Source organism: Dipodomys merriami, unplaced genomic scaffold, assembly GCF_024711535.1.
Source record: "Dipodomys merriami isolate MVZ:Mamm:240054 unplaced genomic scaffold, mDipMer1.0.p SCAF_43, whole genome shotgun sequence".
In the NCBI taxonomy this organism is placed as follows: Eukaryota; Metazoa; Chordata; class Mammalia; order Rodentia; family Heteromyidae; genus Dipodomys; species Dipodomys merriami.
The window spans coordinates 491,269-1,625,682 of record NW_027205937.1 but is presented as its reverse complement, the minus strand read 5'-3'; positions in this window follow the sequence as shown (position 1 = coordinate 1,625,682).

The following is a 1,134,414-nucleotide window of genomic DNA, read 5'->3' as shown; positions in this document are numbered from 1 at the left end:
GGTAGGGGTAAGGGCGAGGTTTAGGTTGAGGTTGAGGGTTATTGTTAGCATTAGGGTTACTGTGAGGGTGAGCTTAGGGTGAGGTTTAGAGTTAGGGTTAGGAATAGGGTGAGGATTAGTGTTGGGTTTAGGTGTAGGGTGAGGTTTAGGCTGAGGGATAGGGTTAGGGTTAGTGTTAGGATGAGGTTTAAGTTGAGGGTTAGGTTTAGGGTTAGTGTTAGGGTTAGGGTTAGGTTAGGGTGAGGGTTTGGGTTAGGGTTAGGGTTAGGGTTTGGGTGATGGTGAGGGCTAGTGTTAGCATTAGGGTAAGGGTTAGGGTTAGGGTTAGGGTGAGGGTGAGCGTGAGGATTACAGTTAGGGTTAGGATTAAATTTATGGTTAGGGTTAGACTGAGGGTGAGGGTGAGGTTGAGGGTGAGTGTTAGGGTTAGGGTTAGTTTTAGGGTGAGGGCTAGGGTGAGGGTGAGGGTTAGGATGAGGGTTAGGGTCAGGGTGAGGTTTAGAGTTCGGTTTAGGTTGAGTTTTAGGGTTAGGGTGAGGTTTAGGGTAGGATTAGTGTTCTGGTGAGGGTTCGGGTGAGGGTGAGTTTTAGGGAGTGGGTGATGGTGAAGGTTAGGCTGAAGATTAAGGTGATGGTGAGGGTTAGGTTGAGAGTGAGGGTTAGGATTATGGTGAGGATTAGGGTTAGGGTTAGAGTTAGGCTTATGTTGAGGGTAAGGGTTAGGATGAGGTTTAGGCTGAGGGTGAGTTTTAGGGATATAGTTAGAGTTAGGGTGAGGGTTTGGGTGAGGGTTAGGGTTCGGGTTTGGCTTAGGTGAGGGTGAGGGTAAGAGTTAGTGTTAGGGTTAGGGTTAGGGTGACGATAAGGTTTAGTGTGAGGGTTAGGTTGAGGGTGAGGTTTTGTTTTAGGTTTAGCGTTAGGGTGAGGGTGAGTGTTAGGGATAGCATTAGTGTTAGGGTTAGGTTTAGGGTGAGTGTTAGGGTTAGGATTAGGGTGAGAGTGAGGGTGAGGGTTAGAGTTAGGGTTAGGGTGAGGCTTAGGTTTAGGGTGAGGGTGAGGGTTAGGGTGACGGTGAGGGTAAGGGTTCGGATGAGGGCTAGGGTTAGAGTTAGGGTTAGGGTGAGTTTTAGGATTAGGATGAGGCTGAGTGTTAGGTTTAGGATTAGGCTTAGGTGTAGGGTTAGGCTAAGGTTGATGGTGAGGGTGATTGTCAGAGTTAGCATTAGGGTTAGGGTTAGGGTGAGGGTGAGTGTTAGGATTAGGTTTAGAGTTAGGGTGAGAGTGAGTGTGAGGGTAAGAGTTAGGGTTAGGGTTAGGGTTAGGATGAGGGTTAGGCTGAGGGTTAGGGTTAGGGTTCGGGTGAGTGAAAGGTTAGGTTGTGTGTTAGGCTGAGGGTTAAGTTTAGGCTTAGTTTTTGGTGAGGGTTAATGTTAGGATTAGGGTTAAGTTTAGGTTGTGGGTTAGGCTGAAGGTAACTTTTAGGGTGAGGGTTTTGGTGAGGGTGAGGGATATGGTTAAGGTGAGGGAAGGGTTAGGGTGAGGTTTAGGGTATGGTTGAGGGTTAATATTAGCATTAGGTTTATGTTAGGGTGAGGGTTAGGGTTAGGTTGAGGGTGAGGACTAGGGTTAGGGTGATATTTGGGTGAGGGTTCGTGTTAGTGTTAGTGCTAGGGTTAGGGTGAGGTTTTGGGTTAGGATATGTGTGAGGATTAGGCCTAGGGTTAGGGTTATGGTGAGGGTAGGGGTTAGGGTGAGGTTTATGGTGAGGGTGAGGGTTAGGGTTAGCATTAGGGTTAGAGTTATGGTTAGGGTGAGGGTTAGGGTTAGGGTGAGGGTGAGGTTTAGGGTTAGGTTTAGGGTGAGGTTTAGAGTTAGGGTGAGAGTTAGGGATAGGTTTACGTTTAGGGTGGGGTTCAGGGTTAGGGTTAGGGTTAGAGTTAGTGTGATGTTGAGGGTGAGGGTTGGGTTTAGGATTAGAGTTAGGGTTAGGGTTCGGCTAAGGGTGAGGGTGAGTGTGAGGTTGAGGGTTAGGGTTAGGTTGAGGTTTAGAATTAGGTTTAGGTTGAGGGTTGGGGTTTGTGTTAGGGTGAGGCTTAGGCTGAGGATTGGGGTTAGGGTTAGTGTGAGGTTTAGGTTTAGTGTGAGGGTTAGTGTTAGGATTAGGGTTTAGGTTAGGGTGAGGGTAAGTGTTATGGTGAGGGTTAGTGTGAGGGTGAGGATTAGGGTTAGGCTTAGGTTGAGAGTGAGCGTTAGTTTGAAGTTTAGGGTTAGGTTTAGGGTTAGGGTGATGGTTAGGGTGAGGATTAGTGTTAGTGTTAGGGTTATGGTTAATGTGAGGGTTAGGTTTATGGTTAGAGTTAGGGTGAGGTTGAGGGTGAGGGTTAGGGTTAGGGTTTGGTTTAGGGTGAGGGCTAGGGTGAGGTTGAGGGTAAGGGGGAGGGTTAGGGGGAGGGGGAGGGTTTCAGTTAGGATAGGCGTAGGGTTAGGTTTAGGGTGAGGGTGAGGTTTAATGTGAGGGTTAGGGTGAGGGTTAGGGTGAGGTTTTCAGTTAGGAAAGTCTTAGGGTTAGGGTTAGGGTGAGGATTAGGGTGAGGGTGAGGTTTAAGGTGAGGGTTAGGGTTAGGGTTAGGGTGAGGGTGAGGGTTTTTTTACGGATAGGGTTAGGATGAGGTTTAGGCTGAGGGTTCGTGTTAGGGTTCGGGTGAGGGTAAGAGTTAGGGTGTGGGTTAGGGTGAGGGTGAGGGTAAAGTTTAGGCTTATTTTTAGGATAAGTGTTAGGGTGAGCGTTAGTGTTATGGTTAGGGTGAGGTTTAGGTTGAGGGTAAGGTTTAGGGTGGGAGTTAGGGTGAGGTTGAGGGATAGGGTTATGGTGAGGGTAAGTGTTAGGGCGAGGTTTAGGGTGAGGTTGAGGGTTAATGTTAGCAATAGGGTATGGTGAGGGTGAGGGTTAGTGTGAGGGTTAGAGTTAAGGTTAGGGATAGGGTGAGGATTAGGGTTAGGGATAGGTTTATGGTGAGGTTGAGGGTTAATGTTAGCAATAGGGTATGGTGAGGGTGAGGGTTAGTGTGTGGGTTAGAGTTAAGATTAGGGATAGGGTGAGGATTAGGGTTAGGGATAGGTTTAGGGTGAGGGTTAGGCTGAGGATTAGGGAAAGTGTGGGGGTTAGGGTTAGGGTTAAGGTGAGAGTTAGAGTAAGGGTTATGGTTAGGGTTAGGGTGAGGTTTAGGGTGAGGCTAAGTGTTAGGGTGCCGGTTAGGTTGAGGTTGAGGTTTAGGATTATCATTAGGGTTAAAGTTAGGGTTAGGATGATGGTTATGGTTAGGGTTAGGGTGAGGGTGAGGGGGACGTCTTGTGTTAGCATTAGGTTTAGGGTTAGGATTAGAGTTAGGGTTAGGGTGAGGGTTAGGTTTAGGAATAGGGTTAGAGTTAGGGTTAGGCTGAGGATGAGGGTGAGGCTGAGAAGTGGCTTAGTGTTTGGGTTAGTTTTGGGGTGTAGGCTAGCGGGAGGGTGGGGTTAGGGTGAGGATTAGGGTGAGGTTGAGGGTTTCTGTTAGCAAAGGCTTAGGGTCAGGGTTGGGGTGAGGCTTAGGGTGAGGGTGAGGTTTAAGGTGAGGGGTAGGGTTCTGGTGAGGATTAGGGTTAGGGTTAGGTTGAGGGTTAGGGTTAGTGTTATGATTAGGGTGAGGGTGAGAGTGAAGGTGAGGGTGTAGGTGATGGTTAGGTTGAGGTTTATAGTTTGTGTGATATTTAGGGTGAGGGTGAGGGTTAGGGTTAGCGTTAGGGTTAGGGTGAGGGTTAGGGTGAGGTTTAAGTTTAGGGTGAGAGTGAGGGTGTGGGTCAGGTTTAGGGTGAGGGTTGGGGTTAGGGTCAGGGTAGTGTTAGGTTTAGAGATAAGATGTGGGCGAAGGTGTTGGTTATGGTGAAGTTTTCGGTTAGAAAATGCTTAAGTTTACGTTTAGGGTGAGGTAAGGGTGAGGGTGATGTTTAAGTTGAGGGTTAGGGTTACGGTTAAGGTGAGGATAAGGTTTAGGGTTAATATGAGGGTGAGGGTTAGATTTAGGTTTAGGGTGAGGGTTAGGGTTAGGGTGAGGTTTAGGGTAGGGTTAGGGTTCGGGTGAGGGTTCAGGTAAGGGTGTTTTAGGGAGTGGGTGATGGTTAGGGTTAGGGTGAGGGTTAAGGTGACAGTGACGGTTAGGGTGAGGTTGAGGGTTAGGATTATGGTGAGGATTAGGGTTAGGGTTAGGTTTATGCTGAGGGTAAGGGTTAGGATGAGGTTTAGTGTGAGGGTGAGTTTTAGGGATATAGTTAGAGTTAGGGTGAGGGTTTGGGTTCGGGATTGGCTTAGAGTGAGGGTGAGGGTAAGAGTTAGGTTAGGGTTAGGGTTAGGGTGTGAGTAAGCTTTAGTGTGAGGTTTAGGGTGAGGGTGAGGGTTAGGGTTAGGTTGAGGGGTACAGTGAGCGTTAGGGAGAGGTTTAGGTTTAGGTTAGGGTGAGGGTTAGGGTGAGGTTAGTTTGAGGGTTATGGTTAGGTTTAGGGAGAGGGTTAGGGTGAGGTTAAGGATTAGAATGAGGTTTGAGGTGAGGGTTAGGTTTAGACAGTTAGGGTTAGTGTTCGTTTGAGGGTGAGTGTGAGGGTTAGAGTGAGGTGATGATGAGATTGATGTTGAGGGTGAGGGTTATGGTTTGGGTGAGGGTTAGTTTTAGGGTTAGGTTTAGGATGAGTGTTAAGCTGACGGTTAGGGTTAGGGTTAGTGTGAGGGTTAGGGATAGGGTGAGGGTTAGGGTTAGGGTAAGGGTAAGGATCAGGTTGAGGATGAGGGTTAGGGTTAGGGAGAGGGTTAGGGATAGGGTTAGGGTTAGGGTGAAGGTTTTGGTTAGTTAGGTTTAGAGTTAGGGTGAGTGTGAGTGTGATGTTTTGGGATTTTATTACGGTTAGGGTAAGGCTTAGGCTGTGGCTGAGGTTGAGGTTGAGGTTGAGGGTTAGGGTTAGGGTGAGGCTGAGCGTTAGGGTTAGTGTTGGGGTTACAGTTAGGGTGAGGGTTAGGGTTAGGTTTAGGATTATTCTGAGGGTTAGGCTGAGGGTTAGGGTCTGGGTTCGAAAGAGGGTAATGGTAAGGGCGAGGTTTAGGGTGAGGTTGAGGGTTATTTTTAGCATTAGGGTTACTGTGAGGGTGAGGTTAGGTTGAGGGTTAGAGTTAGGGTTAGGAATATGGTGAGGATTAGTGTTGGGGTTAGGTGTAGGGTGAGGGTTAGGCTGAGGGATAGGTTTAGGGTTAGTGTTAGTGTGAGGGTTAGGTTGAGGGTTAGGGTTAGGGTTTGGGTTAGGGTTAGGGTTAGGTTTGGGTGAGTGTGTTAGGGTTAGCTTTTGGGTGAGGGTGAGGGCTAGTGTTATCATTAGGGTAAGGGTTAGGGTTAGGGTTAGGGTGAGGGTTAGCGTGAGGATTGCAGTTAGGTTTAGGATTAAGTTTAGGGTTAGGGTTAGACTGAGGGTGAGGGTGAGGTTGAGAGTGAGTATTAGTGTTAGGGTTAGTTTAAGGGTGAGGGCTATGGTGAGGGTGAGGGTTAGGGTGATGGTTAGGGTCAGGGTGAGGTTTAGAGTTCGGTTTAGGGTGAGTTTTAGGGTTAGGGTGAGGTTTAGGGTAGGGTTAGGGTTGGGGTGAGGGTTCGGGTGAGGGTGAGTTTTAGGGAGTGGGTGATGGTTAAGTTTAGGGTGAGGATTAAGGTGATGGTGGGGGTTAGGGTGAGGGTTTGGGTGAGGTTTATGTTTCGGGTTAGGCTTAGGGTGAGGGTGAGGGTAAGAGTTAGGGTTAGGGTTAGGGTTAGGGTGAGGATAAGGTTTAGTGTGAGGGTTAGTGTGAGGGTGAGTTTTAGGATTAGGTTGAGGGTTAGGATGAGCATTAGTGTGAGGTTTAGGTTTAGGGTTAGCGTGAGGGTTAGGGTGAGGTTTAGTGTTAGGGTTAGGGTTAGGGTTAGGGTGAGGGTTAGGGTGAGGGTAAGGTTTAGCGTGAGGGTTTCGGTGAGGGTGAGTGTTAGCGACAGCATTAGCGTTAGGGTTAGGTTTAAGGTGAGTGTTAGGGTTAGGATTAGGGTTAGGGTGAGGGTGTGGGTTAGGGTGAGGGTTAGGGTTAGGGTTAGGATGAAGCTTAGGGTTAGGGTGAAGGTTAAGTTTAGGGTGAGGGTTAGGGTTAGGGTGATGGTGAGGGTAAAGGTGAGGGTGAGGGCTAGGTTTAGGTTTAAGGTGAGAGTGAGGGTCAGAGTTAGCATTAGGGTTAGTGTTAGGGTGAGGGTGAGGATTAGGTTTAGGGTTAGAGTTAGGGTGACAGTGAGGGTGAGGGTAAGATTTATGGTTATGGTTAGGGTTAGAATGAGGGTTAAGCTGAGGGTTAGGTTTAGGGTTCGGTTGAGTGAAAGTTTAGGTTGAGGGTTTGGGTGAGGGTTAGGTTTAGGTTTAGTTTTCGGGTGAGGGTTAGTGTGAGGGTTAGTGTTAGGGTTAGGGTTAATGTTAGGTTGTGGGTTAGGCTGAGGGTAACTTTTAGGGTGAGGGTTTTTGTGAGGGAGAGGGATATGGTTAAGGTGATGGAAAGGTTAGGGCGAGGGTTAGGGTATGGTTGAGGGTTAATGTTAGCAATAGGTTCATGGTGAGGTTGAAGGTTAGGGTGAGGTTGAGGGTAAGGTTTAGGGTGAGGACTAGGGTTAGGTTGATGTTTAGGGTGAGGGTTCATGTTAGGGTTAGTGTTAGGTTAGGGTGAGCGTTAGGGTTAGGATATGTGTGAGGATTAGGGTTAGGGTTAGGGTTATGGTGAGGGTAAGGTTTAGGTTGAGGTTTATGCTGAGGGGGAGGGTTAGCGTTAGCATTAGTTTTAGAGTGATGGTTAGGGTGAGGGTTAGGGCTAGTGTGAGGGTGAGGTTTAGGGTTAGGTTTAGGGTGAGGTTTAGTGTTAGGGTGAGGGTTAGGGATAGGTTTACGTTTAGGGTGAGGTTCAGGTTTAGGGTTAGGGTTAGAGTTAGGGTGAGGCTGAGGGTTAGGGTTAGGGTAAGGGTTAGGGTGATGGTTAGGGTGAAGGTTAGTGTTAGTGTTAGTGTTAGGGTTAGGGTGAGGTTTAGGTTTAGGGTTAGAGTTAGGGTGAGATTGAGAGTGAAGGTTAGGTTTAAGGTTTGGTTTAGGGTGCGGGCTAGGGTGAGGGTGTGGGTAAGGGTGAGGGTTAGGGGGAGGGGGTGGGTTCCAGTTAGGATAGGCGTAGGGTTAAGGTTAGGGTGAGAGTGAGGTTTAAGGTGAGGATTAGGGTGAGGGTTAGGGTGAGGCTGAGGGTTTCAGTTAGGAAAGGCTTAGAGTTAGGGTTAGGGTGATGATTAGGGAGAGGGTGAGGTTTAAGGTGAGAGTTAGGTTTAGGCTTATGTTGAGGGTGAGGGTTATGTATATGGATAGGTTTAGGATGAGGATTAGGCTGAGTTTTCAGGTTAGGGTTCGGGTGAGGGTAAGGTTTAGGGTGAGGGTGAGGGTTGGGGTTAGGCTTAGGGTTAGGTTGAGGGTTAGGGTTAGTGTTAGTGTTAGGTTTAGGGTTATGGGGACGATTAGGGTTAGGGTAAGTTATAGGGTGTGGATTAGGCCGAGGAGATGGGTTAGGGTTAGGGTTAGGGTTAGAGTGAGAATTAGGGTAAGGTTTAGGGTGAGGTTTAGGTTAAGGGTGAGGGTGAGGGTAAGTGTTAGTGTGCGGGTTAGGTTGAGGTTGAGGTTTAGGGTTAGCATTAGGGTTAGAGTTAGGGTTAGGGTGAGTGTTAGGGTTAGGGTTAGGGTGAGGGTGAGGGCTAGTGTGAGCATTAGGGTTAGGTTAGGGTTAGAGTTAGGGTTAGGGTGAGGGTGAGGTTTAGGGTTAGGGTTAGGATTAGGGTTAGGGTTAGGTTTAGGCTGAGGTTGAGGGTGAGAGTGAGGGTGAGGGTTGGTGTTTGGGTTAGTTTTAGGGTGAAGGAGGGGTCGGGTTAGAGTGATTATTAGGGTGAGGGTGAGGGTTTCAGTTAGGAAAGGCTTAGGTTAGGGTTAGGGTTAGGGTGAGGGTTAGGGTTAGGGTTATGTTTAGGGTGATGTTGAGAGTGAGGGTGAGGGTGAGGGTGAGGGTGAGGGTGTAGGTGAGGGTTAGGTTTAGGGTTAGGGTGAGGGTTAGGGTTTGGGTGATATTTAGCTTGAGTGTGAGGGTTAGGCTTAGCGATAGGGTTAGGTTGAGGGTTAGGGTTAGGGTGAGGGTGAGGATCAGGGTTATGGTGAGGGTTGGGGTTAGGGTGAGGGTCAGGGTAGTGTTAAGGTTAGAGTTAGGGTGAGGGTGAGTGTTAGGGTAAGGATTAGTGTTAGGGTGAGGGTTAGGGTGAGGGTTAGGTTTAGGTTTAGGTTTAGGTTTAGGATGAGGGTTAGGGTAAGGCTTAGTGTTAGTGTTAGGGTTAGGGTTAGCGTGAGAGTTAGTGTGAGGGTTAGGCTTAGAGGGAGGGTTAGGGTGAGGGTGACTTTTAGGGTTAGCATTATGGTTAGGGTTAGGGTTAGGGTGACGGTTTGGCTTAAGGTAACGGTTAGGGTGAGGGTGATGTTTAGTATTAGCATTAGGTTTAGGGTTAGGGTTAGCTTTAGGGTTAGGTTAGGGTTAAGGTTAGGGTGAGGGTGAGCATAAGGGTGAGGGTTATGGTTAGCGTGAGGGTTTGAGTTAGGGAGAGGGTTAGGGTTTGGTTGAGGGTGAGGGTTAGGTTTAAGTTTAGGCTTAGGTGTAGGGTTAGGCTTACGGTGAGGGTGAGGGTGAGGGTCACTGTTAGGTTAAGGGTGAGGGTTAGGGTTATGGTTGGGGTTAGGGTGACGGTGATGTTGAGGGTTAGGGTGAGGGTAATGGGGAGGTTGAGGGTGAGGGTGAGGGTTAGCGTTTGGGTGTGGTTTAGGTTTCGGTTTAGGGTTAGTAGGAGAGTTAGGCTGACGGTTAGGGTTAGGGTTAGGATGATGGTTAGGGTTAGGGTGAGGGTAAGGGTTAGGTTTTGGATTAGTGTTAGTTTTAGGGTGAGGGTTAGGCATAGGGTTAGTGTTAGGGTGAGGGTTTTACTTAGAGTTAGTATTAGAGTTAGGTTGAGGGTGAGGGTGAGGTTTAGGGTTAGTATTAAAGTTAGAGTTAGGCTTAGGCTGAGGGTGAGTTTGAGTGTGAGGTTGAGGGTTAGTATTCGGTTGAGGTTTAGGGTTTGTGTTAGCGCTAAGGTCAGTGCGAGGGTCATGGTTATGTTTAGGTTTAGGATGAGGGTTAGGCAGAGGGTTAGGGTTACTGTTCGTGTGAGGGTAATGTTTAGGGTGATTGTTAGGGTGAGAGTTAGGTTCAAGTTTAGGCTTAGGTTTCGGGTGAGGGTTAGGTTTAAGGGTATTGTTAGGGTTAGGGCTAGGGTTAGCATGAGGGTTAGGGTGAGTGTAAGGGTTAGGATGAGGGTTAGGGTGATGGTGAGGGATAGGGTTAAGGTTCAGGTAAGGGTTAGGGTGAAGTTTAGGATGAGGTTGAGGGTTAACGTTAGCATTAGCGTTAAGGTAAGGATGAGGGTTAGGGTGAGGGTTAGGGTAAGGTTTAGGGATAGGGTGAGGATTGGTGTAAGGGTTAGGTTTAGGTCGAGGATTAGGCTGAGGGGTAGGGTTTGGGTTAGGGTTAGGGTGAGGGTTAGGGTGAAGGTAAAGGTTAGGGTGAGGTTTAGGGTGAGGTTGAGGTTTAGTGTTAACCTTAGGATTAGGGTTAGGGTTAGGGTGAGGGTTAGGTTTAGGTTTATGGTTAGGGTGAGGGTTAGGTTTAGGGTTAGGGTGAGGGTTAGGGTGAGGGTTTAGGGTGAGGGCTAGGGTTAATCTGAGGGTTAGGGATAGGATTAGCGTTAGTGTGAGGATAAGGGTTAGGGTGTGGTTTAGGCTAATAGTGAAGGTTAGGGTTAGCGTTAGGGTTAGTTTGAGGTTTAGGGTGAAGTTTAAGGTGAGGGTTAAGGTTAGTATGAGGGTCAGGGTTAGAGTTAGGTTTAGGGTGAGGGTTAGAGTTAGGTTGAGTTTTAGGGTAGCGTTAGGGTGAGGGTGAGGGTTAGGTTAAGGGTGAATTTTAGGGTGTGGGTGATGGTTAGGCTTAGGGTGAGTGTTAAGGTTATGGTGAGGGTTAGGTTGAGGGTGAGGGTAAGGATTATGGTGAGTATTAGGGTTATGGTTAGGGTTAGGGTTATGGTGAGGGTAAGGGTTAGATTGAGGTTTAGGGTGAGGGTGAGGTTTAGGGGTAGCGTTAGAGTTCGGGTGAAGGTTAGGGGGAGCGTTAGGGTTCAAGTTAGGCTTAGGGTGAGGATGAGGGTTAGAGTTAGAATTAGGTACAGGGTTAGGGTGAGGGTAAGGTTTAGGTTGAGGGTTAGGATGAGGATGTGGTTTAGGGTTAGGTTGAGGGTTAGGGTGACCGTTAGTGTGAGGGTTAGGTTTAGGTTTAGGTTTAGGGTGAGGATTAACGTGAGGTTTACTTTTAGTGTTATGGTTGGGGTTAGGGTGAGTGTTAGGGTGAGGGTAACGGTTAGAGTGAGGTTTAGGTTGAGGGTGAGAGTTAGGGATAGGTTTAAGTTTAGGGTTAGGGTTTGGGTGAGCGTTAGGGTTAGGGTTAGGGTGATGGTGAGTGTTAGGGTTAGATTTAGGGTTAGGGTTAGGGTGAGGGTGAGGGTTAGGGTTAGGGTGAGGGTGAGGGTTAGGGTGACGGTGAGGGTTAGGTTTAGGGTGACAGTGACGGTAAGGGTTAGGGTGAGGGCTAGGGTTAGAGTTAGGATTAGGTTTAGGTTTAGGGTTAGGGGGAAGGTGGGGGTGAGGTTGAGGGTGAGGGTTAGGGTTAGGGTGAGTTTTATGGTGAGGGCTAGGGTAAGGGTAAGTGTTAGGGTGAGGGTGAGGGTATGGGTTAGGAAAGGTTTAGGGTGAGGATTAAGGTGAGTGTGAGGTTTAAGGTGAGGGTTAGGGTTATGTGTGGATTAAGGTTAGGGTTAGAGTGAGGGTTATGATTAGAGTGATGTTTAGGGTGAGTGTGAGGATTACGGTGAGGTAGAGGGTGAGGGTGATGATGTGGGTGATGTTTAGGGTTGGGGTGATATGTTGGGTTACGGTGAGGGTCACGGTGAAAGTGAGGGTTAGGGTTAGGGTTAGGGTGAGGGTTAGGTTTTGGTTTAGGGTGAGAGGTAGGGTTAGGCTTAATGTGAGGGTTAGGGTTACGGTTAGGTTTAGTGTGAGGATAATGGTTTTGGTGAGGGTTAGGGTGATAGTGAGGTTTAGGTTTAGGTTGAGTGTTAGGTTGAGCGTTAGGGTGAGGGTTAGGTTTAGGTTTAGGATTAGGGTGAGGGTTAGGGTGAGGTTTAGTGTTATGGTTAGGTTTAGGGTTAGGGTGAGTGTTAGGGTTAGGGTGAGGGTTAAGGTTAGTATTAGGTTTAGGTTTAGGATTAGGGTGAGGGTTAGGGTGAGGTTTAGTGTTATGGTTAGGTTTAGGGTTAGGGTGAGTGTTAGGGTTAGGGTGCGGGTTAGGGTTAGCATTAGGGTTTGGGTTAGGGTTAGGGTGAGGGTTAGGGTTAGGGTTAGGCTTAGGGTGAGGTTGAGGGTTAGGGTTAGGTTTAGGGTTAGGGAGGGGGTTATGTTTAGTTTGAGGAATAGGGTTAGGGTGAAGGTGAGGGTAAGGGTTAGGTGAGGGCTAGGGTTAGGCTAGGGTTAGGCTGAGTTTTAGGTTTGGGTGAGGGTGAGGGTGTGGTTTAGGTTTAGGTTTACGCTTAGCGGTATGTTTAGGCTTACGGTGAGGGTGAGGGTGATGGTCTGAGTTAGGTTTAGGGTGAGGTTTAGGTTTATGGTTATGTTTATGGTGAGGTTTAGGGTGAGGGTCATGGTGAGGTTGAGGGTGATGGTTAGGTTTAGGGTGAGAATTATGGTTACGTTATGGTTTAGGGTGAGGTTGAGTGTGAGGTTGAGGGTGAGGGTGAGGGTTTGGGTTTGGGTGACGTTTAGGGTTAGGCTTAGGGTTAAGGTTAGGGTGAGGGTTAGGGTTAGTGTTGGGCTCAGCGTGAGGGTTTTGGTTAGGGGGAGGTTGAGGTTAAGGCTGAGGGTGAGGGTTAGGTTTAGGGTGAGGGTTAGGGTTAGGGTTAAGGTTAGGGTGAGGGTTAGGTTTAAGTTTAGGTTTAGGATGAGGGTTAGGCTGATGGTTAGGATTAGTGTTTGGGGGAGGTTAAGGGTTAGGGTGAGGGTTAGGGTGAGGTTGAGGTTTAGGGTGGGGGTAAGGGTTAAGGTGAGGGTTAGGGTGAGGGTAAGGGATAGGGTTAAGGTGAGGGTAAAGTTTAGGGCGAGGTTAAGGGTGAGGTTGAGTGTTAAAGTTAGCATTCCATTTATGTTGAGGGTGAGGGTTAGGGTTAAGGTTAGGTATAGGGAGAGGATTAGGTTTAGGTTTAGGTTTAGGGTGAGGGTTAAGCTGAGGGGTAGGGTTAGGGTTAGGGTTAGCGTGAGGCTTAGGGGAGGTTTAGGGTTAGGGTTAGTGTTAGGGTTAGGTTTACGTTGAGGTTGAGGGGGGGATAGGTTGAGGGTTAGGGTGAGGTTGAGGTTTAGGGTTAGCATTAGGGTTAGGGTTAGGGTGAGGGTTAGGGTTAGTGTTAGGGTTAGGTTGAGGGTGGTGGTGAAGTTGAGGATGAGCCTTAGGGTTAGGGATAGTTTTAGGGTGAGGGCTAAGTTGAGGGTGAGGGTTACGGTGAGGGTTAGGTTAGGGTGAGGGTGAGGGTTTCGGTTAGGAAAGGCTTAGGGTTAGTTTTAGGGTGAGGATTAGGTTGAGGGAGAGATTTAAGCTGAGGTTTAGGGTTAGGTTGAGGATTAGGGTTAGGGTTAGGTTGAGGGTTTGGGTTAGGTTGATTTTTAGGGTGAGGGTGAGTGTTAGGGGAAGGGTGAGGGTGACGGTGAGGGTGAGGGTAAAGTTGAGTGTTAGAGTTAGGGTTAGATTGAGGGTTATGGTTAGGGTTAGGGTGTGGGCTAGGGTGAGGGTTAGGGTTAGGGTTAATGTGAGGGATAGGGTTAGGGTTAGGGTTAGTATGAGTATAAGTGTTAGGGTGAGGTTTATGGTGAGGTTTAGGGTGAGGGTTAAGGTGAGGGTAAAGTTTACTATTAGGGTAAGAGTTAGAGTTAGGTTTAGGGTGAAGGTTAGGTTTTGGGTGAGGTTTAGGGTAAGGTTAGGGTAAGGTGAGGGGGAGGGGGAGGGGGAGTTTTACGGTATTGATGATGGTTAGGGTTAGGGTGAGTGTTAAGGTGATGATGATCGTTAGGGTAAGGGTGAGGGCTAGGGTTGCGGTGAGGATTAGGGTTAGGGTTAGTGTTAGGTTTATGGTGAGGGTAAGGTTTAGAATGAGGTTTAGGCTGAGGGTGAGGTTTAGGGACACCGTTAGGTTTAGGGTGAGGGTTAGGGTGAGGGTTAGGGTGCAGGTTATGCTTAGGATGAGCGTGGCGTATAGATTTAGGGTTAGGGTTAGGGGTAGGGTAAGGGTAAGTTTTAGAGTGAAGGTTAGGGTGAGGGTGAGGGTTAGGGTTAGGTTGAGGGTTAGGGTGGCCATTAAGGTGAGTGTTCGGTTTAGGATTAGGGTTATTGTGAGGGTTAGGGTGAGGTTTTGTGTTAGTGTTAGGATTAGGGTTAGGGTGAGGGATAGGATGAGGTTAAGGTTTAAAGTGAGGGTTAGGGTGACGGTGAGGGTTAGGGATAGCATTAGGGTTAGGGTTAGGGTTAGGATGAGGGTTAGGCATAGGGTTAGGTTGAGGGTGGGGTGACGTTGAGGGTGAGGGTGAGGGTTAGGGTAATGTTTAGGGTTAGGGTGGGGGTGAGGTTGAGGGTGAGGGTGAGGGTTAGGGTTTTGGTGTGGATTAGGGTTAGGGTCAAGGTTAGGGTGAGGGTTAGGGTTAGGATGAGGTTTAGGCTGAGCGTGAGACTTAGGGTTTGGGTGAGGGTAAGGGTTATGATGAGGGTGAGGTTCAGATTTAGGATTAGGGTTAGGGTTAGAGTTAGGATTAGGGATAGTGTTAGGTTTAGGGTTATGGTGAGAGTTTTTCTTACGGTTAGAATTACAATTAGGGTGAGGGTGAGGTTTAAGGTTTGAATTAGGGTTAGGGTTAGGGTTACACTGAGGTTGAGGTTGAGGCTGAGGGTGAGGGTTAGGGTGAAGGTGAGGGATAGGGTTAAGGTGAGAGTAAGATTTAGGGCGAGGTTAACGGTGACATTGAGGGTTAATGTTAGCATTAGGGATACAGTGAGGGTGAAGGTTAGGGTTAGGGTTAGGGATAGGGTGAGGATTTGGGTTAGGGTTAGGTTTAGGGTGAGGATTAGTCTGTGGGGTGGGGCTAGGTTTAGGTTTAGTGTGAGGGTTAGAGTGAGGTTTAGGGTTAGGTTTAGGCTAAGGTTTCGGGTGAGGTTGAGGGTGAGGGTAAGATTTAGGATGAGGTTTAGGTTGAGGTTTAGGTTTAGGATTAGCATTAGGGTTAAGGTTAGGGTGAGGTTTAGGGTTCGGTTTAGTGTAAGAGAGAGGGTGAGGGCTAGTGTTAGCATTAGGGTTAGTGTTAGCGTTAGGGTTAGCGTTAGGGTGAGGGTGAGGGGAGGTTTAGGTTTAGGATTAGGTTTAGGGTTAGGGTTAGGCTGAGGGTGAGGGTGAGATTGAGGATGAGGGTTATGGTTAGGGTTAGTTTTTTAGGGTGAGGACTAGGGTGAGGGTGAGGTTTAGGGTGAGGGTTAGGGTGAGGGTGAGAGTTTCGGTTAGGTATGTCTTAGGGTTTGGGTTAGGGTGAGGGTGAACTTTAAGGTGAAGATTAGGGTTAGGGTGAGGATTAGGGTTAGGATTAGGGTGATGGATAGGGTTAGGGTGACGTTTAGGTCCAGAGTTTTATTAGGGTGAGGGTGAGGGTGAGGGTGATGGTGAAGGTGAGGTTGTAGGTGAGGTTTTGGTTTAGGGTGAGGGTTAGGGTGACAGTGAGTGTTAGGGTCAAGATGAGGGTTAGGGCTAGGGTTAGGGTGAGGGTTAGGGTTAGGGTTTGGGTGAGGTGTAGGGTGAAGTGTAGGTTTAGGGTTAGGGTGGGGGTTAGGGTTAATTTAAGGGTTAGGGTTAGGGTTTGGGTTAGTGTGAGGATAAGGATTAGGGTGATGATTAGGGTGATAGTGAGGGTTAGGTTTAGCATTAAGTTTAGGGTGAGGGTTGGGTGAGGGTTAAGGTGAGAGTTAGTGTTAGCATGAGGGTGAGGGTTAGAGTTAGGATTAGGGTGAGGGTTAGGATTAGGGTGGAATTTAGGTAGGGTTAGGGTGAGGGTTCGGGTTCGGGTGAGGATGACTTTTAGGGTGAATGTGATGGTTAGGGTTAGGGTGAGGGTTAAGATGACGGTGTGGGTTAGGGTGAGTGTGAGGGTTAGGATTATGGTGAGGATTAGGCTTGGGGTTAGTGTTAGGGTTATGGTGAGGGTAAGGGTTAGGATGAGGTTTAGGTAAAGGGTGAGGTTTAGGTATAGCGTTAGCGTTAGTGTGAGGGTTAGTGTGAGGGTCAGGATTCGGGTTAGGCTTAGGGTGAGGGTGAGGGTTACAGTTAGGGTTAGGGTTAGGGTTACGGTGAGGGCAAGGTTTAGGGTTAGGGTTAGGGTGAGGGTGAGGGTTAGGGATAGGGTGAGCATTAGGGTGAGGATTAGGTTTAGGGTTAGGTTGAGTGTGAGGTGGTTTAGGATTAGGCTTAGGTGTAGGGTTAAGCTTAGGGTGAGGGTTTCTGTTAATGTTAAGGTTACAGTTAAGTTGAGGGTTATGGTTAGGGTTAGGGTTAGGATGAGGGTTAAGCTTAGGGTTAGGTTTAGGGTTTGGGTGAAGGTAAGGTTTATGGTGAGTGTTAGGGTGAGGGTGAGGGGAGGGTTAGGCTTAGGGTTATGGTGAGCTTTAGGGTGAGGTTTAGGGTTAGGGTGAGGTTGAGGGTTAATGTTTGTGTTAGGGTTACGGTGAGGGTAAGGGTTAGAGTGAGCGTTAGAGTTAGGGTTAGGGATAGGGTGAGGATTAGGGTTAGGGTTAGGTTTAGGGTGAGGGTTCGGCTGAGGGGTAGGGTTAGTATTAGGGTTAGGGTTAGGGTGAAATGGATGGTGAGGGTAAGGTTTAGGGTGAGGGTTAGCGTGAGATTGAGTTTTAGGGTTAGCATTAGGGTAAGGGTGAGGTTTTGGGTTAGCGTTAGGGTTAGGGTGAGGATGAGGGTAGTGTTAGCATTATGTTAAGGTTTAGGGTTATGGTTATAGTGAGGGTGAGGGATAGATTTACAGATAGGCTTAGGATTAGCGTTAGGATTATGGGTAGGCTGAGGGTGGGGGAGAGGTTGAGGGTGAGGTTTAGGATTTAGGTTAGTTTTAGGGTGAGGGCTAGTGGGAGCGTGAGGGTTAGGGTGAGGTTTAGGGTGAGGGTGCGGATTTTCGGTTAGGAAAGGCTTAGGGTTCGGTTTAGGGTGAGTATTAGGTTGAGGGTGAGGTTTAAGTTGAGGTTTATGTTTAGAATGAGGATTAGGGTTAGGGTTAGGTTGAGGGTTAGGTTTAGGGTGATGTTTAGGGCGAGGGTGAGGTTGAGGTTGAGGGTAAAGTTGTAGGTGAGGTTTAGGGTTAGGGTGAGGGTTAGAGTGAATGTGAGGGTTAGGGTTAGGTTTAGGGTGAGGGTTCAGGTTAGGGTTAGGGGGAAGGGTAGGGTGAGGGGTAGGGGGAGGTGTAGAGTGAGGGGTAGCTTTAGGGTTAGGTTGGGGGTTAGGGTTAATGTAAGGGTTAGGGTTAGTGTTAGGGTTAGTGTGAGGATAAGGGTTAGCGTGAGGGTTAGGTTGAGAATGAGGGTTAGGGTTAGCCTTATGGTTAGAGTGAGGATTAGGCTGAGCATTAAGGTGAGGGTTAGGGTTAGGGTTAGTATGAGGGTGAGGTTTAGAGTTAGGATTAGGGTCAGTGTTAGGTTTACGGTGAGGTTTAGGGGAGGTTTAGGGTCAGGGTGAGGGTGAATTTTAGGGAGAGGGTGATGGTTAGGTTTAGGGTGAGTGTTAAGGTGATGGTGAGGGTTAGGGTGAGGGTGAGAGTTTGGATTACGGTGAGGATTAGGGTTAGGGTTAGGGTTAGGGTTATGTTGAGGGTAAGGGTTAGGATGAGCTTTAGGTTGAGGGTGAGTTTTAGGGATAACGTTAGAATTAGGGTGACGGTTTGGGTGAGGATTAGGGTTCGGGTAAGGCTTAGGGTGAGGGTGAAGGTTAGAGTTAGGTTTAGGGTTAGGGTTAGGGTGAGGATAAGGTTTAGGGTGAACGTTAGGCTGAGGGTGCGGATTATGGTTAGGTTGAGGGTTAGGGTGAGCATTAGGGTGAGGATTAGGTTTAGGGTTAGGGTTAGGGTGAGGGTTAGGGTGAGGTTTAGTGTTAGGGTTAGTGTTAGGTTTAGGGTTAGGGTTAGGCTTAGGCTTAGGGCTAGGATGAGAGTGAGGTTTAGTGTTAGCATTAGGGTTAGGGTGAAGGACAGTGTTAGGTATAGGATTAGGTTTAGGGTGAGGGTGAGCGTTAGGGTTAGGATTAGGGCGATGGTTAGGTTTAGGTTGAGGGTTAGGTTTAGGGTGGCGGTGAGGGTAAACGTTACGGTGAGGGCTAGCGTTAGGCTTAGTGTTAGGATGAGGTTTAGGGTGAGTGTAAGGTTAAGAGTTAGGTTTAAGGTGAAGGTTAGTGTTATGGTTAGGGTTAGGGTGAGGGTGAGGGTGAGGGTTAGTGTGAGGGTGATGGTGAGGGTGAGGTTGAGGGGTAGGTTTAGTGTGAGGGTTAGTGTTATGGATAGGGTTAGGTTGAGGGTGAGGGTGAGGGTTAGGGTGAGGGTGATGGTGAGGTTGAGCGTGAGAGTGAGGTTTAGGGTTTCGGTGAGGGTTAGGGTTAGGGTTAGTGTGAGGGTTAGGGTTAGGGTTAGGGTTAATATGAGGGTGAGGTTTAGAGTTAGGTTTAGGGTGAGTGTTAGAGTTAAGGTGAGGTTTAGGGTAGAGTTAGGGTCAGGGTGAGTGTTCGGGTGAGGGTGAGTTTTACGGAGAGGTTGATGGTTAGGATTAGCGTGATGGTTAAGTTGACTGTGAGAGTTAGGGTGAGGTTGAAGGTTCGGATTACGGTGAGGATTAGGGTTAGGGTTAGGTTTGGGGTTATGTTGAGGGTGAGGGTTAGGATGAGGTTTAGGGTGAGGGTGAGTTTTAGGGGTATCATTATAGTTAGGGTGAGGGTTTGGGTGAGGGTTAAGGTTCGGGTTAGGCTTAGGGTGAGATTGAGGTTTAGAGTTAGGGTTAGGTTTAGGGTTAGGATGAAGGTAAGATATAGGGTGAGGGTTAGGGTGATGGTGAGGATTATGGTTAGGTTGAGGGTTTCAGTGAGCATTAGGGTGAGGGTTAGGTTTAGGTTTAGGGTTTGGATGAGGGTTTGGATGAGGTTTAGTGTTAGGGTTAGGGTTAAGGTTAGTGTGAGGGTTAGGTTGAGGGTAAGGGTTAGAGTTAGTGTTAGGGTGAGGGTGTGGTTTAAGGATAGCATTAGGGCTAGTGTTAGGGTTAGGGTGAGGGTTAGATTTAGGGTGAGGGTTATGGTGAGGTTAAGGATGGGGGTTAGGGTTAGCATTACGGTTAGGTTTAGGTTTAATGTGAGGGTTAGGTTTAGGGTTAGGGTGAGGGTGTGGGTTAGGGTTAGGGTTAGGTTGAATGTTAGGTTTAGGTTGACGATTAGTGTTAGGGTGATGGTGAGTGTAAGTCTTACGGTGAGGGCTAGGTTTAGGCTTAGAATTAGGCTGATTTTTAGGTTTGGGTGAGGGGGAGGGGGAGGGTTAGGTTTAGGATTTGGCTTAGGTGTTGGGTTAGGCTTAGGTGAGGGTGAGGGTGAGGGTCAGAGTTTGGTTTAGGGTGAGGGTTAGGGTTATGGTTAGGGTTAGGGTGAGGGTGAGGGTGAAGGTTAGGGTGAGGATAATGATGAGGGTGAGGGTGATGGCTTGGTTTAGGGTGAGGTTTATGGTTATGGTTAGGGTTAGTGTGAGGGTGTTTGTGAGGTTTAGGGTGAGGGTGATGATGAGGTTGCGGGTGAGGGTGAGGGTTAGGGTTAGGGTTAGGGTTAACATTGCAGTGAATGTTAGGGTTAGGTTTAGGGTTAGTATGAGGGTTAGGCTGAGGTTTAGTCTTAGGGTTAGGGTGAGGGTAAGGTTTAGGGTGAGGGTGAGGGTTAGGTTTAGGATTAGGTTTAGGGTTAGGGTGATGGTGAATGTTAGGGTTAGGGTGAGGGTTAGGGTGAGCGTTACAGTGAGGGTTAGTATTAGGTTTAGGGTGAGGATTAGGGTTAGTGTTAGATTTAGGGTGAGGTTTAGGCTGAGGGTTAGGGTTATGTTTAGGTTTAAGGTTAGTGTGAGAGTTAGGGTGAGGGTGAGTTTTAGGGTGTGCATGACAGTTAGGGTAAGGGTGAGGGTTAAGGTGACCGTCAGGGTTAGGGTGAGGGTGAGGGTTAGGGACAGCGTTAGAGTTAGGGTGAAGGTGAGGTTGAGGGTGTGGGTTCAGGTTAGGCTTAGGGTGACGGTGAGGGTTAGAGTTAGTGTTAGGGTTAGTGTTAGGATGAGGTTATGGCTGAGGATCAGGGTTAGGGTTAGGGTGATGGATAGAGTTAGTGTGAGGGTTAGGGTTAAGGTTAGGGTTAGGATTAGGGTGAGGGAAAGGTTTAGGTTGAGGGTTAGGGTTTTGGTGAGTGTCAGGGTTAGAGTGAGGGTTAGGCTGAGCATTAGGGTGAGGGTTAGGGTTAGGTTTAGGGTGAAGATTAGGGTTAGTGTTACGTTCAGTGTGAGTGTTAGGCTGAGGGTTAGGGTTAGGGTTAGGGTTAGTGTGAGGGTTAAGGTGAGGGTTAGGGTTAGGTTTAGTGTTAAGGTTAGGGTGAGGTTGATGGTGAGGTAAGGGTTAGGTTGAGGTTTAGGGTGAGGTGGAGATTTAGGACTAGCATTAGGGTTAGGATTAGGGTTAGGGTGAGAGTTAGGGTTTGGGTTAGTTTGAGGGTGGGGGTGAGGTTGAGGGTGAGGGTTATGGTTAGGGTAAGCTTTAGGGTGAGGCCTAGGGTGAGGGTGAGGGTTAGGGAAAGAGTTATGGTGAGGGTGAGTGTTTCGTTTAGGAAAGGCTTAGGGTTAGGGTTAGGGTGAGGATTAGGGTCATGGTGAGGTTTAAGGTGAGGGTTATTGTTAGGGTGAGGATTAGGGTTAGGGTTAGGTTGAGGGTTAGGTTTACGGTTATGTTTAGGGTGAGGGTGACGGTTAGGGTGAGGGTGTGAGTGATGTTGAGGTTGAGGGTGTAGGTGAGGGTTCGGGTTAGCGTGTGGGTTAGGGTGACTTGAGGGTTAGGGTGAAGGTAAGGGTTAGGTTTAGGGTTAGACTGAGGCTTAGGCTTAGGTTTGGGGTGAGTGGTAGGATGAGGGGTTGGGTAAGGTTTAGGGTTAATGTGAGGGTTAGGGTTAGGGTTAGGGTTAGTGTGAGGATAAGGTTTAGGGTGAGAATTAGAGTGAGAGTGAGGTTTAGGGTTAGCGTTAGGGTTAGTGTGAGGGATAGGGTGAGGGTTAAGGTGAGGGTTAGTGTTAGTATGAGGGTGAGGGTTAGAGTTAGGTTTAGAGTGAGTGATAGGGTTAGTCTCAGGTTTAGGGTAACGTTACGGTTCGTGTGAGGGTTTGGGTGATGGTGAGTTTTAGGGTTTGGGTGTTGGTTAGGGTTAGGGTGAGGGTTAAGCTGATGGTTAGGGTTAGTTTGAGGGTGAGGGTTAGGGTTGCAGTGAGGATAAGGGTTAGGGTTAGGGTTAAGCTTATGGTGAGGATAAGGATTAGGATGAGTTATAGGGTGAGGGTGAGGTTTAAGGATAGCGTTACAGTTAGTTTGAGGGTTAGGGTGAGGGTTAGGGTTTACATTAGGCTTAGGGTGAGGGTGAGGCTTAGAGTTGGGTTTAGGGTTAGGGTTAGGGTGAGGGTAAGGTTTAGGGTGAGGTTTAGGATGAGGGTGAGGGTTAGGGTTAGGTTGAGGGATAGGGTGAGCGTTAGGCTGAGTTAAGTTTATGTTTAGGGTTAGGTAGAGGGTTTAGTGTTAGTGTTAGTGTTAGGGTTAGGGTTAGGGTGATGGTAAGGGTTTGAATGAGGGTTATGGTGAGGGTGAGGGTTAGGGATAGCATTAGCATTAGTGTTAGGGTTAGGGTGAGTGTTAGGTTTAGTGTTAGGGTGAGGGTTAGGGTTAGCTTGAGAGTTAGGAATAGGGTTGGGGTTAGGGTGAAGGTCAGGGTGAGGGTTAGGGTTAGAATTAGGTTGAGGGTGAGTGTGAGGGTTAGGGTTAGCATTAGGGTTAGTGTTAGGGTTAGGTTGAGGTTGAGGTTTAGTGATAGGATTGGAGTTAGGGTGATGGTGAAGGTTAGGGTTAGGGTGAGGTTTAGGTTGAACTTTAGGATGAGGGTTAGGTTTAGGTTTAGGGTAAGGTTGAGTGCAAGGATGAGGTTTCGTTTTAGGGTTAGTGTTAGGGTTAGGGTGAGGGCTACGGTTAGGGATAGGGTGAGGTTTAGGTTTAGGTTGAGGGTTAGGGTGAGGGGGATGGTGAGGGTGAAGGTGAATGTGAGATTTATGTTTAGGTTTAGTTTTTTGGTTAGTGTTAGGTTTAATATTAGGGTGAGGGATATGGTGAGGCTGAGGGCAAGGCTTACGGTTAGGATTAGGGTGAGGGTTAGGGTTAGGGTGAGTGTTAGTGGGAGGAGTAGGGTTAGCGTTATTGTTTGGGTGAGGTTTAGGTTTAGTGTGAGGGTTAGGGTTAGGGTTAGGTTTAGGGTGAGGGTAAGGTTTAGGGTGAGGGTTAATGTTAGCATTAGGGTTACGGTGAGGTTGAGGGTTAGGGTGAGGTTTAGGGTTAGTGTTAGGGTTAGGGTGAGAGTGAGGGTTTGGTTTAGCCTGAGTGTTAGGGTGAGGGTTACCGTGAAAGTTAGGTTTAGGGTTAGGGTTTGTGTTAAGGATAGGGTGAGGTTGAGGATTATGGTTAGTGTTAGGTTGAGGGTTAGGGTTAAGGTGATGTTTCGGTTGAGGGTGACGGTTAGGGTGAGTGTTCCGGTTCGGGTTATGGTGAGGATTAGGGTTTGAGTGAGGGTTAGTGTGAGTTTGAGGTTTAGGCTTATGGTTAGGGTTAGGGTTGGTGTGAAGTTTAAGGTTAGGGATAGGTTAAAGTTAGGGTTAAGGTAACGTGTACGGTTAGGTTTAGGGTGAGGTTTAGGTTTAATGTGAGGATTAGTGTTAGGGTTAAGGTTAGGGTGAGGGTTATGATTAGGGTTAGGTTTAGGATGAGGGTTAGGCTGAGGGTTAGGTTTAGTGTTTGGGTGAGGGTAAGGGTTAGGGTGAGGGTAATGTTAGGGCTAGGGTTAGGCTTAGGTTAGGGTGAGTATTAGGGTGAGGGTTAGTGTTAGATTTAGGGTTAGGTTTAGGGTGAGGGTTAGGGTGAGCCTAACGGTTAGGGTTAGGGTTAGGGTGAAGGTGAGGGATAGGGTTAAGGTGAGGGTAAGGGTTATTTCGAGGTTTAGGTTGAACTTGAGGGTTAATGTTTGCATTAGGTTTATGGGGAGGGTGATGGTTAGGGTGAGGGTTAGGGTTAGGTATAGGGTGAGGATTAGGTTTAGGGTTAGGTTTAGGGTGAAGGTTAGGCTGAGGGGTAGGGTTAGGGTTTAGGGGAGGGTAAGCGTTAGGGTGAGGGTAATGTGAGGGTTAGGGTTAGGCTTAGGTTTAGGGTATGGGTTAGTGTTAGATTTAGGGTTAGGGTAAGGGTGAGGGTTAGGGTGAGCCTAACGGATAGGTTGAACCTTAGGGTGAAGGTGAGGGATAGGGTTAAGGTAAAGGTAAGGGATAGGGTAAGGTTTACGGTGAGCTTGAGGGTTAATGTTATCATTAGGGTTACGGTGAGGGTGACAGTTATGGTGACGGTTAGGTTTAGGGTTAGGGATAGGGTGAGGATTTGGGTTAGGGTTAGGTTTAGGGTGAGGGTTTGGCTGAGGGGTAGGATTAGGGTTGGTGTTAGGGTGTGGATTAGGTTGAGGGTTATTTTTAGGGTTAGGTTTATGTTTAGGGTGATGTTGAGGGTGAGGGTAACGGTTAGGGTGAGATTTAGGGTGAGGTTTATGTTTAGGGTTAGCATTAGGTTAAGGGTGAGGGTTAGGGTTAGGATTAGGGTTAGGGTGAGGGTGAGGGCTAGTGTTAGCATTAAGGTTAGGGTTAGGGTTAGGGTGAGGGTGAGGGTGAGTGTTAGGGTGAGGTTTAGGATTAGGTTTAGGGTGAGGGCCAGGGTGAAGGTGAAGGTTAGGGTGAGGGTTATGGTGAAGGTGAGAGTTTTGGTTAGGAAAGGCTTAGGGTTAGGTTTAGGGTGAGGATTAGGATGAGGGTGAGGTTTAAGGTGAGGGTTTCGATGGTGTGAGGATTAAGGTTAGGATTAAGGTGAGGGATAGGTTAGGGTGATGTTTAGGGTCAGAGTGAGGCTTAGGGTGAGGGTGAGGGTGAGAGTGAGGGTGAGGGAGAGGGTGTAGGTGAGGGTTAGGGTTGGGGTGAGCGTTAGGGTGACAGTGAGTGTTAGGGTGAAAGTGAGGGTTAGGGTTAGGGTTAGGAATAAGGTTAAGTTGAGGGTTAAGGTTACGGTTAGGATGAGGGTTAGGCTGAGGGTTATGCTTAGGGTTAGGGTGAGGATAAAGGTTAGGGTGAGGGTGAGGGTTAGGTTGAGGATTAGGGTTAGGGTTAGGGTGAAAGTTAGGGATAGGGTTAGGGTTAGGGTGAGGGTGAGGGATTTGGTTAGGGTTAGGTTTAGAGTTAGTGTGAGGGTGAGAGTTAGGGTTTGAATTAGGTTTAGGCTGAGGGTGAGGGTTAGGTTTAGGATGAGGTTTAAGGTTAGGGTTAGTGTTAAGGTTTGGGTGAGGGTTAGTGTTAGGATTAGGTTTAGGATGAGGGTTAGGGTTATGGTGAGGATAAGGGTTAGGGTGAGGGTTAGGGGGAGGGTGAGGGATAGGGTTAAGGTGAGGGTAAGGTTTAGGGCGAGGTTAGGGTGATGTTGAGGGTTAAGGTTAGCATTAGTTTTATATTGAGGGTGAGGGTTAAGGTGAGGTTTAGGGTTAAGATTAGGTATAGGTTGATGATTTTGGTTAGGGTTCTTGTTAGGGTGAGGGTTAGGGTTAGTGTGAGGGTTAGGGTTAGGGTTAGGGTGAGTGTAAGGTTTAGGGTGAGGGTTAGGTTGAGGTTGAGGGTTAATGTTAGCATTAGGGTTACGGTGAGGTTGAGAGTTAGGGTGAGGGTTAGGGTTAGGATTAGGTTTAGGGTGAGGGTTAGGCTGAGGTGTATGGTTAGGGTTCGGATTAGGGTGAGGGTTAGCGTGAGTATTATGGTTAGGGTTAGAGTTAGGGTTAGGATGAGTTTGAGGGTGAGGGTAAGGGTTAGGATTAGGGTTAGGGTGAGGTTGAGGTTTAGGGTTAGTGTTAGTGTTAGGGTGAGAGTTAGGGTTAGGATTAGGGTTAGAGTGAGGTTGAGGGCTAGTGTTAACATTAGAGTTATGGATATGGTTAGGGTTAGGGTGAGGGTGAGGGTGAGGGTTAGGGTTAGGTTTACGTTTTGGATGAGGACTATGGTGAGGGTGAGGGTTAGGGTTAGTGTTAGAGTGAGTGTTAGGGTGAGGGTGAAGGTTTCGGTTAGGAAAGGCTTAGGTTTAGGGTTAGGGTGAGGATTAGGGTGAGGGTGAGGTTTAAGGTGAGGGTTATGTTTAGGTGAGGATTAAGGTTAGGTTTAGGGTGAGGGTTAGGGTCAGAGTCAGGGTGAGGGTGAAGGTGTAGGTAAGGGTTAAGTTTGGGGTGAGGGTTAGGGTGATGTTGAGGGTTACCGTGAAGATGAGAGTTAAGGTTAGGGTTAGGGCTAGTGTTAGGATTAGGGTTAGGTAGAGGGTTGAGGTGAGCGTTAGGGTGAGGGTAAAATTTAGGTTTAGGGTTAGAGTGAGGGTTAGGGTGAGGTTTAGTGTTAGTGTTAGGGTTAGAGTTAAGTTCAGGGTTAGGGTGAGCGTTAGGGTGAGCTTTAAGTTTAGGTTTAGGGTTAGGGTGAGGTTTAGGGTGATGGTAAGGGTTGGAGTGATGGTTAGGCTGAGGTTGAGGGTTGGGGATAGCATAAGTGTTGGGGTTAGTCTTAGGGTGTGGGTTAGGGTTAGGGTTAGGGTGAGGGTTAGGGTTAGGGTGAGGGTTAGGGTTAGGGTGAGGGTTAGGGATAGGGTTGGGATTAGGGTGAGGGTCAGTGTTAGGGTTAGGGTTAGATTTAGATTGAGGGTGATTGTGAGGGTTAGGGTTAGCATTAGGGTTAGGGTTAGGGTTAGGCTGAGGGTGAGGGTGAGTGTGAGGTTTAGGTTTTGGGTGAGATTTAGGTTTAGGTTTAGGCTTAGCGTTAGGATTAGGGTTTGGCTGAGGGTTAGTTTAAGGGTTAGGGTAAGAGAAAGGTTTAGGGTGAGGGTTAGGGTGAAGGTGAGGGTTAGGGTGAATGTGAGCGTTAGGGTGAGTGTTAGGATGAGGGTTATGGTTAGGTTTAGGGTGAGGGTGACGGTTAGGGTGAGGTTTAGGTTTAGGGTTAGGGTTAGGGTTAGGGTGAGGGTTAGGGTTAGGGTGAGGGTTAGGGATAGGGTTGGGATTAGGGTGAGGGTCAGTGTTAGGGTTAGGGTTAGATTTAGATTGAGGGTGATTGTGAGGGTTAGGGTTAGCATTAGGGTTAGGGTTAGGGTTAGGCTGAGGGTGAGGGTGAGTGTGAGGTTTAGGTTTTGGGTGAGATTTAGGTTTAGGTTTAGGCTTAGCGTTAGGATTAGGGTTTGGCTGAGGGTTAGTTTAAGGGTTAGGGTAAGAGAAAGGTTTAGGGTGAGGGTTAGGGTGAAGGTGAGGGTTAGGGTGAATGTGAGCGTTAGGGTGAGTGTTAGGATGAGGGTTATGGTTAGGTTTAGGGTGAGGGTGACGGTTAGGGTGAGGTTTAGGTTTAGGGTTAGGGTTAGGGTTAGGGTGAGGGTAAGGGTTAGAGTGAGGATTAGGCTGAGGTTGAGGGTTAGAAATAGCATTAGGTTTAGGATTAAGTTTAGGGTGAGAGTTAGGGTTGAGGTTAGGGTTAGCGTGAGGGTAAGGGTGAGGGTTATGTTGAGGGTTAGGGTTAGGCTTATGGTTAGTGTGAGGTTTAGGGTTAGGGTTAGGGTTAGGGTGAGGGTGAGGGTCAGGGTTAGGGTTAGTGTTAGGGTGAGGGTTATGGTTAGGGTGAGGGTTAGAGTGATGGTGAGGGTAAGGGTTAGGGTGAGGGCTAGGGTTAGGGTTAGTTTTAGGGTGAGATTTAGGTTTAGGGTGAGGATGAGTGTGAGGGTGAGGTTTAGCATTAGGCTTACGTTTAGGGTTATGCTTAGGGTGATTGAGAGGGTGAGGGTCAGAGTTAGTTTTAGGATGAGGGTTAGGGTTAGGGTTAGGTTAGGGTGAGGGTGAGGGTGAGGTTTAGGTTGAGGTTGATGGTGAGGGTGAGGGTGAGTGTGAGGATTAGTGTTAGGGTTAGGTTTAGGGTGAGGGTTAGGCTGAGGGGTAGGGTGAGGGTTAGGGTGAGGGTTAGCGTGAGGTTTAGGGTTAGGGTTAGAGTTAGGGTTAGGGTGAGGTTGAGGGTGAGGGTAAGGTTTAGGGTGAGGTTTAGGGTGAGCTTCAGGTTTAGGGTTTTATTAGGGTTAGGGTGAATTTTAGGATTAGTATTAGGGTTAGGGTGAGTGTGAGGGCTAGTGTTAGCCTTAGAGTTAAGGTTAGGGTTAGGGTGAGGGTGAGGGTAAGGGTTAGATTTGGGCCTAGTATTAGGTTTAGGGTTAGGGTTAGGATGAAATTGGGCATGAGGTTGATGGTGAGGGTTAGGGTTAAGGTAAGTTTTAGGGTGAAGGCTAGGGTGAGGGTGAGGGTTAGGGTGATGGTTAGGGTGAGGGTGAGGTTTTCTGTTAGGAAAGGCTTAGGGATAGGGTTAGGGTGAGGATTAGGATAAGGGTGAACTTTAATGTGAGGGTTAGGGTTATGTGAGGATTAAGGTAAGGGTTAGGGTGAGGGTTAGGGTGAGTGTGAGGGTGATGTTGAGGGTGTAGGTGAGGGTTAGGCTTAGGGTGAGGGTGAGGGTTAGAGTTAGGTTTAGGGTTCTTGTTAGGTTGAGGGTAAGGTTTAGGGTGAGAGATAGTGTGAGGGTGAGGTATAGGTTTAGGTTGAGGGTTAGGGTGAGCATTAGGGTGAGGGTTAGGTTTAGGTTTAGGTTTAGGGCCAGGGTTAGCATGAGGTTTAGTGTTAGTGTTAGGGTTAGTGTTAGGGTGAGGGTTAGGGTGTAGGTAAGGGTTAGAATGAGGGTTAGGGTGAGGGTGAGGGTTAGGGATAGAATTTGGGTTAGGTTTAGGGTTAGGGTGAGGGTTAGGGTTAGGGTTAGTGTTATGGTGAGTGTGAGGGTTAGGGTTAGCATTAGGGTTAGGGTTAGGTTTAGGGTGAGAGTTAGGGTTAGGTTTAGGGTGAAGGTGAGGGTGACGGTAAGGGTTAGGTTTAGGGTTAGGGTTAGGGTGAGGGTTAGGGTCAAGGTGAGGGTGAGGGTAAAGATTAGTGTGAGGGCTAGTGTTAGTGTTAGGGTTAGGGGGAGGTTTAGCTTTAGGGTGAAAGTGAAAGTGAGAGTTTGGTTTAGGATTAGGCTTAGGTGTAGGGTTAGACTTAGGGTGAGGGTGAGGTTGAAGGTCAGAGTTAGGTTTACGGTGAGGGTTAATATTATGGTTAGGGTTAGGGAGAAGGTGAGGGTTAGGGATAGGTTGAGTTTGATGGTCAGGGTGAGGATGAGGGTTAGGTTTAGCGTGAGGTTTAGGGTTAGGGTTAGGGTTATGGTGATGGTGAGGGTTAGGGTGAGGGTGATGGTGAGGTTGAGGGTGAAGGTGAGGATTAGTGTTTGAGTGAGTGTTAGGGTTAATATTAGGTTTAAGGTTTGGGTGAGGGTTAGGGTTAGGGTTAGGGTTAGGATGAGTATTGGGCTGAAGGTTAGGCTTAGGGTTATGGTGAGCATAAGGGTTAGGTTGAAGGTGAGGGCTAGGTTTAGGATTAGGGTTAAGGTTAGGGTGAGGTTTAGGGATAGGTTTAGGGTTAGCGTGAGCGTTTTGGTTAGGGTTAGGTTTAGAGTTATGGTGAGGGTGAGGGTTAGGGTTTGAATTAAGGTTAGGGTTAGGGTTATACATAGGTTGAGGTTGAGGCTGAGTGTGAGTGTTAGGGTTAGGGTCAGGGTTAGGATTAGGGTTAGGGTTAAGGTTAGGGTGCGGGTTAGAGTTAGGGTTAGGTTTAAGATGAGGGTTAGGCTAAAGGTTAGGTTTAGGGTTCGGGGGAGGACAAGGGTTAGGATGAGGGTGAAAGTGAGTGAGGGTTAGGGTTAGGCTTAGGGTTAGGGTGTTAGGTTAGGTGTTAGGGTGAGGGTTACTGTTAGGTTTAGGGTTAGAGTGAGGGTTAGGGTGAGGGTGAGGGATAGGTTTAAGATGATTGTTCCTGTTAGGCCGAGGTTTAGTGTGAGATTGAGGTTTAATGTTAGCATTAGGTTTATGGTGAGTGTGAGGGTTAGGGTGAGGTTTAGGGTTAGGGTTAGGTATAGGGTGAAGATTAGGGTTAGGGTTAAGTTTAGGGTGAGGATTATGCTGAAGGTTAGGGTTAGGGTTAGTGTGAGTGTTAGGGTGAGTGTTAGGGTTAGTGTTAAGTTTAGGGTGAGGTTGAGGGTGAGGGTAAGGTTGAGGGTGAGGGTTAGGGTGAGGTTGAGGTTTAGGGTTAGCATTAAGGTTAGGGTTAGTGTTAGGGTGAGTGTTAGGTTTAGTGTTATGTTGAGGGTGGGATGTGCTTGGGGGTGAGGGTTAGGGTTAGTGTCAGTTTTAGGGTGAGGTCTAGGGTGAGCGAGAGGGTTAGGGTGAGGGTTAGGGTGAGGGTGAGGGTTGCGGTTAAGAAAGGCTTAGGGTTAAGTTTAGGGTGAGGATTATGGTTAGGGTGATGTTTAAGGTGAGGGTTAGGGTTAAGGTGAGGATTAGGTTTAGGTTTCGGGTGAGGGTTATGTTTAGGGTGATGTTTATGGTGAAGGTAATTGGTAGGTTGAGGGGTAGGGTGAGGGGTAGGGTTAAGGTTATGGTGAGGGTTAGGCTTAATGTGAGTGTTAGGGTTAGGATTAGGGATAGTGTGAGGATAAGGTTTAGGGTTAGGGTTAAGGTGAGAGTGAGGGTTAGGGTTAGCTTTAGAGTTAGGGTGAGAGTTATTGTGAGGGTTAAGGTGAGGGATAGGGTTAGTATGAGGGTGGGGGTTAGATTTAGATTTAGGGTGAGGGATAGGGTTAGGGTGAGGTTTAGGGAAAGACAAGAGTGGGGGGGTTCGTGTGAAGGTGAGTTTTTGGGTGTAGGTGACCATTAGGGTTAGGATGAGGGTTAATGTGAAGGTGAGGGTTAGGGTGAGGGTGAGGGTTAGGGTTTAGGGTTAGGTGAGGATTAGGTTTATGGTTATGATTAGGGTTATGATGAGGGTAAGGTTTAGGATGAAATTTAGGGTGAGGGTGAGGTTTAGGGATAGCGTTAGAATTAGGGCACGGTTTAGGGTGAGGGTTATGTATGAGGTAAGGTTTCGGGTGATGGTGAGGGTTAGAGTTAGGGTTAGGATTAGGGTTTGGGTTAGGCTGAGGGTGAGGGTGAGGGTGAGGGTGAGGTTTAGGGTTAGGGTGAGGGTTAGGTTTATGGTTAGGGTTAGAGATAGATTGAGGGTTATGGTTATTGTTAGGGAGACTGTTTGGCTGAGGTTTAGGGTTAAGGTTAGGATTAGGGTGAGGGAAAGGTTTAGGGTTAGGGTGAGGGTCAGGGTTAGGGTGAGCGTTAGGGTGAGTGTTAGTGTGAGGGTTAGGGTTAGGTTTAGGGTTAGGGTGAGGGTTAGGGTGTAGTTTAGTTTTATGGTTAGGGTTAGGTTGAGGGAAAGAGTTAGAGTGAGGGTTAGGTTGAGGGTGAGGCTTAGGGATAGCATTAGGGTTAGGGTTACGGTTAGGGTGAGGATTAGAGTTACAGTTAGGTTTAGGGTGAGGGTGAGGGAGAGGGTTATATTGAGGGTTAGGGTTAGGGTTAAGGTTAGGGTTAGGGTTACGGTGAGGTTTAGAGTGACAGTGAGGGGAATGGTTAGGGTGAGGGCTAGGGTTAGTGTTAGGGTTAGAGTGAGGTTTAGGTTTAGGATTAGGGTTAGGGTTAGGGTGAGTTTAAGGGTTAGAGTGAGTGTTAGGGTTAGGGTGAGGTTTTGTGATAGCATTAGGTTTAGGGTTAGGCTTAGGGTGAGGGTTAGGGTTTTGGTTAGGTTTAGGGTGAGGGTGAGAGTTAAATTTAGGGTTAGAGTTCGAGGTAGGGTTAGTGTTAGTGTGAAGGTTAGGGTTAAGGTTAGGGTGAGTGTTAGGGATAGGGTTAGGTTGAGGGTGAGGGTTAGGGTTAGGGTTAAGGTTAGGGTGAGGGTGACGGTTAGGGTGAGTATAATGGTGTGGGTGACATTTAGGTTTAGAGTGAGGGTTAGGGTGACAGTAAGGGCTAGGGTGAATTTGAAGTTTAGGGTTAGGATTAGGGTTAGTGTGAGGATTAGGGTTAGGTTTAGGGTTAGTGTGAGTGTAAGGGTTAGGGAGAGGGTTAGGGTAAGGGTGAGGGTAAGGATTAGCATTAGTGTTAGGGTGAGGGTTAGGGTGAGGGTTCGGGTGAGGGTTAGGTTTAGCGTTAGGGTTCGGGTTAGGGTTAGGGTTAGGGTGAGGGTTAGGTTTAGGGTTAGGGTAAGGTTGAGGGTGAGGGTGAGGGTGAGGTTTAGGTTTAGGTTTAGCTTTAGGGTAAGGGTGAGGGTTAGGGGAAGGGTGAGGGTTAGAGTTAGGGTTAGCATTAGGGTGAGGGTTAGTGTTCAGGTAAGAATTAGGGTAAGTGTTAAGGTGAGGGTTAGGGTTATGGTTAGGTTTAGGGTTAGTGTGAGAATTAGGGTTAGTGTGAGGGTTAGGTTTAGGGTTAGGTTTAGGGTGAAGGTGAGTGTGAGGTTTAGGTTTAGGGTAAGGTTGATGGTTAAGCCTAGGGTGAGGTTTAGGGTGAGTGTGAGCGTGAAGGTAAGGGTGTAGAATGAGGGTTTGGGTGAGGGTGAGGTTTAGGCTTTGCATTTGGGTTAGGGTTAGGGTGATCATTAGGTTTAGGGTTAGGTTTTAGGTGAGGGTGAGCTTGAGGTTTAGGGTTAGGATTAAGGTTAGTGTTTGGATTAAGGTTAGGGTGAGGGCTAGGGTGAGGGTGAGGTTTGGGGTTAGGGTTAGGGTGAGGGTTAGGTTTAGGGAGAGTTTTATGGTTAGGGGTAGGTTTAGTGTTAGGGTTAGGTTGAGGGTTATGGTTAGTGTGAGGTTTAGGGTTAGGGTTAGAGTTAGGTTTAGGTTAAGTGTAAGGGTTAGGCTGAGGGTTAGACTGACAGTGAGGGATAAGGTTAGCGTCAGTGTGAGGGTGAGGGTAAGGGTGAGTTTCAGGGTTAGGGTTCTGGTGAGGGTGAGGATTATGGTTAGGGTGAGGATGAGGGTTAGGGTTAGGGTGATGTTTAGGGTACGGGTAGGGTTAGAGTGACGGTGAAGGTTCGGGTGAGGGTGAGGGTTAGGTTTTCCGTGAGGGTTAGACTTAGAGTGAGGGTAAGGTTGACGGTGACTGTTAGGGTGAGGGTGAGGATTAGGGTTATGGTTCGGGTTAGGGTTTGGTTTAGGGTTAGATTTAGGATGAGGTTTAAAATGAGGGGTAGGGTCCGGGTTAGGGTGAGGGTTAGGGTTCCTGTGAGGGTTAAGGTTAGGGTTAGGGTTAGTGTTAGGATAAGGGTTAGGGTGAGGGTTAGGGTGAGGGTGAGTGTCAGGGTTAGCCTTAGGGTTACTGTGAGGGTTAGGGTGAGGTTGAGGGTTAGGGTTAGGTTTAGGGTGAGTGTGAGGTTAAATATTAGGGTTAGGGTGAGTGTTAGGGTTAGGGTGTGGGTTAGGGTTAGGGTTAGGGTAAGGGTGAGGATGAAGGTGAGGTTTCGGTTTAGGTTTAGGGTGAGGGTGAGGTTGAGGGTTAGGTTTAGGATTAGGATTCGGGTTAGGGTTAGGCTTAGGGTGAGGGTGAGGTTGAGGCTGAAGTTTAGGGTTAGGGTGAGGATTAGGGTTAGGGTTAGGGTTAGGGTGAGGGTGAGGTTTAGGTTAAGGGTGAGGGTGAGGTTGATGGTGAGGTTTAGTGTGTGGGTAAGGAATAGGGTTATGTTGAGGATCAGGGTGACAGTGAGGGTTAGGGTGAGGGTGTGGGTTAGGGTTTGGGTTAGTGTTCATGTGAGGGTTAGGGTTAGGATTTGAATTAGGGTTAGGGTTAATGTGAGGGTTAGTGTTAGTTTTAGGGTTAGGGTTAGTATGAGTATTAGGGTTTTGTTTAGGTTTAGGGTTAGGTTGAGGTTTAGCGTGAGGTTGAGGGTTAGGGTTAGCGTTAGGGTTAGTGGGAGGGTTAGGGGTAGGGGTAGGGTTAGGATGAGGGTTAAGGTTATGGTGAGGGTTAGGCTTAGGGTGAGGGTGAGGGTGAGGGTGAGGATTAGGGTGAGCGTGAGAGTGAGCGTTAGGTTAGGGTTAAGGTTAGGGTTAGTGTGAGGATTAGGGTTACCGTGAGGTTGAGGTTAAGGTTTAGCGTGTGGTTTAGGTTGAGGGTTAGGGTGAGCTTTAGGGTGAGGGTAAGGGTGAGTGTGAGGGTGAGGGTTAGGTTGTGGGTGAGGGTTAGGTTTATTTTGAGAGTTAGAGTGAAGGTGAGGGTTAGGGTCAGGGAGATGTTTAAGGTTAGGGTTAGCTTTAGGTTGAGTATTAGGGTTAGGTTTAGTATTAGGTTGAGGGTGAGGGTGCAGCTTAGGTTTAGGGTTAAGGTTAGGGTTTGTGTGAGGATTAGGGTTAGAGTTAAAGTTAGGGTGAAGGTAAGGTTTAGGGTGAGGTTTAGGGTGAGTGTTATGGCGAGCGTTAGGGTTAGTGTGTGGGTTAGGGTGAGGGTTAAGGATAGGATTACGGTTAAGTTTAGGGTGAGGGTGAGGGTTAGGGTTAGGTTTAGGGTTAGATTTTGGCTGAGGGTGTGGGTGATGGTTAGGGTTAGGATGAGGGTTTGGGTTAGGCTGAGGGTGATTGTGAGCGTGAGGGTGAGGGATAGAGTTCGGGTGAGGGTTAGGGTTAAGGTTAGGGTTAGGGTGAGGGTTAGGTTTAAGTGTAGGGTTAGGATGAGGGTTAGGCTGAGGAGTAGGTTTAGGTATAGGGTGACGGTTAGAGTTAGTATGAGGGTTAGGGTTAGGGTTTAGGGTTAGGGTGAGGGTAAAGGTTAGGATGAGTGTTAGGGTGAGGGTATGGTTTGGGGTTAGGGTTAGGGTTAGGTTTATTGTGAAGGGTACGGTGAGGGTTAGGCTGAGGGGTAGGTTTAGGGTTAGGTTTAGGGTGAGGATGAGGGCTAGTGTTAGCATTAGAGTTAGGGTTAGGTTTAGGGTTAGGGTGATGGTGAGAGTTAGGGTTAGGGTTAGAATTAGGTTTAGGATTAGGGTTAGGCTGAAGTTGGGGTTAGGTTGAGGGTGTAGGTGAGGTTTAGGGTTGGGGTGAGGGTTAGAGTGACGGTGAGGGTTAGAGTGAAGGTGAGGTTTAGGGTTAGGTTTTGGTGAGGGTTAGGGTTAGGGTTAGGGTTATGGTGAGGGGTAATATGAGGGGTAGGTTTAGGGTTAGGTTTTATGTGAGGGTTTGGGTTAGGGTTAGTGTGAGGATAAGGGTTGGGGTGAAGTTTAGGGTTAGTGTTTTGTTTAGTGAGGGTTAGGGTTAGCTTTAGGGTTAGGGTGAGGTTTAAGGTGAGGGTAGGGTTAGTAGGAGGGTGATGGATAGAGTTTGGTTTAGGGTGAGGGTTAGGGTTAGGGTGAGGTTTAGGGTAGGGCTAGGGTGAGGGTGACGGTTTGTGTTCGGGTGAGTTTTAGGTTGTGGGTGGTGGTTTGGTTTAGAGTGAGGGTTAAGGTGACTGTGAGGGTAGGGTGAGGGTGAGGGTTAGGGTTATAGTAAGGATTAGGGTTAGGTTAAGGTTAAGGGTTATGGTGACGGTAAGGGTAAGGATGAGGTTTAGGGTGAGGGTGAGGATTAGGGATAGCGTTAGAGTTAGGGTGAGGGTAAGGGTGAGGGTTAGGGTTCAGGTTAGTCTTAGGGTGAGGGTGAGGGTTAGATTTATATTTAGGGTTATTGTTAGTGTGAGGGTAAGGTTTAGGGTGAGGGTTAAGGTGAGGGTGAGGGTTAGGTTTAGGTTGAGGGTTAGGGTGAGCATTAGGGTGACTGTTAGGTTTGGGTTTAGGTTTAGGTTCAGGGTAAGGGTGAGGTTTAGTGTTAGTATTAGGGTTAGGGTTAGGGTGAGGGTTAGAGTGAAGGTAAGGGTTAGAATGAGGGTTAGGGTGAGGGTTAGGGATAGCATTAGGGTTAGGATTAGGGTTAGGGTGAGGGTTAGGGTCAGGTTGAGGTTTAGGCTCAGCATTAGGGTTAGAGTTAGGGTTAGGGTTCGGGTTAGTTTGAGGGTGGGGTGAGGTTGAGGGTGAGGGTTAGGGTTAGGGTCAGTTTTAGGGTGAGGGCTAGGGTGAGGGTGAGGCTTAGTGTTGCGGTGAGGATTAGGCTTAGGGTTAGGGTTAGGGTTATGATGAGGGTAAGGGTTAGGATGAGGTTTAGGGTGAGGGTGAGTTTTAGGTATAGCGTTAGATTTAGGGTGAGGTTTAGGGTTCAGGTTAGGCTTAAGTTGATGGTGAGGGTTAGAGTTAGGGTTAGGGTTAGGGTTAGGTGGAGGGTAAGTTTTAGGGTGAGGTTTAGGGTGAGGGTGAGGCTTAGGGTTAGGTTGAGGGTTAGGGTGAGAGTTAGGGTGAGGGTTAGGTTTAGGTTTAGGGTTAGAGTTAGGGTTAGGGTGAAGTTGAAGTTTAGGGATAGCATTAGGGTTAGGATTAGGGTTAGGGTGAGGGTTAGTGTTAGGGTTAGGTTTAGGGATAGAGTTAGGTTGAGGGTTAGGTATAGGGTTGGGGTTAGGGTTAGGGTCAAGGTTAAGGTTGGGGTTAGAGTTAGTGTGAGGGTGAGTGTGAGGCTTAGGTTTAGGTTTAGGGTTAGGTTTAGGGTGAGGCTGAGTGTGAGGGTGTGAGTGAGGGTGAGGTTTAGGGTTAGAGTGAGGGTTTCATTTAGGGTTAGCGTTAGGGTTAGGTCGAGGTTTATGGTTAGGGTTAGGGAGACAGTTTGGCTGAGGCTTAGGGTTAGGGTTAGGATTAGGGTGATTGAATGGTTTAGGGTTAGGGTGAGTGTTAGGGTTAGGATGAGGTTTAGGGTGCGCATTAGGGTGAGGGTTAGGGTTAGGTTTAGGTTTCAGATGTTGGTGAGGGTGAGGTATAGTTTTAGGGTTAGGTTTAGGTTGAGGGTAAGATTTAGAGTGAGGATTACGGTGAGGGTGAGGGTTAGGGAGAGCATTAGGGTTAGGGTTACGGTTAGGGTGAGGGTTAGGGCTATGGTTAGGTTTAGGGTGAGGGTGAGGGTTAGGGTTATGTTGAGGGTTACGGTTAGGGTTAGGGTTAGTGTTAGGGTGAGAGTTAAGGTTAGGATTAGGGTTATGGTGAGGGTGAGGGTGAGGGTTAGTATTAGGTTTAGGGATACGGTGAGGTTTAGAGTGACAGTGAGCGTAAGGGTTAGGGTGAGGGCTAGGGTTAGGTTGAGGTTTAGGTTTAGTATTAGGGTTTGGGTTAGGGTGAGTGCAAGGGTTGGAGTGAGGGTTAGGTTGTGGTTGAGTTTTTTGGATAGCATTAGCGTTAAGGTTATGGTTAGGGTGAGGGTTAGGGTTACAGTGAGGGTGAGGGTTATGTTGAGGGTTAGAGTTACGGTTGGGGTTAGGGTGAGGGTCAGGGTTAGGTGAGGGCGAGGTGAGGGTGAGGGTTAGGGTTAGGGTGACGGTTAGGGTTAGGGTAAGGGTTAGAATGACAGTGAGGGTAAGGGTTAGGGCGAGGGTTAGGGTTCGGCTTAGGGTTAGGGTGAAGTTTAGGTTTGGGTGAGGGTGAAGGTGAGGGTTAGGTTTAGGATTAGGCTTAGGTTTAGGGTTAGGCTTAGGGTGAGGTTGAGGGTGAGGGTCAGAGTTAGGTTTAGGGTGAGGTTAAGGGTTATGGTTAGGATTAGGGTGAGGTTGAGAGTGAGAGTTAGGGTGAGGGTGAGTGTGAGAGTTAGGTTTAGGGTTAGTTGTATGGTTAGTGTTAGGTTTAGGGGTAGATTGAGGGCTAGGGTGAGGCTGAGGGCTAGGATTGTGGTTAAGATAAGGGGGAGGGTTATGTTGAGTGTTAGGGTGAGGGGTAGGGTTAGCGTTATTGTTAGGGTGAGGTTTTGGTTTACTGTGAGGGTTTGCGTAAGGCTTAAGTTTAGGATGAGAGTAAGGTTTACGGTGAGTGTTAGGGTGAGAGTTAGGGTTCAGGTTAGCTTGAGTGTTAGGGTGAGTGTTACGGTGAAGGTTAGGATTAGGGTTAGGGTTAGCGTTAAGGTTAGGGTGAGGGTGAGGGTTATGTTTAGTGTTAGGGTGAGGGTTAGGGTTAGGGTGATGTTTAGGTTGAGGGTGGTGGTTAGGGTGAGTGTTAGGGTGTGGGTGAGGGTTAGGTTTAGAGTGAGGGTTAGGGTGACTGTGAGTGTTAGGGTGAGTTTGAAGTACAGGGTTAGAATTAGGGTTAGTGTGAGGATTAGGGATAGGTTTAGGGTTAGTGTGAGTGTAAGGTTTAGGGAGAGTGTTAGGGTAAGGTTAAGAGTTAGGATTAGCATTTGTGTTAGGGTGAGGGTTAGGGTTAGTGTTAGGGTTAGGGTTAGGCTGATGGTTTGAGTTAGGTTTATGGTAAGGTTGAGGGTGAGGGTGAGGGTGAGGTTTAGGGTTAGGTTTAGGTTTAGGGTGAGGGTGATGGTTAGGTTTAGGATTAGGCTTAGGCTTAGGGCTAGGCTAAGGATGAGGGTGAGGTTGAGGGTGAGGGTGGGGGTTAGGGTGAGGATTAGTGTTAGGGTTAGTATTAGGGTGAGGGTGAGGGTTAGGGTTAGGGTTCGGGTTCGGGTTCGGGTTCGGGTTAGTGTGTGGGTGAGGGTTAGGTTTAGGGTGAGGGTTAGGTTGAGGGTTAGGGTTAGGGTGAGGGTTAGGATTAGGGTTAGAATTATTGTGAGGGTGAGGTTTAGGGTGAGTTTGAGGCTGAGAGTTAGGGTGAGCATTAGGGTGAGTGTTAGGGTTAGCGTTGGTTTTAGGGTGAGGGTTAGGGTGTGGGTGAGTGTTAGGGTTAAGATGAGGGTGAGGTTTAGGGCTATGTTTAGGGTGAGAGTTTTATCGTGAGGGTTAGGGATAGGTTTACGGTTAAGTTTAGGGTGAGGGTGAGGGTAAGGGTTAGGGTTAGGTTTAGGGTTAGAGTAAGGATGAGGGTGTGGGTGATGATTATGGTTAGGATGAGGGTTAGGATTATGTTTAGGCTGAGGGTGAGTGTGAGTGTGAGGGTGAGAGATAGGGTATGGATGAGGGTTAGAGTTAGTGTGAGGGTTAGGTTTAGGTTTAGCGTTCGGATGAGGGTTAGGCTGAGGAGTAGGATTAGGTTTAGAGTGAGGGTTAGAGTTAGTGCAAGGGTTAGGGTTAGGGTTAGTGTTAGGGTAAGGGTAATGTTGAGGGTGAGTGTTAGGGTGTTGGTTTGGTTAGGGTCAGGGTTAGGGTTAGGGTTAGGGATAGGGTGAGGATTAGGCTTATGGTTAGGGTTAGGGTTCTTTTCAGGGTTAGTGTGAAGGTTGGGGTTAGGTTTAGGATTAGGTTTAAGGTGAGGGTAAGGGTTAGGTGAGGTTAGGGTGAGGGTGAGGGTTAGGATTAGCATTAGCGTTAGCGTTAGGGTGAGGGTTAGGGTTAGGGTTAGGGTTAGGGTGAGAGGGTGAGGTTCAGGATAAGGGTGAGGGTTAAGTTTAGTGTGAGGGTTAGGGTTAGGGTTAGAGTTAGGATGAGGGTAAGGGTTAGGGTTAGGGTGAGGGTGAGAGTGAGGGTTAGAGTTAGCATGAGTTTTAGTTTGAGGGTCAGGGTGAGTGTTAGGGTTAAGTTTAGGGTTAGGGTGATGGCTAGGGTGAGTGTGAGGGTTATGGTTAGGGTTAGGGATAGGTTGAGAATTAGGTTGATGGTTAGGTTTAGTGTGAGGTTTAGGATTAGGGTTAGGGTGAGGGTGAGGGTAAGGGTTAGGGTGAGGGTAAGGGTGAGAGTGAGGTTTAGGTTGAGGGTGAGGTGAGTGTTAGGGTTGGGTGAGGGTTAGAGTGAGGGTTAGGGTGAGGGTTAGGGTTCAGATTAGGGTTAGGTTGAGTGTTAGGGTTAGGGTTAGGGTGACGGTGAGGGTGAGTGTGAGGGTTAGTGTGAGGGTCAGGTTGACGGTGAGGGTGAGGGTCAGGTTTAGGGTTAGGTTTAGGGTAGGATGAGGGTGAGGGTTAGGTATAGGATTAGAGTTAGGGTTAGAATTAAACTGAGGGTGAGTGTGAGGGTGGGGGTTAGGTTTAGGGTTAGGGTGTTGTTTAGGGTTAGTGTGAGGGTTAGGGTGAGGGTGAGTGTAAGGGTTAGGGTGAGACTTACTGTGACTGTGAGGTTTAGGGTGAGGGTGAGGGTGAGGGTGATGTTGAGGGTGAGAGTTAATGTGAGGGTGAATGTTAGGGTTAGGATGAGGATAAGGGTTAGGATTACAGTTAGGGTGAGGACTAAGGTGAGGGTGAAGCTTAGGGTTAGGTTGAGGGTAAGGTTTAGTGTGAGGGTTAGGGTTAGGGTGAGGGTAAGGTTTAGAGTGAGGGCTTGGGTGTGGGTAAGGGTTAGGGATTAGGGTGAGGGTGAGGAAGATGTTTAGGGTGACGGTGAGGGTTATTGTGACGGTTAGGATTAGGGTTATGCTGAGGTTGAGGGTGATGGTGAGGGTTAAAGTTAGGGTTAGTGTTAGCGTGAGGGCTAGGGTGAAGTTCTGGGTTAGCATTTTCGTGAGGGTGAGCTCGAGGATTTCGGTCAGGTAAGTGTTAGGGTTAGGGTTAGGGTGAGGATTAGGTTGAGGGTGAGGGTTAGCGTGAGGGTGAGGGTTATGGTTAGGGTTACATGTTAGGGTTAGGGTGAGGTGTAGTGTGAGGTTTATTGTTAGTGTTAGGATGAGGGTTACGGTTAGAGTTAGGGTGAGGGTTAGGTTCAGGTTGATGTTTAGGGTGAGGGTGAGGGTTAGGGTTAGGGTTAGGATTATGGTGAGTGTTTAGGTTAAGGTTAGGGTTAGGGTTAGGGTGAGGGTTTGGGTAAAGATTAGGTTAGGTTTAGGGTGAGGGTTAGGGTTATTGTTAGGGTTAGGGTTAGGGTACGTGTTAGGGTGAGTGTTAGGGTTAGGGTGAGGGTTAGGTATAGGGTGTGGGTTAGGGTTAGAATGAGGGTTAGGTTTAGGGTGAGGTTTAGGTTTAGGATTATTGTTAGGGTGAGGGCTAGGGAGAGGGTGAGTGTTAGGGTTAGGGTGAGGGTTAGGTTTAGGTTTAGGGTTAGGGTTAGCGTGAGGGGTAGTTTTAGTGTTAGAGTGAGTGTTAAGTTTAGTGTGAGGTTTAGGGTTTGTGTTAGTTTTAGTGTGAGTGTTAGATTGAGTATTAGGATGAGGGTTATTGTTAGGATTAGTGTTATTGTTAGGATTAGGGTTAGGGTGAGGTTTAGGGTTAGGGTTAGGTTTACGGTGAGGTTGAGGGTGAAGGTGAGGGATATTGTTAGAATTAGGATTAGGGTTAGGTTTAGGATTAGGGTGAGGTTGTGGGTGAGGGTTAGTGTTAGGTTTACAGTGAGGGTCAGCGTGAGAGTTGGGTTTGCTTTTGTTTTAGGGATAGGGTGAGGATTAGCATTAGGGTTAGGTTTTGTTTGAGGGTTAGACTGAGGGGTAGGGTTACATTTAGGGTGAGGGTAAGGTTTAATGTGAGGGTTAGGGTTACGGTTAGTGTTAGGATGAGGATTTGGGTTAGGGTTAGGGTTAGAGTTGGGCTTATTGTTAGGGTTAGGGTGAGGGTGAGGGTGATGGTGAGGGCGAGGTTTAGGGATAGGGTTAGGTTTAGTGTGAGGGTGGGAGTGAGGGTTAGGGTTAGGATTAGGATTATGTTTAGGGTTAGGCTGAGGATGAGTGGGAAGGGGAGTGGAAGGGTTAAGGTAAGGGGTATGTTTAGGGTTAGGGTTACATTGAGAGTTAGGTTAAAGTTATTGTTAGGATTAGGGTGACGGTGATGTTGAGTGTGAGGGTTCGGGTGAAAGTTAGGGTTAAGGATAGAGTTAGGGTGAGAGCTAGGGTGAGTGTGAGGGTTAGGGTTATGGTGAGGGATAGGGAAAGAATTAGGGTTAAGGTTTGGGTTAGGGTGAGGGTTAGGTTTAGTCTGAGGTTTACGGTTAGGTTTTGGGTTAGGTTAGGCTTAGGGTGAAGGTAAGGGTTAGGGTGAGGCTAAGGTTTAGGGTTAGGTTTAGGTTGAGGGTTGGGTGAGGGATACGGTTAGGGTTAGGTTTAGGGTGAGGGTGAGGGTGAGGCTGATGGTCTGGGTGAGGGTGAGGTTGAGGGTGAGTTTGAGGGTTAGGGTTAAGGTGAGGGTAAGAGTGAGAATTATGGTAAGGATTTGGTTTAAGATTAGGGTTAGGCTGAGGCTGAGCTTGAGGGTGAGGGTTAGGTTTAGGGGTAGGTTTAGGGTGAGTGTGAGGGTTAGGGTTAGGGTTAGATTGAGGTTGAGGGTGAGGATTAGGGTTGGGTGAGGTTTAGAGTTAGAATGAGGGTTATGGTTGGATTACGGTTATATTTAGAGTGAGGGTGAGGGTGAGGGATAGGGTTAGGATTAGGGTTAGGGTTAGGGTTAGACTGAGGGGGAGGGGGAGGTTGGGGGTGATGGTTTTTTTTTTCAGGTGAGGGTTAGGGTTAGGGTGAGGGTGAGGGTAAGCGAAAGGGTTAGGGGTAGGTGTAGGAGGAGGGTTAGATTTAGGGGTAGGGTTATGGTTAGTGTGAGGGTTAGGGTTGCTGTGAGGGTTAGGGTTAGCGTTAAGGTTAGGGTTAGGGAGAGGGTAAGGCTTCGGTTAGTGTGAGGGTTAGGGTTAGGGTTAGGGTTACGTTTAGGTGATTGTAAGGGTTAGGGTGAGGTTTTGGGTGAGGGTGGGAGTTAAGCTTAGGGTTAGTGTTAGGATTAGTGTGTGGGTGAGGGTGAGGGTGAGAGTTAGTGTGAGGTTTAGGGTTAGGGTTAGGGTTATTTTTAGGGTGAGGGTTTGAGTGAGGGTGAGGGTTAGGGTCAGGGTTAGGGTGAGGGTGAGGGTTGTAATTAGGTTAGGGTTAGGGTTAGGCTGAGAGTGAGGGTGAGTTCGTTGGTTAGGGTTAGGGTTGGGTTAAGGTTAGGGTGAGGGCTATTGTGAGGGGGAGGTTTAGGGTGAGGGTGAGGGTGAGAGTTTCGGTTAGGTAAGTGTTTTGGTTAGGGTGAGGCTGAGGATTTGGTTGACAGAGAGGTTTAGAGTGAGTGTTAGTGTTATGGTGAGGGTTAGGTTTAGGGTTAGGTTGAGGGATAGGGTTAGGGTGATGTTAAGGATGAGGGTGAGGGTTAGGGTGAGGGTTCGGGTTCGGATGCGGGTTAGGGTTATGGTTAGCGTTAGGCTGAGGGATAGGGTGAGGATGAGGGTTACGGTTAGGGTTAGAGATAGGTTGAGAATTAAGGTTAGGGTCAGGTTTAGGGTGAGGGTTAGGCGGAGGGGAATGTTTAGGGTTTGGGTGAGGGTTAGGATTAGTCTGAGGTTTAGGGTTTGGGTTAGGGTTAGGGTTAGTGTGAGGTTAAGGGTTAGGGTGAGGGTTAGGGTGAGGGTGAGGACTAGGGTTAGGGTTAGGGTTAGGGTGAGGGTGAGGGTGAGGTTTAGGTTTCGGGTGAGGCTTAACTTTAGGGTGAGGGTTAAGGTGAGGGTTAGGGTTAGGGTGAGGTTTAGGTTTAGGGTTAGGGTGAGGTTTAGGTTTAGGGTTAGGCTTACGCTGTGAGTGAGGGGGAGGCGGAAGGGAAGGGTTAGGTTTAGGTGAGGCTTAGGGTTAGGGTTGGGGTGAGGGTGATGTTTCGGGTGAGGGTGAGGATCAGCTTGAGAGTGAGTTTTAGGGTGTGGGTGAGGGTTAGGTTTAGGGTGTGTTAAGGTGACGGTGACGTTTAGGGTGAGGGTGCGGATTATGTTTAGGTTTAGGGTGAGGGTTAGGGTTAATTTTATGGTTAGGGTGAGGGTCAGTTTGACGGTTAGTTTTAGGGTTATCATTAGCAATATTGTGATGGTTAGGGTTAGTGTTAGGGTGATGGTAAGTGCTAGGGTGAGGGTTAGGGTTAGGGTGAGAGTTAGGGTTAAGGTTAGGCTAAGATTGAGGTTGAGGGTGAGGGTTAGGGTTGGGTGAGGGTTAGAGTTAGAGTGAGGTTTAGGGTTGGATTAGGGTTAGACTGATGGCGAGGGTATAGGTGAGGGTGACGTTTTTTTTTTAGGTGACTGTTAGGGTTAGGGTGAGGGTGAGGGTAATCGTGAGGGTTAGGGTTAGGGGTAGGATGAGGTTTAGATTGAGGGGTAGGGTTATGGTTAGGATGATTGTTAGGTTTACTGTGAGGGTGAGTGTTAGGGTTACGGATAGGGTGAGAATTAGGGTTAGGGTCAGGGTTAGGTTTAGGGTGAGGGTTAAGTTTAGGGTTAGGGTTAGGGTGAGGGTGAGAGTGAGGCTGAGGGTTAGGGTTAGGGTGAGGGTGAGGGTGAGTTTGAGGGTTAGGTTTAAGTTGAGGGTAAGAGTGAAGATTATGGTAAGGATTTGGTTTAGGTTTAGGCTGAGGGTGAGCTTGAGGGTGAGGGTGAGGTTTCAGGGTAGGGTTAGGGTGAGGTTTAGCGTTAGGTTTAGGGTAAGTTTTAGCGTGAGGGTGAGGGTTATGGTTAGGGTTATTGTTAGGATTAGGGTAAAGGTGTGGGGGGAGGGGGAGGGGAGGTTTAGGGTTAGGGTTTGGTTTAGGGTGAGGGTGAGGGAGAAGGTTAATGTTAGGCTTACGCTTAGGGTGTGGGTGAGGATGAGAGTTAGGTTATTGTGAGGGTTAAGGTTAGGGTTAGGGTTAGGGTGAGGTTGAGGGTTAGGGTTAGGATATCGGTTAGAGTTAGGTTTAGGCTGAGGGTGAGGGTGAGTTTGAGGGTTATAGCTAGGGTTGGGTTAAGGTTAGGGTGAGGGCTATTGTGATTGTGAGGGTTAGGGTGAGGGTGAGGGTGAGTGTGAGGGTTTCGGTGAGGTAAGTATAAGGGTTAGGGTTAGGGTTAGGGTGAGGGTGAGGGTTATGGATAGTGTGAGGGTGAAGGTTAGGGTTAGGGATAGGGTTAGGGTAAGAGTTAGGGTGAGGATTAGTATGACGGTGAGGGTTAGGGTCAGGGTGAGGGTTAGGGTTAGGGTTAGGGTTAGGGTGAGGTTTAGAGTGAGGCTGAAGGTTAGGCAGAGGGTGAAGGTGAGGGTGAGGGTGAGGGTTAGGGTTAGCATAAGTTTTAAGTTTAGGGTTAGGGTAAGGATAAGGGTGACTTGAGGATTAGGGTGAAGGTAAGTGATAGGGTGAGGGTTAGCGCTAGGGTTAGGGTGAGGTTTAGTGTGAGGGTGAGGTTTAATGTGAGCGTGAGGGTGAGGGTGAGGTGACGGTTCGGGTTCGGGTTAGGTTGCGGGTTAGGTTAGGCTAAGGGTTAGTTTGAGGTTGAGGGTGAGGGTGAGTATTAGTGTGTGGGTTAGGGTTAGGGTTAGCATTAGGGTAAGGAAGAGAGTGAGAGTTAGGTTTAGGATTAGTGTTAGGTTTAGGTTTAGGCTTAGGGTGAGGGTGAGATTGAGGTTTAGGGTTAGGGATAGCATTAGGGTAAGGGTGAGAATTAGGGTTAGGGTGATGTTTAGGGTTAGTGTTAGGGTGAGGGTGAGGGTTAGGTTTAGGTTGAGGGTTAGGTTAATGTTATGGTTAGGGTGAGGCTTAGGATTAGAATTAGGCTGTGAATGAGGCTGAGGGTGAGGGTGAGGCTTAGGTTTAGGGTAAGGCTTATGTTTATGTTTAGGGTGAGAGCTATGTTTAGGGTGATATTTAGGGTGAGGGTGAGGGTCATGGTGAGAGTGAGGGTTAGGGTGTGGGTGATGGTTAGGGTTAGGGTGAGGGTTAGGTTGACGATGAGTGTGAGGATTAGGGTTAGTGTTAGGGTGAGTTTTAGGGTAAGTTTTAATGTTAGGGTGAGGGGTAGTGTGAGGGTTAGGGTTGGGGTTAGCATTAGGATTAGTTTGAGGGTTAGGGTTAGGGTTAGCGGTAGGGTGAGGGTGAGGGTAAGTGTTAGGGTGAGATTTAGGGTTGGGCGAGGGTTATCGTTAGACTGAGGGTTATGGTTGGATTAGGGTTACAGTTAGGGTGAGGGTGAGGTTGAGGATTAGGATTAGGATTAGGGATAGGGTTAGGTTTAGACTGAGGGTGAAGGTGAGGGTGAGGGAGACAGTTTTTTTTTAAGTTGAGTGTTAGGGTTAGGGTGAGGGTTAGGGTAAGCGAAAGTGTTAGGGTTAGTGGTAGGATGAGGGTTAGATTGAGGGGTAGTTTTATTGTTAGGGTGAATGTTAGGGTTACTGTGAGGGTTAGGGTTAGGTTTAAGTTTAGGATTAGGGAGAGGGTAAGGCTTAGGTTACTGTGAGGGTTAGGGTTAGGTTTAGGGTGAGGGTAAGGGATAGCGTGAGGTTTAGGGTGAGGGTGAGACTTAAGTTTGGAGTTAGTGTTAGGATTAATGTGTGGGTGAGTGTGAGGGTGAGACTTAGTGTGAGGTTTAGGGTTAGGTTTAGGGTTAGGGTTAGGGTGAGGGTTTGAGTGAGGGTGAGGTTTAGGGTTAGGGTTAGGGTTAGGGTGAGGGTGAGTATTAGGGTTAGGATTAGGGTTAGGGTTAGGGTTAGGCTGAGGGTAAGGGAAAGTTTGAGGGTTAGGATGAAGTTGGGTTAAGGTTTGTGTGAGGCTATTTTGAGTGTGAGGGTTAGGGAGAGGGTAGGGTTTCGGTTCGGTAAGTGTTAGGGTTAGGGTTAGGTTGAGGATTTGGTTGAGGGAGAGGCTTAGGGTGAGGGTTAGTGTTAGGTTGATGGTTAGGGTTAGGGTTAGGGTGAAGGATAGGGTTAGGGTGATGTTAAGGATGAGGGTGAGGGTTAGGGTTCGGGTTGGGGTTTGGGTGCGGGTTAGGGTAATGTTTAGAGTTAGGTTGAGGGCTATGGTGAGGGTGAGGGTTAATATTAGGGTTAGGGATAGGGTGAAAATTAGGGTTAGGGTCAGGGTTAGGGTGAGGGTTAGGCTGAGGGGAATGGTTACGGTTAGGGTGAGGGTTAGGTTTAGTCTGACGGTTAGGGTCAGGGTTAGGGTTAGTGTGAGCTTAAGGGTTAGGGTGATGGTTAGGGTGAGGGTTAGGGTTAGGGTTAGGGTTAGGGTTAGGGTGAGGTTTAGTGTTAGGGTGAGGGTTAGGTTTAGGTTTAGGGTAAAGGTGAGGGTAAGGGTTAGGGTTACTCTTAGGCTGTGAGTGAGGGTGAGGGTGAGGGTCATGATTAAGGTGATGTTTAGGGTGAGGGTGAGGGACATGGTGAGAGTGAGAGTTAGGGTGTCGGTGAGGTTTATGGTGATGGTGAGGGTTAGGGTGAGGGTGAGGATTAGGGTTAGGGTAAGGGTGAGGGTTAGCCTTAATTTTAGGGTTAGGGTGAGGGATAGTTTGAAGGTTAGGGTTAGAGTTAACATTAGTGTGAGGATTAGGTTTAGGGTTAGGGGTAGGGTGAGGGTAAGGCTTAGGGTGAGGGTTAGGGTTAGTGTGAGAGTTAGGTTTAAGGTTACGTTTAGATTGAGGTGGAGGGTTAGTGTTAGGTTTGGGTGAGGGTTAGAATTAGAGTGAGGGTTATGGTTGGATTAGGGTTAGAGTTAGGGTGAAGGTGAGGGTGAGGGTTAGGATTAGGGTTAGGGTTAGGGTTAGGGTGAGGGTTAGGGAGAGTGAGGGTTAGGGTTAGGGTTAGGGTTACGGTGAGGAGTAAGGTGAGGGTTAGGGTTACGATTAGTGTTAGGATGAGGGTTAGGGTGAGGTTTAGGGTTAGGGGTATGATGAGGGAGGTTGAGGGTTAGGGTTTTGGTTAGGGTGAAGGTTAGTAATAGTATGAGGTTTAGGGTTAGGGTTAAGTTTAGGGTTAAGGAGAGTGTAAGGGTTAGCTTGAGGGTTAGGTTGAGGGTGAGGGTTAGGGTTAGGGTTAGGGTGATGGTTACTGTGAGGTTTAAGGTTAGTGTTAGGGTGAGGATTATGGTGATGGTAAGGGTTAGTGTGAGGGTTAGGGAGAGTGAGGGTTAGGGTTAGGATTGGGGTTAGGTTGAGGCGTAAGGTGAGGTTTAGGGTTACAGTTAGGGTTACGATGAGGGTTCGGGTGAGGGTTAGGGTTAGGTTTAGGGTGAGAGTGAGGGTTAGGGTTAGAGTGAGGCTTAGGTTTAGGGTGAGGTTTTGTGTCACGGTGAGGGTGAGGATTAGGGTGAGGGTAAGGGTTAGTGTGAGAGTTAGGGTTAAGGATAGGGTTAGATTGAGTTTGAGGGTGAGTGTTACGGTTGGGTGAGGCTTAGATTTAGAGTGAGGTATACGGTTGGATTAGGGTTAGAGTTAGGGTGAGGTTGAGGGTGAGGGTTAGGGTTATGATAAGGCTTAGGGTTAGGTTTAGACTTATGGTGAGGGTGAGGGTGAGGTTTAGGGTTAGAGGTAGGTTTAGTGTTAGGGTGAGAGTGAGGTTTAGGGTTAGGATTAGGATTAGGTTTAGGCTCAGGTTGAGGGTGAGAGTAAGAGGGAGGGTTAGGGTTAGGGTTAGGGTTCGGGTTAGGGTTAGGGTTCGGGTGAGGGTTAGGGTTAGGGTGAGGTTTAGGGTTAGGGTGAGGGTTAGGGTTGGTTTAGGGTTAGGGTAAGGGTGTGGGTGAGGGTGACAGTGAGGTTTAGGGTGAGGGTTAGGGTTAGGGTTAGGGTGAAGGTGAGGTTTAGGATTTAGGATTAGGGTAAGAGTTAGGATTAGACTGAGGGTGAGGGTGAGGTTGAGGGTTTGGTATTAGTGTGAAGGTTAGGGTGAGGGCTAGGTTGAGGGTGAGGGTTAGGGTGAGGTTGATGGTGCGGGTGAGGGTTTCGTTTAGGTAAGGGTTAGTTTTAGGGTTAGGTTGAGTATGAGGATGAGGGTGAGGATTAGGGTGAGGGTTAGGGTCAGGGTGAGGGTTGGGTTTAGGGTTAGGGAGAGGGTTAGGGTTAGGTTTAGGGTGATGTTTAGGATGAGGGTGAGGTTTAGGGTGAGGGTGATGGTTTGGGTGAGGGATAGGGATAGTGTTAGAATTAGGGTGAGAGCTAGGGTGAGATTGAGGATTAGGGTTAGGTTAGGGATAGGGTGAGAATTAGGGTTAGGGTTAGGGTTAGGGTGAGGCTTAGGCTGAGGGGTAGGGTTAGGGTTAGGGTGAGGGTTACGTTCAATCTGAGGGTTAGGGTTAGGCTAGGGTTAGGGTTAGGGTTAGGGTAAGGTTTAGGGTGAGCTTTAGGGTGAGGATGAGGGTTAGTTTTAGCATTAGGGTTAGGGTGAGGGATAAGGTTAGGGTTATGTTTAATGTGAGGGTTAGGTTTAGGGTGAGGTTGAGGGTTAGGGTGAGGGTTAGGATTAGGGTTATCTTTAGGTTTGAGGGTTATGCTGTGACTGAGGGTTAGGGTGAGGGTGAGCATGAGGGTGAGGGTGAGGTTTAGGGTTAGGGTTAGGGTGAGGGTAAGGGTGAGGGTTATGGTTAGGTTTAGGTTTAGGGTTAGGGTTAGGCTGAGGGTGAGCGTCAGATTGAGGTTGAGGGTTAGTGTTAGGGTTAGGGTGAAGGTTAGGTTTAATGCTAGGTTTAGGGTGAGGGTAAGGGTCAGGGTGAGGGTTAGGGTTAGGGTGAAGGTTGGGGTTAGGGTGAGGCTTAGGGTTTGGATTAGTTTAAGGTGAGGGGTAGGGTGAGGGTGAGGTTTAGGGTTAGGCTTATGGTGAGGGTAAGGTTTAGGTTTAGGCTTAGGTTTAGGGTTAGGGTGAGGGGTAGGTTTAGTGTTAGTGTGAGGTTTAGGATTAGTGCGAGTGGTAGGTTTAGGGTTAGGGTTAGTGTAAGGATGAGGGTAAGGATTAGGGTGTGGGTTAGTGTTAGGGTTAGGTTTAGGGTGAGTGTTAGGGTGAGTGTTAAGTTTAGGATTAGTGTTAGAATTGGGGTTAGGCCTAGGGTGAGGTTGAGGGTGAGGGTGAGGGTGAGGGTTAGGTTGTGGGTGAGGGTTAGGGTTAGGGTGAGGGTTAGGGTGAGGGTGAGGCTTAGGTTTAGGATTAGGATTAGGCTGAGGGTTAGGTTAGGGTTAGGGTTAGGGTGAGGTTTAGGGTGAGGTTTAGAGTTAGGGTTAGTTTTAGGATTAGTTTGAGGGTTAGGGGGAGGGTAAGGTTTTGGGTCCTGGTTAGGGATCGGGTTAGGGTTATGGTTAGGTTTGGGGTGCAGGTTAGAGTCAGGGTTAGGTTGAGGATTAGGCTGAGGGCTAGGGTAAGGGCTAGGGTGAGGGTTGGATTTCGTGTAAGGGTTAGGTTTAGGGTTAGTGTTAGGGTGAAGATTAGGGTGAGGGTTAGGTTGAGGGTGAGGGTTAGGCTGAGGGGTAGGGTAAGGGTTGGGGAAGGGTTAGGGTTAGGGTTAGGGTCAGGGTTATTGTTAGGGTAGGGTGAGGGTGAAGGTGAGGGTGAGGGTGAGGTTTAGGTTTAGGGTTAGGGTTAGGGTGAGGGTAAGGGTGAGGTTTAGGGCTAGTGTTAGGGTTACGCTTAGGATTCGTGTGAGGGTTAGGGTGAGGGTTAGGCTGAGGGGTAGGTTAAGGGTTAGGGTGAGGGTTAGATTTATTGTGAGGCTTAGGGTTATGGTTAGGGTTACTGTTAAGGTGAAGATTAGGGTTAGGGTGAGGGTGAGGGTTAGGCTGAGGGTTAGGGAAAGTTTGGGGGTGAGGGTTTGGGTTACGGTTCAGGTTATTGTTAAGGTTAGGGTGAGGGTGAAGGTGAATTTGAGGGTGTGGGTGAGGTTTAGAGATAGGGTTAGGTTTAGGGTGAGGGTGAAATTGAGGGTTAGGTTTAGGATTAGGATTAGGTTTAGGGTTAGGCTGAGGATGTGGGTGAGGGGTAGGGGGAGGTTTAGGGTTTCGGTTAGGGTTAGGGTAAGGGTTAGGGTGAGGTTTAGGGTTAGGGTTAGGGTTAGGTTTATTTTTAGGGTTACAGTAAAGGTGCGGGTGAGGGGGAGGGGGAGGTTTTGGTTTAGGGTTTGGTTTAGGGTGAGGGTGAGAGTGAGGGTTAGGGTTAGGATTAGGATTATGGTTAGCATTAGGATGAGGTTGAGAGTGAGGGTGAAGGAGAAGTTTAGTGTTAGGGTTAGGGTTAGGGTGAGGGTGAGGGTGAGAGTTAGGTTAGTGTGAGGGATAGTGTTAGGTTTAGGGTCAGGAATAGGGTTACGGTGATGTTTAGGATGAGGGTGAGGGTTAGGGTGAGGGTGAGGGTTCGGGTGCAGTTTAGAGTGAGGGTTACGGTTAGGGTTAGGGAGAGGGTGAGAATTAGGTTTAGGGTTAGGGTTTGGCTGAGGGTTAGGCTGAGGGGAATGGTTAGGGTTAGGGTAAGGGTTAATTTTTTCTCAGGGTTAGGGTTAGGGTTAGGGTTAGTGTGAGCTTATGGATTAGAGTAAGGGTTAGGGTGAGGGTGAGGGTTAGGGTTAGGCTTAGGGTTAGGGTGAGGGTTAGGGTTAGGTTTAGGGATAGAGTTAGCTTGTGGGGTAGTTTTAGGGTTAGGGTGAGGGTTAAGTTTAGTGTGAGGGTTAGGGTTAGGGTTAGGGTGAGGGTGAGAGTAAGGTTTAGGCTGAGAGTGAGTATTAGGGTGAATTTGAGGGTTAGGGTTATCGTGAGTGTTAGGGTGCAGGTTAGAGTGAGGGTTAGTGTTAGTGTTAGGTTGAGGGTGAGGGTTAGGGTTAGGGTTATGGTTAAGGTTAGGGTTAGGGTGAAGTTTAGGGTTAGGATTAGGTTCAGCATGAGGGTGAGGGTGAGGGTGAAGGATAGGGTTAGAATTAGGATTATGGTTAGGCTTAAGATGAGGGTGAGTTTGAGGGTGAGCGTTAGGGTTAGGGTTACAGTGAGGGTCAGGGTGAGATTTAGGGTTAGGGATTGGGTAGGGATAGGGTGAGGAGTAGCGTTAGGGTTAGGTTTAGTGTGAGGGTTAGTTTGAGCTGTAGGGTTACGTTTAGGGTGAGGGTAAGGTTTAATGTGAGGGTTAGGGTTAGGGTTAGTGTTAGGGTGAGGGTTAGGGTTAGGGTTAGGGTTAGAGTTGGGTTATTGTTAGGGTTAGTGTGAGGGTGTGGGTGTGGGTGAGGTTTACTTTAGGATAAGGTTTAGATTTAGGGTTGGAGTGAGGGTTAGGTATAAGATTAGGATTAGTGTTCGGATTAGGCTGAGGATGAGTGGGAAAGGGAAGGGGAAGGTTAGGGGTAGGGGTAGGTTTAGGGTTAGCATTACGGTGAGAGTTAGGGTTAAAGTTATTTTTAGAATTATGGTGAGGGTTCGGGTGAGTGTTCAGGTGAGGGTTAGGGTTAGGGATAGAGTTAGGGTGAGGGCTAGGGTGAGTGTGAGGGTTAGGGTTATGGTTAGGGATAGGGTGAGAATTAGGTTTAGGGTTAGGGTTAGGGTGAGGGTTAGGCTCAGGGTTAGGGTTAGGGTTAGAGTGAGGGTTAGGTTTAGTCGGAGAGTTACAGTTAGGGTTAGTGTTAAGGTTACGGTTAAGGTGAGTGTAAGTGTTAGGGTGCGGGTTAGGGTGAGGGTATTGTTTAGGTTTAGGTTTACAGTGAGGGTTGGGTGAGGGTTAGGTTTAGGTTAGGGTGAGGGAGAGATTTAGGGTTAGGTTTAAGTTGAGGGTCAGGTTTAGTGTTATGATGAGTGTGAGGGTGAGGATGAGGGTTAGGGTGAGGCTGAGGGTGATTTTGAGGGTTAGGTTTAGGGTGAGGGTGAGTGTGAGGGTTAGGGTAAGGATTTGGGTTAGGATTAGGGTTAGGCTGAGGGTGAACTTGATGGTGAGGTTGAGGGTGATAGTTAGGGTAAGGATTAGGGTTAGGATTAGGGTTAGGCTGAGGATGAGTTTGAGGGTTAGGGTTAGAGTTAGGGTGAGGGCTAGGGTCAGTGTGAGGGTTAGGGTGACGGTAAGGGTAAGGTTTAGATTGAAGTTTAGGGTGATAGGGAGCTATAGGGTTAGTGTTAGGGTTAGGATGAGGGTTCAGTTCAAGGTTAGGGTTAGGGTTAGGGTGAGGGTTAGGTTTTATGTTAGGCTTAGGCTTAGGGTATGGGTTAGGGTTAGTGTGAGGGTTAGGGTTAGGGTGAGGGTTAGGGTTCGGATTAGGTTTAGGGTGAGGGGTAGGGTGAGGGTGAGGATTAGGTTTAGTCTTAGGGTTAGGGTGATGGTTAGGGTTAGATTGAGGGTTAGTGTTAGGGTGAGGGATAGGTTTAGGGTTAGGCTGAGGGTTAGGTTTAGTGTGAGGGTTAGGGTGAGGGTAATGGTTAGGGTGAGGATTAGCTTGAGAATGAGGGTTAGGGATAGCGTAAGTGTTAGAGTGAGGTTTAGGGTGGGGGTAACGGTTAGGGTTAGGGTGAGGGTGAGGGTTAGGATTAGGGTTAGGGTGAGGATAAGGGTTAGGTGTAGGGTGAGGGTTAGGGTTGGGGTTAGGGTTAGTGTTAGGGTGACGGTGAGTATGAGGGTTAAGTTTAGGATTAGTGTTAGAGTTAGGGTTAGTTAGTTATGTTTAGGTTTAGGTTTAGGGTTAGAGTGAGGGTGAGAGTGAGGGATAGAGTTAGGATTAGAATTAGGTTTAGGGTTAGGCTGAGGGTGAGGGTGAAGGTGAGGGTTAGGATTAGGGTTAGTGTTACTGTTAGGGTTAGTGTGAAGTTTAGGTTTAGTGTGAGTGTTAGGTTTAGGTTTAGGGTGAGGTGTAGGGTTAGGGTTAGGATGAGTTTTAGAGTTAGTGTGAGGGTTAGGCTAGGGTTAGGATGAGGGTAAGGGTTAGGATGAGGGGTTGGATGAGGGTGAAGGTAAGCGTTAGGGTGAGGTTTGTTAGGTCAAGGGTTAGGGTGCGGGTTAGGGTTAGGCTTAGAGTTAGGTAGAGGGATAGGCTGAGGGTGAGAGTTAGGGTTAGGGTTAGGGTTAGGATTAGCCTTAGGGTGAGGTGAGTGTGAGGGTGAGAGTTAGGTTTAGGATTAGAGTTAGGTTTAGAGTTAGGCTTAGGGTGAGGGTGAGGGTGAGGGTGAGGGTTAGTGTGACGGTTAGCGTAAGGTTTAGGGTGAGGGTTAGGGTGAGTGTTAGGTTTAGGGTGAGGGTTAGGGTTGGGGTTAGGGTTAGGATGAGGGTTACGGTTAGGGTGAGGGTTAGGGTTAGTGTTAGGTTGATGGTGAGTGTGAGGGTTAAGTTTAGGATTAGTGTTAGGGTTAGGGTTAGTCTTAGGTTTAGGGTTAGATTGAGGTTGAGTCTTAAGTATAGGGTGAGGTGTAGGTTGTGGGTGAGGGTTAGGGTTAGGGTGAGGTTTAGGGTAACGTTGAGGGTCAGGGTGAGGGTGAGTGTTAAGGCGTAGTGTTAGGGTGAGTTTTAGGGTAAATGTGAGTGTTAGGGTGAGGGTGAGGATAAGGGTTAGGTTGAGGGTTAGGATGAGTGGGAGGTTTAGTTATAGGGTTAGTTTTAGGGTGAGGGTTAGGGTTAATATTAGGTTAAGGTTAGGATGAGGGTTAGGGTTAATGTTAGGGTTAGGGTTAGGGTAAGTTTTAGGGTGATGTTTAGGGTTAGGATTATGGTTAGGATGAGGTTTAGAGTCACGGTGAGGATTAGGGTTAGGCTTAGGGTTAGAGTTAGGATTATGGTTAGGGTGAGGGCTAGAGTGAGGATGAGGTTTAGGGTTAGCCTTAGGGGTAGGGTGATGGTTAGATTTAGTGTGAGGTTTAGGGTGACAGTTAGGGTTAGATTGAGGATAAGGGTTAGGGTGAGGTTGAGGGTTAGGGTGAGAGTGAATGTTACGGTTAGTGTGAGTGTTAGGGTGAGGGTTAGGGTGAGGGTTCGTGTTAGGGTTAAGGTTAGGTTTAAGGTTAGGGTGAGGGTGAGGGTTAGGTTTAGAGTTAGGGTGAAGTTTAGGGTTAGGGTTAGTGTTAGGGTGAGGTTTAGGGTTAGGGTTATTTTTAGGGTGAGGGTGAGGGTGAGGGATAGTGTTAGATTTAGGATTAGGTTTAGGGTTAGAATTAAGGTGAGGTTGAGGGTGAGGGTTAGGTTTATGGTGACAGTGAGGGTCAGGGTGAGAGTTCGGGTTCGGGTTAGGCATAGGGTGAGGATTAGCATTAGGGTTTGGTTTAGTGTGAGGGTTACGCTGAGGGGTAGGTTTATGTTTAGGGTGAGGGTAAGGTTTAATGTGAGGGTTAGGGTGAGGGCTAATGTTAGGGTGAGGGTAAGGGTTAGAGTTGGAGTTATTGTTATGTTTAGGGTGAGCGTGAGGGTGACGGTGAGGGTGAGGTTTAGTTATAGGGTTAGGTTTAGAGTGAGGTGGGAGTGAGGGTTAGGGTTAGGATTACTATTAGTGTTAGGTTTAGGCTGAGGGTGAGTGGGAACGGGAGGAGAGGGTTAGAGTTAGGGGTAGGTTTAGGGTTAGGGTTACAGAGAGAGTTAGAGTTAAAATTATTGTTAGGATTATGGTGAGGGTGAGGGTGAGAGTTCAGGTGAGGGTTAGGGTTAGGGTGAGGGTTAAATTTAGTCTGAGTGTTACCGTTAAGTTTAGCATTAGGGTTACGGTTAGGGTGAGGGTAAGGGTTAGGGGGAGGGTTAGGGGGAGGGTGAGGTTTAGGTTTAGGTTTACGGTGAGGTTTGGGTGAGGGTTAGGTTTAGGGTTAGTGTTAGGGGGAGTGGGAGGTTTAGGGTTAGTGTGAGGGTGAGGGTTAGGGTTAGGGTTAGGGTTATTGTTAGTTTTAGTGTGATTGTGAGGTTGAGGAGGAGGTTTAGGTTTATGGTTAGGTTTAGGGTGAGGGTGAGAGTGAGGGTTAGGGTTAGTATTAGGATTAAGGATAGATTTAGTCTGAGGGTGAGGGGGAGGGGGAGAAGGAGGGTTAAGGTGAGGGTTAGGTTTAGCCCTAGGGTTTGGGTGAGGGTTACGTTTAGGATTAGGGTTAGGGTAAGGGTAAGGGTTAGGGTCAGCGTTAGCGTTAGGGTTAGGGTGAGGGTTAGGGTTGGTTGAGGGTTAGAGTGAGGTTGAAGATTAGGGTTTGGTTATGGTTAGAATTAGGTTGAGGTGACTGTGAGGGTTAGGTTAAGATTATGGTTAGGATTAGGGTTAGACTTGGGTTGAGGGTAAGGGTGAGTGTGAGGGTTTGGGTTAGGGTGAGGTTTAGGTTTAGGGTTAGGTTGAGGGTTAGGGTTAGAGTTAGGGTTAGGGTGAATATGAGGGTGAGGGTTAGGTTTGGGTGAGGGTTAGAGTTAGGGTGAAGGTTAGCGTTGGGTAAAGGTTAGAGTTATTGTGAAGATGAGGGTGAGGGTTAGGCTTAGGATTAGGGTTAGGGTTAGGGTTAATCTGAGGGTGAGGGTGAGGGTGAGGGTCAGGGTATGGAATAGGTTTAGGGTTAGGCTTAGGGTGAGGGTAAGGGTTAGGGTTAGGATTAGAATTAGGGTGAGGGTGAGTGTCAGGGTTAGGGTTAGGATTAGTGTTTGGTTTAGGGTTAGGCTGAGGTTGAGGGTGAGGGTGAGGTTTATGGTGAGGGAGAGGTTGAGGGTTAACGTTAGGGTTAGGGTGAGTGTTAGGGTGAGTGCTAGGTTTAGGGTGTGGGTGAGGGTTAGGCTGAGGGGTTGGCTTAGCGTTAGGGTGAGGGTTAGGGTGAGCGTTAGCGTTATGGTTAGGGTTAGGGTTAGGGTGAGGGTGAGGGTGAGAGTTAGATTTGTTGAGGGTAAGAGTGAGGGTGAGGATTAGGGTTGAGCTATGGTTAGAGTTAGGGTGAGATGAGGGTGAGGGTTAGGATTAAGATTAGGGTAGGGTTAGACTTAGGGTCAGGGTGAGGGTGAGCATCAGGGTTTGGGGTAGGGTGAGTGTTAGGGTTATGGTTGGGGTGAGGGTACGGGTTAGAGGTTAGAGTTAGGGTTAGGGTGGATGTGAGGGTGAGGTTTAGGTTTGGGTGAGGGTTAGAGTTAAGGTGAGGGTTAGGGTTGGGAAAGGGTTATGGTTAAGGGGAGGGTGAGGGTGAGAGTTAGGGTTAGGATTAGGGTTAGGGTTAGTGTTAGACTGTGGGTGAGGTTGAGGGTGAGGGTGAGGATTTGGTTTAGTGTTAGGGTTAATGTTAGGGTGAGGTGAGGGTTAGGGTTAGGGATAGAATTAGGGTGAGGGTGAGGATCAGGGTTAGGGTTAGAATTAGGGTTAGGGTTAGGGTTAGGCTGAGAGTGTGGGTGAGGGTGAGATTTAGTGTTAGGGTTCGGGTGACAGTTCGGTTGAGGGTTAGATTTAGGGTTAGGGTGAGGGTTATGGTGAGGGTTATGTTTATGTTTAGGGTTAGGGTGAGGGTCAGGGTGAGGGTAAGGGTTAACGTGAGGTTTAGGGTGAAGTTGAGGGTTATGGTTATGCTGAGGGTGAGGAGTATGATGAGGGTTAGGGTTAAGGTGAGGGTGAGTGTTAAGTTGAGGTTGAGGGTTAGGATTAGGGTTAGGGTGAGGGTTAGGTTGAGTGTGACGTTTAGGGTTAGTGTTAGGGTGAGGGTTAGGTTTAGGGTGAGCGTTAGCTTTAAGGTTAGGATTAGGTTTAAGGTGAGGTTGAGGATGAGCGTTATGGTTGGTTGAGGGTTAGAGTGAGGGTGACGATTAGGGTTGGGTTATGGTTAGAGTTAGGATGAAGTGAGGGTGAGGGTTAGGATAAGGATTAGTGTTAGGTTTAGGGTTAGGCTGAGGTTGAGTGTGAAGGTGAGGTTTCGGGTAGGGTTCGGGTGAGGGTTCGGGTGAGGGTTAGATTTAGGGTTAGGGTGAGGGTTAGGGTTAGAGTTATGGTTATGGTTAGGGTTAGGCTGATGGTCAGGGTTAGGGTAAGTGTTAACGTGAGGTTTTGGGTGAAGTTGGGGGTTACGGTGAGGAGTATGGTGAGGTTAGGGTTAAGGTGAGGGTGAGCGTTAAGTTGAGGTTGAAGGTTAGGGTTAGGGTCAGGGTGAGGGTTAGGGTTAGGGTGAGGGTTAGGGATAGAGGAGGGTTAGGTTTAGGTTTAGGATTAGCGTGAGGGCTAGGGTGACGTTGAAGTTTAGGGTTAGGGTTACGGTTAGGGATACGGTGAGGTTTAGGGTTAGGGTTAGGGTTAGGCTGAGGTGTTGACTTATGCTTAGGGTGAGGGTTAGGTTTCGTGTGAGAGTTAGGGTTAGGGTAGGGTTACTGTTAGGTTGAGGGTTAGGGTTAGGGTTCGGGATATTGTTAGGGTTAGTGTAAGGGTTAGGGTTAAGGTTAGAGTTAGGGATAGGTTTAGGGTGAGGGTTAGGGTGAGGGTGTGAGTTAGAGTTAGGGTTAGGGTGAGGGTGAGGGTTAGGGTTAGTTTTAGACTTAGAATTAGGGTGAGGGTGAGGGTGAGGAATAGGGTTAGGATTAGGGTTAGGGTTAGGGTTAGGCTGAGGGTGAGGTTGAGTGTTAGGGTTAGGGTTAGGTTTAGGGTGACAGTGAGGTTGAGGGGTAGGATTAGTGTTACGGAGAGGTTTATGGTTTGTGTGACCGTTAGCGTTAGGGTTAGAGTTAGGGTTAGTATGATGATAAAAGTTTAGGGTGAGTTTTATGGTGAATGTTAAGGTAATTTTTATCGTTAGGTTTAAGGTGAGGGTTAGGGTAAGGGTTAGGGTTAGTGTTAGGGTTAGGGTTAGTTTTAGGGTGAGGGTTATGATTAGGGTTAGTTTTAGGGTGAGGGTTAGCGTTTGGTATAGGGTGAGGGATAGGGTTAGTGTTAGGGTGAGGATTAGGGTTATGGTTAGGTTTAGGGTTAGGGTTAGGGTTAGGGAGAGGGTGAGGTTTAGGGTGAGGGGTAGCGTGAGGGTTAGGGTAAGGTTTAGGGTCAGGGTGAGGGTTTGGTTCAGGGTTAGGTTTAGGTTGAGGGTGAGGGTGAGTGAAGGTGAGGGTTAGCATTAGGGTTACGGTTAGGGTGAGAGTTAGTGTGAGTGTTAGGGTGAGGGTTAGGTTTAAGATTAGGGTTAGGGTGAGGGTAAGGTTTAAGGTTAGGGTTAGGGTGAGGTTGAGGTTGAGCGTTAGGTTTAGGGTTAGTGTGAAGATAAGGGTTAGTGTGCAGGTTAGGGTTAGGGTTAGGGTAAGTGTTAAGATTAGAGTGAGGTTAAGTTTAGTGTTACAGTTAGAGTGAGAGTGAGGGTGACGCTTAGTGTTAGGGTTAGTGTGAGGATAAGGGTTAGGGTGAGGTTTAGGGTGAGGGTGAGGGTTAGGGTTTGCATTAGGGTTAGGATGAGGGATATGGTTAGGTTTAGGGTGAGGGTTAGGCTGAGGGTTCGGATTAGGGTTAGGGTAAGGGTTAGGGTTAGGCTGAGGGTTAGGGTTAGGGTTAAGCTTAGGGTGAGGGTGAGGGTTAGGTTTAGGTTTAGGGTGAGGGTCATGGTTAGTGTTAGGTTTAAGGTGACAGTGAGTTTGAGGGGTAGGATTAGGCTTAGGGAGAGGGTTAGGGATAGTGTGACAGTTAGCGTTATGTTTAGGGTTATAGTTAGTATGAGGATAAAAGCTTAGTGTGAGTTTTATGGTGAACGTGAGGGTAAGGTTTATCGTTAGGTTTACGGTGAGGGTTAGGGTGAGGGTTAGGGTTAGGGTGAGGGTGAGAGTTAGGGTTAGGGTAATATTTACGGTGAGGGTGAGGGTTAGGTTGAGGGTGAGGGTGAGGGTGAGGTTGAGGGTGAGGGTGAGAGGGATGGTGAGGGTTCGGTTCAGGGTGAAAGTGAGGGTTAGCGTGGGGATTAGGGTTAGGTTTAGGGTTAGGGTGAGGGTGTGGGTGAGGGTTAGGGTTAGGGTGAGGGTGAGGGTTAGGGTTAGTTTGAGGGTTATGGTGAAGGTGAGGTTGACGGTGAGGGTTAGGGTGAGGGTCACAGTGAGAGTGTGGGTTAGGTTTAGGATTAGGGTCAGGGTTAGTGTGAGAGTTATGGTTAAGTTTAAGGTGAGGGTAAAGTTGAGGGACAGGGTTAGGGTTAGGGTTAAGGTTAGGGTAAGGGTTAGCTTTAGGGTGAGGTTTAGGGTTAGGGTTAGGGTGAGGGTTAGGGTTAGGTTTAGGATAAGTGTTAGGGTTAGGGTGAGGGTTACTGTTAGCGTTAGTGTGAAGGATAGGGTTAGGGTTAGGGTTAGAGTGAGGTTTAGGGTGATGGTTAGGTTTAGGGTTAGGCTTAGGGTAAGGATTAATGTTAGGGTGAGGGTTAGGGTAAGGGTTAGGGTGAGGGTTATGGTTAGGGTTAGGTTTAGGGTGAGGTTTGGTATAGGGTGAGGGAGAGGGTTAGTGTTAGGTTGAGGATTAGGGTTAGGGTTAGGTTTAGGGTTAGGGTTATGGTTAGGGTGAGGGTGAGGTTTAGGTTGAGGGGTAGGGTTAGGGTTAGGGTAAGTTTTAGGGTTAGGGTGAGGGTTTGGTTCAGGGTAAGGTTTAGGTTGAGAGTGAGGTTGAAGGTGTGTGTTAGGGTTAGGGTTACGGTTAGAGGTGAGAGTTATTGTGAGAGTTATGGTTAGGGTTAGTGTAAGGGTTAGGGTTAGGGTTAGGGTAAGGTTTAAAGTTAGGGTTAGAGTGAGGTTGAGGTTGAGCGTTAGGGTTAGGGTTAGTGTGAGGATAAGTGTTATGGTGTGGGTTAGTGTGAGTGTTAGGGTTATGGTTAGGGTAAGTGTTAAGTTTAGAGTGAGGTTTAAGTTTAGTGTTAGGGTTAGAGTGGGGGTGAGGGTTAGGGTTAGGGTTAGGGTTAGGGTGAGGGTTAGGTTTAGGATTAGCGTTAGGGTTAGGGTGAGGGTTAGGGTGAGGGTCAGGGTTAGGGTTAGGTTTAGGGTGACAGTGAGGTTGAGGGGTAGGATTAGTGTTAGGGAGAGGGTTGGGGATAGTGTGACGGTTAGCATTAGGGTTAAAGTTAGGGATATTATGAGGATAAAACTTAGGGTGAGTTTTATGGTGAATGTGAGGGTAAGGTTTATCGTTAGGTTTAGGGTGAGGGTTAGGGTTAGGGTTAGGGTGAGGGTGAGGGTTAGGGTTAGGGTAATGTTTACGGAGATGGTGAGGGTTAGGGTGAGGGTGAGTTTGAGGGTGAGGGTGAGGGTGAGGTTGAGAGTGATGTTGAGGGTTCGGTTCAGGGTGAGGGTGAGGTTTAGGCTGACGATTAGGGTTAGGTTTAGGGTTAGGGTGAGGGTGAGGGTTAGGGTTAGTTTGAGGGTTATGGTGAAGGTGAGTTTGACGGTGAGGGTTAGGGTGAGGGTGACAGCGAGGGTGTGGGTTAGGGTTCGGCTTGGGGGGGTGAGTGTGAGAGTTATGGTTAATTTTAGGGTGAGGGTGAGGTTTATTGTTAGTGTTAGAGTTAGGGTTAATGTTAAGGTAAGGGTTAACTTTAGGGTGAGGGTTAGGGTTAGGGTTTGGGTGAGGGTGAGGGTTAGGTTTAGGGTTAGGATAAGAATTAGGATTAGTGTGAGGACTAGTGTGAGGGTTAGGGTTAGGGTTAGGTTAAGAGTGAGGTTTAGGGATTAGGGTAAGGATAAGGGTGAGGCTTAGGGTAAGGGGTAGGGGTAGGGTGAGGGTTAGGGTTTGGGTTAGTGTGAGGGTTAGGGTTAGGGTTATGGTGAGGGTAAGGGTGATGTTTAAGATTAGGTTTAGGGTTAGGGTGAGTGTTAGGGTTAGGGTTAGGTTAAGTATTAGGGTTAGGGTGAGGATTAGGGTTAGGGTTATGCTTAGGGTGATGGTGAGGATGAGGGTTAGATTTAGGGTTAGGGTTATTGTTAGGATAAGGGTTAGGGTGAGGGTTAGGGTGAGGATGAGGGTTATGGTTAGGTTAAGGGTTAGGGTTAGGGTGAGAGTTAGTGTTAAGGTTAGTGTTAGGGTGAGGTTGAGGTTTAGGGTAAGGGTTAGGTTTAGGTTGAGATTTAGGTTTAGGGTTAGGGTTACGGTAAGGGTAAGAGTTAGGGTGAGGGTTAGGGTTAGGGTTAGGTTTAGGGTGAGGGTGAGGGTGAGGGTAAGTGTGAGGTTTAGGTTGAGTGTGACATCTATGGTGATGGTGAGGGTTAGGGTGAGTGTGAGGGAGAGGGTGAGTGTTTCCCTTAGGTAAGGGTTAGGTTTATGGTTACGGTGAGGATTAGGGTTAAGGTGAGGGTTAGGTTGATGGTTAGGGTTAGGGTGAGGGTTAGGGAGAGGAGGAGGGTTTGGGTGAGGGTGAGGGTTCAGGTGAGGGTGAGGGTTCCGGTGAGGTTGAGGGTTAGAATGTGAGTTAGGGTTAAGTTTAGGGTGAGGGTTAGGGTGACGATGAGGATTAGGGTGAGGGTGAGGGTTCAGGTGAGGGCTCAGGTGAGGGTGAGGTAGAGGGTTATGTTTTCTGTTATGGTTTGGTTTAGGGTGTGGGTTAGGCTGATGGTGAGGGTGAGGGTGAAGGTTAGGGTTAGGTTTAGGGTTAGGGTTAGGGTGCGGTTAAGGGTGAGGTTTAGGGTTAGGGTGAGGGTTAGGGTAAGGTTTAGGGATAGGGTTAGGGAGAGGGTTATGGTTAGTTTGAGAGTTAGGGTTAGGTTTAGAGTAAGGGTTAGTCTGAAGATAAAGGTTAGGGTGAGGTTTAGGGTTAGGGTTAGGGAAAAGGATACGGTTAGGTTGAGGGTTAGGTTTCGGGTGAATTTTAGGGTGAGGTTGAATATTAGGGTGAGGGTGAGGTTGAGGGTGTGGGTTAGGGTGAGTGTGAGGGTGAGGTTGAGGTTTAGGGTAAGGGTTAGGTTTAGGTTGAGATTTAGGTTTAGGGTTAGGGTTACGGTAAGGGTAAGAGTTAGGGTGAGGGTTAGGGTTAGGGTTAGGTTTAGGGTGAGGGTGAGGGTGAGGGTAAGTGTGAGGTTTAGGTTGAGTGTGACATCTATGGTGATGGTGAGGGTTAGGGTGAGTGTGAGGGAGAGGGTGAGTGTTTCCCTTAGGTAAGGGTTAGGTTTATGGTTACGGTGAGGATTAGGGTTAAGGTGAGGGTTAGGTTGATGGTTAGGGTTAGGGTGAGGGTTAGGGAGAGGAGGAGGGTTTGGGTGAGGGTGAGGGTTCAGGTGAGGGTGAGGGTTCCGGTGAGGTTGAGGGTTAGAATGTGAGTTAGGGTTAAGTTTAGGGTGAGGGTTAGGGTGACGATGAGGATTAGGGTGAGGGTGAGGGTTCAGGTGAGGGCTCAGGTGAGGGTGAGGTAGAGGGTTATGTTTTCTGTTATGGTTTGGTTTAGGGTGTGGGTTAGGCTGATGGTGAGGGTGAGGGTGAAGGTTAGGGTTAGGTTTAGGGTTAGGGTTAGGGTGCGGTTAAGGGTGAGGTTTAGGGTTAGGGTGAGGGTTAGGGTAAGGTTTAGGGATAGGGTTAGGGAGAGGGTTATGGTTAGTTTGAGAGTTAGGGTTAGGTTTAGAGTAAGGGTTAGTCTGAAGATAAAGGTTAGGGTGAGGTTTAGGGTTAGGGTTAGGGAAAAGGATACGGTTAGGTTGAGGGTTAGGTTTCGGGTGAATTTTAGGGTGAGGTTGAATATTAGGGTGAGGGTGAGGTTGAGGGTGTGGGTTAGGGTGAGTGTGAGGGTGATGGTGAGGTTGAGGGTTATGTTTAGGGTGAGGATGAGGGTTAGGGTTAGGATAAGGTTTAGGTTTAGGGTTAGGCTGAGGGTGAGGGTGGGGGTGGGTGTCAGGGTTGGGGTTAGGGTGAGGGTTCGGGTTAGTTTGAGGGTTAGGGTGAAGGTGAGTTTGAGGGTGAGGGTGACGGTGAGGGTGAGGGTGAGGGTATTGGAGAGGGTTAGGATTAGCGTTAGGGTAGGGTGAGGGTTATGGTTAGGGTTAGGGTTAGGGTGAGGGTGAGGGTGAGGGTTAGGGTTAGGGTTAGGGTTAGGTTTAGGGTAAGGTTTAGTGTTAGGGTGTGGGTTAGGGTTAAGGTTAGGGTGAGGGTTACGGTTAGGGTTAGGGTTAGGGTGAGGGTTAAGGTTTGGTATAGTGTGAGAGATAGGTTTAGTGTTAGGGTGAGGATTAGGGTTAGGGTTAGGTTTAGGGTTAAATTTAGGTTTAGGGTGAGGGTGAGATTTAGGGTGAGGGGTAGGGATAGGATAAGGGTAAAGTTTAGGGTTAGGTTGAGGGATTGGTTCAGAGTTAGGTTTAGGTTGAAGGTAAGGGTGAAGGTGAGGGTTAACCTTAGGGTTACGGTTAGGGTGAGAGTTAGTGTGAGGGTTATGGTTAGGGTTAGTGTAAGGGTTAGGGTTAGGGTGAGGGTTAGGTTTAAGGTTAAGGTTAGAGTGAGGTTGACGTTGAGCGTTAGAGTTAGGGTTAGTGTGAGGATAAGTTTAGGGTGCGGGTTAGTGTGAGGGTTAGGGTTAGCGTTAGGGTAAGTGGTAAGGTTAGAGTGAGGGTTAAGTTTAGTGTTAGGGTTAGAGTGAGGGTGAGGGTCAGTATTAGGTTTGGGGTTAGGGTTAGGTTTAGGGTTAGGATTAGTGTAAGGGTTAGGTTACTGTTGAGGGTTAGATTTAGGGTGATGTTTGGGGTGACAGTGAGGGTTAGGGTGAGGGTGAGGTTGAGTGTGAGGTTTAGGGTGAGGGTGAGTGTGATGGTGAGAGTGACGGTGTATGGTGGGGTTAGGTTTAGGTTTAGGGTGAGGGTGGGGTTTAGGGTTGGGTTTATGGTTAGGGTAAGGGTTAGGATGAGGTTGAGGTGAGGGTGAGGTTGAGGGTTAGGTTAGCGTTAGGGTGAGGGTGAGAGTTTGTGTTAGGTTTAGGGTTAGGTTGAGGGTGAAGGTTAGGTTGAGGGTTAGGGTTACGTTTAGGGTTAGAGCTAGGGTGAGGTTGAGGGTGAGGGTTAGGTTTAGGGTTAGGGTGAGTGTTAGGGTTAGGGTTAGGGTGAGTTTTAGGTTTAGGGTGAGGGCTACGGTGATGGTGAGGGTTAGGTTGAGTGTGAGGTTGTAGGTGAGGTTTTCGGTTAGGTAAGGGTTTGGGTTAGGTTTAGTGTTAGGGTTACGGTTAGGGTTAGAGTGAGGGTTAGGTTTAGGATTAGGGTGATGTTTAGTGTGAGCCTGAGGGTTAGTGTGAGGGTGAGGGTTCAGGTGAGCGTGAGGGTTCGGGTGAGGTAGAGGGTTATATTTTGGTTTAGGCTTATGTTTAGGGTGTGGGTTAGGCTGATGGTGAGGGTGAGGGTGAGGGTTAGGGTTAGGTTGAGGTTTAGGGTGAGGGTGTGGCTGATGTTTAGGGTGAGGGTGAGGGCTAGGGTGAGGGTTATGTTTCAGATTAGGGTGATGTTCAAGGTGTGGGAGAAGGTTAGGTTTAGGGTGAAGTTTATGGTGAGGGGTAGGGTTAGGGCTAGGTTTAGGTTTAGGGTGAGGGTGAGGGTGATGGTGAGGGTTATTGTTAGGGTTATGTCGACGGTGAGGGTGAGGGTTAGGTTTAGGATTAGGGTTTGGTTAAGGGTTGGGATGAGTGTGAGGGTGAGGGTGAGGGTTTGGGTTAGGGTGAGGCTTAGGGCTAGTGTGAGGGTTAGGTTGAGGGTCAGAGTTAGGGTAACGGTTAGGGTTATGATTAGGGTTAGGATGAGTTTTAGGTTTAGGGTTAGGGTAAGGGTAAGGATTAGGGTTCGGATTAGGGTTAGGGTTAGGGTTATTGTTAGGGTTAGGGTGAGGGTAAGAGTGAGGTTTAGGATTATTGTTAGGGTGAGGTTTAGGTTTAGGGTAAGGGCTATGGTGAGGGTGAGGTTTAGGGTGAGTGTGAGGGTGAGGGTGAGGTTAAGAGTTAAGATTTGGGTTAGGGTTATTGTAAGGCTGAGTGTGACGGTCAGGGTGAGGGTGAAGGTTAGGGTTAGGATTAGAGTGAAGGTGAGGTTTAGGGGAAGGTTTAGGATTGGGGTTAGGGTTAGGGTTAGGCTGAAGGTGATGGTGAAGATGAGGGTGAAGATTAGGGTTAGGGTTAGGGTTAAGTTTATGTGATGGCTAGGGTGAGTGTGAGGGTTAGGGTGAGAATGAGGGTGAAGGTGAGGGTTTCGGTTAGGTAAGATGTAGGGTTATTGTTAGGGTGAGGATTAGGTTGAATGTGAGGTTTAGTGTGTGGGATAGGGTTAGGGTGAGGGTTAAGGTTAGAGTTAGGGTGAGGGTTAGGGTTAGGGTTAGGGTTAGGGTTAGGGTGAGGTTGAGGTTTAGGGTGAAAGGTAGGGTTAAGTTTAGTGTGAGGGTTAGGGTTAATGTCAGGGTTAGGGTTAAGGTTAGGGTTAGGGTCATGTTGAGGGTAAGGTTTAGATTGAGGCTTATGGTGAGGGTGAGGGTTAGGGATAGCGTTAGGGTTAGGGTGAGGATGAATGTGAGGGTTATGTTTAGGGTTAGGGTTAGGGTGAGGGTGAGGTTGAGTGTTAGGGTTAGTGTGAGGATAAGGTCTAAGGTGAGGGTTAGGGTGAGGGTGAGTGTTCGCCTGAGGGTTAGGGTTAGGTATGGGTGAGGGTTCGGGTTAGTGTTAGGGTGAGGGTTTGGGCTAGAGAATTAGGGTTAGGATTGTTGGTAGGGTGAGTTTTAGGGTTAGGTTTAGTGTTAGCGTGAGTGTTAGGGTTAGGGTTAGGTTTAGGGTGAGGGTGAGAGTGAGGGTGAGGTTATGTTTCGGAATATGCTGAGGGTTAGGTTTAGTGTGAGGGTTAGAGTTACCGTTAGCTTTAAGGTGAGAGTTAGGGTGAGGGTTAGGTTTAGGGTCAGGGTTAGGTTTAGGGTGAGGGTTAGGGTTAGGGCTAGGTTTAGTGTTATGGTGAGGATGAGTTTGAGATTTAGGCTGAGGGTAAGGGTGAGGTTGAGGGTGAGGATTAGGGTTAGAGTTAGGGTTAGGGTTATGGTGAGGGTAAGGGTGAGGTTGAGGTTTAATGTGAGGGTTAGGGTGAGGGTGAGAGGTAGGGTTAGAATTAGAGTTAGTGTGAGGGTGAGGGTAAATATGAGGGTTAGGTTGAGGGTTAGGGATAGGTTTAGGGTGAGGGTGAGGGTGAGGGTGAGAATGAGGGTTAGTGTTAAGATTAGGTTTAGGGTTAGGGTGAGGGTTACGATTAGGCTGAATGTTTGGGTTAGGGTGACGTATATTGTAAGGCTGAGGGTTAGGGTGAGGGTGAGTGTTAGGGTGAGGGTGAGGGTGAGTGTTAGGGTGTGGTTGAGGTTTAGGTTTCGGGTGAGGTTTAGGGTTATGGTGAGTGTGAGGGTGAGTGTGAGGTTTAGATTTAGCGTTAGGTTTATAGTGAGGTTTAGGGTTAGGGTTAGGGTTAGTGTGAGGGTGAGGGTGAGGGTTAGGTTTAGGGTTGGGTTAGGGTGAGGATGAAGGTGAGATTTAGGCTGAGGGTGAGGGTGAGGGTGAGAGTTAGGGTTAGGTTTAGGCTTAGGGTGACAGTGAGAGTGAGGGTGAGTGTGAGTGTTAGGGTTAGGATTAGGGTTAAGTTTAGGCTGAGGGTGAGGGTGAGGGCTAGGGTTAGCGTTAGGATTAGGTTTAAGGTTAGGGTGAGAGTGGGGTTGAGTGTTAGGTTTAGGAATAGGGTTATGGTTAGCGTTAGGGTTAGGGTTAGAGTGAGGTTTAGACTGATGTTTGTGGTTAGGTTTAGAGTGAGGGCTAGCGTTAGGGGTAGGATTAGGTTTAGGGTGAGGGTTAGGGTTAGGTTTAGGGTTATGATAAGGGTTAGGCAGAAGGTTAGAGTTAGGATTAGTTTGAGTGTTAGGTTTAGGGTTAGGGTAAGTGTTAGGGTGAGGGTAAAATTTAGGTTGAGGATTAGGCTGAGTGTGACGCTAAGGTTTATATTGAGGTTTAGTGTGAAGGTTAGGTTTATGGTTAGATTTAGGGTGAGTGTTAGGGTGTGGGTAAGTACTAGTGTGAGGGTTAGGGTGAGAGTGTGTGTTAGGGTTCGGGTGAGGGTAAGGGTAAGGGTGAGGGTTAGGGTGAGAGTGAGGGATAGGGACAGGGTTTGGTTTAAGGTTAAGGATAGGGTGAGTATTTGGGTTAGGTTTAGGTTTAGGGTGAGAGTCAGGCTGAGGGGTAGGTTTTGGTTAAGGGTGAGGTTTAGGTTTAGTGTGAGGGTTTGGGTTATGGTTAGGTTGACGGTAAGTGTTAGGGTGAGGGTTAGGGTGAGTGTGATGTTTAGGGTTAGAATTAGGGTTAGGGTTAGGGTTAGGATGAGTGTTAGGGTTAGGTTTGTGGTTAGGGTTACGGTGAGGGCGAGGGTTAGGGTTAGGGTTAGGGTGAGGGTTAGTGTTAGTGTGAGTGCTAGGGTGAGGGTGAGGTTTAGGGTGAGGGTAATGGTGAGGGTGAAGTTTTTGGTTAGGTAATGATGAGGGCTAGGTTTAGGGTGACTATTAGGGTTAGGGTTAGGGTTATGTTGAGTGTGATGGTGAGGGTGACGGTTAGTGTTAGGATGAGGGTGAGGGTGAGGGTGAGGGTGAGTGTGAGGGTTAGGGTTAGGGTTAATGTGGGGGTTAGGAATAAGGTGAGGGTTAGGGTTATTTTGAGGGTTAGAATTAGGGTAAGTTTTAGGGTGAGTGCAAAGGTGATGGTGAGGTTTAGGGTGAGGGTAATGGTGAGTGTGAAGTTTTTGGTTAGGTAAGGGTTAGGGCTAGGTTTAGGGTGAATATTAGGGTTAGGGATGGGGTTAGGGTTATGTTGAGGGTCAGGGAGAGGGTGAAGGTTAGTGTTAGTATGAGGGTTAGGGTGAGGATGAGGGTGTGGGTGAGGGTAAGGGTTAGGTTTAATATGTGGGTTAGGATTACGGTGAGGGTTAGGGTGAGGGTGAGGGTTAGAATTAGGGTAAGGGTTAGGGTGAGGGTTAGGTTTGGGGTGTTGTTTAGTGTGAGGGTTAGGGTGAGCGTGAGTGTTCAAGTCAGAGTTAGGGTTAGGGTTAGTGTTACAGATAGTGTTAGGGTGAGGGTTACGGTGACGGTGAGGGTTAGGGTTAGGGTTAGGTTTAGGGTGAAGGGTAGGGTGAGCCTTAGGATTAGGGTTAGTGTTTGTTTGCGGGTTAGGGTGAGGTTAAGGGTTAGGGTGAGGTTTAGGGTGAGGGTTAGGGTGAGGGTGAGAGGTAGTGTTAGCATTAGAGTTAGGGTGAGGGTGTGGGTTAGGGTGAGGGTTAGGGATAGGGTGAGGATTAGGGTTAGTGTGAGGGTTAGGGTTATGGTTAGGGTTAGTGTGAGGATAAGGGTTAGGGTGAGGGTTAGTGTGGGGTTGAGGTGTAGGGTTAGCTTTAGGGATAGGGTGAGCGATAGCGTGAGGGTTAGGTTTAGGGTTAGGGTTAGGTTTAGTGTGAGGTTTAGGGTTAGGGTAATGTTTTTGGTGAGGTTGAGTGTTAGGGTGAGAGTGATGGTGAGGGTGAGTGTTAGGATTAGGGTTAGGGTTAGGTTGAGGTTGAGGGTGAGGGTGAGGTTTAGGTATAGGATTAGGGTTAGGGTTAGGGTTAGTGTGAGTGTTAGGGTGAGGATGAGGGTTCGCGTGTTGCTGAAGGTTAGGGTGTGGGCAAGGGTTAAGGTTAGGGTGAGGATTAGGGTTAGAGTTAGGGTTAGGATTATGATGAGGGTAAGGGTTAGGGTGAGGTTTGTGGTGAGGGTTAGGTTGAGGGTGAGAGGTAGTGTTAGCATTAGAGTTAGGGTGAGGGTGAGAGTTAGGATGAGGGTTAGGGTGAGGGTTAGGGATAGGGTTAGGTATAGGGTGAGGGTGAGGGTGAGGGTGAGGGTTAGTGTTAGGATAAGGGTTAGGGTTAGGGTGAGGGTTAGAGTTAGGCTGAGGGTTAGGGTTAGGGTGATGTATATTGTGAGGGTGAGGGTTAGGGTGAGGGTGAGAATTAGGGTGAGGGTGATGGTTAGATTTAGGGTTATGGTTATGGTGAGGTTTAGGGTTAGGTTTAGGGATAGGGTGAGAGTTACGGTGAGGTGTAGGGATAAGATTAGGGTGAGGGTTAGAGTGAAGGTTAGGGTTAGCGTTGGGGATAGCGTGAGTGTTAGGGTGAGGGTGAGGGTTAGGGTGAGTGTGAGAGTGAGGGTTTTGGTTGGGAAAGGGTTAGGGTTATTTTTAGGGTGAGGATTAGTTTGAGGTTGAGGGTTAGTGTGAGTGTTAGGGTTAGGGTGAGGGTCAGATTTAGGATTTGGGTGAGGGTTAGGGTTAGGGTGATGTTTAGGGTGAGGTTTAGGGTTAGGGTGAGGGTTAGGGTGAGGGTGAGGTTGAGGGTTATTGTGTGGGTGAGGGTTAGGTTTGGTTGAGTGTTAGTGTAAATGTGAGGTTTAGGGTGAGGGTGAGGTTTACGTTTAGGGTGAGGGTTAGGTTTATGGTGTGGGTTAGGGTGAGGGTTAGTGTGAGGGTTAGGGTTAGGGTTAGGGTGAGGTTTTGGGTTAATTTGAGGGTTAGGGTTAGGTTGAGGGTAAGGATTAGTTTGAGGGTTAGGGTGAGGGGTAGGGTTAGAGTTAGCGTGAGGGCTAGGGTGAGGGTGAGGTTTAGGTTGAGGCTGAGGGTGAGAGTGAGGATTTCGGTTAGGTAAGGGTTAAGGTTAGGGTTAGGGTGAGGGGTAGCGTTAGGGTTAGGGTGAGGTTTAGGGGAGTGTGAGGGTTTGGTTGAGGGTTAGGGTTAGGGTGAGGGTTAGGGTTAGGTTTAGGGTGAGGGTTAGCGTTAGGGTGATGTTTAGTATGAGGGTGAGGGTTACTGTTAGGTTTAGCCTTAGGGAAAGGGTTAGGGTTAGCTTTAGGGTTAGGGTGAGGGTTAGAGTGATGGGTAGGGTTAGCATTAGAGTTAGAGTGAGGGTTAGGGTTAGGGTGAGTGTTAGGTTTAGGGTTAGGGTTAGGGTGAGGTTTAGTGTTAGGGTGAGGGATAGGGTGAGGGTGAGGTTTAGGTCGACGTTGAGAGTGAGGGTGAAGTTTTTGTTTAGGTAAGGTTTAGGGTCAGGTTCAGGGTGCGAATTAGGGTGAGGGTGTGGGTTAGGGTTAGGGTTAGGGTGAGGGTGAGGGTGAGGGTGAGGGTAAGTGTTAGGATGAGGGTTAGGGGGAGGGGGAGGGTGTTGGTGAGGGTGAGGATTTTTGTTAGGATTAGTGTGAGGTTAAGGGTTACATGGAGGGTTCGGGTTAGGATGATTGTTAGGGTTAGGCTTAGGCTCAGGGTTAGTTTTGGGGTGAGCGTTAGGCTGAGGGGTAGTTTTAGGGTTAGGGTTAGGGTTAGGGTTATGGTGAGGGTAAGGGTTAGGGTCAAGTTTAGGGTTAACCTGAGGGTTAAGGTTAGTGTTAGATTTAGGATTAGGTTTAGGGTTAGGGTGAGGGTGAGGGTTAGGGTTAGGGTTATTGTAAGGGTTAGGGTTATTGTGAGAATGAGATTTAGGGTGATGCTTAGGGTTAGGGTGAGGGTTAAGGTGAGGGTTAGGGTTAGGGTTAGGGTGAAGTTCAGGGTGAGGTTAGGGTTAGAGTGAGGGTTAGGGTTAGGGTTAGGTTTAGGGTGAAGCTCGGGGTGAGGGTTAGGTTTAGAAAGATGGTTAGGGTGAGGGGTAGGGTTAGGGTTATGTTTTTTGTGAGGGTGAGGGTTAGGTTGAGGAGGAGTCTTAGGGTGAGGTTGAATGTGCGGGTGAGTGTGAGGGTTAGGGTGTGCTTGAGGGTTACGGTTAGGGTGAGGGTTAGGGTGATGATTAGTGTTAGGGTGAGGGTGAGGGTTTGGTTTTGGGTTAGGGTTAGGGTGAGGGTTAGGTTTAGGGTTAGAGTGAGAGTTAAGGGGAGGTGTAGGGATAGTGTTAGGGTGAGGGTCAGGTGAGAGTGAGGGTTAGGGTTAGCGTTAGGGATAGGGTGACTGTTAGCGTGAGTGTTAGGGTTAGGGTGATTGTGAAGTTTAGGGTGATGATAAGGGATATGATTAGCGTTAGGGATTGGGTTAGGGTTAGGTTTAGGTTGAGGGCTAGGGTGAGGGTGAGGGTTAGGTTGAGTTTGAGGGTGAGAGTTTCATTTAGGTAAGGGTTAGTGTAATTTTTAGTTTGAGAATTATGTTGAGATTGATGGTTAGTGTGAGTGTAGGGTTAGGGTGAGGATTTGGTGAGGGTTATGGTTAGGGTGATGTTTAGCGTGAGGTTTAGTGTTAGGGTGAGGGTTAGTGTTCGGATGACGGTTAGGGTTAGGGTGTGGTTGGGGTTTAGGTTTATGTTGAGTGTTAGGGTGACGGTGAGTGTTAGGGTGAGGGTGAGGGTTAGGGTTAGGTTTAGCGTGAGGGTTAGGTTTAGGGTGAGTGTTAGGGTGAGGGGTAGTTTGAGGGTTAGGTTTAGCGTTAGGGTGAGGGTTAGGGTTAGGGTGAGTGTTAGGGTTAGGTTTAGTTTGAGGGTAAAGGTTAGGGTAAGGGTTAAGTTGAGCGTCACGGTGGGGGTGAGGGTTTCGTTTATGTAAGTGTTAGGGTTAGGTTTAGGGTGAGGATTAGGGGAGGGTGACGGTTAGGTTGAGGGTTAGGGTTAGGGTGAGGGTTAGGTTTACAGTTAGGGTGAGGGTTAGCGTTAGGGTGATGTTTAGTATGAGGGTGAGGGTAACTGTTAGGGTTAGCTTTAGTGAAAGGGTTAGGGTTAGGGTAAGTGTTAGTGTGAGGGTTAGGGTAAGGGTTAAGTTTAGTGTGAGAGTAAGGTTTAGGGTTAGAGGTAGTGTTAGTGTGAGGATAAGGGTTAGGGTGAGGGTTAGGTTGAGGGTGAGGTTTAGGGTTATCGTTAGGTTTAGGGTGTGGGTTAGGGTGAGGATTAGGGTTATGGTTAGTTTTAGGGTTAGGGTGAGAGGGAGGGGGAGTTTGAAGGGGAGGGTGCAGATTAGATTGAGGGTGAGTGTTGCTTTTAGGGTTTGGGTTAGGGTGAGGGTGAGGGTTAGGGTTAGGGTTAGGGTTAGTGTGAGGGAAAGGTTTAGCGTTAGAGGTAGGGTTAGTGTGAGGATAAGGATTATGGTGAGGGTTAGTTTGAGGGTGAGGTTTAAGGTTATCGTTAGGTTTAGAGTGTGGGTTAGGGTGAGGCTTAGGGTTATGGTTAGGTTTAGGGTGAGGGTGAGGGGGAGGGTTAGGTTGAGGGTGAGGGTGAGGATTAGATTGAGGGTGAGGGTTACTGTTAGGGTTAGGGTTAGGGTGAGGGTGAGGGTTAGGGTTAGGGTTAGGATGAGTGTAAGGTTTAGGGTGAGGATTAGGGTGAGGGTGAGTTTTTGGATTAGGCTTAGGTATAGGGTGAGGTTGATGGTGAGTGTGAGGGATAAGGTTAGGGTTAGGATGAGGGTGAGTGTTAGGGTTAGGTTTAAGGTTAGGGTTAGGGTAAGGATTAGGCTGAGTTTGAGGGTTTGGATGAGGGTGAAGGTTAGGGTTAGGCTTAGGGGTGAGTATTAGAGTTAGGTGTAGGGTAGGTGTAGGGTTGGTGTGAGGGGTAGGGTGAGGGTGAGTTTGAGGGTGAAGGTTAGGGTGAGGGTGAGGACGAAGGTGAGGGTTAGCGTTAGGATTAGTGTTATAGTGAGTTTTAGGGTTAGGGTTACTGTTATTGTTGGGATTAGGGTTAGGATGAGGGCTAGGATGAAGGTAAGGTTTAGCTTTAGGTTTAGGATGAGAGTTAGGGTTTGGGGTGAGGGTTAGTGTTAGGTTTAGGGTGAGGATTAGGGTTAGGGTGATCTTTAGGTTGAGGGTGAGAGGTAGGGTGAGGGTGAGTGTCAGGGTTAGTTTTAGGATTAGGGCTAGGTTTAGGGTTATAGTTAGGGGGAGGGTTCAGTTTAGTGTGAGGGTTAGGGTTACGGTTAGGGTCAGGGTAAGTGTTAGGTTGAGGGTTAGAGTGAGAATGAGGGTTAGGATTAGTGTGAGTGTTAGTGTGAGGGTTAGGGTGAGTTTTAGGTTTAGAGGTAGGTTTAGAGTGAGGGTGAGGGTAAGGGTTAGGGTTAGTGTGAGGGTTAGTGTTACGGTGAGGGTTAGAGTGAGGGTTAGGGTTAGGATTAGGGTTAGGGTGAGGGTGAGGGTGAGGGTTAGTGATAGGATTCGGGTTAGGGTTAGGGTGAGGTTGAGGGTGATGGTGAGGGTTAGGATTAGGGTAAGGGTGAGGGATAGGTTTAGGGTGAGGGTTAGGGTTAGGGTAAGGGTTAGGGTGAAGGTTAAGGTTAGGATTATGGTTAGGGTGTGGGTCAGGTTGAAAGTAGGGTTAGGTTGAGTGTTAAGGTTAGAGTGAGGGTTATTGTTAGCATAAGGTTGAGGGTTAGGGTTAGGGTGATGTTTATTGTGAGGGTAAGATTTAGGGTTAGGGTGATTGTTCAGGTGTGGGTGAGGGTTAGGATGAGGGTGAGGGTTATGGTTAGAGTTAGGGTTAGGTTGAGGGGTATTGGAAGCGTTAGGGTTAGGATTAGGGTTAGGGTTAGGTTTAGGGTGAGGAAAAGTTTTAGGGTGATGGTGATGGCGAGAGTGACGGTTAGGGTGTGGGTGAATGTTAGGGTTAGTGTGAGGGTTAGGTTTAGGTTTAGGGTTAGGGTTAGTGTGTGGGTAAGGGTTAGGGTTACGGTGATGTTGAGGGTGAGGGTTAAGGTTAAGGGTGAGGGTGAGTGCAAGAGTTAGGGTGAGGGTTAGGGTGAGGGTGAGGGTTAGGGTTATTGTTAGGTTTTGGATTAGGAAGAGAGTGAGGGAGATGGTTAGGGTGAGGATGAGGGTTAGGGTTAGGGTTAGGATGAGGTTTATGGTTATGGTTTTGGTTAGGATTAGGTTTAGGTTGAGGGTGAGGGTAAGGGTTAGGGTGAGGGTTAGGGTGAGTGTGAGGGTTAGGGTGAGTGTGAGGGTTAGGGTTAGTGTTAGGATTAGGATTAGGGTGAGGGTTAGTGTTAGTGTTAAGGTTAGTATGAGGGTGAGGGTGAGGGTGAGGGTTTGGGTGAGGGTAAGCGTGAGGGTAAGTGTTAGGGTGAAGGTTTGGGTGATGATGAGGTTTAGGGTTAGTGTTGTGGTTAGAGTTAGGTTTAGTCTGAGGGGGATGGGGAGGGGGAGTTTGAGGGTAAGGGTTAGGATTAGGGTAAGGATGAGGGCTAGGGTGAGGGTGAGGTTTAGTGTGAGGGTGTGGGTGAGTTTTCATTTACCTTAGTGTTAGGGTTAGGGTGAAGATTAGGTTGAGGGTGAGGGTTATGGTGAGGTTAGGGTTAGGGTGAGTGTTAGGTTTAGGCTTAGGGTAAGGGTTAAAGTTAGAGTGATGTTAAGGGTGAGGGTGAGCATTCGGTGAGGGTGAGGGTGAGGGTAAGGGTTAGGGTTAGGTTTAGGGTGAGGGTGCGTGTGAGGGTTAGGATGAGGATACGGTTAGGGTTAGGGTTAGGCTGAGGTTAAGGGTCAGGGTGAGGGTGAAGTTTAGGGTTACAATGAGGGTTAGGGTGTGGGTGAGGTTTAGGGTCATTGTTAGCGTTTGGATAAGGGTGAGGGTGAGGGAGAGGGTTAGGGTAAGTTGAGGGTTAGGTTTAGGGTGAGGGTGAGGGTTAAGTTTAGTGTTAGGATTAGGATTATGGTGAGGGTTAGGGTCAGTGTTAGGGTTAGTATTAGGGTGAGGGTGAAGTTTAGGGTTAGGGTTAGCGTAAATGTGAAGGTAAGGGTTAGGGTGAAGGTTTGTGTGATGGTGAGGGTTAGGCTTAGGTTTATTTTTAGGGTTAGGTTTAGTCTGAGGTGGTGGGGGAGGGTGATGTTGAGGGTAAGGGTTAGGGTTAGGGTAAGTGTGAGGGCTAGGATGAGGGTGAGGTTTACTGTGAGGGTGTGAGTAAGGGTTTCATTTACCTTAGGGTTAGGGTTAGTGTGAAGATTATGTTGAGGGTGAGGGTTAAGCTGAGGTTAGGGTTAGGGTGAGGTTTAGGTTTAGGCTTAGGGTGAGGTTGAGCATTCGGTGAGGTGAGGGTGAGGGTGAGGGTTAGTGTTAGGGTTAGGTTTAGGGTGAGGGTGCGTGTGAGGGTTAGGATTAGGAATAGGGTTAGGGTTAGGGTTAAGTTGAGGGTAAGGGTCAGGGTGACCCTGAAGTTTAGGGTTAGGTTTAGGTTTAGGGTTTGGGTGAGAGTTATGGTTAGTGTGAGTATTATGATTAGTGTTAGGTTTAGGGTTAGCGTGAGGGTAAGGATTAGGGTGAGTTCAAGTGTGAGGATAAGGATTGGGGTTAGGGATAGGTTTAGGCTGAGGGTTAGGGTGAGGGTGAAGATTAGTGTGAGGGTTAGGGTGAGGCAATCTTTTAGCTTAAGGGTTAGGGTTATGGTGAGGATTAGCGTGAAGTTGAGAGTTAGGTTGAGGATTTTGGTTAGGGTGATGGTTAGGTTTAGGTTTAGGGTAATTGTTAGTGTTTGGGTGATGTTTAGGTTGAGGGTGAGAGTTAGGGTGAGGATGAGTGTTTGGGGAAGGGTGGGGGTTCGGGTGACGGAGAGGGTTGGGGTCTGGGTGAGGATTAGGTTTAGGGTGAGGTTTAGTGTTAGGATTAGTTTTAGTGGGAGGGTGAGGGGTAGGGGTAGGGTGAGCATTAGGTTGAGGGATAGGGTTAGGGATATGGTGCGGGTAAGGTTTAGGTTTAGGGTTAGGGTGAGGGTGAGGGTGAGTTTTAGGGTTAGATTTAGGGTGAGGGTGAGGGTTAGGCTGAGGGTTAGGGTTAGGGATAGTGTGAGGGTTAGCGTTAGGGTTAGGTTTTGTGTTAGTTAGAAGGTTAGGGTTAGATTTAGTGTTAGGATAAGGGTTACGCTGAGGATTAGGGTTAGGGTTAGTGTGAGTGTGAGGTTTAGGGTTAGGGATTGGGTTAGGTTGAGGGTAAAAGTTAGGGTTAGGGTTAGGATTAGGATGAGGGTTAGGGTGAGGGTTAGGGTTAGGTTTATGTTTAGGGTTAGGGTGAGGTTTAGGGTTTGGCTTAGGGTGAGGCTTAGGTTGTAGGTAAAGTTAGGGTGAGTGTTAGAGTGAGGGTGAGGTTTAGGGTTAGGGTGAGGATAAGGGTTATGGTGAGGGTTATTGTGAGGGTGAGGGTTAGGGTTAGCATGAGGGTTAGGTTGAGGGTGAGGGGTTGGGTGAGGGTTAGGGCTATGGTTAGGGATAGGGTGAGGATTAGGGTTAGGGTTAGGTTTAGGGTTAGGGTTAGGCTGAGGGGTAATGTTAGGGTTAGGGTGAAGGTTAGGTTTAGTGTGAGGGTTAGGGTTAGGTTTAGGGTGAGTTTTAGGTTTAGTGTGAGGGTTAGGGTCTGGGTCAGGTTGAGGGTAAGGTTTAGGGTGAGGGTTAGGGTGAGGGTGAGGTTTAGGTTTAGCATTAGGTTGACCCTTAGGGTTAGGATGAGGGATATGTTGAGGGTGAGGTTGAGGGTGAGGGTTAGGATTAGGTTTAGTGTAAGGGTTAGGGTGAGGTTAGGATTAGTGTGAGGGTTAGGGTGAGGGTCAGGGTGAGGGTTAGTATTAGTCTGATGGTTAGGTTTAGGGTAAGGGTTAGGGTTAGGGTTAGGGTGAGAGTTAGGGTTAGGGTGATATTAATTGTGAGGTTGAGGGTTAGTTTGAGGGTGAGTGTTCATATGAGGGTTAGTTTCGGTTGAGGGTGTGGGTTTGGGTTTGGTTGAGGGTTAGGTTTATGGTGCGGGTTAGCGTGACGGTGCGGTTTAGGTTGAGGGTATGGGTTAAGTTTAGAGTTAGGATTAGGGTGAGGGTTAGGGTTAGGGTTAGGGTTGTGGTGGGAATTAGGTTGAGATGTCGGTATAGGTTTGGGTTTAGTGTCATGGTTAGTGTGAGGGTTAGGCTTAGGTATATGGTTAGTGTGAGTATAAGGTTTAGGTTGAGGGTTAGCGTTCTGGTGAGGGTTAGGGTTAAGCTTAGGGTGAGGGTTATGGTTAGGGTGATGTTTAGGGTGAGGTTGATGGTTAGTGTGAGGGTGAGGGTGAGGGTTAGGGTGAGGTTAGGGGTGAGGGTGTGGGTTAGGATTAGGTTTAGGGTGAGGGTGAGGGTGAGAGTTAGAATTAGTTATAGGGTTAGGGTTAGGGTTAGGCTGAGGGTGAGGGTGAGGGTGAGGGTGAAGGTTAGGGTTAGGGTTAGGATTAGAATTAGAGTGAGGGTTAGGGTTAGTGTGAGGGTTTTTGTTAGGGTTACAATTAGGGATAGTGTGAGGGTAAGCGTTAGGGTGAGTGTTAGGGTGAGGGTTAGGGTTTCGGTGATGTTTAGGTTAAGATTGAGGGTTAGGGTGAGGATGAGGGTTCGGGTTCGGGTGACGGTTCACTTGAGGTTGAGATTTATGGTGTGGGTGAGGGTTAGGGTTAGGGTGAGGGTTAGCATTAGGTTTAGGTTTAGTGTGAGGGAGAGGGTTAGGGGTTAGGTTAGGGTTAGATTGAGGGTTAGGGTTAGGGTTTGGGAGAGGGGTAGGTTTAAGCTTAGGGTGAGTTTTAGGGTGAGTGTGAGGGTTAGGGTGAGGGTGAGGGTAAGGGTTAGGGTTAGGGTTAGGGTTAGGGTGAGATTGAGGGTGAGGGTTAGCTTTAGGATTATGGTTAGGGTTAGGTTTAGGGAGCGTGTTAGGGTGAGGGTGAGGGTGAGGTTGAGAGTTTGGGTGTGGGTGAGGGTTAGGGTTAGGCTTAGGTTTATGGTGAGGGTTAGGGTGAGCTTTGGGGTGAGGATAAGGGTTAGGCTTAGTGTTAGTGTTATGGTGAGGGTTTGGGTGAGTGTTAGGGTTTAGTTTAGGGTTAGGGTGAGGGTGAGGGATATTGTGAGGTTTAGGGTTAGGGTGAGGGATAGGTATAGGGTTAAGGTTAGGGTCAGGGTGTGAGCGAGTGTTAGGGTTAGGTTTAGCATTAGAGTTAGGGTGAGGGTGAGGGTCAGAGTTAGTATTAGGGTTAGGATTAGGGTAAGGCTGAGGGTGATGGGGAGGGTGAGATTGTGGTTTACTGTTAGGGTTAGGGTTAGGGATAGGGCATGGTGATGGTGTGGGTTAGGGTTAGGATTAGGGTTATGATGAGGGTTCGGTTGAGTGTTAGGGTTAGGGTTAGGGTTAGTGTGAGGGTTAGTTTTAGGGTTAGGATAAGGGTTACGGTGAGGGTAAAGTTCAGGGTGAGAGTTAGGATGAGTGTCAGGTTTAGGATTAGGGTTAAAGTTAGGGTGAGTGTTAGCATTAGGGTTAGGGTGAGGGTTAGGTTGAGGGTGAGGGTTAGAGTTAGGGTGAGGGTAAGTGTTAGGTTGAGGGTGAGTGTGAGGGTGAGGTTTAGGGTTAGCATTAGGTTACGGTTAGTGTTAGGATGAGGTTGAGGGTTAGGATTAGGGTTAGGGTGAGTGTGAGGGTTACTGTGAGGGTTAGGTTTAGGGTGAGGGTTATGGTTAGGGTTAAGGTGAGGGTGACGGTTAGGTTTAGGGTGATTTTTGGTGTGAGGGTGAGGGTTAGGGTGAATTTGAGTTTTAGGGTGAGAGTGAGGTTTAGGTTTAGAGTTAGGGATAGAGTTAGGTTGAGTGTAAGGGTTAGGGTGAGAGTTAGGTTGAATGTGAGTGTTAGGTTTAGGGTGAGGGTGAGGGTTAGTGTTAGGCTTAGGGTGAGGGTGAGGGTTAGGATGGATTAGAGTGAGGATTATGGTTAGGCCTAGGGTTAGTATTAGGGTGAGGTTGCGATTGAGGGTGAGGTTGAGTGTTAGGGTTAATTTTAGTGTGAGGGATAGTGGTAGGGTGAGGGTTAAGTTTAGGGTGAGGGTTAGTTTTAGGGTAAGGGTTAGGGTGAGGGTTAGGTATAGGGTTAGGGGAAGAGTTAGTGTGAGGTGCTGGGATAGGTTTAGGGTGAGCCTTAGGGTTAGTGTGAGGATAAGGTTTAGGGTGAGGGTTAGGGTGAGGGTGAGGCTTTGGGTTAGCATTATGGTTAGGGTGAGGGTTAGGGTGAGGGTTATCTTTACGGTGAGGGTTAGGGTCAGGGTTAGGGTGAGGCTTAGGGTTAGGGTGATGTTTAGGGTGATGTTGATGGTTAGTTTGAGGGTGAGGGTGATTGTTAGTTTGAGGGTCAGGGTGAGGCTGAGGTTTAGGGTTAGGTTTAGGGTGAGGTTGAGGGTGAGATTTAGAATTAGGAATAGTGTTAGGTTTAGGGTTAGGCTGAGGGTGAGGGTCAGGGTGACGGTGAAGGGTAGGTTTAGGGTTTGGATTAGGGTTAGAGTGAGGGTTATGGTTAGTGTGATTATTATGTTTAGGGTTATGATTAGGGATAGGGTGAGGGTAAGGGTTAGGGTGAGGGTTAGGGTGAGGGTTAGGGTTAGGGTTAGGATTAGGGTGAGGGTTAGGGTTTGGGTGATGTTTAGGGTGAGGTTGAGGGTTAGGGAGGGGATGAGGGTTCGGGTGATGGTGAGGGTGAGGGTGAGGCTGAGGGATAGGGTGTGGGTGTGGATTAGGGTTAGGGTGAGGGTTATCGTTTGGTTTAGGTTCATTGTGAGGGTGAGGGTTAGGTGTAGGGTTAGGGTTAGGTTGAGGGTTAGGGTTAGGGTTAGGGAGAGGGGTAGGGTTAGGGTTAGGGTGAATTTTAGGGTGATTGTGTCAGTTCGGGTGTGGGTGAAGGTGAGGATTAGTGTTAGGGTTAGGTTTAGGGTGAGTTTGAGGGTCAGGGTTAGGTTTAGGATTAGGGTTAGGGTTAGGGTTAGGATTAGGGATCGGGAGAATGTTAGGGTGAGTGTGAGGGTGAGGGTGAGGTTGAGAGTTAGAGTATGGTTGAGGGTTAGGGTTTAGGTGAGGATTACGGTTAGGGTTAGGGTTAAAGTGAGAGTAAGGGTTAGGGTGTGGTTTAGTGTGAGGATGAGGGTTAGGGTTAGTGTTAAGGTTAGGGTGAGGTTTAGGGTGAGGGTTAGGGTTAGGGTGAGTGTTAGGCATAGGTTAGGGATAGGGTGAGGGTTTGGGTGACTTTTAAGGTTAGGTTTAGCATTAGAGTTAGGGTGAGTGTGAGGGTGAGGTTTAGCATTAGGGTTAGGATTAGGATTAGGCTGAGGTTGATGGAGAGGTTGAGGGTGTGGGTTAGGGTTAGGGTCAGGGTTAGGGTTAGGGCAGGATGAGGGTGAGGGTTAGGGTTAGGATTAGGTTGAGGATGAGGTTTAGGTTTTGGGTTAGTTTGAAGGTTAGGGTAAGGGTTAGGGTTAGGTTTAGGTTGAGGGTAAAGGTCAGGGTGAGGGTTAGGGTGAAGGTGAGGTTTAGGGTTAGGGTTAAGGTTAGGGTGAGGGTTAGCGTTAGGGTTATGGTCAGGGTTAGGTTATGGGTAATTGTTAGGTGGAGGGTTAGTTTGAGGTTGAGGGTTAGGGTTAGGGTGAGGGTAAGGGTTAGGGTGAGGTTTAGGGTGAGGTTGAAGGTTAGGGTTAGCATTAGGTTTAGGGTGAGGGTGAGGGTGAGGTTGAGTGTTTGGGTTATGGGTAGGATAGGGGGAGGATTAGGGTTAGGGTTAGGTTGAGGGTGAGGGTTAGGCTGATGGGTAGCATAAGAGTTAGTTTGAGGTTAGGTTTATTGTGAGGGTTAGGGCTAGGGTTAGGGTGACGGTAAGGGTTAGGTTGAGGGTTAGGGTGAGTGTGAGTTTTAGGGTTAGCATTATGTTTAGGTTTAGAGTTAGGATGAGGTTTAGGGTTAGGATTAGGGTTAGGTTGAGGGTGAGGGTGAGGCTTAGGGTTAGGGTTAGGGTGAGGGCTAGTGTGAGGGTGAGGGTTAGGTTGAGAGTGAGGTTGAGCGTGAGGTTTTCGGTTAGGTAAGGTTTAGGGTTAGGTTTAGGGTGAGGATTAGGCTGAGGGTGTGGGTTAGGGTTAGGGTTAGGATGAGGGTGAGGGTTAGGGTTAGTGTTAGGATGAGGGTTAGGGTTAGGTATATGTTGAGAGTGAGTGTGAGGGTGAGGGTTAGTGTAAGGTTTAGTGTGAGGATTAGGGTTACGGTGAGGGTAGGGTTAGGGTGAGGGTTCAGGTTAGGGTTAGGGTGAGGGTTAGTCTTAGGGTAATTTTTGGTGATATGGTGTAGGTTAGGGTGAGGGTGAGTGTTCAGGTGAGAGTTAGGGTTAGGTTTAGGGTAAGTTTTAGGGTTAGGGTTAGGGTGAGGGTGAGGGTTAGGGTTAGGTTCAGGGTTTGGAATAGTGTTAGGGCTAGGGTGATGGTGAGGGTTAGGGTTAGGATTATGGTTAGGATGAGGGTTAGGGTGAGGGTTAGTGTTAGGGCTAGTGTGAGGTTTAGGGTTAGGGTTAGGGTTATGGTTATGGTGTGGGTTAGGGTTTTGTTTAGAATTAGGCTTAGGATAGTGGTTAGGCTGAGGGTTAGGTTTAGGGTTAGTGTGAAAGTTAGGTTTAGGGTTAGTGTTTGGGTTAGGTTGAGGGTAAAGTTTAGGTTGAGGGTTAGGGTGAGGGTGAGGGTTAGGGTTAGGGTGAGGGTTAGGGTGAGTGTTAGGGTGAGGGTTAGGCTGAGGTTTAGGGTTAGGGTTAGGGTGAAGTTTAGGGTGAAGGTTAGATTTAGGGTTAAGGTGAGAGTTAGAGTGTGGGTAAGGGTTAGGGTGAGGCTTAGTCTGAGGGTAGGTTTAGGGTTAGGTTGAGGGTTAGGTTTGTCATTAGGGCTAGGTTGTGGATGTGTGTTATGGTGAAGGTTATGGTTAAGGTTTGGGATAGGGTGTGGATTAGGGTTAGGTTTAGGTTTAGGGTGAGGTTTAGGCTGAGGGTTTTGGATAGGGTTAGGCTGAGGGTAAAGTATAGTGTGAGGTTTAGGGTTAGGATTAGGGTGAGTGTTAGGTTTAGTGTGAGGGTTAGGGTTAGGGTTAGGGTGAGGGTAAGTGTTAGGGTGAGGGTTAGTGTGAGGGTGAGGTTTAGGGTTAGCATTAGGTTTAGGGTTAGGGTGAGGATGAGTGATAGGTTTAGTTTGTGTGAGGGTAAGTGTTAGGGTGAGGGTTAGGTTTAGGGTGAGGGTTAGGGTTAGGTTAGGGTTAGGTTGAGGTTTAGGGTTAGGGTGAGGGTTAGTGTTAGTGTTAGGGTGAGAGATAGGGTTACGGTTATGTTTATTGTGAGGGTTATTGTTAGGGTGAGGGTGAGTGTTCGGGTGAGGGTTAGGGTTCAGGTAAATGTGGGGGTTAGGCTGTTCTTGCGGGTTAGGTTTAGGGTGAGGGTTAGGGTGACATTGAGTGTTCATGAGAGGGTGAAGTTTAGGTTTAGGGTTAGGCTTAGGGTGAGGGTTAGGGTTAGGGTTAGGGTTAGGGGGAGTGTTAGGGTGAGGTGTCGGGATAGGGTTAGGGTGAGGGTTAGGTTAGGGTTTGGGTGAGGGTGAGGGATAGGGTGAGGGTAAGGGTTAGGGTTAGCGTTAGGGTGAGGGTTAGGGTTAGGGTTTCGGTGAGGGTGAGGGTAAAGATTAGGGTGATCATTAGGGGTAGGTTGATGGTTTAGTGTGAGGTTAAGGGTTAGTGTGATGGGGAGGGTGATCGTGAGGGTTACATTGGGGGTGCAGGTGAGGGTGAGGTTGAGGGTGAGTGTTACCGTTATGGTTAGGGTGAGGGTGAAGGTTAGGGTTAGGAATATGTTTAGGGTTAGTGTTAGTCTGAGGGTGAGGGTGAAAGTAAGTGTGAGGGTTAGGGTTAGGGTTAGCGGGAGGGTTAGGGTTAGTGTGTGGGTTAGTGTGATGATGAGAGTGAGGTTGAGGGTTTGGGTTAAGATTAGGGTTAGGGTGAATTTTAGGGTTACGTTTAGGGTTATTGTTAGGATTATGGTTAGGGTGAGGGTGAGTGTGAGGGTTAGCATTAGTGTTAGGGTTAGGGTGAGGGTGGGGTTGATGTTTAGGGTTCGGATTAGAGTTAGATTTAGGTGGGGAAGTGGAGGTTGAGGGTGAGGGTTAGAGTTAGGGTTAGGGTGAGGGCTAGGGTGAAGGTGAGTGTTAGGGTGAGGGTGAGGGTTTCGGTTAGGTAAGTTTCAGGGTTAGAGTGAGGGTTAGGTTTTGGGTGATGTTTAGTGTGAGGATGAGGGTTAGGGTTAGGGTGAGGGTGAGGGTTCGGGTTCGGGTTAGTGTTAGATTTTTGGTGAGGGTGAGGGTGAGGGTTAGAATTAGGAACAGGGTTAGGGATTGGGTTGGGCTGAGGGTGAAGTTCAGTGTGAGGGTGAAGCTTAGGGTTACGGTTAATATTAGGGTTAGGGTAAGGGTTAAGGTTAGTGTGAAGGTTGTGGTTAGGTGTAGGGTTAGTGTTAGGGTGAGGACATGGGTTAAGGTGAGGGTTAGGATGAGGATGATGTTTAGGGTTAATGTGAGGGTTAGGGTGAGTGTTAGGGTATACGTGATGTTCAGGGTGATGGTGTGGGTTAGGTTGAAGATGAGGGTTCGGGTTCGGGTGAAGGTTTGGGATAGGGTTAGGTTTAGGGGTGGGTTAGGATTAGGGTTAGGGGGAGGGTTAGGGAGAGTGGTAGGGGTAGGGTTAGGGTGAGGTTTAGGGTAAGGTTAAGTGTGAGGGTGAGGGTTAGGGTGATGTTGAGGGTTAGGGTTAGGGTGACGTTAAGGTTTAGGTTGAGGGTTAGGGTGAGGGTTAGGGTGAGTGTTTGGGTTAAGGTTAGGATAGGGTGAAGATTAGGGTTAAGTTTAGGTTTAGGCTGAGGGTTAGGCTGAAGGTTAGCGTTAGGGTTAGTGTGAGGGTTAGGGTTAGGGTTAGGGTTAGCATGATGGTCACGGTTATGGTGAGGGTTAGGGTGTGAGATTTAGGGTTAGCATTAGGTTTAGGGTTAGGGTTAGGATGAGTGGTAGGGTGAGGGTGAGGGTTAGGGTTAGGGTTAGGGTGAAGGTTCGTGTTAAGGTGAGGGCTAGGGTGAGGGTGAGGGTTAGGGTGAGGGTGAGGTTGAGGGTGAAGATTTCGGTTAGGTAAGGTTTAGGGTTAGGGTTTGGGTGAGGATTAGGGTGAGGGTGTGGGTTAAGGTTAGGGTTTGGGTTAGGATTAGGGTGATCGTGAGTGTGAGGGTTAGGGTTAGGGTTAGGGTTAGGGTGAGTGTGAGGGTGAGGATTAGGGTTAGGGTTAGTGTGAGGGTTAGGGTTACAATTAGGGTTAGGGTTAAGGTGAGGGTTAGGGTTAGGTTTAGGGCGAGTGTTAGGGTTACAGTGATGTTTACTGTGAGTGTGAGGGTTAGGGTGAGGGTGAGTGTTCTGGTGAGAGATAGGTTTAGGGTTAGTGTTAGGGATAAGGTTAGTGTGAAGGTCAGGGTAAGGGTGAGGGTTAGGGTGAGTGTGAGGGTTAGGTTTAAGGTGAGGTTTAGGGTTAGGGTTAATGTTAGGGTTAGGATTGGGTTTAGTTTGGGGTTAGGGTGAGGGTAAGGGTTAGGGTGAGGTTGAGGCTGAGGGTGAGGTTTAGCGTTAGGGTGAGTGTAAGTGTTTGGGTGAGGGTTAGGGTGAGGTTGAGAGTTAGGGTTAGCATTAGAGTTTGGGTGAGGTTGAGGGTTAGGGGGAGCGTTAGGGTTGGGCTGAGGGATAGGGTGAGCTTTAGGGTTAGTGTGAGGCTAAGGTTTAGGGTGAGGTTTTAGGGTGAGGGTGAGGTGTAGCGTTAGCCTTAGGGATAGGGTTTGTGTTATGGTGAGAGTTATGTTTAGGGTGAGGGTTTGGGTTAGTTTTAGGATGAGGGCTAGGGTTACGGTGATGTTTATGGTAAGGGTGAGTGTTAGGGTGAGGGTGAGGGTGAGGGTTAGGTTTAGGGTTAGTGTGAGTTTGAGGGTGAAGGTTAGGTTTAGGATTAGCGTTATGGTTATGGTTAGTGTGAGTGTAAGGTTGAGGATGGGGTTTCGGGTGATGGTGAGGGTTGGGTTTACGCGATGGTTAGGGATAGGGTGAGGATTAGGGTCAGGGTTAGGGTTACGGTTATGGTGAGGGGAAGATTTAGGGTGAAGTTTAGGGTGAAGATGAGGGTTAGGGTTAGCGTTAGGTTTAGGATGAGGGTTAGGGTGAGTATTAGGGTTAGGGTTAGGGTTAGGGTTAGGGTGAGGGTGAGGGTTAGTGTTAAGATTAGGGATAGGGTAAGGATTAGGGTGAGCATGAGGGTGAAGGTTAGGGTGAGCATAAGGGTTAGGATTAGGTTTTGATTTCAGGTTAGGGTTATGGTTAGGGTTAGGGTTAGGGATAGGGTTAGTGTGAAGGTAAGGGTAATGGTGAGGGTTAGGGGGAGGGTGAGCGGTAGGGTGAGTGTAAAGGATAGGGTAAGGGTTAGGGTGAGGGTGAGAGTTAGGGTTAGCATTTGAGTTAGGGTGAGGGTGAGGGTTAGGGTGAGCGTTAGGGTTAGGGTTACTTATAGGGTGAGCATTAGTGTTAGTGTGAGGATAAGGGTTAGGGTGAGAGTTAGGGTGAGGGTGAGGTGCAGGGTGAGGTTTAGGGTAGGTTTAGGGTGACGGTTAGGGTTAGGGTGATGTTTATGGTAAGGGTGAGTGTTAGGGTGAGGGTGAGGGTGATGGTTAGGTTTAGGGTTGGGTTAGTGTGAGGGTGAGGTTGAGGGTTAGGTTTAGGTTTAGCTTTATGGGTATGGTTAGTGTGAGTGTTAGGGTGAGGATGAGGGTTCGTGTGATGGTGAGGGTTAGGGTGTAGGTGAGGTTTAGGGTTAGGGTGAGGTTTAGGATGAAGATGAGGGTTAGGGTTAGCGTTAGGGTTAGGAGGAGGGTTAGTGTGAGTGTTAGTTTTAGGGTTAGGTTTAGGTTGAGGGTGATGGTTATTGTTAAGATTAGGGTTAGGGTTAAGGTGAGGGTTAGGGTGAGGGTGAGGGTTAGGGTTAGTGTGAGTGTGAGTGTTAGGGTTAGGGTGAGTGTTAGGTTTAGGGTGAGGTTTAGGTTTAGGGTAAGGTTTATGGTGAGGATTAGGGTTAGGGTTAGGTTTAGGGTGAGGATCAGGGTGAGGGTTAGAGTTAGGTTGAGGGTGAGGGTGAGGGTGTTAGGCTTAGTGTGAGGGTTCGGGTGAGGTGAAGGTTAGGGTGTGCTTGAGGGTTACGTTAAGGTTTAGGGTTAGGGTGAGTGTTAGGGTTAGTGATAGGGTAATGGTGAGAGTTATTTTGAGGTGTAGGGATAGGGTTAGGTTGAGGGTTAGGGTGAGGATGAGGGTTAGGGTTAGCGTTAGGGATAGGGGGAGGGTTAGGTTGAGGCTTAGGTTTAAGGTGAGGGTGAGGGATAGGGTGAAGGTGAGGGTGAGGGTTTCTTTTAGGTAAGGGTTAGCGTTATTTTTAGGGTGAGGATTAGGTTGAGGTTTAGAGTTAGTGTGAGTGTTAGGGTTAGGGTGAGGGTTAAGGTTAGGATTTGGTTGAGTGTTAGGGTGACGGTGAGGGTTAGTGTAAGGGTGAGGTTTAGGGTTGGGTTTAGGGTGAGTGTTAGGGTTAGGGTGAGGGTTAGGGTGAGGGGTATTGTTAGGGTTAGCGGTAGGGTTAGGGCTAGTGTGAGGGTTAGGGTGGGGGTTAGGTTTAGGGTTAGTGTGAGGATAAGGGTTAGGGTGAGGTTAAGGTTGAGGGTGAGGGTTAGAATTACCGTTAGGGTTAGGGTAAGGTTAGGGTGAGGGTTAGGGTTAGGGTTAGGGTTAGGGTGATGGTTAGGGTTAGGGTGATGTTTACGGTGAGGGTGAGGGTTAGGGTGAGGATGAGGGTGAAGGTTAGGTTGAGGTTGAGGGTGAGGGTGAGGGTTACAGTTAGGGTCAAGTTTAGGGTGAGGGTGAGGGTTAAGGTTAGGGTGAAGGTTAGGTTTACTGTGAGGGTTTGGGTTATTGTTAGGGTTAGGGTTAGGGTGAGGGTGAAGGTTAGGGTTATGGTTAGGATGAGGGTAAGTGTTAGGGTGAGGGTGAGGCTTAGGATAAGGCTTAGGGTGAGGGTGAGGGTGAGGGTAAGGGTTAAGGTTAGGGTTTGGGTGAGTGTGAGTGTTAACGTTACGGTTAGCGTGAGCTTTAGGGTTAGGTTTATGTTTATTGTTAGGATTACGGTTAGGATGAGAGCTAGGGTGAAGTTGAGGGTTAGGGTTAGGGTTAGGATGAGGGTTAGGTTTAGGTTAGGGTTAGGGTTAGGTTCAGGGTGAGGGTTAGGGTTAGTGTGATGTTTAGGTTGAGAGTGAGAGTTATGGTCAAGGTGAGGGTTCGGGTTAGGCTTAGGGTGAGGGTTACATTTAGGATTAGGGTTAGGTTTAGGGTTAGAGTTGGGGTGAGGGTTAGGTTTACTGTGAGGGTTAGGGTTAGGGTTAGGGTGAGGGTAAGTATTAGGGTGAGGGTTAGGGTGAGAGTGAGGGTTAGGATTATCGTAAGTGTTAGTGTGAGGGTTAGGGTGATGGTTAGGTTAGAGTTAGGGTTAGGGTGAGGGTGAGGGTTATGGTTAGGGTTAGGGTTAGGGTTAGGGTAAGGGTGAATGTGAGGGTGAGGGTTAGGATTATTGTTAGTGTTAGGGTTAGGGTTAGCGTTAGGGTGAGGGTGAGTGTGAGGTTTAGGTTTAGGTTTAGGGTTAGGGCTAGGGTTAGGCTTAGGGTGAGGCTGAGGGTGATGGTGAGGGTTAGGGTAAGTGTGAGGGTTTGAATTATTTTTAGGATAAGGGTGAGTGTTAGGTTTAGGGTGAGGGTGAGGGTTCGTGTGAGGATGATGGTAAGGGTGAGAGTGTGTCTGTGAGGGTTAGGGTAAGGGTATGGGTTCGGGTTACGTGTGGCATTAGCTTCAGGATTAAGGATAGGGTTCAGATTAGTGTGAGGGTTAGGGTGAAGGATGGGGATAGGGTTAGGGTTAGGGTTAGGGTGAACTTTAGAGTTAGGGTTAAGGTGAGGTTAGGGTGAGTGGTAGGGTTAGGGTTAGGGTGAGTGTTAGGATTAGTGTGAGGTTTGGGTTAGGGTTAGGATTAGGGTTAGTGTGAGTATAAGGGTTAGGGTGAGGGTTAGGGTGAGAGTGAGGGTTAGGGTTAGCGTAAGGGTTAGGGTGAAAGTTAGGGTGAGGTTTAGGGTGAGTGTAAGGTTTAGCATGAGGGTTAGGGTAAGGGTGAGGTATAGGGTTATGGTTAGGGTAAGGGTTAGGGCGAAGATTAGGGTAAGGTTGAGGGTTAGGGTTAGAATTATTGTTAGGGTGAGTGTGAAGGTTAGGGTGAGGTTTCGGGTTAGGTTTAGGGATAAGGTGAGGATTATGTTTAGGGTTACGTTTAGGGTGAGGTTTAGGCTGAGGGGTAGGTTTAGGGTTAGGGTTAGTGTGAGAGTTAGGGTGAGGGTTAGGGTTAGGGTTAGGGTTAGGGTTAGGATGAGGGTGAGGGTGAGGTTGAGGTTAAGTGTGAGAATGAGGGTTAGTGTGAGGGTTTGCTTTAGGGTTAGCATTAGGGTTAGGGTTAGGGTTAGGTTGAGGGTTAGCATTATGGTTGGGGTTAGGGTGAGTGTGAGGTTTAGGGTTAGCATTCGGGTTAGATTTAGGGTTAGGGTGAGGTTTAGGGTTAGGGTTATGTTTAGGGTGAGGGTGAGGGTGTGGGTTAGGATTAGGGTTAGCATTAGTGTTCGGCTGAGAGTGAGAGTGAGGGTTCGAATGAGGGTTAGGCTAAGGGTTAGGTTTAGAGTGAGGTCGAGGGTCAGTGTGAGGGGTAGGTTGAGGATTAGGGTGAGGGTGAGGGTTTTGGTTAAGAAAGGGTTATGGTTAGGGTTAGGTTGAGGATTACTGTGAGGGTGAGGTTTAAGGTTAGGATTAGGGTGAGGGTTAGGGTTAGGGTTAGGCTTAGGGTGAAGGATCCGTTGAGGGTGAGGGTTAGGGTTAGTGTGAGGGTTTGGGTTAGGGTGAGGGTTAGGGTGACAGTGAGCATTAGGGTGAAGTTTATAGTGAGGGTGAGGATTAGGGTTAGGGTTAAGGTGAGGGTTAGGATTAGGGTTAAGTTGAGGATTATGGTGAGGGGCAGGGTTAGTGTGAGGATAAGGATTAGGGTTAGGTTCAGGGTGAGAGTGAGGGTTTGGGTTACCGTTAGGATTAGTGTGAGGGTTAGGGTTTTTTGAGTGTTAGGGTTAGGGATAGGGTTAGTTTGAGGGTTTGGTTGAGGGTTCGGGTGAAGTTGAGGGTTAGGGTGTGGGTGACGGTTAGGGTTAGGGTGAGGGTTAAGATGACAGTAAGTGTTAGGGTGAGGGTGAGGACTATGGTTAGGGTGAGTGTTAGCTTGAGGGTTAGGGTTAGGGTTAGTGTGAGGATTACGGTTAGGGTTTGGGTTAGGGATATGTTGAGGGTAAGGGTTAGGGTGAGCTTTAGGGTGAGGGTGAGGGTTAGGGTTAGTGTTAGGGTGAGGGTGAGAGTTAGGGTTAGGGTTAGTGTGAGAGTTAGGGTTAGGATGAGTGTTAGGGATAGGTTTTGGGTTAAGGTGAGTTAGAGTAAGGGTTAGATTAGAGTTAGGGTGAGGGTATGGCTTAGGGTGCAGTTTAGGGTGAGGTTGAGGATTAGGGTTAGGAAGAGGTTGAGGGTAAGTGTTAGGGTGAGTGCTAGGTTTAGGGTTAGGTTTTGGGTGAGTGTAGGGGTTATGGTGAGGGTGAGGGTTAAGATTAGGTTTAGGATTAGGGTTAGGGTTAGGGTGAGGGTTATGGATAGTGTTAGGGTTAGGGTGAGGTTTAGGGTTAGGTTTAGCTTTAGTTTTAGTGTGAGGGTGAGGTTGAGGGTTAGGGTTTGTTTTAGGGTTAAGGTTATGGTTCGGGTGAGGGTTAGGCTGAGGGGTAGGGTTAGGGTGAGGTTGAGGGGGGAGGGGGAGGGTTAGGGTGAGGTGATGGTGAGGGTGAGGGTGAGGGTGAGAGTTAGGTTTAGGGTTTGGGTTATGATAAGTTTTAGGTTTAGGGTTACAGTGAGGGCTAGGGTGAGGGTGAGGTCTAGTGTTAAGTTTTGGATTAGGGTGAGGTTTAGGGTTAGGGTGTGTTTTAGGGTGAGGGTTAGGTATAGTGTGAGGGTTACAGTTACGGTTAGGGTTAGGGTGAGGGTAAGAGTTAGGGTGAGGGTGAGGGTGAGAGTGAAAGTTAGGGTGACGGTGAGGTTGAGGGTGAGTTTGAGGTTTAGGGTTAGGGTTAGGGTTAGGGTGAGAGTTAGTGTTAGGGTTAGGTTAAAGTTAGGGTTAGGGTGACATGTACGGTTAAGTTTAGGGTGAGGGTTAGGGTTAGTGTGAGGATTTGGGTTAGGGTTAGGGTTAAGTTTACGGTGAGGGTTAGGGTTAGGGTTAGGGTTAGGATGAGTGTTAGGTAGAGGTTAGGGTTAGGGTTTGGGGGAGGATAAGGGATAGGGTGAGGGTGAGGGTAAGGTGAGGGTAAGGGTTAGGGTGAGGATGAGGGTTAGGATTAGGATTAGGGTTAGGGTTAGGGTGAAGGTTAGGGTTAGGGATAGGTTTAGGGTGAGGGTTTTGGTTAGATTTAGGTTTAGATTTAGGGTGAGGGTGAGGGTGAGGTTTTGGTTTTGGGTTAGGGTAAGGCTTTGGGTTCAGCTGAGGCTTAGGTTGAGTTTGAGGGTGAGCGTTAGGGTTAGGTTTAGGGTTAGGATAACGTTGAGTGCTAGTGTTAGCATTAGGGTTAGGGTTAGGGTGAGGGTGAGGGTGAGGATTAGTGTTAGGACTAGGATTAGGGTTAGGGTTATGGTTAGGCTGAGCGTAGGGGTGAGGTTGTGTGTGAGGGTTATAGTCAGGGTTAGTTTTAGGGTGAGGGTTAGGATGAGCGTGAGGGTTAGCTTGAAGGTTAGGGTGAGGGTGAGGGTTTCAGTTAGGAAAGGTTTAGGATTAGGTGTAGTGTGAGGATTAGGGTGATGTTGAGGTCTAAGATGAGGGTTATGGCTAGGGTGAGGATTAGGGTTAGGATTAGGATGAGGTTTAGGGTTAGGGTGTGTTTAGGTTGTGGGTGAGGGTGAGGGTTAGGGTGAGGGTTAGGGTGTAGGTGAGGGTTAGGTTTAGGGTGAGGGTTAGGGTGACCGTGAGGGTTAGGATGAAGCTGAGGGTTAGGGTTACTTTTAGGGTGAGTGTTTGGGTGAGGCTTAGTGTGAGGATAAGGGTTAGGTTTAGGGTTATGTAGAGGGTAAGGGTTAGGGTGAGGTTTAGGGTGAGTGTGAGGGTTAGGGTTAGTGTTAGAGTAAGGGTGAGTTTTAAGGTGAGTGTTAGGGTTAGGGTGAGGGTGAGGTTTAGGGTTAGGGTGAGGGTTGCGGTTAGGGTGAGGGTCAGGGTTAGGGTTAGAGTTAGATTTAGGGTGATTCTGAGGGTTAGGGTTAAGATTAGGGTTAGTGTTAATGTTAGGCTGAGGGTTAGGGTGAGGCTTAGGTTTAGGTTTAGGGTTAGGGTTATTTGAGTGTTTGGGTTAGGTTTAGGAAGAGGGTTTGGCTGAGGGTTGGGGTTATGTTTAGGGTTCTGGTGAGGGTAAGGCTTAGGGTGAGGGTTAGGGTGAGGGTGAGGGTGAGGATTAGGGTTAGGTTGAGTGTTAGGGTGAGCATTAGGGTGAGGATTAGGTTTAGGTTGAGGGTTAGGGTGAGGGTTAGAGTGAGGATTAGTGTTAGTGTTAGGGTTAGAGTGAGTTTTAGGGTGAGGGTAACGGTTAGAGTGATGGTTAGGTTGAGGGTGAGGGTGAGGGTGAGGGTGAGGGTGATGGTGAGGGTTAGGGTCAAGGTGAGGGTTAGGTTAGGGTTTGGGTGAGGGTTAGGGTTAGGGTGAGGGTGAGGGGTAGGGTGAGGGGTAGGTTTAGGGTTAGGGTAAGTGTTAGGGTTAATGTGAGGGTAAGGTTAGGGTTAGAGTTAGTGTGAGCAAAAGGCGTAGGGTGAGGTTTAGGGTGAGGGTTAGGGTGAGGGTTAAGGTGAGGTTTACTTTTAGTATGAGAGTGAGGGTTAGAGTTAGGTTTAGGGTGAGGGTTAGGGTTAGGGTGAGGTTTAGGGTAGGGTTAGGGTGAGGGTGTGGGTTCCGGTGACGGTGAGTTTTAGGGTGGGCATGATGGTCATGGCTAGGGTGAGGGTTAAGGTGACCATGAGGGTTAGGGTGAGGGTGAGGGTTAGGATTACTGTGAGGATTAGGGTTAAGATTATGGTGAGGATTAGTGTTAAGTTTAGGGTTAGGGTTATGGTGAGGGTAAGGGTTAGGATGAGGTTTTGGGTGAGGGTGAGGTTTAGGGATAGCTTTAGATTTAGGGAGAGGGTTAGTGTGAGGGTTAGGATCCGGGTTAGGCTTAGGGTGAGGGTTAGGATGAGGGTGAGGTTTATGGTTAGGTTTAGGGTTAGGGTGAGGATTAGGTTTAGGGTGAGGTTGAGGGTTAGGGTTAGGTTTAGGATTAGGCTTAGGTGTAGGGTTAGGCTTAGGGTGAGGGTGAGGGTGATGGTTAGGGTGAGGCTTAGGTTTAGGGTGAGGGTTAGGGTTAGGGTGATGTTTAGGGTGAGGGTGGGTGTTGGGATGAGGGTGATGGTGATGGTGAGGGTGAGGGTGTAGGTGAGGGGTCGTGTTAGCGTGAGGGTAGGGTGAAGGTGAGGTTTAGGGTGAATGCTAGGGTTAGGGATAGGGTTAGGGTGAGGGTTAGGGTTAGGGTTAGGCTGACGGGTAGTGTGAAGTGTAATGTTAGGTTTAGGGTGAGGGTTAGGGTTAATGTGAGGTTATGGTTAGGGTTAGGGTTAGTGTGAGGATAAGGGTTAGGGTGAGGGTTAGGGTGAGATTGAGGGTTATGGTTAGCGTAAGGGTTAGGGTGAGGGTTAGGGTAAGGGTTAAGGTGATGGTTAGGGTTAGTATGAGGATGAGGGTTAGAGTTAGCTTTAGGGTGAGGGTTAGGTTTTTTGAGGTTTAGGGTAAGGTTATGGTGACGGTGAGGGTTCAGGTGAGGGTGAGTTTTAGGGTGTGCGTGACGGTGATGGTTAGGGTGAAGGTGAGGGTTTGGGTTGTGGTGAGGATTAGCTTTAGGGTTACTGTTAGGTTTATGGTGAGGGTAAGGGTTAGAATGAGGTTGAGGGTGAGAGTGAGGTTTAGGGACAGCGTTAGAGTTTGCGTGAGGGTTAGGGTGAGAGTTAGGATTCAGGTTACACTTAGGGTGAGGGTGAGGGTTAGAGTTAAGGTTAGGGTTAGGGTTAGGGTGAGGCCAAGCTTTAGGAGGAGAGTTAGGGTGAGGGTGAGGTTTAGGTTTAGGTTGAGAGTTAGGTTGGATGTTAGGGTGAGAGTTAGGTTTAGGTTTAGTGTTAGGGTGAGGGTTAGGGAGAGGTTTAGTGTTAGTCTTAGGGTTAGGGTTAGGGTTAGGGTGAGGTTTAGGGTGAGGATAAGGTTTCGAGTGAGGGTTTGGGTGAGGGTGAGGGTTAGGGATAGCATTATTGTTAGGGTTAGGGTGAGGATTACGGTTAGGTTTAGGGATAGGGTAGGGGTTAATGTGAAAGTCAGTTTTAGGATTAGGGTTAGAGTTATGGTGAGTGTGAGTGTAAGGGTTAGGGTTACGATTAGGGTTAGGGTTAGGGTTAGGCTGAAGGTGAGGTTGAGGGTGAGGGTGAGGTTTAGGATTAGTTTGAGGGTTAGGTTTAGGGTTAGGTTTAGGGTTAGGCTGAGGGTGAGGATTAGGATGTAGGTGAGGGTTAGGTTGAAGGTGAGGGTTAGGGTTATGGTTAGGGTGAGTGTTAGGTTTAATGTTAGGATGAGGGGTAGGGTGAAGGGTAGGGTTAGGGTTAGGGTGAGGGTTAGCGTTGATGTGCGGGTTTGGGTTACTGTGAGGATAAGGGTTAGGGTGAGGCTTAGGTTGAGAGTGAGGGTTAGGGTTAGCATTAGCATTAGAGTGAGGGTTAGGGTGAGGGTTCAGGTGAGGGTTAAGGTTAGTATGTGGGTGAGGGTTAGAGTTAGAATTAGGGTGAGGTTTAGGGTTAGGATGAGGTTTAGGGTAAGGTTAGGTTGAGTGTGAGGATTTGGGTGAGGGTGAGTTTTACGGTGTGGGTGACGCTTAGTGTTAGGGTGAGGGTTAAGGTGAAGGTGAGGGTTACGGTGAGTGTGAGGGTTAGGGTTGCGGCGAGGATTAGGGTTAGGGTTAGTGTTACGGTTATGGTGAAGGTAAGGGTTAGGAATAGCTTTAGGATGAGGGTGAGGTTTAGGGATAGCGTTAGAGTTAGGTTGAGGGTTAGGGTGAGGGTAAGGGTTAAGGTTAGGCTTAGGGTGAGGTTGAGGGTTAGAGTTAGATTTATGGTTAGTGTTATGGTGTGGGTAAGGTTTAGGGTGAGGGTTAGGTTTAGGGTGAGGTTTAGGGTTAAATTGAGGGTTAGGGTGAGCGTTATGGTGAGGGTATAGGTGAGGATGTGGTTTACGGTGAGGGTTAGGTTTAGGGATATCGTTAGGGTTAGGGTGAGTTAGAGCTCAGGTTAGGCTTAGGGTGAGGGTGAGGGTTAGAGTTAGTTTTAGGGTTAGTGTGAGGTTGTGGGTAAGGTTAAGGGTGAGGGTTAGGGTTAGGGTGAGTGTTAGGGTTAAGTTGAGGTTTAGGGTGATCTTTAGGGTGAGGGTTAGGTTTAGGGTTAGGGTTAGGGTGAGGATTAGGGTGAGGTTTAGTGTTAGGGTTAGGGTTGGGGTGCGGGTGAAGGTTAGGGATACCATTAGGTTTGGGTTAGGTTTAGGGTGAGTGTTAGGTTTAGGGTAAGGGTGAGGGTTTGTGTTAGGTTGCAGGTTAGGGATAGGGCTGGAGTTAAGGTAAGGGTCAGGGTTAGGGTTAGGGTTAGAGTTAGGATGAGGGTGAGTGTGAGGGTTGGGTTAGGTTTAGGTTTAGAGTGAGGGTGAGGGTGACGTTTGGGGTTAGGAAGAAGGTTAGGTTTAGGTTTAGGGTTAGGGTTAGGTTGAGGGTTAGGGTTAGCGTTAGGGTGAGGTTTAGGGTTGAGTGAGGGTTAGGATTAGGGTTATGGTTAGGATTAAGGTGAGGGAAATGTTTAGGGTCAGTTTTAGGGTGACTGTGAGGGTTAGGGTTAGGGTTAGGGTTAGGGTGAGTGTTATGGTGATTGTTAGGGTTAGGTTTAAGGTTAGGGTGAGGGTTAGGGTGAGGTTTAGTTTTAGGGTTAGGGTTAAGGTTAGGGTGAGAGTAAGAGTTAGAGTGAGATTTAGGTTTAGGGTGAGGGTTAAGGATAGAATTAGTGTTAGGGTTAGGGTTAGGGTGAGGGTTAGGGTTACAGTTAGGGTTAGGGTTAGGGTGAGGGTGAAGGTGAGGGTTAGGGTTAAGGCTAGGAATAGGGTTAGGGTTAGAGTTCGGCTGAGTTTGGCGGTGAGGTTGAGTGTGAAGTTTAGGGTTAGGGTTTATTTTAGGGTGAGGGCTAGTGTGAGGGTTAGGGTTAGCGTGAGTGTTAGGGTGAGGTTGAGGGTTTCGGTTAGGAAAGGCTTAGGGTTAGGGGTAGAGTGAGAATTAGGGTGAGGGTCAGGTATAAGGTGAAGGTTATGTTTAGGGTAAGGATTAGACTTAAGGTGAGGATGAGGGTTAGGGTTAGGGTGATGTTTAGGTTGAGGGTGAGGGTGAGGTGAGGGTTACTGTGAGGGTTAAGTGTAGTTGCAGATTAGGTATAGGGTGAGGGATAGGGTGACGGTGAGGTTTAGGGTTAGGGTGAGGGTAAGGGTAGGGTTAGGGTGCGGGTGAGGGTTCAGGTTTGAGTGAGTTTTAGGGTGGGCCTTATGGTTAGGGTTAGGGTGAGGGTTGGGGTGAAGGTGAGGGTTATGGTGAGGGTGAGGGTAAGTATTACTATGAGGATTAGGGTTAGGGTTAGGGTTAGGGTTATGGTGAGGGTAAGTGTTAGGATGAGGTTTAGGTAGAGGTTGAGGTTTAGGGATAGCCTTAGAGTTAGGGTGAGAATTAGTGAGAGGGTTAGGATTCGGGTTAGGCTTAGGGCGACTGTGAGGGTTACAGTTAGTTTTAGGGTTAGGGTTAGGCTGAGGGTAATGTTTAGGGTGAGGGTTAGGGTGAGGGTGAGTGTTAGGGTTAGGTTGAGGGTTAAGGTGAGGATTAGGTTTAGGGTTAGCTTGAGGTTGAGGGTTAGGTTTAGGATTAGGCTGAGGTGTAGGTTTAGGCTTAGGGTGAGGCTGAGCGTGAGGGTTAGGGTGAGGGTTGGGGTGAGGGTGAGGGTTTCCTTAGGGTTAGGGTTAGGGTGAGGGTTAGGGTTTGGTTGAGGGTTAGAGTGACTGTGAGGGTAAGGGTTCGCGTGAGGGCTAGGGTTAGGGTTAGTGTTAGGGTGAGGTTTAGGTTTAGGTTGAGGATGAGGGTGAGGGTTAGGTTTTGGACTAGGCTTAGGTTTAGGGTTAGGCTTAGGGTGAGGTTGAGGGTGAGGGTCAGAGTTAGGTTTAGGTTGAGGGTTAGGGTTATGTTTAGGGTTAGGGTGACGGTGTGGTTGAGGGTTAAGGTGAGGGTTATGGTGAGGGTGAGGGTTAGGGTGAGGGTGAGAATTAGGTTTAGGGTTAGGGTTAGGGTTAGTTTTAGGTTTAGGGTTAGCGTGAGGCCTAAGGTGAGGCTGAGGTCTAGGGTTAAGTTTGAGGTTTAGGGTTAGGTTTAGGGTTAGGGTGAGGGTTAGGTTTAGGCTTAGGATGAGGGTGAGGCTGAGGGTTAGGTTTAGGTTTTGGGTTAGGGGGAGGGTAAGGGTAAGGGTGAGTGTAATGTGAGGGTTAATGTTAGGCTTAGGTTTAGGGAGAGGATTAGGTTGAGGGTTAGTGTTAGGGTTAGGGTGTTGGTTAGGGTTAGGGTTAGGTTAAAGTTAGAGTTAGGGTGAAATGTTCGTTTAGGTTTAGGGTGAGGGTTAGTGTTAGTGTGAGGATTAAGGTTAGGGTTAGGGCTAAGGTTAGGGTGAAGTTGAGGGATAGGTTTAAGGTGAGGATTAGGTTTAGGGCGAGGTTTAGGGTGAGGTTGTTGGTTAATGTTAACATTAGGGTTAGGGTGAGAGGAAGGGTTAGGGTGAGGGTTAGGGTTAGGGTGAAGGTTGGGGTTAGGGTTAGGGTGAAGGTTAGGGTGAGGGGTAGTGTTAGGGTGAGGCTTAGGGTGAAGGTTAGGGTGAAGGTTAGGGTGAGGTTGAGGGTGAAGGTAAGGTTTAGGGTGAGCGTTAGGGTGAGGTTTAGGTTTATGGTTAGCATTAGATTTATGGTGAGGGTTAGGGTTAGGATTAGGGTTAGGGTGGGGTTGAGGGCAAGTGTTAGCATTAGGGTTAGTTCTAGGTTTAGGGTTAGGTTGAGGATGAAGGTGAGATTTAGTGTTAGGTTTAGGGTTAGGTTTAGTGTTAGTGTTAGGCTGAAGGTGGGGGTGTGGTTGAGGGTGAGGGTTAGGGTTAGGGTTAGTTTTACAGTGAGGGCTAGAGTGAGGGTGAGGGTTAGGGTGAGGGTTAGGGTGATGGTGAGGGTATCGTTTAGGAGAGGCTTTGGGTTAGGCTTAGGGTGAAGATTAGGTTGAGGGTGACGTTTAAGGTGAGGGTTAGGGTTATGTGAGGATTAAGGTTAGGGTTAGGGTGAGGGATAGGTTTAGGGTGATGTTTAGGGTGAGGGTGAGTGTTAGGGTGAGGGTTAGGGAGAGGGTTAGGGTTAAGGTTATGGTGAGGGATAGGGTGAGACTGAGGGTTAGGGTGAGCGTTAGGGTTAGGGTGAGGGTTAAGGTGAGGCCTACGGTTAGTATGAGGGTGAGGTTTAGAGTTAGGTTTAGGGTGAGGGTTAGGGTTAGGGTGAGGTTTATAGTAGGGTTAGGGTGAGGGTGAGGGTTCAAGTTAGGGTGAGTTTTAGGGTGTGGGTGGCGGTTAGGGTTAGAGTGAGGGTTAAGGTGACGGTGAGGTTTAGGGTGAGGGTGAGGATTAGGGTTTGGGTGAGGATTAGGTTTAGGGTTAGGTTTAGGTTTATGGTGACAGTAAGGGTTACGATGAGGTTCAGGGTGAGGGTGAGGTTTACGGATACGGTTAGAGTTAGGGTGAGGGTTAGGTTTCAGGTCAGGCTTAGTGTTAGCATGAGGGCAAGGTATAGGGTGAGGGTGAGGGTGAGGGTGAGGGTTAGGGTTATGGTTAGTGTTAGGGTGGGGGTGAGGGTGAGGTTTAGGGTGAGGGTGATGGTGAGGTTGAGGGTGAGGGTGAGGGTTAGGGATAGGGATAGGGTTAGGATGAGGGTTAGGCTGAGGGTAAGGCTTTGGGTTAAGGTGAGGGTAAGGGTTAGGGTGAGGGTGAGGGTTATGTTTAGGATTAAGGTTAGGGTTAGGGTGAGGATTAGGCATAGGGTCAGTTTTAGGGTTAGGGTGAGAGTTTTGGTTAGGGTTAGATTAGAATTAGGGTGAGGGTGAGGGTTAGGTTTTGAATAAGGTTTAGGTTTAGGGTTATGCTGAGGTTTAAGTTGAGGCTGAGGGTGAGGGTTAGGGTGAGGGTGAGGCATAAGGTTAGGGTTAGGGTTAAGGTTAGGGTGAGGATTAGGGTTAGGGTTAGGCTTAGGATGAGGTGTAGGCTGATGGCTAGGTTTAGGGTTCGGGGGAGTTTAAGGTTTTGGGTGAGGGTTAGGGAGAAGGGGAGGATTAGGGTTAGGCTTAGGTTTAGGGTTAGGGTTAGGGTGAGGGTTAAGTTTAGGCTTAGGGTGAGGTTGAGGGTGAGGGTATGGGTTAGGGTTAGGGTGAGTGTTAGAGTTAGGGTGAGGGTTAGGGTTTTGGTGAGGTGTGGGTAAGGGAGGTTAGGGAGAGGGCTAGGGTTAGGGTTTGGGTTAGGTTGAGGTTTAGTTCTAGGGTGAGGGTGAGGGTGATGGTTAGGTTTAGGATTAGGCTTAGGTGTAGGGTTAGGCTTAGGGTGAGGGTGAGGGTGAGTGTCAGAGTTAGGTTTAGGGTGAGGGTTAGGTTTATGGTTAGTGTTAGTGTGAGGGTGAGTTTGAAGGTTAGGGTGAGGGTGATGGTGAGGGTGAGAGTAAGGGTTAGGTTTAGGGTGAGGGTTAGGTTTATGGTTAGGGTTAGGGTGAGAGTGAGGTTGAGGGTTATGGTGAGGGTGATGGTGATGTTGAAGGTGAAGGTGAGGGTTAGGTTTAGGGTTAAGATTAAGGTGAGGTTTAGGGATAAGGTTAGGATGAGTGTTAGGCTGAGGGTTAGGGTTAGGGTTAGGGTGAGGTTTAGGGTTAGGGTGAGGGTTAGGGTAATGCGATGGTAAGGGTTAGGGTGAAGTTGAGGGTTAGGATTAGGATTAGGGTTATGGTTAGGGTGAGGGTTAGGGAGAGGGTTAGTGTTAGGCTGAGGGTTTTGGTTAGAGTTAGGTTTAGATTTAGGGTAAGTGTGAGGGTGAGGTTTAGATTTGGATTACTGTTAGGGTTAGAGTTCGGCTGAGGCTGAGGTTGAGTGTGAGGGTGAGGGTTAGGGTTAGGTTTAGGGTTAGGTTGAGGTTGAGGGCTAGTGTTAACATTAGGGATAGGGTTAGGGTTAGTGTTAGTGTGAGGGTTAGGGTGACGGTGAGGGTTAGGGTGAAGTTGAGGGTTAGGGTTACTTTCAGGGTGAGTGTTAGGGTAAGGCTTAGTGTGAGGATTAGGGTTAGGTTTAGGGTTACGGAGAGGGTAAGGGTTAGGGAGAGGTTTAGGTTGAGGGTGAGGGATAGGTTTACCGTTAGAGTAAGGGTTAGGTTTAAGGTGAGTGTTAGGGTTAGGTTGAGGATGAGGGTTAGGGTTAGGGTGAGTGTTGGTGTTAGGGTGAGGGTCAGGTTTAGTTTTAGAGTTAGAGTTAGGGTGATGGTGAGGTTTAGGGTTAAGATTATGGTTAGGGTTAATGTGAGGCTGAAGTTTAGGGTGAGGGTTAGGTTTAGGGTGAGGGTTAGGTTTTGGGTTAGGGCTAGGTTTAGTTTGAGTGTTAGGGTTAGGGGTAGGAAGAGAGTTTGGCTGAGGGTTGGGGTTATGGTTAGGGTTATGGTGAGGTTAAGGTTTAGGGTGAGGGTGAAGGTGAGAATTAGGGTTAGTTGAAGGTTAGGGTGAGCATTAGGGTGAGGATTAGCTTTTGGTTGAGGGTTAGAGTCAGGTTTAGTGTTAGTGTTAGGGTTAGGGTGAGGTTTAGGGTGAGGGTAAGGGTTACAGTGATGGTTAGGTTGAGGGTGAGGGTGAGGGTGATGGTGAGGGTTAGGATCAAGGTGAAGGTTAGGGTTAGGTTTAGCTGTTGGTTAGGGTTAGGGTTAGTGTGAGGATAAGCGTTAAGTTGAGGTTTAGGGTGAGAGTGAGGGATAGGGTTAGCGTTAGGTTTAGGGTGAATATTAGGGTGAGGGTTAAGGTGAGCTTTAGTTTTAGGATGAGGCGGAGGGTTACAGTTAGGTTTAGGGTGAGGTTAAGGCTAGCGTGAGATTTATGGTAGGGTTAGGGTGAGGGTGAGGGTGCGGATTTGGGTGAGTTTTAGGGTGGGCGTGATGGATAGGGTTGGGTGAGGTTTGGGGTGAAGGTGAAGGTTATGGTGAGGGTGAGGGTTAGGATTACTGTGAGGATTAGGGTTAGGGTTAGGGTTAGGGTTATGGTGAGTGTAAGTGTTAGGATGAGGTTTAGGGAGAAGGTGAGGTTTAGTGATAGCCTTAGAGTTAGCGTGAGAGTTAGTGTAAGGGTTAGGGTTCAGGTTAGGCTTAGGGCGTCTGTAAGGGTTACAGTTAGCTTTAGGGTTAGGGTTAGGCTGACGGTAATGCTTAGGGTGAGGGTTAGGGTGAGGGTGAGTGTTAGGGTTAGTTTGAGGGTTAAGGTGAAGATTAGGTTTAGGGTTAGGTTGAGGTTGAGGGTTAGGTTTAGGATTAGGCTGAGGTGAAGGTTTAGGCTTAGGGTGAAGCTGAGGGTGAGTGTTATGGTGAGGGTTGGGGTGAGGGTGAGGGTTTCGTTTAGGAAAGGCTTAGGGTTAGAGTTAGGGTGAGGATTATGGTGAGGGTGAGGTTTAAGGTGAGGGTTAGGTTTAGGGTGAGGATTAGGGTCAGGGTTAGGGTGAGGGTTAGGGTTAGGGTGACTTTTAGGGGGAGGGTGAGTGTTAGGGTGTGGGTGATGTTGAGCGTGAGGGTGTAGGGGAGATTTAGATTTAGGGTGAGGCTTGGGTGACGGTGTGGTGAAGGTGAGGGTTAGGGTTATGGTTAGGGTTAGGGTGAGGGGTAGGGTGAAGTGTAGGGTTAGGGTGAGGGGTATGGTGAAGTGTAGGGTGAGGGTTAGGGTGAGGGTTAGGTTTAATGTGAGGGTTAGGGTTAGGTTTAGTGTGATGATAAGGGTTAGGGTAAGTGTTAGGGTGAGATTGAGGGTTAGGATTAGCGTTAGGGTTAGGGTGATGTTTAGGGTTAGGGTTAAGGTAAGGGTTAGGGTTAGTATGAGGATGAGGGTTAGAGTTAGGTTTAGGGTGAGGGTTAGGTGTAGGGTGAGATTTAGGGTAAGGTTATGGTGAAGGTGAGCTTGAGGGTGAGGGTGAGTTTTAGGGTGTGGGTGACGGTTAGGGTTAGAGTGAGGGTTAAGCTGACAGTGAGGGTTAGGGTGAGGGTGAGGGTTAGGGTTGCAGTGAGGATTAGTGTTAGAGTTAGGGTTAGCGTTAGGGTGAGGGCAAGGGTTAGAATGAGGTTGAGGGTGAGGTTGAAGTTTAGGGACAGCGTTAGAGTTAGGGTGATGTTTAGGGTTAGGGTTAGGGTTCAGGTTACGCTTATGGTGATGTTGAGGGTTAGAGTTAGGGTTAGGGTTAGAGATAGGGTGAGGGTAAGGTTTAGGGTGAGGGTTTGGGTGAGGTTGAGGTTTAGGGTTAGGTTGAGACTTAGGGTGGGCGTTAGGTTTAGGTTTAGGGATAGGGTGAGGTTTATTTTTAGTGTTAGGGTTAGGGTTAGGTTGACTGTTAGGGTGAGGGTAAGGTTTAGGGTGAGGGTGAGGGTTAGGGATAGCATTAGGGTTAGGGTTAGGGTTAGGGTCAGGGTTTGGGTTAGGGTTAGGTGAGGGTTAGGGTTAGGGATAGGGTTGGGGTTAGTGTGAAGTTCAGCTTTTGGGTTAGGGTCAGAGTTAGGGTGAGGGTGAGTGTGAGGGTTAGGGTTAGGATTAAGGTTAGGGTTAGGGTTAGGCTGAGGGTGAGGTTGAGGGTTTAGGTGAGGGTTAAGGTGAAGGTGAGGGATAGGGTTAGGTTTAGGGTGAGGGTGAGGGTTAGGTTAGGGTGAGGGGTAGGTTCAGGGGTAGGGTTAGGATTAGGGTGAGGGTTAGGGTTAGGGTTAGTGTGAGGATATGGGTTAGGGTGAGGCTTAGTGTGAGAGTGAGGGTTAGGGATAGCGTTAGGGTTAGGGTCATGTTTAGGGTAAGGGTTAATGTGAGGTTTAGGGTTAGTATGTGGGTGAGGGATAGAGTTAGAATTAGGGTGAGGGTTAGGGTTAGGATGAAGTTTAGGGTAAGGTTAGGGTGAGTGTGAAGTTTCGGGTGAGGGTGAGTTTTAGGGTGTGGGTGACATTTAGGGTTTGCGTGAGGGTTAAGGTGACGATGAGGGTTAGGGTGAGTGTGAGGGTTAGGGTTGCAGTGAGGATTAGCGTTAGAGTTAGGGTTAGGGTTACGGTGAGTGTACGGGTTAGGAATAGCTTTAGGGTGAGGGTGAGGTTTAGGGATAGCGTTAGAGTTAGGGTGAGGGTTAGGGTGAGGGTTAGGTTTCAGGTTAGGCTTAGGGTGAGTGTGAGGGTTAGAGTTAGGATTAGGGTTAGGGTTGGGGTGAGGGTAAGGTTTAGGGTGAGGGTTAGGGTGAGGGTGATAGTTAGGGTTAGGTAGAGGGTTAGGTGGAGCGTTAGGGTGAGGGTTAGTTTTAGGTTTAGGTTTAGGGTGAGGGTTAGGGTGAGGGTACGGGTTAGAGTGAGGGTTAGTGTGAGGGAGAAGGTTAGGGATAGCATTAGGGATAGGTTTAGGGTTAGGGTGAGGGTTATGGTTAGGGGTAGGGTGAGGTTTACTGTTAGGTTGAGTGTTAGGGATGTGGTAGGTGTTAGGGTGAGGGTCAGAGTTAGGGTTAGGTTTAGAGTTAGGGTGAGGGTGAGTGTGAAGGTTAGGGTTAGGATTAGGGTTAGGGTTAGGGTAAGGCTGAGGGTGAGGGTGAGGGTGTAGGTGAGGGTTAGGGTGAAGTTGAGGGTTAGGGTTAGGGTTAGGGTGAGGTTTAGGGTTAGGGTTAGGGTGAGGTTTAGGGTGAGGGGTAGGGTTAGGGTTAGGGGTGGGTGAGGGTTAATGTGATGGTTAGGGTTAAGGTCAGGGTTAGATTTAGGATAAGGGTTAGGATGAGGGTTAGGGTGAGGGTTTAGGTGAGCTTTAGGTTTAGTATGAGGGTGAAGGTTAGATTTAGGTTTAGGGTGAGGGACAGGGTTAGGGTGAACTTTAGGGTAAGGTTAGGTTGAGTGTGGGGGTTCAGGTGAGGGTGAGTTTAGGGTGTGGGAAACGGTTAAGGTTAGGGTGAGGGTTAAGGTGTCGGTGAGGGTTAGGGTGAGGGTGAGGGTAAGGGTTGCGTTGAGGATTAGTGTTAGGGTTAGGGTTAGGGTTATTGTGAGGGTATGGGTTAGGATGAGGTTTAGTGTGAGGGTGATGTTTAAGGATAGCGTTAGAGTTAGAGTGAGTGTTAGAGTCCAGGTTAGGCTTAGGGTTAAGTTGAGTGTTAGAGTTAGTGTTAGGGTTAGTGTTAAGGTGAGGGTAAGGTTTAGGGTGAGGGTGAGGTTTAGGGTGAGGGTTAGGGTTAAGTTGAGGGTTAGGGTGAGCGTTAGGGTGAGGCTTAGGTTTAGGTTTAGGTTTAGGGTGAGGGTTAGGGTGAGGTTTAGTGTTAGTGTTAGGTTTAGGGTGAGGGTGAGGATTAGGGATAGCATTAGGGTTAGGTTTAGTGTTAGGGTGAGGGTTAGGGTTAGGCTAAGGTTGAGGGTTAGTGTTAGGTTGAGGGTTAGGAATAGGGATGGAGTTAGGGTGATGGTCAGGGTTAGGGTGATGGTCAGGGTTAGGGTTAGGGTTAGATTTAGGGTGAGGGTGAGTGTGCGGGTTAGGGTAAGGAGTAGGGTTAGAGTTAGGGTTAGGCTGGGGGTGAGGGTGAGGGTGAGGGTGAGGTTTAGGTTTAGTTTGAGGGTTAGGTTTAGGGTTAGGTTTAGGGTTAGGTAGAGGGTTAGGGTTAGGGTTAGGTTGAGGGTTAGGGTTAGGGTTAGTAACAGGGTTTGGCTGAGGGTTAAGTTTAGGGTTAGGAGGGTTATGGTTACGGTTAGGGTAAGTTGAGGGTAAGGATTAGGGTGAGGGTTAGGGTGAGTGTGAGGGTTAGGGTTAACGTTAAGGTTAGGGTGAGGGTTAGGGTGAGGGTTAAGTTGATGGTTAGGGTTAGTATGAGGGTGAGCGTTAGGCTTAGGTTTAGGGTGAGGGTTAGGGTTAGGGTGAGGTTTAGGGTAAGTTTAAGGTGAGGGTGAGGGTTTTGGTGAGGGTGAGTTTCAGGTTGTGGGTGACGGTTTGGGTAAGGGTGAGGGTTAAGGTGACGGTGAGGGTAAGGGTGAGGGTGATGGTTAGGGTTGTGGTGAGGGTAAGTGTTAGGATAAGGTTAGGGTGAGGGTGAGGTTTAGGGATAGGGTTATATTTAGGTTGAGGGTGAGGGTGAGGGTTAGGGTTCAGGTTACACTTAGGGTGAGGATGAGGGTTAGAGTTAGTGTTAGGGTTAGGGTTAGGAAGGGGGTTTGGCTGAGGGTTAGGGTTAGGGTTAGGGTGAGGGATAAGGTTAGTGTGGATTAGAGTGAGGGAAAGGTTTAGGGTGAGGGTTAGGGTGACAGTGAGTGTTAGGTTTAGGGTGAGGGTTAGGGTGAGCCTTAGGGTGAGTTTTAGGGTTAGGTTTAGGGTTAGTGTGAGGGTTAGGGTGAGGTTTAGTTTTAGGTTTAGGGTTAGGGTTACGGTGAGGGTAAGGGTTAGTATGAGATTTAGGGCGAGGGTGAGGGCGAAGGATAGCATTAGGGTTAGGGTTAGGGTTAGGGTCAGGGTTAGGTTTATGGTTAGGTTTAGGGTGAGGGTGAGAGTGAGGGTTATGTTGACAGTTACGGTTAGGTTTAGGATTAGGGTGAGGGTTAGGGTTAGGGTTAGGGTGAGTGTGAGGGTGAGGGTTAGGGTTAGGGTTGGAGTGAGGGTGATGTTTAGGGTTAGGGATAGAGTCACGGTGAGGGTAAGAGTTAGGGTGAGGGATAGGGTTAGGGTTAGCTTTAGGATGTGGTTTAGGTTTAGGGTTAGGGTTATGTTTAGGGTGAGAGTAAGGGTTAGAGTGAGGGTTAGGGTGAGGGTGTAGGTTAGGGATAGCATTAGGGTTAAGTTTAGGGTTAGGGTGAGTGTTAGGGTTACAGTTAGGTTTAGCTTGAGTGTGAGGGTTATGTAGAGGTGTAGGGTTAGGGTTAGGGTTATGGTGAGGGTTAGGGTTAGGGTTAGGGTGAGGGTGAGGGTGAGGGTTAGGGTGAGTGTTAGGGTTAATGTGAGGGTTAGAGTGACGGTGAGGGTAAGGGTTAGGTTGAGGTCTAGAATTAGGGTTAGGTTTAGGGTGAGGCTTAGTTTTAGGGTGAGGGTGAGGGTGAGGGTTAGGTTTAGGATTAGGCTTAGGTTTAGGGTTAGGCTTAGGATGAGCGTGAGGGTGAGGGTCAGAGTTAGGTTTTGGGTGAGGGTTAGGATTATGGTTAGAGATAGGGTGAGGGTGAGGGTTAGGGTGAGGGTGATGTTGATGATGAGGGTGAGGGTGAGAGTTAGGTTTAGGTTTAGGTTTATGGTTAGATTTAGGTTTAGGGTTAGGGTGAGGGCTAGGGTGAGCCTGAGTTCTAGGGTTAAGTTTAGGATTAGGGTGAGGATTAAGGTTAGGGTGAGTGTTAGGGTCAGGTGTAGAGTTAGCATTATTTTTCGGGTGAGGTTTAGGTTTAGTGTGAGGGTTAGGATTAGGGTTACTGTTAGGGTGAGGGTAAGGGTTAGGGTTAGATATAGGGTGAGGATTAGGTTTAGGGTTAGGTTTAGGGTGAAGGTTAGGCTGAGGGGTAGGGTTAGGGTTAGGGTTAGTGTGAGGGTTAGCGTGAGGGTTAGGTTTAGGGTGAGGGTTATGGTTAGCTTCAGGGTGAGGGTAAGGGTTAGAGTGAGGGTTAGGGTGAGGGTGAGTGTTAGAAATAGCATTAGTGTTAGTGTTAGTGTTAGGGTGAGGGTTAGGGTGAGGTTTAGGGTTAGGTTCAGGGTTAGGGTGAGGGTGAGTTTGAGGGTTAGGTTTAGGGTTAGGGTGAGGGTTAAGGTTAGGGTGAGGGTTAGAGTGACGGTGAGGCTAAGGGTTAGGGTGAGGGCTAGGGTTAGGGAGAGTGTTAGGGTGAGGTTTAGGTTTAGTGTGAGGGTGAACTTGACGTTTAGGTTTAGGTTTAGGCTTAGGTTTAGAGTTAATCATAGGGTGAGCATGAGGGTTAGGGTCAGAGTTAGTTTTAGGCTGAGGTTTAGGGTTATGGTTAATGGTTAGGGTGAGTGTGAGGGTGAGGGATACGGTGAGGTTGATGGTGAGGATGAGGGTGAGGTTGAGAGTTATGTTTAGGGTTAGTTTTATGGTTAGTGTTAGGTTTAGAGTTAGGGTGATGGTGAGGGTTAGGGTTTGAATTAGTGTTAGGGTTAGGGTTAATGTTGAGGTTGATGTTGAGGCTAAGGGTGAGGGTGAGTGTTAGGGTGAGGTTTAGGGTGAGGTTGAGGTTTACAATTTGCATTAGAGTTAGTGTTAGTGTTAGGGTGAGGGTTAGGGTTAGGGTTAGGTTGAGGGAAGAGTCTTGTTGAGGGTGAGGGTTAAGGTTAGGATTAGTTTTAGGGTGAGGGCTAGGGTGAGGGTTAGGGTTAGGGTGAGGGTGAGGGTTTCGGTTAGGAAAGGCTTAGGGTTAGCGTTAGGGTGAGGATTAGGGTGAGGGTGAGTTTTAAGGTGAGTGTTAGGGTTAAGGTGAGGTTAGGGTTAGGGTTAGGGTAAAGGTTATGGTTAGGGTTATGTTTATTGTGAGGGTGAGGGTTAGGGTGAGGGTTAGGCTGATGGTGAGGGTGAGGGTGTAGATGAGGTTAAGGATTAGGGTGAGGTTTAGGGTGACAGTGAGGGTTAGGGTGAAGTTGAGGGTTAGGGTTAGGGTTAGTGTGAGGGTTAGGTTTAGTGTTATGGTGAGTGGTAGGGTGAGGGGTAGGGTTAAGGTTAGGGTGAGGGTTAGGGTTAATGTGTTAGGGTTAGTGTTAGGGATAGTTGGAGGATAAGGTTTAGGGTTACGTTTAGGGTGAGATTGAGGGTTAGAGTTAGCGTTAGAGTTATGGTGAGAGTTAGGGTGTGGCGTAAGGTGAGGGTTAGAGTTAGTATGACAGTGAGGATTAGAGTTAGGTTTAGGGTGAGGGTTAGTGTTAGGCTGAGGTTTAGGGAAAGGTAAGGGTGGGGGTGAGGTTTCAGGTGAGGGTGAGTTTTAGGGTGTAGGTGATGGTTAGGGTTAGGCTGAGGGTTAATGTGATGGTGAGGGTTAGGGTGAGGGTGAGGGTTAGGTTTGCGGTGTGTATTACGGTTAGGGTTAGGGTTAGGGTTATGATGAGGGTAAGGATTAGGATGAGGTTTAGGGTGAGGATGAGGTTTAGGGATAGCGTTAGAATTAGGGTGAGGTTTTGGGTGAGGGTTAGGATTAAGGTTAGGCTTAGGGTGATGGTGAGGATTAGAGTTAGGGTTAAGGTAAGGGTGAGGATAAGTTTTAGGGTGAGGGTGAGGGTTAGGGTTAGGTTGAGGGTTAGGGTGAGCGTTAGGCTGAGAGTTAGGTTTAGGTTTAGGGTTAGGGTGAGGTTTAAGGTGAGGTTTAGTGTTAGTGTTGGGGTTAGAGTTAGGGTGATGGTTAGGGTGAAAATAAAGTTTAGAGTGAGGGTTAGGGGGAGGGGGAGGTTTAGGGATAGCATTAGGGTTAGGGTGAGGGTGAGGGTGAGGGTTGGGGTTAGGGTTAGGGTGAGGGTTAGGGATAGATTGAGGGTTAGGGATAGGGTTGGAGTTATGGTGATGGTCAGGGTTAGGGTTAGGGTTAGAGTTAGGGTGAGGGTGAGTGTGAGGGTTAGGGTTAGGAATAGGGTTAGGGTTAGGGTTAGGGTTAGGCTGAGGGTGAGGGTGAGGGTGAGGGTGAGGTTTAGGGTTAGGGTGAGGGTTAGGTTTAGGGTTAGGGTTAGGATTAGGTTGAGGGTTATGGTTAGGGTTAGGAAGACGGTTTGACTGAGGCTTAGGTTTAGGTTTAGGATTAGTGTGAGGGAAAGTTTTAGGGTTAGGGTGAGGGATAGAGTTAGGGTGAGGGTTAGGGTTAGGTTTAGCTTTAAGGTGAGGGTTACGATGAGGTTTAGTTAGGTTTAGGGTGAGGGGAAGAGTTAGCGTGAGGGTTAGGGTGAGGGTGAGGGTTAGGGATAGCGTTAGAGTTAGGGTTAGTGTTAGGGTGAGTGTTAGCGTTACAGTTAGGTTCAGGGTGAGGTTGAGGGTGAGGGTAATGGTGAGGGTTAGGTTTAGGGTTAGGGATACCGTGAGTGTTAAGATTAGGCTTAGGGTTTGGGTGAGGGTGACGGTGAGGGTTCAGGTTAGGCTTAGGGTGAGGGTTAGGGTTACAATGAGGGTTTAGGGTTAGGGACAGGGTTAGGGTGAGGTTAAGGGTTAGAATGAGGGTTAGGGTGAGGGTGAGGATTGGGTATAGCATTAGGGTTAGGGTTAGGATTAGGGTGAGGGTTAGGGTTACGGTTAGGTTTAGGGTGAGGGTGAGGTTTATGTTGAGGGTTAGAGTTAGGGTTAGGGTTAGGGTTAGGGTGAGGGTTAGGGTTAGGGTTAGGGTGAGGGTCAGGGACAGGGTTAGGCTTATTGTTAGGGTGAGGGTGAGGGTTAGGGTGAGGGTGCTGGTGAGGGTGATGGTGAGGGTTAGAGTTAGGTTTAGAGTTAGTTGTATGGTTAGTGTTAGGCTTAGGGTTAAGGTGAGGGCTAGATTGAGGCTGAGGGCTAGCGTTAAGGTTAGGATTAGGGTGAGGGTTAGGGTTAGTGTGAGGGGTAGGGTTAGCATTATTTTTAGGGTGAGGGTTAGGTTTAGTGTGAAGTTTTGGGTTAGGCTGAACGTTAGGGTGAGAGTAAGGTTTAGGGTGAGTGTTAGGGTGAGAGTGAGGTTTTGGTTTAGTCTTAGTGTTAGGGTGAGGGTTACAGTGAGGGTTAGGTTTAGGGTTAGGGTTAGGGTTAATGTTAGAGTGAGGGTGAGGTTTATGGTTAGTATTAGGTTGAGGTTTAGGGTTAAGGTGATGTTTAGGTTGAAGATGACTGTTAGGGTGAGGTTTCGTGTTCGGGTTAGGATGAGGGTTAGGGTGTGGGTGAGGGTTAGGTTTAGAGTGAGGGTTAGGGTCACGGTGAGTGTTAGGGTGAGTTTGAGGTTTTGGGTTAGGATTAGAGTTAGTGAGAGGATTAGGGTTAGGTTTAGGGTTAGTGTGAGTGTAAGGTTAGGATAGAGGGTTAGGGTAAGGGTGAGGGTTAGGGTTAGCATTAGTGTTAGGGTGAGGATTAAGGTGAGGATTAGGGTTAGGTTTAGGGTTAGTGTTAGGGTGAGGGTTAGGCTTAGTGTGAGCGTTAGGGTTAGGGTTGGGTAAGGTTGAGGGTGAGGGTGAGGGTTAGGGTTAGGTTTAGCTTTAGGGTGAGGTTGAGGGGTAGGTTTAGGATTAGGGTTAGGGTTAGGGTTAGGCTAAGGATGAGGGTGAGGGTGAGGGTGAGGTTTAGCGTTAGGGTGAGGGTTAGTGTTAGGGTTAGGATTAAGGTGATGGTTAAGTTGAGGGTTAGGTTTATGTTTAGGTTTAGGGTTAGTGTGAGGATTAGGTTTAGGGTTAGGGTTAGCTTTAGGGTTAGGGTTAGGGTGAACGTGAGTGTGAGGTTTAGGCTTAGGATTAGGTTGAGAGTTAAATTTCGTGTGTGGTTTAAGGTAACGGTGAGGGTGAGGATAATGGTTAGGATGAGGGTTAGGGTGAGGGTGTGGGTTAGGCTTTGCATTAGGGTTAGGGTTATTGTTAGACTTAGGTTTAGGGTAAGTGTAAGGTTTAGGCTGAGGGTTAGGCTGAGAATGAGGGATAGGGTTAGCGTTAGAGTGAGGGTGGGGGTTAGGGTAAGTTTCAGGGTTAGGGTTAGGGTGAGGGTGAGGGTTATATTTAGGATGAGGGTGAGGTTTAGGGTTATGGTGATGTTTAGGGTAAGGTTGAGGGTTAGAGTGACGATGACGGTTCAGGTGAGGGGGAGGTTTAGGTTGTGCGTGAGCGTTAGATTTAGGTGATGGTGTGGGTGATGGTGTGTGTTAGGGTGAGGGTCAGTGTTAGGGTTAGGATTAGGGTGAGGGTTAAGGTGAGGGTTAGGGTTATGTTTAGGTTTAGGGTTAGTGTGAGGATTAGGGTTAGGTTTAGGGTTAGCTTTAGGGTTAGGGTTAGGATGAAGGTGAGTGTGAGGTTTAGGCTTAGGGTTAGGTTGAGAGTTAAGTTTAGGGTGTGTGTTAGGGTGAGGGTGACGGTGAGGGTAAGGGTTAGGATGAGGGTTAGGGTGAGGGTGTGTGTTAGGCTTTGCATTAGGGTTAGGGTTATTGTTAGACTTAGGTTTAGGGTAAGTGTAAGGTTTAGGCTGAGGGTTAGGCTGAGAATGAGGGATATGGTTAGCGTGAGAGTGAGGGTGAGGTTTAGGGTGTGTTTCAGGGTTAGGGTTAGGGTGAGGGTTATAGTTAGGATGAGGGTGAGGTTTAGGGTTATGGTGATGTTTAGGGTAAGGGTGAGGGTTAGAGTGACGGTGACGGTTCAGGTGAGAGTGAGGGTTAGGTTGTGCGTGAGGGTTAGATTTAGGTGATGGTGAGGGTGACGGTGTGTGTTAGGGTGAGGGTGAGTGTTAGGGTTAGGGTTAGGATTAGGGTGTGGTTTAGGGTTAGGGTTAGGTTTAGAGTGAGCTTTAGGGTGATGGGTAGGGTCAGGGTTAGGGTGAGGGTGAGGGTTAGTGTGAGAGTTAGGTTTAGGGTTAGTGTTAGGATAAGGGTTAGGGTGAGGGTTAGGGTGACGATGAGGGTCACGGTTAGACTTACGGTTAAGGTGAGGGTTAGGGTGACGGTGAGGGTTAGGGTTAGGGTGAGTGTGAGGTTAAGTGTTAGGGTTAGGGTGAGTGTGAGGGTTAGGGTGAGGGTTGCGGTTCGGTTTAGGGTAAGGTTGAGGGTTACGTTGAGGTTTAGGGTTTGGTTTAGGGTTAGGGTGAGGTTGAGGGTTAGGTTTAGGATTAGTGTTAGGTTTAGTGTTAGGCTTAGGGTGAGGGTGAGGTTGAGGGTGAAGGTTAGGGTTAGGGTGAGGTTTAGGGTAAGTTTAGGGTTAGGGTTAGGGTTTGTGTTATGGTGAGGGTAAGTTTAGGGTTAGGGTGAGGGTGAGTTTTAGGGTGAGGGTGAGGGTGATGGTGAGGTTTAGTGTGTGGGTGAGGGTTAAGGTAAGGTTTAGGTTGAGGGGAAGGGTTAGCGTGAGGCTTAGGGTGATTGTGAGGGTTAGGGTGAGGGTGAGAGTGAGGGTTAGGTTTATGGTAAGTGTGAGGGTTAGGTTTAGGGTCAGGGCTAGGGTGAGGGTGAGAGTTACGCTGAGATTGATGGGGAGGTTGAGGGTGATGGTTTCAATTAAGTAAGGGTTATGGTTAGGGTTAGGATGAGGATTAGGTTTAGGGTGAAGCTTAGTTTGAGGGTTAGGGTTTGGGTGAGGCTAATGGTTAGGGTAAGGGTTAGGGTTAGGTTGAGGTTTAGGTTGAGGTTCTGGGTTAGGGTGAAGGTGAGGTTTCAGGTCAGGGTGAGGGTCCAGGAGAGGGTGAGGGTTAGGGTGTGTGTTAGGGTTCGGGTTCGGATGAGTGTTAGGATGACTGTGAGGTTTAGGGAGAGGGTGAGCGTTAAGGTTAGGGTGAGGGTTACAGTGAGGGTTAGGGTTAGTTTTCGGTTTAGGGTGAGGCTTAGATTGAGGGGTAGGGTTAGGGTTATGGTTAAGGTTAGGGTTAGTGTGAGGATAAGTGTTAGGGTGAGGTTTAGGGTGAGGGTGAGTGTTGGGGTTAGCGTTAGGGTTATGTTAAGGGCTAGGTTGAGGGTTAGGTTTAGGGTGAGGGTTATGGATAGGGTTAGGGTGAGGGTTAAGTTTAGGGTTAGGGTGAGGGTTAGGATTAGGGTGATGTTTAGGGTGAGGTTGAGGGTTAGGGTGAGCGTGAGGGTTAGGGTTTGATTTAGGGTTAGGGTTAGGGTGAGGGTGAGTGTGAGGGTTAGGTTTAGGATTAGGTTTAGGGTTAGAGTTAGGGTGAGTGTTAGGGTGAGGGTGAGGGTGAGGGTGATTGTTAGGGCATGGGTGAGGGTTAGGGTTAGGGTGAGGAATAGATTTATGGTTAGGGTTTGTGTTATGGTGAGGGTAAGGGTTAGGATGAGGTTTAGGGTGAGGGTGAGGGTTAGGGATAGCGTTAGAGTTAGGGTGAAGGTTAGGGTGAGCGTTAGGTTTCAGGTTAGGCTTACGGTTAGGTTGAGGGTTAGAGTCAGGGTTAGGGTGAGGGTTAGGTGTAGGGTTAGGGTTAGGGTGAGGGTGAAGTTGTGGGTTAGGTAAGGGTTAGTGTTAGAGTTACGTTGAGGCTAAGGATGAGGGTTAGGGTTAGGATTAGTATTAGGATTAGGGTCAAGCTTAGGCTGAGGCTGGGGCTGAGGGCAAGGGTGAGGTTGGGGTTAGGGTGAGGGTTAGTGTTAGTGTTAGGTTTAGGGTGATGGTAAGGGTGAGGTTTAGGGTTAGGGTGAGGGTTAGGCTGCGGTTTAGGCTGAGGGTAAAGGTTAGGGTGAGGGTTAGGGTTAGGGTTAGCATTAGTGTTAGGGTGAGGGTGAGGGTTATGTTGAGGGATAGGGTTAGGGTTAGGGATACGTTGAGGGATAGCTTTAGTGTGAGTGTTAGGATGAGTGTGAGGATAAGGGTTACTGTGAGGGTTAGGTTGAGAGTGAGGGTTAGGTTATCTTTTGGGCTAGGTTGAGGGTTAGGGTTAGGGTGAGTGTTATGTTTAGGGTTAGAGTGAGGGTTAGGGTTAGGGTGATGTTTAGGGTCTAGGTGAGTGTAAGTTTGAGGGTGATGGTGAGGGTGAGTTTTAGGGTGATGTTAAGTGTGAGGGTGAGGGTTACGGTAATGATTAGGGTTATGGTGAGGGTTAGGGGTAGGGTTAGAGTGAGGGTTATAGTTAGGATGATGTTTAGGGTGAGGGTGAGTGTAAGGGTGATGGTTAGGGTGAGGGTGAGGTTTAGGTTGAGGGTGAGAGTAAGGGTGAGGGTTATGGTTAGTGTTAGGGTTAGGGTGAGGTTTAGGGTAAAAGTGAGGGTGAGTGTTAGGGTTAGGTTGATATTTATGGTGAGGGTGAGGTTTAGGGTGAGGTTCAGGTTTCGGGTGAGGGTGTGGTTTAGGGTTAGGTTTAGGTGAGGGGTTAGGTGAGTGTTTGGGTGAGGGTTAGTCTGAGGGGCAGGGTTAGGTTTAGGGTGAGCTTTAGGTTTAGTGTGAGGGTTAGGGTTAGGGATAGTGGTAGGGTTAGTGTGATGATAATGTTAGGGTGAGGGTTAGTGTGATGGTGAGGATTAGGGTTAGCGTTAGGGTTAGGGTGAGGGTTAGGGTAAGGGTGAGGGTTAGGGTGAGAGTGAGGGTGAGGGTAAGGGTTAGGGTTAGGTTTAGGGTGATGGTGAGGGTTAGATTTAGGATTGGGTTTAGGGTTAGGTTTAGGGCGAGGTTGAGGGTGAGGGTGAAGGTTAGGATTAGCGTGAGGGTTAGGGTTAGGGTTAGCATTAGTGTGAGGGTAAGGGTTAGGGTAAGAGTTAGGTTGAGGGAAAAGGTTAGGATGAGGCTTAGGGTGAGGGTGAGGCTTAGAGTTAGTTTGAGAGTGAGAGTTAGGGTGAGGGTTAGGGTGAGGGTTAAGTTTAGGGTCAGGGCTAGGGTGATGGTGATAGTTAGGCTGAGGGTGATGGTGAGGTTAAGGGTGAGGGTTTCAAAAAGGTAAGGATTAGGTTTAGGGTTAGGTTGAGGATTATGTTCAGGGTGAGGCTTAGTTTGAGGGTTAGGGTTCGGGTGAGGGTTAGGGTTAGGGTAAGGTTAGGGTTAGGTTTAGGGTGATGATTAGGGTGAGGGTCAGAGTTAGGGTGAAGGTGAGGTTTAGGGTGAGGTTGAGGGTTAGGGAGAGGGTGAGGGTTAGGGTGTGGGTGAGGGTTCGGGTTCGGGTGAGTGTTTGGGTGACAGTGGTGGTTAGGGTGACGGTAAGGGTTAAGGTTAGGGTTAGGGTTACAGTGAGGGTTAGGGTTAGTGTTAGGTTTAGGGTGAGGGTTAGGTTTAGGGTTAGGGTTAGGCTGATGGTGAGGGTTCGATTTATGATTAGGGTTAGGGTTAGGCTTAGGGTGAGGTTGAGGGTGAGGGTGAGGGTTTGGATTAGGGTGAGGTTTAGGGTTAGGGTTAGCATTAGTGTGAGGGTAAGGGTTAGGGTAAGTTTTAGTGAGTGGGAAAGGTTTAGGGTGAGGCTTAGTGTGAGGGTGAGGGTTAGGGTTAGTTTGAGAGTGAGGGTTAGGGTTAGGGTGAGGGTTAGGTTTAGGGTCAGGGCTAGGGTGAGGGTAATATTTAGTCTGAGGGTGATGTTGAGGTTGAGGGTGAGGGTTTCAGTAAAGTAAGGTTTAGGATTAGGGTTAGGATGAGGATTAGGTTCAGGGTGAGGCTTAGTTTGAGGGTCAGGGTTCGGGTGAGGGTTAAGGTTAGGGGAAGGATTAGGGTTAGGGTGATGTTTAGGGTGAGGATCAGGGTTAGGGTGAAGGTGAGGTTTCGGGTGAAGGTGAGGGTTAGGGAGAGGGTGAGGGTTAGGGTGTGGGTGAGGGTTCGGTTTCGAGTGAGTGTTAGGGTGACAGTGATGGTTAGGGTGAGGGTGAGGGTTAAGGTTAGGGTTATGGTTACATTGAGGGTTAGGGTTAGTGTTAAGTTTAGGGTGAAGCCTAGTTTTAGGGGTATGGTTAGATTTAGGTTTAGGGTTAGGGTGAGGATGAGGGTGAGGGTTAGGTTTAGGGTTAGGGTTATGGTGATGGTGAGAGTTAGATTAGGATTAGGCTTAGGCATAGGGTGAGGGTGAGGGATAGGATTAGGTTGAGGGTTAGGGTTAGGGTTAGCATTAGTGTCAGAGTATGGGTTAGGGTAAGGGTTAGGGTGTGGGTTAGGGTTAAGTTGAGGCTTAGGGTGAGGGTGACGGTTAGGGTTAGGGTGAGAGTGAGGGATAGGGTTAGGTTTAGGGTGAGGGTTAGGTTTAGGGTCAGGGCTAGGGTGAGGGTGAGAGTTAGGCTGAGGGTGATGGTGAGGTTAAGGGTGAGGGTTTCAATAAGGTAAGGGTTGGGGTTAGGGTTAGGATAAGGATTAGGTTCAGGGTGAGGTTTAGTTTGAGGGTTAGGGTTCGAGTGAGGGTTAGGGTTAGGGTATGGGTTAGGGTTAGGGTGATGTTTAGGGTGAGGGTCAGGGTTAGGGTGAAGGTGAGGTTTCGGGTGAGGGTGAGGGTTCGGAGAGCTTGAGGGTTAGGGTGTGGTTGAGGGTTTGGGTTCGGGTGAGTGTTATGGTGATGGTGAGTGTTAGGGTGAGGGTGAGGGTTAAGATCAGGGTTAAGGTTACAGTGAGGATTAGGGTTAGTGTTAGGTTTAGGGTGAGGCTTAGTTTGAGGGTTAGAGTTAGGCTTAGGTTTAGGGTTAGGGTAAGTGTGACGATAAGTGTTAGGGTGAGGTTTAGGGTGAGGGTGAGTGTTAGGGTTAGCGTTAGGGTTTGGGTGAGGGTTAGGGTTAGCGTTAGGGTTTGGGTGAGGGTTAGGGTGTGGGTGAGGTTTAGGTTGAGGGTGAGTGTGAGGGAGAGGGTTACAGTTAGGTTTAGTGTTTGGGTGAGGTTTAGGGGTAGAATTAGGTTTAGTGTTAGGGTGAGGTTGAGTTTTATGGTGAGGGCGAGGTTTAGGGTGAGGTTTAGGTTTCGGGTGAGGCTGAGGTTTAGGTTTAAGTTTAGGGTGAGGGTTAGGGTGAGTGTTAGAATGAGGGTTAGGCTGAGGGGTAGTGTTAGGGTTAGGATGAGCATTAGGTTTAGTGTGAGGGTTAGGGTTAGGAATGGGATAGAGTTAATGTGATGATAAGTGATCGGGTGAGGGTTAGTGTGAAGGTGAGGTTTAGGCTTAGCACTAGGGTTAGGGTGAATGTGAGGGTTAGGGTTAGGGTTAGGGTGAGGGTTAGGTATAGGGATAGGGTTAGGGTGAGGGTGAGGTTAAGGTTAGGGTGAGGGTTAGGGTTAATGTTAGCTTTAGGTTGAGTGTAAGTGTGAGGGTTAGGGTTAGTGTGAGGGTTAGGCTGCGGGTTAGGCTGATAGTAAGGGTTAGGGTGAGGTTTAGGTTGAGGGTTAGGCTTAGTGTTAGGATGAAGGTAAGGTTTAGGGTGTGGGTTAGTGTGAGGGTTAGGGTTAGGGTTAGCATTAGTGTTTGGGTGAGGGTGAGGGTTATGGTGAGGGATAGGGTAAGGGTTAGGGATAAGGTGAGGGATACGGTTAGTGTGAGTGTTAGGGTTAGTGTGAGGATAAGGGTTAGGGTGAGTGTTAGTTAGATGGTGATGGATAGTTTTAGGGTTAGAGTGATGGTTAAGGTTAGGGTGTTGGTGAATGTAAGGGTGAGGGTGATGTTGAGGGTGAGTTTTAGGATGCGGGTGAGATTGAGGGTGAGGGTTACGGTTAGGGTGAGGGTTATGGTGAGGTTTAGGGGTAGTGTTAGAGTGATGGTTAGGGTTAGGGTGATGTTTAGGGTGAGGGTGAGTGCAAGAATGAGGATGAGGGTGAGGGTGAGATTTAGGTTGTGGGTGAGAGTGAAGGTGACGGTTATGGTTAGGGTTAGGGTTAGGGTTAGGGTGAGGTTTAGGGTTAGAGTTAGGGTGAGTGTTAAGGTTAGGTTGATGTTTATGGTGAGTGTGAGGTTTAGGTTTTGGGTGAGGGTGAGGTTTAGGGTTAGGTTTAAGGTGAGGGTTAGGGTGAGTGTTAGGGTGACGGTTAGGCTGAGGGTTAGGATTAGGTTTAGGGTGAGCATTAGGTTTAGTGTGAAGGTTAGGGTTAGAGATAGAGGTAAGGTTAGTGTAATGATAAGTGTTAGTGTGACGGTTAGTGTGATGGTGACGGTTAGGGTTAGCAATAGGGTTAGGGTGAGGGTTAGGGTGAGAGTTAGGTTTAGGGTTAGGGTGAGGGTAAGGGTCAGAGTTACGGTTAGGGTGATGGTGAGGGTTAGATTTAGGATTAGTGGTAGGGTTAGGCTTAGGGTGATGGTGAGGGTGAGGGTGAGGGTTAGGATTAGGGTGAGGTTTAGGGTTAGGGTTTGCATTAGTGTGAGGATAAGGGTTAAGGTAAGGGTTAGGGTGAGGGTAAGGGTTAGTGTGAGGCTTAGGGTGAGGGTGAGGGTTAGGGTTATTTTGAGGGTGAGGGTTAGGGTTAGGGTTAGGGTGAGGGTTAAGTTTAGGGTCAGGGCTAGGGTGAGGGTGAGAGTTAGGCTGAGGGTGATGGTGAAGTTGAGGGTGAGGGATTCAACTAATTAAGGGTTAGGGTTAGGGTTAGGATGAGGATTAGGTTGAGGGTGAGGCTGAGTTTGAGGGTTAGGGTTCGGGTGAGGGTTAGTTTTAGGGTAAGGGATAGGGTTAGGGTGATGTTTATGGTGAGAGTCAGGGTTAGGGTGAAGGTGAGGTTTCAGGTGAGGGTGAGGGTTCGGGAGAGGGTGAGGGATAGGGTGTGTGTGAGGGTTCGGGATCGGATGAGTGTTAGTGTGACTATTAGGTTGAGGGTGAGGTTGAGGGTTAAGGTTAGGGTGAGGGTTACAGTGAGGGTTAGGGTTAGTGTTAGGTTTAGAGTGAGGCTTAGTGTGAGAGTTAGTGTTAGGGTTAGGGTTAGGCTTAAGGTTAGTGTGAGGATAAGTGTTAGGGTGAGGTTTAGGGTGAGGATGAGGGTTAGGGTTAGGGTTAGGGTTACGGTGAGGGTTAGGTTGAGGGTTAGGGTTAGGGTGAGGTTTATGGTTAGGGTTAGGGTGAGGGTTAGAATTAGGGTGATGTTTAGGGTGAGGGTGAGGGTTACGGTGAGGGTGAGGGTTAGGGTTAGGTTTAGGGTTAGGGTTAGTTTGAGGTTGAGCGTGAGGGTTAGGTTTAGGATTAGGGTTAATGTTAGAGTTAGGGTGAGGGTGAGGGTGAGGGTGAGGGTGAGGGTGAGGGGATGGGTGAGATTTAGGGTTATGGTGAGGATTAGGTTTAGGGTTTGGGTTATGGTGAAGGTAAGGTTTAGGATGAGGTTTAGGGTGAGGTTGAGGGTTATGGATAGCGTTAGATTTAGGGTGATTTTCAGTGTGATGGTTAGGTTTGGGTGAGGCTTATGGTTAGGGTGAGGTTTAAAGTCAGGTTTAGGGTGAGGGTTTGGGATAGGGTTAGGATTAGGGTGAGGGTGAAGGTGTGGGTTAGGGTTAGGGTTAGGGTTAGAGTTAGGTTGAGGCTGAGGGTGAGGGTTAGGGTTAGGATTAGGATTAGGGTTAGGGTTAAGCTTAGGCTGAGGCTGAGGCTGATGGTGAGTGTGAGGATAGGGTTAGGGTGAGGGTTAGGTTTAGGGTTAGGTTTAGGGTGAGTGTAAGTCTGAGGGTTTAGATTAGGGTGAGGGTTAGGCTGCGGGTTAGGCTGAGGGTAAGGGTTAGGGTGAGGTTTAGGTTGAGGGTTAGGGTTAGGGTTAGCATTAGTGTTAGGGTTAGGGTGAGGGTTAGGGTGAGGGATAGTGTTAGGGTTAGTGATAGGGTGAGGGAGAGGGTTAGTGTGAGTGTTAGGGTTAGTGTGAGGATAAGGGTTAGGGTGAGGGTTAGATTGATGGTGAGGGTTCGGTAATAGTTCAGGATAGGTTGAGGGTTATGCTGAGGTTTAGGCTTAGTGTGAGGGTAAGGTTTAGGGTTAGAGTGAGGTTTAGGGTTAGGGTGATGTTTAGGGTGTGGGTGAGTGTAAGGGTGAGGGTGATGGTGAGGGTAAGTTTTAGGGTGAGGGTGAGAGTGACGGTGAGGATTACAGTTAGGGTTAGGGTTATGGTGAGGGTTAGGGGTAGGGTTAGATTGAGGGTTAGGTTTAGGGTGATGTTGAGGGTGAGGGTGAGGGTGAGGTTTAGGGTGAGGGTGAGAGTGAGGGTGAGGATTATGGTTAGCGTTAGGTTTAGGGTGAGGTTTAGGGTTAGAGTTAGGGTGAATGTTAGGGTTAGGTTGATGTTTATGGTGAGGGTGAGGTTTAGGATGAGGTTTAGGTTTCGGGTGAGGCTGAGGTTTAGGTTTAGGTTTAGGGTGAGGGTTAGGGTGAGTGTTAGAATGAGGGTTAGGCTGAGGGGTAGTGTTAGCGTTAGGGTGAGCATTAGGTTTAGTGTGAGGGTTAGGGTTAGGGATAGGGGTAGGGTTAGTGTGATGATAAATATTAGGGTGAGGGTTAGTGTGATGCTGAGGTTCAGGGTTAGCATTAGTGTTAGAGTGAGTGGTAGGGTGAGGGTTAGGGTTAGGGTTAGGGTTAGGGTGAGGGTGAGGGTGAGGTTAGGGTTAGGGTGAGGGTTAGGATTAGGGTTAGGTTTAGATTGAGTGTAAGTGTGAGGGTTAGGGGTCGGGTGAGGGTTAGGCTGCGGTTAGGCTGAGGGTAAGCTTTAGGGTGAGGTTTAGGTTGAATGTTAGGCTTAAGGTTAGGATGAAGGTAAGGGTTAGCGTGTGGGTTAGGGTTAGGTTTAGCTTTAGTGTTAGGGTGATCGTGAGGGTTCGGGTGAGGGATAGGGTAAGGGTTAGGGATAGGGTGAGGGATAGGTTTAGTGTGAGTGTTAGGTTTAGTGTGAGGATAAGGGTTAGGTTGAGGGTTAGGTTGATGGTGAGGGTTAGGTTAGCGTTCGGGATAGGTTGAGGGTTAGGCTGAGTGTTAGGGTTAGGGTGAGGGTTAGGTTTAGGGTTAGAGTGAGGGTTAGGTTTAGGGTGATGTTTAGGGTGTGGGTGAGTGTAAGGGTGAAGGTGATTGTGAGGGTGAGTTTTAGGGTGAGGGTGAAAGTGAGGGTGAGGGTTACGGTTAGGGTTAGGGTTATGGTGAGGTTTAGGGGTAGGGTTAGAGTGAGGGTTAGGGTTAGGGTGATGTTTAGGGTGAGGGTGAGTGTAAGATTGAGGGTGAGGGTGAGGGTGAGGTTTAGGGTGTGGGTGAGAGTGAGGGTGAGTGCTATGGTTATGGTTAGAGTTAAGGTTAGGGTGAGGTTTAGGGTTAGAGTTAGGGTGAGTGTTAGGTTTAGGTTGATGATTATGGTTAGGGTGAGGTTTAGGGTGAGGTTTAGGTTTCGGGTGAGGGTGAGGTTTAGGTTTTGTTTTAGGGTGAGGGTTAGGGTGAGTGTTAGAATGAGGGTTAGGCTGAGGGATAGTTTTAGGTTTAGTGTGAGCATTAGGTTTAGTGTGAGGGTTACGGTTAGGGACAGAGTTAGGTTTATTGTGAGGATAAGGGTTAGGGTAATTGTTAGTGTGATGGTGAGGGTTAGGGTTAGCGTTAGGGTTGGGGTGAAGGTTAGGGTGAGCGTTAGGTTTAGGGTTAGGGTGAGGGTGAGGGTTAGGGTTAGTGTTAGTGTTAGGGTGATGGTGAGGGTTAGATTTAGAATTAGGGTTAGGATTAGTCTTAGGGTGAGGGTGAGGTTTAGGATCATGGTTAGGGTGAGGGTTAGGTGTTACATTAGGGTTAGGGTTAGGGTTAGGGTGAGTGTAAGGATTAGGGTTAGTGTTAGAGTGAGGGTGAGTGTGAGGGTTAGGGTTAGGGTTAGGGCTAGGGTAATGGTGAGGTAAGATTGAAGGTGAGGGTGAGGGAGAAGTTGAGGGTTTCAGTTAGGTAAGGTTTAGGGTTTGTGTTAGGTTGAGGATTAGGTTGAGGTTGAGGGTTAGTTTGAGTGTTAGGGTTACGGTTAAGGTTAGCGTTAGGGTTAGGGTGAGGGTGAGGTTTAGGGTTATGTTTAGGTTGAGGGTTAGGGTTAGGGTGAGGCTGAGGTTTCGGGTGAGGATAAGAGTTCATGTTTGGGTGAGGGTTAGGGTGTGGATGAGCGTTTAGGTTCGGTTGAGTGTTAGTGTGATGGTGAGGGTGAAGGTGAGGGTGAGTGTTAGGGTTAGGGTTAGGGTGAGGGTAAGGGTTAGGTTTAGGGTTAGTGTGTGGGTTAGGTTTCGCGGTAGGATTAGGGTTAGGTTGTGCATTAGGGTTAGTGTGAGGGTTAGGTTAGTGTTAGGGTTAGTGTGAGGATAAGGTTTAGGGAAAGTTTAGGGTGAAGGTTAGGGATAGCATTAAGGTTAGGGTGAGGGTTAGGGTAAGGGTTAGGTTTAGGTTGAGGTTTAGGGTAAGGGTTAGTGTGAGGGTTAGGGTGAGGGTTAGGGTTAGGGTTAGGATTAGTGATAGGATAAGGATCAGGTTTTGGTTAAGTGATAAGTTGAGCGTTAGGTTTAGGGTTAGGGATAGGGGAAGTATTAGGGTTAGGATTAGGATTAGGGTGAGGTTTAGGTTGAGGTGTAGGTTTAGGGTTAGGGTGAGGGTTAGGTTTAGTGTGAGTGTTAGTGTTAAGGTAAGGGTTAGGGTGAGGGTAAGGTTTAGGGTGAGGTTAAGGGTTAGGGTGTTGGTTAGTCTGAGGGTGAGGGTTAGGTGTAGCAGTAGGTTTAGGGTATGGTTAGGGTGAGGGTTAGCGTTAGGATTAGGGTTAGGGTGAGGGTGAGGGTGAGTGTTAGGGTTAGGATTAGGGTGAGGGTTAGGGTTAGGGTGAGGGCTAGGTTGAGGGTGAGGTTTAGGTTGTGGTTCAGGGTGAGGGTGAGGGTTTCAGCTAGGCAAGTGTTACAGTTAGGGTTAAGGTTAGGATTAGGGTGAGGTTGAGTGTTATTTTGAGGTTTTGTTTTAGGGTGAGGGTTAGGGTTAAGGTTAGGGTTAGGTTGAGGGGTAAGGTAAGGGTTAGGGTGAGGGTTAAGTTTAGTGTGAGTTTTAGGGTTAGGTTTAGGGTTAGTGTGAAGATAAGGGTTAGGGTGGGGTTTAGGGTGAGGCTGAGGGTTAGGGTTAGCCTTAGGGTTAGGGTGAGGGTGAGGGTTATGGTTAGGGTGATGTTTACAATGAGGGTGAGTCTTAGGGTGAGGGTGAGGGTTAGGGTTAGGATTATGTTTAGGGTTAGGGTTAGGGTGAGGGTTAAGCTTAGTTTGAGGGATAGGGTTAGCGTTAGGTTTAGGATGAATTTTAGGGTTAGATTTCGGGAGATGGTAAGTTTATGGTGAGGTTTAGGGTGAGGGTGAGGCTTAGGGTTAGGCTTAGGGTTAGGGTGAGGGTTAGGGTGAGGGTTAGGGTGAGGGTGATGAATAGGGTTATGGTGAGGGTTAGGGTTAGGTTTCGGGTGAGGTTTAGGTTTAGTGTGAGGTTTAGGGTTAGGGTTAGTGTTAAGGTTAGGGTGAAATTGAGAGATAGGGTTAGGGTGAGGTTTAGGGTGAGGTTTAGGGTTAGGGTTATGGTGAGGTTAGGTTTAATGTCAGGGTTAGGGTTAGGGTTAGTGTGAGGATAAAGTTTAGGGTGAGGATAAGGGTGAGTGTGAGGATTAGAGTTAGCGTTAGGGTTATGGTGAGTGTTAGGGTGATTTTTAATGTGAAGGGTAGGGTTAGTGTGAGGGTGAGGATTAGAGTTAGCCATAGGGTGAAGGTTAGGTTTAGGGTGAGGTTTAGGGTAGGGTTAGGGTGAGGTTTCGGGTTCGGGTTCGGGGGAGTTTTAGGGTGTGGGTGAAGGTTAGGGTTAGGGTGAGGGTTAAGGTGACAGTGAGGGTTAGGGTTTGGGTGAGGGTTGGGGTTACGGTGAGTGTTAGGGTGAGGGTTAGTGTTAGGGTTAGTGTGAGGATTATGGTTAGGGTTAGGGTTATGCTGAGGGTAAGGTTTAGGGTGAGGTTTATTATGAGTGTGAGGGATAGGGTTAGCGTTGCGGATAGGGTGATGGTTAGGGTTAGTGTGAGGGTGAGGGTTAGGTTTAGGGTTAGGGTTAGCGTAATGGTGAGGGTGAGGGTTAAGTTGAGGTTTTGCTATAGGTTTGGGGTTAGGGTGAGGGTCAGGGTTAGGCTTAGGGTTAGAGTTAGGGTGAGGGTGAGGATGAGTGTTAGGGTTATGGTTAGGTTTAGGTTTAGGATGAGAGTGAGGGTGAGGTGGGGGTTAGTGTTCGGGTGAGAGTGAGGTGCAAGGTGAGGGTTAGGGCGAGGGTCAGGCTTAGGGTTAGGGTAAGGATGAGGGCTACATTTAGAGTGAGTGTTAGGGTTAGGGTTAGTTTTAGAGTTAGGGTGATGATAAGGGTTAGGGTTATGGTGATGGTTAGGGATAGGGTTAGGGTTAGGGTTAGCGTGAGGGTGAGGGTTAATATTAGGGTTATTGTGTGGGTTAAGGTTAGAGGGAGGGCTAAGGTGAGGGTGAGGGTTATGGTGAGGGTGAGGGTTTCATTTAGTTAAAGGATAGGTTTATGGTTAGGGTGAGGATTAGGGTGAGGGTGAGGGTTAGGTTGAGGGTTAGGGTTAGGGTTAGCTTTAGGGTTAGTGTTAGTGTGAGGATAAGGGTTAGGTTGAGGAGGGTTAGGGTTAGCGTTAGGGTTAGGGTGAGCGTTAGGGTGAGGGTTAGGTTTAGGGTGAGGTTTAGGGTTATGGCTAGGGTGAGGGTTAGGGTTAGGGTGTGTTTATGGTGAGGGTGAGTGTTAGGGTGAGGGTTAGGTTGAGAATTAGGTTTATGGTTAGGGATAGGGTTATGGTGAGAGTGAGTGTGAGGGTGAGGGTTAGGGTTCGGGTGTGGGTGAGGGTGAGGGTGAGGTTTAGGGTGAGCGTCAGGGTTAGGTTTAGGGTTACGGTGAGTTTGAGGGTTAAGGTTAGGGATCGGGCTCCGATGAGGGAGAGGGTTAGGGTGAGGGTGAGGGTGAGGGTTTGGGTTAGGTAAGGGTTAGGGTAGGGTTATGGTGAGGATTAGTGTGAGGCTGAGGATTAGGTTGAGTGTTAGGGTAAGGGTGAGGGTTAGGGTTAGGCTTAGGTTGAGGGTTAGGGTTAGGGTGATGTTTCCGTTGAGGTTGAGGGTTACGTTGAGGGTGAGGTTGAGGATTAGGTTTAGCGGTAGGTATAGGATGAGGGTTAGGGTTAGAGTGTGATTATGGTGAGGGTGAGTGTTAGGGTGAGGCTGAATTTGAGGGTTAGGTTTAGGGTTAGGGTGAGAGTGAGGGTGAGGGTGAGGATTAGGTTTAGCGGTAGGTATAGGATGAGGGTTAGGGTTAGAGTGTGATTATGGTGAGGGTGAGTGTTAGGGTGAGGCTGAATTTGAGGGTTAGGTTTAGGGTTAGAGTGAGAGTTAGGGTGAGGGTGAGGGTTAGGTTTAGGGTGAGGGTGAGGGTGATCGTTAGGGTGAGGGTCAGGGTTATTGTTACGTTTAGGGTGAGGTTGAGGTTTAATGTTAGGGTGAGGGTGAGGGTGAGGTTGAGGTTTAGGGTGACGGTGAGGTTTAGGGTGAATGTGAGGGTTAGGGTTAGGTTTAGGGTGAGCATTAGGGTTAGGGTAGTTGTGAGGGTTAGGAGTAGGGTTAGGGTAAGGTTTAGATTTAGTGTGAGGGTTAGGGTTAGGGTTAGGTTGAGGGTAAGGGTTTGGGTGAGTGTTAGGGTGATGGTGAGGGTTAGGGTGAGGGTGAGTGTTAGAGTTATGGTTAGGCTTAGGGTGATGTTTAGGTTTAGGATGAGGGTGAGGGTGAATGTTAGATTTAAGATTAGGCTTAGGTGTAGGGTTAGGCTTAGTGTGAGGTTGAGGGTGAGGGTCAGAGTTAGGTTTCGGGTGTGGGTTAGGGTTTGGGTTAGGATTAGGGTGAGGGTGAGGGTGAGCTTTAGGTTGAGGGTGATGGTGAGGGTGAGGGTGACGGTTAGGGTTAGATTTAGCGTGAGGTTTAGGGTTATGGTTAGGGTTAGGGTGAGTGTATGGGTGAGGGTTAGGTTAAGGGTGATGGTGAGATTGAGGCTGAGGGTGAGGGTTAGTGTTTGGGTGAGGGTTAGGGATAGGGTTAGGGTTAAGGTTAGGGTGAGGGTTAGGGTTAGGGTTAGGGTTAGGATGAAGGTTAGGCTGAGGGTTTGGGTTAGGGTTAGGGTGAGTGTAAGGGTTAAGGTGAGGGTGAGGGTGAGGGTTAGGTTTAGGGTTAGAGTGAGGGTTAGGGATAGCTTTAGGGTTATGGTGAGGGTTTTGTTTAATGGTAGGTTTAGAGTTAGGTTGAGGGTGAAGGTGAGGGTTAGGATTTATATTATGTTTAGGGTTAGAGTTAGGCTGAGGGTGAGGGTGAGGGTTAGGCTTAGGTTGAGTGTTAGGGTTAGGGATTTGGTGAGGGTTAGGGTTAGGTTGAGTTTTAGGGTGAGGTTGAGGTTTAGGGTGAGGGTTAGGGTGAGGGTGATGTTGAGCGTTAGGCTGTGGGTGAGGGTTAGGTTTAGGGTGAGGTTTAGGGTGATGGTGAGGTTTAGTGTGACTGTGAGGGTTAGGGTTAGTTTTAGGGTGAGTGTTAGGGTTAGGGTTATGGTGAAGGTTAGTGTGTGGGTTAGGATTAGGGTTAGGGTGAGGTTTAGGGTTAGTGTGAGTGTGAGGGTTAGGGTTAGGGTTAGGTTGAGGGTAAGGGTTAGGGTGAGTGTTAGGGTGATTGTGAGGGTTAGGGTGAGTGTGAGGGTTAGATATACGGTTAGGCCTAGGGTGAGGTTTAGGTTTAGGGTGAGGGTGAGGGTGAGGGTTAGATTTAGGATTAGGCTTAGTTGTAGGGTTAGGCTTAAGGTGAGGGTGAGGGTGAGGGTCAGAGTTAGGTTTCGGTTGAGGTTTAGGGTTAGGGTTAGGATTAGGGTGAGGGTGAGGGTGAGGATTAGGTTGAGAGTGATCGTGAGGGTGAGGGTGAGGTTTAGATTTAGGGTGAGGGTTAGGGTTAGGATTAGGGTGAGTGTGAGGGTGAGGATTAGGGTGAGGGTGATGCTGGGGTTGAGGGTGAGGGTGAGAGTTAGTGTTTGGGTGAGGGTTAGGTTTAGGGTTAAGTTTAGAGTGAGGGTTACTGTTAGGGTTAGGGTTAGGATGAGGGTTAGGCTGAGGGTTTGTGTTAGGGTTAGGGTGAGGGTAAGAGTTAGAGTGTGGGTGAGGGTGAGGTTTAGGTTTAGGATTAGGTTTAGGGTTAGGGTGAGGGTTAGGGATAGGGTTAGGTTTAGGGTGAGAGTTTTGTTTAATGTTAGGTTTAGAGTTAGCTTGAGGGTGAGGGTGAGGGTTAGGTTTTAGATTAGGCTTAGGTTTAGAGTTCGGCTGAGGGTGAGGGTGAGGTTGAGGGTGAGGGTTAGGGTTAGGTTGAGTGTTAGGGTTAGGGTTTTGGTGAGGGTTAGGGTTAGGTTGAGGTTTAGGGTGAGGGTGAGGTTTAGGGTGAGGGTTAGGGTGAGGGTGAGGTTGACCGATAGGCTGTGGGTGAGGATTAGGGGTAGGGTGAGCTTTTGGGTGACTGTGAGGGTTAGGGTTAGGTTTAGGTTGAGTGTTAGGGTTAGGGTGATGATGAGGGTTAGTGTGAGGGTTAGGATTAGGGTTAGGGTGAGTTTTAGGTTTAGTGTGAGGGTTAGGGTTAGGGTTAGGGTTAGGTTGAGGGTGAGGGTTAGGGTGAGTGTTAGGGGGATGGTGAGGTTTAGGGTGAGGGTGAGGTTGAGGGTTATGGTTAGGCTTAGGATGAGGTTTAGGTTTAGTGTGAGGGTGAGGGGTGTGGGTTAGATTTAGGATTAGGCTTAGGTGTAGTGTTAGGCTTAGGGTGAGGGTGAGGGTGAAGTTCAGAGTTGGTTTTCGAGTGCGGGTTAGGGTTAGGGTTAGGATTAGGGTGAGGGTGAGGGTGAGGGTTAGGTTGAGGGTGATGGTGAGGTTGAGGGTGAGGGTGAGGTTTAGGTTAAGGTGAGGTTTAGGATTATGGTTACGGTTAGGGTGAGTGTGATGCTGAGGGTTACGGTGAGTGTGATGGTGAGTTTGAGGGTGAGGGTATGGGTTAGTGTTTGGGTGAGGGTTAGGGTTAGGGTTAGGGTTAAGGTTAGGGTGAGGGTTAGGGTTAGGATTAGGGTTAGGATGAGTGTTAGACTGAGGGTTTGGGTTAGGGTTAGGGTGAAGATGAAGGTTATGGTCAGGGTGAGGGTGAGGGTTTCTTTTAGGTAAGGTTTAGCGTTAGGTTTATGGTGAGGATTAGGGTGAGGGTGAGGGTTAGGTTGTGGTTTAGGGTAAGTGTGATGGTTAGTGTTAGGGTTAGGGTGAGGGTTAGGGTTAGGGTGATATTTAGGGTGAGTTTGAGGGTTAGGTTGAGGGTGATGGTTCGGGTTAGGTTGAGGGTTAGGGTTAGGGTGTGTTTATGGTGAGGGTGAGTTTTATGATGAGGGTGAAGTTGAGGGTTAGTTTTAGGGTTAGGATTAGGGAGAGAGTGAGGGTGAGGTTGAGGGTGAGGGTGAGGGTTAGGTTTCAGTGAGGGTGAGGGTGAGGGTTTCGGTTATGTAAGGGTTAGGTTTAGGGATATGGTGAGGATTAGGGAAAGAGTAAGGTTTAGCTTGAGGGTTAGGGTTAGGGCGAGGGTTAGGGTGAGGGTTAGTGTGAGGGGTAGGGTTAGGGTTAGGGAGAGGGTTAGGTTTAGTGTGAGGGTTAAGGTTAGGGTTAGGTTTAGGGTTCGTGTGAGGATAAATGTTAGGGTGAGTGTTAGGTTGAGGGTGATAGTTAGGGTTAGCGTTGGGTTTACGGTTAGCAATAGGTTTAGGGTGAGGTTTAGTGTTAGGGTGAGGGTTAGGTTGAGGGTGAGGGTTAGGGTTAGGTTTAGGTTGAGGGTTAGGTTTAGGGTTAGGGTTAGGGTGATGGTTAGGGTGAGGGTTAGGGTTAGGGTTAGGGTTAGGGTTAGGGTTAGGGTGAGGGTTAGTGTGAGGGTTAGGTTTAGGGTTAGGGTTAGGATGAGGGTGAGGGTAAGTGTTAGGTTTAGGGTGAGGTTTACGGTTCAGGTGAGGGCTAGGGTGAGCGTGAGGATTAGGGTGACGATGAGGGTGAGTGTTTCACCTAGGTAATGTTTAGGGTTAGGGTTATGGTGAGGATTAGTTTGAGGGTGAGTGTTAGGTTGAGGGTTAAGTTAAGGGTGAGGGTGAGGGTTAGGGTTATGTTGAGGGTTAGTGTTAGGCTGATGTTTAGGGTGAGGTTGAGAGTTAAGGTCAGGGTGAGGGTTCGTGTGAGGGTGAGGATTAGGTTTAGGGTTGGGGTTAGGGTTAGTGTGAGGGGTAGGTTTAGGGTTAGGGTTAGGGTTAGGTTTAGTGTGAGGGTTAGGGTTAGATTTAGGATTAGGTGTAATGTGAGGATAAGGGTTAGGGTGAGGCTTAGGTTGAGGGTGAAGGTTATGGTTAGAGTTAATGTTGGGTTTAGCGTTAGGATTATGGTATGGGTTAGGCTGAGTGTTAGGTTTAGGGTGAGGTTTAGGTTGAGGTTGAGCGTTAGGGTTAGGTTTAGGTTGATGGTTAGGGTTACAATTAGGTTTAGGGTGAGGGTTAGGGTGAGTGTTAGAGTGAGGGTTAGTGTTAGGGTGAGGATTAGGGTTAGGATTAGGGTTATGGTGAGTTTTAGGGTTTGCGTTAAGGTTAGGGTAAGGGTTAGGGATAGGATTAAGGTTAGATTTAGGGTTAGGGTTATTGTTAGTTTTAGTTTTAGGGTTAGGGTGAGGGTGAGGTTGAGGTTGGTGTTAGGGCTAAGGTTAGGTTTAGGGTGATTGTGGGGGTGAGGGGTAGGTTTAGGATTTGGGTTATGGTTAGGCTGAGGGGGAGGCAGAGGGTGAGGGTGAGGTTTAGGGTTAGTGTGAGGGTTAGGGATAAGTTTAAGATTAGGGATAGGGTGAGGATAAGGGTAAGGGTGAGGGTTAAGTTGAGGGTGAAGGTTAGGTTTAGGGTTATGGTTGGGGTTAGCTTAAGGGTTAGGGTGAGGTTTAGGGTGAATGTTAGGGTTAGGGTGAAGGTTAGCTTGAGGGTGAGCGTTATGGTTAGGTTTAGGTTGATGGTTAGGTTTAGGGTTAGGTTTAGTGTGAGGGTTAGTGTGAGGGTTACAGTGAGGGTTAGTGTTAGTGTGAGGGGTAGGGTTAGGATTAGGGTAACGGTGAGTTTCAGGGTTAGGGTTAGGGTAAGGGTAAGGGTTAGGGTTAGGATTAAGGTTAGATTTAGGGTTATGGTTATTGTTAGGGTTAGGGTGAGGGTGAGGGTGAGGGTGGGCATTAGGGTTAGGGTTAGGTTTAGGGTGATAGTGGGTGTGAGGGGTAGATATAGGATTAGGGTTATGGGTAGGCTGAGGGGGAGGCAGAGGGTGAGGGTTAGGTTTAGGGTTAGGGTTAGGTTTAGAGTTACAGTGAGGGCTAAGGTGAGGGTGAGGGTTCAGTTGAGGGTTAGGGTTAGGGTGAGGGTTAGGGTAAGTGTTAGAGTGAGTTTTAGGGTTAGGTTGATGTTTAGGGTGAGGCTGAGTGTTAGGGTTCGGGTGAGAGTTCGGGTGAGGGTGAGGGTGAGGATGAGGGTGAGGTTTAGGGTGTGGCTTAAGGTTAGGTTTTGGATGAGAGTTAGGGTGAGGTTTAGGATTAGGGTTAGGGTTAAGTTGAAGTTGAGGGTGAGGGTTAGGCTTAGGGTTAGGTTGAGGGTTAGGATTATGTTGAGGGCTAGGGTAAGGGTGAGGTTTAGGGTGAGGGTTAGTGTTAGTGTTAGGTTGAGGGTTAGAGTTAGTGTGAGGGTTTGGGTTAGGGTTAGGGTTAGTGTGAGGTTAAAGTTTAGGGTTAGGGTGAGGGTGAGGGTGAGGGTTAGGGTTATCGTTAGGGTTAGGTGAGGGTTAGGGTAAGGGTTATGGTTAGGGTGATGTTTAGGGTGAGGTGAGGGTTAGGGTGAGGATGAAGGTGAGGGTTAGGGTTATGGTTACCATTAGGGTACGGTTGAGGGTGATGTTGAGTGTTAGGTTTAGGACTTTGTTTATAGTTAGGTGAGAGTTAGGGTGAGTGTAAGGATTCGGGTGTGGGTGAATTTTAGGGTGTGGTTGAGGGTTAGGTTTAAGGTGAGAATTAGGGTTAGGGTTAGGATTATGGTGAGCGTATTAGGGTGTGGTTTAGGGTGAGGTTGAGGTTTTGGATTAATGTTTGTTTTAGGGTGAGGGTTAGTGTGAGGATTAGGGTTAGGTTTAAGTTTAGGGTGATGGTGAGGTTTAGAGTTAGTGTTAGGTGGACGGTTAGGTTTAGTGTTAGGGTGATGGTAAAGGTTAGGGTGAGGGTTAGTTTGAGTTTGAGTGTTAGGGTTAGCATTAGAGTTAGGTTGAGGGTTAGGGTTAGGGTGAGGGTTAGTGTTAGGGTTTGAGTGAGGGTTATTTTTAGGTTGATATTTATGGTGAGGCTGAGTGTTAGGGTTCGGGTGAGTGTTCAGGTGAGGGTGAGTGTGAGGGTGAGTGTGAGGTTTAGGGTGTGGCTTAGGGTTAGGTTTTGGGTGAGGGTTAGGGTGAGGTTTAGGGTTAGGGTTAGGGTTAGGTTGAAGTTGAGGCTGAGGGTTAGGGTTACGGTTAGGTTGAGGATTAGGATTATTTTGAGGGCTAGGGTAAGGGTGAGGGTTAGGGTGAGAGTTAGTGTTAGGGTTAGGTTGAGGGTTAGAGTTAGTGTGAGGGTTTGGGTTAGAGTTAGGGTTAGTGTGAGGTTAAAGTTTAGGGTGAGGGTTAGGGTGAGGGTGAGGTTTAGGGTTATCTTTAGGGTTAGGGTGAGGGTTAGGGTGAGGATTAGGGTTAGGATGATGTTTAGGGTGAGGTGAGGGTTAGGGTGAGGATGAGGGTGAGGGTTAGGCTTATGGTTAGCATTAGGGTGCGGGTGAGGGTGATGTTGAGTGTTAGGTTTAGGACTTTGTTTATAGTTAGGTGAGTGTTAGGGTGAGGTTAAGGATTCGGGTGAGGGTGAAATTTAGGGTGTGGTTGAGGGTTAGATTTAAGGTGAGAATTATGGTTAGGGTTAGGGTTATGGTGAGGGTAAGTATTAGGGTGTGGTTTAGGGTGAGGTTGAGGTTTTGGGTTAACGTTTGTTTTAGGGTGAGGGTTAGTGTGAGGGTTAGGGTTAGGTTTAGGTTTAGGGTGATGGTGAGGTTTAGAGTTAGTGTTAGGTGGAAGGTTAGGTTTAGGGTTAGGATGATGGTAAGGGTTAGGGTGAGGGTTAGGGTGAGTTTGAGTGTTAGGGTTAGCATTAGGGTTAGGTTGAGTGTTAGGGTTAGGGTGAGGGTTAGTGTTAGGGGTAGAGTGAGGGTTATTGTTAGGTTGATGTTTAGGGTGAGGCTGAGTGTTAGGGTTCGGGTGAGGGTTCGGGTGAGGTTGAGTGTGAGGTTTAGGGTGTGGCTTAGGGTTAGGTTTTGGGTGAGGGTTAGCGTGAGATTTAGGGTTAGGGTTAGGGTTAGGTTGAATTTGAGGTTGAGGGTTAGGGTTAGGGTTAGTTTGAGGGTTAGGGTTATGTTGAGGGCTAGGGTGAGGGTGAGGGTTAGGGTGAGGGTTAGTGTTAGTGTTAGGTTGAGGGTTAGAGTTAGTGTGAGGGTTTAGGTTAGAGTTAGGGTTAGTGTGAGGTTAAAGTTCAGGGTGAGGGTTAGGGTGAGGGTGAGGGTTAGGGTTATTGTTAGGGTTAGGTGAGGGTTAGGGTGAGGATTACGGTTAGGGTGATGTTTAGGGTGAGGTGAGGGTTAGGGTGAGGATGAGGGTGAGGGTTAGGGTTATGGTTAGCGTTAGGTGCGTGTGAGGGTGATGTTGAGTGTTAGGTTTAGGATTTTGTTTATAGTTAGGTGAGTGTTAGGGTGAGGGTAAGGATTCGGGTGTGGGTGAATTTTAGGGTGTGGTTGAGGGTTAGGTTTTAGGTGAGAATTAGGATTAGGGTTAGGGTTATGGTGAGGGTAAGTATTAGGGTGTGGTTTAGGGTGAGGTTGAGGTTTTGGGTTAAGTTTGTTTTAGGGTGAGGGTTAGTGTGAGGGTTAGGGTCAGGTTTAAGTTTAGGGTGATGGTCAGGTTTAGAGTTAGTGTTAGGTGGAGGGTTAGTTTTAGGGTTAGGGTGATGGTAAGGGTTAGGGTGAGTGTTAGGGATAGGGTTAGGGTTAGGGTGATGGTGGGGGTGAGGTGTAGGTTTAGGATTAGGGTTAGTGTTTGGCTGAGGGTGAGGCGGAGGGGGAGGGGAGGTTTTGGGTTAGGGTTAGGGTTAGTTGAAGGCTAGGTTGAGGGTGAGTGTTAGTGAGAGGGTGAGGGTGAGGGTTAGGGATAACTTAAGGGTTAGGGTGAGGGTTAGCACTAGGGTTAGGTTTAGGTTTTGAGTTAGAGTGAGAGTGAGGGTTAGGGTTCAGTTTAGGGATAGGGTTAGGGTTATGGTTAGGGTGAGGTTTAGGTTTAGAGTTAGGGTTAGCTTGAAGGTGAGAGTAAGCTTTAGGGTGAAGTTGAGTGTTAGGGTTAGCATTAGGGTTAGGGTGAGAGTGAGTGTTAGGGTGAGGGTTAGGGTTAGAGTTAGGGATAGGGTGAGGGTGAGGTTTAGTTATAGGGTCGAGTGAGGGTTAATATTAGGTTGAGGATTAAGGTTAGGGTGAGGGGTAGGGTGAGGTTGAGGGTTAGCGTGAGGGTGAGTGTGAGGGTTTCGTTTAGGTAAGGGTTAGATTTAAGGTTATGGTGAGGATTAGGGTGAGGGTGTGGGTTAGGTTGAGGATTATGGATAGGGTGAGGGTTAGAGTGAGGGTTAGGGTTAGGGTTAGGGTTAGGATTATGGTGAGGGTTAGGGTGAGGGTTAGGGTTAGGGTTAGGGTTAGGTTTAGGGTGAGGGTGAGAGTTAGTGTTAGGGTTAGGGTCGGATTAAGATTAGCGTGAGGTCTAGGGTGAGGGTGAGGGTTAGGATCAGGGTTAGTGTGGGGGTAGTTTTAGGGTTAGGTTGAGGGTGAGGGTTAGGGTGAGGGTGAGGGTGAGGGTGAGGTTTAACATAACGTTAGTGTTAGGGTGAAGTTTAGCGTGAGGTTTAGCTTTACGTTTAGAGTTAGGGTGAGGGTAAGGGTTAGGTTTCGGGTTAGGGATAGGGGTATCATTAGGGTTAGCGTGAGGTTTAGGGTTAGGGTTAGGTTTAGGTTGAAGGTGAGGCTGAGGGTTAGGGTTAGGGTTAGGTTGAAGGTGAGGCTGAGGGTTAGGGGTAGGGTTAGTTTGAGGGCTAGGGTGAGGGTGAGGTTTAGGGTGAGGGTGAGAATGAGGGTTTTGATAAGGTAAGTCTTAGGGTTAGAGTTAGGTTGAGAATTAAGTTGAGGGTGAGGGTTAGGTTGAGGGTTAGTTTTAGGGTGATTGTTAGGTTTGGGGTTAGGGTGAGGGTTAGGGTTAGGGTGATGTTTAGGGTGAGGATGAGGGTTAGGGTGAACGTGAGGGTTCGGGTGAGTGTGAGTGTTCGTGAGATGGTGAAGGTTAAGGTGTGGGTGAGGATTAGGTTAGGGAGTAGTGTTAGGGTGACAGTGAGTGTTAGGGTGAGGATGAGCGTTAGGGTTAGTGTTAGGGTTAGGGTGAGTGTTAGGGTTAGGGTTAGGGTTAGGGTCAGTGTTAGGGTTAGGGTTAGGGTGAGGTTGAGGGTTCTGGTGAGTGTGAGTGTTCAGGTGAGTATGAGGGTTAGAGTTTTGGTGAAGGTTAGGTTTCGGCTCAGCGTTAAGGGGATGGTGAGTGTTAGGGTTTGGGTTAAAGTTAGTTTTAGGGTGAGGGTTACGTTGAGGTTTAGGGTTAGGGTGAGTGTTAGGGTTAGGGTGATGTTTCAGTTGAGGTTGAGTTTTAGGTTGTGGATGAGCATTAGGGTTAGGGTGAGGATTAGAGTTAGGGTTAGGGTTAGGGTTATGGTGAGTTTAAGGGATAGGGTGAGGTTTACTGTGAGGTTGAGGGTTATTGTGAGTGTTAGGGTGAGTGTGAGGGTTAGGGTTAGGGTGCGGGGGAAAGTTAGGGTTAGGGTTAGAGTTAGAGTTAGGGTGAGGGTGAGAGTAAGGTTAGAATTTGGATTAGGGTTATTGATAGAGTTAGGGTAAGGGTTAGAGTTAGGGTGAGGGTGAGGGTTAGGGTTAGGATAAGAGTTAGGGTGAGAGTGAGGGTGAAGTTCAGTGTTAGGATTAGGGATAGGGTTCGGTTTAGGGTGAGTGTTAGGTTTAGGTTTAGGGATTGGGTTAGGGTGAGTGTTATGGTTAGGTTTAGGGTGAGGTTGAGGGTTCGGGTGAGTGTGAGTGTTCGGTTGAGGGTGAGGGTTACAATGTGGGTGAGGGTTAGGTTTCTGCTGAGTGTTAGGGTGATGGTGAGGTTTAGGGTTAGATTTAGCGTTACGGTTAGGTTGAGGGTTATGGTGAGGGTTAGTGTTAGGGTGAGTGTTAGGGTTAGGGTGAGGCTTAGGGTTAGGGTGATATTTTGGGTGATGGTGAGGGTTAGTGTGCGGGTGAGGGTTAGGTTTAGTATTAGGGTTAGGGTTAAGGTTAGGGTGAGTGTAAGGGTGAGGGTGAGGTTTCGGGTGAGGTTTAGTTTTGGGTTTTGGTTGAGAATTAGGGTTAGGGCGAGGAATAGGGTTAGGTTTAGGGTTAGGGTTAGGGTGAGTTTAAGGGTTAGGGTGAGGTTTAGGGTGAGGGTGAGGGTTACAGTTAGCATTAGGGTTGAGGTCAGTGTTAGGGTTAGGTATGGGTTAGGTTGAGGTTTAGGGTTAGGGTGAGAGTGAGGGTGAGGGTTAGGGTTCGGGTTAGGTTTAGAGTTAGGGTGTGGGTGAGACTGAGGGTTAGAATTTGGATTAGGGTTAGGGTTAGAATTAGGGTGAGGGTGAGGGTTAGGATTAGAGTTAGGGTGAGAGTGAGGGTGAGGCTCAGTGTTAGGATAAGGGTTAGGGATAGTGTTAGGGTGGGGATACGGGTAAATGTTAGGGTTAGGGTTAGGGTTAGGGTTACTGTGAGTATAAGGGTAAGGGTGAGGGTTAGGGAGAGGTTGAGGGTTAGGGTTAGGATGAGGGTTAGGTTTAGGGTTAAGGTGAGGTTTAGGGTTAGGATGAGATTTAGGGTGATGGTTAGGGTCAGAGTGTGGGTTAGGTTGAGGGTTAGAGTTATGTTTAAGATTAGGGTGAGGGTGAGCGTTAGTGTTAGGGATAGTGTAAGGGTTAAGTTTAGGATGAAGGCTAGGGTGAGGGTGTTGGTTAGGGTGAGGGTGAGTGTGAGGGTGAGTGTTTCGTTTAGGTAAGGTTTAGGGTTAGGTTTATGATGAGGATTAGGTTGAGGGTGAGGTTTAGGTTGAGGGTTAGTTTGAGGTTGAGGGATAGGGTTAGTTTTAGGGTGAGGGTTGGGGTTAGGGTGGTGTTTAGTGTGAAAATATGGTTTAATGTGAGTTTTAGGGTTAGGGTTAGGTTTATTGTATGGTTTAGGTTTAGGGTTAGGGTGAGGAAGAAGGTAGGGATAGCGTTAGGGTTAGTGTGATGGTGGGTGTGAGGGATAGTTTTAGGATTAGGGTTAGGGTTAGGCTGAGGGCTAGGGTGAGGTTGAGGTTGAGGGTGAGGGTGAGGGTTTCTGTTAGGTAAGTGTTATGGTTATTTTCAGGGTGAGGATTAGATTGAGGGTGAGGATTCGGGTTAGGTTGAGTGTTAGGGTTATCCTTTTGGTGAGGGTTAGGGTTAGGGTGAGTTTTAGGGTGAGGGTGAGTGTTAGGGTGAGCGGTAGGGTTCGGGTGAGGTTGAGCGTTAGGGTGCGGGTGAGTGATAGGGTGAGGTTTAGGGTGTCGGTGAGGGTTAGGTTGATTGTGAGGGGTTAGGGTTAGATTTAGGGTGATAATTAGGGTTAGGGTTAAGGTTAGGGTGAGGTTTAGGGAGAGGGGTAGGGTTAGGGTTAGGGTGAGGGTTAGGATTAGGTTGAGGGTTAGGGTAAGGTTTAGGGTTAGGTTGAGTGTAAGGGTCAGCCTGAGGGTTAGGGTGAGGGTAAGGGTTAGGGTGAGAGTTAGGGTGAGGGTAAGGGTTAGGGTTAGCGTTGGGTTTAGGGTGAGGGTTACATTGAGGGTTAGGGTTTGGGTTAGTTTTAGGGTTATTGTGAGGGTTAGGATGAGGTTATTGTGAGGGTTAGGGTTAGGTTTAAGCTGAGGGTGAGGGTGAGGGTTAGGGTTAGGTTTAGGGTAAGGGTTAGGGTGAGAGTGAGGGTGAGGGTTTCGTTTAGGTAAGGGTTAGGGTTAGAGTGAGGATTACGGTGAGGGTTAGGTTGCGGGTTAGGGTTAGGTTTACGGTTAGGGTGAGGGTGAGGTTGAGGTATAGGGTTATGTTTATGGTTAGATTTAGTTTGACGGTGAGAAATAGGATTAAGTTTAGGGTTAGAGTTAGGGTGAAGTTTAGGGTGAGGGTTAGGGTTAGGGTTAGAGTTAGTGTGGGGGTGAGGTGAGGGTTAGTGTTAGGATTAGGGTTAGTGTTAGGGTTTGGGTGAGGGTGAGGGTGAATGTTAGGGTTAGGGTTAGGGTTAGGGTTATTGTGAGGATAAGGGTTAATTTGAGGGTTAGGGTGAGGATGAGAGTTAGGGTGAGGGGTAGGGTGAGGTTGAGGGTTAGCGTGAGGGTGAGTGTGAGGGTTTCGTTTAGGTAAGGGTTAGATTTAAGGTTATGGTGAGGATTAGGGTGAGGGTGTGGGTTAGGTTGAGGATTATGGATAGGGTGAGGGTTAGAGTGAGGGTTAGGGTTAGGGTTAGGGTTAGGATTATGGTGAGGGTTAGGGTGAGGGTTAGGGTTAGGGTTAGGGTTAGGTTTAGGGTGAGGGTGAGAGTTAGTGTTAGGGTTAGGGTCGGATTAAGATTAGCGTGAGGTCTAGGGTGAGGGTGAGGGTTAGGATCAGGGTTAGTGTGGGGGTAGTTTTAGGGTTAGGTTGAGGGTGAGGGTTAGGGTGAGGGTGAGGGTGAGGGTGAGGTTTAACATAACGTTAGTGTTAGGGTGAAGTTTAGCGTGAGGTTTAGCTTTACGTTTAGAGTTAGGGTGAGGGTAAGGGTTAGGTTTCGGGTTAGGGATAGGGGTATCATTAGGGTTAGCGTGAGGTTTAGGGTTAGGGTTAGGTTTAGGTTGAAGGTGAGGCTGAGGGTTAGGGTTAGGGTTAGGTTGAAGGTGAGGCTGAGGGTTAGGGGTAGGGTTAGTTTGAGGGCTAGGGTGAGGGTGAGGTTTAGGGTGAGGGTGAGAATGAGGGTTTTGATAAGGTAAGTCTTAGGGTTAGAGTTAGGTTGAGAATTAAGTTGAGGGTGAGGGTTAGGTTGAGGGTTAGTTTTAGGGTGATTGTTAGGTTTGGGGTTAGGGTGAGGGTTAGGGTTAGGGTGATGTTTAGGGTGAGGATGAGGGTTAGGGTGAACGTGAGGGTTCGGGTGAGTGTGAGTGTTCGTGAGATGGTGAAGGTTAAGGTGTGGGTGAGGATTAGGTTAGGGAGTAGTGTTAGGGTGACAGTGAGTGTTAGGGTGAGGATGAGCGTTAGGGTTAGTGTTAGGGTTAGGGTGAGTGTTAGGGTTAGGGTTAGGGTTAGGGTCAGTGTTAGGGTTAGGGTTAGGGTGAGGTTGAGGGTTCTGGTGAGTGTGAGTGTTCAGGTGAGTATGAGGGTTAGAGTTTTGGTGAAGGTTAGGTTTCGGCTCAGCGTTAAGGGGATGGTGAGTGTTAGGGTTTGGGTTAAAGTTAGTTTTAGGGTGAGGGTTACGTTGAGGTTTAGGGTTAGGGTGAGTGTTAGGGTTAGGGTGATGTTTCAGTTGAGGTTGAGTTTTAGGTTGTGGATGAGCATTAGGGTTAGGGTGAGGATTAGAGTTAGGGTTAGGGTTAGGGTTATGGTGAGTTTAAGGGATAGGGTGAGGTTTACTGTGAGGTTGAGGGTTATTGTGAGTGTTAGGGTGAGTGTGAGGGTTAGGGTTAGGGTGCGGGGGAAAGTTAGGGTTAGGGTTAGAGTTAGAGTTAGGGTGAGGGTGAGAGTAAGGTTAGAATTTGGATTAGGGTTATTGATAGAGTTAGGGTAAGGGTTAGAGTTAGGGTGAGGGTGAGGGTTAGGGTTAGGATAAGAGTTAGGGTGAGAGTGAGGGTGAAGTTCAGTGTTAGGATTAGGGATAGGGTTCGGTTTAGGGTGAGTGTTAGGTTTAGGTTTAGGGATTGGGTTAGGGTGAGTGTTATGGTTAGGTTTAGGGTGAGGTTGAGGGTTCGGGTGAGTGTGAGTGTTCGGTTGAGGGTGAGGGTTACAATGTGGGTGAGGGTTAGGTTTCTGCTGAGTGTTAGGGTGATGGTGAGGTTTAGGGTTAGATTTAGCGTTACGGTTAGGTTGAGGGTTATGGTGAGGGTTAGTGTTAGGGTGAGTGTTAGGGTTAGGGTGAGGCTTAGGGTTAGGGTGATATTTTGGGTGATGGTGAGGGTTAGTGTGCGGGTGAGGGTTAGGTTTAGTATTAGGGTTAGGGTTAAGGTTAGGGTGAGTGTAAGGGTGAGGGTGAGGTTTCGGGTGAGGTTTAGTTTTGGGTTTTGGTTGAGAATTAGGGTTAGGGCGAGGAATAGGGTTAGGTTTAGGGTTAGGGTTAGGGTGAGTTTAAGGGTTAGGGTGAGGTTTAGGGTGAGGGTGAGGGTTACAGTTAGCATTAGGGTTGAGGTCAGTGTTAGGGTTAGGTATGGGTTAGGTTGAGGTTTAGGGTTAGGGTGAGAGTGAGGGTGAGGGTTAGGGTTCGGGTTAGGTTTAGAGTTAGGGTGTGGGTGAGACTGAGGGTTAGAATTTGGATTAGGGTTAGGGTTAGAATTAGGGTGAGGGTGAGGGTTAGGATTAGAGTTAGGGTGAGAGTGAGGGTGAGGCTCAGTGTTAGGATAAGGGTTAGGGATAGTGTTAGGGTGGGGATACGGGTAAATGTTAGGGTTAGGGTTAGGGTTAGGGTTACTGTGAGTATAAGGGTAAGGGTGAGGGTTAGGGAGAGGTTGAGGGTTAGGGTTAGGATGAGGGTTAGGTTTAGGGTTAAGGTGAGGTTTAGGGTTAGGATGAGATTTAGGGTGATGGTTAGGGTCAGAGTGTGGGTTAGGTTGAGGGTTAGAGTTATGTTTAAGATTAGGGTGAGGGTGAGCGTTAGTGTTAGGGATAGTGTAAGGGTTAAGTTTAGGATGAAGGCTAGGGTGAGGGTGTTGGTTAGGGTGAGGGTGAGTGTGAGGGTGAGTGTTTCGTTTAGGTAAGGTTTAGGGTTAGGTTTATGATGAGGATTAGGTTGAGGGTGAGGTTTAGGTTGAGGGTTAGTTTGAGGTTGAGGGATAGGGTTAGTTTTAGGGTGAGGGTTGGGGTTAGGGTGGTGTTTAGTGTGAAAATATGGTTTAATGTGAGTTTTAGGGTTAGGGTTAGGTTTATTGTATGGTTTAGGTTTAGGGTTAGGGTGAGGAAGAAGGTAGGGATAGCGTTAGGGTTAGTGTGATGGTGGGTGTGAGGGATAGTTTTAGGATTAGGGTTAGGGTTAGGCTGAGGGCTAGGGTGAGGTTGAGGTTGAGGGTGAGGGTGAGGGTTTCTGTTAGGTAAGTGTTATGGTTATTTTCAGGGTGAGGATTAGATTGAGGGTGAGGATTCGGGTTAGGTTGAGTGTTAGGGTTATCCTTTTGGTGAGGGTTAGGGTTAGGGTGAGTTTTAGGGTGAGGGTGAGTGTTAGGGTGAGCGGTAGGGTTCGGGTGAGGTTGAGCGTTAGGGTGCGGGTGAGTGATAGGGTGAGGTTTAGGGTGTCGGTGAGGGTTAGGTTGATTGTGAGGGGTTAGGGTTAGATTTAGGGTGATAATTAGGGTTAGGGTTAAGGTTAGGGTGAGGTTTAGGGAGAGGGGTAGGGTTAGGGTTAGGGTGAGGGTTAGGATTAGGTTGAGGGTTAGGGTAAGGTTTAGGGTTAGGTTGAGTGTAAGGGTCAGCCTGAGGGTTAGGGTGAGGGTAAGGGTTAGGGTGAGAGTTAGGGTGAGGGTAAGGGTTAGGGTTAGCGTTGGGTTTAGGGTGAGGGTTACATTGAGGGTTAGGGTTTGGGTTAGTTTTAGGGTTATTGTGAGGGTTAGGATGAGGTTATTGTGAGGGTTAGGGTTAGGTTTAAGCTGAGGGTGAGGGTGAGGGTTAGGGTTAGGTTTAGGGTAAGGGTTAGGGTGAGAGTGAGGGTGAGGGTTTCGTTTAGGTAAGGGTTAGGGTTAGAGTGAGGATTACGGTGAGGGTTAGGTTGCGGGTTAGGGTTAGGTTTACGGTTAGGGTGAGGGTGAGGTTGAGGTATAGGGTTATGTTTATGGTTAGATTTAGTTTGACGGTGAGAAATAGGATTAAGTTTAGGGTTAGAGTTAGGGTGAAGTTTAGGGTGAGGGTTAGGGTTAGGGTTAGAGTTAGTGTGGGGGTGAGGTGAGGGTTAGTGTTAGGATTAGGGTTAGTGTTAGGGTTTGGGTGAGGGTGAGGGTGAATGTTAGGGTTAGGGTTAGGGTTAGGGTTATTGTGAGGATAAGGGTTAATTTGAGGGTTAGGGTGAGGATGAGAGTTAGGGTGAGGGGTAGGGTTAGGTTGAGGGTTAGGGTTAGGTTTAGGGTTAGGGTGAGTGTTAGGGTTACTGTTAGGGTGAAGCTTAGGGTTAGGGTGAGGTTTAGGGTTAGGGTGAGTGTTAGGGTGAGGGTTAGGTATAGGGTTTGGGTTAGGGTGAGAGTGAGGGTTAGTGTTAGGGTTACGGTGAGGGTTAAGTTTAGGGTGAGGGCTTGGGTGTCGGTGAGGTTTAGTGTGTTGGTGAAGGTGAGGGTGAGGGTTTCTGTTAGATAAGGGTTAGGGTTAGTGTTATGGTGAGGATTAGGACGAGGTTTAGGTTTAGTTTGAGGGTTTAGTTTAGGGTGAGGGTGATGGTGAGTTTTAGGGTTAGAGTCAGGGTGAGGGTTGGGGTGAGGTGAAGGTTAGTGGTAGGGAGAGGTTTAGGGTTAGGGTTAAGTTTAGAGTTAGATTTAGTATGAGGATAAAGGTTAGGATGAGGGTTAGGGTTAAGGTTAGGGTTAAGGTGAGGGTTAGTGTTAGTGTTAGGGTTAGCGTTAGGGTGAGTGTTGGGGTTAGGGTTAGGGTAAGTATTAGGGTTAGGGTGAGGGTTAGAGTTAGGGTTAGGTTGAGGTTTAGGGTTAGGGTTAGGTTTAGGTTGAGGGTTAGGTTTAGGATTAGGGTGAGGGTGAGGGGTAGGGTGAGGGGTAGGTTTAGATTTAGGGTAAGGGTTAGGGTTAGGGTGAGGGTTAGTATTAAATTTAGGGGTAGTTTGAGGGAGAGGGGAGGGGGACGGTTAGGCTTAGGTTTAAGGTGAGGGTTAAAGTGTGGGTGAGGATTAGGGTTACGTTGAGGGTTAGGGAGACCAAGAGGGTTAGGGTGAGGGTGAGGATTAGGGTTAGGGTTAGGGTGAGGGTTAGTGTTAGTGTTAGGTTCAGGCTTAGGGTGAGGGGTAGGGTGAGGGGTAGGGTTAGACTTAGGGTGAGGGATAGTGTTAGAGTGAGGGTTAGGGTTAGGGTTCGACTTAGGGTTAGTGTGTGGTTAAAAGTTAGAGTGAGGGTTAGGGTGAGTGTGAGTGTTAGGGTTACTGTTAGGGTTAGGTTAACGGTTAGGGTGAGGGTTTGGTTTAGGGTGAGGTTTAGGGTGATAGTGCTGTTTAGCGTGAGGGTGAGGGTTAGGGTGAGGGAGAGGGTTAGGGTTAGGTTTAGGGTTACGGTGAGGGTTAGGGTTAGGGTGAGGGTCAGGTTGAGGGTTAGAGTTAGGGTTAATTAAGGGTTAGGCTTAGGGTTAGGGTGAGGATTAGGTTGAGTGTGAGGGTTAGGTAGAGGTTTAGGGTTAGGTGAGGGTTAGGGTAGGGGTTAGGGTGAAGGTTAGGGTTAGGTTGTTGTTTAGGGTGAGAGTGAGGGTTCGGGTGAGGGTGAGGTTTAGGGTGTGGGTGAGGGTTAGATTTCGGGTGAGTGTTAGGGTGACGATGAGGGTTAGGGTGAGGTTGAGCGTTAGGGTTATGGTTGTGAGTTAGAGTGAGGGTTAGGGTTAGGGTTAGGGTGAGGTTTAGTGTTAGTGTGAGTGTTAGGGTTAGGGTTATGATTAGGGTTAGTGTTAGGATAAGGGTGAGGCTGAGGGTTAGGTTGAGGGTGAGCTTGAGTGTTAGGATTAGTGTTAGGGTAAGGGTGACTTTTACGGTGAGTTTTAGGGTTAGGGTGAGTGTTAGGGTCAGGGTTAGGATGAGAGTTAGGTTTAGGGTGTTATTTATGGTGAGGGTGAATGTTAGGGTGAGGGTGATGGTTAGGGTTAGGGTTAGGGTTAAGGTTAGGTTGAGGGATAGGTATAGGATTACGGTTACGGTTAGGACTAGGGTGATTGTAAGGGTTCGGTTGATGTTTCGGGTGACCTTGAGTGTTAGGGTTTGGGTGAGGGTTAGCGTTAGAGTGCATGTTAGGGTTAGGGCTAGGGTCAGGGTTTTAATGAGTTTAAGGGTTAGGGTGAGGTTTATGGTGAGGTTTAGGGTTAGGATTAGCGTGAGGGTTAGGGGGAGGGTTTGGGTTAGGGTTAGGGTGAGAGTTAGGGTTAGGATGAGGGTTATATTTCGGGTTAGGGTGAGATTATTGCTTAGGGTGAGGGTGAGGGTCAGGGTCAGGGTGAGGTTGAGGGTGAGTGTTAAGGTGAAGGTGAGGGTGACGGTGACGGTGAGGGTTAATTTTAGGGTTAGGGTTAGGATTGAGGTTAGAGTTAGTTTTAGGCTTAGGGTTAGGGTGACAGTGAGGTTTAGCGTGAGGGTGAGGGTGATGGTGAATATTAGGGTTAGGATTATGTTTAGGGTGAGTTTTAGGGTTAGGGTTAGGGTTAGGGTGTGGGTGAGGGTTAGGTTTCGGCTGAGTGTTAGGGTGACGGTGAGGGTTAGGGTGAGTGTGAGGGTTAGGGTTATGGTTAGGTTTAGAGTCAGGTTTAGGTTTAGGGTGAGTGTGAAGGTGAGGGTTAGGTTTAGAATTAGTCTTAGGTGTTTGGTAAGGCTTTGGGTGAGTGTGAGTGTGAGGGTCAGAGTTAAGATTAGGGTGAGAGTTAGGGTTAGGGTTAGGGTTAGGTTGAGGGTGAGGGTGAGGGTTAGGTTGTGGGTGATGTTGAGGGTGACGGTGAAGGTGAGGGTTAGGTTTAGGTTAAGGTTTAGGGTTATGTTTAGGGTAAGATTGAGTGTGAAGATGAGGGGTAGGTTGAGGGTGATGGTGAGGTTGAGGGTGAGCGTGAGGGTTAGGGTTTGGGTGAGGGTTAGGGTTAGGCTTAGGGTTAAGGTTAGGGTGAGGGTTAGGGTTAGGGTTAGGGTTAGGATGACGGTTAGGCTGAGGGTTAGGTTTAGGGTTAGGGTGAGGGTGAGGGTTAGGATTAGGATTAGGGTTAGGGTTAGGTTAAGGTTTAGGGATAGGTTTAGGGTTAGGTTCAGGGTTTGTTTAGAGTTAGGTTTAGGGTTAGGGTGAGGGTGAGGGTGAGGGTGAGGGTTAGGGTTGGATTAGGGTTAGTGTTAGGGTTACGCTGAGGGTGTGGTTGAGGGTGAGTGTGAGGGTTAGGGTTAAGGCGAGGGTTAGGATTAGGTTTAGGCTAAAGGGTAAGCTGAGGGTTAGGTTTAGGATTAAGTTTAATATGAGGGTTAGGCTGAGGGTTAGTGTTAGGTTTCGTTGGAGGGTAAGGGTTAGGGTGAGGGTTAGGGTGAGGGTGATGCTTAGGGTTAGGCCTTAGGGTTAGGGTGAGTGTTAGTGTTAGGGTTAGGGTTAGAGTAGGTGAGGGTTAGGGTGAGGGTAAGGGTTAGGGTGATTTTTAGGGTGACGGTTCGTGTTACATCTAGGATAAGGGTTCGGGTGAGGGTTAGGTTGAGGGTCAGGGTTAGAGCGAGGTTTACGATGACAGTGAGGGTTCGGGTGAAGGAGAGGGTTAGGGTTAGGGTTAGGGTGAGGTTTAAGGTTAGGGTGAGGACTAGTGTGAGGGAGAGGGTTAGGGTGAGGGTGAAGGGTAGGGGTAGGGTTAGGGTTAGGGTTAGGTTTAGGCTGAGGGTTCGGGTTAGTGTGAGGGTGAGGGCTAGTTTTAGCATTAGGGTTAGGGTTAGGTATAAGGTTAGGGTGAGGGCGAGGGTGAGATTGAGGTTGAGCTTAGGGTAAGGTTTAGGGTTAGACTGCGGGTGGGGGTGAGGGTGAGGGTGAGGTGAAGTTTAGGGTTATTTTTAGGGTGAGGGCTAGGGTGAGGGTGATGGTTAGGGTGACCGTTTGTGTGAGGGTGAGGATTAGGGTGAGGTTGAGGTTGAAGGTGAGTGTTAGGGTTAGGGCGAGGATTAGGTTTAGGGTTAGTGTGAGGGTTACGATTAGGGTGATGTTTAGGGTGAGGGTTAGAGTTAGGGTGAGGGTGAGTGTGAGGATTAGGGTGTAGGTGAAGGTTAGGATTAGGGTGAGGGTTAGGGTGACGGTGAGGGTTAGGGTGAAGGTGAGTGTTAGGGTTAGGGTGAGTTTTAGGGTTAGGGTTAGGGTGAGGGGTTAAGTGAGGGGTAGGGTAAAGGTTAGGGTGAGAGTTAAGTTTAATGTGAGCGTTAGGGTTAGGCTTAAGGTTAGTGTTAGGGTAAGGGTTAGGGTGAGGGTCAGGTGGAGAGTGAGGGTTAGGGTTTGCCTTAGTGTTAGGGTGAGGTTTCTTGTGAGGAGTAAGGTGAGGGTTAGGGTTAGTATGAGGGTGAGGGTTAGAATTATTTTTATGGTGAGGGTTAGGGTGAGGGTGAGGTTTAGGGTAGGGTTAGGGTCAGGGTGAGGGTTCCGGTGAGGGTCAGTTTTAGGGTGTGGATGATGGTTAGGGTTAGGGTGAGGGTTATGGTGATGTTGAGGGTTAGGATGAGGGAGAGTGTTAGGGTTTCGGTGAGCGTTAGGTTTATTGTGAGGATTAGGGTTAGGGTAAGGGATAGGTTGAGGGCGAGGGTGAGATTCAGGTTGAGGTTAGGGTTAGAGTTATGGTTAGACTGAGGGTGGGGGTGAGGGTGAGGGTGAGGGTGAAGGTTAGGATTAGTTTTAGGGTGAGGGCTAGGGTGAGGGTTAGGGTTAGGCTGACGTTTTGGGCTAGGATGAGGATTAGGGTGAGGTTGAGGTTGAAGATGAGGGTTAGGGTTAGGGTGAGGATTAGGTTTAGGGTTAGGGTGAGGGTTAGGGTGATGGTTAGGGTGCGGGATAGGGTTAGGGTTAGGGTTAGGGTGAGGGTTAGGGTTAATGTGAGGGTTAGGGTTAGGGTTACTGCTAGGGCTAGGGTTAGTTTGAGGGTAAGGGTTAGAGTGAGTGTTAGGGTTAGGGTAAGCATTAGGGTTAGCTTTAGGGTTAGGGTGAGGGTTAGGGTGAGGCCTCAGGTTTAGGATTAGGGTTAGGGTGAGTGTTAGGTTGAGGGTTAGGATTAGGATTAGTGTTAGGATGAGGGTGAGTGTCAGGGTGAGGGTTAGGGTTAGGGTGAGAGTGAAGGTTAGGGTTTCGGTTATGTAAGGGATAGGGTTAGGGTTCGGGAGAGGATTAGGTTGAGGGTGAGGGTTAGGTGGACGGTTAGGATTAGGGTGAGGGTTAGAGTTAGGTATAGAGTGAGGGTTAGGGATAGGGTGAGGTTTAGGGTAGGGTTAGCGTGAGGGTGACGGTTTGGGTGAATGTGAGTTTTAGGGTGTGGGTGACGGTTAGGGTTCGGGTGAGCTTATGGTGACGGTGAGGGTTAGGGTGAGGGTGAGGGTTATGTTTAGGGTGAGGGTGAGGGTTAGGTTTACGGTGAGCGTTAGGGTGAGCATTAGGGTTAGGGTTAGTGTTAGGATTAGGGTTAGGTTTAGGGTTATGTTTCAGGTATGGTTTAGGGTGAGGTTTAAGGTAGGGTGAGGGTTAGGGTTAGCGTTAGGTTTAGGGTGAGGTTTAGGGTGAGGGTTAGGTTTAGGGTGAGGGTTAAGGTTAGGTTGAGGCATCGGTGAGTGTGATTGTTAGGGTTGAGCGTGAGGGAGAGGGTGAGGGTTTTGGTTAGGTAAGGGTTAGGTTTAGGGTGAGGGCTAGTTTGAGGGTGAGGGCTAGGGTGAGAGTGAGGGTGAGGGTGAGGGTGAGGGTTTCGGTTAGGTAAGGGTTAGGTTTATTGTTAGGGTGAGGTTTAAGTTGAGGGTGAGTGCTAGTGTGAGGGTTAGGGTTATGGTTAGGGTGAGGGTGAGGTTTAGGGTGAGGGGTAGATTTAGGTTTAGGGTGAGTGTTACGGTTCATGTGAGTGTTAGGATTAGGGTTATGGTTAATTTTAATGTGAAGATAAGTGTTAGGATGAGGGTTAGGGTGAGGGTGAGGGTTAGGGTTAGGTTTACGGTAAGGTTTATGGTTAGGGTGAGGGTTAGGGTTAGGGTTAGGATTAGGGTTAGAGTGAAGTGAGGGTTAGGGTTAGCGTTAGGTATAGGGTGACGGTTAGGTTGAGGGTTAGGCTTAGGTTTAGGGTTAGGGTGAGGGTTAGTGTTAGGGTTAGGTTTAGGGTAAGGTTTAGGTTTAAGGTGAGGGTTAGGGTTAGGTTTGGGGTGAAGTGAGGGTCAGGGTTAGCGTTAGGGTTAAGGCAGGGGTTAGGGTGAGGGTGAGGGTTAGGGTTAGGATTAGGGTTAGGGTGAGGGTGAGGGTTAGGGTTAGGATTAGGGTTTGGATAAGGTTTACGGTGAGGGTTAGGGTTAGGGTGATTGCTAGGGTTAGGGTTAGTGTGAGTGTTATTGTTAGGATTAGGGTTATGGTTAGGGTTAGTGTTATTGTTAGGGTTAGGTTAGTGTGAGGGTGAGGTTTAGCGTTAGGGTTAGGGTTAGGGTGAGTGTGAGGGTGAGTGTTAGGTTTAGGGTTAGAGTGAATGTTATTGTTAGGATTAGGGTTATGGTTAGGGTTAGTGTTATTGTTAGGGTTAGGGTTAGGGTTAGAGTTAGGGTTAGTATGAGGATAAAGATTAGGGTGAGGGTTAGGGTTAGTGTTAGGGTTAAGGTTAGGGTTAGGGTGAGGTTTAGGGTTAGGGTGGTGTTTAGGGTGAGGGTGAGGGTTAGCGTGAGGGTGAGGTTGAGGGTGAGTGTGAGGGTGAGGGTGATGGTGACGGTTAGGTTTAGGGTGAATGTGAGGGTTAGGGTTGGGATTAGGGTTAGGTTTAGGGTTAGGCTGAAGTTGAGGGTGAGGGTGAGGGTTAGGGTTCGGGTGAGTTTTAGTGTGAGGCTTAGTGTTAGGGTTAGGTTTAGGCTTAGTGTGAGGGTTAGGGTGAGTGGTAGGGTTAAAGTATGGTTGAGGGTTAGTGTTAGTTTGAGGGTTAGGGTTAGGGTTAGACTTAGGGTTAGTGTATGGTTAAAAGTTAGGGTGAGGGTTAGGGTGAGGGTGAGTGTTAGTGTTATCATTAGGATTAGGGTGAGGGTTAGGATGAGGGTTAGGTGTAGGGTGAGGGTTAGGGTGAGGGTAATGTTTAGCGTGAGGGTGAGGGTTAGGTTGAGGGAGAGGGTTAGGGTTAGATTTAGGGTTAGGGTTACGGTGAGTTTTAGGGTTAGGGTTAGGTTTAGGTTGAGGGTGAGGTTGAGGGTTAGAGTTAGGGTTAGGTAAGTGTTAGGGTTAAGTTTAGGGTGAGTATTAGGATGATGGTGAGGGTTAGGTTGAGGTTTGGGTAGGGGTTAGGGTGAAGGTTAGGGTTAGGGTGATGTTTAGGGTGAGAGTGAGGGTTCGGGTGAGGATGAGGTTTAGGGTGTGGGTGAGGGTTAAGTTTCGACTGAGTGTTAGGGTGACGATGAGCGTTAGGGTGAAGGTGAGCGTTAGGGTTATGGTTAGTGTTAGGGTGATTGTTAGGGTTAGGGTTAGTGTTAGGGTGAGGGTTATGGTGATGGGTAGGGTTAGGGTTAGGGTCAGGTTAGGGTTAGTGTGAGGGTTAGGGTTAGGGTTAGGGTTAGGGTTAGTGTTAGGATAAGGGTGAGGGTGAGGTTTAGGGTGAGGGTGAGGTTTAGGGTTTGGATTAGGGTTAGTGTTAGGGTTAGACTTAGGATAAGGTTGATGTTGAGTGTGATTGTTAGGGTTAGGGTGAGTGTGAGGTTTAGGCTTAGGGTTAAGGGTAAGGTGAGGGTTAGGTTTCGGGTTAAGTTTAATATCAGGTTTTGGCTGAGTGTTAGGTTTAGGGGTCATGTATGAGTAAGGGTTAGGGTGAGGTTTAGGGTGAGGGTGAGGGTTGTGGTTAGGCTTAGGGTTAGGTTGAGCGTTAGGGTGAGGGTTAGTGTGAGGGTTAGTTTTAGGGTTAGGGTGAGGGTTAGGTTGAGGATAAGGGTTAGGGTGAGGGTTAGGGTGAAGACTATTGTTACTGTTAGGGTAGGGTTAGGGAGAGGGTAAGGGTTAGGGCTAGTTTAGGGTGAAGGTGAGGGTTAGGGTGAAGGAGAGGGTTAGGGTTAGGGTTAGTTTGAGGGTTAGGTTTAGGGTGAGGGCTCATGTGAGGGAGAGGGTTAGGGTGTGGGTGAGGGATAGGGGTAGGGTTAGGGTTAGTGTTAGGTTTAGGCTGAGGGTTAGGGTTAGTGTGAGGGTGAGGGCTAATTTTTGCATTAGGGTTAGGATTAGGGTTAAGGTTATTGTGAGGGGGAGGGGGAGCTTGAGGTTGAGGTTAGGGTTAGGGTTAGGCTTAGGGTGGGGGTGAGGGTGAGGTTGGGGGTGAGTGTTAGGGTTAGTTTTTGGGTGAGGGCTAGGGTGAAGGTCAGGGTGAGGGTGACAGTTAGGATGACGGCGAGGTTTTCCGTTAGTAAAGGCGTACGGTTAGGGTTAGGAGGTGGATCAGGTTGAGGTTGAGGTTTAAGGTGATGGTTAGGGTTAGGGTGAGGGTTAGGGTAAGGGTGAGGGTCAGGGTGACGGTGAGGGTTAGGTGAAGGTGAGGGTTAGGGTTAGGCTGAGTGTGAGATGTTAGGTGAGGTGTAGGGTAAGGGTTAGGGTGAGGGTTAGGGTTAATGTGAGGTTTAGGGTTAGGTTTAGGGTTAGTGTGAGGATAAGGTTTAGGGTGAGGGTTAGGTTGAGAGTGAGGGTTAGGGTTAGCGTTAGTGTTAGGGTGAGGGTGAGGGTTAGGGTGAGTGTAAGGGTGAGGCTTAGGGTGAGGGTTAGTTTTAGTGTGAGGATTAGGGTTAAGGAGAGAATTAGGGTTAGTGTGAGGTTAAAGGTTAGGGTGAGGTTTAGGTTGAGAGTAAGGGTTAGGGTTAGGGTTAGGGTTGGGGTGAGGGTTAGTGTTAGGATTAGGGTTAGGTTTAGGGTTAGGGTTATTGTTAGGGCTAGGGTTAGGGTTAGGGTGAGAGTGATGGTGAAGTTTAGCGTTACGGTTAGGTTTAAGGTGAGGATGAGGGTGAGTGTTAGGGTTAGGGTTACGGTTATGCTGCAGACGAGGCTGGGGTGAGGGTAGGTGTTAGGGTTAGGGTTACGGGGAGGGCTAGGTTGAGCGTGAGTGTTAGTGTGAGAGTGACGGTGAGGGTGAGGGATTCGATTACATTAGATTTAGGGTTATTGTTAGGGTGAGGTTTAAATTGAGGGTGAGGGTTAGTGTGAGGGTTAGGGTTAGGGTGAGGGTAAGGTTTATAGTTAGGTTGAGGAGTAGGTTTAGGGTGATGTTTAGGGTGACCTCACCCTACCACTCACCCTAAACCTAACCCTCACCCAAACCCTCACCCTCACCCTATGCCTAAACCTAACCCTAACACTAACCCTAAACCTAACACTCACCCTCACCCTAACCCTAAACGTAACCCTCACCCTAAACCTAAACCTAATCCTCACCCTTACCCTAACACTCACCGTCACCCTAACCCTCACCCTCCCTTAAACCTCACCTACACCCTAACCCTCACCCTCACCCGCACCCTAACCCTAACCCTCACGCTCACCCTATCCTCTTCCTAACCCTAACCCTAAACCTCACCCTAATCCTAAGCCTAACAGTAACCCTCACACTAACCCTAACCCTCCCACTAAAACTAACCCTATCCCTCACCCTAACCCTCATCCTAAACCTAACCTTAACCATCACCCTCACCCTAACGCTAACCCTAAATCTCACCCTAACCCTAAACCTCACGCTCACCCTCACCCTCAACCTAACCCTAACCCTACCCCTCACCCTAAACTTCATCCTAACCCTAACGCTAACCCTAACACTCACACTAATCCTAAACCTAACCCTAAACCTCACCCTCACACTCACTCTCAACCTAAACCTAAACCTAACCCTAACCCTCACCCTAACCGTAACCCTCACTGTAACCCTCACCCTAAACCTCATCCTCTCCCTAACACTCACCCTCACCCTAACCCTATCCCTAACCCTCACCCTCATCCTAACCCTCACCCTTACCCTTATCCTCAAGGGAAACCTAACCCTAAACCTAGCCATAACCCTCACCCTAAGCCTAACGCTAACCCTAAAACTAACCCAAAACCCCCCTCACAATCACTGTCATCCACAGCCTAACTGTGACCGAATCCTAATCCTAAACCTAACCCTCACTCTCACCCTCACCCTAATCCTAACCCTAACCCTAAACCTCACCCTCACCCTCACTCTCACACTCACACTCACCTTCACCCTCACCCTTACCCTAAACCTAACCCTAACCCTAACCCTCACCCTACACTAACCCTAACACTAACCCTAACTCTAACACTAAACCTAACCCTCACCCTAACTCTAAACCTAAACCTCAGCCTAACTCTCATCTTAACCCTAACCCTAACCCTAATCCTCACCCTTTCCCTAACAGTTACCCTAACCCTAAACCTCACCCTCAACCTAGCCCTGACCCTAAACGTAACCCTAAACCTAACCCTCCCCTAACCCTAACCCTCTCCCTAACCCTAACTCTCACCCTGACCCTAACAATCACCCTAACCCTAACCCTAACCCTAACCCTAAACTTAACGCTCACCCTCACACTAACCCTAACCCTCACCCAATTCCTCACCCGAAACCTAACCCAAAACCTCACCCTCAACCTAAACCTCACGTTAACACTTACCCTCACCCTGACCCTCACCCTAACCCTAACTCTAACCGTAAACCTCACCCTAACAAACACCCTAACCCTAAATCTAATCATCACCCGAACCCTCACCTGAACACTAACCCTAACCCTCACCCTCAACCTCACCCTCAGCCTAACCCTAACCCTAACCATAATCCTAACCCTAACCCTCACCCTCACCTAACCCTAACCCTAACCCTAATCCTAACCCTAACCCTCACCCTCACCCTCACCCTAACTCTAATCCTTACCAAAACCTAACTCTCACCCTAACTCTAAACCTTACCCAAACCTAACCCTCTCATTCATATTCACCCTAACCCTAACTCTAACACTAATCCTCACACTAACCCTAACCCTAACCCTCACCTTAACCCAAACCCTCACCCACACCCTCACCCTCACCCTCACAATAAGTCTAACCCTAACCCTAAACCTAATCTTAACCATAACCTCACCCTCACCTCACCCTAACTCTAACCATAACCCAAGCCTAATCCTCACCCTAACTCTAACCCTGAACCTAATACTAAACCTCACCCTAAGCCTCACTGTTACCCTAACTCTAACCCTAACCCTAAGCCTTACACTAACCCTAACACTAACCCTAACCCTCACCCTCACACTAACCCTAAAACTAACCCTAACCCTCACCCTCCCCCTTCCCCTCACCCTCAGCCTAACACTAAGTTTAATCCTAATCCTAACACTAACCCTCACTCTCAACTTCACCCTAAACCTAACCCTAACCATGAACATCCCCCTCCCTCTCCCGCTCCCCATAACCCTAAAAATAACCCTAACCATAAACCTAACCTTAATCCTCACCCTAACCCTAACCCTAACCCCACCCTCCCCCTCCCCCTCAGCCAAACCCTAAACCTAATCCTTATCCTAACCCTAATCCTCATTCTCTCCCTAACCATAAAACTAACCTAACAATACCCCTCAGCCTAAACCTCACCCTAAACCCAACCCTCATCCTAATCCTCAACCTATCCCTAACCTTCACACTAACCCTCACATTCACCCTAGCTCTCACCCTAACTGTAATAATAGACCTAACCCTCAACCTAACCCTAACACTCACCCTAACACTAGCACTCACCCTGAACCTGAACCTCACCCTAAGGCTAACCCTAACCCTCATCCTGAGCCTAACCCTCACCCTAAACCTAACCCTAAACCTAAACCTCAACTTAACGCTCACACTCACCCTAACCCTAACCCTCACTCTACTCCTCACCCTAACTGTTACCCTAACCCTCACCCAAACCCTCACCCGAACACACACCCTAATCCTCACCCTCATCCTCACCCTAATCCTAACCCTAACCCTAACCCTAATCCTAACCCTCACCCTCACCCTAGCCCTCACCCTAACTCTAACTGTAACCCTAACCCTCACCTGAACTCTCAACCTCACCCTAACCCTCACCCTCATCCTAAACATCACCCTAACCCTAGCCCTCACCATCACCCTAAACTTACCCCACACAATAACCCTCAACTTAACCCTTATCTTCATCCTCACCCTAACCCTCACATTAACTCTAACTCTCACCCTAACACTAACCCTAATCCTCACCCTAAACATCACTCTAATCCAACCCTCACGCTAGCCTAAACCTAACCCTCACCCTAACCCTAATCCTCACACTCACCCTCACACTAAACCTCACCCTCACTATAGCCCTCACCATAAACTTAAACCTCACCCTAACCCTAACCCTGAACCTCAACTTCACCCTCAGCCTAACCCTAACCCTAACCCTACCCATAATCCTAACCCTAACCCTCACCCTCACCCTCAACCAAACCCTAAACCTAACCCTATCCCTCACCCTCACCCACACCCTCAACCTAACTCTAACCCTAACCCTAACCCTCACCCTAACCCAAACACTAACCTTAACCCTAACCCTCCCCCATCACTCTCAACCTAAGACTAACTTTAACCCTAACCCTAACACTAACACTAACCCTAACCCTAAAACTAATCCTAACACTAAACCTCACCTTCTTCCTAACCCTAACCCTAACCCTAACCCCAACCCTCACACTCACCCTAACCCTCACCCAAAACCTAATGCTAACCCTAACCCTCACCCTCACCCTAACCCTTACCATAAACCTAACCCAAATTCTCACCCTCATATTAGCCCTCACCCTAACTCTAACCCTAAACCTAACCCCCACCCGAAACCTCACACTCACACTAACATTCACCTTCAGCCTAAACATCACCCTAAGCCTAACCTTCAAACTAAACCTACTCTTAACCCTTACCCTAACACTAAACTTAACCCTAATCCTCACACTAACCCTAACCCTAAACCTTACCTAAACAAAACCGTCACCCTCACCCTCACCATAGCCCTCACCCTAACTTTAACCATAACCCTAACCCTAACCCTTAACCTCATCCTCATCCTCAGCCTAACCCTAAACCTAACCCTATCCTAAACCTAACCCTCACCTTCACCCTCACCCTAAAACTAACCCTAAACCTCACCCTCACCCACACCCTCTCCCTAACTCTAACCCTAAACCTAACCCTAATCCTAACCCTAACCTTAATGCTAACCCTAAACCTAACCCTCACCCTAAACCTCACCCTAACCCTTACCCTCACCCTAACCCTCACCCTAAACTTTTCCCTCACCCTAAACCTAACCCTAACCATCACACTTACCCTAACCCTCAACCTCACCCTAACCCTAAATGTAAACCTAACCCTCCCTCTCCCTTCCGCCTCCCCCTCAGCCTAACCCTAACCCTAATCCTAATCCTAAACCTAACCCTCACTCTCACCCTCAACCTAAACCTAACCCAACCCTAAACCTACCCCTCCCTCTCCCCCTACCCCTCCCACTCCACGTCACCCCAACAATAAAAATAAGCCTAAACCTAAACCTAACCTTCATGCTAACCCTAACGCTCACACTAACCCTCCCCCTCACTCTCACCCTCACCCTAAACCTAAGCCTAACCCTAAACCTCACCCTCACCCTCACCCTCACACTCACCTTCACCCTCACCCTAAACCTAACAATAAAAATAAACCTAACCCTAACCCTAACACTCACCCTAACACTAACACTAACCCTAACACTAACCCTAACCCTAACTCGCACACCAAACCTAATCCTCACCCTAACCCTAACCCTACCCCTCAGCCTAACCCTCAACATAACCCTCAACAAAAGCCTTAACCTCACCCTCACCCTAACCGTCACACTAACCCTAACCTTCACCCTAACCCTAACCCTCACCCACACCCTCACGCTCACCCTCAGCCTAAACCTAACCCTAACCCTAAACCTAATCCTAACCCTAAACCTCACCCTCACCTTACCCTAACCCTAACCCACTCTCTCATTCTCACCCTCACCCTAAAATTCAGGCTCACCCTATCCCTCATCTTAACCCCAAACCTAACCCTAAACATCACCCTAACCCTAATCCTCAACCTAACCCTAACCCTCACACTAACCCTAACCTTCACCCTCACCTTAACCCTAAAAGTAAACCTAACCCTCCCCCTCCCCCTCCCCCTCCGCCTCAGCCTAACCCTAACCCTAATCCTAATCCTAAACCTAACCCTCACTCTCACCCTCACCCTCAACCTAACCCAATCCTAAACCTCCCCCTCCCTCTCCCCCTACCCCTCCCACTCCGCCTCACCCCAACAATAAAAATAACCCTAAACCTAAACCTAACCTTCATCCTAACCCTAAAGCTCACCCTAACCCTCCCCCTCCCCTTCACTCTCACCCTCACCCTAAAACTAACCCTAACCCTAAACCTCACCCTCACCCTCACCCTCACCCTCACCTTCACCCTCACCCTAAACCTAACAATAACAATAAACCTAACCCTAAGCCTAACCCTCACCCTAACACTAACACTAACCCTAACCCTAACCCTAACTCGCACACTAAACCTAATCCTCACCCTAACCCTAACCCTACCCGTCAGCCTAACCCTCAACAAAACCCTCAACAAAAGCCTTAACCTCACCCTCACCCTAACCATCACACTAACCCTAACCCTCACCCTAACCCTAACCCCCACTCACACCCTCACGCACACCCTCAGCCTAAACCTAACCCTAACCCTAATCCTAATCCTAACCCTAAACCTCACCCTCACCCTCACCTTACCCTAACCCTAACCCACTCCCTCAACCTCACCCTCACACTAACCCTCAGGCTCACCCTCTCCCTCATCCTAACCCCAACACTAACCCTAACCATCACTCAAACCCTAATCCTAAGCCTAACCCTCAACCTCACCCTAAACCTAACACTAACCCTCACCCTAAACATCACCCTAACGCTAATGCTAATCCTAACCCTCACGCTCACCATAACCCTCACCCTAACCCTTATTCTCAACCTCACCCTAACGCTAATCCTAATTCTCACCCTATCCCTAACCCTTACCTTAACCCTCAAAATCTCCCTATCTCTCACCCTAACTCTAACCCTCACCAGAACTCTCACCTTCACCCTAACACTCACCCTCACCCTAAACATCACCCTAACCCTACCTTTCACTCTAAACCTAACCCTAACCCTCACCCTAACCCTAACCCTCACCCTAACCATCACCCTCATCGTAATCCTCACACTAACACTAACCCTAATACTTACCAACCAAAACGCTCACCCTCACCCTCACCCTCAGCCTAACCCCAACCTCACCCTCAGCCTAACCCTAATCCGAACCCTAATCATAACCCTAACCCTCACCCTCACCCTCACCCTTACCCTAACCCTCACCCTCACCCACACCCTTACCTAACTCTAACCCTAAACCCAAGCCTCAACCTAACCCTAAACCTCACACTAACCCCAACCCTCACCTTCACACAAACACTAATCCTAATCCTAGCCCTAAGCCTAACCCTCACCCTCACCCTAACCCTCTACCTAACCCTTACCCTCACTCTAAACCTAACCCTGTCCCTAACCCTCACACTAACCCTAATCTTAACCCTAAACCTAACCCTAAAGGAAACCCAAACCCTAACACTCACACTATCCCTAACCCTCACACTCACAATCAACTTCACCATAACCCTCACCCTCACCCACGACCTCACCCTAACCTTAACCCTAACCCTAAACCTCAACCTCACCCTCACCCTCACCTTAACCCTAACCTAATCCTAACACTAATCCAAACCCTAACCCTAACCATCACACTCACCCTGACTCTAAACCTAACACTCACCCTCACCCACACCCACTACCTAAATCTGACCCTAAACCTAACCATCACCCTAAACCTAAATCTCACCCGAAATCTAACCCTCACACTCACGCAAACAATAATCCTAACCTTAAACCTAAGCCTAACACTCACACTCACCCTAAACCTCCACCTAAACTTTTCCCTCACCGTAACCCTAAACCTAACACTCACACGAACCCTAACACTCACCCTCACCCTAACTCTAACCCTAACCCGAAACCTAAACCTCCCCCTCAGCCTAACCCTAACCCTAATCCTAATCCTAACCCTAACCCTCACTGTCACCCTCACACTAAACCAAACCCCAACCCTAAAATTCACCCTCACCCTCACTCTCACCCTCACCCTCAACTTCAACCTCAACGTAAACTTACACATAAACCTAACATTAACCCTCACCCTAACACTAATCCTAACTCTCAAACTAAACCTAACCCTCACCCTAAGCCTACGCCTACCCCTCAGCCTAACCCTAACCCTAACCCTAACCCTAATCCTCACCAAATCCCTAACCGTAACCCTAACCCTAAAACTCAATCTCACCCAAGCCATCACCCTAACGCTAAGCGTAAACCTAACCCTCTCCTAACCCTAACCCTCTCCCTAATTCTAACCCTCACACTGACCCTAACCCTAACCCTCACCCTAAACCTCAACCTAACCCTAAAACTAACCCTCACATGAACCCGAACCCAAAACCTAAGCCTAACCCTCACCCGAAACCTCACTCTCAGCCTAACGCTAAACCAAACCCTAATCCTAACCCTAACCCTGACCCTCACCCTCAACCTCAACCTCACCCACAGTCTAACCCTAACACTCATCCTCACCCTCAATATAACTATAACCCTAACCTAACCCTAACCCTCACCCTAACTCTAACCGTCACCCAAACCTAACCCTAACCCTCACATTCACCCTAACCCTAACTCTAACCCTTACCTTCACCCTAACCCTAACACTAACACTCACCCTAACCCAAACCCTGATGCTCACCCTCACCCTCACCATAAGTCTAACCCTATCACTACCCTAATCTTTAGCCTAACCCTCACCCTCACCTCACCCTAACTCTAACCATAAACCAAACCTAATCCTCACCCTACCTCTAACCCTCAAACAACCGTAACCCTCACCCTCACCCACACCCTAACCCTAACCCTAACCTTAACGCTAACGCTCACCTAACCCATACCCTAACCCTAAGACAACCCCTCAGCCAAACCCTCACCCTCACCCTAACCCTAAACCTAACCCTCACCCTAACACTCACCCTAACCCTAACGTTAACCCTAAATCTCTCCCTCAACATAAACCTCACCCTAACCCTTACCCTCACCCTAAGCCTAACCCTAACCCTAACACTAACCCTCACAATAATCCTAACCCTAAATCTAACCCTAACACTAAACCTCATCTTAACCCTCATCTAACCCTAACTTTAACCCTAACCCTAATCCTTACACTAAGCCTAACAATAACCCTAATCCTAACCGTAACCCTCAACCTAACACTAACTCTAACCCTAACCCTAACTCTCATACTAAACTTAAACCTCAACCTAACCCTAAGCCAACCCCTCAGCCTAACCCTAACCCTAACACAAAACCTACACCTAATCCTCACCCTATCCCGAACCGTAACCCTAACACTAAACCTCACCCTCAGCCTAGCCCTCACCCTAACCCTAACCCTAAACCTAACCCTCCCCTAACCCTAACCCTCACCCTAACTCTAAACCTCACCCTGAACCTAACCCACAACTTAACCCTAACCGTAACCCTCAACCTCAACTTAACGCTTACCCTCACCTTACCCCTAACCCTCAACGTACTCCTCACCCTAACCCTAACCTTAACCCCCAACTTCACCCTAAACCTGATATTAACCCTTACCCTCACCCTGACCCTCAGCCTAACCCTAACCATAACCATAACCCTCACCCTAACCCTAAATCTAACCCTCACCGAAACCTCACCCAAACCCTAACCCTAAAACACACCTTCACCCTCAACCTCAGCCTAACCCTAAACCTAACACTAATCCTTACCCTAACCCTCATCCTCACTTCACCCTAACTCTATCGATAACCCAACCCTTAATGTCATCCTCACTCTAACCCTCAACCAACCATAACCCTCATCTTCACCCTCACCCTCACCCTAACCCTAACCCTAAAGCTAACGCTCACCCTAACACTATCATTAACCCTAAACCTCACCCTCAACATAAACCTCATCCTAACCCTTACCCTCACCCTAGCCTAACTCTAACCCTAACACTAACCTTCACACTTATCCTAAACCTAAACCTAACTCTAACACTAAACCTCACCCTAACCCTCACCCTAACCCTAACTGTAACCCTAACCCTTACACTACCCCTAACAATAACCCTAACCCTAACCCTCACCCTAACACTAACCCTAACCCTAACCCTAACTCTCACACTAAACCTAACCCACACCCTAACACTAAGCCAAACCCTCAGCTTAACCCTAACCCTTACCCTAACCCTCACCCTATCCCTAACCGTAACCCTAATCCTAAACCTCACCCTCACCCTACCACACACCCTACCCCTAAACCTAAATCTAACCCTCCCCTAAACCTAACACTCACCCTAACCCTAACCCTAACCCTCACCCTGAACTTAACCCTCACCATAACCCTAACCCTAACCCTCAACCTCAACTTAAAGCTCACCCTCACCTTAACCCTAACCCTCTCCGTACTCCTCACCCTAAAGCTAATCATAACCCTCAACTTCACCTAAACCTCACGTTAACACTTACCCTCACCCTGACCCTCACCCTAAGCCTAACCATAAACATAACCCTCAACCTAACCATCAACCTAACCCTAAATCTAACCCTCACCCTCAACCTCAGCCTAACCCTAACCCTAACCTTAATCTTAACCCTAACGCTGACCCTTATCCACACCCTAATTCTAATCCTAACCCTAACCCTCACCCTCACCCTTAACATAACTCTAACTCTTACCCAACGCTTACCCTCACCCTAACTCTAACCCTAACCCAATCCTAAACCTCACCCTCATATTCACCCTAACCCTAACTCTAACCCAAACCCTCACCCTAACCCTAACCCTAACATCACCCTAACATAAACCCTCACGCTCACCCTCACCCTCACCCTAAGTCTAACCCTAATCCTAACCCTAATCTTAACCCTAACCCTCACCCTCACCTCAACCGAATTCTAACAATATCCAAACCCTAATCCTCAACTTCACTCTAACACTCAACCTACCCTAACCCTCACCCTCAACCTCACCCTAACCCTAACGCTAATGCTGACCGTAACCCTTAACCTCACCCTATCCCTAAGCCTAAACGTCACCCTCACCGAAAACCTAGCGCTAAACCTAACCCTCACCTTAACCCTGCTTCTCCCCCTTCCCCTCCCCCTCAGACAAAATCTATCCCTAATCCTAATCCTAACCCAACCCTCACTCTCCCTCACCGTAAATCTAACCTTAACCCTAAACCTCCCCCTCAAACTCCCCCTAACAATAAACCTAAAAATAACCCTAACCCTAACCCTAACCCTCACCCTCACCCTAACCCAAATCTTCCCTCTCCCCCTAACACTAACCCTAACCCTAACCCTCACACAACCCTCACCGTAAAACTAAACCTAAACCTCACCCTCACCCTAACCCTCAACCTAAACCTTACCCTCACCCTAAATGTAACCCTATCGCTAACCCTAACCATAACTCTCAGACTAAACCTAACCCTCACCCTAACCCTAACCCTACCCCTGAGCCGAACCCTCACCCTAACCGTAACCCTAACCCTAATTCTCACCCTACCCCTAAAAATAATCCTAACCCTCACACTCACCCTATCCCTCAACCTAACTCTATCCTTAACCCTAACCCTGACCTGAACTCTCACCCGAATCCTAACAATAATTTTAACCCTAACTGTCTCCGTAACCCTAACCCTAACCCTAACTCTCCCTTCCCCTTCCCACTCACGCTCAGCCTAAACCTATCCCTAAACCTAATCCTAACCCTAACCTTCACTCCCACCCTCACTCTAAACCTAACCCTATCCCTAAACCTCACCCTCACCGTCACCCTCACCATCACGCTAACCCTAACAATAACCCCAACTCTAAACCTAACCCTAAACCTAACCCTCACACTAACACTAACACTAACCCTAATCCTCACATTAAACCTTACCCTCACATTAAAGGTAAACCTACCCCTCAGCCTAAGCCTCACAATAAACCGAACCCTAAAGCTAATCCTCACCCTATCTCTAACCCGAACCCTAATGCTCACCCTGACCGTCACTGTCACCCTAACCCTAACCCTCACCCTCAACCTCACCCTAATTTTAACCCTAACCCTAGTCCTAATCCTAATTCTAACACATTCCCTCACCGTCATACTCACCCTAAACATAAACATAACTCTAAACCAAAACCTAACCCTAACACTAACCTTCACCTAAATCTAAACCTAACCCTCACCCTCACACTAACCCTAACCCTAACCCTAACCCTAACCCTAACACTAACCCTCATCCTAACCCTCACCCTAACACTCATGCTAAATGTAACCCTCACTCTCACTCTAGCCCTCACCCTCCCCTAAGCCTTATCCTCACCATAACCCTAAGTGTCACCCTAACCCTCACACTAAACCTTACCCTCACCTTAACCCTAAAACTACCCTCTCGCTAACCCTAACCCTAAACCTAACCCTAACCCTCACCCTAACCCTAAGCCTAACCCTAACCCTCACCCTCACACTAGCCTTCACCCTAACCATAATCCTAACCCTAAACCTCACCCTAACCCTAACCCTCATTCTATCCCTAACCCACACACTAAACCTAACCCTCACCCTAAGCCTAACACTCACCCTAACACTTACCCTAACCCTAACCCTAATATTAACCCTAACCCTCACCCTAAGCTTAACCTAATATTAACCCTAACCCTCACCCTAAAACTAACCCTCTAACTAAACCTCCCACTCATCTGAACCCTCAAACTAAACCTTATCCTCACCCTCACCCTAACCCTCACATTAACCCTAAACCTCACCATAACACTAAGCCTAACCCTCACCCTCAACCTAAACCTCAACATCACCCTAACCCTCACCCTAACCCTAACCCTCAACCACACCCTACACCTCACCCTAAACTTAAGACTCACCCTCAACCTAACCCTCATCCTAAGACTAACTCAAACCCTAACACTAATCCTAAACTTAACCCTCACACTCACCATCACCCTAACACTAATCCTAACCCTCACCCTAACCGTAACCCTCATTCTAACCCTAACCCTAACCCTAACCCTCACCCTCACCCTAACCCTCAACCTAAACCTTACCCTCACCGTAACCGTAACCCTATCGCTAACCTTAACCATAACTATCAGACTAAATCTAACCCTCACCCTAAACCTAACCCTACCGCTGAGCCTAACCCTCAACCTAACCCTAATCTTCCCTCTCCCCCTAACACTAACCCTAACCCTAACTCTAACCCTAAACCTAACCCTCACCCTAAACCTAAAACTAAACCTCACGCTCACCCTAACACTCACCCTAACCCTTGCCCTCACCCTAACCGTAACCCTAAAGCTAACCCTAACCATAACTCTCAGACTAAACCTAACCCTCCCCCTAACCCTAACCCTACACCTCAGACAAACCCTCACCCTAACCCTAACCCTAACCCTAACCCTAATTCTCACCCTATCCCTAACCCTAACCCTAAACCTCAACCTCACTCTAGCCCTCAAGCTAATTCTAACCCTATCTCTAACCCTCACCCGAACCATCACCCTCACCCTAACCCTCAACCTCATCCTAAACATCATCCTAAAACTAACACTAACCGTCACCCTGACCCTAACCCCAACCCTCACCCTAACCCTAACCCTCACCCTAACACTTACCCTCACCCTAATCCTCAACCTAACCCTAAAACTAATCCAGACCTAATGGAAAACCTCACCCGCACCCTCACCCTCAACCTAAACCTGACCCTTACCCTAGACCTCACCCTAACCTTCACACTAATCCCAAACCCTCAACCTCACCCTCACCCTCAGCCTAACCATAACCCTAAACCTAATCCTAAACTTAAACCTCACCTTCACATTAACCCTAACCCTAACCCTCATAATAACCCTCACCCTAACCATCACCCTCACCCACACCGTCACCCTAACCCTAAACCTAACCCTAACCCTCACCCTAACCCTAACCTCACCCTAACCCTAACCCTCACCCTCACCCTAACCCTAACCGGAAACCTAACCCTCACCCTAACCCTCCCTTCTTCTCTCACACTCAACCTTTTCCTAAGCCTAAAACTAATGCTAATCCTAACCGTAAAACTCAATCTCACCCTCACCCTAAACCTTACTCTAACTCTAAACCTCACCCTCACCCTCATCCACAGTCTGACCCTTAACCTAACCCTAATCCTAACCCTAACCCTCACCCTCACCCTCACCCTCACCCTAAATCTAACCCTAATCCAACCCTAACCCTCACTCTAACTCTAACCCTCACCCAACCCTAACCCTCATTCTCAACCTCAATCTAAACCTAACCTTAACCCTAACTCTCACCCTAAACCTTAGCCTCACCATAATCCTAACCCTCGCCCTAACCCTCACCCTAAACCTAACCCTCACCCTAATCCTTATCCAAACCCTAACCCTCACCCTATGCCTCACCCTAAACCTAACCCTAACCCTAACCCTCACTCTCCCTAACCCTCACCCTAACCCTTACCATCACCCTAATCCTCACCCTAACCCTAACCCTAACCCTAACATTAAACTTCACAGTAACCCTCACCCTAACCCTAACCCTCACACTCACCCTCAACCTAACCCTCATACTAACCCTTACCCTCTCCCTAAATCTAAACGTAACCCTCACCCTAAACCTCATAGTAACCCTAATGCTCACTCTAACTACAACCCTACCCCTCAACCTACCATCATCCTACCCCTAACCCTAACACTCAGGCTTACCCTCACCCTCACACTAACCCTAACCCTCACGCTAACCCAAACCTCCACCCTCACCCTCACCCTCACCCTCAGTCTAACCCTACCACTAACCCTAATCCTAACCCTAATCCTCACCCTCACCCTCACCCTAACTCTAACACTAATCCAACCATAACCCTCACTCTAACTCTACCCCTCAACCAACCTTAACCCTCACCCCCAACCTCAATCTAACGCTAACCTTAACCGTAACTCTCAACCTAACCTTAACCCTCACCCTAACCCTAACTCTAACCCAAACCGTCACAATAAACTTAATGGTAACCCTTAACCTAACCCTCAAACTGACCCTCACCCTAACGCTAAAACTAACGCTAACCCTCACCCTAAACCTAACCCTAATTTTCACCCTCACCCTAAACGTCACCATCACCATAACCCTCACCCTAACCTAACTCTCACCAACACCCTAACCCTCATTCTCACCCTGACCCTCACACTCTAAACATCATCCCAAACATAACCCTCACCCTAACCCTAAACCTAAGCCTCACCCTAAACCTAACCCACAGCCTCACCCTCACCCTCACTCACAATCTAAGCCTAACCCTAAACATAAACCTCACCCTAACACTAACCCTAAGCCTAAACTTCACCCTAACCCTAACCCTCACCATAACCCTCACCCTAAAGCTAACCCTCACCCTAAACCTAGCCCTCACCCTCACCCTAACCCTCCCCCTAACGCATAACCTCACAATAACCCTAACCCCAACCCTAACCGTCACCCTCAGACTTAACCTAACACTCATCCTAACCGTAAACATTCCCCTCATCGAAACCCTCACCCTAACCCTGACCCTAACCCTAATTCTCACTCTATCCCTAACCCTAACCCTAACTCTCACCCTCAACCTATCCCTCAACCTAAATCTAACTGCAACCCTAACCTGCACCGAAACCTCACCCACAACCTAAATCTCACCCTCATCCTTAACATCAACCTAACCCTATCCCTCACCCTAACCCTAACACTAACCCTCACCGTAACCCAAACCTTCACACTAACCCTCTCCCTCAACCAAATCCTCACCCTAACCCAAACCCTAACACTTACCTGACGGAAACCCTCACCCTCACCCTCACCCTCAACCTAAACCTCACCCTCACAATAGCCCTCACACTAACATTAACCCAACCCTAAACCTAACCTTCAAACTCACCCTCACCCTCAGCTTAAACCTACCCCTAACCTTAATCCAAAACCTAACCCTCACCTTCACCCTAACCCTAAACCTAACGCTAACCCTCACCCTCCCTCAAACACTCACCCTAACCCTGACCCTAACCCTAACCCTCAACCTCACACTAACTCTCACCCTCACCCTCACCCTCACACTAATCCTAACACTAACCCTAAGCCTAACTCTCACCCTCACACTAAACCTCAGCCTAACCCTTACCCTCACCCTAAACTTAACCCGAAACCTAACCCTCACACTAACCTAAGCCTTGCCATCTCCTTAACCCTAACCGTAACCCTAACCCAAATCCTCACCTGAACCATAACCCTACCCCTCAATCTAACCCTCATCCTACCCCTAAACCTAACCCTTTCGTTTACCCTCACTCTCACCCTAACCCTATCCCTCACCTTAAAAAAAAATCACCCTCACCCTCACCCTCACCCTCAGTCTAACCCTAAGCCTAACCCTAATCCTAACCCTAACCATCAACCTCAAATCACCCTCACTCTAACCCTAAACCAACCATAACCCTCACTCTAACTCTAATCCTCACCCAAAACTAACCCTCACCCTCAAACTGAAACTAACCCTAACCTTAAACTTCACTCTCACCCTAAACCTAACCCTCACCCTAACACTTACCCTCACCCTAACCCTAACCCTAACCCTAACCATCTCACTAATCCTAATGCTAACCCTAACCCTAAACCTCACCCTAACCCTAAAACTAACCCTAACTCTCTCCCTAACCCTAACCTTAATCCTCACCCTCACCGTCACCCTAACCCTAACCCTCACCCACACCGTAACCCTCACTCTCACCATGACCCTCACCCTCACCCTAAAAATCACCCTAAACATAACCCTCACCCTAACCCTAAACCTAACGCTCACCCTAACGCTAACCCTAAACCTAACCCTCACCCTAACCCTAAAACTCACCCTAACCCTAACACTAACCCTAAACATCACCCGAACCCTAAACCTCACCCTTACCCTGACCCTATCCCCAACCCTAAACCTCACCCTTACCCTCACCCTAAGGCTTACCCTAAACCTAACACTAATCCTAAACGTACCACTCACTCTCATCTTTACCCTAATGCTAAACCTAACCCTAACCCACACACTAATACTTACCCTCACCTTCACGCAAACTCTAACACTAAACCTAACCCGAACCGTCACCCTCACCCTAACCCTCACGCTCACACTAAACCTCACCTTCACACTAACCCTCACCCTAACCCTACCGCTAACCCTCACACTAAGATTTACCATCACCCTAATCCTCAAGTCACCCTAATCCTCACCTAACCCTAAAGTTAAACCTTATGCTAACCCTAACCCTTACCCTCACCCTCACCCTCACCTTCACCCTCACCCTCACCCTCACCATCACCCTAGCCCTCACCCTAACCCTAACCTTAACCCTAACCCTCACCTTGACCCTAACCCTCACCGTCATACTAATACTCACCCTAAGTCTTACTCTAACCCTAACCCTAACCCTCACCCTCACCCTCACCCTATCCCTAACCCTCACCCTCACCCTAACCCTAATCCTAAACCTAACCCTAACCCTAACCATCACCCTCACCCTAACCCTAACCCTAACCCTATCCCTCACCCAACCCTCACCCTAAACCTAACCCTAAACCTCACCCTCACCCTAAACCTCACCCTAACCCTTACCCTCACCCTAAGCGTACCCTAACCCAAAACTTAACCGTAAACCTCAGACTAAACCTAACCCTCACCCTCACCCTAACCCTAACCCTAATTCTCACCCTATCCCTCACCATAACCCTAACCCTCACACTAACCCTAGCCATCACCCTAACTCTATCACTAACCCTAACCTTCACCCGAACCCTCACACTCACCATCACCCTCACTCTAATCATAACAGTAATTTTAACCGAACTCTCACTGTAACCCTAACCCTAAACCTACCCCTAACCCTAACCCTCCCCCTCCCCTTCCAGCTCATCCTCAGCCTAACCCTAACGCTAATCCAAATCCTAACCATAACCCTCACTCCCAACCACAGTCTAACAATAACACTAATCCTAATCCTAACCCTAACCCTCACTCTCACCCTAACCCTAACTCTAACCCTAATCCAACCATAACCCTCACTCTAACTCTAACCCTCACCCAACCCTAACCCTCACCCTCAACCTCAATCTAACCCTAACCTTAACCATAACTCTCACCCTAACCTTATCCTCACCCTAACCCTTACCCTCATCCAAACCCTAACACTAACACTAACCTTAACCCTAACCCTAGCCCTCACAATAATCTTAATGGTAATTCTAACCCTAACCCTCAAACTGACACTCACCCTAACCCTAAAACTAGCAATAACCCTCACCCTAACCCTAAACCTACTCCTCACCCTCACCCTAAAGGTCACCGTCACCTTAACCCTCACCCTAACCCTAACACTCACCAACACCCTAACCCTCACTCTCACACTGACCCTCACCCTCACCCTAAACGTCATCCTAAACATAACCCTCACCCTAACCCTAAACCTAAGTCTCACCCTAAACCTAACCCTCAGCATCACCCTCACCCTCACTCAGCCTAAGGCTAACCCTAACCCTAAACCTCACCCTAACACTAACCCTAAACCTAAACCTCACCCTAACCCTAACCCTCACCCTAACCTTCACCCTAAAGCTAACCCTCACCCTAAACCTAGCCCTCACCCTCACCCTCACCCTCACTCTAAACCTTAACCTCACAATAATAATAACCTTAACCCTATCCCTAAGCCTCAGACTAAACCTAACCCTCACCCTAACCTTAAACATTCACCTCAGCCTAATCCTCACCCTAACCCTGACCGTAACCCTAATTCTCACTCTATCCCTAACCCTAACCCTAACTCTCAACTTCACCCTATCCCTCAACCTATCTCTAACCGTAACCCTAAACGCTCCCGAACCCTCACCCTCAAACTAACCCTCAACCTCATCCTTAATATCACCCTAACCCTATCCCTCACCCTAACCCTAACAATAACCCTCACCCTAACCCTAACCCTCACCCTAACCCTCTCCCTCAACCAAATCCTCACCAAACCCTACCCTAACACTTACCTAACGGAAACCCTCACCCTCACCCTCACCCTAAAGGTCAACCTCACAATAGCCCTCACCCTAACCTTCACCCAACCCTAACCCTAACCCTCAAACTCACATTCACCCTCAGCCCAACCCTACCCCTAACCCTAATCCCAAACCTAACCCTCACCCTCACTTAACCCTAACCCTCACTCTAACCCTCACCCTCACTCAATCCTTCACACTAACCCTGACCCTAACTCTGACCCTAACCCTAACCCTAAACCTCACAATAACTCTCACCCTCACCCTCACCCACACACTAGTCCTAACACTACCACTAAGCCTAACTCACAACCTCACCCTAAACCTCACCCTAAACTTTACCGTCATCCTAAACCTAACCGTAACCCTAACCCTCACACTAACCGAAGCCTTACTCTCTTCCGAACCCTAACCTTAATCCTAACCCTAACCCTCACAGTAACCCTAACCATTACCCTAACCATAACCCTACCCCTCAATCTAGCCCTCATCTTACCCCTAACCCTAACTCTTTCGCTTAACCTCTCTCTCACCCTAACCCTAACCCTCACCTTAAAAAAAACCGATCACCCTCACCGTCACCCTCACCCTCAGTCTAACCCTAACCCTAACCCTAATCCTAACCATAACCCTCACCCTCACCCTCACCCTAACTCTAAACCTAATCCAACCATAACCCTCAATCTAACACTAACCCTCAACCAACCCTAACCCTCACCCTCAACCTCAATGTAACCCTAAACTTAACCCTAACTTTCACCCTAACCCTAACCCTCACCCTAACACTTACCCTCACCCTAACCCTAAACCTAACCCTAACCCTCACCCTAAACCTACCCCTAAACCTAACCCTCACCCTCAAGCTCAGCTTCAGCATAACCCTAATCTTAAAACAAATCCTTACCATAATTCTCACCCTTACCCTCACCTTAACCCTAACCCTCAAACTCACCCTCACCCTCACCCTCACCCTAACCCTCAGCCTCACTCTCAACCTCACCCTAAACCTAACCCTAACCCTAACCCACAACTTCACCCTCACCCTAACCCTAACCCTATCCCTCAACCAACCCTCACCCTAAACCTAACCCTATACCTCACCCTCACCCTAACCCTCACCCTAACCCTTACCCTCACCCTAAGCGTACACTAACCCAAAACCTAACCGTAACCCTCAGACTAAACCTAACCCTCACCCTATCCCTAACCCTACACCTGAGATTAACCCTCACCCCAACCCTAACCCTAACCCTAATTCTCACCCAATCCCTCACCATAACCCTAACGCTCACATTCACCCTAGCCATCACCCTAACTCTATCCCTAACCCTAACCTTCATTCGAACCCTCACACTCACCATCATCCTCACCCTAATCCTAACAATAATTTTAACCTAACTCTCACTGTAACCCTAACCCTAAACCTACCCCTAACCCTAACACTCACCGTCACCCTCACCCTCAGTCTAACCCTAACCCTAACCCTAATCCTAACCATAACCCTCACCCTCACCCTCACCCTAACTCTAAACCTAATCCAACCATATACCTCAATCTAACACTAAACCTCACCCAACCCTAACGCTCAACCTCAACCTCAATGTAACCCTAAACTTAACCTTAACTCTCACCCTCACCCTAACCCTTATCCTCACCCTAACCCTAAACCTAACCCTAACCTTCACCCTAAACCTACCCCTAAACCTAACCCTCACCCTCAAGCTCAGCCTCAGCCTAACCCTAATCTTAAACCAAATCCTTACCATAATTCTCAACCTTACCCTCACCTTAACACTAACCCTCAAACTCACCCTCACCCTCACCCTAACCCTCAGCCTCACTCTCACCCTCACCCTAACCCTAACCCTTACCCTCACCTTCACCCTCACCCTAACCCTAACCCTATCCCTCACGCAACCCTCACCCCAAACCTAACCCTATACCTCACCCTCACCCTAATCCTCACATTCACCCTAGCCATCACCCTAACTCTATCCCTAACCCTAACCTTCACCCTCACCCTCACACTCACCATCACCCTCACCCTAACCCTAACAATAATTTTAACCTAAGTCTCACTGTAACCCTAACCCTAACCCTACCAATAACCCTAACACTCCCCCTCCCCTTCCCACTCTTCCTCAGCCTAACCCTAACACTAATCCAAATTCTAACCCTAACCCTCACTCCCACTCTCACTCTAAACCTAAACCTATCCCTAAACCTCACCCTCACTGTCACCCTCACCCTCACCCTAACCCTAACAATAACCCCAACTCTAACCCTAACCCTAAGCCTAAACCTCACCCTAACACTAATCCTAACCCTAACCCTCACATTAAACCTTACCCTCACCCTAAATGTAACCCTACGCCTCAGCCTAACCCTCACACTAAACCTAACCCTAACGCTAATCCTCACCCTATCCCTAAACCTAAACCTAACCCTAAACCTCACCCTGACCCTCACTGTAACCCTATCCCTAACCCTCACCCCCAACCTGACCCTAATCCTAAACCTAAACCTAATCTTAATTCTAACAATATCCCTCACCCTCAACCTCACCATAAACCTAACCCTAACCCTAAACCTCACCATAACCCAAACCTTAACCCTAACACTAACACTAATCCTAACAATAACCCTGACCTTACCCGTCAGCCTAACACTCAAACTAACCCTAACATTAACCCTAAACCTCACACTAAACCTAATCCTCACCCTAACCCTAAAACTACCCCTCATGCTAACCCTAACCCTAACCCTATCCCTAAGACTAACACTAACACTCACCCTCACCCTAGCCCTCACCTTAACACTAATCCTAACCCTAAACTTCACCCTAACCCTAATCTTCATTCTAACCCTAACCCACACCATATACCTAACCCTCACCCTAACCCTAACACTCACCCTAACAATTTCCCTAACCGTAAACCTAACAATAACACTAACCCTCACCCTAACCCTAACCTAACCTTAAGCCTAACCCTCCCCCTAACGCTCACCCAGCCCTAACCATAACCCTAAAACTCCCACTCATCCTAACCCTCAACCTAACCGTTCTCCTCACCCTCACCCTAACCTTCACATTAACCCTAAACCTCACCCTAACCCTAAGCCTAACTGTCACCCTCATTCTAACCCTCACTGTCACCCTAATCCTCAACCTAACCCTAACCCTCACCCACACACTAACCCTCACCCTAAACTTAACCCTAACCCTCAAACTAAGACTAACGCTAACCCTAACACTAATCCTAAACTTAACCCTAACACTCACCCTCACCTTAACACTATCACTAATCCTCCCCCTAACCTTAACACTCATCCTAACCCTAACCCTCACCCTAACCCTCACCCTAAACCTAACTCTCACCCTAAACCTAACCCTAACCCTAACACTCACCATAATCCTAACACTAACCCTAACCCTCACCCTCACCCTAAACATCAACCTTTACCTAACTCTCACCTTAACCCTAACCCTAATCCTCATTCTAAACCTTAACCTCAACCTAAGTCTAATCCTAAACCTAACACTAATCCTAAACTGAACTCTCACCCCCACCCTCACCCTAAGGCTAACCCTAAGCCTAAACCTAACCCTAACTCTCACCCACACCCTAGCACTCTCCCAAACCCTAAGCCTAACCCTAACCCACAACCTAACCCTCAACCTTACCCTTACCCTCACCCTAACCCTAAACCTCACCCTCACCCTAACCCTCTCCCTAACCCTTACACTCATCCTAACCCTAACCCTAACCCTCACACAAACCCTAACTCTCATTCTAACCCTACCAATACCCCTCACCCTAACCCTAACCCTCAACGTCACACTATCCCTAAACTTCACCCTAACCCTAACACTAACACTCACCCTAATCCTAACCCTCACCGTCACCCTCACCCTCAGCCTAACCCTAACCCTAATTCTAATCCTAACCCTATCCCTCACACTCACCCTCACCCTAACCCTAAACCTAACCCTAAACCTCAACATCACGGTCACCATCACCCTCACCCTCAGCCTTAACCTAACCCGCACAATAAACCTAAGCCTAACCCTAACCCTAACCTTCACCCTAAAACTAACCCTAAATGTTAAGTTCACCCTAACCCTAATCCTAACCCTCACCCTCACCCTAACCCTAACCCTAACCCTCAACCTAACCCTCACCCTAACACTTTCGGTATCCCTAACCCTCATTCTCAAGCTAACCTTAACCCTAAACCTTACCCTCACCCTAAACCTCACACTAAACGTAACCCTCACCGTAACCCTAAACCTATCCTCACCCTAACGCTAACCCTCTACCTAAGCCTAACCATCACCCAAACCCTAAGACTAACCCTAACCCTCACCCTAAACCTACCCCTCACCCTAAGCTTAACCCTAAACCTCACCCTATCCGTAACCCTCACACTAACCCTAACCCTCACCCTAACCCTTACCACAAGCCTAAATCTAACATTAACCCTAACCCTCACCCTAAAACTCAAGCTAACCTTAAACTTAACCCTCATTTTAACCCTCACCCTCACCCTAACCCTAAGCCTAACCCTCCACCAAACCCTAACTTCAATCTAAACCTTGCCCTTACACTCACCCTAACAATAAGCCTAAACCTCCCCCTCCCACTAACCCTCACCCTAAACCTCAAGCTCATCCTCAGCCTAACCCTAATCCTAACACTAATCCTTACCCTAATCCTTACCCTTACCCTCACCTTAACCCTAACCATCAAACTCACCCTCACCCTCACCCTCACCTTAACCCTCAGCCTCACTCTCACCCTCATCCTAACCCTAACCCTAACCCTAACCCTCACCCTCACACTAACCCTAACAAAAACCCTAACCCTCAACCAACCCTCACCCTAAACCTAACCCTAAACCTCACCCTCACCCTAACCCTTACCCTCACCCTATGCCTAAACCTAACCGTAAACCTCAGACTAAACCTAACCCTCACTCGAAACCTAACCCTAACCCTAATTCTCACCATATCCCTAACCATAATCCTAACCCTCATACTCACCCTAGCCCTCATCCTAACTCTATCGCTAACCCTGCCCTCACCTGAACCCTCACCCTCACCTTGACCCTAATCCTAACAAGAACTTTAACCCTAAGTCTCACCGTAACCCTAACTCTAAACCTTCCCCTAACCCTAAACTTACCCTCCACTTCCCACTCACACTTAGTGTAACCCTAACCCTAATCCTAATAATAACCCTTACCCTCTTTCCCACCCTCAATCTAATCCTAACCCTATCCCTAATCCTCACCCTCACAGTCAGCCTCACCCTCACCCTAACCCTAACTATAACCCCAACTCTAAACCTAACCCTAACCCTAACCCTCACCCTAACACTATCCCTCACCCTAAACCACTCCCTAACACTCACGCTAACACTAACACTCACTCTCACCCTAAACCTCACCATTGCCCTAACCCTTACCCTCACCTAAACCTAACCCTAACCCTAACACTCACACTAAACCTAACCCTAACCATAAACCTAAAACTGCAACTCACATTAACCCTAACCCTAAACCTAACCCTAACCCTCACCTTCACCCTAAGCCTAAACCTAACACTCACCCTTACCATAATCCTAACCCTAAACCTCACCCTAACCCTGACCGTCAATCTAACCCTAACCCGCAACCTAAACCTAACACTACCCAATACCCTAACCTAACCTTAACCCTAACCCTCACCTTAACTCTCACCCTAAACCTCCTACTCACCTTAAACCTCAAACTAACCCTTATCCTCACCCTCACCCTAACCCTCACATTGACAGCAACCCTGGCTCGAACCCTATGCCTAACCCTCACCCACAACCTCATTCTCACCCTCAGCCTAACCCTAACCCTAACCCTAATGGTAACCCAAACCCTAAACCTAACCCGAACACTCACCCTCACCCTAACACTCACCCTCATACTAAATATCACCCGAACCCTATCCCTCACCCTAAACCTCACCCTAACCCTCACCCTCACCCTCACCCACACACTTATACTAAAACTAACCCTAAGCCTAACCCTCACCCTCAAGCTCACCCTAACCCTTACCTTCACCCTAAATCTAACCCTAACCCTAACCCTCACACTAACCTAACCCTCACCCTCACCCTAAACCTAACCCTAACCCTAACACTAACCTTCCCCCTCACCCTCACCCTCAACCACAGCCTAATGCTAACCTTCACCCTAATGCTAACCCTCACCCTAACCCTTACCCTAACCCTAACCCTAACCCGTACCTAACTGAAACCCTCAACCTAACCCTCATCCTCACCCTAAGCCTCACCCTCATGCTAATACTCACCCAAACCCTAACCCTAACCCTTACCTAACCGAAACCCTCACCCTAACCCTCACCTTCACCCTCACCCACACACTAATCCTAACACTAACCCTAAAACGTACACTCACACTAAACCTAAACCTCACACTAACCCTAAACCTATGCCTCACTAAACACTAACCCTTATCCTAAACCTAAACCTTACCCTCACCCTAATCCAAACCCTAACCCTCACCCTCACCCTAACCTTCACCCTAAAGCTAACCCTCACCCCAAACCTTACCATAACAGTAACCCTATCATCAACCCTAACCTTCAACCTAACCCTCATCCTAAACCTAACACTAACCCTCCCCCACCCCCTAACTCTCAACGTAACCCTTACCCTCACCCGCACCCTAAGAATCACACTGACCATAACACTCACCCTAACCCTAACCCTAACCAACACCCTAACCCTCAGCCTAACCCTAACCCTAATCTTAACCCTAACCCTCACACTCACCCTCATCCTAACACTATCCCAATCCTCACACTCACCCTAACCCTCACCCTAACCCTCAGCCTCACCCTCCCCCACACACTAATCCTAACACTAACCCTAAACCTAACACTCACACTAAACCTAAACCTCACACTAACCCTAAACCTACCCCTTACTTAACCCTAACCCTAATCCTAAACCTAAACCTTACCCTCACCCTAAGCTTAACCCTAACCCTCAACCTCACCCTAGCCTTCACATTAACCCTAATCCAAACCCTAACCCTCACCCTAACCATAAACGTCACCGTAAAGCTAACCCTCACCCTATCCCTTACCCTAACCCTAACCCTATCATTAACCGTAACCTTCACCCTAAGTCTGATCCTAAACCTAACACTAACCCTCCCCCTCACACTAACAGTCAATGTAACCCTTACCCTCACCCTCACCCTAAGAATCACACTGACACTAACACTCACCCTAACCCTAACCCTAACCCTCACCCTCAACCTCAACCTCACTCTCAGCCTAACACTAACTCTAACCCCAATCCTAACCTTAACCCTCACCCTCACACTCATCCTAAATTTATCCCTAAACCTCACCCTCACCCTCACCCTCACTCTCACCCTAACCCTCAGCCTCACCTTCACCCTCATCTTAACCCTACCCCTAATCCTAAACCTCACCCTCACCCTAAACCTCACCCTAACCCTAACCCTCACCCTCACATTAACCAAAACCCTAACCCTCAACTTATCCCTCACTCTAACCGTAATGCTAAATCTAAACCTCATCTTCACCCTAACCCTCACGCTAACACTTACCCTAACCCTAACCCTAACCCTACCCTAACCCTAACCCTCAGACTAACCTTAAACCTAACTCTAATTCTCATCCTATCCTTAACCCTCACCCTCACCCTCAACCTCACCCTAGCCCTCAACCTAATTCTAACCCTATCCATAACCCTCATCCGAACCCTCACCCTCACCCTAAACCTCACACTCATCCTAAACATCACCCTAAACCTAACCCAACCCTCACCCTAACCCTAACCTCAACCCTCACCCTATCCCTAACCCTCACTGTAATCCTCAACCTAACCCTAAAACTAACCCTTACCTAAGCGAAACCCTTACACTCACCATCACCCTGACCCTCACCCTAGCCCTCATGCTAACCTTAACAATAACCCTAACCCTCAACCTCACAATCACACTCAGCCTATCCCTAATCCTAAACCTAATCCTAAACCTAAACCTAACCTTCACGCTAACCCTAACCCTAACCCTCAACCTCACAAACACCCTCACCCAAACCCAAAACCTAACCGTAACCCTCAACGTAACCCTAAACCTCAACCTAAACCTAACCCTCACACTCACCCTAACCATAACCCGAACCCTAACCCTAACCCTACTTCTTACTCACAACCTCAACCTGAGCCTAAGCCTAACCGTAATCCTAATCCTAACCCTAAACGTCACTCTTACCCTCACCCTAAAACTAACTCTAACCCTAAACCTCACCCACACCCTCACCCTCACCCTAACCCTAATCCTAATCTTAACCCTAAACCTCACTCTTACCCTCACCCTAACCCTAACCCTACCTCGAACCCTAAAACTCACATGAAACGTAACCCTCACCCTAACCCTAACCCTACCCTTCAGCCTAACCCTCACCCTAACACTTACCATAACCCTAATCATAACACTCACCTTAACCCTAAACCTCACCCTAAACCTAACCCTCACCCTACCACTTACCCTAACCCTAACCCTAACATTAACCCAAACCCTCACCCTAACCTTAACCTAATATTAACCCTAACTCTCATCCTAACCCTCACCCTAACACAAAACCTATAACTAAAGCTCCCACTCATCCAAACACTCAACCTAACCCTTATCCTCACCCTCACATTAACCCTCACATTAATCCTAAACCTCACGCTAACACTAACCCTTAACTCTCACCTTCACCCTAACACTCAACGTCACCCTAACCCTCACCCTAACCCTAACCCTCACCCACACCTTACCCCTCACCATAAACTTAAGACTCATCCTCAACCTCAGCCTCACCGTAAGATTAACACTAACTCTAACACTAATCCTAAACTTAACCCTCACACTCAACGTCACCCTAACACTCTCTCTAACCGTAACCCTAATCCTAACCCTAACCCTAAACCTAAAACTCACCCTAACCCTAACCCTAATTCTCACCCTATCCCTAACCATAACCCTAACCCTCCCACTCACCCTAGCCCTCACCCTAACCCTATCCCTAACCCTAACCCGAACCCGAACCCTCACCCAAACCCTCACCCTAATCCTAACAATCACTTTAACCCGAACTCTCACCTTAACGCTAAACCCAAACTTACCCCTAAACCTAAACCTCCTCCTCCCTTTCCCACTCAACCTCAGCCTAACGCTAACACTAATCCTAATCCTAACCCTAACCCTCACTCCCAACCTCACTCTAAACCTAACCCTAAGGTAAACCTCACGCTCACCCTCACCCTCACCCTAACACTCACGATAACCCTAACCCTCACCCTCACCCTCACCCTAATCCTCATTCTCAGCCTAACACTTGCCCTCAACCTAACCCTAACCCTCACACTAAACCTATCCCTTACCCTAACCCTAAAACTACCCCTAAGGCTAACTCTAACCATAAATCTAACCATAACCCTCAACGTAACCCTAACCCTAACCCTAACCCTCACCCTCACCCTAGCCCTAATCCTAAAGATAATCCTAACTCTAAACCTTACCCTAGCCCTAAACCTCATTCTAACCCTAACCCTCACCCTCAGCCTAACACTTACCCTAAGCCTAAGCCTAACATTAACCCTAATTCTCACCCTAACCCTAACCTAAACTTAACTCTAACTCTGAACCTAATCCTCACCCTAAACATCCCACTCACCCTAACCCTCAACCTAACCCTTATCCTCACCCTCACCCTAACCCTCATATTAACCCTAACCCTCACCCTAACTCTAAGCCTAACCCTCATCATCACCCTCATTATCACCCTGAGGCGAACCCTAACCCTAACCCTAATCCTAACCCTAAACGTCACCCTCACTCTTACCGTAACCCTAACCCTCACCCTAAACCTCAGCCTCAACTTCACCCTCACCCTATCCTTAACCCTAAACCTAACCCTCACCCTAACCCTCACCCTAACTCTAATCCAAACCCTAAACCTAACCCTTACCCTCACCCTCACCCTCACCCTAACCTTAACCCTAACCCTAACCCTCTCCATCACACTAACCCTCACCCTAACCCATAAGCTCACACTAACCCTAACCCTAACCCTAACACTCAGATTAAACTTAAACCTCTCCCTAACCCTAACCATTCCCCTCAGCCTAACCCTCACCCAAATCCTAACACTCCCCCTAATTCTCACCCTATCCCTAACCCTAACCCTAAACCTCTTGCTCACCCTAGTGCTCACCCTCACCCTATGCCTAACCCTAACCATCACCATAACCCTAACCCTCACCCTAACCCTCACCCTCAACCTAATCCTCACCATAACCCTAACCCTAAGCCTTACATCAACGAAACCCTCACACTCACCCTCAACCTTACCCTAACCCTCACTCTCACAATAGCCTTCACCCTAACCTTAACCCAACACTAACCCTAACCCTCAACCTCACCCTCACCCTCAGCCTAAACCTAACCCTAACCCTAATCCTAACCCTAACCCTCACCCTCACCCTAAACCTAACCCTAACTTTAACCCTTGCCCTCACTCAAACCCTCACCCTATCCCTAACCCTAACCCTAACCCTAACCCTCACACTAACCTAACTATCACCCTCACCCTCACCCTAAGCCTAATCCTAACCCTAACCTACACCCTAACACTAACCCAAACCCTAACACTAAACCTTACACGAAATCTAACCCTCACCCTAACCCTTACCCTTCCCCTCAGACTAATCCTCACCCGAACCCTGACTCTAACCTGCACCATAAACCTAACCATAATCTTAAACCGAACCCTAACCCGGACCATAACCCTTAAACTCACTCTAAACCTCAAACTAATTCCAAGCCTAACTCTAACCCTAAACCTCACCCTAACCCTCACCCTAAGCTTAACACTAACCCTAAATCTCAGCCTAACCCTAAGCCTCACCCTCACCCTAGTTCTCACCCGAACTCTAACCCTCACCCACAACTTAAACCTCACCCGTCAGCCTCACACTCACCCTAGGCATAACCCTAATGCTAACACTAATCCTAAAGTTAACACTCACCCTAACACTCACCCTAAACATAACCCTAACCCTAACCATCACCCTAATCCTTACCCTCATCCTAACACTAACCCTAACCCTAAACCTAACACTCACACTAAACCTAAACCTCACACTAGCGCTAAAGCTACCCCTCACCCTAACACTGAACCTAAACTTAAACCTAAACCTTAACCTCACCCTAAGCCTAACCCTAACCCTCAGCCTCACCGTAGCCCTCACCTTAACCTAATCCAAACCCTAAGCCTCACCCTAACTCTAAACTTAACCCTAACCTTAACCCTCACCCTAACACTTACCCTATCCATAACCCTAGCATTAACCCTAATCTTCACCCTAATCCTCATCCTTTCCCTAACCCTAACCCTCACCCTCAGCCTAACCCTCAACCTAACCCTTATCCTCAACCTCACCCTACGACTCACACTGACCCTAAACGTCACCCTACCCCTAACACTAACCCTCCCCCTCCCCCTCACGCTCAACTTCAGCCTAACCCTAACACTAACGCTAATCCTAACCCTAACCCTCACCCTAAACCTCACCCTAACCCAAACAGTAAACCTCACCCTCACCCTCACCCTCACCCTCACCTTAACCCTCTGCCTCACCTTCACCCTCACCATAACGCTAAACCTAATTCTAACCCTCACCCTAATCCTCACCCTCAACCTAACCCTAACGCTCACCTTCACATTAACCATAACCCTAACCCTAACCATAACCTTATCCCTCACCCTAACCCTAATGCTAAAACTAACCCTCATTCTCACCCTAACCCTCACCCTAACCCTTACCTTAACACTAACCCTAAGCCTACCCTAACCCTAACCCTCAGATTAAACGTAACACTCACCCTAACCCTAATCCTAACCCTCTCCCTAACCCTAACCCTAACCCTAATTCTCACCCTATCCTTAACCATAACCCCAATCCTAAAACTCACCCTAGCCCTCACCATACTTCTAACCCTAACCCTCACCCTAACCCTAACCCCAAACCTCACCCTAACCCTAACCCTCACCTCAACCCTCACTCTCACCTTAAACCTCAACCTAACCCTAATACTAACCCTTACCTAACTGAAAGCCTCACCGGCACCCTCACCCTCACCCTAACCCTTATCCTCACCCTAGAACTCACCCTAACCATCATACTAATCCCAAAATCTCAAACTCACCCTCACCCTCAGCCTAACCCTAACCCTAACCCTAATCCTAAACCTAAACCTCACCTTCACCCTAACCCTAAACCTAATCCTCACCCTAAACCTCACCCTCAACCACCCAGTCACCCTAACCCTAAACCTAACCCAAACCCTCACCCTAACCCTAAAACTCACACTAACCGTAAACCTCACCCTCAACCTGAGCCTAAGAATAACCCTAATCCTAATCCTAACCCTAAAACTCACTATCACCCTCATCCTAAACCTAACTCTAAACCCAAACCTCACCCTCACCATCACCCTCAGTCTAACCCTAACCCTAACCCTAATCCTAATCCTAACCCTCACCCTCACCCTCACCATAACTCTAACCCTAATCCAACCCTAACCCTCACTCTAACTTTAATCCTCACCAAACCCTAAACTTCAAACTCAAACTCAATCTAACCCTAACATTAACCCTAACTCTCACCCTAACCCTTACACTGACCCTAATCTTAACCCTCACCCTAACCCTAACCCTCACCCTAAACCTAACCCTCACTGTGACACTTACACTCACCCTAACCCTAACCCTAACACTAACCCTCACCCTAACCCTCACCCTAAACCTAACCCTAACCCTAACCCTCACCCTACGCCTCACCCTAACCCTAACCCTAACCCTAAATCTCCGTTTCCCTCACCCTCACCCTAAACCTTACCATCACCCTAATCCTCACCCTAACCTTGACCCTAACACTAATCTTAAATCTCACAGTAACCCTCACTCTAACCCTAACCCTAACCCTCACCCTCAACCTAACCCTCATTATAACCCTTTCTCTCTCCCTAACCCTAACCTTAACCCTAACACTAAACCTCATAGTAGCCCTAACCCACACCCTAACCCTCACGCTTACCCTCACCCTAACCCTAACCCGAACCCTCTCCCTAACGCGTGGCGCTCACCCTTACCTTCAACCTCAGTCTATGCCCTAACCCTAACCCTAATCCTCACTCTCACCCTAACTCTAACCCTAATCCAACCCAAATCCTCACTCTAAATCTAACCCTCACCCATCCCTAACCCTCACACTCAACCTCAATCTAACCCTAACTTTAACCCTAACTGTCATCCTAACCCATACCCTCACACTAACCCTTACCCTAAACCTAACCCTAACAGTATCCCTAACCTTCACACTAATCCTAATGCTAACCATAACCCTAACCCTCCAGCTAACCCTCAACCTCACGCTAAAACTAACCCTAACCATCATCCTAATCATAACCCAAATCCTCACACTCACCCTAACGCTCACCGTCACCCTAACCCTCACCCTAACCCAAACCCTAACCCACACCCTAACCCTCACTCTAACCCTGACCCACACCCTCACGCTATACATCACCGTAAACATAACCCTCACTCTAAGGCTAATCCTAAGCCTCACCCTAACCTAACTCTCACCCTCACCCTCACCCTCACTCAAAGCCTAAACCTAACCATAAACCTAACACTCACCCTAACCCTAACCGTAAAACTAACCCTCACGCTAACCCTAACCCTCAACCTAACCCTAACCCTAACCCTATACATCACTCTAACCCTAAACCTCACCCTAACCTTAACGCTATCCCTAACCCTACACCGCACCCTCAGCCGCACCCTAGGCCTATCCCTAAACCTATCACTAATCCTAAACCTAACTGTCACGCTCACCCTAACCCTCACCCTAACCCTAACCTAACCTTAACCCTAACCCTCACCCTAACCCTCACCCTAACCGTAACCCTAAACCTAAACCTCCCACTCACCCCAATAATCAACCTAAATCTTATCCTCACCCTCACCCTAACTTTCACCTTAACCCTAACCTTCACCCTAACTCTAAGCCTAACCCTCACCCTCACCCTCATTCTCACCCTCAGCCTAACCCTAACCTTAACCCTAACCCTAACTCTAACCCTAACCCTCACCGTCACCCTTACCCTATCCCTAACCCTCACCCTCACACTCACCCTCACCCTAAATCTCAACCTCAACCTCACACTCACCCTATCCTTAACAATAACCCTAACCCTCACCCTAACCCTCACCCTAAACCTAACCCTAACCCTCAACCTAATCCTAACTCTCAAGCTCACCCTCACCCTCACCCTAACCCATACCCTAACCTAACCCTAACACTCACCCTCACCCTAACCCTAACCCTAACCCGAACGGTCACCCTCACCCTAACCCTCACGCTCACACTAAACCTCACCCTCACCCTAACGCTTACCCTAACCCTCACCTTAACACTTACCATCACCCTAATCCTCATGTCACCCTAATCCTCATCCTAACCATAAATTAAAATGTTACACTAACCCTAACCCTCACCCTCACCCTCACCTTCACACTCAGCCTTACCTTCACCCTGACCCTAACCCTCACCGTCATACTAATACTCACTCTTACTCTTACTCTAACCCTATCCTTAACAATAACCCTAACCCTCACCCTAACCCTCACCCTAAACCTAACCCTAAGCCTCAACCTAATCCTAACTCTCAAGCTCACCCTCACCCCCACCCTATTTCTAACCTTCACCCTCACCCTAACCCTAACCATCACCCACACCCTAACCGTCAAACTCACCCTGACCCTAACCCTCACCCTAAACATAACCCTGACTCTAACCCTAACCCTAAGCCTCACCCTAACCCTAACCCTCACCCTCACCCTCACTAACAGCTTAAGCCAAAACCTAACCATAACCTTCACCTTAACCATAACCCTAAACCTAACCATCAACCTAACCCTAACCCTCACCCTAACCCTAACCCTAAACCTAACCCTAATCCTAACCCTAAACCTAACCCTCACCCTAACCCTAACCCTAACCCTAACCCTCACGATCACCTAACCCTCACCATAACCCTAACCCTCAACCACATCCTAAACGTCACTCTCACACTGACCCTCACCTTCACGCTAAATATCACCCTAAACATAACCCTCACCCTAAACCTAACCCTAATCCTCACAGTCACCCTAATCCTCACCATCACCCTAACCCTCACCATAACACTACCCCTCACCCATAACCTAACCCTCACTCTCACCCTGACCCTCAACCTAACCCTTAACCTCAAACTTACCCTAACACTTACCCTAACCCTAACCCTCAGACTAAACCTAACCCTCACCCTAAACCTCACCCTCATCATTAATATCACCCTAACCCTATCCCTCACCCTAAACCTAACACTAACCCTCACCCTAACCCTAACCCTAACCCTCACCCTAACCATCACCCTCAACGAAATCCTCACCCTAACCCTAACCCTTAATCTTACCTAACCGAAACCCTCACCATCACCCTCATCCTCAACCTAATCCTCACCCTCAAAATAGCCCTCACATTAACATTAACAAAACCTTAACCCTAACCCTCAAACTCACCCTCACATTCAGCCTAACCCTAAAACTAACCCTAACCCTAACCCTAACCTTCACTCTCACTCAAACCTTCTCCCTAACCCTAACCCTTAACCTAACCCTAAACCTCACACTAACTCTCACCCTCACCCTCACCCCCACACTAATCCTAACACTAACCTTAAGCCTAACTCTCACCCTCACCTTAAACCTCATCCTAATATTTACCCTCACCCTAGACCTAACCCTAACCCTATCGCTCACACTAACCTAAGCCTTACCCTCTCTCTAACACTAACCTTAAACCTAACCCTAACCCTCACAGTAATCCTAACCCTCACACTAACCATAACCCTACCCCTCTAACCATCATCCTACCCATAACCCTAATCCTTTCGCTTACCCTCACCCTCACCCTAACCCTAACCCCCACCTTAAAAAAAACTGTCAACTTCACACTCACCCTCACCCTCAGTCTAACCCTAAACTTAACCCTAATCCTAACCCTAACATTCACCCTCACCCTCACTCAAACTCTAACCCTAATCCAACCGTAATCCTCACGCTAACTCTAAACCTCACCCAACCCTAACCCTCACCTTCAACCTCAATCTAACCCTAACCTTAACCCTAACTTTCACACTAGCCCTAAACTCACCCTAACACTTACCCTCACCCTCCCTAACCCTAACCCTAACCTTAACCCTCTCAGTAATCCTAATGCTAACCCTAACCCTAACCCTCACACTAACCCTCAACCTAACCCTAACCCTAATCCTAACCCTCACCCACACCCTAACCCTCACTCTCACCATTACCCTCACCCTCACCCTAAACCTCACCCTAAACATAAACCTCACACTAACCCTAACCCTAAGCCTCATCCTAAAGCTAACCCTCACCCTCTCCCTCACCATCATTTACAACCTAAGGCTAACCCTAACTCTAAACCTCACCCTAACACTTACCTTCACTCTAACCCTAACCCTAACCCTAACCCTCACACTAATCCTAATGCTAACCCTAACCCTAACCCTCACACTAACCCTCACCCTCAGCCTAAAACTTGCCCTAACCCTGACGCTAAACCTAACCCTAATCCATACCCTCACCGTCAACCTAACCCTAACCCTAAACCTAACCCTCACCCACACCCTAACCCTCACTCTCACCATGATCCTCACCCTCACCCTAAATATCACCCTAAACATAACCCTCACCCTAACCATAACCCTAAACCTTATCCTAAACCTAAACCTCACCCTCACCATCAGCCTCATTCACAGCCTAAGCCTAACCCAAACCCTAACCTTCCCCCTAACCCTAACACTAAATCTAACCCTCACCCTAACCCTAACCCTCACCCTAACCCTAACACTAAACCTAAACATCACCCTAACCCTAATCCTCACGCTTACACTAACCCTATCCCTAATCCTAAACCTCAACCTCACCCTCATCCTATGCCTAACCGTAAACCTAACACTAATCCTAAACCAAACTCTCCCTCTCATCCTTACCCTAATGCTAACCCTAACCCTCACCACATACTAACACTCACCCTCACCCTCTCCCTCAACCTCACCCTCACCCTAACCCTTACCCTAACCTAACCCTAACACTCAACCTCACCCTAATCCTAACCCTAACCCGAACGGTTACCCTCACCCTAACCCTCACGCTCACACTAAACCTCACCCTCACCCTAATCCTTACCCTAACACTAGCGTTAACCCTCACCCTAACACTTACTGTCACCCTAATCCTCAAGTCACCCTAATCCTCACACTAACCCTAAACTAAAACGTTACCCTAACCCTCACCCTCAGCCTCACCCTCACCTTCACCCTCAGCCTAACCCTCACCCTAACCCTAGCCCTAACCCTATCCCTAACCCTAACCCTAATCCTCACCCTGACCCTAATCCTCACCGTCATACTAATCCTCACCCTAACTCTTACTCTAACTCTAACCCTAACCCTAACCCTCACCCTCACCCTATTTTTAACCTTCACAATCACCCTAACCCTAACCCTAAGCCTAACACTTACCTAACCGAAACACTCCCCCTCCCCCTCATCCTCACCCTAACCCTCACTCTCACAATAGTCCTCACCCTAACCTTAACCCAACCCTAACCATAACCTTCAAACTCACCCTCACCCTCAGCCTAAACCTAACTCTAACCCTAATACTAAACCTAACCCTCACCCTCACCCTAACCCTAACACTAACCCTCACACTAACCTAACTCTCACCCTCACCCTCACCCTAAACCTAAACCTAATACTAACCTTCTCCCTCACCCTCACCCTCAACCTCATCCTAATGCTAAATCTACTCCTAATCCTAAACCTAACCCTCACTCTCACCCTCACCCTAAACCAAAACCTAAACCTAAAGCTCCCCCTCCGCCTCCCGTCACCTTTACCCTAACCCTAACAATAACCCTAAGCATAACCTTAACCCTAACCCTCCCCCTACCCCTCACCCTCCTCCTCAGCCTAACCCTAACCCTAATCCTAATCCTAAACCTAATCCGCAATCCCATCCTCACCCTAAAATTAACCCTATCCCTAAAACTCACCCACATCCTCAACCTCACCCTCATCCTCACCCTAACCCTAACAATCACACTAACCCTAACCCAAACCCTCACCCCAACCCTTTCCATATCCCTCAGCCTCACACTCACACTCACACTCACCCTAACCATAACATTCACCCTAACCCTAACCCTAACCCTAAGCCTCACACTAAATCTAACCCTCACCCTCACCCTTACCCTACCCCTCAACCTAAGCCTCACCTAAGCCTAACCCTGACCCTAACATGCAACCTAAACCTAACCATAATCCTAACCCTCACTCTAACCCTAGCCCTAAACCGTACCCTCACCCTAACCCTCACACTAATCCTAAGCTTAACCCTAACCCTAAGCCTTAACCTCACCCTAACCATCACCCTCACCCTAAACCTAACCCTAAACCTCACCCTCACTCTCAACCTCACCCTCAACCTCATCCTAACCCTAACAATAACACTAACCCTAAAACTAACCCTCACCCCAACAGTTACGCTACCCCTCAGCCTAACCCTCACCCTCACCCTAACCCTCACCCTAAACTTAGCCCTAACCCTAAACATCCTACTCACCCTAACCCTCAACCTAACCCTTATCCTCACCCTAATCCTAACCCTCACATTAACCCTAACTCTCACCCTAACCCTAAGCCTAAATCTTACCTTCACCCTCATTGTCACCCTCAGTCTAACCTTAACCATAACCCTAACCCTAACTCTAACGCTAACCCTCACCCTCACCCTTACCCTAACCCTAACCCTCACCCTCACCCTCACGCTAAACCTCAGCTTAAACCTCACCCCCACACTATCCTTAACAATAACCCTAACCCTCACCCTAAACCTATTCCTCACCATGAACTTAACCCTAACACTCACCCTCACCCTCACACTAAGCCTAACACTAAACCTAAAACTCACCCTCACCCTAACCCTCATCCTTTCCCTTTCCTTCACCCTAACCCTCACCCTCACCCTCAGTCTAACCCTAATCCAACCATAACCCTCACTCTAACTCTAAACCTCACCCAACCCAAACCCTCACCCTCAACATCAATCTAACCCTAACCTTAAACCTAACTCTCACCCTAAACCTAACCCTCACCCTAACCCTTACCCTCACCCTAAACATAACCCTAATCCTCACCCTCACCCTAACACTCACTGTCATCCTGACCCTCACAGTAAACCTAACCCGCACCCAAACCCTAACCCTCACTCTTACCCTGACACTCACCCTACCCTAAACATCACCCTAAACATAACCCTCACTCTAACCCTAACCCTAAGCCTCACCCTAAACCTAACCCGCACTCTCACCCTCATCCTCACTCACAGCATAAGCCTAACCCTAATTTTAACTTTCACCCTAAACCTAAACCTAAACCTAACCCTCACCCTAACCCTCACCCGTAACCTAATCCTCACCCTAAACCTAACCCACACCCTAAAACTAACCCTAATGCTCATCCTCATCCTAACCCTAACCCTAACCCTAAACATAACCTTCACCTTAACCCTCACCCTACCCCTAACCCTCAGCCACACCCTAAGCCTCACTCTCACTCTGACCCTCACTCTCACCCTAAATATCACCCTAAACATAACACTGACTCTAACCCTAACCCTAAGCCACACCCTAAACCTAACCCTCACACTCACACTCACCCTCACTCATAGCCTAAGCCTAACCCTATCCCTAACCTTCAACCTAACCATAACCCTAAACCTAACTATCACCCTATCCCTAACCCTCACCCTAACCCTTACCCTAAGCCTAACCCTCACCCTAAAACTAAACCTAACCCTAACCCTAACCCTCACCCTAACCCTAACCCTAACCCTCACCCTAACTATCACCCTCAACCAAATCCTCACCCTAACCCTAACAGTTACCTAACCGAAACCCTCACCCTCACCCTCATCCTCACCCTAATCCTCACGCTCACAATAGCCCTCACCCTAACCTTAACCCAACTCTAACCCTAACCCTCCAACTCACCCTAACCCTCAGCCAAACCCTAAACCTAACCCTAACCCTAACCCTAAACCTCACTCTAACTCAAACCTTCACCCTAACCCTAACCCTAAACCTAAACCTAAACCTGACACTAACTCTCACCCTCAACCTCACACCCACAATAATCCTAACACAAACAATAAGCCTTACTCTCACCCTCACCCTAAACCTCATCCTAACATTTACCCTCACCCTAAACCTAACCCTAACCCTAACCCTCACACTAACCTAAGCCTTACCCTCTCCCTAAACCTAACCTTAAACCTAACCGTAACCCTCACAATACCACTAACCCTCACCCTAACCATAATCTTAACTCTCAATCTAACCCTCATCCTACGCCTAAACCTAACCCTTTCGCTTACCCTCACCCTCACCCTAATCCTTACCCTCACTTTAAATAAAACCCTCACCCTCAGTCTAACCCTAACCCTAACCCTAATCCTAACCTTAACCCTCACACTCACCCTCACTCTAACTCTAACCCTAATGCAACCGTAACCCTCACTCTAATTCTAACCCTCACCCAACCCTAACCCTCACCCTCAACCTCAATATAACCCTAACCTTAACCCTAACTCTCAACCTAACCCTAGCCTCACCCTAACACTTACCATCACCCTCACCCTAACCCTAACCCTAACTATCACACTAACCTTAATTCTAACCCTAACCCTAACCCTCACACTAACCCTCAAACTAACCCTAAACCTAACCCTTACCCTCACCCACACCCTAACCCTCATGCTCACCATGACCATCACCCTCACCCTAAACATCACACTAATAACCCACACCCTAACCCTAACCCTAAGCCTCACCCTAACCCTAACCCTCACCCCAACACTTACACTCACACTAACCCTAACCCTTACCCTAACCCTCACACTAAACCTCAACCTAAGCCTAAAACTTGCCCTAACCCTCACACTAACCATAACCCTAATCCTCACCCTCACTGTCAACCTAACCCTCACCCTAAACCTAACCCTCACCCACACCCTAACCCTCACTCTCACCATGACCCTCACCGTCACACTAAATATCACCCTAAACATAACCCTCACCCAAACCATAACCCTAAGCCTCACCCTAAACCTAACCCTCACCCTCACCCTCAGGCTCATTCACAGCCTAAGCCTAACCCAAACCCTAACCCTCACCCTAACCCTAACCCTAATACTAACCCTCACCCTAACCCTAACCCTCACCCTAATCCTAACACTAACCCTAAACATCACCCTAACCCTAATCCTCACCCTTACCCTAACCCAATCCCTAACCCTAAACATCAACCTCACCCTCACCCTAAGCCTAACCCTAAACCTAACACTAATCCTAAAACTAACTCTCCCTCTCTTCCTTACCCTAATGCTAACCCTAACCCTAACCCACACACTAACACACACCCTCACCCTCACCCTCACCCTAACCCTTACTCTAACCTAACCCTAACACTCACCCTCACCCTAACCCTAACCCGAACTGTAACCCTCTCCCTAACCCTCATGCTCACACTAAACCTCACCCTCACCCTAAACCTTACCCTAACCCTAGCGCTAACCCTCACCCTAACACTTACAGTCACCCTAATCCTCAAGTCACCCTAATCCTCACACTAACCCTAAACTAAAACATTACGCTAACCCTAACCCTCAGCCTCACGCTCACCTTCACCCTCAGCCTAACCCTCACCCTCACCCTAGCCCTCACCCTAACCCTAACCCTCACCCTGACCCTAACCCTCACCGTCATACTAATCCTCACCCTAACTCTTACTCTTACCCTAACCCTAACCCTCACCTTCACCCTATCCCTAAACTTCACCCTCACCCTAACCCTAACCCTAACCCTAACCCTGACCTCAACAAAACACTCACCAGCACAACTATGTTTATTGCAGCATTATTTACCATAGCTAAGATATGGAACCAACGCAGTTGCCCCTCAGTAGATGAATGGATCAAGAAAATATGGTATATATACACAATGGAATTCTATGCCTCCATCAGAAAGAATGACATTTCCCCATTTGTTAGGAAATGGAAAGGCTTGGAAAAATTTATATTAAGTGAAGTAAGCCATGCCCAAAGAAACATAGGTCCTATGGTTTCCCTTATTTGCAATATCTAGTATAGGTATGAGTCAAGCGGCAGAGGTCAGATAATGGGATGTTAGGAAAACGAACCCTTAAATATGTATTTTAATATTTTCGTTTCTTTCATGCATGTGTTTCTAATGCATTTATAAGATTATTTCTTTGTTGCTTTGTATGTCCCTCCCGCACACTGTAACCCCTGCTTTCACTATATTTGATATAAGTATAACATGTGGAGGAGATGGGGACAAACAAGTCGTTTAAGGATTCAGGTGGACCTGTTGCAACAATGAGAAGTTCAAAATGTCATGTCAAAACCAGCTTTACAATGTCGGTGGGGGGGTATGATTGGGAGGGGGGAGGGGGGAGGCTGGGAAGGGAGGTGAAGGGTAAACAAAGGAGGAGGCTGCAATGCTTGGTAAGAAATGTATGCATTATGCTGCCCATGTAATTGTAACCCCTCTGTACAGTATGTTCTCAAATAAAATAAAGTAAAAAAATTAAAAAAAAACACACTCACCCTCACCCTCACCCTAACCCTGACTCTCACAATAGCCCTCACCCTAACCTTAACGCAAACCTTACCCTAACCCTCAAACTCACCCTCACCTTCAGCCTAAACCTAACCCTAACCCAAATCCTAACCCTAACCCTCACCCTCACCCCAACCCTAACCCTAACCCTAAACCTCACCATCACACAAACCCTCACCCTAACCCTAACCCTCATACTAACCTAACTCTCACCCTCACCCTCAACCTAACCCTAAACCTAACACTAACCTTCTCCCTCACCCTCACCCTCAACCTCATCCTAATGCTAACTGTAATCCTAATCCTAAACCTAACCTTCACCCTAAAACAAACCCTAACCCCAAACCTCCCCCTCCCACTCCCGCTCACCTTTACCCTATCCCTAACAATAACCCTAAACCCAACCCTAACGCTAACCCTCATCCTAACCCTTACCCTAACCCTAAATGTAACCCTACCCTCCCCCTACCCCTCACTCTCATCCTCAGCCTAACTCTAACCCTAATTCTAATCCTAAACCTAATCCTCAAACTCACACTCACCCTAAAACTAACCCTATCCCTAAAACTCACCACACCCTCAAACTCATCCTCACCCTCACCCTAACAATAACAATCACCCTAATCCTAACCCAAACCCTCACCACAACCCTTTCCCTATCCCTCAGCCTAAACCTCACCCTCTCCCTAACCCTAACATTCACCCTAAGACTAACCCTAACCCTAAGTCTCACACTAAACCTAACACTCACCCTAACACTTACCCTACCCCTCAGCCTAACCCTCACCCTAAACCTGACCCTAACATGCACCCTAAACCTAACCATAATCCTAACCCTCACCCTAACCCTAGCCCTAACCCTTACCCTCACGCTAACCCTCACACTAATTCTAAGCCTAACCCTAACTCTAACCCTAAACCTCAACCTAACCATCACCCTCACCCTAACCCTAACAATAACCCTAACCCTAACATTAACCCTCACCCCAACACTTACCCTACACCTCAGCCTAACCCTCACCCTCACCCTAACCCAAACCCTAAACTTCACCCTAACACTAACCCTAACCCTAACCCTTACACGAAATCTAACCCTCACCCTAACCATTACCCTACCCCTCAGCCTAAACCTCACCCTAACCCTGACTCTAAACTGTACCCTAAACTTAACCATAACCCTAACCCGATCCCTAACCAGGACCCTAACCCTTACCCTCCCCCTAACCTTCAAACTAATCCTAAGCCTAACCCTAACCCTAAACCTCACCCTAAACCTCACCCTCACCCTAACCCTAACCCTCAGCCTAACCCTAATCCTAAACCTAAGACTCACGCTCACCCTAACCCTAACCCTCACCCACAACCTAAACCTCACCCTCACTCTCACACTCACCCTAGGCCTAAGCCTAATCCTAACACTAATCCTAAACTTAACATTCACCCTAACACTCACCCAAAACATAACCACAACACTAAAACTCACCCTAATCCTTACCCTCATCCTAAAACTAACCCTAACCCTAAACCTAACACTCACACTAAACCTAAACCTCACACTAACCTTAAACCTACCCCTCACCCTAACCCTAAACCTAACCCTAAACGTAAACCTTACCCTCACCCTAAGCCTAACCCTACCCTCACCCTCACCCTAGACCTCAACTTAACCTAATCCAAACCCTAAGCCTCACCCTAACCCTAAACTTCACCCTAACCCTAACCCTCACCCTAAACCTTACCCCAACCCTAACCCTAGCATTAACCCTAATCTTCACCCTAACACTCATCCTATCCCTAAACCTTACCCTCACCCTCAAACTAACCCTCAACCTAACCCTTACCCTCACCCTCACCCTAAGACTCACACTGACCCTAGCCTTCACCCTAACCCTAACATTAACCCTCACCCTCACTCTAACGCTCACCCTCAGCCTAACCCTAACCCTCACCCAAATCTGAACCCTAACCTTCACCCTCACCCTAACCCTAACCCTAAACCAAACCCTCACCCTCACCCTCATCCTCACCCTAACCCTCAGCCTTAGCTTCAACCTCACCCTAACGCTAACCCTAATCCTAACCCTCAACCTCACCCTAATCCTAACGCTCACCCACACATTAAACATAACCCTAACCCTAACCATAACCTTATCCCTCACCCTAACCCTAATGCAAAACTAACCCTCATCCGGACCCTTAAGGTCACCCTAACCCTTACCCTAACCCTAAACCTAATGCTATCCTAACCCTAACCCTCAGATTAAACGTAACCCTCACCATAACCCTAACCCTACCCTTCAGCCTAACCCTCACCCTAACCCTAACCCTAACCCTAATTCTCACCCTATCCCTAACCCTAACCCTAACTCTCAACCTCACCCTAGCCCTCACCCTAATTCTAACCCTATCCCTAACCCTCACCCGAACCATCACCCTCACCCTAACACTCAACCTCATCCTAAATGTCACCCTGAACCTAACCCTAACCCTCACCCTAATACTAACCTAACCCTCACCCTAACCCTAACCCTCACCCTTACCCTTACTCTCACCCTAATCCTCAACCTAACCCTAAAACTAACCCTTACCTAACCGAAAGCCTCACCCTCACCCGAACCCTGAACCTCACCCTAGCCCTCACCCAAACCTTCACACTAATCCCAAACCCTCAACCTCACCCTCAACCTCAGACTAAACCTAACCCTAACATTAACCCTAAACCTAAACCTCATCTTCACCCTAACCCTAACCCTAGCCCTCACCTTAACCCTCACCCTCACCCACACAGTCACCGTAACTCTAAACCTAACCCTAACCCTCACCCTAACCGTAAACCTGACCCTAACACTAAACCTCACCCACACCCTAACCCTAACCCGAAACCTAACCCTCAACCTAAACCTCCCTCTTACTCTCACACTCAACCTTAGCCTAAGCCTAACCCTAATCCTAATCCTAACCCTAAAACTCACTCTCACCCTCACCCTAAACCTAACTCTAACTCTAAACCTCACCCTCACCCTCACCCTCAGTCTAACCCTAATCCTAACCCTAAACCTCACCCTCACCCTCACCCTAACTCTAACCCTAATCAATCCTAACCCTCACTCTAACTCTAACCCTCACCCAACCCTAACTCTCACTCTCAACCTCTATATAACCCTAATCTTAACCCTAAGTCTCGCCCTAACACTTAGCCTAACCCTAACCCTAACCTTCACCCTAACCCAAACACTCACCATAAACCTAACCCTCAACGTGACCCTAACCCTCACCCTAACAATAACCCTAACCCTAACCCTCACTCTACCTAACGCTCACCCAGCCCTTACAATCACCCTAATCCTCACACTAACCCTAATCCTAAAACTAATCTTAAACTTCACAGTAACCCTAACCCTAACCCTAAAAATAACCCTCACCCTCAACCTAACCCTCATGCTAACCCTTACCCACTCCCTAACCCTAACCCTAAACCTCATAATAACCCTAACACTCACCTTAACCATAACCCTACCCCTCAACCTACTGTCATTCTACCCCTAACCCAAACCCTCACGCTTACCCTCAACCTCACCCTCACCCTAACTCAAATCGCCACCCTCCCCCTCATCCTCACCCTCAGTCTAACCCTAACACTAACCCTAATCGTAAACCTAACCCCCACCCTCACCCTAAGTATAACCCTAATCCAACCCTAACTCTCACTCTAACTCTAACCCTCACCCAACCCTAACCCTCACCCTCAGCCTAAATCTAACCCTAAACTTAACCCTAACTCTTAACCTAACCCATACCCTCACCCTAACCCTTACCCTAAACCTAAACCTAAACGTAACCCTAACCCTCACACTAATCCTAATGCTAACCTTAACACTAACCCTCACCCTAACCCTAAAACTAACCCTAACCCTCACACTAAACCTAACCCTAATCCTCACACTCACCCTAAACCTCACTGTCATCCTAACCCTCACCCTAACCCACACCATAACCCTCACTCTCACCCTGACCTTCACCCTCACGCTAAACATCACCATAAATGTAACCCTCACCCTAACCCTCACCCTAAGACTCACCCTAAACCTTACCCTCACCCTCACCCTCACCCTCACTCACATCCTAAACCTAGCCCTAACCCTAACCCTAACCCTAAACCTAACCGTCACCCTATCCCCAACCCTCAACCTAACCCTAACCCTATCCCTAACCCTAAAACTCACCCTCACCCTCACCCTAAGCCTAACCCTCAACCTAACACTAATCCTAAAACTAACTGTCACTCTCACCCTAACCCTCACCCTAAGCCTAACCTAACCTTAAACCTAAACCTCACCCTAACCCTCACCCTAAACTTAACCCTAACCCTAAACCTCTCACTCACCCTAACCCTCACATTTACCCCAACCCTCACCCTAACCATAAGCCTAAACCTTACCCTCACACTCATTGTCACCCTCAGCCTAACCCTAAACCTAACCCTAACCCTAACTCCAACCCTAACCCTCACCCTCACCCTTTCCCTAACCCTAACCCTCACCCTCACCCTCAAGCTAAACCTCAGCTCAAACCTCACCCCCACCCTATCCTTAACAATAACCATAATCCTCAACCTAACCCTCACCCTAAACCTAATCCTCACCCTAAACTTAACCCTAACCTCACCCTCACCCTCACTCTAAGCCTAACCCTAAACCTAACACTCACCCTCACCCTAACCCTCACCCTTACCCTTACCCTCACACTAACCCTCACCCTCACCCTCACCCTAACTCTAACCCTAATCCAACCATAACCCTCACTCTAATTCTAAACCTCACCCAAAGCTAACCCTCAACCTCAACATCAATCTACCCCTAACCTTAACCCTAACTCTCAGCCTAAACCGCACACTCACCCTATCCCTTACCCTCACCCTAAACCTAACCCTAACCCTAACCCTAACCCTCACCCAAACCCGAAAACTAACGGTAACACTCACCCTAAACCTAACCCTAATTCTCACCCTCACAATAACCTTCACTGTCATCCTGACTCTCACCTAAACCTAACCCTCACCCACACCCTAACCCTCACTCTCACCCTGACCATCACCCTCACCCTAAATATCAACCTAAACATAACCCTCACTCTAACCCTAACCCTCCCTCAGCCTCAACCTAAACCTAACCCTCACTCTCATCCTCACTCTCACTCACATCCGAAACCTAAACCTAAATCTAAATTTCATCCTAAATCTAACCCTAAACCTAACCCTCACCCTAACCCTCACCCTCACCCTAACACTCACACTAAAACTTACCCTAAACCTCACCCTCACCCTAACCCTAACCCTAACCCTAGCCCTCACCCTCACCCTAACCCTCACCCTAAACCTTAACCTCACACTAAACCAAACCCTAACCCTAAACCTCAGACTAAACCTAACCCTCAACCTAGTCCTAACCATTCCCCTCAGCCTAACCCCCACCCTAACACTGACGCTAACCCTTATTCTCACCCTATCCAAAAACCTAAACCTAACCGTCACCCTCAACCTAGCCCTCAACCTAACACTAACGCTAACCCTAAACCTCACACTAATTCTCACCCTCACCCTCACCCACACACTAATCCTAACTTTACCCCTAAGCCTAACTCTCACCTTCACCCTAAACCTCACCCTAACCCTTACCCTCACCCTAAACCAAACCCTAACTCTAACCCCCACACAAAACTAAACCTTTCCCTCTCCCTAACCCTAACCTTAACCCTAACCCTAAACCTCACAGTAACCCTAACCCTCACCCTAAGCATAACCCTACTCCTCAATCTAACCCACATCCTACCCCTAACCCTAACCCTTTCGCTTACCCTCACTCTCATCCTAAACCTAACCCTCACCTTAAAAAAAACCATCACCCTCACCCTCACCCTCACCCTCACTCTAACTCTAAACCTCACCCAACCCTAACCCTCACCCTCAACCTCAATCTAACCCTAACCTTAACCTTAACTCTCACCCTAATCATAACCCCCACCCTAAACCTAACCCTCACCCTCACCCTAACCCTAACCCTAACCCTCACAATAATCCTAATACTAACCCTAACCCTAACCCTCAAACTGACCCTCAACCTAACCCTAAAACTAACGCTAACCCTCACCCTAACCCTAACCCTAATTTTGACCCTCACCCTAAACTTCACCGTCACCTTAACCCTAAACCTAACCCTTACCCACACCCTAACCCTCACTCTCACCCTGACCCTCACCCTCACTCTAAACATCATCCTAAACATAACCCTCACCCTAACCCTAACCCTAAACCTAAACCTAACCATAACACTAACCCTCACACTAACCCTCACCCTAAAGCTCACCCTCACCCTAAACGTAGCCCTCACACTCACCCTAACCCTCACCCTAATGCTTAACCTCAAAATAACCATAACCCTAACACTCACCCTAACCCCCTGACTAAACCTAACCCTCACCCTAACCCTAAACATTCCCCTCAGCTAACCCTCACCCTAACCCTGACCCTAACCCTAATTCTCACCCTATCCCTAACACTAACTCTAACCTTCACACTCATCCTATCCTCAACCTAACTCTAAACGAAACCCTAAACCGCACCTTCACCCTCAGCCTCAACCTAACCCTAGCACTCATCCTTAATATCACCCTAACCCTATCCCTCACCCTAACCCTAACCCTCACCATAACCCTAACAGTCACACTAACCCTCTCCCTCAACCAAATCCTCACCCTAACCCTAACACTAACACATATCTGATGGAAAACCTCACCCTCATTCTCACCCTCACCCTAACCCTCACCCTCACAATATCCCTCACCCTAACCTTAACCCAACCCTAACCAAACCCTCAAACTCACCCTCAGCCTCAGCATAACCCTAACCCTAACCCTAATCCCACCCCAAAACCCACACCCTAACACTAACCCTAACCCTAACCCTAACCCTCATCCTCACTCAAAACCTCACCCTAACCCTATCCCTAACCCTAACCCTAAACCTCACACTAACTCTCACCCTCACCCTCACGCACACACTAATCCTAACACTAACCCTAAGCCTAACTCTCACCCTCACACTAAACCTCACCCTAACCCTTACCCTCACAGTAAACCTAACCCTAACCCTAAACCTCACACTAACCTAACTCTTACCCTCTACCTAACCCTAATCTTAACCCTAACCCTAACCCTCACAGTAACCCTAACCCTCACCCTAACCATAACACTACCCCTCAATCTAAAGCTCAACCTACCCCTAACCCTAACCCTTTCGTTTACCCTTACCCTCACTCTAAACCTAAACCTCACTTTAAAAAAAAACATCACCCTCACCCTCACCCTGACCCTCAGTCTAACCCTAACCCTAAACCTAACCCTAACCCTGACCCTAACCCTCACCCTCACCCTCACCCTAACTCTAACCCTAATACAACCATAACCCTCACTCTAACTCTAATCCTCACCCAACCCTAACCATGACCCTGAACCTCAATCTAACCCTAACCTTAACTCTAACACTCACGCTAACGCTAACCCTCACCCTAACACTTACCCTCACCCTAACACTTACCCTAAACCTAACCCTCACCCTAAACCTAACCCTAAACCTCACCCTCACCCAAACACTCACCATCACCCTAACCCTCACCATAAACTTATCCCTCACCCACACCCTAACCCTCACTCTCATTCTGAACCTCACCCTCATGCTAAACATCACCCTAAAACTAACATTCACCCTAAACTTAAACCTAACCCTCACCCAAACCCTAACTCTCACCCTAACTCTTACCCTAAACCTAACCCTCACCCTAAATCTAACCTTAAACCTCACCCTCACCGTAACCCTCACCATCACCCTAACCATCACCATAAACCTAACCCTACCCACACCCTAACCCTCACTCTCACCCTGACTCTCACCCTCATGCTAAACATCACCCTACACATAAACCTCACCCTAAACCTAACCCTAATCCTCACACTCACCCTACCCTGACCATCAACCTAACCCTCACCATAACCCTAACTCTTACACACACCCTAACACCCACTCTCACCCTGACCCTCACCCTAACTTTTAACCTCACACTAACACTAACCCTAACCCTAATCGTAACCCTCAGACTAAACCTAAACCTCACCCTAACCCTAACCATTCCCCTCAGCCTAACCCTCACCCTAACCCTAACCCTAACTCTAATTCTCACCCTATCCACAACACTAACCCTAACCTTCATACTCACCCTATCCCTCAACCTAACTCTAAATGAAACCCTAACCCGCACCCTCACCCTCACCCTCAACCTAACCCTCGCCCTCATCCTTAACATCATCCTAAAGCTATCCCTCACCCTAACTCTAACCCTAACCCTCACCATAACCCTAACCCTCACACTAACCCTCTCCCTCAACCAAATCCTCACCCTAACCCTAACATTAACACTTACATAACGGAAAGCCTCACACTCACCCTCACCCTCACCCTAACCCTCACCCTCAAAATAGCCCTTACCCTAACCTTAACCCAACCCTAACCTTAACCCTCAAACTCACCCTCACCCTCAGCCTAACACTAACACTAAGCCTAATCCCAACCCAAACCCTCACCCTCACACTAACACTAACCCTAACCCTAACCCTCACCCTCACTCAAAACCTCACCCTAACCCTAACCCTAACCCTAAACCTAAACCTAACACTAACTCTCACCCTCACCCTCACCCACACACTAATCCTAACACTAACCCTAATCCTAACTCTCACCCTCACACTAAACATCTCCCTAACCCTTACCCTCACCCTAAAACTAACCCTACCCTAACCCTCACACTAACCTAACCCTTAACCTCTCCCTATCCCTAACTTAAACCCTAACCCTAACCCTTACATTAATCCTACCCCTCACCCTAACCATAACCCTACCCCTCAATTTAACCCTTATCCTACCCCTACCCCTAACCAATTCATTTACCCTCACCCTCATTCTAACCCTAACCCTCACCTTAAAAAACCATCACCCCCACCCTCACACTGACCCTCAATCGAACCCTAACCCTAAAACTAAACCTAACCCTAACCCTCACCCTCACCCTAACTCTAACCCTAATACAACCATAACCCTCACTCTAACTGTAATCCTCACGCACCCCTAACCCTCACCCTCAACCTCAATCTAACCCTAACCTTAACTCTAACTCTCACCCTAACCTAACGCTCACCCTAACACTTACCCTCACCCTAACACTCTCCCTAAACCTAACCCTCACCCTAAACCTAACCCTAACACTAACCCTCACCCAAACCCTCACCATCACCTTAACCCTCACCATAATCCTAACCCTCACCCACACCCTAACCCTCACTCTCACCCTGATCCTCACCCTCATGCTAAACATCACCCTAAACATAACCCTCACCCTAAACCTAAAGCTAACCCTCACCCTAACCCTAAAACTCACCCTAACCCTCACCCTAAACCTAACCCTCACCCTAAACCTAACCTGAAACCTAACCCTCACCATAACCCCAACACTCACCATAACCCCAACCCTCAACCACACCCTAACCCTCACTCTCACCCTGACCCTCACCCTCACGCTAAACATCACCCTAAAGATAACCCTCACCCTAAACTTAACCCTAATCCTCACACTTCCCCTAACCCTCACAATCACCCTAACCCTCACCATAAACCTAACTCTCACCCAAACCCTAACCCTCACTCTCACACTGACCCTCACCCTAAACCTTAACCTCACACTAACCCTAACCCTAACCCTAACCCTCACCCTCAGACTAAAACTAACCCTCACCCTAACCCTAACCATTCCCCTCACCCTAACCCTCATCCTAAACCTAACCCTAACCCTAATTCTCACCCTATCCCTAACCCTAACCCTAACCCTCACCCTCTCCCTAGCCCTCAACCAAACTCTAACTGTAACCCTAACCCGCACCCGAACCCTCACCCTCAACCTAAACCTCACGCTCATCCTTAATATCACCCTAACCTATCCCTCACCCTAACCCTAACCCCAACCCTCACCCTAACCCTCACTCTCACACTAACCCTCTCCCTCAACCAAATCCTCATCCTAACCCTAACCCTAACACTTACCTAAATGAAAACCACACCCTCACCCTCACAATCACCCTAAACAATCACCCTCACAATAGCCCTCACCCTATCCTTAACCCAACCCTAAACTTAACCCTCAAACTCACCCTCACCCTCAGCCTAACCCTAAACCTAACCCTAAACCTAACCCTAAACCCAACCCTAACCCTCACTCTCATTCAAAACTTCACCCTAACCCTAACACTAAACCTCATACTAACTCTCGCCCTCACCCTCACCCCCAAACTAATCCTAACAATAACCCTAAGCCTAACTCTCACCCTCACCCTAAAACTCATCCTAACATTTAACCTCACCCTAAACCTAACCCTAACCCAAACCCTCACACTAACCTAACCCTTACCCTCTCCCTAACCGTAACCTTAACACTAAACCTAACCCTTCAAAGTAACCGTAACCCTCACCATAACCATAACCCTACCCCTCGAATCTAACCCTCATTCTACCCCTAACCCTAAACCTTTCACTTACCCTCACCCTCACCCTAACCCTAACCCTCACTTAAAAAAAAACCCTCACCCTCACCCTCACCCTCACCCTCAGTCTAACCCTAACCCTAACCCTAATCCTAACCTAACCCTCCACGTCAGCCTCAATCTAACTCTAACCCTAATCCAAACATAACCCTCACTCTAACTCTAACCCTCACCCAACCCTAACTCTCACCCTCAACCTCAATCTAACCCTAACCTTAACCCTAACTCTCACCCTAACCCTAGCCTCACCCTAACACTTACCCGAAACCTAACCCTAACCCGAACCCTAACCCTAACCCTCACACTAATCCTAATGCTAACCCTAACCCTAACCCTCACACTAACCCTAAACCTAACCCCAACCCTAACCCACACCCTAACTCTCACGCTCACCATGACCCTCAACCTCACCCTAAACATCACACTAAACATAACCCACACACTAACCCTAACCCTAAGCCTCACCCTAAACCTAACCCTCACCCTCTCCCTCACCCTCATTCACAGCGTAACCCTAAACCTAACCCTCACCCTAACACTTACACTCACCCTAACTCTAACCCTAACCCTCACACTAATCCTAATGCTAACCCTAACCCTAACCCTCACACTAACCCTCACCCTAACCCTTAAACTTGCCCTAACCCTCACCCTAAAACAAAACCTAATCCTCACTCTCACCGTCAACCTAACCCTCACCCTAACCATAACCCTCACAAACACCTTTACCGTCTCTCTCACCATGACCCTCACCCTCACCCTAAATATCACCCTAAATATAATCCTCACCCTAATTATAACCCTAAGCCTCACCCTAAACCTAACCCTCACCCTCACCCTAAGCCTCATTCACAGCCTAAGCCTAACCCAAACCCTAACACTCACCCTAACCCTAACCCTAAACTGACACTCACCTTAACCCTAACCCTCACCCTAACCCTAACACTAAACCTAAGCATCACCCTAACCCTAATCTCGCACTTACCCTAACCTTATCCCTAACCCTAAACCTCAACCTCACCCTCATCCTAAGCCTAACCCTAAACCTAACACAAATCCTAAACCTAACTCTCCCTCTCATCCTTATCCTAATTCTAACCCTAACACTAACCCAGACACTAACACTCACCCTCACTCTCACCCTCACCCTCACCCTAACCCTTACCCTAACCTAACCATAAAACTCACCCTCACCCTAACCCTAACCTGAACGGTCACCCTCAACCTAACACTCACGCTCACACTAAACCTCACACTCACCCTAACCCTTACCCTAACCCTAGCGCTAACCCTCACCCAAACACTTACAGTCACCCTAATCCTCAAGTCACATTAATCCTTACCCTAACCCTAAACTAAAACGTTACACTAACCCTATCCCTCACCCTCACCCTCACCCTCACCTACACCCTCAGCCTAAGCCTCAACCTCACCCTAGCCCTCACCCTAACCCTAACCCTAACCCTAACCCTCACCCTGACCCTAACCCTCACCCTCATACTAATCCTCACCCTAACTCTTACTCTAACCCTAACCCTAACCCTCACCCTCACCCTAACCCTAACCTTCACCCTCACCCTAACCCTAACCCTAATCCTTACCTCACCCTCACCCTCACACTCACCCTCACCCTCACCCTAACCCTCAATCTCACAAGAGCCCTCACCCTAACCTTAACCCAAACCTGACTCCAACACTCAAACTCACATTCACCCTCAGCCTAAACCTAACCCTAACCCTAATCCTAACCCTAACACTCACCCTCACCCTAACCCTAACCCGAACTCTAAACCTCCCCATCACTCAAAACCTCACCCTAATCCTCACCCTAAACCTAACCCTAACACTAACCTTCTCCCTCACCCTCAACCGCAACCTCATCCTAATGCTAACCGTAATCCTAATCCTAACCCTAACCCTCACTCTCACCCTCAACCTAAAACAAACCCTAACCAAAAACCTCCCCCTCCCCCTCACCCTCACCTTTACCCTAAACATAACAATAACCCTAACCCTAACCCTAACCCTAACCCTCACCCTAAACCTTACCCTAACCCTAACTTTAACCCTACCCTCCCCCTACCCCTCACTCTCATCCTCAGCCTAACCCTAACCCTAATCCTAATGCTAAACCTAATCCTCAAACTCACACTCATCCTAAAACTAACCCTATCATTAAACCTCACCCACACCCTCAACCTCACCCTCACCCTCACCCTAAAACTAACAATAACCCTAACCCTAACCCAAACTCTCACCCCAACCCTTTCCCTATCCCTCAGCCTAACCCTCACCCTCACCCTAACCCTAAACTTCACCCTAACACTAACCCTAACCCTAACCCTAAGCCTCACACTAAATCTAACACTCACCCTAACCCTTACCCTACCCCTCAGCCTAACCCTCACCCTCACCCTAACCCTAACCCTAAACTTCACCCTACCATTAACCCTAAACCTAACACTTACACGAAATCTAACCCTCAACCTAACCCTTACACTACAGGTCAGCCTAATCCTCCCCCTAACCCTGACTCTAACCTGCACCCAAAACCTAACCATAACCCTAACCCGATCCCTAACCAGGAACCTAACCCTTACCCTCCCCCTAACACTCAAACTAATCCTAATCCTAACCCTAACCATAAACCTCACCCTAAACCTCACCCTAACCCTAATCCTAACCCTAACCCTAAGCCTAACCCTAATCCTAAACCTAAGCCTCACCCTCACCCTAACCCTAACCCTCACCCACAAACTAACTCTCACATTCACCCTCACTCTCACGCTAGGACTAACCCTAATCCTAACACTAATCCTAAACTTAACACTCACACTAACACTCACCCTAAACCTAACCCTAACACTAACACTCACCCTAATCCTTACCCTAATCCTAACACTAACCCTAACCCTCACCCTCACCCTAACCCTAACCCTAACCCTAGCAATAACCCTAACCTTCACCCTAACCCTCAACCTATCCCTAACCCTAACCCTCACCCTCACCCTAACCCTAACCCTAACCCTAACCTTCTCACTAATCCTAATGATAACCCTAACCCTAAACCTAACCCTAACCCTAACACTCACAATAACCCTAAACCTCACCCTAAAGCTAACCCTAATCCTCACCCTCACCGTCAACCTAACCCTCAACCTAACCTTAACCCTCACCCACAACCTAACCCTCACTCTCACTATGACCCACTCCCTCACCCTAAACATAACCCTCATCCTAACCCTAACACTAAGCCTCACCCTAAACCTAACCCTCACCCTCACCCTCATTCACAGTATAAGCCTAAACTTAAACCTAACACTCACCCCAACCCTAACCCTAAACCTAACCCTACCCCTAACCCTAAAACTCACCCTAAACCTAACACTAACCCTAAATATCACCCTAACCCTAACTCTCACCCTTACCCTAAACCTATCCCTAACCCTAATCCTCACACTCATGCTCACCCTAAGGCTAACCCTAAATCTAACACTAATTCTAAACCTACTTCTCACTCTCATCCTTACCCTACTAGTAACCCTAACCCTAACCCACACACTAATACTCACGTTCACCTTCACCCTAACACTAACGCTAACCTAACCCTAACCCTCATCCTCACCCTCACCCTAACCCTAACCCTAACCCTAACCTGAACCATCACCCTCACCCTAACCCTCACGCTCACACTAAACCTCACCCTCACCCTAACCCTAGCGCTAACCCTCACACTAACATTTACCTTCACCTGAATCCTCAAGTCACCCTAATGCTCACGCTAACCCTAAAGTTAAACCTTATGCTAACCCTAACCCTCACCCTCACCCTCACCTTCACCCTCAGCCTAACCCTCACCCTCACCCTAGCCCTCACCCTAACCCTAACACTAATCCTAACCCTCACCCTGACCCTAACCCTCACCCTCACACTAACCCTAACCCTAAACCTAACGGTAACCCTCACTTTAAACCTACCCCTAAACCTAACGCTCACCCTCAAGCTCACCCTCAACCTAACACTAATCTTAAACCAAATCCTTACCATAATCCTCACACTTACCCTCACCTTCACCCTAACCCTAAAACTCACCCTCACCCTCACACTCACACTGACGCTCAGCCTCACTCTCACCGTCACCCTAACCCTAACCCTAAACCTCACCCTCACACTAACCCTAACACTAACCGTAATCCTAACCCAAATCCTTACCCTAAAGTTGACCCTCACCCTCACCTTAACCCTAACCGTCAAACTCACCCTCACCCTCACCCTCACCCTAAAGCTCAGCCTCACTTTCACCGTCTCCCTAACCCTAACCCTCACCCTCACCCTCACACAAACCCTGACACTAACCCTAACCCTCAACCAACCCTCACTCTAAACCTAACCCTAAACCTCACCCTCACCCTAAACCTCACCCTAACCCTTACCCTCACCATAAGCCTAAACCTAACTCTAAACCTAACCGTAAACCTCAGAATAAACCTCAATTTCACACGAACCCTAACCCTAACCCTAATTCTCACCCTATCCCTAACCATAACCCTAACCCTTACACTCACCCTAGCCCTCATCCTAACTCTATCCCTAACCCTAACGCTCACCTGAACCCTCACCCTCACCTTCACCCTAATCCTAACAATAATTTAACCCTAACTCTCACCGTAAACCTAACCCTAAACCTACCCCTAACCCTAACCTTCCCCTCACCTTCCCACTCAGCCTCAGCCTAAACCTAACCCTAATCCTAATTCTAACCATAACCCTCTCTCCCACCCTCATTCTAATCCTAACCCTATCCCTAAACCTAACCCTCACTGTCAACAACACCCTCACCCTAACCCTAACAATAACTCAAATCTAAACCTAAACCTAACCATAAACCTCACCCTAACACTAACCCTAACCCTAACCCTCATATTAAACTTTACCCTCACCCTAAAGGTAACCCTATCCCTCAGCCTAAACCAAATCCTGACACTAATCCTCACCCTACCCTTAACCCTAACCCTAACCCTAACCCTCACCCTCAACCTCTCCCTAATATAAACCTTAACCCTAATCCTAAATCTAAAACTATCCCTCACCCTAAACCTAAACCTAACCATAACTCTAAAACTACAACTCACACTAACCCTCACCCTAAACCTAACCCTAACCCTCACCTTCACCCTAGTCCACAACCTAACCATAATCCTAACCCTAAACTTCAACCTAACCCTAACCCTCAATCTAATCCTAAGCCACAACCTAAACCTAACCATCACCCTTACCCTAACCCTCACCCTAACACTTACCCTAACCCTAACATTAACCCTAACCCTCACCCTAACCCTAACTTAACCTTAAACCTAACCCTCACACTAAACCTCACCCTAAACCTCCCACTCACTTTAACCCTCAACCTAACACTTATCCTCACCCTCACCCTAACCCTCACATTAACACTAACCCTCGCCCTAACCCTAAGCCTAACATTCACCCTAACACTAACCTTCCTCCTCACCTTCAGCCTAATGCTAAACTTCACCCTATAACTCTAACCCTCACCCTAACCCTTACCCTAACCCTAATCTTAACCCTTACCTTAATGAAATCTTCAACTTAACACTAATCCTCACCCGAAACCTCCCCCTCCCCCTAATACTCACCCAAACCCTAACCCTAACACTTACCTAACCAAAACCCTCACCCTAACCCTCACCCTCACCCTCACCCACACACTAATCCTAACAGTAACCCTAAACCTAACATTCACATTAAACCTAAACCTCACACTAACCCTAAACCTACCCTTCATTAACCCTAACCCTAATCCTAAACCTAAACCTTACCCTCGCACTAAGCTTAACCCTAACCCTCACCCTCACCCTACACCACACAATAACCATAACCCAAACCCTAAATCTAACCCTAACCCTAATATTCACCCTAACGCAAAAGCTCACCCTAACCCTTACCCTAACCCTAACCCTGTCATTAAACCTAAACTTCACCCTAAACCTCATCCTCAACCTAACTCTAACACTCCCAGTCACCCTAACTCTCAATGTAACCCTTACCCTAATCCTCAGCCTAAGAATCACACTGAACCTAACCCTCCCCCAAACCCTAACCCTAAGCCTCACCCTCACTCTCACCCTCACCCTCAGCCTAACACTAAACTTAACCCTATTCCGAACCCTAACACTCACCCTCACCCTCATCCTAACCCTATCCCTAAACCTCACCCTCAGCCTCACACTCACCCTAACCCTAAACCTCACCCTAACCCTAAACCTCACCCTAACCCTCACCCTCATCCTCACATTAACCATAACCCTAACCCTAACCCTCAATTTATCCCTCACCCTAAACCTAATGCTAAAACTAAACCTCATTCTCACCCTAAACCTCACCATAACCCTTACCCTAACCCTAACCCTAACCCTACCCTAACTCTAACCCTCAGACTAAACATAACCCTCACCCTAACCCTAACCCTACCCCTCAGCCTAACCCTCACCCTAACCTTAACCCTAACTCTAATTCTCACCCTATCCCTAATCCTAACCCAAACCCTCAACCTCACTCTAGCCCTCACCCTAATTCTAACCCTATCCATAACACTCATCCGAACCCTCACCCGAACCCTAAACCTCACCCTCATCCTAAACATCACCCTAAACTTAACCCTAACCCTCACTCTAACCCTAACCCCAACCCTAACCCTATCCCTAACACTCACCCTAAATCTCACCCTCAACCTAATCCTCATCCTAATCCTAAAACTAACCATTACCTAAGCGAAACCCTCACCCTCAACCTGACTCAAACCCTAGCTCTCACCCTATCCTTAATAATACTCCTAACCCTCAATCTCACAATCACCCACAGCGTAACCCTAATCCTAAACCTAATCCGAAACCTAACCCTCACCTTCACCCTAACCCTAACCCTAACCAGAACCCTAACCCTAATACTACCACTTACTCACAACCTCAATCTGAGCCTAATCCTAAGCCTAATCCTAATCCTAACCATAAACCCCACTCATACCCTCACCCTAAACCTAAATCTAATACTAAACCTCACCTACACCCTCACCCTCAAACTAAACCTAATTCTAATCCTAACCCTAACACTAATCCTCACCCTCACCCTAACCCTAACCCTAACTCTAACCCTAAAACTCACACGAAACCTAACCCTCACCCTAACCCTAACCATCAGCCTAACCCTCACCCTAACACTTACCCTAACCCTAATCCTAACACTCACCCTAAACCTAACACTCACCCTGAACCTAACCCTCACCCTGACCTTAACCCTCACCCTAACACTAACCCTATCCCTAACCCAAACCCTCACTATAACCCTCATCATAAGCCTAACCCTAGTCCTAAACCTAAACCTATACCTAACCCTAACCCTCACCCTAAGCCTAACCCTAACACTAAATTTAACCCTCACCTTAACCATCACCCTAACCCTAAACCTAACCCTCACCCTCACCCTAAACTTCATGCTAACCCTTACCGTCTCCCTAACCCTAACCTTAACCCTAACCCTAACCCTCACAGTAACACTAACCCTCACCCTCACCATAACCCTACCATTGACCTAACCCTCATACTACCTCTAACCCTAACCCTCACGTTTGCCCTCACCCTAAACCTAACCCTAACCCTCAACCTAACCCAAACCGTCACCCTGACCCTCACCCTCACCCTTAGTCTAACCCTAATGCTAACCCTAATCTTAAGCCTAACCCTCACCCTCACCCTCACCCTAACTCTAACCTTAATCCAACCTTAACCCTCACTCTAACTCTAACCATCACAGAACCATAACCTTCACACTCAACCTCAATCTAACCCTAACCTTAACCCTAACTCTCACCGTAACCCTGACCATCACCCTAACGCATACCCTCAACCTAACCCAAACCCTAACCCTAACCCTAACCCTCACACTAATCCTAACGCTAACCCTAAACCTAACCCTCACCCTAACCCGAAAACTAACACTAACCCTCCCCCTAAACCTAACCCTAATATTCAAACTCACCCTAACCCTCACTGTAACCCTAAACTTCACCATAACCCTAACCCTCACCCACAACCTAACCCTCATTCTCACCCTGACCCTCACCCTCACGCTAAAAATCACCCTAAACATAACCCTCACCCTAACCCTAACCCTAAGACTCACCCTCACCCTCACCCTAACTCTAACCTTAATCCAACCCTAATCCTCACGCTAACTCTAACCCTCACCCAACCTTAACCCTTATCCTCAAACTCAATCGAAACCTAAACATAACCCTAACTCTCAAGCTAATCCTAACCCTCTCTCTAACCCTAACCCTAACCCAAACCCTAACCCTAACCCTCAGATTAAACCTAAACCTCAACCAAAACTTAACCCTATCCCTCAGCCTAATCCTCACCCTGACCCTAACCCTAACCTTAATATTCCCCCTATCATTAACCCTCACCTAACCATCACCCTCACCCACACACTAATCCAAACCCCAACCCTAACCCTAAGCCTCACCCTCACCCTAACCCTCACCATAACCCTTTCCCTCACCCTAACCCTAACCCTAACCCTAACCCTCACACTAAACCTAACCGTCACACTAAACATAACCATACCCCTCAACCTAACCCTAACATTAAACGTGACCCTAACTTTCAAACTAACCTTAATCCTCACACTAACCATGACCCTACCCCTCACACTGAACTTCATCTTAACCCTAGCCCTAAGCCTAACCTTAATCTTCACCCTAAGCCTAACCCTCACCCTAACCCAAACCCTCACCCTCACCCTCACCCTCACCCTCACCCACAGTAAAACCCTAACGCTAATCGTAATCCTAACCCTAACCCTCACCCGCATCCTCAACCTATCCCTAACCCTAAACCTCACCAACACCTTCACCGTCACTCTGACCCTCACACTTACCCTAACCCTAACACTAACCCTAACCCTCACCCTCACCCTCACCCTAAACCTTACCCTATCCCTAAACCTCAACCTAACCCTAACACTCACCCTAATTCTAACACTCAATCTCACACACACCGTAATCTTAATCTTAACCCTATCCCTAAACCTCACCTTCAACCTAACCCTCATCCACACCCTAACACTCACTCTAACCCTTATCCTCACTTAAACCGAACTTTAAACCAAATCCTAACCCTCACCCTAGCCATCACCCTCACCCTAATCCTTACCCTAACCCTTACCCTCAGCCTCTTCCTATCCCTAACCCTCACCCTTACCCTCACCCTAAACCTAACCCTATTCCTAAACCTCACACAAACCCTAACCCTAACCCTAACCCTCACACTAACCCTCACCCTCAGCTTTACCCTAACCCTAATTCTAATCCTTACCCTAACCCTCAACCTAACCCTAAACCTAACCCTCACCCTAACCCTAACCCTAACACTCATGCTAACCCTAACCCTCACTCTCACCCTATCCTTAACCCTAACCCTTACCCTCCCCCCAATCCTAACCCTAACCTCAACCCTAACACTCACACTAAACCTAACCCTCCCCCTAACCCTAACCCTAACCCTAACGGTCACCCTAATCTCAACCTAAACCTAAACCTAACCCTGACCCTCACACTAACCCTTACCCTCACCCTCAACCTAACCATGACCCTCAACCTAACCCTAAACCTTACGCTAAACCTAAACTTAACATTAAACCTAAACCTCACCCTAAACTAACCTAAACCTAACCCTCCCCCTCACCCTATCCCTCACCCTAAACCTTTACCTCACCTTCACCCTAACCCTCACACTAAACCTAACACTCACCCTAACCCTAACCCTAACCATAACACTCAATCATATCCTAGCCCTCACCCTAACACTTACCCTCACACTAAACCTCATTTTAACCCTAACACTAACCCTAAACTTAACCCTAAACTAACCTAAATCCTCACCTTCAACCTCAACCGCACACTAACACTCACCCTCACCATATCCCTAACCATAACCCTCACCCGAACACTCACCCTAACACTCACAGTAACCCTAACCCTCACTCTCACCTTAACCTTAACACTAATCCTTACCCTCACCCATATCCTAACCCTAACCCTAAACCTAACCATCACACGAAACATAACCCTCACCCTAACCGTAAACTTAACCCTAACCCTAACCCTCACCCTAACTCTAAAACCCAACCCTACACACACCATAATCCTAACCTTAATCCTATCCCTAAACCTCACCTTCACCCTAACCCTCACCCTAACCCTTTCCCTCAAATTAACCCTCACCCTATTCCTAAACCTCACACAAAAGTTAACCCTAACCCTAACCCTATCCCTAACCCTCACCCTCACCCTCAGCTTTACCCTAACCCTAATCCTAATCCTAACCCTAACCCTCACCCTAACCCTAACCCTAACCCTCAGCCTAACACTCAACCTAACTCTCACGCTAAACCTAACCCTCACTCTCAACTTAACCTTAACCCTAATCCTTACCCTCACCCAAATCCTAACCCTAACCCTAAACCCAACCCTCAAACTAAACCTAACCCTCCCCCTAACCGTAACCCTAACCCTAACACTAACCGTCACCCTTACCCTAACCCTCAACCTCACCCTAACCCTCGCCCTCACGCTTAACCTCACTTTCACCCTATCCCTCACCCTAACCCTATCCCTATACCGCACCCTCACCCTCACCCTCAACCTCAGCCTAACCCTCATGATAACCCTAACCTAACCCTAAATCTCACCCTATACCTCACCCTAACCCTGAACCTAACCCTCACCCTCAACCTCACACAAGCACTAACCGTCACCCTAAACCTAAGCCTCACCCACACACTAACCCTCAACCTAAACCTAAGTCTCACTCTCACGCTAACCCTCACCCTCTTCCAAACCCGAACGCTCACCCTAACCCAGACCCTCACCCTAAACATCAACCTAATGCTAACCCGCACCCTAACCCTAACCCTAACCCTAACTCTAACATTCACCCTCACTCTCACCCTAAGCCTAAGCCCAACCCTAACCCTAATCCTAAACCTTACCCTAACCCTCACCCTAACCCTAACCCTAACCCTCACCCTCACCCTCACCCTAATGCTAACCCTAAAACTAAACCTCACCCTAACCCTATCCCTAACCCTCAACCTCAACCTAACGCTAACCCTAACACTAAACCTGACACTAACCCTCACCCTAACCCTAACGGTAACCCGAAACCTCACAGACACCCTAACCCTCACACTATCACTTATTTTCACCCAAACCCAAACTTTAACCCAAATGCTAACCATCACCCTAACCCTCACCCTCAACCTAACCCTTACCCTCAGCCTATTCCTATACCTAACGCTCCCCCTAACCCTCACACTAAACCTAACCCTCACGCTAATCATAACCCTATGCCTCAACCTAACCCTCACCCTCACCCTCACCCTCACCTTAACCCTAACCCTAACGCTTACCCACACAATAACCCTAAACCTAAGCCTCACCCTAATCCTAACCCTCACCTTCACCCTCACCTAAATCCTAACCCTAACCCTAACCCTGACCCTAACCCTAACCCTAAACCTAACCGTAAACCTCACACTAATCCTCAACCTAAGCCTAACCCTAAACCTAACACTAACCCTCACCCTAACCCTCAACATAACCCTTACACTCACCCTCACCCTAAACCTCACACTAACCCTAACCCTCAACCTAACCCTAACCCTAACCTCACCCTCACCCTCACACTCAGCCTAAAACTTACCCTCAACATAACCCTCACCCTAACCCTAACCCTAACCCTAACCCTAACCCTAACCCTCACAATAGACGTAATCCTAACTCTAACCCTCAACCTAATCCTCACCCTAACCCTAACCCTGACCCTAACACTCACTCTCACCCTAACCCTTTCCCTCACACTAACCCTAACTCTAAACTAATCCTAACCCACACACTAACACTAAACCTCACCCTATCCCTAAACCTATCCCTCAACCTAAACCTCATCCTAAACCTTACCCTAACCCTAACCCTCACCCTAATCCCAAACCTAACCCTAAACCTCACGCTAACCCTAATCCTCAGCCTCACCCTCACCCTCAGCCTAACCTTATCCATAACCCTAATCCTAACCATAACCCTCATCCTCAGCCTCACCCTAACCCTAACCTAAACCCTAAACCTCACCCTCAACCTCACCCTAACCCTAACCCTAAACCTAACACTAACCCTCACCCTAACGCTAAACATCACCTTAAACCTAACCCTAACCCTCACCCTCACCCTCACCCTAAACTTAACCCTAAACCTAACTCTCACCCTAATCCCAACGCTATCCCTAAACCTCACCCTCACCCTAACCCTCACCCTAAACCTTACCCTCACCCTAACACTAACCATAACCGTCACACGAACCCTCACCCTCAACCTAACCCCAACCCAAAACCTTACACTACACCTCACCCTAACCATAAACCTAACCCTATCCCTCACCATAATCCTAACCCTAACCCAAACCTAACCATCAATCTAATGCTCACCCTAACCCTCACCCTCACCCACACACTACGCTTCACCCTCACCCTCACCCTCACCCTCACCCTAAATCTCACACTTACCCTAAACATCACCCTAACCCTAACTCACACCCTAATCCTAACCCTCACCCTCACCCTAACCCTAAGCCTCACCCTCACCCTAACACTCACCCTCAACCTAATCCTCACCCTAACCCTAACCCTTACACTTACCTAACAGAAATCCTCAGGCTCACCCTCATGCTCACGCTAACCCACACCCTCACCCTAGTCCTCAACCTAACTCTAACCCTCACCATCACCCTCAACCTCAGCATAACCCTAAACCTATACATCACAATAACCCACACCGTAACCCTAAACATCACCCTCACCCTCACACTCACCCAAGCCCTCACTCTTAACCTTACCCTCAACCTAATCCTAACTCTCACACTAAACCTAACCCTCACCCTAACCCTAAGATTCAACCTCACCTTAGTCCTCACCCTAACCGTAATCCTAACCCTAATCCTCATCCTAACCCTAACATTCACCCTCACCCTCACCCTCACCCTCACACTCACCCTCACACTAACCCTAAACCTCACTGTCACACTCACCCTCACCCTAACCCTCACACTAACCCTAACCTACACTCTAAACCTAACCCTAACTCTCACCCTCACCCTCACCCTCAGCCTAATACTAACCCTAACTCTAATCCTATCCCTAACCCTCACCCTCATCCTACCCTAACTCTAACCCTAAACCTCACCTTCACCCTCACCCTAAACCTCACACTCACACTAACCCTCACACTCACCCTCACCCTCACCCTAACCCTAACCATAACACTTACCTAACCGAAATCCTCATGCTCACCCTCACGCTCACGCCAACACACACCCTCACTCTAGCCCTCAACCTAACACTAACCCTTACTCTAACACTCACCATCCATCTCAACCTCAGCATAACCCTAACCCTAACCGTCACAATAACCCTCACCGTCACCCTAAACATCACCCTCACCCTCACCCTCACCCTAACCCTCAACCTCAACCAAGCACTCACTCTTAAACTTATCCTCACCCTAATCCTAACCCTCACACTAAACCTAACACTCACCCTAACCCTAAGCTTCACCCTCCACTTAGTCCTCACCCTAACCGTAATCCTAACCCAAATCCTCATCCTAACCCTAACATTCACCCTCACCCTAACCCTCGCCCTCACCCTCACCCTCACCATCACCCTCACCCTCACCCTACCCCTAAACCTCACGGTCACATTAAGTATCACCCTAAACCTTACACTCACCCTCACCCTAACTCTCACACTAACACTAACCTACACCCTCACCCTAACCCTAATCCTAACCCTAAACCTCAACCTAACCCTGACCCTAATGCTAATCCTAAACCTCACCCTCACCCTAACCCTTACCCTCACCTTAACCCTAATCCTAAACCTAACCCCAACCTTCACACTAACCCTAAATCTAACCCTAACCCTAATCATAACCCTAATCCTCACCCTATCCCTAAACCTAACCCTAACCCTGACATTCAACCTAGCCCTCACCCTAACTCTAAACCTAATCCTAGGCTCAACCTCACCCTAACCATAATGCTATCCCTAACACTCACCCTCAACCTAACCTTCACCTTAACCCTTACCCTCACCTAACCCTAACCCTCACCCTCACCCTAACCCTAACGCTACCCTCACCCTAACCCTAATGTTAACATTAAACCTCACCCTCACACTAACCCTCACCGTAACCCTTACTCTCACCCTATCCCTAACCCTTACCCTAACCCTTACCTTCTCCCTCACACTAACACTAAATTTCACCCTAACCGTAACTCTAACCCTAACCCTAACCCTCACCCTCACCCTCACCCTAAACATAATGGTCACTCTAACCCTAATCTTATCCCTCACCCTAACCCTCATCTTAACCCTAAACCTAACCATCACCCTAACCCTGATCTGAACCCTAAACCTAACCATCACCCTAACCCTAACACTACCCCTCACACTAACCCTCACCCTAACCCTCAGCCTCAGCCTCATCCTCACCCTAACCCTAACCATAACCCTAATCCTCACCCTAAACCTAACCGTACCCCTCATCCTAACCCTAAACCTAACCCTAACCCTAACACTAACCCTAACCCTCAGCCTAACCATGACCCTACCCCTCACCCTAACACTCATCCTAACCCTAACCATAATCCTAATCCTCATCCTTACCCTAAACTTAACCCTAACCCTAACCCTCACCCTAATTCAAACCCTCACCCTCACCCCCATTCTAACCCTAACCCTAACCCTAATGCTAACCCTAAACCTCACCCTCACCCTCACCCTCACCCTAACCCTAACCATAATGCTACCGCTCATCCTCACCCTCACTTTAACCCTAACAATAACCCTACTCCTAACCCTAACCTGAAACCTAACCGTAACCCTTACCTAACCCTAACCCTAACCCTAACACCATTCCTAACCCTAACACTCACCCTAATCCTAACCCTCACACTAAACCTCACCCTAATCCTAATTCTCACTCTAACCCTAACCCTAACCCTATCCTAACCTAAACCGTCACCCTCAACCTCAACCACACACTAACACTCCCCCTCACCCTAGACTCACCCTAACCTTAACCCTAACCCTAAACCTCACCCTCACCTTCACACTCACTCTCACCCTCAGCCCAACCCTAAACCTAACTCTAACCCTAACCATCACCCTCACCCTAACCCTAAAACTAACCCTAAAACTCACCCTCATCCTCACTCTAAACCTAACCCTAACCCTCACCCTAACTCTAAAATTCAAGCTCACACACACCATATTCCTAAACCTATCCCTATCCCTAAACCTCACCTTCACCCTAATCCTCACCCTAACCCTTACTCTCACCCTAACACTAACCCTATTCCTAAACCTCACACAAACGCTAACACTAACCCTAACCCTTTCCCCATCGCTCACCCTCACCCTCAACATCACCCTCAGCTTTACTAACCCTTATCCTAATCCTAACCCTAACCCTCACCCTAAGCCTAACCCTAAACCTCACCCTAACCCTCACCCTAACCCTCACGCTAACCCTAACCCTCACTCTCACCCTAACCTTAACACTAACCCTTACCCTCACCCTAATCCTATCCCTATCCCTAACCCTAACCCTCCCACTAAAACTCACCCTCCCCCTAACACTAACCCTAACCCTAAACCTATCCGTCACCCTAACCCTCAACCTAACAGTTACCCCAACACTAACACTCAACCTCACCCAATCCTTCACCCTAACCCTTAACCTCAACTTCACCCTAACCATCACACTAATCCAAACATCACCCTAACCCTCCCCTATCTCGCAACCTCATCCTCAACCTCAACCTCAGCCTAACCCTCACAATAACCCTAACACTAACCCTAACACTAAATCTCACCCTACTATTCACCCTAACCCTAACACTAACGCTAACCCTCAGCCTCACCCAAACAGTTACCCTCAACCTAACCCTCACACTAACCCTCACTCTAACCCTCACAATAACCCTAAGCCTAAACCTAACCCTCAACCTAAATGAAACCCTAACCCAAACACTAACCATAACCCTCAACCTAAACCTAATCCTAAACCTAACCCTCAAACTCACCCTAACCCTCACACTCACCCTAACCCTCACCCTAACCTTAACACTGACCCTCACCCTCGACCTAAACCTCACCCTCACCCTAACCCTATCCCTAACCCTCACCCTCATCCTAACCCTCACCCTTACCCTAAGCCTCAAGGTAACCCTAAACCTAACCCTAACCCTAACCCTCACACTAACACTAAGGCTCACACTAACCCTAACCCTAACCTTCAACCTAAACCTCAACCTGATCCTAACCCTAACCCTTACCCTCACCCTAACTCTAACCCTCACTCTAACAATTACCCTCACCCTCACCCTCACCCTCACCCTCACCCTAACCCTAAACCTAGCCCTCACACTAACCATCAACCTATCCGTTACCCCAACACTAACACTCAACCTCACCCTTTCCTCACACTAACCCTTAACCTCATCTTCACCCTAACCATTACACTAACCCTAACCCTCACACTAATCATATCCCTATCCCGCAACCTCACCCTCACCCTCAACCTCAGCCTAACCCTCACAATAACCCTCACCCTAACCCTAAACCTAGCCCTCACACTAACCATCAACCTATCCGTTACCCCAACACTAACACTCAACCTCACCCTTTCCTCACACTAACCCTTAACCTCATCTTCACCCTAACCATTACACTAACCCTAACCCTCACACTAATCATATACCTATCCCGCAACCTCACCCTCACCCTCAACCTCAGCCTAACCCTCACAATAACCCTAACCCTAACCCTAACCCTAAATCTCACCCTACAACTCACCCTGACCCTAACCCTCAACCTCATCCTAACCCTCACTCTAACATTTACTCTCAACTTGACCCTCACCCTAACACTAACACTAACCCTCACCCTCACTGTAACCCTCAAAATAACCCTAAGCCTAAACCTAACCCTCAACTTAAACGTCACCCGAACACAAACCCTAACAGTAACCCTCAACCTAACCCTAATCCTAAACCTAAACCTCAACCTCACCCTAACCCTCACCCCCAACCTAACCCTCACCCTAAACCTACCCCTCACCCTCACCGTAAAACTCACCCTCTATTAACACTACCGGTAACCCTAACCCTAACGCTAACCCTCAACCTAACCCTCCCCCTACCCCTCACCCTAACCCTAACCCTAACTTTGACCCTAATCCTAATCCTAAACCTCACCATAGCCCTCACCCTCACCCTGATCCTCACCCTCACCCTACCCCTCACCCTAACTCTCATCCTAATCGTTTTCCTCACCCTAACCCTAACCTTAACCCTGATCCTAACCCGCACACTAACACTAACCCTCACCCTAACTCTGACCTTATCCCTCACCCTAACCCTCACACTAACCCTAACCCTCAACGTCACCCTAGCCCTAACACTCACCATAACCCTAAGCCTCACCCACACCCTAAAACTCTACCTAAAACTAAGCATCATCCACACCCTAACCCTCACCCTCACCCGAACCTGAACCTGAACCCTAAACCTGACCCTCACCCTAAATATCAAACTAACGCTAACCCTCACCCTAACCCTAACTCTAACCCTCACCCTCACCCTCACCCTCAACCGAAGCCTAACGCTATCTCTCACCCTAACCTTAACCCTAAACCTAAACCTAAACCTCACCCTAACCCTAACCATCGCCCTAACCCTAAACCTAACCCTCAACCTCAACCTAATGCTAACCCTAACCCTAACCCTAACCCTGACCCTAACACTCACACTAACCCTAACGGTAATCCTAACCCTCACCTGCACCCTAACCCTCACCCTAACCCTTATCCTCACCCTAACCCTAAGTTTAACCCAAATCCTAACCCTCACCCTAACCCTCACCCTCACCCTAACCCTCACCATAACCCTTACCCTCAGCCTCGTCCTATCCCTAACACTCACCCATACCCTCACATTAAACCTAACCCTCAACCTAACCGTAAACCACCCCTCACCCTAAACCTCACCCTCACCCTAACCCTAACCCTAACTCTCACCCTCACCCTAACATTCACCGTCATCCTAAACCTCACCCTAACCCTAACCCTCACACACACCTTAACCCTCAAACTTACCTGAAACCTCACCCTCACCCTAACAATCACCCTCACCCTAAATATCACCCTAACCCTAAACCTAACCCTAGCCCTCACACTAACCCTAACCTTGACCCTAAACCACACCCTCACCCTAACACTCACCCTAACCTTTACTCTCACCCTAACCCTAAACCTAACCCTAACCCTATCCCTCACACTAACTCTAACCCTCACCCTAAACCTAACCATACTCCTAAGCCTAACCCTCATCCTCACCCTCACCCTCAACCTTACACTCACCCTCAGCCTAACGGTAACCCTAATCCTCATCTTTATCCTAACTATCACCCACACCCTCAGCCTAACTCTTACCCTAATCCTAATACTCACCCTCACCCTCACACTAAACTTAACCATAACCCTATACCTAACCCTCACCCTAACCCTAAATCTCACCCTAACAATAGCCCTAAACCTCACCCTCACCCTAACCCTAACCTTAACCCTCACTCTCACCCTAAACTTCACCCTAACCCAAACGCTAACCCTAACCCTAAATCTCACCCTAAAACGTACCCTCACCCTAACCCTAACCCTAATGCTCACACTAACCCTAACCTTAACCCTAACCCTAACCCTCACTCTAACCTTTACCCTAATCCTAAGATAACCCTAACCCTTACACTCATGCTAACCCTCACCCTAACCCCAAACCTCACCCTAACCCTAACCCTAACCCTAAACCTAACCTTTACACTATCGCTAACCCTAACCCACATGCTCATCGTAACCCTCACCATCACCCTAAACTTCAACCTAAACCTAACCTTCACCCACACACTAAACCTCACCATCACCCGAACCCGAATCCTCACCCTAACCCTCACACTATCCCTAACCCTAAGCCTCATCCTAACCATAATCCTAACCCTATCCCTCACCGCAACCCTAACCCTAACCCTAACCTTCACCCTAAACCTTATCTTAACACTCACCCTCACCCTAAGTTTAAAACTAAACCTAATCCTGCACCTAAACCTCACCAACACCCTCACCCTAAGTATAAACCTAAACCTGTCCCTAAACCTCACACTCAACCTCAACCTCACCCGAAGCCTAACCCTAACCATAACCCTAATACTAAATCCTAACCATCACCCTCACCCTCACACTAACCCTAAACCTAACCCTAACCCTCACACACTCACGCTAACAATAACCCTAACCCTAACCCTAACCCTCTCCCGAATCTGAAAACTAACCCTAACCCTAACCCTAACCCTCACCCTAACCCTAACAATCACTCTCAATCTAATCCTCACCCTAACACTAACTCTAACCCTTACCAAAAGGAAAACTTCACCTTCACCCTAACATTCACCCTCACCATAGTCCTCACCCTAACCCTAACCCTATCACTAACACTAAGCCTCACACTTACCCTCACGCTAACCATAACCCTAACCCTAACCCTAACCCTCACCCTAAACTTAACCCTCACCCTAACCCTAACACGAACACTCACCCTCAACCTAAACCTAAACTTAACCCTAACACTCACCCTAAACTTCATCCTAACCCTAACCCTCATCCTCACCCTAATCCTCACCATAACTCTTATCCTCACACTAACTTTAACTCTAACCCAAACACTAACCCTCACACTAAGCCTAACCCTAACCCTCACCCTAACCTTAAACCTTACCTTAACACTCACCCTCAACCTAATCTTCACCCTAACCATAACCCTAACTCTAACCAAAAGGAAAACCTCACCCTCACAATCACACTCACCCTAAAATTCACCCTCATCCTAGTCCTCACCCTTACCCTAACCTAACTCTCAACCTCACCCTCACCCTAACATTAATATTAACCCTAACCCTCACCCTAACCCTAAGCATCACCCTAAACCTAAATCTCACCCTCGCACAAACCCTCACCCTAACCCTTACCCTCATCCTTACCCTAACCCTAAACCTCACAATAACCCTAACCCTAACCCTAACCTTCCCCCTAATGCTAACCCTAACTCTAACCCTAAACGTCACCCTTACCCACAACCTTACCCTAACTCTAACCATAATCCTAACACTAACCCTAACACTCACCCTAACCCTAACCCTAACCCTCACCCTAACGCTAACCCTAACTCTAACCCTAAACCTCACCCTAACCCTCAACCTTACCCTAACCCTAACCATAATCCTCACACTAACCCTAACACTCACACTAACCCTAACCCTAACCCTCACCCTCTACGTTACCCTAACCCTAACTATAATCCTCACACTAACCCGAACCTTCACTCTAACCCTAATCCTAAACATAACCCTCACCCTCAACCTAAACCTAAACCTAACCCTAACCCTCACCGTCACCCTTACCCTCAACCTTACCCTAACCCTAACCATCATCCTCACACTAACCCTAACACTCACCCTATCCCTAACCCTAACCCTCACCCTAACGCTAATCCTAACTCTAACCCTAAACCTCACCCTAACCCTCACCCTAACATTAACGCTCATCCTAACCCTCACGCTTACCCTAAACCTCTCCCTAACCCTTACACTCACACTAACCATAAACCAAACACTAATCCTCACACTAATCCTAATCCTAACCCTAAACCTCAAACGCACCCTAACCCTCACCGTCACCCTAACCCTCACTCTAAACCTAACTCTCACCCACACCCTAACCCTCACCCTAACCGTCACCCTCAACCTAAACATCAGCCTACCCTAACCCTCACACTAACACTAACCATAACACTCACACTCACCCTAACCTTAACGCTAACCCTAACCCTAACCCTCACGGTAACACTCAACCTAACACTCAGGCTAACCCGAACCCTCACTCTCACCCTAATACTCACCTTAAACCTTAATCCCACCCTAAACTTAAGGTTTACATAAAACCTCACACTAAACCTAAGTCTCACAGTAACAATCACGCTAACCCTACCCCGCACCCTAACACTCACCCTTTTCCTAAACTTACCCCTAGCCCTCAGCATCACCCTAGCCCTCACGCTAACCCTAAACCTAACACTAACCATACAACTAACCCTAAACCTAACTCTCACCCTCACCTTCACCCTCACCCTCACCCTCACCCTAATCCAAGCCATAACCCTAACCCTCACCCTAAACCTAACTCTGACACTCACCCTCACCCTCACCCTAAGCCTAACCCTAAACCTAAGCCTAATCCTAAACCTAACTCTCACATACACCCTCACCCAAACCTAAACCTCACCCTAACCCTAACCCTAAACCTAGCCCTCGCCCTAAACCTTACCCTCTCTGTCACTCTAACCCTCACCCTAACCCTAACCGTCACCCTAACCCTAACGCTAACCCTCAACCTCACTCTCACCCTCACCCTAACCCTAACCCTTACCCTCACCCTCACCCTAACCCTAACCGTAACTCTAACACTCAACATAACCCTCGCCCTCACCCTAACCCTAACCGTAACCCTAACCCTCACCCTAACCTAACCTAAACTCTAATGCTTTCCAAAAACCTCACCCTCACCCTAAATCTCACTCTAACCCTTGTATTCACCCTAACCCTAACCCTAATCCTAAACCTAAACCTCACTCTAACCCTAAACCTAACCTAGCGCTCACCTAAACCCTTAACCTCACTGTCACTCTAAACCTCACCGTATCCCTAACCCTCACCCTAACTCTAACCTTAACCCTCACCCTCACCCTCAACCCAACCCTAACCCTAACACTAACCCTCACACTAAACCTAACCCTAACCCTTACCCTCAACATAACCCTCACCCTCACTCTCAACCTAACCCTAATCCTAACCGTAACCCTAACCCTCAACGCTAACCTTAACCATAAACCTAATGCTATCCCTAAACCTCACCCTCACCCTAACCCTCACTCTAACTATTACCCTCAAACTAACCCTAAGGCTAAAACTAATCCTCATCCTAACCCTCACCCTAAACCTAAACCTAACCCTAACCATCACCCTAACGCTCACCCTAACATTCATCCTAACCCTCACCCTAACCATAAACCTTTCCCTCACCCTAATCCTAAACCTAACCCTCAGCCAAACCGTCTCCCTAACCCTAACCATAACCCTGAACCTAACCCTAACGCTAACCCTAGACCAAATCCTCACCCTAAAACTAAACCACACCCTCACTCACACCCTCAAACTCAGCCTAACCCTAACCCTAACCCTAATCCTAAACCTAACCCTTCACCCTCACCCTAACTCTAATCCTAACCCTAAACCTGACCCTAACACTAACCCCAACCCTATCTCTAACCCTCAACCAAACCCTAACGCTCACCCTAACCCTAACCGTACCCTCACCCTAACCCTAATCCTAACCCTAATGCTATCCCTAAAACTCACCCTAACCCTAACCCTCACCCTAACCCTAAACCTAAACCTAAACCTCACCCTAACGCTCACCCTAACTGTCAACCTAACCCTAACCCTCACCCTCACCCTAAACCTCACCCTAAATCTTACCCTCCCCCTAACCCTATCCCAAACCCTAACTCTAAAACTCACCATCACCCTAAGCCTAACCTGAACCCTAACACTCACCCTAAAACTCACCCTAAATCTAACCCTCTCCCTAAACCTCACCCTCACACTAAACCTCATCCTAACCCTTACCCTCATCATAACTCTAACCCTAAACCTAACCGTAATCCTCACCGCAACCCTAACCCTCACCCTCACCCTAGACCTCACCCTAAAACTGACCCTAACCCTAACCTTCACCCTCAACCTCATCCCACCCTCAGCCTATCCCTAACCCTAAACCTCACCCTAACCCTAACCCTAACCCTAATGCTATCCCTAACCCTCACACTCACCTTAACCCTCATACTAACCCTTACCTTCACTGTAACCCTCACCCTAAACCTAACCCTAACACTAACACTAAACCTCACCATAACCCTGGCCCTAAACCTAAACCTAAACCTAACCTTCATCCTAACGCTTACCCTAACCTTCAACCTAACCCTAACCCTCACCCTCACCCTAACCCTCACCCTAAACTTTACCTTCACCCTAACAATAACACTAAAACTAACTCTAACCCTCACCCTCACCCTAAGCCTAACCTGCACCCTCACCGTCACCCTCACCCTAACTCTAACGCTATCCCTAAACCTCACTCTCACCCTAAACGTCATCCTAACCCTTACCGTCACCATAACACTAGACCTAACCCTAACGCTAATCCTCACTATAATCCTAACCCTCACCCACACCCTCACCCTCACAGTCACCTTAACCCTCACACTAAATCAAACTGCCACCCACACCCTAAAATTCACCCGGACCCGAACCCGAACCCTGACCCTAGCCCTACCCTAAAACTCACCCTAACCCTAAACCTCACCTTAAACCTAACTCTAACCATCACCCTCATACTAACCCTAACCCTCACCTTAACCCTTAGCTTTACCCTAAAGCTAACCCTAACCCTCACTCTCACCCTAAACTTCACCCTAACCCTTATCCTCACACTAACCCTACCCCTAACCCTCACATAATACCTAACCCTCACCCTAACCCTAAAACTACACCTCACATTACCCCTCACCCTAACCCTAAACCTAACCCTCACCAAAACCTAACTGTAGCCCGCATTTTCACCCTAACACTCACCATCACCCTAACCCTCACCCCAACCCTAATCCTCACCTACACCCTCACCCTTACCCTCACCCTAAACCTCACACTAACCCTGACTCTCACCCTAGCCCTCACCCAAAAACTAACCCTAACCCTAACCTTCACCCTCAACCTCACCCCTAACTTCAGCCTAATCCTAATCCTAAACCTAATCTTAACCCTAACCCTCACCCTCACCCTAATCCTAACCCTAACCCTAACTCTAATGCTAACACTAGCCATCACCCTCACCCTAAACCTTACCCTAACCCTACCCGTCAGCCTAACCCTCACCCTAACCTTCACACTAACCCTAACCCTAACCCTAAACCACACCCTCACCCTAACACTCATCCTAACCATTACCCTCACCCTAACCCTAACCCTAACCCTAACCCTCACACTAACTATAACCCTAACCCTATACCTAAACCTACTCCTCAGCCTAACCATCATCCTAACCTTAAACCTAAACCTAACACTCACCATACCCCTAACCTTAACCCTAATCCTCAGCCGAACCCTATCCCTCACCCTCACCCTCACACTCACCCTCAGCCTAAACCTAAACCTAACCCTCATCTTAACCCTAACCATCAACCACACCCTCAGCCTAACTCTAACCCTAAACCTAACCCTAAACCTCACCCTCATCCTCACCCTAAACTTAACCGCAAACCTAACCCTAACCCTCACCCTAACCCTAACCCTCACCTTAACCCTTACCCACACCCTAAACCTAACGCTAACCCTAACCCTCACCCTAAACCGTACCTTCACCATAAACTTAACCCTAACCCTAATCCTCACACCAAACCTAACCTTAACCCTAAACCTAAACCTCACTCTCACCCTCACCCTAATCCTAAACCTAACCCTAACCCTCAACCTAAATCTAACGCTAACCCTAACCCTCACCCTAACACTCACCGCCACTCTAACCCTCACCCTAACCCTAACGCACACCCACACCATAATCTTCACCCTCACCCGAAACCTCACCCTCACCCTAAACTTCACACTCACCCTAACCCTAACCCTAATCCTCACCCTAACCCTTTCCCTAATCCTCAACCTCACCATCACCCTCACCCTAACCCTAACCCTAACCCTAATCCTCACCCTAACCCTAATCCTAACCCTCACCCTAACCCTCACCCTCACACTCACACTAAACCTCACCCTCACCATAACCCTAATCCTAAGCCTAACACTCACCCTCACCCTAACCCTAACCCTAACAATAACCCTAAACCTAACACTCACCCTTACCCTCACCCTAACTCTGAACATAACCATCACCATCACCCAAAACCTAACCCTCACCCCCACCCTAAACTTAACCCTCACCCTAAACCTAACGATAAACCTCACCCTCACCCTAACGCTTACCCTAACCCTAACACTCACCCTAAACTTCACCCTAAACCTAACGCTAACCCTAAACCTCACCAGAATCATAACCCTCACCCTAACCTTTATCCCCACAGTAACCCTAAACATAACCCTAAATCTAACCCTACCCCTCCCCCTAACCCTCACCCTAAACCTAACCCTAACCCTCACCCTCACCCTAACCCTAACCCTAATCCTCAGCCTCACACCAAACCTCACCGTCACCCTAACCCTCACCGCCAAAATAACCCTCACCCACATCCTAACCCTCACCCTCACCCTCACCCGAACCTGAACCCTAAACATCACCCTAAACCTAACCCTCATCCTAAACGTGACTTTAACCCTCACCCGAACCCTAATCCTCACACTCACCCTCACCCTCACACTAAGCCTAACCCTCACCTTAACCCTAACACTCATCCTAACCCTACCCCTAACCTTAACCTTCCCACTAACCCTCACACTAATCCTAACGCTAACCCTAACCCTCAACCTCACGCTAAACCTCACCCTAACCCTAAACCTAAACATAACCCTAATCCTCATACTAACCCTAACCCTAATCCTAACCCTAACCCTCAAACTAACTCTAACCCTAAACCTAACCCACACCCTCACCCTAACCCTCAGTGTCACCCTGAACATCCACCTAAGCCTAACCCTTACCCACAAACTAAACCTCACCATCACCCTCATCCTCAACCTAAACCTCACCCTAACCCTAACCCTAACCCTAAACCTAATCCTCACCCTAAACCTAACCTTTAGCCTTAACCGCACCCTCACCCTAAGCCTAACCCGAATCCGAACCATAATCCTAAACCTAACCCTCACCCTCACCCTCACCCTAAACCTAAACCTAAACCTCACTTTCATCCTCACCCTTACCCTAAACCTAACCCTAACCCACACCCTAACCCTAACACTCACCCTAACCATAACCCTTAACCTCACACTCACCCTAACCCTAACACTAACCCTCAACCTCACCCTAGCCCTCACCCTAACACTAAGACTAACCCTGACACTAACCCTCACCATAATCCTCACCCTAACCCTTATCCTAAAACTAAACCTAACCCTAACCCTAACCCTCACAGTAACCCTAAACCTCACCATAACCCGGACCCTCCTCCGCATCCTAAACCTCACCCTAAACCTAACCCTAACCCTAAACCACACCCTAACCTGAACCCTACCCCTAATCCTCACCCTCACCTAACACTCACCATCACCTTAACCCTCACTCTAAATCTAACCGTCACGGACAACCTAACCCTCACCCTCACCCTCACCCTCACCGTCACTCTAACCCTCACCCTTACCTAAACATGACCCTAACCCTAACTCTCACCCTCACCCTACCATAACCCTCACCCTCACCTGAACCCTAACCCTGAAACTCACCCTAATCCTCAAATTCACATTCACGCTAATCTTAACCCTCTCTCAGTCTAACCATCAGCTTAAACCTTACACTTACCCTAAACCTAACTCTAACCCTAACCCTAAACTCACACTAAAGATAACCCTCACCATAACCCTACCCCTAAACCTACCCCTCATCATAAAACTCACCCTAAACCTAACCCTCACCCTAACCCTAACCCTAAACCTCACCCTCACCATAGACCTCACCCTAACTCTAATCCAAACCTAACCCTAAACCTAACCCTTACCCTTACCCTAAACCTCAACCTAACCCTCACCCAAACCCTAACCCTAAACCTAACCCTAACCCTATCCCTATCCCAAATGCAAACCCTAAACCTCACCCTCACCCTAACCCTCATCCTAACCCTTACCTTCACCCTCAAACTAAACCTCACCCTAGGCTTAACCCTCAACCTAAGCCTAAACCTAAACCTCACCCTCAACTTTACCCCAACCCTAACCCTAAACCTAACCCTCAGCCTAAGACTAATCCTCACACTAACCCTAATCCTATCCATAACCCTAACCCTCACCTTAACCCTTACCCTAATCCTAACCTTAACACTAACCCTCACCCTAATGCTAACACTAACCCTAACACTCACCCTTACCCTAAACCTCACCCTCAACCTAACCCTCACCCTAAACCTAACCCTAACCTTCACCCACACATTAAACCTCAACCGAACCCTCACACTCACCCTAACCGTCAAACTCACCCTCACCCTAATCCTAACCCTAACACTAATCCTCACACTATCCCTAACCCTCACCCTCACCCTCACCCTCATCCTTAGCCTAACCCTAAACCTAACCCTAATCCTAAACCTGACCCTCACCCTCACCCTCACCCTAAACCTAAACCTAACCCTAAACCTCAGCCTAACCCTTATCCTAACCCTAAACCTAACCCTAACCCTAACCCTAACCCTAACCCTAACCCTAACCCTCACACTAACCCTAAACCTAAACCTCATCCTAAACCTGATTCTACCCCTATCCCAAACCCTAACCCTCATCCTAATCCTAACCCTAACCCTCACCCTCCCCATCACCCTCAGACTAACCCTAATCCTAACCCTAAACCCTACCCTCACCCTCACCCTCACCCTAACTCTATAGCTAAACCTAACCCTAACACTCACCTTCAACCTCACCCTAACCCTAACCCTCACCCTCACCCTAACACTAACCCTGACTCTAACACTCACCCTAACCCTAAACCTAACCCTAATCCTAAACCTAACCCTCACACTCAAACTCACCCTAACCGTAACACTAACCCTCCCTGTCCCCCTCCCCCTCACCATCACACTCACCCTAAACCTCACACTAACCCTAACCATAAACCTAACCATAACCCTCACACTAACCATAACACTCACCCTAACCCAAACCATAAGCCTAACCTTCACCCTCACCCTGACAGTCACCCTCAGCCTAAACCTAACACTAACCCTATTCTTATTCCTAACCCTCACACTCACCCTAACCTTCACCCTCACCCTAACCCTCATCCTCACCCTAAACATCACCCTAACCCTAACACTCACCGTAACACTAACCCTAACCCTCACCCTAAACCTAACCTCATCTTAACCCTCACCCTCACCCTAATACTCACCCTAACCCTCAACCTTACCCTCAACTTCACCCTAACCCTTAACCTCACCCTAACCCTCAAGCTCATCCTCATCCTAACCCTCACCCTGACCTTTACCCATCCTAAACCTAAAACTAACCCTCACACTAACCCTAACCCTAACACTCAGCTTAACACTTTTCCTAACCCTAAACCTAACCCTAACCCTAACCATAACCCTCACACTAACCCTAACCCTAACCCTCAACCTAACCCTCATCCTAACCCTAATACTAATCCTAACCCTCACCCTCACCGTGCCCTAACACTAACCCTCACCCGAACCATAACCCCCACCCTCACCCTCCCTATCACCCTCAGTCTAACCCTAATCTTAACCCTAATCCTAACCCTCACCCTCACCCTCACCCTAACTCTAATGGTCAACCTAACCCTAACATTCACCCACACACTCACCCTAAACCTAACCCTATCCCTACACCTCACCCTAACCCTAATTCTCAACCTATACCTCACCCTCACCCTAACCCTAAACCAATCCCTAACCTTCACCTAACCCTAACACTAACCTTAACCCTCATCCTCACACTAAACCTCACCCTAACCCTGACTCATACCATAACCCTAATCCTAATCCTAACACTAACCCTCTCCCACACCCTAACTCTCAACCTCACCCGAATTCTCACCCTCACTCTAACATTCTACCTAACACTAACCCTAACCCTAAGGTTAGGGTTTGGGTGAGGTTTAGGGTGAGGGTTAGGGTTAGGGTGATGTTTATGGTGAGGGTGAGTGTTAGTGTGAGGGTGAGGGTGAGGGTGAGGTTTAGGTTTAGGGTTAGGGTTTGGGTTAGGGTTAGGTTGAGGGTGAGGGTGAGGGTGAGGGTTAGGTTTAAGATTAGGGTTAGGGTTAGGGTTAGTGTGAGTGTTAGGGTGAGGATGAGGGTTAGGGTGATGGTGAGGGTTAGGGCATGGGGGAGCTTAGGGTTAGATTGAGGATTAGGGTTAGAGTTAGAGTTAGGGATATGGTGAGGATAAGGGTTACGGTGAGGTTTAGGGTGAGGGTCAGGGTGAGAGTTAGGGTGAGGTTGAGTGTTAGGGTGAGGGTGAGGTTTCGGGTGAGTGTGAGGGTTAGATTTAGGGTTAGGTTTATGGTAAGGTTCAGGGTTAAGGTTAGGATTAGGGTGAGAGTTACAGAGAGGTCGAGGGATAGGATTAGTGTGAGGGTTAGGGTCAGGGTGAGGGTTAGGATTAGCGTTAGGGATAGCGTGTGGGTTAGGTTGAGGGTGAGGGTTAGGGTGTGTGTGAGTGTGAGTTTTTCTGTTAGGTAAGGGTTAGGGTTATTTTTAGGGTGAGGATTCGTTTGAGGTTGAGGGTTAGTTTGAGTGTTAGGGTTAGGGAGAGGGTTAGGGTTAGGATATTGGTGAGGGTTAGGGTTAAGGTGATGTTTAGGGTGAGGTTTAGGGTGATATTTAGGGTGAGGTTGAGGGTTAGTGTGAGGGTGAGGGTGAGGGTTAGGGCGAGGGTGCTGGTGAGGGTGAGGTTGAGCATGAGGTTTGGGGTTAAGGTTAGGGTGAGGGAGAGGTTTAGGGTTAGGATTAGGGTTAGGGTTAGGGTTAATCTGAAATTGAGGGTGAAAGTGAGGGTGAGGGTTAGTGTTAGGGTTAGGGTGAGGGTTAGGGTTAGTGTGAGGGTAAGTGTGATTTTGAGGATCAGGATGAGAGTGAGGGCTAGAATGAGGGTGAGGGTGAGGGTGAGGGTTAGGATTAGGTTTAGGGTGAGTTTTAGTGTTAGGGTTACAGTTAGTGTTAGGGTTATTGTCAAGGTTAGGGTTAGGATGAGGTTGAGGGTGAGGGTTAGCTTTAGGGTTAGTGTTAGTGTTAGGATGAGGGTGGGGTGGAGGGTTAGGGTTAGGATTAGGGTAAGGGTTAGGGTAAGGCTGGGGGAGAAGAGGAGGTTGAGGGTGAGGTTTAGGTTTATGTTTAGGGTGAGGGCTAGATTCATTGTGAGGGTGACGGTGAGCGTGAGGATGATGGTTTCCATTAGGTAAGGGTTATGGTTAGCGTGAGGATTAGCGTGAGTGTGAGGGTTAAGCTGAGTTTAGGTTTAGGGTGAGGGTTAGTGTTAAGGTTAGGGAGAGGTTTAGGGTTATGATGATGTTTAGTGTGATGGTGAGGATTAGTGTGTGGGTGAGGATTAGGGTGAGGGCGAGGGAGAGGGTGAGGGTGACGGTTAGGATTAGGAATAGGGTTAGGGTTAGAGTTAGGCTAAGGGTGAGGGTCAGGGTGAGGGTGAAAGTTAGGGTTAGGTTTATGCTTATGTTTAAGGTTATGGTGGGTGTTATGGTTAGTGTGAGCATTATGGATAGGGTTAGGGAGAGAGTAACATTAGGGTGAGGGTTACCGTTAGGGTGAGGGTTAGGGTTAGGGTTAGGGTTAGGGTGAGGATTAAGATTTGGGTGATGTTTAGGGTAAGGGTGAGGGTTAGGGTGTGGGTGAGGATTAGGTTTAGGGTGATGGTTAGCGTTAGGTTTAGTGTTAGAGTGAGGGTGAGGGTTATGGGTAGGGTTAGGTTTAGGTTGAGGGTTAGGGTGAGGGTTTGGGTGAGGGTTAGGGAGAGGGGGAGGGGGAGGGTTAGGTTGCAGTTTAGGGTGACTGTGAGGGTTAAGGTGAGGGTGAGGGTGAGGGTTAAGGTTAGGGTTAGGGTTAATGTTAGTTTGAGGGTGAGGGTTAGGTTTAGGATTAGGTTTAGGGTTAGGGTTAGAGTGAGTGTTAGGGTGAGGATTAGGATTAGGATTAGGGTTAGGGTTATGGTGAGGGTTAGGATTAGGGTGAGGTTTAGTGTGAGGATGAGGTTTAGGGTTAGTTTTAGTCTTAGGGTGAGGGTTAGTTTGATGGTTAGGGTCAGGGTTAGGATTAGGGTGAAGGTAAGATATAGGGTGAGGGTTAGAATTAGGATCAGGGTTAGGGATACGTTTAGGGTTAGGGGGAGAGTGAAGGTGAGTGTAAGGTTTAGGTTTAGGGTTAGAGTTAGCATGAGGATGAGGGTGAGGGTTAGGATTAGGGTTAGGTTTAGGGCTGAGGGTGATGGGGAGTGTGAGGGTGAGGGTTACACTTAGGATGAGGTTAAGGTTTAGAGTTAGGGTTAGGGTTATGCTTAGGTTTAAGATGAGGTTTAGACTGAGGGATAGGATTAGGTTTAGTGTGACGGTTAAGGTTAGGGTTAGGGTTAGGTTTAGGGTGAGGGTTAGGGTTAGGTTTAGGGTTAGTATAAGGTTTAGGCTGAGGGTTGGAGTTAGGGTTAGTGTGAGGGTTAGGTTTAGGGTTAGGGTAAGGGTTAAGGTGAGGGTAAAGTTTAGGGTGAGGGTTAGGGTGTGGGTGAGGTTTAGGGTTAGATTAAGGGTAAGGTGAAAGTTAGGTTTATGGTTAGGTTTAGTGTGAGTGTTTGGGTGTGGGTATGTGTTAGGGTGAGGGTAAGGCTGAGGGTGAGTCTTAGGGTTCGGGTGAGGGTAAGGGTAAGGGTGAGGGTTATGGTGAGAGTGAGGGATAGGGTGATGGTTTGGGTCAAGGTTAGGTTTAGGGTGAGGGTTAGGCTGAGGGGTAGGGTTAGGTTAAGTGTGAGGGTTAGGTTTAGTGTGAGGGTTAGGGTTAGGATGACGGTAAGTGTTAGTATGAGGGTTAGGGTGAGTGTGAGGTTTAGGATTAGAATTAGGTTTGGGGTTAGGGTTAGTATGAGTGTTAGGGTTAGGTTTATGTTTAGGTATAGGGTGAAGGTGAGGGTTAGGTTTATGGTTAGGGTGAGAGTTAGTGCTAGGGTGAGTGCTAGGGTGAGAGTGAGGTTTAGGGTGAGGGTAAGGGTGAGGGTGAAGTTTTTGGTAAGGTAAGGGTTAGGGCTAGGTTTAGGGTGAGTATTAGGGTGAGGGTTTGGGTTAGGGTTAGGATGAAGGTTAGGGTTAAGGTGAGGGTGACGGTGAGGGTGAGGGTGAGAGTTAGGGTTAGGGTTAATGTGACGGTTAGGGTTAAGGTGATTGTTAGAGTTAGGGTGAGGGTTAGGATTAGGGTTTGGGTTAGGCTGAGGGCTTGGGTGAGGGTGAGGTTGAGGGTGAGTGTTAGTTTTAGGATGAGGGTTAGGGTTAGGGTATGCCTGAGTGTTCAGTTCAGAGTTAGGTTTAGGGTTAGGGTTAGGGGTAGGGTTAGGGTGAGGTGTAGGGTGAGTGTGAGGGTTAGGGTTAGGGTTAGGATGAGGGTTATGGTGAGGTTTAGGGTGAGGGTTAGGGTGAGGGTGAGAGTTAGGGTTAATATTAGTGTTAGGGTGAGGGTGAGGGTTAGGGTGAGTATTAGGAATAGGGTGAGGATTAGGGTTAGTGTGAGGGTTAGGGTTAGTGTTAGGGTTAGTGTGTGGATAAGGGTTAGAGTGAGGGTTAGGTTGAGGGTGAGGTGTAGGGTTAGCGTTAAGGATAGGGTGAGCGTTAGGGTGAGGGTTAGGTTTAGGTTGAGTGTTAAGGTTAGTTTTAGGGTGACGGTTAGGGTTAAGGTGATATTTTTGTTGAGGGTGAGTGTTAGGATGAGGGTGAGGGTTAGGTTAAGGGTTAATGTTAGGGTTAGGGTTAGAGTGAGGGATACGGTGAGGAGTAGGGTTAATGTGAGGTTTACTGTTAGGATTAGGGTTAGGGTTAGTGTGAACATAAGGGTTAGGGTGAGGGTTAGGCTGAGGGTGAGGTGTAGAGTTAGCATTAGGGATAGGGTGAGGGTTAGGGTGAGGGTTACGGTTAGGGTGAGTAGGAGGGTTAGGTTTAGGTTTAGGGCTAGGTTTAGGCTTATGGTGAGGGTGAGGGTGAGGTTGATGGTTAGGTTTAGAATTAGGGTTAGGGTTAAGGTTAGTGTGAAGGTTAGGGTGAGGATGAGCTATTGGGCAATGGTGAGGGTTAGGATGTGGGGGAGGGTTAGGGTTAGGGTGAAGATTAGGGTTAGGGTTAGGGTTAGGTTATGGTGAGGGTAAGGGTTAATTTGAGGTTTAGGATTAAGTTGTGGTTTAGGGTTAGCGTTAGTGTTAGGATGAGGGTTAGGGTGAGGGTAAGTTTTAGGGTTAGTGTGAGGGTGAGGGTGAGGGTGTGGGTTAGTGTTAGTATTAGGATTAGGGTTAGGGTGAGGGTGAGGGTGAAGGTAAGGTTTAGGGTTAAGGTTAGGGTGAGGGCTAGGTTTAGGGTGAGGTTTAGGGTTTGGTTTAGGGTTAGTGTGAGGGTTAGGGTTAGAGTTATTGTTAGTGTGAGGGTCAGGGTGAGGTTTAGGGTAAGGTAGAGGGTTAGGGTTAGGGTTAGGGTTAGGGTAAGGATGACGGTGAGTTTTAGAGTGAGGGTGAGGGTTAGGTTTAGGGTTAGGTTTAGGGTGAGGGTTAAGTTTAGAGTTAGGGTGAGAGTTAGGGTGAGGTTTAGGGATATAGTTAGGGTAAGGGTTAGGGTTAGCGTTAGGGATAGGGTGAATGTTAGGGTGAGGGTTAGGGTTAGGTTGTGGGTGAGGTTTAGGGTGACGGTAAGGGATAAGGTTAGGGTTATGGATAGGGTTAGAGTTAAGTTTAGGGTGATGGCTAGGGTCATGTTGAGTTTTAGGGTGAGGGTGAAGGTGAGGTTTTTGGTTAGGTAAGGGTTACGGTTATTTTTATGGTGAGAATTATGTTTAGATTGGGGGTTAGTGTTAGTGTTAGAGTTAGGCTGAGGGTTAGGGTTAGGATTTGGGTGAGAGTTAGGGTTAAGTTGATGTTTAGGGTGAGGTTTAGGGTTAGGGTGAGGGTTAGGGTTCAGGTGAGGGTGAGGATTAGGGTGTGGGTGAGGGTTACAGTTAGGGTGAGTGTTAGGGTAACGGTGAGGGTTAGGGTGAGGGTGAGGGTTAGGGTGAGAGTTAGTTTTAGGGTGATGGTTAGCATGAGGGTTAGGGTGAGGGGTAGGATTAAGATTAGGGTGAGCAAGTGGTCGCCAGCCGCCGCCACGGCGGCGGCGGCGGCGGCAGGGTCGCAAGCGGCAGAGACCACAGCCGGGGGCCATACCTGAGCGCTCACACAGAGAGTCCGGGACGAAAGAGCCAGACGCAGCAGGCGAGCGGATTCTACTCAACACCAGCAAGAACCAACAAAGAGCGGACATCTTCACCCTGCAGCTTGCAGACCAGAGATGACCCAGGATCCAAGACTCGGCACCAGAGACGACCCAGGATCCAAGACTTGGCGTGAGTACAAGCCCGACATCCTCACTCCTCAGGGAGCAGAGGAAAGAAGGCCACCCCTCCCCCCCCAGCACCGGTGATCTCCATCTTGGATACCTACAAAGCTCAGAGTTGCTGCTAGCTCCAGCTCAGGCCTAAGAATAAAATGAGTCATTTAGCAGGTCACAAGAACTTAATGCCGAAGTGACCTGCCAGACTCAGCTCCATCCAGGGAAAAGTCACCCAGCTCAGGCGCCAGCCTAGCCTCACTGGTTAACCAGAGCCAGAGGCTGCCCCTCCCTCTAGCAGCCACCACAATCAATTGAAAAACAGAAACCCTGAGAATGGCTCCAGGCTGGGCGCTGTGAGCTTTATCACAAAATAGCCCCAGGGAAAAGCTACTGTTTGTTGAAAGGCCTCAACTCTACCCAGAACCTAGCCTCATCACCACATCCCCCTCTTTTGTGACTCTCAAAGCAGACCACCCTCCCAGAAAACTAACCTGGGAGGGGGATCTCAAAATCTTGGGTAAAGCAGAGCATTTTTCTGCCTCTTCCAACCAACCGACTTAAGAAACCAATCAAGCCACAGGACCTCAAGCTGACCAGAGACTCCAACAAGAGACTGGTTGCAGACAAAAGGGAGATACAGGATTCTTCCCACTCCTCCACCCCCCAAAAAAAAAAATCAAAAGACTTTTTTTTTTCTTTTTTTTCTTCTTCTTCTTCTTCTTTTCTTTTTTTTGCTTGTTTTTTGTTTTTTGTTACCTTATATATATATATATATATATATATATATATATATGTATATGTATATAAATTTTTTCCCTTCTAAAACTTTTATTAATCTTTAATTTTTGCCTCTTCTGAAAAAATAATTGTTTTCCAGTAACTTTTTTTTTCTCATCTTATAATTTTTATTTCAGAATTACGTGAATGAGAGTTTTCCTTTCTTTTCTTGTCTTCTTTCTCTTTTTCTTTCTTTCTTAATTATCTTTTAGTTTTTTATCTAGCTCTACTGAACTTCTGATCTTTTCTTCTCCCTTAAAGCTTTTCACATCTCCTCTATGTCCCTCCCCTTCTCTGAACATATTCACATTCCTCTCTAAATAGACGGTCTTTTAACCTCTATAATAACATTAATTTTTACGTTTCTATTCTTTTTCTGGTCTCTCTTTATTCCCCTTTCCGTCTCTTCTTTTTCTCTCTCTCTCTACTTGCATCCTACCCAACCCATTTCCTGCACTGTGATTAGGACATAGTTAACTCTCCCTGTGCCTCCCCACACCAATCTATTCCTATTTTTTACCCACATCTCTCACTAATCCTAATAATTTCTGGTTTTCCAAATTCTTTTCTGCGGTTCGAAGTCCTTTAACATATAGTCGTTTGATGTTGAATAGATGTATCTGTTGAACTAGATTGTATCTGTAGACTATTGACTGTACAAATGCAAAGTTTGGTTGATGGTTGCCTTAAGATAGTGTTCTAGCACAAAACTGGTGCAATCTTTATCTCAAATGGGCCGAGTAAGCCGGAAAAACACAAGAAAAATGGCAAATTCGGGTATCTCAATTCCCAACCTTGATAATCAGGGATTAGAACAGATAAAGAATAATCCAGAGGAGAGTTCCCAAACAGCTCTACAAACACTAATAGCAAACATGATAAATGAGAAGTTTGACAATGTACAAAGGACTCTGTATGAGCGTGATAGGGAGAGAGAGGAGGCATCCCAGAAGTTTATACAGGAATATCATAAGCGTGAGGAAGCTTCTCAAAAACTGATACAGGATTTGCATGAACAACTTGAGAATACTCAAAGAGAAAGGGAGGAATGGCGTGAGCAGGCAGAGAACACTCAAAGAGAACTGCAGGAATCCCACAGAAGGGAGGAAACTAATCAAAGAGTAATTCACGAATTAAGAGACCAGGTAGAGAATACACAAAGATCACTAAAGACATTCATGGAAGCCATTAACAAAGAGCTGAAGGAAGTCAGGGAGACCACAAAGGGAATGCTGAATGGAACCCAACAGAAGGAATGGGAGTCCAAAGAAACCATAACCAATCAACTAAGTGATTTGAGAACAAACACTGAACACCAAATTAAGGAAGTAAAGAAATTCATACAAGACCTAAAACAGAGCTTCAACAAAGAACTTGAAGCCATCAAAGCTGACCAATTAGAAGGAAAAGAGATAAAAAACAAAGTAGAGAGTCTTGACAGCAGGTTAGACCATGCAGAAGATCGAATCTCAGGGATTGAAGACAGCCTAGATATTATAGAGAAAGAACATACAACCATCCAAGACAAGTCCAAGAAATATGATAGGTCTATCCAACACCTGGAGGACACCATCAGAAGGCCCAATCTAAGGATAATGGGTGTAGAGGAGCACCTAGAAACAGAAGTTAATGGTCTAGGAAATTTGTTTAACAGGATCCTAGCAGAGAACTTCCCAAACATACAAAAAGATAGGCCTATTCAGATACAAGAAGCTTTTAGAACCCCAAATAGACCAGACCAGAATAGGACATCCCACCGTCACATTATAATCCACACAGGATCAACCCAGACAAAGGAAAAGATCCTTAAAGCTGTCAAGGAGAAAAGGTTAATCACCTATAAAGGGAAACCAATTAGAATTACCTCAGATTTCTCAGCAGAGACAATCAAAGCAAGAAGAGCCTGGAATGACGTATGCCATGCCCTAAAAACAAACAACTATCAACCAAGAATACTGTACCCAGCTAAACTCTCCTTCATAACTGAAGGCCAAATAAAAACCTTCCATAGCAAAGAAAAATTGAAACAATACATCTCCACCAAACCAGCCCTGCAAAAGATTCTTAAAGATGTCCTACACATAGAAAACCAACAAGAACGCAACAAAGGCCAAGAAACTGCACCCAAACTGAGAATCCAAGAACCTTAGGAAAAACCCAGTTTTCACAGCCCCCAAGAAGGTGGATAACATGGCAGGAACTCCCAAATACCTCTCAGTCCTATCTCTTAACGTTAACGGACTGAACTCTCCAATTAAGCGACATAGACTGTCTAGTTGGATTAAAAAACAAGACCCTTCTATCTGCTGCCTGCAGGAGTCACATCTTGCCCGTAAAAACAAACATATTTTCAAGGTTAAAGGCTGGAACAAAATCTACCAAGCAAACGGCCCTCATAAACAGGCGGGAGTTGCAATCCTAATATCAAATAAAATAGACTTCAAATTAAAATTCGTGAGAAGAGATAAAGAAGGTCGCTACATACTAATTAAAGGATCTCTCCTTCAGGAGGATATTACAATTCTAAATATCTATTCGCCAAACAATGGAGCACCCAAATTTATCAAAGAAACACTACTTTCCCTCAAATCCCAGATAGATCCAAAGACATTAATCGTTGGGGATTTTAACACACCACTCTCCCCACTAGATAGATCAACTCGGCAAAAACTCAACAGAGAAACCGCAGATCTAAACAGCTGCATAGATCAACTAGACTTAACAGACATTTACCGAACATTTCACCCAGCAGCATCAGAATACACGTTCTTCTCAGCAGCACATGGAACGTTTTCTAAAATAGACCACATTTTAGGCCACAAAGCAAACTTGTCTAAATTCAGAAACATTGAAGTTATACCTTGCATTCTCTCTGACCACAAGGGAATAAAATTAGAACTCAACACCAAAAGCCACCAAAGAAAGTCCGGTATCACATGGAGGCTGAACAACACACTGCTGAATCATGAGTGGGTCATGGAAGAGATTAGAAAGGAAATTCAAATGTTCATGCTATTCAACAAAAATGAACACACAAATTACCAGCTCCTCTGGGACACAGCAAAGGCAGTACTCAGAGGAAAGTTTATAGCTCTGAGCTCCTACATCAACAAATTGGAGAGATCTGAAACTAACAATTTAATGACACATCTAAACCTCCTTGAAAAAGAGCAGCAAGATAAACCCCAACCCAGTAGACGGAAAGAAATAATCAAAATTAAATCAGAATTAAATGAATTAGAATCCAAAAAAACTATAGAAAGAATCAACAAAACAAAGAGTTGGTTCTTCGAAAAACTTAACAAAGTTGACAGACCCTTAGCAAACCTTATCAGAAAAAGGAGAGAACACACCCAAATTAATAAACTCAGAGATGAGAATGGAAACATCACCACGGAAACAACCAAGATTCAGAACATTATAAGGGAATACTTCTCAAAACTTTATGCTAATAAGTTTGAGAACTTGACAGAAATGGACCTTTTCCTAGCAAATATTGACATGCCAAAACTAAACCAAGATGAGTTAAACCAGCTTAACAGGCCCATATCAAGCATTGAAATAGAAACAGCAATAAGAGACCTCCCAGCTAAGAAAAGTCCAGGACCAGATGGTTTTACAGCGGAATTTTACAAGGCCTTCAAAGCAGAGCTCACACCAATACTCCTCCAACTCTTCAATGAAATTGAAAGAGAAAGCTCACTACCGAACACATTCTATGAAGCCATCATAACCCTCATCCCAAAACCAGGCAGGGACTCATCAAAGAAAGAAAACTATAGACCCATTTCTTTGATGAACATTGATGCAAAACTTCTCAACAAAATTTTGGCCAATCGACTTCAACAATTCATCCAAAAAATCATACACCATGATCAAACAGGATTCATTTCAGGGATGCAAAGCTGGTTCAATATACGCAAATCAATTAATATTATTCATCACATCAACAGGAGCAAGAATAAGAACCACATGGTTATCTCAATAGATGCAGAAAAAGCATTTGACAAGATCCAACACCCCTTTATGATGAAGGTTCTGGAAAAATTAGGAATCCATGGAATATTCCTCAATACAATAAAGGCTGTATATGACAAACCTACAGCCAGCATTATACTCAATGGTGAAAAACTAAAGCCATTTCCTCTTAACTCAGGAACAAGACAAGGATGCCCACTCTCTCCACTTCTCTTCAATCTAGTATTAGAATGCCTAGCTACAGCAATAAGGCAAGATGCAGATATAAAGGGGATCCAAATAGGGAAAGAAGAAATAAAACTTTCCCTCTTTGCAGATGACATGATCTTGTATTTAAAGAATCCCATAGACTCCACTCCCAAATTACTCAAGCTGATTCAAAACTTTGGCAAAGTAGCAGGATATAAAATTAACCCCCAAAAATCAATGGCTTTTCTATATGCCAACAATGAGAAAAGTGTGGCTGAAATTAGGAAAGCAACTCCATTTGTAATAGCCCCACAAAAAATAAAATACCTAGGAATTAACTTAACCAAAGAAGTGAAGGACCTCTATGATGAAAACTTTAAAATCTTAAAAAAGGAAATCAACACAGAACTTAAAAAATGGCAAAACCTCCCATGCTCCTGGATTGGCAAGATTAACATCGTGAAAATGGCAATACTTCCCAAGGCTATCTACAAATTCAACGCGATACCTATCAAAATTCCACCCTCATTCTTCAAGGAAATAGAGGAGGCAATCCAAAAATTCATATGGAACAATAAAAGACCCCGAATAGCAAAAACGCTCCTCAACGGAAAGAACACTGCTGGAGGAATATCAATACCAAATTTCAAACTCTACTATAAAGCCATAGTAATCAAAACAGCTTGGTATTGGCATAAGAACAGACCTCAGGACCAATGGAATAGAATTGAAAACCCAGAAATGAACCTACAGACCTATAGCCATCTAATCCTCGATAAGGAAGCTAAAACAATAGAATGGAAGAAAGACAGCCTCTTCAGTAAATGGTGCTGGCAAAATTGGTTAACTACATGTAGAAAACTAAAGCTAGATCCTTATATATCACCCTGCACCAGAATCAACTCCAAATGGATCAAAGACCTTGAACTCAAAGCAGACACTTGAAAACATTACAGGATGGAATAGGAGAAACCCTAGGTCTCCTTGGCTCAGGTCGAAATTTTCTGAATAGAGACCCGGAAACACAACAAATCAAAGAAAGGTTGGACAAATGGGATTGCATAAGATTGCAGAGCTTCTGCAGGGCAAATGACATAGCTGGCAAGATCAATAGAAAGCCCACCGATTGGGAGAAGATCTTTACTAGCCATACAACGGACAAGGGTCTCATATCTAAAATATACTTGGAACTCAAAAAATTAAACCCCCCACAACAAATCCTCAAAGAAACAACTGCCCAATAAATAAGTGGGCGAAAGACTTAAAGAGAAGCTTCTCTGAAGAAGAAAGAAGGATGGCCAATAGACACATGAAGAAATGTTCAACATCCCTAGCCATAAAAGAAATGCAAATCAAAACAACATTGAGATATCACCTCACTCCAGTTAGAACAGCAAAAATCAAGAACTCTAATAACAACAGATGCTGGAGGGGATGTGGACAGAAAGGAACCTTACTTCATTGTTGGTGGGAGTGTAAACTTGTTCAACCACTTTGGAAAGCAGTATGGAGGTTCCTCAAAAGACTTCACATAGATCTCCCCTATGATCCAGCAATCCCACTTTTGGGCATTTACCCAAATGTTTACAAACAAGACCACACTAAAGCTACCAGCACAACTATGTTTATTACAGCATTATTTACCATAGCTAAGATATGGAACCAACCCAGATGCCCCTCAGTAGATGAATGGATCAAGAAAATGTGGTATATATACACAATGGAATTCTATGCCTCCATCAGAAAGAATGACATTTCCCCATTTGTTAGGAAATGGAAAGGTTTGGAAAAAATTATATTAAGTGAAGTAAGCCAGGCCCAAAGAAGCATAGGTCCCATGGTTTCCCTTATTTGCAATATCTAGTATAGGTATGAGTCAAGCGGAAAAGGCCAGATAATGTGATGTTAGGAAAATGAACCCTTAAATATGTATTTTAATGTTTTCGTTTCTTTCATGCATGTGTTTCTAATGCATTTATAAGATTATTTCTTTGTTGCTTTGTATGTCCCTCCCCCACAGTGTAACCCCCGCTTTCACTATATTTGATGTCAGTATAACATGTGGAGGAGATGGGGACAAACAAGTCGTTTAAGGATTCAGGTGGACCTGTTGCAACAATGAGAAGTACAAAATGTCATGTCAAAACCAGCTTTACAATTTCAGTGTGGGGGGGAGGGGGGTATAATTGGGTGGGGGGAGGGGGGTAAAATTGGGTGGGGGGAGGGGGGAGGCGGGGAAGGGAAGTGAAGGGAAACAAAGGAGGAGGCTGCAATGCTTGGTAAGAAATGTATGCATTATCCTGCCCATGTAATTGTAGCCCCTCTGTACAGTATGTTCTCAAATAAAATAAAATACAATTTAAAAAAAAAAAAAAGATTAGGGTGAGGCATAGGGTTAGAATTAGGGTGAGGGTTCGGTTTAGTGTGAGGGTTAGAGATAAGGTTTGGGTGAGGGTAAGGGTTAGGTTGAGGGTTAGGGTGAGGGGTAGGGTTAGGTTTAGGGTGAGGGGTAGGGTGAGTGTGAGGGTTAGGTTTAGCGTGAGGGTGAGTGTGAGGGTTTCGATTAGGTAAGGGTTAGGGTTAGGGTTAGGTTGAGGTTTAGGGGAGTGTGATGGTTAGGTTGAGGGTCAGGTTTAGGGTGAGGGTTAGGGTTAGTGTTACGGTGAGTGTTTATGTTAGGGTGATGTTTAGTATGAGGGTGAAGGTTACTGTTAGTGTTATCCTTAGGGAAAGCGTTAGGGTTAGCGTTAGGGTTATGGTGATGGTTAGAGTGATGGGTAGGGTTACCGTTAGGGTTAGCGTGAGGATTAGGGTTAGGGTGAGGGTTAGGGTTAGGGTTAGGGAGAGGGTTAGGGTTAGGGTGAGGTTTAGTGTGAGGTTGAGGTTTAGTGTGAGGGTGAGTGTGAGGGTGAGGGTGAGGGTTAGGGCGAGGGGGCTGGTGAGGGTGAGGTTGAGCATGAGGTTTAGGATTAGGGTTAGGGTGAGGGTGAGGTTTAGGGTTAGGATTAGGGTTAGGTTTAGGGTTAGTCTGAAGTTGAGGGTGAAAGTGAGGGTGAAGGTTAGGGTTAGTGTGAGGGTAAGTGTGATTTTGAGGATCAGGATGAGAGTGTGGTTTAGAATGAGGGTGAGGGTGAGGGTGAGGGTGAGGGTTAGGATTAGGTTTAGGGTGAGTTTTACGGTTAGGGTTACGGTTAGTGTTAGGGTTATTGTCAGGGTTAGGGTTAGGGTGAGGGTGAGGGTGAGGTTTAGCTTTAGGGTTGGTGTTAGTGTAAGGATGAGGGTGAGGTGGAGTGTTAGGGTTAGGATTAGGGTTAGGATGCGTGTAAGGCTGGGGGGGAAGAGGAGGTTGAGGGTGAGGGTTAGGCTTATGGTTCGGGTGAGGGCTAGATTCTTTGAGAGGGTGAGGGTGAGCGTAAGGATGAGGGTTTCCATTAGGTAAGGGTTATGGTTAGGGTGAGGATTAGGGTTAGTGTGAGGGTTAAGCTGAGTTTAGGTTTAGGGTGAGGGTTAGGGTTAAGGTTAGGGAGAGGTTTAGGGTTATGATGATGTTTAGTGTGAGGGTGAGAGTTAGTGTGTGGGTGAGGATTAGGGTGAGGGCCAGGGTGAGGGTGAGGGTGAGGGTTAGGGTTTTGGTTAGGATTATGGTGAGGGTGAGGGTTAGGATTAGGAATAGAGTTAGGGTTAGAGTTAGGCTGAGGGTGAGGGTCAGGGTGAGGGTGAAATTCAGGGTTAGGTTTATGCTTATGTTTAGGGTTATGGTGAGGGTTATTGTTAGTGTGAGCGTTATGGATAGGGTAAGGGTTATGGTTAGGGAGAGAGTAACATTAGGGTGAGGGTTAGGGTGAGGGTGAGGGTAGGGTTAGGGTGAGGATTAGGGTAAGGGTTAAGGTTTGGGTGATGTATAGGGTAAGGGTGAGGGTTAGTGTGAGTATGAGGTTTCGGGTGAAGTTTCGGGTGAGGGTGAGGGTGAGGGTTAGGGTGTGGGTGAGTATTAGGTTTAGGGTGATGGTTTGCATTAGGTTTAGGGTTAGTGTGAGGGTGAGGGTTAGGGGTAGGGTTAGGGTTAGTTTGAGGGTTAGGGTGAGGGTTTGGGTGAGGGTTAGGGAGAGGGGGAGATGTAGGGTTAGGTTGCAGTTCAGGGTGAGTGTGAGGGTTAGGGTGAGGGTGAGGGTGAGTGTTAGGGATAGGGTTAGGATTAGGGTTATGGTGAGGGTAAGGGTTAAGGTGAGGTTTAGTGTGAGGATGAGGTTTAGGGTTAGTGTTAGTGTTAGGGTGAGTGTTAGTGTGATGGTTAGGGTCAGGGTTAGGATTAGGTTGAAGGTAAGGTATAGGGTGAGGGTTAGAGTTAGGGTCAGGGTTAGGGATACGTTTGTTGTTAGGGGGAGAGTGAGGGTGAGTGTTAGGTTTTGGTTTAGGGTTAGAGTTAGCATGAGGATGAGGGTGAGGGTTAGGATTAGGGTTAGGATTAGGGCTGAGGGTGATGGGGAGGGTGCAGGTGAGGGTTAGGGTTAGGATGAGGTTAAGGTTTAGGGTTAGATTTAGGGTTATGGTTAGGGTTAGGATGAGGTTTAGACTGAGGGTTAGTTTTAGGTTTAGTGTGACGGTTAGGGTTAGGGTTAGGGTTAGGTTTAGGGTGAGGGTTGGTTCAGGTTTAGTGTTAGTATAAGGGTTAGGCTGAGGGTTGGAGTTAGGGTTAATGTGAGGGTTAGGTTTAGGGTTAGGCTAAGTGTTAGGGTGAGGGTAAAGTTTAGGGTGAGGGTTAGGGTGAGGGTGAGGCTTAGGGTTAGATAGAGGTTAAGGTGAAAGTTAGGTTTTTGGTTAGGTTTAGTGTGAGTGTTAGGGTGTGGGTATGTGTTAGGGTGAGGGTAAGTTTGAGGGTGAGTCTTAGGGTTTGGGTGAGGGTAAGTGTAAGGGTGAGGGTTAAGGTGAGAGTGAGGGATAGGGTGATGGTTTGGGTTAAGGTTAGGTTTAGGGTGAGGGTTAGGCTGAGGGGTAGGGTTAGGTTAAGTGTGAGGGTTAGGTTTAGTGTGAGGGTTAGGGTTAGGGTTAGGATGACGGTAAGTGTTATTTTGAGGGTTAGGGTGAGTGTGAGTTTTAGGGTTAGAATTAGGTTTGGGGTTAGGTTTAGGATGACTGTTAGGGTTAGGTTTATGGTTAGGGTTTGGGTGAGGGTGAGGGTGAGGGTTAGGTTTAGGCTTAAGGGTGAGAGTTAGTGGTAGGGTGAGTGCTACGGTGAGAGTGAGGTTTAGGGTGAGGGTAAGGGTGAGGGTGAAGTTTTTGGTTAGGTAAGGGTTAGGGCTAGGTTTAGGGTGAGTATTAGGGTGAGGGTGTTGGTTAGGGTTAGGATGAGGTTTAGGGTTAGGGTGAGGGTGAGGGTGAGGGTAAGAGTTAGGGTTAGGGTTAATGTGATGGTTAGGGTTATGGTGATTGTTAGAGTTAGGGTGAGGGTTAGGATTAGGATTTGTGTTAGACTGAGGGCTTGGGTGAGGGTGAGGTTGAGGGTGAGTGTTAGTGTTAGGATGAGGGTTTGGGTTAGGGTGAGCCTCAGTGTTCGGGTCAGAGTTAGGTTTAGGGTTAGGTTTAGGGATAGGGTTAGGGTGAGGGGTAGGGTGACGGTGAGGGTTAGGGTTAGGGTTAGGATGAGGGTTAGGATGAGGTTTAGGGTGAGGGTTAGGGTGAGAGTGAGAGGTAGGGTTAGGATTAGTGTTAGGTGAGGGTGGGGGTTAGGGTGAGTGTTAGGAATAGGGTGAGGATTAGGGTTAGTGTGAGTGTTAGAGTTAGTGTAAGGATAAGGTTTAGAGTGAGGGTTAGGTTGAGGGTGAGGTGTAGGGTTATCCTTAGGGATAGGGTGAGCGTTAGGGTGAGGGTTAGGTTTAGGGTGAGTGTTAGGTTTAGTTTTAGGGTGACGTTTAGGGTTAGCGTGATATTAATGGTGAGGTAGAGTGTTAGGGTGAGGATGAGGGTGAGGATTAGGTTTAGGGTTAATGTTAGGGTTAGGGTTAGAGTGAGGCATACGGTGAGGTTCAGGGTTAGTGTGAAGTTTAGCGTTAGGATTAAGGTTAGGGTTAGTGTGGACATAAGAGTTAGGGGGAGGATTAGGCTGAGGGTGAGGTGTAGGGTTAGCATTAGGGATAGGATGAGGTTTAGGGTGAGGGTTAGGTTTAGGGTGAGGGGGAGGGTTAGGTTTAGCTTTAGGGCTAGGTTTAGGCTTATGGTGAGGGTGAGGGTGAGGTTGAAGGTTAGGTTTAGAATTAGGGTTAGGGTTAAGGTTAGTGTGAAGGTTAGGGTGAGGATGAGCTATTGGGCAATGGTGAGGGTTAGGATGTGGGCGAGGGTTAGGGTTAGGGTGAGGATTAGGGTTAGGGTTAGGGTTATGGTGAGGGTAAGGGTTAGGGTGAGGTTTAGGATTAAGGTGAGGTTTAGGGTTAGTATTAGTGTTAGGATGAGGGTTAGGGTGAGGGTAAGGGTTAGGGTTAGTGTGAGGGTGAGGGTGAGGGTGTGGGTTAGTGTTAGTATTAGGATTAGGGTTAGCGTGAGGGTGAGGGTGAAGGTAAGGTTTAGGGTTAGGGTTAGTGTGAGGGTAAGGGTTAGGGTGAGGGCTAGGTTTAGGGTGAGGATTAGGATTAGGGTAAGGGATAGTGTGAGGGTTAGGGCTAGGGTTATTGTGAGGGTTAGGGTTAGGTTGAGGGCTAGGTTTAGGGTGAGGATTCGGTTTAGGGTAATGGTTAGTGTGAGGGTTATGGTTAGGGTTATTGTTAGTGTGAGTGTCAGGGTGAGGTTTAGGGTTAGGTAGAGGGTTAGGGTTCGGCTGAGGGGTAGTGTTAGGGTGATGTTTATTGTGAGGGTGAGGGTTTGGGTGAGGAGAGTGTTAGGGTAAGTGTGAAGGTTCGGGTGAGGGTGAGGGTTAGGGTGTGCTTGAAGGTTAGGGTTAGGGTCAGGGTTAGGGTGACTGTGAGTTTTAGAGTGAGGGTGAGGTTTAGGTTTAGGGTGAGGGTTAGGTATAGGGTTAGGGTGAGAGTTAGGGTGCAGTGTAGGGATATAGTTAGGGTGAGGGTTAGGATGAGGGTGAGGATTAGGGTTAGCGTTAGGGATAGGGTGACTGTTAGGTTGAGTGTTAAGGTTAGGGTGAGGGTGAGGTTTAGGGTGACGGTAAGGTATAAGTTTAAGGTTAGGGATAGGGTTAGGGTTAAGGTTATGGTGATGGCTAGGTTCAGGGTGAGAGTTAGGTTGAGGGTGAGGGTGAGGTTTTCGGTTAGGTAAGGGTTAGGGTTATTTTTAGGGTGAGAATTATGTTTCCATTGAGGGTTAGTGTGAGTGTTAGGGTTAGGCTGAGGGTTAGGGTTAGGATTTGTGTGAGGGTTAGGGTTAAGATGATGTTTAGTGTAAGGTTTAGTGTTATGGTGAGGCTTAGGGTTCAGTTGAGGGTGAGGGTTAGGGTGTGGGTTATGGTTACGGTTAGGGTGAGTGTTAGGGTAACGGTGAGAGTTAGGGTTAGGGTGAAAGTTAGGTTTATGAATAGGTTTAGGCTTATGGTGAGAGTAAGGGTTAGGGTGAGTTTTAGGGTGCGGGTGAGGGTTTGGGTTAGCGTTAGCATGTTGGTTATGTTTAGGGTGAGTGTTAGGGTTAAGTTGAGGGGGAGGGTTAGGGTTAGGGTAGTTTTAGAGTTAGGGGGAGGGGGAGTGGGAGGGGGAGGGGGAGGGGGAGGGTTAGATTTAGGGTGAGGTTTAGATTTAGGGTTAGGATTAGGGTGAGGGTTATGGATAGGGGTAGGGTTACGGTTAGGGTTAGTGTGAGGATTAGGGTTAGGTTTAGGGTGATTTTTGGTGTGAGGGCGAGGGTTAGGGTGAGGTTGTGTGTTCCGGTGAGATTTAGGGTTAGGTTTAGGGTTAGGGATAGGGTTATGCTGAGGGTAAGGTTTAGGGTGAGGGTTAGGATGAGGGTGAAGATTAGTGTTAGGGTGAGGATTAGGGTTGGTGTGAGGGTTAGGGTGAGGGTGAGGGTTAGGGTGAGGATTAGGGTTAGGATGAGGGATAGGCTGAGGTTTAGGATTAGGGTTAGTGTGAGGGTTAGGTTTAGGGTTAGGGTTCTGGTGAGGGTTAGGATTAGGGTTAGGTTTAGGGTTAGGATAAGGGTTAGGCTGAGGTTTAGGGTAAGGGTTAGTGTAAGTGTTAGGTTTAGGGTTAGGGTTTGGTTTAGGTTGAGGGTAAAGTTCAGGGTGAGGTTTAGGGTGAGGGTGACGTTTAGGGTTAGGGTGAGGGATAGGGTCAAGGTTAGGCTTAGGGTTATGGTTAGGGTTAGGGTGAGGTTTAGGGTGAGGGTTATGTTTAGGTTTAGGGTTCGGGTTAGGGAGTGGGTAAGGGTTAGGGTGAGGGTTAGGTTGAGCGTGAGGATTAGGGTTAGCATTAGGGTTAATGTGAGAGTGAGAGTTGGGGTGAGGGTTAAGTTTAGGGATAGGGTGAGGATTAGGGTGCGGGTTATTTTTAGGGTGAGGGTTAGGCTGAGGGGCAGGGTTAGGGTTAGGTTGAGGATTTGGTTTAGTGTGAGGTTTAGGGTTAGCATTAGTGTGAGGGTTAGGTTTAGTGTGAGGGTTAGGTTTAGGGTTAGCGTGAGGGTTAGGTTTAGGGTTAGCATTAAGTTTATAGTTAGGGTTAGGATGAGGGTTAGGGTTAGGGTGAGGGTGAGGTTGAGCGTGAGGTTGAGTGTTAGGGTTAGGTTTAGTGTGAGAGTCAATGTTAGGGTGAGGGTTAGGTTTAGGCTGAGGGTTAGGTTTACGTTGAGGGTTAGGGTTAGTTTGAGGGTTAGCGTTATTGTTAGGGTGAGATTTAGAGTTAGGGTGATGTTTATTGTGAGGGTGAGGGTTAGGGGGAGGGTGAGTGTTCGGGTTCAGGTTCGGGTTTGGGTTCGGGTTCGGGTTAGGTTGTGGTTGAAGGTTAGGTTTAGGTTGAGGGTTAGGGTGACGGTGACGGTTAGGGTGAGGGTGAGGGTTAGGTTTAGGGTTAGGTTTAGGTTGAGGGTTTCGTTTAGGGTTATGGTTATGTTGAGAGTGAGGTTGAGGTGTCGGGATAGGGTTAGGGTGTGGGTTAGGGTTAGTGTGAGGTTTAGGTTTAGGGTTAGGTTTAGTGTGAGGATAAAGTTTAGGGTGAGGGTTAGGGTTAGATTGAGGGTTAGGGTAAGGGTGATGTTTAGGGTGAGGTTCAGGGTTAGTGTGAGGGTGAGGGTGATGGTGAGGTTGAGGTTGAGTGTGAGTGTTAGGGTTAGGGTTAGGATGAGGGTGAGGGTTAGGGTTAGGATTAGGTTTAGGGTTAGGGTTAGGGTGAGGGTGAGGGTGAAAGTGAGGGTGAGGGTTAGGTTTAGGGTTAGGGTGAGGTTTAGCCTTATTGTGATGGTTAGTGTTATGGTGACGGTGAGGGTGAGATTGAGGATGAGGGTGTGGGTGAGGCTGAGGGTTAGGGTTAGGTTTAGGGTTAGGGTGAGTTTTAGGGTTAGGGTTAGGGCTAGGGTGAGGGTTATTTTTAGTGTTAGGTTTAGGGTTAGGGTGAGGGTGAGGGTCAGGTTTAGCGTTAGGTGGGGTTGAGTGTTAGGGTTAGGATTAAGGTTAGGTTTAGGATAAGGCTGAGCGTGAAGGCGAGGTGGAGGGTGAGGTTTAGGTTTAGGGTTAGGTTTAGGGTGAGGGCTATGGTGAGGGTGAGGGTTAGGGTGAGGGTGAGGGTTTCGTTAGGGAAGGGTTATGGTTAGGGGGAGAATTAGGGTGAGTTTGCGGGTTAAGATAAGGTTAGGTTTAGGGTGAGGGTTAGGGTTAGGGTTAGAGTGAGGGTTAGGGTTAGGGTGATGTTTAGGGTTTGGATGAGGATTAGGGTGTGGATGAGGGTTAAAGTGAGGGTGAGGGTGAGGGTGAGTGTGAGGGTTAGGGTTTGGTTTAGGTTTAAGTCGAGGGAGAGGGTGAGTGTTGGGAATAAGAATAGGTTTACGGTTAGGTTTAGGCTGACGGTGACGGTGAGGGGGAGGGTGAAGTTTAGGGTTAGCGTTCCGGTTAGGGTGAGGGTTACAGTTAGTGTGAGGGTTATGGTTAGGTTTATGGTTAGGGTTAGGTTGAGGGTAAGGGTTAGCGTGAGGGCTTTGGTGAGGGTTCGGGTGAGGGTTAGGGTTAGGGTTAGGGTTTGGGTGTTGTTTAGGGTGAGGGTTCGAGTTAGGGTGAGGATGAGGGTTCAAGTTCAGGTTCAGGTTCGGGTTCGGGTTCGGGTTCGGGTTAGGGTGTGGGTATTAGGGTTAGGGTGAGGGTTAGCGTTAGGTTTAGGGTTAGTGTGTGGGTGAGGGTTAGGGGTAGGGTTAGGGTAATTTTGAGGGTTAGGTTTAGGGTGAGGGTTATGGAGAGGTGTAGGGGTAGGGTTAGGTTGAGGCTTGGGTGAGTGTGAGGGTTAGGGTGAGGGTGAGGGTGAGGGTTAGTGTTAGGATTAGTGTTTGGGTTAGGGTTAGAGTGAGGGTGAGGGTTAGTGCTAGCATTAGGGTTAGGGTTAGGGTTCGGGTGAGGGTTAGGGTTAGGTTTAGGGTTAGGATAAGGATTAGGCTGAGGGTTACGGTTAGGGTTAGTGTGAGAGTTCGGTTTAGGGTTAGGGTTTGGGTTAGGTTGAGGGTAAAGTTTAGAATGAGGGTTAGTGTGAGGGTGAGGTTTAGGGTTAGGTTGAGGGTTAAGGTGAGGTTAAGGGTTAGGGTTATGGTTAGCTTTAGGGTGAGGGTTAGGTTTAGTGTTAGTATTAGGGTGAGGGTGAGGGTATGGTTAAGGGTTAGGGTGAGGGTTAGGGTGAGGGTGAATTTTAGGTTTAGGGTGTGGGTAAGATTTAGGGTGAGCGTTAGGGTGAGGGTGAGTGTTCGTGTGAGGGCAAGGGTTCGGGTTCGGTTCAGGGTTTGGGTGTGGTTATGGGTTAGGGTTATGGTGAGGTTTAGGGTGACCGTGAGTGTTAGGGTGAGGGTGAGTGTTTGGTTTAGAGTGAGGGTTAGTGTTAGGCTTAGGGTGAGGGTTGGGTTTAGTGTGAGGTTTAGGTTTAGGGTTAGGGTTATGGTGAGAGTTAGGGTGAAGTTTCGGGATAGGATTAGTGTGTGGGTTAGGGTTAGAGTGAAGCTGAGGCTTAGGGTTAGGATTAGTGTGAGAATAAGGGTTAAAGTGAGTGTTAGGGTGAGGGTGAGGGTTAGGGTTAGTGTAAGGGTTAGGGTGAGGTTTAGGGTTATAGTTAGCGTGAGGGTTACGGTTAGGGTGATGTTTAGGGTGAGGTTGAGGGTTAGTGTGAGGGTGAAGGTTAGGGTGAGTGTGAGGGTGAGGGTGAGTGTTAGCGTTAGGTTTATGGTTAGAGTTAGCGTGAGTGTGAGGGTGCGAGTTAGGATTAGGATTATGCTGAGGGTGATGGGTAGCGTGAGGGTGAGGGTTAGGGTTATGGTGAGGATTCGGGTTAGGGTTATGGTTAGTGTTAGGGTGAGGGTTAGGTTTAGGGTTAGGGTTAGGATGAGGGTTAGGCTGAGGGTTAGGTTTAGGGTTAGTGTGCGGGTTAGGGTTAGGGTTAGGGTTAGGGTTAGGGTTAGAGTTAGTTATAGGTTGTGGGTAAGTGTTAGGGTGAGGGTTAGATTGAGGGTGAGCGTTAGGGTTAGGGTGAGGGTACGGTTTAGGGTGAGGGTTAGGGTGAGTGTGAGGGTTAGGTTTAACATTAGGGTTAGGGTGATGGTGAGGGTTAGGGTGAGGGTTTGGGTTAAGCTTAAGGATAGGGCGAGGATTTGGGTTGTGTTAGGTTTAGGGTGAGGGTTAGGCTGAGGGGTAGGTTTAAAGTTAGTTGTAAGGTTAGGTTTAGTGTGAAGGTTGGGGTTAGGGTTAGGGTGACGGTAAGGTTTAGGGTGAGGGTTAGGGTGAGTGTGAGTTTTAGAGTTACCATTAGGTTTAGGGTTAGTGTTAGGAATAGGGTTAGGGTTAGGTTTAGGTTTAGGGTGAGGTTGAGGGAGAGTTTTAGTGTTAGCGTTAGGGTGAGGGTTAGTGTTAGGGTGAGGGCTTGGGTGAGGGTGAAGGTTAGTGTGAGGGTGAGGTTGAGCCTGAGGTTTTCGTTTAGATAATAGTTAGGGTTAGTGTTAGGGTGAAGATTACGGTGACCATGTGGGTTAGCGTTTGGGTTAGGTTTAGGGTGAGGGTGAGGGTGAGAGTTAGTGTTAAGATGAATGTTAGGGTTAGGATTAGGGTGAGGGGGAGTGTGAGGGGGAGGGTTAAGATTAGGGTTAGTGTGAGTATTAGGTTTAGTGTTAGGGTTTGGTTTAGGTTGAGGTTAAAGTTTAGGATGAGGGTTAGTGTGAGGGTGACGGTTAGGGTTAGGATGAGGGTTAGGGTGTGTGTAAGGTTTAGGGTGAGGGTTAGGGTACGGGTGAGTTTTAGGGTTAGGGTTTGTGTAAGGGTTAGTGTGAGTGTTAGGGTGAGGGTGAGTTTTCGTGTGAGGGCTAGGGTTTGGGTTCGGGTGAGGGTTTGTTTGTAGTTATGGGTTAGGGTTACGGTGAGGTTTAGGGTGACTGAGTTTTAGGGTGAGTGTGAGGGTTAGGTTTAGAGTGAGGGTTAGTGTTAGGCTTCAGGTGAGGGTTAGGTTTATTGTGAGGGTTAGGGTTAGGTTTAGGGTTATGGTGAGAGTTAGGGTGAAGTGTAGGGTTAGGATTAAGGTGAGGGTTAGGGTTAGAGTGAAGGTTAGGCTTAGGGTTAGGGTTAGTGTGAGAATAAGGGTTAAAGTGAGTGTTAGGGTGAGGGTGAGTGTTAGGGTTAGTGTTAAGGTTAGGGTGAGGGTTACGGTTAGGTTTAGTGTTAGGGTGAGGTTTAGGGTTATGGTTAGCGTGAGCGTTAGGGTTAGGGTGATGTTTAGGGTGAGGTTGAGGGTGAGGGCTATGGTGAGGGTGAGGGTGAGGGTGAGTATTAGGGTTAGGTTTAGGGTTAGATTTAGGGTGAGGGTAAGGGTGAGAGTTAGGATTAGGGTTATGCTGAGGGTGATGGGTAGCGGGAGGGTGAGGGTTAGGGTTACGGTGAGGGCTCGGGTTAGGTTTAGGGTTAGTGTTAGGGTGAGGGTTAGGTTTAGAGTTAGGATTAGAATGAGGGTTAGGTGAGGGTTAGGTTTAGGGTTAGTGTGCGGGTTATGATTATGGTTAGGGTAAGGGTGAGGGTTAGGGTTTGTGTGAGGTGTAGGGTTAGCGTTAGGGATAGGGTGAGCGTTAGGATTTGGGTGAGGGTTAGGGTGAGGTTGAGGGATAGGGTTGGGTTTAGGGTGAGGGTTAGCGTTAGGGTGAGGATGAGGGTAAAGTTTAGGTTGAGGCTTAGGGTTAGATTTAGGGTTAGTGTGAGTGTTAGGGTTAGGATTAGGGAAAGGGTTAAGGTTAGGGTTAGGGTGAGGGCTAGGGTTAGGGTTAGGGTGAGGGCTAGGGTGAGGTTTAGGGTGAAGGTGAGGGTTAGGTTGAAGTTGAGGGTAAGGTGAGTGTTTCGGTTAGGATAGGGTTTGGGTTAGTGTTAGTGTGTGGATTAGGGGAGAGTGAGGGTTATGTTGAGGAATAGGTTAGGGTGAGGGTTAGGGTTAGGGTTAGTGTGAGGCTTAGCGTTAGGATGATGTTTAGTATGAAGGTGAGGTTTACTGTTAAGTTTAGGGTTAGGGAAAGGGTGAGGGTGAAGGTTAGTTTGAATGTGATTGTTAGGTTTAGGGTTAGGTTTAGTGTGAGGATAAGGGTTAGGGTGAGGTTTATGATGAGGGTGAGGCTTAGGATTGTCGTTAGGGTTAGGGTGAGGTTAGGGTGAGTGTTAGGGTTAGGGTTATGGTTAGGGTTAGTGTCAGGGTTAGGGTTAGGGGAGGTTTAGGGTGAGGGTGAGGGTTAGGGTGAGGATGAGGGTGAGGGTTAGGTTGAGTATTAGGGTGAGGGTGAGGGTTACAGTTAAGGTTACGGTTAGGGAGAGTGTGAGGGTTAGGGTTAGGGTGAGGGTTAGGTTTACTGTGAGGATTAGGGTTCTTTTTAGGGTTAGGGTTAGGGTGAGGGTGAGGGTTAGTGTTAGATTTAGGGTGCGGGAAAGGGTGAGGTCAGGTTTAGGTTTAGGGTGAGGGTTTGCGTGATGTTGAGGGTTACTGTGTTAGTGAGGGTTAGGGTTAGGGTGAGGGTTAAGCTGATGGTAAGCTTTAGGGTGAGGGTGAAGATTTGGGTGAGCATTAGGGTGAGGGTTAGATTTAGGGTTAGTGTGAGGATTAGGGTTAGGGTTAGGTTAGGTTTAGGGATATGGTGAGGGTAAGGGTTAGGGTGAGGTTGAGGGTTAGGGTTAGCTTTAGGGTTTTGGTGAGTGTTAGGGTGAGGGTTAGGGTTAGGGTGAGGGTGAGGATTAGGGTTAGGGTTAGGGTGTGAGCTAGGTTTAAGATGAGGGTTAGGGAAAGGGTTTGGTTGAGTGTTAAAGTTAGGGTTAGGGTTAGGATTAGAGTTTGGGTGAGGGTAAGGATTAGGGTGAGATTTAGGGTAAAGTTGAGGGTTAGTGTGAGGGTGAAGGTGAGGGTTAGAATTTGGATTAGGGTTAGGGATAGGGTTAGGCTAAGGGGGAGTTTGAGTGTGAGCATGAGGGTTAAGGTTAGGGGGAGTGTTAGGGTTGGGGTTAGGGTTAAAGTTAATGTGATGATTAGGATTAGGGTTAGGGTTAGGATGAGAGTTATGCTGAGGGATAGGGTTAGGGTTAGGGTGAGGGTAAGGGTTAGCTTGAGGTTGATGGTCAGGATTAGGCATATGGTTAGGGTGAGAGTTAGAGTGAGGGTTAGGGTTAGGGTTAGGTTTAGGCTTAGGTTGAGGGTTAGGGTGAGGCTTAGGGTTAGGGTTAGTGTTAGGGTGAGGGTGATGGTAAGGTTTTGGTGAGGGTTAGGGTGAGGGTGAGGGATAGGGTTATGGTGAGTTTAAGGGTTAGGTTGAGGTTTAGTTTGAGGTTTAGGCTTCATGTTAGCATTAGGCTTAGGGTAAGGTTGAGGGTTTGGCTGAGGGTTATGGTTATGGTTAGTGATAGGGTGAGGGTTAGGTTTTTGATTAGGGTTAGTGTTAGGGTTAGGGTGATGGTTAGGCTGAGGGGTAGGGTTAGGGTTAGGGTTAGGGTGAGGGTTAGTGTGAGGGTTAGTGTTAGGGATTGGATTAGGGTGCGCTTGAGGGTGAGGGTAAGGGTTAGTGTGATGTTTAGGGTGAGGTTGAGGTTTAGGGATAGAATTAGGATTAGGGTTAGGGTTAGGGTTAGGCTTAGAGTTATTGTGAAGGTTAGTGTTAGCATTAGGGTTAGGATTAGGTTTAGTGTAAAGGTTATGGTTAGGGTTAGGAGTAGGTTTATGGTTAGGTTTAGGCTGAGGGTGGGGTGAGGGTGAGGGTGCGGGTTAGGGTTAGGGTTAGGTTTCGGGTGAGGGCTAGGGTGAGGGTGAGGGTTAGGGTAAGGGTATGGGTGAGGGTGAGCGTTTCAGTTAGGAAAGGCTTATGGTTAGGGTTAGGGTGAAGATTAGAGTGAGGGTGAGCTTTAAGGTGAGGATTAGGGTTAGTGTGAGCCTTACGATTAGGGTTAGGGTGAGAGTTAGGGTTAGATTGATGTTTAATATGAGGGTGGCTTGTTAATGTGAAGGTGAGGGTGAGGGTGAGGGTGAGGGTGTAGGTGAGTGTTAGGGTTAGGGGTGACTGTGAGGGTTAGGGTGAAGGTGAGGGTTAGGTTTACGGTTATTTTAAGGATTAGTATTAGGTTTAGGGTGAGGGTTTGTGTGAGGGTTAGGTTTAGGGTGAGTGTGAGGGTGAGGGTTAGGGTTAGGGTTAGGGTTAGGGTTAGCATGAGGGTTTGGAATAGTGTTAGGGTTAGGGTTCGAGTTAGGGTTAGGGTTAGTATTAGAGTTAAGGTGAGAGTAAGGCTTACGGTGAGGGATAGTGTGATGTTGAGGATTAGGTTTATGGTGAGGGTGAGGGTAAGTCTTAGGCTGAGAGCTCGGGTTAAGATTAGGGTTTGGGTGAGTGTTAGGGTGGTGGTGAGGTTGAGGGTGAGGGTTAAGTTTAGGATTAGGGTTATGGTTAGCATGAGGGTTATGGATAGGGTTAGGGTTAGTGTGAGGTTTAGGGTTAGTGTTAGGTTTAGAGTTAGGGTGAAGGTGAGGGTGAGGGTTAGGGTTTGGATTAGGTTTAGGATAAGGGTTAGGGTTAGGGTAAGGCTGAGGGGTAGGGGTAGGGTTAGGGTGAGGGTGAGGGTAAAGTTGACGGTGAGAGTTAGGGTTTGGGAGAGGGTTAGGGATTGCATTAGGGTTAGGGTTAGGGTTAGTGTGAGTGTTAGGGTTAGGTTTAGGGTGAGGGTGACGTGTAGGGTTAGCATTAGAGTTACGCTTAGGTTTAGGTCGAGGGTTAGGGTTAGGGTAGGGTTAGGGTGAGTGTGAGGGTGAGGGTTAGGGTTAGGGTTAGGGTGAAGGTTAGGGTGAGTGTTAGGGTTACGGTGAGTTTGAGGGTAAGGGTTAGGCTTAGGATTAGGGTTAGGGTTATGGTGAGGTTTAGGGATAGGGTTAGGGTGAGTGTGAGTGTTAGGGTGAGGGTTAGGGTTAGAATTAGGTTGGGGGTGAGGGTGAATGTTAGGGTTTGGATTAGGTTTAGGGTTAGGTATAGGCTGATGTTGAGGTTTAGTTTGAGGGTGATGGTTAGGGTTAGGTTGAGTGTTAGGGTTGGGGTTAGGGTTAAGGTTAGGGTGAGGGTTAGGTTTAATGTTAGGCTTGGGATGAGGGTTAGGCTGAGGGTAAGGGTTAGGTTTAGTGTGTTTTTAAGGGTTAGGGTGAGGGTTAGGGTGAGGGTGAGGGTTAGCATTAAGCTTAGGCTTAGCGTGAGGATTAGGGTGAGTGTGAGTTTGAGGTTTATGTTTAGCATTATGGTTAGGTTTAGGGTTATTGTGATTTTTAGGGATAGGTTTAGGGTTAGGGGGCGGGTGAGGGTTAGGGTTAGGCTTAGGATTTGGGTTAGGGTGAGGGTTAGTGTTATGGTTAGTGTTAGGTTTAGGGTGAGGGCTAGGGTGAGGGTGAGGTTTGGGTGGAGGTTAGGGTGAGGTTGAGGGTGAAAGTTAGGGTTAGGGTGAGGCTTAAGGTGATGGTGAGGGATAGTGTTCGCTTTAGTGTTAGGGTTTAGGGTTAGGGTTAGGTGAGAGTTAGGGTTAGGGTTAGAGTTAGAGTTAGAGTGAGGGTTAGGGTTTTGATTAGTGTTAGTGTTAGGGTTAGGGTGAGGGTTAGGCTGAGGGGCAGAGTTAGGGTTGGCTGAGGGTGAGGGTGATGGTTAAACTTAGGGTGAGGGTTAGGTATAGCATTAGGTTTAGGGTTAGGGTTAGGGTGAGTGTTAGATTTATGGTGAGTGTGAGATTAAGGGTTAGGTTTAGGATTAGGATTAGGGTGAGTGTGAGGGAGGGTTAGGGTTAGGGTGATGTTTAGGGTAAGGGTTAGTGTTAGAGTTAGGGTGAGGGTGAGGGTTAGGTTTTGGATTGGAGTTTGGGTTAGGTTTAGGCTGAGTTTGAGGTTGAGTGTGAGGGTGAGGGTTAGGTTTAGATTGAGTGTTAGGGTTGGGGTTAGGGTTAAGGTTAGGGTGAGGGTTAGTGTTTGGGTTAGGGTTAGGATGAGGGTTAGGCTGAGCGTTAGGGTTAGGGTTAGGGTGAGGGAAAGGGTTAGGGTGAGGGTTAGGGTTAGGGTGAGGGTTAGCGTGAGGGTGAGGTTTAGGGTTAGGGTGAGGGCTAGGGTGAGGTTGAGGTTAGGGTGAGGGTGAGGGTTAGGGTTAGGGTGAGGGTAAGGTTTAGTTTGAGGGTTAGGGTGAGGGTGACATTTAGAGTTAGTTGAGGGCTAGTGTGAGTTTGAGGGTTTGGGTGAACATTAGTGTGAAGGTTAGGTTTACGTTTAGTTTTAGGCTGAGGGTTAGGTTGAGGTTTAGTGTTAGAGTTAGGTTTAGGGTTAGGATGAGGGTAAGGGTTACAGTGAGGTTTAGTGTGAAGGTGAGGTTTAGGGATAGCATTAGGGTTAGGGTGAGGGTTCGGCATAGGGTTAGGGTTAAGGTGACGGAGAGGTTTAGTGTTAGCATTAGGGTTAGGGTTCGGGTTAGGGTGAGGGTGAAGTTTAGTGTTAGCATTAGGGTTAGGGTTAGGGTTAGGGTGAGGGTTACGGTTAGGGTTAGGTTTAGGGTTAGGGTGAGCGTGAGTGTTAAGTTTAGGATTAGGGTGAGGGTTAGGGTTAGGGTGACAGTTAGGGTTAGGATGAGGGTGAGGGTTAGGGATAGGATTCGGCTTAGGTATAGGGCTAGGCTCAGGGTTAGGGTGACGTTGAGAGTTAGGTTTTGGGTGTGGGTTAGGGCTAGGTTTAGGATCAGAGTTAGGCTGTGGTTTGGGGTTAGGTTTAGGGTGTGGGTAAGTGTTAGGATGTGGGTGAGGGTTAGGTTTTGGATTAGGTTTAGGTTAGTGTGTGGGTTAGGAATAGGGTTAGGGTTAGGGTGAGGGTTTTGCCTAGGGTTAGGTTTAGAGTTAGGGTGAGGGTGAGGGTGAGGTTTAGGGTTCGGATTAGGGTTAGGGTTAGGGTTAGGCTGAGGGTTCGGGTTTGTGTTAGGGCTAAGGTCAGGATGAGGGTTAGGGTTAGGGATAGGATTTGGATGAGGGTTAGGGTGAGGGTTACTGTTAGTTTTCGTTTGAGGGTAAGGATTAGTTTGAGTGTTAGGTTGAGGGTTAGGGTTAGGTTTAGGCTTAGGGTTCAGGTGAGGGTTAGGTTGAGGGTTAGTGTTAGTATTAGTGTTAGGGTTAGCTTGAGGGTTAGGGTGAGTGTAAGGGTTAGGGTTAGGGTTAGGGTTAGTGTTAGGGTTTGGATTATGGTTAGGGAAAAGATAAGGGTGAGGTGGAGGGTGAAGGTAATGTTTAGGGTGAGGTTTAGCGTGAGGTTGAGTTTTAGAGTTAACATTAGGGTTAGGCTTAGTGTTAGGCTGACGGTTAGGTTTAGGGTTAGGGTTAGGGTGAGTGTTTGGTTTAGGGTTAGGGTGAGGGGTAGGGTGATGGGTTAGGGTGAGGGTTAGGGTTAGGTTTAGCGTTAGTGTGAGGATAATGGTTAAGGTGTGGGTTAGACTGAGAGTGAAGGTTAGGGTTAGGGTGAAGTTTTGGGTGAAGGTTAAGGTAAGGGTTAGGGTTAGTATGAGGGTGAGGGTAACAGTTAGGTTTAGGGTGAGAGTTAGAGTTAGTGTGAGGTTTAGGGTAGGGTTAGGGTGAGGGTTAAGGTGATAGTGATGGTTAGGGTGAGGGTGAGGATAAGAATTACGATGAGAGTTAGGGTTAAGGTTAGGGTTAGGGTTATGGTGTGTGTAAGGTTTAGGATGAGGTTTAGGTTGAGGGTGAGGTTTAGGGGTAGCATTAGAGTTAGGGCGAAGGTTAGGCTTAGGGTGAGGGTGAGGGTTAGAGTTATGTTTAGGGATAGGGTTAGGGTGAGGGTAAGGTTTAGGGTGACGGTTAGGGTGAGGGTGAGGGTGAGGGTTAGGTTGAGTATTAGGGTGAGGGTGAGGGTTACAGTTAAGGTTACGGTTAGGGAGAGTGTGAGGGTTAGGGTTAGGGTGAGGGTTAGGTTTACTGTGAGGATTAGGGTTCTTTTTAGGGTTAGGGTTAAGGTGAGGGTGAGGGTTAGTGTTAGATTTAGGGTGCGGGAAAGGGTGAGGTCAGGTTTAGGTTTAGGGTGAGGGTTTGCGTGATGTTGAGGGTTACTGTGTTAGTGAGGGTTAGGGTTAGGGTGAGGGTTAAGCTGATGGTAAGCTTTAGGGTGAGGGTGAAGATTTGGGTGAGCATTAGGGTGAGGGTTAGATTTAGGGTTAGTGTGAGGATTAGGGTTAGGGTTAGGTTAGGTTTAGGGATATGGTGAGGGTAAGGGTTAGGGTGAGGTTGAGGGTTAGGGTTAGCTTTAGGGTTTGGGTGAGTGTTAGGGTGAGGGTTAGGGTTAGGGTGAGGGTGAGGATTAGGGTTAGGGTTAGGGTGTGAGCTAGGTTTAAGATGAGGGTTAGGGAAAGGGTTTGGTTGAGTGTTAAAGTTAGGGTTAGGGTTAGGATTAGAGTTTCGGTGAGGGTAAGGATTAGGGTGAGATTTAGGGTAAAGTTGAGGGTTAGTGTGAGGGTGAAGGTGAGGGTTAGAATTTGGATTAGGGTTAGGGATAGGGTTAGGCTAAGGGGGAGTTTGAGTGTGAGCATGAGGGTTAAGGTTAGGGGGAGTGTTAGGGTTGGGGTTAGGGTTAAAGTTAATGTGATGATTAGGATTAGGGTTAGGGTTAGGATGAGAGTTATGCTGAGGGATAGGGTTAGGGTTAGGGTGAGGGTAAGGGTTAGCTTGAGGTTGATGGTCAGGATTAGGCATATGGTTAGGGTGAGAGTTAGAGTGAGGGTTAGGGTTAGGGTTAGGTTTAGGCTTAGGTTGAGGGTTAGGGTGAGGCTTAGGGTTAGGGTTAGTGTTAGGGTGAGGGTGATGGTAAGGTTTTGGTGAGGGTTAGGGTGAGGGTGAGGGATAGGGTTATGGTGAGTTTAAGGGTTAGGTTGAGGTTTAGGTTGAGGTTTAGGCTTCATGTTAGCATTAGGCTTAGGGTAAGGTTGAGGGTTTGGCTGAGGGTTATGGTTATGGTTAGTGATAGGGTGAGGGTTAGGTTTTTGATTAGGGTTAGTGTTAGGGTTAGGGTGATGGTTAGGCTGAGGGGTAGGGTTAGGGTTAGGGTTAGGGTGAGGGTTAGTGTGAGGGTTAGTGTTAGGGATTGGATTAGGGTGCGCTTGAGGGTGAGGGTAAGGGTTAGTGTGATGTTTAGGGTTAGGTTGAGGGTTAGGGTTAGGGTGAGGGTTAGGGTTAGGGTTAGGTTAGGGTGAGGGTTTGGGTTAGGGTTAGGTTTTGGTTGAGGGTGAGAACTAGTGTTAGCATTAGGGTAAGGGTTAGGGTTAGGGTTAGGGTGAAGTTGAGGGTGAGGATTACATTTAGGTTTAGGATTAAGGTTAGGGTTAAGGTTAGACTGAGGCTGAGGTTGAGTGTTAGGGTTAGGGTTAGTTTTAGGGTGAGGGCTAGGGTGAGGGTGAGGGTTAGGGTCAGGGTTAGGGTCAGGGTGAGGGTTTCGGTTAGGAAATGCTTAAGTTTAGGGTCAGGGTGAGGATTAGGGCGATGGTGATATTTAAGGTGAGGGTTAGGGTAATGGTTAGGGTGGCGATTAGGGATAGGTTGAGGGTGAGTGTTTCAGTTAGGATTGTCGTAGGGTTAGGCTGAGGGTGAGGGTGAAGTTTAAGGTGAGGGTTAGGGTGAGGGTTAGGGTGAGGCTGAGGGTTTCAGTTAGGAAAGGCTTAGGGTTAGGGTTAGGGTGAGGATTAGTGTGAGGGTGATGTTTAAGGTGAGGCTCAGGGTTAGGGTTAGGGTGAGGGTGAGGGTTAGGGTTAGGGAGAGGGTTAGGGTGAGGCTTAATGTTAGGTTTAGCATTAAGGTTAGGGTGAGGGTTAGGGTTATGATTAGCATTAAGGTAAGGTTAGGGTTAGGGTTAGGGTTAGGTTTAGGATTAGGTTTAGGCTGAGGGTTAGGGTTAGGGTTCCGGTGAGTGAAAGGTTAGGTTGAGGGTTAGGTTTAGGCTTAAGTTTTCGGGTGAGGATTAGTTTTAGGGTTAGGGTTAAGGTTAGGTTGAGGGTTAGGCTGAGGGTAACGGTTAGGGTGAGCGTTATGGTGAGGGTGAGGGATAGGTTTAAGGTGAGGGAACGGTTAGGGAGAGGTTTAGGCTATGGTTGAGGGTTAATATTAGTATTAGGTTTACGGTTAGGGTGAGGGTTAGGGTGAGGTTGAGGGTAAGGGTTAGGGTGAGCACTAGGGCTAGGGTGATGGTTAGGGTGAAGGTTCGTGTTAGTGTTAGGATTAGGGTGAGGGTTAGAGTTAGGATATGTGTGAGAATTAGGGTTAGGTTTAGGGTTATGGTGAGGGTAAGGGTTAGGGTGAGGTTTATGGTGAGGGTGAGGTTTAGGGTTAGCATTAGGGTTAGAGTGATGGTTAGGGTGAGGGTTAGGGTTAGGGTGAGGGTGAGGTTTAGGGTTAGGTTTAGGGTGAGTGTTAGGGTTAGTGTGAAGATTAGGGAAAGTCTTAGGTTTAGGGTGAGGTTTAGGGTTAAGGTTAGGGTTAGAGTTAGGGTGAGGTTGAGGGTGATGGTTAGGTTTAGGATTAGGGTTAAGGTTGGGGTTAGGCTGAGGGTGAGGGATAGGGTTAAGGTGAGGGTAAGGGGGAGGGTTAGAGTGAGGGAGAGGGGTAGGTTTCGGTTTAGGGTTAGGGTTAGGGTGAGGGTTATGCTAGGGTGAGGGCGAGGGTTAGGGTTAGGATTAGGCTTAGATGTAGGGTTATGCTTAGGGTGAGGGTGAGGGTGAGGTCAGAGTTAGGTTTAGGGTGAGCTTTATGCTTATGGTTAGGTTTAGGGTGAGGGTGAGGGTGATTGTTAGGGTAAGGGTGATGGTGAGGTTGAGGGTGAGGGTTAGATTTAGGTTGAGGGTTACGTTATGGTTAGGGTTAGGGTAATGGTGAGGGTGAGGTTTAGGGTGAGGTTGAAGGTGAGGTTGAGGGTGAGCGTGAGCTTTAGGGTTTGGGTGTCGGTTAGGGTTAGGGTTAGGATGAGAGTTAGGCTGAGGGTTAGCGATGGGGTTAGGGTGAGGGTTAGCGTTAGGGTGAGTGTGAGGGTTAGGTTTTGGTTTATTGTTAGGGTGAGGATTACGCATAGGTTTAGGATTAGGGTGAGGGTTTTGCTTAGGGTTGGTTTAGAGTTATGGTGAGGGTGAGGGTGAGGTTTAGGTTTTGGATTAGGGTTAGGATTTGGATTAGGCTGAGGGTGAGGTTGAGGGTGAGGGTGAGGTTTAGGGTTAGGGTGAGGGTTAGGGTTTGTGGTAGGGCTAAGGTCAGAGTGATGGTTAGGGTTAGGGTTAGGTTTAGGATGAGGGTTAGGCTGAGGGTTAGGGTTAGTTTTCGTGTGAGGATAAGGGTTAGGTTGAGTGTTAGGGTGAGGTTTAGGGTTACGTTTAGGCTTAGGTTTCTGGTGAGGGTTAGGGTGAAGTGCAGTGTTAGGGTTAGTGTTTGGGTTAGCGTGAGGGTTAGGGTATGTGTAAGGGTTAGGGTGATGGTTAGGGTGAGGGTGAGGGTTAGGGTTAAGGTTTAGGTAAGGGTTAGGGCAAAGTTTAGCGTGTGGTTGAGAGTTAATGTTAACATTAGTGTTAAGGTGAGGGTAAGGGTTAAGGTGAGGGTTAGGTTTAGGGTTAAGGATAGGGTGAGGATTAGCGTTAGGGTTAGGTTTAGGTTGAGGATTAGGCTGAGGGTAGGGTTAGGGTTAGGGTGAGGTTGAGGGTGAGGTTAAAGGTTAGGGTGAGGTTTACAGTAAGGTTGAGGTTTAGGGTTAGCATTAGTGTTAGTGTTAGGGTTAGGGTGAGGGTTAGGGTTAGGGTGAGGGCTAGGTTTAGGGTTAGGGTGAGGGGTAGGGTGAGGAGTTAGGGTGAGGGTAAGGGTTAATGTGAGGTATAGGGTTGGGGTTATCATTAGTGTGAGGATAAGGTTTAGGGTTAGTGTTAGGGAGAGGTTTAGTGTGAAAGTTAAGGTTAGGGTTAGGGTTAGTATGAGTGTGAGGGTTAGAGTTAGGTTTAGGGTGAGGGTTAGAATTAGGGTGAGGTTTAGGGTAGGGTTAGGTTGTGGGTGAGGGTTCGGTTCGGGTGAGTTTTAGGGTGTGTGTGAGGGTTAGGGTTAGGGTGAAAGTTAAGGTGATGGTGAGGGTTAGGCTGAGGGTGAGCGTAAGGATTACGGTGAGTATTAGGGTTAGGGTTAGGTTTCTGGTGAGTGTAAGGGTTAGGATGAGGTTTAGTGTAAGGGTGAGGTTTAGGGGTAGCGTTAGAGTTAGGGTGAGGGTTAGGGTGAGGGTTAAGGTTCGGATTAGTCTTAGGGTGAGGGTGAGGGTTAGAGTTAGGGTTAGGGATAGGGTTATGGTGATGGTAAGGTTTAGGTTGAGAATTAGGGTGAGGGTTAGGGTTAGGGTTAGTTTGACTTTTAGGGTGAGCATTAGGGTGAGGGTTAGGTTTAAGGTTAGGGTTAGTGTGAGGGTTAGAGTCAGGTTTAGTGTTAGTGTTAGGGTTAGGGTTAGGGTGAGTGTTAGGGTTAGTTTTAAGTTTAGGGTTAGGGTGAGGGCTAGGGTTAGGGTTAGGGTTAGGGTGAGGTTTAGGTTTAGGGTAAGGGTGAGGGTTAGGTATAGGATTAGTCTTAAGTGTAGGGTTATGCTTAGGGGGAGGGGGAGGGTGAGGGGGAGGGTCATAGTTAGGTTTAGGGTGAGGGTTAGGGTTATGTTTAGGTTTAGGGTGAGGGTGAGTGTTAGGTTGAGGGTGATTTTGAAGTTGAGGATGAGGGTGACGGTTAGGTTTAGGGTGAGGGTTAGGGTTAAGGTTAGGATTAGTGTGAGGGTGAGGGTGAGTGTGAGGGTTAGGGTGAGGGTGATGATGAGGTTGATGATGAGGGTGAGGGTCAGTGTATGGGTGAGGGTTAGCTTTAGGGTTAGGGTTAGGATGAGGATTAGGCTGAGGGTTAGTTTTAGGGTTAGGTTGAGGGTAAGTGTTAGGGTGAGGTTTAGGGTTAGGGTGAGGGTGAGGGTTAGGGTTAGGTTTAGGGTTAGGGTTAGGGAGAGGGATAGGGATAGGGTTAGGGTTAGGGTGAGGGTTTTACTTAGGGTTAGGTTTAGAGTTAGGGTGAGGGTGAGTGTGAGGTTTAGGGTTTGTATTAGGGTTAGGGTTAGGGTTAAGCTGAGGGTGAGGGTGAGGGTGAGGGTGAGGGTTAGGGTTAGGGTGAGGTTGAGGGTTAGGGTTAGTGTTTGGGTTATTGTTAGGGTGAGGGCTAGGTTTAGGCTTAGGGTTAGGCTGAGGGTTAGGTTCTGGGTTCGATTGAGGGTAAGTGTTAGGGTGAGGGTTAGGGTGAGTGTGAGGGTGAGGGTTAGGCTTAGTGTTAGGGTGAGGTTTAGGGTGAGGGTAAGGGTGTAGGTGAGGTTTAGGGTTAGGGTCAGGGTAAGGGTGAAGTTAAGTGTTAGGGTGAAGGTAAGGGTTAGGGTGAGGGTTAGGGTGAGGGTGAGTATAGGGTTAAGGTGAGGTTAAGGTATAGGGAGAGATTTAGGGTGAGGTTGAGGGTAATTTTTAGCATTAGTGTTATGGTGAGGGTGAAGGTTAGGGTGAGGGTTAGGGTTAGGGTTAGGGATAGGGTGAGGATTAGGGTTGGGTTTAGTTGTAGGGTGAGGGGTAAGGTTAGGTTTAGGGTTAGGGTGAGGGTTAGATTGAGGGTTAGGGTTAGGGTTAGTGTTAGTGTTAGGGTGAGTTTGAGGGTGAGGGTAAGGGTTAGGGTGAGTTTTAGGGTGGGGTTGAGGTTTAGAGCTAGCATTAGGGTTAGGGTTACGTTAGGGTGAGGGTTTGGGCTAGGGTTAAGTTCAGGGTTAGGGTTTCAGTTAGGAAAGGCTTAAGTTTAGGTTTAGGGTGAGGATTAGGGTAAGGGTGATGCTTAAGGTGAGGGTTAGGGTTATGGTTAGGGTGAGGATTAGGGTTAGGCTTTGGGTGAGTGTTAGGTTTAGGGTGATTTTTTGGATGAGGGTGAGGTTGAGGGTGAGGGTTAGGGTGTAGGTGAGGTTTAGGGTTAGGGTCAGGGTTAGGGTGAAGTTAAGTGTTAGGGTGAAGGTGAGGGTTAGGGTTAGGGGAAGGGGGAGGAGTAGGGGTTGGTTTTGTGTTAGGTTGGGGGTTAGGGTTAAGGTGAGGATTAGTGTTAGGGTTAGGGTTAGTGTGAGGATAAGGGTTAGGGTGAGGGTTAGGGTGAGAGTGAGGATGAGGGTTAGTCTTATGGTTAGGGTGAGGATAAGCTGAAGATTAAGATCAGGGTTAGGGTTAGGATTAGTATGAGGGTGAGGGTTAGAGTTAGGGTTAGGGTTAGCTTGAGGTATAGGATAGGGTCAGGGTGATGGTTAGGGTTCCGTTGAGGGTGAGTTTTCGGGATTGGGTGATGGGTAGGGTTAGGGTGAGAGTTAAGGTGAAGGTGAGGGTTTGGATGAGGGTGAGGGTTAGGATTATGGTGAGGATTAAGGTTAGGGTTAGGCTTAGGCTTATGTTGAGGGTAAGGGTTAGGATGAGGTTTAGAGTGAGGGTGAGATTTAGCGATATAGTTAGATTTAGGGTGAGGGTTTGGGTAAGGGTTAGGGTTCGGGTTTCGCTTAGGGTGAGGGTGAGGGTTAGAGTTCGGGATAGGGTTAGGGTTAAGGTGAAGGGTAAGGTTTAGTGTGAGGGTTACGGTGAGGGTGAGGGATAGGGTGAGGTTGAGGGTTAGGGTGAGCATTAGGGTGAGGTTTAGGGTTAGGTTTTGGTTTATGGTGAGGGTTAGGGTGAGGTTTACTGTTAGGGTTAGGGTTAGCGTTAGGGTGAGGGTTAGGATGAGGGTAAGGGTTAGAGTGAGTTTTAGGGTGAGGGTTAGGGTTAGGGTCATCATTAGGTTTAGTGTTAGGGTGAGGGTGAGGGTTAGGATTAGATTTAGGGTGAGGGTTAGTGTTAGGGTGAGGTTGAGGGTTATGGTGAGTGTTAGGGATAGGGTTAGGTTTAGGGTGAGTTTTAGGATTAGGGTGAAGATGAGTGTTAGGTTTAGGATTAGGCTTAGGTGTAGGGTTAGGCTAAGGGTGAAGTTGAGGATGAGGGTCAGAGTTAGGTTTAGGGTGAGGGTTAGGGTTATGCTTAGGTTTAGGTGGGGGTGAGGGTGAGGGTTAGGGTGAAGTTGATGGTGAGGGTGTGGGTGAGGGTGAGGGTTAGGTTTAGGGTGACGGTTAGGGTTATGTTTAGGGTTAGGGTGAGGGTGAGTTTGAGGGTGATGGTGAGGTTCAGGGTTAGGGTGAGGGTTACTGTTTGGATGAGGGTTACTTTTACGGTTAGGGTTAAGGTTAGGGTGAGTGTTAGGGATAAGATTAGTGTTAGGGTGAGGGTTAGCATTAGGGTTAGGGTGAGGGTAAGGTTTAGTTTGAGGGTTAGGATTAAGATTAGGGTTAAGATTAGGGTGAGTCTTAGGGATAGGGATAGGATTAGGGTGTGTGTTTTGGTTAGGGATAGGTTTAGAGTTAGGGTGAGGGTGAGGGTGAGGCTGAGGGTGAGTGTTAGGTTTAGGGTGAGGGTTAGGGTTAGGGTTTGCATTAAGGTTAGGGTGAGGGTTAGGGTTAGGGTTAGGATGAGGATTAGGCTGAGGGTTAGGGTTAGGGTTTAGGTCAGTGAAAGGGTTAGGTTGAGGGTTAGGGTTAGGGTTAGGTTTAGGATTAGGATTCAGGTGAGGGTTAGTGTGATTGTTAGTGTTAGGGTTAGGGTTAAGGTTAGGTTGAGGGTTAGGCTGAGGGTAACGATTAGGGTGAGGGTTATGGTGAGGGTGAGGGATAGGGTTAAGATGAGGGAAGGGTTAGGGCGAGCTTTAGGATATGGTTGAGGGTTAATGTTAGCATTAGGTTTACGGTGAGGGTGAGGGTTAGGGTGAGGGTTAGGGTTAGGGATAGGTTGAGGATTCGTGTTTGGGTTAGATTTAGGGTGAGGGTTAGGCTGAGGGGTAGGGTTAGGGTTAGGGTTAGTTTGAAGGTTAAGGTGAGGGTTAGGTTTAGGATTAGGTTTAGGGTCAGGGTGAGGTTGAGGGTGAGGGTAAGGTTTAGGGTGAATGTTAGGGTGAGTTTGAGATTTAGGGTCAGCATTTGGATTAGGGTTAGTGTTCAGGTTCGGGTTAGGGTGACGGATAGGGTGAGGGTGAGGGCTAGAGTTAGCATTAGGGTTAAGTTTAGGGTTAGGGTTAGTGTGAGGGTGAGGTTGAGCGTTAGGGTTCGAGTTAGGATTAGGTTTATGGTTAGGGATAGACTGAAGGTGGGTTGAGGTTGAGGGTGAGGTTTAGGGTTAGGGTTAGTTTTAGGGTGAGGGCTTGGGTGTGGGTGAGAGTTAGGGTGAGAGTGAGGGTTTCAGTTAAGAAAGGTTTAGGGTTAGGATTAGGGTGAGGGTTATATTTAACGTGAGTGTTAGGGTTATGTGTGGATTAAGGTTAGGGTTAGGGTGAGGATTATGGGTAGGGTGATGTTTAGGGTGAGGGTGAGTGTTAGGTGTGGGAGACGGTGAGAGTGAGGGTGTAGGTGATGGTTAGGGTTGAGGTGAGGGTTAGGGTTAGGGTGAGGGTTAGGGTAAATGTAAGGGTTAGTGTTAGGGTTAGGGTGAGGGTTAGAGTTTGTGTTAGGGTGAGTGGTAGGTTGAGGGGTAGGGTTAGGGTTAGGGTGAGGGTTAGGGTTAATGTGAGGGTTAGGGTTAGGGTTAGGGTTAGTGTGAGGATAAGGGTTTTGGTGAGGGTTAGTGTGAGAGTGAGGGTTAGGGTTAGCGTTAGTGTTAGGGTGAGGGTTAGGGTGAGGATTAAGGTGAGTGTTAGGGTTAGTATGAGGGTGAGCATTAGAGTTAGGTTTAGGGTGAGGGTTAGGGTTAGGGTGAGGTTTAGGGTAGGTTTAGGGTGAGGATGTGGGTTCGGGTGAGGGTGAATTTTAGGGTGTGGGTGGCGGTTAGGTTTAGAGTGAGGGTTAAGGTGACGGTGAGTGTTAGGGTGAGGGTGAGGGTTAGTGTGAGGGTGAGGATTAGGGTTAGGTTTAGGTTTAGAGTTATGGTGTTGGTAAGGGTTATAATGTGGTTTAGGGTGAGGGCGAGATTTAGGGATAGCGTTAGAGTTAGGGTGAGGGTTAGGGTTCAGGCTAGGCTTAGGGTGAGAGTGAGGGTTAGAGTTAGGGTTACGGTTATGGTTAGGGTGAGAGTAAGGTTTAGTGTGAGGGTTAGGGTGAGGGTGAGGGTTAGGGTTAGGTTGAGGGTTAGGGTCAGCGTTAGGGTAAGGGTTAGGTTTAGGTTTAGGTTTAGGGTGAGGGTAAGGGTGAGGTTTAGTGTTAGGGTTAGTTTTAGGGTTAAGGTGAGGATGAAGGTTATGGATAGCAATAGGTTTAGGGTTAGGGTGAGGGTTAGACTTAGGGTTAGGGTTAAGGTGAGGGTGAGGGTGAGGATTAGGGTTAGTATTAGGGATAGGGTTAGGGTTAGGTTTGGGGTGAGGGTGAGGGATAGGGATAGGGTTAGGGTGAGGTTGAGCTTGAGGGTTAGGGTTAGGGTTAGTGTGAGGGTTAGGTTTAGGTTGAGGATTAGGGTTAGGGTGATGGTGAGGATAAGGGTTAGGGTGAGGGCTAGGTTTAGGCTTAGGGTTAGGCTGAGTTTTAGGTTTGGGTGAGGGTGAGGGTGAGGGTGAGGTTTAGGATTAGGCTTAGGTGTAGAGTTAGGCTTAGGGTGAAGGTGAGGATGAGGGTCACACTAAGGTTTAGGGTGAGCTTTAGGGTTATGGTTAGGGTTAGGTTGAGGATTAGGGTGAGGGTCATGGTGAGGGTGAGGTTGATGGTTAGGTTTAGGGTGAGGGTTAGGATTATGGTTAGGGTTAGGGTGAAGGTGAGTGTGAGGGTTAGGGTTAGGGTGACGGTGAGGTTGAGTGTGAGGGTTAGGGTTTGTGTGAGGTTTAGATGTAGGTTAGGCTTAGGGTGAAGGTGAGGGTGAGGGTCAGAGTTAGTTTTACGTTGAGGGATAGGGTTATGGTTAGGATGAGGGTGAGGGTGAGGGAAGGGTTAGGGTGAGGGTCATGGTGAGCGTGAGGGTGATGGTTAGGTTTAGGGTGAGGGTTAGAGTTATGGTTAGGATTAGGATGAGGGTGAGTGTGAGGGACAGGGTCAGGTTGATGGTGAGGTTGAGGCTTAGGGTTTGGGTGAGTGTTAGGGTTAGGGTTCGGGTTAAGGTTAGGGGGAGGGTTAGGGTTAGGGTTAGGGTTAGTATGAGGGTTAGGCTGAGGGTTAGCCTTAGACTTAGGGTGAGGGTAAGGATTAGGGTCAGGGTGAGGGTTAGATTTAAGATTAGGTTTAGGTTTAGGTTGAGTTTTTGGGATAAGGTTAGGCTTAGAGTGAGGGTTTTGGTTAGGGTTAGGTTTAGAGTTAGGGTGAGGGTGAGGGTTAGGATTTGAATTGGAGTTAGTGTTAGGGTTAGGGTGAGGTTGAGGTTGAGGCTGAGGGTGAGGGTTAGAGTTAGGTTTAGGGTGAGGATTAGGTATAGGGTGAGATTTAGTGAATGTTATGGTGAGGGTGTGGGTTAAGGTGAGGTGAGTTTTAGGGTGTGGTTGAGGGTTAAGTTTAGGGTTAGGGTTCGGGTGAGGGTGAGTTTTAGGGTTAGGGTGAGGATTAGGGTTAGGGTTAGGGTTAAGGTTAGGATGAGGGTTAGGGTTAGGGATAGGTTTAGGTTGAGGGTTAGGCTGACGGTTAGGGTTAGGGTTTGGGTGAGGGTAAGGGTTAGGGTGAGTGTTAGGGTTAGGGTTAGGGTTAGGGTTAGGGTTAGGGTTAGGGTGAGGGTGAGGTTTAGGGTGAGGGTCAGCATTAAGGTGAGTGTTAGGGTGAGGGTTAGGAATAGGGTTAAAGTGAGGGTAAGGGTTAGGGCGAGGTTTAGGGTGATTTTGAGGGTTAATGTTAGCATTAGATTTATGGTGAGGGTGAAGGTTAGGGTGAGGGTTAGGGTTAGGGTTAGGTATAGGGTGAGGAATAGGGTTAGGGTTACGTTTAGGGTGAGCGTTAGGTTAAAGTTTAGTGTTAGGGTTAGGGTTAGGGTTAGGGTTAGGGTGAGGGTTGGAGGAGGGTTAGGGTAAGAGTTAGTGTTAGGATTAGGTTGAGGTTTAGGGTGAGCATTCGGGTGAGGTTTAGGTTTTAGCTTAGGGTGAGGTTTAGGGTGAGGTTTATTTTTAATGTTAGGTTTAGGGTTAGGTTGAGAGTTATGGTGAGGGTAAGTGTTAGAGTGAGGGTTAGGGTTAGGGTGAGAGTTAGGGATAGCATTAAGGTTAGGGTTAGAGTTTGGGTGAAGGTTAGGGTTAGGGTTAGGGTGATGGTGAGTGTTAGGGTTAGCTTTAGGGTTAGGGTTAGGGTGAGGGCTAGGGTTAAGGTTAGGGTTAGGGTGAGGTTTAGGTTAACGGTGAGTGTGAGGATTAGGTTTATTTGTAGGGTTATGCTTAGGGTGAGGGTGAGGGTGAGGGTCATAATTAGGTTTAGGGTGAGGATTAGGGTTAGGGTTGGGGTGAGTGTTAGGTTTAGGGTGATGTTTAATGTAAGGGTTAGGTTGAGGTTGTAGGTAAGAATTTAGGTGAGGTATAGGGTTAGGTTGAGGGGAAGGTTGAAGGTGAGGGTTAGGGTTAGGTTTAGGGTTAGAGTGAGGGTGAGGGGTAGTGTTAGCATTAGGGTTAGGGTTAGGATTAGGGTGAGGGTGAGGGTGAAGGTTAGGGTTAGGGCTTGGATTAATGTTAGGGTTAGGGTTAGGCTGAGGGTGGGGGTGAGGTTGAGGTTGAGGGTTAGGGTTAGGTTTAGTTTTAGGGTCAGGGTAGGGTGAGGGTGAGGGTTAGGGTGAGGGTGAGGGTTTCATTTACGAAAGGCTTAGGGTTAAGGGTAGGGTGAGTATTAGGGTGAGGGTGAGGTTTAAGGTGAGGGTTAGGGTTAGGGTGAGGATTAGCGTTAGGGTTAGAATGAGGGTTAAGGTTAGGGTGATGTTTAGGTTGAGGGTGAGGATGAGGGTGAGGGTGAGTGTTAGGGTGAGGTTTAGGGTGTATGTGAGAGTTTGGTTTAGGTTGAGGGTTAGGGTGACGGTGAGGGTTAGAGTGAAGGTGAGGCTTAGGGTTAAATTTAGGGTGAGTGTTAGGGTGAGTCTTAGTGTGAGGATTAGGGTTAGGTTTATGGTTATGGAGAGGGTAAGGTTTAGGGTGAGGATGAGGGTTAGGGTTAGCGTTAGATTAAGGGTGAGGGTTAAGGTGAGTGTTAGGGTTAGGGTGAGGGTGAGGGTTATGGTTAGGGTGAGGGTTGGGGTTAGGGTGAGTGTCAGGGTTAGTGGTAGTGTTAGAGTTAGGGTGATCGTGAGGGTTAGGGTTAAGATTAGGGTTAGGGTTAGGGGTTGGCTTAGGTTTACAGTAAGGGTTAGGTTTAGGGTGAGGGTTAGGTTTAGGGTTAGGGTTCGGGTCAGTTTGAATGGTAAGGTTAGGGTTAGGAAGAGGGTTTGGCTGATTGTTGGGATTAGGGTTAGGGTTATGTTGAAGGTAAGGTTTAGGGTGAGGGTGAGGGTGAGTATTGGGGTTATTTTGAGGGTTGTGTGAGCATTAGGGTGAGGATTAGGTTTCGGTTGAGGGTTAGGGGGAGGGTTAGAGTGAGCTTTAGTGTTAGTGTTAGGGTTAGGGTTAGCGTGAGGTTTAGGGTGAGGGTAAGGTTTAGAGTGATGTTTAGGTTGAGGGTGAGGGTTAGGGCTAGCATTAGTGTTGGGGTTAAGGTTAGGGTGAGGGTTAGGGTTAGGGTGAGACTGAGTTTTAGTGTTAGCATTAGGGTTAGGGTTAGGGTTAGGGTGAGGTATAGGTTTATGGTTATGGTTAGGGTTAGGGTGAGGGTGAGGTTTAGGGTTAGGAGTAGGGTGAGGGTTAGGTTTAGGTTGAGGGTTATGGTTAGTGTTGTGGTGAGGGGAAAGGTTAAGGTGAGGGCTAGCTTTAGGTTTAGGGTTAGGATGAGGTTTGGGTTAGGTTGAGGTTCAGAGTTAGGTTTAGGGTGAGGGTTAGGGTTATGGTTAGGGTTAGGGTGAGGGTGAGGGTGAGAGTTAGGGTGAGGGTGATGGTGAGGGTGAGGTTGAGAGTTAGGTTTAGGATGAGGGTTATTGTTATGGTGAAGGTTAAGGTGAGTGTGAGGGTGAGGGATATCGTGAGGGTGATGGTGAGGTTGAGCTTGTGGGTGAGGGTTAGTGTTTGGGTGAGGGTTAGGCTTAGGATTAGGGTTAAGGTTTGGGATAGGGTTACGGTTACAGTTAGGGTTAGTATGAGGGTGAGGTTTAGAGTTATGTTTAGGGTGAGTGTTAGGGTTACGGTGAGGTTTAGGGTAGGGTTATTGTCAGGGTGAAGGTTCGGGTGAGGGTGAGTTTTAGGGAGAGAGTGATGGTTAGGTTTAGGGTGCGGGTTAAAGTGACAGTGAGGGTTGGGGGAGGGTGAGGGTTAGGATTACGGTGAGGATTAGGGTTAGAATTAGGGTGAGGGTTATGTTGAGTGTAAGGGTTAGGATGAGGTTTAGGGTGAGGGTGAGTTTTAGGGATATCATTAGAGTTAGGGTGACGGTTTGGTTGAGGGTTAGGGTTCGGGTTAGGCTTAGGGTGAGGGTGAGGGTTAGAGTTAGGGTTAGGGTTAGGGTTAGGGTGAGGGTAAGGTATAGGGTGAGGGTTAGGGTGAGGTTGATGTTGAGGTTGAGGGTGAGGGTGAGGGTTAGTGTTGAGTTTAGCGTTAGGGTTAGGCTTAGAGTTAGGGTTAACGTTAGGGTGAGGGTTAGGGTTAGAGTTAGGGTTAGTATGAGGGTTAGACTGAGGGTTAGGCTTAGGGTTAGGGTGAGGGTAAGGATTAGGGTGAGGGTGAGGGTTAGGTTTAGGATTAGGTTTAGGGTTAGGGTGAGGGTTAGGGATAGGGTTAGGTTTAGCATGAGGGTTTTGGTTAGGGTTAGGTTTAGATTTAGGGTGAGGGTGAGGGTTAGGGTTTGAATTAGGGTTAGGGTTAGGGTTAGGCTGAGGTTGAGGTTGAGGCTGAGGGTGAGGGTTTGGGTTAGGGTGAGGGTTAGAGTTAGGTTTAGGGTTAAGTTAGGGTGAGGGTTAGGGTTAGGGTTAGGTTTACGCTGAGGTATAGGTTGAAAGTTAGGTTTAGGGTTCGGGAGAGTGTTAGGGTTAGGGTGAGGTTTAGGGTGAGGTTGAGCCATAGTATGAGGGTAAGTGTTAAGGCGAGGGTTAGGGTGAGGGTGAGGGATATGTTTAAGGTGACAGTTAGGGTTAAGGCGAGATTTAGGGTGAGGTTGAGGGTTAATGTTAATATTAGATTTATGGTGAGGGTGAGGGTTAGTGTGAGGGTTAGGGTTAGGGTTAGGTATAGGGAGAATATTAGGGTTAGGGTTAGGTTTAGGGTGAGGGTTAGTCTAAGGTGAGGTTTAGGGTTAGCATTAGGGTTAGGGTTAGGGTGAGGGTTAGGGTTAGGGTTAGGGTTAGGTTGAGGGTGGGGGTGAGGTTGAGGGTGAGGGTTAAGGTTAGGGTTAGTTTCACAGTGAGAACTAGCATGTGGGTCAGGGTTAGGGTGAGGTTTAGGGTTAGGGTGATGTTTAGGGTGAGGGTGAGTGTTAGGTTTAGGGTGAGGGTGATGGTGAGGGTGAGGGTGTAGGTGAGGGTTTGGGTTAAGGTGAGGATGAAGGTTAGGTTTAGGATTAGGGTGAGGGGTAGGGTGAAAAGTAGGATTAGGGTTAGTGTGAGGGTTAGGGTTAATGTGAGGGTTAGGGTGAGGGTAAGAAGGAGATTGAGGTTTAGGTTTAGTCTTAGGGTTTGGGTGAGGGTTAGGGTGTTGTTTAAGGTGAGGGTAAGGGTTAGTATGTGCTGAGGGTTAGAGTTAGGTTTAGGTTGAGGGTTAGGTTTAGGGTGAGGTTTAGGGTAAGATTATGGTGAGGGTGAGGGTTCGGGTGAGGGTGAGTTTCAGGGTGTGGGTGAAGGTTAGGGTTACAGTGAGTGTTAAGGTGACGGTGAGGTTTAGGGTGAGGGTGAGGGTTAAGCTTGCGGTGAGGATTAGGTTTAGGGTTAGGTTTAGGGTTATGTTGAGAGTAAGGGTTAGAATGAGGTTTAGGGTGAGGGTGAGGTTTAGGGACAGCATTGGAGTTAGGGTGTGGGTTAGGGTTAGGTTTAGAGTTCAGGTTAGGCTTAGGGTGAGGGTGAGGGTTAGAGTTAGGGTTAGCGTTAGGGTTAGGGTGAGGGTAAGGTTTAGGGTGAGGGTTAGGGTTAGGGTGAGGTTTAGGGTTAAGTTGAGGGTTAGGTTGAGCATTAGGATGAGGGTTAGGTTTCGGTTTAGGGTTAGGGTGAGGGTTAGGGTGAGGTTTAGTGTTAGTATTAGGGTTAGGGTCAGGGTGAGGGTTAGGGATAGCATTAGTGTTTGGGTTAGTGTGAGGGTTATTGTTAGCGTAAGGGTGAGAGTTATTGTTAGGTTGAGCGTTAGGGATAGGTTTGGAGTTAGAGAGAGGGTCAGGGTTAGGGTTAGGGTTAGAGATAGGATGAGGATGAGTGTGAGCGTTAGGCTTAGGATTAGGGTTATGTTTAGGGTTAGGCTGAGGGTGAGGGTGAGGTTTAGGGTTAGGTTTAATGTTAGGGTTAGGGTTAGGTTGTCGGTTAGGGTTAGGTTGAGGGTTAGGGTTAGGGTTAGGTTGAGGGTTAGGTTTAGGGTTAGGAAGAGGGTTTGGCTGAGGTTTATGGTTAGGGTTAGGGTGAGGGTTAGGGTTAGTGTGAGGGTTCGGATTAGGGTTAGGGTTAGAATTAAGGTGAGGGAAAGGTTTAGGGTTAATTTTAGGATGAATGTGAGGGTTAGGGTTAGGGTGAGGGTTAGGATGAGGTTTAGTTTTAGAGTTAGAGTTAGGGTTAGGGTAAGGGTAAGAGTTAGGATGAGGTTTAGGGTGAGGGTGAGGTTTAAGGATAGCGTTCAAGTTAGGGTGAGGTTTACGGTGATGGTTAGGGTGAGGGTTAGGCTTAGGGTGAGGGTGAAGGTTAGAGTTGGGCTTAGGGTCAGGGTTAGGTTGAGGGTAAGGTTTAGGGTGAGAGTTAGGGTTAGGGTGAGTGTAAGTGTTAGAGTGAGGGTTAGGGTGAGGGTGAGGGTTAGGGTTATGGTTAGGGTTAGGGTGAGGTTTAGGTTTAGGATTAGGGTTAGGGTGAGGGTAAAATTATGGTTAGGGTGAGGGTTAGGGTTTGGCTGAGTGTTAGTGATAGCATTAGGGTTAGGGTTAGGTATAGGGTGAGGTTAGGGTTATGTTTAGGGTTAGGTGAGATTGAGGGTTATTTTGAGAGTTAGGGTTCAGGTTAGGGTTAGCGTGAGGGTGAGGGTGAGGATTAGGGTTAGTTTGAGGGTTAGAGTGGCGGTTTGGGTTAGGGTTAGGGTGATGGCTAGGTTTAGTGTTAGGGTGAGGTTTAGGTTTAGGTTGAGGGTTAGGGCGAGAGGGTTGGTGAGGTTGAGGGTGAGGGTGAGAGTTAGGTTTAGGGTTAGTATTATGATTAATGCTAAGTTTAGGGTCAGGTGAGGGCTAGGGTCAGGCTGAGGGCTAGGGTTAAAGTGAGGATTAGGGTTAGGTTGAGTGTTAGTGTGAGGGGTTGGGTTAGCGTTATTGTTAGGGTGAGAATTAGGTTTAGTGTGAGGGTTAGGGTTATGGTTAGGGTTAGGGTGAGATTAAGGGTTAGGGTTAGGGTGAGGTTGAGGGTTAATATTAGCATTAGGGTTATGTTGAGGTTGAGCGTTAGGGTAAGGGTTAGGGTTAGGATTAGGGATAGGGTGAGGATTAGGGTTAGGTTTAGGTTTAGGGTGAGGTTTAGGCTGAGGGGTAGGCTAGGATTAGGATTAGGGTGAGGTTTAGGGTTAGGGTTAGAGTTAATATTAGGGTGAGGTTGAGATTGAGGGTAAGGGTTAGGGTGAGGGTTAGGTTGAGGTTGAGGTTTAGGGTTAGTATTAAGGTTAGGGTAAGGGTTAGGTTTAGGATTAGTTTTAGGGTGAGGGTGGGGGCTAGTGTTAGCATTAGAGTTAGGGTTAGGGTGAGGGTGAGGGTGAGGGTGAGGGTGAGTGTTAGGGTTATGTTTAGGATTAGCTTTAGGGTTAGGGTTAGGCTGAAGTTGGGGGTGAGGTTGCGGGTGAGGGTTAGGGTTAGGGTTAGATTTAGGGTGAGGGCTATGGTGAGGGTGAGGGTTAGGGTGAGGCTTAGAGTGACGGTGAGGGTAAGGGCTAGGGTGAGGGTTAGGGTTAGGGTTAGGTTTAGGGGGAGTTTTAGGTTTAGGGGGAGGGGGAGGGGGAGGGTTAGATTTAGGATTAAGCTTAGGTTTAGGGTTAGGCTTAGGGTGAGGGTGAGGGTCAGGGTTAGTTTTTGTGTGAGGGTTAGGTTTATGGTTTGGGTTAGGGTGAGGGTGAGTGTGACGGTGAGGGTGAGAGTTACTGTTAGGATGAGGGTTAGGGATAGCATGAGGGTGATTGTGAGGGTGAGGTTTAAGGTTAGGGTTAATGTGAGGGTTAGGGTTATAGTGAGGGTTAGGGTTAGGGGATGGGTTAGGATTAGGGAAAGGGTTAGGGTGAGGTTTAGGGTTAGGGTGATGTTTAGTTTGAGGGTTAGAGTGAGCGTGAGTGTTCCGTTCAGAGTTAGGGTTAGGGTTAGGTTTAGGGATAGGGTTAGAGTGAGGGTTATGGTGACCGTTAGGGTTAGGGTTAGGTTTAGTTTGCAGGTTAGGGTGAGGGTAAGGGTTAGGGTGTGTTTTAGGGTGAGGGTGAGGGTGAGGATGAGAGGTAGTGTTAGCATTAGAGTTAGGGTGAGGGTGAGGGTTAGGGTGAAGATTAGGGATAGGATGAGGATTAGGGTTAGTGTGAGGGTTAGGGCTAGGGTTAGGTTTAGTATGAGGATAAGGGTTAGGGTGAGGTTTAGGGTGAGGCTGAGGTGTAGGGTTAGCGTTAGGGATAGGGTGAGCGTTAGGGTAAGGGTTAGCTTTAGGGTGAGGGTTAGGGTTAGGTTTATGGGGAGGGTTAGGGTTAGGGTGATGTTTATGGTGACGGTGAGTGTTAGGTTGAGAGTGAGGGTGTGGGTGATGGTTAGGTTTAGGGTTAGGCATAGGGTTAGGGTTAGGTTGAGAGTGAGGGTGAAGGTGAGGGTTAGGTTTAGGATTAGGGTTAGGGTTAGGGTTAGTGTGAGTGTTAAGCTGAGGATGAGGGTTTGGATGATGGTGAGGGTTAGGGTGTGGGCGAGGGTTAGGGTTAGGGTGAGGATCAGGTTTAGAGTTAGGGTTAGGGTTATGGTGAGGGTAAGGGTTCGCCTGAGGTTTAGGGTGAGGGTTAAGGTGAGGGTGTGAGGTAGGGTTAGCATTAGATTTAGGGTGAGGGTGAGTATTAGGATGAGAGTTAGGGTGAGAGTTAGGTTTAGGCTTAGGGTTAGGCTGTGTGTGAGGGTGAGGGTGAGGGTAAGTGTTAGGATTAGGGATACGTTTAGGGTGAGGGTTAGGGTTTGGCTGAGGGTTAGGTTTAGGTTGATGTATATTGTGAGGGTGAGGGTTAAGGTGAGGGTGTTAGAGTGAGTCTGAGGGTTCAGGTGAGTCTGAGGGTTAGGGTGTGGTTGAGGGTTAGGGTTAAGGTGAGTGTTAGCGTGACGGTGAGGGTTAGGGTGAGGATGAGGGTCAGATTTAGTGTTAGGGTTATGGTGAGGTATAGGTTTAGGGTTAGGGTTAGGGTGAGAGTTACGGTGAGGTGTAGGGATAGGGTTAGGGTGAGGGTTAGCGTGAGGGTGTGGGTTAGGGTTGGGAATAGCATGAGTGTTAGGGTGAGAGTGGGGGTTAGGGTGCTTGTGAGGGTGAGGGTTTCGGTTAGGTAAGGGTTAGGGTTATTTTTAGGGTGAGGATTAGGTTGAGGTTGAGGGTTAGTGTGAGTGTCAGGGTTAGGGTGAGAGTTAGGGTCAGGATTTGGGTGAGTGTTAGAGTTAGGGTGATGTTTAGGGTGAAGTTTAGTGTTAGGGTAAGGGTTAGGATTCGGGTGAGGGTGAGGGTTAGGGTGTGGGTGAGGGTTAGAGTTAGTTTGAGTGTTAGGTTGACTGTGAGTGTTAGGGTGAGGGTGAGGGTTATGGTTAGGTTTAGGGTTAGGGTTAGGGTTATGGTGAGGGTTAGGGTGACCGTAGGGTTAGGGTTAGGGTGAGGGTTAAGGTTAGTTTGAGGGTTATCGTTAGGGTTAAGGTAAGGTTTAGTGTGAGGTTTAGGGGGAGGGATAGGGTTAGGGTTAGGTTGAGGGCTAGGGTGAGGGTGAGGGTTAGGTTGAGGGTGAGGGTGAGGGTGAGGTTTTCGGTTAGGTAAGGTTGAGGGTTAGGTTTAGGGTGAGGTTTAGGGGAGTGTGAGGGTTAGGTTGAAGCTTAGGGGTAGGGTGAGGGTTAGGGTTAGGGTTAGGATGTGGCTTAGCGTTAGGGTGATGTTTAGTGTGAGGGTGAGGGTTACTGTTAGGGTTAGCCTTAGGGAAATGGTTAGGGTTAACATTAGGTTAAGGTGAGAGTGAGGGTTTGGGTGAGGGTTAAGTTTAGGGATAGGTTGAGTATTTGGATGAGGGATATTTTTAGGGTGAGGGTTAGGCTGAGGGGTAGGGTTAGGGTTAGTGTGAGGATTAGGTTTAGTGTGAGGTTTAGAGTTAGCGTTAGGGTGAGGGTTAGGTTTAGTGCGAGGGTTAAGGTTAGGGTGAGGGTGAGGGTGAGGTTTAGTTTTAGCATTAGGTTTAGGGTTAGGGTTAGGATGAGGGATAGGGTTAGGGTTAGGGTTAGGGTAAGGGTTAGGGTTAGGGCTGGCGTGAGAGTTAGAGTTAGGGTGAGGGCTAGTGTGAGGGTGAGAGTTAGGGTGAGGGTGAGGGTGAGGATGAGGTTTTTCGTTAGGTAAGGGTTAGGGTTAGGGTTAGGATGAGGATTATTGTGAGGTTGTGGTTTAGGGTTAGGGTGAGGGTGAGGGTTATTGTTAGGATGTGGGATAGGGTTAGGGTTAGGGTGAGGTTGAGGGTGAGGTTTAGGTTTAGGGTTAGTGTGAGGGTTATGGTTAGGGTGAGGGTTATGGTTAGGGTGATTTTTATTGTGAGGCTGAGCGTTAGGTTCAGGTTGAGTGTTCGGGTGAGAGTTGGGGTTAGGTTTAGGGTTACAGATAGGATTAGGTTGAGGGTAAGGGTTAGAGTGAGGGTCAGGGTGAGGGTGAGGGTTAGTGTTAGGGTGAGGGTTAGCGTTAGCGTTACGGTTAGGGTGAGGTTGAGGGTTAGGGTTAGGTTTAGGGTTAGGAGTAAGTTTAGGCTGAGGGTTAGGGTTAGGGTTAGTGTGAGGGTTAGGGTTAGGTTTAGGGTTTGCGTTAGGTTGAGGCTAAAATTTAGGGTGAGGTTTAGGGTGAGGGTGAGCGTTAGGGTTAGGGTGAGGATTAGGCTTAGGGTAATGGTTAGGATTAGGGTGAGGTTTAGGGTGAGGATTAGGTTTAGGCTTAGGGTGACGGTGAGGGTTAGCGTGTGGGTAAGTGTTAGGGTGAGGGTGAGGCTTAGGTTTAGGGTCAGGGTAATGTTTAGAGTGAGGGTTAGGGTTAGTATTACGTTAGGATGAGAGTGAAGGTTAGGGTGAGGAATAAGGTTAAGGTTAGGGATAGGGTGAGGATTAGGGTTAGGGTTAGGTTTAGGGTGAGGGTTAGGCTGAGGGGTAGGCTTAGGGTTAGGGTGAGGGTTAGGTTTAGTGTGAGGGTTAGGTTTAGGGTTAGGGTGAGGTTTAGGGTTATGGATAATTTGAGGATTAGGTTTAGAGTTAGGTTTAGGGTGAGGGTTAGGCTGAGGGGTAGGGTTAGATTTAGATTGAGGTTTAGGTTTAGTGTGAGGGTAAGGGTTAGGGTTAGGGTGATGGTAAGGTTAGGGTGAGGGTTAGGGTGAGTGTGAGTTTTAGGGTTAGCATTAGGTTTAGGGTTAGTGTTAGGATGAGGGTTAGGTTTAGGATTAGGTTTAGGGTGAGGGTGAGGGTGAGGGTTAGTGTTAGGGCTGGGGTGAGTGTTAGAGTTAGGGTGAGGGCTAGTGTGAGGGTGAGGGATAGGGTGAGGCTGAGGATGACAGTGAGGTTTTTGCTTAGGTAAGGGTTAGTGTTAGGGTTAGGGTGAGGATTAGGGTGAGGGTGTGTGTTAGGGTTAGGTTTAGGGTTTGGGTGAGGGTGAGGGTGAGGGTGAGGGTGAGGGTTAGGTTTACGGTGAGGGTTAGGGTTAGGGTTAGGGTGAGGGTTAGGTTTAGGGTGATTTTTGGTGTGAGTGTGAGGGTTAGGGTTAGGTTGAGTGTTCATATGAGATTTAGGGTTAGGTTTAGGGTTAGGGAGTGGGTTATGTTGAGGGTAAGGGTTAGAGTGAGTGTTAGGGTGAGGGTGAGGGTTAGTGTTAGGCTGAGGATTAGGGTTAGTGTTAGGGTTAGGGTGAGGGTGTGAGTTAGGGTTAGCATTAGGGTTAGGATGAGGGTTAGGCTGAGGGTTTGGGTTAGGGTTAGTGTGAGGGTTAGGGTTAGGGTTAGGTTAAGGGTTATGGTGAGGGTTAGGGTTAGGTTTAGGGTTAGGGTAAGGGTTAGGCTGAGGGTTAGGTTAAGTGTTAGTGTGAGTGTTAGGTTTAGGGTGAGGGTTTGGGTTAGTTTGAGGTTAAAGTTTCGGGTGAGGTTTAGAGTTAGTGTGAGGTTTAGGGTTAGTTGAGGCTTAGGGTCAGGGTTAGGCATAGGGTTATGGTTAGGGTTAGGGTGAGGTTTAGGGTGAGGGTTAGATTTAGCGTTAGGGTGAGGGTAGGTGTTAGGGTGAGGGTTAGGGTGAGCGTGAGGTTTAGGCTTAGGGTTAGGGCAAGGTTTAGGTTGAGGGTTAGGGTGAGCGTGAGGGTTTGGGTTAGCTTTAGGGAGAAGGAGAGCGTGAGGATTAGGTGAGGGTTAAGTTTTGGGATAGTGTGAGGATTAGGGTGCAGTTTATTTTTAGGGTGTGGTTTAGGCTGAGGGGTAGGGTTAGGTTTAGGGTGAGGATTAGGTTTAGTGTGAGGTTTAGGGTTAGCATTATGGTGAGGTTTAGGTTTACTGGGAGGGTTAGGGTTAGGGTTAGGGTGAGGGTGAGGTTTATGGTTAGCATTAGGTTTAGGGTTAGGGTTAGGATGAGGGTTAGGGTTAGGGTGAGGGTGGGGTTGAGGCTGAGGTTGAGTGTTAGGGTTAGGTTTAGTGTGAGGGTTAGTGTTAGGGTTAGGGTTAGTGTGAGAATAAGGGTTAAAATGAGTGTTTGGGTGAGGGTGAGGGTTACTGTTATTGTTAGGGTTAGGGTGAGGTTTAGGGTGAGGTTTAGCTTTAGGGTGAGTTTTAGGATTATGGTTAGCGTGAGGGTTAGGGTTAGGGTGATGTCTAGGTTGAGGTTGAGGGTTAGTGTGAGGGTGAGGTTTAGGGTGAGGATGAGGGTGAGGGTGAGGGTGAGTGTTAGGGTTAGGTTTATGGTTAGAGTTAGGGTGAGTTTGAGGGTGAGGGTTAGGATTAGGGTCATGCTGAGGGTGATGGGGAGAATGAGGGTGAGGGTTAGGGTTACAGTGAGGGTTCAGGTTAGGGTTAGGGTTAGTGTTAGGGTCAGGGTTAGGTTTAGGGTAATGGTTAGGATGAGGGCTAGGATGAGGGTTAGGTTTAGTGTTAGTGTGTGTGTTAAGGTTAGGGTTAGGGTTAGGATGAGGTTTAGGGTGTGGGTAAGTGTTAGGGTGAGGGTTAGTTTGAGGGTGAGGGTTAGGTTTAGGGTGAGGGTAAGTGTTAGGTTGAGGGCTTGGGTGAGTGTGAGTGTTAGGGTTAACATTAGGGTTCAAGGATAGGGTGAGGATTTGGGTTGGTATAGGTTTAGGGTGAGGGTTAGGCTGAGGGGTAGGGTTAGAGTTAGTTTCAGGGTTAGGTTTAGTTTGAGGTTTAGGGTTAGGATTAGGGTGACGGTAAGGTTTAGGGTGAGGTTTAGGGTGAGTGTGAGTTTTAGGGTTAGAATTAGGTTTAGCGTTAGTGTTAGGATGAGGGTGAGGGTTAGGTTTAGGGTTAGGGTGAGGTTGAGGATGAGTTTTAGGGTTAGGGTTAGGGTGAGGGTTAGAGTTAGGGTTTGGGCTTGGGTGAGGGTTAAGTTTAGGGTGAGGTTGAGGTTGAAGGTAAGGTTCTCTGTTAGGTAAGGGTTAGGGTTAGGTTTAGGGTGAGGATTAGGATGAACTTTTGGGTTAGGGTTAGGGTTAGGGTGAGGGTGAGGGTGAGGGTGAGTGTGAGGGTGAGTGTGAGGGTTAGTGTTAGGATGAATGTTAGGGTTAGGATTAGGGTGAGGGTGAGGTTGAGGGTTAGGGTTAGGGTTAGTGTGTTAGGGTTAATGTGAGGGTTAGGTTTAGGGTGAGGGTTAGGGTTAGGGATAGGGTGATGGTTAGGGTTAGGGTGATCTTTAATGTGAGGGTGAGGTTTAGGGTGAGGGTTAGTGTTCGGGTGAGATTTAGGGTTAGATTTAGGTTTAGGGATTGCGTTAGGTTGAGGGTAAGTTTTAGGGTGAGGGTGACGGTGAGGGTTAGGGTGAGGGTTAGGTTTAGGATGAGGGTTAGGTTGAGGGTTAGGGTTAGGGTTTGTTTGAGGGTTAGGGTTAGGGTTAGGGTTACAGTGAGGGTTAGGGTTAGGGTTAATGTTAGGGTTAGCGTGACGGTGAGGGTTACAGTTAGGGTTAGGGTTAGGTTGAGAGTTAGGATTAGCGTTAGTGTGAGTGTTAGGTTTAGGGTTAGGGTTTGGGTTAGGTTGAGGGTAAATTTCAGGGTGAGGATTAGGGTGAGTGTGAGGGTTAGGGTTAGGGTGAGGGTTAGGTTGAGTTTTGGGGTTAGGGTTATGGTGAGGATTAGGGTGAGGGTTAGGTTGAGGGTTAGGTTTAGCGTGAGGGTAAATTTTAAGGTGAGGATTAGGATGAGGTTGAGTGTTAGGTTTAGCATTAGGGTGAGGGTGAGTGTGAGGGTTAGGGTTAAGGTTAGGGATAGTGTGAGGTTTAGGGTTAGGTTTATGGTTAGGGATAGGGTGAGGATAAGGGTTAGGGTGAGGGTTAGGGTGAGGGTGAGGTATAATATTAGCATTAGCTTTAGGGTTAGGGGAAGGATGAGAGTTAGTGTTATGTTGAGGGTGAGGTAGAGGGTGAGGGTGAGTGTTAGGTTTAGGTTGAGGGTCAGGGTGAGGGTTAGGGTTAGTTTGAGGGTTAGGTTTAGGGTGAGTGTTAGGGTTAGTGTTAGGGTGAGTGTGATGGTAAGGGTGATGATTATTGTGAGTGTGAGGTTAGAGTGAGTGTTAGTGTTCAGTGAGGGTTCGGGTTCAGGTGAGTGTGAGAGTTAGGGTGTGCTTGAGGGATAGGTTTAGTGTGAGGTTTAGGGTGACGGTGAGTGTCAGGGTGAGGGTGAGGTTTAACTTTAGGGTTAGGGTTAGGGTGAGTGTTAGGGTTAGGGTTAGGTTTAGTGGGAGAGTTAGGGTGAGGTGTCGGGATATTTTTAGGGTGAGGGTTAGGGTTAGGGTTTGGGTTAGTGTTCAGATAAGGGTTAGGGTGAGGGTAAGGGTTAGGATTAGCATTAGGGTGAGGGTTAGGGTTATGGTTAGGATGAGCGTGAGGGTGAGGTTGAGGTTTTCGGTTAGGTATGGGTTAGGGTTAGGGTTAGGGTGAGGATTAGGTTGAGGGTGAGGGTTACAGTTAGGGTTAGGTTTAGGACTAGAGTGAGCTTGAGGGTGAGGGTTAGGTTTAGGGTTAGTTTGAGGGTTAGGGTTACGGTTAGGGTTAGGGTTAGTGTGAGGGTTAGGGTTAGCGTTAGGGATAGGGTGAGGGTTAGGATGAGGGTTAGGGTTAAGGTGAGGTTGAGGTTAGGGTGAAGGTGAAGGTGAGGTTTTCTGTTAAGTAAGGGTGAGGGTTATTTTTAGGGTGAGGATTAGGTTGTGGTTGAGGGTTAGTGTGAGTGTTAGGGTTACGGTGAGTTTTAGGGTTAGGATTTGGGTGAGGGTTAGGGTGAGGGTGAGGTTTAGAGTTGGGTGTAGGGTGAGGGTTAGGGTTAGGGTGAAAGTGAGATTGAAGGTTAGGGTGAGGGTTAAGGTTAGGGTTAGGGTTAGTGTGAGTCTTAGGGTTAGGATGAGGGAAAGGGTTAAGGTTAGGGTTAGGGTGAGGGCTAAGATGAGGGTGAGGGTTAGTTTGAGGTTGAGGGTGAGGTGAGTGTTTCTGTTAGGTAATGGTTAGTGTTAGGGTTAGGGTGAGGATTAGCGGAGAGTGAGGGTTATCTCGAGGGATAGGGTTAGGGTGAGGTTTAGGGTTAGGGTTAGGGTGAGGTATAGCGTTAGGGTGATATTTAGTATGAGGGTGAGGGTTAGTGTTTAAGTTAGGGTTAGGGAAAGGGTTTGGGTTAGGGTTAGGGTTAGTGTGAGGTTTATGGTGAGGGGTATTGTTAGAGTTAAGGTGAGGGTTAGGGTTAGTGCGAGGGTTTGGTTTAGGTTTAGGGTTAGTGTGAGGATAAGGGTTAGGGTGAGGTTTAGGATGTGGGTGAGGATTAGGATTATCGTTAGTGTGAAGGTGAGGTTAGGGTTTGTGTTAGGATTTGGGTTAGGGTTAGGGTTAGGATGAGGTTAGTGTTAGGGTGATGTTTAGGGTTGTGGTGAGGGTTAGGGTGAGGATGAGGATGAGGGTTAGTTTGAGGGTGAGGGTGAGGGTGAGGATTACAGTTAGGGTTAGGGTTAGGGTGAGGGTTAGTGTGAGGGTTAGGTTTAGGGTTAAGATTAGAGTGTGGGTGAGGTTGAGGGTAAATGTTAGGGTGAGGTTTAGGGTTCTTGTTAGGATTAGGTTTAGGTTGAGGGTGAGGGTTAGGGTTAGGTTTATGGTGAGGGAAAGGGTGAGGGGCAGGGTAAGGTTGTGGGTGAGGGTTAATATGTGGGTGACGGTTAGGGTTAGGGTGAGGGTTAAACTGATGGTAAGGTTCAGGGTGAAGGTGAAGATTAGGGTGAGCATTAGGGTGAGGGTTAGGGTTAGTGTTAGTGTGAGGATTAGGGTTAAGGTTAGGGTTAGGGTTAGGGATTTGATGAGGGTAAGGGTTAGGTTGAGGTTTAGGGTGAGTTTGAGGGTTAGGGTAAGCTTTAGTGTTTGGGTGAGGGTTAGGGTGAGGGTTAGGGTTAGGGTGAGGGTGAGTGTGAGGGTTAGGGTTAGGGTTAGGGTGTGAGTTAAGTTAAGGATTAGGGTTAGGTATAGGGTTTGGTTTAGTGTGAGAGTTAGGCTTAGGGTTAGGATTAGAGTTAGGGTGTGGGTAAGGCTTAGGGTGAGGTTTAGGGTGAGGTTGAGTGCTAGTGTGAGGGTGAGGGTGAGGGTTAGGGTTTTAATTAGGGTTAGGGTTAGGGTTAGGCTGAGGGTGAGTTTGAGTGTTAGCGTGAGGGTTAGGGTTAGGGGGAGTGTTAGGGTTGGGGTTAGGGTTAAATTTAAGGTGATGATTAGGGTTAGGGTTAGGGTTAGGATGAGTTTTAGGTTCAGGGTTAGGGTTAGGGTTAGGGTGAGGGTAAGGGTTAGGGTGAGGGTGAGGGTTAGGATTAGGCATAGGGTTAGGGTGAGAGTTAGAGTGAGGATTAGGGTTAGGGTTGGATTTAGGTTTAAGGTGAGTATTAGGTTGAGGGTTAGGGGTAGGGTTAGGGTTAGGGTGAGGTTGAGGGTGAGTATTAGGGTTAGGTTGAGGGTTAGGCTGAGGGGTAGGGTTAGGGTTAGTGTTAGGGTTAGGGGGAGGGTTAGGGGGAGGGTTAGGGTTAGGATTAGGGTGCGGGTGAGGTTGAGGATAAGTGTTAGGGTGATGGTTTGGGTGAGGTTGAGGTTTAGGGTTAGAATTCGGATTAGGTTTATGGTTAGGGTTAGGCTTAGAGTGATTGTGAGGGTTAGTGTTAGCATTAGGGTGAGGATTAGGGTTAGTTTAAGGGTTATGGTTAGGAGTACGGTTATGGTTAGGGTTAGGCTGAGGGTGGGGGTGAGGGTGAGGGTGAGGGTTAGGGTTAGTGTTAAGTTTAGGATGAGGGTGAGGGTTAGTATGAGTGTATGGGTGTGGTTGAGGGTTTCTGTTAGGAAGGGCTTATAGTTAGGGTTAGGGTGATGATTAGAGTGAGGGTGAGTTTTAAGGTGAGGATTAGGGTTAGGGTGAGCATTAGGGTTAGGGTTAGGGAGAAGGTTAGGGTTAGATTGATGTTTAATGAGCGGGTGAGGGTTAGGGTTAAGGTGAGCCTGAGGGTGAGGGTGAGCATGCAGGTGAGGGTTAGGGTGAGGGTGTGGGTTAGGGTGACTGTGAGGGTTAGGATGAAGGTGAGGGTTAGGGTTAGGGTTAGTGTGAGGATTAGTGTTATGCTTAGGGTGAGTGGTAGCGTGAGTGTTAGGTTTAGGGTGAGGGTGAGGGTGAGGTTTAGGGTCCGGGTTAGTGTTAGTGTTAGGTTTAGCATGAGGGTTTGGGATAGGGTTAGGGTTAGGGTTAGAGTTTGGGTTAGGGTTTGTATAAGAGTTAGGGTGAGGTTAAGGCTTAGGGTGAGGGATAGGGTGATGTTGAGGATTAGGTTTAGGGTGAGGGTGAGGGTAAGTCTTAGGGTGAGGGCTGAGGTTATGGTTAGGGTTTGGGTGAGTGTTAAGGTTATAGTGAGGATGAGGGTGAGGGCTAAGTTTAGGATTAGGGTTATGGTTAGCATGAGGGTTATGGATAGGGTTAGGTTTAGGGTGAGGTTTAGGATTAGGGTTAGGTTTAGTGGTAGGGTGAGGGTGAGGGTGAGGGTTAGTGTTTGGATTAGGTTTAGGGTAAGGGTTAGTGTGAGGGTTAGGCTGAGTGGTAGGGGTAGGTTTAGGGTAAGTGTGAGGGTAAAGTTGATGGTGAGGGTTAGGGTTTGGGTGAGGATTAGGGATAGCATTAGGGTTAGGGTTAGTGTGAGTGTTAGGATTAGGGTTAGGGTGAGGGTGAGGTGTATGGTTAGCATTAGGGTTACAGTTAGGTTTAGGTTGAGGGTTAGTGTTAGGGTAGGGTTAGGGTGAATGTGAGGGTGAGGGTTAGGGTGAGGGTGAGGGTGAGGGTTACGGTGAGTTTTAGGGTTAGGGTGAGGTTGAGGTTAAGTGTTAGGGTGAGGGATAGGGTTAGGATTAGGGTTATGGTGAGGGTGAGAGTAAGGGTTAGGTTTAGGATTAGGGTTAGGTTTAGGGTGAGGGTTAGGGATAGGTTTAGGGTTAGGGTGAGGGTTAGGGTTACGGTTAGGGTTAGAGTTAGGTTGAGGGTGAGGGTGAGGGTTAGGGTTTGGATTAGGGTTAGGGTTAGGTTTAGGCTGAGGTTGAGGTTGAGGGTGAGGGTGAGGGTTAGGGTTAGTGTGAGTGTTAGTTTTGAGGTTAAGGTTAAGGTTAGGGTGAGGGTTAGGGTTAGGCTTAGGCTTAGGATGAGGGTTAGGCTGAGGTTTAGGGTTAGGGTTAGGGTGATTGTAAGGGTTAGGGTGAGGGTTAGGTTGAGGGTGAGTGATAGGATTAAGCTTAGGTTTAGGGTGAGGGTTAGGGTGAGGGTGAGTTTGACGTTTATGTTTAGCATTAGGCTTAGGGTTAGGGTTAGGGTTAGGTTTAGGGCTAGGGTTAGGGTTAAGGTTAGAATTAGAGTGAGGGTAAGGGTGAGGATTTGGGTTTTGATTAGGGTTAGTGTTAGTGTTAGGATGAGGGTTAGGCTGAGTTGTAGGGTTAGGGTTGGGTGAGGGCGATGGTGAGGGTGAGGTTTAGGGTGAAGTTTAAGGTGAGGTGAGGGTGACAGGGTTAAGTTGAGTCTTAGGGTGAGGGTGAGTGATAGTGTTAGCATTAGGTTTAGTGTTAGGGTTAGGGTTAGGTGAGAGTTAGGTTTAGGGTTAGGGTTAGAGTTAGAGTGAGGGTGAGGTGAGGGTTAGAGTGAGGGTTAGGGTTTTGATTAGGGTTAGTGTTAGGGTTCGGGTGAGGATTAGGCTGAGCGGTAGGGTTAGGGTTAGGTTGAGGGTGAGGGTGAGGGTAAGGTTGTGTGAGGGTTAGGGTGAGGGTGAGGGTTAGGGATAGCTTTAAGTTTAGGTTTAGGGTTAGGGTGAATGTTAGGTCTATGGTGAGGGTGATTGTAAGGGTTAGGTTTAGGATTAGAGTTAGGGTTAGGGTGAAGGTGATGGTTAGGGTTTCGATTAGAGTTAGGGTTAGGTTTAGGCTTAGGTTGAGGTTGAGTGTGAGGGTGAGGGTTAGGATTAGAGTGAGAGTTAGGGTTGGGGTTAGGGTTAAGTTTAGGGTGAGGGGTAGTGTTAGGGTTAGGGTTAGGATGAGGGTTAGGCTGAGGGTTAGGGTTAGGGTTAGGGAGAGGTTAAGGGTAAGGGTGAGGGTTAGGGTTAGGCTAAGGGGTAGGATTAGCGTTAGGGTTAAGGTTAGGGTTAGGTTGAGTGTTAGGGTTAGGGTTATAATTAGGGTGAGGTTGAGGGTGAGGGGAAGTGTTAGGGTGAGGTTTAGAGTGAGGTTGAGGTTTAGGTTTAGCATTAGGGTTAGGGTGAGCTTTAGGGTTAGGGTTAGAGTGAGGGTGAGGGTTACTGTTACCATTAGGGTTAGAGTTAGTGTGAGGGGTAGGGTTAGGGTTATGGTGACGGCGAAGGTGAGGGTTAGGCTTAAGATTAGCTGTAGCGTTAAGTTCAGGGTTAGGCTGAGGGTGGGGGTGAGGGTTAGGGTTAAGGTGAGGGTTAGGGTGATGGTGAGGGTTAGTATTAGTATTAGCGCTAGGGTTAGGGTTATGGTTAGGGTGAGGATTAGAGTTAGGGTTAGGGTTAGAGTTAGAGTGAGGGTGAGGGTGAGGTTTAGGGTTTGGATTAGGGTTAGTATTAGGGTTAGAGTGTGGGTGAGGTTGAGGGTAAGGGTTAGCGTGAGGGTTAGGGTGAGTTTGAGGTTTAGGTTTAGCATTAGGGTTAGTGTAAGGGTTAAGTTGAGTGTTAGGGATAGGGTTAGGGTGAGGGTGATTTTCAGGTTTAGGGTTAGGTTTAGGGTTAGGGTTAGGGTGAGGCTTAGGTTTAGGATTAGGGTTAGGTTTAGGGTGAGTGCTAGGGTGAGGGTGAGGTTTAGGGTGAGGGTTAGGGTGAGGATGAGGGTGACATTTAGGGTTAGGATGAGGCTTAGGGTGAGTGTGAGTGTTAAGGTTTTGATTAGGATTAGTGTTAGGGTTATGTTGAGGGTTTGGCTGAGGGGTAGGGTTAGGGTTAGGGTAAAGGTGAGGGTGAGTGTTAAGGTTAGGGTGAGGGTTACTGGTGAGGTTGAGGGTTAGGGATAGCATTAGCTTTAGAGTTAGGGGTAGGTTGAGTGTTAGGGTTAGGGTTAGGGTGAGGGAGAGTTTTATGGTTAGCATTAGGGTAACGGTTAGGGTTAAGTTGAGAGTTAGGGTTAGGATAGGGTTAGGATGGGTGTGAGGATGAGTGTTAGGGTTAGGGTTAGGGTGGGGGTTAGGGTAAGGGTTAGGGTGAAGGTTATGTTTAGGGGAGGTTGAGGGTGACCGTTAAGGTGAGGGCTAGGTTTAATGTTATGGTTAGGGTGAGTGTTAAGGTTAGGGTTAGGTTTAGGGTTAGACTGAGGGTTAGGGTGAGGGTTAGGGTTACGTTTAGGGTTAGGGTTAGGGTTATGGTGAGGGTGAGGGTGAGGGCAAGCGTTAGGTGGGTGACGGTTAGAGTTAATGTTAGGGTTAGAGTGAGGGTGAGGGTTGGTATTAGCATTAGGGTAAAGGTTAGGCTTAGTTTGGGGGTTAGGGTTAGGGTTAGGTTGAGGGTAAGGATGAGGGTTAGTGTTAGGGTTAGGTTTAGGGTGAGGGATAGGGTGAGGGGGAGGATTAGGCTGAGGGTTAAGGTGAGGGTGAGGGTGTAGGTTAGGAAAGGCTTAGGGTTAGGGTCAGGGTTAGGATTAGGGTGAGGGTGAGGTTTAAGGTGAGGATTAGGCTTAGGGTGACGATTAGGGTTAGGGTTAGGGTGAGGGTTAGAGTTAGATTGATGTTTAGGGTGAGGGTGAGGGTTAAGGTAAGGGTGAGGGTGATTGTGAGGGTGAGGTTGTAGGTTGGGGTTAGGTTTAGGGTGAGGGTTAGGGTGACCATGAGGGTTAGTGTGAAGGTGAGTGTTAGGGTTAAGGTTAGGATGCGGGTTAGGTTTAGGTTTAGGGTGAGGTTTAGGGTTAATGTGGGGGTTAGGTTTAGGGTTAGGGTTAGTGTGAGGATAAGGTTTAGGGTGTGGATTAGGGTGAGAATGCGGGTTAGGGTTAGCGTTAGGGTTAGGATGAGATTTAAGTTTAGGGTGAGGGTTACGGTGAGGTTGAGGTTTAAGTATAGGTTGAGGGTTAGGGTTAGTTTGAGGCTTTTCGTTAGGGCTCTGGTTAGTGTGAGGATAAAGTTTAGGGTGAGGTTTAGGGTGAGAATGAGGGCTAGGGTGAGCGTTAGGTTTAGGTTGAGGTTTATTGTGAGGGTTAGGGTTTGGGTTAGGGTGACGGTGAATGTTATATTTAGGGTTAAGGTGAGGGTTATATTTAAGTTGAGGGTTAGGTTTAGGCTTACGGTGAGGGTTAATGTGAGGGTGAGGTTGAGGGTCAGTGTGAGGTTTAGGGTGTGGGTGACGGTTAGGGTTAGGGTGTGGGTGAAGGTGACTGTGAGGGTTAGGGTGAGGGTGAGGATTAGGGTTATGGTGAGAATTAGGGTGAGGGTTAGGGTTAGGGTTAGTGTGAGGATTAGGGTTAAGGTAAGGGTTATTGTTATGATGAGGTTAAGGGTTATGGTGAGGTTTAAGGTGAGGGTGAGGATTAGGGTTAGCGTTAGGGTTAGGGTGAGGTTTAGGGTTTGGGTTAGGGTGAGGGTTAGGGTTAGGTTTAAGGTGAGGGTTAGGATTAGGGTGAGGGTTAGTGTTAGGGTGGGGGTTAGGGTTAGGGTTAGGGTGAGGGTTATGTTTAGGGGAGGTTGAGAGTGACAGTTAAGGTGAGGTGTAGGGTTAATGTTATGGTTATGGTGAGCGTTAATGTTAGGGTTAGGTTTAGGGTTAGACTGAGGGTTAGGGTGAGGGTTAGGGTTACGTTTATGGTTTGGGTTAGGGTTATGGTGAGGGTGAGGGTGAGGGCAAGCATTAGGGTGAGGGTGACGGTTTGAGTTAGTGTTAGGGTTAGAGGGAGGGTGAGGGTTGGTGTTAGCATTAGGGTAAAGGTTAGGCTTAGTGTGGGGGTTAGGGTTAGGGTTAGGGTGAGGGTGAGGATGAGGGTTAGTGTTAGGGTTAGGTTTAGGGTGATGGATAGGGTGAGGGGGAGGATTAGGCTGAGGGTTAAGGTGAGGGTGAGGGTGTTGTTTAGGAAAGGCTTAGGGTTAGGGTTAGGGTGAGGATTAGTGAAGTTTAAGGTGAGGATTAGGCTTAGGGTGACGATTAGGGTTAGGGTTAGGTTGAGGGTTAGAGTTATATTGATGTTTAGGGTGAGGGTGAGGGTAAAGGCAAGGCCGAGGTTGATGGTGAGGGTGAGGTTGTAGTTTGGGGTTAGGTTTAGTGTGAGGGTTAGGGTTAATGTGGGGTTATGTTTAGGGTTAAGGTTAGTGTGATGATAAGGTTTCGGGTGTGGATTAGGGTGGGAATGCGGGTTAGGGTTAGCATTAGGGTTAGGGTGAGATTTAAGGTTAGGGTGAGGGTTAGGGTGAGGGTGAGGTTTAAGTTTAGGTTGAGGGTTAGGGTTAGTTTGAGGCTTTACTTCAGTGTTCTGGTTAGTGTGAGGATAAAGGTTAGGGTGAGGTTTAGGGTGAGAATGAGGGCTAGGGTGAGCGTTAGGTTTAAGGTGAGGTTTATTGTGAGGGTTAGGGTTTGGGTTAGGGTGACGGTGAATGTTAGATTTAGGGTTAAGGTGAGGGTTATATTTAAGTTGAGGGTTAGGTTTAGGCTTACGGTGAGCGTTAGTGTAAGGGTGAGATTGAGGGTCAGTGTGAGGTTTAGAGTGTGGGTGAAGGTTAGGGTTAGGATGAGGGTGAAGGTGACTGTGAGGGTTAGGGTGAGGGTATGGATTAGGGTTATGGTGAGAATTAGGGTGAGGGTTAGGTTTAGGGTTAGTGTGAGGATTAGGGTTAAGGTTAGCGTTGTTATGATGAGGTTAAGGGTTAGGGTGAGGTTTAGGGTGAGGGTGAGGATTAGGGTTAGCGTTAGTGTTAGGGTGAGGTTTAGGGTTTGGGTTAGGCTAAGGGCTAGGGTTAGGGTTAGGGTGAGGGTTAGGATTAGGGTGACGGTTAGGTATAGTGTTAGGGTTAGGATGAGGGTTAGGCTGAGGGTTAGGTTTAGGGTTAGGGTGAGGGTGAGGGTGAGGGTAAGGGTTAGGGTGAGGGTTAGGTTGAGTGTAAGGGATATGGTTAGGTTTAGGGTTCATGTGGGCGATAGGGTGAGTGTTATTGTTTGGTTTAGGGTAAGGGTTAGGGTGAGGGTTAGGGTGAGCTTAAGGGTTAGGTTGAGGGTTAGGTTGAGGGTGAAGGATAGGGTTATGATGAGGGTAAGGATTAGGGTGAGGGTTAGAGTGAGGTTGAGGGTTAGGGTTTAGGTGATTGTAGGATAAGTGTTAGGGTGTGGGCTACGGTTAAGGTTAGGGTTAGGATGAGTGTTAGGGTTACGTTGAGGGTGAGGTTGCGTGTTACCTTTAGGATTAGCTTTAGGGTTAGGGTGAGGGTTAGGGATAGGGTTAGGGTTAGGGTGAGGTTTAGGGTTAGGGTTAAGGTTAGGGTTAGATTTAGAGTGAGGATGAGGTGAGGTTTAGGGTTTGGATTAATGTTACTGTTAGGGTTAGGGTGAGGGATAAGCTGATGGTAGGGTTAGGGTTATGGTGAGGGTGAGAGTGAGTGTTAAGGTTAGAGTGATGTTTAGGGTGAGGCTGAGGGTTAGGGATAGCATTAGGGTTAAGCATAGGGAAGGGTAAGGGTTAGGGTTAGGGTTAGGGTGAGGGTGAAGTTTAGGGTTAGAATTAGGGTTTCGATTAGGCTTACATTGAGGATTAGGGTCATGGTTTGGGTTAGGGTGATGGTTAGGTTTAGGGTGAGGTTGAGGTTAAGGGTTAGGGTTGAGGGCTAGTGTTAGGGTAAGGGTTAGGTTGAGTGTTATGGTTATGGTGAGCGTGAGGGTGAGGTTTATGTTTAGGATTATGTTTAGGGTCAGGTTGAGGGTTAGGGATAGGGTTAGGAGTAGGGTTAGGTTTAGAGTTAGGGTGAGGGTGAGGGTGAGGATTACGATTTGGATTAGTGTTAAGATTAGGCTTAGGCAGATGGTGAGTTTGAGTGTGAGGGTGAGGGTTAGTTTTAGGGTGTGTGTTAGGGTTAGGGTTAGGGTTAAGGTTAAGGTGAGGGTTAGGGTTAGGGTTAGGGTTAGGATGAGGGTTAGGCTGTGGGTTAGGTTTAGGTTTAGGGTGAGGGTAAGCGTTAGGGAGAGGGTGAGGCTTAGTATTAGGCTTAGGGTCAGGGTGAGAGTTAGGGTGAGGGTTAGGGTTCGGGTTAGGTTTAGGGTTAGTTTGAGGGTTAAAGTGAGGGTTAGGGTTAGTGTTATGGTTAGGGTGAGGGTGAGGGTGAGGGTAAGGCTTAGGTGAGGGTTAGGGTGAAGGTGAAGCATAGGGTTTTTTTGTGAGGGTGAGGGTTAGGGCGAGGTTAAGGGTGAGGTTTAGGGTTAATGTTAGCATTAGCCTTAGGGTAAGGGTGAGGTTTGTGTGAGGGTTAGGGTTAGGGATAGGGTGAGGATTAGGGTTCGATTTAGGGTTAGGGTGAGGGTTAGGCAGAGGTGTAGGTTCAGGGTTAGCGTTAGGGTGAGGGTTAGTTTGAGGGTTAGGTTGAGGGTGAGGTCTAGTGTGAGGGTGAGGTTTACGGTGAAGTTTAGAGTGAGGGTGAGGGTGACAGTAAGGGTTAGGGTGAGGCTTAGGGTGAGGGTGAGTGATAGTGTTAGCATAAGGGTTAGGGTTAGGGTTACGGTTAGGGTGAGAGTTAGGGTAAGGGTTAGGTTTAGAGTTAGACTGAGGGTGAGGGTGAGGGTTAGGGTTTTGATTAGGGTTATTGTTAGGGTTAGGGTGAGGGTTAAGCTGAAGGGTAAGGTTAGGGTTAGGGTGAGGGTGAGGGTTAAGTTTAGGGTGAGGGTTAGGGTGAGGGTGAGGATTAGGGATAGAATTAGGTTTAGGGTTAGGTTTAGGGTGAGTGTTAGGCTTATGGTGAGTGTGAGAGTAAGGGTTAGGTTTAGGATTCGGGTTAGGCTTAGGGTGAGGGTTAATGATAGTGTTAGGGTTAGGGTGAGGGTTAGGGTTAGGGTTAGGGTTAGAGTAAGGTTGAGGGTGAGGGTGAGGTTTAGGGTTTGGATTAGCTTAGGATTAGGGTTAGTTTGTGGGTTAGGCTGAGGGGTAGGGTTAGGGTTATGCTGAGGGTGAGGGTGAGTGTTAAGGTTAGGGTGAGGTTTAGGGTGAGTGTGAGGGTTAGGGATAGCATTAGGTTTAGGCATAGGGAAGGGTGAGGTTAGAGTTAGGGTTAGGGGGAGAGTGAGGTTTAGGGATATCATTAGGCTTTGGGTTAGTGTTACGTTGAGGGTTAGGGTTAAGGTAGGGTTAGGGTGAGTGTGACGGTGAGGGTTAGGTTTAGGGTTAGGGTCATGGTTAGGGTTAGGTTGAGGGTTAGGTTTAGGGTGAGGTTGAGGGTAAGGGTTAGGGTGAGGGCTAGGGTTAGGGTTAGGGTTAGGGTGAGTGTTAGGGTTATGGTGAGGGTGAGGGTGACGGTTAGGTTTAGGATTAGGGTTAGGGTCAGTGTGAGGGTTAGGGATAGGGTTATGGTTAAGTTTAAGATTTGAGTTAGGGTGAGGGTGAGGGTGAGGGTTACGGTTTGGATTAAGTTTAGGGTTAGGGATAGGCTGCGGGTGAGTTTGAGTGTGAGTGTGAGGGTTAGGGTTAGAGTGAGTGTTTGGGTTGTGGTTAGGTTTAAGTTTAAGGTGAGGGTTAGGGTTAGGGTTAGGGTTAGGATGAGGATCAGGCTGAGAGGTTGGGTTAGGGTTATGGTGAGGGTAAGTGGTAGGGTGAGTGTGTGGGTTAGGATTAGGCTTAGGGTAAGGGTGAGAGTTAGGGTGAGGGTTAATGTTAGGGTTAGGTTTAGGGTTAGAGTGAGGGTGAGGCTGAGGGTAAGGCTTAGGTGAGGGGTAGGGTGAGGGTGAGGGATAGGGTTTGGTGAGGGTAAGTATTAGGGCGAGGTTTAGGTTGAGGTTTAGGGTTAAAGTTAGGATTATCCTTAGGGTAAGTGTAAGGGTTTGGTTGAGGGTTAGGGTTAGGGTTATGGATAGGGTGAGGATTAGGTTTCGGGTTAGGGTTAGGATGAGGGGTAGGGTTAGGGTTAGGGCGAGGGTGAGGGTTAGTTTAAGCATTAGGGTTAGGGTTAGGTTTAGGCTGAGGTTGAGGTTGAGTGTGAGGGTGAGGATAAGGGTTAGGGTGAGTGTTAACGTTGGAGTTAGTGTTAAGGTTAGGGTGAGTGTTAGTGTTAGGGTTTGGATTAGGATGAGAGTTAGGCTGAGAGTTAGGGTTAGGGTTAGGGTGAGGATAAGGGTTAGGGTGAGGGTTAGGATGAGGGTGAGGGATAGGGTTATGGTGAGGGTAAAGGTTAGGGTGAGGGTTAGGGTGAGGGTGAGGGTTAGGGATAGCATTAGGGTTAGGGATATGGAAGGGTGAGGGTGAAGGTTCCAGTTAGGGTGAGGGTGAAGTTTAGGGTTAGCATTAGGGTTTCGGTTAGGGTTATGTTGAGGGTCAGGGTTAGGGTAGGGTTAGGGTGAGTGTGATGGTTAAGGTTAAGGTTAGGTTTAGGGTCATGGTTAGGGTTAGGGTGAGGGTTAGGGTTAGGGCGAAGTTGAGGGTAAGGGTTAGGGTGAGGGCTAGGGTTAGGATTAGGGTTAGGGTGAATAGTAGGGTTATGGTGAGGGTGAGGGTGAGGGTTAGGTTTAGGATTATGGTTAGGGTTAGGTTTAGGCTGAGGTTGACGGTGAGGGTGAGGGTTAGGGTTAAATTGAGGTTTAGGGTGAGGGTAAGGGTTAGGGTGAGGTTTAGGGTGAGGGTGAGGGATAGGGTGAGGTTGAGGGTAAGATTTATGGTGAGGGTTACGTCGAAGTTGATGGATAGGTTTATGGTGAGGGTAAGGGTTAGGGCGAGGTTTAGGGTGAGGTTGAGGGTTAATGTTAGCTTTAGGGTTACAGTGATGCTGAGGGTTAAGGTGAGGGTTAGGGTTAGGTTTAGGGAGAGAGTGAGGATTAGGGTTAGTTTTATGGTTATGGTGAGGGTTAGGCTGAGGGTTAGGTTTAGGGTTATTGTTAGGGTGAGGGTTAGGGTGAGGGTTAGGGTTAGGGTGAGGATAAGTGTTAGGGTGAGGGTTAGAATGGGGTGGAGGTTTAGGGTTAGCATTAGGGTTAGGTTTAGGGGTAGGGTGAGGGTTACAGTTAGGGTTAGGGTTAGGGTGAGGGTGAGGGTAAGTTTAAGCATTAGGGTTAGGGTTATGGGTGAGCATTATAGGGTTATAGGGTTAGCGTTAGGGTGAGGGTGAGGGTGAGGGTTAGGGTTAGGGTGAGGGTGAGGGAGAGGGTTAGGGTTAGGTTTAGGATTAGATTTATGGTTAGGGTTAGGCTGATTGTGGGGGTGACAGTGAGGGTGAGGGTTAGATTTAGGTTGAGGTCTAGGATCAGTGTGAGGGTTAGAATGAGGGTGAGTGTTTGGGTTAAAAAGGCTTAGGGTTAGGGTTAGGGTGAGGATTAGGGTGAGGGTGAGGTTTAAGGTGAGGGTTAGGGTTAGGGTTATGGTGAGGGTGAGGGTGAGGGTGAGGATTAGGGTTCGGGTTAGGATTAGGTTTAAGGTTGGTGTTAGGCTGAGGGTGGGGGTGAGGGTGAGCGTGAGGGTGATGCTTCGGCTTTAGGTGAGGGTTTGTGTTAGCGTGAGGGTTAGGGTGACGGTGAGGGTTAGCTTAAAGTGACGGTTACGGTTAGGGTGAGGGTTCGGGTGAGGGTTCGGGTGAGGGGTAGGGTGAGGGGTAGGATGAGGGTTAGGGTTAATGTGTGGTTTAGGTTTGGGTTTAGGTTTAGAGTGAGAAAAAGGGTTAGGGTGAGGGTTAGGATGAGAGTGACGGTTAGAGTTAGTGTTAGGGTTAGGGTGAGGGTTAAAGTGAGGGTTAGGATTAGGGTTAGGGTTAGAATTAGGGTGAGGTTGAGGGTGAGGGTTAGGGTTTGGATTAGGGTTAGGGTTAGGTTTAGGCTGAGGTTGAGGGTGAGGGTGAGGGTGAGGGTTAGAGTTATGGTGAGTGTTAGGGTTGGGGTTAGGGTTAAGGTTAGGGTGAGGGTTAGTGTTAGGATTTGGGTTAGGATGAGGACTAGGCTGAGGGTGAGGGTTAGGGTAAGGGTGAGGGTAAGGTTTAGGTGAGGGTTAGGGTGAGGTTGAGGGTTAGGATTAAGCTTAGGGAGAAGGTTAGTGTGAGGGTTAGTGTTAGGATGAGGGTTAGGGTGAGTGTTAGCGTTAGGGTTAGGGTGAGGGTAAGGTTTAGGGTGAGGGTTAGGGTGAGGTTGAGGTTTAGGATTAGGCTAAGGGTTAGGGTGAGGGTTAGGGTGACTTTAGTGTTAGGGATAGGGTTAGGTTGAGATTTAGGCTGTGGTTTAGGTTTAGGGTTAGGGTGATGATAAAGGTTACGTTGAGAGTTAGGGTAAGGCTAAGGGGTAGGGTTAGGGTTAGGTTTAGTGTGAGGGTTAGGGTCAGGGTTAGGGTTAGGGTTAGGCTCACCCTCACGGTGAGGGTGAGAGGAGGTTTAGGATGAGGGTTAGAGTGAGGTTGAAGTTTAGGTTTAGCATTAGGGTTAGGGTTAGGGATAGGGTGAGGGTTAAAGTTAGGGTTAGAGTGAGGGTGAGGGTTAGTTTTAGCATTAGGGTTACGGTTACGGTTAGTGTGAGGGTTAGGGTTAGGGTTAGGGTGAGGGCGATGGTATGGGTACGGGTCGGGGTTAGCATTAGGGTTAAGGTTAGGGTGAGGCTGAGGGTGCGAATAAGGGTTAGTATTAGGCTGAGGGTTAGGATGAGGGTGAGGGTTAATGTATGCATTAGGATTAGGGTTAGGATTAGGGTTAGGATGATGGTTACTGTTTGGGGTAGGATTCGAGTTAGAGTGAGGGTGAGGGTGAGGGTTAAGGTTTCAATTTGGGTTAGTGTTACCCTTAGAGTGAGGGTGAGGGTGAGCTTAAGGGTTAAGGTGAGGATTAGGGTGAGTTTGAGGTTTAGGTTTAGCAATAGGGTTAGGGTTTGGGTTAGGGTGAGGGTTAGGGATAGGGTTAGGGTTAGGGTGAGGGTCAGTGTTAGGGTTAGGGTTAGGGTTAGGGTTAAGGTAAGGGTTAGGGTTAATGTTAGAGTTGGGTTAAGGGTGAGGGCTAGGGTGATGGTGAGGTTTAGTCAGAGGGGTAGGGTGAGGGTGAGGGTAACAGGGTTAGGGTGAGGCTTAGGGTGAGGGTGAGTGTTAGTGTTAGCATTAGGTTTAGGGATAGGGTGAGGGTTAGAGTGAGAGTTACGGTTATGGTTAGCTTAATAGTTAGAGTAAGGTTGAGGGTGAGGGTTAAGGTTTTGATTAGGGTTAGTTTTATGGTTATGGTGAGGGTTAGGCTGAGGGGTAGGGTTAGGGTTAGGGTGAGGGTGAGGGTGAGTGTTAAGGTTAGGGTGAGGGTTAGGGTGAGGTTGAGGGTTAGGGACAGCATTAGGTTTATAGTTAGGGTTAGGGTGAGGGTTAGTGTTAGTGTTAGGGTGAGGGTGAGGTTTAGGGTTAGCATTAGGGTAACGGTTAGGGTTTGGTTGAGGGTTATGTTTAGGATAAGGATAGGATGTGTGTAAGGGTGAGGGTTGGGGTTAGGGTTAGGGTGAGGGTGAGGGTGAGTGTTAAGGTTAGGGTGAGGGTTAGGGTGAGGTTGAGGGTTAGGGATAGCATTAGGTTTAGAGTTAGGGTTAGGGTGAGGGTTAGGGTGAGGGTGAGGTTTAGGGTTAGCATTAGGGTAACGGTTAGGGTTTGGTTGAGGGTTATGGTTAGGATAAGGATAGGATGTGTGTGAGGGTGAGGGTTAGGGTTAGGGTTAGGGTGAGGGTTAGGGTTCTTGTGAGGGTTAGGGTTAGGGGAGGTTGAAGGTGAGGGTTAGTGTGAGGGCTAGGGTTAATGTTAGGGTTAAGTGAGTGTTAGGGTTAGGGTTAAGTTTAGGGTTAGAGTGAGGGTTAGGGTGAGTGATTGGGTGAGGGTTAGGGTTAGGGTTAGGTTTGTGGTGAGGGTGAGGGTGAGGGCAAGGGTTAGAGTGAGGGTGAGGGTTAGTGTTTGCATTAGGGTTGGGGTTAGGCTTAGTGTGAGGGTTAGGGTGAGGGTGAGCATGAGGGTTAGAGTTAGGGTTAGGTTTAGGGTGAGGGCTAGGGTGAGGGTGAGGGTTAGCCTGAGGTTTAGGGTGAGGGTGAGGGTTTCCTTTAGGAAAGGCTTAGGGTTAGGGATAGGGTGAGGATTAGGGTGAGGGTGAGGTTTAAGGTGAGGATTAGGGTTAGGGTAAGGATTAGGGTTAGGGTTAGGGTGAGGTTTAAGGTTAGGGTGATGTTTAGGGTGAGGGTGAGGGTTAGGGTAAGGGTGAGGTTGATGGTGAGGGTGAGGTTGTAGGTTGGGGCTAGGTTTAGGGTGAGGGTTAATGTGACAGTCAGGGTTAGGGTTCAGGTGAATGTTAGGGTTAGGGTTAGGACGAGGGTTAGGGTTAGGTTTAGGGTGACTTTTAGGGTTAATGTGGGGGTTAGGGTTAGGGTTAGAGTTAGTGTGAGGATAAGGTTTAGGGTGTGGATTAGGGTGAGAATGCGGGTTAGAGTTAGGGTTAGGGTGAGATTTAAGGTTAGGGTTCGGGTTAGTGTGAGGATAAGGTTTAGGGTGAGGTTTAGGGTGAGAATGAGGGTTAGGGTTAGCGCTATGTTTAGTGTGTGGTTTATGGTGATGGTTAGGGCTAGGGATAGGGTGACAGTGAATGTTAGATTTAGGGTTAAGCTGAGGGTTATGGTTAAGATGAGGGTTAGGTTTAGGCTTACAGTGAGGGTTAGGGTGAGGGTGAGGGTGAGGGTGAGGGTGAGGTTTAGGGTGTGGGTGATGGTTAGGGATAGGGTGAGGGTGAAGGTGACTGTGAGTGTTAGGGTGAGGGTGAGGATTAGGGTTATGGTGAGAGTTAGGGTGAAGGTTAGGGTTAGGTTTAGTGTGAGGATTAGGGTTAGCATGAGGGTTAGGGTAATGATGAGGTTAAGGTTTAGGGTGAGGTTTAGGGTGAGGGTGAGGATTAGGGTTAGCATGAGGGTTAGGGTGAGGTTTAGGGTTAGGATTAGGGTGAGGGTGAGGGTTAGGGTTAGTGTGAGGGTGAGGGCTAGGTTTAGGGTGAGGGTTAGGGATAGGATTAGGGTTAGGATGAGGGTTAGGCTGCGGGTTAGGTTTAGAGTTAAGGTGAGGGTGAGGGTGAGGTTAAGGGTTATGGTGAGGGTTAGAGTGAGTGTGAGGGATAGGGTTAGGGTTAGGTTTAGTGTGGGCCTTAGGGTGAGGGTTAGGGTTTGGTTTAGGCTAAGGTTTAGGGTGAGGGTTAGGGTGAGTTTAAGGGTTAGGGTGAGGGTTAGGTTGAGGGTGAGGGATAGGGTTATGATGAGGGTAAGGATTAGGGTGAGGTTTAGGGTTAGGTCGAGGGTTAGGTTTTGGGTGAGTGTAGGGTAAGTGTTAGGTTGTGGGCTAGGGTTAGGGTTAGGGTTAGGATGAGTGTTAGGGTTATGGTGAGGGTGAGGTTGAGTGTTAGCTTTAGGATTAGGGTTAGGTTTAGGGTGAGGGTTAGGGATATTGTTAAAGTGAGGGTTAGTGTGATGATAATGTTGAGGGTGAAATTTAGGGTGGGAATGAGAGTTAGGTTTAGCGTTTGGTTTAGGGTGAGGTTTATGGTGAGGGTTAGGGTTAGGGTTAGGGTGAAGGTGAATGTTAGAATTAGGGTTAAGGTGAGGGTTATGGTCAAGAGGGTTAGGTTTAGGTTTAGGGTGAGGGTTAGGGTGAGGGTGAGGGTGAGGGTGAGGTTTAGGGTGTGGGTGACGGTTAGGGTTAGGGTGAGGGTGAAGGTGACTGTGAGGGTTAGGGTGAGGGTGAGGATTAGGGTTATGGTGAGAGTTAGGGTGAGGGTTAGGGTTAGGGTTAGTGTGAGGATTAGGGTTAGGGTTAGGGTTAGGGTTATGATGAGGTTAAGGGTTAGCGTGAGGTTCAGGGTGAGGGTGAGGATTAGGATTAGCGTTAGTTAGGATGAGGGTTAGGCTGAGAGTTAGGCTTAGGCTTAGAGTTTGCAACAGATTGAGGGTGAAGGTAAGGATTATGCTGAGGTTTAGGTTGGTTGTGAGGGATAGGGTTAGGGTTAGTTTTAGTGTGGTCGATAGTGTGAGGGTTAGGGTTTGGTTTACGGTAAGGGTTAGGGTGAGGGTTAGGGTGAGGTTAAGGGTTAAGGTGAGGGTTAGGTTGAGGGTGAGGGATAGGGTTCTGATGAGGGTAAGGATTAGGGTGAGCGTTAGGGTGAGGTTGAGGGTTAGGGTTTGGTTGAGTGTAGGGTAAGTGTTAGGGTGTGGGCTAGGGTTAGGGTTAGGGTTAGGATGAGTCTTAGGGTTATGTTGTGGGTGAGCTTGAGTGTTAGCTAGAGGATTAGGGTTATGGTTAGGGTGAGTGTTAGGGATAGGGTTAGGGTTAGGGTAAGGTTTAGAGTTAGGGTTAGGGTGAGCGTGAGGGTTAGGGATAGCATTAAGGTTAGGGATAGGGAAGGGTGAGGGTTAGTGTTAGGGTTAGGGTGAGGGTGAGGTTTAGGGTTAGCATTAGGGTTCCGGTTAGGGTTACGTTGAGGGTTAGGGTTAGGGTAGGGTTAGGGTGAATGTGAGGGTGAGGGTGAGGGTTAGGGTTAGGGTCTTGGTTAGGGTTAGGGTGAGGGTTAGGTTTAGGGTAAGGTTGAGGATAAGGGTTAGGGTTGAGGTCTAGGGTTAGCATTAGGGTTAGGGTGAGTGTTAGGATTATGGTGAGGTTGAGGTTGAGGGTTATGTTTAGGATTAGGGTTAGGCCAGGGTGAGGTTTAGGGATAGGGTTAGGGGTAGGGTTAGGGTTAGAGTTAGGGTGAGGGTGAGAGTGAGGGTTACGATTTTCATTAGGTTGACGTTTAGGCTTAGGCTGAGGGTGAGTTTAAGTGTGAGGGTGAGGGTTAGGGTGAGTGTTAGGGTTGGGGTTAGGGTTACTGTTAAGGTGAGAGTTTGGGTTAGGTTTAGGTTTAGGACGAAGGTTAGGCTGAGAGTTAGAGTGAGGGTAAGTGTTAGGGTGAGGGTGAGGTTTAGGATTAGGTTTAGGGTTAGGGTGAGAGTTGGGGGAGGGTTAGGTTTAGGTTTAAGTTTATGGTGAGGGTGAGGGTTAATGTGAGGGTTAGGGTTAGTGTTAGGGTTAGGGTGAGGGTGAGGGTGAGGGTAAGGCTTAGGTGAGGGTTAGGATGAGGGTGAGGAATAGGGTTTTTGGTGAGGGTAAGGTTTAGGTCGAGGTTTAGAGTGAGGTTTAGGGTTAATGTTAGCATTAGCCTTAGGGTAAGGGTGGGGTTTCGGTGAGGGTTAGGGTTAGGGTTAGAGATAGGGTGAGGATTAGGGTTCGGGTTAGGGTTAGTGTGAGGGTTAGGCTGAGGGTTAGGGTTAGGGTTAGGGTGAGGTTTGGTGTGAGGGTTAGGGTTAGGTTTAGGCTGAGATTTAGGGTGAGGGTTAGGTTTAGGGTGAAGTCTAGGGTTTGGGTGAGGTTTACGGTGAAGGTTAGGGTGAGGGTGAGGGTTACACTTTGAGTTAGGTTGCTGCTTAGGTTCAGGGTGAGGGATAGTGTTAACATTAGGGTTAGGGTTAGGGTTAGGGTGAGAGTTAGGGTTAGTGTTAGGTTTAGAGATAGATTGAGGGTGAGGGTGTGGGTTAGGGTTTTGATTAGGGTTAGTGTTAGGGTAAGGGTGAGGGAAAGGCTGAAGGCTAGGGTTAGGGTTAGGGTGAGGGTGAGGGTGAGGGTTAAGGTTAGGGTGAGGGTTAGGGTGAGGGTGAGGATTAGGGATAGCATTAGTTTTAGGGTTACGGTTAGGGTGAGAGTTAGGGTTATGGTGAGGGTGAGGGTAAGGGTTAGGTTTAGGATTAGGGTTAGGCTTAGGGTGAGTGTTAGGGATAGGATTAAGGTTAGGGTGAGGGTTAGGTTTAGGGTTAGTGTTAAAGATAGGGTGAGGGTGAATGTGAGGGTTAGGGTTTGGATTAGGGTTAGGGTTAGGTTTAAGCTGAGGTTGAGGTTGAGGGTGAGCGTGAGGGTTAGGGATAGCATTAGGTTTAGGGATAGGGAAGGGTGGGTTAGGGTGGGGGTTAGGTTTAGGGTTAAGGTGAGTGTGAGTTTTAGGGTTGGCATTAGGGTGAGGGTTAGGGTTACGTTGAGGGTCAGGGTTAGGGTACGGTTAGGTTGAATGTGAGGGTGAGGGTTAGGTTTAGGGTTAGGGTCATGGTTAGGGTTAGTGTGAGGGTTAGGTTTAGGGTGAGGTTGAGGGTAAGGGTTAGGGTGAGCCTTAGAGTTAGGGTTAGGGTTAGGGTGACTGTTAGGGATAGTGTTAGGGGTATTTTTAAAATTAGAGTTAGGGTGAGGGTGGGGGTGAGGGTTACGTTTTGGGTTAGGGTTAGGTTTAGTGTTAGGCTGAGTGTGAGTTGGAGTGTGAGTGTGAGTGTTATGGTTAATGTGTTAGGGTTGGGGTTTGGGTTAAGGTTAAGGTGAGGGTTAGGGTTAGGATGAGGGTTAGGCTGAGGGTTAGGGTTAGGGTTAGGGTGAGGGTAAGCGTTAAGGTGAGGGTGAGGGTTAGGATTAGGCTTAGTGTTAGGGTGAGATTTAGGGTGAGGTTTAGGGTTAGGGTTAGGTTTAGGGTTAGTGTGAGGGTTAGTGTTAGTGTTAGGGTTATGGTGAGGGTGAGGGTGAGGGTAAGGGTTAGGATGAGGGCTAGGGTGAGGTTGAGGTTTAGGGTTAGCATTCAGATTAAGGTTAGTGTGAGGGTTAGCGTTACGATTAGGGTTAGAGAGAGGGTGAGGGTTAGTGTTAGCATTAGGATTAGGATTAGGGTTAGTGTGAGGGTTAGGGTTAGGGTTAGGATTATGGTTATGGTTATGATTAGGCTGAGGTTCAGGTTGAGCGTGAGGTTGAGGATTAGGGTTAGGTTGAAGGTTAGAGTTAGGTTTAGTGTTAAGTTTAGGGTGATGGTTAGGGTTAGGTTTAGGGTTAGGATGAGGGTTAGGGTTAGGTTTTGGCTTAGGGTGAGGGTTAGGGATAGGGTTAAAGTGAGGGATTGTGTGAGGGTAAGGGTTAGGGTTAGGGTTAGAGTGAGGGTGAGGGATAGGTTTATGGTGAGGGTAAGGGTTATGGTGAGGGTTAGGGTGAGGTTGAGGTATAGGTTTATGGTGAGAGTAAGGGTGAGGGCGAGGTTTACGGTGAGGTTGAGGGTTAATGTTAACATTAGGGTTATTGTGAGGGTGAGGGTTAAGGTGAGTGGTAGGGTTAGGTTTAGGGAGATGGTGAGGATTAGGGTTAGTTTTATGGTTAGGGTGAGGGTTAGGCTGAGGGGTACTGTTACGGTTATTGTTAGGGTGAGGGTTAGGGTGAGGGCTGGGTTAGGGTTAGGGTGAGGTTGAGGGTGAGTGTAAGGGTTAAGGTGAGGGTTAGTGTGAGATGGAGGTTTAGGGTTAGCATTAGGGTTAGGTTTACTGTTAGGGTAAGGGTTACATTTAGGGTTAGGGTGAAGGTGAGGGTTAGGTTGAGGGTGAGGGCAAGGGTTAGGGTTAGGGTTAGGATTAGAGTTAGGGTTAGGGTTAGGCTGATGGTGGGGTGACGGTGAGGGTGAGGGTGAGGTTTAGGGTGAGGTGTAGGGTCAGTATGAGGGTTAGAATGAGGGTGATTGTTTCGGTTAGAAAAGGCTTAGGGTTAGGGTTAGGGTGAGGATCAAGGTGATGGTGAGGTTTAAGGTGAGTGTTAGGGTTAGGGTTAATGTGTGGTTTAGGTTTATGTTTAGGGTTAGAGTGAGAATAATGGTTAGGGTGAGGGTTAGGGTGAGAGTGAGGGTTATAGTTAGCGTTAGGTTTAGGGTGAAGGTTAGAGTGAGGGTTAATGTGAGGGTTAGGCTTAGGGTTAGGGTTAGAGTTAGGGTGAGGATGAGGGTGAGGGTTAGGGTTAGGCTTAGGGTTACGGTTAGGTTTAGGCTCAGGTTGAGTTTGAGGGTGAGGGTTAGGGTTAATGTGAGTGTTAGGTTTGGGGTTAGGGTTAAGGTTAGGGTGAGGGTTAGTGTTAGGGTTAGGGTTAGGATGAGGGTTAGGTTTAATGTGTTGTTTAGGTTTAGGTTTAGCGTTAGAGTGAGAATAAGGGTTAGGTGAGGGTTAGGATGAGAGTGAGGGTTAGTGTTAGCGTTAGGGTTAGGGTGAGGTTTAGGGTGAGGGCTAAGGTGAGGGTTAGGTTTAGGGTTAGGGTTAGAGTTAGGGTGAGGGTTAGGGTGAGTGTTAGTGTTAGGGTTAGTGTGAGGTTTACGGTGAGGGTAAGGTTTAGGGTGGGAGTTAGGGTGAGGTTGAGGGATAGGGTTATGGTGAGAGTAACTGTTAGGGCGAGGTTTAGGGTGAGCTTGAGGGTTAATGTTAGCATTAGGTTTAGGGTGAGGGTTCGAGTGACAGTGAGGGTAAGGGTTAGGGCGAGGGCTTGGGTTAGGGTTAGTGTTTGGGTGAGGTTTAGGTTTAGGGTGAGGGTGAGGGTGAAGTTTAGGTTTAGGACTAGGCTTAGGTTTAGGATTAGTATTAGGGCGAGGGTGAGGGTGAGGGTCAGAGTTACGTTTAGTGTGAGGTTTAGCGTATGGCAAGGGTTAGGGTGAGGGTGAGAGTGAGGTTGAGGGTGAGGGTGAGAGTTAGGTTTAGGGTTAGGGTTATGGTTAGTTTTTGGTTTAGGTTACGGTGAGGGCTAGGGTGAGGCTGAGGTCTAGGGTTAAGGTTAGGATTAGGGTGAGGGTTAGGGTTAGGGTGAGTGTTAGGGTGAGTGGTAGGGTTCGCTTTATTGTTATGGTGAGGGTTAGGTTTAGTGTGAGGGTTAGGGTTAGGCTTAGGATTAGCGTGAGGGTAAGGGTTAGGTTTAGGTTTAGAGTTAATGTTAAGGTTAGTGTGAGGGTGAGGATTATGGTTAGTGTTAGGGTGAGGGTTAGTTTTAAGGTGATGTTTAGGTTGAGGGTGACAGTTAGGGTGAGTGTTCGGGTTCGGGTTAGGGTGTGTTTGAGGGTTAGGGTTAGAGTGAGGGTTAGGGTGACGGTGAGGGTTAGGGTCAGTTTGAAGTTTAGGGTTAGGGTAAGGTTTATGGTGAGGGTTAGGGTTAGGTTAATGTTAGGGTTAGGGTGACGTTTAAGGTTAGGTTTAGGGTGATGCGTAGGGTTAGTGTGAGGATAAGGGTTAGGGTTAGGGTTAAGGTTAGGCTGAAGGTTAGGGTTAGTTTTCGGTGGAGGGTAAGGTTTTGGTGAGGGTAATGTGAGGGTTTGGGTTAAGCTTAGGTTTAGGATGAGGTTTAGGGTGAGGGTTAGTGTTAGGGTTAGGGTGTGGGTTAGGGTTAGGGTAAAGGTTAACCTTATCGTTAGGGTGATGTGTACGGTTAGGTTTAGGTTGAGGGTTAGGGTTAGTGTGAGGTTTAGGGTTATGGTTAGGGTTAAGATTAGGATGAAGGTGATGGATGGGGTTAAGGTGAGGGTAATGGTTAGGGCAAGGTTTAGGGCGAGGTTGAGGGTTAATATTACAATTAGGGTTACGGTGAGGAGGAGGGTTAGGGTGTGGGGTAGGATTAGGGTTAGGGATAGGGTGAGGATTACGGTTAGGGTTAGGTTTAGTGTTACAGTTAGGCTGAGGGCTACTGTTAGGGTTAGGGTTAGATTGAGGGTTACAGTGAGGGTTAGGGTTAGGGTTATTGTTAGGCTGAGGTTGAGGGTGAGGGAAAGGGTTAGGTTGAGTGTTAGGGTGAGGTTTAGGTTTAGGGTTAGCATAAGGTATAGGGTAAGGGGTAAGGTTAGAATTAGGGTTAGGGTGGGGGTGAGTGTTAGTGTTAGCATTAGGGTTATAGTTAGGGTTAGGTTTAGGGTGAGGGTGAAGGTGAGGGTTAGGTTTAGATTTAGGATTAGGTTTAGGGTTAGCGTTAGGCTGAAGGTGGGGGTGAGGTTGAGGGTGAGTTTTAGGTTTAGGGTTAGTTTTAGGGTGAGGTTTATGTTTAGGGTAAGCATTAGGTATAGGGTAAGTGTTAGGGTTAGAATTAGGGTTAGGGTCGGGGTGAGCGTTAGTGTTAGCATTAGGGTTAGAGTTAGGGTTAGGTTTAGGGTGAGGGTGAGGGTGTGGTTTAGGCTTAGATTTAGGATTAGGTTTAGGGTTAGGGTTAGGCTGAAGGTGTGGGTGAGGTTGAGGGTGAGTTTTAGGGTTAGGGTTAGTTTTAGGGTGAGGGCTAGGATGAGGGTGAGGGTTAAGATGAGGGTTAGGGTTAGGGTGAGGGTGAGGACTACGGTTAGGGTTAGGATTAAGATTAGGGTTAGGGTTAGACTAAGGGTGACGGTGAGGTTGAGGGTGAGTGTTAGGTTTAGGGTTAGTTTTAGGGTGTGGTCTAGGGTGAGGGTTAGGGTGAGGTTGAGGGTTTTGGTTAGAAAAAGCTTAGGGTTGGGTTTAGGGTGAGGATTAGGGTGAGGTTGAGGTTTAAGATGAGGGATAGTGTTATGTGAGGATTAAGTTTAGGGTTAGGGTGAGGGATAGGGTTAGGGTGGTGTTTAGCGTGATGGTGAGTGTTACGGTGAAGGTGAGGGTGAGGGTGAGGTTGAGGGTGCAGGTGAGGGTTACGGTTGGGGTGAGCGTTAGGGTGACCATGAGGGATAGGGTGAAGGTGAGGGTTAGGGTTAGGGTTAGGGTGAGGGTGAGTGTTAGGGTTTGGGTGAGGGGTAGGGTGAGACTGACGGTTAGGGTGAGCGTTAGGGTTAGGGTGAGAATTAGGGTGAGGGTTAAGGTGAGCGTTAGGGTTAGTATGAGGATGAGTGTTAGATTTAGGTTTCAGGTAAGGTTTATTGTTAGGGTGAGGTTTAAGGTAGGATTAGGGTGAGGGTGAGGGTTAGGATTAAGATAGGGAGAAGGTTAGGGTGAGGGTTAGGGTTAGGATGAGGGTTAGGGTGAGTGTTATGGTTAGGGTTAGGTTGAGGGTAAGGTTTAGGGTCAGGGTTAGGGTGAGGTTGAGTGTTAGGATTAGGCTAAGTTTAGGGTGAGGGTTAGGGTGATTTTAGGGTTAGGGATAGGGTTAGGATGAGAGTTAGGCTGAGGTTAGGTTTAGGGCTAGGTTGAGGGTAAGGGTTAGGTTGAGGGTTAGGGTTATGCTAAGGGGTAGTGTTAGAGTTATGGTGAGTGTTAGGGTAGGGTTAGGGTGAGTGTGAAGGTTAAGGTTAGGGTTAGGGTTAAGGTCATGGTTAGGGTTAGGGTGAGGGTTAGGGTTAGGGTGAGGTTGAGGGTAAGGGTTAGGGTGAGGGCTAGGGTTCGGATTAGGGTTAGGGTGAATGGTAGGGTTATGATGAGGGTGAGGGTGAGGGTTATGTTTAGGATTATAGTTAGGGTCAGGGTGAGGGTTAGTTATAGAGTTAGAGTTAGAGTTAGGGTTAGATTTAGGGTGAGCGTTACAGTTTGGATTGGGGTTAGGTTTAGGTTTATGCTGAGATTGAGTTTGAGTGTGAGGGTGAGCGATAGGGTTAGGGTGTGTGTTAGGGTTGGGGTAGGGTTAAGGTTAATGTGAGTGTTAGGTTTACGGTTAGGGTTAAGGTTAGGATGAGGATTAGGCTGAGGGTTAGGGTTAGGGTTAGTGTGAGGGTAAGCATTAGGGTGAGGGTGAGGGTTAGGTTTAGGCTTAGGGTTAGGGTGAGAGTTAGGGTGAGGTTTAGGGTTAGGGTTAGGTTTAGGGTGACGGTGAGTGTAAGGGTAAGGCTTAGGTGAGGTTTAGGGTGATGGTGAGGGACAGCGTTTTTGGTGAGGGTAAAGTAAACTTTAATTTAGTTGAGTTTTAAGGTGAGGTTTGGGTTAATGTTAGCATTAGCCTTAGTGTAAGGGTGAGGGTTTGGGTGTGGGTGAGGGTTAGGATTAGGGATAGGGTGAGAATTAGGGTTTGGGTTATTGTTAGTTTGAGGGTTAGGCTGAGGTGTAGGGTTAGGGTTAGGTTTATGGAGAGGGTAAGTGTGAGGTTTAGGGTTAGAATGAGGGTGAGGGTGAGGGTAAGTGTTAGTGTGAGGGTTAGGGTGAGGTTGAGGTTTAGGGTTAGCATTCGTATTAGGGTTAGGGTGAGGGTTAGTGTTAGGGTTAGGGTTAGAGTGAGGGTGATGGTTAGTTTTAGCATTAGGGTTAGGATTAGGGTTAATGTGAGGGTTAGGGTTAGGGTTAATATTATGGTTATGTTTAGGGTTAGGCTGAGGGTGAGGTTGAGGGTGAGGGTGAGGGTTAGGGTTAGGTTGAGTGTAAGTGTTAGATTTAGGGTTAAGTTTAGGGTGAGTGTTAGGGTTAGGGTTAGGGTTAGGATGAGAATTAGGGTTAGGCTTAGGGTTCGGGTGAGGTTTAGGGTGAGGGTTAGGGTTAGGGTTAAAATGAGGGTTAGGGTGAGGGTAAGGGTTAGGGTGAGGTTTAGGGTGAGGTTGAGGGTTAATGTTAGCTTTAGGGTTACGGTGATGGTGAGGTTTAGGGTTAGCATTAGGGTTAGGTTTAGGGAGAGGGTGAGGATTAGGGTTAGTTTTTTGGTTATGGTGAGGGTTAGGCTGAGGGGTAGGTTTAGGGTTATTGTTAGGGTGAGGGTTAGGGTTAGGGTGAGGTTGAGGGTGAAGATAAGTGTTAGGGTGAGGGTTAGAATGGGGTGGAGGTTTAGGGTTAGCATTAGGGTTAGGTTTAGGGGTAGGGTGAGGGTTACAGTTAGCGTTAGGGTGAGGGTGAGGGTTAGTTTAAGCATTAGGGTTAGGGTTATGGGGAGGGTTAGCGTTAGGGTGAGGGTGAGGGTGAGGGTGAGGGTTAGGGTTAGGTGAGGGTTAGGGTGAGGGTGAGGGTGAGGGTGAGGGTTAGGGTTAGGTTTAGGATTAGAGTTAGGGTTAGGGTTAGGCTGATTGTGGGGGTGACAGTGAGGGTGAGGGTTAGATTTAGGATGAGGTCTAGGGTCAGTGTGAGGTTTAGAGTGAGGGTGAGTGTTTGAGTTAAAAAGGCTTAGGGTTAGGGTTAGGGTGAGGATTAGGGTGAGGGTGGCGTTTAAGGTGAGGGTTAGGGTTAGGGTTATGGTGAGGGTGAGGGTGAGGGTGAGAATTAGGGTTCAGGTTAGGATTAGGTTTAAGGTTGGGGTTAGGCTGAGGGTGGGGGTGAGGGTGAGCGTGAGGGTGACAGTTCGGCTTTAGGTGAGGGTTGGTGTTAGCGTGAGGGTTAGGGTGACGGTGAGGGTTAGCTTAAAGTGACGGTTACGGTTAGGGTGAGGGTTCGGGTTCGGGTTCAGGTGAGGGGTAGGGTGAGGGGTAGGATGAGGGTTAGGGTTAATGTGTGGTTTAGGTTTGGGTTTAGGTTTAGAGTGAGAAAAAGGGTTAGGGTGAGGGTTAGGATGAGAGTGAGGGTTAGAGTTAGCGTTAGGTTTAGGGTGAGGTTTAGGGTGACGGTTAAAGTGAGGGTTAGGATTAGGGTTAGGGTTAGAATTAGGGTGAGGTTGAGGGTGAGGGTTAGGGTTTGGATTAGGGTTAGGGTTAGGTTTAGGCTGAGGTTGAGGGTGAGGGTGAGGGTGAGGGTTAGAGTTATGGTGAGTGTTAGGGTTGGGGTTAGAGTTAAGGTTAGGGTGAGGGTTAGTGTTAGGATTAGGGTTAGGATGAGGACTAGGCTGAGGGTGAGGGTTAGGGTAAGGGTGATGGTAAGGTTTAGGTGAGGGTTAGAGTGAGGTTTAGGGTTAGGATTAAGCTTAGGGAGAAAGTTAGGGTGAGGGTTTGGGTTAGGATGAGGCTTAGGGTGACCATTAGGGTTAGGGTTAGGGTGATGGTAAGGTTTAGGGTCAGGGTTAGGGTGAGGTTGAGTGTTAGGATTAGGTTAAGTTTAGGGTGAGGGTTAGGGTTACTTTAGGGTTAGGGATAGGGTTAGGATGAGAGTTAGGCTGAGGGATTGTTTTAGGGTTAGTTTGAGGGAAAGGGTTAGGTTGAGGGTTAGGGTTACACTAAGGGGTAGGATTAAGGTTAGGGTTAGGGTGAGGGTTAGGGTGAGGCTTAGGGTTAGGGTTAGTGTTAGTGTGAGTGTGAGGGAGAGAGGAAGGGTTTGGATGAGGGCTAGGGTGAGGTTGTCGTTTAGGTTTAGCATCAGGGTTAGGGTTAGGGATAGGGTGCGGGTTTAGGTTAGGGTTAGAGTTAGGGTGAGGGTTAGTTTTAGCATTAGGGTTACGGTTACCATTAGTGTGAGGGTTAGGGTTAGGGTTAGGGTGAGGGCGAGTGTGAGGGTAAGGGTTAGGGTTACCATTAGGGTTAAGCTTAGGGTGTGGCTGAAGGTGGGGGTAAGGGTTAAGGTTAGGGTGAGGGTTAAGGTGAGGGTTAGGGTTAGGGTTAGGTTGAGGTTGAGGGTGAGGGTAAGGGTTAGGGTGAGGGTTAGAGTGAGCTGGAGGTTTAGTGTTAGCATTATGGTTAGGTTTAGGGTTAGGGTGAGGGTGAGTGTTAGTTTAAGCATTAGGGTTAGGGTTATGGTGAGGGTTAGGCTTAGGGTGAGGGTGAAGGTGAGGGTTAGGGATAGGGTTAGGGTAAGTGTTAGGGTTAGGGTGAGGGTGAGTGTTAGGGTTAGGGTTAGGTTTAGGATTAGAGTTAGAGTAAGGGTTAGGCTGATTGTTGTGGTGACGGTGAGGGTGAGGGTTAGGTTTATGGTGAGGTCTAGGGTCAGTGTGAGGCTTAGGTTGAGGGTGAGGGTTTCAGTTAGATAGGGCTTAGGTTTAGGGTTAGGGTGAGGATTAGGGTGAGGGCGAGGTTTAAGGTGAGGGTTATGGTTAGGGTTAGGGTGAGGGTGAGGGTGAGGATTAGGATTAGGGTTAGGATTAGGGTTAGGGCTGGGGTTAGGCTGAGGGTGGGGGTGAGGGTGAGGGAGAGGGTGATGCTTAGGCTGTTGGTAAGAGTTTGTGTTAGGGTGAGGTTTAGGGTGACTGTGAGGGTTAGGGTGAAGGTGACGGTTACGGTTGTTGTCAGGGTTCAGGTGAGGGTTCAGGTGAGGGTTCGGGTGAGGGGTAGGGTTAGGGGTAGGATGAGGGTTAGGGTTAATGTGTGGTTTAGGTTTAGGTTTAGGGTTAGAGTGAGAATAAGGGTTAGGGTGAGGTTCAGGATGAGAATGAGCGTTAGAGTTAGAGTTAGGGTTAGGGTGAGGTTTAGGGTGAGGGTTAAAGTGAGGGTTAGGATTAGGGTTAGGATTAGAATTAGTGAGGGTGAGGGTGAGGGTTAGGGTTTGGATTAGGGTTAGGGTTAGGTTTAGGCTGAGGTTGAGGTTGATGGTGAGGGTGAAGGTTAGAGTTATGGTGAGTGTTAGGGTTAGGGTTAGGGTTAAGGTTAGGGTGAGGGTTAGTGTTAGGGTTAGGGTTAGGATGAGGGTTAGGATGAGGGTTAAGTTTAGGGTTAGGGTGAGGGTAAGGGTTAGGGTGAGTGTTAGGGTGAGGGTGTGGTATAGGTTTATGGTGAGGGTAAGGGTTGGGCGAGGTTTAGGGTGAGGTTGAGGGTTAATGTTAGCATTAGGGTTATGGTGAGGGTGAGAGTTAGGGTGAGGGGTAGGGTTAGGGTTAGGGAGAGGGTGAGGATTACGGTTAGGGTTATGGTTAGGGTGACGGTTAGGCTGAGGGGTAGGGTTAGGGTTATTGTTAGGGTTCGGGTTAGATTGAGGGTTCGGGTTAGGGTTAGGGTTAGGGTGAGGTTGAGGGTGATGGTAAGGGTTAGGTTGAGGGTTAGAGTGAGGTGGAGGTTTAGGGTCAGCATGAGGTTTAGGTTTAGGGTTAGGGTGAGGGTTTGGGTTAGGGTTGGATTGAGGGTGAGGGTTAGTTTTAGCATTAGGGTTAGGGTTATGGTGAGGGTTAGGGTTAGGTTGAGGGTGAGGTTGAGGGTTATGTTTAGTGTTAGGTTCAGAGTTAGGTTAGAGTTAAGCTGATGGTTGGGTAACTGTGAGGGTGAGTGTTAGGTTTAGGTTGAGGTCTAGAGTCAGTGTGAGGGTTAGGGTGAGAGTGAGGATTTTGTTTAGAAAAGGCTTAGGGTTAGGGTTAGGTTGAGGATAAAGGTTAGGGCGAGGGTTAGGGTGAGGGTGAGGGTTAGGGTTAGAGTTAGGTTTAGGGTGAGGTTTATGGTGAGGGTTAGGGTTTGGGTTAGGGTGACGCTGAGGGTTAGATTTAGGGTTAAGGTGAGGGTTAGGGTTAAGGTGAGGGTTACGTTTAGGGTTACGGTGAGGGTGACTGTTCAGGTTCGGGTGAGGTGTTGGGTGTTGGTGACGGTTAGGGTAAGGGTGAGGGAGATGGTGACTGTGAGGGTTAGGGTGAGGGTGAGGATTAGGGTTAGCGTTAGAATAAGGGTGAGGGTTAAGTTTAGGGTTAGGGTGTGGGTGAAAGTTAGGATTAGGGTTAGGCTGACTGTTAGGATTAGGGTGAGGGTTAGGGATAGGGTTTGGGTTAGGATGAGGGTTAGGCTGAGGGTTAGGTTTAGGGTTAGGGTGAGGATGAGGGTGAGGGTAAGGGTTGGGGTGAGGGTTAGGGTGAGTGTGAGGGATAGGGTTAGGTTTATATTTAGTGTGGGCATTAGTGTTAGGGTTAGGGTTTGGTTTAGGGTAAGGGTTAAGGTGAGGGTTAGGGTGAGGATAAGGGTTAGGGTGAGGGTTAGGTTGAGGGTGAGTGATAGGGTTCTGATGAGGGTAAGGATTAGGGTGAGGGTTAGGTGAGGTTGAGGGTTAGGGTTTGGGTGAGTGTAGGATAAGTGTTAGGGTGTGGGCTAGGGTTAGGGTTAGGGTTAGGATGAGTGTGAGGGTTATGGTGTGGGTGAAGTTGAGTGTCAGCTTTAGAATTAGGGTTAGGTTTAGGGTGAGGGTTAGGGATAGGGTTAGGGTTAGGGTAAGGTATAAGGTTAGGTTTAGGGTGAGGTGAGGTTTAGGATTTGGATTAGGGTTAGTGTTAGGGTTAGGGTGAGCGTTAGGTTGAGGGTTAGTGTTAGGGTTATGGTGAGGGTGAGGGTGAGTGTTAAGGTTAGCATGAGAGTTAGGTTGAGGTTGAGGGATAGGGTTAGGGTTAGGGTTAAGGTTAGGGTGAGGTTTAGGGTTAGGGTTAGGTTTAACATGAGGGTTAGGTTGATGGTTAGGGTTCGGGGAAGGGTAAGGGTTAGGGTGAGGTATAGGGTGAGGATGAGGATTAGAGTTAGGCTTACGGTTAGGTTTAGGATATAGGGTAAGGGTGAGGGTTAGGGTTAGGGTCAGGGTCAGGGTGAGGGTTAGGTTAGGTTTTGGGTTAAGGTGAGGGTTAAGATGACAGTGAGGGTTAGGTTGAGGGTGAGGGTTAGGTTTTGGTTTAGGGTTAGGGTTAGGGTGATGGTTAGTGTTAGGTTTAGGGTTAAGTTGAGCATTTTGGTTAGGGTTAGGTTTAGAGTTAGGGTGACGGTGAGGGTGAGGTTTAATATTTGGATTAGTGTTAGGGTTAGGTTTAGGATGAGGGTGAGGTTGAGGGTGAAGGTGAGTGTTAGGGTTTGTTTGAGGGTTAGGGTTAAGGTTAATGTGAGTGTTAGGGTTAGGGTTAAGGTTAGGATGAGTTTTTGGCTGAGGGTTAGGTTTAGATTTCGGGTGAGGGTAAGGTTTAGGGTGAGCATTAGGGAGAGGGTGAAGGTTAGACTGAGGCTTAACGTTAGGGTGAGGGTTAGTGTGAGGGTAAGGGTGAGGGTAAGGTTTAGGGTGAGGGTTAGGGTGAGGGTGAGGGATAGGGTTAAGGTGAGGGTAAGATTTAGGGCAAGGTTTAGGGTGAAATTGAGGGTTAATGTTAGGGATATGGTGAGTGTGAAGGTTAGGGTTAGGGTTAGGGATAGGGTGAGGATTAGGGTTAGGGTTAGGTTTAGGGTGAGGGTTAGGCTGAGGGGTGTGGTTAGGTTTAGGGTTAGGATGAGAGTTAGGGTGAGGTTTAGGGTTAGGTTTGGGGTTAGTGTTAGGGTGAGGGAGGGTGAGTGTAAGAGTTAGGCTGAGGGTTAGGGTGAGGTTGAGGTTTACGGTTAGCATTAGGGTTAGGTTTCGGTTGAGGTTTAGGGTTAGGTTTAGGGTTAGAGTGCGGGTGAGGGCTATTGTTAGCATTAGGGTTAGGGTTAGGTTTAGTGTTAGGGTGAGGTTGAGGGGGAGCTCTAGGTTTAGGATTAGGGTTAGGGTTAGGGTTAGGCGAGTTTGAAATTGAGGATGAGGGTTAGGGTTAGGATTAGTTTTAGGGTGAGGGCTAGGGTGAGGGTGAGGTTTAGAGTAGGGTTAGGGTGAGGGTGTGGGTTCGGGTTCCTTTGAGTTTTAGGGTGTGGGTGATGGTTAGGGTTAGGGAGAGGGTTAAGTTTAGGGTGTGGGTTAGGATATGGGTGAGGGTTAGGATTAAGGTGAGTATTAGGGTTAGGGTTAGTGTTAGGGTTATGGTGAGGGTAAGGGTTAGGATGAGGTTTAGGGTGAGGGTGAGGTTTAGGGATAACGTTAGAGTTGGGTGAGTGTTAGTGTGAGGGTTAGGATTCGGGTTACGCTTAGGGTGATGGTGAGGGTTACAGTTAGGGTTAGGATTAGGGTTAGGGTGAGGATTAGGTTTAAGGTGAGGTTGAATGTGAGGGTTAGGTTTAGGATTAGGCTTAGTTTTAGGGTTAGGCCTTGGGTTAGGGTGAGGTTGAGGCTCAGAATTAGGTTTAGGATGAGAATTAGGGTTATGGTTAGGGTTAGGGTGAGGGTGAGGGTGAGGGTTGGGGTGAGGGTGATGGTGAGGGCGAGGGTGAGGTTGAGGGTTAGGTTTAAGGTGAGGGTTAGGGTTAGGGTTAGGGTTAGGGTTAGGGTGAAGGTGGTGGTGAGGTTGAGGGTAAATGGTGAAGTTTAGGGTTTGGGTGAGGGTTAGGTTTAGGGTTAGGTTGAGTGTGAAGGTTAGGGTTAGGTTTAAGGTTACCGTTAGGGTGAGGGTTAGGGTTATGGTTAGGGTTAGGATGAGGGTTAAACTGAAGGTTAGGGTTAGGGTTCGGGTGAGCATAAGGGTTAGGGTGAGCGTTAGGTTGAGGGTGAGAGGATGGTTAGGCTTAGGGTTATGGTGAGCTTTAGGGTGAGGGTAAGTGTTTTTGTGAGGGTTAGAGTGGGAGTGAGGATACAGTTAAGATGAGGGTAAGGGTTAGGGCGAGGTTTAGGGTGAGGTTGAGGGTTAATGATAGCATTAGGGTTATGGTGAGGGTGAGGGTTAGGGTGATCGTTAGGGTTAGGGTTAGGTATAGGGTGAGGATTAGGGTAAGGTTTAGGTTTAGGGTGAGGTTTAGGCTGAGGGGTAGGGTTATGATTAGGGTTAGGGTGAGGGCTATGTTGAGGGTTTGGGTTAGGATTAGGGTTAGGTTTAGGGTGAGTTTGAGGGTGAGGGTAAGGGTTAGGGTGAGGTTTAGTGTGAGATTGAGCTTTAGGGTTAGCATTAGGGTTAGGGTTAGGGTTAGGGTTAGGGTTTGGGTACGGTTAAGGTTATGGTGAGGGTGAAGGCTAGTGTTAGCATTAGTGTAAGGGTTAAGGTTAGGGTTAGGGTGAGGATGAGGGTTACAGATTGGGTTAGGATTAGGGTTAGGATTAGGGTTAGGCTGAGTGTGGGGGTGAGGTTAAGGGTGACGGTTAGGGTTAGGGTTGGTTTTAGGGTGAGTGCTAGGGTGAGGGTGAGGTTTAAGGTGAGGGTTAGGGTGAGGGTGAGGGTTTTCCGTTAGGAAAGGCTTAGTTTTCGGGTTACGGTGAGAATTAGGTTGAGGGTGAGGTTTAAGGTGAGGGTTAGGGTTAGGGTGAGGATTAGGGTTATGGTTAGGGTGAGGGTTAGGTTTAGGGAGATGTTTAGTGCGAGGGTGAGGGTGAGGTTGAGGGTAAGTGTTAGGTGAGGTTTAGGGTTTGGTTGAGGGTTAGGTTGAACGTGAGGGTTAGGGTTAGATTTAGGGTAAGGGTTAGGGTTAGGGTTAGGGGGAGGGATAGAGTGAGGGGTAGGTTTAGGGTTAGGTTCGGGGTTAGGGTTAATGTAAGCGTTAGGGTTTGTGTTAGGGTTAGTGTGAGGGTAAGGGTTGGGGTGAGGGTTAGGGTGAGAGTGAGGGTTAGGGTTAGCCTTAGGGTTAGGGTGAGGATTAGGGTGAGGGTTAAAGTGAGGGTTAGGGTTAGGGTTAGTATGAGGGTGAGGTTTAGAGTCAGATTTAGTGTGAGTGTTAGGGTTACGGTGAGGTTTAGCTTAGGATTATGGTCCGGGTGAGGGTCGGGTGAGGGTGAGTTTTAGGGATTAGGTGAGGATTAGGTTTAGGGTGAGGGTTAAGGTGACAGTGAGGGTTAGGGTGAGGGTGAGGGTTAGGATTACTGTGAGGATTAGGGTTAGGGTTAAGGTTAGGCTTATGTTGAGGTTAAGGGTTAGGATGAGGTTTAGGGTGAGGGTGAGTTTTAGGGATATCATTAGAATTAGGGTGAGTGTTTGGTTGAGGGTTAGATTTCGGTTTAGGCTTAGGGTGAGGGTGAGGGTTAGAGTTAGGGTTCGAGTAAGGGTTAGAGCAAGGGTAAGTTTTAGGGTGAGGGTTAGGGTGAGGGTGAGGATTAGGGTTAGGTTGAGGGTTAGGGTGAGCATTAGGGTGAGGGTTAGTTTTAGGTTTAGGGTTAGGGTGAGGTTTCATGTTAGGGTTAGTGTTAGGGTTAGTGTGAGGGTTAGGGTGAGGGTAAGGTTTAGAGTGAGGGTAAGGGTGAGGGTGAGGGTTAAGGATAGCATTAGGGTTAAGGTTATGGTTAGGTTGAGGGTTAGAGTTAGGGTTAGTGTTATGGTGAGTGTGAGGGTGAGGGTGTGGGTGAGGGTTAGCATTAGGTTTAGGGTTAGGCTGAGAGTGAGGGTTAGTGTTAGGTTTAGGGTGAGGTTTAGTTTTAGGTTTAGGGTGAGGGTTAGTGTTAGGGTGACCGTGGTGGTGAGGTTGAGTGTAAGGGTGAGGTTTAGGGTTTGGGTGAGGGTTAGGGTTAGGGTTAGGGTTAGGCTGAGGTTGAGGTTGAGGGTGAGGTTGAGAGTTAGGGTTAGGGTTAGGGTGAGGGTTAGGTTAGAGTTAGGGTTACGGTTAGGGTGAGGGTTAGGGTTAGGGTTCTGGTGAGGTTAAGGTTTATGTTGAGGGTTTGGGTGAGAGTGAGGCGAGGCTTAGGCTTAGGGTTATGGTGAGCTTTTGGGTGAGGTTAAGGGTTAGGGTGAGGGAGAGGGTAGTGTTAAGGTGAGGGTAAGGGTTAGGGCGAGGTTTAGGGTGAGGTTGAGGCTTAATGTTAGCATTAGGGTTATGGTGAGGGTGAGGGTTTCGGTGAGGGTTTGGGTTAGGGTGAGGGTGAGGGTGAGGGTGAGGGATAGGGTTAGGGCTAGGATTAGAATTAGGTTTAGGTTTAGGCTGAGGGTGGTAGTGAGGTTGAGGTTGAGGGTTAGGGTTAGGGTTAGTTTTAGGGTGAGGGCTAGGGTGAGGGTGAGGGTGAGGGTGAGGGTTACGTTGAGGGTGAGGATTAGGGTTAGGGTTAGATTGAGGGTTAGGGTTAGGGTGATGTTTAGGTTGAGGGTGAGGGTGAGGGTGAGGGTTAGGGTGAGCGTTCGGGTGTAGGTGAGAGTTAGTTTTAGGGTGAGTGTTAGGGTGATGGTGAGGGTTAGGGTGAATGTGAGGGTTAGGGTTAATTTTAGTGTGAGTGTTAGGGTGAGTCTTAGTGTGAGGATTAGCGTTCGTTTTAGGGTTATGGAGAGCGTAAGTTTTAGGGTGAGGTTTAGGGTGAGGGTGAGGGTTAGGGTTAGCGTTAGAGTAAGGGTGAGGTTTAAGTTGAGTGTTAGGGTTAGGGTGAGGTTTAGGGTTAGGGTTCGGGTTCGGGTTAGGGTGAGGGTCAGGGTTAGTGTTAGGGTTAGATTTAGGGTGATGGTGTGCGTTAGGGTTAAGATTAGGTTTAGGGGTAGGGGTAGGCTGAGGGTTAGGGTGAGGCTTAGGTTTAGGGTGAGGGTTAGGTTTAGGGTTAGGGTTCGGGTGAGTTTGAGTGGTAGGGTTAGGTTTAGGAAGAGGGTTTGGCTGAGGATTGGCATTATGGTTATGGTTAGGTTGAGGGTAAGGTTTAGGGTGAGGGTTAGGGTGAGGGTGAAGGTGAGGATTAGGGTTAGGTTGAGGGTTAGGGTGAGCATGAGGGTGAGGGTTAGATTTAGGTTGAGGGTTAGGGGGAGGGTTAGAGTGAGGATTAGTGTTAGGGTTTGGGTAAGGGTTAGGTTGAGGGTGAGGGTTAGGGTGAGGTTGAGGTTTAGGCTTAGTATTAGGGTTAGGGTGAGGGTTAGGGTTAGGTTTAGGGTTAGGGTGAGGGTGAGGGCTAGTGTTAGCATTAGAGTTAGGGTTAGTTTTATGTTTAGGGTGAGAGTGAGGGTTTGGGTTTGCCTGAGTGTTAGGGTGAGGTTTACGGTGAGGGTTAGGTTTCGGGCTAGGGTTAGTGTTTAGGTTAGTGTGAGGGTGAGCATTATGATTAGTGTTAGGTTGAGGGTTAGGGTTAAGGTGATGTTTAGGTTGAAGGTAACGGTTAGGGTGAGTGTTCTGGTTCGGGTTAGGGTGAGGGTGAGGGTCAGAGTTAGTTTTAGGGTGAGGATTAAGGTTATGGTTAGGTTTAGGGTGAGTTTGAGGGTGAGGGTTAGGGTGAGGGTGATGGTGAGGTTGAGGGTGACGGTGAGAGTTATGTTTAGGGTAAGTATTATGGTTAGTGTTAGGTTTAGAGTTAGAGGCTGAGGGCTTTGGTTAAGGTTAGGATTAGGGTGAGGGTTAGGTTTAGGGTCAGGGTTAGGAATAGGATTAGGGTTAGGGTGAGGATGAAGGCTAGTGTTAGCATTAGAGTTAGGGTTAGGGTTAGGGTTAGGGTAAGGGTGAGGATGAGGGTTAGGGTTAGGATTAGGATAAGGTTTAGAATTAGGGTTAGGCTGAAGTTTGGGTAAGGTTGAGGGTGAGGGTTAGGGTTAGTTTTAGGGTGATGGCTAGGGTGAGGGTGAGGGTTAGGTTGAGGGTTAGGTTGAGGGTGAGGGTTTTGGTTAGGAAAGGCTTAAGGTTAGGGTTAGGGGGAGGATTAGGGTGAGGGTGAGGTTTAAGGTGAGGGTTAGGGCTATGTGAGGTTTAAGGTTAGGGTTAGGATGAGGGTTAGGGTTAGGGTGAGGGTGAGGGTGAGGGTGTAGTTGAGGGTTAGGGTTATGGTGAGGGTTAGCGTGACGGTGAGGGTTAGGGTGACGGTGAGGGTTAGGGTGCATGTGAGAGTTAGGGTTAGGGTTAGGGCTAGGGTTAGGGTTTAGGGTTTGGTTGAGAGTTAGGGTGAGCATTAGGATCCAGGTTAAGTTTAGGTTTAGGGTTAGGGTTAGGGTTAGGGTGAGGTTTAGTGTTAGTGTTAGGGTTAGGGTTAGGTTCAAGTTTAGGGTGATCGTTAGCGTGAGGGTTAAGTTTAGGTTTAGGGTTAGGGTTAGGTTTAGGGTGAGGTTTAGTGTTAGTGTTAGGGTTGGGGTAAGGGTGAGAGTTAGGGTGATGGTAAGGGTTGGAGTCAAGTTTAGCTTGAGGGTGAGGGTGAGGTTTAGGTTTAGGGTGAGGTTTAGGTTTAGGTTTAGGGTGAGGGATAGGTTTAGTGTGAACGTTAGGATAAGTGTTAGGTTTAGGTTTAGGGTGAGGGTTAGGTTTAGTGTGAAGGTTAGGCTAAGTGTTAGGGTTAGGATTAGGGTGAGGGAAAGGTTTATGGTGAGGGTCAGGTCGACGGTAAGTTTTAGGGTTAGGGTGAGGTTTAGGGTGAGCGTTAAGATGAGGGTTAGGTTTAGGTTTAGGGTGAGGGTGAGGGTTAGGGTTAGGGTTTGTATTAGGGTTAGGGTTAGGGTGAGGTTTAGGGATAGGGATAGGGTTAGGGTGATTGTTTGGTTTAGGTTTATGTTTAGATTTCGGGTGAGGGTGAGGGTTAGGTTTTGAATTAGGGTTAGGGTTAGTGTTATACTGAGTGTAAGGTCTGCACCTGGATGGCGAGCAGACTCCACCCTCCTCACAGCAAAGTCTCCACCCAGTACCTGCGTTACCTAGGCAACTGGGACACCTGGAAGAGGTCACATCTGAATTTGATGTGGCCACACCTTTCCCCACCCATACCCTACATAAGGGCTAGCCCAGGCCCAGACTCCCCCCTTTTTTCTCTCTCTGTTCGTTTCTAGCTCTTGCTGCTCTTTTCTTGCTCTCTTGCTCTCTCTCTTTCCCAGCCACATGGAGTGCCAACCTTGCCTGGTCCCAGCAGATCTACCCCTTACCTGAATACCACGTGAGTGCTACTGTTCTTACCCCTCTCTCTGCTCTTTCTGGCTCTTTTCTCTCTTTCCTTTCTTCCCAGCTCTCTCTCATTCCCAGGCCTTTCCCAGCCACGTGGAGTGCCACCCTTGCCTGGTCCCAGCAGGTCTACTGAATAAACCTACCCCTTACCTGAATACCACGTGAGTGCTGGTGCAGTTCTTACTCGGTTACCTCTTTTTAAAAACCTAACATAAATGGTGCCGTGACTTGGATAAAGGCTTAAAGTCAGGATAGCTGGGATTTTTCTGTTTTTTTCCCCTCGTTTTTCTTTTTTTTGTTGTTCTTCCCTTTTTGCTCTGAGGAATACCCGCAGTTCTGACGGCCTTTTGCGAACCAGTCTGTCTGCGGCGGAATCAACGCATCGATACCATTGCTGCCTTCACATCCACGTCCACACTTCTCTACTCTGGTGAGTGAAACTACTCTATGGCTCTCTGTCACTCAGTCTCTGTCCAGACGTGGCGCCACGCCAGAGAGCTCCTACGGCCTTTAGCTGAAAGGCGGTCACCTCTGAAGCCGAGGACGCTTGGCTTTGGGGGCTTGGCCATTTCTCTCTAGAGGGCTCTGGGGGAAGTCGGGACGCCGCTTCTGCCTGGTCAGCTCTCCTTCACTCACCAGACTGACTCTCCTACTCATTTAATTTGGTGCTATGAATCACGCCTGAGCCGTGAAACCCCTTTGAAATGTCTCCCACGCTCCCTGGAAAGCCAGAGAGCCTCATTTTTATGCCAGTCTCAGAAGCACAGTTTTTGCTACTGCAATGGTAAATGGTCAGAAGTTTAATTTCAGGCTTTTTGCTCTCTCTCTGCCATTCATGGGCAACTTTCTACCCTTTTTTTCTACAACTTTTTGGCTTGTGCCTTGAAGAGTGCGACGCAGGCTGGGTCCCAGGGACCCCCTTCTAGGTTCCCTCTCAAAGGCTAGCCAATGTAGGCTTAATCTATTCAGGCTTTCTTTGCATTCTTTCAGAAATTCGCGATCTTGAATTCGCCATCTTGGCCACGTGGTGCGTTAAGGGTTTGGCCCCATCTGACCCTTAACCTTCCACTAAGTTTACTACATCTATTCTAAGGTGCCTTGCTAACAAGTTGCTCTTTTCACAGGCCCTGGTAACTGAGGCCCAACCAGCTGATATGCTTTGTTAGCAAAGATGTCTAAATGTTGTCAAAATTTTAGGTTTTGAGTTTTGCCTTTTTTGTTTTGTGTTGTGTATTCTACTACTGACTACATGGTTCTAAAATACTGGGCATATCTATGCTAAAATTTTCATCACATCTAATGAGTTTTGTCATTTCAGAATATTTGTTGGCAATTCTTGATAAGAACCAGGTAAGCTCTGCTTATTCTACTTGATCTCCTTGTTGCTTTAATTGAAAATAATAAAGGGCTTTTGTGGCAAAGATTTCAGTTCAAAGCCAGCTCGGGCTAAAAAATCCCTAAGACTCTGTCTCCCAGCTAAACTCTGCAAGTGATACTATAACTCAGTGTGGTAGAGTGCTAGCCTTGAGCAGAAGTGCTCAGGGACAGTGCCCAGGCCTTGAGTTCAAACCTCCTTAAATACTAGTGGTACTATAACTCAAAGTGGTTCAGTGCTAGCCTTGAGCAGAAGCGCTCAGGGACAGTGCCCAGGCCTTGAGTTCAAATCTTGAATACCAACTGGGACAAGCCATCCCAGCAACGAGCACCTAGACTCAGCCAGTCTGGGGAACAAGGGAACGTGGAAAGGAGTAAGAGGAGATGATGTCACATCAGCTACTTTGTGCCTGCCCTTTCAAAATTAACCTGAGTCGGGAGGTCAGTAGAAGTAAGAAGCCTGCCCATCCAATGTCTATACCTGTCTACCTATTAACTGAACAGGAATTTATATTCTTGCCTTTGTCACCTGACATCTCTACCTAGTCGCCAGATGTTAGAAGTAACTAGGGACATTTCTTCCAACATTTTCAGCCCCAAGTCCTTCCTCTTGCCATTTATTTGCTCTCTAGTATTTTTTTCCAGCCCCTCAATGCTCAGGAGACTTCTCCAGATTTCATCTAAGGACTCACGCTACCAAGGGACAGCTGCTGCTCACTGCCATCTCTGGGAGGAGACCAAATTCCAGCCTTTTACCCCTATTGTCGACGCCCCTTGTCAGCAGGAAGTAGCCAGAGAGAATCCTCGCCCTATTTCATGATTATTAAAAGGCTGGAATGTAAGGTCTGCACCTGGATGGCGAGCAGACTCCACCCTCCTCGCAGCAAAGTCTCCACCCAGTACCTGCGTTACCTAGGCAACTGGGACACCTGGAAGAGGTCACATCTGAATTTGATGTGGCCACACCTTTCCCCACCCATACCCTACATAAGGGCTAGCCCAGGCCCAGACTCCCCCCTTTTTTCTCTCTCTGTTCGTTTCTAGCTCTTGCTGCTCTTTTCTTGCTCTCTTGCTCTCTCTCTTTCCCAGCCACGTGGAGTGCCAACCTTGCCTGGTCCCAGCAGATCTACCCCTTACCTGAATACCACGTGAGTGCTACTGTTCTTACCCCTCTCTCTGCTCTTTCTGGCTCTTTTCTCTCTTTCCTTTCTTCCCAGCTCTCTCTCATTCCCAGGCCTTTCCCAGCCACGTGGAGTGCCACCCTTGCCTGGTCCCAGCAGGTCTACTGAATAAACCTACCCCTTACCTGAATACCACGTGAGTGCTGGTGCAGTTCTTACTCGCCTACCTCTTTTTAAAAACCTAACACTGAGGTTGAGGTTGAGTCTGAGGGTGAGGGTTAGGGTAAGGATGAGGGTTAGGATTAGGGTTAGTGTTAAGGTTAGGGTGAGGGTGAGGGTTAGGGTTAGGTTTAGGATGAGGTTTAGGCTGATGGTTAGGGTTAGGGTTCGGGGGAGGATAAGGGTTAAGGTGAGGATTAAGGTGAGGATGAAGGTTAGGGTTAGGCTTAAGGTTAGGGTGAGGGTTAGGGTGAGGGTTAGTTTTAGGTTTAGCGTTACAGTTAGGATGAGGGTTAGGGTGAGGATAATGGTTAGGGTGAGGTTTAGGGTGAGGGTGAGGGATAAGGTTAAGATAAGGGTATGTGTTAGGGCGAGGTTTAAGGTGAGGTTGAGGGTTAATGTTAGTATTAGGTTTATGGTGAGTGTGAGGGTTAGGTTGATGTTTAGGGTTAGGGTTAGGTATAGGGTGAAGATTAGGCTTAGGGTTAGGTTTAGCGTGAGGGTTAGGCTGAGGGTTAGGATTAGAGTGAGGGTTAGGTTGAGGGTTAGGGTTATGGTTAGTGTTAAGGTTAGGGTGAGTTTGAGGGTGAGGGTAAGGGTTAGGGTGTGGCTTAAGGTGAGGTTGAGGTTTAGGGTTAGCATTAGGTTTAGGGTTAGGCTTAGGGTGAGGGTTAGGGTTAGGGTTAGGTTGAGGGTGGGGTGAGGTTGAGGGTGAGGGTTAGGGTTAGGTTGAGTTTTAGGTTGAGGGCTAGGGTGAGGGTGAGGGTTAGGGTGAGGGTTAGGGTGAGAGTGAGGTTTTCGGTTAGGAAAGGCTTAGGTTTAGGGTTAGGTTGAGGATTAGGGTGAGGGTGAGGTTTAAGGTGAGGTTTAGGGTTAAGGTGAGGATTAGGGTTAGGGTGAGGGTGAGGGATAGTGTTAGAGTGATGTTTAGGGTGAGGGTGAGCGTTAGGGTGAGGGTGAGGGTGATGGTGAGGGTGAGGATGTAGATGAGGATTAGGGTTAGGGTGAGGTTTAGGGTGAACTTGAGGGTTAGGGTTAGGTTTAGGGTGAGGGTTAGGGTAAGGGGTAGGGTGAGGAATAGGGTGAAAGGTAGAGTTAGGCTTAGGGTGAGGGTTAGGGTTAATGTGAGTGTTAGGTTTAGGATTAGGGATAGTGTGAGGATAAGGTTTAGGCTTAGGGTTAAGTTGAGAGTGTTAAGGTTAGGGTTAGGGTTAGGGTAAGGGTTAAGGTTAGGTTTAGGGTTAGGGTTAGGGTTAGGGTTATTGTTAAGGTTGCGTTAGTTTTAGGGTGAGGGTGAGGATGAGGGTGAGCATTAGGGTTAGGGTGAGTGTGAGGGTGAGTTTTAGGGTTTGCATTAGGGTTAGGGTTAGGGTTAGACTGAGGGTGAGGGTGAGAGTTTGGGTTTGGGTGAGGGTTAGTGTTAGAGTTAAGATTTGTGTGAGGATGAGGGTTAGGGTTATGGTTAGGGTTCGGATGAGTGTTAGGGTGACGGGTAGGGTCATGGTTAGGGTGAGGGTTAGGGTTAGTGTGAGGGTTAGTGTTAGGGTTAATGTTAGGTTTAGGGTGAGGGGTACGGTTAGGTTTATGGTGAGGGTTAGGGTTAGGTTTATGGATAGTTTGAGGGTGAGGGTGAGGCTGATGGTTAGGGCAAGGGTTAGTGTGAGGGGTAGTGTTAGGGCTAGGGTGATGGTTAGGTTTAGGGTTAGGATGAGGGGTAGGGTGCGCGTGATGTGAAGGTGAGGTTTTCCTTTTGGTAAGGGTTAGGGTTAGGTTTAGGGTGAGGATTAGGTTGAGGGTGAGGGTTAAGTTGAGGGTTACGGTTAGGGTGACGATTAGGGTTAGGGTGAGGGTGAGGGATAAGGTTAGGCTTAGTGTGAGAGTTAGTCTTAGTGAGAGGGTTAGGGTTTGGTTTAGAGTCAGAGTTAGTGTGAGGATAAGGGTTAGAGTGAGGGTGAGGGTGACAGTTACCATCAGGGTTAGGGTGAGGGTTAGGGTCAGGGTTAAGGTTAGGGTTAGGTTTAGCATTAGTTTGAGGTTGAGGGTTAGGGTTATGGTTAGGGCGAGCGTTAGGGTAAGGATGAGGTTTCGGTTTAGGGTTAGATTTAGGGTTAGGGTGAGGGTGAGGGTGAGGGTTAGGGTTAGTGTTAGGGTGAGGGTGAGGTTAAGGTTTAGGATTAGGGTTAGTGTTATTCTTAGGGTGAGGGTGAGGATGAGGGTGAGGGTTAGGGTGAAGTTTATGGTTAGTGTTAGGTTTAGTTTGAGGGTTAGGTTGAGAGGTAGGGTTAGGTTTAGTGTGAACCTTAGTGTTAGTTTGAGGGTTAGGGTTAGGTTTAGGTTTAGGGTTACCGTGAGGCTAAGGCTAAGGGTAAGTGTTAGGATGAGGGTGAGGTTTAGGGATAAGGTTAGGGTGAGGGTGAGGGTTAGGGTGAGGGTTAGGGTGAGGTTGAGGTTTAGTCTTACCGTTAGGGTTAGGGTGAGTTGTAGGGTGAGATTTAGGGTTAGGGTCAAGTTTAGGGTTATTGTGACGGTTAGGCTGAATTTGAGGGTGAGGGTGAGGGTGCGGGATAGGGATATGGTTAGGATGAGGTTTAGGATTAGTGTTAGGCTGAAGTTAGGGGTTAGGTTGAGGGTGAGGGTTACGGTTAGATTTAGTTTTAGGGTGAGGGCTAGTGTGAGGGTGATGGTTAGGGTGAGGGTTAGGGTGAGGGTGAGGGTTTCGTTTAGGAATGCCTTAGGGATAGGGTTAGGGTGAGGATTAGGGTGAGTGTGAGGTTTAAGGTGTGGGTTAGGGTTATGTGAGGATTAAGGTTAGGGTTAGGGTGAGGGTGAGGGTGAGGGTGTAGGTGAGGGTTGGGGTTGGGGTGAGGGGTAATTTGAGGGGTAGGTTTAGGGTTAGTGTGAGGATAAGGGTTAGGGTGAGGGTTAGGGTGAGAGTGAGGGTTAAGGTGATGGTTAGGTTTAGTATGAGGGTGATGGTTAGAGTTAGATTAGGGTGAGGGTTAGGTTTAGGTTAAGGTTTAGGTCCAGGTTTAGGGTGAGGTTTAGTGTTAGATTTAGGGTTAAAGTTAGGGTGAGGGTTAGAGTGAAGGTAAGGGTTAGAATGAGGTTTAGGGTGAGGGTGAGTTTTAGGGATAACATTAGGGTTAGGTTTAGGGTTAGGGTGAGGGTGAGGGTTAGGGCTAGCAGTAGGGTTAGTGTTAGTGTTAGTGTTAGGGATAGGGTTAGTTTGAGGGTGAGGGTAAGGGTTAAGATTAGGGTTAGGTTTAGGGTGAGGGTTAGGGTTAAGGTGACGGTGAGTGTAAGGGTTAGGTTGAGGGCTAGGGTTAGGGTTAGGGTTAGGGTTGGTTTAGGTTTAGGGTGAGGGTGAGGGTCAGAGTTAGGTTTTAGGTGAGGATTAGGGTTATTGTTAGTGTTAGGGTGAGGGTGAGGTTGAGGGTGAGGGTGAGGATTAGGGTTTTGGTGAGGGTTAGGGTTAGGGTTAGGTTTAAGGTTAGGGTCAGGGTTAGGTTTAGGGTTAGGGTCAGAATGATAGTTAGGCTGATGGTTAGGCTTAGGGATAGGGTGAGGGTAAAGTTTAGGGTGAGGGAGACGGTTAGGTTTAGGATTAGGGTTAGGGTTAGGGTGAGGTTTAGGGATACGGTTAGTTTTACAGTGAGGATTTTGGTTAGGGTTAGGTTTAGAGTTAGGGTGAGATTGAGGGTTAGGGTTTGAATTAGGGTTAGGGTTAGGGTTATACTGAGGTGGAGTTTGAGGCTGAAGGTGAGGGTCAGGGTTAGGGTGAGGGTTAGGATTAGGGTTAGGGTTAAGGTTAGGTTGAGTTTTAGGGTTAGGGTTAGGTTAATGATGAGGGTTAGGCTGACGATGAGGGTTAGGGTTCGGGGGAGGATAAGGTTTAGGGTGAGGGTTAAGGTGAGGGTGAGGGTTAGGGTTAGGCTTAGGGTTAGTTTGAGGGTTAGGGTGAGACTTTAGTGTTTCCTTTAGGGTTAGGGTGAGGGTGAAGGTTAGGGTGAGGATAAGGGTTAGGGTGAGGGTCAGGGTGAGGGTGAGTTTTAGGGTTAGGGTTAGGGTTTGGGTTATTGTTAGGGTTAGGTTTAGGCTGAGGGTGAGAGTGATGGTGAAGGTGCGGGTGAGATTTAGGGTTGGTGTGAGGGTTAGTGTTAGGGTGAGTGTGAGATTTAGAATGAGGGCTAGGTTGAGGGTGAGGGTTAGGGTTAGGGTGCAGGTGAGGGTGAGGGGTAGGTTCAGCGTTAGGGTGAGTTGAGGGTGAAGGTTTCCGATAGGTAAGGGTTAGTGTTATGGTTAGTGTGAGGTCTGGGTTAGGGTGAGGTTTAGGGTGAGTGTGAGGGTGAGGATTAGCTTTAGAGTTAGGGTTAAAGTTAGGGTTAATGTTTTTGTTAGTGTGAGGGTAAGGTTGAGGGTTAGGTTTAGGGTGAATGTTAGGGTTAGATTTAGGGTGTGGGTTAGTGTTAGGGTGATGTTTAGGATGAGGGTGAGGGTGAGGGTGAGGGTGAGGCATAGTGTTTGGGTGAGGGTTAGGTTTAGTGTGAGGATTACCGTGACGTTGAGTGTTTGGGATAGTGTTAGGGTTAGGTTGAGTGTTAGAGTTAGGGTTAGGGTTAGGGTGAGTGTTATTGTGAGGGTTAGTTTTAGGGTTAGATTGAGGGTTAGGTTTAGAGTTAGAGTGAGGGTTAGGGTGAGGTTTAGGGTTAGGGTTAGGGTTAGGGTGAGGGTTAGTGTTAGGGTGAGTGTGAGGGTAAATATTAGGGTGAGTGTTAGTGTTAAGTTGAGAGTAAGAATTAGGGTGAGGGTGAGGTTTAATTTTAGCATTAGGCTTAGGGTGAGGGTAGCTTTAGGGTTAGGGTGAGGGTGAGGTTTAGGGTTAAGGTTGGGTGAGTGTGAGGGTGAGGGTTAAGGTTACTGTTAGGGTGAGGGTGAGGGTTAGGGTTAGGATTAGGGTTATTGTTAGAATTAGGCTGTGGTTGAGGGTTAGGGTGAGGGTGAGGGTTAGGGTTGTGTTCGGGTGTAGGTTAGGGTTAGTGTGAGGGTTAGGTTGAGGTTGAGTGTAAGGGTTAGTGTGAGACTTAGAGTTACCGTGAGTTTTAGGGTGAGGGTGAGGGTGAGGGTGAGGGTGAGGGTTAGTGTGAGGGTGAATGTTAGGGTTAGGATGAGGTTTACGGTAAGGATTACGGTTAGGGTGAGCGCTAGGGTGAGGGTAAGGTTTAGGGTGAGGGTCTGGGTGAGGTTAGGCTGAGGGAAAATGTTATGGTTACGTTGAGGTTTAGGCTTAATCTGAGGATTATGGTTAGGCTTAGGTTGAGGGTGAGGCTGAGGTTTAGGGTGAGCGTGAGTGTGAGGGTGAAGGTTAGGGTTATGGTTAGGGTAAGGGTGAGCTTTAGTGTGAAGGGGAGTGTTAGGGTTATGGATAGTGTGTGGGTTAGGGTGAGGGTTTGGGTTAAAGATAGGGTTAGGTTTAGTGTGAGGGTTAAGGTTAATGTTAGCGTTTCGGTTAGTGTAAGGGTTAGTTTGAGGGTGAGGGTGAGGGTTAGGGATAGGTTGAGGTTTAGGTATAGGGTGAGGGTTAGGGTTAGGATTAGGGTTAGGGTGAGGGGTAGGGTGAGGGTGAGGGTTAGGGTTAGAATTAGGGTAGGGTGAGGTTTAGGGTTAGTGTTAGGATTAGGGTGAGGTGTAGGCTTAGGGTTAGGGTGAGGGTTAGGCTTAGGGTTAGGGTTAGGGATAGGGTAGGGTGAGGATCAGGGTTAGGGTAAGGGTTAGGGTGGGGGTGAGGCTTAGGTTTAAGGTGAGGGTTAGGGTGAGGGTTAGGATTAGTCTTAAGTATATGGTGAGGGTGAGGTTAAGGCTTAGGTTTAGGGTTAGGGTGAGGGTGAATGTTAGGGTTAGTTTTAGGGTTAGGGTGAGGGTTAGGGTTACGGTTAGAGTTAGGGTTAGTGTGAGGGTTATGGTTAGGGTTAGGTTTAGCGTGAGGCTAAGGCTTAGGGTGAGGGTTAGGGTTAGTGTGAGAGTTAGGGTTAAGAATAGTGTTAGATTGAGTTTGAAGGTGAAGGTTAAGCTTGGGTGAGGTTTAGAGATAGAGTGAGGGTTAGGGTTGGATAAGGGTTAGAGTTAGTGTGAGGGTGAGGGTGAGGGTTAGAGTTAGGGTTAGACTAAGGGTGATGGTGAGTGTGAGGGTGACAGCTTGGTTTAGGGTGAGGGTTAGGGTTATGGTTAGGGTGAGTGTAAGCGTGAGGGTTAGGGTTAGGGGTAGGATGAGTGTTAGGTTTAGGGGTAGGGTTATGGTTAGTGTGGGGGTCGGGTTACTGTGACTGTAAGGTTTACGGTTAAGGTTAGGGTTAGGGAGAGGTTAAGTGTTAAGTTAGTGTGAGGGTTAGGGTTAGGGTTAGGTTTAGGGTGAGGGTAAGGTTTAGGGTGAGTTTTAGTGTGAGTTTGAGGGTTAGGCTTAGGTTTAGTGTTAGGATTAGTGTGTGGTTGAGGGTGAGGTTGAGGGTAAGTGTGAGGTTTAGGGTTAGGTTTAGGGTTAGGTTTAGGGTGAGGGTTGAGGTGAGGGTTAGAGTAAGGGTTAGGTTTAGGGTTAGGGTGAGAATGAGGGTTAGGTTTAGGATCAGGGTTAGTGTTAGGGTTAGGCTGAGGGTGAGGGTGAGGTTGAGGGTTAGGGTTAATGTTGGGTTAATGCTAGGCTGACTGCTATTGTGAGGGTAAGGGTTAGGGTGAGGTTGAGGGTGAGAGTGTGGGTTTCATTTAGGGGTTAGGGCTAGGTTTAGGGTGAGGATTATTTTGAGGGTGAGGCTTAGGGTTAGGATGCGGGTTAATGTTAGGGTTAGGTTGAGGGATAAGTTTAGGGTGATGTTAAAGATAAAGGTGAGAGTTATGGTGTGGGTGAGTGTTCGGGTGTGGGGTACGGTTACGGTTAGAGTTTGGTTGAGGTCTAGGGTGAGGGTGAGGGTTAGGTTTAGGGTTAGGTATAGAGTGACAATTAGGTTTAGGGTTGGGGTTAGGGTGAGGTTTAGGCTGAATGGAATGGTTAGGGTTAGGGTGAGGGTTAGGTTTAGTCTGAGGGTTAGGGATAGGGTTAGGGTAAGTGTGAGGTTAATGGTTAGGGTGAAGGTTAGGTTGAGGGTGCGGGTTAGGCTTAGGGTTATGGTTAGGGTGAGGGTGAGGGTTACATTTAGGTTGAGGGTGAGGCTTAGGTTTAGGGTGAGGGTTAGGGTGAGGGTTAGGATTAGGGTTAAGCATAAGGTGAGGGCGAGGTTGAGGCTGAGGTTTAGGGTGAGGGCAAGGGTGAGGGTTAGTTTTAGGGTAAGCTTGAGGGTTTGGGTTAGGGTTAGGTTTAGGATTAGGGTTAGGGTTAGGGTTGGGCTGAGGGTGAGAATGAGGGTGAGGGTGAGGGTTAGGCTTAGGGTTAGGGTGAGGGTTAGTGTTAATCTGAGGGTTAGGTTGAGGGTGAGGATAAGGGTTAGGATGAGGGTTAGGGTGACTGGGAGATTTAGGGTTAGGGCTAGTGTTAGGGTGAGTGTTAGGGTGAGGGTTAGGGTTAAGGTTAGGTTAGGGTTAGGGCGAGGGTTAGGATGAGAGTGAGAGGTAAGTTTAGGATTAGTTTTAGATTTAGGGTTAGGCTTAGGGTGAGGGTGAGGGTGAGGTTTAGGGTTAGGGATAGTGTTAGGGTTACGGTGAGGGTTAGGGTTAGGTTGATGTATAGGGTCAGGGTTAGGGTTAGGGTGCGGGTTAGGGTTAGGGTGATTCTTAGGGTTAGGGTTAGGTTTAGGGTGAGGGTTAGGGTTAGGCTTAGGCTTAGGCTGTGAGTGAGGTTGAGTGTGAAGGTGAGGGTTAGGTTTAGGGTGAGGGTTATGTTTAGAGTGATGTTTAGCGTGAGGTTGAAGTTCAGGGTGAGAGTGAGCGTTAAGGTTTGGGTGAGGGTTTGGGTTAGGGTGAGGGTTAGGGTGACGGTGAGGTTTAGGGTGAGTGTGTGGATTAGGTTTACGTTTAGGGTGAGGGTTAGGGTTACTTTTTGGGTTAGGGTAAGGGTTAGGTTTAGGGTTAGCGTTAGGATTAGTTTGCGGGTTAGGGTTAGGGTTAGTGTTTGAGTTAGGGTGAGGGTAAGGGTTAGGGTGATGGTAAGGGTTAGGGTGAGAGTTATGGTTAAAGGTTAGGGTTATATTGAGGTTGAGTATGAGGGTTAGGGTTGGGTGAGGTTTAGAGTTAGAATGAGGGTTAGGGTTGGATTAGGGTTAGAGTTAGGGTGAGGGTGAGTGTGAGGGTTAGGGTTAGGATTAGGGTTAGGGTTAGGGCAAGTGTTAGTGTGAGGATTAGGGAGACTGAGGGTTAGGGTTAGGGTTAAGTTTAGGGTGAGGCGTAGGGTGAGGGTGAGGGTTAGGGTTAATGTTAGGATGAAGGTTAGAGTGAGGGTTATGTTTAGGGTTAGGGTTAGGTTGAGGGTTATGATCAGAGTGCGGGTTAGGTTGAGGGTGAGGGTTAGGGTTAGGGTGAGGGTATTGATTAGGTTTAGGTTAAGTATTAGGGTGAGGGTTAGGGTGAGGGGTAGGGTTAGGGTTAGTGTGAGGGTTAGGCTTAGTGTGAGGTTTAGGGTTAGAGTTAGAGTTCCTGGCAGTGCTAGGGTGAGTTTGAGCGTTAGGGTTAGGGTTAGGATTAGGATTAGGGTTAGGGTGAGGGTGAGGGTGTGGGTGAGATTTAGGGTTAGAATTAGGTTTGGGGGAGCATGAGAGTGAGGGTTAGGTTTAGGATTAGGATTAGGGTTAAGCTTAGGCACAAGTTGAGGGTGAGAGTAAGAGGTAGGATTCGGGTTAGGGTTCAGGTTCAGGTTAGGGTGAGGGTTAGGGTTAGGGTGAGGTTTAGGATGAGGATGAGATTGAGGGTTAGGGTTAGGTTTAGGGTGAGGGTTATGGTTAGGATTAGGATTAGGGTTAGGTTAAACCTGAGGTTGAGGGTGAGGGTGAGGGTAAGGGTGAGGGTGAGGGTTAGGGTTAAGGTGAGGGATTGGGTGAGGTTTAGGTTTAGTGTGAACGTTAGGTTTAGTGTGAAGGTTAGGGTGAGGTTTCGTGATAGGACGATGCTGAGGGTAAGTGTTAGGTTGAGTGTTAGGGTGAGGGTGAGGGTTAAGTTGAGGGTTAGGGTTAGGATGAGGTTTAGGGTTAGGGTTAGGGTTAGGAATGGTTTTAGGGTTAGGGTTAAGGTAAGGGTTAGGGTTAGGATTAGGGTTAGGGTTAGGGTTAGGGTTATTGTTAGGGTTAGGGTTAGGATTTGGGTGAGTGTGAGGGTGAGGGATAGCGTTAGGGTTAGTGTTAGGTTTAGGTTTAGGGTGAGGGTGAGGGTTAGGGTTAGGATTACGGTTAGGGTTAGGGTTAGACTGTGGGTGAGAGTGAGGGTGAGGGTTGGGCTTAGGGTTATTTTTAGGGTTAGGGTTAAGATTAGGGTGAGGGTGAGTTTTAGTTTTAGCGTTAGGGTGAGTGTTAGGGTTAGGGCTAGGCTTAGGTTGAGGATGAGGGTTAGGGTTATGGTTAGGGTTAGGATGAGGGTTAGGGTGAGGGGTCGGGTCCTGGTTACGGTGAGGGTTAGGGTTAGTGTGAGGGTTAAGGTTAGTTTAGTGTTAGGGTTAGGTTTAGGGGTACATTTATGGTTAGCTGGAGGGTTAGGTTTAGTTTGAGGGTTAGGGTTAAGGTTAGGATTAGCGTGAGGGAAAGGTTTATGGTGAGGGTTAGGGTCAGGGTGAGGTTTGGGTTTAGTGTGACCGTTAGGGTTATGGTTAGGGTGAGGTTAAGGGTTAGGGTGAGGGTGAGGGTTAGGGTGAGACTGAGGATTAGGGTTAGTGTGAGTGATAGGGTGAGGGTTAGGTTGAGGGTTAGTGTTAGTGTTAGGGTTAGGGTTCGTGTGAGGGTGAGGGTTAGGGTTAAGGTTAGGGTGAAAGTCAGGTTTAGGCTTAGTGTGATGTTTAGGGTTAGGGTTAGGTTTAGAGTCAGGGTGAGGGTGAGGGATAAGGTTAGAATTAGGATTGTGGTTAGGGTTAGGATGAGGGTGAGGTTGACTGTGAGTGTTAAGGTTAGGGTGAGAGTGAGGGTCAGGGTTAGGGTTAGGGATTGGGTGAGGGTTACGGTGAGGTTTTGGTTTAGTATGAGGGTTAGGCTGAGGGCTAGGGTTAGGGTGAGGGTGAGGGTTATGTTTAGTGTGAGGGTTAGAATTAGGGTTAGTGTTAGGGTGATGGTTAGGTTTAGGTTTAGGGTTAGAGTTAGGGTTATAGTTAGGGTTAAGATGAGGGTGAATGTGAGGGTGAGGGTAAGGTTTAGGGTAAGGTTTAAAATGAGGGTTGGGTGAAGGTTAGGGTTAGGGTTAGGGTGAGGTTTAGGGTTAGGATTAGGGTTAGGGTGAGGGGTAGGGTGAGGGTGAGGGTTTGGTTTAGTGTGAGGGTAAGTGTCAGGGGGAGGGTTAGCTTGAAAATGAGGGTTAGGGATAGCGTAAAAGTTTTAGTTTGAGGATTAGGGTTAAGGTGAGGTGAGGGTTAGGGTTAGGGTTAGGTTTACGGTGAGGTTGAGGGTGAGGGGTATTGTTAGAATTAGTATTCGCGTTAGGTTTAGGATTAGGGTGAGGTTCAGGGTGAGGGTTAGGTTTAGGGTTACAATGAGGTTCAGGGTGAGGGTTAGGCTTAGGTTTATGGTTAGGGATAGGGTGAGGATTAGCGTTAGGGTTACGTTCAGTGTGAGGGTTAGGCTGAGGGGTAGGGTTATGTTTAGGGTGAGGGTAATGTTTAATGTGAGGGTTAGGGTTAGGGTTAGTTTTAGGGTGAGGGTTTAGTGTTAGGGTTAGGGTTAGAGTTGGGGTTATCTTTAGGGTTAGGGTGAGGGTGAGGGTGATGGTGAGGGTGAGGTTTAGGGATAGGGTTAGGTTTAGTGTGATGGTGGGAGTGAGGGTTAGGATTAGGATTAGGATTAGGGTTAGGTTTAGGATGAGTGTGAGTGGGAAGGGGAGGGGGAGGGTTAGGTTTAGGGGTATGTTTAGGTTTAGGGTTAGAGTGAGAGTTAGGTTAAAGTTATTGTTAGGATTAGGGTGAGGGTGACGGTGAGTGTGAGGGTTCGGGTGAAGGTTAGTGTTAGGGATAGATTTAGGGTGAGGGCTAGGGTGAGTGTGAGGTTTAGGGTTATGGTGAGGTATAGGGTGAGAATTAGGGTTAGGTTTAGGGTTAGGGTGAGGGTTAGGCTCAGGTGTAGGGTTAGGATTAGGGTGAGGGTTAAGTTTAGTCTGAGGGTTACGGTTAGTTTTTGGGTTAGGGTTAAGCTTAAGGTGAGGGTAAGGGTAAGGGTGAGTGTGAGGTTTAGGGTGAGGCTTTGTTTGAGGGTTAGGGTTAGGGTTAGGGTTAGGGTTAGGGTGAGGGTGAGGGTTAGAGTTAGGGTAAGGGTGAGGGTGAGAGTGAGGCTGAGGGTTAGGATGAAGGTGAGGGTGAGGGTGAGGGTGAGGGTTAGGGTTGAGGTGAAGGTAAGGGTGAGGATTACAGTAAGGTTTTGTTTTAAGATTAGGGTTAGGCTGAGGGTGAGGTTGAGGGTGAGGGTGAGGTTTAGGGTTAGGTTTAGGGTGAGTGTGAGGGTTAGGGATAGAGTGAGGTTGAGGGTTAGGATTAGCATTAGGGTTAGAGTAAGAGTTAGGGTGAGGATTAGTATGAGGGTGCGGGTTAGGGTCAGGGTGAGCGTTAGGTTTAGGTTTAGGGTTAGGGTAAGGGCTACGGTGAGGGTAAGGGTTAGGGTGAGGGTGAAGGTGAGGTGAGGGTGATGGTGAGGGTTAGGGTTATCTTAAGGTTTAAGTTTAGGGTTAGGGGGAGTATTAGGGTGACTTGATGATTAGGGTGACGGTAAATGTTAGGGTGAGGGTTAGCGCTATGGTTAGGGTGAGGGTTAGGGTGAGGGTGAGGTAAAATGTGAGCGTGAGGGTTAGGGTGAGTGTGAAGATTTAGGTTAGGGTTAGGGTTAGGGTTAGGTTGGGGGTGAGGGTTAGGATTAGGTTAGGGTTAGATTTAGGGTGAGGGTGAGAGTGAGTATTAGTGTGTAGGTTACGGTTAGGGTTAGCATTGGGGTAAGGATGAGAGTGAGAGTTAGGTTTAGGATTAGTGTTAGGTTAGGGTTAGGGTTAGGGTAGTGTGAGGGTGAGGTTTCTGGTTAGGGATAGGGTTAGGGTTAGGTTGAGTGTTAGGGTTAGGTTGATGTTTAGTGTTAGTATTAGGGTTAGGGTGAGGGTTAGTGTTAGGTTGAGGTTTAGGTTTAGGGTTAGGGTTAGGGTGAGGGTTAGGCTTAGGGTAAGGCTTAGGCTGTGAGTGAGGGTGAGGGTGAGGGTGAGGGTTAGGTTTAGGGTGAGGCTTAGGGTTAATGTGATGGTTATGTTTAGGGTGATGTTTAGTGTGAGGGTGAGGGTCATGGTGAGAGTGAGGTTTAGGTTTTGGGTGAGGGTTAGGTTTAGGGTGAGGGTTAGGGTGACTGTGAGTGTTAGGGTGAGGGTGAGGATTAGGGCTAGGGTTAGGGTGTGGCTTAGGTTTATTTTTAGGGTTATGGTGAGGTTTAGTGTGAGGTTTAGTTTTAGGGTTAGCATTACGATTAGTGTGAGTGTTTGGGTTAGGTTTAGGGCTTGGGTTAGGGTGAGGGTAAGGGTTAGTGTGAGGGTTAGGGTTAGGGTGAGAGTTAGGGTTAAGGTTAGGGTTAGATAGATGTTGAGGGTGGGGGTTATGGTTGGGTGAGTGTTAGAGTTAGACTGAGGGATATGGTTGGATTAGGGTTAGAGTTAGGTTGAGGGTGAGGGTGAGGTTTAGAGTTAGGATTAGGGTTAGGGTTAGGGTTAGACTGATGGTGAGGGTGAGGGTGAGAGTGAGGGTTAGGGTTAGGTTTATGACTAGGGTGAGTTTTAGGGTTCGGGTTAGGTTGAGCGTGAGGGTTAGTTTTAGGGTGAGGGTTAGGGTTAGGGTTACGTTTAGGATGAGGGTTACGGTTAGGGTGAGGGTTAGGGTTAGTGTTAGGTTGAGGGTGAGGCTGAGGGTTAAGTTTAGGATTAGTGTTAGGGTTAGGGTTAGTCTTAGGGTGAGGTTTAGGGTGAGGGTGAGGCTTAAGTTTAGGGTGAGCGTTAGGGTGTGAGTGAGGGTTAGAGTTAGTTTGAGAGTCTGGGTGATGGTGAGTGTTAGGGCGAGAGTGATGGTTAGACTTAGGGTTAAGGTGAGGGTTAGGGATAATGTGAGCCTTAGTGTGAGGGTGAGGATAAGGTTTAGGTTGAGGGTTAGTATGAGTGGCAGGTTTAGCTTTAGCGTTATTTTTAGGGTGAGGGTTAGGGTTAAGTTTAAGTTAGGGTCAGGGTGAGGTTTAGGGTTAATATTAGGGTTAGGGTTAGGGTAAGTGTTAGGGTGAGTGTTAGGGTTAGGGTGAGGGTTAGGTTTAGTGTGTGGGTTAGGGTTAGAATGAGGGTTAGGGTTCGGATTATGGTTAGGGTGAGGGCTAGGGTGAGGGTGAGGTTTAGGGTTAGACTTAGGGTTAGGGTGAGTGTTAGGGTTAGGGTTAGTGTTAGGGTTATTGTGAGTTGAAGTTGTTTTGTTTTTTGTTTTTTGTTTTTTTTTTTTGTCGGTCGTGGGGCTTGAACTCTGGGCCTGGGCGTTGTCCCTTAGCTCTTCAGCTCAAGGCGAGCGCTCTACCACTTGAGCTACAGCGCCCCTTCCGGTTTTCTGGTGGTTTTATTGGAGATAGGAGTCTCACGGTCTCTCCTGCCCGGGCTGGCTTTGAACCGCGATCCTCAGATCTCAGCCTCCTGTGTAGCTAGGATTACAGGCGTGAGCCACCAGCGCCCGGCGTGAGTTGAAGTTTTGGGTTAGGGTGAGGGTTAGGTTTAGTGTGAGGGTTAGGGTTAGGGTTAGGGTAAGGGTGAGGGTTAGGGTGAGAGTGAGGGTTAGGGTTAGCGTGAGTGTTAGCGTGAGGGTTAGGTTTAGGGTTAGTTTTAGTGTTAGGGTTAGGTTTAGGGTGAGGATGAGGGTAAGGGATAGTGTTAGAATTAGGATTAGGGTTAGGGTTAGGATTAGGGTGAAGTTGAGGGTGTGGTTTAGGTTTATTGTGACAGTCAGTGTCAGGGTGAGTTTTAGGGTTAGGTTTAGGGTTAGGGATAGGGTGAGGATTAGTGTTAGGGTTCGGTTTAGTGTGAGGAGTAGGCTGAGGGGTAGGGTTACGTTTAGGGTGAGGGTAAGGTTTAATGTGAGGGTTAGAGTTATGGTTAGTGTTAGGGTAAGGGTTAGGGTTAGGTTTAGGTTTAGTGTTGGGGTTATTGTTTGGGTTAGGGTGAAGTTGAGGGTGACAGTGAGGGTGAGGTTTAGGGATAGGGTTTGGTAAAGAGTGAGGGTGGGAGAAAGGGTTAGTGTTAAGATTATGATTAGGGTTAGGGTTAGGCTGAGGGTGAGTGGGAAGGGGAGGGGAGGGATAGGTTTAGGGGTAGGTTTAGGGTTAGTGCTACGGTGAGAGTTAGGGTTATATTTATTGTTAGGATTAGGGTGAGGGTGAGGGTGAGGGTTCAGGTGAGGGTGAGGGTTAGGGATAGATTTAGGATGAGGGCTAGGATGAGTGTGAGGGTTAGGGTTATGGTTAGGGATAGGGTGAGAATTAGGGTTAGGGTTAGGGTTAGGGTGAGGTTTAGGTTTAGTCTGAGGGTTACGGTTAGGTTTAGGCTTAGGGTGAGGGTAAGGGTAAGGGTGAGGTTTAGGGTGAGGGTGAGGTTTAGGGTTAGGTTTATGTTGAGGGTTGGGTGAGGGTTAGGGTTAGGGTTAGGTTTAGCGTGAGGGTGAGGGTTAGGGTTAGGTTTAGATTTAGGGTTAGGGTTAGGGTTAGGATTACGGTGAGGGTGAGGGTTAGGGTGAGGTTTAGGATTAGGGTGAGGGTGAGAGTGAGGCTGAGGTTTTGGGTGAGGATGAGGGTGAGGGTGAGTACGAGGTTTAGGGTCAAGATGAGGGTAAGGGTGAGGATTAGGGTAAGGATTTGTGTTAGAATTAGGGGTAGGTTGAGGGAAAGCTTGACGGTGAGGTTGATTGTGAGGGATAGGGTAAGGATTAGGGTTAGGATTAGTTAGGCTGAGGATGAGCTTGAGGATGAAGGTGAGGGTTAGTTTTAGGTTTAGGGTCAGGGTTAGGGTTAGTGTGAGGGTTAGGTTGAGTGTAAGGGTAAGGTTTAGATGGAAGTTACAGAGGGTGTGGGTTAGGGTTAGGGTTAATGTGAATGTGAGGCTTAGGATGAGGGTTAAGTTTAAGGATACGGTTAGGGTTAGGGTGAGGGTTAGTGTTAATGTTAGAGTTAGGCTTAGGGGAAGGGTTAGGGTGAGGGTTAGGGTTAGTTTGAAGGTTAGGGTTAGGTTGAGGGTTACGGTAAGGATTAGGGTTAGGGTGAGGGGTAGGGTAAGGGTGAGGGTTAGGGTGAGGGTTAGGGTTAGGGTTAGGGTGAAGTTAAGTGTGAGGGTTAGGTTTAGGGTGAAGGTTAGGGTTAGGGTTAGGGTTAGGATTATTGTTAGGATTAGGGTAAGGCTGAGGGTGAGGGTGAAGGTGAGGTTGAGGTTGAGGTTTAAGGTTAGGTTTATGGTTAGGGTGAGGGTGAGTGTGAGGGATAGGGTTAGGATTAGAATTAGGGTTAGGGTTAGGCTGTGGGTGAGGGTGACGGAGAGGGTTAGGATTAGGGTGAGTGTTAGTGTTCAGTTTAGGGTGAAGTTTAGGTTTAGTGTGAGGGTGAGGGTTAGGTTAGGGTGAGGGTAAGGGTTAGGGTTAGGATGAGGGCTAGGGTCAATGTGAGGGTTAGTGTTAGTATGAGGTTAAGGGTTAGGGAGAGGGTTAGGGTGAGGTTGAGGTTTAAAGTTAGTTTGAGGGTAAGGATTAGGGTGAGGGTTAGGGTGTGGGTAAGGGTTAGCCTTAAGGTTAGGCAGAGTGCTAGGGTGAGGGTGAGAGTTAGGGTTAGGTTTAGGGTTAGGGTTTTTCATAGGGTGAGGGTGAGGGTGAGAGTTTGGTTTAGGATTAGTGGTAGGTTCAGGGTTAGACTTAGGGTGAGGATGAGGGTGAGGGTAAGGGTTAGGGTGAGGGTTAGGTTAAGGTTGATGTTTAGGGTGAGGGTGTGGGTTAGGGTTTGGTTTAGGATTAGGGTGAGTGTTAGGGTTAGGGTGAGTGTTAGGTTTGGGGTAAGGGTTAGGGTTAGGGTTTGGGTTAGGATGAGTGTTACGGTTAGGGTGAGGGTTAGGGTTAGTGTTAGGTTGAGGGTGAGGGTGAGGGTTAAGTTTAGGATTAGTGTTAGGGTTAGTGTTAGTCTTAGGGTGAAGGATAGGTTAAGGGTGAGGCTTAAATTTAGGGTGAGGATTAGGGTTAGGATGAGGATTAGAGTGACAGTGAGGGTTAGTTTGAAGGTGACAGTAAGGCTTAGGTTTAGGGTGAGGGTTAGGGTTAATGTGAGGCTTAGGGTGAGGGTGAGGATAAGGGTTAGGTTGAGGGTTAGGATGAGTGGGAGGTTTAGAGTTAGGGTTAGGGTTAGGGTGAGGGTCAGGGTTAAGGTTAGGTTAGGGTTAGGGTGAGGGTTAGGTTTATTGTTAGGTTAGGGTTAGGGTTAGGGTGAGGTTTAGGTTTTAGGGTTAGGTTTAGCGTGAGGTTGAGGGTGAGGGATTTTGTTAGAATTCGGATTAGGGTTAGGTTCAGTATTAGGGAGAGGTTGAGGGTGCCGGTTAGGTTTAGGTTTACAATGAGGGTCATGGTGAGGTTTAGGGATAGGTTTAGCCTTAGGGATAAGGTGAGGATTAGCATTTGGGTTAGGTTTAGTGTGAGGGTTAGTCTGAGGGTTAGGGTTACGTTTAGGGTGAGGGTAAGGTTTAATGTGAGGGTTAGGGTTAGGGTGAGGTTGAGGGTGATGGTGAGGGTGAGGTTTAGGGATAGGGTTAAGTTTAGAGTGAGTGTGCGAGTGAGTGTTAGGGTTAGGATTAGGATAAGGGTTAGGGTTAAGCTGAGGGTGAGTGCGACGGGGAGGGGGAGGGTTAGGGTTAGGTGTAGGTTTAGGGTTAGGGTTACAGTGAGAGTTAGGTTAAACTTATTGTTAGGATTAGGATTATTGTGAGGTTGAGGGTGAGTGTGAGAGATCGGGTGAAGGTTAGGGTTAGGGTTAGGGTGAGGGTGAGGGTGAAGGTTAGGTTAGTATGAGGGTTAGGGTTAGGGTTAGTGTCAGGTTTTGGGTGAGGGTTTGAGTGAGTGTTCGGGTTCGGGTTAGGGTTAGGATTAGGGTGAGGGTGAGGGTTAGGGTTAGGATTAAGTTTACGGTTATATTTAGGCTGAGGGTGAGGGTGAGTTTGAGGGTTAGGGTAGGGTTGGGTTAATGTTTGGCTGTGGGCTATTGTGTGAGTGATGGTTTGAGTGAGGGTGTGGGTGAGTGTGAGGGTTTCGGTGAGGTAAGGGTTAGTGTTAGGGTTAGGGTGAGGATTAGGATGAGGGTGAGGGTTAGGGTTAGAGTGAGTGTTAGTGTTACGGTTAGGGTCAGGGATAGGTTTAGGGTGATGTTTAGGATGAGGGTGAGGGTTAGGTTGAGGGTTCGGTTTCCGGTGCTGTTTAGGTTTACGGTTATAGTTAGGGTTAGGGCTAGGGTAAGGGTCAGGGTTAGGGTTAGCGTTAGGGATAGCGAGAGAATTAGGATTAGGTTTAGGGTTTGGGTGAGTGTTAGGCTGAGGGGAATGGTTAGGATTAGGGTGAGGGTTAAGTTTAGTCTGAGTGTTAAGTTTAGGATTAGGGTTAGTGTGAGTTTAAGGGTTAGGGTGAGGGTTAGGGTGAGGGTGAGGGTTAGGGTTAGGTTTAGGGTGAGGGTTATAGTTAGGGTGAGGATTAGTGTGAGTGTTATGGTTAGGGTTAAGGATAGGGTGACGGTGAGGTTGAGGCTAAGATTTAGGGTGAGGGTGAGGGTGAGTGTGAGGGTTAGGGTTAGGGTAAGAGTGAGGGTGAGGGAAAGGGTTAGGTTTAGGGTTAGGGTTATGGTTAGGATAAGGGTGAGAATGAGGGTGATGATGAGGGTTTGGCTTAGGTTTAGCTTGAGGTTTAGGGTTAATGTGAGGGTTAGGGTGAGGGTGAGGGTAAGGGTTAGATTTAGGGTTAGGGTGAGTGGGATGTTTAGGGTGAGGGTTAGTTTGAGAGTTAGGGTTAAGGTTAGGTTAGGGTTAGGGTGAGAGTTAGGGTTAATGTTAGGCCTAGGGTTAGGGTAAGTGTTAGGGTGAGGGTTAGGGTTAGAGTGAGGGCTAGGGTGAGGGTTAGTGTTAGGGTAAGGGTTAGGGTTAGGGTTAGGGTGAGGGTGAGGGTTAGGGTTAGGGTTAGGGTGAAAGTAAGTGTTAGGTTTAGGGTTAGGGTGAGGTTTAGGTTTAGAGTTAGGTTTAGTGTGAGGGTGAGGGTGAGGGATAGGGTTAGAATTAAGATTATGGTTAGGCTTAATATGAGGGTGAGGTTTAGGGTGAACGTTAGGGTTAGGGTGACAGTGAGGGTCACGGTGAGATTTAATGTTAGGGATGGGATAGGTATAGGGTGAGGATTAGCGTTAGGGTTCGGTTTAGTGTGAGGGTTATTCTGAGGGGTAGGTTTCGGGTTAGGGTGAGGTTTAGATTTAGTGTGAGGGTTAGGGTTAGGGTTAGTGTTAGGGTGAGGGTTAGGGTTAGGGTTAGGGTTAGAGTTGAGGTTATTGTTAGGGTTAGGGTGAGGGTGAGGGTGAGGTTTATGTTAGGGTTAGGTTTAGAGTGAGGGTGGGAGTGAGGGTTAGGTTTCGGATTAGGATTATTGTTAGGGTTAGGCTGAGGGTGAGTGGGAAAGCGAGGGGGAGGGTTAGGATTAGGGGTAGGTTTAGGGTTAGTGTTAAGGTGAGAATTAGGGTTAAAGTGATTATTAGGATTAGGGTGAGGGTGAGTGTAAGGGTATGGGTGAGGGTTCGGGTGAGGGTTAGGTTTAGGGATAGAGTTAGGGTGAGGGCTAGGTTGAGTGTGAAGATTAGGGTTATGGTTAGGGATAGGGTGAGAATTAGGGTACTGTTAGTTTTAGGGTGAAAGTTAGGCTCAAGGTTTTGGGATAGGTTTAGGGTGAGGGTTAGGTCTAGTCTGAGAGTTACAGTTAGGATTAGTGTTAGGGTTACGGTTAGGGTGATGGTAAGGGTTAGGTTGAGGGTTAGGGTGAGAGTGATGTTTAGGTTTACGTTTACGGTGAAGGTTGGGTGAGGGTTAGGGTGAGGTAGAGAGTTAGGTTTAGGTTTAGGATGAGGGTTATGGTTAGAGTGAGGGTTAGGGTTAGGGTTATGATGAGGGTGAGGGTGAGGCTGAGGGTTAGGTTGAGGGTGAGTGTGAGGTTGTGTTTGAGGGTTCGGGTTAGGGTGAGGGTGAGGGTGACGGTGAGGGTTAGAGTAAGGATTTGGGTTAGGATTAGGGTTAGGCTTAGTGTGAGCATGAGGGTGAGGGTAAGGGTTAGTGTGAAGGTTAGGGTTAGGGTTAGGGTGAGGGTTAGGTTTAGGTTGAGGTTTAGGGTGAGGTTGAGAATTAGGGTTAGGGTTAGGATTAGGGTGAGGGTTAGGGTTAGGGTTAGGGTTAGGGTGAGGGTTAGGTTTAGGCTGAGGGTTAAAGTTAGAGTTAGGGTTAGGATGAGGGTTACGGTTAGGGTGAGGGTTAGGGTTAGTATTAGGTTTAGGGTGAGGGTGAGGGTTAAGTTTAGTTTTAGTGTTAGGGTTAGGGTTATTCTTAGGGTGAGGGTTAGGGTGAGGGCGATTCTTCAGTATAGGCTGAGAGGTAGGGTGTGGGTGAGGGTTATGGTTAGGGTGAGTGTTAGGGTGACATTGAGGGTTAAGTGAGGGTGAGGGTTGGTCTTTGTTTTAGGGTGAAGTTTAGTTTTTATGTGAGGCTTAGGGTGAGGGTAAGAATAAGGGTTAGGTTGAGGGTTAGTATGAGTGGGAGGTTTAGTTATAGGGTTAGTGTTAGGATCGGGGTTAGGGTGAGGTTTAGGGTTAATATTAGGTTAAGGTTAGGGTGAGGGTTAGGGTTAATGTTAGCGTTAGGTTTAGGGTAAGTGTTACGGTGAGGATTAGGGTTAGGGTGAGGGTTAGGTTTAGGGTGTGGTTTAGGGTTAGAATGAAGGTCAGGGTTAGGGTGAGGTTTACGCTAAGGATTATGGTTAGGGTGAGGGCTAGGGTGAGGGTGAGGGTTAGGGTTAGGCTTAGGGTTAGGCTGAGGATTAGGGTTTGGTTTAGGTTTTGGGTTAGTGTGAGTTGTAGTTTTAGGGTTAGGGTGATGGTTAGGTTTAGTGTGAGTGTTAGGGTGACAGTTAGGTTTAGGGTGAGGGTAAGTGGTAGGGTATGGGTGAGGTTTAGGGTGAGAGTAAGGGTTATGGTTAGCGTGAGTGTTAGGGTGAGGGTTAAGGTGAGGGTTAATGTTAGGGTTAAGGTTAGGTTTACGGTGAGGGTGAGGGTTAGGTTTAGAGTTAGGGTTAAAGTTAGGTTTAGGGTTAGGGTTAGGTTTAGGGTGAGGTTTAGGGTTACGGTTTGGTTTAGCATGAGGGTGAGGGTGAGGGATAGGGTTAGAATTAGGATAATGGTTAGGCTTAAGATGAGGGTGAGTTTAAGGGTGAGCGTTAGGGTTAGGGTGACAGTGAGGGTCAGGGTGAGATATAGGGTTATGGACGGTTAAGAGATAGGGTGAGGATTAGCGTTAGGGTTCTGTTTAGTGTGAGGGTTAGGCTGAGGGGTAGGGTTATGGTTAGGGTAAGGGTTAGGTTTAATATGAGGGTTAGGGTTAGTGTTAGTTTGAGAGTTATGCTTAGGGTTACGGTTAGAGTTGGGGTTATTGATAGGTTTATGGTGAGGGTGAGGGTGAGGCTGAGGGTGAGGTTGAGGTTTACGTTAGGGTTAGGTTTAGAGTCAGTGTGGGAGTGAGGGTTAGGGTTAAGATTAGGATTAGTGTTAGGGTTAGGCTCAGGGTGAGTGGGAAAGGGAGGAGGAGGTTGAGGGGTAGGGGTAGGTTTAGGGTTAGCGTTAAGGTAAGAGTTAGGGTTAAAGTGATTGTTAGGATTAGGGTGAGGTTGAGCGTGAGGGTTCGGTTGAGGGATCGGGTGAGGGTTAGGGTTAGTGATAGAGTTATGGTGAGGGCTAGGGTGAGTGTGAGGGTTAGGGTTATGGTTAGGTATAGGATGAGAATTAGGGTTAGGGTTAGGGTTAGTGTGAGAATTAAGCTCAGGGGTAGTTTTAGGGTTAGGGTGAGGGTTAGGGTGAGGGTGATGTTTAGTTTTAAGTTTATGATGAGCGTTGGGTGAGGGTTAGGTTTAGGGTGAGGGAGAGAGTTAGGGTTATGATGAGGGTGAGGGTGAGGCTGAGGCTTAGGTTGAGGGTAAGGGTGAGGTTGAGCTTGAGGGTTAGGGTTAGGGTGAGGGTGATGGTGAGGGTGAGGGTTAGGGAAATGATTTGGGTTAGGATTAGGGTTAGGCTGAGGGTGAGCTTGATGGTGAAGGTGAGGTGATGGTTAGGGTTAGGACTAGGGTTAGGATTAGGGTTAGGCTGAGGATGAGCTTGAGGGTGAGGTTGAGGGATCGGGTTAGGGTTTGTGTGAGGGTTAGGATTAGGGTAAGGTTAAGGTTTAGATTGAAGTTTAGAGTGAGGGGGAGGGTTAGGATTAGGGTTAGGGTTAGGGTGAGGTTTAGGATGAGGGTTAAGTTTAAGGTTAGGGTTAGCGTTAATATTAGGGTTAGGCTTAGGGTAAGGGTTAGGGTGAGGGTTATGGTTAGTGTGAGAGTTAGGGTTAAGGTGAGGGTTAGGGTTAGGATTAGGTTTAGGGTGAGGGGTAGGGTGAGGGTGAGGGTTAGTGTTAGGCTTAGGGTTCGGGTGATTTTTAGGTTTAGGTTGAGGTTTAGGGTTAGGGTAAGGGATAGGTTTAGGGTTAGGGTGAGGGTTAGATTTAGTGTGAGGGTTAGGGTGAGGGTAAGGGTTAGGGTGAGGTTTAGCTTGAGAATGAGGGTTAGGGATAGAGTAAGTGTTAGGGTGAGGGTTAGGGTGGGTGTTACGGTTAGGGTGAGAGTGAGGGTTAGGTTTAGTGTTAGGGTGAGTTTAAGGGTTAGGGTTTGGTTTAGGGTGAGGGTTAGTGTTAGGGTTAGGGTTAGGGTTATTGTTAGGGTTAGCGTTAGGCTGAGGGTGAGGGTGTAGGTGAGGATGAGGTTGAGGTTTAGGGTAAGGTTTAGGGTTAGAGTGAGGGTGAGAGTGAGGGATAGGGTTAGGATTAGTATTAGGGTTAGGGTTAGGCTGAGGATGAGTGTGAAGGTGAGGGTTAGGATTAAGGTTAGTGTTATTGTTAGGGTTAGGGTGAAGTTTAGGTTTAGTGTGAGGGTTAGGGTTAGGGTTAGGGTGAGGTGTAGGGTAAGGGTTAGAATGAGATGTAGGGTTACTGTGAGGGTCAGTTTAGGGTTAGGATGAGGGTAAGGGTTACGGTGCGGGTGAGGGTGAGGGTGAGGGTAAGGGTTAGGGTGAGGTTAAGGGTTAGGGTGAGGGTTAGGGTGTGGGATAGGGTTAGGCTTAGGGTTAGGGAGAGGGCTAGGATGAGGGTGAGAATTAGGGTTATGGTTAGGGTTAGTTTTAGCCTTAGGGTGAGGGTGAGGTTGAGGGTTAGGTTTAGGATTAATGTTAGGTTTAGGGTTAGGCTTAGTGTGAGGGTGAGGGTGAGGGTTAGTGTGAGGGTTAGGGTTAGGTTTAGGGTGAGGGTTAGGTTTAGGTTGAGGTTTAGGCTTCGGGTGAGGTTTAGGGTTAGGGTTAGGTTAGGCTGAGGGTTACGGTTAGGGTTAGGTGAGGGTTAGGTTTAGCGTGAGGGTTAGGGTTAGGCTTAGGGTTAGGATGAGGTTTAAGGTTAGGATGAGGGTTAGGGTTAGTGTTAGGGTGAGGGTGACGGTGAGGATTAAGTTTAGGATTAGTGTTAGTGTTAGGTTTAGTCTTAGGTTGAGGGTTAGGGTGAGGGCGATTCTTCAGTTTAGGGTGAGAGGTAGGGTGTGGGTGAGGGTTAAAGTTAGGTTGAGCGTTAGGGTGTCATTGAGGGTTAACTGAGGGTGAGGTTTAGTCAGTTTTAGGGTAAGGATTAGGGTTAATGTGAGGGTTAGGGTGAGGGTGAGGATAAGAGTTAGGTTGAGGGTTAGGATGAGTGGGAGGTTTATTTATAGGGTTAGTGATAGGGTTACTGTGAGGGTAACGGTTTAGATGAGGGTGAGGTTTAGGTTTAGTGTTAGGGTTAGGATGACGGTAATTGTTAGGGTGAGGGTTAGGATGAGGGTGAGGGTTTGGGTTAGGGTAAGGGTTAGGGTGATGTTTAAGTTTAAGGTTTGGGTTAGGGTTAGAGTTAATTTAGGGTTAGGTTGAGGATGCGGATTAGGGTTAGGGTTAGGGTTAGTGTGAGGGGTAGGGTTAGGGTTAGAGTGACGGTTAGGTTTAGTGTGAGGGTTATGGTTACAGATAGGGTTAGGGTGACGGTAAGGTTTAGGATGAGGGTAGAGTGAGATTGAGGTTCAGGGTTAGCATGAGTGTTAATGTGAGGGTTATTGTGAGTGTTAGGGTTAGGGTTAGGTTGAGGGTGAGGGTTAGGGTTAGGCTTAGGATCTGGGTTAGGGTTAGTGTGAGGGTTAGGGTTACCGTTAGTGTTAGGGTGAGGGTTTGGTTGATGATGAGGTTTGGGTTGTGGGAGTGGGTTAGGGTAAAGGTAAGGGTTAGTTTAAAGGGAAGGGTTAGAGTGAGGGCGAGGTTAAAGTTGGGTTAGGGTGATGGATAGTATTCGTATTAGTGTTACGGTGAGGGTTAGGGTGAGGTGTATAGTTTGGGTTAAGTTGAGGGTTAGGATTAGTGTGATGGTTAGGGTTAGGGTTACAGTGAGCGTACGGATTAGGTTGAGGTTTAGGGTGAGGTTTAGGGTTAGGGTTTGAGTTACAGTTAGGTTGAGGGTTAGGGTGAGGTTTAGAGTTAGGTTGTGAGTGATGGTTAGGGTTAGGTTTAGGGTGAGTGTTAGGGTTAGGGTGAGAGTTAGAGTTAGGGTTAGGGTGAGGGTGAGGGTGAGAGATAGGGTTTGGTTAAGGTTTAGGATGAGGGTTAGGGTAAGGGGTTTAGATAGGGTTAGGGTTAGGGTGAGAATTAGGGTGAGTGTGAGGGTTCGGATTAGGGTTCGGATTAGGTTTAGGTTAGAGTTAGGCTGAGGGTCAGGGTGAGTGTTAGGGTTAGGGTTAGGGTTAGGGTGAGTGTTAGGTTTAGGCTTAGGGTTAGGATGAGGGTTAAGGTGAGGGGTAGATTTAGGGTTAGGTTGAGAGTTACTGTTAGGATGAGGATAAGGGTTAGGGTGAGGGTTAGGATGAGGGTGAGGATTAGGGTGAGGTTTAGGGTTAGGGTTAGAGTTAGAATTAGGGTGATGGCTAGGATGAGGGTGAGGGTTAGGGTGAGGGTGAGGGTGAGGTTTAGGGGGTGGGTTAGGATTGGGGTTAGGGTCAGGGTTATGTTGAGTGTGAGGGTTAGGTTAGGGTTAGGGTTAGCATGAGGTTTAGGCTGAGGATTAGGTTTAAGGTGAGGGTGAGGGTGGGTGTGAGGTTGAGGGTCAGAGTTCGGGTTAGGGTTAGGTTGAGCTTATGGGTGAGGGTTAGTGTTTGGAATAGGGTTAGGTTTAGGGTTAGGCTGAGAGTGAGCGTGAAGGGTTAGTGTTTGGATTATGTTAGGGTTAGTGTTAGGCTGAGGGTGAGCGTGAGAATGAGTGTGAATGTTAGTGTTAGGGTTAGGGTGCGGGTTAGGTTTATTGTGAGGGTTAGGGTGAAGATGAGGGTAAAGGTTAGGTTCAGGGTTAGGGTGAGGGGGAGGGTTAGGTTTAGGGTTAGTGTTAGGGTGAGGGTTAGGGTTAGGGTTATGGTTAAGTTAAAGTTTAGGTTTACGGTGAGAGTTAGGGTTATGTTTAGTGTAAGGATTAGGGTTAGTGTGAGGGTTAGGGTTAGGGTGAGGTTTAGGGTTAGGGTGAGGGATAGGGTTAGGATTAGTGTTAGGGTGAGGGCTAGGGTGAAGGTAAGGGTTAGGATTAGGCTTTGGGTTAGGGTTAGGGTTAGGGTGAGTGTTAGGGTGAGGGTTAGTGTTAGGGTTAGTGTCTGGGTTAGGTTTAGGGTAGGGTTAGGGTTAGGGTTAGGGTGAGAGTGAGTTTGACGGTGAGGGTTAGGTTTAGGGTTAGAGTTAGGGATAGGTTGAGGATTGGGTTGTGGGTGAGGGTTAGGATAAAGGTGAGGGTTAGGTTGAAGGGGAGGGTTAGAGTGATGGCGAAGTTTAAGGTTAGGTTTAGGGTGGTGTTTAGTGTTCGTAGTAGTGTTAGGCTGAGGGTCAGTTTGGGTGTTAGGGTTAGGTTTATTGTTAGGTTGAGTATTAGGTGTAGGCTTACGGTGAGGATGAGGCTTAAGGTGAGGGCTAGGAGTAGGGTTAGGGTGAGGGTTAGGGTTAGGGTGAGGTTTAGGGTTAGAGTTAGGATTATGGTAAGGGTTAGGCTGAGGGTGTGGGTTAGCATGAAGGTGAGTTTGAGGGTGAGGGTTAGGGTTAGGTTAAGGGTCAGGGTGAGGGCTAGGGTGAGGTTTCGGGTTAGGGTTTTGCTTAGGGTTAGGGTGAGGGTGAGGGTTAGGATTAGGGTTAGGGTGAGTGTGAGGTGAGGTTTACTGATAGGTTTAGGTTTAGGGTGAGGGTGAGTGTTAGGTTTAGGATTAGTGTTAGACTTAGGGTTTGGCTTAGGGTAAGGGTGAGTGTGAGGATTAAGATTAGGTTGAGGGTAAGGGTTAGGGTTAGGGTTGGGGTTATGGTTAGGGTGATGTTTAGTGTGAGGGTGAGGTTTAGGGTGAGGGTGAGTGTTCGGGTGAGGCTAAGGGTTAGGGTGTGGGTGAGGGTTAGTTTTAGGGTGAGTGTTAGGGTGACCGTGAGTTTGAGATTTAGGGTTTGCATGAGTGTTAGTATTAGGGTTAGGGTTAGGGTAAGGTGGGGTAAGTTTTAGGGTGAGGGTTAGGGTTTTGTTGAGGGTGAGGGTGAGGGTGAGGTTTAGGGTAGATTTAGGGTTAGGGTGATTGTTAGGGTGTCGGTTATAGTTAGGGTTAGAGTTAGGGTTAGAATTAGGGTGAATGTGAGCCTGAGGAATAGGGCTCAGATCTGGATTAGGGTTAGGATTAGGCTGAGGGTCAGAGTGTGTGTTAGGTTTAGGGTTAGGGTGAGTGTTAGGGTTAGGCTTAGGGTTATTGTGAGGGTCACAGTTAGGTTTAGGGCGAGGGTAATGTTTAGGGTGAGGGTTAGATTTAGGTTTAGGATTATTGTGAGGCTGAGGGTGAGGCTTAGGTTTAGGATTAGTGTTTGGGTTAGGGTGAGGGTGAGGGTGAGGCTTAGGGTCCGATTAGAGTTTGGCTTAGGCTTAGGCTGAGCATGAGGGTGAGGGTTAATGTTAGCATGAGGTTTAGGTTTAGGGTTAGGTTTAGGACGAGGGTTCGGGTGAGGGTGAGGGTTAGGGTGTGTGTGAGGATTAGGGTTAGGGTGAGTGTTAGATTTAGGGTTTGGGTGAGTGTTAGGGTTAGAGTTAGGGTTGGGGTGAGGCCTAGGTAGAGGATAAGGGTTAGTTTGAGGGTGAGGGTGAGGGTGAGAGTAAGGGTGTGTGTTAGGGTTAGGGTTAGGCTCAGGGTTACCGTTAGGGTGAGGGTTACTCTTAGGGTTAGGGTTAGGTTGAGGTTGAGGCTGAGGCTGAGTTTTAACCTGAAGGTGAGGGTGAGGGTGAGGGTGAGAGTTAGGGTTAGGATTAGTGTTAGGGTGAGTGTTAGTGTTAGTGTTAGGTTTAGTATGAGGGTTAGGGTGAGGGGTAGGTTTAGGCTTAGTGTGAGAGGTATGGTTAGTGTGAGGGTTAGAGTTAGGTTTAGGCTTACCGTGAGGTTAAGTGCAATGGTGAGGGTTAGGATGAGGGTGAGGGTTAGGGTTAGGCTGAGGCTTAGGGTTAGGGTGAGGTTGAGGGTTAGGGATAGAGTGAGTGTTAAGTTTAGGGTTAGTGTGCGGGTTAGGGTTAGGTGACGTTTAGTGTGAGCGTGAGGTGTAGGGTGAGTGTTCGTGTTCGGGTGAGGGTGAGGGTTAGGTCGTGTGTGAGAATTAGGATTAGGGTGAGTGTTAGTGTGATGGTGAGTTTGAGGGTTAGGTTTAGGGTTAGTGTTATTGTTAGGGTTTGGGTGAGTGTTAGGGTCAAAGTTAGGATTAGGGTGAAGAGTAGTTTGAGGTTGACGGTTAGGGTGAGTTTGAGGGTGAGGGTGAGTTTTAGGGTGAGGGTCAGGGTTAGGATTAGGCTTAGGGTTAGGTTAAGTGTTAGGGTGAGGGTGAGGGTTACGGTTAGGGTTAGTGTTAGGGTCTTGGTTAGGTTTAGGATGAGGGTTAGGGTTAGGGTTATTGTGAGGGTGAGGTTGAGGTTGTGGGTTAGGTTTAGGGTTACGGTTAGGGGTAGGTTGAGTTTTTGGGTGAGGGTGAGGGTTGGGTTGTGGGTGAGGATTAGGGTAAGGGTGAGGGTTAGATTGACGGGGAGGGTTAGAATGAGGGCGAGGGTTAAGGTTAGGTTTAGGGTGATGGTTAGGGTTCATATTAGTGTTAGGGTGAGGGTTAGGGTGAGGGGTATAATTAGGGTTAGGTTGAGGGTTAGGATTGGTGTGAGGGTTAGGGTTAGATTTAGGGTTAGAGTGAGGGTAAGGATTAGGGTAAGGTTTAGGGTGAGCTTTAGTGTTTGTGTTAGAGTTAGGATTAGCTTGAAGGTTAGGGTGAGTTTTAGATTTAGGGTGAGGGTGAGGGTCAGGGTTAGGGTAAGGGTGAGTGTTAGGGTTAGGGTGAGAGTTAGAGTTAGGGTTAGGGTGAGGGTGAGGGTTAGGGTGAGGGATAGGGTGAGGGTCAGGTTTAGGTGGAGGGTTAGAGGGAGGGGGAGGGTTAGGGTTTGGGTGAAGATTAGGGTTAAGTTTAGATTTAGGTTTAGGGTGCATGTTAGGGTTAATATTAGGGTTAGGTTTAGAGTAAGGGTTAGGGTTAGGGTTAGGGTGAGTGTCACAGTTAGGTTTAGGGTGAGGGTTATGGTTAGGCTGAGGGTTAGATTTTGGTTTAGGTTTAGGGTGAAGCTGAGGGTGAGGCTTAGGGTTAGGATTAGTGTTTGGGTTAGGGTGAGGGTGAGGGTGAGGCTTAGGGGTTGGGTTTGTGTTCGGGCTATGGTTAGGGTAGGGTGAGGGTTAGGGTTAGGCTAAAGGTTAGTGTTAGGGTGAGGGTTAGGGTTAGTGTTAGGGTTAGGGTTTGCTTGAGTGTTAGGGTGAGTGTTTGGGTTAGGTTAGTTTTAGGGGGAGGGGGAGGGTTAGGGGGAGTGTTAGGGTTAGCATATGGGTTAGGCTGAGGGCTAAGTTTAGGGTGAGGGTTAGGGTGAGGTTGAAGGTGAGGGTGAGGTTTAGGGAGTAGGTGAGATATAGGCTAGGGTGTGGGTTAGAGTGAGGGTTCATGATAGGCTGATAATGAGCATGAGGGTGAGGTTTAGGGTTAGTTTTAGGATTAGTGTCAGTGTTAGGGTTAGGGTTAGGGTTAGGATGAGGTTTAGGGTAAGGGGTGGGGTTAGGGTTAGTTTGAGGGTGAGGGTGAGGATGAGGTTTAGGGTTAGGTTGAGTGTTATGGTTAGGGTTGGGGTGAGGGTGAGGGTTAGGTTTAGGTTTAGGATGATGGTTAGTGTGAGGGTTAGGGATAGGGTTAGATTTAGGGTTAGGCTGAGAGCTAGGGTGAGGGTGAGGTTTATGGTGAGGGTGAGCGTGAAGGTGAGGGTGAGGGTGTTGCTGAGGTTAAGGGTAGGGTGAGGGTTTTGGTGACGGTGAGGGTTAGGGTCATGTTTATGTTTAGGTTAAGGGTAAGGGTGAGGGTTAGGCTTAGGGTTAGTGTGAGCCTTAGTGTAAGTATGAGGGTTAGGATCAGGTTTAGGGTTAGGGTTACCGTGAGGGTAAGTGTAAGTGTGAGTGTTAGGATGAGGGTGAGGGTTAGGGATAGTTTTAGGGTGAGGGTGAATGTTAGGGTGAGAATGAAGGTTAGGGTTAGGGTTAGGGTGAGGTTTAGGGTTAGGGTGAGGGTGAGGGTTAGTTTTAGCGTTAGGGTGAGGGTTAGGATTAGGGTTAGGTTAAGGGTTAGGGTGAGGGGTAGGGTGAGGTTTAGTGTTAGGGATTTGTTTAGGGTTAGGGTGAAGGTGAGGGTTAGGGTTAGGGTTAGTGTGAGGTTTAGGTGAGGGTTAGGGTTAGGGTGAGGGTTAGGTTTAGGGTTAGGATTAGGGTGAGGTTATGGTGAGGGTGAGGGTGAGGGTTAGGGTTAGGATTATGGTTAGGGTTAGGGTTAGAATGAAGGTGAGGGTGAGGGTGAGGGTGAGGGTGAGGGTTTGTTTAGTTTGAGGTTCAGGGTTAGGGTTAGGTTTAGGGTGAGGGTGACGGTTAGGGTTAGTGTTAGTGTTAGGGTTCAGATGAGGATTAGGGTGAGGTGTAGTGTTAGGTTAGGGTGAGGATGAGGGTGAGGGTAAGGTTTAGGTTTAGGTTTAAGATTAGTGTGCGTGTTAGGGTTAGGGTTAGTGTTAGGATGAGGTTTAGGATGAGGGGTAGGGGTAGGGTTAGGTTGAGGAGGGGGTGATGGTGAGGTTTAGGGCTAGGGTGAGGGTTAGGGTTAGGGTTACGTTGAGCGTGAGGGTTAGGGTCAGTTTTAGGATGAGGGTTAGGGTTAGGGTTAGGGTTAGCGTTAGGGTTAGTGTGAGGGTTAGGGTTAGGGTAATGGTTAGCGTTAGGCTTACGGTTATGCCGAGGGCTAGGGTGAGGGTGAGGGTTAGGTTGAGGGTGAGGGTGAGGGTGAGGGTTAGGGTAGTGTGAGGATTAGGATGATGTTGAGTGTTAGATTAAGGTTGAGCATATGGGTTAGTGTTAGGGTTAGGTTCAGGGTGTGGATTAAGGTTACTGTTAGGGTTAGGATGAAGGTTAGGGTGAAGGGTAGGTTTAGGTTTGGGGTTAGGTTTACCGTGAGGGTAAGGATTAGTTTGAGGGTGAGGGTTAGGTTTAGGGTTATGGTGAGGGTAATTGTTAGGGTGAGGGTTAGGATGAGGGTTAGCGTTTGGGTAAGGTTTAGGGTGATGTTTAAGTTTAAGATTAGGGTTTGGTTAGGGTTAGGGTTAGGGTGAGGGTAAGGTTTAACTCGAGCGTGCGGATTAGGTTTAGGGTTAGGGTTAGTGTGAGGGTTAGGTTTAAGGTTAGGGTGAGGGTTACGTTTAGTGTGAGGGTTATGGTTAGGGATAGGGTAAGGGTGAGGATAAGGGTTAGGATCAGGGTATGGTGAGAGTTAGGTTTAGGGTTAGCATTAATGTTAAGGTGAGGTTTAGGGTGAGGTTTATGGTTAGGGTTAGAGTTAGGGTTAGGTTGAGTGTTAGGGTGAGGTTTAGAGTTAGGGTGAGGGTGAGTGTTAGGGTTAGGGTTAGGGTGAGGGTTAGGATTAGGGTGAGAGTTAGAGTTAGGGTTAGGGTTAGGTTGAGGGCTAGGGTGAGGATGAGAGTTAGGGTAAGGGTGAGGGTGAGGGTGAGTGTTAGGGTGTGGGTTTGGGTTCGAGTTCGGGTCAGGGTTTTGTTTAGGGTAAGGGTTATAGTTTGGGATAGGGTGAGGTTGAGGCTGAGGCTGAGGTCTAAGGTGAGGGTGAGGGTGAGTGTGAGGGTGAGGGATAGGGTTCGGGATAGGGTTAACTTGAGGGTGAGCTTGAGGGTTAGTGTTTGGATTGGTGTTAGGGTTAGGGTTAGGCTGTGGGTGAGCGTGAGCGTGAGGGTGAGGGTTAGGTTTTTTGTGATAGTTAAGGTGAGGATGAGTGTAAGGGTTAGGTTGAGGGTTAGGGGGAGGGGGAGGGTTGGGGTTAGGGTTAGGGTGAAGGTTAGGTTTAAGTTTAGGTTTAGGTTTAGGTTTAGAGTGAGGGTTAGGGTTAGGTTTAGGGTAAGGGTTAGGGTTAGGGTTATGGTTAGGGTGAGGGTTACAGTTAGGTTTACGGTAAGGGTTAGGGTTAGGGTGAGGGTTAGGTATAGGTTTAGTGTTAGGGTTGGGGTGAGAGTGAGGGTTAGGTTTAGGGTTAGGGTTAGGGTGAGGGTGAGAGTGAGGGTGAGGCTTAGGGTTCGGAGTAGTGTTTCGGTTAGGTTTAGGCTGAGGGTGAGGGTGAGGGTTAGACAGAGGTTTATGGGTATGTTGAGGGTTAGGCTTAGGGTTAGGTTTAGGTTGAGGGTTATGGTGAGGGGTAGGTTTAGGCTTAATGTGAACCTTAATGTTAGTGGGAGGTTAGGATTAGTGTTAGGGTTAGGGTTACCTTGAGGGTAAGGGTAAGGATGAGGGTTAGGATGAGGGTGAGGGTTAGCGATAGGTTTAGGGTGAGGGTGAGGGTTAGGGTGAGGATGAGGGTTAGGATTAGGGATAGGTTTAGTTTTATAGTTAGGGTTAGGTTTAGATTGAGGGTGAGGGTGAGGGTGAGGGTTTGGGATAGGGGGAGGGTTAGGTTTAGGGTGAGTTAGAGGGTTAGGTTATAGTTAGGGTTATGGTTAGGATCAGGGGTAGGGTGAGGGGTAGGGTTATGGTAAGGGTGAGGGTTAGGGATAGTGTGAGGTTTAGTGTTAGGGTTAAGGTGAGGGTAAGGGTTAGTGTGAGGGTGAGGGTAGGGTTAGGGTTAGGGTTTGGGTGAGGGTTAGGGCTAGGGAGAGAGTTAGAGTGACGGTGAGTTCGAGGGTTTGGTTTAGGGTAAGGGTTAGGGTGAGTGTTAGGGTGAGGGTGAGGTTTAGGGTTAGATTTGAGGTTAGTGTGAGGTTTAGGGTTTGGGTGAGTGTTAGGGATAGGGTTACTGTTAGGGTTAGGGTAGGGTGTGGGTAAGGTTTTGGGTGAGGTTTACGGTTAGGCTGAAGGTGAGAGTGAGGGTGAGGCTTAGGGTTAGGTTTAGGGTGAGGATGAGGGTTTGGATGAGGGGTATAGTTAGGGTTATGTTTACGGTTAGAATTAGGGTGAATGTGAGGGTGAAGGATAGGTTTAGGATTAGGGTAATGGTTAGGGTTAGGCTGAGGGTCAGGGTGAGTGTTAGGGTTAGGGTGAGGTTAGTGTTTAGGGTGAGGGTTAGTATGAGCGTGAGGTTTAGGGTGAGGGTTAGGGTTAGGGTGAGGGTTAGGTTTCGAGTTAGGATTATGGTAAGGGCTAGGTTGAGGGTGAGGGTTAGGGTGAGAGTGAGAGTGAGGGTGAGATTACGTTGTGGGTTTGGTTTAGGGTTAGGGTCAGGATTACGGTTATGGTTCGGGTTAGGGTTAGGTTGAGGGTGAGGCTGAGGCTGAGCTTTAAATTGAGGGTGAGGGTGAGGTTTAGGGTTCGTGTTAGGGTTAGATTGAGAGTGAGGGTGAAAGTTCGTGTTTGGATTAGGGTTAGGGTTAGTGTTAGGCTGAGGGTGAGCGTGAGTGTGAGGGTGATGGTTAGTGTTAAGGTTAGGGTGAGGGATAGGTTTATTGTGAGGGTTAGGGTGAGGATGAGGGTAAGGGTTAGGTTGAGAGTTAGGGTGAGGAATAGTGTTATGGTTAGGGTTAGGGTAAGGGTGAGGGTTAGGGTGAGGTTTAGAGGTAAGTTAAGGGTTAGGTTTAGGGTGAGATTTAGGGTTAATGTTAGGATTAGGTTTAGGGTAAGGGTTAGGGTGAGGGTGAAGGTTAGGGTTAGGGTGAGGTTTAGCTTTAGGATGAGGGTTCAGGTTAGGGTTAGGGTTAGGGTGAGGGCTAGGGTGAGGGTGAAGGTTAGGTTTAGGCTTAGGGTTAGGGTGAGGTTCAGGGTTAGGATTAGGTTTAGGGTTAGTGTGAGGGGTAGGGTTGTAGTTAGGGTGAGGGTTAGGTTTAGTGTGAGTGTTATGTTTAGGGATAGGGTTAGGGTGAGGGTGAGGGTTACGGTTAGGTTTAGGGTTAAGGTGAGTGTTAGGGTTAGGATGAGGGTTAAGGAGAGGGTTAGGGTTACTGTTATTGTGAGGGATAGTGTTAGTGTGAGGGTAAGGGTTAGGGTGAGAGTTAGAGTTAGGGTGAGGGTTAGGGTGAGGGTGAAGGCCAGGGTGAGGGTGAGGGTTAGGGTTAGAGTTAGGGTTAGGTTGAGGGTTAATTTGAGGTTTAGAGTTAGCATGAGGGTTCACGTTAGGGTTCGAGTTAGGATGAGGTAGAGGCTGAGGCTGAGGTTTAACGTGAGGGTGAGGGTGAGGTTGAGGGTCAGGGTTAGTTTTCAGGTTAGGATTAGCTTGAGGGTGAGGTTGAGGGTTAGTATTTAGATTAGTGTTAGGGTTAGGGTTAGTCTGAGGGTGAGCGTGAGGGTGAGGGTGAGATTCAGTGTTAGGATTAGGGTGAGGGTTAGGATTCTTGTGAGATTTAGGGTAAGGATGAGGGTAAGGTTTAGGTTGAGGTTTAGGTTGAGGGGGAGGGTTAGGGTTAGGGTGAGGTTTAGGGTAAAAGTTAGGGTTTAGTTTAAGTTTAGGTTTAGGGTGAGGGTTAGGGTTAATGTTCAGGTTAGGTTTAGGGTAAGGGTTAGGGTTAGGGGTAGGGTTAGGTTGAGGGTTAGTGTTAGGGTGAGCGTTAGGTTTAGGTTTAGGGTTAGGATATGGTTGAGGGTGAGGTTTAGGTTTGGGGTTATGGTTAAGGTGAGGGTGAGGGTGAGGGTGAGGCTGAGGGTTAGAATTAGAGTTTGCGTTAGGTTTAGGCTGAGGGGGAGGGTGAGAGTTAGCGTGAGGGTTAGGGTTAGGGTTAGGTTTAGGTTGAAGTTAGGGTGAGGTGTAGGATTAGGGTTAATTTGAGCCTTAGTGTAAGTGTGAGGGTTAGGATTAGGTTTAGGGTTTGGGTTACCGTGAGGGTAAGGGTAAGGGTGAGGGTTAGGATGAGTGTGAGGGTTAGGGATAGGTTTAGGGTGAGGGTGAGTGTTGGGGTGAGATTGAGGGTTAGGGTTAGGGTTAAGGTCAGGGTTAGGGTTAGGATGATGGTGAGGTTTAGTTTTTAGGGATAGGGTGAGGGTTAGGATTAGGGTTAGGTTAAGGGTTAGTGTGAGGGGTAGGGTGAGGTTTAGTGTTAGGGTTTTGTTTAGGTTTAGGGTGAAGGTGAGGGTTAGGGTTAGGGTTAGCATGAGGGTTAGGGTGAGGGTTAGGGTTAGGGTGAGGGTTAGGTTTAGGGTGAGGATAGGGTGAGGGTGAGGGTGAGGGTTAGGGATAGGATTACCGTTAGGGTTAGGGTTAGACTGAGGGTGAGGGTGAGGATGAGGGTGAGGGTTTGGTTTAGGTTGAGGGTAAGGGTTAGGGTTAGGTTTAGGGTGAGGGTGACGGTTATGGCTAGGGTTAGGTTTAAGGTTAGGATGAGAGTTAGTGTGAGGTGTAGGGTTAGGTTAGGGTGAGGATGAGGGTGAGTGTGAGGTTTAGTGTTAGGTTTAGGATTAGTGTGCGTGTTAGGGTTAGGGTTAGTGTTAGGATGAGGTTTAGGTTGAGGGGTAGGTTTAGGTTGAGGGTGAGGGTGAGGGTGATGGTGAGGTTTAGGGTTAGGGTGAGGATTAGGGTTAGGGTTAGGGTGAGCGTGAGGGTTAGGGTTAGGTTTAAGATGAGGGTTAGTGTGAGGGTTAGGGTTAGGGTTATTTTTAACGTTAGGGTTAGTGTGAGGGTTAGGGTTAGGCTTAGGGTTAGGGTAATGGTTAGGGTTAGGTTTACTGTTAGGCCGAGGGCTAGGGTGAGGGTGAGGGTTAGGGTGAGGGTGAGGGTGAGGGTGCGGTTTAGGGTGTCGGTGAGGTTTAGGGTAGGATGAGGATTAGGTTGACAGTGAGTGTTAGATTGATGGTGAGGGTAAGGGTTCGGGTTGGGTTAGGGTCAGGGTGAGGATTAGGGTTAGGATGAGGGTTAGGGTGAGGGGTAGTTTTATCTTTGGGGTTAGGGTTACGGTGAGGGTAAGGATTAGGGTGAGGGTGAGGGTTAGTTTTAGGGTTATGGTGAGGGTAATTGTTAGGGTGAGGGTTAGGATGAGGATGAGGGTTAGGGTTAGGTTAAGGGTTAGTGTGATGTTTAAGGTTAAGGTTAGGGTTTGGATTAGGGATAGGGTTCGGGTGAGGGTTCGAGTGAGGGTAAGGGTTAACTTGAGAGTGCGGATTAGGTTTAGGGTTAGGATTAGTGTGAGGGTTAGGCTTAGGGTTAGGGTGAGGGTTAGGTTTAGTGTGAGGGTTATGGTTAGGGATAGGGTTAGGGTGAGGATAAGGGTTAGGATGAGGGTAAGGTGAGAGTTAGGTTTAGGGTGAGCATGAATGTTAGGGTGAGGTTTAGGTTTATGGTTAGAGTGAGGGTTAGGTTGAGGGTTAGGGTGAGGTTTAGAGTTAGGGTGAGGGTGAGTGTTAGGTATGGGGTTAGGGTTAGCGTGAGAGTTATAGTTAGGTTTAGGGTTAGGTTGAGGGGTAGGGTGAGGGTGAGTCTTAGGGTGAGGTTGAGGGTGAGGGTGAGGGTTAGGGTGTGGGTTTTGGGTTAGATTTAGGATCAGGGTTTCGGTTAGGGTAAGGGTTAGGGTTGGGGTTAGGGTGAGGTTGAGGCTGAGGCTGAGGTTTAAGGTGAGTGTGACGGTGCGTGTGAGGGTGAAGGTTAGGGTTTGGAATAGGATTAACTTGAGGGTGAGGGTGAGGGTTAGTATTTGGATTGGTGTTAGGTTTAGGGTTAGGCTGAGGATAAGGGTGAGGGTGAGGTCGAGGGTTAGGTTTATTGTGAGGGTTAAGGTGAAGATGAGGGTAAGGGTTAGGTTGAGGGTTAGGGTGAGGGTGAGGGTGAGGGTTAGGATTAGGGTTAGGGTGAGGGTTAGTGTTAAGTTTAGGTTTAGGTTTATGGTGAGGGTTAGGGTTAATGTTATGGTTAGGTTTAGGGTAAGGGTTAGGGTTAGGGTTATTTTTAGGGTGAGGGTTACGGTTAGGCTTACAGTGAGGGTTAGGGTTAGGGTGAGATTTAGGGTTAGGTTTAGGGTTAGGGTGGGAGTGAGAGTGAGGGTTAGGTTTGGGATTAGGGTTAGGGTGAGGGTGAGGGTGAGGATGAGGTTTAGGGTTAGGATTAGTGTTTCGGTTAGGTTTAGGCTGCGGGTGAGGTTGAGAGTTAGCATGAGTGTTAGGGTTAGGGTTAAGTTTAGGTTAAGGGGTAAGGTGAGGGTTAGCTTTAGGTTTAGGGTGAGGGTGAGTGTGAGGGTTGGGCTGAGGTTTAGGGTTAGGTTGAGGTTTAGGGTTAGGGTTAGTTTTAGGTTGAGGGTTATGGTGAGAGGTAGGGTTAGGCCTAGTGTGAACCTTAGTGTTATTTTGAGGTTAGGATTAGTGTTAGGGTTAGGGTTACCGTGAGGGAAAGGGTAAGGATGAGCGTTAGGATGAGGGTGAGAGTTAGGGATAGGTTTAGGGTGAGGGTGAGGGTTAGTGTGAGGATGAGGGTTAGGATTAGGTTTAGGGGTAGGTTTAGGGTTAGGGTTAGGGTTAGATTGAGGGTGAGGGTGAGGGTGAGGGTGAGGGTTTGGGATAGGGGGAGGGTTAGGTTTAGGGTTAGGTTTAGGGTGAGGTTGAGGGTGAAGGTTATGGTTAGGGTTATGGTTAGGATGAGGGGTAGGGTGAGGTGTAGGGTTATGGTTAGTGTGAGGGTTAGGGTTAGTGTGAGGTTTAGTGTTAGGGTAAAGGTGAGGCTAAAGGTTACTGTGAGGGTTAGGGTGAGGGTGAGTATAGGGTTAAGGTTAGGGTGTGAGTGAGGGTTAGGGTTAGGGTGAGTGTTAGTGTGACGGTGAGTTTGAGGGTTAGGTTTAGGGTAAGGGTTAGGGTGAGTGTTAGGGTGAGGGTGAGGTTTAGGCTTAGATTTAAGGTTAATGTGAGTTTTAGGTTTTGGGTGAAATTTAGGGTTAGGTTTAGTGTTAGGGTTAGGGTAGGGTGCGGGTAAGGTTTAGGGTGAGGGTTAGGGTTAGGCTGAGGGTGAGGGTGAGGCTTAGGGTTAGGTTTAGGGTTAGGCTGAGGTTTCAGGTGAGGGGTATAATTAGGGTTAGGGTTAGGGTTACAATTAGGGTGAGTGTGAGGGTGAGGTTTAGTTTTAGGTATGGGTAAGGGTTAGGGTTAGGGTTAGGCTGAGGATCAGGGTGAGTGTTAGGGTTAGGGTTAGGCTTAGGGTGAATGTTAGGGTTAGGCTTAGGGTTAGGATGAGGGTTAAGGTGAGGGGTAGGGTTAGGGTTAGGTTGAGGGTTAGGGTTAGTTTGAGTGTTAGGGTTAGGGTGAGGGTAGTGTTTAGGCTGAGGGCTAGTATGAGCGTGAGGGTTAGTGTTAGGGTGGGGGTTAGTTCTCGATTTAGGATTACGGTGAGGGCTAGGGTGAGGGTGAGATTTAGGGTGAGGGTGAGAGTGAGGGTGAGGATTACATTGTGGGTTAGGTTTATGGTTAGGGTCTGGGTTACATTTAGGGTTCGGTTTCGGGTTAGGTTGAGGGTGAGGCTGAGGCTGAGGTTTAAGTTGAGGGTGAGGGTGAGTGTGAGGGTGAGGTTTAGGGTTCGGGTTAGGGTTAGGTTGAGGGTGAGGTTGAGGGTTCGTGTTTGGATTAGGTTTAGAGTTAGTGTTAGGCTGAGGGTGAGCGTGAGTGTGAGGGTGATGGTTAGTGTTAGGTTTAGGGTGAGGGATAGGTTTACTGTGAGGGTTAGGGTGAGGATGATGGTGTGGGTTAGGTTTAGTGTCAGGGTGAGGGATAGGGTTAGGGTTAGGGTTAGGGTGAGGGTTAGGGTTAAGTTAAGGGTTAGGTTTAGGGTGAGAGTTAGGGTTAAGTTTAGGTTTAGGTTTAGGGTGAGGGTTAGGGTTAATGTTCAGGTTAGGTTTAGGGTAAGGTTTGGGTTAGGGTTAGGGTGAGGGTGAGGGTTAATATTAGGTTCAGGGTTAAGTTGAGGGTTTGGGTGAGGGTTAGGTTTAGGTTTAAGATTAGGGTGAGAGTTAGCATGAGGGTTAGGGTTACAGTTAAGTTTAGGGTTAGGGTTAGGGTGAGGGTGAAGGTTAGGATTAGGCTTAGGGTTAGGGTGAGGTTTAGGGCTAGGGTCTAGGTTTAGGGTCAGAGTGAGTGGTAGGGTTAGGTTTAGGGTGAGGGTTAGGTTTACTGTGAGTGTTATTTTTAGGGATAGGTTGAGGGTGAGGGTAAGGGTTAGGATGAGGGTAGGGTGAGAGTGAGGTTTAGGGTTAGCTTGAGTGTTAAGGTGAGGGTTACTGTGAGGGTTAGGTTGAGGGTGAGATTGAGGGTTAGGGTTATGGTTAGGGTTAGGGCTAGGGTGAGGGTTTGGGTGAGGGTGAAGTTTGGGTTTGGGTGACGGTTAAGGTAAAGGTGAAGGTTAGGTTGGCAGGGAGGGTTAGAGTGAGGGCGAGTGTTAAGGTTAGGGTTAGGGTGAAGGTTAGGGTTCGTATTAATATTAGGATGTGGGTTAGTGTGAAGGGTATAGTTAGGGTTGAGGTGAGGGTTAGGATTATTGTGAGGGTGATGGTTAGGGTTAGTGTTAGAGTGAGGGTAAGGGTTAGGGTGAGGTTTATTGTGAAGTTTACGGTTAGGCGTAAAGTTAGTTTTAGGTTGATGGTTAGGGTGAGGTTTAGATTTAGGGTGAGGGTGATGGTTAGGGTTAGGGTTAGGGTGAGGGTTAGGATTAGGGTGAGAGTTAGAGTTAGGGTTAGGGTGAGTGTTAGAGTGACGGTGAGTTTGAGTGTTAGGTTTAGGGTAAGTGTTAGGGTGAGTGTTAGGTTGAGGGTGATGGTTAGGGTTAGGTTTAGTGTTAGTATTACGATTAGGGTTTGGGTGAGTGTTAGGGTTAGGGTTAGGGTTAGGGTTAGTGTAGGGTGAAGGTAAGATTTAGGGTGAGGGTTAGGCTTAGGCTGAGGGTGAGGGTGAGGGTTAGGTTTAGGGTTAGGGTAGGGGTTAGGGTGAGGGGTATAGCTAGGGTTATGGTTAGGGTTAGAATTAGGGCGATTGTGAGGGTGAGGAATAGGGTTAGGATTAGGATGAAGGTTAGGTTTAGGCTGAGGGTCAAAATGAGTGTAAGTTTTATGGTTAGGTTTAGGGTGCGTGTTAGGGTTAGGCTTAGGGTTAGGATGAGGGTTAAGTTGAGGGGTAGGTTTAGGGTTAGGGTGAGGTTTAGGGTTAGTGTGAAGTTTAGGGTTAGGGTGAGGGTAAGGTTTAGGGTGAGGGTTAGGATGAGGGTGAGGGTTAGGGTGAAGATTAGGGTTAGGGTGAGGGTTAGGGTTAGATTTAGCATTAGGGTGAGAGCTAGAGTGAGGTTTAGGGTTAGTGTGAGGTTGAGGGTGAGGGTGAGGGTTAGGGTGTAGTTTAGGGTTAGGGTCAGGGTTACGGTTAGTGTGCGTGTTATGGTTAAGTTTAGGGTTAAGTTAAGGGTGAGGCTAAGGCTGAGGTTTAAGGTTAGGGTGAGGGTGAGTGTGAGGGGAGGTTTAGGTTTTGGGTTAGGGTTAGGTTGAGGATGTGCGTGAGGGTTAGTGTTTGGATTAGGGTTAGGGTTGGGTTAGGCTGAGGGTGATGGTGAATGTGAGGGTTATGGTTAGTGTTAGGGTTAGGGTGAGGGAGAGGTTTATGGTGAGGTTTAGGGTGAGGATGAGTGTAAGCGTTAGGTTTAGGGTTAGGGTGAGGGGCAGGGTTAGGGTTAGGGTTAGGGTTAGGGTGAGGGTTAGGGTGAGGGTTAGGGTTAAGTTAAGGGTTAGGTTTAGGGTGAGAGTTAGGGTTAATATTAGGGTTAGGTTTAGGGTAAGAGTTAGGGTGGGGGTGAGGGTTAGGATTAGGGTCAGGTTTAGGGTTAGGGTGAGGGTTAGGGTTACGATTAGGGTTAGAGTGAGGGGTAAGGTCAGCGTTAGATTTAGTGTGAGTGTTATGGTTAGGGATAGGGTTAGGGTGAGGGTAAGGGTTAGGATGAGGGTAGGGCGAGAGTGAGGTTTAGGGTTAGCATGAGTGTTAGGGTGAGGGTTATTTTGAGGTTTAGGGTTAGGGTTAGGTTGAGGGTGAGTTTGAGGGTGAGGGTTCGGGCTAGGCTTAGGGTTAGGTATAGGGTGAGGGTTTGGGTGACAGGGAGGGTTGTATTGTGCATGAGGGTTAGGGTAAATGTGAGGGTTAGGTTGACAGAGAGGGTTAGAGTGAGAGCGAGGTTTAAGGTGAGGGTTAGTGTGAAGGCTATGGTTCGAATTAATGTTAGGGCGAGTGTTATGGTGAGGGTTAGGGTGAGGATTATAGTTAGGGTTGAAATGAGGGTTATGATTAGTGTGAGGGTTAGGGTTGGGTTTGGGTTAGAGTGAGGGTAAGGGTTAGGGTGAGGTTTAGAATTAGGGTTAGAGTTAGGGTTAGGTTGAGGGTTAGGGTGAGGTTTAGATTTAGGGTGAGGGTGACGGTTAAGGTTAGGGTTAGTGTGAGGATTAGGGTTAGGGTGAGAGTTAGAGTTAGGGTTAGATTGAGGGTGAGGTTTAGGGTTAGCTTTAGGGTTAGAATTAGGGTGAGGGTGAGGGTCAGGTATAGGTTTATTATTAGAGTTAAGGTTAGGGTTAGGCTGAGGTTGAGGGAGAGTGTTAGGGTTAGGTTAGGGTTAGGGTGAGTGTTAGGGTTAGGCTTAGGTTTAGGATAAGGTTTAAGGGTAGGGCTAGGTTTAGGATTTGGGTGAGGGTTCGGGTGTGGGTTATGGTTAGTGTTAGGGTCAGGGTTATGGTTACGTTGAGGGTTAGGGTTAGGTTTAGAGTTAGGGTGAGGGTGAGGTTTAGGCTTAGGTTAAGTGTTAGGGTGAGGGGAAGGGTTATGGTTAATTTTAGGCTGAAGCTGAGCTTTAATTTGAGGGTGAGGGTAAGTGTGAGGGTCAGGATTAGGGTTTGGTTTAGGGTTAGCTTGAGGGTGAGGGTGAGGGTTAGTGTTAGGATTAGTGTTAGGTTTAGGGTTAGGCTGAGGGTGAGCATCAGGGTGAGGGTGAGGTTTAGTGTGAGGGTTAGGGTGAGGGTTAGGTTTCTTGTGAGGGTTAGGTTGAGGATGAGGGTAAGGGTTAGGGTGAGGTTTAGGGTGAGAGTTAGGGTTAAGTTAAGGTTTAGGTTTAGGGTGAGGGTTAGGGTTAATGTTAGGGTTAGGTTTAGAGTAAGGGTTATGGTTAGGGTTAGGGTGAGAGTTAAGGTTAGGTTTAGGTGAGGGTTAGGTTAAGGGTGAAGTTTAGGGCTAGGTTTAGGGTTAGGGTGAGGGTGAGGGTGAGGTTTAGGTTTGGGGTTAAGGTTAGGGTGAGGGTGAGGTTGATGGTGAGGCTGAGGGTTAGGATTAGGGTTTGGGTTAGGTTTAGGCTGAGGGTGAGGATGAGGGTAGCGTGAGGGTTAGGTTTAGGGTTAGGTTTAGGTTGAGGGTTAGGGTGAGGGGTAGGTTTAGGGTTAGTGTGAGCCTTAGTGTTAGTGTGAGGGTTAAGATTGGGGTTAGGTTTAGGGTTACCGTGAGGGAAAGGGTAAGGTTTAGGCTTAGGATGAGGGTGAGGGTTCGGGATAGGTTTACGGTGAGGGTGTGTGTTAGGGTGAGGATTAGGGTTAGGGTTAGGGTTAGGGTGAGGGTTAGGGTTACGGTGAGGGTGAGGGTTAGTTTTAGGGTTAGGGTGAGGTTGAGGATTAGGGGAGGTTAAGGGTTAGGTTGAGGAGTAGGGTGAGATTTAGGGTTAGGTTTTTGTTTAGGGTTAGGGTGAAGGTGAGGGTTAGGTTTAGGGTTAGTGTTAAGGGTTAGTGTGAGGGTTAGGTTTAGGGTGAGGGTTAGGTTTAGTGTTTGGTTTAGGTTGAGGATTAGGGTGACTGTGAGGGTGAGGGTTAGGGTTAGGATTACAGTTAGGGATAGGGTTAGACTGAGGGTGAGGGAGAGGGTTTTGGGGTAGGTTGAGGGTTAGGGTTAGGTTTAGGGTTAGGGTGACGGTTAGGGTTAGGGTTAGGGTTAGGTTTAGGGTTTGGTTAAAGTTGAGGGTTAGGGTGACGGTGAGGGTGAGGGTTAGGGTTAGAATTACGGTTAGGGTTAGGGTTAGACTGAGGGTGAGGGTGAGGGTTTGGTTTAGGTTCAGGGTTAGGGTTAGGTTTAGGGTGAGGGTGATGGTTAGGGTTAGGGTTAGGATGAGGGTTAGGGTGAGGGGTAGGTTTAGGTTAGGGTGAGGGTTAGGGTTAATAAGAAGTTTAATGTTAGGGTTAGGGTTAGGATGAGGGTTAGGGTGAGTGGTAGGGTTAGGTTAGGGTGAGGGTTAAGGTTAATATGAAGGTTAATGTTAGGGTTAGGTGAAGGTAAGTGTTCGTGTGTTAGGATGAGGGTGAGGGTTAGGGTTAGGGTTAGGGATAGGGTTTGGTTTAGGGTTAGGATGGGGCTTAGAGTGAGGGTTAGGTTTAGGATTAGGTTTAGGGTGAGGGTGAAGGTGAAGGTAAGGCTAAGGATGAGAGTTAGGGTGAGGGTGAGTGTTAGGTTTAGGGTAAGGTTTAGGGTGAGTGTTAGGTTTAGGGTGAGTTTGAGGTTTAGGGTTAGGTTGCAGGTTAGGGTTAGGGTGATGTTTAGTGTGAGAGTGAGGGTTAGGTTGAGGGTTCAGGTTTGGGTTCGGGTTAGGTTAGGGTGAGTGTTAGAGTGACGTTGAGTTTGAGTGTTACGTTTAGGGTCAGGATTAGGGTTAGTGTTAGGGTGAGTGTGAGAGTTAGGGTTAGGTTTAGGGTTAGTGTTAGGATTAGTGTTTGGGTGAGTGTTAGTGTTAGGGTTAGGTTTAGGGTTAGGGTAGGGTGAGGGTAAGCTTTAGGGTGAGGGTGAGGGTGAGGGTTAGGGTTAGGGTGCGGGTTAGGGTTAGGTTGATATTTAGTGTGAGGGTGAGGGTTCGATTGAGCGTTCGGGTTCGGGTGAGGGTGAGGGTTAGGGTTAGGGTGAGTGTCAGAGGGAGGGTGAGTTTGAGTGTTACGTTTAGGGTAAGTGTTAGGGTGAGTGTTAGGGTGAGGGTTAGGGTTAGGTTTAGGGTTAGTGTTAGGATTAGGGTTAAGGTTAAGATTAGGGTGAGGGTAATGGTTAGGTTATTGTGAGGTTAGGGTTAGGTTTATGGTTAGGGTGAGGGGGAGTGGGAGGTTTATGGTTGAGGTTAGGGTTAGGGTGAGGGTGAGGGTGAGGCTTAGGGTTAGGATTAGGTTTTGGGTTAAGGATAGGCTGATGGTGAGCTTGAGGGTTAGGGTTAGTGTGAGGGTTAGTTTCAGGGTTAGGTTTAGGTTGAGAGTTAGGGTGGGGAGTAGGTTTAGGGTTAGGGTAAGGGTGAGAGTGAATGGGACGTTGAGGGTTAGGGTGAGGTTTAAGTTTAGGATGAGGGTAAGGGTTAGAGTTAGGTTTAAGTTGAATGTTAGGGTGAGGGGTATTGTTAGGGTTAGTGTGAGGCTTATTGTTAGTGTGAGGGTTAGGGTTAGTGTTAGGATTAGGGTTAACGTGAGGGCAAGGGTAAGATTTAGGGTGAGGGTGACGGTTAAGGTTAGGATTAGTGTGAGGATTAGGGTTAGGGTGAAGTTTACGGTTAGGTTTAGATTTAGGGTGAGGTTGAGGTTTAGGGTTAGGTTAAGTGTTAGGGTGAGGGGAAGGATGAGGGTTAGGGTTAGGGTTTTTTTTAGGGTTAGCATGAGGGTGAGGGTTAGTGTTAGATTTAGGGTGAGTGTGTGGGTGAGTTTTAGTTATAGGTTTAGTGTGAGTGTGAGTGTTATGTTTAGTATTAGTGTTAGGATTAGGGTTAGGCATAGAGTTAGGGTGAGGTTGAGGGTTAGAGTTAGGGTTAGGGTGAAGATGAGGTTTAGTGTTAGGTTTAGGGTGCGAGTTAGGGTTAGAGTGATATTTAGTGTGAGGGTGAGGTTTAGGGTGAGGGTGAGTGTTCGGGTGAGGGTTAGGGTGTGAGTGAGGGTTAGGGTTAGGGTGAGTGTTAAGGTGACAGTGAGTTTGAGGGTTAAGTTTAGGGTAAGGTTTAGGGTTAGTGTTAGGGTGAGGGTGAGTGTTAGCGTTTGGTTTAAGATTAGTGTTATCCTGTCCATGTAATTGTAACTCCTCTGTACAGTATGTTCACAAATAAAATAAAATTAAATTAAAAAAAAAGGTTAGTGTTAGTGTTAGGGTTTTGGTGAGTGTTAGGTTTAGGGTTAGTGTTAGGGTAGGGTGAGGGTAAGGTTTAGGGTTAGACTGAGGGTGAGTGTTAGTGTGACGGTTAGAGTTAGTGTGAGGCTTAGGTTTAGCGTTAGGGTTAGGGTGAACGTGAGGGTAAGGGTAAGGGGGAGGGTTAGGATGTGGATGAGGGTTAGGGTTAGGGTTAGGTTTAGGGTGAGGCTTAGGGTGAGGGTTAGGGTTATGGTGAGTGTGAGGGTGAGGGTTAGGTTTGGGGTAAGGTTTAGTGTGAGGGTTAGGTTTAGGGATAGGTTTAGGTTGAGGGTAAGGGTTATTGTGAGGGTTAGGATAAAGTTGAGAGTTTGGGTGAGGGTTAGGATTATGGTGAGTATTAGGGTTATGGTTAGGGTTAGGTTGATGGCTACTGTGAGGGTGTGGGTTAGGGTGAGGGTGAGGGTGAGGGTTAGGGTGTCGGTGAGGATTAGGGTAGGGTGCGGGTTAGAGTGTTAGGCTGATGATGAGGGTTAGATTTAGGGTTAGGTTTAGTGTCAGGGTGAGAATTACTGTTAAATGTAGGGTTAGCATGAGGGTTAGGGTGAGGGTTTGGGTTAGGGTTAGGTTTAGAGTGAGGGTAAGTGTTAGTTGAGCGTGAGGGTTAGGGTTACGGTTAGGGTTAGTGTTAGGGTAATTGTTAGGCTGAGGGTTATTATGAGGGTGAGGATTAGGCTTAGGGTAATGTTTAAGTTTAGGGGTAGCGTTAGTGTTAGGGTTAGACTTAGCATGAGGTTTAGGGTGAGGATAAGGGTTAGGGTGAGGGTTAGGTTGAGTTTGAGGGTTAAAAGGAGGGTGAGGGTTAGGTAGAGTGTTAGGGATAGGGTTAGGGTGAGGGTAAGGGTTAGTGTGAGTGTAAGTGTTAGGGTGAGGGTTAGGATGAGGGTGAGTTTTAGGGTTAGGGTGAGGGTGAGGGTTAGGGTGATGTTTAGGGTTAGGGTTAGGGTTAGGGTTACTGTGAAGGTTTGGGTTAGGGTTAGAGTTAGGGTTAGTGTGAGGGTTAGGGTGAGGGTAAAGGTTAGGGTGAAGGTTAGGTTGAGGGTGAGGTTTAGGGTTTGGATTAGGGTTTGGGTGAGGTTTAGACTTAGGGTGAGGGTTTGGGATAGGGTCAGGTATATGGTGAGCGTTAGGGTCAGGGTGAGAGTTAGAGTTAGGGTTAGGTTGATGTTGAGGGATAGGTTTAGGGTTAGAGTTAGGTAGAGGGTAAGGCTTAGGTTGAGGGTTAGGATGCGGTGAGTGTTAGGGTTAGGGTGATGTTTAAGGTTGGATTAGGGTTAGGGTGAGGGTTATGGTGAGGGTTAGGGTTAGTGTTAAGGATAGGTTTAGGATGAGGGTTAGGGTGAAGGTTATGGTGAGGGTGATGGTTAGAGTTAGGGTTAGGGTAAGGTGTAGGGTGAAGGTTAGGTTTACAGTTAGGGTTCAGGTAAGCTTTAGGGTGAGGATTAGGGTTAGGGTGAGGATTAGGGTTAGGGTTAGGGTTAGGGTGAGGGTGAGGGTTAGGGTTAGGGTGAGGGTCAGGGTAAGGATAAAGTTTAGGGTTAGGATTAGTTTTAGGGTTAGGAATTGTTTCAGGGTGAGGGTGAGTGTGAGGGTGAGGGTTAGGGTTAGGCTGAGGGCTACAGTGAGGGTGAGGTTTAGGGTGAGAGTGAGGGTGAGGGTGAGAGTTTGGGTTAGTTAAGTGTTAGGGTTATGTTTAGGTTGAGGATTAGGGTGAGTTTGTGGGTTTGAAGGTGGGTTATCCTTAGGGATAGGGTTAGGGTTAGGCTTAGGGTGAGGGATAGGTTTAGGGTGATGTTTTGGTTGAGGGTGAGGTTTACCATGAGGTGAGGGTTCGAGTGTGTGTGAGGGTTAGGGTGAGGTTTAGGGTAAGGGTTAGGGTGAAGGTTAGGGTTAGGGTGATGTTTTGGCTGAGGGTGAGTGTTACCCTGAGTTGCGTGTTCAGGTGAGGCTGAAGGTTAGGGTTTTAAGGCTTAGGGTGAGGGTGAGGCTAGGTTTAGGGTGAGGGTGACCGTGAGGGTGTGGATGAGGGTGAGGGTTAGTGTTAGCGTGAGGGTTAGGGTTTGGGTATGGGTTAGGGTTAGGGTTCGGGTGAGGGTTAGGGTGAGGGTGAGGGTGAGGGTTTCGGTTAGGTAAGGTTTAGGGTTAGGGTTATGGTGAGGGCTAGGTTAAGGGTGAGGTTTTGGGTGAGAGTGAGGGTGAGGTTGAGGGTTAGGGTGTGTGTGAGGATTAGGGTTGGGGTGAGGGTTGGAGTGACGCTGATGATTATGGTGAGGCTGAGGGTTAGGTTTAGGGTGAGTATTAGGGTCAGGATGAGGGTTAGGGTTAGGGTTAGGGTTAGGCTGAGGGTAATGTTTAGGGTGAAGTTTAGGATGAGGGTGAGTGTTAGGGTTAGGGTTAGGATGAGGGTTAGGGTTTTTGTTAAGCTGAGGGTGAGGTTGAGGGTGAGGATTAGGGATAGGGTAAGATTTAGGGTTAGGGTTAGTGTGTGAGTTAGAGTGTGGGTGAAATTTAGGGTGAGGGTTAGCATTAGGGTGAGGGTTAGGTTTAGGATTAGGGTGAGGGTTAGAATTAGGGTTATGTTTAGGGTGAGGCTGAGGGTAAGGTTAAGGGTGAGGGTTAGGTTAATGGTTAGGGTTAGGGTTAGGCTAGGGTGAGGGTAAGGTTTAGGGTGAGGTTCAGGATCAGGGTGAGTGCTAGGGTTTGGGTGAGTGTTAGAGTTAGGTTGGAGGGTTAGAGTGAGAGCTAGGGTGAATGTGAGGGTTAGTGTGAGGGTTAGGGATAGGTTGAGGATTAGTGTAAGTGTTAGGGTAGGTTGAGGTTTAGGCTGAGGTGTAGGGTTAGGGTTAGTTTTAGGGTGAGGTTGAGAATGAGGATTAGGTTTAGGATAAGTATTAAGTTTAGGATTAGGCTAAGGGGGAGAGGGAGGGGGAGGGTTAGGGTTAGGGTTAGGTTTAGGGTTAGGGTTATTGTTAGGGTTAGGTTGAGGGGGAGGGGGAGGGGGATGTTTAAGGTTAGAGTTAGGTTTATGGTGAGGTTGAGAGTGAGGGTTAGTGTTAGGATTAGTATTAGGGTTAGTGTTAGGCTTAGGGTGAGGGGAAGGGGGAGGGTTAGGGTGACATTGAGGGTGAAGTTGAGAGTGAGGGTTAGGGTTAGTGTTAGGGTTAGTGTAAGGCTTTGGGTTAGGGTTATAGTTAGGGTTAGGGTGAGTTTAGGGTTAGGTTTAGTGTTAGGGTTAGGGTTAGAGTTAGGGTTAGTGTTAGGGTTAGGGTTAGGGTTAGGGTGAGGGTAAGGTTTAGAGAGAGGTTTAGGGTGAGGGTGAGGTTTAGGGTTAACGTTAGGGTTAGGGTGAGTGTTAGGGAAAGTGTTAGGTTTAGGGTTACAGTTAGGGTAAGTGGGAAGTTTAGGATTAGGGTTCTGGTGAGGGTTAGGGTGATCGTTAGCGTTAGGGTTAGGGTTAGGGTTAGGTTGAGGGTGAGGCTGAAGGTTAGGGTTGGTTGAAATTTAGAGTTAGGGTGAGGATTAGGGTTGGGTTATGGTTAGAGTTAGGTTGAGGTGAGGGTGAGGGTTAGGATTAAGATTAGGTTTAGGGTTAGGGTTAGACTTAGGGTGAGGGTGAGGGTGAGGGTGTGGGTTTGGGTTAGGGTGAGGGTTAGATTTAGGGTGAGAGTTAGGGTTTGGTACGGGTTAGGGTTAGACTGAGGGTGAGGTTGAGGGTTAGGGTTAGGGTTAGGGTTAGACTGAGGGTGAGGTTGAGGGTTAGGGTGAGGGTTGGGGTTAGGGTTAGGGTGAGGGTGAGGGTGAGGGTTAGGATTAGGGTTAGAATTAGGGTGAGGATGAGAGTGAGGGTTAGGGTTAGGATTAGGGTTATGGTTAGGTTTAGGCTGAGGGTGAGGGTGAGGGTTAGGGTTAGTGTTCCGGTTAGTTTTCCTGTGAGGATTAGATTTAGGGTTAGGTTGAGGTTTATGGTGAGGGTTATGTTTAGGGATAGGGTTAGGGTGAGGGTAAGGGTGAGAGTAAGTGTTAACGTGAGGTTTAGGTTGAGTGTGAGGGTTATGGTTAGGTTTAGCGTGAAGCGTAGTGTGAGGGTTAGGGTTAGGGTGAGGGTGAGCATTAAGTTGTGGGTTAGGGTTAGGGTTAGGGTGATGGTTAGGTTCAGGGTGAGCGTTAGGGTTAGGGTGAGGGTTAGGTTTAGGGGAGGGTTAGGTTTAGGGTTACGGTTAGGGTGAGGGCTAGGGTGAGAGTGAGGTTTATGGTTAGGGTTACTATTAGGGATAGGGTGAGGATTAGGTTTAGGGTTATGGTTAGGATGAGAGTTAGGCTGAGAGGTAGGGTTAGGGTTAAGGTGAGGGTTAGGTTTAGTGTGAGAGTTAGGGTTAGTGTTAGGGTTAGTGTTAGGGTGAGGGGTAGGGTTAGGGTGAGGGGTAGGGTTAGGGTGAATGTGAGTTCGAGGGTGAGAGTGAGGTTGAGGGTGAGATTTAGGGTTAGGTTTAGGTTTAGTGTGAGGGTGAGACTGAGGGTTAGGGTTAGGATTAGTATTAGGTTGAGGGTTAGGCTGAGGATGAGAGTGAGGTTCAGCGGGAGTGTTAGGTTTAATGTGAGGGTTAGGTTTAGGGTTATTTTTAGTGTTAGGGTGAGGGAGATGGGGAGGCATAGGGGGAGAGGGAGGTGGAGGTTTAGGTTTAGGGTTAAGTTTAGGGTGAGAGTGAAAGTGAGGGTTAGGTTTAGGATTAGGATTAGGGTTAGGGTTAGGCTGAGGGGGAGGGGGGGTTAGGGTTAAGTTTAGTGTTCGGGTGAGGTTGATGGTTAGTGTTAGTGTTAGGTTTAGGGTTCGGCTTAGGTTTAGGGTGAGGGAAAAGTTTAGGGGGAGGTTTAGGGTGAGTGTGAATGTTAGTCTTAGGGTTAGGATTAGGAATATTGTGTGGGTGAGTGTGAGGTTTATATTTAGGGTGAGCTTTATATTTAGGATTAAGGTTAGGGTTAGGGTTGGTCTGAGGGTGAGGGTGAGGTTGAGGGTTAGGTTTTGGTTTAAGATTATTGTGAGGGCTAGGGTGAGCGTGAGGGTTAGGGTGAGGTTCAGGGTGGGTGTGAGGTTTAGGGATAGGGTGAGGGTTAGGGTTAGGGTTTCGTCTAGGGTAAGGGTTAGGGTGAGGGTTAGGGTTAGTGTGAGGGTTACGGTGAGGGTTAGGTTTGGGGTGAGGGTAAGGGTTAGGGTGTGGGTTAGGGTGAGTGTGAGGGTTAGGCTTAGGGTTAGGGTTAGGAATAGTGTTTGGGTGAAGGTGAGGGTTGGGGTTCCGGTGAGGTTTTGGGTTTGCCTGAGGCTTAGGTTAAGGGTTAGAGTTAGGGTGAGGGTGTGGGTGAGGGTGAGGTTTAATCTTAGGGTGAGGGTGCGGGTGAGGGTTAGGGTTATGATTAGGGTTATGTTTAAGTTTAGGCTGACTGTGAAGCTGATGGTTAGGGTGAGGGTGAGGGTGAGGGTGAGGTTTTCGGTTAGGTTAGGGTTAGCTTTAGGGTTAGTGTGAGATTAGGATGTGGGTGAGGATTAGGGTGAGGGTTAGGGTTAGGGTGAGGTTTAGGGATAGGGTTATGGCGAAATCTAGGGTCATGATGATGTTTAGGATCAGGGTGAGTTTTAGGGTGAAGGTAAGGGTTCGGGTGATGGTTAGGGTTAGGGTTAGAGTTAGGGTGAGTGCTAGGGAGAGGGTAAGGTTTAGGGTAAGGGTTAGGGATAGGGTGAGAATAAGGGTTATATCTAGGGTTAAGCTGAGGATAATGATTAGGGTGAGGGTTAGGGGGAAGTTGAGTGTTAGGGTTAGCATTAGCGTTAGGGTGATGTTTAGGGTGAGAGTTAGTGTTAGTGTTAGGGTTAGGGTGAGGGTGAGGTTGAAGTTTAGGGTTAGGGTTAGGTTGAGGGTTAGGGTTAGGGTTGAGGGTAGGCTTAGGGTTACGGTTTGGGTGAGGGTGAGGCTGAGGGTGAGGCTGAGGGTTACGGTGAGTTTTAGGGTGAGGCAGTGGATTAGGGTTAGGGTTCAGGTGAGGGTGAGGGTGAGGGTTATGGTTAGGAATATGGTTAGGTTTAGGTTTAGGTTGAGGGTGAGCGTGAGGGTGTGGGTGAGAGTTAGGGTTAGGGTGAGGGTTAGGGAGAGGGTAAGGTTTAGGGTAAGGGTTAGGGCTACGGTGAGAATGAGGGTTATATTTAGGGTTAAGATGAGGATAATGATTAGGGTGAGGGTTAGGGTGAGGTTGAGTGTTAGGGTTAGCATTAGGGTTAGGGTGATGTTTAGGGTGGGAGTTAGTGTTATTGTTAGGGTTAGGGTGAGGGTGAGTTTGAAGTTTAGGGTTAGGGTTAGGTTGATGGTTAGGGTTAGGGTTGAGGGTAGTCTTAGGATTAGGGTTGGGGTGAGGGTGAGGCTGAGGGTGAGGCTGAGGGTTAGGGTGAGTTTTAGGGTAAGGCAGTGGATTAGGGTTAGGGTTAGTGTGAGGGTGAGGGTGAGGGTTATGGTTAGGTTTATGGTTAGGGTTAGGTTTAGGCTGAGGGTGAGCGTGAGGGTGTGGGTGAGGGTTAGGGTTAGGGTGAGGGTTAGGGTTAGTGTGACAGTTAGTGTGAGGGTGAGGGTAAGGGTTATGTTGAGGGTTAGGTTGAGGGTTAGGGTGAGGGGTAGGTTTAGGGTTAGGTTGAGGGTTAGGTTTAGTGTGAGAGTTAGGGTTAGGTTTAATGTTAGTTTTAGGATGAGGTTTAGTGTTAGGGTTAGCGTTATACCTATTGTTAGGGTTAGGTTGTGGGTGAAGGTGAGGGTGAGTGAGGGTTAGGGTGAGGTTTAGGGTTACGGTTAGGTTTAGGGTGAGGGTAGTGAGGGTGATGAGGAGGGTTAGGGTTAGGGTTAGGATTAGTGTTGGGGTTAGGATGAGGGTTAGGGTTCGCGTTATTTTTAGTGTTAGGGTGCGGTGTATGGGGAGGGGGAGCGGGAGAGGGAGAGGCAGGTTTAGGGTTAGGGTTAGGTTTAGTTTGAGGGTGAGAGTGATTGTTAGGTTTAGGATTAGGATTAGGGTTAAGTTTAGGCTGATGTTGAGGGGGAAGGGGAGGGGGAGGGTTAGGTTTAGGGTTAGGGTTAGGGTGAGGGTGTGGGTTCGGGTTCGTGTGAGTGTTAGGTTTAGGTTTAGGTTGAGGGAAAAGTTTAAGGTGAGTGTTAGGGTGAGGGTGTGGGTTTGGGGTAGTGTGAGTGTTAGGGTTTAGGGTTTGGGTGAGGGAAAAATTTAGCGTGAGGTTTAGGGTAAGTGTGAGTGTTAGGCTTAAGGTTTGGGTTAGGATTAGTGTGTTGGTGAGAGTGAGGGTTAGGGTTATTTTGAGGTTTAGGGTTAGGGTGAGGGTTAGGGTTAGGGATAGAGTTAGGGTGAGGGCGTGGGTGAGTGTGAGTGTTAGGGTTAGTTTTAGGATTATGGTGAGGCTGAGGGTGAGGATTAGTGTTAGGATTAGTGTTAGTGTTAGAGTTAGAGTTAGGCTGAGGGTGAGCATGAGGGTGCGGTTTAGGGTTAGGGTTAGAGTTATGGTGAGGGCTAGGGTGAGCGTGAGGGTTAGGGTTAGGATTAGGGATAGGGTGAGATTTAGTATTAGAGTTAGGGTTAGGGTGAGGGCAAGGGTAGGGTGAGGCTTAGGGTTAGGTTTAGGGTTAGGGTTAGGGTGAGGGTAAGGGTTAGGGTGAGGGTTTGTGTGAGGGGGAGGGTTAGGTTTAGGGTTAGGGTTAGGATTATTGTGTGGGTGAGGGTGAGGGTTAGGGTAAGGGTGAAGTTTAGGTTTAGGGTGTGGGTTAGGGTTATGGTTAGGGTTAGGGTGAGGGTGTGGGTGAGTGTGAGGCGTAGGGATAGGACTAGGATTAGGGTGATGGTGAGGTTGAGGGTTACGGATAGGGTTAGGCTTAAGGTTAGGGTAAGGGCTAGGGTTAGGATTGGGGTTAGGGTTAGAGTTAGGGTGAGGATGAGGGTGAGGGTGAGCGTAAGGGTTATTGTGAGCATTAGTGTGAGGGATGGGTTAGGTAAGGGTGATGGTTAGGGTTAGGATGAGGGTTAGGTTTATAGTTAGGTTTAGGGTGATGGTTAGGGTTAGGGTGAGGGTGAGCGTGAGGGTTAAGTTTAGGATTACTGTTAGGGTTAGGGTTAGGCTTAGGGTGAGTTTGAGTGCTAAGGTGAGGGTGAGGGTTAGGGTTATGTTTAGGGTGAGGGTTAGGTTTAGGGTGTGGGTCACGGTTAGGGTTAGGGTTATGGTGAGGGTTAAGGTTAGGGTTTTGTTAGGGTGAGGTTTAGCGTGAGGTTTTGTGTTAGGGTTAGGGTGAGGTTTAGGGTGAGGGTTAGTGTTTGGATTAGGATTAGGGCTATGGTTAGGTTGAGGGTGAGCGTGAGGATTTGGGTAAGGGTTAGGTTGAGGGTTAGGGTGAGGGTGAGTGTTAGGGTTAGGGTTAGGAAGAGTTTGGTTGAGGGTTAGGGTTATGTTTAGGGTTAGGTTTAGGTTGGGAGTTAAGGTTAATGTTAGGGTTAGGTTTAGGGTAAGGGCTAAGATGAGGGTGAGGGTTAGGGTTAGGGTGAGCTTTAGGGTTAGGGTGAGGGTTAGGGTTACGGTTAGGATTGGGGTTAGGGTGTGGGCTAGGGTATGGGTAAGGGTTAGGATTAGGCTTAGGTTTAGAGTGATGTCCAGGGTTAGGTTTAGGTTTAGGTGAGGGGTAGGGTGAGGGTTAGAGTGAGGTTTAGGTTTAGTGTCAGAGTTAGTTAGGGATAGGTTAGGGTGAGGTTAAGGGTTAGGATGAGGGTAGGGTGAGAGTGAGGTTTAGGGTTAGCATGAGTGTTAGGTTGAGGGTTAGGGTGAGGGTTAAGGTTAGGGTTAGGGTGATGTTTAGGGTTCGTATTAGTGTTAGGGTGAGGGTTAGGGTGAGGGGTATAGTTATGGTTAGGGTGAAGGTTAGGATTACTGTGAAAGTTTAGGTTAGGCTTACAGGTAGAGTGAGGGTAAGGGTTAGGGTGAGGTTTAGGGTGAGGTTTAGGTTTAGGGATACAGTTAGGGTTAGGTTGAAGGTTAGGGTGAGGTTTAGAGTTAGGGTGATGGTGAGGGTGAGGAATAGGGTTACGATTAGTGTTAGGGTTAGGGTTAGGCTGAGGGTGAGTTTTAGGGTTAAGTTTAGGGTTAGGTTTAGGGTAAGGGTTAGGGTTAAGGTGAGGGTTAAGTTTAGGTTTAGGGTTGGGGTGAGGTTGAGGGTTAGGGTTGGGGTTTGGATTAGGGTGAGGGTGAGGGTGAGGCTTAAAGTTAGGATTAGGTTTTGGGTTAGGGTTAGGCTGAGGGTGAGTGTGAGGGTTAGGATTAGGGTTAGGTTTAGGTTGAGTGTTAGGGTGAGGGATAGGTTTATGGTTAGGGTGAGTGTGAGGGTGAGTTTTAGGGATAGGTTTAGGGTTATAGTGAGGGTGAGTATTAGGTTTAGGATTAGAGTTAGGGTTAGGGTTAGAGTTAGGGTTAGGGTGAAGGTTAATGTGAGAGTAAAGGTTACGATTAGGTTTAGGGTTAGGGTGAGGGTAAGGGTTAGGGTGAGGTTTAGAGTGAAGGTGAGGGTTAGGGTAAGGTTTAGGTTTAAGATTAGGGTCATGTTGAGGGTGAGGGTTCATGTTAGTGTGCGGGTTAGGCTGAGGTGTAGGGTTACGGTTAGAGTGAGGGTAGGGGTGAGGGTTTTGGTTACGTGAGTTTTAGGTTTAGGGTTAGGGAGAAGCTTACGTTTTGTGTGAGGGTTAGGGTGAGGGTAAGTGTTAGGGTTAGAGTGGAGCTGAGGGCAAGGGTTTTATTAGGTTAGGGTTAGGATTAGGGCTAGGGTTAGGGTTAGGTTGAGGGATAGGGTGAGGTTTTGCGTGAGGGTTAAGTTTAGAGGGTTAGATTTAGGGATAGGATTAGGGTTAGGGTGAGATTACGGGTTAGGGTGAGGGTTAGGATGAGAGTGAGGTTAAGGGTTAGCGTGCGTGTTAGTGTTTTGTTTAGGGTGAGGGTTAGGGTTAGGCTTAGTGTGAGGGTGAGGGTGAAGTTTAGCGTTAGGGTTAGTGTTAGGGTTAGTTTTTGGGTGAGGGTGAGGTTTAGAGGTATCGTTAGAGTTAGGGTGAGTGTAAGTGTGAGGGTTAGGGTGACAGTGAGGGTTAGTGTAGGGTGAGGTTTAAGGTGACATTGAGGTTTAGGCTTAGGGGTTGGGTTAGGGTTAGAGTTAAGGTGAGGGGTAGGGTTGGGGTTAGTGTAAGGGTTTAGGGTTAGGGTGAGGGTTAGGGTTAAGGTTAGGGTTAGGGTGAGGTTTAGGGTTAGGGTTAGGCTGAGGACTAGGGTGAGGGTGAGGTTTAGGGTGAGCGTGAGTGTGAGGATGAGGGTTCGGGTGTCAGTGAGGGTTAGGGTAGGGTGAGGGTTAGGGGGACAGTGAGGGTGAGGGTTAGGGTGAGGGTGAGCGTTAGGGTTATGGTTATGGTTAGGGTTAGGGTCAGGTTGAGGTTTAGGATTACCATTAGGGTTAAGATGTGAGTTAGGATAAGGGGTAGTTATAGGGTTAGGGTTAGGGTTTATGTGAGATTAAGTGTTAGGGTGAGTGTGATGGTTAGGGTTAGGGTTAGGGTTAGGGTTTTGTTAGTGTGAGGGTTAGGATGAGGGTAAGGGTTAGGGTTAGGGTGATGTTTACGGTTAAGGTTAGGGTTAGTGTTACGGTTAGGGTGAGGGTAAGGGTTAGGTTGAGGTTGCGGTTTAGGGTTAGTCTGAGGGGTAGGGTTAGAGTTAGGGTGAGGGTAAGGGTTAGGGTTAGGGTGATGTTTAAGGCTAAGGTTAGGGTTAGTGTTACGGTTAGGGTGAGGGTGAGGGTTAGGGTGAGGGTAAGGGTTAGGTTGAGGGTGCGGTTTAGGGTTAGTCTGAGGGGTAGGGTTAGGGTTAGGGTGAGGCTTAGGTTTAGTGTGAGGGTTATGGTTACCGATAGGGTTAGGGTGAGGGTAAGGATTAGGATGAGGGTAGGGTAAGAATGAGGTTTAGGGTTAGCATGAGGGTTAGGATGAGGTTTAGGTTTAGGTTTAGGGATAGGGTGAAAGTTTGGGTGAGGGTGAGGTTTGGGTTGTGGGTGAGGGTTAGGGTAAAGGTGAGGGTTAGGTTCACGGGGAGGGTTAGAGTGAGGACGAGGGTTAAGATTAGGGTTAGGGTGATGGTTAGGGTTCGTATTAGTGTTAGGGTGAGGGGTAGGGTGAGGAGTATGACACGCCGACCCCAGTAGAGTCTGCTTAGCATGGGAAACCATCTATCAGACCATGATAGGGGCCTCGAGACCTATCTCTGAGTTTTGGGACTTCACCGAAGTCTACCTCAGAGAATGGGGCTTTACAGAAACCTATCTCCAAGTTTTGGGACTTCACCGAAGTCTACCTCGGAGAATAGGGCTTCTAAGAGGCCTACTCCTGGGAAAAGGCTGGAAAAACCCCTGGGAAAAGATGTGTTTCTGTCTTTCTTCTCCTCATAAAGAGTGCCTATTAATCTTTTACTGTTTCTACTGCTCATTGTACTTACTCATTGTCAACGTTCCCTTATTCAAAGCTCTTAAGAGTGTTTGACGACTCCAATATCTGATGAGTGTCTTAACTCACCAGAGTTAAGTGCTACCCTGAAACCCCTCTTATGGAGGCTAGTAGACAAATTATAAGTAAATATAAAAGTATTGGGGTTTTCACAAAGTCACTCCAGCAGAAGGAATTGTAAGAAATTTACAAAAAGTTGTAGGCGCAGCTAGAACAGAAAGAATGTATGGCAATTGCTGAGATAACTACTTAGGAGAAAGAACTTCCTCATTTACTAAGAGACTTGCTAAATCTAAGTCTCCTTGGTGCTTACTATTAAAGAAGAAACAGGAAAGATCTTAATGGGACAGTTAAGGCCTCTATAGAAAAAAGTAGTAGTTAATTGGTGACAATCATTGAAACCAATTGTATTTCTTAAAAATAGAGGTAAAGCCGGAAACAAGTGCCTATCAGGCAACCAGCTGGTGACCGCCCAAGAATGAAGCCCTGCAGCAAGATTATGTAACCTTTTGCCCTTTCTTATGGAGACTTTTTGCTATAAAAGTTTGTTATCCTCTGCATTAAATCGCACTCAGCACTCAGCATCCACTCCTAATGTGTGTGAGTTGTCTGTTTGCCATCTCCCCGTCCTATTCCAGGTTCCTCCCCTAGGTATCCTCCGTCGTCCCGACAGAACCCGGTCCGCGGCAGGTGGCGGTTACGATTAGTGTGAGAGTTAGGGTTAGGGTGAGGTGTAGGGTTAGGGTTAGGTTTAGGGTTATGGTTAGGGTAGGGTGAGGGTTAGGGTGAGGTTAAAGGTTAGTGTTAGGGTTAGGGTTAGGGTTTGTGTTAGGGTTAGAGTTAGTATTAGGGTAAGGGTTAGGTTTAGGGGTAGGGGTAGGGTAAGAGTTAGGTTGAGAGTTAGACTGAGGGTGAGGGTTAGGGTAAGTTTTAAGTTTAGGATTAGGGTCAGAGTGAGGGTGAGGCTTAGGGTTAGTGTGAGGGTTAGGCTGAGGGTGGGGTTAGGTTTAGGGTGAGGGTGAGAGTGAGGGTTTCGGTTACATAAGGGTTAGGTTTAGGGTTAGGGAGAGGATTAGGTTTGGGGTGAGGGGTAGGGTGATGGTAAGTGTTAGAGTTTGGGTGAGTGTTAGGGTGTGGGTGAGGGTTAGTGTTAGGGTGAGGGTTAGATTGAGGGGTATAGTTAGGGTTAGGGTGATGGTTAGGATTTGTGTGATGGTTAGGATTAGGGTCAGGGTTAGAATGAAGGTAAGGGGTAGGCTGAGGTTTATGGTGAGGTTTAGGGTTAGGTTTAGATTTATGGTTAGGTTGAGGGTTAGGGTGAGGTTTAAAGTTAGGGAGAGGGAGAGGGTTAAGGCTAGGGTTAGGTTGAGGGTTAGGGTTAGGGTGAGAGTTACAGTTAGGGTTAGGGTGAGGGGGAGGTTTAGGATTAGGGTTAGGGTTAGAATTAGTGTGAGGGTGAGGGTGAGGAATAGGGTTAGGATTAGGGTTAGGGTTAGTGTTAGGCTGAGGGTGAGGATGAGTGTTAAGGTTAGGGTTAGGGTTAGCTTGAGTGTTAGGGTAAGGTTTAGGGTTAGGATTAGGTTTATGGTGAAGGGTAGGTTTAGGGTTAGGGTGAGTGTTAGGGAGAGAGTGAGGGTGAGGTTTAGGGTGAGGTTTAGGTTTAAGTTTAGAGTTAGTTTAGGGTGAGGGTTAGGGACAAAGTTAGGGATAAGTTTAGGGTAAGGGTTATGGTTACGGTTAGTGTGAGGGTTATGTTTAGGTTTAGGGTGAGGGCTAAGGTGAGGGGAAGGTTTAGGGTTAGGGTGAGGGTGAGGGTGAGCCTTAGAGTTAGGATTAGGGTTTGGGTTAGGGTTAGGCTGAGGGTGAGGTTGAGGGTTAAAGTTAGAGTGAGGGTTAGGGTTAGGAACAGGTTTAATTTGAGGGTTAAGTTGAGGGGTAGGTTTAGCGTTAGGTTGAGGGAGAGGCTGATGGTGAGAGTGAGGGTTAGGGTGAGGCTAACGGTTAGGGTGAGGGTTAGCGTTATGGTTAGGTTTAGGTTGAGGGTTATGGTGAGGGGTAGGGTCCGGGTTAGTGTGAGCCTTAGCGTTAGTGTGAGGGTTAGGGTTAGGGTTAGGGTTACCGTGAGGTTATGGGTAAGGGTGAGGGTTACGATGAGGGTGAGGGTTAGGTATAGGGTCTGGCTGAGGGTGAGTGTTAGGGTAAGGATGAGGGTTAGGGTTAGGGTTAGGATGAGGTTTAGGATTAATGTGAGGGTTAGGGTTAGGTTTAGGGTTAGGGTGATGGTGAGGGTTAGGGTTAGGTTAAGGGTTAGGGTGAGTGGTAGGGTGAGGTTTAGGGTTAGGGTTTTGTATAGGGTTAGGGTGAGGGTGAGGGTTGTGGTTAGGGTTAGGGTGAGTGTGAGGGTGAGGTTTACTGTTGGGATTAGGCTTAGGGTGAGTGTGAGTGTTAGGTTTAGGATTAGTGTTAGGGTTAGGGTTAGGTTTAGGTTTAGTGTTAAAGATAGGGTTTGGGAGAGTTTTAGGGTTAGGGTTGGGGTTAGGGTATGGTTAGGTTAAGGTTTAGGGTGAGGGTTAGGGTTAGGCTGAGGGTGAGGGTCAGGGTGATGGTTAGGGTTTGGTTCAGGGTTAGGGTGAGGGATATGATGAGGGTTATAGTTAGGGTAGGGTTAGGTTTAGAATTAGGTTGAGTGTGAGGGTGAAGAACAGGGTTAGGGTTAGGGTTAAGGTTTGGCTTAGGGTCAGGGTGATTGCTAGGGTTAGTGTTATGTTTAGGTTGAGTGTTAGGGTTAGGCTTAGGGTTAGCATGAGGGTTAAGTTGAGGGTTAGGGTTAGGGTTAGGGTGAGGGTTAGGGTTAAGCTGAGGGTAAGGGTTAGGGTGAGGGTTACGAGGAGGGTGACTGTTATGGTGAGGGTTACAGTTAGGGTGAGGGTTAGGGTTAGAGTTAGGATTAGGGTGAGGGCTAGGGAGAGGGTGAGGGTTAGTGTGAGGGTGAGGGTTAGGGTGTTGGTTTGGGTTAGGTTTAAGTTCAGGGTTACAGTTAGGGTGAGGGTAAGGGTGAGGGTTAAGATTAGAATTAGGGTGAGGGTGAGGGTGAGGAATAGGTTTAGGATTAGTGTTAGGGTTAGGATTAGGCTGAGGGTGAGGGTGAGTGTTAGGGTTAGGTTTAGGGTTAGGGTGAATGTTAGTGTTAAGCTTAGGGTTAGGATGAGGGTTAAGGTGAGGCGTAGGGTTAGGGTTAGGTTGAAGGTTAAGGTTAGGGTGAGGGTTAGGGTTAGGGTTCGGGTAAGGGTTCGGGTGAGGGTTAAGATGAGGCTGAGGATTAGGTCGAGGGTAAGATTTAGGGTGAGGGTTAGGGTTATGGTGAGGGTTAGGGTAAGGGTTAATGTGAGTGTGAGGCTTATGGTGAGGATGAGGGTGAGGGTGAAAGTTAGGGTGTGAGTTAGGGTTCGGGTTAGGGTCAGGGTTACAGTAGGGTGAGGCTTATGGTTAGGTTTAGGGTGAGGTTGAGGCTGAGGCTGAGGTTTAAATTGAGGGTGAGGGTGAGTGTGAGGGTAAGGTTTAGGGTTCGGATTAGTGTTAGTTTGAGGGTGAGGGTGAGAGTTAGTGTTTGGATTATTGTTAGGGTTAGGGTAGGCTGAGGTTGAGCATGAGGGTGAGGGTGAGGGTTAGGTTTATTGTGAGGGTTTGGGTGAGCATGAGGGTAAGGTGTAGGTTGAGGGTTAGGGTGAGGGGGAGGCTTAGGGTTAGGATGAGGGTTAGGGTGAGGTTTAGCGTTAAGTTTAGGGTTAGTTTTAGTGTGAGGTTTAGGGTTAATGTTAGGGTTAGGTTTAGGGTAAGGGTTAAGGTTAGGGTTAGGGTTAGGATGAGGGTTACGGTTAGGTTTAGGGTGAGCATTAGGGTGATGGGAAGGTTTAGGGTTAGGTTGAGGGTGAGGCTTAGGTTTACGATTAGGGTTTGGGTTAGGGTTAGGCTGAGGGTGAGTTGAGGGTTAAGTTTAGCGTGAGGCTTAGGGTTAGGTTTATGTTTAGGTTGAGGGTTAGGGTGAGGGGTAGGTTTATGGTTAGGGAGAGGGTGAAGATGAGGGTCAGGGTGAGGGTGAGGTTAGGGGTTAGGGTGAGGGTTAGGTTTAGGGTTAGGTTTAGGTTTTTGGTTAGGGTGAGTGGTAGCATTAGGGTTAGTGTGAGCCTAAGTGTTAGTGTGAGGGTTAGGGTTAGGGTTAGGGTTACCGTGAGGGTAAGGGTAACGGTGAGGGTTAGGATGAGGGTGAAGGTTAGGGATAAGGTTTGGGTGAGGGTGAGTGTTAGGGTGAGGATGAGGGTTAGGGTTAGGGTGAGGGTGAGGGTTTTGATTAGGGTGTGGATTAGGGTTAGATTTAGAGTTAGGTTGAGGTTGAGGTTTTGGCTTAGGTTAAGGGTTAAGGTGAGGAGTAGGGTGAGGTTTAGGGTTGGGTTTTGTTTAGGGTTAGGGTGAGGGTGAGTGTTAGGGTTAGGGTTAGTGTGAGTGTGAGGGTGAGGTTTACTGATAGGTTTAGGTTTAGGGTGAGGGTTAGGGTTAGGGTTAGAGTTAGGATTAGGGTGAGGGCTAGGGTGAGGGTGAGAGTTAGTGTGAGGGTCAGGGTGAGGCTGAGGTTTAGGGTGTGTGTTAGGGTCAAGGTTAGGGTCAAGGTTTCGGATAGGGTGAGGGTTAAGGTTAGGTTTAGGGTTAGGGTGAGGTTCAGGCTGAGGCTGAATTTTAAGGTGAGGGTGAGTGTGAGTGTGAGGGTGAGGGTTAGGGTTCGGGTTATGGTTAGGTTGAGGGTGGGGGTGAGGGTTAGTGTTTGGATTAGGGTTAGGGTTAGGCTGAGGGTGAGCGTGAGGGGGAGGGGGAGGGTTAGTGTTAGTGTTAGGGTGAGGGTTAGGTTTCAGGTTAGGGTTAGGTTGAGGATGAGGGTAAGGGTTAGGTTGAGGATTAGGGTGAGGGTGAGGGTTAGGTTTGTGGTTAGGGTTAGGGTTAGGGTTAGGGTTAGGGTTAATTTAAGGGTTAGGTTTAGGCTGAGAGTTATGGTTAATGTTAGGTTTATGTTTAGGGTAAGGGTTAGGGTGAGGGGAGGGTTAGGTTTTGGGTGAGATTTAGGGTTAGGGTGAGCGTTAGGGTTTGGATTAGGGTGAGTGTTAGCCTTAGGATCAGGGTTAGGGTGAGGGTGAGGGTGAGTGTTAGGGTTAGGTTTAGGGTCTGGGTTAGGGTTAGGGTGTGGGTTATGGTTATGGTTAGGGTGAGGTTGAGTGTGAGGGTAAGGGTTAGGGTTATGGTTAGTGTGACTGTGAGGGTGAGGTTTAGGGTTAGGTTCACGGTCTGGGTTAGGGTTAAGGTGAGGGTTATTGTTACAGTTAGGGTGAGGGTGAGGTTGAGGGTGAGGCTAAGGGTTAGGGTTTGGGTTAGGGATAGGGTTAGGGTTTGGGTGAGGGTGAGTGTTGGGTTGTGGTTGAGGGTTAGGTTATAGGTGAGGGTTATTTCGACGGGGAAGGTTAGAATGAGGGCGAGGTTTAAGGTAAAGTTTACATTGATGGTTAGGGTTCATATTAGTGTTAGGTTGAGGGTGAGGGGTATAGTTAGGGTTAGGGTGAGGGTTAGAATTAGTGTGAGGGATAGGGTTAGGGTTAGTTTTAGAGTGAGGGTAAGGGTTAGGGTGAGGTTTAGGGTGAGGTTTAGGGTTAGGGTTAGAGTTAGGGTTAGGTTGAGGGTTAGGGTGAGGTTTAGAGTTAGGCTGAGGGTGAGGGTTAGGATTAGTGTTAGGGTGAGGGTTAGGCTTAGCGTGAGAGTTAGAGTTCGGGTTAGGTTTAGAGTAGGGGTTAGTGTTAGGGTTAGTGTGAGGATGAGGGTAAGGTTTAGGTTGAGGGTTAGGGTGAGGGGGAGGTTTAGGGTTAGGGTTAAGGTTAGATTGGGGTTTAGTGTGAGGGTTAGGGTTAGTCTGAGGGTTAGCGTGAAGGTGAGGCTGAGGGTTAGTGTTAGGGTTAGGGTGAGGGTTAGGTATATTGTGAGGGTTAGGGTGAGGATGACCGTAAGTATTACGTTCAGGGTTAGGATGAGTGGGAAGTTTAGGGTTAGGGTGAGGGTTAGAGTGAGGGTTAGGTTTACAGTTAAATTTAGGGTTAGCTATAGGGTGAGAGTTAGGGTTAATGTTAGGGTTAGGTTTAGGGTAATTGTTAGGTTTCGGTTTAGGGTTAGTGTGATGGTAGGGTTAGGATTAGTGAGTGTTAATGTTAGTGTGAGTGTTATGGTTAGGTTTAGGGTTACCATGAGGGTAAGAGTAAGGGTGATGGTTAGGATGAGGTTGAGGGTTAGGGATTTCGTTAGGGTGAGGGTGAGTGTTAGGGTGAGGATGAGGGTTAGGGTTAGGGTTAGGGTGAGTGTTAGTGTTAGGGTGAGGTTTAGGGTTAGGTTTACTGTTATGGTGTGTGTGAAAGTTTTGGTTAGGTTAAGTGTTAGGGTGAGGGGTAGGGTGAGGGTTAGGGTTAGGGTTTTGGTTAGGGTAGGGTGATGGTGAGGGTTAGTTTAGGGTTAGGGTGAGTGTGAGGGTGTTTTAGGGATAGGTTTAGGGTGAGGGTGAGTGTCAGGTTTAGGATTGGTGTTAGGGTTAGGCTTAGGCTTAGGGTTAGCATGAGTGTGAGGATTAGGGTTAGCGTGAGGGTTAGGGTTAGGGTTAGGGTGATGTTTAGTGTGAGGGTGAATTTTAGCGTGAGGCAAGGTTTCGGGTTCCGGTTCGGGTTAGGGTGTGGGTGAGGGCTAGGTTTAGGGTGAGTGTTAGGTTAAGGGAGAGGTTTAGTGTTAGGTTTAGGGTTTTTGTTAGGGTTAGGGTTTGGGTGAGTGTTAGGGTTAGGGATAGGGTTAGGGTTCGGGTAGGGTGAGGGTAAAGTTTAGGGTGAGTGTTAGGGTTAGGCTGAGAATGAGGCTGAGGATGAGGGTTTAGGTTTAGGGTTAAGGTGAGTGTAAGGGTGAGGTTTAGGTTTAGGATGAGGGTTAGGGTGAGGTGTAGGATTAGGTTTAGGGTGAGTGTGAGGGTGAGTTTTATGGTTAGGGTGAGGATTAGGCTTAGGGTTAGGGTGAGTGTTAGGAATAGTGTTAGGTTTAGGATGAAGGTTAGGGCGAGGGTTAGGGTGATGTTTAAGGTTAAGATTAGGGTTAGGGTGAGGGTTAGGATTAGTGTGAGGGTTAGGGTTAGGGTTAGCGTTGGAGTGAGGTTAAGGGTTAGGATGAGGTTTATGTTGAGATTTAGGGTTAGGGTTAGAGTTAGGGTTAGGTTGAGTGTTAGGGTGAGGTTTAGAGTTAGGGTGAGTGTGAGGGTTAGGGATAGGGTTAGAGTGAGCGTTAGGGTTAGGGTGAGAGTTAGAGTTAGGGTTAGGCTGAGGGTGAGGTTAGGGTTAGGGTTAGGGTGAGGGTTAGGTGAGGATGATCGTAAGGTTTAGGTTGAGGGTTAGGATGGGGGGAGGTTTAGGGTTACGGTTAGGTTTAGGGTTAGTGTTAGGATGAGGTTTAGGGTTAGGCTGAGGGTGAGCCTGAGGGTGAGGGTGAGGGTTAGTGTTAGGGTTAGGGTGAGGGATAGGTTTATTGTGAGGTTTAGGTTGAGGATGAGGGAAAGGATTAGGTTGAGGATTAGGGTGAGGGGGAGGTTTAGTGTTAGGGTTAGGGTTAGGGTGTGGGTTAGGGTTATTGTTAGGATTAGGTTTAGAGAAAGGGTTAGGGTGAGGGTGAGGGTTAGGGTTAATGTTAGAGTTAGGTTTAGTGTAAGGGTTAGGGTTAGGGTAAATGTTACTGTTAGGTTTAGGAAGTGGGTTAGGTTTAGGGTAAGGTTTAGGGTTAGGTTTGGGGTTAGGGTTTGGGTGAGGGTGAGGCTTAGGGTGAGGATTAGGGTTTTAGTTAGGGTTAGGCTGAGAGTGAGGGTGAGCCTTAGGGTTAGCATTAGGGTTAGGGTTAGGGTTCGTTTTAGGTTGAGGTTTAGGGTGGGGGCTAGGTTTAGTGTTAGGGTGAGGGTGAGGGTGAGGGTGAGGGTGAGGGTTAGGGTTAGGGTTAGGTTTAGGTTTAGGTTTTCGGTGAGGGGTAAGGTTAGGGTTAGTGTGAGCCTTCGTGTTAGAGTGAGGGTTAGGGCTAGGGTTAGGGTTAGGTTTTCCATGAGGGTAAGGGTAAGCGTGAGGGTTAGGATGAGGCTGAGGGTTAGGGATAGGGTTAGGGTGAGGGTGAGTGTTAGGGAGAGGATGAGGTTTATGGTTAGGGTTAGGGTGAGGTTTAAGGTTAGTGTGAGGGTTAGGGTTAGGTTTAGGGTTAGGGTGAGTGTGAGGGTTAGGGTTAGGTTAAGTGTTATGGTGAGGGGTAGGGTGAGGGTTACGGTTAGGGTTTTGGTTAGGGTAGGGTGAGGGTGAGGGTTAGGGTTAGGGTGAGTGTGAGGTTGTTTTAGGGATAGGCTTAGGGTTAGGGTGAGGGTTAGTGTTATGGTTAGTATTAGGCTGAGGGCTAGGGTGAGGGTGAGGGTTAGGGTGACTGTGAGGGTGAGGGTGATAGTTACGGTGTTGGTGAGGTTTAGGGTAGGGTGAGGTTAAGGGCGACGGTTAGGTTTAGGGTGAGAGTGAGGGTTAGGGTTATGGTTAGGATTAGGGTTAGAGTCAGGTTGAGGATTAGGGTTACTGTTAGGATTAGGATGAGGGTTAGGGTTAGGGGTAGGTTTAGGGTTAGGGTTAGGGTGAAGGTGAGGGTTAGGGTTACGGTTAGCGTTAAGGTGAGGGTTAGGATGAGTGTGAGGTTTAGGTTTAGGGTGATGTTTAAGGTTATGGTTATGGTTAGGGTTAGGGTGACGGTGACGGTGAGGGTTAGGGTGAGGGTAAGGTTTAAGTTGAGGGTGCAGATTAGGGTTACAATTAGGGTTAGTGTGAGGGGTAGCGTTAGGCTTAGTCTGAGGGTTAGGTTTAGTTTGTGGGTTATGGTTAGCGACTGGGTTAGGGTGAGGGTAAGGGTTTGGATGAGGGTAGGGTGAGAGTCAGGTTTAGGGTTAGCATTAGTGTTAGAGTTAGGGATAGGGTTAGGTTTAGGGATAGGTTGAGGGTTGGATGAGGGAGAGGGTTGGGTTGTGGGTGAAGGTTTGGGTAAGGGTGAGGGTTAGGTTGACGGGGAGGGTTAGAGTGAGGGCGAGGGTTAAGGTACATGTTAGGGTGATGTTTAGGGTTCGTATTAGTGTTAGTGTGAGGGTGAGGGTGAGTGGTATATTTAGGGTTAGTGTGAGGGTTAGGATTAGTGTGAGGGTTAAGGTTAGGGTTAGAGTGAGGGTAAGGGTTGGGGTGAGGATTAGGGTGAGGTTTAGGGTTAGGGTGAGGGTTAGGGTTACGGTGAGGGTGAGTGTTAGGGTTAGGGTGAGAGTTAGATTTAGGGATAGGGTGAGGGTGAGGGTTAGTGTTAGTGTTAGGGTAAGGGTTAGGGTGAGGATGAGGGTAAGGTTTAGGTTGAAGTTAGGGTGAGGGGGAGGGTTAGGGTTAGGGTTAGGGTTAGGGTTATGTTTATTGTGAGGATTAGGGTTTTGATGAGGGTAAGGATTAGGCCAGGGTTAGTTTTAAGTTTAGGGTTAGAATTAGGGTGAAGGTTAGGGTTAATATTAGTGTTAGTTTTAGGATAAGTTTTAGGTTTAGGGTAAGGGTTAGTGTTAGGGTGAGTGTTGGGTTTAGGGTGAGGGCTAGATTTAGGTTTGGGGTTTGGGTGAGGGTGAGGGTGAGGCTAGGGTCAAGATTAGCGTTTGAGTTAAGGTGTGGGTGAGGGTGAGGCTTAGAGTTAGGATTAGGGTTTGAGTTAGGGTTAGGCTGAGGGTGAGGGTGAGGTTTATGGTTAGCGTGAAGGTTAGGGTTAGGGTTAAGTTTACGTTGATGGTTAGGGTGAGGGCTAGGTTTAGGGTTAGCGTGAGGGTGAGCTTGAGTGTTAGGGTGAGGGTTAGGGTTAGGGTGAGGGTTAGGGTTAGGGTTAGGTTTAGGTTGAGGGTTAGGGTGAGGGGTAGGGTTAGGTTTACCGTGAGGCTAAGGATAAGGATGAGGGTTAGGATGAGGATGAGTGTTAGGGTTAGGATGAGGGTTAGGATTAGTGTTAGGTTGAGGGTTAGGGTTAGGGTGTGTGTTAGGGTTAGGTTTAGGGTTAGGGTGAGGTTGAGGTTTAGGGTGAGTGTGAGGGTGTTTTAGGGATAGGCTTAGGGTTAGGGTGAGGGTTAGGGTTAGGGTTAGGGTGGGGGTTAGGTTTACGGTGATGTTTAGTTTTAGGTTGAGGTTTAGGGTGAGGGTGAGGGTTCGGGTGAGGGTGAGGGTTCGGGTGAGGGTTCGGGTGAGGGTTAGGGTGAGTGTTAGGGTAAGCATGAGGGTTATGGTTATGTTTAGCTTTAGTGTTAGGGTTAGGGTTTGTGTGAGTGTTAGGGTTAGGGTTAGGTTTATGGTAGGGTGAGGGTAAAGTTTAGGGTTAGGGTTAGGTTTAGTCTGAAGGTGAGGGTGAGGGTGAGGGTTAGAGTTATGTTTAGGGTTAAGTTGAGTGTAAGGGTTAGGGTGAGATTTAGGATGAGGGTTATGGTGAGGTGTAGGATTAGGTATATGGTAAGGGTGAGGGTGAGGGTGAGGGTGAGGTTTAGGCTTAGGTTTAGGATTAGTGTGAGTGTTAGGGTTAGGTTTAGGGTTAGGATGTGGTTTAGGGTGAGGGGTAGGTTTAGGTTTAATGTGAGGGTGAGGGTTAGGGTTAGGTTTAGGATGAGGGTTAGGGTGAGGGTTAGGGTTAGGTTTAGTGTGAGGTTTATGGTTATTGTGAGGGTTAGAGTTAGGATTAGGCTAAGGGTGACGTTTAGGGTTAGGGTTAGTGATAGGCTGAGGGTAGGGTGAGGCTGAGGGTTAGGGTGAGGATGATGGTGAGGGTGAGGGTTAGGGTGTCGTTGAGGGTTATGGTACAGTGAGGGTTAGGGTTAGCGTGAGAGTTAGATTTAGGGTTAGGGTGAGGGTTAGGTTTAGGATTAGTGTTAGGGATAGGGTTAGGCTTAGGGTGAGGGTGAGCGGAAGGGTGAGGGTTTGGGTTAGGGTTAGGATTAGTGTGAGGTTGAGGGTTAGGGTGAGGGTTAGGGTTAGGGTGTTGGGTAGGGTGAGGTTTAGTGTTAGTTTTATGATTAGGATAGGGTGAAGGTTAGGGTGAGGTTTAAGGTTCGTGTTAGGGTTAGGGTTAGGTTGAGTGTTAGGGTTAGTGTTGACGTTTAGGGTTAGGTTTAGGTTTAGGGCTAGTGTTAGGGTGAGGGTAAGGTTTAGGGTGAGGGTTAAAGTTAGTGTGAGGGTTAGGGTAAGGTTTAGTTTTAGGATTAGGGTCAGGGTAAGGGTGAGGGTTAGGGTTAGTGTGAGGGTTAGTCTGAAGGGTAGGGTTAGGGTTAGGTGAGGGTGAGGGTGAGAGGTTGAGTTTTGTAAGGGTTAGGTTTAGGGTTTGGGAGAGGATTATGGTTTGGGCGTGGGTTAGGGTGAGGGTAAATGTTAGGGTTTTGTTGAGGGTTAGGGTTAGGGTGAAGCTGAGGGTGAGGATTTTCCTTAGGTAAGGGTTAGGTTTAGGGTTAGGGTTATGGTTAGGTTTAGGGATAGGATGAGGGTTAGCGTGAGGGGTAGGGTTAGTGTTAGGGTGAGGGTTAGGGTTAGTGTGAGGGTTACCCTGAAAATGATGGTTAGGATTAGGGTGAGGGTTAGTGTTAGTGTTAGGGTTAGGGTGAGGATTACTTTTAGGGTTATGATTAGGATTAGGTTGAGGTTGAGTGGTATGGTTAAGGTTAGGGTGGGGGTTAGGTTTAGGGTTAGAAAAAGGGTGAGGGTAAGGGTTAGGGTGAGGGTTTGGATGAGGGTGAGGGTTAGGATGAGGGTGAGGGTTAGGGTTAGGGTGATGTTTAGGGTTAGGGTTAGGCTTAGGGTGAGGTTTAGGTTTAGGGATAGGGTGAGGGTGAGCTTTAGTTTTAGGATTAGTGTTAGTGTTAGGGTTAGGCTTAGTGTGAGGGTGAGGGGTAGGGTGAGGGTTTGGGTTAGGGTTAGGGTTAGGGATATGGTGAGGGTTAGGGTTAGTGTTAGGGTTAGGGTTTTGGTGAGTGTTAAGGTGAGGGTAAGGGTTAGGGTTAGGAAGATTGAGGGTAAGGGTTAGGGTGAGGGTTAGTGTTACGATGAGTGTGAGGTTGAGGGTGAGGATTAGAGTTAGGTTTAGGATTAGTGTGAGTGTTCCGGTTTCTGTTAGGGTTAGGATAAGGGTTAAGCTGAGAGGTAGGCTTAGGGTTAGGTTGATGGTGAGGGTGAGGGCGAGGTTTAGGGTTAGGGTGAGGGTTATTGTTAGGGTTAGGGTGAGGGTGAGAATTAGTGTTAGGTATAGGATGTGGGTTATGGTGAGCGGTAGGGTTAGGTTTAGTGTGAGGTTTAGGGTTAGTGTGAGTCTTAGGGTTAGGGTTAGGGTGAGGGTTTGGTTTAGGGTTAGGGTTCGGCTGAGGGTTATTGTGAGGGTGAGGATTAGGGTGATTGTGAGGGTAAGGTTGAGGTTTAAGGTGTCGGTGAGAGTTAGGGGAGGGTGAGGGTAAGGGCAACAGTGAGGGTTAGGGTGAGGGTGAGGTTTAGGGGTAAGTTTAGGGTTAGGGGTAGGGTTAGGTTAAGGGTAAATGTTAGGGTGAAGGTGAGCGTTAGGGTTACGGTTAGGGTAAGGGTGAGGGTAATTTTTAGGGTGAGGGTTAGGATGAGAGTGAGGGTTGGTGTTAGGGTGATGTTTAAGGTTTAGGTTATTGTTAGGGTGAGGGAGAGGGTTAGGGTGAGGGTATGGGTTAGTTTGAAGTTGCGGATTAGGGTTACGGTTAGGGTTAGTGTGAGGGTTAGGGTTAGGGTTAGGGTAAGGGTTAGGTTTACTGTGAGGGTTATGGTTAGGGATAGGGTTAGGGTGAGGGTAAGGGTTTGGATAAGGGTAGGGTGAGATTAAGTTTTAGGGTTATCATGTGTGTTATGGTGAGTGTTAGGGTTAGGTTTAGGGATAGCGTGAGGTTTGGGTTAGGGTTAGGGTTGGGTAGTTGGTGAGGGTTAGGGTAAAGGTGAGGGTTAGGTTGACGGGGAGGGTTAGAGTGAGGGCGAGGGTTAAGGTAAGTTTTAGGGTGATGGTTAGGTTTTGTATTAGTGTTAGGGTGAGGGTGAGGGTGAGGGGTATAGTTAGGGTTAGGGTGAGGGTTAGGATTATTGTGAGGGTTAGGTTTAGGGTTAGGGTTAGAGAGAGGGTAAGATTTAGGGTGAGGTTTATGGTGAGGTTTAGGGTTAGGGTTAGAGTTAGGAATAGGCTGAGGGTTAGGTTGAGGTTTAGAGTTAGGGTGAGGGTGAGGGTTAGGGTTAGGTTTAGGGTGAGGGTTAGGTTGAGGATGAGGGTAAGGTTTAGGTTGAGGATTAGGGTGAGGGTAAGGGTTAGGTTTAGGGTTAGGTTTGGGGTGAGTGTTAGGGTGACGGTTACGGATAGGCTGAGGGTGAGCATGAGGGTGAGGCTGAGGGTTAGTGTTAGGGTTAGGGTGAGGGTTAGGTTTATTGTGAGGGTTAGCGTGAGGATGAGGGTAAGGATTAGGTTGAGGGTTAGGGTGAGGGAGAGGTTTAAGGTTGGGTTAGGTTTATGGTGAGGTTTAGGTTGAGGGTTAGTGTTAAGTTTAGGGTTAGGTTAATTGTGAGTGTTAGGGTTAATGTTAGGTTTAGGGTAAGGGTTAGGATTAGGGTAAGTGTTAGGATTAGGGTGAGGGTTACGGTTAGGTTTAGGGGGAGGGTTAGGTTTAGGGGGAGTGTTATGTTTTCGGTGAGGGTTAGGGTTATGTTTAGGGTTAGGGTGAGGGTGAGGGTTAGGCTTAGGTTTAGGATTAGGGTTTGGGTTAGGGTGAGGTTGAGGGTGAGCCTTAGGTTAGGAGTAGTGTTTGAGTTAGGGTTAGGCTGAGGGTGAGGGTGAGCATTTGAGTTAGCATGAGGGTTAGGCTCAGGGTTAGGTTTAGGTTGACGGTTAGGTGAGGGCTAATTTTAGGTTGAGGGTGAGGGTGAGGGTGAGGGTTATGGTGAGGGTTATGTTTATGGTGAGGGTTAGGGTTAGGGTTAGCTTTAGGTTGAGGGTTAGGGTGAGAGCTAGGGTTAGGGTTAGAGCCTTAGTGTTAGTGTGAGGATTAGGGTTAGTGTAAGCTTTAGGGTTACCGTTAGGTTAAGGGTAAGGGTGAGGGTTAGGATGAGGATGAGGGTTAGGGTGAGGGTTATGGTTAGGGTTAGGGAAGGGTGAGGGCAAGGGTTAGGATGAGGGTTAGAGTTAGGCTGAGGGTGATGGTGAGGGTGAGGTTTAGGGTTAGGTTTAGGTTTAGTGTGAGTGTTAGTGTTAGGGTTATGGTTATGATGAGGTTTAATGTGAGGGGTAGGTTTAGGCTTAGGTTGAGGGTGAGGGTGAGGGTAAGGTTTGGGGTAAGTGTGAGGGTTAGCTTTTGGGTTAGGGTGAGGGTGAAGGTTAGGGTTAGGTTTAGGATGAGGATTAGAGTGAGGGTTAGGGTTAGGGATAGTGTGAGGGTTAGGGTTAGTGTGAGGGTTAGGGTTAGGGTTAGGTTTAGGGGTAATGTGAGGTTAAGGTTAAGGGTGAATGTAAGGATGAGTGTGAGGTTTAGGGTTACAGTGAGGTTTAGGTTTAGGGTGAAGGTTAGGGTGAGGGTTAGGGTTAGGGTTAGGGTTAGGGTAAGGGTGAGGTAAAGGGTGAGGGTAAGGGTTAGTGTGTGGGTTAGGTTTAGGATTAGCTTTAGTGTTAAGGTAAGGGTTAGGGTTAGGTTTAGGGTTATGATTAGGTTTAGGTTTAGGGTTAGGGTTAGGGTTAGGGTTAGCGTGAGGGTTAGGGTTAGGGTTAGGGTGAGGGTTAGGGTTAGTCTGAGGGTTAGGTTTAGGGATAGGATTAGGGATACGGTGAGGGTAAGGGTTAGGGTAAGGGTTAGGATGAGGGTGAGGTTTATGGTTAGCGTTATGTTTAGGGTGTCGGTTAGGGTGAGGGTAAGGGTTAGGTTTAGGTTGAGGGTGAGTGTGACGGTTAGGTTTAGTGTGAGGGTGAGTGTGAAGTTTATGGTTAAGGTGAGGGTGAGGGTTAGGTTTAGGAGTAGTGTTAGGGTTAGGCTTAGTGTGAGGGTGAGGGGAAGGGTGAGGTTTTGGGTTAGGGTAAGGATTAGGGTTAGGGTGAGGTTGAGGGTTAGGGTTAGTGTTAGGGTTGGGGTTTGGTTGAGTGTTAGGGTGAGGGTGAGGGTTAGGGTTAGGGTTAGGGTTAGGGAAGGTTGAGGGTAAGGGTTAGGTTGAGGGTTAGTGTTAGGCTGAGGGTGAGGGTGAGGGTGAGATTTAGTGTTAGCGGTAGGGTGAGAGTTATGGTGAGGTTTATGGTTAGTGTCAGGGTGAGGGTGAAGTTTATGCTGAGGTTAAGGGTTAGTGTGATGGTTAATTTTAGGATTATGTTTACGATGAGGGTTAGGGTTAGGGTGAGGTTAGGATGAGGGTGAGGGTTAGGGTGAGGGTTAGAGTTAAGGTGAGGAATCGGTTTAGGTTTTGGGTTAGGCTGATGGCTTGGCTGAGGGTGAGGGTGAGGGTGAGGGTGAGGTTGAGGGTGAGGGTTAGAGTGTCGGTGAGTGTTAGGTTTGAGTGAGGGTTACGGTGATGTTTAAGGTTAGGGTTTGGGTGAGGGTGAAGGTGAGCGTTATGTTTAGGGTGAGGGTGAGAGTTAGGTTCAGGGAAAGGATGAGGGTGAGCATTAGGTATGTGATTAGTTATAGGGTTAGGGTTAGGGTTAGGGTTAAGGAAGTGTGAGGGTAAGGGTTATGGTGAGGGTTAGTGTTAGGCTGAGGGTCAGGGTGAGTGTGAGGATTAGGGCTAGATTTAGGAATAGTGTTAGTGTTAGGGTTAGGGTTAGGTTTAGGATGAGGTTTAGGGTGGGAGGTAGGGTTAGGATTAGGTAGAGGGTGAAGGTGAAGGTTAGGTTTAGTGTGAGGGTTAGGGTAGGTTTAGGGTTAGGGTGAGGGTTAGGGTTAGGGTTAGGGTTAGGCTGAGGGCTAGGGTGAGGGTGAGGGTTAGGGTGAGGCTGAGGGTTAGGGTTATGGTTATGGTTAGGTTTAGGGTCAGGTTGAGGATTAGGGTTACAGTTAAGGTTAGATTGAGGTTTAGGGTGAGGGATAGGTTTAGGGTTAGGTTTAGGGTGAGGGTGAGGGTAATTGTTAGGGTGAGGGTTAGGATGAGGGTGAGGGTTAGGGTTAGAGTGATGTTTAAGGTGAAGTTTAGGGTTAGGGTTGGGTTAGTGTGAGGGTGAGTGTTAGGGTGAGGGTAAGGGTTAGGTTGAGGGTGCAGATTAGGGTTACGGTTAGGGTTAGTTTTAGGGGTAGGGTTAGGTTTAGGGTGAGGGTTAGGTTTAGTGTGAGGGTTATCGTTAAGGATAGGGTTTGGGTGAGGGTAAGGGTTAGGATTAGGGTAGGGTGAGAGTAAGGTTTAGGGTTAGCATGAGTGTTAGGGTGAGGTTAGGGTTAAGTTAAGGGATAAGGTGAGGGTTGGGTGAGGGTGAGTGTTGGGTTGTGGGTGAGGGTTAGGGTAAAAGTGAGAGTTAGGTTGACGGGGAGGGTTAAAGTGAGGGCGAGGGTTAAGGTTAGGGTTAGGGTGATGGTTAGGTTTTGTATTAGTGTTAGGGTGAGGGTTAGGGTGAGGGGTATATTTAGGGTTAGTGTGACGGGTAGGATTAGTGTGAGGGTTAGGGTTAGGGTTAGAGTGAGGGTAAGGGTTAGGGTGAGGTTTAAGGTGAGGTTTGGCATGAGGATTAGAGTTAGGGTGAGGTTTAGAGTTAGGGTGAGTGTGAAGGTTAGGGTTAGGTTTAGGGTGAGGGTTAGGTTTAGGGTGAGAGTTAGAGTTAGGGTTAGGGTGAGGGTGAGGTTAGGGTTAGGTTAGGGTTAGAATGAGGGTGAGGGTGTGGGTGAGGAATAGGGTTAGGATTAGGGTTAGGGTTAGGGTTAGGGTTAGGCTGTGGGTGAGGGTGAGTGTTAAGGTTAGGGTTAGGGTTAGTGTTAGTGTTACATTTAGGCTTAGGTTTAGGATGAGGGTTAAGGTGAGGGGTAGGGTTAGGGTTAGGGTGAGGGTTAGGGTTAGGGTAAGGGTTAGGTTTAGGGTGAGGGTAAGGGTTAGGGTGAGGGTTAGGCTTAGGGTGAGGGTAAGGGTTAGGGTGAGGGTTAGGATGAGGCTGAAGGTTAGGTTGAGGATTAGAGTTAGGGTGAGTTTAGCGTTAGGTTTATGGTTAGGGTTTGGGCTAGGGTGAGGGTGAGGGTTAGGTTGAGGGTGAGGGTGAGGGTTAGGGTGAGGGTAAGGGTTAGTGTGGGGGTTAGGGTTAGAGTTAGGTTTAGGTTGAGGGTTAGAGTGAGGGGTATGGTTAGGGTTAGTGGGAGCCTTAGCATTAGTGTGAGGGTTAGGATTAGGGTTTCAGTGAGGGTAAGGGTAAGGGTGAGGTTTAGGTTGAGGGTGAGTGTTAGGGATAGGTTTAGGGTGAGGGTGAGTGTTAGGGTGAGGAAGAGGGTTAGGGTTAGGGTTAGGGTTAGAGTGAGGATTAGGGTTAGATTTAGGGTGTGTTTAAGGTTTAAGGTGAGGGTTACGATGAGGGTGAGTATTAGGGTTAGGTGAGGGTTAGGGTGATGTTTCAGGTTAGTGTTATGGTTAGGGTTAGAGTGAGGGTGAGTGGTAGGGTGAGGGATTGGGTTATGGTTAGGGTTAAGGTGAGGGTGAGGGTTAGGCTGAGGGTTAGCGTTAGTCTTAGATTTAGTGTTTGGGTGATTGTTAGGGTGAGAGTGAGGGTTATGATGAGGGTTAGGGTGAGGGCTAGGTTTAGGGATAGGTTGAGGTTGAGGATGAGGGTGAGGTTTAGGGTAAGTGTGAGGGTTAGGTTTAGGGTTAGGATGAGGTTGAAGGTTAGGGTAGGTTTTAGGATGAGCGTTAGTTTGTGGGGTAGGATTAGGGATAGTGTGAGGTTTAGGGTTAGGATTAGGGTTACCGTGATGGTAAGGGTAAGCGTGATGGTTAGGATGAGGCTTAGGGTTCGGGTTAGTGTTAGGTTTAGGGAGAGGATTAGGTTGAGAGTAATGGTTAGGTTAAGGGTTACGTTGAGTGGTAAGGTTAGGATTAGGGTTAGGTTTAGGTTGAGGGTTAAGGTGAGGGCTAGGTTGAGGGTTAGGGTGAGGGGGATGGGGAGGGGGAGGGGGAGGGTTAGGTGAGGGTTAGGGTTAGGGAAATTATAAGGGTTAGGGTTAGGTTTAGGATGAGGGTTAGGGTGAGGTGTAAGATTAGGGTTATGGTGAGGGTGAGGGTGAGGGTTAGGGTTAAGGTGAGGTTTAGGCTAAGGGTTAGGGTGACTGTTAGTGTTAGTGTTAGGTTTAGGATGAGGGTTAGGGTTTGGTGTCGTATTAGGGATAGTGTGAGGGTTATTGTGAGTGATAGGGTTAGGGTTAAGGTTACCGTGAGGGTAAGTGTAACCGTGAGGGTTAGGATGAGGCTGAGAGTTAGGGTTAGGGTTAGGGTTAGGGTGAGGGTTAGGTTTAGGGTTATTGTAAGGGTAGGATGAGGGTTAGGGTTAGGCTTAAGGGTAGTTTTAGGGTGAATGTTAGGGTTAGAGTTTGTTTCAGTGTTTGGGTGAGGGTTTGGTTTAGGGGTAGGGTAAGGAAAGGGTGAGGGTTAGGGTGACGGTTAGTGTTAGGTTAGGGTTAGGGTTTGGGTTGGGCTGAGGGCTAAGATGAGGGTGAGGTTTAGGGTGAGGGTGAGGGTGAGGGTGAGGTTTAGGGTGTCGGTTAGGGTTAGGGTAGGGTGAAGGTTAGGGTGAGGGTTAGTGTTAGGCTGAGGGTGAGGGTGAGGGTGAGGTTTAGGGTTAGGTTTAGGATTAGTGTGAGCGTTAGGGATAGGGTTAGGGTTAGGATGAGGTTTAGGGTGAGGGGTAGGTTTAGGGTTAGGTTGAGGGTGAGGGTGAGGGTGATGTTTAGGATTATGGTGAGGTTTAGGGTTAAGGTTAGGTTGAGGGTGAGTTTTAGGGTTAGGTTTAGGATGAGGGTTAGTGTGAGGGGTAGGGTTAGGGTTAGTGTGAGTGTTAGGGTTAGTGTGAGGGTTAGGGTTAGGCTTAGGATTAGGGTAAGGGTTGGGGTTAGTTGTAGGGTTATGCTGAGGTTAAGGTGAGGGTGACGGTTAGGGTGAGGGTAAGGGTGAGGGTGAGGGTTAGGGTGACATTGAGTGTTAGGGTGATGTTTAGGATTAGGGTTAGGGTTAGGCTTAGGGTGAGGCGGAGGGGTAGGGTGAGGGTTTGGTTTAGGGTCAGGGTTAGGGTGAGGGTGAGGGTTAGGGTGAGATTTAGGGTGAGGATTAGGGTTAGCGTTAGAGTTAGGGTTAGGTTGAGGTTTAGGGTGAGGTTTAGAGTTAGGGTGAGGTTGAGGGTTAGTGTTAGGGTTAGGTTGAGGTTTAGGGTGAGGGTTATGGTTAGGCTGAGGGTGAGCTTGAGGGTGAGGGTGAGGGTTAGTGTTAGGGTTAGAGAGGGTTAGGTTTATTGTGAGGGTTAGTGTGACGATGAGGGTAAGGATTAGTTGAGGGTTAGGGTTAATTTCGGGTTAGATTTAGGGTGAGGTTTAGGGTTAACATTAGGGTTAGATTTAGGGTAAGTGTTAGGTTTAGGGCAAGGGTTAGAATTAGGGTGAGGGTTTCGGTTAGATTTAGGGTGAGTGTTAGGTTTAGGTTTAGGTTTAGGTTGAGGGTTACGGTGAGGCTTAGGGTTAAGATTAGGGTTTGAGTTAGGGTGATGTTGAGGCTGAGGCTTAGAGTAGGATTAGGGTTTGAGTTAGGGTTAGGCTGAGGCTGAGGGTGAGGGTGAGGGTTAGGGTTGGGGTTAGGGTTAGGGTGAGGATTAGGCTTAGTTTTAGGATTAGGGTTTGGGTTTCGCTGAGGCTGAGGCTGAGGGTGAGGGTGAGGGTTACGGTTAGCGTGAGGGATAGGTTTAGGGTTAGGTTTAGGTTGAATTGTAGGGTGAGGGGTAGGTTTATGGTTAGGTTGAGGGTGAGGGTGATGGTGAGGGTGAGGGTTAAGGTGAGGGTAAGGGTTAGGCTTAGGGTTAGGATTAGGGTTTGGGTTAGGTTTAGGATTAGGGTTTGGGTTAGATTTAGGCTGAGGCCGAGTGTGAGGGTTAGGGTTAGCGTGAGGGATAGGTTTAGGGTTAGGTTTAGGTTGAGGGGTAGGGTGAGGAGTAGGTATAGGGTAAGGGTGAGGGCGAGGGTGAGGGTGAGGGTGAGGGTTAGGGTGACAGTGAGGGTTAGGGTGAGAGTGAGGGTTAGTGTTAGGAGGGTTAGTGTTAGGTTCAGGGTGAGGATTAGGGTTACGGTTAGGGTTAGGATGAGTGTTAGGGTGATGGGTAGGGTTAGGGTTAGGGTGACGTTAAGGGTTAGTGTGAGGGTTAGAGTTAGGTTTAGGGTTAGGTTGAGGGTAATTGTTAGCGTGAGGGTTAGGATGACGGTGAGGGTGATGGTTAGGGTGAGGGTTAGGCTGATGTTTAAGGTTATGTTTAGGGCTTCGGTTAGGGTTAGGGTCAGGGTGAATGTTAGGGTGAGGTTAAGGGTTAGGTTGAGGGTGAGGATTAGTGTTAGGTTTAGGGTTAGGTTTGGGGTGTGGACTAGGGTGATGGTTAAGGTTAGACTGAGGTTGAGGGTGAGGCTTAGGTTTAGGGTATGGGTGAAGGTTAGGGTTAGGAAGAGGTTTATCGTGAAGGTGAGGGTGAGGGTTAGGGTTAGGGTTAGGGTTAGAATTAGGGTGAGGGGGAGGGGGAGGAATAGGGTTAGGATTAGGCCTAGTGTTAGGGTTAGGCTTAGGGTGAGGGTGAGAGGGTTAGGGTTAGTGTTAACGTTAGCCTGAGGGCAAGTTGACAGTGAGGGTTAGGGTGAGGGTGAGTGTTAGATTGTGGGTCAGGGTTAGGGTTTTGGTCAGAGTTATGATTAGGGTGAGGGTTAGGGTTAGGGTTAGGATGAGATTGAGGCTGAGGCTGAGTTTTAAGGTGAGAGTCAGGGTGAGTGTGAGGGTGAGGGTTAGGATTCGGGTCAGGGTTACGTTGAGGGTGAGGGTTAGTTTTTGGATTAGTGTTAGGGTTGGGTTAGGTTGAGGGTGAGCATGAGGTTGAGGGTGAGGGTTAGTGTTAGGTTTAGGGTGAGGGTTAGGTTTATTGTGAGTGTTAGGGTGAGGATGAGGGTAAGGGTTAGGTTGAGGCTTAGGGTGACGGAGAGGGTTAGGGTTAGGGTTAGGGATAGCGTGAGGGTAGGGTGAGGTTTAGGGTTACATTTAGGGTTACTTTTAGGGTCAGGGTTAGGGTTAATGTTAGGGTTAGGTTTAGGGTAAGGGTTAGGGTTAGGGTTAGGGTTAAGGTGAGGGTTACGGTTAGGTTTAGGGTGAGGGTTAAGGTTAGGTTTAGGGTTTTGTGAAGGTGAGGTTGAGGGTTGGGATTAGGGTTAGGGTGATGGTGAGGTTAGGGTTAGGATTAGGGTTTGGGTTAGGTTTAGGGTGAGGGTGAGGGTGAGGGTTAGGTTTAGCGTGAGGGTTAGGTTTATGCTTAGGTTTAGGTTGAAGGTTAGGGTGAAGGGTAGCTTTAGTGTTAGGGTGACGTTGATGGTGAGGGTGAGGTTGAGGGTTAGGTTTAGGATTATGTTTAGGGTTAGGGTTAGGCTTAGGGTTAGGGTGAGGGTTAGGGTTAGGGTTAGGGTTAAACTGAGGGTAGGGTGAGGTTGAGGTTTAGGGTTAGGTTAAGCATTAGTGTGAGTGATAGGGTTAGGGTTAGCTTTAGCATGAGGGTTAGAGTGTGGGGTAGGGTTAGGGTTAGGTAGAGACTGAGGATGAGGGTGAGGTTTAGGTTTAGGGTGAGGGTGAGGGTTAGGTTTAGTGTGATGGTGAGGGTTAGGGTTAGGTTTAGGATGAGGGGTATGTCAAGGGGTAGCTTAGGTTGAGTGTGAGGGTTAGGGTTAGTGTGAGGGTTATGGTTAGGTTTAGTGTGAGGTTTAGGGTTAGGGTAAGGGTTAGGCTAAGGGCTAGGATGAGAGTGAGGGTTAGGGTGAGGGTGATGGTGATGGTGAGGGTTAGGGTGTCGGTGAGAGTTAGGGTAGGGTGAGGGTTAGGGGGAGGTGAGGGTTAGGGTGAGGGTGAGGGTTAAGGTTATGGTTAGTGTTAGGGTTAGGGTGAGGTTAAGGGTTAGGGTGAGGGTGAGGGTTAGGGTTAGGGTTAGGGTTAGGGTGAGGGTAATTGCTAGGGTGAGGGTTAGGATGAGGGTGAGGGTTAGGGTTAGGGTGATGTTTAAGGTTAAGTTTAGGGTTAGGGTGAGGGTGAGATTTAGGGTGAGGGTAAGGGTTAGGTTGATGGTGCGGAATTAGGGTTACGGTTAGGGTTAGTGTGAGCGGTAGGGTTACGGTAAGGGTGAGGGTTAGGTTTAGTGTGAGGGTTAAGGTTAGGGATAGGGTTAGGTTGAGGGTAAGGGTTAGGATGAGGGTAGGGTGAGAGTAAGGTTTAGGGTTAGCATGAGTGTTAGGGTGAGGGTTAGGGTTAGGTTTAGGGATAGGGTGCGGATTGAGTGAGGGTGAGGGTTGGGTGTTGTGGGAGGGTTTGGGTAAAGGTGAGGTTTAGGTTGACTGGGAAGGTTAGAGTGAGGGCGAGGATTAGGGTTAGGGTTAGGGTGAGGTTTAGGGTTAGGGTAAGGGTTAGGCTAAGGGCTAGGTTTAGGATGAGGGTTAGGGTGAGGGTGATGGTGATGGTGAGGGTTAGGGTGTCGGTGAGTGTTAGGGTAGGGTGAGGGTTAGGGGGAGGTGAGGGTTAGGGTGAGGTTGAGGGTTAAGGTTATGGTTAGTGTTAGGGTTAGGGTGAGGTTAAGGGTTAGGGTGAGGGTGAGGGTTAGGGTTAGGTTTAGGGTTAGGGTGAGGGTAATTGCTAGGGTGAGCGTTAGGATGAGGGTGAGGGTTAGGGTTAGGGTGATGTTTAAGTTTAAGGTTATGGTTAGTGTGAGGTTGAGATTTGGGGTGAGGGTAAGGGTTAGGTTGATGGTGCGGAATTAGGGTTACGGTTAGGGTTAGTGTGAGCGGTAGGGTTACGGTAAGGGTGAGGCTTAGGTTTAGTGTGAGGGTTATGGTTAGGGATAGGGTTAGGTTGAGTGTAAGTGTTAGGATGAGGGTAGGGTGAGAGTAAGGTTTAGGGTTAGCATGAGTGTTAGGGTGAGGGTTAGGGTTAGGTTTAGGGATAGGGTGCGGATTGAGTGAGGGTGAGGGTTGGGTGCTGTGGGAGGGTTTGGGTAAAGGTGAGGTTTAGGTTGACTGGGAGGGTTAGAGTGAGGGCGAGGGTTAAGGTAAGTGTTAGGGTGATGGTTAAGGTTCGTATTACTGATAGGGTGAGGTTGAGGGTGAGATGTATAGTTAGGGTTAATGTGAGGATTAGGATTAGTGTGAGGGTTAGGGTTAGGGTTAGGGTTAGAGTGAGGGTATGGTTTAGGGTGAGGTTTAGGGTGAGGTTTAAGGTTAGGGTTAGAGTTAGGGTTAGGTTGAGGTTTAACGTGAGGTTTAGAGTTAGGGTGAGGCTGAGGGTGAGGGTTAGGGTTAGGGTGAGGTTAGGGTTGTGTGAGAGTTAGAATTAGGTTTAGGGTGAGGGTGAGAGTTAGTGTTAGGGTTAGGGTGAGGGTTAGGGTGAGGATGAGGATAAGGATTAGATTGAGGGTTAGGGTGAGGGGGAGGTTAAGGTGTTGGGTTAGGGTTAGGGCGAGGGTTAGGGTGGGGGTTAGGGTTAAGTTTAGGGTTAGGTTTAGGGTGAGGGTTAGAATTAATGGTAGGGTTAGGTTTAGGTTATGGGTTAGGGTTAGGGTAAGGGTTACGCTTAAGGTGAGGGTTACAGTTAGGTTTAGGGTGAGGGTTAGGGTTATGGTGAGGCTTAGTGTTAGGACTAGGGTTTGAGTTATGTTTAGGTTGAGGGTGAGGGTGAGGTTTAGGGTTAGCGTGAGGGTTAGGGTTAGGGTTAGGATTAGGTTCAGGTTTAAGTTGAGGGCTAGTTTGAGGGTTAGGGTGAGGGTGAGGTTGAAGGTGAGGGTTAGGGTGAGGGTTAGGGTTAGGGTGAGTGTAAGGGTTACAGTTAGCGTTAGGATGAGCGTTAGGGCGAGGTTTAGTATTAGGGTTAGGGTGAGGGTGAGGGTGAGGGTTAGGGTTAGGGTGAGGGTTAGGCTTCGGGTTAGGGTGAGTGTTAGGGTTAGTGTTAGGTTTAGGATGAGGGGTAGGGTGAGGTGTAGGGTTAGGGATAGTGTGAGGGTTAGGGTTAGTGTGAGTGATAGGGTTAGGGTTAGGGTTAACCGTGAGGGTAAGTGTAGCCGTGAGGTTTAGGAGGAGGTTGAGGGTTAGGGTTAGGATTAGGATTAGGGTTAGGGTGAGGGACAGGGTTAGGGTTAGGTTTAGGGTTATTTTAAGGGTAGGATAAGGGGTAGGTTTAGGCTTAAGGTTAGTGTTATAGTGAGTGTTAGGGTTAGTGTTAGGGTTAGGGTTTGTTTGAATGTTAGGTTGAGTGTTTGGGTTAGGGGTAGGGTTACATGAGGGTGAGGGTTAGGGTGAGGTTTAGTGTTTGGTTAGGGTTAGGGCTTGGGTTAGGCTAAGGGCTAGGGTGAATATGAGGTTTAGGGTGACGGTGAGGGTGAGGTTTAGGGTGTCGGTGAGGGTTAGGGTAGGGTGAGTGATAGGGTGAGAGTTAGTGTTAGGCTGAGGGTGAGGGTGAGGGTATGGTTTAGTGTAAGGTTTAGGATTAGTGTGAGCGTTAAGGTTAGGGTTAGGGTTAGGATGAAATTTAGGGTGAGGGATAGGGTTAGGGTTAGGTTGAGGGTGAGAGTGAGTGGTTATGGTGAAGGTTAGGGCTAGGGTTAGGGTGAGGGTGAGGGTTAGGGTTAGGTTTAGAATGAAGGTTAGTTTGAGGGGTAGTGTTTGGGTTAGTGTGAGAGTTAGGGTTAGTGTGAGGGTTAGGGTTAGGCTTAGGCTTAGAGTGAGGGTTAGGGTTAGGGTTAGGATTAGGCTGAGGGTAGGGTAAGGGTTACGGTTAGGGTGAGGGTGAGGGTGAGGTTGAGGGTTAGGGTGACTGTGAGGGTTAGGGTGATGGTGATGATTAGGGTTAGGGTTAGGGTGAGCGTTAGGTTTAGGGTTATTGTGAGGGTGAGGTTTAGGTTTTGGATTAGTGTTAGGGTTAGAGTTAGGCTTAGGGTGAGGGTGAGGGTTAGGGTGAGGTTTAGGGTGAGGATTAGGGTTAGGGTTAGAGTTAGGGTTAGGTTGAGGTTTAGGGTGAGGTTTAGAGTTAGGGTGAGGGTGAGGGTGAGGGTGAGGGTTATGTTTAGGGTGAGGGTTAGGGTTAGGGTGAGAGTTAGAGTTAGGGATAGAGTGAGGGTGAGGGTTATGGTTGGGCAGAGGGTGAGCTTGAGGGTGAGGGTGAGGGTTAGTGTTAGGGTTAGAAAGAGGGTTAGGTTAATTATGAGCGTTAGGGTGAGGATGAGGGTGAGGATTAGGTGAGGTTTTGGGTTAAGTTTAGGGTGAGATTTAGGGTGTGGGTTAGGGTTTATATTAGGGTTAGGTTTAGTGTAAGGGTTAGGTTTAGGGCAAGGGTTAGTTAGTGTGAGGGTTACGGTTAGATTTAAAGTGAGGGTTAAGTTTAGAGTGAGGGTTAGGTTTAGGGTTAGTGTTAGGCTGAGGCTTAGGGTTCGGATTAGGGTTTGAGTTAGGGGTAGGCTGAAGCTGAGGCTGAAGGTGAGGGTGAGGGTTAGGGTTGGCGTTAGGGTTAGGGTGAGGGTTAGGCTTAGGTTTCGTATTAGGTTTTGGGTTAGGCTGACGCCGAGACTGAGGGTGAGGGTGAGGGTTAGGGTTAGCGTGAGGGATAGGTTTAGAGTTAGGTTTAGGTTGAGTTGTACTGTGAGGGGTAGGTTTATGGTTAGGTTGAGGGTGAGGGTGATGGTGAGGGTGAGAGTTAGGGTGAGGGTAAGGGTTAGGGTGGGGGTTAGGGTTAGGGTTAGGTTTAGGTTGAGTGTTAGGGTGAGGGATTTGCTTAGGGTTAGTGTTACCCTTAGTGTTATTTTGAGGGTTAGGTTTAGGGTTAGGTTAAGATTTAGGGTTACCGTGAGGGTAAGGGTAAGTGTGAGGGTTAGGATGAGGGTGAGGGTTAGGGATAAGGTTAGGGTGAGGGTGAGTGTTAGGGTGAGGATGAGGTTGAAGGTTAGGGTTAGGGTAAGGCTTAGGGTTAGGGTGAGGGTTAGGGTTAGGTTTAGCATTAGGGTGAAGGGGTAGGGTTTTGATTAGGGTTAGGGTGAGGGTGAGGGTTAGGGTTAGGGTTAGGGTGAGTGTGAGGGTGACGTTTACTAATTGGTTTAGTGTTATGGTGAGGGTGAGTGTTAGGTTTAGGATTAGTGTTAGGGTTAGGGTTAGGCTTAGCGTTAGGTTGAGGGTGAGGGTTAGGGTTAGGGTGAGGGTTAGGGTTGGGGTTAGGGAGTGGGTTAGGGTTAGGATGATTTTTAGTGTGAGGGTGAGGGTTAGGGTGAGGGTGAGGGTGAGGGAGAGGTTTAGGGTTAGGTTTAGGATGAGGGTTACGGTGAGGGATAGGGTTAGTGTGAGGGTTAGGGTTAGGGTTAGGGTTAGGTTTAGGTTGAGGGCTAGGGTTAGGGTTAAGGTTAGGCTGAGGGTGAGGGGAGGGTGAGGGTTAGGCTGTCGGTGAGGGTTAGCGTAGGGTGAGGGGTCGGGGGACGCTAGGGTTAGGGTGAGGGTGAGGGTTAGGGTTATGGTTAGGGTTAGGGTTAGGTTGGGTTGACGATTAGGGTTACGGTTAGGGTTAGGATGTGGGTTAAGGTGAGGAGTAGGTTTTAGGGTTAGGGTTAGGGTTAGGGTGAGGGTAAGGTCAGGGTGAGGGTGAGGGTTAGGGCTAGGTTTAGGTTTAGGGTGAGGGTAATTGTTAGGGTGAGGGTTAGGATGAGGGTGATGTTTAGGGTTAGGGTTATGTTTAAAGTTTAGGTTAGGGTTAGTGTTAGGGTTAGGGTGATTGTGAGGTTTAGGGTGAGGTTAATGGTTAAGTTGAGGGTGCAGATTAGGGTTACGGTTAGGGTTTTTGTGAGGTGTAGGTTTAGGGTTAGGGTGAGGGTTAGGTTTAGTGTGAGGGTTATGGTTAGGGATAGGGCTAGGGTGAGGGTAAGGGTTACAATAAGGTTAGGGTGACCTTGAATTTTAAGGTTAGCATGAGTGTCAGTTTGAGGGTTAGGTTTAGGTTTAGGGATATGGTGAGGGTTGGGTGAGGGTCAGGGTCGGATTGTGGGTGAGGGTTGGGTACAGTGAGGGTTAGGTTGATGGGGAGGGTTAGAGTGATGGCAAGGTTTAAGGATAGGGTTAGTGTGATGGCTAGGGTTCGTATTAGTGTTAGGGTGAGGGTTAAGGTGAGGTGTATTGTTAGGGTTCAGGAGAGGTTTAGGATTAGTGTGAGGGTTTGGGTTAGAGTGAGGGTAAGGGTTAGGGTGAGGTTTAGGGTGAGGTTAAGGGTTAGGGTTAGAGTTAGGTTTAGGTTGATGTTTATGGTGAGGTTTAGAGTTAGGGTGAGTGTGAGGGTTAGGGTGAGGGTGAGGGTGAGTGTTAGGGTGAGAGGTAGAGTTAGGTTTATGGTGAGGGTGAGGGTTAGGGTTAGGGTTAGAATTAGGGTGAAGGAGAGGGTGAGGAATAGGGATAGGATTAGGGTTAAGGTTAGGGATAGGCTGAGGGTGAAGGTGAGTGTTAAGGTTCGGGTAAGGGTTAGGGTGATTGTTAGGGTTAGGCTTAGGGTTAGGGTGAGGGTTAAGGTGAGGGGTAGAGTTAGGGTTAGGGTGAAGGTTAGTGTTAGTGTGAGTGTTAGGGTTAGGGTGAGGGTAATGGTTAGGGTGAGGGTTAGGGTGAGGCTGACGTTTAGTGTGAGGGTTGGGGTTAGGGTGATGTTTACGGTTAGGTTTAGCGTTAGGGTGAGGGTGAAGTAGAGTGTTAGGGTTGGGGTTAGGGTTAGGGTGAGTGTGACGCTGAGGGTTAAGATTAGGGCTTAGGTTAGGGTTAGGCTGAGGGAGAGGGTGAAGGTTAGGGTTAGCGTGAGAAATAGGGTTAGGGTTAGGTTTAGGTTAAGGATTAGGTTGAAGGGTAGTTAGAGGGTTAAGGTGAGGGTGAGTGTGAGGGTAAGGGTTACGGTGAGTGTAAGGGTTAGGTTAAGGGTTAGGGTTAGGGTAAGGATTAGGGTGAGGGTTAGGGTTTGGGTTAGGGTGCGGGTTAGGGGTAGGGTGATGTTTAGTTTGAGAGTGAGGGTTAGGGTGAGGGTGAGCGTTAGAGTGTGTGTGAGGGTTAGGGTTAGGGTGAGTGTTAGGGTGACAGTGAATTTGATGGTTAGGTTTAGGGTAAGGATTAGGGTGAGTGTTAGGGTGAGGGTGAGAGTTAGTGTTAGGTTTTTGGTTAGTGTTAGTGTTAGCGTTTGGGTGAGAGTTAGGCTTAGGGTTAGGGTTAGGGTAGGGTGAGGGTAAGTTTTAGGGTGAGGGTTAGGTTTAGGCTGAGGGTGAGGCTGAGGGTGAGGTTTAGGGTTAGGTTTAGGGTTAGGGTGTGGGTTAGGGTGAGGGGTATAGTTAAGATTAGGGTTAAGGTTTGAATTAGAGTGAGTGTGAGGTTTATTAATTGGGTTAGAATTAGTGTTAGGGTTAGGGTTAGGCTGAGGGTCAGGGTCAGTGTTAGGGTTAGGGTTAGTGTTAGGGTTAGGCTTAGGGTTAGGATGAGGCTTAAGGTGAGGGGTAGTTTTAGGATTAGGGTGAGGGTTAGGGTTAGGAAGAGGGTAAGGTTTAGGGTGAGGGTTAGGATGAGGCTGAGGGTTAGGTTGAGTGTTAGGTTTAGGGTAAGGGTTAAGGTTAGAGTTAAGATCAGGGTGAGGGCTAGGGTGAGGGTGAGGTTTAGGGTGTGCATTAGGGTTAGGATTAGGGTCAGGGTTAGGGTTAGCGTGAGGGTTAGGGTTAGGGTTAAGTTGAGCGTGAGGTTGAGGGTGAGGATTAGGGTTAAAGTTATGGTTAAATTTAGGTTGAGGTTTAGGGTGAGGTTTAGATTTAGGGTGAGGGTGAGGTTTAGGGTTAGTGTTAGGGTGATGGTTAGGGTAAGGTTGAGAGTTTGAGTTAGGGTTAGGGTGAGGGTGAGGGTTAGTGTTAGTGTTAGGGTGAGGTTTAGGGTGAGGATGAGGGTAAGGTTTAGGTTGAAGGTTAGGGTGAGGGTGAGGGTTAGGGTTAGGGTTAGGTTTAGGGTAAGGATTAGGGTGAGGGTTAGGGTTAGGCTAAGGGTGCGCATTAGTGTGAGGGTGAGGGTTAGTGTTAGGGTTAGGTTTAGGGTAAGGGTTAGGGTTAGGGTTAATGTTAGGGTTAGGGTCGGGTTACGTTTAGGTTTATGGTTACGGTTAGGGTTAGGGTGAAGGTTAGGCTTAGGTTTAGGGTTAGGGTGAGGGTTAGGTGAGGCTTAGGGTTAGGATTAGGGTTTGGGTTAGGGTGAGGGTTAGGATGAGGCTGAGTGTTAGGTTTAGGGTTAGGGTTAGCGTGAGTGTTAGGGTTAGGGTTAGGTTTAGGTTGAGGGCTATGGTGATGGCTAGGCTTAGGGTTAGGTTGAGGGTGCGGGTGCGGGTTAGGGTTAGTTTTAGGGTTAGGTTTAGGTTGAGGGTAAGGTGAGGGGTAGGGTTAGGTTTAGTGTGAGCCTTAGTATTAGTGTGAGTGTTGGTTTAGGGTTAAGGTTAGGGTTAACGTGTGGGTAAGCGTAAGGATAAGGGTTAAGATGAGGCTGAGATTTCGGGATAGGGTTAGGGTGAGGGTCAGTGTTAGGGTGACGATGAGGGTGACGGTTAGGGTCAGGGTTAGGATTTAGTTTAGGGTGAGGGTTAGGGTGAAGGTGAGGGTTAGGTTAAGGGTTAGGGTGAGGGGTAGGGTGAGGTTTAGGGTTAGGGTTTTGGTTATGGTAGGGTGAAGGTGAGGGTTAGGATTATGGTTAGGGTGAGTGTGAGGATGTGTTTTGGGGATAGGTTTAAGGTTAGGGTAAGGGTGAGTGTTTGGTTTAGGGTTAGTGTTAGGGTTAGGCTTAGGCTTAGGGTTAGGGTGAGGATGAGGTTTAGGGTTAGGATGAGGGTTAGGGTTAGGGTTAGGGTGCGGGATAGGGTAAGGGTGATGTTTAGTGTGAGGGTGAAGTTTAGGGTGAGGGTAGGTGTTCGGGTGAGGGTGAGGGTTAGGGTGCGTGTGAGGGTCAGGTTTAGGGTGAGTGTTAGGGTGACGGTGAGTTTGAGATTTAGGTTTACTGTAAGGGTTAAGGTGAGTGATAGGGTGAGGGTGAGGGTTAGGGTTAGGTTTAGTATTAATGTTAGGATTAGGGATAGGGTTACCGTGAGGGTAAGTGTAAGGGTTAGGGTTAGGGGTAGGGTCAGGGTTAGGGTTAGGTTTATGGTTAGGGAAGGGTGAGGGTAGGGTTAGGCTTAAGGTTAGTGTTAGGGTGAGGGTTAGTGTTAGTGTTTGGGTTAGTGTTTTGTTGAGTGGTAGGGTTAGGCTTTGGGTTAGGCTGAGGGCTAGGGTGAGTGTGAGGGATAGGGTGTGGGTGAGGTTTAGTCTTTCAGTGAGGGTTAGGGTACATTGAGGGTTAAGGTGATGGTGAGGGTTAGAGTGTGGGTGAGTGTTAGGGTTAGGGTTAGGGTTAGGTGAGGCTTAGGGTTAGGCTAATGGCTAGAGTGAGGGTGAGGGTGAGGGTGAGGGTGAGGGTGAGGTTTAGGGTGTCAGTGAGGGTTAGGGTAGGGTGAAGATTTGGGTGATGGTGAGGTTTAGTGTGAGGGTGAGGGTTAGGTTTACGGTTAGCTTGAGGATTATGTTTAGGATTAGGGGGAGGGGGAGGGTTTGGTTTAGGATTAGTTTTAGGGTTAGGGTTAGACTTAGGGTGAGGGTGAGGGGTAGGGTGAGTGTTTGCTTTATGGATAGGGTGATGGTTATGGTGAGTGTTAGGGTTAGGTTTATGGGTAGGGTGACGGTTAGTGTTAGGGTTATGGTTAGGTTAGGGTGAGGGTTATGGTGAGGTTTAAGCTTAGTGTTAGGTTTAGGGTTAGGGTGAGTGTTAGGGTTAGTGTGAGGTTTAGGGTTAGGGTTATGTTTAGGCTTAGGATGAGGGTAAGAGTTAGGGTGAGGGTTAAAGTTAGTGTGACCTTTAGGCGGAGGGGTAGGGTTAAGGTTCGCGTGAGGGTGAGGGTTAGGGTGAGGGTTAGCGTTAGGGTGAGGGTTAGGGTGAGGGTGAGGCTTAGGGTTAGAGTGAGTGTTCGGATGAGGATGATGCGAAGTTTTAGTTTGAGGGTTAGGGAGAGGGGGAGGGGTAGGGTTAGGGTTGATTTAGGGTGAGGGTTAGGGTGAGTGTTAGGGTTAGGCTGAGGGTGAGCGTGAGGGTGAGGGTAAGGGTTAGTGTTAGGGTTATGGTGAGGTTTAGGTTTATTGTGAGGGTTAGGGTGAGTATGAGGGTAAGAATTAGGTTGAGGGTTAGTGTGTGGGGAAGGATTAGGGTTAGGGTTAAATTTAGGGTTAGGTTTAGGTTGAGGATTAGGGTTAATGTTAGGGTTAGGTTTAGGGTAAGGGTTAGGGTGAGGGTGAGGGTTAGGGTTAGGGTTATGGTTAGTGTGAGGGTGAGGGTTAGGCTTAGGTTTAGGATTAGTGTTTGGGTTAGGCTGATGTTGAGATTGAGGCTTAGGGTTAGGATTAGGGTTTGGGTTAGGATTACGCTGAGGGTGAGGGTGAGGGTTAGGTTTAGCGTGAGGGTTAGGGTTAGGGTAAGGTTTAGGTTGAGGGTTAGGGTGAGGGCTTGGTTTAGGGTTAAGGTGAGGGTGAGGGTGAGGGTGTGGGTTAGGCTTAGGCTTAGGTTTAGGTTGATGGTAAGGATGAGAGATAGCATTAGGTTTAGTGTGATCCTTAGTGTTAGTGTGAGGTTTAGTGTTTGGGTTAGGGTTAGGGATAGGGTTACCGTGTGGGTAAGGGTAAGGGTGAGGGTTAGGATAATGGTGAGGTTTAGGTGTAGGGTTAGGGTGAGGCTCAGTGTTAGGGTGAGCATGAGGTTTATGATTAGGGTCACGGTGAGGGTTAGTTGTAGGTTGAGGTTTAGGGTTAGGTTTAGGGTTTGGGTAAGGGTGAGGGTTAGGTTTAGGTTAAGTTTTACGGTGAGGGGTAGGGTGAGGGTTAGGATTAGGGTTTTGTTTAGGGTAGGGTGAGTGTGAGGGTTAGGGTTAGGGTTAGGGTGAGTGTGAGGGTGAGTTTTAGGGATAGGTTTAGGGTTATGGTGAGGGTGAGTGTTAGGTTTAGGATTAGTGTTAGGGTTAGGCTTAGGCTTAGGGTTAGGGTAAGGGTGAGAGTTAGGGCTAGGATGAGGGTTAGGGTTAAGTGTTAGGGTGTGGGTTAGGGTTAGTGTGATCTTTCGTGTGAGGCTGAGTTTTAAGGTAAGGGTGACTGTTCGGGTGAGGGTGAGGTTTAGTGTGTGTGTGAGTGTTAGGGTGATGGTGAGTGTTAGGTTGACGGTGAGTTTGATCTTTAGGTTTACTGTAAGGGTTAGCGTTAGTGTTAGGGTGAGGGTGAGGGTTAAGGGTTAGGTTTAGGGTTAGTGTTAGGGTTAGGGTTAGGGTTAGGGTTACCGTGAGGGTAAGTTTAATGGTGAGGGTTAGGATGAGGGTGAGGGTTAAGATTAGGGTTAGGGTTAGGGTGAGGGGTAGGGTGAGGGTTAAGGTTAGGGTTATAGTTAGGGTAGGGTGAGGGTGAGGGTTAGGCTTAACGTTAGTGTTAGGGTGAGGGTTAGGTTTAGTATTAGGGTTAGGGTTTCGTTGAGTGTTAGGGTGAGGGTTTGGGTTATGGTTAGGATTAGGGTGAGTGTGAGGGTTAAGGTGAGGGTTAGGTTTAGTGTTAGGGTAAGGGTTTGGGTTAGGCTGGGGGCTAGGGTGAGTGTGAGGGTTAGGTTGTGGGTGAGGGTGAGGGTGAGGGTTAGGGTGTCGGTGTGGGTTAAGGTAGATTGAGGTTTAGGTTGAGGGTTAGTGTTAGTCTGAAGGTGAGGCTGAGGTTGAGGTTTAAGGTTAGGTTTAGGATTTGTGTGAATGTTACGGTTAGGGTTAGGTTTAGGATGAGGTTTAGGTTAAGGGGTAGGGTTAGGGTTAATTTGAGGGTGAGGGTGAGGGTGAGGTTTAGGGTTAGGGTGAGGATTACGGTTAGGGTTAGGGTGAGGGTGAGTGTTAGGGTTAGTTTTAGGATGAGGGTTAGGGTGATGGGTAGGGTTAGGATTAGTTTGAGGGTTAGGCTTAGTGTGAGGGTTAGGGATATGGTTAGGGTTAGGGTGAGAGTTAGGGTTAGAGTTAGGGTTAGGCTGAGGGCTAGGGTGAGGGTGAGGGTTAGGGTGAGTGTGAGAGTGAGGGTGAGGGTTAGGGTGTCAGTGAGGGTTAGGGTTGGTTGAGGGTTAGGGTGACCATGAGGGTTAGTGTGAGCGTGAGTGTTAGGGTTAGGGTAAGTCTTAGGGTTAGGGTTAGGGTTAGGGTTAGGGTTAGGGTTAGGGGCAGTGTAGGGTTTGGTTTAGGATTAGTGTTAGGGTTAGGGTTAGGCTTAGGGTCAAGGTTAGGGGTAGGGTGAGGGTTTGGGTTATGGATAGGGTTTGGGTGAGGGTTATGTTTAGGGTGAGGGTTAGGGTTAGGGTTTGGGGTAGGGTGAGGGTTAGTGTTATTGTTATGGTTAGGGTAGGGTGAGGGTTAGTGTGAGGTTTAGGGTTAGGGTTGGTTTTAGTCTTAGAGTGAGGGTAAGGGTTAGGGTGAGGGTTAGAGTGATGGTGAGGCTTAGCGTTAGTGTGAGGGTTAGGCTGAGGGGTAGGGTTAGGGTTCGCGTGAGGGTGAGGTTTAGGGTGAGGGTTAGGTTTAGGATTAGGGAAGGATCAGGGTAAAGGTTAGGATGAGGGTTAGTGTTAGGCTGAGGGTGAGGGTGAGGGTGAGGGTTAGGGTGAGGGTGTGGTTGAGGGTGAGTGTTAGGTTTAGGTTTAGGATGAGGGGTAGTGTGAGGGGTAGGGTTAGGTTTAGTTTGAAGGTTATGGTTAGTGTGAGGGGTAGGTTTAGGGTTAGGGTTAGGGTGAGGGTGAGGTTTAATGATAGGGTTAGGTTTAGGCTGAGGGCTAGGGTGAGGGTGAGGATTAGGGTGATTATGAGGATGAGGGTGAGGGTGAAGGTTAGGTTTAGGGTTAGGGTTAGGGATAAGGTGAGGTTTTGGGGGAGGGTGAGGGTTGGGTTGTGGGTGAGGGTTAAGGTAAAGGTGAGGCTTAGATTGAAGGGGAGGGTTAGAGTGAGGGCAAGGGTTAAGGTTAGAATTATGGTGATGGTAAGGGTTCATATTTATGTTAGGGTGAGTGGTAGGGTGAGGGGTATAGTCAGGGTTAGTGTGAAGGTTAGGATTAGTGTGAGGGTTAGTGTTAGGGTTAGAGTGTGGGTAAGGGTTAGGGTGAGGTTTAGGGTTAGTTTTAGGGTTAGTGTTAGAGTTAGGGTTAGGTTGAGGGTTAGGGTGAAGTTTAGAGATACCGCGAGGGTGAGAGATAGGGTTAGGGTTAGGATGAGGTTTACGGTTATGTTGAGAGTTAGAGTTAGGGTGAGGGTGAGTGTGAGGGTTAGTGTTAGGGTTAGGGTGAGTGTTAGGTTGAGGATGAGGGTATGGTTTAAGTTGAGGGTTAGGAGGAGGGGGAGGTTTAGTGTTAGGGTTAGTGTTAGGGTGAGGGTAAGGATGAGGGTTAGGGTTGGGCTGAGGGTGAGGGTGAGGCTGAGGCTGAGGTTTAGTGTTAGGATTAGGGTGAGGTTTAGGTTTATTGTGAGGGTTAGGGTGAGGATAAGGGTAAGGATTAGGTTGAGGGTTAGGGTGAGGGGGAGGGTTAGGTTTAGGGTTAGTTCAGGGTGAGGTTTAGGTTTAATGTTAAGGTTAGGTTTAGTGTAAGGTTTAGGGTTTGGGTGAGGGTCATGGTTAGGTTGAGGGTGAGGGTAAGGGTTAGTGTGAGGGTTGCGGTTAGGTTTAGGGTTAGGGTGAAGCTGAGGGTGAGGCTTAGGGTTAGGATTAGTGTTTGGGTTAGGGTGAGGTTGAGGGTGAGGCTTAGGGTTGTGGTTTTGGGTTAGGGTTAGGCTGAGCATGAGGGTGAGGTTTAGGGTTAGCTTAAGAGTTAGGGTTAGGGTTAGGTTTAGGTTGATTGTTAGGATGAGGGCTAGGTTTAGGGTTAGGGTGACGGTGAGGTTGAGGGTGAGGGTGAGGGTTAGGGTGCGGGTTAGGGTTAGGGTGAGGGTTAGGGTTAGTGTTAGGTTTAGGTTGAGGGTTAGGGTGAGGGGTAGGGTTAGGGTTAGTGTGAGCCTTAGTGTTATTGTGAAGGTTAGGGTTATGGTTAGGATTAGGGTTACCGTGAGGGTAAGGGAACGTGTGAGTGTTAGGATGAGGGTGAGGGTTAGGGATAGGGTTAGGTTGAGGGTGAGTGTTAGGGTGAGGATGAGGGTTAATGTTAGGGTTGGGTTTAGGGTTAGTGTGAGGTTGGGGTTTACTGATAGGGTTATGGGTAGAGTGAATGTAAGTGTTAGGTTTAGGTTTAGTGTTAAGCTTAGGCTTAGGCTTATGGTTAGGGTGAGGGTGAGGGTTAGCGAAAGTGTGAGGGTTAGAGCTAGAGTTACTGTGCAGGTTAAGGTTAGGTGATGTTTAGTGTGAGCGTGAGGTTTAGGGTTCGGGTGAGGGTGATGGTGAGGGTTATGGTGTGGGTGAGGGTTAGTGTTAGGGTGTGTATTAGGGTGACGATGAGTTTGTGGGTTAGGTTTAGGGTTACTGTTATTGTTAGGTTTTGGGTGAGTGTTAGGGTCAGATTTAGGATTAGGGTCAGGGCTAGGGTGAGGGTGAGGGTTTGGGTGAGTTTGAGGGTGAGGGTGAGGGTTAGGGTGAGGTTGAGGGTTAGGGTGAAGTTTAGAGTTAGGGCAAGGGTGAGAGATAGGGTTAGGGTTAGGGTGAGTTTTACCTTTAGGTTGAGGGTTAGAGTTAGGGTGAGGGTGAGTGTGTGGTTTAGTGTTAGGGTTAGGGTGATGGTTAGGGTGAGGATGAGGGTAAGGTTTAGGTTGAGGGTTAGGGGGAGGGGGAGGTTTAGGGTTAGGGTTAGGGTTAGGGTGAGGGTAAGGATGAGGGTTAGGGTTGGGCTGAGGGTGAGCGTGAGGGTGAGGGTGAGGGTTAGTGTTAGGATTAGGGTGAGGGTTAGGTTTATTGTGAGGGTTAGGGTGAGGATAAGGGTAAGGATTAGGTTGAGGTTAGGGTGAGGGGGAGTGTTAGGGTTAGGGTTAGTTTAGGGTGAGGTTTAGATTTAATGTTAGGGTTAGGTTTAGGGTAAGGTTTAGGGTTAGGGTGAGGGTCATGGTTAGGTTGAGGGTGAGGGTAAGGGTTAGTGTGAGGGTTAGAGTTAGGTTTAGGGTTAGGGTGAGGCTGAGGGTGAGGCTTAGGGTTAGGATTAGTGTTTGGGTTAGGGTGAGGTTGAGGGTGAGGCTTAGGGTTGTGGTTTTGGGTTAGGGTTAGGCTGAGCATGAGGGTGAGGTTTAGGGTTAGCTTAAGAGTTAGGGTTAGGGTTAGGTTTAGGTTGAGTGTTAGGATGAGGGCTAGGTTTAGGGTTAGGGTTCGGATGAGAGTGAGGGTGAGGGTTAGGGTGTGGGTGAGGGTTAGGGTTAGGGTGTGTATTAGGGTGACGATGAGTTTGAGGGTTAGGTTTAGGGTTACTGTTATTGTTAGGTTTTGGGTGAGTGTTAGGGTTAGATTTAGGATTAGGGTCAGGGCTAGGGTGAGGGTGAGGGTTTGGGCATGTTTGAGGGTGAGGGTGAGGTTTAGGGTGAGGTTGAGGGTTAGGATTAGACTTAGTTTTAGGGTTAGTGTTAGGGTGAGTGTGAGGGTGAGGGTTAGGGATAGGGTTAGGGTCTGGGTTAGGGTTAGGATGAGGGTTAGGTTTAGGGTTATGGTGAGGGTCTAATTGAGGGTGTGGGTTAGGTTTAGTGTTATGGATAGGGTGAGGGTTTGGGTGAGCGTGAGGGTTGGGTTGTTGGTGAGGGTTAGGGTAAATTTGAGGGTTAGATTGACAGGGAGCCTTAGAGTGAGGATGAGGGTTAAGGTTAGGGTTAGGGTGATGGTTACGTTTCGTATTAGTGTTAGGGTGAGGGTTTGGGTGAGGGGTATATTTAGGGTTTGGGTGAAGGTTAGGATTGTTGTGAGGGTTAGCGTTAGAGTGAGGGTAAAGTTTAGGGTTAGGTTTAGGGTTACTGTTGGAGTAAGAGTTAGGTTGAGGGTTAGGGTGAGGTTTAGAATTAGGGTGAGGGTGAGGGTTAGGGTTAGGGTGAGAGTTAGAGTTAGGGTTAGGGTGAGTGTGAGGTTTAGTTTGAGGGTTAGAGGGAGGGGGAGTGTTAGTGTTAGGGTTAGGGTTTGGGTGAGGGTTAGGGTTAAGGTTAGGGTTAGGTTTAGCGTGAGGGTTAGGGTCAATGTTAGGGTTAGGTTTAGGGTAAGGGATAGGTTTAGGGTTAGGGTGAGGGTTATGGTTAGGGTGAGGGTTAGAGTTAGGTTTAGGTTTAGGGTGAGGCTGAGAGTGAGGCTTTAGTTTGAGGGTTAGGGGGAGGGGGAGTGTCAGGGTTAGGGTTATGTTTTGGGTGAGTGTTAGGGTTAAGGTTTAGGTTAGGTTTAAAGTGAGGGTTAGGGTCAATGTTAGGGTTAGGTTTAGGGTAAGGGTTCGGTTTAGGGTTAGGGTGAGGGTTATGGTTAGGGTGAGGGTTAGAGTTAGGTTTAGGTTTAGGGTGAGGCTGAGAGTGAGGCTTAGGGTTAGGATTAGTGTTTGGGTTAGGGTTAGGGTGAGGTTTAGGGTTCGATTAGAGTTTGACTTAGTGTTAGGCTGAGCATGAGGCTGAGGGTTAGGATTAGCGTGAGGGTTAGGGTTAGGGTTAGGTTTAGGATGAGGATTTGGGTGAGGGTGAGGGTTAGGGTGTAGTTGAGGGTTAGGTTTAGGTTGAGTGTTAGGGTGACGTTGAGTTTGAGGTTTAGGTTTAAGTTTAGTGTTAGAGTTAGGGTTTGGGTGAGTGTTAGGGTTAGATTTAGGATTAGGGTGAGGGCTAGGTTGAGGGTGAGGGTTAGGGTGTGGGTGAGGGTGAGGGTGAGGGTTAGGGTGTGGTTTAGGGTTAGGTTTAGGCTCAGGGTTACCGTTAGGATGAGGGTTAGGTTTAGGTTTAGGCTTAGGTTGAGGTTGAGGCTGAGGCTGAGGTTTAAGGTGAGGGTGAGGGTTAGTGTGAGTGTGAGGGTTAGGGTTAGGATTAGGGTTAGGTTGAGTGTTAAGATTAGCGTTAGGTTTAGGATGAGGGTTAGGGTGAGGGGTAGGGTTAGGGTTAGTTTGAGGGGTAGGGTTAGTGTGAGGGTTAGAGTTAGTTTTAGGGTTACCGTGAGGGTAAGTGTAACGGTGAGGGTTAGGATGAGGGTGAGGGTTAGGGTTAGAGTTAGGGTTCGGGTGAGGGGTAGGGTTCTGGTTAGGTTTCGGGTTATGGTTATTGTAGGGTGAGGCTTATGTTTAGGTTAAAAGTTAGTGTTAGGGTGAGGGTTAGGGTTAGTGTTAGGGTTAGGGTTTGGTTGAATTTTAGGTTGAGTTTTTGGGTTAGGCTTAAGCTTAGGGTGAGGGTGAGGGTAGGGGTGAGGTTTAGGGTTAGTGTTAGGGTTAGGTTTTGTGTTAGGCTGAGGGCTATGTTTAGGGTGAGTGTTAGGGTGAGGGTGAGGTTTAGGGTTAGGTTTAGGATTAGTGTGAGTGTTAGGGTTAGGGTTAGGGTTAGGATGAGGTTTAGGGTGAGGGGTAGGGTTAGGGTTAGGTTGAGGGTGAGGGTGACGGTGAGGTTTAGGGTTAGGGTGAGTGTTAGGGTTAGGGTTGGTGTGATGGTGAGGGTTAGGGTTAGGTTTAGGATGAGGGTTAGTGTGAGTGGTAGGGTTAGTGTTAGTGTGAGGGTTAGGGTTAGTGTGAGGATTAGGGATAGGGTTAGTTTTAGGATTTGCTGCGGACCGGGTTCTGTGGGGACGATGGAGGATACCTAGGGGAGGAACTTGGAATAGGATGGGGAGATGGCAAACAGACAACTCACACACATTAGGAGTGGATGCAGAGTGCTGAGTGCTGAGTGCTGAGTGCTGAGTGCGATTTAATGCAGAGGATAACAAACTTTTATAACAGAAGTCTTCATAAGAAAAGGGCAAAAGGTTACATAATCTTGCTGCAGGGCTTCCTTCTTGGATGGTCACCAGCTGGTCGACTGAAAGGGCAAAAGTTTACACAATCTTGCTGCAGGGCTTCATTCTTGGGTGGTCACCAGCTGGTCGCCTGATAGGCACTTGTTTCCGGCTTATCTCTAAGAAATATAATGGGTTTCGACGTTTGTCACCAACTAACCATTACCTTATTTCTATAGAGACCTTAATTATCCAATAAGATTTTTCCTGGTCCTTCTTTAACAGTAAGGTTACGGAGGCCTAGATCTAGCAAGTCTCTTAGTAAATGAGAGTACCAGGAAGTTCTTTCTCCTAAGTAGTTATTTCCGCAATTGCCATACATTCCTTCTGTTCTAGCCGCGCCTATAGCTTTTTGTAAATCTCTTACAAACAATTCCTTCTGCTGAAGTGACTTTGTGAAACCCCCAATACTTTTATATTTACTTATATTTGCCTACTAGCCTCCATAAGAGGGGTTTCAGGGTAGCACTTAACTCTGGTGAGTTAGTCATATTTTTGAGACACTCATCAGATATTGGAGTCATCAACACTCTTAAGAAAGAGCTTTGAATAAGGGAACGTTGACAATGAGTAAGCACAATGAGCAGCAGAAACAGTAAAAGATTAATAGGCACTCTTATGAGGAGAAGAAAGACAGAAACACATCTTTCCCAGGTGTTTGCTAGCCTTTTTCCAGGAGTAGGCCTCTTACAAGCCCTATTCTTCGAGGTAGAATTCGGTGAAGTCCCAAAACGTGGAGATAGGTTTCTGTAAAGCCACATTCTCTGAGGTAGACTTCAGTGAAGTCCCTATCTTGGTCTGATAGATGGTTTCCCATTCTAAGCAGACTCCACTGGAGTCGGGGTGGCAAGGGTTAGGCTGAGGGTTAGGGTTAGGGTTAGTGTTAGGATGAAGGCTGGAGTGAAGGTGAGGTTTAGGGGGAGGGTTAGGGTGAAGGTGTGGGTGAGGGTGTCACTGAGGCTTAGGGTAGGGTGAGGATTAGCGTGACGCTGAGGGCTAGGGTGAGGGTGAGGGTTAGGGTTAGGGTTAGGGTCAGGGTGGGGATTAGGGTTAGGGTTAGGGTTAGGATGAGGATTAGGGTGAGGGGAAGTTATAGAGTTAGGGATAGGTTTAGAGTGAGGGTAACAGTTAAGGTAAGGGTGAGGGTTAGGGTTAGGATTAGGGTTAGGGTGATGTTTAAGGTTAAGGTTTGGGTTAGGGTTAGGGTTAATTTTAGGGTGAGGGTTAGGGTGAGGGTAAGGGTTAGGTTGAGGATGCGGATTAGGGTTAGGGTTAGGGTTAGTGTGAGTGGTAGGGTTAGGGTCAGAGTGAGGGTTAGGTTTAGTGTGAGGGTTATGGTTAGGGATAGGATTAGGGTGACGGTAAGGGTTAAGATGAGGGTAGAGTGAGATTGAGGTTTAGGGTTAGCATGAGTGTTAATGTGAAGGTTAGGGTGAGTGTTAGGGTTAGGGTGAGGGTGAGGGTTAGGGTTAGGCTTAGGGTCTGGGTTAGGGTTAGTGCGAGGGTTAGGGTAAGGGTTAGGGTGAGGGTGAGGGTGAGGGTTTGGGTGAGGGTGAGGTTTGGGTTGTGGGTGAGGGTTAGGGTAAAGGTGAGGGTTAAGTTGACGTGGATGGTTAGAGTGAGGACGAGGGTTAAGCGTAGGATTAGGGTGATGGATAATTTTCATATTAGTGTTAGGGTGAGGGGTATCCGTTAGGGTTAAGGTGAGGTTTAGGATTAGTGTGATGGTTAGGGTTAGGGTTAGACTGTGGGTAAGGGTTAGGGTGAGGTGTAGGGTGAGGTTTAGGGTTAGGATTAGAGTTACGGTTAGGTTGAGGGTTAGGGTGATGTTTAGAGTTAGGTTGTGGGTGATAGTTAGGGTTAGGGTTAGGTTGAGGGTTAGGGTTAGGGTGAGAGTTAGAGTTAGGGTTAAGGTGAAGGTGAGGGTGAGGGATAGGGTTTGGTTTAGGGTTAGGATGAGGTTTTGGGTGAGGGGTATAGTTAGGGTTAGGGTTAGGGTGAGAATTAGGGTGAGTTTGAGGGGGAAGAATAGGGTTCTGGTTCTGGTTCGGGTTAGGGTTAGGCTGATTGTCAGGGTGAGTGTTAGGGTTAAGGTTACGGTTAGGTTTAGGATGAGTGTTATGATTAGGCTTAGGGTTAAGATGAGGGTTAAGGTGAGGGGTAGATTTAGGTTTAGTTTGAGAGTTACTGTTAGGATGAGGGTAAGGGTTAGGTTGAGGGTTAGGATGAGGGTGAGGGTTAGGGTGAGGGTTAGGTTTAGAGTTAGGATTAGGGTGAGGGGTAGGATGAGGGTGAGGGTTAGGGTGAGGGTGAGGGTGAGGTTTAGGGGTTGGGTTAGGTTTGGGGTTAGGGTCAGGGTTACGGTGAGTTTGAGGGTTAGGTTAGGGTTAGGGTTAGGGTGAAGTTTAGGCTGAGGATGAGGTTTAAGGTGAGGGTTAGGGTTAGGGTGAGGTTTAGGCTGAGGATGAGGTTTAAGGTGAGGGTGAGGGTGGATGTGAGGATGAGGGTTAGGGTTCGGGTTAGGGTTAGGTTGAGCTTGAGGGTGAGGGTTAGTGTTTGGATTAGTGTTAGGGTTAGGGTTAGGATGAGGGTGAGCGTGAGGTTGAGGGTGAATGTTAGTGTTAGGGTTAGGGTGAGGGTTAGGTTTATTGTGAGGGTTATAGGGTGAGGATGAGGGTAAGGGTTAGGTTCTGGGTTAGGGTGAGGGGGAGGGTTAGGTTTAGGGTTAGCGTTAGGGTGAGGGTTAGGGTGAGGTTTAGGTTTAAATTAAAGGTTACGTTTAGGTTGATAGTTTGGGTTAATGTTAGGGTTATGTTTAGGGTAAGTGTTAGGGTTAGTGTGAGGGTTATCGTTAGGGTGAAGTTTAGGGTTAGGGTGAGGATTAGGGTTAGGATTAGTGTTAGGGTGAGGGCTAGGTTGAAGGTGAGGGTTAGGATTAGGCTTAGGGTTAGGGTTAGCATTAGGGTTAGGGTGAGGGTGAGGGTGATGGTTAGGGTTAGGATTAGGGTCTGGGTTAGGGTTAGGGAAGGTTTAGGGTTAGGGTTAGGGTGAGGGTGAGGGTGAGGGTGAGGGTTAGGTTTAGGGTTAGAGTTAGTGATAGGGTGAGGTTTTGGGTGAGGGTTGGGTTGTGGTTGAGGGTTATTGTAAAGGTGAAGGTTAGGTTGACAGGGAGGGTTAGAGTTATGGCGAGGGTTAAGGTTAGGGCTAGTGTGATGGTTAGGGTTCGTATTAGTGTTAGGCTGAGGGTCAGGTTGAGTGTTAGGTATAGGGTTACAGTAAGGTTGAGTGTTAGGTTTAGGCTTAGGTTTAGGATAAGGGTTAATGTGAGGGTTAGGGATAGGATAAGTGTGAGGGTTACGGTTAGGGTGAGAGTTAGAGTTAGGGTTACGGTGAGGGTGAGGGTTAGTGTTCGGGTTAGGGTGAGGGCTAGGGTGAGGATGAGGGTAAGGTTTAGGTTGAGGGTTAGGGGGAGGGGGAGGTTTAGGGTTAGGGTAAGGGTTAGGATGAAGGTAAGGTTGAGGGTTAGGTTTAGGCTGAGGGTGAGCTTTAGGGTGAGTGTGAGGGTTAGTGTTAGGATTAGGGTGAGGGTTAGGTTTATTGTGAGGGTTAGGTTGAGGATAAGGGTAAGGATTAGGTTGAGTGGTAGGGTGAGGGGCAGAGTTAGGGTTAGGGTTAGGGTTAAGGTGAGGCTTAGCATGAGGGTTAGGTTTAAGGTTAGGGTTAGTTTAGGGTTAATGTTAGGGTTAGGTTTAGGGTAAGGGTTAGGGTTAGGGTGAGGGTCATGGTTAGGTTTAGGGTGAGGGTTTGGGTTAGGGTGAGGGTTAGGGTTAGTTTTAGGGTTAGGGTGATGCTGAGGCTGAAGCTTAGGGTTAGGATTAGGGTTTGGGTTAGGGTGAGGTTGAGGGGGAGGCTTAGGGTTGGGATTAGGTTTTGGGTTAAGGTTAGGCTGAGCATGAGGGCGAGGTTTAGGGTTAGCGTGAGAGTTAGGGTTAGGGTTAGGTTTAGGTTGAGTGTTAGGGTGAGGGCTAGGTTTAGGGTTAGGGTGAAGGTGAGGTTGAGGGTGAGGGTGAGGGTTAGGGTGAAGGTTAGAGTTAGTGTTAGGTTTAGGTTGACGGTTAGGGTGAGGGGTAGGGTTAGGTTTAATGTGAGCCTTAATGTTATTGTGAGGGATAGGGTTAGGGTTAGCATTAGGGTTACCGTGAGGGTAAGGGAAAGTGTGAGGTTTAGGATGAGGGTGAGGGTTAGGGATAGGGTTAGGTTGAGGGTGAGTGTTAGGGTGAGGATGAGGGTTAGGGTTAGGTTTAGGGTTAAGTTGAGAGTGCGGATTAGGGTTAGGTTAAGGGTTAGTGTGTGGTGTAGGGTGATGATTAGGGTTAGGGTTTTGGTTAGGGTAGGGTGAGGTTTAGGGTTAGGGTTAGGGTTAGGGTGAGTGTGAGGTTGGGGTTTACTGATAAGGTGAGGGGTAGAGTGAGGGTGAGCGTTAGGTTTAGGATTAGTGTTAGGGTTAGGCTTAGGCTTATGGTTAGTGTGAGGATGAGGGTTAGCTATAGCATGAGGGTTAGGGTTAGGGTTAGTGTGCGGGTTAGCTTTAGGTGATGTTTAGTGTGAGCGAGAGGTTTATGGTTCAGGTGAGGGTGAGGGTGAGGGTTAGGGTGTGGGTAGGGTTAGGGTTAGGGTGTGTGTTAGGGTGCCAATGAGTCTGAGGGTTAGGTTTAGAGTTAGTGTTATTGTTAGGTTTTGGGTGAGTGTTAGGGTTAGAGTTAGGATTAGGGTGAGGGATAGGGTGAGGGTGAGGGTTTGGGTGAGTTTGAGGGTGAGGGTTAGGGTTAGGGTGATGTTGAGGGTTCGAATTAGGCTTTGGGTTAGGGTAAGTGTTAGGGTGAGTGTGAGGGTGAGGGTTAGGGATAGGGTTAGGGTCTGGGTTAGGGTTAGGATGAGGGTTAGGTTTAGGGTTATGGTGAGGGTGAGGTTGAGGGTGTGGGTTAGGGTTAGGGTCAGGGTTAGGGATAGAGTGAGGGTTTCGGTGAGGGTGAGGGTTGGGTTGTGGGTGAGGGTAAGGGTAAAGGTGAGGGTTAGATTGACAGGGAGGCTTAGAGTGAGGGTGAGGTTTAAGGTTAGGGTTAGGGTGATTGTTAGGTTTCGTATTAGTGGTAGGGTGAGGGTTAGGGTGAGGGGTATATTTAGGGTTAGGGTGAAGGTTAGGATTGGTGTGAGGGTTAGGGTTAGAGTGAGGGTAAGGTTTAGTGTGAGGTTTAGGGTTACTGTTGGAGTAAGAGTTAGGTTGAGGTTTAGGGTGAGGTTTAGATTTAGGGTGAGGGTGAAGCTTAGGGTTAGGGTTAGGGTGAGTGTTAGGGTTAGGGCGAGGGTGAGGTTTAGTTTGAGGGTTAGGAGGAGGGGGAGTGTTAGGTTTAGGGTTAGGGCTTGGGTGAGGGTTAGGGTTAAGGTTAGGGTTAGTTTTAGGGTGAGGGTTAGGGTTAATGTTAGGGTTAGGTTTAGGGTAAGGGTTAGGTTTAGGGTTAGGGTGACGTTCACAGTTAGTTTTAGGGTGAGGGTTATGGTTAGGGTGAGGGTTAGAGTTAAGTTTAGGTTTAGGGTGAGGCTGAGGGTTAGGCTTAGGGTTAGGATTAGTGTTTGGGTTAGGGTGAGGGTGAGGGTGAGGTTTAGGGTTCGATTAGAGTTTGGCTTCGTGTTAGGCTGAGCATGAGGGTGACGGTTAGGATTAGCGTGAGGGTTACGGTTAGGGTTAGGTTTAGGATGAGGGTTCGGGTGAGGGTTCGGGTTAGGGTGTGGTTGAGGGTTAGGTTTTGGGTGAGTGTTAGTGTGACGTTGAGTTTGAGGGTTAGGTTTAAATTTAGTGTTAGAGTTAGGGTTTGGGTCAGTGTAAGGGTTAGAGTTAGGATTAGGGTGAGGGCTAGGTTGAGGATGAGGGTTAGGGTGAGGGTGAAGGTGAGGGTGAGGGTAAGGGTGTGGGTTAGGGTTAAGGTTAGGCTCAGGGTTACCGTTAGGGTGAGGGTTAGTGTTAGGTTTAGGGTTAGGTTGAGGTTGAGGCTGAGGCTGAGATTTAAGATGAGGGTGAGGGTGAGTGTGAAGGTGAGTTTTAGGGTTAGGATTAGGGTTAGGTGAGTGTTAGGGTTAGCATTAGGTTTAGGATGAGGGTTAGGTTGAGGGGTAAGGTTAGGGTTAGTGTGAGGGGTAGGGTTAGTGTGAGGGTTAGAGTTAGGGTTAGGGTTACTGTGAGGGTAAGTGTAACGGTGAGGGTTAGGATGAGGGTGAGGCTTAGGGTTAGGGTTAGGGTTAGGTTGAGGAGTAGGGTTCGGTTTAGGTTTCGGGTTATGGTTAGGGTAGGTTGAGGCTTAGGGTTAGGCTAAAGGTTAGTGTTAGGGTGCGGGTTAGGTTTAGTGTTAGGGTTAGGTTTTGGTTGAGTGTTAGAGTGAGTGTTTTGGTTAGGCTTAAGGTTATAGTGAGGGTGAGGGTTAGGGTGAGTGTTAGGGTTAGTGTTAGGGTTAGGTTTTGTGTTAGGCTGAGGGCTCGGGTTAGGGTGAGTGTTAGGGTGAGGGTGAGCTTTAGGGTGCAGGTGAGGTTTAGGCTAGGGTGAGTGTTAGGGTGAGGTTTAGTGTTCGGTTGATAGTGAGGGTGAGGGTGAGCTTTAGGTTTAGGTTTAGAATTAGTGTGAGTGTTAGTGTTAGGGTTAGAGTTAGGATAAGGTTTAGGGTGGGGGGTAGGGTTAGGGTTAGGTTGAGGGTGAGAGTGAGGGTGAGGTTTAGGGTTAGGGTGAGTGTTAGGGTTAGGATGAGGGTGAGGGTTAGGGTTAGGTTTAGGATGAGGGTTAGTGTGAGGGGTAGGGTTAGTGTTAGTGTGAGGGTTAGGGTTAGTGTGAGGGTTAGGGATAGGGTTAGTGTTAGGGTTAGCGTGAGGATAAGGGTTAGGTTGAGGATGCGGATTAGGGTTAGGGTTAGGGTTAGTGTGAGGGGTAGGGTTAGGGTCAGAGTGAGGGTTAGGTTTAGTGTGAGGGTTATGTTTAGGGATAGGGTTAGGTCGACGGTAACGGTTAGGATGAGGGTAGAGTGAGATTGAGGTGCAGGGTTAGCAGGAGTGTTAATGTGAGGGTTAGGGTGAGGGTTAGGGTTAGTGTTAGGGTGAGGGTGAGGGTTAGGGTTGGGCTTAGGGTCTGGGTTAGGGTTAGTGTGAGGGTTAGGGTTAGGGTTAGGGTGAGGGTGAGGGTTTGGTTGAGTGTGAGTTTTGGGTTGTGGGTGAGGGTTAGGGAAAAGGTGAGGGTTAGGTTTACGGGGATGGTTAGTGTGAGGGCGAGGGTTAAGCCTAGGTTTAGGGTGATGGTTAGTTTTAGTATTACTGTTAGGATAATGGGTATCGTTAGGGTTAAGTTGAGGGTTAGGATTAGTGTGATGGTTAGGGTTAGGGTTCGAGTGTGGGTAAGGATTAGGGTGAGGTTTAGGGTGAGGTTTAGGGTTAGGATTAGAATTACGGTTAGGTTGAGGGTTAGGGTGAGGTTTAGAGTTAGGTTGTGGGTGATAGCTAGGGTTAGGGTTAGGTTGAGGGTTAGGGTTAGGGTGAGAGTTAGAGTTAGGATTACGGTGAAGGTGAGGGTAAGGGATAGGGTTTGGTTTAGGGTTATTATGAGTGTTAGGGTGAGGGGTATAGTTAGGGTTAGGGTGAGAATTAGGGTTAGTTTGAGGGTGAGGCATAGGGTTCGGACTAGGGTTAGGGTTAGGGTTAGGCTGATTGTCAGGGTGAGTGTTAGGGTTAGGGTGAGTGTTAGGATTAGGCTTAGAGTTAAGATGATGTTTAAGATGAAGGGTAGATTTAGGTTTAGTTTGAGAGTTACTGTTAGGATGAGGGTAAGGATTAGGTTGAGGGTTAAGATGAGGGTCAAGGTTAGGGTGAGGGTTAGGGTTAGGGTCAGGGTTAGGGTTAGAGTTAGGATTAGGGTGAGGGGTAGGATGAGGGTGAGGGTTAGGGTGAGGTAAGGGTTAGGGTGAAGGTTAGGGTGAGGGTGAGGTTTAGGTTTAGGGTTAGGGTTAGGGTGAGCTTTAGACTTAGGGTGAGGGTTTGGGTTAGGTTTAGGTTTAGGGTGAGGTTTAAGGTTAGGGTGAGAGTTAGAGTTAGGGTTAAGGTGAGGGTGTGGTTAGGTTTAGAGTTAGAGTTAGGGTGAGTGTAAGGTTTAGGTTGAGGGTTAGGATGATGTGAGTGTTAGGGTTAGGGTGATGTTTAAGTTTAGGATTAGGGTGAGGGTGAGGGTTAGGGTGAGAGTTAGGGTTAGTTTTTGGGATAGGTTTAGGTTTATGGTTAGGGTTAGGGTAAGGGTTAAGGTGAGGGTTAGGGTTAGGGTGAGGTTTAGGGTTAGGGTTAGGGTGAGCATGAGGGTCAGGGTGATGTTTAGGGTTAGGATTAGTTTTAGGGTTAGGGATAGTCTGAGGGTGAGGGTGAGTTTGAGGGTGAGGGTTAGAGTTTGGGTTAGGTAATTGTTAGTGTTATGTTTAGGGTGAAGATTAGGGTGAGTTTGAAGGTTAGAGGGAGGGTTAGCCTTAGGGAGAGGGTTAGGGTTAGGGTTAGGGTGAGGGTTAGGGTTAGGGTGATGTTTTGGGTGATGTTGTGGGTTACCGTGAGGTGAGGTTTCGAGTGGAGCTGTGGGTTAGGGTGAGGATGAGGTTTAGGATTAGGGTTTGTGTGAGGATTAGGTTTAGTTTAAGGTTTAGGGTGAGAGTTAGGTTGAGGGTGAGGGTTAGGGTTAGTGTTAGGGTTACGGTGAGGGTTAGGGTTAATGTTAGGGTTAGGTTTAGGGTAAGGGTGAGGGCTATTGTGAAGGTGAGGGTTAGGATGAGGCTTAGGGTTAGGGTTAGGGTTAGGGTTAGGGTGAGGGTGAGGGTGATGTTTAGGGTTAGGGTTAGGTTCTGGTTTATGGTTAGGGTAGAGTTAGGGTTATGGTTAGGGTGAGGGTGAGGGTCAGGGTTAGGGTTAGATTTAGGGTTATAGTTAGGGATAGGGTGAGGGTTTGAGTGAGGGTTGGATTGTGGGTGAGGGTTAGGGTAAAGGTGAGGTTTATGTTGAGATTGAGGGTTAGAGTGATGGCGAGGGTTAAGGTTAGGGTTAAGGTGATGGTTAGGTTTAGTATTAGTGTTAGGCTGAGGGTCAAGTTGAGTGTTAGGGTTAGGGTTAGGATTAGGGTGAGTGTTAGGTTTAGGCTTAGGGTTAGGATCAGGGTTAAGGTGAGGGGTAGGGTTAGGGTTAGGGTGTGTCTGAGCGTGAAGGTGAAGGTGAGGGTTAGTGTTTGGATTAGGTTGAGGGTTAGGTTTATTGTGAGGGTTAGGGTGAGTATAAGTGTAAGGATTAGGTTGAGGGGTAGGATGAGGGGGAGGGGTAGGGTTAGGGTTAGGGTTAACGTGAGGGTTAGCATGAGGGTTAGGTTTAAGGTTAGGGTTAGTTTAGGGTGAGGGTTAGGGTTAATGTTAGGGATAGGTTTAGGGTAAGGGTTAGGGTTAAGGTGAGGGTCATGGTTAGGTTTAGGTGAGGGTTAGGGTTAGGGTGAGGGTTAGGGTTAGTTTTAGAGTTAGGGTGAGGCAGAGTGTGAGGCTTAGGGTTAGGATTAGGGTTTGGGTTAGGGTGAGGTTGAGGGGGAGACTTAGGTTTGGGATTCGTTTTTGGGTTAGAGTTAGGCTGAGCATGAGGGTGAGGTTTAGGGTTAGCGTTAGGGTTAGGGTTAGGTTTAGGTTGAGTGTTAGGGTGAGTGCTAGGTTTAGGGTTAGGGTGAGGGTGAAGTTGAGGTGAGGGTGAGGGTTAGGGTGAGGGTTAAGTTTGGGGTGAATGTTAGGGTTAGTGTTAGGTTTAGGTTGAGGGTTAAGGTGAGGGGTAGGGTTAGGGTTAGTGTGAGCCTTAGTGTTATTTTGAGGGATAGGGTTAGGTTTAGCATTAGGGTTACCGTGAGGGTAAGGGAAAGGGTGAGGGTGAGGATGAGGGTGAGGGTTAGGGATAGGGTTAGGGGGATGGGGGAGTGTTAGGGTATGAGGGTTAGGGTTACGGTTACAGTTAGGGTGAGGGTCACGTTTAGGTTTAGGGTGAGGGTTATGTTTAGGGTGAGTGTTAGATTTAGGTTTAGGGTTAGGGTGAGGCTGAGGGTGAGGCTTTGGGTTAGGATTAGTGTTTTGGTTAGGGTGAGGGTGAGGGTGAGGCATAGGTTTCAATTAGAGTTTGGCTTCGGGTTAGGCTGAGCATGACGGTGAGGGTTAGTGTTAGCGTGTGGGTCAGGGTTAGAGTTAGATTTAGGATGACGGTTAGGGTGAGGGTGAGGGTTAGGGTGTGGTTGAGGGTTAGGGTTAGGGTGAGTGTTAGGGTGACGTTGAGTTTGTGGGTAAGGCTTAGGTTTAGTGTTAGAGTTAGGTTTTAAGTGAGTGTTAGGGTTAGAGTTAGGATTAGGGTGAGGGCTAGGGTGAGGGTGAGGGTTAGGGTGAGGGTGAGTGTGAGGGTTAGGGTGTGGGTTATGGTTAGGTTCAGGCTCCGGGTTACCATTAGGGTGAGGGTTAGGGTTAGGTTTAGGGTTAGGTTGAGATTGAGGCTGAGACTTAGGTTTAAGGTGAGGGTGAGGGTGAGTGTGAGGGTGAGGGTTATGGTCAGGATTAGGGTTATGGTGAGTGTTAGGGTTAGCGTTAGATTTAGGATGTAGGTTAAGGTGAGGGGTAGAGTTAGAGTTAGTGTGAGGGGTTAGGGTTAGCGTTAGATTTAGGATGTGGGTTAAGGTGAGGGGTAGGGTTAGAGTTAGTGTGAGGGATAGGGTTAGTGTTAGGGTTCAAGTTAGGATTAGGGTTACCCTGAGGGTACGTGTAACGGTGAGGGTTAGGATGAGGGTGAGGGTTAGGGTTAAGGTGAGGGGTAGGGTTTGGGTTAGGTTTCGGGTTAAGGTTAGGTTATGGTGAGGCTTAGGGTTAGGCTAAAGTTTAGTGTTAGGGTGAGGGTTAGGGTTAGTGTTATGGTTAGGGTTTGGTTGAGTGTTAGGGTGAGTGTTTGGATTAGGCTTAAGGTTAGGGTGAGGTTGAGGGTTAGGTTGATGATTAGTGTTTGTGTTAGGGTTAGGATTTGTGTTAGGCTGAGGCCTAGGGTTAGGGTGAGGGTTAGGGTGAGGGTGAGGGTGAGGGTGAGGGTGAGGTTTAGGGTGTAGGTGAGGGTTAGTGTTCGGCTGATATTGAGGGTGAGGGTGAGGTTTAGTGTTTGGTTTAGGATTAGTGTGAGTGTTAGTGTTAGGCTTCGGGTTAGGATGAGGTTTACCGTGAGGGGTAGGGTTAGGGTTAGGGTTAGGGTGAGGGTGAGGGTTAGGGTTAGGTTTAGGATGAGGGTTAGTGTGAGGGGTAAGCTTAGTGTTAGTGTGAGGATTAGGGATAGGGTTAGGGTTAGGGTTAGGTTGAGGGTTAGGGTTAGGGTTAGTGTTCGTCTGAGGGCTGGGTTTGTGTGAGATTTAGGCTGAGGGTAAGGGTGAAGGTGAGGGTGAGGTTGTCGCAGAAGGTTAGGGTAGTGTGAGGGTTAGGGTGACGGTGAGGGCTAGGTTGAGGGTGAGGGTTAGGGTTAGGGTTAGGATTAGGGTCAGTGTAGGGATTAGTGTTACGGTTAGGGTTAGGATGAGGGTTAGGGTGAGGGGTAGTTTTAGGGTTAGGGTTAAGTTTAGAGTGAGGGTAACAGTTAAGGTGAGGGTGAGGGTTAGGGTTAGCGTTAGGGTTAGGATGACTGTAATTGTTAGGTTGAGGATTAGGATGAGGGTGAGGGTTAGGGTTAGGGTAAGGGTTAGGGTGATGTTTAAGGTTAAGGTTTGGGTTAAAGTTAGGGTTAATTTTAGGGTGAGGGTTAGGGTGATGGTAAGGGTTAGGTTGAGGATGCGGATTAGAGTTAGGGTTAGGGTTAGTGTGAGGGGTAGGGTTAGGGTCAGAGTGAGGGTTAGGTTTAGTGTGAGGGTTATGTTTAGGGATAGGGTTAGGGTGACGGTAAGGGTTAAGAGTGAGATTGAGGTTTAGGGTTAGCATGTGTGTTAATGTGAAGGTTAGGGTGAGTGTTAGGGTTAGGGTTAGGGTGAGGGTGAGGGTGAGGGTTAGGGTTAGGCTTTGGGTCTGGGTTAGGGTTAGTGTGAGGGTGAGGGTTAGGGTTAGGGTGAGGGTGAGGTTGAGGGTGAGGGTTAGGGTTAGTGTTAGTGTGAGGGAGAGGGTGAGGGTTGGATTTAGGATTAGGGTTAGGGTTAATTTTAGGGTGAGGGTAAAGTTTACGGTGAGTGTGATGTCTAGGGTGAGGGTTAGTGTGAGGGTTAGGATTAGGGTTAAGGTTAGGTTTAGGCTGAGGATAAGGTTTAGGGTGAGGATTAGGGTTAGGGTGAGTGTTAGGTTTAGCGTTAGGGTTAGGGTAAGGTTTAGGTTGAGGGTAAGGGTGAGGGTGAGGGTTAGGGTTAGGGTTAGGGTGAGGGTAATGGTGAGGGTTAAGGTGAGGATGAGGGTCAGGGTTAGGGTTAGGGTGAGAGTGAGGGTTACGGTTAGGGTTAGAGTTAGGGTTAGGATTAAGGTGAGGTTAAGTGTTAGGATGAGTGTGTGGGTGGGGGTAAGTGTTAGGGTTAGTGTGAGGGTAAGGGTTAGAGTGAGGTTTAGGGTAAGGGGGAGCATTAGGCTTAGGGTGAAGGTGATGTTGAGGGTTAGGGTTAGGGTGAGGGTTAGGGTTAGTGTGAGTCTTAGGGTGAAGGTGAGTTTTAGGGTTAGGGTTAGGGTGAGTATGAGGGTGAGGGTGAGGGTTAGGTTGACAGTGAGAGTGAGGGTTAGGTTGACGTTGAGGGTTAGGGTGAGGTTGAGAGTTACAGTTAGGTTTAAGTTTAGGTTGAAATTTAGGGTTAGGATTAGGGTTAAGATTAGTGTGAGGGTTAGGTTTAGGTTTAGGGTTAGGGTGAGTGTAAGGTTTAGGGAGAGTTTTAGGGTGAGGGTGAGGGTTAGAGTTAGCCTTAGGGTTAGGGTGAGGGTTAATGTTATGGTGAGGTTGAGGTTGAGGGTGAAGGTTAGGGTTAGGGTTAGGGTGAGGGTTAGGTTTAGGGTGAGTGTTATGGTTAGTGTTACAGTTAGGGTGATAGTGATGGTGAGGCTGAGGGTTACGCTGAGGGTGAGCGTGAAGCTGAGGGTTAGGGTTAGGGTTAGGGTTAGGGTGAGGGTGAGCGTTACGGTTAGGATTAGGCTTAGGGTAAGGGGTAAGGGTTAGGCTGAGGGTGAGGGTGAGGTTGACGGTGAGGGTGACGGTTAGGGTGAATGTTAGGGTTAGGTTAAGGGTTAGGGTGAGGTTTAGGATTAGTGTGAGGATTAGAGTTTTGTTTAGTGTTAGGTTTAGGTTTAGGGTGAGGGTTAGTGTTAGTGTGAGGTTTAGGGTTAGGGTTGGGCTTAGGTTTAGGGTGAGGGTAACGGTTAGTGTTAGGGTTAGGGTTAGGTTTAGGATTAGTGTGAGGGTTTGGGTTAGGGTTAGTTTATGGTTATGGTTAGTGTAAGGGTTAGGGAGAGATTTAGGTTGAGGGTGAGGGTGAGGGTTAGAGTTAGCCTTAGGGTCAGGGTTAGGGTTAGGGTGAGGGTGAGGGTTTGTGTGAGGGGTAGGCTTAGGTTTGGGGTTAAGGTTAGCATGAGGGTAAGGGTTAGGGGGAGGGTTAGGGTTACGGTGAGGATTAGGGTTAAGGTGAGGTTAAGGGTTAGGGTTAGGGTTAGGGTGAAGTTTAGGTTTAGGATTAGTATGAGGTTAAGGTTTAGGGTTAGGGTTAGGGTGAGGTTTAGGGTTAGGATTAGGGTGAGGGTAAGGGTTATGGTGAGGGTTAGGTTTAGGATGAGGGTTAGGGTGAGAGTTAGAGTGATGTTTAGAGTGAGGGTGTGGTTTAGGGTTAAAGTGAGTGTTCCGGTGAGGGTGAGGGTTAGGGTGTGGTTGAGGGTTAGGGTTAAGATGAGATTTAGGTTGACGGTGAGGGTTGGAGTGAGGGTGAGTGTTAGTGTTAGGGTTAGGGTGAGGGTGAGGGTTAGGTTTAGGGTTAGGGTGAGGGTTAGGGTGAAGTTTAAGTTTAGGGTTAGGGTTTGGGTCAGGATTAGTGTGAGGGTTAGGGTTAGAGTTAGTATAGGTTTAGTGTTAGTAGTAGGAGTGGTTTAGGGTGACGGTGAAGTTTAGAGTTAGCTCTAGGTTTCGGGTGATGTTTAGAGTGAGGTTTAGGTTTAGGATTAGGATTAGGAGGAGGGTGAGTGTTAGGGTTAGGGTCAGGGTTAGGGTGAGTGTGAGGGTTAGGGTTGGGGTTCAGTTAGGGTTAGAGGTAGGGTGATGTTTAGGGTTAGGTTTGCATAAGGGTTAGAGCTGGGGTGAGGGTGAGGGTGAGGGTTAGGGTTAGGATTAAAGTTAGAGTTAGGATTAGGGTTAGGGTTATAGTGAGGCTTAGACTGAGGGTGAGAGTGATTGTGAGGGATTATGTTAAGTTGAGGGTTGGCGTTAGGTTAAGAGTGAGGGTGAGGGTTAGGTTTAGGTTTAGGGTTAGGGTTAGGATGAGTGTTAGGGTGAGGGGTAGGATTACTGTTAATGTGAGGGTTAGATTTAATTTGAGGGATAGGTTTAAGATTAGGTTTAGGGTTAGGGTGAGGGTAAGGGTTAGTGTGAGGGTTAGGGTGAGTGTGAGGGTTAGGGTAAGGTTTAGGGTGAGGATTAGGGTGAGGGTTAGGGTTAGGTTTATGGTTAGGTTGAGGGTGAGGGTGATGGTTAGTGTTAGGATTAATGTTAGGGTGAAGTTGTGGGTGAAAGTAAGGGTAAGGGTGAGGGTTAGGGTGAGGGTTAGTGTTAGAATTAGGGTTAGGATTAGGGTGAGGGTTAGGGACAGGGTGAGCTTTAGGGTTAGGGTTAGGATGAGGGTGAGGGTTAGGGTTAGGGTTAGCAGTAGGGTGAGAGCTAGGGTGAGGGTGAGGGTTAGGGTTAGTTTTAGGGATTGGGTGAGAATTATGGTTAGGTTTAGTGTTAGGGTGAAGTTTAGGCTGAGGGGTAGGGTTAGGGTTAGGTGGAGGGTTTGGTTTAGTCTGAGCGAAAGGGTAAGGGTTAAGGTTACCCTTACAGTGAGGGTAATGGTTACAGTGAGGGATAGGATGAGTGTGAGGGTTAGTGTTAGCATTTCGGTTAGGTGAGGGTTAGGGTGCGAGTGAGGGTTAGGGTTACGCTAAGGTTGAGGGTGAGTGTTAGGGTTAGCGTTAGGGTGAGAATTATTGTTAGGGTGAGGGTTAGTGTTAGGTTTAAGGTAAGGGTCAGTGTGAGGATGAGGTTTAGGGTGAGGTTGAGGCTGAGGGTGAAGTTTAGGGTTAGGGTTAGTGTTAGTGTGAGGGTGAGGGTGAGCGTTAGGGTTAGGATTAAGGTTAGGTTTAGGGTTAGGCTGATGGTGAGGGTGAGGGTGAGGGTGAGGGTTAGTATTAGGGTTAGGGTGAGGGTAAGTGTTAGAGTGAGGGTTAGGATGAGGGTGAGGGTTAGGGTTAGCCTGAGTGTTAGGGTGAGTTTTAGGGTGGGGGTTAGTCTGAGGGGTAGGATTAAGGTTATGGTGAGGTATAGGTTTAGTCTGAGGTTTAGGGTTAGGGTTAACGTTAGGGTTAGAGTGAGGGTGAGGGTGAGATTTAGGGTTAGTTTGAGGTTTAGGTTTAGGTTTAAGGTTAGGTTTAGGGTTAGGGTGAGCAGTAGGGTTAGGGTTAGGTTTAGGGTTATGGTTAGTGTGAGGGTTAGGATTAGGGTTGGGGTTAGGGTTAGTGTGAGTGTAAGGGTTAGGGTGAGTGTTAGGGTTAGGGTGAGGGTTAGGTTTAAGGGGAGAGTAAGGGTTAGGTTGAGGGTTAGGGTGAGGGTTAGGGTTAGGGTGATATCTATGGTGAGGGTGAGGGTTATGGTTAGGGTTAGGTTTAGGGTTAGCGTTAGGGTGATGGTTAGGGTGAGATTTAGGTTTAGGAATAGTGTTACGTTTAGGGTTAGGCTTAGGATGAGTGTGAGGATAAGGTTGAGGGTGAGGGTTATGGTTAGGTTTAGGGTGGGGGTTAGGGTTAGTGTGATGATTAAGGTGAGAGAGAGGTTTAGGGTTAGGGTGAGGATTACGGTGTGGGTGAGGGTTATGGTTAGGATGAGGGTTAGGTTGCAATTTAGGGTTAGGGTAAGGGTTAGGATTAGTGTGAGGGTTATGTTTAGGGTTAGAGTGAGTGTAAGAGTTAGGGAGAAGTTTAGGGTGAGGGAGTGGTTTAGAGTTAGCCTTAGGTTTAGGGTAAGGTTTAGGGTTAGCTTTAGGATTAGGGTTAGGGTGAGGGTGAGGGCTAGGGTTAGGGTTAGTGTGAGTTTTAGGGTGAGGGTTAGGGTTAGGGTGAAGATTAGGGTGAGGGTGAGATTTAGGGTGAGGAATGTGTGTTAGGGTTAGGGTTAGGGTTATGCTGGGTATGATGGTGAGGGTGAGTGTTAGAGTTAGGCTTAGGTTGATGGTTAGGTTTAGTGTGTGGGTTAGGGTGAGGATTAGTGTGAGTGTGAGGGTTAGGTTTAGGGTGAGTGTTAGGGTTCAGTTTAGGGTTAGGGTGAGGTTGAGGTTGAGGTTTAGGTTGAGGTTGAGGTTGAGGTTGAGGTTGAGGGTGAGGGTTAGGGTTAGGTTTAGGGTTAGGGTGAGAGTGAGGGTGTGGGGTAGGGTTAGGATTAGGGTTAGGTGTAGTGTTATGCTGAGGTTGAGGGTGAGGGTGAGGGTTAAGGTTAGAGTTTGGGTGTAGGTTAGGGTTAGTGCGATGGTTAGGGTGAGGGTGAGTGTAAGGGTTAGGTTGAGAATTAGTGTGTGCATTAGGTTTAGGAATAAGGTTAGATTGAGGGTTAGGGTGAGGGTGAGTGTAAGGGTTAGTGTGAGAGTTATTGTGAGCGTGAGTTTTAGAGTTAGGGTTAGGGTTAAAGTTAGGGTGAGGGTGAGTCTGAGGGTGAGGGTGAGTGTTAGGGTTAGGGTGAGTATTAGGGATAGCATTACTGTTAGGGTGAGGGCTAGGGTGAAGGTGAGGTTTAGGGTAAGTGTTAGGGTTAAGGTTAGAGTGAGGTTTAGGTTTAGTGTGAGGGTGTGTGTTAGGGTGTGGGTTAGGGTGAGGTTGAGGGTGAGGTTGTGGTTGAGGGTGAGGGTTAGGGTGAGGGTTAAGGTTGGGTTGAGGATCAGGGTTAGGGTTAGGTTGAGGGTGAGTTTTAGGTTGACTGTGAGGGTGAGCGTGAGGATGAGGGTTAGGGTTAGGTTTAGGGTGAAGGTGAGAGTGAGGTTTAGGGTTAGGATTAGTGTTAGGGTTAGGTTTAGGCTGAGGGTGAGGGTGAGGGTGAGCGTTAGGTTAAGGGTTAGGGTGATGGTTAGGTTTAGTGTGAGGGTTGGGTGAAAGGGAGGGTTAGGGTTAGGGTTAGGGTTAGGGTGAGGGTGAGGGTTAGGGTGAGGGTGAGGGTTAGTGTGAAGGAGAGGGTTAGGGTTAAGGTGAGGATTAGGGTTAGGATTAGGGATAGGGTGAGGGCTAAGATGAGGGTGAGGGTGAGGGTTAGGGTTAGGGTGAGGGTTAGGTTTAGGGTGAGGTTGAGGGTAAGCGTGAGCGGTATTTTAGGGTTAGTTAGGGTTAGTTTGAGTGTAAGGTTTAGTGAGAGGGTTTGGGTTAGGTTTAGGTTTATTTTTACGGTTAGGTTTAGGTTTAGGTTGAGGGTGAGTTTGAGGGTGAGAGTTATGTTTAGTGTTAGAGTTAGGGTGAGTTTGAGGGTAAGGGTGAGGGTTAGGGTTAGGTTTTGGGTTAGGGTTATGATTAGGCTGAGTGTGAGGGTTAGGGTGAGGGTTTACGGCTAGTGTTAGGGTGAGGGTTAGGGTTCGGGTGAGGGTTAGGTTTAGGTTTAGGATGAGGCTTAGGTTGAGGTGTAGGGTGAGGGTTAGGGTGAGCAATAGGGTTAATTTGTGGGTTAGGGTGAGGTTTAGGTTTAGGGTTAAGGTGAGGGTGAGGGTTAGGGTTATGATTAGGGTGAGTGTAAGATTTAGGGTGAGGGTTACGGTTAGAGTGAGAATAAGGGTTAGGGTGAGGGTGAGGGTTAGTGTTAGCATTAGGGTTAGGGTGAGTGTAGGGTTCGGGTTAGGGTGAGGGTTCGGGTTAGGGTGAGTGTGAGGGTTAGGTTTAGGTGAGGGTGTTAGGGTGAGAGTGAGCATGAGGTTGAGTGTTTTAGTTAGGAAAGTGTTAGGGTTAGGGTTAGGGTGTGGATTAGGTTGAGGGTGAGGGTTAGGTTTACGCAGAGGTTTAGGGTTAGGGGTAAGGTGAGGGTTACGGTTAGGGTTATATTAAAGGTGAGGATGAGTGTTAGGATTCGGTTTCGGGTTCGGGTGAGGGTAGGGTTAAGGTTAGGATGAGGGTGAGGGTGAGGGTTAGGGTGAGGATTAGGGTGCGGGTTAGGGAGAGGGTGAGGGTGAGGGTCAGGTTTAGGGTTAGGTTTAGGGTGAGGGTGAGAGTGAAGTTTAGGGTTAGGATTAGGGTTTGGGTTAGGGTTAGGCTGAGGGTGAGGGTGAGAGTGAGGGTTAGGGTTAGGGTTAGGGTGAAGGTTAGGTTTAGTGTGAGGGTTAGGGTGAAAGTGATGTTTAGGGTTAGAGTTAGGTTTAGGGTTAGGTTGAGTGTTAGGGTGAGGGTTAGAGTTAGTCTGAGGGTGAGGGTTAGGGTTAAGTGAGGATTAGGGTTAGGATTAGTTTTAGGGTGAGGGTGAGCATTAGGGTTAGGGTGAGGGTGAGGTTTAGGTTTAGGGTTATGGAGATGGTTAAGATGAGTGTGAGGCTTAGGCTTAGGCTTAGGGTGAGGGTTAGGCTGAGGGTGAGGGTTAGGGTGAGGGCTAGAGTTAGGGTTAGTGTGAGAGTAAGGCTTAGTGAGAGGGTTAGGGTTAGGCTTAGGTTTACGGTTTTTTTTATGGTTAGGGTTAGGTTTAGGGTTAGGGTGAGTGTGAGTGTAAGAGTTATGTTTAGTGTTAGGGTTAGGGTGATGGTGAGGGTTAAAGTTATTTTTAGTGTTAGGATTAGGTTTGGGGTTAGGTTTAGGGTGAGAGTCAGGTTTAGAGTTAGGATTAGGGTGAGGGTGAGGTTTAGGGTGAGGTTGAAGGTGAGTGTGAGGGTGAGGGTTAGGGTTAGGGTTAGTGTGAGTGTAAGTGTTATGTTCAGGGTTAGGGTTAGGGTTAGAATAAGGGTTAGGGTGAGGGTTAGTGTGAGAGTGAGTATTAGGGTTAACATTAGGCTTAAGGTGCGGGTTAGGCTATGTGTGACTATACGGGTTAGTAGAGGGTAAGGGTTAGGATGAGGGTTAGGCTGCGGGTGAGGTTTAGGGATAGCATTAGGGTTAGGGTGAGGGTAAGGGTGAGGGTGAGGGTTAGGATTAGCATTAGTGTTAGGGTTAGGGTTAGTGTTAGGGTTATGTTTAGGGTTAGGGTGAGAGTGAGTGTTAGGGTAAGGGTGAGGGTTAGTTTTAGTGTGAGGGTTAGGGTTAGGGTTAGAGTTACGGTGAGGGAAAGGGTTAGGGTGAGTGTTAGGGTTAGAGTTAGGGTTAGGTTGAGGGTGAGGGTGAGGGTGAGCGTGAGGGTTAGGGTTAGGGTTAGGGTGAGGGTGAGGGTGAGCGTGAGCGTTAGTGTTAGGCTGTGCGTGAGGGTGAGGGAGAGGGTGAGGTTTAGGGTTAGTGTTAGGGTGAGGGTTAGGTTGAGGGTGAGGTTTAGGGTGCGGGTGAGTGTTGGGTTAGGGTGAGGATTATGGTTAGGATTAGGGTTAGGGTGAGGGCTAAGGTGAGGGTGAAGGTTAGGGTAAGGTTTAGGGTTAGGGTTAGATTGAGGATTAAGGTTAGCGTGAGGGTGTGTGTTCAGGTGTGGTTTAGGGTTCGGGTTATGGTGAGGGTTAGTATTAGTGTGAGGGAAAGGGTTAGTGTTATTTTTAGGGTTAGGGTTAGGTTGAGGGTGAGTGTGAGGGTTAGAGTTAGGGTTAGGTTACGGTGAGGTTGAGGGTGAGGGTAAGGGTGAGGGTGAATGTTTTAGTTAGGAAAGTGTTAGGGTTAGGTTTAGGGTGAGGATTATGGTGACCGTGAGGATTAGGGTGAAGGTTAGGGTTTGGGTGAGGTTTAGGGTGAGAGTTCGGGATAGGATTTGTATTATGTTTAGGGTGAGGGTGAGTGTGAGTGTGAGGGTTAGGGTTAGGTTTAGGGTGAGGTTGAGGGTAAGGGTTAGGTTTAGGATTAGGGTTTGGGTTAGGGTTAGCATGAGGGTAAGGGTGAGGGTGAGGGCGAGTGTGAGCGTGAGGTTTAGGGTGAGGGTGAGGGCTAGGGTGAGGGTGAAGTTTAGGGTGAGGTTTAGGGTGAGGGATAGGGATAGGGTTTGGGTGAGGATTAGAGTTAGTGTGAGGGTTTGGATTAGGGTTAAATTTAGGGTTAGGGTGAGGATAAGGGTTAGGGTGAGGGTTAGGGTGACGGTGAGGGTTAGGGTTAGCGTCAGGGTTAGGGGAAGGGTTAGGTTGAAGGTAAGTGTGAGGGTGAGGTTTAGGGTTAGGATTAGGGTGAGGGTAAGGGTGACGGTTAGTGTGAGGGTTAAGGTTAGTGTTAGGGTTAGGCTTAGGATTAGGTTTAGTGTGAGGGTTAGGGTGAGGGTTAGGGTGAGGTTAAGGGTTAGGATGAGTGTTAGGGTAAGGATGAAGTTTAGGGTTACTGTGAGGGTAAGAGGTAGGGTGAGGGTTAGGGTCACGGTGAGCATTAGGGTTAGGGTAAGGGGAAGTTTTAGGCTTAGGGTTAGGGTTAGGGTGAGGTTGAGGATTAGGGTTAGGGTTAGGGTTAGGGTGAGGGTTAGGTTTAGTGTGATGGCTAGGGTGAGGGTGAGGGTAAGGATCATGGTGAGAGTTAAGTTGAGGGTGAGGGTTAGGATTAGGGTTAGGGTTAGGGTGACAGCTAGGTTGAGGTTGAGCTTTAGTGTGAGGGTCAGGTTGAGGGTGAGGGTTTTGGTTCTGTAAGGGTTGGGTTAGGATAAGGGTTAGGGTTAGGGTTATGGTGAGGGTTAGGTTGAGGGGTAGGGTTAGGGTTAGTGTGAGGTTTAGGTTGAGGATTAAAGTTAGGGTGAGGGTGAGGTTCTGGGTAAGGTTGAGGGTGAGGTTCTCGGTTAGGTTGAGGGTGAGGGTTAGGTTGAGGCGCAGGTTTAGGCTTAGTGTGAGCGTTAGGTTGAGGGTGAGGGTTAGGGTGAGTGTTAGGGTTAGGGTTAGGATTAGGGTTAGGGTTAGTGTGACAGCTAGATTGAGGGTGAGGTTTAGGGTGAGGGTGAGTTTGAGGGTGAGGGTTTTGGTTAGGTAAGAGTTGGGTTAGGATTAGGGTTATGGTTAGGGTTAGTGTGAGGGGTAGGTTTAAGGTTAGGGTGAGGGTGAGGTTTAGTGTGAGTGTTAGGCTGAGGGTAAAGGTTAGGGTAAGGGTGATGTTACGGGTTAGGGTCAGGGTGAGGGTTAGGTTGAGGATAGTTTTAGTGTTAGGTTGAGCGTTAGGGTTAGGTTGAGGGTTTGGGTGAGGGATAGGTTTAGTGTGAGGGTGAGGGATAGGTTAGGATTAGGGTGAGGGTAAGTGTTAGGTGAGGTTTAGGATGAGGGTTAGTGTTAGGTTTAGGATAGGTTTAGGGTGAAGGTGAGGGTGCGGGTTAGGGTTAGGTTGAAGTTTAGGGTGAGGGTTAGGGTTAGGGTGAGCGTTATGGTTAGGTTTAGGGTTAGGGTGATGGTTAGGGTGAAGGTTAGTGTTAGGGTTAGGAAAAATTTAGGGTGAGTGTGAGGGTGAGGGTTAGGGTTAGGGTGAGGGTTAGGGTTAGGTTTAGGGTTAGGATTAGGGTGAAGGTTTTGGTTCTGGCGAGCGTTAAGTTTAGGGTTAGTGTTAGGGTGATGGTTAGTTTTAGGGTTAGGTTACTGTGAGGGTGAGGGTTAGGGTCAGGATTAGGGTTAGGGTTAGGGTGACAGCTCGGTTGAGGGTGAGGTTTAGGGTGAGGGAGAGGTTGAGGGTGAGGGTTTTGGTTAGGTAAGGGTTGGGTTAGTTTTAGGATTATGGTTAGGGTTAGGGTGAGTTTTAGTGTGAGGGGTAGGGTTAGGGTTAGGTTGAGGGTGAGGTTTAGGGTGAGGGTAAAGTTTTGGGTAAGGTTGAGCTTAAGGGTTAGGGTGAGGGTGAGGGATAGGTTGAGGGATAATTTTAGGGTTAGGTTGAGCGTTAGGTTTAGGTTGAGGGTTCGGGTGAGGGTTAGGGTTAGGGTTAGTTTTAGTGTGAGGGTGAGGGTTAGGGTTAGGATTAGGAAAGGTTTAGGGTGAGGGTGAGGGTTAGTGTTAGGGGGAGGGTTAGGGTGAGGGTTAGGGTTAGGGTGAGGTTTAAGGTGAGGGTTAGCGTTAGGGTTAGGGTTAGTGTGAGGGTGAGGGTTAGGGTTAGGGTGAGCGTTAGGGTTAGGGTAAGGGTTAGGGTGCGGGTGAGGATTAGGTTTTGGGTGACAGCTTGGTTGAGGGTGAGGTTTAGGGTGAGGGTGAGGTTGAGGGTGAGGGTTTTGGTTAGGTAAGGTTTGGGTTAGGATTAGGGTTATGGTTATGGTTAGGGTGAGGTTTCGTGTGAGGGCTAGGGTGAGGGTTAAGGTTAGGATAAGGGTGACGTTAAGGGTTAGGTTGAGGGTTAGGGTGAGGGTGAGGGTTAGGTTGAGTGGAAGTTGTAGGGTTAGGTTGAGCGTTAGGGTTAGGTTTAATGTGAGGGTGAGGGTTAGGGTTAGGATTAGGGTGAGAGTAAGTGTTAGGATGAGGGTTAGTGTGAGGGTTAGTGTTAGGCTTAGGAATGATTTAGGGTGAGGGTGAAGGTGAGGGTTAGTGTTAGGGTTAGGGTGAATGTGAGGGTGAGGGTGAGGGTTAGGCTTGGGATTAGGTTTAGGGTTAGTGTTAGGCTGTGGGTGAGGGTGAGGTCGAGGGTGAGGGTTAAGATTAGTGTTAGGGTGTAGTTTAGGTTTGGTGTGATGCTTAGGTTGAGGGTGAGTGTAAGGGTTAGGGTGAGAGTTAGTGTGAGCGTGATGTTTAGGGTTAGGGTTAGGGTGAGGGTTAGGTTGAGGGTGAGGGTTAGGGTGCGGGTGAGTCTTAGGGTTAGTGTGAGGATTAGGGTTAGGATTAGGGTTAGGGTGTGGGCTAAAGTGAGGGTGAGGGTTAGGGTAAGTTTTAGGGTTAGAGTTAGATTGAGGCTTAGGGTTAGTGTGAGGGTGTCTGTTAGGGTGTGGTTTAGGGTTCGGGTTAGGTTGAGGGTTAGGATTAGTGTGAGGGTAAGGGTTAGGGTTATTTTTAGGGTTAGGTTTAGGTTGAGGGTGAGTGTGGGTTTAGAGTTAGGTTTAGGTTAGGGTGAGGTTGAGGCTGTGGCTTAGGGTAAGGGTGAGTGTTTTTCTTAGGAAAGTGTTAGGGTTAGGGTTAGGGTGAGGATTATGGTGACGCTGAGGGTTAGGGTGAAGGTTAGGGATTGGGTGAGGGTTAGGGTGAGATTCTGGGATAGGATTAGGGTTAGGGTTAGGGTGAGGTTCAGTGTCCGGGTGAAGGTTAGGGTTAGGGTTAGGGTGAGGTTAAGGGTAAGGGTTAGGTTTAAGATTAGGGTTAGGATTAGTGTGATGGTAAGGTTTAGGTTGAGGTTGAGGGTGAGCCTGAGGTTTAGAGTGAGGGTGAGGGCTAGGGTGAGGGTGAAGTTTAGGGTGATGTTTAGGGTGAGGAACAGGGATAGGGTTAGGCTGAGGTTTAGAGTTAGTGTGAGGGATTGAATTAGGGTTAAGTTTAGGGTTAGGGTGAGGATAAGGGTTTGGGTGAGGGTTAGGGTTAGCGTCAGGGTTAGGGTAAGGTTTAGGTTGAAGTTACGTGTGAGGGTGAGGGTTAGGGTTAGGGGTAGTCTTAGGGTTTGGGTTAGGGTTAGGGTTAGGGTGATGGTGAGGGTTAGGGTGAGCGTTAAGGTTAGGGTTAGGGTTAGAATTAGCGTTAGGGTTAGGTTTAGGGTGAGGGTGACGGTTAGGGTTAGGGTTAGGTTTAGGGTGAGGGTTAGGGTGAGGGTTAAGGTTAGGGTGAGTGTGAGGGTCTGGGTTAGGGTGAGAGTTAGGGTGAGGGTGAGGGTTAGGTTGAGCTGTCGGTTTAGGGTTAGGGTGAGCATTAGGGTTAGGGTAAGGGTTAGGATGAGTGTTAGGGTTAGGGTAAGGGTACTGTGAGGGTGAGGGTTAGGATTATGATTAAGGTTAGGGTTGGGGTGACAGCTAGGTTGAGGGGGAGGTTTATGGTGAATGGGAGGTTGAGGGTGAAAGTTTTGGTTAGGAAAGTTTTGGGTTATGATTAGGGTTAGTGTGAGGTTTAGGGTGAGGGGTTAGGGTTAGGGTTAGGGTTCGTGTGAAGGTGAGGTTTCATGTGAGGGTTAGGATGAAGGTGAGGGTTAGGTTGAGAGGTAGGTTTAGGGTTAGGTTGAGCGTTAGGGTTAGGTTGAGGGTTCGGGTGAGGGTTAGGGTTAGGGTTAGCTTTAGTGTGAGGGTGAAGGTTAGGGTTAGGATTAGGGTGAGGGTAAATGTTAGGGTGTGGGTTAGGGTGAGTATTAGTGTTAGGTTTAGGAACGTTTTAGGGTGAGGGTGAGGGTGATGATAAGGCTTAGGGTGAGGGTTAGGGTGAGGGTTAGGGTTAGGGTTAGGCTTAGTGGTAGGATGAAGGTTAGGGTGAGGGTTAGTGTTAGGGTTAGGAAAGTTTTAGGGTGAGGGTGAGGGTGATGGTTAGGGTTAGGGTGAGTTTTAGGTTAAGGGTTAGGGTTAGGGTTAGGCTTAGTGTGAGGGTTAGGGTTAGGATTAGGGTGAGCTTTAGGGTTAGGGTGAGGGTTAGGGTGAGGATTAGGGCTAGGGTTTGTTTACTGTGAGGGTGAGGGTTAGGGTTATGATTAGGGTTAGGATTAGGGTCACAGCTAGGTTGAGGGTGAGGGTGAGTTATGGTGAGGGTTTTGGTTAGGTAAGGGTTGGTTTAGGATTAGGGTTAGGGTTAGGGTTAGGTTGAGGTTTAGGTTGAGGGATAGGTTTAGGGTTAGGGTGAGGGTGAGGTTTAGTGTGAGAGTTAGGGTGAGGGTTAAGATTAGGGTTAGGGTGAGGTTAAGGGTTAGGGTGAGGTTTAGGGGGAGGGGGAGGTCTAGGTTGAGGGGTAGTTTTAGGGTTACGTTGAGCGTTATGGTTAGGTTTAGGATTCGGGTGAGGGTTAGGGTTAGGTTTAGTGTGAGGGTGAGGATTATGGTTAGGATTATGGTGAGGGTAAGTGTTAAGGTGAGGGTTAGGGTGAGGGTTAGGGTTAGTCTGAGGATTAGGGTGAGGTTTGCGGTTAGGGTTAGGGTTAGGGTGAGGGTTAGGGTGAGGTTTAGGGTTAGGGTTTGTGTGACCGTTAAATTAGTGTGAGGGTTAGGGTTAGGTTTAGGGTTAGAGTGAGGGTAAGGGTTAGGGTGAAAGTGAGGGGTAGTGTTAGCGTGTTAGAGTGAGGTTTAGGGTGACTGTTAGGGTTAGGATCAGGGTTAGGTTTAGGGGTAGTGTTAGGTTGAGTGTTAGGGTTAGGGTGAGGTTTAGGGATATGGTTAGGGTTAGGGTAAGTTTGAGGTTGAGGGTTTGGATTAGGGTGAGGGTTAGATTTAGGCTGAGGGTGAGGGAGAGGGTTAGGTTTAGGATTAGGTTTATGGTTAGTTTGAGACTGAAGGTTTGGGTAAGGGTGAGGGTGAGGGTGAGGGTTAGGGTTAGGTTTAGTGTTAGGGTGAGGGTGAGGGTTATTGTTAGGTACAGGGTTACTGTTAGGCCTAGGGTGAGGGTGAGATTTCTGGTTAGGTTTAGGGTGAGAGTTAGGTTGACGGTGAGGTTTATTGTTGGGGTTAGGTTGTGGGTTTGGGTGAAGGTGAGGGTTAGGTTGAGGATGAGTTTTAGGTTTAGGTTTAGGTATAGGGTGAGGATTAGGGTGAGGGTTAGGGTTATGGTGAAAGTTAGGGTGAAGGGTAGGGTTAGGGTTAGGAGGAGGTTTATGAGTAGTGTGTGGTTTAAGGTAAGGGTTACGGTTAGTGTGAGGGTAAGTTTTAAGGTGAAGGTGAGGGTTTGTGGGAGGGTTAGTGTTTGGGTTAGGGAAAGGGTGAGGAAAAGGGTTAGGGTGAGGGTTATGGTGAGGGTGAGGATTAGGGTTAGGGGGTGTGTTATGGTTAGTGTGAGGGTTAGGGTAAGTGTGAGGGTAAGGGTTAGGGTGAGAGTTAAGTTGAGGGTGAAGGTTAGGATTAGGGTTAGGGTGAGGGTGAGGGTGAGGGTTAGGTTCAGTTTTAGGGTTAGTGTTTGGGTGAAGGCTAGGTTGACGGTAAGGGTTAGGGTGAGTGTGGGCGTTAAGTTTATAGTACGGATGAGGTTTACCGTTACGGATAGGGTTAGTGTTAGGGTGACGGTTAGGTTTAGTGTGAGGGTTAGGGTTAGGGTTAGGGTAAGGTTTAGGGTGAGAGTTATGGTAAGAGTGAGTGTTAGGGTTAGCGTGATTATTACGGTGTGGTTTAGGTTCAGGGTTAGAGTCAGGGTGAGGGTTAGGGTTAGGCTGAGTGTGAGTGTGAGGGTCAAGGTTATGTTTGCGGTGAGGTTTAGGTTTAGTGTGAGGGCTAGGGTGAAGGTGATGTTTAGGGTTAGGGATAGGTTTAGGGTGAGGGTAAGGGTGAGGGTGAGGGTTAGGTTGAGTGTGAGGGTTAGGGATAGGGTGAGGATTATTTTTAGGATTAGGATTAGGGTTAGGGCAAGGGGTAGGGTTAGGGTGAAGGTTGGGGTTAGGGTGAGTGTAAGGGTTGTGGTAGGGTGAGGGTTTGGTTTAGTGAGAGCCTTAGGGTTAGGGTAAGGGCAAAGGGTAGGGATAGGTCGAGGGTGAGAGTGAGGGTGAGGGTAGGGTTAGGGTTAGGGTGAAGTTTAGGGTGAGGGTGTGGGTTAGGGTGTGGGTGAGGGATTGGGTGAGTGTGAGGGTTCGGGTGAGGGTGAGGGTTAGGGTTAGGTTTAGTGTTGGGTGAGGGGTAGGTTTATGGTTAGGGTGAGGTTTAGGGTTAGGGTTGATTTAGTATTAATGTGAGGATTAGGGTTAGGGTTAAGGTTAGAGTTAGGTTGAGGGTAAGGATTAGGGTGAGGTTTAGGGTTAGGGTTAGTTTTGGGTTAGGCTGTGTTTTAGGGTGAGTGTGAGGGTTAGGGTTAGGGATTGGTTTAGGGTTAGGTTTAGGATTAGTGTTAGGGTTATGGTGAGGTTTAGGCTTAGGGTTAAGTTTAGGTTAAGTTTACTGTTAGTGTTAGAGTTAGGGTAAGGTTGAGGGTGAGGGTGAGGTTTAGGGTTAGGGTTAGGGTGAGGGTTAGGGTGAGGGTTAGGATGAGGGTTAAGGTTAGGATGAAGGTTAGGGTTAGGGTTAGGGTTAGGTTAAGGGTGAGGGTGAGCGTGAGGGTTAGGGTTAGGGTTAGGCTTAGGGTGAATTTTATGGTGAGGGTGAGTGTGATTGTTAAGGTTAGAGTTAGGGTTATTTTTAGGGTTAGGGTTAGACTTAGGGTGAGGGTGAGTGTGACAGTTAGGGTTAGGATTAGGGTTAGGGTGAGGATTAGGCTGAGGTTGAGGGTTAGGGTAAGGGTGAGGGTTAGTTTTAGGGTGAGGATTAGGGTTAGGATTAGGTTTAGGGTGAGGACTAGGGTGAGGGTGAGGGTTAGGGTTAGGATTATGGTGAGGGTTATGGTTACGGTGAGGGTGATTGTTAGGTTGTAGGTTAGGGTTAGGGTTAGGGTGAAGTTTAGGTTTAGTGTGAGGTTTAAGTTTAGGGTTAGGCTAGGATTTAGGGTTTGTGTGATGTTTAGGTTGAGGGTGAGGGTTTGGGTGACTGTGAGGGTTCGGGTGAAGGTGGGGGTTAGTTTGTGGGTGAGGGGGAGGTTTTGGGTGAGGGGTAGGGTGACGATGAGAGTTAGTGTGGGGGTGAGGGTTTGGGTTAGGGTTAGCGTTAGGGTGAGGTGTAGGCTTTGGGTTAGTGTGAGGGTTAGGGTTAGGGTTTAGTTGGTATTTGTTTGAGGATTAGGGTTAGGATTAAAGTTAGAGTTAGGTTTTCGGTAAAGGTTAGGGCCAGGTTTAATGTGAAGGTGAGGCTTAGGGTTAGCGTTAGGGTTAGGGTGAGGTTTAGGGTGAGGTTGAGGGTTAGGGTTAGGGATAGGGTTAGTGTTAGGGTTAGGGTTTGGGTGAGGAAAATGGTTAGGCTTAGGGTTAGGGTTAAGGTGTGGGTGAGGGTTCGGGTGAGGTTGAGGTTTAGTGTGAGGGTTTGGGATAGGGTAAGGGTGAGGGTAAGTGTTAGTGTGATATTTAGTGTGAGCGTGAGGTTTTGGGTGAGTTTGAGGGTTCGGGTTCGGGTGAGGGTTAGGGTTAAGGTTAGGGTGAAGTTTAGGGGGACGGTGAGGGTTACGGTGAGGGTGAGGGTTAAGGTTAGGGTTAGCGTTAGTGTGAGGGGTAGGGTTAGTGTTAGGGTTAGTGTGAGGGTTAGGGTTAGGGTTAGGTTTAAGGTTTGTGTGAGGATTATGGTTAGGTTTAGGGTTAGAGTTAGGTTGAGGGTAAGGGTTATGGTGAGGTTTAGGGTTAGGGCGAGGGTTAGGTTTAGCGATGAGGTTAGTGTTAGGTTTAGGGTTTGGTTTATTGTTAGGCTTAGAGATAGGGTGAGGGTGAGGTTGACGATTAGGTATAGCGTTAGGTTTAGGGTGAGGGTGAGCGTGACGGTTAGGGTTAGGATTAGGTTCAGTGTTAGGTTTTTGCTGATTGTGAGGGTGAGGATGAGGGTGAGGGTTAGGGTAAGAATTATCTTTAGGGTTAGGGTTAGGGTTAGGTTGAGGGTGAGGTTGAGGTTGAGGGTGAAGGTTAGGGTTAGGGTGACGGTGAGGGTTAGGGTGATGGTGAAGGTTAGGGTGAGGGTGAAGGTTAAGGTTATGTAAGAATAAGGGTTAGTGTGAGGGTTAGGGTGATTGTGAGGGTTGGGGTTAAGATTAGCGTGAAAGTTAGGTTTACGATGAGTGTTAGGGTTAGGGTTAGATTGAGGGTTAGGTTTAGGGTGAGGTTTAGTTTTAGGGTTAGGGTTAGGGTGAGTGTGACTGTGAGGGTTGGAGTTAGGGTTAGTGTGAGGGTTAGGGAGAGGGGTAGGATTAGGGTTAGGGTTAGGGTTAGGGTGAGGTTTAGGGTGAGGGTGAGGGTTAGCCTGAGAGTTAGGGTTAGGGTGAGTGTTTGGGTTTGGTTTAAGGTGAGTGTTAGGATTAGGGTGATGTTTACGGTGAGGGTGAGGGTTAGGGTGAGGGTGTGGTTTCGTGTGAGGGTGAGGGTTAGATTGTGGGTGAGGTTTAGGGTTAGGGTGAGGGGTAGGGTGAGGTATAGGTTTGGGATTAAGGTGAGGGTTAAGGTTAGATAGAGGTTTAGGCTTAGGGTTAGGGTTAGTGTGAGGATAATGGTTAGGGCGAGGTTTAGGGAGATGGTGAGGGTTAGGGTTAGCGTTATCCTTAGGGTGAGATTTAGGGTTAGAGTTAGGGTTATGGTGAGGGTGAGGGTGAGGTTTAGGGTTAGGGTTAGGCTGAGGGTGAGGATGGGGTTATGGCTAGGGTGATGTTTAGGGTTAGGGTGAGTTTGAGGGTTCTGGTGAGGGTGAGGGTTAGGGTGTGGGTGAGGGGTAGGGTTAGGATGAGGATTTGGGTGACTGTGACGGTTAGGGTGAGGGTGAGGGTTAGGATTAGAGTTAGCTTTAGGGTGAAGGTTAGGGTTATGGATAGGGGTAGGGTGAGGGTTAGGGTGAGGGTTATGGATAGGGTTAGTGTTAGTGTGAGTATTAGGGTTAGGGTTAGTGTTAGGGTTTGTATGAGGGTAAGGTTTTGGGTGAGGTTTAGGGTGAGGGTGAAGGTTAGCATTAGCATTAGGGTTAGGGTCAGGGTTAGGGTTAGAGTTAAGTTTAAGTTAAGGGTTAGGGTTATGGTTAGGGTTAGAGTTAGGGCGAGGGTGAGGGTCAGGGTCAGGGTGAGTGCGAGGATTAGGGTTAGGGTTAGGGTGAGTGTTAGGGTTAAGGTTATGGTCAGGGTGAGGGTGAGGGTTAGGGTAAGGGTCATGTTTAGGGTGAGGGTGAGAGTGAAGGTAAGGGTTAGGATTAGGGTTAGGGTTAGGGTTAGCCTGAGGGTGAGGTGAGGGCTAGGGTGAGGGTGAGGGTGAGGGCTAGGGTTAGGATTAGGGTTAGGGTTTGGGAGAGGCTGAGATTGAGGGTGAGGTTGAGGGTTAGGGTTCGGGTATTAGGGTTAGTGATAGGGAAAGGTTAGGGTTAGGGTTAGTTTGAGGGTTAGGTTTAGGGTTAGGGTTAAAATGAGGGTTAGGGTTAAGATGAGGGTTAGGGTGAGGGTTAGGGTTAGGGTTAGGTTTAGGGTGAGTGTTAGGTTTAATGTGAGGGTTTGATTTAGGTTTAAGTTTAGTATGTTGAGGGTCAGGATTAGGTTGAAGGTGATGTTTAGGGTGAGGGTGAGGGTTTGGGTGAGGGTTTAGGTAAGGGATATGTTTAGGGTTAGGGTTAATGTGAGGGTTAGGGTTAGGGTTAAGCTTAGGGTGAGAGCAAAGTTTAGGGTGAGGGTTAGATTGATGGTAAGGGTCACGGTTAGCGTTAGCGTGAGGGTTAGGTTTAGGGTGAGGGTTAGTGTTAGGGTTAGGGTAAGGGTGAGGGTGAGCGTTAGGGTTAGGGTTAGGGTTAGAGTTAGGGTGAGGGTCAGGGCTATGTTTAGGATTAGGGTTAGGGTTAGGGTGAGGCTTAGAATTAAGGTGAGGGTGAGGGTGAATGTTAGGTTTAGGATGAGATTTAGAGTTAGGGTTACGGTTAGGGAGAGGATTAGGATGAGGTGTAGGTTTAGGGTTATGTTAAGGGTTAGGGTTAGTGTGAGGGTTAGAGTTAGGTTTAGGCTTAGGTTTTGGTTGAGGGTAAGGGTTAGGTTGAGGGTTATGGGGAGGGTGAGGGTTAAGGTTAGGGATAGGGTGAGGATTAGAGTGAGGTGTAGGTTTAGGTTTAGGGTGAGAGTTAGGGTGAAGTGTAGGGTTAGGGTAAGGCTGAGGATTAGGTTTAGAGTTAGTGTGATGGTTAGGTTTAGGGTTAGGCTTAGGCTGAGTGTTAGGGTTAGGTTGCTGTTTGGGTTGAGGGTCAGGGTTAGGGATAGTGTTAGGGTTAGGGTGAGGGTGAGGGTTAGGGTTAGGGTTCGGGTTAGGGTTAGGGTTCGGGTTAGGGTGAAGGTTAGGGTTAGTGTGAGGATTAGGTTTAGTGTTAGGGTTAGGGTGAGGGTAAGGTTTAGGGTGAAAGTTAGTGAGAGAGTGAGGGTTAAGGTTATATTTAGGATTAGAGTGAGGTTGAGGGTGAGGGCTAGTGTTAGTGTTAGGGTAAGGGCAAGGGTGAGGGTTAGGGTTAGGGTTAGGTTTATGATGAGGATGAGGGTGTGGGTGAGAGTTAGTGTTAGGGTTAGGGTTAGGTTTAGGGTGAGGGTGAGTGTGAGGGTGAGGGTTAGGGCTATGATGAGGGTTAGGGTTAGGGTTAGGCTGAGGGTGAGGGTGAGGGCTATGGTGAGGGTGAGGGCTATGGTGAGGGTGAAGGTTAGGTGATTGTGAGGGTGAGGTTGAGTGTGAGGGTTTCGTTTAGGTAAGTGTTAGGGTTAGGGTTAGGGTGAGGATTAGGATGAGGGTGAGATTTAGCGTGAGAGATAAGGTTAGGGTGAGTGTTTGGGTTAGGGTTAAGGTGAGGGATAGGGTTAGGTTGATGTTTACGGTGAGGGTGAGGGTTAGGGTGAGGTTGTGGTTTCATGTGAGTTTGAGGGTTAGGGTGTGGTTGAGGGTTAGGTTTAGGGTGATGGTTAGGGTGAGGGGTAGGTTTAGGATTAGGGTGAGGTTTAAGGTTAGTGGGAGGGTTAGGCTGAGTGTTTCGGTTAATGTGAGGATAAGTGTTAGGGTGAGGGTTAGGGGGATGTTGAGGGTTAGGGTGAGGGTGAGGGTTAGGCTTAGTTTTAGGGTGAGGTTTAGGGTTAATGTGCGGGTTAGGGTGAGGGTGAGGATAAGGGTTAGTTTGAGGGTTAAGATGAGTGGGAGGTTTAGTTAGAGGGTTAGTGTTAGGGTGAGGGTTAGGGTGAGGTGTAGGTTTAGGTTTAGGGTGAGGTTTGAGGTTAGTGTGAGGATTAATCTGAGGGTTTCGGTTAATGTGAGGATAAGTGTTAGGGTGAGGATTAGGGGGATGGTGAGGGTTAGGGTTAGCGTTAAGGTTAGGATGAGGGTTAGGGTTAGATTTCGGCTTACGGTGAGGGTGAGGGTGAGGGTTAAGTTTAGGGTTAGTGTTAGGGTGAGGGTGAGGGAAAGCGTTAGTTTTAGGATTAGGGTTAGGGTTAGGGTTAGGCTTAGGATGAGGGTTAGTGTTAGGGTTAGTGTGAGGGTGAGGGTTAGGGTTAGGGTGATGTTCATGGTGAGGGTGAGGGTTAGGGTGAGGGTAAGGGTTCTGGTGAGGGTGAGGGTTAGGGTGTGAATGAGGGGTAGGGTTAGAGTGAGGGTTTGGTTGACTGTGACGGTTAGGGTGAGGGTAGGGTTTAGGGTTAGAGTTATCGTTAGGTTGAAGGTTAGGGTTAGTTTTAGGTTTATTGTGAAGGTTGGTGTGAGTGTTACGGTTAGGGTTATTGTTAGTGTGAGGAATAGGTTTAGGATTAGGGTTAGGGTATGGATGAGGGTAAGGGTTAGGGTGAGGTTTAGGGTGAGGGTGAAAGTTAGGGTTAGCGTTAGGGTTAAGGTGAGAGTTAGGGTGAGGTTTAGGGTTAGAGTTAGGTTTAAGGTAAGGGTTAGGTTTAGGGTTAGAGTTAGGGTGAGGGTGTGGGAGAGTGTTAACGTGAGAGTGAGGGTTAGGTTTAGGGTTAGGGTGATTGTTAGGTTGAGGCTGATATTTAGGTTGAGGGTGAGGGTGAGCGTGAAGGTTACTCAGGGTGTGGTTGAAGCTTAGCTTAGCGTGAGTGTTAGGGTGACGGTGAGAGTTACTGTGAGGTTTTAAGTGAGGGTTAGGATTAGGGTAAGATTTAGGGTTAATGTGAGGGTTAGGGTTAGGTTTAGGGTGAGGGTTAGGGTAAGGGTGAGAGTTAGGGTTAGTGTTAGGGTGAGGGTGAGGATGAGGGTTAGGGTAAGGGTTAGGTTTAGGGTGAGGGTGAGGGTGAGGTTTAGGGTTAGTATTAGTGTTAGGGTTAGGGTTAAGCTGAGGGTGAGGGTGAGGGCTGGTTTGAGGGTGAGAGTTAGGGTGAGGGTGAGGGTGAGCTTGAGGGTGAGGATTTTCGTTATGTAATGGTTAGGATGAGGCTTAGGGTGAGGATTAGTTTGAGGGTGAGGGTGAGGGTTAGGTTTAGGATTAGGGTTAGGGTTAGGGTTAGGCTGAGGTGGAGGGTCAGGGCTAGGCTCAGAGTGAGGTTTAGGGTTAGGGTTAGGCTGAGGGTGAGGGTGAGGGCTAGGGTGAGGGTGAGGGTGAGGGCTAGCGTTAGGATTAGGATTAGGGTTAGGGAGAGGCTGAGATTGAGGGTGAGGGTGAGGGATAGTGTTAGGGGAGCTTTAGGATTAGGGTTAGGTATAGGGGAGGGTTAGGGTTAGGGTTAGGTTGAGGTTTAGGGTTAGGGTTAGGGTTAGGTTGAGTTTTAGGGTTAAGATGACGGTTAGGGTTAGGTTTAGGGTGAGTGTTAGATTTAGTGTGAGGGTTTGGTTTAGGGTTAAGTTTAGTATGAGGTTGAGGGTTAGGGTTAGGTTGAGAGTGATGTTTAGGGTGAGGGTGAGGGTTTGGGTGAAGGTGAAGGTTAGGGTGAGGGTGAGGGTTAGGCTGGGGGTTAAGGTAAGGGTTAGGTTTAGGGTTAGGGTTAATGTGAGGGTTAGGGTTAGGGTTAGGGTTAGGGTGAGAACAAGGTTTAGGGTGAGGGTTAGGGTGATGGTGAGGGTCAGGGTTAGCGTTATCGTGAGGGTTAGGTTTATGGTGAGGGTTAATGTTAAGGTTAGGTTTAGGGTGAGGGTGAGGTTTGCGTTAGGGTTAGGGTTAGAGTTAGGGAGAGGGTCAGGGCTGGGTTTAGGATTAGGGTTAGGTTTAGGGTGAGGCTGAGAATGAAGGTGAGGGTGAGGGTGAATATTACGTTTAGGATGAGGTTTAGAGTTAGGGAGAGGATTAGGGTGAGGTGTAGTTTTAGGGTGAGGGTGAGGGTTAGGTTAGTGTGAGGGTTAGAGTTAGGTTTAGGGTTAGAGTTAGGTTGAGGGTAAGGGTTAGGTTGAGGGTTATGGGGAGGGTGAGGGTTAGGGTAAAGGTTACGGTTAGGGTGAGGATTAGGGTGATGTTTAGGTATAGGCTTAGAGTGAGAGTTAGGGTTAGGGAAGGGTTAGGGTTAGTGTGAGGGTTAGGGTTAGGGTTAGGATTAGGCTGAGGGTAACTGTTAGGTTGAGATTTAGGGTGAGGGTGAGGATTAGGGTTAGGGTTAGTGTGAGAGTTAGAATGAGGGTGAGGGTGAAGGTTAGGTTTTATTGTGAGGTTTTGGTTGAGGGTTAGTGTTAAAAGTTAGGGTTAGGTTTAGGGTGAGGTTAACGTTTAGCTTGAGCGTTAGGCTTAGGGTTATGGTGAGGGGTACGTTGAGAGTTAGGGTTAGGGTGAGGGTGAGTTTTAGGGTAAGAATTCGGGTTAGGGTTTGTGTTAGGGTTAGGCTGAGGTTTAGAGTGAGGTTGAGGGTTATACTTAGGGTGAGGATTACGGTTAGTGTTAGTGTTAGGGTTAGTGAGGGTGTGAGGGTTAGGGTTAGGATTAGGTTGAGGAATAGGGTTAGGTTTAGGGTGAGTGTGAGGGTTAGGTTTAGGGATCATGTTACGGTTCGGGTGAGGGTGAGGGAGAGCGTTATATATAGGATTAGGTTTAGGGTTAGTGTTAGGCTTAGAGTGAGGGTGAGGGTGATGGTTAGGGTTAGGTGAGGGTTAGGATTAGGGTTAGGTTTAGGGTTAGGGTGAGATTTAGGGTGAGGGTGATGTTTACGGTGAAGGTTAGGGTGACAGTGAGGGTTAGGCTGAGGGTGAGGGTTAGGGTGAGGGTTAAGGTGAGGTTTAGAGTTAGTGGGAGGATTAGGTGTAGGGTTAGAGTTAGGGTGAGAGTAAGGGTTAGGGTGAGGGTTAGGGGGAGAGGGAGGGTTAGAGTTAGGTTTAGGATTTCGTGAGGGTGAGGATGAAGTTTAGGGTTAGGCTGAGTGTTAGGTTTAGGGTTAGTGTGAGGGTGAGCGTTAGGGTTAGGGTTAGGGTGAGGGTGAGGTTGAGGGTGAGGGTTAGGGTTATGGATAGGGTTAGGTTGAGGGGATGGTGAGAGTTTCCTTTAGGTAAGGGTTAGGGTTAGGGTTAGGGTGAGGATTAGGGTGAGGGTGAGGTTTAGTGTGAGGGTTAGGAATAGGGTGAGGGTTAGGATTATGGTTAGGTTTAGGGTGATGTTTAGGGTGAGGCTGAGGGTTAGGGTGAGTGTGAGGTTTCGGGTGAGTGTGGTGTTATGGTGTGGGTGAGGGTTTGGGATAGGGTGAAGGTTAGTGTGACGGTGAGGTTTAGGGTGAGGGTGAGGTTTAGGGTTTGGTTTAGGTTTGGGGTGAGGGTTAAGTTTAGGGTTAGGGTTAGTATCAGGGTTAGGGGGAAGGATACGGCTAGGGTTAATATGAGGGTTAGGTTTAGTGTGAGGGTTAGGGTGAGGGTTAGGTTTAGGATGAGGCTGAGGATATGGGTTAGGTTGAGGGTTAGGGTGAGGGTGAGGGTTAAGGTAATGTTTAGGATTAGGGTTAAATTTAGGGTTAGAGTGAGGATAAGGGTTAGGGTGATGGTTTGTGTGCGGGTGAGGGTTAAGTTTACCGTTAGGATCAGGATGAGTGTTAGCGTGAGTGTTAGGGGTAGGATTAGGTTGAGGTTGAGAGTTAGGGTTAGGGTTAGGGTTAGGGTTAGGGTGATGGTGAGTGTCTAGGTGAGGGTGAGGGCTAGGTTGAGGGTGAAGTTTAGGTGAGTGTGAGGGTGAGGTTGAGTGTGAGGGTTTTGGTTAGGTAAGGGTTAGGGTTAGGGTTAGGGTGAGGATAATGGTGAGGCTGAATTTTAGCCTGAGAGTTAGGGTTAGGGTGAGGTTTTGAGTTTGGGTTAAGGTGAGGGTTATGGTTAGGGTGATGTTTACGGTGAGTGTGAAGGTTAGGGTTAGGGTGAGGTTTCTTGTGTGGGTGTAGGTTAGGGTTTGCGTGAGGGTTAGGGTGAGGGTGAGTGTTAGGGTGAGGGGTAGGTTTAGGATTAGGTTGAGGGTTAAGGTTAGTGTGGGTTAGGCTTAGGGTTACGGTTAGTGCGAGGATAAGGTTTATGGTGAGGGTTCGGGTTAGAATTAGCGTTCGGGTTAGGGTTAGCCTGAGGGTGAGGGTGATGGCAAGGGTGAGGGTGAGGATGAGGGCTAGGGTTAGGATTAGTTTTAGGGTTATGGAGAGGCTGAGAGTGAGGTTGAGTTTGAGGGTTAGGTTGAGGGTGAGTTTTAGGGTTAGGTTTAGACTTAGGGTTAGGTTGAGGGTTAGGGTTAGGGTTAGTGTTAGAATGAGGTTTAGGGTTAGGATGAGGGTTAGGTTTAGGGTTAGTGTGAGGGTGAGCGTTAGGGTTAGGGTTAGGGTGAGGGTGAGGTTGAGGGTGAGGGTTAGGGTTATGGATAGGGTTAGGTTGAGGGGATGGTGAGAGTTTCCTTTAGGTAAGGGTTAGGGTTAGGGTTAGGGTGAGGATTAGGGTGAGGGTGAGGTTTAGTGTGAGGGTTAGGAATAGGGTGAGGGTTAGGATTATGGTTAGGTTTAGGGTGATGTTTAGGGTGAGGCTGAGGGTTAGGGTGAGTGTGAGGTTTCGGGTGAGTGTGGTGTTATGGTGTGGGTGAGGGTTTGGGATAGGGTGAAGGTTAGTGTGACGGTGAGGTTTAGGGTGAGGGTGAGGTTTAGGGTTTGGTTTAGGTTTGGGGTGAGGGTTAAGTTTAGGGTTAGGGTTAGTATCAGGGTTAGGGGGAAGGATACGGCTAGGGTTAATATGAGGGTTAGGTTTAGTGTGAGGGTTAGGGTGAGGGTTAGGTTTAGGATGAGGCTGAGGATATGGGTTAGGTTGAGGGTTAGGGTGAGGGTGAGGGTTAAGGTAATGTTTAGGATTAGGGTTAAATTTAGGGTTAGAGTGAGGATAAGGGTTAGGGTGATGGTTTGTGTGCGGGTGAGGGTTAAGTTTACCGTTAGGATCAGGATGAGTGTTAGCGTGAGTGTTAGGGGTAGGATTAGGTTGAGGTTGAGAGTTAGGGTTAGGGTTAGGGTTAGGGTTAGGGTGATGGTGAGTGTCTAGGTGAGGGTGAGGGCTAGGTTGAGGGTGAAGTTTAGGTGAGTGTGAGGGTGAGGTTGAGTGTGAGGGTTTTGGTTAGGTAAGGGTTAGGGTTAGGGTTAGGGTGAGGATAATGGTGAGGCTGAATTTTAGCCTGAGAGTTAGGGTTAGGGTGAGGTTTTGAGTTTGGGTTAAGGTGAGGGTTATGGTTAGGGTGATGTTTACGGTGAGTGTGAAGGTTAGGGTTAGGGTGAGGTTTCTTGTGTGGGTGTAGGTTAGGGTTTGCGTGAGGGTTAGGGTGAGGGTGAGTGTTAGGGTGAGGGGTAGGTTTAGGATTAGGTTGAGGGTTAAGGTTAGTGTGGGTTAGGCTTAGGGTTACGGTTAGTGCGAGGATAAGGTTTATGGTGAGGGTTCGGGTTAGAATTAGCGTTCGGGTTAGGGTTAGCCTGAGGGTGAGGGTGATGGCAAGGGTGAGGGTGAGGATGAGGGCTAGGGTTAGGATTAGTTTTAGGGTTATGGAGAGGCTGAGAGTGAGGTTGAGTTTGAGGGTTAGGTTGAGGGTGAGTTTTAGGGTTAGGTTTAGACTTAGGGTTAGGTTGAGGGTTAGGGTTAGGGTTAGTGTTAGAATGAGGTTTAGGGTTAGGATGAGGGTTAGGGTGAGGGTGAGGGTGAGCGTTAGGATTAGGGTTAGTGTTAGGGTTAGGGTGAGAGTGAGGTTGAAGGTTAGTGTTAGGGTTAGGGTTAGGATTAGGATGAGGGTTAGGTTGAGGGTTAGTGTTAGGGTTAGGGTTAGGGTGAGGGTTAGGGTGAGGGTAAGGGTTAGCGTGATCTTTAGTGTTAGGGAGAGGTTGAGGGTTAGGGTGAGAGTTAGGGTTAGTGTTAGGGTGACGGTTAGGGTGACGGTTAAGGTGAGAATTCAGGTTAAGGTGTGTGTTAGGTTTAGGCTGAGGGTTAGGGTGAGGGTGAAAGTTATAGTTAGGGTGAGGGTTAGGATTAGGGTGAGGGTTAGGTTGAGGGTTAAGGTAAGGTTTAGGTTTAGGGTTAGGGTTAGTTTTAGGGTTAGTGTGAGGTTTAGGGTTAGGGTTAGGGTTAGGGTGAGAGTAAGGTTTAGGGTGAAGTTTAGGGTGATATTGAGGTTCAGGGTTAGCGTTAGCATGAGGGTTAGGTTTAATGTGAGGTTTAGTGTTAGGTTTAGGATTAGGGTTATGGTTAGGGTTAGGGAGAGGCTGAGATTGAGGGTGAGGGTGAGGGTTAGTGTTAGGGTTAGCCTGAGGGTGAGGGTGAGGGCTAGGGTGAGGGTGAGGGTGAGGGCTAGGGTTAGGATTAGGGTTAGGGTTAGGGAGAGGCTGAGAGTGAGGGTGAGGGTGAGGGTTAGGGTTAGGATGAGTTTTAGGGTTAGGTTTAGTGTTAGGGTTAGTTTGAGGGTTAGCGTTAGGGTTAGTGTTAGGATGAGATTTAGGGTTAGGATGAGGATTAGATTGAGGGTTAGGTTTAGGGTTAGAATTAGGGTTAGAGTTAGGGTGAGTGCGAAGGCTAGCTTTAGGATTAGTTTTAGGGTTAGGGTAAGGTTGAGAATGAAGTTGAGGGTAAGGGTGAATGTTAGGATCAGGATGAGTTTTAAAGTTAGGATTAGGGTTAGGGAGAGGATTAGGGTGAGGTGTACTGTTAGAGTTACTTTAAGGGTTAGGGTTAGTGTGAGGATTAGAGTTAGGGTTGAGGGGTTGGGGGAGGGTTAGTGCTAGGGTTAGGGTTAGGGTGAGGATTAGGGTGAGGTGTAGGTTTAGGATTAGGGTGAGATTTAGGGTGAGGGGTAGGGTTAGGGTTAGGCGGAAGGTAAGGGTTAGGTTGAGGTTTGGGGTGAGGGTGAGGGTTAGGGTTATGTTTAGGGTTAGGGTGAGTGTTTGGGTGAGGGTTAGGGTTATGGTTAGGGTTAGGGTGAAGGTTAGGGTTAGTGTGACAGTTAGGTTTATGGTTAGGGTGAGGGTGAGTGTAAGGGTTAGGGTGAAATTTAGATTGAGGGTGAGGGTTAAGGTTAGGATTAGGATTAAGGTGAGGGTGAGGGTGAGGGTTAGGGTAAGTGTGAGGGTAAAGGTAAGGGTGAGGGCGAGGTTTAAGGTTAGGGTTAGGGTGATGGTGAGTGTGTGGGTGAGGGTTAGTGTTAGGGGTAGGTTTAGGGTGATGGTGAGTGTGAGGGTGAGAGTTACGGCTAGGATTGCTGTTAGGGTTATGGTTAGGCTGAGGGTGAGTTTGAGGGCTAGGTTGAGGGTGAAGGTTAGGTGAGTGTGAGGGTGAGATTCAGAGTGAGGGTTTCGATTAGGTAAGGGTTAGGTTTAGGGTTAGGGTGAGGATTAGGGTGTGGGTGAGATTTAGTGTGAGAATTATGGTTAGGGTGAGGGTTTGGGTTAGAGTTAGGTTGACGGTTAGGGTGAAGGTTAGGGTGAGAATTTGGGTTACGGTGTGTGTTAGGTTTAGGCTGAGCGTTAGGGTGAGGGTGAGAGTTATAGTTAGGGTGAGGTTTAGGGTTAGGGTGATGTTTACGGTGAGGGTGAGGGTTAGGGTGAGGGTGATGTTTCCTGTGAAGGTGAAGGTTAGGATTTGGGTGAGGGTTAGTGTTAGGTTGAGGGTTAGGGTGAGGTGTAGGTTTAGGATTAGGGTGAGGGTTACTGTTAGTGTGAGGTTAAGGGTTAGGGTGAGGGTTAGGGTGAGGCTTAGGTTTAGGGTTAGGGTTAGCCTGAGGGTGAGGGTTAGGGCTAGGGTGAGGGCTAGGGTTAGGATTAGGGTTAGGGTTAGGGAGAGGCTGAGAGTGAGGGTGAGGGTGAGGGTTAGGGTGAGGGTGAGGGTTAGCGTTAGGGTGAGTTTTAGGGTTAGGTTTAAGGTTAGGGTTAGGTTGAGGGTTAGTGTTAGGGTTAGTGTTAGGATGAGGTTTAGGGTTAGGTTGAGGGGTAGGGGGAGAGGGAGGGTGATGGTTAGGGTTAGAGTTAGGTTGAGGGTGAGGGCTAGGTTTAGGATTAGGTTTAGGTTTAGGGTGAGGCTGAGAAGGAAGGTGAGGGTGAAGGTGAATGTTAGGTTTAGGATGAGGTTTAGATTTAGGGTTAGGTTTGGGGAGAGGATTAGGTGAGGTGTAGGATTAGGGTTAGGGTGAGGTGTAGGGTTAGTGTGAGGGTTAGGCTTAGGGTTACATTTAATTTGAGGATAAGGTTTAGGGTGAGGGTTAGGGCGATTGTGAGGGTTAGGGTTAGCCTTAGGGTTAGGGTGAGGGTTGGGTAAGAGTTAGGGTTAAGGTGAGGGTGAGGTTGAGGGCTAGGTTTAGGGTTAGTGTTAGGGTGATTGTGAGGGAGAGCTTTAGGTTTAGGTTTAGGTTTAGGGTTAGGGTTAGGCTTAGGGTGAGGGTGAGGGTTAGGGTTAGGGTTAGGTTGAGTGTTAGGTTTAGGGTGATGTTTAGGGTGTGGGTGAGGGTTATGGTGAGGGTGAGGGTTCTGGTGAGGGTGAGGGTCAGGTTTTGGGTGAGGGGTAGGGTTAGGGTGAGGGTTTGGTTGACGTTGACTTTTAGGGTGAGGGTTAGGGTTAGCGTTAGGGTTAGGGTGAAGGTTAGGGTTAAGGTTAGGGTTAGGGTGAGGGTTAGGTTGAGGGTTACGGTTAGGGTGAGTGTTATTGTGAGTATTAGGGTTTGGATTAGGGTTAGGGTCTGGATAAGGGTAAGGGTTAGGGTGAGTTTTAAGGTGAGGTTGAAGGTTAGGGTTAACGTTATGGTTAGGGTGAATGTTAGGTTGAGTTTTAGGGTTAGACTTAGGTTTAAGTTAAGGGTTAGGGTTAGGGTTAGGTTTAGAGTTAGGGTGGGGTGAGGGAGAGGGTTAATGTGAGAGTGAGTGTTAGGTTTCGAGTTCGGGTGATGGTTAGGGTGAGGCTGATGTTTAGGGTGAGGATTAGGGTTCGGTTGAGGGTTACACTTAGGGTGTGGGTGAGGCTTAAGCTTAGAGTGAGTGTTAGGGTAACGGTGAGAGTTACGGTGAGCATGATGGTTAGGGTGAGGTTTAAGTTGAGGGTTAGGGTTAGGGTAAAAGTTAGGGTTAATGTGAGGGTTAGGGTTAGGTTTAGTGTGAGGGCTAGGGTAAGGGTGAGATTTAGGGTTAGGGTTAGGGTAGGGGTGAGGGTGAGGGTTAGGATAAGGTTTAGGTTTAGAGTGACGATGATGGTGAGGGTTAGGGTTAGGGTTAGTCTGAGGGTGAGGGTGAGGGTTAGGTTGAGGGTGAGAGTTAGTGTCAGGGTGAGGGTGAGCTTAAGGGTGAGGATTTCTGTAGGTAAGGGTTAGGATGAGGGTTAGGGTGAGGATTAAGGTGAGGGTGATGTTGAGGCTTAGGGTTAGCATTAGGGTTATGGTTAGGGTTAGGCTGAAATTGAGGGTCAGGTCTAGGGTGCGGGTGAGGGATAGGTTTAGGATTAGGGTTAAGTTTAGGGTTAGCCTGAGGGTGAGGGTGAGGGCTAGGGTGAGGGTGAGGCTGAGACTAGGGTTAGGATTAGGGTTAGGGTTAGGGAGAGGCAGAGATTGAGGGTGAGGGGTAGTTTTTGCGTGAGGTTTAGGGTTAGGTTTAGGGTTAGGTTTAGGTTGAGGGTTAGGGTTAGGGTTAGTGTTAGGATGAGGTTTAGGGTTAGGGTGAGGGTTAGGGTGAGGGTGAGGGTTAGGGTTAGGGTTAGGGTTAGAGTTAAGGTGAGGAGTGGTCTAGGTTTAGGATTCGGGTTATGGTTAGGATGAAGCTGAGCAGGAAGGTGAGTGTGAATATTAGGTTTAGGATGAAGTTTAGAGTTAAGGTAAGGTTTAGGAAGAGGTTTAGGGTGAGGTGTAGGGTTAGGGTTAGTATGAGGGGTAAGATTAGTGTGAGGGTTAGAGTTAGTGTTAGGCTTAGGGTTAGGTTTAGGGTAAGTGTTAGGTTGAGGTGTAGGGGGAGGGTAATGTTTAGGATTAGGGTTAGGGTGAGGATTAGGGTGAGATGTAGGTTTAGGGTTACGGTGAGAGTTAGGGTGAGGCGTATGGTTAGGGTTAGGGTTAGGTTAGGGTTAGGGTTAGTGTGAGGGTTAGGGTTAGGTTTAGGCTGAGGCTAAGGGTTAGGTTTATGTTTAGGGTCAGGGTGAGGGTTTGGGTGAGGGTTAGGGTTAGGTTTATGTTTAGGGTGAGCGTTAGCTTGAGGGATAGTGTTAGGGTTAGGATTAGGGTGAGCTTTGGGGTGAGGGTAAGGTATAGAGTGAGCGTTAGGGTTAGGGTTTAGGTGAGGGTTAAGGTGAGGATTAGGGTTTGGGTTTGCATTAAGCTTAGGTGAGGGTTAGGATGAGGGTGAGGGTTAGGGTTACAGTGAGGGTTACGGTTAGTGTTAGGGTTAGGGTTAGTGTGAGGGTGAGTGTTAGGGTTAGGGTTAGGTTGAGGATTAGGGTTAGGGTGAGTGTTAGGGTTAGGCTGAGGTTAAGGGTGAGGGTGAGGTTTAGGGTTAGGGTTAGGCTTACGGGTAGGGTGAGGGTGACTGAGAGCTTTAGGTTTAGGATTAGGTTTAGGGTTAGGGTTAGGGTGAGGGTTAGGGCTAGTGTGAGGGTTAAGGTTAGGGTTAGCCTTAGGGTTGGATTAAAGGTAAGGGTTAGGTTGAGGGTTAGCGTGAGGGTTAGCGTGAGGGTTAGGGTGAGTGTTAGGGTTAGGGTTAGTGTTAGAATGAGAGGTAGTGTGATGGTAAGGATTGGGGTCAGGGTTAGATTGAGGGTGAGGGTTAGGGTTAGGGCTAGGGTAAGGGGTAGGGTAAGGGTTTGGGTTACAGTTAGGGTTAGGGTTAGGTTGAGGGTTAGGTTGAGGATTATGGTTAGGGTCAGCGTTAGTGTTAGGGTGAGCTTTAGGTTGAGGGTGAGGGTTAGGATTCAGGTTAGGGTGAGGGTTAGGGTTAGTGTGAGGGTTAGGTTTAGGGTTAGGTTTAGGGTGAGTGTTAGGGTCAGGGTTAGGGTTAGGGTGAGGGTGAGGGTTAGGGTGAGGGTTAGTGTTAGGGTTAGGTTTAGGGTGACGGTTAGGGTGAGGGTAAGGGTTAGCGTGAGCGTTAGGGTTAGGTTTAGGGTGAGGAGTAGGGTGAGATTTAGGGTTAGTGTTAGGGTTAGGGTTAGGGTGAGGGTAGGGTGAGAATTCGGGTTATGTTTTGTGTTAGGGTTAGGCTGAGGGTTAGGGTGAGGGTGAAGGTTATAGTTAGGGTTAGGAATTTTAGTGTTAGGGTTAGTGTGAGGGTATGTGTTAGCGTTAGGGTTAGGTTGAGGGTTAGGGTTTGGGTTAGCGTGAGGGTGAGGGTTAGGGTTAGGGTACGGTTTCCGGTTAGGGTGAGGGTGAAGGAGTGCATTAGATATAGGATTAGGTTTAGGGTTAGTGTTAGGCTTAGAGTGAGGGTGAGGTTGAGGTTTAGGTTTACGTGAGGGTTAGGATTAGCTTTAGGTTTAGGTTTAGGGTGAGGTTTAGGGTGAGGGTGCTTGTTAGGTTTTGGTTAGGGTTAGTGTGAGGGTGAGGGTTAGGGTTAGGGTTAGGGTGAGGGTTAGGGTCAGGGTTATGGTTAGGGTTAGGGTGAGGGTGAGGGTGAGGGTGAGGGCTAGGTTTAGGATTAGGTTTTGGGTTAGGATTAGGCTAAGTGTGAGGTTTAGTGTTAGGGTGAGTGCTAGGTTGAGGGTGAGGGTTACGGTTAGGTTTAGTGATAGGGTGAGGATTATGGTTAGATTTAGGGTTATGGTGAGATTTAGTCTGATGGGTAGGTTTAGGATTAGGGTGAGGGTAAGGTTAGATTGAGGGTTAGGGTTAGGTGAGGGTGAGGGTTAGGGTGAGGGTTAGGGTTAGGGTGAGCGTTAGGGTTAGGATTACTGTGATATTTAAGGTGAGCGTGAGGTTTAGGATGAGGGTGAGGATGAGGTTAGGTTGAGAGTGTGGTTTCGGGTGAGGCTGACGGTTAGTGTGTGTGTGGGGCTAAGTGTTTGGGTGATGGTTAGGTTGATGGTGAGGGTTAGGGTTCGAGTTGGGTTAGGGTTAGGGTGATGGTTTGGGTCAGGGTTAGGGTTAGGGTAATGTTTAGGGTTCGGGTTCGTGTTAGGGTTAGGGTAAGGGTTAGTGTGAGCATTAGGGATAGGGTTAGGGTTAGTTTGAGGGTAAGGGTTAGGGTGATGTTTAGGGTGAGGGATGGGGTTAGTGTTAGGGTTAGGGTATGATTTTGGGTGAGGGTTAATGTTACTGTTAGGGTTAGGGTGAGGGTGACGTTTAGGGTGAGGGTTAGGGATAGGATTAGGGTTATGGTGAGGGTTAGGGTGAGGGTTAGCATTAGGGTTTGGTTTACGGTGAGGGCGAGGGTGACGGTTAGGGTTAGGTTAGGGTTAGTGTTAGGGTGAGGTTTAGGGTTAGGGTTAGGGTGAGCGTTAGTGTTAGTGTTTGGTTGAGGGGTAGGGTGAGGGTTAGGTTTAGTATTAGGGTTAGGGTTAAGGTTAGTGTGAGGTTAGGTTTAGGGTAAGGGTTATTGTGAGCGTTAGTTTTATGGTTATGGTGAGGTGTAGGGGGGATAGGGTTAGTGTTATGGTTAGGGTTAGTTTTATTGTGAGGCTTTTGGTTAGGGTTAGTGATAGGGAGAGGATTTGGGTTAGGGTTAGGGTTAGGGTGAGGGTTAAGCTGAGGGGTAGGGTTAAGGTTAGTGTCAGGCTTAGGTTAGGGTTAGGGTTAGGGTTAGGGTGGTGAGGGTGAGGGTAAGGGTTAGGGTGAAGGTGAGGGTGAGGGTGAGGGTGAGGGTTTGGGTTAGGGTTAGGGTAATGGTGGGTGTGAGTGTTAGGTTTAGGGTTAGAATTAGAGTTAGGTTGAGGGTGAGGGGGAATTTTAGGTTTAGGATTAGGGATACAGTTAGGTTTAGGCTGAGGTGAGGGTGAGGGTGAGGATTAGGGTTAGGGTGAGGGTGAAGTTTAGGGTTAGGGTTAGGTTGATGGTTAGGGTTATTGGAAGGTTTGTTTTAGGATTTTGGTGACGGGTATGGTGAGTATTAGGTTTAGTGTTAGGGTTAGGTTTAGGGTGAAGTTGAGGGGTAGGGTGATGTTTAGGGTTAGGGTTAGGTGTAGGGTTAGTTGAGGGTTAGGTTGAGGGTTAGTTTGAGCGTTAGGTTTAGGGTTAGGGTGAGTATTAGGGTGAGGGTTAGGTTTAGGGTTAGGGTTAGAGTTAGGGTGAGGGTTAGTGTGAGGGTGAGGGTTATGGTTAGAGTGATGGTTAGATTGATGTTGAGGGTAAGGGTTAGGGTTACGGTTAGCGTTAGGGTGATGGTTTGGGGTAGGGTTAGGTTTAGGGTGATGGTTAGGGTTCGGGTTCGTGTTAGGGTGAGGGTTAGGGTTAGTGTGAGCATTAGGTTTAGGGTTCGGGTTAGGGTTAGGGTGAGGGTGAGGGTTAGGTTGAGGTTTAGGATGAGGTAAAGGGTTAGTGTTAGGGTTAGTGTGTGGGTTAGGCTGAGGGTTAAGGATACTGTTAGGGTTAGAGAGAGGGTGACGGTTAGGGTTAGGGTTACGGTGAGGGTTAGGGTTAGGGTTAGGTTTAAGGTGAGGGTGAAGGTGACGTTTAGGTTTAGGGTTACGGTTAGGTGAGGGTTAGTGTTAAGGTGAGGTTTAGGGTTATGATTAGGGTTAGGTTAAGGCTTAGGTTTAGTGTTAGGGTTAGGGTGAGGGTTAGGGTTAAGTTAAGTGTTAAGGTGAGCGTTAGTGTTAGGGTTAAGGTGAGGGATAGGGTGAGGGTTAGGGATAGTGTTAGGGTTAGGGTTAGGGTTAGGGTGAGAGTTATGGTTATGGTAAGGGTTAGGTTGAGCGATAGTTTTAGGGATAGAGTGAGGTGTATGTTGAGGCTTAGGGTTAGTGTTAGGGTTAGGGTTAGGGTTAGGGTGAGGGTTAGTGGTAGGGTTAGGGTTAGGGTGAGGGTGAGGGTTAGGGTTAGGCTTAGGGTGAGGGTTTGGTTTAGGGTTAGGTTTAGTATCTGGATGAGGGTCAGGGTTAGGGTTAGGGTAAGGGTTAGGTTTAGGGTGAGTGTGAGGGTTAGGTTTAAGATTAGGTTTTGGGTAAGGTTTAGGCTTAGGATGAGGGTTCGGTTTAGGGTGAGGGTTCGGTTTAGGGTTATGTTGAGGGTTAGGTTGAGGGTGATGTTTAGGGTGAGGGTGAGGTTTCAGGTGACGGTGAGTGTTAGGGTGAGGATTAGGGTTAGGGTGAGAGTAAGGTTTAGGGTAATGGTTAGGGTATTGATGAGGGTCAGGTTTAGCGTTAGGGTGAGGGTTAGGTTTAAGGTGAGAGTTAGTGTTAGGGTTAGGGTTAGGGTGAGGGTGATGTTTAGGCTTAGGGTTAAGGTTAGAGTTAGGGTGAGGGTGAGGGCGAGGTTTATGATTAGGGTTAGGGATAGGGTTAGGCTGAGAATTAAGGGGAGGGTGAGGATGAATGTTAGGTTTAGGATGAGGTTTAGAGTTAGGGTTAGGGTTAGGGAGAGGATTAGGGTGAGGTGTAGGTTTAGGGTGAGGGTGAGGGTTAGGGTTAGTGTGAGGGTTAAAGTTAGGCTTTGGCTTATGGTTATGTTGAGGGTAAGGGTTAGGGTGAGGGTTAAGGGGAGGGTTAGGGTTAGGGTTTGGTTTAGGGTGAGGATTAGGGTGAGGTGTAGGTTTAGGTTTACGGTGAGAAATAGCCTGAGGGGTAGGGTTAGGGTTAGGGTTAGGGTTAGTGTGAGGGTTACGGTTAGTGTTAGGTTTAGGCTGATGGTAAGGGTTAGGTTGAGGTTTGAGGTGAGGGTGAGGGTTAGGGTGAGGGTTAGGGTTATGGTTAGGGTTTGGGTTTAGGTTAGTGTTAGTGTGAGGGTTAGGTTTAGGGTTAGGGTTAGGTTGCGGGTGAGGGTAAGGGTTAGGTTGAAGTTTAGCATGAGTGTGAGAATTAAGGTTAGGATTATGAATAGGGTGAGGGTGAGGGTGAGGCTTAGGGTTAGTGTGAGGGTAAGGGTAAGGGTGAGGGTTAGGGTTAGGGTTAGGGTTAGGGTGAGGGTGAGTGTGTGGGTGAGGGTTAGGGTTAGGGATAGTGTTAGGTTGAGGGTGAGGGTGAGGGTGAGGGTGAGGGTGAGGGTGAGGTTTAGGGCTAGGATTGGGGTTAGGTTTAGGGTTAGGCTGAGGGTGAGGGTGAGGGCTAGGTTGAGGGTGAAGGTTAGGTGAGTGTTAGGTTATGGTTGAGTGTGAGGGTTTCATTTAGGTAAGGGTTATTGTTAGGGTTAGGGTGAGGATTAGGGTGAGGGTGAGGTTTAGCCTGAGAGTTAGTGTTAGGGTGAGGGTTTGGGTTAGGATTAAGGTGAGAGTTAGGGTTAGGGTGATGTTTACGGTGAGGGTGAGGTTTCATGTGATGGTGAGGGTTAGGGTTTGGGTTAGTGAGACGATAAGGGTTAGGGTTATGGTGAGGGTTACGGTTAGCTTTAGCTTTAGGATGTGGGTTAGGGTTATATTTAGGGTTACGGTGAGTGTGAGGGTTAGGTTTAGGGCTAGGATTGGGGTTAGGCTTAGGGTTTGGCTGAGGGTGAGGGTGAGGGCTAGATTGAGGGTGAAGGTTAGGTGAGTGTTAGGGTATGGTTGAGTGTGAGGGTTTCAGTTAGCTTTACGGTTAGGATGGGGGTTAGGGTTATAGTTATTGTTACGGTGAGGGTGAGGGTGAGGTTTAGTTTTAGGGTTGGGGTGAGGGTTAAGGTTATTTTGAGAGTTAGGCTTAGGGTTACGGTTAGCGAGAGGATAAGGTGTAGGGTTATGGTGAGGTTTAGGGTTAGCGGTAGTGTTAGGGTGTTGGTTAGTTTTAGAGTTAGGGTTATGGTGAGGGTGAGGGTGAGGGTTATTTTAGGGTTAGGGTTAGGGTGAGGTTGAGGGAGAGCTTTAGGTTTGGGATTAGGGTTAGGGTTAGGGTTAGGCTTAGGGTGAGGGTAAGTGTTGGGGTTAGGGTTAGGGTTAGGGTTAGGGTGAGGGTTAGGGTTAGGGTGATGTTTAGGGAGAGGGTGAGGGTTAGGGTGTGGGTGAGGGGTAGGGTAAGGGTGAGGGTTTGGGTGATGGTGACGATTAGGGTGAGGGTGAGGGTTAGGGATAGAGTTAGCATTAGGTTGAAGGTTAGGGTTAGGGTGAGGTTTCGGGTGAGTGTTAGGTTGACTCTCTTTAGGTTAGGGTGAGTGTTAGTGTGAGGATTAGGGTTAGGGTTAGGTTTTGGATGAGGTTAAGGGTTAGGGTGATGTTTAGGGTGAGGGAGAAGTTTAGGGTTAGCGTTACAGTTAGGGTGAGGGTTAGGGTGAGGTTTAGGTTTAGAGTTAGGTTTAAGGTAAGGGTTAGGGTTAGGGTTAGGGTTAGAGTTAGGGTGTTGGTCAGGGAGAGTGTTAACGTGAAAGACAGGGTTAGCTTTAGGGTTTGGGTGATGGTTAGGGTTCGGGTGATGTTTAGGGTGAGGGTGAGGGTTTGGGTGAGGGTTACGGTTAGGGTGTGGGTGGGGGAGGCTTAAGCTTAAGGTGAGTGTTATGGTGATGGTGAGTGTTACGGTGAGGGTGAGGGTTAAGGTTAGGGTTAAGTTGAGAGTTAAGGGTAGGGTAAGGGTTAGGGTTAATATGAGGGTTAGGGTTAGGGTTAGGGTGAGGATTAGGGTAAGAGTGAGAGTTAGGGTTAGGGGTAGTGTGAGGGTGAGAAATAGGGTAAGGGTTAGGGTTAACGTGAGGGTTAGGGTTAGGGTTAGGATGAGGGTTAGGGTAAGTATGAGAGTTAGGGTTAGGGTTAGGCTGAGGGTTAGGGTGAGGGCTAGGTTGAGGATGAAGATTAGTTGAGTGTGAGGGTGTGGTTGAGTGTGAGGGTTTCCGTTAGGTAAGGGTTAGGGTTAGGGTGAGGGTGAGGATTAGCGTGAGGTTGAGGTTTAGCGTGAGAGTTAATGTTAGGTTGAGGGTTTGGGTTTGGGTTAAGTTGAGGGTTAGGGTTAGGGTGATGTTTACGGTGAGTGTGAGTGTTAGGTTTCCTGTGAGTGTGAAGGTTAGTGCTTGGATGGGGATTAGTGTTAGGGTGAGGGGTAGGTTTAGGATTAGGGTGAGGGTTAAGGTTAGTGTGAGGGTTAGGCTTAGGGTTACGGTTAGTGTGAGGATAAGGGTTAGGGTGAGGATTAGGGTTAGGATTAGGGTTAGGGTTAGGGTTAGCCTGACCGTGAGGGTGAGGGTTAGGATGAGGGTGAGGGTGAGGGCTAGGGTTAGGATTAGGATTAGGTTTACGGAGAGGCTGAGAGTGAGGGTGAGTGTGAGGGCTACTTTTAGGGTGAGTTTTAGGGTTAGGGTTAGGTTGAGTGTTAGAGTTAGGGTTAGTGTTAGGATGAGGTTTAGGGTTAGGAAGAGGGTTAGGGTGAGGGTGAGGTTGAGGGTCAGGGTTAGGGTGACTGTGACAGTGAGGGTGAGGGTTAGGGTTAGGATAAGGGTTAGGGTGAGTTTTAGGGTTAAGGTTAGGTTTAGGGTGAGGCTGAGAAGGAAGGTGAGGGTAAGGGTGAATGTTAGGTTTAGGATGAGGTTTAGAGTTAGGGTTAGGATTAGGGAGAGGATTAGTGTGAGGTGTAGGGTTAGGGTTAGGGTGAGGTTTAGGATTAGTGTGAAGGTTAGAGTTAGGGTTAGGCTTAGGGTTAGGTTGAGGGTAACTAGGTTGAGGGTTAGGGGGAGTTTAAGGGTTAGGGTTTGGTTTAGAGTGAGGATTAGGGTGAGGTGTAGGTTTAGGTTTAGGATGAGAGTTAGGGTGAGGGGTAGGGTTAGAGTTAGGGTGAGGGTTAGGGTTAGGGTTAGTGTGAGGGTTAGGGTTAGGGTTAGGGTTAGGCTGAGAGTAAGGGTTAGGTTGAGGTTTGGGGTGAGGGTGAGTGTTAGGGTTATGTTTAGTTTTAGGGTGAGTGTTAGGGTGAGAGTTAGGGTTATGGTTAGGTTTAGGGTGAAGGTTAGGGTTAGTGTGTGTGTTAGGTTTAGGTTAACAGGTAGGGTGAGGGTAAGGGTTAAGGTGAAGTTTAGGGTGTGGGTGAGGTTTAAGTTTAGGATTAGGATTAGTGTGAGGGTGAGGGTGAAGTTTAGGGCTAGTGTGAGGTAAGTGTGAGAGTGAGGGTTAGGGTTAGTGTTAGGGTTAGGTTGAGGGTGAGTGTGTGGGTGAGGTTTAGGGTTATGGTTAGGGTTAGTTTTAGGGTGATGGTGAGTGTGAGTGAGAGGGTTAGGGCTATTATTGGGGTTAGGGTTAGGGTTAGGCTGAGGGTGAGGGTGAGGCCTAGTTTGAGGGTGAAGTTTAGGTGAGTGTTAGGTTGAGGTTGAGTGTGAGATTTTCGGTTAGGTAAGGGTTAGTGTTAGTGTTAGGGTGAGGTTTAGGGTGCGGGTGAGATTTAGCATGAGAATTAGGGTTAGGGTAAGTGTTTGGGGTTGGGTTGAGTTGAGAGTTAGGGTTAGGGTGATGTTTATGGTGAGGGTGAGGGTTAGGTTGAGGGTGAGGTTTCGTGTGAGTGTGAAGGTTAGGGTTTGGGTGAGGGTTAGTGTTAGGGTGAGGGTTAGGGTGAGGGGTAGGTTTAGCATTAGGGTGAGGGTGAAGGTTAGTGTGAGGGTTAGGCTTAGGGTTACGGTTAGTGTGAGGATAAGATTTAGGTGAGGGTTAGGGTTAGGATTATGGTTAGGGTTAAGGTTAGCCTGAGGATGAGGGTGAGGGCTAGGGTGAGGGTGGAGGTGAGGGCTTGGGTTAGGATTAGGGTTAGGGTTAGGGAGAGGCTGAGAGTGAGGTTGAGGCTGAGGGTTAAGGTTAGGGTGAGTTTTAGAGTTAGGTTAGGGTTAGGGTTAGGTTGAGGGTTAGGGTTAGTGTTAGGATGAGATTTAGGGTTAGGATGAGGGTTAGGGTGAGGGTGAGGGTTAGGGTTAGGGTAAGGGTTAGAGTTAGGTTGAGGGTGAGGGCTAGGTTTAGGATTAGTGTTAGGGTTATGGTGAGGCTGAGAAAGAAGGTGAGCGTGAGGGTGAATGTGAGGTTTAGGATGAGGTTTAGAGTTAATGTTAGGGTTAGGGAGAGGATTAGGGTGAGGTGTAGCGTTAGCGTTAGGGTGAGGGGTAGGGTTAGTGTGAGGGTTAGGCTTAGGGTTACGGTTAGTTTGAGGATAAGGGTGAGGGTGAGGGTTAGCGTGATGGTGAGGGTTAGGGTTAGCCTGAGGGTTAGGGTGAGGGTTAGGGTTCGAGTTAGCGTTAAGGTGAGGGTGAGGTTGAGGGTTAGGGTTCGTGTTAGGCTTAGGGTGAGAGTTAGCATGAGGGTGAGGGTTAGGGTTAGGGTGAGGGTTAGGTTGAGGTTTACAGTTAGGTTTAGTTTGAGTATTAGGGTTAGGGTTAGGTTTAAGGTTAGTGTGAATGTAAGGGTTATTGTGAAGTTTAGAGTGAGGGTGAAGTTTATGGTTAGCATTAGGTTTAGGTTGTGGGTTAGTTTTAGTGTTATGTTTAAGTTAAGGTTTAGCGTTATTGTTAGGTTTAGAGTTAGGGGGAGGGTGAGCTTGAAGGTTAGCGTGAGTGTGAGGGTTAATTTTAGGTTTAGGGTGAGGGTTAGGGTGAGGGTGAGGTTTAGGGTGAGGGTTATGGTGATGGTGAGGGTTAGGGTGAGGGTGAGGGTTAGGGTGAGTGTTTAGGTGAGGGTTAGTGTTAGGGTTAGGTTTAGTGTGAGGATTAGGGTTAGGGTTAGATTTAGGGTGAGAGTAAGGGTTAGGGAGAGGGTTAGGGTTAGCGTGAGGGTTGGGGTTAGCATTAGCGTGAAGGTTACTGTTAGGGAGAGGTTTAAGGTTAGGGTTAGGTTTAGGATTAGGTTGAGGGTTAGGGTTAGGATTAGTGTTACGATGAGGGTTAGCGGTAGGGGTAGGGTTAGTGTGAGGGTTAAGGTTAGGGTTATCGTTAGGTTTCGGTTGAGGGTAATGGTTAGGCTGAGGGTTAGGGTTAGTGTTAGGGTTAGTGTTAGAATGAGAGGTAGGGTGAGGGTAAGGATTAGGGTCAGGGTTAGAGTTAGGGTGAGGTTTAAGGTTAGGGTTAGGGTGAGATTTAGGGTTAGGTGAGGGTTAGGTTTAGAGTTAAGTCTAGGGTGATGGTGAGGGTTAGGGATAAGGTTAGGATTACAGTTAAGGTGAAGCTGAGGGAGAGCGTTAGGTTTAGGATTAGGGTTAGGGTAAGGATAAGGCTTAGGGTGAGCCTGAGGGAGAGGGTGAGTGTTAGGATTAGGGTTAGGGTGAGGGTTAGGCTTAGGGTGATGTTTTGAGTGATGTTGAGTGTTAGGGTGAGGGTGAGTGTTCGGGTGAGGGTGAGGGTTAGGGTGTGGGTGAGGGGTAGGTTTAGGGTGAGGGTTACAGTTAGGGTTAGGGTGAGTGTGAGGATTAGGGTTAGGGTTAGTGTTAGGTTTAGAGTGACGGTGAGGCTTAGGATGAGAATAAGGATTAGGGTGAGGTTAAGATGAGGGTTAGGGTTAGGTTTAGTGTGAGAGTCAGGGTTATTGTTAGAGTTCGTGTGAGAGTAAGGGTTAGTGTGAGGGTTAGGATGATGGTGAAGTTTAGGGTTAGCGTTAGCGAGAGGGTTAGGGTTAGTGTGAGTGTTAGTGTTAGGATTAGGGTTTGGGTGAGCATGAGTGTTAGGGTGAGGATTAGGGTTAGCATTAGGTTTAGGGTGAGGGGTAGGATTAGGGTTAGAGTTCGGGTGAGGATGAGAGTGAGGGTGAGGGTGAAGGTGAGTGTTAGGGTGAGGTTTAGGGTTAGGTTTACGGTTAGGATTAGGTTGAGCGCTAGGGTAAGGTTTAGGGTTAGGATGAGGGTTAGGGTGAGGAGTAGAGTTAGGGTGAGTTTTAGTGTTAGTGTTAGGGTTAGGGTGAGGGTGAAGGTTAGGGTAAGTGTTAGGGTGAGCTTTGGTTTTAGGGTTAGGGTGAGTGGTAGGGTGAGTGTTAGGGTTAGAGTTAGGGTTAGGGTTAGGTTTAGGGTGAGGTTTAGGGTTAGGGTAAGGGTTAGGGTGAGCGTTAGTGTTAGGGTGAGGTGTAGGGTGAGGGTTAGGGTTAGTTTTAGGGTTAGGGTTAGGGTTAGGGTGAGGGTTTGGGTTAGTGTTAGTGATAGGGTGAGGATTAGGGTTAGGGTTAGGCTGAGGGTTAGGCTGAGGGGTAGGGTTAGGGTTAGGGACAGGGTTGGGTTAGTGTGAGGTTTAGTGATAGGGTGAGGGTGAGAGTGAGGGTAAGGTTTAGGGTGTGGGCTAGGGTGAGGGTGAGGGAGAGGGTTAGTGTTAGGGTGATTGTTAGGGTTAGGGTTAGGGTTAGGTTGAGGGTTAGGGTTCAGGTTAGGGTTAGGATGAGGGTTAGGGAGAGGGGTAGCGTTATGCTTAGGGTGAGGGTTAGGGTTATTGGAGGGTTAGTGTTAGGGTTGGGGTGACAGTTTCTGTGAGTATTAGTGTTAGGGTGAAGGTTAGGGTTAGGGTGAATGTGAGGGGTATGGTGATGGTTAGTTTTAGGGTTACATGTAGGGTTAGTGGAGGAGTAGGGTTAGGGTTAGGTTGACGGTTAGGATTAGGATTAGGGTTAGGGTGAGGGTTAGGGTGAGGTTGTGGGTTAGGGTTAGGGTTAGGGTATGGGTTAGGTTTAGGGTTAGTGTGAGGAGAAGTCTTTAGTTTGAGGATTAGGGTTAGGGTTATTTTTAGGGCTAGGTTGATGTTGAGGGTTAAGTTTAGTGTTAGGGTGAGGTTTAGGGTTAGAGTTAGCATTAGGGTGAGGATTAGGGTTAGGGTTAAGGTTAGGGTTACAGTTAAGTTGAGGCTGAGGGTGAGCGTTAGGTTTAGGATTAGGGTTAGGGTTAGGATTAGGCTTAGGGTGAGCCAGAGGGTGAGGGTGAGTGTTAGGGTTTGAGTGAGGTTTAGGGTTAGGGTTGGGGTGAGGGTTAGACTTAGGGTGACATTTTGGGTTATGATGAGGGTGAGTGTGAGTGTGAGTTGTGAGGGTTAGGGTGAGGGTGAGGGATAGGGATAGGATTAGCGTTACAATGTAGGTTAGGGTTAGTGAAAGGGTTTGGGTGATGTTTAGGGTGAGGGTTATGGTTAGGGTTAGGGTAAGTGTGAGGATTAGGGTTAGGGTTAGTGTTAGGGTTAGGGTGAGGGTAAGGTTTAGGTTGAGGTTTAGGTTGAGGATGAAGGTTAGGGTTAGGGTTAAATTAGAGTTAGGGTGAGGATGAGGGTTAGGGTGTGGTTGAGGGTGAGGGTTAGGGTTAGGGTTAGTGTGAGGTTTAGGGTTAGTGTTAGAGTTTGGGTGAGAGTAAGGATTAGTGTGAGGTTTAGGATGAGGGTGAAGTTTAGTGTTCATGTTAGGGTTAGGGTGAGGGTAAGGGTGAGTGTTAGTGTTAGGGTTAGGATTAGGTTATGTTTAGGGTGAGGGTGAGGGCTAGGATTAGTATTAGAGTTAGGGTGAGTATGAGAGTGAGGGTGAGGGTGAGGGTGAGGGTGAGGTTTAGGGTTATGTTTAGGGTTAGGGTTAGGTTGAGCGCTAGGGTTAGGTTTAGGGTTAGGATGAGGGTTAGGGTTAGTTTGAGGGTTGGAGTGAGGGTTAGGGTTAGCGTTAGGGTTAGGGTGAAGTTTAGGGTTAGGGTTAGGGTTCAGTTGAGGGTTAGGGTGAGGGTTAGGGTTAGTGTGAGGGTTAGGGTTAGTGTTAGGGATACGGTGAGGCTTAGGTTGAGGGTTAGGGTTAGGGTTAGGGTTATGTTGAGGGGTATGTAGGGTTAGTGTTAGTGTTAGGGTTAGGGTTAGGGTGAGGAATAGGTTTAGGGTTAGCATTAAGGTTAGGGTGAGGGTTAGGGTGAGGGTTAGGTTTAGGTTAGTTTTAGAGTGAGTTTGATGTTTAGTGTGGGAGTTAGGCTTAGGGTTAGGGTTAGGGTGAGGGTGAGGGTTAGGGTTAGGGTTAGGGTTAGGGTGAGGGTTAGGGTGAGGGTAAGGGTTAGGAGAGCGTTAGTATTAGGGTTAGGGTGAGGGGAAGGCTGAGTTTTAGGGTTAGGTTGAGGTTTAGGGTTAGTTTGAGGGTTATGGTTAGGGTTAGTGTTAGGGTGAAGGCTAGGTTGAGGGTGGGGTTAGGGTTACGGTTATTCATATAGTGAGGATTAGGGTTAGAGTTAGGGTTAGGCTGACAATTACGAGGAGGAGTAGGGTTAGGGAGGGGTGAGGGTTAGGTTAGTGCGATGGTTAGGGTTAAGGTGAGGGTGAGGGTGAATGTAAGGGTGAGGGTGAGTGTTAGGGTGAGGGTGAGGGTTAGGATTAGCATTAGGGTTAGGCTGAGTGTTAGGGTGAGGGTTAGGTTTAGGATCAGGTTGTAGGTTAGGGTTAGGCTTGGGGTGAGCGTGAGGGTGAGGGTGAGGGTTAGGGTGAGTGTTAGGTTTAGGGTTAGGGGGACGGTTAGGGTGAGTGTGAGGTTTCGGTAGAGTGATGAGGGTTAGTGTGTGGGTGAAGGTTAGGGTTAGGGTGAGGGTTAAGTTTAGGGTGAGGGTGACTGTTACGTTTATGTTTAGGTTTAGTGTTAGGGTCAGAGTAAGGGTTAAGGTGAGGGTTAAGGTGAGGATGAGTTTTAGGGTTAGCATTAGCATGAGGTGTAGGTTTAGGGTGAGGTTTAGGATTAGGGTTAGGTTTAAGGTGATGTTGTGGGTTAGGGTTAGGTTTAGGGTTAATATTATGGTAAGCGGAGATTGAGGGTGAGGGTGAGGGTAAGTGTTAGTTTTAGGATTAGGTTTAGGGTTAGGGTTCGGCTTAGTTTGAGGGTGAGTGTGAGGGTTAAGGTGAGGGTTAGGGTTAGGGTGAGGGTGAGGCTTAGGGTTAGTTTGATGTTTAGAGTGAGGGTAAGGGTTAGGGTGGGGGTGAGTGTAAGGGTTTGCGTGAGAGTGAGCGTTCGGGTGAGGGTGAGAGGGTGTGTTTGAGGGTTAGGGTTAGGGTGAAGGTTAGGTGACAGTGAGGGTTAGGATTAGGTTTAGGCTTAGCGTTAGGGTGATGGTTAGGGTTAGGTTTAGGGTGAAGTTTAGGGTTCAGGTTAGTGTTAGTGTTAGGCTTACTGTTAGGATTAGGGTTAGGGTTAGGGTTCTGGTTAGGGTGAGGGTGAGGGTGAGGGTAAGGGTGAGGGTTAGGGTTAGAGTTAGCGTTAAGGTGAAGGTTAGGTTTAGGTTTAGAGTTAGGTTGAGGGTTAGGGTGAGGGTTACCGTTAGGGTTAGTGGTAGTGTGAGTATTAGGGTTAGGGTTAGGGTTAGGGTTTGATGAGGGTAAGGGTTAGGGTGAGTTTTAGGGTGAGGGTGAAGTTTTTGGTTAGCGTTACAGGTAGGGTGAGGGTTAGGGTGAGGTTTAGGTTTAGAATTATGTTTTAGGTAAGGGTTAGGGTTAGGGTTAGGGTTAGAGTTAGGGTTAGGGTGAGGGAGAGGGTTAACTTGAGAATGAGGATTAGGTTTAGGGTTCGGGTGATGGTTAGGATGAGGCTGAAATTTAGAGTGAGGCTGAGGGTTCGGGTGAGGGTTACTGTTAGGGTGTGGGTGAGGCTTAAGCTTAGGGTGAGTGTTAGGGTGACGGTGAGATTTAGGGTGAGGGTGAGCATTAGGGTGAGGGTTAAGGTGAGTGTTAGGTTTATGGTAAGGGTTAGGGTTAATGTGAGGGTTAGGGTTAGGGTGAGGGTTAAGGTGAGTGTTAGGTTTAGGGTAAGGTTTAGGGTTAGTGTTAGGTTTAGGGTTAGGGTTAGGGTGATGGTTAGGTTAAGGGTGAGGATTAGGGTTAGGTTTAGGATGAGGGTGAGGGTGAGGGTTAGGGTTTGGATTAGGGTTAGGGTTAGAGTTAGTTTGAGGGTGAGGCTGAGGGCTAGGTTGAAATTGAGAGTTAGGATGAGGGTGAATGTGATCTTGAGGGTGGGATTTTCGGTTAGGTAAGGGTTAGGATGAGGGTTAGGGTGAGGATTAGGGTGAGGGTGAGGGTGAGGGTTAGTTTTAGGATTAGGGTTGGGGTTAGGGTTAGGCTGAGGGTGAGGTTCATGGCTAGGGTGAGGGTGAGCATTAGGGTTAGGTTTAGGGTGATTGTTAGGTTTAGGGCGAGCGTTTGCTTTTGTAATTTTGGGATGATAGGGTCAGGTTTAGGTTAGGGTAATGGTTAGGGGTAGGTTGAGGGTTAGGTTTAGGATTAGGGTTAGAGTTAGGATTAGGATTAGGGTGAGGGTTAGGTTTAGAGTGAGAGTTAGGTTTAGGTTTAGGGTAAGGGTTAGGGGGAGGGAGGCTTAGGGTAAGGGTTAGGTTTAGGGTGAGGATTAGTGTGAGGTGTAGGTATAGGTTTAGGGTAAGAATTAGGTTAAGGGGTAGGATTAGGGTTAGGGTGAGGTTTAGGGTTAGTGTGAGGGTTAGGGTTATGGTTAGGATTAGGCTGTTAGGTTAGGTTTAGGGTGAGGATTAGGGTTTGGGTTTGTGTTAGTGTTAGGGTGAGGTTTAGGGTGAGGGTGAGGGTTATAGTTAGGGTGAGGGTTATGGTTAGTGTTAGGGTTAGGTTTAGTGTGAGGGTGAGTGTTAGTGTTAGGCTTAGAGTTAAGGCGAGGGTGAGGGTTAGGGTTAGGTGAGGGTTAGGTTTAGGGTGAGGGTTAGGGTTAGGGTGATGTTTAGAGTGAGGGTGAGGGTGACAGAGAGGTTTAGGGTGACGGTGAGGTTTAGGGTGAGGGTTAAGGTGAGGGTTAGGGTTAGGGATAGGGTTAGTGTGAGGATTAGGGTCAGGGTTAGAGTTAAGGTGAGAGGAAGGGTTAGGGTGAGGGTTAGGGTTAGTGTGAGGGTTAGTGTCAGCGTTAGGATTAAGCTGAGGGTAACTGTTAGGTTGAGGTTTAGGGTGAGGGTTAGGGTGAGGATTAGGGTTTGGGTTTGTGTTACGGTTAGGTTGAGGTTTAGGGTGAGGGTGAGGGTTATAGTTAGGGTGAGGGTTATGGTTAGTGTTAACGTTAGGTTTAGTGTGAGGGAGAGTGTTAGTGTTAGGCATAGAGTGAGGGCGAGGGTGAGGGTTAGGGTTAAGTGAGGGTTGGGTTAGGATGAGGTTTGGGTGAGGGTGATGTTTACAGTGAGGGTGAGGGTGAAGGAGAGGTTTAGGGTGAGGGTGAGGGTTAGGGTGAGGGTTAGGGTGAGGGTTAAGGTGAGGGTTAGGGTTAGGGTTACGGTTCGTGTGAGGATTAGGATTAGGGTTATAGTTAGGGTGAGAGTAAGGGTTATGGTGAGGGTTAGGGTGAGGCTGAGGGTTGGCGTTAGCGTTAGCGTGAGGTTTAGTGTTAGGGACAGGTTTAAGGTTAGGGTTAGGGTTATGATTAGGTTGAGGGTTAGGGTAAGAGTTAGGGTGAGAGTAAGGGTTAGGGTGAGGGTTAGGGTTAGTGTGAGAGTTAAGGTTAGGGTTAGCGTTCGAGTTGGGTTGAGGTTCAGGTTTAGGGTTAGGGTTATGTTTAGGGTTAGCATGAGGGTTAGGGTGAGGGTTAGGTTTAGGGTTAGGGTTAGAGTGAGAGGTAGGGTGAGGGTAAGGATTAAGGTCAGGGTTAGGGTGAGAGTCAGGGTTAGGGTTTGGGTTAGGGTCAGGGGTAGTGTAAGGGTTTGGGTTAGTGTTAGGTTTAGGGTTAGGGTGAGGGTTAGGGTGAGGATTACGGTTAAGGTTAGCATTAGTGTTAGGGTGAGGTTTAGGGTGAGGGTGAGGGTTAGGGTTCTGGTTAGGTTGAGGGTTAGGGTTAGTGAGAAGGTTACTGTTAGGAAGAGGGTAAGTGTGAGGGTAAGGGTGAGGTTAAGGTTGAGGCTGAGGGTTAGGGTGACGGTGAGGGTTAGGGTTAGCCTTAGGGTTAGTCTGAGGTATAGGGTGAGAGTTAGGTTTAGGATTAGGGTTACAGTTAGGGTTAGGCTTAGGGTGAGGGTGAGGGTGAGAGTGAGGGTTAGGGTGTGGGTAAGGGTTAGGCGTAGGGTGACGGATAGGGTTAGTGTGATATTTAGCGTGAGGGTGAAAGTTAGGGTGAGTGTGAGTGTTTGGGTGAGTGTGACAGTTAGGGTGTGGGTGAGGGTTAGGGTTAGGGTGAGGGTTAGGATTAAGGTGAGAGTTAGTGTGAGGGTGAGGTTGGGGTTATGTTTAGGTTAAGGGTTAGTTTGAGAGTAAGGTTTAGGGTGAGTGTTAGAGTGAGGGTGAGGTTTAGCGTTAGCGTTAGCATGAGTGATAGGGTTAGGGTGAGGGTTAGGTTTAGGGTTAGGGTGAGGGTTAGGCTGGGGGTAGGGTTAGGGTTAGGGTGAGTGTTAGGTTAGTGTGAGGGTAAGGGTTAGGGTTAGGTTTACAGTTAGGTTGAAGGTGAATGTTAGAGCTTGGGGGAGGATTAGGGTTAGGGTTAGGGTTAAAGTTAGGCTGAAGATGAGGGTGAGGTTGAGGGTGAGTGTTAGGTTAAGGATTAGGGTTAGGGTTTGGGTTAGGCTTAGGGTGAGGGTGAGGTGGGGTTTAGGGTGAATGTTAGGGTTAGGGTTAGGTTTAGGGTTAGTGTGATGTTTATGGTGAGGGTGAGGGTTATGGTGAGGTTGATGGTTAGGGTGAGACTGAGGGTTCGGGTGAGGGTGAGGGTTAGAGTGTGTGTGAGGTTTAGGGTTAGGGTGATGGTTAGGGTGAAGGTGACGGTTAGGGTTAGGATTAGGTTTAGCATTAGGGTGATGGTTAGGGTTAGGGTAAGGGAGATGGTTAGGGTTTGGATTCGGGTTAGGATTAGGGTTAGGGTTAGTGTGAGGATTAGTGTTAGGGTTAGGATTAGGGTTATAGTGAGGGTGAGGGTTAGGGTTAGGGTTAGCGTGTGGGTTAGGGAGAGGGTGAGGGTGAGGGTTAGGGTTAATGATAGGGTGAGGATTATAGTTATGGTTAGGGTGAGGTTGAGTGTTAGGCTGAGGGGTAGGGTTAGGGTTAGGGTGAGGGTTAGGTTAGTGTGAGGATTAGGGTTAGGGAAAGGGTGAGGGTGAGGGTGAGGATAAGTGTGAGGGTTCGTGTTAGGGTGAGGGTGAAGTTTAGAGTTAGAGTTAGGGTTAGGCTGAGGGTTAGAGTGAGAGTTAGTTTTAGGATTAGGGTTACGGATAGGGTTAGGCTTAGGATGAGGGTGAGGTTGAGGGTGAGGTTTAGGGTGAGGGTAAGGGAAAAGGTTAGGGTGATGGTTAGGGTTAGTGTAATGTTTAGGGTGAGGGTGAGTGTTCGGATAAGTGTGAGGGTTCGGGTGAGGATGAGGTTTAAGGTGTGAGTGAGGGTTAGTGTTAGGGTCAGTGTTAGGTTTACAGTGAGGGTTAGGGTGATGGTGAGGGTTACGGTTATATTTAGATTTAGGGTTATGGTGAGAGTAAGGGTTAGGTTGAGGGTTAGGTTGAGGTTGAGGGTTATTGTTAGCATTAGCGTGAGGGTTCGTGTTAGGGTGAGGGCTACAGTTAGGCTGAGGGTTAGGGTTAGGTTTAGTGATAGTGTGAGGATTAGGGTTAGTGTTATGGTGAGGGTGAGGGTTAGGCTGAGGCTTAGGGTTAGGGTTAAGGTGAGGGTTAGATTATTGTGAGGGTTAGTGTTAGGGTTAGAGTGAGGATGAGGGTGAGGGTGAGGGCTAAATTTAGGATTAGGGTTTGGGTTAGGGTTAGGCTGAGGGTGATTGTGAGAGTGAAGGTGAGTGATAGGTTTAGGATGAGGGTTAGGGTTAGATTTAGGCTTAACGTGAGGGTGAGGGTGAGGGTGAGGGTTTCGGTGAGTGCTAGGGTTAGGGTTAGGGTGAGGGTTTGGATTAGTGTGATGTTTAGGGTGAGGGTGAGGGTTAGGTTGAGGATGAGGGTGAGGTTTAGGGTGAGAGTGAGTGTTCAGTTGAAGGTGAGATTTAGGGTGTGTGTGAGGCTTAGAGTTAGCGTTAGGGTTAGGGTTAGGGTTAGGCTTAGATTGAGGGTGAAGATCAGGGTTAGGGTTAGGTGAGGATTAGTGTTAGGCTTAGGGTTAGGGTTAGGGTGATGTTTGGGGTGACGGTGAGGGTTAGGGTGAGGGTGAGGGTGAGGAAAAGGGTGAGGGTTTGGGTTAGGGTGAGGGTGAGTGTTAGGGTGTGGGTGAGGGGTAGGGTTAAGGTTAAAGGTTGGGTGACAGTGAGGGTTAGGATGAGTTTGAGGGTTTGGGTTAGGGTTTCCGTTAGGGTGAAGGTTAGGGCTAGGTATCGGTTTAGGTTGAGGGTTAGGTTGAGGTATACAGTTAGGATAATTGGGAGGATTAGGGTTAGGGTTAGGTTTAGGATGAGGGCTAGGGTTAGGGTAAGGTTTAGAGTGAGTTTTAGTGTTAGGGTTAGAGTGAGGGTTAGGTTGAGGGTAAGGGTTAGGGTTAGTGTTAGGGTGAGGGCTAGGGTTAGGGTTAGGGTTAGCTTTAGGGTTAGAGTGAGGGTTAGGGTTCAGGTTAGGTTTAGGGTGAGGGTGAGGGTTAAGTTTAGGGTTAGGGTGAGAGTTAAGGTTAGGGTTAAGGTTAAGGTGAGGCTGAGGGAGAGTGTTAGGTTTAGGATTGGGGTTAGGGTTAGGCTTAGGGTGAGCGTGAGGGAAAGTGTGCGTGGTAGTTTTAGGGTGAGGGTTAGGGTTAGGGTTAGGGTGAGGGTTATGATTATGGTGATGTTTTTGGTGAGCGTTAGGGTTAGGGTGAGGGTTAGGGTTAGTGTGATATTTAGGGTGAGGGTGAGGGTTAAGGTGAGGGTGAGGGTGAGGGTTAGGGTGAGAGTGAGTGTTCAGGTGAGGGTGAGGGTTATGGTGTGTGTGAGTGTTAGGGTTAGGGTGATGGTTAGGGTAACGGTGAGGGTTAAAGTTAGGATTAGGTTTAGCATTATGGTGATGGTTTCGGTTAGGGTTAAGGTGATGGTTTGGTTCCGGTTAGGGTTAGGGTTAGGTTTAATGTGAGGATTAGGATTAGGGTGAGTTTGAGGTTAAGGGTGAGGGTGAGGCTTAGGGTGAGCTTAGGGTTAGGATTAGCGCTACGGTTAGGCTGAGGGTTAGGGTGAGGGTTAGGTTTAGGATTTGGGTTATGGTTAGGATTAGCCTTAGGGTGAGGGTGATGGTGAGGGTGAGGGTGAGGGTTAGGATGAGGGTAAGTGTAAGGGTTTGGGTGACGTTAGGGTTAGTGTGAAGTTTCGGGTGAGGGTAAATGTTAGGGTGAGTGTGAGTGTACGTGTGAGGGTGGGGGTTAGGATGTGGGTGAGGGTTAGGTTTAGGTTGAGGGTTAGGATTAGGGTGAGGATTAGGGTGAGGGTGAGGGTTAGTGTTATGTTTAGGTTTAGGGTTAGTTTGAGAGTAAGGTTTAGGGTGAGGTTCAAGGTGAGTGTGAGGGATAGGGTTAGCGTTCACGTGAGGGTTAGGGTTATGGTGAGGGCTAGGTTTAGGGTTAGGGTTAGGGTGAGGTTGAGGGTGAGGGGAAGGGTGAAGGTTAGGGTTAGGGTGAGGATTTGGGTTAGTGTTAGGGTTAGGGCGAGGTTTAATTATTGGGTTAGGGTTAGGGTTAAGCTGAGGGTGAGGGGTAGGATTAGGTTAAGGTTAGAGTTAGGGTGAGCATTAGGGTGAGAGATATGTTTAGGATTAGGGTTAGTTTTAGGGTTAGTCTGAGGGTGAGGGTAATGGTTATGGTGAGTGTTAGGGTTAGGCCGAGGGTTAGTGTTAGTGTTAGGGTTAGGGTTAGGATGAGGGTTAGGCTGAGGGGTATTTTTAGGGTTAGGGTGAGGGTTAGGGCTAGTGTGAGGGTTAGGGTTAGGGTTAGGCTTAAGGTGAGGGAAAGGGTTAGGGTGAGGGTTAGAGTGTGAGGTTTAGTGTTAGTGTTAGGGTTAGGGTGACAGTGAGGCTTAGGTTTAGGGTGAGAGTTAGTTTTAGGGTTAGTGTTAGGGTGAGAGGTATGGTTAGGGTTAGGTTTAGGGTGAGTGTTAGGGTGAGGTTTAGTGTTAGGGTTAGGATTAGGGTTAGTGTGAGGATTAGGGTTAGGTTTAGGGTTAGATTTAGGTTGAGGGTAAGGGTTATGGTGATGTTTAGGGTGAGAGTGAGTGTTAGGTCTAGCATTGGGGTTAGGGTGAGGTTTAGGGTGAGGCTGAGGATGAGGTTTAGGGTTAGGCTGAGGTTTAGGGTTAGGGTTAGGGTTAGTGTTCGTGTTAGGGTCAGGGTTAGGTTTAGAGTTATGGTTAGGGTTATTGTTAGGGTTAGATTTAGGGTAAGTGTGAGAGTTAGGGTGAGGTGTAGGTTAAGGTTAGGTTTAGGTGAGGGTGAGGGTGAGGGTTAGGTATAGGTTAAGGTTTAGATTTAGGGTTAGGCTGAGGGTGAGCTTGAGGGTGAGGGGTAGGATTAGGGTTAGAGTGAGGGTAAAGTTTACAGTGACTTTAGGGTGAGGGTTAGGGTTGGGGTTAGGTTTAAGGTGAGGGGTAGGGTTAGGGTGAGGGTTAGGATTAGGTTGAGGGTGAGGTTGAGGGTGAATGTTAGGGTTAGGGTTAGGGTTAGGTGAGGGTTAGGGTTAGGGTAAGGGTTACCATTATGGTTAGGGTGAGGGTGAGGATTAGGGTGAGGTTAGGGTGAGCATTAGGGTTAGGGTTAGGATTAGGGTTAGGGGGAGGGATAGGTTGAGGATTAGGGTAAAGTTTAGGGTGGGGATTAGGGTTAGGGTAAGGGTTAGTGTTAGGGTGAGGATTAGGGTTAGGGTTAGTGTTATAGTGAGGGTTAGGCTGAGGGTTAGGGTTAGGGTTAAGGTGAGGGTTAGGTTACTGTGAGGGTTTGGGTTAGGGTTACAGTGATGGTGAGGTTTAGGGTTAGGGTGAGGTTTAGAGTGAATGTGAGGGTGAGGGTTAGGGTTAGGATTAGGGTGAGGGTAAGGGTTAGGGTGATGGTAAGGATTAGCGTGAGGGTAGGGTTATGGTGAGGGTTATGATGAGTGTTAGGGTGATGGTGAGGGTTAGGGTGAGGGTGAGGCTTAGGGTTAGTGTTAGGGTAATGGTGAGGGTTAGTGTGAGGATTAGGTTTAGTGAGAGTGAGGGTTAGGGATAGGGTTAGGGTAACGGTTAAGGTGAGATATAGGGATAGGCTTAGGGTTAGGGTGAGGTTGATGGTGAGGTTAGGATTAGGGTAAGGGTTAGAGTTAGGTTGAGGGTGAGGGTTAGGGTTAGGATTAGGGTTAGGGTAAGGGTTAGGGTGAGGGTTAGGGTTAGGTGAGGGTCAGGGTGAGGTGTAGGTTTAGGGTTAGGGTGAGGTTTAGGGTTAGTGTGAGGGTTATTGTTAGGCTTAGGGTTAGGTTGAGGATGAGTGTTAGAGTGAGGGTGAGGTTTAATTTTTTAATTAGGGTATGGGCTAGCGTTAGGGTGAGAGTTAGGGTTAGGGTTAGGGTTAGGGTGAGGGTGAGGGGCAGGTTGAAGTTTAGGGTTAGGCTTAGGTGTAGGGTTAGTGGAGGGTTAGGGTTAGGGTTAGGTTGAGGGTTAGGGTTAGGGTTAGATTTAGGATGAGGGTTAGGGTGAGGGTTAGGGTGAGGGTTAGGCTTACGATTAGGATGAGGGTTAAGTTGACCGTGAGGGTTAGGGTTAGGGTTAGGTTTAGGGTTCGGGGAAGGTGTAAGTTTAGGGTTAGGGTAGGGTGATGGTTAGGTTGAGGATTAGGTTTAGGTTTAGGCTTAGGGTTAGGGTTAGTGTGAGGATTTGCATTGGGTTTAGGGTTAGGGTGATGGTAAGGGTTAGGGTGAGGTTTAGCATGAGGGTTACGGTTGGGGGCAGGGTTAGGGTAAGGTTAAGGGTGAGGATTTAGGTTAGTGTTAGGGTTAGGTTGAGGTTTAGGTATTGGGTTAGGGTTAGGCTGAGGGTAAGGGTGAGGGTTAGGTTTATGTTAGGGTTAGAGTTAGGGTGAGCATGAGGATGAGAGATATGGTTAGGATTTGGGTAAGTTTTAGGATTAGTCTGAGGGTGAGGGTAAGGGTGATGGTTAGGGTTAGGGTTAGGGTGATGCTTAGGGTTAGGGTTAGGGTTAGGATGAGGGTTAGGCTGAGGGGTAGTTTTAGGGTTAGGGTGAGGGTTAGGGTTAGTGTGAATGTTAGGGTTAGTTTTAGGTTGAGGGAAAGGGTTAGGGTGTGGGTGAGGTAGAGGTAGAGGGTTAGGGTTAGCTTAAGGTGTAGTGTGAGGGTTACGGTTTGTGTGAGGGTTAGGGTTAGGTTTAGGGGTAGAGTGAGGGGGAGGGGGAGGGGTATGATTAGTGTTAGGGTTAGAGTGAAGGTGACCGTGAGGTGAGAGATAGTGTGAGGATTAGGGTTAGTTTTAGGGTTAGTCTGAGGATGAGGGTAAGGTTGATGCAGGGTTAGGTTTAGGGTGAGTGTTACGTTGCCTGTTAGGGTGAGGGTTAGGGTGATGGTGAGGGTTAGCGTTAGGGTTAGCGTTAGGGTGAGGTTAAAGTTTAGGGTTATTGTAGGGTGAGGGTTACGGTTGGGGTTAGGGTTAGGGTGAGGGTTAGGGTGATGGTGAGGGTTAGCGTTAGGGTTAGCGTTAGGGTGAGGTTAAAGTTTAGGGTTATTGTAGGGTGAGGGTTACGGTTGGGGTTAGGGTTAGGGTGAGGTTTAGGGTTTGGATTTGGATTACTGTTAGGGTTAGGGTGAGGTTTAGGTATTGGGTTAAGTTTAGCATGAGGGTGAGGGTGTGGGGTAGAATTATGGTTAGGGTTAGTGTTAGGGTGAGCTTGAGGGTGAGGAATAGGTTTAGGATTAGGGTTAGTTTTAGGGTTAATCTGAGGGTGAGGGTAAGGGTGATGTTGAGGTTTAGGGTTAGGGTGAGGGTTAGGGTTTGTGTGAGGGTTAGGGTTAGGGTTAGGGTGAGGAAAAGGGTGAGGGTGGGGGTTAGGGTTAAGGTGAGTGTTAGGTTTAGGATTAGATTTATAGGTTAGGGTTAGGCTTAGGGTGAGGGTGAGGGTGAGGGTGAGGGTTAGGGTGAGCTTTATGGTTATGGCTAGGGTTAGGGTTAGGGTTAGTGTGATGTTTAGGGTGTGTGTGAGGGTTAGGGTGACTGTGAGGTTTCGGGTGATGATGAGGGTTACTGTTTTGGTGACCATTAGGGTTAGGGTGAGTGTTAGGGTGCTGGTGTGGGTTAGGGTGAGGGTGAGGGTTACGGTTTGGTTTAGCATTAGGTTGAGGGTTAGGGTTAGGGTTAGGGTTAGGGTGAGGGTTAGGGTGAGGGTGAGGGTTAGGTTTATGGTTAGTGTGAGGATTAGGGTTAGGGTTAGAGTTAGGTTGAGAGTAAGGGTTATGGTGAGGTTTAGGGTGAGGGTGAGGGTTAGGGTTAGCGTTGGGGTTAGGGTGAGTGTTAAGGAGAGGGTGAGGGTTTGGGTTAGGTTTAGGGTTAGGTTGAGTATTAGGTTTAGGGTTAGATTTAGGTTTATCGTTAAGGTTAGGCTGAGGGTGAGAGTGATGGTGAGGTTGAGGGTTAGGTTTAGTGTGTTGTTAAGTTTGAGGGTGAGGGTTAGGGTGAGAGTGACGTTTTTTGGTGAGAGTGAGGGTTAGGGTGTGGATGAGTGTTAGGGTTATTGTGAGGGTTAGGGTGACGGTGAGTGTTAGGGTGATGAGGGTTAGGGTGATGCTGAGGGTTAGGTTGAGGGTGAGGTTTTGGGTTATGGTTAGGGTTAGGGTTAGTTTGAGAGGAAGAGTTATTGTGATGGTTAGGGTTAGGGTGAGGGTGAGGGTTGGGGTTAGCGTTAGCGTGAGGGATAGGGTTAGGGTTAGACTTAGTTTGAGTGTGAGAGTTAGGTTTAGACTTAGGGTGAGGGTGAGGGTGTGGGCTACGGTTTTGGTTAGGTTTAGGCTGAGGGTAGGGGTAAGGGTGAGCGTGGGGTTTATGGTTAGTGTTGGGTGAGGTTTAAGGTTACGCTTAGGGTTTGCTTGAGGGATAGAGTGAGGGTTAGGGATAGGTTTAGGGTTAGTGTGAGCAATAGAGTTAGGGTTAGGGAGAGGTTATGGGTTAGGGTGAGTTTAAGGGTGAGGGTTAGGTTAGGGTGAGGGTTAGGGTGAGGGTTAGTGTGAGGGTTAGGTTTAGTGTTAGGTATAGGGTGAGAGTGGGGATTAAGGATAGAGTTACGGTAACTGTTAGGGTTAAGGTGAGGTATAGGGAGAGGCTTAGTGTTAGGGTGAGGTTGATGGTGAGGTTTAGCATCAGTGTTAGGGTTAGAGTTAGGGTGAGGGTTAGGGTTAGGATTAGGGTGAGGGTAAGGTTTAGGGTGAGGGTTAGGTTAGGGTAACGGTGAGGGTTATGGTGAGGATTAGGGTGATGGTGAGGGTTAGGGTTAGGGTGAGGGTGAGGGTTAGTGTTAGGGTTAGGGCTATGGAAAGGGTTAGGGAAACATGAGAGTTAGGGTTAGGTTTAGGGTGAGGGTTAGGGTGAGGGTGAGGGTTAGGGTTAGGGTTAGGGATAGGGTGAGGTTTAGGGTTAGGCTTAGGTTTAGGGTGAGGGTTAGGGTGAGTTGTACGCTTAGGGTTAGGGTGAGGTTTAGGGTTAGTGTGAGGGTTAGGGTTAGGCTTAGTGTTAGGGTGAGGGTAAGGGTTAGGGTGAGGAAAAGGTTTAGGGTGAGGGTTAGGGTGAGGGTGAGTGTTAGAGTGAGGGTGAGTTTTAGGTTTATAAATAGGGTAAGGTTTAGAATTAGGGTTAGGGTGAGGGTTAGGATGAGGGTTAGGGTGAGGGTTAGGGTGAGGGGTAGGTTTAGGGTTAGGCTGAGAGTCATGTTTAGGGTGAGGATTAGGGTGAGGTTGAAGGTTAGGGTTAGCGTTAGCGTAAGGTTTAGGGGTATGGTTTCAGTTAGGGTGAGGGTTATGTTTAGAGTTAGAGTTAGGACGAGAGTTAGTGTGAGGATTTGGGTTAAGGTTAGGGTTATGGTTAGGGTGAGGCTGAGGGCTAGGGTTAGGATTAGGGTTTGGTTAGGGTTAGGTTGAGGGTGCGTGTGAGGCTGAGGGTTAGGGTTAGTGTTAGGGTTAGGGTTAGGGGGAGTGTTAGGTTGAGTATTAGTGTTAGGGTTAGAGTTAGGGATATGGTGAGGTTTAGGGTGAAGGTGAGGATTAGGATGAGGCTGAGGGTTAGTGTTAGGGTTAGGGTTATGGTAAGGGCTAGGGTGAGGGTGAGAGTTAGGTTTCAGTTTAGGTGAGGGTTAGGGTGAATGTTAGGGTTAGGGTTAGGGATAGGGTGAGGTTTAGGGTTAGGCTTAGGGTTAGGTTGAGGGGTAGGGTGAAGGGTAGTTTTAGGGTTAGGGTGAGGTTTAGGGTTAGTGTGAGTGTTAGGGTTATGCTTAGGGTTAGGGTGAGGGTAAGGTTTAGGGTGAAGCTTAGGTTTTGTGTGAGCAATAGGTTTAGGGTTAGGGTTAGAGTGAATAAAAGGGTTAAGGTGAGGGTTAGGCTGAGTGAGAGTGTTAGAGGGAGGGTGAGGTTTAGATATATTTTTAGGGTAATGGTTGGTATTAGGGTTGGGATGAGGGTTAGGGTGAGGGTTAGGGTGAGGATGAGGGTTATGGTTAGGGTTAGGGATAGGGTGAGGATTACGGTTCGGCTTAGGGTTAGGTTGAGGGGTAGGGTGAAGGGTAGGTTTAGGGTTAGGGTGAGGTTTAGGGTTAGTGTGAGTGTTAGGGTTAGGCTTAGGGTTAGTGTGAGGGTAAGGGTTATTGTGACGCTTAGGGTTTGTGTGAGCAATAGGGTTAGGATTAGTGTTAGGGTGAGGAAAAAGGTTAGGATGACGGTTAAGGTGAGTGAGACTGTTAGAGGGAGGGTGAGGTTCAGGTTTATTATTAAGGTAAGGGTTGGCATTAGGGTTAGGATGAGGGTTAGGGTAAGGGTTAGGGTTAGGTTTAGGGTGAGGGTGAGGGTTAGGGTGAGGTTGAGGGTTAGGGTTAGCCTTAGCGTCAGGGTTAGGGTTAGGGTTTGAGTTAGGGTGAGGGTTAGGGTTAGCGTTATTGTTAGAGTTAGAGTTAAGGCGAGTGTTAGTGTGAGGATTAGGTTTAGAGTTAGGGTTAGGGTTAGGTTGAGGGTGAGGGTTATGGTTAGGGTGAGGATTAAGGTAGGGTGAAGGTTAGGGTTAGTATGAGGGTTAGGGTTAGGGTTAGGGTGAGGGTAGAAGTTAGGGTGAGGGTTAGGTTGAGTGTGAGGATTAGGGTTAGTTTTAGGGTTAGGGTGAGCATTAGGGTTTGTGGGAGGGTAGGGGTTAGATTTAGACTTAGGTTGAGGAAAAGGGTGAGGATGAGGGTTAGGGTGAGGGTGAGGATTAGGGTGAGGGTGAGGGTTAGGTTTAGGATTAGGGTTAGGGTTAGGCTTAGGCTTATGGTGAAGGTGAGGGTGAGGGTGAGGTTGAGAGTTAGGGTGAGGGTTAGGGTTAGGGCTAGGGTGAGGGTTAGGTTTAGTGTGATTTTTAGGGTGAGCTTGAGGGTTAGGGTGAGTGTGAGGTTTCTGGTGAAGGTGAGAGCTACTGTGTAGGTGAGTGTTAGGATTAGTGTGAGAGTTAGCGTGATAGTGAGGGTTAGGTTGAAGGTGAGTGATAGGGTGATTGTGAGGGTTAGGGCGATGATGAGTGTTAGGGTGATGAGGGTTAGAGTGATGCTGAGGATTAGACTGAGGGTGAGGTTTAGGGTTATGGTTAGGATTAGTTTGAGAGCAAGTTAGGGTGATGGTTAGGGTTAGGGTGAGGGTTAGGGTGAGGGTGAGGTTTGGGGTGAGTGTTAGCGTGAGGGTTAGGGTTAGTGTTAGGGTTAGGTTGAGGGTAAGGGTTAGGGTGAGACTTAGGGTGAGGGTTAGTGTGAGGTTTAGGTTTAGTGTTATATTTAGTGTGAGAGTGAGAGTTAGGGATAGGGTTAGGGTAACGTTTAGGGTTAAGGTGAGGTGTAGGGATAGGCTTAGGTTTAGGGTGAGGTTGATGGTGAGGTTTAGGATTAGGGTTAGGGTTAGATTTTGGGTGAGGGTGAGGGTTAGGTTTAGGATTAGGGTGAGGGTAAGGGTTAGGGTGAGGGTTAGTGTTAGGGTGAAGGTTAGGGTAAGGGTTAGGGTGATGGTGAGGTTTATTGTGAGGTTGAGGGTTAGGATTAAGGTTAGGATTATGTTAAGGGGTAAGGTGAGGGTGAGTGTTAGTTTTAGGTTTACGGTGAGGGTTAGGGTTAGGGTTAGTGTTAGGGGGAGGGTCATGTTAAAGGTGAGGTTTAGGGTGAGGGTGAGGGTTAGGGTAAGTGTGGGGTTATGGTTAGCTTTAGGGTGAGGGTTAGGATTAGGATTATGGCATTAGGGTGAGGGTTAGGGTTAGGGTTAGGTTTACTGTGAGTATTAGTGTTAGGGTTAGCGTTAGGTTGAAGGTATGGGTTAGGGTTACATTTAGGGTGAGGTTTAGGTTAGCTTTAGGATTAGGGTGAGGGTTACTGTGAGGGTTAGGTTTAGTGTTAGGGTTAGGGTCAGGGTGAGGGTTAGGGTTAGGGTTAGTTTAAGTATTAGGTTTAGTGTGAGGTTTAGGAATAGGCTTAGGGTGAGGGTGAGGGTGAGGGTTAGGATTAGGTTTAGGGTTAGAGTTCGGGTGAGAGTGAGGGTTACAGTTAGGATTAGTGTTAGGGTTAGCGTTAGGCTGGGGGTGAGGATAAGTGTGATCGTGAGGGTTAGGGTTAGGATGAGGGTTAGGGTTAGGGTTACTGTTAGGGTGAGGGTTAGGGTTAGGGTGAGGGTTAGGGTGAGGGTAAGGGTTAGGGTTTAGTGTTAGGGTGAGTGTTAGGGTGATGGTGAGTATTAGGGTGATGGTGAGTGCTGGGGTTTGGTTTAGGGTGAGGGTTAGGGTGAGGGTTATGGTTAGAGTTAGAGTTAGGGTGATGGTTAGTGTGAGGTTTAGGGTTAGGTTTAGGGTTAGGGTGAGTGTGAGGGTGAGGGCTAGGTTTAGGATTAGGTTTAGGGCTAAGGTTAGGCTGAGGATCTGGGTGACGTTGATGGTTAGGGTTAGGGTAAGGGTTAGGTTAGGGTTAGGATTAAAATTAGGTTGAGGATGAGGGTGAGGGTTAGGTTGAGGTTAGGGTGAGTGTTAGGTTTAGGGTTAGGGTGAGGTGTAGGGTGAGGGTTAGGGTTAGTGTTAGGCTTAGGGTTACGAGGAGGGTTAGGATGAGGATTAGGGTTAGGGTTAGTATTAGGGATAGGTTACGGGTTAGCGTGAGCGTGAGAGTTAGGTTTAGGGTGAGGATTAGTGTAGCTTGAGGGTTAGGGTGAGGTTTAGGTTTAGGGTTAGTGTTAGGATGAGGGTTAGGTTGAGGGGTAGGTTTAGGGTTAGGGTGAGGGTTAGGGTTAATGTGAGGATGGGGATTAGGGTTAGGCTGTGGGTAGGGGTTAGGGTGAGGGTTTGGTTGTGTGTGAGTGTTAGGGTTAGGTTTATGGTTAGGGTGAGGAAAGGGTGAGGATGAGGTTTAGGGTGAGGGTGAGGATTAGGGTGAGGGTGAGGGTTAGATTTAGGATTAGGGTTAGGATTAGGCTTAGGCTAAGGGTGCAGGTGAGGGTGAGGGTGAGGATTAGTGTGAGGGTTAGCGTTAGGGTTAGGGTAAGGGTTACGTTTAGTGTGATGTTTAGGGTGAGGGTGAGGGTTAGGGTGCTTGTGAGGGTTCTGGTGAGGGTGAGGGCTACTGTGTGGGTGGGAGTTAGTATTAGTGTGAGACTTAGGCTGACCGTGAGGGTTAGGGTGAGGGTGAGGTTTAGGGTTTTGTTTAGCCTTAGGGTGATTGGTAGGGTTAGGGTTAGGTTTAGTTTGAGGATTAGAGTTAGGGTTAGGCTTAGAATTTGGTTGAGGGTAAGGGTTATAGTGTGGTGTAGGGTCAGGGTGAGGGTTAGGGTTAACGTTGGGGTTAGGTTGAGGGTTAAGATGAGGGTGAGGATGATGGTTAGGCTTAGTGTGATGTTTAGGGTGAGCTTGGGTGTTATGGTGAGAGTGACGGTTCTGATGAGGGTGAGGGTTAGGGTGTGGGTGAGGGTTAGGGTGACAGTGAGTGTTATGGTGATGGAGAGGTTTAGGGTGATGGTGAGTGTTAGTGTGAGGGTGAGGTTTTGGGTTATGATTAGGGTTAGTGTTAGGGTGAGTGTAAGGTTTAGGGTGATGATTTGGTTTAGGGTGAGGTTGAGGGTGAGGGTGAGGGTTGGGGATAGCGTTAGCATGAGGGTTAGGGTTAGGGATAGGTTGACAGTGAGGGTTATGTTTTGACTTAGCGTGAGGGTGATGGTGAGGGTGAGGGCTAGGGTAAGGATTGGGGTAGAATTAGTTTTAGGCTGAGGGTGAGGTTTCGGGTAAGCGTCTGGGATATGGTTAGCTTTGGGGTGAGGGTTAGTGTTAGGGCTAGGGTTAGGGTGAATTTGCAGGATAGGGTTAGGGTTAGTGTGAGCATTATGGTTAGGGTGAAGGTATGGGTTAGGATGAGGTTTAGTGTGAGGTTTAGGTTAGCGTTAGGGTTAGGGTGAGGGTTAGTGTGATGGTTAGTTTCAGTGTTAGCTTTAGGGTCAGAGTGAGGATTAGGGTTAGGTTTAGGGTAAGGGTTAGGGTTAGGGTGTGGTTTGGGGATAGGCTTAGGGTTAGGGTGAGGGTGAGGGTGAGGGTTAAGATTAGGGTTAGTGTTAGAGTTCGGGTGAGAGTTCGGGTCAGGGTTAGTGTGAGGGTTAGTGTTAGGGTGAGGATTAGGGTTAGGATGAGGGTTACGGTGAGGGGAAGGGTTAAGTTTATGGTGGGCATTAGGGTTAGGGTGAGGCTTAGGGTGAGTGTTAGGGTTAGGATTAGGGTTAAGATAAGTGTGAGGGTTATGTTTAGTGTGATATTTAGGGTGAGGGTGAGGGCTAGGGTGAGTGTGAGTGTTCAGGTGAGGGTGAGGATTAAGGTGTGGGTGAGGGTTAGGGTTAGGGTGAGGGTTAGGTTGAGGGTTAGGGTTAGGGTTAGGGTTAGGGTTAGGGTGAGGGTAAGGGTTAGGGTGAGGTTTAAGGTGAGGGTTAGGGTTAGGTTTAGGATTAGGGTTATGGTGAGTGGAAGGGAGGATTATGGTGAGAGTTAGGGTTAGGGTGAGGCTTAGGGTGAGGATTAGGTTTAGGTTTAGTGTTAAGATGAGGGTGAGGATTAGGGTTAGTGTGATATTTAGGGTGAAATTGAGGGTTAGGGTGATTGTGAGTGTTCATGTGAGGGTGGCAGTTAGGCTGTGGGTGAGGGTTAGGGTTAGGGTGAGGGTTAGGGTGTTGGTGAGGGTTAGGCTGAGGGTGAGGGTTAGGGTTGGGTTAGCGTTAGGGTGAGTGGTATGGTTAGGGTTAGGGTAAGGGTGAGGGTTAGGATGAAGTTGAGGGTTAGGTTTAGGGTTAGGGTTAGTGTGAGGTTTAGGGTTAGGGTTAGGGTTAGAGATAGTTGAGATTAAGGATTTTGGTGAAGTTTAGGTTGAGCGTGAGGGTTAGGGTTAGCATTGGGTTTAGGGTGAGGTTTAAGGTGAGTGTAAAGACGAGGGTTAGGTTTAGGCTGAGGGTTAGGGTTAGGGTTAGCGTTACTGTTAGGTTTAGGGTGAAGGTTAGGGTTAGGGTTAGGGTTTGGGTTATTGTTAGGGTTAGAGTTAGGGTAAAGTTGAGGATGAGGGTGAGGTTTAGGTTTAGGGTTAGGTTTAGGGTGAGGGGGAGGGGGAGGGTTAGCGTTAGGTTTTGGTTTAGGCTGAGGGTGAGGGTAAGGGTAAGGGTTAGGGTTAGTGTGATATTTAGGGTAGGGTGACGGTTAGGGTGAGTGTGAGGGTTAGGGTGAGGGTGCGGGATAGGTTGTTGTTGAGGGTTAGGGTGACGGTGAGTTTTAGGGTGATGGTGAGGGCCAGGGTTAGGATTAAGTTTAGGGTTAGGGTTAGGCTGAGGGTGCAGTTGAGTGTGAGGGTTAGATTTAGGGTGAGGGTGAGGTTTAGGGTAAGTATTTGGGTTAGGGTGAGAGTAAGGGTTAAGGTGAAGGTTAAGGTAAGGTTGAGGGTTATGGTCAGCTTTAGCTTGATTGTTTTGATGAGGGTTAGGCTTAGTGGTAGGGTTGGGGTTAGGGTTACTGTGTGGGTTAGGGTAAGGGTTAGGATGAGGGTTAGGCTGCGGGGTAAGTTGGGGTTAGGGTGAGGGTTAGGGTTAGTGTGTGGGTTAAGGATAGGGTTAGGGTTAGGGTTAGGGTTAGGATTAGGATTAGGCTTATGTTTAGGCTGAGGGTTAGGGTTAGGGTGAGGGTTATAGTGTGGGTGAGGGTTAGTGTTAGGGTGAGGGTTAGGGTTATAGTGAGGGTTAGGGTTAGGGTTAGTGTTAGTGTGAGGGCTAGAGATAGCATGAGGGTTAGGGTTAGGGCTAGTGCTAGGGTGAGGATTAGGTTTAGAGGTAGGGTTAGTGTGAGGGTTTGGCTGAGGGGTAGCATTAGGTTTAGGGTAAGGGTGAGGGTGAGGATTAGGTTTAGGATTAGGGTTATGGTTAGTCTTAGGCTAAGGGTGAGGGTTAGGGTGAGGGTAAGGGTTAGGGTTAGGGTGAAGGTTAGGGTTAGTGTGAAGTTTACGGTGACTGTGAGTGTTAGGGTGAGCGTGAGTGTTCAGGTGAGGTTGAGGTTTAGGGTGTGGGTGAGGGTTAGGGTTATGGTAAGGGTTAGGTTTATGATTTTGTTTAGAATGTGTGTGAGGGTTAGGGTTTGGGTTACGCTTACACTTAAGCTGAAGGTGAGGGTGAAGCCAGGGTTAGGATTAGGGTTAGGGTTAGGGTTAGAGGGAGTGTGAGGGTGAGTGTGACAGTGAGGGTGAGTGTTGGGTTTAGGATTAGTGTTAGGGTGAGGGTTAGGCTTAGGGTGAGAGTGAGGGTGAGGTTGAGGTTTAGGCTGAGGGTTAGGGTTAGGGTTATTGTGAGGGTTAGGGATACTGTGATGTTTAGTGTGAGGGTGAGCGTTAGGGTGAGGGTGAGGCTAAGGTTTAGGGTGAGAATGAGGGTTTGGGTGAGGGTCAGGGTTAGGTTTGGGGTGAGGGTTAGATTTAGGGTGATGGTTAGTGTGACCGTGATGGTTAGGGTTAGGGTTAGCGTTAGGGTGAGAGTTAGGCTTAGGGATAGGGTTAGGGTGATTGGTTAGGTTTCAGGTTCGGGTTCGGGTTAATGTTAGGGTTAGTGTGTGGATTAGGGTGAGGTTAAGGGTTAGGGTGAGGTTTAGGGTGAGGGTTAGGTTTAGCGTTACGGTTAGATTGTGGGTTAGGGTGAGGGTTAACGTTAGTGTTAGGGTTAGGGTGAGGGTGACGGTTACAGTGAGCGTTACGGTTAGGGTTAGGTTTAGGGTTAGCATGAGGGTGAGGGTTAGGCTGAGGGTGAGGGTTAAGTTTAGGGTTAGGGTTAGGGTAAGGTTGAGAGTGAGGGGTAGGTTTAGCGTAACAGTTAGGGTGAAGGTGAGGGAGAGCATTAGGTTAAGGATTAGGATTAGGGTAAGGCTTAGGTTGAGGGTGAGAGTGAGGGTGAGCCTGAGGGTTAGGGTTAGGGTTAGTGTTAAGGTGCATGTTAGGTTTAGGGTTAGGGTGAGGGCAATTTTGAGGGTTAGGGTTAGAATGAGTTTTAGGGTAAGGTTTAAGGTGAGTGTTAGGTTTAGAGTGAGGGTTGGGTTTAGGATAAGGGTGAGGATTAGGGTTATTGTTTGGGTTAGGGTAAGGTTTAGTGTGAGGGTGAGGGTTAGATTTAGGATTAGAGTTAGTTTTAGTGTTAGGGTGAGGGTGAGGGTGAGGATGAGGTTTAGGGTGAGTGTTAGAGTTAGGGTTAGGGTGAAGTTTAGGGTTAGTGTGATGTTTAGGGTGAGGGTGAGGGTTAGGGTAAGTATGAGGGTTCGGGTGTGTGTTCGGGTGAGGGTGAAGGTTCGTGTTAGGGTTAGGGTGAGTGTTAGGGTTAGGGTGAGGGTTAGGGTGAGGGTGTGGATAGGGTTATGGTTATGGTTAGGGTTAGGGTGACAGTACGTGTTAAGGTGAGGATTAGGATGAGGGTGAGCGTTCGGGTGAGGGTTAGAGTTAGGGTTAGGGTGAGGTTGAGTGTTAGTGTGAGGGCTAGGGTTAGGCTTAGGCTTAGGTTGAGGTTATGGGTTAGGGTTAGGGTTAAGCTGAGGGTGAGGTTAAGGTTGAGGGTGAGGGTTAGGTTTAAGATGAGGGTGAGGGATAGTGTTAGGGTTGGGATAGGGTTAGGGTGAGGGTTAAATTTAGGGTTAGTGTTAGCCTGAGGGTTAAGCTGAGGGGTAGGGATAGGTTTAGGGTGAGGTTAGGGTTAGTGTGAGGGTTAGGATGCGGGTGAGGGTTAGGTTTATGATTAGGGTGAGTGTTAGGGTTAGTGTGATCCTCAGGGTGAGGGTGAGGATTTGGGTGAGGGTGAAGGTGAGGGTTAGGATGAGGATGAGGGTTCGATTGAGGGTTAGGGATTGGGTTAGGGTTAATTTGAGTATTAGGGTTAAGGTTAGGGTTAGATTTAGGGTTAGGGTAAAGGTTAGGGTGAGGTTTAGGTTGAGATTTAGGGCTAGAGTTAGTGTTAGTTTGAGGGTTTGGGTGAGGATTGGGGTTAGCGTTAGGGTTAGGTGAGGTTTAGGGTTAGAGTGAGGTTTAGGGATAGGGTTAGGATTAAGGTGAGGGAGAGGGTTAGGATTAGGGTTAGGTTTAGAGTTAGGGTGAGGGTGATGGTGAGGGTGAGTGTTAGGGTTAGGATTAGGGTTAGGTTTAGGGTTATGCTGAGGTTGAGTTTAAGGTTTAGGGAGAGGTTAAGTGTTAGTTTCAGGATTAGGGTTAGGGTTAGGGTAAGGGTTAGTATGAGGATTAAGGTAGGGGCTAGGTTTAGGGTGAAGGTAAGTTTTAGGTTGAGGCTTGGGGTGAGGGTGAGAGTTAGGGTTAGGTTTAGGGTGAGGGTTAGGTTGAGGGTTAGGGGTAGGTTGAGTGTAATGGTTATGGTGAGGGTTGGAGTGAGGGTAGGTTTAGGGTAAGGGTTAGGTTTAGGGTGAGGGTTAGGTTGCGGGTTAGGGTGAGGGTTAGGGTTAGGTTGAGGGTTTTGATTAGTGTGAGGGTTAGGTTTAGGGTTCGGGTTCGGGTGATGGTGACGGTGTGGGTGTGGGTAAGTGTTAGGTTTAGGGATTTGGTGAGGATGAGGGTTAGGTTAAGGGTTTGGGTCATTGTGAGGGTTAGAGTTAGGGTTAGGGTGAGAGTTATGTTTAGTCTTAGGGTGAGAGTAAGAGTTAGGGTTAGGGTTATTGTGAGGGTTAGTGTTAGAGTTAGGTTTGTGTTAAGGGTTATGTTTAGGATTAGGTTTATGGTTAGGGTTAGGCTGAGGGTGAGAGTGAGGGTTAGGTTTAGGATAAGGGTTAGGTTTAGGGTTAGGCTGAGGGTGAGGGTGAGGGTTAGGATTAGTTTTAGGGTTAGGGTTAGGCTGAGGGTCAGGGGGAGGGAGAGGAGGAGGGTTAGGGTTAGGTTTAGGGTTAGGATGAGGGTTGGGTTTAGGGTAAGGGTGAGGGTTAGGGTTATTGTTAGGGCTGGGGTAAGGTTTAGTGTGAGGGTGAGGGTTAGATTTAGGATTAGGGTTAGGGTTAGGGTTAGGGTTAGGGTGAGGGTTAGGGTGAGGGTGAGTTTTAGATTTAGGGATAGGGTGAGGGTTACGGTTAGTGTGATGTTTAGGGTGAGGGTGAGTCTTAGGTTGAGTATTAGGTTTCGGGTGAGGGGGAGGGGGAGGGGGACGGTTAGGGTTAGGGTGAGGGTTAGGGTTAGGGTGAGGGTGTGGGTAGGGTTATGGTTATGGTTTGTGTTAGGTTGAGAGTAAGTGTTAGGGTGAGGGTTAGGATGAGGCTGAGCGTTCGGGTGAGGGTTAGGTTTAGGGTTAGGGTTAGGGTTAGGCTGAGGTGGAGGGTGAGTGTGAGGATTAGGCTGAGAGTTATTGTTCGTGTGATTTTTAGGGTGAGGGTGAGGATTAGGGTGAGGGTGAAGATGAGGGTTAGGATGAGGGTTCGGGTTCGGGATAGGGTTAGGGTTTGGGTTAGTTTTAGGGTTAGGGTTAATTTGAGTATTAGGGTCAGGATTATAGTTAGGTTTAGGGTGAGGGTAAGGGTTAGGGTGAGGTTTAGGGTGAGATATAGGGTTAGCGTTAGGGTTAGGGTGAGGGTTAAGATGAGGATTGGGGTTGGTGTTAGGGTTAGGGTGAGGGTGAGGGTTAGGCTTAGGGTTACGTTGAGAGTTATGGTTAGGGTGAGGTTTAGGTATAGGGTTAGGTTTAGGGTGAGTGTGAGGGTGATGTTGATGGTGAGGGTTAGGGTTAGGATTAGGGTTAGGGCTAGGTTTAGGCTGAGGTTGAGGTTAAGGATTAGGGAGAGATTAAGTGTTAGTTTGAGGGTTAGGGTTAGTGTGAGGATTAAGGTAGGTGTTAGGGTTAGGATGAAGATAAGGTTTAGGGTGGGGCTTTGGGTGAGGGTGAGATTTAGGGTTAGGTTTAGAGTGGGGGTTAGGTTGAGGGTTAGGGTTAGGGTGAGGGTAAGGGTTATGGTGAGGGTTGGAGTGAGGGTTAGCGTTAGGGTAAGGGTTAGGGTTAGTGTGAGAGGTAGGTTGTGGGTTAGGTGAGGGTTAGGTTTTTGGTGAGGGTTAGTATTAGTGTGAGGGTTAGGGTTAGGGTGAGGGTTAGGGTGACTGTGAGGGTTAGGGTGTGGTTGAGGGTTAGGGTTAGGTTTAGGGTGAGGATGAGGGTTACGTTAAGGGTGAGGGTTAGGGTGAGGGTTAGGGTGAGGGTTAGCTTAGTGTGGTGGTTAGAGTTAGGGTTAGGGTGAGGGTAAGGGTTAGGTTTAGGGTGAGTGTGAGGGGTAGGGTTAGCGTTTGGTTTACGGTGAGAATTAGGGTGAGGCTTAGGTTTAGGCTTTCGGTTATCGTTAGGGTTAGGCCTAAGGTGAGGGTTAAGGTTAGGGTAAGGTTTAGGTTTAGGGTGAGGTTTAGGTATAGGCTTAAGTTTAGGGTGAAGGTGAGGGTGAGTTTTAGGGTGAGAGTAAGTTTTAGGGTGAGAGTTAGGGTTAGGTTTAGTGTTAGCGTTAGGGTTACGGTGAGGCTAAGGGTTAGGTTTTAGTGTTAGGGTGAGGCTTAGGGTGATGGTGCGGGTTAGGGTGTGGGCGAGGGTGAGGGTTAGGGTTAGGGTTAGGGTATGGACTAGGGTGAGGGTGAGAGTTAGGGTTAGGTTTAGGGTGGTTAGGGTGAGGGTGAGGTTTAGGGTTAATGTTAGGGTGAGGGTCAGGCTGACTGTGTGGTTTAGGGTGAGGGTGAGGTTTAGGTTTAGGTTTAGGGATAGAGTGAGGATTAGGTTTAGGGTGAGGTTTAGGATGGGGGGTAGGGTTAGCGTTAGGGTGAGTGTTAAGGTTAGTGTGAGGGTTAGGGTTAGGGTTAGGGTGACTGTAAAAGCGTGAGGGTTATGATTTGTGTGAGCGATAGGGTTAGGTTGAGGAAAACGGTAAGGGTGAGGTTTTGGGTGAGGGTGACTCTTAGAGTGAGGGTGAGGATCAGTGTGAGGATTATGGTTAGGGTGAGGGTAAGGGTTAGGGTGAGTTTTACGGTGAGGGTTACAGTTAGGGTTAAGGTGAGTGTTACGGTGAGGGGAAGGGTTAGGTTTATGTTGAGGGTTAGAGTTAGGGTGAGGGTTATGGTGAGGGTTAGGGTTAAGATGAACGTGAGTGTTAGGTTTAGTGTGATATTTAGCGTGTGGGTTAGGGTTAGCGTTAGGATGAGGGTTAGGGTGATGTTTAGTGTGAGGCTTAGGTTTAGGTTTAGGGTTAGATTTAGGGTGAGGGTAAGGGTTAGGATGAGGTTTAAGGTGAGGGTTAGGGTTAGGTTTAGGATGAGGGTTACAGTGAGGGGAAGGGAGGATTATAGTGAGTGTTAGGGTTAGGGTGAGGCTTAGGGTGAGGATTATGGTGAGGGTTAGGGTTAAGAGGAGGGTGAGGGTTAGGGTTAGTGTGATATTTAGGGTAAAGTGAGGGTTAGGGTGAGTGTGAGTGTTCAGCTTAGGGTGAGGTTTAGGATGTGGGTGAGGGTTAGTATTAGGGTGACAGTGAGGTTTAGGGTGAGGGTGAGTGTTAGGGTTAGGGTTAGCTTTAGGGTGAGTGGTATGGTTAGGGTTAGGGTTAAGGTGAGAGTTAGGGTGAGGTTTAGGGTTAGGGTTAGTCTTAGTGTTAGTGTAAGGTTTAGGGTTAGGGTTAGGGTTAGAGTTAGGTTGAGGTTAAGGTTTATGGTGAGGTTAGGTTGTGGGTGAGGGTCCGGGTGACGGTGAGTGTAAGGGTGATGGTAAGGGTTAGGGTGAGGTTGAGGGATAGGGTTATGGTTATGGTTAGGGTTAGGGTAAGAGAAATGGTTAGGGTGATGGTGAGGGTTAGGGTGAGGTTGAGGGTTAGGGTTATGGTTATGGTTAAGGTTAGGGTAAGAGAAATGGTTAGGGTGATGGTTACGTGAGGTTGAGGGTTAGGGTTAGCGTTAGTGTCAGGGTTAGGGTTAGGTTTTGGGTTAGGGTGAGGGTTATGGTGAGGGTTATGTTTAGAGTTAGGGTGAGTGTTCGTGTGAGTATTAGGTTTAGGGTTAGGGTTAGGGTGAGAATGAGGGCTAGGGTTAGGATTAGAGTTAGGTTTAGGGTTAGGTTGAAGGTGCGGGTGAGTTTGAGGGTTAGGGTTAGGGTGAGGGTGAGGGTGGTTAGGGTTAGTGTTAGGGTTAGGGTGAGAGTAAGGGTTAGGGTGAGGGTAGAGTGAGGTGGAGGGTTAGGGTTATTGTTAGCTTGAGCGTTAGCATGAAGGTTAGTCTGAGGGGTAGGGTTGGGTTTAGGGTGAGGGTTATGATTATAGTGTGGGTTAGGTTTAGGGTTAGGGTTAGGATGAGGGTTAGGCTGCGGGGTTAGGTTAGGTTAGGGTGAGGGTTAGGTTTAGTGTGTGTGTTAGGGTGAGGGTTAGGGTGAGATTAAGGGTTAGGGTAAGGGTTAGGGTGAGGGTTAGGGATAGGGTGAGGGTTATTGTTAGGGTTAGGGTTAGGGCTAGGTTTAGGATTAGGTTGAGGTTTAGGGTTAGGTTTATGGTGAGGGTTATGCTGAGGGTTAGGTTTTGGGTTAAGTTTAGGGTTATGGATAGTGTGTGGGTTAGTGTTAGGGTTAGGGTAAGGGTGAGGGTAAGGGTTAGGGTGAGGGTTCGATTGAGGGTTAGGGTGACGGTGAGGGTTAGGATGAGGGTGAGGGTTAGGGTAGGTTTAGGGTGAGGGTAAGGTTTTGTGTTAGGTTTAGAGTGAGGTTGAGGGTGACGGTTAGGGTTAGGGTTAGGATTAGGGTTAGGGTTAGGGTTAGGATTAGGGTTAGGTCTAGGGTGAGGGTGAGGGTTATGGTTTGCTTTAGGGTGAGGGTTAGGGTTTGGGTTTGGGTTAGGGTGAGGGTTAGGATGAGGGTTATGGTTAGGGTTAGAGTTAAGTTTAGATTTAGTGTGAGGATTAGTGGTAGGTTTAGGTTTAGGCTTAGTGTGAGGGTAAGGTATAGGGTGAGGTTTAGGGTGAGGTTGAGGGTTAGGATTAGGGTTAGTGTTACAGTTAGGGTGAGCGTGAGGGTGAGAGCTAGGTTTAGGGTGCGGGGTAGGGTTAGGGTTAGGGTGAGAGTTAAGTTTAGTGTGAGGGTTAGGGTTAGGGTTTGGTTTAGGGTGAGGTTAAGGGTTAGGGTGAGGGTTAGTGTTTGTGTGAGCATTAGGGTTAGGGTTAGGGTTAGGGTGAGGAAAAGGTTTAGGGTGAGGGTTAGGGTTATGGTTAGGTTTAGAGTTAGGTTGAGGGTGAAGGTTTGAGTAAGGTTGAGGGTTTGGTTTAGGGTTAGGTTTAGGGTGAGGGTGAGGGTTAGGGTTAGGTTTAGTTTTAGGGTTGGGTTTAGGCTGAGGGTGAGTGTGAGGGTGAGAGTTAGTGTTAGTGTGATGTTTAGCAGAAGGGTGATGGTTAGGGTGAGAGTGATGGTTCGGGTGACGGTGAATGTTAGGCTGATGGTGAGGGTTAGGGTTAGGGTGAGAATTAGGGTTATGGTGAGGTTTAGAGTTATGGTGAGAGTAAGGGTTAGGGTGAGGGTTAGGGTTAGGTTGAGGGTTAGGTTTAGCGTTAGCATGAGGGTTAGGGTTAGGGTGAGTGTTAGGATTAGGGTTAGGGTTAGGTTGAGGGGGAAGGTTAGGTTTAGGTTTAGAGTTAGGGTGAGGTTGAGGGTGAGGACTAGGCTTAGGATTAGGTTTAGGGTTAGGGTTAGGGTTAGGGTTAGGGTTAGGGTTAGTGTGAGGATTAGGGTTAGGTTTACTGTTAGGGTTAGGGAGAAGGTAAGTGTTAGGGTGATGTTTAGGGTGAGGGTTAGTTTAGCGTTTTTGTTAGGGTGAGGGTGAGAGTTAGGTTGAGGTTTAGGTTTACTGTTAGTGTTAGGGAGAGTGTGAAGGTTAGGGTTAGGGTGAGTGTTTGAGTTAGGGTGAGGTTTTGGGATAGAGTTAAGATTAGGGTAAGGGTGAGGGTGAGGGTTAGGATTAGGGTTAGTGTTAGAGTTAGGGTGAGGGTGAGGGTGAGGACTTGGTTTAGTTTTAGGTTTAGGGTTAGGGTTAGGCTGAGGTTGCAGCTGAGGGTGGGGTTGAGGGTTACAGTTAGATTTAGGGTGAGGTTTAGCTTTAGGGTTAGTGTTAGGGTGAAGGTTAGGGTGAAGGTTATGGGTAGGGTTAGGGTTAATGTTAGGGTTAGTGTGAGGATTAAGGTTAGGGTTAATGTTAGGGTAAGGGAGAGGGTAAGTGTTAGAGTGAGGTTTAGGGTGAGGGTTAGTTTAGCGTTTTTGTTAGGGAGAGGGTGAAGGTTAGGGTTAGGGTGAGTGTTAGAGTTAGGGTGAGGTTTTGGGATAGAGTTAAGGTTAGGGTAAGGGTGAGGGTGAGGGTTAGGATTAGGGTTAGTGTTAGAGTTAGGGTGAGGGTGATGGTGAGTGCTAGGATTAGAATTAGGGTTAGGATTAGGTTTAGGCTGAGGGTGAGGCTTAGGTTTAGGGTGAGGGGTAGGTTTAGGTTTAAGGTGAGGGTTATGGTTTGTGTTAGTGTTAGGGTTAGGGTTAGGGTTAGGGTGAGGGTTATAGTTAGGGTTAGGGTAGGATGAGGGCAAGGGTTAGGGTGAGGGTTAGGGTGATGGTTAGCATAACTGTTAGGATTAAGGTGAGTGTGAGGTTTAGGTTTAGCATTAGGGTGAGAACTACGGTAAGTGTGAGTTAGGGTTAGGGTTAGGGTGAGGGTTAGGGATATGGTGAGGATTAGGGTTAGGGTTAGGGTTATGGTGAGGGTTAAGGTGCGCGGTAAGGTGAGGGTTAGGGTGAGAGTTAGGGTTAGTGTTAGGGTTAGGTTTAGGGTTAGGGTAAGGCTTAGGGTGAGGGTTAGGGTTTGTGTGAGCATTAGGGTTAGGGTTAGGGTTAGGGTGAGTGTTAGGGTTATTGTTAGGGTTAGTGTTAGGTTGAGTGTGAGGGTGAGGGTACGGGTGAGGGATTGTTTTAGTATTAGGTTTAGGGTGAGGGTGAGGCTGACGGTTAGGGTTAGGTTTAGTTTTAGGTTTAGGTTTAGGCTGAGGGTGAGGGTGAGGGTGAAGGTTAGCGTTAGTGTGATGTTTAGGGTGATGGTGAGGTTTAGGGTGAGAGTGAGGGTTTGGATGATGGTGAGGGTTAGGATGATGGTGAGGGTTAGGTTTAGGGTTAGTGTTAGAATTAGGGTGAGGGTGAGGGTTATGTTTAGGATTAGGATAAGGGTTAGGTTTAGGCTGAGGGTGCGGCTGAGGGTCAGGGTTAGAGTGAGGGGTAGGGTTAGGGTTACAGTGAGGGTTTCGGTTTGGGTTAGCGTTAGGGTTAGGTGTAGGGTTAGGGTGAAGGTTATAGTTAGGGTTAGGATTAGGATGAGGTAAAGTTTAGGGTGAGGGTTAGGGTGATGGTTAGCATAACTGTTAGGGTTAGGGTGAGGGTTAGGGTTAGGATTAGGGTGAGGGCTACTGTGAGGATTAGAGTTAGGGTGAGGTTTAGGGCATTGGTTAAGTTGACGGTGACGGTGAAGGTTAGGGTGAGGATAAGGGTTAAGTTTAGGGTTAGGGATAGGGTGAGGATTAGGGTTAGGTTTAGGGTTAGGCTGAGGGTTAGGGTGCGGGATAGGGTTAGGGTTAGGGTGAGAGTTAGGGTTAGTGTGAGGGTTAGGGTTAGGTTTAGGTTTAGGGTGAGGGTAAGGCTTAGGGTGAGGTTTAGGTTTTGTGTGAGCATTAGGGTTAGGGTTAGGGTTAGGGTGAGGGAAAGGGTTAGGGTGAGGGTTAGGGTTATTGTTAGGGTTAGTGTTAGGGTGAGTGTGAGGGAGAGGGTAAGGGTCAGGGTTTGTTTTAGTGTTAGGTTTAGGGTGAGGGTGAAGGTGACGGTTAGGGTTAGGTTTAGTTTTAGGCTGAGTGTGAGTGTGAGGGTGAGGGTGAGGGTTAGCCTTAGTGTGATGTTTAGGGTGAGGTTGAGGTTTTGGGTGAGAGTGAGGGTTCTGGTAATGGTGAGGGTTAGGTTGATGGTGAGGGTTAGGGTTAGGGTGAGGATTAGGGTTAGGGTTATGGTGAGAGTAAGGGTTAGGGTGAGGGTTAAGGTGAGGGTGAGGGTTAGGGTTAGCGTTAGCATGAGTATTAGGGTTAGGGTGACTGTTAGCGTTAGGTTTAGGTTGAGGGTGAGGGTTAGGGTGACGATGAGGGTGAGGGTTAGGTTTAGTGTTAGGGTGAAGGCTAGGGTGAGGATGAGAATTAGGATTAGGGTTATGGTGAGGGTTAGGGCGAGGGTGAGGGTTCGGGTTAGGTTTAGGGTGAAGGTTAGGCTGACGGTGAGGGTTAGGGTGAGGGTGAGGGTTAGGGTTAGGGATAGGGTGAGGAATCGGGTTAGGGTTAGGATTAGGGTTAGGGTGAGGGATAGGGTTAGGGTTAGGTTGAGGGTTAGGTTTAGTGTGAGGGTTAAGTTTAGGGTGAGTTTTAGGGTGAGGGTAAGAGATAGGATGAGGGTTAGTGTTTGTGTCAGCGTTAGGTTTAGGGTGAGGAAAAGGGTTAGGGTGAGGGTTAGGGTAAAGTTGAGGGTTAGGGTGAGGGGGAGTGTTAGGTTTAAGTTTAGGCTAAGTGTTAGCTTTAGGATTAGGGTGAGGAATAGGGTTAAGGGTACAGGTGAGGGTTAGATTGAGGGTGAGGTTTAGGCTTAATGTTAGGTGAGGGTTAGGGTTAGGTTTAAGGTTAGTGTTATGATTAGGGTCAGGGTGAGTGTTGTTAGGCTGAACATTAGTGTTAGAGTTAGGTTTAGGGTGAGGGTGAGGATGAGGGTTAGGGTTAGGGTTAGACTTATGGTGAGGGTGAGGGATAGGTTTAGGTTTAAGGTTAGGGTGAGGCTGAGAATGAAGGTGAGGGTGAGGGTGAAGGTTAGGGTTAGGGTGAGGTTTAGGGTTAGGTTTAGGGTGGAGTTTAGGTTAGTATGAGGTTTAGAGATAGGGTTAGGGTTAGGTTGAAGGTAAGGGTTAGGTTGAGGCTTAGTGGGAGGATGAGGGTTAGAGTTAGGGTTAGGGTTATGTTGAGGGTTAGAGTGAGGGTTATGTTTAGGTTTAGTGTTAGAATGAGGATTAGGTGAGGGGTAGGGCTAGGTTTGGGGTTGAGTTTTAGGGTTAGGGTTAGGGTGAGGGTTAGGGTTAGGGTAATGGTGATGGTGAGTTTTAGGTTTAGGGTCACGGTTAGGGTGAGGGTGAGAGAGAGCGTTAGGTTTAGGATTAAGTTTAGGGTTAGTGTTAGGCTTAGTGTCAGGGTGAGGGTGAGCATTAGGTTTAGGCTTAGGTTTAGGGTTAGGGTTAGGGTTAGGGTGATGTTTAGGGTGATGGTGAGGGTTAGGGTGAGGGTGAGGGTTAGGGTGAGGGTGAGGGTGAGGGTTAGGGTTTGGGTGAGGGTTAGGGTTAGGGTGAGGTTTTGGGTGAAGTTTAGGGTTACAGTTAGGTTTAGGGTGAGGTTTAGGTTGGGGTTTAATGTTAGGGTTAATGTTAAGATTAGGGTAAGTGTTAGGTTTAGGGTTAGGGTGAGTTTTAGGGTGAGGGTTAGGGTTAGGGTGATGTTTAGGGTGAGGGTGAGTGTGAGGGTGAGGGTGAGTGTGAGGGTGAGTTTTACTGTGAGGGTGAGGGTTAGGGTTTGGGTGAGGGGTAGGGTTAGTGTGTGGGTTTCGGGATGAGTGACTGTTAGGGTGAGGGTTAGGGTTAGGGTTAGGGTAATGTTTTGGGTTAGGGTTATGTTTAGGGTGAGGGTTAGAGTTAGGGTTAGTGTTAGGGTGAGTGTTAGATTGAGGGTAAGGGTTAGGGTGAGTGTTAGTGTTAGGGTTAGGGTGAGGGTAGAGTGATTGTTAGGGTTAGTGTTAGTTTTAGGGTTAGGATGAGTGTTAGGGTGAGGATTAGGATTAGAGTTTGCATTAGGGTTAGCAAGAGGGTTAGCGTGAGGTTGAGGGTTAGGGTGAGGGTGAGGGTTACAGTTAGTGTTAGGTTTAGGGTTAGGGTGAGGGTCTGCGTTAGGGTTAGTGTTATGGTGAGGGTTAGTTTTAGGGTTAGTGTTAGGGTGAGGGTGAGGGAGAGGGTTAGGTTTAGGATTACGTTTAGGGTGAGGGTGACAGAAAGCGTTAGGTTTAGGATTAGGGTTAGTGTTAGGCTTCGGGTGAGGGTGAGGGTGGGTGTGAGGGTTAGGGTAAGGGTGGGTGTTAGGTTTAGGGTTAGGGTTAGGGTGATTGTTAGGGTGAGGGTGAGGGTTAGGGTGAGGGTGAGGGTTAGGGTGAGGGTGAGGGTTAGGGTGTGGGTGAGGCGTAGGGTTCGGGTGAGGATTTGGGTGACAGTGAATGTTAGGGTTAGTTTGAAGGTTAAGTTTAGGTTTAGTGTTAGTGTGAAGGTTAGGGTTAGGGTTAGGTTTAGGGTGAAGGTTAGGTTGAGGTTTACATTTAGCATTAGTGTGATGATTAGGGTTAGGTTTAGGTTTAGGGTTAGGTGAGGGTATGGGGTAGGGTGAGGTGAAGGGTGAGGGGGAAGTTTAGGGTTAGCGTTAGCGTTAGGGTCAGGTTTGGTTTAGAGTTAAGTTTAAGGTAAGGGTTACGGTTAGAGTTAGGGTTAGAGTTAGGGTGAGGTTGAGGGTGAGGGTTAGGTTTAGGGTTAGTTTGAGGGTTTGCCTGAGGGTGATATTTAGGGTGAGGGTGTGCGTTCGGGTGAGGTTTAGGGTTAGGATGTGGGTGAGGCTTACGGTTAGGTTGAGGGTTAGGGTGACGGTGAGGGTTAGGGTGAGGGTGAGGTTTAGGGTGAGGGTTAAGGTGAGGGTTATGGTTAGGTTTAGGGTTAAGGTTAGGGTTAGGGTGACAGTAAGGGTTAAGGTGAGGTTTAGGTTGAGGGTTAGCGTTAGTGTGAGGGTTAGAGTTAGGGTGAGTTTTAGGTTTAGGTTTAGGGTTAGTGTTAGGTTGAGGGTTAGGGTTAGTGTTAGGATGAGGGTTAGGGTGAGGGTTAGGGATAGGCTTAGGGTGAGGGTTAGGGGTAGTGTGAGGGTTAATGTTAGGGTTAGAGTTATGTTGAGGTTAAGTATTAGGTTGAGGGTTAGGGTGAGCGTGATGATCAGGGTTAGGGTTAGGGTGACGGTGAGTGTTAGTGTTAGAGTTAGGATGAGGGTTTGGTTTAGGGTGAGGGTTAGGGTTAGTGTTAGGTTGAGGGTGAGGGTTAGGGTTTGGGTTAGATTTAGTGTTATGGTTAGTGTGAGGGTGAGGGAGAGCATTAGTTTTAGGATTAGGTTTAGGGTTAGTTTTAGGCTTAGGGTGAGTGTGAGGGATAGGGTTAGGGTGAGGGTTAGGGTGAGGGTTAGCGTGAGGATGAGGGTGAGAGTGAGGGTGTGGGTGAGGTGTAAGCTTAGGGTGAGGCTTTCGGTGACAGTGAGGGTTATGGTGAGTTTGAGGGCTAGGGTTAGGGTTAGTGTTAGGTTGAAGGTTAGGGTTAGGGTTAGGTTTAGGGTTAGGATGAGGGTTACGGTGAGGATTAGGGTTAGGGTTTTCATTAGGGTTAGCGTGAGGGTTATGGTGAGTGTGAAGGTTAGGTTTATGGTTAGGGTTAGAGTTAGAGTGAGAGTCAGTGTTAGAATGAGGGTTAGGGTGAGGCTGAGGGTTAGGGTTAGCATTTGTGTAAGGTTTAAGATTAGGTTGAGGGTTAGGTTTAGGGTTAGGGTTAGGGTGAGGGTTAGGGTTAGGGTTAGGGTTAGAGTTAGAATTAGGTTGAGGGTGACGGTGAGGAGTAGGGTTAGGATTAGTGTTAGGGTTAGAGTTAGGCTGAGCGTGAGGGTGAGGGTTTGGATGAGGGTTAAGGTGAGGATTAGGGTTAGGATTAGGGTGAGGGTTAGGGTTAGTGTGATGTTTAGGGTGAGGTTGAGGTTTAGTGTGAGGGTTAGGATGAGGGTGAGGGTTAGGTTTAGGGTTAGGCTTTGGGTTAGGTTTAGATTAAGGATTAGGGTGAGAGTTACGGTGAGTGTGAGGGTTAGGGTTAGGTTTGTGTGAGGTTTAGGGTTAGGGTGAGGGTTAGATTTAGGGTTAGGGTTAGGGTGAGGGTGAGGGGTAGGGTTAGTGTTAGGGTTAGAGTTAGGGTGGGGAGGGTTAGGTTTAGGGTGAGGGTGAGCGTTATGGTTAGGGTTAAAGTTAGGGTGAGGGTTAGGGATAGGGTGAGGGTGAGTGTTAGGGTTAGGGTTAGTGTTAGAGTTAGGATGAGGGTGAGGGTGAGGTTTATGGTTAGTTTTAGGGTTAAGGTTAGGGTTCGGCTGAGAGTGTGGGTGAGCGTGAGGGTGAGAGTTAGGGTTTGGGTGAGGGTTAGGATTAGGGTTCGGGTTAGGTTTAGGGTGAGGATTAGGGTTAGGATTACCATTAGATTTAGGCTGAGGGGGAGGGTTAGGGTGAGGTTTAGGGTTATTGTGAGGGTTCGGGTTAGGGTGAGTGTGAGGGTTAGGTTTAGGGTTAGGGTTTTGGTTAGGTTAAGGGTTATGTTTAGGGTTAGTGTTAGGGTGAGTGTTAGGGTTAGGTTTAGGTTTAGGGTGAGGGTGAGGGTGAAGGTGAGGAGTACAGTTAGGGTTAGGGTAAGGTTTAGGTTTAGTGTAAGTGTTAGGGTTAGGGTTAGAGTGAGGGTAAGGGTTAGGTTAAGGGTTAGGGTGAAGGTAAGGTTTGGGTTGAGGGTTAGGGTTAGATTGAGGGTTAGGTTTAGCGTGAGTGTTAGGGTGAGTGTTAGGGTTAGGGTTAGGATTACGGTGAGGCTTCAGGTTATGTTTATGGTGACGGTTAGTGTGTGGGTTAGTGTTTGTGTGAGGGTTAAGGTTCTGGTGAGGGTGAGTGTTAGAATTAGGTTTAGGTTTAGTGTTACAGTGAGGGTGAAGCTGAGGTTTATGGTAAGTTTTATGTTAAGGTGAGGGCTACTATGAGGGTTTGGGTGAGGATGAGGCTGAGGTTGAGGTTTTCGGTTAGGTAAGGTTTAGGGTTAGAGTTAGGGTGAGGAATAGGTTGAGGGTGAGGGTTAGGGTGCGGGTTAGGTTTAGGGTGAGGTTTAGTGTTAGGGTTAGTGTTAGGGTGATGTTTACGGTGAGCATGAGGGTTAGGGGGAGGGGGAGGGGGAGGGTCCGGGTGATGTGAGGTTTAGTGTGACTGTGAGGGTAAGGGTGAGGGTGAGGTTTAGGATTAAGTTTGGGTTTAGGGTTAGGGTGAAGGTTAGGATGAGTGCTAGGTTGAGGGTTAGGGTTAGGGTTAGGATGAGGGTTAGTGTGAGGGTGAGAGTTAGGTTTAGGGTGAGGGTAACATTTAGGGTGAGGTTTAGCGTGAGGGTGAGGGTTATGTTTAGGGTTAGGTTTAGGTTGAGGGAAGGGTGAGTGTTAGGGTATGGGTTACGGTTACTGTTAGGGTGAAGGTTAGTGTGAGGTTTAGGGTGAGGGTGAGGGTTAAGGTGAGGGTGAGGGTTAGTCTGAGGGTTAGGGTGAGGGTTAGGTTTAGGGATAGAGTTAGGGTGAGGATCAGTGTTAGGTTTAGGATTAGGGTTTGGTTGAGGGTTAGGGTTATTGTGAGGGTTAGGGTTAGGTTGAGGGTAAGGGTTAGGTTGACGTTTAGGGTGAGGGTGAGGTTTAGGGTTATGGTTAGGTTTAGGGAGAGTGTTGGGTTTAAGGGTTTGGTTACGTTTGGTGTGAGGTTTAGGGTTAGGGTTAGAGTTAGGTTGAGGGTAGTTTGAGGGTCAGGGTTAGGTTCAGGGTTAAGGTGATGGTGAGGATTAGGGTAAGAGTTAGCGTTAAGGTTAGGCTGAGGTTTTGGGTGAGGGTTAGTGTTAGGGTGAGGGTGAGGGTTAGGGTGAAGGTTAGATTTAGGTTTAGGTTTAGCATTAGGGTGAGGCTTAGGGTTAGGGTGAGTGTTTGGGTGAGAGTCAGGGTTAGGTTTCGCGTGAGTGTTAGGGTAAGCATTAAAGATAGGGTTAGGGTTAGGTTTAGGGTGAGGGTGAGGGTTAGGTTTAGTATTAGGGTTAAGGTTAGAGTTAGGCTAAGGGTGAGGGTGAGGGTGAGGGTTAGGGTTGGTGTTACAGTGAAGTTTAGTGTTAGTGTGAGAATTAGGGTTAGGGTTTAGCGTTAGGGTGAGGGTAAGCTTAGGTTAAAGATTAGGTAAGTGTGAGGGTTAGTGTTAGGTTTAGGATTAGGGTGAGGGTGAGGGTGAGGGTTAGTTTTAGGGTGAGTGTTAAGATAAGGGTGAGGGTTAGGGTTAGGGTTAGGGTCAGGGTGAGGGTTAGTGTTATGGTAAGGGTTAGGATGAGGGTGAAGGTGAGATTTTCGGTTACGGTTAGGATTAGGGTTAGGATTAGGGTTAGGCTGAGTGTGAGGGTGAGGGCTAGGGTGAGGATGAGGGTTAGGGTGAGGTTGAGGGTGAAGTTGTGGGTGAGGATTTCGGTTAGTTAAGGATTAAGATTAGGGTTACAGTGAGGATTAGGGTGAGGGTGAGGGTTAGTGTGAGTGTTAGGATTAGGGGGAGGTTTAGGTTTACTGCTAAGGTGAGGGTTAGCGTAGGGTGATGTTGACGGTGAGGGTTCGGGTTAGGGTGTGGGTGAAGGTTAGGGTCAGGTTGAGTATTAGGGTGAGGGGTTGTGTTAGGGTGAGTGTGAGGTGTAGGGTTAGTGTGAGGGATAGGCATAGGGTTAGGTTAATGTGAGTATAAGATTTAGGGTGAGGGTTAGGTTGATGGTGACGGTTAGGGTTAACATTAGGGTTGGGGTGAGGATTAGGGTGAGGTTGAGGGTTAGAGTTAATGTTAGGGTGAGGATTAGGGTTAGTGTGAGGTTTAGGGTTAGGTTTATGGTTAAGATGAGGCTTAGGGTGAGGGGTAGGCTTAGGGTTAGAATGAGGGGTAGTTTTAGGTTGAGGGTTCGGGTGAGGGTGAGGGTTAGGTTTAGGGTTAGGTTTAGGGTGAGGGTTAAGGTTAGGTTTAGAGTTAGGATGAGTGTTAGGGTGAGGGTTAGGGTTAGGGTTACATGATTGTTAGGGTTAATGTGAGGGTTAAGGTTAGGGTTAGGTTGAGGGTAAGGGTTAGGTTGAGGATTAGGGTGAGGGTATGGGTTAGGCTGAGGGTTAGCGTGCGGTTTAGGGTTAGAGTTAGGTTTAGGGTGAGGGTTAAGGTGACGGTTAGGGTTAGGGTTAGGATTAAGGTGAGGGTTAGGGTGAGGGTAAGGGTTAGGGTGAGCGTTAGGGTTAAGGTTAGGTTGAGGGTTAGGGGGAGGGTTAGAGTTAGTGTTAGGGTTAGGGTTAGGGTGACACTTAGTGTGAGGATTAATGTTAGGGTTAGCGTGAGGGTTAGGCTGAGGGTTAGGGAGTGGGTTAGGGTTAGTGTTAGGGTGAGGGCTAGAGTGAGCATGACGATTAGGGTTAAGGTTAGTGCTAGGGTGAGGATTAGGGTTAGAATTAGGGTTAGTGTGAGGGTTAGGCTGAGGAGTAGCGTTAGGTTTAGGGCGAGGGTGAGGGTGAGGGTTAAGTTTAGGATTAGGGTTACGGTTAGGGTTAGGCTTAGGTTGAGGGTGAAGGTGAGGGTTAGGGTGAGGGTAAGTGTTAGTGTTATGGCGACGGTTAGGGTTAGTGTGATATTTAGGGTGAGGGTGAGTGTTAGGGTGAGCGTGAGGGTTCTGGTGAGGGTGAGGTGTAGTGTGTGGTGAGGGTTAGGTTTAAGGTGAGGGTTAGGTTTATGGTTTGGGTTAGAATGTGGGTGAGGTTTAGGGTTAGGTTTAGGGTTACAGTTAGGGTGAAGGTGAGGGTGAGGGACAGTTTTAGGATTAGGGTTAGGGTTATGGTTAGGCTGAGGATGAGGTTGAGTGTGAGGGTGAGGGTGAGTGTTAGGTTTAGCTTTAGGGTTAGGGTTAGGGTTAGGGTTACTATGAGGGTCAAGGTCACGGTGAGGTTTAGGGTGAGTGTTAGGGTTAGTGTTAGGATGATGGTTAGGGTTAATGTGCTGTTTAGTGTGAGGGTGAGGGTTAGGGTGAGGTTTAGGGTGAGGGTTAGGGTTAGGGTTACGATAAGGGTTAGGGTTAGGTTTAGGTTTAAGGAGAGGCTTAGAGTGACTGTTAGGGTTAGGGTTAGGGTTAGGGTGAAGGCAAGGGTGAGGGTGAGGGTGAGGGTGAGGGGTAGGTTTAGGCTGAGTTTTAGGTTAGGGTGAGGTTTAGGTTGAGGATCAGGGTTACGGTTATGTTTACGGTGAATGTTAGCGTTAGGTTTAGGGTTAGGTTTAGGGTTAAGGACAGGGTTAGAGTGAGTGTTAGGGTTAGGGTTATGGTTAGGGCTAGGGTAAGGGTGAGGGTGAGGGTGAGGGAATAGGGTTAGGGTTAGGGTGAGGTTTCGTTTTAGTGTAAGTGTTAGGGTTGGTTTAAGTTTAGGGTGAGGTTCAGGGTGTGGGAGAGGGTTAAGTTTACGGTTTGGGTGACGGTAAGGGTGAGAGTTTTTGTTAGGGTGAGGGTTAGGGGGAGAGGGATGTTGAGGGTTATGGTTAGTGTTAGGGTTAGGGTGAGGGTGCGGTGGAAGGTTAGGGTTAGGATTAGGGTTAAGGTTAGGGAGAGGACTAGGGTGTGGGTTTGGGTGAGGGTGAGGGTGAGGGTGAGGGTTTCGGTTAGGTAAAGTTTTAGTTAGAGTTAGGTTGAGGATTATGTTGAGGGCGAGGGTTAGGGTGCGGGTTATGGTTAGGGTGAGGTTTAGGGGTAGGGTTAGGTTTAAGGTGATATTTAGGGTGAGGGTGAGGGTTAGGGTGAGGGTGAGGTTTAGGGTGCGGGTGAGGGTTAGGTTTAGGTTGAGGTTTAGGGTGACTGTGAGGGTTAGGGTGATGGTTAGGGTTAGGGTTAGTGTTAGGGTGAGGGTAGGGTGAGGGTTAGGGTTAGTGTAAGGGTGAGGGTTAGGAGTAGGGTTAGGATTAGAGTTAAGGTGAGGGTTAGGGTTAGGGTTATTGTGAAGGTAAGGGTAAGGTTTAGGGTGAGGGTTAGGATTTGGTTTAGGATGAGGGTGAGTGTTAGGGTTAGGGTTAGAATTAGTGTGAGGGTTATGGTGAGGGTTAGGGTTAGGGTGAGAGTTAGGGTGAAGTTTATTTTTATGGGTAGGTTTAGGGTGAATGTTGGTTTGAGTTTGAGGGTTAGATTTAGGTTGAGGTTTAGGGTTAGGGTTAGGGTTAGGATTATGATTAGGGTTAGGGTAAGGTCTAGGGTGAGGGTGAGGGTTAGGGATAGTGTGAGGGTTAGTGTGAGGGTTAGGGTGAGGGTTAGGGTGAGGGTTAGGGTGACGGGTAGGGTTAGCTTTAGGGTGAGGGTTAGGTTTAGGGTGAGGGTTAGCTTTATGGTTATTGTTAGGGTTAGGCTGAGGTTAAGAGTTAGGGTGAGGATTCTGGTGAGAGTGAGGTTTAAGGTTAGCGTCAGTGTTAGGGTGAGTGTTAAGGTGAGGATTAGGGTTAGGTTTATGGTTAGGGTGAGGGTTAGGGTTAGGTTTAGGGTTAGGGTGAGGGTTAAGTTTAGGGTTTCAGTTATGGTTAGGGTTAGGGTGAGGTTTAGAGTTAGGATTAGGGTTAGGGTTAGTGTAATTGTTAGCATCAGGGTTAAAGTTAGGGTTAGGGTTAGGTTGAGGGTGAGGGTGAGGATTAGGGATAGGGCTAGGTTTAGAGTGAGGGTGAGGGTGAGTCTTAGGATTAGGTTTAGGGTGAGGTTTAGGGTTAGTGTTAGGATGAGCATTAGGCTGAGTGGTAGAGTTAGGGTTAAGCTGAGGGTTAGGGTTTGTGTGAGGTTAGCATTAGTGTGAGAGTAAGGGTTAGGGTTAGGGTTAGGGTGAGGGTTAGGGTGAGGGTTAGGGTTAGGGTTAGAGTTAGTGTGAGGTTTAGGTTGAGGGTGAGAGTTAGGGTTAGTGTTAGGTTGAGGCTTAGGTTTAGGGTTCGGTTAGGGTTAGGGTGAGGGTTAGCTTAGGTGGAGGGTTAGTTTTAGCATTAGGGTTAGGGTGAGGTCTAGGGTGAGGGTGAGTGTTAGGGATAGGGTGAGGGTTAGGGTGAGGGTTAAGGTGAGAGTTAGGGTTAGGGTTAGGGATTGGGTGAGGGTGAGTGTTAGGGTTAGGGTTAGGTTGAGGGTTAGAGTTAGGTTTAGGGTTAGGTTTTTCATTAGGTTTTTTGTTAGGGTTAGGTTTAGATTTAGGGTGAGGTTGAGAGTGAGGATTTGGTTTAGGTTTAGGTTTAGGGTGAAGGTGAAGGTGAGGGTAAGGGTTATGGTAACGTTGAGGGTTAGGGTTTGGTTTAGTGTTAAGAGGAGGGTTAGGCTGAGCGGTAGAGTAAGGGTTAGGGTGAGGGTTAGGTTTAGTGTGAGGGTTAGCGTTAGGGTTAGGGTGAGGTTGAGGGTGAGGGTGAGGGTTAGGGTTAGGGTTAGCAAGGGTGTGAGGGTAAGGGATAGGGTAAGGGTTATGGTTAGGGTTAGGGTCAGGGTGAGGGTGAGGGGTAGGGTTAGGATAAATTTGAGGGTTAGGGTTTGTGTGAGGTTTATGGTTAGCGTGAGGCAAAGTTATATGTTGAGGTTTTGGATGAGGGTTCACGTGAGGGTGAGGGATAGGGTGTGGGAGAGGGTTAGGGTTAGGTTGAGGGTTAGGGTGCCATTGAGGTTAAGGTTTAGGTTTAGGGTAGGCGTTAGCATGAGGATTATGGTTAGGGTTAGGTTTAGGCTGAGGGTTAGGGTTAGGGTTAGGGTTAGTGTTAGTGTGAGGATTAGTGTTAGTGTTAGGGTTAGGGTTAAGGTGAGGGTAAGGGTTGGGGTGAGGTTTAGTGTGAGGTTTAGGGTTAGTGATAGGGTTAGCTTGAGGTTTAGGGTGAGGGTTAGGTTTATTGTTAGGATTAGGGTGATGGTGAGGGTAAGGGTTACGGTTAGGGTGAGGGTTAGGGTCAGGTTGAGGTTTAGGGATATGGTTAGGGTTAGGGTGACGGTGAGGGTTTGGATTAAGTTTAGGGTTAGTGTTAGGCTGAGGATAAGGGTGAGGGTTAGGTTAACCATTAGGTTTAGGTTTAGGGTTAGGCTTAGGTTGAGGGTAAGGTTTAGGGTTAGGGTTAGGCATTTGTTGAGGGTAAGGATTAGGGGTAGGTTTAGGCTGAGGGTGAGGGTAAAGTTGAGCGTGAGGGTTAGGTTTAAGTTGAGGATGAGGGTTAGTGTTACGGTTAGGGATAGGGTTAGGGTGTGGGTTAAGGTTAGGGTTATTGTTAGGATGAGGGTTAGGCTGAGGGGTAGGGATAGGGTTAGGGTGACGTTAGGGTTAGTGTGAGGGTTAGGGTGAGGGTGAGGGTTAAGTTTAGAGTTAGGGTTAGTTTTAGGGTGAGGGGAGTGTGAGGTTTAGGTTTAGGATAAGTGTTAGGGTTAGGATTAGGTTTAGGGTGAGGGTGAGTATGAGTAGGGTTATGTTTAGGGTGAGGTGTAGGGTTTGTGTCAGGGTTACGGTTAGGGTGAGTAAAAGTGTTAGTTTGAGGGTTAGGGTGAGAGTTAGGGTGAAGGTGATGGTTAGGTTTAGGATTAGGGTTAGGGTTAGGGTTAGGCTTTGGGTGAGGGTGAGTATGAGGGTTAGGGTGAGGGTTAGGGTTAGTGTTAGGGTAATGGTTAGTGTGAGGGTGAGGGTTAGAGTGAATGTGACGGTTTGTGTGAGGGTGAGGATTAGACTGTGGGTGAAGGTTAGTTTTAGGGTGAGTGTTAGGGTGATGGTGAAGTTTAGGGTGAGGGGTTAAGGTTAGATTTAGCATTAGGGTGAGGGGTTGGGTTAGAATTATGGTTAGGGTGAGGGTAAGGGTTAGGGTGATGTTTAGGGTGAGGGTGAGTTTTAGGGTTAGGGTTAGTGTGAGGGTTAGAGAGAGGGTTAGGGTTAGCGTTAGGGTTAGTGTGAGGTTTATGGTTAGTATTAGATTTAGGGTTAGGGTTAGGCTGAGAATGAGTGTGAGATTGAGAGTTAGGGTGAGGGTTAGGGTTAGGATTAGGGTTCGGTTTCAGGTAAGGGTTAGGGTGAGGATTTGGGTTAGGGTTAGGATGAGGTTTAGGCTGAAGAGTATGGTAGGGTTAGGGTGAGGTTTAGGTTTAGTGTGAGTGTTAGGGTTATGGTTAGGGTGAGGGTTAGGTTGAGGGTGAGGGTTATGTTTAGGGTCAGGGTTAGAGTGAGTTTTAGTTTTAGTGTAAGTGTTAGGGTTAGGGTTAGGGTTAGGGTGAGCGTAAGGGTTAGGGTGAGAGTGAGGGTTAGGGTGCCGGTGAGGTCAAGGTTTAGGGTTAGGTTTAGCGTTATCGTGAGGCTTATGGTTAGGGTTAGGCTTAGGCTTAGGGTTAGGTTTAGGGTTAGGGAGAGTGTTAGAGTGAGTGTTAGGGTTAGGGTGAGGGTTAGAGTGCGGGTGACTGCGAGGGTGAGCGCTAGGGTTAGAGTTAGGGTGAGGTTTAGGGTTAGTGTAAGTGTTAGGTTTAGGGTTAGGGTTATGGTGAGGGTTAGGTTGTGGGAGAGGGTTAAGTTTAAGTTTAGGGTGATGGTTAGGTTGAGGGTTAGTGTTAGGGTGAGGTTTAGGGTGAGGGTGAGGTTGAGGGTTACGTTTAGGGTTAGGGTTAGGGTGAGGGTATGGTTGAGGGTTAGGGTTAGGATTAGGGTTAGGGTTAGGCTTAGGTGAGGGGGAGAGAGAGCGGGAGGGGGAGGGTTAGACTTAGGGTTAGGTTTAGGTTGAGGGCTAGGGTGTGGTTTGAGTGCGGGTGAGGGTTTCGGTTAGGTAAATGTTTAGTTAGAGTTAGAGTGAGGATTAGGTTGAGGGTGAGGGTTAGGGTGCAGGTTAGGGTTAGAGTGAGGTTTTGGGTTAGGGTTAGGATGAGGGTAAGTGTTAGCGTGAGGATTATGGTGAGAGTGAGGTTTATGGTTAGTGTGACTGTTAGGGTGAATGTTAAGGTGAGGATTAGGATTAGGGTTAGGGTTAGGGTGAGGGTGAGGTTTAGAGTTAGGGTTAGGGTGAGGCTTAGGGTTAGGGTTTCGGTTAGGGTTAGGATTAGGGTAAGGTTTAGAGTTAGGGTTAGTGTTAGTGTTAGTGTTAGTGTTAGCATTAGGGTTATTGTTAGGGTTAGGGTGAGGGTGAGGGAGAGGATTAGGGCTAGGTTTAGGGTGAAGGTGAGGTTGAGGATTAGGGTTAGGGTTAGGGTGAGGGTTAGGGTTAGATTTAGGATGAGGGATAGGCTGAGTGGTAGAGTTAGGGTTAAGGTGAGGGTTAGGATGAGAGTGAGGGTTAGGGTGACGGTGAGGGTAAGGTTTAGGGTTAGGTTTAGCAATAGAGTGAGGCTTATGTTAAGGGTTAGAGTAAGGCTTAGGGTTATGGTAAGGTTTAGGGTTAGGGTTAGGGAGAGTGAGTGAGTGTTAGGGTTAGGGTGAGGGTGAGGGTGAGGTTGAGGCTGAGGGTGAGGTGTAGGGTTAGAGTTAGGCTGAGGTTTAGGGTTAGTGTAAGTGATAGGGTTTGGGTTAGGGTTAGGGTGAGGTTTAGGCTGAGGGTGAGGTAAGGGTAAGGGTGAGGGTTAGGGTGAGGGTTAGGTTTAGGGTGAGGGTTAGCGTTATGGTTAGGGTTAGGGTTAGGCTGAGGTTAAGAGTGAGGGTGAGGATTATGGTGAGAGTGAGTTTTAGGGTTAGCATGAGTGTTAGGGTGAGGGTTAAGGTGAAGGTTAGGGTTAGGGTTAGGGTTAAGGAGAGGGTGAGTTTTAGGGTTAGTGTTAGGTTGAGGGTTAGGGTGAGGTTTAGAGTTACGATTAGGGTTAGGGTTAGTGTAATTGTTAGCATCAGGGTTATTGTTAGGGTTAGGGTTAGGTTGAGGGTGAGGGTGAGGATTAGGGTTAGGGCTTGGTTTAGAGTGAGTGTGCATGTGAGGGTTAGGTTTAGGGTTAGGGTGAGAGTTAGGATTAGTGTTAGGATGATGGTTAGGCTGAGGGGTAGAGTTAGGGTTAGGCTGATGGTTAGTTTTAGTGTGAGGGTTAGCGTTATGGTTAGGGTTAGGCTGAGAGTAAGCGTTAGGGTGAGGGTTAGAGTGAGGGTTAGGGTGAGGGTTAGGGTTAGGGTGAGGTTGAGTGTTTGGGTTAGGGTTACAGTTAGTGTGAGGTTTAGGGTGAGGGTTAGAGTTAGGGTGAGATTTAGGGTGAGGCTTAGGTTTAGGGTTAACGTTTGGGTGAGGGTTGGAGTTAGGGTGAGGGTTAGTGTTAGGTTGAGGGTTAGTGTTAGGATTAGGTTTAGGGTGAGGACTAGGGTGAGGGTGAGGGTTAGGGATAGGGTGAGGGTTAGTGTGAGGGTTAAGATTAGGGTTAGGGTTAGAGTTAGGGTGAGGGTGAGGTTAACTGTTAGGGTTAGGTTTAGGGTGAGGGTTAGGTTTAGGGTTCGGTTAGGGTTAGGGTTAGGGTGAGGGTTAGAATTAGGGTTAGGGTTAGGTTTTCCCTTAGGTTTATTTTGAGGGTTAGGGTTAGATTTAGGGTGAGCGTGAGGATGAGGATTAGGGTTAGGTTTATCTTTAGGGTGAGGGTGAAGGTGAGGGTAAGGGTTAGAGTTAGGTTGAGGGTTAGGGTTAGGGTTAGTGTTAAGAGGAGTTTTAGGCTGAGCGTTAGAGTTAGGTTTAGGGTGAGGGTTAGGGTTAGTGTGAGGGTTAGCGTTAGGGTTAGTGTTAGGATGAGGGTGAAGGTGAAGGTGTTAGGGTTAGGGTTTAGGGTTAGCAAGGGGGTGAGGGTAAAGTTTAGGGTAAGCGTTATGGTTAGGGTTAGGGTGAGTGTGAGGGTGAGGGGTAGGGTTAGGATTAGGGTGAGGGTTAGGGTTTGTGTGAGGGTTATGTTTAGCATGAGGCATAGTGTTAGGTTGAGGTTTAGGGTGAGGGTTAGTGTGAGGGTGAGGGTTAGAGTTAGCCTTAGCGTGATGGTTAGGGATAGAGTTAGGATTAGGGTTAGGGTGAGGGTTAGGGTTAGGGTTAGGGAGACAGAGTGAGTGTTAGGGTTAGGGTTAGTGTTAGGGTGAGGGTGAGGGTCAGGGTGAGGGGTAGGGTAGGGTTAAAGTGAGGTTTAGTTTTAGTGTAAGTCTTAGGGTTAGGTTTAGGGTTAGGGTGAGGTTTAGGGTGTGGGAGAGTGTTAAGTTTACGGTTAGGGTGTCGGTAAGGGTCAGGGTTAGTGTTAGGCTGAGGGTTAGGGGGAGGTTGAGGGTTAGGATTAGTATTAGGTTTTGGTTGAGGGTGAGAGTGAGGTTTAGGGTTAGGATTAGGGTTAGGGTTAGGGTAGGCTGAGGTGAGCGTGAGGGTGAAGGTGAGCGTGAGGGTTAGGGTTAGGTTTAGGTTTAGGGTGAGGGCTAGGGTGTGGGTTTGGGTGAGGGTGAGGGTGAGGGTTTCGGTTAGGTAAGGGTTTAGTTAGAGTTATGGTGCGGATTAGGTTGAGGGTGAGGGTTAGGTTGCGGTTTAGGTTTAGGGTGAGGTTTAGGGTTAGGGTTAGGTTTAAGGTAATATTTAGGGTGAAGATGAGGGTTAGGGTGAGGCTTAGGGTTAGGGTGTGTGTGAGGGTTGGGTTAGGGTGAGGTTTAGAATGACTGTGAGGATTATGGTGACGGTTAGGGTTAGGGTTAGGGTCAGGGTGAGGGTAGGGTGAGGGTTAGGGTTAGGATGAGGGCTAGTAGGGGTAGGGTGAAGGTTAGGTTTAAGGTTAGGATTAGGGTTAAGGTGAGGGTTAGGGTGAGGGTTAGGGTTAGGGTTATTGTGAGTGTAAGGGTAAGGTTTAGGGTGAGGGTTATTCTGAGGGTGAGACTTAGAGTTAGCATTAGGGTTAGGATGAGGGTTAGGGTTAGGTTTAAGGTAATATTTAGGGTGAAGATGAGGGTTAGGGTGAGGCTTAGGGTTAGGGTGTGTGTGAGGGTTGGGTTAGGGTGAGGTTTAGAATGACTGTGAGGATTATGGTGACGGTTAGGGTTAGGGTTAGGGTCAGGGTGAGGGTAGGGTGAGGGTTAGGGTTAGGATGAGGGCTAGTAGGGGTAGGTTGAAGGTTAGGTTTAGGGTTAGGATTAGGGTTAAGGTGAGGGTTAGGGTGAGGGTTAGGGTTAGGGTTATTGTGAGTGTAAGGGTAAGGTTTAGGGTGAGGGTTATTCTGAGGGTGAGACTTAGAGTTAGCATTAGGGTTAGGGTGAGGGTTAGGGTTAGGGTTTGTGCTAGCTTTAGGATGAGGGTGAGCATTAGGGTTAGGGATAGAGTTAGTGTGAGGGTTAGGGTTAGGGTGAGAGTTAGGGTGAGGTTTATGTTTAGGGTTAGGGTTAGGGTGAGGGTGAGGGTTAGAGTTAGGTTGAGGTATAGGGTTAGAGTGAAGGTTAGGGTTAGGATTAGGGTTAGTGTGAGGTCTAGGGTGAGGGTGGGGGTTAGGGATAGTGAGAGGGTTAGGGTTAGGTTTAGGTTTAGGGTTAGGTTTAGGGTTAGGTTTAGGGTTAGGGTTAGATTGAGGGTTAGGGTGAGGGTTAGGGTTAGGATTAGGGTTAGGGTTAGGGTTAGGTTTAGGGTTAGGTTTAGGGTTAGGGTTAGGGTTAGGGTGAGGGTTAGGGTGAGGGTTAGGGTTAGGGTTAGGGTTAGGGTTAGGGTTAGGGTTAGGGTTAGGGTGATTGTGAAGGTGAGGGGTAGAATTACGATGAGTTTGAAGGTTAGGTTTTGTGTAAGGGTTACGGATAGGGTAAGGAAAGGGGTTAGGGTGAGGTTTAGGCTTAGGGTTAGATTGAGTGTGAGGGTTACTTTTAGGATTAGGGTTTGGGTTAGGTTTAGGCTTAGAGTGAGGATGAATGTTAGGGTGAGTGTGAGGGTTCGGGTGAGTGTGAGGTTTAGGGTGTGTTTGAGCGTTAGGTTTATTGTGTGGGTTAGGGTGTCAGTGAGGGTTAGGGTGAGGGTGAGGGTTAGTGTTAGGTTAAGCAATAGGGTGAGGTGTAGTGTTAGGTTAGGTTTAGGGTGAGGGTTAGGGTGAGGGTGAAAGTAGGTTGAAGGTTAGGTTAAGGGTTTAGGTTAGGGTTAGGGTGCGGGTTAGGTTGAGGTTAAGTTTTAGGGTTAGGGTGAGGGTTAGGGTGAGGTTGAGGGTTAGGGTTAGGGTGAGGGCGAGGGTGAGGTTAAGGGTAAGGGTCGGGGTTAGGGTGAGGGTGATACTTTGTGTTCGCATTAGTGTTATTGTGAGGGTTAGCGTGAGGGTTAGGGTGAGAGTTAGGTTGTGGGTGAGGGTTAGAGATATGGTGAGGGTTAGCATTAGGGTGAGGGTTAGTGTTACCATTAGGGTTTGGGTGAGGTCTAGGGTGAGGGTGAAATTTAGGGATAGGGTGAGGGTTAGGGTGAGTATTAGGGTGAGGGCTAAGTTTAGGGTTACTTTGTGGATAGGTTTAGTGTGAGGGTTAGGGTTAAGGTTAGGGTTAGGGTTAGGTTGTGGTTAAGGTTTAGGGTGAGATTTAGGGTGAGAGTGAGGTTTAGGGTTAGCGTGACTGTTAGATTGAGGGTTAAGGTGAGGGTTAGGGTTAGTGTTAGGGTTAGGGTGAGGGTGAGTGCTAGGTTTAGGGTGAGGGTTAGGGTTAGTGTTTGGTTAGGCTTAGGGTTAGGGTGAGGGTTAGAGTTAGGGTTAGGGTTAGGGTTCGTGTTATGTTTATTGTTAGGGTTACGGTTAGGGTTAGGTTGAGGGTGAGTGTGAGGGTGAGAGTTAGGGCTAGGGTGAAGGTGAGGTTGAGGGTGAGGGTTAAGGTTAGGGTGAGGGTGAGGGTGAGTGTTAGGGTTAGGGTTTGGGTTAGGGTTAGTGTGAAGTTTAGGGTTAGGGTTGGGGTGAGGTTGAAGGTTAGTGTTAGCTTTAGGGTTAGGGTGACGGTGAGGTTGATGGTGAGGGTTAGAGTTAGTATTAGGGTTAGCTTAGGGTTAGGCTGAGTGGGAGGGAGAGGTGGAGTTTGAGGGTTAGGGTTAGGGTTATGTTGAGGGCTGGGTGAAGGTGAGGTTAAGGGTGAGGGTGAGTGTTACAGTTAGGTAAGGGTTAGGGTTAGGGTTAGGGTGAGGGTTTGGGTTAGGGTGATGTTTAGGGTGAGGATGAGGGTTAGGGTGAGGGTTCGGTTGAGGTTTAATGTTTGGATGAGGGTAAGTGTTAGGGATAGGGTGAGGGTGAGGGTTAGGGTTAAGGGTTAGGGTTAGGGTAGGGATTAGAGTTAGGTTTAGGATAAAGGTTTGGGTTAGGATAGGTTGATGATTAGTGTTAGGGTTAGGCTAAGGGTGAGGGTCAGCTTGAGTTTGAGGGTTAGTGATAGGGTGAGCTTTAGGTTAGGGTTAGGGTGAGGGTTAGGGTGAGGGTGAGGGTTAGGGATAGGTTTAGGATTAGGCTTAGGGTTAGATTATGGGCTAAGGTTAGGGTGAGGTTTAGGGTCAGGGTTAGGGTGAAGGTTAGTTTGAGGTATAGGTTAAGTGTTAATGTTAGGGTTAGGGTTGAGGTTAGGGATAGGCTTAGTGTTAGGTGGAGGGTTAGAGTGAGAGTGATTTTTAGGGTTAGGGTGAGGATGAGGTTTAGGGTTAGAGTTATCATTAGGGTGAGGTTTAGTGTTAGGGTTAGGGTTAGTGTTACAGTTAGGGTTAGTGTGAGGGTGAGTGTGAAGGTTAGGGTTAAGATTAGACTTAGGGTGAGGGTGAGGGTTAGGGTGAGGGTTAGGCTTAGGCTTAGGCTTAGAGTATGGGCTAGGGTGAGGTTGAGATTAGTTTCAGGGTTACGATGAGGATTAGGGTGAGTGTGAGGGTTAAGGTTAGTCTTAGGCTTAGTCTTAGGCTTAGGTCGCGCATGAGTGTGAGGGAGAGGGTTAGGGTTAGGATGAGGTTTAGGGTTTTAGGGTTAGGGTGAGGCTTAGGAGCAAGTTTAGGGTTAGAGTTAGGTTTAAGTTTAGTGTGAGGGCTAGAGTGAGGGTGAGGGTTAAGGTTAGCGTTAGGGTGATGTTTAGGGTTATGGTTAGGGTTACGTTGAGTGTGAGGGTTAGTGTTAGGGTGAGGGGACAGTAAGGGTAAAGGTGAGGGTTAGGCTGAGGGTGAGTGTTATGGTAATGGTGAAGGTTAGGGTTAGGGTGAGGGTTAGGTTTAGGGTTAGGTTGAGTGTGAGGGTTAGATTGAGCATTAATGTTAGGGTTAGTGTGAGGTTTAGGGTGAGGATGAGAGTTAGGGTTAGGGTGAGGCCTAGGGTGAGGGTGAGGTTTAGGGTTAGGGTCTTGGTTAGGGTTAGTGTTAGGGTTAGGTTTAGGGTTATGGTGAGGATTAAGGTTAGGGTTAGGGTAATACTTAGTGTTATGTTTAGGGTTAAGTTTACGGTGAAGGTGAGGCTGAGCATGAGGTTTATGGTTAGAGTTAGTTTTAGTTTTAGGATGAGGGTTAGTGTGAGGGTTAGGTTTAGGGATAGGGTTAGGGTGAAGGTATTGGTGACGATGAAGGTTAGGGTGAGGGTGAGGGTTAGGGATAGGATTAGCGTTAGCATGAAGTTTAGGGTTAGGATTAGGGTTAGGGTGAGGGTTAGGGTGAGGGTTACTGTTAGGGTTAGTGTTAGTGTGAGGATTAGGGTTAGGGTTAGGGTTAGGGTGAGGGTTACGGTTAGGGTTAGGGTGAGGGTTTGGGTTAGGTTGATGTTTAGGGTGAGGATGAGGGTTAGGGTGAGGGTTCGGTTGAGGTTTAATGTTTGGATGAGGGTAAGTTTTAGGGTTAGGGTGAGGGTGAGGGTGAGGGTAAGGGTGAGGGTGAGGGTTAGGGTTAGGTTAAGGGTTAGGGTTAGGGTAGGGGTTAGAGTTAGGTTTAGGATAAAGGTTTGGGTTAGGGTTAGGGTTAGGTTTAGGCTTAGTGTTAGGATGAATTTTAGGGTGTGGGTAAGGGTTAGGGTGAGGGTGATTTTAGGGTTAGGGTGAGGGTAATTGTTAGGACGAGGGTGAGTGTTAGGGTGAGGGTGTGGGTTAGGGTTAGCATTCGGATTAGGGATAACTTGAGGGTTAGGGTTAGGATTAGGCTTAGTGTGAGGGCTAGGGTGAGGTTCAGGGTTAGGTTTAGGGATAGGTTGATGATTAGTGTTAGGGTTAGGCTAAGGGTGAGGGTCAGCTTGAGTTTGAGGGTTAGTGTTAGGGTGAGCTTTAGGTTAGGGTTAGGGTGAGGGTTAGGGTGAGGGTGAGGGGTAGGGTTAGGATTAGCGTTAGCGTGAAGTTTAGGGTTAGGATTATGGTTAGTGTTAGGGTTAGGGTGAGGGTTACTCTTAGGGTTAGTGTTAGTGTGAGGATTAGGGTTAGGGTTAGGTTTAGGGTGAGGGATAGGGTTAGAGTTAGGGTTAGGGTGAGGTTTAAGGTTAGGATGAGGGTTCTGGTTATGGTTAGGGGTAGGATGAAATTTAGGCTGAGGGGTATGGTTAGGGTGAAGGTGAAGGTGAGGGTAAGGGTGAGGGTTTCACTTAGGTAAGTGTTAGGGATAGGGTTAGGGTGAGGGTCATGGTTAGGGTGATGTTTAGTGTGAAGGTGAGTGTTAGGGTGAGGGTGAGGGTGAGGGTGAGGGTGTGGTTGAGGGTGAGGGTGAGCTTGAGGTTTAGGGTTAGGATGAGGGTTCGGGTGAGGGTTAGGGTTAAGATGAAGTTTAGGCTGAGGGGTATGGTTAGGGTTAGTCTGAGGTTTAGTTTTAGGGTGGGGGTGAGGGTTAGGGTTAGGGTGAGGATTAGGATTAGAATGAGGGTTAGTTTTAGGATTAGGGTAAGTGTGAGGGCTCCTATGAAGTTGAGAGTTAGTGTTAGTGTTAGGTTTAGGGTGAGGGTGAGGGTTAGGGTTTGGGTTAGGTTGAGGGTTAGGGTTAGGCTGAGGTTTAGGGTTAGGGTAAGGGTTAGGGTTATATTTAGGGTTAGGGTTAGTGTGAGGGTGCGGGTGAGGGTGAGAGTTAGGTTTAGGATTAGGCTGAGGGTGAGGTTTAGGGTGAGATTGAGGTTTAGGGTTTGGGATAGAGTGAGGGTTAGTGTTAGTTATAGGGTGAGGGTTAGGCTGAGGGTCAGGGTGAGGGTGAGGATTAAGATTAGGGTGAGGGTTAGGGTTAGGGTGAGGGTTAGGGTGAGATTTAGGGTTAGGGTGAGGGTTAAGGTTAGGGTTAGGGTTAGGTTGAGGGCTAGGGTGAGGGTTAGGGTTAGGGTTAGGGATTGTGTGAGGATTAGGTTTAGGGTTATTGTTATGGTGAGGGTTAGGCTGAGCGGTAGGGTTAGGGTTAGGGTGAAGGTTAGGATTACTGTGAGGTTGAGGTTAGGGTTAGGGTTATGATGAGGGTTAGAGTTAGGTTGAGCGTTAGGGTTAGGGTGAGGATGAGGGTGTGCGTCAGGGTGAGGGTTAGTTTTAAGGTTAGTGTTATGGTTAGCATGAGTGTTAGGGTGAAGGTTAGGGTTAGGGTTTCGCTTATGGTTAGGGTTAGGGTGATGGTTAGATTTAGGGTTAGAGTTAGGTTTAGGAGTAGGGTGAGGGTGAGGTTAAGGGTTAGGGTTAGGGTGAGGGTTAGGGTTAGGGTTATGGTGATGGTTAGAGTTAGGATTAGGGTTAGGGTTACGCTGAAAGTGAGGTTGAAGGTGAGGGTGAGGGTTAGGGATTGGTTGAGGGTCAGGGTTAGGATCAGGGTTTGGCTGAGGATTCGGGTGAGGGTTAAGGTTAGGGTGAGTTTGAGGGTTAAGTTTAGGGTTTGGGTTTGGTTTAGTGTGAAGTTTAGGGTTAGGGTTATGGTGAGGGTTAGTGTTAGCGTTAGGGTAAGGGTGAGGGTGAGGGTTAGGGGTAGTATTAGGGTTAAGATTAGGGTTAGGTTGAGGGGGAGTGGGAGGGGGAGGTTTTTAGTTTTAGGCTTAGGGTTAGGGTTAGGGTGAGGGCTGGTTGAGGGTGAGGTTTAGGGTGAGTGTTAGGGTTTCAGTTAGGTAAGGGTTAACATTAGGATTAGCGTGAGTGTTAGCGTGAGGGTTAAGTTGAGGGTTAGGGTTAGGGTTAGGGTTAGGGTTAGAGTTAGGGTGAGGGTGAGGTTTAGGGTTAGGGGTAGGTTGAGGGTTAGGGTTAGGGTTCGGTTATGGTTAGGGTTAGGGTGAGCGTTAGACTTAGGGTTAGGGTTAGGGTTAGCGTTAGGATTATTGTTAGGGTTAGGTTTAGTGTTAGAGTGAGGGTGAGGGTGAGGATTAGAGTTAGGTTAGGTGTATGGTAAGGGTGAGGGTGAGGGTTAGGGTTAGTGTGATGTTAAGGGTGAGAATGAAGTTTAGGGTGAGTGTGAGGGTTCGGGTGAGGATTCAGGTTAGGGTGTGGGTGAGGGTTAGGGTGTGGGTGAGGATTAGGGTGAGGGTGAGTGTTAGGGTTATGGTTAGAAATAGGGTGAGGGGTAGGTTTAGTTTAGGGTTAGCGTGAGGGTTAGTGTTAGGGTTACAGTTATGGTGAGGATTAGGATTTGGGTTAGGGTTAGGGTGACGGTAATGGTTAGGTTTAGAGTTTGGGTTTTGGTTAGGGTTAGAGTAGGTTTAGGGATAGGGTTAGGGTTAGGATTAGGGTGATGGTTAGGGATAGAGTTAGGGTTAGGTTGAGGGTGAGGTTGAGAGTTAGGGTTAGGGTCAGAGTTTGGTTGAGGGTGAGGGTGAGGGTCAGGGTTAGTATTAGGTTTAGGTTTAGGGTTAGGCTGAGGGTGAGGGTGAGGGTGAGGGTTAGGGTTAGGGTGAGGTTTAGGGTTAGGTTTCAGGTTAGGGTAAGTGTGAAGATTAGTGTTAGGTTAGGGATGAGGTTTAGCCTGAGGAGTAGGGTTAGGGTTCGGGCTTGGGTAGGATTAGTGGGAGGGTTAGGATTTGGGTTAGGGTAAGGTTAAGGGTTAGGATGAGGATTAGGGTGAGCGTGAGTTTTACGGTTAGGGTTATGGTTAGGGTGAGGCTTAGGGTGAGCATTAGGATTAGCGTCATTTTTAGGGTGAGTGTGAGGGTTAGGGTTAGGTTTAGGTTTAGGGTGAGTGTTAGGGTTAGGTTTAGGGTCAAGGTGAGGGTTAGGTTTAGGTTTACGGTTAAGGTTAGGGTTAGAGTTAGGGTTAGGGTCAGTGTTAGAGTTTGGATTAGGGTTAGGGTGAGGGTGAGGGTGTGGGTGTGGTGTCGGGTTAGGGTCAAGGTGTGGTTTAGGTTTACTGTAAGTGTTAGGGTTAGGGTTAGGTTTAGGGTAAGGGTAAGGTTTAGGGTGAAGTTTAGTGTGAGAGTGAGGGTTAGAGTCAGTGTGAGAGTTAGGGTGAGGGTTAGTGTGAAGGTTAGGGGTACGGTTAGGTTTAGTGTTAGGGTTAGGATGAGGATGAATGTTAAGTTTAGGTAAGGGTTAGGGTTAGAGTTAGGGTGAGAAATAGGTTGATGGTGAGGGTTAGGGAGCGGTTTAGGGTTAGGTTGAGGTTTAGGCTTAGGGATAGTGTTTGGCTGATGTTTAAGTTGAGGGTGAGAATTAGGGTGAGGGTGAGAGTTCGTTTGAGGAGAGGGTTAGGGTGTGGGTGAGGGTTAGGTTTAGGGTCAGGGATAGGGTGACTGTGAGTGTTTGTCTGAGAGTGAGGGTTCAGGTGCTGGTGGGATTTAAGGTGTGGGTTAGGGTTAGATTTAGTGTGAGGATTAGGGTTAGGGTTAGGGTTATTGTGATGTTAAGGATTAGGGCGAGGTTTAGGGTGAGGAAGAGGTTTAGGTTTAGTGTTAGGGTTAGGGTGAGGCTTAGTGTGAGGGTTAGGGTTAAGGTGAGAGTGACGGTTAGAGTTAGGGTTGGTGTGAGGGTTAGACTTATGGTTATGGTGAGGGTACGGGTTAGGGTGAGGTTTAGGGTGAGGATGAATGTTAGGGTTAGCTTTAGGGTTAGGGTGAGGATGAGGGTTACAGTGAGGGTTAGGGTAAGTGTGATATTTAGGGTGAGGGTGATGGTTAGGGTGCGGGTGAGGGTGAGGGGTAAGGTTTGGGTTAGGGTTACGGTAATGGTGAGGGTGTTGGTGAGGGTTAGGTTAAGAATTAGGGTTACTGTTAGGGTGAGTGTTAGGGTGAGGGTGAGGGTGAGGGTGAGGGTTAATTTCAGAGTGTGGGTGAGGGTTAGGTTTAGGGTGAGGTTTAGGGTTAGTGTTAGGTTTACAGTGAGGGTAAGGATTAGGGTGAGGTTTAGGGTGAGCATGAGCTTTAGGGTTAGCGTTAGGGTTAGGGTGAGGGTTAGTGTGATGGTTAGGGTTAGGGTTAGGGTGAGAGTGAGTGTTAGAGTTAGGGTTGGTGTGAGGGTTAGGCTTAGGGTTAGGCTGATTGTAAGGGTTAGGGTGAGGTTTAGGGTGAGGATGGGTGTTAGGGTTAGTTTTAGTGTTAGGGTGAGGGTGAGGTTTACAGTTAGGGTTAGGTTTAGTGTGATATTTAGGGTGAGGGTGAGGGTTAGGGTGCGGGTGAGGGTGAGGGGTAGGGTTTGGGACAGGTTTATGGAAATGGTTATGGTGATGGTGAGGGTTAGGTTAAGAATTAGGGTTATTGTTAGGGTGAGTGTTAGGGTGAGGGTGAGGGTGAGGGTTAATTTTAGGGTGTGGTTGAGGGTTAGGTTTAGGGTTAGAATTAGGGTTATGGTTACTGTTATGGTGAGGGTAAGGATTAGGGTGAGGTTTAGGGTGAGGGTGAGGTTTAGGGTTAGCTTTAGTGTTAGGGTGAGGGTTAGTGTGAGGGTTAGGGTTACGGATAGGGTTAGGATGGGAGTGAGGGTTAGAGTTAGGTTTAGAGTGACGGTTAGGGTGAGGGTTAGAGTGAGAGTAAGGGTTAAGGTGAGGTTTACGGTGAGGATGAGGTTTAGGGTTAGCTTTAAGGATAGGGTGAGGGTGATGGTTAGGGTGAGGTTTAGGTTTAGGGTTAGGGATAGGATGAGGATTAATGTTAGTGTGAGGGTTAGGGTTAGGGTTAGGCTTAGTTTGAGGATAAGGTTTAGGGTTAGGGTTAGGGTGTGCGTGAGGGTTGGGTTAGCATTAGGAATAGGGTGGGCGTTAGGGTGAGGGTTAGGGTTAGGGTGATGTTTATGGCTAGGGTGAGTGTTAGGGTGAGGGTGAGGAATAGGGTTAGGGTTAGGGTTAGGGTTAGGTATAGGGTTAGGGTGTGAGTGAGGGTGAGGGTGAGGGTGATGGTGAGGGTTAAGGTGCGGGTCAGGGTTAGGGTTAGGGTTAGGGTTAGGGTTAGTTTTAGGGTGATTGTTAGGTTAGGGTGAGGGTTACGGTGAGGTTTACATTAAGGGTTAGGTTTAGGGTGAGTGTTAGGTTGAGGGTTAGGGTTAGGCTTAGTGTTAGGGTGAGGGTGAGGGTTAGTGTTAAGGTTAGGGTGAGGGTCAAGGTTAGGGTGAGATCTTATTTCAGGGTGAAGGATAGTGTGGTGAGGGTGAAGGTGAGGGTTTCGGTTAGGTAAGGGTTAGGGTTAGGGTTAGGGTGAGGATTAGGGTGAGGGTGAGGGTTAAGTTGAGGGTCAGGGTGAGGCTTAGGTTTGGGGTTAGGGTGAGGGTTAGGTTAAGGGTGAGGGTGAGGTTTAGTTTGAGTGTGAGGGTGAGGATGAGGGTGAGGCTGATGGTTAGGGTGTGGTTGAGGCTTAGGTTTAGGGTGAGGTTTAGGGTGATTTCGAAGGTTACGCTGAGGGTGAGGGTTAGGGTTAGGGTTAGGGTGAGGGTTAGGGTTAGGGTTGGGGTTTGGGTGAGGGTTAGGGTGAAGGGTAGGGTTAGGGTTAGGGTGAGTCTTAGGGATAGTGTGAGGTTTAGTGTTAGGCTTATGGTTAGGTTTAGTGTGAGGACAAGGATTAGGGTGAGTGTTAAGGTGAGGGTGAGGCTTAGGGTTAGCGTTAGGTGGTGGGGGTGAGGGGTACGTTTAGGTTTAGGGTCAGGGTTAGGCTGAGGTGGAGGGAGAGGTTGAGGATGAGGTTTAGGTTTAAGGTTAGTGTCAGGGTTACGGTTAGGGCTAGGTTGAGGGTGTGGTTTAGGGTGAGGGTGAGGGTGAGGGTGAGGGTTCCGTTGATGGTCAGGTTGAGGGTTAGGATAAAGGTTGAGCTGAGGGGTATGATTAGGGTTAGGCTAAGTGTTATGATTAGGGTTAGGGTGAGTGTTAGGCTGAGGGTGAGGGTTATGGTTAGGTTTAGTTTGAGGGTTAGGGTTAGGGTTAGGGTTAGAGTGAGGATTAGGTTGAGGGTTAGGGTTAGGATTAGGGTGAGGATTAGGTTTAGCTTGAGGGTTAGGGTTAGGATTAGTGTTAGTTTTAGGCTTAGGGTTAAGGTTATTGTTAGTGTTAGGGTTAGGGTTAGGATGATGGTTGGGGTGAGGGATAGGTTTAGGATTAGGGTTAGGGTTAGGAGGAGGCTGATGGGGAGAGTGCGGCTGAAGTTTAGGGTTAGGGTTAGGGTTACTGTGAGGGCTAAGTTGAGGGTGAGGGTTAGGGTGAGGGTGAGGTTGAGGGTTATGGTTAGGTAAGGGTTAAGGTTATTGTTAGGGTGAGGATTAGGTTGAGTGTGAGGTTTAGTGTGAGGTTTATGATTTGGGTGAGTGTTCGGTTAGGGTTTTAGTGACAGTTATGGTTTGGGTGAGGTTTAGGGTGAGGGTGAAGCTTAGGGTTAGGGTTAGTGTTCGGGTGAGATTGAGCGTTAGATAGTGGATGAGGGTTAGGGTAAGGGAGAGAGTTAGGGTGACGGTGAGGGTTAGGTTGACTGTGCGGGTTGGGGTTAGGTTTAGGATGAGGTTTAGGGTTAAGGTGAGGGTTAGGTTGAGGGGTAGTGTTAGGGTTAGGGTTAGTGTGAAGATAAAATTAGGGTGAGGGTTAGGGTGAGGTTTAGGATTATCATTAGCATTAGGGTGAGGGTTATCGTTAGGGTAAGGGTTAGGGTTAGGGTTAGGGTGAGGGTTATGGTTATGGTTAGGGTTAGGGAGAGGGTGAGTGTTAGTGATAGGATTAGGGTGAGGATTAATGTTAGAGTGAGGGTGAAGGTTAGGGTGAGGGCTAAGGTGAGGGTGAGGGTTAGGGTGAGGGTGAGTGTGAGGTTTTCGGTTAGGTAAGGGTTAGGGTTAAGTTTATAGTGTGGATTAGGGTGAGGGTGAGGTTTAGTTTGAGGGTTAGGGTTAGGGTGAGGGTTAGTGTGAGGGTTAGGGTTAGGGTTAGGGTGAGGGTTAAGATGAGGGTTAGGGTGAATTTTAGGGTTAGGTTAGTTTTAGGGTGAGGGTGAGGGTTTGGTTTATGGTTAGGTTTAGTTTTAGGGTTAGGGTGAGGGTTAGGGTTAGTGTGAGGGGTAGTGTTAGGGTTAGGTTTAGGGTTATTGTGAGGATAAGGTTTAGGGTGAGGGTTAGGTTGAGAGTGAGGGTGAGGGTTAGCGTTAGGATTAGTGTGAGGGTTAGGGTGAGGGTTAGGGTTAAGGTTAGGGTGAGGGTGAGGATTAGGATTAGGGTTAGGGTGAGGGTTAGGCTTAGTGTTAGGGTTAGGGTTAGGATTAGAATTACGGTGAGTTTTAGGGTTAGCGTTCAGATTAGAGTTAGTGCTAGGTTTAGGGTAATGGTCATGGTTATGGTTAGGGTTAGGGTTTGGGTGAGGGTGAGGGTGCAGGTTGGCGTTAGGGTTAGGGTTAGGATTAGGGTGATGGTGGGTGTGAGGGGTAGGTTTAGGATTAGGTTTAGGTTTAGGCTGAGAGGGAGGGAGAGGGTGAGGGTGCGGTTTAGGGTTTAGGTTAGTGTCAAGGTTACGGTGAGGGCTTGGTTGAGGCTGAGGGTTAGGGTGAGGATGAGGGTGAGGGTGAGGGTGAAGGTGAGGGTGAGGGTCAGTGTTAGGTTTCAGGTTAGGTTTAAGGTGAGGGTTAGGATTAGGGTTAGGGTTAGTGTGAGGGTTAGTGTGAGGGGTAGGGTTAGGGTTAGAGTGAGGGTTAGGGTTAGTGTGAGGGTTAGGGTTAGGGTTAGGTTTAGTGTTAGTGTGAGGATAAGGGTTAGGGTGAGGGTTAGGTTTAGGGTGAGGGTTAGGGTTAGGTTTAGGTTTAGGGTTAGGGTTAGGGTGACAGTGAGTGTGAGGGTGAGGGTTAGGGTGAGTGTGAGGGTCAGTGTTAGGGTGAGGGTCAGTTTTAGGATTAGTGTTAGGGTGAGTGTTAGGTTTAGGGTGATGTTTAGGGTTAGGTTTAGTGTGAGCATAAGGGTTGGTGTGAGGGTTAGGGTTAGTGTGAGGATAAGGATTAGGGTGAGCTTTATGGTGAGGGTGAGGAATAGGTTTAGGGTTAGCATTAAGGTTAGGGTGAGGGTTAGTGTGAGAGTTAGGTTTAGGGTTAGGTTTAGGGTTAGGGTGAGAGTGAGGGTAAGGGTGAGTTTGAGGGTTAGGGTTAGCATTAGGGTTAGGGTGAGGGTGAGGGTTAGGGTGAGGTTTAGGGTTAGGTCTGGGAGATATTTAGGTTGAGGGTGAGGGTGAGAGTTATGGTGAGGTTAAGGGTTAGGGTTAGGGTTAGGGTTAGGGTGAGGGTTACAGTGATTGTTAGGGTTAGGGTGAGGATTAGGATGAGGATGAAGCTTAGGGTTAGGGTGAGGGTTAGGATGAGGATGAAGCTTAGGGTTATCTTTAGGGTTAGCGTGAGCATGCGGTTTAGGGTGAGGGTTAAGTTTAGGTTTAGGAATAAGTTTAGGATTTATGTTAGTGTGAGGGTTAGGATTAGGGTTAGGGTGAGGGTTAGGGTGTGTGTGAGGTTCAGGTTAGCGTTAGGATTAGGGTGAGGGTGAGGGTTAGAGTTAGGGTTATTGTTAGGGTTAGGGTTGGGGTTAGGGTGAGAGTGAAGTTGAGGGTCAGGGTGAGTGTTATGGTTTGGGTGAGGCTGACGGTTATGGTGTGAGTGAGGGTTAGGGTTAGGGTGAGGGTTAGGGGGAGGGTGACGGTTAGTTTTAGGGTAAGTGTGAGGGTTAAGTTTAGGGTGAGGGCCAAGGTGAGGGTTAAGGTGAGGGTTATGTTTAGGGTTAGGAATAGTTTGAGGGTTAGGGTTAGGGTTAGGGTTAGGGTTAGGGTGAAGTTCAGGGTTAGGGTTAGTGTCAGCGTTAGGGTTAGGGTGCTGTTTAGGTGGAGGGTGAGGGTTAGGGTGAGGGTGAGGGTGATGGTTAGGGTTTGGGTTAGGGTTACGGTAAGGGTGAGTGTGATGGTAAGGGTTAGGTTTAGGATTAGGTTTAGGGTGAGGGTGAGTGTTAGGGTTAGGGTTTGGGTTCGGGTGTGGGTGGGTTTTAGGGTGTGGGTGAGGGTTAGGTTTATGGTGAGGATTAGGGTTATGGTTAGGGTTATTTTGATGGTAAAGATTAGGGTGAGGTTTAGGGTGAGGGTGAGGTTTAGGGATAGCGTTAGGTTTAGGGTGAGGGTTAGTGTGAGGGTTAGAGTTACGCTTATGGTTAGGGTGAGAGTGAGGGTTAGAGTTAGTGTTAGGGTGAGGGTTAGGCTTAGGGTTAGGGTGAGGGTAAGGGTTAGGGTGAGGATGAGGTTTAGGGTTTGCTTTAGGGATAGGGTGAATGTGAGGGTTAGGGTGAGGGTTAGGTTTATGGTTAGGGATAGGATGAGGATTAATGTTAGTGTGAGGGTTAGGGTTAGGGTTAGGGTTAGTTTGAGCATAATGGTTAGGGTCAGAGTTAGGGTGTGCGTGAGGGTTGGGTTAGCGTTAAGAATATGGTGAGCGTTAGGGTGAGGATTAGGGTTAGGGTGAGGTTTAGGGTTAGGGTTAGGGTGAGGGTTAGGGTTAGGGTGATGTTTATGGCTAGGGTGATTGTTAGGGTGATGGTAAGGATGAGCGTTAGGGTTAGGGTTAGGGTGAGAGTGAAGGTGAGGGTGAGAGTGAGGGTAACGGTTAGGGTGCGGGTCAGGTTTAGGGTTAGGTTTAGGGTGAGGGTGAAGTTTAGGGTGAATGTTAGGGTTAGGGTGAAGTTTACGATGAGATTTAGGTTTAGGGTTAGGTTTATGGTGAGTGTTAGGTTGAGGGTTATGGTTAGGCTTAGTGTTAGGGTGAGGGTGAGGTTTAGTGTGAAGGTTAGGGTGAGGGTTAAGGTTAGGGTGAGACCTAAGTTCAGGGTGAAGGATAGTGTGAGGGTGAGGTTGAGGGTTTCGGTTAGGTAAGTGTTAGGTTTAGGGTTAAGGTGAGGAAATGGGGGCGGGTGAGGTTAGGTTGAGGGTTAGTGTTAGGGTGAGGATTAGGGTTGGGTTTAGCTTGAGAATTAGGTTAAGGGTGAGGGTGAGGGTTAGGTTGAGGGTGAATGTGAGGGTGAGGGTGAGGTTGAGGGTTTGGGGGAGACTGATGGTTAGGGTTTAGGTGAGGGTTAGGTTTAGGGTGAGGTTTAGGGTGACTCTGACGTTACGGTGAGGGTGAGGGTTATGATTAGGGCTAGGGAGAGGGTTAGAGTGAGGTTGAGGGTGAGGGTTAGTGTTACTGTTAGGGTTATGGTGAGGGTGAGTGTTATGGTTAGGAATAGGGTTAGGGATAGTGTTAGGCAGAGGGTGAGAGTGAGTGTGAGGGAGAGGGTTAGGGTTAGGATTAGGGATTGGGTTAATGTGAGTGTTATGGTGATGGTGAGGGTGAGGGTGAGGTTTATGGTGAGGGTGAGGGTGAGGGTTAGGATTAGAGTTAGGGTTAGTTTTATGGTTAGGATTAGGTATAGGTTTAGGGTGAGAGTTAGGGTTAGGATTAGAGTTACATTTAGGGTTAGGGTTATTTTTAGGTTTAGGTTTAGTGTTAGGGATAGGGTTAGGGTGAGGTTGATGGTGAGGGTTAGGTTTAGGATTACAGTTAGGGTTAGGCTGAGGGTTAGGGTGAAGGTTAGGGTTAGGGTTAGGGTGAGGGTTAGGGTTAGGGTTAGGGTGGGGCAGAGGGTTAGTGTTAGGGTGAGGGTTAAGGTTAGTGTGAGTATAAGCCTTAAGATGAGGAATAGGGTGAGGGTGAGGATTAGGGTTAGCATTAGGGTTAGGTTGAGGGATAGGGTGAGGGTAAGGTTGAGGGTGAGGTTAAGGGTTAGGTTTAGAATGAGGGTTAGGTTTAGGGTTAGGGCTAGGGTTAGGTTGAGTTTGATAGTGAGGGTTAGGTTTAGGATTAGGGTTAGGGTTAGGGTGAGTGTTAGGGTGAGTCTGAGCGTTCAGGTGAGAGTGAATTTGAGGGTGTGGGTGAGGGTTAGGTTTAGGGTGAGGATTAGGGTTAGGGTTTGGGTTATGGTGAGGGTAAAATCAGGGTGAGGTTTAGGGTTAGGGTGAGGTTTAGGGTTACCGTTAGGGTGAGAGTGAGGTTTAATATGAGGCTTAGGGTTCGGGTTCGGGTTAGGGTGAGGGTGACAGTTAGGGTTAGGGTTATTGTTAGGATTAGGGTGAGGCTGAGGATTAGCTTTATGGTTAGCGTGACCGTTAAGGTTAGCGTGAGGGGTAAAGTGACGGTGAGGGTTAGGGTGAGGATGAGGGTGAGGGTGAGGGTGAGGCTTTCAGTTAGGAAAGGATTAGGGTTATGGTTGCAGTGAGAATTAGGGTGAGGGTGAGGGTGAGGTTGAGGGTTAGGGTTATGGTGAGGCTTAGGGTTAGTGTTAGGGTGATGGTTAGGGTGAGTGTGAGGGTTAGGATGAGGGTGAGGGTGAGGGTGAGAGTGATGGTTGTGGTGAGTGTTAGGGTTAGGGTGTGGGTGACTGTTAGGGTTATGGTGAGTGCTGGGGAGACGTTGAGTGTTAGGGTGAGGGTGAGGGTTAGGGTTAGGGTTAGGGTGATGATTAGGTTTATGGTTAGCGTTTGGGTGACGGTTAGGGAGAGGGGTAGGGTTAGGATTAGGGTGAGGGTTAGGGTTAGTTTCAGGGTTAGGTTTAGGTTTAGGGTTACGGTTAGTGTGAGTATAAGGGTTAGGGTGAGTGTTAAGGTGAGGGTGAGGGTTAGGGTTAACGTTAGGTTTAGGGTGAGTGTTAGGGTGAGGGTTAGGGTTAGGGTGAGATTTAGGGTTATTGTTAGCGTGAGTGTTCGGGTTAGGGTGATGTTTAGGGTGAGGTTGAGGGTTAGGGTGAGGGTGAGGGTGAGTTTAAGGGTGAGAGTGACGGTGAGGGTGAGGGTGAGGGTTAGGATTAGGGTTAGGTTGAGTTTTAGGGTTAGAGTAAGTTTAGGGATAGGACGATGGTTAGGGTTAAGATTAGGGTTAGGGTTAGGTTTAGGGTTATATTTAGGCTTAGGGCTAGGGTTAGGGTTTGGCTGAGTGTAAGGGTTAGCCTTAGGAATAGGGTTAGAATGAGGGTGGTGGTGAGGGTTAGTTTAACGATTAGGGTTTTTTTTTAGGGTTAGACTGAAGGGATAGGCAGGGGGAGGGGGAGGGTTAGGGTTAGGGTTAGGGTTACGTTGAGGGCTTAGGTGAGTGTAGAGCTAGGGTGAGGGTGAGGGTGAGGGTGAGGGTTTCGGTTAGGTAAGGGTTCGGGTTATTGTTAGGGTGAGGTTTAGGTTGAGGGTGAGGGTTAGTGTGAGGTTTAGGATTAGGGTGAGGGTTAGGTTTAGGGTTTGGGTGAGGGTTAGGTTTAGGGTGAGGTTTAGGGTGAGGGTGAGGGTTAGGGTGAGTGTTAGGGCTTGGGTGAGGGATAGGGTTAGAGTGTGGGTGAGGATTACGGTTAGGGTGAGGGTGAGGGTTAAGGTTACGTTTAGGGTGAGGGTAAGGGTTACCTTGAGGTTGAGGGTGAGTGTTAGGGTTAACGTTAGGGTTAGGTTGAGGGTTAGCGTGTGGGTTAGGTTTAGGTTTATAGTTAGGGTGATAGGGATAGGGTTAGGGTTAGAGTGAGGGTTAGGGTGAGTGTTAGGGTTAGGGTTAGCTTGAAGGTGAGGGTAAGGATTAGGGTTAGGGTTAGTTTGAGGGTTAAGGTTAGGTTGAGGGCTAGGGTGAGGGTGAGGGTTAGAGTGAGGGTGACGGTGACAGTGAGGATTAGGGTTAGGGTTAGGATGAGGAATCACTTGAGCGTTCGCCTGATGGTTAGGGATTGGATGAGAGCTAGGCTGAGGGTGAGAGTTAGGGTGAGGGTGAGGGTGAGGATTTTGGTTAGATAAGTGTTAGGGTTAGGATTAGGTTGAAGATTAGGGTGAGGGTGAAGGTTAGGTTGAGTGTTAGGATTAGAATGAGGGTTAGGGTTGGGGTTAGGGTGAGGTTTAGGGTTAGGGTGATGTTTAGGGTGAGGATGAGTGTTAGGGTGAGTTTGAGGATTCAGGTGAGTGTGAGTGTTCGGGAGTGGGTGAGGGTTGGGGTTTGGGTGAGGATTAGGTTTCAGCTGAGTGTTAGGGTGACAGTGAGGGTTAGGGTGATTGTGAGGTTGAGGTTTAGGGTTAGCGTTAGGGTTAGGATGAGGGTTACGGTGAGGTTTAGGGTTAGGGTGAGGGTAAGGGTTAGGGTGATATTTAGGATGATGGTGAGGGTTATGGTGAGGGTGATGGTTAGGGTTAGGATTAGGATTAGCTTAGTGTGAGGGTGAGGGTTAGGTTTAGGATTAGGGTAAGGTTTAGGGTTAGGGTGAGAGTAAGTGTGAGGGTGAGGATTCAGGTGAGGTTGAGTGTTAGGGTGTGGGTGAGAGTTAGGATTAGGGTGAGGGTTAGGGTGAGGGTGAGCGTTAGGATATGGGTGAGGGTGAGTTTGAGGGTTAGGGTTACGGTTAGGTTTATGATGAGGGTTAGGATTAGGGTTAGGGTTAGGGTGAGGGTTAGTGTGAGGGGTATGGTTAGGGTTAGGTTGAGGGTTAGGGTTAGTTTGAGGGTCAGAGATAGGGTTAGGGTTAGTGTGAGGATAAGGGTTAGGGTGAAGGTTAGGTTGAGGTTGAGGGTAAGGGTTAGCGTTAGCGTTAGGGTGAGGTTTAGGTTGAGGGTTAGGTTTAGGGTTAAGCTGAGGGTTAGGGTTAGGTTGAGGGTTAGGGTTACGCTTAGGGTTAAGGTTAGGGTTAGGGTCAGGATTAGGTTTAGTGTGAGGGTGAGGGTTAGGTTTAGGATTAAGGTAAGGTTTAGGGTTAGGGTGAGAGTAAGTGTGAGGGTGAGGATTCAAGTGAGGTTGAGTGTTAGGGTGTGAGTGAGAGTTAGGGTTAGGGTGAGGATTAGAGTTAGGGTTAGGGTTAGGTTTATGGTGAGTTTAAGGGTTAGGGTGAGGTTTAGGGTGAGGGTTAGTGTTAGGGTGAGGGTTAGGGTGGGTTTAGGGTGAGGGTGAGGGTTATTGTTAGGTTAGGGTGAGATTTATGTGAGTGTGAGTGTGAGGGATAGAATTAGGATTAAGTTTAGGGTTAGAGTTAGGGTGAGGGTGAGGGTTAGGTTTTGGATTAGAGTTTGGGTGAGAGTGAGGGTGAGGTTCAGTGTTAGGATTAGGGTTATGGTTAGGGTGAGGGTACGGGTGAATATTAGGGTTAGAGTTAGTGTTATGTTTTGGTTTAGTGGGTGGATAAGGGTTAGGGTGAGGGTTCGGTTGAGGGTGAGGGTGAGGGTTAGGGAGAGTTTGAGGGTTAGGGTTAGGGTGACCGTTAGGGTGAGGGTTAGCGTTAGGGAGGAGGGTTAGGCTTAGGGTGAGGGTTATGGTGAGGGTTAGGGTTAGGGTTAGAATGAGGGTTAGGGTGAGGGTTAAGGTTAAATTTAGGTTTAGGGTGATGGTGAGGGTTAGTTTTAGGGTTAGGGTGAGGGTTAAGTTTAGGACGCGGGCTAGGCTGATGGTGAGAGGGTGAGGTTAAGGATGAGGGTGAGTTTTAGGGTTAGGGTTAGAGTTATTGTAAGGGTTAGGGTTAGGGTTAGGCTAAGGGTGAGTGCGATTCTTAGGGTTAGGTTTAAGGTTAAGGATAGTTTGAGGGTGGGGGTAAAGGGTAGGTTTAGGATTAGGGTTAGGTTTAGGGTTAGGTTGAGGGGGAGGCGAAGGTGAGGGTGAAGTTTAGGTTTAGGGTTAGGGTTAGGGTTAGGTGAGGGCTAGGGTGAGGGTGAAGTTTAGGGTGAGGGTGAGGGTTTCGGTTAGGTAAGGGTTATGGTTATTGTCAGGGTGAGGATTAGGTTGAGGGTGAGGGTTATTGTGAGGGTTAGGGTTAGGGTGAGTGATAGGTTTAGCGTTTTGGTGAGGGTTAAGGTTAGGGTGAGTTGTAGTGTGAGTGTGAGGGTTAGGGTTAGTTTGAGTGTTAGGGTTAGGGTGATAGTTAGGGTGAGGGTTAGTATTAGGGTGAAGCTTAGGGTGAGGGTGAGGGTTAGGGTTGTGGTTAGGTTTAGGATGAGGGTTAGGATTAGGGTTAGGGTTAGGGTGAGTGTTAGTGTGAGGGGTATGGTTAGGGTTAGGGTGAGGGTTAGGGTTAGTTTGAGGGTCAGAGTTAGGGTTAGCGTTAGGGTTAGTGTGAGGATAAGGGTTAGGGTGAAGGTTAGGTTGAGGTTGAGGTTTAGGGTTAGCGTTAGCGTTAGGGTGTGGTTTAGGGTGAGGGTTAGGTTTAGGGTTAAGGTGAGGGTTAGAGTTAGGGTGAGGGTTAGGGTAGGCTTACGGTTAGGGTTAGGGTTAGGGTTATTGTTAGGGTTAGTTTTAGGGTTAGGGTGACACTGAGGGTGAGGGTTAGCGTTAAGGTTATTGTTAGGTTTAGTATGAGGGTGGGGATGAGCGATATGTTTAGGATTAGTGTTAGGGTTAGGGTTAAGCTGATATGAGGTTGAGGGTGAGGGTGAGGTTTAGGGTTAGGGTTAGGGTTAGGGTGAGGGTGAGGGTGAGACTGAGGTTGAGATTTAGGGTGAGGGTGAGGGTTTCAGTTAGGTAAGGGTTAGGGATATTGTAAGGGTGAGTATTAGGTTGAGTGTGAGGGTTAGGGTTAGGATGAGTGTTAGGGTTAGGGTTTTGGTTAGGGTTAGGTTTAGGTTGAAGTTTAGGGTGAAGGTGAGGGTTAGGGTGAGGGTGAGGTTGAGCGTTAGGCTGTAGGTGAGGCTTAGGGTTACGGTGAGGTTTTTAGGGTGACGGTGAGGTTTAGGGTTACTGTGAGGGTTAGGGTTAGGTTTAGGGTGAGTGTTAGTTTTAGGGTTATGTGGAGGGTTAGTGTGAGGGTTAGGATTAGGGTTAGGGTGAGGTTTAGGGTTAGTGTGAGGGTTAGGGTTAGGGTTAGGTTTAGGTTGAGGGTAAGGGTTAAGGTGAGTGTTAGGTTGATGGTGAGGGTTAGGGTGAAAGTGAGGGTTAGGGATATGGTTAGGCTTAGGGTGAAGTTTAGGTTTAGGGTGAGGGTGAGGGTCAGGGTCAGAGTTAGGTTTCAGGAGAGGGTTAGGGTTTGGGTTAGGATTAGGGTGAGGGTGAGGGTGAGGGTTAGGTTGAAGGTGATGGGGAGGGTTAGTGTGAGGGTGAGGGTTAGTTTTAGGGTGAGGGTAGGGTTATGATTAAGGTTAGGGTTAGGGTGAGGGTGAGGGTTGGAGTGAGGGAATGGTGAGGTTGAGGGTGAGGGTGATGGTTAGTGTTTGGATGAGGGTTAGGTTTAGGGTTAGGGTTAAGTATCGGGTGAGGGTTAGGGTTAGTGTTTGGGTTAGGATGAGGGTTTGGGTTAGGGTTAGTGTGAGGGTAAGTGTTAGGGTGAGGGTGAGGGTTAGGGTTAGGATTAGGGTTAGGTTTAGGGTGAGGGTTATGGATAGGTTTAAGGTTAGGGTGAGGCTTTTGTTTAATGTTAGGTTTAGAGTTAGGTTGAGGGTGAGGGTGAGGGTTAGGATTTGGATTAGGCTCAGGATTAGATTTATGCTGAGGGTGAGGGTGAGTTTGAGGGTGAGGGTTAGGGTGAGGGTGAGTTTTAGGGTGAGGTTGAGGGTGACGGTGAGGGTTTTGGTTAGGTAAGGTTTAGGATTAGGGTTATGGTGAGGATTAGGATGAGGGTTAGGTTTAGGTCGAGGGTTAGAGTTAGGGTGAGGGTTAGGGTTAGGGTGAGGTGAGGGTTAGAATGAGGATTAAGCTGAGGGTTAGGGTTAGGGTGAGAGCTAGGTTGAGGGTGAGAGTTAGGGTGAGTGTGGGGTGAGGGTGAGGGTTAGGGTTAGGGTGAGGGTCAGGATTAGGTGTAGGTTTATTGTGAGGGTTAGTGTGAGGGGTAGGGTTAGGGTTAGGGTGAGGGTTAGGGTTAGCGTTAGGGTTAGTGTGAGGGTTAGGGGCAGGGTGAGGGTTAGGGTTAGGTTTAGGTTGAGAGTTGGGGTTAGGGTTAGTGTTACGGTGAGTGTTAGGGTGAGGGTTAGCTTGAGGGTGAGGGTTAGGGTTAGGGTGTGGGATAGGGTTAGGATTAGTTTTATTGTGAGTTTTAGCGTTAGGGTTAGTGTTAGGGTGAAGGTTAGGTTTAGGATTAGGGTTTGGGTAAGTTAAGGCTTAGGGTAATTGTTTGGGTGAGGGTGACGGTGAGGGTTACGTTAGGGTTAGGGTTAGGTTTAGGGTGATGGTGGGGGTGAGGGGTAGGTTTAGGATTAGGGTTAGGGTTAGGCTGACGGGGAGGGGAGTGTGATGGTGAGGTTTAGGTTTAGTGTTAGGTTTAGGGTTACGGTGAGGTCTAGGTTGGGGGGTGAGGGTTAGGGTGAGTGTTAGGGTGAGGGTGAGGGTTTCGGTTAGTTAAGGGTTAGGGTTATTGTTAGGGTGAGGATTTGTTGAGTGTGAGGGTTAGTGTGAGGGTTAGGTTTTGGGTGAGGGTTCGGGTTAGGGTTTTTGGTGACAGTTAGTGTTAGGGTGAGGTTTACGGTGAGAGAGATGCTTAGTGTGAGGGTTAGGGTTCGGTTGAGTTTGAGCGTTAAGGTGTGGGTAATGGTAAGGTTTAGGGTGAGGGTTACTTTGAGGGTAAGGGCTAGGGGGAGGGTTAGGGGGAGGGTAAGGGTTAGGGTTAACATTAGGTTTAGGGTGAGTGTTAGGGTGAGGGTTCGGGTTAGGGTTAGGGATAGGTTTAGGGTGAGGGTTAGGGTTAGGGTTAGGGTGAGGAATAGGGTGAGGGTGAGGGTTAGGTTGAGGGTTAGGGATAGGGTGAGGTTTAGGGTTAGGGTTAGATTGAGGGTTAGGGTTAGGGTGAGGTTTAGGGTGAGGCTGAGGGTTAGGGTGAGGGTGAGGGTGAGGTTTCGGGTGAGGGTAAGGGCTAGGGTTTGGGTTAGGTTTAGGGTGAGGGTTAGGGTGACGTTGAGGGTTAGGGTGAGAGTGAGGGTTAGGGTGAGGTTTAAGGTTAGAGTTAGGGTTAGGGTGATGGTTAGGTTGAGGGTTAGGGTTAGGTTTAAGTTGCATGTTAGTGTTAGTGTGAGGGTTAGGGTTAGGGTTAGTGTGAGGTTAAAGTTTAGGGTGAGTGTGAGGGTTAGGGGGAGGGTGTGGTCTTGGGTGAGGGTGTTAGTCTGAGAGTGAGGGTGAGGGTGAGGGTTTCGGTTATGTAAAGGTTATGGTTATTTTTAGGGTGAGGATTAAGTTGACGGTGAGGGTTAGTGTGAGGGTTAGTGTTAGGGTGAGGATTAGGGGTGAGGGTTAGGGTAAGCATTAGGGTTGGGGTGAGGGTTAGGTTGAGTGTTAGAGTTTGGTTTAGTGTTAGGGTGAGGGTAAGGGTTAGGTATAGTGTTAGGGTAAGGTTTAGGGTTACAGTGAGGGTTAGGGTAAAGGTTAGGGATAGGATGAGTGCGAGGGTGAGGGTTAGGTTAAGGATTAGGGTTAGGGTGAGGGTTAGGGTTTCGTTTAGGGTTAGTGTTAGGGATAGGGTTAGAGTGAGGATGTGGGTAAGGATGAGGGTTAGAGTTAGTGTTATGTTTACAGTTATTGTGAGGGTGAGGTTGAGTTTTATTGTTTGGATTATGTTTAGGTTTAGGGTTAGGCTGAGGAGAGGGTGAGGGTGAGGGTTGAGGGTTAGGTTTAGTGTGAGGGTTAGGGTTAGGCTTAGGGTTAGGGTGAGGGTAAGGATTAGGGTGCAGTTTAGGGTGAGGGTGAGGGTTAGGTTTAGCATTAGGGTTAGGGTTAGTGTGAAGGTAAGGGTGAGGTGAGGGTTTCGGTTAGGTAAGGGTTATGGATAGGTTAGGGTGAGTAATAGGTTGAGGGTGAGGGTTAGATTGAGGGTTATGTTTAGGGTGAGGGTTAGGTTTAGGCTTAAGGTTAGAGTTATGTTTAGCGTGATGTTTAAGGTGAGAGTGAGGGTTAAGGTCAGTGTGAGGGTTAGGGTTAGGGTTAGGTTTAGGATTCGGTTTAGGGTGAATGTTAGGGTGAGGGTAAGGGTTTGGGTGAGGGTGAATTTTAGGGTGTGGGTGTGGGTTAGATTTAGGGCGAGGAATAGTGTTAGGGTTGGAATTCTGGTGAGGGAAAAGATTAGGGTTAGAATTAGGGATAGGGTGAGGATTAGTGTTAGTGTGAGGGTTAGGTTTAGGGTTAGGTTGAGAATTAGGTTTAGTGTGATGTTTATGGTGAGAGTGAGTGTTAGGGTGAGGGTGAGGTGAGGGTTAGGGTTCAGGTGAAGGTGAGGTTCAGGGTGAGGGTTAGGGTTAGGGTCAGGCTTAGTGTTAAGGTAAGGGTGAGGGTTACGTTTAGGGTGAGGGTTAGTGTTAGGGTTTGGGTTAGGGTTAGGGTGAGAGTTAGGGTTTCGGTTAGGGTTAGGGATAGGGTTAGGGTGAGGGTTAGGGTTAGGGTTAGGCTTAGGGTTAGGGTGAGGGTAAGGGTTAATATTAAGGTTAGTGTGAGGGTTAAGGTTAGGGTGAGGGCTAAGGTGAGGTTGAAGGTTAGGGTGAGGGTGAGGGTTTTAGTTAGGTAAGGGTTAGGGTTAGGGTTAGGGTGAGGATTAGGGTGAGGTTGAGGGTTAAGTTGAGGTTTAGGGTTAGGGTTAGCTTTAGGGTGAGGATTAGAGTTTGGATTATGGTGAGGGTAAGTATTCGGGTGAGGTTTAGGGTGAGGTTGAGGTTCAGGGTTAGCGTTAGGGTAAGGGTGAGGTTTAGTGTGAGGTTTAGGGTAAATTTTAGGATTAGGGTGAGGGTTAGAGGTAGGGTTAGGGTGAGGGTTAGGGTTAGGTTTAGGGTGAGTGTAAGAGTTAGGGTGAGGGTTAGGGTGAGGTTGAGAGTTAGGGTTATAATTAGGGTTAGGTTGAGGGTGAGGTTTAGTGTGAGGGTCAGGATTCGGTTTATGGATAGGGTGAGGATTAGGGTTAGTGTGAGGGATAGGGTTAGGTTTAGGGTTAGGGTTAGCGTTAGGGTGAGGATAAGGGTTAGGGTGAGGCTTAGGTTGAGGTTCATGGTTTGCTTTAGCGTTAAGGTTTGGGTGAGCGTTAGGGTGAGGGTTAGGTTTAGCGTGAGGTTTAGGCTTAGGGCTAGGGCGAGGGTTAGGGTTAGGGTGTGATTATGGTGAGAGTGAGTGTTAGGTTGAGGGTGAGGTTGAGGGTTAGGTTTAGGTTTAGGGTTAGGGTTAGGGTTAGGTTGAGAGTGAGGGTGAGGGTGAGAGTTAGGGTTCGGGTGCGGATGAGGGTGAGGGTGAGGGTTAGGGTGAGTTTCAGGGTTATGGTTAGGGTTACGGTGAGGGTGAGCATTAGTGATAGGGTTAGGGTGAGTTTTAAGGTTAGGGTGAGGGTTAAGGTTTGGGCTCGTGTTCGGGTGAGGGTGAGGCTTAGGGTGAGGGTGAGGGTGAGGTTTTTGTTTAGTTCAGGTTTGGGGTTAGGGTTATAGTGAGGATTAGCTTGATGGTGTGGTTTAGCTTGAAGGTTGGGGTTTCGCTGAAGGTTAGGGTGAGGGTTAGGGTTAGGGTTATGGTTAGAGTTAGGGTGAGGGTTAGTGTGAGGGTTAGGCTAAGGGTTAGGTTTATGGTGAGGGTGAGGGTTAGTGTTATGGTTAGGTTGAGCGTTAAAGTCAGGGTGTGTGCTAGGTTGAGTGTGAGGTTTTTGCTGAGGGTGAGGGTGAGGGTTTCGATTAGGTAAGGTTTAGGGTTAGAGTTATGGTGAGGATTAGAGTGAGGGTGAGGTTTAGGTTGAGGGTTAGTGTAAGGGTGAGGGTTAGGGTTAATCTTAGGTTGAGGGTTAGGGTTAGGGAGATGTTTCTGGTGAGGTTGCGTGTTAGGTTGAGGGTTTGGTTTCGGGTGAGGTTGAGGGTTATGTAGAGCGTTAGGTTAAGGATGACAGTTAGGGTTAGATTGTGTTTATGTTGAGGGTGAGGGTTAGGGTGAAGGTAAGTTTGAGGGTTAGGTTTAGGGTTAGGGTTAGGGTTAGGGATAGGGTGAGAGTGATGGTGAGGGTGAGGGTTAGGTTTCAGGTGAGGGTGAGGGTGAGGGTTAGGGTGAGGGTCAGAGTTAGTGTTACGGTTTGGGTGAGGGTGAGGGTTAATGTTAGGGTGAAGGTGATGGTTTTGTTTAGGTAAGGGTTAGGGTTAGGGTTCTGGTGAGGATTAGCGTGATGGTGAGGTTTTGGTTGAGGGTTAGGGTTACAGTGAGGGTTAGGGTGAGGGTGAACGTTAGGGTTAGGGTTAGGGTGACTGTTAGGGTTAGAGTTAGGGTTAGGGTGAGGGTTAGGTTGAGGGGTAGGGTTAGGTTTAGGATCAAGGTTAGGGTTAGTGTGATGGTTAGGGTTAGGATTAGTGTGAGGTTAAAGTTTAGGGTGTGCGTGAGGGTTAGGGTTAGAGTTAGGGTTAGGGTGAGGTCTAGGGTCAGGTTGAGTGTTAGTTTGAGAGTGAGGGTGAGTGTTTAGGTTAGGTAATGTTTAGGTTTATTTTTAGGGTGAGGATTAAGTTGAAGGTGAGGGTTAGTGTGAGGGTTAGGGTTAGGGTTCGGGTTAGGGTTCGGATGAGGGTGAGGGTTAGTGTGTGTGTGAGGGTTAGGGTGACAGTTAGGGTTAGGGTGACAATGAGGGTTAGGGTGAGTGTGAGGGTTAGGCTTAGGTTTCGGGTGAGGGTTCGGGTTATGGTTAGAATGAGGTTGAGGCTTAGGGTGTGGGGTAGGGTTAGTGTTAGTGTGAGGTTCAGAGTTAGTGTGGGGGTTAGGGCTGGGGTTAGGGTTAGGTTTAGTGTGAGGATTAGGGTTAGGGTGAGGGTTAGGTTGAGGGTTAGGGTAAGGGTTAGGGTTAGGGTGAGGGGTAGGGTGAGTGTTAGGGTAAGGGTTAGTGTTAGGGTGAGGGTAAGCGTTAGGGTTAGTGTTAAGGCAAGTTTTAGGGTTAGGGTGAGGGATGGGGTAAGGGTAAAGGATAGGGTGAGTGTGAGGGCGAGGGTTAGGGTTATGGTTAGGTTGAGGGTTAGGGTTAGGGATAGGTTTAGGGTAAGGTTTAGGGTTACAGTGAGGGTTAGGTTTTGGTTTAGGGTGAGTGTTAGGGTTAGGGTTACGGTGAGGGTGTGGGTAAGGATGAGAGTTATGGTTAGGGTTATGTTAACGGTTAGTGTGAGGTTGAGTTTGAGGGTTAGGGTTTGGATTATGTTTAGGTTTAGGGTTAGGCTGAGGGACAGGGTGAGGGTGAGGGTTAGGTTTAGCATTAGGGTTAGGGTTAGGATGATGGTTAGTATTGGGGTTAGGATTAGGGTCAGGGTGAGGGTGAGGATTAGGGTTAGGTTTAGGTTGAGGGTTAGGGTTAGGGATTCGGTTAGGGTGAGTGTGAGGGTGAGATGATGGCTTCGGTTATGTAAGAGTTATGGTTAGGTTAGGGTGAGTAATAGTTTGAGGGTGAGGGTTAGGGTTAGGGTGAGGGTTAGGGTTAGGCTTAAGGTGAGAGTTAGGTTTAGCGTGATGTTTAGGGTGAGAGTGAGGGTTAAGGTGAGTGTGAGGTTTAGCCTTAGGGTTAGGTTTAGGATTAGTGTTAGGGTTAGGGTGAGGGTGATGGTGAGGTTTAGGTTTAGGATTAGCGTTAGGGTTAAGGTGAATGTTAGGGTGATTGTAAGGATTTGGGTGAGGGTGAATTTTATCGTATGTGTGAGGGTTAGATTTAGGGCGAGGATTAGGGTTAGGGTTAGGTTTATGATGAGGGAAAGGATTAGGGTTAGAATTAGGGATAGGTTGAGGATTAATGTTAGTGTGAGTGTTAGGTTTAGGGTTAGGTTGAGGATTAGGTTTAGTGTGATGTTTATGGTGAGAGTGAGTGTTAGGGTGAGGGTGAGGATGAGTGTTAGGTTTAGGGTTAGGGTTAGGTTTAGGTTTAGGGTGAGAGTGAGGGTGAGGTGAGGGTTAGGGTTTGGGTGAGGGTGAGGTTCAGGGTGAGGGTTAGGGTGAGGTCAGGCATAGGATTAGGGTAAGGGTGAGCATTACATTTAGGGTGAGGGTTAGGGTGAGGGTTAGGTTTAGTTTCATATTTAGAGTGAAGTTGAGGTTTAGGGTGAGTGTGAGGGTTCAGATGAGGGTGAGGGTATGGGTTTGCGTGAGGGTTAGGGTGAGAGTGTAGTTTAGGGTTAGCGTTAGTGTTAGGGTGACGGTTAGGGTTAGGGTTAGTTTTAGGGTGAGGGTGAGGTTTAGGGTTAGGATTCGGGTGAGGGTTTGGTTTAGGGTTATGGTGAGTTTTAGGGTTAGGGTTAGGGTGAGGGTTAGGGTAAGGGTTAGGTTTAGGGTGAGGGTTAGGGAGAGGGTGAGGGTGAGGATGAGGGTTAGGATTAGGTTTAGGGTTAGTCTGAAGTTGAGGGTTAGGGATAGGGTTAGGCTGAGGGTGAGGGGTAGGATTAGGGTGAGGGCTAGGGTGAGGGTGAGGGCTAGGGTGAGGGTGAGGGTTACACTGAGGGTGGAAGTGAGGGTGAGGGTGAGGATTAGGGTGACGGTTAGGGTTTGGGTTAGGGTGAGGGTTGCGGTTAGGGTGATGTTTAGGGTGAGGGTGAGGGTTAGGGTGAGTGTGAGGTTTGGGTGGGGTGAGGGTTAGTGTGTGGCTGAGGGTTAGGCTGAGGGTTAGGGTTAGGGTGAGGGTTAGGTTTAGGATGATATTTAGTGTGAAGTTGAGGGTTAGAGTGAGTGTGAGGATTCAGATGAGGGTGAGGTTAAGGGTTTGCATGAGGGTTAGGGTTAGGGTTAGGGTTAGGTTGAGAGTGAGGTTTAATGTTAGCTTAAGGCTCAGGGTGAGCGTTAGGGTGAGGGTTAGTGTTAGGGTTAGGTTTAATGAGAGGGTGAGTGTTAGGGTTAGGATTAGGGTGAAGCTTAGGGTTAGGGTTAGGTTTAGGGTGAGTGTGAGGGTTGGGATTAGAGTGAGGGTTAGGGTTAGTTTTAGGGTTAGGGTGAGGGCTAGGGTGAAGGGGAGGTTTAGTGTTAGGGTTAGGGTTAGGTTTAGGGTGAGTGTGAGGGTTGGGATTAGAGTGAGGGTTAGGGTTAGTTTTAGGGTTAGGGTGAGGGCTAGGGTGAAGGGGAGGTTTAGTGTTAGGGTTAGGGTTAGGTTTAGGGTGAGTGTGAGGGTTGGGATTAGAATGAGGGTTAGGGTTAGTTTTAGGGTTAGGGTGAGGGCTAGGGTGAAGGGGAGGTTTAGTGTTAGGGTTAGGGTTAGGTTTAGGGTGAGGGTGAGGGTTAGGGTTAGGAATCGTTTTAGGGGTCTTATTAGGGTTAGGGTTAGGTTGAGGGTTAGGGTTAGGATGAGGGTGAGCGTTAGGTTTAGGGTTAGGGTGAGGGTTAGGGTTAGGGTTAAGGTTAGGGTGAGGGTTAGGTTTAGGTTTATGGTTAGGGTTATACTTAGGGTTAGGTTTTTGCGGTAGGGTTAGGGTGAGGTTGAGGGTGAGGGTTAGTGTTAGGGTGAGGGTTAGGTTTAGGGTGAGGGCTATTGTGATTGTGAGGGTTAGCATGAGGGTGAGGGTGAAGTTGAGGGTGAGGGTGAGTGTGAGGTTTAGAGTGATTCTTATCGTCAGGATTATGTTGAGGGTTACGGTTAGAGTGATATTTAGGGTGAGGGTGAGGGGTAGGGTGAGTGTGAGGGCTCAGGTGAGGGTGAGGGTTAGGGTGTGGTGAGGGTTAGGTTGAGGGTTAGGGTTAGGGTGAGGTTTAGGGTGAGGGTTAGGGTTAAAGTGAGATTTAAGTTGAGGGTGAGGGTTAGGGTTAGCGTTAGTATTATGGTGAGGTTTAGGTTGATTGTTAGGGTTAGATTTAGGGTTAATGTTAGGGTGAGGGTTAGGGTTAGGGTTATGGTGAGGGTTAGGTTTAGGGTGAGTTTTAGGGATAGAGTTAGGGTTAGGGTGAGGATGAAGTTGAGGGTTAGGTTTATGGTTAGGGTTAGAGTTAGTGTGAGGGTGAGGGTGACGGTTAGGGTGTGCGTGGGGGTTAGGGTTATGGTGAGGTTTAGGGTGTGGGTGAGAGTTAGGGATAGCATTAGGTTTAGGGTAAGGGTTAGGGTGAGGGTTAGGGTTAGGGTTAGTGTTAGTGTGAGGGTTAGGGTTAGGGTGAGGTTTAGGGATAGAGTTAGGGATAGTGTGATGGTGAGGGTAAGGGTTAGGGTTAGTGTTAAGGTTAGAGTTAATGTGAGGCTGAGGGTGAGGGTTAGGGTTAGGATTAGGATTCGGGTTATTGTTAGGCTGATGTTGAGGGTAAGTGTGAAGGTGAGATTTGTGGTTAGGGTGAGGGTTAGAGGTAGGGTTAGGGTTAGGGTTAGGATTAGGCTGAGGGTGAGGGTGAGGGTGACGTTGAGGGTTAGGGTTAGGCTAAGTGTTAGTGTGAGGGTTAGGGTTAGGGTTAGGGTTAGGGTTAGGGTGAGGGTTAGGGTTAAGGTGAGATTTACGTTGAGGGTGAGGTTTAGGGTTAGCGTTTGTATTATGGTGAGGTTTAGGGTGAGTGTTAGGTTTAGATTTAGGGTTAATGTTAGGGTGAGGGTTAGGGTTAGGGTTATGGTGAGTGTTAGGTTTAAGGTGAGGTTTAGGGATAGAGTTAGGGTTAGGGTGAGGATGAGGTTGAGGGTTAGGGTTATGGTTAGGGTTAGAGTTAGTGTGAGGGTGAGGGTGACCGTTAGGGTGTGTTTGGGAGTTAGGTTTATGGAGAGGTTTAGGGTGTGGGTGAGTGTTAGGGTTAGCATTAGGTTTAGGGTAAGGGTTAGGGTGAGGGTTAGGGTTAGGGTTAGTGTTAGTGTGAGGGTTAGGGTTAGGGTGAGGTTTAGGGATAGAGTTAGGGTTAGTGTGATGCTGAGGGTGAGCGTTAGGGTTAGGGATAAGGTTAGAGTTAATGTGAGGGTGAGGGTGAGGGTTAGGGTTAGGATTAGTAGTAGGGTTATTGTTAGGCTGATGGTGAGGGTGAGGTTGAGGGTGAGGTTTATGGTTAGATTGAGGGTTAGAGGTAGGTTTAGGTTTAGGGTTAGCATTAGGCTGAGGGTGAGGATGAGGGTGACGGTGAGGGTTAGGGTTAGGCTTAGTGTTAGTGTGAGGGTTAGGGTTAGGTTTAGGTTTAAGGTTAGGGTGAGGGTTAGTGTTAGGGTTAGGGTTAGGGTGAGGGTGAGGATGAGGGTGAGTGTTAGGGTTGGTATTTGGTTTAGGGTGTTAGGGTGAGGGTGAGTTTTAGGGTGAGGGTGAGTGTTAGGGTTAGGGTGATTGTTAGGGTTAGGTGTAGGGTTAGAGTTAGGGAGAGAGTGAGGTTTACAGTTAGTTTTAGGGTTAGGGTTATTGTTAGGCTTATGGTTAGTGTGAGGGTTAAGGTTAGGGTGATGGTGAGGGTTAAAGTTAGGGTGAGAGTTAGGGTTAGGGTGAAGGTTAGGGTGACTGTGAGGGTTAGGGTTAGGGTTAGGGTTAAGGTTATGGTGAGAGTAAGGGTTAGTGTGAGGGTTAAGGTGAGGGTGATGCTTAGGTTTATCGTTAGGGTCAGGGTGAGGGTTATGGTGAGGGTTAGGGTTAGGGTTAGGTTTATGGTGAGGGTAAGGGTTAGGTCAGGTTTAGGGTGAGGGTGAGGGTTAGGGTTATGGTGAGGTTAAGGGTTAGGGTGAGGGTTAGGGAGTGGGTGAGGGTTAGGGTTAGCATTAGGGGTAGGGTGAGTGTGAGGGTTAGGGTGAGTTGTAGGGTTAGGGTTAGGGTGAGGGTTAGGTTTAGTGTGAGTGTTAAGGTTAGGCTTAGGTTTAGGGTGAGGGTAAGGATTAGGGTGTGGTTTTGGGTGAGGGTGAAGTTTAGGTTTAGCATTAGGTTTTGGGTTAGGGTGAGGGTTAGGATTAGGTTTAGGGTTAGGGTGAGGGTGAGGGTGAGGAGTAGGGTTAGGGTTAGGTTGAGGTTTAGGGTTAGGGTTTGGGTTAGGGTGAAGGTGAGGGTGAGGTCAGGTTTTCGGTTAGGTAAGGGGTAATGTTAGGTTAGGGTGAGGATTAGGTTGAGGTTGAGGGTTAGATTGAGGGTTATGGTTTGGGTGAGGGTTAGGGTTAGGCTTAAGTTGTGGGTTATGTTTAGCGTTATGTTTAGGATGAGAGTGAGGGTTAAGGTGAGAGTGAGGGTTAGGGTGAGGGTTAGTGTTAGGGTGAGGGTGATGGTCAGGGTTAGGTTTAGGATTAGGGTTAGGGTTAGGGTGAATATTAGGGTGAGGGTAAGGGTTTGGGTGAAGGTGAATTTTGCGGTGTGGTTGAGGGTTAGGTTTATGTTGAGGATTGGGGTTAGGGTTAGGTTTATGGTGAGGGAAAGGATTAGGTTTAGAATTAGGGATAGGGTGAGGATTAGTGTTAGTGTGAGGGTTAGGGTTAGGGTGAGGGTTAGGGTGAGGTTGAGAGTTAGGGTTAGCATTAGGGTTAGGGTTAGGGATAGGGTGAGGATTAGGTTTAGTGTGAGGGTTATGGTTAGGGTTAAGGTTAGGTTTATTGTGAGGTTAAGGCTTAAGGTGAGGGTTATGGTGAGGGTTGAGGGTTAGGGTTAGCATTACAGTTAAGGTGAGCGTTAGTTTGAGGGTTAGGTTAGGGTGAGTTTTAGGGTTAGGGTTAGGTTGAGGATTAGGCTTAGTGTGATGTTTATGGTGAGCGTGAGTGTTAGGGTGAAGGTGAGTTTTAGGGTTCGGGTGAGGGTTAGGTTCAGGATGAATGTTAGGGTGAGGTTCAGGGTTAGGGTTAGGCTTAGGGTGAGTGTTAGTTTTTTGGTGACGTTTAGAGTTAGGGTTTGGGTTATGGTTAGGGTGAGAGTTAGGGTGACCATTAGGGATAGGGTTAGGGTTAGGGTGAGGGTTAGGTTTAGGGTTAGGTTTAGGGTGAGGTTGAGGGATATTGTTAGGTTTAGTGTTATGGTTAAAGTTAGGGTGAGGGCTAAGGTGAGGTTGAGGGATAGGGTGATGATGAGGGTTTCACTTAGGTAAAAGTTAGGGATAGAGTTAGGGTGAGGATTAGGGTGAGGGTGAGGGTTATGTCGAGGGTTAGGGTTAGGCTTAGGTTTAGGGTGAGGATTAGGGTTACGGTTAGGGTTATGGTGAGGGTAAGTATTAGCTTGAGATTTAGGGTGAGGTTTAGGTTTAGGGTTAACGTTAGGGTAAGGGTGAGGGTTAGTGTGAGGGTTAGGCTTAGGGCTAGGGTTAGGATGAGGATGAGAGTTAGGGTTGGGGTGAGGTGAGGGTTTCGGTTAGCTAAGGGTTATGTTTAGGTTAGACTGAGGATTAGGTTGAGGGTGAGGGTTAGATTGAGGGTTAGGGTTAGGGCGAGGTTTAGGGTTAGGCTTAAGGTGAGGATTAGGTTTAGCGTGATGTTTAGGGTGAGGGTGAGGGTTAAGGTGAGGGAAAGGATTAGGGTTAGAATTAGGGATAGGTTGTGGATTAGTGTTAGTGTGAGTGTTAGGGTTAGGGTTAGAGTTAGTGTGAGTATAAGGGTTAGGGTGAGGGTTATGGTGAGGGTGAGGGTTAGGGTTAGCGTTAGGGTTACGGTGAGCGTTAGGGTGAGGGTTAAGGTTAGGGTGAGGGTTAGGGTTATGGTTAGGTTGAGGATTAGGTTTAGTGTGATGTTTATGGTGAGGGTGAGTGTTCGTGTGAGGGTGAGGATGAGAGTTAGCATTAGGGTTAGGGTTAGGTTTAGGTTTAAGGTGAGCGTGAGGTTGAGGGTGAGTGTTAGGGTTAGCCTTAGGGTGAGGATTAGGGTTAGGGTTAGGGTTATGGTGAGGGTAAGTCTTAGGGTGAGGTTTAGAGTGAGGTTTAGGTTTAGGGTTTGCGTTGGGGTAAGGGTGAGGGTTGGTGTGAGTGTTAGAGTTAGGGTTAGGGTTAGGGTAAGGGTTAGATTTAGGGTTAGGTTGAGGGTTAGGGTCTGGGTGAGTGTAAGGGTTAGGGTGTGGGTTAGGGTGAGGTTGAGGGTTAGGGTTATCATTTGGGTTAGGGTTAGGGTGAGGGTTAGGTTGAGGGTTAGGGTTACGGTGTGTTTATTTTGAGGGTGAGTGTTAGGCTGAGGGTGAGGTTGAGGGTTAGGTTTAGGGTTAGGGTTAGGTTAAGGGTTAGGGTGACAGTGAGGGTGAGGGCGAAGGTTAGGTTTCGGGTGCGGGTGAGAGTGAGCGTTACTGTTAGGTTTAGGATGAGGGTTAAGGTTAGGGTGAGGGTTAAGGTTTGGTTGAGGGCTCGGGTGAGGGCTCAGATTAGGGTGAGGGTGAGTGTGAGGGTTTCGTTTAGGTAAGGGTTAAGGTTAGGGATATGGTGATGATTAGCGTGATGGTGAGGTTTAGGTTGAGGGTTAGGGTTATGGGGAGGGTTAGGGTTAGGGTTAGAGTTAGGGTGAGGGTGAGGGTTATGGTTAGGGTGAGGGTGAGGGTTAGTGTGAGGGTCAGGGTCAGGGTTAGGTTTAGGGTGAGGGTGAGGGTTAGTGTTAGGGTTAGGGTGAGGGTTAAGGTTGGGGTGTGGGCTCTATGGTGATGATGAGGTTTATGGTGAGGGTGAGGGTGAGGGTTTCCATTAGGTAAGGTTTAGGGTTAGGTTTATGGTGAGGATTAGTGTGAGGGTGAGGGTTCATGTCAGGGTGAGTATTAGGTTTAGTGTTAGGGTTACGGTTATGGTGAGTGTTAGAATTAGGTTTAGGGTTTGGGTTAGGGTTAGTGTGAGGGGTAGGGTTAGGGTTAGGGTGAGGGTTAGGGTTAGTGTGAGGGTTAGGGTTAAGTTTAGGATTAAGGTTAGTGTGACGATAAGGGTGAGGGTGAGGGTTAGTTTGAGGGTGAAGATTAGCGTTAGCGTTAGGGTTGGGGTTAGCGTTAGGTTTGGGGTGAGGGTTAGGGTTAAGGTTAGAGTGAGGGTTAGGGTTAGGTTGATGTTTAGGGTGAGGCTGAGTGTTAGGGTTCGGGTGAGGGTTCGGGTGAGGGTGAGTGTGATTCTGCGGGTGAGGTTTAGTGTGTGGCTTAGGGTTAGGGTTAGGGTGAGGGTTATGGTGAGGTTTAGGGTTAGGGTTACTTTTAGGTTGAAGGTGAGGGTGAGGGTTAGGGTTAGGGTTAGTTTGAGGGTTAGGGTTAGGTTGAGGGCTAGGGTGAGGGTGAGGGTTAGGGTGAGAATTAGGTTTAGGGTGAGGTTTAGGGTGAGGGGTAGACTTAGGGTTAGGGTGAGGGTTAGGTTAGTGTGAAGGTTTGGGTTAGAGTTAGGGGTAGTGTGAGGTTAAAGTTTAGGGTGAGGGTTAGGTTGAGGGTGAGGGTTAGGGTTATCGTTAGGGTTAAGTATGAGGGTGAGGGTTAGGATTAGGGTTATTATTAGGTTTAGGGTTAGGGTTTGGGTGAAGGTGAAGGTGAGGGTTGGCATTAGAGTTAGGGTTAGTTTTAGGGTGATGGTGGGGGTGAGGTGTAGTTTTAAGGTTAGGGTTAGGGTAAGGCTGAGGGGGAGGGGGAGGGGGAGGGAAGATTTGGGGTTAAGGTTAGGGTTAGGTGAAGTCTACATTGAGGGTGAGCGTTAGGAAGAGAGTGAGGGTGAAGGTGAGTGTGAGGGTTAGGGATAACTTTAGGGTTAGGGTGAGGGTTAGTGTGAGGGTTAGGTTTAGGTTTTGAGTTAGGGTGAGGGTGAGGGTTAGGGTTAAGGATAGGGATATGGTTAGGTTTAGGGTTAGGGTGAGGTTTAGGGTTAGGATTAGGGTTATGTTGAAGGTGAGGGTTAGTGTTAGGGTGTAGTGGAGTGTTTGTGTTAGCATTAGGGTTAGGGTGAGAGTGAGGGTTTGGGTGAGGTTTAGGGTTAGAGTTAGGGATAGGGTGAGGATTATGGTTAGTGTGAGGGTTAGGGTTAGGTTTAGTGTGAGGATAAGTGTTAGGGTGAGGGTTAGGGTGCTGGTGAGGGTTAAGGTTAGCATTAGGGTTAGGGTGAGCGTTACGGTGAGGATTAGTGTTAGGATGAGTGTTAGGCTTAGTGTTAGGGTGATGGTTAGGGTTAGGATTGGGGTTAGGGAGAGGGTTAGTGATTGGTTAGGGTTAGTGAGGGTTAGTGATTGGGTTAGGGTGAGGGTGAGAGTGAAAGTTAGGGTTTGGGTTAGGTTAAGAGTTAGGGTGAGGTTGAGAGTGAGGGCTAGAATTTGTATTAGGGTTATGGTTAGAGTTAGGGTGATGGTGAGGGTTAGGGTTGGATTAGATTTAGGGTGCGAATGAGGGTGCGGTTCAATGTTAGGATTAGGTTTAGGGTTAGGGTGAGTGTTAGGGTTAGGTTTAGGGTTAGGGTTAGGATTAGGGTTAGGGTGAATGTTAGGAGTAGGGTGAGGGTGGGGTTGAGGGATCGGGTTAGTGTGAGTGTTCGGGTGAGGGTGAGGGTTAGAGTGTGGGTGAGGGTTAGTTTTCAGCTGAGTGTTAGGGTGATGGTGAGGGTTAGGGTTAGATTTAGCGTTAGGTTTAGGGTGAGGGTTACGGTGAGTGTTAGTGTTAGGTTGAGTGTTATGGTTAGGGTGAGGGTTCGGGTTTGGGTGATATTTAGGGTGATGGTGAGGGTTAGGGTGAGGGTGATGGTTAGGGTGAGGGTTAGGTTTAGGATTAAGGTTAGGGTTAGGGTTAGGGTGAGTGTAAGGGTGAGGGTGAGGTTTCCTTGAGGTTGAGTTTTGGGTTTGGGTGAGAGTTACGGTTAGGGTGAAGATTAGGGTTAGGTTAAGGGTTAGGGTTGGGTGATTTTAAGGGTTAGGGTGAGGTTTAGGGTGAGGGTGAGTGTTACGTTTAGCGTTAGGGTTGGGGTGAGGGTTAGGGTTAGAGTGTGGGTTAGGGTGAGGATTAGGGTTAGGGTGAGAGGGACGGTGAGGGAGAGACTGAGGGTTAGAATTTGGAATAGGGTTAGGGTTAAAATTAGGGTGAGGGTGAGGGTTAGGAATAGAGTTAGGGTGAGAGTGAGGGTGAGGTTCAGTGTTAGGATTAGTGTTAGGTTTAGATTTAGGGTGAGGATATTGGTGAATGTTAGGTTTGGGGTTAGGGTTAGGGTTACTGTGAGTATAAGGGTTAGGGTGAGGTTTAGGGATAGGTTGAGGTTTAGGGTTAGGATGAGGGTTAGTGTTAGGGTTAAGGTGAGGGTTAGGGTTAGGATGAGGTTTAGGGTGAGGGTTAGGTTTAGGGTTAAGGTTAGAGTGAGGGTTAGGGTGAGGGTTAGGGTTAGGTTTAGGATTAAGGTGAGGTTGAAGGTTAGTGTTAGGGTTAGTGTGAGGGTTAAGGTTAGGATGAAGGCTAGGGTGAGGGTGTTGGTAAGGGTGAGGTTGAGTGTGAGGGTGAGTGTTTCGGTTAGGTAAGGTTTAGGGTTAGGGTTATGATGAGGATTATGGTGAGGGTGAGGTTTAGGTTGAGGATTAGTTTGAGGTTGACGGTTAGGGTTAGTTTTAGGGTGAGGGTTAGGGTTAGGGTTAGGCTGAGGGTGAGGGTGAGGGTTAAGGTTAGGTTTAGGGTAAGGGTTAGTGTGAGAGTGAGGGTGAGGGTGTGGGTTTCGGTTAGGTAAGGTTTAGGGTTAGGGTAAGGATTAGGGTGAGGGTGAGGGTTAGGTTGAGGGTTAGGGTTAGGGTTAGGGGGAGGGTGAGGGTGAGGGTGAGGGTGAGTGTTAGGGTGAGGTTGAGTGTTAGGGTTAGTTTAGGGTTATTGTGAGGGTTAGGGTGAGGGTTAGGGTGAGGCTTAGGGTTAGGGTGAGTTTGAGGGTTAGGGTGAGTGTTAGGGTGAGGGTTAGCTTTAGGGTTTGTGTTAGGGTGAGAGTGAGGGTTAGTCTTAGGGTTAGGGTGAGGGTTAAGGTTAGGGTGAGGCCTAGGGTGTGGCTGAGGTTTAGGGTGAGGGTGAGGGTGAGGGTTTCTGTTAGGTAAGTGTTAGGGTTAGTGTTATGGTGAGGATTAGGATGAGGTTTAGGTTTAGGTTGAGGTTTAGTGTGCGGGTGAGGGTTAGGGTTAGGTTTAGGGTGAGGGTTAGGGTTTGGGTGATGTTTAGGGTGAGGGTGAGAGTTAGGGTGAGGTTGAGGGTGAGGGAGAGGGTTAAGCTTAGGGTTAGATTTAGGGTGAGGTTTAGTGTTAGTGTTAGGTTTAGGGTGAGGGTTAGTGTGAGGGTTATGGTTAGGGTTAGGGTGAGAGTGAGGGTTAGTGTGAGGGTTAGGTTTAGGGTGAGGGTTAGGGTTAGCGTTAGGGTTAGGGTGAGTTTTAGGGTGAGGATTATGTTTAGGGTGAGGGTTAGGTTTAGGTTTAGAGTGAGGGTTATGGTTAGGGTGAGTGTTAGGGTTAGGATTAGTGTTAGGGTGAGTTTTAGGGTTAGGGTTAGGGTTAGGGTGAGGGTTAGGGTTAGGATTAGGGTTAGGGTTATGGTTATTGTTTGGGTTAGGGTTAGGGTGAATGTGAGGGTGAGGGTGAGGGTTAGCGTTTAGGTTAGGGTTAGGTTCAGGTTGAGGGTGTGGGTGAGTGTTAGGGTTAGCGTGAGTGTTAGGGTTAGGGTTATGGTGAGGGTTAGGTTTAGAGTGATATTTAGGGTGAGGGTGAATGTTAGGGTGATGGTGATGGTTAGGGTTAGGGTTAGGGTTAAGGTTAGGGTGAGGGATAGGTATAGGATAAGGGTTAGAGTTAGGGTAAAGATTAGGTAAGGGTTCGTTTGAGGATTCGGTTGACCTTGAGTGTTAGGGTTTGGGTGAGGGTTAGCATTAGGGTGTATATTAGCGTTAGGGTTAGGGTCAGGGTTTTGGTGAGTTTAACGGTTAGGCTGAGGTTTAGGGTTTAGGATGAGGGTGAAGTTTAAGGTTAGTGTTGGGGTTAGGCTGAGGGTTAGGGTGAGAGTTTGGATTAGGGTTAGGGTGAGGGTGAGTGTGAGGGTGAAGTTGCAGGTTAGGGATAGGGTGAGGGATAGGGTGAGAGTGAGGGTCAGACTTAAGATTAGGGTGAGGGTTAGTTTGAGGGTGATGGTGAGGGTGACGGTGAGGGTGAGGGTTAGGTTTAGGGTAAGGTTTAGTGTTATGGTTAGGGTTAGAGTGAGTGTGAGTGTGAGGCGTAGGGTGAGGGTGATGGTGAGGTTGAGGGTGAGGGTGAGGGTTTGAGTTTGGGTGAGAGTTAGGGTTAGGGTTAGGTTTAAGGTTAGAGTGAGGGTTAGGGTTAGGGTTACGATGATGGTTAGGCTTAGGGTTAGGGTTATGGTGAGGGTTAGGATTAGGATTAGGGTTAGGGTTAGGGTCAGGTTTAGGGATAGGTTTAGGGTTAGGGTGAGGGTTTGTTTAGGGTTAGATTTGGAGTTAGGGTGAGGGTGAGGGTGAGGGTTAGGGTTTGGAATAGGGTTAATGTTAGGATTAGGCTGAGGGTGAGATTGAGTGAGAGTGTGAGGGTTAGGGTTAAGGTGAGTGTTAGGATTAGGGGTAGGGTTAAGGGTAAGGTGAGGGCTAGGGTTAGGATTAAGTTTAATATGAGGTTTAGGCTGAGGGTTAGGGTTAGGGTTCGTGTGTGGGTAAGGGTTAGGGTGAGGTTTAGGGTAAGGGTGAGGTTTAGGGTTAGGGCTTAGTGTTAGGGTCAGGGTTAGGTTGAGGGTTCGTGTTAGGGATAGGGTTAGGTTCATGGTGAGGGTTAGGGTGAGGGTAAGGATTAGGGTGATTGTTAGGGTGATGGTTAGTGTTACTCTTAGGGTTAGGGTTAGGGTTAGGGTTAGGGTGAGGTTTAGGGCGAGGTGTAGGGTGACGGTGAGGGTTAGGGTGAAGGAGAGGGTTAGAGATAGGGTTAGAGTGAGGGTTAAGTTTAGTGTGAGGGCTAGTGTGAGGGAGAGGGTTAGGGTAAGGGTGAGGGCAGGGGTAGGGTTAGGATTAGGGTTAGGCTGAAGGTTAGGGTTAGTGTGAGGGTGAGGGCTAGTTTTAGCATTAGGGTTAGGGTTAGGAATAGGGTTAGGGTGAGTTTGAGGGTGAGGTAGAGATTGAGGTTAGGGTTTGGGTTAGGCTTAGAGTGGGGTGATTTTGAGGATTAGGGTTAGGGTGACGGTTAGAGTTAGGGTTAGGTTAGGGTAAGGTTTACGGTTAGGGTGAGGGTTAGGTTTTGGTTGAGGATTAGGGTGAGTGTGAGGGTTAGGTTGAGGGTTAGGTTTAGGGTTAGGTTTAGGGATAGGGTTAGAGTAACGGTTAGGGTTAGGGTGATGTTTAGGGTGAGGCTGAGAGTTAGGGTGAGGGTGAGCTTTCAGGTGAGTGTGAGGTTTCGGGTGAGGGTGAGGGTTCAGGTGTGGGTTAGGGTTAAGGTTAGGGTGGGGTTAGGGTAACTGTGAGGCTTAGGGTAAGGGTGAGGGTTAGGGTTAAGTTTAGGGTGAGTGTTAAAATGAGGGTTAGAGTTAGAGTGAGGGTCAGGTTGAGGGGTAGGGTTAGGGTTAGAGTGAAATTTAGGGTTAGTGTGAGGGTTAGGGTTAGGGTTAGTGTAAGGTTAAAGGTTGGGGTGCAGGTTAGTGTGAGGGTGAGGGTTAGGTTTAAGATTAGGCTTAGGGTTAGGGTTAGGCTGATGGTGAGGGTGAGGGTTAGGGTGAGGGTGAGGGTGAGGATTGGTTTAGGATTAGGTTTAGGTCTAGAGTTAGACTTAGGATGAGAGTGAGTGTGAGGTTGCTGGTTAGGGTTAGGGTAAGGGTGAGGTTTAGGTTGTGGGTTAGGGTTAGAGTGAGGGTTGCGGTTGGGATTAGGGTGAGGGTTAGGTTTAGCGCGATGTGTAGGTTGAGGGTGAGGGTTAGGGTGAGTGTTCGGGTTTGTGTTCGTGTAAGGGTTCTGTGAGGATGAGGGTTAGGGTGTGGGTGAGGGTTACTGTTCGGGTGAGTTTTAGGGTGATGGTGAGGATTAGGATGAGTTTGAGGATTAGGGTTAATATTATGGTTAGAGTGAGGGTTAGCATTAGGGTTAGGGTTAAGGTGAGGGGTAGGGGGAGGGGTAGGGTTAGGGTTAGGCTGAGGTTTAGTTTTAGTGTGAGGGTTAGGGTTATGTATAGGGTTAGTGTTAGCGTGAGGATAAGGGTTAGGTTGAGGGTGAGGGTTAGAATTAGCATTAGGGTTAGGGTGAGGTTTAAGGTGAGGGTTAGGGTTAGGGTGAGTGTTAGGGTTAGGGTGAGTGTTATTGTTAGGATTACAGTTAGGGTTAGGGTTTGTGTTATTGTTAGGGTTAGGGTTAGGGTGAGTTTGAGTTTGAGGTTTAGCGTTAGGGTGAGGGTTAGGGTGAGGGTGAGGGTGAGTGTTAGGGTTAGGGTCCGGGTGAGGTTTGGGGTGAGGGGTAAAGTCAGTTCTAAGGAGAGGGTTAGTGTTAGGGTTAGGTTTAGATTTAGGGTTAGTATGAGGATAAAGGTTAGGGTGAGGCTTAGAGTTAGTGTTAGGGTTAAGGTTAGGGTTAGGGTGAAGGTTAGGGTTAGGGTGATGTTCAGGGTGAGGGTGAGTGTTAGGGTGAAGGTGAGGGTGAGTTTAAGGGTGAGGGTGAGGGTGATGGTGAGGATTAGGTTTAGGGTGAATGTGACAGTTAGGGTTAGGATTAGGGTTAGGTTTAGGGTTAGGCTGAATTTGAGGGTGAGGTGAGGGTTAGGATTAGGGTGAGTGTTAGGGTTAGTTTGAGGGTTAGGTTGACAGTGAGTATTTGGGTGAGGGTTACTGTGAGTGTGAGGTTTAGGGTTACGGTTAGGCTTAGGGTTAGGTTGAGGGTGAGGGTGAGGGTTAGGGTTAGGGTTAGCGTTAGGGTGAGTGTTGCGGTTAGGATTAGGGTAAGGATTAGGGTTAGGCTGAGGTTAGGGTTAGGGTTAGGTTGAGGTTTAAGGTTAGGGTTAGGTTTAGGGTGAGGGTTAGGGTTAGGGTTAGGGTGAGGGTTAGGGTGCGGGGTAGGTTTACGTTTAGGGTAAGGGTTAGGGTTAGGGTGAGTGTTCTGGTTAGGTTTAGGGTTAGGTTGAGGGTGAGGATGAGGATGAGGTTTAGGGTTAGGTTTAGTGTGAGGGTTAGAGTGTGGGTAGAGGTTAGGCTTAAGGTGAGTGTTAGGGTGACTGTGAGGGTTGGGGTGAGGATGAGATTTAGGGTTAGGTTTAGGGTGAGGGTTAGTGTGATGGTTAGGTTTAGGCTTAGGGTGAGGGTTAGGGTGAGGGGTAGGTTTAGAGTTAGGGTGAGGGTTAGTGTTAGTGTGAGGGTTAGGGTTAGGGTTAAACTTAGGTTTAGTGTATGTTTAAAGATTACAGTGAGGGATAGTGTGAGGGTGAGTGTTAGGGTTATCGTTAGGGTTAGGGTGATGGTTAGGTTGATGGTTAGGTTTAGGGCGAGGATTAGTGTGAGGGCACTCTTTAGCGTGAGGTTGAGGGTTACAGTGAGAGAGAGGGTTAGGGTTACATTTATGGTTAGTGTTAGTTTTAGGGTGAGGTTGTGGGTTAGGGTTAGGGTGAGGGTGAGGTAGAGGGTTAGGCTTAGATTTAGGGTTAGGATTAGTGTGAGGGTTAGGGTTAGGTTTAGGGTGATGGTGAGGTTGAGGTTTAGAGTTAGGTTTAGGTAAGGGTTAGGGTTAGGGATAGGGTGAGGATTAGGTTGAGGGTGAGGATTAGGTAGAGGGTTAGGGTTAGGGTGAGGGTTAGGATAGGGCTTAGGGTTAAGGTTAGGGTTAGGGTGATGTTTAGGGTGAGAGTGAGTGTTCGGGTGAGGTTGAGGGTTAGGGTGTGGGTGAAGGTTAGGTTTTGGCTGAATGTTAAGGTGACGATGAGGGCTAGGGTGAGGTTGAGCGTTAGGGTTATGGTTAGTGTTAGAATAAGGGTTAGGTTTAGGGTTAGTGTTAGGGTGAGGGTCAGGGTGAGGGTTAGGGTTAGTGTTAGGGTCAGGGTTAGGGTTAGTGTGAGGGTTAGGTTTAGGGTTAATGGTAGGATACCGGTGAGGGTGAGGGTTAGGGTGAGGGTGAGAGTGAGTGTTATGGTTAGTGCTAGGTTAGGGTGAGTTTTACGGTGAGTGTTAAGATTAGGGTGACTGCTAGGGTTAGTGGTGACGGTCATGTTTAGGGTGTTATTTAGGGTGAGGGTGAATATTAGTTTGAGGGTAATGGTTATTGTTAGGATTAGGGTTAAGGTTAGGGTGAGGGATAGGTATAGGATTAGTGTTAGGGTTAGGGTTAGAGTGATTGTAAGAGTTCGGTTGATAATTCGGGTGACCTTGAGTGTTAGGGTTTGGGTGAGGGTTAGCGTCAGAGTGCATATTAGGGTTAGTTTTAGTGTCAGGGTTTAGGTGAGTTTAAGGGTTAGGGTGAGGTTTTTGGTGAGGTTTAGGGTTAGGGTTAGCCTTAGGGTTAGGGTTAGGGTTATGGTGAGGGTTTGGGTTAGGGTTAGGGTGAGGGTTAGGGTGAGAGTTAGGGTTAATATGAGGGTTATGGTTAGGGTTAGGGTGAGGGTTAGGTGAGAGTAATGCTCAGGGTGAGTTCGAGGGTTAGGGTGAGGGCGAGTTTGAGGGTGAATGTTAAGGTGACGGTGAGGGTGACAGTGACGGTGACGGTTAGGTTTAGGGTTGGGGTCAGTTTTAGGCTGAGGGTGAGGATTAGGGTGAGGATGAGGGTGATGGTGAGTGTTAGGGTTAGGATTATGTTTAGGGTGAGTTTTAGGGTTAGGGTTAGGGTTAGGGTGAGTGTGAGGGTTAGGGTTATGGTTAGGGTTAGTGTCAGGTTGAGATTTAGGGTGAGGGTGAAGTTGAGGATTAGGTTTAGGATTAGGTTTAGGTGTTTGGTAAGGCTTAGGGAAAGTGTGAGGTTGAGGGTCAGAGTTACGGTTAGGGTGAGGGTTAAGGTTAGGATTAGGGTTAGGTTGAGGGTCAGGGTGAGGATTAGCTTGAGGGTGATATTGGTTGACAGTGAGGGTGAGGGTTAGGTTTAGGGTAAGGTTTAGGGTTATGGTTAGGGTTAGAGTGAGTATGAGGGTGAGGGGTAGGGTGAGGGTGATTGTGAGGTTGAGGGTGATGGTGAGGGTTAGGGTTTGGGTGAGGGTTAGGGTTAGGGATAGGGTTAAGTTTAAGGTGAGGGTTAGGGTTAGGGTTAGGGTTAGGATGACGGTTAGGCTGAGGGTTAGGGTTAGGTTTAGGGTGAGGGTGAGGTTTAGGATTAGGATCTGTTTTAGGGTAGGGTGAGGTTTAGGGATAGGTTTAGGGGTAGGGTGAGGGTTTGTTTAGGGTTAGGTTTAGAGTTAGGGTGAGGGTGAGGGTGAGGGTTAGGTTTTGGATTAGGTTTAGTGTTAGGTTTAGGCTGAGGATGAGGTTGAGGGTGAGTGTGAGGGTTAGGGTTAAGGTGAGCGTTAGGATTATGGTTAGGGTTAAGGGTAAGGTGAGGGTTAGGGTTAGGATTACTTTAATATGAGGGTTAGGCTGAGGGTTAGGGTTAGGATTCTTGTGAGGGTAAGCGTTAGGGTGAGGGATAGGGTGAGGGTGAGGGTTATGGTTAGCGTTAGGGTTAGGGTGAGGGTAAGGGTTAGGGTTAGGGTGAGTGTGAGGTTGAGGGTTAGAGTTAGGTTTAGGTAAAGGTTAGGGTTAGGGTTAGGGTGAGGATTAGGTTGAGGGTGAGGGTTAGGTAGAGGGTTAGGGTTAGGGTGATGGTTATTGTAGGGGTTAGGTTGAAGGTTAGGTTTAGGGTGATGTTTAGTGTGAGAATGAGTGTTCGGGTGAGGGTGAGGTATAGGGTGTGAGTGAAGGTTAGGTTTTGGCTGAGTGTTAAGGTGACGATGAGTTTTAGGGTGAGGTTGAACGTGAGGTTTTGGTTAGTGTTAGGGTGAGGGTTAGGTTTAGGGTTAGGGTTAGGGTGAGAGTTAGGTTTAGGGTTAGGTTTAGGGTCAGGATTAGGGTTAGTGTGAGGGTAAGGGTTAGGGTTAGGGTTAGTATTAGGATAAGGGTGACGGTGAGGGTTAGTGTGATGGAGACAGTTAGGGTTAGGGGGAAGGTTAAGTTTAGTGTGAGGGCTAGTGTGAGGGAGAGGGTGTGGGTTCGGGTGAGGGGTAGGGGTAGGTTCAGGGTTAGGGTTAGGGTTAGGCTGAGCTTTAAGGTTAGTGTGAGGGTGAGGTATAGATTTAGCATTAGGGTTAGGGATAGGGTTAAGGTGAGGGTGAGGGTGAGGTTGAGTTTGAGGTTAGGGTTAGGGTTAAGGTTAGGATGAGGTTGGGGGTGAGGGTGAGGGTGAGGGTTAGGGTTGGTTTTAGGGTGAGGGCTAGGGTGAGGGTGAGGGTTAGGGTGACTGTTAGGGTGAGGGTGAGGGCGAGTGTGAGGTTAGGGTGTAGGTGAGGGTTAAGGTTAGGGTAAGGGTTAGGGTGACGGTGAGAATAATGGTGAAGGTGAGGGTTAGGGTTAGGGTGAGGGTGAGGGTTAGGGTTAGGGTTAGGGTGAGATGTTAGGTGAGGGGTAGGGTAAGGGTTAGACTGATGGTTAGGGTTAATGTGAGGGTTAGGGTTAGGGTTAGGGTTACTGGGAGGATAAGGGTTAGGGTGAGGATTAGGTTGAGAGTGAGGGTTAGGGATAGCATTAGGGTTAGGGTGAGATTTAGGGTGAGGGATAAGGTGTGGGATAATGTTAGTATGAGGGTGAGGTTTAGAAGTAGTTTTAGCGTGAGGGTTAGGGTTAGGGTGAGATTTAGGGTAGGGTTAGAGTCAGGGTGAGTGTTTGAGTGAGGGTGAGTTTCAGGGTGTTGGTGTCGGTAAGGCTTAGGGAGAGGGTTAAGGTGATGGTGAAGGTTCGGGTGAGGGAGAGGGTTAGGTTTACGGTGAGTGTTAGAGTGAGTGTTAGTGTTAGGGTTAGTGTGAGGATTAGGGTTAGGTTTAGGGTTATGGTGAGGGTAAGGATTAGGGTGAGGTTTAGGTTAGGGTGAGGGTTAGGGTTAGCGTTAGGTTTAGGGTGAGGTTTAGGGTGAGGGTTAGAGTTAGGGGGAGGTTAAATGTTAGGGTGAGGGATAGGGAGAGGGTGAGGGTGAGCGTGAGAGTGAGGGTGTGGGTGAGGGTTTTGTTTAGGTAAGGGTTAGGGTTAGGGTTATGGTGAGGATTAGAATGAGGGTGCGGATTAGATTCAGGGTTAGGGTTAGGGTGAGTGTTAGGGTTAGGTTTATGGTGAGGGTTAGTGTTAGGGTGATGTTTAGGGTGAGGGTGAGGTTTAGGGTGAAGGTGAGTTTTTGGGTGAAGGTGAGGGTTAATTAGGGTTAGGGTTAGGGTGAAGTTTAGGATTAGTGTTAAGGTTAGTGTGAGGGTTAGTGTGAGGGGCAGGGTTCGGGTTAGGGTGAGGGTTATGATTAGTGTGAGGGTTAGGGTTAGGGTTAGTGTGAGGATAAGGGTTAGGGTGAGAGTTGGATTGAGGGTGAGAGTTAGGGTTAGATTTAGGGTTAGGGTTATTGTTACCCTGCAGGTTAGGGTTAGGGTTAGTGTTAGGGTGAGGGTTTTGGGTTAGTGTGAGTGTTAGGGTTAGCATTAGGTTTAGGGTGAGGGTTAGGGTCGGGGTCAGGAATTTTGTTAGGATTTTTTTAGGGTGAGTTTTAGGGTTAGGTTTAGGGTTAGGGTGAGGGTGAGGGCTAGAATTAGGGTTAGGGTTAGGGTTAGGATTATTGTTAGAGTTACGGATAGTGTTAGGGTGAGGGTGAGGGTTAGTGTTAGGTTTAGTTTGAGGTTTAGGGTAAGGTTTAGAGTTAGGCTGAGTGTTAGTGTTAGTGACAGGGTTAGGGTGAGGGTCGGGGTGAGGGGTAGGTTTAAGATTAGGGTTAGAGTTTGGGTTATCCTGAGAGGGAGGGGAGGGTGAGGGTGAGGTTTAGGGTTAGGGTTAGGTTTAGGGTGAGGTCTAGTTGAGGGTGAAAGTTAGGGTGAGGATGAGGGTGAGGGTGAGTTTTTCGGTTATGTAAGTGTTACGGTTATTATTAGGGTGAGGATTAGGTTGAAGGTGAGGTTCAGTGTGAGAGTTAGTGTTGAGTGACTGTTAGGGTAAGGGTTTTGGCGAGGGTTAGGATTAGTGTGAGGTTTAGTGTGACTCTGAGGTTTTGGGTGATAGTTAGGGATCCGGTGAGGTTGAACGTTAGGGTGTGGGTGAGGTTGAGGGTTAGGGCGACAGTGAGGGTTAGTGCCAATGTGAGGGTTAGGGATAGATTTAGGGTGAGGTTTAGGGTTAGGGTTAGTGTTAGGGTGGGGTTTAGGGTTAGTGTGAGGGTTAGGGTTAAGGTTAGGGTTAGGGTCAGTTTGAGGGTAAGAGTTAGAATGGGTGTTAGGGTTAGGGTAAGCGTTAGGGTTAGCATTAGGGTTAGGGTGAGGGTTTGGGTGAGGCTTAGGTTTAGGGTAAGGGTTACGGTGAGGGTTAGGGTGAGGGTTAGGTTTAGGGTTAGGGTTAGGATGAGGGTGAGGTTCAGGGTTAGGGTTAGGGTTAGGGTGAGGGTTAGGGTGAGAGTGAGGGTGAGGGTTTCGGTTATATAAGGGTTAGGGTTAGGGTTCGGGAGAGGATTAGGTTGAGTTTGAGGGTTAGGTGGAAGGTTAGGATTAGGGTGAGGTTTAGGTTTAGGTATAGAGTGAGGGTTAGTGTTAGGGTGATGTTTATTGTAGGGTTAGCTTGAGGGTGAGGATTTGGGTGAGTGTGAGTATTAGGGTGTGGCTGACGGTTCGGTTAAGGGTGAGCTTATGGTGACGTGAGCGTTAGGGTGAGGGTGAGGTTTAGGTTTACCGTGAGCGTTAGGGTGAGGCTTAGGGTTAGGGTTAGTGTGAGGATTAGGGCTAGGGTTAAGGTTATGGTGCCGGTAAGGGTTAGGGTGAGGTGTAAGTTAGGGTGAGGGTTAGGGTTAGGGTTAGGCTTAAGGTTAGTTTGAGGATAAGGGTTATGGTGAGGGTTAGGATGAGGATGAGGTTTAGGGTTAGCGTTAGGGTTAAGTTGAAGTTTAGGGTTAGGGTGAGTGTTAGGGTTAGGTTTAAGATTGGTGTTAGGGTGAGTTTTAGAGTTAGGTTTAGCGTTAGTGTGAGGGTTAGGGTTAGGATTTGTGTTATGGTTAGGGTTAGGATTATTTTTAGGGTTAGGGATATTGTTAGGGTGAGGGTGAGGGTTATCCTTAGGGTTAGGGTGAGGGTTAGGGTTTGGGTGAGGTTGAGCCTTAGCATGTGGATGAGGTTGAACGTTAGTTGAGGGTTAGGGTGACAGTGAGGCTTAGGGTGACTGTGAGGGTTAGGGATAGGTTTAGGGTGAGGATTAATGTTAGGGTAAGTTGTAGGTTTAGGGTGACAGTAAGGGTGAGGGGTAGGGTTAGGGTTAGGTTGAGGGTCAGGGTTAGTGTCAGGGTTAGGGTTAGTGTTAAGGTTAGGGTTAGGTTGAGGGAAAGGGTTCGTGTGAGTATTACGGTGAGGGAAAGTGTTAGGGTTAGCATTAGGGTTAGGTATAGGTTGGGCAGTAGCATGTGGGTGAGGTTGAAGGTTAGCTTGAGGGTTAGGGTGAGGGTGAGGGTTAGTGTGAGAGTTAGGGTTAGGGTGAGGGCTAGTTTTATAGTTAGGTTGAGGGGTTGGGTTAGGGTGATGTTTATGGTGAGGGTGAGGCTTAGGGTGAGGGTTCGGGTTCGGGTGAGTGTGAGGGTTAGGGTGTGGGTGAGGTTTAGGGTTGCGATGAGGGTTAGTGTGACTGTGAGGGTTATGTTGAGTGTGCGGATTAGGGTTAGGTTTTGGGTGAGGGTTCGGGTTAGATTTAGGGTGATGGTGAGGGTAAAGGTGAGGTGTAGTGTTAGGGTTAGGGTGTGGGTTAGGGTTAGTGTGAGGTTTAGGGTTACGGTAAGGTTTAGGGTTAGGGTTAGGGTTAGGGTGAGGGTGAGGGTTAGGGTTAGCGTGAAGGTTAGGATGAGGTTTAGGGTGAGGGTTAGGTTTAGGGTTCAGGGTTAGTGTGAGGGTTAGAGTTTGGGTTAAGGTTAGGGTAAGGTTTAGGGTTAGGTTTAGGGTTAGGGTTAGGGTGAAGATTAGGGTGAGGGTTCGGGTGAGGGTGAAGGTGAGGGTGAGGGTGAGGGTTAGGGTGTGGGTTAGGGTTAGGGTTAGGGTCAGGTTAGGGTGACAGTTAGGGTTAGGTTGAAGGTGAGGTTTAGGGTTAGGGTGAATGTTGGGGTGAGGGTTATGTTGAGGGGTAGGGTTAGGTTTAGGTTGAGCCTTAGGGTTAGTGTTAGGGTTTGGGTTAGTGTTAGGGTTAGGGTTAGTGTGAGGTTAAAGTTTAGGGTGAGGGTAGTGTGAGGGTGAGGGTTAGGTTGAGGTTTATCGTTAAGGTAGGGTTGGGGTTAGATTTACAGTGAGGGATATGGTTAGGGTGATGTTTAAGCTGAGGGTGAGGTTTAGGATGAGTGTGAGGTTCGGGTGAGGGTGAGTGTTCAGGTGAGGATAAGGGTTATTGTGTGGGTTAGTTTTAGGGTTAGGGTCTGGTTAGGGTGACATTGAGGGTTAGGGTGAGTTTGAGTGTTAGGGTTAGTTTTAGGGTGATGTTTAGGGTGAGTGTGAGATTTAGGGTGAGGGGGTCTGTGTGGGTGAAGGTTAGGGTTCGGGTAAGGGTTTGGGTGACGGTGAGGGTAATGGTGAAGGTGAGGGTTAGGGTTAGGGTTAGGATGAGGTTTACAGTGAGTGTAAGGGTTAGGGTGAGTGTTAGGGTTAGGGTTATGGTGAGGGTTCGTTTTAGGGTGATATTTAGGGTGAGCGTGAATGTTAGGGTGATGGTGATGGTTAAGTTTAGGGTTAGGGTTAAGGTTAGGTTTAGGGATAGGTATAGGATTAGGCTTAGAGTTAGGGTTAGGGTGAGTGTAAGGGTTCGGTTTAGGATTTGGGTGACCTTGAGTGTTAGGGTTTGTGTGAGGGTTAGCGTTAGGGTGCATATTAGGGTTAGGGTTAGGGTCAGGGTTTTGTTGAGTTTAAGGGTTAGGCTGAGGTTTAGGGTAGGGTGCGGGTTTGGGTTAGCGTTAGGGTTAGGCTGAGGGTTAGGGTGAGAGTTTGGGTTAGGGTTAGGTTGAGGGTGAGGGTGAGGGTGAAGTTGCAGGTTAGGGATAGGGTGAGGGATAGGGTGAGGGTGAGGTTTAGGTTGAGGGTTAGCGTGAGGGTGAGGGTTAGGGTTGGGATTAGGGTGAGGGTAAGGGTTAGGGCGATGTGTAGGTTGAGGGTGAGGGTTAGGGTGAGGATTCAGGTTCGGGTTCGGGTGAGGGTTCGGTGAGGATGAGGGTTAGGGTGTGGGTGAGGGTTAGGTTTCAAGTGAGTTTTAGGGTGACAGTGAGGATTAGGGTGAGTTTGAGGTTTAGGGTTAATATTATGGTTAGGGTGAGGGTTAGCGTTAGGGTTAAGGTGAGGGTTAGGGGGAGGGGTAGGGATAGGGTTAGGTTGAGTGTTAGGGTTTGTGTGAGGGTTAGGGTTATGTATAGGGTTAGTGTTAGTGTTAGGATAAGGTTGAGGGTGAGGGTGAGTGATAGCATTAGGGTTAGGGTGAGGTTTAAAGTGAGTGTTAGGGTTAGGGTGAGTGTTAGGGTTAGGGTTAGGGTGAGTGTTATTTTTAGGAATACGGTTATTTTAGGAATACGGTTAGGGTTAGGGTTAGTGTTATTGTTATGGTTAGGGTTAGGGTGAGTGTGAGTTTGAGGTTTAGCGTAAGGGTTATAGTGAGTGTGAGGGTGAGGGTGAGTGTTAGGGTTAGGGTCAGGGTGAGGGTTGGGGTGAGGGGTAATGTCAGTGTTAGTGAGAAGGTTAGGGTTACGGTTAGAGTTAGGGTTAGAATGAGGATAAAGGTTAGGGTGCGGTTTCGGGTTAGTTTTAGGGTGATTGTGGGGGTTGGGGTGAGGTGTAGGATTAGGGTTAGGGTGTGGGTTAGGGTTAGTGTGAGGGTTAGGGTTAGGGAAAGGTTTAGGGTTAGGGTGAGTGTTAGGGTTAGGGTTAGGGTTAGGGTGAGGGTGAGGGTTAGGGTTAGAGTTAAGGTTAGGATGAGAGTTACAGTTCGGTTTAGGGTTAGGGTTAGGGTGAGGTTTAGAGTTAGGGTTAGGGTTAGGGTTAGGGTGTAGATTAGGGTGAGGGATTGGGTGAGGGTGAGGGTTCAGGTGAGGGTGAAGTTTAGGGTGTGGGTTAGGGTTAGGGTTAGGGTCAACTTAGGGTGACGGTGAGGTTTAGGTTGAGAGTGAGGTTTAGGGATAGGGTGAATGTTGGGGTGAGGGTTAGGTTGTGGGGTAGGGTTAGGTTTATGGTGAGCCTTAGGGTTAGTGTGAGGGTTAGGGTTAGTGTTAGGGTTAGGGTTAGTGTGAGGTTAAATTTTAGGGTGAGGGTTAGTGTGAGGGTGAGGGTTAGGTTAAGGGTTAGGGTTAAGTTAGGGTTGGGGTTAGGTTTACAGTGAGGGTTATGTTTAGGGTGATGTTTAAGGTGAGGGTGAGGGTTAGGATGATTGTGAGGTTTCGGGTGAGGGTAAGTGTTCAGGTGAGGATAAGGGTTATTGTGTGGGTTAGTTTTAGGGTTAGGGTCTGGTTAGGGTGACATTGAGGGTTATGGTGAGGGTGAGGGTTAGGGTTAGTGTTAGGGTGATTGTTAGGGTGAGGGTTAGGTTGAGCGGTAGGTTTAGGGTTAGGGTGAGGTTTAGGGTTAGTGTGAGGGTTAGTGTTAGGGTTAGTGTTAGGGTTAGTGTGAGGTTAAAATTTAGGATGAGGGTTAGGGTGAGGATTAGTGTGTTGGTTAGGGTTAGGTTGTGGCTTAGGTTTAGGGTTAGGCTGAGGGTTAGGGTGAGGGTGAGGGTTAGGGTTAGGATTAGGGTCATGGTTAAGGTTAGGCTGAGGTTGAGGGTTTGGGTGAGGGTGAGCGAGAGGTTTAGGGTTAGGGTTAGGATGAAGGTTTGGGTTAGTGTGAGGGTGAGGGTGAGGGTGAGGTTGAGTTTGAGGGTTAGTTTGAGGGTGAGTGTGAGGGGGAGGGTTAGCGTTAGGGATAGGGTTAGGGTTAGGGTGAGGTTGGGGGTTAGGTTTAGGATTAGGGTTAGTGTTTGGGTTAGGCTGAGGCTGAGGTTGAGGGTGAGGTTGAGGGTTAAGGTTAGGCTGAGGTTGAGGGTGAGAGTTAGGGTTAAAGTTAGGGTGAGGGTTAAGGTGAGGGCTAGGGTGAGTTTGAGGGTTTCGGTTAGGTAAGGGTTATGCTTATTTTAGGGTGTGGTTTAGGTTGAGTGTGGGGGTTAGTGTGAGGTTCAGGGTTAGGGTGAGGGTTAGGGTTAGCGTTAGGGTTAGGGTTAGGTTTAGGGTGATGTTTAGGGTGAGGGTGAGAGTTAGGGTGAGGGTTAGAATTCATGTTCAGTTGGGGGTTAGGTTATGGGTGAGGGTTAGGGTGAAGGTTAAGTTGACGGTGAGGGTTAGGGTGAGGGTGTGGGTTAGCGTTATGTTTAATGTGATGGTTAGTGTTAAGGTTAGGGTTAGGGTGAACATTAGCGTGAAGGTTAGGGTTAGGGTTAGTGTGAGGGTTAGGGTGAGGGTGAGGTTGAGGTTGAGCATTAGTTTGAGGGTGAGTGTGAGGGGGAGGGTTAGTGTTAGGGATAGGGTTAGGGTTAGGTTGAGGTTGGGGGTTAGGTTTAGGATTAGGGTTAGTGTTTGGGTTAGGCTGAGGCTGAGGGTGAAGGTGAGGTGGAGGGTTATGATTAGGCTGAGGTTGAGGGTGAGAGTTAGGGTTAAAGTTAGGCTGAGTTTTAAGGTGAGGGCTAGGGTGAGGTTGAGGGTTTCGGTTAGGTAAGGGTTAGGGTTATTTTTAGGATGTGGTTTAGGTTGAGTGTGGGGGTTAGTGTGAGGTTGAGGGTTAGGGTGAGGGTTAGGGTTAGCGTTAGGGTTAGGGTTAGGTTTAGGGTGATGTTTAGGGTGAGGGTGAGGGTTAGGGTGAGGGTTAGAATTCATGTTCAGTTGAGGGTTAGGTTATGGGTGAGGGTTAGGGTGAAGGTTAAGTTGATGGTGAGGGTTAGGGTCAGGGTGTGGGTTAGCGTTATGTTTAATGTGATGGTTAGGGTTAAGGTTAGGGTTAGGGTAAAGGTTAGCGTGAAGGTTAGGGTTAGGGTTAGTGTGAGGGTTAGGGTTAGGGTTAGTGTGAGGATAAGGGTTATGTTGAGGTTTAAGAAGAGGGTGAGGGTTAGGGTTAGCGTTAGGGTTATTGTGAGGTTTAGGGAGAGGGTTAGGGTTAAGATGAGGGTTACAGTTAGGGTGATGTTTAGGGGGAGGTTGAGGGTTAGGGTGAGGGTTGAGGGTGAAGGTGAGGGTTAGAGTGAGTGTGAGGGTGAGGGTGATGGTGAGGGTTAGGGTTAAGTTTAGGGTGAGTGTGAGGTTTATTGTTAGGATTACATTTAGGGTTAGGTTTTGGCTGAGGGAGAGGCTGAGGGTTAGTGTTAGGGTTAGGATTAGGGTTAGGGTTAGGGTGAGGGCTAGGGTGAGGGTTATGGTTAGGGTTAGGATTAGGCTGAGGGCGCGGGGGGGGTTGATGGTAAGGGTTAGGATTAGGGTTAGGGTTAGGGTGAGGATTAGGTTGAGTTTGAGTTTTAGTGTGAAGGTTAAGGTGAGGGTAAGGGATAGGGTGATGTTGAGGGTGAGGGTTCGGGTTAGGGTTCGGGTTAGGGTTCGGTTTCAGGTGAGGGTTAGGGAGTGGGTGAGGGTTAGTGTTAGGGTGAAGATTAGGGTGACGGTGAGTGTTAATGTGAGGGTGAGGGTGAGGATTATGTTTAGGCTGAGAGTTAGAGTTAATGTTAGGGTTAGGGTGAGGGGTAGGGTGAGGGGTAGGGTAAGGTTTAGTTTGAGGGTTAGGTTTAGGGTTAGGGTTAGTTTGAGGATAAGGGATATGGTGAGGGTTAGGATTAGGGTGAGGGTTAGGGTTGGCCTTACGGTTAGGGTGAGGTTTAGGGTGAGGTTTCGGGTTAGAGTTAGGATAAGGGTTAGGGTAAGTTTTAGGTTTAGGGTGAGGGTTAGGTTTAGGTTTAGGGTAAGGGTGAGGGTGTGGGTGAGGGTTTGGTTTAGGATTAGGGTTAGGGTGATTTTTAGTGTAAGGTTTAGGTTTAGGGTGAGGGTTAGGTTTAGGTTTAGGGTAAGGGTAAGGGTGTGGGTGAGGTTTTGGTTTAGGATTAGGGTTAGGGTTAGGGTTAGGCTTATGGTGAGGGTGAGGGTGATATTGAGGGTTATGGTTAGGATGAGGGGTAGGGTTAAGGTTAGGATTAAGGTGACGGTCAGGGTTACGCTGAGGGTTAGGGTGAGGGTGAGGGATTGCTTTAGGGTTCGGGTGAAGGTGAGGGTAAGTTTGAGGGTTAGGGTTAGGTTGAGGGTAAGGGTTAGGGTGAGGGCTAGATTGAGGGTGAGGGTTAGGGTTAGCATTAGTGTTAGGGTTAGGTTTAGGGTGAGGCTTAGGCTTTGGTTAGGGTTAGGGTGAGGGTGAGGGTGAGGGTTAGGTTTAGGTTGAGGGTTAGGGTTAGGGTGAGGGCGAGGTTGAGGGTGAGCGTTAGGGTGAGGGTGATGGATTCGGTTAGGTAAGGTTTAGGGTTAGGGTGAGGTTTAGGATGAGGGTGAGGATTAGGTTGAGTGTTAGGTTTAGCGTTAGGGTTAGGGTTGGGGTTAGGGAGAGGGTTTGGCTTAGGGTGATGTTTAGGTTGTGGGTGAGGGTTAGTGTGAGGGTGAGGGTGAGGGTGAGGGTTCCGGTGAGGATGAGGGATAGGGTGTGGGTGAGGGTTAGGGTTTGGGTGAGTTTTAGGGTGATGGTGAGGTTTAGGGTGAGGGTTAGTGTTCAGATTATGATTAGTGTGAGGGTTAGCGTTATGGTTAGGGTTAGGGTGAGGTTTAGGGTGAGGGGTAGGGTTAGGGTTAGGGTGAGGGTTAGGGTTAGTGTGAGGGTTAGAGTTATGAATAGGGTTAGTGTTAGTGTGAGGATAAGTGTTAGGGTGAAGGTTTGGGTGAGGGTTTGGGTTAGGGTTAGGGTAAGGGTAAGGGTTACAGTGATGGTTAGGGTGAGGGTGAGGGTTAGGTTTAGCATTAGGGTTAGGGTTAGTTTGAGGGTGAGGGTGAGGGTGAGGGTGAGGGTTTCGTTTAGGTAAGGCATAGGGTTAGGGTGAGGATTAGGGTGAGGGTGAGGGTTAGATTGAGGGTGAGGGTTAGGGTTAGGGTGAGGGTTAGGGTTGGGTTTAGGGTGAGGGTTAGGTTAGGGTGATGTTTAGGTTGAGGGTGAGGGTTAGGTTGAGGTTTACGGTTCGGGTTAGGGTGAGGGTTTGGGTGGGTGTGAGGGTTAGTGTGTGGGTGAGTGTTAGGGCTCGGGTGAGTTTTAGGGTGATGGTGAGTGTTAGGGTGAGATTGAGGTTTAGGGTTAGGGTTAGGATTAGGGTAAGGGTTAGCGTTAGGGTTAGGGTTAGCGTGATGTTTAGGTTGAGGTGTATGGTTAGGGTTAGGCTGAGGGTTACGGTTAGTGTGAGGGTTAGGGTTAGGTATAGGGTTAGGGTTAGTGTGAGGATGAGGGTTAGGGTTAGGGTGAGGGTTAGGGTTAGCTTTAGGGTTGGGGTGAGGTGTACGGTGAGGGTGATTGTTAGGTGTAGGTTTAGGGTAAAGGGTTAGGGTGATATTTAGGTTGAGGGTGAAGTTTAGAGTTAGGGTTAGGGTTTAGGTGAGGGTGAGGGTGAGGGTGAGTGTTAGGTGTAGGGTTAGGGTTAAGGTTAGGGTGATATTTAGGTTGAGGGTGAAGTTTAGAGTTAGGGTTAGGGTTTAGGTGAGGGTGAGGGTGAGGGTGAGTGTTAGGTGTAGGGTTAGTGTTAGGTTTAGGGTTAGAGTGAGTGTGAACTTGAGGATGAGGGTTCTGTGAGGTTGAGTGTTAGGGTGTGGTTGAGTGTTAGGGTTAGGGTGAGGATTAGGGTTAGGTTTAGGGTTAGGGTTATAGTGAACTTTACAGTTAGAGTGAGGTTTAAGGTGAGGGTGAGGTTTAGGGTTAGCAATAGGTTTAGGTTGAGGATTAGGTTAAGGGTTAGGTTTAGGGATAGGGTGAGGGTGAGGGTTAGGTTTAGGATTAGTGTTAGGGTTAGAGTTTTGGTGAGGCTGAGGGTGAGGGTTAGGGTGAGGATTAGGGTTAGGGTTAAGGTTACAGTTATTGTTAAGGTTTGGGTTAAGGTTATGTTGAGTGTGAGTGTGAGGGTTAGCATTAGTGTTATTGTTAGGAATAGGGTGAGGGAAGGGGTGAGGGTTAGGTTTATGATTAGGGTTAGGATTTGGGTTATGCTGAGGGTGAGGGTGAGGGTGAGGGTGAAGTTTAGGCTTACAGTTAGGGTTAAGGTTAAGGTGAGGGCTAGGGAGAGGGTGAGGGTTAGGGTGAGAATATGGGTGAAGGTGATGGTTTCAGTTAGGTAAGAGGGTTATTGTTATGGTGAGGATTAGATTGAATGTGAGGGTTAGTGTAAGGGTTAGGGTTAGGGTGATGGTTAGGGTTAGAGTTAGGGTTTGGGTTAGGGTTAAGGTTATGTTTAGAGTGAGGGTTAGGGTTAGGGTGAGGGTGAGGGTTAGGGTGAGAGGTACAGTTAGGGTTAGTGTGAGGGTTAGGATTAGTGTGAGGGTTAGGGTTAGGGTTAGGGTTAGGGTCAGGTTAAGGTTAAGGGTTAGGTTGAGGGTCAGGTTGAGGGTGAGGGTTAGGTTTAGTGTTAGGGTTAGGGTAAGGATTAGGGTGATTGTTAGGTTTAGGGTTAGGGTTAGGATTAGGGTGAGGGTTAGGGTTAGGGTGAGGCTGAGGCTGAGGTTTAGGGTTAGGTTAAGGGTGATGTTTAGGTTTAGTGTGAGGGCTATGGTGAGAGTGTGGGTTAGGGTGAGTGAGATGGCGAGGGTGAGGGTTTCAGTTAGATAAGGATTAGGGTTAGGATTAGGATGAGGATTAGGTTGAGGGTGAGGGTTAGTTGGAGGGTTAGGGTTAAGGTGAGGGTTAGGGTTAGGGTTAGATTTAGGGTTTGGGTTAGGCTGATGTTTAGGGTTAGGCTTAGGGTTAGGGTGAGGGTGACTTTTCGGGTGAGGGTTCCCTTGAGGGTGAGGCTTAGGGTGTGGTTTAGGGTTAGGTTTATGGTGAGGGTTAGGATGACGGTGAGGGTTAGGCTGAGGGTGTAGTTTAGGGTTAGTGTTAGTGTGAGGGTTAGGGTTAGGGTTAGATTTAGGGTGAGGGTTAGGTTGAGGGGTAGGATTAGGTTTAGGGAGAGGTTTAGTGTTAGTGTGACGGTTAGCCTTAGGGTTAGAGTTAGGGTTAGTATGAGGATAAAGCTTAGTCTGAGTTTTAGGGTGAGGGTGAGGGTAAGCTTTATCGTTAGGTTTAGGGTCAGGGTTAGGTTGAGTGTTAGGGTTAAGGTTAGGCTTAGGTTTAGGGTGATGTTTACGGTGAGGGTGAGGGTTAGGGTGAGGGTGAGATTAAGGGAGAGGGTTAGGGTGAGGGTGAGGGTGATGGTGAGGGTTAGGTTTAGGGTGAGGGTGAGGGTTAGGGTGAGGGTTAGGTTTAGGCTTATTTTGAGGGTAAGGATTAGTTTGAGGGTTATGGTAAAGGAGAGTTTGATGATGAGGGTTCGGGTTAGGGTGACAGTGAGGGTGTGGGCTAGGATTAGATTTAGGATTAGGGTGAGTGTGAGAGTTAGGGTTAAGTTTAGGGTGAGGGTGAGGTTGAAGGTTTGGTTTAGGTTAAGTGTTAGGGTGAGTGTAAGGGTTCGGGTTAGGGTTAGGGTAAGGGTTAGGGTGAGAGTTAGGGTTAGGGTGAGGGTTAGTGAGGGTTAGGGTGAGGGTTAGTGTTAGGGTTAGGGTGAGGGTTAGGTTCAGGGTTAGGTTTAGAGTTAGGTTTAGGCTTAGGGTTAGGGCGAGGGTGAGGGTTAGGGTGAGGGGTAGGGTTAGGTTTAGGGTAAGGGTTTGGGTTAAGGTGAGGGCTAGGGTTAGGGATAGGGTTAGGGTGAGGGTTAGGGTAAGTGTAAGGGTTAGGGTGAGGGTTAGTGTTAGGGTTAGGATTAGGGTGATGGTGAGGATGAGGGTTAGGTTTAGGGTTAGGGTTAGTGTGAGGATAAGGGTTAGAGTGAGGGTTAGGGTGAGGCTGAGGGTTAGGGCGAGGTTGAGAGTTCAGGTGAGTGTTAGTGTTAGTGTTAGGTTTAAGTTGAGGGTTAGTTTGACGCTTAGGATTAGGGTTCAGTTAAGGGTTGGGGTTAGGGTGAGAGTTAGCGTTAAAGTTAGGGTTATGGTGAGGGTGAGCCTTTGGGTTAGGATTAGGGTTAGGTTGAGGTTTAGTGTTAGGTTTAGGTTTAGGAAAGGGTTAGAATTAGGGTGAGGGTTAGGTTTAGGGTTAGGGTTAGGTTTATGGTGAGGGTTATTTTGAGGGTTAGGGTGATGATGATGTTGAGGGTTATGGTGAGGTTTAGGTTTAGGGTGAGGGCTACTGTGATGGTGAGGGTTAGGGTGAGTGTGAGGGTGAGTATGACTTTTACCATTAGGTAAGTGTTAGGGTTAGGGTTAGGGTGAGGATTAGGGTTAGGGTGAGATTGAGTTTGAGGGGTAGGGTGAGGGTTCGGGTGAGGCTGAGGGTTAGGGTTCGGGTGAGGTTTCAGGTGAGGGTGAAGGTAATGGTGTGGGTTAATGTTAGGTTTAAGGTGAGGGTTTGAGTCACGATGAGGGTTAGGTTGAGAGTGAGCATTAGGGTTAGGTTTAGGGTGAGTTTTAGGGTTAGGTTTAGGGTTAAGGCAAGGGTTAGGGTGAGGGGTAGGGTTAGGCTTATGGAGAGGGTTAGGGTTAGTGTGAGGTTTAGGGTTAGGTTTAGAGTAAGGGTTAGTCTGAAGATAAAGGTTAGGGTGAGGGTTAGGGCTAAGGTTCGCGTTAGGGTAAGGGTGAGCGTTAGGCTGATGGTGAGGGTGAGGGTAACTGTGAGGGATATGTTTAGGGTGAGGGTGTGTGTTAGGGTTAGGATTAGGGTTAGGTTTTGGGTTAGGCTGAGAGTGAGGGTTAGGGTGGGGGTTAGGATTAGGGTTAATTTGAGGGTTAGGGGGAGTGTGAGTTTGAAGGTGAGGGTGAGGTTGAAGGTGGCGGTGAGGTTGAGGGTTAGGGTTAGGATTGGGGTTAGCGTAGAGTGAGGGTTAGGGTTAGGGTTAGGGTGAGGGTGAGAGTGAGGGTTAGCTTCAGGGTTAGGTTTAGGGTGAGGGTTAGGGTTAGAGTTATGGTTAGGGTAAGGGTGAGGGTGAGAGTTAGGTTTAGGGTTAGGGTGAGGGTTAGGGTTAGGGTTAGGTTTAGGGTAAGGGTTAGAGTTAGGGTGAAGTTTAGGTTTAGGGTTAGGTTGATGATTACAGTTAGGTTTAGGTTTAGTGTGAGGGTTAGGGTTTGGTATAGGGTGAGGTTTAGGGCTAGGGTTAGGGTTAGGGTTAGGGTTATTTTTAGGGCTAGGTTGAGGGTCAGGGTGAGTGTGATGGTGAGGTTTAGCGTTAGTGTTAGGGTTAGGGTGAGAATGAGGGTGAGTGTTAGGTTTAGGGTTACGGTTAGGCTGAGGACGAGGGTGGGGGTGAGGGTAAGGGTTAGTATTAGCGTTAGGGTGAGGGCTAGGTTGAGCCTGAGTGTTAGTGTGACAGTGAGGGTGAGGGTGAAGGTGAGGGTTTCGGTTAGTTAAGAGTTAGGGTTATTGTTAGGGTGAGGTTTAAATTGAGGATGAGTGTTAGTTTGAGGGTTAGGGTTAGGGTGAGGGTTAGGTTTATAGTTAGGTTGAGTAGTAGGGTTAGTGTGATGTTCAGGGTGCGGGTGAGGCTTAGGGTGAGCATCAGCGTGCGGGTGAGTGTGAGGGTTAGAGTGTGGCTGAAGTTTAGGGTTAAGGTGAGGGTTAGTGTGACGGTGAGGGTTAGGTTGAGTGTGAGGGTTAGGGTTAGGTTTTGGGTGAGGGTTCGTGTTAGTTTTAGGGTGATGGTGAGGGTTATGGTGAGGTGTAGGGTTAGGGTTATGGTGAGGGTTAGGGATAGTGTGAGGGTTAGGGTTAGGTTAAGGTTTAGGGTTGGGGTTAGGGTTAGGATTAGAGTGAGGATTAGGTTGAGGGTTCGGTTGATGGTGAGGGTTCAGGTGAGGGTAAAGTTTAGGGTGTGGGTTAGGGTTAGGGTCAGGTTAGCCTGACAGTGAGGGTTAGGGTGAGGGTGAGGGTTAGGTTTAGGGTTAGGGTGAATGTTGGGGTGAGGGTTAGGTTGAGGTGTACGGTTAGGGTTAGGATGTGGCTTAGGGTTAGTGTGAGGCTTAGAGTTAGTTTTAGGGTTAGGGTTAATTTGAGGTTAAAGTTTAGGGTGAGGATTAGTGTGAAGGTGAGGGTTAGGTTGAGGGTTAGGGTTAAGGTATGGTTGGGGTTAGGTTTACAGTGAGGGTTATGGTTAGGGTGATGTTTAGGGTGAGCGTGAGGGTTAGGATGAGTGTGAGTTTTCGGGTGAAGGTGAGGGTTCAGGTGAGGGTGAGGGTTAAGGTGTGGGTTAGGTTTAGGGTTAGGGTCGGGTTAGGGTGACATTGAGGGTTAGGGTGAGGGTGAGGGTTAGGGTTAGTGTTAGGGTGATTGTTAGGGTGAGGGTTAGGTTGAGCGGTAGGTTTAGGGTCAGGGTGAAGGTTAGGTTTAGTGTGAGGGTTAGTGTTAGGTTTAGGGATAGGGTTAGTGAGAGGTTTAATTTTAGGATGAGGGTTAGGATGAAGGTGAGGTTTAGGGTGGGGATTAGGGTGTTGTTTAGGTTTAGGTGAGGGTTAGGATTAGGGTTAGGATGAGGGTTAGGGTGAGGGTGATGGCTACAGTTAGGATTAGTGTCAGGGTTAGGATTAGGCTGAGGTTGAGTGTTTGGGTGAGGGTGAGCGAGAGGGTTAGGGCTAGGTTTAGGATGAGGGTTAGGTTTAGTGTGAGGTTTAGGGTGAGTGTGAGGGTGAGTGTCAGAGTTAGGGTGAGGGTGAGTGTGAGGGTGAGGTTTAGCGTTAGGGTTAGGGTTTGGGTTAGGCTGAGGCTGTGGGTGAGTTTGAGGTTGAGGGTTAGGGTTAGGATGAGGTTGAGGGTGAGAGTTAGGTTTAAAGTTAGGGTGAGGGTTAAGGTGAGGGCTAGTGTGAGGGTGAGGGTTTCGTTTAGGTAAGTGTTAGGGTTAATGTGAGGGTTAGGATTAGTGCGAGGGTTAGGTTTAGGGTTAGTGTGAGGATAAGGGTTATGGTGAAGGTTAGGAAGAGGGTGAGGGTTAGGGTTAGCGTCAGGGTTATTGTGAAGTTTAGGGAGAGGGTTAGGGTTAGGGTGAGGCTTACGGTTAGTTTGATGTTTAGGGTGAGGTTGCGGGTTAGGGTAAGATTTGAGGTTGAGGGTGAGTGTTAGAGTGAGTGTGAGATTGAGGGTGAAGGTGAGGGTTAGAATTAGGGTTAAGGTCCTGGTGAGGGTGAGGATTATTGTTAGGATTACGGTTAGGTTTAGGGTTAGGCTGAGGGAGAGGCTGAGGTTTAGTGTTAGGGTTAGGATTAGGGTTAGCGTTAGGGTGAGGGCTAGGCTGAAGGTGACGGTTAGGGTTAGAGTGAGGTTGAGGGTGAGTGTTAGGGTTAGGGTTAGGGTTAGGCTGAGGGCGAGGGGTGGGGTTGAGGGTAAGGGTTAGGGTTAGGGTTAGGTTGAGGATTAGGTTGAGGTTGAGGTCTCATGTGAGGGTTAGGGTGAAGGTTAGGGTTAGGCTGATGTTTAGGGTGACGGTTTGGTTTAGGTCGAGGGTGAGGGTTAGGGTTATGTTTAGGGTGAGAGTTAGAGTTAATGTTAGGGTTAGGGTGAGGGTTAGGGTGCGGGGTAAGCTTAGGTTTAAGGTGAGGGTTAGTGTTAGTGTGAGGATAAGGTTATGGTGAGGGTTAGGATAAGGGTGATGGTTAGGTTTGGCGTTAGGTTTAGGGTTAGGTTTAGAGTGAGGGTTAAGATGAGGGTTAGGGTAAGTTTAGGGTAAGGGTTAGATTTAGGTTGGGGGTTAGGTTTAGGGTAAGTGTGAGGGTGAGGGTGAGGGTTTGGTTTAGGATTAGGGTTAGGGTTAGGCTTAGGGTGAGGGTGAGGGTAAGATTGAGGGTTACGGTCAGTGTGAGGGGTAGGTTAAGGTTATGATTAGGGTGAGGGTAAGGGTTACGCTGAGGATTAGGGTGAGGGTGAGGGTTAGGTTTAGGTTTAGGGTGAGGGTGAGGGTGAGGTTGAGGGTTAGGGTTAGGTGAAGGGTTATGGTTAGGGTGAGGGCTAGATTGAGTGTGAGGTTTAGGGTTAGCATTAGGGTTAGGGTTCGGTTTAGGATGAGGGTTAGGCTTTGGTTAGGGTTAGGGTGAGGGTGAGGGTGAGGGTTAGGTTTAGGTTGAGGGTTAGTGTTAGGGTGAGAGATAGGGTGAGGGTGAGCGTTAGGGTCAGGGTGAGAGTGGGGGTGAGGGTGAGGGTTTCGTTTAGGGAAGGGTTAGGTTTAGGGTGAGGTTTAGGGTGAGGGTGAGGGTTAGGTTGAGTGTTAGGTTTAGCGTGAGTGTTAGGGTTGGATTTAGGGTGAGGGTTAGGTTTAGTATGATGTTTAGGTTGAGGGTGAGGTTTAGTGTGAGGGTGAGGGTTCGGGTTTGGGTGAGGATGAGGGTTAGGGAGTGCGCGAGGGTTAGGGTTCGGGTGAGATTTAGGGTGAGGGTGAGGGTTAGGGTGAGGGTGAGGGTTAGGGTTCAGTTTATGATTAGGGTGAGGGTTAGCGTTAGGGTTAGGGTTAGGGTGAGGGTTAGGTTGAGGTTTAGGGTTAGTGTGAGGGTTAGGGTTATGTATAGGGTTAGTGTTAATATCAGGATAAGGGTTAGGGTGAGGTTTAGGGTGACGGTGAGGGTTATGGTTAGGGTAAGGGTAAGGGTTACGGTGATGGTTAGGGTGAGGGTGAGGGTTAGGGTTAGCATTAGGGTTAGAGTTAGTGTGAGGGTGAGGGTCAGGGTGAGGATGAGGGTTTCGGTTATGTAACGGATAGGGTTAGTGTGAGGATTAGGGTGAGGGTGAGGATTAGATTGAGGGTGAAGTTTAGGGTTAGGGTGAGGGTTAGGTTTAGGGTGATGTTTAGGTTGAGGGTGAGGGTTAGGGTGAGGGTGACTGTTCGGGTTAGGGTTCGGGTTCGGGTTGGGGTGAGGGTTAGTGTGTGGGTGAGGTTTAGGACTCGGTTGAGTTTTATGGTGAGGGTTAGCGTTAGGGTTAGTGTTAGCGTGAGGTTTAGGGTGAGGCGTATGGTTAGGGTTAGGGTGAGGTTTAGGGTTAGTGTGAGGGTTAGGGTTAGGTATATGGTTAGGGTTATTTTGAGGATGAGTGTTAGGGTGAGGGTGAGGGTTAGGGTTAGCGTTAGGGTTAGGGTGAGGGTTACAGTGAGGGTTAGGGTTAGGGTGAGTTTCAGTGTTAGGGCGTGGTTGATGGTTAGGGTTAGGGTGAGGATTAGGGTTAATGTTAGTGTTAGGGTTATAGTGAGCTTTAGAGTTAGGGTGAGGTTTAGGGTGAGGGTGAGGTTTAGGGTTAGCAATAGTGTTAGGTTGAGTATTAGGGTAAGGGTTAGGTTTAAGAAAAGGTAAGAATGGGGGTTAGGTTTAGGATTAGGGTTAGGGTTAGAGTTTTGTTGAGGCTTAGGGTGAGGGTTAGTGTTAGGATTATGGTTAGGGTTAGGGTTACAGTTATTGTTAGGGTTAGGGTTAGGGTTCAGTTGAGTGTTAGTGCGAGGGTTAGCATTACGTTTATGGTTAGGATTAGGGTGAGGGAGAGTGTGAGGGTTAGGATTAAGATTAGGGTTAGGGTGTGCGTTAGGCTGAGGGTGAGGGTGAGGGTAAGTTTGAGGGTTAGGGTTAGGGTTAGGAGGAGTGTTAGGGTGAGGGGTAGGGTTAGGGTTAGGGTGAGGGTTAGGGTGAGGATTAGAGTTAGGGTTATGTTTGGGGTTAAGGTGAGGTTTAGGGTTAGGCTGAAGTTTAGTTTGACTGTGAGGGATAGGGTGAGGGTGAGATTGAGGGTGAGGCTTAGGGTAAGGGTGAGGGTGAGGGTGATGGTGAGGGTTATTGTTAGGTTTAGGTTTAGGGTGACTGTGAGGCTTAGGGTTAGGATTAGGCTTTGGTTAAGTGTTAGGCTAAGTGTGAGTGTGAGGGTGAGTGTTAGGGTTAGAGTTAGGGTGAGGGTTAGGGTTAGTGTGAGGGTTAGGGTGAGTGTGAGTTTGAGGGTCAGGATTAGGGTGAATGTGACAGTGATGATGAGGTTTAGGGTTAGGATTAGGGTTAGGGTGAGTTTTAGAGTTACACTTAGGGTTAAGGTGTGGGTTATGATTAGGGTTAGTGTTAGGGTTATTGTTAAGGTTAGGTTTAGGGTTAAGGTAAGAGTGAGGTTTAGGGTTAGGGTTAGGGTGAGGTTTAGGTTTAGTGTGAGGGCTATGCGAAGGGTGAGGTTTAGGGCGAGTGTGAGGGTGAGGGTGAGGGTAAGGGTTACGATTTGGGTTAGGGTTATTGTAAGGCTGACGGTGACGGTGATGGTGAGGGTGAAGGTTAAGTTTAGGGTTAGGGTTAGGGTGAGAGTGAGGTTGTGTGTTAGGGTTAGGATTAGGGTTAGGTTTAGGGTTAGGCTGAGAGTGACGGTGAGGGTGAGGGTGAAGCTTAGGGTTAGGCTTAGGGTTAGGGTTTAGGTGAGGGCTAGGGTGAGGGTAAAGGTTAGGGTGAGAATGAGGGTGAAGTTGAGGGTTTCGGTTAGGTAAGAGTTAGGGATATTATTAGGGTGAAGATTAGGTTGAATGTGAGGGTTAGTGTGAGTGTTAGGGTTAGGGTGAGGGTTAGGGTTAAGTTTAGGGTTAGGGTGAGGGTTAGGGTTAGGGTGAGGGTGAGTCTTAGGGTTAGAGGTAGGGTTAGGGTTAGTGTGAGGGTTAGGGTTAGTGTGAGTGTTAGGGTTAGGGTTAGGTTTAGAGTCAGGTTGAGGTTAAGATTTAGGTTGAGGGTCAGGCTGAGGGTGAGGGTTAGTGTTAGGGTGAGGTTGAGCATTAGCGTGTGGATGACGTTTTGGGTTAGGTTGAGGGTTAGGGTGATGGTGAGGCTTATGGTGACTGTGAGGTTTAGGGATAGGTTTAGGGTGAGGTTTAGTGTTAGGTTAAGTGTTAGGGTTAGGGTGACGGTAAGGGTGAGGGGTAGGGTTAAGGTTAGGTTTAGGGTAAGGATTAGTGTGAGTGTTAGGGTTAGTGTTAGGGTTAGGGTTAGGTTGAGGGAAAGGTTTAGGGTTTGTATTAAGGTGAGGGTAAACTTTTGGGTTAACGTTAAGGTTAGGGTGAGGGTGAGGGTTAGTGTTAGGACCAGGGTTAGAGTTAGGGTTAGGGTTATTTTTGGGCTAGATTTAGGGTTAGGGTGAGTGTGAGGGTGAGGGTTACGGTTAGTGTGAGATTGAGGGTGAGTGTTAGTGTTATGGTTATGTTTAGGGTTAGGCTGAGGGCGAGGGTGAGTGTGCGTGTAAGGATTAGGCTTAGGGTTAGGGTGAGTGTTAGGGTTAGGGTTATTGTGAGAGTTAGTTTTAGTGTGAGGATTAGGGTTAGGGATAGAGTTAGGGTTAGTGCGATGTTAAAGGTTAGGGTGAGGGTTAGGGTGAGGGTGAGAGTTAGGGTTAGGGTTACGATTAGGGTGAGGGTTAGTTTTAGGATTAGGGTTAGGGTTAGGGTTATTGTTAGGGCTAGGGTTAGGGTGATGGTGAGTGTGAGGGTGAGGGTTAGCGTTAGGGTTAGGATGAGGATGAGGATGAGGGTAAGTGTTAGGGTTAGGGTTAGGGTTAGGCTGAGGGAGAGGGTGGGGGTGAGGGTAAGGGTTAGGGTTAGGGTTAGTGTGAGGGCTAGGTTTAGCGTAAGTGTTAGTGTGAGAGTGAGGGTGAGGGTGATGGTTTCGGTTAGGAAAGAGTTAGGGTTATTGTTTGGGTGAGGTTTAAATTGAGGGTGAGTGTTAGTGTGAGGGTTAGGGTTAAGGTGAGGGCAAGGTTTATAGTTAGGCTGAGGTGTAGGTTTAAGGTGATGTTTAGGGTGAGCGTGAGGGTTAGGGTGAGGGTTAGTGTTTGGGTGAATGTGAGGGTTAGGGTGTGGGTGAGGTTTAGCGTTACGGTGAGGGTTTGTGTGACGGTGAGGGTTAGGTTGAGTGTGAGGGTTAGGGTTAGGTTTTAGGGTTATGGTGAGGGTAAGGTTTAGGGTGAGGGTTAGGGTGTTGGTGAGATATAGGGTTACCATTAGGTTTAGGGTTAGGATTAGTGTAAGGGTTAGTGTTAGGTTGAGGGTTAAGTTTTGGGTAATATTTAGGGTGTCAGTGAGGTTTTGGGTGAGGATGACGTTGAGCGTGAGGGTGAGGGTGAGGGTTAGTGTTTGGGTGAATGTGAGGGTTAGGGTGTGGGTGAGGGTTAGCGTTACGGTGAGGGTTTGTGTGATGGTGAGGGTTAGGTTGAGTGTGAGGGTTAGGGTTAGGTTTTAGGGTTATGGTGAGGGTAAGGTTTAGGGTGAGGGTTAGGGTGTTGGTGAGATATAGGGTTACCATTAGGTTTAGGGTTAGGATTAGTGTAAGGGTTAGTGTTAGGGTTAGGCTGAGGGTGATGGGGAGGGTGAGGATTAGGGTTAGGGTTAGGATGAGGTTTAGGCTGAGGTTTAGAGTTAGGTTAGTGTGAGATTTAGGGTTTAGGGTTAGGGTTAGGGAGAGGGTTAGGGTTAGGTTTAAGTTTAGGATAAGGTTTAGGCTGAGGGTTAGGGTTAGGGTTAGTGTGAGGGTTAGGTTGAGGGTTAGGGTAAGGGTTAGGGTGAGTGTAAAGTTTAGGGTGAGGTTTAGGGTAAGGGCAAGGGTTAGCATTAGGGTGCGTATTAGGGTGAAGTTTAGGTTTAGGGTTTGGGTGAGGGTTACGTTTAGGTTGAGGATTAGGTTTAGGTTTAGGATGAGGGTCAGGGTGATTGTTAGGGTTAGGTTGAAGGTTAGGGTTTTGATGAGGGTTATGGTTAGGGTGATGTTTATTTTGACAGTGAGGTTTAGCGTGATGGTGAGTGTTAACTTGAGGGTGAGTTTTCGGGTGAGGTGAGGGTTAGGGTGTGGTTGCGGGTTAGGTTTGTTTTAGGGTCAGTGTGAGGGTTAGGGTTACTGTTAGGGTTAGAGTGAGAGTTATGGTGAGGTGTAGAGATAGGGTTAGGTTAAGGGTTAGGGTGAGGGTGAGTGTTAGGGCTAGCGTTAGGGATAGGGTTAGGGTGAGGGTGAGTGTTAGGGTTAGGGTGAGGGTGAGGATTAGTATGAAGGTGAAAGTGAGGGTTTCTGTTAGGTAAGGGTTTGGGTTATTTTTAGGGTGAGGATTAGGTTGTGGTTGAGGGTTAGAGTGAGTGTTAGTGTTATGGTTAGGTTTACGGTTAGGATTTGGGTGAGGGTTAGGTTGAGGGAGAGGGTTAGGGTTGGGTTTAGAGTGAGGGTTAGTGTTAGGGTGAGGGTGAGGGTGAAGGTTAGGGTGAGGATTATGGTTAGGTTTAGTGTTAGGGTGAGTGTTAGGGTTCGGATGAGGGAAAGGGTTAATGTTAGGTTTAGGTTGAGGGCTAGGGTTAGGGTAAGGGTTAGGGCTAGTGTGAGGGCTAGGGTGAGGGTGAGGGTTAGGTTGAGGTTGAGGTTGAGGTGAGTTTTTCAGTTAGGTAAATGTTAGGGTTAGGGTTAGGGTGAGGATTAGGGGAGAGTGAGGGTTAAGGTGAGGGATAGGGTTATGGTGAGGGTTAGGGTTAGGGTTAGGGTGAGGCTTAGCGTTAGGATGATGTTTGGTATGAGGGTGAGGGTTATTGTTAAGGTTAGGGTTAGGGAAAGGGTAAGGTTTAGGGTTAGGGTTACTGTGAGGGTTAGGGTGAGGGGTATTGTTAGGATTAGGCTGAGTGCTAGGGTTAGTGTGAGGGTTAGGGTTAGGGTTAGTGTGAGGATAAGTGTTAGGGTGAGGTTTAGGATGAGGGTGAGGGTTAGGATTATCGTTAGGTTTAGGGTGAGGTTTATGGTGAGGGTTAGGGTTAGGGTTAGGGTGACGGTGAATGTTAGATTTAGGGTTAATGTGAGGGTTATGGGTAAGATGAGGGTTAGGTTTAATCTTACAGTGAGGGTTAGGGTGAGGTTTAGGGTGTGGGTGACGGTTAGGGTTAGGGTGAGGGTGATGGTGACGGTGAGGGTTAGGGTGAGGGTGAGGATTAGGGTTAGGGTGAGAGTTAGGGTGAGGGTTAGGGTTAGTGTTAGTGTGAGGATTAGGATTAGGGTTAGGGTTAGGGTTATCATGAGGTTAAGGTTAGGGTGAGGTTTATGGTGAGGGTGAGGATTAGGGTTAGCATTAGGGTTAGGGTAAGGATTAGGGTTAGGGTTAGGGTGAGGATGAGGGTTAGGGTTAGGGTAAGGATTAGGGTTAGGGTTAGGGTGAGGATGAGTGTTAGGGTTAGGGTTAGGATGAGGATTAGGCTGAGGGTTAGGTTTAGGGTTAGGGTGAGGGTGAGGGTGAGGGTATGGGTTAGGGTGAGGGTTATGTTGAGTGTAAGGTATAGTGTTAGGGTTAGGTTTAGTGTGGGCGTTAGGGTGAGGCTTAGGGTTTCTTTTAGGGTAAGGGTTAGGGTGAGGTTAAGGGTTAGGGTGAGGGTTAGGTTGAGGAGGGATAGGTTTATGATTAGGGTAAGGATTAGGCTGAGGGTTAGGGTGAGGTTGAGGGTTAGGGTTTGGGTGAGTGTAGGGTAAGTGTTAGGGTGTGGGCTAGGGTTAGGGTTAGGGCTAGGATGAGATTTAGGGTTATGTTGAGGGTGAGGTTGAGTGTTAGCTTTAGGATTCGGTTAGGGTGAGGGTGAGGGTTAGGGATAGTGTTAGGTTTATGGTGAGGTTTAGGGTTAGGGTTAGGGTTATGGTTAGAGTTAGAGTGAGGGTCAGGTGAGGTTTAGGGTTTGGATTAGGGTTAGTTTTAGGTTTAGGGTGAGGGTTAGGCTGAGGTGTAGGGTTAGGGTTATGGTGAGGGTGAGGGTGAGTGTTAAGGTTAGGGTGAGGGTTAGGGTGAGGGTGAGGGTTAGGTATAGCATTAGGGTTAGGGATAGGGAAAGGTTAGGGTTAGGGTTAGGCTTAGGGTGAGGGTGGGGTTTAGGATTGGCATTAGGGTTTCGGTTAGGGTTATGTTGAGGGTTAGGGTTAGGGTAGGGTTAGGGTGAGTGTGAGGGTGTACGTTAGGTTTAGGGTTAGGGTCATGGTTAGGGTTAGGGTGAGGGTTAGGTTTAGGGTGAGTTTGAGGGTAAGGGTTAGGATTGAGGGCTAGGGTTAGGGCTAGGGTGAGTGTTAGGGTTATGGTGAGGGTGAGTGTGAGGGTTAGGTTTAGGATTAGGGTCAGGGTGAGGTTTAGGGAAACGGTTAGGTGTAGGGTTAGGGATAGATTTAGCGTGAGGCTGAGGGTGGGAGTTACGATTTGGATTATTGATACGTTTAGGCTTAGGCTGAGGATGAGTTTGAGTGTGAGGGTGAGGGTTAGGGTTAGGGTGAGTGTTAGGGTTGGGGTTAGGGTTAAGGTTAAGGTGAGGCTTATGGTTAGGGTTAGTGTTGGGATGAGGGTTAGGCTGAGGGTTAGGGTTAGAGTTAGGGTGAGGGTAAGCGTTAGGGTGTGGGTGAGGGTTAGGATTAGGCTTAGGGTTAGGGTGAGAGTTAAGGTGAGGGTTAGGGTTAGGGTTAGGTTTAATGTTAAGGTGAGGGTTAAGGTGAGCGTTATGGTTAGTGTTAAGGTTAGGGTGAGGGTGAGGGTGAGGGTAAGGCTTAGGTGACGGTTAGGGTGAGGGTGAGGAATAGGGTTTTTGGTGAGGGTAAGGGTTAGGGAGAGATTTAGGGTGAGGTTTAGAGTTAATGTTAGCATTAGCCTTAGGATAAGGGTGGGGTTTGGTTGAGGGTTAGGTTTAGGGTTAGGCCGAGGTTGAGGTTTAGGGTTCGGGTTAGGGTTAGGGTTCGGGTTAGGCTGAGGGGTAGTGTTAGGGTTAGCGTTAGGGTGAGGGTTAGTGTGAGGGTTAGCGTTAGGTTTAGGTTTGGGGTTAGGCTGAGGATTAGGTTTAGGGTGAGGGCTAGGGTGAGGGTGAGGTTTACGGTGAAGGTTAGGGTGAGGTTGATGGTGACAGTTAGGGTTAGGGTGAAGCTTAGGGTGAGGGTGAGGAATCGTGTTACCATTAGGTTTAGGTTTAGGGTTAGGATTAGGGTGACAGTTAGGGTTAGGTTTAGTGTTAGAGTTCGAGTGAGGGTGAATATGAGGGTTAGGGTTTTGATTAGGGTTAGTGTTAGGGTTAGGCTGATTGGTAGGTTTAGGGTGAGGGTGAGGGTGAGGTTTAAGGTTAGGGTGAGTGTTAGGGTGAGGGTGAGGATTAGGGATAGCATTAGGTTTAGGGTTAGGGTTACGGTGGGCGTTAGGGTTATGGTGATGGTGAGGGTAAGGGTTAGGTTTAGGATCAGGGTTAGGCTTAGGCGGAGGGTTAGGGATAGTGTTAGGGTTAGAGTGAGGGTTAGGTTTAGGGTTAGGTTTACAGTTAGGGTGAGGGTGATGGTGAGGTTTAGGGTTTGGATTAGGGTTAGGGTTAGGGTTAGGGTGAGGGTTGGGCTGAGGGGTTGTGTTAGGGTTATGGTGAGGGTGAGGGTGAGTGTTAAGGTTAGGGTGAGGGTTAGGGTGAAGGTGACGGTTAGGGATAGCATTAGGTTTAGGGATAGGGAAGGGTGAGGCTTAGAGTTAGGGTTAGGTTGAGAGTGAGGTTTACGTTAGCATTAGGGTTTCGGTTAGGTTTATGTTGAGGATTAGGGTTAGGGTAGGGTTAGGGTGAGTGTGAGGGTGAGGGTAAGGGTTAGGGTTAGGGTTAGGGTCATGGTTAGGGTTAGGGTGAGGGTTAGGTTTAGGGTGAGGTTGAGCGTAAGGGTTACGGTGAGGGCTAGGCTTAGGGTTAGGGTTAGGATAATTGTTAGGTTTATGGTGAGGGTGAGGGTGAGGGCTAGGTTTAGGATTAGGGTTAAGGTCAGGGTGAGGGTTAGTGATAGGGTTAGAGGTAGGGTTAGGGTTAGAGTTAGGGTGACTTTGAGGGTGAGGGTTACAGTTTGGATTAGGGTTAGGTTTAGGTTTAGGCTGAGGTTGAGTTTGAGTGTGAGGGTGAGGGTTAGGGTTAGGGTGAGTGTTAGGGTTGGGGTTAGGGTTAAGGTTAAGTTGAGGGTTAGGGTTAGAGTTAGGGTTAGGATGAGGGTCAGGCTGAGGGTTAGGGTTAGGTTTAGTGTGAGGGTAAGCTTTTGGGTGAGGGTAAGTGTTAGGATTAGGCTTAGGGTTAGGGTGAGAGTTAGGGTGAGGGTTCGGGTTAGTGTTAAATTTAGGGATGGGGTGAGGGTTAGCTTGAGGTGTTAGGGTTAGGTTTAGGGTTACGGTGAGGGTGAGGGTAAGGCTTAGGTGAGGGTTATGGTGATGGTGAGGGATAGGGTTTTTGGTGAGGGTAAAGTTAGGGGGAGTTTTAGGGGAAGTTTAGGTTTAATGTTAGCATTAGCCTTAGGGTAAGGGTGAGAGTTAGGGTGAGGGTAAGGGTAAGGGTTAGGGATAGGGTGAGGATTAGGGTTCGGGTTAGTGTTAGGGTGAGGGTTAGGCTGAGTTGTAGGGTTAGGTTTAGGGTTAGGGTGAGGGTAAGTGTGAGGGTAAGTGTTAGGGTGAGGGTTAGGGTGAGGTTGAGGTTTAGGTTTAGCATTCAGATTAGGGTTAGGGTGAGGGTTAGTGTTAGGGTTAGGATTAGAGTGAGGGTGAGGCTTAGTGTTAGCATTAGTTTTAGGATTAGGGTTAGCGTGAGGGTTCAGGTTAGGGTTAGGATTATGGTTATGCTTACGGTTAGGCTGAGGGTGAGGTTGAGCGTGAGGGTGAGGGTTAGGGTTAGGCTGAGGGTTAGAGTTTGATTTAGGGTTAAGTTTAGGGTGAGGGTTAGGGTTAGGGATACGGTTAGGATGAGTGTTAGGGTTAGGTTTAGGGTTAGGGTGAGGTTTAGGGTGGGGGTTAGGGTTAGGGTTAAAGTGAGGGTTAGGGTGAGGGTACGGGTTAGGGTGAGGTTTAGGGTGAGGGTTAGGGTTAGGGTTAAAGTGAAGGTTAGGGTGAGGTTAAGGGCTAGGGTGAGGGTTAGGGTGAGGGTGAGGGACAGGGTTATGGTGAGGGTAAGTGTTAGGGTGAGGGTTAGGGTGAGTGTGAGGGATAGGTTTATGGTGAGGGTAAGGGTTAGGGCGAGGTTTAGGGTGAGGTTGAGGGTTAATGTTAGCATTAGGGTTACAGTGAGTGTGAGCCTTAGAGTTAGGGTTAGGGAGAGGTTGAGGATTAGGGTTAGGGTTATGGTTATGGTGAGGGTTAGGCTGAGGGTTAGGGTTAAGGTTGTTTTTAGGTTGAGGGTTAGGTTGAGGGTTAGGGTTAGGTTTAGGGTGAGGTTGAGGGTGACGAAAAGGGTTAGGGTGAGGGTTAGAGTGAGGTGGAGGTTTAGGGTTAGCATTAGGGTTAGGGTGAGGATGAGGATTAGGGTTGGGGTGAGGGTGAGGGTTAGTTTTAGCATTAGGGTTAGGGTTATGGTGAGGGTTAGGGTTAGGGTGAGGGTGAGGTTGAGGGTTAGGGTTAGGCTTAGGATTAGAGTTAGGGTATGGTTTAGGCTGATGGTGGGGGTAATGGTGAGGGTGAGTGTTAGGTTTAGTGTGAGGTCTAGGGTCAGTGTGAGGGTTAGAATGAGAGTGAGGTTTTCTTTTAGAAAAGGCTTAGGGTTAGAGTGAGGATTAGGGTGAGGGTGAGGTTTAAGGTGAGGGTTAGGGTTCTGGTTAGTGTGCGGGTGAGGGTGAGGATGAGGATTAGGGTTAGGGTTAGGAATAGGGCTAGGGTTAGTTTTAGGCTGAGTGTGGGGGTGAGGCTGAGGGTGAGGTTGAGGCTTAGGCAGTAGGTGATTGTTTGTGTTAGGGTGAGAGTTAGGTTGACGGTGAGGGTTAGGGTGAAGTTGAAGGTTACGGTTAGGGTGAGGGTTCGGGTGAGGGTTCGGGTGAGGGTTCGGGTGAGGGGTAGGGTTAGAGTTAAGATGAGGGTTAGGGTTAATGTGTGGATTTAGTTTAGGTTTAGGGTTAGAGTGAGAATAAGGGTTAGGGTGAGGGTTAGGATGAGAGTGAGGGTTAGAGTTAGAGATAGGGTTAGGGTGAGGGTTTGGGTGAGGGTTAAGGTGACGGTTAGGTTTAGGGTTTGGGTTAGATTTAGGGTGAGTGTTAGGGGTTGGATTAGGGTTAGGGTTAGGTTTTGGCTGAGGTTGAGGTTGAGGGTGAGGGTCAGGGTTAGGGTTAGTGTGAGTGTTAGGTTTGGGGTTGGGGTTAAGGTGAGGCTGAGGGTTAGTGTTAGGATTAGGGTTAGGTAGAGGGTTTGGCTGAGGGTTAGGGTCAGGGTAAGGGTGAGGGTAAGGTTTAGGGTGAGTGTTAGGGTTAGGGTGAAGCTTAGGCTGAGGCTTAGGGTTAGGGTGAGGTTTAGTGTGAGGGTAAGGTTGAGGGTAGAATGTTAGGGTGAGGGTTAAAGTGAAGGTGAGGGATAGGGTTAAGGTGAGGGTAAGATTTAGGGTGAGGTTTAGGGTGAGGTTGAGGGTTAATGTTAGCATTAGGGATACAGTGAGGGTGAAGGTTATCGTCAGGGTTAGGGATATGGTGAGGCTTAGGGTTAGGGTTATGTTTAGGGTGAGGGTTAGCCTGAGGGGTGGGGTTAGGTTTAGGCTTAGGGTGAGAGTTCCAGTGAGGTTTAGGGTTAGGTTTAGGGTTAGGGGTAGGGTGAGGTTGAGGGTGAGTGTAAGAGTTAGGATGAGGGTTAGGGTGAGGTTGAGGTTTAGGGTTAGCATTAGGATTAGGGTTAGGTTGAGGTTTAGCTTTAGGTTTAGGGTTAGAGTGAGGGTGAGGGCTAGTGTTAGCATTAGGGTTAGGGTTAGGGTTAGTGTTAGGGTGAGGGTGAGGGGGAGTGTTAGGTTTAGGATTAGGGTTAGGTTTAGGTTTGGCTGAGGGTGGGTGTGAGATTGAGGATGAGGGTTAGGGTTAGGATTAGTTTTACGGTGAGGGCTATGGTGAGGGTGAGGTTTAGGGTGAGGGTTAGGGTGAGGGTGAGAGTTTCGGTTAGGAAAGGCTTAGGGTTAGGGTTAGTTTGAGGATTAGGATGAGGGTGAGTTTTAAGGTGAGGGTTAGTGTTAGGGTGAGGATTAGGGTTAGGATTAGCTTGAGGGTTAGGGTTAGGGTGATGTTTAGGGTAAAAGAGAGTGTTAGGATGAGGGTGAGTGTGTTAGGGTGTAGGTGAGGGTTAGGGTTAGGGTGAGGTTTAGGGTGACGGTGAGTGTTAGGTTCAAGGTGAGGGTTAGGGCTAGGGTTAGGGTGAGGTTTAGTGTTAGGGTTAGGGTGAGGTGTAGGGTGAGGAGTAGGTTTAGGTTTAGGGTGAGTGTTAGGGTTAATGTGAGAGTTAGGATGAGGGTTAGGTTTAGGGTTAGTGTTAGGGTGATATTTAGGGTGAGGGTGAGTGTTAGGTTTAGCCTTAAGTTTAGGGTGAGGGTTGGGTGAGGGTTAAGGTGAGAGTGTCAATATTAGGGTGAGGGTTAGACTTAGGTTTAGGGTGATGATTAGGTTTAGGGTGAGGTTGAGTGTGAAGTTTAGGTTTCGGGTTAGGCTTAGGTGTAGGGTTAGGCTTAGGGTGAGGGTGAGGGTGAGGGTCAGAATTAGGTTTAGGGTGAGGGTTAGGGTTATGGTGAGCTTTAGGGTGATGGTAAGGGTTAGGGTGAGGGTTAGAGTGATGGTGAGGATAGGGTTAAAGTGATGGTAAGGGTTAGGGAGGTTTAGGGAGAGGTTGAGGGTTAATGTTAGCATTAGGTTTATGGTGAGGGTGAGGGTTGGGGTGAGGGTTAGGTTTAGGGTTAGGGATAGGGTGAGGATTAGGGTAAAGGTTAGGTTTAAGGTGAGGGTTAGTCTGAGGGGTAGGGTTAGTATTAGGGTTAGGGTGAGGGTTAGGTTGAGGGTTAGGGTTAGGATTAGGGTTAGGTTTAGGGTGAGTTTGAGGGTGAGGGTAAGGGTTAGGGTGAGATTTAGCGTGAGATTGAGGTTTAGGGTTAGCATTAGGATTAGGGTTAGGGTTCGGGTGAGGGTTTGGGGTAGGGTTCGGGTTATGGTGAGGGTGAGGGCTAGTGTTAGCATTAGGGTAAGGGTTAGGGTTATGGTTAGGGTGAGGATGAGGCTTACATATTGGGTTAGGATTAGGGTTAGGATTAGTGTTAGACAGGGTGGGGGTGAGGTTGAGGTTGAGGATTAGCGTTAGAGTTAGTTTTAGGGTTAGGACTAGTGTGAGGGTGAGGGTTAGGGTGAGGGTTAGGGTGAGGGTGAGGGTTTTCGGGTAGGAAAGGCTTAGGTTTCGGGTTAGGGTGAGGATTAGGTTGAGGTTGAGGTTTAAGGTGAAAGTTAGGGTTAGGGTGAGGATTAGGGTTAGGGTTAGGGTGAGGTTAGGGTTAGGGTGATGTTTAGTGTGAGGGTGAGTTTGAGGTGGAGGGTAAGATTGTAGGTGAGGTTTAGGGTTAGGTTGAGGGTTAGGTTGAAGGTGAGGGTTAGGGTTAGTGTTAGGGTGAGGGTTAGGTTTATGGTTGGGGGAGGGGGAGGGGGAGGGGTAGGTTTAGGGTTAGGTTGGGGGTTCGGGTTAATTTAAGGGTAGGGTTAGTGTTAGGGTTAGTGTGAGGATAAAGGTTAGGGTGAGGGTGAGGGTTAGGTATAGCATTAGGGTTAGGGTTATGGTTAGTGTGAGGGTTAGTGTTAGGGGTAGTGTGCGGGTTAGGGTTAGGGTGACGGTGAGGGTTAGGGTTAGGGTGATGGTGAGGGTAAGTGTAGGGTGAGAGCTAGGGTTAGATTGAGGGTTAGGGATAGGGTTAGGGTTAGGGTGAGGGTTTTGGTTAGAGTTAGGTTTAGGTTGAGTGTGAGGGTGAGGGTGAGGTTTAGGTTTTGGATTATGGTTAGGTTTAGGGTTCGGCTGAGTCTGAGGTTGAGTGTGAGTTTGAGGATTAGGGTTAGGGTGAGGGTGAGGGTGAGGGTTAGGTTTAGGGCTAGGATTAGGGTTAGGGTTACCTTCAGGCTGAGGGTGGGGGTGAGGTTGAGTGTGAGGTTTAGGATTAGGGAGAGTTCTAGGGTGAAGACTAGGTTGAGGGTGAGGGTTAGGGTGAGGGTGAGGGTTAGGTTGAGGGGAAGTTTTCGGTTAGGAAAGGCTTAGGGTTAAGGTTAAGGTGACGATTACGGTGAGGGTGAGGTTTAAGGTGAGGGTTAGTGTTAGGGTGAGTATTAGGGTTATTGTTAGAATGAGGGATAGGGTCAGGTTGATGTTTAGGTTGAGGGAGTGTGTGAGGGTGAGGGTTAGGGTGAGGGTTAGGGTGTAGGTGATGGTTAGGTTTAGGGTGAGGGTTAGGGTGACAGTGAGGGTTAGGGTGAAGGTGAGGGTTAGGGTTACTTTTAGGGTGAGTGTTAGTGTGAGGCTTAGTGTGAGGATTAGGGTTAGGTTTAGCGTTATGGAGTGGGTAAGGGTTAGGATGAGGTTTAGGGTGACGGTGAGGGTTAGGGTTAGCATTAGAATAAGGGTGAGGGTTAAGGTGAGTGTTAGGGTGAGGGTGAGGTTGAGAGTTAGGGTTAGGGTTAGGGTGAGGGTGTGGTTTAGGGTGAGGTTCAGGGTTAGTGTTAGGGTTAGAGTTAGAGTGATGGTGAGGGTTAGGCTTAAGATTAGGGGTAGGGTTAGGGTTAGGCTGAGGGTTAATGTGAGGGTTAGTTTTATGGTGAGGGTTAGGTTTAGGGTTAGGTTTTGGGTTAGTTTGAGTGTTAGGGTTAGGAAGAGGGTTTGTCTGAGGGTTGGGGTTAGGGTTAGGATTATGTTGAGGGTAATGTTTAGGGTGAGGTTTAGGGTGAGGGTGAGGGTGAGGATTAGGGTGAGGGTTAGTTTTAGGTTGAGGGTATGGGTGAGGGTTAGAGTAAGGTTTAGTGTTCGTGTTAGGGTTACGGTTAGGGTTAGGTTTAGGGTGAGGGTTAGGCTGAGGGATGGGGTTAGGTTTACGCTTACGGTGAGAGTTCGAGTGAGGTTTAGGGTTAGGTTTAGGGTTAGGGTTAGGGTGAGGTTGAGGGTGAGTGTAAGAGTTAAGCTGAGGGTTAGGGTGTGGTTGAGGTTTAGGGTTCGCATTAGGGTTAGGTTTAGGGTGAGGTTAAGGGGTTAGGTTTAGGGTTAGAGTGAGGGTGAGGCCTAGTGTTAGCATTAGGGTTAGAGTTAGGGTTAGGGTTAGCGTTAGGGTGAGGGTGAGAAGGAGTGTTAGGTTTAGGATTAGGTTTAGGGTTAGGGTTAGGCTGAGGGTGGGGGTGAGTTTGAGGATGAGGTTTAGGGTTAGGATTAGTTTTAGCGTAAGGGCTAGGGTGAGGGTGATGTTTAGGGTGAGGGTTAGGGTGAGGGTGAGAGTTTCGGTTAGGAAAGGCTTAATGTTAGGGTTAGTTTGAGGATTAGGATGAGGGTGAGGTTTAAGGTGAGGATTAGGGTTACGGTGAGGATTAGGGTTAGGATTAGGGTTAGGGTTAGGGTTAGGGTGATTTTAGGGTGAGAGTGAGTGTTAGGGTGAGGGTTAGGGTGAGGGTGAGGGTATAGTTGAGGGTTAGGTTTATGGTGAGGGTTAGGTTGACGGTGAGGGTTAGGGTCAAGATGAGGGTTAGGGCTTGGGTTAGGGTGAGGGTTAGGATTAGGGTTAGGGTGAGGGCTAGGGTGAGGGTGAGGTTTAGGGTGAGGTATAGGGAGAGGGTGAGATTTTCGATTAGTAAAGGCTTAGGGTTAGGGTGAGTTTGAGGATTAGGATGAGGGTGAGGTTTAAGGTGAGGGTTAGTTTTAGGGTGAGGATTAGGGTTAGGATTAGGGTCAGGTTTAGGGTTAGGGTGATGTTTAAGGTGAGAGTAAGTGTTAGTTTAGGGGTGAGGGTGAGGGTGTAGTTGAGGGTTAGGGTTATGGTGAGGGTTAGGGTGACGATGAGTGTTAGGGTCAAGGTGAGGGTTAGGGCTTGGGTTAGGGTGAGGGTTAGGATTAGGGTTAGGTGAGGGGTAGGGTGAGGGGTAGGTTTAGGGTTAGGGTGAGAGTTAGGGTTAATATGAGGGTTAGGGTTAGGTTTAGGGTTAGTGTTAATGTGATATTTAGGGTGAGGGTGAGGTTTAGGGTTAGCGTTAGGTTTAGGGTGAGGGTTGGGTAAGGGTTAAGTTGAGAGTTAGTGTTAGTATGAGGGAGAGGGTTAGAGTTAGGTTTAGGGTTAGGGTTAGGGTTAGTGTTAACGTTAGGTTGAGGGTTAGGTTTAGGGTTAGGGTTAGTATGAGGGTTAGGCTGAAGGTTAGGCTTAGGGTTAGGGTGAGGGTAAGGATTAGGGTGAGGTTTAGGTTTAGGATTAGTTTTAGGGTTAGGGTGAGTGTTAGGGATAGCTTTAGGGTTAGCCTGAGGGTTTTGGTTAAGGCTAGGTTTAGAGTTATTGTGAGGGTGAGGGTTAGGGTTTGAATTAGGGATAGAGTTAGGGTTAGGCTGACGTTGAGGTTGAGGCTGAGGGACAGGGTTAGGATTAGGGTGAGGGATAGGGTTAGGGTTAGGGTTAGAGTGAGGGTGAGGGTTAGGGTTAGGATGAGGATTAAGGTTAGGTTTAGGTTTAGGTTGAGGGTTAGGGTTAGGGTGGCGTTGAGGTTAAGGGTTAGGTTGTGGGCTAGCATTATATTTAGGGTTAGGATGAGATTTAGGGTGAGGGTGAGGTTTAGAGTTAGGTTTAGGGTGAGGGTTAGGGTTATGGTTAGGGTTAGGGTGAGGGTGAGGTTGAGAGTTAGAGTGAGGGTGATGGTGAGGGTGAGGTTGACGGTTAGGTTTAGGGTGAGGGTTAGTGTTGTGGTTAGGATTAGTATTAGGGTTAGGTTTAGGGTGCGTTTGAGGGTGAGGGTAAGGGTTAGGGTGAGGTTTAGCGTGAGATTGAGGTTTATGGTTAGCATTAGGGTTAGGGTTAGTGTTTTCGTGAGTGTTTGAGTTGGGATTCGGGTTATGGTGAGGGTGAGGGCTAGTGTTAGCATTAGGGTTAGGGTTAGCGTGAGGATGAGGGTTTCAGATTAGGTTGAGGGTGAGGTTTAAGGTGAGGGTTAGGTTTAGGGTGAGGATTAGTGTTAGGGTTAGGGTGAGGGTTAGGTTTAGGGTGATGTTTAGTGTGAGGATGAGTTTGAGGTTGAGGGTAAGGGTGTAGGTGAGGTTTAGGGTTAGGTTGAGAGTTAGGTTGAAGGTGAGGGTTAGGGTTAGGGTTAGGGTGAGTGTTAGGTTTAGGGTTAGGGGGAAGGGTACGGTGAGGGGTAGGTTTAGAGTTAGGTTGGGGGTTAGAGTTAATGTAAGGGTTATTGTTAGTGTTAGGGTTAGTGTGAGGGTCAGGGTGAGGGTGAGGATGAGTGTGTAGTTGAGGGTTAGTTTTGGGGTGAGGGTTAGGGTAATGGTGAGGGTTAGGGTGAAGGTGAGAATCAGGGTTAGGTTTAGGGCTGGGGTTAGGGTTAAGGTTAGGTTGAGGGTTAGGGTGAGAGTTAGGTTGAGGGTTAAGTTTAGGTTTAGGGTTAGGGTGAGGGTTAGGGTGAGGTTTAGTGTTAGTGTTAGGGTTAGGGTTAGGTTCAGGGTTAGAGTGGTCGTTAGCGTGAGGGTTAAGTTTAGGTTTAGGGTTAGGGTGATGTTTAGGGTGAGGTTTAGTGTTAGTTTTATCGTTAGGGTTAGAGTGAGGCTTAGGGTGATGGTAAGGGTTGGAGTGAGGGTGAGGGTTAGGGTTAGGTTGTGGGTTAGGGATAGGGTTGGGATTAGGTGAGGGTCAGGGTTAGGTTTAGGGTTAGAGTTAGAGTGAGTGTGAGTGTGAGGGTTTGAGTTAGCATTAGGGTTAGGGTTAGGGTTATGCAGAGGGTGAGGGTGAGGTTTAGGTTTAGGGTGAGGGTTAGTTTTAGTGTTAGGGTGAGGGTTAGGTTTAGTGTGAGGGTTAGGCTAAGTGTTACGCTAGTATTAGGGTGAGGGAAATGTTTAGGGTGTGGGTTAGGGTGAAGGTGAGGCTTAGGTTTAGGGTTAGGGTTAGGGTGAGCGTTAGGATGAGGGTTAGGGTTAAGTTTAGGCTGAGAGTAAGGGTTAGAGTGAGGTTTAGTTTTATGGTTAGGGATAGGGTTAGGGTGAGGGTAAGGGTTAGAGTGAGGGTTACGGTGAGGGTGAGGGTTAGAAATAGCATTAGGGTTAGGATTAGGGTTAGGGTGAGTGTTAGGGTTGCGGTTGGGGTTAGGGTCAGGGTTACAGTGAGGGTTATGTTGAGGTTTAGGGTTAGGGTTAGGGTGAAGTTTAGGGTTAGGGTTAGGGTTAGGGTGAGGGTGAGGGTGAGGATTAGGTTTAGTGTAATGGTGAGGGTTAGGGTTAGGGTGAGGGTTAGAGTGAAGGTGAGGGTAAGGTTTAGGGTGAGGGCTAGGGTTATGGTTAGGGTTAGGGTGAGTTTTAGGTTTAGGGTGAGGGTGAGGTTGAGGGTTAGGTTTAGTATTAGGGTTAGGTTTAGGGTTAGGCTTAGGGTGAGCGAGAGGGTGAGGGTCAGAGTTAGTTTTAGGGTGAGGGTTATGGTTATGGTTAGACTTAATGTGAGGGTGAGGGTGAGGTTTATGGTGAAGGTGATGGTGATGGTGAGGGTGAGGATTAGGGTTAGGGTTAGGTTTAGTGTGACGGTTAGGCTGAGGGGTAGGGTTAGTGTTAGGGTTACGGTGAGGGTGAGGGCTAGTGTTAGCATTAGAGTTAGGGTTAGGGTTAGGGTTAGGGTGAGGGTGAGGGTTAGGGTTAGGGTTAGGATTAGGTTTAAGTTTAGGGTTAGGCTGAACTTGGGGGTGAGGGTGAGGGTTAGGGTTAGGGTTAGTTTTAGGGTGAGGGTAGGGTGAGGGTGAGTGTTTGGGTGAGGATGAGGGTTTCGGTTAGGAAAGGCTTAGGGATAGGGTTAGGTTGAGGATTAGTTTGAGGGTGAGGTTTAAAGTGAGGGTTAGGGTTATGTGAGGATTAAGGTTAGGGTTAGGGTGAGTTTTAAGGTGAGCGTGAGGGTTAGAGTTAGGTTTAGAGTTAATGTTAAGGTGAGGGTAAGGTTTAGGGTGAGGGTTAGGCTGAGGGTGAGGGTTAGGGTTAGGTTGAGGTTTAGGGTGAGCGTTAGGGTGAGGATTAGGTTTAGTGTTAGATTTAGGGCCAGAGTTATGGTGAGGTTTAGTATTAGTGTTAGTATTAGGGTTAGGGTGAGGGTTTTGGTGAAGGTAAGGGTTAGAATGAGGGTTAGGGTGAGGGTGAGGTTTAGTGATAGCATTAGGGTTAGGTTTAGGTTTAGGGTGAGGGTTAGGGTTAGGGTTATGGTGAGGGTGAGAGCTTGGGTTAGAATAAGGTTAGGGTGAGAGTTTGGGTTAGGGTTAGGGTTTGGGTGAGGGTGAGGGTTAGGTTTAGGGTTAGGGTTAGGGTGAGGTTAAGGGTTAGGGTGAGGTTGAGGGATAATGTTAGCATTAGGGTTACGGTGAGGTTGAGCGTTAAGGTGAGGGTGAGGGTTAGGGTTAGGTATAGGGTGAGTATTAGGGTTAGGGTTAGGTTTAGGGTGAGGTTTAGGCTGAGGGGTAGGTTTAGGGTTAGGGTTAGAGTGAGTGTTAGGGTGAGGTTTAGGGTTAGGTTTAGAATTAATGTTAGGTTGAGGTTGAGGTTGAGGGTAAGGTTTAGGGTGAGGGTTAGGGTGAGTTTGAGGGTTAGGGTTAGTATTAGGGTTAGGGTGAGGGTTAGGGTTAGGATTAGGGTTATTGTGAGGTTGAGGGCTAGTGTTAGCATTAGAATTAGGTTAGGGTTATGGTGAGGGTGTGGGTTAATGTTATGTTTAGGATTTGGTTTAGGGTTAAGTTTAGGCTGAAGTTGGGGGTGAGGTTGCAGCTGAGGTTTATGGTTAGGGTGAGTTTTAGGGTGAGGGCTATGGTGAGGGTGAGTGTTAGGGTGAGGCTTAGAGTGAAGGTGAGGGTAATGGTAAGGGTGAGGGCTAGGTTTAGGGTTAGGTTTAGGATGAGTTTTAGGTTTAGGGTGAGGGTGAGTGTGAGGGTTAAGTTTAGGATTAAGCCTAGGTTTGGGGTTAGGCTTAGGGTGAGGGTGAGGGTGAGGGTCAGAGTTAGTTTTAGGGTGAGGTTTAGGTTTATGGTTTTGGTTAGCGTGAGGGTGAGGGTGAGGGTGAGGGTGATGGTGAGGGTGATGGTGAGGTTGAGGGTGAGAGTGAGAGTTATGTTTACGTTTAGTTTTATGGTTAGTATTAGGTTTAGAGTTAGGGTGAAGGCTAGGGTGAGGCTGAGGGCTAGGGTTAAGGTTAGGATTAGGAGGAGGTTTAGGTTTAGGGTGAGGGTTAGGTTTAGGATTAGGGTTAGGGTGAGGGTGAGGGCTAGTGTTAGCATTAGAGTTAGGGTTAGGGTTAGGGTTAGGGTAAGGGTGAGGATGAGGGTTAGGGTTAGGGTTAGGATAAGGTTTAGAGTTAGGGATAGGCTGAAGTTGGGGGCGAGGTTGAGGGTGACGGTTAGGGTTAGGGTAAGTTTTAGGATGAGGGCTAGGGTGAGGGTGAGGTTTAGGGTGAGGTTTAGGGTAAGGGTGAGCGTTTAGGTTAGCAAAGGCTTAGGGTTAGGATTATGTTGAGGATTAGGGTGAGGGGGAGGTTTAAGGTGAGGGTTAGGGTTATGTGAGGATTGAGGCTAGTGTTAGGGTGAGGGTTAGGGTCTGGGTGAGGGTGAGGGTGAGGGTGTATTTGAGGATTAGGTTTGGGGTGAAGGTTAGGGTGATGGTGAGGGTTAGGGTGAAGGTGAGAGTTAGGGTTAGGGTTACTGCTAAGGTTATGGTTCGGGTTAGGTTGAGGGTTAGGGTGAGCATTAGGGTGAGGGTTAAATTTAGGTTTAGGGTTAGGGTGAGGATTAGTCTGATGGGCAGGGTTAGTGTTAGGGTGAGGGATAGGTTTAGTGTGATATTTAGGGTAGGGTTTAGGTTTAATGTTAGCATTTGGGTGAGGGTTAGGGATAGGTTTAGGTTTAGAGTGAAGGTGAGGGTTAGGGTTAAGGTTAGGAAGAGGGTTATGGTTAGGCTTAGGTTGAGGTTGAGCATGAGGATGAGGGTTAAGGATAGTGATAGGTTAAGGGAGACGATGAGGCTGAGGGTTAGGGTTATGTTTTGGGTGAGGGTTAGATATAGGGTGAGGGATAGGTTCAGGGTTAGAGTTAGGATTAGGCTAAGGGTGAGGGGTGAGGTTTAGTTTTAGGGATAGGTTTAGGTTTAGAGTGAGGGTGAGGTATAGGTTTAGAATTCGTTTTAGGGTTAGTTTTAGGTTTATGGTGATGATGAGGGTTAGGGTTAGGGTGAGGGTTAAGGTTTTGGTGAGGGTTAGGTTTAGGGTGATGTTTAGAGTGAGGGTGAGGTTTAGGGGGAGTTGGGAGGGGGAGGAGGAGTGTGTGGGTGTGGGTTAGGTTTAGGGTTCGAGTGAGGGTTAGGGTGACGGTGAGGGTTAATTTGAGCGTGATTGTTAGGGATAGGGATAGGGGGAGGTTTAGGGTTAGGGTTAGGGTTAGGGTGAGGGTTAGGTTTAGGGTTAGGTTTAGGGTGAGTGTGAGGGTGAGGGTTAGTGTTACGGTTAGGGTTAGTGTGAGGCTGCGGGTTAGGTTTAGGATTAATGTTAAGTTTAGGGTTAGGCTTAGGTTTAGAGTGAGGATGAGGGTGAGGTTTAGGGTTAGGATGAGTGTTAGGTTTAGGGTGATGGTGAGAGCTCAGATGAGGGTGAGGGTTAGGGTTTGGTGAGGGTTACGTATAGGGTGAGGGTAAGGGTGATGATGAGGATTAGGGTGAAGGTGAGGGTTAGGGTTAGGGGAAGATTTACGGTGAGGTTTAGGGTTAGGGTTAAGTGTAGCGTGAGGGTTAGGTTGAGGGTTAGGATTAGGGTTAGTTTTAGGGTTAACGTTAGCGTTAGTGTGAGGTTTAGGTTTAGCGTTAGGGTTAGGATAAAGGTAAGGGTGAGGGTGAGTTTTTGGGTGAGGGTGAGGGTTAGAGTTAGCGTTAGGGTTAGGGTGAGGGTTAGGATTAGGGTTAGGGTGAGCTTGAGGGTTAGGGTTAGGGTTAGGTTGAGGGTTATGGTTAGCATGAGGGTAAGGGTTAGTGTTAGGATTATGGTGAGGGTGAGGTTGAGTGTTAGGGTTGGGTTAGGGTTAGAGTTAGGGTGAGGGTGAGGGTCAGGTTTAGGATTAAGGTTGGGGTTATGTTTAGGCTGGGAGTTAGGGTGAGGATGAGGGTTAGGTTTAGGGTGAGTGTTAGGGTTAGGGTTAGGGTTAGGGTTAGGATGAGGTTTAGGGTGAGGGGTAGATTTAAGGTTAGGGTTAGGGTTAGGTTTAGTGTGAGGGTTAGGTTTAGGGTTAGGGTGAGGGTGAGGGTGAGGTTTAGGGTTTGGTTTAGTGTTAGGGTGAGAGTTAGAGTTAGGTTTTATGTTAGGGTGAGGGTTAGGCTGAGTGTGAGGTTTAGGTTTAGCGTTACGGTGAGGGTTAGTGTGAGGGTTAGGGTGAGGGTGAGGTTTAGGGTTAGGATGAGGGGAAGGGTGAGGGTTAGGGTTAGGGTTCGGCTGAGGGGTAGGGTTAGGGTTAGGGTGAGGGTGAGGGTTTCAGTTAGGTAAGGGTTAGATTCAGGGTGAGGGTGAGTTTTAGGGTGAGGATGAGGGTGAGGGTGAGGTTCAGGGTGTGGGTGAGGGTTAGGGTTAGGGTGAAGGTTAGGGTGACGATAAGGGTTAGGGTGAAGGTGACAGTTAGGGCTATGGTTAGAGTTAGGGTGAAGGTAAGAGTTAGGTTTACAGATAGGGTGAGGGTTAGTGTGAGGGGTTGGTTTAGGTTTAGGGTGTGGGTTAGGGTTAGTGTGAGAGTTAAGGGCAGGTATACTGTTAGGCTTATGGTGAGGGTAAGAGTTAGGGTGAGGGTGAGTGTGAGGGTTAGGGTTAGGGTTAGTGTTAGGATTAGGGTGAGTGTTAGGATGAGGGTTTCGTTTAGCGTTAGGGTAAGAGTTAGGGTGAGGGTGAGGGTTAGGGTTAGGTTTAGTGTGAGGTTTAGGTTTAGGGTTGGGGTTTGGGTGAGGTTTATGGTGAGGGTTAGGGTGAGTGTGAGGGTTAGGTTTAGGGATAGTGTGAGAATTAGGGGTAGTTTTAGGGTTAGGATGAGGCTTACGCTGATGGGTAGGGTTAGGGTTAGGGTGAGGGATAGGTTTAGTGTGATTGTTAGGGTTAGGTTTAGGGTTAGGGTTAGGGTGAGGGTGAGGGTTAGGGTTAACCTTAGGAAGAGGGTTAGGCTTAAGCTTAGGTTGAGGTCGAGTGTGAGGGTGAGTTTTAAGGATAGTGTTAGTTTAAGGTACACGGTGAGGCTGAGGGTGTGGGTGAGGTTTAGGTTTAGGGTTAGGGTTAGGTTTAGAGTGAGGGTGAGGTAAAGGTTTAGGGTTAGTTTTTTACTTATGGTGCGGGTGAGGGTCAGGGTTAGGATTAGGGTGAGGGTTAGGGTTTTGGTGAAGGTTAGGTTCAGGGTGGTTTTTAGAGTGAGAACGAGGGTTAGGGTGAGGGTGAGGGTGAGGGTGAAGGCGTGGGTGAGGGTTAGGGTTAGGGCTCGGGTCAGGGTTAGGGTGATGGTGAGGGTTAAGGTGTGTGTGAGTGTTAGGGATAGGGTTAGGGTGACAGTAAGTGTTAGGGTGAGGTGACGGTTAGGGTTACCTTTATGGTTAGGGTTAGGGTTAGGTTATGGGTAAGGGTTATGGTGAGGGTGATGTTGAGGTTTAGGGTTAAGTTTAGCGTTATGTTTAGAGTGAGGGTTAGGATGAGGGTTAGGATTAGGGGTAGGGTAAGGTTTATGGTGAGGGTGAGGCTTAGAGTTAGGTTTAGGGTGAGGGTTAGGTTTAGGGTTTGAGTGAGGATGAGGGTAATCTTTATGCTGAGGGTTAGGGTGAGGATGAGGGTTAGGGTTAGGTTTAGGGTTCGGGTGAGGGTTAGGTTGAGAGTTAGAGTTAGGTTTAAGGTTAGGGTTAGGCTGAGGGTGAGGGTTAGGGTTAGGGTTACGGTGAGGGTTAGGGTGAGGGTTAGGGTGAGGGTGAGGGTTAGGGTTAGGGTGAGGGATACGGTTAGGGTGAGGGTTAGGGTTAGGGTTAGTGTTAGGGTGAGGTCTAGGTTGAGGGTGAGGGTTAGGGTTAGGGTTAGTGATAGGGTTAGGATTAGGTTTAGGGTTAGGGTTAGGTGAGTGTTAGGCTGAGTGATAGGGTTAGGGTTAGGGTTAGGGTTAGGGTGATATTGAGGGGTATGGTGAGGATGAGTGTCAGGGTGAGTGTGAGGGTGAGGGATGTGGTTAAGATTAGTGTTAGGGTTATGGTTAGGCTGAGGGTGAGGGTGAGGTTTAGAGATAGGTTTAGCTTAAGGGTTAGGGTTAGGGTGAGGATGATGGTGACAGTTAGGTTTAGGATTAGTGTTAGGTTTCTGGATAGGCTTAGGGTGAGGATGAAGGTGAGGTTGACGGTTTGGGTTAGGGTGAGCGTTAGGTTTAGGGTGATGGATAGGGTTAGGTTTAGGGTTTGGTGAGGGTGAGGGTTAGGGTGAGGGTTAGGATTAGAGTTATTGTTAGATTTATGGTTAGGGTTTGGTTTGCGTATAAGGTGATGTTGAGGGTTCGGGTGAGGGAGAGGGTTAGGGTTAGTGTTAGGGTTACAGTGAATTTAATGGTTAGGTTTAGGTTTAGGGTGAGGGTTAAGGTGAGTATTAGTGTTGGGGTTAGGGTTAGCGTTAGGTTGAGGTTTATGGTTAGGGTTAGGTTGGGGTTAGGGTTAGGGTGGGTTTAGGGTTAGGGTGAGGATTAGGTTTAGGTTTAGGGTTAGGGTTAATGTTAGGATTAGGGTTAGGGTTAGGGTTAGGATGAGGCTTAAGGTTAGTGTTGGTGTTAGGGTTAGGGTGAGGCTTAGGCTTAGGTGTAGGGTGAGGGTTAGGTTTAGGTAGAGGCTGAGGATGAGGTTTAGGATTAGGGTTAGGGTTAGAGTTAGGGTGAGGATGAGAGTTAGGGTAAGGATTAGGTTTAGGGTTAGAGTTAGGGTTAGGGTTAGTCTGAGGGTGAGGTTAAGGTTGAGGTTTAGGGTTAGGGTTGGGGAGAGTGTTAGGGTTAGGGTAAACATGAGGTTTAGGCTGAAGGGTAGGGTTAGGGTTAGGGTGAGGGTGAGGGTTATGTTTAGGTTTAGGTTGAGGGTAAGGTTTAGAGTTAGGTTTAGGATGAGTTTTAGGATTAGAGTGATGTTGAGGGTTCGGATGAATGTGAGGGTTAGGGTGTTGGTGAGGGTTAGGTTTAGGGTGATTTTTAGGGTGACGGTTAGTGTTAGGGTGAGGGTGAGGATTAGGGTTAAGGTTAGGTTTACGGTGAGGTTTAGGTTTAGCGTTTGGTTTAGGGTGAGGGTTAGGGTGAGTGTTAGGGTTAGGGTTAGGTTTAGGGATAGGGTTAGTGTGAGGTTTAGGTTTAAGATTAGAGTTAGGGTAAAAGTAAGTGTGAGGGTGAAGTTTAGGGTGAGGGTGAGGATTAGGGTTAGCGTTAGGGTTAGTGTGAGGCTTCGGGTGAGGGTTAGGGTTAGTGTTAGGGTGAGGTTGATTGTTAGGGTTAGAGTTAATGTGAGGGTTATTGTTAGGTTGAGGGTTAGGGTTAGGATGAGGGTTAGGGTGAGGGTGAGAGTGAGGGTTAAGGTTGGGTTAGGTTTAGTGTTAGGGTGAGGGTGAGGGTGATGGTTAACTTTAAGGTTAGTGTAGGGTTAAGGTTAGGCTTAGGGTGAGGGTGAGGATGAGATTGAGGCTTAGGGTTAGGTTTAGGTTGAGGGTTAGTGTAAGTGTGAGGGTTAGGGTTAGGGTTAGGGTGAGGGTGAGGGTTAGCGTCAGGGTTAGGGTTAGGGGTAGTGGTAGTGTGAGGTGAGTGTTTTTTTTAGGTTTGGGGGTAAGTGAGTGTTAGGGTTTGCATGAGGGTTAGGGTTAGGGTGAGGGTGAGGGATAGGGTTAGGGTGATGTTTAGGGTGATGGTGAGTTTTAGGGTGAGGGTGAGGGTGAGGGTGTGGTTGAGGGTTAGTGTGTGGGTGAGGTTTAGGTTTAGGGTGAGGGTTAGGGTAAGCGTGAGGGTTAGGGTTAGGGTTAGTGAGAGGTTTAAGGTTAGTGTTAGGGTTAGATTTAGTGTGAGGCTGAGGATTAGGGTTAGGGTTAGTTGAGGCTTACCGTTAGGGAGAGTGTTAGGGTTAGGCTTAGGGTTAGGGTGGGGGTGAGGGTGAGGGTTAGTGTTAGGGTTAGGATTAGGGGAAGTGTGAGGGTGAGGGTTAGATTTAGGATTAGTGTTAGTATTAGGCTTAGGCTTATTGTGGGTGAGAGGGTGAGGGTGATGTTTAGGTTAAGGGTGAGGGTTAGGGTTAGTGTTAGGGTAATTGTTATGGTTAGGGTTAAGGTTAAGGTTAGGGTGAGATTTAGGGTCAGCGTGAGCGTTAGGTTTAGGGTGAGGGTCCGGGTTAGAGTTAGGGTTAGTGTGTATGTGTGGGTTATGGTTGGGTTAGGGTTAGAGTTGGGGTGAGGGTGAGGGTGAGGGTTAGGTTTAGCGTGAGGGTTAGAGTGAGAGTTAGGGTTAGGGTGTGGGTGAGGGTTAGGGTTGGGTTAGGGTTAGAGTGAGGGTGAGTGTGAAAGTGAGGGTTAGGTTTAGGGTGAGGTGTATGGTGAGGGTTAGGGTTAGGGTTAGGGTTAGACTGAGGGTAAGTTTAGGTTTAGGGTGAGGGTGAGGGTGAGGGTTTTGGTTAGGTAAAGATTAGGGTTGGGGATACTGTGAGGTTTCAGGTGAGGGTGAGGGTTTTGATGAGTGTTAGGTTTAGGGTTAGGGTGAGTGATTGGGTTAGGGTTAGGGTAAGGGTTAGGGTTAATGTGAGGTTTAGGTTTAAGGTTAGGGTTAGGGTAAATTTAAGGGTGAGGGTGAGGTTTAGGGTGAGGTTTAGGCTGAGGTTGAGGGTTAGGGTTACCGTTAGGGTTAGTGTGAGGGTGACTTTGAGGGTTAGGATTAGGGTTAGGGAGATCTTGAGTGTTAGGTTTAGAGTTAGTGTGAGGGTTGGTGTTGGGTGAGGGTTAGGGTTAGGGTGAGGGTGAGATTGAGGGTTAGGGTTGGGTTAGGGTTAGAGTAAGGGTGAGGGTGAGTGTTAGGGTTAGGATTAAGTTTAGGGTTAAGTTTAGGCTGGGGGTGAGGGTGAGGAAGATGGTTATGTTTAGGGTGAAGTTTAGGATTAGATGTAGGGTTAGAGTTAGGGTGAGTGTTAGGATTAGGGATAGGGTTAGGATGAGGTTTAGGTAAGGGGTAGAGTTAGGCTTAGGGTGAGGGTTAGGATTATTGTTTGGGTTAGGTTTAGGGTTAGGGTTAGGGTGAAGGTGAGGTTAAGTGTTGGCGTGAGCGTTAGAAAGAGGCTAAGAGTTAGGGTTAGGTTTAAGATGAGAGTTAGGGTGAGGGTGAGGGTTAGGGTTAGGCTGTGGGTTAGGGTGGGCGTTAGGGTGAGGGTTAGCTTTAGGGTTAGGTGAGGGTTAGGGTGAGGGTAAGGTTTAGGCTGAGGATTAGGTTGAGGGTGAGGGTTAAGATGAGGGTGAGGGTTAGGGTGTGGGTGAGGGTTAGGGTTAGGGTGAAGGTTAGGGTGACAGTAACTGTTAGGGTGAGGGGGACGGTTAGGGTTTCGTTTAGGGTTAGGTTGAGGGTTAGGGTTAGTGTTAGGGATAGGGTGAGGGTTGGGGTGAGGGGTTGGGTTAGGGTTAGGTTGAAGGTTAGGTTAGTGTGAGAGTTAAGGTTAGGGATAGGGGTAGGGTTAGGGTGAGGATAAGGGTTAGGTGAGGGTGAGGTTTAGGGTTAGAGTTAGTGTTAGGGTTAGTGTGAGGGTTAGTATGAGGGTTACTGTAAGGGTTAGGGTGAGGGTTTTAGGGTTAGGGTTAGGGTTTGGGTGAAGGTGAGGGTTAGGGTGAGGTTTAGGGTAAGGGTTAGGGTTAATATTAGGGTGAGGGTAAGAGTTAGGTTGAGGGTTAGGGTTAGGGAGAGGATTAGCGATAGCCTTAGTGTTAGGATGGGGGTTAGGTTGAGGGTTAGGGTTAGGGTTAGGGTTAGAATTTGGGTTAGGGTGAGGTTGAAGGTTAGAACTAGGGTTAGGGTTAAGGTAATTTTTAGGCTGAGGGTGATGGTGAGGCGGAGGGTTAGGTTTAGGATTAGGGTTAGCGTTAGGGTCAGTCTTAGGGTGAGGCTGAGGGAGAGGGTGAGGATTAGGTTTAGGGTTAGGTTGAGATTTAGGGTTAGGGTTAGGGTGAGGTTTAGGTATAGGGTTAGGGTTAGGGTGGAGTTGAGGTTGAGGGTTAGGATTAGAGTTAGGGTTAGATTTAGGGTGACTGTGAGGGTGATGTTTAGGGTTAGGATTAGGATTAGGTTTAAGCTGAGGGTGAGGTTAAGTGTGAGGGTGAGGGTTAGGGCGAGGGTTAGGGATAGGGTTAGGGTTAGGGTAAGGGTGAGGTTTAGGGTTAGGGTTAGTATGAGGGTTAGGCTGATGGTGAGGGTTAGTGTGTGCGTAAGGGTTAGGTTTAGGGTGAAAGTAAGGATTAGGTTTAGGGTTAGGTTGATGTTAAGGGTGAGGTTTAGGGTTAGGGTGAGGGCAAGGGTTAGGGTGAGGTTTAGGGTTAGGGTTATTATTAGGGTTAGGGTGAGGGTTAGGGGTAGGGTGAGGGTGAGGTTGAGGGTTAGTTTTAGGTTTAAGGGGGGGGATAGGGTTAGGGTGACAGGTTTAGGGTTAGGATGAGGGTTATTTTGAGGGTGAGGTTTAGGGTTAGGGTTAGCGTGATGGTTAGTTTGACGGTGAGGGTTAGGTTGAGTGTGAGGGATAGGGTTAGGATTAGGGATAGGGTGAGGATTAGTGTGAGGTTTAGGGTTAGGGTGAGGGTTAGGGTGAGGTTTAGGGTTATGGTTAGGGTGAGGATTAGGCATATTGTGAAGGTTAGGGTTAGGGTTAGGGTTAGAGTGAGAGTAAGGATTAGGTTGAGGGTAAGGTTTTGTGTGAGGGTTAGGGTTAAGATTAGGGTTTGGGTGAGCAAAAGGGTTAGGGTGAGGGTTAAGGTGAAAGTTAGGGTTTGGCTTCGGATTAGATTTAATGTTAGCGTTAGGTTTAGGGTGCTAGTTAGTGTGAATGTTAGGGTTAGGGTGAGGGTTAGGGTTAGTATTAGGGTTATGGTTATGTTTAGGATAGGGTGAGGGTTAGTGTTAGGGTGAGGGTGAGGGTGAGTGTGTGGGTGAGGTTTAGGTTTATGGTGATGGTTAGGGTGACTGTGAGGTTTAGGGTGAGTGTGAGGATTATGGTTAGGTTTAGGGTTAGGGTGAGGTTGAGGGTGAGGGTGAGGGTTAGGTTTAGTTTTAGGTTGAGGTTTACGGTTAGTGTGATGTTTAGGATGAGGGTGAGGGTTAGGCTGAGTATGAGGATTCGGGTGAGGGTTAGTGTGTGGGTGAGGGTTAGAGTTAGGGTGAGAGTTAGTGTGACGGTTAGGGTTAGGGTGAGGGTGAGTGTTAGGGAAGAGGGTAAGCATTAAAGTGAGGGGTAGGGTTATGGTTAGGGTTAGGGTGAGGTTTAGGGTTAGGTTTAGGGTTAGTGTGAGAATTAGGGAAAGAGTTAGGGTTGGATTTATGTTGATGGTAAGGTTTAAGGTGAGTTTTAGGGTGAGGGTGAGGGTTAGGGTAAGCTTTAGTGTTAGGGTGAGGGTTAGGGAGAGTGTTAGGGTTAGCGTTAGGGTGAAGGTGAGGGTTAGGGTTAGAGTTAGCATTGGGGTGAGGGTTAGGGTTAGGGTGAGGGTTAGGGATATGGGTAGGGTTAGGGTGAGAATTAGTGTGAGGGTTAGGGTGAGAGTTAGGATTAGGGTTTGGGATAGGAATAGGTTGAGGTTATTTTTAGGATTAGGGTTAGGATGAGGGTTAGGGTTAGGGATATTGTTAGGTTTAAGATTAGGGTGAGGGTTATGTTTCGGGTAACGTTTAGGGTTAGGGTAGGGTTATTGTTAGGGTTAGGGTTAGGGTGAGGGTGAGAGTAACGGCTATGGTTAGGTTTAGGGTTAGAATGAGAGTGAGGGTTAGGGTTATGATTATGTTTAGGTTTGGGGTTGGGCTGAGGGTGAGGTTGAGTGTGAAGTTGAGGGATAGTTTTAGGGTTAGGATTATGGCTAGGGTGAGGATTATGGTGAGTGTGAGGGTGAGGTTGAGGTTTTTGGTTAGGGTTAGGGTTAGGATGAGGATTAGGGAGAGGAGTAGGGTTAGGGTTAGGATGAGAATTAGGGTTAGCGAGAGGGTTAGGGTTAGGTTTAGGATTGGGTTTGGTTGAGGGTGAGGGGTAGGGTGAGTGTTAGGGTTCGGGTTAGGGTTCGGATGAGTGGAGAGTTAGGGTTAGGGTTAGGTTGAGGGTTAGGTTTAGGTTTAGGGGTAGGTTGAGTGTTAGGGTTGGGGTTATGGTGAAGGTTAGGGTTAGTGTGAGGGTTAGGTTGAGGACCAGGATAAGCGTTCGGATGAGGGTTATGGTTAGCGTGAGGTTTAGGGTTAGTGTTAGGGTTGGTGTGAGGGTTAGGGTGAGGGTAGGGTTAGGGTGAGGGTTAGAGTTAGGGTTACTGTTAGGGTGAGGGTTAGGTTGAGTGTGAGGGTTAGGGTTAGTTTGAGGATTAGGGATACAGAGAGGGCTAGGGTGAGGGTGACGTTTAGGGTTAGCGTAAGGGTTAGGGTGAGGGTTAACTTGACCAGTAGGGTTAGGCTTCATGAGAGGGTTAGGTTTAGAGTTAGGCTTAGAGTTAGGGTTAATGTTAGGATTAGGGTGAGGTTAAGGGTTAGGGTGAGGGTTAGGGAGACAATGAGGTTTAGGGTTAGCCTGAGTGTTAGCGTGAGGGTTAGTGTGAGTTTTAGGGTCAGTGTTAGGGTTAGGGTGAGTGTGAGGGTTAAGGATAGGGTTAAGGTGAAGGTTAGGGTTATGCTTTCGGTTAGGGTTAGGGTTAGGGTGAGTTTTAGATTTAGGGTTAGGTTTAGGGTGAGGGTGAGGGTGAGGATTAGGTTTAGGGTTATGTTTAGGGTGAGGGTGACGGTGAGGGTTAGTTTTATGATTAGGGTTAAGGTTAGATTTAGGCTGAGGTTGGGACTGAGGGTGAGGGTGAGGATTAGGATTAGAATTAGGATTAGGGTTAGGGTTAGGCTTATGGTGAGAAAGAGGGTGAGGGTTAGGGTTAGTTTGAGGTTTAGGGATTCGGTTGCTTTAGGGTGAGGGTGAGGGTGAGGGTTAGGAATAGGGTTAGGGTTATTGTTAGGGTGAGGGTGAGAGTGTGGATTAGGGTTAGGATTAGTGTTAGGGTTAGGGTTATGCTGAGGGTGAGGGTAAGGGTGAGGTTGAAGGTGAGAGTTAGGGTTAGGGTAAGGGTTAGGCTTAGGTTTAGTAATAGGGTGAGGATTAGGGTTAAGATTAGGATGAGGGTTAGGCTGAGGGGATAGTATTAGCTTTAGGGTGAGGGTTAGGGTTAGGTTCAGGGATAGGGTGAGGGTAAGGGTTAGGGTGAGGGTTAGGGTTAGGGTGAGGGTTAGGGTGAGGGTGAGGGTTAGTGTTAGGATGCGGGGAAGGGTGAGGGTTAGGGTTAAAGTTAGGTTGAGGGCAAATGTTAGGGTGAGGGTGAGGGTGAGGGTTAAGGTTAGGGTTAGCGTTAGGTTTAGGGTGAGGGTTAGGATGAGGGTTAAGATTAGGGTGAGGGTAAGGGTTAGGGTGAGGGTGAGATTTAGGGTTAGGTTTTGTGAGGGATAGTGTTAGGGTTTGGGTGAGGGTGAGGGTAATTTTTATGCTGAGTGTTCGGGTGAGGGTGGGGGTTAAGGTTAGGTTTAGGGTTAGGGTGAGGTTTAGGGTGAGAGTTAGAGTTCAGTTGAAGGTTAGGTTGAGGTTTAGGGTGAGGGTGAGAGTTAGGGTTAGGGTTAGGGTTATGGTGAGGGTTAGGATGAGGGTTAGGGTGAGGGTGAGTTTTAGGGTTAGGGTAATGGATAGGATTAGGGTGAGGGTTAAGTTTAGGGTTAGGGTGAGGTCTAAGGTGAGGGTGAGTGTTAGGTTTAGGGTTAGTAATAGGGTGAGGGTTAGGTTTAGGCTTAGGTTTATGGTGAGGTTTAGGCTGAGGTGTAGGGTTAGGGTTAGGGTGAAGGATAGATTTATTATGAGGGTTAGGGTTAGGGTTAATATTAGGGTGAGGGTAAGAGTTAGGTTGAGGGTTAGTGTTGGGGTGATGATTAGCGATAGCATTAGTGTTAGGTTGAGGGTTAGGTTGAGGGTTAGGGTTAGGGTTAGGGTTAGGGTGAGGGTGAGGTTGAGGGTTAGGGTGAAAGTTGGGGTGAGGGTTAGAACTAGGGTGAGGCTAAGGGTTAGTTTTAGGGTGAGGGTGAGGGTGAGGGTGAGGGTAAGGCTCAGGGTGAGGGTGAGAGTTAGGGTTAGGGTTAGTGTTAGGTTTAGGCTGAAGTTGACTGTGAGGTTTAGGGTTAGGGTTAGGTTTAGGGTGAGCTGAGGGTGAGGGTTAGGGTTAGGATTAGGGTTAAGGTTATGGTTAGGCTGAGGTTGTGGGTGAGGGTGAGGGTGAGGGTTAGGGTTGGGATTTGGGTTAAGGTGAAGGTGAGGGTTAGCTTTAGGATTAGTGTTAGGGTTAGGGTTAGGCTTAGGGTGAAGGTGAGGGTGAAGCTGAGGGTTAGGTTTAGGGTTAGGGTGAGGGATAGCATTAGGGTTAGTGTTAGAGTGAGTGTTATGGTTAGGGTTATGGTTAGGGTGAGGGTGAGGTTTGGTTAATTGTGAACGTTAGGGTTAGGATTAGGTTGAGGATGAGGGTTAGGATCAGGGTTAGGTTTAGTGTTAGTGTGAGGGTGAGGGTTAGGGTTAAGGTTAGGGTTAAGTGAGGGTTAGGGTTGTGGTGAGGGTTAGGGTTAGGGTTAGTGTGAGCTTGAGGGTTAGTATTACGGTGAGTGTGAGGTGGGCCTTGGGGTTAGGATTAGTGTTAGGGTTATGGTTAGACTGAAGTTTATGATTAGGATTATGGTTATGGTTAGGGTGAGGGTGAGGGTTAGTTTCGGTGTTAGGGTTAGTGTTAGGGTTAGTGTGGTGATGAGGGTTAGGGTTAGCGTTAGGGTTAGGGGTAAGTGAGGTTTAGGGTTATTGTGAGGGTTAGGGTTAGGGTGAGTGTGAGGGTTAGGGTTATGGTGATATTTAGGGTGAGGGTAAGGTTTAGGGTGAGGGTGAGTGTGAGGGTTCGGGTGAGGGTTAGGTTGTGGGTGAGGATAAGGTTTAGGGTGAGGGTTAGGGTGACTGTGAGGGTTAGGGTAAGTGTGAGGATTAGGGTTAGGTTTAGGTAGAGGGTTAAGTTTAGGGTAAGGGTTAGGTTTAGGTTGAGGTTGAGTGTTAGGGTTAGGGTTAGTTGAGGCCTACGGTTAGGGTGAGAGTAAGAGTGAGGTTTAGGGTTAGGATGTGGGTGAGGATTAGTGTTGGGTTAGGGTTTAGAGTTAGGGTGAGGGTTAGGGTTAGGCTTAGGGATAGGGTTAGGTTTAGGCTGGGGGTGAGGGTGAGGATGAGGGTTAGGTTTAGGGTGAGGGTTAGGGGGAGTTTTATGGTTAGGGTTAGGTTTAGGGTGAGGGGTAGGTTTAGGGTTAGTGTGAGGTTTAGGGTTAGGTTTAGGGTTAGGGTTATGTTGAGGGTAATGGTTAGGGTGAGGATTAGGGTGAGGGTTGGGCTTAGCGTTAGGGTTAGGGTGAGGGTGAGGGTTAGGTTTAGGGTTAGGCTGAGGGGTAGGGTTAGGGTTAGGGTGAGGGTGAGGGTGATGGTTTCATTTAGGTAAGGGTTAGTGTTAGGGTTATGGTGAGGATTAGGGTGAGGGCTCAGGTGATTGTGAGGGTTAGTTTGAGGGTTAGGGTTAGGGTTAGGTTGAGTGGTAGGGTTAGGGTTAGGGTGAGTGTAAGGTTTAGGCTTAGAGTTAGGGTAAGGTTTAGGGTTAGGGTTAGCGTTAGGGTTAGGGTGAGGGTTAGGGTTAGGTTTATGTTTAGGGTTAGGGTAAGGTTTAGGGTGAGGTTGAGGGTTAGGGTTAGGTTTAGGGTGAGGGTTAGAGTTAGGGTTAATGTTTGAGTGAGGGTTAGGGTAATGGTTAGGATGATGGATAGGGTGAGGGTGAAGGTTAGGGTTAGGTTAAGGTTAGGGTGAGGGTTAGGGTTAGGGTGAGGTTTAGGGTTAGGTTTAGGGTTAGCGTTAGTGTTAGGGTGAGGGTGAGTGTCATGGTTAGTGTTAGGGTTAGGGTGAGGCTTAGGGTGAGGTTTATGTTGAGGGTGAGAGTTAGGTTTAGGGTGAGGGTTAGGGTTATGCTGAGGGTTAAGGTTACAGTTAGGGTGAGGTCTAAGCTGAGGGTGAGGTTTAGGGTTAGGGATAGTGTGAAGATTAGGGTTAGGGTTAGGTTTAGGGTGAGGGTTAGGCTGAGGTCTAGGGTTAGGGTTAGGATGAGGGATAGGTTTATTGTGAGGGTTAGGGTTACGGTTAATGTTAGGGTGAGGGTAAGAGTTAGGGTGAGGGTTAGGGTTAGCGTGAGGGTTAGGGTTGGCATTAGGATTAGGATGAGGGTTAGGGTGAGGGTTAGGGTTAGGGTTATGGATAGGGTGCGGTTAAGTGTTAGAGTTAGAGTTAGTGTGGGGGTAAGGGTTAGGGTGATGTTTAGGGTTAGGGTTAGGGTGAGGTTGAGGGTTAGGGTTGGGTTAAGTTTAGAGTTAGGGTGAGGTGAGGGTGAGGGATAGCTTTAGGGATAGTGTTAGGGTTAGGTTAGTGTAGGGAGCCAGGGTAAACGCCATTACAAGATGGCGCCCACTCCCTTGCAGCTTTGAGGTAACCACTCCATTTCAGGTGGTGCTTGGCGGGACGGTGGGTACTGAGCTTTGCGCGTGCGTGAGCCACGTAGAGTCCCCAGCCAATCCCGTGGCACCTGGTGACGGTGAAAGGCAGATGACCAATGATAGACCGACCCGTGTCCCTATTCCCTATATAAGCGGCCATGTTTTGGGTGCACGCTCTCTCACGCTCAAGCTCTCCCATAAATAAAAAGGCTCTCCAATAAAGCGAGATCTGAGAAGACTCCTGGTGTGGTGGTCGTTCTTCCTCGCTGGTCGAGAAGGCGTTCGCCGCAAGCGGTGCCGAAACCGGACCCGCGCGAGAGGCCGAGCAGGAGCCAGAACTCAACACGCGGAGAGGGGACGTCGGTAAGTATCCCCCAGTATGCTGTTCACTGTAGATTTAGATATTTATTGGTTGCTTGCATTGCTTCTTCCTTTGTGGCTTGTCTTTTTGATGGTGCACACTTGCCTCGAGGAGGGAGGGTTTGATTTAATCCATGAAGGATGCAAAGTACTAACACGGCATCAGGATAGTCTATCAGAGTCAGCATCCAGTAAAGGGGAGGAAAATAGTCCTAAAAGAAAAAGGGAAAAAGACAAAAGGATCCTAAAGAATTTAAGTAGGAGAGACTGCAGCCCTCACAAAAGGAGAAGGGTCTTAGGGAAGAGGGGGTCTCAAGGAGACCCCTATGCCCTTCTTTAAAAGCAAACCGGTTCTCAGCCCTACATGTGGAAGGGCGGGACCAAGAATGCAGTGATCTTGTGAGTGACTCAGAGGAAGAAATGTTAGAGGAGGAGGGAGAGCAGCTCGATCCAGCTGATAGTGAAGACTTAGAAGAGGGTGCGGCTGAGTATGAGGCAGACAGATATGGCGGGTGGCGCCCCCTAGGGGTGGGAGTACCGCAGCAGCCAGGAAGAGGAAATGGAGCTGGCCCTCACCCGTCGGCCCCCCCCCCGCCGTGCCCGCCGGAGGGGCGGAGTCACTTTATAAAAGGAAGCACCTGGTCGCTGCTGGCGGCCGCCTTTCCAGTTTTTGAAAATCCCATTACTAATGAGAGAATTCTTGAGCCGGTTTCCTACTCCCAGTTAAAAGATTCAGTTGAGGCAGTCAGGACTTATGGGGTGACGGCCAGTTATACCACTGCCTTTCTTCGAAGGCTAACTATTAATGCTATGATTCTGTGGGAGCAAAAACTGTTCAATATTTTCCTGAATTAGTGGCTAAACAGGCAATTTTGGTCTGAGGAAAAAAAAAGGCAATTTTGGGTATAAAGTATTGTTTAATGCACTTTGCAAAAATTCCAGATAAATTAATTATTCCATACACCCGTGAGCAAGTTGAAATTTTAGCAGCCACAGTGGATATGTGGGCAATTCTTGTTTGCTCATTTCCAAATGTAATTGATAACCATTATCCTAAGCATTCTCTGCTTGCCATAGTTAACAAAAATTTAGTGTATTTTCCTGTTGTCACTTCAAAGGAGCCCTTGGTTGATGCTCTGACCATCTTTACGGATGGATCAAAATCTGGACAAGGTGCCTTTTTTGTTCAAGGACACAAACAGCCGGTAGTCTTTAATTTTCGGCCGAATGCCCCACAGGCTGTTGAATGTTTAATTGTGCTTGAAGTTTTTAAAAGATTTGATCAACCTTTTAATTTATTTTCTGATTCATTATATGTTGTAAATGCCATTGCTTCTCTTGAAGTTGCTGCTTCAATTAAGCAGGCCAGTACAATTTGTAATGTTTTGTTACAGATTCAGTCCCTTATCTTAAACAGAAAACACTCTTTTTATATTGGACATATTCACGCCCACTCTATGTTGCTGGGCCCGATGGCAAGGTGTAATGATTTGGTGGGCCAGGCAACTCGGGCTGTGGCCCTGGTTGCTGCTGATCCTGTAGAATTGGCAAAAGACTTTCATAGATTGTATCATGTACCTGCTAATACCCTTAGGAAAAGATATAATTTGTCCAGGCATGTGGCAAGAGATATTGTTAAAGCCTGTAAATTTTGTGTTACCTTTCTTCATCCTCCCCATGTGGGGGTAAACCCCAGGGAGTTGAGACCAAACGCGCTATGGCAAATGGATGTTACTCATCTGACAGAATTTGGTAAGTTAAAATATTTACATGTGTCTGTGGACACCTTTTCTGGTGTCATTCATGCCACACCTCTGGCAGGAGAAAAGGTGTCTCATGTCAAAATACACTGCTTAGAAGCTTGGGCAGCTTGGGGAAAGCCCCTTAGACTTAAAACGGATAATGGCCCTGCTTATACTTCCCATGGTTTTCGCGCCTTTTGCGCACAAATGCAGGTTGCCCAGACCACCGGATTGCCCTACAATCCTCAAGGACAAAGTATAGTGGAAAGAGCTAATAGAAGCATAAAAGGAATGCTTCAAAAACAAAAAGGGGGAATTGCTGAGTCAGCGTCCCCCAGGGAAAGACTTTCTCTTGCGCCCTTTACCCTTAATTTTTTAATTCTAAATGACAACGATCAGTCTGCCGCAGATCGGCATATGACAAGAGACCCCATGGATACTAAAGACATGGTTATGTGGAAGGATGTTATTAATAAAAAATGGTATGGACCGGATCCGGTAATAACGAGATCCAGGGGAGCTGTTTGTGTTTTTCCACAGAGTCAAGAAGTACCTCACTGGGTGCCAACGAGACTGACCAAGCCGGTGGAGACTGCAGCAGAACCCCCTCTTGAAGATGCCATCCACTCGTCTCCTGATGCAGCTGATCTTCCTGCTGTTAGCAACAGTGCTAATAGCAACCCCTGTGATAGCTAAACCAATGGCTGTGGGCTGTCACCAGGGCCTGGCCAGATCCTATGCCCCTGCATGCAGACTCCCTTTTTCTCCCCAGCTTATTTTCCACAGATTGTAGGATAGAAGACTGGATTGCCTCTGCGGTGTCCTTTTTCAAAGAGTGGGTGGGAATCCGAATGTTTTTAGCCTGCTGCCTGGTCCTCCTCAAGTGCTTAGGCTTAGGGTGAGGGTGAGGGTAAGGTTGAGGTTTCCGGTTAGGGTTAGGGTGAGGGTTAGGGTTAGGGTGAGGGTTAGGGTGAGGGTGAGGGTTAGGGTGACAGTTAGGTTTAGTGTAAGTGTGAGGGTTAGGCTTAGGGTTAGGTTTAGGGTGAGGGTTAGGTTCAGGGTTATGGTTAGTGTTAGGGTTAGTGTGATGATAAGGCTTAGGGTTAGGTTTAGGGATAAGTGAGGGTTAGTGTTAGGGTGACAGTTAGGATTAGGGTTAGGGTGAGGGTTAGGGTTAGGGTTAGGTTTAGTGTGAGGGCGAGGATGAGGGTTAGTGTTAGGATTAGCGTTAGTGTGAGGGTGAGGGTTAGGTTTAGGTTTAGTGTTAGGGTTATTGTTAGGCTTAGGGTGAGAGTGAGGTTGAGAGTGAGGTTTAGGGTTAGGGTGAGGGTTAAGGTTAGGGTTAGGGTGAGGGTTTGTATTAGGGTGATGGTGAGGGTTCTGGTGAGTGTGAGGGTTAGGGTGTGGGTGAGGGTTAGGTTAGGGTGAGGTTTAGGTTTAGGGTTAGTTTTACGGTGAGCATTAGGGTGAGGGTGAGGGTTAGGGTTAGGGTGACGGTTAGCGTTAGGGTTAGGTTTAGGGTGAGGGTGAGTGTGAGGGTTAGTGTTTGTGTTGGGGTTAGTGTGAGGGTGCGGGTTAGGTTTACGATTAGTGATAGGTATAAAGTTAGGCTTAATGTGAGAGTGAGGGTGAGAGTGAGGTTTAAGGTTAGGGTGAGGGAAAGGGTTAGGGTTAGGATGAGGGTTAGGTTTAAGGTGATGGTGAGGATTCAGGTGAGGGTGAGAGTTAGGGTGTGGGTGAGGGTTAAGTTTAGGGTGAGGGTTGGGTGACAGTGAGTGTTAGGGTGAGGGTGAGGGTTAGGGTTAGGGTAAGTGTTACGGTGAGATTTAGGGTGAGGGTTAGGTTTAGGGTGAGGGTTAGGGTTAGGGTTAGTTTTAGGGTTAGGGTTAAAGTTAAGGTTAGTGTTAATGTGAGGTTTAGGTTTAGGGTTAGGGTTAGGATAAATGAAAGGGTGAAGGTGAGGTTTAGGGTGAGGATGAGGGTTAGGGTTAGCGTTAGGGTTAGGGTGAGGGTTAGGCTGATGGAGAGGGATAGGGTTAGGGTGAGGGATAGGTTTAGTGTGATTGTTAGGGTTAGGGTTAAGGTTAATGTTAGGGTGACGGAAAAGGTTAGGGTGAGGGTTAGGGTTAGGGTGAATTTTAGGTTTAGCATTCGGTTTAGGATGAGGGTTAGGGTTAGGGTTATGGTTGGGGTTAGGCTTAGGTTTAGGGTGAGCGGGAAGGTGAGGGTTAGTGTTAGGATTAGGGTTAGGGTTAGGGTTATGCTGAGGGTGAGGTTGAGGCTGAGGGTGAGTGTTAGTTTTAGTGTTAGGGTTAGGTTGAGGATGAGGGTGAGGGTTAGGTTTAGGATTAGTGTTAGGTTTCTGGTTAGGCTTAGGGTGAGTGTGAAGGTGAGGTTCAGGGTTAGGCTTAGTGTGAGCTTTAGGGTTAAGGTGAGGGTTAGGATTAGATTTAGGGTGATGGTGAGGGTCAGGGTTAGGTTTAGGTTTAGTGTTATTGTTAGGGTTTTCTTAGGGTGAGGGTGAAGTGAGGGTTAGGTTTAGGGTGAGGGTTAGGTTCACAGCGAGGGTTAGGGTAAGTGTGAGGGTTATGGTTAGGGTTAGGGTGAGGGTTCGGTTGAGGGTGAGCGTTAGGGTGTTTGTGAGGTTTTGGGTTAGGGTGAGGGTTAGGGTGACAGTGAGGTATAGGGTGAAGGTGAGGGTTAAGATTAGGGTTAGGGTGAGGGTTAAGTTTAGGGTTAGTGATAGGGTGACGGTGAGGTTGTGGGTTAGGGTTAGGGTTAGGTGAGGCTTAAAGCTAGGGTGAGGGTTAGGGTTAGGGATAGGGTTAGGGTGAGGGTCAGGTTAAAGGTTAGGGTTAGGATTAGGGTGAGAGTTAAGGTGAGGGATAGTGTTAGGGTTAGCGTGAGCGTTATTGGTAGGTTTGTGTTTAGGGTGAGGATGAGTGTTAGGGTTAGGGTGAGGGTTTGGTTCAGGGTGAGGGTTAGGGTGTGGGTGAGGGTTATTGTTAGGCTGAGGGTTAGGGTGATGGAGAGGGTTAGGGTTAGGGTTAGGATTAGCGTTAGGGAAAGGTTTAGTGTTAGGGTAAGGGTAGGTTGAGGCTTAGGGTGAGGGTTAGGTTCAGGTTTAGGGTTAGGGTTAGGATTAGGGTTAGTGTTAGGATTAGGGTTAGGATTAGGCTTAGGGTGAGGGCAAGCATTAGGGTGAGGGTTAGGGTGACGGTTAGGTTTAGGGTTAGGGTTAGTGTTAGGGTTAGGGTGAGGCTGCGGCTTAGGTTTAGTGTGACGGAGAGGGTTAGGGTTAGGGTTAGGATTAGCGTTAGGGTAAGGTTTAGGATTAGGGGTAGAGTTAGGGTTAGGGTGAGGGTTAGGTTTAGGGTTAGGGTTATCGTTATGGTTATAGTTAGGGGGCGGGTGAGGGTGAGGTTGAGGGGTAGGTTTAGGTTTAGGTTTAGGTTTTGGGTTAGGGTTAAGCTGAGGGTGAGGGTGAGGGTGAGGGTTAGGTTTAGTGTGAAGTTTAGAATGAGGTTGAGGGTCAGGGTAAGTCTGAGGGTTAGGGCGAGTGTGAGGGTTAGGGTGAGTTTGAGGGTTAGGTTGTGGGTGATGATTAGGGTTAGGGTGATTGTTAGGGTGAGAGTAAAAGGTAGTGTGTGGGTTAGGGTGAGGGTGAGGGTTAGTGTTAGCATTAGCATGAGGGTTAGGGTTAGGGTGAGAGTTAGAGTTAGGTTTAGTGTTAGGATTAGGGTGAGGTTTAGGGTTAGGATTAGTCTTAGTGTGAGGGTGAGGGTTAGGGTTAGGTTTAGGGTTAGGGTGAAGTATAGGATGAGGGTGAGATTTAGGGTTAGGGGTAGGGTGAGGGTTAGGGTGAGGGTGAGGTTTAGGGTTATGGTTAGGGTTAGTGTGAGGTTGAGGGATATGGTGAGGGTTAGGGTGAGGGTGAGGTTGAGGCTTAAGATTAGGTTTAGGATTAGGCTTAGTGTGAGTGTGAGGGTTAGGTTTTGGTTTAGGGTAAGGGTGAAGTATAGGATGAGGGTGAGATTTAGGGTTAGGGGTAGGGTGAGGGTTAGGGTGAGGGTGAGGTTTAGGGTTCGGGTTTGGCTGAGGGTGTGGGTAAGTGTGAGGGTGAGGGTCATGGTTAGGGTGAGGGTTAGGGTTAGGGTGAGGTTTAGGGTGAGGGTTTGTGTTAGTATGAGGGTTGGGCTGAGGAGTAGGGTTAGGGTTAGGGTGAGGATTAGTGTTAGTGAGAGAGTTAGGGGTAGGGGTAGGGTTAGGTTGATGTTAAGGGTTAGGCTGAGGGTTAGGGTTATTGTGAGGGTTAGGTTGAGTTTTATGGTGAGGGTTAGGTTTAGGGTGAGGGTAACGTTTAGGGTGAGGTTTAGGGTGAGTGTGAGGTTTAGCGTTAGGATTAGGGTTAGGGAGAGGGTGAGGGTTAGGGTTAGATTTAGGGTTAGGGTTGAGGCTAGGGTTAGGGTGAGAGTTAGGGTTAGGGTTAGGTTGAGTGGTATTTGAGGGTGAGGGTTAGGGTTAGGGTTAGGGTGAGCGTTAGGTTGAGGGTTAGGGTGAGTTTTAGGGTTAGGGTTAGGGTGAGTGTTAGTGTTAGTGTGAAGGTTAGGGTTAGGGTTAGGGTTAAGTTGAGTGTAAGGGTTAGGGTGAGGGTAAGGTTTTGTGTGAGGGTTAGGGGTAAGGTTAGGGTGAGGGTTAGGGTGAGGGTTAGGTTTTAGTTTAGGATTAGTTTTAGGATTAGCGTTAGGGTTAGGGTGCCAGTTAGGATGAGGGTTAAGGTTAGGGTTAAGTTGAGGGTGAGGGTTTGGGTTAGTATTAGGGTTAGGGTGAGGGTTATGGATAGGGTTAGTGTGAGGGTGAGGGGGAGTGTTAGGGTTAGGATTAGCGTTGGGTTGAGGGTTAAGGTTAGGGTGAGGGTTAGGGATATGGTTAGGGTTAGGGTGAGAGCGAGGGTGATAGTGTTAGGGTTAGGGTTAGTGTTAGGGTTATGGTTAGGCTTAGGTTGAGAAAGAGGGTGAGTGTGAGGTTCATTATTAGGGTGAAGGGTACGGTTAAGTTTAGGATGAGGGTCAGGTTTAGGGTGATGGTGAGGGCTCAGGTGAGGGTGAGGTTTAGGGTGTGTGTGAGGCTTAGGTTTAGGTGAGGGTTATGGTGACAGTGAGGGTTAGCGTGAGGGTAAGGGTTAGGTTTACGGTAAGGGTTACTGTGAAGTTTAGGGTTAGGGTTAGGTAAAGGGTGAGGGTTAGGGTGAGGGTTAGGTTTAGGGTTAGTTTTAGGATTAAGGTTAGGGTTAATGTGAGGTTTAGGTTTAACGTTATGGTTAGGATAAAGATAAGGGTGAGGGTAAGGTTTAGGGTGAGGGTGAGGGTTAGGGTTAGCATTAGGGTTAGAGTGAGTGTTAGGGTGAGAGTTAGGATTAGGGTTAGGTTGAGGTTGAGGGTTAGCGTTAGCGTTAGGGTGAGGTTAGTTTTAGGGTGAAGGTTAGGGTTAGGGTTAGGGTTAGGTGAGGGTGAGGGTGAGTGTTAGGGTTAGGTTAGGGTTATAGTTAGGGTGAGGGTGAGGGTTACGTTTTGGATTAGGTTTGCGGTTACGTTTAGGCTGGGGGTGAGGGTGAGGATGAGGATTAGGTTTAGGGTTATGTTTAGGGTTAGGATTAGGATTAGGGTGAGTGTTAGGGCTAGAGTTAGGCTTAAGATGAGACTAAGGGTGAGGGGTAGAGTTAGGGTTAGGGTGAGGCTTAGGGTTATTGTGAGGGTTAGGTTTATGGTTAAGGTTACGTCTATGGTGAGGGTAAGGATTAGGGTGAAGTTTACGGTGAGGGTTAGGATGAGGGTTAGGGTGAGTGTGAGGGCCAGGGATAGGGTTAGGATTAGGGTGAGTGTTAGGGTGAGGGTTAGGTTTAGGTTTAGGGTGAGGGTGAGTGTGAGGGTAAGGTTTAGGGTGAGGGTTAGGGTGAGGGTGAGGGTTAGGGTTAGGATGAGGGAAAGGTTGAGGGTTAGGGTTAAAGTTAGGTTGAGGGTAAATGTTAGGGTGAGGGTGAGGATTAAGGTTAGGGTTAGTGTTAGCGTTAGGTTTAGTGTGAGGGTTAGGATGAGGGTTAGGATTAGGGTTCGGGTAAGGGTTAGGGTGAGGGTGAGGGTTAGGGTTAGTTTTAGAGTTACGGTGAGGGTTAGGGTGAGAGTTAGAGTTCGGTTTAAGGTTAGGTTGAGGTTTAGGGTGAGGGTGATTGTTAAGATTAGGGTTAGGGTTATGGTGAGGGTTAGGGTGAGGGTTAGGGTGAGGGTGAGGGTTAGGTTTAGGGTGATGGATAGGATTAGGGTGAGAGTTAGGGTGAGGGTTAGGCTGAGGTGAATGGTTAGGGTTAGGGTGAAGGATAGATTTAGTATGAGGGTTAGTGTTATGGTTAGGGTAAATATTAGGGTGAGGGTAAGAGTTACGGTGAGGGTTAGGGTTAGGATGAGGCCAAGCGATAGCATTAGTGTTAGGATGAGGGTTAGGTTGATGGTTAGGGTTAGGGTTAGGGTTAGGGTAAGGGTGAGGTTGAGGGTGACGGTGAAAGTTGGGGTGAGGGTTAGGCCTAGGATAAGGCTAAGGGTTAGTGTTAGGTTTAGGGTGAGTGTGAGTGTCAGGGTGAGGGTAAGGCTGAGGGTGAGGGTGAGGGTTAGGGTTAGTGTTAGTGTTAGGGTTAGGCTGAGGGTGACTCTGAGGTTTAGGGTTAGGGTTAGGCTTAGGGTGAGCTGTTGGTGAGGGTTAGGTTTAGGATTAGGGTTAAGTTTAGGGTTAGGCTGAGGGTGAGGGTGAGGGTGAGTGTGAGGGTTAGGGTTAGAATTAGGGTTAGGGTGAAGGTGAGGGTTAGCTTTAGGATTAGTGTTAGGGTTAGGTTTAGGCTTTGGGTGAAGTTGAGGGTGAGGTTGAGGGTTAGGTTTAGGGTTAGTTGAGGCCTACGGTTAGGGTGACATAGTGAGGGTTAGGGTTAGGATGTGGGTGAGGGTTATGGTTGGGTTAGGGTTAGAGTTAGGGTGAGGGTGAGGGTTAGGCTTAGGCTTAGGGATAGGGTTAGGATTAGGCTGGGGATGAGGGTGAGGATGAGGGTTAGGTTTAGGGTGAGGGTTAGGGTTAGGGTTAGGGGGAGTGTTATGGTTAGGGTAAGGTTTAGGATGAGGGTTAGGGTGAGGGGTAAGTTTAGGGATAGGGTGAGGGTTAGGGTTAGTGTGAGGTTTAGGGTTAGGGTTAGGGTTAGGGTGAGGTTTAGGATGAGGGTTAGGGTAAGGGGTAGAGGTAGGGTTCGGGTGAGTGTTAGGGTTAGTGTGAGGGTTAGGTTTAGGTTTATGGTTAGGGTGAAGTTGAGGGTAAGTGTTAAGGTGATCGTTAGGATGATTGTGAGGGTTAGGGTTTGGGTTAGGATGAGGGTTATGGTGAGGGTGATTGCTAGGGTTGGAGTGAGGTTTAGGGTGAGCTTTAGGGTGAGGGTTAGGTTTAGGGTTAGGGTGAGGGTTAGGGCTAGGGTAAGGCTTAGGCTGAGGGTTAGGTTGAGTGTGAGGTTTAGGGTAAGGGTGAGGGCAAGTGTGAGGTCTAGGGTTAGGGTTAGGTTTAGACTGAAGGGTAGGGTTAGCGTTAGGATTAGGGTGAGGGTGAGGGTTTCATTTAGGTAAGGGTTAGGGTTAGGGTGAGGATTAGGGTGAGGGTTCTGGTCAGGGTTTGGGTTAGGGTGTGGGTGAGGGTTAGGATTAGGTTGAAGGTTAGGGTGACGGTAAGTGTTAGGGTGAGGGTGACGGTTAGGGTTACTGTTAGGGTTAGGGTGAGCGTTAGAGTTAGGTTTAGGGTTAGGGATAGCCTGATGGTTAAGGTGAGGGGTTGGGTTAGGGTTAGGGTGAGGGTTAGGGTTAAGGTTAGGTTGAGGGTTAGGGTTAGTTTTAGGGTTAGGGTTAGGGTGATGGTGACGGTTAGGTTTAGGATTTGTGTTAGTGTTAGTGTTAGTGTTAGGGTTAGGGTTAGGCTTAGGCTTAGGTTGAGGTTGAGGGTGGGGGTGAGGGTGAAGGATAGGGTTAGGCTAAGGGAGACTGTGTGGCTGAGTTTTAGGGTTATGGATTGGGTTGGGGTTAGGTTTAGTGTGAGGGATTGAGTTAGCGTTATGGTTTGTGTTAGGTTGAGGGTGAGGGTGAGGTTTAGGTTTAGGGTTAGGGTTAGGTTTAGAGTGAGGGTGAGGTTTAGGTTTAGGATTCGTTTTAGGGTTAGTTTTAGGCTTATGGTGAGGGTGAGGGTGAGGGTTAGGTTTAGGGTGATGTTCAGAGTGAGGGTGAGGGTTAGGGTGAGGGTTAGGTTTAGGGTTAGGGTGAGTTTTAGGGTGACGGTGAGGGTTAAGGTGAGGGTGATTGTTGGGGATAGCGTTAGAGTGAGGATTAGGGTGAGGGTTAGGGTTAGGGTTAGGGTGAGGGTTAGGGTTAGGTTTAGGTTTAGTGTGACGGTGAGGATGAGGGTTAGTGTTAGGATTAGGCTTAGTGTGAGGGTGAGGGTTAGGCTTAGGATTAGTGTTAGTGTTAGTGTTAGGCTTAGGGTGAGAGTGAGGTTGAGAGTGAGGTTTAGGGTTAGGGTAAGGGTTAAGGTTAGTATTAGGGTGAGGGTTAGTGTCAGGGTAATGGTGAGGGTTCAGTTGAGGTTGAGGGTTAAGGTGTGGGTGAGGGTTAGGTTAGTGTGAGGTTTAGGGTTAGGGTTAGTTTTATGGTGAGCGTTAGGGTGAGGGTGAGGGTTAGGGTCAGGTTTAGGGTTAGGGTTAGGGTGACGGTTAGCATTAGGTTTAGGTTTAGGGTGAGGGTGTGGGTGAGGGTTAGTGTTCATGTTAAGGTTAGTGTGAGGGTGCGGGTTAGGTTTAGGATTAGTGATAGGTATAAAGTTAGGTTTAGGGTGTGAGTGAGGGTGAGTGAGGTTTAGGGTTAGGGTGAGGGTTAGGGTTAGGGTTAGGATGAGGGTTAGGTTTAGGGTGATGGTGCGGGTTAAGGTGAGGTGAGGGTTAGGGTGTGGGTGAGGGTTAAGTTTAGGGTGAGGGTTGGGTGACGGTGAGTGTTAGGGTGAGGGTGAAGGTTAGGGATAGGGTAAGTGTTACGGTGAGGTTTAGGGTTAGGGTTAGGGTTAGGGTGAGGGTTAAGGTTAGGGTTAGGTTTAGGTTTAGGGTAAAAGTTAAGGTTAGGGTTAATGTGAGGTTTAGGTTTAGGGTTAGGTTTAGGATAAAGTAAAGGTTGAGGGTGAGGTTTAGCGTGAGGGTGAGGGTTAGGGTCAGCGTTAGGGTTAAGGTGAGGGTTGGGATAGGGTTAGGGTTAGGGTGAGGGATAGGTTTAGTGTGATTGTTAGGGTTAGGGTTAAGGTTAATGTTAGGGTGACGGAAAAGGTTAGGGTGAGGGTTAGGGTTAGGGTGAATTTTAGGTTTAACATTCGGTTTAGGATGAGGGTTAGGGTGAGTGTTAGGGTTGGGGTTAGGGTTAGTTATAGGGTGAGCGAGAGGGTGAGGGTTAGGGTTAGGATTAGGGTTAGGGTGAGGGTTATGCTGAGGGTGAGGTTGAGGTTGAGGGTGAGGGTTAGTTTTAGTATTAGGGTTAGGTTGAGGATGAGGGTGAGGGTTAGGTTTAGGATTAGTTTTAGGGTTCTGATTAGGCTTAGGGTGAGTGTGAAGGTGAGGTTCAGGGTTAGGCTTAGTGTTAGCTTTAGGGTTAGTGTGAGGGATAGGGTTAGGGTTAGGGTTAGGGTGAGGGCGAGTGTTAGGGTTAGATTTAGGGTGACCGTGAGGGTGAGGGTTAGGTTTAGGATTAGTGTAATTGTTAGGGTTAGGTTTAGGGTGAGGGTGAAGTGAGGGTTATGGTTAGGTTGAGGGTTAGGTTCACAGTTAATTTTAGGTTAATTGTGAGGGTTATGGTTAGGGTTAGGGTGAGGGTGGGTGTTAGGATCAGGTTAAGGTTTAGGTTTAGTGTGAGGGTGAGGGTTAGGGTTAGGGTTAGGTGAGGGTTAGGGTTAGGGTTAGGGTTATGGTGAGGGTGAGGGTGAGGGTTAGGTTTAGGGTGATGTTTAGGGTGAGGGTGAGGTTTAGGTTTAGAGTGAGGTTTCGGGTGACGGTGAGCGTTATGGTGTTGGTGAGGGTTTGCTTTAGGGTGAGGGTTAGGGGGACAGTGAGCTTTAGCGTTAAGGTGAGGGTGAAGATTTAGGTAAGGGTGAGTGTTAAGTTTAGGGTTAGGGATAGGGTGATGGTGAGGGTGAGGATTAGGGTTAGGTTTAGGTGAGGCTTAAAGCTAGGGTGAGGGTTAGGTTTAGGGATAGGGTTTGTGTGAGGGTCAGGTTAAGTGTTAGGGTTAGGATTAGGGTGAGAGTTAGGGTTAGGGATAGTGTTAGGGTTAACATGAGCATTATTGTTAGGTTTGTGTTTAGGGTGAGGATGAGTGTTAGCGTGAGGGCGAGGGTTCGGGTGAGCGTTAGGGTTAGGGTTAGGATTAGAGTTAGGTTAAGGTTTAGGGTTAGGGTAAGGGTAGGGTGAGGTTTAGGGTGAGGGTTAGGTTTAGGTTTAGGGTTAGGCTTAGGGTTAGGGTTAGTGTTAGGATTAGGGTTAGGGTTAGGGTAGGGTGAGGGTAAGCATTAGGGTGAGGTTTAAGGTGAGGGTTAGGTTTAGCATTAGGGTTAGGATGAGGGTTAAGGTTAGTGTTAGGGTTAGGGTGAGGCTGCGGCTTAGGTTTAGGGTGAGGGTTAAGGTTAGGGTGAGGTTTAGGGATTTGTTAGGGTTAGGGAGAGGGTATGGGTGAGGGTTAGGATTAGGGTTAGGTTTAGAGTTGGAGAGAGGGTGAGAGTTAGGGTTAGGATTAGGGTTAGAGTTAGTATTAGTCTGACGTTGAGGTTAAGAGTGAGGGTTAGGGTTAGGGTTGTGGAGAGGGTTGGGGTTAGGATAAAGATGAGGGTTGGGCTGAGGGGTAAGTTTACGGTTAGGTTGAGGGTTAGGGTGTGGGTATGTGTTAGGGTTAGGGTGACAGTGAGGTTTAGGGTAAGGGTGTGGGTTAGGGTTAGGTTTAGCGTTAGAGTGAGGCGTAAGTTTAGGGTTAGGTTTAGGGTGAGGTTTAGGGTGAGGGTTAGTGTTAGGATTAGGTGTAGCTTTAGGGTTAGGGTGAGGGTGAGGGTTAGGGTTAGGGTTATTGTTAGGGTTATAGTTAGGGTGACGGTGAGGCTGAGGTTGAGGGTTAGGTTTAGGGGTAGGTTTATGTTTTGGGTTTGGGTTAAGCTGAGGATGAGGGTGAGGGTGAGGGTTAGGTTTAGTGTGAAGTTTAGAATGAGGTTGAGGGTCAGGGTGAGTGTGAGTGTTAGGGTGAGTGTGAGGGTTAGGGTTCGGGTGAGGGTTAGGTTGTGGCTGAGGATTAGGGTTAGGGTGAGGGTTAGGGTGAGAGTAAAGGGTAGTGTGAGGGTTAGGGCGAGGTTGAGGGATAGGGTTCGCATTAGCGTGAGGCTTAGGGTTAGGATTAGTCTTAGTGTGAGGATAAGGGTTAGGTTTAGGGTTAGATTTAGGTTGAGGATAACGGTTAGGGTGATGTTTAGGGTGAGGATTACTGTTAGTCTTAGGGTTAGGTTGAGGGTTAAGGTGAATGTTAGTATTAGTGTTAGGGTTAGGGTGAGGGTGATGGTTAGGGTTAGGGTTAGTATTAGAGTTTTGGTTAGGGTGAGGTTTAGGGATAGTGTTCGTTTAGGGTGAGGGTGAGGTTGAGTGTTAGGATTAGTGTTAGGGTTAGAGTTAGGGTGAGGGTGAGGGTGTGGGTTAGGGTTAGGATAAGGGTTAGGGTTAGGCTGAGGGTTAGTGTAAGGTTGAGGTTGAGGGTGAGAGAGGGTTAGGTGAAGGTAAGTGTTAGGGTTTGTGTTAGGGTGAGGGTTAGGGTTAGGGTTAGGATTAGGATGAGGGTTAGGCTGAGGTGTAGGGTGAAGTATAGCATTAGGGTGAGGGTTAGGGTTAGGGTCAGGGATAGGGTGAGAGTAAGGGTTAGGGTGAGTGAGAGGTTTGAGCTGAGGGTGTGGGTGCAATTTAGGGTTAGATGAGATTAAGGGTTATGTTGAAGGTTAGGGTGAGGGTGAGGTTTAGGGTTAGGAATAGGCTTAGTGTGAGTGTGAGGGTTAGGGTTAGGTTTACGGTTAGGGCGAAATATAGGATGAGGGTGAGATTTAGTGTTAGGGGTATGGTGAGGGTTATGGTGAGGGTGAGGTTTAGGGTTAGGATTAGGCTTAGTGTGAGGTTGAGTGTTAGGGTTAGGTTTAGGGTTAGGATGAAGTATAGGATGAGGATGAGATTCAGGGTTAGGTGTAGGATGAGGGTTAGGGTGAGGTTTAGGGTTAGGGTTAGGGTTAGTGTGAGGTTGTGGGATAGGTTGAGGGTTAGGGTGAGGGTGAGGTTGAGGGTTTGGATTAGGGTTAGGATTAGGCTTAGTGTGAGTGTGAGGGTTAGGGTTAGGTTTAGGGTAAGGGTAAAGTATAGGATGAGGGTGAGATTTAGGGTTATGTGTAGGGTGAAGGTTAGGGTGAGGGTGAGGTTTAGGGTTCGGGTTTGGCTGAGGGTGTGGGTAAGGGTGAGGGTGAGGGTTATGGTTAGGGTGAGGGTTAGGGTTAGGTTGAGGTTTAGGGTTAGGGTTTGTGTTAGTATTAGGGTTAGGCTGAGGAGTAGGGTTAGGGTTAGTGTGAGGATTAGTGTTAGTGAGAGAGTTAGGGATAGGGGTAGGGTTAGGTTGATGGTAAGGGTTAGGGTGAGGGTTAGGGTTCCTGTGAGGGTTAGGTTGAGATTTAGGGTGAGGGTTAGGTTTAGGGTGATGTTTAGGGTGAGGGTGAGGGTTAGGATTACGATTAGGGTTAGGGTGAGGGTCAGAGTTAGGGTTAGTTTTAGGCTTAGTGTGGGGGCTAGAGTTAGGGTGACAGTTAGGTTTAGGGTTAGGATCAGTGTTATTTTGACTGTGAGCGTTAGGGTTAGGGTTAGGGTGAGCGTTAATGTAAGGGTTAGGTTGAGGTTTATGGTTAGGGTCAGGGTGAGTGTTAGTGTTAGTGTGAAAGTTAGGGTTAGGGTTAGGGTTAGGGTGAGGGTAAGGTTTAGGGTGAGGGTAAGGTGTTGTTTGAGGTTTAGGGGTAAGATTAGGGTGAGAGTTAGGGTGAGGGTTAGGTTTTAGTTTAGGATTAGTTTTAGGATTAGCGTTAGGGTTAGGGTGCCAGTTAGGGTGAGGGTTAAGGTTAGGGTTAATTTGAAGGTGAGGGTTAGGGTTAGTATTAGGGTTAGTGTGAGGGTTATGGATAGGGTTAGGGTGAGGGTGAGGGTGAGGGTTAGGGTCAGGGTTAGGATGATCTTTAGGCTGAGGAGCTGAGTTAGGGTTAAAGTGAGGGTTAGGGATAATGTGAGAGTTAGGGTTAGGGATAGGGTTAGGGTTAAGTTTAGGGTGAGGGTTAGGGTTAGGGTAACGGTTAGGGTTAGGGTTAGGGTTATTGTTAGGGGTAGGGTTAGGATGAGGGTGGTGGTGAGTGTGAGAGTTAGGATTATGGTTAGTTTTAGGGTTAGAGTGAGGGTGAGTGTGAGGATCATGGTTAGGATTAGGGTTAGGCTGAGGGCGAGGTTGAGGGTGGAGGTGAGGGTTAGGGTTAGGGTTAGGGTGAAGGTTAGGGTTAGGGTTAGGGTTAGGGTTATTTTTAGGGTTAGAGTTAGGGTGAGGGTGAGGGTGAGGGGGAGGGGGGTTTAGGATTAGGGTTAGGCTGAGAGTGAGGTTGAGGGTGAGGGTGAGGGCTAGGTTTTGTGTGATGTTTAGGGTGAGGTTGAGGGTCAGGGTGAGTGTGAGGATGAGGTTTAGGTTGTGGGTGAGGATTAGGGTTAGGTTGAAGGTTAGGGTGAGAGTAAGGGTTAGGGTGAGGTTTAGCGTGAGGGTTAGGTTTAGGGTTAGCATTAGCGTGAGGGTTAGGGTTAGAGTGAGGGTTAGGGTTAGGCTTAGTGTTAGAGTTAGGATTAGGGTGAGGGTTAGGGTTAGGGTTAGGTTTAGGGTTAGCATTAGCGTGAGGGTTAGGGTTAGAGTGAGGGTTAGGTTTAGGGTTAGTGTTAGAGTTAGGATTAGGGTGAGGGTTAAGGTTAGGTTTAGAGTTAGATTTAGTGTGAGGTTCAGGGTGAGGGCTAGGGTTAGGATTAGGGTTATGGTTAGATTTAGGCTGATTGTGAGGGTGAGGTTGAGGGTTAGGATTAGGTTTTGGTTTAGGGTTAAGCTTTTGATGAGGGTGAGGGTGAGGGTTAGGATTAGGTTTAGGATTAGGGTAAGGATTAGCTTTAGGGTTAGGGAGAGGTTTAGGGTGAGTGTTAGGGTTTCTGTTAGGGTTAGGCTGAGGTTGAGACTTAGGGTTAGGTTTGGGTTTAGGGTTAGGGTTAGGGTGAGGGTTAGGGTTAGGGTTCGGGTGAGGGTGAGGGTGAGTTTTAGGCTGAGGGTGAGGGTTACCGTTAGTGTTACCGTAAGGGTTAGGGTTAGTGTGAGGGTTATGGTTAGGGTGACGGTGAGGGTTAGAGCTAGGGTTAGGGTTACAGTGAGCTTTAGGCTGAGGGTGACAATGAGGGTGAGGGTTAGTTTTAAGATTAGGGTTAGGGTTAGGGTTAGGCTCTGGGTGAGGGTGAGGGAGCTGGAGAGGGTGAGGGTTAGGTTTAGTGTAAGGTTGAGGGTAAGGGTTAGGGTTAGGTTCAGGGTTAGGTTTAGGGTGATGTTTATGGTGAGGGTGAGGATTAGGGCGTGGGTGATGTTTAGGGTTCAGGTAAGGGTTAGGGTGACGATGAAGGTTAGGTTTAGGGTTAGTGTTAACGTTAGGATGAGGGTTAGGTTTAGGATTAGTGTTAGGGTGAGTGTTATGGTGAGGGTTAGGTTTAGGGTTAGGTTTAAGTTGAGGGTAAGGGTTGGGGTGAGGTTTAGGGTGAGGGTTAGTGTTAGTGTTAGTGTTAGGAGGAGGTTTAGGGTGAGTGTTAAGGTTAGTGTTTGGGTTTGGATGAGGGTGAAGGTTAGCTTTAGGGTTAGGGTGAGGGTTAGGGTTAGCGTGAGGTTTAGGGATAGGGTTGCTTTAGGGTGAGGGTGAGGTTGGGGGTTAGGACTAGGGTTAGGCTTATTGTTAGGGTGACGGTAAGAGTGTGGGTTAAGGTTAGGATTAGGGTTAGCGTTAGGCTTATGCTGAGGGTGAAAGTAAGGGTGAGGTTGAGGGTGAGAGTTAAGGTTAGGGTGAGGGTCAGGCTTAGGTTTAGTGTTAGAGTGAGGGTTAGGGTTAGGATTAGGGTGAGGGGTAGGCTGAGGGGTAGGGTGAGGTTTAGCTTTAGGGTGAGGGTTAGGGTTAGGGTCAGGGATAGGGTGAGGGTAAGTGTTAGGGTGAGGGTTAGGTTGATGGTTAATGTGATGCGTAGGGTTAGGGTGAGATTAAGGGTTAGTGTGAATGTTAGGGTGAGGGTGAGGTTTAGGGTTAGGATTAGGCTTAGTGTGAGGGTGAGGCTTAGGGTTAGGTTTAGGGTTAGGGTGAAGTATAGGATGAGGTTGAGATTTAGGGTTAGGGGTAGGGTGAGGTTTAGGGTGAGGGTGAAGTTTAGGGATAGGGTTAGGTTTAGGGTGAGGTTGAGGAATAGGTTTAGGTTTAGGGTGAGTGTGAGGTTGAGTGTTAGGATTAGGGTTAGGGTTAGAGTTAGGGTGAGGTTGAGGTTGAGGATTAGAGTTAGGATTAGGGTTTGGGTTAGGCTGGGGGTGTGGGTAAGGTTGAGGATGAGGGTTATGGTTTGGGTGAGGGTTAGGGTTTGGTTTAGGGTGAGAGCGAAGGTGAGTGTTAGCGTTAGTGTTAGGGTTAGGCTTAGGTTGAGGTTGAGGGTTAGCATGAGGATTAGGTTTAGGGTTTGTGTTGGAGTGAGGGTTAAGGTTATGGTGAGGGTTAGGGTTATGGTTAGGGTTAGGGTGAGATCGAGGTTTAGGGTTAGTGTTAGGATGAGGTTTAGGCTTAGGAATAGGTTTAGGGTTAAGGTGAGGGTTACGGTTAGTGTGAGGGTAGGGTTAGGCATAGGGTTAGGGTTAAGATTAGGGTGAGTGTTAGGGTTAGGGTAACGGTTAGGGTTAGGTTTAGGGTTATTGTTAGGGTTAGGGTTAGGATGAGGGTGATGGTGAGGGTGAGAGATATGTTTTTGGTTAGGTTTAGGGTTAGAGTGAGGGTGAGGGTGAGGGTTATGTTTAGGATTAGGATTAGGGTTAAGGTTAGGCTGAGGGTGAGGGTGAGGGTGAAGATGAGGATTAGGAATAGGGTTAGGATGAGGGTTAGGGTTAGGGTGAGGTTTAGGGTTATATTTAGCGTTAGAGTTAGGTTGAGAGTGAGGATGAGGGTGAGGGGTAGGTATACGATTAGGTTTAGTTTTAGTGTTAGGGTTAGGCTGAGAGTGAGTCTGCGGGTGAGGGTGAGGGTTAGGTTTTGTGTGATGTTTAGGGTGAGGTTGAGGGTCAGGGTGAGGGTGAGGTTGAGGGTTAAGTTGTGGGTGAGTATTAGGTTTAGGGTGAAGGTTAGGGTGAGAGTAAGGGTTAGGGTGAGGTTTAGGGTGAGGGTGAGATTTAGGGTTATGGGAAGGGTGAGGATTATGGTGAGGGTTAGGTTTTGGGTTAGGGTGAAGTTTAGGGATAGGGTTAGGTTTAGGGTGAAGTTGAGATTGAGGGTTAGGATTAGGGTTAGGGTTAGAGTTAGGGTGAGTGTGAGGGTGAGGGTTAGGGTAAGGATTATTGTTAGGGTTATGCTGAGGGTGAGGTTAAGTGTGAGGGTGAGGGTTAGGTTTAGGGTGAGGGTTAGGGTTAGGGTTAAGGTAAGGTTGAGGTTTAGGGTTAAGTTTAGTGTTAGTATGAGGGTTAGGCTGAGGGATAGTGTTAGGGTTAGGGTGAGGATTAGTTTTAGTGTTAGAGTTAGTATTAGGGTTAGGGTTAGTTTGAGGTTAAGGGTTAGGGTGAGGGTTAGGGTTAGGGTTAGGGTGATGTTAGGGTGAGGGTTAGGGTTAGGTTTAGGGTTAGGGTTAGATTTAGGGTTAGGGTTAGGGTTAGAGTGAGGGTGAGGGTTAGGTTTAGGGTGAGGTTTAGGGTTATGGTGAGGGTTAGGGTGAGTGTTAAGGTGAGGGTGAGGGTTTGGGTTAGTGTGAGGGTAAGGGTTAGTGTTAGGTGTAGGGTTAGGGTAAGCATTAGTGTTAGTGTGTGTGTGATGTTTAGGATTAGGGATAGGGTTAGGGTGAGCACTAGGGTTAGTTTGAGGGCGAAGGTTAGGTTTAGGGTGAGGGTGAGGGTGAGGGTGATGGTTAGGGTTAGGGTGCGGATTATTGTTAGGGTGAGGTATAGGGTGAGAGTGAGGGTTAGCGTTAGGGTTAGGGTTAGGCTGAGGGTGATGGTGATGGTGAGGGTTAGAGTTAGGCTTAGGGTGAGGGTTAAGTTTTGTGTGTGTGTTAGGGTGAGAGTGAGGGTAATGGTTAGGGTGAGAGTTAAGGTGAGGGTGAGGGTTAGGGTTATGGTTATGGTGAGGGGGACGGTTAGTGTTTGGATTAAGGTTAAGGTGAGGGCTAGGTTGAGGGTGAGGGTGAGGGTGAGGGTTTTGGTTACGTAATGTTTAGGTTTAGGATTAGGGTTAGGATTAGGTTGAGGGTTATTGTTAGGGTGAGGGGTAGTTTGAGCGTTAGGGTTAGGGTTAGCATTAGGGTTAAGGTGAGGGTAAGCGTGAGTGTGAGGTTTAGGATTAGTTGAGGGTAAGGGTTAGTGTGAGGTGTAGGGTTAGGGTTAGGGTTAGGCTTAGGGTGACGGTGAGGGGACGGTGAGGGTTAGGGTTAGGGTTAGGCTGAAGGTTAGGGTTAGTGTGAGGGTTAGGGTGATGGTGAGTGTTAGGGTTATTGTTAGGGTTTGGGTGAGTGTGAGGGTGTGGGTGAAGGTTAGGGTGAGGGTGAAGGTTAAGTTTAGGGTGAAGATTAGGGTTAATATTAGGGATAGGGTGAGGGCTAAGTTGAGGTTGAGGGTTAGGGTTAGGGTTAGGGTGAGAGTTAGGGTTAGGGTGATCGAGAGGTTTAGGGTGAGGGGTAGGGTTAGGTTTAGTGTGAGGGTTAGGTTTAGTGTGACGGTTAGACTTACGGTTAGGGTTAGGGTTATTTGTGTGGTTAGGTTTAGGATTAGTGTGAGGGTGAGATTTAAGGTGAAGTTTAGGTTTAGTGTTAGGGTTAGGTTTAGGTTGAGGGTGAGGCTGAGGGTGAGGGTTAGCTTTAGATTTAGGTTGAGGTATTGGGTTAGGCTGAGGATGAGGGTGAAGGTTAGGTTTAGGGTGACGTTTAGGGTTAGGGTGAGGTTTAGGTTTAGGGTAAGAATGAGGGTTAGGGTGAGTGGTAAGGTTATTGTTAGTGTGAGGGTTATCGTTAGGTTGACGATGAGGGTTAGGTTTACTGTTAGGGTGAGGGTAAGGTTTAAGGTGAGGTTTAGGGTGACGGTGAGGATTACAGCTATGGTTAGTGTTAAGGGGAGTGTTAGGGTTAGGGTGAGGGTGAGGGTGAGGGACAGGGTTAGATTTAGGGTGAGGGTTTGGGTTAGTGTGAGGGTTAAGATTAGTGTTAGGGTGAGGGTAATGTTTACGGTGAGGGTTATGGTGAGGGTTAGGGATAGGTTTAGGTTTACGGTGAGGGTGAGGGTGAGTGTTAGGGTTTGGTTTAGGTTAGGGTGAGGGTGAGCGTGAGGCTTAGTGTTAGGATTAGGGTTTGGGTTAGGGTTAGGCTAAGGGTGAGGGTGAGGGTTAAGGTGAGGTTGAGTGTTAGGGTTAGGATTAGGTTGAGGGTTAGGTTGAGGGTTAGGGTTAGGGTTATTGTGAGGTTTACGGTTAGGGTGAGGGTTAGGGTGAGGGTAAGGATTAGGGTGACGTTTCTGGTGAGTGTAAGTTTTAGGGTTAGGGTAATGGTAAGCGTTAGTGTTAGGATTAGGGTGAGTGTGATGTGAGGGTGAGTGTTAGGTTTAGGGTTAGGGTTAGGGGAGGGTGAGGGTAAGGGTTAGGTTTAGGGTCAGGGTTTGGTTTAGGGTGAGGGTTAGGGTTAGGTTTAGGGTTAGGGTGAGTGTCTGGGTGAGTGTTTGGTTTGGGGTTAAGGTTAGTCTGAGTGGTAGGGTTAACATTAGGGTGAGGTTAAGGGTTAGGGTGAGCGTTAGGGTGAGGGTGAGGGTGAGGGTGAGGGTTAGCATTAGGGTTAAGTTTAAGGTTAGGGTGAATATAATGGTTAGTGTGAGGGTTAGTGTTCGCGTGAGGTTTAGGGTTAGCGTTAGGGTTACGAGTAGGGTTAGGGTTAGAGTGAGGCTGAGGGTGAGGGTTAGGGTTAAGATGAGGATTAGGGTGAGGGTGAGTGTTAAGGTGAGGGTTAAGCTTAGGGTTAGGGTTAGGGTGAGGGTTAGAGTTAGGGTGAGGGTTAGGGTTTGTTTTAGGGTTAGCGTGACAGTGAGGGTGAGGGTTAGGGTGGGGGTTTGGGTTAGGTTTAGTGTGAGGGTGAGGGTGAAGCTTAGGGTTAGGATTAGGGTTTGGATCAGGGTTAGGCTGAGAGTGAAGGTGAGGGTTAGGGTTAGCGTGAGGTTTAGGGTTAGGGTTATGGTGAGGGTTAGGTTAAGGATTAGGGTTAGGTTGAGAGTTAGGCTGAGGGTGAGGGTGAGGGTGAGTGTGAGGGTTAGGGTTATGGTTAGGGTGAGGGTTAGGTTTAGTGTGAGGGTTAGGGTGAGGGTGAGGTTAAGGATTAGGTTAAGTTTTAGAGTGAGGATGATGGTTAGGTTTAGGTTTAGGGTTTGGTTGAGGTTTAGGGTGAAGGTAAGGTTTCGGTTTAGTGTGAGGTTTAGGGTTTGGGTTAGGGTTAGGATTCGGGTGAGGGTAAGAGTTAGGGTGAAAGTTAGTGTGAGAGTGAGGGATAGCCTTAGCGTGAGAGTTAGGTTAAGGGTTAGGGTTAGGGTTAGGGTGAGGGAAAGGTTTATGGTGAGGGATAGGCTTAGGGTGAGGGATAGGGTTAGGGTTAGGATTAGGTTTATGATTTGGGTGAGAGTGAGGGTGAGGGTTAGGCTTAGGGTTAGGGTTAGAGTTAGGGGGAGGGGAGGGGGGGTGTTTCCATTAGGTAAGGGTTAGGGTTAGGGTTAGGGTTTTGCTAATGTTTAGCGTGAGGTTGCGGGTTAGGGTGAGGGTCAGGTTTCACGTGGGGGTAAGGGTTATGGTGTGGGTGAGGTTAGGGTTTGACTGAGGGTTAGGGTGACAGTGAGTGTTAGGGTGAGGTGTGTTGGTTAGGGTTAGTGTGAGGTTTAGGGTTAGGGTTAGGGTGAAAGTGATGGTCAGGATGAGGGTTAGGTTTAGGGTTAGGGTTAGCATGAGGGTTACGGTTAGGGTTAGGGTTAGGGTGAGGGTTAGGGTAAGCGTTATGGTCAGGGTTAGTGTTAGGGTGAGCGTTAGGGTTAGGTTAAGGGTTACAGAAAGTGTTAGGGTGAGGGTGAGGGTTAGGGTTAGTTTGAGGGTAAGGAGTAGGGTGAGGGTTATGTTGAGGGTGAGTTTAGGGTTAGGGTGAGGGTGAGGTTTAAAGTTAGGTTTAGGGTTAGGGTGAGGGCTACGGTTAGGTTGAAGGTATATGTTAGGGTTAGGGAGACTGTTTAGTTGAGGGTGAGGGTTATGGTTAGGGTTAGGGTGAGGTTTAGGATGACGGTGAGAGTTAGGGTGAGTGTGAGGGTGAGGGTGAGGGTTAGGTTTAGGGTTAGGGTAAAGCTTAGGGTGAGGGTTAAGGTGAGCGTTAGGGTTAGGTTGAGGGTTTGGGTGAGGGTAAGGGTGAGGTTAAGTGTTAGGGTGAGTATTAGGGTGAGGGTGAGGGTTAGGGTTAGATTGAGGGTAAGAGTTAGGGTGAGGGTTAGGATGAGGCTTAGTGTGAGGGGTAGGGTGATGTTTAGGGTGAGCATTAGGTTTAGGGTGAGAGTGAGGTTGAGCGTAAAGGTTACTGTGAGGGTTAGGGTTAGCCTGAAGGTTACGGTTAATATGAGGGTTAGGGTGAGTTTTACGCTGAGGGATAGGTTTAGGGTTAGGGTGAGTGTTAGGTATAGAGTGAGGGATAGGGTTAGGGTTAGGATTAGGGTTAGGGTGAGAGTAAGGGTTAGGGTGAGGGTTAGGGTTAGCATTAGGTTTAGGGTTATGGTTAGGTTTTGGGTGAGGGTTAGGGTAAGGGTTAGGATGAGGGTGAGGGTTAGGTTAAGTTTGAGGGTTAGGGTTAGTGTGAGTGTTAGGGTTAGGGTTAGAGTTATGGTGAGGGTAAGGTTAGGGTGAGGGTTACGTGAGTGTGAGGGTGAGGGTGAGGGTTAGGGTTAGTATTAGGGTTAGGGTGAGGTCTAGGGTAATGGTGAATGTTAGGATTAGGCTTAGGGTTAGTGTTAGGCTGAGGGTGAGTGTTAGGTTGAGGGTTAAGGTTAGGGTTAGGGTGTAGTTTAAGGTTAGTGCCATGGTTAGGGTGAGCGTGAGTGTAAGGGTTCGGATGAGAGTTAGTGTGAACGAGAGGTTTAGGGTTAGGGTTCAGGTTCGGGTTCGGGTGAGGGTTAGGCTGAGGGTGAGTGTTAGGGTTAGGGTGAGCATTAGGGTTAGGATTAGGGTTAGAGTGAGGGCTAGGGTGAGGGTGAGGGTTAAGGTAAGGGTTAGGGTTAGGTTTAGAGTGAAGGTTAGGGTTAATGTGAGGTTGTGTGTAAGGATGTGTGTTAGGGTGAGTGTTAGGGTGAGTGTTCGGTTTAGTGTGAGGGTTAGGGTTAGGGTTATTTTTAGGGTTAGGTTTAGGTTGAGGGTGAGTGTGAGTTTTAGATTTAGGGTTAGGTTACGGTGAGGTTGAGGGTGAGTGTTTTAGTTAGAAAAGTGTTAGGGTTAAGTTTAGAGTTAGGATTAGGGTGAGGGTGAGTGTTAGTGTGAGGATTAAGTTTTGGGTGAACGTTAGGGTGAGAGTTCTGGTTAGGATTAAGTTAGGGTTAGGGTGAGGGTGAGGTTTAGGGTTAAGGTTAGGGTGAGGTTGAGTTTTAGGGTTAGGGTGAGGGTTAGGGTTAGGTGAGGGTAAGGGTCAGGGGGAGGGTAAGGGTTAAGAGTGAGGGCTTGAATTAGCTTTAGTGTTAGGGTGAGGTTTAAGGTGAGGGTTAGGGTGAGGCTGAGGGTGAGTGTGAGGGTGAGGGTGAGGGGGAGGGTTCGGGTGAGGGTGAGGTTGAGGTGAGGTTTAAGTTTAGAATTAGGGTTAGGGTTAGTGTTAGGGTGAGGGTTAGGGTGAGTGTGAGGGTTAGAGGTAGGTGGGGGTAAGGGTTATGGTGAGGGTTAGGGTTAAGAGTGAGGGCTAGAGATAGCGTGAGTGTTAGGGTGAGGTTTACGGTGAGGGTTAGGTTGAGGGTGAGGGTGAGTGTGAGGAGGAGCGTTAGGGTTAGGTTTAGGGTTAGGGTGAGGGTGAGGGTTAGGTTTAGCGTGAGGGTTACGGTTAGTGTAAAAGTTTGGGTGAAGGTAAGGGTTAGGGTTGGTTTAGGGTGAGTGTGAGGCTGAGGGTTAAGGTGAGGGTGAGGGTGAGGTTTACGGTGAGGGCTAGGTTGAGGGTGAGGGTTAGGATAAGGATTAGGGATAGGGCAAGGATTAGGGTTAGGGTTAGGGTGAGGGTTAGGCTGAGGGCTAGGGTTAGCTTTAGGGTTAGGGCGATGGTTAGGGTTAGGTGAGGGTAAGGGTTAGGGTGAGGGTTAGGGTTAAGTGTGAGGGCTAGAATTACCTTTAGTGTTAGGGTGATGTTTACGGTGAGGGTTAGGGTGAGGGTGAGGGTGAATGTGAGTGTGAGGGTTAAGGTTAGCGTTAGCGTGAGGGTGAGGGTGATGGTTAGGGTGAGGATGAGGGTGATGTGAGGGTTAGGTTTAAGATTAGAGTTAGGGTGAGGATTAGGGTGAGTGTGAGGGTTAGGTTTAGGTGAGGGTAAGGGTTATGGTTAGGGTTAGGGTTAAGAGTGAGGGCTAGAGATAGCGTGAGTGTTAGGGTGAGGGTTACGGTGAGGGTCAGGGTGAGGGTGAGGGTGAGTGTGAGGGTGAGGGTTAGGGTTAGGGTTAGGGTGAGGGTGAGGGTGAGGTTGAGGTTTAGGTTTAGAGTGATGGTTACGGTTAGTGTAAGGGTTTGGGTGAAGGGGTTAGGGTTAGGTTTAGGCTGAGGGTTACGGTGAGGGTGAGGGTTCGGATAAGGTTGAGGGCTAGGTTGAGGGTGAGGGTTAGGATAAGGGTTACGGATAGGGCAAGTATTAGGGTTAGGGTTAGGGTTAGGTTTAGAGTGAGGCTTAGTGTTAGGGTTAGGATTAGGGTTAGGGTGAGGGTTAGGGTTAGGGTTAGGGTGAGGATTAGGGTGAGGGTGAGTGTTAGGGTGAGCATTAGGGTTTGGGTGAGGGTTAGGGTGAGAGTTTTGGTTAGGATTAGGTTGGGGTGAGGGAGAGGGTAAGGGTGAGTGTTAGGTTTAGGGATACGGTGAGGTTTAGGGTTAAGGTTAGGTTGAGGGTGTTTGTGAGGGTTATGTTTAGGTGAGGGTAAGGGTTAGGGTGAAGGTTGGGTTAAGAGTGAGGTCTAGAGTTATCGTGAGTGTTAGGGTGTGGTTTAGGGTGAGGGTTATGGTGAGGGTGATGGTGAGTGTGAGGGTGAGGGTTAGGGTTAGGGTTTGGGTGAGAGTGAGGGTGAGGATTAGGGTTAGGATTAGGGTTAGGGATAGGCTGAGGGTGAGGGTGAGGGTTAGGGTTAGGGTGAGGGTTACTATTAGTGTAAGTGTTACTGTTAAGGTGAGTGTTAAGGTTAGGGTTAGGGTGAGTATGAGTGTGATGGTGAGGATGAGGGTTAAGGTAAGGGTGAGGTTTAGGGTTAGGGTGAGGGCTAGTTTGAGGGTGAGAGTTAGGGTAAGGGTTAGGGATAGGTCGAGGATTAGGGTTAGGGTTAGTATGAGGTTTAGGCTGAGGGGTAGGGTTAGGTTTAGAGTGAGGGTTAGGTTTAGAGTGAGGGATAGGGTGAAGGTTAGGATTAGGTTTAGCGTAAGGGTTAGGCTGAGGCTCATGGTGAGGGTAAGGATTAGGGTTAGCATTAGGGTTAGGGTTAGGGTTAGGGTGAGGTTTAGGGTTAGGGTTAGTGTGAGGGTGAGGGTTAGGATAAGGGTGAGGGTTAGGTTTAGAGTGAGTTTTAGGGTTAGGTTTAGGATTAGGTTTAGAGTGAGTGTGAGGGTTAGGGTAAGGGTGAGGGTTATGTTTAGTCTGAGGGTTAGGGTTAGGGTGAGATTTAGGGTTAATGTTAGGCTGAGGGTGAGGGTGAGGGTGAGGGTTAATGTTAGGCTTAAGGTTTAGGTTAGGGTTAGTGAGATGGTTAGGGTGAGGGTGAGTGTAAGGGTTTAGGGTGAGAGTAGGTGTGAGCGTGAGATTTAGGGTTAGGGTTAGGGTGAAGGTTATGGTGAGGGTGAAGGTTAGGTTGAGGGTGAGTGTTACAGTTAGGGTGAGCATTAGGGTTAGGATTAGCGTTAGGGTGAGGGCTAGGGTTAGAGTGAGGTATAGGGTCAGGGTTAGGTTTAGGGTTAGAGTGAGGTTTAGGGTTAGTGTGAAGTTGTGGATTAGGGTGTCAGTTAGGGTTCGGTTTAGGATGAGGGTTAGGTTTAGTGTGAAGATTAGGGTTAGGGTTATTTTTAGTGTTAGGTTTAGTTTGAGGGTGATTGTGAGGGATAGAGTTAGGGTTAGGTTAGGGTGAGGGTGAGGTTGAGGGTGAGTGTTTTAGTTAGGAAAGTTAGGTGTTTTAGTTAGGGTTAGGGTGAGGGTGAGGGTGAGTGTTAGGGTGAGGATTAGGGTTTGGGTGAGGGTTAGAGTGAGGGTTAGGGTTAGGGTTAGGGTGAGGTTGAGGTTTAGGGATAGGGCTAGGGCGAGGGTTAGGGTTAGGGTGAGGTTCAGGGTTACGGTTAGGGTGAGGGTGAGGGTGAGGGTAAGGTTTAGGATTAGGGTTAGTGTTAGGGTTAGGATTAGGGTGAGGTTAAGGGTTAGGGTAAGGGTGAGGGTGAGGTTGAGGGTTAGGGTTAGGTTGAGGGTGAGGGTTAGGTTTAGGGTTATGGTTATGGTGAAGGTTAAGGAAAGGTTGAGGGTGAGGGTTAGTGTGAGTATTAGGGGAGAGATAGGGTTAGGGTTAGGGTGAGTGTTAGGGTTAGTGTGAGTGTTAGGATTAGCGTTAAGGTTATGGTTAGGGTGAGGATAAGGTTTAGGGTGAGGGTGAGTGTTAGGGTTAGCGTTAGATTTTGGGTAACTGTTAGGTTGAGGTTAAGGGTGAGGGTGAGGTTTACGTTTAGGGTTAGGGTTAGGGTTAGGGTGAGGTTTAGGGATAGGGTTACGGTTAGGGTGAGTGTTAGGCTGAGGTTAAGGTTTAGGATGAGTGTTAGGGTGAGGGTGAGCGTTAGGGTAATTTTGAGAGTAATGATTAATATGAGCGTTAGGGTGAGCGTGAACATTAGGGTTAGGGTGAGGGTGAGGTTTAGGTTTAGGGTTAGGGTGAAGGTTAGGGTGAGGTTGAGGGTTAGGGTGAGGGTGAGTTTTAGGGTTAGGCTGAGCATTACGTTTAGGATTAGAGTTAGGGTGAGGGCTAGGGTGAGCGTAAGGGTTAGGGTTAGGGTTAGAGTGCGGTTTAGGGTTAGTGTGAGGCTGTGTGGTAGGGTGTGGACTAGGGTTTGGGTTAGGGTGAGGGTTAGGTTTAGTGTGAGGGTTTGGGTTAGGGTTATTTTTAGTGTTAGGTTTAGGTTGAGGGTGAGGGTTAGGGTGAAGTTTAGGGTTAGGGTTAGGGTGAGGTTGAGGGTTAGGTTTAGAGCTAGGGCGAGGGTTTGTGTTATGGTGAGGTTTAGGTTTAGGGTTACAGCTAGGGCGAGGATTAGGGTTAGGGTGAGGTTTTGGGTTAGGGTTAGGGTGAGGGTGAGGTTGAGGGTGAGGGTTAGGGTTAGGGTGAGGGTAAGGGTGAGAGTTAGGTTTAGGATTAGGGTTAGGTTAAGCTTAGGGTGAGGTTAAGGATTAGGGTGAGGGTGGGGGTGAGGGTTAGGGTTCGGTTGTGGGCTTGGGTGAGGGATAGGGTTAGGTTTAGGGTTATGGTTATGGTGAAGGTGAGGGATAGGGTGAGGGTGAGGGTTAGGGTGAGTGTTAGGGGAGAAATAGGGTTAGGGTTAGTGTGAGGTTTAGGGTTAGTGTGAGTGTTAGCATTAGGGTTAAGTTTATGGTTAGGGTGAGGGTAAGGTTTAGGGTGAGGTTTAGTGTGAGGGTGAGTGTTAGGGTTAGCGTTAGGGTTAGGGAAACAGGTTGAGGGTAAGGGTGAGGGAGAGGTTTAGGTTTAGTGTTAGGGTAAGTGTTAGTGTTAGGGTGAGGGTTAGGGTTAGGTTTAGGGTTAGGGTGAGTGTTAGGGTGAGGTTAAGATATAGGATGAGTATTAGGATGAGTGTGAGCATTAGGCTTAGGCTTAGGTTTAGAGTTATGGTGAGGGTTTGGGTGAGGGTTAGGGTTAGCATGAGGGTGAGGCTTAGGGTGAGGGTTAGGTTTAAAGTTAGGGTGAGGTTTAGGATTAGGGTAAGGTTTAGGGTGAGGATTAGGGTGAGGGTGAGGGTTAGTGTGAGGTTTAGGGTTAAGGTGAGTGTTAGGCCTAGTGTTAGGGTGAGGATTAGTGTTAGGTTGATGTATAGGGTGAGGATGAGGTTTTGCATGAGGGTGAGGGTTCTGGTAAGGGTTAGGGTTAGCTTGTGGGTGTGGGTTAGGGTTAGGGTGAGTGTTAGGGTGACGGTGAGTGTTAGGCTGAGGGTGAGTGTTAGGGTTACGGTTAGGGTTAGGTTGAGAGTTAGGGTTAAGTTTAGGGAGAAGGTTAGGGTGAGGGTTAGGTTTAGGGTTAGGGTTAGGGTGAGGTTATGGGTTAGGGTGAGTGTTAGGTTGACTGTGAGGTTTAGGGTTAGCGTTAAGGTTAGGGTGAGGGTTAGGGTGTGGTGTTGGGTTAAGTATAGTGTGAGGGTTAGTGTTAGGGTGAGGGTTAGGGTGATTGTTAGGTTTAGGGTTAGGATAAGTTTTTGGGTGAGGGTGGGGGTTAGCGGTAGGGTTATGCTTAGGGTTAGGGTGAGCTTGAGGTAAATAGTTAGGGTGAGGGTTAGGGTGAGGTTGAGTGTTACAGTTAGGTTTAGAGTGAGGGTGAGGGTTAGGGTGAGTTTTAGAGTGAGAGTGAGGGTTAGCGTTAGGTTTATGGTTAGGGTGAGGGTGAGGGTACTGGTTAGGGTGAGGGTTAGAATGAGGTGGAGGTTTAGGTTTAGGGTGATGGTTAGGTTGGGGATTAAGGTGACGGTTAGGGTTAGAGTTAGGTTAAGGGTGAGGGTTACTTTGAGGGTTAGGGTTAGGGTTAGAGTGAGGGCTTGGCTGAGGGTTAGGGTTAGTGTGAGGGTTAGGGTGAGGGTTATTTGGAGGGTGAGGGTTAGGTTTAGGTTTAGGGTGAGGGTGAGGGTGAGGGTTAGGGTGAGGGTGAGGGTTAGGATGAGGGTGAGGGTTAGAGTTAGGGTTAAGGTGAGGGATTGGGGGAGGTTTAGGGTTAGGGTTATGGTGAGTGTTAGGGTTAGTGATATGATGAGGATTAGGGTTAGTGTGAGTTTTAGGGTTAGGGTTAACGTTAGGGTTAGGGTGAGGTTAAGGGTTAGGGTTAGGGTGAGGGTAAGGGTTAGGTTTAGGGTGAGGGTTAGGGTTATTGTGAGGGTTAGGGTTAGGGTTCGGTTTAGGGTGAGGTTGAGGGTAAGGGTTATGGTGAGGTTTAGTATGAAGTTGAGGATTCGTGTAAGGGTTAGGGTTAGGGTTAGGATGAGGGTTAGGCTTACGTTGAGGGTTAGGCTGAGGGGTAGGGTTAGGGTAAAGTTGAGGGTTAGTGTTAGCGTGAGGATTAAAGTTAGGGTTAATTTTAGGGTTAGGGTGAGGGTAAGGGTTAGGGTTAGGGTGAGGTTTAGGGTTAGTGTGAGGGTTAGGATTAGGGTGAGGGGTTGTGTGAGGGTTAGGGTTAGGGTTATGGTGAGGGTTACAGTTAGTGTTAGGGATAGGGTTAGGGTGAGGGTAAGGGTTAAGGTGAGGATTACGGTGGGGGTTAGTGTGAGAGTTAGGGTTCGGGTTAGGTTTAGGTTGACAGTGGCGGTGACGGTTAGTTTTAGGGTTAGGGTGAGGGTTAGGGTTAGGGTGAGGGTGAGGGTTTTGATTTGGATTAGGAGTAATGTTAGGGTTAGGATTAGGCATAGGGTAAGGGTTAGGGTGAGGTTTAGGTTTAGGATAAGGGTGAGGGTGAGGTTGAGTGTTAGATTTAGGATTAGTGTTAGGGTTAGGGTTAGACTTATGGTGAGTGAGAGGGTGAGGGTGAGGGTTAGGGTAAGGATTAGGGTTAGGGTTAGGGGGATGGTTAGGGTGAGGGTTATGGTTAGGGTTAGGGTTACGGTGAGGGTTTGGGTTAATGTTAGGGTTAGGGTTAGTGTGAGGGTTAGGTTGAGGGTGAGGGTTACGGTTAGGGTTAGGGTTAGGTTGAGGTTTAGGGTGAAGGGTAGTTTCAGAGTTAGGGTTAGGGTGAGCCTGAGGGTTAGTTTTATGTTGAGGCGTAGGGTGAGGTTTAGGGTTAGGGTTAGGGTTAGGCTGAGGGGTAGGTTTAGGGTTAGGGTGAGGGTGAGGTTGAGGGTTTCTCTCAGGGTGAGGGTTAGGGTTAGGTTTAGGGTTAGGGTGTGGGATTGGGTTAGGGTGAGGGTGAGGGTTAGTGTTAGTGTGAGAGTTAGGATTAGGGACAGGCTTAGGGTTAGGGTGATAGATAGTGTGTGGTTTAGGGTTAGGTTTAGTGTTAGGGTTAGGGTGAGGTTTATGTTTAGGGTTAGGGTAAGGGTTAGGGTGAGGGTTAAGGTTAGGGTTAGGTTTAGGGTGAGGGTTAGATTTAGGTTTAGGGTTTGGGTCAGGGTGAGGGTAATGGTTAGTGTGAGGGGTAGGATTACGGTGAGGGTTAGAATTAGGGTTAGGGTTATGGTGAGGGTTAGGGTGAGGGTTAGGGTTAGGTTTATGTTTAGGGTGAGGGTGAAGTTGAGGGCTAGGGTGAAGGTTATCGTGAGGGAAAAGGCTAGGGTAAGGCTATGGTTAGGGTGTGTGTGAGTGTTACGGTTAGGATGAGGATTAGGTTGACAGCGAGGGTTAGGGTGAGGGTGAGGGTTAGTATTATGTTTAGGGTGAGGGTTAGGGTGACGTTTAGGGTTAGGGTTAGGGTGAGTGTTAGGGTTACGTTTAGGGTTAGGATGAGAGTTAGCTTGAGGTTTAGGGTTATGGTTAGGGTGAGGGTTAGGTTGAGGGGTAGGGTTAGGTTTAGGGTGAAGGTGAGGGATAGGGTTAAGTTTATGGTGAGGTTTAATGTTAGGTTTAGGTTTTGGGTGAGGGTGAGGGTAATGCTTATGCTGAGGGTTAGGGTGAGGGTGAGGGTTAGGGTTAGGGATAGTCTGAGGATTAGGGGTAGGTTTAGGTTTAGGGTGAGGGTTAGGCTGACAGGTAGGGTTAGGGTTAGGGTGAGGGATAGGTTTAGTGTTATTGTTAGGGTTAGGGTTAGGGTGAGGGGCAGGATTAGGGTTAGGGAAAGGGTTAGGGTTAGTTTGAGGGTTAGGTATTGTTTTAGATTTAGGGTTAGTATGATGATAAAGGTTAGGGTGAGGTTTAAGGTGAGGGTGAGGCTGAGGGTTCGGGTGAGGATGAGGGTTCGGCTTCGGGTGAGAGTTAGGGTGTGGGTTAGGGTTAGGGTTAGTGTGAGGGTTAGGGTGACGGTGAGGGATAGGGTTAATTTTACGGTGAGGGTGAGGGTTAGGTTGAGGTTTAGGGTTACATTGAGGTTTAGGTTTACTGTGAGGGTTAGGGTTAGGGTTAGAGTTATGGTTAGTGTGCAGTTAAATGTTTGGGTGAGTGTTAGGGTGAGGGTGAGGGTTAGGGTTAGGATTAGCGTTTAGATTAGGGTGAGGGTGAGGGTGAATGTTAGGATTAGGTTTAGGGTTAGGGTTAGGCTGAGGGCGAGTGTGAGGGTGAGGGTAAGGGTTAGGTTTAGGGTTAGGGTTAGGGTGAGGGCTAGGTTGAGGGTGAGGGTTACGGTGAGAGTGAGGGTGAGGGTGAGGGTAAGGGTTAGGTAAGGTTTAGGGTTATTGTTAGGGTGAGGTTTAAGTTGAGGGTGAGGGTTAAAGTGAGTATTAGGGTTAGGGTTAGAGTTAGGGTGAGGGGTATGGTTAGGGTGATGTTTAGGGTGAGGGTAAGGGTTAGGGCGAGGGTTAGGATTCGGTTGAGAGTGACGGTTAGGGTGTGGGTAAGGGTTAGGTTTCAGGTGAGGTTTAGGGTGATGGTTAGTGTTAGGGTGAGTGTGTGGGTTAGGGTTAGGTTTCGGGTGAGGGTTTGCTTCTGACTTAGGGTGAAGGTGAGGTTTAGGATGAGGGGTAGGTTTGGGGTTAGGAAGAGGGTTAAGGTTAGTGTTAGGGTTATGTTTAGGGTTATGGTTAGGTTTAGTGTGAACATAAGTGTTAGGATGAGGTTTAGGGTGTGGGTGAAGGCTAGGGTTAGTGTTAGGGATAGGGTGACGTTTAGGTTGAGGGTTAGGGTTAGGGTTAGGGTTAGGTTTAGAGTTCGGGTGAGGGTTAGGGTTAGGGTTAGGGTGAAGTGAGGGTTAGGGTTAGCGTCAGGGTTAGGGCGATTTTTAGGGTGAGGGTTAGGGTTAGGGTGAAGGTTAGAGTTAGGGTTAGGGTTAGGGTAAGGTTTAGGGTTAGGGTGAGGTTTAGGGTTAGCGTGAGGATTAGTGTCAGGATGAGGGTTAGGCTGAGGGTTAGATTTAGGTTTAGGTTTAGGGTTAGGGTTAGTGTGAGGGTTAGGGTTAGGGTGATGTTTAGGGTGAGGCTGAAGATTAGGGTGAGTGTGAGGGTTCGAGGGTGAGGTTTCGTGTGAGGGTGAGGGTTAGGGTATGGGTTAGAGTTAGGGTTAGGGTGGGGTTAGGGTAACCGTGAGGGTTAGGGTAAAGATGAGGTTAAGGGTTAGGGTTAGGGTGAGTGTTAGAATGGGGGTTAGAGTTACGGTGAAGGTTAGGTTGAGGGGTAGGCTTAGGGTTAAGGTGAAAGTTAGGATGAAAGTTAGGGTTAGTGTGAGGGTTAGGGTTAGGGTTAGTGTTAGGGTTAGTGTGAGGTTAAAGGTTAGGGTGAGGTTTAGGGTGAGGGTTAGGGTTAGGGTAAGGGTTAGGGTAAGTTTTAGAGTTAGGGTGAAGGTGAGGTTTAGGTTTAGGGTTAGGTTGAGATTGAGTGTCAGGGTTTGATTTAGGATTAGGGTTAGAGTTAGGGTTAGTCTTAGGGTGAGCGTGAGGGTTAGGTTGAGGGTTAGGGTTAGGGTGAGTGTTATGGTTGTGGTTAGGTGAGGGTTCGGTTTAGGGTGATGTTTACTTTGAGGGTGAGGTTTAGGGTGAGGGTGAGGATTCGGGTGAGGTTTCGGGTTCGGTGTGGATGAGGGTTAGGGTGTGGGTGTGAGTTAGGGTTCTGGTATGTTTTAGGGTGACGGTGAGGTTTAGGGTGAGGGTGAGGTTTAGGGTTATGTTTATGTATAGGGTTAGTGTTAGTGTGAGGATAAGGGTTGGGGTGAGGTTTAAAGTGAGTTTGAGGGTTACATTTAGCATTAGGGCTAGGGTGAGGTTTACGGTGAGGGTTAAGGTTAGGGTGATTTTTAGGGTTAGGGTTAGGGTGAGTGTTATTGTCAGTATTAGGGTTTGTGTTAGGGTTAAGTTTATTGTTAGGTTTAGGGTTAGGGTGAGTGTGATGGTGATATTTAGCGTTAGGGTTAGGGTTAATGTGAGGGTGAGAGTGAGTGTTAGGGTTAGGGTTAGAGTTAGGGTTAGTATGAGGATAAAGGTTAGGGTGAGGGTTAGTGTTAGGGTTAGGCTTAAGGTTAGGTTTAGGGTGAAGGTTAGGTTTAGGGTAATGTTTAGGGTGAGGGTGAGGTTTAGGGCAAGGGTGAGTTTGAGGGTGAGGGTGAGGGTGAGGATGACGGTGAGGGTTAGGTTTAGGGTTAATTTGAGGGTTAGGGTTAGGATTAGGGTTAGGTTTAGGGTTAGGTGAAGTTGAGGGTGAGGGAGATGGTTAGGGTTAGGGTGAGGGTGAGGGTTAGGGTTAGTTTGAGGGGTAGTGTGAAGGTGAGTTTGAGGGTGAGGATTAGAGTGAGGGTGAGGGTGAGGGTTAGGGTTATGGTTAGGATTAGGGTTATGGTTAGGGTTAGTGTTATGGTGAGGGTGAGGGTGAGGGTTAGGGTTTGGTTTATCGTTAGGGTGAGGGTTAGCGTTACAGTTAGAGAAGGATTAGCCTTAGGGTGAGTGTTAGGTTTAGGGTTAGGTTGAGGTGAGTGTTAGGGTTAGGGTTAGGGTGAGGTTTAGGGTAAGGGATAGGGTTAGGGTGAGGGTTAGGTTTAGGTTTAGGGTTAGGTTGAGGGTGAGGGTGAGGGTTATGGTTATCGTTAGGTTTAGGGTGAGGGTTAGAATGTGGGTGAGGGTTAGGGTTAGGGTGAGGGTTAAGGTGACTCTGAGTGTTAGGTTGAGGTTGAGGGTTAGGGTTAGTGTTAGGGTGAGGGTTAGTGTTAGGGTTAGGTTTAGGGTTAGGGTGAGGGTTAGGGAGGGGTAGGGTTAGGGTGAGGGTGAGGGTTAGTGTTAGTGTGAGGGTTAGCGTTAGGTTTAGACTTAGGGTTAGTGTATGGTTAAAGGTTCGGTTAAGGGTTAGGCTGAGCATTAGGGTTAGGGTTAGTTTTAGGTTGAGGGATAGGATGAGGTTTAGGGTTAAGCTTAGGTTTAGGGTGAGGGTAAGAGTTAGTGTTAGGGTTAGAGTGAGGGTTAAGGTTTGGGTGAGGGCTAGTGCCGTGGACTGGTTCTGTCAGGTGATGGAGTATACTTAGGGGAGGAACCTGGAATAGGGGGGGAGATGGCAAACAGACAACTCACACACAAGACGAGTGGATGCTGAGTGCGATTTAATGTAGAGGATAACAAACTTTTATAGCAAAAAGTCTCTCTAAGGAAAGGGCAAAAGTTTACACAATCTTGTTACAGGGCTTCATTCTTGGATGGTCACCAGCTGGTCACCTGAAAGGGCAAAAGTTTACACAATCTTGCTGCAGGGCTTCATTCTTGGGTGGTCACCAGCTGGTCTCCTGAAAGGCACTTGTTTCCGGCTTATCTCTAAGAAATATAATGGGTTTCGACGTTTGTCAAAATCTATAGAGACCTTAATTGTCCCATAAGATTTTTCCTGTTCCTTCTTTAATATTACGGTCATGGAGGCCTAGATCTAGCAAGTCTCTTAGTAAATGAAAGAGAATAACAGGAAGTTCTTTCTCCCAAGTAGTTATCTCAGCAATTGCCATACATTCTTTCTGTTCTAGCCGCACCTACAGCTTCTTGTAAATCTCTTACAGACAATTCCTTCTGCTGAAGTGACTTGCTGAAACCCCCAATACTTTTATATTTGCTTATGACTTGTCTACTAGCGTCCATAAGAGGGCTTCCAGGGTAGCACTTAACTCTGGTGAGTTAGTCATATTTTTAAGACACTCATCATATATTGGAGTCGCCAACACTCTTAAGAAAGAGCTTTGACTAAGGGAACGTTGACAATGAGTAAGTACAAAGAGCAGTAGAAAAAGTAAAAGATTAATAGTCACTCTTATACAGTGAGGAAAAGAAAGGCAGAAACACATCTTTCCCAGGGGTTGGCCAGCCTTTCCAGGAGTAGGCGTCTTAGAAGCCCTATTCTCCGAGGTAGACTTCGGTGAAATCCGAATACTCAGAGATGGGTCTCTGAAGCCCCATTCTCAGGTCTGAAAGCTGGTTTCCCATGTTAAGCAGACTCCACTGGAGTAGGTGTGGCAGGCTAGGGTGAGGGTGAGGGTTAGGTGAGGGTGAGGGTGAGGGTGAGGATTACGGTTAGGTAAGAGTTAGGGTTAGGTTTAAGGTGAGGATTAGGGTGAAGGTGAGGTTTAGATTGAGGGTTAGGGTTAGGGTGAAGTTTAGGGTTAGGGTTAGGGTGAGGGTTAGGTTTAGGGTGATGTTTAGGGTGAGGGTGAGGGTTAGGGTGAGGGTTCGGGGGAGGGTTAGGTTTATGGTGAGGGTTAGCATTAGGGTTAGAGTTAGGATCAGGGTTAGTGTGAGGGGTAGGGTTAGGATTCGGGTGAGGGTTACGGTTAGTGTGAGGTTTAGGGTTAGGGTTAGGGTTAGTGTGAGGATAAGGGTTAGGGTGAGGGTTGAGGGTGAGGGTTAGGGTTAGCGTTAGGTTTAGGGTGAGGTTTAGTGTTAAGGTTAGGGTTAGGGTGAGGGTTAGGTTTAGGGTGAGGGTTAGGGTTAGGATTGGTCTTAGGGTGAGTTTTAGCGTTAGGTTTAGGGTAAGAGTGAGGGTTAGGAATAGGATTAGGTTTAAGGTTAGGGTTAGGGTTATTGTTAGGGTTAGGGTTAGGGTTGTGGTGAGGGTGAGGGTTAGCGTTAGGGTTAGGGTCAGGGTTGGGTTAGGCTGAGTGGGAGGGGGAGAGTGTGGGTGAGGTTTAGGGTTAGGGTTAGGGTTAGGTTTAGTGTGAGGGCTAGGGTTAGGGTTAAGTTTTGGGTGAGGGTGAGGGTGAGGGTAAGAGTTTCGGATAGGTAAGGGTTAGGGTTATTGTTAGAGTGAGGATTAGGTTGAGGGTGAGGGTTTGTGTGAGGGGTAGTGTTAGGGTGAGGGTTATAGTTACGGTTTTGGTGAGGCTTAGGGTTAGAGTGAGGTTTAGAGTATGGGTGAGGGTTAGGGTGAGTGTTAGGGTTCAGGTGATGTGGAGCGATCAGGTGTGGGTGAATTTAAGGGTAAGGATGAGAGTCAGGGTGACGGTGAGGGTTAGGGTAACTGTGAGAGTTAGGGTTAAGTTTAGGGTTAGGTTGAGGGTATGGGTTAGGGTGAGGGTTAGGATGAGGGTAAGGGTTAGGGTTAGCGTTAGTGTTAGGGTGAGAGTTAGGGTTAGGGTTAGGATTAGGGTGAGGGTTAGGGTGAGGGTTGGGGTTAGGGTTAGGGTTACTGTGACGGGGAGGGGGAGGGGGAGGGTTAGCAATAGGGTGAGGGTGAGGGTTAGGGAGAGAGTGAGGGAGAGGGTGAGGGTTTCGGTTAGGTAAGGGTTAGGGTTAGGGTTAGGGTGAGGTTTAGGGTGAGGGTGAGGTTTAGGTTAAGGGTTAGGGTTAGGGAGAGGGTTAGGGTTAGGGTTAGAGTGAGAGTTAGGGTTAGGTTGAGATTTAGGGTGAGGCTGAGGGTTGCGGTGAGATTGAGGGTTCGGGAGAGGGTGAGGTTTTGGGTGAGGGTGACAGTTAGTTTGTGGGTTAGATTTAGGGTTATGTTGAGGGTTAGGGTGACAGTGAGGGTTAGGGTGATGGTGAGGGTTAGGGTTAGGTTGAGGGTGAGGATTAGAGTTAGGGTGAGGGTGAGGGTTAGGGTTAGGTTGAGGGTGATGGTTAGGGTTAGGGTTAGGGTTAGGCTGAGGGTGGGGATGAGGATGAGCGTGAGGGTGAGGGTTAAGGTTAGTTTTAGGGTGAGGGCTAGGGTGAGGGTGAGGGTTAGTGTGACGGTTAGGGTGAAGGTGAGGTTTTCATTTAAGAAAGGCTTACGGTTAGGATTAGGATGAGTATTAGGGTGAGGGTGAGGTTTAAGGTGAGGGTTATGGTTAGGGTGAGGGTTTGGGTTAGGGTTATGTTTAGGCTTGGGGTTAGGGTGAGGGGTAGGATTAGTGTTAGGGTGAGGTTAGGGTTAGTGTGAGGGTTAGGGTTAGCTTTAAAGTTAGGGTTAGTGTGAGGTTAAAGGTTAGGGTGGGGGTTAGGGTGAGGGTGAGGGTAAGTGTTATGGTTAGGGTTAGGTTGAGGGTTAGTGTGAGGGTTAGGGTTAGGATGAGGGTTATGGTTAGGGTTAGGGTGAGGGTTAGGGTACGAGTACTGCTTAGGGTGAGGGTGAGGGTTAGGGTGAGGGTGAGGGTTATGGTGAGGTTGAGGTTGAGGGTGAGTGTTTCAGTGACTGTGAGGGTGATGGTGACGGTGAGGATTAGGTTTAGGGTTAGGGTTAGGGTGAGGGTGAGGGTTAGGGTTAGGATTAGGGATAGGTTTAGGTTTAGGCTGAGGGTGAGGGTGAGGGTGATGGTTAGCGTTATGTTTAGGATTAGGCTTAGGGTGAGTTTTATGTTAAGGGTTAGGTTTAGGGTGTGGGTGAGGGTTAGGTATCGGCTGAGATTTAGGGTGACGGTGAGGGTGAGGGTGAGGGTGAGGGTTAGGGTTATGGTTAAGGTTAGGGACAGCTTTAGGTTTAGGGTGAGGGTGAAGGTGAGGGTTAGGTTTAGGATTAGGATTAAATGTTTGGTAAGGCTTAGGGTGAGGGTGAGGGTGAGGGTCAGAGTTAAGTTTAGGGTGAGGGTTAGGGTTATGGTTAGGTTTAGGTTGAGGGTGATGGTGAGGGTGAGGGTGAGGGTTAGGTTTAGGGTAAGGTTTAGAGTTATGGTTAGGGTTAGGGTGAGGGTGAGGGTGAGGGGTAGGGTTAGTGTGATGATGAGGTTGATGGTGAGGGTGAAGGTTAGGGTTTGGGTGAGGGATAGGCTTAGGATTAGGGTTAAGCTTAGTGTGAGGGTTCGGGTTAGGGTTAGGGTTAGGATGAGGGTTAGGCTGAGGGTTAGGCTTAGAGTTAGGGTTAGGGTAAGGGTTAGGGTGAGGGTGAGGTTTAGGTTTAGGATTAGGGTTAGGGTTAGGGTGAAGGTTATTGATAGGTTTAGAGTTAGGGTGATGTTTTTGTTTAGGGTTAGGTTTAGAGTTGGGGTGAGGGTGAGAGTGAGGGTTAGGGTTTGGATTGGAGTTAGTGTTAGGATTAGGCTGAGGGTGAGGGTGAGTGTGAGGGTGAGTGTTAGAGTTAGGGTGAGGGTTAGGTTTAGGGTTAGGGTTAAGGTTAAGATGAGGGTTAGGGTTAGGGTTAAGTTTCATATGAGGGTTAGGCTGAGTGTTAGAGTTAGGGTTCATGTGAGGGTAAAGGTAAGGGTGAGTGTTAGGGTGAGGATGATGGTTAGGGTTAGGCTTAGGGTCAGGGTGAGTGTTAGGGTGAGGGTTAGTGTTAGTGTTAGGGTTAGGGTTAGGGTTAGGTTAACGGTTAGGGTGAGGGTAAGGGTTAGGGTGAGTTTTATGGTGGCGGTGAGGGCTAGTGTGAGAGAGAGGGTTAGGTTTAGGGTGAGGGTAAGGGTTAGGGGTAGGGTTAGGATTAGGGTATGGGTTAGGCTGAGGGTTACTGTTAGTGTGAGGGTGGGCAAGTTTAAGCATTAGGGTTAGGGTTAGCGTTAGGGTGAGGGTGAGGGTGAGAGTGAGGGTGAGGTTGATGTTAGGGTTAGGGTTAGGGTTAGGCTGATGGTTATGGTTAGTGTGAGGGTGAGGGCTAGTTTAAGCATTAGGGTTAGGGTTAGAATGAGGGTGAGGGTGAGGGTGAGGGTGAGGTTGAGTTTAGGGTTAGGGTTAGGGTTAGGCTGAGGGTGGGGTGAGGATGAGCATGAGGGTGAGGTTAAGGGTTAGTTTTAGGGTGAGTTCTAGGGTGAGGGTGCGGGTTAGGGTGACGGTTAGGGTGAGGGTGAGGGTTTCAGTTAGGAAAGGCTTAGGGTTATGATTAGGGTGAAGATTAGGGTGAGGGTGAGGTTTAAGGTGAGGGTTAGGGTTAGGGTGAGGAGTAGGGTTAGGATTAGGGTGAGGGTTAGGATTAGGTTGATGTTTAGGGTGAGGGTGAGAGTTACGGTGAGGGCAATTGTGAGGATTAGGGTGTAGGTGAGTGTTAGGGTTAGGGTGAGGGTTAGGGTGACGGGGAGGCTTAGGGTTAAGGTGAGGGTTAGGGTTAGTGTAAGGGTTGATGTTAGGGTTGGGCTTAAGGTTAGTGTTAGTGTGAGGATAAGGGTTAGGGTGAGGTTTAGGGTGAGTGATAATTTGAGGGTTAGGGTGAGTATGAGGGTGAGGGTTAGAGTTAGTTTGAGGGTGAGGGTTAGTGTTAGGGTGAGGGTGAGGGTTTGGGTGAGGGTGAGGGTTAGGCTAAGAGTTAGGGTGAAGTTTAGGATTAGGGTTAGGCTAAGGGTGAGGGTTAGTGTGAGCTGTAGGGTTTGAGTTAGGGTGAGGGTTAGGGTTAGTGTGAGTGTTAGGGTTAGGGTTAGGGTGAGGGTTGGTGTGAGGATAAGCGTTAGGTCGAGGGTTAGGTTGAGGGTGAGGGTTAGGGTTAGCGTTAGTGTTAGGGTGATGGTTAGGGTGAGTTTAAGGTTTAGGGTGATTGTTAGGGTTAGGGTTAGTGTGAGGGTTAGGGGTAGGGTGAGGATTAGGGTTAGGATTTGTGTTAGGGTGAGTTTTAGGGTTAGGTATACGGTTAGTGTGAGGGTTAGGGTTTGGGTAAGTGTTAGGGTTAGTATGAGGATAAAGGTTAGGGTGAGGTTTAGGGTGAAGGTTAGGGTTAGGGTTAGGGTTAAGGTTTGTGTTAGGGTGAGGGTTAGGGTGAGGGTGAGGTTGAGGGTGAGGGTGACGGTGAGGGTTAGATTCAGGGTGAATTTGAGCGTTAGGGTTAGTATTAGGATTAGGTTTAGTGTTAGGCTGAAGTTGAGGGTGAGGGTGAGGGTTTGGGTTACGGTTAGGGTGAGGGTGAGGGTTTCTTTGAGGGTTAGGGTGAAGGTGAGTTTGAGGGTTAGGGTTAGGGTGAGGGTGACTGTGAGGGTGAGGGTTATGGTTAGGATTATTGTTATGGTTAGGGTTAGGGTTAGGGTGATGTTGAGGGTGAGGGATAGGGTTAGGGTTAGCTTTAGGGTGAGGGTTAGGTTAGGGTTAGGGTAAGGATTATGGTTAGGGTGAGTTTTAGGTTTAGGGTTAGGTTGAGGTTTATGTTTAGGGTTAGGTTTAGGGTGAGGGTTAGGGTTAGGGTTAGGGTGAAGGTGAGGGTTAGTGTGAGGGGTGGGTATAGGGTTAGGGTAAGGGTTAGGGTTAGGGTGAGGGATAGGGTTAGGTTTAGGGTTAGGTTGAGGGTGAGGGTGAGGGTGAGGGTTAGGGTTAGGGTTAGGGTGAGGGTTAGTGTTAGGCTTAGGATTAGGTTTAGGGGGAGATTTAGGGTGAGGGTTATTTTTAGGGTTAGGGTGAGGGTAAGGTTTAGGGTGAGGGTTACGGTGAGGGTGAGGGTTAGGGTGATGGTGAGGTTGAAGGTTAGAGTTAGAGTTAGGGTGAGCATTATGGTTAGTTTGAGGGCTAGTGTGAGGGTGAGATTGAGGGTGAGGGTGAGAGTTTTGGTTAGGTAAGTGTTAGGGTTAAGGTTAGCGTGAGGATTAGGTTTTGGGTGAATGTTAGGTTGAGGGTTAGGGTTACGGTGAGTGTTATGGTAGGCGTTAGGTTGAGGGTTAGGGTTAGGGTGATGTTTAGGGTGAGAGTGAGGGTTTGGGTGAGGGTATGGGTTAGGGTGTGTGTGAGGGTAAGGTTTCGATTGAGTGTTATTGTGACGATGAGCTTTAGGGTGAGGGTGAGGGTTAGGGTTATGGTTAGTGTTAGGGTGAGGGTTAGGGTGAGGGGTAAGGTTTGGGTTAGGGTCAGGGTTAGGGTGAGGGTTAGGTTTAGGGTGATATGTAGGGTGAGTGTGAATGTTAGGGTGAGGGAGATGGTTAGGGTTAGGGTTTGGGTTAAGGTTAGGGTGAGGGATAGTTTTAGAATTAGGATTAGTTTTAGGATTTAGGATTAGGTTTAGGGTGAGTGTAATGGTTCGGTTGAGGATTCGTGTGACCTTGAGTGTTAGGGTTTGGGTGAGGGTTATCGTTAGGGTGCATATTACGGTTAGGGTTAGGGTCAGGGTTTTGTTGAGTTTAAGGGTTAGGGTGAGGTTTAGGGTGAGGGTGGGGGTTAGGGATAGGGTTGGGTGAGGGTTAGGGTGAGAGTTTGGTTTAGCGTTAGGGTTAGGGTCAGGGTTAGGGTTAGTCTGAGGGGGAGGGAGAGAGTGTGGGTGGGGTGTAGGGGTAGCGTTAGCGTTAGGGTTAGTGTGAGTGCTAGGGTGAGGGTGAAGTTTTGGGTGAGGGTGAGGGTGAGGGTATGTTTTCTGTTAGGTAAGTGTTAGGGTGCGGATTAGGTTGAGGGTGAGGGTTTGTGTGAGGGTTAGTGTTAGGGTGAGGGTTAGCTTTAATTTTTTGGTGAGGCTTAGGGTTAGAGTAAGGTTTAGAGTACAGGTGAGTGTTAGGGTGAGTGTTAAGGTTCGGGTGATGTTGAGCGTGTGGGTGAGGTTTAGGGTAAGGATGAGGGTTAGGGTGACCGTGAGGGATAGGGTGACACTGAGGGTTAGGGTTAGGTTGAGGGTAAGGGTTAGGGTGAGGGTTAGGGTGATGGTAAGGTTTAGGGTTAGCGTTAAGTTTAGGGTGAGGATTAGGGTTAGGGTTAGGTTTAGGGTGAGTGTTAGGGTGAGGGTAAGGTTTAGGGTTAGGGTTACTGTGAGGGAGAGGGTGAGGGTGGGGTTAGGGTTAGGGTGAGGGTGAGGGTTAGGGTGAGAGTGAGGGTGAGAGTGAGTGTTTCGGTTAGGTATGGGTTATGGTTAGGGTTAGGGTGAGGATTAGGTTGAGGGTGAGGTTTAGGTTGAGGGATAGGGTGAGGGTTAGGGTTAGGGTTAGAGTGAGGACTGGGGTTACGGTGATGTTTAGGTGGAGGCTGAGGGTTGGGGTTAGATTGAGGGTTCGGTTTCGGGGGAGGTTTGGGGTGAGTGTGACGGTTAGTTTGTGGGTTAGGGTTAGGCTTAAGGTGAGGCTTAGGGTGACAGTGAGTGTTAAAGTGAGGATGAGGGTTAGGGTTAGGTTGAAGGTGAGGGTTAGGCTTAGGTTGAGGGTGAGGGTGAGGGTTAGGGTGAGGGTGAGGGTTAGGGTTAGGGTTAGGTTTATTGTGAGGTTAAAGGTTAGGGTTAGGGTTAGGGTGAGGGTGAGGGTAATTGTTATGTTTAGGGTTATGGTGAGTGTTAGGGTTGGGATGAGGGTTATAGTTACGGTTAGGGTGAGGTTTAGGGTAAGAGTACTGCTTAGGGTGAGGGTGAGTTTTAGGGGGAGGGTGAGGTTGAGGGTGAGTGTTAAGGTGATGGTGAGGGTGACGGTGACGGTGAGGGTTAAGTTTAGTGTTAGGGTTAGGATTATGGTTAAGATTAGGGACAGGTTTAGTTTTAGAGTGAGGGTGAATGTGAGGGTTAGGTTTAGGATTAGGCTTAGGTGTTTGGTAAGGCTTAGAGTGAGTGTGAGGGTGAGGGTGAGGGTCAGAGTTAAGTTTAGGGTGAGGGTTAGGATTAGGGTTAGGATTAGGTTGAGGGTGAGGGTGAGGGTTAGGTTTAGGGTAAGGTTTAAGGTTATGGTTAGGGTTAGGGTGAGGGTTAGGGTTAGGTTTAGGGATAGGGAGAGGATTAGGGTTAGTGTGAAGGTTAGGGTGAGGGTTATGGTTAGGGTTAGATTTAGGGTGAGGGTAAGGGTTAGAATTAGGATTAGAGTTAGGTTTAGAGTTAGAGTGAGGGTGAGGGTGAGGGTTAGGGTTTGGGTTAGAATTAGGGTGAGGGTCAGGGTGAGGGTTATCGTGAGGGTTAAGGTGAGCTTTAGGGTTAGGGTTAGTGTGAGGATTAGGATGGGGTTTATGGTTAGGGTGACGGTTAGGGCTAGGGTGAGGATAAGGATGAGGGTGAGGGTGAGAGTGAGCGTTAGTGTGAGCTTTAGGGTTAGGGTTAAGGTGAGGGTTAGGGTGAGGTTTAGGGTTAGGGTGAGGATTATAGCTAGGGTGATGGTTAGGGTGAGATTGAGGGTTAGGGTGAGGGTTAGGGTAAGGGTTTGGGTTAGGGTTAGGGTGAGTGTTATGGTAAGGATTAGGTTTAGGGTTAGGTTTAGGGTGACAGTGAAGGTGAAGGTTAGTGTTAGGGTTAAGGTGAGGGTTAAGTTTAGGGTGAGGGCTAGGGTGAGGTTGAGGGTTAGGGTGACGGTGAGGGTGAGGGTGAGCATTTCGGCTAGGAAAATGTTACGGTTTGGGTTACAGTGTTGATTGGGTTGAGGGTGAGGGTTAGGGTTTGGGTGAGGGTTAGGGTTAGGGTTAGGGTGAGGGTTAATGTTAGGGTGATGTTTAGGTTCAGGGTTAGTGTGAGGGCTAGGGTTAGTGTTAGGGTGAGGGTTAGGATTAGTGTGAGGTTTAGGGTTAGGGTTAGGTTTAGGGTTAGTGTGAGAATAAGGTTTAGGTTTAGGGTTAGGTTGAGGGTGGGGGTTAGGGTTAGCTTTAGGGTTAGGGTGTGGGTTATGTTTAGGGTGAGGTTTAGGGTTAGATTTAGGGTTAGGGTGATTTATAGTGTTAGGTTTAGTTTTAGTGTGAGGGTTAGCATTATGATTAGGTTTAGGTTTAGGGTTACAGTTATTGTTAGGGTGAGGGTTAGGGTTAGGTTGAGGGTGAGGGTGAGGGTTAACATTAGGGTTATGGTTAGTGTTAGTGTGAGTCAGGGGGTGAGGGTTAGGTTTAAGGTTAGGGTTAGGTTTAGGGTTAGGCTGAGGTTGAGAGTGACGGTAAGGGTGAGGTTTAGGTTTAGGGTGACGGTTAGGGTTAGGGTTAGAATGAGGGTTAGGGTGAGGCTTAGGCTTAGGATGAGGGCTATTGTTAGGTTTAGGTTGAGGGTTAAGGTGAGGTTTAGGGTGAGGGTTAGGGTTAGGGTGAGGTTTAGGTTTAGGGGGAGGGTTGGGGTAAGGGTGAAGTTTAGGGTGACGGTGAGGGTTAGGGTGAGGGTGAGGTTGAGGGTGAGGGTTAGGGTGACTGTGAGGGTGATTGTAAGGGTTGTTGTTAGGGTTAGGGTTAGGGTGAGTATGAGGGTTAGGGTTAGGATTACGGTTTGGTTAAGTTTTAGGCTGAGTGTGAGGCTGAGGGTGAAGGTTATGCTTAGGTTTAGGGAGCGGGTTAGGTTTAGTGTGAGGGTTAGGGTGAGGGTAAGGTTGAGGGTCAGGGTTAGGGTGACGGTGACAGTGAGGTTGAGTGTTAGGGTTAGGATTAGGGTTAGGGTTAGGGTTAGGGGTAGGGTGAGAGTGAGGTTTAGGGTTAGGGTTAGGGTGAGGTTTAGGTTTAGGGTGAGAGTTACGGTGAGGGTGAGGTTTTGGGTGAGTGTGAGGGTGAGGGTTAGGGTTAGTGTTAGGGTTAGGGTAATGGTTAGTTGAGAGTTAGGGTGAGGGTGAGGGTTAGGGTTAGGGTTAGGGTTAATGTGAGGGTTAGGGTTCGGGTTAGGGTTAGGGTGAGGGTGAGGGTTAAGGTGAGGTTTAGGGTTAGGGTTAGGTTTAGGTTGAGGATGAGGGTTAGTGTTAGCATTAGGGTTAGGTTGAGAGTGAGGGATAGGGTGAGTGTTAGGGTTAGGGTTAGGGATAGGGTGAGGATTATGGTTAGTGTGAGGGTTAGGTTGAGAGTTAGGGTTAGGGTTAGATTTAGGGTGAGAGTGAGGTTTAGAATTAGTATTAGGGTTAGGGTTAGAGTTAGAGTTAGGGTTAGGGTGAGTTATAGGGTTAGGGTTACAGTTATTGTTAGGGTTTGGGTTAGAATTAGGGTGAGGGTGAGGTTGAGGGTTATGGTGATGGTTAGGGTGAGCTTTAGGTTTAGGGTTAGGGTGAGGGTTAGGGTGAGGTTTAGGGTTAATGTGAGGGTTAGGGTAAGTGTTTGGGTTAAGGTTAGTTTGAAGGTTATGGTAAGGATTAGGTTTAGGATTAGGTTTATGGTGAGGGTGAAGGTGAGTGTTAGTGTTAGAATTAGGGTGAGGGTTAAGTTTAGGGTGAGGGCTAGGGTGAGGGTGACGGTTAGGGTGAGGATGAGGGTGAGCATTTCGGGTAGGAAAGTGTTATGGTTTGGGTTACATTGAGGATTGGGTTGAGTTTGAGGGTTAGGTTGAGTGTTAGGCTTAGGGTGAGGGTTAGGTTTAGGGTGAGGGTTAATGTTAGGGTGATGTTTAAGGTGAGGTTTCGGGTGAGGGTTCAGGTGACGGAGAGGGTTAGTGTTAGGGTTAGGGTTAGGGTGAGGGTTAGGATTAGGGTTAGGGTTAGGGTCAGGGTTAGTGTGAGGGCTAGGGTTAGTGTTAGGTTGAGGGTTAGCGTTAGTGTGAGGTTTAGGGTTAGGGTTAGGTTTAGGGTTAGTGTGAGAATAAGGTTTAGGGTTAGTGTTAGGTTGATGGTGAGGGTTAGGTTTAGCTTTAGGGTTAGGGTGACGGTTAGGTTAAGGGTGAGGGTTAGGGGTAGGGTTAGGGTGAGGGTTAGTTTTAGGGTGAGGGTTAGGGTTAGGTTTAGGTTTAAGGTCAGTTATAGGGTTAGGATTAGGGTTAGTGTTAGGGTTAGCCGTATGATTAGGTTTAGGGTTATGGTTACAGTTATTGTTAGGGTGAGGGTTAGGGTAAGGTTGAGGGTGAGGGTGAGGATTAACATTAGTGTTATGGTTAGTGTTAGTGTGAGTGAGGGGGTGAGGGTTAGCGTTAGGTTTAGGGTTAAGCTGAGTTTGAGGCTGAGGGTGAGGGTGAGGGTTAAGGTTAGGGTGAGGGTTAGGGTTAGGGTTAGAATGAGGGTTAGGGTGAGGGTTAGGGTTAGGGTGAAGTTTAGGGTGGCTGTGAGGGTTAGGGTAAGGGTGAGGTTGAGGGTGAGGTTTAGGGTGAGTGTGTGGGTGAGCATGATGGTGAGTGTTATTGTTAGGATTAGGGTTAGGTTTAGTGTGAGGGTTAGGGTTAGGATTAGTGTTTGGTTAAGTGTTAGGCTGAGTGTGAGGGTGAGGTTGAGGGTTAGGTTTGGGGTAGGGTGAGGGCTGGGTTAGTGTGAGGGTTAGGGTGAGGGTGAGGTTGAGGGTCAGGGTTAGGGTGACGGTGACAGTGAGTGTGAGGGTTAGGGTTAGGATTAGGTTTTGGGTGAGTTTTAGTGTTAGGGTTAGGGTTAGGGTTAGGGTAAGAGTGAGGTTTAGGTTTAGGGTTAGGGTGAGGTTTAGGTTCAGGTTGAGAGATATGGTGAGGGTGAGGTTTAAGGTGAGTGTGAGTGTGAGGGTGAGGGTAAGTGTTACGATTTGTTTAGGGTTATGGCAAGGCTGAGGGTCACGGTTAGGGTGAGCGTGAAGGTTTGGGTTAGGGTTAGGTTGAGGTTGAGGGTGCGGTTGAGGTTTAGGTTTAGGACTAGGATTAGGGTTACAGTTAGGCTGAGTGTGATGGTGAGGGTGAGGGTGAAGATTAAGGTTGGGGATAGGGTTAGGGTTAAGGTGAGGTCTAGGGTGAGTGTGAGGGTTAGGGTGAGAATGAGGGTGAAAGTGAGGGTTTCGGTTAGGAAAGATTTAGGGTTAATGTTAGGGTGAGGATTAAGTTGATTGTGAGTGTTAGTTTGAGGGTGAGGGTTTGGGTGAGGGTTAGGGTTAGAGTTAGGGTGAGGGTTGGGGTTAGGGTTAGGGTTAGGTTTAGGGTGAGGGTGAGGGTTAGGCGAGAGGTAGGGTTAGGCTTAGTGTGAGGGTTAGGATTATTGTGAGGGTTAGGATTAGGATTAGGGTCAAGTTGAGGGTAAGGGTTAGGTTGAGGTTTAGTGTGAGGGTGAGGGTTAGGGTTACCTTTAGGTTTAGTTTGACGATTTACCTGAGGGTTAGGTTTACGGTTATGGTTAGGGTGAGGGTGAGGGTTAGGGTGAGGGTTAGGGATAGGGTTAGGGTGAGGGTGAGATTGAGGTTTAGTGTTAGGGTTAGGGTGAGGTTTATGTTTAGGATGAGGGCTACGGTGAGTGTGTGGGTTAGGGTGAGTGTGAGAGTGAGGGTGAGGTTTTCAGTTAGGTAAGTATTAGGGTTAGGGTTAGGGTGAGGTTTAGGTTGAGGGTGAGGGTTAGTTTTAGGGTTAGGGTTAGGTTGAGGGTTAGGTTTAAGATGATGTTTAGTGTGAGGCTGAGGGTTAGGGTGAGGGTGACGGTTCGGGTGAGTGTGAGGGTTAGGGTGTGGTTTAGGGTTAGGTTTACGTTGAGGGTTAGGGTGACAGTGAGAGTTAGGTTTAGGTTTAGGGTAAGGTTTAGGGTTAGGGTGAGGGTTAGGGTTAGTGTTAGGGCTAGAGTTAGGGTGAGGGTGAGGGTTAGGGGTAGGGTTAGTTTGAGGTTTAGGTTTAGGGTGAGGGCCATGGTGAGGGTGTGGGTTATGGTGAGTGTGAGTGTGAGGGTGAGGTTTTCAGTTAGGTAAGTATTAGGGTTAGGGTTAGTGTGAGGTTTAGGTTGAGGGTTAGGGTTAGTATGAGGGTTAGGTTTAGGGTTAGGGTTAGTGTAAGTGTTAGGGTTAGGTTGAGGGTTAGGTTTAGGGTGATGTTTAGGGCGAATGTGAGGGTTAGGGTGAGGGTGAGGGTGACAGTGAATGTTGGGGTTAGGGTTAGGGTGAGGGTGAGGGTTAAGTTTCGGGGTAGGGTTTTGGTTAGGGTAAGGTTTAGGGTTAGGGTGAGGTTAAGGTTCAAGTTACGGTTAGGGTGAGGGTGAGGTTGAAGGTGAGGATTAGGGTTAGGTTTAGGTTTAAGGTGATGGTTAGTGTGAGGGTTAGGGTTAGAGTTAGTGTAAGGGATATGGTTATGGTGAGGGTTAGCTTTCAGGTTAGGGTTAGGGTGAGGGTGAGGTTTAGGGTTAGAGTAAGTGTGAGGCTTAGGATTAGTGTGAGGATAAGGGTTAGGGTGAGGGTTAGTGTGAGAGTTAGGTTTAGGGTTAGAGTAAGTGTTAAGGTTAGAGTGAGGGTTAAGATTAGGGTTAGGGTTAGGGTGAGGGTGAGGGTGAGGGTTAGGTTTAGAGTGAGGATAAGGGATAGGGGGAGCTTTAGGGTGAGGCTGAGTGTTAGGGTTAGCATTAGGGTTAGGGTTAGGGTTAGGGAGAGGGTTAGGGTTAGGGTTAGTGTAAGGGTTAGGGTTAGGTTGAGGGTTAGGGTTAGGGTGATGCTTAGGGTGACGGTGAGGGTTAGGGTGAGGGTGAGGGTGAAGGTGACGGTGATGGTGAATGTTCGGGTTCGGGTTAGGGTTACAGTGAAATTGAGGGTTAGGGTTAGGGTTACGGTTAGTGTAAGGGATAGGATGAGGGTGAGGGTGTGGGTGAGGGTGAGGGTTAGTGTTAGGATTAGGATTACAGTTAGGGTTACTGTTAGGGTGAGGTTTAGAGTGAGGGTTAGGTTTAGGGTTAGGGTTAGGGTTATGTTGAGGTTTAGGTTTAGGGTAAGGGCTATGGTGAGGGTGAGGGTTAAGGTGAGTGTGAGGGTGAGGGTTAGGTTTTTGGTAAGTGATGGTTTGGGTTATGGTTAGTGTTAGGGTTAGGGTTAGGTTTAGAGTGAGGGTAAGAGTTAGGGTGATGTTTAGTGTGAGTCTGAGGGTTAGGTGAGGGTTCGGGTAAGGTTTAGGGTTCGGGTTAGGTTGTGAGTTAGGGTTAGTTTTAGGGTGAGGGTTAAGCTGACTGTGAGGGTGAGGGTATGGGTTACAGTTAGGTTTAGCGTTAGGGTTATGGTTAGGATTAGGGTGAGTGTGAGGGTGATGTTTAGGGTGAGGGTGAGGGCTAGGGTGAGGGTTAGGGTTCAGGTTAGCGTGAGGTTTAGGTTGTGGGAGTGGGTTAGGGTTAGTTTGAAGTTTAGGGTGAGGGGTAGGGTGATGGTTAGGGTTACGGTGAGCGTTAGGGTGAGGGTGATGGTGAGCATTATTGTTAGGGTTAGGGTGAATGTGAGGGTTAGGGTTAGGTTTAGGGTGAGGGTTAGGTTTAGTGTGAGGGTTAGGGTGAGGGTGAAGTTGAGGATCAGGGTTAGGGTGATGGTGACGATGACAATGAGGGTGAGGGTTAGTGTTAGGATTAGGGTTACAGTGAGTTTTAGGTTTAAGGTTAGGGTTAGGGTTAGGGTGAGGGTTAGGATTAGTTTTAGGGTTAGGTTTATTGTTAGGGTTAGGGTTAGGGTTAGGGTTAGGTTAAGAGTGAGGTTTAGGGTTAGGTTTTGGGTGAGGTTTAGGTTTAGGTTGAGGGAGATGGTGAGAGTGAGGTTTAGGGTGAGTGTGAAGTTGAGGGTGAGGGTAAGGGTTACGATTTGGGCTAGGGTTATGGTAAGGCTGAGGATGATGGTGAGACTGAGGGTGAAGGATAGGTTTAGGTTTAGGGTTAGGGTTAGGGTGAGGTTGAGGGTTAGGTTTAGGATTAGGGTTAGGGTTAAGGTTAGGCTGAGTGTGACGGTGATTGAGGGTGAAGATTAGGGTTAGGGTTAGGGTTAGGGTTAGTGTGAGGATAAGGGTTAGGGTGAGGGTTAGGGTGTGCTTGAGTGTTAGGGTTAGTGTTAGGTTTAGGGTGAGGATTAGTGTTAGGGTTAGGGTTAAGGTGAGGGTTAGGGTGAGGTTGAGGGTTTGGGTTAGGGTTAGGGATAGGTTGAGATTTAGGTTTAGTGTTAGGGTTAGGTTAAGGTTTAGAGTTAGGGTGAGGGTTATGGTTAGGGTTAGGGTTAGGGTTCGGGTTAGGGTTTGGGTGAGGGTTAGTGTGAGTGTTAGGGTTGGGGTTAGGGTAAGTGTTAGGGTTAGGGTGATGTTTTGGGTTAGGGTTAGGGTTAGGTTGATGGTGCAGGTGATGTTTAGGGTTAGGGTTAGGGTGATGATTAGGGTGAGGGTTAGGGTTAGGGTGAGGGTTAGTGTGAGGATAAGGCTTAGGTTGAGGGTTAGGGTGTGGTTGAGGGTTAGGGTTAGTGTTAGGTTTAGGGTGAGGATTAGTTTTAGGGTTAGGGTTAAGGTGAGGGTTAGGTTGAGGTTGAAGGTTTGGGTTAGGTTTAGGGATACTGTGAGATTTAGGATTAGGGTTAGGATTAGGGTAAGGGTTAGAGTTAAGGTGAGGGTTATGGTTATGGTTAAGGTTAGGGTTACGGTGAGGGTTAGAGTGAGGGTTAGGTTTAGGGTTAGGGTTAGGGTGAAGGTGAGGGTGAGGGTTAGTGTGACATTTAGGTTTAGGGTGAGGGCTACGGTGATGGTGAGTGTTAGGGTTAGTGTGAGGGTGAGGGTGAGGGTTTCAGTTAGGTAAGGGTTAGGGTTATGTTTAGGGTGAGGATTAGGTTGAGGGTGAGGGTTAGTTTGAGTGTTAGGGTTAGGGTGATGGTTAGGGTAGGGTTAGATTGATGGTTAGGGTTAGGATGATGTTTAGGGTGAGTCTGAGGTTTACGGTTCGGGTGACTGTTCAGGTGAGGTTGAGGGTGAGTGTTAGGGTGTGGTTTAGGGTTAGCTTTATGGTGAGTGTTAGGGTGACAGTGAGGGTTATGGTGAGGGTGAGGGTTAGGGGTATGGTTAGGGTGAGGGTTAGGTTTAGGTTTACGTTGAGGGTTAGGTTTAGGTTTAGGGAGAGGGTTAGGGTTAGTGTGACGGTTAGAGTTAGGGTTAGAGTTAGGTTTAGTATGAGGATAAAACTTATGGTGAGTTATAGTGTGAGCGTGAGGGTAAGGTTTTCGTTAGGGTTAGGGTGAGGGTTAGGGTTAGGGTTAGGTTTAGGTTGAGGGTGAGGTTTAGGGTGATGTTAACGGTGAGGGTGAGGGTTAAGGTGAGGGTGCAGTTGAGGGTGAGGGTTAGGGTGAGGGTGAGGGTGAGTGTGAGGGTTAGGTTTAGGGTGAGGTGAGGGTTAGGGTGAGGATTAGGGTTAGGTTTAGGGTGAGGGTGACGGTGAGGGTTAGGGTTAGGGTTAGGGTGAGGGTTAGGCTTAGGTTTAGGGTGAGGGTTAGGGTTAGTTTGAGGGTTAGGGTGAAGGTGAGGTTGACGGTGAGGGTTAGGGTGAGGGTGACAGTGAGGGTGTGGGTTAGGGTTAAGATTAGTGTTAGGGTGAGTGTGAGAGTTAGGGTTACTTTTATGGTGAGGGTGAGGTTGAGGTTTAGGGTTAGTTTTAGGGTTAGGGTAAGGGTAAGGGTTATGTTTAGGGTTAAGGTAAGCGTTAGTTTTAGGGTGAGGGTTAGAGTTAGGGTTAGGATGAGGGTTAGGGTTAGGGTTATATTTAGGGTAAGAGTTAGGTTTAGGGTGAGGGTTAGTGTTAGGGTTAAGTTGATGATTAGGTTTAGGATTAGGTTTAGAGTGAGGTTTAGTGTTAAGGTTAGGGTGAGGGTGAGGGTTAGGGTTAGGTTTAGTGTTAGGGTGAGTGTTAGAGTTAGGGTGAAGTTTAGGGTGATGGTGAGTGTGAGGGTGTGTAAGGTTGAGGGTGAGGGTTAGGGTGAGAGTGAGAGTGAGGGTGATGATGAGGGTTATTTTTAGGATTAGGGTTAGGGTGAGTGTGAGGGTTGGGGTTAGGATAAGGGTTTGGTTAATGTTAGGCTGAGTGTGAGGGGGAGGGTGAGGGTTAATGTAAGGTTTAGGGTGAGGGCTAGGGTTAGTGTGAGGGTTAGGGTGAGGGTGAGGTTGAGGGTCAGGGTTTGGGTGACGGTGACAGTGAGGGTGAGGAATAGGGTTAGGATTTGGGTTAGGGTGAGTTTTAGGTAGAGGGTTAGGGTTAGGATGAGGGTTAGAATTAGGATTAGAGTTAGGGTTAGGGTTATTGTTAGGGTTAGGGTAAGGGTTAGGTTTAGGGTTAGGGTAAGAGTGAGGTTTAGGGTTAGGTTTAGGGTAAGCTTTAGGTTCAGGGTGAGGGCTATGGTGAGGGTGAGGTTTAGGGTGATTGTGAGGGTGAGTGTGTGGTTAAGGGTTACGATTTGGGTTAGGGTTATGGTAAGGCTGAGGGTGATGATGAGGTTGAGGGTGAACGTTAGGGTTAGGGTTAGGGTTAGGGTGAGGGTGAGGGTTTCGTTCAGGGTAAGGTTTAGGTTGAGGGTGAGGGTGAAGTTGTGGGTTAGGGTTAGGGTTATGGTTATGAGTGAGAGTTAGTGTGAGGGTTATGGTTAGAGTTAGTGTAAGGGTTAGGGTTTGGGTGAGGCTAAGGTTTAAAGTTAGGGTTAGGGTGAGGTTGAGGTTGAGCGTTAGGGTTAGGGTTAGTGTGAGGATAAGGGTTAGGGTGCGGGTTAGTGTGAGGGTTAGTGTTAGGGTTAGGGTAAGTGTTAAGTTTAGAGTGAGGATTAAGTTTAGTGTTAGGGTTAGAGTGGGGGTGAGGGTGAGGGTTAGGGTTAGGGTTAGGGTGAGGGTTAGGTTTAAGTTTAGGGTTAGGGTTAGGGTGAGGGTTAGGGTGAGGGTAAGGGTTAGGGTTAGGTTTAGGGTGACAGTGAGGTTGAGGGGTAGGATTAGGGTTAGGGAGAAGGTTAGGGATAGTGTGACGGTTAGCGTTAGGGTTAGAGTTAGGGTTAGTATGAGGATAAAAGCTTAGGGTGAGTTTTATGGTGAACGTGAGGATAAGGTTTATTGTTAGGATTAGGGTGAGGGTTAGGGTTAGGGTTAGGGTGAGGGTGAGAGTTAGGGTTAGGTTAATGTTTACGGTGAGGTTGAGGGTTAGGGTGAGGCTGAGTTTGAGTGTGAGTGTGAGAGTGATGGTGAGGGTTCGGTTCAGGGTGAGGGTGAGGGTTAGGGTGAGGATTAGGGTTAGTTTTAGGGTTAGGGTGAGGGTGGGGGTTAGGGTTAGTTTGAGGGTTATGGTGAAGGTGAGGTTGACGGTCCGGTTTAGGGTGAGGGTGACAGTGAGGGTGTGGGATAGGGTTCGGCTTAGGGTCAGGGTGAGTGTGAGAGTTATGGTTAAGTTTAGGGTGAGGGTGAGGTTGAGGGTTAGGGTTCGGGTTAGTGTTAAGGTTAGGGTAAGGGTTAGCTTTAGGGTGAGTGTTACAGTTAGGGTTAGGGTGAGGTTTACTGTTAGGTTTAGGATAAGAGTTAGGGTTAGGGTGACGACTAGTGTGAGGGTTAGGGTTAGGGTTAGGTTAAGAGTGAGGGTTAGGTTTAGGGTAAGGTTAAGGGTGAGGGGGAGGGTGATGTTTAGGATTAGGTTTAGGGTTAGGGTGAGGGTTAGTGTGAGTCTTAGGGTTAGGGTTAGGGTAAGTGTTAGAGTTAGTTTTAGGATTAGGGTTAGGGTTAGGGTTAGGTTGATGGTGAGGGTGAAGGTTAGGTTTAGGGTGAGGGTTAGTGTGAGGATAAGGGTTAGGGTGAGGGTTAGGGTGAGGGTGAGGTTTACAGTTGGAATTAGGTTTAGGGTGAGTTTTAGTGTTAGTGTTAGGGTTAAGGTGAGGGTTAGGGTGAGGCTTAGGATTATGGTTAGGTTAAGGGTTAGGGTGAGAGTTTTGGTTAAGGTTAGGATTAGGGTGAGTTTGAGGGTTAGATTAAGGGTTAGGGTTAGGTTGAGATTTAGGTTTAGGGTTAGGGTTAGGGTAAGGGTAAGAGTTATCGTGAGGGTTAGGGTTAGGGTGAGGTTTAGGGTGAGGGTGAGGGTTAGTGTGAGGTTTAGGTTGAGTGTGGGGGCTATGGTGATGGTGAGGGTTAGGGTGAGTGTGAGGGAGAGGGTGAGTGTTTCCCTTAGTTAAGGGTTAGGTTTATGGTTACGGTGAGGATTAGGGTTAAGGTGAGGTTTAGGTTGAGGGTTAGGGTTAGGGTGAGGCTGAGGGTTAGGGTGAGGTTGAGGGTTCAGGTGAGGGTGAGGGTTCCGGTGAGGTTGAGGGTTAGAATGTGAGATAGGGTTTAGTTTAGGGTGAGGGTTAGAATGACAATGAGGGTTAGCATGAGGGTGAGGGTTCAGGTGAGGGTGAGGTTTCGGGTGAGGTAGAGGGTTATGTTTTGGGTTATGTTTAGGTTTAGGATGTGGGTTAGGCTGATGGTGAGGGTGATGATGAGGGTTAGGTTTAGGTTTAGTGTTAGGGTTAGGGTGAGGTTAAGGGTGAGGTTTAGGGTTAGGGTGAGGGTTAGGGTAAGGTGTAGGGTTAGGGTTAGGTTGAGGGTTAGGGTTAGTGTGAGTGTTAGGGTTAGGTTTAGAGTAAGGGTTAGTCTGAAGTTAAAGGTTAGGGTGAGGGTTAGGGTAAAGGTTAGGGTTAGGTCGAGGGTTAGGTTTAGGGTTATGTTTAGGGTGAAGTTGAATATTAGGGTGAGGGTGAGGTTTAGTGTGAGGGTTAGGGTGAGTGTGAGGGTGATGGTGAGGTTGAGGGTTAGGTTAAGAGTGAGGATGAGGATTAGGGTTAGGATTAGGGTTAGGTTTAGGGTTAGGCTGAGGGTGAGGTTGAGGGTGGGGGTTAGGGTTGGCGTTAGCGTGAGGGTTCGGTTTAGTTTGAGGGTTAGGGTGAAGGTGAGTTTGAGGGTGAGAATGACGGTGAGGGTGAGGTTGAGGGTGAGGGTTAGGGTTAGGATTAGGGTTAGGGTGAGGGTGAGGGTGAGGGTTAGGGTTAGGGTTAGGGTTAGGTTTAGGGTAAGGTTTAGTGTTATTGTGAGGGTTAGGTTTAAGGTTAGGGTGAGGGTTACGGTTAGGGTTAGGTTTCGGGTGAGGGTTAGGGTTTGGTATAGCATGAGGGATAGGGTTAGTGTTAGGGTGAAGATTAGGGTTAGGGTTAGGTTTAGGGTTAGGGTTAGGGTTAGGTTGAGGGTGAGGGTTAGGGTGAGGGGTAGGGTTAGGATAATGGTAAGGTTTAGGGTTAGGTTGAGGGTTTGGTTCAGGGTTAGGTTTAGGTTGAAGGTGAGGGTGAAGGTGAGGGTTAGCAGGGTTACGGTTAGGGTGAGAGTTAGTGTGAGGATTATGGTTAGGGTTAGTGTAAGGGTTAGGGTTAGGGTGAGGGTTAGGTTTAAGGTTAGCGTTAGGGTGAGGTTGAGGTTGAGCGTTAGGGTTAGGGTTAGTGTGAGGATAAGTTTAGGGTGCGGGTTAGTGTGAGGGTTAGGGTTAGGGTTAGGGTAAGTGTTAAGGTTAGAATGAGGGTTAAGTTTAGTGTTAGGGTTAGAGTGAGGGTGAGGGTTAGGGTTAGGGTTAGGGTTAGGTTTAGGGTTAGGATTAGTGTAAGGGTTAGGTTTCTGTTGAAGGTTAGATTTAGGGTGATGTTTACCGTGACAGTGAGGGTTAGGGTGAGGGTGAGGTTGAGTGTGAGGTTTAGGGTGAGACTGAGTGTGATAGTGAGAGTGACGGTGAATGTTGGGGTTAGGTTTTGGGTTAGGGTGAGGGTGAGGGTTAGGGTTGGGTTTATGGTTAGGGTAAGGTTTAGGATGAGGTTGAGGGTGAGGTGAGTTTGAGGGTTAGGGTTAGCGTTAGGATGAATGTGAGAGTTTGTGTTAGGGTTAGGGTTAGCGTGAGGGTGAGGGTTAGGTTGAGGGTTAGGTTTACGGTTAGGGTTATAGCTAGGGTGAGGTTGAGGGTGAGTGTTAGGTTTAGGGTTAGGGTGAGGGTTAGGGTTAGGGTTAGGGTGAGTTTTAGGTTTAGGCTGAGGGCTACGGTGAGGGTGAGGGTTAGGTTGAGTGTGAGTGTGAGGGTGAGGTTTTCGGTTAGGTAAGGGTTTGGGTTAGGGTTAGTGTTAGTGTTAGGGCTAGGTTTAGAGTGAGGGTTAGGATTAGGGTTAGGGTGATGTTTAGTGTGAGCCTGAGGGTTAGGGTGAGGGTAATGGTTCAGGTGAGGGTTAGGGTTTGGGTGAGGTAGAGGGTTATATTTTGGGTGAGGTTTAGGTTTAGGGTGTCGGTTAAGCTGATGGTAAGGTTTAGAGTTAGGTTGAGGGTTAGGATTAAGGTTAGGCTGAGGGTGAGGCTGACGTTTAGTGTGAGGTTGAGGGCTAGAGTGAGGGTTAGGGTTCAGATTAGGGTGAGGTTCAGGGTGTGGGAGAGGGTTAGCGTTAGGGTGAAGTTTAGGGTGAGGGGTAGGTTTAGGGCTAGGTTTAGGTTTAGGGTGAGGGTGAGGGTGATGGTGAGGGTTATTTTTAGGGTTAGGGCGACGGTGAGGGTGAGGGTTAGGTTTAGGATTAGGGTTTGGTTAAGGGTTAGGCTGAGTGTGAGGGCGAGGGTGAGTGTTAGGGTTAGGGTGAGGCTTAGGGCTAGTGTGAGGGTTAGGGTGAGGGTGAGGTTGAGGGTCAGGGTTAGGGTAACGGTGACAGTGAGTGTGAGGGAGAGGGCTAGGGTATGGGTGAGGATTAGGTTTAGGGTGAGGGTTAGTATTAGAGTTAGTTTTAGTGGGAGGGTGAGGGTTAGGAGTAGGGTTAGAATTAGGTTGAGGGTTAGGGTTAGGGTTAGGGTGAGGGTTAGGCTGAGGGTTAGGGTTACGGTTAGTGTGAGGGTTAGCATTAGGATTAGGGTTTGTGTTAGTTTGAAGGTTAGGGTTAGGTTTAGGTTTAGGATAAGGGTTACGCTGAGGATTAGAGTTAGGGTTAGTGTGAGTGTTAGGTTTAGGGTTAGGGTTGGGGTTAGGTTGAGGGTAAAAGTTAGGTTGAGGTTTAGGGTTAGGATGAGGGTAAGTGTGAGGGTTAGGGTTAGAGTTATGTTTAGGGTTAGGGTGAGGTTTAGGTTTAGGTTTAGGCTTAGGGTGAGGGTTAGGTTGTAGGTAAAGGTTAGGGTGAGTGTTAGGGTGAGGGTGAGGTTTAGGGTTAGGGTGAGGGTAAGGGTTAGGGTGAGGGTTAGGGATAGCATGAAGGTTAGGGTGAGGTTGAGGTTTTGGGTGAGAGTTAGGGTTAAGGTTAGGGATATAGTGAGGATTAGGGTTAGGGTTAGGTTTAGGGTTAGGGTTAGTCTGAGGGGTAATGTTAGGGTTAGGGTGAGGTTTAGGTTTAGTTTGAGGGTTAGGGTTACGTTTAGGGTGAGTTTTAGGTTTAGTTTGAGGGTTAGGGTTAGGGTTAGGTTGAGGGTAAGGGTTAGCGTGAGGGTTAGGGTGATGGTGAGGTTTAGGTTTAGCATTACGTTGACCCTTAGGGTTAGGATGAGTGTTATGGTTAGGGTGAGGGTGACTGTGAGGGTTAGGATTAGGGTTAGGGTAAGGGTTAAGGTGAGGGTTAGTGTTAGTTTGATGGTTAGGTTTAGGGAAAGCGTTATGGTTTGTGTTAGTTTGAAGGTTAGTATTAGGTTTAGGGTTAGGATAAGGGTTAGGGTGATAGTTAGGGTTAGGGTGATATTTCTTGTGAGGTTGAGGGTTAGGGTGAGGGTGCGTGTTCTTATGAGGGTTAGGTTCGGGTGACGGTGAGGGATTAGGTGTGGTTGAAGTTTAGGTTTATGGTGCAGGTTAGGGTGACGGTGCGGGTTAGGTTGAGGGTATGGGTTAAGTTTAGAGATAGGATTAGGGTGAGGGTTAGGGTTAGGGTTAGAGTTAGGGTGAGAATTAGGGTGAGGTGTCATTATAGGGTTTGGTTTAGGGTTATCGTTAGTATGAGTGTTAGGCTTAGGTATAGGGTTAGTGTGAGTATAAGCTTTAGAGTGAGGGTTAGGATGAGGGTTAGCGTTCTGGTGAGGGTTAGGGTTAAGCTTAGGGTGAGGGTTAGGGTTAGGGTGATGTTTAGGGTGAGGTTGATGGTTAGTGTGAGGGCGAGAGTGAGGGTTAGGGTGAGGGTAGGGGTCAGGGTGTGGGTTAGCATTAGGTTTAGTGTGAGGGTGAGGGTGAGAGTTAGAGTTAGTTATAGTGTTAGGGTTAGGGTTAGGCTGAGGGTGAGGGTGACGGTGAGGGTGAAGGTTAGGGTTAGGGTTAGGATTAGAGTTAGAGTGAGGGTTAGGGTTAGTGTGAGGGTTTTGGTTAGGGTTACGATTAGGGATAGGGTGAGGGTAAGGGTTAAGGTGAGGGTTAGGGTGAGGGATAGGGTTTGGGTGATGTTTAGGGTAAGATTGAGGGTTAGGGTGAGGATGAGGGTACGGGTGAGTTTTAGGGTTCGGTTGAGGGTGAGGGTTAGGGTGCGGGTGAGGTTTAGGTTTAGGGTGAGGGTTAGCATCAGGTTTAGGTTTAGTGTGAGGGAGAGGGTTAGGGGTAGGGTTAGGGTTAGGTTGAGGGTTAGGGTTAGGGTTAGTGAGAGGGGTAGGGTTAGGTGTAGGGTGAGTTTTAGGGTGAGTGTGAGGGTTAGGGTGAGGCTGAGGGTGAGGGTTAGGGTTAGGTTTAGGTTTAGGGTGAGATTGAGGGTGAGGGTTAGGTTTAGGATTAGGGTTAGGGTTAGGGTTATGGAGCGTGTTAGGGTGAGTGTGAGGGTGAGGGTGAGGTTGAGAGGGTGTGGGTGAGGGTTAGGGTTAAGGTTAGGGTTATGGTGAGAGTAAGGATTAGGGTGAGTTTTGGGGTGAGGATGAGGGTTAGGGTTAGTGTTAGGGTTAGGGTGAGTGTTAAGGTGAGTGTTAGGGTTTGGTTTAGGGTTAGGGTGAGGGTTAGCTATAGGGTGAGGTTTAGGGTTAGGGTGAGGGATAGGGATAGGGTTAAGTTTAGGGTGAGGGTGTGTGTGAGTGTTAGGGTTAGGTTTAGCATTAGAGTAAGGTTTAGTGTGAGGGTCAGTGTTAGGATTAGGGTTAGGATTAGGGTAAGGCTGAGGGTGATGTGGAGGGTGAGAGTGTGGTTTACTTTTAGGGTTAGGGTTACGGATAGGGCATGGTGATGTTGTGGGTTAGGATTAGGATTAGGGTTATGATGAGGGTTCGGCTGAGGGTTAGGGTTAGGTTTAGGGTTAGTGTTTTGGTAAGTTTTAGTGTTAGGATAAGGTTTAGGGTGAGGGTAAAGGTCAGGGTGAGAGTTAAAGTTAGGGTGAGTGTTAGCATTAGGGTTAGGATGAGGGTTAGGTTGAGGGTGAGGGTTAGGGTTAGGGTTAGGGTAAGGGTTAGGTTGACGGTTAGTGTGAGGGTGAGGTTTAGGGTTAGCATTAGGTTACAGTTAGTGTTAGGATGAGAATTAGGGTTAGGATTAGGGTGAGGGTGAGGGTGAGGGTTACTGTGAGGTTTAGGGTTAGGGTAAGGGTTATTGTTAGGGTTAAGGTGAGTGTGAGGGTTAGGTTTAGGGTGATTTTTGGTGTGAGGTTGAGGGTTAGGGTGAATTTCAGTTTTCCCGTGAGAGTTAGGTTTAGGTTTAGAGTTAAGGATAGGGTTAGGTTGAGTGTAAGGGTTAGGGTGAGGGTTAGGGTGAATGTGAGTGTTAGGTTTAGGGTGAGGGTGAGGGTTAGTGTTAGGGTTAGTTTGAGGGTGAGGGTTACTATTAGGATTAGAGTAAGGATTATGGTTAGGCCTAGGGTTAGTATTAGGGTGAGTGTGAGGTTGAGGATTAGGGTGAGTGTTAGGGTTAAGTTTAATGTGAGGGATAGTGTTAGGATGAGGGTTACGTTTAGGGTGAGGGTTAGGGTTAGGGTAAGGGTTAGGGTGAGGGTTAGGGTTAGGGTTAGGTATAGGGTTAGGTGGAGAGTTAGGGTGAGGTGCCGGGATAGGGTTAGGGTGAGGCTTAGGGTTAGTGTGAGGATAAGGTTTAGGGTGAGGGTTAGGGTGAGGGTGAGGTTTTGGGTTAGCGTTGTGGTTAGGGTGAGGGTTAGGGTGAGGGTTATCTTTACGGTAAGGGTTAGGGTTAGGGTTAGGTTGAGGCTTAGGGTTAGGGTGATGTTTAGGGTGATGTTGATGGTTAGTGTGAGGGTGAGGTTGAGTGTTAGCGTGAGGGTCAGGGTGAGGCTGTGGTTTAGGGTTAGGTTTAGGGTGAGGTTGAGGGTGAGATTTAAAATTAGGAATAATGTTAGGGTTAGGGTTAGGCAGAGGGTGAGGGTCAGGGTGACGGTGAAGTTTAGGGTTAGGGTTTGGATTTGGGTTAGAGTGAGGGTTCTGGTTAGTGTGAGGATTATGTTTAGGGTTACGATTAGGGATAGGGTGAGGGTAAGGGTTAGGGTGAGGGTTAGGGTGAGGGTTAGGGTTTGGGTTAGGATTAGGGTGAGGGTTAGGGTTTGGGTTATGTTTAGGGTGAGGTTGAGTGTTAGGGAGAGGATGAGGGTTCGGGTGATGGTGAGGGTGAAGGTGACAGTGAGGGATAGTGTGTGCGTTAGGATTAGTTAGTGTGAGGGTCATCGTTAGGTTTAGGTTTAGTGTGAGAGTGAGGGTTAGGGTTAGGTTGAGGGTTAGGGTTAGGGAGAGGGTTAGGGTTAAGTTTAGGGTGAATTTTAGGGTGAGTGTGACGGTTAGGGTGAGGGTGAGGGTGAGGGTTAAGGTTAGGGTTAGGTTTAGGGTGAGTTTGAGCGTGAGGGTTAGGTTTAGGATTAGAGTTAATGTTTGGGATTGGGAGAATGTCAGGGTGAGGGCGAGGGTTCGGGTGAGGTTGAGAGTTAGGGTATGGTTGAGGGTTAGTGTTAAGGTGAGGATTACGGTTAGGGTTGGGGTTATGGTGAGAGTAAGAGTTAGGGTGAGGTTTAGTATGAGGATGAGGGTTAGCGTTAGTGTTAGGGTTAGGGTGAGGTTTAGGGTGAGGGTTAGGGTTTGGTTTAGGGTTAGGTTGAGGGTGAGGTATAGGGTGAGGGTTAGGGTTAGGTTGAGGTTTAGGGATAGGTTAGGGTTAGGGTGAGGTGTTGGGTGAGTTTTAGGGTTAGGTTTAGCATTAGAGTTAGGGTGAGGGTGAGGGTGAGGTTTAGCATTAGGGTTAGGATTAGGATTAGGCTGATGGTGATGGGGAGGGTGAGGGTGTGGGTTAGGGTTAGGGTGAGAGTTAGGGTTAGGGCAGGGTGAGGGTGAGGGTTAGGGTTAGGATTAGGTTTAGGATGAGGTTTAGGTTTTGGGTTAGTTTGAAGGTTAGGGTAAGGGTTAAGGTTAGGTTTAGTTTGAGGGTAAAGGTCAGGGTGAGGGTTAGGGTGAGGGTGAGGTTTAGGTTTAGGGTTAAGGTTAAGTGAGGGTTAGCGTTAGGGTTAGGGTAAGGGTTAGGGTATGGGTAAGTGTTAGGGTGAGGGTAAGTTTGAGGTTGAGGTTTAGGATTAGGGTGAGGTTGAGGGTTAGGGCTAGTGTTGGGGTTAGAGTTAGGGTGAGGGTGTGGGTTCGGGTGAGGGTTTGGGTTACGGTTAGGATAGAGGGAGGATTAGGGTTAAGGTTAGGTTGAGGGTGAGGTTTAGGCTGAGGGGTAGCGTTAGAGTTAGCTTGAGGTTAGGTTTATTTTGAGGGTTAGGGCTAGGTTTAGGGTGACGGTAAGGGCTAGTGTGAGGGTTAGGGTGAGTGTGAGTTTTAGGGTTAGCATTAGGTTTAGGTTTTGAGTTAGGATGAGGCTTAGGGTTAGGATTAGGGATAGGTTGAGGGTGAGGGTGAGGGTTAGGGTTAGGGTTAGTGTGAGGGCTAGTGTGAGGGTGAGGGTTAGGGTTAGGGTGAGGGTGAGCGTGAGATTTTCGGTTAGGTAAGGGTTAGGGTTAGGTTTAGGGCGAGGATTAGGCTGAGGGTGTGGGTTAGGGTTAGGGTTAGGATGAGGGTGAGTGTGAGGGTGAGGGTTAGTGTTAGGATGAGTGTTAGTGTTAGGGATAGGTTGAGGGTGAGTGTGAGGGTGAGGGTTAGGGTTAGTTTTAGTGTGAGGGTTAGGGTTACGGTGAGGGTAGGTTTAGGGTGAGGGTTCAGGTTAGGGTTAGGGTGAGAGTTAGTGTTAGGGTGATTTTTGGTTTTAGGGTGTGGGTTAGGGTGAGGGTGAGTGTTCGATTGAGAGTTAGGGTTAGGTTTAGGATAAGGGTTAGGGTGAGGGTTAGGGTGAGTGTGAGGGTTAGGGTTAGGTTCAGGGTTTGGGACAGTGTTAGGGTTAGGGTGAGGGTGAGGGTTAGGGTTAGTATTATGGTTAGGATGAGGGTTAGGCTGAGGATTAGTGTTAGGGTTAATGTGAGGGTTAGGGTTAGGGTTATGGTGTGGGTTAGGGTTAGGGATAGGATTAGGCTTAGGATAAGTTTTAGGCTGAGGGTTATTGTTAGAGTTAGAGTGAGTGTTAGTTTTAGGGTTAGGGTTTGGGTTAGGTTGAGGGTAAAGTTTAGGTTGAGAGTTAGTGTGAGCGTGAGGGTTAGGGTTAGGGTGAGGGTTAGGGTGAGTATTAGGGTGAGGGTTAAGCTGAGGTTAGGTTTAGGGTTAGGGTGAGGGTTAGGTTTGGCATTAGGGCTAGGTTGAGGGTGTGTTAGGCTGAAGGTTATGGTTAAGGTTAGAGATAGGGTGAGGATTAGGGTTAGGTTTATTTTTAGGGTGAGGGTTAGACTGTGGGTTTGGATAGGGTTAGGGTGAGGGTAAGTTATAGTGTGAGGTTTAGGGCTAGGATTAGAGTGAGTGTTAGGTTTAGTGTGAGGGTTAGCGTTAGGGTTAGGGTGAGGGTAAGTGTTAGGTTGAGGGTTAGTGTGAGGGTGAGGTTTAGGGTTAGCATTACGTTTAGGGTTAGGGTGAGGTTGAGGGTTAGGATTAGGGAGAGGCTGAGGTTGAGGGTGAGGGTGAGGGTGAGTGTTAGGTTTAGTTTTAGTGTGAGGGTAAGTGTTAGGGTGAGGGTTAGGTTTAGGATGAGCGTTAGGTTTAGGTTAAGGGTTAGGTTGAGGGTTAGGGTTAGGGTGAGTGTTAGTGTTAGTGTTAGGGTGAGAGATAGGGTTAGGGTTATGTTTATTGTGAGGGTTAGTGTTAGGGTGAGGGTGAGTGTTCGAGTAAGGGTTAGGGTTCGGGTAAATGTTAGGGTTAGGGTGTGCTTGCGGGTTAGGTTTAGGGTGAGGGTTAGGGTGACGTTGAGGTTTAGGGTGAGGGTGACGTTTAGGTTTAGGGTTAGGGTTAGGGTGAGGGTTAGGGTTAGGGTTAGTTTTAGGGGAAGATTTAGGGTGAGGTGTCGGGATGGGGTTAGGGTGAGGATTAGGTTAGGGTTTGGGTTAGTGTGAGGCTAAGGGTTAGGGTGAGGGATAGGGTGAGGGGAAGGGTTAGGGTTAGCGTTAGGGTGAGGGTTAGGGTTAAGGTTTCGGTGAGGGTGAGGGTAAGGTTTAGGGTGATCGTTAGGGCTAGGTTGATGTTTAGTGTGAGGTTGAGGGTTAGTGTGAGGGGGAGGGTGATCGTGAGGGTTTCATTGAGGGTTCGGGTGAGGGTCAGGTTGAGGGTGAGGGTTACCGTTAGGGTTAGGGTGAGGGTGAGGGTTAGGGTTAGGATTAAGGTTAGGGTTAGTGTTAGGCTGAGTGTGAGGGTGAAAGTAAGTGTGAGTGTTAGGGTTAGGGTTAGGTGGAGGGTTAGGGTTAGTGTGAGGGTTAGTATGATGCTGAGGGTTAGCTTGAGGGTTAGGGTTAATATTAGGGTTAGGGTGAATTTTAGGCTTACGGTTAGGGTTATTGTTAGGATTAGGGTTAGGGTGAGGGTGAGTGTGAGGGTTAGCCTTAGTGTTAGCATTAGGTTTAGGGTGAGGGTGGGGTTGAGGTATAGGGTTCGGATTAGAGTTAGCTTTAGGGGGCAAGTGGAGTTTGAGGGTGAGGGTTAGGTTTAGGGTTAGGGTGAGGGCTAGGGTGAAGATGAGAATTAGGGTGTGGGTGAGGGTGCGGGTTTCGGTTAGGTTAGGGTCAGGGTTAGGGTGAAGGTGAGGGTTAGGGTGATGTTTAGGGTGAGGATGAGGGTTAGGGTTAGGGTGAGGGTGAGGGTGAGGTTTAGGGTGAGGGTGAGGGTGAGGGTTAGGTTTAGGAACAGGGTTAGGGATTGGGTTGGGCTGAGGTTGAAGGACAGTGTGAGGGTTAGGGTTAATGTTAGGGTTAGGGTAAGGGTTACGGTTAGTGTGAAGGTTATGGTTAGGTGTAGGGTTAGTGTTAGGGTGAGGATATGGGTTAGGGTGAGTGTTAGGATGAGGATGATGTTTAGGGTTAGTGTGAGGGTTAGGGTGAGTGCTTGGGTTTGGGTGATGTTCTGGGTGAGGGTGCGGGTTAGGGTGAAGATGAGGGTTCGGTTGAGGGTGAAGGTTCGGGTTAGGGTTAGGTTTAGGGGTGGGTTAGGATTAGGGTTATTGTTAGGGTTGGGGGAGGGTTAGGGAGAGGGGTAGGGGTAGGGTTAGGTTGAGGTTTAGGGTATGGGTAAGTGTGAGGGTGAGGGTTAGGGTGAGGGTGAGGGTTAGGTTGAGGGTTAGGGAGAGGGTTAGGGTGAGTGTTTGGGTTAAGTTTAAGGATAGGTTTAGGATTATGGTTAAGGTTAGGTTTAGGCTGAGGGTTAGGCTGAGGGTTAGCGTTAGCGTTAGGGTGAAGGTTAGATTTATTGTGAGTGTTAGGGTTAAGGTTAGGGTTAGCATGATGGTAACGGTTATGGTGAGGGTTAGGGTGTGAGATTTAGGGTTAGCATTAGGTTTAGGGTTAGGGTTAGGATGAGTGATAGGGTTAGGTTTAAGGTTAGGGTTAGGGTGAGGGTGAGGGTTATGGTGAGGGTTAATGTTAAGGTGAGGGCTAGGGTGAGGTTGAGGGTTAGGGTGAGGGTGAGGTTGAGGGTGAGGTTTTCGGTTAGGTAAGGGTTAGGTTTAGGGATTTGGTGAGGATTAGGTTGAGGGTGTGGGTTAAGGTTAGGGTTAGGGTTAGGATTAGGGTGATTGTGAGGGTGAGGGTTAGGGTGAGTGTGAGGGTGAGGGTTAGGGTTGGGGTTAGGGTGAGTGTTAGGGTTACAGTGATGTTTAGTGTAAGTGTGAGGGTTAGGGTGAGGGTGAGTGTTCTGGTGAGTGATAGGTTTAGGGTTAGTGTTAAGGATAGGGTTAGTGTGAGGGTAAGGGTAAGGGTGAGGGTTAGGGTGAGGGTGAGGGTTAGGTTTAAGCTGAGGGTTAGGGTTAGGGTTAGGGTGAGTGTGAGGTTTAGGTAGAATGTCAGGGTTAGGATTAGGTTTAGTTTGGGGGTTAGGGTGAGGGTAAGGGTTAGGGTGAGGTTGAGGTTGAGTGTGAGGGTTAGCATTAGGGTGAGTGTAAGTGTTAGGGTGAGGGTTAAGGTGAGGGTGAGAGTTAGGGTTATCATTAGAGTTAGGGTGAGGGTGAAGGTTAGGGTGAGCGTTAGGGTTAGGCTGAGGGATAGGGTGAGCTTTAGGGTTAGTGTGAGGCTAAGGGTTAGGGTTAGGTTTTAGGGTGAGGGTGAGGTTTAGAGTAAGCGTTAGGGATAGGGTGAGTCATAGGGTGAGAGTTATGTTTAGGGTGAGGGTTAGGGTTAGGTTTAGTTTGGGGGTTAGTGTTACGGTGATGTTTATAGTAAGGGTGAGTGTTAGGGTGAGGGTGAAAGTGAGTGTTAGGTTTAGGGTTAGCGTTATGGTTATGGTTAGTGTGAGTGTTAGGGTGAGGATGGGGTTTCGGATGATGGTAAGGGTTGGGTGTACCGAGGGTTAGGGTTAGGGTGAGGATTAGGGTAAGGGTTAGGGTTAAGGTTATGGTGAGGGGAAGGTTTAGGGTGAAGTTTAGGGTGAAGATGAGGGTTAGGGTTAGCGTTAGGGTTAGGATGAGGGTTAGGGTGAGTGTTAGGGTTTGGGTTATTGTTAGGGTTAGGGTTAGGGTGAGGGTGAGGGTTAGTGTTAAGATTAGGGTTAGAGTAAGGATTAGGGTGAGCATGAGGGTGAAGTTTAGGGTGAGCATTAGGGTTAGAATTAGGTTATTTTGCAGGTTAGGGTTATGGTTAAGGTTAGGGTTAGGGTTAGGGATTGGGTTAGTGTGAGGGTAAGGGTAATGGTGAGGGTTAGGGTGAGGGTGAGGGGTAGGGTGAGTGTAAGGGATAGGGTGAGGGTTAGGGTGAGGGTGAGAGTTAGGGTTAGCATTAGAGTTCGGGTGAGGGTGAGGGTTAGGGTGAGCATTAGGGTTAGGGTTACTTATAGGGTGAGTATTAGGGTTAGTGTGAGGATAAGGGTTAGGGTTAGGTTTAGGGTGAGGGTGAGGTGTAGGGTGAGGGTTAGGGTTAGGTTTAGGGTGACGGTTAGTTTTAGCGTTATGTTTATGGTAAGGGTGAGTGTTAGGGTGAGGTTGAGGGTGATGGTTAGGTTTAGGGTTGGGTTAGTGTGAGGGTGAGGTTGAGGGTTAGTTTTAGGATTAGCTTTATGGTTATGGTTAGTGTGAGTGTTAGGGTGAAGATGAGGGTTCGTGTGATGTTGAGGGTTAGGGTGTAGGCGAGGGTTAGGGTTAGGGTGAGGATTAGGTTAAGTTTTAGGGTTAGGGTTATGGTGAGGGTAAGGGTTAGGGTGAGGTTTAGGATGACGATGAGGGATAGGGTTAGTGTTAGGGTTAGGAGGAGGGTTAGGGTGAGTGTTAGGTTTAGGGTTAGGTTTAGGGTAACGGTGAGGGTTAGTGTTAAGATTAGGGTTAGGGTTAAGTTTAGGGTGAGGGTTAGGGTGAGGGTGAGTGTTAGGGTTAGTGTTAGTGTGAGTGTTCTGGTTAGGGTGAGTGTTAGGTTTAGGGTGAGGGTTAGGTTTAGGGTAAGGGTTAGGGTGAGGGTTAGGATTAGGGTTAGGTTTAGGGTGAGGGTCAGGGTGAGGGTTAGGGTTAGATTGAGGGTTAGGGTGAGGGTTGGGGTGAGGTGAGGTTTATGGTGTGCTTGAGGGTTACGTTAAGGTTTAGGGTTAGGGTGAGGGTTAGGGTTAGGGTTAAGGTTATGGTGAGAGTTATTGTGAGGTGTAGGGATAGGGTTAGGTTGAGGGTTAGGGTGAGTGTGAGGGTTTGGGTTAGCGTTAGGGATAGGAAGAGGGTTAGGTTGAGGCTTAGGTTTAAGGTGAGTGTGAGGGATAGGGTGAAGGTGAGGGTGAGGGTTTATTTTACATAAGGGTTAGCGTTATTTTTAGGGTGAGGATTAGGTTGAGGTTTAGGGTTAGTGTGAGTGTTAGGGTTAGGGTGTGGTTTAAGGTTAGGATTTGGTTGAGTGTTAGGGTAACGGTGAGGGTTAGTGTAAGGGTGAGGGTTAGGGTTGGGTTTAGGGTGAGTGTTAGGGTGAGGGTGAGGGTTAGGGTGAGGGGTATTGTTAGGGCTAGCGGAAGGGTTAGGGTTAGTGTGAGGGTTAGTGTTAGGATTAGGGTTAGGGTTAGTGTGAGGATAAGGGTTAGGGTGAGGTTAAGGTTGAGGGTGAGGGTTAGAATTATTGTTAGGGTTAGGGTAAGTTTAGGGTGAGGGTTAGGGTTAGGGTTAGGGTTAGGGTGATGGGTAGGTTTAGGGTGATGTTTACGGTGAATGTGAGGGTTAGGGTGAGGATGAGGGTGAAGGTTAGGTTGAGGGTGACGGTGAGGATGAGGGTTACAGTTAGGTTCAGGGTTAGGGTGAGAGTGAGAGTTAGGATCAGGGTTAAGGTTATAGTGAGAGTTATTTTGAGGTGTTGGGATAGGGTTAGGTTGAGGGTTCGGGTGAGGGTGAGGGTTAGGGTTAGCGTTAGGGATTGGGAGAGGGTTAGGTTGAGGCTTAGGTTTAAGGGGAGGGTGAGGGATAGGGTGAAGGTGAGGGTGCGGGTTTATTTTAGATAAGGGTTAGCGTTATTTTTAGGGTGAGAATTAGGTTGAGCTTCAGGGTTAGTGTGAGTGTTAGGGTTAGGGTGTGGGTTAAGGTTAGGATTTGGCTGAGTGTTAGGGTGACGGTGAGGGTTAGTGTAAGGGTGAGGGTTAGGGTTGGGTTTAGGGTGAGTGTTAGGGTTAGGGTGAAGGTTAGGGTGAGGGGTATTGTTAGGGCTAGCGGGAGGGTTAGGGTTAGTGTGAGGGTTAGTGTTAGGATTAGGGTTAGGGTTAGTGTGAGGATAAGGGTTAGGGTGAGGTTAAGGTTGAGGGTGAGGGTTAGAATTATTGTTAGGGTTAGGATAAGTTTAGGGTGAGGGTTAGGGTTAGGGTTAGGGTTAGGGTGATGTTTAGGTTTAGGGTCAAGTTTACGGTGAGGGTGAGGGTTAGGGTGAGGATGAGGGTGAAGGTTTGGTTGAGGGTGACGGTGAAGGTGAGGGTTACAGTTAGGGTCAGGGTTAGGGTGAGGGTGAGGGTTAGGGTTTGGGTGAGGGTTAGGTTTACGGTGAGGGTTAGGGTTATTGTTAGGGTTAGGGTTAGGGTGAGGGTGAAGGTTAAGGTTACGGTTAGGATGAGGGTAAGGGTTAGGGTGAGGGTTAGGGTGAGGTTGATGCTTAGGATAAGGCTTAGGGTGAGGGTGCGGGTGAGGGTTAGTGTTAAGGTTAGGGTTAGGGTGAGGGTGAGTGTTAGCGTTAGGGTTAGCGTGAGCTTTAGGGTTAGGTTTATTTTATTGTTAGGATTAAGGTTAGGATGAGAGCTAGGGTGAAGGTGAGGGTTAAGGTTAGGGTTAGGATGAGGGTTAGGTTTAGGTTAGGGTTAGGGTTAGGTTCAGGGTGAGGGTTAGGCTTAGTGTGATGTTTAGGTTGAGGGTGAGGGTTAGGGTCAAGGTGAGAGTTCGGGTTAGGGTTAGGGTGAGGGTGAGTGTGAGGGTTAGGTTTAGGATTAGCGTTAGGTTTAGGGTTAGAGTTGCGGTGAGGGTTACGTTTATTGTGAGCTTTAGGGTTAGGATTAGGGTGACAGTAAGTATTAGAGTGAGGGTTAGGTTGAGTGTGGGTTAGGATTCTCGTGAGTGTTATTGTGCGGGTTAGGGTGATGGTTAGGTTAGAGTTAGGGTTAGGGTGAGGGTGAGGTTTATGGTTATGGTTAAGGTTAGGCTTAGGGTAAGGGCAAATGTGAGGGTGAGGGTTAGGATTATTGTTAGGGTTAGGGTGAGGGTGAGTGTGAGGTTCAGGTATAGGATTAGGGTTAGTGCTAGGGTTAGGCTTAGGGTGAGGCGGAGGGTGATGGTGAGGGTTAGGGTTAGTGTGATGGTTTGGATTATTGTTAGGATTAGGGTGAGTGTGAGGTTTAGGTTGAGGGTGAGGGTTCGTGCGAGGATAATGGTAAGAGTGAGAGTTAGGGTGTCTGTAAGTGTTAGGGTAAGGGTGAGGGTTCGGGTTAGGGGTAGCATTAGCTTCAGGATTAAGGATAGGGTTTGGATTAGGGTGAGGTTTAGGGTGATGGATGGGGATAGGGATAGCGTTAGGGTTAGGGTGAGCTTTAGAGTTAGCCTTAAGGTGAGGGTTATGGTGAGTGGTAGGGTGAGGGTTAGGGTGAGGGTTAGGCTTAGTGTGAGGGTTAGGGTTAGGGTTAGTATTAGGGTTAGTGTGAGTATAAGGGTTAGGGTGAGGGTTAGGGTGAGAGTGAGGCTTAGGGTTAGCGTGAGGGTTAGGGTGAAAGTTAGGGTGAGGTTTAGGGTCAGCTTAAGGTTTAGCATGAGGGTTAGTGTGAGGTTGAGATATAGGGTTATGGTCAGGGTAAGGGATAGGGCGAGGGTTAGGGTAAGGTTGAGGGTTAGGGTTAGCATTATTGTGAGGGTGAGTGTGAAGGTTAGGGTGAGGTTTAGGGTTAGGGTTAGGGATAGGGTGAGGATTATGTTTAGGGTTACGTTTAGGGTGAGGGTTAGGCTGAGGTGTAGGGTTAGGTTTAGGGTTAGTGTAAGAGTTAGGGTGAGGGTTAGGGTTAGGGTTACGTTTAGGGTGAGGGTTAGGCTGAGGTGTAGGTTTAGGGTTAGGGTTAGTGTGAGAGTTAGCGTGAGGGTTAGGGTTAGGGTTACTGTTAGGATGAGGGTGAGGGTGAGGTTGAGGTTAAGTGTTAGGGTGAGGTTTAGTGTGAGGGTGTGGGTTAGGGTTAGCATTAGGGTTAGGTTTAGGGTTAGGTTGAGGGTTAGTGTTATGGTTGGGGTTAGGGTGAGGGTGAGGTTTAGGGTTAGCATTAGGGTTAGGGTTAGGGTTAGGGTGAGTGTTAGGGTAAGGGTTATGTTGAGGGTGAGGGTTTGGGTTAGGATTAGGGTTAGCGTTAGGGTTAGGCTGAGAGTGTGGGTGAGGGTTCAAATGAGGGTTAGGCTAAGGGTTAGGTTTAGAGTGAGGGTGAGTGTCAGTGTGAGTGGTAGGGTGAGGGTTAGGGTGAGGGTGAGGGTTTTGGTTAAGAAAGGATTAGGGTTAGGGATAGGGTGAGGATTACTGTGAGGGTGAGGTTTAAGGTGAGGCTTAGGGTGAGGGTTAGGGTTAGGGTTAGGCTTAGGGTGAAGGATCCTGTGAGGGTAAGGATTTGGGTTAGTGTGAGGGTTAGGGTTAGGGTGAGGGTTAAGGTGACGGTGAGCATTAGGGTGAGGGTTATGGTGAGGGTGAGGATTAGGGTTAGGGTTAAGGTGAGGGTTAGGGTTAGGGTTAAGTTGAGGGATAGGGTGAGGAGCAGGGTTAGTGTGAGGATAAGGGTTAGGGTGAGGTTCAGGGTGAGAGTGAGGGTTTGAGTTAGCGTTAAGATTAGTGTGAGGGTTATGGTGAGGGTTAGGGTTAGGGTTAGGGTGAGGGTGAGGGTTAGAGTTAGGATTAGGGTGAGGGTTAGGGTTGGTTGAGTGTTAGGGTTAGGGTTAGGGTTAGTTTGAGGGTTCGGGTGATGGTTCGGGTGAAGTTGAGGGTTAGGGTGTGGGTGATCGTTAGGGTTAGGGTGAGAGTTGAGGTGACAGTAAGTGTTAGGGTGAGGATGAGGATTATGGTTAGGGTGAGTGTTAGGGTGAGGGTTAGCGTTAGGATTAGTGTGAGGATTACGGTTAGGGTTAGGGTTAGGAATATATTGAGGGTAAGTGTTAGGGTGAGGTTTAGGGTGAGGTTGAGGGTTAGGGTTAGCGTTAGGTTTTGGGTGAGGGTCAGGGTGAGGTTTAGGGTTAGGGTGAGGGTGAGGGTGAGAGTTAGGGTTATTGTTAGTGTGAGGGTTAGGGTTAGGATGAGGGTTAGGGATAGGTTTGGGGTTAAGGTGAGAGTTAGAGTAGGTGTTACATTAGAGTTAGTGTGAGGGTATGACTTAGGGTGCAGTTTAGGGTGAGATTGAGGATTAGGGTTAGGAAGAGGGTCAGGGTAAGTGTTAGGGTGAGGGCTAGGTTTAGGTTTAGGTTTTGGATGAGTGTAGGTGTTATGGTGAGGGTGAGGGTGAAGATTAGGTTTAGGATTAGGGTTAGGGTTAGGGTGAGGGTTAGGTTTAGGTTTATGTTTAGTTTTATGGTGAGGGTGAGGGTGAGGGTTAGGGTTTGTATTAGGGTTAGGGTTACGGTTCAGGTGAGGGTTAGGCTGAGGGGTAGGGGTAGGGTGATGGTGACTGTTAGGGTAAAGTTATCAGTGTGGGATAGGATTTGGGTGAAGTTTAATGATAGCATTAGGATTAGGGTTAGGGTTAGGGTAAGTGATAGGGTTAGGGTTAGGGTGAGGGTGAGGGTTTTGGTTAGGAAAGGCTTAGGGTTAGGGTTAGGGTGAGTATTTGGGTGAGGGTGAGGTTTAAGGTGAGGTTCAGGGTTAGGGTGAGGATTAGGGTTAGGGTTAGGGTGAGGGTTAGGGTTAGGGTGATGTTTTGGGTGAGGGTGAGTGTTAGGGTGAGGGTGAGGGTGATGGTGAGAGTGAGGGTGTAGGTGAGAGTTAGGGTTAGGGTGAGGGTAGGGTGACGGTGACGGTTAGGGTGAAGGTGAGATTTAGGGTTATGGTTAGGGTGAGGGTTAGGTTTAGGGTTAGTGTTAGGGCTAGGGTGAGGGGTAGGATTAGGGTTAGGGTGAGGGTTAGGTTTAATGTGAGTGTTAGGGTTAGGTTTAGTGTGAGGATAAGGGTTAGGTGAGGATTAGTTTTAGCGTTAGGTTTAGGGTGAGAGTTAGGGTGAGGGTTAAGTTGAGGGTTTGGATTAGTATGAAAGTGAGTATTAGAGTTAGGTTTAGGGTGAGGTTTAGGTTTAGGGTGAGGTTTAGGGTAAGGTCATGGTGAGGGTGAGGGTTCGGGTGAGGGTGAGTTTTAGGTTGTAGGTGACAGTTAGGGTTAGGGTGGGAGTTAAGGTGACGGTGAGGGTTAGAGTGAGGCTGAGGGTTAGGGTTGCGGTAGGATTAGGGTTGGGGTTAGGGTTAGGCTTATGGTGAGAGTAAGGGTTACAATGAAGTTTAGGGTGAGGGTGAGGTTTAGGGACAGCGTTAGAGTTAGGGTGAGAGTTAGGGTTAGGGTTAGGTTTCAGGTTAGGGTTAGGTTCAGGGTGAGGGTTAGAGTTAGGGTTAGGGTTAGGGTAAGGTTTATTGTGAAGGTTAGTGTGAGGGTACAGGTGAGGGTTAGTTTGAGGGTTAGGGTGGGCAATAAGGAGAGTGTTAGGTTTAGGTTTAGGGTTAGGTTGTGGTTTAGTATTAGTGTTAGGGTTAGGTTTAGGATGAGGGTTAGGGTGAGGGTAAGGGTTAGAGTGAGGGTTAGGGTAAGGGTGGTGTTTAGGTTTAGCATTAGGGTTAGGGTTAGGGTTCGGATGAGGTTTAGGGTTAGGGTTAGGGTGAGGGTTAGGTTTAGGTTGAGGTTTCGTGATAGGGTTGGTGTTAGGGTGAAAGTCAGCCTTAGGGTTAGGGTTAGAGTTAGGGTGAAGAGGAGTGTGAGGGTTAGGTTTAGCATTAGGGTTAGGGTTAGGGTTAGGCTGAGGGTGCGGGTGTTGGTGAGGGTGAGGTTTAGGGTTAGGTTGAGGGTCAGGTTTAGGATTAGGGTTAGGGGTAGTCTGAGGGTGAGGGTGAGGGTTAGGGTGAATGTCAGGGTTAGGGTTAGGGTGAGGGTTAGTGTTAGGATTAGGGTGAGGGGTAGGGTGAAGGGTAGGTTTAGGTTTAGGGTTTAGGTTAGCGTTAATGTGCGGGTTAGGGTTCGGGTTAGTGTTACTGTGAGTATAAGGGTTAGTGTGAGGATTAGGGTGAGATTGAGGGTTAGTGTTAGGTTGAGGGTTAGTTTGAAGGATAGGGTGAGAGTTAGCGTGAGGGTTAGGTTTAGGTTTAGGTTTAGGGTGAAGGTTAGGGTGAGGGTAAGAGTTAGAGTGAGGGTTAGGGTGAGGGTGAGAGTTAGGGATAGCATTAGGGTTAGTATTAGATTTAGGGTGAGGGTTAGGGTAAGGGATAGGGTGAAGGTTAGTGTTAGGTTGAGGGTTAGGGATAGGGTTGGGGTTAGGGTGAGGGTCAGGGTTAGGGTTAGGGTTAGACTTAGGGTAAGGGTGAGTGTGAGGTTTAGGGTTACGATTAGGTTTAGGCTTAGGATTAGGCTGAGGGTGACCGTGAGGGTGAGGGTGAGGTTAAGGGTTAGGGTGAGAATTAAGTTTACGGTTAGGGTTAGGTTGAGGGTTAGGGTTAGTGCTAGGGTAAGGGATAGGGTTAGTGTGAGGATTAGGCTTAGGGTTAGAGTTAGGATTAGGGTGAGGGAAAGTTTTAGGTTGAGGGTTAGTGTGACGGTGAGTTTTAGTGTTAGGGTGAGGGTTTTGGTGAGCTTTTGGGTGACGGTTAGGGTTAGGTTTAGTGTTAAGGTGAGGGTTAGGTTGCGGTTTATTTTTAGGGATAGGGTTAGGCTTATGTTGAGGGTAACGGTTAGAGTGAGATTTAGGATGAGGGTGAGGGTTAAGGATAGCATTAGGGTTAGGGTTAGGTTTAGGGTGAGGGTTAGGGTTAGGGTTGGGATGAGGGTGAGGGTAAGGGTTAGGGTGAGGGATAGGGTTAGAATTAGGAATAGGGTGAGGTTTAGGTTTAGGGTTAGGGTTAGGGTTAGGGTCAGGGTAAGGGTTAGAGTGAGTGTTAGGGTTAGGGTGATGGTTAGGGATAGCATTAGGTTTAGGGTTAGGGTTAGGGTTAGGGTTATGCTTACTGTTAGGGTTAGGGTGAGGGTGAAGTTTATGTTGAGGTGTAGGGTTAGGGTTAGGTTTCGGGTTAGGGTGAGGGTTAGGGTTGGGTTAGGGTGAGGCTTAGGGTTAGGGTTAGGGTTAGTGTGAGTGTTAGGTTTATGTTGAGGGTTAGATTGACAGTGAGTGTAAGGGTTAGGTTGAGGGTGAGGTTTAGGGTTAGTGTTAGGGTGAGGTTTAGGTTTAGTTTGAGGGTGAGGGTGAGGGTTAGGTTTAGGACTAGGCTTAGGTTTAAGGTTAGTCTTAGGGTTAGGGTGAGGGTGAGGGTTAGAGTTAGGTTTAGTGTGAGGGTTAGGGTTATGTTTATGGTTAGGGTGAGGGTGAGTGTGAGGGTGAGGGTTAGGGTGAGGGTGATGGTGAGGGTAAGGGTGAGGGTGAGAGTTAGGTTTAGGGTTAGGGTTATGGTAAGTTTTAGGTTTAGGTTTAGGGTGAGGGCTAGGGTGAGGCTGAGGTCTAGGGTTAAGTTTTGGATTAGGGTGAGGGTTAGGGTTAGGGTGAGTGTTAGGGTGAGGATTAGGTTTAGTGTGAGAGTTACGGTTACGGTTAGGGTTAGGGTGAGGGTAAGAGTTACGGTGAGGGTTAGGGTGAGAGTGAATGTTAGGGTGACGGTGAGGTTGAGGGTGAGTTTGAGGTTTAGGGTTAGGGTGAGAGTTAGTGTTAGGGTTAGGTTAAAGTTAGGGTTATGGTGACGTGTACGGTTAGGTTTAAGTTGAGGGTTAGGGTTAGTGTGAGGATTAGGGTTAGGGTTAGGGTTAAGGTTAGGGTGAGGGTTAGGGTTAGGGTTAGGGTTAGGATGAGGGTTAGGCTGAGGGTTAGGGTTAAGGTTCGGGGGAGGGTAAGGGTTAGGGTGAGTGTGAGGGTAAGGTGAGGATAAGTGTTAGGGTGAGGATGAGGGTTAGGATTAGGATTAGGCTTAGGGTTAGGGTGTGGGTAGGGATAGGGATAGGTTTAGGGTGAGGGTTTTGGTTAGATTTAGGTTTAGAGTTAGGGTGAGGGTGAGGGTGAGGTTTAGGTTTTGGTTTAGGGTAAGGGTTAGGGTTCGGCTGAGGCTTTAGTTGAGTGTGAGGCTGAGGGTAATGGTTAGGTTTAGGATGAGGTTGAGAGCTAGTGTTAGCATTAGGGTTAGGGGTAGGGTTAGGGTGAGGGTGAGGATGAGGGTTAGGGTTAGGGATAGGATTTGGGTTAGGGTTAGGGTTAGGCTGAGGGTGGGGGTGAAGTTGACTGTGAGGGTTATGGTTAGGGTTAGTTTTAGGGTGAGTGCTAGGGTGAGCGTGAGTGTTAGCGTAAAGGTTAGGGTGAGGGTGAGGGTTTCAGTTAGGAAAGGTTTAGGGCTGGGGTAGTGTGAGGATTAGGGTGATGGTGAGGTCTAAGCTGAGGGTTATGGTTAGGGTGAGGATTAGGGTTAGGATTAAGGTGAGGTTTAGGGTTAGGGTGATGTTTAGATTTTGGGTGAGGGTGAGGGTGAGGGTTAGGGTGAGGGTTAGGGTGTAGGTGAGGGTTAGGTTTAGGGTGAGGGTTAAGGTGACCGTGAGGTTTAGGTTAAAGTTGAGTCTTAGAGTTACGTTTAGGGTGAGTGTTAGGGTGAGGCTTAGTGTGAGGATTAGGGTTAGGTTTAGGGTTATGTAGAGGGTAAGGGTTAGGGTGAGGTTTAGGGTGAGTGTGAGGGTTAGGGTTTGCATTAGAGTAAGGGTGAGGTTTAAGGTGAGTGTTAGGGTTAGGGTGAGGGTGAGGTTTAGGGTTAGGGTGAGGGTTGCGGTTAGCGTGAGGGTCAGGGTTAGTGTTAGAGTTAGAGTTAGGGTGATGGTGAGGGTTAGGGTTAAGTTTAGGGTTAGGGTTAGGGTTAGGCTGAGGGTTAGGGTGAGGGTTAGGTTTAGAGTGAGGGTTAGGTTTAGGGTTAGGGTTAGGGTTATTTGAGTCTTTGGGTTAGGTTTAGGAAGAGGCTTTGTCTAAAGGTTGGGGTTATGGTTAGGGTTCTTGTGAGGGTAAGGTTTAGGGTGAGGGTTAGGGTGAGGGTGAGGGTGAGGATTAGTGTTAGGTTGAGGGTTTGAGTGAGGGTTAGGTTTAGGTTGATAGTTAGAGTGAGGGTTAGAGTGGGGTTTAGTGTTAGTGTTACTGTTAGAGTTAGAGTGAGTTTTAGGGTGAGGGTAACGGTTAGAGTGATGGTTAGGTTGAGGGTGAGGGTGAGGATGATGGCGAGGGTTAGGGTCAAGGTGAGGGTTAGGTTACGGTTTGGTTGAGGGTTAGGTTTAGGGTTAGGTTGAGGGGTAGGGTGAGGGGTAGGTTTAGGATTAGGGTGAGTGTTAGTGTTAATGTTAGGGTAAGGTTAGGGTTAGGGTTAGTGTGAGGAAAAGGGTTAGGGTGAGGTTTAGATTGAGAGTGAGGGTTAGGTTTAGCGTTAGGTTTAGGGTGAGGGTTAAGGTGAGGTTTAGTTTTAGTATGAGAATGAGGGTTAGAGTTAGTTTTAGGGTGAGGGTTAGAGTTAGGGTGAGGTTGAGGGTAGGGTTAGGGTGAGGGTGAGGGTTCGGGTGAGGGTGAGTTTTAGGGTGGGCATGATGGTCATGGTTAGGGTGACGGTTAAGGAGACCATGAGGGTTAGGGTGAGGGTAAGGTTTAGGATTACGTTGAGGATTAGGGTTAAGATTATGGTGAGGATTAGTGTTAGGTTTAGGGTTAGGGGTATGGTGAGGGTAAGGGTTAGGATGAGGTTTTGAGTGAGGGTGAGGTTTAGGGATAGCTTTAGATTTAGGGTGAGGGTTAGTGTGAGGGTTAGGATTTGGGTTAGGCTTAGGGTGACTGTGAGGGTTACAGTTAGGATTAGGGGTAGGGTTAGGCTGAGGGTAAGATTTAGGGTGGGGGTTAGGGTGAGGATTAGGTTTAGGGTGAGGTTGAGGGTGAGGTTTAGGTTTAGGATTAGGCTTAGGTGTAGGGTTAGGCTTAGGGTGAGGTTGAGGGTGAGGGTTAGGATTAGGGTGAGAGTTAGGGTTAGGGTGATGTTTAGGGTGAGGGTGGGTGTTAGGGTGAGGGTAAGGGTGATGGTGAGTGTGAGGATGTTGGTTAGGGTTAGGGTTAGGGTAAGGGTTGGGTAAAGGTGAGGGTTAGGGTTAGGGTTAGGTTGAGGGTTAGGGTTAGGGTTAGGCTGAGGGGTAGTGTGAAGGGTAATGTTAGGGTTAGGGTGAGAGTTAGGGTTAATGTTAGGGTTAGGGTTAGGTTTAGGTTTAGTGTGAGGATAAGGGTTAGGGTGAGTGTTAGGGTGAGATTGAGGGTTAGGGTTAGCGTTAGGGTTAGGGTGAGGGTTAGGGTGAGGTTTAAGGTGAGGGTTAGGGTTAGTATGAGGACGAGGGTTAGAGTTAGGTTTAGGGTGATGGTTAGGTTTAGGGTGAGCTTTAGGGTAAGGTTATGGTGAGGGTGAGTGTTCGGGTGAGGGTGAGTTTTAGGGTGTGGGTGATGGTTAAGGTGATGGTGAGGGTTAGGGTGAGGGGGAGGGGGAGGGTTGTGGCAGGATTAGGGTTAAGGTTAGGGTTAGGGTTATGGTGAGAGTAAGGGTTAGAATGAGGTTTAGGGTGACCGTGAGGTTTAGGGACAGCGTTAGGTTTGGGTGAGTGTAAGGGTGAGGGTTAGGGTTCAGGTTAGGGTTAGGTTGAGGGTGAGGGTTAGAGTTAGGGTTAGGGTTAGTGTTAGGGTAAGGTTTAGGGTGAGGGTTAGGGTGAGGGTGAGGGTTAGGTTTAGGTTGAGTGTTAGGGTGGGCGTTAAGGAGAGTGTTAGGTTTAGGTTTAGGATTAGGGTGAGATTTAGTGTTAGTGTTAGGGTTAGGGTTAGGGAGAGTGTAAGGGTTAGAGTGAAGTTTAGGGTGAGGGTGAGGGTTAGGGATAGCATTAGGGTTAGGGTTAGGTTTAGGGTGAGGGTTGGGGTAAGGTTTTGGGTGAGGGTTAGTGTTAGTTTAAGGGTTAGGGATAGGGTTGGGATTAGGTTGAGGGTCAGGGTTAGGGTTAGGGTTAGAGTTAAGGTGAGGGTGAGTGTGAGGGTTAGGGTTAGGATTAGGGTTAGGGTTAGAATTAGGCTGGGGGTGAGGGTGAGTTTGAGGGTGAGGTTTAGGTTTAGGGTGAGAATTAGGTTTAGGTTTAGGGTTAGGGTTAGTTTGTAGGTTAGGGTTAGGGTTAGGAAGAGGGTTTGGCTGAGGGTTAGGGTTAGGGTTAGGGTGAGGAATACGGTTAGTGTGAGGGTTAGGTTTAGGATTAGGGTGAGGAAAAGTTTTAGGTTGCGTGTTAGGGTGATGGTCAGTGTTAGGGTTAGGGTGAGGGTTCGGGTGAGCATTAGGGTGACGGTTAGGTTTAGGTTTAGTGTTAAGGTGAGTGTTAAGTTGAGGTTTAGTTTTAGAGTTATGGTTAGGGTTAGGGTGAGGGTAAGGATTAGAGTGAGATTCAGGGTGAGGTTGTTGTTTAAGGATAGCATTAGTGATAGTGTTAGGGTTAGTGTGACATTTAGGGTTAGGGTGAGTGTGAGGTTCAGTTTTATGTTAATGGTTAGGGTTACGGTTAGGGTTAGGGTTAGGTTGAGGGGTAAGTTTAGGGCTAGGGTTAGGATGAGGTTTAGGGTGAGGGTTATGGTTATGGTTATGGTTAGGGTGAGGGTTAGAGAGACTGTGAGGGTAAGGTTTAGGGTGAGAGATAGGGTTAGGTTTAGGCTTAGGGTTAGGGTTAGGGTGAGGTTTAGGTCTAGTGTTAGGGTTAGGGTTAGGGTGAGAGTAAGGGTTAGAGTGAGGTTTAGGGTGAGGGTGACGGTTAGGGATAGCATTAGGTTTAGTGTTAGGGTTAGGGTGAGGGTTACGGTTTCCGTTATTGTTAGGGTGAGGTAGTGGGTTATGTTGAGGTGTAGGGTTAGGGTTAGGTTTAGGGTTAGGGTGAGTGTTAGTGTTAGGGTTAGTGTGAGTGTGAGGGTGAGGCTTAGGATTAGGGTTAAGGTGAGGGTTAGGGTGAGGGTGAGGGTTAGAGTGACAGTGAGTGTAAGGGTTAGGGTGAGGGCTAGGTTTAGGGTTAGTGTTAGGGTGAGGTTTAGGTTTAGGTTGAGGATGAGGGTGAGTGTTAGGTTTAGGACTAGACTTAGGTTTAGGGTTAGGCTTAGGGTTAGGGTGTGGGTAAGGGTCAGAGGTTTAGGGTGAGGGTTAGGGTTATGTTTAGGGTTAGGATGAGGGTGAGGTTGTGGGTTAGGGTGAGGGTGATGGTGAGGGTGAGGGTGAGGATGAGAATTAGGTTTAGGGTTAGGGTTATGGTTAGTTTTAGGTTTAGGGTTAGGGTGAGAGATAGGGTGAGGCTGAGGTCTAGGGTTAAGTTTACGATTAGGGTGAGGGTTAGGGTTAGGGTGAGTGTTAGGGTGAGGTGTAGATTTAGCGTTATTCTTATGGTGAGGGTTAGGTTTAGTGTGAGGGTTAGGGTTACGGTTAGGCTTAGGGTGAGTGTAAGAGTTAGGGTGAGGGTTAGGGTGAGAGTGAGCATTAAGGTTAGCCTGAGTGTTAGGGAGAGGGTTAAGTTGAGGGTTAGGTTAAGGTTTAGGGTTAATGTTACGGTTAGGGTGAGGTGAGGATTATCGTTAATGTTAGGGTGAGGGTTAGGGTTAAGGTGATGTTTAGGTTGAGGGTGACGGTTAGGGTGAGTGTTCAGGTTCGGGTTAGGGTGTGGGTGAAGTTTAGGTTTAGAGTGAGGTTTAGGGTGATGTTGAGTGTTAGGGTGAGTTTGAGGTTTATGATTAGGGTTAGGTTAGGGTGGGGGTTAGGTTTAGGGTTAGGGTTAGGATGAGGGTGAGGCTGAGGGTTAGGTTTAGGGTTCGGGGGAGGGTAAGGGTAAGGGTGAGTGTAATGTGAGGGTTAATGTTAGGCTTAGATTTAGGGTGAGGATTAGGTTGAGGGTTAGTGTTAGGGTTAGGGTGTGGGTTAGGGTTAGGGTTAGGTTAAAGTTTGATTTAGGGTGAAATGTTCGTTTAGGTTTAGGGTGAGGGTTAGTGTTAGTGTTAGGATTAGGGTTAGGGTGAGGGTTAAGGTTAGGGTGAAGAAGAGGGATAGAGTTAAGGTGAGGGTTAGGTTTAGGGCGAGGTTCAGGGTGAGGTTGGGGATTAATGTTAGCATTAGTGTTACGGTGAGGGGAAGGGTTAGGGTGAGGGTTAGGGTTAGGGTTAGCTATAGGGTGAGGATTAGGGTTAGGGTTAGGTTTAGGGTGAGGGTTCGCCTGAGGGGTAGTGTTAGGGTTAGGCTTAGGGTGAGGGTTACGTTTAGTGATAGGGTGAGGTTGAGGGTTAAAGTAAGGTTTAGTGTGAGCGTTAGGGTGAGGTTTAGGTTTATGGTTAGCATTAGGTTTATGGTGAGGTTTAGGGTTAGGATTAGGGTTAGGGTGGGGGTGAGGGCAAGTGTTAGCATTAGGGTTAGTTTTAGGGTTATGGTTAGGGTCAGGGTGAGGGTGAGATTTAGGGTTAGGTTTAGGATTAGGTTTAGGTTTAGGGTTAGGCTGAAGATGGGGGTGTGGTTGAGGGTGAGGGTTAGGGTTAGGGTTAGTTTTACAATGAGGGCTACAGTGAGGGTGATGGTTAGGTTGAGGGTTAGGGTGAGGGTGAGGGTTTCGGTTAGGAGAGGCTTTGGTTTAGGTTTAGGGTGAAGATTAGGGTGAGGGTGAGGTTTAAAGTGAGGGTTAGGGTTATGTGAGGATTAAGGTTAGGGTTAGGGTGAGGGATAGGTTTAGGGTGATGTTTAGGGTGAGGATGAGTGTTAGGGTGAGGGTGTGGGTGAGGGTTAGGGAGAGGGTTAGGGTTAGGGATAGGGTGAGGGATAGGGTGAGACTGAGGGTTAGGGTGAGCGTTATGGTTAGGGTGAGGTTTAGGCTGAGGTTTAAGGTGAGGGCTAAGGTTAGTATGAGGGTGAGAGTCAGAGTTAGGTTTAGGGTGAGGGTTAGGGTTAGGATGAGGTTTACGGTAGGGTTAGGGTGAGGGTAAGGGTTCAAGTTAAGGTGAGTTTTAGGGTGTGGTTGGCAGTTAGGGTTAGAGTGAGGGTTAAGGTGACGGTGAGGTATAGGGTGAGGGTGAGGGTTAGGGTTTTGGTGAGGATTAGGTTTAGGGTTAGGTTTAGGGTTATGGTGACAGTAAGGGTTACGATGAGGTTAAGGGTGAGGGTGAGGTTTGCGGATATGATTAGAATTAGGGTGAGGGTTAGGTTTCAGGTTAGGTTTGGGTTAGCATGAGGGCAAGGTATAGGGTAAGGGTGAGGGTGAGGGTGAGGGTTAGGGTTATGGTTAGTGTTAGGGTGGGGGTGAGGTTGAGGTTTAGGGTGAGGGTGATGGTGAGGTTGAGGGTGAGGGTGAGGGTTAGGGTTAGGGTTAAGTTTAGGGTGAGGGTTAGGGTTAGGTTTAGGGTTAGGATGAGGTTTAGGCTGAGGGTTAGGATTTGGGTTACGGTGAGGGTAAGGGTTAGGGTGAGGGTGAGGGTTACGTTTAGGATTAAGGTTAGGGTTAGGGTGAGGATTAGGCATAGGGTCAGGTTTAGGGTTAGGGTGAGAGTTTTGGTTAGGGTTAGGATTAGAATTAGGGTGAGGGTGAGGGTTAGGTTTTGAATAAGGGTTAGGTTTAGGGTTAGGCTGAGGTTTAGCTTGAGGCTGAGGGTGAGGGTTAAGGTGAGGGTGAGGGATAGGGTTAGGATTAGGTTTAAGGTTAGGGTGAGGCTTAGGGTTAGGTTTAGGTTTAGGGTGAGGGTTAAGCTGACGGCTACGGTTAGGGTTTGGGGGAGGTTAAGGTTTTGGGTGAGGATTATGGTGAGGAGGAGGATTAGGGTTATGCTTAGGTTTAGTGCTGGGGTTAGGGTGAGGGTTAAGTTTAGGCTTATGGTGAGGTTGAGGGTGAGGGTATGGGTTAGGGTTAGGGTGAGTGTTAGGGTTAGTGTGAGGGTTAAGGTTACGGTGAAGTGTGGGTAAGGGTTAGGGTGAGGGCTAGGGTTAGGTTAAGGGTTAGGGTGAGGTTCAGTCTAGGGTGATGGTGAGTGTGATGGTTAGGTTTAGGATTAGGCTTAGGTGTAGGGATAGGCTTAGGATGAGGGTCAGAGTTAGGTTTGGGTGAGGGTTAGGTTTATGGTTAGGGTTAGTGTGAGTGTGAGGTTGAAGGTTATTGTGAGGGTAATGGTAAGGGTGAGAATAAGGGTTAGGTTTAGGGTTAGGGTTAGGGTTATGTTTAGGGTTAGGGTGAGATTGAGGTTGAGGGTTATGGTGAGGGTGATGGTGAGGTTGAAGGTGAAGGTGAGGGTTAGCGTTAGGGTTAAGGTTAAGGTGAGGTTTAGGGTTAGGGTTAGGATGAGTGTTAGGCTGAGCTTAGGGTTAGGGTTAGGGTGAGGGTTAGGGTTAGGGTCAGGGTTAGGGTAATGTGAGGGTAAGGGTTAGGGTGAAGTTGAGTGTTAGGATAAGGATTAGGGTTACTGTTAAGGTGAGGGTTAGGGATATGGTTAGGGTTATGGTGAGGGTTTTGGTTAGAGTTAGGTTTAGATTTAGGGTGAGGGTGAGGGTGAGGTTAAGGGTTTGGATTAGGGTTAGGGTTAGAGTTCGGCTGAGGCTGAGGTTGAGTGTGAGGGTGAGGGTTAGGGTTAGGTTTAGGGTTATGGTGAGGTTTAGTTTTAGGTTTAGGGTTAGGGTTATGGTGAGGGTGAGTGCTAGTTTTAGCATTAGGGATAGGGTTAGGTTTAGGGTTAGGGTTAGGGTGAGCGTTAGGGTGAGGGTTAGGGTTAGGTTTAGGGTTAGGGTGAGGTTTAGTTTTAGGTTTAGGGTTAGGGTTATGGTGAGAGTAAGGGTTAGAGTGAGATTTAGGTTTAGGGTGAGGTTTAAGGATAGCATTAGGGTTAGGTTTAGGGTTAGGGTGAGGGTTATGGTTATGGTTAGGGTTAGGGTTATGGTGAAGGTGAGGGTGAGGGTAAGGGTTAGGGCTAGGATTATGATTAGGGTTAGAGTTCGGCAGAGTTTGGCGGTGAGGTTGAGTGTGAGGTTTAGGGTTAGGGTTAGTTTTAGGGTGAGGGCTAGTGTGAGGGTGAAGTTTTGCGTGAGGGTTAGGGTGAGGTTGAGGGTTTCAGTTAGGAAAGGCTTGGGGTTAGGGCTAGGGTGAGGATTAGGGTGAGGGTCAGGTTTAAGGTGAGGGTTATGGTTAGGGTGAGGATTGGGCTTACGGTGAGGATGAGGGTTTGGGTTAGGGTGATGTTTAGGTTGAGGGTGAGGGTGAGGGTGAGGGTTACTGTGAGGGTTAGGGTGTAGGTGAGGGTTAAGTTTAGGGTGAGGGATAGGGTGACGGTGAGGGTTAGGGTTATTTTAGGGTGAGTGTTAGGGTGAGGCTTAGTGTGAGGGTTAGTGTTAGGTTTAGGGTTATGGAGAAGGTAAGGTTTAGGGAGAGGCTTAGGGTGAGGGTGAGGGTTAGGGTTAGGGTGAGAGTGAGGGTTAGGGTTAGGGTTAGGGTGAGGGTTAGGTTTAGGTTTAGGTTTAGGGTCAGAGCTAGGTGAGGGTGAGACTTAGGCTGAGGGTGATGGTGAGGTTCAGGATGAGGGTTTCAATAAGGTAAAGGTTAGGGTTAGGTTTAGGATGATGATTAGGTTCAGGGTGAGGTTTAGTTTGAGGGTTAGTGTTCGAGTGAGGGTTAGGGTTAGGGTAAGGGTTAGGGTTAGGGTGATGCTTAGGGTGAGGGTCAGGGTTAGGGTGAAGGTGAGGTTTCGGGTGAGGGTGAGGGTTCGGGAGAGCTTGAGGGTTAGGGTGTGGGTGAAGGTTCGGGTTCAGGTGAGTGTTATGGTGACGGTGAGGGTTAGGGCGAGGGTGAGGGTTAAGATTAGGGTTAAGGTTACAGTGAGGGTTAGGGTTAGTGTTAGGTTTAGGGTGAGGCTTAGTTTGAGGGTTAGAGTTAGGGTTAGGGTTACGGTTAGGGTTAGTGTGACGATAAGTGTTAGGGTGAGGTTTAGGGTGAGGGTGAGGGTTAGGGTTCGCGTTAGGGTTTGGGTGAGGTTTATGGTGTGGGTGAGGTTTAGGGTGAGGGTGAGAGTGAGGGTGAGGGTTACGTTTAGGGTTAGGGTTAGGGTGAGGTTTAGGGTTAGAGTTAGGGTTAGTGTTAGGGTTAGGTTGAGGTTTATGGTGAGGGTGAGGTTTAGGGTGAGGTTTAGGTTTCGGGTGAGGCTGAGGTTTAGGTTTAGGTTTAGGGTGAGGGTTAGGGTGAGTGTTAGAATGAGGTTTAAGCTGAGGGGTTGTTTTAGGGTTAGGGTGAGCATTAGGTTTAGTGTGAGGGTTAGGTTTAGGGATAGGGGTAGGGTTAATATGATGATAAGTGATCAGGTGAGAGTTAGTGTGATGGTGAGGTTTAGGGATAGCATTAGGGTTAGTGTGTGGGTTAGGGTGAGGGTTAGGTTTAGGGTTAAGGTGAGGGTTACGCTGAGGTTAGGGTTAGGGTGAGGGTTAGGGTTCGCATTAGGTTTAGGTTGAGTTTAAGTTTGAGGTTTGCGTTAGGGTGAGGGTTAGCTTGCGGGTTAGGCTGAGGGTAAGGGTTAGGGTGAGGTTTAGTTTGAGGGTTAGGCTTAGGTTTAGGATGAAGGTAAGTGTTAGGGTGTGGGTTACGGTGAGGGTTACGGTTAGGGTTAGCATTAGTGTTAGGGTGAGGGTGAGGGTTATGGTGAGGGATAGGGTAAGGGTTAGGGATAGGGTGAGGGATAGGTTTAGTGTGAGTGTTAGGGTTAGTGTGAGGATAAGGGTTAGGGTGAGGGTTAGGTTGATGGTGAGGGTTAGGTTATCATTCGGGATAAGTTGAGGGTTAGTCTGAGGGTTGGGGTTAGGGTGAGGGTTAGGTTTAGGGTTAGAGTGAGGGTTAGGGTTAGGGTGATGTTTAGGGTGTTGGTGAGTCTAAGGGTGAGGGTGATGTTGAGGTTGAGTTTTAGGGTGAGGGTGAGAGTGAGGGTGAGGGTTATGGTGAGGGTTAGTTGTAGGGTTAGAGTGATGGTTAGGTTAGGGTGATGTTTAGGGTGAGGGTGAGTGCAAGATTGAGGGTGACGGTGAGGGTGAGGTTTAGGGTGTGGGTGAAAGTGAGGGTGAGGTTTATGGTTATGGTTAGGTTTAGGGTTAGGGCGAGGTTTGGGGTTAGAGTTAGGGTGAGAGGGTTAGGTTGATGTTTATGATGAGAGTGAGGTTTAGGGTGAGGTTTAGGTTTTGGGTGAGGGTGAGGTTTAGGGTTACGTTTAAGGTGAGGGTTAGGGTGAGTGTTAGGGTGACGGTTAGGCTGAGGGGTAGCGTTAGGGTTAGGGGGAGCATTAGGTTTAGTGTGAAGGTTAGGGTGAAGGATAGGGGTAGGGTTAGTGTGATGATAAGTGTTAGTGTGAGTGTTAGTGTGATGGTGAGGGTTAGGGTTAGCGTTAGGGTTAGGGTGAGTGTTAGGGTGAGAGTTAGGTTTAGGGTTAGGGTGATGGTGAGGGTGAGGGTTAGGGTTAGGGTGATGGTGAGGGTTAGATTTAGGATTAGTGTTAGTGTTAGGCTTAGGGTGATGGTGAGTGTGAGGGTGAGGGTTAGGATTAGGGTGAGGGTTACGTTTAGAGTTAGCATTAGTGTGACGATAAGGGTTAAGGTAAGGGTTAGGGTGAGGGTAAGGGTTAGTGTGAGGCTTAGGGTGAGGGTGAGGTTTAGGGATAGTTTGAGGGTGAGGGTTAGGGTTAGGTTTAGGGTGAGGTTTATGTTTAGGGTCAGGGCTATGGTGAGGGTGAGAGTTAGGCTGAGTGTGATGGTGAAGTTGAGGGTGAGGGATTCAATTAGGTAAGGGTTAGCGTTAGGGTTAGGATGAGGATTAGGTTGAGGGTGAGGCTGAGTTTGAGGGTTAGGGTTCGGGTGAGGGTTAGTGTTAGTGTAAGGGTTAGGGTTAGGGTGATGTTTATGGTGAGGGTCAGGGTTAGGGTGAAGGTGAGGTTTCAGGTGAGGATGAGGGTTCGGGAGAGGGTGAGGGTTAGGGTGTGTGTGAGGTTTCGGGTTCAGATGAGTGTTAGGGTGATGGTGAGGTTTAAGGTGAGGGTGAGGGTTAAGTTTAGGGTGAGGGTTACAGTGAGGGTTAGGGTTAGTGTTATGTTTAGGGTGAGGCTTAGTTTGAGAGTTAAGGTTAGGGTTAGGGTTAGTGTGAGGATAAGTGTTAGGGTGAGGTTTAGGGTGAGGGTGAGGGTTAGGGTTATGGTGAGGGTTATGGTTATGGTTAGGGTGAGGATTAAGGTTAGGGTTAGGGTGAGGGTTAGAATTAGGGTGATGTTTAGGGTGAGGGTGAGGGTTTCGGTGAGGGTGAGTGTTAGGGTTATGTTTAGGGTTAGGGTTAGGTTGAGGGTGAGCGTGAGGGTTAGGTTTAGGATTAGGGTTAGGGTTAGAGTTAGGGTGAGGGTGAGGGTGAGTGTTAGGGGATGGGTGAGATTTAGGGTTAGGGTGAGGTTTAGGTTTAGGGTTTGGGTTATGTTGAGGGTAATGGTTAGGATGAGGTTTAGGGTGAGGGTGAGATTTAGGGATAGCGTTAGAGTTAGGGTGATGTTTAGGGTGAGGGTTAGGTTTCAGGTGAGGCTTACGGTTATGGTGAGGTTTAGAATCAGGTTTAGGGTGAGGTTTAGGGATAGCGTTACGATTAGGGTGAGGGTGAAGGTGTGGGTTAGGGTTAGGTTTTGGGTTAGAGTTAGCTTGAGGCTGAGAGTGAGGGTTAGGGTTAAGATTAGGATTAGGGTTAAGGTTAAGCTTAGGCTGAGGCTGAGGCAGATGGTGAGAGTGAGGTTAGGGTTAGGGTGAGGGTTAGGCTGCGGGTTAGGCTGAGGGTAAGGGTCAGGGTGAGGTTTAGGTTGAGGGTTCGGCTTTGGGTTAGGATGAAGGTAAGTGTTAAGGTGTGGGTTAGTGTGAGGGTTAGGGTTAGGGTTAGCATTAGTGTTAGGGTTAGGGTGAGGGTGAGGGTGAGGGATAGGGTTAGGGTTAGGGATAGGGTGAGGGATAGGTTTAGTGTGAGTGTTAGGGTTAGTGTGAGGATAAGCGTTAGGGTTAGGTTTAGGTTGATGGTGAGGGTTAGGTTATCGTTCAGGATAGGTTGAGGGTTAGGCTGAGGGTTAGGCTTAGGGTGAGGGTAAGGTTTAGGGTTAGAGTGAGGGTTAGGGTTAGGGTGATGTTTAGGGTGTGGGTGAGTGTAAGGGTGAGGGTGATGGTGAGGGTGAGTTTTAGGGTGAGGGTGAGAGTGAGGGTGAGGGTTACAGTTAGGGTTAGTGCTATGGTGAGGGTTAGGAGAAGGGTTAGAGTGAGGGTTAGGTTTAGGGTGATGTTTATGGTTAGGGTGAGTGTAAGAGTGAGGGTGAGGGTGAGGGTGAGGTTTAGGGTGAGGGTGAGAGTGAGGGTGAGGGTTATGTTTAGGGTTAGTGTTAGGGTGAGTTTTAGGTTAGAGTTAGGGTGAGTTTTAGGGTTAGGTTGATGTTGATGGTGAGGGTGAGGTTTAGGGTGAGGTTTAGGTTTCGGGTGAGGCTGAGGTTTAGGTTTAGGTTTAGGGTGAGGGTTAGGGTGAGTGTTAGAATGAGGGTTAGGCTGAGGGGTACAGTTAGGGTTAGGGTGAGCATTAGGTTTCGTGTGAGGGTTAGGGTTAGGGATAGGGGTAGTGTTAGTGTGATGATAAGTGTTAGGGTGAGGGTTAGTGTGATGGGGAGGTTTAGGGTTAGCATTAGGGTTGGGGTGAAGGTTAGGGTTAGGTTTAGGGTTAGGGTGAGGGTGAGGTTAGGGTTAGGGTGAGGGTTAGGGTTAGCGTTAGGTTTAGGTTGAGTGTAAGTGTGAGGGTTAGGGTTCGGGTGAGGGTTAGGCTGCGGGTTAGGCTGAGGGTAAGCGTTAGGGTGAGGTTTAGGTTGAATGTTAGGCTTAGGGTTAGGATGAAGGTAAGGGTTATGGTGTGGGTTCGGGTGAGGGTTAGAGTTAGGGTTAGCATTAGTGTTACAGTGAGGGTGAGGGTTATGGTGAGGGATAGGGTAAGGGTTAGGGATAGGGTAAGGGATACGGTTAGTGTGAGTGTTAGGGTTAGTGTGAGGATAAGTGTTAGGGATAGGGTTAGGTTTAGTGTGATGATAATGGTTAGGGTAATGGTCAGTTTGATGGTGAGGGTTACGGTTAGCATTAGGGTTGGGGTGAAGGTTAGGGTGAGCGTTGTGGTTAGGGTTAGGGTGAGGGTTAGGGTTAGGGTTAGGGTTAGTGTTAGGGTGACGGTGAGGGTTAGATTTAGAATTAGGGATAGGATTAGTATTAGGGTGAGGGTGAAGGTGAGGGTGAGGGTTAGGTTTAGTGTGAGTGTTAGGGTTAGGGTAAGGTTTAGGGAGAGGGTAAGTGTTAGGGTGAAGGTTAGGGTGAGGGTGAGGATTAGGGTTAGCATTAAGGTTAGAGTTAGGGTGAGGGTTAGGGTAAGGGTTAGGGTAATGGTGAGGGTGAGGGTGAGGGTTAGGGTTAGGGTGAGGGTGAGGATTCCGGTGAGGATAAGGGTGAGGGTGAGGGTGAGAGTTAGGGTGTGGGTGAGCATTCAGGTTCGGTTGCGTGTTAGGGTGACGTTGAGTGTTAATGTGAGAGTGAGCGTTAGGGTTAGGGTTAGGGTGAGGGTTAGGATTAGGGTTAGGGTTAGTGTGTGGGTTAGGTTGAGGGTTAGGTTTAGTGTTAGGGTGAGGGTTAGGCTTAGTGTGAGTTTTAGGGTCAGGGTAAGTTTTAGGGTGAGGTTGAGGGTTAGGATGATGGTTAAGGTGAGGGTGAGGGTTAGGTGTAACATTAGGGTTACGGTTAGTGTTAGGGTGAGTTTAAGGATTAGGGGAAGTGTTAGAGTGAGGGTGAGTGTGAGGTTTAGGGTTAGGGTTAGGGCTAGGGTAATGGTGAGGGTTAGGTTGAAGGTGAAGGTGAGGGAGAAGGTGAGGGTTTCATTTAGGTAAGGTTTAGGGTTTGGGTTAGGTTGAGGATTAGGGTGAGGGTGAGGGTTAGTTTTAGTGTTAGGGTTAGGGTTAAGGTTAGCGTTAGGGTTAGGGTGAGGGTGAGGTTTAGGGTTATGTTTAGGTTGAGGGTTAGGGTTAGGGTGAGTGTGAGGTTTCGGTTGAGGATAAGGGTTTGGGTTTGGGTGAGGGTTAGGGTGTGCGTGAGCATTCATTTTCGGTTGAGTGTTATTGTGATGGTGAGGGTGAAGGTTAGGGTTAGGTTTAGGGTGAGGGTTAGGGTTAGGGTGTTGGTTAGTCTGAGGGTGAGATTTAGGTGTAGCATTAGGTTTAGGGTATGGTTAGGGTGAGGGTTAGGGTTAGGGTTAGGGTGAGGGTGAGGGTGATTGTGAGGGTGAGTGTTAGGTTTAGGATTAGGGTGAGGTTTAGGGTTAGGGTGAGGGCTAGGTTGAGGGTGAGGTTTAGGTTGAGGTTCAGGGTGAGGGTGAGGGTTGCTGCTAGGTAAGTGTTAGGGTTAGGCTTAGGGATAGGATTAGGTTGAGTTTGAAGTTTTGGGTTAGGGTGAGGGTTAGGTTGAGGGGTAGGGTTAGGGTTAGGGTTAGGGTTAAGTTTAGTGTGAGTTTTAGGGTTAGGTTTAGGGTTAGTGTGAAGATTAGGGTAAGGGTGAGGTTTAGGGTGAGGCTGAGGGTTAGGGTTAGCCTTAGGGTTAGGGTGAGTATTAGGGGTTGGTTGAGGTTGAGGGTTACGGTTAGGATGATGTTTACGGTGAGGGTTATTGTTAGGGTGAGGGTGAGGGTTAGGGTTAGGATTATGTTTAGGGTTATGGTTATGGTGAGGATTAAGGTTAGTGTGAGGGATAGGGTTAGGTTTAGTTTTAGGATGAATTTTAGGGTTAGAGTTCCAGAGATGGTAAGTTTATGGTGAGGTTTCGGGTGAGGGTGAGGCTTAGGGTTAGGCTTAGGGTTAGGGTGAGGGTTAGGGTGAGGTGTAGGTTTAGGGTGAGGTTTAGGGTTAGGGTTAGGGTTAAGGTTAGGGTGAAGGTGAGAGATAGGGTTAGGGTTAGGGTGAGGGTGAGGGTGAGGTTTAGGGTTAGGGTTAGGGTGAGGTTTAGGTATAATGTGAGGGTTAGGGTTAGGGATAGTGTGAGGATATAGTTTACGTGAGGTTAAGGGTGAGTGTGAGGATTAGGGTTATCGTTAGGGTTATGGTGAGTGTTAGGGTGATTTTTAATTTGAGGGGTAGCTTTAGTGTGAGGGTGAGGATTAGAGGTAGCCTTAGCTTGAGGGTTAGGTTTAGGGTGAGGTTTAGGGTAGGGTTAGGGTGAGGTTCCTTGTTCGGTTGAGAGTGAGTTTTAGGGTGTGGGTGAAGGTTAGGGTTAGGGTGAGGGTTAAGGTGACAGTGAGAGTTAGGGTTTGGTTGAGGGTTGGGGATACGGTGAGTGTTATGGTGAGGGTTAGTGTTAGGGTTAGTGTGAGGATTAGCGTTAGGGTTAGGGTAATGTTGAGCGTAAGGTTTAGGGTGAGGTTTATTGTGAGGGTGAGGGATAGGGTTGGCGTTAGGGAGAGGGTGAGGGTTAGGGTTAGTGTGAGTTTGAAGGTTAGGTTTAGGGTTAGGTTTAAGGTTAGGGTTAGAGTTATGGTGAGGGTGAGGGTTAAGTTGAGGGTTAGGTATAGGGTTGGGGTTAGGGTGAGGATCAGTGTTAGGCTTAGGTTTAGAGTTAGGGTGAGGATGAGGGTTAGGATTAGGGTTAGGATTAGGTTTAGGGTTAGAGTTAGGGTGAGGGTGAAGATGAGGGTGAGGGTTAGGTTTAGTGTTATGGTGAGGATTAGGGTTAGGGTTAGGGTTAGGTTGAGGGTTAGAGTTAGGGTTAGGAAGAGAATGTGGCTGAGGGTTAGGGTGAGGTTAGGGTGAGGGGTAGGCTTAGTGTGAGGGTTAGGATTAGGGTTAGGGTTAAGGTTAGGATGAGGTTAAGGTTTAGGGTGAGGTTTAGGGTGAGGTTGAGGGTTATGGTTAGGGCGATTTTTAAGGTGAGCATTATGGTGAGGGTTAGGATTAGGTTTAGGGTTAGTTAGGGTGAGGGTTAGGGTGAGGTTTAGTGTTAGGGGTAGGGTTAGGTTTAGGGTGAGGGTAAGGGTTAGAGTGAGGTTTAGGGTGAGGGTACGGGTTAGGGAGAGAGTAAGGGTTAGCGTGAGGGTTAGTGTGAGCCTGAAGGGTACGTTTGGGGTTAGGGTTATGATTAGGATTAGGGTGAGGGTGAGAGTTAGGTTTAGGGTGAGGTTTAGGTTTAGGGTGAGGGTTAGGGTTAGGTTTAGGGTTAGGGTAAGTGTGAGCATGATGATTAGGGTTAGGGTTTGGGTTAGGGTTAGGATGAGGTTGAGGGTGAGTGTTAGGGATAGGTTTAGGGTTATAGTTAGTGTGAGTGTGTGGGTGAGGTTTACGGTTCAGTTTAGGGTTAGGGTTAGGGTGAGGTTGAAGGTAAGGTTGAGGTTTAGGGTGAGGGTGAGAGTTTCAGTTAGGTAAGGGTTAAGGATATTGTTAAGGTGAGTATTAGGTTGAGGGTGAGGGTTAGGGTTAGGTTGAGTGTTAGGGTTAGGGTATTGGTGAGCGTTAGGGTTAGGTTGAGGTTTAGGGTGAGGGTGAGATTTAGGGTGAGGGTAAGGGTAAGGGTGAGGTTCAGCGATAGGTTGTAGGTTAGGGTTAGGTTTAGGCTGAGGTTTAGGGTGACGGTGAGTTTTAGGGTGACTGTGAGTTTTAGGGTGACTGTGAGGGTTAGGGTTAGTTTTACGTTGAGTGTTAGAGTTAGGGTGATGGTGAGGGTTAGTGTGAGGGTTAGGATTAAGGTTAGGGTGAGGTTTAGGCTTAGTGTGAGAGTTAGGGTTAGGATTAGGGTTAGGATGAGGGTAAGGGTTAGGATGAGTGTTAGGGTGATGGTGAGGATTAGGGTGCAGGTGAGGGTTAAGGTTATGTTTAGGCTTAGGGTGAGGTTTGGTTTTAGGATGAGGGTGAGGGTGAAGGTTAGGTTTAGGATTAGGATTAGGTGTAGGGTTATGCTTAGGGTGAGGCTGAGCTTGAGGGTCAGAGTTAGGTTTCAGGAGAGGGTTAGTTTTAGGGTTAGGATTAGGGTGAGTTGAGGGTGTGGGTTAGGTTTAGGGTGATGGTGAGGCTGAGGGTGAGGGTGAGGGTTAGGTTTAGGGTGAGGGTTAGGGTTATGTTTAGGGTTAAGGTGAGGGTGAGGGTTGGGGTGAGGGTGATGTTGAGGTTTAGGGAAAGGGTGATGGTTAGTGTTTGGGTGAGGGTTAGGGTTAGGGTTTGGGTTAAGGTTAGGGTGAGTTTTAGGGTTAGGGTTAGCGTTAGGATGAGAGTTAGGCTCAGGTTTTGGGTTAGGCTTAGGGTGAGGGTAAGGGTTATGGTGAGACTCAGGTTTAGGAATAGGTTTAGAGTTCGGGTGAGGGTTTTGTTTAATGTTAGGTTTAGAGTTATGTTGAGGGTGAGGGTGAGGGTTAGGATTTGGATTAGGCTTAGGGTTAGATTTAGGCTGAGGGTGAGGGTGAGGGTGAGGGTGAGGGTTAGGGTGAGGGTGTGTGTTAGGTTGAGGTTGAGGGTGAAGGTGAGGGTTTCTGTTAGGTAAGGGTTAGGTTTAGGGTTATGGTGAGGATTATGATGAGGGTTAGGGTTAGGATGAGTGTTAGATTTATGGTGAGGGTTAGGGTTAGGATGAGCGTGAGGGTTAGAGTTAGGGTTAGGGTGACTGTTAGGGTTAGGGTGAGGACTAGGTTGAGGGTGAGGGTTCGGGTGAGGGTGAGGGTGAGGTTGAGGGTTAGGGTTAGGGTGAGGGTCAGGATTAGTGGTAAGGTTAGGGTTAGGGTGAAAGTTAGGGTTAGTGTGAGAGTTAGGATTAGGGTTAGGGTTACGGACAGAGTGAGGATAAGGGTTAGGGTGATGGTTAGCTTGAGGGTGAGGGTTAGGCTTAGCGTTAGGGTTAGTGTGAGGGTTAGGATGAGGGTTAGGTTGAGGGTGAGGGTTAGGTTGAGGGTGAGGTTTAGTGCTGGTTTAGGTTGAGAGTTACGGTTAGGGGTAGGGTTGGGTTGAGGGTTAGGGTGAGGTATAGGGTGAGGGTGAGGGTTAGGGTTAGGGTGAGGGATAGGTTTAGGATTAGTTTTATGGTGAGTTTTAGGCTTAGGTTTAGTGTTAGGGTGAAGGTTAGGTTTAGGATTAGGATTAGGGTTGGGGTTGGGGTTTGGGTGATGGTGAGGGTGAGGGTTGCATTAAGTTTAGGGTTAGGGTTAGGGTAATGGTGGGAGTGAAGGTTAGGTTTAGGATTAGGGTTAGGTTTAGGGTTAGCGTGATGGTGGGGGTGAAGGGTAGGTTTAGGATTAGGGTTAGGGTTAGGCTGAGGTGGAGTGAAGGGTGATGGTGAGGTTTAGGTTTAGGGTTAGGGTTAGGGTTATGGTGAGGGCTAGGTTGGGATGAGGGTTAGGGTGAGTGTTAGGGTGAGGGTGAGGCTTTAGGTTAGTTAATGGTTAGGGTTATTGTTTTGGAGAGGATTAGGTTGAGTGTGAGGGTTAGTGTGAGGTTTAGAGTTTGGGTGAGTGTTCGGGTTAGGGTTTTTCGTGACGGTTAGGGTTAAGGTGAGGTTTAGGGTGATGGAGAGGCTTAGGGTGAGGGTTAGGGTGAGGGTGATGTTTAGCGATAAGTTGTGGGTGAGGGTAAATTTTAGGGTGAGGGTTAGGGTTACAGTGAGGTTTAGGGTCACTGTGAGGATTAGGGTTAGGTTTAGGGTGAGGTTTAGGGTTAGGGTGAGTGTTAGGTTGAGGGGTATGTTTAGGGTTAGGGTGAGTGTTAGGGTTACTGTGAGTATTAGGGTTAAGTATAGGGTTAGGGTTAGTTTGAGGGTAAGGGTTAGGGTGAGGGTTAGGGGAGGGTAAGGTTTCGGGTTAGCATTAGGGTTAGGGTGAGTGTTAGCGTGTGGTTTTGGGTTAGGGTTTGGGATAGGGTTAGGGTGAGAGTTAGGGTTAGGGCTAGGTTGAGGGTAAGGGTGAGAGTGAGGGTGAGGTTGAGGGTTTCGTTTTGGTAAGGGTTAGGCTTAGTGTTAGGGTGAGGATTAGGGTGAGGGTGAGGGATAGGTTGAGGGTTAGGTTTAGGGTGAGGTTTAGGGTTAGGGTTAGAGTGAGGGTTAGGGTTAGGGTGAGGTTTAGGGTGAGGCTGATTGTTAGGGTGAGGGTGAGGTTTCGGGTGAGGGTGAGGTTTAAGGTTTGTGTTAGGGTTACTCTTAGGGTGAGGGTTAGGGTGACAGTGAGGTTTAGGGTGAGGGTGAGGGTTAGGGTTAGGGTTAGGGTGAGGGTTAGGTTTAGGGTTAGGGTTAGGGTAAGTGTTAGATTGAGGGGTAGGTTTAGGTTCAGTTTGAAGGTTAGGTTTAGTGTGAGGTTAAAGTTTAGGGTGAGGGTGAGGGTTAGGGTTAGGATTAGGGTTAGGGTGAGGTCTAGGGTGAGGTTTGAGTGTTAGTGTGGGAGTTAGGGTGATGGTGAGGGTTTTGGTTAGGTAAAGGTTATGGTTATTGTTAGGGTGAGGATTAAGTTGAGGGTGAGGGTTAGTGTGAGGGTTAGGGTTAGGGTGAGGGTTAGGGTTCGGATGAGGGTGAGGGTTAGTGTGTGTGTGAGGGTTAGGGTGAGTGTGAGGGTTACGGTTAGTTTTCAGGTGAGGGTTTGGGTTAGGGTTAGAGTGAGGTTTAGGCTTTGGGTGAGGGGTAGGGTTAGTGTTAGTGTGAGGGTTAGAGTTAGTGTGGGGTTTAGGGTTGGGGTTAGGGTTAGGGTTAGTGTGAGGATAAAGGTTAGGGTGAGGGTTAGGGTGAAGGTTAGGGTAAGCGTTACGGTTAGGGTTAGGGTTAGGGTGAGTGGTATTGTTACGTGTAGTTTTAGTGTAAGGGTAAGATTTAGCATTAGTGTTAGGGTAAGGTTTAGGGTTAGGGTGAGGTTTAGGGTGAGGGTTAGATATAAGGTGAGTAATAGGGTGAGGGTTAAGGTTAGGCTTAGGGTGAGGTTTAGGGTTAGGGTTATGTTTAGGGTAGGGTTAGGGTAAGGATTAGGGTTAGTGTGAGGGTTAGGATTTGGTTTAGGGTGAGTGTTATGGTTAGGGTTTGTGTGAGGGTGTGGGTAAGGATGAGGGTTAGGGTTAGGGTTATTGTTACGCTTAGTGTGAGGGTGAGGTTGAGGATTAGTGTTTGGATTACGTTTAGTTTTAGGGTTAGGCTGAGGGAGATGGTGATGGTGAGGCTGAGATTTAGGTTTAATGTGATGGTTAGGGTTAGGCTTAGGGTTAGGTTGAGGGTAAGGATTAGGGTGAGGTTTAGGGTGAGGGTGAGGTTTAGATTTAGCATTAGGGTTAGGGTTAGGGTGAGGGTTAGGATTAGGTTTAGGTTTAGGGTGAGGGTGAGGATTAGGGTTAGGTTTAGGTTGGGGGTTAGGGTTAGGGTTTGTTTTAGGGTGAGGGTGAGGGTGAGGTGAGTGTTTCGGTTAGGTAAGTGTTATGGTTAGGTTAGACTGAGTAATAGGTTGATGGTTAAATTGAGGGTTAGAGTTAGGGTGAGGCTTAAGGTGAGAGTTAGGTTTAGCATGATGTTTAAGGTGAAAGTGAGGGTTAAGGTGAGTGTGAGGGTTAGGGTTAGGGTTAGGGTTAGGGTTGTGGTGAGGGTGATGGTGAGGGTTAGGTTTAGGATTAGGGTTAGGGTTAGGGTGAATGTTAGGGTGAGGGTAAGGCTTTGGGTGAGGGTAAATTTTAGGGTGTGGGTGAGTGTTAGGTTGAGGGCGAGGATTAGGGTTAGGGTTTTGGTGAGGGAAAGGTTTAGGGTTAGAATTAGGGATAGTGTGAGGATTAGTGTTAGTGTGAGGGCTAGGTTTAGGGTTAGGTTGAGGATTAGGTTTAGTGTGATGTTTATGGTGAGAGTGAGTGTTAGGGTGAGGGTGAGGATGAGGGTTAGGGTTAGGGTTAGGGTTAGGTTTAGGATGAGAGTGAGGGTGAGGTGGGGGTTAGGGTTCGGGTGAGGGTGAGGTTCAGGGTGAGGGTTAGGGTGAAGGTCAGGCTTAGGTTTTGGGTAAGGTTGAGGGTTACATTTAGGGTAAGGGTTAGGGTTAGGGTTAGTTTGAGTGTTAGGGTGACGGTTAGGGTTAGGGTTATGGTGAGGGTTAGGGTTAGGGTTAGGGTTAGGGTGAGGGTGAGGGTTAATGTTAGGGTTAGTGTGTGGGTTAAGGTTAGGGTGAGGGCTAAGGTGAGGGTGAGGGTTAGGGTGAGGTTGAGGGTTTCATTTAGGTAAAGGTTAGGGTTATGGTTAGGATGAGGATTAGGGTGAGGGTGAGTGTTAGGTTGAGGGTTAGGGTTAGGGTTAGCTTTAGGGTGAGGATTAGAGTTAGGGTTAGGGTTATGGTGAGGGTAAGTATTAGGGTGAGGTTTAGGGTGAAGTTGAGGTTTAGGATTAGCGTTAGGGTAAGGGTGAGGGTTAGTGTGAGGGTTAGGGTTAGGGTTAGGTTTAATGTGAGGTTGACATTTAGGTTGAGGATTAAGGTGAGGATGAGGGTTAAGGTTAGCATTAGGGTTAAGATTAAGGATAGGGTGAGGTTTATGGTTAGTGTGAGGGCTAGGGTTAAGGTTAGGTTTACTGTGAGGATAAGTGTTTGGGTGAGGTTTATGGTGAGGGTGGGGTTAGGTTTAGCCTTAGGGTTATGGTGAGCGTTAGGGTGAGGGTTAGGGTTAGGGTGAAGGTTAGGGTTATATTTAGGTTGAGTATTAGGTGTATTGTGATGTTTATGGTGAAGGTGAGTGTTAGAGTGAGGGTGAGGATGAGGGTTAGGTTTAGGGTTAGGTTTAGTTTTAGATTGAGAGTGAGGGTGAGGGTGAGGGTTAGGGTTAGTGTTAGGGTGAGGATTAGGGTTAGGGTTAGGGTTATGGTGACGGTAAGACTTAGGGTGAGGTTTAGGGTAAGGTTGAGGTTTATGGTTAGCATTAGGGTAAGGGTGAGTGTTGGTGTGAGGGTTAGAGTTAGGGTTAGGATGAGGGTTAGGGTTAGGGTTAGGGTGAGTGTAAGAATTAGGGTGAGGATAAGGGTGAGGTTGAGGGTTAGGGTTATCATTGGGGTTAGGGTGAGGTGAGTGTTAGAGTGTGTTTATTGTGAGGGTAAGTGTTAGGCTGAGGGTGAGGTTGAGGTTTAGGTTTAGGGTTAGGGTTAGGTTTAGGATTAGGGTGAGAGTGAGGGTGAGGGAGAGGATTAGGCTTCGGATGCGGGTGAGGGTCAGCGTTACTGTTAGGGTTAGGGTGAGGGTTAAGTTAAAGAGGAGGGTTAAGGTTAGGTTGAGGGCTCGGGTGGGGGTGAGGGTTCGGGTGAGGGTGAGGGTAAGTGTGAGGGTTTTGGTTAGGTAAGGGTTACGGTTAGGGTTATTGTGAGGATTAGCATGATGGTGAGGTTTATGTTGAGGATTAGGTTTACGGTGAGGGTTAGGGTTAGGGTTTTGTTTAGGGTTAGGGTGAGGGTTAGTGTGAGGGTTAGGCTTAGGTTTTGGTTTAGGGTGTGGGTGAAGGTTAGTGTTAGGGTTAGGGTGAGGATTAAGGTTAGGGTGTGGGCTAGGGTGATGGTGAGGTTGAGAGTGAGGGTTTCGGTTAGGTAAGTTTTAGGGTTAGGTTTATGGTGAGGATTAGGGTGAGGGTGAGGGTTAGGGTAAGGGTGAGGGTTAGGGTTAGGTTTAGGGTGAGGGTTAGGGTTAGGGTGATGTTTAAGGTGAGGTTGAGTGTGTTAGGTTTTGTGTGAAGGTTCGGGTTCGGGTTCGGGTTAGGGTTAGGCTTTATTTATGGTGAGGATGAGTGTTAGGGTGAGGGTGAGGTCGAGGGTTAGGTTTAGGTTTAGAGTTAGGGAGAGAGTGAGGATGAGGGTGAGGGTTAGTTTTCGGGTGAGGATGAGTTTGAGTTTGAGCGTTAGGGTGAGGGTGAGGGTTTCGGTTAGTTAAAGGTTAGGGTTAGGGTTATAGTGAGGATTAGGGTGGGAGTGAGGTTTAGCCTGAGGGTTAGGGTTAGGGTGAGGGTTAGGGTGAGGGTTACTGTGAGAGGTAGGGTTAGGGTTAGGGTGAGGTTTAGGGTTATTGTGAGTGTTAGGGTTAGGTTTAGGTTTACGGTTAGAGTGAGGATAAGGGTTAGGGTGAGGCTTAGTTCGAGGGTGATTGTTAGGGTTAGCGTTAGGTTTATGGTTAGCATTAGGGTTATGGTGAGGGTTAGGGTTAGGATGAGGGTTAGGTGGAGGGTGAGGGTCAGGGTTATTTTTAGGTTCAGGGTTAGGGTTAGGGTTAGGGTTTGGGTGAGGGTTAGGGTCAGGGTTTGGTTTAGGTTTAGAGTGAGGGATAGTTTTAGGGTTAGGGTGAGGGTTAAGGTTAAGGTGAGGACTAGGGTGAGTGTGAGGATTAGGGTGAGGGTAAGGGTGAGTGTTTCCCTTAGGTAAGGTTTAGAGTTTGAGTTATGGTGGGGATTAGGGTAAGGGTGAGGGTTAGGTTGGGGGTTAGGTTAAGGGTGAGGGTGAGTGTTAGGGTTAGGGTGATGGTTAGGATTAAGTTTAGGGTTAGGGTAAGGGTTAGTGTGAGGGGTAGGTTTAGGGTTAGGGTGAGGGATAGGGTTAATGTGAGGGTTAGGGATAAATTTTGGATTAGGTTTAGTGTGAGGATAAGGGTTAGGGTGAGGGTTAGGTTGAGGGTGAAGTTTAGGGTTAGCGTTATGTTTGGCGTTAGCGTTAGGGTGAGGGTGAGGGTTAGGGTAAGTGTTAGGGTTAGGGTGAAGGTTAGCTTGAGGTTGAGTGTTATGGTTAGGTTTAGGTTGATGGTTAGGTTTAGGGTTAGGTTTAGGGTGAGTGTTAGGGTGAGGGTTAGAGTGAGGGTTAGTGTTAGTGTGAGGGTTAGGGTTAGGATTAGGGTTTCGGTGAGTTTTAAGGTTAGGGTTATGGTTAGGGTAAGGGTTAGGGTTAGGATTAAGGTTAGATTTAGGGTTATGGTTATTGTTAGGGTTAGGGTTAGGGTTAGGTTGAGGGTGAGGGTGAGGGTGGGCATTAGGATTAGGGTTAGGTTTAGGATGATGGTGGAGGTGAGGGGTAGATATAGGATTAGGGTTATGGTTAGGGTGAGGGGGAGGCAGAGGGTGAGGTTTAGGTTTAGGGTTAGGGTTAGATTTAGAATTACGGTGAGGGCTAGGGTGAGGGTTCGGGTTAGGTTGAGGGTAGGTTTAGGGTGAGGGTTAGTGTTAGGGTTAGAGTGAGGGTTATTTTTAGGTTGATGTTTAGGATGAGGCTGAGTGTTAGGGTTCGGGTGAGGGTTCGGGTGAGGGTGAGTGTGAGGGTGAGGGTGAGGTTTAGGGTGTGGCTTAGGGTTAGGTTTTGGGTGAGGGTAAGGGTAAGGGTGAGGATTAGGGTTAGGATTAGTGTTAGGTTGAAGTTGAGGGTGAGGGTTAGGGTTAGGGTTCGTTTGAGGGTTAGGATTATGTTGAGGGCTAAGGTGAGGGTGAGGGTTAGGGTGAAGGTTATGGTTAGGGTTAGGTTTAGAGTAAGGGTTGAAGGATAGAATTTGGTGTAGGTTGAGGGTTAGAGGTAGTGTGAGGGTTTGGGTTAGAGTTAGGGTTAGTGTGAGGTTAAAGTTTAGGGTGAGGGTTAGGGTGAGGTTGAGTGTTAGGGTTATCGTTAGGGTTAGGGTGAGGGTTAGGGTTAGGGTGATGTTTAGGGTGAGGTGAGGGTTAGAGTGAGGATGAGGGTGAGCTTTAGGGTTATGGTTAGCGTTAGGGTTCGGGTGAGGGTGATGTTGAGTGTTAGGTTTAAGATTTTGTTTATAGTTAGGTGAGTGTTAGGGTGAGGGTAACGATTCGGGTGAGGGTGAATTTTAGGGTGTGGTTGAGGGTTAGGTTTAAGGTGAGGATTAGGGTTAGGGTTAGGGTTATGGTGGGGGTAAGTGTTAGGGTGTGGTTTAGGTTGAGGTTGAGGTTTTGGGTTAACGTTTGTGTTAGGGTGAGGGTTAGTGTGAGGGTTAGGGTTAGGTTTATGTTTAGGGTGATGGTGAGGTTTAGAGTTAGTGTTAGGTGGAAGGTTGGGTTTAGGGTTAGGGTAACGGTAAGGGTTAGGGTGAGGGTTAGGGTGAGTTTCAGTGTTAGGTTTAGCATTAGGGTTAGGGTGAGTGTGAGGGTTAGGGTGAGGGTTAGGGTTAGGGTTTGGGATAGGGTGAGGATTAGGGTTAGTGTGAAGGTTAGGGTTAGGTTTTGTGTGAGGATAAGTGTTAGGGGGAGGGTTAGGGGGAGGGTGAGTGTGAGGGTTTCGGTTACGTAAGGGTTAGGGTTAAGGTTATGGTGATGATTAGGATGAGGGTGCTGGTTAGGTTGAGGATTAGGGTTAGGGTGAGGGTTAGGGTGAGGGTTAGGGATAGGGTTAGGGTGATGGTGGATGTGAGGTGTAGGTTTAGGATTAGGGTTAGGGTTAGGCTGAGGGTGAAGCGGAGGGGGAGGGGAGGTTTTGGGTTAGGGTTAGGGTTAGGTGAGGGCTAGGTTGAGGGTGAGTGTTAGGGAGAGGGTGAGGGTGAGGGTGAGGGTTAGGGATAACTTTAGAGTTAGGGTGAGGGTTAGCAGGAGGGTTAGGTTTAGGTTTTGAGCTAGAGTGAGAGTGATGGTTAGGGTTAAGTTTAGGGATAGGGTTAGGTTTAGGCTTAGGGTGAGGTTTAGGGTTAGGGTTAGGGTTAGTTTGAATGTGAGAGTAAGGGTTAGGGTGAAGTTATGTGTTAGGGTTAGCATTAGGTTTATGGAGAGTGTGAGTGTTAGGGTGAGGGTTAGGCTCAGATTTAGGGATAGGGTGAGGATTAGGGTTAGTGTGAGTGTTAAGGTTAGGTTAAGTGTGAGGATAATTGTTAGGGTGAGGGTTAGCATTAGGGTAAGTGTTAGTGTTAGTGTTAGGGTGATGGTTAGGTTTAGGGTTAGGGTTAGGGAGAGGGTAAAGTTTAGTGATAGGGGTCGGGTGAGGGTTAAGGTTAGGTGAGGGCTAGGGTGAGGGTGAGGTTAGGGTGAGGGTGAGTGTAAGGGTTTCGTTTAGGTAAGGGTTAGATTTAAGGTTATGGTGAGGATTAGGGTGAGGGTGAGGGTTAGGGTGAGGGTGAGCGTGAGGGTTTTGATAAGGTAGGTGTTAGGGTTAGAGTTAGGTTGAGAATTAAGTTGAGGGTGAGGGTTAGGCTGAGGGTTAGTTTTAGGGTGAGTGTTAGGTTTGGGGTTAGGGTGAGGGTTATGGTTAAGGTGATGTTTAGGGTGAGGATGAGGGTTAGCGTGAAGGTGAGGGTTTGGGTGAGTGTGAGTGTTCTGGAGATGGTGAAGGTTAAGGTGTGGGTGAGGATTAGGTTACGGAGTACTGTTAGGGTGAGAGTGAGTGTTAGGGTGTGGATGAGGGTTAGGGTTAGGGTTAGGGTTAGGGTGAGTGTTAGGGTTAGGTTTAGGGTTACGGTTAGGGTCAGTGTTAGGGTTAGGGTAAGGGTGAGTTTGAGGGTTCGGGTGAGTGTGAGTGTTCAGGTGAGGATGAGGGTTAGAGTTTGGTTGAGGGTTAGGTTTCGGCTCAGTGTTAAGGGGAGGGTGAGGGTTAGGGTTAGGGTTAGCGTTAGGTTTAGGGTGAGGTTTACGTTGAGGGTTAGGATTAGGGTGAGTGTTAGGGTTAGGGTGATGTTTCAGTTGAGGTTGAGATTTAGGTTGTGGGTGAGAGTTAGGGTTAGGGTGAGGATTAGAGTTAGGGTTAGGTTTAGGGTTATGGTGAGTTGAAGGGATAGGGTGAGGTTTAGTGTGAGGTTGAGGGTTATGGTTAGTGTTAGGTGAGGGTGAGGGTTAGGGTTAGGGTGCGGGTTAGGGTGACAGTTAGGGATAGTGTGAGGGTGAGGGTGAAAGTTAGGGTTAGGGTTAGGGTTAGGGTTATGGATAGAGTTAGGGTGAGGGTGAGGGTTAGGGTTAGGATTAGAGTTAGGGTGAGAATGAGGGTGAAGTTCAGTGTTAGGATTAGTCTTAGGGTTAGGTTTAGGGTGAGTGTTAGGGTTAGGTTTAGGGATAGGGTTAGGGTTAGGGTTAGGGTGAGTGTTAGGGTTAGGGTTAGGGTGAGGTTGATTGTTCGGGTGAGTGTGAGTGTTCGGGTGAGGGTGAGGTTTACAGTGTGGGTGGGAGTTAGGTTTCGGCTGAGTGTTAGGGTGATGGTGAGGTTTAGGGTTAGATTTAGCGTTACGGTTAGGGTGAGGGTTACGGTGAGGGTTAGTGTTACGTTGAGTGTTAGGGTTAGGGTGAGGCTTAGGGTTAGGGTGATATTTAGGGTGATGGTGAGTGTTAGTGTGAGGGTGATGGTTAGGGTTAGGGTTAGGGTGAGGGTTAGGTTTAGTATTAGGTTTAGGGTTAGGGTTAGGGTGAGTGTAAGGGTGAGGGTGAGGTTTCGGGTGAGGTTTAGTTTTGGGTTTTGGGTGAGAGTTAGGGTTAGGTCGAGGATTAGGGTTAGGTTTAGGGTTAGGGTTAGGGTGAGTTTAAGGGTTAAGATGAGATTTAGGGTGAGGGTGAGGTTTACGGTTAGCATTTGGGTTGGGGTGAGTGTTAGGTTTAGGTGCGGGTTAGGGTGAGGTTTAGGGTTAGGGTGAGAGTAAAGGTGAGGGTTAGGGTTAGGGTTAGGGTTAGAGTTAGGGCGTGGGTGATACTGAGGGTTAGAATTTGGATTAGGGTTAGGGATAGAATTAGGGTGAGGGTGAGGGTTAGGATTAGAGTTAGGGTGAGAGTGAGGGTGAGGTTCAGTGTTAGGATTAGGGTTAGGGATAGGGTTAGGGTGGGGATACGGGTAAATGTTAGGGTTAGGGTTAGGGTTAGGGTTACTGTGAGTATAAGGGTTAGGGTGAGGGTTAGGGAGAGGTTGAGGTTTAGGGTTCGGGTGAGGGTTAGGTTTAGGGTTAAGGTGAGGTTTAGGGTTAGGATGAGATTTATGGTGAGGGTTAGGGTTAGAGTGAGGGCTAGGGTTAGGGTTAGAGTTAGGATTAAGATTAGGCTGAGGGTGAGGTTTAGTGTTAGGGTTAGGTTGAGGGTTAAGTTTAGGATGGTGAGGGTGTTGGTTAGGGTGAGGGTGAGTGTGAGGGTGTGTGTTTTGGTTAGATAAGGTTTAGGGTTATGGTTATGATGAGGATTAGGGTGAGGGTGAGGTTTAAGTTGAGAGTTAGTTTGAGGTTGAGGGTTAGGGTTAGTTTTAGGATGAGGGTTGGGGTTAGGGTGGTGTTTAGTGTGAAAGTGTGGTTTAGTGTGAGTTTTAGGGTTAGGGTTAGGGTTATTGTATGGTTTAGGGCTAGGGTTACGGTGAGGGAGAGGGTAGGGTTAGCGTTAGGATTAGTGTGATCGTAGGGGTGAGGGGTAGGTTTAGGATTAGGGTTTGGGTTAGGCTAAGGGCTAGGGTGAGGTTGAGGGTGAGGGTGAGGGTGAGCGTTTCTGTTAGGTAAGGGTTATGGTTATTGTCAGGGTGAGGATTAGATTGAGGGTGAGAATTAGGTTTAGGGTGAGTGTTAGGGTTATTATTTTGGTGAGGGTTAGGGTTAGGGTGAGGTTTAGAGTGAGGGTGAGTGTTAGGATGAGCATTAGGGTTCGGGTGAGGTTGAGCATTAGGGTGTGGGTGAGGGTTAAGGTTAGGTTGAGGTGTAGGGTGTCGGTGAGGGTTAGGTTGACTGTGAGGGGTTATGGTTAGATTTAGGGTGAGAATTAGGATTAGGGTTAAGGTTAGGGTGATGTTTAGGGTGAGGGGTATGGTTAGGGTTAGGGTGAAGGTTAGGATTAGGTTGAGGGTTAGGGTTAGGGTTAGGGTTAGGTTGAGTGTAAGGGTCAGCGTGAGGGTTAGGGTGAGGATAAGGGTTAGGGTGAGAGTTAGGGTGAGGGTAAGGGTTAGGGTTAGCGTTAGGTTTAGGGTGGGGGTTACATTGAGGTTTAGGTTTTGTGTTAGATTTAGGGTTATTGTGAGGGTTAGGGTTAGGGTTAGGGTTAGGTTTATGCTGAGGGTGAGGTTGAGGGTTAGGGTTAGGTTTAGGGTAAGGGTTAGGGTGAGAGTGAGGGTTAGGGTGAGGGTGAGGTTTTCGTTTAGGTAAGGGTTAGGGTTAGTGTGAGGATTAGGGTGAGGGTGAGGGTTACGTTGAGGGTTAGGGTTAGGTTTACGGTTAGGGTGAGGGTGAGGTTGAGGTATAGGGTTAGGGTTAGGGTTAGATTTAGGTTGACGGTGAGGATTAGAATTAGGATTAGTTTTAGGGTTAGAGTTGGGGTGAGGTTTAGGGTGAGGATTAGGGGTTAGGGTTAGAGTTAGTTTGGGGTTGAGGTGAGGGTTAGTGATAGGATTAGGGTTAGTGTTAGGGTTTGGGTGAGGTTGAGGGTGAATGTTAGGGTTAGGGTTAGGTTTATTGTGAGGATAAGGGTTAAGTTGAGGGTTAGGGTGAGGGTGAGGGCGAGGGTGAGGTGTAGGGTGAGGTTGAGGGTTAGGGTTAGTTTTAGGGTTAGGGTGAGTTAGGGTGAGGGATAGGGTTAGGGTTTGGGTTAGGGTGAGAGTGAGGGTTAGTGTTAGGGTTACGGTGAGGGTTAAGTTTAGGGTGAAGGCTAGGGTGTGGGTGAGTTTTAGGTTGAGGGTGAGGGTGAGGGTGACGGTTAGGTAAATGTTAGGGTTAGTGTTATGGTGAGGATTATGTTGAGGTTTAGGTTTAGTTTTAGGGTAAGGGTGAGGGTGATGGTGAGTTTTAGGGTTAGAGTCAGGGTGAGGGTTGGGGTGAGGGATAAGGTTAGTGGTAGGGAGAGGGTTAGGGTTAGGGGTTAGGGTTAGATTTATGTTTAGTATGAGGATAAAAGTTAGGGTGAGGGTTAGGGTTAGTGTTAGGGTTAAGTTTAGGGTTAGGGTGAGGGTTAGTGTTAGTGTTAGGGTTAGCGTTAGGGTGAGTGTTGGGGTTAGGGTTAGGGTAAGGATTAGGGTTAGGGTGAGGGTTAGGGTTAGGGTTAGGTTGAGGTTTAGGGTTAGGGTGAGGGGTAGGTTTAGTGTTAGGGTAAGGGTTAGGGTTAGGGTGAGGGTTAGGGTTAAGTTTAGGGGTAGGATGAGGGTGAGGGTGAGGGTTAGGGTTAGGTTGAGTGGTAGGGAGACCGAGAGGGTTAGGGTGAGTGTGAGGATTAGGGTTAGGGTTAAGGTGAGGGTTAGTGTTAGGGTTAGGTTAAGGTTTAGGGTGAGGGTTAGGGTGAGGGTAGGGTTAGACTTAGGGTGAGGATTAGTGTTAGTGTGAGGGTTAGGGTTAGGGTTAGACTTAGGGTTAGTGTATGGTTAAAGGTTAGATTGAGGGTTAGGGTGAGTGTGAGTTAAAAGTTATGGTTACCGTTAGGGTTAGGTTAACGGTTAGGGTGAGGGTTAGGTTTAGGGTGAGGGTTAGGGTGAGAGTGAGCGTTAGGGTTATGGTTAGTTTTAGGGTGAGGGTTACGGTTAGGGTTAGTGTTAGGGTGTGGGTTAGGGTGAGGGTTAGGGTTAGGATTAGGGTCAGGTTTAGGGTTAGTGTGAGAGTTAGGGTTAGGGTTATGGTTAGGGTTAGTGTTAGCATAAGGGTGAGGTTGAGGGTTAGGTTGAGGGTGAGCTTGAGTGTTAGGGTTAGTGTTAGGGTAAGGGTGACGTTTACGGTGTTAGGGTCAGGGTTAGGGTGAGGGTTAGGTTTAGGATGACGGTTAGGCTGAGGGTTAGGTTTAGGGTTAGGGTGAGGGTGAGGGTTAGGATTAGGATTAGGGTTAGGGTTAGGTTGAGGTTTAGGGATAGGTTTAGGGTTAGGGTTAGGGTATGTTTAGGGTTAGGTTTAGAGTTAGGGTGAGGGTGAGGGTGAGGGTTAGGGTTTGGATTAGGGTTAGGGTTAGGCTGAGGGTGAGGTTGAGGTTGAGTGTCAGGGTTAGGGTTAAGGTGAGGGTTAGGATTAGGGTTAGGGTTAAGGGTAAGGTGAGGTTTAGGTTTAGGATTAAGTTTAATATGAGGGTTAGGCTGAGGGTATGGGTTAGGTTTCGTGGGAGGGTAAGTTTTAGGGTGAGGGTGATGGTGAGGGTTAGGCCTTAGGGTTAGGGTGAGGGTTAGGATGAGTGTTCGTGTCAGTGTTAGTGTTAGGGTTAGGGTTAGGGTGAGGGTTAGGGTGAGGGTAAGGGTTAGGGTGATTTTTAGGGTGAGGGTTAGTGTTAGTGTTAGGGTTAGGGTGAGGGTGAGGGTTAGGGTGAGGTTCAGGGTTAGGGTGAGGTTTACAGTGACAGTGAGGGTTAGGGTGAAGGAGATTGTTAGGGTTAGGGTTAGGGTGAGGGTAAAGTTTAGGGTGAGGTCTAGTGTGAGGTAGAAAGTTAGGGTGAGGTTAAGGGGTAAGGGTAGGGTTAGGGTTAGGGTTAGGGTTAGCCTGAGGGTTCGGGTTAGTATGAGGGTGAGGGCTAGTTTTAGTATTAGGGTTAGGGTTAGGTATAGGGTTAGGGTGAGGGCGAGGGTGAGAATGAGGTTGAGGTTAGGGTTAGGTTTAGGGTTAGACTGAGGGTGGGGGTGAGGGTTAGGGTGAGGGTCAAGTTTAGGTTTAGTTTTAGGGTGAGGGCTAGGGTGAGGGTGAGGAATAGGGTGAGGTTGAGGTTGAAGATCAGTGTTAGGCTTAGGGTGAGGATTAGGGTTTGCGTTAGGGTGAGGGTTAGGATTAGGGTGATGTTTAGGGTGAGGGTGAGAGTTAGGGTGAGGGCGAGTGTGAGGATTAGGGTGTAGGTGAAGGTAAGGATTAGGGTGAGGATTAGGGTGACGGTGAGGGTTAGGGTGAAGGTGAGGGTTAGGGTTAGGGTTAGGGTGAGGTTTAGGGTTAGGGTTAGGGTGAGGGGTTAAGTGAGGGGTAGGGTAAGGGTTAGGGTGAGATTTAGGGTTAAAGTGAGGGTTGGGGTTAGGCTTATTGTTAATGTGAGGGTAAGGTTTAGGGTGAGGGTTAGGTGGAGAGTGAGGGTTAGGGTTAGCCTTAGTGTTAGGCTGAGGTTTATTGTGAGTGAAAAAGTGAGGGTTAGGGTTAGTATGAGGGTGAGGGTTAGAATTAGTTTTATGGTGAGGGTTAGGCTGAGGGTGAGGTTTAGGGTAGGGTTAGGGTCAGGTGAGGGTTCAGGTGAGGGTGAGTTTTAGGGTGTAGATGATGGTTAGGTTTAGGGTGAGGGTTATGGTGACGTTGAGGGTTAGGATGAGGGAGAGGTTTAGGGTTATGGTGCGCATTAGAGTGAGGGTTAGGGTTAGGTTTAGAGTGAGGATTAGGGTTAGGGTAAGGGTTAGGGTGAGGGTGAGGGTGAGATTGAGGTTGAGGTTAGGGTTAGGGTTAGGGTTAGACTGAGGGTGGGGGTGAGGGTGATGCTGAGGGTGAAGTTTAGGGTTAGTTTTAGGGTGAGGGCTAGTGTGAGGGTGAGGGCTAGGGTGACGGTTTGGGTGAGGGTGAGGATTAAGGTGAGGTTGACGTTGAAGATGAGGGGTAGGGTTAGGGTTAGGGTTAGAGTGAGGGTTAGGGTTAGTGTGAGGGTTAGGGTTAGGGTTACTGTTAGGGCTAGTGTTAGTTTGAGGGTAAGGGTTAGAGCGAGTGTTAGGGTTAGGGTAAGCGTTAGGGTTAGCATTAGGGTTAGGGTGAGGGTTAGGGTGAGGCTTAGGTTTAGGATTAGGTTTAGGGTGAGTGTTAGGGTGAGGGTTAGGTTTACGTTTAGTGTTAGGATAAGCGTGAGTGTCAGGGTGAGGGTTAGGGTTAGGGTTAGCGTTAGTGTGAGGGTTTCAGTTATGTAAGGGATAGGGTTAGGGTTCGGGAGAGGATTAGGTTGAGGGTGAGGGTTAGGGTTAGGTTTACGGTGATCGGTAGGGTGAGGATTAGGGTTAGTGTTAGGATTAGGGTTAGGGTTAGGGTTATGGTGCAGGTAAGGTTTAGGGTGAGGTTTAACATAGGGTGATTGTTACGGTTAGCGTTAGGTTTAGGGTGAGGTTTAGGGTGAGGGTTAGGGTTAGGGTGAGGGTTAAGGTTAGGTTGAGGCATCGGTGAGGGTGATTGTTAGGGTGAGGGTGAGGGAGAGAGTGAGGGTTTTGGTTAGGTAAGGGTTAGGTTTAGGGTGAAGGCTAGTTTGAGGGTGAGGGTTAGGGTGAGAGTGAGGGTGAGCGTGAGGGTTTCGGTTAGGTAAGGGTTAGGTTTATTGTTAGGGTGAGGTTTAAGTTGAGGGTGTGTGCTAGTGTGAGGGTTAGGGTTAGGGTTAGGGTGAGGGTGAGGTTTAGGGTGAGGGGTAGGTTTAGGGTTAGGGTTAGGTTTAGGGTTCATGTGAGGGTTAGGGTTAGGGTTATGGTTGGTTTTAGTGTGAGTATAAGTGTTAGGATGAGGGTTAGGGTGAGGGTGAGGATTAGGGTTAGGTTTAGGGTAAGGTTTATGGTTAGAGTGAGGGTTAGGGTTAGGGTTAGGATTAGGGTTAGAGTGAAGTGAGGGTTAGGGTTAGCGTTAGTTATGGGGTGACGGTTAGGTTTTGGGTGAGGGTTAGGTTTAGGGTGAGGGTTAAGGTTAGGTTGAGGCATCGGTGAGGGTGATTGTTAGGGTGAGGGTGAGGGAGAGAGTGAGGGTTTTGGTTAGGTAAGTGTTAGGTTTAGGGTGAAGGCTAGTTTGAGGTTGAGGGTTAGGGTGAGAGTGAGGGTGAGGGTGAGGGTTTCGGTTAGCTAAGGGTTAGGTTTATTGTTAGGGTGAGGTTTATGTTGAGGGGGAGTGCTAGTGTGAGGGTTAGGGTTAGGGTTAGGGTGAGGGTGAGGTTTAGGGTGAGGGGTAGGTTTAGGGTTAGGCTGCGCGTTAGGGTTCATGTGAGGGTTAGGGTTAGGGATATGGTTAGTTTTAGTGTGAGGATAAGTGTTAGGATGAGGGTTAGGGTGAGGGTGAGGTTAGGGTTAGGTTTAGGGTAAGGTTTATGGTTAGAGTGAGGTTTAGGGTTAGGGTTAGGATTAGGGTTAGAGTGAAGTGAGGGTTAGTGTTAGCCTTAGGTATGGGGTGACGGTTAGGTTGAGGGTTAGGGTTAAGTTTAGGGTTAGGGTGAGGGTTAGTGTTAGGGTTAGGCTTAGGGTAAGGTTTAGAGTTAAAGTTAGGGTAGGGTTAGGGTTAGGGTTAGGGTTGGGGTGAAGTGAGGGTTAGGGTTAGCGTTAGGGTTAAGGCGATGGTTAGGGTGAGGGTTAGGGTTAGGGTGAGTGTTAGAGTTAGGGTTAGGGTTAGGGTAAGGTTTAGGGTTAGGGTGTGGGTGAGAGTTAGTGTGAGGATTAACGTGAGGGTGATGGTTAGGTTGAGGGTTAGGTTTAGGGTAAGGGTTAGGGTGAGAGTTAGGGTTAGGGTGATGTTTAGGGCGAGGCTGAGTGTTAGGGTGAGGGTGACGGTTTGGGTGAGTGTGAGGGTTCAGGTGAGGGTTCGGGTTCAGGTGTGGGTTAGGGTTAGGATTAGGTTGGGGTTAGGGTAACTGTGTGGGTTAGGGTAAGGGTGAGGTTTAGGGTTAGGGTTAGGGTGAGTGTTAGGGTGAGGGTTAGGGTTAGGGTTAGAATTAGGGTTAGGGGTAGGGTTAGGCTGAATGTGAACGTGAGGTTGAGGATGAGAGTGAGGTTTAGGGTTAGGGTTAGGGTGAGGGTTAGGGTTAGTGTGAGGGTTATGGTGAGGTTTAGGTTGAGTGTTAGGTTTAGGTGTAGGTTGAGGGCTAGGGTAAGGTTTAGAGTTAGGGTGAAGGTTAAATTGAGGGTGCGGGTGAGGATTAGGTTTAGGGTTAGGGTGAGGGTGAGGTTTTGGTTTAGGATTATGGTTAGGGTTAGGGTTAGGCTTAGGGTGAGGTGACTGTGAGGTTGAGGGTTAGAGTTAGGGTGAGGGGTAGGGTGAGGGTGAGGTTTACGTTGAGGGTTTGGGTTAGGGTGAGGGTTAGGGTCCGGGTGATGTTTAGGTTGAGGGTGAGGGTTAGGGTGAAGTTGAAGGTTCGTGTTCGGGTTCAGGTTCGGTGAGGATGAGGGTTAGGGTGTGGGTGAGGGTTAGGGTTAATATTATGGTTAGGGTGATAGTGATAGGCTTAGGGTGAGGGTTAGCATTAGTGTGACGGTTAGGGTTATGTATAGGGTTAGTGTTAGTGTGAGGATAAGGGTTAGGGTGAGGGTGAGGGTTAGGGTTAGGTTTAGGGTTAGGGTGAGGGTGAGGGTTAGGGTTAGGATTAGGGTTAGGGTAAGGTTTACAGTGAGGGTTAGGTTTAGGGTGATTGTTAGGTTTAGGGTTAGTGTGACTGTTATTGTTAGGATTATGGTTATGGTTAGGGTTAGTGTTATCGTTAGGGTTAGGGTGAGGGTTAGGGTTAATGTGAGGGTGAGGTTTAGCGTTAGGGTTAGGGTTAGGGTGAGTGTGAGGGTGAGTGTTAGGGTTAGGGTTAGAGTGAATGTAATTGTTAGGATTAGGGTTATGGTTATGGTTATTTTTATTGTTAGGGTTAAGGTTAGAGTTAGAGTTTGGGTTAGTATGAGGATAAAGTTTAGGGTGAGGGTTAGAGTTAGTGTTAGGTTTAAGGTAGGGTTTAGGGTGAGGGTTAGGGTTAGGGTGATGTTTAGGGTGAGGGTGAGGGTTAGGGTGAGGGTGAGGTTGAGGGTGAGTGTGAGGGTGAGGGTGACGGTGAGGGTTAGGTTTAGGGTGAATGTGAGGGTTAGGGTTAGGAGTAGTGTTAGGTTTAGGATTAGGCTGAACTTAAGGGTGAGGGTGAGGGTTAGCTTTAGGGTGAGGTTTAGGGTGAGGCTTAGTGTTAGGGTTAGGTTTAGGCTTAGGGTGAGCGTTAGGGTGAGTGGTAGGGTTAGAGTTAGGGTGAGGGTTAGTGTTAGTTTGAGGGGTATGTTTAGGGTTAGACTTAGGGTTAGTGTATGGTTAAAGGTTAGGGTGAGGGTTAGGGTGAGGGTGAGTGTTAGGGTTATCATTAGGGTTAGGGTGAGGGTTAGGGTGAGGGTTAGGTGTAGGGTGAGGGTTAGGGTGAGGGTAATGTTTAGCGTGAGGGTGAGGGTTAGGGTGAGGGAGAGGGTTAGGGTTAGATTTAGGGTTAGTGTTAGGGTTACGATGAGGTTTAGGGTTAGGGTTAGGTTTAGGTTGAGGGTGAGGTTGAGGGTTAGAGTTAGTGTTAGGTAAGGGTTAGCGTTAGGTTTAGGGTGAGGATTAGATTGATGTTGAGGGTTAGGGTGAGATTTAGGGTAGGGGTTAGGGTGAAGCTTAGGGTTAGGGTGATGTTTAGGGTGAGAGTGAGGATTCGGGTGAGGGTTAGGTTTCGGCTGAGTGTTAGGGTGACGATGAGAGTTAGGGTAAGGGTGAGCGTTAGGGTTATGATTAGTGTTAGTGTTAGGATAAGGGTGAGGGTGACGTTTAGGGTGAGGGTGACGGTGACGGTGAGGGTTAGGATTAGGATTAGGGTTAGGATTAGGGTGAGGTTTAGGTATAGGTTTAGGGTTAGGGTGAGTGTTTGTTTAGGGTTAGGTTTAGAGTTAGGGCAAGGGTGTGGTTGAGGGTTAGGGTTTGGATTAGGGTTAGTGTTAGGGTTAGACTTAGGATAAGGTTGAGGGTGAGTGTGAGTGTTAGGGTTAGGGTGAGTGTTAGGTTTAGGCTTTGTGTTAAGGGTAAGGTGAGGGTTAGGTTTAGGGTTAAGTTTAATATGAGGGTCAGGCTGAGATTTAGGTTTAGGCTTCTTGTATGGGTAAGGGTTAGGGTGTGGGTTAGGGTGAGGGTGAGGGTTATTGTTAGGCTTAGGGTTAGGGTGAGGGTTAGTGTGAGGGTTAGGGTAAAGGTTAGAGTGAGGGTTCAGGTGAGGGTAAGGGTTAGGGTGAGGGTTAGGGTGAAGGTTATAGTTACTGTTAGGGTTAGGGTGAGGGTAAGGTTTATGGCGAGTTTAGGGTGAAGGTGACTGTTAGGGTGAAAGAGAAGGTTAGGGTTAGGGTTAGTTTGAGGGTTAGGTTTAGGGTGAGGGCTAGTGTGAGGGAGAGGTTTAGGGTGAGGGTGAGGGGTAGTGGTAGGGTTAGGGATAGGGTTAGGTTTAGGCTGAGTGTTAGGGTTAGTGTGAGGGTGAGAGCTAGTTTTTGCATTAGGGTTAGGATTAGGGTTAGGGTTAGTGTGAGCGGGAGGGGGAGGTTGAGGTTGAGGTTAGGTTTAGGGTTAGGGTTAGGCTTAGGGTCGGGGTGAGGGTGAGTGTGAGGGTGAGTGTTAGGGTTAGTTTTTGGGTGAGGGCTATGGTGAAGTTGAGGGTGAGGGTGTTGGTTAGGGTGAGGGTGAGGGTTTCCGTTAGGAAAGGCTTAGGGTTAGGGTTAGGGTGAGGATCAGGGTGAACGTGAGGTTTAAGGTGATTGTTAGGGTTAGGGTGAGGATTAGGGTTAGGGTTTAGGTGAGAGTTAGGGTTAGGGTGAAAGTTAGGGTTAATGTGAGGGTTAGGGTGAAGGTGAGGTTTAGGTTTAGGGTGAGGGTGAGGGTGAGGGTAGGTTGAGAGTGAGGATTAGGGTTAGCGTTAGTGTTAGGGTGAGGGTGAGGGTTAGGGTGAGTGTAAGGGTGAGGGTTAGGTTGAGGGTTAGTTTTAGTTTGAGGATTAGGGTTAGGGATAGATTTAGGGTTAGAGTGAGGTTAAAGGTTAGGGTGAGGATTAGGGTGCGGGTGAGGGTTAGGGTTAGGATTAGGGTTAGGTTAAGGGTTAGTATTAGGTTTAGGGTTAGGTTTAGGTTTAGGGTTATTGTTAGGGCTAGGGTTAGGGTTAGGGTGAGTGTGAGTGTGAGGGTTAGCGTTACAGTTAGGGTTAGGGTGAGAATGAGTTTGAGTGTTAGCGTTTGGGTAACGGTTAGGCTGCGGGCGAGGCTAGGGTGAGGGTGAGTGTTAAGATTAGGGTTACGGGGAGGGCTAGGTTGAGCGTGTGTGTTAGGGAGAGGTTTAGGTAGAGGGTTAGTGTTAGGGTGAGGGATAGGGTTAGGGTGATGTTTAGGGTGAGGTTGAGGGTTAGGGTGAGGTTTGAGGGTGAGGGTGAGGGTTAAGGTGAGTGTGAGGGTGAGGGTGACGGTGAGGGTTATGGTTAGGGTTAAGGTTAGGGTGAGGGTGAGGTTTATTGTTCGGATTACGGTTAGGGTTAGGGTGAGGGTGAGGGTTAGGGTTTGGGTTAGAGTTCGGGTTCAGCGGAGGGTTAGGTTATAGATGACGGTTAGGGTGAAGGTTAAGGTTAGGGTGAGGGTTAGGGTGAGGGTGTGGGTTAGCGTTATGTTTAAGGTGATGGTTAGGGTTAAGGTTAGGGTTACGGTGAGGGTTAGCGTGAGGGTTAGGATTAGGGTTCGTGTGAGGGTTAGGGCTAGTCTGAGGATTAGGGTTAGGTTTAGTTTGAGGATAAGGGTTATGGTGAGGTGAGGGAGACAGTGAGGGTTAGGGTTAGCGTAAGGGTTTTTGTCAGGTTTAGGGAGAGGGTTAGTGTTAGGGTGAGGGTTACGGTTAGGGTGATGTTTAGGGTGAGGTTGAGGGTTAGGGTGAGGGTTAAGGTGAGGGTGAGGGTGAGGGTGACGGTGAGGGTTATGGTTACGTTTAGGAGTGAGGGTGAGGGTGAGGTTTTGGGTTACATAAGAGTTAGGGTTATTGTTAGGGTGAGGGTTAAATTGAGGGTGAGCATTAGTGTGAGGGTTAGGGTTAGGGTGAGTGTAAGGTTTATAGTTAGGTTGAGGGGTAGGGTTAGGGTGATGTTTAGGGTGAGGGTGAGGGTTGGGGTGAGGGTTAGGGTTCGGGTGAGTGTGAGGGTTAGGGTCTGGGTGACGGTTTGGGTTACGGTGAGGGTTAGTGTGATGGTAAGAGTTAGGTTGAGTGTGTGGGTTAGGGTTAAGTTTTGGGTGAGGGTTCGGGTTAGTTTTAGGGTGATGGTGAGGGTTAGGGTGAGGTGTAGGGTTAGGGTTAGTGTGAGGGTTAGGGTTAGGGTTAGGGTTAGCGTAAGGTTTAGGCTTAGGGTGAGGTTTAGGGTTAGGGTTAGGGTTAGTGTTAGGGTTAGGATGAGGGTCAGGGTGAGGGTTAGGGTTAGCGTTAGGGTTAGGGTGAGGGTTAGAGTTAGGGTTAGGGTTAGTGTAAGATTTAGGGTTAGGATTAGGGTTAGGGTTAGGGTGAGGATTAGGGTGAGGTTTCGGGTTCGGGTTCAGGTGAGTGTGAGGGTCATTGTGTGAGTTACGGTAAGGGTTAGGGTCAGGTTAGGGTGACTGTTAGGGTGAGGGTGAGTGTGAGGTTAGGGTTAAGGTTAGGGTGAATGTTAGGGTGAGGGTTAGGTTGAGGGGTAGGGTTAGGGTTAGTGTGAACCTTAGGGTTAGTTTGAGTGTTAGGGCTAGGGTTAGTGTGAGGTTAAAGTTTAGGGTGAGGGTTAGTCTGAGGGTGAGGGTTAGGTTGAGGGTTAGGGTTAAGGTAGGGTTGAGGTTAGGTTTTCAGTGAGGGTTATGGTTAGGGTGATGTTTAGGGTGAGGGTGCGGGTTAGGATGAGTGTGAGGTTTCGGGTGAGGGTTAGGGTTCAGGTGTGGGTGAGGGTTAGGTTGTGGTTGAATTTTAGGGTTAGGTTCGGTTTACTGTGACATTGAGGATTAGGGTGACGTGAGGGTTTGTTTTAGTGTTAGGGTCATTGTTACTGTGAGGGTTAGGTTGAGCGGTAGAGTTAAAGTTAGGGTGAGGGTTAAGGTGAGGGCTAGGGTGAGGGTGAGGGTTTCGGTTAGGTAAGGCTTAGGGTTATTGTTAGGGTGAGGTTTAGGTTGATTGTGGGGATTAGTGTGAGGTTTAGCATTACGGAGACGGTTAGGAATAGAGTTGGGGTGAAGGTTAGGTTTAGGGTGATGTTTAGGGTGAGGGTTAGTGTTAGGGTTTGTGTTAGAGTTCAGGTTCAGGGGAGGGTTAGGTTATGGGTGATGGTTAGGGTGAAGGTTAGGGTGACGGTGAGGGTTAGGGTGAGGGTGTGGGTTAGCGTTATTTTTAAGGTGATGGTTAGGGTTAAGGTTAGGGTTAGGGTGAGGGTTAGTGTGAGGGTTAGGATTAGGGTTAGTGTGAGGGTTAGGGTTAGTGTGAGGGTTAGGGTTAGGTTTAGTTTGAGGATAAGGGTTATGGTGAGTTGAGAGAGACAGTGAGGGTTAGGGTTAGCATAAGGTTTATTGTGAAGTTTAGGGAGAGGGTTAGTGTTAGGGTGAGGGTTACGATTAGGGTGATGTTTAGGGTGAGGTTGAGGGTTAGGGTGAGGGTTGAGGGTGAGGGTGATGGTTAAGGTGTTTGTGAGGGTGAAGGTGATGGTGAGGGTTATGGTAAGGTTAGGGTGAGGGTGAGGTTTATTGTTCGGATTACGGTTAGGGTTAGGGTTAGGCTGAGGGAGAGGCTGAGGGTTAGTGTTAGGGTTAGGATTAAGGTTAGGGTGAGGGCTAGGGTGAGCGTGAGGTTTAGGGTTAGGGTGAGGTTGAGGTTGAGTGTTAGGTTTTGGGTTAGGGCTAGGCTGAGGGCGAGGGTGGGGTTGAGGGTAAGGGTTAGAGTTAGGGTTAGGCTTAGGGTGAGGATTAGGTGGAGATTGAGGTTTAGTGTGAGGGTTAGGGTGAGGATTATGGTTAATGTGATGTTTAGGGTGAGGGTGAGGTTTAGGGTGAGGGTTAGGGTTCGGGTTCACGTGAGGGTTAGGGTGTGTGTGAAGGTTAGTGTTAGGATGAACGTTTGGGTGATGGTGAGGGTTAGGGTGAAGGTGAGGGATAGGGTTATGTTTAGGGTGAGAGTTAGAGTTAATGTTAGGGTTAGGGTGAGGGGTAAGGTCAGGGGGAGGGTTTGGGTTAGGGTGAGGGTTATGGTTAGTGTGAGGGTTAGGTTTAGGGTTAGGGTTAGTGTGAGGATAAGGGTTATGGTGAGGGTTATGATTAGGGTGAGGGTTAGGGTTGGCGTTAGGGTCAGGGTGAGGTTTAGGGTGAGGGTTAGTGTGAGGGTTAGGGTGAGGTTTAGGGTAAGTGTTAGGGTTAGGCTGAGGGCGAGGGTGAGGGTTAGTGTGTGGGTTAGGGTTAGGGTTAGGGTGAGGGTTAGTTTTAGTTTGAGGATTAGATTTAGGCATAGAGTTAGGGTTAGTGTGAGTTTAAAGTTTAGGGTGAGGTTTAGGGTTAGGGTAAGGGTTAGTGTTAGGGTTAGGTTTAGGGTTAGGTTTAGGGTTATTGTTACGGCTAGGGTTAGGTTTAGGGTGAGGGTTACCGTTAGGGTTACGGTTAAGGTGACAATGAGGGTGAGTTTTAGGCTTAGGGTTAGGGTTAGGCTGAGGGCGAGGGTGGGGGTGAGGGTAAGAGTTAGGGTTAGGGTTAGGGTGAGGGCTAGGTTGAGCCTGAGTGTTAGTGTGAGAGTGAGGGTGAGGGTTTCAGTTAGGTAAGAGTTAGGATTATTTTTAGGGTGAGGTTTAAATTGAGGGTGAGGGTTAATGTGAAAGTTGGGGTAAGGGTGAGGGTAAGGTTTATTTTTAGGTTGAGGGGTAGGGTTAGGTTGATATTTAGGGTGAGGGTGAGGGTTAGGGTGAGGGTTAGGTTTTGGGTAAGTGTGAGGGTTAGGGTGTGGGTGAGGGTTAGGGTTACGGTGAGGGTTAGTGTGACGGTGAGGGTTAGGTTGAGTGTTAGGGTTAGGGTTAGGTTTTGGGTGAGGGTTAGGGTTAGTTTTAGGGTGACGGTGAGGGTTAGGGTGAGGTGTAGAGTTATGATTAGGGTGAGGGTTAGGGTTAGTGTGAGGGTTAGGGTTAGGGTTAGGGTTAGGGTACGGTTTAGGGTTAGGGTGGGGGTTAGAGTTAGGGTTAGGGTTAGGGTGAGTGTGAGGGTTAGGGTTAGTGTTAGGATTAGGATAAGGGTTAGGTTGAGGGTTAGGGTTTGGGTTAGGGTTAGGGTGAAGGTTAGATTTAGGGTTAGGGTTAGCGTAAGGTTTAGGGTTAGGGTTAGGTTTAGGGTGAGGATCAGGGCGAGGGTTAGGGTTAGGGTTAGGTTTAGGGTTAGGGTTAGGGTGAGGGTAAGGGTGAGCGTTAGGGTTAGGGTTAGGATTACGTTGAGGGCTACGGTGAGCATGAGGGTTAGTGTGAGGGTTTCTTTTAGGTAATGGATAGGGTTATAGTGAGGTTTAGGACGAGGGTGAGGTTTAGGTTGAGGTTTAGAATTTGGGTGAGGGTGAGGGTTAGGTTGAGGGTGAGGGTTAGTGTTAGGGTTAGGGTTAGAGTGAGGATGATCATTAGGGTGAGTGTGAGGATTAGGATTAGGGTTAGGGTGAGATTTAGGCTGAGGGTGTGGGTGAGGGTTAGGTTTAGGATTAGGGTTAGGGTTAAGGTTAGGCTTAGGGTGAGGGTTCAGGTTCGGGTTCTGGTTCGGGTTAGGTTTAGGGTGAGGTTTCAGCGAAGGGTTAGGGTTAGGGTTAGAATGAGGGTTAGGCTGAGGTTTAGTATTAGGGTTAGGGTGAGGATTAGGGTTAGTGTGAAGATTAGTGTTAGGGTTAGGGTTAGTGTGAGGGTTAGGGTGAGGGTTAGGGTTAGGGTTAGGCTTAGGGTGAGGGTTCAGGTTCGGGTTCGGGTTCAGGTTAGGTTTAGGGTGAGGGTTTAGCGAAGGGTTAGGGTTAGGGTTAGGATGAGGGTTAGGCTGAGGATTAGTATTAGGGTTAGGGTGAGGATTAGGGTTAGTGTGAAGATTAGTGTTAGGGTTAGGGTTAGTGTGAGGGTTAGGGTGAGGTTGAGGGTGTGGGTTTAGTTTAGGTAAGGTTTAGGGTTATGTTAGGGTGAGGATTAGGGTGAGGATGAGGGTTAAGTTGAGGGTTTGGGTTAGAGTGATGTTTATGGTTTCGGTGAAGGTTGGAGTGAGGGGGAGGGTTAGGGTTACTGTTAGCGTGAGTGTAAGGGTTAGGTTTACAGTTATTGTGAGGGTTAGGATGAGGGTGAAGGTGAGGGTGAGTGTGAGTGTTAGGGTGAGCGTTTGGATTAGGATTAGGGTTAGTGAGAGGTTTAGGGTGAGGGTGAGGGTTAGGGTTAAAATTAGGGTAAGGGTGATCTTGAGTGTTAGGGTTAGGGGTCAGGATCGGGTTAGGGTGAGGATTAGGGTTAGTGTGAGGGTTAGGGATAGGGTTAGGTTTATGGTAAGAGTTTGAGTTAGGGTTAGGTTTAGGGTCAGGGTCAGGGTGAGAGTTAAGTTTAAGTTGAGGTTTAGGGTTAGGTTGAGGGTTAGGGTTAGTGTTAGGGTGAGAGTTAGACTTAGGTGATGTTCATTGTGAGGGTGAGGGTTTGGGTGAGGGTGAGTGTTCTGGTGAGAGTGAGGGTTAGGTTTAGGGTGAGTGCTAGGGTGAGGGTTAGGGTTAGTTTTAGAGTTAGGGTTATGGTTCTCGTTAGGTTTACAGTTAGAGTGAGGTGTCGGGATAGGTTTAGGTTGATGGTTCGGTTGAGTGTGAGGGTTAGGGTTAGGGTTAGGGTTAGTGTGAGGATAAGGGTTAGGGTGAGGGTTAGAGTGAGGGTGAGGTTTAGGGTTAGCTTTAGGGTTAGGCTAAGGTTGAGGGTGAGGGTTAGCGTTAGGGTGAGTGTTAGGGTTAGTGTTAGGGTGAGGGTTAGGGTTAGGGTGAGGTTTATGGTGAGGTTGAGTATTAGTGTGAGGGTTAAGGTGAGGGTGAGGTTTAAGGTGAGGGTGAGGGTCAGGGTGAAGGTGAGTGTGAGGGTTAGGGTTAGGGTTAGGTTTAGGGTGAAGGTGAGGGTGAGGTTTAGGTTAGCATTAGGGTTAGGGTTAGGGTTAATCTGAGGGAGAGGGTGAAAGTGAAGTGTGAGGGTTAGGGTTAGGGTTAGATTGAGGGTTAGTGTTAGTGTGAGGGTTAATGTGATGGTGAGGGTCAGGGTGAGGATGAGGTTTATGGTTAGGATTAGAGTTAGGGTGAGTTTTAGGTTTAGGGTTAGGGTTAGGTTTAGGGTTAGGGTTAGGGTTATTGTTAAGTTTAGGTTTAGGGTTAGGGTGAGGGTGAAGATTGGCATTAGGGTTAGGGTTAGGGTTAGCGTGAGGGTGGGGTTGAGGGTTAGGTTTAGGGTTAGGTTTAGATTTAAGTTAAGGCTGAGGGGGAAGGGGAGGTTGAGGGTGAGGGTTAGGATTAGGGTTAGGTTTAGTGTGAGGGCTAGGATGAGGGTGAGGTTTAGTGTGAGAGTTAGGGTGAGGCTTTCATTTATGTAAGGGTTAGGGTTAGGGTGAGAATTACGGTGATGGTGAGGGTTAAGCTGAATTTAGGTTTAGGTTGAGGGTTAGGGTTAGGGTGAGGGTGAGGGTTAGGGTTAGTGTGATGTTTAGGGTGAGTGTGAGGGTGAGGCTTAGGGTGAGGTTGAGGTTGAGGGTGAGGGTTAGGTTTAGGTTTAGGGTGAGGGTGAGGGTGACAGTTAGGATTAGGCATAAGGTTAGGGTTATGGTGAGTTTGAATGTTAGGATTAAGGTTTGGATTAGGGTGAGGTTGAAGGTTAGGATTAAGGTTTGGATTAGGGTTAGGTAGAGTGTTAGGTTGAGGTGAGTTTTCGGGTGAGAGTGATGGTTAGGTTGTGGGTGAGTGCTATGGTTAGGGTGAGGATTAGGTTTAGGGTTAGGGTTAAGATTATGGTAAGGGTAAGGGTTAGAGTGAGTTTTAGTGTGAGGATGTGTGTTAGGATTAGTGTTAGTATTAGGGTGAGGGTTAGGTTGAGGGTTAGGATTGGGTTTAGGTTCAGGGTGAGGGTGAGGTATAGGGTGAGGGTTAGGGTTAGGGTGAGAGTTAGGATGAGGGGTTGGGATAGGGTTAGGGTGAGGGTTAGGGTAAGTGTGAGGGTTAGGGTTAGGGTTATGGTTTGTGTGAGGATAAGGGTTAGGGAGAGGGTTAGGGTGAGGCTGAGGGTTAGGGTTAGCGTTAGGGTTCGGATGAGGGTTAGGGTTAGGGAGAGTGTTAGGGTGAAAGTTAGGTTTATGGTTCAGGTTAGGGTGAGTGTTAGGGTGTGGGTAAGTGTTAGGGTGTGGGTTATGTTGAGGTTGAAGGTTAGGGTTCGGTTGAGGGTAAGAATAAGGATGAGGGTTAGGGTGAGGTTGAGGGATAGGGTGAGGGTTTGGGTTAAGGTTAAGGATAGGGTGAGGATTTGGTTTAGGGTTAGGTTAAGGGTGAGGGTTAGGCTGAGGGGTAGTATTAGGAATAGGGTGAGCGTTAGGTTTAGTGTGAGTGCTAGGGTTAGGTTTAAGGTGACAGTAAGGTTTAGCGTGAGGTTTAAGGTGAGTGTGAGTTTTCGGGTTAGCATTAGGTTTAGGTTTAGGGTTAGGATGAGTGTTAGGGTTAGGTGTAGGGTTAGGATTAGGGTGAGGGTGAGGGTTAGGGTTAGGGTTAGGTTGAGGGTTAGTGTTAGGGTGAGGGCTAGGGTGAAGGTGAGGGTTTGGGTGAAGGTGAGGTTTTTGTTTAGGTAAGGGTTAGATTTAGGGTTAGAGTGAGGATTAGGGTGAGGGTGTGGGTTAGCGTTAGGGTTAGGGTGAGGGTGAGTGTTAGGATGAGGGTTAGCATTAGGGTTAGGGTGAGGGTGAGGGTGAGGTTGAGGGTTAGGGTTAGGCTTAGTGTGAGTGTTTTGGTTAGGGTGAGGGTTATGGTTAAGGTGAGGGTTAGGGTTAGGTTTAGGGTGAGGGTTAGGTTTAGCGTCATGTTTAGTGTGAGGGTGAGGGTTAGGGTGAGGGTGAGAGGTAGGGTTAGGATTAGGGGTAGGGATAGGGTTAGTGTGAGGGTAAGGGTTAGGGTGAGGTTTAGTGTGAGGTTGAGGGTTAGGGTTAGGATGAGGGTTAGGGTTAGGTTCAGGGTTAGGGTGAGGGTGAGTGTTAGGGTGAGCGTTAGGGTTAGGGTTAGGGTTAGTTTGCGGATTAGGGTGAGGGTAATGGTTAGGATGAGATTGAGGGTGAGGGTGAGGGTGAGGGTTATTGTGAGAGTTAGGGTTAGGGTTAGGGTGAGGGTGAGGGTGAGATTTAGGGTTAGCATTAGAGTTAGGTTGAGGGTGAAGGATAGGGTAAGGTTTAGGGTTAAGGGCTAGGGTGAAGATTAGGTTTAGTGTGAGGGTTAGGGTTAGGGTTATGGTTAGGGTGAGTGTGAGTTTAATGGATACGGTGAGTGTAAGTGTGAGGGTGAGGTGTTTGGTGAGCTTTAGGAATAGGGTGACATTAGGGCGAGTGGTAGGCTTAGGTTTAGGGTGAGGGTTTGGGTTAGGTTTAGGATGAGGGTTACCATTAGGGTGATGTTTATGGTGAGGGTGAGTATTAGGGTGAGGGTGAGGGTGAGGATTAGGGTTAGTGTGAGGGTTAGTCTTAGTGTTAGGGTGAGGGATAGTGTGAGGATAAGGGTTAGGGTGAGGGTTAGGGTGATGGTGAGCTCTAGGGTTAGCATTAGGGATAGGGTGAGCTTTAGGTTGAGGGTTAGGTGTAGGGTAAGGGTGAGGGTTAGGTTTAGGTTTAGTGTTAGGGTTAGGCTTAGGGTGAGGGTGAGGGTGAGGGTTAGGTATAGGATATGGGTTAGGGTTAGAGTTAGTGTGAGTGTTAGGGTGAGGACGAGGGTTCGGGTGATGTTGAAGGTTAAGGTGTGGGCGAGGGTTAGGGTTAGGGTGAGGATTAGTGTTAGGGTTAAGGTTAGGGTTATGGTGAGGGTAAGGTTTAGGGTGAGGGTTAGGGTTAGCGTTAGGGTTAGGATGAGGGTTAAGGTGAGAGTTAGGGTTAGGGTGAGGTTGAGGGTGAGGGTGAGGATTAGTGCTAGGATTATGGTTAGATTTAGGGGTATTGTGAGGGTGAGGGTGAGGGTGAGGGTTAGGGTTAGTGTTAGTGTGAGGGTTAGGTTTAGGGTGAGGGTTAGGTTTAGGGTGAGGGGTAGGGTTATGGTAAGGTTTTGAGTGAGGGTTAGGGTTAGGGTTAGGGTTACAATGAGGGTCAGGGGGAGGGTTAGGGTTAGGTAGAGGGTTAGGTTTAGGCTGAGGGGCAGGATTAGGGTGATGTTTATTGTGAGGGTGAAGGTGAGGGTGAGGGTGAGTTTTAGGGTGAGGGTACTGGTTCGGGTGAGTTTTTGGGTTAGGGTGATATTTATGGTGAGGTTTAGGGTTAGGTTAAGATTTAGGCTTCGGGTGAGTGTGAGAGTTAGGGTGAGCGTGAGGTTGAGGGTGATGGTGACTGTTAGGGTTAGGTTTAGTGTGAGGATTAGTGTTAGGGTGAGGATTAGGTTTAGGGTGAAGTTTAGGGTTATGGTAAGGGTTAGGGTGAGAGTTAGGGTTAGGGGTAGGGTGAGGGTCAGGGTGAGGGTTAAGGTTAGGTTGAAAGTTAGGGTTAGGGTGAGGGTTAGGGATAGTGTTAGGGTGAGAGTTAGGGTTAGGGTGATGTTTAGTGTGAGGGTGAGGGTTCGGTTTCGGGTGAGGGTGAAGGTTAGTGTGTGGTTGAGGTTTAGGGTTAGGGTGAGTGTTAGAGTGTGGGTGAGGTATAGGTTTATGTTTAGGTTTAGGGTGAGCATTATGGTTAGGGTTAGGGTTAGGGTGAGAGTTAGGTTGAGGTGTCGGGATTGGGTTAGGGTGAGGATTAGGGTTAGGGTTAGAGTTTGTGTGAGGATAAGGGTTAGGGTGAGGGTTAGGGTGAGGGTGAGGGTTAGAGTTAGACCTAGGGTTAGGGTTAGGGTTAGGGTGAGGGTTAGAGTTAGGGTTAGGGTGAGTGTTAGCGTTAGGGTGATGTTTAAGTTGAGGTTGAGGTTTAGTGTGAGGGTGAGGGTGAGTTTGAGGGTTAGGTTGAGGTTGCGGTTGAGGGTGAGTTTGAGTGTGAGGTTTAGGGTTAAGTTTAGGGTGAGGGTTAGGGTTAGGGTTAGATTTAGGGTCAGGGTTAGGGTTAGGCTGAGGGTGAGGGTGAAATTGAGGGTGAGGGTTAGGATTAGGGTGAGGGTTAGGGTTAGTGTAAGGGTTAGGGTAGTGTGACGTTTAGGTTGAGGGGTAGGTTTAGGGTGAAGGTTAGGGTTATGATTAGTGTGAAGGTTAGTATTAGAGTGATGTTTTGTATGAGGGTGGGGGTTACTGTTAGGGTTAGTGTCAGGGAAAGGGTTAGGTTTAGGTTTAGGGTTAGGTTGAGGGTTAGGGTGATGGGTAGTTTTAGGGTTAGGGTGAGGTTTAAGGTCAGTGTGAGGGTAAGGGTTAGGGTTAGACTGAGGGTGAGGTTGAAAGTGAGGGTGAGGGTTAGGGTTACGGTGAGGGTTAAGGTTAGTGTGAGGGTTAGTGTGATGGTGAGGGTCAGGTTGAGGGTGAGGGTTAGAATGAGGTTGAGGGTGAGGGTTATGTTTAGGGTTAGCATTAGGGTTGGTTTGAGTTTTAGGGTTAGGTTTAGGGCTTGGGTTAGGATTATTGTTAGGTTTAGGTTTAGGGTGAGGGTGAGGGTTAGGGTGAGGGTTCGGATTAGGGTTAGGGTTAGGGTTAGGCTGAGTGTGGGGTTGAGGGTTAGGGTTAGGATTGCATTTAGGGTTAGGGTAAGGCTGAGGGGGAAGGGGAGGTTGAGGGTGAGGGTTAGGTTTAGGGTGAGGGCTAGGGTTAGGGTGAGGGTGAGTTTGAGGGTTTCATTTAGGTAAGGGTTAGGGTTAGGGTGAGGATTAGGGTGAGGGTTATGGTTAAGCTAATGTTAGGTTTAGTGTGAGGGTTAGGGTTAGGGTGATGTTTAGGGTGAGGGTTAGGGTTAGTGTTAGGGCGAGAGATAGGGTTAGGATGATGTTTATTGTGAGGGTGTGATTTAGGGTGAGGGTGAGGTGAGGGTGAGGTTTAGGGTTAGGGTTAGGTTTAGGGTGAGTTTGAGGGTGAGGTTCAGGATTAGGAATAGGGTTAGGGTTACGGTTAATCTGAGGTTGAGGGTCAGGGTGAGGTTGTAGTTTAGGTTTAGGGTTAGGGTTAGGTTTAGGGTGAGGGTTACGGTTAGTGTGAGGGTTATGTTTAGGGTTAGGGTTAGGGTTAGGGTTAGGGTGAGCGTAAGGGTTAGGGTGAGGGTTAGGATGAGGGTGAGGTTTAAGGTTAGGGTTAGGTTTAGGGTGAGGGTTAACGTTTGGGTGATATTTAGGTTATCGTCGAGTTTTAGGGTGAAGGTTAGGGTGAGGGTAAGGGATAGGGTGAGAATTAGGGTTAGGGTTAAGGATAGGGTAAGGATTAGCGTGAGGGTTAGGGTGAGGTGGAGGGTTAGGATTAGCATTTGGGTTAGGGTGAGTGTGAGGGTTAGGGTTAGGGTGAGGGTTAGGATGAAGGGTAGGCTTAGGATTTGGGTGAGGGTTAGGTTTAGTGTGAGGTTTAGGGTGAGGGTTAGGGTGAGGGATAGGTTTAGTTTGAGGGTTAGGGTTAGGGTTAGAGTGAGGGTAAGTGTTAGGGTGAGGGTTAGGCTGAGGGTGAGATTTAGGGTTAGCATTAGGTTTAGGGTGAGGTTAAGGATGACGGTTACGGTTAGGGTGAGGGTGAGGTAGAGGTTGATTATGAGGGTTAGGTTTAGGTATAGTGTGAGGGTTAGTGTTAGGGTGAGGGTTAGTTTAGGGTGAGTGTTAGGGTTAGGGTAAGTGTTAGGGTGAGGGTTAAGGTTAGGGTTGGGTTAGGGTGAGTGTCAGGGTGAGGGTTAGGGTTAGGTTGAGGCTTAGGGTTAGGGTGAGGGTTAGGGTAAATGTTAGGGTGAGAGTTAGGGTTAGGGTGATGTTTATTGTGAGGGTGATTGTTAGGGTAAGGGTGAGTGTTGGGGTGAGGGTGAGGGTGAGGGTGAGGCTGAGGGTTAGGGTGTGGTTGAGGCTTAGGGTTAGGGTGAAATTTAGGCTGACAGTGAGGGTTAGGGTGAGGGTGAGGGTTAGGTTTACAGTTAGGGTTAGGTTGAGGGATAGGGTTAGGGTTAGGGTTAGGGTGAGAGTTAGGGTAAGGTTTCGGGATACGATTAGGGTGAGGGTTAGGGTTAGTTTGAGGGTTAAGGTTAGGGTTAGTGTGAGGATAAAGGTTAGGGTGAGGTTTAGGGTGATGGTGAGGGTTAGGGTTAGGGTGAGCGTTAGGGTTAGGGTGAGGGTTAGGTTTAGGGTGAGTGTGAGGGCTAGGGTTAGGGTGATGTTTAGGGTATGGTTGAATGTTAGTGTGAGGGTGAGGATGAGGGTGAGTGTTAGGGTGAGTGTGTGGGTGAGGGTGAGGTTGAGGATGAGGGTTAGGGTTAGGGTTAGGGTGAGGGTGAGGGTGAAAGAGAAGGTGTCTGTTAGGGTTAGGGTTAGGGTTAGGTTTAGGGTTAGGGTTAGGATGAGGTTTAGGCTGAGTGTTAAGTTTATGTTTAGTGTGAGGGTTAGGGTTAGGATGCAGGTGAGGGTGATGTTTAGGGTTAGTTTTAGGGTGAGATTTAGGGTTAGGGTTAGGGTTAGAGTTAGGGTTATTGTTAGGGTTTGTGTTAGTGTGAGGGTGAGGGTGAAGGTTTCGTTTAGGTAAGGGTTAGGGATAGGGTGAGGATTAGTGTGAGGGTGAGGGTTAAGCTGAGGATAGGTTTAAGGTGAGGTTTAGGGTTAGGGTTAGGGTGAGGGTTATGATTAGGGTGATATTTAGGGTGAGGGTGTGGGTTAGGGTGAGGGTGAGGGTTAGGGTGAGGGTGAGGGTGTGTGTGAGCGTTAGGGTTAGGGTTAGGTTTAGGTTGAATGTGAGGGTAAGTGTTAGGATTAGGAATAGTGTTAGGGTTAGGTTTAGGCTGAGGTTGAGCGTCAGGGTGAGGGTGAAGCTTTGGGTTAGGGTTAGGGTTAGGTTGAGAGTTACGGAGAGGGGTAGGGTTAGGGTTAGGTGGAGGTTTAGGGTGAGTGTGAGGATTAGTGTGAGGGAGAGAGTGAGGGTTAGGGTGAGGGTTAGAGTTAGAGTTAGGGTGAGTTTGAAGGTGAGGGTTAGGTTTAGGATTAGGGTTAAGGTTAGGGTTAGGGTGAGTGTTATGGTGAGGGTTCAGGTGAGGGTGAGTGTGAGGGTTAGGGTGTGCATGAGGGTTAGGGTTATGGTGAGGATTAGGGTTAGGATTAGGGTTAGGGTTCTGGTGAGCTAAAGGATTAAGGTGAGGTTTAGTGTGAGGATGAGGGTTACGGTTAGTGTTAGGGATAGTGTGAGGCTTACGGTGAGTGTTAGGGTTAGAGTTAGTGTTAGGGTGAGGGTGAGGTATAGGGTAAGGGTTAGGGTTAGGGTGAAGGTTTGGGATACGGTTAGGGTTAGGGTGAGGGTTAAGTTTAGGTTTAGGGTAAGTGTTAGGGTGAGGGTAAAGTTTAGGGTGAATATTAGGGTGACGGTGAAGTTTAGGGTTAGTTTGAGGGTTATGGTGAAGGTTAGGTTTATGGTTCGGGTTAGGGTGAGTGTTAGGGTGTGGGTAAGAGTTAGGGTGAGGATTAGGTTGAGGGTGAGAGTTACGGTTGGGGGGAGGGTAAGGATAAGGTTGAGGGTTAGAGTGAGGATGAGGGATAGGGTGAGGTTTGGGGTTAAGGTTAAGGATATGATGAGGATTTGGGTTAGGGTTAGGTTTCAGGTGAGGGTTAGGCTGAGGTGTAGGGTTACGTTTAGTATGAGGCTTAGGTTTAGTGTGATGGTTAGGGTTAGGGTTAGGGTGACAGTAAGGGTTACAGTAAGGGTTAGGGTTAGTGTGAGGTATAGGGTTAGCATTAGGTTCAGGGTTAGGGTTAGTATGAGTGTTAGAGTTAGGTTTAGGTTTAGGGTTAGGGTGAGGGTCAGGTTTAGGGTTAGGGTTAGGTTGAGGTTTAGTGTTAGGTGAGGGCTAAGGTGAGGGTAAGGATTAGGGGGAGTGGGAGGGGGAGGGTGATGTTTTTGGTTATGTAAGGGTTAGGGTTAGTTTTAGGGTGAGGATTAGTGTGAGGCTGTGGGTTAGGGTTAGGGTTAGGGTTGTTGTGAAGGTGAGGGTGAGGGTTAGTGTTAGGATGAGGGTTAGGGCTAGGGTTAGGGTGAGGGTGAGGGTGAGGGTGAGGGTTAGGGTTAGTGTGAGTATTAGGATTATGGTGAGGGTTAGGGTTAGAGTTAGGGTTACAGTTAGGGTTAGGGTGAGATTTAGGTTTATGTTTAAGGTGAGGTTGAGGGTTAGTGTGAGGATGAGTGTGAGGGTGAGGGTGAGCTTGAGGGTGCGGGTCAGGGTGAGGTTGAGGGTGATGGTTTGGGTTAGGGTTAGGGGGAGGTTTAGGGTTAGGGTTAGGATTAGGGTTAGGGTTAGGGTTAGGCTGAGAGTGAGGGTGAAAGTGAGGGTTAGGGTTAGGGTTAGTGTGAGGGTTAGGGTAGTGTGAGGGTTAGGTTGAGGTGTAGACTTAGGGTGAGGTTTAGGGTTAGGGTGATATTTAGGATGAGGGGGAATGTTAGGGTGAGGGTGACGGCGAGGGTGAGGGTGAGGGTTAGGATTAGGGTTAGTTTTAGGGTGAGGTTGAGGGTGAAGGTGATGGTTAGGTTTAGGGTTAGGGTAAGCGTTACGGCTAGTGTGAGGGTTATGGTTAGTGTTAGGGTTAGTGTTATGGTGAGGATAAGGGTTAGGGTGAGGGTAAGGGTGAGGGTGAGGGTGAGGGTTAGGGTTAGGGTGAGGTTAGGGTTTGGGTGATGTTTATTGTGAAGTTGAGGGTGAGTATGAGGGTTCGGGTGAGGGTGAGGCTTCAGGTGAGTTTGAGGGTTTAGGGTGTTTGTGAGGACTAGGGTTAGGTTGAGGATTGATGTTAGGTTTAGGGTTACTGTGAGGGTGAGGGTTAGGGTTAGGGTTAGGGTTTGGATTAGGGTTAGGGTTAGGGTTAGAGTGAGGGTTAAGGAGAGGGGTAGGGGTAGGGTTAGGATGAGGTTTGGGGTGAGAGTGAGGGTTAGGGTGAGATTGAGGGTAAGTTTTAGGTTTAGGGTTAGGGTAAGGGTGAGGGTGAGGGTGAGGGTCAGTGTTAGGATTAGGGTTTGGGTTAGGGTTATTGTGAGGTTGAGGGTGAGGGTGAGGTTAGCGTTAGGGTTAGTGTGAGGGTTAGGGTTAGGGTGAGGGTTAGGTTTAGGTTGAGGGTTAGTTTTAGGGTCAGGGTTAGGGTGAGGGTTAAGGTTCGGGTTAGGGTTAGGGTGAGGGTCAGGGTGAGGTTTAGGGTTAGGTAGAGAGTTAGGGTTAGGCTCAGGGGTAGGGTTAGCGTTATGTTTATTCTGAGTGTGAGGTTTCGGGTGAAGGTTAGGGTAAGGGTAATGTTTAGGGTGAGGTTTAGGGTTAGCGTAAGGTTTAGGGTTCGGGTGAGTGTGATGGTTAGGGTGTGGGTGAGAGTTTGGATTAGGTTGAGTGTTAGGTGACGGTGAGGGTTAGGGTGAGTTTGAGGGTTAGGGTTAGGTTTAAGGTGAGGGTTAGGATGAGGGTTAGGGTGAGGGGTGGCTTTAGGGTTAGGGTGAGAGTTAGGTTTAGGCTGAGGGTTAGAGTTAGGTTTAGGGTGAGGTTGAGGGTTATGGTTAGGGTTAGGTTGAGGGTGAGGGTGAGTTTTGCGTTTAGGTAAGGGTTAGGGTTAGAGTTTGGGTGAGGATTAGGTGAGGGTGAGGGTTAGGTTGAGGGGTAGGGTTAGGGTGAGGATTAGGGTTAGGGTTAGGTGAGGGTTAGGGTAAGAAGTAGGTTTAGGGTTAGGGTGAGGGTTAGGGTTAGGGTGAGGGTTATGGTTAGTGTGAGGGTAAGAGTTAGGGTTAGAGTTAGGCTTAGTTTGAGGATAAATGTTAGGGTGACCGTTAGTTTGAGTGTGAGGGTTAGGTTTATCATTAGGGTTAAGGGTGAGGTTTAGGGTGAGGGCTAGGTTTAGGGTTAGGGTTTGGTTTAGTGTGAGGGTTAGGGTTAGGTTGATGTTTAGGGTGAGGGTGAGGGTTAGCGTGAGGGCAAGTCCTCGGATGAGAGTGATGGTTTGTGTGAGGGTGAGGCTTAGGGTGTGGTTGAGGGTTAGGGTTAGGGTGAGGGTAAGGTTGATGGTGAGGGTTAGGGTGAGGCTGAGGGTTAGGTTTAGGGTTAGGGTTATAGGGAGGTTTAGGGTTAGGTTTTGTTTAGGGTGAGAGTTAGGGTGAGGTGTCGGGATAGGGTTAGTGTGAGGATAAGGGATAGGGTGTGGTTTAGGGTGAGGGTGAGGTTTAGGGTTAGCGTTAGGGTTAGGGTGAGAGTTAGTGTTAGGGTGAGGTTTAGGGTTAAGGTTAGGGTGATGTTTAGGGTGAGGTTGAGGGTTAGTGTGAGGGTGAGCGTATGGTTTAGGGTTAAGGTGCGGGTGAGGGTGAGGTTGAGGGTTAGGGTTAGGGTTAGGATTAGGATGAGGGTGAGGATTAGGGTTAGGAATAGGATTAGGGTCAGGTTCAGTCTGAGGGTGAGGGTGAGGGTGACGGTGAAGGTTAGGGTTAAAGTTTGGGTGAGGATAAGTGTTAGGGTGTGGGTTAGGTTGAGGTTGAGGGTTAGGGTTAGGGTTAGGGTTATGGTGAGGGTTAGGGTTTGGGTGATGTATAGGGTGAGGGTTAGTGTTACTTTTAGGGTTGGTGTGAGGGTGAGGGTGACGGGTAGGGTTATGGTTAGGTTTAGGGTCATGTTTAAGGTGAGGGTTAGGGTTATGTTTAGGGTGAGAGTTAGGTTGAGGTGTCGGGATAGGTTTAGGGTGAAGGTTAGGCTTAGGGTTAGGGTTAGTGTGAGGATAAGGGTTAGGGTTAAGGTTAGGGTTAGGGTGAGGTTTAGGGTTATGTTTAGGATTAGGTATAGGGCTAGTGTTAGGCTTAGAGTGAGGGTGAAAATGAGGGTGAGGGTTTGCATTAAGGTGAGGTTTAGGGTTAGGGTGAGTGTTAGGGTTAGCGTGAGGGTAAGGGGAGGTGAGGGTTAGGTTGAGGTGTAGGGTTAGGGTGAGGGTTAGGGTTAGGGTGATATTTAGGGTGAGGGTTAAAGTTAGGGTGAGGGTGAAGGCGAGGGTGAGGGTGAGGGTTAGGGTTAGGGTTAGTTTTAGGGTGAGGGTGAGGGTGAAAGTTATGGTTATGGTTAGGGTTAGGGTAATAGTTACGGCTAGTGTAAGGGTTATGGTTAGTATTAGGGTTAGGGTTAGGGTGAGGATAAGGGTTAGGGTGAGGGTAAGGGTGAGGGTGAGAGTTAGGGACAGGGATAGGGTGAGGGTTAGGGATTGGGTGATGTTTAGGTGTGGTTTAGAGTGAGGATGAGGGTTCGGGTGAGGGTGAGGCTTCAGGTGATGTTGAGGGTTAGGGTGTGTGTGAGGATTAGGTTAGGTTTAAGGTTAGTGTGAGGGTGAGTATTAGTGGTAGGGTTAGGGTTTGGATTAGGGTTAGGGTTAGGGTGAGGCTGAGGGTTAGGGAGAGGTGTAGGGGTAGGGTTAGAGTGAGGTTTGGGGTGAGACTGAGGGTGAGGATGAGAGTGAGGGTAAGGTTTAGGTTTAGGGTTAGGGTTAGGGTGAGGGTAAGGGTGAGGGTCAGTGTTAGGATTAGGGTTAGGGTTAGGGTTATTGTGAGGGTGAGGTTGAGGGTGAGGGTTAGGGTTAGGGTTAGTGTGAGGGTTAGGTTTAGGGTGAGGGTTAGGTTTAGGTTGAGGGTTAGTTTTAGGGTCAGGGTTAGGATGAGAGTTAGGGTTAAGGTTAGGGTTAGGGTGAGGGTCAGGGTGATGTTTAGGGTTAGGTAGAACATTACGGTTAGGCTCAGGGGTAGGATTAGCGTGATGTTTCTTCTGAGGGTAAGGGTTTGGGTGAAGTTTAGGGTTAGGGTGATGGTTAGGGTGAGGTTTAGGGTTAGTGTAAGGTTTAGGGTTCGGATGAGTTTGATGGTTAGGGTGTGGGTGAGAGTTTGGGTTATGTTGAGTGTTAGGGTGACAGTGAGGGTTAGGGTGAGTTTGAGGGTTAAGGTTAAGTTTAGGATGAGGTTTAGGATGAGGGTTATGGTGAGGGGTAGGTTTAGGGTTAGGGTGAGGGTTAGGTTTAGGCTGAGGTTTAGAGTTAGGTTTAGGGTAAGGGTAAGGGTTATGGTGAGGGTTAGGTTGAGGGTGAGGGTGAGGGTGAGGGTTTCGTTTAGGTAAGGGTTAGGGTTAGAGTTTGGGTGAGGATTAGGTTAGGGTGAGGGTTAGGTTGAGGGGTAGGGTTAGGGTGAGGGTTAGGGTTAGGGTTAGGGTGAGGGTTAGCGTTACAGTGACGTTTAGTATGAGGGTGAGGGTTAAAGTTAGGGTTAGCGTTAGGGAAAGGGTTAGGGTTAGGGTTAGGCTGAGGGTTAGGTTTAGAGATAGGTTTAGGGTTAGGGTGAGGGTTAGGGTTAGGGTGAGGGTTAGGGTTAGTGTGAGAGTAAGGGTTAGGGTTAGAGTTAGGGTTAGTGTGAGGATAAATGTTGGGGTGAGGTTTAGGTTGAGTGTGAGGGTTAGATTTATCGTTAGGGTTAGAGTGAGTGTTAGGGTCAGGGTTAGGGTTAGGATTTGGTTTAGTGTGAGGGTTAGGGTGAGGTTGAAGTTTAGGGTGAGGTTGAGGGTTAGGGTGAGGTTGAGGTTGATGTTTATTTTGAGGGTGAGGGTGAGGTTCAGGGTTACGGTTAAGGTTTGTGTTTGGGTGAGGGTGAGGGTTAGGGTTAGGGTGATATTTAGTGTTATTTTTTGGGTTAGGGTTAGGGTGAGTGTGAGGGTTAGGGTTAGGGAAAGGATGAGGATAAGGGATAGGGTGAGGATTAGGTTGAGGATAAGGTTTAGGGTTAGGGTTAGGGTGAGTATTAGGGTGAGGGTTAGTGTTAGGGTGAGGATAAGTGTTAGGCTGAGGGTTAGGGTGAGGGTGAGGTTAAGGTTAGGGTTAGGGTTATGGTGAGTGTTAGGGTTTGGGTGATGTTTATGGTGAGGTTTAGTGTTAGGTTTATGGTTAGTGTGAGGGTGAGGGTTACGGGTAGGGTTAGGGTTATGTTTACGGTGTTGTTTAAGGTGAGGGTTAGGGTTAGGGTTAGGGTGAGAGTTAGGTTGAGGTGTCGAGATAGGGTTAGAGTGAAGGTTAGGGTTAGGGTTTGGGTTAGTGTGAGGATCAGGGTTAGGGTTAGGGTTAGGGTGAGGGTAAGGTTTAGGTTTAACTTTAGGGTTAGTTTTAGGTTTAGGGTGAGGGTTAGGGTTAGGGTTAGGGTGAGGATTAGGATTAGGGTGATATTTAGGGTGAGGGGGAAGGTTAGGTTAAGGGTGAGGGCGAGGGTGAGTGTGAGGGTTAGGGTTATGGTTAGTTTTAAGGTGAGGGTGAGGGTGAGGGTTATGGTTAGTGTTAGGGGTAGGGTTAGGGTGAGGATAAGGGTTAGGGTGAGCGTAAGGGTGAGGGTGAGGGTTAGGGTTAGGGTTAGGGTGAGGGTTAGGGTTTTGGTGATGTTTCAGGTGAGGTTTAGGGTGAGGATGAGGGTTCGGGTGAGGGTAAGGCTTCAGGTGTGGTTCAGGGTTAGGGTGTGTGTGATGATTAGGGTTAGGTTGAGGGTTAACGTTAGGTTTAGGGTTAGTGTGAGGGTGAGGGGTAGGGTTAGGGTTAGGGTTTGGGTTAGGTTTAGGGTTAGGGTTAGGGAGAGGGGTAGGGGTAGGGTTAGGGTGCGGATTGGGGTGAGAGTGAGGGTTAGGGTGAGAGTGAGTGTAAGGTTTAGGTTTAGGGTTAAGTTTAGGTTGAGGGTGAGGGTGAGGGTCAGTGTTAGGATTAGGGTTAGTGTTAGGGTTATTTTGAGGTTGAGGGTGAGGGTGAGGGTTTGGGTTAGGGTTAGTGTGACGTTTAGGGTTAGGGTGAAGATTAGATTTAGTTTCAGGGTCAGGGTTAGGGTGAGGTTTAGGGTTAGGGTGAGGGTCAGGGTGAGGTTTAGGGTTAGGTAGAGTGTTAGGGTAAGGCTCAGGGGTAGGTTTAGCGTGATGTTTATTGTGAGGGTTCGGGTTCGGGTGAAGGTTAGGGTTAGGGTGAGGTTTAGGGTTAGCGTAAAGTTTAAGGTTTGAGTGAGTGTGATGTTTAAGGTCTGGGTGAGAGTTTGGGTTAGGTTGACTGTTAAGGTGACGGTGAGGGTTAGGGTGATTTTGAGGGTTAGAGTTAGGTTTAGGGTGAGGGTTAGGGTGAGGGGCAGGTTTACAGTTAGGGTGAGGTTCAGGTTTAGACTGAGGGTTTGAATTAGGTTTAGGGTGACGGTAAGGGCTATGGTGAGGGTTAGGTTTTTGTGAGGGTTAGGGTGACGTTTTCTTTTAGGTAAGGTATAGGGTTAGAGTTTGGGGGAGGATTACGTGAGGGTGAGGGTTAGGTTGAGGGTTAGGGTTAGGGTGAGGGTTAGGGTTAGTTTTAGGGTGAGGGTTAGTGTTAGATTGATGTTTAGTATGAGTGTGAGGGTTAATGTTAGGGTTAGCGTTAGGGAAAGGGTTAGGGCTAGTGTGAGGGTAAGGGTTAGGGTTAGAGTTAAGGTTAGTGTAAGGATAAATGTTAGGGTGAGGGTTAGGTTGAGTGTGAGTGTTAGGTTTAACGTTAGAGATAGGGTGAGGGTTAGGGTGAGGGTTAGGGTTAGGGTTAGGGTTTGGTTTAGTGTGAGGGTTAGGGTTAGGTTGATGTTTAGGGTGAGTTTGAGGGTTAGGGTGAGGGTGAGGTTGATGTTTAGGTTGAGGGTGAGGGTGAGGGTGAGGGTTACGGTTAAGGTTTGGGTTTGGGTGAGGGTGAGGTTTAGGGTTAGGGTGATCGTTAGGGTTATTTTTGGGTTAGGGTTAGGGTGAGGGTGAGGGTTAGGGTTAGGGAAAGAATGAGGGTAAGGGTTAGGGTGAGTGTAGGGGTTAGGGTGAGGGTTAGTTTGAGGATAAGTTTTAGGTTTAAGGTTAGGGTGAGTGTTAAGGTGAGGGTAAGGGTTAGGGTTGGGTTAGGGTGAGGGGCAGAGTGAGGGTTATGTTTAGGTTGAGGTTTAGTTTTATGGTGAGTGTTAGGGATAGTGTTAGGGTGAGAGTTAGGGTTAGGTGGTTATTTATTGTGAGTGTGAGGGTTAGGGTGAGGGCGAGTCCTCGGATGAGAGTGAGGGTTAGTGTGAGGTTGAGGGTTAGGGTGTGGTTGAGGGTTAGGGTTAGGGTGATATTTAGGGTGTGGGTGAAGTTTAGGTTGAGGGTGAGGGCGAGGGTGAGGGTGAGGGTTAGGGTTAGGGTTAGTTTTAGGGTGAGGGTGAGGGTGAGGGTTATGTTTAGTGTTAGGGTTAGGGTTAGGGTGAGGATAAGGGTTAGGGTGAGGGTAAGTGTGAGGGTGAGGGTTAGAGTTAGGGTTAGGGTGAGGGTTAGGGTTTGGGTGATGTTTCGCTTGAGGTTTAGGGTGAGGATGAGGGTTCGGGTGAGGGTGAGGCTTCAGGTGAGGTTGAGGGTTAGGGTGTGTGTGAGGATTAGGTTTAGGGTGAGAGTTAACGTTAGGTTTAGGGTTAGTGTGAGGGTGAGTGTTAGGGGTAGGTTTAGGGTTTGGATTAGGGTTAGGGTTAGGGTGAAGGTGAGGGTTAGTGAGAGGAGTAGGGGTAGGGTTGGGTTGAGGTTTGGGGTGAGAGTGAGGGTTAGGGTGAGAGTGAGGGTAAGGTTTAGGTTTAGGGTTAGGGTTAGGGTGAGGGTGGGGGTGAGGGTCAGTGTTAGGATTAGGGTTTGGGTTAGGGTTATTGTGAGGGTGAGTGTGAGGGTGAGGGTTAGGGTTAGGGTTAGTGTGAGGGTTAGGTTTAGGTTGAATGTAAGTTTTAGGGTCAGGGTTAGGGTGAGGGTTAGGGTTAGGGTTAGGGTTAGGGTGAGGGTCAGGTTGATGTTTAGGGTTAGGTAGAGGGTTAGGGTTAGGCTCAGGGGTAGGGATAGCGTGATGTTTATTCTGAGGTTAAGGGTTCGGATGAAGTTTAGGGTTAGGGTGAGGTTTAGGGTGAGGTTCAGGGTTAGCATAAGGTTTAGGGTTCGGGTGTGTGTGATGGTTAGCGTGTGGGTGAGAGTTTGGTTTAGGTTGAGTGTTAAGGTGATAGTGAGGGTTAGGGGGAGTTTGAGGGTTAAGGTTAAGTTTAGGGTGAGGGTTAGGATGAGGGTTAGGGTGAGGGGTAGGTTTAGTGTTAGGGTGAGGGTTAGGTTTAGGCTGAGGTTTAGAGTTAGGTTTAGGGTGAGGGTAAGGTTTATGGTGAGGGTTAGGTTGAGGGTGAGGGTGAGGGTGAGGGTTTTGTTTAGGTAAGAGTTAGGGTTAGAGTTTGGGTGAGGATTAGGTTAGGGTGAGGGTTAGGTTGAGGGGTATGGTTAGGGTAAGGGGTAGGGTTAGGTTTAGGGTCAGGGTTAGTGTTAGAGTGATGTTTAGTATGAGGGTGAGGGTTAAAGTTAGGGTTAGCATTAGGGAAAATGGTTAGGGTTAGGGTTACAGTGAGGGTTAGGGTTAGAGGTAGGTTTAGGGTTAGGGTGAGGGTTAGGGTTAGGGTAAGGGTTAGGGTTAGTGTGAGGGTAAGGGTTAGGTTTAGAGTTAGGGTTAGTGTGAGGGTAAATGTTAGGGTGAGGTTTAGGTTGAGTGTGAGGGTTAGATTTATCGTTAGGGTTAGAGTGAGAGTTAGGGTGAGGGTTAGGTTTAGGATTTGGTTTAGTGTGAGGGTTAGTGTTAGGTTGAAGTTTAGGGTGAGGGTGAGGGTTAGGGTGAGGGTGAAGTTGATGTTTAGGTTGAGGGTGAGGGTGAGGGTGAGGGTTACGGTTAAGGTTTGGGTTTGGGTGAGGGTGAGGGTTAGGATTAGGGTGATTGTTAGGGTTATTTTTTGGGTTAGGGTTAGGGTGAGGTTTAGGATTAGTGTGAGGGTAAGGGTTAGGTTTAGAGTTAGATTTAGTGTGAGGATAAATGTTAGGGTGAGGGATAGGTTGAGTGTGAGGGTTAGGTTTATGGTTAGGGATAGGGTGAGGGTTAGTGTGAGGGTTAGGTTTAGGGTTAGGGTTTGGTTTAGTGTGAGGGTTAGGGTTAGGTTGATGTTTAGGGTGAGGGTGAGGGTTAGGGTGAGGGTGAGGTTGATGTTTAAGTTGAGGGTGAGGGTGAGGGTGAAGGTTACGGTTAAGGTTTGGGTTTGGGTGAGTGTGAGGTTTAGGGTTAGGGTGATCGTTAGGGTTACTGTTTGGGTTAGGGTTAGGGTGAGGGTGAAGGTTAGGGTTAGGGAAAGGCAGAGGGTAAGGGTTAGGGTGAGGGTTAGGTTGAGGATAAGGTTTAGGGTTAAGGTTAGGGTGAGTGTTAGGGTGAGTGCTAGGGTTAGTGTCGGGTTAGGGTGAGGGGCAGAGGGAGGGTTATGTGTAGGTTGAGGTTTAGTTTTTTGGTGAGGGTTAGGGATAATGTTAGGGTGAGAGTTAGGATTACGGTGATGTTTATTGTGAGTGTGAGGGTTAGGTTGAGGGCGAGTCCTCGGATGAGAGTGACGGTTTGGGTGAGGGTGAGGGTTAGGGTGTGCTTGAGGGTTAGGGTTAGGGTGATATTTAGGGTGAGGGTGAACGTTAGGTTGAGGTTGTGGGCGAGTGTGAGGGTGAGGGTTATGGGTAGGGTTAGTTTTAGGGTGAGGGTGAAGGTGAGGGTTATGTTTGGTTTTAGGGTGAGGATAAGGGTTAGGGTTAGGGTTAGGGTTAGGATTCGGGTTAGGGTTAGGCTGAAGTTGAGGGTGAAATTGAGGGTGAGGTTTAGTGTTAGGGTTACGGTGAGGGTTAGAGTTGGTGTGAGGTTAAGTGTGATTTTGAGGATCAGGATGAAAGTGAGGGTTAGAATGAGGGTGAGGGTTAGAGTGAGGGTTAGGTTTATGATTCAGGTTAGGGTGAGTTTTAGGTTTAGGGTTAGGGTTAGTGTTAGGGTTATTGTTAGGGTTAGGGTGAGGGTGAGGGTGAGGGTGAGTGTTAGCTTTAGGGATAGTGTTAGTGTTAGGATGAGGGTGGGGTTGAGGGTTAGGGTTATGATTAGGGTTAGGGTTAGGGTAAGGCTGAGTGGAAAAGGAGGTTGAGGGTGAGGGTTAGGGTTACGGTTAGGGTGAGGTCTAGGGTCATGTTGAGGGTGAGGGTGAGGTTGAGGATGAGGGTTTCGGTTAGGTAAGGGTTAGGGTTAGGGTGAGGTTTAGGGTGAGTCTGAGGGTTAAGCTGAGGTTAGGTTTAGGATGAAGGTTAGGGTTAGGGTTAGGGTGAGGGTTAGGGTTATCATGATGTTTAGTGTGATGGTGAGGGTTAGTGTGTGGGTGAGGATTAGGGTGAGGGTTAGGGTGAAGCTGAGGGTCAGGGTTAGGGTTATGGATAGGTTTAGGGTGAGGGTGAGGGTTAGGATTAGGAATAGAGTTAGGGTTAGGGTTAGGTTGAGGATGAGGGTCAGGGTGAGGGTGAAGGTTAGGGTTAGGCAATGGTTAGGGTTAGCGTTATGGTGAGGGTTATGGTTAGTGTGAGCGTTTTGGTTATGGTTAGGGTTTGGGTTAGGGTTAGGGTTAGGTTTAGGTTTAGGATTAGGGTTAGTGTTAGGATTAGGCTGATGGTTAAGTTTTGGGTGATGTTTAGGGTGAGGGTCAGTGAGAGGATGAGGGTTCGGGTGAGGGTGAGGGTTAGGGTGTGGGTGAGGATTAGGTTTAGGGTGAGGGTTAGCTTAAGGTTTAGGGTTAGTGTGAGGGTGAGGGTTAGGGGTAGGGTTAAGGTTATGTTGAGGGTTAGGGTTAGGGTTGGGGTTTGGGAGAGGTGTAGGGCGAGGGGTAGGGGTAGGGTTAGGGTGAGGTTTAGGGTGAGTGTAAGGGTGATGGTGAGGGGGATGGCTAGGGTTAAGTTTAGGGTTAGTGTTAGGGTGAGTTTGAGGGTTAGGGTTAGGTTTAGGATTAGGGTTAGGGTTAGGGTTAGGGTGAGTGTCAGTGTACGGCTTCCGGTTCGGGTGATGGTTCGAGTTAGGGTGTGGGTGAGGATTAGGGTTAGGGTGAGGATTAGGGTTAAGTTTAGGGTTAGGGTTATGGTGAGGGTAAGGTTTAGGGTGAGGTTTAGTGTGAGGATGAGGGTTAGGTTTAGTGTTAGTTTTAGGGTGAGGGTTAGTGTGAGGGTGAGGTTTAGGGTTAGGATTAGGGTGAAGGTGAGGTATAGGGTGAGGGTTAGAGTTAGGGTCAGGGTTAGGGATACGTTTAGGGTTAGGGTGAGTGTGAGGGTTACTCTTAGGGTTAGATTTAGGATTAGAGTTAGGGTGAGTGTGAGGGTGATGGTTAGGATTAGGGTTAGGATTAGGGTTAGGCTGAGGGTGAGGGGGAGGGTGAGGGGGAGGGTTAGGGTTAGGATGAGGGTAAGGGTTAGGGTTAGGGTTAGGGTTTCGGTAAGTGTTAGGGTAAGTGTAAAGGTTTGGGTGAGGGTTAGGGTGAGGGTGAGGCTTAGGGTTAGATTGAGGGTAAGGTGAAAGTTAGGTTTATACTTAGGTTTATGGTGAGTGTTAGGTTGTGAGTAAGTGTTAGGGTGAGGGTTAGGTTGAGGGTGAGTGTTAGGGTTCGGGTGATGGTAAGGGTAAGGGTGAGGGTTGGGGTGAGAGTGAGGGATAGGGTGAGGTTTTGGGTTAAGGTTAAGGATAGGGTGAGGATTTGGGTTAGGGTTAGGGTTAGGGTGAGGGTTAGGGTGAGTGTGAGGTTTAGGGTTAGAATTGGGTTTAAGGTTAGGTTTAGGATGAGTGTTAGGGTTCGGTTTATGGTTAGGTTTAGGGTGAGGTTTAGGGTTAGTGTTAGGGTTAGGGTGAGGGTTAGTGTTGGGGTGAGTGCTACGGTGAGGGTGAGGGTTAGCGGGAGGGTAAGGGTGAGGGTGAAGTTTTTGGTTACGTAAGGGTTAGGGCTAGGTTTAGGGTCAGTATTAGTGTATGGGTGTGGGTTAGGGTAGGGTTAGTGTTAGGGTGAGGTTGCGGGTGAGGGTGAGGTTGAGGGTTAGTGTTAGGATGAGGGTTAGGGTTGAGGGTGAGGGTGAGGGTTAGGGTTAGGTTTAATGTGAGGGTCAGGGATAGGGTGATGGTTAGGGTTAGGGTGAGGGTTAGGATTAGTGTGAGGTTTAGGGTGAGGTTTAGTGATAGGATGATGTTTATTGTGAGGGTTAGGATGAGCGTGATTGTTCAGTTCAGAGTTACTGTTAGGGTTAGGGTTGGGGATAGGGTTAGGGTGAGGGTTAGGGTGAGGTTGAGGGTGAGGGTTAGGGTTAGGGTTAGGGTGAGGGATAGGGTGAGCGATAGGGTTATGTTTAGGGTTCATTTAAGGGTTAGGGTGAGGGTAAGGATTAGGGTGAGGTTTAGGGTGAGGGTTAGGTTGAGGGTGAGAGGTAAGGTTAGCATGAGTGTTAGGGTGAGAGTGAGAGTGAGGGTGATGGTTAGGAATAGAGTGAGAATTAGGGTTAGTGTGAGGGTTAGGGTTAGGGTGAGGGTTAGTGTGAGGATAAGGGTTAGAGTGAGGGTTAGGTTGAGGGTGAGGTGTAGGGTTAGCGTTAGGGATAGGGTGAGAGTTAGGGTGAGTGTTAGGTTTAGGGTGAGGGTTAGTGTTAGGGTGATATTTATGGTGAGGGTGAGTTTTAGGGTGAGGGTGAGGTTGAGGTTGAGGGTTAGGTTTAGGGTTCGGGTTAGGCTTACGGTTAGGTTGAGGGTGAGGGAGAGGGTTAGGTTTCAGATTAGGGTTAGGGGTAGGGTTAGTGTGAGTGTTAGGGTGAGGTTGAGGGTTCAGCTTATGGTGAGGGTTAGGGTGTGGGAGAGGGTTAGGGTTATGGTGAGGATTAGGGTTAGAGTTAGGGTGAGGGTTAGGGTGAGGGAGAGTGTTAGGGTGAAGGTGAGTGTTAGGGTGAGGGTGAGGTTCCGGGTGAGTGTGAGGGTTAGGGTTTGTTTGAGGGTTAGGTTTAGGGTGAGGTTTAGGGTTACGGTGAGGTTTAGGGTGAGGGTGAGTGTTAGATTTAGGGTTATGGTTATGGTGAGGTTTAGGGTTAGGTTTAGGGTTAGGGTGAGAGTTATGTTGAGGTGTAGGGATAGGGTTAGGGTGAGGGTTAGGGTGAGGGTGAGGGTTAGGGTTAGCATTAGGGATAGGGTGAGGGTTAGGTTGTGGGTGAGGGTGAGGGTTAGGGTTAGCATTAGGGATAGGGTGAGGTTTAGGTTGTGGGTGAGGGTTAGGGTTAGGATTTGGGTGAGGGTTAGGGTTAGGGTGAAGTTTAGGGTGAGGTTTAGGGTTAGGGTGAGGGTTAGCTTTCGGGTAACGGTGAGCGTTAAGTTGTGGGTGAGGGTTAGGGTGAGATTGACTGTTAGAGTGACTGTTATGGTTAGGGTGAGGGTGAGGATTATGGTTAGGTTTAGGGTGAGGGTGAGGGTTAGGGTGAGGGTTATGGTGAGAGTTAGGGTGAGGGGTAGGTTTAGGGTTAGGATGAGCGTTAGGGTTAGTGTGAGGGTTAGGGTTAGGGTTAGGGTGAGTATGAGTTAGGTTGAGGGTTAGGGTGAGGGATAGGGTTAGTGTTAGGGTGAGGGCTAGGATGAGGGTGAGGGTTAGGTTTAAGTTGAGGGTGAGGGTGAGGTTTTCGGTTAGGTAAGGGTTAGGGTTAGGGTTAGGGTGAGGGTTAGAATGATGGGTAGGTTTAGCGTTACGGTTAGGGTGAGGGTTAGGGTTAGGGTGAGGGCTAGGGTGAGGGTGAGGTTTAGATTGAGGATGAGGGTGAGGGTGAGGTTTTTGTTTAGGTAAGCTTTAGGGTCAGGTTCAGGGTTAGAATTAAGGTTAGGGTGAGGGTTAGGATTAGGGTAAGTATTAGGGTGAGGGTTAGGGTTAGGTTGAGGGCTAGGGTGAGGGTGAGGTTTAGATTGAGGATGAGGGTGAGGGTGAGGTTTTTGTTTAGGTAAGCTTTAGGGTCAGGTTCAGGGTTAGAATTAAGGTTAGGGTGAGGGTTAGGATTAGGGTAAGTATTAGGGTGAGGGTTAGGGATAGGGTGATGTTTAGTGTGAGGGTTAGGGTGAGCGTGAGAGTTCAGGTCAGAGTTAGGGTTAGGTTTAGGGTTAGGGATAGTGTTAGGGTGAGGGTTAGGGTGAGGGTGAGGCTGAGGGTTAGGGTTACGGTTAGGGTGAGGGATAGGGTGAGCGTTAGGGTTAGGTTGAGGGTTATTTTAAGGGTTAGGGTGAGGGTAAGTTTTAGGGAGAGGTTTAGAGGGAGGGTGAGAGGCAGGGTTAACATTAGTGTTAGGGTGAGGTTGAGGGTTAGGGTGAGGGTTAGGAATACGGTGAGGATTGGGGTCAGTGTGAGGGGTAGGGTTAGGGTGACGGTTAGTGTGAGGATAAGGGTTAGAGTGAGGGTTAGGTTGAGCGTGAGGTGTAGGGTTAGCGTTAGGGATAGGGTGAGCGTTTGGGTGAGTGTTAGGTTTAGGGTGAGGGTTAGGGTTAGTTTTAGTGTGAGGGTTAGTGTTAGGGTGATTTTTATGGTGAGGGTGAGTGTTAGGGTGAGGGTGAGGTTGAGGTTGAGGTCTAGGTTTAGGGTTAGGGTTAGGGTTAGGTTGAGGGTGAGGTTGAGGGAGAGGGTTAGGTTTCAGATTAGGGTTAGGGTTAGGGTTAGTGTGAGTGTTAGGGTGAGGATGAGGATTCAGCTTATGGTGAGGGTTAAGTGTCGCTACGGCCTCGACCAGCAAGGAAGACGAGACACCGGACTCTTCTCTCTGCAGTTTCTTCAGGACCTTTTTGTAATCTTCTGACCCCAACCCCGGGGAGAATTCCCCACAGCCTTAAGTACTCGCTGGGTAGCCAACCCTGATACGCCACGTGGGAACCACCAATAGGTTCAGGTGTGCGGAAGCAAGCCAGATTCTTTGCCTTAGCCATATCAGGAGTTGTTTACCACAGAGAGCACTCGCCATCGGGAAGGCGGAGGGCGGAAACCGGCACCATCTTCCAGGTGCGGCCTCTCGCAGCTCTCTACAGTTCCCCCTTTTTTGTTTAAAGAACACAGATGAGAACAGAGGTCTGATCCTTGTTGTGCAATTGCAAGGACTGCATACAAGCCTTCTCCCAGAGGGTGCCTTCTCTAGGGATGACTCAGCCTGTCCATTGATTCGTTTTTCACAAGGACGGGAAAAGGCGAATCGAACCCGTGTGCAATCAAACATGCTCTCCTCGAGGGTAAAACTCATGCCTCTCGACTGCAGTACTTTGGCTTTGCAATCTGTGTTCATTGTTTTAGGGTGGCAAGCCACGCTTAGGGGGACTGACCTGCTCCAATGACTGTAAAGGCTTGGATAATCATGGCTGCACTGCGACGCTGAGAACCTCTAATTTGGCAAATGCACCACAGACATACCAAGGAGGCTAACACCAGGAGGCCTGTCAGGGCTCCCAAACCCGCCCCCTCCTTGAGATGAATCATAGCAGCGGAGATCCATGAAGATAACCCCTCCGCCAATCCGGCATCCACTCGGGTCGAGTTCACCATGACGATGGCAACCCTGAGCTGTTCCATCAGGCTGTCGAACTCCCCAGTTCAATTACCTAAAAGATAACTAGACAACTGTTTAGACAAATTTGCAGCATTTTTTGAATAGGTTTTTTTTTCTGGGCCTGAACTCTGGGTCTGGGCGCTGTCCCTCAGCTCTTCAGCTCAAGGCCAGCGCTCTACCACTTGAGTCACAGCGTCACTTCCGGCTTTTTTCATTTCTTTTTGCTTATGTGGTGCTGAGGAATCGAACCCAGGGCCTCAGGCATGCAAGGCAAGCACTCTACCACTGAGCCACCTTCCTAGCCCTTCTCCTTAAGATGATTGGGTCATAGCATTAGGAGCATCCTCAGGCACAGACACCCAACGAGGCATTCGGGTAACTAAAGCATATTTAAACTTTGAGGCATTCCAGCATTGGGTTAATGCACAAGGTAAGTTCTTCCATACTCACAATGAACAAAAATGGGGGATACACGCACAGAGGTAGGCCTGTGAGTAATAGAAGATTTAGGTTTAACACTTTGGCCGCCGCAACCCGTAGCAGTTGCCACAACACCAGTCATGGTACCAGAACCCGAAGAGGCTGTAATCAAGGAAACAGTTATGCATCATGTCGTATGGGCATCGGTCTCGGGAACACAGACAGGGTTCCCCATCTCGGTACTGGTCTTCCCAGTTGCACCATCGCAAGGATGAGCAGGAGGACCATCACCCCCCGCATCTCGTGCCTCTTCACACTGGGCTTTTCTAGTGAGGCGTTCAGGCACCCACACCGGATCTTGTTGGTCCTGAGGAAAAACACAAACAGAGCCTCGTGCCCATGTCAGTACGGGATCGGGCCCACGCCAGAGCCCTGTCAAGACATCCTTCCATTTTACCATCCCTTTTGCTGGGCCATAAGGTTCATTATGTCTATCTGCTGCGGATTGACTCTGAGCATCCAAATTTAAAAAATTAATAGTAAATAAAGCAAGAGAAAGTCTTTCCTTTGGGGTACGGCCATGGCCAATTCCCCCCTTTTGTTTGTTTTTGTAGGCACTCTTTTATCGTGCGGTGAGCACGTTCCACAATGCCTTGGCCTTGGGGATTGTAAGGCAAACCATGTATAAGTTGCACCTCCATTTGATGACAAAAGGAGGCAAACTGTTGTCCTGTGTACGCAGGTCCATTGTCAGTCTTAAGTTGATAAGGTTTTCCCCAGGCTGCCCAGGTCTCCAAACAATGGGCAATAACATTGCGTGCCTTTTCTCCAGCCGAGGACGTGGCATGTATAACACCTGAACAGGTGTCCACAGACACATGTACATATTTTTGGTGTCCAAACTCAGAGATGTGAGTCACATCCATCTGCCAAACTTTTAGCAGGAGCAAACCCCGGGAATTAACCCCAACACTAGGCGGATGCTGATAAATTACACATCGAGGACAGTCTAATATCACCTGTCTCGCATCGGCTCGAGAAATTTGAAATTTTTGTTGTAGTGCTTTTGCATTAACATGAAATGTTTTATGAAAGGTTTTGGCTCTGTCTAAGTCAGAGCTAATAAATACCCATTCTTGTCTGGTCCATTGATCCACTACATCATTTCCTTTGCCCAGGGGTCCTGGCAGGCCCGTATGAGCCCGAATATGCAAGGGATAAAAGCATGATTTTCTCTGCCAAATCAACTGTTGTAATTGTTGAAACAATGGCCCAACCGGACTGGAACTCTTAATAGGTCCGGCAACCTCTAAAACCTTGAGAGCATTAATAACATAAGCAGAATCAGATATTAAATTAAAAGAAAACGGGCATGCTTCAAAAACTTTTATAACAATTTTTAACTCTACCATCTGAGGAGCACCGGGCTGAAACTGGTGTTGTACCGGTCGTTGTGCCTCAACCATGTATACACCACATCCCGTTTTTGAGCCATCAGTAAATACATTAGGGGCACTTACAATAGGTTGAGAAGTCATTACCTTAGGAAAGATAATTGGGTGTTCCTTGAAAAACCCCAAAAGGGGATGTTTTGGAAAGTGGTTGTCTATTTGTAAAATAGCCCAATCATCTATAGTAGCACACAAAGTTTGAACTTGATGGCTGGTGTAAGGAACTATAATGATAGACGGGGCAATTCCAAAATACTGTAAGCATTGTTGAATTCCAGAGAGTGCAACACCAGCCACAGCAGTAGGGTCATATTCAATGGACTTGGCCGGTGATATTTTCGGGTGAATCCAAAACAACGGGCCTTCTTGCCACAACAACCCAGTAGGTTGAGACAAGGTAGGGAGTATACACAGGGTAATACTCTTGTCTTCCTGTATTCTCTGTAAGCAGGCATTTTGTAATCTCTCTTCTATCTTATGTAAAGTCTCTCTTGCCTCTTTGGTTAACTGTCTAGGAGAATCCAAAGCAGAGTCTCCTTGTAATATAGCATAAAGGGGTCTCAACTCATAATTTGGTAGCTTTAAATAGCTTCTAACCCAATTAATATCTCCTAACAATTTTTGAAAATCATTTAAGGTTTTTAGATTATCTTTTCTCAACTCTACCTTTTGTGGAGTAACGCAATTTTTACATATTTTCGCTCCTAAGTAATCTATAACCTGGTCCTGTTGTACCTTTTCAGGAGCTATAGACAGTCCTCTGTGCTTTAGCATCTCAATCAAATCCACATACGCCTTTTCCAGCATATGTTTACTCTTTGCTGTTAGTAAAATATCATCCATATAATGAATGCATCTTAATTTGGGATATTTTTGTCTAAGAGGGGCAAGAGTTTCATCCACATAAAGTTGGCACATAGTAGGACTATTGGCCATCCCCTGAGGCAAAACTACCCACTCATATCTTTTATCTGGCTCCTCATGATTGCAGGAGGGAATAGTAAAAGCAAACCTCACACTGTCTTGATCATGTAGGGGAATGGAAAAAAAAACAATCCTTTATATCAATCACAATAATGGGCCAAAAGGCCGGCAGGGAAGAAAGCAAAGGTAGGCCTCGTTGTACGGGGCCCATAATTTGCATCTGGTTATTGATGGCTCGTAAATCGTGTAACAAATGCCATTTTCCAGACTTCTTTTTAATAACAAAAATGGGTGTATTCCACGGGGATACTGATGGTTTAATGTGTCCTTGGGTTAGCTGTTCCTGTACTAATGTCCTGGCGGCAGTTAATTTTTCAGAGGAAAGTGGCCACTGAGGCACCCACACCGGCTCCTCTGTTTTCCAGGATATGGGGATCCCTCCCCCAGTGGCCCCTAGGAAAAACCCAAGCCCTGCCTGTGGTTTCTCTGGTACACTTTAATAGGCTCCTTGTTCCCTCGTAGAAATTTACCTAGTCCAAAACTGGGGTGATAACCCATACGCACCATCATGTCCTGTGATGCAGGGGAATAGTCATTACTTAATTTAAATCCCATTTCTTTCATAAGGTCTCTGCCCCATAAGGAAACCGGGAGCTCTAACACATAAGGCTGTATTATACCAGAATGTCCTTCTTCATCACTCCAGTGCAGCTGTCTCGCACTCATGTCAGGGGCCTTAGCATATCCCAGACCTTGTAAGGTTTGGGAGGACGCTTGTACAGGCCATCCTGATGGCCAATCTTTTCTGGCAATAATGCTCCTGTCTGCCCCAGTATCCAAAAGGCCCAAAATTTTCTTATTATCAACATTGAGTTCAAGAACTTGTCTTTGGTCCAAATCAAGAGACAGGAATGTTAAGTCTGTTCCCGTGGATCCAAAACCCCCTTTTCCTCTTAGCTTGGGCTGAGCCGCAAAATGGTCATGTAAACTGGGTAAAATCAAAAGCTGAGCAATTCTATCTCCTGGGGAGATGGTTAAAATTCCTTTAGGAGATTCAACCATAATCTTTACAATTCCAGTATATTCTGGGTCAATCACACCAGGATGCACCTTAAGGCCCCGCAGAATTGTGGATGACCTCCCTATCAACAATCCCACCGTGCCAGGCTCAAGGGGTCCTTGGAAGTCTGTGTCAACTAACCGGACCCCCATTTGGGGAGTTAATACAAGTCTGGTGGTGGCACAGAGGTCCAGTCCTGCTGAGCCCGCAGTGGCTCTCCGCGGTCCTTGGGGTGTCGGAGGGTCGGCCACTGTTCTGGGTAGTAGCTCCTGTCCTGGTTCTCGACTACCCATATATTTGCGGGCCCTGAGGGCGGGGGCCCTGCTGCCCGTTTTTTGAATGGGCCTGCGTTAAGATTCGACCGTTGATGTCTTTCACAGATCGGCATTCAACTGCCCAGTGCTTCCCCCTTTTACATCTAGGGCACAGCCCAAGCCGCTTAGGCTGTTGTCCCTTTCCTGTTTCTATCACACTTCCTCTTTCAGGACAATTACGCTTTATGTGTCCCATCTTGCCGCATCTAAAGCACGCACCTGAGTCTCCTCCTTTCTTCTGGGTTAATTGCACCACAGCAGCAGCTAATCCAGCATTAGTTAGTGGTCCGCCCAGCTCTCTGCAAACTTTCATCCATGCTTCTAGTCCCCTATTCTTATATGGGGTTATGGCGGCTCTGCATTCCTTAGTACACTGCTCGTAAACAAGCTGTTTAATTAATGGCATGGCTGCGTCTGGGTCACCAAAAATTCTGCCAGCGGCCTCGACCATATGAGCAACAAAGTCCGAAAACGGCTCCATAGAGCCCTGCAGGATTTTGGTGAGATTGCCACTCACCTCGCCTTTATTTGGTAAGGCCTTCCATGCCTTTATGCCAATTTTATTGATTTGTTCATAAACTTGAACCGGGTAGCCTATCTGCTGATTGGCGAATCTCCCCTGTCCAAGCAGCATATCTCTTTCCCAATCTGGGTTTCCCCCAGCCTGATTGGCCGCAGCCTCTTCACTAGCAAATTCAATCAAAAAGGCCTTCCAATCTAAATACTGACCTGGGCTCAAACAAGCTCGTGCGAGCCCACTCCAATCACCGGGTGTCATGCAGTGTCTGTTTAGGGCCTCCACCTGGGCTACAGTAAAGGAGGCCGTGATTCCGTATGTCCGCACAGACTCAGCTAAAGATTTTATCACCTTAAAATCTAAGGGTTCATGATACCGCTGTCCCTGTGGATCCTGAAATATTGGACAGGCTAGATGTAACTCGGTTCTGACCGCTTTCCACACGCCTGGGCTGAAAGAACAGCCGGGTCTGCCACTTCCAGGGTCCTCTGCATAGAGTGGAGGGGCCGAAGGTGTGGCGCGGCACATGGAGGGCGTGCATTCGTCTTTATCTGGGTCCTCTCTCTCCTTCCCTTTCCTCCTCTTTCTTATCTTTGTTTTTTTCTATTTGTTCTATGAGTGATTGTAGTTCCTCTGAGTCTGTAGACTCAGAGGTCTCTAGTTCGGCAAAATCAGGGTATAACCCCCCCCCCTGCTCTCCTCCTTTTCGCTGTCTGCCCTTTCCGATCTTTCTTCCTGCAGCATTTCTAAGGCGGCCTGACCATTCTCTACCGCCTCACTGCAACGCTGGTCCTCGAGACAGCCTCTTATCAGTTTCCATGTTGGTCTCACTCCGCTCTTAAGCATTCCTTGTTCAGAGGCAAAATCTAGGTCCCTCCCTAGTTTCTCCCAAGAGGCCACCATGAGGCTTCCGGAGACAGCGAACCACGGGGCAAAGATGTCACATTCATTCAAAAATCTCTCTAAAGTACTCTTTTTTATTTTTAACTTTTTTGAGTGCAGTAGCTCATTGAGAGCCAAAAAAATTGGGCGCGAAGAAGAAGCGCCCATGTTTTAAACATTTAAAACTGGTAAACAAACTTTTACTTTCACTTTTGGCTACCCTATTGACTAGCACCGGGTTATCACTCTCTCTTTATCTACCGAGAAGAGCAAAAATCCCCCTGCTCTTGTCTCGGATTCCCCTTTTACCTGGGAACTTACTCCCCGCTCTTGTCGCGGATTCCCCTTTTACCTGGGAACTTACTCCCCGCTCTTGTGGCGGATTCCCCTTTTACTTGGGGACTTACCCCCGCTTTTGTCGCGGATTCCCCTTTTACCTGGGAACTTACTCCCCGCTCTTGTGGCGGATTCCCCTTTTACTTGGGGACTTACCCCCGCTTTTGTCGTGGATTCCCCTTTTACCTGGGAACTTACCCCCGCTTTTGTCGCGGATTCCCCTTTTACCTGGGAACTTACCGGTGCACCACCCTGACCGCAGAGAGTTCTGAATCCTCGTTGGGGTTATGGCTGAGTCCTCGTACGGGACACCACGTGTCACTACCGCCTCGACCAGCAAGGAAGACGCGACACCGGACTCTTCTCTCTGCAGTTTCTTCAGGACCTTTTTGTAATCTTCTGACCCCAACCCCGGGGAGAATTCCCCACAGCCTTAAGTACCCGCTGGGTAGCCAACCCTGATACGCCACGTGGGAACCACCAATAGGTTCAGGTGTGCGGAAGCAAGCCAGATTCTTTGCCTTAGCCATATCAGGAGTTGTTTACCACAGAGAGCACTCGCCATCTGTAAGGCTGAGGGCGGAAACCGGCACCATCTTCCAGGTGCGGCCTCTCGCAGCTCTCTACAGTTAAGGTGTGGGTGAGGTTTAGGGTTAGGGTGAGGATTAGGGTTAGAGTTAGGGTTAGGGTTATGGTGAGGGTAAGGGTTAGGGTTAGGGTTAGTGTGAGGGTGAGAGGTAGGGTTAGCATTAGAGTTAGGGTGAGTGTGAGGGTAAGGATGAGGGTTTGGGCGATGGTTAGGTTTAGGGTTAGGGTTAGGTGAGGGTGAGGGTGAGGGTGAGTTTTAGTGTTAAGTTTAGGTTTAGGGTTAGGGTGAGGGTTAGGGTTAGGCTGAGGGTTAGGGTTAGGGTGATGTATATTGTGAGGGTGAGGGTTAGGGTGAGGGTGAGTGTTAGGGTGAGGGTGAGGGTCCAGGTGAGTGTGAGGGTTAGGGTGTGGTTGAGGGTTAGGTTTAGGGTGATGGTTAGGGTGACGGTGAGGGTTAGGGTGAGGTTGAGTGTTAGATTTAGGGCTACGGATATGATGAGGTTTAGGGTGAGGTTAGGGTGAGGGTGAGGGTTAAGGTTAGCGTTAGAGTTAGGGTGAGGGTTAGGGTTAGGGTAATGTTTATGGTGAGTTTTAGGGTCTGGGTGAGGTTTAGCTTTTGGGTGAGGGTGAGGGTTAGCTTGTGGGTGAGGGTTAGGTTTAGATTGACTGTTAGGTTGACTGTCATGGTTAGGGTGAGGGTGAGGATTATGGTTAGGTTTAGGATGAGGGTGAGGGTTAGGGTGAGGGTTAGGTTTAGAGTTAGGGTGAGGGGTAGTGTTAGGGTTAGGATGGATGAGTGTTAGGGTTAGTGTGAGGGTAAGGGTTAGGGTTAGGGTGAGTGTAAGAGTTAGGGTGAGGGTTAGGGAGAGGGGTAGGGTTTGTGTTAGGGTGAGGGCTAGGATGAGGTTGAGGGTTTGTTTGAGGTTGAGGGTGAGGGTGAGTTTTTCGGTTAGGTAAGGTTTAGGGTTAGGGTTAGGGTAAGGGTTAGAGTGATATGTAGGTTTAGCGTTAGGGTTAGGGTGAGGGTTAGGGATAGGGTGAGGCCTAGGGTGTGGGTGAGGTTTAGATTGAGGTTGAGGGTGATGGTGAGATTTTTAGTTAGGTAAGCTTTAGGGTCAGGTTCAGGGTGAGAATTAGGTTGAGGGTGTGGATTAGGGTTAGGGTTAGAGTTAGGGTGAGGGTGAGGGTGAGGGTGTTAGGATGAGGGTTAGGATTAGGGTGAGGGTGTGGGTGAGGGTGTGGGTGAAGGTTAGGGTTACGGTTAATGTGAGGGTTAGTGTTACGGAGAGGTTTAGTGTTAGGATGAGGGTTAAGGTTAGGCTTAGCGTGAGGGTAAGGTTTAGAGTGATGTTTAGAGTGAGAATGAGGGTTAGGGTGAGGGTGAGTGTTCTGGTTAGTGTTAGGGTTTGGGCTAGGGACAGGGATAGGTTAGTTTGAGTGTAATGGTTAGGGTGAGGGTTACGGTTAGGGTGAGCGTGAGGGTTACGGTTAGGGTGAGGGTGAGGGTTAGGGTTAGGGTTAGGGTTAGGGTGAGGGTGATTGTTAGGGTGTGGGTATGTGTTAGGGTGAGGGTGAGGGTTTGGGTTAGGGTGAGGATAAGGGTTAGGGTGAGGGTTAGGATGAGGGTGAGAGTTAGTGTGAGGGTTTGGGTTAAGGTTAAGGATAGGTTGAGGATTAAGGTTAGGGTTAAGTTTGGGGTAAGGGTTACGCTGAAGTGTAGGGTTAGTGTTAGAGTGAGGGTTAGGTTTAGTTTGGGGGTTAGGGTTAGGTTTAGGGTGACGGTAAGGTTTAGGGTGAGGGTTAGTGTGAGTGTGAATTTTAGGGTTATCATTAGGTTTAGTTTTAGTGTTAGGATGAGTGTTAGGGTTATGTTTAGGGTTAGGGTTAGCGTGAGGGTGAGCGGTAGGGTTAGTGTTAGGGTGAGGGTTAGTGTTAGGGTGAGGGCTAGGGTGAGGACGAGGTTTAGGGTGTCAGTGATGGTGAGGGTGAGGTTTTTGGTTAGGTAAGGTTTAGGGTCAGGTTCAGGGTGAGAATTAGGGTAAGGGTATGGGTTCGGGTTAGGCTTAGGGTTAGTGTGAGGGTGTGGGTGAGGGTGAGTGTTAGGATGAGGGTTAGGGTGAGGGTTAGGGTGTGTGTGAGGGTGAGGGTGGGGGTTAGTGTTAGTGTGAGGGATAGGGTTACGGTGAGAGTTAGGGTTACGGTGAGGATTAGGGTTAGGCTTAGGATGAGGGTTAGGTTTAAGATGATGTTTAGAGTGATAGTGAGGTTTAGAGTGAGGGTGAGTGTTCTGGTGAGAGTTAGGGTTAGGGTTAGGGACAGGCATAGGGTTAGTGTGAGGTTAAGGGTTAGGGTGAAGGTTAGGGTGAGGGTGAGGTTTAGGGTTAGGGTGAGGGTTAGGGTGAGTGTTAGGTTTAGGGTTAGGGTCAGTTTGCGGGTTACGGTGAGAGTAAGGGTTAGGGTGAGATTTAGGGTGAGGGTGAGGGTTAGGGTTAGGATGAGGCTAAGGTTTAGGGTGAGGGTTAGGGTGAGATTGAGAGTTAGGGTTAGGATTAGACTTAGGTTGAGGTTGAGGGTTAGGGTTCGGGTTCAGGTTAGGCTTAGAGATAGGGTGAGGATTAGGGTTATTGTGAGGGTTAGGGTTAGGGATAGTGTTTCGGTGAGTGTGAGGATAAGGTTTACCATGAGGGTTAGGGTGAGGTTGAGGTGTAGGGTGAGCGTTAGGGATAGCGTGAGTTTTAGGGAGAGGGTTAAGTTTAGGGTGATGGTTAGAGTTAGGTTTAGGGTGAAGATTAGGTTTAGGGTGATGTTTATGGTGAGGGTGAGTGTTAGGGTGAGGGTTAGGTTTAGGGTTAATATTAGTGTTAGGGTTAGACTGAGGGACAAGGTGAGGATTAGGGTTAGTGTGAGGTTTAGCATTAGGATTGGGGTTAGGGTTAGTGTGAGGATAAGGGTTAGGGTGAGGGTTAGGCTGAGGGTGAGGTGTACGGTTAGCGTTAGGGATAGGGTGAGCATTAGGGTGAGGGTTAGGTTTAGGGTGAGGGTGAGGGTTAGGTTTAGTGTTAGGGCTAGTTTTAGGCTTAGGGTGAGGGTGAGGTTGAGGGTTAGGTTTAGAATTAGGGTTTGGGTTAGGGTTAGTGTGAGTGTTAGTGTTAGTGTGAGGATGAGAGTTAGGGTAATGGTGAGGTTTAGGATGTGGGCCAGAGTTAGGGTTAGGGTGAGGATAAGGGTTAGGGTTAGGGTTAGGTTTATGGTGAGGGTAAGGGTTAGGCTGAGGTTTACTTTTAAGGTGAGGGTTAGGGTTAGCTTTAGTGTTAGGATGAGAGTTAGGGTGAGGGTTAGGTTTAGGGTTAGGGTGAGAATTAGCATTAGTGTGTTGGTTAGGGTTAGGGTTAGGGTTAGGTGAGTGTGTGGGTGAGGGTGAGTGCTAGGATGAGGGTTAGGGTTAGGATAATGGTGTGGGTGAGGGTGAGAATGAGGGTTAAGTTTAGCGTGAGGGGTAGGTTTACGGTGAGGGTTAGGGTTAGGGTGAGGTTTAGGGTTAGGCTTAGGGTGAGTGTTAGATTTAGGGTAATATTTTGAGTGAGAGTGAGTGTTACGGTGAGGGTGAATGTTCTGGTGAGAGTTAGTGTTAGGGTTAGGGACAGGGATAGGGTTAGTGTGAGGGTAAGGGTTAGGGTGAGGGTTAGGGTGAGGGTGAGTGTTAGGGTTAGGGTGAGGGTTAGGGTTAGGGTTAGGGTTAGGGTTAAGGTTAGGGTGAGGTTTAGGGTGAGCATTAGGTTTTGGGTTAGGGTTAGTTTGCGGGTTAGGGTGAGATTTAGGGTGAGTGTGAGGGTGAGGGTTAGGGTTAGGATGAGGGTAAGGTTTAGAATGAGGGTTAAGGTGAGGGTGAGAGTTAGGGTTACCATTAGACTTAGGGTGAGGGTGAGGGTTAGGGTTAGGGTTAGGGATAGGGGGAGGATTATGGTTAGTGTGAGGGTTAGGGTTAGGGTTTGTGATTTGGTTAGGGTGAGGAGAAGGGTTAGCATGAGGGTTAGGGTGAGGGTCAGGTGTAGGGTTAGAGTTAGGGTAAGGGTGAATGTTAGGGTGATGGTTAAGTTTAGTTTGAGGGTTAGGGTTAGGTTTAGGGTGAGGATTAGGCTTAGGGTGATGTTTATGGTGAGGGTGAGTGTTAGGGTGAGGGTGAGGGTGAGGGTTAGGTTTAGGGTTAATGTTAGGTTTAGGGTTAGAATGAGGGATAGTGTGAGAATTAGGGTTAGTCTGAGGTTTAGCATTAGGATTAGGATTAGGTTTACTGTGAGGACAAGGGTTAGGGTGAGGGTTAGCTTGAGTGGGAGGTGTATGGTTAGCTTTAGGGATAGGGTGAGCGTTAGGGTGAGGATTAGGTTTAGGGTGAGTGTGAGTGTTAGGTTTTGGGTTAGGGCTAGGTTTATTCTTAGGATGAGGCTATGGTTGAGGGTTAGGTTTAGGATTAGTGTTAGGGTTAGGTTTAGTATGAGTGTTAGGGTGAGGATGAGCGTTCGGGTAATGGTGAGGGTAAGGATATGGGCTAGGGTTAGGGTTAGGGTGAGGATTAGGGTTAGGGTTAGGGTTAGGGTTATGGTGAGGGTAAGGGTTTGGGTGAGGTTTAGGGTTAAGGTGAGGGTTATGGTTAGCGTTAGTGTTAGGATAAGGTTTAGGTTTAAAGTTAGTGTTAGGGTTAGGGTGAGGTTCAGGGTGAGGGTGTGGGTTAGTGTTAGGATTAGGACTAGAGTTAGGATGAGGGTGAGGGTGAAGGTGAGTGTTAGGTTTAGGTTTAGTGTGTGGGTTAGGGTTCGCGTGAGGGCTAGGTTTAGGGTGAGGCTTAGGGTTATGCTAAGGGTTGGTGTGAAGTTTAGGGTTAGGGTTAGGGTTAGAGTGAGAGTCATGGTGAGGGTTAGAGTTAGTTAGAGGTTTAGGGTTAGGCTGAGGGTTAGGGTTAGGGTGATGTTTATTGGGAGGGTGAGGGTTAGGGTGAGGGAGAGTGTTAGGGTGAGGGTGAAGGTTCGGGTGAGGGTGAGGGTTAGGGTATTCTTGAGGGTTAGGGTTAGGGTGACAGTGAGTATTAGGGTGAGGGTGAGTGTTAGGTTTATGGTTAGGGTTAGGGTGAGGGTTAGGGTTAGGGTTAGGGTGAGAGTTAGGGTGAGGTGTAGGGATAGGGTTAGGGTGAGGGTTAGGATGAGGGTGAGGGTTAGGGTTAGAGTTAGGGATTGGGTGACTTTTAGGGTGAGGGTTAGGTTTAGTGTGTGGGTGAGGGTTAGGGTGAGGGTAAGGGATAGTTTTAGCGTTAGGGATAGGGTTAGGTTTAGGGTTAGGGTGATGGCTAGGGTGAGGGTGAGAGTTAGGGTGAGGGTGAGAGTTAGGGTGAGGGTGAGGGTGAGGTTTTCGGCTAGGTAAGGGTTAGGTTTATTTTTAGGGTGTGAATTATGTTGAGATTGAGGGTTAGTGTGATCTTTAGGGTTAGAGTGAGGGTTAGGGTTAGGATTTGGGTGAGGTTTATTCTTAGGGTGATGTTTAGGGTGAGGTTTATGGTTAGGGTGAGGTTTAGAGTTCAGGTCAGGGTGAGGGTTAGGGTGTGGGTGAGGGTTAGGGTTAGGCTGAGTGTTAGGGTGATGGTGATGGTTAGGCTGAGGGTGAGGTTTAGGGTTAGGTTTAGTGTGAGGGTTAGAGTTAGGCTGAGGGTTAGGGGTATTGGTAGGTTTTGCGTTAGGGTGATGGTTAGGGTTAGCGTGAGTGTTAGGGTTAGGTTTAGGTTGAGGGTAAAGGTTAGGTTGAGAGTTAGGTTGAGGGTGAGGATGAGGGTGAGGGTTTCGTTTAGGTAAGGGTTAGGGTTAGGGTTAGGGTGAGGATAAGGGGAGGGTGAGAATTAGGTTGAGGGTTACGGTTAGGCTGAGGGTTAGTGTTAGGGTTAGGGTGAGGGTTAGCGTTAGGGTGATGTTTAGTATGAGGGTTAGGGTTACTATTAGGGTTAGCATTAGGGTTAGGGTGAGGGTTCGGGTGATAGTGAGGGTTATTGTGAGGGTGAGTGTGAGGGTTAGGTTTAGGGTTAAGGTGAGTTTGAGGGTGATGGGTAGGTTTAGTATTAGGTTTAGGGTTAGGATTAGGTTGAGTGTTAGGTTGAGGGCAAGGGTTCGGTTGAGAGTGAGGGTTAGGGTGTGGGTGAGTGTTAGGGTTACGGTGAGAAATAGGGGTAGGTTTAGGGTTAGGGTTATGGTGAATGTAAGGGTTAGGGTGAGGTATAGTGTGAGGATGAGGGTTAGGGTTAGGGTTAGGGTGAAGGTTAGGGTGAGGATTAGGTTTAGGTTTAGGGTTAGGGTGAGGTTGAGGTATAGGTTGAGGGTTAGCGTTATGGTGAGGGTTAGGGATATTGTTAGGGTTATGGTGAGGGTGAGTGTTAGGTTTAGATTTAGGGTGAGGGTGAGGGTGTGGGTTAGGATTAGGGTAAGGATTAGGGTTAGGCTGAGCGTGAGGGTGATGGTAAGGGTGAGGTTTGGTGTTAGGGTGAGGGTTAAGTTTAGGGTTGGGGTTAGGATGAGGGTGAGGGTTAGGGTTAGGGTTAGGGTTAGGGTGAGGTTTAGGCTGAGGGTTAGGGTTAGGGTTAGTGTGTGGTTAGGGTTAGGGTTAGGGTTTGGGTTAGGGTGAGGGTTAGGATTAGTTTTAGGGTTAGGATAAGGGTTAGGCTGAGGGTTAGGGTTAGGGTTCGTGTGAGTGTTAGGTTTAGGGTTAGGGTTTGGGTTAGGTTGAGGGTAAAGATGAGGGTGAGAGTTAGGGTGAGGCTGAGGTTTAGGGTTATGTTTAGGTTTAGGGTGAGGTTTATTTTTAGGGTTAGGCTTAGGCTGAGGGTTAGGGTGTAAGTAATGGTTAGGGTGAGGGATAGGATGAGGGTGAGGTTTAAGGTTAGGGTGAGGGTAAGCGTTATTGTGAGGGTTAGTGTGAGGGTGAGGGTTAGGGTTAGCATGAGGGTTAGGGTGAGGGTTTGGGTGAGGGTTATGGTAAAGGTTAGGGTTAGGGTGAGGATTAGGGTTACAGTTAGGTTTAGGGTGAGGGTTATGCTGAGGGGTAGGGTTGGGTTTTGGGTGAGTGTTAAGTTTAGGGTGAGGGTTAGGATTAGGGTTATGGTGAGTTTTAGGTTTAGTGTGAGGGTTAGGGTGAGGGTGAGGGTTAGGCTTAGGGTGAGGTTGAGGGTAAGTGTAAGGGTGAGGGTTAGGTTGAGGATGATTTTTATGTTTAGCATTAGGTTTACCGTTAGGTTTAGAATGAGGGTTAGGTTTAGGTTGAGGGTGAGGATTAGGGTTACTGTTAGTGTGAGGTTTAGTGTTAGGGTGAGGGTTAGGTTTAGGGTGAGGGTTATGGTTAGGGTAAGGGTTAGGGTGAGGGTTAGGATTAGGGTTAAGTTGAGGGTCAGGGTGAGCTTTAGTGTTAGTTTGAGGGTTAGGTTAGGGTAAGGGTTAGGGTTAGGGTTAGGTTGAGAGTTAGGGTTAGGGTGATGTTTATTATAAGGTTGAGGGATAGGGTTCGGTGAGGGTGAGGGTTTGGGTGTGGTTGAGGCTTAGTGTTCGGGTGAGGGTTCGGGTGACGTTGAGGGTTAGGGTGAGGGTCAAGGTTAAGTCTAGAGTTAGGGTTAGGTTGTGGTTTAGGGTTAGGGTTATGTTTAGGGTGAGAGTTAGGGTTAGGTGTCGTGAAAGGGTTAGGGTGAGGGTTAGGGTTAGTGTGAGGGTTAGGCTTAGGGTTAGGGTTAGTGTGAGGATAAGGTTTAGGGTGAGGGTGAAGGTTATGGTTAGCGTTAGGGTTAGAGTGAGGATTAGGGTGAGGGTTAGCGTTAGGGCGAGGGTTAGGGTTAGGGTTAGGGTCAGGGTTAGGGTTAGGGTAATGTTTAGGGTGAGTTTGATGGTTAATGTGAAGGTGAGGGTGAGGGTTAGGGTGAGGGTCAAGGTGAGGATGAGGGTTTGGGTTAGGATTAGGGTGAAGGTGAGGCTGAGAGTTAGAATTAGGAATAGTGTTAGAGTTAGGGTTAGGCTGAGGGTGAGGGTCAGGGGGAGGGTGAAGTTTAGGGTTAAGGTTTGGATTAGGGTTACAGTGAGTGTTACGGTTAGTGTGAGGGTTATGGTTAGGGTAACGATTAGGGATAGGTTGAGGGTAAGGGTTAGAGTGAGGGTTAGGGTGAGGGTTAGGGTTAGGGTTAGGATTAGGGTGACGGTTAGGGTTTGGGTGATGTTTAGGGTGAGGTTGATGGGTAGGGAGAGGATGATGGTTCGGCTGATGGTGAGAGTGAGGGTGTGGGTGAGGATTAGGTTTAGGGTGAGTTTTAGGGTGAGTGTGCCGGTTACAGTTATGGTGAGGGTGAGGGTTAGGGTTAAGGTTAGGGTTAGGGTTAGGGTGAGTTTGAGGGTGAGGGTTAGGTTTAGGATTAGGGTTAGGGTTAGGGTTAGGGAGAGTGTTAGGGTGAGGGTGAGGGTGAGGGTGTGGTTGAGAGTTAGGGTGTTGGAGAAGTTTAGGTTTAGGGTAAGGATTAAGTTTAGGGTTAGGGTTAGGGTTATGGTGAGAGTAAGGGTTAGAGTGAGTTTATTGTGAGGATGAGGGTAAGGTTAGTGTTAGGGTTATGATGAGGGTTAGGGTTTGGTTTAGGGTTAAAGTGAAGGTGAGGTATAGGGTGAGGGTTAGGGTAAAGGTGAGGGATAGGGACAGGGTTAAGGTTAGTGTGAGGGTGAGGATGAAGGTTAGGATTAGTGTTAGGATTAGGGTTAGGCTGAGGGTGATGGGGACGATGAAAGTGTGGGTTAGGGTTAGTGTGAGGTTTAGGGTTAGGGCAGGGTGAGGGTGAGGGTTAGGGTGAGGATTAGTGTTAGGATTAGGGTTAGGTTGAGGGTTAGGTTTAAGGTTAGTGTAAGGGTTAGGGTTAGGGTTAGGGTTAGGTTTAGGGTGAGGGTTAGGGTTAGGTTTAGGTTTAGCATAAGGGTTAGGCTGAGGGTGAGGTTTAGGGTTAGTGTGACTGTTAGTTTTAGGGTTAGGCTCAGGGTTAGGGTGAGGGTAAATGTCAGGGTGAGGTTTCCATTGTGGGTACATGTTTGGGTGAGGGTTAGGTTGAGGGTGAGGGTTAGGGTTAGGGTGAGGTTAAGGGTTAGGGTGAGGGTTAGGGTGAGGTTGAGAGTTAGGGTTCGCATTAGGGTTAGGGTGAGGGTGAGGGTTAGGGTGATGGTGAGGGTTATTGTTAAGGAAAGGTTGAGGATTAGGGTTAGGGTTAGATTTAGGGTGAGGGTTAGTCCGAGGGGTAGGGTTAGAATTAGTTTGAGGGTTAGGTTTAGTGTGAGGGTTAAGGTTAGGGTTAGGGTGACGGTAAGGGTTAGGGTGAGGGTTAGGGTGAGTGTGAGTTTTAGGGTTAGCATTAGGTTTAGGGTTAGTGTTAGGATGAGGGTTAGTGTTAGGATTAGTTTTAGGGGGAGGGGGAGGGGGAGGGTTAGGGTTGGGCTAGGGTGAGGGTTAGAATTAGGGTGAGGGCTAGTTTGAGGGTTAGGTTTATGGTGATGGTGAGGGTGAGGGTGAGGATTTCGATTAGGTAAGAGTTAGGGTTAGGGTTAGGATGAAGATTAGGGTGAGGGTGTGTGTTAGGTTTAGGTTTAGGGTGAGGGTGAGGGTGAGGGTTAGGGTTAGGGTTAGTGTGAGGGTTAGGGTTAGGGTGAGGGTTAGGGTTAGGGTGATTTTTGGTGTGAGGGTGAGGGTTAGGGTGAGGTTGAGTGTTCAGGTGAGAGTTAGGTTTAGGGTTTGGGTGAGTGTTAGGATTAGGATTAGTGTTCGGATTAGCGATAGGCTGAGGGTTAGGGTTAGGGTTAGGGTTAGGATTATGGTGAGGGTTAGGGTTAGGGCTAGGTTTAGGGTTAGGATAAGGGTTAGGCTGAGGGTTAGGGTTAGGGTTAGTGTGAGTGTTAGGTTTAGGGTTAGGGTTTGGATTAGTTTGAGGGTAAAGTTTAGGGTGAGTGTTAGGGTGAGGGTGAGGTTTAGGGTTACGGTGAGAATTAGGGTGAGGGTTAGGCTTAGGTTAATGGTTAGGATTAGGGTGAAGTTTAGGATCAGGGTTAGGTTTAGGGTTAGGTTTAGTGTGAGGGTTAGGGTGAGGGTGAGGTTGAGGGTTAGTGATAGGATCAATGTTAGGGTTAGGGTTAGGGTGAAGTTGAGGGTGAGGGTGAGGGATAGGGTTAGGATAAGTGTGAGGTCTTGGTTTAGGGTGAGGTTTAGGGTTAGGGTAACGGTTAGGGTGATGGTTAGTGTTAATGTGAGGGTTAGGGTGTTGTTTATTGTGAGGGTGAGGTTTAGGGTTAGGGTGATTTTTCGGGTGAGGTTGAGGTTTAGGATTAGTGTGAGGTTTAGGGTTAGAGTTTGGGTTAGGGTGAGTTAGAGTTAGGGTTAGTGGTATGGTGAGCGTTAGGGTTAGGATTAGGTTTAGGGTTAGGGTTTGGTTTAGAGTGAGAGTAAGGTTTAGGGTGAGGGTGAGGGTGAGAGTGACGGTTAGGGTGTGGGTGAAGCTTAGGATTAGTGTGAGGGTTAGGTATAGGTTTAGGGTTATGGTTAGGGTGAGGGTAAGATTTAGGTTTAGGGTGATTTTGAGGGTGAGGGTTATGATAAGGGTGAGGGTGAGTGTAAGAGGTAGGGTGAGGGTTAGGGTGAGGGTGAGGGTTAGGATTAGGGTTAGGTTTAGGGTGAGGGTAATGTTAAGGGTGAGGATGAGGGTGAGAGCGATATTTAGCGTGTGGATGAAGCTTAGGTTTAGTGTGAGGGTTATATTTAGGGTTAGGGTTAGGGTTAGGGTGATGTTGAGGGTGAGGGTTATGATAAGGGTGAAGGTGAGTGTAAAAGTTAGGGTGAGGGTTAGGGTTAGGGTTAGGGTTAGGGTTAATGTTAGGGTTAGGGTTAGGGTTAGGGTTAGGATTAGGGTTAGGGTGAGGGTGAGGGTTAGGTTTAGGTTTAGGGTGAGGGTAAGATTAAGGGTGAGGGTGAGGGTGAGAGTGATGTTTAGCGTGTGGATGAAGCTTAGGTTTAGTGTGAGGGTTATGTTTATGCGTGTGAAGGTTAGGATTAGGAATAGGGTTATGGTTATGGTTATGGTTATGGTTATGGTTAGGGTTAGGGTTAGGGTTAGGATTAGGGTTAAGGTGAGGGTGAGGGTTAGGTTTAGTTTTAGGGTGAGGGTAAGGTTAAGGGTGAGGGTGAGGGTGAGAGTGATGTTTAGCGTGTGGATGAAGCTTAGGTTTAGTGTGAGGGTTATGTTTAGGGTTAGAGATAGGGTTAGGGTGATGTTGAGGGTGAGGATTACGGTAAGGATGTGGGTGAGTGTAAGAGTTCGAATGAGGGTTAGGGTGAGGGTGAGGTTTAGGTTTCTTTTTAGGGTTTGGATTACGGTTAGTTTGAGGGAGAGGGTTAGGTTTAGGGTGAGCGTTAGGGTTAGGGTGAGGGTTATGGTTATGGTTAGGGTTAGGTTTAGGTTGAGGGTGAGGGTAAGGTTTAGGGTGAGGTTTAGGGTGAGGGTGAAGATGAGTGTTAGGGTTAATGTTAGGGTTAGGATTAGGGTGAGGGTTAGGGTTAGTGTTAGGGTTAGTATTAGGGTGAGGGTGAGGGTGAGTTTTAGTGTTAGGGTTAGGTTCAGGGTGAGTGTAAGGTTTAGGATGAAACTTTGTGTGATGGTGAGGGTTAGGGTTAGGTTTATGGTAAGGGTTAGGTTTAAGCTGAGGGGGTGGGGGAGGGTGAGGTTGACGGTAAGTGTTAGGGTTAGGCTTAGGTTGAGGGCTAGGGTGAGGGTGAGGGTTAGTGTGAGGGTGAGGGTGAGGGTTTCATTTACCTTAGGGTTAGGGTTAGGGTGAAGATTAGGTTTATGGTGAGGGTTAAGCTGAGGTTAGGGTTAGTGTGAGGGTTAGGCTTAGGCTTAGGGTGAGAGTTAGGTTTAGGGTGATGTTTAGGTTGAGGGTGAGCGTTCGTTGAGGGTGAGGGTGAGAGTGAGGGTGAGGGTTAGTTTTAGGGTTAGGTTTATGGTGAGGTTGCGTGTGAGGGTTAGGATTAGGAATAGGGTTATTGTTAGGGTTAGGCTGAGGGTAAGGGTCAGTGTGAGGGTGAAGTTTAGGGTTAGGGTTAGGGTTAGGGTGAGGGTTAAGGTTAGTGTGACGATTATTAGTGTTTGTTTTAGGGTTAGGGTGAGGGTAAGGGTTAGCGTGAGGTTAAGGGTAACGGTGAGGGTTAGGGTTAGGGATAGGTTTAGGCTGAGGGCTAGGGTGAGGCTGAGGGTTAGTTTGAGGGTTAGGGTGAGGGATTCTTTTAGCTAAGGGTTACAGTTATGGTGAGGATTATCCTGAGGTTGAGCTTTAGGTTGAGGGTTACGGTTAGCGTGAGGGTTAGGGTTAGGTTTAGGGTAAGGGTTAGGGTTTGGGTGAAAGTTTAGGGTGAGGTTGAGGTTTAGGGTGAGGATGAGTGTTGGGGAAAAGTTGAGGGTTCGGTTGAGGGAGAGGGTTAGGGTGTGGGTGAGGATTAGGGTTAGGGTGAGGGTTAGTGTTAGCATTAGAGTTAGTGGGAGAGTGACGGTTAGGGATAGGGTTAACATTAGGTTGAGGGTTAGGGTTACGGTTATGGTTAGGGTGAGGGTTAGAATGAGGGTGAGGGTTATTGTGAGGGTGAGGGTGAGGGTTAGGTTAGGGTTAGGGTAAGTTTGAGGGTGATGGTTAGTTTTCGGATTATGGTTAGTGTTAGGATTAGGTTGAGTGTTAGGTTGAGGGTGAGGGTTGGGGTGAGAGTGAGGGTTAGGGTGTGGGTGAGTGTTAGGGTTAGGGTTAGAATTAGGGGTAGGGTTAGGGTTATGGTGAAGGTAAGGGTTAGCGTGAGGTATAGTGTGAGGATGAGGGTTAGGGTTAGGGTTAGGGTTTGAGTTAGGGTGAGGGTTAGGTTTAGGTTTAGGGTTAGGGTGAGGTTGAGGGATAGGGTGAGGTTTAGCGTTATGGTGAGGGTTAGAGATAGGCTTAGGGTGAGGGTGAGGGTGAGTGTTAGGTTTAGAGTTAGGGTGAGGGAGAGGGTAAGGGTTATGATTAGGGTAAGGATTAGGGATAGGCTGAGGGTGAGGGTGATGGTAAGGGTGAAGGTTAGGGTTAGGGTGAGGGTTAGGTTTAGGGTTAGGGTTAGGGTGAGGGTGAGGGTTAGAGTTGGGGTGAGGGTTAGAGTGAGGGTGAGGGTAAGGGTTAGGGTTAGTGTGAGTGTTAGGTTTAGGGTTAGGGTTTGGGGTAGGTTGAGGGTAAAGCTTAGGGTGAGGTTTAGGGTTATGTTTAAGGTTAGGGTGAGGGTTAGGTTTAGGGTTAGGCTTAGGGTGAGTGTTAGGGTGTAGGTAAGAGTTAGGGTCAGGGTTAGGATGAGGGTGAGTTTTAGAGTTAGGGTGAGCGTAAGGGTTAGTGTGAGGGTTAGTGTTAGGGTGAGGGTTAGGGTTAGGGTTAGGTTTAGGGTAAGGGTTAGGGTTAGGGTTAGGGTGAGAGTTAGGGTTAGGGTGATGTTTATTATAAGGTTGATGGTTAGGGTGAGGGTGAGTGTTCCTGTGAGGGATAGGGTTCGTGTGAGCATGAGGGTTTTGTTGTGGTTGACGGTTAGTGTTAGGTTGAGGTTTAGGGTTAGGGTTATGGTTAGGGTGAGGTGTCGGCATAAGGTTAGGGTGAGGGTTAGGGTTAGTGTGAGGGTTAGGCTTAGGGTTAGGGTTAGTGTGAGAATAAGGTTTAGGGTGAGGTTTAGGGTGAGGGTGAGGGTTAGGGTTAGCGTTAGGGTTAGAGTGAGTGTTAGGGTGATGGTTAGCCTTAGGGTAAGGGTTATGGTAAGGGTGTGGGTGAGGGTTAGGGTTAGAGTGATATTTAGGGTGAGGTTGATGGTTAATGTGAGGGTGAGGGTGAAGGTGAGGGTGAGGGTCAGGGTAAGGAATAGTGTTAGGGTTACGTTTAGGCTGAGCGTGAGGGTCAGGTTGAGGTTTAAGGTTAGGGTTAGGGTTAGGATTAGTGTTAGAGTGAGGGTTACGGTTAGTGTGAGGGTTATGGTTAGGATTATGATTAGGGATAGTTTGAGGGTAAGGGTTAGGGTGAGGGTTAGGGATAGTTTTAGGATTAGGGTAAGGGTTAGTGTTTGGGTGATGTTTACGGTGAGGTTGAGGGGTTGGGAGAGGATGATGGTTCGGGTGTGGGTGAGCGTGAGCGAGTGGGTGACGATTAGGGTTAGGGTGAGTTTTAGCGTTAGGTTTAGCTTTCTTGTGAGGGTTAGGGTTAGGGGTATTGTTAGGGTTATGTTGAGCGTTAGCGTTAGGGAGAGGGGTAGGGTTAGGCTTAGGGTGAGTTTTAGCGTGAGTGTGATGGTTAGGGTGATGGAGACGGTGAGGGTCAGGCTTATGGTTATTGTTATGGTTAGGGTTAGAGTGAGTTTGAGGGTGAGGATTAGGTTTAAGATTAGGGTTAGTTTTAGGGTTAGGGAGAGTGTTAGGGTGAGGGTGAGTGTGAGGGTGAGGTTGAGAGTTAGGGTGTGGGAGAGGGTTATTTTTAGGGTAAGGATTAGGTTTAGGGTTAGGGTTAGGGTTATGGTGAGAGTAAGGGTTAGGGTGAGGTTTTATTGTGAGGATGAGGGTAAGGTTAGTGTTAGGGTTAAGGTGAGGGTTAGGGTGAGGATTAGGGGAGAGTGAGTGTTATGTTCAGGGATAGGGTTAGGGTGAGAGTTAGGGTTAGGTTTAGGGTCAGGCTTAGCGTTAGCGTGATGTTTAGTATGAGTGTTAAGGTTACTGTTAAGGTTTGGGTTAGGGAAAGGGTTAGGGTTAGGTTTAGGGTTAGTGTGAGGGTTAGGGTGAGGGGTATTGTTAAGGTTAGGGTGAGTGTTAGAGTTAGTGTGAGGGTTAGGGTTAGGGTTAGTGTTAGTGTGAGTATAAGGGTTAGGGTGAGGTTTAGGATGAGGGTCGAGGATTAGGATTATCATTAGGGTTAGGGTGAGGTTAGGGTGAGTGTTAGGGTTAGGGTAAGGTTTAGGGTGATGGTGAGGTTTAGTGTTAGGGTGATGTTTAGGGTGAGCGTGAGGGTTAGGGTGAGGATGAGGGTGAGGGTTAGGTTGAGGGTGAGGGTGATGGTGAGGGTTATAGTTAGGGTTAGGGTTAGGGAGAGGGTGAGGTTTAGGATTAGCGTGAGGGTTAGGTTTACTGTGAGGTTTAGGGTTCTTTTTAGGGTGAGGGTGAGGGTGAGGTGGAGGGTTAGGGTTAGGGTTAGGATGAGGGAAAGGGTTAGGGTGAGTGTTAGGGTGAGGGTGAGAGTGAGGGTGAGGGTTAAGGTTAGGGTTAGGGTGAGGGTGAGTGTTAGGGTTAGGGTTAGGGTGATCTTTAGGGTAACGGTTAGGGTTATTGCTAGGATTATGGTTAGGATGAGGGCTAGGGTGAAGGTGAGGGTTAGGGTTAGGGTTAAGATGAGGATTAGGGTTAGGTGAGGGTTAGGCATAGGTTTAGGTTGAGGGTTAGGGTTAGTATGATGTTTAGGTTGAGGGTGAGTTTTAGGGTGAGGGTGAGGGTTCGGGTTAAGCTTAGGGTGAGGGTGAGTGTGAGGTTTTGGTTTAGGATTAGGGTTAGGTTTTGGGTTAGAGTTGGGGTGTGGGTTAGGTTTAGTGTTAGGGTTAGGGTTAGGGTTAGGGTGAGGGTAAGTATTAGGGTGAGGGTTAGGGTGAGAGTGAGGGTTAGGATTAGCGTGAGTGTTAGTGTGCGGGTTAGGATGAGTGTTAGGGTTCGAGTTAGGGTTAGGGTGAGGGTGAGGGTTATGGTTAGGGTTAAGGTGAGGGTAAGGGTTAAGGTGATGTTTAAGGTGAGGGTGAAAGTTAGGGTTAGGGTTAGAGTGAGTGTGAACGTTAGGGTGAGGGTTCAGGTTAGGGTTAGTGTTAGAGTAAGGGTGAAGATGAGGGTGAGGTTTAGGGTTATTTTTCGTGTTAGGGTTAGTGTGAGGCTGAGGGTTGTTGTGAGGGTTATGGTTAGGGTGAGAGTTAGGGTGTCTGTGAGGTTTAGGGTAAGTGTGATGGTTCGGGATAGGTGTAGCATTAGCATGAGGATTAGTGTTAGTGTTAGGATTAGGGTGAGGGTTAGGGTGAAGGATGGGGATAGGGTTAGGTTTATGGTTAGTGTTATGGTTAGAGGATTAGGGTTAGCATTAGGGTTAGGGTGAGGGTTATCGTTAGGGTTAGGGTAAGAGGTAGGGTTAGGTTTAGGGTGAATGTTAGGCTTAGTATGAGGGTTAGGGTTAGGGTTAGTGTGAGGATAAGGGTTAGGGTGAGGGTTAGGGTTAGAGTGAGGGTTAGGGTTAGCGTGAGGGTTAGGGTGAAGGTTAGGGTGGGGGTAAGGGTGAGGGTTAGGGTTAGGGTTAAGTTTGGGGTTAGCCTGAGGGTTAGGGTGAGCATAGGGTTTAGGGTGAGGGTTAGGGTGAGGGTGAGGGAGTGTTATGGTCAGAGTAAGGGTTAGGGCGAGGTTTAGGGTGAGGTTGAGGGTTAGGGTTAGCATTATAGTTAGGGTGAGGGTGAAGGTTAGGGTGAGGATTAGGGTTAGGGTAAGGGTTAGGGTGAGGGTAAGGCTGAGGGGTAGGGGTCGGGTTAGGGTTAGGGTTAGGATGAGGGTGTGGGTGAGGTTGAGGTTAAGTATTAGGGTAAGGGTTAGTGTGAGGATGAGGGTTAGTATTAGAATGAGGGTTACGGTTAGGCTTAGGTTGAGTGTTAGGGTTATGGTTGGTGTTAGGGTGAGGATTAGGGTTGGTGTTAGGTTGAGGGTGAGGGAGAGGGATAGGGTTAGGATTAGGGTTAGCGTTAGGGTTAGGCTGAGGGTGAGGGTGAGGGTGAGGATGATTGTTAGAGTAAGGGTTAGGTTTAGAGTGAGGGCTAGGGTCAGTGTGAGGGGTAGGGTGAGGGTTACGGTGACGGTGAGGGTTTTGGTTAGGAAAGGATTATGTTTAGGGTTTGGGTGAGGAGTATGGTGAGGGTGAGTTTTAAGTTGATGGTTTGGGTGCCGGTTCGGGTTAGGCTTAGGGTGAAGGTTCGGGTGAGGGTGAGGATTAGGTTTAGTGTGAGGGTTAGGGTTAGGGTCAGGGTTAGGGTGATGGTGAGGGTTAGGGTGAGGTTTATGGTTAGGGTTAGGGTTAGGGTGAGGTTTATGGTGAGGGGCAGGGTTAGGGTTAGGGTGAGAGTTAGGGTTAGTGTGAAGGTTAGCGTTAGGGTTAGGGTTAGTGTGAGGATAAGGTTTAGGGTGAGAGTCAGGGTGATATTGAGGGTTTGGGTTAGTGTTAGGTTTAGGGTGAGGGTTATGGTGACGGTTAGGGTTAGTGTTATTTTGAGGGTGAGGGTTAGATTTAGGATTAGGGTCAGGGTTAGAGTTGGTTGAGGGTTAGGGTTAGTGTTAGGGTGAGGATTAGATTGAGGGTGAGATTTAGGCGAGGATTAGGGTTAGTGTGAGGATTAGGGTTAGTGTTAGGATGAGGGTTAGGGTTAGATTGATGTTTAGGGTGAGGGTGAGGGTTAGGGTGAAGGTGAGGGTGAGGGTGAAGGTGAGGGTGTAGGTGAGGGTTAGGGTGAGGGTTAGGGTGACTGTGAGGGTTACGGTGGAGGTGAGAGTTAGGCGTAGGTTTAGGGTGAGGGTTACGGTTAGGTTTAGAGTGACGGGTAGGGTAATGGGTAGCGTTAAAGTTAGGGTGAGGTTTAGCCTTAATGTGAGGGTTAGGATTAGGTTTAGTGTTAGTGTCAGGATATAGTTTAGGGTGTGGGTTAGTGTATGAGTGCGGTTTGGGTTTAGCGTTAGGGTTAGGGTGGGGGTGAGGGTTCGGGTTAGGGTTAGGGTTAGGATGAGGGTGAGTGTGAGAGTTAATGTGTGGGTGATGGTTAGGGTTAGGGTGAGGGTTAAGGTGACGGTAAGGGTTAGGGTGAGGGTGAAGATTAGGGTGAGCATTAGGGTGAGGGTTAGTGTTAGGGTTAGTGTGAGGATTAGGGTTAGGGTTAGAGTTTGGGATATATTTGAGGGTAAGGGTTAGGGTGAGTTTTAGGATGATGGTGAGGATTAGGGTTAGCTTTAGGTTTGGGTGAGGGTTAGGGTGAGAGTTAGGGTTAGCATGAGGGTGAGTGTTAGGGTTAGGGTTAGGGTGTGGGTTAGGTTTAGGATGAGGGTTAGGGATACTGTTAGCTTTAGGGTGAGAGTTAGTGTTAGGATTAGGATTAGAGTTAGGGTGAATGAAAGGCTTAGGATGAGGTTTAGGGCGAAGTTGAGGTTTAGGGTGAGGGTGAGGGTGAGGGTTAGTGTTTGGATTATGGTTAGGATTAGGGTTAGGCTGAGGGTGAGTTTCAGTGTGAGGGTGAGGAGTAGGGTTAGGGTGAGTGTTAGGGTTGGGTTTAGGGTTAAGGTTAAGGTGATGATTAGGGTTAGGGTTAGGGTTAGGGTTAGGGTGAGGGTTAGGGTTAGGGTGAGGTTTAGGGTGAGGGTGAGGGTTAGGGTTAGCTTTAGGGTTTGGGTGAGGGTTAGGGTTAGGGTTAGATATAGGGTGAGGATTACTGTTAGGGTTATATTAGGGTGAGGGTTAGGCAGAGGCATAGGTTTAGGGTGAGGTTTAGGGTGAGGGTTAGAATTAGTGTTAGGATTAGGGTGAGGTTGAGTGTGAGGGTTAGGGTTAGGGTTAGGCTTAGAGTGAGGGTGAGGGTTAGTGTTAGCATTAGGTTTAGGATGAGGTATAGTGTAAGGGTTAGGGTTAGGGATAGGATTAGGGTTATGGTTAGGGTTAGGCTGAGGTTGTGGATGAGGGTGAGGGTGAGGGTTAGGGTTAGGGTTAGGTTTAGAGTGAGGGCTAGAGTGAGGGTCGGGGTTAGTATGAGGGCATGGGTGAGGGTGAGGGTTTCGGTTAGGAAAGGCTTACATTTAGGGTTAGGGTGAGGATTAGAGTGAGGGTGAGCTTTAAGGTGAGGATTAGGGTTAGGGTGAGCATTAGGGTTAGGGTTAGTGTTAGAGTTATTGTTAGATTGATGTTTAGGGTGAGGGTTAGGGTTAGGATGAAGGTGAGGCTGAGGGTGACGGTGAGGGTGTAGGTGAAGTTTAGGATTAGGTTGAGGGTTAGGGTGACTGTGAGGGTTAGGGTGAAAGTGAGGGTTAGGGTTAGGTTTAGGGTGAGGGTTATGATTAGGTTTAGGGTGAGGGGTAGGGTGAGGGGTAGGATTAGGGTTAGGGTGAGTTTGAGGGTTAATGTGAGGGTTAGGGTTAGGGTTAGGGTTAGTGTGAGGATAAGTTTTAGGGTGTGAGTTATTGTGAGAGTGTGGGTAAGGGTTAGCGTTAGGGTTAGCGTGGGGGTTAGATTTAGGGTTAGGTTTAGGGTTAGGATAAGGGTTAGGCTGAGGGTTAAGGTTAGGTTTATTGTGAGTGTTAGGGTTAGGGTTAGGGTTAGTTTAGGGTGTGGGTTAGGGTGTGGGTAAGTGTTAGGGTGAGGGTTAGGGTGAGGGTGAGGGTTAGGTTTAGCATTAGGGTTAGGGTGAGAGTGAGGATTATGGTGAGGGTTAAGGTTAAGGATAGGGATAAGGTGAGGATTAGGGTTAGGGTTAGGTTTAGGGTGAGGGTTAGGCTGAGTGTTAGGGTTGGGGTTAGGGTGAGGCTTGGGTTTAGTGTGAGGGTTAGGGTGAGGGTAAGGGTTAGGGTGAGGGTGAGGTTTAGTGCTAGCATTAGGTTTAGAGTTAGGATTAGGATGAGGGTTAGGGTTACAGTGAGGGTGCGGTTGAGGATGAGGGTGAGTGTTAGGGTTAAGTATAGTGTGAGGGTTAGTGTTAGGGTGAGGATTAGGTTTAGGGTGAGGGTTAGGTTTAGAATAAGTGTTAGGGTGAGGGTTATGGTTATGGTTATGGTTAGGGTTAGGGTTAGTGTGAGAGTTAGGGTGATGTGCCGGGATAGGTTTAGGGTGAGGGTTTTTGTTAGTGTGAGGATAAGGTTTAGGGTGAGGGTTATGGTGAGGGTGAGGATTAGGGTTAGCATTAGGGTTAGGGTGAGGGTTAGGGTGTGGATGAGGGTGAGGGTGAGGGTTAGGTTGTGGGTGAGGATTAGGGTTTGGGTGAGGGTTAGTGTTAGGTTTAGGTTTAGTGTGCGGATGAGGGTTAGTGCTAGGGTTATGGTTAGGTTGAGTTAGGGTTAGGTTTAGGGTTAGGGAGAGGGGTAGGGTTACGGATAGGGTGAGTTTTAGGGTTAATGTGAGGGTTAGGGTGATTGTGAGGGTGACCTAACCCTAACCCTCACCCTAACCCTAACCCAAAGCCTAACCCTTCCCCTAATGCTCACACTCACACTAACCCTAAACCTAAAACTAATCCTCACCCTAACCCTAATCCTCACCCACACACTAACCCTCACCCTCATCTGAACCCTCACCATCAACTGAACACTCATCCTCACCCTAATCCTCAGCGTAAACATCACCCTAACCCTAACCCTCACCCTAACCCTTACCCTAACCCAAAACCTCACCTTTACATTAACCCTCACCCTAATCATTACCCTAATCCTAACTTTCACCCTAAACATAACCCTAACCCTTACCCTCACTATAACCCTAAAGCTAACCCAACCCTAATCCTCACCGAAATCCTAACCCTCGCCCACACCCTAACCCTCATCATCACCCGAACCCTCATCTTCACCCTAGCACTCACACTAAATCTAACCCTAACCCTTATCATAAACCTAACGCTCACACTCACCCTAAGCCTAACACTAACCCTAACCCTAAACCTAAACCTCACCCTCACCCGAAACCTAACCCTTACCCTAACGCTCACCCTATCCCTAACACTAACCCTACACCTCATCCTCACCCTAATCCTCACCATAACCCTTATCCTCACACTAACCCTAACCATAACCCTAACCTTAACCCTCACAGTAAACCTAATCCTCACCCTATCCCTAACCCTAACCCTAACCCTCAGCCTATCCCTCACCCTCATCCTAACTCTAATGCTAACCCTAACTCTCACCCTCACCCTAACCCACAACCTAACCCTTACCCTCACCCTAAGGCTAACCCTCACCCTCACCCTAAATCTCACCCTAAACCTTACACTCACTCTAACCCGCAAACTAACCTTAACCCTAACCCAAATGATCACCCTAACACTCACCCTCAACCTAACCCTAAACCTAACCCTAACCCTCACCCTAAACCTAATCCTCACACTCACCCTAACCCTCACCCTAACCCTTACCCTCACACTAACACTTTCCCTAACCCTAAACCTATCCCTAACTCTCACAAGAACACTCACCCTCACCCTAACCCTCACCCTCACACTAAATAACACCCTAAACCTAACACTCAGCCTAAACCTAACCCTAACCCTCGCCCTAACCAAAACCCTCATTGTAACCCTAAAACTAACACAAACCCTAAGCCTAACCCTCACCCTCAGCCTCACCCTCACCCTCACCCTAAACTAACCCTAACCCTCATCCTAACACTCACTCTCACCCTCACTCTAACCCTAACCCTAACCTTAACCCACACCCTCAACCTAATCCTCACCCTAACCCTACCCCTAACCTTTACCTAACCAAAAACCTCACCCTCACCCTCACCCTAGCCCACACACTAACACTAACCCTCAACCTAACCCTATCCCTAACCCTCACCCTCACCCTAACCCTAACCCTAAACCTAACCCTAACACTCATCCTAACCCTAACACTAAACCTAATGCTAACCCTAAAACTCACACTCACCCTAACCCTCACCATAACCCTTACTGTCACCCTAACGCTACCCCTAACCCTCACACTAAAACTAACCCTCACCATAACCCTATCCCTACGCCTCAGCCTAAACCTCACCCTAAACCTAACCTTAACCCAAATCCTCATCCTATCCTTAACCTTAACCCAAACCCTCACCCTATCCCTCACCCTCACCCTAACCCTCATCCTTATCCTTACCCTCACCCAAACCATAAAACTTACCCTCGACCTAACCCTCACCGTAACACTTTACCACACCCTAACACTCACCCTAACCCGAACTATAAACCTAACCTTCACCCTAACCCTCAACCTAACCCTAACCTTCATCCTCACTGTAATATTCACCCTAAACTTTACCCTCACCCTAACCCTTACCCTACCCTAAACCTAACCTTCAGACTAACCCCAACCCTAACCCTAACTCTCAGCCTAACACTTATCCTAACCCTAAACCTAAACCTAAACCTCACCCTAAACCTAACCCTAACCCTAACCCTAACCCTCACACTAACCATAACCTTAACACTCAGCCTAAACCTCATCATAACCCTAACACTAACCCTAACCCTCATCTTAACCCTAACACTCACCCTCACCCTCACACTAACTCTAACCCTAAACCTAACCCTAACACTCACCCTCACCCTCACCCCAACCCTAACTGAATCCCTAACCCTTTCCCTAACCCTAACCCTCACCCTATACCTCACCCTCACACTAACCCTAACCCTGACCTTTACCCGAAACCGAACCCGAACCCTCACCCTAACACACACCCTAACCCTAACCTTAATCCTAATCCTAAACCTAACCCTCACCTTCAAATTCACCCTAACTCTAACCCTAAACCTAACCCTAACCCTCAATCTCACCCTCACCCTAATCCTCACACTCACCCTAAACCTCACCCTAACCCTAACCCTACCCCTCTCCGTAATTCTCACCCAAAACCTAACCGTAACCCTAATCTTTATCCTCACCCTGACCCTCAACCTCAGCCTAACCCTAACCCTAACCCTATTCCTAATCCTAACTCTTACCCTCACATTCACCCTAAAAATAAACCTAACCCTAACCCTAACCCTCACCCACACCCTCACGCTTACCCTAACCTTCACCCTCACCCTACCCCTCACCCTCACCCTCACCCTAAACATCACCCTAACCCTAAACCTCAGCCTAACCCTAACCCTAACCATCACCCTAAACCTAACCTCAACTTAACCCTCAACCTCACCCTAATCCTCACTCTAAACATAACCCTTACCTAAAGGAAACCCTCATCCTCACACTCACCCTAACCCTAACTCTAACCCTAACACTAACCCTAAAAATCACCCTAAACCTAATCCTAACCCTAACCCTCACCCTGAACCTCACCCTCATTCTAACCCTCACTCTCACCCTGATCGTCACCGTCACACTAACCCTCACACTAAGCCTAACCATCACCCTAACACTAACCCTCACCCTCACTTTCACACACACCCTCAGCCTATCCCTAACCTTAACACTAATCCTAACCCTAACCCTCACTCTCACCCTAACCCTAACCCTAACCGTCATCCTCAACCTCACCCTCATGTGCACCCTAACCCTAAGCCTCACCCTCACACAAACCCTCAACCTCAACCTAAATATCACCCTACCCCTAACCCTCACCCTCACCTTAATCTTCACCTTAAACCTCACCCTCACCCTAATCCTCACCCTAACCCTCACCCTCACCCTAAACCTCACCCTTACCCTCACCCTAAACATCACCCTAACCCTAAACCTCAGCCTAACCCTAACCCTAACCATCACCCTAAACCAAACCTCAGCTTTACCCTCAACCTCACCTTAATCCTCACCCTAACCCTAACCCTTACCTAAACTAAACCCTCATCCTCACCCTAACCGTAACTCTAAACCTAACAATAACCCTAACTATAACCCTAACACTAACCCTAAAAATCACCCTAAACCTAATCCTAACCCTAACCCTCACCCTCACCCTCACACTCATTCTAACCCTCACTTTCACCCTGACCATGACCGTAACACTAACCCTCACAGTAACCCTAACCATCACGGTAACCCTAACCCTCACCCTCACTTTCACTCTCACCCTCAGTCTAATCCTAACCCTAACACTAATCCTAACCCTAACCCTCACCCTCACCCTAAACCTAAACCTAAACCTAACCCTCATCCTCAACCACACCCTTATGCGCAACCTACCTAACCCTCACCCTCACCCTCACACAAACCCTCAACCTCACCCTAAACATCACCCTAACCCTAACCCTCACCCTCACCCTAACCCTCACCCTAACCCTTATCCTCACACTAACCCTAACTCTAACCCTAACCCTCACACTAACCCTAACCCTCACCATAACCCTATCCCGAAACCTCACCCTAACCCTCACTCTAACCCTTATCCTCACACTAACCCTCACCCTAACCCTAACCATAAACCTAAACCTCACCCTCACCCTAACTCTCACTGTTACCCTAACCCTCACCCTAACACAAAGCTTCAACCACACCCCAACTCTCCCCGAAACCGAACCCGAAACCTCACCTGAACACTAACCCTTACCCTAACCCTCACCCTCACAATAAACATCACCGTAACCCTAGCTCTCACCCTAACACTAACCCTAACCCTCACCCTAACCCTAAGCCTCAACCTAACCCTAACCCTCACCGTGACATTCACCCTAACCCAACCCAAACACTAACACTCACCCTAACCCTTACCCTAAAACTAACACTCACGTTAAACCCTCACACTAACACTAACCCTCACACTATACCTAAACCTAACACTTCCTCACCCTCTGCCTCACCCTCACCCTAACCCTAACTCTCATCCTAACCCTAACCCTAAACCTAATGCTGACCCTAAATCTGACCCTCAGCCTAACCCTCACCCTAACCCTTACCCTCACCCTATCCCTAACCCTAACCGTCAGACTTAACCTAACCCTCACCCTAACTCTAACCCTAAACCTCACACTAAACCTAACACTCACCCTAATACTAACCCTACCCCTCATCCTAACCCTCACCCTAAACATAACCCTAACCCTAATCCTCACCTTATCCCTAACCTTAACCCTAAACCTAACACTCACCCTCACCCTAACCCTAACCCTAACCCTAAACCTAAATCTCCAACTAACCCTAAACCTAAACCTCAGCCTTAAACTTATCCTATCCCTAAACCTAACCATAAACCTCACCCTAACCCGAACCCGAACCCGAACCCTCAAACTAATCCTAACCCTAACCCTTAACCTAATGCTAACCCTAAATCTAACCCTCAGCCCCTCCCTCACCCTAACCCTAACACTCACCCTTACCCTTTCCCTCACCCTCACCCTAACTCACACCATCACCCTAACCCTCACCCTAAAACTTACCCACACCCTATACCTCACCCTAACCCTAACCCTAAACGGAACCCTCACCCTAAACGGAACCCTCACCCTAAACCTCACCCTAACCCTAAACATAACCCTAAACCTAACCCTCACCCTAACCCTCACTCTAACCCTAACCCTCACCCTCACCGTAACCGTCACCCTAAACTTTACCCTCATCCTAAACCTTATCCTAACCCTAAACCTAAATCTCACACTAACCCTAACCCTAACCCTTAGCCTAACCCTTATCCTAACCCTAAAACTAACCCTAACTCTCACCCTAACCCTAACCCTAACCCGCACCCTCAAACTACTCCTAACCCTAACCGTCAGCCTAACCCTCGTCCTATCCCTAACCCTAACACTAATCCTCACCCTAACCCTAACCCTACCCTCACCTTAACCCTAACCCTCACCCTCACCCTTCCCATCACCCTCAGCCTAACCATAAATCTAACCCTGAACCTAACCCTAACACTCACCCTCACCCTCACCCTAAACCTAACCCTAACCCTAACCCTCACCCTGATTCTCACACTAAACCTAACACTAATCCTAACCCTCATCCTCACACTAAACCTCACCCTAACCCTTACCTTCACCATAACCCTAACACTAACCCTAACCCTAATAATCACCCTAACCATAACATTCACCCACAACCTAACCCTCACCCTCATCCGAACCCTCAACCTCACCCTAACAATCTCCCTAACCCTAATTCTAACCCTAACCCTAACCTTCACCCTCACCCTGAACCTCAACTTTAGCCTAACCCTAAACCAAACCCTACTCCTAATCCTAACCCTCACTCTCACCCTAAACCTAACCCTAAACCTCACCCTGACCCTCACCCTCACCCTAAACCTCACCCTCACCCTAACCCTCATCCTCAACCTAAACATCACCATCACCCTAACCCTAACCCTACCCCTCAACCTAAACCTAAACCTAAACTCAGCTTAACCCTCACCATCACCATAATCCTCTCCCTAACCCTAACCCTTACCTAACTGAAACCCTCACCCTGACACTCACCCTCACCATAACCCTCACCCTAAACTTAACCCTAACCCTAACCTTCAACCCCACCATCACCATAACCTAATGCTAACACTAACGCTAAGCTTCACCCTCACCCTAACCTAAACATAACAATAAACCTAACCCTAACCCTAACCCTAACCTTAACCCTAAAACTGACCTTAACCCTAATCCTAACCCTAACCCTCATCCTCAGCCTCACCCTGACCCTCACTATCACAATAACCCTCACACTAATCCTAACCCTTACCCTAAACCTAACACTAACCTTCATCCTTCACTTTCACCCTCACCCTCAGCCTAAACCTAAGCCTAACCCTAATCCAAAACTAACCCTCACGCTCAGCTTCACCCTAACCCTAAACCTCACCCTAACCCTCACCCTAACCCTCACCCTCACCCTCACCTTAACCCTAACCCTCATTCTCACCCTCACACTACCACGGAACCTCAACCTAAACCGACCCTAAACCTAACACTCACCCTAACTCTAACCCTAACACTCAGCCTAATGCTAACCCACACCCTAACACTTACCCTAACCCTAACGCTAACCCTAAACCTCACCCTCACCCTAACCCTCACCCTAACACTTATCCTCACACTAACCCTAACCCTCACCCTAACCCTCAACCATAACCTAACCCTCACCCTCACCCTAACCCTCACCCTCACCTGAACACTCACCCTCACCCTAACCCTCACCCTCACAATAAACATCACCCTATCCCTAACTCTCAACCTAACCCTAACCCTAACCCTCACCCTAACCCTAACCTTCAACCTAAACCTAACCCTCACCCTGACCCTCACCATAACCCTAATCCTAACCCAAAACCTTACCCTAAACCTAACCCTCACCCTAAACCTAACCCTCACCATAACAGTAACCGTGAAACTAACCCTAACACTAACCCTCACCTCACCCTCACCCTAACCCTAACACTCATCCTAACCCTAACGGTAAACCTAATGCTAACCCTAAACCTCACCCTCAACCTAACCCTCACCCTCAACTTTACCCTCACCCTAACCCTAACCCTAACCCTCACACTAAACCTAACACTCAAACTAACCCTAAACCTACCCTTCAGCCTAATCCTCACCCTAAACCCAACCCTAAACCTAATCCTCACCCTATCCCTAAACTTAACCCTAACCCTCACCCTCACCCTAACCCTCATGCTAACCCTAAATCTCACCCTCACCCTAACCCTCACCCTAACCCTTAGCCTCACCCTAACCCTAAACCTCACCCTCATCCTAACACTCACCCTAACCCTTACCTACACCCTAGCCCTCACCCTAAGCCTAACCCTAAATCTAATCCTTACCCTAACTCACACCCTAACCCTAAACATAACCCTGACCATCTAATCCTCACCCTAACACTAACCCTAACCCTCAGCCTAAACCTTATCCTAACACTAAAACTAACCCTAACCCTCATGCTAACCCAAAACCCAAACCTAAACCTAACCCTCAAACTAACCCTAACCCTAACCCTCAGTCTAACCCTCACCCTACCCCTAACTCTAACCCTAACCCTCACCCTCACCCTCACCCTAACCATAACCCTAAACCTAACCCTCACCCTAAACCTAACCCACACCCTTACTGTCACCCTCACCCTCAGGGTAACCCTAAACCTTACCCTAATCCTAACCCTCACCCTCACCCCTCCTTAACTCTAAAACTAACACTCACCCTCACCCTCACATTAAACCTAGCCCTAACCCTCACCATAGCGCTAACCCTCACCCTATACCTCAACCTCACCCTAAACCTAAACCTAAACCTAAGCCTAACCCTAACCTTCACCCTAAGCCTAAAACTAACCTTAACCCTCATCCTCACACTATACCTCACCCTAACCCTTACCTTCACCATAAACCTAAACCTAATCCTAATTCTCAACCTAACCCTAACACTCACCCACACCCTAAACCGAACCCGAACCCGAAGCCAAACCGAACCCTTACACTCAACATAACACTAACCCTAACCCTAATCCTAAACCTAACCCTCACCCTCAAACTCACCCTAACACTAACCCTAACCCTCAACCTCACCCTCACAATAACCCTCACCCTCACCCTAACCCTCACCCAAACACTAACTCTAACCCTAACCCTCAACCTAAGGCTAACCCTATCCCTAACCCTCACCCTCCCACAAACCCTAACCCTAACACTAACCCTCACCCTAACCCTAACCCTCACCCTACCCCTAACTCTAACCCTAACCCTCACCCTCACCCTCACCCTAACCATAACCCTAAACCTAACCCTCACCCTTCCCGAACACTCATCCTCCCTAACCCTCACCCTCACCCTAAACATCACCCAAACCCTAACCCTTACCCTAAACCTAACCCTAACCCTCACCCTAACCGTAACCCTCAACCTAACACTCAACCTCATGCTAATACTCCCTATAACCCTAAACCTTACCTAAAACAATCCCTCACCTTAACCCTAACACTAACCCTCTCCCTCACCCTAGCCCTCAGCCTAAACCTATCCCTAACCCTAACACTCTCCCTCACCCTTAACCTCACCCTAAGCCTTCCCCTCACCCTAACCCTAAACCTAACACTAATCATAATCCTCACACTAACTTTAACCCTCACCCTAACCCTAACCCTAACCCTAATCCTAAAATTCACCCTCATGCTGACCCAAACCCTCAGCCTAACCCTAAGCCTATCTTTATTCCAAATCCTAACCCTGACACCCACGCTCACCCTAAACGTAACCCTAACACTAACCCTCACCCTCACCCTCACCGAACGCTCACCCTCACCCTAAACATCATCCTCAACCTAATCTCACCCTACGCCTAACCCTAACCTTCACCCTAACCCTAACCTCAGCTTAACCCTCACCGTCAACCTAATCTTCACCCCTAACCCTAACACTAAGGTAACCCTCACACTAACCCTCACACTCACCCTAGCCCTCACCCTAACCCTAAACCTAACCCTTACCCTCAACAGCCCCCTACCCCTCCTCCTGAGCCTAAACCTAACCCTAACCATAACGCTCACCCTAACCCTCACCATCAAACAAACCTTCACCCTAACCCTTACCCTCAAATTTACCCTAACCATAACCCTCACCCCCAACCTCACCCTCACCCTAATGCTAACCCAAACCCTAACCCTAAACCTAACCCTAACAACTAACCCTAACCTCACCCTCACCCTAACCCTTACCCTCACCCTCAACCTAAACCTAATCCTAACCATAACCATAACCATAACCCTCACCCTAACCCTAAACCTCACACTAACCCTAACCCTCTCCCTCACCCTAAGCCTAATCCAAACCCTAACAATAAACCTAACCCGCATCCTCACCCTAAATCTTACACTCACCCTCACCCTTACCATAACCCTTACCCTCACCATCACCCTAAACCACCCCTTACCCTCATCCTAAACCTAAACCTAACCCTAAACCTAACCCTTACACTAACCCTAAACATCGCCCACAACCTAAACGTCACTCTCATCCTCACCCTCAACCTAAACCTTACCCTTACCCTAAACCTAACCTTAACCCTAACCCTAATCCTAACACTAACCCTAACCCTAATCCCAACCCTAATGCTCACCATATCCCTCACCCTAACGCTAACTCTAACACTAACACTCACCCGCATCCTAACCCTCACCCTCACCCGAACAATCACCCAAACCCTAACCCTCACCCTCAAAATAAACATCACCCTAACCCTCACCCTCAAACTAAAGGTAACCCTAACACTCCCCATATCCCTAACACTCACCCTAAACCTAACAGTCATATTGACCCTCACCCTAACACTAACCCTAACCTTAACCCTCAACCTCACCCTAACCCTCACCCTCACCCTAAACATCACCCTAACAATAACCTTCACCCTAAACTTAACCCTAACCCTCACCCTAAACCTAAACTCAGCTTAACCCTCAACCTCACCCTAATCCTCACCTTTACCCTAACCCTTACCTAACTGAAACACTCACGCTCACCCTCACCTTGACCCTAACACTAATCCTAACCCTAAACCCCACCCTCACCCTAACCCTAACCCTAAAACTAACCCTATCCCAACACCTCACCCTAACTCTCAACCTAACTCTAACCCTAACTCTAACGTTCACCCTAACCCTAAATCTAAACCTAACCCTAACCCTCACCCTAACCCTCACCATCACCCTATCCCTAACCCTAACTCTAACCCTCAACCACACCCTAACCCTCACCCTCACCCTAACCCTCACCCTCAACTGAACACTCACACTCACACTCAACCTCACCCTAATTCTAACACTCATCCTAAACCTAACGGTAAATCTAACACTCTCCCTAACCCTTACCCTCACTCTAACCCTCACCCTAACCCTTACCCTCACCCTAACCCTCACCCTAACCCTCACACTAAACCTAACACTCAATCTAACCCTAAACCTAACCCTCACCCTAAACCTAACCCTAAGTCTAATCCTCACCCTATCCCTCACCCTCACCTTAACCCTCATGCTAACCTTAACCCTCACCCTCAACCTAACCCTCACCCAAAAACTTACCCTCACAATAACCCTAAACCTCACCCTTAATCTAACCCTCACCCTAACACTAACCCTCATCCTCAACCTCACCCTCACTGGCTCCCTCACCCTAACCCTCACCCTCACCCTCACTCTCACACTAACCCTCAACCTCACCCTAAACATCACCCTAATCCCAACCCTCGTGCTCACCCTAACCCTAACCCTCACCCTAACCCTAATGCTAAGCCTAACCCTCACCTTCCCTAAAACTACCCCTCAGCCTAACCCTCAACATAACCCTCAAGAAAAGCCTTAACCTCACCCTCACCCTAACCGTCACACTAACCCTAATCCTCACCCTAAACCTATCCCTCACCCACACCCTCACGCTCACCCTCAGCCTAAACCTAAACCTACCCCTAATCCTAATCCTAAGCCTAAACCTCACCCTCACCTTACCCTAACCCTAACCAACTCCCTCACCCTCACCCTCACCCTAACCTTCAGGCTCACCCTCTTCCTCATCCTAAACCCAATCCTAACCCTAACCATCACCCTAACCCTAATCCTCAACCTAACCCTAAGCCTAACCCTCAACCTCACACTCACCCTAACCCTAACCCTAACCCTCACCCTAAACATCACCCTAACCCTAATGCTAATCCTAACCCTCACTCTCACCATAACCCTCACCCTAACCCTTATCCTCACCCTCAACCTAACATTAATCCTAATTCTCACCCTATCCCTAACCCTTACCTTAACCCTCACAATCTCCCTAGCCCTCACCCTAAATCTAACCCTAACCCTAACCCTCACCAGAACTCTCACCTTCACCCTAACACTCACCCTCACCCCAAACATCACCCTAACCCTAACTTTCACTCTAAACCTAACCCTAACCCACACCCTAACCCTAACCCTCACCCTAACCGTCACCCTCATCGTATTCCTCACACTAACCCTAACCCTAACACTTACCAACCTAAACACTCACCCTCACCCTCACCCTCAACCTAACCCCAACCTCACCCTCAGCCTAACCCTAATACTAACCCTAACCCTCACCCTCACCCTCACCCTAACACTAACCCTCACCCTCACCCACACCCTTACCTAACTCTAACCCTAAACCCAAGCCTCAACCTAACCCTAAACCTCACACTAACCCCAACCCTCACCTTCACCCAAACACTAATCCTAACCCTAACCCTAAGCCTAACCCTCACCCTTGCCCTAACCCTCACCCTAACCCTTACCCTTACCCTAAACCTAACCCTGAGCCTAACCCTCACACTAACCCTAATCTTCACCCTAAACCTAACCCCAAAGGAACCCCAAACCCTAACACTCACCCTATCCCTAACCCACACTCACCCTCACCTTCACCCTAACCCTCACCCTCAACCAAGCCCTCACCCTATCCTTAAACTTAACCCTAAACCTCAACCTCACCCTCACCCTCAGCTTAACCCTAAACTAACCCTAACACTTATCCAAACCCTAACCCTCACCATCACACTCACCCTGACTCTAAACCTAACACTACCACTCACACTCACACACACCCTTTCCCTAAATCTAACCTTAAACCTAACCATCACTCTAAACGTAAATCTCACCCTAAATCTAAACCTCACATTCACCCACACAATAATCCTAACCCTAACCATAAGCCTAACACACACTCAACCTAAACCTCCACCTAAACTTTTCCCTCACCCTAACCCTAAACCTAACACTCACACGAACACTACCACTCACCCTCACCCTAACTCTAACCCTCACCCTAACCCTAACCCTCCCCCTCAGCCTAACCCTAACCCTAATCTTAATCCTAACCCTAAACCACACTCTCACCCTCACACTAAACCTAACCCTAACACTAAAATTCACCCTCACCCTCACTCTCACCCTCACCCTCACCTTCACCCTCACCCTAAACCTACACCTAAACCTAACCTTAACCCTCACCCTGACACTAACCCTAACACTATTCCTAACTCTCACACTAAACCTAACCCTCACCCTAACCCTACCCCTACCCCTCAGCCTAACCCTAACCCTAACCCTAATCCTCACCAAATCCCTAACCGTAACCCTAACCCTAAACCTCAATCTCACCCAAGCCATCACCCTAACGCTAAGCGTAAACCTAACCCTCCCCTAACCCTAAACCTCACCCTAATTCTAACCCTCACCCTTACCTAACCCTAACCCTCACCCTGACCCTAAAACTAAACCTCAAGTTAACGCTCAGCCTCACCCAAACCCTAACCCTCACCCTACTCCTCAGCCTAACCCTAACCGTAACCCTCAACTTCACCCTAAACCTCACATTAACACTTAACCTCACCCTTAGCCTCACCCTAACCCTAACCATAAACATAACCTTCACCCTAAACCTCAACCTAACCCTAAAACTAACCCTCACCTGAACCTGAACCCGAAACCTAAGCCTAACCCTCACCCGAAACCTCAATCTCAGCCTAACCCTAACCGAAACCCTAATCCTAACCATAACCCTGACCCTCACCCTAATTCTAACCCTAACCCTTACCCTCAACCTCAACCTCAACCTCACCCACAGTGTAACCCTAACCCTAACGCTCATCCTCACCCTCACCATAACCATAACCCTTACCTAACCCAACCCTCACCCTAACTCTAACCCTCACCCAAACCTAACCCTCACCCTCACATTCACCCTAACACTAACTCTAACCCTTACCCTCACCCTAACCCTAACACTAACACTCACCCTAACCCAAACCCTGATGCTCACCCTCACCCTCACCCTAAGTCTAACCCTATCCCTACCCTAATCTTTACCCTAACCCTCACCCATACCTTACCCTAACTCTAACCATAACCCAAATCTAATCCTCACCCTACCTCTAAACCTCAAACTACCGTAACCCTCACCCTCACCCTAACCCTAACCCTAACCTTAACTCTAACGCTCACCCTAACCCTCACCCTAACCATAAGCCAACCCCTCAGCCAAACCCTCACCCTCAACTTAACCCTAAACCTAAACCTCACCCTAAAACTCACCCTAACCCTGACGTTAACCCTAAATCTCTCATTCACCATAAACCTTACCCTAACCCTTACCTTCGCCCTAAGTTTAACCCTCAACCTAACACTAACCCTCACTCTAATCCTAACCCTAAATCTAACCCTAACACTAAACCTCATCCTAACCCTCACCCTAACCCTAACGTTAACCTTAAACCTAACCCTTACACTAACCCTAACTATAACGCTAACCCTAACCATAACCCTCAACCTAACACTAACTCTAACCCTAACCCTAACTCTCACACTAAACCTAAAACTCACCCTAACCCTAAGCCAACCCCTCAGCCTACCCTAACCCTAACCCTAAACCTAACCCTAATCCTCACCCTATCCCGAATCCTAACCCTAACCCTAAACCTCACCCTCACCCTAGCCCTCACCCTAACCCTAAACCTAACCCTACCCTAAACCTAACCCTCACCCTAACCCTAAACCTCACCCTGAACCTAACCCACAACATAACCTTCACACTAACCCTCAATGTCAACTTAAGACTCACCCTCACCTTAACCCTAACCCTCAACGTACTCCTCACCCTAGCCCTAACCTTAACCCCCAACTTCACCCTAAACGTCACGTTAACCCTTACCCTCACCCTGACCCTCAGCCTAAACCTAACCATAACCATAACCCTCACCCTAACCCTAAATCTAACCCTCACCTGAAACCTCACCCAAACCCTAACCCTAAAACACACATTCACCCTCAACTTCAGCCTAACCCTAAACCTACCACTAATCCTTACCCTAATCCTCACCCTCTCTTCATCCTAACTCTAACGATAACCCAACCCTAATCGTCATCAACCTCAATCTAACCCTAACTCTTACCCTCACTCTTACCCTAACCCTAACACTCACCCTCACCCTCACCCTCACCCTAAACCTGAACCTCAAACTCACCCTCACCCTATCCTTAACAATAAGCCTAACCCTCAAACTAACCCTCACCCTAAACCTAGCCCTCACCCTCAACCTAACCCTAACCCTCACCCTAAGCCTAACCCTAAACCTAACACTCACCCTCACCCTAACCCTCACCCACACCCTTACCTTCACCCTAACCCTCACCCTCACCCTCAACCTCACCCTAACTCTAAGCCTAATGCAACCATAACCCTCACTCTAACTCTAACCCTCACCCAACCCTAACCCTCACCCTCAACCTCAATCTATCCCTAACCTTAACACTAACTCTCACCCTAAACCTAACCCTCACCCTAACCATTATCCTCACCCTAACCCTAACCCAAACCCTAACCCTCACACTAATCCTAATGCTAAACCTAACCTTAACACTCAAACTAACCCTCAGCCTAACCCTAAAACTAACGCTAACCCTCACCATAACCCTAACCCTCACCCTCACACTAACCCTTACCCTAACCCTAGCCCTCACCCTCAACCTAACCCTCGCCCTAACCCTTAACCTCACACTAACGCTAACCCTCAAAATAACCCTCACCTTAACCCTAAAACTAATGCTAACCCTCACCCTAACCCTAAACTTAACCCTCACCCTCACCCTAACACTCACCCACACCATAACCCTCACTCTAATCCTGAACTACACCCTCACCCTAAACATCACCCTAAACATAACCCTCACTCTAACCCTAACCCTAAGCCTCACCCTAAACCTAATCCACACTCTCACCCTCACCCTCACTTACAGCCTAAGCCTAAACTTAACCCTAACCTTCACCCTAACCCTAACCCTAACCCTCACCCTAACCTTAACCCTCAACCTAAACCTCACCCTAAACCTAACCCTCACCCTAAACCTAACCCTAACTCTCACCCTAACCCTAGCCCTCACCCGTGAGGCTCACCCTAACCCTTAACCTCACACTAACCCTAACCTTAACCCTAATCCTCAGACTAAACCTAACCCTCACCCTAACCCTAAACATTCCCCTCAGCCTAACCCTCACCCAAACCCTGACCCTAACCATAATTCTCACCCTATCCCTAACCCTAACCCTAACCCTCACCCTCACCCTAGCCCTCAACCTAAGTCTAACCGGAACCCTAACCTGTACCTGGACCCTCAACCTCACCCTAACACTCACCCAAATCCTTAACATCACACTAACCCTATCCCTCACCCTAACCCTAACCTTAACCCTCACCCTAACCCTAACCATCACCCTAACCCTAACCCTAACCCTCACCCTCATCCAAATCCTCACCCTAACCCTAACTCTAACACTTACCTAACCGACACCCTCACCCTAACCCTCACCCTCACAATAGCCCTCACCCTAACCTTAACCCATCCTAACCCTAACCCTCAAACTCACCCTCACCCTCAGCCTAACCTTAAACCTAACCCTAATCCTAACCCTAACCCTCACCCTCACCCTAACCCTAAAACTAAACCTAACCCTCACCCTCACTCAAACCATCACCCTAACACTAACCCTAACGCTAAAACTAAACCTCACACTAACTCTCACTGTCACCCTCACCCACACACTAATCCTAAAAGTAACCCTAAGCCTAATTCTCACTCTCACCCTAAAACTCACCCTAATCCTTACCCTCACCCTAAACGTAACCCTAACCCTAACCCTCACAGTAACCCTAACCCTAACCCTAACCATAACCCTACCCCTCAATCTAACCCTCATCCTACCCCTAACCCTAACACTTTCGCTTACCCTAACCCTCACCCTAACCCTAAACCTCACCTTAAAAAAAACCGTCAACCGCAACCTCACACTCACCCTCAGTCTAACCCTAACGCTAACCCTATGCTAACCCTAAACCTCACCCTCACCCTCAACCTAACTCTAACACTAATCCAACCATAACCCTCACTCTAACTCGAAAACTCACCCAACCCTAACCATAACCCTCAACCTCAATCTAAACCTAACCTTAAACCTAACTCTCATCCTAAACCTAACCCTCACCCTAAACTTTACCCTCACCCTGACCCTAACCGTAAACCTAACCCTCACACTAATCCTAATGCTAACCCAAACCATAACCCTCAAACTAACCCTCACCCTAACCCTAAAACTAATGGTAACCCTCACCCTAACCCTAACCCTAATCCTCACCCTCACCCTAACCCTCACCGTCTCCTTAACCCTCACCCTAACCCTAAACCTCACCCACAACCTAACCCTCACTCTCACCCTGGCCCTCACCCTCACCCTAAATATCACCCTAAACATAAACCTCACCCTAACCCTAACCCTAAGCCTCACCCTAAACCTAACCCTTACCCTCACCTGCACCCTCACTCACAGCCTAAGCCTAACGCTAACTCCAACCCTCACCCTAACCCTAACCCTAAACCTAGCCCTCACCCTAACCCTGACCCTCACCCTAACCCTTGAACTCAAACTAACCCTAGCCCTAACCCTAACCCTCAGACTAAACCTAACCCTCACCCTAACCCTAACCTTTCCCCTCAGCCTAAACCTCACCCTAACCCTGAACCTAACCCTAATTCTCACCTATCTCTAAACCAAAACCTAAACCTCACCCTCACCCTAGGCCTCAACCTAACTCTAACAGTAAACCTAACCCGCACCCAAACCCTCACCCTCACCCTAACCCTCACCCTCATCCTTTACATCACCCCAACACTATCCCTCACCCTAACCCTAACCCTAACCCTCACCCTAAATCTAAACCTCACCCAAACCTTCTCCCTCAACCACATCCTCACTCTATACCTAACCCTAACTATTGCCTAACTGAAACCCTCACCCTAAACCTAACCCTAGCCCTAACCCTAAACCTCACACTAACTCTTACCCTCACCCTCACCCACACACTAATCCTAACACTAACCCTAAACCAAACTCTCACTGTCACCCTAAATCACCCTAATATTTACTCTCACCCTAAACCTAACCCTAACCCTAACACCCACATTAACCTAAGCCTTCCCCTCTCCCTAACCCTAATCTTAACACTAACTCTAACCCCCACAGTAACCCTAACCTTCACCCGAACCATAACCCTACCGCTCAATTCAACCCTCATCCTACCCCTAACCCTAACCCTTTTGCTTACACTCACCCTCACCCTAACCCTAACCCTCACCTTAAAAAAGACCGTCACACTCACCCTCAACCTCACCCTCACCCTCACCCTCAGTCTAACCCTAACCCTAACCCTAACCCTAATCCTCACCCACAACCGAACCCTCACCCTCACCCTCACCCTCACCCTAGGCCTAACCCTAATCCTAACACTAATCCTAAACTTAACACACACCCTAAAACTCACCCTAAACCTAACCCTAACACTAACCCTCACCCTAATCCTTACCCTCATCCTAACACTAACCCTAACCCTAAACCTACGACTCACACTAAACCTAAACCTCACACTAATCCTAAACTTACCTCTCACCCTAACCCTAAACCTAACCCTAAACCTAAACCTTACCCTCACCCTAAGCCTAATCCTAACCCTCACCATTACCCTACCACTCACCTTAACCTAATCCAAATTTTAAGCCTCACCCTAACCCTAATCTTCACCATAACCTAACCCTCACTCTAAACCTTACCCTAACCCTAACCCTAGCATTAACCCTAACTTTCAGCTTAAACCTCAACCTATCCCTAACCCTAACGCTCACCCTCCCCCTAACACTCAACCTAGCATTTACACTCACCCTCACCCTCAGCCTAACCCTAACCCTAACCCTAATCCTAACCCTAACACTCACCCTCAACCTCATCCTAACCCTAAACCTAAACCTCACCCTCACCCTCACCCTCACCCTAACCCTCAGCCTCACCTTCAGTCTCACCCTAATGCTAATCCTAATCCTAAACCTCACCCTAAACCTCAACCTCACCCTAACCCTAACGCTGACCCTCACATTAACCATAACGCTAACCCTAAAGGTAACCTTATGCCTCACCCTAAAACTAATGCTAAAACTAACCCTCATCCTCATCCTAACCCTCACAATAATCCTTACCCTAACCCTAACCCTAACCCTACCCTTACTCTAACCCTCAGATTAAACATAACCCTCACCCTAACCCTAACGCTAGCCCTCAGACAAAGCCTCACCCTAACCCTAACCCTAACCCTAATTCTCACAGTAACCAAAACCCTCAATCTCACCCTAGCCTTCACCCTAATTCTAACCCTATCCCTAACCCTCACCCGAACCATCACCCTCACCCTAACCCTCACTCTCATCCTAAACATCACCCTAAACCTAACCCTAACCCTCACCCTAACCCTTTCCCTCATCCTAAGGCTCACCATAACCAAAATCCTCACCCTAAACCTAACCCTCACTGTGACCCTCACCCTCACCCTAACCCTAACCCTAACCCTAACCCTCACCCTAACCCTCTTCCTAACCCTAACCCTAACCCTAACCCTCACCCTACATCTCACCCTAACCCTTACCCTAACCCTAACCCTCACTCTCACTAACTCTCACCCGAACACTTACCATCACCCTAATCCTCACCCTAACCCTAACCCTAACACTAAACTTACACTTCACAGTAACCCTCACCCTAACCCTTACCGTAAAACTCACCCTCAACCTAAACCTCATAGTAACCCTAACCCTCACCCTAACCATCACCCTACCCCTTAACCTACCGTTATCCTACCCCTAACACTAACCCTCACGCTTACCCTCACCCTCACCCTCACCCTCACCCTTACCCTCACCCTAACCCAAACAGCCACCCTCTCCCTCCCCCTCAGACTAACCCTAACACTAACATTAATCCTAACCCTAACCCTCACCCTCACCCTAACTCTAACCCTAATCCAACCCTATCCCTCACTCTAACTCTAACCCTCACCCAACCATAACCCTCACCCTCAACCTCATTCTAACCCTAACCTTAACCCTAACTCTCACCCTAACAAATGCCCTCACGCTTACCCTTACCCTAAACCTAACCCTAACCGTAACCCTAACCCTCACACTAATCCTAATGCTAACCTTAACCCTAACCCTCAAACTAACCCTCACCCTACCCCTAAAATTTACGCTAACCTTCACCCTAAAACTAACCCTAATCCTCACCCTCACCCTAACCCTAACCCTAACCCTTACACTAACCCTAACCATAACTCTAACCCTAACCTAACCCTCAACCTAACAATGACCCTAAACCTCACCCTAAACCTTACCCTCACCCTAAACCTAACCCTAACCCTAACACTCACACTAACCTAAGCCTTACCCTCTCCCTAACCCTAACCTTAAACCTAACCCTAACCCTCACAATAACCCTAAAAATCACCCTAACCATAACCCTACCCCTCAATCTAACCCTCATCCTACCCCTAACCCTAACCCTTTGGCTTACCCTCACCCTCAACCTAACCCTAATCCTCACCCTTACCCTAACCCTATACCTAACCCTCAACCTCAACCTCACCCTCACCCTAAGCCTAACCCTAAATATAACACTAATTCTAAACCTAACTCTCACTCTCATCTTATCCCTAATGCTAACCCACACACTAATACTCACCCTCACCCTCACCCTAACCCTTACCCTAACCTAAGCCTAAACCTCACCCTCACCCTAACCCGCACCCTCACCCAAACCCTAACCCAAACCCTAATCCTAACCCTTACCTGAACTGTCACCCTCACCCTAACCTTCACGCTCACAGTAAAACTCACCCTCACCCTAACCCTCACCCTAACACTAGCGCTAACCCTCACCCTATCACTTACAGTCACCCTAATGCTAGTCACCCTAATCCTCATGCTAAGCTTAAACTTAAACATTATTCTAACTCTCACCCTCAAGTTCACTCTCAGCCTAACGCTCACCCTCACCCTAGCCCTCACACTAATCCTAACCTTAACCATAATCCTCACCCTGACCCGAACCCTCACCATCATACTATACATCACCCTAACTCTTACTCTAATCCTAACCCTAACCCTAACCCTCAATCTCACCCTATCCCTAACCCTCACCCTCACCGTAACCCTAACCCTAACCCTAACCCTTACCTCACCGAAACCCTCACACTCACCTTCACCCTCACGCAAACCCTCACTCTCACAATAGCCCTCACCCTAACCTTAACCCAACCTTAACCCTAACCCTCATACTCACCCTCACCCTCAGCCTAAACCTAAACCTAACCCTAATGCTAACCATAACCCTCACCCTCACCCTAAACCAAACCCTAAACCTAAACCTCACCGTCACTCAAACACTCACCCTAACCCTAACTCTAACCTAACCCTAACCCTCACACTAACCTAACTCTCACTCTCACCCTCACCCTAACCCTAACCCTAACACTAACCTTCTCCGTCACCCTCAACCTCAACCTCATCCTAATGCTAACCATTATCCTAATCTTAACACTAACCCTCACTCTCACCCTCACCCTAAACCAAATCCTAACACTAAACCTCCCCCTCCCCCTCCCCCTCACCTTTACCCTAACCCTAACAATAAACCTAACTCTAAAACTAACCCTAACCCTCACCCTAAACTTTCCCCTAATACTCACACTCACCCTAACCCTCACCATCACCCTAACACTCACCCTAACTCTAACCCTAACCCACATCCTAACACTCACTCTCACCTGGACCCTCACACTCACCCTAAACATCACCGTAAACATAATCCTCACCCTAATCCTAACCCTAAGACTCACCCTAAACCTAACCCTCACCCTCATCCTCACCCTCACTCACAGCCTAAACCTAACCCTAAACCTAACCCTCACCCTAACCCTAATCCTAAACCTAACCCTCACCCTAACCCTAACACTCACTCTAACCCTAACACTAACCCTATACATCACCCTCACCCTAACCCTCACCCTAACCCTAACGATATCCCTAACCCTAAACCTCACTCTCACCCTCACCCTAAGCCTAACCTTAAACCTAACACTAATCCTATACCTAACCCTCACCCTAACCCTAAACCTCACCCTAACCCTAACCTTAAACCAATACATCACCCTAACCCTAACCCTCACCCTAACCCTAACGCTATCCCAAACCCTAAACCTCACCCTAACCCTCACCCTAAAGCTAACCCTAACCTTCACCCTAACCCTCAGCCTAAACCTAATCCTAAACCTCCCACTCACCATAGCACTCAACCTAACCCTTATCCTCACACTCACCCTAACCCTCACATTAACCCTAACCCTCACCCTAACCCTAAGCCTAACCCTCACCCTCACCCTCATTGTCACCCTCAGCCTAACCCTAACCCTAACCCGAACCCCACTCTAACCCTAACCCTCGCACTCACCCTTACCCTAACCCTAAATCTCACCCTCAACCTCTTGCTAAACCTCAGCTTCAACCTCACCCTCATCCTATCCTTAACAATAACCCAAACCCTCACACTAAACCTCACCCTAAACCTAACCCTCACCCTAAACCTAACCCTTAACCTCACCCTCAACCTCACCCTAAGCCTAACCCTAAACCTAACACTAACCCTCAGCTTAACCCTCATGCTTACTCTTACCTTCACCCTACCACTCACCCTCAGCATCAAAATTACTCTAACCCTAATGCAACCATAACAATCACTCTAACTCTAATCCTCACCCAACCCTAACCCTCACCCTCAACCTCAATCTATCCCAAAACTTAACCCTAACTCTCACCCTAACCCTAACCCTCACCCAAACCCTTACCCCTACCCTTACCCTAACCCTAACCCTAACCCTCACATTAATCCTAATGCTAATCCTAACACTAACCCTCAAACTAACCCTCACCCTAACCCTAAAAGTTATGCTAACCCTCACCCTAACCCTAACCCTAATCCTCACCTTCACCCTAAACCTCACCCTAACCCTAACTCTAACCCTAACCCTAAACCTTACACTAACCCTAACAATAACCCTAACCATAACTTAACCCTCAACCTAACATTAAACCTAACCCTAACTCTCACAGTAAACTTAACCCTCACCCTAACCCTAAGCCAACCCCTCAGCATAACCCTAACCCTAACCCTAAACCTAAACCTAATCCTCACCCTATCGCTAACCCTAACCCTAACCCTAAACCTCACCCTCACCCAAGACTTCACCCTAACCCTAACCCTAAACCCAGCCCTCTCCTAACCCTAACCCTCAGCCTAACCCTAAACCTCACCCTGACCCTAACCCATATCCTAACCCTAACCCTAACCCTCAACCTCAACATAACGCTCACCCTCACCTTAACCCTAACCCTCACCCTAACAATAACCTTAACCCTCAACTTCACCCTAAACCTCACTTTAACACTTACTCTCACCCAGACGCTCAGCCTAACCCTAACCATAACCATAACCCTCACCCTAACCCTCACCCTAACCCTAAATCTATCCCTCACCCAAACCATCACAGGAAACCTAACCCTAAAATTCACCTTCACCCTCAACCTCAGCCTAACCCTAAACATAACACTAATCCTTACCCTAACCCTCACCCTCACTTCACCCTAACTCTAACCATAACCCAACACTAATCGTCACCCTCACTCTAACCCTCGACCAAACATAACCCTCACCCTCACCGCCACTGTATCCCTAACCCCAACGCTAACGCTCACCTTATCCCTAACACTCACCCTAACCCTAACCCTAAACGTCACCCTCACCCTAAACCTAAACCTAAACCTAACCCTCACCCTAACACTCACCCTAAACCTAACGTTAACTCTAAACCTCACCCTCACCATAAACCTCACCCTAAACCTTATCCTCACCCTAAGCCAAACACTAACCCTAACACTAACCTTCACACTAATCCTAACCTTATCCCTAACACTAACACTAAACCTCACCCTAACTCTAACTCTAACCCAAACCCTAACCCTTACACTGACCCTAACAATAACCCTAACCCTAACCCTCACCCTAACACTAACCCTAAACCTAACATTAATTCTCACACTAAACCTAACCCTCACCCTAACCCTAAGCCAACCCCTCAGCCTAACCCTAACCTTAACCCTAACCCTAATCCTCACCCTATCCCTAACCGTAACCCTAACCCTAAACCTCACCCTCAACCTAGCACACTCCCTAACCCTAACCCTAAACCTAACCCTCCCCTAACCCTAACTGTCACCCTAACCCTAACCCTCACCCTGACCCTAACCCTCACCCTAATCCTAACCCTAACCCTCAACCTCAACTTAACGCTCACCCTCAACTTAACCCTAACCCTCACCGTACTCCTCACCCTAAACTTAACCATAACCCTCAACTTCACCCTAAACCTCACTTTAACCCTTACCCTAATCCTGACCCTCACCCTAAACCTAACCATAACCATAACCCACACCCTAACCCTCACCCTAACCCTAAATCTAACCCTCACCCGAACCCTCACCCGAACCCTAAACCTAAACCTCACCCTCACCCTCAACCTCAGCCTAACCCTAACCCTAACCCTGAAGCTCACCCTCACACTAATTCTAATCCTAACCCTAACTCTTACCCTCTCCCTAATCCTAACCCTAACCCTAACCCATACCCTCACCCTCACCCTCAACCTCAACCTCAGTCTAACCCTAACCCTAACCCTAATCCTAACCCTAACCCTCACCCTCACCCTCACCATAACTCTAACCCTTACCCAAAGCTATCCCTCAATCTAAATCTAACCCTCACCCAAACTTAACCTTCACCCTCATATTCACCTTAACCCTAACTTGGACCCTAACCCTCACCCTAACCCTAACCCTAACCCTCACCTTAACCCAAACCCTCACGCTCACCCTCACCCTCACCCTATGTCTAACCCTAACCCTAACCGTAATCTTAACCCTAACACTCACCCTCACCTCAACCTAATTCTAACCATAACCAAACCCTACTTCTCAACCTCACTCTAACCCTCAACCAACTCTAACCCTCACCCTGAACCTCACCCTAACCCTAACCCTAATGCTAACGCTGACCATAACCCTTACCCTCACACTAACCCTAACGCTAAACGTCACCCTCACCCAAACCCTAGCGCTAAACCAAACCCTCACCCTAACCCGCCTTCTTTACCTCCCCCTCACCCTCAGATCAAATCTATCCTGAATCCTAATCCTAACCCTAACCCTCACTCTCACCCTCACCCTAAACCTAACCCTAACCCTCATTCTCACCCTCACAATAAACCTAACAATAACCCTAAGCCTCATCCTCACCGTATCCCTATGCCTCCATCTCCCCCTAAGACTAACCCTAACACTAACCCTCACCCAACACTCACCATAAACCTAAACCTAAACCTAACCCTCACCCTAACCCTCAACCTAACCCTTACCCTCACCCTAACCGTAACCCTATCGCTAACCCTAACCATAACTATCAGACTAAACCTAACATTCACCCTAACCCTAACCCTACCCCTGAGCCGAACCCTCACCCTAACCCTAACCCTAACACTAATTCTCACCCTACCCCTAAACATAACCCTAACCAACACACTCACCCTATCCTTCACCCTAACTCTATGCTTAACCCTAACACTCACCTGAACTCTCACCCTCACCCTCACCCTAATCCTAACAATAATTTTAACCCTAACTCTCTCTGTAACCCTAACCCTAAACCTACCCCTAACCCTAAGCCTCCCCTCCCCTTCCCACTCACCCTCACCATAAACCTAACCCTAATCCTAATCCTAACCCTAACCCTCATTCCCATCCTCACTCTAAACCTAAAACTACCCCTAAACCTCACCCTCACCGTCACCCTCAACCTCACCCAATCCTAAAAATAACCCCAATGCTAACCCTAACCCTAACCCTCATCCTAACATTAACCCTAACCCTAACCCTCACATTAAACCTTACCCTCATCCTAAACATAACCCTACCCCTCAGCCTAAACCTTACACTAAACCGAACCCTAATGCTAATCCTCACCCTATCCCTAACCTGAACCCTAACCCTCACCCTGACCCTCACTGTCACCCTAACCCTAGCCCTCACCCTCAACCTGACCCTAATCCTAACCCTAACCCTAATCCTAATTCTAACACTATCCCTCACCCTCACCCTAAACATAACCCTAACCCTAACACCAATCCTCACCCTAACCCTCACCCTAACACTCACGCTAACCGTAACCCTCACTCTCACCCTAAACTTCACCCTCACCCTAACCCTTATCCACACTCTAACGCTGTCACCCTAACCCTCACACTAAACCTAACCCTCACCCTAACCCTAAGCCTAAACCTAACCCTCACCCTCACCTTAGCCTTTATCCTAAAGATAATCCTAACCCTAAGCCTAACCCTAACCCTAAACCTCATTCTAACCCTAACCCTCACCATAAACCTAACCCTCACCATAACCCTAACCCTCACCCTAACACTTTCCTTAACCCTAAGCCTAACCCTCACCCTCTCCCTAACCCTAAACCTAACCCTAACCCTCACCCTCACCCTAACCCTCACCCTAACCCATAAGCTCACACTAACCCTAACCCTAACCCTAACCCTCAGACTAAACTTAACCCTCAACCTAACCCTAATCATTCCTCTCAGCCTAACTCTCAACCAAACCCTAACCTTAACCCTAATTCTCACAGAATCCCTAACCCTAACCCTAACCCTCACGCTCACCCTAGCGCTCACCCTATCTCTAACCGTAAACCTAAACCGCACCCGGAACCTCACCCTCTCCCTAAACCTCACCCTCATCCTAAACATCACCATGGCCCTCTCCCTCACCCTAACCCTAAACCTAACCTCACCCTAACGCAAACCCTCACCCTAAACCTTACCCTCAACCTAAACCTGACCCTAATCCTAACAATCACCCTCACCCCAACCCTAACCCAAAACGTAACCCTAAACCTAACCCTCCCTCTTAATCTCACCCTCAACCTCAGCCTAAGCCTAACCCTAATCCTAATCCTAACCCTAAACCACACTCTGACCCTCACCCTAAACCGAACTCTAACCCTAACCCACACCCTCACCTTCACCCTAACTCTAACCCTAATCCAACCCTAACCCTCACTCTCAATCTAACCCTCACCCAAACCTAACCCTAACTCTCAACCTCAATCTAACCCTAACCTTAACGTTAACTCTCACCCTAACCCTTACCCTCAACCTAAATCTAACTTTCACCCTAACCAAAACCCTCACACTAAACCTAACCTTCACCTTGACCCTAATCCTCACCCTTACCCTAACCCTCACCCTAACCCTCACCCTAACCCTCTTCCTAACACTAACCGTAACCCTAACCCTCACCCTAGGCCTCACTCTAACCCTAACCCTAACCCTAACCCTCACTCTCCTTAACCCTCACCCTAACCCTTAACATCACCCTAATCCTCACCCTAACCCTAACACTAACCTTAAACTTCACAGTAACACTTACTCTAACCCAAACCCTCACCCTCACCCTCAACCTAACCCTCATGCTAACCCTTACCTTCTCCCTACCCCTAACCTTAACCCTAAACCTAAACCTCATAGTAAACCTAACTCTCACCCTAACCATAACCCTACCCCTCAACCTACAGTCATCCTACCCCTAAACCTAACCCTAACTCTCACCCTAACCCTAACCCTAAACCTAACCCTCACCCTAACCCAAACCGCCACCCTCACCTTCACCCTCACCCTCAGTCTAACCCTAACACTAACCCTAATCCTAACCCTAAACCTCACCCTCACCCTAACACTTACCCTAATCCAACCCTAACCCTCACTCTAACTCTAACCCTGACCCAAACCTAACCCTCACCCTCAACCTCAATCTAACCCTAAACTTAACCCTAAATCTCACCGTAACCCATATCCTCACCCTAACCCTTACCCTAAACCTAACCCTAACCCTAACCCTCACACTAACCCTAAAACTAACCCTAACCCTAACTCTCACCCTAACCCTAAAACTAACCCTAACACTCACCCTAACCTTAACCCTAATCCTCACACTCACCCTAACACTCACTGTCACCCTAACCCTCACCCTAATCCTAACCCTAACCCATATCCTAACCCTCACTCTCACCCTCACCCTCAACCTCACCCTAAACATCACCAAAAACATAACCCTCACCTAACCCTAAGACTCACCCTAAACCTAAACCTCACGTTCACCCCCACCCTCACCCTCACTCACAGCCTAAACCTCACCCTAACACTAACCCTCAACCTAACCCTAACCCTAAACCTAACCCTGACCCTAACCCTAACCCTCACCCTCACCCTAACCTAACCCTATACATCACCCTAACCCTAACCCTCTCCCTAACCCTAACGCTATACCTAAACCTAAAACTCACCCTCACCCTCACACTAAGCCTAACCCTAAACCTAACACTAATCCTAAACCTAACTGTCACTCTCCCCCTAACCCTCACCCTAACCCTAACCTAATCTTAATCCTACCCCTAAATCCAACCCTAACACTAAAGCTACCACTCACCCTAACACTCAACCTAACCCTTATCCTCACCCTCACCGTAACCCTCATATTAACCCTAACCCTCACCCTAACCCTAAACCTAACCCTCACCCTGATCCTCATTGTCACCCTCATCCTAACCTTAACCCTATCCCTAACGCTAACTCTAACCCTAACCCTCACCCTCACCCTCACGCTAAATCTCAGCCTAACCCTAACCCTAACCCTAATCCTAACCCTAACCATGACCCTCACCCTCACCCTAATTCTAATCCTAACCCTAACCCTTACCCTCACCCTAACGGTATTCCTAACCCTAACCCATATGCTCACCCTCACCCTCAACCTCACCCTCAGTCTAACCCTAACACTAACCCTAATCGTAACCCTCACCGTAAACGTCACCATCACCATAACCCTTACCCTAACCTAACCCTCACCGACACCCTAACCCTCATTCTCACCCTGACCCTCACACTCACTCTAAACATCATCCTAAACATAACCCTCACCCTAAGCCTAAACCTAAACTACACCCTAAACCTAACCCTCACCCTCAACCTCACCCTCACTCACAGCCTAAGCCTAACCCTAACCCTAAACCTCACCCTAACACTAACCCTAAACCTAAACCTCACCCTAAACCTAACCCTCACCATAACCCTCACCGTAAAACTATCCCTCAACCTAAACCTAGCCCTCACCCTCACCCTAACTCTCACCCTAACGCTTAACCTCACAATAACCCTAACCCTAACACTAACCCTCACCCTCAGACTTAACCTAACCCTCAACCTAACTGTAAACATTCCCCTCATCCTAACCCTGACCCTAACCCTAATTCTCACCCTATCCCTAACCCTAACCCTAACTCTCACAGTCAACCTATCCCTCAACCTAAATCTAACCGTAACCCTAACCCGCACCCGAACCCTCACCCGCAACCTAAATCTCACCCTCATCCTTAACATCACCCTAACCCTATCCCGCACCCTCACCCTAACACTAACCCTCACCATAACCCTAACCTTCACCCTAACCTGCTCCCTCAACCAAATCCTAACCCTAACCCTAACCCAAACACTTACCTGACGGAAACCCTCACCCTCACCCTCACCCTCACCCTAAACCTCACCCTCACAATAGCCCTCACCCTAATATTAACCCAACCCTAACCCTAACCCTCAAACTCAACCTCACCCTCAGCCTAAACCTACCCCTAACCCTAAACCTAAACCTAACCCTAACCTACCCCTAACCCTAAACCCAAACCTAACCCTAACCTTCACTCTAACCCTAACCCTAACGCTAACCCTCACCCTCACTCAAATACTCACCCTAACCCTGACCCTAACCCTAACCCTAAACCTCACACTAACTCTCACCCTCACCCTCACCCACACACTAATCCTAACACTAACCCTAAGCCTAACTCTCACCCTCACACTAAACGTCACCCTAACCCTTACCCTCACCCTAAACCTAACCCTAACCGTAACCCTCACACTAACCTAAGCCTTACCCTCTCCCTAACCCTAACCTTAACCCTAACCCTAATCCTCACAGTAACCCTAACCTTCACCAGCACCATAACCCTACCCCTCAATCTAACCCTCATCCTACCCCTAACCCCAACCCTTTCGTTTACACTCACTCTCACCCTAACCCTAACCCTCACCTTAAAAAAAACCATCACCCTCACCCTCACCCTTACCCTCAGTCTAACCCTAACCCTAATGTAGAGAGCTGCGAGAGGCCGCACCTGGAAGATGGCGCCGGCTTCCGCCCTCCGCCTTCCCGATGGCGAGTGCTCTCGTGGTAAACAACTCCTGATATGGCTAAGGCGAAGAATCTGGCTTGCTTCTGTGCACCTGAACCTATTGGCGGTTCCCACGTGGCGTATCAGGGTTGGCTACCCAGCGGGTATTTAAGGCTGTGGGGAATTCTCCCCGGGGTTGGGGTCAGAAGATTACTAAAAGGTCCTGAATAAACTGCGGAGAGAAGAGTCCGGTGTCGCGACGTCATTACCGGCCGAGGCGGTAGCGACACGTGGTGGCCCGTACGGGGACTCAGCCACAACCCCAACGAGGACTCAGAACTCTCTGTGGTCAGGGTGGTGCACCGGTAAGTTCCCAGGTAAAAGGGGAATCCGCCACAAGAGCAGGGATAAGTCCCCAGGTAAAAGGGGAATCCGCCACAAGAGCGGGGATAAGTCCCCAGGTAAAAGGGGAATCCGCCACAAGAGCGGGGAGTAAGTTCCCAAGTAAAAGGGGAATCCGCCACAAGAGCGGGGGGATTTTTGCTCTTCTCGGTAGATAAAGAGAGAGTGAGAACCCGGGGCTAGTCAGTAGAGTAGCCAAAAGTGAAAGTAAAAGCTTGTTTACCAGCTTTAAATGTTTGAAACATGGGCGCTTCTTTTTCGCACCCAATTTTTTTGGCTCTCAATGAGCTACTGCACTCAAAAAAGTTAAAAATAAAAAAGAGTACTTTAGAGAGATTTTTGAATGAATGTGACACCGTTGCCCCATGGTTCGCTGTCTCTGGAAGCCTCACGGTGGCCTCTTGGGAGAAACTAGGGAGGGACCTAGATTTTGCCTCTGAACAAGGAACGCTTAAGAGCGGAGTGAGACCAATATGGAAACTGATAAGAGGCTGTCTCGAGGACCAGCGTTGCAGTGAGGCGGTAGAGAATGGTCAGGCCGCCTTAGAAATGCTGCAGGAAGAAAGATCAGAAAGGGCAGACAGCGAAAAGGAGGAGAGCAGGGGGGGGTCATGCCCTGATTTTGCCAAACTAGAGACCTCTGAGTCTACAGACTCAGAGGAATTACAATCAATCATAGAACAAATAGAAAAAACAAAGATAAGAAAGAGGAGGAAATGGAAGGAGAGAGAGGACCCAGATAAAGACGAATGCACGCCCTCCGTGCACCGCCCCACACCTTCGGCCCCTCCGCTTTATGCGGAGGACCCTGGAAGTGGCAGCCCCGGCTGTTCTTTCAGCCCAGGAGTGTGGAAAGCGGTCAGAACCGAGTTACATCTAGCCTGTCCAATATTTCAGGATCCACAGGGACAGCGGTATCATGAACCCTTAGATTTTAAGGTGATAAAATCTTTAGCTGAGTCTGTGCGGACATACGGCTATTGCTCACAGGCCTACCTCTGTGCGTTTATCCCCCATTTTTGTTCATTGTGAGTATGGAAGAACTTACCTTGTGCATTAACCCAATGCTGGAATGCCTCAAAGTTTAAATATGCTTTAGTTACCCGAATGCCTCGTTGGGTGTCTGTGCCTGAGGATGCTCCTAATGCTATTGACCTAATCATCTTAAGGAGAGGGGCTGGGAAGTTGGCTCAGTGGTAGAGCGCTTGCCTTGCATGCCTGAGGCCCTGAGTTCGATTCCTCAGCACCACATAAGCAAAAAGAAATGAAAAAAGCCGGAAGTGACGCTGTGACTCAAGTGGTAGAGCGCTGGCCTTGAGCTGAAGAGCTGAGGGACAGCGCCCAGGCCCAGAGTTCAGGCCCAGGAAAAAACCTATTTAAAAAACGCTGCAAATTTGTCTAAACAGTTGTTTAGTTATCTTTTAGGTAATTGAACTGGGGAGTTCGACAGCCTGATGGAACAGCTCAGGGTTGCCATCGTCGTGGTGAACTTGACCCGAGTGGATGCCGGATTGGCGGAGGGGTTATCTTCATGGATCTCCGCTGCTATGAATCATCTCAAGGAGGGGGCGGGTTTGGGAGCCCTGACAGGCCTCCTGGTGTTAGCCTCCTTGGTATGTCTGTGGTGCATTTGCCAAATTAGAGGTTCTCAGCGTCGCAGTGCAGCCATGATTATCCAAGCCTTTACAGTCATTGGAGCAGGTCAGTCCCCCTAAGCGTGGCTTGCCACTCTAAAACAATGAGCACAGATTGCAAAGCCAAAGTACTGCAGTCGAGAGGCATGAGTTTTGCCCTCGAGGAGAGCATGTTTGATTGCACACGGGTTCGATTCGCCTTTTCCCGTCCTTGTGAAAAACGAATCAATGGACAGGCTGAGTCATCCCTAGAGAAGGTACCCTCTGGGAGAAGGCTTGTATGCAGTCCTTGCAATTGCACAACAGGGATCAGACCTCTGTTCTCATCTGTGTTCTTTAAACAAAAAAGGGGGAACTGTAGAGAGCTGCGAGAGGCCGCACCTGGAAGATGGTGCCGGCTTCCGCCCTCCGCCTTCCCAATGGCGAGTGCTCTCGTGGTAAACAACTCCTGATATGGCTAAGGCGAAGAATCTGGCTTGCTTCTGTGCACCTGAACCTATTGGCGGTTCCCACGTGGCGTATCAGGGTTGGCTACCCAGCGGGTATTTAAGGCTGTGGGGAATTCTCCCCGGGGTTGGGGTCAGAAGATTACTAAAAGGTCCTGAATAAACTGCGGAGAGAAGAGTCCGGTGTCGCGTCGTCATTACCGGCCGAGGCGGTAGCGACACCCTAACCCTAATCCTAACTCTAACCCTCATCCTCAACATCACCCTAACTCTAACCTTAAACCAACCATAACCCTCACTCTAACTCTAACCCTCACCCAAAACTAACCCTCACCCTCAAACTCAATCTAACCCTAACCCCCACCGTAACTCTCACCCTAAACCTAAACCTAACCCTAACACTTACCCACACCCTAACCCTAACCCTAAAACTAACCCGCTAACTAATCCTAATGCTATCCCTAAACCTAACCCTCTCCCTAGCCCTAACCCTCACCCACAACCTAACCCTCACTCTCACCATGACCCTCATTCTCACCCTAAACATCACCCTAAACTTAACCCTAACCCTAACCCTAACCCTAAGCCTCACCCTAAACCTAACCCTCACCCTCACCCTCATTTACAGCCTAAGCCTAACCCTAACCCTAACCCTCACCCTAACCCTAACCCTAAACCTCACCCTCACCCTAACCCTAAAAATCACCCTAACACTTACACTAACCCTAAACATCACCCTAACCCTAAACCTCACCCTTTACCTAACCCTATCCCTAACCCTAAACCTCACCCTTACCCTCACACTAAGGCTTACACTAAACCTATCACTAATCCTAAACCTACCTCTCACTCTCATCTTTACCCTAATGCTAACCCTAACCCTAACCCACACACTAATACTTACCCTCACCCTCACCCTAACCCTAACGCTAACCTAACCCTAACCCTCACCCTCACCGTAACCCTAACCATAGCACTAACCCTAACCCGAACCGTCACCCTCACACTAAACCTAGCGGTAACCCTCACCCTAACACTTACCATCAACTAATACTCAAGTCACTCTAATCCTCACCTAACCCTAAAGTTAAACCTTATGCTAACCCTAACCCTCACCCTCACCCTCACCTTCACCCTCAGCCTAACCCTCACCGTCACCCTAGCCCTCACCTTAACCCAAACCCTAACCCTCACCCTGACCCTATCCCTCACAGTCATACTAATCCTCACCCTAACTCTTACTCTAACCCTAACCCTAACCCTCACCCTCACCCTATCCCTAAACCTCACCCTCACCCTAATCCTAAACCTAAACCTAACCCTAACCCTCACCCTAAACCTACCCCTAAACCTAACCCTCAACCTCAAGCTCAGCCTCAGCCTAACCCTAATCTTAAACCAAATCCTTACCATAATCCTCACCCTTACCCTCACTTGAACCCTAACCCTCAAACTCACCCTTCCCTCACCCTCACCCTAACCCTCAGCCTCACTCTCACCCTCACCCTAACCCTAGCCCTAACCCTAACCCTCACCCTCACCCTCACCCTAACCCTAACCCTAACCCTATCCCTCACCCAACCCTCACCCTAAACCTAACCCTAAACCTCACCTCACCCTAACCCTTACACTCACCCTAAGCCTAACCTAACCCAAAACCTAACCGTAACCCTCAGACTAAACCTAACCCTCACCCTAACCCTAACCATACACCTGAGATTAACCCTCACCCCAACCCTAACCCTAACCCTAATTCTCTCCCTATCCCTCACCATAACCCTAACCCTCACACTCACCCTAGCCATCACCCTAACTCTATCACTAACCCTAACCTTCACCCGAACCCTCACACTCACCCTCACCCTCACCCTAATCCTAACAATAATTTTAACCTAACTCTCACTGTAACCCTAACCCTAAAACTACCACTACACCTAACCCTCCCCCTCCCCTTCCCACTCATCCTCAGCCTAACCCTAACCCTAATCCTAATCCTAACCCTAACCCTCACTCCCAACCTCAGTCTAACCCTAACGCTAACCCTAATCCTAACCCTAACAATCACCCTCACCCTTCCCCTAACTCTAACCCTAATCCAACCATAACCCTCACTCTAACTCTAACCCTCACCCAACCCTAACCCTCATGCTCAACCTCAATCTAACCCTAATATTAACCGTAACACTCACCCTAACCCTAATCCTCACCCTAACCCTTACCCTCATCTTAAGTCTAACCCTAACCCTCACAATAATCTTAATGGTAACCCTAACACTAACCCTCAAACTGACCCTCACCCTAACCCTAAAACTAACGATAACTCTCACCTTAACCCTAAACATAATCCTCACCGTCATCCTAAAGGTCACCGTCATTTTAACCCTCACCCTAACCCTAACCCTCACCCACACCCTAACCCTCACTCTCACACTGACCCTCACCCTCACCCTAAACATCATCCTAAACATAGCCCTCACCCTAAACCTAAAACTAAGCCACACCCTAAACCTAACCCACAGCCTCACCCTCACCCTTACTCAACCTAAGCCTAACCCCAACCCTAAAATTCACCCTAACACTAACCCTAAACCTAAAACTAACCCTAACCCTAACCGTCACCCTAACCCTCACCCTAAAGCTAACCATCACCCTAAACCTAGCCCTCACCCTCACCCTCACCCTAAACCTCACCCTCCCAATACCCCTCACCCTAACCTTACCCAACCCTAACCCTAACCTTCAAACTCACCCTCACCCTCAGCCTAACCCTACCCCTAACCCTAATCCCAACCGTAACCCTCACCCTCACCCTAACCCTAACCCTAACCCTAACCCTCACCCTCACTCAAACCCTCACCCTAACCTGACCCTAACCCTAATCCTAAACCTCACACTGACTCTCACCCTCACCCTCACCCACACACTAATCCTAACACTAACCCTAAGCCTAACTCACATCCTCACCCTAAACCTCACCCTAACCCTTACACTCACCCTAAACCTAACCCTAACCCTAACGCTCACACTAACCTAAGACATAATCTCTCCCTAACCCTAACCTTAACACTAACCCGAACCCTCACAGTAACCCTAACCATCACCGTAACCATAACCCTACCCCTCAATCTAACCCTCATCATTCCCCTAACCCTAACACTTTCGCTTACCCTCACCCTCACCCTAACCCTAACCCTCACCTTAAAAAAAACCGATCACCCTCACCATCACCCTCACCCTCACTCTAACCCTAACCCTAACCATAATCCTAACCCTAACCCTCACCCTCACCATCACCCTAACTTTAAACCTAATCCAACCATAACCCTCAATCTAACACTAACCCTCACCCAAACCTAACCCTCACCCTCAACCTCAATGTAACCCTAACCTTAACCCTAACTCTCACCCTAAACCTAACCCTCACCCTAACACTTACCCTCACCCTAACCCTAACCCTAACCCTAACCCTCACACTAAACCTAATCTTAAACCTAACCCTCACCCTCAAGCTCAGCCTCAGTCTAACCCTAATCTTAAACCAAATCCATACCATAATTCACATCCTTACGCTCACCTTAACCCTAACCCTCAAACTCACCCTCACCCTCACCCTCACCCTAAACCTCAGCCTCACTCTCACACTCACCCTAACCCTAACCCTAACCCTAACCCTCACCCTCACCCTAACCCTAACCCTAACCCTATCCCTCACCCAACCCTTACCCTAAACCTAACCCTAAACCTCACCCTCACCCTAACCCTCAGCCTAACCCTTACCCTCACCCTAAGCCTAACCTAAACCAAAACCTAACCGTAACCCTCAGACTAAACCTAACCCTCACCCTAACCCTAAACCTAACCCTAATTCTCACCCTATCCCTCACCATAACCCTAACCCTCACATAAACCATAGCCATCACCCTAACTATATCCCTAACCCTAACCTTCACCCGAACCCTCACACTCACCATCACCTCACCCTAATCCTAACAATAATTTTAATCTAACTCTCACTGTAACCCTAACCCTAAACCTACCCCTAACCCTAACCCTCCCCCTCCCCTTCCCACTCATCCTCAGCCTAACCCTAACACTAATCCTAATCCTAACTCTAACACTCACTCCCACTATCACTCTAAACCTAAACCTATCCCTAAACCTCACCCTCACCCTCACACTAACCCTAACAATAACCCCAACCCTAACCCTAACCCTAACCCTAAACCTCACCCTAACACTAATCCTAACCCTAACCCTAACATTAAACCTTACCCTCACCCAAAACGTAACCCTAATCCTTAGTCTAACCCTCACATTAAACCTAACTCTAATGCTAATCCTCACCCTAATCCTAAACCTAAACTAAATCTTAATTCTAACAATATCCCTCACACTCAACCTCATCGTAAACCTAAGCCTAAACCTAAACCTAACCCTAACACTAATCCTAACATTAACCCTCACCCTACCCCCAGCCTAACACTCACACTAACCCTAACACTAACTCTAAAACTCACACTAAACCTATTCCTCACCCTAACCCTAAAACTACCCCTCATGCTAACCCTAACCCTAACCCTAACCCTAACCCTCACCCTAACCCTAAGCCTAACACTAACACTACCCCTCACCCTAGCCCTCATTGTAACAATAATCCTAACCCTAAACCTCAACCTAACCCTAACCCTCACTCTAACCCTAACCCACACCGTACACCTAACACTCACCCTAACCCTAACACTCACCCTAACACTTTCCCTAACCGTAACCCTAACAATAACCGTAACCCTCACCCTAACCCTAACCTAACCTTAAGTCTAACCCTCACCCTAACGCTCACCTTAACCATAACCATAAACCTAAACCTCCCACTCATCCTAACCCTCCACCTAACCCTTATCCTCAACCTCACCCTAACCCTCACATTAACCCTATCCCTCACCCTAACTCTAAGCCTAACTGTCAACCTCACTCTAAGCCTCTGTCAACCTAATCCTCAACCTAACCCTAAACCTCACCCACACACTAACCCTCACCCTAAACTTAACCCTCACCTTCACCCTAACCCTCAACATAAGACTAACCCTAACCCTAACACTAATCCTAAACTTAACCCTCACACTCACCCTCACCTTAACACTATCACTAATCCTCCCCCTAACCTTAACCCTCATCCTAACCCTAACCCTAACCCTAACCCTCACCCTAAACCTAACCCTCACCCTAACCCTAACTCTAACCCTAACACTCACCCTAATCCTAACCCTAACCCTAACCCTCACCCTCACCCTAAACATCAACCTTTACCCAACCCTCACCCTAACCCTAACCCTAATACTCATTCTAAACCTTACCCTCACCCTCACCCTCACCCTAAGTCTAACCCTAAACCTAACACTAATCCTAAACTGAACTCTCACCCCCACCCTCACCCTAAGGCTAACCCTAACCCTAAACCTAACCCTAACTCTCAACCTCACCCTAGCACTCTCCCTAACACTAAGCCTAACCCTAACCCACAACCTAACCCTCACCCTTACCCTTACCCTCACCCTAACCATTAAACTCACCTTCTCCCTAACCCTCTCCCAAACCCTTACCCTCATCCTAACCCTAACCCTAACCCTCAAACAAACCCTAACCCTCATCCTAACCCTAACCCTAACCCTCACCCTAAACCTAACCCTCACCCTAACCCTAACCCTCATTCGCACACTAACCCTCAACTTCACACTAACCCTAACACTAACACTCACCCTAATCCTAACCCTCACCTACACCACCACCCTCAGCCTAACACTAACCCTAATTCTAATCCTAAACCTATCCCTCACTCTCACCCTCACCCTAACCCTAAACCTAACCCTAAACCTCAACATCACGGTCACCATCACCCTCACCCTCAGCCTTAACCTAACCCGAACAATAAACCTAACCCTAACCCTAACTCTAACCTTCACCCTAAACCTAACCCTAACCCTTAACTTCACCCTAAACCTAACCCTAACCCTCACCATCACCCTAACCCTAACCCTAACCCTCAACCTAACCCTCACCCTAACACTTACGGTATCCCTAACTCTCATTCTCAAGCTAACCATAACCCTAAACCTTACCCTCACCCTAAACCTCACACTGAACCTAACCCTAAACCTACCCCTCACCCTAACCCTAACCCTCAACCTAAGCCTAACCATCACCCCAACCCTAAGACTAACCCTAAACCTAACCCTAACCCTACCCCTCACCCTAACCCTAAACCCACCCCTCACCCTAACCCTAACCCTCACCCTAATCCTTACCACAAGCCTAAATCTAACATTAACCGTAACCCACAACCTAACCCTCACCCTTACCCTTACCCTCACCCTAACCATTAAACTCACCTTCTCCCTAACCCTCTCCCAAACCCTTACCCTCATCCTAACCCTAACCCTAACCCTCAAACAAACCCTAACCCTCATCCTAACCCTAACCCTAACCCTCACCCTAAACCTAACCCTCACCCTAACCCTAACCCTCATTCGCACACTAACCCTAAACTTCACACTAACCCTAACACTAACACTCACCCTAATCCTAACCCTCACCTACACCACCACCCTCAGCCTAACACTAACCCTAATTCTAATCCTAAACCTATCCCTCACTCTCACCCTCACCCTAACCCTAAACCTAACCCTAAACCTCAACATCACGGTCACCATCACCCTCACCCTCAGCCTTAACCTAACCCGAACAATAAACTTAACCCTAACCCTAACTCTAACCTTCACCCTAAACCTAACCCTAACCCTTAACTTCACCCTAAACCTAACCCTAACCCTCATCATCACCCTAACCCTAACCCTAACCCTCAACCTAACCCTCACCCTAACACTTACGGTATCCCTAACTCTCATTCTCAAGCTAACCATAACCCTAAACCTTACCCTCACCCTAAACCTCACACTGAACCTAACCCTAAACCTACCCCTCACCCTAACCCTAACCCTCAACCTAAGCCTAACCATCACCCCAACCCTAAGACTAACCCTAAACCTAACCCTAACCCTACCCCTCACCCTAACCCTAAACCCACCCCTCACCCTAACCCTAACCCTCACCCTAATCCTTACCACAAGCCTAAATCTAACATTAACCCTAACCCTCACCCTAACCCTAACGCTAACCTTAAACTTAACCCTCATTCTAATCCTCACCCTCACCCTAACCCTAAGCCTAACCCTCCCCCTCACTCTAACTTCAATCTAAACCTTACCCTTACACTCACTCTAACCCTCACACTAACCCTCACCCTAACCCTCAAGCTCATCCTCAGCCTAACCCTAATAGTAACACTAATCCTTACCCTAATATTTACCCTTACCCTCACCTTAACCCTAACCTTCAAATGCACCCTCAACCTCACCCTCACATTAACCCTCAGCTTCACTCTCACCCTCACCCTAACCCTAACCCTAACCCTAACCCTCACCCTCACAGTAACCCTAACAAAAACCTTAACCCTCAACCAACCCTCACCCTAAACCTAACCCTAAACCTTACCCTCACCCTAACCCTTACCCTCACCCTATGCCTAAACCTAACCCTAAACCTATCCGTAACCCTCAGACTAAACCTAACCCTCACCCGAAAACTAACCCTAACCCTAATTCTCACCCTATCCCTAACCATAACCCTAACCCTCACACTCACACTAGCCCTCACACTAACACTAACCCTAAACCTAACCCTCACCTGAACCCTCACCCTCACCTTCACCCTAATCCTAACAAGAAGTTTAACCCTAACTCTCACCGTAACCCTAACTCTAAACCTTCCCCTAAGCCTAAACTTATCCTCCACTTCCCACTCACACTTAGTGTAACCCTAACCCTAATCCTAATCCTAACCCTAACCCTCTCTCCCACCCTCAATCTAATCCTAACCCTATCCCTAATCCTCACCCTCACCGTCACCCTCACCCTCACCCTAACCCTAACTATAACCCCAATTCTAAACCTTACCGTAACCCTAACCCTCACCCTAACACTATCCCTCACCCTAACCATCTCCCTAACACTCACGCTAACCCTAACACTCACTCTCACCCTAAACCTCACCCTCACCCTAACCCTTACCCTCACCTAAACCTAACTCTAACCCTAACACTCACACTAAACCTAACCCTAACCATAACCCTAAAACTACAACTCACATTAACCCTAACCCTAAACCTAACCCTAACCCTCAGCTTCACCCTAACCCTAACCCTAATCCGCACCCTAACCATAATCCTAACCCTAAACCTCACCCTAACCCTGACAGTCAATCTAACCCTAACCCGCACCCTAAACCTAACCCTACCCCTTACCCTAACCTAACCTTAACCCTAACCCTCACCCTAACTCTCACCCTAAACATCCCACTCGCCTTAACCCTCAAACTTACCCTTATCCTCACCCTCAGCCTAACCCTCACATTAACAACAACCCACGCCCTAACCCTAAGCCTAACCCTCACCCACACACTCATTCTCACCCTCAGCCTAACCCTAACCCTAACCCTAATACTAACACAAACCCTAACCTGAACTCGAAACCTCACCCTCACCCTAAAACTCACCCTCATCCTAAACATTACCATAACCCTATCGCTCACCCTAACCCTCACCCTAACCCTAATCCACACCCTAACCATCACACTCAACCTAATCCTCACCCTAACCCTCAAGCTAACCCTTAACTAACAGAAACCCTCACCCTCACCCTAACACTCACCCTTACAATAGCCCTCACCCTAACCTTAACCCAACCCTAAACCTCAACCTCACCCCAACCCTCAGCCTAACAACCCTAACCTTAACCCTAAACCTAACCCTAATCATCACCATCACTTTAACCCTAACCCTAACCCTAACCCTCAGCCTCACTCAAACCCTCAACCTAACCCTAACCCTTACCCTAAACATAAACCTCACCCTAACCCTCACCCTCACCCTCACCCACAAACTTATACTAACACTAACCCTAAGCCTAACCCTCACCCTCAAGCTCACCCTATCCCTTACATCCACCCTAAATCTAACCCTAACCCTAATCCTCACACTGACCTAACCCTCACTCTCACCATAAAGCTAACCCTAACCCTAACACTAACCTTCCCCCTCACCCTCACCATCAACCTCAGCCTAGTTTTAACCTTCAACCTAACGCTAACCCTCACCCTAACCCTTACCCTAAACCTAACCCTAACCCTTACCTAACCTAAATCCTCAACCTAACTCTAATCCTCACCCTAACCCTCACCCTAACACTCACACTAACCCTAACACTCACTCTCACCCTAAACCTCACTCTCACTCTAAACCTTACCCTCACCCTAAACCTAACCCTAACCCTAACACTCACACTAAACCTAACCCTAACCATAACTCTAAAACTGCAACTGACACTAACCCTAAACCTAAACCTAACCCTAACCCTCACCTTAACCCTAAACCTAACCCTAACCCTCACCTTCACCCTAGCCCACACCCTAAACATAATCCTAACCCTAAACTTCATCCTAACCCTAACCCTCAATCTAACCCTAACCCGCACGGTAAACCTAACCCTCACCCTAACCCTCACCCTCACACACACACTAATCCTAACACTAAACCTAAACCTAACACTCACACTAAACCTAAACCTCACACTAACCCTAAACCTACGCCTCACTAAACCCTAACCCTAATCCTAAACCTAAACCTTACCCTCACCCTAATCCAAACCCTAACCCTCACCCTCACCCTAAACTTCACCCTAACGCTAACTAACCGCCAGCCTAAACCTTCCCATAACCCTAACCCTATCATTAACCCTAACCTTCACCCTAACCCTCATCCTAAACCTAACACTAAACCTCCCCCTCCTCCTAACTCTCAACGTAACCCTTACCTCACCCTCACCCTAAGAATCACACTGACCCTAACACTCACCCTAACCCTAACCCTAACCCTCACACTCACCCTCATCCTAACCCTATCCCTAATCCTCACTCTCACCCTCTACCTCACCCTAACCCTCAGCCTCACCCTCCACCACACACTAATCCTAACACTAACCCTAAACCTAACACGCACACTAAACCTAAACCTCACACTAACCCTAAACCTACCCCTCAATTAACCCTAACCCTAATCCTAAACCTAAACCTTACCCTCACCCTAAGCTTAACCCTAACCCTCACCCTCACCCTAGCCCTCACCTTAAACCTAATCCAAACCCTAACCCTCACTCTAACCCTAAACTTCACCATAAAGCTAATCCTCACCCTAACCCTTACCCTAACCCTAACCCTATCATTAACCATAACCTTCACTCTAAGCCTCATCCTAAACCTAACACTAACCCTCCCCCTCACCCTAAATCTCAATGTAAACCTTACCCTCACCCTCACCCTAAGAATCACACTGACCCTAACACTCACCCTAACCCTAACCCTAACGCTCACCCTCACCCTCAGCCTAACACTAACCCTAACCCTAATCCTAACCCTAACCCTCACCCTCACACTAATCCTAAATCTTTCCCTAAACCTCACCCTCACCCTCACTCTCACCCTAACCCTCAGCCTCACCTTTACCCTCACCCTAACCCTAATCATAATCCTAACCCTCACCCTAACCCTAAACCTCACCCTAACCCTAACCCTCACCCTCGCATTAACCATAACCCTAACCCTAACCCTCAATTTATCCCTCACCCTAACCCTAATGCTAAATCTAATCCTCATCCTCACCCTAAACCTCACCCTAACCCTTACCGTAACCCTAACCCTAACCCTACCCTAACCCTAACCCTCCGACTAACCTTAAACCTAACTTTAATTCTCACCCTATCCTTAACCCTCACCCTCACCCTCACCCTAGCCCTCAATCTAATTCTAACCCTATCCATAACCCTCATCCGAATCCTCACCCTCACCCTAACCCTCACCCTCATCCTAAACATCACCCTATACCTAACCCTAACCCTCACCCTAACCCTAACCCCAACCCTCACCCGATCCCTAACCCTCCGACTAACCTTAAACCTAAATTTAATTCTCACCCTATCCTTAACCCTCACCCTCACCCTCACCCTAGCCCTCAATCTAATTCTAACCCTATCCATAACCCTCATCCGAATCCTCACCCTCACCCTAACCCTCACCCTCATCCTAAACATCACCCTATACCTAACCCTAACCCTCACCCTAACCCTAACCCCAACCCTCACCCGATCCCTAACCCTCACCGTAATCCTCAACCTAAACCTAAAACTAACCCTTACCTAAGCGAAACCCTCACACTCACCATCACCTTGACCCTCAACCTAGCCCTCAAGCTAACCTTAACAATAACCCTAACCCTCAACCTCACAATCACCCTCAGCCTATCCCTAATCCTAAACCTAATCCTAAACCTAAACCTCACCTTCACCCTAACCCTAACCCTAACCCTCAACCTCACCCACACCCTCACCCTAACCCTAAACCTAACCTTAACCCTCAACCTAACCCTAAACCTCAACCTAAACCTAACCCTCACACTCACCCAAACCCTAACTCGAACCCTAACCCTAACACTACCTCTTACTCACAAACTCAACCTGAGCCTAAGACTAACCGTAATCCTAATCCTAACCCTAAACCTCACTCTCACCATCACCCTAAACCTAACTCTAACCCTAAACCTCACCCACACCCTCACCCTCACCCTAACCCTAATCCTAATCCTAACCCTAACACTAACCCTCATCCTCACCCTAACCCTAACCCTAACTCTAACCCTAAAACTCACATGAAACCTAACCCTCACCCTAACACTAACCCTACCCTTCAGCCTAATCTTCACCCTAACACTTACCCTAACCCTAATCATAACACTCACCCTAACCCTAACCCTCACCCTAAACCTAACCCTCACCCTAACACTTACCCTAACCCTAACCCTAACATTAACCATAACCCTCACCCTAACCTTAACCTAATATTAACCCTAACCCTCACCCTAACCCTCACCCTAACACTAACCCTATAACTAAACCTCCCACTCATCCTAACACTCAACCTAACCTTTTTCCTCACCCTCACATTTACCCTCACATTAACCATAAACCTCACGCTAACACTAACCCTAACCATCACCTTCACCCTAACCCTCAACATCACCCTAACCCTCACCCTAACCCTAACCCTCACCCACACCCTACCCCTCACCATAAACTTAAGACTCACCCTCAACCTAACCCTCACCTTAACACTAACCCTAACCCTAACACTAATCCTAAACTTAACCCTCACACTCACTGTCACCCTAACACTAACCCTAACCCGCACCCTAACCGTAACCCTAAACCTAACCCTAACCTTAACCCTAACCCTCACCCAAACCCTAACCCTACCTCTGAGCCTAACCCTCACCCTAAACCTAACCCTAACCCTAATTCTCACCCTATCCCTAACCATAACCCTAACCCTCACACTCACCCTAGCCCTCACCATAACCCTATCCCTAACTCTAACCATCACCCGAACCCACACCCGAACCCTCACCCTAATCCTAACAATCACATTAACCCGAACTCTCACCTTAACGCTAACCCCAAACTTACCCCTAAACCTAACCCTCGCCCTCCCTTTCCAACTCACCCTCAGCCTATCCCTAACACTAATCCTAATCCTAACCTTAACCCTCACTCCCACCCTCACTCTAAACCTAACCCTAACATAAAATTTACCCTCACCCTCACCCTCTCCCTAACACTCACGATAACCCTAACCCTCACTCTCACCCTAATCCTCACTCTCAGCCTAACCCTTACCCTCACCCTAACCCTAACCCTCACACTAAACCTAACCCTCACCCTAACCCTAAAACAACCCCTCACGCTAACTCTAAACATAAACCTAACCATAACCCTCACCTTAACCCTAAGCCTAATCCTAAACCTCACCCTCACCCTAGCCCTAATCCTAAAGATAATCCTAACCCTAAACCTTACCCTAACCCTAAACCTCATTCTAACCCTAACGCTGACCCTCACCGTAACACCTACCCTAAGCCTAAGCCTAATTCTCACCCTAACACTAACCTAAACTTAACTCTAACTCTGAACCTAACCCTCACCCTAAACTTCCCACTCACCCTAACCCTCAAGCTAACCCTTATCCTCACCCGCACCCTAACCCTCATATTAACCCTAACCCTCACCCTAACCCTAAGCCTAACCCTCATCATCACCCTCATTCTCACCCTCAGGCGAACCCTAACCCTAACCCTAATCCTAACCCTAAACATCACCCTCACTCTTACCATAACCCTAACCCTCACCCTCACCCTCACCCTAAACCTCAGCCTCAACTTCAGCCTCACCCTATCTTTAACCCTATCCCTAATCCTCACCCTAACCCTCACGCTAACTCTAACCCTCACCCTAAACCTAACCCTAACACTCACCCTCACCCTAACCCTAACCCTATACCTAACCCTCACTATCACACTAACCCTCAACCTAACCCATAAGCTCACACTAACCCTAACCCTAACCCTAACCCTCAGACTAAACTTAAACCTCGTGCTAACCCTAACCATTCCCGTCAGCCTAACCCTCACCCAAATCCTAACTCTACCCCTAATTCTCACCCTATCACTAAACCTAACCCTAACCCTCACGCTCACCCTAGCGCTCACCCTAAATCTAACCGTAAACCTAAGCCGCACCCGAAACCTCACCCTCACCCTAACCCTCACCCTCATGCTAAACATCACCATAACCCTATCCCTCACCCTAACCCTAACCCTAACTCTCACTGTAACCCTAATTCTCACCCTAAACCTCACCCTCAACCTAATCCTCACCCTAACCCTAAGCCTAAGCCTTACCTCACCGAAACCCTCACACTCACCCTCAACCTCACCCTAACCCTCACTCTCACAATAGCCTTCACCCTAACCTTAACCAAACACTAACCCTAACCCTCAACCTCACCCTCAACCTCAGCCTAAACCTAACCCTAACCCTAATCCTAACACTAACCCTCACCCTCACCCTAAAACTAACCCTAACTTTAACCCTCACCCTCACTCAAATCCTCACCCTATCCCTAACCCTAACCCTAACCCTAACCCTCACACTAACCTAACTCTCACCCTCACCCTCACCCTAAGCCTACCCTAACCCTAACCTTCACCCTAACACTAACGCTAACCCTAACCCTAAAACTTACACAAAGTCTAACCCTCACACTAACCCTTACCCTACCCCTCAGCCTAATCCTCACCCTAACCCTGACTCTAACCTGCACCCTAAACCTAACCATAATCTTAAACCAAACCCTAACACTTACCCTAACCCTTAACCTCACTCTAAACCTCAAACTCATCCAAAGCTTAACGCTAACCCTAAACCTCACCCTAACCCTCAACCTAAGCCTAAGCCTAACCCTAACTCTCAGCCTAACCCTAATCCTAACCCTAAGCCTCACCCTCACCCTAACTCTCACCCTAACCCTAACCATCACCCACAACCTAACTCTCACCCTCATGCTCACCCTCACCCTAGGCATAACCCAAATCCTAACACTAACCCTAAAGTTAACACTCACCCTAACACTCACCTTAAACCTAACCCTAAACCTAACCATCACCCTAATCCTTACCCTCATCCTAACACTAACCCTAACCCTAAACCTAACACTCACACTAAACCTAAACCTCACAATAACGCTAAACCTACCCCTCACCCTAACCCTAAACCTAACCCTAAACCTATACCTTACCCTCACCCTAAGCCAAACCCTAACCCTCACCCTCACTGTAGCCCTCAACTTAACCTAATCCAAACCCTAAGCCTCAACCTATCCCTAAACTTCACCCTAACCCTAATCCTCACCCTAACCCTTACCATAACCATAATCCTAGTATTAACCCTAATCTTCACCCTAAGCCTCATCCTTTCCCTAACCCTTATCCTCACCCTCAGCCTAGCCCTCAACCTAACCCTTATCCTCAACCTCACCCTAAGACTCACACTGACCCTAAACTTCACCCTAAATCTAACACTAACCCTCCCCCTCCCCCTCACGCTCACCATCAGCCTAACACTAACCCTAATGCTAATCCTAAAACTAACCCTCACCCTCACCCTCACCCTAACCTAAACCCTAAACCTCACCCTCACCCTCACCCTCACCCTCACCCTAACCTTCTGCCTCACCTTCACCCTCACCCTACCGCTAAACATAATCCTAACCCTCACCCTAACCCTCAACCTCACCCTAAACCTAACGCTCACCCTCACATTAACCATAACCCTAACCCTAACCCTAACCTTATCCCTCACCCTAACCCTTACGCTAAAACTAACCCTCATCCTCACCCTAACCTTCACCCTAACCAGTACCTTAACCCTAACCCTAACCCTACCCTAAGCCTAACCCTCAGATTAAACGTAACACTCACCCTAACCCTAATCCTAACCCTCACCCTAACCCTAACCCTAATTCTCACCCTATCCTTAACCCTAACCCCAACCGTAAACCTCACCCTAGCCCTCACCCTAATTCTAACCCTATCCCTAACCCTCACCCGAACCATCACCCTCACCCTAACACTCACCCTCATCCTAAACATCACCATAAACCTAACCTTAACCCTCACCCTAACCCTAACCCCAACCCTCACCCTAACCCTAACCCTTACCTTAACCCTCACCCTCACCCTAATCCTCAACCTAACCCTAAAACTAACCCTTACCTATCTGAAAGCCTCACCCGCACCCTCACCCTCACCCTAACCCTTTGCCTCAACCTAGCCCTCACCCTAACCTTCACACTAATCCGAAACCCTCAAACTCAACCTCATCTTCAGCCTAACCCTAACCCTAACCCTAATCCTAAACCTAAACCTCACCTTCACCCTAACCCTAAACCTAACCCTCACCCTAAACCTCACCCTCACCCACACCCACACCCTTACCCTAACCCTACACCTAAACCTAACCCTCACCCTAAGCCTAAAACTCACCTTAACCCTAAACCTCACCCTCACCCTAACCGTAACCAGAACCCTACCCCAAACACTAACCCTCCCTCTTACTCTCAGCCTCAACCTGAGCCTAAGCTTAACCCTAACTCTAATCCTAACCCTAAAACTCACTCTCACCCTCACCCTAAACCTAAACCTAACTCTAAACCTAATCCTCACCCTCACCATCACCCTCAATCTAACCCTAACCCTAACCCTAATCTTAATCCTAACCCTCACCCTCACCCTCACCCTAAATCTAACACTAATCCAACCCTAACCCTCACCCAACCCTAACCGTCAAACTCAAACTCAGTCTAACCCTAATATTAACCCTAACTCTCACCCTAACCCTTACACTCACCCTAATCCTATCCCTCACCATAACCCTAACCCTCACCCTAAACCTATCCCTCACTGCGACACTAACCCTCACCCTAACCCTAACCCTAACCCTAACCCTCACCCTAACCCTCATCCTAAACCTAACCGTAACCCTAACCCTCACCCTACGCCTCACCCTAACCCTAACCCTAACCCTAATCCTCCATTTCCCTAACCCTCACCCTAACCCTTACTATCACCTTAATCCTCACCCTAACCCTGATCCTAACACTAATCTTAAACCTCAGAGTAACCCTCACTCTAACCCTAACCCTAACCCTCACCCTGAACCTAACCCTCATGATAACCCTTACCCTCTCCCTAACCCTAACCTTAACCCTAACCCTAAACTTCATAGTAACCCTAACCCACACCCTAACCATAACCCTACCCCTCAACCTACCCTCATCCTACCCCTAACCCTAACCCTCAGGCTTACCCTCACCCTAACCCTAACCCGAACCTTCACCCTAACCCAAACCGCCACCCTCACCCTCACCTTCAACCTCAGTCTATCCCCTAACCCTAATCCTAATCCTAACCCTAACCCTCACCCTCACCCTAACTCTAACCCAAATCCAACCCAAATCTTCACTCTAAATGTAACCCTCACCCATCCCTAACCCTCACCCTCAACCTCAATCTAACACTGACCTTAACCCTATCATCCTAACCCATACCCTCACACTAACCCTTACCTACACCTAACCCTAACACTAACCCTAACATTCACACTAAACCTAATGCTAACCATAAACCTAACCCTCACCCTAACCCTAAAACTAAGCCTAACCCTCATCCTAATCATAACCCAAATCCTCACACTCACCCTAACCCTCACCGTCACACTAACCCTCACCCTAACCCAAACCCTCACCCTCACTCTTACCCTGACCCTCACCCTCACGCTATACATCACCATAAACATAACCCTAACCCTAACCCTAACTCTGAGCCTCACCCTAACCTAACTCTCACCCTCACCCTCACCCTCATTCACAGCCTATACCTAACACTAAACCTAACACTCACCCTAACCCTAACCATAAAACTAACCCTCACCCTAACCCTAAACTTCACCCTAACCCTAACCCTAATCCTATACATCACCCTAACCCTAAACCTCACCCTAACCCTATTGCTATCCCTAACCCTACACCTCACCCTCAGCAGCACCCTAAGCCTAACCCTAAACCTAACACTAATCCTAAACCTGTCACTCTCACCCTAACCCTCACCCTAACCCTAACCTAACCTTAACCCTAACACTTACCCTAACCCTCACCTAACCTTAACCCTAAACCTAAAACTCCCAATCACCCTATCCCTCAACCTAAAACTTATCCTCACCCTCACCCTAACGCTCACATTAACCCTAACCCTGACACTAATCCTAAGCCTAACCCTCACCCTCACCCTCATTCTCAACCTCAGCCTAACCCTAACATTAAACCTAACCCTAATTCTAACCCTAACCCTCACCCTCACTCTTACCCTAAACCTAGCCATCACCCTCACCCTAACCCTAATACTCAACCTAAACCTCACCCTCAGCCTATCCTTAACAATAGCCCTAACTCTCACCCTAACCCTCACCCTAAACCTAATCCTAACACTCAACCTCACCCTCACCCTCACCCGAACCCTTCCCCTAACCTAACCCAAACCTGAACGGTCACCCTCACGCTCACACTAAACCTCACCCTCACCCGAACCCTTACCCTAACCCTAGCGCTAACCCTCACCCTAACACTTACCGACACCCTAATCCTGATGTCACCCTAATCCTCATACTAACCCTAATCTAAAACGTTACGCTAACCCTAACCCTCACCCTCACCCACACCTTCACCCTCAGCCTAACCCTCACCCTCACCCTAGCCCTCACCCTAACCCTAACCCTAACACTAACCCTCACGCTGACCCTAACCCTCACCGTCATACTAATCCTCACCCTAACTCGTACTCTAAACCTAACCCTAAACTTCACCCTCGCCCTATTTCTAACCACCCTCACCCTAACCCTAACCCTCAACCACACCCTAACCGTCACTCGCACACTGACCCTCACCCTCACCCTAAACATCACCCTAAACATAACCCTGACTCTAACCCTAACCCTAAGGCTCACCCTAAACCTAACCATCACCCTCATCCTCACTCACAGCCTAAGCCTAACCCTAACACTAAACTTCACCCTAACCATAACCCTAAACCTAACCATCACCCTAACCCTAACCCTCACCCTAACCCTAACCCTAAACCTATCCCTAACCTTAAAACTAAACCTAACCCTCACCCTAACCCTAACCCTCACCTTAACCCTCACCCTAAACCTAACCCTCACCCTAAACCTAACCCTAACCCTCACTCTCACCCTAACCCTCACCATCACCTAACCCTCACCATAACCCTAACCTTCACCCACACCCGAAAACTCACTCTCACCCTGACCCTCACCCTCACGCTAAAAATCAGCCTAAACATAACCCTCACACTAAACCTAACCCTAATCCTCACACTCACCCTAATCCTCACAATCACCCTAACCCTCACCATAACTCTACCTCTCACCCACACCCTAACCCTCAATCTCACCCTGACCCTGACCCTAACCCTTAACCTCACACAAACCCTAACCCTTACCCTAACCCTAACCCTCAGACTAAACCTAACCCTCACCCTCACCCTAACCATTCCCCTCAGCCTTACCCTCACCCTTACCCTAACCCTAACCCTAAATCTCACCCTATCCCTAACCCTAACCCTAATCAGCACCCTCACCCTAGCTCTCAACCTAATTCTAACCGTAACCCTAACACGCACTCAAACCCTCACCCTCACCGTAACCATCACCCTCTTCCTTAATATCACCATAACCCTATCCCTCACCCTAACCCTAACCCTAACCCTCACCCTAACCCTAAGCCTAACCCTCACCCTAACCATCACCCTCAACCAAATCCTCACCCTAACCCTAACCCTAACACTTACCTAGCCGAAACCCTCACCATCACCCTCATCCTCACCCTAAACCTCACCCTCACAATAGCCCTCACCGTAACCTTAACCCAACCCTAACCCTAACCCTCAAACTCACCCTCACCCTCAGCCTAACCCTAAACCTAACACTAACACTAAACCTAACCATCACTCTCACTCAAACCTTCACCCTAACCCTAAACCTAACCCTAACCCTAAACCTCACACTAACTCAAACCCTCACCCTCACCCCCACACTAATCCTAACACTAACCCTAAGCCTAACTCTCACCCTCACCCTAAACCTCATCCTAATATTTACCCTCACCCTAAACCTAACCCTAACCCTATCCCTCACACTAACCTAAGCCTTACCCTCTCCCTAACCCTAAACTTAAACCTAACCCTAACCCTCACCCTAACTATAACCCTACCCCTCAATCTAACCCTCATCCTACCCCTATCCTTAACCCTTTCGCTTACCCTCACCCTCACCCTAACCCTAACCCTCACCTTAAAAAAACCGTCACCCTCACCCTCACCCTCACCCTCAGTCTAACCCTAACCCTAACTCTAATCCTAACCCTAACCCTCACCCTCACCCTCACTCTAACTCTAACCCTAATCCAACCTTAACCCTCACTCTAAATCTAAACCTCACCCAACCCTAACCCTCACCTTCAACCTCAATCTAACCCTAACCTTAACCCTAACTCTCACCCTAACCCTAGCCTCACCCTAACACTTACCCTCACCCTAACCCTAACCCTAACCTTAACCCTCACACTAATTCTAATGCTAACCCTAACCCTAACCCTCACACTAACCCTCAACCTAACCCTAACCCTCACCCACAACCTAACCCTCACTCTCACCATGACCCTCACCGTCACCCTAAACATAATCCTAAACATAAACCTCACCCTAACCCTAATCCCTAAACCTCACCCTAACACTTACCCTCACACTAACCCTAACCCTAACCCTAACCCTCACCCTAACCCTCACCCTAACCCTAAAACTTGCCCTACCCCTCACGCTAAACCTAACCCTAATCCTCACCCTCACCATCAAACTAACCCTCAACCTAAACCTAACCCTCACCCACACCCTAACACTCACTCTCACCATGACCCTCACCCTCACCCTAAATATCATCCTAAACATAACCCTCACCCTAACCATAACTCTAAGCCTTACCCTAACCCTCACCCTCACCCTCACCCTCACCCTCACCCTCATTCACAGCCTAAGCCTAACCCAAACCCTAACCTTCACCCTAACCCTAACCTTCACCCTAACCCTAACCCTCACCCTAATCCTAACACTAAACATACACATCACCTTAAGCCTAATCCTCACCCTAACACTAACTCTATCCCTAACCCTAAACTTCAACCTCACCCTCACCCTAAGCCTAACCCTAAACCTAACACTAATCCTAAACCTAACCCTCCCTCTCATCATTACCCTAATGCTAACCCTAACCCTCACCACACACTAACACTCACCCTCACCCACACCCTCACCCTAACCTTTACCCTAACCTAACCCTAACACTCACCCTCACCCTAACCCTAACCCTAACCCGAACGATCACCCACACCCTAACCCTCATGCTCACACTAAACCTCACCCTCACCCGATCCCTTACCCTAACCCTAGCGCTAACCCTCACCCTAACACTTACCGACACCCTAATCCTCAAGTCACCCTAATCCTTACCCTAACCTTAAACTAAAACGTTACGCTAACCCTAACCCTCACCCTCACCCTCACCTTCACCCTCAGCCTAACCCTCACCCGCACCCTAGCCCTCACCCTAACCCTAACCCTAAACCTAAACCTCACCCTGACCCTAACCCTCACCATCATACTAATCCTCACCCTAACTCTTACTCTAACCCTAACCCTAACCCTCACCCTCACCCTATTTCTAACCTTCACCCTCACCCTAACCCTAACCCTTACCTCACTGAAACACTCACACTCACACTCACCCAAACCCTAACCCTCACTCTCACAATAGCCCTCACCTTAACCTTAACCCAACCCTAACCCTAACCCTCAAACTCACCCTCACCGTCAGCCTAAACCTAACACTAACCCTAATCCTAAACCTAGCTCTCACCCTAACCCTAAGCCTAAACCTAACCCTCACACTAACCTAACTCTCAGCCTCACCCTCACCCTAACCCTAACCCTAACATTAACCTTCTCCCTCACCCTCATCCTGAACCTCATCCTAATGCTAACTCTAATCCTAATCCTAACCCTAACCCTCACTCTCACCCTCACCCTAAACCAAACCCTAACCCTAAACCTCCCCCTCCCCCTCCCCCTCACCTTAACCTTAACCATAACAATAACCCTGATCCTAACCCTAACCTATCCCTCCCCCTACCCCTCACCCTCCTCCTCAGCCTAACCCTAACCCTAATCCTAATCCTAAACCTAATCCGAAATCTCATGATCACCCTAAACCTAACCCTAACAATCACCCTAACCCTAACCCAAACCCTCAATCCAACCCTTTCCCTATCCCTCAGCCTAACACTCACCCTCACCCTAACCCTATCCTTCACCCTAACACTAACCCTAACCCAAACCCTAAGCCTCACACTAAATCTAACCATCACCCTGACCCTTAAACTAACCCTCAGCCTAACCCTCACCCTAAACCTGACCCTAACCCTAATCCTAACCCTAATTCTCACCCTCACCCTAACCCTAACCCTAAACCTCACCCTCACCCTCAACCTCACCCTCACCCTCACCCTAACCCTAACAATAAACATAACCCTAACCCTAACCCTCAACAGAACACTTACCCTACCCCTCAGCCTAACACTCACCCTCACCCTATCCCTAACCCTAAACTTCACCCTAACACTAACCCTAACCCTAACCCTTACACGAAATCTAACACTGACCCTAACCATTACCCTACCCCTCAGTCTAATCCTCACCCTAACCCTGACTCTAACCTGTACCCTAACCCTAACCATAACCCTAACCTGATTCCTAACCAGGACCCTAACCCTTACCCTCCCCCTAACCCTCAAACTAATCCTAAGACTAACCCTAACCATAAACCTCACCCTAAACTTCACCCTAACCCTAACCCTAACCCTCAGCCTAACCCTAATCCTAAACCTAAGACTCAACCTCACCCTAACCCTAACCCTCACCCAAAACCTAAACCTCACCCTCACCCTCACGCTTACCCTAGGCCTAACCCTAATCCTAACACTAATCCTAAAGTTAACACTCACCCTAACACTCACCCTAAACCTAACCCTAACACTAACCCTCACCCTAATCCTTAACCTCATCCTTATACTAACCCTAAACCTAAACCTACCACTCACACTAAACCTAAACCTCACACTAACCCTTAACCTATCCCTCAGCCTAACCCTAAACCTAACGCTAAACCTAAACCTTACCCTAACCCTAAGCCTAACCCTATCCCTCACCCTCACCCTAGCCCTCACCTTAACCTAATTCAAACCCTAAGCCTCACCCCAACCCTAAACTTCACCCTAACCCTAACCCTCAACCTAACCCTTACCCTAACCCTAACCGTAGCATTAACCCTAACCTTCAACCTACCACTAACCTCCACACTCACCCTAAACCTCAACATAACCCTTACCCTCACCTTCACACTAAGACTCACACTGACCCTAACCTTAACCCTAACCCTAACATTAACCCTCACCCTCACTCTCAACCTCACCCTCAGCCTAACCTAACCCTCACCCTAATCTGAACACTAACCTTCATCCTCACCCTAACCCTAACCCTAAACCACAACCTCACCCTCAGCCTCACCCTCATCCTAACCCTCAGCCTCACCTTCACCCTCACCCTAACGCTAACTCTAATCCTAACACTCAACCTCACCTAACACTAATGCTCACCCTCATATTAACCCTAACTCTAACCCTAACCCTAACCTTATCCCTCACCCTAACCCTAATGCTAAAACTAACCCTCATCTTGACCCTAAACCTCACCCTAACCCTTACCCTAACCCTAACCCTAACCCTACCCTAACCCTAACCCACAGATTAAACGTAACCCTCACCCTAACCCTAACCCTACCTCTCAGCCTAACCATCACCCTAACCCTAACCCTAACTCTAATTCTCACCCTATCACTAACCCTAACCCTAACCCTCAACCCCACCCTAGCCCTCACCCTAATTCTAACCCTATCCCTAAACCTCACCCGAACCATCACCCTCACACTAACACTCACCCTCATCCTAAACTTCACCCTAAACCTAACCCTAACCCTCACCCTAACCCTAACCCCAACCCTCACCCTAACACTAACCCTCACCCTAACACTTACCCTCACCCTAATCCTCAACCTAACCCTAAAAATAAACCTTACCTAACCGAAAGCCTCAGCCACACCCTCACCCTCACTCTAACCCTGACCCTCACCCTAGCTCTCACCCTAACATTCACACTAATTCCAAACCCTCAACCTCACCCTCACCCTCAGCCTAACACTAACCCTAACACTAATCCTAAACCTAAACCTCACCTTCACCCTAACCCTAACCCTAACCCTCACCCTAACCCTCACCCTCACCCACACCCTCACCCTAACTCTAAACCTAACCCTAACCATCACCCTAACCCTAAACCTGACCCTAACCCTAACCCTCCCTCTTACTCTCACACTCAAGCTTAGCCTAAGCCTAACCCTAATCCTAATCCTAAACCTAAAACTCACTCTCACCCTCACCCTAAGCCTAAGTCTAACACTAAACCTCACCATCACCCTCACCCTCACTCTAACCCTAACCCTAACCCTAATCCTAACCCCAACCCTCACCCTCACCCTCACCCTAACTCTAACCCTAATCCAACCCTAACCCTCACTCTAACTCTAATCCTCACCCAACCCTAACCCTCACTCTCAACCTCAATCTTACCCTAAACTTAACCCTAACTCTCACCCCAACACTTAGCCTAAACCTAATCCTAACCTTCACCCTAACCCAAACCCTCACCCTAAACCTAACCCTCACCGTGACCCTAACCCTCACCCCAACCCTAACCCTAACCCTAACCCTCACCCTATGCCTCACCCTAATCCTAACCCTAACCCTAACGCTCACTCTCCCTAATGCTCACCCTAAACCTTACTATCACCCTAATCCTCACCCTAACCCTAATCCTAAAACTAATGTTAAACTTCACAGTAACAATCATCCTAACCCTAAAAATAACCCTCACCCACAACCTAACCCTCATGCTAACCCTTACCCTCTCCCTAACCCTAACCTTAACCCTAACCCCAAACCTCATAATAACCCTAACCCTCACCCTAACCATAACCCTACCCCTCAACCTACCGTCATCCTACCCCTAACCCAAACCCTCACGCTTACCCTCACCCTCACCCTAACCCTAAACCTCACCATAACCCAAATCGCCACCCTCACCCTCACCCTTACCCTCAGTCTAACCCTAACACTAACCCTAATCCTAACCCTAACCCTCACCCCACCCTAACTATAACCCTAATCCAACCCTAACTCTCACTCTAACTCTAACCCTCACCCAAACCTAACCCTCACCCTCAACCTCAATCTAACCCTAATCTTAACCCTAATTCTCACCCTAACCCTAAACCTTAAACCTAAACCTAAACCTAACTCTAACCCTCACACTAATCCTAATGCTAACCCTAAAACTAACCCTCACCCTAACCCTAAAACTAACCCTAACCCTCACCCTAACCCTAACCCTAATCCTCACACTCACCCTAACCCTCACCGTCACCCTAACCCTCACCCTAACCTTAACCCTAACCGACACCATAACCCTCACTCTCACCCTGACCTTAACCCGCACGCTAAACATCACCATAAATGTAACCATCACCCGAACTGTAACCCTAAGACTCACCCTAAACCTTACCCTCACCCTCACCCTCAACCTCATTCACATCCTAAACCTAACCCTAACCCTAACCCTAACCCTAAACCTAAACATCACCTTATCCCTAACCCTCATTCTAACCCTCACGCTATCCCTAACCCTAAACCTCACCCTTACCCTCACCCTAAGCCTTACCCTCAAACTAACACTAATCCTAAAACTAACTGTCACTCTCACCCTAACCCTAACGTAACCTTAAATCTAACCTTCACCCTAACTCTCACCCTAAACTTAACCAAAACCCTAAACCTCCCACTCAACCTAAACCTCAACCTAACCCTTATCCTAACCCTCACCCTAACCCTCACATTTACCCTAACCCTCACCCTAACCATAAGCCTAAACCTTACCCTCACACTCATTGTCACCCTCATCCTAACTCTAACCCTAACCCTAACCCTAACTCTAACCCTAACCTTCACCCACACCCTTTCCCTAACCCTAACCCTCACCCTCATGCTAAACCTCAGCTTATACCACACCCCCAGCCTATCCTTAGCAATATCCATCACCCTCACCCTAAAACTAATCCTCACCCTAAACTTAACCCTAAACCCACCCTCACCCTCACTCTAATCCAAACCCTAATCCTAACACTCACGCTCACCCTAACCCTCACCCTTACCCTTACCTTCACCCTAACCTTCACCCTCATCCTCACCCTAACTCTAACCCTAATCCAACCATAACCCTCACTCTAACTCTAAACCTTACCCAACGCTAATCTTACCATCAACATCAATCTAACCCTAACCTTAACCCTCACTCTCTCCCTAAACCTAACCCTCACCCTATCACTTACCTCACCCTAACCCTAACCCTAACCCTAACCCTCGCCCTAACCCTAAAACTAATGGTAACCCTCACACTAAACCTAACCCTAATCCTCACCCTCACCCTAACCTTCACCGTCATCCTGACCCTCACCTAAACCTAACCCTCACCCACACCCTAACCCTCACTCTCACCCTGACCCTCACCCTCACCCTAAACATCACCCTAAACATAACCCTCAGTGTAACCCTAATCCTCAGCCTCACCCTAAACCTAACCCTCACTCTCACCCTCAAACTCACTCACATCCTAAGCGCAGCCCTAACTCTAACTTTCACCCTAAACCTAACACTAAAACTAACCCTCACCCTATCCCTCACCCTCACCCTCACCCTAAACCTAACCATCACCCTAAAACTTACCCTAACCCTAAACCTGACGCTAACCCTAATTCTCACCTTATCCCAAAACCTAACCCTAACCGTCACCCTCAACCTAGCCCTCAACATAACACTAACGCTAACCCTAAACCTCACACTAACTCTCACCCTCACCCTCACCCACACACAAACCCTAACACTAACCCTAAGCTTAACTCTCACCTTCACCCTAAACCTCACCCTAACCCTTAACCTCACACTAAACCTAACCCTAACTCTATCCCTCACACTAACCTAAGCCTTTCCCTCTCCCTAACCCAAACCTTAACCCTAACCCTAATCCAACCATAAACCTCACTCTAACTCTAACCCTCACCCAACCCTAACCCTCACCCTCAACTTCAATCTAACCCTAACCTTAACCCCAACTCTCACCCTAACCCCCACTCTAACCCTTACCCTCACCCTCACCCTAACCCTAACCCTAACCCTCACAATAATCCTAATGCTAACCCTAACCCTAACCCTCAAACTGACCCTCAACCTAACCCTAAAACTAACGCTAACCCTCACCCTAACCCTAACCCTAATTTTCACCCTCACCCTAACCTTCACCGTCACCTTAACCCTAAACATAACCATCACCCACACACTAACCCTCACTCTCACCCTGAACCTCACCCTCACTCTAAACATCATCCTAAACATAACCCTCACCCTAACCCTAACCCTAAACCTAAACCTCACCCTAACCCGAACCCTCACCCTAAGCCTCACCCTAAAGTTAACCCTCACCCTAAACCTAGCCCTCACCCTGACCCTCACCCTCACGCTAACGCTTAACCTCAAAATAACCATAACCCTAACCCTAAGCCTAACCCTCAGACTAAACCTAACCCTCACCCTAACCTTAACCATTCCCCTCAACCTAACCCTCACCCTAACCCTGACCCTAACCCTAATTCTCACCCTATCCCAAACACTAACCCTAACACTCACACTCACCCTATCCCTCAACCTAACTCTAAACGAAACCCTAACCCGCACCCTCACCCTCACCCTCAACCTAACCCTCGCCCTCATCCTTAACATCACCCTAACTCTATCCCTCACCCTTACCCTAACCCTAACTCTCACTATAACCCTAACCCTCACACTAAACCTCTCCCTCAACCAAATCCTCACGCTAACCCTGACACTAACACTTACCTAACGGAAAAACTCACCCTCAACCTCACCCCCACACTAACCCTCACCCTCACAATAGTCCTCACCCTAACCTTAACCCAACCCTAAACCTAACCCTCAAACTCACCCTCACCCTCAGCCTAACACTAACCGTAACCCTAATCCCAACCCTAACCTACATACTCACACTAAACCTAACCCTAACCCTAACCCTCACCCTCACTCAAACCCTCACCCTAACCCTAACCCTAACCCTAACCCTAAACCTCACACTAACTCTCACCCTCACCCTCATCCACACATTAATCCTAACACTAACCCTAAGCCTAAATCTCACCCTCACCCTCACTGTTACCCTCACACTAAACCTAACCCTAATCCTAACCCTCACACCAACCTAATCCTTACCCTCTCCCTAACCCTAACCTTAACCCTAACCCTCACAGTAACCCTAACCCTCACCCTAACCATAACCCTACCCCTCAATCTAACCCTCATCCTACCCCTAACCATAACACTTTCGTTTACCCTCACACTCACTCTAACCCTAACCCTCACCTTAAAAAAAACCATCACCCTCACCCTCACCCTGACCTCAGTCTAACCCTAACCCTAACAATAAACCTAACCCTAACCCTCACCCTCACCCTCACCATAACTCTAACCCTAATACAACCATAACCCTCCTTCTAACTCTAATCCTCACGCAACCCTAACCCTCACCCTCAACCTCAATCTAACTCTAACCTTCACTCTAACTCTCACCCTAACCCTAACCCTCACCTTAACCCTCACCCTAAAACTAACCCTCACCATAAACCTTACCCTAACCTTCACCCTCACCCAAACCCTCACTATCACCCTAACCCTCATCATAACCCTAACCCTCACCCACAACCTAACCCTTACTCTCACCCTGACATTCACCCACATGCTAAACCGCACCTTAAACATAACCCTCATCCTAAACCTAAACCTAACCCTCACCCTAACCCTAACCATCACCCTAACCCTCACCCTAAACCTAACCTTATTCCTCACCCTCACCCTAACCCTCACCATCATCCTAACCCTCTCCATAAGCCTAACCCTCACCCACACCCTAACCTTCACTCTCACCCTGACCCTCACCCTCATGCTAAACATCACCCTACACATAACCCTCACACTAAACCTAACCCTAATCCTCACACTCACCCTAACCCTCACCATCACCCTAACACTCACCATAACCCTAACTCTCACCCACACCCTAACCCTCACTCTCACCCTGAGACTCACCCTAAACCTTAACCTCACACTAACCCTAAACCTAACTCTAACCCTCACCCTCAGACTAAACCTAACCCTCACCCTAACCCTAAACATTTCCCTCAGCCTAACCCTCACCCTAAACCTAACCCTAACCCTAATTCTCACCCTATCCCTAACGCTAACCCTAACCCTCACCCTCTCCCTTGCCCTCAACCAAACGCTAACCGTAACCCTAACCCGCACCCGAACCCTCACCCTCACCCTAAATCTCACCCTCATCCTTAATATCACCCTAACCCTATCCCTCACCCTAACCCTAACCCTAACCCTAACCCTCACCCTAACCCTAACCCTCACACTAACACTCTCCCTCAACCAAATCCTCACCCTAACCCTAACCCTTGTCGCTACCGCCTCGACCAGCAAGGAAGACGCGACACCGAACTCTTCTCTCTGCAGTTTATTCAGGACATTTGAGTAATCTTCTGACCCCAACCCCGGGGAGAATTCCCCACAGCCTTAAGTACCCGCTGGGTAGCCAACCCTCATGCGCCACGTGGGAATCACCAATAAGTTCAGGTGCGCGGAAGCAAGCCATATTCTTTGCCTTAGCCATATAAGGAGTTGTTTACCACGAGAGCACTCGCCATCGGAAAGGCGGAGGGCGGAAGCCGGCGCCATCTTCCAGGTGTGGCCTCTCGCAGCTCTCTACAAACCCTAACACTCACTTACCTAACCGAAAACCTCACTCTCACCCTCACAATCACCTTAAACCTCACACTCACAATAGCCCTCACCCTAACCTTAACCCAACCCTAACCCTAACCCTCAAACTCACCCTCACCCTCAGCCTAACCCTAAACCTAACCCTAACCCTAACCCTAACCCTCACTCTCATTCAAAGCTGCACCCTAACCCTAAACCTAAACCTCACACTAACTCTCGCCCTCACCCTCACCCCCACACTAATACTAACACTAACCCTAAGCCTAACTCTCACCCTCACACTCAAACACATCCTAACATTTACCCTCACCCTAAACCTAACCCTAACCCTAACCCTCACACTAAACTAAGCCTTACCCTCTCCCTAACCCTAACCTTAACCCTAAACCTAACCCTCACAGCAACCGTAACCCTCACCCTAACCATAAGCCTACCCCTCAATCTAACCCTCATCCTACCCCTATCCCTAACCCTTTCGCTTACCCTCACCCTCACCCTAACCCTAAACCTCACTTTAAAAAAAAACGTCACCCTCACCCTCACCCTCATCCTCACCCTCAGTCTAACCCTAACCCTAACCCTAATCCTAACCCTAACCCTCACCCTCACCCTCACTCTAACTCTAACCCTAATCCAACCATAACCCTCACTCTAACTCTAACCCTCACACAACCCTAACCCTCACCCTCAACCTCAACCTAACCCTAACCTTAACCCTAACTCTCACCATAACCCTAGCCTCACCCTAACACTTACCCTCACCCTAACCCTAACCCGAACCCTAACCCTAACCCTCACATTAAACATAATGCTAACCCTAACACTAACCCTCACACTAAACCTCACCCTAACCTTAAACCTAACCCTAACCCTCACCCACAACCTAACCCTCACTCTCACCATGAACCTCACCCTCACCCTAAACATCACCCTAAACATAAACCTCACCCTAACCCTAACCCTAAGCCTCACCCTAAACCTAACCCTCACCCTCTCCCTCACCCTCATTCACAGCCTAAGCCTAACCCTAACCCTAACCCTCACCCTAACCCTAACCATAATCCTAACCCTCACCCTAACCATAACCCTCACCCTAACCCTAGCACTAACCCTAAACATCACCCTAACCCTAATCTTCACACTTACGCTCACCCTATCCCTAACCCTAAACCTCAACCTCACTGGCATCCTAAGCCTAACCTTAAACCTAACACTAATCCTAAACCTAATTCTCCCTTTCATCCTTATCCTAATGCTAAACCTAACCCTAACCAACACACTAACAATAACCCTCACCCTGACCCTGACCCTAACCCTTACCCTAATCTAACCCTAACACTCACCCTCAGCCTAACCCTAACCCTAACCCGAAGGGTCACCCTCACACTCACCCTAACCCTTACCCTAACCCTAGCGCTAACCCTCACCCTAACACTTACCATCACCCTAATCCTCAAGTCACACTAATCCTCACCCTAACCCTAAACTAAAACGTTACACTAAACCTAACCCTCACCCTCACCCTCAACTTCACCCTCAGCCTAAGCCACACCCTCACCCTAGCCCTCACACTAACCATAACCCTCACCGTCATACTAATCCTCACCCTAACTCTTACTCTAACCCTAACCCTAACCCTCACCCTCACCCTATCCCTAACCTTCACCCTCACCCTCACACTAACCCTAACCCTTACCTCAACCAAACCCCCAAACTCACCCTCACCCTCACCCTAACCCTCAATCTCACAAGAGCCCTCACCCTAACCTTAACCCAATCCTAATTCTAACCCTCTAACTCACCCTCACCCTCAACCTAAACCTAACCCTAACACTAATCCTAACCCTAACCCTCACTCTCACCCTAACCCTAACCCGAACTCTAAACCTCACCATCACTCAAACCCTCACCCTAACCCTAACCCTAACCCTAACCTTCTCCCTCACCCTCACCCTCAACCTCATCCTAATCCTAACCGTAATCCTAATCCTAACCCTAACCCTCACTCTCACCCTCACCCTAAACCAAACCCTAACCCTCAACCTCCTCTTCCCCCTCCCCATCAGGTTTACCCTAACCCTAACAATATCCCTAACCCTAACCCTAACCCTAACCCTCACCCTAACCCTTACCCTAACCCTAACTGTAACCCTACTCTCCCCCTACCCCTCACTCTCATCCTCAGCCTAACCCTAACCCTAATGCTAATCCTATACCTAATCCTCAATCTCACCCTCACCCTAAACCTAACCCTATCCCTAAACCTAAGCCTAACCCTCACCCTAACCCTAACTATCAAACTAAACTTAACCCTAACCCTCAACCTCAACCTATCCCTAATCCTAACCATCACCGTAACCCTCACCCTAACACTAACACTAGCCCTAACCCTCAAAGTAAACCTAAACCTCACCCTCAACCTTACCTTTACCCTAACCCTTACCCTAATCCTAAACCTCACACTAACCCTAACCCTAACCCTAAACCTAATCCTCACCATAACCCTCACCCTAAACCTAACCCTAATCTTAAACCTCACCGTAACCCTAACCCTAACCCTAACCCTCACCCTCAAACTAAACATCACTGACACCATAAACCTCACACTAAACCTAACCCTCACACACACCCTAACCCTCAGCCTCACTGGAAACCTCACCATCACCCTAAAGCTAACCCTCATCCTAACCCTCACCCTAACCCTCACACTAAACCTAAACCTCACCCTCACCCTCTATCTCACTCTAAGCCTAACCCTAACCCTAACACTAATCCTAAACCTAACCCTCACCCTCACAATAAAACAAACACTAACATATATCCTCAACCTCACCCTCACCCTAAACCTAACCCTAACCCTAAATCTAACCCTCACCCTAACCCTATCCATAAACTTCACCCTCACCATAACCCTCACCGTCACACTAACCCTCACCCTAACCCTAAACCTAACCCTCACCCACACCGTCACCCTCACCCTCACCCTCAACCTAACCCTCACCCTAACTCTAAACTTCACCCTAACCCTAACCCTCACCCTCACCCTCACCAGAAGCATAAAACTAACGCTAATACTAATCCTAAAGCTAAACCTCACCCTCACTAAAAACCTAACCCTAACCCTAAAACTAAACCTCACCCTCACCCTCAGCGAACCGTAACCCTAACCCTTACCCGATCCCTCACCCAAACCTAACCCTCACGCTAAACATAACCCTAACCCTCAGCCTCACCGTCTCCCTAACCCAAAACCTATCCTTAATGCTCAGCCTCACCCTCACCCTAAACTTAAGGCTAAACCTAACCCTAACACTAATCCAAAACCTAACCCTCACCCTAACTCTAAACTTCACCCTAACCCTAACCCTCACCCTCACCCTCACCAGAAGCATAAAACTAACGCTAATACTAATCCTAAAGCTAAACCTCACCCTCACTAAAAACCTAACCCTAACCCTAAAACTAAACCTCACCCTCACCCTCAGCGAACCGTAACCCTAACCCTTACCCGATCCCTCACCCAAACCTAACCCTCACCCTAAACATAACCCTTACCCTCAGCCTCACCGTCTCCCTAACCCTAAACCTATCCTTAATGCTCACCCTTACCCTCACCCTCACCCTAAACTTAAGCCTAACACTAACCCTAACACTAATCCAAAACCTAACCCTCACCCTCAAACTAAACCTAACCCTATAACTAACCGTTAACTTAACCTTCATCCTCACCCTCACCCTCACCCTCAGCCTAACCCTAATCCTAACCCTAATCCTAACCCTAACCCTCACCCTCACACTCACCCTAAACCTAACCCGAAACCTAACCCGAACCCGAACTCTCAGCCTCACCTTAAGCCTCACCCTAATCCTAACCCTAAACCTAACCCTAACCCTCACCCTCAGACTCACCCTCACTCTAACCTTAACCCCAAACCTTAGCCTCAACCTAACCGTAACCCTTACACTAACATTAACCCTAACCCTCACCCTCACTCTAACACTAACCCTAACCCTCACCCTAACCCTCATCCTAATCCGACTGCTAACCCTAAGGTTCACCCTAACCCTAACCCTCACCCTAACACTTACTCTCACCCTAATATTAACCCTAAATCTAACCCTAGCCCTGACACTAAACAAATCCTTCAGCCTAACCCTAACCCTAACCCGAAACCTAACCCTAATCCTCACCCTATCCCTAACCCTAACTCTCACATTCACCCTCAACCTAACCCTCACCCTAACCCTAAACTTAACCCTAACCCTCACCCTAACAATAACCCTAACCCTAACCCTAACCCTCACCCTCACCCTAACCCTCACCCTAACCCTAAATTTACCCTAACCCTACCCATAACCCTAATCCTAAACCTAACTCTCACCCTCACACGAACCCTCACCCTAACACTTACCCTCACCCTAACCCTCACCCTAACCCTAATACTAACACTTAGCCTCACACTAACCCTCATCTTAAACCGAATGCTAGCCCTAAACTTCACCATAAAACTAATCTTCAACCTAAACCCTACCCTAACCCTAATATTAACCCTAACCCTCACCCTAACCCTTCACCTCACATTAAACCTATCCAACAGCCTATCCCTAACCCTACTCATCAGCCTAAAACTCACCATAACCCTAAACCTAACCCTAATCCTCACCCTACACCTAACCCTAACCCCCAACCGCAACCTCACCCAGGCCTTCACCCTAACCCTAACTTAACCCTAACCCTCACACTAACCTTATCCCTCACCCTAAACCTAACACTGCCCCACCTAACCCTCACCCTAACCATAACACTAATCCTCAACCTAACTCTCATCCTAAACCTAACCCTCACCCTAACACTCACCCTAACCCTAAACCTAAACCTCACCCTAACCCTCACCCTAACCCTAACTATAAGCCTCACCTCACCCTAACCCTCACTGTCAACCTAACCCTCATCCTAGCCCTAACCCTCACACACACCCTAAACCTCACCCTCAACCAAACGCTAAACCTCACCCTCACCCTCAAAAGCACCCTAACCCTAACCTTCACCCTAACCCTAACCCAAAAACTCAACCTAACCCTAACCCTCACACTCACACTCACCCTCACCCTAAACCTAACCGTAACCCAGCACTAATCCTAAACCTATCCCTCACCCTAACCTTAACCCTCAACCTAACCCTCACCCTAACCCTAACCCTAACCCTATCACTCACCCTAACCCTACACCTCACTCTAACCCTAAACCTCACCCTCACACTTACCCTCACCCTGAGCATACCCCTAAAGCTAACACTAATCCTAAACCTAACCCTCACCCTCATGCTAACCCTAACCCTAACCCTAAACCTCACCCTCACCCTCAGCCTAAACCTCACCCTAACCGTAATCCTAAACCTAGCCCTCACCCTCACAATCACCCTAACCCTCATCCTAAACCTAAACCTAACTTTCACCGTAACCCTTATCCTAACCCTAATGCTAACCCTAAACCTCACCCTAACTCTAACCATCACCCTAACTCTTACCCTCACCCTAACCCTAACCCTAACCCTCACCATCATCTTAACCCTCACCCTAAACATAACCCTCACCCATATCCTAAACCAAACCCTAAACCTCACCCTCAGCCTAACGCTAACACTTACCCTCACCCTAACCCTTAACCTACCCCTAAACCTAACTTCACCCTAACCGTCATCCTAAACCTAATGCTTACCCTAAACCTCACCCTAACCCTAAACATCACCCTAACGCTTACCCGCACCCTAACCTTAACCCTAACCCTAACCCTCACGATCACCTTAACCCTCACCCTAAATATAACCCTTACCCATATCCTAATCCTAATGCTAACCCTAACCCTCACCTTCACCTTAACCCTCACCCTAAACCTTAACCTCACACAAAACCTAACCCTCACTCTAACCGTAACCCAAAACCTCACACTAACCTTCACCCTAACCCTAACCCTAAACCTAACCCTCACCCTAACTTTCACCAACACCCTAACACTCACCCTAACCTAACCCTCAACCAAACCCTAACCCTTACCCTCACCCGAACCCTCACCCTGACCCAAACCCTCACCCTCACCCTAAAGCTACCCCTTAGCCTAAACCACAACCTACAACTAACCCTCACCCTAAACCTAACCCTAACCCTAAACCTAACACTCACCATCATTCTAACCTCACCCTAACCATTAACCTCACCCTAACCCTAACCCGAACCCGAACCATAATGCTCACACTAAACCTTACCCTCACCCCAACCCTAACATTAAACCTAACCGTAACACTAACACTAACCCTAACCCTCACGATAACCCTAACCCTAACCCTCTCCCAACAACTCACCCTAAACCTAATCCTAACCCTCACACAACCTCTCAAACGTATCCTAACCTTAACCCTAAGCCTAACCCTCACCGTCACTCTAACCCTCACCCTAATACCAAACGTAAACCTCAACTTAACCCTCACCCTAAACCTAACCCTAACCCTAACCTTCACCCTAACCCTCAACCTAACCCTAACCTTCAACCTCACCCTCACCCTCACCCTAATCATTACCCTCACCCTCACCCTAAACCTAACCCTAACGCTAAATGTCACCCTAACACTAACCCTAACCCTCACCCTCACACTAAACCTAACCCTCACCCTAACCCTAACTCAGCCCCTCACCCTAACCTTCACCCTATCCCTAACCCTAAACCTAACGTTCACCCTAAACCTCAGCGTCACTCTAACACTCAACCTAAACCTATCCCTCAACCAAAACCTACCCCTTACCCGCACCCTAACCTTAACCCTAACCCTAACCCTCACGATCACCTTAACCCTCACCCTAAATATAACCCTTACCCATATCCTAATCCTAATGCTAACCCTAACCCTCACCTTCACCTTAACCCTCACCCTAAACCTTAACCTCACACAAAACCTAACCCTCACTCTAACCGTAACCCAAAACCTCACACTAACCTTCACCCTAACCCTAACCCTAAACCTAACCCTCACCCTAACTTTCACCAACACCCTAACACTCACCCTAACCTAACCCTCAACCAAACCCTAACCCTTACCCTCACCCGAACCCTCACCCTGACCCAAACCCTCACCCTCACCCTAAAGCTACCCCTTAGCCTAAACCACAACCTACAACTAACCCTCACCCTAAACCTAACCCTAACCCTAAACCTAACACTCACCATCATTCTAACCTCACCCTAACCATTAACCTCACCCTAACCCTAACCCGAACCCGAACCATAATGCTCACACTAAACCTTACCCTCACCCCAACCCTAACATTAAACCTAACCGTAACACTAACACTAACCCTAACCCTCACGATAACCCTAACCCTAACCCTCTCCCAACAACTCACCCTAAACCTAATCCTAACCCTCACACAACCTCTCAAACGTATCCTAACCTTAACCCTAAGCCTAACCCTCACCGTCACTCTAACCCTCACCCTAATACCAAACGTAAACCTCAACTTAACCCTCACCCTAAACCTAACCCTAACCCTAACCTTCACCCTAACCCTCAACCTAACCCTAACCTTCAACCTCACCCTCACCCTCACCCTAATCATTACCCTCACCCTCACCCTAAACCTAACCCTAACGCTAAATGTCACCCTAACACTAACCCTAACCCTCACCCTCACACTAAACCTAACCCTCACCCTAACCCTAACTCAGCCCCTCACCCTAACCTTCACCCTATCCCTAACCCTAAACCTAACGTTCACCCTAAACCTCAGCGTCACTCTAACACTCAACCTAAACCTATCCCTCAACCAAAACCTACCCCTTACCCGCACCCGAACCGTCACCCTCACCCAAACCCACACTCTCACCCTAAACCTACCCCTCAGCCTAAGCCTCAATCTAACCGTAATCCTCACCCTAAACCTAACCCTAACCCTATACCTAACCCTCACCCTCATCATAACCCTCACCCTAACCATTAACCTCACCCAAACCCTAACCCTAACCTTAAACCTAACGCTCACACTAAACCTAACCCTCAACCTAACACTAACACTTACACTCACCCTAACCCTAACATTAACCCTAACACTAACCCACACACTAATCCTAACCCTCACCCTAACCCCTACAATTACACTAACCCTAACCCTCACCATAAACCTAACCCTAACCCTGACCCAACCCCTCACCCTAAACCTAATCCTCACCCTCACACAAACCCTCACCCGTAACCTAACCTTAACCCTAAGCCTAACCCTCACCTTCACTCTAACTCTCACCCTAACACTAACCCTAACCCTCAACCTAACCCTCACCGTAAACCTAACCCTAAACCTAACCCTCACCCTAACTCTCAAAATAACTCTCACACTAACCCTAACCCTAAACCTCACCCTTACCCTAACCCTTAATCTATCCCTAAACCTAACCCTCACTCTAAACCTCACTTTAACTCTAACGCTAACCCTAACCCTCACCCTCACCCTAACCCTCACCCTAACCGTTAACCTCACCCTAGCCCTAACCCTAACCCTACAACTAACCCTAACCCTCACACTAACCCTAACCCTCACCCTAACCCTAACCCAACCCAGCACCCTAACCCTCACTCTATCCCTAACCCTAACCGTAAACCTCATACTAACCCTAACCTTAACCCTAATACTCACCCCCACCCTAACACTCACCGTCACCATAACACTCACCCTAATCCTAAACTTCACCCACACCCTAACCCTAAACCTCACGGAAAACTCACCCTCACCCAAACCCTCACCCTCACCCTTAATATCAACGTAACCCTAAACCTCACTCTAACCCTAACCCTCACCCTCAACCTAAGCTGAACCCTAATCCTAACCCTAATCCTAACCCTAACCCTCACCCTCAGGCTCACCCTAAATCTAACCCTAACCCTAACCCTCACCTCACACTCAGCCTAACCGTAAGCCTTACCCTAACCCTAATACTAACCCTAACCCTCACCCTCAGACTGACCCTAAAACTCACCCTCACTGTCACCATACCCTACCCCCAACCCTAACACTTAGCCTCACCTTAACCCTAACCCTCACCATTACCTTAACCCTAACCCTTACCTTCACCCTCACCCTAACTCTAACCCTAACCCTAACCCTAAACCTAACCCTCATCCTAAACCTAATGCTAAACCTAAGCGTCACAGTAAACCTATCTCTCACCCTAACCCTAAGTCTACCAGTCAACTTAACCCTCACACTAACCCTAATGCTAACCCTTATCCTCACCCTATCCCTAACACTAACCCTCACCATCACCTTCACCCTAGACCTCACACTAACCCTAAACCTAACCCTGACCCTCCCCATAACCCTAACCATAACCCTAACCCTACACTCACCCTCACCATTTAGCCTAACCGAAGCACTTATCCTCAAACCTAACCCTCACCCTAACCCCAACCCTAACCTTAACCCTAATCCTCACGCTAACCCTCACTCTATTCCTAATCCTCACCCTCAACCTAACCCTCACCCTAACCCTAACCCTAACATTAACCCTAATCCTCACCCTAACCCTCACCCTAACACTAACCCTAACACTCACCCTAGCACTCACCCTAACACGAAACCGAACCCTTACTATAAACCTTACCCTCACCCTCACCCTCACACTCACCATAAGCCTTACCCTAACCCTAATACTAATCCTAAACCAAACCCTCACCATCACCCTCACCCTAACCCTAACACTAACCCCCACCTAACCCTAAACCTAATCCTAACCCTCAAATAAACCTAACCCAAACCCTAACCATAACCCTCACCCTAAACCTAACCCTAAACCTCACCCTCACCCTAACTCTCACTGTCAACCCAATCCTCTCCCTAACCCTAATCCTCACCCACAACCTAACCCCCACCCTGACCCGAACCCTCATCCTCACCCTAAACCTCACCCTCAACCTAAACATCACCCTAAACCTAAATCTCAACCTAACCCTAACCCGAAAAATCACCCTAACCCTAACCCTCACCCTAAGCCTAAACCTAATGCTCACACTAATCCTAAACCTAAACCACACCCTCACCATAAAACTAACCCTAACCCTCACCCTAATCCTAACCCTATCCCTCACCCTAACGCTAAACCTCACCCTAACCCTAACCCTCACCCTCACCCTTATCATCACACTAAGCCTACCCCTAAAGCTAACACTAATTCTAAACCTAACCCTCAACCTCACCCTAACCTTAACATTAACCCAAACCCTCACCCTCATCGTAAACCTTAACCTAACGCTAAACCTAACCATCACCTTAAACCTCACCCTAACCCTTACGCTAACCATAACCTCACCCTCAACCTAAACCTCACCCTAAAACTTAACCTCACCCTAACCTTAACCCTAACCCTAACCCTCACACTAATTCTAACCCTCACCTTAACCCTAACCCAACCCCTCACCCTAACCCTTACCCTATCCCTTACCCTAACCCTCACCTTAATCCTAACCGTAACCCTAACACTCACATTCACCCTAACCCTCACTTTCACCCTAACCCTCACCCTAACCCTAAACCTCACCCAAACCCTCACCCTCACCCTATACATCAACCTAACCTGAAATCTCACCCTCACCCTAATCCTCACCCTAACCCTATCCCTAACCCTTACCTAACCGAAACCCTCACCCCCACCCTCACACTAACCCTAACTCTATCCCTCAGCCTAACCCACAACCTAACCTTTAACCTCACTCTCGCCCTATAACTAACCCTAACCCTAACCCTTACCCTAAACCTCAACCTCACCCGAACCCGAACCCTAACCCTTACCCTCGCCCTAAGCATAACATTAAAACTAACCCTAACCCTCACACAAACCCTAACCCTCACCATAACTCTAACCCTAACACTAATCATAAGCCTAACCCTAACCCAAACCCTAAAACTAACCCTCATCTTCACCCTCACCCTCACCCTCAGCCTAAACCTAAAACTAACCCTAATCCTATTCCTAACCCTCACCCTCAAGCTCACCTTAAACCTAACCATAAGCCTCACCCTCACCCTGACCCTAGCCCTTACACTAACCCTAACCCTAACCCTAACCCTAACCCTCACACTAACCTTCACACTAACCCTCATCCTAACACTTAACCTCACCCTCACCCTAACCCTAAACCTAATCCTCACATTAATCCTAACCCTTACTCTAACCCTAACCCTCACCCTCACCATAACTCTTAATCTAACTCTAAACCTAACCCTCACATTAACCCTCACACTAACCCTAATGCTAAACCTAACCCTCACCTTCACCCTAACCCTCACCCTAATCCTTAACCTCACCCTAGCCCTAACACTAACCCTAAAACTGACCCTAACCCTCACACTAACCATAACCCTAACCCAACCCAGCACCCTAACCCTCACTATATCCCTAAACCTAACCCTAAACCTCACACTAATCCTAACCGGAACCCTAACACTCACCCTCACCCTAACCCTCAGCCTCACCCTAACACCCTAATCCTAAACCTCACCCACACGCTAATCATCACCCTCACCAAAAACTCACCTTCACCCAACCCCTCACCCTCACCCTAAACATCAACGTAACCCTAACACTCATTCTAACCCTAACCCTAACACTCACCCTAAGTCTAACCCTAACCCTAACCCTCATGCTATACCTAACCCTCACCCTCACGCTCACCCTAAATGTAACCTTAACCCTAACCCTCACCCTCACCCTCAGCCTAACCCTAACCCTTACCCTAACCCTTATACTAACCCTAACCCTCACCCTCAGACTCACCCTAAAACTCACCTTCACTCTCACCCTCACCCTCACCCTACCCCCAAACCTAAACCTTAGCCTCACCCTTACCCTAACCCTCTCCTTTTCCTTAAATCTAACCCGCACCCTCACCATCACAATAACTCTAGCCCTAACCCTAACCCTCACGCTAACCCTCATCCTAAACCTAATGCTAACCCTAACCCTCAAACTAAACCTATCCCTCAACCTGACCCTAAGCCTACCCATCAACCTAAACCTCACCCTAACCTTAACCCTAACATTAACCCTAACCCTCACCCTAACCTGAAACCTAACCCTCACCCTAAACGTAACCCTCACCCTCACACTCACACTCACCCTAAGCCTAAACCTAACCCTAACACACACCCTCAACCTAACCCTAACACTAATCCTAAACCTCACCCCAACCCTAACCCTCACCTAACTCTAAACCTAACCCTCACACTCAAAGTAACCCTAACCCAAACCCTAACCCTAACCTTCACCCTAAACCTAACCCTAATCCTCACACTCACCCTAACTCTCACTGTCAACCTAACCGTCAACCTAGCCCTCACCCACAACCTAACCCTCACCATAACCCTCACCCTCACCCTCACACACACCCTCACCCTATGCCTAAACCTAACCCTCACACTAATCCTAAACCTAACCCTCACCCTCACCCTGACCCTAACCATAACCCTCACCCTAATCCTAAACCTATCCCTCACCCTAACCCTAACCCTCACCCTAACCCTAACCCTCACCCTCACCCTTACCATCACCCTAAGCCTACCACTAAACCTAACACTAATTCTAAACCTAACCCTCACAGTCACATTCACCCTAACCCTCACCCTAACCCTAACCCTAACCCATAGCGTCAACCTAACCCTAAATCTCAACCTAGCCTTAACCCTAACCGTCACCCTCACAATAAAACTATCCCTCACCCTTACCCTAGCCCAACCCCTCAGCCTAAAGCTCACACTGATCCCAACACTAACCCTAATCCTGAACCTATCCTTAAACCTCTTGCACACAGTCACCCTAAACCTAACACTAACCCTAACACTCACACTCACCCTCAGCCTAACCGTAACACTAACCCTAATCCTAACCCTAACCCTCAACCTCGCACTCACACTAACCCTCACCCTAAACCTTAAACTCACCTAAACCTCAACCTAAACCTAATCTGAACCCTAAACCTGACCCTCACTGTCAACCTAAGCCTCACACTGACCCTAATCCAAACCCCACTACTCACCCTCTCCCTAAAACTCTAGCACAAGCTCAACCTAAACCTAACACTAATCCTAACTCTCACACTCGCCCTCACCCTAACACTAACACTAACCATTACCCTCAACTTCACCCTAACCCTAATCCTAACCCTAAACCTAACCCTCACACTAACCCTAAACCTAAACCTCACCCTCACCCTAACCCTTAACCGAACGCTAAAGCTAACCCTCACCCTAACCCTCATCCTAACCGTAACCCTAACCCTTACCCTAACCCTAACACTCAACCTAACCCTTAACCTCACCCTAACCCTAACCCTAACCCTAACCCTCAAAATAACCCTAACCCTCACACTAACCCTAACCCAACCCAACACCCTAACCCTCACCCTAACCCTAAGCCTAAACGTAACCCTAACATTCACACTCACCCTAACCCTCACAGTCAGCCTAACACTCACCCTAACCATAACCCTCACCTACATGCTAACCCGAACCCGAACCCGAACCCTCACCCTACCCTCACACTTACAGTCACACTGACCTTCATACTAATCCTCACCTTCGCCCTAAACATAACCTTAACCCTAACCCTCATACTAACATTAACCATAAACCTAAACCTCACCCTCACCCTCAACTTCACCCTAAGCCTAATCCTAACCCTAACATTAATCCTAATCCAAACAATAACCCTCAACCTCACCCTAACTCTAACCCTAACCCTAAACCTAACCCTAACTCTCATGCTAACCCTCACCCTAAACCTCATCCTATTCCTTACCCTCACCCTCACACTCACGCTAAATCTCACACCAAAACTTACCATCACCCTAACCCTCACCCTAACCCAAACCCTAAGCCTAACTCTAAGTCTCACCCTCACGCTAAATCTAACTCTCACCCAAACATCCCCCTAACGCTAACCCTAACACTAAGCCTAACCCTGACCGTCACCCTAACCTTCACCCTGACCCTAATCATAACATTAACCCTAAACCTCAACCTAAACTTAACTTAACCCTAACCCTCAACCCAATCATCACCTAACCCTAACCCTTACCCTCATCCTAACACTAACCCTAACCATAACCCTCACCCATACCTTAAACCTAACCCTAAACCTAACCCAATCACTCACCCTAACCTTCACCCTATGCCTAAACCTAACACTAACCCTCACGCTATTGCTAACCGTAAACCTAACACTCAACCTCACACTAAACCTCACCGTCACCCTAACACTCACCCTAACCCTAACCCTCACCCACATCCTAACCCTCACCCTCACCGAAACCTCACCCTCACACAAACCCCACCCTAACCCTAACCCTCACACTAACCCTAACCTTCACCCTAACCCTAACCCGTACCCTCACCGTAACCCTAACATTAACCCTAACCCTAAACCTCACACTAAAAGCAATCCTCATATTCACCCTAACCCTACCCCTCAGCCTAACCTCACCTTAACCCTAACCATAACCCTAACCCTCACCCTCATTCTAAACCTCAACCTAACCCTTACCCTCAACCTAACCCTAAATCGAACCCTAACCCTAACCCCAACAATAACCCTAAGACTCACCCCAACGCTAACCCTTACTCTCACCATAACCCTAACAATAAACCTAACCCTAAACCTCGCACTAATCCTAACCCTCACCCTAACCCTAACCCTAAAACTAACCCTAACCCTCACCATAACCCTAACACTAAACCTCAACCAACCCCTCACCTTAAACCTAAACCTAACCCACACCCTCACCCTAACCCTCACCCTAAACCTTACCCTCACACTAACCCTCAGCCTAACTTTAACCCAAACTCTAAACCTAAGCCTCAACCTCAACCTAACCCTAACCCTAACCCTAAACCTCACGCTCATTCTAAACCTCACACTAACAATCAACCTCACCCTAAACCTAACCCTAAGCTTCATCCTCACCCTAAACCTCACACTCTCCATTACACACAAACTCACCATAACCCTAACCCTAACCCTAACCCTCACCCTAACCCTAACTCTAACCCCCAACCTCACCCTAACCCTTAACCTAACACTAAACCTAACCCTCAACCTAACCCTAACGCTAACACTAACCCTCACCCTACCCCTTAAACCCACCCTAAACCTAACCCTCTCACTAACCCTAACCCAACCCCACACCCTAACTTTCACCCTAACCCAAACGCTAACCCTAACCATCACACTCACCCTAACTCTCACGCTAACCCATAACCTCACCCTAAACGTAACCCTAACCCTAACCCTCACCCTAACCCTAACCCAACCCCACACCATAACCCTCACCCGATCCCTAACCCTAAACCTAACCCTCAAACTAACCCTAACCGTAACCCTAACACTCACCCTCACCCAAACCCTCACCGTCACCCTAACACTCACCCTAACCCTAACCCTCACCCACACACTAACCCTCACCCTCACCAGAATCCTCAATCTCATGCAAACCCTCATCCTCACCCTATACATCAACCTAACCCTAACCCTCATCTTAACCCTAAACCTAACCCTCACCTTAACCCTAAACCTCACCCTAACCCTCACCCTCACCCTAATCCTCACCCTAAACCTGACCCTCACGTTAACCCTCGCCCTAACTTTAACCCTAACCCTAATACTCACCCTAACAATAACCCAAAACCTCACCCTGACCCTCATTCTAAAACTTACCCTAACCCTAAGCCTCACCCTAAATTTAAACCTAACCCTAACCCTCACCAAACCCTTCACCAGAATCCTAACCCTAAGCCTGAGCCTAATCCTCACCATCACCCTAACCCTCACCATATCATTAACCCTAACCCTAAACCTAATCCCTCACCCTAAACAACACCCTCACCTTAATCCTCACGCTAACCCAAACCTTAACATTTACCGAACCAAAACCCTCACAGTAATTCTCCCCATAAACCTAACCCTACCCCTCAGCCTAACCTCAACCTAACCCTAAACCTCACCCTCAACCTTATTCCTAACCCTAACCCTAACCCTTACACTAAACCCCATCTTCACCCGAACCCTCACCCTAAACGTTACACTCACCCAAACCCTAACATTAACCCTAACCGTAACACTCACACTAACCCTAACCCTTAACCTAACCCTAACCCTAACACAAATCCTAACCATCACCCTAACATTAAACCTAACACTAACCCTCACTGTACACCTCACCCTAAACCTAACGCTAACCTTCACCCTCACCCTAAACCTCACCCTAAATCTTACCCTCACCCTAACCCTCACCCTAACCCTTACCCTAACCCTCACACTAACCCTAACCCTCACCCTAACCCTAAAATTAACTCTAACCCTAACACTCACACTAAACCTAACAATCACCATAACCCTAACCTTAACAATAAGCCTAACCCTCACAATAACCCTAACTCTAACCCTCACCCTAACCCTCAAAATAAACGTTACACTAACACTCACCCTAAGCCTCACCCTAACCATAAGCCTCACCCTAGCCCTAACCCTAACCCTCACCCAACCCTTAACCCTAACCCTAACACTAACACTAAGTGTAACCCTGACCGTCACCCTAACCCTCAACCTAACTCTAACCCTTACATTAACCCTAACCCTCAACCTAACCCTCACCCTAAACCTAATCCTAACCCTAACCCTAACCCTTACCCTCAGCCTAACCCACATCTTAACCCTAATGCTAACCCTAACCGTCACCCTCACACTCACCTCAAACTAACCCTCAGAGTAAACCTTACCCTCACGTAACACTCACCCTAAACCTAAGCCTAACGCTAACACTTACCCTAAACCTCACCCTAACCCTAACACTCACCCACACCCTCACCATAACCATTACCCTCACCCTCACCCTCACCCCCACCCTAACCCTAACACTCACCCACACCCTCACCCTAACCATAACCATTAGCCTCACCGTCACGCTAACCCTAACCCTAACCCTAACTCTCACCCTAACCCTAACCCTAACCCTCACACTCACACTCACCCTAACCCTCACTCTAACCCTTACCCTCACCTAACCCTCAACGTAAACCTAAGCCTAACACTAACCCTAACCCTCACCGTCACCCTAACCCTCACCCTAACACTAACACTGACATTAACCCTAACCCTCAACCTAAACCTCACCCTAAACCTAATCCTAACCCTAACCCTCACCCTAACCCTAACCCTAACACTAAGTGTAACCCTGACCATCACCCTAACCCTCAACCTAACTCTAACCCTAACATTAACCCTAACCCTCAACCTAACCCTCACCCTAAACCTAATCCTAACCCCAACCCTCAACCTAAACCTCACCCTCACCCTAATCGTCACCCTAACCCTAACCCTAACCCTAACACTGACATTAACCCTAACCCTCACCCTAAACCTAATCCTAACCCTAACCCTCAACCTAATCCTCACCCTCACCCTAAACATCACCCTAACCCTCACCCTAACCCTAACACTGACATTAACCCTAACCCTCAACCTAACCCTCACCCTAAACCTAACCCTAACCCTAACCCACACCCTAACCCTAACCCTAACACTAAGTGTAGCCCTGACCATCACTCTAACCCTCAACCTAACTCTAACCCTAACATTAACCCTAACCCTCAACCTAACCCTCAGGCTAAACCTAATCCTAAACCTAACCCTCAAACTAACCATCACCTTCACCCTAACACTAACCCTCACCCTCACCCTAACCCTCACCCTAATCATTACCCTCACCCTCACCCTAACACTAACCCTAATCCTAACCCTAACCCACACGCTCACCCTCACCCTAACCCTAACCCTAACCCTTACCCTCACCTTATCCCTCATCCTAACCCTAATGTTAACTCTAACCCTCATCCTAACCCTAACCCTCACCCTAACATTAACCCTAACCCTCACCCTACCACTCACAATAAACCTATCCCTCACCCTAAACCTAATCCAAACCCTCAGCCTAACCCTCACCCTAACCCTAACCCTAACCCTAATCCTCACCCTATCCCTAACCCTCACCCTAAATCTCCCCCTAAACCTAACCCTAACCCTAAACTTCACCCTCCCACTCAGCCTAAACCCAACCCTAACCCTAATCGTAACCCTAACCATCAGTCTAACATTTATCCTCACTTAACACTCACCCTAAACCTAAGCCTAACCCTAACCCTTACCCTAACCCTCAGCCTAACCCTAACACTCACCCACACCCTCACCCTAACCCTCACCATAAACATCAGCCTCACCCTCACCCTAACCCTAACCCTAACCCTAACCCTAACTCTCACCCTAACCCTAACCCTAATCCTCACACTCACACTCACCCTAACCCTCACTCTAACCCTTACACTCACCTAACCCTCACCCTAAAGTAAGCCTAACCCTAACCCTAACCGTCACCGTCACCCTAAACCTCACCCTAACCCCAAAACTGACATTAACCCTAACCCTCAACCTAACCCTCACCCTAAAACTAACCCTAACCCTAAGCCTCACCCTAATCCTCACCATAACCCTAACCCTAACCCTCACACTCACCCTAACCCCCTTAACATAACCCTAAACATAACCCTCACCCTAAACCTCACCCTAATACTTACTCTAACCCTAACCCTCACCCTTACACTAACCCTCATCCTAAACCTTGACCTCAACCTAACCCTAACCCTAACCCTCACACTAACCCTAACCCTCAACTTAACCTAAACCCAAAACCTCACCCTAACCATCACACTCTCCCTAAAACTAACCCTAAACCTCACCCTTACCCTAACCGTAACCGTAACACGCACACTCACCCTAACCCTCACCATCACCCTAACACTCACCCTAACCCTAACTCTCACACAAACCCTCACCCTCACCCTATACATCAACCTAAGCCTAACACTCACCCTAAACCTAACCCTCATACTCATGTTCACATTAACCCTAAACCTTACCCCATCCCTCAGCCTAACCCTCAACCTAACCCTCAACCTCAACCTAACCCAATAACCAACAAAAAACCTACCTCTTTCCCTAAACCTCAACTTCACACGAACCCGAACCCTAACCCTTACCCGCACCATAACCCTAACATTAACCCAAACCCTAACCCTCACACAAACCCTAACCCTCACCCTAACCTTAACCCTAATCCTAAACCCTCACCAAACCCCTCAACCGAACTCTAACCCTAACCCTCACACTCACCCTAACCCTCACACTAAAACTTAAACTCACCCTGACCGTGAAACTAACCCTAACCCTAACCCTCACCCTAAACCTAAGCCTAACCCTAACGCTTAACATAACCCTCACCCTAACCCTAACACTCACCCACAACCTCACCCTAACCCTCACCATAACCATTACCCTCACCTCAACCTCACCCTCACACTTGCCCTAACACTCACCCACACCCTCACCATAACCCTCACCATAACCATTACCCTCACCCTCACCCTAACCTTAACCCTAACCCTAATTTCACCCTAACCCTAACCCTCACACTCACACTCACACTAACCCTCACTCTAACCCTTACCCTCACCTAACCCTCAACCTAAACCTAAGCCTAAACCTAACCCTAACCCTAACCCTAACCCTCACCGTCACCCTAACCCACACCCTAACCCTAACACTGACATTAACCCTAAACCTCAACCTAACCCACACCCTAAACCTAACCCTAACCCTAACCCTCACCCTAAACCTCAACATAACCCTAACCCTAACCCTCAACCTCTCCCTAACCCTTAAACTAGCCCTAAACCTAACCCTCACCCTAAACCTCACCCTAATACTTACTCTAACCCTAACCCTCACACTAACCCTAATCCTCACCTTAACCTAAACCCAAACCCTCACCCTAAACCTCACCCTTTCCCTAACCCTAACCCTAACCCTCACACTAACCTAACTGTAACCCTAACACGCACACTCACCCTAAACCTCACCATCACCATAACACTCACCCTAACCCTAACTCTCACCCAAACCCTCACCCTCACTGTATATATCAACCTAAATCTAACCCTCACCCTAACCCTAACCCTAAATCTCACCCTCACCATAATCGTAACCCTAACCCTAACCCTAAAACTTAGCTTACCAAAACCCTCATCCTCACCTTCACATTAACCCTAATCCTAACCCTAACACTCAGCCTAACTCTCAACCTAACCCTAAACCTCAACCTCACCCAATAACTAACTCTAACCCTACCCCTTACCCTTAACTTCAACCTCAAACGAACCCGAACCCTAAACCTTACCCGCACCCTAACACTAACATTAACCCTAACACTAACCCTGACACAAACCCTAAACCTCACCCTAACCCTAACCCTCACCCTAACCCTAACCCCCACCCTCTCCCTAACCCTCACCCACACACTAACCCTCACCCTCACCAGAATCCTCACCCTCACCATAACCCTAACACTAAGCCTCATCCAACCCTTCACCCTAATTCAAAACCTAACCCTCGCTCTCACACTAATCCTCACCCTAAACCTTACCCTCAGCCTAACCCTCACTCTAACCCTAACCTCACACTCCCACTCACGCTAACCCTCCCTCTAACACTTACCCTCACCTAACCCTCACCCTAAACCTAACCCTAATCCTAACCCTAACCCTCACCCTCACCTTCACCCTAACTCTAACCTTAACCAACCCTAACCCTCACCCTAATCCTATCCCTAACCCTAAACTTTACCCTAACCCTCATTCTCACCTGAAACCTAACCCTAACCCTAACGCTCACCTTAATCCTCACCCGAACACTAACGCTAACCCTAACCCTCACCCTCACCCTAAACCTCACCCTAACCCTTATCCTCACAATAACCCTGACGCTAACCCTAATCCTAACCTTCACACTAATCCTAACCCTAACAATAACACTAACCCAAAATTTTCCACCTAACACTCACCCTATCCCTAAACCTAACCCAAACACTCACCCGAATTCTAACCATAATCCTAAACCTCACGCTCACCCTATCCCTCACCATCACCCTAAACATCACCCTAAACATAACCCTCAACCTCACCATAAAACTCACCCTCAACCAAACCCTCACCCTGACCCGAAACATCAACCTAAACAAAACCCTCACCGTAACCCTAACCCTAACCCTCACCGTACAACTAACCCTCACCTCACCCTCACCCTCTTCCTAAGCCTAACGCTCACCGTAACCCTAACCCTAAACCTAACCCTCACCCTCATCCTAACCATAACCCTAATACTCAACCTCACACTAACCCTCAACCTAACCCTAAACCTAACACTCAACCTCACCCTCACCCTCACCCTAACCCTAACCCTAACTCTCACCCTCACCCTAACACTCACCATCACCCTAACCCTGAACATAACCCTAACCCTCACCCTAAACCTAAACTTCACCCTAACCCTAACCCTAACCCTCAACCTCACCATCAGAATCACCCTGAACCTAACACTCACCTTAACTCTCATCCTCAACCTAACCCTATCCCTCACCCTCACCCTCACCCTAACCAAAAACTTAACCTTTAACCTCACCCTAAGCCTAACCCTGTCTAACCCTAAACCTCACCCTCACCCTAAGCATAACCCTGAATCTCTCTCACCCTTACCCTCAGCTTAACACAAACCCTAACACTAAACCTCACCCTCAGCCTCACCCAAAACCTAACCCTAAACCTAACCCTCACCTGAAATCTCATCATAACGCTAACCCTAAAACTAACCCTCACCCTCACCCTAACCCTCTCTCTAACCCTAACTCTAAATCTCAGCCTCACCCTAACACTAACCCTCACCTTCACACTAATATTAACCCTACCACTAACCCTAAGTATCATCCTAACCCTAACCCTAAGACTAACACTAATTCTAACACTATCCCTGACCCTGACACTCACGTTCACCCTCACACCTCAGCCTAACCCTTACCCTCACCCTAACCCTTACTATCACCCTACCATAACCCTCACCCTAACCTTAACTCTCACCTTACACTAACCCTAAACCTAACCCTAACCCTCACCCTACATTCACCAATCCTAACCATAACTCTAAACCTCACCCTCACCCTAAGACTCACCCTAACACTTAGCCTAACCCTAACCCTCAACCTCACCCTAACCCTAATCGTAACCCTCACCCTAACAATTACACTAAACCTCACACTCACCCTAACACTCACCCTCAATGTAACCATCACCCTAAACCTCACCCTCATCCTAACCCTCAGCCTAAAACTTAACCTCACCGAAACCCTAACCTTAACCCTAACCCTAACCCTCACACTAATCCTAACCCTCACCCTCACCCTAACCCTAAACCCCACCCTATCCCTCAACCTAACCCTCAACCTAAACCTAACCCTAACCCCCACCCCCACCAGAAACCTAGCACTAACCCTCAATCTCACCCTCATCCTCACACTAACCCTAACCATACCCCTCACCCTAAACCTAATCCTAACCCTAACCCTAACCCTAACACTCACCCTAACACTAACCCAAACCCTAAACCTCACACTCAAACTCACCCTCAACCTAACCCAAACCCTAACCCTAATCCTAAACCTAAACCTCACCCTCACCCAAATTCTAACCTTAATCCTAAACCTAAACCTCACCCTAACCCTAACCTTCACCCTAAACTTCACCCTCACCATAATCCTCACCCTAACCCTAACACTAATGCTTAGTCTAACCCTCACCCTCACCCTCAGTCTAACCCTAACCCTAACCATAATCCTAACCCTAACCCTCACCCTCAACTTCACCGTAACTCTAAACCTAACCCAAACCTAACCCTCACCTTATTCCTATCCCTAACCCTACATTTTACCCTAATCCTCATTCTCACCTGAAACCTAACCCTAAACCTAACCCTCACCCTAACCCTCACCCTACCACTAACGCTAACCCTATAGCTCACCCTCACCCTAAACCTCACCCTAGACCTTATCCTCCCCTAACCCTGACCGTAACCCTAACCCTAACCTTTACACTAATGCTAACCCTAACCCTAACCCTAACCCTAAATTTCACCCTAACCCTTACCCTAAACCTAAACCTAACCCAAACCCTCACCCTAACTCTAACCCTATCCCTAACCCTCACCGTCACCCTAACCCTCACCCTAACCCTAAACCTAACCCTCACCCTCACCCCAATACTTAACCTAACGCTCTCCCTCACCCTCAATCTCAGCCTAACACCAACAACAACCCTAGACCTCACCCCCACCATCACCCTCACTGTAATCCTAAAAAATCACCCTAACCCTCACCCTCACACTCACCCTAACCCTAACCCTAGACCTAAAACTCACACCATGCCTAACCCTAAACCTAGTCCTCACCCTAACCCTAAAGTTAACCCGAAACCTAACCATCACACTAACCCTAAACCTCACCCTAACCCTAACCCTCACCCTCTCCCTATCCCTATCCCTAAACCTAAACCTAAAACTCACACCATCCCTAACCCTAACACTCACCCACACCCTAACCGTTACTCTAACCCTAACCCTAACCCTCACACTGAAGCTAATCATCACCCTAACCTTAACCCTAAGCCTAACCTTAACACTAACCCCCACCCTCAACCTTACCCTCAGCCTAACCCTAACCCTAATCCTAATCCTAACCCTAAACCTCACCCTCATGCTCACCCTAAACCTAACCCTAACACTATCCCTCACATAACTCTAAAGATAACAGTAACCCTACCCCTAACAATAACCTTAAACCTCACTCTAACCCTAACCATAACCCTCACACGAACCTTAACCCTAACACTAACCCTCTCCCTAATCCAACCCTAATCCTCACCCTCACCCTAACCCTAACCCTAACCCTCACACTAAACCTATCCCTCACCCTAACCCTAATCCTCACCCTAAAACTTACCCTCACCCTTACCCTTACCTTCACACTAACCCTAACCCTCAACCTAACCCTAAACCCAACCCTCAACATCAATCTCACCCTCAGCCTAAGCCTAACCCTCACTTTAATCCTAACCCTAACCCTCACCCTCACCCTCACCCTAACCCTCAACCAAACCCTTACCCTCACCATAACACTAACCCTACCCCTTACCTCTCACCCTAACCCTAATGCTCACCCTAAAAACCCTAACCCTCACCCTCACACTCAACCTAAAACTAATCTTAACCATAACCCTCACCCTAACCCTCACCATAACCCTAATAATAACGCTAACACTCACCCTCACCCTAACCCTCACCCGAACCCTTAACCTCACCCTAACCCTAAGCCTAACCCTAACCCTTACACTAAACCTACCCCTCACCCTAACACAAAATCGAACCCTACCCCTAACCCTCACACTAAACCTAAACCTCAGGCTAACCCTAACCCTACCCCTGAGCCTAACACTCACACTAACCCTAACCCTAATCCTACACCTCACCCTATCCCTAATGCTAACCCAAAAACTCACCCTCACCCTAACCTCAACCGAACACTTACCCTTACCCTAACCCTAACCCTAAACCTCACACTGAACCTAACCCTCACCCTCACCATAATTCTACCAGTCAGCCTAACCCACACCCTCACACTAACCCTAACTCTAATCCTCACCCTATCCCTAACTCTAACCCTGACTCTAACCCTGACCCTAACTCTTACCTGACCCTATCCCTCACCCTAACCCTCACCCTAACCCTAACTCACACCCTCCACCTAACGCTACCCCTCACGCTAACCCTCAACCTATTCCTAAACCAAAACCTAACCCTAACCCTAACCCTCACCCTAACCCTAAACCTAACCCTAACCCTGGCCCTAACCCTAAACTTAACCCTCACCCTCACCCTCACCCTAATCCTCACCCTCAAGCTAATCCTCTGGCTAACCCTAAACCTAACCCTTACTTAACCGAAACCCTCACACTCACCCTCACCCTGACCCTAACCCTGACCCGAACCCTACCCCTCAGCCTTACCCTCACCCTAACCATAACCCTCAACCTCAACCTGACCCTAAACCTTAGCCTAAAACTCATCCTTACCCTAAACCTCACCCTAAACCTTACCCTCACCCTAACCCTTACCCTAACACTAAACCTTACCCTAAAACTAAACCTACCCCTCACCCAAAGCCTAACACTAACCCTAACCCTCACCCTAACCCTAACCCTAACCCTCATCCTCACTCTAACCCTTACCCTCACCCTTACGCTAATCCTCACTCTCACCCAAAACATCTCGCTAAAGCTAACCCTCACCCTAACCCTAACCCTAACCCTCACAATAACACTAACCCTCCCTCTAACCCTCAAACTCAACCTAATCCTCCCCATAACCATAACCCTAACCCTTATCTATCCCAAACCCTCACCCTCACCCTAACCCTCCCACTCAACATAGCCCTCACCCTCACCCTAACCCTAACCCTAACCCTGACCCTCATACTCAACCTCACTCTCAGCCTACACCTAACCCTAAACTTAAACCTAAACCTAAACTTCACCCTCACCCTCACCTTCACCCTAACCCTAACCATAACCCTAACCCTCACCCTAACCCTAACCAGCACCCTAAACCTAATCCTAACCCTAACCCTAAACCTAACCCTCACCCTAACCCTCAACCTAACCTTAAGCCTAACCCTAATCTTCACCCTAAAATTAACCTCACCCCGACCCTTACCCTCATCCTAACCATAACCCTAAACCTAAGCCTCACACTAACCCTAAGCCTCACCCTAAACCTAACCTTACCACTAACCCTACCCCTCATATTAAACCTAACCTTAACCCTAATACTCACCCTAACCCTCAACCTAACCATAACCCTCATCCTCAACGTAACCCTCACCCTCATGGTAACCCTCACCCTAACCTTAACCCTCACCCTCAGCCTAACCATCACCCTCACCCTAGCCCTCACCCTTATCCTAACCATTACTCTAACCCTAAATCTCACCCTCACCCTACTCTCAACCTAAACCTTACCCTCACCCTAACCCTAACCCTAACCCTAACTTTTAACATCACCCTAACAATCACCCTAACCCTAACCCTTACCTTCATCCTAACCCTCCACCTAACCCTTACCCTCTAGCTAACCCTAACCCTAACCCTAACCCTCACCCTCACCCTAACCCTTACCGTCACCCTAACCCTAACCCTACCCTTCACCTTAACACTCATCCTATCCCTACTGCTCAGCCTAACACTCACCCTAACCCTATTCTTTACCCTCAAACTAACCCTAAACCTTACCCTAAACCTTACCCTAACCCTCACCCTAAAACTTATCCTCACCTTAACCCTTACCCTCACACTAACCCTAAACCTCACCCTACACCTCACTCAAACCCTAACCCTAAACCTAACCTGCACCCTAACCTTCACCCACACCCTTACCCTCAACCTCACCCTCATCTTAATTCGAACCCAGAATCTAACACTAAACCTGATGCTCACCCTCACCCTAACTGTAACTCTCAACCTAATCCTAACCCTCACCCTAAACATAACCTTGACCCTCACCCTCACCGTAACTCTAAACCTCACCCTAAACCTCAACCTAACCCTAAATCTAACCCTAACCTTCAACCTCACCGAACCCTAACCTTAACCCTCAACATAAACCTAAAGCTAACCCTCACCCACAACCTAACCCTCACCCTCACCATAACCCTACAGATCACCCTAACTCTAACCCTCACCCTAATCCTAAACCTAAACCTCACCCTAACCCTAAACCTCACACTAAACTTCAGCCTCACCCTAATCCTCACCCTGACCCTAACCCTAACTCTCATCCTAACCCTCACCCTCAGCCTAACCCTAACTCTAACCCTAAACCTAACCCTAACCCTCACCCTCACCCTAACCCTAACCCTAACTGTTACCCTAACCCTCACCCTCACCCTCACCCTAACACTTACCCTAGCCCTAACCTTAACCCTCAAACTAACCCTAACCCTAACCCTCACCCTGACGCTCATCCTGAACCTAACATTAACCCTAATACTCACCCTAACCCTAACGCTAACCATAACCCTCACCCTCACCTTAACCCTCGCCCTCAGGGTAAACCTCACCCTAACCCTAACCCTCACACTCACCCTAACCCTCACCCTCACACTAGCCCTCACCCTAAACCTAACCCTAACCCTAACTCTAAAACTCACCCTAACCCTCACCCTTAAACTAACACTTACCCTCACCCTAAGCCTCAACCTAAACCTAATCCTAACCCTAAACCTAATCTTAAACATCACCCTAACCCTCACCCTAACCCTAACCCTTACCCTCGTCCAAAACCTGACCCTAACCCTTAACCTCACGCTAACCCTAACCCTAACCCTAACCCTCACCCTCACCCTAACCTTTATCCTCACCCTAACCCTAACCCTAACCCTCACCCTAACTCTCATCCTACACTTACTGCTCAGCCTAACCCTCACCCTAACCCTATTGCTCACCCTCAAACTCACCCTAAACCTTACTCTAACCCTGACCCTAAAACTTATCCTCACCCTAACCTTTACACTCACACTAACCCTAAACCTAAACTTCACACTACACCTCAATCAAACCCTAACCCTAACACTAACTCCCACCCTCAACTTCACCCCCACCCTTACCATTAACCTAACCCTCACCCTAACACTAACCCTAACCCTAACACTCACCCTAAACCTCACCATCACCCTAATCCTAACCCTAACATTAAACATATCTCTAACCCTCACCCGAACCCTAACTATAATCCTAACACTATTCCTCAACCTCACCCTCACATTAATTCGAACCCAGAAGCTAACCCTAACCCTCATATTCACCCTAAACTTAACTCTAACTCTCACCCTAAACCTAACCTTCACCCTAAACCTAAACCTAACCCTCACACTCACCCTAACTCTAAACCTCACCCGAACCCTCAACCTAACCCTAACTCTAACCCTAACCCTCAACCTCACCCTAACCCTGTCCCTAACCCTCACCATAACCCTAAACCTAAACCTCACCCACACCTTAACCCTCACCTTCACCCTCACCCTACACATCACCCTAACTCTAACCCTCACCCTAATCCTAAACCTAAATCTCACCCTAACCCTAACCCTCAGACTAACCCTTACCCTCACCCTAACCCTAATCCTCACCATAACCCTACCTCTACCCCTCACCCTAACCCTAACCTAACCCTAACGCTAACCGTCACCCTAACCATCACCCTTACGCTAACCCTCATTTTCAACCTAACCCTCACCCTAACGATAACCCTCACCCACACCCTAACCCTCATCTTCACCTGAACTCTCACTCTCACCCTAACGCTCACCCTCACCCTAAACATCACCCTAACCGTAACTCTCAGCCTCACCCAAACCCTAACACTCAGTCTAACCCAAAACCTCACCCTAACCGTCATTCTCACCCTAACCCTCACCCGAACCCTCACCTTAACCCTTACCCTCACCCTAACCCTCACACTAACCCTAAACCTGACTCTCACCCTCACTCTCACCCTTATCCTAACCCTAACCCTAACCCTCACCCTCACAATCACCCTAAACCTAACCCCAACTCTAACCCTCACCCTCACCCTCACCCTCACCCTAACACTATCCCTCACACTCACTCTCACCCTAATCCTAACCCTAACCGTAACACTCACACTAAGCCTAACCCTAACCTTAACCCTAAAATTAACACTCACCCTACCCCTCACCCTAACCCTAACCCTAATCTTCCCCCTAAACCTTACTCTCAACCCAAACCTTACCCTCACCCTAACAGTAACCCTAAACCTAACCCTCACACTAACCCTAACCCTTACCCTAAACTAACCCTACAACTCACCCTAACCCTCAGCCTAACCCTAACCTTAACACTAATACTCACCCTAACCCTAACCATAACCATAACCCTCAAACTCACCGTCACGCTAACCCTAACCCTCACCCTAACCCTAACCCTCACCCTCACCCTAACCTCACCTTCACCCTAGCTATCACCCTAACCCTCACCCTAACTCTAATCCTCACCCTAACCCACATCCTACCCCTTCTGCTCAGCCTAACCTTCACCCTAACCCTATTCCTCACCCTCAAACTCACCCTAAACCTTACCCTAACCCTAACCCTAACCGTTACACTAAGCCTAACCCTCACTGTCACCCTATCCTAAGCCTAACCCTCTCCCTCACCCTTACCCTCACCCTTACACTAATTGTAACGCTAAACCTCACCCTCACCCGCACCTTCAACCTAACCCTAAACGTCACCCTAATCCTCATCCTCACCCTAACCCTAACCCTAACGTTCACACTATCCATAACCCTAATCCTTATCCTCTCCCTTACCCTAACGCTAACCCAAAGCCTAACCCTCACACGGACCCTAACCCTCACCCTAACCCTAATTCTAACCCTCACCCTAACCCACACCCTAACCCTTACCCACACCCAAACCACAATTCTAACCCTAACCCACACACTAACCCTAACACTCACACAAACCCTAACCCTCACACTCCCCCAACCCACACCCTGACCCTTAGCAACATCTTAAACATAACTCTAACCCTAACCTTAACCCTCACACGAACCCTAACCCTCAACCTAATCCTAAACCTAACCCTTACCATCACCCACACCCTCAGCCTAACCCTATACCTAACACTAATCCTAACCTTATCTCTCAAACTCATGCTCACCCTAACTCTCAACCTCACCCTCACCCTCACTCTAACACTAACTCTAACCCTAACCCTCAACCTAAACCTCACCCTAAACATAACGCCAACCCTCAACCTCACCCTAACTCTAAACCTCACCCTAAACCTCAACCTAACCCTAACTCTAACCCTAACCCTCAAACTCACCCTAACCCTATCCCTAACCCTCACCCTCACCCTACACATCACCCTAACTCTAACCCTCACCCTAATCCTAAACCTAAACCTTACACTAACCCTAACCCTCACCCTAAACTTCACCCTCACCCTAATCCTCACCCTAACACTAACTCTAATCCTAACTCTCATCCTCACACTCACCCTAAGCCTAAACCTAACCCTAACCCAAATTCTTACCCTAACCCTCACCCTCACCCTAACCCTAACCCTAACAGTTACCCTAACCCTCACATTCACCCTCACCCTAACCCTTACCCTAACCCAAACCCTAACCCTCAAACTAACCCAAATCCTAACCCTCACCCTAACACTCATCCTAACCCTAACCTGAAACCTAAACCTAACCCTCACCCTAGATCTCACCCTAACATTAACCCTAATCCTAAACCTCACCCTCAATCTAACCCTCAGTGTAACAATTACCCTCACCCTCATCCTAACCCTAACCCTCACACTAACCCTAACCTTCACCCTAAACCTAACCCTCACCATAACCCTAACCCTACCCCTCACCCTAACCCTAACCCTAACGCTAACCCTCACCCTCACACTAACCCTCATTCTCAACCTAACCCTCACACTAACCCTAACCCTCACCCACACCTTAACCCTCATCTTCACCCGAAATCTCACTCTCACCCTAACGCTCACCCTCACCCTAAACATCACCCTAACCCTAACTCTCAGCCTAACACGAACCCTAACACTCACTCTAACCCAAAACCTCACCCTAACACTCATTCTCAACCTAAACCACACCGTAACCCTCACCCTAACCCTTACCCTCACCCTTACCCTCACACTAATCCTAAACCTAACTCTCACCCTCACCCTCACCATTACACTAACCCTTACCCTAACCCTAACCTCACCCTCACAATCACCCTAAAACTAACCTCACTCTACCCTCACCTCAACCCTCAACCTCACCCTAAACCTATCCCGCACCCTCAAACTCTCCCTAATCCCAACCTTAACCCTAACACTCACCGTAAGCCTAACCCTAACCCTAACCCTCTCCCTCACCCTCACCATCAGCCTAACACTAACCCTAACCCTCTCCCTCACCCTCACCCTCACCCTAACCCTAACCCTCAACCTAACCCTAACCCTAACGCTTTCCCACATCCACATCCTAACCCTTACCATCACCCTAACACTCACCTTCACATTAACCCCCACCCTCACCCTAAACATCATCCTAACTCTAACCCTCACCCTAAGCCTAATTCTAACCCTCACCCTAACCCTAACCCTCACCCTCACCCTAAGCCTAAACCTAATCCTAAGACTAACCGTAAACCTAACTGTCACTCTCACCCTCATCTGAACCTTAACCCTAACCCTAACGCTCACATAATTCTAAAGCTAACAATAACCCTAACCCTAACATTAACACTAAACCTCACCCTAACCCTAAAACTAACACTCACCCTAAACCTCAACCTAACCCTATCCCTCATCCTAATCCTAACCCTAATCCTCACCCTCAAGCTAACTCGAACCCTAACCCTAACACTCACAGTAAACCTATCCCTCACCCTTACCCTAAGCCTCATCCTAAACCTTACCCTCACCCTCACCCTTACCCTCACACTAAGCCTAACCCTCAACCAAAACCTAAACCTAACCCTCAACATCACCCTCAACATCAGCCTAACCCTAACCCTAACCCTAATCCTAACACTAACCGTAACCCTCACCCTCACCCTAACCCTCAACCTCAACCTCACCCTCACCCTAACACTAACTCTAAACCTAACCCTCACCCTAACCCTAACACTCACCCTAAACTTAACTCTAACCCTCACCCTCACCCTCACCCTAAACCTAACCCTAAACCTAACCCTCACCCTAACCCTAATACTAACGCTAATACTCACCCTCACCCTAACACTCACCCGAAACCTAACCCTAACCCTAACCCTCACACTAAACCTAACACTCACCCTAACACTAACCCTAACCCTAACCCTAACCAGCACACTAAAGCTAACACTCACGCTAACCCTAACCCTACCCCTGAGCCTAACCCTCACACTAACCCTAACCCTAATGCTACACCTCACCCAATCCCTAACCCTAACCCTAACCCTCAACCTCACCCTAGCCCTCAGCTAACACTAACCCTAATCCTAACCCTCACATTCAACCTAACCCTAACACTCACCCTAACCCTAAACCCCAACCTGAACCTAACCCTCAGCCTAACCCTAACCCTAACCCTCACCCTTACCCTAAACATAACCCTAACCCTAACCCTCAAACTACCCATAACGCTAACCCAAACCCTCACCCTCACCTTATACCTCACACTAAACCTTACCCTCACCCTAACCCTAACCCTAACAGTCCCACTAATCCTAACAGTCACCCTAACTCTAAACATACCCCTCACTCTAACCCTCAACTTAACATGAACACTAACCCTAACCCTCACCCTAAAAGTAACCCTAACCCACCCCCTCACCCTAACCCTCCCCATCACCCTAACCGACACTTTAACCCTAACCATCACCCACACCCTAACACTTACCCAAACCCACACCCTAAACCTAACACTCACCCTAACCCTAAACCTAAACCTCACCGTAAACCAAACCCTCATCCTAACATTCACGCTCACCCTAATGCTCAACCTAAAACTAACCCTAACCATAACCTAACCCTAACCCTCACCATGACACAAACCCTCACCCTAAACCTCACCGTCACCCTAATCCTCACCCTAAACCTAACCATAATATTTATCTAACCAAAATCCTCACAATAACCCTCATTCTAAACCCCACCCTTACCCTAACCATAACCCTAAACATACCCTTCACCTCAACCCTCACCCTAACACGAACCCTAACGCACACCCTCACTCAACCCCTCACTATCACCCTAACCCTCACCCTATCCCTAAGACTCACCCACACCCTAACCCTCACCCAAAACCTCACCCTCACCCTAACCCTAGCCCTCACCCTAACTCTAACCCTAACCTTAACCCTAACACTAAACCTAACCTTCACCCTCACCCTCACCCTCACCTTCCCCGTAACGCTAGACAAACCCTAACCCTAACCCTAACCCTCAACTTCACCCTCACCCTAACCCTCACCCTAACCCTACCCTAACGCTAACAAGCACCGTAAATCGAGCACTCACACTAAACCTCACCCTAACCCTCACCCTAACCCTAACACTAACCCTAACCGTCACCCTCAACTTAAACCTCACCCTAACCCTTACCCTCACCCTAATCCTCAATCTAACCCTAACCCTTACCCTAACACTAACTCTACCCTTCACCCTATCCCTCACCCAAACCCTAACGCTAACCCTAACCCTCACCCGAACCCAGAAGCTAACCCCCATCCTCACCCTAACCCTTACCCTCACCCTAATCCTCACACTAACCCTAACCCTAAGCCTAACCTTAAACATCACCCTTACCTTCAACCTAACACTATCACTTACCCTCATCTTAACACTCACCCTAACCCTTACCCTCACGCTAACCCTAACCCTAGGCCTCAACTTCAACCTAACCCTTACCCTAACCCTAACCCTAACCCTCACCCTAACTCTAATGCTCAGCCTAACCCTCACTCTAACTCTACTCCTCATCCTCAAACTCACCCTAAACCTTAACCAAAACCTTAACCTAACCCTCACCCTAACCCTCACCCTCACCCTAACCTTATCCCTAAACCTCAACCTCACCCTAGCCCTCAGCTAACACTAATCCTAACCCTAACCCTCACCTTCACTGTCACTCTAACCCTCACCCTAACCCTAACCCTCAACCACAACCTAAACATCAACCTCACCAGAACACTCACCCTCACCCCAATCATAAACATCACCCTAAACCGAACCCTCACCCTAACTCTAACCCTAACCTCACACTAAACATAACCCTCATCATCTTCCTCACCCTCACCCTAACACTAAACCTCACCCTAACGCTCACCCTCACGCTAACACTATCCCTGACCCTCACCCTCACCCTAACCCTAACCCTAACCCTCACTCTAAGCCTAAGCCTATGCCTCACTCTAACCCTCACCCTAACATTAACCCTAACCCTCACCCTAATCATAACGCTCACCCTAAAAACCCTAACCCTCATCCTCACCCTCACCCTAAACCTAACCCTAACTTTCACCTTAATCCTCACCCTTACCCTAAACCTATCCCTCAACCTCACCCTAACCCTATCCCTAACCCTCACCCTCATCCTCTCCCTCACCATCACCCTCAGCCTAACAATAATCCTAATCCTAACCCTCACCCTCACCCTAGTCTTAATCCTAAACCCAAGCCTCACCCTCACACTCACCCTAACTCTAAACCAAACCCAACTCTAACCCTAAAACTTACTCTAACCCTAACCCAAATCTAATCCTCCCTTTACCCTAACCCTAACCCTAAAACATACCCTAACCCTCACGCTCACTAGAAACCTGACCCTAACAATAACCGTCACCCTAACCCTCACCCTAACCGTGACGCTAACTCTAAACCTCACCCTCACCCTAAACCTCATCCTAACCCTTGTCCTTACAATAACCCTGACCCTAAACCTAACACTAACCCTCACACTAATCCTAACCCTCACCCTAACCCTAACCCTAACCCAAAAGCTCATCCTCACCCTAAACCTAAACCCTGACAATCACCCTACACCTCACTGTCACTCTAAGCCTCACACTAACCCTAACGCTCACCCTAACCATAATCCTAAACCTCACCCTAACCCTAACCCTCACCCTCACCCTCACACTCCCCCTAAGCCTAACCCTAAACCTAACACTAACCCTAAACCTAAAACTCACACTCATCCTCACCCTTATGATAACCCTAACCCTAACCCTAACCCTCACAATCATAATCACCCTAAACCTAACCCTAACACTAACTTTCACCCTCTCCCAAACCCTCACCCTCACCCTCACCCTCACCCTAACCTTAAACCTAACCCTAACCCTAACCATAACCATAACCCTCACCCTAAGCCTAAACCTAACCCTAACCTTAACAATCACTCTCACCTAACCCTAATCCTAACCCTCTCACTCACCCTCACCCTCAGCCTAACACTAACCCAAACCCTAACCCTCAACCTCACCCTAACTCTAACCCTCAACCTCACCCTAACCCTCACCGTCACCCTAACCCTCACACTAACGATAACCCTCAACCACACCCTAACCCATAACTTCATCCGAACCCTCACCTTCACACTAACCCACACCCTCACCCTAAACATAACCCTAACTCTAACCCGAACCCTCACCCTAACCCTAACCCTCACCCTCACCCTAAGCCTAAACCTAAGCCTAAACCGAAACCTACGACTAACCCTAAACCTAACACTCACCCTCAACCTCACCCGAAGATTAACCCCAACCCTAACCCTAAGCCTCACCCACACCCTCACTTTCACCCTAACCCTAAACCTCTCCCTAACCCTCACCCTCAACCTATCCCTAACCCTAAACCTCACACCATCCCTTAACTTAATCCTTATCCTCACCCTAATCCTAATGCTAACCCTAACCATAACCCTCACACTAACCCTAACCCTCACCCTAAACCAAACCCTCACCCTCACAATAACCCACACCCCAACCCTTACCCACACCCTAACCTAACCCTAACCCTAACCCTCACACTAAACCTAACCATCACCCTAATCCTAACCCTAAGCCTAACCTTAAACCTAACCCCCACCCTCAACCTTACCCTAAGCCTAACCCTCACAATCAACCTCACCCTAAGCCTAACCCTAACCCTCACTCTAATCCTAACCCTAACCCTCACCCTCACCCTAACCCTCAACCTCACCCTCACCCTAACACTAATGCTAACCCTAACCCTCACCCTTAACCTAACGGTCAGTCTAAAAACCCTAACCCTCACCCTCACCCTCACCCTAAACCTAACCCTCACGCTAACCCTAACCCTACCTCTGAGCCTAACACTCAAACTAACCCTAAACCTAATCCTACACCTCACCCTATAACTAACACTAAACCTAAACCTCAACCTCACCCTAGCCCTCAGTTTACACTAACCCTAAACCTAACCCTCACCCTCACCGTCACCCTAACCCTCACACTAAACCTAACCCTCATCCACAACCTAAACCTCACCCTCACCAGAACCCTAATCATAAACATCACCCTAACCGAACCCTCTCCCTAACTCTAATCCTAACCCTCACTCTAAAACTAACACCTCACCCTCACCCTCACCCTCAACCTAAGCCTAACCCTCACCCTAACACTAACCCTAACCCTAACCCTGAATGGAACCTTAACCCTAACACCTAACCTATCCCTAACCCTCACACTAACCCTAACCCTAAACCACAAACTCACCCTAACCCTCACCATCACCCTAACCCTCAACCTAACCTTAATCCTCACCCTCACCGTAACCCGAACCTTAACCCTAACCCTAACCCTCACACTAAACCACACCCTCACCCTAAACATCACCCTATCCCTCACCGTAACCCTCACCCTAAAACTAACCCTAACTTTCACCTTAATCCTCACCCTTACCCTAACCCTATCCCTCAACCTCACCCTAACACTAACCCAAACACTAACCCTCACCCTCACCCTAATCCTAACCCTAAACCTCGCCCTCACCCTCACCCTCAGCTTAACATTAACCCTAATCCTAAACCTCACCCTCACCCTCACCTTAATCCTTATCCTAAACCTAAGCCTCACACTCACCCTCACTAACACAAAGCCAAATCTATCCTACAACCTAACTCTAACCCCAACCCAAATCTAACACTCCCTTAACCCTATCCCTAACCCTGAACCATACCCTAACCCTCATCCTCACCAGAAACCTAACCCTAACACTAACCCTCACCCTAACCCTCACCCTAAGCATAACGCTAACCCTAACCCTCACCCTCACCCTAAACCTCATCTTAATACTTATCCTTACAATAACCCTGACCCTAACCCTAACACTAACCGTCAAACTAATCCTAAGCCTCACCCTAAACCTAACCCTAACCTAAACCCTCATGCTCACCCTAAACCTAATCCTAACCCTAACAATCACCTTACCCCTCACCGTCACTCTAACCCTCACCCTAAACCTAACACTCACCCTAAATCTAACCCTCAATCACATGCTAACCCTCACCCTCACCCGAACACTCGCCCTCACACAAACGCACTCCCTCACCCTAAACATCACCCTAACCCTAAACCTAAACCTAAACCTCACCCTAACCCTAACCCTCACCCTCACCCTGACCCTCACCCTAAGCCTAAACCTCACCCTAACTCTAACCCTAACCCTAACCCTCACCCTCACCCTCACCCACACCCTAAGCCTAAACCTCACCCTAACTCTAACCCTAACCCTAACCCTCACCCTCACCCTCACAATCACCCTAAACCTAACCCCAACCCTAACCCTCACCTTCAACCTCACCCTCACCCTCACCCTAACACTTTCGCTCACCCTCACCCTCACCCAAACACTAACCCTAACCCTATCCTTCACCCTCACCCTAAGCCTAACACTAACCCTAATCCTAACACTCACCCTCAGCCTAAGCCTAAGCCTAACCCTCTCCCTCACCCTCACCCTCAGCCTAAAACTAACCTTCACCCTCACCTTAACCCTAACACTGAACCTAACCCTAACCCTCACCCTGATCCTAAGCCTAACGCTCAACTTCACCCTAACCCTCACTGTCACCCTAACCCTTACCCTAAAGCTAACCCTCACCCACACCATAACCCTTACCCTCACCCGAACACTCACCCTCACACTAACCCACACCCTCACCCTATACATCATACTAACTCTAACCAACACCCTAAACCTAACCCTAAAACTATCCCTAATCCTCCCCCTCCCCCTAAGCATAAACCTGAACCTAAGTCTAAACCTAAACCTAACTCTCACCCTCACCCTCACCCGAACCTTAACCCTAACCCTAACACGATCCCTCACCCTCACCCTCACAGTAACCCTAACCCTAACCCAAACTTCACCCTAAGCCTAACCCTCACCCTCACCCTAATCCTAAACCTAACCCTCTCCATCACCCTCACCTTGAGCCTAACACTAACCATAAACCCTCACCCTCACCCTCACCCTCAACCACCCCCTAAACCTCACCCTCACCAGAACCCTCACCCGAACCTAACCCTAAACATCCCCCTAAACAGAACCCTCAAACTAACCCTAAGACTAACCCTCACTCTAAAACTAATACTCACCCTCACCCTCACCCTCATCCTAAGCCTAACCCTCACCCTAACCCTAACCCTAACTGTAATCCTCAAATTTACCCTATCCCTAATCCTCACAATCAACCTAACCCTAACGCTCATCCTCACCCTAACTCTCAGTCACGCTAAACCTAACCGTCACCCTATCCCTAATCCTAAACTTCACCCTAAACCTAACCCTCACCCTCACACTGACCCTCAACCTAAGCCTTACCCTAAACCTAACACTAACCCTAAACCTAACTCTCACCCTCACCCTCACGCTAACCCGAACCCTCTCCCTCACAATCACCCTAAACCTAACTCTAACCCTTACCATCACCCTAATCTTCACCTTCACCCTAAACCTATCTCTCACCCTAACCCTCACCCTAACCCTAAACCTAACCCTAAGCCTAACCATAACCATAACCCTCAACATAAGCCTAACCCCAACCCTAAACTTAACACTCACCCTCACCATAAGCGTAATCATAACCCTCTCCCTCATCCTCACCCTCAGCCTAACACTAAACCTAACCTTAACTCTCACCATCACCCTAACCCTAACCCTAACCCTCAACCTCACCCTAACCGTCACCTTCACCCTAACCCTCACCCTAATGCTAAACCTCACCCACAACCTAATCCTTAACCTCACCCGAACACTCACCCTCACACTAACCAACAGCATCACCCTAAACATAATCCTAAATGTAACCCTCACCCTCACCCTAACCCTAACCCTCACCCTAACCCTAACCCTCACCGTCACCCTCACCCTCGCCCTTAGCTTAAACCTAAACCTATGACTAACCCTAAACCTAACTCTCATCCTCACCCTCACCCGAAGGTTAACCACAACCCTAATAATAACCCTCACCCTCTTCCTCACCCTAACCCTAACCCTAACCCTCTCCCTATCCCTCACCCTCACCCTAACCCTATTCCTTAACCTCACCCTCACCCTAAACCTAATCCTAACCCTAAACCTCAAATTAACCCTCACCCTATGCCTAACCCTAACCCTAAACCTAACCCTCACCCTCACCCTACTCTAAATCCTAACCCTTTCCCTCACCCTCACTCTCAGACTAACACTAACCCTAACCCTAAACCTCACCAGGACCCTCACCCTCACCCTAACCCTAAACCTCAACCTAACCCTCACCCTCACCCTCACCCTAATCCTAACCCTAACCCTAACCCTAAACCTCACACCATCCCTAACCCTAATCCTTATCCTCACCCTAACCTTAATGCTAACCCTAACTCTAACCCTCACACTAACCCTAACCCTCACCCTAACCCTAACTCTGACCCTCACCCTAACCTACAACCTAACCCTTACCCACACCCTAACCGGAACCCTAACCCTAAGCCAAACCCTCACACTAAAACTACCCATCACCCTAACCCTAACACTAAGCCTAACCTTAACCCTCACCGCCACCCTCAACCTTACCAAAACCTAAACCTCACCCTCACCCTCACCCTAACCCTAACCCTCATCCTAAACCTCACTCTAACCCTAAACCTAACCTTAACCCTCAACCTTACCCTCACCCTCACCCTGACCCTTACCCTGACCCTATCCCTCATCCTAATCCTAACCCTAACCCTAACCCACACCCTAACCCTAATATTACCCTCATGCTTATGCTGAAACTATCCCTAACCCTAACCCAAACCCTCACCCTAACCTCACCCTAAACCTAACCCTCACCCTAACCCTCACTCTAACCTTAACCCTAACCTTAACCACCCCCTCCCACTCCTCCTCACCCTAACCCTTACCCTGACCCTATCCCTCAACCTAAACCTAAACCTAACCCTAAACCTAACCCTCACCTTCACCCTAACGCTAACCCTCATGCTAAAGCTCAACCTATCCCTAACCCTAACCCTAACCCTCACACTAACCCTAACCCTCAACCTAAACCTAACTCTCAACCTAATCCTCACCCTCACCCTAATCCTCTGGCTAACCCTAAACCTAACTCTTACTTAACCGAAACCCTCACCATCAGCCTCACACTAACTTTATCCATAACCCTACTTCTCAGCCTAACCCTCAACCTAACCCTAACCCTCACACTCAACCTGACCCAAATCCTTACCAAAACCCTTAGCATAACCCTCACCCTCACACTAACCCTCACCTTAACCCTTATCCTCACCCTAAACCTAATCCTAACCCTTAATCTCACACTAACCCTAACTCTCCCCCTAACCCTAAACCTAACATTAAACCTAAACCTCACCCTAAGCCTCACCCTAACCATAACCCTAACCCTAACCTTAACCCTAACCCTCACCCTACCACTCACCCTAACCCTAACCCTAAACCTAACCCTCACCCTCACCCTAAACTTCAACCTAACCCTTATCCTCACCCTACTCTAAACCTAAACCTAACCCTAACCCTCACCCTAATCCTAACACTCAATCAAACCCTAAGCTTAACACTAACCCTAACCCTCAACCTAAACCTCACCTAACGCTAAACCTAAACCTAACCCTCACAATAACCCTAACCCTAATCCTAACTCTAACCCTCACACTAAACCTAACCTTCACCCGTAACCCAATCCTACCCCTCACCCTAACCTTCACCCTAATCCTACCACTCACTCTATCCCTCACCCTAACCCTAAACCTAATCCTCACCCTAACACTAACACTCAACCTAAACCTCACGCTAACCCTAAACCTCACCCCAACCCTAATCCTCACCCTAAACCTAACCCTAACATTAAACCTAATTCTCACCCTTACCCTATCCCTAAACCTAAACCTAACCCTAACCCTGACCCTAATTCTCACCCTAACCCTAATCTCAACCCTCACCCTCACCCTCACCCTAACCCTGACCCTCACTCCCACGCTAACCCTAACGCTTACCCTAAACATCACCCTAACCCTCACCATAACCCTAATGCTAACCCAAACACTCACCCTCACACTAACCCTCACCCGAAACCTTACCCTTACCATAACCCAAACCCTAACCCTCACACTAAAGCGAAAGCTCACCCTAAACCTAACTCTAAAACTCAGCCTAACCCTCAACCTAACCCTAAACCTGACCCTAATCCTCAACCTATCCCTAACCCTCACCCTCACCATAGACCTCACCCTAAACCTAACCCTAACCCTAACCCTATCCCTCACCCTAAACCTAACCCTAACATTAACACTAACCCTCACCCTTACCGTAACCCTAACCCTAACCCTAACCCTGACTCTAATTCTCACCCTAACCCTAACCTTAACCCTCACCCTCACCCGCACCCTAACCCTCACCCTCACCCTCACGCTAACCCTCACCCTAACCCAAAACCTAACACTAAACCTAAACCTAAACCTAACCCGCACCCTAAACCTTACCCTGACCCTATTCCTCACCCTAACCCTAACCGTAAACCTAACCCTAACCCTCACCCTAACCATCACCCTAACAGTAACCCTAACCCTAACCCACTCCCTACGCTTCACCATAACCCTAACCCTCACCGTAACCCTAACCCTACCCTTCACCCTACCACTTATCCTAACCCTAACCCTAACCCTAACACTCACCGTCACCCTAACCCTAACCCTAACCCCCACCCTAACAATACCCCTCACCTGCACCCTAACTGTAACACTAACCCTAACCCTCACCCTAACTCGAACCCTAAACCAACCTTAATCCTCACCCTCACCTTTAACCCTTACCCTCATCTGAAACCTTGCCCTAACCATCACCCTAACCCTAACCCTAACCCTAACCCTAACTTTCACCCTAACCCTAATGCTAACCCTAACACTTACCGTCACCCTAAACATCACCCTAACCCTTATCCTCACTCTAACCATGAAGCTAACCCTAACAAAAAACCCTCACACTAAACCTAACACTAATACTCACACTAACCGTAACCCTAACCCAAAACCTCACTCTAACCCTAACCCTAACCCTAACCCAAACCCGCACCCTCACCTGAACCCTCACCCTCACACTCACCCTAAACATCACCCTAAACTGAACTCTCCCCCTAAACCTAACCCTATCCCTTACCCTAACCATTACACTCACACTCACCCTCACCCTCACCCTAAGCCAAACCCTCACCCTAACCATAACCCTAATCCTAACACGCAACTCAACCCTGACCCACGCACTAACCCTAACCCTACCACTTAACCTCACCCTAACAATAACCCTAAGTGCAACCCTAATCCTCACCATAATCCTAATATTATCCCTCACCCTAACTCTCACCCTAACACTCACGCTAACCCTAACCCTCACTCTAACCCTAAACCTCATCATAACCCTTACCCTCACACTAACCCTAACCCTACGCCTCACACTAACACTCACCCCAACCCTTACCCTAACCCTCACCCTAACCCTAAAACTAACCCTAAACCTCACCCTCACCCTAGCCCTCAGCATAAAACAAAACCTAACCCTAACACTCACCCTAACCCTAAGCTTCACCCTAACCCTCACGCTCACCCTCACCGTCAGCCTAAACCTCAGCCTAACCCTAACCCTAACATTAACCCTAACCCTCATCTTAACCCTCACCCTTAACATTACGCTAAACCTAAAACTAACCCTAACCCTGACCCAAACCGTCACACTAACCCTAAACTTAACCCTTACCCTCACCCCCAACCCAAACCTTACCTTTACCCTCACCCTCACCCTAACCCTAACGCAAACCCTAACCATCACCCTAACCCTCAACCTAACCCTAATGCAAACCCTAACACTCACCCCACCATAACCCTCACCCGATCCCTTATGCTCATGCTAACCCTAACCCTAATCCTCATACTAAACATACCCCTCACTCAATCCCTAAAACTACCGCTCAGCCTAACCCTCACCCTAACCCTAACCCTAACCTTAATCCTCACCCTATCCTTATCCCTAATCCTAACCCTCACCCTCACCCTAGACCACACCCTAACCCTAAACCTAACACTCACCCTAACCCTAACCCTCACACTCACCCTAGACTTCACCCTCACCCTAACCTTCACTCTCACACTAAACCTATCCCTAACAGTCACCCTAAACTTCACCCTAAACCTAACCCTAACCCTTACCCTCACCTGAACCCTAACCCTCAACCTAACCCTAACCCTCCCACTAAACTTAACCCTCATCCTTACCCTAAATCTACCCCTCAGCCTAACCCTCACCCTAACCCAAACCGATATCCTAATCCTCAACCTATCCCTAAACCTAACCCTTACCCTCAACTTAACCCTAACCCTCACCCTAATCCTAACCCTAACCCTCACCCTAACCCTAAACCTCATCCTCACCCTAACCCTCACCCTAATCCTAACCCTAACCCTCTCCCTAAGCCTCACCATAACCCTAACCCTAACCCTGAGCCTCACCCTCACCCTAACCCTAACCGTCACACTAAACCTAACTCTCACCCTTACCCTAATCCTCACACTATCCCTAACCCTAAGCCTAACCCTCACCCTCACCGTAATCCTCACAATAAACCTTACCCTCACCCTCACCCTTACCCTCAAACTAACCCTAATCCTCAACCTAACACTAACCTTAACCCTCACCATCACCCTAACACTCACCCTCACCCTCATCTTCACACTAACGCTAACGGAAACCCTAAGCCTCACCCTAACCCTAATGCTCACCCGAACCTTAAACCAAACCCTCAAACTCACCCTCACCTTAACCCTAACCCTAACGCTAACCCTCACCCTGTCCCTAACGCTAACCCTAACATTCACCCTCACCCTAAACCTCACCCTAACTCTAACCCTAACACTCAAAATAACCTAACTCTCACACTAAACCTAACCCTACCCCTCAGCCTAACCCTCACAATCCTAAACCTACATATCAACCTAACCCTAACCCCCATCCTAAACTTCATCCACACCCTAGACTTCACTCTAACACTAACCCTAACCCTAACCCTCACACTAATCCTAACCCTCAACCTAACCATAACCCTCACCCTGTACCTAATCCTCAGCCTAACCCTAACCCTATTCCTTACCCTAACTGTCACCCTCACCCTAACCCTAACCCTAACCTCAATCCTCAACCTAACCCTAACCGTAACCCTCATACTAAACCTAACCCTCACGCTAACCCTAACCCTACCACTCAGCCTAACCCTAACACTAAACCTAAACCTTACCCTATCCCTAACCCTAACCCTTACCCTCACCCTCACCCTAGCCCTCAACCTAACACTAACACTAACCCTAAAACTAACCCTCACCCTAACACTCACCCTAACACTCAAGCTAAACCTAACCCTCACTCTCACCCTAACCATCACCCTAACCCTTACGCTCACCTTAACCCTAACCATAACCCTAACCCTAATCCTAACCCTAAACCTCACTCTGACCCTCAACCTAAATCTAACCCTAACCCGAAACCTCACTCTCACTCTCAACCTCACCCAAACCCAACAATAACCCTAACCCAAACCCTAACCCTCACTCCAACACTAACCTTAACCCTAACACTAACCCTTACACTGAACCCAACCCTACCCCTTAGCCTAAACGTGACCTTAACCCTAAGCTATCCCTAATCCTCTCCCTATCCATAATCCTAAACCTAACCCTCAAAATCAAATTAGCCCTCACCTTAATGCAAACCCTAAACCTAACACTCACTCTAACCCTAACTATCACCTGAAACCTAACCCTCACCATGAACCTAACCCTCACCCTAACCCTAAACCTAACCCTCACCCTAACCGTAACCCTAACCATAAACCACACCCTTTGCCTCACCCTTAGACTAACCCTAACCCTAACCCTAACCCTAACCCTCACGCTTACCCTCACCCTAATCCTTACCCTCACAATATCCCTCACCCTAACCATAAACCTAACCCTCACCCTCACACTAAGCGTCACTCTAACCCTTAACTCCACCCTAAGCCTAACTCTAACCCTAACCCTCACCCTAACCATAAACCTACCCCTCACACTAACCTTCATCCTAACCCTAACCCTAACACTCACCCTAACCCTAACCCTAACCCTACCCCTACCCCTCACCCTAACCCAAACCCTCACCCTCACACTCACCCGCAGCCTAAACCTAACCCTCAACCTAACCCTAACCCTAATCCTAACCCTCAGCCTAACAATCACTCTAACACTCATCCCAATCCTAACCCTCAACCTCTCGCTAACCCTCACACTGAACCCAACCCTACCCCTTAGCCTAAACGTGACCTTAACCCTAAGCTATCCCTAATCCTCTCCCTATCCATAACCCTAAACCTAACCCTCAAAATCAAATTAGCCCTCACCTTAATGCAAACCCTAAACCTAACACTCACTCTAACCCTAACTATCACCTGAAACCTAACCCTCACCATGAACCTAACCCTCACCCTAACCCTAAACCTAACCCTCACCCTAACCGTAACCCTAACCATAAACCTCACCCTTTGCCTCACCCTTAGACTAACCCTAACCCTAACCCTAACCCTAACCCTCACGCTTACCCTCACCCTAATCCTTACCCTCACAATATCCCTCACCCTAACCATAAACCTAACCCTCACCCTCACACTAAGCGTCACTCTAACCCTTAACTCCACCCTAAGCCTAACTCTAACCCTAACCCTCACCCTAACCATAAACCTACCCCTCACACTAACCTTCATCCTAACCCTAACCCTAACACTCACCCTAACCCTAACCCTAACCCTACCCCTACCCCTCACCCTAACCCAAACCCTCACCCTCACACTCACCCGCAGCCTAAACCTAACCCTCAACCTAACTCTAACCCTAATCCTAACCCTCAGCCTAACAATCACTCTAACACTCATCCCAATCCTAACCCTCAACCTCTCGCTAACCCTCACCCTAACCCAAATCTAACCCTCACACTAAACCTAAATTTCACCCTAACCTTAATCCTAACCCTCAACCTAAGCCTCAACTTAACCCTAACCCTAAACCTCACCCTAATCCTAACCCTAAGTCTAACCCTCACCCTCACCCTAGACCTCACCCTAAACCTAATCCTAATCCTAAATTTCACCCTAACCCTAACCTTCACCCTAAACCTAACCCTGAACCTCCCACTCACGCTCACCCTAACCCTCACCCTAACCATAAACCTAACATTAATATTAACTCATACCCTAACCCTGACACTTACCATTACCCCAAACTTAAACCTAACCCTAAACCTGAGCCAAACCCTCACCCTAAACCTAACCTTAACGATCACACTCACTCTCACCCTCTCCCTCAGCCTAACCCTCACCCTAACACTAACCCTAACCCTAATACTCACCGTATCTCTAACCCTAACCCTCACACTCACCCTAGACCTCAATTTAACCCTTACCCTAAACCTAACCCTTTCCCTGACACTAACCCGCACCCTAACCCGAAACCTCCCACTAAACCTAACCCTCACCATTACCCTAAACCTACACCTCAACCTAACCCTTACCCTAACCTAAAACCAAAACCTAATCCTCACATTATCCCTAACCTTAACCCTTACCTTCACCTTAACCCTATGCCTAAGGCTAACCTTAAACCTCAACCTCAATCTAGCCCTCACCCTAACTCTCACCCTGACCTTAACGGTCACCCTAACCCTAACTCTCACCCTAACCCTAACACTAACCCTCACCTTAACCCTCAACCTAACTGCAACCATAAACCTAACCCTCAGCCTACGCCTCAACATTACCCTAACACTAACCTTAACACTCACCCTCACCCTAACCCTCACCCTAAACCTTTCCCTGACCATATCCCCCACCCTAAACCTAACCCTAAACCTAACCCTCACGCTAACCCTCACCCTAACCCTAAACCTCACCATTATACTCACCCTAACCCTAAGCCTCACCCTCACACTAACCCTAACCCTAACCCTAACCTAACCCTAACACTCACACTAACCCTAAACCTCACCCTAACCCTAAAACTACCCCTCACCCTAAGCCTCATCCTAACCCTAACCCTAACCCTCACCCTAACCCTAACCTTAACCCTAACCCTAACCCACACCCTAACCCTCACATTCACCCAAACTCTCACCCTAACCGAACACTCATCCTCAACTTAAACATGACCCTAACCCTAACTCTGAGAGTAATTCTAACCCTAACCCTCACACTAACCCAAACCCTCATCCTAACCTTCACTGTCACCCTAATCCTCACCCTAAACATAACACTAACCCTTCCCTATCGCAAACCCTCACCCTCTCCCTCAACATAACCCTCACCCTAACCCTAACCCTCACCCTCACACTAACCCTAAGCCTAACCATAACCCTAAACCTAACCCTAACCCTAACACTCACACTAACACTAAACCTCACCCTAACCCTAAAACTACCCCTCACCCTAAGCCTCGTCCTAACCCTAACCCTCACCGTCAACCTAGCCCTCACAATAACCCTAACCCCAACCTTAACCCTAACCCTAAACCTAACCCTCAAAATCAGCCTCACACTCAAGCTCACCCTAAACCTAATCCTAACCCTAATCCTAAGCCTAAACCTCACCCTCACAATCAACCTAATCCTAACCCTAAACCTCAACCTATCCCTAACCCTGACCCTCACCCTAAAACTCACCCTAACTCTAACATTAAACCTCACGCTCACCCTCAGCCTAACCCTAACCCTAATCCTAATCCTAAACCTAACCCTCACACTCACCCTCACCCTAACCCCATCAATAACACTAACCCTAACCCTAACATTAACCCCAAACCTCACCCTAACCCTAATCCTCACCCTCACCCTCACCCAAACCCTTAGACTCACCCTAACCCTAACCCAAACCCAAACCTCAAACTAACCCTAACCCTCACCCTAACCATAACCCTACCCCTCACCCTAAGCCTCATCCTAACCCTAACCCTGACCCTCAACCTAACCCTCACCCTAACCCTCACCCTGTCGCTAACCCTCCCCATCACCCTAACCCTAAACCTCACCCACACCCTAATCCTCAACTTCACCCGAACTCTCACCCTAACCTAACACTCACCTTCAACCTAAACATCACTGTAACCCTATCTCTGAGCCTAACGCTAATCCTAACCCTCACCCTAAACCAAACACTCACCCTAAACCAAACCCTCACCCTAACCATCACTGTCACCCTAATACTCAGACTAAACATAACTCTAACCATTCCTTAAACCAAAACCTCACCCTCTCCCTTACCCTCAACTTAACCCTCACCCTCAATCTAGCCCTCACCTTAACCCTCACCCTAACCTTACCTCTAAACCGAAACCTAACCCTAACCCTCACCCTCACTCTAACTCTAACCCTCACCTTAACCCTAACCCTCACCTTAACCCTAACCCTCACCCTAACCCTAACCCTAACCCTAATACAAATCCTAACCCTAACCCTCACTCTCACCCTCACCCTAAACCTAACCCTAACCCTAAAACTCACCCTCACCCTCACCTTCACCCTAACCCTAACAATAATCCTAACTCTAACCCTAACCCTCACCCTAACACTAACCCTAACCCTAACCCTCAAACTGAACCTAAACCTAAACCTCAGCCTAACCCTCACCCTCACCCTAACCCTAACCCTAATCCTCTCCCTATCCCTAACCCTAACCGTAACCCTCAACCTCAATCTAGACCTCACCCTATACCTAACACTAAACCTAACCCTCATCATAACCCTAACCCGCACCCTAACCCTAACCCTCATCCTGACCCTAACCCTCACCCTAACCCTAACCCTCAACCTAACCCTCACCCTAACCGTAATCCTAACCCTAAAACTCACCCTACCCCTCAACGTTACCCTAACCCTCACCCTAAACCATACCCTGACCCTATCCCTCACCCTAACCCTAACCCTAACCCTAACCCTCACGCTAACCCTCAAACTAACCATACACCTCACCATAACCCTCACACTAAACCTAACCCTCATCCTAACACTAACCCTTACCATAACCCTTAACCTCACCCTAACACTAACTCTAACCCTAACCCTCACACTAACCCTAACACTCACCCTAACCCTAAATCTACCCCTAAACCTAAGCCTTATCCTAACCCTATCCCTAAACCTCACCCTAACGCTAAACCTAACCGTAACCCTAACCCAAACCCTAAGCCTCACCCTCAATATAAATATAACCCTAACCCTAACTCTGAGCCTAACCCTAAACCTAACCCTCAACCTAATCCGAAAACTCACCCTAAACCTTACCCTCACACTAACCCTCACCCTAACCCTAACTCTAACCCCAACCCTCACCTCAACCCTCACCCTAAACCCAACCCTAACCCTAATCCTAACACTAAACCTCACCCTCACCCTAACCCTAACCCTAACCCTATCCCTCACACTAAACCTATCCCTCACACTAACCATAACCCTACCCCTCAGCCAAACCCTCACCCTCAACCTAACCCAGACCCTAAACCTCACCCTATGCATAACCCTAACCCTTACCCTCAACCCCACACTCGCCCTCACCCCTACACTAACACTAACCCTAACTCTCACCCTAACCATCACCCTCACCATAACAGTAACCCTCACACTCAACCTAACCCTCAGCCTAAACCTAAATCTAACATTAATCCTAAACCTAAACATCACCCTCACCCTAACACTAACACTAAACCTAACCATAACCCTAACAGTCAACCTAACGCTAACGCTAACCCTAACCCTCACCCTCACCCTAAACCTCATCAAAACCCTTACCAGAACCCTAACCCGAACCCTAAACCTAACCCCAACCCTCACACTAATCCTAAACCTCACCATAACCCTAATCCTAACCCTCACCCTAACCCTCACCTTAACACTAACACTAACCTTAACCCTAAAACTCACCCTCAGCCTAAACCTCACTGTCACCCTAACCCTCACCCTAATCTTAACTCTCACCCACACCCTAACTCTCACCCTCACTCCAACCCTCACCCTCACCCTAACACTCACCCTCACCCTAAACATCATCCTAACAATAAGCCTCACCCAAACCTAGACCTAACCCTCACCCTCAGCCTAACCCTAACCCTAACCCTAACATTAACCCTCACACTAACCCTAACCCTAACATTAACCCTAACCCTCACCCTAACACTAACCCTAATCCTAACCCTCAACTTCATGCTAACCCTCACCCTAACCCTAAACCTAACCCTCACACTAACCCTCACCCTAACACTGACTCTAACTCTAACCCTCACTCTCACCCTAACCCTTACCGTCACCCTAACCCCAACCCTAACCCTAACTCTACCCTCACACTAAACCTAACCTTCACCCAAACCCTAACCCTAACCCTCAACCTAACCCTCACCCTAACCCTAACACTAAACTTCACGCTAACCCTCACCCTAGCCCTAAACCTAACCCTCACACTAACCCTCACCCTAACACTCACTCTAACCCTAACCCTCACTCTCACCCTAACCCTCACCCAAACCCTTACCCTCAACCTAACCCTAACCCTAACTCTAACTCTAAACCTCACACTAAACCTAAACTTCACCCGAACCCTAACCCTACCCCTCAACCTAACCCTCACCCTAACCCTAACCCTAAGCCTCTCCCTAACCCAAACACTAACCCTAACCCTCACCCTCAACCGAGCCCTCACCCTAAACCTAATCCTAACCCTAACCCTCACTCTAGCCCTAAACTTCACCCTAACCCTCATCCTCACCCCCACCCTAACCCTCACCCTAAACCTAACCCTAACATTAACCCTCAGCCTCACCCTAACTCTCACCCTTAAACTAACCCTAAACCTAACCCTAACCCTAACACTGACCCTAATACTCACCCTAACCCTAACTATAACTCTCACCCTCAACGTCACTCTAACCTCACCCTCATCCGAACCCTCACCCTAACCCTTACCCTCACCGTAACGCTAACCTTAATCCTAAACATAACCCTCAACCTAACCCTAACCCTAACCCTAACCCTAACCCTCAGAGTAAACCTAAACCTCATGCTAACCCTAACCCTATCCCTCAGCCTAACCCTCACCCTCACCCTAACCCTAACCCTAAACCTCAACCTATCCATAAACCTGACCCTTACTCTCACCCTCACACTAGCCCTCACCGTGACACTAACAGTTACCCTAACCCTCACCATTAACGTCACTCTCACCCTAACAGTAACCCTCACCCTCACCTTCACCCTCAGCCTAAACCTAACCCTAACATTAATCCTAACCCTAAACCTCAGCCTCAGCCTCACCCTAACTCCAAACCTAACCATAAACCTAATCCTCACCCTAACGCTAATGCTAACCCTAACCCACACTCTCATGCTAAACGTCACCAAAACCCATACCCTCACCCAAACCCGAAACCTAACCCTAACCCCAACCCTCACACTAATACAATCCCTCATCCTAACCCTAATCCTAACCCTCACATTAACCCTCAACCTAACACTAACCCTAACCCTAACCCTCACCCTAACCCTAACCCTAATCCTCAACCTCAACCTAACCCTCACTGTCACCATAACATTCAACCTAATCTTAACCCTCAGCCACAGCCTAACTCTCAACCTCATCCCAACCCTCACCCTCACCCTAACCCTAACCCTCACCCTAAACATCAACCTAAACATAAGCCTCACCCTAATCCTAAACCTAACCCTCACACTAACCCTAACCCTCACCCTAAACCTCACCCCCACCCTAATCCTCTCCATATACCTAACCCTCACCCTCACCCTCATCCTCACCCTAAGCCTCACGCTCACCCTAGCCCTCTCGTAACCCTAAATCTAACCCTATCCCTAACCCTCATCCTCACACTCAGCCTAATAATAACCCTAATGCAAATCCTACCCCTAACCCTCCTCCTCACCCTTACCCTAACCCTAACTTTAACCCTCACCCTAACCCTAACCCTATTATTAACCCCAACCCTCACCCTAACCCTCACCCAACACTAACCCTAACCCCAACCCTCACACTGATCTTAACCCTCACCCTAACCCTAAACCTAACTCTCACACTAACTCTCACCCGAACACTGATTGTAACCCTAAGCCTCACTCTCACCCTAACCCTTACCCTAACCCTTGAGGTCAGAATAACCCTAACCCTAACCCTAAATCAAACCCTCACACTAAACCTAACCTTCACCTGAACCCTAACCCTACCCCGAACCCTAACCCTCAACCTAGCCCCATCCTTGAACCTCACCCTAACCCTAAAACTTACCCTAACCCTCACCCTCGACCTAGCCCTCACCCTAAACCTAATCCTAACCCTGAAACTCACGCTAACCCTAACCTTCACCCTAAGCCTCAACCTCAACCCCACACTAATCTGCACCCTAAACCTAACCCTAATATTAACCCTAACCTTCAACCTAACCCTCACCCTTACCCTAACCCTAAACGTAAACCTAACCCTAAACCTGACCCTAATTCTCACCCTAACCCTAACCTTAACACTCACACTCCCCCTCACCTAAACCTCATCCTCACCATAACGCTTACCCTAATGCTTACCCTCACACTAAATGTAATCTTCATAATAACCCTTATCCTACCCCTCAGCCTAACTCTCACCCTAACCCTAACCATAACCTTAAGCCTCACACTATCCATAATCCTCACCCACTCACCCTCACCCTAGCCCTCACCCTAACACTGACCCTAACCCTAACCCTCACCCTAATCCTCAACTCACCCTAAACGTAAACCTCACCCTCACCCTAAACGTAACCCTCAACCTCACCCTCACCCTCACACTCACCCTCGGCCTAAACCTAACCCTAACACTAATCCTAACCCTAACACTCACCCTCACCCTCAAGCTAACTCTAACCTTAACCCTAAACCTAAACCTCACCCTAATCCTAACGAAAAACCTAACCCTCACCCTCACCCTAAAACTCACCCAAAACCTTAACCTCACCTTAACCCTTACCCGCACCCTAACGGTAACCCTCACACTAAACTGAAAACAAACCCTAACCCTAACCATACCCCTCACCCTAACCCTCATGCTAAACCAAACCCTAACCCCAACCCTCACCCTAAACCTAAACCTAACCCTTACCCTCACCCTCACCCTCAGCCTAACCCTAATCCTAACCCTAACCCTCAGCCTCAACCTAAACCTAACTCTAACCCTAACCCTAACCCTAACCCTCACCCTCACCCTAAACCTCACCCTAAACATTACCCTCACCCTAAACCCAATGCTAACCCTAGCCCTCCAGATAACCCTAACCCTAATCCTCATCCTCAACATAAACCTAACCCTAAACCTCACACTAAACCTAACCCTCACCCTTACTCTAACCCTTACAATAACCCTAACCATAACCCTAACCCTCACCCTCACCCTAATCCTCACCCTGAACCTTATCCTCACCCTCAACCTTACCCTCAAACTCAACCTAAACCTCAACCTAACCCTAACCCTAACCCTCAACATCACCCTCACCCTAAGCCTAACCCTAACACTAACCCTAAACCGAACCCTCACCCTAAATGTAACCCTAACATTAACCATAACATTCACGCTAACACTCACCTTAACACTAAACCTAACCCTAACACTCAACCTCACGCTAACCCTCACCCTAACCTTTACCCTCACCCTAACCCTAACCCTCACACTAAACATAACCCTCACCCTAACCCTTACCCTAACCCTAACCTTCACCCTCACCCTAACCCTAAACTTAAACCTAACCATCACCCTAACCCTCACCCTAAACCTAACCATAAACCTAAACCTCATCCTCACCCTAAAACTCACCCTCACCCTAACCCTAACCATAATCCTAACCCTCACACTAACCCTAATCCTCACACTAACCTTTACCCTACCCTTCAACTGAACCCACATCCTAAACCTAACCTTAATCCTAACGCTCATCCTAACCCTAACCGTGACCCTCACCCTCACCTTCACCCTAAACCTAAACCTACCCCTCACCCTAACCGTCATCCTCACCTTAAACATAACCCTAACCCTCACCCTCAACCTCAACCTAACCCTAACCCTCACCCTAAATCTTACCCTCACCCTACCCTAACCCTAACACTAACCCGAACCCTCACCCTAACCCTAACACTCACCCAAACCCTAACCCTAACACTAACCTGAATTCTCACGTTAACACTCACGCTCACCCTAATCCTCTCCCTAACCCTAACACCAACACTTACCCTAACCATAACCCTCACCCTCACCCTCACCCTCACCCTAACCCTAACCCTAACCCTCACCCTCAACCTCACCCTCACCCTCAGCCTCACCCTAACTCTAACCCTAACCCTACCCGTCAGATTAACCCTCACACTAACCCTAACCCACACCCTCAACCTGACCCAAATCCTTACCCTAACCCTTAGCTTAACCCTCACCGTCACTCTAACCCTCATCCTAACCCTTACCCTCAACCTAACCCAAAACCTAACGCTAAGACTAACACTCAACCTAACCCTAACCCTAAAACTAAACCTAAACCTCACCCTAACCCTCACCGTAACAATAACCTTAAACATAACACTAACCCTAATCCTCACCCTAAAATTCACCATAACGGTAAACCTAAACCTAACCCTCACCCTCACCCTAACCCTCACGCTTACACTAATCCTCTCCCTAACCCTAACCCTAACCCTTACTCTAACCATCACCCTCATCCTCACCCTAAACCTAACCCTAACCCTAAGTCTAACCCTCACCCTCAACCTCACCCTCACCCTCAGCCTCACCATAACTCTAATCCTAACCCTACCCCTCAGCTTAACCCACACCCTAACCCTAACCCTCAGCCACAACCTGACCCAAATACTTATCCTATCCTTAGCCTAACCCTCACCCTCACCCTCAGGCTCACCTTACACTTACCCTCACCCTAACCCAAAACCTAACTCTCACAATAACCCTAAAACTCACCCTAACCCTAACCCTAACACTAAACCTAAACCTTAGCCTATCCCTCACCCTAACAGTAACCGTAACCCTAACACTAACTCTAATCCTCACCCCACCATTCACCCTAACCCTAACCGTAAACCTAACAGTCACCCTCATCCTAAACCTCACCCTAACCCTTATCCTCACCCTACTCTAACCCTAAGACTTACCCTAACTGTCACCCTAACCGTAACACTCACCCAAAACCTAAGCCTAATCCTAAACCTCACCCTCACCCAAAACCTGTCCCTAAGCCTAACCCTAACCCAAACTCTCACCCTCACCCTAACCCTAACCTTCACCCTCACCTTCACCCTCACCCTAACCCTAAACCTACCACTGTCCTTAACCCTCATCCTAACCCTAAACGTAAGCCTAACATTAACCGTAACACTAACCCTAACCCTTATCCTCACACTTACACTCATCCTCAGCCAAACCTTAACAATCACCATAACCCATACCCTCACACTACGCTAACCCTAACCCTAACCCTCACCCTAACCCTAAATCTCACCCTTACCCTAACCCTAAAACTAACACTAACCCTAACCCTAACCCTAACCTAACCCTCACCCTAACGCTAACCCTCATCCACACCCTAATCCTTATACTCACCCACTCACCCTCACACTAACCCACACCCTCACCATAAACATCACCCTAACTCTAACCCTCACCCTAACCCTAAACCTAACCCTAACTCTCAAACTCATGCTCACCCTAATCCTAACCCTAACCCTAACCCTCACATAACTCTAAAGCTAACAATAACCCTAACCCTAACCCTAAACCTCACCCTAACCATAACCCTAACCCTCACCCTATTCCTCACCCTAACCCTAATCCTAATCCTAACCCTCACCCGAACCCTCACCCGAACCCTCAACCTCAACCTCACTCTCAACCTAATACTATCCCTAACCCTCAACTTCACCCTAAACCTAAACCTAACCCTAACCCTCACCCAAACCCTCACCATACCCCTAATACTAATCCTATCACTCACCATCACCATAACCCTCATCTGAACCCTTACCCTCACCCTAACCCTAACCCTAACCCTAAACCTCACACTAAACCTAACCCTCACCCTAACACTAATCTTAACCCTAACCCTCTCACTAAACCTAACCCTCATGCTAACCCTAACCCTACACCTGAGCCTAACCCTCACACTAAGCCTAACCCTAATGCTAAACCTCACCCTATCCCTAACCCTAACCCTAACCCTCAACCTCACCCTAGCCCTCATCTAACACTAACACTAATCCAAACCCTCACCCTCACCCTAACACTCAACCTAACCCTAACAGTAAACCCCACCCTCCTACTAACCCTCACTCTAAACAAAACCCTAACTCTCACCCTAATCCTACGGTTCATCATAAGAATAACCCTTATCCTAACCCTCTACCTCACCCTAACCCTCACCCTAACCTTTGCCCTCACCCTAACCTAAACCAAAATTTCACCTTAATCCGCACCCTAACCCTAAACCTATCCCTCACCCTAACGCTAAACCTTAGCCTAAACCTAACCCTCACCCTATGATTAACCCTAACCCTAAACCTAACCCTCACCATCACCTTAATCCTAACCCTAAAGCTCACCCTCATCCTCAACCTCAACCTAACACTAACCCTAACCATAACCCTCACCCTCACCCTCACACTAAACCTAAGCTAACCCTAACCCTCAGCCTAACTCTAAAGCTAACAATAACCCTATTCCTAATCGTAAACCTAAACCTCACCGTAAATTTAACTCTAACCCTAACCTTCACCCTAACCCCAAACCAAACCCTAACACTCACCCTAACCCTAACCCTAATCCTCAACCTCAACATAAACCTAACCCTAACCCTAACCCTCACACTAAACCTATCCCTCACCCTTACACTAACCCTCACTGTAACCCTAACCCTCACTCTCACCCTCACCCTAATCCTCACCATAAACCTTACCCTCACCCTCACCATTACCCACAAACTAACCCTAAACTTCAACCTAACCCTAACCCTAACCCTCAGCATCACCCTCACCCTAAACCTAATCCTAAACTTAACCCTAACCCAGACCCTCAACCTAACCCTAACCCTCACCCTAACCCTAACCCTCACCCTAACACTTTCCCTCACTTACCCTCACCCTAAACCTAACCCTAACCCTCACACTAACCCTAACCCTAACCCTCACCCTAACCCTAACCCTCATCCTAACCCTAACCCTAAACCTCACCCTAACCCTAAAACTAAGCGTTACCCTAACCCTCAACCTAACCCTCACACTAACCCTATCTCTAACCATAACCATAACCCAAACCCTAGACCTCACCCTAACCCTAACTCTTATCCGCAGCCTCACTAACATCCTAAAGCTCACCTTCACCCGAACTCTCACCCTCACCCTAAAACTCACCCTTACCCTAAACCTCACCCTAACGCCAACCCTCAGCCTAATCCTAACCCTAACACTCACCCTGACCAAAAGCCTCACCCTACCCGTTACTGTCACCCAAATTCTCACCCTAAACCTAAACTAACCCAAACCCTCACCCTCACCCTAATCTTCACCCTCACCCTAGCCCTCACCCTAACCCTAACCCTAACCTTAACACTTAAACTAAAACTAATCCTCACCCTAACCCTAACCCTAACCCTCACCCTAAACCTCTACGTACCCCTCACCCTAATCCTAACACTCACCCTCACACTCAACCTCACCCTCACACTAACCCTACCCCTCAGCCTCACCTTCACCCTCACCCTAACCCTCACCCTAACACTAATGCTAAAACTAATCCTCACCCTAAACCTAACCCTAAACCTAACCCTCACCCTCACCCTCAGCTAACCCTCACCCTGACTCTAACCCTAACGCTCACCCTAACCCTTACCCTAAAGTTAACACTAATGCTCATCCTAAATCTAACCCTAACCCTAACCCTAACCCTCATCCTAATCCTAACCCTCACCCTACCCCAAACCCTAACCCTCACCCTCACCATAACAATCAACCTAACCCTAAACTTCACCCTAACCATAAACCTAATCCTAACTCTAACCCAAACCATCACCCTCACCTTAAACCTCACCCTAAACCATACCCTCACTCTAACCCTAAACCTAAACCTAACTGTCCCACTAATCCTAACCCTCAACCAAACCGTAACCCTAACCCTCACCGTCACCCTAACCCTCACGATCAATCTAACACTCACCCTAACCCTAATCATCACCCACACCCTAACCCTAACCATCATCCACACCCTAACCCTCACCCAAACCTTCACCCGAACCCGAACCTGAACCCTCACCCTAACCCTCACCCTGACACAAACCCTCACTGTAACCCTCACTGTCACCCTAATCCTCACCCTAAAAATAACCATAACATTTAACTAAACCAAACCCTCACCCTCACCCTCACCGGAAACCCCAGCCTCAAGCTATCCATAACCCTAACAATACCCCTCACCTTAACCCTCACCCTCACCCTAACCCTAACCCACACCCTCACCCTAACCCTCACCATCACCCTAACCCTCCCCCTAACACTGTCTCACCCACACCCTAACCCTCACCCAAAACCTCACCCTCACCCTAACCCTAGCCCTCACCCTAACTCGAACCCTAAACTTAACCCTAATATTAAACCCAACCCTAACCCTAACCCTCACCCTCACCCTAACCCTAACCCTCAACTAACCGTCACTATAAAGCTAACCCGCACCTTAAACCTAGCCCTCACCCGCACCCAAACCCTAACCCTATCCCTCACCCTACCCCTCACCCTACACCTAACCCTAACCCTAAACCCACCCTCTCCCTAACCCTCACCCTAAAACTTACCCTCACCCTAACCCTCACAAGACCCCTAACCCTTACCCTAACACTAACCCTCCCCCTCCCCCTTCCACTCACCCAAACCCTAACGCTAACCCTAACCGTCATCCTAAACTTAAGCCTAACCCTCAACATCACCCTAACCATTAACCTCACCCAAACACTCACACTCACGCTAACCCTCACTCTCACCCAAAACCTCACACTAACCGAACCCTCACCCTAACCCTAAGCCTAACCCTAACCCTAACACTAATCGTAAGCCTAACCCTCACACAAAACCTAAACCTAAACCTCACACTCACCCTAACACGTACCCTAACCCTAACCCTCACCCTATCCCTAACCCTAACCCTAACTCTCAGCCTCACCCTAGCCCTAGGCCGAACACTGACCCTAACCCTAACCATCACCCTAACCATCACCTCACCATAAACGTAACCCTCACCCTAACCCTAAACGTAACCCTCAACCTCACCCTCACCCTCACCCTCAGCCTAAACTTAACCCTAACACTAATCCTAACCCTAACCCCCGCCCACAACCTCAAACTAACTCTAACCTTAACCCCAAATCTAAACCTCACCCTAATCCTAACGCTAACCGTAACCCTCACCATCACCCTAAACCTCACCAGAACCCTTACCCTCACCCTAACCGAAACCTAAACCTAAGCCTAACCCTCACACTAATCGTAACCCTCACCCTAACCCTAATCCTACACCTCACCCTAACCCTCACCCTAATACTGACTCTAACCCTAACCATCACCCTTACACTAACCCTAATCCTCAACCTCACCCCAACCCTCATTGTCACCCTAACCCTCACCCTATTCCTAACTCTCACTCACACACTAACTCTCATCCTCACATTAATCTTCAACCTCACCCTAAATATCACCCTAACCCTAACCCTAAACCTAACCCTAACCCTAAGCTAACCCTAAACCTCACCCTCACCCTCACCCTCAGCCTCAGCCTAACCCAAATCCTAACCTTAAGCCTCAGCCTCAACATAACCCTAACTCTAACCCTATCCCTAACCCTAACCCTCACCCTCACCCTAAACATCACCCTAAATATTACCCTCACCCTAACTCCAATGCTAACCCTAACCCTCACCCTAAACCTAACCCTAATCCTCACCCTCAACATGAACCTAACCCTCACACTAAACCTAACCCTCAACCTTACCCTAACCCTTACCGTAACCCTAACCCTAAACCTAACCCTCACCCTCACCCTAATCCTCACCCTAAACCTTATCCTCACCCTCAACCTTAACCTCAAACTAAACCTATAACTCAACCTAACCCTAACCCTAACCCTCACAATCACCCTCTCTCTAAGCCTAACCCTAAACCTAACCCTAACCCTCACATTAACCGTAACCCTAACATTAACCATAACACTCACCCTAACCCTCACCTTAACACTAACCCTAACCCTAACCCTCAACCTCAAGCTAACACTCACCCTAACCCTTCCCCTCACCCTAACCCTAACCTTCACACTAAACATAACCCTCACCCTACCCTTACCCTAACCCTAACCCTCACCCTCACCCTAACCATAAACTTAACCCAACAGTCACCCTAACCCTCACCCTAACCCTAACCCTAAACCTAACCCTAATCCTCACCCTAACACTTACCTTCACCCTAACCCTAACACTAATCCTAACCCTCACACTAACCCTAACCCTCACACTAATCCTTACCCTACCCCTCACCCTAACCCACATCCTAAACCTAACCCTAATCCTAAGGCTCATCCTAACCCTAACACTCAACCGAAGCCTCACCCTCAGCCGAACAATCACCGTAACCCTAAACCTACCCCTCATCCTCAACCTCAACCTAACCCTAATACTCACCCTAAATCTTACCCTAACCCTACGCTAACCCTAACACTAACCCGAACCCTCACCCTAACCCTAACACTCACACAAAGTCTAACCCTAACACTAACCCTCACGCTCACCCGAAACTCACCCTAAACCTAACCCTAAACATAACACTAAACATAACCCACACCCCAATCCCACCCTAACCCTAATCATAACCCTAACCCTCACCCTCACCTTAATACTCACCCTAACACTTACCCTCAACCTAACCCTCACCCTCACCCTAACAGTAACCCTCACCCTCACCCTCACCCTAACCCTAACCCTACCCGTCACCCTAACCCTAATCCTAACCCTTAACCTAACCATAACACTCATCATAACCCTAACCCTAACCCTAACCCTAACCCTAACCCTCACCCTCAGGCTAACCCTAACCCTCACCCTACCCTAACCCTAACCCTAACCCTAACCCTCACCCTAACCCTAATAATCACGCTAACTGTAAACCTAACACTAACCCTAACCCTCACCCTAACCCTCACATTAAAACTAACCCTAACCCTAACTGTAACCCTCACCCTACACCTCACTCTAACCCTAACCCTAACCCTAAATCTCACCCTCACCCTAACACTCACCCTAACCATTACCCTCGCCCTAACCATCACCGTCACCCTAACCCTCACCATAAACCTAACCCAAACCCTAATCCTCACCCTCACCCTAACCATAACCCTAACCCAACCACTCACTCTAACCCTCACATTCACCCTAAACCTCAACCTAACCCTGACCCTCACCCACATCCTAACCCTCACCTTAACCCTAAACCTAAACCTCACCTTAACCGTAAATCCAAACCTAACCCTCACCCTAACACTTACCCTCAATCTAAACATAAACCTTAACCTAAACCTAACCCTAACCCTCACCATCACACTTACCCTAAGCCTAAGCCTAACCCTAACCCTAACCCCCACCATCACACATACCCTAAGCCTAACCCTAACTCTAACCCTAACCCTCACCCTAACCCTAACCCTCACCCTAAACGTAACCCTCACCGTAACCCTTACCCTCACACTAACCCTCACCCTAACCTAACCTTAACCCTAACTTAAACCTCACCCTTAACCTAACCCTAACCCTAACCTTCACCCTCACACTTAATCTTAACAGTCAGCCTAACCGTAACCCTAACCCTAACACTAACCGAAACCCTCACACTAAACCTAACCCTCACCCCAACCCTAAACCTAACCCTAACCCTCACACTACATGTAACCCTCACAATAACACAATAACCCTAATCCTACCCCTCAGCCTAACCCTCACCCTAACCCTAGACCTCACCCTAACTCTAACCCTAACCTTAACCCTAACCCTAACCCTAACCCTGACCCTAACCCTCACCCTCACCCTTACCCTAACCCTCACCCTAACGCTAACCCTCACATTAAACCTAGCCCTCACCCACACCCAAAACCTAACCCTAACCCTCACACTAACCCTAACACTAACCCTAACCCTCACCCTCTCCCTAAACCTCACCCTAAACCTTACTCTCACCCAAACCCTCACACTAACCCTAACCCTTACCCTAACACTAACCCTACACCTGCCCCTCACCCTCACCCAAACTCTAACGCTAACCCTAACCCTCATCCTAAACCTAAGCCTAACCCTCATCCTCACCCTAACCCTTACCCTAACCCAAACCCTCACACTCACGCTAACCCTCACCCTCAACCAAAACATCACGCTAACCCTAACCCTAACCGTAACCCTAACCCTCACCCTAACCCTAACCCTCCCTCTAACCCTCAAACTCAACCTAATCCTCACCCTAACCATAACCCTAACCCTGACCTAACCCCAACCCCCATTCTCACCCTAACCCAAACCCTCAACATACCCCTCACCCTAATCCTAAACCTAACCCTCTCCCTCACCCTCATACTCACCCTCACCCTAAGCCTACCCCTAATCCTAAACCTAATGCTAACCCTAAAGTTCACGCTCACCCTCACCCTCACCCTAACCCTAACCATAACCATAACCATAACCCTAACCCTAACCCTCACCCTCACGGTAACACTCACCCTAACCCTTAAATTTACCATAATCCTCACCCTCACCATCACACTCACACCTCACCCTAACCCTAACCCTCACTACACTTTAACCCGAACCCTCACCCAAACCCTCACCCTCAACCTAACTCTCAACGTCACCCTAAACATCACCCTAACACTAAACCTCAACCTAACCCTAACGCTAACCTTCACCCTAACCATAATCCTCACCCTAACCCTAACCCTAAGCCTAACCCTAACCCTAACTCAAATCCTAAGCCTAACCCTCACCCTAAACCTAACCCTAAACCTCACCCTCACACTCACCCTAACCCTAACCCTAACCCTCACCTTAACCCTAACACTCACCCTCACCCTAACTCTCAACCTCACCCTAAATATCACCCTAACCGTAACCCTTATCCTCACACTAACCCTAACCCTAAACCTAACCCTCATCCTAACCCTCACCCTAAACCTAACCCTAACCCTACCCCTCACCTTACCCTACCCCTACCCCTAACCCTAACTCTAAACCTCACCCTCACCCTAAACCTCACCCTCACCCTAACCCTCACCCTCAAACTAACCAGCATCCTAAACCTAACCCTAAACCACACCCTCATCCTAACCCTCACCCTAATCCTTACCCTCCTCGTATCTAAAACCTTAATCCTAACCCTCACCCTAACCCTAACCTTAACCCTTAGCCTAACCATAACCCTAAACCTCACCCTATCCATATCCCTAACTCTTAACCTCACCCTCACACTAGCCCTCAACCTAACCCAAACACTAACCCTAACCCTCACCCTAACCGCCACCCTCAACCTAACAGTAACCCTCACCCTCAGCCTAAACCTAACCCTAACACTAATCCTAACCCTAAACCTCCCCCTCACCCTCATCCTAACTCTATACCTAACCCTAACCATAACCCTTACCCTAAAGCGAACGCTAACCCTAACCCTCAACCTCACCCTAAAACTCACCAAAACCCTTACCCTCACCCTAACCTGAAACCTAAACCTAACCCCAACCCTCACACTAATCCTAACCCTCACCCTAAACCTAATCATAACCCTCACCCTAACCCTCACCCTAACACAAACCCTAACCCTAACCCTAACCCTAATCCTTACCCTCAGCCTAACCCTCATAGTCACCATTACCCTCTCCCTAATCTTAACCCTCACCCACACCCTAACTCACCCTCACCCCAAACCTCACCCTTTCCCTAAACCTCACCCTCACCCTAAACATCATCCTAACCATAAGCTTCACGATAACCCTAAACCTAACCCTCACCCTAACCCTGACCCTCACCCTAACCCTCACCCCCACCCTAATCCTCTCCATAACCCAAACCCTAACCCTTGCCGTAAACCTAAAGCTCGCCCTCACCCTCATCCTCACCCTAAGCCTCACGCTCACCCTAGCCCTCACCTAACCGTAACTCTAACCCTAACCCTAAGCCTCACCCTCACAATCAGCCTAATCATAACCCTAACGCAAATCATAACCCTAACCCTCACCATCACCCTAACCCTAACCCTAACCTTAACACTCACTGTAACCTTAACCCTAACATTAACCCTAAACCTCACCCTAACCCTCACCCAAAACTAACCCTAACCCTAACCCTCAGCCTCAAACTTACCCTCACCCTAACAATAAAGCTAAACCTCACCCTAACCCTCACCCTAACCCTAACCCTCACTCTCACCCTCACCCTCACCCTAACCCTTACCGTCACAATAAACCTATCCCTAACCCTAACTCTAACCATTACACTAAACCTAACCTTCACACGACCCAAAACCTACCCCTCACCCTAACCTTCAACCTAGCCCTAACCTTAACCCTCACCCAAACCCTAACACTAACACTAACCCTGACCCTCAACCTAGCATTCACCCTAAACCTAATCCTAACCCTAACCCTCACCCTGACCCTAATCCTCACCCTAACCCTAAAACTAACCCTCACCCTCATCCTAACCCTCACCCCCAACCTAATCCTCTCCATAACCCTAACCCTAACCCTTACCTTAACCCTCACCCTCATCCTCATCCTCACCCTAAACCTCACGCTCACCCTAGCCCTCACCTAACCGTAACTCTAACCCTCACCCTAAGCCTCACACTCACAATCAGCCTAATCATAACCCTAACGCAAATCCTAACTCTAACACTCACCCTCACCCTAAATCTGACCCTAAGCTTAACACTCTCCTTAACCTTAACCCTAACATTAACCCCATACCTCACCCTAACCCTCACCCAACACTAACCCTAACCCTAACCCTCAGCCTCAAGATAACCCACACCCTAACAATAAACCTAACCCTCACACTAACACTCACCCTAACCCTCACCCTAACCCTAACCCTCACTGTCACCCTCAACCTCAACCTAACCCTTACGTCACAATAAACCTAACCCTAACCCTAAGTCTAACCATTACATTAAACCTAAACTTCACACGAACCCAAACCCTATCACTCACCCTAACCCTCAACCTAGCCCTAACCCTAATCCTCACCCTAACCCTAACACTAAAACTAACCCTCACACTCAACCTAGCCCTCACCCTAAACCTAATCCGAACCCTAACCCTCACCATAACCCTAACCTTCACCCTTACCCTCAACCTCAACCCCACCCTCACCCCCACCCTAATCCGAACCCTAAACCTAACCCTAACATTAACCCTTACCATAACCCTAAACCTAATCCTAATCCTAACCCTGACACTAATTCTCACCCTAACCCTAAACTTAACCCTCACCCTCACCCTCACCCTTAACCTCACCCTAAACCTCACCCTCACCCTCACGCTAACCCTAACCCTAACCCTAACCATCACCCTAAGCCTCATCCTAACCCTAATGCTAAACCAAACACTCACCCTCACCCTAACCCTCACCCGAAACCTTACCCTTACCATAACCCTAAACCTAACCCTCACACTAAACCTAAAGCTCACCCTAACCCTAACTCTACCATTCAGCCTAACCCTGAACCTAAACCTAAACCTAACACTGGTCCGACACCTATCCCTAACCCTAACCCTTACCCTCTCCCTCACCCTAGATCTCACCCTAAAACTAACCCTAACCCTCACCATATCCCTAACCCTCACCCTAACCCTAAGCCTCACCCTCACCCTAAACCTCACCCTAACCCTTACCCTAAGCCTCAACCTAAACCTAACCTTCACCCTAAACCTAATATTCACCCTAAACCTCACTCTAACCCTAACCCTAACCTTAACCCTTTCCCTCACCCTCACCCTCACCCTAAACCTTACCCTGACCCTCACCCTAACCCTAATGCTCACCCTAACCCTAGCCCTCACACTAACCCTCACCCTCACTCTAACCCTCACTCTAACCCTAACCCTAACCTTAACCCTCCCCCTCCCCCTCACCCTCACCCTTACCCTGACCCTATCCCTCACCCTAACCCTATACCTAACCCTAAACCTAACCATTACCCTAACCCTAATGCTACCCCTCAGGCTAAACTTCAACCTATCCCTAACCGTAACCCTAACACTCACCCTAACCCTAACCCTAACCCTCAACCTAAACCTAACTCTCAACCTAATCCTCACCCTCAACCTAATCTTCTGGCTCACCCTAAACCTAACCCTTAGTTAACCAAAACCCTCACCCTCAGCCTCACCCTAAGTCTATCCCTAACCCTACCCCTCAGACTAACCCTCAACATAAAACTAACCCTCACCCACAACCTGACCCAAATCCTTACCCTAACCCTTAGCCTAACCCTCACCCTCACCCTAACACTCACCCTAAGCCTTAACCTCAACCTAAACCAAAACCTAACTCTAACCCTAACTCTCACACTAACCCTAACACTCACCCTAAAACTAACCCTAACACTAAACCCAAACCTCACCCTAAACCTCACCTTAAACATAACCCTAACCCTAACCCTCACCCTACCACTCACCATAACCCTAACCCTAAACCTAACACTCACCCTCACCCTAAACCTCATCCTAACACTTATACTCTCCCTACTCTAACCCTAAACCTAACACTAACCCTCACCCTAACCCTAACACTCACCCAAACCCTAAGCTTAACACTAACCCTAACCCTCACCCTAACCCTCACTCCAACCTTAACCCTAACCTTAAACCTCTCCCTCACCCTCACTCTCACCCTAAACCTTACCATGACCCTATCCCTCACCCTAACCCTAAACCTAACCTAACCCTAACCCTCACCCTAACACTAACGCTATCCCTCACGCTAAACCTCAACCTACCCATAACCCTAACCCTAACCCTCACCCTAACCTTAACCATAACCCTCAACCTAAACCTAACTCTCAACCTAATCCTCACCCTCAGCCTAATCCTCTGGCTAACCCTAAACCTAACCCTTAGTTAACTGAAAACCTCACTCTCAGCCTCAACCTAACTCTAAACCTAACCCTACCACTCAGCCTAACCCTCAACCTAACCCTAACCCTCACCCTCAACCTGACCCAAATCCTTAGCCTAACCCTTAGCCTAACCCTCAACCTCACCCTAACCCTCATCCCAACCCTTACCCTCACCCTAAACCAAAACTTAAACCTAACCCTAACTCACACACTAACCCTAACACTCACCCTAACCATAACCCTAACCCTAACCCTAAACGTCACCCTACCACTCACCCTGACCCTAACCGTCACCATCACCGTAACCCTTACCCTCACACTAACTCTCACACTAACCCTAACCTTAACCCTCACCTTAACCCTCACTCTTAACCTAACCCTAACCTAACCCTCAGCCTCACGCTCCCCTTAACCGTCAGCCTAAACCTAACCCTAACGCTAACACTAACAGAAACCCTCACACTAAACCTAACCCTCACCCAAACCCTAAACCTAACCCTAACCCTCACATTAAATATAACCCTCACAATGACCCTAATCCTACCCCTCAGGCTAATCCTCACCCTAACCCTAACTGTAACCTTAAGCCTCACCCTATCCGTAACCCTAACCCTAACGCTCACCCTCACCCTAGCACTCACCCTAACACTGAACCTAACTCTAACGCTCACCCTAACCCTCACCTCACCCTAAACGTAACCCTCAACCTCACGCTAACTGTAACCCTCACCCTCACCCCCAACGCTCACCCTAAACCAAACCCTAAACCTCACCCTCAGTCTAACCCACACTGTCACCCTAACCCTCACCCTAATCTTTACTCTCACCCACACCCTAACTCTCACCTTCACCCCAACCCTCACCCTAACACTCACCCTCACCCTCAGCCTGACCCTAACAATCACCCTAACCCTAACACTCACACTAACCCTAACCCTAACACTAACCCTAACCCTAACTGTAACCCTTACCCTAACCCTAACCCTAACCCTAGCCCTACCCCTCACCTTACCTTCCCCCTCCCCCTAACCCTCACCCTAACCCTCACCCTCACCCTACCTAGCATCCTAACCCTAACGCTAAACCACACCCTTATCCTAACCCTCACCCTAACCCTTACCCTCCCCGTATGCAAAAACTTAACCCTAACCCTAACCCTCACCCTAACCCTAACCTTAACCCTTACCCTAACCCTAACCCTAAACCTCAGCCTATCCATAACCCTAACTCTTACCCTCACACTAGCCCTCACGCTAACACTAACACTAACCCTAACCCTCACCCTAACCGACACCCTCACCCTAACAGTAACTCTCACCCTCAGCCTAAACCTAACCCTAACACTAATCCTAACCATAAACCTCACCCTGACCCTCAATCTAACTCTAAACCTAACCCTAAACCTAAAACTCACAATAACGTGAATGCTAACCCTAACACTCAACCTCATCCTAAAGCTCACGAAAACCTTTACCCTCACCCTAGACCGAAACCTAACCCTAACCCCAACCCTCACACTAATCCTAACCCTCACCCTAACCCTAATCCTAACCATCACCCTAACTCTCACCCTAACATTAACCCTAACCCTAACCCTCACCCTAACCCTAACCCTAATACTCACCCTCAGCCAAACCCTCATAGTCACCATAAAACTCACCATAATCATAAACCTCACCCACACCCTAACTCTCACCCTCACCGCAAACCTCACCCTCACCCTAAACCTCACCCTCACCCTAAACATCATCCTAACCATAAGCCTCACCCGAACCCTAAACCTAACGCTCACTCTAACCCTAACCCTCACCATAACCCTCACCCCCAGCGTAATCCTCTCCATAAACCTAACCCTCACCCTCACCCTCACCCTCACCCTCATCCTCACCCTAAGCCTCACACTCACCCTAGCCCTCACCTAACCGTAACTCTAACCCTAACCCTAAGCCTCACCCTCACACTCAGCCTAATCATAACCCTAACGCAAATACTAACCCTAACCCTCACCCTCACCCTAACCCTAACCCTAACCTTTACCCTCACCGTAACCTTAACCCTAACATTAACCACAAACCTCACCCTAACCCTCACCCAACACTAACCCTAACCCTAACCCTCAGCCTCAAGCTAACCCACACCCTAACAATAAACCTAACCCTCACACTCTCACCCTAAAACTCACCCTAACCCTAAACCTCACTCTCACCCTAACCCTCACCCTAACCCGTACTGTCGCAATAATCCTAACCTTAACCCGAACTCTAACCATTACACTAAACCTAAACTTCACACGAACCCAATCCCTACCCCTCACCCTATCCCTCACCCTCACCCTAAACCTAAACCTTAGATTAACACTAACCAAAACCTTCAGCCTAAGTCTAACCCTAACCCTAATCCTAATTTTCACCGTCACCCTATTCCTAAACCTAACCCTCACTCTCACCCTTACCCTCAACCTAACACTAACCGTAACTCTAACCCTCACCTCAACCTCACCCTCACCCTAACCCTAATCCTAACCCCAACCCTCACACTAACTCCAACCCTAACCCAAACCTAACCCTCCACTAAGCCTAACCCTAACCCTAAAACTTACCCTAATCCTCACCCTCACCAGAAACCAAACCCTAAACCTAACCCCCACCCTCACCCTAACCATAACCCTCACCCTAACCCTAACACTAACCCTAAACCTCACACTCACCCTAAACCTCACCCTAACCCTTATACTCACACTAACCCTGAAGCTAATTCTAAACTTACCCCTCACAAAAATCCTAACCCTAACCCTAACCCTAACCCTAGATTTCACCCTGACCCTCACCCTTACCCTAACCCTAACCCAAACCCTCACCCTAACCTTAACCCTAATGCTAACCCTCACCCTCACCCTAAACCTCACCGTCACCCTAACCCTCACCCTAATCCTAACACTCAACCACACCCTAAACCTCACCCTCATACGAACCCTCACCCGAACCTTAAAACTTAACATCACCCTAAAACGAACCCTCAACCTAACCCTAACAATAACCCTCACCCTCACCCTCACCGTTATCCTTAGCCTAACCTTCACCATAACCCTAATCGTAACCCTCACCCTTACCCTCACCCTAACCCTAACACTCAACCTAACCCTAACCCTCACCCTCACCCTAACCCTAACGCTCAACCTCACTCTAACCCTCACCGTCACCCTAACCCTCACCCTAACCATAATCCTAAAACTCACCCTAACCCTAACCCTCACCCTCACACTCAACCTCACCCTAAGACTAACCCTAAACCAAACACTAACTCTAAACCTAAATCCCACACTCACCCTCACCCTTACATTAACCCTCACCCTAACCCTAAGCCTTACCCTCACAATCATCCTAATCCTAATCCTAACCCTAACCCTCACCCTAACCTACTCCCTCACCCTAACCCTATCCCTCACCCTCACCCTCAAGCTAACCTAAACCTAACCGTCACCCTCATCCTAAGGCTAACCCTCACCCACACCCTACCCTTATCCTCACCGGAACAATCACCCTCACACTAACCCACACCCTCACTCTAAACAAAACCATAACTCTAACCCTCACCCTCACCCTAACCTTCAAACTTACCCATACCCACACCCTAAACATGACTCTAAGCCTACCCTAACGCTCACACTAAACCTAACCATCACCCTAACCCTAACACTAAGCCTAAACATAACCCTCACCCCCAACTTCAACCTTACCCTCAGCCTAACCCTAACCCTAAACCTAATTCTAACCCTAACCCTCACCCTCATGCTCACCCTAAACCTAACCCTGACCCTCACATATCTCTAAAGCTGACAATAACCCTAACCCTAACCCTAATATTGAACAACACCCTAACCCTAACCCTAACCCTAAGCCTCACCCTAAACTTAACCTTAACCCTAAACCTCTCCCTAACCCTAACCCTAATCCTCAACCTCACTCTAACCCTAACCCTAAGCATAACCCTCACAGTAAACCTATCCCTCATCCTCACCCTAATCCTCACCCTAAATCTTACCCTCACCCTCACCCTTACCCTCACACTAACCCTAATCCTCAACCTTACCCTAAACCTAACCCTCACCATCAACCTCACCCTCAGGCTAACCCTAACACTCACTCTAATCCTAACCCTCACCCTCACCCTAACCCTAAACCTCACCCTCACCCGAACCCGAACCCTTAACCTCACCCTAACCCTAACCCTAAGAGTAAACCTAACCCTCACCCTGTCACAAACCCTAAACCTAACCCTAACCCTCACACTAAACCTAAACCTCAAGTTAAATCTAACCCTACCCCTGAGCCTAATACTCACACTAACCCTAACCCTAATCCTACACCTCACCCTATCCCTAACCCTAACCCTAAACATCAACCTCACCATGGCCCTCAGCTAACACTAACCCTAACCCTACCCTCAACTTCACCATCACCCTAACCCTCAACCTAAACCTAACCCTCAACCACACCCTAACCCTCACCCTCACCAGAACCCTCACCCTCACCCTAATCATAAACAACACTCTAAACCGAACACTCACCCTAACTCTAACCCTAATACTCAACCTAAACCTAACTCTCCCCCTCCCCCTCCCCCTCCCCCTAAGCCTAACCGTCATCCTAACGCTAAACCTATCCCTAACCCTCACCCTAACCTTAACCCTAACCCTCACCCACACCCTAACCCTCACCCACACCCTAACCGTCACACTCACCCAAACACTCACTCTCACACTAACCCACACCTTCACCCAAAACATCACCCTAACTCTAACCCTCACCCTAACCCTAACCCTAACCATCACCTTAACGCTAACTCTATCCCTCACCCTCACCCTCACCCTAACCCTAAGCCTAGCCCTCACCCTAAACCTAACCGTATCCCTCACCCTAACCCTCACCCTAAACCTAACTCTAACTTTCACCTTAATCCTCACCCTTACCCTAACCCTAACCCTCACCCAAACCGTCACCCTCATGCTAACCCTCACCCTCACCCAAAACATCACGTTAACCATAGCCCTCACCCTAACCCTAACCCTAAACCTCACCCTAACCCTAACTCTCAAACTCAACCTAATCCTCACCCTAAACATAACACTAACCCATACCTAACTCAAAACCTCACCCTCAGCCTAACCCTCACACTCAACATAGCCCTCACACTCACCCTAACCTGAAACCTAACCCTAACCCTCACCCTCACCCTCACACTTACCCTAACCTTCACTTTAAACCTTACCCTCACCCTAACCCTCACAGTAACCCTAACCCTAAACCTCAACCTAACCCTCATTCTAACCCTAACCCTAACACTAAACATCAACCTAACCCACACCCTCAACATAACCCTCACCCTCACCCTCATCCTAACCCTCACATTAAACCTTAACCTCAACTTAACTCTAACCCTAACCCTCACACTACCCCTCATCCTGACTCTAATACTCACCCTAACCCTAAACCTAAACCTTAGCCTCACTCTCACCCTAACCCTCACGGTTACCCTAACCCTCACCCTAAACCTAATGCTCACCCACACCCTAACCCTCAACCTCACCCTCATCCTCACCCTAAACCTCACCCTCAACCTAGCCCTCACCATAACCGTAACACTAACCCTAAACCTTACCTAACCAAAAGCATCACCCTCACCCTCACCCTCACCATAATACTTACCCTCACCCTAACCCTCACGCTAACCCTAAGCCTCACCCTCACCCTCACTCTCAAGGTCACCCTCACTCTCACCCTAACACTAACCCTCACCCTAAACCTTACCTTCACCCTAACCCGAACCCTCACCGGAACCCTTACCTCACGGTAACACTCACTCTGACCCAAACCATCACCCTAACCCTAACAATCACCCTAACCCTATCCCTAAACCTCACCCTAACCCTAACCATCCCTCTAACCCTCAAACTCAGCCTAATCCTCACCATAGCCATAACCCTAACCCTTACCTAAGCGAAACCCTCACCCTCACCCTAACACTAACACTCATCCTAACCCTAAATTTAACCCTAACACGCACCCTAACCCTAACCTTAAATCTCACCATCACCCAAACCCTAAACCGTACCCTAAACCTTATCTTCACCCTACCCTAAGCCTAACCCTAACCCTAACCCTAACACTCGCCCAAACCCTAAGCCTAAAACTAACCCTAACCCTCACCCTCTCCTTCAGCCTCACCCTAATCCTAAACCTACCACTCACGCTAACCCTCATCCTAAACCTAACCCTAAGCCTAATAATAACTTTAACACTAACCCTAACCCTTACCCTCACCCTGACCCTCACCCCTCAGCCTAACGCTAACCATCACCCTAACCTTTACCCTCACCCTACCCTAACCCTAACCCTCACCCTAACCCTAAAACTCACCCTAATCCTATCCCTTACACTAACCCTAAAACTAACCTCACCCTAACCCTAAACCTCAACCTCACCCTAACACTCACCCTAACCCTTAGCCTAACACTAACCGTGAACCTCACCCTAAGCCTAACACTAAACCTCGCACTCACCCTAACCCTAACCTTAACCCTAAGCCTAACCCTCACCATAAACCTCAACCTAACCCTAATCCTAAGCCTAACCCTCACCATAATCCTAACCCTAACCCTCAATCTCACCTTCATCCTCACACTAACCCTAACCCTTCCCCTCACCCTAACCCTCATCCTAACCCTAACCATAACCCAAACACTCACGCTAACACTAACCCTAATCCTAACCCTCACCCTCAAACTCACCCTCAGCCTAACCCTAACCCTAACCCTAACACTCTCCCTAACCCTAACCTCACCCTCAGCTGAACCCTAACCCTAACCCTAAAACTAACCCTAAACCTCTCCCTCACCCTAATTGTAACCCTAACACTAAAACCTAAACCTCACCCTAACCCTAACCCTCACCCTGACCTTCATTCTAACCATAACACTAACCCTAATCCTAACCCTAACCCTGACCCTCACCTTCACCCTAACTCTAACTCTACCCGACCCTAACCCTTACCCTATTCCTATCCCTAACCCTAAACTTTACCCTAACCCTCATTCTCACCCTAACCCTAACCCTAAACCTCACCATCATCCTAACCCTCACCCTAACCCTTACCCTCATTATAACCCTAACCTTAACCCTAACCCAAACCCGCACACTAATCCTAACCTTCACCCTAACCCTAACCCTAACCCTCACCCTAATCCTCAACCTAAACCTAACCCAAATACTTACCCTCACCATAACACTCACACTAAACTTCACCCTCACCCTAATTCTCACCTTAACCCTACTACTAAACCTTACCCTAACCCTCACCCTCACCCTCACTTTAACCCTTACCCTAACCCTAATCCGAACCCTAACCCTCACCCTCACCTTCACCCTAACTCTAACCCTAACCCAAGGCTAACCCTCACCCTAATCCTATCCCTAACCCTAAACTTTACATTAAACCTCATTCTCACCCAAATCCTAGCCCTAATCCTAACCCTCACCGTAATCCTCACCCTAACCCTCACCCAAACACTAACGCTAACCCTAAACCTCACCCTCCCTCTAAACCTACCCTAACCCTTATCCTCACCCTAAACCTAACTCTAAACTTCACACTAATCCTAACCCTAACCCTAACCCTAAATTTCTTCCTAACCCTCACCCTAACCCTAAACCTAACCTAAACCCTCACACTAACTCTAACCCTAACCCTAACCCTCATGCTCACACTAACACTCACCGTCACCCTAACCCTCACCCTAACCTTAACCCTCAACCACAACCTGAAACTCACCCTCACCTGAACCCTCACCCGAAACCGAAACATCAACCTAAACCGAATCCTCTCCCGAACCCTTACCCTAACCCTCACGGTAAATCTAACCCTCACCTCACCCTTACCTTCACCCTAAGCCTAACACTCACCATAAACCTAACCCTAACCCTAAACCTCACCTTAACCCTAACACTAACCCTCACCCTAAGCCTAACCCTAAGTCTAACCCTAAACCTCACCCTCACCCTAAGCCTAACCCTAAACCTCTCCCTCACCCTCACCCTCAGTTTAACACTACCCCTAACACCAAACCTCACTCTCAGCCTCACCCTAACCCTAACCATAACCCTCAACCTCATCCTCACCCTCACCCTAACCCTAACTCTAATGCTACCCCTCAGCCTAACCCTCACCCTAACCCTAACCCTCACCCTCAACCTGACACTAATCCTTACCTAACCTGAGCCTAACCCTCACCATCACCCTAACGCTTACCCTCACCCTAACCCAAAACTTAACCCTAACTCTAACCTTCATACTAACCCAAACACTCACTAAAAACCTAACCCTAACACTAAACCTAAACCTCACACTAACCCTTACCCCAAACATAACCCTAATCGTAACCCTAACCCTAACCCTCACCCTACCACTCACCCTAACCCTAAACCTAAACCTAACCCCCACCCTCACCCTAACCCTTACCCTAAACCTTATCCTCACCCTAGCCTAAGCCTAACCCTAAACCTAACCCTAACACTCATCCAAACCCTAAGCCTAGTGCTAACCATAAACTTTCCCTAAACCTCACACAAACCCCAAGCTTAACACCAACCCTAACCTTCACCCTAAACCTATCCCTAAACCTAACCCTCACCCTACCTCTCACCCTAACCCTAACACTGAACCTAAACCTCACCCTCATCCTAAGACTCACCCTAACCCTTAAGCTCACGCTAACAGTCTCCCTCACTCTCTCCCTAACCCTAAACCTCACCCTAATCCTCACCATAACCCTAACCCTAACCCTAATCCTCACCCTCACCCTAACACTCCCCCTAACCCTAACCCTCACCCTCAGCCTAAATCTAACCCTCACCCTCACCTTCAACCTCACCCTAATCCTAACCTTACCACTCACCCTAACCCTCATCCTAACCTTAACCCTAATCCTAACACTAACCGTAACACTAACTCTAACCCTTACTCTCACACTCACCCTCACCCCTCAGCCTACCCCTAACTCTCACCCTAACCCTTACCCTCACACTACGCTAACCCTAAACCTAACCCTCACACTAACCCTAACACTCAACCTAACCCTAACACATACACAAACCCTAACCCTAACCTTGCCCTCACCCTAACCCTCACCCTAACCCTAACAATGACTCTAAACCTCACCCTCACCCTAACACTCCCCCTAACCCTAAGCCTAAACCTAAACCTCAACCTCACCCTAACCCTAACCCTAACCCACACCCTAATCCTCAACCCAAACCTAATCCTCACCCTAAACTTCACCATAACCCTAACCCTAAACCTCAAACTCACCCTCATCCTCACTCTAACCATCAACATACCGCTAACCCTAACCCTCATCCTAACCCTAACCCTAACCCTAACACTCACCCTAACACTAACCCTAACCCTAAACCTCACCCTCAACCTCAACCTCAGCCAAACCCTAACCCTAACCATAATCCTAACCCTAAACCTCACCCTCACCCTAATTCTAACCCTAAACCTAAAACCTAAAACTCACCCTAACCCTAACACTCACCCTAAACTTCACCCTCACCCTAATCCTCACCCTAACCCTACCACTAACCCTAACCCTTACCCTCACCTTCACCCTAACAGTAACCCTACCCAACCCAAACCCTCACCTTAATCCTATCCCTAACCCTAACTTTACCCTAACCCTCATTCTCACCCTAACCCTAACCCTCAACCTCACCATCATCCTAACCCTCACCCTCACCTTACCCTCACCGTAACCCTAACCTTAACCCTAACCCTAAACCTCACACTAATCCTAACCCTCAACCTAAACCTAATCCAAACCCTAACCCTCACCGTAACCCTACCACTAACTGTCAATCTCACCCTCATCCTCACCCTCAACCTAACCCTACCCCTCACCCTAACCCTCATCCTAACCCTAACCCTAACCCTAACACTCACCCTAACACTAACCCTAACCCTAAAACTCACCCTCACCTCACCATCAGCCTAACCCTCAGCCTAACCCTAATCCTAACCCTAAACCTAACCCTCACCCTAATTCTAACCCTAACCCTAAACCTAAATCTCAACCTAACCCTAACACTCACCCTAAACTTCACCCTCATCCTAACTCTCACCCTAACCCTAACACTAACCCTTAGCCTAACCCTCACCCTCACACGCATTCTAACCCTAACCCTAACCCTAACCCTAATCCTAAACCTAACCCTCACCCTAACCTTCACCATAACTCTAACCCTAACCCAAACCTAACCCTGACCCTAATCCTATCCCTAACCCTAAATTTAACCCTAAACCTCATTCTCACTGGAAACCTAACCCTAACCCTAACCCTCACCCTAACCCACACCCTCACCCTAAACCTCACTCTAATCCTGACCTTAAGGCTAACCCTAATCTTCACCCTAATCCTAACCCTAATCCTAACCCTAACCCGAAATTTCACCCTAACCCTCACCCTAACCCTAAACCTAACCCAGACACTCACCCTAATTCTAACCCTAACCCTAACCCACACACTCACACTAACCCTCACCGTCACCCTAAACCTCACCCTAACACTAACCCTCAACCACACCCTAAAACTCACTTTCACCCGAATCCTCACCCTCACCCAAAACATCACCCTAAACCGAACCCTCTCCCTAACCATAACCCTAACCCTCACCGTAAATCTAACCCTCACCTCACACACACCCTCACCCTAAGCCTAACATTCACCTTAACCCTAACCCAAAACCTAACCCTCACCCTAACCCTAACTGTAACCCTAACACTCAACCTCACCCTAACACTCAGGATAACCCTAACCCTCACCCTCACCCTAAGCCTAACCTTAAACCTAACACTAACCCTAAACCTAACTCTCACCCTCACCCTCATTCTAAGCCTAACCTTAAATCTAATACTAACCCTAAACCTAACTCTCACCATCACCCTCACCCTAACGCTATCCTTAACCCTAACCCTAACCCTCACCCTCATGATTACCCTAAACCTAATCCTAACACTAATTCTGACCCTAACCCTCACCCTCACCCTAAACCTATCCCTCACCCTCACCCTCAACCTAACACTAACCGTAACCATAATGCTAACCCTCCCCCTCACCCTAAGCCTAACCCTAACCCTCTCACGTACCCTCATGCTCAGCCTAACACTAAAACTACACCTAAACCTCACCCTCACCCTTACACTCACCCTAACCCTAACGCTCACCCTAAACTTAACCCAGACCCTCAACCTCACCCTAACACTCACCATCACCCTAACCCTCACCCTAAACCTAAACCTCACCCTCACCCGAACACTCACCCTTACACTAACCAACACCCACACCCTAAATATCACCCTAAATCTAACCCTCACCCTCACCCTAACCCTAACCCTCACCCTAACATTAATCCTCACCCTCACCCTCACCTTCTCCCTAAGCCTAACCCTAAACCAATCACTAACCCTAAACCTAACTCTCACCCTCAAGCTGACCCTAACGTTAACCCTAACCCTAACCCTCACCCTACTTCTCACCCTAACCCTAACCCTAACCCTTAACCTAACCCTAACCCTCACCCTAAGCTTAACCCTAACCCTAAACCTAACACTCACCCTAAACCTAACCCTTACCCTATCCCTCACTCTGACCCTAACCCAAACCCTAACCCAATCATAAACCAACCCTCAACCTAAACCTCACCCTAACAATAAACCTAACCCTAACCCGCCCCCTACACCTCACCCTTACCCTAACCCTAAACCTAACCCTAACCCTCACCCTCACCCTAACCCTCACCTTAACCCTTAACCTCACCCTATCCCTCACCTAACCCTTATCCTCAAACTAACCCTGACCCTAACTCTAACCCTAACTCTCACACTAATCCTAACCCTAACCCTAAATTACACCCTAAACCTCACCCTCACCCTAACCCAAACCCTAAACCTAACCCTAACCCCAATCCTTACCCTCACCCTCACCCTAACCCTCACTGTCACCCTAAACCTCACCCTAACCCTTACCCTCAACCACAACTTAAACCTCACCCTCACCGCAACCCCCACCCTCACCCTAACCCTAAACATCAACCTAAACCGAACACTCATCCTAACCCTAACCGTAAACCTCACCCTAAAACTAACAGTCACCCTCGCCCTTGCCCTCACCCTACGCCTAACCCTCAACCTAACCCTAACCTTAACACTCAACCTAACCCTAACCCTAACCCTCACACTCAACCTAACCCTAACACTCACCCTAAACCTAACCCAAACCCTCAACCTCACCCTTACCCTCACCGTCACCCTAACCCTCATCCTAACCCTAACCCTCACCACACACTAACACTTAACCTCACCCGAACACTCACCCTAACACTAACCCACACTCTCACCCTAAACCTCAGCCTAACCGTATCCTTAACCCTCATCCTAACCCTCTCCTTCACCTGAAACCTATCACTCAACCTCACCCTCAACTTAAACCCTAACCTTAATTCTAACATTAAGCCTCACCCTAAGCCTCACCCTAACCCTAACCATAACCCTCACCCTCACCCTAACCCTCACCCTAACTCTAACCCTAACTTTCACCTTAATCCTAAACCTTACCCTAACCCTAGCCCTTACCCTCACCCTAACCCTAACCCTAATCCTAACACTAACCCTAACCCTCAACCTAAGCCTAAGCCTAACCCTAACCCTAATTTTCAACCTCACCATATTCCTAACCCTAATTCTCACCCTCACCCTCACCCTCAGCCTAACACTAACCGTAACTCTTACCTTCACCCTCAACCTCACCCTCATCCTAACTCTAATCCTAACCCCAACCCTCACACTAACTCTAACCCTAACCCTAACCTAACCCTCCACTAAGCATAACCCTAACCCTAAAACTTACCCTAACCTTCACCCTCACCAGAAACCTAACCATAAACCTAACCCTCACCCTCACCCTCACCCTAAGCCTCACCCTAACCCTAACACTAACCCTAACCCTCATGCTCACCCTAAACCTCACCCTAACCCTTGTACTCACTCTAATCCTGACCCTCACCCTAACCTTAACGCTCACACTAATCCTAACCTTAACCATAACCCTAACCCTAAATTTCACCCTCACACTCACCCTAACCCTAACTCTAACCCAAACTTTCACCCTAAACTTAACCCTAATGCTAACCCTCACCCTCACCCTAAACCTCACCATCACCCTAACCCTCACCCTAACCCTAACACTCAACCACACCCTAAACCTCACCCTCACCCGAAACCTAAACATCACCCTAAACAGAACGCTCAACCTAAACCTAACACTAAACCTCACTCTAAATCTAACCGTCTCCCTCAACCTCACCGTCATCCTAAGCCTAACCCTCACCCTAACAGTAACCATAACCCTCTCCCTCACCCTAACCCTAATCCTAACCCTCACACTCAACCTAACCCTAACCCTCACCCTCACCCTAACCCTAACACTCAACCTCAACATAACCCTCACTGTCACAATAACCCTCACCCTAACCCTAACCCTAAACCTGACCCTAACCCTAACCCTCACCCTCACCCTCACCTTCACCCTAAGCCTAACCCTAAACCTAACACTAACCCTAAACCTAAATCTCACACTCACTCTCACCCTTCCACTAAGCCTAACCCTAACCCTATCCTTCACCCTCACCCTCACCCTAACCTAAACCTAACCCTCACCCTCACCCTAACGCTAACCCTCACCCACACCCTAACCCTTACCCTCACCCGAACACTCACCCTCACAATAACCCACCACCTCACCCTAAACATAACCCTAACTCGAACCCTCACCGTCACCTTTACCCTAAGCCTAAACCTAACCATACTAATAACCCTAAACCTAACTCTCACCCTCACCCTCACCCGAAGGTTAACCCTAATCCTACACCTAACCCTCACCCTATTCCTCATCCTAACCCTAACTTTAACCCTCACCCTATCCATCAACCTCACCCTAACACTATTCCTCACCCTCACCCTAACCCTAAACTTAAACCTAACCCTCAACCTATGCCTAACCCTAAACCTAAACCTAATCCTCACCCTCACCCTAATCCTAAACCTAACTCTCTCTCACCCTCACCTTCAGCCTAACACTTACCCTAACACTAAACCTCACCTGCACCCTCACCCTCTTCCTAACACTAAACCTCAACCTAACCCACACCCTAACCCTAATCATAACCCTAAAATTCACCTTAACACCAATCCTAACACTAATCCTCACCCTAACCCTAACCCTAACCGTAACCCTAACCCTAACCCTCACCCTTACACTCATCCTAACCCTAACCCTAACCCTAACCATCACCCTCACCCTAACTCTATCCCTAACACAAACCTTCACCCGCACCCTCACCCTCACCCTCAGTCTAACCCTAAACATAACACTAATCCTAACCCTAACCCTCACCCTCACCGTCACCCTAACTCTAACCCTTACCCAACCCTAACCCTCACCCAATCTCTAACCCTCACCAAACCCTAACTCTCAACCTCACACGAACACTCACCCTCACCCTAAAGCTCACCCTCACCTTAAACATCACCCTAAACCTAACCCTCACCCTAACCCTAACCCTAAATCTGACACTATCGCTCACCCTCACCCTCACCCTAACCCTAAGCTTAACCCTAAAACTAACACTAATCCTCAACGTAAATCTCACCGGAACCCTCTCCCTAACGCTATCCCTAACCCTAACACGAACCCTGACCCTCAGCCTAGCCCTCACACTAACCCTAACCCTAACCCTAAACCTCAACCTAATCCTTATCCTCACCCTAACCCTAACCCTCACCCTAAACCTAACACTCAACCTAACCCTTACCCTCACCCTAACACTAACCCTAAATCTGACAATAACCCTCACCCACACCCTCACCCTAATGCTAAGCCTAAACCTAAACCTAACACTAATCCTAAACCTAAATCTCACACTCACTGTCTCCCTAACGCTAACCCTAACCCTGACACTAACCCTGACCCTCAACCGAGCCCTCACACTAATCCTAACCCTAACCCTAATCCTCAACCTAACCCTTACCCTCACCCTAACAGTAACCCTCACCCTAACCCTAACCCTAACCCTAACCCTCAGCCTCACACTAACCCTAACCCTCACTCTAACCCTAACCCTAAAACTCACCCTAACCCTAACCCTAAACCCACCCTAACTCTAATCCTCACACTAACCCTAAACCTCACCCTAGCCCTAACCTTAACCCTAACCATCACCCTCACACTCACCCTCACTCTCAACCTAAACCTAACCCTAATCTTAATCCTAACCCTAACCCCCACACTCACCCTCACCCTAAACCTAACCCTAACCCTAAAACTCACCCTCACCCTCACCCACACTGACAGCCTCACCCTCAGCTTAACCCTATCCTAAAAATAACACCAACCCTGACCCTAACCCTAACCCTAACTCTCTCCCTAACCTAACCATAAACCTCACCGTCATCCTAACCCTAACATAATCCTAACCTTACCCTAAACCTAACCCTACTAACCCTCACTGAAACCCTCACCCAAAATGTAATGCTAGCCCTAACCCTCATTCTCACTCTAACCCTAACCTTAACAATAACCCTAAACCTCACCCTCACCCTAACCCTAACCCTAAAATTTACCCTAAACCTAAACCTCACCCTAACTATAACCCTAACCCTAACTCTAATCCTCACCCTAACCCTATCCCTAACCCTAACCCACACTCTCACCCTCACCTTAAACCTAATGCTAACCCTAAACCTAGTCCTTCCCTTCCCCTCTCCTCATTCTCACCCTCACCCTAACCCTAACAATAACACTAACCTAACCCTAACCCTAACCTTCACGCTAACCCTAACCCTAAAACTATCCCTATCCCTAAACCGCCCCCTCCCCCTCCCTGTCTCCCTCAGGCTAACCCTAAACCTAATCCTAATCCTAACCCTAAACCTCACCCTCACCCTCACCCTAATCCTTACAATAACCATTACACTAACCCTAAACCTTACCCTAACCCTCACCCTAACACTAACACTAACCCTAACCTCAACCCTAAACCTAATCCTAAAACTCAGCCTAACCCTAATCCTCACCCTAACCCTAACCCTCAGCCTGACCCTGACTCTTATCCTAACCCTAACACTAAACCTAACACTCACCCTCACTCTAAACCTCACCCTTACCCTTACTTTCACCCTAACCCTCACACTAACCTTTACCCTCACTTTAACCCTAAACCAAAACCTAACCCTGACACTCACACTAACCCTAACCACTACCCTAACCCTAACACTACCCCTCACCCTAACCTCACCCTCAACCTCACCCTCACACTCACCCTACGACTAACCCTAAAACTAACACTAATCTTAAACGTAAAACTTACCCTCACCCTCTTCCTAACGCTAACCCTAACCATAACCCTCACCCTCACCCTAGCCCTCACCCTAACCCTAACACTAACACTAACCCTCACCCTAACCCTAACCCTCACCCTAACTCTAACCCTCACCCTAACTCTAACCCTCACCCTAACCCATACCCTCACCCTCACACTCGCCTTAACTCTAACCCTCACACTAATCTTAAACCTCACCCTAACCCTAAACCTAAACCTCACCCTTACCCTCATCCTAACCCTAACACTCACCCTAATCCTCACACTAACCCTAAACCTCTCCCTAACCCTAAACCTAACCCTAAACCTCACCCTCACCCTCAACCTCACCCTTAGGCTAAACTAAACCCTAGTCCTAAACCTAACCCTAACTCCCACACTCACCCTCACCCTAAACCTAAGCCGAACCCTAAAACTCTCCCTCACCCTCACTGTCAGCCTCACCCTCAGCCTAACCCTAACCCTAACAATAACCCTAAGCCTGACCCTAAACCTAACCCTAAATCTCACCCTAACGCTAACCCTAACCTTCACCCTCACCCTACCCCTAACATAACAATAACCTTAAAATTAAACCTAACCATCACCCTAACACACAGGCTAACCCTAACCCTCACACTCACCCTAACCCTAACCCTCATCGTAACCCTCACCCAAAACGTAATGCTAACCCTAACCCTTACTGTCACCGTAAACCTAACCTTAACAATAAACCTAACCCTCACACTAACCCTACACCTCAAGCCTAACCCTCATCCTAACCCTAACCCTAACCCTAAGTCTCACACTATCCCTAACCCTAACCCTCAGCGTCAACCTAGCCCTCACCCTAAATCTAACCCTAACCCTAACCCTCACCCAAACTCTCACCCGAACCCTAACCATCATCCTCACCCTAAACATCATCCTAACCCTAACCCTCACCCTAACCCTATCCCAAACACTTACCTTAAACCTAACCCTCACCCTAACTCTAACCCTAACCCTATCCCGAACCCGAACCCGAACCCTAATCTTAACCCTCACACTAACCTAACCCTCACCCTCAACATAATCCTAACCCTAACCCTAAACCTAACCCTCCCCTCAGTCTCACCCTCACCCTAACCCTAACAATAACACTAACCCTAACCCTATCCCTAACCCTAACCCTAAACCTAATCCTAAACCTAACCCTATCCCTAAACCGCCCCCTCCCCCTCAGCCTAACCCTAACCGTAATCCTAACACTAACCCTAATTCTCACTTTCACCCTCACCAGAAACCTAACCCGAACCCTAAACCTCACTCTCACCCTCACCCTCACCCAATTCCCTAACAATAACCCTTAACCTAACACTAAACCTTACCGTAACCCTCACCCAAACACTAACTCTAACCCTAACCTCAACCCTAAACCTAAACCTAACCCTTATCCTAACCCTAACCCTCACCCTAACACTAACTCTCAGACTGACCCTGACACTCACCCTGACCCTAACCCTAAACCAAACACTCACCCTCACTCTAACCCTCACCCCTACCCTTACATTCACCCTAACCCTCACCCTAACCTTAACCCTAAACCTAACCCTCACCTTAACCCTCAACAAAACCCTAAACCTCAACATCACAATAAACCTAACCCTAACCCGAACCCTAACTCTAACCTCACCGTAAACCTTACCCTCACCCTAACCCTAACCCAAAACGTAACCCTAACCCTCACACTATCCCTAAACCTCACCCTAACTGTAACCCTATCCCTCAACCTAACACTCATTCTAAAACTAACCCTAACTCTAACCCTCCCCCTAACCCTAACCTTCACCCTAATCCAAAATCTCACCCTCACCATCAGAATCACCCTCCATATATCCCTAAACCTAACCCTAATCCGAACCCTAACCCTAACACTAATCCTTACCCTAAACATCACCCTCACCCTCACTCTAACTCTAACCCTTACCCAACTCTAACCCTCACCTTAACTCTAAACCTCACCGAAACCTAACCCTCACCCTCACCATCACCCTAACCCTAAACCTAACCTTAACCCTCACCCTAACCATCAACCTATCCCTAAGGCTAACTCTAACTCTCACCCTCACCCTAAACCTCTCCCTAACCCTTACACTCACTCTAACCCTATCCCTCACCCTAACCCTAACCCTAACTGTAAACCTCTCCCTCACCCTTACCCTCAGCCTAACCCTAAACCTAACCCTACTCCTAACCATAACACTAACCCTCAGGCTCACCCAATCCCTAACCCTAATCCTAAACCTCACCCTCACCCTAACTCTAACCTTAAGCATAACCCTCACCCGAACCTTCACCCTCATCCTAACCCTAACCCTAAACCTCACCCTGACCCTAACTGTCACCCTAACCCTAACACTAAACCTAACACTCACCCTCAAACTAACCCTCACCCTCACCCTCACCCTAACCCTAATCCTAACCCTAACCCTCACCCTAACCCTCAACCTAACCCTAAACCTAACCTAAACCCTCACCCTAACCCTCACACTAACCCTTACCCTCAACCTAACACTAAACCTAAACCTAACCCTCACCCTCACACAAAATCTAAACCTCACCCTTACTGTAACCCTACCCCTCACCCTAACACTCATCCTAAACCTAACCCTAAACCTAACCCTCACCCTCACCCTCACCCTAAACCTAACTCTAACCCTCACCCTACAACACCCCCTCACCCTCACCTTCACCCTCAGTCTAATCCTAACCCTAATTGTAATCGCAACCCTAACCCTAACCCTAATCCTATCCCTAACCCTCACCCTCACCTTCACCTTAACTCTAACCCTTATCAAAACTTAACCCTAAACCTCACCATAACTCTAACCCTCAATGAACCCCAACCCTCACCCTAAAACTCATATTAACCCTAAACCTAACCCTAACCCTCACCCTCATCCTAACCCTAAACTTAACCCTAACCCTCAGGCCAAAACTCACCCTAACCCTAAGGCTAACTCTAACCCTCACCCTCACCCTAAACCTCTCCATAACCCTCAAACTCACCCTCACCCTAACCCTATCCCTAACGCAAAAACCTAACCCTCACCCTAACCCTAACCCTAACGCAAAAACCTAACCCTCACCCTAACCCTAACCCTCACCCTCAACCTAACACTAACCCTAACCAAACCCTAACCCTAACCCTCTCCCTAACTGAAAACTCACCCTAACCCTCACCCTAACCCTCAACATAACTCTCACCCTAACCTTAACCCTCACCCTAATCTTTAACCTCATCCTAATCCTCACCCTAAACCTAATCGTAACCCTTACCCTAACCCTAAGCTCAACCTCAACCTCACCTTCACCCTCACACTAACTCTCACCCTCACCCTAGCCCTCACCCTAAACCTAACCCTAACACTAACCCTAACCCTCACCCTCAGCCTACAATAACCCTAACCTTAATCCTAACCCTAACCCTCACGCTCATTCTAACCCTACGCCTAACACTAACCCTCATCCTAACCCTTACCCTAAGCCTAACCCTAACCCTAACCCTCACTCTAACCCTCCCCCTAACCCTAACCCACACCTTCACCCTAACCCTAACCCTAACATTAAGCCTAACCTCACCCTAACACTCACCGTATCCCTAACACTAACCCTAACACTCATCCTAACCCTCAACCTAACCCTAAACCTAACCCTCACCCTAAAACTAACCCTAACCCTCACCCTCATCCTCACACTAAGCATAACCCTAACCCTAACTCTCACCCTAACCCTAACCCTAACACTATCCCTCACCCTATCCTAACCCTCACACTAACCCTAACACTCACCCTCAAGCTCACCCTCACCCTAAGCCTAACCCTAACCCTAACCCTCACTCTAACCCTCCCCCTAACCCTAACCCTCACCTTCACCCTAACCCTAACCCTAACATTAACCCTAACCTCACTCTAACACTCACTGTAACCCTAACACTAACCCTAACACTCATCCTAACCCTCAACCTAACCCTAAACCTAACCCTCACCCTAAAACTAACCCTAACCCTCACACTCATCCTCATACTAAGCATAACCCGAACCCTAACTCTCACACTAACCCTAACCCTAACCCTAACACTATCCCTCACCCTATCCTAACCCTCACACTAACCCTAACCTTCACCCTCAAGCTCACCCTCACCCTAAGCCTAACCCTAACACTAACACTAATTCTAAACCTAACCCTCAGCCTAACCCTAACCCTAACCCTAATCCTAACCTGAACCATCACCCTCATGCTAACCCTAACCCGAACCCTAACCCTAACCCTAACCAAAGCTTAACCCTAACCCTCACTCTAACCGAAAACTCACCCGAACCCTCATCCTAAGCCTCAACCTAACCCTCACCCTAACCCTAACCCTCACCCTAACATTCACCCTCATCTTAATCCTTGCCCTAACCCTAACCCTAACCATTACCCTAACCTTAAGCTCAACCTCAACATCACCTACAACCTCACACTAACTCTCCCCCTCACCCTAGCCCTCACCCTAACCCTAACCCTAACCCTCACCCTCAGCCTCCAATAACCCTAACCCTAATCTTAACCCTAACCCTCAACCTCATCTTAACCGTACCCCTAAACCTAACCCTTACCCTAACCCTCAAACTAACCCTAACCCTAAACCTAACATTAACCCTAACCCTCACACTAACCCTCACCCCAACCCTTACCCTCAACCTAACCCTACGCCTAAATCTAAACCTAACCCTCACAATAACACTAACACTCTCCGAATCTTAACCCTACCTCTCACCCTAAACCTCACCATAACCCTAACCCTAACCCTAAACCTCACCCTAACCCTAATCCTAACCCTCAGCCTAACTATAAACCTCACAGTCATCCTAACCCTCACACTAACCCTAACCCTCACCCACAGTCTAACACTCACCGTCACCCTCACCCTAACACTAATCCTAATCCTAAACCTAAACCTAACCCTCAGCCTCACCCGAACCTTCACCCGAACCCTATCCCTCACCCTCACCCTAAATATCACCCTAAACCTAACCCTCACCCTAACCCTTACCCTAACCCTCACCCTAACCCAAACCCTCAACCTAATCCTCACCCTCATCCAAATTCTCACCCTAACCCTAACCCTTACCTATCCCAAACCCTCACCCTCAACCTAAACCTCTCCCTAACACTCATCCTCACCCTAGCCCTCACCCCAACGTTAACCATAATTCTAACCCTAACCCTTACCTACAACCTAACCCTAACCTTAACCCTCATCGAAAGCCTAACCCTTACACTCACCCTAAACCTAACACGCTAAACCCTAACCCTCACACTCACCCTCACCCTAACTCTAACCTTCACCCTCATCCTCACCATAATCCTAACCCTAACCCTAACCCTCATCCTCACCCTAACTCTCACCCTAATCCTTACACTCACCCTATGTCAAACCCTAACCCTAACCCTAACCCTCACACTAACCCTGAACCTCACACTAACCCTAAACCTAAACCTAACCCTAACCCTCACCCTCACACTCACCCTCAGCCTAATCCTAACCCTAAAAATAACCCAAACCCTTACAATAACTCTAACCCTAACCCTCACCCTAAACCTAAACCTCATTAAAACAAAAACCCTCACCCTAATCCTCAACCTCATCTAACTCTCAACCTAACCCTAACCCTTACCTAACCCAAACCCTAGCCCTCACTCTAATCCTAACCCTAAAACTAACCCTCACCCTTACCTTCACCTTCACCATAATCCTCATCCTAACCCTAACACTCATCCTCACCCTCACCATAATCCTCACCCTAACCCTAACACTCATCCTCACCCTAATTCTCACCCTAATCCTTAACCTCACACTAAGTCTAACCCTAATTCTCACACTAAGTCTAACCCTAATCCTAACCTTCACACTATCCCTAAACTTAAACCGTACCCTAATCCTCACCCTCAACACTCATCCTCAGTCTAACCATAACACTAACAATAACCCTAACCCTAATCATAACACTCACCCTAAACCTAACACTAAGGCTCACCCTAACCTAACCTTCACATTGTACCTAACCCTAACCCTAACCCTAATCCGAACCCTAACCATCACAACCCTAACCCTAACACTAACACTAACTCTAACACTCACCCTAATATTAACCCTAACCCTCATCCTAACCCTAACCCTAACCCTCACCCTAAACTTAACCCTGACCCTAACCCTCACCCTAAACTAACCATAAACTTAAACCTCAATCTCACCCTAACCGTAACCTTAACCCTAACCCTCTCCTAAACAAAACCCTCATCTAACCCTAACCCTAACCATCTCAACTCTAATCCTAACCCTAACACTAACCCTCACCCTAACCCTAATCCTCACCCTCAAACTAACCCTCACCCTAACAATAACCCTAACATTAAACCCAATCCTCATCTTATCCCTCACCATAACCCTAATCCTAACCCTCACCCTAACCTGAAACCTATACCTCACCCTAAACTTAACCCTCACACTCACCTTCACACTCACCCTAAGCCTCACCCTAAACCTAACACTAATCCTAAACCTAACTCTCACTATCACCCTCACCCTAACCCTCACCCTAACCCTAACGCTCAACCTCAAGCTATCCTTAACCCTAATCCTAACCTTCACCCTAACCCTAACCTCCACCTAGCCCTAAACCTAACCCTCACCCACAAACTAACCCTAACCCAAACCCTAACCCTAACCCTCACCCTAAACGTAACCCAAATTCTAACTCTCACCCTAACTATCACTGTCAACCTAACCCTCTCCCTAACCCAAACCGAAAACCGCACTCTAACCCTCAACCTAACCTGAAACCTCACCCTCACCCTCAACCTCACCTTCACCTTAAACATCACCCTAAAACCAAACACTCCCTAAACCTAACCCGAAACCTCACCCTAACCCTAACCCTCACCCTCACACTCACCCTCACCCTAAGCCTAACCCTAACCCTCATACTATTCCTAAACCTAACCCTCAACCTCACCCTCACCCTAACCCTAACTCTCACACTAATCCTATCCCTATCCCTCACCCAAACACTAACACTCACCATAACCCTAACCCTCACCCTCACCTTTACCATCTCCCTAAGCCTACCCCTAAACATAACCCTCAACCTCACCCTAACCCTAATATTAACCCTAACCCTCACCCTCAGCCTCACCCTCACCCTCAGCCTAACTCTCACCATAACCCTAATCCAAACCTTAACCCTCATCCTCACTCTCACCCTAAACCTAACCCTAACCCTAACACTCATCTTCACACTCAGCCAAAACCTAAACCTAACCATAAACCCTAACCCAAAACCTCACCCTAGCCTTAAACCTAACCCTCACCCTCACAATAAAATTATCCCTCACCCTAAACCTAGCCCTACCCCTTAGCCTAACCCTCACCCTGACATTAACCCTAATCCTAATCCTCACCCTATCCCTAACCCTCTTGCACAATCTCACCATAAACCTAACACTAACCCTAAACCTCACACTAACCCTTAGCCTAAACCGAACACTAACCCTAATCCTAACCCTAACCCTCACCCTCACACTCAACATAACCCTCACCCTAAACCTTACCCTAGCCTAAAGCTCAACATAAACCTATCCTGAATCACTGTCATCCTAAACCTCACCCTCACCCTAACCCTAGTATTAACCCTAAGCCTCAACCTAACCCTCACTCTAAACCTAACCCTAACCCTAATCCTCACTCTAACCCTCATCCTCACCCAAAACCTAACCCTAAAACTCACCCTCTCCCTTAACCAAACCCTAAACCTAATCCTCAACCTAACCCTCTCCCTAACTGTAACGCTAACCCTAAACCTCACCCTCACCCTAACACTAACCCTACTCCTAAACTTCACTCTAATCCTAACCCTAACCCCAACGCTCACAATAACCCTAATCCTCACACTAACCCTAACGCAACACCACACCCTAACCTTCGCCCTTTCACTAACCCTAACACTAACCCTAACCGTAATCCTAACACTCACCCTCACCCTAACCCTCACCATCATCCTAACACTCACCCTAACCCTAACCATCACCCACAGGCTAACTGTCACCCTCAACCGAACCCTCGCTCTCAACCAAACCCTCACACTCACCCTCACAATCACCCTCACACTAAAAATAAACCTCGCCCTAAACATAACCTTAACCCTAACCCTCACACTAACATTAACCCTAAACCTCAGCCTAAACCTAAACCTCACCCTCACCCTCACACTTACCCTAAGCCTAATGCTAACCCTAACATTAATCCTAATCCAAACCATAACGGTCACCCTCACCCTAACCCTAACCCTCACTTTAACCCTAATCCTAACCCTCACCCTCACCCTAACCCTAAACCTAACCCTAACCCTAACTCTCAACCTAACCCTCACACTAGCCCTGACCCTCATCCTAACCCTAACCCTAACATTAACCCTAACCCTAAACCTCACACTAACACTAACCATCACCTTCAAACTAACCCCACCCCTCAGCATAACCCTCAACCTAAGGCTAACACTCACCCTAACCCTAACCCTAACCCTAACCCTCACCCTCATCCTAACCCTCACCCTAACCCTTAACCTCAACCTAACCCTAACATTAACGCTAACCCTAAACCTCACACTAACCCAAACCCTCAACCTAACCCTAACCCTAACGCTAACCCTAACCCTCACCATAATCCTAACCATTACCCTCACCCAAACCCTCACCTTAACCCTAACCCTAACCCTCATCCTCACCTTATCCGTCACCCTAAATCTTACCCTCACCCTAACCCTCACAATAACTTTAACCGTAACCCTAAACCTAAGCCTCACCCTCACCATAACCCTAACCCTCACCCAAGCCCTCACCCTAACCCTAAACCTAACCCTAAGCCTAACTCTCACTGTCACCCTAACCCTCACCCTAACATGAATCTTAACCCTCAACCGAACACTCACCCTAAAGCTAACCCTAACCCTAAACCTCACCTTAACCCTCAACTTAACCCTCAACCTAAACCTAAACTTCAACCACACCCTAACCCTCACCCTAACCAGTAGCCTCACCCTCACCCTCACCCTAACCCTAGCCCTAACCCTCATGCTCACTCTAACCCTCAACTTAACCCTCACCCTAACCTTAATCCTAACCCTAACCCTCACCCTCACCCTAACCCTCACCCTAACCATTACCTTCTAACTCACCCTAACCCTAACCCTCACCCTAACCATTACCCTCAAACTCACCCTAACCCTAACCCTAACCCTAACCCTCACCCTAACCCTAACGCTAACATTAACCCCCACCCTCACTCTAACCCTTAATCTAACCCTAAACCTAACCCTCACCCTAACCCTCACCCTAACACTAACGCTAACCCTAACCCTCACGCTAACCCTTAAACTCACCCTAACCCTAACACTCACATTAACCCTAACCGAAACCCACACCCTAACCCTCACCCTAATTCTAACGCTAACCCTAACCCTCACACTCAACCTAATGCTCACCCTAACCCATAACCTCACCCTAACCCTAACTCTAAGCCTAACCCTCACCCTAATCTTAAAACAACCCCACAACCTAAACCTCACCCTATACCTAACCTAACCCTAAACCTCAAACTAACCCTAATCATAACCCTAACACTCACCCTCACCGTAAACCTCACCGTCACCCTAACACTCACCCTAACCCTAACCCTCACCCACACGCTAACCCTCACCCTCACAAGAACCCTCACCCTCACGAAAACCCTCATCCTCAACCTATACATCAACCTCACCCTAACCCTCAGGCTAACCCTAACCCTAACACTCACCTGAACCCTAAATCTCACCCTAACCCTCACGCTCACCCCAATCCTCACCCTAAATTTTACACTCACCCTAACCCTCGCCCTAACTTTAACCCTAACCCTACCCCTCACCCTAACCCTAACCCTAACCCTCAACCACACCCTCACCCTAACCCTCACGATAAACCTTACCCTAAACCTAACTCTGACCCTAACTTTATCCTAACCCTAACCTTAAGCCTCACCCTCACATGAACCCTAATCCTCACCCAAAACCTCATCATAACACTAACCCTAACCCTAACCCTAAGCCTAACCCTCACCGTCACCCTAACACTTAACCTAACATTAACCCTAACCCTCAACCTAAACCTAACCCTAAACTTAACCCTCACCCTAACCCTTAACCTAACCCTCACCCTAAACCTAAATTTGAACCTCACCCTAACCCTCACCCAAAAAATTTTCCTCAACCTCACCCTCACCCTAACCCTAACAATAACCCTCACGCTCACCCTAACCCTCACCCTAAACCTCACCCTCACACTAAACCTAACCCTAACCCTCACACTCACCCTAACCCTCACCCTAAACACTACCCTGAACCTCACCCTAACCCAATCCATCACCCTAACTCTAACCCTAACCCTAACACTCACTCTCACCCTAACACTTAACCTAACCCTAAACCTAACCCTCACCCTAACCCTAACGCTAACCCTAACCCTCAACCTCACCCTAACACCCAACCTAAACCTTAACCTCACCCTAACTCTAACCCTAACCCTCACTCTAACCCTAACCCTACCCCAAACCCTAACCTTCACCCCATCCCTAATCCTAACCCTAACCCTCAATTTAACCTCACCCTAAACCTAACGCAAAACCTAAACCTCACCCTCACCCTAACCCTTACCCTAACACTTAACCTCAACCTAGCCCTTACCCTAACTCTAACCCTAACCCTAAACCTCACACTAACCCTAACCCTCACCCTAACCCTAACCCAACCCAGCACCCTAGCCCTCACTCTATAACTAACCCTAACCCTAAACCTCACACTAACCCAAACCGTTACACTAACACTCACCCTCACCCTAAACCTCACAGTCACCCTAACACTCAAACTAAATCTAAACGTCACCCACACCCTAAACTTCGCCCTCACGAAACCCTCACTCTCACCCAAACACTCAACCTCACCCCAAACATCAATGTAACCCTAACCCTCACTCTAACCCTAACCCTAATCCTCAACCTAACCCTAAACCTCAACCTAAACCTAAACCTACCCCTCATACTCACCCTCAATTTCACACTCAGGCTAACCCTAAACCTAGCCCGCACCCTCACCCTAACCCTCATACTAACGTTAAGCCTAACCCTATAACTGACCCTCGTCCTAACGCTAACCCTAACCCTTACCCTCACCCTAACCCTAACCCTAAACCTAACCCTCAAACTAACCTTAACCCTCACACTAACCCTAACTCTACCCCACAACCTAACCCTCATACTAACTCTAACCCTAACCCTAACACTCACCCTAACCCTAACCCTACTCCTACCCCTAACCCGCACCCTGAACATAACCCTCATACTCACCCTCACTCCCAGCCTAATCCTCACCCTAACCCTAATCCTAACTCTAACCCTAACCATCATCCTAACTCTAACCCTAACCCAACCCTAACCCTCACCCTCACCCTCACCCTAATCCTAACCCTAACCCTAACCCTAACCCTTACCCTCAAACTAACCTTAACCCTAACCCTCAACCTCAACCTATCCCTACTCCTAACCCTCACACTAAACCTCACCCTAACCCTAACGATAGCCCTAACCCTAACCCTCAACCTAAACCTCACCCTCACACTTACCTTTACCCTAACCCTTACTCTAATCCTAAACCTCACACTAACCCTAACCCTAAACATAACACTAACCCTCACTTTCATGCTCACCCTAAACCTAACGCTAACCCTAACACTCACCCTCACCCTCAGCCTAACCCTAATCCTCACCCTCAGATTCACCCTAAACCTCGCCCTCACCCTCATCCTCACTCTAACACTAACCCCAACCCTCAGCCTCATCCTAACCCTAACCCTCACACTAACATTAACCCTAACCCTCACCCTCACCCTAAGACTAAACCTAAACCTAACCCTCACCCTAACAATCATCCTAAACCGAATGCTAACCCTAAATTTCACCCTAACCCTAACCCTCACCCTAACACTTACCCTCACCCTAATATTAACCCTAACCCTAACCCTAACCCTAACCCTAACACTCACACTAAACCAATCCCTCAGCATAACCCTAAACCTAACCATCAGCCTAACCATCAGCCTAACCCTAAAACTAACCCTAATCCTCACGCTATCCCTATTACTAACCCTCATCCTCACCCTCACCCTAACCCTCACCCTAACCCTAACATTAAACCTAACCCTCACCCTAACCCTAACCCTCCCCATGACCCAACCCTTACCCTAACCCTAACCCTAACACTAACAAAAACTCTTAACCTAACACATTAACCCTAAACTTAACCCTAACCCTTCCCATAACCCTAATCCTAACCCTAACTCTCACCCTCACCCTAACACTTACCCTCACCCTAACCCTCACCCTAACCCTAACCCAAAACCTTAGCCTCACCCTAACCCTCATCCTAAACCAAATGCTAAACCTAAACTTCACCATAACCTTAACCTTCAACCTAACCCTAATATTAACACTAAACATAACGCTAACCTTCACACTAAACCTATCCCACAGCCTATCACTAACCCTACCCATCAGCCTAACCCTCACTCTAACCCTAAACCTAACCCTAATCCTCACCCGATCCCTAACCCTAACCCTCACACTCACCCTCACCCTAGCCCTCACCCTAACACTAAACTTAACCCTAACCATCACATTAATACTAACCCTCAACCTAAACCTAACCCTGCCCATCAGCCTAACCTTCACCCTAAACATAACCCTAACCCTCAACCTAACTCTCATCCTAAATCTAAACCCAAACCTAAACCTCACCCTAACCCTAACCATAAACCTCACCCTAACCCTCACCCTAACCCTAACCCTAACCCTCACCATCACCCTAACCCTCACTGTCAAAATAAACCTCATCCTACCCCTAACCCTCACACAAACCCTAAACCTCAGCCTCACCCAAACCCTAATTCTCACCCTCAACCTCAAAATCACTCTAACCCTAACCCTCCCCCTAACCCTAACCCGAAAACTGACCCTAACCCTAACCCTCACCCTCACACTCACCCTCACCCTGAGACTAACCCTAACCCAGCACTAATCCTAAAACTATCCCTCACCCTCACCCTAACCCTAAACCTAACCCTCACCCTAAACCTAACCCTAACCCTACCCCTCACCCTAACCCTAAACCTCACTCTAACCCTAAACCTCACCCTCACACTTAAACTCAAACTAAGCCTACCCTTAAAGCTAACACTAATCCTAAACCTAACCCTCACCCTCAGCCTCACACTCACCCTCAGCCTAAACCTCACTCTAGCACTAATCCTAAATCTGGCCCTCAACCTCACACTCACCCTAACCCTCATCCTAACCCAAACCCTAAACTTAACCCTAACCCTCACCCTCACCCTCACCCTAACCCTAACCGTAAACCTAAACCTAACCTTCACCCTAACCCTCATTCTAACCCTAATGCTAACCCTAACCATCACCCTAAACATATCCATCAACCTAACTCTTACCCTCATTCTAACCCTAACCCTAACCCTCACCATCAACTTAACACTAACCCTAATCATAACGCTCACCCAGATCCTAACCCTAACCCTAACCCTCACCCTCAGCCTAAGCCTAACACTCACCCTCACCCTAACCCTTAACCTAACCCTAAACCTAACCTCACCCTAAACCTCATCCTAAAACTAATGCTAACCCTAAACCTCTCCCTAACCCTAACCATCACCCTAAATCTTACCCTCACCCTAACCCTAACCCTAACCCCCACCGTCACCCTAACCCTCACCCTAAAACTAAAACTAACATTAACCCTAACCCTCAACGTAACCATCACCCTAAATCTAAACATAACCCTAACCGTAACCCTAACACTCACCGTAAACTTACCCCGAAACCTAACCCTCACGGTCAACTGAGACCTCACCCTAAATATAATCCTCACCCATACCCTAAACCTAACCCTAACAATCACCCTCAGCCTAACCCTAACACGCACTCTCACGCTAACCCTTAACCTAACCCTAAACCAAACCTCACCCTAACCCTCACCCTAACACTAATGCTAACCCTAACCCTCATCCTCACCCTAAACCTCACCCTAAACCTTAACCTCAACCTAACCCTAACCCTAACCCTCACATTAAACCTAAACCTCACCCTAACCCTAACCCAACCACTCACCCTAACCTTCACCCTATCCTTAACCCTAAACCTAACCCTCACCCTAACCCTCACCATTACCCTAACACTCACCCTAAGCCTAACCCTCAACCAAACCTTAACCCTTACCCTGACACGTACCCTCACCCTCACCCAAAACTTCACCCTCACCCTAACCCTACACCTCAGCCAAACCCTCAACCTAACCCAACCCTCACCCTAAACCTAAACCTAAACCTAACCCTCACACTCATCCTAACCCTCATCCTAACCCTTACCCTCACCCTAACCCTAAACCAAACCCTAACCCTAACCCTCACCCAAACCCTAACCGTCAACCTAACTCTAACCCGTACCCTCACCCTAACCCTAACAATAACCCTAACCCTACCCCACACACTAACCCTAACCCTAACTCGAATCCTAACCCTCACCATAACCCTAACTCTAACCCTCATCCAACCCTTCACCCTAATTCAAAACCTAACCCTCCCTCTCACACTAACCCTCACCCTCAACCTTACCATCACCCTAACCCTCACCGTAACCCTAACCCTCACCCTCACACTCACCCTAACCCTCACTCTAACCCTTACCCTCACCTAACCCTCACCCTAAACCTAAGCCTAACCCTAAACCTAAACCTCATAGTCACCCTAACCCTCACCCTAAGCCTAACCCTGACATTAAACCTAACACTCAACCTAACCCTCACCCTAAAACTTTCCCTAACCCCAACCCTAACTATAAACCTTACCCTAATCCTAAACTTAACCCTCACCCTCACCATAAAATTTAACCTAACCCTAAACCTAACCCTCACCTTAAACCTCACCCTAACCCTTATGCTAAGCCTAACCCTCACCCTCAACCTCAACCTAATCCTCATCCTAAACCTTAACCTCACCCTAACCTTAAACCTAGCACAAACCCTCACACTAACCCTAACCCTCACATTAACCCTAACACAACCCCTCACCCTAACCCTTACCCTATCCATAAACCTAACGCTATCCCTCACCCTAATGCTAACTGTAACCCTAACACTCACTTCACCCTAACCCTAACCGTCACCCTAACACTCACCCTAACACTAACCCTCACCCAAACCCACACCCTCACCCTATATATCAACCTGACCCTAACCCTCACCCTAACACTAACCCTCACTCTCACCCTCACCCTAATCCTCACCCTAACCCTAACCCTATCCCTTACCTACCTGAAACACTCACCCTCACCCTCACACTAACCCTAACCCTATGCCTCAGCCTAACCCTCAACATAACCCTAACTCTCACCCTCAACCTATAACTAAGCCTATCCCTAACCCTTAACCTAAACCTCAACCTCACCCGAATCTGAATCCTAACCCTTACCCTCACCCTAACCTTAACATTAACCCTAACCCTAACCCTCACACAAACCCTAACCCTCACCCTAACCCTAACCCTAACACTAATCCTAACCCTCACCCTAACCCTAACCCTAACCCTAACCCTCACCCAACCGCTCAACCAAACCCAAAACCAAACCCACACCGCACTTTAAACCTCACCCTAAACCTTAACCTCAGCCTGATCCTGAACCTAACCCTAACACTAACCCTCACTGTATCCCTTAACCTTACCCTAATCCTAAACCTAACCCTAACCCTAACCCTCACACTAACCCTAACGCTCCACCTAACTCTAACCCTTATCCTCACCTAAACCTAACATTAACCCTAACCCTAACACACACACTATCCCTAACACTCAACCTAACCCTAAACCTAACACTAACCCTAACTCTCACCATAACCCTAAACCTAACCATCAACCAATCCCTCACCCTAATTCTAGCCATAACCCTCGCCCTCACCCTAAACCTCACCCTAAACCTTATCCTAAGCTTAAGCCTCACCATTACCCTAACCATAACCCTCACCCTCACACTCACCCTAAGAATCACTCTAACCCTTACCCGTACCTAAACCTCACCCTAAACCTAAGCCTAACCCTAACCCGATCCCTCACCATCACCCTAACCCTCACCCTAACAATAACGCTGACATTAACCCTAACCCTGAACCTAACCTTCACCCTAACCCTAAACCTAACTCTCACCCTCACCCGAACCATTAACCTAACCCTAAACCGAACCTTCACACTAACCCTCACCCTAACCCTTAGGTTAACCCTAACACTCACACTCACCCTAACCCTCATCCTAAACCTTAACCACACCCTAACCCTAACCCTAACCCTAACAATCACACTAACCATAACTCTCTCCACAACCTAACCCACCCCCTCACCCTAAATATCACCCTATCCCTAAACCTAACCCTAACCCTCACCGTAACCCTAACACTCACCCTATACCCTAACACTCACCGTCACCCTAACCCTCACCCTAACCCTAAACCTAACTCTCACTCTCAGCCTAACTATCACCCTATCCCTAAAACTAAACCTAACCCTCACCCTAACCCTCACGCTAACCCTAACCCTAACCCTAACCCTCACACACATCCTCACCCTAACCCTCACCATAACCATTACCCTTACCCCCACCCTAAACCTAACCCTACCCCTAACTCTCACCCTAACCCGAACCCTAACCCTAACACTCACACGCACCCTAACTCAAACTCTAACACTTATCCTTACATAACACTCACACTAAACCTAAGCCTAACCCTAATCCTAACCCTCACCCTCACCCTAACCCTCACCCTAACCTTAACACTGACATTAACCCTAACCCTCAACCTAACCCTCACCCTAAACCTAACCCTAACCCAAACCCTCACCCTCACCCTAACCCTTAATCTTACACTAAACCTAACCCTTACCCTAAACCTCACCCTAACCCTTACTCCAACCCTAAGCCTCAGCCTCACACTGACCCCAAACCTAAACCTTAACCTAACCCTCACCCTCACCCTAACCCTAAACCTAACCCTCACACTAACCCTAACCCTCACCTTAACCCTAACCCGACCCTTCACCCTAAACCTAACCCTCAACCAAACCCACACACTCACCCTATACATCAACCTAACTCTAACCCTCACCCTAACACTAACCCTAACTCTCACCCTCACCCTAATCCTTCCCCTAACCCTAAACCAAACCCTTAACTAACCGAAACTCTCATCCTCACCCTCACACAAACTCTAAACCTAACCCTAACCCTAACCCTCAGCTAACCCTCAACCTAACCCTAACCCTCACCCTCACCCTATAACTAACTTTACCCTAAACCTTACCCTAAACCTCAACCTCACACTAACCCGAAACCTAACCCTTATCCGCACAGTAACCCTAACATTAAACCTAACCCTTACCCTCACAAAAACCTTAACCCTCACCCTAAACCAAACCCTAAAACAAATCCAAATCCTCATGCAAACCTAACCCTCACACAACCCCTCAAACAAAAACTAACCCTAACCCTCACCCTCACCCTAACCCTCACCCTAAAACTTAAACTCACCCTGACCCTGAACCTAACCCTAAACCTAACCCTCACTCTAACCCGCACACTAATCTAAACCCTAACCCTAGTCCTCACCTTCATACTAACACTCACCCTAATCTTAACCCTCACCCTATCACTTACCCTTACATTAATCCTAAACCTTACCCAAACCCTAACACTCACACTAAGCCTAACCGTCAACCTAACTCTAACCCTTACCCTCAACCTAAGCCTAACATTAACATTAACCATACGCCACACACTAACCCTAATACTCAACCTAACCCTAACAGTAACACGAATCCTTACCCTCACCATAACCCATACCCTAACCCTCATCCAACCCCTAACCCTAATTCAAACTCTAACCCTCGCCCTCAACATAACCTTCCCCCTAACCCTAACCCTCACCCTCACACTCACTCTAACCCTCACTATAACCCTTTCCCTCACCTAACCCTCACCCTAAACCAAAACATAACCCTCAACTTAAACCTCACAGTCACCCTAACCCTCACCAAAACCCTAAACCTAACATTAACCTTAACCCTCAACCTAACCCTCACCCTAAAACGAACCATAAGCCTAACCCTCACCCTAACCCTCACCCTAAACCTAAGCCTAATCCTCACCCTCACCCTAACCCTTAACCTAACCCTAAGCCTAACACTCACTTTAAACCTCACCCTAACCCTTAAGCTAACCCTATCCCTCACCCTCACCCTAACCCTCACCCTAAACCTTAACCTCACCCTAACCTTAACCCTAATCCTAACCCTCACACTAAACCTAACCCTCACATTAACTCTAACCCTCACCCTAACCCTAACCCTCACTCTCACCCTCACCCTAATCCTCACCTTAACCCTAACCCTAACCCCTACCTAACTGAAACCCACACCTTCACCCTCACACTAACCCTAACCCTACCCCTCAGCCTAACCCTCAACCTAATGCTAACAGTCACCTTCACCCTATAACTAAGCCTAGTCCTAACCATTACCCTTAAACTCAACCCCAACTGAACCTGAACCCTAAACCTCACCCTAACCCTAACACTGACATTAACCCTAACCCTCAACCTGACCCTCACCCTAACCCTCGCTCTCACCTTAACCCTCACCCTAAACCTAAACCTCACCCTAACCCTGAACATAACGCTAACCATAACACTCACCCTCGCACTCATCCTAAGCCTCACGGTAACCCTTACCCTCAACTAAGCCTCACCCTAAACCTAAACCTAACCCTAACCCTAACCCTCACCGTAACCCTAACCTTCACCCTAACCCTAACCCTGACCTTAACACTAACCCTCAACCTAATGCTCACTCTAAACCTAACCCTAACCATAAACCTCACCCTAACTCTCACCCTAACAGGAACCCTAACCCTCACCCTCACCCTAACCCTTAACGTAACCCTAAACCTAACAATCACCCTAACCCTCACCCTAAACCTTATGCTAACCCTAACCCTAGCCCTCACCGTAACCCTCATCCTAAACCTTAACCTCACCCTAACCCTAACCCTAACCCTAACCATCACACTAACCCTAACCCTCACCTTAACCCTAACCCAATCCCTCACCCTAACACTCACCCTATCCCTTAACCTAAACCTAAACCTTACTCTAACCCTAACCATAACCCTAACACTCACCCTCACCCTAACCCTCACCGTCACCCTAACAGTCACCCTAAACCTAACGCTCAACCTAACCCTAACCCTCACACTAACCCTAAACTTACCCTCACCCTCACCCTAATCCTCATCTAACCAAATCTCTAGCCCTTACCTAACCGAAACCCTCACCCCCATCCTCACACTTACCCTAACCCTACACCTCAGCGTAACCCACAACCTAATCCTATAGCTCATCCTAGCCCTATAACTAACCATAACCCTAAACCTTACCCTAAACCTCAACCTCACCCGAACCCGAACACTAACCCTTACCCTGGCCCTAACCATAATATTAAACGTAACTCTAACCCTCACACAAACCCTAACCCTCACCCTAACCCTAACCCTAACATTAATCCGAAGCCTAACCCTAAGCCTAAAACTAAACCTAACCCTCATCCTCAGCCTCACCCTCACCCTCAGCCTAAACCTAAACCTAACCCTAATCCTATCCCTAACCCTCACCCTCAAGCTCACCCTAAACTTAAACATCACCCTAACCCTCACCGCACTCTCAGCCTAACCCTAACCCTAACACTAAATCTAATTCTAACCCAAACCCAAAACCTCAGACTCACCCAAAACCTCACGCTCAACCTCAACTTAACCCTAACCCTAACCCTTAGCTTCACCCTAACCCTAACCCTCACCCTAACCTTAACCCTAACCCTCACCCTCACCCTCATCCTACCCTAACCCTACCTCTATCCCTCACGCTACTCCTCATGCTAAACCTAATGCTAACCCTAACCCTCACCCTAACCTTCAACTTCACCCTAATATTAACCCTAGCCCTAACCCAAACCCTCACACTAAACCTATCCCTCACCCTAACCCTAACCATACAGGTCAACCTAACCCTCAATCTAACCCTAACCCTAAACCTAATCCTCACCCTATCCCTACCCCTAACCCTCACCCTCACCCTCAACCTAGCCATGACACTAACCCTAACCCTAACACTAACCCTCACCCTAAACCTCACCCTAACCCTAAACCTAACACTAACCCTAATACTAACCAAACCCCTCACTGTAACCCTCACACTAACCCTAAACATAAACCTAACACTCCCCATAACCCCAACCCTAACTGTAACATTCATCATCACCCTAACACTCACCCTAAGTCTTTCCCTCACCAAAACCCTCACCCTAAACCAAACCCTCACCCTAACCCTCAACCTAACCTTCACACTAACCCTCATCCTAACTCTTAACCTCACCCTAACCCTAACCCTAACCCTATCCTCACGTTAACCCTAACCCTCAACCTAACCCTAATCCAAACCCTCACCCTAACCCTCACCCTATCCCTAACCCCAACCCTAAACCTAACGATAAACCCAACACTCACTCTCACCCTAACCCTCACCCTAACCCTAACGCTAACCCCAACCCTCACCCTCACCCTAACCCTCACCCTAACTTTTAACCTCACCCTAACTCTACCCCTAATCCTAACCCTAACCCTCACACTAACCCTAACCAAACCCCACATTCTAACCCTCACTTTAACCCTAAGGCTATCCCTAAACCTCACCCTCACCCTATCCCTTACCCCTACCCTAAACCTAAATCTAACCCTAACCCTAACCCTCACACTAATCGTAACACTCACCCTAACCCTAACCCTCACAATAATCCTAAACTTCACCCTAATGCTAAACCTAACCCTAACCCTCACCCAACCCCTCAATATAATCCTAACCCTCACCCTCACACTAACCCTAACCCTAACCCACACCCAACCCCTCAACTGAACCTTAACCCTCACCCTAACCCTAAGTCTAACACTAACCCTAACCCTCACCATAACCCTAATCCAAACCCTCACCCAACCCCTCACCCTAAACCTAACCTTAACCCTTACCCTCACACTAAGCCTCACCCTTAACCTCACCCTAAGCCTAAGTCTCACCCAAACCCTAACCCTAACCCTCACCCAACCCTTCAACCTAACCCTAACCCTAACACTAAGGCTAACCCTGACCGTCTCCCTAACCCTCACGCTAACCCTAGCCCTAACATGAAACCTAACCCTCAAGCTAACCCTCAACCTAGAACTAACCCTAATCCTATCCCTCACCCTAAACCTCACCCTAACCATAACCATAAACATAACCCTCACCCTCACCCTCACCCTAACCCTCACCATAACCCTAACCCTGATATTAACCCTAACCCTCAAACTAACCCTCACCCTAAACCTAACCCTAACCCTAACCCTCACCCTAACCCTTACCTTAACCTTCACTCTAACCCTTACCCTAACCCTCACCCTCACCGTCGACCTAATCCTCACCCTAAACATTAACCTAACACTCACCCTAACCCTAACCCTTAAGCTAACCTTAACCCTCACCCTAACCCTCATCCTAAACCTTAACCTCACCCTAACCCTAAACCTAACCTTAACCCTCACACTAACCCTAACACTCACCCTCACCCTAACTGTCACCATCACCCTAACACTCACCCTAACCCTAACCCTCACCCAAACCTTCACCCTCACCCTATACATCAACCTAACCCTAACCCTCACCCTAACCCTAACCCTAACCATCACCCTAACCCTAATCCTCATCCTAACCCTAACCCTAACCCTTACCTTACCGAAACCCTCACCCTCACCCTCACCGTAACCTAACCCTACCCCTCAGCCTAACCCTCAACCTAACCCTAACCCTCACCCTCACCCTATAACTAACCCTAATCCTAACCCTTACCCTAAAACTCTACCTCACCGGAAACCGAACCCTAAACCTTACCATCACCCTAACCCTAACATTAACCCTAACACTAACCCTCACACAAACGTTAACACTCAACCTAACACTAACATTTACACTAATCCTTACCCTCACGCTAACCCTAACCCTAACCCTAACCCTCACCCAACCCCTCAACTGAACCTTAACCCTATCCTCACCCTCACCCTAACCCTCACCCTAAACCTTATCCTAACCCTAACCCTAACCCTAACCCTAACCCTCAAAATCAGCCTCAAACTCAAGATCTCCCTAAACCTAATCCTAACCCTAATCCTAACCCTAACCCTCACCATCAACCTCATGCTCAACCAAAACATAACCCTCACCTTAACCCAACCCTCACCCTAACCCTCACCCTAACCCAAACCCTAACTCTAGTCCTCACCCTCATCCAAACCCTCACCCTAAACCTAACTCTTAACCTATCCTTTACCCTTACCCTAATCCTAAACCTAACCCTCACAGTAAAACTAACCCTAAACCTCAATCTAACCCTTACCCTCACCCTAAACCTAACATTAATCCTAACACTAACCCACACACTAACGCTAACCCTCAACCTAAGCCTAACCTTAACACTAACCCTAACCCTCACAATAACCCTATCCCTAACCCTAATCCAACCCCTCAAAATAATTCTAACCCTAACCCTCGCCCTCACCCTAACCCTCAACCTAAACCTTACTCTCACCCTAACCCTAACCCTAACCCTAACCCTAACCCTCACCCTCACACTTACCCTAACCCTCACTCTAACTCTTACCCTCACCTAACCCTCACCCTAAACATAAGCCTAAACCTAAACCTAACCCTCATAGTCATCCTAACCATAACCCTATCCCTAACCCTGACATTAAACATAACCCTCAACCTAATCCAAATCCTAAACCTAACCCTAAGCCTAACACTCACCATAACCCTCATCCTCACCCTAACCCTAACCTCACCCTCACCCTAACTTTTAACCTAACCCTAAACCTAAACCTCACCCTAAACCTCACCCTAACCCTTACACTAACCCTAACCCTCACACTCACCCTAACCCTCATCCTAAACCTTAACCTCAACCTAACCGTAACCCTAACCGTAACCCTCCCCCTAACCCTAACCCGAAAACTGACCCTAACCCTAACCCTCACCCTCACACTCACCCTCACCCTGAGACTAAACCTAACCCAGCACTAGTCCTAAACCTATCCCTCACCCTCAACCTAAACCTAAACCTAACCCTCACCCTAAACCTAACCCTAACCCTACCCCTCACCCTAACCCTAAACCTCACTCTAACCCTAAACCACACCCTCACACTTAAACTCAAACTAAGCCTACCCTTAAAGCTAACACTAATCCTAAACCTAATCCTCACCCTCATGCTAACCCTATACCTAACCCTAACCCTAACCCTCACCCTCAGCCTCACACTCACCCTCAGCCTAACCCTCACCCTAATCCGAATCGTAAATCTGACCCTCAACCTCAAACTCACCCTAACCCTCATCCTAACCCAAACCCTAAACTTAACCCTAACCCTCACCCTCACCCTCACCCTAACCCTAACCGTAAACCTAAACCTAACCTTCACCCTAACCCTCATTCTAACCCTAATGCTAACCCTAACCCTCACCCTAAACATATCCATCAACCTAACTCTTACCCTCACCCTAACCCTAACCCTAACACTCACCATCAACTTAACACTCACCCTAATCAGAAACCTCACCCATATCCTAAACCTAACCCTAAACCTAACCCTCAGCCTAAACCTAACACTCAACCTCACCTTAACCCTTAACCTAACCCTAAACTTAACATCACCCTAACCCTCATCCTAAAACTAATGCTAACCCTAAACCTCACCCTAACCCTAACCATCATCCTAAATCTTACCCTCACCCTAACCCTAACCCTAAACCTCACCGTCACCCTAACCCTCACCCTAAACCTAAAACTAACATTAACCCTAACCCTCAACCTAACCATCAACCTAAATCTAAACATAACCCTAACCTTCACCCTAACACTCACCGTAACCCTAACACAAAACCTAACCCTCATGGTCAACTGAAATCTCACCCTAAACATAATCCTCACCCATACCCTAAACCTAACCCTAACAATCACCCTCAGCCTAACACTAACACTCACCCTCACCCTAACCCTTAACCTAACCCTAAACCAAACCTCACCCTAACCCTCACCCTAACCCTAATGCTAACCCTAACCCTCATCCTCACCCTAAATCTCACCCTAAACCTTAACCTCTCCCTAACCCTAACCGTAACCCTAAACCTCACACTAAACCTAAACCTCACCCTAACCATAACCCAACCCCTCACCCTAACCTTCACCCTATCCCTAACCCTAAACCTAACCCTCACCCTAACCCTCACCATTACCCTAACACCCACCCTAAGCCTAACCCTCAACCAAACCTTAACCCTTACCCTGACACGTACCCTCACCCTCACCCAAAACCTCACCCTTACCCTAAACCTATATATCAGCCTAACCCTCAACCTAACCCAACCCTCACCCTAAACCTAACCCTAACCCTAACCCTCACCCTCATCCGAACCCTCACCCTAACCCTTACCCTCATCCTAACCCTAAAACAAACCTTAACCCTAACCGTCACCCTAACCCTAACCATCAACCTACCTCTAACCCTTACCCTCACCCTAACCCTAACAATAACCCTAACCCTACCCCACACACTAACCCTAACTCTCACCCTAAGCCTAACTCGAATCCTAACCCTCACCATAACCCTAACCCTAACCCTCATCCAACCCTTCACCCTAATTGAAAACCTAACCCTCGCCATCACCCTCACCCTCACCCTAAACCTTACCATCACCCTAACCCTCACCGTAACCCTAACCCTCACCCTCACACTCAACCTAACCCTCACTCTAACCCTTAATCTCACCTAACCCTAACCTTAAATCTAAGCCTAACCCTAAACCTAAACCTCACAGTCACCCTAACCCTCACCCTAACCCTAACCCTGACATTAAACCTAACCCTCAACCTAACCCTGACCCTAAACCTTACCCTAACCCTAACCCTAACTATAACCCTTACCCTAACCCTAAACTTAACCCTCACCCTCACCATAAAATTTAACCTAACCCTAAACCTAACCCTCACCTTAAAGCTCACCCTAACACTTATGCTAAGCCTAACACTCACCCTCAAGCTCAACCTAATCCTCATCCTAAACCTTAATCTCACCCTAATCGTAATCCTAACACAAACCCTCACACTAACCCTAACCCTCACCTTAACCCAAACCCAACCCCTCACCCTAACCCTTACCCTATCCCTAAACCTAAGCCTAACCCTAACCGTCACCCTAACACTCACCCTAACCCTAACCCTCACCCAAACCCACACCCTCACCCTATACATCAACCTAACTCTAACCCTCACCCTAACACTAACCCTAACTCTCACCCTCACCCTAATCCTCACCCTAACCATAACCCTATTCCTTACCTAAATGAAACACTCACCATCACCCTCACACTAACCCTAATGCTACGCCTCTGCCTAACCCTCAACATAACCCTAACTCTCACCCTCAACCTATAACTAAGCCTAACCCTAACCCTTAACCTAAACCTCAACCTCACCTGAACCTGAACCCTAACCCTTACCCTCAACCTAACCCTAACATTAACCCTAACCCTAAACCTAACTCTAACACTAATCCTAACCCTCACCCTAACCCTAACCCTAACCCGCACCCAATTCCTCAACCGAACGCTAAACCTAACCCTCACCCGCACTTTAAACCTCACCCTAAACCTTAACCTCAGCCTGATCCTGAACCTAACCCTAACACTAACCCTCACTGTATCCCGTACCCTTACCCTAATACTAAACCTAAGCCTAACCCTAAACCTCACACTAACCGTAACACTCCACCTAACTCTAACCCTTACCCTCACCTAACCCTAACATTAACCCTAACCCTAACACACATACTATCCCTAACACTCAACCTAACCCTAAACCTAACACTAACTCTAACTCTCACCATAATCCTAAACCTAACCCTCAACCAATCCCTCACCCTAATTCTAGCCCTAACTCTCGCCCTCACCCTAAACCTCACCCTAAACCTAACCCTAAGCTTAAGCCTCACCATAACCCTAACACTAACCACCCTCACACTCACCCTAAGAATCACTCTAACCCTTACCCGTACCTAAACCTCACCCTAAACCTAAGCCTAACCCTAACCCTAACCCTCACCATCACCCTAAACCTCACCCTAACATTAACCCTGACATTAACCCTAACCCTGAACCTAACCCTCACCCTAACACTAAACCTAACTCTCACCCTCACCCTAACACTTAATCTAACCCTAAACCTAACCCTCACCCTAACTCTCACCCTAACCCTTATGTTAACCCTAACCCTCACACTCACCCTAACCCTCATCCTAAACCTTAACCTCACCCCAACCCTAACCCTAACCCTAACACTCACACTAACCCTAACCCTCACCTTAACCCTAATCCATCCCCTCACCCTAACACTCACCCTATCCCTAAACGTAAACCTAACCCTCACCCTAACCCTAACCGTAACCCTAACACTCACCCTCACCCTAACCCTCACCGTCACCCTAACCCTAAACCTAACTCTCACCCTATCCCTAACCCTCACCCTAATCCTCACCCTAACCCTCAACCTAAACCTAACCCTCACCCACATCCTCACCCTAACCCTCACCATAACCATTACACTGACCCCCACCCTAACTCTAACCCTACCCCTAACTCTCACCCTAACCCTAACCCTAACCCTAACACTCACACTCAGCCTCACCCTCACTCTAACCCTTACCCTTACATAACCCTCACTCTAAACCTAAGGCTAACCCTAAACCTAACCCTCACTGTCACCCTAACCCTCACCCTAAACTTAACACTGACATTAACCCTAACCCTCACCCTCACCCTAACCCTTAATCTTACCCTAAACCTAATCCTCACCCTAAACCTCACCCTAACCCTTACTCCAACCCTAACCCTCACCCTCACACTAACCCCCATCCTAAACCTTAACCTCACCCTCACCCTCACCCTAACCCTAAACCTAACCCTCGCACTAACCCTAACCCTCACCTTAACCCTAACCCAACCCCTCACCCTAACCCTCAATCTATCCCTAACCCTAACCCTAACCCTCACCCTAACCCTCACCGTCAATATAACACTCACCCTAACCCTAACCCTCAACCAAACCCACACCCTCACCCTATACATCAACCTAACTCTAACCCTCACCCTAACACTAACCCTAACTCTCACCCTCACCCTAATCCTTCCCTGTCCGTAAACCTAACCCTTACCTAACCGAAACTCTCATCCTTACCCTCACACTAACCCTAACCCTAACCCTAACCCTCAGCTAACCCTCAACCTAAACCTAACCCTCACCCTCACCCTATAACTAAACTTAACCCTAACCCTTACCCTAAACCTCAACCTCACACAAACCTGAAACCTCACCCTTACCCGCATCCTAACCCTAACATTAACCCTAACCCTAACCCTCACACAAACCTTAGCCCTCACCCTAAACCTAACCCTAACACTACACCTAACCCTCATCCTAACCCTAACCCTAACCCTAACCCTAACCCAACCCCTCAACTGAACGCTAACCCTAACCCTCACAATCACCTTAAACATCACTCTAAACCTTAAACCTTACCCTGACCTTGAACCTAACCCTAACCATAACCCTCACCCTAAACTTCACCCTAACCCAAACCCTAACTCTAGTCCTCACCCTCATCCTAGACCTCACCCTAAACCTAACCCTCACCCTATCCCTTACGCTTACCCTAATCCTAAACCTAAACCTAACCCTAACCCTCACACTAACCCTAAACCTCCACCTAACTCTAACACTTACCCTCACCTAAACCTAACATTAACCCTAACCCTAACACACACACTATCCATAACACTCACCGTAACCCTAACCCTAACACTAACCCTAACTCTCACCATAACCCTAAACCTAACCCTCAACCAAATCCTAACCCTAATTCTAGCCCTAACCCTCGCCCTCACCCTAATCCTCACCCTAAACATTACCCTCAGCTTAAGCCTCACCATAACCCTAACCCTAACCCTCATTCTCACACTAACTCTGAGAATCACTCTAACCCTTACCGTCACCTAAACCTCACCCTAAACCTAAACCTAACCCTCACCCTAAACCTCACCATCAACCTAACCCTCACCCTAACATTAAACCTGACATTAACCCTAACCCTCAACCTAACCCTCACCCTAACCCTAAACCTAACTCTCACCCTCACCCTAACCCTTAACCGAAACCTAAACCTAACGCTCACCCTAACCCTCACCCTAACCCTTACATTAACTCTAACACTCACACTCACCCTAACCCTCATCCTAAACCTTAACCTCACCGTAACCCTAACCCTAACCCTAACACTCACACTAACACTAACACTCACCTTAACCCTAAACCAAAGCCTCACACTAACCCTTACCCTATCCCTAAACCTAACCCTAACCCTCACCCTCATGCTAACCATAACCCTAACACTCTCCCTCAACCTAACCCTCACCGTCACCCTAACCCTCACCCTAACCCTAAACCTAACCCTCACTCTCACCCTAACTCTCACCCTATCCCTAAACTTAAACCTAACCCTCACCCTAACGCTCACCCTAACTCTCACCCTCACCCTAATCCTCACCCTAACCCTAAACCTATCCCTTACCTAACTGAAACACTCACCCTCACCCTCACACTAACCCTAACCCTATGCCTCAGCCTTACCCTCAACATAACCCTAACCCTCACCCTCAACCTATAACTAGGCCTAACCCTAACCCTTAACCTAAACCTCAACCTCACCCAAACCTGAACCCTAACCCTCACCCTCACCCTAACCCTAACATTAACCCTAATCCTAACCCTCACACAAACCCTAACCCTCACCCTAACCCTAACACTAACACTAATCCTAACCCTAAACCTAACCCTAACCCTAACCCTCAACCAACCCCTCAACCGATCCCTAAACCTAACCCTCACAATCACCTTAAACCTCACCCTAAACCTTAAACCTCACCCTATACCTGAACCTAACCCTAACTCTAACCCTCACCCTAAACCTACCCTAACCCAAACCCTAACTCTAGACCTCACCCTCTTCCTAACCCTCATCCTAACCCTAACCCTCACAATATCCCTTACACTTACGCTATTCCTAAACCTAATCCTAACCCTCACACTAACCGTAACCCTCAACCTAACTCTAACACTTACCCTCACCTAACCCTAACATTAACCCTAACCCTAACACACACACTATCCCTAACACTCATCCTAACGCTAACACTAACACTAACCCTACCTCTCACCATAACCCTAAACTTAACCCTCAACCAAATCCTAACACTAATTCTAGCCCTAATCCTCGCCCTCACCCTAAACCTCACCCTAAACCTTACCCTAAGCTTAAGCCTCACCATAACCCAAATCCTAACCCTCAACCTCACACTCACCCTAAGAATCATTCTAACCCTTACCCTCACCTAAACCTCACCCTAAACCTAAGCCTAACCCTAACCCCTAACCCTCACCATCACCTTAACCCTCACCCTAACATTAATCCTGACATTAACCCTAACCCTCAACCTAACCCTCACCCTAACCCTAACCTACCTCTCACCCTCACCCTAACCCTTAACCTAACCCTAAACCTAAACCTCCCCCTAACCCTCACCGTAACCCTTACGTTAAGCCTCACCGTAACTCTTACGTTAAGCCTAACCCTCACCCTCACCCTAACCCTCATCCTAAACCTTAACCACACCCTAACCCTAAACCTAACCCTAACAATCACACTAACCCTAACCCTCACCTTAACCCTAAACCATCCCCTCACCCTAACTCTCACCCTATCCCTAAACCTAACCTTAACCCTCACCCAAACCCTAACCGTAACCCTAACACTCACCCTCACCCTAACACTCACCGTCACCCAAACCCTCACCCTAACCCCAAACCTAAGTCTCACCCTCACCCTAATTCTCACCCTATCCCTAAACCTAAACCTAACCCTCACCCTAAACCTCACGCTAACCCTAACCCTAACCCTAACCCTCACAAACATCCTCAGCCTAACCCTCACCATAACCATAACCCTTACACCCACCCTAACCCTAACCCTACCCCTAACTCTCACCCTAACCCGAACCCTAACCCTAACACTCACACTCACACTAACTCTCACTCTAACCCTTATCCTTACATAACACTCACACTAAACCTAAGCCTAACCCTAAACCTAACCCTCACCCTCACCCTAACCCTCACCCTAAACTTAACACTGACATTAACCCTAACCCTCAACCTAACCCTGACCCTAAACCTAACCCTAACCCTAACCCTCACTCTCACCCTAACCCTTAATCTAACCCTAAACCTAACCCTCACCCTAAACCTCACACTAACCCTTACTCCAACCCTAACACTCACCCTCACACTAACCCTCATCCTAAAATTTAACCTCACCCTCACTCTCACCCTAAGCCTAAACCTAACCCTCACACTAACCCTAACCCTCACCTTAACACTAACCCAACCCCTCACCCTAAACCTAACCCTCAACCAAACCCACACCCTCAACCTATACATCAACTTAACTCTAACCCTTACCCTAACACTAACCCTAACTCTCACCCTCACCCTAGTCCTTCCCCTAACCCTAAACCTAACCCATACCTAACCAAAACACTCATCCTCACCCTCACACAAACCCTGACCCTAACCCTAACCCTAAACCTCAGCTAACCCTCAACCTAACCCTAACCCTCACCCTCACCCTATAACTAACTTTACCCTAACCCTTACCCTAAACCTCAACCTCACACAAACCCGAACCCTAACCCTTATCTGCACCCTAACCCTAACATTAACCCAAACCCTTACCCTCACAAAAACCTTAACCCTCAACCTAACCCAAACCCTAACACAAATCCAAACCCTCATGCTAACCCTAACACTAACATTAACCCTCAAACAACCCCTCAACCGACCACTAACCCTAACCCTCACCCTCACCCTAACCCTCACCCTAAAACTTAAACTCACCCTGACCCTGAACCTAACCCTAAACCTAAACCTCACCCTAACCCTCACACTAACCCAAACCCTAACTCTAGTCTTCACCCTCATACTAACACTCACCCTAATCTTAACCCTCACTCTATCCCTAACCCTTACATTAATCCTAAACCTAACCCAAACCCTAACACTCACACTAAGCCTAACCGTCAACCTAACTCTAACCCGTACCATCACCTTAAGCCTAACATTAACACTAACCGTACCCCACACACTAACCCTAACTCTCACCCTAACCCTAACAGTAACACGAATACTTACCCTCACCATAACCTATTCCCATAACTCTCATCCAACCCCTCACCCTAATTCAAACCCTAACCCTCGACCTCAACGTAACCCTCACCCTAACTCTAACCCTCACCCTCACACTCACCCTAACCCTCACTATAACCCTTTCCCTCACCTAACCCTCACCCTAAACCTAAGCCTAACCCTCAACTTAAACATCACAGTCACCCTAACCCTCACCAAAACCCTAACCCTAACATTAACTTTAACACTCAACCTAACCCTCATCCTAAACCTAACCATAACCCTAACCCTCACCCTAACCCTAAGCCTAAGCCTAACCCTCACCCTAAACCTTAACCTAACCCTAAGCCTAACACTCACTTTAAACCTCACCCTAACCCTTAAGCTAACCCTATCCCTCACCCTCACCCTAACCCTCACCCTAAACCTTAACCTCACCCTAACCTTAACCCTAATCCTAAACCTCACACTAAACCTAACCCTCACCTTAACTCTAACCCTCACCATAACCCTAACCCTAAATCTCACCCTCACCCTAATCCTCACCCTAACCCTAACCCTTACCTAACTGAAACCCACACCCTCACCCTCACACTAACCCTAACCCTACCCCTCAGCCTAACCCTCAACCTAATGCTAACCCTCACCTTCACCCTATAACTAAGCCTAACCCTAACCGTTACCTTTAACCTCAACCCCACCTGAACCTGAACTCTAAACCTCTACCTAACCCTAACACTGACATTAACCCTAACGCTCAACCTAACCCTCACCCTAACCCTCGCTCTCACCTTAACCCTCACCCTAAACCTTACCCTCACCCTAACCCTGAACATAACGCTAACCCTAACCCTCACCCTCACACTCATCCTAAGCCTCACGCTAACCCTTACCCTCAACTAAGCCTCACCCTAAACCTAAACCTAACCCTAACCCTAACCCTCACCGTAACCCTAACCTTCACCCTAACCCTAACCCTGACCTTAACACTAACCCTCAACCTAATGCTCACTCTAAACCTAACCCTAACCATAAACCTCACCCTAACTCTCACCCTAACAGGAACCCTAACCCTCACCCTCACCCTAACCCTTAACGTAACCCTAAACCTAACAATCACCCTAACCCTCACCCTAAACCTTATGCTAACCCTAACCCTAACCCTCACCGTAACCCTCATCCTAAACCTTAACCTCACCCTAACCCTAACCCTAACCCTAACCATCACACTAACCCTAACCATCACCTTAACCCTAACCCAATCCCTCACCCTAACACTCACCCTATCCCTTAACCTAAACCTAAACCTCACTCTAACCCTAACCGTAACCCTAAAACTCTCCCTCACCCTAATCCTCACCGTCACCCTAACAGTCACCCTAAACCTAACGCTCAACCTAACCCTAACCCTTACCCACACCCTCACCCTAATCCTCATCTAACCCAATCTCTAGCCCTTAACTAACCGAAACCCTCACCCCCATCCTCACACTAACCCTAACCCTACACCTCAGCGTAACCCACAACCTAATCCTATAGCTCATCCTCGCCCTATAACTAACCATAACCCTAAACCTTACCCTAAACCTCAACCTCACCCGAACCCGAACACTAACCCTTACCCTAGCCCTAACCATAATATTAAACGTAACTCTAACCCTCACACAAACCCTAACCCTCACCCTAACCCTAACCCTAACACTAATCCGAAGCCTAACCCTAAGCCTAAAACTAAACCAAACCCTCATTCTCAGCCTCATTCTCACCCTCAGCCTAAACCTAAACCTAACCCTAATCCTATCCCTAACCCTCACCCTCAAGCTCACCCTAAACGTAAACATAACCCTAACCCTCACCGCACTCTCAGCCTAACCCTAACCCTAACACTAAATCTAATTCTAACCCAAACCCAAAACCTCAGACTCACCCAAAACCTCACGCTCAACCTCAACTTACCCCTAACCCTAACCCTTAGCTTCACCCTAACCCTAACCCTCACCCTAACCTTAACCCTAACCCTCACCCTAACCTTTAACTTCACCCTAATATTAAACCTAACCCTAACCCAAAACCTCACACTAAACCTATCCCTCACCCTAACCCTAACCATACCCATCAACCTAACCCTCATTCTAACCCTAACTCTAACCCTAATCCTCACCCTATCCCTACTCCTAACTCTCACCCTCACCCTCACCATAGCCATGACACTAACCCTAACCCTAACACTAATCCTCACCCTAAACCTCACCCTAACCCTATCCCTAACACTAATCCTAATACTAACCAAACCACTCACCGTAAGCTTCACACTAACCCTAAACATAAACCTAACCCTCCCCATAACCCCAAACCAAACTGTAACATTCACCCTCACCCTATCACTCACCCTAACACTTACCCTCAACATAACCCTCACCCTAAACCAAACCCTAACCCTAACCCTCACCCTAAACTTCACACTAACCCTCATCCTAACTCTTAACCTCACCCTAACCCTCACCCTAACCCTATCCTCACATTAACCCTAACCCTCAACCTAACCCTAACCCAACCCCTCACCCTAACCCTCACCCTATCCCTAACCCAACCCTAAACCTAACGATAAACCCAACACTCACCCTCACCCTAACCCTCACCCTAACCCTAACGCTAACCCTAACCCTCACCCTCACCCTAACCTTTAACCTCACCCTAACCCTACCCATAATCCTAACCCTAACCCTCACACTAATCCTAACCCAACCCCACATCCTAAACCTCACCTTAACCCTAAGGCTATCCCTAAACCTCACCCTCACCCTAACCCTTAACCTGAGCCTAACCCTAAACTTAACTGTCACCCTAACCCTCACCCTATCCCTAACCCCACCCCAAACCCTAACCCTCAATATATCCCTAAACCTAACCCTAACCCTAAACCTAACCCTTACCTTCACCCTAACACTCACCATCAGCCTAACCCTCACCATCTCCCTAACACTCACGCTAACAATAACCCTCACTCACATGCTAACCCTCAACCTCACCTGAACCTTTACCATCACGCAAAACCTCACCCTCAACCTAACCTAACCCTAAGCTTAACCCTAAACCTAACCTTCACCCTCACCCTAATCCTCACGCTAACCCTAACTCTAACCATTACCTAACTGTAACCCTCACTCTCACCCTCACCCTAACCCTAAACCTACACCTCAGCCAAACCTCAACCTAACCCTAAACTTCACCCTCACCCTATTCCTAACCCTAAACATAAGCCTTACTCTAAACTTCACCCTCACCTGATTACTCACCCTAACCCTTACCCTCACCCTAAGTTAACATTAACCCTAACCCTGACCCTCACACTAACCCTAACCTTAAGCCTAACCCTTACCCAGCCCATCAACCTAACCCTAATGCTATCCTTCACCCTCATCTCAACACTCACCCTAAACCTTACCTGCACCCTAACCCTCATCCTAACCCTAAACCTAAACCTCACACTAACCCTAACACTCACCCTAACCCTAACATTTACCCTAACCCTAAACCTAACAATCACCCTAACCCTAACCCTAACATGCACCCTAACCCTCAGAATAACCTTAACACTAACCCTCAACCTCACCCTAATCCTCACCCTAAACGTTACCCTAACCCTCCCCCTAACCCTCACCATGACCCTAAGCCTCACCCTACCCCTAACCCTAACCCTCACCCAACCCTTAACCCTAACCCTAACCCTAACACTAATGGTAACCATGACCGTCACCCTACCCTCACCCTAAGTCTAATCCTAACATTAACCCTAACCCTCAACCTAACCCTCACCCTAAACCTAACCCTAACCCTAACCGTCACCCTAACCGTCACCCTAACCATTACCCTCACCCTCACCCTACCTCTAACCCTAGTCTTAAACCTAACCCTCACTCGCAGCCTCACCCTCAGCCTAACCCTAATACAAACCCTCACCCTAACCTTCATCCTAACCCTAATGCTAACCGTAACCCTCACTCTAAACCTAACCCTCACCCTAACTCTTACCCTCACCATTCCATTAACCCTAACTCTAACCCTGCCACTCACAATAAACCTATCCCTCATCCTAACCCTAACCCTAGCCTTCAGCCTAACACTCACCCTGGCCCTAACCCTAACCCTAATCCTCACCCTATCCCTAACCCTCACACTAAATCTCCCCCTAAACCTAACCCTAACCCTAAACTTCCCTTCCTCCTCAGCCTAACCCTAAACCTAATCCTAATCCTAAACCTAACCCTCACCCTCACACTCACCCTAAACCTCAGTCGAAACCTGACTCTCACCTAACCTTCACCCTAAACCTAACCCTAATCCTAACCCTCACCCTAAACTCACCCTATCCCTAACCCCAACCCTAACGCTCACGCTAATCCTAACTGTAACGCTAAATCTCACCCTCACCCTAACCCTCACCCTAACCCTAACGCTAAACCTAACCCTCACCCTCACCCTAACCCTCACCCTAACCATTAACCTCAACCTAACTCGAAACCTAATCCTAACCCTAACCCTCAAACTAACCCTAACCCTCACTCTAACCATTACCCTCACCTAACCCTCAGCCTAAACCTAATCCTAACCCTAAACTTCAACCTTACCCTCACCCTCACCCTAATCCTAACCATAACCATACCCCTAATTCTCATCCTAAACCTAAGGCTAACCCTAGCCATCACCCTAACCCTAACCCTCACCCTAACTCTTACCCTCACCCTAACATTAACCCTAACTCTAACCCTACCACTCAAAATAAACCTATCCCTCACCCTAACCCTAACAATAGCCCTCAGCCTAACCCTCACTCTGACCTTAACCCTTAGCCTAATACTCACCCTATCTCTAACCCTCACTCTAAATCTCCCCCTAAACCAAACCCTAATCCTAAACTTCACCATCCCCCTCAGCCTAAACCTAACCTTAACCCTAATCCTAACCCTAACCCTCAGCCTCACACTCAACCTAACCCTCAGTCTAAAAATGACCCTCACCTAACGCTCACCCTAAACCTAAGCCTAAACCTAAAACTCACCCTAAACCTCACCCTAACCCTAAACATAACCCTAACCCTCACCCACACCCTCTCCCTAATACTCACCATAACCTTTACCCTCATTCTCACCCTAACCCTAACCCTAACCCTAACTCTCACCCTAAACCTAACCCTAAGCCTCACCCTCACACTCACCCTAACCCTCACTCTAACCCTTGCCCTCAACCTAACACTCACCCTAAACCTAACCCGAACCCTCACCCTAAACCTAACCCACACCCTATCACTAACCCAACCCTAACCCTCACCTTAACCCTAACTATAACGCTAACACTCACCCTCACCGTAAACCTCACCCTAACCATAACCCTCATCCTCAACCTAATCCTTAAACTAACCTTAAACCTAACCCTCACCCTAAACCTCACCCTAACCCTTAGGCTAACCCTCACCCTCACCCTCACACTAACCCTCATCCTAAACCTTAACCTCACCCTAACCCTAAACCCAACCCTAACCCTCACACTAACCCTAACCCTCACCTTAACCCTAACCCAACCCCTCACCTTTACCCTCACACTATTCCTAACCCTAACCCTAACCCTCACCCTAACCCTAACTGTAACCCTAACACGCAACCTCACCCTAACCCTCACCGTTACCCTAACACTCACCCTCACCCTAACCCTCACCCAAACCCTCACCCTCACCCTATACATCAACCTAACTCTAACTCTCACCCTAACCCTAACACTAACTCTCAACCTCACCCTAATCCTCACCCTAACACTAACCCTAACCCTTACCTAAATGAAATCCTCACCCCCACCCTCACACTAACCCTAACCCTCAACCTAACCCTAACCCTCACCCTCACCCTAACACTAACCCAAACCCTTACCCTAACACTAACTCTAACCCTCAGCCCAACCCTCAACATAACCCTAACCTTCACCCTCACCCGATAACTAACCCTAACCCTGTTGCCCTAAACCTCAACCTCACACGAACCCAAAACCTAATCCTTACCCGCACACTAAGCCTAACATTAACCCTAAACCTAACCCTTACACAAACCCTAACCCTCACACTAAACTAACCCTAACACTAATCCTAAACCTCATGCTAACCCTTAACCTAACCCTTACCCTCACCCACCCCCTCAACTGAACACTAACCCTAACCATCACCCTCACCCTAACCCTCACCCTAAATCTTAAACTCACACTGACCCTGAAAATAACCCTAAACCTAAACCTAAACCTCACCCTAACCCTCACCCTAACCCAAACCCTAACTCTAATCCTCACCCTCATACTAACGCTCACCCTAATCCTAAACCTTACCCTATCCCTTACCCTTACCGTAATCCTAAACCTAACCCGAACCTTAACACTCACAATAACCCTAACCGTCAACCTAACTCTAACCCTTACCTTCACCCTAACCCTAACATTAACCCTAACCGTACCCCACAAACTAACCCTAACTCTTACCCTAACCCTAACCCTAACATGAATCTTAACCCTCACCGTAACCCTAACCCTAATCCTCATCCAACCCCTCACCCTAATTCAAACCCTAACCCTCGCCCTCAACCTAACCCTCACCCTAAACCTTACCCTCACCCTACCCTTCACCCTAACCCTAACCCTCACCCTAACACTCACCCTAACCCTCATTCTAACTCTTACCCTCAACTAACCCTCACCCTAACCCTAACCCTCTCCCTCACGCTCACCCAAAACCTCACTCTAACCCTTACCTTCAACTAACCCTCACCCTCACCCTAAGCCTAATCCTAAACCTAACCCTCACAGTCACCCTAACCATCACCCTAACCCTAACCCTGACATGAACACTAACCCTCAACCTAACCCTCACCCAAACCTAAGCCTAACCCTAACCCTCACCCTAACCCTCACCCTAAATCTAAACCTAAACATCACCCTCACCATAACCCTTAAACTAACCCTAATCTAACCCTAACCCTCACCTTAACGCTAAGCCAACCCCTCACCTTAACCCTCACCCTATCCCTAACCCTACCGCTAACCCTCAACCTAATCCTAACCGTAGCCCTAACAGTCACCCTGACCCTAACCCTCACCCAAACCCTCATCCTGACCCTATACATCAACCTAACCCTAACTCTCACCCTATCCCTAATCCTAACTCTCACCCTCACCCTAATCCTCACCCTTACCCTAACCCTAACCCTTACCTAAATGAAATCCTCACCCTCACCCTCACACTAACCCTAACCCTACCCCTCAGCCTAACCCTCAACCTAACCCTAACCCTCACCCTCACCCTATAACTAAGCCGACCCCTAACCCTTACACTAAACCTCAACTTCACCCGAAACTGAACCCTAAAACTTACACTAACCCTAACCCTAACATTAACCCTAATCCTAACCCTCACACAAACCCTAAACCTCACCCTAACACTAACCCCAACACTAAATCTAACCTTCACCCTAATCCTAACCCTAACCCTAACACTTACCCTAACACTCATCCTAACCCAAACCCTAACTCTAGTCCTCACTCTCATCCTAACCCTAACCCTAAACCGAACACACACCCTATCCCTTACCCTGACCCTAATCCTAAATCTAACACTAACCCTAACCCTCACACTAACCCTAACCATCAATCTAAACCTAACCCTTACCCTCACCCTTACCCTAACATTAACCCTAACCCAAACCCACACACTAACAGTAACCCTCACGCTTACCTAATCATAACACTAAACCTAACCCTCACCATAACCATCACCCTAACCATCACCCAACCCCTCACCCTAATTCTAACCCTAACCCTGCCCTCACCCTAACCCTCACCCTAAACCTAACCCTAACCCTAACCCTCACCCTCACCCTCACCCTCACCCTAACCCTAACCCTCACCTAACCCCACCCCCTAACCCTAACCCTAAACCTAATCCTAAGCCTAAGCCTAAAGGTAACCCTAAACCTAACCCTGATCCTCACACTCACCCTCACCCTCAGCCTAACCCTAACCCTAACCCTAATCCTAAACCTAACCCAAACCTCAGACTCACCCTAAACCTCATGCTCACACTCCCCCTCCCCCTAAATCCAACCCTAACACTTAGCATCACCCTAAACCTAACCCTCACCATAACCTTATCCCTCATCCTCACCCTCATCCTAACCCTAACCCTCACGCTATCCCTTACCCTAATCCTCATCCTAAACCTAATGCTAACCCTAACCCTCACCCTCACCCTATCCCTCACCCTAACCGTTAACTTCACCCTAATATAAACCCTAACACTAAGCCTAACCTTCAAACTAAAACTATCCACCATCCTAACCCTACCCCTACCCATCATCCTAACCCTCACTCTAACCCTAACCCTAACCCTAATCCTCACCCTACCCATAAACCTAACCCTCACCCTCACACTTGCCCTCACACTAAACCTAACCCTAACCTTAAACCTCACCCTAAGCCTAACCCTCACCCTCACCCTAACCCTCAACCTAACACTAACCCTAACAGAAACCAAAACCCTCAACCTAGTGCTCACACTAACCCTAAACCCAAACCTAACCCTTCCCATAACCCCAACCCTAAACCTCATGCTCCCCCTCCCCCTCCCCCTAAACCCAACCCTAACACTTAGCATCACCCTAACCCTCACCCTAACCATTACCTTTACCCTCACCCTAACCCTCACTGTAACCCTAAACCTAACCTGCACCCTCACCCTAATCCTCACCCTAAACCTTACCCTCACCCTCACCCTTACACTCAAACTAACCCTAAACCTCAACCTAACTATAACCCTAACCGAAACCCTAGACCTCACCCTAACCCTAACTCTAACCCTCAGCCTCATAAACATCTTAACTCTCACCTTCACCCGAAATCTCACCCTCACCCTAACACTCAGTCTCACCCTAAAACTCACCCTAAACCTAACCCTCAGCCTAACCCTAACCCTACCTAACCTCACCCTGACCCAAATACTCACCCTAACCCTCACCATCACCCTAATCCTCAACCTAAACCTAACCTAACCCAAACCCTCACCCTCATCATAAACTTCACCATAACCCTAGCCCTCACCCTAACCCTAACCCTAACCCTAACATTAACCCTTAAACTAAACCTAATCCTCACCCTCACCCTCACCCAATCACCCACACTAAAACTAAACCTAACACTAAACCTCACCCTAACCCTCACCCTTACCCTTACCCTCACCCTAACATTCACCCTCACCCTCACTCTAAACCTAACACTCACCCTAAAACTATCCCTCACACTAACACTAATACTAACACTAATCCTCACCTTAAACCTAACCCTAACACTAACCCTCACCCACACACTCTCCCTAACCCTCATCTTAACCCTTAACCTCACCCTAACCCTCACACTAACCCTAACCCTTACCCTAACACTAACCCTCCCCCTCCCCCTTCCCCTCCCCCATACCCTAACGCTAACCGTAACCCTCAACGTAAACCTAAGCCTAACCCTCATCCTCACCCTAACACTTACCCTCACCCAAATCCTCACACTGACGCTAAACCTCACCCTCAACCAAAACATCACGCTAACCCTAACCCTCATCCTAACCCTTATCCCTAACCCTCACCCTAAACCTAACCCTCCCTCTAACCCTTAAACTTAACCTAATCCTCAACCTAACCATAACCTTAACCCTTACCTAAACCAAACCCTCACCCTCAACCTAACCCAAACCCTCAACATAGCCCTCACCCTCACCCTAACCATAACCCTATCCCTCACCCTCATACTCACCCTCACCCTCAGCCTACCCCTAACCCTAAACCTAATCCTAACCCTAAATTTCACCCTCAGCCTAACCCTCACCCTAACCTTAATCCTAACCCTAACCATAACCATTACCCTAACCCTAACACTCACCCTACCCCTCACCCTAACCCTAACACTAACCCTCACCCTCACCCTAATATTCACCCTAACCCTTAACCTAAACCTAAACCTCACTCTCACCGTCACACTAACACTCAAACTAACCCTAACCCTCACACACACCTTAACCCTCACCCTCACCCTAACTCTCAACCTCACCCTAAACATCATCCTCACATTCACCATAACCCTAACCGTAACCCAAACACTCACCCTAACCCTAACACTAACCCTAACCCTCATGCTCACCCTAAACCTAACCCTAACCCTCAATCTAACGCTCACCCTAACCCTAACGCTAACCCTAAACCTCAATCTCATCCTAACACTCACCCTAACCCTTACCCTCACACTAAACCTATTCCTATCCCTAAACCTAACCCTCACACTAACCCTAACCCTCACCCTAACCATAAAACTACTTCTCACGCTAACCCTCAACCTATCTCTAACCATAACTCTAAACCTAACCCTATCCCTTACCTAAATCGAACCCTCATGCTCACCCTCACCCTAACCCTAACCCACACACTAACCCTAACACTTACCCTCACCCTAACCCTCACCCTCTAGCTAAACCTAAACCTAAACCTTACCTTAACGAAACCCTCACCCTCACCCTCACCTTCCCCCTAAACCTAACCCTAACCCTCACCCTCACCCTAACACTCACACTAAAACTTACCCTCACACTCACCCTAAACCTAACCCTAATGCTAACCCTCAAACTAACCCCAACACTCACCCTAAAATAAAACCTAACACTAACCCTAAACCTCACCCTAACCCTCACCCTAACCCTAAGCATAAACCTAATCCAAACCCTCACCCTCACGCTAAACCTAAACGTCAACATAACCCTCACCCTCACCCTAACCCTAAACCTCACCCTAACCCTCACCCTAACCCTAAGCATAAACCTAATCCAAACCCTCACCCTCACCCTAAACCTAAACATCACCCTAACCCTCACCCTAACCCTAACCCTAACCCTCATCCTTACCCTAACACTCAAACTCACTATAACAAAAACCAAACCCTAAAGCTCACCCTAACCCTAAACCTAACCCTCATCCCCACCTTAACACTCACCCTCACTCTAAACTTAACCCTAACCCTAACCCTCACACTAACACTAACCCTAGCCCTGACACTAAGCCTCAACATAAACCTAACCCTAATCCTAACCCTCATCCTAACCCTAACCTTCACCCTCACCCTCACCCTCACCCTCACCCTAACCCTAAACCTACCCCTCACTCTAAACCTCATCCTCACCCTAAACGTAAACCTAACCCTCACCCTCAAGCTCAACCTAACCCTAACCCTCACCCTAAACCTTAAGCTCACCCTACCCTAAACCTAAAACTAAACCTAACCCTCACCCTAAACCTCACTCTAAGCCTAAACCTAACCCTCACCCTACCCCTCAACCTAACCCTAATCCAAACCCTAAACCTCAACTTCAGCCTAACACTCACCTTAACCCTTACCATCACCCTAACTCTCACCTTTACCCTAACCCTTTCTCTAAACCTAAACCTACCCTAACCCTCACCCTCACCCTAATCCTAACCCTCACCCTCACCCTCACCCTAACCCTAACCCTACCCCTCACCCTAAACCTCATCTAACCCTAACCCTAACCCTAACACTCATAGTAACACTAACCCTAAACCTAACCCTTACCCTCACCCTCACCTCAGACTAACCCTCACGCTACCCCTTACACTCACCCTACCATAACCCTAACCCTAAACCTAATTATAAACCTAACACTAACCCAAACCCTCACACTAACCCTCACCCTACAACTAACCCGAAACCTAACAATAACCATCACCCTACCCCTCACCCTAAACCTAACCCTAAATCTCACCCTCACACTAACACTCACGCTAACCCTTACCCTCTTCCTAACCATCACCCTCACCCTAACCCTCACCCTAATCCTAACCCAAACCCTAACCCTCACACTCACCCTAACCATAACCCTAACCCTAACCCTGATCCTAACCCTCAAACTAAAACTAACGCTAACCCAAACCTCACACTCACCCTAAACCTTACCCAAAACATTACTCTCACCCTAACCCCAATGCTTACCCTAACCCTCACGCTAACCCTAACGCTAATACTCACCCTCAACATAAACCTAACACTAACCCTAACCCTCACACTAACCCTAACACTTACCCTCAACCTAACCCTCACCCAAACGCTAATCCTCTCGCTAACCCTAAAACTAAACCATACATTACCGAAAACTTCAACCTCATTCTCACCCTCACCCTAACCCTAACCATAACCTTCACCCTCACCCTAACACTCACACTAAACCTTACCCTCACACTAACCTTAAATCTAACCCTAATGCTAACCCTCATCCTAACCCTAACACTCACCCTAACCCTAAACCTAACACTAACCCTAAACCTGACCCTAACCCTCAACCTAACCCTAACCATAACCCTAACCCTAACCCTCACCCTCAGACTAACCCTAAACCTAACCCTAACCGTCACCCTAATCCTCACCCTAACCCTAACCCTAACCCTAACCAGCATCCTATCCCTAAAACTCACCCTCACTATAACCCGAAACCTAACCCGAAACCTCACCCTAACCCTAAACCTAACCCTCATCCTCAACCAAACACTCACCCTCACCCTTACCCTAACCCTTATCCTAACCATCACACTAAACATAACCCTCACCCTAACCCTTACCCTAACCCTAACCCTCAACCTCACCCTAACCCTAAAGCTAATCCTAACCGTCACCCTAATCCTCACCCTAACCCTAACCCTAAACCTAACCCTCATCCTCACCCTAACACTCACCCTCACCCTAACCCTAACCATAATCCTAACCATCACACTAACCCTAACACTCACCCTAACCCACAACGTAAACATAACCCTTATCCTAATGGTCATCCTAACCCTGACCCTCACCCGAACCCAAACCCTCACCATCACCCTAATCCTAAACCTAACCCTCACCCTCACCCTCAACTTCAACCTAACCCTAACCCTCGACCTAAATGTTACCCTCACCCTACCCTAACCCTAACAATAACCCGAACCCAAACCCTAACCCTAACACTCACCCAAACCCTAATCCTAGCACTTAACAAACCCTCACTCAAACCCTCACGCTCACCCTAATCATCTCACTAAACCTAACCCTAAAATTTAACCTAACCATAACCCTCAACCTCACCCTTACCATAACCCTAACCCTAACCCTAACCCTCACACTAACCCTTACCCTCACCCTAACCCAAAACCTAACCCTAACCCTACCTCTCACACTAACCCTAACACTCACCCTAAACTTAACCCTAAACCTAACCCTAAACCTAACCCTAAACCTCACCCTAACACTTATCCTCACCCTACTGTAACCTTAAACCTAACCCTAACTGTCTCCCATACCCTAACACTCACCCAAACCCTAAGCCTAACACTATACCTAACCCTCACCCTAAACCTTACCTAAACCTAGCCCTCACCCTACACCTCACCCTAACCCTAACACTAACCCTAAAACTCACTTTCAGCCTAGCACTCACCCTAAACCTAATCCTAACCTTAACCCTCACCCTAACCCTAAACTTCACCCTAACACTCACCCTCACCCCACACTAATCCTCAGCCTAAATCTAACCCTAACATTAACCCTAACCTTCAACCTAACCCTCACCCTTACACTAACCCTAAACCTAAACCTAACCCTAACCCTGAGCCTAATTCTGACCCTAACCCTAACCCTAACCTTAACCCTCACCCTCACCCTCACCCTATCCCTCAGCCTCACCCTCATGCTAATCCTAATGCGAACCCTAACAATCACCCTAACAATCACCCTAACCCTCACCCTAAAACTAATGCTAACCCAAACACTCACCCTCACCCTAACCGTCACCCAAAACCTTACCCTTACCCTAACCCTAACCTTAACCCTCACACTAAACCTAACCCTCACCCTAACCCTAATTCTACCACTCAGCCTAACCCTAACTGTAACCTTAAGCCTCACCCTATACCTAACCCTAACCCTAACCCTCACCCTCACCCTAAACATTAAACTCACCCTAACCACAATGCTAACCCTCACCCTCAAGCTAACCCTAACCCTAAACCTCACCCTCAACACAAACCTAACCCTAACCCTAACCCTCACACTAAACCTAACCCTCACCCTTACCCTAAACCTTACCAAAACCCTAACCCTAATCCTAACCCTCACCCTCACCCTAAATCTGACCCTCACCCTCAAACTTACCCGCGAACTCACCCTAAACCTCAACCTAACCCCAACCGTCATCATCACCCTAAGCCTAACCCTAACCTTAACCGTAACCTTAACCCTCACCCTAACCCTAACCCTAACATTAACCATAACACTCACCCTAACCCTCAACTTAACACTAACCCGAACCCTAACCCTCACCATCACGCTAATCCTCACCCTAACCCTTACCCTAATCCTAACCATAAAATTCACACTAAACATAACCCTCACCCTAACCCTTACCCTAACCCTAACCCTCAACCACATCCTAACCCTAAATCTAACCCTAACCGTCACCATAACCCTAACCCTAACCCTAACCCTCAGCCTAACCTTGAAGCTCACCCTAATCCTCTTCCTAACCCTAACCCTAACACTTACCCTAAACATAACCCTCCCCCTCCCCCTCACCCTAATCCTAATCCTAACCCTAACCCTCACCCTCACCCTCAAACTCATTCTCACCCTAAGCCTAAACATAACCCGAACCCTAATCCTACCCTAACCCTAACCCTAAACATAACCCTAATCCTAACACTAACATTAACCATAACATTCACCCTAACCCTCACCTTAACACTAATCCTAACCCTAACCCTCAACCTCACGCTAACCCTCACCCTAACCCTTATCTGTAACGTAACCCTAACCCTCACACTAAACATAACCCTCTCCCTAACCCTAACCATACCCCTCACACTAACTCTCATCCTAACCCTAACCCTAAAACCAAACCACACCCTAAACCTAACCCTATCCATAACCCTCACCCTAACCCTCAACCTCACCCTCAGCCTAACCCTAATCCTAAACCTAACCCTCAGCCTCAACCTATCCCTAACACTAACCCTAACCCTAACCCTAACCTCACCCTCAACATAAACCTAACCCTAACCCTAAACCTCACACTAAAACTAACCCTCACCCTTATCCTAAACCTTAGCTTAACACTAACCCTAAACCTAACCCTCACTCTCACTCTAATCTTCACCCTAAACCTTACCCTCACCCTCACCTTTACCCTCAAACTAAGCCTAAACCTCAACCTAACCCTAACCCTAACCCAAACCCTCACCATCACCCTCACCCTAAACCTAATCCTAACCCTGACGCTAACCCTAACCCTCACCCTAACCCTAACCCTCACCCTAACCCTAACCCTCACGGTAACCCTTAACCTCACACTAACACTCACCCTAACCCAAACCTTAACCCTCACACTTAACCTAACCCTAATCCTAACCCTCACCCTCATGCTCACCTTAACCGTCAGCCTAAACCTAACCCTATCCCTAAGACTAATCAAAAACCTCACACTAAACCTAACCCTGACCCTAACCCTAAACCTAACCCTAACCCTCACACTAAATGTAACGCTCACAATAACCCTAATCCTACCCCTCAGCCTAACCCTCACCCTAACCCTAACCATAACCTTAAGCCTCACCCTATCCCTAACCCTAACCCTAACCCTCACCCTCACCCTAAACCATACCCTAAACATTACTCTCGCCGGGCGCTGGTGTCTCACTCCTGTAATCCTAGCTACTCAGGAAGCTGAGATCTGAGGATCGCGGTTCAAAGCCAGCCTGGGCAGGAAAGACCATGAGACTTCTATCTCCAATAAATGACCAGAAAACCGGAACTGGCACTGTAGCTCAAGTGGTAGAGCACTCGCCTTGAGCTGAAGAGCTGAGGGAAAGCGCCCAGGCCCAGAGTTCAAGCCCCACGACCGACAAAACAAAAACAAACAAACAAAAAAACATTACCCTCACCATAACCCCAATGCTAACCCTAACCCTAAAGCTAACCCTCACCCTAATCCTCACCCTGAACCTAACCCTAACCCTAACCCTAACCCTCACACTAAACTTAACCCTCATCTTAACCTAACCCTTACCCTAACCCTAACCCTAATCCTAACACTCACCCTCACCTAATCCTCACCCTAAAATTGACCCTCACCCTCAACCTTACCTGCAAAGTAACCCTAAACCTCAACCTAACCCTAACCCTAACCCTCACCATCACACTCACCCTAAGCCTAACCCTAACCTTAACCCTAACCCTAACCCTCACCCTAACCCTAACACTAACATTACCCATAACACTCAACCTAAACCTCACCTTAACACTAACCCTATCACTAACACCCACCCTCACGCTAATCCTCACCCTAAACCTTACCCTCACCATAACCCTAACCCTCACACTAAACATAACCCTCACCTTAACCCTTAGCCTTACCTTAACCCTCAGCCTCACCCTAACCCTAAAGCTAACCCTAACCGTCACCCTCATCCTCACCATAACCCTAACCCTAAACCTAACCCTCATACGCACCCTAACACTCACCCTCACCCTAACCCTAACCATAATCCTAACCCTAACATTAACCATAATCCTCACCCTAACCCTTACCATCACGCTAATCCTCACCCTAAACCTTACCCTCACTCTAACCTTAAATTCACACTAAACATAACCCTCAACCTTACCCTAACCCTAAACCTCAGCCTCACCCTAACCCTAAAGTTAACCCTAACCGTCACACTAACCCAAACCCTAAACCTAACCCTTATCCTCACACTAACACTCACCCTCACCCTAACCCTAACCATAATCCTAAACCTCACACTAACCCTAAACCTCACCCTAAAACACAAGGTAAACCGTACCCTACTCCTAATGCTCATCTTAACCCTAATCTTCACCCGAACCCTCACCATCACCCTAATCCCAAACCTACCCCTCACCCTAACCCGCATCCTCACCCTAAACCTAACCCTAACCCTCACCCTCAACTTCAACCTAACCCTAAACCTCACCCTAAATCTTACCCTCACCCTACCCTAACGCTAACAATAACCCGAACCCGAACCTTAACCCTAACACTCACCCAAACCCTAACACTAACACTAAACTGAACCCTCACTCAAACACTCATGCTCACCCTAATCATCTCCCTAACCCTAACCCTAATCCTTACCCTAAACCTAACCCTCACCCTCACCCTTACACTAACCCTAACCCTAATCCTAAACCTCACCCTAACCCTTACCCTTACCCTAACCCAAAACCTAACCCTAACTCTCACACTAACCTTAACACTCACCCTAACCCTAACCCTAAACCTAACCCTCAAACTCACCCTAAACCTCACCCTAACCCTTATCCTTACCCTACTCTAACCCTCACCCTAACCTTAACTGTCACCGTAACCCTAACACTCACCCAAACCCTAAGCCTAACACTAAACCTAACCCTCATCCTTAACCTCACCCAACCCTAACCCTCACCCTACACCTCACCCTAACCCTAACACTAACCCTAAAACTCACCTTCAGCCTAGCCCTCACCCTAAACCTAATCCTAACCTTAACCCTCACCCTAACCCTAACCTTCACCCTAACACTCACCCTCACCCCCACCCTAATCCTCAGCCTAACCCTAACCCTAACATTAACCCTAACCTTCAACCTAACCCTCACCCTTACACTAACCCTAAACCTAAACCTAACACTAACCCTGAGCCTAATTCTCACCCTAAACCTAACCTTAACCCTCACCCTCACCCTCACCCTATCCCTCACCCTCACCCTCACGCTAATCCTAATGCGAACCCTAACAATCACCCTAACCCTCACCCTAAAACATGCTAACCCAAACACTCACCCTCACTCTAACCCTCACCGAAACCTTACCCTTACCCTAACCCTAAACTTAACCCTCACACTAAACCTAACCCTCACCCTAACCCTAATTCTACCACTCAGCATAACCCGAACCTTAACCTTAAGCCTCACCCTATCCCTAAACCTAACCCTAACCCTCATGCTCACCCTAAACATCAACCTAAACATTACCCTCACCCTAACTGCAATGCTAACCCTAACCCTCAAGCTAACCCTAACCCTAATCCTCAGCCTCAACACAAACCTAACCCTAACCCTGACCCTCACACTAAACCTAACCCTCACCCTTACCCTAACCCTTACCGAAACCCTAACCCTAATCCTAACCCTCACCCTCACCCTAATCCTCACCCTAAAACTGACCCTCACCCTCAACCTTACCCGCAATCTAACCCTAAACCTCAACCTAACCCTAAACCTAACCCTCACCATCACCCTCACCCTAAGCCTAACCCTAACCTTTACCCTAACCCTAACATTAAACATAAGACTCACCCTAACCCTCATCTTAACACTAACCCTAACCCTAACAATCATCCTCACACTAATCCTTACCGTAACCCTTAACCTCACCCTAACCCTAACCCTCACCCTAAACATAACCCTTACCCTAACCCTTACCATAACCCTAACCCTCACCCTCACCCTAACCCTAACCCTAACCCTAACTGTCACCCTAACCCTAACCCTAACCCTAACTGTCACCCTAACCCTCACCCTAAACCTAAACCTCATCCTCACCCTAACCCTCACCGTAACCCTCACCTGAAACCTTACCCTTACCCTAACCCTAACCTTAACCCTCACACTAAACCTAACCCGCAGCCTAAAGCTAACTCTACCACTCAGCATAACTCTAAACCTAACCCTAATCCTCACCCTACCCTACCCCTAACCCTAACCCTCACCTTCAGCCTAGCCCTCACCCTAACCTTCACCCTAACCCTAACCATAACCCGAAACCTAACCCTAACACTCACCCAAAACCTAACCCTAACACTAAACCTAACCCTCATCCAAACCTTCACCATCACCCTAATGCTCACCCTAACCTTTACCCTAACCTTTACCCTAACCCTAACACTCACCCTGACTCAAACTGCATGCTAACCCTCACCGTGACCATAATCCTCACCCTAAACCTAACTAACCATAACATTTACCTAAACTAAACCCTCACGCTCACCCTCATCCTAACCCCCACCGTCACCCTATCCATAACCCTAACTATACTCCTCACACTAACCCTCACACTAACATGAACCCTAACCCACACCCTCACCCTAACCTTCACGGTCACCCTAACCCTAATACTCACCCACACCCTAAACCTCACCCAAAACCTCACCCTCACCCTAACCCTAGCCCTCAACCTAACTCTAACTCTACCTTAAATCTAACCTTAAACCTAACCCACACCCTCACACTAAACCTAACCCTAAGCTTCACCCTAACCCTAACTCTCACCCCCACCCTAACCCTAAGCCTAACCCCAAACCTAACACTCATCCTAACCCTTACCCTCACCCTCACCCTCACCATAAACCTAACCCTAAGCCTCATCCTAACCATCACACTCACCCTAACCCATACCCGAAACCTAACCCGCACCTTCACCCTAACCCTAAACCTAACAGTAACCCTCACCCAAAACCTAACCCTAACCCTCACCCTAACCCTAACGATAACCCTAAACCTCACTCTCATCCTAACACTCACCCTAACCCTTACCCTCACTCTAATCCTAATCATATCCCTAATCCTCACGCTCACACTAACCCTAAACCTCACCCTAACCATCACTCTTCCCCTCATGCTAACCCTCAACCTATTCCTAACCCTAACCCGAACCCTAACCCTATCCCTTACCTAACTGAAACCCTCATGCTCACCCTCACCCTAATCCTAACCCTCAACCTAACAGTAAGACTTACCCTCAACCTAACCCTCACCAAACCCTAATCCTCTCGCTAACACTAAATCTAACCATTACAGAAACAAAACCCTCACCCTCACCCTCACCCTAACCCTAACCCTCACCCTCACAATAACACTCACACTAGCCCTTACCCTCACACTAACCCTAAACCTAACCCTAATGCTAACCCGCAACTAACCCTACCACTCACCCTAACCCTAAACCTAACACTAACCCTAAACCTCACCCTAACATTCAACCTAACCTAACGATAACCCTAAACCTATCCCTAATTAACCCTGTCACCCTAACCCTAATCCTAACCCTCACCCTCACCCTAACCCTTGCCCTAACCCTAACCCTCACCCTCACCCTAACCCTAAACTTAACCATAACCCTCACACTAACCCTCACCCAAAACCTAACCCTAAACCTAACCCTCATCCTCACCCTCACCATAATCCTAACCCTAATCCAAACCCTCACACTAACCCTAAGCCTCACACTAACACTTACCCTACCCCTCACCCTAACCCTCAAAGTAAATCTAACCCTAATCCTAACCCTCATTCTAACCCTAAACCCCACCTGAACCCTCACACTCACCATCACCCTAATCCTAAACCTACTCCTCATCCTCACCTTAAACCTAACCCTAATCCAAACCCGCAACCTCAACCTAACCCTAACCCTCACCCTAAACCTTACCCTCACCCTATGCTAACCCTAACACTAACCCGAACCCTCACCCTAACCCTAACACTCACCCAAACCCTAACCCTAACACTAACCCTAACCCTCACCCTAAACCTCACCCTTAAGCTAACCCTAAACCTAAACCTAAACCTAACCCTCACCCTAACCCTCACCCTAACCCTAATCCTAATCCTAACCCTCACCCTCACCCTAATACTCAACCTAACACTTACCTTCACCCTAACCCTTACCCTCATTCTAACCCTAATCCTAAACCTAGCCCTCACCCTTAACTTCACCCTAATCCTATACCTAACCCGAACCCTCAACCTTACCCTCTCCCTAACCTTAACCCTCACCCTCAACCTCACCCTCACCCTAACCATAATCCTCACCCTCACCCTAACCCTCTCCCTAAACCTAACTCTCATCCTAACCCTAACCCTAACCTTAACAATCATTATAACCCTAACCCTAACCCTAACCCTAAACCCCACCCTAAGCCTAACCCTCACCCTAACCCTAACCCTAACGCTCACCCTACCCTAACCCTAACCCTAACCCTAATCCTCACCCTAACCCTAACACTCATGCTAACTGTAAACCTAAAACTAATCCTAACCCTCACCATAACCCTCACTTTAAAACTAACCCTAACCCTAACTGTGAACATCAACCTACCCCTCACCCTCACCCTAACCCTAACCCTAATTCTCACCCTCACCCTAACACTCACCCTAACCGTTACCCTCGCCCTAACCATCACCCTAACCCTAACACTCACACAAAACCTAACCTCACGCTAACCCTACCCCTACCCATGAGCCTAACCCTCACACTAACCCTAACTTTAACGCTACACCTCAACCTATCCCTAAACCTAACCCTAACCCTCAACGTCACACTAGGCCTCAGCTAACACGAACCCTAATCCTACCCTCACCCTAACCCTAACCCTAACATTTAAACTAACCCTAACCCTCACCCTGAACCTAAACCTCAGCCTAACCATAATCATAACCCTCACCCTCCCACTAAGCCTCACTCTAACCAAAATCCTAACCCTCACCCAACAATAGGCCTCAGCATAACAATAACCCAAAGCCTAACCCTCACCCTCACCCTAACACTCACCCTAACCATTACCCTCACATTAACCCTAATCCTAACCCTAAACCTAACCCTCACCAACACCCTCAGTCTAACACTAACCCTAAAAATAAGCCTCACACTCACCCTCAACCTAAACCTAACACTAACCCTCAACTTCACCCTCAACCTCAATCTCACCATAAACCTAACCCTAACCGTCACAGTACCCCTAACCCTAAACCTTATCCTCACCCTAACCCTAATGCTAACCATAACGCTACACCCTCATACTAACCCTAAACCTCACCCTAAGCCTAATCCTAACCATCACCCTCACCCTAACCCTTAACCTCACCCTAACCCTAAATCTAACCCTAACCCTAACCCACACAATAAACCTAACCCTCACCCTAACCCTAACCATACCCTTCAGCCTAACCCTCACCCTAACCCAAACCCTAATTCTCACCCTATTCCTTACCCTAACCCTAACCCTCACAGTCAGGCTCACCCTGAACCTAACCCTAACCCGAACCCTCACCCTAACTCTAAAGCTAACAATAACCCTATCGCTAATCCTAAACCTAACCCTCACCCTAACCCTAAACTTAACCCTAACCCTCACCCTAACCCCAATGTTAACCCTAACCATCAAACTAACCCTAACCCTAATCCTCACCCTCAACATAAACCAAACCCTAACCCTAACCCTCACACTAAACCTAACCCTCACCCTTACCTTAACCCTCACGCTAACCCTAACACTCACCCTCACCAAAATCCTCACCCAAACCTTACCCTCACCCTCACCCTTACTCTCAAACTAACCCTAAACCTCAAGCTAACCCTAACCCTCACCATCACCCTCACCGTAAGCCTAACCGTAACCCTAAACCTAACCCTCACCCTAACACTAACCCTCACCCTAACCCTAATGCTAACCCTAATCCTCAGACTAACCCTTACCCTAAGGCTTACCCTCACCCTAACCCTCACCGTCACCCTAATCCTCACCCTAAACCTAACCAAACCCAAAACCTCACCATCACCCTAAACTTCATCCTCACTCTAGGCCTCACTCAAACCCTAACCCTCACCTTAACCCTTAAACTAAACCTAAACCTCACCCTCACCCTTAACCAATCCCTCACCCTAAACCTAAACCTAACACTAACCCTCACCCTTACCCTTACTCTCAACCTAACACTCACCCTCACCCTAACCCTAACCCTAACCCTCACCCTAACCCTCTCCCTAACCCTCACCCTAATCCTAACCCTCACCCTCACCCTCACCCTCACACTAACCCTACCCCTCACCCTCACCCTCACCATTACCCTAACCCTAACCCTCACCCTAACCCTAACCCTCACCCTAAAACTAATGCTAACACTAATCCTCACCCTAAACCTAAACCTAAACCTATCCCTCACCCTCACCCTCAGCGTAAACCTTACCCTAACTCTAACCCTAACTCTCAACCTAAACCTCACCCTAAACTTAACCCTAACCCTCTTCCTAAATCTAACCCTAACCCTAACCCTAACCCTAAACCTGACCCTCAACCTAACCCTCACCCTAACCCACACCCTAAACTTCACCCTAACCCTAATGCTAACCCAAACCCTCACCCTCACCTTAAACCTCACCCTAAACCTTACCCGCACCCTAACTCTAAACCTAACCCTATCCCTCCCACTAATCTTAACCCTCACTCTAACCGTAAAGCTAACCCTCACCGTCACCCTAACCCTAACCCTAATCTTAACCATCACCCACACCCTAACCCTAACCATCATCCACACCCTAGTCCTCACACAAACCTTCACCCTCACCGAACCCTCACCCTCACCCTAACACTCACCCTGACCCAATCCCTCACCCTAACCCTCACCGTCACACTAATCCTCACCCTAAACATAACCATAACATTTACCTACCACAAACCCTCACCCTCACCCTCACCCTAAACCCCACCCTCAACATATCCATAACCCTAACCATACCCCTCACCCTAACCCTCACCCTAACACGAACACTAACCCACACCCTCACCTTAACACTCACTGTCACTCTAAACCTCACCCTAAACCTAAGACTCACCCACAGCCTAACACTCACCAAAAACTACACCCTCACCCTAACCCTAGGCCTCACCCTAACTATAACCCTAACCCTCACCCACACCCAACCCTAACACTAACCCTAACCCTCACCCTCTCCCTAACCCTCATCCTAACCCTTACCCTCACCCTAACCCTCACACTAACCCTAACCCTTACCCTAACACTAACCGTCCCCCTCACCCTCACCCTCACCCAAACCCTAATGCTAAAACTAACTCTCACCCTAACCCTAATCCTAACCCTCATCCTCACCCTAACCCTTACCCTCACCCAAACCCTCAAACTCACTCTAACCCTCACCCTCAAAAAAACATCACGCTAACCATAAGCCTCACCCTAACGCTAACCCTAACCCTCACCCTAAACCTAACCCTCCCTCTAACCCTCAAATTCAACCTAATCCTCACCCTAACCATAACCCTAACCCTTACTTAAACCAAACCCTCACCCACACCCTAATCCAAAACCTCAACATAGTCCTCACCCTAACCTTAACCCTAACCCTATCCCTCACCCTCATACTCACCCTCACCCTCAGCCCATCCCTAACCCTAAACCTAATCCTAACCCTAAACTTCACCCTCACCCTCACGCTTACCCTAACCCTAACCCTAACCGTAAACCTCACCCTAACCCTTAACCTCACCCTAACCCTTACCCTAACCCTAAGCCTAAAACTAACCCTCACCCTACCTCTCACCCTAACCCTAATCCTAACTCTCACCATGACCCTAACCTTCATCCTACCCTTTACCCTCATCCTAAACTTCACACTAACCCTAACCTTAACCCTAACCTTCACCCTCACCCTAAACCTAACCCTAACCGACACCCTACACCTCACCCTAACCCTAACGCTAACCATAAACCTCACCCTCATCTTCACACTCACCCTAACCTTACCCTCACCCTAATCCTAATCCTCTCTCTAAACCTAACCCTCACTCTAACCCTAACCCTCACCCTAAGCATAACCCTACCCCATACGTTTACCCTCAACCTACCCTAACCCTAACCCTAACCCTAACCCTGTCCCTTACCTACCCAAAACCCCCATGCTCACCCTCACCCTAACCTTAAACCTCACCTTAACCCTAACACTTACCCTCACACTAAAACTCACCCAAACGCTAATCCTCTCACTAACCCTAAACCTAAACTTTACATTAATGAAACCCTCACCCTCACCCTCAATCTAGCCCTAACGCTAACGCTCACCCTCACCCTAACAATAACACTAAACCTTAGACTATCATTAACCCTAAACCTAAACCTTATGCTAACCTTCATACTAACCCTAACACTCACCCTAACCCTAAACATAACACTAACACTAAACCACACCCTAAATCTCACCCTGACCCTAAGCATAACCCTCACCCTAACCCTAAACCTAACCCTAACCATCATCCTAACCCTAACAATAACCCTCACTATAACCCGAAACCTAACCCTAAACCTCACCGTAACCCTAAACCTAACCCTCATACTCACCCTAACACTCACCCTAACCCTAACCCTAACCCTAACCCTCACACTAACCCAAACCCTCACACTAACACTTACCCTACCCCTGACCCTAACCTTCAACATAAACCTAACCCTAACCCTAACCCTCACTCTCACCCTCACCCTAACCCTTTCCATACCACTCACCCTAACGCTCATCTAACCCTAACCCTAACGCTAACACTCATCATAACACTAACCCTAACCCTAACCCTCACGCTACCCCTTACCCTCACCCTACCATAACCCTAAGCCTAACCCTAACCCTCACCCTAACCCTAATTCTAAACCTAACACTCACTCTAACCCTCACCCTAAAACTAACTCCAACCCTAACCGTAACCATCACCCTACCCCTCACCCTAAACCTAGCACTAACCCTAAATCTCACACTCACCCTAACACTCACCCTAACCCTGACACTTGCCTTAACCATCACCCTCACCCTAACCCTCACCCTAATCCTAACCCAAAACCTAACCCTCACACTCACCCTAACCATAACCCTAACCCAAAACCTCATCCTAACCCTCAACCTAACACTAACGCTAACCCCAAACCTCACCCTCACCCTAAACATTACTCTCACCCTAACCCCAATGCTTACCCTAACCCTCACGCTAACCCTAACCCTAAACCTCACCCTCAACATAAACCTAACCCTAACCCTAACCCTCACACTAAACCTAATCCTCACGCTAACCCTAAACCTACACCTCAGCCTAACCCTCACCCTAACCCTAACCCTAACCCTAAACCTCAACCTAACCCTAACCCTAACCCTAACCATCACCCTCACCCTAAGCCTAACCGTCAATCTAACCCTAACCCTAACGCTCACCCTAACACTAACCCTCACCCTAACCCTCACCGAAACCCTTACCTCACACTAACCCTCACGCGAACTCTAACCTTAACCCTCACCTTAACCCTCTCCCTTAACCAAACCCTAACCCTCACCCTCTCGCTCCCCTTAACCATCAGTCTAACCCTAACCCTAACCCTAACACTAACCGAAATAATCACACTATCCCTAATGCTCACCGTAAACCTAAACCTAACCATAAACCTCACACTAAATGTAACCCTCACAATAACCCTAATCCTACCCCTCAGCCTAACCCACACCCTAACCCTAACCGTAACCTTAAGCCTCACCCTATCCCTAACCCTAACCCTAACACTCACCCTCATCCTAGCCCTCACCCTAACCCTCACCTCACCCTAAACGTAATGCTCACCCTTACCCTAACCGTAAACCTCACCCTCACCCTCACCCTCAGCCTAAACCTAACCCTAACACTAATCCTAACCCTAACCCTCACCCTCACCCTAAACCTCACCCTAAACATTACCCTCACCCTAATTCCAATGCTAAACCTAACCCTCATGCTAACCCTAATGCTAATCCTCACCCTCAACTTAAACTTCACACTAAACCTAACCCTCACCCTTACCCTAACCTTTACCATAACCCTAACCCTAATCCTAACCCTCACCCTCACCCTAATCCTCACAGTAAACCTTACCCTCACCCTCACCTTTACCCTCAAACTAACCCTAAACTTCAACCTAACCCTAACCCTAACCCTCACCATCACCCTCACCTTAAGCCTAAGCCTCACACTAACCCTAACCCTCACCCTAACCGTAATCCTTCACCTCACAGTAACCCTCACCCTAACACTAACCATAACCCTAACCATCACCCTAACACTAACCCTAATCCTCACACTCACCCCAACCCTCATTGTCACCCTAATGCTCAACCTAATCCTAACCCTCACCCACACACTAACTCTCACCCTCACCTGAACACTCACCTTCATACTAATCCTCACCCTCACCCTAAATATCATCCTAACCATAACCCTCACACTAACCATAAACCTATCCCTCACCCTAAACCTAACCCTTACTCTAACCCTCACGCTCACCCTAATCCTCTTCCTAACCCTAACCCTAACCCTTACCCTAACCATAACCCTCAACCTCACACTCACCCTAAACCTAACCATAACCCTAACCCTAATCCTACCCGAACACTAACCCTAACCCTTTCCCTCACCCTAACCCTAACCCTAACATTAATCATAGCACTCACCCTAACCCTCACCTTAACTCTAACCCTAACCCTAAACCTCACCCTCACGCTAACCCTCACCCTAACTCTTACCCTCACCTATCCCTAATCCTTACACTAAACATAAACCTCACCCTAACCCTAACCATAGCCCTCACCATAACCCTAATACTAACCCTAACCCTAACCCCAACCCTCACCCAAAACCTAACCCTAACACTAACCCTCACCCTAACCCTCACCCTCAGCCAAAACCTAATCCTAAACCTAACCCTCAGCCTCAACCTAACCCTAACTCTAACCCTAACCCTAACCCTCACCCTCACCCTAAACCTCACCCTAAGCATTACCCTCACCCTAACCCCAATGCTAACCCTAACCCTCACGGTAACCCTAACACTAATCCTCACCCTCAACATAAACATAACCCTAACCCTAACACTCACACTAAACCTAACCCTCACCCTTACCCTAAGCTTACCCGTAACCCTAACCCTAAAACTAACCCTCACCCTCACCCTAAACCTCACCCTAAACCTTACCCTCACCCTCACCTTTACACTCAAACTAACCCTAAACCTCAAACTAACTCTAACCCTAACCTTCACCATCACCCTCACCCTAAGCCTAAACCTAACCCCAACCCTCAACCTAACCCTCACTCTAAACCTTATCCTTAACTTAACCCTTACCCTCATACTAACCCTCACCCTAACCTAACCTTAACACTCACCTTAACCCTCACCCTTAACCTAACCCTAAACCTAACCGTCACCCTCACGCTCACCTTAACCATCAGACTAAACCTAACCCTAACCCTAACACTAACCGAAAACCTCACACTAAACCTAACCCTCACCCTAAAACTAAACCTAACCCTAAACTTTATACTAAATGTAACCCTCACAATAACCCTAATCCTACCCCTCAGCCTAACCCTAGCGTTAGGTTAGCCTAACGCTAACCGTAACCTTAAGCCTCAGCCTGTCCCTAACCCTAACCCTAAGCCTCACTCTCACCCTAGCCCTCACAATAACACTGACCCTAACCCTAAACCTCACCCTAACCCCCACCTCACCCTAAACATAACCCACACCCTCACACTAACCATCACCCTCACCCTCACCCTAACCCTAACCCTCACCCTCACAATAACACTCACACTAACCCTTACCCTCACATTAACCCTAAACCTAACCCTAATGCTAACCCTCAACTAACCCTACCACTCACCCTAACCCTAAACCCTAAACCTCACCCTAACATTCAACCTAACCCTATTGATAACCCTAAACCTAACCCTCTCTCTCCCTCTCACCCTAACCCTCACCCTCACCTAACCCTTACCCTAACCCTAACCCTCACCTCACCCTAACCCTAAACCTAACTATAACCTTCACACTAACCCTCACCCAAAACCTATCCCTAAACCTAACCCTCATCCTCACCCTCACCATAATCCTAACCCTAATCCAACCCTCACACTAACCCTAAGCCTCACACTAACCCTTACCCTACCCCTCACCCTAACCCTCAAAGTAAATCTAACCCTAATCCTAACCCTCATTCTAACCCTAAACCCCACCCGAACCCTCACACTCACCATCACCCTAATCCTAAACCTACCCCTCACCCTAACCCTCATCCTCACCTTAAACCTAACCCTAACCCAAACCCGCAACCTCAACCTAACCCTAACCCTCACCCTAAACCTTACCCTCACCCTACGCTAACCTTAACACTAACCTGAACCCGAACCCTCACCCTAACACTCACCCAAACCCTAACCCTAACACTAACCCTAACCCTCACACTAAACCTCAACCTTAAGCTAACCCTAAACCTATCCCTAAACCTAACCCTTACCCTACCCCTCACCCTAACCCTCAAAGTAAATCTAACCCTAATCCTAACCCTCATTCTAACCGTAAACCCCACCCGAACCTTCACACTCACCATCACCCTAATACTAAACCTACCCCTCACCCTAACCCTCACCCTAACCCTAATCCTAACCCTCACCCTAACCCTAACCCTAACCCTCACCATAACCCTTACCCTAACCCTAACCCTCACCCTAACCTAACATTAACCCTCCCCATAAACCTCACCCTTAACCTAACCCTAACCCTCACCCTAAAGCTAACCCTCATCCACACCCTAACCTTTATCCTCACCTGAAAACTCACCCTCACACTAACACCCACTCTTACTCTAAAGATCACCCTAACTCTAACCCTCACCCTAACCCTAACCCTAACCCTCACCCTTAGCCTAACCTTCACCCTCACCCTCACCCTCACCCTAAGCCTAAACCTAAACTTAAGACGAACCCTAAACCTAACTCTCACCCTCACCCTCACCTTCAGTCTAACAGTAACCCTAACGCTAAACCTCACCGTCACCGTCACCTTCACCCTAACACTCACCCTCACCCTAACCCTCATCCTCACCCTAACCCTCACCCTAACCCTAAACCTCACCCTCAGACTAACCCAAACCCTCACCCTTATCCTTACCCTAACCGTAACTCTTACCCTAACCCTAACAGTCACACTAAACCTAACAATCACCCTAACCCAAACCCTAATTCTTACCTTATCCTTCACCTCCACCCTCACACTTATCCTCAGCCTAACCCTAACCCTAACCCTAATCGTAACCCTAACCCTCACCCTCATGCTCACCCTAAACTTAACCCTCCCCCTAAACCTAAACCTAACCTATCCCTCACCCTAAACCTAACCCTAAACCTCACCCGCATGCTAGCTCGAACACTAACCCTAACCCTCACACTAAACCTATCCCTCACCTTTACCCTAACCCTCAACCTAACCCTAACCCTAACACTAACCCTCAATCTTACCCTAATCCTCAACCTAAACCTTACCCTCACACTCACCGTTACCCTCACATTAACCCTCAACCTAACCCTAAACCTAACCTTCACCATCACCCTCACCTTCAGCCTAACCCTAACCGTAACCCTAATCCTAACACTAAGTCTCACCATCACCCTCACCCTAAACCTCAACCTCACCCTCACCCCACTCTTACACTAAAGCTAACCCTAACCCTCACCTTAACCATAACACTTACCCTAAACTTAACCCTCACCCTCACCCTCACCCTAAACCTAAACCTAACCCTGACCCTCATCCTAACACTTACCCTAACCCTAATACTAATGCTAACATTCACCCTCACCCGAACACTCACCCGAACCCTTACCCTCACACTAAACCTAACCCTAACCCTAAGCCTTACACTAACCCTAACCCTAACCTTCATCCTAACACTCACCCTAACCCTTACCCTCACCCTAACCGTAAACCTAAACCTAACCATCATACTAACCCTAAACCTCACCCTAACCCTAACCGTACCATACACCCTAACCCTCACCCAAACCCTAAACTTAACACTAATACTCACCCTAAACCCTAACTCTAACCATTACCCTCACCCTAACCCTACTGCTCAGCCTAAGTCTCACCTTAACCCTATTCCTCACCCTCAAACTCACTCTAAACCTTAACCTAAACCTTACACTAAACCTCACCCAAACCCTCACCGTAAAACTTATCCTCACCCTAACCCTAACCCTCACAATAACCCTAACCCTAACCCTCACCCTAACCTTCACCCTCAACCTTACCCTCAGCCTAACCCTCACCCTAACCCTAACCCTAACACTAACACTCCCCCTAAACCTCACCCTCAATCTAACACGAACCCTAACACTAAACATCACTGTAACCCTCACCCTAATCCTAACCCTAATCCTAACCCTATTCCTCAACCTCAGCCTCACCCTAATTGAAACCCCAAACCTAACCCTAAACCTCACCTTCACCCTAACCCTAACTAACTCTGACTCTAACCCTAAAACTCACACTAAACCTCACCCTAACCCTCAACCTAACCCTAACTCTAACCCTAACCCTCAACCTCATCCTAACCTTAACCCTAACCCTAACCCTCAGCATAACGTTATCCCGAACTCTAATCCTCACCCTTTACTTAACCCTCACCCTCACCTTACACATCCCCTAACTCTAACCCTTGCCCTAATCCTATACCTAAACCTCACCCTAACCCTAACCCTCAGCCTAAACTTCACCCTCACCCTAATCCTCACCTTAACCGTAACCCTAACCCTTACCCTAACCCTAACTCTCATCCTCACCCTCACCCTCATCCTAACCCTCATCCTAACCCTAAACTGAACCCTAACCATAACCCTCACCCTAGACCTCACACTAACCTTTACCCTAATCCTAACCCTCACCCTCAAACTAACCCTCAGCCTAACAATTACCCCCACCCTCACCCTAATCCTCACCCTCACACTTACCCTAACCCTCACCCTAACCATAACCCTAATCATAACCCTAACCCTACCCCTCTCCCTAACCCTAACCCTAAGTCTAACCCTCATCGTAATCCTCACCCTGACACTAACCCTCACTGTCAACCTAAACCTCACCCTAACCCTAACCCTCACCCACACCTTAACCCTCACCTTGACCTGAACTCTCACCCTAACCCTCACCCTAACCCTCACCCTAAACCTTACCCTCACTCTAACACTCACACTAACCCTAAACTTCGCCCTCAACTTCAACCTAACCCTAACCATAACCCTAACCCTTACCCTAACACTAACCCTCACCCTAACCCTCACCCTCACCCTAAACCTAACCCTGCCCCTAACTCTCACCCTCACCTTAACCTTCAGGCTAACCCTTAACCTAACCCTAACCCTCACCCTCACCCTCACCTTCACCCTAACCCTTACCCTCAACCTAATCCTCACACTAACCCTAGCTCTAACCCTAAACCTAACCCTTAACCTAAACCTCACCATAAACCTAACCCTAACCCTAACCCTAACACTAAACATCAACCTCTCACCCTCACCCTAACTCTAACCCTCACCCTCATACTAACCCTCACCCTAACCCTTACCCTCACCCTAACATTATCCCTAACCCTAACCCTAAACCTAACACTCAAAATAACCCTAAAGTTCACCCTAAACCTAACCCCAACCCTCACCATACCTCTTATCCTACCCCTAATACTCACACTAACCTTAAACCTAACCCTAACACTCACCCTCGCCCTAACCCTCACAGTCACCCTAACCCTAACCCTAACCCTAATATTCACTCACACCCTAACCATCAAACTCACCCTCACCCTCACCCTCAACCTAGCCCTCACCCTAACCCTAACCCTAACCCTTATCCTAATCTTAACCCTCACCCTGACCCAAACCCTCACCCTAACCATCAACCTCACCCTCACACTCACCCTAAACCTCACCCTCACCATAAACAAAACCCTAAACATACCCCTCACCCTAACCCTCACACTAACACGAACCCTAACCCACACCCTCACCCAAACCCTCACCGTCACCCTAACCCTAAGACTCACCCACAACTTAAACCTCACTCAACTTAAACCTCACACAACTTAACCCTCACCCACACCTTAACCCTCACCGTAACCCTAGCCCTCACCCTAACTCTAACCCTAACCTTCACCCTAACACTAAACCTAACACTCACCCTCAAACTCACCCTTATTTTAACACTAATCCTAACCCTCACCCTAACCCTAACACTCACCCTAACTCTCACCCTAACGCTAACCTGCACCTTAACCCTAACTCTCACCAGCACCCAATCCCTAACCCTAACCCTCACACTAACCCTCACCCTAAAGCTAACACTAACCGTAAACCACACTCACCCTAAACCTCACCCTAACCCTTACCCTCACACTAACACTAACCCTTACCCTAAGACTAACCCTAACCTTCACCTACCCCTCACCCAAACTCTAACGCTAACCCTAACCCTCACCCTAACCCTAACCCTAACCCTCATCCTCAGCCTAACCCTTACCTCACCCAAACACTCACCCTCACGCTAACCCTCACCCTCACCCAAAACATCACGCTAACCCTAACCCTCACCCTAACCCTAACCCTAACCCTCACCCTAAACCTAACCCTCCCTCTAACCCTCAACCTCACCCTCACTCTCACTGTCACCCTCGCCCTAAACCTAACCCTCACCGTCACCCTAACCCTTACCTTCACCGTAACCCGAACCCTCACCCGAACCTTCATCTCCGGGTAACACTCACCTTCACCCAAAACATCACCCTAACCCTAAACCTCAACCTCACCCTAACCCTAACCTTCACCCTAACCCTAACCCTCCCTCTAACCCTCAAACTCACCCTAATCCTCACCATAAACATAACCATAACCCTTACCTAAGCGAAACCCTCACCCTCACCCTCACCCTAACCCTAACCCTAACCCAAACCCTCACACTAACCCTAACACTCACCCTAACCCTAACCCTTACACTAACCCTAAACTTAACCTTAACCCTCTCCCTAACACTACCCCCACCTTACCCTCACCATAAGCACAACTGTAAACCTCACCCTCACCCTAAGACTCACCTTAACCCTTAGCCTAAGCCTAACCCTCAACCTCACCCTAAACCTAAGCATAACCCTCACCCTAAACCTCACCGTAAACCTCACACTCACCCTAACGCTAAACCTCACCGTAGCCCTAACCTTAACACTAACCCTAAACCTCACACTAAACCTAACCCTCACCCTAACCATAACACTAACCCTTACCTAACCCAAACACTCACCCTCAACATAACCCTCACACTCAACATAGCCCTCACCCTAACCCTAACCCTAACCCTAAATTTAACCTTCACTCTCGCCCTAACCTTCACTTTAAACCTTACCCTTACCCTAACCTTCACACTAACCCTAAATCTAACCCTAACCCTAAAGCTCAACCTATCCCTCATCCTAACCCACACCCTCACCCTAACCCTAACCCTCACATAACTCTAAAGCTAACAATAACCCTAACCCTAACCCTAATGCTAAACCTCACCCTAAACCTAACCCTAACACTAAGCCTCACTCTAAACTTAACCCTAACCCTAAACCTCTCCCTAACCCTAACCCTAATCCTCACCGTCACCCTAACCCTAACCTTAACCCTAACCCTCACACTAAACCTGTCGCTCACCCTCACCCTAATCCTCAACCTAAATGTTACCCTCACCCTCACCCTTACCCTCACACTAACCTTAACCCTCAACCTAACCCTAAACCTAACCCTCACCATCAACCTCACCCTCAGTCTAACCCTCACCCTCACTCTAAACCCAACCCTAACCATCACCCTCACCCTCACCCTAGCCCTCAATCTCACTCTCACCCTCACCCTAACACTAACTCTAACCCTAACCCTCACCCTAAATCTAACAATCACCCTAAAAACCCTAACCTTCACTTTCACCCTGACCCTAAACCTAACCCTAACCCTAACCATCACCCTAAACCTCTCCATAACATTAATACTAACGCTAACACTCACCCTCACACTCCACCTCACCCGAAACCTTACCCGCACCCTAACCCTAACCCTAACCCTAACACTCACACTAAACCTAACCCTCACCCTGACACAAACTCTAACCCTAACCCTAACCCTCACAATAAACCTAAACATCATGGTAACCCTAAACCTACCCCTGAGCCTAACACTCACACTAACCCTAACTCTAATCCTACACCTCACCCTATCCCTAACCCTAACCCTAAACATCAACCTCACCATAGCCTTCAGCTAACACTAACCCTAACCCTAATCATCACCTTCACTGTCACCCTAACCCTCACCCTAACCCTAACGCTCAACCAGACCCTAATCCTCACCCTCACCAGAACCGTCCCCCTCACCCTAATCATAAACTTCACCCTAAACCGAACCCTCACCCTAACTCTAACCCTAACCTTCACCTTAAACCTAACCCTCACCCTCACACTCAACCTGCCCCTAAGCCTAACCCTCACCCTAACGCTAACCCTAACACTAATCCTCACCCTAACCTTAACCCTAACACTCAACCTTTCCCTAACCCTCACCCTAATCCTAACCCTAAACCTCAACCTCACCCTAAGCCTCACCATAACCCTAAACCTCACCCTAACCCTCACCCACACCCTAACCATCACACTCACCCAAACACTCACTCTCACACTAACCCACACCCTCACCGTAAACATGACCCTAATTCTAATCCTCACCCTAACCCTAACCCTAAACCTCAACTTAACGTTAACCCTATCCCTCAACCTCACCCTCAACCTAATCCTAACCCTAACCCTAACCCTCACATAATTCTAAAGCTAACAATAACCCTAATCCTAACCCTAAACCTCACCGTAACCCTAACACTAAACCTCACCCTATCCCTCACCCTTTTCCTAACCCTCACCTAACCCTAACCCTAACAGTAACCCTCACCCTCACCCTATTCCTCACCCTAGACCTTAACCTCACCCTCACCCATTCCCTCACACTAAGCCTAACCATCAACCTACCCTTAAACCTAACCCTCACCATCACCCATACCCTCAGCCTAACCCTCAGCCTAACCCTAATCCTAACCCTAACCCTCACCCTCACCCTAACTCTCAACCTCAACCTCACCCTCACCCTAACACTACCCCTAACACTAAACCTCACGCTATCCCTAAAGCTCACCCTAAACTTAACCCTAACCCTCACCCTCACCCTCACCCTAAACCTAACCCTAACCCTAACCCTCACCCTAACCCTAACCCTAATACTAAACCTATCAGTCACCCTCACCATATCCCTCATCTGAACCCTTACCCTCACCCTAACCCTAACGCTCACACTAATCCTAACCCTCATTCTAACCCTAACCCTACCCCTGTGCCTAACACTCACACTAACCCTAACCCTAATGCTATACCTCACCCTATCCCTAACCCTAACCCTAACCCTCAAACTTACCCTAGCCCTCAGCTAACAATAACCCAAATCCTAACCCTCACCCTCACCCTCACCCTAACACTCAACCTTACCCTAACCCTCACCCTGAACCTAACTCTCAGGCTAACCCTAACCGTAAAACCCACCTTCCCAGTAACCCTCACTCTAACCAAAACCCTATCTCTCACCCTAACCCTACGCCTCACCATAACAATAACTCTAAGCCTAACCCTCACCCTCAACCTAACCCACACACTAACCTTTACCCTCACACTAACCCTCACCTAACCTAAACCTAACTTTCAGCTTAATCCTCACTCTTACCCTAACCCTATCCCTCACCCTCATCCTAACCCTTTCCCTTACCCTAACCCTGAATCAAACCCTCACCCTAACCCTCACTGTCACCCTAATCCTCACCGTAACCTTACCTAAACCAATCCCTCACCCTCACCCTAAACTTCACCCTCACTCTAGCCCTCACCCTAACCCTAACCCTAAACTTAAAACTTAAACAAAACCTAATCCTCACCCTCACCCTCACCCAAACCCTCTCCCTAACCCTAAACCTAACACTAGCCCTCACACTAACACTCACCCTTAACCTTTCCCTCACCCTAACCCTCACCCTCATCCTAACCCTAACTCTAACCCTCACACTAACCCTCTCCCTAACCCTCACCCTAATCCTAAACCTCACCCTCACCCTCACCCTCTCACTAACACTACCCCTCACCCTCACCCTCACCCTTACCCAAACCTAACACTAACCCTCACCCTAACACTCACCCTTACCCTTACCCTCACCCTAAACCTAACCCTAAACCTAATCCTCACCCTCACCCTCAACCTGACCCTCACCCTGACTCTAACCGTAACGCTCACCCTAACCCTCACCCTAAAGCAAACCCTCAACCACACCATAACCCTTACCCTCACCCTCACACTCACCCTCACACTAACCCATACCCTCACCCTAAACATCACACTAACTAACCCACACCCGAAACCTAACCCTAACACTCACCCTAACCCTAACCCTCACCCTCACCTTAAGTATAAACCTAAACCTAAGGTAACCCTAAACCTAACTCTCACCCTAAGCCTCACCCGAACTTTAACCCTAAACCTGACACTATCCCTCACCCTCACCCTCACAGTAATCCTAACCCTAACGGAAACCCTCATCCTAAGCCTAACCCTCACCCTCACCCTAAAACTAAACCTAACCCTCTCACCCTCACCTTCAGCCTAACACTAATCGTAACAGTAACCTTCACCCTCACCCTCACCCTCAACCACACCCTAAACCTCACCCTCACTCGAAACTTCACCCAAACCCTAACCCTAAACATCCCCCTAAACCGAACCCTTAACCTAACCCTAAAACTAACCCTCACGCTAAATCTAATCCTCACCCTCACCCTCACCCTCATGCAAGGCCTAACCTTCACCCTAAGCTTAACAGTAACACTCACCGTAACCCTAACCCTAACCCTCACACTCAACCTAACCCTAACCATCACCCTCACCCTAACCCTAAGCTCAACCTCACCCTAACCCTCACCGTCACCCTAACCCTCAATTTAAACCTAACCCTCACCCTAACACTAACCCTCACCCTCACCCTAAGCCTAACCCTAAACCTAACACTAACCCTAAACCTAAATCTCACACTCACCCTCAACCTTACGGTAACCCTAAACCTAACACAAACCCTCACCAACATAATCACCCTAAAACCTAACCCTAACCCTAAACTTCACCCTCACCCTAACCCTATCCCTCACCCTCACCCTCACCCTAAACTTAAACCTAACCTAACCCTAAACCTAACCCTAACCATAACCTTCAACCTAAGCCTAAACAGAACCCTAACCTTAACACTCACCCTCACCATATGACTAATCCTAACCCTCTCCCTCACCCTCACCCTCTGCCTAACACTAACCCTAAACCTAACCCTCAACCTCTCCTTAACCCTAACCCTAACCCTAACCCTCAACCTCACCATAACCCTAACCCTCACCCTCACCCTAAGACTAAACCTAAACCTACGACTAACCCTAAACCTAACACTCACCCGAAGGTAAACCCAAACCCTAACCCTAACACTCACCCACACCCTCACCCTCACCCTAACCCTAAACCTCACCCTAACCCTCACCCTCACCCTCACCCTAACCCTAACCTTAAACCTCAGCCCATCCCTTACCCTAATCCTTATCCTCAACTTAACCCTAATGTTAACCCTAACCCTAACCCTCACACTAACCCTAACCCTCACCCTAACCCAAACCCTCACGCTCACCATAAACCACATCCTAACCCTTCCCCACAACGTAACCGTAACCCTAACCCTAAGCCTAACCCTCACACTAAACCTAACCATCACCCTAACCCTAACCCTAAGCCTAAACTTAATCCTCACCCCCACCCTCAACCTTACCCTAAACCGAACCCTCACCATCAACCTCACCCTAAGCCCAACCCTAACCCTCACTCTAACCGTAACATTAACCCTAACCCTAACCCTCACACTAAACCTAACCATCACCCTAACCCTAAACCTAAGCCTAACCTTAACACTCACCCCCACCCTCAACCTTACCCTAAACCTAACCCTCACTATCAACCTTAAACGAAGCTTAACCCTAACCCGCACTCTAAATCTAACCCTAACCCTCACCCTCACCCTCACCCTAAGCCTCAACCTCACCCTCACCCTAACACTAACCCTAACCCTAACCCTCATCCTAACCCCAATGCTCAGCCTAAAATCCTTAACCATCACCCTCACCCTCACCCTAAACCTAACCCTCACGCTAACCCTAACCCTACCTCTGATCCTAACACTCACACTAATCCTATCCCTAACCCTAAACCTCAACCTCACCCTAGCCCTCAGCTTACACTAACCCAAACTCTAACCCTCACCCTTACTGTCACCTTAACCCTCACTCTAACCCAAACCCTCAACCACACCCTAAACCTCACCCTCACCAGAACCCTAATCATAAACATCACCCTAAACCGAACCCTCACCCTAACTCTAACCCTAACCCTCACCCTAAACCTAACCCCTCACCCTCACCCTCACCCTCACCCTAAGCCTAACCCTCACCCTAACCCTAACGCTAACCCTAACTCTCAACGGAACTTTAACCCTAACAATCAACATATCCCTAACCCTCACCCTAACCCTAACCCTAAACCTCAACCTCACCCTAACCCTCACCATCACCCCAACCCTCACCCTAACCCTAACCCTCACTCTCATGGTTACCCTAACCTTAACCCTAACCCTAACCCTCACAGTAACCCACACCCTCACCATATACATCAACCTATCCCTGACCCTAACCCTCACCCTAAACCAAACCCTTTCACCTTAATCCTCACCCTTATGTTAACCCTATCACTCAACCTCACCCTAACTCTAACCCTAACCCTAACTCTCACCCTCACCCTAATCCTAACCCTAAACCTCACCCTCACCCTCACCCTCAGCCTAACACTAACCCCAATCCTAACCCTCACCCTCTCCCTCACCCTAATCCTAATCCTAACCCTAAGACTCACCCTCATCCTCACCCTAACTCTAATCCAAACCCAACTCTAACCCTCAACCTAACTCTAACCCTAACCCAAATCTAACCCTCCCTTAACACTAACCCTAACCCTAAACCATACCCTAACCCTCACGCTCACCAGAAACCTAACCCTAACACTAACCCTCACCCTAACCCTCACCGTAACCCTCACCCTAACTGTAACGCTAACCATAAAACTCACCCTCACCCTAAACCTCATCCTAACAATTATCCTTAAAATAACCCTGACCCTAACTCTAAAATTAACCCTCACACTAATCCTAACCCTCACCCTAACCCTAACCCTAACCCAAACCCTCATTCTCACCCTAATTCTAATCCTAACCCTGACAATCACCTTACCCCTCACCGTCACTCTAACCCTCACCCTAACCATAACAATCACCCTAAACCTAACCCTCAATCACACCCTATCCCTCACCCTCACCCGAACACTCGCCCTCACACTAACGTAGTCCCTCACCCTAAACATCACCCTAAACCTAAACCTTACCCTAAACTTAAACCTAAACCTCACCCTAACCCTAACCCTCACCCTCACCCTCACGCTAAGCCTAACCCTCACCCTAACTCTAACCCTAACCCTAATCCTAACCTTCACCGTCACAATCACCCTAAACCTAACCCCAACCCTAATCCTCACCCTCATCCTCACCCTCACCCTAACCCTAAACCTAACCCTCTCCCTAACCCGCACCCCAAGCCTAACACTAACCCTAACTCTAACACTCACCCTCACCCTAAGCCTAACCCTAACCTTCTCCCTCACCCTCATCCTCAGCCTAACACTAACCCTCACCCTAATCCTAACCCTATTGCTCAACCTCACCCTAACCCTCACCATCACCCTAACCCTCACCCTAAAGCTAACCCTCACCCACACCATAACCCTTACCCTCACCGGAATAGTCACCCTCACACTAACACACACCCTCACCCTAAACATCACACTAATTATAACCTACACCCTAAACCTAACCCTAACCCTCACCCTAACCCTAACCCTCACCCTCACCCTAAGCATAAACCTAAACCTAAGACTAACCCTAAACCTAACTCTCACCCTCACCCTCACCGAACCTTAACCCTAACCCTAACACTATCCCTCACCCTCACCTCACAGTAACCCTAACCCTAACCCAAAACATCACCCTAAGCCTAACCCTCACCCTCACCCTAATCCCAACCCTAACCCTCTCCCTTGCCCTCACCTTCAGCTTAACACTAACCGTAAACCTAACCTTCACCCTCACCCTCACCTTCAACCACACCCTAAACTTCACCCTCACTCGAAACCTCACCCGAACCCTAACCATAAACATCTCCCTAAACCGAACTCTTAACCTAACCCTAAAACTCACCCTTATGCTAAATGTAATCCTCACCATCACCCTCACCATCATCCTAAGCCTAACCTCACCCTAACCCTAACCGTAACCCTCACCCTAACCCTAACCCTAACCCTCACACTCAACCTAACGTAAAACCTCACCCTCACCCTAACCCTAATGCTCAACCTCACCCTAACCCTCACCGTCACCCTAACCCTCAAATTCACAATAACCCTAACCCTCACCCTAACCCTAATCCTAAACCTCACCCTAACCCTAACCCTCACCCTCACCCTCACCCTCACCCTAAGCCTAACCCTAAAGCTAACACTAACCCTAAACCTAAATCTCACACTCACCCTCACCCTTACGATAACCATAACCCTAACACTCACCATCACAATCACCCTAAACCTAACCCGAATCCTAAACTTCATCCTCATCCTAACCCTATCCGTAACCCTCACCCTAACCATAATCTTAAACCTAAGCCTAACCCTATCCCCAACCATAACCCTCACCCTAAGCCTAACCCTAACCCTAAACTTAACACTCACCCTCACCATATGACTAATCCTAACCGTCTCCCTCACCCTCACCCTCACCCTCAGCCTAACACTAACCCACACCCTAACCCTCAACCTCACCCTAACCCTAACCGTAACCCTGACACTAACCCTAACTCTCAACCTCACCCTAATCCTCACCATCACTCTAACCCTCACCCTAACGCTAACCCTCACCCTCACCCTAATCCTTACCTTCACGGGAACCCTCACCCTCAAACTAACCCACACCATCACCTTAAACATAACCTTAACTCTAACCCTCACCCTCACCCTAACCCTAAACCTAACCCTCACACTAACCCTCACCCTCACCCTAACCCTTACCCTGACCCTATACCTCACCCTCACCCTAACCCTAACCCTAACCATAACCCACACCCTAACCCTAAGGTTACACCTCACGCTAACCCTCAACCTATCCCTAACCCTAACCCTCACCCTAATCCTCACCCTCACCGTAATCCTCTGGCTAACCCTAAACCTAACCCTTAACCGAAACCCTCACCCTCACCCTCACGCCCACCCTAACCCTAACCATAACTCTAACCTACCCCTCAGCCTAACCCTCACAATAACCCTAAGCCTCACCCTCATCCTGAACCTAATCCTTATCCTAACCCTTAGTCTAACCCTCACCCTCACCCTAACATTCACCCTAACCCTTACCCTTACCCAATCCAAAAACCTAACCCTAACCCTACCCCACACAATAACCCTAACACTCACCCTAACTGTATCCCTAACACTAGACCGAAACATCACCCCAACCCTCAACTAAACATAACCCTACCCCTAAACCTAACCCGCACCCTCTCCCAAACCCTAATCCTAAACCTAATCCTAACCCTCACCCTCCCGCTCACCCTTACCCTACCCTAAACCTAACCCTAACCCTCACCCTAACCTTAAACCTAACACTCACACTAACCCTAACCCTAAACCTAACGCTCACACTAACCCTAAACCTAACCCTAAACTTACCCCTTACCCTACCCTCACACTAACCCTAACCCTAACTCTAAACCTCACCCTCACCCTAAAACTCACCCTAACCCTTTCTCTAACCCTAACCCTCACCCTCACCCTAAACCTAACCCTAACCCTCACCCTAAACCTCACCCTAAAACTCAACCTCACCCTAGCCCTCACCTTCAACCTAACCCTCACCCTAACCCTAACCCTAAACTTCACCTTCATACTAACCCTCACCCTAACACTTACCCTCACCGTAACCCTAACCTAAACCCTAACCCTAACCTCACACTAACACTAACCCTCACACTCACCCTCAAGCTAACTCTAACCTTAACCCTAAACCTAAACCTCACCCTAACCCTAACCCTCACCCTCACGCTAAACCTCACCCAAAACCTTACCCTCACCCTAACCCGAACACTAAACTGAACCCTAAACCTCACACTAATCCTAACCCTCAACCTAACCCTAATCCTACACCTCATCCGAACCCTCAATCTAACACTAGCCCTAACCCTAACCATCACCATAACCCTAACCCTAATCCTCACCCTCACCACAACCCTCATTTTCACCCTAACCCTCACGCTAATCCTAAACTTCACCCACACACTAACTCTCACCCTCAAACGAACCCTTACCCTCACACTAAGCCTCACCCTCACCCTGAACTTCATCCTAACCATAACCCTCACCCTAACCCTAAACCTATCCCTCACCCTAACCCTAACCCTCACCCTATTCTTCACGCTCAATCTAATTCTCTCCTTAACCCTGACCCTAACCCTTACAGTAAACATAACCCTCACCCTCACCCTCACCCTTACCCTAACCCTAACCCTCAACCTCAACCTCACCCTCACCCTCAGCCTACCCCTAACCCTCACCCCAATCCTAGCAAAACCCTCAATGTCACAGTAACCCTAAACTTAACCCTAAGCCTCACCCTAACCCTAACCCTAACATTTACCACAACACTCACCCTAACCCTCACTTTAACACTAACCCTAACACTAACCCTGAATCTCACGCTAACCCTCACCCTAAACCTTACCTTCACCCTAACTATACCCCTCGAAATAACCCTCATCTGAACCCTAACCCTAACCCTAACCCTAACCCTCACCCTAAACCTAACCCTAAACCTTCCCCTAAACAAAACCCTCACCCGCACCCTCAGACTAACCCTAATCCTAACCCTTACCCTCACTCTCAACTTCACCCTAACTCTAAGCCTAACCCTAAGCCTAACCCTCATTGTCACCCTAAACCTCACCCTAAACATTACCCTCACACTAATCCTCATGCTAACCCTAACCCTAACGCTAACACTCACCCTAAACCTAAACCTAACCCTAACACTCATGCTCACCCTCAACCACAGCCTAACCCTAACCGTCGCCCTAAACCTTACCTCACTATACACTAACCATAACCCTAACTCTAACACTCACCCTAACCCTAACACTCACCCAAACCCTAACCCTAACACTAACCCTAACCCTCACCCTAACCCTCACCCGAACCCTAACCATAACCATAACCATAACCCTAACCCTCACCCTACCCTTCACCCTACCCCTAACCCTAATCCTCAATCTCACCCTAACATTCACCCTAACCCTTATCCTACCCCTAACGTTCAACCTCACCATCACCCTAACACTCACCCTAACCCTAACCTTCACCCACAACCTAACCCTCACCCTCATGCTCAACCTCACCCTCACCCTAACCATCAACCTTAACCTTAACCTCACGGTAACCCTAACCCTAATCCTAAACCTAACCCTCACACTAACCCTAACCCTCACTCTAACCCTTACCCTACCCCTCACCCTACCCATCAACCTAAACCTAACCCTAATCTTAACCGTCATCCTAACCCTAACCCTCACCATAAGACTCATCCTCAGGCTCACACTCACCCTCACACTAACCCTAAAACTACCCCTCACCCTAACCCTCATCCTCACCCTAAACCTAAACCTAACCCTAATCCTAACCCTCAGCCTAACCCTAACCCTCACCCTAACCCTTACCCTCAGCCTACCCTAACCCTGACACTAAACCTCACCCTACCCCTCACCCTAACCCTAATCTAACCCTAACTTTAACTGGGTGAGAGTTAAAGTTAGAGTTAGAGTTAGTGTTAGAGTTAACTCTAACAATAACCCTCACCCTAACCCTCACCCTAATCTTAACCATAACCCTCATCCTAAATCTAACCCTAAACCTACCCCTAACCCTCACCGTAACCATAACCCCAACCCTCACACTAACCCTAACCCTCAAACTCTCCCTCACCCACACCCTAACCCTTACCCTACCCATCACCATAACACTCATCCTAAACCTAACCCTAACCCAAACACTTACCCTAACCAAAAACCTAATCCTAACTCTCACCCACACCCTCAACGTCAGCCTAACCACAAGCCTAACCCTAAACCAAACCTTAAACCTCACCCTCACACTCACACTAATTCTAAACCTAACACTCACCCTCACCCTCACCCTCACCCTAACCCTAACCTTTACCCTAACCCCCACTCTAACCCTAACCCTCACACTAAAACCAAACCCTAACCCTAACCATCACCCTAAGATTAACTCTACCACTAACACTCACCCTCACCCTAAACGTAACCCTAACCCACACCCTCACCCTGACCCTCACAGTCGCCATAACCCTAACCATCACCTACACCTTAACCCTCACCCAAAGCCTCACCCTCACCCTAACCCTCACCCTCACCCTAAACATCACCCTAACAGTAACCTTCACGCTCACCCTAAACCTAAACCTCTCCCTAACACTAACCCTCATCTTAAACTTCACCGTAACCGTAACCCTAACCCTCTTCCTAACCCTAACCCACACCCTGACCCAAACCCTCACCCTGACCCTCACCGTCACCCTAATCCTCACCCTAAACATAACCCTAACATTTACCTAACACAAACCCTCACCCTCACCCTCACCCTAAACCCCACCCTCACCCTAACCATAACCCTAAACATGCCCCTCACCCTAACCCTCACAGTAACACGAACCCTAACCCACAACCTCACCCTAAACCTCACCGTCACCCTAACCCTCATCCTGAACCTTACCCTCACACTAACCCTAAACCTAACCCTAATCCTAACCAGCACACTAAACCTAACACTCACCCTAAACCTAACCCTAACACTAACCATAATCCTGACCCTAACCCTAACCCTAACCTTCACCCTCACCCTAACTCTTACACTAACCCTAATGCTCACCCTCGCCCTCACCCTAAACCTAACCCTAAACTCACCCTAAGCCTAACCCTAACCCTAACCCTCATCCAAACCCTAACAGTCACCCTCACCCTAACCCAAAACCTAACCGTATCCCTCACCCTAACCCTCAACCTAACCCTAATCCTAGCCCTCATCCTCACCCTAACACTCACTCTCACCCTAACCCTAACCCTAACCCTAACCCTCACTCTGACCCAAACCCTCACCATAACCCTCACCGTCACCCTAATCCTCACCCTAAACCTAACCCTAACATTTACCTAACCCAAACCCTCACCCTCACCGTCACCCTAAACCCCACCCTCACCCTAACCATAACCCTAAACATAACCCTCACCCTAACCCTCACACTAACACGAACCGTAACCCACACCCTCACCCTAACCCTCACCATCACTAATCCTAATCCTCAACCTAACCCTAACCATAACCCTCACCCATACCTTCACCCTTACTCGAACACTAACCCTAACCCTCACCTTAACCCAAACCCTCAACCACATCCTAAACCTCACCCAAACCCTCACACTCACCCTCACCCTCAGGCTCACCCTCACCCTAAACATCACCCTAAACCTAACCCTCATGCAAACCCTAAACCTAAATCTCACACTAGAGCTAACCCTCACCCTAACCCTAACCCTAAACCTTACACTAATCCTTACCCTCACCCTCACCTTCACCCTCAGCCTAAACCTAACACTAACCCTCATCCTAAACCCAAAACACATCCTCACCCTAACCCTAACCCTAACCCTCACCTTAATCCTCACCTAAACCTAACCCTAACTGTAAACCTCACCCTACACCTCACCCTAATCCTAACGCTAATCCTAACCCTCACCATCACCCAAACCCTAAACCTAACACTAATCCTCAACCTAACCCTAACCCTAACCCTAACCCTCACCCTCTCCCTAAACCTCACTTCACACTAACCCTCACCCTAATCCTAATCCTCACCCTCACCTTCACCCGAACTCACCCTCACCCTAACACTCACCCTCACCCTGAACATCACCCAAAACTTAATCCTCAACCTAACCCTAACCCTAAACCTCACCCTGACCCAAACCCTCACCCTAACCTTCACCGTCACCCTAACCCACACCATAATCCTAACCTTAACCCTCACCCTTACCCTCACCCTCAATCAAACCCTAACACTCACCCTCACCCTCACCCTAACCCTAACCCTCACCCTAACCCTAAGCCTCACCCTAAACTTAACCCCAACCCTCATCCTCACCCTCACCCTCACCCTAATCCTAACCCTAAACCTAACCCTCACCCTAACCTTAATGCTAAACCAAACCCTCAAACTCGGACTAACAATCACCCTAACCCTTACCCTCACGCTAATCCTAACCCAAACCCTTACCCTAACCTTAAAGATTACCCTAATCCTCACCCTAATCCTAACCCACCCTCATCCTAACCATCATCCTAACCCTAACCTTAAACCTAATCCTTACACTAACCCTAAACCTAACCCTATCCCTCACCCTAACAATCACAGTCATGGTAACCCCCAACCTAACCCTAACCTTCACCCATACCCTAACCCTCAGCCTCAACCTAAACCTCACCTTAACCCTTACCCTCACCCTAGACATCACCCTAAATATAACCCTAACTCTAAACCTAACCCTCACCCTCACCCTCACCCTCACCCTCACCCTAATCCTAAACATCACACTATCCCTAAACCTAATCCTTATCCTCACCCTAACCCTAATGCTAACCCTAACCCTACCCCTCACCCTAAACCTAACCCTAACCCTCACACTAACCCTTACCCACACCCTAACCCTAACCCTAAACCTCAATCTAACCCTCAACCAAACCCTACCCCTCAGCCTAACCTTCACCCTAACATTATTCTTCACCCTCAAATTCACGCTAAACCTCAACCTAACCCTAACCCTATCCCTAACCCTCACCCCAACCTTCACCCTAACCCTCACCCTCACCCTAACAATCACCCTAACCATAACCCTAACAATCACCCTCACCCTCACCCTCACCCTAACCCTAACCCTAAGCCTAAACCTAACCCTAAACCTAAACCTAACCCTCACACTAACCTTAACCCTCACCCTAAACCTAACACTAACCCTAACCATCACGTTAACCCTAACCCTCAACCTCATCCTAACCCTCACCCTAACCCTTAACTTCACTCTAACCCTAATGCTCACACTAACCTTAACCCTCACCCTAACACTAAAACTACCCATCACCTTAACAATCATCCTAATCCTATCCGTGACCCTAACCCTCACCCTGACCCTAACCCTAACCCTAACCCCAGTTCTTACCCTCACCCTAACCCTCACCGTCACCCTAACCCTCATCCAAACTCTAACACTCACCCACACCCTATCCCTCACCCTCACCCTCAACCTCACCCTGAAATTCACCCTCACCCTAGCCCTCACCCTAACCCTAACACTAACCCTTACCCTCATGCTAACCCTAACCCTCAACCTCATCCTAACCCTCACCCTTACCCTTACCTTCAACATAACCCTAACCTTCACCCTAACCCTAACCCTCACCCTAACCCTAAACCTCAACTTAACCCTAATACTACACCTCACCTTAACCCTCATCCTAACCCTAAGGCTAACCCTAACATTCACCTTAAACCTAACCCTAACCCTAACACTCACCCTCACCCTCAACTTATCCCTAACCCTAACCCTAATCCTAAAACAATTCCTCACCCTCACCCTTACATTAATTCTAATCTTAACCCTAACCCTAACCCTCACCCTCAACCTAACTCTAAACCTCACTCTAACCCTCAACATAACCCTAACTCTAACCCCAAACCACAACCATACCCTAAACCTCACCCTAACCCTAAATCAAACCCTAACCCTAACCCTAACCCTCAAACTAATCCTAACCCTCATCCTAACCCCAAATATACCTCTCAACCTAACCGTCAACCTAACAGTAATCCGAACCCTAACCATCATCCTAACCCTAACCTTAAACTTAGCCCTCACTCAAACCCTCTCCGTCAACCGAACACTAAACTTTACCCTAATCCTCACCCACAACCCAACCCTCACCCTCACCCAAACCCTCACTTTATTCCTAACACTAACCTTAATCCTCACCCTCACCCTAACCTTAACCCTAATCTTCACCCTCACCCTAACCCTCCCACTCACCATAAACATCACCCTAACCCTAACCCTCACCCTAATCCTGAACCTAATCCTCACGCTAAACCTAACCCTCACCCTAAACTTCACCCGCACCCTAACGCTCACACTCACCCTAAATCTCAGCCTAACAATTACCCTCAACCTAACCCTAACCCTAACCCTCGCCCTCACCCTGACCCTAAACCTAAACATTACCATTACCCGAACCCTCACACTAACCCTAACCCTAACCCTAACCCTCAAACTACCCCTAACCCTAAACCTCACCCTAACACTCATCCTAACCCTAAACCTAACCCTAAACCTAACCCTAACCCTAGACCTCACATTAACCTTAACCCTAATAATAACCCTCACCCTCACAATAAATCTCAGCCTAAAAATTACCCTCAACCTAACCCTAACCCTAACCCTCACACTAACCCTAACCCTCATCCTAGCCCTAAACCTTCCCCTCACCCTAACCCTAACCCTAACCCTAACCCTAACCCTAAGCCTAGCCCTCACCCTCACCTAAACATCACCGTTACCATAACCCTCAACCTAATACTAAATCGCACCCACACCCTAACCCTCATCTTCACCCGAACTCTCATGCTCACCCTAACCCTCACCATAACCTTTACCCTCACCCTAACAATAACCCTAACCCTTACCCTCACACTAATCCTAACCCTCACCTAACCCTAACCATACCTCTCACCGTACCCCTCAGCCTAACACGAACCCTAACCCTAACCCGCACCCTAAACATATCCCTAACCCAAAAAGTCACCCTAACTGTCACCATCAACCTAACCCTCACCCTAACACTAAACCTCACCCACATCCTAACCCTCACACTAACCCTAAACCTTACTCTAACCATAATCCTCACCCTAGACCTCACCCTATCCCTAACACTCACCCTAACTGTAACCCTAACACTAACCCTAACCCTCACCTTAACCCTAACCCTAACACTAACCCTCACCCTAACCCTCTCCCTAACCCTAACCCTAACACTAACCCTCACACTAACCCTAAACCTAACCCTAACCCTAAACCTAAACCTAACCCTCACCCTAACCCTAACCCTCACCCTCACCCTCACCCTTACCCTAACCCTAACCCTAACCCTCACCGTAACTCTAAACCTCATCCTAACCCTAACCCTCACACTCATCCTAACCCTCACCCTAACCCTACCCTTAACACTAACCCTCACCCAAAACCTCACCCTAACACTCAACCTTACCCTAAACCTAACCCTAACCGAAACCCTAACCCTAACACTCACCCTAACCCTAACCCTAATTCTCACTCACACCCTCAGACTAACACTCTCCCTAACCCTAACCCTAACCTTCACCCAAACCCTAACCGTCACCCAAACCCTAACCCTCACACTCACCCTAACCCTCACCTTAAACCTAACACTACCCTTCACCCTAACCCTCACCCGAATCCTAACCTTAACCCTAACCTTCACCATAAACCTAACCCAAACCCTAACCCACACACTAACCCTAACCCTAATCCTCACCCTCAACATAACCCTAACCCTAACCCAAACCCCAAACCTCACACTAAACCTATTCCTCACCCTTACCCTAACCCTCACCCTAATCCTAGCCCTAACACTAACCGTCACCCTCACCCTAATCCTCACCCTAAATCTTACCCTCACCCTCACACTTACCTTCACACTAACCCTATCCCTCAACCTAACCCTCAAACTAACCCTCAACCTCACACTCAACTTCAACCTAATCCTCACCCTCACCCTAACACTAACTCTAAATCTAACCCGCACCTTAACCCTAACGCTCACCCTAAACTTAACATTAACCCTCACCCCCACCCTCACCCTAAAACTAACCCTAACCCTAACCCTCACCCTAACGCTAATACTAACCCTAACACTCACCCTCACCCTAAACCTCACCTGAAACCTTACCCTCACCCTAACCTTAACCCTAACCCTAAACCTCACACTAAACCTATTCCTCACCCTTACCCTAACCCTCACCCTAATCCTAACCCTAACACGAACCCTCACCCTCATCCTAATCCTTACCGTAAATCTTACCCTCACCATCACACTCACCCTCAGCCTAACCCTAAACCAAACCCTAACCCTCACCCTCAATCTGACCCTCAACCTCATCCTCACCATCACCTTAACACTAACCCTAAACCTAACCCTCACCTTAACCCTAACGCTCACCCTAAACTTAACCCTAACCCTCACCCTCACCCTCACCTTAACCCTAATACTAACCCTAACACTCACACTCACCCTAAACCTCACCTGAAACCTTACCCTCACCCTAACCAGAACCAAAACCCGAACACTTACACTAAACCTAACCCTCACCCTAACACTAACCCTAACCCTAATCCTAATCCTCACACTATACCTAACCCTCAGGCTAACCCTAACCCTACGCCTGAGTCTAACCCTCACACTAACCCTAACCCTAAACCTACACCTCACCCTATCCCTAACCCTAACCCTAACCCTCAACGTTACCCTAGCACTCAGCCAACACTAACCCAAACCTTAACCCTCACCCTCACCCTAAACCTAAACCTCACCCTGAACCTAACCCTCAGTCTAACTCTAACCCTAACGCTCACCCTCACACTAACCCTTACTCTAAACGAAACCCTAACCCTCACCTTCACCCTACGCCTCAACATAACAATAACCTTAACGCTAACCCTCACCCTCACCCTAAACCTAACCCTAAATCTCACCCTCACCCTCACCCTCAGCCTAACACTAACCCTTACCCTAACCCTCACCCTCACCCTCACCCTAAACCTAACCCTAAACCTCACACTATCCCTAACCCTAATCCTTATCGTCACCTTAACCCTAATGCTAACCCTAACCCTACCCTTCACCCTAACCCTAACCCTAACCCTCACACTAAGCCTAACCCTCACCCTAACCCTTACCCTCAGCCTAACACTAACTCTAACCCTAACCCCCACACTAACCCTAACCCTCACCCTAACCCTAACCCTAACACTATCTGTAAACCTCACCCCCACCCTCACCCTTACCTCAGCCTAACCCTAACCCTAACACTAATAGTAACGCTAACCCTCACTCTCAGGCTCACCCTAACCCTCACCCTAACTCTAAAGCTAACAATACCCCTATCCTTAATCCTAACCCTAAACCTAACCCTAACCTTAACCCTAAACCTCACACTAAACCTAACCCTAACCCTAACCCTCACCCTTACCCTCGTGCTCAGCCTAACACTAATCCTAACCCTAACCCTCACCCTCACCCTCACCCTCACCCTAACTCTAACCCTAAACCTCACACTATTTCTAACCCTAATCCTTATCCTCACCCTAACCCTAATGTTAACCCTAACCCTACCCCTCACCCTAACGATAACCCTAACCCTCACCCTCACCCTAACCCTCACCCTAACCCTAACCCTAACCGTATCTGTAACCCTCCCCCCCACCCTTACCTTCAGCCTAACCCTAACCCTAACACTAATCCTAACCCTAACCCTCACCCTCAGGCTCACCCTAACCTTCACCACACCCTAACTCTAAAGCTAACAATTCCCCTATCCCTAATCCTAACCCTAAACCTTACCCTAACTCTAACCCTAAACTTCACACTAAACCTATTCCTCACCCTTACCCTAACCCTCACCCTAATACTAACCCTAACACTAACTCTCACACTCACCCTAATCCTCACCCTAAATCTTACCCTCAACCCCACACTTAGCCTCACAGTAACCCTAACACTCAACCTAACCCTAAACCTAACCCTCACCATCACACTCTTCCTCAGCCTAACCCTAAACCTAACACTAATCCTAACTCTAACCCTCACCCTCAAGCTCACCCTCAACCTCATCCTCACCCTCAACCTAACACTAACCCTAATCCTAACCCTCACTTTAAACCTAACGCTCACCCTAAACTTAACCATAACCCTCACCCTCACCCTCACCCTAATCCTAACACTAACCCTAACACTCACCCTCACCCTAAACATCACCCGAAATCTTACCCTCACCCTAACCTGAACCCTAACCCTAACACTCACATTAAACCTAACCCTCACCCTATCACTAAACTTAACCCTAATCCTAACACTCACATTAAATCTAACCCTCACGCTAACCCTAACCCAATGCCTGAGTCTAACCGTCACATTAACCCTAACCCTAAGCCTACACCTCACCCTATCCCTAACCCTAACCCTAACCCTCAACATTGCACTAGCCCTAAGCTAACACTAACCCAAATCCTAAACCTCACCCTCACCTTAAACCTAACCCTCACCCTGAACCTAACCCTCAGTCTAACCCTAACCCTAACCCTAACCTTCACCCTCAAACTAAACCTTACTCGAACCGAAACCCTAACCCTCACCCTCACCCTACTCCTCAACATAACAATAACCCTAACCCTAACCCTCATCCTCACCCTAACCCGTACCCTAACCCTTACCCTCAAACTAACCCACACCCTAACCTAAACCTAACTTTCACTTTAATCCTCACCCTTACCCTAAACCTATCCCTCAACCTCACCATAACCCTAACCCTAAGCCTCACCCTAAGCCTAATCCTAACCCTAACCATCAATCTCTCCCTAAACCTAACCCTAAACCTCACCCTCACCCTCACCCTCAGCCTAACACTAAGCCTTACCCTAACCCTCACCCTCACCCTCACCCTCACCCTAACCCTTACCCTAAACCTCACATTATCCCTAACCCTAATCCTTATCCTCACCCTAACCCTAATTCTAACCCTAACCCTACCCCTCACCCTAACCCTAACCCATACACTCACACTAACCCTAACCGTCACCCTAACCCTTACACTCAGCCTAACACTAACTCTAACCCTAACCCTCACACTAACCCTAACCCTCACCCTAACCCTAACCCTAACCCTATCTGTAACCCTCACGACCACCCTCACCCTTACCTTCAGCCTAACCCTAACCCTAACACTAATCCTAACGCTAACCCTAACCCTCAGGCTCCCCCTAACCCTCACCCTCACCCTAACTCTAAAGCTAACAGTACCCCTATCACTAATCCTCACCCTCCACCTAACCCTAACCCTAACCCAAACCCCAAAACTCACACTAAACCTATTCCTCACCCTTACCCTAACCCTCACCTTAATCCTAACCCTAACACTAACACTCACCCTTACCCTAATCCTTACCCTAAATCTTACCCTCACCCTCACACTTACCCTCACACTAACCCTAACCCTCAACTTAACCCTAAACCTAACCCTCACCATCACACTCACCCTCAGCCTAAACCTAAACCTAACACTAATCCTAACCCTAACCCTCACCCTCATGCTCACCCTCAACCTCATCCTCACCCTCACCCTAACACTAACCCTAAACCTAACCCTCACCTTAACCCTAAAGCTTACCCTAAACTTAACCCTAACCCTCACCCTCACCCTCACCCTAAACCTAACCTAACCCTAACCCTAATACTAACCCTGACACTCACCCTCATCTAAACCTCACCCGAAACCTTACACTCACCCTAACCTGAACCCTAACCGTAACCCTCAAACTAAACCTAACCCTCACCCTAACACTAACCCTAACCCTAATCCTAACCCTCACACTAAACCTAACCCTCATGCTAATCCTAACCCTATCCCTGAGTCTAACCCTCACACTAACCCTAAACCTAACCCTACACCTCACCCTATCCCTAACCCTAACCCTAAACCTCAACCTTACCCTAGCCCTCAGCTAACACTAACCCTAACCCTAACCCTCACCCTCACCCTAACCCTAAACCTCACCCTCACACTAACCCTTATTCTAACCAAAACCCAAACCCTCACCCTCACCTTATGCCTCACCATAACAATAACCGTAAGCCTAACCCTCAACCTCACCCTAAACCTCACCCTAACCCTTCACCTCACACTAAACCTCACCGTTACCTAAACCTAACTTTCACTTTAATCCTCACCCTTACCCTAACCCTATCCCTCACCCTCACCTAACCCTACCGCTAACCCTCACCCTAAGCCTAACCCTAACCCTAACCCTTACCCTCACCCTCACCCTAAACCTAACCCTAAACCTCACCATCACCCTCACCCTCAGCCTAACACTAACCCTAATACTAATCCTCACCCTCACCCTAACCCTAACCCTAAACCTCACACTATCCCTAACCCTAAACTTTATCCTCACCCTAACCCTAATGCTAACCCTAACTCTACCCCTCACCCTAACGATAACCCTAACCCTCACCCTCACTCTGACCCTCACCCTAACCCTTACCCTCAGCCTAACACTAACTCTAACCTTAACCCTCACACTAAACCTCACCCTCACCCTAATCCTAACCCTAACCCTATCTGTAACCCTCACCCCCACCCTCACACTTACCTTCAGCCTAACCCTAATGCTAACACTAATCCTAACCCTAAACCTCACCCTCAGGCTCACGCTAACCCTCACCCTCACCCTAACTCCAAAGCTAACAATAACCCTATCCCTAATCCTCACCCTAAACCTATCCCTAACCCTAACCCTAACCCTCACCCTAACCCCAACCCTAACCCTAAACCTCACCCTAACCCTAACCCTAATCCTCACCCTCACCCTAAACCTAACCCTAACCCTAACCCTCCCACTAAACCTAACCCTCAACCTTACCCTAACCCTCACCTTAACCCTAATCCTAACCCTAAACCTAACCCTCACTCTAATCCTCACCCTAAACCTTACCCTCACCGTCAACCTTATCCTCAAACTTACCCTAACCCTCAACGTAAACCTAACCCTCACCCTAAATCGAAACCTCACCCTAACCCTTACACTCACACTAACCCTCACCCTAACCCTAACCGTAACCCTCACCTTTACCCTTACCCTTAAACTAACCCTAACCCTAACCCTCACCCTCACCCTCAACTTCACCCTCAGCCTAAACCTAAACCTAACCCTAAAGCTAAACCTAACCGTAACCCTCACACTAAACCCAACCCTCACCCTAACCATAAACCTAACCGTAACCGTAACCCTAACCTTCACACTAAACGTAACGCTCACGATAACACTAAACCTACCCCTCAGCCTAAACCTCACCCTAACCATAACCGTAACCTTAAAACTTATCCTATACCTAATCCTAACCCTAACCCTCATCTTCACCCTAGCCCTCACCCTAACGCTGACCCTAACCCTAACCCTCACTCTAACCCTTACCCTCACCCTAAACGTAACCCTCACCCTCACCCTAACCGTAACCCTCACCCTCACCCTCACCCTCACAATCAGCCTAAACCTAACCCTAACACTAATCCTAACTCTAACCCTCACACTCACCCTCAAGTTAACTCTAACCTTAACCCTAAACGTAAACCTCACCCTAACCCTAAAGCTAACCCTAACCCTCAACCTCACCCTAAACCTCACCCAAAACCTTACCCTCAACCTAACCCTCACCCTAACCCTAACCTTCACCCTAACCCTAACCCTCACCCTAACCCTCACCCTCATCCTAACCCTCACCCTAAAACTTACCCTCAACCTAACCCTAACCCTAAACCTATACCTCACAATAACCCTTAACCTCACCCTAACCATAACCCTACCTCTCACGCTAACCCTCAATCTAAGCCTAACCCTCACCCTCATCCTAACCCTCACCCTTACCCTTACCCTCATGGTAACCCTAACCATAACACTAACCCTAAACCTCACACTAACCCTAACCCTCACACTGTCGCTACCGCCTCGACCAGCAAGGAAGACGCGACACCGGACTCTTCTCTCTGCAGTTCATTCAGGACCTTTTAGTAATCTTGTGACCCCAACCCTGGGGAGAATTCCCCACAGCCTTAAGTACCCGCTGGGTAGCCAACCCTGATACGACACGTGGGAATCACTAATAGGTTCAGGTACGCGGAAGCAAGCCAGATTCTTTGCCTTAGCCATGTAAGGAGTTGTTTACCACGAGAGCACTTGCCATCGGGAAGGCGGAGGGCTGAAGCCGGCGCCATCTTCCAGGTGCAGCCTCTCGCAGCTCTCTACAGTTCCCCCTTTTTTGTTTAAAGAACACAGATGAGAACAGAGGTCTGATCCCTGTTGTGCAATGCAAGGACTGCATACAAGCCTTCTCCCAGAGGGTACCTTCTCTAGGGATGACTCAGCCTGTCCATTGATTCGTTTTTCACAAGGACGGGAAAAGGCGAATCGAACCCGTGTGCAATCAAACATGCTCTCCTCGAGGGTAAAACTCATGCCTCTCGACTGCAGTACTTTGGCTTTGCAATCTGTGTTCATTGTTTTAGGGTGGCAAGCCACGCTTGGGGGGACTGACCTGCTCCAATGACTGTAAAGGCTTGGATAATCATGGCTGCACTGCGATGCTGAGAACCTCTAATTTGGCAAATGCACCACAGACATACCAAGGAGGCTAACACCAGAAGGCCTGTCAGGGCTCCTAAACCCGCCCATTCCTTAAGATGCTTCATAGAAGCGGCGATCCATGAAGATAACCCCTCCGCCAATTCGGCATTCACTCGGGTCGAGTTCACCATGACGATGGCAACCCTGAGCTGTTCCATCAGGCTGTCGAACTCCCCATTTCAATTACCTAAAAGATAACTAGACAACTGTTTAGACAAATTTGCAGCATTTTTTGAATAGGTTTTTTCCTAGGCCTGAACTCTGGGTCTGGGCGCTGTCCCTCAGCTCTTCAGCTCAAGGCCAGCGCTCTACCACTTGAGTCACAGCGTCACTTCTGGCTTTTTTCATTTCTTTTTGCTTATGTGGTGCGAAGGAATCGAACCCAGGGCCTCATGCATGCAAGGCAAGCGCTCTACCACTGAGCCACCTTCCCAGCCCCATCCTTCTGGGTTAATTGCACCACAGCAGCAGCTAATCCAGCATTAGTTAGTGGTCCGCCCAGCTCTCTGCAAACTTTCATCCATTCTTCTAGTCCCCTGTTCTTATATGGGGTTATGGCGGCTCTGCATTCCTTAGTGCACTGCTCGTAAACAAGCTGTTTAATTAATGGCATGGCTGCGTCTGGGTCACCAAAAATTCTGCCAGCAGCCTCGATCATACGGGCAACGAAGTCCAAAAACGGCTCCATAGAGCCCTGCAGGATTTTGGTGAGATTGCCACTCACCTCGCCTTTATTTGGTAAGGCCTTCCATGCCTTTATGCCAATTTTATTGATTTGTTCATAAACTTGAACCGGGTAGCCTATCTGCTGATTGGCAAATCTCCCCTGTCCAAGCAGCATATTTCTGTCCCAAGCTGGGTTCCCCGCAGCCTGATTGGCCGCAGCCTCTTCACTAGCAAATTCAATCAAAAAGGCCTTCCAATCTAAATACTGACTTGGGCTCAAACAAGCTCTTGCGAGCCCACTCCAATCACCGGGTGTCATGCAGTGTCTGTTTAGGGCCTCCACCTGGGCTACAGTAAAGGAGGCCGTGATTCCGTATGTCCGCGCAGACTCAGCTAAAGATTTTATCACCTTAAAATCTAAGGGTTCATGATACCGCTGTCCCTGTGGATCCTGAAATATTGGACAGGCTAGATGTAACTCGGTTCTAACCGCTTTCCACACGCCTGGGCTGAAAGAACAGCCGGGGCTGCCACTTCCGGGGTCCTCCGCATAGAGCGGAGGGGCCGAAGATGTGGGGTGGTGCACTGAGGGCGTGCATTCGTCTTTATCTGGGTCCTCTCTCTCCTTCCCTTTCCTCCTCTTTCTTATCTTTGTTTTTTCTATTTGTTCTATGAGTGATTGTAGTTCCTCTGAGTCTGTAGACTCAGAGGTCTCTAGTTCGGCAAAATCAGGGTATAACCCCCCCCTGCTCTCCTCCTTTTCGCTGTCTGCCCTTTCCGATCTTTCTTCCTGTAGCATTTCTAGGGCAGCCTGACCATTCTCTACCGCCTCACTGCAACGCTGGTCCTCTAGACAGCCTCTTACCAGTTTCCATATTGGTCTCACTCCACTCTTAAGCGATCCTTGTTCAGAGGCAAAATCTAGGTCCCTCCCTAGTTTCTCCCAAGAGGCCACCGTGAGGCTTCCGGAGACAGCTAACCACTGGGCAACGATGTCACATTCATTCAAAAATCTCTCTAAAGTACTCTAACCCTAATCCTACCCCACACCCTAACCCTCATCTTAAACCTAGCCCTAACCCTTACACTCACCCTAACTCTAAACCTAACCCTAACACTCACTTTCACCATCACCCTCAGACTAAACCTAACCCTCACCCTAAACCTTACCCTCACCCTACCCTAACCCTAACCCTAACACTAACACTCACCCAAACCCTAATCCTAACACTAACGCTAAACTTAACCGTAACCCTAACACTCACCCTAACCCATACCCTAAATCTAACCCTCTAACTCACCATCACCCTAATACTCACCTTAACCCTAACCCTCACCAACACCCTAACACTCACCCTCACCCTCACCCTCAACCTAATCCTTACCCTCACCCTAACCCTCACCCTAACACTAAACCTAACCCTATCCCTAACCCTAACCTTAACCCTAACCTTAAACATCACACTAACCCTCACCATAACCCTCACCCTCACCCTCATCCTAACACTGACTCTAACCCTTACCCTTACCCTAAGCGTAACTCTAACCCTAAACCTAACCCTCACCTAACCCTTACCCAAACCCTAACCCTAAACCTCAACCTAACCCTCACCTAAACCATACCCCTCAGCCTAACCTTCACCGTAACATTATTCCTCACCCTCAAACTCACCCTAACCCTAACCCTCACACTAACCCTAAACCTAAACCTCACGCTAAACCTCAACCTAACCCTAACCCAATCCTTAACTCTCACCCTAACCTAAACCCTCACAATTACCCTCACCCTAACACTCACCCTAAACCTAACCTGAACAATCACCCTAAACGTCGGCCTCACCCTAACCCATACCTAACCCTAAACATCACTGTAACCCTAACCCTAACCCTAACCCTCACCCTCATCCTAACCCTCACCCTAAGCCTTACCCGCACCCTAACCCTAAAGCTAAGCCTAAATCTAACCCTAAACCTAACCCTAACCCTCACACTAACCTTCACCCTCACCCTAACCCTAACCTTCCCCCTCACCCTAACACTCATCCTAATCCTATCCGTGACCCTAACCCTCACCCTGATCCTAACCCTAACCCTAACCCTAATGCTTACCCTCACCCTAACACCCTAACCCTCACCGTTACCCTAAACCGAACCCTAACCGTAAACCCCACCCTAACTCTCACCCTAACCCTAACCCTAATTCTAACCCACACCCTCACGCTAACACTCAACCTAACCCTAACAATCTCCCAAACTCTAATCCTCACCCTAACCCTCACACTCACCCTAACCCTCACCTTAAACCTAACCCTACCCCTCAACCTAACCCTGACCCTAACCTTCACCCTAACCCTAACCCTCACCCTCAACCTAACTCTAACTCTAACCCACCCTGTCATCCTAAACCTCATCTTAAACCTAACTTTTACCCTCACCCTAACACTAACCCTAACCCTAACACTAATCCTCACACTAACCCTAAACCTCACCCTCACCCTCACCCTCAGCCTAATCCTAAACCTAACCCTAATACTAAGGATAACCCTCACCCTCACCCTCACCCTAACCCTAAACCTAAACCTCACTTTCACCCTCACCCTAACCATTACCCTAACCCTAGCTCTCACCCTAACACTAACCCTCACCCTTACCCTAACCCTAACCGTCAACCTCACCCCAGCCCTAACCCTAAACCTAAACCTCACCCTAACATTCATGCTAACCCTAAACCTCACCCTCACCCTCACCCTAACCCTAACGCTAAACCTCACACTAACCCTAACCCTAACACTAACCTTCAACCTCACCATAGCTCTATCTTCACCCTAACCCTAACCTTAGCCCTAACCCTCACCCACACCCAAACCCTCATCCGAACCCAATCCCTAACCCTCACCCTAACCCTAACTCTGACACTAAACATCACTCTAACCCTAACCCTCACCCTAAACCTAACCCTAACCCTAACTCTAATCCTTACCTTACCCTCACCCTCACCCTAATCCTCATGCTAATCCTAACCCTTACCCTAACCCTAACCCTCACCCTCAACCTAACCCTCAACATAACCCTCAACTTCACCCTAGCCCTCACACTAACCCTAACTCTAAAACTAACCCTAAAACTCATCCTCACCCTAAACCTCACCCTCATCCTAATCCTCACCCTAACCCTCACCCTCACACTAATCCTCACCCTAAAAATAAACCTAAACCTTAGCCTACCTCTAACCCTCACTCTCACCCTCACTCTACCTCTTACCCTAACCCTCACCCTCACCCTAACCCGAACCCTAACCCTCACCCGAACCCTAACTCTCTCCGGCACCCTAACACTAACCCTAATCCTAACCTTCACTCACACCCTAACCCTCACCCTCACCCTAAACATCACCCTAACCCTAATCTTACAATAACCTTAACCCTAATACAGACCCTGAACCTAAAACTCACCATAACCCTCACCATCACCCTAATCCTCACCCTAACCCTAACCAAAACCCTTATCTAACCCAAACCATCATCCTCACCCTCAGCCTCAAACTAACCCTCACCCTCACCCTCGCCCTCACCCTAACACTAACCCTAAAACTCACCCTCACCTTCACCCTCAGCCTAAATCTAACCCGAACCCTAATCCTAATGCTCACCCTCAACTTCACCCTAACCATAACCCTAACCCTCACCCTCACCCTAACCCTAACCATAAACCAAAACCTCACCCTAAGCCTAACCATCACCCTAACCCTAACCCTCACCCTCACTCTAACCCTCACCCTAACCACAACCCTAAACATAACACTCACCCCAAACCTCACCCTAACCCTAAACCTAAACCTAACCCTCACCCTAACACTAACCCTAACCTTCACTTTCTCTCTAACCCTCACCCCAACCCTGACCCTCAGCCTACACCTAACCCTAATGTTAACCCTCACACTAAACCTAACCCTAACCCTCACACTCAACCTAACCCTAAACATAACCCTCAACCTCACTTTCACCCTCAGCCTCACCCTCACCCTAACCGTAACCCTATCTCTAACCCTAACCCTAACCCTATCCCTCACCCTAACCCTAAAGCGAAACCTCACCCTAACTCTCACTCTTAACCTCACCCTAACCCTTACCGTCACCCTAACTCTAAGCCTAACACTATCTCAAAACCTCACACTAAACCAAACCCTTACCCTAACCCTAATCCTTACCTAACCCTCACCCTCACCCTAATCCTCATGCTAATCCTAACCCTTACCCTAACCCTAACCCTCACCCTCAACCTCACCCTCAACCTTAACCTCACCTTCACCCTAGCCCTCACACTAACACTAACCCTAAAACTCATCCTCACCCTAAACCTCACCCTCATCCTAATCCTCACCCTAACCCTCACCCTCACACTAATCCTCACCCTAAAAGTAAACCTAAACCTTATCCTATCTCTAACCCTCACTCTCACCCTCACTCTAACTCTTACCCTAACCCTCACCCTCTCCCTAACCCGAACCCTAACCCGAACCCGAACCCTAACTCTCTCCGGCACCCTAACACTAACCCTAATCCTAACCTTCACTCACACCCTAACCCTCACCCTCACCCTAAACATCACCCTAACCCTAATCTTACAATAACCTTAACCCTAATACAGACCCTGAACCTAAAACTCACCATAACCCTCACCATCACCCTAAACATCACCCTAACCCTAACCATAACCCTTACCTAACCCAAACCATCATCCTCACCCTCAGCCTCAAACTAACCCTCACCCTCACCCTCGCCCTCACCCTAACACTAACCCTAAACCTCACCCTCACCCTCACCCTCAGCCTAAATCTAACCCGAACCATAATCCTAATGCTCACCCTCAACTTCACCCTAACCATAACCCTAACCCTCACCCTCACCCTAACCCTAACCATAAACCAAAACCTCACCCTAAGCCTAACCATCACCCTAACCCTAACCCTCACCCTCACTCTAACCTTCACCCTAACCCAACCCTAAACATAACACTCACCCCAAACCTCACCCTAACCCTAAACCTAAACCTAACCCTCACCCTAACACTAACCCTAAACTTCACTTTCTCTCTAACCCTCACCCCAACCCTGACCCTCAGCCTACACCTAACCCTAATGTTAACCCTCACACTAAACCTAACCCTCACCCTCACACTCAACCTAACCCTAACCATAACCCTCAACCTCACCTTCACCCTCAGCCTCACTCTCACCCTAACCGTAACCCTAACTCTAACCCTAACCCTAACCCTATCCCTTACCCTAACCCTAAAGCGAAACCTCACCCTAACTCTCACTCTTAACCTCACCCTAACCCTTACCGTCACCCTAACTCTAAGCCTAACACTATCTCGAAACCTCACACTAAACCAAACCCTTACCCTAACCCTAATCCTACCCCTAACCCTAAACTTAACCGTAACCCTCACACTCAACCTAACCTCACCCTAACCTTTACCTCACCCTAAAGCTCACCCTATCCCTAACCCTCACGCTAACCCTCACCCTAACCTTAAACCTACCCATAACCGTAACCCTCATCCAAACCCTAACCCTAACCCTCTCCCTAGCCCTAACCCTAATCCTCATGCGCACCCTATAAATCACCGTCACCCTGACCCTCAGCCTAATCCTAACCCTCCACCAGACCCTAACACTCTCCATCAGCCTAATCCTAACTCTAACACTAATCCTAACAGGAAACTTCACCCTCACCCTCACCCTAACCCTCACCCTAACCCTCACCCTAACCCTAACCCTCACCCTCACCCTCAGCCTAACACTAACCCTAACCTTAACCCTCACCCTAACCCTAACCCTCACACTAATCCTTACCCTCACACTAACACTAACCCTCAAACTAACTCTAACCCTCACGTGAACCCTAACCCTACTCCTCACCTCATACTAACACTAACCCTCACATTAAAACTCAACCTCACCCTAATCCTCACTCAACCCCTAACCCTTACCCTAACCCTAACCCTCACCCTCACCCTAACCCTAACACTAACCATAATCCTCACCCTCACCCTAATCCTCACCTTAAACTTCACCTTCACCCAAACCCTCACTGTCACCCTAAAACTCACCTTAAACCTAACTCTCACCCACATCCTAACCCTCACCTGGATCTGAACCCAAACCCTCACCCTAAAGCTCACTCACACCCTAAACATCACCCTAACCCTAACCTCACCCTAATACTAACCCTAACCCTCACACAAACCTTAACCCTCACCCTAACCCTAACACTCAACCTAATCCTCCCCAGAAAACATACCCTAACTCTTAACTAACCCAAACCATCACCCTATACCTCACCCTGGCCCTAACGCTAACCCTAACACTAACCCTCTCCCTCACCCTCACCCTCAGCATAAACCTAAACCTTACCCTAATCCTAACCCTAATCTTCACCCTCCCCCTCCCCCTAACCGTATCCCTAAATCTAACCCTCACCCTAACCCTAACCCTCACCCTAAGCCTAAACCTCACCCTAACCCTAAACCTCATCTTCACCCTAACCTTCACCCTAACCCTAACACAAACACTTACACTCACCCAAATCCTCCCCCTAACCCTCACCGTAAAACTAGCCCTTACCCTAACCCTAAACCTAACCCTCACCATAACCGTAACCCTCCCCATCCCCCTAACCCTCACCGGAACCCTAACCCTCATCCTAACACTAAACCCCATCCACACCCTAACTCTCACCTGAACCCTCACCCTCACACTAATCATCAACCTCACCCTAAAGAAAACCCTAACCCTCACCCTAACCCTAACTATAACCCTCACCCACACCCTAACAATCACCATCACCCTAACACTCAGCCTAATCCTAACTCTCACCAACACTCTAACCCTCATCTTCACGTGAACCCTCAACTTCACCCTAAACCTAACCCTAACCATAACCATAACCTAACCATCACCCACACCCTTACCCTCACCCTAACCCTTACCCTCACCCTAACCCTAAACCTAACCCTAATCCTCACACTAACCCTAACGCTAACCCTAACCCTCAAATTCACGCTAACCCTTACCCTCACCCTAAACCTAACCCTAACCCTGACCCTTACCCTCACACTAACCATAACCCTAACCCTACCCATCACCATAACCCTCACCCTCACCCTAACCCTCACCATCACCCTAACCCTCACACTAACCCTAAACCTCAACCTAACCCTAACCCTAACACTAACCCTAGACCTCACACTAACCTTAACCCTAATCCTAACCCTCACCATCACCCTAAATCTCAGCCTAAAAATTACCCTCAACCTAACCCTAACCCTAACCCTCACACTAAGCCTAACCCTCACCCTAACCCTAACCCTCACCCTAACCCTAACCCTACCCCTCACCCTAACCCTAACCCTAACCCTAACGTAACCCTAACCCTCATCCTCATGCTAAACCACACCGTCACCATAACCCTCACCCTAATCCTAAATCGCACCCACACCCTAACCCTCTCCTTCACCCGAACTCTCACCCTCACCCTAACCCTCACCCTCACACTACACATCACCGTATACCTAACACTCAGACTAATCCTAAGTCTAAACCTCACCCTAACCCTAAATCTCACCCTAACCTTCACCCTCACCAAAATGCTCACCCTAACCCTAACGCTAACCCTCACCCTAACCCTAACCCTCACCCTCACCTTTACCCTAAACCTAACCCTAACCCTCACCCTAACTCTAAACCTCACCCTAACTCTATCCCTCACACTCATCCTAACCTGAACCCTAACCCTAACACTAACACTTACCCTCACCCTAACCCTCATCCTTACCCTAACCCTAACCCTAACTGTAACCCTCACCCTATTGCTCACCCTAACCCTAACCCTAATTTTAACCTACACCCTCACCCTAACACTCACTCTAACTCTAACCCTCACCCAAACCCTAATCCTCATCCTAACCCTAACCCTCACACTCACCCTAACCCTCACCTTAAACCCAACACTACCCCTCACCTTAACCCTCACCCTAACCCTCACCCTAACCCTCACGCTCAACCTAACCCAAACTCTAACCAACACGGTCACCCTAAACCTCATCTTTTTTTTCTTTATTTTATTTTATTTTATTTGTGAACATACTGTACAGAGGGGTTACAATTACATGGGCAGGATAATGCGTACATTTCTTACCAAGCATTGCAGCATCCTGTCCCGACCTGCGGACTACAAGGAGGGCAGTGAAGCTAACCGAGAAGGAATGAAGGGACAAGAGATACGAAGAAGGACAGCAAGACAAGGATTCTGATCAAGCTGCCAATTTTTATTAATCACACAAGGGTATTTATATGCTTGGACTTAGGGCGTGGTGCAAAGGTGGTGGTTAGTGGATTTAGGGCGGGTGAAAAGGTGGTCCTTAGTAGCTGCAGGGTGTTTACTTTAGGGCGTGGTGAAAAGGTGGGATTCTGTAAACTCAGCCTCAGGTTGTTCCAGTGAGATAGTTAAGCCTATAAAGTATGAGAGACTTAACTTTTGGCTCCCAACAATATCCTCCTTTGTTATGCTTCCCATCCCTTCCCAGCCTCCCCCCTCTCCCCCCAGTCCCAATCCTCTGCCGCCCCCCACCCCCCCGCACAAACATTGTAAAGCTCATTATGGACATGACAAATGGTACTTCTCATTGTTGCAACAGGTCCACCTGTATCCTTAAGCGACTTGTTTTTCCCCATCTCCTCCACAAGTTATACTGCCATCAAATAAAGTGCAAGCAGGGGTTACTGTGGGGGAGAGACATACAAAGCAACAAAGAAATAATCTTATAAATGCGTTAGAAACACATGCATGAAAGAAAAAAACAACATTAAAATACATATCTAATTGATCAGTCTCCTAACATCACATTATCTGAACTTTTCCGCTTAACTCATATATATACTAGATATTGCAAATAAGGGAAACCATGGGGCCTATGTTTCTTTGGGCCTGGCTTACTTCGCTTAATATAATTTTTTCCAAGTCTTTCCATTTCCTAACAAATGGGGCAATGTCATTCTTTCTGATGGAGGCATAGAATTCCATTGTGTATATATACCACATTTTCTTGATCCATTCATCTACTGAGGGGCATCTGGGTTGGTTCCAGATCTTAGCTATGGTGAATAATGCTGCAATAAACATAGTTGTTCTGCTAGCTTTAGTGTGGTCTTGTTTGTAAACAATTGGGTAAATGCCCAAAAGTGGGATTGCTGGGTCATAGGGGAGTTCTATGTAGAGTCTTTTGAGGAACCTCCATACTGCTTTTCAAAGTGGTTGAACAAGTTTATATTCCCACCAACAATGAAGTAAGGTTCCCTTCTGTCCACATCCCCTCCAGCATCTGTTGTTTTTAGAGTTCTTGATTTTTGCCATTCTAACTGGAGTGAGGTCGTATCTCAATGTTGTTTTGATTTGCATTTCTTTTATGACTAGGGAGGTTGAGCATGTCTTCATGTGTCTATTGGCCATTCTTCTTTCTACTTCAGAGAAGTTTCTCTTTAAGTATTTCGCCCACTTGTTTATTGGGCAGTTGTTTCTTTGAGGATTTGTTGTTGGGGGGTTTAATTTTTTGAGTTCCAAGTATATTTTAGATATGAGACCCTTGTCCTTTGTATGACTAGTAAAGTTCTTTTCCCAATCCGTGGGCTTTCTATTGATCTTGCTAGCTATGTCCTTTGACATGCAAAAGCTCTGCAACTTTATGCAATCCCATTTGTCCAACCTTTCTTTGATTTGTTGTATTTCCGGTTCTCTATTCAGAAAATTTCGGCCTGAGCCAAGGAGACCTAGGCTTTCTCCTATTCCAGTCTGTAATGTTTTCAGAGTGTCTGCTTTGACTTGGAGGTCTTTGATCCATTTGGAGTTGATTCTGGTGCAGGGTGATATATTAGGATCTAGCTTTACTTTTCTACAAGTAGTTAACCAATTTTGCCAGCACCATTTACTGAAAAGGCTTTCTTTGTTCCATTCTATTGTTTTAGCTCCCTTATCAAAGATGAGATGGCTATAGGTCTGTAGGTTCATTTCTGGGTTTTCAATTCTATTCCATTGGTCCTGAGGTCTGTTCTTATGTGAATATCAAGCTGTTTTGATTACTATGGCTTTATAGTAGAGTTTGAAATTTGGTATTGATATTCCTCCGGCAGTGTTCTTTCCATTGAGGAGCGTTTTTGCTATTCGGGGTCTTTTATTGTTCCATATGTATTTTTGGATTGCCTCTTCTATTTCCTTGAATAATTAGGTTGGAATTTTGATAGGTATCGCGTTGAATTTGTAGATAGCCTTGGGAAGTATTGCCATTTTCACTATGTTAATCTTTACAATCCAGGAGAATGGGAGGTTTTGCCATTTTTTAGGTTCTGTGTTGATTTCCTTTTTCAAGATTTTAAAGTTTTCATCACGGATATCCTTCACAACTTTGGTTAACTTAATTCCTAGGTATTTTATTTTTGTGGGGTTATTACAAATGGAGTTGCTCCCATAAACAGGCCCCCATAAACAGGCGGGAGTTGCAATCCTAATATCAGATAAAATAGACTTCAAATAAAAACTCGTGAGAAGAGATAAAGAAGGTCGCTACATACTAATTAAGGGATATCCCTTTCAGGAGGTTATTACAATTCTAAATATCTACTCGCCAAAAAATGGAGCACCCAAATTTATCCAAGAAACACTACTTTCCCTCACATCCCATATAACCCCAAAGACATTAATTGTTGGGGATTTTAACACACCACTCTCCCCACTAGATTGATCAACTCGGCAAAAACTCATCAGAGAAGCCAAAGATCTAAACAGCTGCATAGATCAACTAGATTTAACAGATATCTACCGAACATTTCACCCAGCAGCATCAGAATACACGTTTTTCTCAGCAGCACATTGAACATTTTCTAAAATAGACCACATTTTAGGCCACAAAGCAAACTTGTCCAAATTCAGAAACATTGAAATTATACCTTGCATTCTCTCTGATCACAAGGGAATAAAATTAGAACTCAAAACCAAAAGCCACCTAAGAAAGTCTGGTATCACATGGAGGCTGAACAACACACTCCTGAATCACGAGTGGGTCATGGAAGAGATTAGAAAGGAAATTCACATGTTCATGCTACTCAACAAAAATGAACACACAAATTACCAGCTCCTCTGGGACACAGCAAATGCAGTACTCAGAGGCAAGTTTAGAGCACTGAGCTCCTACATCAACAAATTGGAGAGATCTGAAACCAACAATCTAATGACACATCTAAACCTCCTTGAAAAACAGCAGCAAGATAAACCCCAATCCAGTAGACGGAAAGAAATAATTAAAATTAAATCAGAATTAAATGACCCAGAATCCAAAAAAAAACTATAGAAAGAATCAACAAAACAAAGAGTTGGTTTTTCGAAAAAATTAAAAAAATTGACAGACCCTTAGCAAATCTTATCAGAAAAAGAAGAGTACACACCCAAATAAATAAACACAGAGACGAGAATGGAAATATAACCACGGAAACAACCAAGATTCAAAACATTATAAGGGAATACTTCTCAAAACTTTATGCTAATAAGTTTGAGAACTTGACAGAAATGGACCTTTTCCTAGCAAATATTGACATGCCAAAACTAAACCCAGATGAGTTAAACCAGCTTAACAGGCCCATATCAAGCGTTGAAATAGAAAGAGCAATAAGAGACCTTCCAGCTTAGAAAAGTCCAGGACCAGATGGTTTTACAGCGGAATTCTACAAGGCCTTCAAATAGAGCTCACACCAATATTCCTCCAACTCTTCAATGAAATTGAAAGAGAAAGCTCACTACCGAACACATTCTATGAAGCCATCATAACCCTCATCCCAAAACCAGGCAGGGACTCATCAAAGAAAGAGAACTATAGACCCATTTCTTTGATTAACATTGATGCTAAACTTCTCAACAATATATTGGCCAACCGACTTCAACAATTCATCCAAAAAATCATACACCATGATCAAACAGGATTCATTTCAGGGATGCAAAGCTGGTTTAATATACGCAAATCAATAAATATTATTGATCACATCAACAGGAGCAAGAATAAGAAGCACATGATTATCACAATATATGCAGAAAAAGCATTCGACAGGATCCAAAACCACTTTATGATGAAGGTTTTGGGAAAATTAGGAATCCATGGAACATTCCTCAATACAATAAAGGCTGTATATGACAAACCTACAGCCAGCATTATACTTAATGGTGAAAAACTAAAGCCATTTCCTCTTAACTCAGGAACAAGACAAGGATATGCACTCTCTCCACTTCTCTTCAATATAGTATTAGAATGCCTAGCTACAGCAATAAGACAAGATGCAGACATAAAGGGGATCCAGATAGGGAAAGAAGAAATAAAACTCTCCCTCTTTGCAGAAGACATGATCTTGTATTTAAAGAATCCCATAGACTACGCCCCCAAATTACTCAAGCTAATTCAAAACTTTGGCAAAGTAGCAGGGTATAAAATTAACCCCCCAAAATCAATGGCCTTTCTGTATGCAAACAATGAGAAAAGTGTGGCTGAAATTAGGAAAGCAACTCCATTTGTAATAGCCTAAACCTCATCTTAAACCTAACTTTTACCCTCACCCTAACACTAACCCTAACCCTAACACTAATCCTCACACTAACCCTAAACCTCACCCTCACCCTCACCCGCAGCCTAATCCTAAACCTAAACCTAATCCTAAGGATAACCCTCACCATCACCCTCAGCCTCACCCTAACCCTATCCCTAACACTAACACTAACCCTAAACCTCAACCTCAACATAACCCAAACCCTAACCCTCACGCTAACCATCACCCTAACCCTAACCCTAACCCTCACCCTAACCCTCACCCTAACCCTAACAATCACACTCACCTTAACCCTCACCATCACCCTAACAATATCCCTCAACCAAACCCAAATCCTCACCAAAACATGAACCCTCACTCTCACCCTAATCCTCACACTCACCCTAAACATCACCCTAACCCTAAACCTCACCCTAACCGTAAACCTCATCCTAGCCCTAACCCTCAACTAACACTCTCCCTCACCCTAATCCTCACCCTAACCCTAACCCTAAACCTTGCCCTAACCGTAACCCTCACCTTAACACTTACCCTAACCCTAACCCTGACCCTAAACCTTACCCTCACCATAACCCTAACAATAAACCACACTCACACTAAACCTAACCCTCACCCTAACCCTAACCCTACCCTCACCATAACCCTCACCCTAAAACTAACCCTAACACTCACACTAACCCTAACCCTCACCCGAACACTCAACCTCACCCTAACCCTCACCCTCACCCTAGACATCACCCTAAAACTAACCATCACCGAACCCTAACCCTAACCCTCACCCAAACCCTAACCCTCACCCTATCCCTCACACTCACCCTAATTCTCCCCCGAAACCAAAACCTAACCCTTACCTAACCCAAAAGCTCACACTAACCCTCACCCTCACCCTAGACCTCAGCCTAACCCTAAACCTAACCCTAACACTAACCTTCAACCTCAACCTCACCCTCACCCTCAGCATAAACCTTAACCTTACCCTAATCCGAAACCTAAAACTCACCCTCCCCTTCCCCCTAGCCCTAACCCTAACCCAAAATCTAACCCTCACCCTAAGCCTAACCCTCACCCTAAACCTAACCCTCATCTTCACCCTAACACCCTAACCCTAACCCTAACCCTATTACTCACCCTAAGCCTCACCCTAACACTTACCCTAACCCTAAACCTAACACTCACACTGACCCTCAGCCTAACCTTAACCCTAAACCGAACGCTCACCCTCACCCTAACCTTCAACTTCACCATAAACATATCCCTAACTCTATACCTCCCCCTAACCCTCACCCTAAACCTTACGCTTACACTAACCCTAACCCTAACCCTAACCCTCACCATAACCGTAACCCTCACCCACACCCTAATCCTCACCCTCACCTGAAACCTAAGCCTAACCCTAACCCTAACCCTAACCCTCACCATAACCATAACCCGCACCCTCACCCTAACCCTCACCGTCACCCTAACCCTCACTCTAACCCTAAACCTCATCCATACCCGAACCCGAACCCGAAACCGAACCCTCACACTCACACTAATCGTCAACCTCACCCTAAACATCACCCTAAACATTAACCCTAACCCTTACTCTAACCCTCACCCTAAACCTAACTCTCACCCTAACCCTCACCCTCACCCTAATCGTCACCCTAACACTAACACTAACCATAACCATAACCCTCACCCTCACCCTTACCCTCACCCAAACCATCACCCTCACCCTAATCTTCACCCTAACACTAACCCTAACCATAACCCTAAACCTCACCCTCACCCTTACCCTCAACCTAAACCTTAGCATCACCCTAACCCTAACCCTAATCCTCACACTAACCCTAATTTAAACCTAACCCTCACCCTGACCCTAACCCTTCCCCTCACCTTAACCCTAACCCTAACCATGACCCTAGCACTCACACTAACCCTAACCCTCACACAAACCCTTACCCTACCCCCCAGCCTAACCCTAAACCTAACCCTAACCCTAACCCTCACCCTCACTCTAACCCTAACCGTAACCCTCATCCTCACCCTAAGCCTCACCTTCACCCTAATCCTCAATCTAACCCTAAACCTCAACCTCACCCTCACCATAACCCTAACCCTAACCCTAACCCTAACCCTCACCCTCACCCTCACCCTTACCCTAACCCTAACCCTCACCCTAACCTTAACCCTCACCCTTACCTTAACCCTCACCCTTACCTTAACCCTCACCCTAACCCTAACCCTAACCCTAACCCTCACATTAACCCACCTTTACCCTAACCCTCAACCTAATCCTAACCCTCACCCTCACACTAACCCTGACCCAAAAACTTTCCCTAACCCTTAGTCTAACCCTAATTCTAACCCTAAGCCTAACCTCACCCTAATCCTAAACCTCACCCTAAACCTAACCCTCACCCTCACCTTCAGCCTAAACCTAAACCTAACTTAATCCTAACCCTAAACCTAATCCTCACCCTCACACTCACCCTCAGCCTCACCCTAACAGTAAGCCTAACCCTAACCATCACCGTCACACTCACACTAAACCTAACACTAACCCTCACCCTAACACGCTCCCTAACCCTAACCCTCAACTTAAACCTAACCCTAAACCTTACACTCACCTTCACCTTCACCCTCACCCTAACCCTCACTCTAACATTTACCCTCATCCTCACCCTAACCCTAACCTTAACCCTCAACCTAACCGTAACCCTCACCCTAACCCTAACCCTAACGCTCACCATAGCCCTCACCCTAAGCCTAACCCTAATCCTAACCCTCACCCTAACCCTTACCCTAACCCAAAACCTAACCCTAACCCTCACCCTCACCCTTACCCTAACCCTCACCCTTACTGTAACCGTCACCCTCAACCTAACATAAACCCTAACCCTAACCCTAAAACTAACACTCACCCTCACCCTAACCCTAAACCGAACCCTAAACCGAACCCTAAACCTAATCCTAACCCTAACCCTAACCCTCACCCTAAACCTAAACCTAAACCTAACAATAAACCTAACCCTCACCTTCACCCTTAGCCTCACCCTAAACCTAATCCTAACCCTCACCGTCACCCTTACCCTAATCCTCACCCTAACCCTAATCCTGACCCACACCCTAACCCTTACCCTAACCCTCACCCTCACCTAACCTTCAGCCTCACCCTAAATAATACCCTAACCCTAAAACTTAACCTAACCGTAACCCTCATCCTAATCTTAACTATCACCCTAACCTTCACCCTCACCCTAATTCTCACCGTAACCCTAAACTTAACCCTAAACCCAACCCTAACCCTCAGCCTAAAACTACCCCTAACCCTGATCCTAACACTAAACCTCACACTCAGCCTCAGCCTAACACTAACCTTAATCCTAAACTTCACCCTAACTCTCACCCTATCCTTAACTCTAACCCTCACCATAACCCTAAGCCTAACCCTAACCCTAACCCTCACACTAACCCTAACCCTCACCCTCACCCTAACCCTAACATAACCCTAACCCTCACACTAACCATAACCCTAAACCTAACCCTCACCCTCAACCTAGGCTTCACCCTAACCCTAACGCTAATCCTAACCCTAACCCTAACACTCAACCCCACCCTCACCCTCACCCTCACCATCAGCCTAAAACTAACCCTAAACCTAATCCTAACACTAAACCTCACACTCACCCTCACCCTAACACTAACCTTAACCCTAAATTTTACCCTAACTCTCACCCTATCCCTAAATCTAACCCTCACCCTCACCCTAACCCTAACCCTAACCCTCACACTAACCCTAACCCTAACGCTCACCCTCAACCTAACCCTAAACTTAATCCTAACCCTAACACTCACCCTAACCCTCACTATAATCCTAACCCTCATCCTAACAATAAACCTCACACTCACCCTCACCCTAACACTAACCTTATCCCTAAACTTCACCCTAACTCTCACCATGTCCCTAACTCTAACCTTCACCCTCAACCTAACCCTAACCCTCAACCTAACCTTAAACTTAATCCTAACCCTAACCCTCATACTAACCCTCACCATAATCCTAAACCTAATCCTAACCCTAACCCTCACTCTCACTCTCAGCCTCACCCTAAACCTAACCCTAACCCTAACCCTAACCTTAACCTCACCCTAATTCTAACCCTAACCCTAACCCTCACCTTAAAATTCTCCCTAACCCTAAACCTAACCCTAACCCTCAACCTCACCCTAATCCTCTCCCTAACATTTACCCTCACCATAACCCTAAACCCAACCCTAACACTCACACTAACCCTAACCTTTACCCTGACCCTAACTCTACCCCTCACCATAACCATCATCCTAAACCTAACCCTAACCCTTACAGTAACCCTAACACTCGCTCGAAAACAAACCCTCACCCTAACCCTCACCCTCACACTAAACCTAACCCTAACCTTAACCCTTACTCTAACACTCACCCTCACCCTAACTCTAACCCTCAACCTCACCCTAACACTCAATCTCACCCTAACCCTAACCCTAACCCTAACTGTAACCTTCACCCTAACCCTAACCCTCAACCACACCCTGACCCTCACATTCACCCGAAACGTAACCCTTACTCTAAACCAAACCGTAAACCTAAACCACATCCTAACCCTCATCCTCGCCTGAAACCTCACTCTCACCCTGACATTCACCCTCACCGTAAACATCAGCCTAACCCTAAACCTCACCCTAACACTGACCGTAACCATCACCCTCACCCTCACCCTGATCCTCAGCCTAATCCTAACCCTAACCGTAATCCTAACCCTAACCCTCACCCTTACCGTAACCCTAAGATTAACCCTAACCCTCTTCCTCACCCTAACCCTAACCCTAACCCTCACCCTCACTCTAACCCTTATCCTAATCCTAACACTCACCCTCAACCTCAGACTAAACCTAAGGCTAACCCTAAACCTAACCCTCACCCTCACCCTAACCCTAACACTAACCCTAACCCTCAGCCTCACTCTCACCCTTACCCTAACGCTCACCCTCACCATAACCCTCACCGTCACCCTGACACCCAACATAACCCTAAATCTTACCCACAGCCTAAAGTTCACCTGAGCCTGAACGCCTCACCGTCACCCTAAACCTCACCATCACCCTAAACATCACCATAACCCTAACCGTAACCATAATCCTAACCCTCACCCTAAGCCTAACTCTCACCCTAAACATAACTCTAAACCTAAACTTCACCCTCACCCTCACGCTAACCCTTACCCTCACCCTCAACCTAACCCTCACCGTCACCCTAACCCTCAACATAACTCTAAACCAAATCCACACCCTAAGCCAAATCCGAACTGGAACCTAAACCTCACCCTAACCCTAAACATCACACTTACCCTAACCCTAACCCTAACCCTAAACCTCCCCCTAAGCCTAACTCTCACCCTAACCTTGACCCTCACCTAATCATTACCCTAATCATAACCCTAACCCTAACCATAACAATAACCCTAACCCTCACCCTCAGCCTTACCCTCACCCTAAACCTTACCCTCACAATAACACTAACCCTAAACCAAACCCTCACACTAACCCTAACCCTAACCCTAAAGCTCACCCTCATCTTCACCCTAACCCTAACACTAAACTTAATCCTCATCCTAACCCTAACCTCACCCTAATCTGAAACCTAACCTCATCCTAACCCTAACCCTAAACCTCAATCTAAACCTAACCCTCACCATAATACTAATCCTAAATCTAATCCTCAAACTCACCTTCACCCAAACCCTAATCCTAAACCTATTCCTAAACCTAACCCTCACCATCATCCCTACCTTAACCCTAAAACTAACCCTAAACCTCACCCACACTCTAACCCTAACCCTAACCCTAACCCTAACCCTCACCCTAACCCTACCCCACACCCTAAACCTCACCCTTACCCTTACCCTAACGCTAACCCTTACCTAATCCAAAAAGTAACCCTCACCCTCATGCTAACCCTCACCCTAACGCTAACCCTATCCCCTACCATAACCCTAACCCTCACCCTCACCCTCAACCTCAGCCTAAACCTAAACCTAAGACTCACCCTAACCCTAACCCTCACTCTAACCCTAATTCTCACAATAACCCTAACCCTCACCCTAAATCTAACCCTCACCCTAACCCCAACCCTAAACCTTACCCTCACCTTAACCCTAAACCTAAACCTAACCCTAACCCTAACCCTAAACCTCACCTTTACCCTAACCCTCACCCTACACCGTAACCTCAACATAACCCTAAACTTAACCCTAACCCTCACAGTAACCCTAACCTTAACCCTAACCCTACCCCTAACCATAACCATCACCCTAACCCTCACCCGAACCCTCACACTAACCCTAACCCTCACCCGAAACCTAACCCTCACCCTAAACCTCACCCTCAACCTAAACATCACCCTAACCATAACCCTTACCCTCACCCTACCCTAACCCTAAACCTCAACCTAAAGCTAACCCTCACCTTAACACTCACCCTCAACCTAATCCTCACCCTAACCCTCACGCTAACAATTACCTACCCCAAAACCTCACCCTCAACCTCAACTTCAACCTAAACCTCACCCTCACCCTAGGCCTCACTGTAAACCAAAAGATAACCCTACCTCTAACACTAACCCTCACCCTCACCCTCAGCCTAACCTTATTCTAACCCTAATCCTAACCCTAACACTCACCCTCACCCTAAACCTAAACCTAACACTAACCCTAACCCTAAACCTAACTGTCAAACTAACCCTAACCCACACCCTCACCCTAACCCTCACCCAAACCCTAACCCTAACTCTAACCCTCCCCCTAAGCCTAACTCTCACTCTAAACTTCACCCTAACCCTAATCATTACCCTAACCATTACCCTAACCCTAACCATAACAATAACCCTAACCCTCACCCTCAGTGTTACCCTCACCCTAACCCTTACACTCACCCTACCCCTAACCTTAACCTAACCCTCACACTAACCCTAACCCTATCCATCACACTCACCCTCACCCTAAACCTCAACCTAACCCTAAACCTAACCCTCACCTTCACACTCACCCTAACCCTAACCCTCACCCTCACACTAACCCTCATCGTAACCCTTACCCTCAAATTAAACCTAACTGTAAACATAACCCTAACCCTCACACTAAACCTAAACCTCCCACTAACCCTAACCCTACCCCTCACACTAAACGTCAGCCTTACCCTAACCCTAACCCTAGCCCTTACCTAACCCAAACCCTCACACTCCCCCTCCCCCTAACCCTCACCCTTACACTCACCCTCACCCTAGCCCTCACCCTAATCCTAACACTAACTCTTATCCTAACCCTAATCCTCAGCCTAAACCTAAACTTAACCCTATTCCAAAACCTAATCCTAATCCTCACCCTCACCCTCACCCTCACCTTAAAAGTAACCCTAACCCTCAACCTAACCCTCACCCTAAACCTTACACTAACCCTAACCCTCACCCTCACCCTCAGCCTAACAGTAACCCTAACCCTAACCCTCACCCTAAGAATAACCCTCACATTGACCCTAACCCTGAAACTCACCCTAATCCTAACCTTAACCCTCACCCTAACGCTAACCCTAACCCTAACCCTCACCCTAAACCTTTCCCTCACCATAACCGTAAACCTAACCCGAACCCACACACTAACCCTAACCCTCACCCTAAACCTAACCCTACCACTCAACATAACCCTCACCCTAATCCTAACCCTAACTCTTATCCTAACCCTAACCCTCAGCCAAAACCTAAACTTAACCCTATTCCAAACCCTAATACTAATCCTCACCCTCACCATCACCCTCACCTTAAAACTAACCCTAACCATCACCCTAACCCTCTCCCTAACCCTAACCCTCACCCTAAACCTTACACTAACCCTAACCCTCACACTCAGCCTCAGCCAAACAGTAACCCTAACCCTAACCCTCACCCTAAGAATAACACTCACATTGACCCTAAACCTAAAACTCACCCTAATCCTAACCTTAACCCTAACCCTAACCCTCACCTTAACTCTCACCCTAACGCTAACCCTAACCCTAACCCTCACCCTAACCATATCCCTCACCCTAAATCTTTCCCTCACCATAACTTTAACCCTAACCCGAACCCTCACACTAACCCTAACCCTCACCCTAAACCTAAGCCTACCACTCAACATAACACTCATCCTAATCCTAACCGTAACCCTCACACTAACCCTATCCCTCACCCGAAACCACACCCTCACCCTCACCCTCAGCCTCACCCTAAACATCCCCCAAACCCTAACCATCAACTTAATCGTAACCCTAAACCACACCCTAAACCTAACCCTCAGCCTAACCCTCAACCTCACACTAATCCTCACCCTAACCCTAAACTTAAACTTAAACCTTACCTAACCCAAAAGCTCAATCTCACCCTCACCCTCACCCTAACCCTCACGCTAGGCCTCACCCTAATCCTAACAGTAATCCTCACCCTCAAGCTACCCCTCAGCCTAGAACTAACCCTAACCCTAATCCTAACCCTAACACTCAACCTCACCCTCACTCTAACCCTAACTCTAAACCTAACCCTCACCGTAACCCTTACCCTCACCCTAGCCCTAATCCACACCCTCACTATAATCTTTACCCTAACCCCTACCCTCACCCTAACCCTAAACCTCACCCTAAACCTAACCCTCACCCTAACCCTTACACTAAATCTAACCCTCACACTCACACTGACCCTCATCCTAATCCTCACCCTAACCCTAACACTAACCCTTACCTTACCCAAACCCTCACTCCCATCCTCACCCTAACCCTCACCCTCACCCTAGGCCTCAACCTAACCCTAACACTAACCCTAACCGTAACACTTACACTAATCCTCACCCTCACCCTCAAACTCACCCTCAGCCTAAACCTAACCCTAACCCTCATCCTAACCCTAACCCTCAAGTTCACCCTCACCCTAAACCTAACCCTAACCCTAACCCTCACCCTAAACCTACCCCTCACCCTACCCCTCACCCTAAACCATTCCCTAAACCTAAACCTAACATTAACCCTCACCCTCAACCTAACCCTAACCATAACCCTAACACTCACACTCACACTAAACCTAACCCTCAACCTAAACCTAACCCTAACACTCACGCTCACCCTAACCCTAACCCTAAACCTAACACTCACCCTCACCCTCACCCTAAACCTAACCCTCAGCCTCACCCTCACCCTAACCCTAACCCTAAGCCTCACACAAACCCTCAACCTAAACCTAAGCCTAAACCGAACCATAACCCTCACCCTCACCCTTAGCCTCACCATAATCCTAAACCTAAACATAATCCTCACCCTAACCCTAAACTTCACCCTAACCCTAACCCTCACCCTAACCCTAACCTCACCCTAATCCTAACCCTAACCCTAACTCTCACCTTAAACTTCACCCTAACCTTAAACCTAACCGTAACCCACACACTCACCCTAACCCTCACCCTAACATTTAACCTCATCATAACCCTAACACCAACGCTAACACTCACACTAACCCTAACCCTCACCCTGACCCTAACACTACCCCTCACCATAACCATCACCGTAACCCTAACCCTAACCCTTACACTAACCCTAACACTCGCTCGAACCAAAAGCCTCACCCTAAAACTCACCCTCACCCTAAACATCACCCTAACCCTAACCATCAATCTTAACCTAACCCTAACCCTGACCCTAAACCTAACCCTCAAACTAACCCTCACCCTCACCCTAATCCTCACCCTAACCCTAACCCTAACCCTTACCTAAACCAAACACTCACCCTCACCCTCTCCCTAACCTTCACCCTCATCCTAGGCCTCACCCTAACCCTAAACCTAACCCTAACACTTACACTAACCCTCACCCTCACCCTCAAACTCACACTCAGCCTAAATCTAACCGTAACCCTCACCTAACCCTAACCCTCACCCTAGCACTTACCCTAACCCTAACCCTTACCCGAACCCTAACACTCAACCTAAACCTAACCCTCATCTTAGCCCTCACCCAAACCCTAACCCTAACCTTACCTCTTACCCTAACCCTCAACAAACCCTTAGCCTAAACCTAATCCTAAGGCTCACCCTCACGCTAACCCTCACCCTTACCGAAACCCTCACCCTCAACCTAACCCTAACCCTAACCCTAACACTCACACTCACACTAACCCTAAACCTCGCCCTAAACCTAACCCTAACACTCAAGCTCAACCTAAACCTAACCCTAAAACTAATCCTCACCCTCACCCTCACCCTAACACTAACCCTGAACCTAAACCTAATCCTAACCCAATCCCTAACCTTCACCTTCACCCTCAGCCTCACCCTAAACCTAGCCCTAACCCTAACTCTCACCCTACCCAAAAACCTCACCCTAAACCTAACCCTCACCCTAACGCTAACCCTAAATCTAACCCTCACACTCAGCCTCACCCTAACCATAATCCTAACCCTAGTCCTAACCTTAACCTTCACCCTCATCCTCATAAACCTAACCATAACCTACCATAAACCTACCATAAACCTAACCATAACCCTAAACCTCACACACACGCTCAACCTCACCCTAACCCTAACCCTAACCTTAATCCTAACCCTAACCCTAACCCTAACGCTCACCCTTACCCTAACCATTACCCTAACCCTCACCCTCACACTAACCCTAAACCTCACCCCACCCTATCCCTAACCCTAAAGCTAACCATAACCCTCACCCTCACCCTCACCCCAACCCGAATGCTCACACTCACCCTAACCTTCTCCTTCACTGTAAACATCTCCCTAACCATAACCCTCAACCTAACCCTCACCCTAAACTTTACACTTATCCTAACCCTAACCCTAACCCTAACCCTCATCATAACCCTAACAGTCAACCACACCCTAACCCTCACCCTCACCATAACCCTAACCCTTACCCTAACCCTAACACTACAACTCACCCACGCCATTACCCTCATCCTCACCCGAACTCTCACCCTCACCCTAACCTTCATCATCACTGTAAACATCTCCCTAACCCTAACCTTAACAATCACCCTAAGCCTGAGCCTCAAACTCACCCTGACCCTCAGCCTAATCCTAACCCTAACCCTAATCCTAACGCTAACCCTCAACCTCACCCTCACATTAACCCTAACCATAAAGCTCACCCTCACTCTAAGCCGAACCCTCACCCTCACCCTAACCCTCACCGTCACCCTAACCCTCAACATAACCCTAAACCTCACCCTCAACCTAACCCTCACCCGAAACCGAAACCTCACACTCACACTAATCCTCAACCTCACCATAAACTTCACCCTAACCCTAAACCGAACCCTGAACCTAACCCTCAACCTAACCCTGTCACCCTAACCTTAATCCTCACCCTAAACCTAACCTCACGCTAATCCTCACCCTAACCCTAGCCTTCACCTTAAACTTCACCCTAACCCTAAATCTAACCCTAACCCTCACGCTCACCCTAACCCTCACCATAAGAATTACCCTCACCATAACCATAACCCCAACCCTAACACTCACATTAACCCTAATCCTGAACCTGACACTAACAATACCCCTCAACATAACCATCACCCTAATCCTAACCCTAACCCTAACACTCACTCTAACCGTAACCATCAATCGAAATCTAACCCTAACCCTCACCCTAACACTAACCATCACCCTAACCCTCACCCTCACGCTAATCCTCACCCTAACCCTAACCCTAACCCTAACCCTAACCCTCACCCTCACCGTAACCCTCAACCTTACCATAACCCTGACCCTCAACCTAAACCTAACCGTAACCCTAACACTCACACTCACACTAACCCTAACACTCAACCTAAACCTAACTCTAACACTCAAGCTCAACCTAACCCTAACCCTAAAACTAACCCTCACCCTCACCCACACCCTAACCCTAACCCTAACCCTCACACTAACCCTCAACCTAAACCTAAACATAACCAGAACCCTAACCCTCACCATCACCCTCAGCCCCACTCTAAACCTAACCCTAACCCTAACCCACACCCTAACCCTAAACCTAACCCTCACCCTAACGCTAACCCTAAATCTAAACCTCACACTCACCCTCACCCTAACTCTAAACCTAACTCTAGTCCTAAACCTAACCCTCACCCTCACCCTCACCGTAACCCTAACCCTAACCCTCACCCTCACCCTAACCCTAACCCTAATGCCTACCGTAACCCTCACCCTCACCCTCACCGTAACCCGAACCCTCACCCTCACCCTAACCTTCACCTTCACCGTAAACATCTCACTAACCCTAACCCTCACCCTAACCCTCACACTAAACTTTAGCATTATCCTAACCCTAATCTTAACCCTAACCCTAATACTCATCTTCACCCTCACCTTCAGCCTTATCCTAACCATAAACCTCACCGTAACCCTAACCATAAACCTAACCCTAACACTAAGCCTCACACTCAACCTAACCCTCACCCTAACATTTACCCTCACCATAACCCTAACCCTAACCCTAACACTCACACTAAGCCTCAACATCACCCTAACCCAAAACCTACCCCTCACCATAACCATCACCCGAACCCTAACCCTAATACTTACACTAACCCTAACACTCACCCGAACCCTCAACCTCACCCTAACCCTCACCCTCACATTATCCCTCATCCTCAACCTAATCCTCACCCTAAACTTAACCCTAAACCTTACCTAACCCAAACACTCACCCTCACCCTGACCCTCACCCTAAACCTCGCCCTCACCCGAGGCCACACTCTAATCCTAACCCAAACCCTAAACCTTACGCTAAAACTCACAGTCACCCTCACACTCATCCTCAGCCTAAACCTAACCCTAAACCTAATCCTAACCCTACCCCTCAAGCTCACCCTAACCCTAACCCTAACCCTAACCCTAAACTTCACCCTAAACCTAACCCTCACACTAACCCTAAACCTAACCATCACCCTAGCCCTCACCCTAACCCTAACCTTAACCCTAACCCTAACCCTAACCCTCACCCTAACCCTCACCCTAACCCTTAACCTAAAGCAAATCCTAACCCTAACCCAAACCCTCACCTTCACCCTCACCCTCACCCTTACCATAACCCTCACCCTCAACCTAACCTTAATCCTAACCCTAACACTCACACTAACCCTAACACTCACCCTAAACCTAACCCTAACCCTCATCCTCACCCTAACCATAACCCTAAACCTAACCCTCAACCTAACCCTCACCTGAACCCTAACCCTAACCCTAATACTAACCTGAACCCTCACACTAACCCTCACTCTAAACCTAAACCTAACCCAATCCCTAACCCTCACCCTCACCCTCAACCCCACCCTAAAACTAACCCTAACCTTAACCCTCACACTAACCCTAAACCTAATCCTCAACCTACACCTAACCCTAACCCTAACCCTAATCCTAAATCTAATCCTCACACTCACCTTCACCCTAACCCTAAGCCTAACCCTATTCCTAAACCTAGCACTCACCCTCACCTTTACCTTAACCCTAAATCTAACCCTAAACCTCACCCACACTCTACCCCTCACCCTCACCCAAACCCTTACCCTAACCCTAACCGTAACCCTACCCTTCACCCTAAACCTCACCCTCACCCTAACCCTATCCCTTACCTAATCCAAATACTAACTCCCACCCTCACCCTAGCCCTCACCCTAACCATAAACCTATCCCCTACCATAACCCTAACCCTCACCCTCACCCTCAAACCCAGCCTAAACCAAACCTAACACTAACACTAACCCTAACTCTAACGCTCACTATAACCCTAAATCTCACCCTAAACCTAACCCTCACCCTAAACCTAACCCTAACCATAACCCTAAACTTCACCTTTACCCTGACCCTCACCCTAAACCTTACCCTCAATATAAACCTAAACCTAACCCTAAACCTCACAGTAACACTAACCCTAAACCTAACCCTAGCCCTCACCATAACCCTCACCCTACCCATCACCTAAACCCTCACACTAACCCTAACCCTCACCCTCAACCTAAACATCACCTTAACCCTAAACCTTACCCTGACCCTAACCCTAACCCTAAACCTCAACCTAAAGCTAACCCTCACCTTAACCCTCACCCTCAACCTAATCCTCACCCTAACCCTCACTCTAACAATTAACTATCCCAAAACCTCACCCTCAGCCTCACCCTCACCCTAAACCTCATCCTCACCCTAGGCCTCACTGTAACCTTAAAGATAACCCTAACTCTAAGACTAACCCTCACCCTCACACTCAGCCTAACCTAATCCTAACTCTAATACTAACCCTAACCCTCACCCTCACTCTAACACTAAACCTAAAACTAACCCTAACCCTAACCCTCAACCTAACCCCAACACTCACCCTCACCCTAACCCTCACCCAAACCCTAACCCTAACCCTAACCCTTCCCCTAAGCTTAACTCTCACCCTAACCTTCACCCTCACCCTAATCATTACCCTAACCATTACCCTAACACTAACCATAACAATAACCATAACCCTCATGCTCAGCGTTACCCTCAGACTAACCCTTACCCTCACCCTAAAACTAACCCTAAACCTAACCCTCACACTAACCCTAACCCTAACCCTAAAGCTCACCATCATCCTCACCCTAACCCTAACCCTAAACCTAACCCTCATCCTAACCCTAACCCTCAACCTAACCCTAAAGCTAATATCACCCTAACACTAAACATAACCCTAACCTTCACCGTCACCCTAAACTTAACCCTAACACTATCCATCACACTCACACTCACCCTAAACCTCAACCTAACCCTAAACCTAACCCTCACCCTCACACTGACCCTAACCATAACACTCACCCTCACACTAACCCTCACCCTAACCTTACTCTCAAATTAAACCTAACTGTAACCATAACCCTAACCCTCAAACTAACCCTAAACCTAACCGTATGCCTCACCCTAAACCTCAGCCTTACCCTAACCCTAACCCTAAACCTTTCCTAACCCAAACCCTCACACTCACGCTCCCCCTAACCCTCACACTTACACTCATCCTCACCCTAGCCCTCACCCTAATCCTAACCCTAAATCTTATCCTAACCCTAACCCTCAGCCTCACCCTCAGCCTAAAACTAAACTTAACCCTATTTCTAACCCTAACCCTAATCCTCACCCTCACCATCACCCTCACCTTAAAACTAACCCTAACCCTCACCCTAACCCTCTCCCTAACCCTAACCCTCACCCTAAACCTTACACTATCCCTAATCGTCACCCTCACCCTCAGCCTAACAGTAACCCTAACCCTAACCCTCACCCTAAGAATAACCCTCACATGGACCCTAACCCTAAAACTCACCCTAATCCTAACCTTAACCCTAACTCTAACCTCACCTTAATCCACACCCTAACGCTAACCCTAACCCTAACCCTCACCCTCACCCTATCCCTCAGCCTAAACCTTTCCCTCACCATAACCCTAACCCTAACCCGAACCCTCACACTAACCCTAACCCTCACCCTAACCCTAACCCTTCCCCTCAACATAACCCTCACCCTAATCCTAACCATAACCCTCACACTAACCCTAACCCTCACCCGAAACCACACCCTCACCTTAACCCTAACCCTCACCCTAAACATCACCCAAACCCTAACCATCAACTTAATCGTAAGCCTAACACTCACCATAAAACTGACCCTCAGCCTAACCCTCACCCTCACCCTAACCCTAACTTTAAACCTAACCCTTACCTAACCCAAACCCTCAATCTCACTCTCACACCCACCCTAACCCTCACCCTCACCATAGGCCTCATCCTAACCCTAACCCTAACAGTAATCCTCACCCTCAAGCTCCCCCTTAGTCTAAAACTTACCCTAACCCGAATCTTAACCCTAACACTCGTCCTCAACCTCACTCTAACCCTAACCCCTAAACCTAACCCTCACCCTAACCTTAACCCTCAATCTAGCCCTAATCCTCACCCTCACTATAACCCTCACCCTAACCCTAACCCTAAGCCTAACAATCACCCTAACCCTCACCCTAAGCCTTACTCTAACCCAACCCTAACCTTAACCTCACTGTAACCCTCACCCTAACCCTAACTCTTACCCTACACTTCACTCTCACCCTAACCCTAATCCTAAACCTCACACTAACCCTAACCTTCACCCTAACCCTAAACCTAACCCTCACATTCACCCTAACCCTCACCCTAACCTTCACCCTCACCCTCACCCTAACCCTAACCATCAACCTAACCCTAACCAAAACACTAACCCTCACCCTAACCCTAACCATCAACCTAACCCTAACCCTAACCCTCACCCTAACCCTAAACCTCACCCTAAACCTCACCCTCATGGTAATCCTCATGCTAACCCTAAACCTAACCCTTACCTAACCCAAAACTTCATAGTCACCCTCACCCTCAAACTAACAATCACACTCACCCTAGGCCTAACCCTAATCCTAATGCTAACCCTAACCCTAACAATAACCCTCACCCACACTCACACCTTCAACCTCACCCTCACCCACACCCTCACCGTAACCCTAACCCTAAACCAAACCCTCACCCTAACCCTAACGCTCACCCTAACCCTCACCCTCACCCTCACCCTAACCTTCATCCTAACCCTAACTAACCCTAACCCTAACACTCACTCTAACCCTCACCTTAAACCTTACCCTAACCTTAACCCTCACCCTAACTCTCACCCTAACCCTTACCCGAAACCTCACCCTACCCTAACCCTAACCCTCACGCTCACCCTAACCCTAACTCTCACCCTCACACTAACACACACGGTAAACCTAAACCTCCCCCTCTCCCTAACCCTCACCCTCACCCTAACCCTCACCATAATCCTAAACCTAAACCTAAACCTCACCCTCACCCTCAGCCTCACCAAAATGCTACCCCTAACCCTAACCGTCACCCTCACCCTAAACCTAATGATAACAATAACACTCACCCTCACCCTGACCCTACCCCTTACCTTATCCTAACCCTAACCCAAACCCTAACCCTCACCCTCACCCTATCCCAAAAGGTAAACCTAACTCTCCCCCTCCCCCTAACCCTCACCCTAAACCTTACCCTCTCCCTCACCCTAACCCTAACCCTAACGCTAACACTCACACTAACCCTAACACTCACCCTAATCTAACACTACCCTTCAATCTAACCCTCACCCTCATCCTAACCATAACACTAACCCTTAAGTAACCCAAACCCTCACCCTCACCCCCACCCTCACCCTCACCCTCACCCTCAACCAAACCCTAACCCTAATCCTAAACCTGACCCACACCCTCACCCTCACCCTCACCTTCAGCATCAAACTAACACTAACCCTCACCCTCACCCTCACCCTAAACCTAACCGTCACCCTCACCCTCACCCTAACCCTAACCCTAATCCCAACCCTAACCCTCATCCTAACCCTCTTGATTATCCTAAACCTAACCGTAACCCTAACCCTCACCCTCACCATAGCCTTACCATAACCCCAACCCTAACCCTAACCCTCACCCTAACCCTAACACTAACTATAACCTAAACCTTACCCTCACCCTCACCCTAACTCTACCCCTCACCCACACCCTAACCCTCACCATAAACTTAACCCTTACCCTCACCCTCACCCTAAACCTCACCCTCACCCCCACCATCACCTCACCATTACCCTCAACCTAATCCTAGCCCTTATCCTAAACGTAACTCTTAACCTTACCCTATCCCTAAACCTCACCCTCTCCCTCACCCTCAGCCTAAAACTAAAGCTAAACCTAACCCTAACCCTAACCCTAAACCTTACACTCACCCTCAGCCTCAGCCTCAACCTAACCCTGACCATAATCATTAAACTAACTCTAATCCTAACCCTCACCCTCACCCTCACCCTCACCCTAAACCTAACCCTAACCCTCAACCTAGCCCTCTCCGTAATGCTAGCCCTCACCCTAAACCTAAACATTACCCTAACCCTCACCCTCACCCTAACCCTAACCCTCACCCTCAGCCTAAACCTAAACATCAACTTAACCCTAACCCTAAACCTCACCCTAACCCTAACACTAACACTAACACTAACCCTCACCTTAAACCTCAACCTAACCCTAAATCTAACCTTAAACCTAACCCCCACCCTAACATTTACCCTCACCATAATCCTAACCCTAGCCCTAACACTCACCCTAAGCCTAAACCTCACCCTAAACGTAACCCTACACTTTACCATAGCCATCACCCGAACCCTAACCCTAAACGTTAAACTAAACATTACACTCACCTGAACCCTCAACCTTACCCTAACCCTCACACTCACCCTAAACATCAACCTAACCCTAACCATCAATCTAACCCTAACCTTTACCCTAAACCTCACCCTCAACCTCACCATAACCCTAACCCTAACCCTAGCCCTAACCCTCACACTAACTCTAACCCTCACCCTAACCCTAACCCTCACCCTCACCCTAACCTTAACCATAACCCTAAACCTATTCCTAACCCTATCCCTCACCCTAACCCTCACAGTAAACCTAAATCTAACCCAAACTCTAACTCTCACTCTCACCCTCAGCCTCACCCTAATCCTAACCCTAACGCTCACAGTAAACCAAATCATCACGCTAAACTTAATACTCAACCTAACCCTCAAGTTAACCCTTACACTCACGCTAAACCTAACACTAACCCTATCCCTAAGACTAACATTAACCCTAAACCTCACCCTAACCATAACCCTCACACTAACCCTATCCCTCTCCCTAACCCCAACCCTATACCTCACCCTAACCCTAACCCTAACTCTCACCCTAACCCTTACAGTCACGCTAAAACTAACTCTAAACCTAACCCTAAACCTCACACTAACCCTAACTCTCACCCTAACCCTAAACATAAACCTTACCATCACCATAACCCTAACCCTAAATCTAACCCTAACCCTAACCCTAACCCTCACCCTAAACCTTACCATCACCATAACCCTAAACCTAACCCTAACCCTCATACAAACCCTAACCCTAAACCTGCCCCTAACCCTAACCCTCACCATAACCCTCTCCCTAACCCTAACCCTAACCCTAAACCTAACCCTAACCCTAACCCTCACCCTAACTCTCACCCTAACCTTTAAACTAACGCTAAAACTAACCTTAACTATAACCCTCACACTAACCCTCACTCTCAACCTAATACTAAGACTCACCCTAACCCTAACCCTCAACCTAACCCTAACCTAAAACCTAAGCCTAAAACTAACCCTAACTCTAAACTTCATCCTCACCCTAACCCTTACACTAAACCTTACCCTCACCATAACCCTAAACCTAACCCTAACCCTCACACTAAACCTAAACGTCACCCTAACCCTAAACCTACCCCTCACCATAACCCTCACCCTAACCCTAACCATCACTTTAACCAACTCCCTCAACCTAATTTTCACCCTAACCCTCACCCTAACAATTACCTATCCCAAAACCTCACCCTCACCCTCACCCTCACCCTAAACCTCACCCTCACCCTAAACCTACGGATAACCCTAACTCTAACACTAACCCTCATCCTCATCCTCAGCCTAAACCTAACCCTAACACTAATTCTAACCCTAACCCTCACCCTCACCCTAACCCTAACCCTAACCCTAACCCTCACCCTCAACTTAATCATCAACCTAACCCTAACCCTCACCCTCACCCTAACACTCACACAAACCCTAACCCTTACCCTAACACTAACCCAAATTCTAACCCTCACCCTCACCCTTACCCTAACCCTTACACTAACCCTAACCCTCAAACTAACCTAAACCTAATCCTAACCATAACCCTAATCCTAAAGCGAACCCTCACACTAAACACAACCCTCACCCTAACCCTAATCATTCCCCTCACCAAAACCCTGACTCCAACCCTCACACTAACCCTAACCCTCACCCGAACCTTCACTCTCAACCCAACACTCACCCTCACTCTAAACATCACCCTAAACCTAACAATCAACGTAACCCTAACCATAAACCTCACCCTAACCCTAACCCTCACCTTAACACTCACCCTCACCGTAATAATCACACTAACCCTAACTCTAACCCTTGCCTAACCAAAACCTCACCGTCACCCTCAACCTCAACCTAACCCTCACCCTCACCATAGGCCTCACCCTAAACATAACGCTAACCCTAAACTTAACGCTAACCCTCACCCACACCTTCACCCTCACCCTTAACTTTATCCTAAAACTAACCCTAACCCTCATCCTCACCCTAACCCTAACCCTACCCCTAAACCTAAACCTCACCCTAACTCTTACCCTCACCCTAACCCTAAACCTAACCCTAAAATTCACTCTAACCCTCACCCTAACCCTTACCCTATACCTAACCATAAATCTAACCCTCACCCTAACTCTCACCCTAACCCTAAGCCTAAATCTCACACTAAATCTAAACCTCACCCACACCCTAACCCTAACCCTAATCCTCACCCTCACCTTAAACCTAACCTTAATCCTAACTCTAACCCTCACCCTAACCCTCACCATTATCCTAAACCTAACCCTAACACTGAACCTCACTCTCAGCCTCAGCCTCACCATAACCCTAACCGTAACTGTCACTCTCACCCTAACCCTAACGGTAACCCAAACCCTCACCCTCACCCTAACCCTTAACCGCACCCTCACCCTAACCATAACCCCAACCCTAACCCTCACACTAACTCTAACCCTCACCCAAATCTAACACTACCATTCAACCTAAACCTCACCCTCACCCTAACCGTAACCCTAAGCCTTACCTAACCCAAACCCTCACCCTCACCCCACCCTCAAACTCACCCTAACCCTCAACCTCATCCTAGCTCTCACCCTAATCATAACCCTAACCCTTACCCTAAACCTAACCCTCACCCTCTCCCTCGCCCTCAGCCTAAACCTAATCCTAACCCTAATAATAACCCTAGCCCTAAACATCACCCTCACCCTCACCCTCAGCCTCACCCTAACCCTAACCCTAACCATCACCCTCACCCTCACCCTAAACCTAACCCTAAACCTCACTCTAGCCCTCTTCCTAATGCTAAACCTCACACTAACCCTAAACCTAACCCTAAGCCTCAACCTCAACCTAACCCTCACCCTAACAGTTACCCTCACCATAACCCTAACCCTAACCCTAACACTCACACTAAGCCTAACACTCACCCTAATCCTACCCCTACCCCTAAAATAACCATCACCCGAACCCTAACCCTAAACCTTACACTAAACCTAACACTCACCCGAACCCTCAATCTCACTTCACCCTCACCCTCAACCTAAACATCACCCTGAACCAAACCATCAATCTAATCCTGACCTTCACGCTAAAGCTCACACAAACCCAAGGCCTAACCCTAAACCTAACCCGAACCCTAACACTTACACTAACCCTCACCTTCAACCTCACACTCACCCTCAACCTAAACCTAACCCTAATCCTAAAACTAACCCTCACCCTCACCCTCACCCAAACCCTAACCCTAACCCTAACCATCACCCTAACCCTAACCCTCACCCTAACCCTAACCCTAACTCTAACCATCACCTTAACCCTAACCCTCAACCTAACCCTAAACCTCACCCTAGACCTCACCCTAACCTAACCTTAACCCTAAACCTAACCCTAACCCTCACTCTAACCCTCACCCTAAACCTTACAGTAAACATAATCCTAAACCTAACCCAAACCCTCACCCTCACACTAACCCTCACCCTTTCTGTAACCCTCACACTCAAAGTAACCCTAACCCTAACCCTAACACTCACCCAAACCCTAAACCTAACCCGAACCCGAACCCTCACCCGAAACCTAACCCTAACCCTAAACCTAATCCTCACCTTAACCCTCACACTACTCCTCACTCTAAACCTAAACCTAACCATAAAACTTACCCTCACTCTCACCCTCAGCCTCACCCCAAACCTAACCCTCACCCTAACCCTAACCCTTAACCACAAACTAAATGAAACCCTCAACCTAACCCTAACCCTAAATCTAACCCTCACACTCACCTTCACCCTAACACTAATCCTAACCCTAGTCCTAAACCTAACCCTCACCCTCACCCTTACCCTAAACCAAACCTGAACCTAAACCTCACCCTCACTCTCACCCTTACCCTAACCCTAAACCTAACCCTAAAACTCGCCCTAACCCTAACCCTACTGCTCACCCTAAACCTCACTCTCAACCTAACCCTCACCCTCACCCTTACCCTCACTCTCATTCTGGCCCTCACCCTAACCCGAACACTATCCCCTACCATAACCCTCACCCTCACCCTCAACCTCAGTCTAAACCTAAACCTAATCCTGAAACTAACCGTAAACCTAACCCTCTCACTAACCCTAAATCTCACCCTAAAACTAACCCTCACCCTCAACCTAAACCTCACATTCACCCTAGGCCTCACCCTAACCATAAGTATAACCCTAACTCTGAGAATAACCCACACCCTCACCCACACCCTCAGCCTAAACCTAACCCTAACACCAACCCTAACCCTCACCATCACACTCTCACCTTAAACCTTACCCTCAACATAATCCTAAATCTAACCCTAACCCTCACACTAAGCCTAACCCTCACCCTAACCCTAACCCTACCCCTTACCATAACCCTCACCCTCACCCTAACCCTAAACCTCACACTAAGCCTAACCCTCACCTGAAACCTCACAGTCACCCTAACCCTAAACCGAACCCTCACCCTAACTCTAAAACTAACACTCACCCTAACCCTGAACCTCACCCATACTCTAACCCTCACCCTCACCCTCACCCTAATCCTCAACCTAACCATAACTCTATCATTAACCATAACCATAACCATAACCCTCACCCTCACCGTTACCCTTACCCTAACCCTTACCCTCACCGTAACCCTAACCCTAACCCTAACCCTAACCCTCATCCTAACGCTAACCCTCACCCTAATCCTAACCCTAACCCTCGCCCTCACACTAAACCTAACCCTCACCCTCACCCTAACATTCTCCCTAACCCTAAACCTCACCCTAAACCAAACCCTAACCCTAATCCTCACTCTCACCCTCACACTAAACCTAACCCTAACCCTAAACCTCACCCTCACCCTCACCCTAAACCTAACCCTAAACGTAACAATCACCATCATCTTCACCCTCACCCTAACCCTCACCCTCACCCTAACCCCACCCTAACCCTAAACCTCACCCACAGCCTAACCCTCACACGAACCTGAGCCCTCAACTTCACCCTAAACACTTAAACCTAACCCTAACCCTAACCCTAAGACTAACCCTCTCCCTAAGCCTAACTCTCAAGCTAACCCTAACTCTAACCCTAACCCTCACCCTGACCCTCACCCTATCCCTTACCCTCACCCTCACCCTAACCCTCACCGTCACCCAAACCCTCAACCTAACTCTAAACCAAACCCACACCCTAACCCTCAACCAAACCCGAAACCTACCCCTCACTAACTCTCAACCTAGCCCTAAATATCACACTAACCCTAACCCTAACTCTAACCCTCACCCTAAGCCTAACTCTCACCCTAACCCTCACCCTCACCCTAATCATCACCCTAACCATAACCCTAACCATAAACATAAACATTACCCTAAACCTCACTCTCAGCGTTACCCTCACCCTAACACTTACCCTCACCCAAAACTTAACCCTAAACCTAAACCTTACACTAACCGTAAACCTAAAGCTCACCTTCACCCTCACCCTAATCCTAACCCTAAACCTAACACTCACGCTAACCCTAACCCTCACCCACAACCTAACCCTAAACCTAATGCTCACACTAACACTAACCGTAAACCTAAAGCTCACCTTCACCCTCACCCTAATCCTAACCCTAAACCTAACACTCACGCTAACCCTAACCCTCACCCTAAACCTAAACCTAACCTCACACAGACCCTAAATCTAACACTAACCCTCACCCTTACATTCACCCTAACCCTAACCCTAAACCTAACTCTAGTGTTCAACCTCATCCTAACGCTCACCCTCACCCTCACCATAAACCTAAACCTAACACTAAACCTCACCCTCACCCTAAAACTAATGGTAACCCTAACAGTCACCCTCACCCTCATTCTAACCCTTATCCTTACTCTAACCATAACCAAAATCCTAACCCGAACCGTCACCCTCACCCTAACACTAACAGTAAGCCTAACCCTCGCCCTACCCCTTAACCCTCACCCTAACCCTTACTCTCACCATCACCCAAACCCTAACCCTAACCCAAAGACGCACACTAACTCTAACCCTCACCCTAATCTAACACTACCCCTCAACCTAACTCTTACCCTAACCCTAAGCTTTACATAACCCAAACCCTCACCCACACCCCCACACTCACCCTCGACCTTACCCTCAACCTCATCCTAGCCCTCAGCCTAATCATAACCCTAACATTACCCTAACCCTAAACCTCAATCTCTCCCTCAGCCTAAACCTAAACCTAACCCTAATCTTAAACATAACCCTAATCCTCACCCTCACCCTCACCCTCACCATCACACTAAACCTAACACTCACCCTCACCCATACCCTTACCATAACCCTAACACTAACCCTCACGCTAAACCTAACCCTCACCCTCACCCTAACCCTAACCCTCAGGCTCACCCTCACGCTTACTCTAAACCTGACACTCACCCTAACCCTAACGCTAACCCTAACCCTCACCAACCTAACCATCACCTTAACCCTTACCCTCACATTAAACCTAACGATAATCCTAACCCTAACCCTCACAATAACCTTAACCCTCCCACTTACCAAAACCCTACCCCTCACCCTCGCCCCCAGCCTAACCCTCACCTTACTTAAACAAAACCCTCACCCTCACCCTCACCCTCAACCTTACCCTCACCCTCACAATAGCCCTCACCCTAAACCTAACCCTAACTCTTATCCTAATGCTAACCATCACCCTCACCCTCAGCCTAAACCTAAACCTAACCCTAACCCTAACCATAACCATAATCCTCACCTTCACCCTCACCCTAACACTAAACCTAACCCTAAGCATCACCCTCACCTTCAAGTTAAACCTAACCCTAACCCTCACCCTAACCCTCTCCCTATCCCTAACCCTCACCCTAAATCTAACACTAACCTTAACCCTCACCCTCACCCTCAGCCAAACAGTAACACTAAACCTAACCCTCACCCTAAGCCTAACACTCACATTAATGCTAACCCTAAACCACACCCTAATCCTAAGCCTAAGCCTAACCCTAACACTCACCTGAACCTTCACCCTAAAACTAAGCCTAACCCTAAACATCACCCTCACCCTAACACTCACCCTAAACCTTTCCCTCACCATAACCCTTACCCTAACCCGAAACCTCACACTAACCCTAACCCTCAACCTAACCCTATACCTACCCCTCACCATAACCCTCACCTTAATCCTAACCCTAACCCTCACACTTACCCTAACCCTCACCCGAACACTCACCCTCACCCTAACCCTCACCCTCACCCTAAACATCACGCTATCCCTAACATCAACCTAACCCTAAGCCTAACCATCACCCTCACCCTAACCCTAAACCTCACACTAACCCTCACCCTCACCCTAATCCTCACCCTAACCCAAACCCTAACCCTCACCCTCACACTAGGCCTCACCCTAAACCTAAACCTACTCCTCACCCTACCACTAATCCTCACCCTCACCCTCAGCCTCAGCCTAAAACTAACCCAACCCTTATCCTAACCCTAAACCTCACTCACCTTCACCCTAACCCTAACCCCAACCCTAACACTAACCATCACCCTAACCCCAAACCTAATCCTAACCCTCACCCTAGCCCTCACCCTAAACCTAATCTTAACCCTAAACCTAACCCTAACCTTCACTCTAACCCTCACCCTAACCTTTACACTAACCATAATCCTAACCCTAACCCAAACCCTCACCCTCACCCTAACCCTCACCCTTACCGTAACCCTCACCCTCAAAATAACCCTAACCATAACCATAATACTCACCCTAACCCTAAACCTAACCCTCACCCTACCCTCACCCTCACCATAACCCTAACCCTAACCCTAATCCTCACCCTAATCATCACACTATCCCTCACTCTAAACCTAAACCTAACCCTAAACCTTACCCTCACCCTCACCCTCAGCCTCACCCTCAACCTAACACTAAACCTAACCCTCACTCTAACCCTAACACTAAACCTCAACCTAAACGAAACTCTCACCCTTACCCTAACCCAAACCTAAACCTAAACCTCACCCACACTCTCACCCTTACCCTAACCCTAAACCTAACCCTAACACTTGCCCTAACACTAAGCCTACCACTCACCCTAAACCTCACCCTCACCCTAATCCTCAACCTCACCCTTACCCTCACTCTCACCCTGGCCCTCACCCTAACCCTAACCCTATCCCCTACCATAAGCCTCACCCTCACCCTCAACCTCAGCCTACACCTAAACTTAATCCTAAACCTAACCGTAACCCTAACCCTCTCACTAACCCTAATTCTCACCCTAACCCTAACCCTCACCCTAAACCTGACCCTCACCTTAATCCCAAACCTAAACCTTTCCCTCACTATAAACATAAACCTAAACCTAACCCTAACCCTAAACCTAACACTCACCATTACCCTAACCCTCACCCTAAACCTTACCCTCAAAATAACCCTAAACCTAACCCTAAACCTCACAGTAACCCTAACCCTCACCCTAACACTAACCCTACCCTCAACATAACCCTCACCCTAACCCTAATCAAAACCCTCACACTAACCCTAACCCTTAACCGAAACCTAACCCTCACCCTAACCCTCACCCTAACAATTACCTATCACAAACCCAAATCCTAACCCTCACCCTCAACCTAAACATCACCCTAACCCTAACCATTACAATAACCCTAACCCTAACGCTCACCCTACAGCTAACCCTAAGCTTAACACTCACCCTCACCATAATCCTCAGCCTAACCCTCACCGTAACATTTACCTATCCCAAAACCTCACCCTCACCCTCACCCTCACCCTAAACCTCACCTTCACCCTAGGCCTCACCCTAACCCTAAGGATAACCCTGACTCTAACACTAACCCTAAATCTCTCCCTCAGCCTAACCTAACCCTAACCATAATCCTCCCCCGTAAACCTCACCCTGACTGTAACCCTAACCCTAACCCTCACCCTAACCCTCAACCGAACACTAACCTTCACCCTCACCCTAGCCCTCACCCAAACCCTTAACCTAAGCTTGACGCTACCCCTAACCCTCATCCTAACCCTCAGCCTAACCCTAACCCTAAACCTAACCCTCATGCTCACCCTAACCCTAACACTAAACCTAACCCTAGCCCTTACACTCACACTAACTCTAACCCTCACCCTAACCCTAACCCTCACCCTCACCTTCACCCTAACCCTAACCCTTACCCTCACACTCACCCTAACCCTAAACTTAACCCTAAGCCTCACACTAACTCTACCCTCACACTAATCTAACACTACCCCTCACCCTAAACCTCAACCTCACCCTAACCGTAACCCTAAGCCTTACCTAACCCAAACCCTCACCTAAACCCCCACCCTCAACCTCACCCTTACCCTCAACCTCATCCTAGCCCTCACCCTAATCGTAACCCTAACACTTACCCTAACACTAAAACTCATTCTCTCCCTCAGCCTAAACCTAAACCTAACCCTAATTTTAACTGCAACCCTAATCTTCACCCTCACACTCAGCCGCACCCTAACCCTAACCCTAACCATCACCCTCACCCTCACCCAAAACCTAAGCCTAACCCTCACCTTAGCCCTCTCCCTATAGCTAACCCTTCCTAAATCTACCCCTAACCCTAACCCTAACCCTCACCCTAACCCTAAACCTAACCCTCACCCTCAATCTAACCATAAACCTCACCCCAACCCTAACCCTAACCCTAATCCTAAACCTAAGGCTCACCCTAACAATCACCCTAAACCTAATGCTAACCCTAACACTAATCCTAAACCTCACCGTCAACCTAACCCTCACCCAAAACCTTTCCCTCAACATAACCCTAACACTAACACTCACACTGACCCTAACCCTCACCCTAACCCTAACCATACCCCTCATCATAACCCTCACCCTAACACTCACACTAACTCTAACCCTCACCCTCACTCTCACCCTTATTCTAACCCTCTCCCCCATTCTAAACATAACACAACCCTAACCATAAACCTAAGCCTAAACCTCACCCTAACCCTAAGTCTCACCCTAACACTCAGCCTCACACTCACCCTAGTCCTCAAACTATCCATAACCCTAACCCTAACCATAACCATAACCATAACCCTCACCCTCACCGTTACCCTCACCCTAACCCTTACCCTCATCCTAACCCTAACCCTAACCCTAACCAGCACCCTAAACCTAACCCTCACCCAAACCCTAACCCTAACCATCACCCTCAACCTAAACCTAACCCTAACCATCACCCTCACCCTCACCCTCACCCTAACCCTAACCTTCACCCTAAACCTCTCCCTAACTCTAAACCTCACCCTAAACCAAACCCTAACCCTAACCCTCACCCTCACCCTCACCCTCACCCTAACCCTAACCCTAACCCTCAGCCTAACATTAAACCTCACCCTAACCCTAACCCTAAATCTCACCCTAACCCTAATCCTAACCCTAACCCTCACCCATACGCTTATCCTAATCCTAACACTAACCCTCACCCTAAACCTAAGCCTCACCCTAACCCTAACCCCAACCCTCACACTCATTCTCACGCTAACTCTAAACCTGACCCTCACCCTAACCGTCAGGCTAACCCTAACCCTCAATCTCAAACTAACCGTCACCCTAACCCTTACCCTCACATTAATTCTAACGGTAATCCTAACCCTAACCCTCACAATAACCCTAACCCTCCCCCTTACCACAACCCAACCCCTCACCCTCACCCTCACCCTAACCCTAACCCTTACTTAACCAAAACCCTCATTCTCACGCTCACCTTCACCCTCACCCTTACCCTCACCCTCACCCTAACCCTCACCCTAATCCTAAACCTAAACCTTACCCTAATCCTAACCGTCACCCTCACCTTCAGCGTAAACCTAAAGCTAACCCTAAACCTAGCCCTAACCATAATCCTCACCCTCACCCTCACCCTAACACTAAGGCTAACCCTAATCATCACCCTCACCTTCAAGTTAAACCTAACCCTAACCCTCACCCTAACCCTCTCCCTATCCCTAACCCTTGCCCTAAATCTAACCCTAACATTAACCCTCACCCGCACCCTCACCTTCAGCATAACAGTAACCCTAACCCTAACCCTCACCCTAAGACTAACCCTCAAATTAATGCTAACCCTAAACCACACCCTAATCCTAAGCCTAACCCTAACCCTAACCCTCACCTGAACCCTCACCCTAACACTAAGCCTAACCCTAAACCTCACCCTCACCCTAACACTCACCCTAACTTTCCCTCACCATAACCCTAACCCTAACCCGAAAACTCACACTAACCCTAACCCTCAACCTAAACCTAACCCTACCCCTCACTAGAACCCTCACCCTAATCCTAACCCTAACCTTCACACTAACCCTAACCCTCACCCAAACACTCACCATCGCCCTAACCCTCACCCTCACCCTAAATATCACCCTAACCCTAACCATCAACCTAACCCTAAGCCTAACCCTCACCCTCACCCTAAACCTAAACCTAATCCTAACCCTAAAACTAATCCTCACCCTCACCCTCACCCTCAGCCTAAAAATAACCCTAACCCTAATCCTAACCCTAAACCTCACCCTCACCCTCACCCTAACCCTAACCCGAACCCTCACCCTTAGCCCTCACCCTAACCCTAAACTTAACCCTGGCCCTAAACCTAACCCTCACTCTAATCCTCACCCTAACCCTTACACTAACCATAATCCTAAGCCTAACCCAAACCCTCACCCTCACCCTAACAATAACACTCACCCTAACCCTAAACCTACTCCTTGCCCTCACCCTCACCCTCACCCTTACCCTAACCCTAACCCTAATCCTCACCCTAACCCTCACACTAACCCTCACTCTAAACCAAAACCTAATTCTAAACCTTATTCTCACCCTCACCCTCAGCCTCACCCTCAACCTAACCCTAAACCTAACCCTCACCCTAACCCTAACCCTAAACCTCAACCTAAACGAAATCCTCACCCTAACCCTAACCCTAAATCTAACCCTCACACTCATCTTCACCCTAACCCTAATCCTAACCCTAGTCCTAAACCTAACCCTCACCCTCATCCTAACCCTAACCCAAACTAACCCTAAACCTCACCCACACTCTCACCCTTACCCTAACCCTAAACCTAACCTTAACACTCGCCCTAACAATAACCCTACCGCTCACCCTACACTTCACCCTCACCCTAACCCTCACCCTCACCCTTACCCTCACTCTCACCCTGGCCCTCACCCTAAACCTAACCCTATCCCCTACCATAACCCTAACCCTCACCCTCACACTCAACCACAGCCTAAACCTCAACCTAATCCTAAACCTAACCCTAACCCTAACCCTCTCACTAACCCTAACTCTAACCCTAAACCTTACCCTCACCCTAAACCTAAGCCTCACACTAAACCAAACCCTAAACCTTTCCCTCACCATAAGCCTAACCCCAAACCTAATCCTAACAATAAACCTAACCTTCAACATAACCCTAAACCTCACCCTAAACCTTACCCTCAACATAACCCTAAACCTAACACTAACCCTCACAGTAACCCTAACCCTCACCCTAACGCTAACGCTACCCCTCACCATAACCGTCACCCTAAACCTAACCCAAACTCTTACACTAACCCTAACCCTCACCCGAAACCTAACCCTCACTCTAACTATTACCTATCCCAAACCCTCATCCTAACACTGAACCTCAACGTAAACATCACCCTAACCCTAACCATTACAATAACCCTAACCCTAACCCTCACCCTACAGCTAACCCTCACCTTAACACTCACCCTCACCCTAATCCTCACCCTAAGCTTCACTCTAACAATTACTTATCCCAAAACCTCACCCTCAACCTCACCCTCACCCTAAACCTCACCCTAACCCTAGGCCTCACCCTAAACCTAATGATAATCCTGAGTCTAACACTAACCCTAACTGTAACCCTCAGCCTAACCTAAGCCTAACCCTAATCCTCCCCCTAAACCTCACCCTGACCCTAACCGTAACCCTCACCCTCACCCTAACCCTAACCCTCAAATTAACAATAACCCTCACCCTCACCCTAAACCTCACCCAAACCCTAACACTAACCCTAATGCTAACCCTCATCATCACACTTACCCTAAGCCGGACCCTAACCCTAACCATCAGCCTAACCCTCATCCTTACCCTAACTCTATATCTAACACTCACGCTCGCCCTAACCCTAACCCTAACCCTAACCCTCACCCTAACCCTCACCCTAAACCTAACCCTAACCCAACTCTAACCTTCACTCTCACCCTCAGCCTCACCCTCACCCTAACCCTAACCCTCACCCTAACCCTAACCCTCACCCTAACCCTTACCCTATACCTTATGCTCACCATAACTCTAACCTTAAACCTAACCCTAACCCTAACCCTAACCATCAACCTAACCCTCACCCTAATCCTCACCGTAACTCTAACCCTAAAATTTACCTATCCCAAACCCTCATCCTAATCCTCACCCTCAACCTATACCTCATGCTCAACCTAGGCCTCACCCGAACCCTAACTATAACCCTAACTCTGACAGTAACCCTCAACCACACCCACACCCTCAGCATAAACCTAACCCTAACCCTCAACATCACACTAACAATCACCCTAAACCTTACCCTCACCATAATCCTAAACCTAACCCTAACACTCATACTAAGCCTAACCCTCACCCTCACCCTAACCCTAAACCTCACACTAAGCCTAACCCTCATCCGAAACCTTACAGTCACCCTAAACATCACCCTTACCCTCAACATCACCCTAAACCTAACCCTCACCCTAACTCTAAAACTAACCCTTACCCTAACCCTCACCCTAACCCTAAACTTCACTCACACTCTAACCCTCACCCTCACCCTCACCCTAATCCTCAACCTAACCATAACCCTAACATTAACCATCAACATAACCGTAACCCTCACCCTCACCGGTACCCTCACCCTAACCCTTACCCTCACCCTAACCCTAACCCTATCCCTCATCCTAACCCTAACCCTGACCCTAATCCTAACCCTAACCCTCACCCTCACACTAAACCTAACCCTAACAGTCACCCTTAGCCGCTCCCTAACCCCAAACTTCACCCTAAACCAAACCCTCTCAACCTGAGCCTCAACCTAACCCTAACACTAACCCTACACCTAACAATCACCTCACCCTCACCTTAACACTCACCCTATCCCTAAAACTCACCCACACCCTAACCCTCACATGAACCCTCTCCCTCAGCCTCACCCTAAACACCTAAACCTAACCCTAACCCTAACCCTAAGACTAACCCTCACCCTAAGCCTAACTCTCACCCTAACCCTAACTCTAACCCTAACCCTCACCATGACCCTCACCCTATCCCTTACCCTCACCATCACCCTAACCCTCACCATCACTCTAACCCTCAACCTAACTCTAAACCAAACCCACACCCTAACCCTCAACCGAACCCGAACCCTACACCTCACCCTAAACCTAACCCTAGCCCTAAATATCACACTAACCCTAATCCTAACTCTAACCCTCACCCTAAGCCTAACTCTCACCCTAACACTCAACCTCAACCCTAATCATCACCCTAACCATAACCCTAACGTAACCATTAACATAACCCTAACCCTCACCCTCAGCGTTAGCCTCACCCTAACCCTAAACGTCACCCTAACCCTAACCCTAAACCTAACCCTCACACTAACACTAACCCTAACTCTAAAGCTCACCTTCACCCTCACCCTAATCCTAACCCTAAACCTAACCCTCACCCTCACTCTAACCCTCACCCTAACCCTAAACCTAACGTCACACTAACCCTAAACCTAACCCTAACCCTCACCCTCAAACTCACCCTAAACCTAACCCTAAAACTAACTCTAGTCCTCACCCTCATCCTAACGATCACCCACAACCTCACCATAAACGTAAACCTATCCCTAACCCTCACCTCACCCTAAGCCTAACGGTAACCCTAACACTCACCCTCACCCTAACCCTAACCCAAACACTCACCCTCACCCCCACCCTCAGCCTCACCCTTACCCTCAACCTCATCCTAGCCCTCACCCTAATCATAACCCTACCACTTACCCTAAACCTAAACCTCACTCTCTCCCTCAGCCAAAACCTAAACCTAACCCTATTCTAAACAGTAACCCTAATTCTCACCCTCACCCTCACCCTCAGCCTCACCCTAACCCTAACCCTAACCATCACCTTCACCCTCACCCTAAACCTAACTCTAACCCTCACCCTCACTCTCACCCTAACCCTAACCCTAAACCTAGCTCTAGTCCTTACACAGATCCTAACGCTCACCCACACCCTCACCATAAACCTAAACCTAACCCTAACCCTCATCCTCACCCTAAACCTAACGGTAAGCCTAACCCTCACCCTCACCCTAACCCTAACCCTAAGCCTTACCTAACCCAAAACCTCACCCTCACACCCACCCTCACCCTCACCCTTACCCTCAACCTCATCCTAGCCCTCACCCTAATCATAACCCTAACAGTTACCCTAACGGTAAACCTCACTCTCTCCCTCAGCCAAAACCTAAACCTAACCCTAATCTTAACCGTAACCCTAATCCTCACCCTCACCCTCACGCTCAGCCTCACCCTAACCCTAACCCTAACCATCACATTCAGCCTCACGCTAAACCTAACCCTAACCCACACCCTGACCCAAACCATACCCCTCATCATAACCCTCACACTATCACTCACACTAAATCTAACACTCACCCTCACCGTTACCCTCACCCTAACCCTAAACCTAATCCTAACCAGAATCCTAACCATAACCCTCACCCAAACCCTAACCCTAACCCTAAGCCTCACCCTCACCCTAACCCAAACCCTAACCATCACACTCACCCTCACCCTAAACTTAACCCTAAACCTCACCGTAACCCTCTCCCTAACCCTAAACCTCACCCTAAACCAAACCCTAACCCTAACCCTCACCCTCACCCTAACCCTAACCCTAACACTAACCCTCAGCCTAACACTAAACCTCACTCTAACCCTAACCCTAAATCTCTCCCTAACCCTAACCCTAACCCTAACCCTCAACCTCACCCATACCCTTAACCTAACCCTAACACTAACCCTCACCCTAAACCTAAAACTCACCCTGACCCTAACCCTAAACCTCACGCTCACCCTCACACTAACTCAAACCTGACCCTCACCCTAACCCTAACCCTAACCCTAACCCTCACCCTAAACCTTACCCGCATATTAAACCTAACGCTCACAATAACCCTAACCCTCCCCTTACCATAACCCTACCCCTCACCCTCAACCTCATCCTCATCCTAACCCTAACCCTTACTTAACCAAAACCCTCACCCTCACCCTCACCCTTACCCTCACCCTCACCCTAGCCCTCACGCTAAACCTAACCCTAAACCTTACCCTAATCCTAACCGTCACCCTCATCCTAAGCCTAAACCTAAACCTAACCCTAACCTAACCCTAACCATAATCCTCACCCTCACCCTCACCCTAACCCTAACCCTAACCCTAACCATCATCCTCACCTTCCAGTTAAACCTAACCCTAAACCTCACTCTAACCCTCTCCCTATCCCTAATCCTCACCCTAAATCTAACCCAAATATTAACCCTCAGCCTCACCCTCAGTCTAACATTAACATTAACCCTAACCCTCACCCTAAGCCTAACCCTCAAATTAATGCTAACCCTAAAACACACCCAAAACCTAAGCCTAACCCTAACACTAAACCTCACCTCAAACCACACCCTAACCCTAAGCCTAACCCTAAACCTCACCCTCACCCTAACACTCACCCTAAACCTTTCCCTCACAATAACCCTAAACCTAAACCGAAACCTCACACTAACCCTAACCCTCACCCTAACCCTAACCCTACCACTCATCATAACCCTTACCATAATCCTAACCCTAATCCTCACACTAACCCTAACCCTCACCTGAACACTCACCCTCACCCTAAACCTCACCCTCACCCTAAACATCACCCAAACCCTAAACATCAACCTAATCCTAAGCCTAACCCTCACCCTCACCCTAACGCTAAACCTCACCCTAATACTCACCCTCCCTCTAATCCTCACCCTAACCCTAACCCTAACCCTTACTTAAACCAAACCCACAAACTCACCCTCACCTTCACCCTAACCCTCACCCACACCCTAGGTCTCACCCCAAACCTAAACCTAATCCTAACCCTAACACTAATCCTCACCCTCACCCTCAACCTCAGCGTAAAACTAAACCTAACCCTAACCCTTATCCTCACACTAACCCTAACACTCACACTAACCCTAAACCTAACCCTAACCCTAACCCTCACCCTCACCCTCACCCTAAACCTAACCCTAAACCTCAATCTAACCCTAAACCGCACCCTAATCCTAACCCTAAATTTCACCCTAACCCTAACTCTAACACTATCCCTCACCTCAAACCTCACACTAACCCTAAACCTAACCCTAAACCTAACCCTCACCCTAACATTTACCCTCACCATAACCCTAACCCTAACATTCACACTAAGCCTAACCCTCAACGTAAACCTAACCCTAGCCCTCACCATAACCATAAGCCGAACCCAAACCCTAAAACTTACACTAACTCAAACACTCACCCGAACCCTCAACCTCACCCTAACCCTCACCCTCACCCTAAACATCACCCTAACCCTAAACATCAATCTGACCCTAACCCTCACCTTATCACTAAACCTGACCCTATCCCTCATCCTCACCCTAATCCTCACCCTAACACTAAGCCTAAACCTTACCTAACCCAAACCCTCACCTTCACCCTGAACCTCACCCTAACCCTCACACTCACCCGAGGTCTCACCATAATCCTAACCCTAACCCTAACACTTACACTAACCCTCACCCTCATCCTAACACTCACCCTCAGCCTAAACCTAACCCTAACCCTAATCCTAACCCTAACCCTCACCCTTACCCTCACCCTAACCCTAACCCTAACTCTAACCGTAATCCTAACTCTAACCCTCACCCTAAACATCACCCTAAACCTAATCATCAACCTAACCCTAACCCTAACTCTCACACTAAACCTAACCCTCACCCTAAACCTCACCCTCAACATAATCCTCACGCTAACCCAAACCCTAACCCATACCTAAACCAAAACCTCACCATTACCCTCACCCTCACCCTAACCCTCACCCTCACCCTCAGCCTAAAATAAAACCTAACCCTCACATTCACCCTCACCCTAACCCTAACCCTAAACGTAAACCTCACTCTAACCCTAACCCTCACCCTTACCCTAAAACTCACCCTAGCACTCACCCTAAACCTTTCCCTAACCCTAACCCTAAAACTCACCCTCACCCTAACTCTCACCCTAAACCTAATTCTAACCCTCATCTTCACCCTAAACCTAAACCTAAACCTATCCATAACCCTAACCCTCACACTAACCCTAACCCTCACCCTCACCCTAACCCTAACCCTAACCCTCACAGTCAACCTAAGCCTGACCCTAATCCTAACCCTAACGCTCACCCTAACCTGCACCATTATCCTAAACCTAACCCTAAACCTCACCCTCACCTTCAGCCTCACCATACCCCTAACCCTAACCCTAACCCTTCCTAAACCTAACCCTCACCCTAACCCTATCACTAACCCTAAACTAAACCTCACCCTCACCCTCACCCTAACTCTACCCCTCACCCTCACCCTAACCCTCACCCTAACCTTAACCATCACCCTCACCCTCACCCTAACCCTCACCCTCACCCTCACCATAAAACTAAACCTAACCCTAAACCTCACCCTCAGACTAAACCTAACGATAACCCTAACCCTCACCGTCACTAACCCTTACACTTACTCTAAACCTAACCCAAAACCTAACTCTAACTCTCACCCTCACCATAACCCTAAGGTTAACCCTAACCCTCACTCTTACCCTAACCCTCACCCTAACCCTTACCCTCACCCTCAGCCTAACCATAACCCAAATCCTAACCCTCACACTAAATCTAACCCTCACCCTAATCTAAAACTACTCCTCACCATAACACTCACCCTCACCCTAACCTAACCCTAAGCCTTACCTAACCCAAACCTTCAACCTCACCCCCACACTCACCCTCACCCTTACCCTCAATTTCATCCTAGCCACCCTAATCATAACCCTAACACTTACCCTAACCCTATAACTCACGCTCTCCCTCCCCCTCACCCTAAGCCTCACCCTCACCCTAACCCTAACCCTAACCATCACCCTCAACCTCACCCTAAACCTCACCCTAAACCTCACCCTAGCCCTCTCCCTAACGCTAACCCTCCATAAACCTAACCCTAACCCTAACTCTCACCCTCACCCTAACCCTAACCCTAACCCTCACCCGAACTCTATACCTCACCCTCACCCTAACCCTAAACCTCACCCTAACTCTAACCCTAACACTAACTCTCACCCTAAATCTCACCCTAACCCTAATACTAGCCCGAACCCTCACACTAACCCTAACCCTCACCCTAACCCTAACCATACCACTCAACATAACCATCACCCTAACATTCACACTAACCCTAAACCTCACCCGAACCCTCACCCTCATCCTAACACTCACCCTCACACTAAACATCACCCTAAACCTAACTATCAATTTAACCCTAACCCTAAACCTCACCCCAACCCTAACCCTCACCCTAACCCTCACCCTCACCGTAATCCTCAAGCTAACCCTAACCCTAACCCTTACTTATCCCAAAACCTCACCGTCACCCTCACCCACACCCTAACCCTCACACTCATTCTCACCCTCAGCCTAAAACTGACCCTAACCCTCACACTCACCCTCACCCTAACCCTAACCCTAAACGTATCCCTCACCCTAACCCTAACCCTCATCCTAACCCTAACCTTAAAACTGACCCTAGCACTCAACCTAACCCTAAACCTAACCCTAACCCTAACCCTCACCCTAACTCTCACCCTAACCCTCACCGTAACCCTCACCCTCACCCTAACCCTAACCCTCACCCTAACCCTAACCCTCACAATAAGCTTAACACTCACCCTCACCCTAATCCTAATCCTGACCCTAAATCTCAAATTAACCCTAACCCTAATCCTAACCCCAACACACACCCTAACCCTCAACATTATCCTAAACCTAACCCTAACCCTAACCCTCACCCTAACTCTCACCCTAAGCCTAACACTAATCCTCACCCTAACTCTCAACCTAAGCCTAACCCTAACCGTCACCCTCACCCTAACCCTAACCCTAACCCTAACCCTCACACTAACCCTAACGCTCACCTTCACCCTAACCTTAATCCTAACCCTAAATCTCACACTAACCCTAACCCTAATCCTAACCCTTACTTTCACCCTAACCCTCACCATTATCCTACACCTAAACCTAACCCTAACCCTCACCCTCACACTCAGCCTCACCATAACCCTAACCCTAACCCTAACCCTCAGCCTAAAGCTAACGCTAACCCTAACCTAAACTTCACCCTCTCCCTCACCCTAACTCTAACCCTCAAACTCACACTAACCCTAAACCTAACCTTAATCCTCACCATCACGCTCAGCCTAATCCTCACCCTCACCCTCACCACAAACTTAAACCCAAACCTAACCCTCAGCCTCACTCAAAACCTAACGATAAACCTAACCCTCACCCTCACCCTCACCCTAACCCTGACCCTCACCCTCACCCTAAACCTAACCCTAAACCTAACCCTTACCCTAACCCTAACCCTTAAAACACACCCTAACCCTCACCCTTACCCTTACCCTAACACTGACCCTAACCCTCACCCTCACCCTCACTCTAACCCTAACCATAACCATAACCTTAACCCTCACACTAACAATAACACTCACCCTCACCCTAACACTAAACCTAACCATAAATCTCACACTAACCCTAACCCTAATCCTAACCCTAACCCTCACTCTAACCCTCACCATTAACCTACAACTAACCCTAACCCTAACCCTCACCCTCACCCTCAGCCTCACCATAAACCTAACCGTAACCTTCACCCTAATACTAACCCTCAGCCTAACCCTAACACTAACCCTAACCTAAACCTCACCCTCACCCTCACCCTAACTCTACCCCTCAAACTCACGCTAACCCTAACCCTAACCTTAACGCTCACCCTCACCCTAACATTCACCCTCACCCTCACCATAAACCTAAACCTAACCCTAATCCTCAACCTCACTCTAAACCTAAAGATAACCCTAAACCTCACCCTCAACCTCACCCTAACCTTTACCCTTACTCTAACCCTAACCCAAACCTTAACCCTAACCCTCACCCTCACCCTCACCCTAACCTTCACCCTCACCCTCACCATAAACCTAACCCTAACCCTAATCCTCACCCTCACTCTAAACCTAACGATAACCCTAACCCTCACCCTCACTCTCACTTAAACCCTTACCCTTAATCTAACCCTAACCCAAACCCTAACCCTAACTCTCAACCTCACCCTAACCCTAACGGTAACCCTAACCCTCACCCTCACCCTAACCCTCACCCTAACTCTCATCCTAACCCTTACACTCACCCTAACCCTCACACTAACTCTAACCCTCACCCTAATCTAACACTATCCCTCACCCTAACCCTCACCCTCACCCTAAAACTAACACTAAGCCTTACCTAACCCAAACTCTCAACTTCACACCCACCCTCAGCCTCACCCTTAACCTCAACCTCATCCTAGCCCTCACACTAATCATAGCCCTAACCCTTACCCTAAACCTAAACCACACCCTCTCCCTTACCCTCAGCCTAATCCTAAACCTAATCCTAATCCTAACTCTAACCCTAATCCTCACCCTCACCCTCACCCTCACTCTCACCCTAACCCTAAACCTAACCCTAAGCATCACCCTAACTCTCAGCCTAAACCTAACCCTAAACCTCACCATAGCCCTCTCCCTAACGCTAAACCTCACCATAAATCTAACCCTAACCCTTACCCTCAACCTCACCCGCACCCTAAACCTAACCATAACCCTCACCCTAACCCTAAACCTCACCCTAACCCTAACCCTAAACCTCACCCTAACCCTAACCCTATCACTATCCCTCACCTTAAACCTCACCCTAACCCTAAACCTAACCCTAATGTTCACCCTCAACCTAACCCTCACCCTAAACTTTACCCTCACCATAATTCTAACCCTCACCCTAACACTCACACTAAGCCTAACACTCACCCTAAGCCTAATCCTACCCCTCATCATAACCATCACCCGAACCCTAACCCTAAACCTCACCCTTAAACTAATCCTAACACTAGCACTCACCTTAAATCTCACCCTAACCCTAACACTAGCCCTAACCCTCACACTAACCCTAAACCTCACACTAAGCCTAACCATACCACTCACCGTAACCCTCACCCTTACACTCACACTAACCCTAAACCTCAACCGAACACTCACCCTCACCCTCACCCTCACCCTAACCATAAACGTAACCCTCACCCTAACCCTAACCCTCATCCTAACCCTAACCCTAACCCTAAAACTGACCCTAACACTCAACCTAACCCTAACCCTAACCCTAACCCTAAATCTCACACTAACCCTAACCGTAACCCTCACACTCATCCTAACCCTAACCCTAACCCTAACCCTCACAATAAGCTTAACACTCACCCTCACCTTAACCCTAATCCTAACCCTAAATCTCACATTAACCCTAACCCTAATCCTAAACCCAACCCTCACCCTAACCCTCACCATTATCCTAAACCTAACCCTAACCCTAACCCTCACCCTAACTCTCACCCTAACCCTAAACCTAAACCTCACCCTAACTCTCAACCTAACCCTAACTCTAACCCTCACCCTAACCCTAACCCCAAATCTCACACTAACCCTAACACTCACCCTCACCCTAACCTTAATCCTAACCCTAAATCTCACACTAACCCTAACCCTAATCCTAACCCTTACTCTAACCCTAACCCTCACAATTATCCTACACCTAACCCTAACTCTAACCCTCACTTTCACCCTCAGCCTCACCATAACCCTAACCCTAACCCTAAACCTCACCCTAACCCTAACCCTCAGCCTAAAGCTAACGCTAACCCTAACCAAAACCTCACACTCACCCTCACACTAACTCCACCCATCAACCTAACACTAACCCTAACCCTATACTTAAACCTCACCCTCATGCTCAGCCTAACCCTCATCCTCACCCTCAACATAAACCTAAACCTAACCCTAACCCTCACCCTCACTCAAAACCTAACAATAACCCTAACATTCACCCTCACCCTCACCCTAACCTTTACCCTTACTCCAACCCTAAACCTCACCCTCACCTTAACCCTAAACCAAACCCTCACCCTAAACCTAACCCTCACCCTAACCCTAACCGTAAAACTCACCCTAAGCCTCACCCTTGCCCTTGCCCTAACCCTAACCCTCACCCTCACCATCAATCTAACCCTAACTCTAACCCTAACCCTCACACTAACCCTAACACTCACACTCACCCTAACCCTAATCCTAACCCTAAATCTCACACTAACCCTAATCCTAATCCTAACCCTAACCCTCACTCTAACCCTCACCATTATCCTACACCTAACCCTAACCCTAAACCTCACCCTCAACCTCAGCCTCACCATAAACCTAACCGTAACCTTCACCCTAATTTCCTAACCCTCAGCCTAACCCTAACACTAACACTAACCTAAACCTCACCCTCACCCTCACCCTAACTCTACCCCTCAAACTCACGCTAACCCTAACCCTAACCTTAACCCTCACCCTCACCCTCAACCTAACCTTCACCCTCACCCTCACCATAAACCTAAACCTAACCCTAATCCTCACCCTCACTCTAAACCTAACGATAAACCTAACCCTCACCCTCACCCTCACCCTAACCCTTACCCTTACTCTAACCCTAACCCAAAACCTAACCCTAACCTTCACCCTCACCCTAACGCTAACGTTAACACTAACCTTCACCCTAACCCTCACCCAAACCCTTACACTCACCCTAACCCTCACCCTAATCTAACACTATCCCTAAACCTAACCCTCACCCTCACCCTAAAACTAACCCTAAGCCTTACCTAACCCAAACTCTCACCTTCACCCCCACCTTCAGCCTCACCCTTAACCTCAACCTCATCCTAGCCATCACACTAATCGTAACCTTAACCCTTACCCTAAACCTAAACCACACCCTCTCCCTTACCCTCCGCCTAAACCTAAACCTAACCCTAATCCTAACTCTAACCCTAATCCTCACCCTCACCCTCACCCTCACTCTCACCCTAACCCTAACCATAACCCTAACCATCACCCTAACTCTCAGACTAAACCTAAACCTAAACCTCACCCATAGCCCTCTCCCTAACGCTAACTCTCACCCTAAACCTAACCCTATCACTTAACCTCAGCCCCACCCTCACCCTAAACCTAACCCTAACCCACACCCTAACCCTAAACCTCACCCTAACCCTAACCCTAAACCTCACCCTAACACTAACCCTAACACTATCCCTCACCTTAAACCTCACCCTAACACTAAACCTAACCCTAACCCTCACCCTCAACCTAACCCTCACCCTAACATTTACCCTCACCATAACCCTAACCCTAACACTCACATTAAGCCTAAACCTCACCCTAACCCTAAGCCTACCCCTCACCATAACCCTAACCCTAACACTCACATTAAGCCTAAACCTCACCCTAACCCTAAGCCTACCCCTCACCATAACCATAACCCGAACCCGAACCCTAAAACTTACACTAACCCTAACATTCACCCAAACCCTCAACCTCACCCTAAATCTCACCCTCACCCTAAACACACCCGAACCCTATCCATCAATCTAACCCTAACCCTCACCCTACCATTAACCCTCACCCTATCCGTCATCCTCACCCTAATCCTCACCCTAACCCTAAGCCTAAACCTTACCTAACCCAAACCCTCACCCTCACCCTGACGCTCACCCTAACCCTCACACTCACCCGAGGTCTCACCATAATCCTAACCCTAACCCTCACCCTTACACTAACCCTCACCCTCACCCTAACACTCACGCTCAGCCTAAACCTAACCCTAACCCTAATCCTAAACTTCCCCCTCACCCTTACCCTCACCCTAACCCTAACCCTAACCCTACCAGTCACTCTAACCCTAAACCTAACCCTAAAAATCCCCTTAAACCTAATCATCAACCTAACCCTAACCCTAAACCTCACCTTAAACCTAAACCTCACCCTAAAATTCACCCTCACCATAATCCTCATGGTAACCCTTACCCTAAAACATACCTAACCCAAAACCTCACCGTCACCGTCACCCTCACCCTAACCCTCACCCTCACCCTCAGCCTAAAACTAAACCTAACTCTCACACTCACCCTCAACCTAACCCTAAAACTCACCCTAACCCTCACCCTAAACCTTAAATTAACCCTATCCCTAACATTAAACCTCACCCTAACTCTCACCCTCACCCTAACTCTAAAACTCACCCTCAACCTAACCATAACCATAACCCTAACCCTCATACTAACCCTAACCCTCATCCTCACCCTAACCCTAACCCTAACCCTCACCCTCACCCTAACCCTAACCCTAACCCTAACCCTCAAACTCACCCTCAGCTTCACCATAACCCTAACCCTAACCCTAACCCTCACCCTAAACCTAACCCTCACCCTAACACTATCACTAACCCTAACCTTAACCTTACCCTCACCCTCACCCTAACCCTCACCCTAACCTTAATCCTCACCCTCATCCTCTCCCTAACCCTCACCCTCACCCTCACCCTAAACCTAATCCTAACCCTAAAACTCACTCTCACCCTAAACCTAAAGATAATGCTAACCCTCACCCTCACCCTAACCCTTACCCTAACTCTAACCCTAACCCAAAAGGTAACTCTAACTTCACCCTCATCTTAACCCTAACGGTAACCCTAACCCTCACCCTCACCCTAACCCTTACCCACACCCTTACCATAAACCTAACCCCAACCCTAACCCTCACACTTACTCTAACCCTCACCCGAATCTAACACTACACCTCACCCTAACCCCCACACTCACTCTAACTGTAACCCTAAGCCTTACCTAACCCAAACCCTCACCCTCACCCCCACCCACAACCTCACCCTTACCCTCAACCTCATCCTAGCCCTCACCCTAATCATAACCCTAACACATACCCTAACCCTAAACCTCACGCTCTCCCTCACCCTCAGCCTAAACCTAAACCTAACCCTAATCCTAACCATAACCCTATTCCTCACCATCCCCCTCACCCTCAGCATCACCCTAACCCTAAGCCTAACCCTAACCATCACCCTCACCCTCACCCTAAACCTAACCCTCACCCTGAACCTCACCCTTAACATAATCCTCATGCTAACCCTAACCCTAACCCATACCTAACCCAAAACCTCACCATCACCCTCACCCTCACCCTAACCCTCACCCTCACCCTCAGCCTAAAATTAAACCTAAACGTCACACTCACCCTCACCCTAACCCTAACCCTAAACCTAAACCTCACCCTAACCCTAACCCTCACCCTAACCCTAACCCTAACCCTAAAACTCAATCTAACCCTCACCCTAAACCTTACCCTAACCCTAACCCTAACACTAACCCTCATCCTAATTCTCACCCTAACCCTAACTCTAAACCTCACCCTCACCCTAACCCTAACCCTAACTCTAACCCTCACACTAAACCTAACCCTCACCCTCACCCTCACCCTAAACCTAACCCTCACACTCACCCTAACCCTAATCATAATCCTAACCCTAACCCTCACCCTAACCTTCACCATTATCCTAAACCTAATCCTAACCCTCACCCTCACCCTCAGCCTCACCATAACCCTAACCCTAACTGTAACCCTCAACCTAAACTTAACCCTCACCCTAATCATATCACTAACCCTAAACTAAACCTCACCCTTACCCTCACCCTAACTCTACCCCTCACCATCACCCTAACCCTCACCCTAACCTTAACCCTAACCCTCACCCTCACCCTCACCCTAACCCTTACCCTTACTCTAATCCTAACCCAAAATCTAACCCTAACCCTCACCCTCACCTTAACCCTAACGGTAACCCTAACACTCCCCCTCAACCTAAACCTCCCCCTAACCCTTACGCTCAGCCTCACCCTAACCCTAACCCTAATCCTCAACCTAACCCTAAAACTAACCCTCACCCTCACTGTAACCATAACCGTAGACCTAACCCTAACCCTAATCCTAAACCTCACCCTCACCACAATCTTCACCCAAAACCTTTCCCTCACCATAATCCTAACCCTAACACGGATCCTCACACTAACCCTAACCCTCACCCTAACTCTAAACATACCCCTCACCATAACCCTCACCCTAACACTCACATTATGCCTAACCCTCACCCTCACCCTCACCCTCACCCTCACCCTAAACATCACCCTAACCCTAACTATCAACCTAACCCTAACCCTAAACTTCATCCCAGCCCTAACCCTCAACCTAACCCTCACCCTCACCGTAATCCTCACGCTAACCCTAACCCTAACCCTAACCCTTACCTAAGCCAAAACCTCACTGTCAACCTCACGCACAACCTAACCCTCACCCTCACCCAGACCTTCAGCCTAAAACTAACCCTAACCCTCACACTCACCCTCATCCTAACCCTTTCCCTAAACCTAACCCTCACCCTAACCCTTACCCTCACCTTAACCCTAACCCTAACCCTAACACTCAACCTAACCCTTACCCTAACCCTAACCCAAACCCTCACCCTCACCCTCACCATAAACCTAAATCTAAACTTATCCCTCACCCTCACTCTAAACCTAACGATAAACCTAACCCTCACCCTCAACCTCACCCTAACCCTTACCCTTACTCTAACCCTAACCCAAAATCTAACCCTAATCCTCACCATCACCCTAACCCTAACGGTAATCCTAACCCTCACCCTCACCCTAACCCTCACCCTAACACTTACCCTCACCCTCACCCTAACCCTAACCCTAACCCTCACCCTAATCTAACACTACCCCTCACCCTAACCCTAACTCTAAGCCTTACCTAAACCAAACTCTCACCTTCACCCCCACCCTCACCCTCACCCTTAACCTCAACCTCATCCTAGCCCTCACCCTAAACATAACCCTAACCCTTACCCTAACAGTAAACCTCACCCTCTCCCTCACCCTCAGCCTAAAACTAAACCTAACCCTAATCCTATCCCTAAACCTAATCCTCACCCTCACCCTCACCCTCACTCTCACCCTAAACTTAACACTAACCCTAACCATCACCCTAACTCTCATCCTAAACCTAACCCTAAACCTCACCCTATCCCTCTTCCTAAGGTTAATGCTCACCCTAATCCTAACCCTAACCCTAAACCTCACCCTCACCCTCATCCTAACCCTACACCTCACCCTAACCCTAACCCTAAAGCTAACCCTAATACTATCCCTCACCTTAAACCTCACCCTAATCCTAAACCAAACCCTAACTCTCACCCTCAACCTAACCCTCACCCTAACATTTACCCTCACCCTAACCCTAACCCTAACCCTAACACTCACACTAAGCCTAACCCTCACCCTCACCCTCAGCCTCACCATAACCATCACCCGAACCTTAACCCTAAACCTTACACTAACCCAACACTCACCCGAAACCTCAACCTCACCCTAACCCTCACCCTCACCCTAAACATCACCCTAACCCTAACCATCAATCTAACCCTAACCCTCATCCTAACACTAACCCTCACCCTATCCCTCACCCTCACCCTAATACTCACCCTAACCCTAACAATAAACCTTACCTAACCCATACCATCACCCTCACCCTGATCCTCAACCTCACCCTAACCCTCACCCTCACCCTAACACTCATCCTCAGCCTCAACCTAAACCTAAACCTAATCATAACCCTTACCCTCACCCTCAACCTCACACTAACCCTAAACCTAACCCTGACCGTCACCCTAACCCTAAAACTCACCCTAAACATCACCCTAACCCTAACCATCACCCTAGCCCTCACACTAACCCTAACCTTAACCCAAAGCCTAACCCTAACACTCACCCTCACCATAATCCTCACCCTAACACTTACCCTAACCCATACCTAACCCAAAACCTCACCGTCACACTCACCCACACCTTAACCCTCACCCTCACCCTCAACCTCAGCCTAAAGCCAAACCTAACCCTCACACTCAGTGTCATACTAACCCTAACCCTAAACCTAACCCTCACCCTAACCCTAACCCTCACCCAAACCCTAAACCTAACCCTACAACTCACCCTCACCCTCACCCTCACCCTCACCCTAACCCTAACCCTAACCCTAACCCTCACCCTCACCCTAACCCTAATCCTAACCCCAACCCTCACCCTAACCCTCACCACTATCCTAAACCTAGCCCGAACCCTAAACCTAACCCTCACACTTAGCCTCACCATAACCCTAACCCTAAACCTAACCCTCACCCTAACCCTAACCCTCACCCTAACCCTATCACTACGCCTAACCTAAACCTCACCATCACCCTCACCTTAACTGTACCCCTCACCCTCGCACTAACCCTCAACCTAACCTTAACCCTCAACCTCAAACTCACCCTAACCCTCACCTTCTCCCTCACCATAAACCTAAACCTAACCGTAACCCTCACCCTCACCCTAAACCTAAAGATAACCCTAACCCTCACCCTCACCCTAAACCTTACCCTTACCCTTACTCTAAACCTAACCCTCACCCTAACCGTAACCCTAAACCTTGCCTAAATCAAAAACTGACCCTCACTTGCACCCTCACCCTCACCCTTACTCTCACTCTCACCCTAACACTCACCCTAACCCTAACCCTATCCCATACCATAATCCTAACCCTCACTCTCACACTCAACCCCAGCCTAAACCTCAACCTAAACCTAACCCTAATGCTCACACTAACCCTAACAATCACCCTAACCCTAACTCTCACCCTAAACCTAACCCTCACCCTAACCCTAACCCTAAACCTTACCCTCAACATAACCCTAACCCTAACACTAACCCTCACAGTAACCCTAAAACTCACCCTAAACCTAACCCTACGCCTCACCATAACTCTCACTATAACCGGAACCTGAACACTCACACTAAACCTAACCCTCACCCTAACCCTCACCCTAAACCTAAACATCACCCTAACCCTAACCATTACAATAACCCTAACCCTAAACCTCACCCTAAAGCTAACCATCACCTTAACCCTCACCCTCACCCTAGTCCTCAACCTAACCCTCACCCTAACAATTACCTATCCCAAAACCTCACCCTCACCCTCACCCTCACCCTAAAATCACCCTCAACCTAGGCCTCACCCAAACCCTAAAGATAACCCTAACTCTGACACTAACCTTCACCCTCACCCCACCCTAACCCTAATCCTAACACTAACCCTCACCCTAAACCTAAAACTAACCCTAACACTCACCTTAACCCCAAAACCTCAACCTAACCCTAACCCTCACCCTCACCCTAACCTTCACAAAATCCCTAACCCTAACCCTCAAGCTAACCCTTACACTCATTCTAAACCTAACCCTAACCCTAACACTAACACTAAACCTAACCCTCAACCCTAACCCTCACCCTCACCCTAACGATAACCCTCTCCCTAACCCTAACCCTATACCTCACCCTAACCCTAACCCTCAACCTAACCTCACGTTAACCCTTACACTAAACCTTACCCTCAACATAACTCTAAACCTAAACCTAACCCGAACCCTAACCCTAACCATCACCCTCACCCTCACCCTAATCTTCACCCTAAACCTAACCCTAATAATTACCTATCCCAAACCCTCTTCATAAACCTCACCCACACCCTAAACCTCACCCTCACCCTAGGCCACACCGTGACCCTAAGCATACCCGTAAATCTAAAAATAACCCTCTCCCTCACCCTCACTCTCAGCCTAAACCTAACCCTAGCCCTTACCCTAACCCTCACCATCACACTAACCTTCACCCTAAACCTTACCCTCACCCTAACCCTCAACCTAACCCTAAACCTCACCCTAACCCTAACTCTCACCCTAACACTCACCCTCACCCTCACCCTAATCCTCAACCTAACCATAATCCTAAACCTAAGCCTAACCATTACCCTAACCCTCAACCTCACCCTAACCCTTATCCTCACCCTAACCGTAAAACTACCCATCACACTAACACTAACCCTAAACCTAAAGCTCACCCTCACTCTAACCATAACCCTAACCCTAACCCTCATCCTAACCCTAAACCTCACCCTAACCCTAAACCTAACCCTCAACCTTTCCCTAACCCTAACCCTCACCCTCACCCTAACCATAACCTTAACCATCACCCTCACCCTCACCCTAAACCTAACCCTAACCCTCACCCTAACCCTCATCCTAACCCTAACTCTAACCCTAACCCAAACCCTAGCCCTAACCCTCACACTAAACCTAACCCTCACCCTAAACCAAAACCTAACCCTCACCCTCACCCTCTCCCTAACCCTAAACCTAAGCCTAACCCTAACCCTAACCCCAATCTTAACCCGAATATTCACCTTAACAATCACCCTAAACCTAACCCTAACGCTAACACTAATCCTAAACCTCACCCTTACCTTAACCCTCACCCAAAACCTTTCCCTCACCATAACCCTAACCCTAACCCGAACCCTCACACTAACCCTAACCCTCACCCTTACCCTAACCATACACCGCACCATTACCCTCACCCTAACAATCACACTAACGCTAACCCTCACCCGAACCATCACCCAGACCCTAACCCTCATGCTAACCGTAAACCTAACCTTTACCTAACCCAAAACCTCACCGTCACCCTCACCCTCACCCTAACCCTCACCCTCAACCTCAGCCTAAAACTAACCCTAACCCTCACACTCACCCTCACCCTAACACTAACACTATACCTAACCCTCACCCTAACCCTAATCCTCAACCTAACCCTAATACTAATGCTAAAACTCACTCTATCCCTCACCTTAACCCTTACCCTAAACTTAACCCTAACCCTAACAGTAATCCTAACCATCACCGTCACAATAACCCTAACTCTAATACTAACCCTCAACCTAACTCTCACCCTCACCCTCACTCTAAGCCTAAACTTAACCCTCACCCTCACCCTAACCCTAACATTATCCCTCACCATTATCCTAAACCTAAACCTAACCCTAACTCTCACCCTTACCCTCAGCCTCACCTTAACCCTAACCCTAACGCTAAACCTCATCCTAACTCTAACCCTGATGCTAAACCTAACACTAACGCTAACCTAAACCTCACCCTCACCCTTACCCTAACTCTGCCACTCACCCTCACCCTAAGCCTCACACTAACATCAAACCTCACCCTTACCCTCACACTAACCCTCACCCTCACCCTCAACATAAACCCAAAACTAACTCTAAACCTCACCCTCAACTTTAACCTAACTATAACCCTAAACCTCACCCTCACCCTCACCCTAACGCTTACCCTTACTCTAACCCTAACCCAAATCCTAACCCTAACCCTCACAATCATCCTAACCCTCACCCTAAACCAAAACCTAACCTCACTATCACCCTAACCCTAACCCTAAACCTAACCGTCACCCTCAACCTAACCCTAACCCTATCCCAAAACCTAAACTTACACTCACCGTAACCCTAACCCTAACCCTCACACTAAACCTAACTCTCACCCTAACCCTAACCCTCACCCAAAACCTAACCATCACCCGAACTCTAACCCTAAACCTTACAATAACCATAACCCTAACCCTAAGGCTAAACCTCACCCTAACCCTAAACATTACCCTCACCATAAACATTACTCTCAACATAACCCTAAACCTAACCCTAACTCACACAGTAACCCTAACACTCACCCTAACCCTAACCCTACCCCTCACCATAACCCTCACCCTAACCCTAACCCGAACCCTCACACTAACCCTAACCCTCACCTGAAACCTAACCTTCACCCTTAACCTCACCCTCAACCTAAACATCACCCTAACCCTAACCATTAAAATAACCTTAATCCTGACCCTCACCCTAAAGCTAACCCTCACCTTAACCCTCACCCTCAACCTAATCCTCACCGTAAACCTCACCCTAAAAATTACTTATCCCAAAACCTCACCATCACCCTCACCCTCACCCTAAACCTCACCCTCATTCTAGAACTCACCGTAACCCTAATGATAACCCTAAATCTAACACGAACCCTCACCCTCACCATTAGCTTAACCTAAACCTAACCCTAATCCTAACCATAACACTCACCCTCACCCTAACCCTAACCCTAACCCTCACCCTAACCCTAACCCTTAACTTAACACTAAAACTCACCCTCGCCCTAACACTCACCCAAACCCTAAACCTAACCCTAACCCTAACACTAACACTAACCCTCACCATTACCCTAAGCCTGACCCTTACCCTAACCCTCATCCTAACCCTAAACTTAACTCTAACCCTCACCCTCACCCTAACCCTAACTCTAACCCTAACCCTAGCCCTTACCCTCACACTAACTCTAACCCTGACCCTAACCCTAACACTCACCCTCACCCTAACCCTAACCTTATATCTAACCCTCACCCTCACCCTAACACTAGCAAAAACCCTAAACCTCACCCTAACCCTAACACTCACACTAACCCTCACCCAAACCTAACACTAATCCAAAACCTAACCCTCACTCTCACCTTCAGCCTCACCCTAACCCTAACCCTAACCCTCACCCTAACCTAACCCACACCCTAACCCTAACACTAACCCTAACACTCAAGCTAACACTTTAAATCACGCTAAACCTAACCCTAACCCTATTCTTAACCCTAACACTAACCCTAACCCTCACCATAACCCTAACCCTCACCCTAACCCTAACCCTCACCCTAACCCTAACCCTATACCTCACCCTAAACCTAAACCTAACCCTCAACTTAACCCTCACCTTAAACCTTACCCTAAACCTTTCCCTCACCATAACTCTAACCCTAAACCTAACCCTAACCCTAACCCTAACAATCAACCTCACCCTCACAATAAACCTCACCCGAACCCTAACCCTAACAATTCCCTATCCCAAACCCTCATCATAACCCTCACCCCCACCCTAAACCTCACCATCACCCTAGGCCAAACCCTAACCCTAACCATAACCCTAACTCTAACATTAACCCACAGCCTCACGCTCACCCTCAGCCTAAACCTAACACTAACCATAAGACTAACCCACACCATCACTCTAAATCTCACCCTAACCCTAAACCTCAACCTAACCCTAACCCTCACCCTCACCCTAACACTCACCCAAACCCTAACCGTAACACTAACCCTAACCCTAAACCTCACCCTCACCCTTACCCTAAGCCTGACCCTTACCCTAACCCTCACCTTAACCCTCATCTTAACCCTAACCCTAACCCTCACCCTCACCCTAACCCTAACCAAAACCCTAACCCTAGCCCTTACCACACAATAACTCTAACCCTCACCATAACCCTAACCCTCACCCTAACAATAACCCTCACCCTAACCCTTACCCTATACCTCACCGTAAACCTAACCCTAACCCTCAACTTAAACCTCACCTTAACCCTTACCCTAAACCTTACCCTCACCATAACTCTATCCCTAAACCTAACCCTAACCCTAACCCTAACAATCACCCTCACCCTCACACTAAACCTCACCCTAAGCCTAACCCTAACAATTCCCTATCCCAAACCCTCATCGTAACCCTCACCCTCACCCTAAATCTCACCCTCACCCTAGGCCAAACCCTAACCCTAACCATAACCCTAACTCTAACAGTAACCCACACCCTCACCCTCACCGTCAGCGTAAACCTAACACTAACCATAAGACTAACAAACACCATCGCTCTAAACCTCACTCTAAACCTCAACCTAACCCTAAACCTCACCCTAACCCTAAACCTCAACCTAACCCTCACCCTCACCCTCACCCTAACACTCACCCAAACCCTAACCCTAACACTAACCCTAACCCTAAACCTCACCCTCACCCTTACCCTGAGCCTGACCATTACCCTAACCCTCACCCTAACCCTCATCTTAACCCTAAACCTAATCCTAACCCTCACCCTCACCCTAACCCTAACCTTAACCCTAAACCTAGCCCTTACCCTCACACTAACTCTAACCCTCACCATAACCCTAACCCGCACCCTCACCCTAACCCTAACCCTAAACCTAAGCCTCACCCTCACCCTAACCCTAACCATAACCCTAAACCTAATCCTAACCCTAACCCTCACACTAAACCTCACCCTAAACATCACACTAACCCAAACCCTAATCCTCACTCTCACCCTCAGCCTCACCCTAACCCTAACCCTCACCCTAACTCTAACTCTCACACTAACCCTAACACTTACCCTAACACTCAAGCAAACCTTTACACTCACGCTAAACCAACCCGAACCCTAATCCTAACCCTCACCCTAACCCTAACCCTCACACTAACCCTAACCCTATACCTCACCCTAACCCTAACACTAACACTCAACCTAACCCTCACCCTAACCCTTACCCTAAACCTTACCCTCACAATAACTATAACCCTAAACCTAACCCTAACCCTAACCATCACCCTCACCCTCACCTTAATCCTCACCCTAACCCTAACCCTAACAATTACCTATCCCACACCCTCATCGTAACCCTCACCCTCACCCTAAACCTCACCCTCACCCAAGTCCTCACCATAACCCTAACCATAACCCTAATTCTACCAGTAACCCTCACCTTCACCCTCTGCATAAACCTAACACTAACCCTATCCCTAACCGACACCATCACACGAAGCCTCACCCTAAACCTTACCATCACCATAACCTTAAACCTAACCCTAAATCCCACACTAAGCCTAAACCTCACCCTAACCCTAACCCTACCCCTCACCATAACCCACAACCTAACCCTAACCCTAACCCTCACACTAACCCTAACCCTCACCTGAAAACTCACCGTCACCCCAACCCTCACCCTCACCCTCAACATCACCCTAACCCTAACCCCTAAACCTCACCATAACCCTAAACCTAATCCTCACCCTAACCCTCAACCTAATGCTAAACCTCACTCACACTGTAACCCTCACCCTCACCCGAACACTCACTCTCACCCTATCCCTCACCCTCACCCTAAACATCACACTAAACCTAAGCATAAACCTAACCCTAAACCTCACCTTAAACCTAACTCTCACCCTCACCCTACTCACACTCACCCTAATCCTCAACCTAACCATAACCCTAAACCTAACCTTAACCATAACCCTAACCCTCAATCTCCCCGTTACCCTCACCCTAACACTTACCCTCACCCTAACCCTACCCCTAACCCTAACCCTCACACTAACACTAACCCTAACCCTAAAGCTCACCCTCCTTCTCACCCTAACCGTAACCCTAACCCAACCCTCATCCTAACCCTAACCCTCACCCTAAACCTAAACCTAACCCTCACCCTAAACATAACCATAAACCTAAAGCTCACCCTCACCCTCACCATAACCCTAAACCTAATCCTAACCCTAACCCTCACTCTCACCCTCAGCCTCACCCTAACCATAGCCCTAACCCTAACCCTCACCCTAACCCTAACACTAACACTCAAGCTAAACCTTACATTCATGCTAAACCTAACCTTAACCCTAATCCTAACCCTAACACTAACCCAAACACTAACCCTAACCCTCACCATAACCCTAACCCTCACACTAACCCTAACCGTCACCCTAAACCTAACCCTTTACCTAACCCTAACCCTAACCCTCAACCTAACCCTCACCCTAACCTTTACCCTAAACCTTACCCTCACTATAACTCTAACCATCACCCTCACCATCACCCTAATCCTCACCCTAAACCTAACCCTAACAATTACCTATCCCATCCCTCATCGTAACCCTCACCCTCACCCTAAACTTAACCCTCACCCTAGGTCTCAACATAACCCTAACCATAACCCTAACTCTAACAGTAAACCACACCCTCAACCTCAGCCTAAACCTAACACTAACCCTAACCCTAAAACTCACCATCATACTAACCCTCACCCTAAACCTTACCCTCACCATAACCCTAAACCTAACACTAAACCTCACACTAAGCCTAAACCTCACCCTAACCCTAACCCTACCCCTCACCATAACCCTTACCCTATCCCTAACCGTAACACTCACACTAACCCTAACCCTCACCCAAAACCTCACCGTCACCCTAACCCTCACCCTCACCCTCAACATCACCGTATCCCTAACCCTCACCATTACCCAAAACCTAACCATCACTCTAACCCTCACCCTCACCCGAACACTCACTCTCACCCTAAACATCACACTAAAACTAACCATAAACCCAACCCTAAACATCACCCTAACCCTAACTCACACCCTAACCCTAACCCTCACACTAAACCTAACCCTAACCCTCACCCTCACCCTAAACTTAACCCTAACCCTCACCCTCATATTGACCTTAAACCTAAACCTAACCCTCACCCTAAACCTCATTATAACCCTAACTCTAACCCTGACCCTCACCCTCATCCTCAACATCACCCTAACCCTAACCCTCACCCTAACTCTCAACTTAACCCTAAACATCTCCCACACTCTAACCCTCACCCTCACCCAAACCCTCACTCTCACTCTATCGCTCACCCTCACCCTAAACATCACCCTAAATCTAACCATAAACCTAAACCTAAACCTCACCCTAACCCTAACTCTCACACTAACTAACACCCTCACCCTCACCCTAATCCGCAACCGAACTATAACCCTAACCCGAACCATAATCATAACCATAACCCTCACCCTCCCCATTACCCTCACCCTAAGCCTTACACTCACCCTAACCCTAACCCTAACCCAAACCGTCACATTAACAGTAACTCTAACCCTAAAGCTCACCCTAACCCTCACCCTAAACCTAACCCTTATCTTAACCCTCATCCTAACCCTAACCCTCAACCTAACCCTAAATCTAACCCTCACCCTAAACCTAAATATAAACCTAAAGCTCACCCTCACCCTCACCCTAACCCTAAACCGAACCCTAACAATAATCCTAAACCTAACCCTCACCCTCACCCTAATCCTAACCGTCAACCTAACCCTAACCCTGACCCTAACCCTAACCCTCATCGTAATCCTCACGCTAAACCTAACCCTAACACTTACCTAACCCAAAACCTCACCGTCAACCTCACCCTCACCCTAACCCTCACCCTCAGCCTAAAACTAACCCTAAACCTCACACTCACCATAACCCTAACCCTAAACCTAACCCTCACCCTAACCCTAATCTTCACGCTAAAACTAACCCTAACCCTAAAAGTCACCCTAACCCTCACCCTAACCCTTACCCTAACCCTAACCCTAACCCTAAACCTAAACCTCACCCTAACTCTCACCCTAACCCTAACCCTAATCATAACCCTGAACCTAATCCTAACCCTAACCCTCACACTAACCCTCACCCTAAACCTAACACTAACTCAAACCCTAACCCTCACTTTCACCCTCATCTTCACCCTAACTGTAACCCAAAACTCATCCTAACCCTAACCCTCACCCTAAGCCTAACAATAACCCTAACACTCATGCTAAAACTTACACTCACGGTAACCCTAACACTCATGCTCACCCTAATCCTAAACCTAACCCTCACCTTCACCCGAACCCTAACCCTAACTCTAACCCTAACCCTCACCGTCACCCTAAACCTAACCCTAACCCTAATCCTAGCCCTTACCCTCACACTAACTCTAACCCTCACCCTAACCCTAATCCTCACCCTCACCCTAACCCTAACCCTAAACCTAACCCTCACCCTCACCCTAACCCTAACCATAAACGTAAACCTAATCCTAACCCTAACCCTCACATTAACCCTCACCCTACACCTAACACTAACCCAAACCCTAAACCTCACGCTCACCATCAGCCTCACCCTCACCCTCACCCTAACCCTCAACATTAATGTAACCCTCACCCTGAACCTAAAACTAACCCTAACCCTAACACTCACACTAACCCTAAACCTCACCCTAAACCTAGCCCTAACCCTCACGCTCACCCTAACCCTAATTCTAACCCTAACCCTCACACTAAGCTACACTCTAAACCTAAACCTAACCCAAACCTAACCCTCACCCTCACCCTCAGCCTCACCCTAAACCTAACCTTAACCCTAACCCTCACCCTAACCCTAACCCTAAATCTCAACCTAAACCTAACACTCTCCCTTTGCCTAAATCTAACCCTCACACTCACCTTCACCCTAACCCTAATCCTATCCCTAGTCCTAAACCTACCCCTCACCCTCACCCTTACCCAAACCCTAAATCTAACCCTAAACCACAACCACACTCTCACCCTCACCCTAACCCTAACCGTAACCCTAACTGTGACTCTAACTCTAACCCTACCACTCACCCTAAACCTCACCCTCACCCTAACCCTAAACCTAACCCTTAACTAACCCAAAAACTCACCCTCACCCTCACCCTCACCCTTACCTTCACTCTCACCCTAGCCCTCACCCTAACCCTAACCCTATCCCCTACCATAACCCTAAACCTCAACCTCACCCTCAACCTCAGCATAAACCTAAACCTAAACCTAACACTAACCCTAACCCTAACCCTCACACTAACCCTAACTCTCACCCTAACCCTAACCCTCACCCTAAACCTAACCCTCACTCTAACCCTAACCCTAAACCTTACCCTCACTATAATCCTAACCCTAAAGCTAACCCTCACCCTAACCCTAACCCACACACTTACTCTAATGCTCACCCTAAACCTTACCCTCAACATAACCCTAAACCTATCCCTAACCATCACAGTAATCCTAACACTCACCATAACCCTAACCCTACCCCTCACCATAACCTTCACCCTAACCCTAACCTGAACCATCACACTAACCCTAACCCCCACCCACCCTAACCCTCACCCTCAACCTAAACATCACCCTAAACCTAACCATTACAATAACCCTAACCCTAACCCTCATCCTAAAGCTAACTCTCACCTTAAACCTCACTCTCACCCTAATCCTCACCCTAACCCTCACCCTAACAATTACCTAACCCAAAACCTCAAACTCACCCTCACCCTCACCAGAAACCTCACCCACACCCTTGGCCTCACTCTAAACCTAACGATAACCCTAACTCTAACACTAATCCTCACCCTCACCATCAGCCTAACCTAAACCTAACCCTAATCCTAAACCTAACCCTCACCCTCACCCTAACCCTAAACCTAAACCTCACCCTAACCCTAACCCTCAACCTAACCCTAACCCTCACCTCACCCTAACACTCACCCAAACCGTAACATTAACCCTAACCCTAAACCTAAACCTCAACGTAACCCGTACCCTAAGACTGACCCTTACCTAACCCTCACCCTAAACTTCATTCTAACCCTAACCCTAAACCTAACCCTCACCCTCACACTAACCCTAACCCTAATCCTAACCCTAGCCCTTGCCCTCACAATAAGTCTAACCCTAACCCTAACCGTAACCCTCACCATCACCATAACCCTAAACCTAATCCTAATCCTAACACTCACATTAAACCTCACACTAAATCTAACACGAACCCAAATCCTAACCCTAACTCTCACCCTCAGCCTCACACAAACCCTAACCTTCACCCTAACCCTAACCCTCACCCTAACCCTAACACTGACCCTAACACTCTAGTTAACCCTTACACTCACGCTAAACCTAAACCTAACCCTAATTCTAACCCTAAAATTAACCCTAACCCTCACCCTAACCCTAACTCTCACCCTAACCCTAAAACTATACCTCACCCTAAACCTAACCCTAACCCTCACCTTCACCCTAAACCTAACCCTCACCCTCATCATAACCCTAACCATAACCCTAAACCTAATAATAACCCTAACCCTCACACTAAACCTCACCCTAAACCTAACACTGACCAAAACCCTAACCCTAACTCTCACCCTCAGCCTCACCCTAACCCTAACCCTCACCCTAACCCTAACCCTCACCCTAACCCTAACACTGACCCTAACACTCTAGTTAACCCTTACACTCACGCTAAACCTAACCCTAACCCTAATTCTAACCCTAACACTAACCCTAACCCTCACCATCACCCTAACCCTCACCCTAACCCTAAACCTATACCTCCCCCTAACCCTAACCCTAACCCTCAACCTAAACCTTACCCTAACCATCAACCTCACCCTCAACCTAATGCTCACCCTAACCCTAACCCTAAGAATTACCTATCCCAAACCCTCATCGTAACCCTCATCCTCACCCTAAACCTCACCTTCACCCTAGGCCTCACCATAACCCTAACTATAACCCTAACTCTAACAGTAACCCTCACCCTCACCCTCAGCCTAAACCTAACACTAACCCTAACTCTAACCCACACAATCACAATAACCCTCACCCTGAACCTTACCCTCACCATAACCCTAAACCTTACACTAAGCCTAACCCTCACCCTAACCCTAACACTACCATTCACCATAATTCTCACCCTAACCCTAACCCTCACCCTCACACTAACCGTAACCCTCACCCAAAAACTCACCGTCACCCTAACCCTCACCCTCACCCTCAACATCACCGTAACCCTAACACTCACCATAACCCTAAACCAACCCCCACCCTAACCCTCACCTTACCCCTAAACCTCACCCACATTCTAACCCTCACCCACACCTGAACACTAACTCTAAACCTACCCCTCACACTCACCCTAAACAACACACTTTACCTAACCATAAACCTAACACTAAACCTCACCCTAAACATAACCCGAACCCTAACCATAACCCTAAACCTAACCCTCACCCTCACCCTAACCCTATCCATAACCCTAAAACTAATCCTAACCCTAACCCTCACACTAAACCTCACCCTAAACCTAACACTAACCCAAACCCTAACCCTCACTCTCACCCTCAGCCTCACCCTAACCCTAACCCTCACCCTAACCCTAACACTGACCCTAACACTCAAGCTAACCCTTACACTCATGTTAAACCTAACCCTAACCCTAATCCTAACCCTAACCCTAACCCTAACCCTTACCATAAGCCTAAACCTCACCCTATCCCTAACCCTCACCCTAACCCTAACCCTATACCTCACCCTAACCCTAACCCTAACCATCACCCACACACTGACCCTAACGCTCACCCAAACTCTCACCCTCCACCCAAATTTCACCCTCACCGAAAACATCACCCTAAACCTAACCCTCACCCTAAACCTAACCCTAACCCTCACCCTCACCATCTCCCTGAACCTCAGCCTAATCCTAACCCTAATCCTAGGCCTAACCCTAAGGCTCACCCTCACAGTAACCCTAAGCCTAACCCTACCCCTCACCCTAACCCTAAGCCTAACCCTAACCCTCAACCTCACCCTAACCCTCACCCTCACCCTAACCCTAACCCTCACCCTCACCCTAACCCTAACCCTAATCCTAACCCTCAACTTCCCCCTGACCCTCAGTCTAATCCTAATCTTAACCCTAATCTTAACACTAATCGTCACCCTCACCCTAACCCTAGGACTAACCCTAACCCTAACCCTCACCCTCACCCTAACCCCAACCCTAAACCTAACCCTCACCCTAACCCTAACCCGAACCCGAACCCTAACCCTCACCCTCACCCTCACACTAACTCTAATCCTAATCTTAACACTAACCCTAATGCTCTCCCTCAACCTAACCTAACCCTATCCCTAAACCTAACCCTCAACCTCACTCTGACCCTAACCCTAACTCTTACCCTCACCCTAACCCTCACCGTCACCCTAACCCTAAAACTAACTCTAAACCTCACCCACTCCCTAACGTTTACACAAACACGAAACCTCACCCTAGACCTAACCCTCAACCTCACCCTTACCATCACCCTAACTTTAACATTAAACATAACCCTAACCCTCGCCCTCACCCTCATCCTCACCCTAACCCTAAACCTAACCCTAATCTAACCCTAACCCTAACCCTCACCCTCACCCCCAACCTAACCCTTACCCTCACCTCACCCTAACCCTCACCATCACCCTAACCCTCAACTTAACTCTAAAGCTCACCCACACCCTAACCCACACCGGAACCCGAACCCGAACCCGAACCCTAACCTTCAGCCTATCCCTAAACATCACACTAACCTAACCCTAAACCTAACCCTAACCCTCACCCTAACCCGAATTCTCACCCTTACCCTCACCCTAACCCTCACGCTAAACCTAACAGTAACCCTAACCCTAACACTCACACTCACCCTAACCCTAACCTCCACCCTTACACTAACCTTAAGCTAACCCTAATCCTCACACTAACCCTAACCCTCACCCTAACCCTCAACCTCACTCTAACCTTTACCCTAACCCTTACCTAACCCAATCCCTCACCCTCACCTTCATCCTAACCATCCCGCTGCCCCTAGACCTCAACCTAACCCTAATCCTCCACTCCCCCTCCCCTTAACCCTAAAACTAACCCTAACCATCACCCTCACCCTCAAAGTAAACCTAACCCTAAAGCTCACCCTAACACTCACCCTCCCCTAAACCTCACCCTAAAGCTAACCCTAAACCTAATCCTCACCTTAACACTCACCCTAACCTTTATACTCATGCTAACCCTAACCCTGACACTAACCCTAACCATCACCCTAACCCTAACCCTCACCCTAACCCTAACCCTCACCCTAACCCTAACCCTAACCCTCACCCTAACCCTAACCCTCACCCTCACCCTAAACAAACCCTAACCCCAGCCCTCACCCTAACCGAAACCCTCACCCATGCCCTAACCCTCACTCTCACCCTAACCCTAACCCTAAACCTAACCCTCACCCTCCTGCTCACACTAACCCTCACCCTAACCCTAAACCTAATCCCAACCCTAAACCCACACCCTAACTCTCAACCTAAACCTAAATCAAACCCTAACTCTAACCCTCACCCTCACCCTCAGTCTCACCCTAACCCTTACCCTAACCATAACCCTCACCCTAACCTTCACCCTCTCCCTCACCCTAACCCTAACCCTCACCTAACCCTCACTGTCACCCTCACTCTAACCCTCACCCTCACACTCACACTCACCCTAAGGCTCACCCTCACCCTAGGCCTCACCTTAACACTAACAATAATCCTAACTCTAACACTAACCCACATCCTCAACCTCACCCTCAGTCTAAACCTAATCCTAAACCTAATCCTAACCCTAACTCTCAACCTCACCCTCACGCTCACCCTAACCCTAACCCTCACGCTAACCCTAACCTTCAACCTCACCCTAACCCTCATCCTCACCCTAAACCTAACCCTAAACCTAACCCTCATCCTAACTCTCACCATAACCCTGACCCTATCCCTAACCCTCATCATAACTGTCATCCTAACTCTAACCCTAACCTTAACCCTAAACCCTAACCCTCAATCTAACCCGAACACTAACCCTAACCCTCACCCTAACCCTTACATTCACGCTAACCCTAACCTAACCCTAACCCTAATCCTCACCCTAACCCTAACCCTCAACCTAAACCTAACCCTCACCCTAATCCTAACCATAAACCTCACCCTAACCCTAAACCTAACATTAACCCTCACCCTAACCCTAACCCTAAACCTTACGCTCACCATAACCCTAACCCTAAACCTAACCCTAACCCTAAACCTAATCCTCACCATCACCCTATCCCTCACCCTATACCTTACGCTCACCATAACCCTAAACTTAACCCTAACCTCACACTAAACCTAACCCTCACCCTAACCCTACCCCTCACCAATCCCCTCAACCTAACACTAATCCTAAAACTTATACTAACCCTAAACCTCACAGGAAACCTCACCCTCACCCTAACCCTCACCCTCAACCTAAAAATCACCCTAACCCTATCCATCACACTAACCCTAACCCTGACCTTCACCCTAACCCTAACCCTCACCCTAACCCTCACCCTCACCCTAATCCTCACCCTAAACCTAGCCTTCACCCTCACTGAACCCTAAGCCTAACCCTAATCCTAACCTTAACACTCACCCTAAACCTCACCATAAAACTAGCCCTAACCTTAACCCTAAACCTCACCCTCATTCTCAGCCTCACCCTAACCCTAAATCTAAACCTCACCCTAACCATTAACCTCACCCTAACCCTAACCCTAACCCTAACCCTAACCTTCACGCTAACCCTAACCCACACCCTAACCTTCACCCTCACCCTCACACGAACCCTCAACCTCACCGAAACCCTCACATTCACCCTAACCGACACCTTCCCCCTAGAGCTCACCCTAACCCTCAACCTCAAGCTCACCCTAACTCGAACGCTAATCCTAACCCTAACCGTCACCATCAATTCCACCCTAACTCAAACACTAACCCTAGTCTTAACACTAACCCTAATCCTAACCCTAACCATAACCGTAAACCTCACACCATGGTTCTATCACAGGCAACAGCCGTCTGCATCCTAGCAGGCCTTGAAGCCAGTTACACTGTCCACAGTAACAATTCCAATTTTTTTCCTTGCAATTCACGGTGGGCTGACCAGAGTTAGATTGCTCAGGATGTAAACGACAAGATAGAGCACTGAGAATTTGGGAAACTTAAAACAAAATTGTTTTATGGTGCCAAGGTTCTGAATGCTCTATACCTTTGAAAAAGAAAACACCAGCCCCCGAAGAGAAATAGACAATATCGTTAGGTTCCTAGTAGCCCCTGGGTGTACCCAGGAATGGTACAAATCCCCTCTTGGTGTCACCATCCGCAGGTCAATCTTTTTTCCTTGCAATTTTTGGAGAGCTGTGGAGGGTTTGGGAGCACAGGATGCAAACAAGAGAGATTTCCCAGAATTTGGGGACCATAAAGAAAATTGTTTTAGTGTCTCCAAGTTCTGAGTGCTCTCAACTTTTCCCATTAGCGAGACAAGCCACTTAGGAGAAATAGAAAGCATTGTTCTGTCCCAGGCAACTGTGCTCTGAATCTTAGCAGGGCTTAATGACCCTGCCACTATCCACAGTAAACAGTCCAAATTTTGTTCTTCCAATTCTGGGAGAAATGACCAGTGTTAGGGAGCCCAGGTACAAATGATAAGATAGAGCATTCAGAATATGAGGACCCTAGAACAGTCTTAAGGCCCCCAAGGAAGGAGGGGTCTACACCTTCCCCAAGGAAGAGACACCACTCCAATGAGAAATTCACAACACCCATCTTTCCCCAGAAGCTCTGCTCTGCATCCTAGCAATATTGAAATTGCCTAATTCTGTCTAAAATAACAGGTGACATTTTTATTCCTTCTAATAGTGATTACTGTCAAAAGTGTTTAGGAACTCAGGATGCAAAGAACAAGATAGAGCACTCAGAACCTCGGCGATTTAAAACATTATTGTTTTACAGTGACCAGGTTCTAAATGCTCTACACATTCCTCAAAGGAAAGACTGGGCACTAAATAGAGTTAGACAGTATCGGTCTATCCCAGGCATCTTCCGTCTGCATCCTCGCAGGGGTTAAGCTCCTCACACTGTCCACATTAACCAGTCCCAATCTTTTCCTTGCAATTCTGGGATTGCTGAGCAGTGTTAGGGAGCTCAGGATGAAAACGACAAGATAGAGCCCTGAGAACTTGGGTACCTTAAAACAGAACTGTTTTTTGGCTCCTCAGCTGTGAATTCTCTCCACCTTCCATAATGAAGAGACAAGCCACCAAAGAGAAATAGAGAGCATATTTCGGTCTCTAGTAGCTCCTAGGTGCATCCTGGCATGGTTCACAACCCCTCATGGTATAACAAGCCATAGGTCCAAAGTTACCTTTGAAATATTGGTAGAGCTGAGGAGGTTTGGGGAGCACAGGATGCAAATAACAAGAAAGTGCACTCACAACTTGGGGACCTTAAAAGAATTGTTTTAAGGTCCCCAAGTTTTGAGTGTTCTACACCTTCCCCAAAGGAGAGAAAAGCCACTAAATAGAAATAGACAGCCTTTTTCTCACCCAGGTAACTTTGGTATGCCTCCATCAGGGCTTAATGCCCTCACACTGTTCACAGAGCCCAGTCCAATTTGTTTCTTCCAATTCTGGGAGAGCTGACCTGTAGTAGCGAGGTCAGGATGCAATAGACAAGATGGAGCACTCAGAAATTGGTGACCTTAAAACAATTTTATGGTCCCAAAGTGAGGAGGCTCTACTCCTTTCCCAATGGAGAGACAAGCCTCCAAAGATATATGGAGAACACTGACCTTTCCCAGTAAGCCCTAATCTATATCATAAGGACACTGAAAGTTCCATATACTGTCAACAATAACAGGTCCAATTATATTCCTTGCAATTCTGGGAAAACAGAAATGTGTTTGGAAGCACAGGATGCAAACGACAAGATAGAGCAACACAGAAATTAGGCACCTTAAAACAAAATATTTTTTCAGGGCTCAAATTCTCAATGATCTCCACCTTCCCCAAAGGAGAGACAAGCCTCTAAATAGAAATAGACCGCATCTTTCTAACCCAGGTTACTCCGGTCTGCATCGTAGGCATGGCTGAAAGCCCCTTATACGGTCCATCCACAGTAACCAGTCCAATTCTTTTCTTCCAATTCTGGGAGAGCTGACAAGTGTTAGCGAGTTCAGCATGCAAACGAAAGTTTGAGTAAAGCAGAGAAAGTCAGATAAGGTGATGCTAATGAAATGAACCCTAAGATATGTATTCAAATGTTTTTTATTTGCTTTCAAGCGATTGTTTATGACACATTCATAAGGTCATTTCTTTTTTACTTTGTAAGACCCTCCCCCATTTCAGAACCACTGCTTTCACTGTATTTCATGTCGGTATAATTTGTGGAGGGAAAGGGGAATAACAATTCGTTTAAATAAGGCTAAAAGTGGACGCATTGCAAAAATGTCATGTACAAGTCGTTATGTCCAAAACGAACTTTAAAACTTTGGTTTGTGTGTGGTGAGGGGTATGGGAGCGGGGAGGACTGTGGGGGAGGGAAGGAGGAGGATCGGAAAAGATGGGAAGGGGAAACAAAGGAGGAGGTTACAATACTTTATAGAAAATATACTCATTAACTTGTACATGTAATTGTAACCCCTCTCTACATTGTTTTCACAAAAAAAAATAAACTAACAAATAAATAAATTAATAAATTTAAAAACAAGTAAAGATGGAGCACTCAGAACATGGGGAACTTGAAACTGTTTTAAGGCCCCCAAGAAATGAGGGTTTACTCCTTTCTCAAAGGAGGGAAACGCCTCCAAAAAGAAATTGACACCACCAATCTTCCCAAGAAGCTCTGGTCTGCATCCTAGCAAGACAGGGAGTGTCTCATCCTGTCTACAATCACAGGTTCTGTTTTTGTTCTAACCACTGGGAGGGCTGAAAAGTTTTTGAGATCTCAGCATGTAAACGACAAGATAGAGCACTCATAACATCGGTGAGGTAAACAATATTGTATGGTGCCCAATTTCTGAAGGCTTTACAATTACTCCAGGGAGATAGAAGCCACTAAAGAGAAATAGACAGCATGGTTCTATCACAGGCAACAGCAGTCTGCATCCTAGCAGGGCTTGAAGCCTTTTACACTGTCCACAGTATCAAGTCCGAAATTTTTCCTTGCAATTCACCGTGGGCTGACCACTGTTAGGATGCTCGGGTTGAAAACGACAAGATGGAGCACTGAGATTGTGGGGAAATTAAAACTAAATTGTTTTATGGCGCCAAGGTTCTGAATGCTCTATACATTCGCAAAAGAAAAGACCAACCCCCGAAGAGAAATAGACAACATCGTTCCGTTTCTAGCAGCCACATGGTGCACCCTGGCATGATTCAAAGACCCTCTTGGTGTCACAATCCGCAGTTCAATCTTTTTTCTTTGCAATTTTTGAAGAGATTTAGAGGGATTGGGAGCACAGGATGCAAACAACAAGAGAGATTTCTCAGAATTTGGGGACCATAAAGAAAATTGTTTTAGTGTCTCCAAGTTCTGAGTGCTCTCAACTTTTCCCATTAGCGAGACAAGCCACTTAGGAGAAATAGAAAGCATTGTTCTGTCCCAGGCAACTGTGCTCTGAATCTTAGCAGGGCTTAATGACCCTGCCACTATCCACAGTAAACAGTCCAAATTTTGTTCTTCCAATTCTGGGAGAAGTGACCAGTGTTAGGGAGCCCAGGTACAAACGATAAGATAGAGTACTCAGAATATGGGGACCCTAGAACAGTTGTAAGGCCCCCAAGGAAGGAGGGCTCTACACCTTCCCCAAGGAAGAGACACCACTCCAAGGAGGAATTCACAGCACCCATCTTTCCCAAGAAGCTCTGCTCTGCATCCCAGCAATAATGAAAGTGCCTCATTCTATCTACAATAACAGGTGACATTTTTATTCCTTTTAATACTGATTAACGCCAAAAGTGTTTAGGAACTCAGGATGCAAAGAACAAGATAGAGTACTCAAAACCTCGGCGATTTAAAACATTATTTTTTTTATGGTGACCACGTTCTAAAAGCTCTACGCATTCCCCAAAGGAAAGACAGGGCACTAAGGAGAGTTAGACAGCATTGGTCTATCCCAGGCATCTTTGGTCTGCATCCTAGCAGGGCTTAAACCTCCTCACACTGTCCCCATAACCAGTCCCAATCTTTTCCTTACAATTCTGGGATTGCTGAGCAGTGTTAGGGAGCTCAGGATGAAAATGAGAAGATAGAGCCCTTAGAACATGGGTACCTTAAAACAGAACTGTTTTTTGGCGCCTCAGCTGTGAATACTCTCCACTTTCCATAATGAAGAGACAAGCCACCACAGAGAAATAGACAGCATATTTCGGTCTCTAGTAGGAGAGAAAAGCCGCTAAATAGAAATCGACAGCGTTTTTCTCACCCAGGTAACTCTGGTCTGCATCCATCAGCGCTTAATGCCCCTCACACTGTCCACAGAGCCCAGTCCAATTTGTTTCATCCAATTCTGGGAGAGCTGACCTGTGGTAGTGATCTCAGGATTCAAACGACCAGATAGAGCACTCACAAATTGGTGACCTTAAAACAGTTTTAAGGTCCCAAAGTGAGGAGGATCTACACCTTCCCCAATGGAGAGAGAAGCCTCCAAAGATATATGGACAGCACCGACCTTTCACACTAAGCCTTAATCTACATCCTAACAAGACTGAAAGTTCCATATACTGTCAACAATAACAGGTCCAAATATATTCCTTGCAATTCTGAGAGAGTTGAAATGTGTTTGGAAGCACAGGATGCAAACGACAAGATAGAGCAACACAGAAATTCGGCTCCTTAAAACAAAATAGTTTTTCAGGGCTCAAATTCTCAATGATCTCCACCTTCCCCAAAGGAGAGACGAGACTCTAAATAGAAATAGACCGCATCTTTCTAACCCAGGTTACTCCGGTCTGCATCCTAGCATGGCTGAACGCCCCTTATACTGTCCATCCACAGTAACCAATTTCTTCCAATTGTGGGAGAGCTGACCAGTGTTAGCGAGTTCAGCATGCAAACGAAAGTTTGAGTAAAGCAGAGAAAGTCAGATAAGGTGATGCTAATGAAATGAACCCTAAGATATGGATTCAAATGCTTTTTACTTGCTTTCAATCGATTGTTTATGACACATTCATGAGATCATTTCTTTTTTACTGTGTAAGTGCCTCCCCCATTGTAGAACCACTGTTTTCACTGTATTTCATGTTGGTATAATTTGTGGAGGGGAAAGGGAAAAACAATTCGTTTAAATAGGGCTACACGTGGACCCATTGCAAAAATGCGATGTATAAGTGGTATGTCAAAAACGAACTTCACAACTTTGGATTGTGAGTGGTAGGGACTTTGGGAGGGGGGAGGACTGTGGGGGAAGGCAGGAGGAGGATGGGAAAAGGTGGGAAGGGGAAACAAAGAGGAGGTTACAATACTTTATAAAAAATGTACTCATCATCTTGCACATGTAATTGTAACCCCGCTGTACATTGTTTTCACAAAAAAATAAATGAACAAATAAATAAATAAATAAATTTAAAAACAAAAAAATATGGAGCATTCAGAATTTGGGGATTTTGAAATAGTTTTAAGGCCGCCAACCAATGAGAGTTTACACCTTACCCAAAGGAGGGACACGCGTCCTTTGAGAAATTGACAGCACCAATCTTCCCAAGAAGCTCTGGTCTGCTTCCTAGCAGGAACGAAAGTGTCACATCCTTTCTAAAATCACAGGTTCCGTTTGCTTTTCTTACCACTGGGAGCGCTGAAATGTTTTTTAAGATCTCAGGAGGTAAACGCCAAGATAGAGCACTCAGACCTTCGGTGAGGTAAACAATATTGTATGGTGTCCAAGTTCTGCAGGCTGTACAATTACTCAAAGGAGATACAAGACACTAAAGAGAAATAGACTGCATCGTTTTATAAACGGCAACAGTGGTCTACATCGTAGCAGGGCTAGGAGCCACTTACACTATCCACAGTAACAAGTCCGAATTTTTTCCTTGCAATTCATGGTGGGCTGACCAGAATAAGGATGCTGAAGATGTAAACGACAAGATAGAGCCATGAGAATGCGGGGAACATAAAACAAAATTGATTTATGGCGCCAAGGTTCTGAATGCTCTATACCTTCGAAAAAGAAAAGACCAGCCCCCGAAGAGAAATAGACAACATTGTTCAGTTTCTAGCAGCCCCTGTGTGCATCCTGGCATGATTCAAAGCCCCTCATGGTGTCAACATCCGCAGGTCAATCTTTTTTTCCTTGCAATTTTTTGAGAGCTGTGGAGTGTTTGGGAGCACAGGATGCAAACAATAAGAAAGAGTTCTCAGAATTTGGGGACCATAAAGAAAATTGTTTTAAGGTCTCCAAGTTCTGAGTGCTCTCAACTTTTCCCATTAGCGAGACAAGCCACTTAGGAGAAATAGAAAGCATTGTTCTGTCCCAGGCAACTGTGCTCTGAATAATGATCCTCGCACTATCCACAGTAAACAGTCCAAACTTTGTTCTTCCAATTCTTGGAGAAGTGACCAGTGTTAGGGAGCTCAGGTACAAACGATAAGATAGAGTACTCAGAATATGGGGACCCTAGAACCGTCTGAAGGCCCCCAAGGAAGGAGGGCTCTACACCTTCCTCAAGGAAGAGACACCGCTCCAATGAGAAATTCACAGCACCCATCTTTCCCAAGAAGCTCTGCTCTGCATCCTAGCAATATGGAAAGTGCCTCATTCTGTCTACAATAACAGTTGACATTTTTTTCCTTTTAATTCTGACAAAGGTCAAAAGTGTTTAGGAACTCAGGATGCAAAGAACAAGATAGAGCACTCAGAACCTCGGCGATATAAAACATTATTGTTTTACGGTGACCAGGTTCTAAATGCTCTACAAATTCCCCAAAGCTTGAAAGGGATGGCACTGACGAGAGTTAGAAAGCATAGGTCTATCCCTGGCATCTTCGGTCTTGTCCTAGCAGGGCTTAAACCTCCTTTCACTGTCCCCATTAACAAGTCCCAATTTTTTCCTTGCAATTCTGGGATTACAGAGCAGTGTTAGGGAGCTCAGGATGAAAATGATAAGACAAAGTCCTGAGAACCTGGGTACCTTAAAACAAACGTATTTTTTCGCACCTCAGTAGTGAATACTCTCCACCTTCCTTAATGTAGTGAAAAGCCACCAAAGAGTAATAGCATATTTCGGTCTCTAGTAGCTCCTATGTGCATCCTGGCATGATTCACATCCCTTTTCGGTATCAGCAGCCATAGGTGAAAATTTTCTTTGAAATTTTGGAAGAGCTGAGGAGGTTTTGGGAGCACAGGATGCAAATAACAAGAAAGAGCACTCACAACTTGTGGACCTTAAAACAATTGCTTTAAGGTTCCCCAAGTTGTGAGTGCTCTACACCTTCCCAAAAGGAGAGGGAAGCCGCTAAATCAAAATAGATTGCATTTTTCTCGCCCAGGCAACTATGGTCTGCATCCATCAGGGCTTAATGCCCCTCACACTGTCCACGGAGCCCAGTCCAATTTGTTTCATCCAAATCTGGGAGAGCTGACTTGTGTTACTGTGCTTACGATACAAACGACAAGACAGAGCACTGAGTAATTGGTGTCCTAAAAGCAGATTTAAGGTCCCAAAGTGAGGAGGCTCTACTCTTTCCCCAATGGAGAGACAAGCCTCCAAAGATATATGGAAAGCATTGATCTTTCCCACTAAGCCCTTTTTTACAGCCTAGCAAGACGAGAAGTTCCATACACTGTCAACAATAACAGGTCCAATTATATTCCTTGCAATTCTGGGAGAGCTGAAATGTGTTTGGAAGCACAGGATGCAAATGACAATTTAGAGGAACACAGAAATTCGGCGCATTAAAACAAAATTTTTTTTCAGGGCTCAAATTCTCAATGATCTACATCTTCCCCAAAGGAGATACAAGCCTCTAAATAGAAATAGACTGCATCTTTCTAACCCAGGTTTCTCTGGTCTGCATCCTAGCATGGCTGAACGCCCCTCATTCTGTCCATCCACAGTAACCTGTCTAATTATTTTCTTCCAATTCTGGGAGAGCTGACCAGTGTTAGCGAGTTCAGCATGCAAACGAAATTTTGAGTAAAGCAGAGAAAGTCAGATAATGTGATGTTAATGAAATGAAACCTAAGATATGTATTCAAATGTTTTTTATTTGCTTTCAAGCGATTGTTTATGACATATTCATAAGGTCATTTCTTTTTTACTTTGTAATTCCCTCCCCCATTATATAACCACTGCTTTCACTATATTCCATATCGGTATAGTTTGTGGAGAGGATGGGGAAAACATTCTTTTAAATTTGGATACAGGTGGACCCATTGCAAAAACGCGATGTACAAGGCGTTATGTCCAAATCGAACATTACAAGTTTGGTTTGTGAGTGTTGGGGGGTATGGGAGCGGGGAGGATTGTTGGGGAAGGCAGGAGGAGAATGGGAAAAGATGGGAAGGGGAAACAAAGAAGGACGATAGGATACTTTGTAAAACATGAACGCATTATCTTGCACATTTAATTGTAAACCCTCTGTTCATTTTTTTTCACAAAAAATAAATGAACAAATAAATAAATAAATGAACTTAAAACCAAGAAAATATGGAGCACTCAGAACTTGGGGTCATTGAAAGAGTTTGAAGGCCCCAAGCAATGAGGGTTTACTCCTTCCCCAAAGGAGGGACACGCCTCCATAGAGAAATCTTCCCAAGAAGCTCTGGTCTTCTTTCTAGCAAGACAGAAAGTGTCTCATCCTGTCTACAATCACAGGTTCCGTTTTTTTCCTTACCACTGGGATGGCTGAAATGTTTTTGAGATCTCACGATGTAAACGACAAGATAGAACACTCAGGCCTTGGGTGAGGTAAACAATATTGTATGTTGCCCAAGTTCTGAAGGCTCTACAATTCCTCAAAGGAGATACTAGCCACTAAAGAGAGTTAGACAGCATGGTTCTATCACAGACAACAGTGTTCTGCATCCTAGCAGGGCTTGAAACCCCTTAAACTGTCCACAGTAACAAGTCCGAATTTTTTCCTTGCCATTCAGGATGGGCTGACCAGTGTTAGGATGCTCAGGATGAAAACGACACGATAGAGCACTGAGAATGTGGGGAACTTAAACAAAATTCTTTTATGGCGCCAAGTTTCGTAATGCTCTATACCTTCGAAAAAGAAAAGACCAGCCCCCAAATTGAAATAGACAGCATTTCACAAAAAAGTAAATGAACAAATAAATAAATTAATAAATTTAAAAACAAGGAAATATGGAGCACTCAGAACTTGGGGACCTTGAAACAGTTTTAAGGCCCCCAAGCAATGAGGGTTTACTCCTTCCCCAAAGGAAGGAAACGTCTCCATAGACCAATTGACAGCACCAATCTTACGAGGAAGCTCTGGTCTGCATCCTAGCAAGAGAGAATGTGTCTCATCCTGTCTACAATCACAGGTTCTGTTTTTTTCCTTACCACTGGGAGGGCTGAAAATTTTTTGTCATCTCAGGATGTAAAGGACATATAGAGCACTCAGACCTTTGATGACTAAACAATATTGTGTGGTGCCCAACTTCTGAAGGCTCTGCAATTCCTCAAAGGAGATACAAGCCACTAAAGAGAAATAGACAGCATATTTCTTCACAGACAACAACGGTCTGCATCCTAGCAGGGCTTGAAGCCCCTTACACTGTCCACTGTAACAAGTCCGAATTATTTACTTGCAATTCAGGGTGGGCCGACCAGAGTTAATATGCTGAGGATGAAAAAGATAAGATAGAGTACTAAGAATGTGGGAACATAAAAGAAAATTGTTTTATGGCGCCTGGGTTCTGAATGCTCTATACCTTCAGAAAAGAAAAGATCAGCCCCCGAAAAGAAATAGACAACATCGTTCGGTTTCTAGCAGCCCCTGTGTGCATCCTGGCATGGTTCAAAGCCCCTCTTGGTGTCGCCATCCGCAGCTCAATCTTTTTTCCTTGCAATTTAGGGAGAGCTGTGGAGGGTTTGGGAGCACAGAATGCAAACAACAAGAGAGAGTTCTCAGAATTTGGGGACCATAAAGAAATGTTTTTAAAGTCTACAAGTTCTAAGTCTTCTCAACTTTTCCCAAAAGCGGGACAAACCACTTTGGAGAAATACAAAACATTGTTCTGTCCCAGGAAATTGTGCTCTGAATTTTAGCAGGTCTTAATGACCCTTGCACTATCCACAGTAAACATTCCAAACTTTGTGCTTCCAATTCTGGGAGAAGTGACCAGTGTTAGGGAGCCCAGGTACAAACGATAAGATAGGGTACTCAGAATATGGGGACCCTAGAACAGTCTTAATTCTCCCAGGGAATGAGAGTTCTACAACTTCCCCAAGGAAGAGACACCCCTCCCTAGAGAAATTCACAGCACCCATTTTTCCCAAGAAGCTCTGCTCTGCATCCTAGCAATATTGAAAGTGCCTAATTCTGTCTACAATAACATGTGAATTTTTATCCTTTTAATTCTGAGAGAGGTCAAAAGTGTTTAGGAACTCAGGATGCAAAGAACAAGATAGAGCACTCAGAAACTCCGTGATTTAAATCATTATTTTTTACGGTGACCAGGTTCTAAATGCTCTACACATTCCCCAAAGGAAAGACAGAGCACTAAGGAGAGTTAGAGAGCATCGGTCTATCCCAAGCATCTTCGGACTCTACACCTTCCCCAAAGGAAAGAGAGGGCACTAAGGAGAGTTAGAAACCATCGATCTATCCCAGGTATCTTCGGACTCTACACCTTCCCCAAAGGAGAGAAAAGCAGATAAATAGAAATAGACTGCATTTCTCTCACCCAGGCAACTCTGGTCTTCATCCATCAGGGCTTAATGCCCCTCACACTTTCCACAGAGCACAGTCCAATTCGTTTCATCCAATTTTGGGAGAGCTGATCTGTGTTAGCGAGCTTAGGATGCAAACGACAAGATAGAACACTCAGAAATTGGTGACCTTAAAACATTTTTAAGGTCCCAAAGTGAGGAGGCTCTACTCCTTCCCCAATGGAGAGACAAGCCTCCAAAGATATATGGACAGCACCGATCTTTCCCACTGAGCCCTAATCTACATCCTAGCAAGACTGAAAGTTCCATATACTGTCAAAAATAACAGGTCCAATTATACTCCTTGCAATTCTGGGAGAGCTGAATAGTGTTTGGAAGCACAGGTTGCAAACGATATATCTTGTCATATGTTGCTCTACCTGAGCAACACAGAAATTCGGTGCCTTAAAAAAAATTGATTTTCAGGGCTCAAATTCTCAATGATATACACCTTCCCCAAAGTCAAGACAAAACTCTTAATTGAAATAGACCCCATTTTTCTAACCCAGGATACTCTGGTCTGCATCCTCACATGACTGAAAGCCCCTTATACTTTCAATCCACAGTAACCAGTCCAAATTTTTTTTCCAATTCTGGGAGAACTGACCAGTGTTTGCGAGTTCAGCATGCAAACGAAAGTTTGAGTAAAGCAGAGAAAGTCAGATAAGGTGATATTAATGAAATGAATCCTAAGATACGTATTCAAAAGTTTTATTTGCTTTCAAGCGACAATTTATGACATATTCATAAGATCATTTCTTTTTTACTTTGTAGGTCCCTCCCCCATTGTATAACCACTGCTTTCACTGTACTCCATGTTGGTAAAATTTGTGGAGGGGACGAGAAAACAATTCGTTTAAATAGGGACACAGTTGGAACCATTACAAAAATGCGATGTACAAGTACTTATTTCCAAAACGAACTTTACAACTTTGGTTTGTGAGTGGTGGGGGGTATGGGAGCAGGGAGGACTGTGGAGGAGGGCAGGAGGAGGATGGGAAAAGATAGGAAAGGGAAACAAAGGAGGATGTCACAGAGCAAAACAATGTACTCATTATCTTGCCCATGTAATTGTAACCGCTTTGTACACAGTTTTACAAAGAAAATACATGAACAAATGAATAAATAAATAAATTTAAAAACAAGAAAAGATAGAGCACTCAGAACTTGGGGACCTGGAAACAGTTTGAAGGCCCCCAAGCAATGAGGGTTTACTCCTTCCCCAAAGGAGGGACATGCCTCCATAGAGAAATTGACAGCATTAATCTTACGAAGAAGCTCTGGTCTGCATTCTAGCAAGTCAGAAATTGTCACATCGTGTTTACAATCACAGGTTCATTTTTTTTCCTTACCAATGGGAGGGCTGAAAAAATTTTCAGATCTCAGGATTTAAACGACAAGATGGAGCACTCAGAACTTCGGTGAGGTAAACAATATTGTATGGTGCCCAAGTTCTGAAGGCTCTACAATTCCTCAAAGGAGATACAAGCAACTAAGAGAAATAGAGAGCATGGTTCTATCACAGGCAACAGGGTCTGCATCCTACCAGAGCTTGAAGCCCCTTACACTGTCCACAGTGAAAAGTCTGAATTTTTTCTTTGCAATTCAGGGTGGGCTGGCCAGTGTTAGGATGCTCAGAATGAAAACGACAAGATAGAGCAATGAGAATGTGGGGACCTTAAAACAAAACTGTTTCATGGTGCCTGGGTTCTGAATGCTCTATACCTTCGAAAAAGAAAAGACCAGCCCCCGAAGAGAAATAGACCACCTCGTTCGGTTTCTAGCAGCCTCTGAGTGCATCCTGGAATGGTTCAAAGCCCCTCTTGGTGTCACCATCCGCAAGACAATCTTTTTTCCTTGCAATTTTGGGAGAGCTGTGGACGGTTTGGAAGCACAGGATACAAACAACAAGAGAGAATTCTCAGAATTTGGGGACCATAAAGAAAATTGTTTTAAGGTCTCCAAGTTCTGAGTGCTCTCAACTTTTCCCAAAAGCGAGACAAGCCACTTAGGAGAAATAGAAAGCATTGTTCTGTCCCAGGCAACTGTGCTCTGAATCTTAGCAGGGCTTAATGACCCTGCCACTATCCACAGTAAACAGTCCAAATTTTGTTCTTCCAATTCTGGGAGAAGTGACCAGTGTTAGGGAGCCCAGGTACAAACGATAAGATAGAGTATTCAGAATATGGGGACCCTAGAACAGTCGTAAGGTCCCCAAGGAAGGAGGGCTCTACACTTTCCCCCAAGGAAGAGACACCACTCCAAGGAGGAATTCACAGCACCCATCTTTCCCAAGAAGCTCTGCTCTGCATCCCAGCAATAATGAAAGTGCCTCATTCTATCTACAATAACAGGTGACATTTTTATTCCTTTTAATACTGATTAACGCCAAAAGTGTTTAGGAACTCAGGATGCAAAGAACAAGATAGAGTACTCAAAACCTCGGCGATTTAAAACATTATTTTTTTTTACGGTGACTACGTTCTAAAAGCTCTACGCATTCCCCAAAGGAAAGACAGGGGACTAAGGAGAGTTAGACAGCATTGGTCTATCCCAGGCATCTTCGATCTGCATCCTAGCAGGGCTTAAACCTCCTCACACTGTCTCCATTTACCAGTCCTTATTTTTTCCTTGCAATTCTGGGATTGCTGAGCAGTGTTAGGGAGCTCAGGAAGAAAAGGACAAGATAGAGCGCTGAGAACTTGGGTACCTTAATATAGAACTGTTTTTTGGCGCCTCAGTTATGAATACTCTCCATCTTCCATAATGAAGAGATAAGCCACCAAAGAGAAATAGACAGCATATTTCGGTCTCTAGTAGCTCCAATGTGCATCCTGGCATGGTTCACAGCCCCTCTTGGTATCACCAGACATAGGTCAAATTTTTGTTTGAAATACTGGGAGAGCTGAGGAGCTTTTGCGAGGACAGGATAAAAATAACAAGAAAGAGCACTCACAAAAATTTTGAGTTCTCTACAAATTCCCAAAAGGAGAGAAATACCACTAAATAGAAACAGAATGCATTTATCTCACTCAGGGAACTCTGGTCTGCATCCATCAGCGCTTAATGCCCCTCACACTGTCCACAGAGCCCAGTCCAATTTGTTTCATCCAATTCTGGGAGAGCTGCCTGTGTTAGCGAGCTCAGGATGCAAATACAAGATAGAGCACTCAGTAATTGGTGATCTAAAAACAGATTAAAGGTCCCAAAGTGAGGAGGCTCCTTCCCCAATGGAGAGACAAGCCTCCAAAGATATATGGACAGCACCGACCTTTCACACTAAGCCCTAATCTACATCCTACCAAGACTGAAAGTTCCATATACTTTCAACAATAACAGGTCCAAATATATTCCTTGCAATTCTGGGAGAGCTGAAAAGTCTTTGGAAGCCCAGGATGCAAACGACTAGATAGAGCAACACAGAAATTTGGCGCCTTAAAACAAAATATTTTTCGGGGCTCAAATTCTCAATTATCTACACCTTCCCCAAAGAAGAGACAAGATTCTAAATAGAAATAGACTGCATCTTTCTAACGCAGGTTACTCCGGTCTGCATCCTAGCATGGCTGAAAGCCCCTTATACTGTCCATCCACAGTAACCAGTCCAATTTTTTTCTTCCAATTCTGGGAGAGCTGACCAGTGTTAGCGAGTTCAGCATGCAAACGAAAGTTTGAGTAAGCAGAGAAAGTCAGATACGGTGATGTTAATGAAATGAACCCTAAGATATCTATTCAAAAGTTTTTTATTTGCTTTCAAGTGATTGTTTATGACACATTCATAAGATCATTTCTATTTTACTTTGTAAGTACCCCCTCCATTGTATAACCACTGCTTTCACTGTATTTCATGTCGGTATAATTTGTGGAAGGGAAGGGGAAAAACAATACGGTTAAATAGGGGTACAGGAGGAGCCATTGCAAAAATGTTATGTACAAGTCATTATGTCCAAACGAACTTTACAACTTTGGTTTGTGAGTGGTGGAGGGTATGGGAGCGGGGAGGACTGTGGGGGATGACAGGAGGAGGATGGGTAAAGATGGGAAGGGGAAACAAAGCCAGACGTTACAATATTTTATAAAAAATGTACTCTATCGTGCACATGTAATTGTAATCCCTCTCTAGATTGTTTTCACAAAAAATAAATGAACAAATAACTAAATAAATAAATTTAAAAACAAGAAAAGTTGCAGCACTCAGAACTTGGGGACCTTGAAACAATTTGAAGGCCGTCAAGCAATGAGGGTTCACTCCCTCCTGAAAGGAAGGACACGCCTCCACAGAGAAATTGACAGCACTAATCTTCCCAAGATGCTCTGCTCTGCATCCTAGCAATATTGAAAGTGCCTCATTCTGTCTACAATAATAGATGACATTTTTTTCCTCTTAATTCTGAGAGAGTTCAAAAGCATTTAGGAACTCAGGATGCAAAGAATAAGATAGACCACTCAGAACCTCGGCGATTTAAAACATTATTGTTTCCCGGTGACAAGGTTCTAAATGCGCTACAAATTCCCCAAAGGAAATTCAGGAAACTAAGGGGAGTTAGTCAGCATTGGTCTATCCCAGGCATCTTCGGTCTGCATCCTAGCAGGGCTTAAACCTCCTCACAGTCCTCATTAACCAGTCCCAATTTTTTCCTTTCAGTTCTGGGATTGCTGTGAAGTGTTAGGGAGCTCAGGATGAAAATGACAAGATAGAGCCCTGAGAACTTGGGTACCTTAAAACAGAAGTGTTTTTTGGCACCTCAATTGTGAATACTCTCCACCTTCCATATTGTAGAGACAAGCCACCAATGAGAAATAGACCGCATATTTCGGTCTCTAGTAGCTCCTATGTGCATGCTGGCATGGATCCCAGCCCCTCTGGTATCACCAGCCATAGGTCAAAAGTTTTCTTTGAAATATTGGGAGAGTTAAGGAGGTTTTGGGAGCAAAGGATGCAAATAACAAGAAAGAGCTTCAAGAGCTTTAAGGTACCCTAGTTGTGACTGCTCTACACCTTCCCCAAAGGAGAGAGAAAAGCCGCTAAATAGAAATAGACTGAATTTTTCTTGCTCAGGCAACTCTGGTCTACATCCATTAGGGCTTAGTGCCCCTCACACTGTCCACAGAGCCCAGTCCAATTTGTTTCATCCAATTCTGGGAGGGCTGACCTGTCTTAGCGAGGTCAGGATTCAAATGACAAGATAGAGCACTCAGAAATTGGTGACCTTAAAACAGTTTTAATGTCCCAAAGTATGGAGGCTCTACTCTTTCCCCAATGGAGAGACAAGCCTTCAAAGGTATATGGACAACACCGACCTTTCCCACATAGCCCAAATCTACATCCTAGCAAGACTGAAAGTTCCATATACTGTCAACAATAACAGGTCCAAATATATTCCTTGCAATTCTGGGAGAGCTGAAATGTGTTTGGAAGCACAGGATGCAAACGACAAGATAGAGCAACACAGAAATTCCGTGCCTTAAAACAAACTTGTGTTCCAGGCCTCAAATTCTCAATGATCTACACCTTCCCCAAAGGGGAGACAAGCCTTGAAATAGAAATAGAACACATCTTTCTAACCCAGGTTACTCTGATCTGCATCCTAGCATGGCTGAATCCCTTTATACTGTCCATCCACAGTAAGTAGTCCGTTTTTTTTCTTCCAGTTCTGGGAGCACTGACCAGTGTTAGCGAGTTCAGCATGCAAACGAAAGTTTGAGTAAAGCAGAAAAAGTCAGATGAAGTGATGTTAACGAAATGAACCCTAAGATATGTATTCAAAAGTTTTTTATATTCTTTCAAGAGATTGTTTATGACACATTCATAAGATCATTTCTTTTTTACTTTGTAAGTCCCTCTCCCACTGTGTATTCACTGCTTTCACTGTATTTCATGCCTGTATAATTTGTGGAGTGGAAGGGGAAAAACAATTCTTTTAAATAGGGATACAGGTGGATCCATTGCAAAATGTGATGTACAAGTCGTTATGTCCAAAATGAACTTTACAACTTTGGTTTGTGCATGGTGGGGGGTATGGGAGCAGGGAGGTCTGTGGGGTAGTGCAGGAGGAGGATGGGTAAAGATGGGAAGGGGAAACAAAAGAGGACGTTACAATACTTTATAAAAAATGTACTCATTAATTTGCACAGGTAATTGCAACCCCTCCGTACATGGTTTCCACAAAAAAAATAAATAAATGACCAAATAAGTAAATAATTAAATTTAAAAACAAGAAAAGATGGAGCACTCAGAACTTGGGGACTTTTATGCAGTTTGAAGGCCCCCAAGCAATGTGGGTTTACTCTTTCCCCAAAGGATGGACACCCCTGTATAGAGAAATTGACAGGTCCAATCTTCCCAAGAACCTCTGGTCTGCATCCTAGCAATACAGAAAGTGTCTCATCCTGTCTACAATCACAAGTTCTGTTTCTTTTTCCTTACCACTGGGAGGGATGAAATGTTTTTGAGGTCTCAGGATGTAAACGACAAGATAGAGCACTCAGACCTTTGGTGAGGTAAACAATAAAGTATGGTGCCCAAGTTCTGAAGGCTCTACAATTACTCAAAGGAGATACAAGCCACTAAAGAGAAAGAGACAGCATGGTTCTATCACAGGCAACAGCGGTCTGCATCCTCGCAGGGTTTGAAGCCCCTTACACTGTCCACAGTAACAAGTCCGAATTTTTTCCTTGCAATTCAGGGTGGGCTGACTAGTGTTCGGATGCTCAGGATGAAAACGACAAGATAGAGCACTGAGAATGTGGGGAAATTAAAACAAAATTTTTTAATGGCGCCAAGATTCTGAATGCTCTATACCTTCGAAAAAGAAAAGACCAGACCCCGAAGAGAAATAGACAACATCGTTCGGTTTCTAGCAGCCGCTGTGTGCATTTTGGCATGGTTTAAAGCCCCTCTTGGTGTCACCATTCGCAGGTCAAACTTTTTTCCTTGCAATTTTGGGAGAGCTGTGGAGGGTTTGGGAGCTCAGGATACAAACAACAAGAGAGAGTTTTCAGAATTTGTGGACCATAAAGAAAATAGTTTTAAGGTCTTCAAGTTTTGAGTGCTCTCAACATTTCCCAAAAGCGAGACAAGCCTCTTAGGAGAAGTACAAAACATTTTTCTGTCCCAGGCAACTGTGCTCTGAATTTTAGCAGGGCTTTATGACCATTGCACTATCCACAGTAAACAGTCCAAACTTTGTTCTCCCAATTCTGGGAGAAGTGACCAGTGTTAGGGAGCCCAGGTACAAACTATAAGATAGAGTACTCAGAATATGGGAACCCTAGAACAGTGTTAATGCCCCCAGGGAAGAAGGGCTCTACACCTTCCCCAGGGAAGAGACAGTCCTCCAAAGAGAAATTCACAGCACCCATCTTTCACAAGAAGCTCTGCTCTGAATCCTACCAATATAGCAAGTGCCTCATTCTGTCTACAATAAAAGGTGATTTCTTTTTCCCTTTAATTCTGGGAGAGGTTAAAAGTGTTTAGGAACTCAGGATGCAAAGAACAAGATAGAGCACTCAGAACCTCGGCAATTTAAAACATTATTGTTTTCCGGTGATTTGTTTCTAAATCCTCTACACATTCCCCAAAGGAAACACAGGGCACTAAGGGGAGTTAGACAGCATCGATCTATACCAGGCATCTTCAGTCTGCATCCTAGGCAGGCTGAAACCTCCTCACACTATCCCCATTAACCAGTCCGAATTTTTTCCTTGCAATTCTGGGATTGCTGAGCAGTGTTAAGGAGCTCAGGATGATAACGACAAGATAGAGCCCTGAGAATTTGGGTTCATTAAAACAGAAGTGTTTTTTGGCACCTCAATTTTGAATACTCTCCACCTACCATAATGTAGAGACAAGCCACCAAAGAGAAATAGAGAGCATATTTCGGTCTCTAGTAGCTCCTATGTGCATACTGGCATGGTTCACAGCCCCTCTCGGTATCACCAGCCATAGGTCAAAAGTTTGCTTTGAAATATTGGGAGAGCTGAGGAGGTTTTGGGAGCACATTATGCACACAACAAGAGAGAGTTCTCAGAATATAGGGACCATAAAGAAAAATTTTTTCAGGTCTCCACGTTCTGAGTGCTCTCAACTTTTCCCAAAAGCGAGACAAGCCACTTAGGAGAAATAGAAAGCATTGTTCTGTCCCAGGCAACTGTGCTCTGAATGTTAGCAGGGCTTAAGGTCCCTTGCACTATCCACAGTAAACAGTCCAAACTTTGTTCTTCCAATTCTGGGGGAAGTGACCAGTGTTAGGGAGCCCAGGTACAAACTATAAGATAGAGTACTCAGAATATGTGGACCCTAGCACAGTCTTAAGGCTCCCAAGGAAGGAGGGCTCTACACCTTCCCCAGGGAAGAGACACCCCTCCAAAGAGAAATTCGCAGCATCCATCTTTCCCAAGAAGCTCTACTCTGCATCCTACCAATTTAGCAGTGCCTCATTCTGTCTACAATAAAAGGTGAATTCTTTTTCCCTTTAATTCAGGGAGAGGTTAAAATTGTTTAGAAACTCAGGATGCAAAGAACAAGATAGAGCACTCAGAACCTCGGTGATTTAAAACATTACTGTTTTACTGTGACCAGGTTCTAAATGCTCTACGCATTCCCCAAAGGAAAGACATGGCACTAAGGAGAGCTAGACACCATTATTCTATCCCAGGCATCTTCAGTCTGCATCCTAGCAGGGCTTAAACCTCCTCACGCTGTCCCCATTAACCAGTCCCAATTTTTTCCTTGCAATTCTGGGATTGCTGAGCAGTCTTTGGGAGCTCAGGATGAAAACGACAAGATTGAGTTCTGAGAACTTGGGTAACTTAAAACAGAGCTGTTTTTTGGCACCTCAGTTGTGAATACTCTCCACCTTCCATAATGAAGAGACAAGCCACCAAAGAGAAATAGACAGCATATTACGGTCTCTAGTAGCTCCTATGTACACCCTGGCATTATTCACAGCCCTTCTCGGTATGACCAGGCATAGGTCCAAATTTTTCTTTGAAATATTTTCTTTGAAAAATTTGGGAGCACAGGTTGCAAATAGCAAAAAAGAGCACTCACATCTTGGGGACCCTAAAACAATTGTTTTAAGGTCCCCAAGTTGAGAGTGTTCTACACTTTCCCCAAAGGAGAGTAAAGATGCTAGATAGAAATAGACTGCATTTTTCTCGCCCAGGCAACTCTGGTCTGGAGCCATAATGTCTTAATGATCCTCACACTGTCCACAAAGCCAAGTCCAATTTGTTTCATCCAATTCTGGGAGAGCTGACCTGTGTGAGCGAGCTCAGGATGCAAACGACAAGATAGAGCACTCAGAAATTGGTGACGTTAAAACAGTTTTAAGCTCCCAAAGTGAGGAGGCTCAACTCCTTCCCCAATGGAGAGACAAGCCTCCAAAGATATATGGACAGCACCGACCTTTCACACTAAGCCCTAATTTACATCCTAGCAAGACTAACAGTTCCCTACACTGTCAAAAATAACAGGTCCAATTATATTCCTTGCAATTCTGGGAGAGCTGAAAAGTATTTGGAAGCACAGGATGCAAACGACAATATAGAGCAACACAGACATTTGACACCTTGAAACAGAATTGTTTTTCAGGGATCAAATTCTCAATGATATACACCTTTCCCAAAGGAGAGACAAGCCTCTAAATAGAAATAGACCGCATCTTTCTAACCCAGGTTACTCCGTTCTGCATCCTAGCATGGTGAAAGCCCCTTATACTGTCCATCCACAGTAACTAGTCCAATTTTTTTCTTCCAATTCTGGGATAGGTGACCAGTGTTAGCGAGTTTAGCATGCAAACGAAATTTTGAGTAAAGCAGAGAAACTCAGATAAGGTGATGTTAATGAAATGAACCCTAAGATATATATTCAAATGTTTTTTATTTGCTTTCAAGCAATTGTTTATGACACATTCATAAGATAATTTATTTTTTATTTTGTAAGTCCCTCCGCCACTGTATTACCACTGAATTCACTGTATTTCATGTCGGTATAATTTGTGGAGGGGAAGGGGATAAAATTCCTTTAAGTAGGATACAGGTGGACCCATTGCAAAAATGCGTTGTACATTTCGTTATGTCCAAAACGAACTTTACAACTTTGGTTTGTGAGTGGTGTGGGGTATGGGAGCGGGGAGGACTGTAGGGAAGGGCAGGAGGAGGATGGGAAAAGATGGGAAGGGGAAAGAGAGGAAGACGTTACAATACTCTATAAAAACTGTACTCATTTAATTGCACAGGTAATCGCAACCCCTCTGTACATAGTTTCCAGAAAAAAATAAATGAACAAATAAATAAATGAATAAATTTAAAAACAAGAAAAGATGGAGCACTCAGAACTTGGCGACCTTGAAACACTTTTAGGGCCCCCAAGCAATGAGGGTTTACTCCTTCCCAAAGAGGGACACGCCTCCATAGAGAAATTGACCTCACCAATCTTCCCAAGAAGCTCTGGTCTGCATCCTAGCAAGACAGGGAGTGTCTTATCCTGTCTACAATCACAGGTTCCGTTTTTTGCTTTACCACTGTTAGGGATGAAAAGTTTTTGAGATCTCAGGATGTAAACGACAAGATAGAGCACTCAGACCTTCGGTGAGGTAAACAATATTGTATGGTGCCCAAGTTCTGAAGGCTCTACAATTAGTCAAAGGAGATACAAGCCACTAAAGAGTAAGAGACAGCAAGGTTCTATCACAGTCAACAGTGGTCTGCATCCTAGCAGGTCTTGAAGCCCATTACACTGTCCACAGTGAAAAGTCTGAATTTTTTTCCTTGCAATTCAGGGTGCGCTGACAAGTGTTAGGATACTCAGGATGTAAATGACAAGAGACAGCAATGAGATTATGGGGAACTTAAAACAAAATTTTTTCATGGCGCCAATGTTCTGAATACTCTATACCTTCGAAAAAGAAAAGACCAGCCGCCGAACAGAAATAGACAACATTGTTCGGTTTCTAACAGCCCCTGTGTGCATACTGGCATGGTTCAAAGCCCCTTTTGGTGTCTCCATACGCAGTTCAATCTTTTTTCCTTGCAATTTTGGGAGAGCTGTGAATGGTTTGGGAACACAGAAGGCAAACAAGAGAGAGTTCTCAGAATTTGGGGACCATAAAGAAAATTGTTTTAAGGTCTCCATGTTCTGAGTGTTCTCAACATTTCCCAAAAGCGACACAAGTCACTTAGGAGAAATAGAAAGCATTCTTCTGTCCCAGGCAACTGTGCTCTGAATTTTGGCATTGCTTAATGACCCTTGCACTATCCACAGTAAACAGTCCAAAATTTGTTCTTCCAAGTCTGAGAGAAGTGACCAGTGTTAGGGAGCCTAGGTACAAAAGATAAGATAGAGTCCTCTGAATATGGCGACCCTGGAACAGTCTTAAGGCCCCCAAGGAAGGAGGGCTCGACACTTTCCCCAAGGAAGAGACTCCCCTCCAAAGAGAAATTCACAGCACCCATCTTTCACAAGAAGCTCTGCTCTGCATCCTAGCAATATTGAAAGTGCCTAATTCTGTCTACAATAACAGGTGAATTTCTTTCCTTTTAATTCTGATAGAGCTCAAAAGTGTTTAGGAACTCAGGATGCAAAGAACAAGATAGAGCACTCAGAACCTCAGCAATTGAAAACAGTATTGTTTTACGGTTACCAGGTTCTAAATGCTCTACACATTCCCCAAAGGAAAGACAGGGCACTAAGGAGAGTTAGACAGCATTGGTCTATCCCAGTCATCTTCGGTCTCCATCCTAGCACGGCTTAAACCTCCTCACACTATCCCCAATAAACAGTCCCAAAATTTTCCTTGCTATTCTGGGATTGCTGAGCAGTGTTAGGGAGCTCAGGATGAAAACGACAAGATAGAGCCCTGAGTACTTGGGTACCTTAAAACAGAACTTTTTTTGGCGCCTCTGTTGTGAATACTCTCCACCTTCCATAATGAAGAGACAAGCCACCAAAGAGAAATAGACAGCATATTTCGGTCTCTACTAGCTCCTATGTGCATCCTGGCATGGTTCACAGCTCCTCTCGGTATCACCAGCCATAGGTCAAAAGTATTCTTTGAAATATTGGGAGAACTGAGGAAGTTTTGGGAGCACAGGATGCAAATAACAAGAAAGAGCACTCACAACTTGGGGACCTTAAAACAATTTTTTAAGGTCCCCAAGTGTTTTAAAGTCCCTAAGTATTGGGGGAGGGCAAGAGTAGAATGGGAAAAAATGGGAAGGGGAAACAAATGAGGATGTTACAATACTTTATAAAAAATGTACTCATTATCTTGCACATGTAATTGTAACCCCTCTGTACATTGTTTTCACAAAGAAAATAAATGAACAAATAAATAAATAAATAAATTTAAAAACAAGATAAGATGGAGCACTCAGAACCTGAAACAGTTTGAATGGCCCCAAGCAATGAGGGTTTACTCTTTCCCCAAAGAAGGGCATGCCTCCACAAAGAAATTGACAGCACCAATCTTCCCAAGAAGCTCTGGTCTGCATTCTAGCAAGACAGAAAATGTCTCATCCTGTCTACAATCAGAGGTTGTGTTTTTTTCCTTACCACTGGGAGGGCTGAAAATATTTTGAGATCTCAGGATGTAAACGACAAGATAGAGCACTCAGACCTTCGGTGAGGTAAACAGTATTGTATGGTGCCCAAGTTCTGAAAGCTCTACAATTCCTCAAAGGAGATGCATACCAGTATGTCTCTCCATTGTGGTCTGCATAAGGAGCCCAGCCTAGCCTGAGGTAGCAGTAGTGGTTAACACCTGACTTGTGGTGTGGTGCCTGGCTTACATAAGTGGCCCAGCTGATCCTGAGGCAGTGCCAGCAGCTAGGGCAGTGGCAACAGCTGTGGCAGCAGCAGAGGCATCAACAGCAGCAGCGAACAACTCCGGACCCGTAGTCGGGTGCAGGGCTTCTCCATACTGGTTTTCATAATCAGCCCAGCCAAGCCAATGGTGGCAAAGCGTTTAAACAACCCCAGACTTGAGGCAGGGTGTGGTGCTGAACAACTCCAGAAAAGCCTCATGAACTTTCCTGCCTGGACTGGCTTTGCACCTGAATACACAGATCTGAGCCTCATGAATAGTTAGAATTACAGGCATTCACACCAGCAAGGTCTTATTTTTGTCAACCCCCCTAATTTTTTCTGAAATAGATCATTTCTTAGTTCATACAAGGAATTTAAACAAATACAAGAGAATCGACATAATACCCTGTATTCTACCTGACTGTAGTGGAATCAAACTAGTTCTCAATAATAAGGCATAAAGTAGAAAAAAAAACTTAAACACGTGGAAATTAAACATAACTCAGTTGACCAATACATGGGTCACAGAAGAAATTAAAGAAGAAATTAAAAACTTCCTACAATTCAATGAAAATGAAGAAACATCACAACGAAATCTATGGGACACAGTAAAAGCTGTCCTGAGGAGCAAATTTATTGCTCTCAGTGCACACATCAAGAAAACAAAGACCCGATTGGGAAAGTGGCTCAGTGGTAGAATACTTGCCTTGCATGCATGAGGCCCTGTGTTCGATTCCTCAGCACCACATAAGCAAAAAGAAAAAAAGCCAGAAGTAGCACTGTGGTTCAAGTGGTAGAGTGGAAGCCTTGAGCTGAAGAGCTGAGGGACAGCGCCCAGGCTCCATTACCAGACCCCACCCTCCAAAAAAAAAAAAGAAAACAAAGACCAAGTAAACAATCTTATGATGCAACTAAAACTGCTAGAGAAACGAAAAATTTGAACCTAAATTTGCTAGACAGAAAGAGATAACTGAAATAAGAGCTGAAATTAATGAGGTAGAGACTAAGAAAATTATAAATAAAATTAATAAAATAAAAAGTTTTTTAAAAAAGTCAATAAAACTGAGGGACCACTGGCAAGAGTAACTAACAAAATAAGAGAGGAGACCCAAATCAATAATATCAGAGATATCCCAGGAAAATTACAACAGACATCCAAGATATCCAAACAATCATAAAGAAGTAATTCCAGACTCTAATCACAAAGGAAGGAAAACCTAGCAGAGAGGGATAAATTTCTACAAAAATTCAAATTTCTATTCTGCCCTTTCCTTTTCAGCCATGCTTCTCTACCATGTATTGTGGGGGCAGCAGTTCGGTAAACAAACATCTTTTCCTGCCTGAATAGCATGTGGTGTTCTCCTCATTGGCTTCCTAATGAAACCTACCTATTTAATATACCTTACATATGGTGCCATGATTCAGATGGGGTTTTTGAGTCGGAAATGTTAGAATTTCCCAACCACCACTTTTCTGTGAACCAAACTGCCTTGATACTTTTAACCAATACCATTGCTGGCCTTCACATCCACATCCACATTACTTGTCCAGTCTGGTGAGTGAAACTACTCTCTATGGCTCTCTGTTGGTCAATCTCTCTGCAGTTGTGGCACCATGACAGATAGCTCGTATGGCCTTTAGCCGAAAGGCTGGTCACCTATGAAGCTAAAGAATCTAGGTTTGTGGGGCTTGGCGATTTCTCTCTAGAGGGCTCTGTGGAAAGTCGGGATGCTGCTTCTGCCTGGTCAGCTCTTCTTCATTCACCAGACTGATTCTCCTACACATTTACTGGGGTGCTGTGAGTCATGCCCGAGCCGTGAAACCCCTTTAATATGCCCCCTGTGCTCTCTGGATAGCCAGATCACCTAATGTTTTAATGCAATTCTCAGATTTAGTCAATTATTGCCTCCGCAATGGTACATGGTTAGAAGTCTGTTTACTTTCAGGTTCTCTATGCTCTCTGCTATTCATGTCCAACTTTCTATATCTCTCACTTTTTTTTCTACAACTTTTTGGATTGTGTCCTGAAGAATGCAATATGGGCTGGGTTCCAGGGACCCCCTCTGGGTTCCCTCTCAAAGGCTTGCCAAACTAAGCTTGATTTTTTGTTTAGGCTTTCTTTGCTTTTTTTCAGAAATTCGCCACCTTGAGTTCCCCATTTTGGCCACATGATGGATTAAGGGTTTGGCCCCATCCAACCCTTACCGCTCCACCAAGCATACTACTCCTCCAACCACCTATTCTAATTTGCCTTGCTAACAAGTTGCTCTTTTCACAGACTCTGGTAACTGAGGCCTAACCATCTGATGTGCTTTGTTAGCCAAGATGTCTAAAAAATATTGTCAAAAAATTTAGGTTTTGCATTTTGCCTTTTTTGTTTGTGTTGTGTTCTAGTACTGACAAGATGATTCTAAAATATTGGGCCTATGTGTCCTAAGATTCTCTCATCTAATGAGTTTTTTCATTGCAGAATATTTGGTCAATTCTTGATAAGGACCAGGTAAGCTCTACTTATTCTATTTGATCTCCTTGTTACTTTAGTTGGAAATAACAAAGGGCTTTTGTGGCAAAGATTGCAATTCAAAGCCAGGCCGGGCTGAAAAATCTCTCAGACTCCATTTCCCAACTAACCTGCAATCAGTAAGGCAGGAAGCATTTGCTCAAGCCTCTTATCTCTAACCAGCAAACACTGCAAGTGGTACTATAACTCAAAGTGGTAGCCTTGAGCAGAAGTGCTCAGGGACAGTGCCCAGGTCTTGAGTTCAAACCTCCTTGAATACCAACTGGAACAAACCATCCTAGTAACAAGTACCTAGATTCAGCCAGTCTGGGGAACAAGGAAAAATGGAAAGGAGTAAGAGGAGATATTATCACATCATCCATTTTATGCCTGTCCTTTGAAAATTAACCAGAGCCGGGAGATCAATAGAAGTAATAAGACTGCCCATCTAATGTCAATACCTGTCTAACTTTCAACTGGAAAGGAATTTATATTCTTGCCTTTGTTACTTGACTTATTCTCTACCTAGTCACCAGATGTCAGAAATAGCTAGCAACATTTGTACCAACATTTTCAGCCCCAAGGCCTTCCTCTTGTTATTTATTTGCTCTATAGTATTTTTTCAGTCCCTCAATGCCTGAGTTTTCTCCAGACTTCATCCAAGAGACTTGCCTCCTCTAGACATCATCTAAGCACTCAATGCCCAAGTGACAGCTGTTTCCTGCTACCTTCTCCTAGAGGGGAACATATCTCAGCCTTTTACCCCTACTGTTGACACCCGTGAAAACAGGAAGTAGCCAGAGAGAATCTTCGCCCTTTTTCATAATTATCAAAAGGCTGGAATATAAGGTCTGAACAGGGACACCTTCCTCCCTCTTGGCTAAGTTTCAGCCCAGTATCTGTTACATAGGTAACTGGCAGAGCTGGAAGCAGTCACTTTCCCCTCCTGCTAGGTCACATCCTGGGCCACCTGTGGTCACGTGCCTCCCATCTGATCATAAGAGGGTACCAGACCCTGAGGTCACATCTGGATCCAGTGTGACCACACCTTTCCCCCAACTGGCCACACCTTCTCCTGTCCATAGCCTAGATAAGTCCGGGCCCAGAGGTGGGTCACAACTTCCTTTTCAGCCATGCTTCTCCACCATGCAAGGTGGGGGCAGCAGTTCGGTAAATAAATTCTTTTCCTGCCTGAAAAAAGAATTGCCCAGACAGAACCAAGAAGAAATAAATCAATTAAACATGTCAATAACCTACAAAGAGATAATAGAAGTAATCAGAAGTCTTTCAACTGTAAAAGCCCAGGACCTGATGGATTCACTATAGAATTCTATATGGCCTTTAAAGAGGAACTAATTCCCATACTCCTCAAGCTCTTCAGAGAAATAGAAACAGAGGGAGTAATCCCAAACTCATTCTGTGAAGCCAATATCACCTTCATACCCAAACCAGGCAAAGACTCAACAAAAAAAGAACTATACACCAATCTCTTTTATTAAGACAGATGCAAAGCTCCTCAATAAAATTGCAGACAACAGAATCCAGAAACCTCACCAAAAAATCATACATTGTAACCAAGTATGCTCCATCCCAGAGATGCAGGGATGGTTTAACATACGTAAGTCAATAAATGTAATCCATCGCATCAACAGGTCCAAGGTCAAGAACCACATGAATATCAACATTGATGCTGAAAAGGTTTTTGATGAAATTCAGCAGATCAAAGGCCAATATTATACTTAATGAGGAAAAAATACAACCAATTCCCCTAAAAACAGGAAAAAGGCAAGGATGCCCAATCTCTCCACTCTTCTTCAATATAATTGTGGAATTCTTAGCCAGAGCAATAAGGCAAGAAGAATATATTAAAGGGATCCACACAGGAGAGGAAGAAGACAAACTATTTTTTTTTCAGATGGCATTATTTTATAAATTAATGATCCCTAAAGCTCAGCCCTAAACTCTCAGAGCTTATAAACCAATTTGGCAAAGTAGCAGGATACAAAATTAACCCACAAAAATCAGTCGCCTTTCTGCACACCAACAATATACAAGCAGAAATGGAAATCAAGGAAACAACCTTATTCACAATAAAAAAATGTATCTAGGAATTAAACTAACCAAAGATGTAAAGGGTCTATTTCATGGAAAGTGTAAAAGCCTTAAAAAATGAATCATAGAGTGTGAAGACTCAGTGTTTATGTTGAGGGGACAGAATGATACAGGCTCCAGTCTCAGGATAATCTGAGGACTGTGTTTGGGATTCGGAAAGCTCTTGGCAGGCCGGGCTAGAGAGGGAAAATGTTCTCTCTCCCTATCTCAAAACACATGTCACAGACTCCTGGGAGCTCAGGAAGTAGCTCTTCTGCTTGCTTAAGCATAGATGAACAGCTGGTCAAGCATTTTCATGAGACTGGTGAAGTGGTTTGAGCTTGCTCTAAAATAGTTTAGATAATAATATACCAAAGCGTTGTCTCATAGGTCTAGTAAAAATGTATCTGTTGAAATTTTTGTGTGAATGTCTTCTGACCAAATCTTGGCAAAGATCATGCTTGCTTGTCTTTAAATACCTACTAACAATAAAGCACAGCATGCAGTGGCAATCGCTGTTTGCACTCTGCATCCCCTGTATCCTGGTGATTTCCTGACCCTTACCCAGGGATCCCAATGAACTAGACGTTGACAATTGGCACCCAAACAGGGACCCTGCATTGTTGAATTCAGGAAGGGATATTCAGGTAAGTACTTTTAATTACAGGGTGATGGGACAAGTTAAGTCTACTCTGTACTTTCAAATGCTTAAACATTTACTTGCTGCCTATGGTTTAAATATTTCTTCTTTTGACATAGAAATGTGTATTAATGTAGTTAGGGAATGGAATCCTTGGTTCCCCGATAAAGGAATATTAGATGTTGATAATTGGAAACGAGTAAAGAATAATGTAGAAAGAGCTGTTGGAGAAGGGGAAGAGATTAGATTTTGGTCCATTTGGGCTATTTTACATACCCTTTTTAAAGCTTTGAATGAGGAAACATTAATAGCAGACTTAAAGAAAGAGGCTACCCCTTCTATTGTAGGTTTACAATTGGACTCTTAGGTTAAGGACGCAATAGATAAGGATGCATTGCAATTAACAGAGAAAAAAACTAGAGATAAAAACTGAAAAGGAACAAACTGAAAGTGAAAATAAAATGTCTGAGCAAATGGAATTGATTTTATCAAAATTACAACACATGGAGTTGGAAATTAGCAGAGTGAAAGGAGAACCTGAGAAAGTGAAAGTAAAGCAGCCTTCAGCTCCTCCGCTGGCTGATACAATTTTTACATCGTCACTCCCTCACAAAACAGAGGACTCAGACAGTGAGTTTGATGAAGAAATGCCTATTTTTTCTCATGCTGTAATTCGACCACCCCCTATGAATGGTATTGCTCAACCAGCCAGATATGAAGGTGTTGCTGTTTATGATATTGGTAAACTTAAAAAGGCAACGACTTTGTATGGACCTCAGTATCATTAGGTTAAGGAATTGTTTAATGGGCTTGCTCGACATTACAATAATTTTCTCCCGAGGATTGGAAGATGCTTTGTAGAGCCTTGCTTAAGAAACCTAAATACCTACAATGGCAAATGTGGTTTACTGAGTTATGTACAGAAAGGTCTAGACAAAATGCACAGAGCAGTAATCCACGCCTACAGGTCATAACCTTTCCCATGTTGAGTATAACAGAACAGTATGTGGATGCTCGTATGCAAGTGAACTCTCCGAACGAGATCCATGGGCAGTTACAAGACATAGCACGGGAAAGGATTCGGCTGGTAGAAGAGCATTATGACTCTTGGACTAAAGTAATTCAAAAAACTAATAAACCCTGTGTTAAATTTTTATCACAATTAAAATAGCACCTAAAAAATACAAAAAGATACAGTGGTTAAATATTTAGGATATGTTATTTCTAGACAAACAGTGACACCTCAAAACTATCTTTATGACGTGATCAATTACATACGTTAAATGATTTTCAAAAGATATTAGGCGATATTAATTGGATGCGACCAGCCTTAGAAATTCCTACTTATCAATTACATAATTTGTTTTAATTGTTACAAGGGGAGCCTGATTTACCTAGCAAAAAACTTTAACTAAGGAGGCTAAAAATAAATTACAATTTGTAGAGCAAAAAATAAAAAAGAAATGTTTTTACATCGAGTAACTCTGAATCAACACATAAATTTATATATTTTGGATACATGGAAATACACAACAGGAATTATAGGACAAAATGAGCTACCATTAGAATGTATTTATACATGGCATAGATTTACAAAGAATATTATGCATTATGAACAACAGTTGACAATTATTATTCAACAGGCCAGGAAACTGGTATTTACCCTATCGGGGTATGAGTTATTTTAAATTATTTTTCCTTTGTCAAAAGACCAAGTAAAATATTTGTTAAACATGTCTGAAATGCTACAAATAGCATTAGTAAATTTTAGTGGGCGGGCAATTTTCCTATCATTTTCCCAAAGGTAGGTTGTGGGATTGCTTGCATAAACAACAATTTGTCATTAATGATATAATTACCAAGGCCCCTATTCTCACTGCTCTTACCGGTTTTACAGATGGCTCCAAAACAAAAAGTGCTTATTGTGCAACAAATAAATACTGGGTACAAACAACTACTTTAGCATCAGTTCAACAAAATGAACTTTTGCTATTATTAAGGTGTTGCAAGATTTTGTGGGAGATATTAATATTGTTACTGATTCTGCCTATGCTGTAGTAGATGTGACTAATATAGTCACTGCTATTACATATTCATCTAAACCCCAGCTAAATCAGTTATTTAAACAATTACAAGCATTACTGAAACAACGTAAAGCCAAAGTGTTTGTAACTCATATTAAGGGTCATTCTTTGTTACCTGGGTACCTTGTATATGGCAATAATCAGGTTGATAAATTAGTTAGTTTTGCTTCTGCTGAACAGGATCATGCTCATTTACATACAAATGCTGGCCATTCACATATGCATTATAAAATACCTTATTCTCAAGCTAAACAAATTATTAAAAGGTGTCCTATCTGCAGACCAATGCATTTGAGAGTTGTACCTGCTAGAGTAAATCTTCGAGGATTATCACCTAACGAACTCTGACAAATGGATATAACCCATGTGCAAGCCTTTGACTGTTTTTTGTTTGTACATGTTACAATAGATACTTATTCCAAATTTGTTTGGGCTTCTGCCCTTATAGGAGAAACTGTTAACCATGTAATAGAATACTTCTTGGAAGGTTTTGACATTATGGGAGTGCTTGCCAAAATAAAGACTGATAACGGACCAGCCTAAAAATATCAAATTTAAAAGATTTTGAGAACTTTATGATGTGGTACATATTACAGGAATAGAATATAAACCCCAAGGACAAACTATTATTAAAGGAGTTCTGGCACACTAAAACAACAAATTAAAAAATTAAAAAGGAGGAAAAGGCTGGATGAAGGTATGAATAATTTGTGATTTTCCATGCAAAAACCTAAAATAATTTTACATCAAGCTCTTTTTGTTTTTAACTTTTTAAACTTACTACAAGGAGATATTTTAACTAGAGCTGAGCGCCATTTTGAACAAATATCAAAAAAAACTTATTTAAATGCTCCCACATGGATTAAGATTACATTGAAAGCAGAATGGCAACCAGGAACATTATTACATAAGGGGCGAGGATAGAGTTTTGTGTCTACACAGGATGGCAAACAATACTGGCTTCCTGCACAATGGATACAGACGCGGCCCAGTGAGGACAGCCCCATATCCTGCAAGAAATCGGCCATCAGTTGAGGAAGAATAAATCCCCACTGCCCACCTGGGGGCAGGTTTAAAAGTTGACTGGAGAAGGGCAAAGGATGTTACAACGCACTGGTAATCCTTTCACAGCTGAGAACTTGTTCTAGCCATGTGTGCCCTGCTTACTGTAAATCCTGTCAATGCTAATCTAATGTAAGTTATTGGGCCTTTGTTCCTAACCCTCCTTTATTGGAACCTGTTGTTTGGGGAGACATGGATATAACCGTCTATACTGTCCCTGCTGTTTTATCTCCTCCTTGGAATAATTTGACATTTTACAATAAGGATGATGATAGCTTTTTAAATTTTACTTACTATACTCATTCCTTGCCTGTTTTTCTGGAGCCTCCTCCATGTTTAGTTGTGAATTGGCAACATTGGGTTTTACCTGGGAAACACACTTCCAATTCTAAAACACAGCTGCAGCGATTAACTATTTAGTCCATTAATAGTAGCTGGGAAAGCGTCACCTTTGATGGCGAGTTATCCTTACCTATGTGCACTGATTTTACTTATATTGATTTAAAATATCAGTCTTTTGTGTGGCAAGAATGTAGAGGAACATTTGGAAAAATGTTCAATAATTGTATTAATTGGGGAACTTTTGGGCAATTTATTAACACATGTTCAGAATGGAATATTACCAGATGTGATTTATCAAATATTACTAGGATGCCGGATGCCATTAATGGATCGCTTACTGGAGCTCGACTGATGGCCTGGGGAGATGGGGGCATTACAGATGCTTGATGGGCTTTCATGTCTGTACCCACTGCTGATCAAACTCATCTTTGGAAGGTTGCAGCAGCGCTGAAACCCGTGATGCTACCAAATGGATTGTTTTCGGGGATGGCGAACTCTGCATCCACTTATAATTTTACTTTGTACAAATCTTATAATGTAACTGCTTGTGTACCGCTGCCTTATGTATTTTTAGTGGGAAATTTTACATTTTACTCTACTATTTTTTGTTTTAATTGTCGCCTGTATTCTTGTGTTAATTCCTCTCTTAATTTTAATGACAGTGATAGTATTATGATTTTCCACAAAGAACTCATATTTGGCTACCTGTTAAATTAGGAAGAGAATGGTCCCCAAATCCCTTGGATAGTGTTGTTATTGAATTTTTTACCAAACTACTAAAATGTACAAAACGTATGATTGGAGCCATTATAGCTGTGATTTTAAGCCAAATTGCTATTACCAGTGTTGCTGGGGTGTCTGGAATTGACCTACACACTTTCTTACAAACTAAACACTTTGTGAAAGAATGGCACCGGGATTCACATAAATTGTGGGTCTTACAGGCAAAAATTGATGCTCAATTTAAAACACAGATTAATATTCTTAAACAGACAGTGGGATGGTTAAGAAAAAGTTATTGGTTTTGGAAAAGCAGTTATTGTTAAAATGTGATTGGAATTCTACTACCTTTTGCATTACTAATGTAAAATATAATAAATCTATACATAATTGAAATGGACTACAGCAGTATTTATCTGGAAATTCTACTGCTCGTCAATTGATTGCTCAGTTACAATTTAATGTACATGATATTTTTGGTAAACAATTTGCCAATGATGATGCTTCTAATATTGCTGATACATTTATTAAACAGTTGGAAGGGTTGGATCTGAAAGAAATACTACAAAGCATTTCACATACTGCTAGTGGTATGGGAATTATGATTGTTATTATTCTGTTTGCACTTGTGCTGTTATATTTGATTTTTATGAAACCAATGCAAGCTTCTATCATAACCCTGTGGAAAGCTTTACTTTTAAAACAAAAGAAAAAAGAAGGAAATTGTGAAGACTCAGGGTCCAAGTTGAGGGGGCAGAATGATACAGGCCCCAGCCCCAGGATTATCTGAGGACTGTGTTTGGGTTAGGAAAGCTTTTGGCATGCCGAGCTAGAGAGGGTAAATTTTCTCTCTTCCTATCTCAAAACACATGTCACAGACTCCTGGGAGCTCAGGAAGTAGCTCTTCTGCTTGCTTAAGCATAGATGAACAGCTGGTCAAGCATTTTCATGAGACTGGTGAAGTGGTTTGAGCTTGCTCTAAAATAGTTTAGATAACAATATACCAAAGCGTTGTCTCATAGGTCAAGTAAAAATGAATCTCTTGAAATTTTTGTGTGAATGTCTTCTGACCAAATCTTGGCAAAGATCATACTTGCTTGTCTTTAAATACCCACTAACAATAAAGCACAGCATGCAGTGGCAATTGCTGTTTGCACTCTACATCTCCTGTGTCCTAGTGTTTTTGTGACCCTTACCCAGGGACCCCAACACACTAGACCTTGACAATAGAGGATACCAGGAATCAAAAGATTTCCCATATTCCTGGATAGGCAGAATTAATCTGGTGAAAATGACCATACTGCCAAAATTAATAAACACATTCAATGCTATTTCCAGTAAAAGTCAAGTGACCTACTTTTCTCAAATAGAAAAAATAGTCCAAAAATTCATATGGAACAACAAAAGAGCTAGCAAAGCCAAAACAATTTTAGGCAAAAGAAAGAATTCAGGAGAGATCATGATACAGGACTTCAAGCTATACAATAAAGCCATATTAACAAAGACAGCTTGGTTCTGGCACAAAAAGAGACCCAAAAATAAATGAGACAGGTTAGAGTACCCAGAAATATAGCCACATATGGACAGTCAGTTCATAATTGAGAAAGGAGCCAAAGACATAATGTGGAAGAAGCACAACCTCTTCAACTACTGGTGTTGGGAAAACTGGCCACATGCAGAAAACTAAAAGTGGATCCTAGCCTATCACAATGCACTAACATCAACTCAAAATGAATTAAAGATCTTAACATCAAGCCTGAAAATCTGAAACTACTGCAGGACTGAGTATGAGAGACACTGGAACTTATAGGCATAGGCAGGAACTTCCAGAACAGATTTCCAGGGACACTACAAATTTGAGAATGACGCGATAGGACTACCTTGAAATAAATAGTTTATGCACAGATAAAAAAAATAGCAACCAGGGGAGTTCCGGGAAGATGGCGGAGGAGAAGCTGGAATCTGAACAAGCTCTCGCATAGAAAGCAGTTTTAGAGTTCCAGTGAACAGTCCTAAGCCAGAGAATCACACCAAGTGTGCCATCACAGAACAGAGAGTTAGACAAGAGAGGGGAAGCCAAGGAGACACATCTGAGCGCCTGCCAGCAGCTGCCGCTGCGGCGGCAGGGTCGCGGCAGCGACCACCGCCACGGGGTCATACCTGAGACACAGAGAGTCTGGGACGAAGGAGCCAGACCCAGCGGACGAGCAGATTCTACTCAACACCAACAAGAACCGACAAAGAACGGACATCTTCATCCTGCAGTTTGCAGACCAGAGACAACCCAGGATCCAAGACTCGGCGTGAGTAGAAGCCCGACGTCCTCACTCCTTCTCAGGGAGCAGAGGAGGGAAGGCCACCCCTCCCCCCCAGCACCGGTGATCTCCATCTTGGATACCGACAAAGCTCGGAGGAGCTGCTAGCTCCAGCTCAGGCCTTGGAATAAAACGAGTCATTTAGCAGGTCACAAGAACTTAACGGCAAAGTGACCTGCCAGACTCAGCTCCATCCAGGGAAAAGTCACCCAGCTCAGGCACCAGCCATTGGAGTGGCTTTCCCCACTGGGTAACCAGAGCCAGAGGCTGCCCCTCCCTCTAGCAGCCACCACAATCAATTGAAAAACAGAAACCCTGAGAATGGCTCCAGGCTGGGCGCTGTGAGTTTTATCACAAAATAGCCCCAGGGAAAAGCTACTGTTTGTTGAAAGGCCTCAACTCTACCCAGAACCTAGCCTCATCACTGCATCATCCTTTTTTGTGATTCTCAAAGCTGATCACCCTCCCAGAAAACTAACCTGGGAGGGGGATCTCAAAATCTTGGGTAAAGCAGAGCATTTTTCTGCCTCTTCCAACAAACCGACTTAAGAAACCAATCAAGCCACAGGACCTCAAGCTGACCAGAGACTCCAACAAGAGGCTGGCTACAGACAAAAGGGAGATACAGGATTCTTCCCACCCCTCCCCCCCAAAAAAAAATCAAAGGACTTTTTTTTTCTTTTTTTTTCTTTTTTTTTATTCTTTTCTTTTTTTGTTGGTTTTTTGTTTTTTTTGTTACCTTATATATATATAAAAATTTTTTCTCTTCTAAAATTTTTATTAATATTTAATTTTTGCCTCTTCTGAAAAAATAATTGTTTTCCAGTAACTTTTTTTTCTCCTCTTATAATTTTTAT